The sequence below is a fragment of the Bos indicus x Bos taurus genome, chromosome 6 (assembly GCF_003369695.1).
Source record: "Bos indicus x Bos taurus breed Angus x Brahman F1 hybrid chromosome 6, Bos_hybrid_MaternalHap_v2.0, whole genome shotgun sequence".
In the NCBI taxonomy this organism is placed as follows: domain Eukaryota; kingdom Metazoa; phylum Chordata; class Mammalia; order Artiodactyla; family Bovidae; genus Bos; species Bos indicus x Bos taurus.
In genome coordinates, this window is record NC_040081.1 from 91,968,813 (window position 1) to 93,068,390 (window position 1,099,578).

The 1,099,578-nt window shown below is 40.6% G+C and overlaps 4 protein-coding genes, 1 non-coding gene and 1 pseudogene across 11 annotated transcripts; 4 read left to right on the forward strand and 2 right to left on the reverse strand.

Moving 5' to 3' along the window:
• Positions 1 to 474: 474 nt before the first annotated feature.
• CNOT6L (CCR4-NOT transcription complex subunit 6 like) lies at positions 475 to 115,001 on the reverse strand. Of its 3 annotated transcripts, none has more exons than XM_027544841.1 (12): positions 114,613 to 115,001; positions 66,102 to 66,223; positions 62,592 to 62,778; positions 61,299 to 61,384; positions 47,737 to 47,826; positions 37,621 to 37,689; positions 34,934 to 35,091; positions 32,535 to 32,689; positions 19,716 to 19,867; positions 16,689 to 16,916; positions 14,377 to 14,579; positions 475 to 7,854 (listed from the first exon to the last, which is right to left on the reverse strand). In XM_027544841.1, exons 2-12 carry the CDS (start codon positions 66,211 to 66,213, stop codon positions 7,642 to 7,644), a joined length of 1,653 nt encoding a protein of 550 aa, XP_027400642.1. In that variant the 5' UTR covers positions 66,214 to 66,223; positions 114,613 to 115,001; the 3' UTR covers positions 475 to 7,641. The 3 variants fall into 3 exon arrangements, with proteins under 3 accessions (XP_027400642.1, XP_027400640.1, XP_027400641.1); XM_027544839.1 differs by lacking the exon at positions 114,613 to 115,001 and adding an exon at positions 114,310 to 114,411; XM_027544840.1 differs by lacking the exon at positions 114,613 to 115,001 and adding an exon at positions 114,238 to 114,385.
• Positions 115,002 to 166,002: 51,001 nt separating this feature from the next.
• On the forward strand, positions 166,003 to 237,468 carry MRPL1 (mitochondrial ribosomal protein L1). Its single transcript, XM_027544842.1, has 9 exons — positions 166,003 to 166,744; positions 174,936 to 175,047; positions 187,997 to 188,255; positions 190,668 to 190,751; positions 192,469 to 192,540; positions 199,374 to 199,485; positions 209,860 to 209,966; positions 235,158 to 235,239; positions 236,810 to 237,468. Exons 1-9 carry the CDS (start codon positions 166,714 to 166,716, stop codon positions 236,926 to 236,928), a joined length of 978 nt encoding a protein of 325 aa, XP_027400643.1. The 5' UTR covers positions 166,003 to 166,713; the 3' UTR covers positions 236,929 to 237,468.
• Positions 237,469 to 347,551: 110,083 nt separating this feature from the next.
• On the forward strand, positions 347,552 to 882,575 carry FRAS1 (Fraser extracellular matrix complex subunit 1). Of its 4 annotated transcripts, XM_027544843.1 has the most exons (74): positions 347,562 to 348,769; positions 356,246 to 356,277; positions 541,798 to 541,905; positions 553,111 to 553,203; positions 564,781 to 564,940; positions 567,387 to 567,520; positions 577,698 to 577,781; positions 579,427 to 579,528; positions 580,036 to 580,227; positions 585,109 to 585,198; positions 587,112 to 587,147; positions 588,436 to 588,583; positions 590,309 to 590,452; positions 591,918 to 592,052; positions 612,791 to 612,934; positions 624,948 to 625,088; positions 626,888 to 627,028; positions 628,517 to 628,693; positions 656,741 to 656,881; positions 659,779 to 659,922; positions 691,702 to 691,854; positions 692,123 to 692,269; positions 698,856 to 699,002; positions 704,250 to 704,390; positions 705,968 to 706,108; positions 707,818 to 707,958; positions 711,599 to 711,869; positions 715,662 to 715,746; positions 719,872 to 720,198; positions 731,646 to 731,799; positions 738,161 to 738,339; positions 743,399 to 743,512; positions 751,872 to 751,986; positions 754,279 to 754,416; positions 756,968 to 757,000; positions 768,240 to 768,371; positions 769,413 to 769,538; positions 771,491 to 771,738; positions 779,592 to 779,740; positions 779,924 to 780,086; positions 781,659 to 781,794; positions 785,676 to 785,866; positions 787,076 to 787,229; positions 789,944 to 790,207; positions 793,018 to 793,206; positions 794,615 to 794,734; positions 795,253 to 795,432; positions 803,770 to 803,894; positions 804,179 to 804,319; positions 806,173 to 806,400; positions 808,965 to 809,078; positions 810,765 to 810,915; positions 812,207 to 812,366; positions 814,887 to 815,055; positions 818,218 to 818,464; positions 819,819 to 820,163; positions 821,942 to 822,102; positions 823,003 to 823,150; positions 829,737 to 829,942; positions 833,949 to 834,105; positions 836,639 to 836,839; positions 838,586 to 838,773; positions 840,148 to 840,423; positions 843,337 to 843,569; positions 846,003 to 846,163; positions 848,379 to 848,593; positions 852,229 to 852,379; positions 854,240 to 854,347; positions 856,082 to 856,241; positions 860,353 to 860,469; positions 867,050 to 867,216; positions 873,610 to 873,815; positions 875,727 to 875,873; positions 878,354 to 882,575. In XM_027544843.1, the coding sequence occupies exons 1-74, from the start codon at positions 348,694 to 348,696 to the stop codon at positions 878,945 to 878,947; spliced, it is 12,036 nt and encodes a 4,011-aa protein (XP_027400644.1). In that variant the 5' UTR covers positions 347,562 to 348,693; the 3' UTR covers positions 878,948 to 882,575. The 4 variants fall into 4 exon arrangements, with proteins under 4 accessions (XP_027400647.1, XP_027400646.1, XP_027400644.1 ...); XM_027544844.1 differs by lacking the exon at positions 704,250 to 704,390; XM_027544845.1 differs by lacking the exons at positions 785,676 to 785,866; positions 787,076 to 787,229; positions 789,944 to 790,207 and having other exon boundaries at positions 347,561 to 348,769.
• LOC113894429 lies at positions 619,382 to 620,670 on the reverse strand (annotated as a pseudogene).
• Positions 882,576 to 888,519: 5,944 nt separating the features above from the next.
• On the forward strand, positions 888,520 to 961,800 carry ANXA3 (annexin A3). 2 transcript variants are annotated; one of them, XM_027544848.1, is made up of 13 exons: positions 888,520 to 888,538; positions 893,562 to 893,614; positions 917,867 to 917,954; positions 924,898 to 924,992; positions 928,535 to 928,648; positions 932,643 to 932,733; positions 937,962 to 938,041; positions 943,736 to 943,792; positions 944,143 to 944,236; positions 947,086 to 947,181; positions 951,800 to 951,858; positions 953,823 to 953,945; positions 961,398 to 961,800. In XM_027544848.1, exons 2-13 carry the CDS (start codon positions 893,600 to 893,602, stop codon positions 961,455 to 961,457), a joined length of 972 nt encoding a protein of 323 aa, XP_027400649.1. In that variant the 5' UTR covers positions 888,520 to 888,538; positions 893,562 to 893,599; the 3' UTR covers positions 961,458 to 961,800. The 2 variants fall into 2 exon arrangements, with proteins under 2 accessions (XP_027400649.1, XP_027400648.1); XM_027544847.1 differs by lacking the exon at positions 888,520 to 888,538 and adding an exon at positions 888,593 to 888,688.
• A 16,404-nt stretch (positions 961,801 to 978,204) lies between these two features.
• TRNAC-GCA lies at positions 978,205 to 978,275 on the forward strand. The gene has a single exon. It is a non-coding gene; the product is annotated as a tRNA-Cys (tRNA).
• The last annotated feature ends 121,303 nt before the right edge of the window (positions 978,276 to 1,099,578 follow it).

A 1,099,578-nucleotide genomic window follows, 5' to 3' on the forward strand; every position in this document is an offset into this window, starting at 1 on the left:
GAATGGGCTAGATTATGCTTTAATAACAAACATTTATTCAAGGACGACCCTGTGACTTGGCAGTTGTTTTCACTTACACTCATGTCCTATGCTGGTCAGCAGAGGAGCTCTGTTCATCAAAGCTACAAGGACCTAGCATGAAAGGTCTGATCTCAACATGTATCTATGATTATCAAGGCAAGAAAACGGAACACCTATGACAAATTGTACACTGGCTATTAAAGCCCCATTCAGAAGTCACATGTCCCTCTGTTCAGATTTCTCCAGCCAAAGTAAGTCTCATAGCTACAATTATCTTACAGATCTTTTCTAAACAAAGTGTACCTTAGTTTGCTCTAGGAAAAATATTACATAATATGAATTTGTAATTTGTGCCTGACCCTGGGTCCCGACTTCACTTTAGAAGAGACATGCTGATCTTAAAGCAGACCCTTACACTGCACACATAAAGAGTAAAAAACCAAGACAAAGGTATGCAGTTGCAAAATGGCCATTTATTGCCTACAGGGGAAGGACGGGAGGGAGAGAAGGGGAAGTACACAGGTGCGAGGAAACAAGCATGTATTTAGCCCTATACATCATGTGTGAGCAGTACCCAATCTCCAAAACGGAAAAAAGTATTTTGTCATCTGACATAGTAGTTAAGGTTCTTAAGCACCTCCCTCCTGAGCTGCCACAAGATTTAAAAGGCAGGACTGCTTTGTTTAGTCAATGTTCACATTAATGAAAAAATACTACCACCCAACTGTGTCCTTTTGCACACACATTTTGTACAGTGTCTATTGTGAAAAACATCTCAGCTGAGCAGTTTGGTCAAGATTCAGACCTCATGAACTGTTTAACTGTAATAAATAGAAAAATAAAGCAGCTGGTGATTTTGTCAGAGAGAATGTGTTCCCTAAGAGTAGAACCACTTTCTCCAGGGATGACAGAGTGTTAAATGATTAGAACACCACAGAACCAGTCTATTAAACATTAAACACTAGTAAGCTACAATTCATGGCACTTCATTAAATCTAATTTTTTAAAAAAGAAAGGAAGGAAATCTCAGATTTTGAACTGATTATTAGAACACACTAACAAACTGATTTAGTGCTTGGCTTTTTCTTAGGACAAAAGCAAAGTAAACACACAACTTAAAACAGAAGAATTCATTTTGGAATAGTATCAGTAGAAACTAACCAGTATTTAGGAAAAAAAAATCACCAAAACTTCTTGCTCAGTTTTAAACTCATGTGCTTTGCTCTGCAACCATTAAATTAGTTATAAAAACACTTTAGAGGCCACTGAATGACAAAAATGTACGCAAAACAATGAATTATTAATTTAATGCCAAGTAAGGAAAATAAATGAACCCTTCTCTATTCAAATGGTAAATTGAGTGGAAGAGTAAGTCATCTCATGGACGATTAGTTGGCACTTGTTTTATGGTTGAAAGAAATCGCAATAGAAAAAAAAATATATAAATTAACACGGTGAACTTGACCAACATTCTGGCCCTTTCAGAGAGAAAAGGTACATACACACACAAAAAAAAAAAAAAGAAAAAAAAAAAATCACCTCCCTCCTTACCACCCCATTCCACTCAGAGACAACAAAACCCAAAGCTGAAACATTCATTCCCCCTCAAAATATACCAAGTACGCCAATGAACTTTATTCCTCCACTTCTCCTAGATGAAAGAACTGCTTGCATTTGGACAACTGTACGAATGCCCATAGTGCACTTCTCAGTGCTGCTGGTGTTTAAGAAATTTGCCACTCACAACACTGAACACTTCCAGATCCAGTGTGCAGTAACACAGCCATCCAAACCCCTACCCACCCCCTCCCCGCCCCCACCCCCAACTTGGCAGAGCACCGCTCAGGAATTTCAAAGGTAAGGAAATATATTTTAAGCAAGTTAAGCACAGAGAAAAAGGACAGTACAGTTTCTGAATAAATACACACCCAGACTACTGCATCACTTACTGCATCGAGATTTAAACAAGTAGCGAGAAACTAAGCCTGTTCAGTAAGAAGCAAAGCCATTGTTTGACACATCAATGCTGAGCCAATTGTGTGAGTTAACTAATTAAACAAATGTGGTACATATAACCACTGATAAATTGAAAGGAAATACAGTCATATATCAGTAATTAGAAATTAATACAAAACTGAAAAGAGCAATAAAGGACCACTTTTGAGAGGGCTACCATGATTCTTATGCTTAAGGGTGGAAAGTGACAGACATACAAATAGGGACATTATCTCAACTTGGGGAGACTTTTAACAAAAACAACTACCAGGAGGCATCCAACTATGCCTTCCGAAAGCCACTGAGAGCTGAATATACCCAATGCTACTGTGCCAAGAGTCATATCACTTGATGTTTGCATACACTCTTCATAATGTGGTTTGTTTCTGATGACACAACTTCTCATTTCAGTACAATGCTACTAAATTTTTACCACTGCAGAGAAAATGCAGAAATGTCATTTCTTATGCTTTGAAAGTAAAAATTACTTTACCTAAAAACATTCCATTTCTTCGGTGTCATGATGTTTGTTGAACAAAACTTCAACATGCTTGTTTTCCTTTGGTTCCAAGAATAACCCAAGTCTAACCAAACAAACGTATGCCAAAAGAAATGACTAACTAGGCTAATGAAGCTTGCTTTCCCTGGACTCTCCCTATTTCTTATAGAATTTGTGACTGTTTAACAGAGACACTTATACAAAGAAGGTATTTGGTTAAAAACAAGAAACATGCATGTTTACTTACTACCTTCCTGAAAAGAACTGCTTTTTTTTTTCTTTCTGTGGATCTTGTTCAAAACATCCTGCAGTACAAAGAACTTGTTTCTTTTAAGCTCAAAGGTAGACACACAATAAACATGTATCATGTTGTAAAATCCAAGATGCTTTTGGCACCATGTTCCTGAACAGATTACATTTCTGGTAAATAGGCCAGGGTAAGATGTACTAATTTACTTGTGTTGGAATTCAAATTCAGTGATCATGATGCCATTAAAAAAAATTACAATCACTCAAAGCAACCATAAGTATAAAAGTTCTCTGTCTACAAATTCAAAACTTTAATTGAAGTTCCTGGCTTAGAAAAATACTCTAATTTCCCTAGTTAATTTATGAACCTATAATTCACAGAGTTCTAGAAACAGGATACAATTCAGAAGGAAAAAGTTAAATCTTCCACACATTAGAAAGGTGATTTTTTTTTTAAAAGGGAGAGGACAGGTAGAAGAGAAAGACTACCTTACAATGTGAGAATTCACACTTCTGTCAAACTGTTAAGTATATATGAGTGCTATTTTGAAAATGTGCAATAAAGTCTTTGCCTGCTATGAAACTGTTATTCTTATGGTCTGCCAGATGTATCAGAAACTGATGATGCTGTTTGTGACTGAAGCTACTATCAGTCAGTACATTTTATAAAGCGATTAAAATCCCTCAGAAACTCAGAATGTAAGGCCTTAGAAACGAAGTAAGTACTGGGACACAGTTGACTTTTATTGCTAGAAAATCTAGCTTTGGATTAGGAATGCCAAACCATATGCCTCTGGTTCTCTCGAAGAACACATTTAACCTATTTTTTCCTTGTGCTTTCTCTATTCCTTGCTTTTTGATTTAAAAGTATAGTTGGCACTAGTGATTTTTAGAAGCTCTTAGAAATGCAAATACAAACTTAATTTTTCACCCATTTAAAGTATATACTTAGGAGATACAATTTTAAAATGGAACACTGTATGTTTGCTCATGTTCCAGTTTTAATGTGTCACATCCTCAGTCCTAATACAACCCACCATAGAATCAAGTGATATGAGCCTTCAGTATCTTTCAACTTTCTCCCTTGCTTCTCTGTGATTTAATATATAACTTTGACATGGTTGAATATATAGCTTTTGTCAAAGAATAGGGACAAATAAGAAATGAAGCTTTATATTTCTGCAAACTCTAACACTAAAACACAGTGGCTTCTTTAATACATTCACACAGGATGCGTATTAGTCAAATTAAATATCTGCCTACGACCATCAGAAAAGTAATTTGAAAAGAAGAGCTTGGAACAAGGCAAATGGGAGGGAGGATAAGCTGGTCTCAGAACCCATTGTGCCATACCTGACTTTAACATGTGATATTCAAACGAACGTTCACACGCCTTACATCAAAGAAATGAAACAAAAATATTCAGCTACATTGTACAAAATTTTTTTTTACATAAAACATCATAAATCTTGAACAGATTTACTATATCTGAATTCTAAAAAGTTGCCTATAGAATGGTGCTGGGATTCTGTTCTCTGCTTGCTTTTAGGCAGTGCTGTTGCTTAAAAGTTGACACCAGGCACAATATTTTAAAACAAAGTCAACAAGCAAGGAGCAGTAAGTGGATCTGAGCCTTTCTCAGATGTCAGTCCTGAGGATGCTGCAAGATTTCCCCATCAAAATAGTAAAGCTATGAGGCGGATACTGATGCCTGAGAGAGTGGGTGACGTGACATGCACTTGTATGACTGTTGTAATGGCAAACAGTGCAGTTTTCCCTTCCTCAAACAACACTGTTTTGATAAATTTAAAGAACACTCCAGTTCTTAGACAGATATCAGAAATCATATTTAACGGTTTAAAAAAATAAAACATTATCACAATCTAAAAATGCCCACATTTTCTTTAACCTTCAGATAAAATATGCAGCAGTCCCATGGCATAAAGCTTATTAACTTATTCTGAGAACCAGAAAGTATATGAGCATAAATATTTTACTTTCATTGAATATATACCGTATGTCATTCACCTCTTCCTTTTGGCTTCTCATGCCAAGGTTCCAAATGGCATGCGTTTTCAACAAGACAATACTGAGGGGAGCAGCATTTCTGATCATCTGAATTGGCAGCTCAAAACAGATACCACTCCTTTTACAAAGGGAACAAAGGGTGAAGGGTGTGTGAAATTTGGGCAGTGGGCTCAAGGGAAACCGTGCACATGAAATTTGGGTTACCATGCCCCAAGTGTGTTTGCCACCCAAAACATAACACAATTACCTACTTCAACAGAGCTACTACCAACATTTACTAAAACCACATTAAAAATACACAGGATAATGAATGGTTTGAAAGAGTGCATTTGGAAGCAGAGAGAACCCAATTACACACCTTCCTGCAACAGAGTGCCTCGATCATACACAAAATAAACTTAAGCTGTTTACAATGTTTCCCAATTTTTTTTTATTTTTCCCTCTACATTTAACTATTAAAAAAGTTTTTTATTAATAAATGGGCTCCTCTGTGGTTCATATACAATCATAAGTGAACTTTAAATTCCATTTTATACAAACATCTCAAAAAATATTGGGAGTGAAGTATGGTAAGAAATATTGCTCACATTGCTAATTAACATGCGTATATGAGAAGAGGAAAATGTATTAGTTAGTGCATATACCTCCAGAGCAGAAAACCCACCCAAAACAAGAGATAAAAATAAAACATACAGTAGCTGATTACAAAAAAAGGTAATGTCCACAAAATTAAGTTTTTCATGCTATTCTACTTTCCAGTACTATGCTTCAGGTAATCAATTTGCATGGCTAGATGTTGAATGCTTGAGGTATATAAGAAGGGATACCTGCACACTGAGGAAAATCTGTCATCTTAAGGGTTGTTTATTTTGTTTGTTTATTCTGGTATCTTGACATTTTTAAAAGAATATTTTATTTACATCAAACTTCACTCAACTACAATGACATTCCAATTATAATAGATGACAAACCACGCCTCTATCACTAGGCACTTTTAAAAGGGAGTTTAGGCTTTACAGAACCCTTCTGATGAAATCCTATATCTGATATCACATCATCCCACCACCCTTGTCCCACTAAAATTACCCTTCAGGGGAAATATTATCTTATGTAGCCTGATTAATTTACTATGGAAGAAATTAGTATAAAATGACCAAAGGAAATGCATCATTTAAGACTAATAAAACAGCCTAAGATGTCAGCTTTCAAAGAGGAGACAAATTGTATATATTTAAAACTAATTAAATAATTTAAATTTGACCTGTACTTTATATATTAGTGAGACACAAATATAGGCTATTTTCTTTTAAAATTTCATTCACATAATGGAAAATTTCTTGTTTATTAAAAATATCACATTTTGAGACTAGAAACAGTAAAGTGCATGAAAAGTTTAAAATATAAATTTCAGAAAACTCTTATAGCAGCAAAAAAGCAGAATAAAGAAAAACTTAAAAACACAGACACAACCTTTTCCTGTTACTGTGCCATAATTAACATCAAGTAGCCAACCAATTTTTCCCCCAGAAAACGGTATTGCGTTCACTGCCTCTTGAATCACAGATTTTCAACTGGCCCCTCCTGGGCGAAAAAAGGATTCCAACGTATCTAAAGAGCATATCAATAGTTGGGAATAAACCAGTAGCTTCTTAATTCAACCCTGACAGACAACAGAAACAAAGATTAAAAGCATATAACGGCCATTTGGCAACTAGAGTCAGGAAAAATGATTCAAGGTTTTCAACTACTTCCTGTTCTTTCTCTCCCCCAAATCCTTTCTGTTGTCACCTCAAAAAGCAAAAACCAACAACCACTTGACCTGCTTTGGAAAACATGAGAAATATCTGTATAGCTTTCCACCTCTAAGACTCTGATCAGGGCCTTTTCATTCAGTAGTTATTTCTTTTAACATATGCCCTTAACAGCAAAAATGAAACAGATCATATAATATCTGTTTTTCTAGCACAACCAGGCAGAAAAGGGTGGATGGAAATAATTAAAAAAAAACAACACTGGACACTAATTTTAGGGGCATCCTAGATAGGCCAAATTCTGTTTTCAAGGTGTGTGGCAGTAGAAATTACCCGTTGTTTTCCTATAAATAAACTGGAGAGACAGGCTTAGAATTAATATTTCTAGTAAGGTTATAACTAATAGGGGAAACAAAATACAGAATGATTCCTCAAAAATCAAAACAAAACAAAAAAATCGACCAGCGCTTGCCCAACAAATTGTGCTGTTAAATGCTTGATTTTTAAAGCATACTGTGCAATCATCTTTAATTTCTCAATTTTCCTCATTATGGCTAGTTTATGTACAGATCTAGCAAATATAAGTGCTTTGTTAATGTGCAAATGACTGGGGAGCCAAAAATCAGTTTGTTATGGAAAACAAATTCAAGAAAGTTTCCTGCAAGGCATATCATCATTCAGTTTAAAATCTCACATTTATAGTCTTTAAAAACTGCCTTTAACAAAGATGAAAAATTGTTGGCTCACTTGAAAACATTCAAAACAAAGTATTTGTTTTGGAAAAACAAATACATTTGTTGTTGGGCCTTGAATTGGTGATTTATCAATTATGAATGCTGACTCCTAATATAATATGAAGACAGTCCAACTTAAAAACATGTTAAATCAAAAATTTGGAAACAGTAATACTTTGGTTCCAGCCCTAGTGCCAAATGATACCAATATGCACAAAATTGTACAAAATCTTATAGCAAACACATAATGAAAGGAACCTGAAGAAGCAGCTTAAGGATGGCCATACTTCACTCCTACATACTTTGATTTACAACTGTACAGGTCCATAGCAACAGATCCCCGTCTTGGCGGGGTAGTACTCCACTACCTCCGGTTAGGCAAGTGAACACCATTGACAAGAGGCAGGAGTGGAGGGTGGAGTTCAAGTTGTGTTAACAGTGAGAAGTGGTCTGAAGGGATGTGAGGGTGTGGACACCCAGTGATGTTGTTCTCAACCAGCCATTGAGGATCTAAAGGCCCCAGGACACCAAGCACGTTCATATGAGTCTTGGAATAGAAAATGTAGTCAATCACGCCCTGAAAAGAGATTGGGGGTTGGAAAAAGAGAGAAAAATATATGCTTAGATAAAAAGAAAAACCCAAGATATATAAAAGAACAATTCATAATTTGTAAATGACAAATACCTGGGTAACCTGTATTTCTGGTACCTGCTGTCTTCACAATGGGTCAAATAAAGCTCAAATCTTGAATGGGAATTATGTGAAATAAAGGTGGCTAAAGAGGGAAATACAGTACCTAGTAGAACCACAATACCTTGCACATGTGCTCATATAAAGCAGATTAATGAAATAAGTCGTGTCTGACTCTTGTGATCTCATGGAGTGTAGCATGCTAGGCTCCTCTGTCCATGAGATTTTCCGGAGTGGTTTGCCATTTCCTTCTCCAGGAGATCTTCCCAACCCAAGGATCAAAGCCGGGTCTTCTGCACTGCAGGCAGATTCTATACCAATTGAGCTACAGGGAAGACCTCACATGTGCACTGTGGTAAGCAAACTGAGAAGCTAAATAAGCCTACCAAATCATGTCTAAGCTTCTCCAGAATTGGCTTGCTTGAGCCAGTGAAATCTCATTTATCAGTATAAACATTATGGAAACTGCACTGACTCTTCTTGTTCCAATAAGCAGAAAATAAAGATATTTATACATATACATAGTTAATGAAAAGGTATGACAAAAGTAATTCTTTTAATGAAAACTAGCATTACTTCCAGTTATTTGTACATCAACCCAACACATCTGAATGAAGCCATTGTAAAGCATGTTTCCAGACTGCTAATCCTAGCTCAGCTTTCCCAGATTTTATACATGTATACAAAATACTGCATATATTTCATCATTCTAATCTGTTCTTTAGTTTAGAATACTCATTTTCACAAATCCTGGTATACTGTAAATTCTGGATTCCTTGCTGCATAAAAATACCTCAGCAAAACACATTCAGCAGAGACCTATGTACATATTCATTTGTACATCTCAGAGTTCGATGATTTGCTTTATCTGAACTGCAAGTTTCAAAACAAGTGTGTTTGGTTTTGCCCTGGGTTGTGTATATGCAAGAGAGTAAAGTCAACTTTCTTCCTTCCAACATCAACAGAGCCTGAACCCAAGCACGGAGAAAGACTTCCACACTTGGAAGCACTTATTTATAAATACTACATATAGTGAGTTCCAGTTAATATTTTAAAGAGTATTACAGTGAAATGGGCTACCCCCCCAAAAAAAAGAAATGAAAAAAAAATTATACTGTGAAATTCTGTAAACAATTACCTTAGTTTGCTAATTTGGACACAATCAAGACCAAAACAACCAAATAGTTCTTTTGAGGGAGAGGGCTTTATTCAACAATGGGTATACCTTAACCCTACTTTACCACAAATTTAGGAACCTACTTGAATCCAGGGGAGTAGCTCTGCCATCAATGTTCCAAGTCCAAACAGTAAAGAAATGACATTAGTACAATGTATTTTTATCCCTTCCTTTTGGCTAACGCCTAGTTTTGCAGTGCCATTTTAGGAAAAGGTCAACAAGAGTCACAGTGGCTTTCCTTTCCTTTATGAGACCACCTTTTACTTCAGCAAACACATTTAAAACATTTATGTTTTACACAAATAAAACATTTTCAACTACTTCTGTTGAATAAAACTTCCTATATCTTATCATTTTATTATAATGTGTCATTATGCACATTAGTTACTAGGGCTAGAGAATCCTTTGTAAATACAGACCCCAATAAAGATGTTAAGCATTCTAGAAAGTAGATGTATTTTAACTGGAGACTAACTGGAGACATCACTTGTAACTATTTTCTTGGTTTGAAACATCCAGAGTAAAAGCTCTTATCAAAAGCCTTAGAAAGATCATGTCTGAACTGGCCCGACTATTTATACATATGTAGGTACATTTGTCAGAGAAGGCGATGGCACCCCACTCCAGTACTCTTGCCTGGAAAATCCCATGGATGGAGGAGCCTGGTAGGCTGCAGTCCATGGGGTCGCCAAGAGTCGGATACGACTCAGCGACTTCACTTTCACTTTTCACTTTCACGCATTGGAGAAGGAAATGGCAACCCACTCCAGTGTTCTTGCCTGGAGAATCCCAGGGACGGGGGAGCCTGGTGGGCTGCCATCTATGGGGTCGCACAGAGTCGGACACAACTGAAGCGACTTAGCAGCAGCAGGTACATTTGTACACTGTATCATATTCACAAATAAGGTTACAAACTAACAATTCTCAACCTTTTCTGATTCAAACTCTTTCTTTTTTAAAAGACACTAATGCAGGAAAAGGTCAGTTTTCATTCCAATCCCAAAGAAAGGCAATGCCAAAGAATGCTCAAACTACTGCACAATTGCACTCATCTCACACGCTAGTAAAGTAATGCTCAAAATTCTCCAAGCCAGGCTTCAGCAATATGTGAACCATGAACTTTCTGATGTTCAAGCTGGTTTTAGAAAAGGCAGAGGAACCAGAGATCAAATTGCCAACATCCGCTAGATCATCAAAAAAGCAAGAGAGTTCCAGAAAAACATCTATTTCTGCTTTCTTGACTATGCCAAAGCCTTTGACTGTGTGGATCACAATAAACTGGACAATTCTGAAAGAGATGGGAATACCAGACCACCTGATCTGCCTCTTGAGAAATTTGTATGCAGGTCAGGAAGCAACAGTTAGAACTGGACATGGAACAGACTGATTCCAAATAGGAAAAGGAGTCCGTCAAGGCTGTATATTGTCACCCTGCTTACTTAACTTATATGCAGAGTACATCATGAGAAACGCTGGACTGTAAGAAGCACAAGCTGGAATCAAGATTGCCGGGAGAAATATCAATAACCTCAGATATGCAGATGATACCACTCTTATGGCAGAAAGTGAAGAGGAACTAAAAAGCCTCTTGATGAAAGTCAAAGAGGAGAGTGAAAAAGTTGGCTTAAAGCTCAACATTCAGAAAACGAAGATCATGGCATCCGGTCCCATCACTTTATGGGAAATAGATGGGGAAACAGTGGAAACTGTGTCAGACTTTATTTTTTTGGGCTCCAAAATCACTGCAGATGGTGACTGCAGCCATGAAAATTAAAAGACGCTTACTCCTTGGAAGGAAAGTTATGACCAACCTAGATAGCATATTGAAAAGCAAAGACATTACTTTGCCAACAAAGGTTCGTCTAGTCAAGGCTATGGTTTTTCCAATGGTCATGTATGGATGTGAGAGTTGGACTGTGAAGAAGGCTGAGTGCCGAAGAATTGATGCTTTTGAAATGTGGTGTTGGAGAAGACTCTTGAGAGTCCCTCAGACTGCAAGGAGATCCAACCAGTCCATTCTGAAGGAGATCAGCCCTGGGATTTCTTTGGAAGGAATGATGCTAAAGCTGAAACTCCAGTACTTTGGCCACCTTATGCGAAGAGTTGACTCACTGGAAAAGACTCTGATACTGGGAGGGATTGGAGCAGGAGGAGAAGGGGATGACAGAAGATGAGATGGCTGGATGGCATCACTGACTCAATGGACGTGGGTCTGGGTGAACTCCGGGAGTTGGTGATGGACAGGGAGGCCTGGCATGCTGCGATTCATGGGGTCGCAAAGAGTCGGACACGACTGAGCAACTAAACTGAATGCAGGAAAATAGTCTTTGTATTACTAAAGACTACAGGTAAATCTAGAATGGTGTATGAGAAAAAAGTAAAAAGCAAAAATAGTTTATGAGCCAGCAATATTTTAAGCTTTGTTTTGTAAAGCATGTGAGAAAATTATACACTATAAATTTCATAATGTAACAAAGATTTACTATTTGACATAACAGGAAAAAAGTCCTCCCTCTTTTCATTAAATGGTTCAGACACACCCTTAGACTGATGTAAGGAGGGGTGGGTGGTAAAAGCAGCAGCCAGTTTCAATCAGCAGTTGATTCAACTGATGGGGTGTCATGGACTGGACATTTGTATTCCCCCAAATTCATGTTAAAATTCTAATCCCTAAGTATAAGGAAGTGGAGCATTTGGCAGATGAGTAGGTCATAAAGATGAAATTCTCATGAAGGGATTAGTGCTCTATAAAAAGGAGCCCCAGAGAGCTCTCTCTCCACCAAGTGAGGATGCAATGAGAAAACAGCTGCCTGCAACCCAGAGGACAAGCCTCACTAGAACTTGATCATGTTGGCACCTGATCTTAAACTTCCAGCCTTCAGACCTGTAGGAAGTAAAGTTCTGTTGTTTTATAAGCCACACAGTATATGGTATTCTGTCATGGCAACCTAAACTCACTAAGATACCTGGTCTACAAGTAATTCTCCTAACTGCTTCAAGTGACTCCAAATTAGTTCCAGATTAAATGACTCAGTTCCAAGTACCACTTTTCTACATTTCTAATTTATTCAAGAACCAAGAAAGTAGACAAATGCTAGGTCAAAATGAACAAAATTTAACAGTTCTCCACTGATGCAATGGCAGGATACTAGACTTGGATCTGTATTTAACACTATGCACATGACATTTTTATATGTGATGCTACCTATCCTTTTCTACCAACTGCCTTCAAAAGTGGTACATCACCAGTTACATAAAATTCTTTGTATGAAACTGAAGTTTATTGTTTGCTACTTACACCAAAATTAATTCTCTCTAGTCAGGTATGCCTTCAGTTTTTTCTCTGATCATTCTTCTTTTCCACCCTATTCCACTCTCCTGTCTATCTACCAGCCAGAGATCGTATTTATCTTCCCATTCATGCCTCTCTCACACATACTTATAGTTCTGTCCTTTCTCATCCTATCATATATATGTAAACATCACTCTCTGAGCCATGCACTTTTGATTCTTTAACTCTACTTCTGTAAACAGTATAAATGGTTCAACAAGATTTTTTAATTCAATAACTAACACATTAGATCTTTTGAAGAAATATCAAGAAAAGATTTTAAAACTACTCCGATGATTGAGGAAGATGGCTTAGATTAATATTGTAGATTTTATTTCCCTAGTTTTTACTTTATGGACAAGGAAGAAGTAACCTTTATAAAAGCCTAGTTAAGGGAGAAATGATTTAAGTCTTTTTAAGTACACACATACCAAAACAACACTAAGAGTTGTAAAACCACTGAATATTTACTTTAGGGAGGCTTTTTGTAGGTATTCTGGGTTGTGCAGGCAGAGATGTATTATATACCACTGTATAGGATTTAACCTATATATTTAACTGTGTATCAAGTCCAGAGGTTTTCCTTTAGGCTTACACAGGAGCAGTGGAGTGACAGGGTCCGCTGGACACTTCATCCCAACTCAAGTGTTCAATGGTATGATGTTGGGAGCTTGAAATGTACTACAGTGAGAGTGAGAGTACCTGTACGACAGAAATCTGCAAACACTAAAAACTTGGGTTTTTTCCTCAGAAAGCTAGTTATTAAATATTTATTAGCACATTACTGCATATGAGTGATCTGAACAAAATCAATTATCTCTGCATAGTATTACGTACTCTAACAGTTAAAATACTAAAATTAGATTCAACCTATAAACAATTTGTTTCCATTTCTTGATTACAAAAACTGATGAATAACATCAGCACATAAATTTCCTGTTTTCTTCCTACTATCTGTTTCCTGGAAACAGGCTAACAAGCACTGAAAATGGAAAAAGGCTACTGGAGATGTGCCAGAGCCCAGTTCATAAATTTCCTTTGGTGTTTTATTAAATTCCCTTTAGGCTTCTTACTCCTAACTATTTTCCAACATCTGCATTTTCAGGATAGTATAAGACTTTAGGATAGATTCCTGAAATGCCAGAAAGTCAAACAAAGGTACAAGAGAAGAGCTACAAGCAGACAGAATGATCAGAAAATTTGCAAATGGAAAGGGATTAACTACAGAAAAACCACTATCAATCAATGTTTCAAAAGAACAACTGATCCTATAAAGCTGATCCTCTTAATTTTTTTCTTATTTTGCAAAAAAATCTTTCTTGTTCTTTTACTAAGCTAGAGTGGTGGTCCACTGTCTGGTAATTTATTAGTATGACAACGTGGATATAAAATAAACCCTAAGTACAACCTTTCTAACCACATCTTCACAAAGAAACCTGGAAAATTTTAAGATAAATATCAATGGAAAGAGCAAGAAAATTTTGAGGGAATACTCTACAGTTCATTTAGGATGAGTTTAGCTTTATCAAGTTGCTTACTATTTGGATTCCTACTGAAAGTCAGGGATGGTATGGTTTATTATTATTATATTAATAAACACAAAGTGCTTTTGAAAAGTACCTGCCACATACACAGTATTTTGGAAACTTCTGCTATTATCATGGTTATTTGAAATTTGAAGAAATGAGTTTTCAAAGAGGATTCTCAATTCCACAATAACAGCCACAAAACCTAACAAACCTCCTTACATATTCAGGTGCACACTTAGCCAAGACATTTAGAGAATGTAACAAACTCCTAAAGATTATACAATTAAACGTAAGTAACATATCTCTGGCTCTTTCTTGTCACATGTTTGTATTTGACATAATTTCTATGCCAGCCCAGAGGCTTCACTCACTTTGAAATCAAAGGTGTAATTGGTGTAAGGCATCAAGTTATTTTCATAGGCGCTCTTCAGTTGGAAGCCATGTGTGATTCTCCCTTCTGAGCTTCCGTTCTTCCCATTGCAGCTGAAGTTCATAAGACACTCATTGTACCTCAGTTCCTTGAAGTCTTTGTGGTTGTCAGCTACACCTCCATTGCTTAAATATTCCACAACACCTGGCAGAATAAAGAAAGAAGAAACACTACCATTTAGCATTTAGACCTTACAGAAGATTTCATAGACAAAATCTGCTGCCAAGTACACGTACCCAAGTTCAGAGTGGATTTATTACACTGAACATTTTACTTATGAAATTGCCTTCTTCAGGTTAATGTTAAGAAATCAAATATCAGCAATTTCATATGGTCCAATCAAACTGAAGGGTATTTATTTGCCTATTTCAGAGCAAAATATCTGGATCACCCTGGAACAGCTTCAGTTTTCTTAATGGCTCTTCAAGATGAAGATGATTCCCAGGGTCTAGGGTGGCATTCACTAGGAAAGTCTTGACCCTACATGTTTGTAGAATATTATTTCAAAGCAACCTCTCTTTAGTATTTCACCATTCTATCCAGTCAGTTAACAATTTCTGGACTACGTTATAAAATTTTTTAAATCATTCACAACAAAAATAGATTCTGCATCTTCAATACTGCAATGTCTAGCTTCAGGAAGGCAACATCAATCTTTGTTTCAGGCTACAGTGAGACTTTTCAGTCACACTAAATAAGACATTATATGCTGGAGGCAGATCACTTGGTCAAAAATATTGGATGTGTCTAAAAAGCTAAAGAGAGTAGAAGCACTGAAAAAAAGTATACCACTTCCACTAAGTAAACATGGGAAAAAAATACCGCAACTTTTCTGACGATGATGATTAGTTAACGCTGTCACACATCTCTATTTGTGAGTCGGGAAAGGCAGTAACATACATAAAGAAAAAATGATGAGCAGAACATCAGTACTGTGAATAGCTGAAAAGGAGCTATCATTTATCTAGCAATTATTACATGCTCTTACACTGTTTTAAGAGCCCTACACATTTAAACCTCACAAACAACTCCATCAAGTGGATAAAATGATTATCCCTTTATTTAAAAATGAGGAACTTAAGTCATAGATTGCACACCTCCTAAGAGGGAGAACCAGGATCCAGCCCTGAGAGTCTGGCTTGAGCCAACTCACTCTGCTGTGATGCCAAATGACAGTCAAATGAGATGGGAGAAACTTGTGCTAGAGGGCAATGCAGTCAAAGAGGAGGACATGGGTAAGGTGTCAAAGGGGCCAGGGGCTGAAAACAAACTTTTGTCAAAGGATGATTTCGGCATTTATTTGCTAAGGAGAGAAAGCAAAGGTATTTTCTACATGTGAGACTTTTATTTATATTACAGTTTTAAGTGTTTGGGTTATTTTACATTTATTATTCAGTGGTTGTTTTAAACAATTTAAAGTAGCTTACTGAAAATATACAAAATTTAGAATATGCTTTGGTAACAGCAAAACAACAATAATGTTTTACATTTGAATTTTAATATCTAAGTGCAGAACTGATTTTTTTCTTTTTAACAAAGATCTAAAATAATTTAAGTTAGGACATAAAGAGGTTAAAAGGAGCTCAAGATGTAATGTGAAATCCTAAGGTAATTCTGATCATTCTTCTGCCACCTAATATCAGAATTAAAGGATTTTAATGAACTCACTTAAAGGTTACCAACATTATTAAACTAGATAGCTGTACCTGCTGAACATTTTCTAGTTGCCTCTCAGGTCACCCTTCTCCACTGCACTCTCTGACACAGGAGGCTAGCCTTGACTTACATCAACTGCAAACCCCTCCCCACTCTGTTGGATTTGGTCAGTGGACAGCAGTGGTGAGAGATCAGAGGACAGAAGCAGAGAGAGGCTAAGATATATACTCCCCTGGCTCCCTTCTTGTTGGTTTGCCAGGGACTGACTGCATCCCAGTTCAAATCCGCGGCTCCTATTACATGGCCCTCTCCTCATAACTACTGTTTCCAAGTTCTGATAGCAGCTCCCACCACTTTCCCTAATTCTCCCAGGAGCAGAGTACTGTGTCATTAATTGTTTTGTGTCCCTTAACCTTTGGAAATAGCTTAGCTGAATAAACTCTTCTCAAGTAGCCCATGTGCTATTCCTGGGATTCTTACAGATACACCCTTGAATTTAGAAGAGAAATTCTCTGCTCAAAAGTTAAGAGCCAGCTGACCTTTCAACTACAAGTAAAAGCAAAGTTGAACGCAAAGAGTAAATCATGTAATCAATACCTGAATCTGGCAATGAGTTAAGATCTGCACATAGCACCAGCGGGATGGAATTAGGATCTGCGGTTGGGCTGCCAGGCCTACTTGAGGCTTTCTCCAGAATGTTTTTAACCTCTGAGACAAACATCATGGTCTGAATGAGCTTCACATCAGAATACTCTGGGTCCCAATGCATGTGGGCATTTGCCACTATAAGCAGCTGTTTGTCTGCAGCATGAATAGGCTTCATACCTAAATTTAAGCATTAGGGAAACAAAGGTTAAAATTATACTTTATTATAAAAAAGCAGTATCTTAAAGAGTTTTCCCTCAAACCCATAATCACTTCTTTACTCTTTTCCGTTAATTTCTATTTCCCCCCTTTAATTCATAAAGTAGTTCTTAGAAGCTAAAGTGCTGAGATTCTGATAATCCCAATATGGGGGTTGACAATCTGTAGCCCACAGCCCCGTCACCTGTGTTTGTACAGCCTGTGTGAGCTGAAGCTGGTTTTACATTTTTAAAGGGTTCTACAAAAGAAGACTGTGATAGACACCGTATGTGTCCCACAGAACCTAAACTATTAATTAACTACCTGCTCCTTTATAGAAAAAGTTTGCCAAATCCTGCTCTCTAGCCAAGTTAGGATCTATCCCATCATATAACCAATATTTGATTATATTGGTTTGATTTGCTTGATTTGCTGAGTTTAGTGTAAAAAAGTAGTTTAAATATCTGTCATGTAAATATCACAATAACCTAGTGAAGTAGGTTTTTAGTCATTTGAATCACCTAAACCTTAATTTAAATCCTTCCACTGCCCAGTACTCATTCACTTCGCATTTTCTGAGCACATCAATGACAAGGTCAGTAGTTAAACGCAAGAACATGATATTAATCTATACAAAATAAAGTAAGGAAGTGAATTTGCTATGAATCTGCTACCAGAATCTTCATACCATACACTCAGAAGAAGTAATTTTAAAAATGAGAATTAGGAAGTATGCTCTCAAAGTCTGGCATGGCTTTCAGATGTGGCTTTGTTACTAATTACTAACCTTTATTACTAATAACCGTTTTGGTACTCAGGCTCATTTGGACAATGAGGTATTCAACTACAAAATTTCTGAGGTTATTTTTTCCCCTAAAACAATGTTTTATAATTCTGCCAAAATAAATATTAACATGGTGGGAGAGGATGGCACATTAAAAATTTGCCCCTTGAAAGAGGCGATAAGCATGTTTGGAGGGAAAAACTGAAAATTCAACTCAGTTAAGATATACTGACAGAGAAAGATATCCATAAAATTTTTAAGGCACAAAACTCAATATGCATGGTGTGTGTGTGTATGCGCACTCAGTTGTGTCTGACTCTTCGCAACCCCATGAGTTGTCACCCACCAGGCTCCTCTGTCCATGGAATTTTCCAGGCAAGAATAGTGGAGCAAGTTGCCATTTCCTTCTCCAGGGGATCTTTCCAACCCAGACATTGAACCCATGTCTCTTATGTTTCCTGCATTGGCAGGTAGATTCATTACCAGCTGGAGCCACCAGGGAAACCGATATGCATGGTATGATGCCATTTAAATAAAAGTATACACATATACACTAGTAATGTGTAAATAATGAGTAAGAGTTACTCCTAGAAGGTATGAATAAGCTGGGATGCTCATGTTTTACTCTATATACTTTGGTACTGTTGGAATACTAGATACATATAAAATTAACTTTTCTATTGAAATTTCTATAACAGATTTCTTAAAAATTTCTCTATTGAAAATATAAACTCTGCAGAAAGACTGGATTTTCTCAGTCTATTATTTTGGTAAAGTTAAGTTTCCATCTTACCAAGCTATAATTATCTTTAATGTTGAGTAAATAAGTAACCGAATTATCTTTCATATGTGATAGAAACAGTCATTTTAAAGCAATTTGATCATAGGACAAAAACCCTGCAGCCCAAATTCTCTATCGTCTTTTCCTAGAAGTTTTATAGTGTCATTTGTGGCTGTAGATTAAATATTCACTATATTAAATATTAAAAACTTGCCCCTTTAAAGAGGCCATAAGCACCTTCTATAATATTAAATTCCTCCTCTAAGAGTACAAGAGATATTTCAGAATATAAAAGTGTCAACTGTATACTTTACAATTACTCTTCTACAGATTAAAAGGAGAGTAAAACTCCAAAATAAATTCAATGTTCACATTACCAGAAAAAAGGTACCAAGCTTTTGAGAAGAATGAGACTGGAAAGGACATAAAAGTAAGTACAAGTAAGAGGCTAAAAAAGAAGAAGGAATTTTAAATCATATATCAAAGACTGATCATCTTTGATGACAGATAAACTGAAGAACAGTGAGAAAAGGAGGTATGACAAATATGCATGGTCTGAATAATTCAAATCAATACTTAAGGCAAAAATCTTTTCTTCTACAGGTATTAAGTAAAGAAAAACATTTTAAATAAAAGCCCTGATGGGGTCTTGACACGTTCTCCCTGGTTTTACCTGAAATACGGTTAGGTAAGCAATGAAATGCTCAAAGGCAGGCAGTAGGAAGGGGAGGAAAAAGGTCTGGATATGCAAAGTACATAATGAGTTTCTGACTTTGAAGGAAGCTATAAATATCTAAAATGGAAAAGTAAAGTACCAGGTAGATAAAAGATCCCGCTCTTACCCTGACAATGACTGAAATATAACAAAGAAATTAAAAGAAAACGTGCCAAGTACTTAACCTTAAGACAAAAGATTTCACAGTCAAGAAGCTAAAAATACGGCTAAAAAGTCATCATAATTTCTAAATTCAGCTTAAAACAATTCTTATTTCAAATAACCTTTTAGAATTAATGGCATATTAAAGACTTTCCTTTTTACAGAGTACCTGGCAAGTAATATCCCAAGACATAGATGACAAATTAGGACTATTTTCCTGCCCATCTCTTTTAACTTTCCTCAAAAGATGAGAAAATAACTATGCAATAAATACCAGCATGACACGCTGCACTTGAGATGGTGTTTATTTTTAGTAGGATGATTTTAAACCACACTCACCTGCTCCAAATAGTTCTTTATGGACCTCTAATACCACAGCGACACCGATATTATCTTTTGTCATCACTCTGTTCAGCATAGCTTCGGATCCATCTGAATTAGCCATTGCCACTTGGTTAAATTCCACCGTATGCTTCTGCACCAATGTAAATCTAAAAGGTCACAATGCATTAGTATTATGGTATCAGGTATGAGAAGAGCACAAGATATAGACACTACTCACTGTCTCCTTAGTCATCTTCTAGCTGCAAGGGGTCTTGTGATACAGTTCTGGCCAATGAGAGGGAAAAAGTCTGATTACTGTAGAAACCTTCTTGGAAGTGCCACCTAGCAAAGACGGTGTGTATGTGTCTATGTGTGTACTCCTTTACCCTTTTCCATCTCTACCCATGTGGTAAGAGACAGGAAGGCAAGACAGCCATTACAAATGGAGAAGCAGCTGAACTAGTTCTGGATTGCCATATTTGGACTTCCTGTGGGAGAAAATTACTCTTCTCCTATTTCTTTAAGTGGCAGTTGGGATTTTCTGGTATTCAAAGGTAAACACAAGCTTAACTGAGTCAGCAAGTTAATAAGACAGAAGAGAAAAAAAATCTACCTACCCTGTTGGCAGTTTTATTCTCACCACAGCAAGAAAGCTGTCAAGAAAATGCAGGGACACACCCTTATCCCAGCTAAGGTGAAGCCAATTTTTCCATCTGGCTTCTACTAGAAAGTTGGCATTGGGTGAATATAAGTGAACAGAAGGAATGATTCTACAAGATGAGGGATGGCTCTCCCTGGGATTACAGCTTGTGCATCTGTACTAACAGTATATCCTTTCCTTAGTGCCAAAGTAGGAACTGTAGGATTTAACAGAATTGAGTCCAGCACTGCCATTTAATAGCAGGATGACTTTAGTCAAGCCATTTAACCTCTGTTAGTCAAGCTTTACTAAGTTTGTAAAGCATTTATAAACAGCCAAAACCTACTAAATATATTGTCTGCCTTTCACTAGGTTTTAAGAGGAGAAAAAGACATCTCTACTTTTATAAAAGGGCCCTACCCCATCTTCTCCTAGCTTTGAAAGTGAAGCCTGCACACAGTCCTTCAAAAATACTAAGACTGTACTGTGTTGCAGGACACTGTGCTAGATGAAATAATACTCCTCTCCTGACTCCCAGTCTCAATGTCTCAGATGGGCTGAGAAGAATATAAGTTTGGGTCATGTGCCTACTCCCAAGCCAGAGTGATTAAAGGAGTGGAGTTTCCACCCTGTAAAGAGGTGATATTTAAACTGGAATATGAATGATGAGAAATTACCAAGGTGAAGAATGGAATTAAGTGCATTCCAGATAGAGGAAGAAGTGAGAGGTTCTGGGCTAGCAAAGAACTTTGTATGTTTATGGGTTATAAAAGAATGGAAGGGTATGAAATGATGTTGGAGATTAAGAGGAAGAGAAGTGACTGAAGTAGATTCTAAGCAAGGATATGATAGTACTTGATTTATATTTTTTAAGATCACTGCAGCTCCACTGTAGACAATGAATTACGGAGCCGAAGTTTGAGAACTGTGAGACGAATCAGAAAGTTTCTCAGGTTGTTTGGATGACTGATAACTGTGGCTTAAGGTAAGGCAAGAGAAATAAAGAGAAGCAGGCAGATACAAAATGAGTTCCACAGATATAATGGATCATCCTCAATATCAGGACTTTTAAAAATGTCTTTAAGCAATAGAATTTCTTTCTTAAACAACTCTTGGTAAGATTATCATATATAAAATAGATAAAAGCAGTATTATATCTGAATAAATCAATCATTGAAAATGATGAACCTGTTTTGATGTTTATAAAAATTTGAAATCAGAGGGTATAGATGATAATTATAGTTTTCTATCGGTCTCAGTATCCAGCTTATTTCTCTATTCTGTTTTGGTTACACAGTATTAATAAAAACCCTGATTCACACAAACACACAGATACAAGTGGTAAATAACTGGCTTTGAACTCAGAAAAAAGCAAGCAAGTAGGCAAAAACTCAATTCAGAGGTCTGCAACAAGTCAACTAAGCAGTGTATCAGGAACATGTTATTGATTTCCAAAGTGTTAAAATTTGGTATTTGGAAATTTGAGTGTTATTTTAAAATTACTTAGTTTAATTATTTGGATTTAACTTTTGAAATATCTTGTAAATATTTACAGAGTTCTTAAGGCTTATTTATAGGAATCTAGGCTCCTGCAGGAAAGTCTGAAATTGCTGTTTAACAGCTTAATACTGTAATATTTTTCTTCTACCAGAGTCAGGATATTATTTGGTAGGGGTGGTGGAGTGAGACTATCTAATTATAGAACTGTCTTTACTAAAATTTGTTTCCCTGTAACCTAAATCTAGACCATTTCTAGACCTGTAACCTAAACCTAAATCAAACCTAAATCTGGACCATTTCTTTAAAGGAACACAGAATTTACATTTGACACTACTTTAAATATAACTCCCAAGTCTTCTCCAGAAAAGAAATCAATTCTTTGCATGATATATGGTGTAAAACAGTTGTTCATTTGAAAAACTCAAGTTTAAACTCAAAGGTGTAGTACCTAGAACTGGAGATAAATGAACTACTGTCTCCTTCATTTTGGACTAATTTTTGTTAATAAAAACTGAAAATGTACTGTGGGGAAAGCCATATTAATTGTAAGCTAAATAAATAATACTATATCTCCACAACTCTTTGGTATTTTAGTTCTTAAACCAGGTCTCTTCAGTTCCGTATTTATAGATGCTTAAGAACAAAAAAGTGAAAAAAATTATTTTATTAAGTAACATACAGAGATTGGGAAATGAGAAAAAAATAAAGAAAATGTCAAGTTACTTGCATCCCAACACCCCCATCAACATCTCAACATATTTCCCCAGACTTTTCTCTCAAGCATGTGTGTGTATTTTTTATACAATTAGAATACTACTCAGAGTTTTACCTATTAATAATACTCTAATATAGACAGGGACATTTCCCTATAAAATACCATATGCTTCATTCCCTCTAAGATCAGGAACAAGAAAAGGGTGTCCACTCTCACCACTATTACTCAACACAGTTTTGAAAGTCCTAGCTATGGCAATTAGAGAATAAAAAGAAATAAAAGGAATACAGATCAGAAAAGAAGTAAAACTCTCACTGTTTGCAGATGACATGATACTATACATAGAAAACCCAAAAGAAACTATTAGAAAATTACTAGAGCTAATCAGTAAATTCAGCAAAGTCACAGGATATAAGGTCAATACACAGAAAGCACTTGCATTTCTAAATACTAACAATGAAAAATCAGAAAGAGAAATTAAGGAATCAATCCCATATAACATTGCAACAAAAAAGAATGAAATATCTAGGAATAAACCTACTTAAGGAAACAAAAGACCTGTACATGGAAAACTGTAAGACACTCATGAAAGAAATCAAAGACGACATAAACAGATGCAGAGATATTCCATGTTCCTGGGTAGGAAGAATCAATATTGTGAAAATGACTATACTACCAAAGGCAATCTACAGATTCAATGTGATCCCTATCAAATTACCAATGGCATTTTTCACAGAACTAAAACAAAAATTTCACAATTCATATGGAAAAAAAAAAAGACCCTGAATAGCCAAAGCAGAATGGAGCTGGAGGAATCAAGCTTCCTGACTTCAGACCATACTATAAAGCTACAGTCATCAAGACAGTATGGTACTGGCACAAAAACAGAAATACAGAACAATGGAACAAGACAGAGAACCAAAAAAAGATAAACCCACGCACCTATGGGTACCTTCTTTTTGACAAAGGAGCCAAGAATATACAATGGGGCAAAGATAGCCTCTTCAATAAGATAGCCTCTTCAATAAGGGGTGCTGGGAAAACTGGACAGCTACATGTGAAAAAATGAAATTAGAACAATTCCTAATGCCATAGACAAAGATAAACTCAAAGTGGATTAAGGACCTAAATGTAAGACCAAAAACTATAAAACTCTTAGAGGAAAACATATGCAGAACACTTGATGACATAAATCAAAGCAAGATCCTCTATGACCCACCTCCTAGAGTAAGGGAAAGAAAAACAAAAGTAAACAAGTGGGACCTGATTAAACTTAAAAGCTTTTGCACAGCAAAGGACACTATAAACAAGGTGAAAAGCCAGCCCTCAGAATGGGAGAAAGTAGTATCAAATGAAACAACTGACAAAGGATTAATTTCCAAAATATATAAGCAGCTCATACAACTCATTGCCAGAAAAACAAACAACCCAATCAAAAAATAGGGAAAAGACATAAACAGACATCTCTCCAAAGAAGACATACAGATGGCTAACAAACACATGAAAAGATGCTCAACATCACTCATTTTTAGAGCAATGCAAATCAAAACTACAATGAGATATCACCTCACACGAGTCAGAATGGCCATCATCAAAAAGTCTACAAACAATAAATGCTGGAGAGGGTGTGCTGAAAAGGGAACACAAACTGATACAGCCACTATGGAAAATGGTATGGAGATTCCTTAAAAAGCTAGGAATAAAATCACCATATGACCCAGCAAACCCACTCCTAGGCATATACTCTGAGGAAACCAAAACTAAGAGAGACACATGTACCCCAAAGTTTACTGCAGCACTATTTACAATATCTAGAACATGGAAGCAACCTAGATGTCCATCAACAGATGAATGGATAAAGAAGCTGTGGTACATAAATACAATGGAATACTGCTGTTGTTACTGCTAAGTCGCTTCAGTCGTGTCCGACTCTGTGTGACCCCATAGATGGCAGCCCACCAGGCTCCCCCGTCCCTGGGATTCTCCAGGCAAGAACACTGGAGTGGGTTGCCATTTCCTTCTCCAATGCATGAAAGTGAAAAGTGAAAGTGAAGTCGCTCAGTTGTGTCTGACTCTTAGCGACCCCATGGACTGCAGCCTACCAGGCTCCTCCATCCATGGGATTTTCCAGGCAAGAGTACTGGAGTGGGGTGCCATTGCCTTCTCCGACAATGGAATACTACTCAACCATAAAAAGGAACACATCTGAGTCAGTTCTAATGAGGTGGATGAACCCAGAGCCTATTATACAGAGTGAAGTAAGTCAGAAAGAGAAATATAAATATTGCATACTGACACATATATATGGAATCTGAAAAGGTGGCACTGATGAATTTATTTTCAGGGCAGCAATGGAGAAACAGATACAGAAAACAGACCTATGGACATGGGGGCAGGGGAGGAGGGAGAAGATGAGATGTATGGAGAGAGTAACATGGAAATTTATAATACCATATATAAAACAGATAGCTAATGGGAATTTGCTGTATGACTCAGGGAACTCAAACAGGGGCTCTGTGACAGGTTGAAGGGTGGGACTGGAGGGAGATGGAAGGGAGGTCCAGGAGGGAGGGGACCTGGGTATATCTATATCTATCAGGTCCACAGATACACCCAGGTTTATAGATATACCCCAAATATATATATATATATATATATATATTTGCTTCAACAATCAATTTTTATGGTTGCATTGCTGCTGCTGCTGCTAAGTCGCTTCAGTCGTCTCCGACTCTGTGCGACCCCATAGACGGCAGCCCACCAGGCTCCCCCGTCCCTGGGATTCTCTAGGCAAGAACACTGGAGTGGGTTGCCATTTCCTTCTCCAATGCATGAAAATAAAAAGTGAAAGTGAAGTCGCTCAGTATTGTCCGACTCTTAGCGACCCCATGGACTGCAGCCTACCAGGCTCCTCCGTCCATGGGATTTTCCAGACAAGAGTACTGGAGTGGGGTGCCATTGCCTTCTCCGATGGTTGCATTATAGTCCACTAAATAAATTCACCATGATTGAACTATTCTGTTAGGCATTTAAGGTACTTCTGATATAAGTTATTATAATTAATGAGATTAGTTATAGTAATAGATTCATTAGTGTAGTAATATTTTGTTTTGCATATAAACATTTTTCTGTGATCTCAAATAATTTTCTCTCTTCCTCTTTCTTTTAATAATTGAAGAATTGCAGACTTTATTTCTGTTGAGTATCATTTATGTTTCTGCTCATTAGTTCACCCATTCAGATATTAAGGGCACTTTGAAACAATATTCTAGTTTTCCAAAAGATTAAAATATCCTTGCCAGCTTTTTGGTTTTTTATAAATCTTATATGTATGCATATGTCTTCTCTTATATAATCAAAATTCTGAACAGTGCGAACAAATTTAAAACAATAATAAGCCATCTATTATTGAGGATCTACTCTGTATCAAGACCTGTGAAATTACTTCATATTATTAGTCCTAAAACTTTGTTAAAACTTTGCAAAGTGTGGACATGAAGAGATGCTACCTGGATGCCTCATCAGTCCTTCAGGAATTGCTCCAGTTGCAGAGGGCAGCCTCACCAAAGTCCAAGTACTTCTGGGAGTGGCACGTTACAGATCAAAAGCAAAAGATAAAGGTCTGGGGATTTTGGTTCCTCCTAGATTAACTCTCACAGGCCATTTCAGCTCCAAAGCTACAGGTGGGGTCAACTGAGGCTGTCTGATGTGCAACACAGTTCTACTCTCTATGCTCAATTCTTCTTCCCCCCTTTCCTTGTCACAGCTTTTGATCCCTAATAAACCCCTGAACACCAAACTAACTTGGGAGTCTTGTTTCTGGAGAACTCAAATTGTGACAGACAATACTACTGGGTTCGCCAAAAAGTTCATTCGACTAATATCTTGTGGAAAAAGCCAAACTTTTTGGCCAAACCAATGCTCATTACCACTAAAAAGATGAGGAAAACTGAGGCTTGCAAATGAGGTGGTTTATTCGTCTCCAATATACTAGAACTGCTCCTATACTCCAATGCTCACTATAGATGACTCATGCCATCTACTTCTCTAATCATACTTTGGCAAGATATTTTAATACCATGGGATATAATTATATTGATTTGGAAACCTAACTAGTTAAGGCAGTTTAGTGATTTGCTTGGCTTCCCAAGCTCCTCTTCTTGGTTTCCCAATCTCCCCCTTACCTCGTCTTAGCCTTTTCAGTTTGAAAACAATTCTCCTCAATAGAGACCATGAAAGCAAAATAGAACTTTTTCCTTGATCATTAATTAGTGACTGCACAATGCACATGGGTATAGTGCAGATGCTATTTAAAGTATTCTCCTTGTTGCCTTAGCACATTCATCCAATTTTCCCTTTTTTCTTAATTTTCATGGCAAAGAAGATAGGTTCATAAGCTCTTTTTTTTTCTTTAATACATGCTTGGTTATTGAGTTGTTTACTGGGGGGAAGAAAAAAACACTTCTTTTAAAATGAATCCTGAACAATTACCTGGTTCATTAACTGCCTCAAATTACCCCTTCAGTTTTCTTCCTCATTGGTATGATTTATTACTGTATTGCCCTATTTCTGACTTAAGCATCCCAATCTTCTTGAGGTATCTACTTTCTAATGTCTTTGGTTTCAAAAAGTTCAGAAAAATAAAATCAGTTTTCCTAAATAGAGCACATGTCATTATAACCAAATACTCCCCTTTTTAGTGCTCAGAGATACAGAAACGGTCAGAATGACACTCTCAATCTTACTCAGTTTCACCAACAGTTGAAAGAATCAAAGAGATAGCTGAGAACTGAGGAACCACAGAAAATTCCTTTTTTCCGCAAAATTCCTTTTTTTCCCAGTAAGAATTAAATAAGGGCATAGATATGTTTCTTGGGCTATAAGAACTTTTCAGGGACTCTGCTTTTAGAAAATAAGATTTCTAGCACCAGTAGAGCTAGATAATCTCCTACAACTCATCCTGTGTCTGTTTATTTTATACTATATTTATAATTATAATATATCTATAATATAGTAAGAAACAGTTTACCCATATTCTATTCCATACTGCTTTAGAACAATTCTTACTTTCTCCCCTCTCACCTCAACCAAATAATCTCTACTCTGCTTCTCCTTTCTGTGAACCATGATCTTTTCTAATCACATTTAACTCACTCTTAAACCTAAACCAAATAGAATTTTTTATTGTATATGCAGTATAAGATGCTATAAAATGTGTTCTTGGGTCCCTTCAAAGTAATCATGGGAGTTCCAAAAAATAATCTAGAAAAGGTAAGCTTAGAGAGTGAGATAAATAGGGGGAAAAAGTGGATATTAACCATTCTAGATATATTTGTACAACTCTTTTAACCACTGAAAGCATTTTCACATTTTTGGTCATTTTAGCCCCATAAAAAACTTCTGAAGTCAGGCAGAACAGTTATTATTAACATCCATACTGGATAGGTAACGAAACTGGCATAAAGCAAAGTTCCAGACTGAATAAATGGGAAAGCTAACACTGGAAACTAGAAATCACAACCTCCGATTTTAAAGTTCTAAATGCAACCACCACCTATGACAGACAAAATTAGTAACTGAGAAACTAGTAAGATAGGATTATCAGAATAGGTCATTTTGGGACAATACTATATAATTTATAAATGAATGCCCTCTTCTCAACCACAAAACAACCTGTCGTAAAATGGAAGGCAAAACAAGGACCTGGTCTTACCTGGTATCTCTGAAACAGACAGCAGAGGCACTATAACAAGGACTAAGCACATGACAACGTAGTCACCAACCCTATCGGAAGAGACTGCCTCGTCACAGTGTAATGGTCACATTGTTCTAAAACTGCTGTTTTCATCTTTCCCTTTCTCACTGATTTGAAGCAAAGTATGATTAGATCAGAACTGCTAAACTCGAGAACAGCAAGTATGTCTAGTATCTAGGTCTGGTTTCAGCTCCATTTTTCAACATTTTTGATTGCTTCAAATTGTGCACTGGGCTCCAAGACTCCATTTCTACTAACTGTTTAGTCTATATGACAAAATATGGCAAAGAGAAACTTTTTGACTTAAAAAAATTTAACCTATAATAAGTTTTCCAAACACACAAAGAGAAAATACATGCCTATATGCACATGTGTGTTTTACAAAATATTTCAAAGTGAAAAAAATTCACAGCATTTTAAATAATTCAAGGCTGTTTTCAAATAGTCACTTGTCTAAAGTTTCCTAAATAACAGTTGTAACTGTGAGTTCAAAATCTTAATTACCTCTAATAAACTATCAAGGCATTCTAGAGTTCCCTCTCAAAACTGTGAAAGGAATCAAAAATGATAATATCATCCTTCAGAAAGAAACAATGGCAAATGGAAAAACGAGCTGATGTCACATCTCATCAGTGTTATCAGTAATTTTTTAAAATTATGATGTTTCAAGGAAATTTGTGTGTGAATACAGATAACTAATATGAAATTCAAGGTAATTTTTCCAAATGAGATAACCTTTTAAGAGATACAAGTGATAGCAAAAGCTGAAATAAGTCTAAACATCAAGGACCTAGTATATAGCACAGGGAACTATATTCAATATTTTCTAATAACCTATATGAGAAAAGAATTTGAAAAGGATATATATGTAAAGCAGAATCACTCTGCTACATACCTAAAACTAACACAACACTGTAAATCAACTACATTTCAATAAAAAAAATATACAAATTGTATATATATAAAAGAAGTCTAAAGATTCAGTTTAGTACAGTGGTTAAAAGCACTGACTGTGAAGCCAGGTACTCTCCATGTCTTGGTTTCCTCATCTGTAAGAATGAGGAAATAGTTGTATTCCTAACTCTGAGGATTGCTTTAAAAATTAAGATAATCAGTGTGAATAAAAGAAAAAGGCTGACATGCAAATACTACAAAGTAATGGCTATTGTTAGGCTAAAATTTGTTAAAAAAAAAAAAAAAATATCACATCAACTCACTAGAAGAGTATATTCTGACCTCAAATTCTATAGGGCTGTGTACTAATTATTAAACAAATGAAAAATCTCTATTAAAAATTCACAGAAAAGATATGAAAGTAGGGACAAATAAATAAGAAGTGACTCAAACAGCTTTCAAATTCACTTAATTCGTTTATTCAAAACAAGTCATGCTGGTAATAAATAGGCCTATATTAATAAAAACATTGAAATGCTTTGTTATAACAGGAAAATAGTCACAAGTGTTTATGTGCCTATTCTATTAGTAGATGATTTCTTATCTAATGTATCAAACTCAAGTTATTAACTATATAATACCACCTCTATCTCACTCCATACATTTCAGTCTTCTGAAGTCTGGAGATGCTTTCAAATTTTCCACTGTAAAACTGGCAGCCTTTATGAGGCAAAAATATACTTCTCTCTTTTCCTCAAGATGATAACCAAAAGAATCTGCCTCTAACCATCTAGTCACTCAGTCAGCTACTCAAAAGACAGCCTTCTATGAAATAAGGCCATTTGCAGCAACATGGATGGACTCAGATCTCAACACTCTAAGTCAAGTCAGTCAAAAAGAGAATGAAAAATACCATATGATATCACTTATATGTGGAATCTAAAATATGACAAAAACAAACCTATCTATGAAACAAAAACTGACCTATAGACACAGGGAACAGATCTGTGGTTGCCAAAGGGAGAGGGAAGGGAGGTGGAGGGTGGATGGACTGGGAGTCTAGGGGGAGCAGATGCAACTAATGGATAAACAACAAGGTCCTACTGTACAGTACAGGGAACTATATTCAGTATCTTGTGATAAACCACAATGAAAAAGAGTATTAACAAGGAATGTATATATGCATAATGGAATCACTTTACTGTACAGCAGAAATTAACACATTGTAAATCAACTATGTTTCAATGAAACAACAAATAAAAGAATGAAACAGAGAGTAATATAATAACTCTTCATAATTCCAAATGGAAACAAAAGAAAAAGAGACAGACATAGCCTTCTAAGCTTGTTACGGTTCTGAACCCTCAAGTCAGAAATGCAATTCCTAAATTCAATGCACACAGCATCATAAACCTAGTAAGAGAGAAATACTAAAATTGCAAAGTATTACAAAAAGAGAAATATGACAATAATAAACATATTTCTGGGACACTTAATGATTTAAAAAGTACCTCTTCATTCATTATCTCATTTCATTCTTGTAACTACCTCTGAATATATACTTTTTTCCATTTTAAACTCAAGAATATTAAAGCACAGAGGCCTCTACAAGATTGTTCATATATTTTAATAAGCAGTCATAATAGGTTTATCTTTGACCATACTTTCATCAACTACATTATAGCCCTGAAAAAGCAAAAAGATCATGTTTTCTGTTTTCCATTTCAGGTCATGACCACTTTCCACTGTTTTGTCTCAATCAGTTCTTTAACTCCCTACCTCTATAAGCTCTGTGCTTCTCTTCGCCTTCCCTTATTTTATCCAGGCATCTCTCTAACACATATATACCATACTACAATGTGATATTTACTCCTTCCTTTTCCTACTGGAGCTCTGAGTGGGATCAGAAACCATGTATTTTTGGGTCTATAGTGACTAGCACAGCACTCATCATAAAGCAAATGCTCAGTAAACATTTAGTCAATAAGCAAGCGACTAAGCTTCCTGTTGACTCAGACAGTAAAGAATCCACCTGCAATGCGGGAGGCCCAGGTTCAATCCCTGGGTTGGGAAGATCCCTTGGAGAAGGGAACAGCTACCCACTACAGTATTCTTGCCTGGAGAATTCCATGGACAGAGGAGCCTGGCAGGCTGCAGTCCATGAGGTCCATAGAGTTGGACACAATTGAGCGACTTTTCATAAGACAAGAAATAAACATACACAATATTAACTGGAAAAGGTGAAAAGTTGATAAAATATGAATGATTCTGAAAAGGGCCAACTAAAAGCTGGCTTAAAACTCAACATTCAAAAAACTAAGATCATGGCATCTGGCCCCATCACTTCATGGCAAAGAGAAGGGGAAAAAGTGGAAGAAGTGACAGATTTTATTTTACTGGGCTCCAAAATCACTGAGGATGGTGACTGCAGCCATGAAATTAAAAGATGCTTGGCTCCTTGGAAAAAAGCTATAATAAACCTCAACAGTGCATTAAAAAGCAGAGACATCACTTTGCCGACAAAGGTCCGTCTAGTCAAAGCTATGGTTTTTCCAGTAGTCATGTACGGATGTGACAGCTGAACCATAAAGAAGGCTGAGTGCTAGAGAACTGATGCTTTTGAATTATGGTGCTGGAGAAGACTCTTTGAGAGTCCCTTGGACTGCAAGGAGATCAAACCAGTCAATCTTAAAGGAAATCAACCCTGAATATTCATTGGAAGGACTGATGCTGAAGCTAAAGCTCCAATACTTGACACCTGATGCTAAGAGGTGACTCACTGGAAAAGACCCTGATGCTGGGAAAGTCTGAGGGCAGGAGAAAAAGTGGGTGAGGTGACAGATGAGATGGTTGGATGGCATCACTGACTCAATGGACATGAGTTTGAGCAAACTCCAGAAGATAGTGAAGGACAGGGAAGCCTGGCATACTGTAGTCCATGGGCTCGCAAAGAGTCAGACATGATAACAACAAATGAAAAAAAATTACCAAAAGAAACTTCAGATCACTTAGTTCCAATCTTAAAGGGTACTACTTTCTTTTTTACACCAAAACTAATATTTTACTTCATGGAAATATATATAAAATTATGATAAAATCATATTTAAGTATATACCCCTTTTAATATTTTTAGTACAATTTGGCAAAAAAGCATAAAGAATATGATAAACATTCTAATTTCCAAAACACAGCCTAAGAAATAAAATCTTACCAATAGTTTTAACTTTTATATTACCTGTTTTTCAGCTTTTTGTCTATTTTAGGGTCAAACCAAAGACAATTTCAAACGTGTGGTAATTAAAGAAATTATGCTTTGTTTCCGTAACTCACTTTTCTGTTTTGAAGAATATTGCACAACCGTCCACATGTTTTCTCTCCTGCTCAGACATGATTTTGGCACGTGACTTTGGGGAAAAAAATCCATCATATCCACGCTCCTTCAATGCTGGCAGAAAGAGAGTGAAGTATTGCTCTGTTTCCACTTCCTGAGACGGAAGATACATTATCACCAACATGACAGAGGAAAACTAAGATGTAAAACTATGCAACACTGTGAGTAAAGTGCTACTAAGTTAAAATACTTCATTTAACAAACATTATCTAACTACCTTACCTTATTGATAGCAGCCACCATTTGACAATGGCAGCTTTGTAAAGCCTAAAAGAATAAAAAAACAATATGATTTTCTCAGGTTTACACAGGTAGTTAGTTGGTCCCAAATCTCTCGACTTCCAATTTAGAGTTCATCAGGGAAGCCTGTCATGCTGCAGCCCATGCAGTCACAAAGAGTGGGAGACGACTTAGTGACTGAACAACAACTACTGTACTTCACTTCCTCAACTGGTAATCGAACAAAATTGAAATACAAAATATGAAAGTTGGTCATATTACAGATTAAACAGTAGGGAATTGAAAAAATTGTATTAGGAGGTAATTTAAAAAAATATTTTGCATTTCTCAACTGTGGTGGAAAGGAATGATAGTCAAAACTGAGAAGTTTAAGATCAACAAAAAATCCTACTTGAAGGAATTTTTAGTTACCTGAATACCATATTTAGACTAATTTATTACTTGACCCGTAACATACTTTTAAGAAATCTTTCCAAATGAAATAATCAAGCGTGAAGATAATGATTTATGTGTGCTAATGTTTACAACAACATGATATTGTAACAATGAAAACAAACAGCCTTAATGTCCAACAGCAGGGAAAATGCTAAATCAGTTAGTATGTATTCATACAATTGGCTTTGAGAAATTTTAGTAATGCAGAAAATGTATATTAAATGCAATAAGTAAGAAACAAAATACATTAATAGTGTGATCTCTATTTTGAAAACATACCTGTAAATAAATAGGCAAATGAATGTTTTAAAAAAGAATATAAGAAATACTCCAGAAGTTTTAACCCTGAAGTTAAAGCAACTTTCTTTGGGGTACAGGATTAGATGTTTTACTCTATTATTATTTATGTTCTTTTCATATTTCCAACTTCTCTGGAATGAACACTTTATAACATAGTATTACTTTTATAATAACATTTTTAAAATTATGATGCTTCTATGCTTCATACTATACTTTACTTACTAAGCAAGAGTGTGAGGCTGTTATTACTATAAATACTGAATCAAAAGGAGGAAAATTAAATAACATAAGCTTATGCTTATTTGTCTCCATGTGTGCTAAGTAGCTTCAGTTGTGTCAGACTCTTTGCAATCCTATGGACTGTAGCCAGCCAGGCTCCTCTGTCCATAGCATTCTCCAGGCAAGAATATTGGAGCAGGTTGCCATTCCTTCCTCCAGGGGACCTTCCTGAACCACGGATAGAACCCGTGTCTCATGTCTCTTGCACTGGCATTTGGGCTCTTTACCACTAGCGCCACCTGGTAAGCCCATACTGGCCTCTTCCTCCCCTCATTTTGTGTCAGTTCTTAGTGTTTAAAAGAAAATTTAACTTTTGAAGACGTCTACTACTTCCTTATTTTCCAGAGTCAAATGAATCATGGCTAATAACACAAATTTAAGTAAATAATAAAGCTACTGTAACACAAAAAAAATTTATTATAAAAGTAATGACTTTATTCTTAAGCTATGCAGAAAAGGAGGTGTGAAATTATAACACTTAAAGTTTTAAAATACCTTAAAGCATTTAATATGCCTTGAAAACTGCTAAGAAAAAAAGTACTAAAAACTATGTGTAAACCTTCTTGGCCATTCATTAGCTGAGCACTGAAAAGCAGTAAAACACTATTTCAATCAAAAGGTGCTTTGTCACGTTAAATTCAATAAAGTATCTAAATTTCTGAGGTTGCTTTTAAAAATAAGGCAAAAATGCATGATTTATAGTACAATATTTTTATATGTTTATCACTGATGAACAATGGTAGACAAGTAATTTTTTTAATAGATCCCATTATAAATTAAATTTATATTTCTTAAAGATTCAATCTTCAGTAGTTTTCTCTTTCAGCAATACCAATGATTTGTTCATAACACAAATTAACATGAATATCATGGTGAAATTATTTTCACTTAAGAAAACAGTAAATGAGTATAAGTTTATGGCCTATACAAAACTGTTTCACTGTGGAAATATCTTTTTTTCTTAAGAGAGAAAATAATTCCTTTGGGTTTTCCTTCAAACACAAAATCTCTCCCAAAAGTAATATCTTTTGTAATTTTTAGATTCACCTTTAAGTTACAGACAATTCAATCTCTATAGTGTTACCTGAAGACTAATGATATCTGCGTCACAGTTAACAATTTCTTCCATAATTCCCTTTTTCCTGTATTCCCAGTTTAATGCCCAGGATGGGCAATAGCCATATAGCTGCCGGGTGGCATATTTATCACATAACACATTGTAACACATAACCGTGAATGATGCTAAGAAGTGGGAGAAAAAAACAAAACAAAAGGGAGAAAATTAGGCAACCTTTTCTAAAGCAATATCACATGTACACCTACACGATCATACATGCCATACAAACACAACTCAAATATCACCACTGTGAAACGCCTTGGGCAAGATTCTGTTAAACTATATAAAAACTTCACCAGAGTCCATCCACCTTACCAAAGTTCTTTTACCAGAATCAGACTTATAGCTCATATTTGAGATTTTTTAAAGGATATTTTAATAAATAAAAATTCAAGTTTTAGGGAATTCGCTGGTTGCTCAGTGGTTAGGACTCTGCACTTCCACTGCTGGGAGCACAGGTTCAATCCCTGGTCAGGTAACTAAGATCCTGCCAGTCATGCGGTGTGGCCAAAAATAATCTAATTTTAAATCAATACTAACTTTTTTACACATAATTTGCTGAGCAAAACTTTTCTCTATAAATGGCATAAAAGTAAATTACAAAAGTAAATTTTAACTTTTTTCTCTTTAAAAGGCTTTCATTACCTTTCATTAACAAAATTTTCACACTTAGTACTTCTTTGAGTCTCTTACTTCTCTCACTGCTCTGAGCCAGAAGAATACAGACTAACAAAGTTTAGTTATAAGAGAAACCTTTTTAACCAAATCAAACGCTCATTTTTAAAATTAAATTCTCATTTTAAAATTCCCTTGAACTGTAAAAGGACTGTGTGCATGCTCAGTTACTAAGTCATGTCCAACTCTTTGCGACCCTATGGACTGTAGCCCACCAGGCTCCTCTGTCCGTGGGATTTTCAGGCAAGAATACTGCAGTGGGTTGCCATTCCTACTGCAGAGGATCGTCCTGACCCACGGATCAAACCCGCATCTCCTGCATTGGCAGGTGGGTTCTTTACCACTGAGGCACCAAGGAAGCCAGTAAAAAGACTACAAGTAAACTAACAAGAAAACAGTTTGTATCCCCTGCTACTCAAAAGTGTGCTCTAGGAACCAGCAGCATCAGTTATCACCTTGGAACTCAGAAATGCAAAGATTTTTGGCTTCACAAAGACTTACTGAATTGGAATCTGCAATTTAACAAAATCCTAAGGTGACTCTATGCAGAAGCACACCAGTTTGAAAATCCCTGATTTTTATCACTAATTCTCTATCCTATCTATTCATTAGAATCACATTATAGAACTTTTTTAAAAAAAAAAGTTCATCACTCCAGACTAATTTAGTATGTTAGGATTTGGGCATTAATATTTTTAAAAAGCATCCCAGGTAATTACAATGGGCAGACATGGGTGAGAATCAAATACTTAATAAATGGTAAGGAATACAAGAAATGAAGTAACGCTCAACTGAAGTTGATTCAGAGTCAGATGATAGGAAGGTATTATGAGAAACTTAGTTCAGAGGTCTCCTGGGGATCTGACTGGTGGTCATTATGTATACTGGTACCTCTTTCACCATCTAGGATTAATTCTTAAGTTTAATTACCATTATAGTTTTGGGGCTATAAATCACCCTTTTAACAACTGAACGTCCCTAAAATTAAGTATCAGCATTTGGTTACTTCATATTAAAACAGTAAAATTTTCATCTTCAAAATAAAATTAGGTATCATAAAAACTGTGACTTTAGTAACAACTTATTTTAAGCAGAATTCTGAACTATAAAACGTCTAATAAACAGTACGAAGCCCTATAAATGTCAAATTATCATTGGTCTGAACAAAAAGATAAAGGTTTATATTTTCTGCATTTACTGAAGTTCAAGAAATGCTGAATCCTGTTATTAAACTGCTCAAATCTTCACCCTATACCATTTCTATACCCCTGGCCTGGTATCGTATTCTGTTTCCAATATAGTAAATTGGTTCAGTCTAAATTATCACTCTACAAGAGTTATCAGTCTACCCACTAAAGAAAGATAAATCTAAGTAGTTCAAAATTTTTCAGAAAAAAATTCATTACTCCTCATTTTTCTTAAATCACCAAACCTTATGTGAAGATGCCATTTGGAAAGCTCTATTATAAGAAATAATTTTCAAACCAAGAGCCCTATCATGGTCAAAGACGAGATTCTTGTACATAAGCCTTAGGGTGGACTTTAACTCTGCTGCTGCTGCTGCTAAGTCACTTCAGTCGTGTCCGACTCTGTGTGACCCCATAGACGGGAACCACCAGGCTCCCCCATCCCTGGGATTCTCCAGGCAAGAACACTGGAGTGGGTTGCCATTTCCTTCTCCAATGCAGGAAAGTGAAAAGTGAAGCGCTCGCTCAGTCGTGTCCGACTCTCAGCGACCCCATGGACTGTAGCCTACCAGGCTCCTCTGTCCATAGGATTTTCCAGGCAAGAGTACTGGAGTGGGGATGCCATTGCCTTCTCCAGGACTTTAACTCTACCCATCAGTATTTCTAAACTCATCTAAACTCAGGGGAGGTAAAATGAAGGCCTAATTTGAAGGTTAATTCGATTACAAAACCCAAATGGCATTTCAAGTGTATCTGAAAAAAGTCAAGAAAGAATAAGAAAAACTATTTTACCTGATGGCAGAATTTGGTCTCGTTCTTTTAATGTAATCCATGGCCTCGGAGGAAGCTGCTCTGGATGAACTGGAAAAAAAAATTTTTTTAATGTAATTTCCTGTATTTCCAAAATCAGTATTATTTACTAATTTATAATGTCAAATCAGCTTCTGTTTTCTCTTCAGCTATAAAAGCCCATGTGCGTTTGTGTTAAGTCACTTCAGTCCTCCCAATTCTTTGTGACCCCATGGACTATAGCCCACCAGGCTCCTCTGTCCATGGGATTCTCCTCCAGGCAAGAATACTGGAGCGGGTTGCCATGCCCTCCTCCAGGGGACCTTCCCGACTCAGGGGCTGAACCATTGTCTCTTATGTCTCCTGCACTGCAGGGGGTTCTTTACCACTAGCGCCACCTGGGAAATCCATATGGTCTTAAAAACCTAGTACTGAAATACAATGAAGATTTAAAAGCTGAAGGAAGTTGATGAAGAGTTATGCAGAAAACACAAAACTAACATCTGAAAACAACACAAAGAAATTCATTAATGGCATTTATACTTACACGGTATTTATTTTAAAAAGAACCTATTTAAATCCTTAAGTAAGAGGCTTTAGTCTTAATTATACACGTAAACTGTACTGACTCAGTCTTGTTCCCAGAGGGAAAATGAAAGCTACGTGAAGTTTCAACACACTGATGAACAAAATTACTCAAATATTTTTAAAACAGAAAAAAAAAATGCATGTATAATAAAAACTACTGAATTTTCTAATAGGGCTTTCTTTTCCTAATTTTATTCTTTCTTTTATAATGTTGATACAAGGTCAGAGATTAGAATGACACTGTACATATAGAAAAAAGGAAGGCACTGGTTAAACATTAATTGCTCAGATATGACTGTCAATACTAATGGAACTAAATTCTACCAAACTATCAGATGAAAGAAAATGCACTAAGTTAAGATTTAACTACCTATTTTTTCTTCTCACTTTTAAACACAATTGCAATTACAGGACAGTTTGATTCAAGTTTGCAGATTTACCCAGCGAATTAGTGGCTAAGAAACGCGGCCCATTTAAGCAGAAACACTCCATCACCACCCAGTCTCAGAAATTTTGAACAAAGTATCCAAGATCTTTAAAAAAGTGTCATTTTACTAACCATTTTAGTGTTCCAAAAGTCTAGCTAAAGGATGCCTCTTTTAGAAGCCATACTGTTCACAAAGTGAAATGAATGTTATTTTGCATAGTCCATATCTTGCCAAGAAAGTAATGAAGGTCATCGTAAGATAACAAACCATCCAGCTGGTTCAACACACTGAATCCTGGAAAATAACCTTGCCTCCTGGGAGTGCTGTTCCAGAACTATGGCAACTCTCTCTAAAACAGAAGTTCATTATATAAATATAATGGAGAGTAAACAAAGAACTCCTCAGCTGCTGGGATTCTTATTAGCAAATAGTTAAAAACTCAGAAAGCACGAAAATTATCAAAATAAAAGTGATGTCAACATTCTGACACTTCCCATATCTTAATACAGCCCAATTTAACAGTGTAAGTAAAACATACACTATTCCCCCAAAATAACTGAAGAACAAAAACATAGGAAAAGATACTGTATCTCACCAGTAACAAGGAAAAACTTAAAAATGAGATAGCATGTCTTTATCTAGGTTGACAAAAAAAATTTAGGTTTAATTATATCCAGGGTTGGTGAAGGTGATAAGAAATAGATATTTGCACATACAACTGGTGGGAATATACACTGGTATAGCTGGATGGACAAACGGGCATCATCTTTTAAAATTTAAAACATTCATGTCCCTGTGACCCAGCAATTCTATTTCTTGGGATCAGCCCTATCTGCTTAAAGCAGCAAACATATTAATTATGCCAATGTTTATAATATCAGAAACAATGATAAATGTTTATCCATTTCACAGAAGTCTATGCCATAGTTTAAAAGAAAAAAGATATATGCATGCTAAAGTGGAAAGGTATATGAGACATTCTGCTGGGTGAGGAAAAAGTAGAAAATATATAATAATAAAATACATTTTATTAATAATTAGATAATAATATAGTAGGATGTATTTTATTAGAAAAAACATAAAACACATATGCAAAGTAATACAATGCCAAGAAAACTTCTACTGATTTAATTTTTATATATAAATGTCTAGAAATGTCTATAAGGATACACACCAGAATTTTAATATTTCTTTCAAAGAGAATAATATATTCATGTGTGACATATATTACTTAACATTGACTTTTTTCAAAGATAATATTGCATGGCCAATGATTTGACAAAGGATCACTCAGTTTAGTCACTCAGTCATGTCCGACTCTTTGCAACACCATGGACTGCAGCATGCCAGGGTTCCCTGTCCATCACCAACTCCCAGACCTTACTCAAACTCCAAAGGATAGGACTATGTTTATATAAGCCAACCATCAAATAAAGACTGTTTAATAGTTAAATCTGTATGGTCCTAGCACAGTACCAGAATGTGGATCAAAATTGAAGACTACTCTCATCATGAACAGAAGAGACAGCATCTTTCAACATCATACCTAAAAATGTGATCTAAAACAATTCTCCCATTTTTATCTTCCATACATGCCACACTAAGTGCTAGACAGTCCTGAAGCCATGAGGAATAGACCTGGAGGGGCACTGAGAGAGGGGGTAAGAAAAGTGTGATTTCCCACACCTCACAGTGATCAACAGTACTGTGCCTGGTTTCCCACAGTGAGGGTGCCAGCTGAGTCTGAAGAGCCAACAAAACCCACATGCTAAACCTAAACTGGGCAGTTGCCTGCTACTGAGGTTTTTAAAAGGTCATGAGTTTCCTAACATAGTATTAAAAAATATCCAGGGCACAAGTGAAAATCACCGGTCATACCAAAGACCAGGAAAATCACAATTTATTTGAGAAAAGACTACCAACAGACAATAACACAGAGGTATTCAGCTGTTGAAATTATCTGACAGAAATTTTAAAGCAGTCAACATAAAACTGCTTCATAATTACCAATTCTCTTGAAACAGATGAAAAAATAGAAAACCCCAGCAAAAAAGTGGAAAGTGAAAGTACCTCAGTTGTGTCAACTCTTTGCGACTCCATGGACTATACAGTCCATGGAATTCTCCAGGCTGGAATACTGCAGTGGGTAGCCTTTCTCTCCTTCAGGGGATCTTCCCAACACAGGGATCGAACCCCAGTCTCTCGCATTGCAGGAAGATTCTTTACCAGCTGAGCCACAAGGGAAGCCCACAATAGAAGTAGAAGGGCAAAATAATATGGACAACCAAACCTAAGAGTATTGAATTTGAGAACAAATCAAGAGAATTTACTCAACAAGAAGAAAACAGAAAAAAAAAAAAAAGCCTGAGGAACCTGTGGGTTCCTCAAAAGATCTAAGATTCATAAAATCAAAGTTCAGAAAGAGAGGAGACAGAATGTAGACTTAAAAAATATTCAAAGAGATAATGACTAAAAATTCCCAAATTTAACAAACAACATAAACCTACACATTCAAGAAGATGTACAAACTTCAAGTAAAATAAACCCAAAGAATCAGACACCAACCACATCATAATGAAACTGCTAAAAACTAAAGACAAAGAATCTCAAAAACACCAGAAAAATGACACATTACCTAAAAGGAAACAATAGGTTTCTTTCTAAAACCATGGTGCCAGAGGAACTGATATAATATTTTTTCAAGAGCTAAAAGAAAATAACTGTCAACCTCAAATTCTGTGGCCAACAGAACTTGCCTTCATAAATCAAGGAAAAATGAAGATGTTATCAAAAGAAAACGAAAAGACTTCGTTGCTAGCAGACTGCCCCTTAAAGAATGGCTAAAGGAAGCTCTTAAGACAGAAAGAAAATGTTAACAGCAGAAAAAATGGAACATCAAAACGGAAAGAACAAGGAATGCGTGAAAGGATAAATGTAGTGGATTAACCTTCTTTGCATGAGCTTCTTATATTGTATCTGATAGCTGAAGCAAAAATTGTAACATCTATGTGGTTCTCAGTGTAAGTAGAGGACATACTAGAGACAGTTATATTTTAAAAGTGGAGAAGGCAAAGGGACACAGATGGAAGTAGGGCATCAATAATTGGCTTAAAATGAGAAGGCACTATTATCAATAGACTGTTCTAAGTATGCATATTGTGATATCTAAAAAGTCATCATTAAGAAAACTATACAAGACAGGTACTCTAAAACAGCATAAATAAAACAAGATGGTATCCTAAAAAATGTTTAAATAGCCCATAAGAAACCAACAAATGATAAATAAAGGAGAAATAAAGGAAACAGACTACAAATAATAAAATGGCTGATTTCAAGTTTTACATATCAATTCTTACTTTAAATGTAAACAGTCTAATAAATACACAAATTAAATGAGGGGATATGTTCTCCTGGTATCTCTACTTTTCTTGAAGAGATCTCTAGTCTTTCCCATTCTGTTGTTTTCCTCTACTTCTTTGCATTGATTGCTGAGGAAGGCTTTTATCTCTCCTTGGTATTCTCTGAAACTCTTTGCTGGACACAGAACAACAGACTGGTTCCAAATAGGAAGAGGACTACATTAAGGCTGTATATTGTCACCTTGTTTATTTAAATTATATGCAGAGTACATCATGAGAAACACTGGGCTGGAAGAAGCACAAGCTGGAATCAAGATTGCTGGGAGAAATATCAATAACCTCAGATATGCAGATAACACCACCCTTATGGCAGAAAGTAAAGAGGAACTAAAATGCCTCTTGATGAAAGTGAAAGAGGAGAACGAAAAAGTTGGCTTAAAGCTCAACATTCAGAAAACGAAGATCATGGCATCTGGTCCCATCACTTCATGGGAAATATATGAGGAAACAGTGGAAACAGTGTCAGATTTTTTGGGGCTCCAAAATCACTGCAGATGGTAATTGCAGCCATGAAATTAAAAGACGCTTACTCCTTGGAAGGAAAGTATGACCAACCTAGACAGCATAGTAAAAAACAGAGACTGAAGGCAGGAGGAGAAGGGGATGACAGAGGATGAGATGGTTGGATGGCATCACTGACTCAATGGAGATGAGTCTAAGTAGACTCCAGGAGTTGGTGATGGACAGGGAGGCCTGGCATGCCATGGTCCATGTAGTCGCAAAGATTTGGACATGACTGAGCGACTGAACTGAACTGAAAATGAACATTGTTCCTAAACCAAAAGAGGAGATTGCACAGAAGAAAAAGATATCCTAAAAGAAACTGAAGAAACAAAACTTATGGTCAGGGGTAGGGGGAGGCTGCAAAAAATAAATGCAAATAAAAATAAAATCAAGGAAAATTGGAAGTGGTCTAACAGGAGATGGCAAGAGTGAACGTCGACAATTTAGGACTCAGCAAACTAAAATGGACTGGAATGGATGACCATTATTATCTACTACTATGGGCAAAAATCCCTTAGAAGAAATGCAGTAGCCATCATAGTCAACAGGAGTCCGAAAAGGAGTACTTGGATGCAATCTCAAAAATGACAGAATGATCTTTGTTCGTTTCCAAGGCAAACCATTCAGTATCACGGTAGTCCAAGTCTATGCCCCGACCAGTAATGTTGAAGAAGCTGAAGTTGAATGGTTCTACGAAAATCTACAAGCCCCTCGAGAACTAACACCCAAAAGAGATATCCCGTTCATTATAGGGGACTGGAATACAAAAGTAGGAAGTCAAGAAACACCTGGAGTAACAGGCAGATTTGGCCCTGGAGTACAGAATGAAGCAGGGCAAAGGCTAATAGAGTTTTGCCAAAAGAACTCACTAGTCATAGCAAACACCCTCTTCCAACAATACGAGAGAAGACTTTACACATGGACATCACCAGATGGTCAATACCAAAATCAGACTGATTATATTCTTTACAGTCAAAGATGGAGAAGCTCTATACAGACAGCAAAAATAAGACCAGGAGCTGACTGTGGCTCACTCCATGAATTCCTTATTGACAAATTCCAACTTAAATTGAAGAAAGTAGGGAAAACCACTAGACCATTCACGTATGACCTAAATCAAATCCCTTACAATTATACAGCAGAAGTGAGAAACAGATTCAAGGGATTAGATCTGATAGAAAGAGTGCCTGATGAACTATGGACGGAGGTTCATGACATTGTACAGGAGACAGGGATCAAGACCATCCCCAAGAAAGAGAAATGCAAAAAAGCAAAGTGGTTGTCTGAAAAAGCCTTACAAATAGCTGTGAAATGAAGAGAAGCCAAAAGCAAAGGAAAAAAGGAAAGATATATCCATTTGAATGCAGAGTTACAAAGAATAGCAAGGAGAGATAAGAAAGCCTTCCTCAGCAATCAATGCAAAGAAACAGAGGAAAACAACAGAATGGGAAAGACTAGAGATCTCTTCAAGAAAATTAGAGATACCAAGGGAACATTTCATGCAAAGATGGGCTCGATAAAGGACAGAAATGGTATGGACCTAACAGAAGCAGAAGATATTAAGAAGAGGTGGCAAGAATACACAGAACAACTGTACAAAAAGGATCTTCACAACCCAGATAACCATGATGATGATCACTCACCTAGAGACAGATATTCAGGAATGTGAAGTCAAGTGGACCTTAGGAAGTATCACTATGAACAAAGCTAGTGGAGGTGATGGAATTCCAGTTGAGCTATTTCAAATCCTGAAAGATGATGCTGTGAAAGTGCTGCACTCAATCTGTCAGCAAACTTGGAAAACTCAGCAGTGCCCAGAGGACTCGAAAAGGTCAGTTTTCATTCCAATCCCTAAGAAAGGCAATGCCAAAGAAGGCTCAAACTACCGCACAATTGCACTCATCTCACACGCTAGTAAAGTAATGCTCAAAATTCTCCAAGCCAGGCTTCAACAGTACGTGAACTGTGAACTTCCAGATGTTCAAGCTGGTTTTAGAAGAGGCAGAGGAACCAGTGATCAAATTGCCAACATCTGCTGGATTATTGAAAAAGCAAGAGAGTTCCAGAAAAACATCTATTTCTGCTTTCTTGACTATGCCAAAGCCTTTGACTGTGTGGATCACAATAAACTGTGGAAAATTCTGAAAGAGATGGGAATACCAGACCACCTGACCTGCCTCTTGAGAAATCTGTATGCAGGTCAGGAAGCAACAGTTAGAACTGGACATGGAACAACAGACTGGTTCCAAGTCAGGAAAGGAGTACATCAAGGCTGTATATTGTCACCCTGCTTATTTAACTTATATGCAAAGTACATCATGAGAAACACTGAGCTGGATGAAGCACAAGCGGTATCAAGATTGCCAGAAGAAATATCAATAACCTCAGATACGCAGATAATACCACCCTTATGGCAGAAAGCGAAGAAGAATTAAAGCACCTCTTGGTGAAAGTGAAAGAGGAGAGTGACAAAGTTGGCTTAAAACTCAACATTCAGAAAACTAAGATCATGGCATCTGGGCCCATCACATTATGCCAATAGATGAAGAAACAGTGACAGACTTTATTTTGGGGGGCTCCAAAATCACCGCAGATGGTGATTGCAGCCATGAAATTAAAAGATGCTTACTCACTGGAAGAAAAGTTATGACCAATCTAGACAGCATATTAAAAAGCAGAGATATTACCTTGCCAACAAAGGTCTGTCTAGTCAAAGCTATGGTTTTTCCAGTAATCATGTATGGATGTGAGAGTTGGACTATAAAGAAAGCTGAGTGCCAAAGAATTGATGCTTTTGAACTGTGGTGTTGGAGAAGACTCTTGAGAGTCCCCTGGACAGCAAGGAGATCCAACCAATCCATCCTAAAGGAGATCAGTCCTGGGTGTCATTGGAAGGACTGATGTTGAAGCTGAAACTCCAATACTTTTGCCATCTGATGTGAAGAGCTGACTCATTTGAAAAGACCCCAATGCTGGGAAAGACTGAGGGCAGGAGGAGAAGGGGACAACAAAGGATGAGATGGTTGGATGGCATCACTGACTCAATGGACATGAGTTTGAGTAAACTCGGAGTTGGTGATGGACAAGGAGGCCTGGCTTGCTGCTGTCCCTGGGGTCTCAGAGTCAGACACAACTGAGTGATTGAACTGAAAAGTTTAAAAAAACAAAAAAGAAGAAGAAAATGTAGTATTGTAAATACACTGATTCTTTGCAAAGCAAACTACAGTAGATTCTTGAATAAAAACAGGGATAGTGACCCTGATCCCTGCACAGTCAACACCTTCACATATAACCTTACAGCCCTTTGTATCCTCTGTTCCACATCACAGATTCAACCAATTTTAGATCCTATAGTACTATTCATTGAAAAGAAATCTGCATCTAAGTGGACCTGTGCAGTTCAAACCTGTGTTGCTGAGCAGTCTACTGCATCCCCAATAAAATTCCTACACTTTCACTTGGGGGAGTGGAGAAATTTGAAAGGCTGTTTCTAGCAATTTTAATGAAACTATAAGGCAAAATAAGCATGGGGCCAAAATAAGCCAAGACTTTATGATCAAATCAAGAGGGAAGATTTACTCTACTGCATCTCAAAACATTTTATAAAGCTACTGTAAATAACAACTTTATATTGCCATAAAGACTAACAGAAGGTAACAAAAAGCAGAGGTTCTAGAAATAAATCCATACAAACATTTATGGTTCATGACAAAAGGGCACAAAAAATAGTAATGAAAGGACAGCCTTTTCAATAAATGGCTATGGGTTAATTTAATTTACAAATGGAAAAGTTATAAAAATTGAATCCCGTGTTACACAAACATCAGTTCCAAGAAGATGATAGCTCTAAATGTTACAAGTGAAAAACAGAGCTTTTAGATAATAACACAGAATACATCCATGAGCTTGAGGTAGGGAAAAATTCTTAAAGAGAACACAAAAGCAGTATCATACTAAAAAGATCAATAAAGCAGAGTATGTTAAACTTTTGCTGTTCATCAACAGACAGATTAAGAGAGTGAAAACCAATAACAGCATGGGAAAAGATATTTACAACATGCATAGCAACAAACAGCTTATATCTAAAACACAAGAAAAACTCTTTAAAAATCACACACACACACACACACACACCACATATTCCATATGGCTGGGTCAACAGGCTATATTCATACAGACAAGACAAATACTATTTCAAAACAAGAAGAAAATAACAAACACATGATTTGTATACAACTTAAATGACCACATATTCTAAATACTAAAAGGACTTCTTTAATAAATCTGATGTCTCTCTCCATCAATCAACTTTGTCTTTTTAGCCAAAAAAATTTTAAATAACATTAATTTGATTTCCCCTTATTGTAAATCTTACTATTTAAAAAAATTTTTCATATGTAGATGGGTGTCTTCTATGTCAGAATTAAAAAGCATACTGCAAAAATATTGTGATGACGGCCTCTATGCTTGAATCTAGATTTCTCTAGCATTGTTTCAGGATTCTGTATTTTAGAAAGGCATTATTCCAGGAAAAATATTTGAATTTAGCAGCATCTCCATTATTTTACCTGTATTTTGAGTGTTTAAGCAAAAAAAAAAAAAAAATTTCAGTCAAAATACTTAAAAGCTTTCTTATATTAAAAATTTTCATTTGGAATACAACTATATTAATCACATAAATATGATGTGCTTAATTAAAATCTTGCTGGCATAATTTCCACAAAGGTGAGTGAATCAAACAAATCATTTCATTCATGAAAAATGTGTACCACGTGTGGGTTCCAAGTAATCTGCATCCAATTCAAACAACTGATAACTAGGTATCTTTGTGGTTAAGAGCAAGACCATCTTGGGTTCACAGCTCTGACATTTGTCAGCCACATATTTAAGTTAATTATTTTATTCTCTCAATCTCAGAATGCCAGTAAAAATTCCTATCTCCTAGACTCCTTAAAAGATTTGACAAGATAATGTAACTAATGCTCCTAATATATTGCTTGGTAAATATAAAGCACTGACTGTGTGCAAAAAAAGAATGTCCCACTACCATGGGATATACTAATGCCAGAACTTCCATCCTATAAGCAGTTTTAAAAACTGATCAGATGCTTTTAAGCAACATGGGATACTTAGCTAACAGTAATATCTGTTGAGTTTACTGCTTTGTAATTAACATTTACCTGCAAGATTGTCAAGCATGAAGTTCAGTAGCTTTCGGGTTCCATCTGGGTCCTGGTATAAATTGAGAATATCCTGTGATAAAGGATTGCCTAAAGAACAGAAAAATAAAATCTATTAAGAGTTACAATTGGAAGACAAAACAAACAAACGATAAAACAAAATACTAATTTTCTAAAGTGACTTTTACTGTACTCAGTCTGTTACATAAATTGAAAGACATCATATGAATTAAATACTCTGGTGAGACAGTCATAAAGAAAAACTTCAAAAGATCTATTTCTTTCAGATGTCACTGTTTATACTGCCTATCTATAATTTGGGTGTGTCAAAATCACATATATACATACATACACACACAAATATACATATTAATCTTGGTCAATTCTGAAGTAATATCACAAAGTAACCCCATAGGTTCCACATATATCTTTGAAGACAATATTCTAAATGAAAGAAAAACAGCCTTTGTGTGAGAAAGAATGAATGATATTATTAAAAAGGAGGGTCTTCCTAGTTAGAATATTACACATGGAGAAAAGGAAGATCCTTCAAGTGAAAAGAAAACTTATCATTACCAAGATGAGTTAGTGAAATATAGAAGGAAATAAGTATTTTTTAAATGACATTGATCAGGGATATCTGAATACTAAAAACAAAACAAGCTACTGTTAACAGCCTAAATGTTTTCTTAAGAAATAAAGACAGTATTTGTTAAGACAAGCATGCAAAAATAGTAAACAGATTTGAAAAAACAAAAAGTGTAGAACTTCCAGAAATGAAAGTTCCAACTATTAAACAAAATCTTCAATACAACACACACCAACACAAATATCTAAAATTAAATGACACTGACCAATGCAGTGGTTAGAAAGAACATGGAGAACCTGGAACTCTCAGAAGTTGCAGGATGCTGGTGGAAGTGTAAAATAATACGACCATGGTGAAAACCTGGTGAGCGGTTTCCAATTGACTTGAAAGTGGAAAAGGAAACTTCCTGGGTTGATGGAGATGTTCTACATCTTGAGCTAGGTAGTGGTTTCACAGATGTGTGTTTTTGTCAAAATTAGCCAAGCAGCATCTTTAAGTATTTAGGTATTTTACTATATGCAATTGGGCTTCCCTGGTGGCTCGGTGCTAAAGAATTCACCTGCAATGCAGGAGATGCAAGTTCAATCCCTAGGTTGGGAAGATCCCCTGGAGGAGGATATAGCTACCCACTCCAGTATTCTTGCCTGGAGTATCCCATGGACAGAAGAGCCTGGCTGGCTATGGTCTACAGGGTCGCAGAGTTGGACACAGCTGAAGCAACTGAGTGTGCACGCAAGCACGCACTGTATGTAATCATAACTAATAAAGTACTGGGGGGTGGGGACCATGAATGAGGGACTTTCCTGGGAATCCAGTAGTTAAGAATCCACACTTCCAATGCAGGGGCGCAGGTTAGATCCCTGCCTGGGGAACTAAGATCCCACATGCTGTGTGGCGCTGCTCAAGTATGTTAGTTGCTCAGTCATGTCCAACTCTTTGCGACCCCAGGGACTGTGGCATGCCAGGATGCTCTGCCCATGGAATTCTCCAGGCAATAACACTGGAGTGGGTTGTCATTTCCTTCTCCAGGGGATCTTTCCAATCCAGGGATTGAACCCAGGTCTCCTGCACTGCAGGCTGGTTCTTTACCATCTGAGCCACCAAGGAAGCCCAAAAAACAACACAAACAAAATGAAACAAAACAAGAAACCATGAATGAGTTAGGTAGCAGATTACACCAGCTGAAAATAAAACAAATGAACAGGAAAACTATATCCAAAGAAATTACCCAGAATGCACCACTGGGCATCAAAAAGATGTAAAGCACGAGACAATAAAAATATGGGACTTAGAACAAGAAATCTTAATGTATGATAAATTGGAGCTCTAGAGAGATCAGTACTTTGTTTTCTGCTCCAATATATAAAGAGATTGGAAGTTGATTCTTGCCAAGAGTTAAGAGACTTCTTCCTGGAGGAGAGGGTGGAAGTTATCATTGGTAAATGTCTTAAATTTGTTGGTGCCCAAGATCAAGGAAACACCTGGAGCAAACAGCAGACTAACCAAAAGGTTTAAAAGAAAATGCTTGGAAATGAGATGTAAATATGGGCTCTGAAAAGCTCTGACATATTCCTGGGATTCCAGAGGTAATATGTATACGGAGACCTATGCACATGTTTAGGAAAAAACCTAAAAACAGCCTAAGCTCTCACCTCTGTCTGTCGTTGAGGTTATGCAATGAAAGAAGTGAAGGACAAAGCAGAATTATAAACTTCCTGGCTGATTACTGATTGTTTGCCCCCAAACACACACTCAGCCACTTGGCCAAGAGTGGGAGACTTACTGGTTACAGGCATTTATCAAAATCTTAACTGACCATAAACTGAATAAAGACTTCGATGGTCACATATGATAAAGCCTACAAAATTAGTTCTGAGAAATCACTAAAGCAACAAACAACATACACAACAAGCAGCAACAACAGACAACCCCAGGAAGGGGAGACAGTCTAATTTCAAAGTTGCCACATTATTTTAAAAGCCCAATTCTTAACCAAAAACTTAAGAAACACACAAAGAAACAAGAGAGTATGTCCCAAACACAGAGAAGAAATCCATCAATAAAAACTGTCCCTAAAAACAATAAAAACTGTACCCAAGGATTTACTAGAAAAAACTTTGAAATCTACTATTTTAATATGCTTAAAGAGCTGAAGAAAACCATGCCTAAAGAATTAAAGTATGAGAATGACATCTCACCAAATAAAGAATATCAAAAAATAAACAGAAATTATAAAAGGAACAAAATAGAAATTATAAAATTTTTTTAAAAATCACTAGAAGGGCTCAAGAGCAGAGGGTAGAAGAAAAGATGTGTGACCTTGAAGAGAAGTTATTTAAAATTACACAGTCTGAGGAAAAGAAAGAAAAAAGAATGAAGAAAAATTAACAGAGCTCAGAGATCTATCAGACAACAAGTATACCAACTTATACATAATGAGAGTCCCAGAAGAGAAGGAGAGAAAAGAACAGGAAAAAAACTTAAAGAAATAATGGTCAAAAGCATCCCAAATTTAATGAAAAACATTAACAGAAGAAGCCAAATAAATTCCAAGTAAAATAAAATGTAAGAGAGACCCTGGACAAATTGTAATAAAACTGTGCAAAGTCAAAGAATCTAAGATAGACATGACACATGGTGCACCGAGCCTCAAAATAAGATTAACAGCTGATTTCTCATCAGAAACCACAGAAGCCAAAAGGCAGTAGAATAACACATTCCAAGTACTAAAGGAAAAATAAAAAGAACTTTCAACCTAGGAATTCTATATCCAGCAAAAATATCCTTCAAAAATAATGGGGATAGCAAGATATTCCCAAACAAACAAAACCTGAGTTTCTCACTAGCATGCTAACCCCTCAGGAAATACTGAACAGATTCTATTAGCTGAACTGAAAGAAAACAGAATAGTAACTTGAATCCACATGAAAACTCAAGAGTACCAGTAAAGGTAGTCCACACAGTAACATATAAAAGACAGTGTACATTTAATTTTCTAACTTCTTCCCTCCTATCTGAGAGATAACTGCACACAGCAATAATCAGAAATCTATGTTGACAGGCACACAAGGTAAAAAGATGATATTTGTAATGATAGCAGCATAAAAGAGAAGTGAATGGAGATACAGATGCAAAGTTCTTTTATATTACTGAAATTAAACTGCTACTAGTCCAAATTAAATTACTGTAAACTAAGATGTTAACTGTAATCTTTAAGGTAATCACTAAGAAAATAACTCAAAATAATACAGCAAAAGAAACAAGGGAATTAAATTGGTACACTGGAAAATATCCATCTAGCACAAAAGAAGGCATTAATTGAGAGACAGTGGAACAAAAAGAACATAACACATACAGAAAACAAATAGCAAAATAACTGACATGAATCCCACTTCATCAGCAAACACATTAGATGTAAGTGAATTAAACTCAGATTAAAAAGCAGAGAACTGCAGAATGACTAATAAAACAAGACTTATACGCTATCTTAAAAAGGCACACTATAAAGACAAAAATAGACTGAAAGTAATCTTTTACAGAAAGAGATACACCCTACAAACAGTAACCAAAAGAACAGAAGTGGCTACATTGAGATAAGGATAACCTCAATGTCTTGTATTAATGAAAAACTGAATTACTAGTTAAGAACTTTTCAACAAAAAAAATTTCAGGCCCATATATTTTTACTGGAAGATTCATCCCATAAGGTAAGAAAGCAATAATATAAATGGAAACTATTCAAGATGTCTGAGTAACACTTTTCAATTCAATTTACAAAGTCAGCAGTATCCTGGTATCAAGCCAGACAAAAGCACTGCAAAAATTATACTACAGAATGTCTTATTATCATAAATGTATAAATCTTCAACAAAACACTAGCAATACAGTTATTTCAGCAATATATTAAAAACAGAACACATTATGGTCAAGTGGTATTTAAAATGGGACAAGAAGGTGAGTTCTATCTATTGACAGAAGGCTGATTATTACTGAAAAAACACCAATATAATTTAGCAAATAAAGTAAAGAAGAAAAGTCATGCTCATCTCAACAGTTGCAGAGAAAGTATTTGACTAATTCAACTTGTACTAACGACAAAAATCCTCAGCAAAAGTGAAGTAATAGGAAAGTGAAAAGTGAAAGTCATGTCCGGCTCTTTGTCCCCACCATGGACTCTATACAGTCCATGGAATTCTCCAGGCCAGAATACTGGAGTAAGTAGCCTATCCTTTCTCCAGAGGATCTTTCCAACCCAGGGATGAAACCCAGGCCTCCTGCACTGCAGGCGGATCTTTACCAGTTGAGCCACAAGGAAAGCCCAAAGTAACAGAAGGGAAATTTATTTAACTTGAAAAAGCATCTACCAGAAAACTTGCAGCTATTAATAATATAATTCACAATGAAAGACTGAGCACTTTTTCTCCATAAAATTGAGAATGGAGCAAGGATGTGCAGTGTCACCATTTCTATTTAATATTGTCCTTGGCAGTGTGATAAAGCAAAAAAAAAAAAAAAAGGCACACAGAAAGAAATGAAAAGATCTGTATTCACAGATTAAAAGGTTGTAAAAGTTCCTAGAAGTAATAAGTTTACAAATGTTTCAAGGGACAAGGTCAATATACATTTAAATAAACTGCATTATAATTCTATAAAATATCAGTGAATAATTGGACATTTAAAAGGCAACATCATTTACAATAACATCAAATAACCAGCAAATCCAGCAAAAAAATATAAATCTAGCAAAATATTTGAAAGATCTGCATGCTGAAAACTACAAAACATTGAAGGAATAAAAAAAAACGTGCATAAATGAAGAGGTACACAGTATTCATAGATTGGAAGAGTCAATATTAAGTGTCAAGATTATGATATTTATTCTTCCTCCAAACTGATCTACATATTCAATACAATTCCAATTAAAATTCCAGCAGGATATTTTGCAAAAATTATAAGCTGATTCTAAAACTTATATGGAAGTGCAAAGCATTTAGATGTGTCAATGCAATTTTGAAAAATAACTACAGAGTTGGAGAACTCATACTATATAATCTCAGAGCTTATCATAAAGCTACAGTAATCAAACATTTTGGTATTGGCACAGATCAGTGGATAAGATAATATATCTAACAGTAGACCCACATATCTTTGGGTCAAATAATAACTTTGTCAAAGTTGCAAGAAAACTCATGTAGAAAGTATAATCTTTTCAATAAACAGCTGGAATGACTGGGTGTGCATACACAAATGAATAGACTTTGCACCATATACACAAAAATTAACTCAAAACAGACCACAGACCTATATGTAAAACCTAACTATAAAATTTCTAAAAGAAAATCTTCATGTACTTGAATAAGGCAAATAATACATCTTAGGTATGACACCAAAGACAAACCATAGACAAAAACAAGTGATAAATGGGACTGCAATGAAATGGAAAATTGCTTTTTAAAAGTTTCTAATCAAGAAAATAAACATACAAGCCAGGAAACATCTGTAAAACATACTTTTAAAAGGAACTTGAATCTAGAACATTTCATGAACTCTCAAAATCTCAGTAATTAGAAAATATCAATTATGCAAAAGTTGCCATAATTTCTCATCAGAGAAATGACAAATTTAAACCACAATGAGATATTACTATAGCGTACTAGGATGAAAAAAAATAGAACATACTGATAATACCAAAAAGTGCTGACAAGAAGGCACGGCCAAATAAATCCTCTCATATATTTGGCAGGAATACAAAATGAAAAATCCACTATGCTCCGTTATCAGCCAGATAAACAGTCTGGCAGTTTCTTATGAGGTTTAACATACATTTACCATACCACCTGGCAGTTCCAGTCCTATCTATTTACCCAAGGAAAAGAGAAACTTACTTCACACAAAAATCTATACAAATGTTTACAATCCCTAATCAACCATAACTGGAAACAACCCACATGTCCTTCAACTTTGAACAGATAAAATTTAGTAGTATGTCCACACAGTCAGAAACTACTCAGCAATAGAAATGCACTATCAAAATACACAACACTGATGAACCTCAAATACATTAAGCTAAATGAAAGAATCCTGACTCAAAAGTTTACATACTATGTTTCCATGTATGACATTTCTGGGAAAGTACTTGCCGAGGGCTGATAGTAGGAGGAGGTGTTGACTTCAACAAACACAAATGAATTCTGGAGGATACCAGAACAATCTTATGTCTCAACTGTACTGGTGGTTATGCAACTGCATACATCTGTCAACATTTACCAAATGTGAATGTCTGTCAACAAAGAGGTCATTTTCAGTCCATGCAAATGGTTTGGTAAAAAAGGTGATAAAAATTTAATTTTTTCAAAACTATATTCAAGATACAATTTCAAGAGTGATCACTAAGAATCCAGAAATAAAATGTACAAATCCCAAACCAACAGAAGTACACAGGTTGAGAAATGAACAAGGGGAAAAAAATCTGTTTTAGAAAGGCAAAAAGAGAAAAATCACACAAAGAATGGAATCAAATTGTAGGATGGCAACAATACAAGAATATCAACAACTGGAATAGAGTTAAGGCAACTGGTTTGAACCTACACATTAAAAACAAAAAAAGTCAGACTAGATTAAGAACAAAGACCAATTATATACTATTTGTAAGAGACATCTAAGCATAAGTACACAGAAAGGCTAAAAGTAAACAAATGAAAAAAGATACATTCAAACAATTTCCAAAAGAAAACTTGCATAGCTATTACATTAGATAACAAAGACTATAAGATGAAAACACTAACAAAAGACTCAGACATACTATCAGGTTCAAATTACCTGAAGGTAGAGCAATACTTTGGCCACCTGATGTAAACGACCAACTCACTGGAAAAGACCGTGATGCTGGGAAAGATTGAAGGCAAAAGGAGAAGATGGAGATAGAGGATGAGATGGCTGGACAGTATCACTGATTCAATGGATATGAATTTGAGCAAACTCCGGAAAATAGTGAGGAACAGGGAAAGGTGGCATGCTACAGTCCATGGGATCACAAAAGTCAGACACAACTTAACAAATGAACAACAACAAGAGAAATATACAGGCATAGATGGTATACCTAATAAAATAATCTCAAAGGCTATAAAGCAAAAGCTAACAAAACGACATGGGGAAAATGAACAAATCCAGAATTTAAATGGAAATGTTAGCATATACAACTTAATTATTCAAAAAGCAAACAGCCAAAAATTTATAAAGATACAGAAAATCTGAGGAACACCAACAAATTTGATATAATGGAGAAATATATATAGACGTGTGCCCAACAATTAGAGAAACAATACTCTTTTCAGATGCAGTGAAACATTTATAAAAATTGATCACATACAAGGCCATAAAGCAAGAATCAATAGATGTAAAAGACCTGATTCATACAGGCTACCTTAACTGCCTATAATGCAATTAAGTTTAAAGCTAACAATAAAAGAAAGCTAATCTAAAGTCACACATGCATGGAAATTTTAAATAACTGATGAGTCAAAGAAGGTATGATAAACCTAATAATAAAGTTTCCCAGGAGGCATAAATGGTAAAGAACCTGCCTGCCAATGCAGGAGACATGAGAGACACAGGTTCAATCCCTGAGTCAGAAAGCTCCCCTGGACAAGGGCATTGCTACTTACTCCAGTATTCTTGCCTGGCGAATCCCATTGACAGAGGAGCCTGGAGGGCTACACTCCATAGGGTCACAAAGAGTTGGACACAACTGAAGAGAATTAGCAGGCACACATGCATAATAATAATACTTAGGCCAAAACAATGATAATGTTTCATATCAAAAGCATAGGATGCCAAAAAACTGCCAAGTAAATTTAGTCTTGACAAAAAAAATGTATGATCTTAAATACTTTTATTTATTTTCAAATAAGGAACTCAAAGTATGAATAAGCCATATATCCAACTTAAAAAGGAAAAAATTGTAATACTGATAAATGGAACAACAGAATAAAGAAAAACAGAAACAAACCAGTTTTTAAAAAATAAAAGGCAACACTGATTCACTGAAAAGAACATAACTGACAAACCCCTCGGGAAATAAATTAGGAAAAAAGAGAGAAGGCACAAATAATCTTACTAATGAAGAAAGGGGTAATATAAACAGAGCTTAAAAATATATCTAGAGAATATCATCAACACTTTTATGCAAACAAATCTGAAAACTTTAAAAAGCTAAAAAATTTCAATATTACAGATATGGTCCAGCAAAACTAACTCATGAACAATTAGAAGGACTTGACGGTTCTTATAAGTACCAACACATCGAGGTGATAGTTTCACCAGGCAATGATAGTTTTATAGCCTTGTTCCACAAAAATTTCAAGAAATGGATTAATTACATACTATGCAAACTCTTTGAGAAAATTAAATAAGAACAGTAAAATACAGGTCTATCTTATTCGTGAACATACAAGAAAAATCTCTTTAAAAAAATGGTTAGGAAAGGCAGTCCATCAGTGTCCCTGTGTTCCGTTCCTCATTCTCAGAGAGTGTAACTGATTCTGAGGTTCATCTGTCTCATGATATGGAGCAGGTTCTGTAGCTAAATAGGCAACTATTAATAAATAGGTCAAGGCAGCCAGAGCACTACTTCCATGTACCTCTTTGCACCTCTGGGGAAGCAGGACTAGCTTTTTGTAGTTAGCTATAATATTTGTTGCTTGCTTGCAAAGTGCTGGACCTTTGGACTTGGATTACTCAACTGCAATGCAAACTGTGTGTATACAACGGGTGTCTGGGCCCATCTTGTAGCTTGAATGATAATGTTCTTTGTCTCTGACCCAAGAGTCTCATGTCTTCTACCACTACCCATGAAACAATAATTGGCTAACTTAGTAGCTTGTTTAAACTACCATATAACTAAACTCATTTCACATGCTAGCAAGGTCATGCTCAAATCCTTCAAGCTAAGCTTCAACAGTACGTGAACCAAGAATTTCCAGATGTATAATCTTGATTTAGAAAAGGCAGAGGAACCAGAGATCAAAGTGCCAACATTCCTAGAAAATGCAAGGGAATTCTAAAAAAAATCTGCTTCACTGACTATGCTAAAGTCTTTGACTGTGTGGATCACAAAAAACTGTGGAAAACTCGTAAAGACATGAGAATACCAGACCACCTTACCTGTCTCCTGAGAAACCTGTACAGGACAAGAAGCAACAGTTAGAACCAGACACGGAACAACAGACTGGTTCAAGATTAGGGAAGGAGTGTAAGGTTGTATATTGTCATCCTGCTTATTTAACTTATATGCAGAGTACTTCATGAGAAATGTCGGGCTAGGAGATTCACAAGCTGGAAGCAAGATTGCCAGGAGAAATATCAACAATCTCAGATATGCAGACAGTAACATTCCAATGGCACAAAGTGAAGAGGAACTAAAGAGTCTCTTGATGAAAGTGAAAGAGGAGAGTGACAAAGCGGGTTTAAAACTCAACATTCAGAAAACTAAGATCATGGCATCTGGTCCCATCACTTCCTGGCAAATAGATGGGGAAAAACTAAGAACAGTGACAGATTTTATTTTCTTGGGCTCCAAAATCACTGCAGACAGTGACTGCAGCCACGAAATTATAAGAAGCTCCCTGGAAGAAAAATTATGACAAACTTAGCATATTAAAAAGCCAGAGATATCATTTTGCCAACAAAGGTCTGTATGGTCAAAGATATGATTTTTCCAATAGTCATGCATGTTTGTGAGAGCCTGACCATAAAGAAGGCTGAGTGCCAAAGAATTGATGGTTTTGAATTGTGGTGCTAGAGAAGACTCTTTAGAGTCCCTTGGACAGCAAGGAGATCAAACCAGTCAAATCCTAAAGGAAATCAACCCTGAATACGCACTGGAAGGACTGATGTTGAAGCTCCAAAACTTTGGCCATCTGTTAAGAGCCGACTCATTGGAAAAGACTCTGATGCTGGGAGAGATTGAGGGCAAGAGGTGAAGGGAGTGACAGGGGATGATATGGTTGGATGGCATCTCTGACTCAATGGACATGAGTATGAGCAAACTCTGGGAGATAGTGAAGGACAGGGAAGCCAGGTGTGCTGCTGTTCATGGAGTCACAAAGAGTCAGACACTACTTAGCGACTGAACAACAATGCTCTCTGATAGATTATCTTTCACTTACTGATTTATAGATGCTCATTAGATAATACAGAAGTAAGTACCTTGCCTCCTATATGAGTGACAACTGGATTTTTAAAATGCTACTTTTAAAAAGGTACTGAGAATGTTAGATAAATGGATATGTAGTTATTCATTTTATTATTTTCTTTAAAATGTTACTTTTTATATTATGATATATTTAGTGAATGTAAAAGTTCACATAGTAAAAGAATCTTACACTGTCACACTCCTTTTTATTTCAAGGGTGGTAAGCAATTCGTGGGAGAAAGGTAGAAATTTTCACAGTTATTGAAGTCATAAATTTTTTATTATTTGGGGACATAAATGTTTAATGCTTGAGGAACTCTTTGGCCCGTATGTCAGAGAAAGCATTGCTTTACCTTAGGACATGAATTTCAAATTATTTAAAACTTACACATTTTCTTTCATAAAAACTAATAAAGTTTGAATTTGTTTTTTAAGTGACTTAACAGAACATTTCCAGCTTACTGGACTGGCCATGTATGTAGTTTTTAAATTGGCCTTCTTCCTATCCTAACGCCTAAAATACCCAACCCACCACTCATACTCCTCAAGTCTCAAAACAGAATTTCTAAAAATTAACTTGGTGAGCCAGGATGATCAAAATCATTATCAAAATGTCAGTATCTATGCTTCAGAGGAAGACAGGAAATGGAAGAAAGGCACTCCTTTTTGAAGACAAAATGGAATCTCAGAGGCAATCCATTTTCATTGTTTCTTTTAAATATATCACAACACTATTTTAAATGCTCCATTCTACTCCCTCCCCCTTTTTTAGACACAAAATACCACTACGTGGTTATTAAAACTGATGATGAATTATTTCAAGTTTTACCTCCCTAAGAATATACAGCTACCATTCATTAGGGACCTTTATTCCTTCATAAAACCAACCCTGTTTTTTACCATCTTAAAGTTATGAAAGAAGGTTGGAAGGGCTCTGATTTTCTTTCATTTCTAAAAGGTCCTTACTCCTCCATACTGATTACTTGAACATAAAATAGCACTGCCAGAAAAACAAATCTTCACAGAAGAGGAAAGGGCTGCATACAGGCATTTACCACAGAACAAACTGAAGTTTACTGAAAAGGAAGTTATTCAAGAGCACAGAGAAAACTAAGTTGCATCTAGTAAAGCAGAACTGGTGCCTGACTTTAAAGTCTAAAGGGAGATTTTAACAAATGTGAATCATCAGCAGACAAATCTCTAAAACCAAAGGCCAACCAAAGATTATAGTTTAGAAGACTAACATTTTAACCAATAAAAAAGAATGAAGGACTAAGGAGACAATAGATATTCAGAATGATTCATTCAGTTGGTACACAGTATAAATTTTCTGAGAACACGTCTCTACATGAGATAACATGGAATAGAGTTGTGAAACAGAAGATATATAATATTTGCTTTTTTAGGAATGTTACAAAGTATAAAGGCTAAGTCTAACTGGGTTCAATAGCAAATTATTCATTTGTCATTAACATGCTCTCCATCAATATGAGAAGGAGGAAAACAGCCCTTCTGATTGATCTTGAAAGAAATAATAGTTATCCTTGGAGAAAAAAATATACAATTATTATAACCAGTATGAAATTGTGAGTTCCATTATTTCATGAAATCTAAGATTATACAAAATGATAACCATTCATACTTATTAAGAGGAACAGAAGCCCCCACTCCAACTCTAGCTGGATAATTGTTTCAACTATAAGAATAAGATTTAACATATAGAGAGTAAGGTGAAATTCACACCTTGGGTGAATCCTCAAGAAAATATTTTAGATGATAAGTATCCCCCTGTCTGTACTTCATACATGATTTAAAAAAAAAAAACAAAGCAGTAAAATCCTACAAAGAAACTAAAATCACAAGTTAGACCATTCATATAATGACCTAATTTACAAAGGGTTAATTGTATAAGGAAGCCTAATACCACTGTTTTCATTTCATTCATTTCAACAAGTAACATCAGCAATCCTACCACTCTTATTCGAGCTTCTTTCTTAATGCTCCATTGTATGACTTTAACAAACACAAACAGAACATGTTCATGAGACTTAGTAGTCTTTGAAGAAGGAAAAAAAAACAAAGTGTGTATTTTATAAGGCTTTGATTAATGTTCATTCCTTATTAGCACAAAAAATGTTTAACCAATACAGTAAATCTACACACAGTCCTCTGCATTCAAAATAAGCCCGTCTTCCTATGCTATGCTGTAAGAGAAAAACATACAAAACAAGTATTTATGTGATTTGAGTATGACTTTCATCCCAAACTGAGATGATACCACCAGAGGATGGATTAATATGCTTATATACAAACAACTACACTTAGTATGTGTAGCTCATTTTTACTGTTATGCTTTTCCCTTATATAATATGTTAATGCTATCTACTCTATTAAAATCAGACATTCTGACTGAGGTTATAATTTATTATGTTACATCATTGTTTTTAAATTTTTTTTTAAATGAGAAAAAAAAAAAACTACAATGCTAAGTGTTAACTTAAAATATCTCCTCTAAGAAAATTCAAAGGTTTACAGAAAATTAAAAATAAAATTAAAAAATGTTCCCTCCATACAGGCTTGTTAAAATGATGGGAGCTTGTTGAAATCCTGAAGCTCAATTTGATACAGAAGAATCACTTTTCTCTTAAGAGGAACATATGGTTATATTCTCAAAATTATACTAAAACCTGACCTAACTGTAACCAAAATGGCCTTTAAAAGGTTAACACAGCCTCAATACTGAGTGTCAATGCTATCATTTAAAAAAGAAAAATCACTCACCTTTCAAACCTAGAGTTTGTAGCTGGAAGAGCCGACCAAGTTCATAAGGCAAAACCCGTAACAGATTGTTATTTAAAAGCAATTCCCTGTTTTAAAGAAAAAAAAAAACAAACTTTATTAACATATCCACAGTTGCTGTTCTTAACCTGCCTTTTAAGATACCATGAGTGATATCTACAATCAAGGCATTATTTCTCTATATTCATTCCAAAATGTTATAACTACCACATTCATTAACAGTGTTTCTATGAATTTACTCATTCTCGAACACAAATTAAAGATATAGGAATTGTGTATCACTCTCAAATCCACTCCCTTTTGTCGCTCACCCAAAATTCCTCTCAGATACAAATCAAGAGAGAGAGAGATTTTATGTACCCAAAGATAGCAGATATCCTCAAACCCAGCCTCAATCACAGGGGAAAAAAATTTTTTTTAATAAGCTTCAGGATTTACTACACAGTAGCCAGTAACCCATTCAAATTTCATAGCATTACAACTATAATCACTTCAAGATACAACAATCACTGACAGAAAATATAAACATTAAAAATAAAGCATAGGATAGTATAAACAGGACAGCACACATGAAGATCTGAATTTATGACTGTGAAATTTGGGGCAGATTATAGAGAAAATAAATGGCCAGTGTTATTAATTAATGACTAAAAGGTATAAAATCAGACACCTAAGAAGTATTAAAAAAAACACATACAGTAAAGGGATTGTGAAAAAACAAGATTTTTAAAATATTAAATGTTTAAATTTAAACATATGATAGCAATTTTTTAACATTACTACTCAGCAGTAAAAAGGCAGGAAAGCAATCTTTGTTTTCATTGGTTCCCCCATGCCTCAATGGGTAAAGAATCCATCTGCAACGTAGGAGACATAGGAGACGTGAGTTCAATTCCTGGGTCGGAAAGATCCCCTGGAGGAGGAAATGGCAACCCACTCCAGTCTACTACTAGTCTAGCCCCAAATAATTCTGATGAGATTTGTCACCTGAGTGTAAAGCAAGAATAAAGTATTTTAGCCCTATCCCACCTCAAGTCTGTCAAAAGAAATTGGTAATACACGCACATTTCCAGCTAGAAAACTCCAAATTTAAAGGAAGGAAGGAAAAGAAGCATTCTATGAAGGCCAACTCAAGTACTGTGCTTAGACAATTTATATCATTTAATCTTCACATACATATGGAAAGCCTACTTACTTTAAGATGAGTAACCTCCCATATTTGTATTTGGTAAATTTACAATTTTATACAGTTGTGTCACATTTATATGTTCTCACCTGAGAGACACCATGTTTCCTAGTTCTGCTGGTAAACTTCTGAGTTTATTGGATGACAGATCCAGGTAAACCAGATTATGAAGCTTGGCAATATCAGGTGGAATGCGACTAAGGTAATTGTCATTTAGGTGCAGCGCTGTCAAGTGTGTCAATGACCAAAGTGATGTACTTAAGCTCCGCACTCTACCTAAAAGGCAAAATATTGACTCATTAAACCTAGGTCCAAGACAAAAAATGAGCTACAAGCACCAAAAAGTGGGAGAAAAGCCCATAAATGCATACAGATACTCTGACATTTTAATTTTGCATTAAATGCTTTTGACTGCTTCCAAACATAACTGGTCCTTCTTTAATTCCATGCAACTTTTGTCTGACAACCATTCTTTCTCACAAATCTACCATGTATTAAAATAAAACACAATATAACAAGGAGACCCTTGGATTGAGGGTGATCACATGTCTCAAGGAGAAAGCATGGGGCTGACTTGAGCTTTTGCAATAGAATGGTCATGAATTTTTTTTAAGTCATGGTACTAACAAAGCACTTCTCACATACTTCATGAAAATTAACAGTACAAGGCTAATCTACACCTAGGGTTTGAATTAGTCTACATACTTTAAATAGACAAGAGTAACTGCTATGATTTAGAACTAATCTTAGATTAGCCACCAGGAAAATCATTTTACTCCCAAAGAAGATATCTTCCCCAGCTTTCTCATATTTCAATTATACATTAATAAATCTGGTTTAAGATTCTGCATTAAGTGCAACACACTCCAGGAAATGGTCACACATTACGCTTTACCAGTGAGTCAGCCTCTGACAGCTATGGTAGAACACATACTGGAAAAAGCTAGAAGACTTGATTCAGAGTCCTAATTTCTACCATTTGCTAGCCATATTAAGCCTAAGCAAATCACAGAGTTTCAACTTCTGTAAAACGTGGTATTATCTTAACAATAAACTTATATGAAGAGACTTTAAAAACTTTTTACCAAAGTGAAATGGTAAAAGATTCTGATTAAAAGAGCAGTGGAAGGTACAGAGGGCAATGTTGTTTTTCGTGTGGCTATCAAGCAGTAGACTCAAATTTAGATCTTCTGTCCAGGGTTCTTTCTATCACAGGTTCCTTGACCTTGTCTATAATCAGGCTTAAAGTATTAACTAGGATTTTGCATTTTAATAGGAAACAAAGTTTTCAAGTGATAGAGGTTCTAATAAATAAAACACTTAAGTTTTTACCTAAGGGTAACCAAGGGATTATCAACCAGAGACAACACTGGGACTCTGGCAATCTGGAAACATTTTAGGTTGTCAAAACCAGAGGAGTGCTACCACTATCTAGTGGGTAGAGGCCAGGAATGCTGCTGAACATCGATGTGCCACAACCACTTCCAACCACAAAGAACTGTCTACCCGGAAGTGTCAACAGTGCCAAGTTGAGAAATCCTGGGTTAACCTAGTAGGATTTGCTCATATTCATTATTTTAAAATTACCAATCACCTATCCACCCAGCTACTTTTTATCGAAGATACACATAGTTCCTGCTATACTCTAATGTGGGTTTAGCTCTTCCAATGAAAGCCTACTGAGGAAAAAATTACATTCTATGTACAGTCTGTATTATATCGATTCATAAAAGAAAAACTGTACTTATACTTTTATTTTTATTAAGTTTTTAACTTTGTAATAATTGTAGATTTATAGAAAAGTTACCAGACAACACAGTTCCTATACACCCCCCAGCCAGTTTTCCCTACTACTAGCATATTATATTACCACTGTACATTTGTAAAAGGTTTCCTAGTGGCTCGGTAGTAAAGAACATGCCTGCCAATGTAGGAGACCGGGTTCAATCCCCGGGTGGAGAAGATCCCCTGACGGAGGAAACGGCAACCTATTCCAGTATTCTTGCCTGGGAAATCCCTACCTGGGAAAAGCCTGGCAGGCTACAGCCCGTAGGGTCACAAAGAGTCAAACACAGTTTAGCAACTAAAGGGACAGAACCTGGGTCTCCTGCCTTGCAGGCAGATTCTTTACCATCTGAGCCACCAGGGAAGCCTGTTAACTGAAAGAATTAGTTACTCAGTCATGTCCACCTCTTTGTGACCCCATTGGCTGTAGCCCACCAGGTTCCTCTGTCCATGGAATTCTCCAGGCCAGAACACTGGAGTCAGTTCCCTTCTCCAGGAGATATTCTTGACCCAGAGATCGAACCTGGGTCTCCTGGATTGCAGGTAGATTGTTTACCATCTGATTCACCAGGGAAGCCCAAAAAAGAACATTTGTCAAAACTAGGAAACTAAGATTACTACTTTCGTTATTAACTAATTTACAGACTTTATTTGAATTTCACCAGTTTTTACACCTTTTTGTTAGAAGATTTGATCCAAGATACCATTTTGCATCTAGTTGCCATGTCTCTTTAGTCTTCTCTTGTCTATGACAGTTTCTCATTCTTTCCTTGTTTTCAGGACCCTGACAATCACTCTGTGGAACGTCCTTCAGTTGGTCTGATGTTTTTCTCACTATTAGACTGGGGTTATGAGTTTTCAGAAATCAGATTCTATTTTAACAAATCCTAAACATGTAAAGTCATGTAGCAGTTATCACTTTATAGAATAAACAGATAGCTTTTAGGATTCCTACTCTGCCAACAATGGGATGATAGGATGATGGCAAAGATATCAACTTGCAAAAATGATTACTCTGTGATAGAAAAACAAAATCTATTATATCAAAGAAGCAGGTTTTACTTAGAAACTGCACTCCCAATGCCTTCAGTTCTAGATGCCACCTGTGGCCCATGGTATTAATCTCAAAAGAAACAATGGAAACAAAGACATTTAGTCACAGATAAAACAGTAAGTTGAACACTAGTAAGTACCTCAGCCGGAGAAGGCAATGGCACCCCACTCCAGTAGTCTTGCCTGGAAAATCCCATGGATGGAGGAGCCTGGTAGGCTGCAGTCCATGGGGTCGCCAAGAGTCGGACACAACTGAGCGACTTCCCTTTCACTTTTCACTTTCATGCATTGGAGAAGGAAATGGCAACCCACTCCAGTGTTCTTGCCTGGAGAATCCCAGGGACGGGGGAGCCTGGTGGGCTTCCGTCTATGGGGTCGCACAGAGTCAGACACGACTGAAGTGACTTAGCAGCAGCAGCAAGTACCTCAGCATTTGGATTTTTTCAATTAATTCATCTAACTCAAAATGTATAGCAATGACAAAAATGCAATACTCAACTCTTGTTCATTCTTGCGATTATGTGTGTGTGAAGTGTGAAGTCGCTCAGTCGTGTCTGACTCTTTGCGACCCCATGGACTGTAGCCTTCCAGGTTCCTCCATCCATGGGATTTTCCAGGCAAGAATACTGGAGTGGGGTGCCATTTCCTTCTCCAGGAGATCTTCGCAACCCAGGGATTGAACCCAGGTCTTCTGCATTGTAGGCAGACATTTTACTGTCTGAGCCACCTATCCCAAATTAAATGTTTCAGATTTCACTCACCCGAGATTTCTAATTCTGCCCAGTGAGATTTTTTCCCATTGGCTACCTCCTCTGCTGACATGATGGTATAAATTCTGCGAGGATCTGGAGGATCATATTTTTCCTTTGGCATCCCTATTAGTCTGTGAGAAAAAAGAAAAAAGATGACCAATTATTATAGTCATACATAAAAACAGAGGGAGAAAAATGGGACGCTAAGTTTTCTTTGGCTTCCCCCTTACCAGGCTACCCTTAAATTCTCATTAGAAGGAAAACACACGCAAAGTAGGCTAGGCTGCAGGAATTTAGTAACAGAGGCCTCAAGGAAAATGCAAAGAAGCAGGGACACTGGACTTCACAATAAAACATGGTCGTTGCTTCCCAAACATTCACTGCACCCCTTCCTCTTCATTTAGCTGCTGTGCTTTCCAACACAGACTGACCCTTTGAGAGTTTCCTTGATGGACTCTGATTGGTCTAAGAGAACCAAGGTAATTCTATCCTCCTTGCTTCATGCTATTCAAATATTCCATGTCTAAAACAATAAGCACAAGATATTCTCCCTGTCACAGAGATTAGTTCAGAAATATCTAATAATCACTAGGCTTAAGACTAATTTTACATTTATGGGAAGAGCAAGCTTCTTTCTCCTATTGGTCATACATGAAAAAGAATATAACCCCAACTACTCTTGGCAATCATTCAACAACTAGAAGGGAAGCCAGCCATAGCAGTCAGAGACTAGAAAACAGAGAAACAAAGCCAGAGTCCTCACCACACCACTCCTGTAGCATTCTTCAGCACTGGGTTTTTCGACTATACAAGCCAGTCTATTTGCTTATTGTTTAAACTACTAGTTTGTGTTTTCTGCTACTTGTAATCAAAAGCATCTTAATTAAGATCATATATCTTGGTTTACATGGGCCAATCTTGGTTTATATCTGTTACTCTTAGGTCACTATTAATATAATGCTCAAAAGTGTCCAATTTGGATGATGAGTTACATGGCTGCCCTAATTTAAAGTAGTATTATACAGTTTTCTTTATATAACTGCAAAAATAATTGAACAATCATCAGTGACAACCAAATAGACATAAAACTCCTCAAGTGTGCAATGTATGAATCAGATGACAAATGGCCATAAAAATAACCATTCAAGAGGTCTTAAACTCCTGCATGCTATCATTTCAGTTTAGTTCAGTCGCTCAGTCATGTCCAACTCTTTGAGACCCCATGAACTGCAGCATACCAGGCCTCCCTATCGATCACCAACTCCCAGAGCCCACCCAAACTCATGTCCATTGAGTCAGTGATGCCATCCAACCATCTCATCCCCTGTCATCCCCTTCACCTCCTGCTCTCAATCTCAGCATCAGGGTCTTTTCAAATGAGTCAGCTCTTTCCATCAGGCAGCCAAAGTATTGGAGCTTCCGCTTCAACATCAGTCGTCCCAATGAACACCCAGGACTGATTTCCTTTAGGATGGAATGGTTGGATCTCCTTGCAGTCCAAGGGACTCTCAAGAGTCTTCTCCGACACCACAATTCAAAAGCATCTATCAGTATCTGCATACTATTTATAGTTGCTTCTTTGCTCACACTTTAACACACACAGATATACATACAGACACCAAAACCAAATGTCTAAAACTGGGACTGTTTCCAAGTAGTTTAGAACCTCTATCTCAATGGAAGAGTTACTTTCAGATGGTCTGAAATTTGTTACATAGAAAGAAAAACAGGAAGAATTCTATTATGTATCAAGAAATCAAAGCTAGTTTATAAGAGTACAATCAAAATTTCCCATCCCATAATTTGCCCTAGTATTTCTGAAGGAAAAACCGTCATTTCTTCCCATTTACTAAAAGGAGCAAAGAGGAAGTTTTCCAGATTTTTTTCATCTGTTAACAGTAATTAGCTTCCAAACCTGGTTAAGCTCTTCAGCTCTAATCTTATCACATAACTGTGTGATACTGAAACATGTTTTATTTTCCATAAATGTCCCGGATCTTCATACAGCACAAAGAGTATGATCATTTTTCACAGGGGAAAAACTTGATTTTTACCCTATGTGGCCTATGTAAAATATTTCTGAATATAACATTTTTAGGTAATAAGGTTTTTAGAATTTCTACTATGCACCATAAGAAACATGTATCTCTGTGGATACTCCTACACACTAATGTAAGATTCTACAAAAACACAAGATTAATAAGCAAAACCAAATCAAATGGATTCAGATCCAAAGACATGCTACAAATTCATCAACAATAACAATGGGTAAAACTAAGACTATGAAATTTTCAAATTAACTTTCATTAATTTTAAATCATTTTCATAAAACATAGTGCAAAAAATGGTATATATGCACCTACAGCAGGGGAAGAAAAGCGACGTAATCATGAAGAACAGACAGGTGGATACAACGGGGAAAAGAGGAGAGTGGGACACATCAGGAGATTATATATATACACATATATATACTTCCATGTGTAAAATAGATAGCTGGTAGGAACCTGCTATATATACAGCAAAGGGAGCTCAGCTCAGCGCTCTGTGATGACCTAGAGGGGAGGGATGGGGGAAATGGGATGGAGATTCACGAGGGAAGGGATATATGCACACAGTTGATTCACTTTGTTGTATAGCAGAAACTAACACAACACTGTAAAGCAATTATACTCCAATTAAAAAAAAAAAGTGCATCGGTCAACTTAATTTGGCAGTTTAACCATGGCTACCACTGGACAGTGTGTTACTTAAGGGATAATGAGAATGGAGGTATATCCTCTTTGTCTCTATACAGTTCCTATCACATGTGTGTGTGCTCAGTTGTATCTGACTCTTTGCAATCCATGGACTGTAGCCTTCCAGCCTCCTCTCTCCATGGGATTTCCCAGGCAAGAATACTGGAGTGGGTTGCAATTTTTCTACTCAAGGGGATCTTCCTGACCTAGGGATCAAACCCACATCTCCAGCATTGGCAGACAGATTCTTTCCCACTGCAAAGCACTCCTATCACACAGTGGGCACCTAGTAAGTATTTGTGGAATGATCATGTGCTTTTTAATCCTAAAAACTACCAGCTTTCTCCCACCTAGTCCAATTAACAGTCAATGCTCTTCTAAAAATTAATCTCATGAAATGGTCATTAATCAATTTCCCTAAATAATTTAGAAATCTAGAGAGGAGATTAATAGTCATCATCTCTTTTGGCCCACAAATGTTAATATCTGAAATTGCTACTATATAAGAACTATATTTCTTTTTAAAAAATTTTTATGTCTCCATCTTTGTAAGTATTAAAATTTACAAAATCTGTTTATCATATCCATAAAATGCTTACCAATGTCTATAATATGTAAAAACCAAAGTACAATTAATACTGTTATATTACGCATCAAAGGTCTCTTTTGGATTTGATTAGGAAGTCAATAAAAATACAAGTCATTTAATCATTCAAAGTGACACTAAATTTGGATAGTCTGATTGAAGTTAAAACACTTATTTGCATTAACTAATTTAGTAGAGTCTATAGATTTGGTGATCACTACTGTCCTAAGCATCAGGTTTTCAAATATGCTACTTAAAAACTTAGCTCAAATTTAAGAAATTGGCATTACTGAACCTCCTATTCAGCTTTATCTTCCTGTTCAGTTTCTCAGCATCAATCTTCCATCTTGGAGACATTATCACAAAAACCTATTTCAAAATAACTTAATGTATAAAATAATAATTCAACTATAACTTAAATCTTTAAATGTGACACTGATAATGTGCTTTCTCAACAGTCTAAGATACAGGTCAGTCCAAGGTTTAAATACTGGATGGACACACTTCATCCAAGGAAGAGAAATGTTTTATTTTGTAAAGTGTAACAGCTAATTCCTTCCTCTAACTTTATTAAATTGATGAAAGGCAGGTTTTTCAATTGGTTTTTCCAAGAATTTCTCATTTCTGCAATATCTTACATCAGTTCCCAAAGGATCATGCCATTACATCAACCTAATTTACACTGGGGAGGGGATCCTACTAATGTAACAAGAGTAAACTAAAACCCCCTTCACAAAACAGCCTTTTTAACTTGCACTCTTCAATACTATGAAAAATACTCCACATAGCTCCCCAAATACTGACTACATAAGCTTCTTTGAACTTGCCATCCTCTCTCCTCCATTCCTTGAATCTTATATCACCAATGCAGGCTTCGCAGAATCTAGTATAAATCTAGTTCTGAGAGCAGCTGTCAGTCCTGAACAAAGAACTTGATTATTTCTTAGTTTCTACGTGAACTATCCTGAAAGAAAATCATCACTGAAGGATGATTAATTATGACATACAGTGAAGATTTTCATTAGTTTATTTCTTGGAGTCGTCTGTAAAATTACGCAAAAACTTCAAGTAAACTTGTAAAATACTAACTTCATGGAAGATGTATTCCAGTCCTTTTCTGGCTGAAAGTAACACTGTATGTAACACTAGGGCTACTTTGCCCTAAAAAATTTACAATTCCCAAACTGTAAATAAAATACAAGATTCCTATATAACACGCTGTTCAATGAATAAATTGTTGCAAAATATACATGAATTACCACCAAATACACTATTGCCAAGGAACCCCAAATCTCAGGTTTTGTATCTGGGGCAAGGAAAATACTGCAACGTGACTCCTCCCTGCCCTATTGTCCTCCCCACTAAATAATAATCTGAGCCAAATCAGAGCAACTATTAAAGGCCAGAACTAAGCTTCTGCTAATTTTGGTTATCTGGAGAAGCTTACTAAAAACAAAAAAATAGCAGACTCTATAGTGGATATAAAGATATAAGTCATTATGGTGTTAAACCACAGATTCCCTCAGATTACCCCCTTCTCTAAATTTAAGGTCATTTTATCTCAGTCTATAGTTCAGCACAGTTTCAGAAATTAATCCTACTTCATTTAGCATTCACAATAAGAAAGAATGCTCCAATCACAGTGAACCAAACCTCTAACTCAATGAATCCAACCCTAAAGTATAAACCAGTAGATAGGCACTTGGAGCCACAGACATATTAAGTCATCATCTCAACAGCAGTTTGCGAAGAAATCTTAGACAGAGATGTAGAGTTCTCAAAGTTAAAAGAAGACAAAATTAAGCCTACGCTGCTTACATTTTAGACCAAGATGTCAGTGTCTTATTACATTTTACATATTCTCAAATAAATCTGTCTTCTGTCAGCATTTATTTCCAAAGATCATGGAACACATTATTTGTTATTTATTGAATACCCACCTTGACTAACATCTATCCTTGCCATCTGGCCTTAATCATTAAGACCACTTTCCTTTCTGAGAAAATATGTCTAAGTTTACCATTTTTAATAAAGAAAAATAAGCACTGCACTGCAGCACTGGAAGTTTCTATTTCCTCATCAATATCTATTTTTAACTATACACAAGTATTAATCATTACAACTGTCACACAAAATTTATACCTTGCCTGTGAGCCCAGGAGCTCACAGCTGATACTTAAAAAACAGCTTCCAGCAAATCACACTGCATAAAGTAGAATCATACTGACAAAAATAAAGATTGATGGCAATCACAAGAGCTTAGAAGACATCTTGTGATAAACAACAATTTCATCCACATTCCTACTCCTCTTCTATACCAACGGCCTCCGGGTGACATTTGTCTTCAATGACATATTCAACTCAAGTCTGTAGATGAATACAGACTTGTTTCATCATTTCAATAATGAAACACTCAAAAAGAGCCATTCAAAATCTTCGTATCTCCCAATCTGTCACCACTTTAAACAAAAACAAAACAAAATTCAAGTTTTACAATGGTAAAGCCACCCATCATTAAGGAAAAAATTACCTTTGGACTTCTGGAATTTCCTGTTTCGGACCACTTTCACATTTATTCAGCAAACATTCACTGCAGGCCTGCTATCATCATGTACTGTATCAAGCACTAGGACTTCAACAGTGAACAAGACAAAGGGCATCCTTGCCCTCATGGAGCTTACACCATTTTCATGGTACTACGTGAAAAATAAAGTTATAGAATATTCTAATTTCAAATAATTTCACAAACAATTTTTCATTTCTTTTTGTTAGTACTTTTCTCCCCGTCATCAGGTAATTGCATTTCTCCCTATAGCCACTATGCTGAAACATACAGCTAAAGGGAGAATAAAAGATCTTTATCACAGAAGATGAGAGTAATGAATAATAGATAACCTATAGAATGGACAAGGATAGGATTAAAGAGTAGCATACCCAGAACAAGAATGGCAAGTTTTAAAGGGCTTGAAATTGAGGAATAAGATCAAAGATAAAAGGATAATACACATCAGTATATTTCACTTAAGGTGATAATAGCAAATGGTTTTCTAATCCAATGATCATATTTTTTCTATGATCTTTACTAACAAACTGAATAATGATGAAACAGTAGTACCAAGGATTTTTCTGGCCTTTAAAAATACTAGTACTCAATATGTTTTATTTCTAGTCAGTTTATCCTTATCGATCTCCTTCATAACCAGTTATCTACCCCACCAAATGCTAAAGCTGAAACTCCAGTACTTTGGCCACCTCATGTGAAGAGTTGACTCATTGGAAAAGACTCTGATGCTGAGAGGTATTGCAGGCAGGAGGAGAAGGGGACGACAGAGGATGAGATGGCTGGATGGCATCACTGACTCGATGGACGTGAGTTTGAGTGAACTCCGGGAGTTGGTGATGAACAGGGAGGCCTAGCACGCTGTGATTCATGGGGTCGCAAAGAGTCAAATACGACTGAGCGATTGAACCGAACTGAACTGAAATGCATCAGTATCAGTTCAGTTGCTCAGTCATGTCCGACTCCTTGAGATCCCATGAACTGCAGCACACCAGGCCTCCCTGTCCATCACCAACTCCTGGAGTCTACACAAACAACCCATGTCCATTGAGTCAGTGATGCCATCCAACCATCTCATCCTCTGTCATCCCGTTCTCCTCCTGCCCTCAATCCTTCCCAGCATCAGGGTCTTTTCAAATGAGTCAGCTCTTCGCATCAGATGGCCAAAGTACTGGAGTTTCAGCTTCAACATCAGTCCTTCCGATGAACACCCAGGACTGATCTTCTTTAGGATAGACTGGTTGGATCTCCTTGCAGTCCAAGGGACTCTCAAGAGTCTTCTCCAACACCACAGTTCAAAAGCATCAATTTTCTGCACTCAGCTTTCTTTACAGTCCAACTCTCACATCCATATATGACCACTGGAAAAACCATAGCCTTGACTAGAAGGACCTTTGTTGGCAAAGTAATGTCTCTGCTTTTGAATATGCTGTCTAGGTTGGTCATAACTTTCCTTCCAAGGAGTAAGCATCTTTTAATTTCATGGCTGCAATCACCATCTGCAGTGATTCTGGAGCCCCAAAAAATAAAGTCAGTCACTGTTTCCCCATCTATTTCCCATGAAATGATGGGACCAGATGCCATGATCTTAGTTTTCTGAATGTTGAGCTTTAAGCCAACTTTTTCACTCTTCTCTTTCATTTTCACCAACAGGCTCTTTAGTTCTTCTTCACTTTCTGCCCTAAGGGTGGTGTCATCTACATATCTGAGGTTATTGATATTTCTCCCGGCAATCTTGATTCCAGCTTGTGCTTCTTCCAGCCCAGTATTTCTCATGATGTACTCTGCATAGAAGTTAAATAAGCAGGATGACAATATACAGCCTTGACATACTCCTTTTCCTATTTGGAACCAGTCTGTTGTTCCACGTCCAGTTATAACTGTTGCTTCCTGATGTAAAGATAAAGCCCCTGGATAAAAATGAGATAGCTGTAATGATTGTTATACTTCTTTTTTAAACGGTAATCGAAAGAAAATTTTAGGGTTGCAGAAAGATAATCTATTACTCTGCAAAAGGTAAGTTTTAGGGTTAGTCTACTAAAATACTATCAAAAGGCGGGGAAAAAGCAAAAAGAATAAAACTATAACTCCTTTTCTACATAGCCAAAAATTTTCTCCCATGTGTGGCATACCAGAAAACAACAGCGGCAGCAACATAAAACATAACTTCTAAGAGGAAAAATAAAGACCTGGAATGACAAATCTACAAAGCACTTCAAAATTCCAAAATAATGCTGTTATTAGACAAGCTTCATTTTATTTCACTAGTAATCAATTTAGACAACCAAAGCTTATCACTCTTGCCCTATCATTCCAAATTAGGTCTTGGTCTCCATTAAACAATGTCTTTAATGCTTATTGTATTTACTGCCTCCCATTCAATCTAAAGATGTGGAATACAATTAACTATCTCAGAAAACAGGAGGTAATTAGACTAGATCGAAAATTTCAACACCAATTTTCCCAGGACTATGACTTTTCCAAAACCCTATCTTCCCCCTGCCTTTTTTCCTTCATGTAGCCTGTGTTTTCTACTTCCTCTAGCATGTACATTCTCATCTTTTTCAGTGATGTCAAATTCCTATCCATTCTTCATGGCTTAAGTCATCTTTTCTCTTTTCTTCAGAATATTTCCCCATCTAAAAAGCAATATAAACTTGGATATGCCCACTATCTGATATCAAACCTTACTAGAGAGCAATGATAATCCAGACCATTTGGTACTAATGGAAAGAAAGACACATATAGTTCAAAGAAACAGAATTGAGAAACCAGAAATAGACCCACGCAAATAGAGTCAATAGATTTTCCATGAAGATAAAAAGGTAATTCAACAGAGAAAGGATAGTGGTACTGGAACAATTGGATATCCATATGCAAAAATAAAGAAGCATCAATCCACACCTTGCACCATACACAAAATTAACTTGCAAGGATCCTAAGTTTAAGTGTAAAAGCAAAATCTATAAAACTTACAAAAGAAAACGTAAGAGAAAAATCTTTGTGACCCTGGATTGAGCAAATATTTCTTATATAAAACAGAAAAGCATGACCCATCAAAGAAAAAGATGCTGATAAACTAAATTTCTTGAAAATTTAAAACATGTGCTCTTTGAAAGATAACTAAAAAGATACGCCCAGTGATTGAGAATTTTGCAAAATACTTATTTGAAAAAGTACTCCTGAATATATAAACGATTCTCAAAACAAAGTAGTAAGAAACTCCAATTTTTAAAGTGGCAAAAGATTTTAACAGATACTTCACCAAAGAAGATATATAGATATAAAATAAATACATGAAAAGATGCTTGGCATTAGGCATTAGGGAAATGCAACCTAAAACCACAATGAGATATCGCTACATGCCTATTAGAACAATTACATTGAAAATTTAATAGTTAGGACTGACAAGGAAGCCACACATACACACGTGCCCCACATCCTTGTACGTGTGCTTCTAAATAGATACGTTCAGTTCAGTTCAGTCGCTCAGTTCGATACTTTGCGACCCCATGAATCACAGCACGCCAGGCCTCCCTGTCCATCACCAACTCCCGGAGTTCACTCAGACTCACGTCCATCTCACGTCCATCGAGTCAGTGATGCCATCCAGCCATCTCATCCTCTGTCGTCCCCTTCTCCTCCTGCCCTCAATCTTTCCCAGCATCAGTCTTTTCCAATGAGTCAACTCTTCACATGAGATGGCCAAAGTACTGGAGTTTCAGCTTTAGCATCATTCCTTCCAAAGAAATCCCAGGGCTGATCTCCTTCAGAATGGACTGGTTGGATCTCCTTGCAGTCCAAGGGACTCTCAAGAGTCTTCTCCAACACCACAGTTCAAAAGCATCAATTCTTCGGCACTCAGCCTTCTTCACAGTCCAACTCTCACATCCATACATGACCACAGGAAAAACCATAGCCTTGACTAGACGGACCTTTGTTAGCAAAGTAATGTCTCTGCTTTTGAATATGCTATCTAGGTTGGACATAACTTTCCTTCCAAGGAGTAAGCGTCTAGTATATAAATACATACACATACTTACACCCTAGTATTTTACGGATGGGAAAACACAATGGTACTGTCACTTCAGAACACAGTCTGGTAGTTTCTCATAAAAGTAAACATACATTTATAGAACCCAGCAATCTCATCCTTAGGCATGTGCCCAAGTAAAATTAAAACTTACGTTCACAAAAAACCCGCATATAAATGTTTTCAGCTAAAGTTTATTGATAATCACCCAAAACTGGAAACAATACAAATACCCTTCAACTGATGAATAAAACTGTGGTATAGCTAGACAATGAAATACTTCTGCTGCTGCTGCTAAGTCGCTTCAGTCGTGTCCGACTCCGTGCGACCCCATAGACGGCAGCCGACCAGGCTCCCCCATCTCTGGGATTCTCCAGGCAAGAACATTGGCGTGGGTTGCCATTTCCTTCTCCAGTGCATGAAAGTAAAAAGTGAAAGGGAAGTTGCTCAGTCGTGTCCGACTCCTAGCGACCCCACGGATTGCAACCTACCAGGCTCCTCCATCCATGGGATTTTCCAGGCAAGAGTACTGGAGTGGGGTACCATTGCCTTCTCTGAATGAAATACCGCTCAGCAATAAAAATGACTGAATTACTAACACACACAACATGGATGACTGTCAAATGCTTTACATTAAATTAAAGATGCCAAACTTAAAATGCAATATTCAATAAATTTCAACATAAAAGAGGCCACATATGATAAACCCACAACAAACATCATACTCAATGGTAAAAACCTAAAAAATTTTCCTCAAAGATCAGGAAAAAGACAAGGATGCCCACACTCTTGTCACTTTCATTCAACGTGGTACTGGAAGTCCTAGCCAGTACAATTACATAAGAAAAATAAATTAAAAGGGATCCAAATCAGAAAGGAAGTAAAACTGTTTGCAGATAACATGATATGACACATTAAAAACTCAAAAGGATGTTAAATGAAACCAGTACAGTGACAGGATACAAAACCAATACATAAAAATCCGTTGTATTTCTATACACTAATACAAAGCTAGCAGAGAAATTAGGGAAAACCCCCATTAATATTTGCATCAAGAAGAATAAAATACTTAGGAATACTTTCACCATGGTAAAAAAAAAAAAAAAAAAAAGGACCTGTACATTGAAAACTGTGAGACACTGATGAAAGAAATTAAAGAAGACATAAAACGATGAAAAGATATTCTATGCTTATGGATTGAAAGAATACTGTTAAAATGTCCATACTACCCAAAGCAATCTGCACATTCAATGCTAACCCTATCAAAATTCCAGTGCCATTTTTGACAGAAATAGAACAAGCAATCCTTAAATGTACATGAAACCACAAAAGACCAGAGAAGCCAAAAAAATTTAGAGAGAACAAAGCTGGAGGCATGATGCTTCCTGATTTTATACTATATTACAAAGCTGGTGGTGGTGGTGGAGGTTTAGTTGCTCAGTCATGTCCACCTCTTTGTGACCCCACGGACTGTAGCCCACAGGCTCCTCTGTCCATGGGATTCTCCAGACAAGAATACTGGAGTGGATTGCCATTTCCTTCTCCATATTATAAAGCTACAGTAGTCAAAACAGCAGGATTTTAGCATACAAACAGATCAGGGGGACACAACAGAGAGCCCAGAAATAAACCCACAAACATGTGATTAATTTATAACAAAGGAGCCAAGAATATACAATGGGAAAGGACAGTTTCCTCAATGAACAGTGTTGCAAAAATTGAAGAGCCACATGCAAAAAAAAAAGAGAAAAGCAACTGAACTGAATCCTTATCTTATGCCATACATAGAAGTCAACTCAAAATTAAAGACTTGAATGTAGACTTGAAACCATAAAACTAGAAGAATACACAGGGGGTAATAAATTCCTTAACATTGGTCTCATTAATGACTTTTTTAATTTGACAGAAAAGCAAAGGCTACAAAAGCAAAAATAAACATACTGGACTACATCAAACTAAAAAACTTCTGCTCAGTAAAGAAAACCATCAACAAAATGAAAAGGCAACCTACAGAATGGGAGAAAGTATTTGCAAATCATATATCTAATAAGGGGTTCATATCCAAAATATGTAAAGAACTCACCACTCAATGGCAAAAAACTTCAATTAAAAAATGGGAAGCCCTCCCCGCCAAAATGAACAAACTATCTGAACAGACATTTTTCCAAAGAAAATATACAGATGGCCAACAAGTACACCGATTTGCATTTCCCTGATGATTAGGGGCTCAACACCATTAATCATCAGGGAAATACAAATCAAAACTACAACAGAATATCAACTTACACCTGTTAAAATGGCTGTTATTAAAAAGACCAGATAAATGGTGAGAAAGTGGAGGAAAAGGGTGAACTTGTGTGTACTGTTAGTAAGAATGTAAACTGGTACAGCTGCTATGGAAAACAGTAAAGAGGTTCCTCAAAAACTTACATAACTACCATAAGAACTAGCAACTCCAATTTCTGGGTATTTATCCCAAGAAAACAACATCACTATTTAGAAATGACATCTGTACCCCAAGGTTCACTGCAGCGTTATTTACAACAGCCAAGACACAGTATAAACAACCTATATGCCCATCAACAGACAAATGAATAAAGAATATGTGATATAAACACACAATGAAATATCATTCAGCCATAAAAAATAAGGCAATCTGTCATTTGCAAACAGATCTGAAGACATTATGCTAAACGAAGTAAGTCAGATAAAGAAAAAATTGTATGACTGTACTCGTACATGGAAGCCAAAACACAAACACACACATGCATAAGATACAGAGAACAGATTGGTGGCTGTCGGAGGTGGTGATGTGGGGTGGGCGGAATAGGTGAAATGAGTGAGGGGAATCAAAAGGTAGAAACTTCCAGTTAAAAAACAAGTAAGTCCTCGGGAAGTAATGTATAACATGGTAACTACAGTTAACAATACTGAACTATATATTTGAAAGTTGCTAAGAGAGATCTTGTGTGGAGGTGATGGATGTTAACTAGACCTTTCTCATTACAATTATTTCACAGTATATACATATAACAAATCATTATGTTGTATACCTAATATGTGTCAATTACATCTCAAGTTTTTTAAAAGCTATGTACTATACAAATCAATTTATATGATATTTCAGAATAATTGAACCTATGGGAAGAGAAAAGTGGTAAATGGTTGCCAAGGGTTAAGGGTGGAGGGACAGATGGACTATAATGAGGATAAAGGAATTTTTTTGTGTGATTATGTGAACTAGACATACTGGTTAATCTATAATTACTCATATCATCATCAGAAATACACTCAGGAAACAAAACAACTTAAGCCTTCTTATCTCTTGGTAAAGCAAAACAATCTGGGGAAAATTGCTTTCTCATGCAAAATGCCACGTAAGTGGGTATAAACCAAAAATAAACAGAATATATGATTCCCTATCTCTAGCTTCATCTCAAGGCATTTATAAATACGTTAGCCTAAAAATAGTATAAGTGAACTTCAGCAAGTCACATCAGGAAAGTTCAGTCCACAGCATTTTGCAAACTCTCAGTAACAATGTCAAGGAGTTATAGTAAGTCAACTTCATTATTAAGTAATAAATGCTATCAGAGCATATGTGACCTAGGCCATTTGAAAAGGAAATCCCTCCCCCGCCACTCCCCCGCCAAATCTTCTAACACACGTGCGCACACACAGTACAGGGGGATTATAAGCAGTTCAGGGTTGCTAAAAATATCACTGTAGGAATGGAGAGATGGTGCTATATAGGTGGGCGGAGGAAAGATCACAGAAAGTTCAAAAATCTGTTTATGCTTTCCTACAGATCATTTTCCTAACATGAAAAACTGCCAACCTTGAGAGACTCTAATAATAAACATGACACCATCAGTCCTGGTTGCCGCCTTCAGGCATTCCATTTTACTTTCTTCTGCTCAACAGCATTTCTTCTAGTCACACTTCCAAGAGGACCTATATCATCTACTGATTCAGCTGTCACAGTCTTAAACTATAAACTTGTTTTAGAAAATTAAAATGAATGATAAAATGCATAAATTATCTGAAAAATTTATAAAGGCCTTAAAAACCCTGTATAGTACTAGTCACTCAGTTGTGTCCAACTCTTTGAAACCTCATGGACTGCAGCCCTCCAGGCTCCTCTGTTCATGGAATTCTCCAGCCAAGAATACTGGAGAAAGCTGCCATTCCCTTCTCCAGGGGATCTTTACCTAGGGATCAAAGCTGCTACCAGGGAAGCTGTATAACAAAAAAAAAGTTATAGCCCAAAGGTCAAGCAACACAGAATTTAAAATACATTGAGAAGAATTCAACAGTTAATAATATAAAATTCTAGCCAGCATTTACTTTTGTGTAAGTATAAAATTACCATACAGAAAACTTCTTCTATTTAAAGTATCTTCTAGAAAAGGAAGAAACTATATAGAAACGGACTATGTTAGAGATCTAGTTAAGTGCCCTCCTTTTACAAATTAGAGACTAAGACTCAATTTTATTAAGTAACCTGTCCAAGACACATCTCAATGGCAGAAGAAGGACTGATTCCTCAACCTGACTTCTATTCTGGGCTCTTGTTTACCGTATCTGTGTTCTCTCATTTTATGACTTAATCATATTATTTATTCACTACATTTTTACTTTAAATTTTGAAAATTAACAAGTAATGAAATGTCATCTACCCAACAACTATCTAGTTTTTCTCAAAAATGAGCATAAAAAGAACAGGATGCAGTTCACAACATTAGAACACTTGCTTAACTTCATTAAGAACTTTACACAGGAAAAAGTTCACTTTACATAGAATTTAGTTTGGCCAACAAAAACCTTATATAAAAGTCACAAACTTTAAAACCTCTTTAATCTATATCACAGTAACTTCATATGTTGCAAAACAGTTTTCTATAATCTTGACATTTTCTTCAGATAGCCAGTTTTCCTGTTTTAGCTGCTTTGTTAAGAGCTTCCAAAGACTTCATCTCCCTAGAGTTTGTTGTTCTTGTAACTCAAGGAGAGTTATCTTTGAATGTAGTTTAGGAGACTTTCTGCCAAAGATGTTCCTTATTTGCCTCTTGTCTGTAGTAAGAATGCTCAATCTGTAAAACTTGTCTCATAGTCTACATCCTTATATGATCCATATAAAATAGAAAATATTCTTATTTCTTCCCATCATAAAAGCAGACTACAGAACAATATTTGACTGGTACCACATTTAACCCAAGTGTTTCAGAATGCACAATTATAATCACTAGATTATAACAGATTCAGTTAGTCTAAGACCCAACTCTCTTTTTAATAACATAACCACATTTACTTAAGAATGCATTCCAATATCAAATGGCAAAGCTGAACAATACAAAATCGAGATCACTTTTGTACCAACCTAATAAAGACCCAATCCTAAAATGTGCACGCATGTTCTTCTTTGAGAAAATATACTTAAATGAGACTATCTCAAAACTCATAATTCTTTAGGGCCAGCAACTAACCTATATTCTAGTTCTAAAATAAATCCTTTTTTCAGGTTTTGAAAATAAAAGTAATGTAGAAATCCAAATTTAGATTATTGCATCTAAAAGAATGATTTTATGCCACAGAAGAAATGCAACAAAATCTCAAGCTTATGCCCCAAGGGTTAATTTAAAATTCCCACTTACCGACAGTTGACTGTAATTTTAGAAATGCTTCATTACTGGCTGTCCCAGAAAATTCTATTCAAAAACTTCAAAATTAACACATACTTAATGAAAAACACTATAATCTAATGTATACATAAACTGCTGCATTAAAAATACCATATGATTTCTAAATTAATACTTATTTAGTGAAAACTATAATTTAATTGTCTACAGAGACACATGAAATACAGGATGAAAAAGAGCTACAGCAGCCCAAGTCCACAGAACTGAGGCAGCAAACGAAGTGCCTCAGGGGGGGTTTTCTCCACAATTCAGTTTCTTCATGATTCTCTTTGAAGAGAAAAAGTTAAGAGTGCAAGAAATATAACTATTAAATAATAAACTTCCATGTTCTCAGGAGTCAATTCCAAAGTGAATAATTCCAAAATGAAAATGGACTCTCCAATGATGGTTAAGAAGTGATGCTAGTCATCCCAAAATGGTGACCAAAAATATGTACAATAGTAACCAAAAGATCACATATTCTATACAATCTTGGTAAAATTAACTTTAATCAACTTTCATTGTTTGTTATCCTTGTTTTTAAAAGCTAGTCTCCAGTAAAACTAGTAGCTCTTTTACATTGATAACAGCCTATTATAAGTTTCCTTTAATAAATAAATGCCTTAAAATACCATCATTTACTTTAAAAAAACACATGATATTCAAATAATGGCAAAATGCATGAAGTATAAATACTACAGACATTGGTCTACCCAGAACTCTATCATTTGGTCCTAACATTTGTGCCAATCTGTAATTCTATTAATAAATAATCCTTAAGAATAACATTGTTATAATCAGTATAGAGTGGATGCTTATTTTCTGTAGCCTAACCAGAAAGTCAGTAATCTAAATTTAGCAAAGAGCACCTCTAAAAATCGGAACAGTCCACTTGCCAACTGTGGAAGAGCACTAAATCAAGTTTTAAAAAATTTTTGAACATTTAAATCTTTGGGAAAACATCAAGATGTACTGCTAACTGAAAACAAAAACTGACTCCATATGGCATAATCCTATCCTGGTAACAAAACAATGTGTACATAATCTGTACCAATGTGTAGAAAAATATCTAAAACAATAACAGGAATATAATTTAATTTTTCTTAGTTATATTCTCTATGACAAATATAAAATATGTAACAAAGCACTTCCCTGGTAGCTCCAACAGTAAAGAATCTGCCTGCAATGTGGGAGACCCAGGTTTGATCCCTGGATCAGGAAGATCCCCTGGAGAAGGGAATGGCCTGGTGAGCTACAGTCCATGAGGTAGCAAAAGAGTTGGACACAACTAAGCAACTAACACATTTTCTATGACAAAAGGACTTCTTTTATTATTAATATACTTTATTTTTAGAGCAAATTTAGGTTCATAGTTGAGTTTACCTGGTGGCTCAGTGGTAAAGAATCTGCCTGGCAATACAGGAGAAACAGGTTCAAGCCCTGGGTCACAAGATTCCCCCAGAGAAGGAAACAGCAACCCACTCCAGTATTCTTGCCTGGGAAACTCCATGGACTGCTACAGTCCATGGGGTCACAAAGAACTGGACACAACTTAGCACACACATAGTTAGGTTCATAGTAAAATTGAGCAGAAAGTATATATATTCCTGTCCCCACATAGCACAACCGTCCAAAACATTTGCTATAATCAATGAACCTATGCTGACACATTATCAAAGTTTATAGGTTACAACAGGGTTCACTCTTGCTGTTTCACATTCTGCCATTCTTGCTGTTTGACATGTGTATGATGACAAGAATCTACCAGTGTAGCTCCATGAAGAATAGTTTCACTGTCTGAACCATTCTCTGTGCTCTGCTTATTCATCCCTTCCTCTGGCAACCACTGATCTTTTTAACTGTCTCCATGGTTTCGTGTTTTCCAGAATGTCATATAGCAAGGAGAGCAAACCAGTCAATGCAAACTAAAAGAAATCAATCCTGAATATTCACTAGAAGGACTGATGCTGAAGCTCTAATACTCTGGCCAACTAATGTGAAGAGCTGACTCACTGGAAAAGACCCTGAAGCTGGGGAAGACTGAAGGCAGGAGGAGAAGGGGGTGGCAGAGGATGAGATAGTTGGATGGCAACTATCCAGACTCAATGGACATGAGGTTTCCACAAACTCTGGGAGACGGTGAAGGACAGAGAAGCCTGGGGTGCTGCAGTCCATGGGGTCGCAGAGTCAGACACGACTTAGTGACTGAACAACAATACAGTTGGAATCATATAGTATACAGCCTTTTCAGACTGGCTTCTTTCACTCAGTAATATGCATCTAAGGTTCCTCCATGTCTTTCGTGGCTTGATAGGCTCATTGCTTTTTAGCGCTGAATAATATTTCCATTGTCTGGATGTGCCACAGTTTACTTATCCACTCACCTACTAAAGGATATCTTGGCTGCTTTCAAGTTTTAGCAATCTTGAGTAAAGACTGTTATAAGTATCCAGGTACCAGTTTCTGGGTAGCTGTTAAGTTTTTAATTCATTTGGGTAAATATCGAACAGCATGACTCCTGGCTGGATCATATGATAATGTATTTACTTATATAAGAAACTGGGCTTCCCAGGTGGCACTAGTGGTAAAGAACAAACCTGACAATGCAGAAGACATAAGAGATCTAGGAAGATCATCTGGAGGAGGGCATGGCAACCTACTCCAGTATTCTTGCCTGGAGAATCCCATGAACAGAGGAGCCTGGCGGGCTACAGTCCATGGGATTGCAAGGAGTCAGACATGACTGAAGTGATTTAGCATGCATGCATATAAGAAACTGCCTAATAGTCTTCTTTCCAGAGTGGCTGTATCAATTTGCATTCCCAATAACAATGGAAGATCTTAGTTCCCCAAATAGGGATTGAACCCATGTCCCCTGCATTGGAAGGTGGAGTCTCAAGAACTGGACCATCAGGGAAGTCCTACAAAGAGTTCTTTTAATTATAAATTTCAAAGGCACCTGACATATATTTGAAGGTATATGTAAAACTTTTACATTTTATAAAATAGTATTTTTCATAATTCTGATAATAACCTACCTCGCACATTATCAATACTCATAAAGTTGTATCTTTCATAAAGTTGTATCTTACCTAAAGATATCTGCAAAAATATCAAGATAATAAGCTCCTACTGTAAAATACAAAGATTAACAAAACAAGAAATAAAATTCTGCCAAATAAGAAAGATAATTTAAGAATACTTAAGTCACAACATTAATGAGTCATGTAAAGAGATCATTGTCCAGCAGTATATGCAAGCCATTTCTATGCTTAACTGGTTTTTTATTATAAGCCTAAGACTCTAGATGCATACTATGGCACATAATTTTATCTAAAGTTTATTCATCCTTTGAACCCATATTTTTCTAAATTTTTTTCTATTTTTTGGTTAAGGAAATTAATCTGATTTTGCTTGGTATTATTTAAACTATAAATGTAAGATGTTTTTCTTCTATCAATCATGCATATACACAACATAATACTAACATTTTAAAAATGATGTGGCATTAAGAAAATGTTCTAAGTCAAACCACATCTAAAAGAAATGCTAGTTTTTAGTTTATAAATCAAAACCATATTCTTCCCAGAAAATTAACACATGCCTAAGGCATAAAGATCATATTCAAATTTATGTTTAAAAACTTACTGCTAATAACACTTTACAATGTATTTATTCTTGAGTTGTTCAATAATTTTAATTCAAATAAATTACCTAGCATTACTATTCTTTTTAAGATTCTTTTTAAAGGTCACTTATGAATACCTAAAGACAACAGACTACCTTCAAACAAAAATTTCCTTTCTTACAGCAGGAAATACTTGTTTCCCCAACCACCTCTGAGAATAAAATAAGTGAAATCTTCAAAAAGATAAGTGATTTCCTGTCTCTTCTTTTTGAAACCAAAGTACAATGACATATAAAAAAGGTTAAGGCTAGATGCTGTTATCCACTGAAAAATTCCCTAACACAACACTGTAAAGCAACTATATTCCAATAAAAATTAATTTTTAAAAACAGAAAAATTCCCTAGATGCCTAAATCCACTGCATCTATATGGGCAAGAAAAGATTTTTTTCCAAGCCATCAGTTTGAACAGTCACCAAAAAAAGAGAGAGAACATACTGATCAATCCCAGTAGCAACAAATAATCAAGCAGTTATGCAAAAGTGAAAATATGAGAAAGATCTACTGAATAAAACTAGTAACAACCTAAAAAATAAGTGCTGATTAATAAAACCATCACAGCTATCTCCCAGAAATACTAAAATAACTACTCACAGTCTCATATCACAGCATCTAACAGGAGTCTGCTCTAAAAAAGGAGTTTTCAAACCAGGTGTGATCTTCTCCTTGGGAGACATATGGCAATGTCTGAACATTATCTTTGGTTGTCATGATCTGGGGGTTATGTCACTAATGGTATCTAGTAAGCAGAGTTCATGGATACTGCTAAACATCCTACAATACTCAGGACAGGCCCTCAAAACAAGAAATATCTGACTCAAAAGTGTCAGTTGTGCCAAGGTTGGGAATCCTATACAAAAATGAAACCAGAGTATAATGTATGTTAAACACGTGTTGAGAGAAATCAAATACTATTACAAAAAAATCACATGACAGAGAGGGAAAACTCAAAGGTTAGGCGTTATATTTATTCATAAGTTCTTGACTAAAAACATTCTGGCCAATTAAAGTTGTCTCTAGGTGCTAATAGAAGGAGATAGTAATCCCACCAAAGGCTGAGCATCTCAGCAATTTCCACCTTGAGACAAATATCAGATTACAGCTAGTATTCAATGAGCACCAACCATATGAAAACATTATCTACAGTGTTTTATGTATGTTCACTTGGAAATTATAAATATTCTATGTTGTATGTGTTTCAATTACCTCTATTTTGGAAAGGAAAGGGAACTTGCTTCTGGTCACATGGCTAGTGGGTAGCAGAGCTAGGATTTAACACAAGCAGTCTGGGCCTACAGTCTCAGTCTTATCCAATACAACCAATAATGCTTCATATGCTGGAAATGGAAAAGTCTGAGGACAGAGCAACATAAAAGGAAGAAACTTCACCAAGAACTCAGGGTCTTGAGTACTAAGCAGAAGCCATCAATTGCTGAGTGTTGGGCAGGGAAGCTGAAGAAGACAAAGCCAATATAAGAAACTATAGGAACTGATAAAAGAACTCTTTGAAAAACATCATACTTAACAGTCAAATTTTGAATGCTTTCCTACTAAGACCATGAACAAGGCAAGGATATCTGATCTCACTTCTATTCAACTTTGTACTGATGATTCTAGCCCATACAATAAAGACAGAGATGCAAAAAGCTCCAAAATCACTGGAGATGGTAACTGCACTCATGAAATTAAAAGACACTTGCTCCCTGGAAGGAAAGCTATGACAAACCTAGAATTGTATAGAAAAGCAGAGACATCACTTTGCCAAAAGGATTATGGTTTTTCCAGTAGTCATGTACAGATGTGACAGCTGGACTGTAAAGAAGGCTGAGCACGAAGAACTGATACTTTCAAATTGTGGTGCTAGAGAAGATTCTTTAAAGAGTCCCCTAGACAGCAAGGAAATAAAACCAGTCGATCCTAAAGGAAATCAACCCTGAATATTCATTGGAAAGGCTGTTGCTGAAGCTGAAGTTCCAATACTTTGGCCACCTGATGTGAAGAGCTGACTCACTGTAAAAGACTTTAACACTGGGAAAAACTGAAGGTAAAATGAGAAAGGGATGGCACAGAACGAAATGGTTAGATAGCATCACCAACTCAGTGGACATGAACTTAGGCAAATTCCAGGAGACAGTAGAGAACAAAGAAGCCTGGCATGTTACAGTCCATGGGGCTGTGAAGAGTCAGACATGACTTGGTGACTGAAGAGCAATAACAACATATGCAAAGACTCAACTGAACCCAAATGTTCTTGGTACCTTTATCCGTAAGAATAAAAAACTGGGGGAAAAAAAGACTATCAACAGCTTAACAGAAAGTAGAACTGGTAACTACATGCACATAATGAAGTACTATTCAGCAATAAAATGAAATTATCTATACTACATAATGGTCAAAAGATCAATCCAAGAAAAACATATAACAATCCTAAACATATATGCACCCAACAAAGGAGCACCTCAATAAGGCAAATGTGAATGGATATATAAGGAGAAATTAACAAAAACACAATAACGGGTTAACACCCCACTTACATCAATGGATGGAAACTCAATAAGGAAACACAGATTTTAAATGACACATTAGACCACATTTAAGTGTGACTTAATTCACAGCATTCCATCCAAGAGCAGCAGAATACACTTAAGTCCAGGTGGAACATTCTCCAGGATAGATCACATAACTGGTCACAAAGCAAGCCTTGGTTAATTTAAGAAAACTGAAGTCTTATCAAGCACCTTTTCCAACATAATGCTTTGAAACTAGAAATCAACTACACATACACAGAAAAAAAAAACAAAACAAAACCCTACAAACATGTGGAGGCTAAATAATATGCTATGAAACAACCAATAGATCACTGAAGAAATCAAACAGGAAATTTAAAAACTATACCTAGAGACAAATGAAAACAAAAATATGATGATGCAAAACCTATAGGACACAGCAAAAGCAGTTCTAAAAGGGTAGTTTATAGTGATACAAGCTTACCACAGGAAAAAAAGAATAACATCAAATGAACAACCTAACCTTACATCTATAGCAACTAGAGAAAAAAGAATAAATGAAACCTAAAGTAAGTCAAGGCTGTATATTGTCACCCTGTTTATTTAAATTCTATGCAGAGTACATCATGAGAAACGCTGGGCTGGAAGAAGCACAAGCAGGAATCAAGATTGCCAGGAGAAATATCAATAACTTCAGGTATGCGGATGACACCATCCTTATGGCAGAAAGTGAAGAGGAACTAAAAAGTCTCTTGATGAAACTGAAAGAGGAGAGTGAAAAAGCTGGCTTAAAGCTCAACATTCAGAAAATGAAGATCATGGCATCTGGTCCCATCACTTCATGGGAAATAGATGGGGAAACAGTGGAAATAGCGTCAGACTTTATTTTGGGGGGCTCCAAAATCACAGCAGATGGTGACTGCAGCCATGAAATTAAAAGACACTTACTCCTTGGAAGGAAAGTTATGACCAACCTAGATAGCACATTCAAAAGCAGAGACATTACTTTGCCAACAAAGGTTCGTCTAGTCAAGGGCTATGGTTTTTCCAGTGGTCATGTATGGATGTGAGAGTTGGACTGTGAAGAAGGCTGAGTGCCAAAGAAATTGATGCTTTTGAACTGTGGTGCTAGAGAACACTCCTGAGAGTCCCCTGGACTGCAAAGAGATCCAACCAGTCCATTCTGAAGGAGATCAACCCTGGGTGTTCTTTGGAGGGAATGATGCTAAAGCTGAAACTCCAGTACTTTGGCCACCTCATGTGAAGAGTTGACTCACTGGAAATGACTCTGATGCTGGGAGGGATTGGGAGCAGGAGGAGAAGGGGACGACAGAGGATGAGATGGCTGGATGGCATCACTGACTTGATGGACGTGAGTTTGAGTGAACTCCGGGAGTTGGTGATGGACAGGGAAGCCTGGCGTGCTGCGATTCATGGGCTCACAAAGAGTTGGACACGACTGAGCGACTGAACTGAACTGAAAGTTAGTAGAAGGAAATAAATCATAAAGATCAGAGCAGAAATAAATGATATAGAGACTAAAAAAATTAACAGAAAAGATAAAAAAAGCTGACTCTGAAAAGATAAGTAAAATTGATAAACCTTTATTTGCCAGACCCATACAGAAAAAAAGGGACAGGCCTCAAATCAGTAAAATACAATTTAAAAATGGAGAATTTATAACAAACACCACAGAAATACAATGAATCAAAAGAGACTACAATGAGAAACTGAACAGTAATAACATGGGACAATCTAGAAGAAATGGAAAAATTCTTAGAAAGGTACTATCTGTGAAGAATGAACCAGGAAAAAATATAAAATATGAACAGACCAATTGCCAGGACTGAAATCAAATTAGCAATTTTAAAACTCTCAATAAACAAAAGTCCAAGACTAGATGGCTGCATAGGTGAATTCCAGCAAACATTTAGAGAGAAGAGTTAACACCCATTCCTCTGAAACTATCATTAAAAAAAAAAAACCTTCAGAGGAAGGAACACTTTTGAACTCATTCTATGAGGACACTATCACCCTGATACTGAAACCAAAGAAATCACACACACACACACACAATCACAGACCAATACCACTGATGAACATAAATGAAAAATTCCTCAATGAATCATACACCATGACTAAGTGGGGTTTATTCCAGGGATGCAAGGATATTTAAATATCTACAAATCAATCAGTGTGCTATACCACGTTAACAAATGGAAGAACAAAAACCAACTGATCATCTCAATAGATACAGAAAAAACCTTTTGATAAATTTCAACATCCATTTATGTTAAAAATTCTTCAGAAAGTGGCATAAAAGGGCATACCTCAACATAAGAAATACCACATATAGCAAATTCACAGCTAACATCATACTCAACAGTGAAAAGCTGAAATCATTTCCTCTAAGATCAGAAACAAGCAAGGATGCCCACTTTCACCACTTTTATTCAATATAGTTTTTTAAGTCCTAGCCACAGCAATCAGACAAGAAAAAGAAATAAAAGGAATACAAATTGGAAAAGAGGCAGTAAAATTTTTACTGTTTTCAGATGACATGATGCTATACAGAGAAAATCCTAAAAATGCTACCAGAAAACTAATAGAACTCACGAATGAATTTGGTAAAGTTGCCAGATACAAAATATACAAAAATCTGTTGCATTTCTATACACTAACAATGAAATATCACAAAAAGAAATTAAGGAAACAATCTCATTTACCATCATATCAAAAAGGATAAAATACCTAGGAATAAACATATCTAAGGAGGCAAAAGATCTGTATTCAGAAAACTATATGATACTGTTCAGAGAAATCAGAGATGAGACAAACAGATGGTAAGAGATACCATGTTCTTAGACTAGAAGAATAAATACTGCAAAAATGACTATAATACCCAAACCAATCTACAGATTCAATGCAATCTCTATCAAATTACCAAGGGCATTGTTCACAGAATTAGAACAAAAAATTTTACAATTTGTTTGGAAACACAAAAGACCATGAAAAGCCAAAGAAATCTTGAGAAAGTAAAGTGAAGCTGGAGGAAACAGGCTTCCTGACTTGAGAATGTACTATAAAACTACAGTCATCAGTAAGGTACTGAGACATACACACAGAAATATACATCAATGAAACAGGACAGAAAGCTCAGAAATAAACCTAAGCACCTATGGTCAATTAATCTACAACATAAGAGGCACAATACATAATGGAGAAAAGACAGTCTCTTCAATAAGTGGTACTGGGAAAATTGGATAGCGACGTGAAAGAATGCAATCAGAAATTCTCCAACACCATACACAAAAAAACTCAAAATGCATCAAAAACCTAAATGTAAGACCAGATGCTACAAAACGCAAAGAAAATATAGGCAGAACACTCTGACATAAATCACAGCAATAGTTTTTTGGATCTGCTTCCTAAAGTAATGAGAATAACAACAAAATAAAAACTAAATTAAACTCAAAAAGATTTTGCACAGCAAAGGAAACCATAAACAAACCAAAAGACAACCTACAAACTGGGAGAAAACATTTGCAAACAATGTAACCAACAAGAGCTTAATTTTCAGAATATACAGACAGTTCATATAGTTTAATATCCAAAAAGGGGGGGCTGGGTGGCAGAAGACCTAAATAGACATTTCTGCAAAGAAGACATATAAATGACAAGCACATGAAAAGATTCTCAACATTTCTAACTATCAGAGAAATGGAAAACAAAACTACAATGATTTATCACCATGAAACAGTTAGAATGGCCATCACCCAAAAGTCTACAAATAATAAATGCTGGAGACAGTGTGGAAAAAAAGGAACCCCTCTACACCACTGGTGGGAATGTAAATTGGTACAACTACTATGGAGAACAGTACAGAGGTTGCTTAAAAAACTAAAAACAGAGTTACCACATGATTCTGCAATCTCATTCCTGGGCATACATCTGAAGAAAACCCTAATTTGAAACAAGATGTGCATCTCAATATTCACTGCAGCACCATTTGTTGTTGCTGCTCAGTCGCTAAGTTGTGTCCCACTCCTTGTGACCCTATGGACTACAGCACACCAGGCTTCCCTGCTCTTCACTTTCTCCTTGAGTTTGCTCAAACTTCTGTCCATTGAGTCAGTGATGTCATCCAACCATCTCTGTCACCTTTCTCCTCCTGCCATCAATCTTTCCCAGCATCAGGATCTTTTCCAATGAGTCAGCTCTTCGCATCAGGTGGCCAAATACGGGAGCTTCCACACCAGTCCTTCCAATGAATATCCAGAATTGATTTCTTTTGGGACTAACCGGTTTGATCTACTTGCTGTCCAAGGGACTTGCAGAGTCTTCTCCAAGCACCTGAGTTTGAAAGCATCAATTCTTCGGTGCTCAGCTTTCTTTATGGTCCAACTCACATCTGTACGTAACTACAGGAACAGTCAATATACAGAAGCAAACTAAATGTCCACCTACAGAGGATTAAAGATGTGGTACGTATATACAATGGAATATCATTAAGCCATAAAAAGAATGAAATAATGAAATAACCAGCAAAGCCCAACAATACTGGAGTGGGTAGCCTATCCCTTCTCCAGGGATCTTCCTGATCCGGGAATCGAACTGGGATCTCCTGCATTGCAGGCAGATTCTTTACCAAATGAGCTATCAGGGAAGTCCAAGAAATAATGCCATTTGGAGCAACACAGATGGAACTAGAGATTATCATACTAAGCAAAGTCAGACAGAGAAAGACAAATATCACGTGTGTTCTGATCACTCTTTCGTGTCCGACTCTTTGCAACCCCATAGACCGTAGTCCATGGAATTCTCCAGGCCAGAATACTGGAGTAGGTAGCCTTTCCCTTCTCCAGGGGATATTCCCAACCCAGGGATCGAACCCAGGTCTCCAACCCAGGTCTCCCACATTACAGGCAGATTCTTTACCAACTGAGCTTTTAGGGAAGCCCAAAGTCAGGGATAGTGTTAGTTGCTCAGTTGTGTCTGACTTTTTGCAACCCCATGGGCTGTAGCCTGCCAGGCCTCTCTGTCTATGGGATTCTCCAGGCAAGAATACTGGAGTGGATTGCCATTCCTGTCTCCAAAGTATCACATGATATCACTTAAACGTGAAATCTAACAAATGACACAAGTGAACTTATTTACAAAACAGACACAGAAAACAAACTTATGGTACCAAGGGGGACATCAGAGGGAAAGGGGAGATAAATTAGGTGTTCTGGATTAACACACATATATACAAACCACTGTATATATACTGGTGAACAACAAAGTCCTACTATATATATAAACAACAAAGTCCTACTATATATATAGCACAAGAACTATATTTAACATCTTGTAATAGTCCCATCACTTCATGGGAAATGGATGGCGAAACAGTAGAAATAGTGTCAGACTTTATTTTTTGGGGCTCCAAAATCACTGCAGATGGTGACTGCAGCCATGAAATTAAAAGACACTTACTCCTTGGAAGGAAAGTTATGACCAACCTAGACAGCATATTAAAAAGCAGAGACATTACTTTGCCAACAAAGGTCCATCTAGTCAAGGCTATGGTTTTTCCAGTGGTCATGTATGGATATGAGAGTTGGACTGTGAAGAAGGCTGAGCGCTGAAGAATTGATGCTTTTGAACTGTGGTGTTGGAGAAGACTCTTGAGAGTCTCTTTGACTGCAAGGAGATCCAACCAGTCCATTCTGAAGGAGATCAGCCCTGGGATTTCTTTGGAAGGAATGATGCTAAAGCTGAAACTCCAGTACTCTGGCCACCTCATGCAAAGAGTTGACTCATTGGAAAAGACTCTGATGCTGGGAGGGATTGGGGGCAGGAGGAGAAGGGGACGACAGAGGATGAGATGGCTGGATGGCATCACCGACTTGATGCACATGAGTTTGGGTGGACTCCGGGGGTTGGTGATGGACGAGGCCTGGCGTGCTGCAATTCATGGGGTCGCAAAGAGTTGGACGCAACTGAGCAACTGAACTGAACTGAATAAGCTATAATGGAATAGAATTTGAAAATATATATGTACACACACACACACATATATATCTGAATCAGTTTTCTGTACGCCTGAAACATACACAACGCTATAAATTAACCACAATTTTTTAAACAGGTTAAAAGAATAAAAACAAAAATAAAAGACGTTTATGGAAAATGGGAAAAAAGATCAACCAATTGATATACCCAACAACATGAACAAATTTCAAAATAATTTTGCTGAGTGAATGGAATTAATTTTGGTAATTTCAGCAAATTGATTCTTAGGAAAATTGATTTTTCAAGAAGTTCATCTAGAAACAGAAGAGTTGAGGAGTAGGAGGTCTATACAGGTCTTGACTTTAAAACAGTTCAGCGCAAAGCCTGTATATTAATAAATTGCTAATTCAATTGTCATTTTTCTTCATGTATATAGTCCCCTCAGAAACCTCAAGGACAGAGGAATGGATAAAGAAGATTTCCCCACGGACGGAGAAAGGGATAAAGATTTACAGCTAGACTATTACTCAACCATAAGAAAAGAATGAAATAATGCCATTTGCAGCAACATGGATGGACCCAGAGACTATCATACTAAGTGAAGTCAGAAAAAGAACTAATACAACACAGCAAATCAACTACACTCCAATAAAAGAAAAAGAAAAAAGAAACCCCAAAGAGACAAGTACAACTCTAACTAGCTGGACAGATAGGCAAATGAGAGTACAGTCAGAGATCCAGGGCTACCCAAATCCTATTGAAATCATATTCCTAACATGAAATCATATTCCTAACATTCCAAATCCAAGTAACCTGGAGTACACAGTAACTCAGAAACAGTTCTATTTTCTGTTACAGGCACAACAAATGTAACATCCATTACAGTGTGGCTTATTATTCAACAAACTTTGAGATAACACAAGGGAAAATATTTTCCCATTTCTCTAATGAATTCTCACACTAGCAGTTCCTCTCTTTCATTTCCTACTTCAATCACAAATACAATGACAAAATAAGAAAAATGGTTTGGGATTTTTACATTTTATACTCTTATCTGCCAAATTCTCTGAGGATTTAATTCCACAGCCCTCACATCCCTCTTTGAAGGATAGTTGTAAGATACCCAGGTAAGCAGGAAAAAAAAAAAAAAAAAACACAGGATGAGAAAAAAATTTCCATACTGTTATATACTCGAGATGCTATTATGTAGTCAAGAGGGAACTATCCAACACATCTGGCATGTGTTCAAAAATAAACAAGCGAAGTTGTTGGTCTATTCTCCAGCACTGTCCTTAACGTACTAATCATAAAAGGTCACTATATCTGATTGCTAGGATTTCTCCTTTGAATTCCTCTTCTCCACCACAGTTAATCTACCAAAGTTAGAGAGAGGGGAAAAAACACAAGCAAAAGTATTCTATTCTCAAGTGAAAGTGAAAGTCACTCAGTCCTGTCTGACTGCTTGCGACCCCATGGACTATACAGTCCACGGAATTCTCCAGGCCAGAATACTGGAGTGGGTAGCCTTTCTCTTCTCCAGGGGATCTTCCCAACCCAAGGATTGAACCCAGGACTCTCACACTGCAGGCAGATTCTTTACCAGCTGAGCCTCAAGGGAAGCCTTTCTATTCTTAAAGATGTCTACAATTTAAGATCAGAAAATTCACTGCAAGCATTCTCCTAAAACTGCTAATCAGTAATAAGTATTACTCAAAGAATACTTATTATTCTCTTCAACCAGTTCTCTGTGCAATCTGAAAGCATACTAAGAATCCACAGCAAAGTCTGTTGTTTTGAACATACCAGAAATGAAAACATCTTTGCTAGCTGAAGAAAGTGAAGAGTAAGTATGTTCACACCCAAACTGATACAGGCTACAAGGGCACTTGTAAAACGATCACAGATCACATAGATAAGTCACACACTGTTTAAAAGTAAGCACATCAAGAGTACGAAAGTTCCTATGACTTGAAATAACAAATCTACTAGAAAAATTGGACTTAGTCCAATGCGTTATATGTGAAGTGTTATGCTAATACTCCATAACAAAACAGAATACTTCATCTTTTTCTTTCTCCTATCTTCTAATTTCAGGTTCTGCCTTGCTACTGCTACTAAGTCACTTCAGTTGTGTCCGACTCTGTGCGACCCCATAGACGGCAGCCCACCAGGCTCTGCCGTCCCCGGGATTCTTCAGGTGAGAACACCGGAGTGGGTTGCCATTTCCTTCACCAATGCATCAAAGTGAAAAGTGAAAGTGAAGTCGCTCAGTCGTGTCCAACTCTTAGTGACCCCATGGACTGCAGCCTACCAGGCCCCTCCGCCCATGGGATTTTCCAGGCAAGAGTACTGGAGTGGGGTGCCATTGCCTTCTCCGTAAGTTGATTTATATAAGCAAAAAAATCATCTGTGTATTAACTATGAAAGTTGTATTACGTCAAGAAAATTTAAACAACTCATTCAAGAAAATTTAAACACCTAATTCAAGAAAACATTTGGTTTCCATTACTAGAAAACTGAACATGATAGCTGAATCAAAAACTAAGGATTTAACTAATGAACCCTTTTCATAATAGCTTTTCTATTTCTTTGGGGGAAATAATTTAATTAAATCTTGAATACTAAGTTTTCTTGACTAACATCAAAGTCTGAGAGTAATCATAATCGCTGTCCCATACTTTTTGACCTGAACAAAATGTGAACAGCCAAGCTGATTCATTGGAAAAGACCCTGATGCTGGAAAAGACTGAGGGCAAGAGGAAAGGAGGCGACAGAGGACAAGATGGTTGGATGGCATCATCAATTCAATGGACATGAGTTTAAGCAAACTCCAGGAGACAGTGAAGGACAGGGAAGCCTGGAGTGCAGCAGCTCATTGGGTCACAAGAGTTGGACAAGATTTATCAACTGAAAAACAGCAACCTGCCTTAGATACACATAGCCAAATATACATAGAGAGGTGTTAAAAAGTCTCACTTATCTGAGAACCAGAGTTTAGAATTTGGAAAAGCTGTATCTAAATCTACAAATCTCCATTTAAAACAGTGAAATAAAACTGAAAAACCTTAGTAACCAAACTCCAGGATCAGACTCAATAAAAGGCACAAAGAAAAGCTCCATCCAGGAAAGAGTTCCAAGGTGCCAGCATCTTAATTATGAAAGAATTTAAAAGGCAAGGCCAATGCAGACTTACACTGATCCAAACGAGATAGCATTAAACAATGCAGCTAATCCACTTTTTGACAGAAATAAATGCCTAAGGAGAGTACCCACTCCACTCATACAAAAGACTGCCAAGAAGGTGGCGCTTTGTGCTGAGAGGAAAAGATTTGAACGGGAGGGGTGTCAGCTTTAAAACAGTTCCTAAAATAGTTGCTTAAAAGGATAAAGAATAGGAGAACTTACAAAGGCTTTGAGTCACGCTTGGTTCCAGGAAAAGGATACTCTGGCTGTATGTGAAAGCAAAACCCAGCCATTGTAAAACACAGATACCCAGATTTTGTCAGCAAAACGAAGAGTATTGTCCATTATTTCCCACAAAGGCAGCGGAGCCTTTAACTTGGAGTCCTGTTTTTCCCTGACAGGTAGATACTCTCCAAAAGCAACAAAGTAAACTAAATATGAAACTCTTCTAAATTTCAACCCTATAGTCAAAATGCCAAATTCACAAATGCATCAAAGGTCACAGAGGAACAAATTTCCTGTTTTGTTACTTAAACTCATTACCTTCCTCCTGAGCTAACCAATACAGAATTTCCTCCTTCTTGTTTTGAGGCTGACAAAATGAGCACGGTATAAGAACAACAGACAGTTACCCAGGATCAAGGAATAAAATTTGGTATCATTTTCTAAAACCCAGTTGCACATAATCCATGTCTTTTATTTCTTCCTATGATGAACGCCAAGAGTTTTATTAACAAATTTTTAAAACTCTGAGGTTGTTTTAAAAAAGACTAAAACAAAATTCAATGCTTTAAAAACACATCAAAAATCCATTATATCTTTAATTACTAGAACTGTGTTCCTTGGCCCAAAAACCTTATCGTCTAGGAAAGATGAGGAAAAGGTAAACAATGATTACCACATTGTAAACATTTACATCTTTCCCATCTCTTCCTAAAATGTACTTAAAGTTGCTTGCCACAAAGAATATTTAACTATTTACAAAAAACTGTAGTTTAATAAAGAAATGTTTAAGTTCAACAATAAGCTACTAAGAAGAATAAAATTTGAATGGAGTAACAGTCTTCAGGGGTTGATGACTGTGAAATGTGCTACAAGCATTGTAATTTGTAACTAATAGCAGTAAAAATGACCTAAGTTTGTGTACAATTTATACACACAATATATGTTGTACTGGTAACCCTATCCTCTAGCCAACATTCTACCAATGAGAGAAAAAGGAAGAATCACAACTATTCCTCAGAGATATACTAATGATAGATACATGCTGCATTTGTGAAAATCATCTTTCATGTGATCTATTTCTACTTCTTTGACTAAAGCATCTACTTCTGCTTCACTGACTACACTAGAGCCTTTGACTGTGTGGATCACAATAAACTGTGGAAAATTCTTAAAGAGATGGGAATACCAGACCAACTTACCCACCTCCTGAGAAATCTGTATACAGGCCAAGAAGCAACAGTCAGAACCAGACATGGAACAACTAACTGGTTCCAAATTGGAAAAGGAGTACGTCAAGGCTGTATATTGTCACCCTGCTTATTTAGCTTATATGTAGAGTATATCATGAGAAACGCTGGGCTGGATGAACCACAAGCTGGAATCAAGATTGCTGGGAGAAATACCAATAACCTCAGATATACAGATGACACCATCCTTATGGCAGAAAGCAAAGGAGAACTCAAGAGCCTCTTGATGGAAGAGAAAAAAGAGAGTGAAAAAGCTGACTTAAAACTCAACATTCAAAAAAACGAAGATAATGGCATCTGGTCCCATCACTTCATGGAAAATAGACAGGGAAACAATGGAAACAGCGAGAGACTTTATTTTGGGGGGCTCCAAAATCACTGCAGATGGTGACTGCAGCCATGAAACTAAAAGACACTTGGCTCCTTGGAAGAAAAGCCATGACAAATCTAGACAGCATATTAAAAAGCAGAGACATTACTTCGCCAACAAAGGTCTGTACAGTCAAAGCTATGGTTTTTCCAGTAGTCATGTATGGGTGTGAGAGTTGGATCATAAATAAAGTTGAAATGGAAGAACTGATGCTTTTGAATTGTGGTGTTGGAAAAGACTCTTGAAAGAGTCCCTTGAACAGCAAGGCGATCAAACCAGTCAATCCTAAAGGAAATCAGTCTTGAATATTCATTGGAAGGACTGATGCTGAAAGTGATGCTCCAATAGTTTGGCCATCTGATATGAAGGACTCATTTGAAAAGACCCTGATGCTGGGAAAGACTGAAGGCAGGAGGAGAAGCGGATGAAAAGGATGAGATGGTTGGATGGCATCACCAACTCAATGGACATGGGTTTGAGCAAGCTCTGGGAGTTGGCGATGAACAGGGAAGCCTGGTGTGCTGAAGTCCATGGGGTTGCAGAGAGTCGGACATGACTGAGTACATTGTATGGCTTTATTTAGTCCTCATCCTATTAAAATATGTCTGTCTCTCTTACCACTCTAATAAAAAAGTATTCTTATTAAACATATATGAACTCAAATTACTAAACTGATTTTCAATCCCTTTTTCAGTCAATATTCATTCTGCGTGGTTCTCTGGTTTTAAAAACTGAGGACCATTCTCTTCCTGAAACTTTCCCATCTTATCTTCAGAATTAGATTTTAAGTAGGCTGAAGGAAGATAAGAGTTTATAAATGTGAGAGAAGAAAACATGTATCGAAAGCCCAGTATATGTCCAGATACTGTGCTAAATGATTTGCATGCATTATACATTTAATTTTTCTGAAATTATAAACTACTTGTTAATTGCCATTTTACCAATGAGAAAGCTGAAATACAGATAAGTTGTGAAATATCCAACACCTCACAGCTAGTGAGTGATTGGACTGGAATTTAAACATGGCTAAATCCAACTGCAAAATCTAAACTGCTTCTACTAAACCATGACAAGTTTTAGACATTTCTAGAAGAAAATGAAGAATAATAATCTTGTAATTTTGGAGTAAAAAGACTTCAAAGCAAGGTAAAGACTAAAGAAAAACAATGACAAATTAAACATCAATGTCCATAAGACAAAGAGCAAAGTCATAAACTCAAGAGCAAAGCGGAGCAAAAGGTCTCTAATATTTTTTATGGGCAATGAGGTAATGTTTCTAAAATACAAACAGCTTTTACAAATCGATAAGAGAAAAATGTGAACCTCTCAAAGGAAAAATTAGGGTTAAAGGTCATGATCATGCAAATCACAAAAGAAGAAATACGATGACCAAAAAAAGTGAAAAAAATGTAACTCCACTAATCATCAGTTGAAGACTTTTTTAATCATGTGACTTTATTATCAAAATGGCAAAGATTAATATCAAAGTGTGGGGAAATAGACACAACTGGTAGGAGCATAAAAGTGCAACCTGATAAGATATCAAAATTTTGAATGTGAAATCATTTTAATCTAGCAAGTCCACTTTTAGAAATTTACCCTTTAAAACAGTAGACAAAGGTGTTTGTTTATAACTGCAGAAAATAAGGAAATCAATTAATTGCCAATCAATAGGGGACTGAATTATACAGCACATCAATAAAATTGACTACAATCCAGTCATTAAAAAGCATAACCAACACAATATTGTAAAGCAATTATCTTTCAATTAAAAATAAATTAAAAAAAATTTTTTTACTTAAAAAAATGATACATGGAAATATAAAACGATGCAGCTGCTGTGGAAAAGTCTGTCAGTTCCTCAAAAAGTTAAACCCAGAAATACAGATGATCCAGTAATTCCACTCCTAGGGATATACTCAAGAAAAGAAAATTTACGTCAAAAAAAAAACAAAAACCTTTACATGAATATTTATAGGAGAATTATTTTTAACAGCCAAAAAACTGGCACCAACCCAAATATTTATCAGCTGGGAACAGGTAAAATATTGTCTATCCAACTCTTTGTGACTGCATGGACTGTAGCCCATCGGGCTCCTCTGTCCATGGAATTCTCCAGGCAAGAAAACTGGAGTGGCTAGCCATTCCCTTCTCCAGGAGATCCTCCCGACCCAAGGATCAAACTCCTGAATTCCAGGTAGATTCATTACCGTCTGAGCTACCAGGGAAGCCCATATCCATACAATGGCATAAAAAGGAATGAAGTTGTGTTTCTTGCTTCAACATGGCATCATCTCGAAAACACTATGCTAAGTTAAAAAAGCCAGACACAAAAGGTCACACATTATATGATTCCATTTACATTAAATGCCCTGAAAAGGTAAATTTACAGAGACAGAAAGTACATTGGTAGTTGCCAGCAAATTAATGAATGGGAAAATCTGAACTGCTAATAGATATGAGATTCCTTTGAGGGTGATGGAAATGTTCTGAAATTAATAGTGGTGGTTCACAACACAGTGAAAACACTAAAACCACTGAAGTGTACACTTGAAAATGGTGAATTTTGTGTTTGTGACATATACCTCAATTTTTTTAAGCTATACATTTTTAATGCATATCTGATAGAAAAATTGTCAATAATATAATGTTAAATCAAAAAGCAAGTTTTAATAACAGTATCAGTTCAATTCAGTTGCTCAGTCGTGTCTGACTCTTTGCGACCCCATGAACTGCAGCACACCAGGCCTTCCTGTCCATCACCAACTGCCAGAATCCACCCAAACCCATGTCCATCGAGTCAGTGATGCCATCCAGCCATCTCCATCCTCTGTCGTCCCCTTCACCTCCTGCCCCCAATCCCTCCCAGCATCAGGGTCTTTTCAAATGAGTCAACTCTTCACATCAGGTGGCCAAAGTACTGGAGTTTCAGCTTTAGCATCAGTCCTTCCAATGAACACCCAGGATTGATCTCCTTTAGGATGGACTGGTTGGATCTCCTTGCAGTCCAAGGGACTCTCAAGAGTCTTCTCCAACACCACAGCTCAAAAGCATCAATTCTTCAGTGCTCAGCTTCCTTTATAGTCCAACTCTCACATCCATACATGACCACTGGAAAAACCATAGCCTTGACCAGACAGACCTTTGTTGACAAAGTAATGTCTCTGCTTTTGAATATGCTGTCTAGGTTGGTCATAACTTTCCTTCCAAGGAGTAAGCATCTTTTAATTTATTATGAAAGTGAAAAAGGAGAGTGAAAAGCTGGCTTAAAACTCAACATTCAAAAACGAAGATCATGCCATCCAGTACCATCATTTCATGGCAAATAGATGGGGAAACAATGGAAACATGACCGACTTTATTTTCTTGGGCTCCAAAATCACTGCAGGTGGTGACTGCAGCATGAAATTAAGACACTTGCTCCTTGGAAGAAAAAGCTATGAAGAACCTAGACAGCATATTAAGAAGCAGAGACGTTACTTTGCCAACAAAGGTCTCTATAGTCAAAGCAATGGTTTTTCCAATAGTCATGTATGGATGTGAGAGCTGGATCATAATGCTTTTGAACTGCGATGTTTGAGAAGACTCTTGATAGTCCCTTGGACTGCAAGATCAAACCAGTCAATCCTAAAGGAAATTAAGCCTGAATTTTCATTGGAAGGTTTGATGCTGAAGCTGAAGCTCCAATAGCTGGGCCACCTGACGTGAAGAACTGACTCATTAGAAAAGATTCTGATGCTGGGAAAGACTGAAGGCAGGAAGAGAAGGGGATGACATCAGCAACTCAACGAACATGAGATTGAGCAAGCTCCAGGAGATGGTTAAGGACAGGGAGGCCTGGCGTGTGCAGTCCAGGGGGTCTCAAAGAGTCAGACATGACTGACTGAGTGAACAACAACAAAGTTTATTATGTTAATATGGTTATATAAGGTCATATTACCCAGAAATAGATAATGTGTATCTATTCCTATACATATTATACTAACAGTCTTGATTTCCATGAGACAGGATAACCAGAAAATTATGCTCTTTAGCATCTTTTTTTTTACACAAAGAGTACATGATTATTTACAAAAGTAAACATGAAAAAATATTACCATCTGCAAAGAAAAAGAATAATATGACAAAAATAAATACAGCAAATTGAAACCAGGAGACAACAGCAAAGATTATTGACCTGGGATCCATAAATCTCAGAGAATGTAAATTTGTAAAAGAAAAAAAATTTTATCCCTAGGTTCACTAACCTCTAATTAAAGTTTAGTACCTATTTCAGCCAGACCTAGACAATCTACCATAGTAATGCTAGCAGTACCCAGGATTTTTATCACTAATACAAGTTGTATTTTCATATAACGTTAGTTGTTACGTATACCTCAAAATATCATCTACATATGTATCACTACTTTAAAATTATGGTAGTTATTAGACTCACTACTAGATCTTATTTTTTAACTGCATTGATAAAGGGGCACATACATTAATATATCATATTTATTTTTATGTATTTCAATATAACACATTCCTTTTTAATCTTATTTCATTCAGTTAAAATCATTATTCTAAAAAGGCTCCACAGTCTCCTCCAGACTGCCAAAGAGTCCATACAACCAAACATCCACTCATATCCAAGCTCAACACCCACACATTAGACAGAGGAAGGGAAAACCAATCATAGCGTATTCTAATTACTCAGGCATAAAGTAAGCAGGGCCTAAATTCAGACAAAAATAAATAAATTCCAATTTTAATCAGTTTGTCTAATACAAAATTCAAAATTTTCTTCCCCAAATCATATCCTCCTCCAGATTTTTCAGTTACCTCTGACTTCTTCCTTCATTTTCAATCACTGATGTCACTTAAAAGCTTTCTTTTCTATCCCAATTGACACAGATCTCTCTCCTGACGTATCACTTCGTATTTTAATTCTTTAAAAAAGAGCCTCCCTTTTCTCATTCTGATCTTAACTGATTCTGCATACCTCAACCAGATTAATCTTCTTAAATAATTATTTTCAAACTGCCCCAATCTCTCCATATCACTCAACGCTCCCAATGTCTTTAATAGTATTGATAATGACATGATTCTAGAGCCATATCTGCAATAACTATTAATAGTTATCAAAACAATTCTACAGCCATGTCCTATATCATTCAAACAATATCATGACATAAAATTCACATATTAATAAGAGAAATCTAATTTATAAATGTAAAAAGCCACCTGGTGCTCTACAGTTAAACCTAGGTTCAAACTGAAATTCCTCATTCAAACCCCTCCATAATAATCACGCTCCAGTTTGCCTTATCACCTCCCTTGTTTGCACTGAAATTCCAGAATTTAACCAGATATTAACTCAATGTCCTCTTCCTCCTGGAATCTGGATGCATGACTTTCTGCTACTACATATTTGCTGATATAACTTCTATGATTTGCAATGACATTTGATTCATTCATTCATTCAATAAACAGTTACTAGGCCCCTAAAATATACTAAACACTTAGTACATAGTAGGGGTTAAGCTCCTACTTTGTAACAAATACTTAAATCTCAGTCTAGGAGACTCCTTTTGGCTTCCCAGGTGGCGCCAGTGGTAAAGAACCTGCCTGCAGATGTGAGAGACACTGGTTCAATCCCTGGGTTAGGAAGATCTCCTAGAGGAAGGAATGAAAACCCACTCCAGTATTCTTGTCTGGAGGATCCTATGGACAAAAGAGCCTGGTGGGCTACAGTCCATAGGGTTGCAAAGAGTCGGATATGACTGAAGTGACTTAGCACACAGACTTCCTTGGTGGTCCACTGGCTAAGACTCCATGTTCATAATGCTGGAGCCTGGGGTTCAACCCCTGGTCAGGGAACTGGATCCCAAATGCCGCAATTAAAGATCTTACATGCCACAGCTAAGACCTGGTGCAGTCAAATAAATATTCTTTAAAAATCTGTCTAATGAGAAAGCAGAGACATAAACCATGTAAATACAAGACGGTATGGTAAATGTCACAAAAGAGGGATGCACAGATGCTAGGGGAGCACAGAGAAAGAGCATAAAGCAAAGACTAGAAGGGGGAGGCAAGGTTTCCTGGAGTTGGAGCACCTAACGTGAATTATTAAAGAAGTCCGTGAGATCATAAAGTATAAGGTATTGTAAGCACATATAAAGCACAAACCAGACTACGTAAAAGTCACTCATTTTGGCTAGGCTCGAGAATATGTTTGAAGAGAGAGGAGTAATAAACAATAAAACTGGAAAGGTACAAGGGGACAAAATCATAATGAGCCTCACATATAATGCTATGAAAGCTCCATTTTATTCCAAAAGCAGTAAGTAGCAGCAGGATATGCTGGAAAGCAGACAAGTTGAGGAATTCCCATGACCTAAATCTGAATTCGACCTCTTGTGTCATTTATTTGCTATGTGACTTTCATCAAATTTGCCTCTCTAAGCTTCAGTTTCCTCAAATACAAAATAGAAATTGATAATATCAATTTTGCCAAGATTCTAAAGAGAAGTTAATTCATGTAAAAAATCTCCTAGCACAGGAGTCAATAAACTATGGCTTGGCCTGCCAGCAATGAATGGTTTTACATTTTTAAAGGATTGTTTATTTAACAAAAAAGAAAGAAACCAAAGAAGAATACAAAACAGAGATTTTGCGACCCACAGAGCCACAATGTTTACCTTATGGCCTTTCACATACAAATTTTGCCAACTCCTAGCCTTAGCACAAAACAGACAACCAAAAAATAGTAACATTATTAAGAATTTTAAATACTGAATAAATCTTTAAAGGATTTCTCTGGTGATAACACATACAAAGAAACAGAAGTTAAAACAGCATAATGGATGTGGGAAACAAGCAAGAATGCTGCAGTAATCCATTAACTTTTCCTTTCTTTCCTTCTAACTATACAGGTGAGATCAACTTCTATCTCCTGTCTATATCCCTATAGGCTACACACCCATATGTACTCTGGTATATGATACAGCACTTAATGTTCTTTGTTACTTAGCATACTTGCCTTCACTAGCTAACTACTTATTCAGGCTTACATCCACTCTAAGTGAAAGTGGTATCAAGAGTAAATATTTTGGAGTCAAACAGATCTTGTTTTAAATACTGTGTTTTTCAATGTTTAAGGTTTGTTATTTAACTTGTATGGCTCCCTAACAACAAGAAACAGTCACAGCTATCACATAAGAGTTTTCTAGTTTTGCTTTGCTTTTTTACTTCTGATGTGCCACACTGTTCTAAGCACTTTATGACTATTTCATTTAACCCTCACAACAACCCTGTAAGATAAGGACTATCAATTACTATCTCCCTATGACAGATGAGGAAACTAAAGCATGGAGAAGTTAAATAATTTTCCCAAGAACTAGAAAAGTAAAGGATCAAAGGCTCACATTCTTAAGCAGCAAGAGAATGAGAATCAGACTGTCTCATTCATAGGAATTTTATGTATACTAATTTAGATTACATATTTAAAAGTGAAGGGGATGGCTTTCACAGTCCTTAGAATTCAGTAGTCCAATAAACACAAGTTCCACTTTCTAGTATGAAAGACTATATTCTGAACGTATTCCCCAGAATCCTCAATGTAACAGTACGTAGCCAGTAGGAGCTTAATAAATATTTATTAATAGGTTAGATATACTTTGGTGATTCACATTCTCATTATTTCAAGGTTATCATTCTGTACATAATCACAATATATTATTTCAGAAATTTGTATGTCAATTTTGCAGGAGACTACACTACACAGGAATCTACAGCACAACATATGCTGTCAGTTTTTTTGGTTTTACTTAAATATAAACATTATGATCAGAAAGCAACGGATATATATGTAAAGATCCCAACAAAGTCTTCGTATAGAAAGAAATTAAGGTTGGTGTATCCTAAATTTATTCTATTCTCTTAGCAGTATTTGTAACTGGTATTATATAACTTATCTATTTTATTCACAGGGAATTTAAGTAATTTAGGAAAACAAAAAAAGATTCTAAGCTGTGTAAGATTACAGAGAGAGGTTCAAGATGAATATTAAGAAAGATAAAGTGTTGTAACTTTTATTTTGTATCACCAATCTGGGTCACCAATTTCTACTGTTAATAAATGAAAACAATCTAAAAGCCCCGATTACCAGATATCCATTTAGTATGAAATATTGAGCCTCACAGCAAAGTGAACTACTTATTCTTCAAAAAATTAGAAATAAAATTTTAGCTATAGAGAGATTTTAAGGTGACTTAAAAGATTAATGAAAATAATCCTGGTACAAAAGAGAATACAAAACAAAAATTCTGTTACTACTTATCAGTTTTTGCCTTGAGACCCAAAGTTACTTGATTTCTGAGGCTTACAACATGAAGGACAGAAATTTAAAAAAAAACCCAAAAACATTTAATCAGAATGTAGCTGCATGGAAACAATTAAAATTTCAAAAAGTAAATGAAGAATAATCACTACATCAAGTGAAATATAACCTTACCTTGGAGCACAAAACTTCCTTTAAAAATCTATTAAATTTCATAGAAAACTATGCAGAAAACTTACAGAGGCAAAACAATTGATTCTGAAATGTTTTGGAGAAAAAGTCAGGTGACAGCCAGGTTCAAAGTAAACATAGAATTCTTAATTAAACATACACTTGATACCACAAAGATTTGTTCCCTTTTTTCAATTATTTTGTTGTTGTTCAGTCACTAAGTCATGTCCAACTCTTTGCAACCCCATGGACTGCAGCACACCAGGCCTCCCTGTCCTTCACCATCTCCCATGGTTCGCGCAAACTCATGTCCATTGAGTCAGTAATGCCTTCCAACCATCTCATCCTCTGTTGCCCCCTTCTCCTGCCCTCAATCTTTTCCAGCATCAGGGTCTTTTCCAATGAGTCAGCTCTTCGCATCAGGTGGCCAAAGTATTGAAGCTTCATCAGTCCTTCCAAAGAATACTCAAGGTTCTATGTTTAGTAATTCATTGATGATTTAGTTTCTCCCTGCTTCCTGTGTCCCCCTCCAATCTAGCCATCAAACTAACTTTAAAAATTCTCCACACTGTTTTTAATAAATGTTTTCAAAAGAAGCAATATTCTCCACTGATCAAGAAATATGAGTTATTCAAAAAATCTTCACTAAAGGATTAAAGACCCTCCAAATGTGTATACGGATTAATAGGAAGACAATTAAAGAGCATGAAAGGGATAGGGAAGAGAGAAAAGAAGGGAGAGGGAAAAAGAAGGGGGAAAAAGCTTAGCCCCTCTTTCCCAAACAAGTTAAGCATCATTATCTGCCACTTATTACAGGTCTTAGCATCTTCATTTTTTTTTTCACTTATTTCATATTTCCCTCAAAACTCAACCTCTACACCCCTTCATAATAAAAACACTCAACAAACTAAAACAGAAGGAAACTTCCTCAATCTGATAAACAGCATCTACGAAAACCCCACAGCCAGTATCATAGTTAACAGTGGAAGAAAGAATGCTTTCCTCCCAAGACCAGAAACAAGACAAGAGTATCTGCTCTTGACACTTCTTTTCAACAAAGGACTGAAGGGTTTGGCCAGGGCAGATAAGCAAGAAAACAAAATAAAATGCATTCAGACTGGAAAAGAAGTAAAACTTATTTACAGGTGACATGATCCTTGGTATACAGAAAACCAGAGGGAATCCATTTAAAAAACAACTATTAGAACTAATAATCAAGTTCAGCAAGGCTGCAAAATACAAGATCAACACACAATAGTCAATTGTATTTTTATATATTTGCAGTGAGCAGCCCAAAAATGAAATAAAGAATTTTTACAACAGCATCTAAAAGAATAAAATATTTAGGAATAATACAACAAATGAAGCTTAAAACTTATACTCTGAAAACTACAGAACACTGTCAAAACAAATTAAAGATCTAAATAAATGGAAAGATTTTTCATAAAGCATTTTCATAAACAGGAAGACTTATTTAAAATTGTCAAGATGGCAATGTTCCCCAAATCGAGCTACAAACTTACACAATTCCTATCAAAATGCTAGCTGGCTTCTTTGCAGAAATTGATAAGCTAATCCTAAAATTTATATGGAAATACAAGTAGGTCAGTGTTTGCCTAGAATTAAGGACACGGGGAAATGAAAGATAACTCAAAGAATACAGGATTTATATTTCAGGTGACTACAATGTTCTATAAATTTTGGGATGGCTGCACAAATGTGAATATACTAAACACTACTGAGTTATATATTTTAAATGGGCTACTTCTATAAGTGAATTATATCTCAAAAAAAGCTGTTAACCAAAAAAATCCTCAACTTTGAATAGTCCCTGGCCCACCCACCAATCCATTTTGTTACTCTCTCTCAGAATGCCTGTAAAGAGTTTATATTGTAGTTAACTCCCACTTGTTCACTTATTGTATTGAAATAACTAAATTATATGCCTTACTTCACTTATTCATAAGCTATAAGCTTCACAACAGTCTCTTCTATTTCTTTCTTTTTAGAACCAAGTACAATAATGGGCGGGCTTCCCTTGTGGCTCAGTGGTAAAGAACCGGCCTGCCAATGCAGGAGACGTGGGTTCGATCCCTGGGAAGAGAAGATCCCCCTGGCAGCTTGCATCAGTATTCTTGCCTAGGAAATCCCGTGGACAGAGGAGTCTGGCAGGCTACAGGCCATGGGATTGCAAAAGAGTCAGATACAACTTAGTGACTAAACAACAACATAATAATGGGTACAGAATAGGCCCTCAAATAGGGTTTCTAATTTTCAAAATGCAAAACATTAAAAATTACTTAGCATATAGAAGTTAGTCAGACTTACTCTAAAATCTTCCTTTTGGGGAATAGAGAAATACACAAAACTCCCCAGATTCCTAATCAAATTCTTCAGAATAAAGATAAATAAAAGTGCACCTAGAGCAAGTTTTCACATTAGAACAATCCTAGATAATAAAAGAATAAACTGCAATTCAATTAAAATTACAGTTGTCCAGAAATAAAGTTAAAGGTTCAGTATTAGTGCAGGTGGTCAAAGAAAGTTGTAGTATTTTCATCATGAAACATGAGCACAAGTTAATAATTAAGTCTTTGTTGTTTACTTGATTTTATTGCTCTTTCTGGGTTAAGGCTCACAAAATATTAATTACAATGACTTTAGAATTACAAAAACAGCAACAGAAAACATTAAAAAACAGTAAGGTCCATCTAAATGATATTCCTTTAAAATAATAATGATAATAATGCTCTATCCCAACAGAAAAAGAAAATTCAAAGGATATGTTTCCCACGAAACTATACTTCAGAAACTGAAATTCAAAGTTAACAGCTTTCAAAGTACAAACAGAAATAACTCAAACAGTCAGAACCCAGTAGACCACAACGGCAATCAACAACTGGAGAGTACAGGAGAGACCCACTAAAGGTTATAAAATCCAGTTGTAAAGTTCTTTGTAAAATCTGTATCTTTAAATAGCTCCTGACATTTACTTGTCATTCAAACCCACCTTAGAAGAGAGGTCCATCTCTCCTCCTCCTCCTGTGGCTCTTACCCCTTCCCTTCTCTTCCCACTGCTCCCCAACCTCTTCACACAACTTTACTTTTTGAAGAAGGAAAGCAATTTTAAGTATTATAATTCACCTTTTAGACATAATTTCACAAATATATGCTACCATCTGAAATAACTTCATGAAATGCCCCAAGCTGTTCACCACCCAGGGACAACAATCCCATTCCCCTTTCATTCAAATAAGGCTCTGTGACAAATTATTACCAATGAAATGTGGGCAGATGTTTGTCTTTGGGGGTTCTTAAATGTCCTGTAGGTTACAGGCAGGGCTCCAAGGCTCCAGGGAACAGTGGAGACATAAGATGTAAGGCATCTATGTCCCTCAATTACCACATGGAGAAAAGCCACAAGCCTGCTAACAAGGAGCACCTGCACTAGTCTGTTAATGTGAGCAAAATACAAACTTACATGTGTTAAGCCACTGAAATTTTGGAATGTATTTATTACCCTAATTAGCATTACCCAAAGTAAAATATGCATGAATCTTAAATATTTCAATTCTCCCTAATTAAAAACATTTATAAGGGCTATTTTGGAAAGATTATGTAAAAGCCCATTTAAGTAACATTAAATTTTAAAACCTAAACAGTTTTCCACCTTAATTTTCTTGCAAACTACTTTAAATGATAGCAAGAGTCCCACTGTAAATAATAAAGTTCACTGTTCACTTAATATATTATTTCATTAACATTTATTTTCACGATTATAATAGAAAAATGTCTTCCTCGATTCTCCCAATTAAAAAATTACAAATTATTTTCTTATAGTAATATTCATGTCTAATAATAATTCAAAATGTCTAATAAAAACTATCAAATTTTGCCTGAGTTAAGGGCAAAATTCATTTCCATTTTATTGTTTTTAAAGATTAAAAATTATTCCTAATTTTAAATAATTTTTCCTTTAAATATAACCATATGACAGATAATTCTGTCCACTGTAAATGCACACACACCCATAACATATACACTTTAACAAAACCATGACATTTTCCATTCTAATAAAGTTCTCTCCCCCATCCTTCACAAACATACTTCACAAATGTGTTAAAATTTTAATGCTTTACTTGGGTTTTTTCAAGCTTAACATTGCTGATATAAATAACAATGATACAAGGCCTAAGGAAACCTGGTGTTAGTAAACAGAGGTATTACAAATTTAAACTAATGAAACTCCTCCCACATCATCTTCACCCTGCCTTCCACAAATAAGAAGAAAACTATTTAACCTCTCTGTTGCCTTTACCTTTCCATATCGCTATTTTTTCCCACCACAGTACAATTAAAATTAAATGAACAACACATTTACCACTCCTCACAGAATTTTTAAAAATGGAAAATTACTGAAAGCTGATTTTTGATAGAAGATTTTTGAAATTACTGATAGAAAATTTTTGCTTCCATTCAGGAAAATATTCCAAAAGCTTTTGGTTTTGAACTGAAACAATTGCATAGGAATTGTGTGGCACTTATATTCATAAATAAACTCTAGGCCCTTGATCCTTTTTCACACTTGATTGTCTCTTAATATATATGTGCTGTATATAGCTTAAGATTTTGTTACAGGACTACATAGCAAGAACTCAAAAAAAAAGAGTAAACGAAACTGAAAGATGCCCTATTCAAAAATATGAAAACAAATTAGGTATGACCAGATAGTCTCTATAAATTAGGACACTAGGCTATTTTACTGACAGTCTTCGTTCTAAGAAAAAGACTTCTAAAATACAACATTTAACTTTGCTTTGATATATTCAATACATTAAGTATATCAAAGGTATATCTGAAATATTCTGAAATATCTGAAATATTCTATTGTCTTGATTTTTAACATACAGTGACATAATATTGCTCTCAGTAACCCAATGAGTATTTGTACTTACACGCATCTCAGTTCCCACAATCTGGGCTGTAGGAGAAAAAAAAAACAAAAACAAAAAACTAATATTTAACTAAGTACCTACTATGTCCCAAAGTTTTTTTTTTTTTTTTTTCAATTTATCCTCAGGACCTTACTATAAATGTCTTATCTCGTTGTTACTGATGAAGAAAACAGGCTTAAGAGACATTAGGTACCTTGCCTAAAGTGAAAGAACTAAGAGAAATGGCACAGACAGAGTTCTGAGGTCCTTAAAACAAGTCCTCTGCCCACTAAACTACGTGTGTTGTTTTTCCAGTAGTGGTCACAGAAAACAGCTCGCCACCCTTCGTCCTCTTCCCCTTGACACTTCCCCCCACGAACAGCAGGAAACATTTCTTTGTGAGACTAGGTTCAGAAAGGAGCAACCTCTGGACATGACACGGAGCGTGGCCGACAAGGATCGAATCTGTATAAAGATTTCATCCATTGAACTTTCAGCTAGATGAGCTAGCTAGATGAGCTAACTAGACGTAATTAGAGAGTGGGAAAGATAAAGTAAATAGCAAATAAGCATCCAACCACCACTGATACTTGGTTCTGAGATGCAGCGTACGCCTACTGGCAGCAGATCTACCTTTACAGCTGCGTTCTGCTTAAACTACTCTCAAAATAGCTTTCTAAGAGCACACGCTTAGAGCAGACAAAAGAGGAGGCTTGCTCTAGGTTTTGGAGACTGTGAGGGAAAACTTGTTTGTATTCAATAAGTGACTATCTTGATTGATAATTAAGGGAACTAGAGCCAGTAAGGCAGTATCCCCTGAAATACAGTCCTGAGCTTCCCCTGTGTACCCAACTCCCTCAACACAATGCATCTCTGAACAGCCTAAGCTCGAGAGTTGGCCGTGCTGAGGAGGATGACAGCTCCAGTAACTTCCTCTTCCTCACCGACCTCCTCAGCTCGGCGCGTACACGCCTTTCCCCCTAGGAGGCAGGATAAAACAATTTCAAACCCACAGACTCCATCCAATCCTTCCACCACCACAGGACAGGGAAGCCAGCTTCCATTTCTTCCCCCGCCCCTCTGAGAAAAATTTAATATTAAAAAAAAAAAAAGCGTATTATCAACGGGAAAGTATTTGCAACGAAAAAAAGAAAAAAAGGAAATATGTACTTCGTCCCTCCACACACAGCCTTAAGGAAAGGATTAAAAGAAGAGACCTCGACACCGCGTCTTCGCGAGATTTACTGCTTAGATTCACTTTCCCTCGGGTCCCACCGCCGGCGAGGGGCAGAGCTCGCAGTTGGAACGCCAAAAGCTGCCTCCGCCGCTCCTCAGGAGACGCGGGGGCGGCTGAGGCGGCGGCGATCCGCGCGTCCCGCCTCCGACCCTCACCTGCCCAGGCCTGAGGCAGGGCCCCGCGCCCCGCGAGGCGTCCGGGGATGCCGGCGGGAGGCAGGGAGGCCGGCCGGCGGGCGGGCGGGAGCCGAGGAGGTTAGGCCTCGCTGCAGGCCGGCGCGCTTCCTGCCGCGGCCCCGGCAACGGCGGCGCGGCCCCGACCCGCGGCTCCCGGGCCCGGCTGCTGTGCGTGTGCCGCGCACACACTCACCCTCCCCGGTCCCCGCGGGGCAGCTCTCACCTGCGAGGCTCTCCGGAGCCTCGGCCACAAAGGGGGGAGGGACGCGCCACTCGGGGGTCCCGGACACTCTGAATCGGCCCCCAGAGTCCCGGGCCCTGGGCACGGACCACCCCCCAACACACACACACACACCGGAACCTTCGCCGCCTCGGAAAGAGACGCGGGTCAGCCCCGCACCCGACACACACCCACTCGCTGTGAGTCCTCTGGCCGCCTCGCCGCCCGCCGGAGTCCCAACTCGCACGACACCCCCTCGCACATTCGGCCCTCTCCCACCTCATTTCCCCGGGAGTCGCGCTCCTCTGCCCAACGCTCTGGATACTACTCGAAGGCACGAAAACACTCTACCTCATTCTCTTCCTCCGGCCCAGAAGGAGCAACAGCAGCCATTTCCCCGCGGCAGGGGAAACACACACACAAACACGCGCGCGCGCGCGCGCACCCGGCCCCCACAGATGCTTCCCCTCCGGAGCCGCGGCCGCAGACGCAAACACAAACACCCACGGGCGGGCCTCGCTCCCGCCAGCCCGCCCCGAAGGGAAGCCGCGGCGGCGGCGACGGCCGGCCGGGCCCAGATCCCAGCTCGCGCGGGACGGGCGCGCAGAGCGCCCGGGCCTGGGGTCCCCCGAGGGCCTGCGACCCCCTCCTCACCTGCATTCAGCGCGCCGGGGTCCGGGCGGCGACGGCGGCGGCGGCGGCGGGGCGGCTGCTGCTGGTGCTGCGGCGGCGGGGGAGGCGGCGGCGGCGGTGGCGGCGGGGCTGAGGGCAGCAAAGACATGCAGGCAGCCCGCCGGGGGGAGAGGCACCGGCCGGAGGGGACGCGGGGCGGGCGGGCCGGGCCGGGCCGCCTGAGGAACCGCAAAGGCGGCGGCGAGGAGGGCGGCTGAGGGGAGCGAGAAGGAGACGGATGGGGGGCGGGGAGGGGACCAAGGGCCGCGCCGCCGGGCTTCGGGGACGGTGACCCCGGACGCGCAGGAGAGGCCCCGCGGCCGCGGCCGCCGACGCGAAGGCCCTTGCCCGAGGAAGCTGCGCCCTCGCAGCCGCTGGAGCCGCGGCTATTACTCCGAGAGCCGCGCAGAGCCTGGCCTTGGCCTTGGCCTCCTGGCGCTGGGGCTGCCGCCGCTGCGGGGGTTGCTGCTGCGCCTGCTGCTGCCGGGGCCGAGAGTGCTGCACCGAGACGCCAGCTTTCGGTGCCTCCGCTCTCGCTCACACACGTTCACACCCCCGAGAGTCGGGGGAGAGGCGTCCGCGGGATATCGGTATTGAGATTAATAACAAGGTGCGGAGAGTGCGAGAAGGAGGAGGGTTGATTGACGTGGAGGGGCTGGCGAGAGTCAGTCACTCCCCCGCGCGGAGGGGTGGGGTGAGGGGGGAGGAGGCGGAGCTTCAGCGCTGCGCCTTGGCCCCGCCCCCAGGGCGCCGCGTTTGGCCGTAGTGCGCGTGCGCGCGGGGCTGCCAGTTCTCTTGCCCATTTTCTCCTTTACCCTTGCTGTTTTCTTACTCGTTTCTCTTGGCATGAGTGAAGAGCCGAGTCGGGGAGGCTGGTCGGTTATCAGAAAGACACAGCCGCAAAGCCACGGGGGGTGGCGGGAAGACACTAGCGATCCCGCCTCACCCAGTGTTCGCGCTGGGACTCGGCGCTGTTTACTGCGCGCTCGCCTGAGGCGGCCTGACCGCGAAGCCCAGCCAGCGCTGCTCAAGGTGGCGATTGGGATGCCAGGTGAGATGAAGGAAGTGACCGAAGAAAATGTTTCCTGGCATCTTCTGTGGTTTAACTTTTTTTTTAACGTGTAACATCTGTAAGTTGCATTGTGAGAGGTGAATAAAAGAACCTGAGACGCTCTACGTTAACCCTGTCTTATTTATTTTCTGAGGCTCCCCTCTCACGGTAGAAATACATTTGCTTGGCCGTGCCAGCAACATAGTGAAAACGGCAAAGTGTAAACTAGAAATATGAATGTGTACTTGGCGTATATGGCCTTGACATTTTAAGTTTATGGGATTTAATTTTGTTTTTGTGGGTCAGCTTCAGCTTTTACCACGAGCAGTCAAAAAACACACCAGCTCTAGTGGCAAAATACTGCTCTTACAGAGTTCTGCATAATCTCTTTCCCAATGCATGCTCCGGGCTTGCGTACTTAACCAGTGTCAAGGGTATATTAGCAGTGTTCAGGATTCCCCACGCACCCACCCACCCACAGGGGCGGTGTTTAGCACACTAAACACGTGGTGTTGGTTGCAATTAATCTTAGGCCCTATATTGAATGTAAAATGTCTTCATCTCTTGGGGTAAAAGTTGCTGTAAAAATGCAAATCATCATTTAGCCACAACGGAGCAGTTATTGAAAGAGTCCACCAAAAGAAGAATTGCATTATTTTCAGCTTTGTCACCAGGAAGTGTGAGTAATTAGAGAAGCCCCTCAAGACGTAGAAGACCGCAGGCTACTTTGTTTTCCATCTGTGTTGTTTCCATTTGCCTGCCTAGCAACATCACCCCCAAACCAGCTTCTGTAATGGGTCTGAAATCGTAAAAGAAGTTCCACTCACTCCTAACGATCTTGATTCTAAGGCTTTGTAATGGACTAAGCCAAACAAGTCACTTCAGGAGCCCAGAATAGTAACCCGCCTCAGTGGCATCTTGCCACAGCATTTATCCTTGGCATAGAAACATTTGCCCCAAGGAGAAATACTACCAAATGGTGAAGAAAAGAGGAAAATAAACACCTGAAAAACATAAATCAGATGATGGGATATTCTCACAGATTTAAACTTTTTCAAATACCTGTAAATATATATTCAATAGATTCCTAGGTAGTCATTCATATACAGTAAACATCTCTGGAGGGTGTGTTATAGTCCAGATATTGTATTTCTCTTCAGATACAAACAAAAATAAACATATATGGTCCCTGTCCTTAAGTAGCTTACAGCCTTTGTAGGGGAAGCCAACCCATAAACAGGAAACAGAACACACCAGAAACGAAAGTGTGAAAGGTAACAAAAAATTAATAGTCACAATGAGGCCCAGGAGGATAAAGCTGATGGCACTAGCAGTTCCACTGGAGCCATGTGATACCTGCCAGTCTCACAGGGCGAACTGTCAGTGACTGGAGTGAGGAAGGAGGAGAGAACCTCTGTGGATGGGAAAGAAGCACTGATAAATGTTTGGGTTTGCTGGTCCTGAAGTTCAGATTTACATAGGCCATGTTCATTGTTGGCCTTTAAATTTAAATACTAAATGCATCACCTTCCACTGAGTAATTAGAATTGTGATAGAGTTAAGAATAGTGAATTTTATTATTAAAAAAGGGCAATTGAATGCAAGTTAAGCTTAAATAATCTCTAGTGTCAGGGCTGTTCTCTTTACACCACGGAAAATAGATTGGCTCGCCTTAAAAACAGGAAAGCCATGTTTTCATATATTAATGAGTATAACCATATTGTCCAAAAAATAGGTTGTTTTTCTCATTTGCAAGAAGATTGAAATTAAAGGAATAATAATTTTCAAATAGCTGGCCCTGTACAAAAGCTGAGAAATCTTAATTTTCACTGATATTTTTAAAATTCCCTCATAAGTCTCAAAAAGACATTCCAATAACAAAAGAGTAGTACCTAAGCCATTTTTAAAAAGCAGTTTTATAGTAGTTCAAAGTTCACAAAAGAATAGTAACCTGATTTTGATAGCTTATTTCATGAGAATTTTCCATGTTTGACAGATGTTGCAATTTTTCAATGAAGATATAAAAAAAGAAAGAGAACACAAGTCTATGAAAGAGAAAGTGTAGAAAAAAGTAGAGAGCAATTTTGAAAACTGAGTTTTTAGGGAACTGAAAGAGAAGGAGGTATATATTGAAAAAAATTTTTTTTAATAACAACACAATAAGAAAATATTTCTTTAAAGAAGTGACTTATCCAAGTAAAAACTTCTGGGTTAAGTAAGGCCTTTTTGACCAAAATGGTTTAATAGTAGACCTGTGTAGGGTACAACTTGTTGTGAAAACACTTATGTTTATTTGCATTATAACAGAATTGGTTCATTACTTCTCAAAAAAAAGCAAAAAAAACCCACAATGTTCTAGTGACCACCTGCATCTTTTCCAAATTAGCAATTAATATTTTATCTGAGTAAATCTGATCTCTCCATGTTTTTTCTGTTGGTAGCATGGGTAGCCAGATCTATAAAATCCCTTATAACTGTATACCTTTGTTTTCTGAAATTCTGTTGAGCAGCTTGCTCAAAAGGCAAAGACTTAAATTTTAACTTAAGAATGTTATTACTACTTTATAAAGAATCAAATATTATTTTATTGATATTAGTATACATTTCTATACTAATAGCTGTAAAACTTTTCAAGTATTACATTTAAATTATTTAGTAAACTATAATTAATAAAATAATTAAATGTAATTTACCTGATATTCATTAGTACAACATTTAAATAGGTATTAATCAAAGTGATCTTAAATTTTTAATTCCCAGACCTCCTGACAGGGCCTCCAAACTATATTCCAGTAACATATTCTATCTTTTATTGAACTATATTCCTATCCATCTTCCCATCTTTACTCATCTTATTCGTCTTCCTCTCTCCCCCTTTATCCCCATGTCTAATATTTTTTGAGATGCCATATACCATGGGTATGTTCATCTAAGAAAAAAATGGCTTCAGTCATTGCCTGCACACCTCTTCCAGTCCATCAACTCTCTCTTTTCATCAACCTCCTATTTGTTCCTTTCTCTAGTATGATTATGGATGATGCGAAGGACCATTCCACTCTCTTGGTCAAAGATAAACATTTTCCACCATTTTTAATAATGTGCTTGCTGTATGATACGCTGTGTGCTCAGTCACTCAGTTGTGTCCAACTCTTTGCAACCCTTTGGACTGTAGCTCACCAGGATCCTCTTCCATGGGATTTTCAGGCAAGAATACTGGAGTGGGTTGCCATTTCCTCCTCCGGGGAATCTTCCTGACCCAGGGATCGAACCCACACCTCCTGTATCTCCTGCATTGCAGGCAGATTCTTTACCCGCTAAGCCATCAGGGAAGCCTCATATGATATGCTGCTACTGCTGCTGCTAAGTCGCTTCAGTCGTGTCCGACTCTGTGTGACCCCATAGACTAGTACTAGATAAAATAATGAAGTAGACCACATTCATTTTAATGTCCTCCCGCCTCTTCTCTCTATACTCCCAGGATGGAGTCTCAAGTCCCTTGAACCCCGAATATTCAGAATCTCCACTCCAACCCCATCATCATCAGCACCCATTCTTCTAGTATTTCCCTACATTCTAGAAATATTCTGGAATGTAAGTTCCATGACCACCACCTATAAATATCCAGTGCTTCAATTTTTTAAGTATCTGGAGGTACCTGGTGTGCTATTCAATCAGTAAAATCAATTATTTTGATGTTGTACTTCAACGATCTTCATGGAGTGTTCAGAAATATGCTTCAGAAACCACTTAGGGCATGCAGAGGGGAACAGATAGGTGGGATCACAACTAGAAAGCCTCTGTTTTAAATATAGACCATCTATTTGACTACTTCTGAATTTTCCTTTTTCTGTGAACAGTGCTCCTTCCCTTTGGAAAAACTATTCCTCGTACTACAAACAGATAATTCTAGTGACAGTTGCATCTTAGTAGAGTCCCCCAACTTCCTGACTACGTGCATACATGTTAAGTCACTTCAGTCCTGTCCGCCTCTTTGCAACCCTATGGACTGTAGCCCTCTGAGCTCTTCTGCCCATGGCATTCTCCAGACAAGAATAGTGGAGTGGGATGCCATGCCCTTCTGGGCATATGACTCAAGTCAAAGCAAGCAGAGTTCTTCCTCAGAATGTTTTCAGACAGAACTAAAGGAAGAAGAGCTAGTCCACCATCATAGTAATCTGAGATGAGAAGGCAGGAAAGAAGAAAATTTTGAGAGTGGCCAATGGCTACCCTCTGCTTTGTGTAGGATGAATCTATCACACAGAGACAAGAAGTGTGGAGAATAAGTCCTGGTGGTATGCCAGTGTCAGGCTCCAGTCAGCCTGGGGATCCAACTACTCATAGTGCAGTTATATTAACTAGTAAATTCTCTTGTATGTCTGAACTAACTTGACTTAGACCTCTGCAACCAAACATCCTGACCAGTATGTTGTGTTTATGCATGAAAGGTCTTTCAAAGAAGGTTAAATTTTGCTAAATAAATTTGAAAATTACTGATCTAAACTACAACAGGACAGTCTTATTGGTTGAATCATAGTTTACCAAAAGTTGAAGGTCACCTGGTCTTACTTCCTCATTTTCCACATGAGGAACCTAAAGCAAAGCGACTTGTTGAATATCAACCAGGCAGTCAATGGCAAGTCAGTTTTAGAAACTGATTTCTAGATACCTAGTTCAGCTACTCTCTTCATTCTTCTACCCTGTCATTTGTTTAATTCTCCCCAGTGGTATTTTTAAGAGGTGGTTACATAGAGATACAACTGTAACTTAAAAATATAAATCACAACAATGACAATTTAAGACACTGCTTAGTGAGAAGATATTTGGTGGCATGTGACCACAATAGACCCCTTTTTCCTCTTGGAGACTTCCATATATTTTTAAAATTGGACTCAAACACACTCTTCGAGTCTTAGATAGCCGTGTCTCCAAGTTTTAACTACCATCTTGATGCTTATAACTCCCAAATCTACGTCTCTAATTTAGAGTTCTCACCAGACATTCACGTCTATATTGTCAATTTCCTCCTGGGTATTTCCATTCGGACAGTCTGCATATTTCAAAATCAGTATGTTTAAAACAGAGCTTGTTCTCTTTCCTCCAAAATCTATTCCTGACCTTTCCCACATATGAATGGTCACCCAATTCATCCTAGGAATCATCTTTAACTTTTCTTCCCATAATCAGCATCTACCAATTAACATTTTTAATATTTGTATTACTCTAGTCCCTCCATCTCAATGCACCATAATGTGGTGTCACCTGATGCCTGAGTTTTTTGCGTTTTGTCCATTAATGTACCCCTGGTTAATCAGGCTTTGCAGGTGGTGCAGTGTAAAGCATCCACCTGCCAATGCAGGAGATGTAGGTTCAATCCCTGGCTCGGAAAGATGCCCTGGAGAAGGGAATGGCTACCCACTCCAGTATTCTTGCCTGGAGAATCCCATGGACAGAGTAACCTGGCCGGCTACAGTCCATGGCGGGTCACAAAGACTCAGACACAACTAAGCAACTGAACATGAGCACAAGCACAACATCTTCTAGAATATATTTTATTCAAATTACTCTGCTCTTTAAAATCTTTCAGTGACTTCTCCATAATTTGTAAACTAAAACCTAATTTCACAAGCATGACTACTCCTTAATGATCTCTTACTTACTATCACCATCTCTGTCACTCCTGGCCTTTAGTGAACTATTGCTGTTTCTGAAACAAGACATGCTCTCTTAGGTACTTTTGCTGACGATATTCCCTCAGCATGGTGTGCTCTTTCCTAATTTGTCCTCCTCTTGAAATCATCCTTCACGATTTAACTCAAGCATCACTTCCTTTGCAAAGCTGCCTCTGGAAGCCCTACTGTGTATTTTCTTAGTGCACTGTGCTCACCTCTACTACAATTCAGTTCAGTTCAGTTCAGTCGCTCAGTTATGTCTGACTCTCTGCGACCCCATGAATTGCAGCAATCCAGCCCTCCCTGTCCATCACCAACTCCCGGAGTTCACCCAAATTCATGTCCATTGAGTCAGCGATACCATCCAACCATCTCATCCTCTGTCGTCCCCTTCTCCTCCTGCCACCAATCCCTCCCAGCATCAGAGTCTTCTCCAGTGAGTCAACTCTTCGCATGAGGTGGCCTAAGTATTGGAGTTTCAGCTTTCTACTACAGTTAGTATGATTAAATTAACTAGTAATTTTCTTCTACATCCAAACTAATTTGTTAGACCTCTACAACCAAAACATCTGAACATCTTGTTCCTGAAGGAAAATTCTTTCAAAGAAGGCTAACTGCTGCTACAATAAATTTGGAAGTCACTGAATGAAATTACAATAAGGCATTATTATTAGTTGAATTATAGTCTTTTTTTAAAAAGTGTCCCATTTGTGGAGATTAACTAGAAAACTTCTCCCTCTGGGTGAACGCAATCTGTCAGAGCACAGCTCCCACTCACCTCTTAGCCAGATGTTTTTATGCAATATGCAAACTGAACCACCCTATCACCGTATACTGCAATTATCTATGTAAGTACATATCCATCATTCACTTCCTAGACTGTAAGCTCTGTCTTTATCCCTAGTACATCACAGCATCACAGAGTGTCTGACATATAATGCTCAAGGAACATTTGTTTAATTCATTAATTAAGAATAGTACTTCTCAAATCATACCATATGTCAATTTACTAGCAGTTTGCTGCTAGGAAAAGAAATCAGAAATAGCGGTCACAAACAAAATACATTTTATTTTTCTCTCACATAAAATAAGTCTGAAAATAGTTGATTCAGGGTTGATATGGCCCATCCATGGTCAGTAGGAACAAGTTTCCTTCTCTCTTTGGCTTTGCCATCTTTAGAACATATCTTTCTTTCCTTCCTCATAGTCCAGGACCATCTCATATGGTTGTGCCGTTTGTTTACTGCAAAGGCACCCTGCCAAGAAGTGAGATTCACCAAGTGGAGCATCTACCCAGTGGAGGAACTTTCTCTAATTTATCTACAGGGATGGATGCTTCTTTCTATCAGAGATACTATGGCCATTGGGATCCCAACTATCTCATTCATTTTCCTGGCAGGGCAAAATTATCCTCAATTTATTTCTGGTGGCAGCGTGTTTACCTGAAATACTATTTCCCAGCTTCCCAAAGGAAGCTTAGGTATAGGTGTGGCATATATATAATCCATCACCTCAGTGGTGATTGGATGGTTGCTGTATCTAAAGAAATAGAGTCAAAGCATTGCATTGAGTTTCATAACTAAAAGTTTTTACTCTAGCAAACTTCTAATTACGTTTATCTAAATCAAAGCTAGATACTTTCACCAAAACTTTCATGATTTGTTTTCAGAAACCAATAATCTCTCTTTCTCTCTCTGTCCCTCTCTCTCTCTCTTTTTTTCTCTCTCTCTTTCAGCTAAAGGTCAGTAGAGTTTGTTTTTGGTATCCCAAACACCATCTATCCTTAAGTCCTAAGTTGTCAATTAGAAGGGTTCCCTTACTCTTTGCAAATCAAACAAACAAAACCTCCTCTTAATAGGGTCATTCTCCTAATCCAGATACCATTGAAATTTGAAGACTGAGTGTTTTATATTCATACCCATCTGTGTAAGCCACTGGTAGTAAAGACTGTCCACTGCCTTTTGTTCAAGGATCTTCATAACCACAAACACGCTTCCAAAGTTTGCACATTTCTCCTTCATTCACTTTAGGCTCTATCCAAACTTGTTCTCTACATATGCTCTGACTTTCCCACTCTGTAGCTTTGTTCACACTGTTCTTGGCTTACACTTCTCAACCTTGCATTTGTGCGCGATCAAAAGAATCACATCTTCCAGGCACTAGGTCCAATGCTCCTTCATTCACAAACCCTTCTGGATCCCACACCATCCTCATCCCCGCCCAGCCAGGTGTACCTTTATCCCCATCTGAACACCCACAGCCACTTTGAGAGAAGAGACTCTGTCATGTTAACTTGGTGGAGTAGAAATCCTATGGCTTTTAGAGTACCACCAATCTGGGTACAAATTCTGGCTCTGCCACTTACTCTATGATCCCAGGCAAATTGCTCAACTTCATCTGAAACATAATAATATGTACTTGCAGGGTTGGTATGAAAACAAGTAAAATAATAAATGTTAAGCTTGACAAGAGCAAACAGCATTTCTTGACTAAATTAGTAAATACAGTATACAAGTTTGTGCTGACTTGTATTAACACTGTGAATTTTTCAAAGATACTTTCAAGGAATAGCTACTGTGCTTTCTTCCATAAGATTTTATCCAAAGAGGGTGGGGGCGGGGTGCAGAATCATGAAAACAAAACACACTGACACAATTGAAAGATGAAACCACAAGTAGAAAAATTCAGAGTATGTGTTAAATTCAAGAAATCTCTTCGCAAATAATCTCTAGGTAACCATAGCCTGAAAACTTGTGGAAATACACATATCTGTTTGCACTGGAATAGAGGCAGAAGTGATGTGTTCTGCTTCCAATTCTGTCATTAAATAGTTTTGTTAGCTTTGGCAGTTTGCCAGGATTTTCATTTCAAAGTTTCTTTGTCTATCAAAAATAGGCGAATAAAAACAGGATATTACATACCCTAAACAACTTGAAGATGAAGATAACTGAGTGAAAATATTTTGAGAAATAAAAATAACCAAAAAATGCTATATATTAACTCTTGTAATTATGTTATTATAATAAGGCAAATAAATGGTTTAAGAAAGTATGTCTCTTTTGGTTCTCTTCCTGCAATGAATCGCTTTATTATCAGCTAAGATGACTTGTTTGCTGATAGCACCCACTAAGCCGTTCCCTAGAACCACCTACTCACTTACCTTACTTTTTTTCTTCCTTCCTTTCTTCCTTTAATAGCACAGGATTTACAATTGTCAGATAAATTAATATTTTTACCTGACCAACCCTTTTCGCAGATGGAAGATGATTACATGCTAATGCTTGGGATGACCCAAATAACTGCTTTACCAAAAATACCAAATGTCATCGCGTTCTCTTGCTGAAAGCATTGAGAAAGGATATGCTTTTCTGTTGTTCCTGTTCTTATTTTTCAGGGTAACATGGAGTTCTGTGTGGAAAGCATGAGCTAGGGCTTGAAAATCCAAGAAAGATTATATGACATCTACCCAGGCTTCACATTGATATGTAAATCTGTAGATAAAGTTATAGTCAGTTGCTATAAGGATGATCTTTCGGACAAATTTCCATGAAATTGCAAATTTCCAAAAAAATAAAGATGTCCAAACTTTGAATTTATTTTTGTTTTTATTTGTATTGTCTACTTTTAAATTAAAATATCCGCACATTCAATAGAGAAGTTGAAGTGCCTGAAGAAAAAACAGTGTATTTAGATTTATCAAGATTTCACTACCTGCCACATTATTCTGAAAGCATGCATAGTGCCATAATTTTTTGTTGTTGTTGTTCTCCATTTTATTATTTCTTAATCTACTTTTCATTGGAGAATAATTGCTTTCTGGTGTTGTGTTGGTTTCTGTCCTACAACAACATGAATCAGCCATAAATATATATATATTCCCTCTCTCTTGAGCCTCCCTCCTACCACCCACACCATCTAGGTCTTCACAGAGCACTGAACTGAGCTCCCTGTGCTATACAACAGCTTCCCACTAACTATCTATTTTACATATGATAGTGTGTGTATATATCTATCTCAATGCTGCTCTCTCAATTCATCACCCCCTCTCCTTCCCCTACTGTGTCCACAAGTCCATTACCTACCTCCGGGTCTCTATTCCTGCCCTGCAAATAGGTTCATCAGTACCATTTCCCTAGATTCCATACATATGCATTAGTACCATAATTCTCCTAAAGAATTGTAAGGAATTGACATTCGTGTTCTCTAAACATTCTACCTGAAGCTTTTGTGTGTGTGTGTGTGCTACACCACTATCTTTGTGGGATCATAGTTCCCTGACCAGGGATTGAACCCACACCCTACACAAGGAAAGCTCAGAGTTTTAACCACTGGACTGCAGGCGAATTCCCTGAAGCATTTTTATATTTCTTCCAGAAACCAAGTACATATTTCTGAGATTTTTCCCTGTCAACAAAGGACATTTATCATATAGCCTCTAAATCTATGTCCCATATTGTGCTAAAAGAGACTGTTGAACTAGCTACACTCTTTGGCCTGAGGCCCAAGTCAGGCATTCTTTCCCACAGAAATGAAAAAGGGCTGGTTGGCTGAGTTACCCAGCGGCACGTGAGAAGCAGGATCAGCAAGAAGAAAACTGGTGGACAGGCAGCAACAGGTGGGACAGAGAGAGGATGGCAGGCCACGTTCCCATGGTGGGAGGCACTGAGGGGGCTCTGCCCAGATGTCCAGCTAAGATTTCGGAGCCAGAAACACAGTCTACTCCACTGATGTGAGAAAGAGTGCAGAGCTGCGTTTTAGACCTGGTGGCCCTTTGCATCTAGTTAATATGACTGAGTTTCTCTGCATCTAGGTGCTTCCCAGTTGGCACTAGTAGTAAACAAACTGCCTGCCAATGCAGGAGACATAAGAGATGCTGGTTCGATTCCTGGGTTGGGAAGATAACCTGGAAGAGGGCATGACAACCCATTCCAGTATTCTTGCCTGAAGAATGCCATGGACAGTGGAGCCTGGTGGATAGAGTCCACAGGGTCACAAAGAGTCGGACACGACTAAATGACTAACTTTCAAAATACACACTTCAGTATTGCTTTTGCCCTTAAAGGTTTTATATGTTAATTAAGCCTTAAGTTGGTTTTAGAATCTATTACCTGAGTGTTTTGTTTTGTTTTTATTTCGATGGTAGACTTACCTTCATGATTAAATTTTACATGGTATGCTATTAAGATTCATTTTCATAAACCATCTTGTGCAGTAAACTGTTGACCCAGAAGCACACTATACAGCTGGGCAAGTGAACCTCAATGTTTAAATTTTTCAACAGATATTCCACTCATTAAATAATTTGCATTCTGAAATTTGAAATTTATACAATCTAAAATAATTCTTTAAATGTCAAATATTCAGGAGTTTTTAAACTAATACCAACTGCTGATGCTGCAGCTGCTAAGTCACTTCAGTCGTGTCCGACTCTGTGCGACCCCATAGACGGCAGCCCACCAGGCTCCCCGTCCCTGTGATTCTCCAGGCAAGAACACTGGAGTGGGTTGCCATTTCCTTCTCCAATGCATGAAAGTGAAAAGTGAAAGTGAAGTCTCTCAGTCGTGTCCGACTCCTAGGGACCCCATGTACTGCAGCCCACCAGGCCAGTCCGTCCATGGGATTTTCCAGGCAAGAGTACTGGAGTGGGGTGCCATTGCCTTCTCTGACCAACTGCTGATACACCTACGCAAAACAAATTCAGTGAATTTCCACCAGCTGACCTTTAAAATAATCATCAGTTAAAGGAATTATACTCTTTTCTGCAGCTGGGATAATCTTGTTATTTATGTTCTTTCTAGAATTATACTCTAGTTTTTAATTTAGGTTGTCTGTATTGGTGGCCAAATCTTCCTAAAATAACTGAGAAAGCACAATATTTCTAATATTTCAAATCACCTAATTTCTTCCTTTCTCCATATATAATATTACATTCTTTCTATATCTGCACTGTGTAGATTTTCTATAAATAACTTTCAGACTTTAACTATTTCGACTTAATGGATACATCAAACTTGGGGTTTTTTTGGACAAATTTTTGAAATAGATCAGTCTTTTGATGTAAAGAGAGCTCTGTGTCACCTTTTAGCTCTAAAATGACTTGTGTTCATCAGACATTACAATTTGTGTTCTTTGTTAACCTTCTTGGTTCCTTCTTTCTATTCAGTTCAGTTCAGCCGCTCAGTCATGTCCAACTCTTTGCGACCCCATGGACTGAGGCATGCCAGGCTTCTCTGTCCATCACTAACTCCTGGAGCTTGCTCAGACTCATGTCCATTGAGTCGGTGATGCCATCCAACCATCTCATCCTCTGTTGTCTCCTTCTCCTCCCACCTTCAATCTTTCCCAACATCAGGGTCTTTTCAAATGAGTCAGTTTTTCGCATTAGGTGGCCAAAGTATTGGAGTTTCAGCTTCAGCATCAGTCCTTCCAATGACTATTCAGGACTGATTTCCTTTAGGATGGACAAGTTGGATCTCCTTGCTATCCAAGGGGCTCTCAAGGTTCTTCTCCAACACCACAGTTTGAAAGCATCAATTATTTGGCGCTCAGCTTTCTTTATAGTCCAACTCTCACATCCATACATGACTACTGGAAAAACCATAGCTTTGACTTACACGGACCTTTGCTGACAAAGTAACATCTATGCTTTTTAATATGCTGTCTAGGTTGGTCATAACTTTTCTTCCAAGGAGCAAGCGTCTTTCTATTAACCTGAACTTACAAGTTCTGATTTCAAGTGATATGATTTAAGAGAACCACTATACATAACTGTTTTCTCCATTGCTTGTTATAATGCCTGAAAATTAACCATAGGGAGTCAGTCTTTTGAAAGTAAAAGAAAATCTTGTAAAATATATTAAAACATACACCATCTTAAATTAGTGTGGCCCAGCACTTGCTATGTAGAACATTATTTCCATGGAAGTCTCAGGGTATATGAACCGAGATTCTGTGGTCAAATATATATAGGAAATGCTACACACTGTACTTCTCTTGAAAAACTCAACATTCTTAAGCTTAACAAGAAAATTGAAAAGTCGTACCTACAAAAACATGTTTTACTTCATTTAGCCCAGTGTTTTCTAAGATATACTAACCATAGAACTCTATTTACTTAATATCCATAAATGTCCCCAGGTAGAGCATTGTTGGGGAAATATTACTTAAACCTGTAATCAACAAACACTTGCTTTAGAATCAAAGAAACAGAAAGCTGGAAATCTTGTGTTATTGATGATGCATCGTCAAGTTTTTCAGATTGCAAAATAAACCTATAAAAGTTAAAGGACTGGGCTTAAATAATAACGCCAAGGTTAAAATCCATATTTCATTCCCATCTAATCCCTGGAAACACAAACAATACACTTCTATAATTCACTGCTATAATTTAATTGAAATAAAACAAAATATTCGATCAAAGTTTTACAGGACTGTGGAGCAGATAAGAGATCTCTTCAGCTGGGTTACTGTGATCCCATCTTACAGGGAAAGGAATGTGAGTTTTGTAAATTTTGTTTGTTTTGTTTATAGAACTGGGATCAATCCATAGGTAATGCTTTGAATCTACTTTTTCACTTAATCTTATGTTATTAATATATTTTCATGACCAATTTATTTTAAAGAAGGAAATGGCAACCTACTCCAGTATTCTTGCCTGGGAAATCTCATGGATAGAGGAACCTGGTGGGCTACAGTCTATGGGGTCATAAGAGTTGAACATGATTTAGTGACTAAACCACCATGACCAAACAGTTTATTTAAAAAATGCCTTAGCTATAATACATAGGATAATTAAAAGTGAAGCAATTTATAATGAAATAATATATGAAGTGCTGAGGCATGACTTCACTGGAAGGCAGAGTGAACAAGTCAGGTTTTGTATACCTTTAAGGAGCTTTCTTTTTTAAAATTTTTTATTTAGATAACAATGGTTTATAACACTATATAAGTTCATGTGTACAACATTGTATTACTACTTCTGTATACACTAAAGTGTATTCACTACTAAAAATTTCATTTCTGTCATATATGACCCATTTGGCCTCCCCAACATCCCCATTTCTCTATTCTTCATTACTCTATTCTCCATATCTACATGTTTGTTTTTGTTTGGTTTAACTCGTTCATTTTTGGTTTTGTTTCTTTGTTATATTCTACATAAAAGTGAAATCATATGGTGTTTATCTTTCTCTTGTAGCTTTAAGTCTAATGTCATGACTACAAAAGCAGACTGATATAGAGTTGTGTTGATTTGTCATAGGGGTGACACTGTCATGAGTCACATGATTTTACCAAGATGGTGAACTAACCTTGGTAAAATTCCAAACAAAACAAAATACCTTCTGTCCTCTATTTACATAATAATGGCTTTCCTAGAAAATTTACATTAAAATCATGAAAAAAACCATTTATGTTCATGTATAATGGAGTTGAGCTCTAGATTCAGATCATATACCTCCATGAATGTCTAGAAGGACATTTGAAAATCACATAGGATGCAAGGGCATGCATCCTTTTATGTGTAGAACTTTCCTGAGAATTCCGGAACATCTAGCATCTCCAATTCCTGTCCATTAATCCAGAGTATCACTTTCCACTGCTATTCCTGTGATTACAACGTCCTAAAACTTTCCCTTCAAGCTCTCAAAATGCCCCCACCCGTGAGTAGGTGTGTACTAATTAAGGATTGCTGCTGTAGAATGTATTTTAAAGATTGCTTAGCATTCCATTGAATTAATAGGCACCAGTGATTACCAAATGTTCACTAAGTTCAAGGACACAGTCTCCTTAAATTACTGAATCATCATAAATAGGAACCACTAGCTGAGAGCACACAATGTCCCAGGCATTTTATTTGCATTTGGTTACTTAACCTTTAAGCTGCCATGTAGACGAAAAAGGTATTATTATTTTCCCCATTTTACAGATGAGAAACCTGAGGCTCAAAGATATGCAGATATACCATTTTTCAGGGAAGCCAGACTCTAAATCCAGGTCTTTTTGATGTTTAAGTCCATGTTCTTAGTCATAACCGTATGCTGCCAGATGTAGTTTGTGTTACTTCTTAGAGCAGCCATTCTCTTTCTGCTCAGTTCTTTTCTTACCTTCTGATTCAGCTTCCCTTCATAATTGTCGTTTTTTTTTTTAAATCTTTCTGGAACCATTCTTTTCTGGAAACATGAGGTTGTTCCCCCACTCCTTACTCCCCCTGCCTTTTAAAGTGGAGAGCTGTTTTAGATTTGGATCTGCCACAATTGGTTCTAATTAATGTCCCTACCCTCAGGCTGTCTCTGAATAAATGACTCAATATAACTGAACAAATTCAATTTTTAAAGTAGCTCGAGAATTTTTAACCTGAACTAAGACGTCCAGGGAGTATTCAATTACATGTTCATTGCCTCCTTTTCCTCACCAGCCACTCATTTTTTAAATAACTGGAGGGTTACTTTCACTCCCTGACATTGACATCTAAAATATTATTTCAGTACGTATGAGTGACCTTCTCATTAGTGCAGTGTTTTTTCTTTCATTACTGGAGTGGACGTAATTTGAGGACAGAGAATGTATGTCACTGTGACTTGGCTATGTTATATTATAATGCTTATATGTAATTAATTCACAATAAATATCTATTGAGTGAAGACGTGAAGCTAAAGTTTGCACAATAATTACAAGCTAAACATAAACAGATTTATTCACTTCTATCCTTGCTATTCTGTTTTCCATACCTATAAAATGAGCTGAATTCCTAGAACTGTTACAAGGACACAGGAGACTATTTGTGTGTTGCTAGAACTATACTCGGAGAAGGCAATGGCACCCCACTCCAGTACTCTTGCCTGAAAAATCCCATGGATGGAGGAGCCTGGTGAGCTGCAGTCCATGGGGTCACTGAGAATCGACCACAACTGAGCGACTTCACTTTCACTTTTCACTTTCATGCATTGGAAATGGAATGGCAACCCACTCCAGTGTTCTTGCCTGGAGAATCCCAGGGACTGGGGAGCCTGGTGGGCTGCCGTCTATGGGGTCGCACAGAGTCGGACACGACTGAAGCGACTTAGCAGCAGCAGCAGAACTATACTAGCACTAGGGGAAATTTGAAGAGTAGCTTTTCTTTCTCCTAATTTTTTCCCTGCAATCTCTTTTCCTTCATAGAATGCTTTGGGCGAAAGTGTTCGGGATTCAAATTTTGGACTTGTGTTCATGTGTTTTTTTTTTTTCCTTTCTGCATGACATGCATATACAATTTGGTGGGATATATGGACATAGTCAACAAACTTTTAGCTTTATGTTGTTATTATTTTAAAAGATACAGAGCCCATTTCCCTAATTAGGAGTCAAAGCTGAAACTGGGGCATATCTTACCCACATTTCATGGACTAATTTTTCACTTATACTGAACTGTATGTATCTCTTGAGAGAATGTTCAGCCTATTATGTTGTGATACAGTCTGAAGGACTAGGTTTTTCTTGTTGATACATGCCAAGGACAGAAACTAGTCTTCAGACAGGAAAGTTTGACTGAGTGGGTGGGCCCATAATTGATATGAAATGAAGTTTGATCTCCAAAGATTGGGTCAGAATGTTTGGAAATGTACTTTTTGTAATTACTATTAAAGGTGGCTCCCCATACCCTCCATGTGGGAGCCAAGAAGGAAGGACACAGATAAGATTTGTTTGTTTTTTGTCTTTTTTCCCCCAGGGTAGTACATGAGCTTTGAAGGCAAGGTATAGCTTAAACTCAGATCTTCCAAATTCATGCTATTATTTAGGTTTATTTACCTTTTGTTATCCACCAATCTTTAATAAACTATTCTAGCTGGATTACAGGAAATGAAGACAGGGTCATTTGTTCATGCTTGGGCCAAACTGCCTAAAGGAGGATCTTCGTTCCATCCCTCTATCCTCAGCATGGTTATCTCAGTGGCAATCAGTTTATTTTATTCTATTATTTTAATGAACATTTATTTATTTATTTTGGCTGTGCTGTATCTTAGTGGAGGCATACAGGATCTTTAGTTGGGGCATGTGGGATCTAGTTCCCTCACCAGGGATTGAACTCAGGCCCTCTGAAATGGGAGCATGGAGTCCTAGCCAGTGGACCACCAGGGACATCCCAATGGCAATCAGTTTGAAGACGCCAATGGCTAGGGAAAGCCAGGGGAAACAGACAGGGCCTTGTGGTACAAGTGACACCTGATCATCTGGAAATTGTTCTAATGCTAAACTTGGAAGATCTGGGTTATATTTTGGTAAAGAAAAGCAGAATCCTAACACATATGATTCATTGTTCTATCCTCAGAGACTTCCTAGTACATGGTGTTCACTAAGAATGTCTATAATAAATAAGTGAGCCTGTATATACTTACTGAGCCCTGTCTTGCTATGTCTCTATCACTGTATTTCATAACCAGAATCTAAACTGCAGCCCAGGCAACTTTTATTCAGTTTCAACTAAATACCCATTGAGTAACTTCTATGAACAAGAAACTGAACTAGTTGCTCTGGGAGACACAAGCATAATATGAATAAAGCTATGTCATTTATATGTCTTATTTATTTATTTTTGTCTGTGAGTGTGATTGCAGTGGTCGCAGCTTCCGGGTTCTAGAGCACAGGCTCAACAGTTGTGGTGCATGCACTTAGTGCTCCACAGCATGTAGGATCTTCCCGGGCCAGGGACTGAACCTGCATCTCCTGTATTGGCTGGTGGATTCTCGACCACTGAGCCACCAGGGAAACCCAAGGGATGCATCTTGCCTTAAGAAGCTAAAAATCTAACGATGGAGATAGACACAGACATAAATCACAGCTTCTTGAACATAAAACCTCAGGGATGTCTCAAGTTCCCCAACTCATTACCTTTCTCTCTTTTTCCAAGCATTTTTCAACTTCTGTTTCCCTGAAGAACACTTGTACTTTTGTGCTTCATCTTCCTTGCCTTTTTTATTCCCTTGACACCATTCTTATGTTCTTTCATATCCTTTCAATTCTTCTTATTCTAATGGCTTCTTCCTCTCTTTATTTGAACAAGTTTGAGCACATCCTTCTTGACTGGAGAAAAGACTTACCTGAAGGCTTTTCTTTATCTTTCAAGTTTGGTTTCTTTCCTTTTAAAAAAATTTTTTTTCTGTACTTGAAGTTGGGCATTTGTAACTTTTGGTAGAATATTAGAAATAGAAGTGCATGTGCTGCTGTGTCCGACTCTTTGAGACCCCGTGAACTATAGCCCACCAAGTTCTTCTGTGCATGGGATTTTCCAGGCAAGAATACTTGCATGGATTGCCATTTCCTTCTCCAGGGGATCTTCCTGACCCAAGGATCGAATCTGCGACTCCTGCATTGACAGGAGGATTCTTCACCACTGGGTCACCTGGGAAGCCTTCTCTATATTTTCTCCAGAAGGTACTTAGTAAAAGTTTTGTTAGTAAAGTAAAAAAATCAATGCCTAGTATGCGTCTCTCCATCCTTCACTCCTTAACACATAATATATTACAGAAACTGGTTGAAATTCTTAATGGCAAACATATGCATGCTATCTGTTATAAACAGTATTGCCTCATTAAAATCAAATTACAGAGACATAAAATCAGAGACAATAAAAATTGTTATCTGACTTGTGTAGCAAAGGTCCAGTAAAACGGATTCAGGGCCAAAAACTTTAACGCCACTGTAAACCTCTCTAGTTTTTTTTCTGATTTTAGTGAAAGAAAAATGAGATACTACTTTGCATTTTTAAACAAATATTTGATCACTATAGTTCTGATTTCTTACAGCACTTTAGAAAACTTTTTGATGTACAATCAGCTCATTTGATCTTTACAATAACATACTTTTGAAAAAATCAGAGTTATGTCACAACTATCATTTGTACCAGATAAGAAAACTCAGAGATGCTAAATGACATCTTTAAATTCATAACATCTGCTTTTATGTGGCAGATCCAGATCTCAAATACAGGCATTCCTACCGTGCTTATTTAACATATATGCAGAGTACATCATGAGAAATGCTGGGCTGGAAGAAGCACAAGCTGGAATCAAGATTGCCAGGAGAAATATCAATAACCTCAGCTATGGAGATGACACCACGCTTATGGCAGAAAGTCAAGAGGAACTAAAAAGTCTCTTGATGAAAGTGAAAGAGGAGAGTGAAAAAGTTGGCTTAAAGCTCAACATTCAGAAAACGAAGATCATGGCATCTGGTCCCATCACTTCATGGGAAATAGATGGGGAAACAGTGGAAACAGTGGCTGACTTTATTTTTGGGGGCTCCAAAATCACTGCAGATGGTGATTGCAGCCATGAAATTAAAAGACGCTGACTCCTTGGAAGGAAAGTTATGACCAACCTAGATAGCATATTCAAAAACAGAGACATTACTTTGCCAACAAAGGTCCATCTAGTCAAGGTTATGGTTTTTCCTGTGGTCATGTATGGATGTGAGAGTTGGACTGTGAAGAAAGCTGAGGGCCGAAGAATTGATGCTTTTGAACTGTGGTGTTGGTGAAGACTCATCAGAGTCCCTTGGACTGCAAGGAGATCCAACCAGTCCATCATAAAGGAGATCAACCCTGGGATTTCTTTGGAAGGAATGATGCTGAAGCTGAAACTCCAGTACTTTGGCCACCTCATGTGAAGAGTGGACTCATTGGAAAAGACTCTGATGCTGGGAGGGATTGGGGGCAGGAGGAGAAGGGGACGACAGAGGATGAGATGGCTGGATGGCATCACCGACTCGATGGACGTGAGTTTGAGTGAACTCCGGGAGTTGGTGATGGACAGGGAGGCCTAGTGTGCTGCAATTCATGGGGTCGCAAGAGTCGGACACGACTGAGCGACTGAACTGAACCTTTAGAACATGATTCTTCTACCTCTTCATGCTATACATTCAGCTATTTAGATTTACATTAAAAAAATTTTTTTTATTGGGGCATAGCTGATATGCAATGTTTTGTTAGTTTCAGGTGTCCAGCAAAATGAATCTGTTATACAAATACATATATCAACTCTTTTGCAGATTCTTTTCTCATATAGGCCATTACAGAGTACTGAGTAGATTTCCTTATTACAGCATGTCCTTATTAGTTATCTATTATTTATATTTAAATGTGATTTTAATTATGTTGAAATTTCTGAATCACAACCTTTATTCTGGAAATGTATTTCACCAGACATGTGTGTAGAAAATTAGTACAGATTATGTGGTTACCAATTAGGACAAAACATTTCATCATTTAGAATCCAGACTTTAGCAACTACTAATGCAGATGGTGCTTCCTCAAACATAGGAGCTGGAAAAATTCTATAGATCTAAATAATTGCATTTAAGCCAAAGAGAGCTCTCTAATGAGCTTCAGTTTGAAGACTCCTTTAGAGTGAGAACCAATTGTCTAGGTCAATGAATTAACACCAATGCTCAAAAATATTAGAGAGTTAGGGATCTATTATAGTATTAAATGAAAAAACAGTGATTTGACTTTTCATTCAAGTGAAGTTTTGTGGAGTCAGATTTATATCTGTGAAACAACATGGGGCAGCTACAATTTCTTGAAACTGAATAGAAATTATTGGGGACTTTTTTAAGGACATAATTGACTTAAAACATTATATGTTTCAGGTGTACAATGTAGTGATTATATATAACATATATATATATATATATACACACACACACATATATATATTGCTAGATGGTCACCATGATAAATCTAGTTGGCATCCATCACCACACATAGTTACAAATTTTTCTTTTTCTTGTGATGAGAACTTATAAGATCTCCTCCTTTAGCTATTTGTAAATATACCATAGAGTATTATTGATCATAGTCACTGTGCTATACATTCGGAGAAAGCAATGGCACCCCACTCCAATATGCTTGCCTGGAAAATCCCATGGACGGAGGAGTCTGGTAGGCTGTAGTCCATGGGGTCGCACAGAGTCAGACACGACTGAGCGACTTCACTTTCACTTTTCATTTTCATTCATTGGAGAAGGAAATGGCAACCCACTCCAGTGTTCTTGCCTGGAGAATCCCAGGGATGGGGGAGCCTGGTGGGCTGCTGTCCATGGGGTCGCACAGAGTCGGACACGACTGAAGTGACTTAGCAGCAGCAGCAGTGCTATACATTACAAACTCAGGACTATTTATTTTATAATTAGAAGTTGGTACATTTTGACCACCTTCACCCATTTCACCTCACCCTTACTCCTCACCTCTGGAAACCACCAACGTGTGTTCAGTGTCTATGAGTTTGGGAGTTTTTTTTTTTTTTTTAGATTCCCCATATAGGTGAGATCATATGATATTTGTCTTTTTCTAACTCATTTTGCTTAACATAATGTTGTCCTAAATGGCTGGATTTTCTTTTTATAGCTAATAGTATTTCATTTTATGTATATATATACGTGTGTGTGCATGTGCTTGCTCAGTCGTTTCCAACTCTTTGCAACCCCATGGACTGTAGCCCACCAAGTTCTTCTGTCCATGGAATTTTCCAGGCAAGAATATTGGAGTGGGTTGTAACTTCCTTCTCCAGGGAATCTTCCCAACCCAGGGATCATAACTGTGTCTCTTGCATCTTTTGTATTGGCAGGCAAATTCTTTGCTAACTGCACAACTTGAGAAACAGTTTTATAGATAGATAATGTGGTTACCAAGTACAACAAAGCATCTCATTATTTAGAAGTCAGGCTTTAGCAACTACTAATGGCAGAGGAGCCAGAGATCAAATTGCCAACATCCACTGGGTCATGGAAAAAGCAAGAGAGTTCCAGAAAAACATCTACTTCTGCTTTATTGACTATGCCAAAGCCTGATCACAATAAACTGTGGACAATTCTGAAAGAGATGGGAATACCAGACCACCTGATCTGCCTCTTGAGAAATTTGTATGCAGGTCAGGAAGCAACAGTTAGAACTGGACATGGGACAACAGACTGGTTCCAAATAGGAAAAGGAGTACCTCAAGGTTGTATATAAGTATTTAACTTATATGCAGAGTACATCATGAGAAATGCTGGGCTGCAAGAAGCACAAGCTGGAATCAAGATTTCCAGGAGAAATATCAATAACCTCAGATATGCAGATGACACCACCCTTATGGCAGAAAGTGAAGAGGAACTAAAAAGCCTCTTGATGAAAGTGAAAGAGGAGAGTGAAAAAGTTGGCTTAAAGCTCAACATTCAGAAAAACGAAGATCATGGCATCTGGTCCCATCACTTCATGGGAAATAGATGGGGAAACAGTGTCAGACTTTATTTTTTTGGGCTCTAAAGTCACTGCAGATGGTGATTACAGCCATGAAATTAAAGGACGCTTACTCCTTGGAAGGAAAGTTATAACCAACCTAGATAGCATATTCAAAAGCAGAGATATTACTTTGCCAACAAATGTCCGTCTAGTCAAGGCTATGGTTTTTCCAGTAGTCATGTGTGGATATGAGAGTTGGACTGTGAAGAAAGCTGAAGGCTGAAGAATTGATGCTTTTGAACTGTGGTGTTGGAGAAGACTCGAGAGTCCCTTGGACTGCAAGGAGATCCAACCAGTCCATCATAAAGGAGATCAGTCCTAGGTGTACTTTGGAAGGACTGATGCTTAAGCTGAAACTCCAATACTTTGGCCACCTCATGCGAAAAGTTGACTCATTGGAAAAACCCTGATGCTGGGAGGGATTGAGGGCAGGAGGAGAAGGGGACGACAGAGGATGAGATGGCTGGATGGCATCACTGACTCGATGGACGTGAGTTTGAGTGAACTCCAGGAGTTGGTGACGGACAGGGAGGCCTGGTGTGCTGTGATTCATGGGGTCGCAGGGAGTTGGACTCGACTGAGTGACTGAACTGAACTGAACTGAATGCAGATGGTGCTTCTTGAAGCATAGGAGCTGGAGAAATATGTGTATTCTCACATGTTTCTTAACCATTCATCCACTGATGGACACTTATATTATTTCCACGTCCTGACTACTATAAATAATATGGCAGTGAACATGGTACACGTATCTTTTTGAGTCTGTGTTTTCATTTCCTTCAAACAAATGCCCAGAGTTGGAATTGCTGGATCAATTGATAGTTCTATTTTTAATTTTTGGGGGAACTTCCATACTGTTTTCCACAGTGACTGCACCAGTTTACATTCCCATCAGTAAAACATAAGGGTTCCTTTTTCTACACATTCTCACCAACACCTGTCATTTCTTGCCTTTGATAGTAGCCATTCTAACAAGTATGAGAGTAGTTTTGATTTGAATTTCCCTGATGATTAGTGATGCTGAGCACCTTCTCATATACCTGTTGGTCAATCTATATGTCTCCTTTGGGACAATGTCTGTTATGATCCCATCCCATTTTTTAATTGGGGGTTGTTTGTTTTTCTATTGAGTTGTAGGAGTTCTGGAAATGTTTTAGACATTAATCTCTTAAGAGATAGAGTTTTCTGATAGAAGGATTCAATGGAAATGACAAGCTAAAAAAATGAAGTAAATATGAAAGACCTTATAATGTATTACCTTCAATAGTCTTCAGAAGTTTTGTATATGTCTAAGTCGTATAAGACTAAATCTTAAAAATGTCATAAGTCTCATGCCCTTGGTTGTTTGGCATATTGAAGGACAAACTGGGAATCAGCTGATCAAAAACATGTTTTTTTAAAACTCTTTTCTTTCCCATACTTTTCACATAAAACCAAATTCCAACAAACAAAAAATTTCTTTCCACAAATGAATTTTTAAGGCATTTATTTACATCCTGGTGTTTGTGAATTGGATGTTTGTCATTCAAGGAGTACAACAATGTCAAAATCAGGTAATAAAGTTCAGTAAGGTCACTTAAGATGTGGACCAAAATCTTTAACAGCTCTTGTTTCTATTATATTTGTATTCCTGTGATTATACACTTGCAGACTAAGATGTGACATAAAGCAAAGAAAGCATTAGAACAGAAATATGTTGGCATCAACTTAATCTATCATATAATTGAGACTAGAGCCTGCTCGCTAATAGTAAAAAATGCAATAGGCCCGTCATTCACGTACTCTTAGGATTTAGTTCCGGGTTTTGTTCTGGCTGTCAGAAAGTCTTTTGATCGAAAACATCTTATTAGCAGTTTATATTGGGCATTTAGAATGATTTACCCAGAAAAAAAGACTAAGTTGTTAATCTTGTGTGTCATGTCTCATGCATTGTTTTGCTTTTCTGCTCTCGGTAGTAATTTCTGGAAGTCATAAAGGAATTTTAAACAACTAGGCATGGTGTATTTTGTACACTTTGTTTTTTTTTTTTTTTTTTTGTCTTCACCAGGTCTTAGTTGCAGCATGAGGGATCTCTAGTTGAGGCATTGAGTTCTCTGACCATGGATCGAACCGAGGACCCCTGTGTTGAGAGTCTTAACCACTGGACCACCAGGGAAGTCCCTATTTATCTTAAAATGTTGTCCTTTTTTTTTTTTTTTTCAAATTTTGTTTTGTTTTCTTGCTGCATTAATGTTTCCTGTAAGTTTCTTTCCTTGCTGTAATATCCTAACCTGGGTACAGACCCAGGTCCTGAGGTGACTGCTTAACCAGCCAACCACGTAATTTTGGAAGAGTCTTTTCACGTGACCTTGATGTCTTCTCAGGGTCTTCCTTCTTAAATATTCATCGAACTGAAGCAGGTGTTGAAAAAAATTAATTGAAGGAATAAATATTAGCCTGTTTTTCACATACATGTTTGGCCAGTATTATGACAGTCTCTCAGATCTGAATGAGAGTACAAGCTGGGAAAGGAGATGTGTTAAAGGCCTCCTTTCTGGAAATATCCAACATGTGGTCTCATGAAATTAAAGTCTGGCAATCATCAATGGGATGAGCTAAAGCCCTGTGAAGACTGAAGCCCAGATTTTCATATGTGATTGTTTTGAAGTTTTTAACTCTTAATTTGATGGACATCAACAGGACTGGGAGGGGTTGGAGAAACATCCTCTCTTGCAATCTGCTACTTATACACTGGGCTTCCCTGGTGGCTCAGACGGAAAAGAATTTGCTGGCAATGTGGGAAATGTGGGTTCAATCTGGCTTGGGAAGATCCTCTGGAGAAGGGAATGGCAACCCACTCCAGTATCCTTGCCTGGAGAATCCCCACGGACAGAGGAACCTGGCAGGCTACAGTCTCTGGGGTCTCAAAGAGTTGAACATGACTGAGTGACTAACACACACACACTTATACCCTAGCACGTAAAGGATGTTGAACGCACCACTGATCAGCTGGGAGAGGCACATAGTTTTGGCGATCTTTAGGTAACTTAAGATTTTCCTTGTGCCTTCTCTGACGGCCCAGTGGTAGAGTTCACCTGCCAATGCAGGAGACACATGTTGGATCCCTGATCCAGGAAGATACCAAATGCTGCGAAGCAACTAAGCCCATGTACCACAACTACTGAGCCTGTGTTCTAAAGCCTGGGAGTCCCAACTACTGAGCCCACATGTCACAACTACTGAGGCCCACTCACCCCAGAGGCCACACTCTGTGACATGAGAAAACACTGGAATAAGCCCCGGCTGTCCCCAACTAGTGCAAAGCCTGAGCAGCAACAAAGACCCAGCATGTGCGTTCATGCTTAGCCTCTTAGGTCGTGTCTGACTCTCTGCGACCCTATGGACCATGGCCTGCTAGGCTCCTCTGTCCATGGGATTCTCCAGGCAAGAATATTGGAATGGGTTGCCATTTCCTTCTCCAAGACCCAGCACAGCCATAAATAAATAAGTCAATAAAATTATTAAAAAATAAATATTAAAAAGAATATTTTGGAAAAAATTCTCTTTGGCACTTGCCAATTATGGAAGAGGTTTAACTGTCAAATTTCCTAGTACTTTGAAAATTTATACTTTCTTGGATCATCTACTATAATCTAGTGCATAGAAAAAAATGTCCAGGTGAATAAACTTGTTAATAGTAGCTATTCTTAGGGAGAGGTATTACTGCAGGGACACTTCCAGTTTTACTTTACATGCTTTCAAATTAGTATATTACTTTTGTTATAAAAAATAAAGAACTATAATGTACTCTATTAATAACCCCAAACTGAAAAAGGACTTGTCATCCAGACACTTATGATTCTCAGAGTGAAAAAAAAATCTCTACTTTCTAAAGTAGGTTTCACCAAGATGGCTTGTATTTATGGGTACTTAGAAAAAAATTATTTTTATCACTTTTCTCCCTTCACAAATATTTCATTATTTGACTGTACTCAGAGATTTTTGTGTGCCTAAATTTTTCAAGGAATAGCATTTATTTTTGGTACATAATAGGTGCTCAATAAATGTTTGTTGAGTTAAAATGGATCTGAATTACTGAGATTTCTTTGCTACATTTTATTTAATTTCACATTTTAAAATTGAGTTGGAATGGTGCGTAATAAAAAAAATTGGTATTGATAGATACACTCTGAAAAAAGAAAGAGAAAATTAAGGTTTTGGCAGTAGTAGCTTAGATTTTACTAAATCTATTTTCCTTTCTTTTTTTTCCCTTATTACATTTCTACTGAGTCTTTTCCTGTAGTTTTTTGGAATTAAGCTAGTTGCTATAGAGGGAAACTTGTTTGTATGCGCAAATGAGTTTTTTCCCTCACTTCCTTTGATGTTCATATGAATTTTATTAAATTTCTTTGGCTTTGGAGATTTACCTCTCTTGATCTTTTTTGTGCTGAACAGCATTTTCCCTTCCAACTATTGTTCATGTGAATTAAGCTTTCACAGTTGCATTTACAAACTGTTGTGGAAATTAAAAGTTTTTCTCTGTGGCTTGCAACTCTTAGAACACAATCCACTCCTGGTAGGAGCCAACTATGCCAAGTATCTATCCCAGTCTAAGTACCAGCACAGGTTGGCTGGCACCATTGTTGAATTATAGCTTTTGACCAACAGACACAAATCCTTGTCATTTCATAATTCTATTTGAAAATACAAATGTTCTTTAAATGATTTTTTTCTATTCCAAATTCTTTTTCTTAGCTTTATCTGCCTCTGAAATATTTGCCAGTGTTATGTCTCAGAATAATCACTGATAAATGTACACTACTATTGTGGTGGCTTTAATTCCTTACTAAAGTTTAAATATATTTGAGATATTGTAAACAGTCATTTACAATGTTCTTTTGATTCTTTATACGGAATGAATCCTGCTGGATAACATTATACAAAACAGCAATTTGATTTGTTGAAAGTAAACTTTAGTATTGAAAATCCCTACCCTTTGGGCTTATGCATATTTTAAATGTCAAAATCTGCCAAGAAAGATCAACTATATTCCTCTCCCAGGTAATTATTTACAATCAGAAATGAAGAAAAAATTGAAATACTGTTATTTAAATATTGTCACAGATTTATCTTGAGTTTCTAATATAGAATGTCTAATAGAAATCCCTCTGTACCAAGATGCAGCTCACTTGTAGAGTTTTGTTTGGGAAAAGATGCATTTAGAAATAATCACTTTTTAGTACTGTTGCATTTGGAGAAGGCAATGGCAACCCACTGCAGTACTCTTGCATGGAAAATCCCATGGACGGAGGAGCCTGGTAGGCTGCAGTCCATGGGGTCGCGAAGAGTCGGACACGACTGAGCAACTTCACTTTCACTTTTCACTTTCATGCATTGGAGAAGGAAATGGCAACCCACTCCAGTGTTCTTGCCTGGAGAATCCCAGGGACGGGGGAACCTGGTGGGCTGCCATCTATGGGGTCGCACAGAGTTGGACACGACTAAAGCGACTTCAGCTTTAGCATCATTCCTTCCAAAGAAATCCCAGGGCTGAACTCCTTCAGAATGGACTGGTTGGATCTCCTTGCAGTCCAAGGGACTCTCAAGAGTCTTCTCCAACACCACAGTTCAAAAGCATCAATTCTTCGGCCCTCAGCTTTCTTCACAGTCCAACTCTCACATCCATACATGACCACTGGAAAAACCATAGCCTTGACTAGACGGACCTTTGTTGGCCAAGTAACGTCTCTGCTTTTCAATATGCTATCTAAGTTGGTCATAACTTTCCTTCCAAGGAGTAAGCGTCTTTTAATTTCATGGCTGCAGTCACCATCTGCAGTGATTTTGGAGCCCCCCAAAATAAAGTCTGACACTGTTTCCACTGTTTCCCCATCTATAGGAGATCCAACCAGTCCATTCTGAAGGAGATCAGCACTGGGATTTCTTTGGAAGGAATGATGCTAAAGCTGAAACTCCAGTAATTTGGCCACCTGATGCGAAGAGTTGACTCATTGGAAAAGACTATGATGCTGGGAGGGATTGGGGGCAGGAGGAGAAGGGGACGACAGAGGATGAGATGGCTGGATGGCATCACTGACTCTATGGACGTGAGTCTGGGTGAACTCCGGGAGTTGGTGATGGGCAGGGAGGCCTGGTGTGCTGCAATTCATGGGGTCGCAAAGAGTTGGACACGACTGAGCGACTGAACTGAACTGAAGTGACTTAGCAGCAGCAGTAGCAGTACTGTTGCATTATTAAGTTCTATTCTCATTTTTAATAGAATGTGGCAGATATCACTAACTTTCATGGGCGTCAAAGGAGTTTTGTGATGAAATTATTACAGTTTCTCCCCGCCTTTATTAAAATCCTCCATCCCCAAGGATTATAGTGATATACCAACTCCTTAGCCTAGCAGGTCAGAGCTGCTCTTCCTGGTGCATCTCCTAAAGCCTTCCCTGGTTTCTAAGCTTCCTGTCACTTGCTCTCTCAGAATTCTCTCTGACAGTCTCTGCTTTTGGAAATGCGAAACCCCTCCCAGAATCCCCTTCCTGTCACCCTCCCATTTCAAACTCAGTTGTGAAATCCTCCCAAATGCCAGTCTTCCCTCCGGTTAGTTTGAGATTGCTCTTGGGCAGTGGTTTTCTAGTGCAGTCCCCTACTGGCACCTCATCGAGAACCTGCGAGCAGTGCAAATTCACTGGTCACATGCTGTGGTGGTGGTTTAGTCACGAAGTCATGTCTGAATCTTGTGACCCCATTGACAGTAGCCTGCGGCCTCCTCTGTCCATGGGGATTCTCTAGGCAAGAATACTGGAGTGGGTTGCCATTTCCTTCTCCAGGGGCTCTTCCCGACCCAGGAATCAAACCTGGGTCTCCTGCATTGCAGGCAGATTCTTTACCGACTGAGCTATGAGGGTAGCCCCAGACACATGTTGGAGCTTCGGAATTAGAGAGGGGTTAGGGTTTTGTGTTTGAACAAGCACTTCTGGAGATTCTGACCCACAGCCCTAGGGCAGAGATCCACTAATATCCATCTACCTTTTTTCACAGTGGGTGCTCAACAACATTTTCATATGAAGTCAATCCTTCTAAGGAAACAAAAACAAAAACAGTTCCCTAAAATTGGTTAATGGAGATATTTTAATCTGCAGCTAATTTTCCCAAAACTTGTTTACTTACTGATCACAGATGTTGATGACCAATTTACCTAAAATTCAGCTTCCTTTGAGTATTTTTTACCACCTTAACAGTGTCCACGCCTACACATTCTTCAAGCCACTAATGAAAGTTCTACTTTCATTCCAAACCTGAGATTCTCCCCACTGGGCCTTAGTCTTTTTCTCTTATTTGTTCCCATGGTGAGTTAGCAACAGGTTTCTCTTTTGTATAGCACAACTACACTCATTTCACATGCTAAGAAAGTAATGCTCAAAATTCTCCAAGTAGGCTTCAACAGTATGTGAACCAAGAACATCCAGATGTTCAAGCTAGATTTAGAAAAGGCAGAGGAGCCAGAAATCAAATTGCTAATATCTGTTGGATCAAAGAAAAAGCAAGAAATTCCAAAAAAGAATCTACTTCTGTTTCATTGACTATGCTAAAGCCTTTGATTGTGTGGATCACAACAAACTATGGAAAATTCTTAAAGAGATGGGAATACCAGACTACCTAACCTGCCTCCTGAGAAACCTATATGCAGGTCAAGAAGCAACAGTTAGAACTGCACATGGAACAATGGACTGGTTCAAAGTTGGGAAAGGAGTACGTCAAGGCTGTATATTGTCACCTTGTTTATTTAACTTATATGCAGAGCACATCATGTGAAATTCTAGGCTGGATGAAGCACAAGTTGGAATCAAGATTGCTGGGAGGAATATCAATAACTTCAGATATCCAGATGACACCACTCTCATGGCAGAAAGTGAAGAGGAATTAAAGAGCCTTTGGATGAAGGTGAAAGAGCAGACTGAAAAAGCTGTCTTAAAACTCAGTATTCAAAAAACAAAGGTCATGGCATCCAGTCTTATTACTTCATGGTAAATAAATGAGGAAACAATGGAAACAGTGACAGACTATTTTCTTGGGCTCCAAAATCACTGCAAATGGTGACTGCAGCCATGAAATTAAAAGATGCTTGATTCTTAAAAGAAAAGCTATGACAAACCTAGACAGTGTATTAAAAAGCAGAGACATTACTGTGCCATAAAGATCTGTGTAGTCAAAGCTATGGTTTTTCCAGTAGTCATGTATGGATATGAGAGTTGTACCATAAAGAAGGCTGAGCACCAAAGAACTGATGCTTTTGAACTGTGGTGCTGGAGAAGATTCTTGAGAGCCCCTTGGACATCAAAGGAATCAAACCAGTCAATCCTAAAGGAAATCAATACTGAATATTCATTGGAAGGACTGATACTGAAGCTGAAGCTCCAATACTTTGGCCACCTGATTCGAATGAGCCAACTCATTGGAAAAGGCTCTGATGCTGGGAAAGATTGAGGGAAAGAGGAGTAGGGAGCCACAGAGGATGAAACTGTGAATGGCATCAGTGACTTAATGGACATGAGTTTGAGCAAGCTCCAGGAGATGGTGAAGGACAAGGAAGCCTGGCGTACTACAGTCCATAGGGTCGCAGAGAGTAGAGAGTCACACAAGTGACTGACTGAATGATAGCAATCCTGTATTTGTTAAGAGTGATACTATTTACAAGAGTCAGGCTGCAAGCCTACACCTAGCAGAGTGGACAGGAGAAAGAAAGGATACATGTGAGTGTGTTAGTCGCTCAGTCATGTCCCACTGTTTTGATACCCCCAAGGACTGTAGCCCTCCAGGCTCCTCTGTCCATGGGGTTTGCCAGGCAAGAATACTGGAGTGGGCAGCTGTTCCTTTCAACAGTGGATCCTCCCAACCCAGGGATCCAACCCAGGTCTCCCACATTGCTGGCACATTCTTTCTGTCTGAGCCACCAGGGAAGCCCAAAGAAAGGATCTGGTTGGTGGCAAATAGAGTATAACCAGTACAGTCTTCTTTTAAAATAAGAAATTATAAATAATTAGCTGATTATTGCAAGGATAAAAAAATGTCAGGAGAAAATTAGTAGAGATAATGAAGCATTTTTGTAGCTGGTAGATTTTTGGCAACATGATAAGGGCAGAACAGTTTTGTAAAAATAAAGCTTCCTTCTAATCTGCTAAATTATTTGAAAGTCAACATATATCACAAAGGAGGATTAGCCAGTGAGTATAATTTATTCAGACTTTGCTGAGAATTGTGATAAAGCCTGCTCGTTTTTTTTTTTTTTTCCCATGGTCTGCTGCTGCTGTTGCTGCAGACAGACTCAATATTTTATTTTATAGCTTTTCTTTCTTTCTTTATTTTTTTTTTGAGAGGTTGCACCATGTGGTATGTCGGATCTTAGTTCCCTGACCAGGGATCAAACTTGTGGTCCCTGCTATCGAAGTGAGGGATCTTAACAACTGAACTACCAGGGAATTCCCAATAATGCCTTCTTATGCCTGTGGACTATGAAGAATACTTAAGGGATATGATATATAGTCCGAAAAGGCAATGGCAACCCACTCCAGTGGTCTTGCCTGGTAAATCCCATGGACAGAAGAGCCTGGTAGGCTGCAGTCCATGTGGTCGCTAAGAGTTGGACATGACTGAGAGACTTCACTTTCACTTTTCACTTTCATGCATTGGAGAAGAAAATGGCAACCCACTCCAGTGTTCTTGCCTGGAGAATCCCAGGGATGAGGGAGCCTGGTGGGCTGCCGTCTATGGGGTCACACAGAGTCGGAAATGACTGAAGTGACTTAGCAGCATCTGCATATTTGAGGTTATTGATATTTCTCTGGGCAATCTTAATTCCAGCTTGTGCTTCTTGCAGCCCAGCGTTTCTCATGACGTACTCTGCATATAAGTTAGATAAGCAGGGTGACAATATACAGCCTTGACATACTCCTTTCCCTATTTGGAACCAGTCTGTTTTCCATGTGCAGTTCTAACTGTTGCTTCCTGACCTGCATATACAGGTTTCTCAAGAGGCAGGTCAGGTGGTCTGGTATCCCATCTCCTTCAGAATTGTCCACAGTTTATTTTGATCCACACAATCAAAGGCTTTGGTATAGGCAATAAAGCAGAAATAGATGTTTTTCTGAAACTCTCTTGGCTTTTCGATGATCCAGTAGATGTTAGCAATTGGATCTCTGGTTCCTCTGCCTTTTCTAAATTTAGCTTGAACATCTGGAAGTTCATGGTTCACGTATTGCTGAAGCCTGGCTTGGACAATTTTAAGCATTACTTTACTAGAGTGTGAGGTGAGTAAAATTGTGTGGTAGTTTGAGCCTTCTTTGGCATTGCCTTTCTTTGGGATTGGAATGAAAACTGACCTTTTCCAGTCCTGTGGCCACTGCTGAGTTTTCCAAATTTGCTGGCATATTGAGTGCAGCACTTTCACAGCATCATCTTTCAGGATTTGAAAGAGCTCAACTGGAATTCCATCACCTCCACTAGCTTTGTTCGTAGTGATGCTTTCTAAGGCCCACTTGACTTCACATTCCAGCATTTCTGGCTCTAGGTGAGTGATCACACCATTGTGATTATCTGGGTTGTAAAGATCTTTTTTTGTACAGTTCTTCTGTCTATTCTTGCCACCTCTTCTTAATATCTTCTGCTTCTGTTAGGTCCATACCATTCCTGTCCTTTATTGAGCCCATCTTTGCATGAAATGTTCCCTTGGTATCTCTAATTTTCTTGAAGAGATCTCTAGTCTTTTCTTTCTATTGTTTTCCTCTATTTCCTTGCATTGATCTCTGAGGAAGGCTTTCTTATCTCTCCTTGCTATTCTTTGGAACTCTGCATTCAAATGGTTGTATCTTTCCTTTTCTCCTTTGCTTTTCTCTTCTCTTCTTTTCACAGCTATTTGCAAGGCCTCCTCAGACAGCCATTTTGCTTTCTTTCATTCCTTTTTCTTGGGGATGGTCTTGATCCCTGTTTCCTGTACAATGGCATGAACTTCCGTCCATAGTTCATCAGGCACTCTGTCTATTAGATCCAGTGCCTTAAATCTATTTCTCACTTCCACTGTATAAAAGGGATTTGATTTAGGTCATACCTGAATGGTCTAGTGGTTTTCCCCACTTTCTTCTAGAAGTTTTATAGTCTGATCTTACATTTAGATCTTTAATCCATTTTGAGTTTATTTTTGTGTATGGTGTTAGAAAATGTTCTAGTTTCATTCTTTTACAGGTGGCTGACTGATTTTCTCAGCACCACTTGTTAAAGAGATTGTCTTTTCTCCATTGTATATTTTTGCCTCCTTTGTCAAAGATAAGGTGTCCATAGATGTGTGGGTTTATCTCTGGGGTTTCTATTTTGTTCCATTGATCTATATTTCTGTCTTTGTATCAGTACCATACTCTCTTGATGACTGTAGCTTTGTAGTATAGTCTGAAGTCAGTCAGGTTGATTTCTCCAGTTCCATTCTTCTTTCTCACGATTGCTTTGGCTATTTGAGGTTTTTTGTATTTCTATACAAACTGAAATTATTTGTTCTTGTTCTGTGAAAAATACCATTGGTAGCTTGATATAGTGATTGCATTGGATATATAGATTGCTTTGGGGAGTATACTCATTTTCACTATATTGATTCTTCCAATCCATGAATATGGTATATTTCTCCATCTATTTGTGTCATCCTTGATTTCTTTCATCAGTGTTTTATAGTTTTCTACATATAGGTTTCTTTAGTTAGATTTTTTCCTAAGTATTGTATTCTTTTTGTTACAATGGTGAATGGAATTGTTTCCTTAATTTCTGTTTTCTCATTGTTAGTGTATAGGAATGCAAGAGATTTCTGTGTATTAATTTTACATCCTGCAACTTTATTCATTGATTAACTCTAGTAATTTTCTGTTGGTGTCTTTAGGGTTTTCTATGTATAGGATCATGTCGTCTGCAAACAGTGAGAGTTTTGCTTCTTCTTTTCCAATCTGGATTCCTTTTATTTCTTTTTCTTCTCTGATTGCTGTGGCTAAAGCTTCCTCAGTTCAGTTCAGTCGCTCAGTTGTGTCCGACTCTTTGCGACCCCATGAATCACAGCATGCCAGGCCTCCCTGTCCATCACCAACTCCCGGAGTTCACCCAGACTCACATCCATCGAGTCAGTGATGCCATCCAGCTATCTCATCCTCTGTTGTCCCCTTTTCCTCCTGCCCCCAATCCCTCCCAGCATTAGAGTCTTTTCCAATGAGTCAACTCTTCACATGAGTTGGCCAAAGTACTGGAGTTTCAGCTTCAGCATCATTCCTTCCAAAGAAATCCCAGGGCTGATCTCCTTCAGAATGGACTGGTTGGATCTCCCTGCAGTCCAAGGGACTCTCAAGAGTCTTCTCCAACACCACAGTTCAAAAGCATCAATTCTTCGGTGCTCGCCTTCTTCACAGTCCAACTCTCACATCCATACATGACCACAGGAAAAACCATAGCCTTGACTAGACGGACCTTTGTTGGCCAAGTAATGTCTCTGCTTTTGAAATGCTATCTAGGTTGGTCATAACTTTCCTTCCAAGGAGTAAGCGTCTTTTAATTTCATGGCTGCAGTCACCATCTACAGTGATTTTGGAGCCCAGAAAAATAAAGTCCGACACTGTTTCCACTGTTTCCCCATCTATTTCCCATGAAATGGTGGGACCAAATGTCATGATCTTCGTTTTCTGAATGTTGAGCTTTAAGCCAACTTTTTCACTCTCCTCTTTCACTTTCATCAAGAAGCTTTTTAGTTCCTTGTCACTTTCTGCCATAAGGGTGCTGTCATCTGCATATCTGAGGTTATTGATATTTCTCCTGGAAATCTTGATTCCAGATTGTGTTTCTTCCAGTCCAGCGTTTCTCATGATGTACTCTGCATAGAAGTTAAATAAGCAGGGTGACAATATACAGCCTTGACATACTCCTTTTCCTATTTGGAACCAATTTGTTGTCCCATGTCCAGTTCTAACTGTTGCTTCCTGACCTGCATACAAATTTCTCAAGAGGCAGATCAGGTGGTCTGGTATTCCCATCTCTTTCAGAATTTTCCACAGTTTATTGTGATCCACACAATCAAAGGCTTTGGCAAAGTCAATAATGCAGAAATAGATGTTTTTCTGGAACTCTCTTGCTTTTTCCATGATCCAGCGGATGTTGGCAATTTGATCTCTGGTTCCTCTGCCTTTTCTAAAACCAGCTTGAACATCAGGAAGTTCACGGTTCACATATTGCTGAAGCCTGGCTTGGACAATTTTAAGCATTACTTTACTAGCGTGTGAGATGAGTAAAATTGTGCAGTAGTTTGAGCCTTCTTTGGCATTGCCTTTCTTAGGGATTGGAATGAAAACTGACCTTTTCCAGTCCTGTGGCCACTGCTGAGTTTTCCAAATTTGCTGGCATATTGAGTGCAGCACTTTCACAGCATCATCTTTCAGGATTTGAAAGAGCTCAACTGGAATTCCATCACCTCCACTAGGTTTGTTCGTAGTGATGCTTTCTAAGGCCCACTTGACTTCACATTCCAGCATTTCTGGCTCTAGGTGAGTGATCACACCATCGTGATTATCTAGGTCATGAAGCTCTTTTTTGTACAGTTCTTCTGTGTATTCTTGCCACCTCTTCTTAATATCTTCTGCTTCTGTTAGGTCCATACCATTTCTGTCCTTTATCGAGCCCATCTTTGCATGAAATGTTCCCTTGGTATCTCTAATTTTCTTGAAGAGATCTCTAGTCTTTCCCATTCTGTTGTTTTCCTCTATTTCTTTGCATTGATCTCTGAGGAAGGCTTTCTTATCTCTCATTGCTATTCTTTGGAACTCTGCATTTAGATGTTTACGTCTTTCCTTTGCTCCTTTGCTTTTTGCTTCTCTTCTTTTCACAGCTATTTGCAAGGCCTCCCCAGACAGCCATTTTGCTTTTTTGCATTTCTTTTCCACGGGGATGGTCTTGATCCCTGTCTCCTGTACAATGTCACGAACCTCATTCCATAGTTCGTCAGGCACTCTATCTATCAGTCTCGGCCCTTAAATCTATTTCTCACTTCCACTGTATAGTCATAAAGGATTTGATTTAGGTCATACCTGTGTGGTCTAGTGGTTTTCCCTACTTTCTTCAATTTAACTCTGAGTTTGGCAATAAGGAGTTCATGATCTGAGCCACAGTCAGCTCCTGGTCTTGTTTTTGCTGACTGTATAGAGCTTCTCCATCTTTGGCTGCAAAGAATATAATCAATCTGATTTCAGTGTTGACCATTTGGTGATGTCCATGTGTAGAGTCTTCTCTTGTGTTGTTGGAAGAGGGTGTTTGCTATGACCAGTGCATTTTCTTGGCAAACCTCTATTAGTCTTTGCCCTGCTTCACTCCATATTCCAAGGCCAAATTTGCCTGTTACTCCAGGAGTTTCTTGACTTCCTACTTTTGCATTCCAGTCCCCTATAATGAAAAGGATATCTTTTTTGGGTGTTAGTTCTAAAAGGTCTTGTAGGTCTTCATAGAACCATTCAACTTCAGCTTCTTCAGCGTTACTGGTTGGGGCATAGACTTGGATTACTGTGATATTGAATGGTTTGCCTTGGAAATGAATAGAGATCATTCTGTCGTTTTTGAGATTGCAAACTTCCTAAATTATATTAAACAGTAGTGGTGAGAGTGGGCATCCTTGTCTGGCTACTGACTTTAGGGAGAATGCTTTCAATTTTTCACCATTGGGGATAGTGTTTGCTGTGGGTTCATCACATATGACTTTTATTATATTGAGGTGTATTCCTTCTACGCCTGCTTTTTGGAAGGTTTTTTATCATAAATAGATGTTGAATTTTGTCAAAGGCATCTATTGAGATAATCATATGGTTTTTATCTTTCAACTTGTTAATGTGGTGTATCACATTGATTGATTTGTGAGTATTGAAGAATCCTTGCATCCCTGGGATAAAGCCCACTTGGTCATGATGTATGATCTTTTTAATACGCTGCTGGATTCTGTTTGCTAGAATTTTGTTGAGGAGTTTTGCATCTATATTCATCAGTGATATTGGCCTGCAGTTTTCTTTTTTTGTGGCATCTTTGTCTGGTTTTGGTATTAGGATTATGGTGGCCTCATAGAACGAGTTTGGCAGTTTACCTTCCTCTGTAATTTTCTGGAAGAGTTTGAGTAGGATAGGTGTTAGCTCTCCTCTAAATTTTTGGTATAATACACCAGGATTTCATATGAATTCAATGAAGAGTAAGTTATGATATAGGGTCCAGTGTGTCATATTTTATTGTGTAACCTGGAATTCTATTAATATATTTTATAAAAAGTTACAAGGGGGAAATTTTTGCTAATCTTTGGCCAAAGAAAGTTTAGGAAAATTAAACATTAAATGAGACCTAGCAAACTTTATAATCTGTCAAGATTATTGTAAAACAATATAATCATACTTGCTTGTCTTACTCTCAGAGGATTTTTTTGCAGCTAGTGTTTTCCAGACTGAGGGTGAACTAGAGTCTGACTATTTCTCTGCCTTTAGGACACTACTAATTGTATTGGCTCTTTACGTCACCGTGAAATTCTCCCAAGCTCTCCCAGGCTCTGAATGGATGCGTGGATTGTAGCAAGGGAGTGTCTCACTGAGTGTTCCCAAATACACTTGCTGCTGCCCGGCATCAGTCCTCTTTCTCTTCTCCTGCTGCTTTTGGTTGCTGTCTGTAAGAAAGGGGGCAAAACCATTGAACACATCCCTGTCCCACGTGTGTCAAAGGCTGCAGTATGTGGCATTCGGAGGGTTTCTCTGATGTCCTCACTGTTACTGTTTCTCATAGACAAGAAGTCCTGTGCTCACAGGTCCCCCAGAGGACTCAGTGCAATGTCTTTTTTTATATTCTTTTGCCTCCCTGCCCAATCTAACACTCACCCTTGGAAGGCAGTGGGTAGAAGCAGGTGCCTGAAGAACACACCCAGAATTGCCTTCCCTTCACACATCCCTGTGTCCTTGAAAGGCTCTCATCTTTCAAGGAGCAGATGACTGCTCCTCAGAGCCAAGCATAGACACACTGCAGATCCTCTGTCTGTCCAACATATGTCTGAATCTTGGGGTGCACACAACTTGTGTTAAGTGGAGCTCTCCCACAACACAGCCACTACTTCCTGAATCCATTCTGTGCGCTGCCTACATGGTGAGTTGTGGTAACCCTGCAAAAATCCCTACCCTCACCATTGGCCACACAAGGGGCTGGGCCTCTTCCTATGGTGGATCCTTGAGCACCAGGTGTCTTACTCTTCCTAATATTCTGCAGCCCTCCCCACTGAAGAGGGTTCTGGAGAGTGGTGTATTCTTATGTTTTCTTGAAGAATCATGTGTTTTATACCAGTTAAAATGGTTCAAACTAAGGAAAGAGAAGCAATTACCAGTACATATTTTAGGACCTAAATTATTACAGTTAAAAATAAATTTTATTTAGTAAAAAATTTCCATTCTTATCTCTATGCCCAGCCATTATCATTTTTCCTTTGCTTTTTGGAGAAGTCTATTTATTTTTCTAAATACAATCTATTTTTTCCCTAATGGGTCAGAATGCTAATTTCTCCCTCCCCTTGGGTTCCTGCATATCCCTTTAACCTGTTGTGTTTTTGCTTTCATTTTTTGCTCAGGTAGAACTCCATCATCTGACCCAGAGGAGCCAGAAAATCATCTTTTATCCATTAAAAATTAACCCTTAATGGGACTTCCCTGGTGCTCCAGTGGTTAAGACTCTATACTTCCACTGCAGGGGGCATAGATTCCATACCTGATGAAGTGTTAGTCCCTCAGTCATGTCTGACTCTTTGCAACCCCATGGACTGTAGCCCTTTAGGCTCCTCTGTCCATGGGATTCTTCAGGCAAGATACTGGACGGGGTAGCCATTCCCTTCTCCAGGGGATCTTCCTGACCAGGGATTGAATCTGGTTCTCCTGCATTGCAGGCAGATTCTTTACCATCTGAGCCACCAGGAAAGCCCATACTTGGTTGGGTAACTATAAAATCCCACATGCAGCCTAGCATGGCCAAAAAAAATTAAAAATTAACCCTCAACCATTATCCATATTTGTTTAGCATACATTAACAAAGTGTCACTGAAGCTGATGAACTGCAATGAAGAGTTATGCACCGCAAAATTGTTGTGGCTCCTATTTTCAGATGGAAAAACTGAGGCACTGGGTAGGGAAATGGTTTGCTGGGGTTGGCCATGCCACAAAAACCTGAACTGAATCACTGACTTCTTAATTATTAAAGGCCACTCCACTCCAAGTCTCTTTTCTTCCCATCCCATTCCTTACCATTCCCTCCAAGACCACCACTATTCTACTTTTTCCATTTGATAGGAGAAAAAAAAAAAGGTTAATCCAGGGCTCAGTGGTAAAGAACCCACCTGCCAATGTAGAAGATGCAGGTTGAATCCCTGGCTCAGGAAGATCCCTTGGAGGAGGAAATGGCAACCCACTCCAGTATTCTTGTCTGGTAAATCCCATGGATAGAGGAGCCTGTTGGGCTACAGTCCATGGGGTCGTAAAGAGTCAGACATGACTGAGTGATTAACACACACAGTAGCAACAATAGAAGAGCTGCTAAATAGAATAAACAATTTAGCCCAGAATAAGATGCTATTGTACATGAGCAAATACTGGAATATTAGATTCAATATTTTTCAGGTAAAAATGACAAAGAAATACCTGTTTAATCTTAATAATGATTATCAGCCCCTTATTAGACCCTAAGGTCAGAGTTTGGAGAGTTCAGCTTCAGTCTGACCTAATTTTAAAAAAGGCCCTGAAGGAGTGCCACAGCAAAATGTCAAGTTCACCTCTGAGTCTACAAAACAATCTAGCCACACAGCATAGAGGGAGGAAGAGAGTCACATCCTCTCAATACTTACTGCCTCTTCTCACTCTTCTACAAAAAGAAAACATCTTCCTGAGCATTACTTTGTTACTGTTGTCACTTTTCTCAGATTTATCACATTTTAAAAACGCATCGCCATGTTTTAGATAAATGTTTCAAACACGTTTTACCTCTGAGTGCATTAGAGATTAAAAAAAAAAAAGTAATTCTAATTAGTGTTTTGTTGCTGCTCGTGATTTCCACCCTTGGCTTTGAAGATCAAAAAATAATAGTATGTGCTTACACGTTATCTACTTTCTCCACACACTCTGATATTATCTGGCCATTTTCTAATGTAGAACATTGGCATGAAAAATATTGAGTCATAGATGTTTGTGTATATAGACACCAGAGTTTCAGGGTGGCCTTGAAGCTTTTGTGTGATGGTAAAATGTACTGACTTTGATGATAGGTTCGAACGCTACCTGGGTGGCCTTGGGCGACTCACTAACTTTGTTGAATCTCAGTTTCTTCATCTGTAAAATGGGAATTAAGGAAGCTACTTAATGTGAAGTGCTTAGCATAAATGGCCAGCATGAACCATGTGTGTGTAATACATGTATCCTGTTGGTTACATAGTCTCTGGAGTTAGGTTTCCTGGGTTCACATCCCAAATCAACTACATATTTACTGTGCTAATTACTGAACTTCTCAGTGTCTCTGTTCATTCATTTGTAGCCAGATTTTTTTTTCTTTTGGTCTGTGAGGCATAAATACCAATAGTTCCCTGGCCAGAGAGCAAACCTGTGCCCCCTGCAGTGGAAGCACAGAGTCTTAACCACTGGACCACCAGGGAAGTTCCTGTAACCAGAAATTTAAGCAGAGAATTATAGAGAGGGTTTTTACATCTACCTTTTCAAACTGAGATTTCATGATGAAGGCTTTGCTATTAATTCTGGCAGACAGCTGTCAATTCATGTATCTTGACTAGAATAACTAGAGACCCATGATTTTAATTAGGTCTTTGTTTGTTTAGAAAATAAAGACATTGACCGGTGAAAAACAGGATTTATTGTAGTGTTATATATGGCAGATAAAAATCTCACCAGAACACAGGGAGATGGACAGTGATACAGCAGGCTTGACAGAAACAGGAACTAATGCAGCATCTGTCTTCCTCTCAGAGGCAAGTAGATCTCTTTCTTCATGATATTTCAGCTTTTCCCAGCATTCTTACTCCATTCTGTTCTTGAAACTGACTGGCTTCTTGTGACTCTATTCAAGAATCATTTCTGCTTGCTAATAATCATACCTTGCCTTTTAAGGCTTCTCTAGCCTTGAATCTACACCATGACCTTACAGCTTGAGTACTCCTGACTAAATGTTTGAACCTTTCATTTTCCAAAATCCAGTTTTGTGAGAAGGATGAGTGGCCCAGATTTTCTTTTCAAGCCAGACCACTGGCTACAGTATGAATGGACTTTCCTTGAGTCAGATGGTCTCCACAGATCCAAATAGCTGGGGCTTGGGGAATTTCATTTATGTGGCAGAGGGAGGTTTCCAAGAGCAACAGATGTAGGCGGGGCAGGAAGTTAGTGATGTTTCTGGTATCTCCATTGGAAAATGGAGGTCATGGAGTTTATACTCAGAAATTTGGGAATCCACTTAAGTCTCAGTTCAGTTTCATTCAGTTCAGTCACTCAGTTGCGTCTGACTCTTCTGACCCCATGCACTGCAGCACACCAGGCTTCCCTGTCCATCGCCAACTCCCAAAGCTTGTTCAAACTCGTCCATTGAGTTGGTGATGCCATCCAATCATCTCATCCTCTGTCATCCCCTTCTCCTCCTGCCTTCAATCTTTCCCAGCATCAGGGTCTTTTCCAATGAATCAGTTCTTCGCATCAGGTGGCCAAAGTACTGAAACTTCAGCTTCAGCATCTGTCCTTCCAATGAATATTCAGAACTGGTTTACTTTAGGATTGACTGGTTTGATTCCTTGCAGTCCAAGGGACTCTCAAGAGTTGTCTCCAACACCACAGTTCAAAAGCATCAGTTCTTCTGTGCTCAGCTTTCTTTATGGTCCAACTCTCACAGCTATACGTGACTACTGGAAAAACCATAGCCTTGACACTGCATACCTTTGTCAGCAAAGTAATGTCTCTGCTTTTTAATATGCTGTCTAGGTTGGTCATAGCTTTTCTTCCAAGGAGCAAGCATCTTTTAATTTCATGGCTGCAGTCACCATCTGCAGTGATTTTGGAGCCCCAGAAAATAAAGTCTGTCACTGTTTCCATTGTTTCCCCATCTATTTGCCATGAAGTGATGGGACCAGATGCCATGATCTTTGTTTTTCAAATGCTAACTTTTAAGCCAGATTTTTCATCCTCCTCTTTCACTTTCATCAAGAGGCTCTTTAGTTGCTCTTTGCTTTGGGCTATAAGGGTTGTGATATCTGCATATCTGAAGTTATTGATATTTCTAACAGCAATCTTGATTCCAGCTTGAGCTTCATCCAGCCTAGCATTTCACATGATGTACTCTGCATATAAGTTAAATAATCAGGGTGACAATATACAATGTCGATGTATTCCTTTCCCAGTTTAGAAACAGTCCACTGTTCCATGCGTGGTTTTAACTGTTGCTTCTTGACTTGCATACAGGTTTCTCAGGAGGTAGGTAAGGTGGTCTGTATTTCCATTTCTTTAAGAATTTTCGACAGTTCGTTCTGATCCACACAAGTCAAAGGCTTTAGCATAGTCAATGAAGCAAAAGCAGATGTTTTTCTGGAATTCTCTTGCTTTTTCTACAATCCAACAGATGATGGCAATTTGATTTCTGGTTCCTCTTCCTTTTCTAAATCCAGCTTAAATCTGGAAGTTCTTGGTTCACGTACTGTTGAAGCCTAGCTTGGAGAATTTTGAGAATTTCTTTGCTAGGGTGTGAGATGAGAACAATTGTGTGGTAGTTTGAGCATTCTTTGTATTGCTTTTCTTTGGAATTGGAATGAGTCCCACTTAAGTTTATTCATTCTATTAGGAAGTTCAGTTCAGTTCAGTCATTCAGTTGTGTCCGACTCCTTGTGACCCCATGAACTGCAGCATGCCAGGCCTCCCTGTCCATCACAAACTCCTAGAGTTTACCCAAACTCATGTCCATTGAGTCGGTGATGCCATCCAACAGTCTCATCCTCTGTCATCCCCTTCTCCTCCTGCCCTCAATCTTTCCCAGCATCAGGGTCTTTTCAAATGAGTTAGCTCTTTGCATCAGCGACTTATTCAAATGGTCTTGGCTTGAGACTAATGATGGAATCATGAATTTTGCTCCAGGATCTGTTTTAGGATCTTTCTACTCAAAGTGTGGTCCATAGACTAGCCTTAGGAAGCATTATTATGAAGAAAGCTAGTGGAGGTGATAGAATTCCAGCTGAACTATTTCAAATCCTAAAAGATGATGCTGTGAAAGTGTTGTACTCAAATTGCCAGCAAATTTGGAAAAGTCAGCAGGGGCCACAGGACTGGAAAAGGCCAGCTTTTATTCCAATCCCAAAGAAGGGCAATGTCAAAGAATGTTCAAATTACCGCACAACTGCACTCATTTACATGCTAAAGAATCTGCCTGCAATGCAGGAGATTCTGGTTCTATCCCTAGGTTGGGAAGATCCCCTGGAGAAGGGAATGGCAACCCATTCCAGTATTCTTACATGGGAAATCCCATGGACAGAGGAGCCTGATGGGCTATAGTCCATGGGATTGCAAACAGCTGGACATGACTGAGCAACTAACATGCACATGCTAACAAGGTAATGCTCAAAATCCTGCAAGCTAGGCTTCAACAGGACATGAACCAAGAACTTCCAGATGTACAAGCTGGATTTAGAAAAGTTGGAGTAACCAGAGATCAAATTGCCAAAATCTGCTGGATCATAGAAAAAGCAAGAGAATTGCAGAAAAATGTATTTCTGTTTCATTGAATACACCAAAGCCTTTTGGCTGTGTGGATCACAACAAATTGTGGAAAATTCTTAAAGAGATGGGAATACTAGGCCAACTTAACTGCCTCCTGAGAAACCTGTATGCAGATCAAGAAGCAACAGTGAGAACCGGACATGGAACAATGAACTGGCCCAAAATTGGGAAAGGAGTATGTTAAGGCTGTATATTGTCACCCTGATTATTTAGCTTATATGCAGAGTACATCACATGAAATGCTGGGCTGGATGAAGCTCAAGCTGGAATTAAGATTGCAGGGAGAAATATCAATAGCCTCAGATATGCAAAGGACACCACCCTAATGGCAGAAAGTGAAAAGGAGCCTCTTGATGAAGGTGAAAAAGGAGAGTGAAAAAGCTGGCTTAAAACTCAACATTCAAAAAATGAATATTATGGCATCCCATCCCATTACCTCACAGCAAATAGAATGGAAAAAATGGAAACAGTGACGATTTAATTTTGGGGGGCTCCAAAATTATTATGGATGTTGACTGCAGCCATGAAATTAAAAGACGCTTGCTCCTTGGGAAAAAAAGCTATGACCAACCTAGACAGCGTATTAAAAAGCAGAGACATTACTTCGCCGACAAAGGTCTGTAGAGTCAAAGCTATGATTTTTCTAGTAGGTATGTACAGATATCGGAGAAGGCAAGGGCACCCCACTCCAGTACTTTTGCCTAGGAAATCCCATGGACGGAGGAGCCTGGTAGGCTGCAGTCCATGGGGTTGTGAAGAGTCGGACACGACTGAGCAACTTCACTTTTACTTTTCACTTTCATGCATTGGAGAAGGAAATGGCAACCCACTCCAGTGTTCTTGCCTGGAGAATCCCAGGGACGGGGAAGCCTGGTGGGCTGCCGCCTATGGGGTCGCACAGAGTCGGACACGACTGAAGCGACTTAGCAGCAGCAGCAGCATGTACAGATATGAGAGTTGGACCATAAAGAAGGCTGCTAAAGAATTGATGCTTTTGAATTGTGGTGCTGGAGAAGATGCTTGAGAGTTCCCGGGGCATCAAGATCAAACCAGTCAATCCTAAAGGAAATCAACACTGAATATTCATTGGAAGGACTGATGCTGAAGCTGAAGCTCCAAAACTTTGGCCACCTGATGCAAATGAGCCAACTCATTGTAAAAGATTCTGATGCTGGGAAAGACTGAGGGCAGGAGAAAGAGGCAACAGAAGATGAGATGGCTGGATGGCAACACTGACTCAATGGACATGAGTTTGAACAAACTCTAGGAGACAGTGAAGGACAGGGAAGCTTGGTATATTACAGTCCACGGGGTCGCAGAGAGTTTGACATGACTGAGTGACTGAACATCAACATGGAACAGCAGTGTCAATATCACTTAGGAGCCAATAGATTTCCAAAGAAGTCATAATCCTAGGCTCCACCTTGGGTCTGCTAAACTAGAATATATATATTACGATTCCTGGATGATTTGTATTTACATTAAATTTTGAGAAGTGTGGCTCTAGAATTGGTTTAGAATAGGCCTTCTAAAGTGGCTTCCCTGTTGGCTCAGTGGTAAAGAATCTGCCTGCCAAGGCAAGAGATTGGGGTTTGATCCCTGGGTAAGGAAGATCCCCTGGAGAAGGAAATGGTAACCCACTCCAGTAATCTTTCCTGGGAAATCCTGTGGACAGAGAAGCCTGGTAGGCTACAGTCCATGAGGTCCCAAGAGTTGGGCATAGGTTAGCAACTCAACAACAACAAAGGCCTTCTAAAAGTTATCGAAGGTTTTTACAAACTCCCAGTAGTGCTCTAGCCATGTGAGAACCAGTGTTAAGTTGTCAGAATTTTGTAAGTTGCATGATTTTATGTTTGGTAGCTTGAAATTAGCTATTCTGGGAATGTTTATTCCATGGAAATTGGCAAATACTATAAATTTGTGTGTTTTGTACTGGAAAGCCTATCGTCAAACATTTACCAGCATTCCACTGGAAAGTTCTAAATCTAATTCAATCTAGAATTAGAACAGTCTCCTAGGGATTGTTGGACACAGAAGCTCCCATATATGGAAGGGACAAGACAATGAGTTCCAATTCCTCAGCAAACTTTCAATCTTGTATGACAATATTATTCTAGATAGTTATTTCTTTATAAAAAATAATCTGAGGGACCTCCCCAGTGGTCAAGTGTCTAAGACTTCATGCTCCCAATGCAGGGGCCCCAGGTTTGATACCTGGTCAGGAAACCAGATTCCACATGTCTTCAATCATTAGACTGAAGATTCCGAGTGCTACAACTAAGACCTGGTGCAGCCACGGAAATAAATTTTTTTTTTTTTTAATCTGAGTATGAAAGAAGCACAAGGAGGGAGGGGAATGTAGGAGTTGGTAATACTCAAAATCTAGATAGGTAGGCAGGCAAACACTGAGGATTCTCCCCACTGACAGCTGGACAGCTTTGGAGCTGAAACCCAGACATGGAACAGCAGTTTCCAAATAGAGGAGAAGACAAGGGTGAGTAGATTCTGGTCCTGGAGACATATCACATGGGGAAATTCATTGCTTGTATTGTATTGAATATAAAATTGTTAAACAAAATGACTCCTCCCCAAGTTAATGGTAGGTATGGATGTAAATGTTTCATGCTATAATATAGGGAGCGGATTTTAAAGTGTGATCTCTAGACTAGTGCATCAGCATCACCCAAGAATCTATTGTAAATGCAAATTAATGAGCTTTGCCTTAGACCTACCAGATCAGAAACTCTGGGGAGTAGAGAACAGTGAGCTGAGTTTTAGCAAGCCTTCAAGTGATTCTGTTGCACACTCCTGAAGCAGGAAATGTCGGAGAGTTCCTTTTTTGGTCCAATCAGAGGATCCATTTTCAACTTGAACCCCAAATGGGAAGTGACTCTTCTTGCAAAGGAGTTTCCAGTGCAACTGGAAGATAGGTGAGGAAGGCAGAGAACACAGGCTAAGAGAACTACAGGGCTGGGCAAATATTAAGAAGCTTTTTCCAGGGAAATCAGCCAGGCATGCAAGCACCTGGCATGATGCCAAGACTCCTGGAGAGTAAAAGCCTTCCTGGAAATCAATTGAGAAAAGTTGCTTCAAAGTGAACTTTGAGGAAGTGCATAAGTACTTGCAGTATTTCTGCAAATACTAATAAAAGTTCTCATTTAAAGAAGGTGACATCCTAGCACACATAGGAATAAATCAATTAAGAATTATTCAGATATTGGAAGAAAGGGTACTAGAACAGCTTATTCATTTTGCTTCTCTGTTTAAGAGCTCTCACTGATTCCTTAATATAATGACAACATTTAAAGAGTATACCATACCTGGCACAGGTATGGTAGTAAGTACTTCAGTAAATATCTCATTATTAGCCCCGTATCACAGGTAAGGAAATTGAGCCCCAGAAATGTATAGTAACTTGCCCCAACTCACACAGCTAGAAAGTGATAATACTGGGATTCAAATCTAAGAAGTTTTGTTCCAGAGCACCACTGCTTAAGCAAAATTGCTCTATTATTTCTCTTTAATGAGAACGTCATTAAGTCTTAAATATTCAGAGGCTTGGAGTTCCCATTTCAGAGGGTGCATTTTTGTGGTTTTTACAAGTCTCAAGCTAAATAACCTCTTTATATATTTTTGTATAGGGACTCTGGACCCTACCTGACTGATGCTATCAAGGTCTGACTGACAATCAGGTGAGCTACACCTCTACAGGACATTGTTTCAATAAGGCTACTATCACAAGCATATTACATGCTACTCTGAATCCACATATTGGATGTTTAAATTCTCTTGTTATAATACAAGACATAAAAGTCACACACATGGGGGCCAACTGATTCCAACTATGAAAAGGAAGGGATGTTGAATCAAAGGACCAGCACCTGTAATTTGGATGTTTGCATTTTGTCTGAGATAAATTAGGTGAACTTGCTCTAATTCTGGCATTTACCCTCATATGAAATTCATTTTTAAGCATCATGAGAGCAATGGCTATTTTATTCACTCTATGTATGCAGTCAAAGGGCACTGCTTGACACGTGGTAGGCACTCAGGTATTTGTGAAAGGAAGGGAGGAAGGGAGGAAAGGTAAGGAGGGAGAGAGAAAAGAAAGTTATAAAGGTATATTAAATGTCTTTGAATTTTTTTAACAGCCCTAAATGTGTGTGTAACCTTTGAAGTAACTGTTTAGGTGTTGACAAGCCAGGCCAACAAAGTAGAAGAAAACATATTTCATGTAGAGGAGTACAATATGCAAATATGAAATAAAGCATTTGTGAAATTTCTACTTTGATCCAGTCCTATGGGCAGCTTCATGGAAGCAAGTTTGCAAGTCAATAATTCAATAAGTATAATGACTTATTCAACAAATATTTATTGAGAGCCTCCTACCTGCCAGGCAGGTAGTATGTGCTGAGGTTACAAAAATGAGTAAGACACCATTTCTGGCCACAAGAGCTCAGACAATTAGTGGGAAAGACAGATACATGGTGGTGATGGTCACACAACTCTATAAATTAAAAACCATTGAGTTACATAATTTAGATTGGTGAATTGTATGGTATGTGAATTACACTTCAATAAAACTGTTAAAACAGAAAAAAACAGGTATATCAGATCAGATCAGATCAGTCGCTCAGTTGTGTCCGACTCTTTGCGACCCCATGAATCACAGCACGCCAGGCCTCCCTGTCCATCACCAACTCCCGGAGTTCACTCAGACTCAAGTCCATCGAGTCAGTGATGCCATCCAGCCATCTCATCCTCTGTCATCCCCTTCTCCTCTTGCCCCTAATCCCTCCCAGCATGAGTCTTCTCCAGTGAGTCAACTCTTTGCATGACATGGCCAAAGTACTGGAGTTTCAGCTTTAGCATCATTCCTTCCAAGAACACCCAGGACCAATCTCCTTTAGAATGGACTGGTTGGATCTCCTTGCAGTCCAAGGGACTCTCAAGAGTCTTCTCCAACACCACAGTTCAAAAGCATCAATTCTTTGGCACTCAGCCTTCTTCACAGTCCAACTCTCACATCCATACATGACCACAGGAAAAACCATAGCCTTGACTAGATGGACATTTGTTGGCAAAGTAATATCTCTGCTTTTCAATATGCTATCTAGGTTGGTCATAACTTTCCTTCCAAGGAGTAAGCGTCTTTTAATTTCATGGCTGCAGTCACCATCTGTAGTGATTTTGGAGCCCAGAAAAATAAAGTCTGACACTGTTTCCACTGTTTCCCCATCTGTTTCCCATGAAGTGGTGGGACCAGATGTCATGATCTTCGTTTTCTGAATGTTGAGCTTTAAGCCAACTTTTTCACTCTCCACTTTCACTTTCATCAAGAGGCTTTTGAGTTCCTCTTCACTTTCTGCCATAAGGGTGGTGTCATCTGCATATCTGAGGTTATTGATATTTCTCCTGGCAATCTTGACTCCAGCTTGTGTTTCTTCCAGTCCAGCGTTTCTCATGATGTACTCTGCATATAAGTTAAACAAGCAGGGTGACAATATACAGCCTTGACATACTCCTTTTCCTATTTGGAACCAGTCTGTTGTTCCATGTCCAGTTCTAACTGTTGCTTCCTGACCTGCATACAAATTTCTCAAGAGGCAGATCAGGTGGTCTGGTATTCCCATCTCTTTCAGAATTTTCCACAGTTTATTGTGATCCACACAGTCAAAGGCTTTGGCATAGTCAATAATGCAGAAATAGATGTTTTTCTGGAACTCTCTTGCTTTTTCCATGATCCAGCGGATGTTGGCAATTTGATCTCTGGTTCCTCTGCCTTTTCTAAAACCAGCTTGAACATCAGGAAGTTCACGGTTCACGTATTGCTGAAGCCTGGCTTGGACAATTTTGAGCATTACTTTACTAGCGTGTGAGATGAGTGCAATTGTGCGGTAGTTTGAGCCTTCTTTGGCATTGCCTTTCTTTGGGATCGGAATGAAAACTGACCTTTTCCAGTCCTGTGGCCACTGCTGAGTTTTCCAAATTTGCTGGCATATTGAGTGCAGCACTTTCACAGCATCATCTTTCAGGATTTAGAATAGCTTAACTGGAATTCCATCACCTCCACTAGGTTTGTTCGTAGTGATGCTTTCTAAGGCCCACTTGACTTCACATTCCAGGATGTCTGGCTCTAGGTCAGGTATAAGCCTTGTACAAAACCAAGAAGAGGTGGCCATAACTCAGCCTGGGAAGGGAAGAAGTATGCTTCATCAATGAATAGAGCCTGAGCTGAAATCTTAATTAAAAACGAAACAAAACAAAACAACCAAAAAGTTACCTAGGTGATATGTACAGGACGTTCCAGAGGGGACAGAATGAACAAAGGCATGGAAGTGAGAAACCAGGTATGTGTACGGGGGTGGGGGTCGGAGTCGGGGTCGGCGGGTGGGCTGTTGGCAGGGCTTTAAAGCCAGAGAGGTAGGCGGAGGCCAGAAGCGAGCTCGAGGTAGTCGTGAGAGGGTTTTATTTAAACTGGAAAGTGTTACAATTCGTGATCAGATTTGTTTTAGATAAGCCACACCATCAGCTGTGACGTAATGGAAAGGATGCTGATTTCCCACCCCACCCCCCGCCCCCGTCCCCGCACCCGCCCCCAGTCAGAATAACCTGTGCGTAGGGCTTGGGTCTGCCATTTTAAAGCTAGAAGTGTTATATAAATTTGTCGTCCTGTTAGTCGATTGAGCCTAACAGCATGGTTTGTCAGCAGGGGGAACATGGAAAGTTGCTTAATGTTCAGATTACCTTAAAACCACGCTGATCCTGCGATGAGTGAAAAAGAGTTTGTCAGTGAGTGGGACACAGCCTGGCTAATTTTTAAAAAGTCTTTACAAGGCTGGAAATGTGGTGCTGAGAGTTGGTGAGATTCTCCAGATTTTCTGCTTTTCGTATTCTCCTGGGTACTCTCACAATTTATTAAAATGATCGTTCTAAGTACGCTTGTAGAATCAAATAAATAAAAAGGAATAAAATAGTTGGAGCATCGCCAACAGGACCGCACTTTCCAGGAAGGGCAGATTTTCCCTGAAGGAGGTTGAACCGTCGAACCGGAACCACGAACACAGGCCCCTACGCAGCACGAAGGACTGACGGGAACACCGCCACGGGGCACCCTGCTGTCCGCCCTCCCCTGCCCCCCTTCTTGCCGGCTCGAAAGTCTACTTTGGTTCCCGCCCCTTTCCTCTTGCGCTTTCGAATCCCTTCCCCCTCCGCCATTTCCGGATGGGAACCCTTTGTAAATTTCTTTCACGTTGAAGCGTGGGACCAATTTCGTCAACACATTCCGGAGTGGTTAACATGGCGGCGACCGTAAGATGCTTCGGTAGAGGTAAAACAGAGGGTCAGCTGGGCTTGCGGGAAAAAATAGTTCTGGCGCGGGGTCTTCTCCGGCTGCGCAGTGCAAGCCGGACACTCCAACGTGCGGGTCTGCACTGGGGGCTTGATAAGTCTGTTAAGTCGCTCGCTCAGTCGTGTCCGACTCTTTGCGACCCCGTGGACCGTAGCCCACCAGGCTCCTCCGTCCGTGGGATTCTCCAGGCACGAATACTGGAGTGGGTTGCCATTTCCTTCTCCAGGGGATCTTCCCAACCCAGGGAAGCGGGGGGCTTGATGAACCTCTACTTTTTCTTGGCTCTAAGTTCTCCAGAGGGTCGTTGATACTCAAAAGCTACCTCATAGAGGTTTTCACTCCTTTCTGGAGCTGTCCACCCTAGGACTGAAGTGGGAGGGGGATGTACATGGACATCCTTCCAGCCGCCGTAGGGAAGGAGTCAGAGACACAGTTTTGTCTCCGATGCTGGAGATGTGGGCTGCGAGGACGGGGGAGGAAAGGAGTTAGAATCAAAGGTTATCATTCTCTCCTTGCCACGTATTCTTCTCATGGCTCTCAGGATGCCTTACTCTCTTAATTTCCTTTTTATCTCACCTGTCGTTTGTCACATTACTTTGCTGGTTCGTCTTCCTATTTCCAATCTCTTACCTTGGAATGCCTCAGCAGCCAGGATTCTCCATCCTTCAACCTCATGTCTTTGTATCTGAATTCACTCCTTTGGTGATCTCGTCCAAGTTGTGTGGTTTGACTGTTGTCTGTATCTTAATGGTTCTCAAAATTATCTACAATAAGTACTTGAACTGTAGATTTCTAAACTACTCTCTATTCTAGATCTCCAATTGTATATCTAATCAGCATCTAACTAGAATCAAACTCATTGTCATGACCTGGAGTCTTACCGTCTCATTTGATGGTAACTTCATCCTTTAAGTTGCCCAGACACAAAACCTCAGAATATTCCTGACTCCCCCCCTTTTTCCTCACACTTCACATTAAGTAGTTGGCAGATCCTTTTGGTTGTACTCTCAAAATAAATCCAGAATCTGGCGGCTTCTCACTACTTCACTGAAACGACCTTCCAGGCCATTATCACCCCTGACTTAGATTTCTCTACAATCTACCCTCAACAAGTAGTCAGATTGGTTCTTTAAGAACATAAATCAAATCACGTTGCTCCTATGATCAGAATTCTCAAAACCTCCCCATTTTTCTAAGTTTTAAGTCTTTAGAATAACCAATAGCTGTGCTGTCCATTTTGTTATCTGTGATTGAGCACTTTAAATGTGGCTAATCCGAATGAGTGTGTTAAACATGTTAGATTTTGAGGATGTGGTACCGAAAGAGGTAAAATATCTCTAATTTTTTTATATTAAAAACATGTTGAAATAATATTTTGGCTATTGGTTGTAATAAAATGTTAATTTTTATTATTAATTAACTTTTTTTTTTACCCTTTTAAAAATTGTGGCTATTAGAAAATTATTCCTGTGGCTTACATTATATCTCTGTTTGACAGCACTGACCTAGGGTCTTCCATGTCATTTGGTGCCTGCCTTCTCCTCCCTCCACTCACCCAGTTTACCACCCTGAGCTCTTTTTTCTCTTCTTTACTCATTGTACTCACAGCAGCTTCTTTGTTCCATAAACACACCAAAAACATTCCTTTGTTGGGAGGACTTTTTCTCTCAAGTGGAATGGGCCTGGAACACTTTTTCTAGGTATTTGCATTACTGACTTTCTCAATTGTTTCAAGCCTTTGCTCAAATGTCACCTTTTTAAAAGGGCCTACCTTAACCTTCTTATTTAAAATTACAACTAACTTTCCCCTTGATTCTCAATTCCTTTTACCCAGAGGGTTTTCCACTGAAGTGCAAAAGTGAAAGACTTGCTCATTTGTCTCCACTCTTTGTGACCCCATGGACTGTAGCCTGCCAGGCTCCTCTGTCCATGGGATTCTCCAGGCAAAAATACTGGAGTGGGTAATCATTCCCTTCTTGAGGAGATCTTCCTGACCCAGCAATTGAACTCAGGTCTCCTGTATTGCAGGCAGATTCTTTACTGTCTGAGCCACTAGGGAAGCCTCAGGGTTTCCCATTACCACTACCATATTATGTTTATTAGTATTGCTTCTCCTTATTATGATGTAAGCTCCATGAGCAAAAGGATTTTGTTCGTTTTGTTTATGAAATACTTAAAGCAGTGCTAGCACATTGTTTCATTGGCATAATTATTGTCCAATAAATGATGAATGAATACATGGATCTTCAACAAAATGCCACTCCTCTTTCATACGTTGTAAATTCAAGCTAGTTTTAGAAAAGGCAGAGGGACTAGAGATCAAATTGCCAACATTTGCTGGATTGTTGAAAAAGCAAGAGAGTTCCAGAAAAACATCTATTTCTGCTTTATTGACTATGCCAAAGCCTTTGACTGTGTGGATCACAATAAACTGTGGAAAATTCTGAAAGAGATGGGAATACCAGACCACCTGACCTGCCTCTTGAGAAACCTATATGCAGGTCAGGAAGCAACAGTTAGAACTGGACATGGAACAACAGACTGGTTCCAAATAGGAAAAGGAGTATGTCAAGGCTGTATATTGTCACCCTGCTTATTTAACTTATATACAGAGTACATCATGAGAAACGGTGAGTTGCAGGAAGCACAAGCTGGAATCAAGATTGCCGGGAGAAATATCAATAACCTCACATATGCAGATGACACCACCCTTATGGCAGAAAGTGAAGAAGAACTAAAGAGTCTCTTGATGAAAGTGAAAGAGGAGAGTGAAAAAGTTGGCTTAAAAGTCAACATTCAGAAAACTAAGATCATGGCATCTGGTCCCATCACTTCCTGGCAAATAGATGGGTAAACAGTGTCGGACTTTATTTTTTTGGGCTCCCAAATCACTGCAGATGGTGATTACAGCCATGAAATTAAAAGATGCTTACACCTTGGAAGGAAAGTTATGACCAACCTAGATAGCATATTCAAAAGCAGAGACATTACTTTGTCAACAAAGGTCCGTCTAGTCAAGGCTATGGTTTTTCCTGTGGTCATGTATGGATGTGAGAGTTGGATTATAAAGAAAGCTGAGTGCCAAAGAATTGATGCTTTTGAACTGTGGTGTTGGAGAAGACTCTTGAAAGTCCCTTGGACTGCAAGGAGATTTAACCAGTCCATCGTAAAGGAAATCAGTCCTGGGTGTTCATTGGAAGGACTGATGTTGAAGCTGAAATTCTAGTACTTTGGCTACCTCATGCGAAGAGCTGACTCATTTGAAAAGACCCTGATGTTGGGAAAGATTGAAGGCAGGAGGAGAAGGGGACGACAGAGGATGAGATGGTTAGATGGCATCACCCACTCAATGGACACGAGCTTGGGTAAATGCCGGTAGTTGGTGATGGACAGGGAGTCCTGATGTGCTGCAGTTCAAGGTGTCACAAAGAGTTGGACACGACTGAGCGACTGAACTGAACTGAATGAATAATGCTTAAAGTAATTTGAATCCAGGTTTTGCTCTCATTAGTTCACATTTCCTTCTTTCGTTAAAGAGATATTTATTGTGTTTTCATTTGAAAAAACACTGGGTTTTGTGTTAGAAACACAATAGTGAACAAGTTATATACATTCTTTGGCCATGGTGCTTATCTATTGAGAAGCAGACATTAACTGGATTGTTCTTTCCATAATTACAGATGTCCTAAGTGCTGTGAAGGAAAAGTACAAGTTGTAAGAGTGCATGTGAGAAACCTTAGTCGATTCTGAGCCTTTAGGGAAGACTTTTCTGAAGGAATAAGCTTAAGTAGAGTCCCTGAAAGATCACTCGGTAGTTATGAATTAGCTTTGGGAAGTGGGGATTGCAAAGTAGTAGACGAGAATGTCACAGAAGGAGGGAAGATTATGTTTGAAAGTCTGAAGGTTGTAGAAAACTCGGTGTGTTCAAGTAACTCAAAGGAGGCAGTGTATTTGAAGTGCAGAAAGCCTAAGAGAGTGGTGTTAGATGAAGCTGCCTAGATAGGTTAGAGGTAGCTCACGGAGGACCTTGTTAAGTATTTACTTTATTTGAAGAAGCATCCAAGTGTTGTAAGGATATGTGATTTCATTTTTAAGTCATCCCTCTTAGTAGGAGGAGGGAAAGAAATGAAGAGGGCCAAAGACAGAATAGTTTGGAGTCTGTTGCAGTGTTTCATGTAGTAGATGATGGTGGCCTGCACTGGTGCTTATGGTGGGAAGGCAAGGACTAGATGAATGAGATCTCCTGGGGAAAACAAGGATTATAGAGTTAGGTTGAGAAGTCCTGGGGATCTCTAACCTTTCAGTATCCTGTGTAAGAAAATCAGCTAGCAAAGGTGATGGATTAATTTCCATCTTATTGCTGTGGGGTAGGGGTGGGGATGACTTTTGAGAATGAATGCAGATTTAGTTAGGTTCGTAAGTAGTGCAGGAAATTCGGAGAGCATCTGCTTTCTCTGAAGTAGCAAGTGAGGTTTTCTGCTGAGAGGAAAAGAAATATATTAAAGGAATATAATAAAACACTACAGATAGATAAACTGATTACAGAGGAATTGAAAATACAGATATGTTCTAATAGTGCTGTTTCTCTGTTGTTCAGTCACTAAGTTGTGTCCAGCTCTTTTCCAACCGCATGTACTGGGGCCCGCCAGGCCCCTCTGTCTATGGGATTTCCCAGGCAAGAATACTAGAGTGGATCGCCATTTCCTTCTGCAGGGGATCTTCCTGACCCAGGGATCAAACCCATGTTTCCTGCATTGGCAGGAGAACCATCAGGGAAATCAACAATGCTATTTAAGTAGTGTTTTTGTAGTTTGGTTTTTTCCTTAGTCTGAGGCAGTTTGATACCTGTTGAAAATTTTAATTTCTGGTTGTCATGACTGGGGATTCTTGAAAGTAGTGTTGATTATTTTATAGCAGGTTGCAATTGATGCAAGAGAATTATTATTATTTTGAGGATCCTGCCAAGGTTGTCGGGTTTTTGCTTAACACAGTTAGAATTATTTTTTTGAAGTGTTTGCCAAATCGTAAGTGGATAATTGCTCTTCCTTCACTTACCATATGTGATTTTTCAAGATAGCTGGCTTTAAAAATGTGGGGGATCTCCTCCTAGACAGTTGCGTACCAGCATAGCCCACTCAATTTGAGATTCTGAAGGGCAGGAACTGGATCTCATTAGTCTATTTCTCTTTTTTTCCCCTACCCATTAAAGCCCTTTGTGCCACAAAGAATTCCCAGTAATAAACAGGTCTCCTAGACTGTCTCAGATGTCATTTCCATACACTCATAGAATTCACAGTTTAGGTGGTTTTCCTGTACTTGTTGCTTTGTTGTGGGATATTAGAGATGAAATTGAGTTGTTAGGCATGTGATGCCATTTGAGCTAATAATGAGGGGAAGGCCAGGGCAAGATCTGGAGCTGGTCCATCCCAGTCAAATATCACATTAAATGTAAAGACCCTAAGGCAGGAGTTAACCTGAGGGACTGGAGGGATTCAGGGATCTGAAAGAAGGATCAGAGTGAGGAGGTTAGAGAGGGGTTTGGAGTAATAGGCAGGGACAAGCTCACATAGGGGCTGATAGACCACAGTGAGGACGTGGGCGCTCCTCTGCAAGCACAGCGCTCTGCACTTGGAGGCGTAACTCATGAAATGAATTCATTTGATGTGTAGACAGGTCTCTAGTTTACATGCTCTCAGTTTGTTGAATGGATTTTAAGATTCTGGATTTTAATAGTCATTTTACATGAAAACTTAGTTGTGGAGCGCCAATTTAAAAAATGGAGTTTAAGTGAATTCAGCAGAAGATATAGATGATCAAACATGAAAGCATACTCAACCTAACTCTTAAGGAAATGCAGATTAATACAACTCCATATACCATCTTTCTTCTGCTAGATTGACAAAAGACCAAAACATTTGGTGACAGACTGTGTTGGCATGAGTGTACGGAAATAGGTAGCCTTTTCATTGTTGGTGACTATGTGCATGGCACTGTTATTGCAGAGAGCGGTGTTTATCAGAATTGCAAATGCTCATATCTTTTGACCCAGCACATTTCCATCTTGAAATTTATCCTGTGAAATACTTACTTGTGTGCAAAATGGTATTTGTACAAGGTCATTCCCTGCAGGATTGTTGATAATAGCAAAATATTGTAAATGACCTAATGGCTGGTCACTGATTAAATCATGATACAACCCCACAGTGTCATACTTTGCAGCTCTAAAAACATAGTCTTTATGAAGTGATGTGAAATTATTGCTGTAATATTTTCATATGAATGTACCGTTATGAAAGGTATACATGAGATTATATATATGTGTGTAGATATATATACATCTCTTATAAATAGGCGTGTATGTCTATATCTGCTTGTGAAAATGGGCTCTATCTAATACCTTTACATGAAAAAGCAAGGTGTAGGACAGTGAGTGGGCTTCCCAGGTGGCTCAGTGGTCAAAAATCCACCTGCCAGTGTAGGAGATGCAGGAGACATGTGTTTGATCCCTGGGTCGAGAAGATCCCCTGGAGGGAAGAAATGGCAACCCACTCTAGTATTCTTGCCTGGAGAATCCCATGGACAGAGGAGCCTGGGGAGCTATGGTCCATGGGGCTGCAAAGAGTTGGATATGACTGAGCACGCACACAGACCTGTGACGGGCCATCTGACTACTCCTTAAGCAGGGCTGTAAAATGATATCTTACTGTGGTTGAAATTAATATTTACCTGCTTGCTAATGAGACTGTACATTTTTCCATATAATAATTCATCGTTTGTATTTCCTTTTCAGTTAGAAATCGATTCATCTCTTTTGTTTATTTTTCAGTTGGGTTGATCTTACATATTCTGGGTGTTAATTCTTAGGCCAGTGTGTGTGTTACTAGTCTCCCAGTTTTTGGCTTGTCTTTTCATTTTCAAGTATCTTTTGATAAACAAGTGTTCTTTTTTAAAAATTTATTTATTTTAATTGAAGGCTAATTACTTTGCAATATTGTGGTGGTTTTTGCCATACGTTGACATGAATCAGCCTTGGGTATACATGTGTTCCCCATCCTGAACCCCCCCTCCCACCTCCCTCCCCATCCCATCCCTCAGGGTCATCCCAGTGCACCAGCCCTGAGCACCCTGTCTCATGCATCGAACCTGGACTGGCGATCTATTTCACATATGATAATATACATGTTTCAGTGCTATTCCTCTCAAATCATCCCACCCTCATCTTCTCACACAGAGCCTAAAAGCTGTTATTTACATCTGTGTCTCTTTTGCTGTTTCATATATAGGATCATCATTACCATCTTTCTAAATTCCATATATATGCATCAGTGTACTGTATTGGTGTTTTTCTTTCTGACTTACTTCACTCTGTATAATAGGATCCAGATAAACAAGTGTCCTTAACACTAACAGAGTCACTTTTTAGTGCTTTTGGGTTTTGTTTGTGAAATTGTTCCCTCCTCAAAGGTTGTAAAGATTACTTTCCTATATTCTGGAAGTCTTTTAAATTTTGCCACTCACATATAAGTCCTTAGTCCATCTAGATTTGATTGTGTGTGTATGGTATGAGATAGGGATGTAAATACACTCTTCCCTATTGATAATCACTTGTCTTAGCGCCACTTATTGCATTCTTTGCCCAGTGATTTGCGATAACATGTCTATCATATTTCCATATCCATATGTGCGTAGGTCTGTTGCTGGGCTGTTTATTGTTTCGTTAGTCTGTTTTTCTATACTTGTACCAATACCAAAGTGCCCTAATTACCATAGCTTCATACCAAGTCTTAACTTCTGGTAAGGCAGTTCCCTTCAATTTGTTCTTATCCTTCAGAAGTAATTGGGCAACTTGAATGCATTATCTGTGTGAAATTAAATAAATAAAATTTAAGAAAAGTTCAGGATACATATACATAATCCATAAAGATAGAGCTAACGTATTCTGTTGAGTCCAAACTAGATTCAGTTAAAAATAAATGAGGACGCAGATCTTCAATTAGATTTGTTTACTTGGCTTTCATTTCAAGAAGAGCAGTTTCCATTTTTACACTTTTTAAAGATTGTGGTTAACAGTCACAAAATCTGGAATATTTTTGTTTTAGAAAACATGGAGAATGTAAAAACTATGAATATAATGATGAATATTAATATTTTATATGTTTTTTCTTTTAAGTCTTGATACGTCATCAAAGGTGTAGTCTTGCCACGGTGACTTCTCAGACGTCTCTTTATCCTTGTTGCATATACGTTCCAGTTCCCAACAGACATTTTGCAGCCGCTGCAAAGTAAGTATTTTATATCTTGGTTATTTCGTCTGCTACCATTTCAGTCTTTGATTAGAAAACATTGTGCTTGGTTCTTTAAAGATGTACAAGGACATATAGTTGTAAAAGTTTAACATCTCTGCTTCTTTGCCTGATAGTTCTGAAGGAGAGATATGACTAATTATAATAATACTTCATATGTATTGAACACTGACATTCAGTAACTAACTTAATCTCTACAGCAACTTTTTGAGGAAACCATTGTTATTATGCTCTTTTTTAGAGGCGGAGAGCAAGGCACCAGTAGATTATTGTAACTTGCCCAGGGTCACAGAGCTAGTAAGTGTCAGAGCTAGGATTTTGTGACATAAGAAGTGTTTAAATTGGTCTCTGCCACCAAATCCTGTCTCACAGGTCCTAAAATCCTTGTGATCTCCTGAGCCATAGGGGTGCTGCTGCTAAGTCGCTTCAGTCGTGTCCGACTCTGTGCGACCCCATAGACGGCAGCCCACCAGGCTCCACCGTCCCTGGGATATTCCAGGCAAGAACACTGGAGTGGGTTGCCATTTCCTTCTCCAATGCATGAAACTGAAAAGTGAAAGTGAAGTCGCTCAGTCGTGTCCGACTTTTAGCGACCGCATGGACTGCAGCCCACCAGGCTTCTCCGTCCATGGATTTTCCAGGCAAGAGTACTGGAGTGGGGTGCCATCACCTTCGGAGAGCAGTTTTCAAAAATACCTGGCCTTTGGCCCAGTTCCTGATACAGAGTTCCTAAAACCCTTAATATTTCCTGGGTCATAGGCATGTCTCTTTGTCTAGTCAGGCATCTCTTGGTGGCCTCCTGAAGGGGGACTGGTCACTATAAAGACCAAGCTAAGATTAGAAGCTTGGAACTTCCAGCCCTGCCTTCCATCCTCCAGGGAGGAGAGAGGGGGCTAGAGATTGAATTCATAATTGATCATGCCTCCATGATGAAGCCTCCATAAAAATCCCAGAGCTGTGGGGTTTGGAGAGCTTGTGGGTTGCCAAACTCCTCCAGCTTAGTGCATCTGGTGCTTCATCCAGATAGATGGTGTCAGAACCGTGTTGAATTGCCAGCTGTCTGGCTCGTATTGGGTAACTGGAGGTTGTGAGGGACATATCCACACATTTAGTGTCAGAATTGTTGTGAGTAGAGGAAAACAGTTTCATATCTAACTATACTCTCTGTGTGCATCTTACTTCCTTGTTTCTAACTGGAGATTGTTTCAGATGGAGCTTTCAGTATTTTTCTTTTAATTGAGATTAAAATCAACATATAAAATTATGTTAGTTTCAGGTATGTGACATAATGATTTTTTTTTAATTTTTTTATTGAAGGATAATTGCTTTACAGAATTTTGTTGTTTTCTGTAAAACCTCAACATGAATCAGCCATTGGTATACATATATCTCCTCCCTTTTGAACCTCCCTCCCATCTCCCTCCTCTTCCCACCCCTCTAGGTTGATACAGAGCCCCTGTTTGAGTTTCCTGAGCCATACAGCACATTCCTGTTGGCTGTCTATTTTACATGTGGTAATGTAGGTTTCCACGTTACTCTTTCCATACATCTCACCCTCTCTTCGGAGAAGGTAATAATGGCACCCCACTCCAGTACTCTTGCCTGGAAAATCCTGTGGACGGAGGAGCCTGGTAGGCTGCAGTCCATGGGGTTGCTAAGAGTCGAATATGACTGAGCGACTTCACTTTGACTTTTCACTTTCATGCATTGGAGAAGGAAATGGCAACCCACTCCAGTGTTCTTGCCTGGAGAATCCCAGGGATGGTGGAGCCTGGTGGGCTGCTGTCTATGGGGTCGCACAGAGTTGGACACGACTGAAGTGACTTAGCAGCAGCAGCAGCAGCACCCTCTCTTCCCCTCTCTCCATGTCAGTAAATCTGTTCTCTATGTTTCTCCACTACTGTTCTGTAAATAAATTCTTCAGTATTATTTTTCTAGATTCTGTATATATGCAATAGAATACAATATTTATCTTTCTCTTTCTGACTCACTTCACTCTGTATAATAAGTTCTAGGTTCATCCACCTCATCAAAACTGACTCAAATGCGTTCCTTTTTGACATAATGATTTAATGTTTGTCTATACTGGGAAATACTCACCACAAGAAGTCTAGTTAACATCCATCACCATACAGAGTTACAGATTTTTTTTCCTTGTGATGAGAACTTTAGAGATTTACTCTCAGATCAGATCAGTCGCTCAGTCGCGTCCGACTCTTTGTGACCCCATGAATCGCAGCACGCCAGGCCTCCCTGTCCATCACCAACTCCCGGAGTTCACTCAGACTCATGTCCATCGAGTCAGTGATGCCATCCAGCCATCTCATCCTCTGTCGTCCCATTCTCCTCCTGCCCCCAATCCCTCCCAGCATCAGGGTCTTTTCCAGTGAATCAACTCTTCGCATGAGGTGGCCAGAGTACTGGAGTTTCAGCTTTAGCATCATTCCTTCCCAAGAAATCCCAGGGCTGATCTTCAGAATGGACTGGTTGGATCTCCTTGCAGTCCAAGGGACTCTCAAGAGTCTTCTCCAACACTACAGTTCAAAAGCATCAATTCTTTGGCACTCAGCCTTCTTCACAGTCCAACTCTTACATCCATACATGACCACAGGAAAAACCATAGACTTGACTAGACGAACCTTTGTTGGCAAAGTAATGTCTCTGCTTTTCAATATGCTATCTAGGTTGGTCATAACTTTGCTTCCAAGGAGTAAGCATCTTTTAATTTCATGGCTGCAGTCACCATCTGTAGTGATTTTGGAGCCCAGAAAAATAAAGTCTTGACACTGTTTCCACTGTTTCCCCATCTATTTCCCATGAAGTGGTGGGACCAGATGCCATGATCTTCATTTTCTGAATGTTGAGCTTTAAGCCAACTTTTTCACTCTCCACTTTGACTTTCATCAAGAGGCTTTTTAGTTCCTCTTCACTTTCTGCCATAAGGTTGGTGTCATCTGCATATCTGAGGTTACTGATATTTCTCCTGGCAATCTTGATTCCAGCTTGTGCTTCTTCCAGTCCAGCGTTTCTCATGATGTACTCTGCATATAAGTTAAATAAGCAGGGTGACAATATACAGCCTTGACGAACTCCTTTTCCTATTTGGAACCAGTTTGTTGTTCCATGTCCAGTTCTGACTGTTGCTTCCTGACCTGCATACAAATTTCTCAAGAGGCAGATCAGGTGGTCTGGTATTCCCATCTCTTGAAGAATTTTCCACAGTTTATTGTGATTTACTCTCAGCAACTTTCAAATATACATTATAGTATTATTACATTATAGTCCATTATTACATTATATAATTTTACATTGTAGTATTATTAATTATAGTCACCGTGTTGTACATTACATCCCCATGACTTATTTTATGACTGGAAGTTTGTACCTTTTGACCACTTCACCTGTTTCACTTATACCCCACTCCCTGCCCTGGCTCTGGCAGCCGAAATCTGTTTTCTGCATCTGTAAGTTTGTTTTTTTTTCTTTTAAGGTTATACATATATGTGAAATCACATGGTATTTGTTTTTCTGTCTGACTTAGTTCACTTAATATAAGAGAAAGGTCTATCTGTGTTTCACGAATGGCAAGATTTCATTCTTTTTATGGCTGAATAATATTCCTCTGTGTGTGTGTGTGTGTATGTGTGTGTATATGACATTTTCTTTATGTATCCTTCCATTAGTGGACTCTTAGATTGCTTCCATGTCTTGGTTATTGTATATATGGCTACAGTGAACATGGGTATAATATTTTATTGGGTCTGTGTTCCATAATTTTACTTAATCATTCCCCTATTGATATACATTTATCTTTCCAAAAGACATGTCTTTTGCTATTATAAATGATCCTGCATTGAAGGGTCATGTACATAGAACTTGTCAAGTATTATGAATATTTGTAGTATGAACTCAGAAATAGAATTGAATCAAAAGTTGTGTGCATTTATAATTTTCATAGGTAATACCAAGTTGCCTTCATAGAGATCCTGTATACAGTGTAGTCAAAATTTTTGAACTTCGCCAATTTGATAGGTAATAAATAGTCACATCATGGCTTTAATTTTTATTTTATTATTATTATTGAGGTTGTTTGTCTTTTTTTATCTGTTTAAGAACCATTTATGCTTTCTTTACTGTGAGTTTTCTGTTTATATCCTATTCTCAGTTTTTTGCTGGTGATTAGTAGAAGGTCTTTATAAATTAGCACATATCTGCACTATAACTTTAATATGTTTTAACTGTTATAGTGGAGGAATGGACCAGGTGCTATGTGCTCACAGATGAAAAGTCATTTAATTCTTCCTAGAGGAGAATACGGCAGGAAGTATTTGAGCTGAGTCTTTAAAGATAGATAGGATTTTGCAGGGAAATTGTGAGAAAGGTATTTCAGTGGTGCAGAGGCACGAAAGTAAATGACATGAATACAGGATGAAGAAAGAGGAGGCAGAAATGTTACTAGAAAGGAGACTTCCTTTGAGTCTGAATAGTACGTGGGTTCTTTTTGGTTGAGAATTTGAAAGAGTATTGGTTGTACCAACTTACATCCCTACGTAGTAGTGAGTAACAGTGCCCTAACTTGTAACAACTCTGGAGATAGTCAGTCTTTATTTGTGTTTCTTCATTATATATCTGATTTGTACATTTTGCCCATTTTTCTTTTGAGCTGTTTGTCTTTTTTCTTTCTGTTTTGTGGAAGTATTTGTTTGTTAGCAACATAGCTTATTTTGAGAATATTTTTTCTTTAAATGTTATTTTCTTTTATAGAAATTTTTCATTTTATGTCTTCCTCATATTCTATTTCAGTACAACTTTAAAAGAGTTTTCCCTCACCTAAAAACTGTAGCATATGAAATATGCATGTTAAAAAATGTTAAAATGTTTAGTGTTAAAAATTTTTTTTTTTTTTTTTTTTACTGTTAATTAAAAAAAAAAACTATGAAAACTTATTATGGTGAGCGGAGACTACTCTCCCTCACGTTGTGTGGCTTCTCTGTGGAGCACAGGCTCTCGGTGCTCAGGCTTCAGTAGCTGCCCCACGTGTGCTCAGCAGTGTGGTGCACAGGCTTTATTGCTCCGTGGTATGTGGAGTCTTTTCAGACCAAGGATTGAAGTCATGTTTCCTGCATTGGCGGGCAAGAATTCTTGTCCACTGAGCCACCAGGAAAGTCCTAGCTGTGGTTTTAGTTTTTAATTTATTGGCTTTATAATATCCTAAAAAATAGTTTTTTCCTGGCTAATTTTTTATCATGGATCTGAGACAGGGTAGAGGAGCTTGAACTTACTCTTCTCTTCTGTCTTGTCACTCTGAATTTCCTCTCTTCTCCATGGTTTGCCAGTGATGTCTCTGACTCTGGTTCTGCTTCTCTCTTGACAATAGATTCTTTTCCTTGCTTCTTTGGTTGCATCTCAGAATTTTTTATTGACCGCTGGATACTTTGTGTAGAATAGTTGAGGCTAAAATATATAATATTTATGACTGGAAAGGGACACACCTCTTCTGGCAAATGTTGTGTCAGTCCCATCAGAAACTGAGCAGGGGACTGGTTTTGTCATTGCTGTGGTTACCACAGCAGCATCAGATTTCCGGACTGTTACCTTGTGCTCAGGGTGAAGGCTGGGTTGCTGGAAGGTTTTTCCCCTCAGGGTTCCTGTTCCGTGCTCAGTGTTGAGCCTTGGCTGTGCAGCTACGCCTCAGAAGGGGGCTGCTCTCCGTACTCTGGCTTCTCTCCTAGTAGAAGACTGCTGTTGCTTATTGCTCAGCGCTTGTTAGGCTGGTGATGGGTATGGACGGGATTCTCAGTTTCCAAAGCCAGCCTTTGTCTTGAGCAGGCCAGTGTTGTTGGTCCTTGGGGATTGTTTTCTCCATATTTCTCTCCTCTCCCCCCATGGCCTACATCTATCGAAGGTCTTGTGCCACAGTGTCTGGGCCCTTCCGGAGCTTTATCGGTAGAGGATATCGCGATCAGGACTGTGTGCAACCCTCCCTTAAGGATAGAAGTTTTAGTATTTTTTTCATCTTTCTAGTGTTTTCTTCGTCTTTCATTTCCCTACACATTTCCTTTCTTTCATTTACCTGTGCCCTAGAGCGGCAGTCCCCCACCTTTTTGGACCAGGGACTGGTTTCGTGGAAGAGTTTTTCCATGGACCGACCGTTTGGGGTGGGGATGTTGGTTGCAGGGTGATTCAAGTGCATTACATTTATCGTGCACTTTATTTCTGCTATTACGTCAGCTCCACCTCAGATCATCAGGCTGTAGATCCCAGAAAGCTGGGTCCCCTGCCCTCAAGGGCTTCAGGGTTGCTTGTCTTTCCTGCAGCAGTGGCTGCTCTTCTCTGTGCTGCACCCTTGAAGGAGGCTCTCTATCTCCTGGCCTATTCCAGTCTTTCCTAGCAGGACCTGGTGGAGGTCTGAGGACCAGTGAGCGTGAACTTCCTTTGTGTCTGGATCTCTCGGGTTTATACTGTCACACTAGCACTAAAAGTTTAGCTGAGTTTTTTTTTTCTTCTTCTTACCTGCCTCCTTACCTTCCTTCTTACCTGCCTTCCTCTCATTCTCTGCTCTAGGCAAGACCCTCCTGGCTGTACACATGTGGAGTAGGGGGTGTGGGAAGATTTTAGACCTACTTGGTTGCCCTGCTGTCATCAGCTCTGTGATGGGTTCAAGAAAAGTTGTGATTCTGTCTGCCTGTCATTGTTAATGCTCTTTCCAGCTTTTATTTGTATCAACTAGGTTTTATTCTGTCAGTTTTTACACTGTAAGTGTAAGCAGTACTTACGCATTTTGTTTAATGACTAAACCAGCATCAGAGATGTTAGTGAATTTATTTATGTGATTACACTGAGAAATAAGAATTCCAGACATTTGCATTCCATTAATAGTTATATGCCTTAGGCATTTTCTCTTTAGTTCTGTTTAGTTTGACTGAGGTTGTGTGTCCCCTACTCTCACCCTGATTCCTCAAATTAAAGACTTATTCAGCCTTAAAAAGACTTGGATCTCTAGGGTCACAGATCTTCAAGGATCTTGAAATGAACTTTATTATAGTACTGATTTTTTTTTGTCTTGTTTTATTTGGTTAAGACCATGGAATTGTTTTTCCTTTCATTGTCTTGGAGTTAGGAGACAGGAGAAGCAGGGAGAAAGTTATTATCTGACTGCAGTCTCTTGTGACTCATTTAGTCTGCATGGTTTAGTTACCCAGGTAACTGCAGCTAGACTGTGTTTTCTCTAGCTCAGACTACCAGGTGTTTCTCCCTCACCTTCCCCCAAACCTTTCTAATACAATTATTTTACTCCCTGATAACATAGTTTTTACGTTCTCTGGATAGGACCTTACATACTGAATAAACAACAGAGTTCTTCTGGATGTGATTCTTATGAATAGACACACCTTTTGGAGGGTCAGGGACAACAGCAGGTGGTGGGTTTGTAAAATTGATTATTATTGACAGATTTTAGTCAGTTGCAGTTTTTTTTTTTTTTAATTTTGGAAGAAAGTGTTTCCCTAGAATCCTATTTGCTCTATGTTAAATGATGTTGTAGGCTTCCCTGGTGGCTCAGTGGTAGAGAATCCGCCTGCCAGTGCAGGAGATGCAGGTTTGATCCCTGGGTTGGGATGATCCCCTGGGGAGAAATAAATGGCAACCCACTTCAGTATTCTTGCCTGGAAAATCCCATGGACAGAGGAGCCTGGTGGGCAACAGTCCATGGGGTTGCAAAAGAGTTAGACACAACTTAGCACTAAACAACAATGATGTTTTACTTTATTTATTTTTACAAGTATTCATTTGTAACTCAACAATATTTTCATTGAACCATCTCAAACCATTCAAAACACCATCTCAAATTTTGTGAAACAAGGTCCAAAGCATAAATAAGTAAACTGCTGTATACCCAGCTCAATCTCTTTATGTTCCTGACTTGTATCAGGTTTTGCAAATATTAATTTAAAAATCACATTTTAGTCTCTGGGAACTTCGTATTACTAATTGTAAATTAGATGGATAGGTTCAGTCATGATGAAGAATTTAGTGGTGAAATCAGTATTTATGTAAAGTAAATCTGTGGGTTATAGCTACAATTTTTATTCATTTGTTTATTTTAGATAGTTTATTACTAAAACAGGCTCTCTAGTCTCCTTCCCCTATTGGCCACTCTACTCTTTTACTAAATATAAAGTGTGATTTCTTCAGTTTGGAAGGTTTCAGGATTTTGTGGTGTACTTCCACATAGTACTGAGGCACGTTGCATCCACCCACTCAGGCACCTACTTACACTTGTCGGCAGTCCAGGAGGGCACCTGTGTCCCATTAAAAATGAGTGTTGTCATTATCTGCTATTCTGTCAAATTGCTCATTAGCTGGGAGGATACTATTATTAGTTGTAGTAATAAGGATTCATTGAGTGCTGTAAATGAGCATGGAATTATATGTTGAATTGGTTTTTGAGGTTTTTTTTTTTTTAAATATCATTTTATTGTCATCCATTTCTTTTGCATAAATTTTATAGGACCTCTTACTAAGTTTTCTATTGCTGCCATAGCAAATTACCACAGACCTTGTGGCTTAAAGCAGCTCAAGTTTATCATCTTGCAGTTCTGTAGGTCAGAATTCTGATAAGGATCTCACTAGACTAAAATTAAGGAGCTGTCAGAGTTTCGGTCCTTTCGAAAGGCTCGAGAGGAGAATCTGTTTCCTTGCCATTTCCAGCTTCAAGAGCTACCCATATTCCTTAGCTCGTGGCTCCCCCTTCCTCCATCTTCAAAGCTAGGAATGGCATATTGGGTCCATCTCATGCTCAGATTTCTCCTTCCCATTGCTTTGAGATGAGGATGAAAAAGGAGAAGGTTTCTCTGCTTTCAGGAATTGTGTGATTAGATTGGGCCCACCTAAATAGTGCAGCATCCTCTCAAGGTAATCACTTTGGAAAGTCCTTTTTGCTGTGCAGATGTGGCCATATTTGGGAAGCTGTAATCCTGTCTACCACAGAACCCAGACGTCTTTCTAGAATAGTATTTCCCTAATTTAAAGCGTTTATGGTTAAAAGATTAAAGGTGTGATTGGAATTAATGCTGAGAAAGTGTATCATATCACCTCTACTTCTGTCTTCTTAGCTTCAAACTCTTACCTGCAATTACCTGTGGAACACATTTTCTTAGATTTTTTGTAAGCGCTTTGTTGGTGTTTGTTATGTAACAAACCACCCTGAGATTATCATTGCCCACATGTCTGTGAGCTGATCTGAGCTAGGTTTGTATAGGTGTCTCTGATGACCTTGGCTGGGCTTGCTGTGCCTCTGTGAATCTGCAGGTCAGCTGAGAGTTGTCTAATCTAGCCTGAGGCTCTGTGGAGCCAGCACTGTTGTTCACTTGTCTCTCATCCTCCCACCTTTGGGCTAGCCCAGGCCTGTGCTTATGAAAATGGCAGAAAGACAAACTTATAAATGGAAACAGATGTAGCCTCTTAAGGCCTAAGCTTAGAGCATAGAATCTGTCAGTTTTGCTTTATTCTATTGGCCTACTAGTCATGTGACCAAATCAAGGCACTTTTAAGTGGGAGGAAGTGCAAAGTCACTTAGCAGAGGGACTTGAGAGAGGAGGCAAGGAATTGGGGCCAATGATGCAACTAACCCCACACTCAGACTTCAGACTCTCTATTGCCCCAAACTGAACTCATCTCCGTGACTACCTCCCTCAAAAGAAACCTGTTTTGCTTTCTTTATTTCTGGTTTTAGTTAACAATACCACTCATGTCTAATCATGTGAGCCAGAAACCTGCGTAGTATCCTAGAGTCATCTCTTTCCCCTTTGTATTTACCTTGTAAAATGTCTCTGTAATCTGTCCAGCCTAGTATCATCACTGCTCTGCTTCAGGCTGTCATGTCTCCTTGAGAAGAGAGGGAGGGTCCTCTCTTTAACCGTCTCCAGTCTGCTTCCTTCAGATCCATCCCTTATATTGCAGCCAGAATACTCTGTGAAATACAGACGCCACCCTCTGTCCAGTGGCTTCTCATTGTCTCTAGAGGAGGCCTCTATTATCTGGATTCTCCAGCCTCCTGTGCTGCTGTTTCCTGAGGTAAAGTTCAAGAGTCAGCAAAATGTGGCCAGAGGGCCATTACATTTTTAAGTGATGTTTTTAAAATTTTTAAGGGGAAAAAAGAATAGCATTTTGTGACACGTGAAAATTACAAAATTTAAACCAGTGTTCATAAATTTTTACTGGAATGCAACTATGCTCATTCATTTTTGTGTTGTGTATGGCTGCTTTTGCATTTGAATGGCAGAGTTGAGTCACTGAGATGAGTCCATAAAACATTTACTGTCTGATCCTCTTCCAGAAAAAGTTTACCAACCCCTCCTCTAGTCAGCTAGAACTTACAATGGCTCCCCTCATGTACCATTCTGTTAATCATGCCTCAGTACTTTTATTACCTTGTTTCTTTGCCTGGATAACTCTGTTTTTTAAAATAATAGCTTTATTGAGGTACAATTTGCATACCATACAGTTCACCCGCTTAAAGTGTGCAACTCGATGATTTTTATAGTGTGTTCACAGAGTTGTGTGACTGTCACCACAGTCTATTTTGGAACATTCATTATCTTCCCTGTAAACCCCACGGCCATTAGCAGTCACTTCCCATTTCCCTATCCCCTCCCCAGCGCTAGACAACCTGAATCTACTTTCAGTTTCTATAGGTATACCCATTCTTTTTTTTTTTTCCGCCCATTCTTGACATTTCCCGTAAATGGAACCATACAATGTGTGGTCTTTTGGAACTGGCTTCTTTCACTTAGCATTCTGTGTTTAAGGTTCATAGAAGTTGTAGCATGTATCATTCTTTTTCATTGCATTCATTTCAATGCTTCATTCCTTTTCATTGCCTATTAATACTCTGCTGTATGGATATACCACATTTTGTTTATTCACCTTGTTTTACCTTTTGACTTTTATTGAGTAATGTTGCTGTGAATAGTTGTGTACAAGTTTTTGTGTGTCCATGTTTTCGTTTCTCTTAGGTTTATATTTAGGCTAATTAATTATATTTAGGCTAATTCTTCCTCATCCTTTAAGAATTGACTTTGGAATGAACATTGGGGTACATGTGTCTCTTTCAATTCTGGTTTCCTCAGTGTGTATGCCCAGCAGTGGGGTTGCTGGGTCGTATGGCAGTTCTATTTCCAGTTTTTTAAGGCATCTCCACACTGTTCTCCATAGTGGCTGCATTCCCACCAATGGTGTAAGAGGGTTCCCTTTTCTTCACACCCTCTCCAGCATTTATTGCTTGTAGACTTTTGGATCGCAGCCATTCTGACTGGCGTGAAATGGTACTTCATTGTGGTTTTGATTTGCATTTCTCTGATAATGAGTGATGTTGAACATCTTTTCATGTGTTTGTTAGCCATCTGTATGTCTTCTTTGGAGAAATGTCTATTTAATTCTTTGGCCCATTTTTTGATTGGGTCGTTTATTTTTCTGGAATTGAGCTGCAGGAGTTGCTTGTATATTTTTGAGATTAGTTGTTTGTCAGTTGCTTCATTTGCTGTTATTTTCTCCCATTCTGAAGGCTGTCTTTTCACCTTGCTTATAGTTTCCTTTGTTGTGCGGAAGCTTTTAATTTTAATTAGGTCCCATTTGTTTATTTTTGCTTTTATTTCCAATATGCTGGGAGGTGGGTCATAGAGGATCCTGCTGTGATTTATGTTGGAGAGTGTTTTGCCTACATGTACCCCAATGTTCATCACAGCACTGTTTATAATAGCCAGACATGGAAGCAACCTAGATGACCATCAGCAGATGAATGGATAAGAAAGCTGTGGTACATATACACAATGGAGTATTACTCAGCCATTAAAAAGAAAACATTTGCATCAGTTCTAATGAGGTGGATGAAACTGGAGCCTATTATACAGAGTGAAGTAAGCCAGAAAGAAAAACACCAATACAGTATACTAACGCATATATATGAAATTTAGAAAGATGGTTACAATAACCCTGTATGTGAGACAGTAAAAGAGACACAGATGTATAGAACAGCCTTTTGGACTCTGCAAGAGGGAAAGGGTGGGATGATTTGGGAGAATGGCATTGAAACATGTATAATATCATATATGAAACGAATTGCCTGTCTAGGTTCGATGCATGATACAGGATGCTTGGGGCTGGTGCACTGGGATGATCCAGAGGGATGGTACGGGGAGGGAGGAGGGAGGAGGGTTCAGGATGGGGAGCACATGTACACCCATGGAGGATTCATGTTGATGTATGGCAAAACCAATACAATATTGTAAAGTAATTAACCTCCAATTAAATAAATTTATATAAAAAATAAAATGAATAAACAACAAGGACCTACTGTATAGCACATGGAATTTGGCTCATTGTTATGTGGCAGCCTAGATGGGACAGGAGTCTGGGGGAGAATAGATACATGTATATGTATGGCTGAGTCCCTTCTCTGTTCATCTGAAACTATCACAACATAAATCAGCTATACCCCAATACAAAATAAAAAGTTTTAAGAAAAAGAAAAAAAAAAAAAAAGAATTGACTTTGGGGTCTTTTTTTTTTTTTCCTGAACTCTTCCCTGCCTGCTAGGCTGGGTTAATAATCTTTTCCCCATAGCCCTGATAACATTCTCATAGTATTTACCACATCATATTGAAATTATCTGTTTGCATGAACATCTTCCCTACTCTGAGTTTCTGGAGAGCAACATCAATACCTTATCCAACTTTGTATCAACTGCAAACAGTTGAAAAATTTGCTTAATATTTGTTGAACTAAAAAAAAAACTATAAAACAGTCTGTGCTTTTGAATTAAAATAAACTTTATCTTTTGTAATTTTTTTTTGTTTAACTTAAGTATATTAGCTTCCTTTTTAAGTCTCTTGGTACATATTTAGATAACTGATTTGAATTTTTTTTTAAGGCCTGCAAAGAAAACAAAAAAAGGTACTAAAGAAAAAGCATCAAATGAGAAAAAAGATGATATAGAAAAAATAAAGTCATATCCTTTTATGGAAGGTGAACCTGAAGACGATGTCTACCTAAAACGCTTATACCCAAGGCAGATATACGAGGTGGAGAAAGCTGTTAACTTACTTAAGAAATTTCAAGTTTTGGACTTTACGAATCCAAAGCAAGGTGTTTATCTTGATTTGACACTGGATATGACACTGGGGAAGAAGGTATGTAGACTGAATTAAAATTTATTTGTCAACAGTGGTTGAATGAATTGCTGTTTCTTAACTTAAAATATGTTTTGTCTCCTGTAATAATTTTTAGAAAATCTTATGCTCTTTCTAAACTTTAGGATGAGAAATATTAAAGTTTGTCTTTTAGTTTTCCAAATATAAAATAGAATGTTGAACTCATTCTGTAGAGTCGATGAACATATATCTCCTATTTATCTGGAAGTCATTGGTAGGAACAAAAGTAGTGTCAAAATTAATTGAGGTATTACTGTAACTGAAAAATGACTTAAGCTGTCCAGGTATTCGTTCCTTCTTGGTCAGTAAGGACTTTGGATAGCTCAGTGGCCTGAAGATGTGTTCCTCAGAATCCTAGGTTGAGACTAAGTTTGGATGGGGTGCCAAGCCCCTTACACTCATCTCAACCAAAACATTTCTGCTTTGTCTGCTTATATATTGCAGTTCCACAAAAGACTTGTTTATAAAATTCTAAAGGTGGGAAAAATACTAGATTAGAATGAGGTCCATTACAGCTCTCAATTTGATAAGCTTCTCACTTAATTTATTTGGAGATGATACTTTGATTTTTATTCTGAGGATGTCTTTTTTTTTTTTGTCAAACTGGAGGGTCTGTGTTTTTGAGTACAATTTAACAACCTCAGCAGCAACAAGTAATTGAGGAGGAGGAATAAAACATAGTGCTTAAGAGCCTAGGCCGACATTGCATTACAGGCCAGAATCCTGGGGTCACGAGTTACCTGGTCTTTGAGCTTCTGGTTTAACCTCTCCAAATCCCAGTTTTTCCCTTTCTTTATAAAGGGAAGTAAAATGCTTATTTTCATGCATGTTCTCATTTAATTCTATATTAATCTCAAAAGAGGAAGCTGAGACATTGAAAGTGAAGTAACGTGCTCAAGGTCACCAGAGGTGGGGGTGGAATTAGGATTTAAACCAAAGTCTGTTTCATTTCTTGGTTATTTTTTGTTCATTTCAGTCCTATTGAAATTTTATTTTATACTATAGTGTTACTGTTCTTTTATTTTAAAACGTTGTAGTGTCTAACATAACCACTTTCTCAGTCAACCAATAGTGTAATTTGTAATGAAGTATTGTAGGACCACAAGTTTCATTTTGTAAATGTTAGCCACTTGTAAACTAATACCATTGAAAAGGTTCAGTTTTCTTCCTGAGACCTTTTTTGTTCTTGACAGAGTGCTTGTAAAACAAGCCAGTATTCCCCCAGGGGATGCTATTATTGTGATTGCTTGCCATTGAAAAATTTACTGAAGCCAGTTGTGACATGTTAATGGCAAAGGAATGACAGTCAGTTAAAGTGAGTTGCACGTCTGACATAAAGTGTGCTTAAGAGTTTGTGCTGTCTTGTCTGAAAAGAAATTCTCAGGAGGTTATCTTACTCAAGTTTTTCTAAAAATATGATCTTTCAATCAGTTTTAATTATGAAACGACTCTTTTTCTGGACCTTAAGGTTGCACCAAAACTATGGGCCTAGAACTTGTTTCCGCGTGAAGTCTCCCTAAGAGATCCGAGTCACAGGTCTAGGCAGGTCCTTGGCCCAGTGACTAAACAAATTAGTTTTGAGGTCCTGTAAAAACTCCACCCGTATTGGGGTGCCTCAAATGCATGCCATTATTTGGGATTTTCCGACTGACTTCCCATACATGTCTAGAAGTTGTGGGTGGTCCAGGTTGTTTCAAAATAGGCCCGCTCGAAATAGCCTTGCAGATTTGGCAGTCTGTCTTGGATTTAGAGTTAATATCATCAGATTCACCTGATTGTTTAGAATCAACATGGAAATTAGGAGTGACCCACTGAGCAGATTAGCTGGATATATTGTTCAATGTGCATAGCTGTATACATGTCCTCCTTGATGATGTAAAAAAAAATTACATGTTTTTTTGAATTTAATTCAAGGTAGAAAACATTTATTGGCATTCATCATGTGGAAAGCCTTGTACTAGGTGCTCGGGAAGATAACGTGATAGTGAAGTTGCTCAGTCGTGACTGACTCTTTGCGACCCCATGGACTGTAGCCTATCAGGCTCCTGCGTCCATGGGATTTTCCAGGCAAGAGTGCTGGAGTGGACTGCCATTTCCTTCTCCAGGGGATCTTCCTGACCCAGGGATCGAACCTGGGTCTCCTGCATTGCAGGAGATGCTTTGCAAACACAGATCTTAATTTAATATGTAAGACTGTGTGGTGAATGCTATAAAGAAAGAAGCCACGTGCCATGGGAGTGTGGAGTTGGGGAAAGAGGTTTATATCTTTATTTTGATTTCTTACAAAGGAAATATAATCTCTTATGCTTTAACAGGTAATCAATGAATATTTTGGATATTGAAAAGATGAATGAATTTTTTATAATTGTTTTTCCATTGTTGTATATTTAGAAAAAAGTGGAGCCATTTGCCAGCGTTCTTAGTTTGCCATACCCATTCATTTCAGAAATGAGTAAAGTTGCCGTATTTACAGGGGTGAGTAACTTTTTATATCCTTTAGTTTTTTGACACATCACATTAATCAATGATTAGAATAACTGAATAGAGTTAGAGAAAATTCTGGCATCCCCCTAGAATATTTTCCCCATGTGAAACTCAAAGCAGTTAAATGGCTTATTTGAGGTCATATTATTAGTTTGAGAAAGAGCTGAGCCACAATATTAACTTCATCATTATTATCTACCATTTTATGTTTCTCACAAGAGAAGAATTTATTCTACTAGCTGCTGCGTCCTGCTGAAACTCTCCAAACGACAAAAATAACATTGACTTTAAAGCAGTGGGCCATTTAGTGCTGTGAAGACACAAAAACCACACTTTTAAAATAGTCTGTAAAGTCAAGAAAGTCATGGCAATAACGAGTATAGTAATACAGCTCTTTGTCATTGTTTTTGTGTTATGCACGTTTGTTTATAACATCCTGATGAATTTATTTTGTAAACTGTTTTTCTTCCTGCCGTCTGTCTCACTTACAATGAATAAATTCTTTGCTTTTTTCCCCAGAAAAGTAGAGAATATAGCTCTTAGAATGCCACAAAATTTGAGTAAATAGTGACATATTTTTACAGTAAATCCAAATGGTATAAATGAAGCATATAGAGAAAAAAACCAAATACTGTGTATTTTTCTTTTGGATTTTCAGACAGTAGGCTAAATTTTGGCTCTCATTTCTTAAATTTAAAAACCTTTACTCTTACAATACTGGATTGATAAAATGTCTCCATTTAAAGTAGCAAAACTAAATATATTTTAATCTGTTATTTTTGGAAAATGATGTATTGATGACATTGGAGACTTAGGAACACTTGGTGGGTTTTAAATATGCCATTTGGACATATTTCCTCATATATTAGTCAAGAAATGCCTTCAGTTCAGTTTAGTCACTCAGTTGTGTCTGACTCTTTGCAACCCCATGAATTGCCTCATGCCAGGCCTCCCTGTCTGTCACCAACTCCCGGAGTTCACCCAAACCCACGTCCATCGAGTCGGTGATGCCATCCAGCCATCTCATCCTCTGTCGTCCCCTTCTCCTCCAGCTCCCAATCCCTCCCAGCATCAGAGTCTTTTCCAATGAGTCAGCTCTTCGAATGAGGTGGCCAAAGTATTGGAGTTTCAGCTTTAGCATCAGTCCTTCCAGTGAATACCCAGGACTGATCCCCTTTAGAATGGACTGATTGGATCTCCTTGCAGTCCAAAGGACTCTCAAGAAATGCCTTGCTATTGCTATTGCTAAGTCGCTTCAGTCGTGTCCGACTCTGTGCGACCCCATAGACGGCAGCTCACCAGGCTCCCCAGTCCCTGGGATTCTCCAGGCAAGAACACTGGAGTGGGTTGCCATTTCCTTCTCCAATGCATGAAAGTGAAAAGTGAAAGGGAAGTCGCTCAGTCGTGTCCGACTCTTAGCGACCCCATGGACTGCAGCCTGCCAGGCTCCTTCGTCCATGGGATTTTCCAGGCAAGAGTACTGGAGTGGGGTGCCATTGCCTTCTCTGAAGAAATGCCTTAATCACCTACAAACTAAGCTTGTTCTGAATGTACTATCTCTGGTGTATCTAGTTGAAAACTGATGCACTTTCAATTAAAAGTAAAAAATACAGTTTTTATTTTGAACTGTGGTATTTCTGACAAAATACTTGAAAGCAGACTGAATTTGTTTAAAGACTAATGTTCAAACTATTGTATTTTTTGGTAGAATGCATCAGAAATTAAAATAGCAGAAGAAAATGGAGCTGCATTTGCAGGAGGAACTAATCTCATTCAGAAGGTATGGTATTGTTTTCTTATTCATTACTTACAGAAATTGTTCTGTTATCTTTGCCATCCATTGATTTATTACATGTGGAATGTAACTACTCTATTCATATCTTTTGATAAAGTGGTTAGTAGAGCTTTACAGAACAAATGATTTTCCTAATCTTTTGAGTCTCAAAATCAAGCTAAGAAAAAACTATCCAGACAGCCTGATATTAGTTATACTTGATTTGTATTTATGATTTTTTTGTTTCTTTCTTATATGTGTTTGTGAGAATTTAATGGATAGACTGGAAAGGACAGTATGACTCTTGTGGTTTTAAATGTGAGATTTAAGGTGAAATCTGAAAGGTAGCCTATATGGATATCCTATTCAGAGGGATTGGGGGCAGGAGAAGAAGGGGACAACAGAGGATGAGATGGCTGGATGGCATCACTGACTTGATGGACGTGAGTCTCAGTGAACTCCGGGAGTTGGTGATGGACAGGGAAGCCTGGCGTGCTGCGATTCATGGGGTCGCAAAGAGTCAGACACGACTGAGTGACTGATCTGATCTGATCTGATTCATATTTCAAAGGCCAGATGTTTATTTTGCCTTATTGGAGTGCAAAGTGTGATTTACTTTAGTCGATTACAAAGGACAGTATCTGACCTCTATAATATGGTACTTTTGGTTACTCTTAAATTTTACCACACCTGCTCTCCCAGCTCCATCAGTTCAAGTGGTATAGGCAAAAAAATGTTATGCAGCCTACCTTGAGAAAATAACAAAGAACTGGTGGAGCCCATTTGAAGCAAAGACATTTGTTTGTTTCAATTAATTTATTTATTTTAATTGGAGGCTAATTACTTTACAATATTGTAGTCGTTTTTGCCGTACATTGACATGAATCAGCCATGGGTGTACATGTGTTCCCCATCCTGAACCCTCCTCCCACCTCCCTCCCCATCCCATCCCTCAGGGTCATCCCAGTGCACCAGCCCTGAGCACTGTGTCTCATGCATTGAACCTGGACTGGCGATCTGTTTCACATATGATAATATACATGTTTCAGTGCTATTCTCTCAAATCATCCCACTCTCGCCTTCTCCCACAGAGTCCAGAAGACTGTTCTTTATATCTGTGTCTCTTTTGCTGTCTCACATATAGGGGCATCGTAACCATCTTTCTAAATTCCATATATATGTGTTGGTATACTGTATTGCTGTTTTTCTTTCTGACTTACTTCACTCTGTATAATAGGCTCCAGTTTTATCCACCTCATTAGAACTGATTCAAATGTATTCTTTTTAATGGCTGAGTAATACTCCATTGTGTATATGTACCACAGCTTTCTGATCCATTCATCTGCCGATGGACATCTAGGTTGCTTCCAGGTCCTGGCTATTGTAAACAGTGCTGCGATGAACATTGGGGTGCACGTATCTCTTTCAATTCTGGTTCCTCTGTGTGTATGCCCAGCAGTGGGCTTGCTGGATCATATGGCAGTTCTATTTCCAGTTTTTTAAGGAATCTCCACACTGTTCTCCATAGTGGCTGTACTAGTTTGTATTCCCACCAACATGTAAGAGGGTTCCCTTTTCTCCTCACCCTCTCCAGCATTTATTGTTTGTAGACTTTTTGGTGATGGCCATTCTGACCAGCGTGAGATGGTACCTCATTGTGGTTTTGATTTGCATTTCTCTGATAATGAGTGATGTTGAGCATCTTTTCATGTGTTTGTTAGCCATCTGAATGTCTTCTTTGGAGAAATGTCTATTTAGTTCTTTGGCCCATTTTTTGATTGGGTCGTTTATTTTTCTGGAATTGAGCTGAATTGAGGTTGTATATTTTTGAGATTAATTCATGTCAGTTGCTTCATTTGCTATTATTTTCTCCCATTCTGAAGGCTGTCTTTTCACCTTATAGTTTCCTTCATTGTGTCAAAGCTTTTAGGTTTAATTAGGTCCCATTTGTTTATTTTTGCTTTTATTTCCATTACTCTGGGAGGTGGATCATAGAGGATCCTGCTGTGATTTATGTTGGAGAGTGTTTTGCCTATGTTTTTCTCTAGGAATTTTATCATTTCTGCTCATATGTTTAGATCTTTAATCCATTTTGAGTTTATTTTTGTGTATGGTGTTAGAAAGTGTTCTAGTTTCATTCTTTTACAAGTGGTTGACCAGTTTTCCTAGACCCACTTGTTAAAGAAATTGTCTTTTCTCCATTGTATATTCTTGAAGCAGACATTTATTTTTTTAAAGATGTGGGAAGAAGAGGCACATCTCTCCATGCTGTTCTTCAGAACTCTGCATTCAAATGGGTATATCTTTCCTTTTCTCCTTTGCCTTTTGCTTCTCTTCTCTTCTCAGCTATTTGTAAGGCCTCATCAGACAACCGTTTTGAATTTTGCATTTCTTTTTCTTGGGGATGGTCTTGATCACTGCCTGTACAATATTATGAACCTCTGTCCATAGTTCTTCAGGTACTCTATCAGATCTAATCCTTTGAATCTATTTGTCACTTCTGTATAATTGTAAGGGATTTAGGTCATACCGGAATGGTCTGGTGGTTTTCCTTATTTTCTTCAATTTCAGTCTGAATTTAGCAATAAGGAGTTCATGATCTGAGCCACAGTCAGTTCCATGTCTTGTTTTTGCTGACTGTATAGAGCTTCTTCATTTTTGGCTGCAAAGAATAAATCAGTCTAATCTCACTATTGACCATATGGTAAGGCCATGTGTAGAGTCTTCTCTGGTGTTGTTGGAAGAGGGTGTTTGCTATGACCAGTGCGTTCTCTTGGCAAAGCTCTGTTAGCCTTTGACCTGCTTCATTTTGTACTCCAAGGCCAAATTTGCCTGTTACTCTAGGTATCACTTAACTTCCTACTTTTGCATTCCAGTCCCCTATAATGAAAAGGACGTCTTATTTGGGTGTTAGTTCTAGAATGTAGGTCAAGAAGCAACAGTTAGAACTGGACATGAAATAACAGACTGGTTCAAAATAGGGAAAGGAGTACGTCAAGGCTGTATAATGTCACCCTGTTTATTTAACTTATATGCAGGATACATCATGTGAAATGCTGGGCTGGGTGAAGCACAGCTGTAATCAAGATTGTCGGGAGAAATATCAATAACCTCAGCTATGCAGGTAATACCACCCTTATGGCAAAAAGTGAAGAAGAAATGAAGAGCCTCTTGATGAAAGTGAAAGAGGAGAGTAAAAAAGTTGGCTTAAAGCTCAACATTCAGAAAACTAAGATCATGGCATCCAAACCTGTCACTTTATGGCAAATAGATGGGGAAACAGTGGAAACGGTGAGAGACTTTATTTTCCTGGGCTCCAAAATCACTGCAGGTGGTGACTGCAACCATGAAATTAAAAGACGCTTGCTCCTTGGAAGAAAAGCTATCACCAACCTAGACAGCATACTAAAAAGCAGAGGCATTACTTTGCCAATAAAGGTCCACCTAATCAAAGCTATGGTTTTTCCAGTAGTCATGTATGGATGTGAAAGTTGGATTGTAAAGAAAGCTGAGTGCTGATGAATTGATGCTTTTGAACTGTGGTGTTGGAGAAGACTCTTGAGAGTCCCTTGGACTGCAAGGAGATTAAACCAGTCAGTCCTAAAGTAAATCAGTCCTGAGTATTCATTGGAAGGAGTTATGCTGAAGCTGAAACTTCAATACTTTGCCCACCTCATGGGAAGAACTGACTGATTTGAAAAGACCCTGATGCTGGGAAAGATTGAAGACAGGAGGAGGAAGGGACAACAGAGGATGAGATGGTTGGATGGTATCACTGACTCAATGGACATGAGTTTGAGTATGCTCTGGGATTTGGTGATGGACAGGGAAGCCTGGAGTGCTACAGTCCATGGGGTTGCAAAGAGTCAGACACGACTGAGTGACTGAACTGACTGAACTGAATTGCTTTAAGTACATTTTGCTTTAATTTTAATACATGTGAAATGTCACAAGTATGCTTGGTTCTGAGGGATTTTAAAGTTGTTTCATTTTTACTTGTCTCTAAATTGTGATTTCCATCTATAGAGTTTTTTGATATTTTATGATATCATCTTAAAGGCTACCTGGAGCATAACTTTCAAACATAATTTTAATTTAATCCAAAGGAAAATGTTTTAGAATCAGGATTGGAAAATCTTGGCTTGGAAATTTCACATATAGTTCTTTGATGTTTCAAAATTGCCTCTGCTTTCATATTTGTAGTGATGAGAGCCCTGATTTTGGAGCCAAACTGCCTTTGTTTGGTTCTGGGTCTGCCACTTAAAAGTGCAGACTGATGTGTCCTCCCTAAGCCCTGGTTTTAGAAACGGCAGAGGATCCAGAGATCAAATTGCCAACATCCTCTGGATCATCGAAAAAGGAAGAGAGTTCCAGAAAAACATCTATTTCTGCTTATTGACTATGCCAAAGCCTTTGACTGTGTGGATCACAATAAACTGTGGAAAATTCTTCAAGAGATGGGAATACCAGATCACCTGACCTGCCTCTTGAGAAACTTATATGCAGGTCAAGAAGCAACAGTTAGAACGGGACATGGAACAACAGACTGGTTCCAAATAGGAAAAGGAGTACGTCAAGGCTGCATATTGTCACTCTGCTGATTTAACTTCTATGCAGAGTACATCATGAGAAACGCTGGGCTGGATGAAGCACAAGCTGGAATCAAGATTGCCAGGAGAAATATCAATCATCTTAGATATGCAGATGACACCACCCTTATGGCAGAAAGTGAAGAAGAACTCAAAAGCCTCTTGATGAAAGTGAAAGAGGAGAGTGAAAAAGTTGGCTTAAAGCTCAACATTCAGAAAACGAAGATCATGGCATCTGGTCCCATCACGTCATGGGAAATAGATGGGGAAACAGTGGAAACAGTGTCAGACTTTATTTTTTTGGGCTCCCAAATCACTGCAGATGGTGATTGCAGCCATGAAATTAAAAGACGCTTACTCCTTGGAAGAAAAGTTATGGCCAACCTAGATAGCATATTGAAAAGCAGAGATACTACTTTGCCAACAAAGGTCTGTCTAGTCAAGGCTATGGTTTTTCCAGTGGTCATATATGGATGTGAGAGTTGGACTGTGAAGAAAGCTGAGCACTGAAGAATTGATGCTTTTGAACTGTGGTATTGGAGAAGACTCTTGAGAGTCCCTTGAACTGCAAGGAGATCCAACCAGTCCATTCTGAAGGAGATCAGCCCTGGGATTTCTTGGGAAGAAATGATGCTAAAGCTGAAACTCCAGTACTTTGGCCACCTCATGCGAAGAGTTGACTTATTGGAAAAGACTCTGATGCTGGGAGGGATTGGGGGCAGGAGGAGAAGGGGATGACAGAGGATGAAATGGCTGGTTGGCATCACTGACTCTATGGATGTGAGTTTGAGTCAACTCCAGAAGATGGTGATGGACAGGGAGGCCTGGCATGCTGCGATTCTTAGGTCGCAAAGAGTCGGACACGACTGAGCGACTGAACTGAACTGAAGCCCTCAACTTCCTTGCCTAGAATGTGTGGTCAATATTAGTACTTGCCTTGTAGGGTTGTTGTATACACTTGGTGAACTAAACCATGTAACGTGTTTAGCACATTACAAGTATTCGAAGTATACTTAGTACATTACAAGTATTCTAAGAATACTTGTCACATGCCAAGGATTCTTTTTATGTAAATTATTATTGTTCAGGGCTTCCCACGTAGCTCAGTCGGTAAAGCATCTGCCTGTAATGTAGGAGACCTGAGTTTAATTCCTGGGTTGGGAAGTTCCCCTGGAGAAGGAAATGACAACCCACTCCAGTATTTTTGCCTGGAGAATCCCATGCACAGAAGAGCCTGGCAGACTACAGTTCATGAGATCACAAGAGTCAGAGACAACTTAGTGCTATCTTTCTTTCTATTATTGTTCAGGGGAGCATAGTATGCCATTTAGGGAGTAAAGAATTTGTATAAAGAAAAAATAGTAACAGGAAAATAAAATTCCAGAATCATGCTTAATTTTGCTAGAGTTCAAGTTTTTATAGTTTAATGTGTAACCCCAAACTAAGGCTTTGAATGACATATTGTGGTAAGATTTTATGCAAAGAGAATCATTGGTAAGATAATTGTTGCCCAGGCAGTATTACTCTAAACAGTTGCTTCAGTTTTAAGTCAGCTAAATTTTTAAATGGAGTATACTGTAGAAGTAAAGTAATTATTCTGAGTACCTGCCTGAGTTAATTTAAAATGTCTTCTAAAAACTGAAATTATTCTCTTTACTCTTAGAATGGAATTAGACTACGCATAATAAACTATAAGTAAACTTGTCTTTGACCATCCCACTCCTCCTTTATTTTTTGGAGGCAAAAGGAATTTTCGTTTCAGTTGTCTTGGTGCTCCAAATTTAGGAAAGCGATGTGGTTGCTAATGATTTGGCAGCTAGTGATTATTAATTTTACATGTGATCTTGCAAAAATTTCAGCATTTTTTTTCAGTTTTGATGGACATACAAATTCAACTTTTTTGGGACTGTATGAACCACGTACACATCAGTGCAGTGTTCTAGCTTGTAGAACCAACATGAGTAATCAACACTTTTGATTAACATAACCCCAAGGAAGAATTAAACCTGTTAAATGTTTGTTTATAATGGATGTGGCTATTTTTTAAAAGCAAACATTAGAAAATGTTTTGCTTCTGAAGATTTTCCTAATTGGTAAATATGTTCATATGATCCTTGTGTTTAAAGAAAGGAATTGTGCTTAATATGTATTTTCTAAATTGTAAAAAATGATTACTACATTAGACCTTATTTTTAGAAAAATAAAGCCTTTTCTGTAATCTAAGGTTATGTTTTCCCTTCTGATTTTCAGATTTTGGATGATGAAATTCAAGCAGATTTTTATATAGCTGTTCCAGAAATAATGCCCGAGCTTAATCCATTAAGGAAGAAACTGAAAACAAGATTTCCTAAGTTTAATCGAAGTAAGGGAGAGTTCTTTTACTACTTCAGTACTCTGTCAACAACTTTCTAATATATATGTTTAATTAGAAAACAAAATTGCTAATATATGTGTAGAGTAAATACTATGCTCTGGTATTTCAGTTTTGTGTTACACAAGAACGTGTAGAATTTTTTTCCTTTGGCATTAATATTGGTGATTTAATGTAATTTGAAAACCTAGTTGCTTTATAATACCAGATCTTTAAATTTAGGCCATATTCTTGTTTTAAATTAGTGGAACACATTACCCACTAGGTATATTATCATCATACTATCTTATGTCTCTTTATCAAAACAACACGTATGCTCGTTTATGTTAGCTTTCATCATCTGTATATGCTGGCTTTCTGTGTATGGTTCTGCAGTTATTTTCCCTGAGAAACTTTCCCCTTGTGAATATTTGCCCCTTACGAAATTTAGTAAGAAAAGTACGAGTGCTCCATAAATAGCCTTGTTATAAAGTATGAAGTATTATATGATAAATTCACAAGATGCAGTAGATGTTCATTAGAGGAGGAATTTATACGTAGATGGGGAAATCAGAGAAGGCATCTTAAAGGGGGTGACGTTTAAACTGTACATTGAATAATTTGATGAGCAGACTAAGAGGGATATTTTAAGTAGAATCTGTTAATCATAGACACTGAAGTAAGTCAGAAATTACAGACTACATTGAAGAAATATCAGTTAGTTTTCTTTGGCGGTAGTGAATGGTACCCCTACTTTGAAATGAAAAAGAATATGTTAGAAAGGTAGATTGATGCTGTATTGAGCAGAATCTTGAATAAGATCCTCAGAAATTTGGACCTTGATTCTGTATTCAGCAGGACTCTCTTAGAAGTTTTTTTAAGTTGGGGGATTCTTTAGAGCTTTAATCTAGCAAGAGTTTGTAAAATGTACTGGCATGAAATCATGCAAGGAGACCAGTTCAGATGCAGTTGCCAGAGATTAATAAAGGTGAGGCTTAAAGTCTTCATAATGAGTCTGGAGTAAAGAGGACAGATGTCAAAGATAATAGGACTTTGCACTATGTAGTTAGCAATGGACATGTTGAGAGAAAGAAAGGAAAGAGTCAAATGATGCTGAGATTTTTCAGCCTAGGGATCTCTTCTAATAAGTTGATATCATTAATGCAAATGGGGAGTAGGTTTGGGAGGAAAGAGTACATTCACTAGCAGACATAGTTCCTTTTAGGTGGTGCTGAATATCTGCTGTAGATAGATGTTTTTTCAAATAAAATTTTATAAGGTAAAAGAGCAGATATTTTAAAATTATTTTACTAGATCTTCAAATTTTAACTCTAGTTGAGCTAAAAAAAATCCTGCTAAAATTCTTCATACATGATAGCCACTAATGCTCATCTGAGTTAAAGACCATGTTCTGTACTGTAAGCAAATTCAAATGGACTCTTCAGTTCTTTTGTTATATTGGAGTTTTGTTTATTTTTAATAGCCTGCAATGAATAACACATCCTTGTGAGATATTGGACGGAGGTTTGGTGCTTGTTAGTAGGAATTTCCATTATAGTAGTGTTTGTTTTCATGGAATCACACTACATTCTTTCCTAAATAAGACCTGAAATTGAACATTATTTTAAAAATTAAACCAGAATTGCAGTTGAATTTGAGGATAAGTCTCTTAAGTTTTTTCCTAATTGAATTCAAGCTCAATAAAGCCAAATAATACTAAATATAGTCAATTAAAAGTAAAACTGAATACCGAGTTTATCTGTATTCAGCTCGCTCATTGCTTTGCACGGTTAACTGGTTTTTCATGGAAATTAATTTTGTCACCTTTGCGAACTTTATCCATTCTTTGAATAATTTTTGGTCTCAGTTTCCTTTAGTGTTGAGGTTTTTTAATTGCCATTTTCATCACAAAATTTGGGATAATTAGTTTTAGTCTGAAAGGTTTTCAAAGAACATTTCTTCATCACAAATAAGAAAAGTTTCCCCTGAAAATGTTTATTTTTATTAGTGGGCTTTACTTTATTTCTGCTTTCATAATGAATCATAGCTTCTGTATACTATGGTCAAGTTACCTAGGTATGTCCCCTACCTCTATTTGCTTACCAAAGCATCTTGGAAAAACAGACAGACCTTTCAGCTTCCCCAGCTTTTTCTTCTCACCCCCACACGATCTGTTCAACAGCACTGGCAAAACATTTGTGTTCTTTAAACATGAAGACAAACGATTAACCTGTCAAAAATGTTAAAACAGAGTACACCAGATGTGCATTAGAACAAATGAAGCTTGTTTTATGCATTTTTAGAGCTTATTCAGATTCTTGTTTAGGAACATTTGATTCCCCTTACATCCAACAAAAGATGTAAGGGTAAAGTAGGAATTACGTTTTGAGCAATGGATGGAATTAAAAAACAAACAAACAAGCCCCTGCAGCTGAGCTCATTAGTTTCCCATTTTGTCTTACATTTTGTCTTTGTAATGGGAGTGGGTGTAACTAACTTGGCTGGACTGAATGTGCACATTTTGCAGCATGTTTAATGCTGCAGTTTTGTTTTATTTTAATTGCTTACGTAACTATAAGCAAGTTCTCTTTTTTTTCCAATGCACATTTGGCATATTTTCTTAGTATTTCTTTTTTATCTCATTAAAAAAAAGACATTTAAAACTTGCTTTTCAAAATTTCTTTGGAAGAAATTGGGTTTCATTTTCCTTGTCAACTAGCGTCCCCCCAGTTCCCTGCCACAATGTAAACTCTAACATTTTTTCATATCTAACATAGATATATACATTTTATTGATATTTTAAAAGTTTTCTTTATTCCTAATGTTACTAACATTTACTAAACAGAAAATACTAGTGTGAAAATATCTTGACTTATAAAGCATACTAAGTTGTTGGCAGGTAAGGGACATGATTAGAAAATCGGACCCATTACTGTGTGTTCCTCTTAACACATAGCTCTTAGAACTGAACATCAGTGTTGCAGTTGGGAGTCTTGTCAAAAGGATATTCCAGCAGGCTTGTCTATAGAGTATTCACATCTACTGAGTAGGGCACTGCTTTCTGTAAGGAAGTTGCTTTTGTATTGTATTTGAGAGTAATGGATGTAAAATGATTGAAATCTAATGTCAGTTATTTTTAGCTCATAGATCAACATGCTGTGCTTAAGAGTATTGCTTGCATTATTGAAACAATTAGAATTCTTTGGTCATATGAAGAAAAATGATAAAGCAAATGGAATTTTTGCAGGGTAACAAATTTGAAATTTTTCTAAATTTCCCTCTCTCGTGTACTAATAATTTAAAACTATTTATGTGTGAAAGATTCCAGTGATGATTAGGTATGATTATTACTGCTATAGATGAATTAGTGATGTATTACAACTGGTGCTGTTGATCTTCTTTATTTCCCTTACTCCAGCCATAGTTGCTTCCTTGCTGTTACTCATACACACCAAGTTTTCTCCCTTCTCAGGTCTTTGGATTCATTGTCCTATCTGTCTGTAATGCTTTTTACTAATTTGTCTGGCTCACATTCTTATTCAAGTATCACCTAGATGGAGAGACCTTCTGTGACCATTCTATTTAAATATTAATCTCCACTTCCCATTACCACTAGATTTCTCATTATCGTATTTTTACCTTCTTTCTTTTAAGGCTTATCAATCTTGGCATCTTACATTTTTAATTTGTGGGTGTGTGTTCAATTTCTTCCATTAGCATAAGGGCGTTTTTGGTTTTGTCCACTAGTATAGTCTCATGACCTAGAATAGCATCTGGCACATAGTAGGTACTCAACAAACATATCATATGTGTCAAGCCTTGAATGTGATGGCTATGAACAAGAGAAAGTCCATACGGGTACAGAGTGAATAGTTTTGTTTTCTGCACTAGACAAGCTGACTTACTAAGCATTTATTTTTAATTTAATTAACTCAGATTTCTCTAGTTAAAGAAATAGACCAAAACAAAGCACATAACCTCAAAACCTTTATTTGTTTCCACTGTCCTTTATAGCAGTGATCTTACTTCTTTCTGTTGTCTCATACCAAGTTTCTCAGGCATGTCTCTTTAGTGATTGGCTGTCTCTATTTCCTTTCCAATTGTTATTCTTCCTTACATACTTTTCTCGCATAACTCAGCTCAAATGTTGCTCTCACTACTAATCTCTGTTCTTTCTTTTGTCACATTTAAAGGTCTCTTTTTAATTTTCTCTTTTTCTTGATACTAATTTTTACACTGTACAATATATATATTTTTTATTTTATTTTATTTTTAAACTTTACAATATTGTATTGGTTTTGCCAAATATCGAAATGAATCTGCCACAGGTATATATGTGTTCCCCATCCTGAACCCTCCTCCTTCCTCCCTCCCTCCCCATACCATCCCTCTGGGTCGTCCCAGTGCACCAGCCCCAAGCATCCAGTATAGTGCATCAAACCTGGACTGGTGACTCGTTTCATATATGATATTATATGTATTTCAATGCCATTCTCCCATGTCATCCCACCCTCTCCCTCTCCCTCTCCCACAGAGTCCAAAAGACTGTTCTATACATCATTGTCTCTTTTGCTGTCTTGTATACAGGGTTATTGTTACCATCTTTCTAAATTACATATATATGCATTAGTATACTGTATTGGTGTTTTTCTTTCTGGCTTACTTCACTCTGAATAATAGGTTCCAGTTTCATCCACCTCATTAGTACTGGTTCAAATGTATTCTTTTTAATGGCTGAGTAATACTCCATTGTGTATATGCACCACAGCTTTCTTATCCATTCATCTGCTGATGGGCATCTAGGTTGCTTCCATGTCCTGGCTATTATAAACAGTGCTGCGATGAACATTGGGGTACATGTGTCTCTTTTCCTTCTGGTTTCCTCAGTGTGTATGCCCAGCAGTGGGATTGCTGGATCATAAGGCAGTTCTGTTTCCAGTTTTTTAAGGAATCTCCACACTGTTCTCCATAGTGGCTGTACTAGTTTGCATTCCCACCAACATACACTGTACAATCTTAACACTTTTTTTTCCTAACTACTCCTCCTTTGTCTTCCCTGCCTCCTTACATTCTACTTTCTTTAGCCCTGTCATATTCCCTGGTGAAGAAGAGAGAAGGTACATTAGTATGAAATACCTATATGTTAGTATAGATTATGTTCATTATGAAAATTAAATAGAATTAGGAGAAGAGAAAGGAAAAGAAAGAGGAGAAAAGTAGACAAATGTAAAAGCACAGAGAAAAAAGAAAATAGAGAAAGAGGAGGCTATAACTACATAATCTCAAAGCCCTAAAAATAGTGGGAAAGATTTAATCTTGGGCTATATTGAAAAGCAGAATTAAAGGGTGGCTAGCATAGACCTCCTTCTGTCTTGGCTTTATCTCTCACTGTGACTTTGAAAAAATTTTTGAACATTTTTGTGCTTTTGTTTTTCATCTCCAAAATGGATTTCATGATAACATGTCCCCATGGTGTTTTTATTATAATGTGCAAGAGCTCAGCACAGGCTAAGTACATGATGCATATGACCCTCTGTTACTATTGACTCCCTATAATTCCTAAACTAGCTATGCATGTTCCACAATTACTTTTTTCTTTTTTTAAAAAAGTTTTTCCTAATTATTTTAGAAGTCATTCTTTTTCATGGCTTCATATATCGTTTCTACCTTTATAGCTCATTTATTGAATCAGCATATATTTATTGGGTGTCTACTGTGTGCCAGGCAGTACACTTAGTGCTGAAGATTAAAAGATGAATAGATAGTTCCCAGCTTTAAGGAGATGAAAATTGACAGGTGAGAGATAGTAACAAACTGCTGCTCTAAGATGCAGGAAGTGTGCTAGTAGAAAATGTACAAAGTGCTTAGAGGAATGAGGAACACCTTGTAGAATCAGATTATATAAAGAAGGTAGCAGTGAAGTTGAGACTTTAACCATATATAGGCATTTTCTTTCCTGACATTCATGGGGAGAACATTCCAGGTGGAAGAAATGGCCTGTTCTAACGCACCAAAGTGTGAGTCAGCCAGTTGTGTTCAGAAAATTATAACTAGCTTTCTATCGTTTGTTACGTAACATGCTATCAGATAGGTCAGTGGGGTTAGCAGTGATAAGCAGTGGGCCAGATCATGGAGGACTTTGTGTGGCATACTATGGAGATTAGATTTTTATCCTCTGTGAAGGTAGGTGCTGTTGAAATCTATTGCTCAGAGGAATGAAATATGATTTGCTTGTTAGAATGACTCTATATGGGAGCTTTGTAAGTGATAGGGTGGTGATGTGAAGATAATGAAATTTTAAGAACAGAGAACAGTGAGGTAGCGAATGCAGCGGGCTAGGGGGAAGAGGAATAAGGGCAGAATCTGAGCAGTAACAGTGACGACGACGAAGAAGGCTGTTGTGGAATAGTGAGGAGGTAAAATTAACAGGAGTTACTAATTAGGTGTGGAAGGTAAGGGAGAGAGGAGTCTTGAATGAGTCCCTAATGTCCTCCTTGAGTAGTCCAGTGAGTATGATTTTAAAGATAGATACAGAGGAGATGAAGCAGGTTTGGGCAGGACAATAACATCGTGATGAGATAGGAAGGATGGAGGTGGGCACAAATCTGTTGTTTTCTGGAAGAAAATGTTAAGATGAAGTAGGCTGTGATAAATAAATGTGCACATTGTAATCTCTAGAACAAGTAAAAACATACACAAAAAGAGGTACAGCTTAAAACTAAATAAAGGAATAAAAATGATATACTAAAATTTTTTCTTGAAAACAAAAGAAAGCAGTGTAGAACAGAGAAACAAATGAGATGAGACAAATAGAAGATGTGTATCAAAATAGAGACCTAAATCAAGCCATATCATTAGTCACGTTAATTGGAAATTGAATAAACATTTCAACCAAGAGGCAGAAATTATAAGATGATGAAAAAACAATCCAATTATATTCTGTCTACAGGAGACACACTTCATATTCATACACACAAAGAAGCTGAAAGGAAAATGAAGAGTAAAAATATACTATAAAAACATTAACCATTAGAGAACTGAGTTGGCTATTTTAATACCAGACAAAATGAACTTTTAAGACAAGGAGTTTACTAGAGAAAAAGATGGATATTCTGTAACAATAACAGGACATGCTCAGCTACAGAGAGAGCCACAAAATACATGAAGCACACACTGACAGAATTGAAAAGAGAAATAAGCTAAACAAGTACAGTTGGAGATTTTAATGTTCTTCTCTTAGTAACTGATAGAACATATATATATAGAAAATCAGGAAGTACATAAAAGATTTGAACAGTACTGTCAACCAACTTGACCTTATTGTAGCTGTACTTAATAAGTGTTTGGTGTGCACTTTTCAAGAGTACGTGGAACATTCAGGTTTAGACCATTTGCTGGGTTTTAACACAAGTCTTAATAAATTTAAAAGGCTTGCAATCATACAGAGTTTGATTTCTGGTAATAACAGTTAAGTCAGAAATCAGAAACTGAAAGAAATGCAAGAAATCTCTTTGCTACCCTATGGACTGCAGTACACCAGGCTTCCTTGTCCTTCTCCATCTCCCAGAGTTTGCCCATATTCAGGTGCATTGTAGTCGATGATGCCGTCCAACCAGCTCATTCTGCTACCAATAATATTGGTTATTAGGGAAATGCAAATTCACATCAACATGTTTTCGTTAAAAAGGGAGAGAGAGAGAGAGGAAAATAATATGTAAGTTCAAAGGAAGGAGGTTTTCTTTGTGATTGTTTTAGGATGGAACTGGTTTAAAAAACTCAAGTATATTAATACATTATTATCTCTGGTCTGTCGCTTTTTTCCAGTTTGTTATTTCTACGTATTGAGTATTCCATCAACACCTTCACTATAGTATTTTTTTTTTTTATAGTATGTTTTAATACGGAACTCTTCCTTCTTAAGCCCTGTCCTTTCCCACTTCATTATCATTACAACAGCACTGTGATATCAGACTCAGAATGATGAAGTCATTAATTTGTTCATTCTTTCAGCAAACATTTTTCATGTTGTACTCCTTATTAATTACCTACCTGCATTTGGGTGGAGATACTAAGTAGGTGGTTGGAGGGAACTTGTGGCCAGAAATATAAATTTGGCAGTTATCAGTGGGTAAATGTTTAAAGCAGTATGTTTAAAGAGATCACTTAAAGGCTGTCCATGGGTGGAAAAAGAGAGGTCATGTGACTGAACCCTCAGGTAGTCCACCTTTTAGAAATCGGCCAAGTAAGGGTAGCTCAGCCAACAGGAATAGAATGACTAACCAGTGAGAATAGAGTTTCAGAGGCCAAGTCATGACTCAGTAGGAAGAGGGGAGACATATTCTGTGAACTACTGTTGACGGGTCAAGTCAGAGGAACACAGGATTATTCTCAGTGTAGTATTAGGGATGTAACTTGATGGAGGTAGGTCTGAGAGAAAGTGGAAGGAAAGAAAGCCGAGACAGAAAGGATGGGCAACTTTTTTGGAAAACTTAGCGTTCTTCAGAAAGTATTAGATGGTTATTGAAAGGCAGTATTTTGTTTTAAGATGGAACATTTTATAGCAAGTTTGTCAGCTGCTGCTGATGATCTGGGAAAGCAGAGGAAGCTGACGGTGTAGAGAGAGAGAGGGGTGGTGTCGCTGTATTGGTGAGGAGGTATGGGATCCAGTGCTTAGATGAAGAGCATTGGCCTTCATAAGAACACAGACAGTTCATCCATATGATAGGGAGGAAAGCAGGTTTGTAGGTATAGATTCAGGTCAGTCAGCAGGTAATTTTTTTTTTTTTAACGTATAACTCCTCTTTTTTGGATTTCATTCTTAGCTAGGTCACCACAGAGCATAGATAGAGTTACGTATGTATGCTAAACAGTAGGTTGTCATTAGTTGTCTATTTTATACGTAGTAGTGTGTATATATATATACATCAGTCTCAATCTCCCAGTTCGTCCCACCCCATCCCCCTTCCCTCCTTGATATCCATACATTTGTTCTTTATGTCTGTGTCTCTATTTCTGCTTTGTAGATAAGTTCATCTGTACCATTTTTATACACTCCACATATGTACATTAATATATATAAACTGGATAAGCAACAAGGTCCTAGTATATAGTGTGATAAACCATAATGGAAAAGAATGTGAAAAATACTGTGTGTGTGTATATAGATAACTGAATCACTTGGCTGTATAGCAGTAATTAACACAGTGCTATAATTCAACTGTTACTTCAATAAAAAATGAATTTTAAAAAGTTTAAGGTAAAACTAAAAATATATGTATATATATTTTTATATATTAAATTTGAGTTAAAATGTTTATGAGCAAAGGTTAGGAGGGTATAATGTATGTTTGGAGTCTCCTGCATGATCCTTTGAAAATTCTTGGTTTTTACCTTGATTCCTTTTTTCTCCTTTGTTTATTCAACTGCATCTTTTTCTCTACCTTAATGGAGGACAAAGTAGCATTAGAATCCAGTAAACTTTCACTTTTTATCTCTTTCTTCATGCCAGCTTCTGTAACCATTGGTTTAGTAATGAGCTGCCTCCAGATTGTATCACTCAGTGAGATATTATGTCTACTGCTAGCTCTTGCTGCTTTTCTAGTTCCTTCCTTATGGTAAGGCAGGTCAGATGAATTTCATGTAAAGGTAAGTAAAATGTTCTTCAAAGATTTCAAGACTCCCCTGTTTCAGCTTTTATCTTGTGTTACTCTAGGTTTTAATTTGTCATCAATGTTTCTAAAGTTTGATAAGCATCATCATTGTATACACTTATTTATTGTTTATTACTGTGGAACAATAATATCACAGATTTAGTGCCTTAAAACAACGCACATTTCCTGTATCAGCGTCTGTGTATCAGGAATGTGTGTGCAGCTAAGCTGCGTTTTCTGCTTCAGTGTCTCAGAGCTCCAGTCGGGGTATCAGCTGGAGCCATGGTTTTGTCTGAGGCTTGACTGAGGAAGATTTGCTTCCAGATTCATATGGCTTTTTGGCAGAATCCAGTTCCTTGCAGGTTTCTGGACTGAGGGTCTCAGTTTCTTGGCTCATGGCTCTCTCCATATGCCCCCGACAACATTGGATCTTGCTTCTTCAGAGCCAGTAGGGAGAGAGACTCCTTCAAGATAAGCATTGCATTTTTATGTCATGTAATCAGTTATGCATAATCATCATGTCTCTTGCCTAGAAGCATGTTGCAGGTCTCATCCACACTCAAGTGGGAGGGTATCACACAAGGGCATGAACACCAGGATATGGGTCACCATAAAGTCTGTTTGCCACAAATCATTTTTTATATCTTAACTTGGATTGAATGTTTCTCTTATTTAGTAATTTTTGCTACTTGTATAGATATAGTGATAACTTTGGATTTCTTGTTTTTCTAACCAGATTCCGTTGGCCGGGACATCCCCAAAATGCTTGAATTATTTAAAACTGGACTTGAAATTAAGGTAGATGAAGAAAGGGAGAACTTTCTGGAGACAAAAATAGCAACAGTAAGTTATAGTGAATATTATTCAGTAACCCCTTTCTTTTTTATTGAAGTGATTCATTAATAATTTATAACATATCAGTCCTTTGAACTTGTCCTTGTCACTGACATTAGGAGTGGCACTAAATATATATATATATTTTTTGTGGGTTGAATTCATACATTTTGATGGTGCTGTAGAAGTCCTTTTCTAGAGTTACGTGCTACTCTCTGACATTTTCTTATACTTTGCCTTATTTGTCAACTCTGTGTTATTTTTGCTCTCTAATATTTTAAGCGTTTTGGGAGCTGGGTCTAGATCTTATATATACCTTATAGGATATTGCATAATGCTGAGTCTGTAGTAAATATTTAATACTACCTTAAGGGAATTGAGTAATTTGATTTTAATAAATTGTTTCTGATTATCCCTGCTTATGTTTTAAAAACTGCCCACTTATAGAAGATGCTGAAATTAATTTCCAAAATCATTTTTGAGACATTAATATAGATAAGTCAGATTTATAGAGGACTGTGTTTTGAAGCATAGTTTTTGCTAGTATTTTTTAATACTACAGAATTTCTAACATACCTATTTAATGTATGTAATTTTTTTCCTATGCAATAACTATAATAATATTGTTAGCCAAATTTACACGATGTTAACCAAGTGCCAGGCACTATTCTAAACGCTTTTCATATGTTCTTTTAATCCTGAACCCTATGAGAGGTGAATTACCATCTCTGTTTTATAGATGCAGGGATAGAAGCCCAAAGAGATTAAGTAATTTTTCTAATGTCTCACAGCTAGTATGAGGCATACTAGGTATTTGAACCTCAGGAGTCTCAAGAGTCCAGGCTCTTTAGCCTTACACCATCTTGCCTCATAACTGGAATTACTTGAAGAGCTGTTATTCCTCCTCCCATGCTACTCCTGAGAGCAATTCTACATTAAAGCCAACAGCTAGAAGTCCAAGGTCATGAGCTGAGCGTATTGCAGATCATCAAAAATATATAAAGGGCCCTTCGCTAATTTTATGGAAGGAAAACTTGGTGCAGAAAGGGGGCAACAAGTTTATTCCAGTCAGGGATTGGGAAACCTCTTATCACCTCCATTATCATCAAAGCTTAGCTCTAATTCATTTGGCACTAGCTCTACTGGAATCTGATGTTGGAATTTTCTTGTTCCCGAAAGGCCCTTGGCTGTGCATCTTCTTTCTCAGGGATGACAACATTGTAATATGAAACACAAGCAGAAAACCAAATACAAATTTTAAGATCATATTCTGGAGTTGTAGAGACATAGCTTGACTACCTGTTCTGCTACTTAAAGGATGGCAGGTTTCGGACAAATTTCTTTCCTGTTTTTCAATTTTTTTAAATTGAAGTGTGGTTGATATATAATATTATTTGTTACAGGTGTCCAATATAGTGACTCACATATTTTAGAGGTTATACTCCATTTATATTTTTATAAAATATTGTCTATATTTCCCATGTTGTACAATATATCCTTGTAGCTTATTTTATACATAGTAGTTTATATCTCTTTAACCCCTTACTCCTATATTGCCCCTCCTAAACAAGTTTCTTATATCTCAAACTTCCTCATCTATAAAATTTATATAGTAATATCTATTTCATAGTATGGTTTTGAAGATTAAAAACTTTAGAATGGTATCTATCAACTATTGTTACTCTTTTGGTTGGACTTTTTGGGTCTGTAAAGTATCTTTATAAGACTCTTTGTTCCTAGTTTTATCTTTTTCTTAAGTAATGTTTTCAGTATATTTAATAGTTAATAATTTATGTATATATCCTGACTCAGTGTATAATAAACCATGGCATGTCATTCATTCTTTTTAACAAATATCACAGTGATTGAGACATGGGCTTCAGACCAGACTTACCTGGGTTTTTTAGAGATATAATGCTTTTTTTAATGAAAAATAAATTAATCTGTGCTTAAATAGAATCTTTTTGAGTACTACTGAAATAGTATAGTAGAGTAGGATGTTTAAAGAATGGTTTCATAGGTGTGGATTCAAATCTTAGTTCTGGGTTAGAACTGATCGAACTTTATGAGCCTCAGTTTCCCCCCTTTCTCTATTTTCCCTATATATAACATGATGTTGTTGGTATATACTTTCTAGATTAGGAAGGAATGGATGAGATAATGACCTAATAACTATAAAAATAAAAATTCTAGGCTTCCCGAGGTGGTGCTAGTGGTAAAGAACCCGCTTGCCAATATAGGAGACATAAGAGACATGGGTTTGATCCCTGGGTTGGGAAGATCCCCTGGAGGAGGGCATGGCAACAACTCCAGTGTTCTTGCCTGGAGAATACCATGGACAGAGGAGCCTGGCGAGCTACAGTCTAGGGGGTTGCAAAGAGTCACACACGACTGAGTGACTTAGCACGCAAACACATGCACGCACTTCTGGCTAAGATGGAGTAACAGGGACTTTAATTACACCCCGCCCCAACACACACACCTAAAGCAGTCAGCATTATGTTGATACCAAAACCAGGCAAAGGAAATGACATTCCATAATGTCATAAATGTAAATATTAAAATTATAAGCTAAACTTTAGCAAATAGAGTCTAGCAGTGTGTAAAAGAATAACATATCATGATCACTTAGGGCTTATCTTAGGAATACAGGTTGCTGCTGCTGCTGCTGCTAGGTCGCTTCAGTCATATCCGACTCTGTGCAACCCCATAGACAGCAGCCCACCAGGCTCCCCCGTCCCTAGGATTCTCCAGACAAGAACACTGGAGTGGGTTGCTGTTTCCTTCTCCAATGCATGAAGGTGAAAAGAGAAAGTGAAGTCTCTCAGTCATGTCTGACTCTTAGTAACCCCATGGACTGCAGCCTACCAGGCTCCTCCGCCCATGGGATTTTCCAGGCAAGAGTACTGGAGTGGGGTGCCATTGCCTTTTCTGAGGAATACAGGTTAGTTTAATACTAAACAATCACTGTAATTTACCACATTTGTTTGTTGTTCAGTCGCTAAGTCATGTCCGATTCTTTGCGACCTCACGAACTGCAGCATGCCAGGCTTTCCCTGTCCTTCACTATCTCCCTGAATTTGCTCAAACTCATTGAGTCCGTAATGCCATCCAACCATCTCATCCTCTGTCGTCCCCTTGTCCTCTTGCCCTTAATTTTTCCCAGCATCAGGGTCTTTTCCAGTGAGTCAGCTCTTTGCATCAGGTGGCCAAAGTATCGGAGCTTCAGCTACAGGATCAGTCCTTTCCATGATTATTCAGGGTTGATTTCAACTAACTAAAAATCAAGTCATGTGATCATCTCTGTAGATACAGAGAAAACATTTGACAGAATCCAACACTCCTTCCTGATTAAAAAGTCTCAGCAAACTAGGAATGCAAGTTAATGTCTTTAACCTGGTAGAACATCTAAGAAAAATCAACAGCTGATATCATACATAGTAATGAAAGGCTGAATGCTTTCCTACCAAGATCAGGACCAAGATACGGATATCCACTCTCACCAGTTCTTTTCATTGTTAATCTCAGGATTCTAGGTAGTATATTCAGGCAGAAAAAAAAAGACATCCCATTAGAAAGGAGGAATAAAACTGTCATTTTTCACAAGATGACATGATTCAGCTACTAGAACAAGGAAGTGAGTTAAGTAAGTTTCAGAATACAAGGTTAATATACAGAAATCAGATTGCTTCTATATAACAGCAATGAACGTTTGGAAATTAAAATTTAAAACTAAGGAATGTCAAAGTATTATTAAATAAGTATGAAATACTTAGGGATAAATCTGACAAAAGATAAAACTCCATACACTGGAAACTTCAAAACATCATCAAGAGAAATTAAATAGATCTAAGTAAATGATAAGATGAACCGTCTTCATGGATCAATAAACTTAATATTGTGAAGATGTCAGTTGTCCCTAAAGTAATGTATAGCTGTATGGATCAAAATCCCATTAAAATTTTTTGTAGAATTGACATGATTCTAAAATTCACGTGGAACTACAAAGGACTTAGAGGAGTCAAAATAGCCTTGACAAAGAACAAAGTTGGATGGAGATCTATCTGACTTCAAGATTTAAAAAGCTACAGTAATTTAGACAATGTGATATTGATGTCAAGAAACAAAACAATCAGTGGAATAGAGAGAAGAAAAAAAAGTATAAAACACGTATGGACAACTGATTTAAAATAATGTGCAGAAGCATTTTTAATGGCAAAGCAGTAGACTTTTCAACAAATGGCACTGGAACAATTAGATATCTATATGAGATAAAATGAACTTTGATCCATACTTCATACCATACTTAATTACCTCAAAATGTATCAAAGACCTAAATATAAAGTTTAAAATTATAAAACTTCTAGAAGAAAAAGTTGGATTAGGGAATAATGTCTCAGATATAAACCAAAAGCATGATCCACAAAAATAACAAATTGGTAATTCATACTTTTTAAAAATTAAAAGCTTTTTCTCTTTAAAAAAGCTATTAAGAGAATGAAAAAATAAATCACAGATTGGGATAAAATACTTGCAAATCATCTCTCTGATAAATCCACAATATATAAAGAACTCTTAAAATTCAACAATTAAACAGTCTAGTTTTAAAAGTCAGAAGATTTGGAATACCTCATAAAAGTATAACAAACACACGGCAGATAAATGACAAACATTGAAATATGCTCAGCATTATTAGTCATTATGGAAATACAAATTAAAATCACAATGAGATACAACTGCACATCTACTAGAATGTCTAAAATTTAAAAAACTGATCATACCAATGTTGGTGAGGATATGGAGTGACTGGAATGCTCATATGTTGCTGTGGGGATGTAAATGGTGAAATCCGTTTGGCAAACTGTTCTGTAGTTTAACAAGTTTAATCCACCTACTATATGATCCCAGCACTTCACATTTAGATATTTGCTCAGGAGAAATGAAAGCATATGCTTAGATGCAAAGATTTATAAATAGATGCTTGTATCAGATTTATTTGTAATAGCCAAAACCCAGGAAACATATCACATGTCCATCGACAGGTAAATGTATAAACAAACTTTGTTATTCTATACAATTGAATTTTCTTTCATAATAAAAAGAAACATTGATACATGCTCTAACATGAATGAATGTTTAAAATATTGTGCTGAATGAAAAGGGCATACAAAAGTACATACTGTAGGATTCCATTTATATAAAATTCTGACAAATACAAAGTGATATGTAGTAACAGAAGGCAGCCTGGGAGTTGCTTTAGGGACAGGGTGGCTGGGATGGGGTGGGAATGAGGGATGACAAAGGAACACAAGGAATTGGGGACATGATTGACATGACTGTTATCCTGACTGGTGATGGTTTCAGGAGTATGTGAAAGTGTTAGATGCTCAGTCGTGTCCTACTCTTTATGACCCCATGGACTGTAGCCTGCCAGTCTCCTCTGCCCATGAAATTCTCCAGGTAAGAATAAAGGAGTAGGTACGCTTTCTTTTTTTCTAGGGGATTTTCCCAACCTGGAAATCAAACCCAGGTTTCCTGCATTGTGGGCAGATTCTTTACCATCTGAGCCACCAGATAAGTGTATATGTATGTCAAAACTTGTTAGATTGACACTTCAAGAGTGTGTAGCATATCTCTTGGAATACTGTTTAGCAGTTAGAAGGAACAAACTATGGATACATAACCATGATGTGGATGAACATCAAAAACATGCTTAGTGAAAAAAAGCAGATGCAGAAACCACATTTATGTGAGATGTCCAAAAAAAGGGGTGAAACTGTAAAGACAAAAAGATTAGTGGTTGCCTGAGGCGAAGGGGTGGGCAAAACAGGCATTAACAGTAAATGCGCTTCAGAGATCGTTAGTTTGAAAACTGACTTACGGTGTTGGTAGAAAAAATTATTTAAAAAGTCATTGAATTATGATTTAGAAAATGGTGAATAATATAATATGCAAAATATGTCTCTATAAAGTTATCAAGTATACCTCAATAAAGATTTAAAAGGGAGTAAAAAATCTGTCTGTGATTGTATCTAATATAACTATTCCATAAAAATATTTATTATTATAATTATCAGAGGTAACAGACTTTAACAGAAAATCTTTGAAAACCCAAAGCACAGTAATATATCTTCCTTAAAAGTCTGAGATTTCCACAGGTGATGTCATTGTATAGTTGGAAATACTAGAGGTTTATTTTTTTTGTTGTTTTGTTGTTATTCCTTCGTGTGATACAAGGATTGGCTTTAGAATGAACGAATGGATGAAAGGGCACTGACAGCATTACATGCCCATTAGGGGTCCGCTTCGTTTTGGATAAAAGGAGGCTATCCAGAGCAGAGTTCACAAACTACATATGGCCCATGGACCAAATCCAATTGTGGCTGTTTTTTTAACAGACCCGTGACCTAAGAATGATCTTTAACAGTTTTGTGCGTGTGTGTGTGCTAAGATGCTCAGTTGTATCCGACTCTTTGTGATCCCATGCACTGCAGCATGCCAGTCTTCCCTATCCATCACCAACTCCCAGAGCTTGCTCAAACTCGTGTCTGTCAAGTTGGTGATGCCATCCAGCCATCTCATCCTCTGTTGTCCCCTTCTCCTCCTGCCTTCAATCTTTCCTAGCATCACGGTCTTTTCTAATGAGTCAGCCCTTTGGATCAGGTGGCCAAAGTATTGGAGCTTCAGCTTCAGCCTCAGTCCTTCTAATGAGTATTCAGGGTTGATTTTATTTAGGATTGACTGGTTTGATCTTGCAGTCCAAGGGACTCTCAAGAGTCTTCTCCAACACCACAGTTCAAAAGCGTCAATATATATTATATGTAGTGAATCAATAATTTATAAAAATTTAACTTAAACTAAACTTTTCAAACAATCCTTGTCAGTAATATTGAAAGTAAAAATTTTAATTCCTGAGGTTTCACAAAATGAGAGTCAGAATTAAGAGTGTTGTCCTCTATTCATTATAGGCATGTTTAGTCAGGTGTATTTTTTGACATTACACAGAAAAACTAAACAGTGTCCAGATACTATATATGTCCAGATTCTGTAGCCTAAACCTGCCAGAATAAAGACTTTAAAGTAATTTTCAAAGGGTGTCTGTTAGTATTTTATAACATACCACAAATCCATTTTATGTTAGCTGTGAGGCTGTCAGAAATATGTTTTGTTTTTTCTCTGATAGATTGCTTGTTTGATTTAAGAATCTTGGCCTCCAGCCTACTTTCCCAGTAAGCCAGTCCCATTGTTGATTGGTGTTCTTAACGTGTCCTTTATGATAAGGTAAAAGTTCTTTCTAATTTTCTGTTACTATTGACTTTCCCATTTTACAGAGGCACGCATAGTGTCTTTATATTTGTCAAAAACTGAAATGTTCTCTGTCTGTCTGCCTTCCTTCACTTTTGTTAATGTTGACTTCTTCACATATTTCAAAATCATATGTGGTAGTGTTGTAGTTAGGTTTCATTTGCTGAGACTGATGGAGATCAAAGATAGAACTTTTCACTAGGAAAAAAAATTCTCGAGCCGTAAAATATGGCACATTAGGACTTGTACTAGGGGCATTTATCAAGAGGAAAAGACATGAACTGTAGTTTAATGGAAAGCGTGGAGTGTGCGTATTTGGTTATTTAACCTCTCATAGTACTTCATACTGTAATAAATTATGACTCCTGTGGCCTATTACGTCCACACCTGAAAGAGCCTATAAAATCTGACCCATGTTTCTGTGTATGTTTTCAAGTAGCAACTAGCTGACTTTTATGTCTGAATCCAGTTTAGTAGAATCTCACATATGTAGAAATCATTACTGTAGTTTTCATCCATTTTAGACTTTGATTTTCAAATCAAGTGTAACCTAGAAATCATCCAGGATTAATAAAGTTAGATGAAGTTTCAGAATAAAAATGTAGATTTGTGATACAATGCGCGATGGACCTTTCAAAGGGTGCAGTGTACTCTAAAATCTACTCAGTTTCAGGTTATGTTTTGGAGCTTTGGCCCCTTTAAATGCTTTGGTGTTAGCACAGTAACTTCATGGGATTTCCGATGATTTATAAAAAGTGTTTAGCTTTCAAAAGAATGTTTTGTGATGACCTGCTATGATTTCAGTCACCTTTTGCCGTTTTCATTTTTCACTTCAAAGCAATTCTTTTCAAGTATCCATGTACATACAAGCTTTTTAAAATGACTTTTCACTGCAGTATTTTTAAAAACACCATAAAATCAGGAATCTTGATGGTTTATCTTCATTTTATCTTAGAGCACTGGGGGCTCCTTGGGTTCATATCTCTTTAGAAGAGAAAACTGTAAAGAGAAATTAAATCACATTCATAACATTTCAGGTAAGAAAATAATGAAATATTACAGATTTTCTTGAAATTTATTGCTTAATAAAGCTTATTTAAGCTCTTATTTGAAATAGCTTAAGCTCTTGTTTGTAAATACCCTCCACATCTGCACATCTTTTTCTTCAGTTTATTTTGAGAAATTTTGAATGAATGGAAAGTTGAAATTATAACCAACACCTATATACTCATCACCTGGATTCACTGATTTTTGTCATATTTGCTTAGAACAACTAGTATACGTAGTTTGTTTAAAGTAGTAGATATTCTTTTATATTTTCTGAATCACTTAAAATTAAGTTGCAGAAATTATAATATTTCACCCCTAAATATTTTAATGTTCATAACCTAAGATACTGAAGTATAGTTGATTTATGTGTTAATTTCTACTATATAGCAAAGTGATTGAATTATACATGTATATACACTTTTTCATATTCTTTCCATTATGGTTTATCACAGTGTATTGAATATAGTTTCCAGTGCTATCTCAAATATGTTTTTTAAAGAACTTTTTTTAGTATAGTTTTTAGAATCTATTGCTATTTTTTTCTATCTATAAATTATCAATTTGCTCTTTTTATTATCTTGAGATTTGCTTTGTTGTTCGTTTTCTGACTTTCTAAGTTTTATATAAGATTTGTGAGTTTTGTTTTTTTTAATACTGAAAGTGTAATTTGCCTCTAATTACAAGTTTGATATTTAGTTTTTTTGTCATTATTTTCTTAGTAGTTTTTATTCTTATTTGGGAGAATATTTTAAACTTTTGGAACCTTTTTTGACTTGCTTAGATTTTTAGTATGTTCTGATTTAACTGCCTTAATGGTTGAAGAATGTATCCTTTTCTTAGTTTCTACTTTTAAAAAATTTCTCAAGACTTTCATTGTGGCCTGTAGTATAATATTAATATTCTTTTCCAAAGTATCACATGGACACTTGAAAATAACATGTGCTCTGAGGCTTCCAAGTAAAGATGGAATGAATACCACAGTGGTAACTGATTAGGAAATGTCAAATCTTAAGTCAGCAATGGAGAAAGCCAAAGAAATAAATTTCAGGATTTTTAAAAAGGCTAGGATCTGGCTCTGGATACCACAGGGACTGAGTGTTAATGCTGTGTGTGGGGATGGAGCAAGAACCCTCTGAAATAGGTTTAGCTGAAAATTATTGAAGATTTTTATATATTTCCTAACCCTGAGTAACTGCCGTTTCCCATGCTAGTAGGTGGCAGGAAAGGTGAAAACAAAGGTCTCTGACTGGGAGAGATCAGGAGTTGAGAAAATTGAAAACAGGGAGATTAAGTGAATCTATGTATATGAAATATTGAGAAACCCTCCCGTCCTCCCCACCCTCTCCTCTTCCCTTCACTCCACCCTCTACTCTCCCCTTACCTGGCTCCCAGAATCCTGGCCGCCAGCCTAGGCAGGAGATTGTTGCTTAGGTGCGGAATCATTTGCGACTCTTTGTGACCCCATGGAGTTTAGATGAGGCTTAATTTAAGAATAATCATCATAATTAGGCTTTTGAGCAGTTTTGTAGCTTTTTTCTTCCCACTTGGACATTCATGGTAGTTTTACTCTTTCAGTCTCTGGATGAAGAGGTAATTGTTCATCTTTGGTACTTTGATGATTATTTGACATGATTTATTTGTAGGCTTTTTCTTTTTAATGTAGTTTGTTTTCAGGCTCCCTTTTCCCTACCTTCTACCCTCCTCCCTCTTTCTCTGTCCTTTTATTTTTTCCTTCTTTTAATAGCTCTCTGAAGTTTTTCTTTTCTATTTTCTTGTTCCCTATTGCTTTTTTTTTCTTTTCTACTTTTCCCTTCCTCCTTGTTCATTCACCTGCAGATTGGAAAGACATGGAAAGAGAAATAAGTTTGTGGGAAGATTAATAAGAATTACTTGAAAGTGAATACCACAGAATAGTTTTTCAGTGATGTGCAACTTACTAATATGATAACATTGAATATCTAATCAAAACATGTTGCTTGATAGATGCAGCCTCAGCTACTTGTGCTTAGTTGCCCTGTCGTGTCTGACTGTCTGTGGCTGCTTTGACTGTAGTCCACCAGGCTCCTCTGTCCATGGAATTTTCCAGGCAAGTATACTGGAGTGGGTTGCCATTTTCCTATCCCAGGGGATCTTTCCCATCCAGGGATTGAACCCACGTGTCTTGTATATCCTGCATTGGCAGGAGGAGTCTTTACCACTAGTGCCGCCTGTAACTAACAAATCAGTTGTTTATATTAAACAATGTTTTTAATATAAATGTTTCTTCTCTAAAGATGTTTAAATATTTTTCTGTAATCTTTATTCACATTATTCATTCATTACATCATAAAACTTTTGAAATATATTTTAAAATATATTTGACAGTCTTTGAATTATTACTAATTCCAAATTAGTGGCATCAGTACATTTATTATGAAACATTGATTCCTCCTGGGAATGAGTGGAGTCCTACTCTACCTATTTATTTTCTTCTATCCCCAGACAGATTCCTATTAGTATCCTATGAAATCTGCTTAAGTAAATAAAAGAGTAAAGTATTCTAAAGAAACAGTGTATTTTCAAAATATATATGCTACTTGTTGTATTTTAATTTGGAAGCTATTGCTAATTCTTTTAATTTATTAATATGAAACTAGAACATAAACTTTTAAAAGTAATTTGGATTGAGGAAGGGTTCTAAAAACTCCATTAAATATAATTGAAATTTTGAAGAACATCTTTTAAACATAATAGCCTAGCTTTGACATGAATGGTTATCATAGCATTAAAGGAAGAACAGCTGTAGCCCTTTTACAGTTACGTGAATATCCAGGATGAGAGGTTAGATAACATCACCAACTCAATGGATGTGAAATTTGAGCAAACCCAGGAGGTCGTGGGGACAGAGGAGCCTGGCATGCTACAGTCCATGGCATCTCAAAGAATCAGACACAACTTAAGAAATGAACAACAACAAAATATCCAGATTTTGAGAACTTGTAAATAATGCTATTAGCAAACAAAACATTTTCATAACAGGAGAAAAAAAAAAACAAAACAGGATAGGACAGCTCAGATTTTTGTTTATACTAAATCATGCCAAGACCTGATTGAACTAGTGTTTCTTGTCTGGGCTTCAGATATACTTGGATCTTTGACATACTTAATATAAAGGCCCTGTCTTTGATGTGCTTTTTTCCTCCTTTTTAAAGTTGTAGACATGGTCCCTTTCTAGGTGTGTATCACTGTATTTTGCTTGTGTAATAGTGAATTGTTTTGTGGCAAGAATATTGTCAACTTGGCAGCTGATGAAAGATGATGTATATGGTAACAAAAATAAACAAGTTCAGGGGTAGGGAATATAAACATAGTAAAATCTTGTGTTGAAATCAGAGCCTTCAGATTTAGCAAACATGTTAGAACAGGAGAAGTGAGTGTGTTGGAGTTCAGTTTAAACAAGATGTGAATAGTATAGCACATGGAAAATGAAGGCTTATTTTGAAGGCCCTAGATCCTCAAGTTGAGAAAGCTGCAAGCAAGGAGTATTGCTGAAAACAATCAGATACAAACAGTAGTTGGATACAAGGCAGCAGCTCATTGGCACATGCTCACTGCCACTTCCCCTCCTCCTCCTCCTCCTCCATTTCTTCTAGTTGATGATTAACTTTTCTTTGGTTGCATTATTTTTGGTATACTGCAGTATACTGTGTCACAGACAAATTTAAAAGTGGAAAATAGGCTGTAGAAAATACAAGTCAAATTCTATACTTTTTAGTTCTCATTAAAAAAAAGGAAGTAGATTGGCAGTAAATCCAAGAGTATGGAGTTAAGAAAGAGAATATAGTATCTATTCAGGGCCCAGTGTATGTCAATGTACTAGCGCTTCATTGTGATACCCAGTGCTTCATGTGAGAGATGTGTATTTATTTAACTGGGATGAATAGTCTTTGTAGTATTCTAGGTTACAGCCTTTGGTTGGATTTTTATCAGTGTTCTTACCAGTGGGAATATTAGAATTAAAAAGAGTTTATTATCATTTCTACTTTTCTTAGCAATACTGTCGTGAAATCAGATGCTAATTTCTCAGAACTTTCGGGAATTGAAAGTGTCACTCTCCTCTTCCATCAGATATGAATAATACCATAAGGAAAACCATACCATTTGAGAGAAACAGCATTAACTCAACAACGTAGTGATCACTGATCAACAGGAAAACCCGTGATAAAAAGTATAAATGAGACATAACGTGGAGTAGGAGAGGGCACTGACTTGCTTTCCTTTGTTTGCAAACCCGTTCCTTGCTAAATAGTTGTCAGTATACTGCACACACAGTTTTCTTTTGTTAGCTTTATTTCAAAAACCAGTGATAAGCCACTTTAGAAACAGTTTGATAGTAACTTGTAAAGCTAAACATATATTTACTGTTAAGTTCATTTCAGTCGCTCAGTCATGTCCGACTCTTTGCGACTCCATGAATCGCAGCACGCCAGGCTTCCCTGTCCATCACCAACTCCCAGAGTTCACTCACTCACGTCCATTGAGTTGGTGATGCCATCCAGCCATCTCATCCTCTGTCATCCCCTTTTCCTCCTGCCTCCAATCCCTCCCAGCATCAGAGTCTTTTCCAATTTGTCAACTTTTCACATGAGGTGGCCAAGGATTGGAGTTTCAGCTTTAGCATTAGTCCTTCCAAAGAACACCCAGGACTGATCTCCTTTAGAATGGACTGGTTGGATCTCCTTGCAGTCCAAGGGACTCCCAAGAGTCTTCTCCAACACCACAGTCCAAAAGCATCAATTCTTCGATGCTCAGCTTTCTTCACAGTCCAACTCTCACATCCATACATGACTACTGGAAAAACCATAGCCTTGACTAGATGGACCTTTGTTGGCAAAGTAATGTCTCTGCTTTTGAATGTGCTATCTAGGTTGGTTGTAACTTTCCTTCCAAGGAGTAAGCGTCTTTTAATTTCATGGCTGCAGTCACCATCTGCAGTGATTTTGGAGCCCAGAAAAATAAAGTCTGACACTGTTTCCACTGTTTCCCCATCTATTTCCCATGAAGTGATGGGACCAGATGCCATGATCTTAGTTTTCTAAATGTTGAGCTTTAAGCCAACTTTTTCACTCTCCTCTTTCACTTTCATCAAGAGGCTTTTTATTTACTGTAAGGTCCACCAATTCCATTCCCATAGAGTTGAAACATTTATGGTGAAATCAAAACATAACATTCACACAAATAGATATCCACACAAATATTTGTAGGAATTGTATTGATAATTATCAAAAGATGGAAAAAATCCAGTTATCCTTCCATACATGAATGGCTTTTAAAAAAAGCCCTCCGATATATCTGTGTAATGGAATACTACTCAGTGATTTAAAAGAACGTGTGAACTATTGATAGGCACAATAATTTAGGACATTTTCTTAAAAGGTTGCATACTGTAACCTGATTGAAAGTAGTCTCAGAAAGTAACATACTGACACCAAAAGCACAGGCAACAAAAGAGATAAATTGTATTTTATCAAATACGTAAGACTCTTGTGCATCAAAGGATACTATTGACAGAATGAGATGGCAACCCACTGAATGGTAGAAAGTATCTGCAAACTATATGTGCGTGTGTATGTGTGTATATATGTGTGTGTGTGTGTGTATATATATATATCTGATAAGCATAGCTAAAATATAAAGTACTCTTATACCTCAATAATAAAAAGACAAATAAAATGAGCAAAGGATTTGAATACATGGGTTTGGAAGATCCCCTGGAGAGGGGAATGGCTACCCACTCCAGTATTCTTACCTGGAGAATTCCATGAACAGAGGAGCCTGGCGGGCTACAATCCATGGGGTTGCAAAGAGTTGGACACAACTGAACGACCAACACTTTCACTTTTTTCAGTTCTCCAAATAAGATGCACAAATGGCCAGTAAACACATGAAAAGATACTCAGCATCATTAGAATCAAGAAAATGCAAATTAAAATCAAAAGGAGATACTGCATTATGCCTATTGAAATGGCTGTTATCAGAAAAGCAGAGATTAGTGCTGGTGAGAATATGGAGAAGTTGGAAGCCTGGTGCAGTGCTGGTGGGGATGTGAAGTGGTGTAGGTGCTGTGGAAGATGGTATGGTAGTTCCTCAAAAAATAAAACATACTTACCATAAGATCCATCAGTTCCACTTACAGATATATACCTCAAAGAACTGAAAGCGGAGACATAGATAGATATATGTATATTCATAGCAGCATGGTTCACAAGCGTCAAAGAATGGATGGATGAACAGAAGGTGTATGTACATACAATAGAATATTATTCAGCCTTAAAAAGGGAGGAAATGCTGATATTTGCTACAACATGGATGAAACTTGGAGACATTATGCTAAATGAAATAAGCCAGTCACAAAAGGACAAATATGTGATTTCAAATATTACATGAGCTGCTTAGAGCAGTTAAATTCATAGAAACAGAGAACAGAATGGTGGTTGCCAGGGGCTTAGGGTTGAAGGGAATTGGAAGTTAGTGTTTAATGGATACAGAGTTTTAGATGCGGAAGATGGAACAAGTGCTGGAGGTGAGATGGTCAGAGCCGTACAACAACGTGAAGGTGCTTAATGCCACCGAACCGTACACTTCAGGATGGTTAAAAGGGTAACTTTTATGTATATTTTACCACAGTTTTTTAAATTTTGGAGGAGAGAAAGGTTACATGTTATTCCATCTGTATGATCTTTTAGAAAAAACGAAGCCATCGTGACAAGTCACTAGTTGCCAGGAATCAGGAATGACTAAGGGAGGTCACGGGAGGGAGGGTTTTTGGTTCTGTGTGTAGTATTGTGATGGTGGCTGCTCAGATGTTTGCATGAGTTAAAATTGATAGAACTGTACACCCTGAAAAGGTCGATTTTACTGCCTTTCAATTAAATATAATTATCAATATATATAAGCCTCAGGGTGGGAGGGGGGGTGTCCCTCAGTACCAACAGTGGGAATGGATTTTATTTTGTTTCAGGGAAGCACGAAGAGATAAAGTATGCCTTGTCATTTTTTTACCATTGTAAAGGACTAGTTTTATAATTTAAAATGCTAAGTAAAGCTAGTGTTCTTTTTTGTAATTAACAGGTGGTAACATGTATATAATATTTGAAAGATACCAAATAGCATAAACGAGAGGACAACATTTTAAAATTGCGATTGGTAACGTTTTAGTGCTGTTCATTATTGCGCTTTCTCTACGCGTGTATTTTGTGTGTATGTGTCTGTAGCAGAGCAGAAACCTTATTCGTGTCATCAGGGCTCCAGGAAAAGGGAGGAGACTTGCAAGGCGCTACGTGTTTATTTCCTGTTTATGTAATTACTGTTATCCTATATACTGAATTTTCTCTTTTCCTTAAATAGTGTATCTTGAATATTTTCTGAAATTATTAAAATTCTTGCAAAGCATTATTTTCACAGTAGTATCTTGTGGATATCTCATAATTTGTTCAACCTCAGTCCTTCTTTTGGGCCGTTTAGGTTTTTTCCAGCATCACTTGTTTGTTTATTTGGGTGTGCTGGGTCTTACTAATATCATAGTTGCCACGCACAGCACCTTCACTGTGGCATACGGACTCTCTTGTTGCAGCCAGTCGGCTTCTCTCCAGTTGTGGCGTGGGCTCAGCAGTTACGGCGCCTGGGCCTAGTTGCCCCACAGCGGGTGGGGTCTTAGTTCTCTGACCAGGGATCTAACCCATGTCCCCTTCATTGGAAGGTAGATTCTTAACCACTGGTCACCGTAAGTGACCTCAGTCCATTCAGTTCAGTTCAGTCGCTCAGTCGTGTCCGACTCTTTGCCACCCCATGAATCGCAGCATGCCAGGCCTCCCTGTCCTTCACCCAGACTCATGTCCATCGAGTCAGTGATGCCATCCAGCCATCTCATGCTCTGTCGTCCCCTTCTACCTAGGTGTCACTTATTATTATAACCGTCACCCCTATGAACATATATTCACGTTTCTCGTGGGCACAGAATACGTCTGTGTGTAAATGTACAGACCTATTGAAAAGTTTGAATTTAGTGACGTGCAAACATGAAATAGGCTTCCCCACTCCCTGACTCCAAGCATGCCACACACAGTTTCGCTTCTGTCTTATGCACAGGCATGTGAGGTGAGTGACAGGCATAATTCTAGTGATCTAATTCAGAAATTAAAAGTGCAGTGAGATCCATTTCAAAACTCTGATCTCATATCCAAAGATTTTCCTTGTTCAAGTTGGAACCAGGCTTTTATGGCTCGTGATCTGAAGCGGGGAGGGCTTATTAAAATTTCATTCACACCTTCTTCCGCTCTAGACTGTAGAGTGTGGCAGTGACTTAATTCAGCTGTAAATGCCTCGCTCCACTATGGGTTCCAGGCATAACTCCTCTGGGGTAAAGGCTTAACAAAGGGAGTAGAAGCAACTGCCCTGTCTTACCTGCTTGTGTTTGTGGCTCCACTTTGGTTGTCACTACTCCTCTGACCAGGGGACTTTCCTGGTGGCTCAGAGGTTAAAGCATCTGCCTGGAATGCAGGGGACCTGGGTTCGATCCCTGGGTCGGGAAGATCCCCTGGAGAAGGAAATGGCAACCCACTCCAGTACTCTTGCCTGGAGAATCCCATGGAGGGAGGAGCCTGGTAGGCTACAGTCCATGGGGTCACAAAGAGTCGGACACGACTGAGCGACTTCACTTCACTCCTCTGACCAGCTCTTACTGATTTGATGTCCTTCAAGCATGTATTTGTTCAGCCACTAGTACCCTCTTCTGGTAGTGCCCCTAGTCTACACAGGAGCTTCTTGGAGCCTTGGCTTTTGGCCTGCTTCTACTTTGCATGATTGTTGATTATGGTGAGAATATTATGACCTTAATTGTTGGTATCTTTCTTTAGAATATAGAGTGTGGGTGCAAGCGTGTGTGCTAAGTCATGTTTGACTCTTGGTGACCCCATAGACTGTAGCCCACCAGGCTCCTCCGTCCATGGGATTTTCCAGGCAATAATACTGGAGTGTGTTGCCATCCCCTCCTCCAGGAGATCTTCATGACCGAGGGATCAAACTTGCGTCTCTTATGTCTTCTGCATTGGCAGCTGGGTTCTTTACCACTAGTGCCACCTGGGAAGGCCAAGAATATAGGGCATTAAATGCCTTTTTTGCTTTCAGATGTAGACTCTGGTCATCAGTCCTGAACAAACTTCAGAAAGGCGGCATGCAATATCTTGTTTCAAGTGTGTGTGTAAAATTTGCAGCAGTTGTCAGAACAGTTGCTGAGCATTTTTCCTACTTTTATTTTAAATGGCAATTCAATTCTTAGCTTGAAAAAAAAAAGCATTTTCTTGCCTCATCTGCATAAGTAGATGCATTGTAGGATACATTAAAAGTCTATCAGCACCCAACAAAGCTTTCTGTTAAACACACAAAACAAAAATCATTTCTGTTGTAGTGAAGATGATTGGTTTCTTTTAGCCACTACTTTCCCAGGTATCCTTTGGTCTGTCTTCCTCACCGGGGGTCTGCAAACTGTGGCCTGTGGGACCCTCCCAGCTCCCCAGCTGTTTCTGTAAGTTAAACTTCCTTGGAGCACAGCTGTGGTCATCGTTCATGCATTCTCTAGGATGACTTTTGCACCACAACAGCAGAATTGAGTATTTGTGACAGCCCATTTGGCCTGCAAAGCCCCAAATATTTTCTCTCTGACCAGTTATAGAGAAAAGTTTGCCAGCTCCTGTTATACACCCTTCCTCTAAAATTCTTTCTAAAACATAGCTCAGAAATACCAGTTGTTTACTTATAAACATTAAATAACTTCTCATGGTTGGCAGAATAGAGTCTAAAATCTTTAGGGCTTCCCAGGTGGTGCTAGTGGTAAAGACCCCACCTGCCAATGCAGGAGGCATAAGAGATGCAGGTTCGATCCCTGGGTCTGGAGGAGGTAGGGCAAGGCAACCCACTCCAGTATTCTTGCCCGGAGAATCCCATGGACGGAGGAGCCTGGTGGGCTGCAGTCCATGGGGTCGCAGAGTCAGACACAAGGGAGGCAACTTAGGACGCACGCATTCTAAAATCTTGAGCTATAGATTTCAATCTTCTTACAGTGTAGTCTCAAATCACTATGCCAAGTTCAAATTCAGGATTTCCTGTTATTTTCAGTGATGTAACTTGATGTCTGACGTTGCAAATGGGCTGAGTTTGGCTCCCAGACTTGTTTTGTTTTACTGATTGAGCATTTAAAAACTAGATGATATCACCCAGAAATCCAGATTCCTTGTTACTCTTGATGAGTCAAGAGTTCTGATAAACTGGCCCCAGAGACCTCAGTGTAACATTCTGTTAGCACTGGGTGGCCACTGCCTCCTCCCTGTGGGGCAGTGCTGTTCACCTCTGCACAGGCTGTGTCCTGCAGGTCATATCTGCACATGCACTCAAACCCAGTCCGCTTCAGTGGTGCATGTTACCAGCTCTGGCCACTGGAGTCATTTGAGTTTGCAGCCAGCCCTGAGCAGTGAGCCGCCTCCTGGTCACCTGAACCACCTGTTCTTACAGTAACGTGTGCTCCTCCCTCTGCCTAGATCCTCTTTGTCTTCAGAACTCTTCATCCTTTAAGCCTCCATTTGAATGTCACCTTTGTGAGGCCTTGCCTGTCACAGTCACTTCTCCTTCTCCCCTTGTGGCACTTGGTTCATTTAGTTTGAGTGGCACCTGTCATGTTGGATTCTAGTGACTACATGGGAAGCTCCTTGATGGTAAGATTTGTGTCTTGCTCATCTTCGCATTCCTAGCCCCAGTCAGTGCTCAACAAAGAGTGAAGGCCAAGTGAATGTTGCTAGATTGTGTGCTGTGAACAGTTAAAAGCTGGGAATGTAGAAAAGGATTCATTAGGCAGAAAGAAAAATTTGCATTTTTCCCACTTAAATACATATTCTTTTCCTTTCAATATTTCACCTAGTTTCCTCTTTTTCTTTCCTTAGTTTATAACAAGTCATTTGTGTTTTCCAGAGAACTGATACTTCAGTTTTCATAAGGATTACCATCACTTTCTAGCTGTGCTCAGGGTCACAAGCTAGTAAGCGGTGGAAGTGGGTTTCAGAGTTACATTTCTCTGCCTTTAGAGCTCATGCACATAGCTGCTGGACCACTCTTTATCATCTGGGTGCTTTTGAATAAGTTACAAAGTTTTCTAAGTCTCAGTTTCTAATTGTAAAAGGAAAATGATAATGGGACCCATATTTAGGATATTTGGGAGAAATAAGTGAGAATGTGTAAGTGCTTAGAATAGAGTTGGCTTAGAGTAAGCACCCAATAAATAGAGCTGCTCTATTTCTACTACTTCTATTATCACCCCTACCACTACTGCTGCTGCTATCACTTTCCTTGATGTTGTGTAGGAAATACACAGACTGTCTTCCTTTTCTTGGTTTAAACCTTCAGGAGTCAAGGGAATTAGGAGTGTTGGCCCACTTGCAAAACCACTGCCAGGCTACCCTGTGTATGATCTTAGATCATTGCACTTGGAAGAGATTTTGAAGGTCAGATGTTCTAACAAGTGCTTATTCAAAGCAGCAGTTCTCTCTGCAGTTTCCAGTTAGAGATGATCAGTCATCTAGAAGCTGTTGGAACATTTACAGTGACAGAAGCGGGCCACTCTAGGAGGAACACAGGAGTGTTTAAAAATTGTGCGCACATACTTTGATTTTCTTTTTTTGGTCCGTCCCCTGTAAAATGTAGGCAATTAAGTTGAATCCTTTTTCCATACTCTTGTCCTTAGTCTTTCAAAGTATTTGAGCTGACTTCCACCATTGGTGGTTCTCCAGGTGTGGCCCAAGGATTCTTTTTAACTGAGACCCTTTCCTCAGGAGCTTTTCTCCTCTCCTCCTCTTTCTCTTAATCAAAGAATCTTTGAAGACCCTAAAAACATGAGCTAAAATTTTTGTGTGCCTGAGTACCTTATTCTGGAGCAAGATTTGATAACCGAAAAAAGTTTTAAGAATCACAGCCTCAGACAGTCTCATGACTACAGTTTGTCCTGCATGTATTTGTATCTCAAAGGGACAAAAAGTGGTTAAGAATCACAGTTTTTTAGTTCTCCCATAATGGTAGAAAGTGCTTGAAAGCAAAAGTTACGAATTGCATGGAAAGAGGAAAATCTGAGAGTCAAAGAGATACAGTTTACCTGTATCCACTGAGCCACCACGCTGACATCTTTGGAAAGTTGTCTGTCTAGTGTGCTTAGAAGATAAGTGCATGCTCAGTTCTGTCCAGCTCTTTGCGTCCTCATGGACTGTGTAGCCTGCCAGACTCCTCTGTCTATGGTGTTCTCCAGGCAAGAATACTGGAGTGGGTTGCCATTTTCTCCTCCAGGAGATCTTCCTGACCCAGGGATAGAACCTGCATCTCCTGCATTGTAGGCAGATTCTTTACTCAGTGAACCACTTAGAAAGCCTTTAGTGTGCTTAGTGAGGTATTTCTGATATAATAAGGACAAAAGCAAAAGGTAGGATTCAGTAAATCAGTCTTTTCTTAAAAACATTAATGGAGGCTTCCCTGATAGCTCACTGGTAAAGAATCCACCTACCAGTGTAGGAGACCCAGGTTCAGGTCCTGATCCGGGAAGATCTCACATGCCATGTAGCAGCTAAGCCCATGTGCTACAACTATTGAGTCTGTGCTCTGGAGCCTGGGAGCTGCAACTACTGAGCCCATGTGCCACGACTACTGAAGCCTACACACCCTAGAGTGTGTGTTCTGTAACAAGAGAAGTCAGTGCAATGAGAAACCTGGCACCCCACTCCAATATTCTTGCCTGGAAAATCCCATGGACAGAGGAGCCTGGTAGGCTACAGTCCATGGGGTCGCTAAGAGCTGAGCGACTTCACTTTGACTTTTCACTTTCATGCATTGGAGAAGGAAATGGCAGCCCACTCCAGTGTTCTTGCCTGGAGAGCCTGGGGGATGGGGGAGCCTGATAGGGTGCCATCTATGGGGTTGCACAGGACAGGGCAGGGGAGCCTGGTGGTCTGCCGTCTATGGGGTCGCACAGTGTCCGACATGACTGAAGCAACTTAGCAGCAGCAGCAGCATGCTCATAAAACATACAACTTTTTCATAATTTTATACAATATCTAAAATAAAAAGTGAGGTGTGTGAATTTATTTTAAGATTTAGTAGAGGACATAGTACTAACTATGAAAGACAAAGGACAAGAATACACAGAAGAGCTGTACAGAAAAGATCTTCACGACCAAGATAATCATGATAGTGTGATCACTCACCTAGAACCAGACATCCTGGAATGTGAAGTCAAGTGAACCTTAGAAAGCATCACTACGGACAAAGCAAGTGGAGGTGATGGAATTCCAGTTGAGCTATTTCAAATCCTGAAAGATGATGCTGTGAAAGTGCTGTACTCAGTATGCCAGCAAATTTGAAAAACTCAGCAGTGGCCACAGGACTGGAAAAGGTCAGTTTTCATTCCAATCCCAAAGAAAGACAATGCCAAAGAATGCTCAAACTACCGCACAATTGCACTCATCTCACAGAAGGCAATGGCACCCCACTCCAGTACTCTTACCTGGAAAATCCCATGGACGGAGGAGTCTGGTAGGCTGCAGTCCATGGGGTCGCTAAAAGTCGGACACGACTGAGTGACTTCACTTTCACTTTTCACTTTCATGCATTGGAGAAGGAAATGGCAACCCACTCCAGTGTTCTTGCCTGGAGAATCCCAGGGATGGGGGAGCCTGGTGGGCTGCCGTCTCTGGGGTCCCACAGAGTCGGACACTACTGAAGCGACTTAGCAGCAGCACACGCTAGTAAAGTCATGCTCAAAATTCTCCAACCCAGGCTTCAGCAATACGTGAACCGTGAATTTCTAGATGTTCAAGCTGGTTTTAGAAAAGGCAGAGGAACCAGAGAGCAAATTGCCAACATCCACTGGATCATCGAAAAAGGAAGAGAGTTCCAGAAAAACATCTACTTCTGCTTTATTGACTACGCCAAAGCCTTTGACTGTGTGGATCACAATAAACTGTGGAAAATTCTGAAAGAGATGGGAATACCAGACCACCTGACCTGCCTCTTGAGAAACCTGTATGCAGTTCAGGAAGCAACAGTTAGAACTGGACATGGAACAACAGACTGGTTGCAAATAGGAAAAGGAGTCCTTCAAGGCTATATATTCTCACCCTGCTTATTTAACTTCTATGCAGAGTACATCATGAGAAACGCTGGGCTGGATGAAGCACAAGCTGGAATCAAGATTGCTGGGAGAAATATCAATAACCTCAGATATGCAGATGACACCACCCTTATGGCAGAAAGTGAAGAGGAACTAAAAAACCTCTTGATAAAAGTGAAAGAGGAGAGTGAAAAAGTTGGCTTAAAGCTCAACATTCAGAAAACGAAGATCATGGCATCTGATCCCATCACTTCATGGGAAATAGATGGGGAAACAGTGTCAGACTTTATTTTTTTGGGCTCCAAAATCACTACAGATGGTGACTGCAGCCATGAAATTAAAAGACGCTTACTCCTTGGAAGGAAAGTTATGACCAACCTAGATAGCATATTCAAAAGCAGAGACATTACTTTGCCAGCAAAAGTCTGTCTAGTCAAGGGTATGGTTTTTCCAGTAGTCATGTATGGATGTGAGAGTTGGACTATGAAGAAAGCTGAGGACCGAAGAATTGATGCTTTTGAACTGTGGTGTTGGAGAAGAGTCTTGGGAGTCCCTTGGACTGTAAGGAGATCCAGCCAGTCCATTCTAAAGGAGATCAGTTCTGGGTATTCTTTGGAAGGACTGATGCTAAAGCTGAAACTCCAATACTTTGGCCACCTCATGTGAAGAGTTGACTAATTGGAAAAGACTCTGATGCTGGGAGGGATTGGAGGCAGGAGGAGAAGGGGACGACAGAGGATGAGATGGCTGGATGGCATCACTGATTCGATGGACTTGAGTCTGAGTGAACTCTGGGAGTTGGTGATGGACGGGGAGGCCTGGTGTGCTGTGATTCATGGGGTTGCAAAGAGTCGGACACGACTGAGTGACTGAACTGAACTGATAGTACTAATGATTAGAGGTGCTAAAATTTGGACAAATGTGCAAGCTGTATTTTAAAACAGTTTATGTATTTTAAGAGTTTATGAAATCATTGAGGGCATCTGTTTTGCATTTCTGGAGCCTATGTTGTTAGTTTACAGTAGGAATGGCAGTATAGGTCTGCAGGAAGAATAGTCACAAACATCTGAGGGTAGTATGCAATGTCCAGCAGTCTAGCTTGTAACTGTTAAGGAAGGTGTATTGGACCTCTTGCTTTTTCTTGTATCTATTACTTTCCAAATTTAAGGTAGGTATAGGTCTTTGTGGGCTTCCCTGGTGGCTCAGTGGTAAAGAATCCGCCTGCCTAGCAGAAGATGCGAGTTGATCCCTGAGTCAGGAAGATCCCTGGGAGAAGGAAATGGCAACCCACTCCAGTATTCTTGCCTGGGAAATGCAATGGACAGAGGAGCCTTGCGGGCTACAGTCCATGGGAAACGACTTAGTGGCTAAAGAACAATAGATCTTTACAAAGGCTAAAGGAACTCCCCAGAGCAGTGTTGGTTACTTTAGTTGCTAATAGAAAGAAGGGCCTTTTGAGGTAAAGTGGAGAATTAAGAGAGGAATGAAAAGATACATGTTGATACTCTATATGTTTTGTTTTCTCTTTTCTGCCATAGCAAATGTAAGGTACCCTGTCTGTCAGTGAACTACTTACTTTGATGGAATTTAATGTCTGTAAGGTCTATGGATTTAATAAGGAGAACTAAGCATTGCTTTTTTTTCCCCTCTCAAAACTCCCACTTATGGATTGGCATAAAATGAAAATTCCTCCAATAATGTCCAGACCTTCTCATTTAGGGTTTGATACTGTATCATGCCCAAGTGCGTGTTGAATAAATATTGTCTGATGATGATGAGAACAATTTTCTTTTCAGGAGGAATTCTTCATATGCTTATGTACCACATTTCTCACAGTGATCTCAAGAGTCATTGGGAGATAGAATTCTTGTTTGATCTTGAATTCTTACTGTGTAATTTTTACCAATTACGCTATTACAAGTTTTATATGAATTTTAAAAACTGGATTCATTTGACAAAAGTGCAAAATCCTTTAAACATAGGACTGTAACAGAATTGATTTTTAGTGGCATATTTAAGAGAATAACATGCATTGAATTTTGAATGAGAAACTCAAGGACTTTCCAAAGATGCATGCTGGGTTAGGTGTTTTATGAATAGGGCTCATTCACTATATAGGACTTACTGTAGCTTTTGCTAAGTAGGAAGATAATTGTTATTACAGTTAGAGAGTGTTACTATAGCATCTTGGAAATGTCTCTGTGTGAGATATATATTATCTGAATGTGTAGTCAAGGAGTTTCATTTTGGACTTTTGAAAGCATTAACTTCTAAATATTTTAAGTTTCTTTTAAAAAATAAACTAAAAAAAATAATCAACAGCTTTAAGAAAAAAATATCACTGATTCCTGGGGTGGAATATTCTACCCCACAATATGCTTTGGGGAAATTTGGAATTCAAGGAACCACAAGTGGGAACCACTTCAAAATACTTTGCTGTAATATGCTCTAAAAGGTAATTGAGTCTTGACATGTAGAGACATATAAATGTAGCATTCTAAAAAAAGAGCTATGGAAGTTTTCTCTTTCACAGTAGAGTCCCTTAGTAGATAACTTGCACTAGTTGAGTATTTGAAAAAACTGTCTGGAATAACTACTGATACAGTTACCAAAAATTGTACTGTTGTCTTACTTTTACATCATTAATGTTATGTGTCCTTTTCTTTCAGCTGGATATGCCAAGTGACCAGATAGCTGCCAATCTACAAGCCGTTATCAATGAAGTTTGTAGGCAAAGACCACTGAATTTGGGTAAGTGGTTCACTGGGGTTAGACTTCCCTATAATCCTGTGATGCTTCAGTTAATATATATCTGAGGTTAAAGCAATACAATTGAATTCACCAAAGTATTCCTGATCCTTTTTAATAAGTTGTAGTTGTCTAGAGAGGAAACCTCTTTAACACTGATAAGGAACACACTGTGAAGCCTTTGTAAATTCCCACATTATTTCTGTCATTAAATGTAATCAAATTTGAAAGAAAACTGTAACAGATTGCCTTAAACTTAAAATAGTGTTTAAGCAGAAACTAAAATCATTTGTGAGATAGATCATATTTTGAAGCCAGACCATTCACTTTGTCACTGGTACTAGCAGTTGGCTTTCTTTATCTTATTTATTTTGGAAGAGAGACAAAGTTTTAGTCATGTTAGAAGAATCACATTTTATAAACGGGGTGATTCATGGAGAACAGTGAAACTTGATGTAGCAGCTGTGTCATAAGCTCGAAACATGTATAGTTCCCGCTGTATCACTTGCCATTCACAAAAACATGTTCAAGAGTACATTTCCCTCAACTGATTCAGTACTTACAGGCTTCCCATTATAGGAATCTGTCACATTTTGTTTTATAAACCAAATGTATAATTAAAACACAATCTTAAGCTATATTTAACCATATTTGGGAGTTAAACCCACTGGTGAATAAATACCTCATATGTTAATTCTGTTCTCCTAAGTATGACCATAGTACTTAGTAATTGTATGTAGATTATATATATATAATTGTATATATAGATTCTTCTATGTCTTGGAGCACTTTTATTTCAGTTTAAAACCTCTGAGCCTATAGCAGGATTAGAATGATGAGTGTGTGTGTGTGTGTGTGTGTGAGTCGCTCAGTTGTGTCTGACTCTTTTCGATCCCATGGCCTGAAGCCCACCAGGCTCCTCTGTCCATGGGATTCTCCAGGCAAGAATACTGGAGTGGGTTGCCATTCCCTTCTCCAGGGAATCTCCCCAACCCAGGGATGGAACCGGGTCTCCTGCATTTCAGGCAGATTCTTGACCACTCAGCCACCAGGGAAGCCCTAGAATGATGAATAATAAATCTTTAAAAGCAATGTAGTTATTTTCTCTTTGCCATTTTAAATGAGGTCTCTTTATGAAAGTTTTTTTAATTTTTAGGGAATTTTACTAAAAAATGCTTGGTAATACAAAGGTAGCATATGTGCTGACTGTTTTAAATAAATATTTAGAATCTTGCCAACTAAGGTAAAGATCACCACCTGCTCCCTTTACTGTTGTCTTTGCAATAAAATAAATTGTAGGTGATCACCTTCTAGAAGAGAGAAATGAATTATTAGTGAATATGTATGATTTCATTGATAAATCTCTAGTAAACTCTGGTACAACTAGTTTGCCTTCTTCTCTAGAAATGAAACAATCTTCCCTTTGTTATCATTTAAAATAATAGTTCAGTAATATCAGTACTTTTCAAGTGCAAATATAACACGAATCCGATAAGGGTTCTTGTTGTGTGTTTGTATTTGCTCATTAGGTATTTGGAATAAAATGAGAACTGCTTCTCGTCTCTCTTTACAGGCCCTTTTGTGGTACGTGCTTTCCTTCGAAGTTCAACAAGTGAAGGTTTGTTACTAAAGATCCAGCCGTTGTTGCCTAAAGAAGGAGAAACCAAAGAAAGTGACAAAAAAGCTGTGTAAACGTGTTGCGTTGTGAAATTATTCTCACTGGATCAAGAAGCAGCATTGAAAATTATAAAACTGTCAGTTTTCTAAGTTTGGTGTCTTATTATTGATCATCATACGTGAAAGTAAATTTTAACCCTGGAAAATCTTAGAACACTTTCAAAAATAAGAAAATAAAATTTGCTGTGTGTCTGAACCTACCTTTTAGATCCTATTATATTTTCTTCCTAAGAATTCAGATTCTGCATGCTGGTAATTATAATAGCAATTTCTAGCTTAATAGCTGTCCCTCGAGAGCTATACCATCTGAGAGAAAAGTAAGGTCCTCAATTCCCACAAGACAGAAAATGGAAGAATTGTGGGCTCTATCACAAATATGACTCTTCTGAAGAAAAATTTTGGACAGTCTTCGTTCTGAAAACTTCTGAACGTCTTTTGTGATAGCATGAATATAGAAAATGACTCAGCCATTAAAACGGATGGGAGATTTTTTTCCTCTTAGGAATCAATTTATATTATTTGTATTTTTTGTAATAAATGGTGCTTTGCAGTATATAAGGCACAGTGTATAGTATTTTTATATATTTACTTTGCTTCATTTGATCCTCAATTCCTCTGCTTGATAGCAAGTTGTTTGTATCCGTAGAATGAATATCCCATGAGGTAGATAAAGCAACTTAATTTATGGATGAAGAATCAGCCTAGGAAGTTCAGCTACCAATTTGCAAACTGGTGTTGGTCCTTAAATGTTTACTGGTAAGTGAAAAAACAAAAAAATTAAGGATAATTTTGTCATGTAGTTGCCAACTGTCCTTTCTTGGAAATGATTGATTTCCTTTACTCTGAGACTGTCTTTCACTTTTTTAGGGGATGTTCAAGGGCTTTTTCTTATATGCAATTATATGCCATTCCTTTCTCCAGGAGATCTTCCCAACCCAGGGCTCAAACCTGGGTCTCCTGCATTGCTGGCAGATTCTTTACCGTCTGAGCAGCAAGGGAAGCCCTGTGAAATAATAGGCCTGATAAATTTGTTGGTGGGTTTTAATAACACTCACTTTGTAAAGAATAATTTGACAGCTCCATGTAGGTCTCCCCAATTGTTTTTAAAATTTTAGTGGTCTGAGACATCCAAATGACTGTACCCCACTAAGCTTTTTTCCCCCACAGGAAAATTAAAATCTGACGAGTGTTTACTGAAAACAACTGTAACATTGACTGCAAAGCAGTAACGGCAGTTACCTTCTGTTGAGTGCCCACTGCTGTCTTCTGCAGTTACCTTCTATTGAGTGCCTACTGCTGTCTTCTGCAGTACCTTCTGTTGAGTGCCTACTGCTGTCTTCTGCAGTTACCTTCTATTGAGTGCCCACTGCTGTCTTCTGCAGTTACCTTCTATTGAGTGCCTACTGCTGTCTTCTGCAGTACCTTCTGTTGAGTGCCTACTGCTGTCTTCTGCAGTTACCTTCTGTTGAGTGCCTATTGCTGTCTTCTGCTTCGTGTGCATTCTCTCATTTCCTCCTCACGGGAGCTCAGAGAGGAAGGTGAGACTCTCATTTCACAGAAAAGGAAGTTGAAACTTGTGTGAGGTCCCATATGTGGCAATTTAAGATTTAAACCTAACTTTGTCTAATGTTGAAGCCTGTTCTTTTTAAAAGCCTGTTCAGCCATTTTACCTCCTTTTTATATATTCTAAGGTAAACTGTTTGACCAGTTTTAAGTTTTAAAAATATTGAATAATTACACTTCAGTTTCTTGGTGTGTCTGATTATGGGGTTCTGGCACAGCTGATGTGAATAAAGTAGAAATACAAGAGTTGGAGGAGTGGGTTGAGAAGGAACATTGATGGAAGGAGTGAAAAAAATCTCTACTTGTTTCCCACAGTTCCGGTCTTCTGAAAGTTGTTTTTGTTCAGTTGCAAAGTTACATCTGACTCTCTGCTACCCCAGGGACTGCAGCATGCCAGGCTTCCTTGTCCTTTACTCTCTCCTAGAGTTTGCTCAGACTCATGTCCATTGAGTTGATGAAGCCATCCAACCATCCCATCCTCTGTCGTCCCCTTCTCCTGCCTTCAGTCTTTCTCAGCATCAGGGTCTTTTCCAATGAGTTTGGCTCTTCACATCAGGTGGCCAAAGTATCGGAGCTTTAGCATCAGTCCTGAAAACATATTGATTGTTAAAGACCCTAATTCACAGAGTAGAAGCACCATTACTGTTTGTAAATTTTTTTTCCAATTAATAAAGTAAGTATACTCTTATTGGGAGAAGGCAATGGCAACCCACTCCAGTACTCTTGCCTGGAGAATCCCATGGACAGAGGAGCCTGGTAGGCTACAGTCCATGGGGTCGCTAAGAGTCGGGCACGACCGAGCGACTTCACTTTCACTTTTACTTTCATGCATTGGAGAAAGAAATGGCAACCCACTCCAGTATTCTTGCCTGGAGAATCCCAGGGACAGAGGAGCCTGTTGGGCTGCCATCTATGGGGTCGCACAGAGTCGGACACGACTGACGCGACTTAGCAGTAGCAGCAGCATACTCTTATTAAAAATTTTAGCAATAAAGTATCACTCAGTGCTACTACTCAGGTAATCAGTATTAATATTTTGGTGCTTTCCATTATTTTATTCAGTTGACAGAAACAGAAAAACAGGAACATGCACACAAGTGATGTTATAAAGTAAGGATTTCCCCATATTATTTAAAATCTCATGAAAAGCAGCATTTTAATGGATGAACAATATTTCATTCTGTTGACCTTCTAATTTATGGAATCATTTCCCAATTTAGGGGCATTTAACTTGCTTTCGGTTTGGGGAAAATCTTTGAGTGTAATTTATTTTTCTCTGTATTTCTAGAAGTGACATTCCTGAGTTGAAAGGTATGATATGGTTGAAGGTCTTAATTAAGGTGCCTTTCTGAGCAGAACAAACCAGAACAAGGAAATATGGTTGGAAAACTTGCTCTGGGCAAGAGCATTCCAGGGTCCTATTAACTGGCCTATGAATAAATTATTCACTAACCTTCCATTAGAGCATTTTTCCTTTGGGTTGTGTTCATAATGGTGTCCTTCTGGAAAAATAGAATTGCACTAGTTTACTCTTCACATAAACCTTTCCAAATTTTGTATCATTAATGTACTTTTTTCTTTATTAGAAAACAGTAAATTAAAGTCTTATGTTTAAAAAAAGTAAAAAGTTTTAATATGTGTATGGTAAATACTTGTAACTCTCAAGCATTAGCCTGCATCCAAATCACCTGGAGAGCTAGCAGGCTCAAATTGCTTGACACCAGTTGGCAAAGTGGGGTGGACCTTGAACATTTACATTTCTAACAAGTTCCTGTTGCCAAACCCAAGTTTGTGTGCCTGGTGCACACTCAATAAGCCCGAACAAACCAAACGGGGTTTGGAGCAGAGAGAGGTTTATCACAAGGGCCGAGCAAGGAAAATAGGCTGCTAGAGCTCAAAAAGTCCGAACTCTCTGAAGAGTTTTTATCTGCAAAACGTGGAGGGGAGGGCTGCAAGGTATATGACCTTTCCCTGTAACAGTGTGATGATGTTCCAGGAATCTCAGTCATTAGCCTTCCAATCCCAACCAGTCTGGGATCCAGAGCTTGTGCTCTGCTTAAAGTTAACCATCCTCCACCTGGATGGGGTCTCGGTTCTCGTCGAGGAACTATGAGGTGGTTACGCACAGCTCTTGAGGAGGACGGACCCTGTCCTGGTGCTGCACTACTGTTCCTTGACTGCCTTTCCTTTGCTGCTGCTTTTCACTCTTCTGTTTGAATCTGCCCTCTAGAACTCTGGGAAGTTCTAGGAGGTTAAACTTTTCCCTACAAACAAGGAAGTATGGAGACAAGGAAAGGCTTTAATACATAGGTCCTGCTTGGGTTCATTCCCAGATGATGTTGCTGCTCCAGAGACTATACTTTGAAAACCATTGATATTTACTAATAGATGTTTTAACCCTGGTTTTAAAAAAAAAAAAAACAAAAAACTCTGGTTTTGATATCATCAGTTTATTTTCAAATTTGGCAGGTAATTCTGTGTAGCAGGGTTGAGAATCACTGGTGTATACAATTAATGAAGTTATAAATGATGAAAAATTTTTAATAAAAGTCAAGATTTTAAAAGACTGAGATAAATAACGCACCAAATTTAAGAGTCAGGGCTAGTTTCTAGCTTTCTGGTCTATCCCTATGTGTAAACAATTTAAATTTCTATGGGAAAACAAAATCTGAGATCTTTTGTAAAATTACGACAACAATAAGGTGATCATCAATACTCGAACAGAAATTTTATAATGCAGCTTTTATAGGTGGCATTTCATGTTAGAAATGATGTGATATAACATTATTGATTATCATTACTATTATAAACATAAATTTACTGGTATTACTTATCATTATCTTGTTAAAAACCAGATATTTATGCTGGGTTGGGGAGACCTATTTAATAGTTTTGTTTTGTTTTGTTTTCCAATAGTGAGTTTTTTAAGAGCAAGTAGTTAATCAAAGTGTCCAGTAGGTGGCAATAATAATCTTTCATACAACTTTTAAATAGTTGTATACTTACTGGTAAATACTTGTTTTCGCATTTGATTATACAAATGAAATAGCAAAAATACTTTATAGACAACTTGGAACTTTGTTTTTGTTTTAACTTTTATCATCGAATTTTTCAAGTATGCAGGAAAAAAAGAACACCCATTTACTTACTGCCCAGCACCAGCAATTATCAAATTATGCTATTCTAGATATGTCTATCCCTTCCATCTACCTACCATTCCCCAGCTTGTCCTCATCCTTGCCAGAGTAATTAAAAGTAAATCCCATTAAGAGTTTTAAGAATAATCAAGCTATAATTACAAGATGATTTTAGATCCATTTTTCAGAACCCAGTTTATTGTATTCTGCTCTGGCCATTGAGAGCATTTAGGTTCTTAAAATTGTATTTTTCATGTAATAATGGGCAAAACCCCTATTTCTAGTGCTTTGAGAATAGTAACAGATTAGACAAAAGATTGTATATAAATATTAAATAGTTTAAAAGTAAGAAAAAAGTTGGTATCCTCACTTAAATTTTTGTTTTGAATCAAAATATGAGATTAGAAATGTAACTATTATAAGGAATAGGTTGAAATAATATGCAGCTTTCATTCTGAGGATATCCATAGGAATAGAAAATAGTTCAGTCGCTCAGTTGTGTCTGACTCTCTGACCCCATGGACTGCAGCATGCCAGGCCTCCCTGTCCATCACCAACTCCTGGAGCTTGCTCAAACTCATGTCCATCAAGTCAGTGATGCCATCCAACCATCTCATCCTCTATTGTCTGCTTCTCCTCCTGCCTTCAATCTTTCCCAGCATCAGGGTCTTTTCTAGTGAGTCAGTTTTTCACATCAGGTGACCAAAGTATTGGAGATTCAGCTTCAGCATCAGTCCTTCCAAAGAATATTCAGGACTGATTTCCTTTAGGATAGACTGGTTGGATCTCCTTGCAGTCCAAGGGACTCTCAAGAGTTTTCTCCAGCACCACAGTTCAAAAGCATCAATTATTTGGCACTCAGCTTTCTTTATAGTCCAACTCTCACATCCATACATGACTATTGGAAAAACCATAGCTTTGACTAGAACTTTAACCATAGCTTAAAGTTTCAAGATGGAAGAGTAGAAGGACATGCGCTCATCTTCTGCAAGAGCTCCAAAATTACAACTTGCTGCTGAACAACTGCTGACAGAAGAATGTTGGATCCCACCAAAAAAAGATACCCCACATCCAAGGGCAAAGGAAAAGCCCCAGGAAGACGGTAGGAGGGGCAAAATTGTGTTTAAAATCAAACCCAAACCCACCAGAGACGCTCAGAGGGCTCAAACAAACCTTGTGCACATGAGGACCCAGAGACTTACACCAGAACTTATGCGTTACTGGGGAAACAGACTCTTGGAGAGCACAAATAAAATCTTGTGCACACCAGAACCCAGGAGAAACGAGCAGTGACCCCACAAGAGACTGACCCAGACTTGCCCAGGAGTGTTCAGCAGAGGCGTGGGTCAGCGGTGGCCTGCTGCAGGGTCAGAGGCACTGAGTGAGGCAGTGTGTGCAGGGGTTATTTGAAGGAGGTTGCCATTATCTTCCTTACCTTTACCATAATTTGGCCTCAGGTCAAACAACAGGGAGGGAACACAGCCCCACCCATCAACAGAAAATTGGATTAAAGATTTACTGAGCATGGCCCCACCCATCAGAACAAGACCCAGTTTCTCCCTCAGTCAGTCTCTGCCATCAAAAAGCTTCCATAAGCCTCTTATCCTTATCCATCAGAGAGCAGACAGAATCACAATCACAGAAAACTAATCAAACTGATCACATGAACCACAGCCTTGTCTAACTCAGTGAAACTATGAGCCATGCCACATAGGGCCACTCAAGACAGATGGGTCACAGTGGAGAGTCCTGACAAAACGTGGTCAGGACTGGAGAAGGGAATGGCAAACCACTTCAGTACTCTTGCCTTGAGAACCCCATGAACAGTTTGAAAAGGCAAAAAGACAGGACACTGAAAGATGAACTCCCCAGGTTGGTAGGTGCCCAATATGCTACTGGAGATTTGTGAAGTAACTCCAGAAAGAATGAAGAGACAGAGGCAAAGCAAAAACAACACCCAGTTTTGGATGTGACTGGCAATGGAAGTAAAGTCTGATGCTGTAAAGAGCAATATTGCATAGGAACCTGGAATGTCAGGTCCATGAATCAAGGCAAATTGGAAGTCATCAAACAGGAGATGGCAAGAGTGAACATAGACATTTTAGGAATCAGTGAACTAAAATGGACTGGAATGGGTGAATTTAATTCAGATGACCATTATATCTACCACTGTGGGCAAGAGTCCCTTAGAAGAAATGGAGTAGCCATCATGGTCAACAAAAGAGTCCGAAATGCAGTACTTGGATGCAATCTCAAAAACGACAGAATGATCTCTGTTCATTTCCAAGGCAAACCATTCATTATCACAGGAATCCAAGTCTATGCCCTGACCAGTAATGCTGAAGAAGCTGAAGTTGAATGGTTCTACGAAGACCTACAAGACCTTCTAGAACTAATACCCCCAAAAGATGTCCTTTTCATTATAGGGGACTGGAATGCAAAAGTAGGAAGTCAAAAGATACCTGCAGTAACAGGCAAATTTGGCCTTGGAATGCAAAACAAAGCAGGACAAAGGCTAATAGGGTTTTGCCAAGGGAACGCACTGGTCATAGCAAACACCCTCTTCCAACAACACAAGAGAAAACTCTACACATGGACATCACCAGATGGTCAATACCAAAATCAGATAGATTATATTCTTTGCAGCCAAAGATGGAGAAGCTCTATACAGTCAGCAAAAACAAGACCAGGAGCTGACTGTGGCTGAGATCATGAATTCCCTATTGTCAAACTCAGAAAGTATTACTGTATTCTTTTATTGAAAAGAAACAGAAGGACATTAGGTAAATTTTGCAAGTAGAGAAAGGAAGAACAGAGTGAAGAATTTAAAGAAAACAGTGACCCATAATTCTTTAAATAACTGCTTAACATTTTGTTGTACCTTTTCGTCCTTCTTCTCTTGTAGAAGTCTGTTTCTGCCCCCACCCTGCCCCCCCAAATAACATGGTTGTGATCATGTTGGGTATAGGGTAGGAAGAGAGGTTGGCTTTGGAGGTTTTCCACATGTCTAGCTCTTCAGGCTTTGATTTGAAAAAAGCCAACCAAAAGCAATTTTCAAGTATTTGCTAAATGAAAGGCCTAAACCTTCCTGTATCTCATCATTATATGTTACATAAAACTTTATAGCATTGTTTCCTAAGTTGGTAATTAATGAAAATTAATTTGTGTAAAATTTTAAGTTAAATAGGATAAACCAGTGTTTCCCAAAGGGCAATAAGTATACCATTAATGGCAAGGAAGACCAAGAAAGGAATTTTGATGGTAAGCGAATCACATCTTAGAATTAATAATTATTTTTTACTGTATTATAGGAAAATATAACTTGCATATGAAAGAATATGACTTCATATTGTTGCCTAGGTGACTGTTTGTAAAGTCTATTTAAAAACAGTATATATTTTTCAGTCGCTCAGTCGTGTCCTGCTCTTTGCAACACCATGGACTACAGCATGCCAGGCTTTCCAGTCCTTTACTATCTCCTGGAGTTTGCTCAGATTCATGTCCACTGAATCGGTAATGCCATCCAACCATGTCATCCCCTTCTCCTGCCTTCACTCTTTCCCAGCATCAGGGTCTTTTCCGCGAGTTGGCTTTTCACATCAGGTGGCCAAAGTATTGGAGCTTCAGCTTTAGCATCAGTCCTTCCAATGAATATTCAGGGTTGATTCCCTTTAGGATTGACTGGTTTGATCTCCTTTCAGTCCAAGGGACTCTCAAGAGTCTTCTCCAACACCACAGTTTGAAAGCATCAATTATATAAATATGTAAACTATGTAAACTGCTTTTCAAAGTTTTTATGCCACTACTCTTAACTTAGACTGGAGACCACTAATCCGTGGCTCTCGTGTTGTCATCCCCTGTATCCAGCTAGGCAGATTATGACGGATGATGTGGCTCATCAATCGGTGGCTTTCCCACTGACTGCTATGTGGTCTCAGGTATTTTTTTCTCTTAGTTCAGTGCTCTATGTAGTCACACTGTTGACTAGAAGTGTATTGGAATATTAAAACACTCTTTTCATCCCGTGCCTCACGGTACAAGGTAATCAACTGAGTCTTGAAATTTTTTCAAATATTGCCCCTGTCACTTGGTCCCATTTTATTATAGACTGACATAAATGCAGCTCACTCTTAGAAAGCTGTCATTTCAATATATTACTTAGTCATGCTAACTGAGGAGCTGGCTTATTCTTACTTTATTCTTGTTTAGTTAAAATATTTTGTTTTCCTTCCTATTTTAATGTTTAATTGAATTTTTTTCATTTGGACTAGGAAAAACTCAGACGTTTACTGCAGCTTCATAGCTCAAAGTTAGGGAAAATGACTTAAAAGAGGAGGAAAGATGATACAGATACAAGGTTACACATGAATGCTGGCAGTTTAGGAGGTTAGGGAGGACTTCAGTGGCCTATATGGATTTGGAGGATGTTGGTTATGTATGAAATATATTGATTATAGTTTGTCACTTGAAATTAATATATGGTTTTGAATTACAAGTAGCATTTATCAAAGTGGAAAGTTAAAGATTGAGTTGCTTCTTAAAATTTTGACTAAGCTAACATGATAAAGTTGATGATTAAACCCTAAAAGATAATTCAAACCTGAGAGGAATAAAGAAGGGAGGAGGAGGGATCGATGAAAAATAAAAGGTTTCGTGATATACATGAAACCAGGATTCAAGTTTTAGGAGTTGTAGTTTGTGCTAACATCACATTCCAACTCCAGCTCTTACTAAGTGAGCATTCACTGTCTTATGAACCTCAGTCTTTTTGGCTATAACACAATTGTAAGAAAGATCATCCTTATTAACTCAAAGTGTTATAAAAACTAATCAGACAATATAAATGAAATTATTTTATAAAATTAAGATACAATCAACTGCTGTTATCATAAATACTAGGGTAATATGTGAGTCTCAACATGTAAATAACTCAAACTAGATTTAAAAAAATTCTAGCTATGCTTTTCTGCCCATAATGGAATAACATGTATCAGAGTTGTCCCTCTACCTGTGAACAGCTAGAAAACTGGACAAAATACTTGAAGCAATTGTTTTCTGACAATGGAAAACATGCAGTACTTGAGTGTGTTCTCTGAATGGATGGAAACAAATGAGTCATACAGAAGCCTCAGCATTCTACCTGATGTCACGTTCCAGACCCAGTACAGAAGAGGGAGACCACGGAACGCATGGCAGTCTCTGTATAGAAGTCACTGAGATCTGATTTTGGGAAGGTCGTGGCAGCTTCGGTTTGTGAGGTGCAACACCAGAGATGTGGGAGCTATGCAGAGGAGCCCCAAGGCTCTGCAGGAGGTTTCATTGAGACTGCTCTGGGCTAAGTAAGGTGCACATGCATAGTATGAAATGCCATAAGGCTAGACTAAATGCAGTTACTGGGAAGCTGTAAGTTAAACAGTTCCCAGAACCTACATGTGGCTGAGACACACTTCAGTAATAGATACCCTAGAGTTATGTCTTCGGATGGGGTTAAAAGAGCTCTAGAGTAAAGGCTACTCTAGACCACCAATAACAATTTAAAAACAACATCAAAAGAATCAAACTTATTGGCAAGTAACAGCCTGCCAAATTCCACACTTTAAAAGCAGAAAACAGAATCCAAAATTTTAAGAACATAGCTTTTATAGTGTCTATGTATATAGAGAAATATCAATAACCTCAGATATGCAGATAACACCACCCTTATGGCAGAAAGTGAAGAGGAACTAAAAAGCCTCTTCATGAAAGTGAAAGTGGAGAGTGAAAAAGTTGGCTTAAAGCTCAACATTCAGAAAACGAAGATCATGGCATCTGGTCCTACCACTTCATGGCAAATAGATGGGGAAACAGTGGAAACAGTGTCAGACTTTATTTTTCTGGGCTCCAAAATCACTAGAGATGGTGACTTCAGCCATGAAATTAAAAGACGCTTGCTTCTTGGAAGGAAAGTTATGACCAACCTAGATAGCATATTCAAAAGCAGAGACATTACTTTGCCAACAAAGGTTCATCTCGTCAAGGCTATGGTTTTTCCTGTGGTCATGTATGGATGTGAGAGTTGGACTGTGAAGAAGGCTGAGCGCCGAAGAATTGATGCTTTTGAACTGTGGTATTGGAGAAGACTCTTGAGAGTCCCTTGGACTGCAAGGAGATCCAACCAGTCCATTCTGAAGGAGATCAGCCCTGGGATTTCTTTGGAAGGAATGATGCTAAAGCTGAAACTCCAGTACTTTGGCCACCTCATGCAAAGAGTTGACTCATTGGAAAAGACTCTGATGCTGGGAGGGATTGGGGGCAAGAGGAGAAGGGGACGACAGAGGATGAGATGGCTGGATGGCATCATTGACTCGATGAATGTGAGTCTGAGTGAACTCCGGGAGTTGGTGATAAACAGGGAGGCCTGGCGTGCTGCAATTCATGGGGTTGCAAAGAGTCGGACACGACTGAGCGACTGATCTGATCTGATATGCTGTTTGCTCAGTTGTGGCTGACTCTTTGGGACTCCATGGACTGTAGCCCACCAGGCTCCTCTGTCCATGGAATTTTCCAGGCAGTATTACTGGAGCAGGTTGCCACTTCCTACTGCAGGGGATCTTCCCGACCTAGGGATCAAAACCACTTCTCTTGTGTCTCCTGCATTGACAGGCAGACTCTTCACCACTGTGCCACCTAGGAAGTCCTACCCAATAAAAATTATGACATACAAATGAGCAGGAAATTGTGAAGCAGAAAATCAGTAGAAACTGACTCAGAAATTATGGAAATGAATGAAATAGCTGGCATGGGCTTTAAAACAGCATAGTAAATATGGTCAAGTATGTAATGGAAAATATGGACATAATGGGAGAAATGGAAGACATTAAAAATAGGCAAAGGGAACTTTAGAGCTTCAGTGCAAATTAGAAATACAATACCTGAATGAAAACTTCACCTTTGGATTATCAGCTGATTACTCACCACAAAAGAAAAGAAGCATGACTTGAAGATACTGCAATAGAAACTATGTAAATTGAGATACTGAATGAAAGTAATAATAAAAGGCTGCTGCTGCTAAGTCACTTCAGTCGTGTCCGACTCTGTGGACCCCATAGACGGCAGCCCACCAGGCTCCCCCATCCCTGGGATTCTTCAGGCAAGAACACTGGAGTGGGTTGCCATTTCCTTCTCCAATGCATGAAAGTGAAAAGTGAAAGTGAAGTCGCTCAGTCATGTCCAACTCTTAGCGACCCCATGGACTGCAGCCTACTAGGCGCCTCCGTCCATGGGATTTTCCAGGCAAGAACACTGGAGTGGGGTGCCATTTCCAGCTAGATCCTCAGTAATCTGAGAAATATGATCTCACATATGCATAATTGGAGTATCTTAATATGCCAGCGTCCACTGAATCATGGAAAAAGGAAAAGTTCCAGAAAAACATGTATTTCTGCTTTATGACTATGCCAAAGCCTTTGACTGTGTGGATCACAATAAACTGTGGACAATTCTGAAGGGATGGGAATACCAGACCACCTGACCTGCCTCTTGAGAAACCTATATGCAGGTCAGGAAGCAACAGTTAGAACTGGACATGGAACAACAGACTGGTTCCAAATAGGAAAAGGAGTACGTCAAAGCTGCATATTTTCACCCTGCTTATTTAACTTCTATGCAGAGTACATCATGAGAAACGCTGGACTGGAAGAAACACAAGCTGGAAGCAAGATTGCCGGGAGAAATATCAATAACCTCAGATATGCAGATGACCCCACCCTTATGGCAGAAGGTGACGAGGAACTAAAAAGCTTCTTGATGAAAGTGAAAGAGGAGAGTGAAAAAGTTGGCTTAAAGCTCAATATTCAGAAAACAAAGATCATGGCATCTGGTCCCATCACTTCATGGGAAATAGATGGGGAAACAGTGTCAGATTTTATTTTGGGGGGCTCCAAAATCACTGCAGATGGTGATTGCCGCCATGAAATTAAAAGATGCTTACTCCTTGGAAGGAAAGTTATGACCAACCTAGATAGCATATTCAAAAGCAGAGACATTACTTTGCCAACAAAGGTTCGTCTAGTCAAGGCTATGGTTTTTCCAGTGGTCATGTATGGATGTGAGAGTTGGACTGTGAAGAAAGCTGAGCACTGAAGAATTGATGCTTTTGAACTGTGGTGTTGGAGAAGACTCTTGAGAGTCCCTTGGACTGCAAGGAGATCCAACCAGTCCATTCTAAAGGAGATCAGTCCTGGGTGTTCTTTGGAAGGAATGATGCTAAAGCTGAAACTCCAGTACTTTGGCCACCTCATGTGAAGAGTTGACTTATTGGAAAAGACTCTGATGCTGGGAGAGATTGGGGGCAGGAGGATAAGGGGATGACAGAGGAGAAGGGGATGACAGAGGATGAAATGGCTGGATGGCATAACCGACTCGATGGACATGAGTTTGAGTGAACTCCGGGAGTTGGTGATGGACAGGGAGGCCTGGCGTGCTGCAATTCATGGGGTCACAAAGAGTCGGACATGACTGAGCGACTGAAGTGAACTGAACTGAATATGGCAGAGAAGAGGAAATGGCAGGAAATATATATTTGAAGGAATAATGGTTTAACAAGCAGGTTGAAAACTATGATTTTGAAACCTAAGAAAACAAACTCCCAGCAGGATAATTGAAGGGAAAACCATTTTAAAACATATCATACTCAATTTGTTGAAAACCAATGATAATATAAAACTCTTGAAAGCCACTGGAGAAACAGAAGCAGTTGGGATAGCAAGATAAATTACTGATTTCTTCCCAGAAATAATATAAGCCAAACAAGGAATGGAATGATAGATGTAATATGGTTTTAAAAAGTTATCATAAGATTCTATGTCAAGTGAAAATATCCTTCAAAGATGAGAGCAGCATAAAGATTTTTTTTTTTTACAAAAGCACAGAGCATTTATTTCTGGTGGACCTGAATTACAAAAAATATTAAAGGAAGTCTTTCTAGAGGAAGAAAAGTGATACCAGTAAAAACCCAGTTCCAAATGAGTGAAGAATGCCAGCAATGGAAAATATATGGGAAAATATGAAAAATGATTTTCTAATTTTATCCTTTCTTTAAAAAAATTACGTTTTAAAACAAATGTGACAGTGAATGGCAGGGCTTTTAACAGATTTGAAGGAAAATGTATGAAAACAGTAACATATAGGTTGGCATGGTATATATTTATACTTGACTCTTTTCATTTGGGTTGGGTGTAGTTTTCTGTGTTTATCCACTATTTTTTTTTAATCTATTTTTAATGGATGAAATCCAATGTCAAAAGTCAATATAGGAGGGAGGAGCCAAGATGGCGGAGGAGTAGGACGGGGAGAACACTTTCTCCCCCACAAATTCATCAAAAGAGCATTTAAACGTCGAGTAAATTCCACAAAACAACTTCTGAATGCCGGCAGAGGACATCAGGCACCCAGAAAAGCAACCCAACTCTTCGAAAGGAGGTAGGAAAAAATATAAAAGACAAAAAAAAGAGACAAAAGAGGGAGGGACGGAGTTCCGTCTCGGGAAGGGAGTCTTAAAAAGAGAGAAGTTTCCAAACACCAGGAAACCTTCTCACTGCCGAATCTGTACCGAGCTTTGGAAGCACAGAGGGCAACATAACAGGAAGAAAAAATAAATAAATAATTAAAACTCGAAGATTGCGAGTCCTACGGTAACTCCCCCAGCGGAGAAGCAGCACAGACGCCTGAACACGCCATTAGCAAGCGGGGGCTGGGCAGGGAGGCGCAGCGGGCTGCATCGCTTAGAGTAAGAATCTGGCCTGAATACCCTGAGCACTATCTGAGCGAAATGATTTGGGCTAGCAAACCAGACAGTGGGATATCTACCACGCGAAAAGCCAGCCCCAACCTAAGACACCGCCAGGCCCGCGCACGGAACAAAGAATTGAACAGAGATAGCCGGCTGCAGACCTTCCCCCTCCGGTGACAGGCAGCCAGAGCTGGAAGGGGGCAATCGCAGCCCCAGAGAGACATTATCTATAAAACTGTAAGCAGGCTTCTTTGCTAACTAAAACTTCTTGGGGGTCTGGACGGTTAACATCTGCCTGAGAAGGTGCGCCGGTTTTACACCCAGATAACCGAGTGGCGGGGAGGCGATAAGTCGCAGCATTGGCGCTCGCCAAACACCTCATCACTTGAGCTGCTTGGACCTGGGAAGAACACAAAACTCAGGCCCAACTGAGTCCGCGCCTCTGAGGACTACCCGAGTGCCTGAACCTGAGCGGCTTGGACCTGGGAGGTACATGCAACCCAGGGCCAGCCTCGGATTGTTCCCGGTGGAACAACCTAGAGCCCGAGCAGTGTGGGCAGGGAGGCTACACGCGCCGTGAGCGGGGGCAGACCCAGTGTGGCTGAGGCACTGCGACGCACGCCAGTGTTATTTGTTTGCAGCATCCCTCCCTCCCTCCCCACAGCGCGACTGAACAAAGAGAAGAAATACAGCTCCACCCATCAGAACACCGACACAAGCTTCCCTAACCAGGAAACCTTGACAAGCCACCTGTACAAACCCACACACAGCGAGGAAAAGCCACAATAAAGAGAACTCCACAAACTGCCAGAATACAGAAAGGACACCCCAAACTCAGCAATTTAAACAAGATGAAGAGACAGAGGAATAGCCAGCAGATAAAGGAACAGGATAAATGCCCACCAAACCAAACAAAAGAGGAAGAGATAGGGAATCTACCTGATAAAGAATTCCGAATAATGATAGTGAAATTGATCCAAAATATTGAAATTAAAATGGAATCACAGATAAATAGCTTGGAGACAAGGATTGAGAAGATGCAAGAAAGGTTTAACAAGGACCTAGAAGAAATAAAAAAGAGTCAATATATAATGAATAATGCAATAAATGAAATTAAAAACACTCTGGAGGCAACAAATAGTAGAATAACAGAGGCAGAAGATAGGATTAGTGAATTAGAAGATAGAATGGTAGAAATAAATGAATCAGAGAGAATAAAAGAAAAATGAATTAAAAGAAATGAGGACAATCTCAGAGACCTCCAGGACAATATTAAACGCTACAACATTCGAATCATAGGGGTTCCAGAAGAAGAAGACAAAAAGAAAGACCATGAGAAAATACTTGAGGAGATAATAGTTGAAAACTTCCCTAAAATGGGGAAGGAAATAATCACCCAAGTCCAAGAAACCCAGAGAATCCCAAACAGGATAAACCCAAGGCGAAACACCCCAAGACACATATTAATCAAATTAACAAAGATCAAACACAAAGAACAAATATTAAAAGCAGCAAGGGAAAAACAACAAATAACACACAAGGGAATTCCCATAAGGATAACAACTGATCTTTCAATAGAAACTCTTCAAGCCAGGAGGGAATGGCAAGACATACTTAAAATGATGAAAGAAAATAACCTACAGCCCAGATTATTGTACCCAGAAAAGATTTCATTCAAGTATGAAGGAGAAATCAAAAGCTTCTCAGACAAGCAAAAGCTGAGAGAATTCTGCACCACCAAACCAGCTCTCCAACAAATACTAAAGGATATTCTCTAGACAGGAAACACAAAAATGGTGTATAAACTCGAACCCCAAACAATAAAGTAAATGGCAACGGGATCATACTTATCAGTAATTACCTTAAACGTAAATGGGTTGAATGCCCCAACCAAAAGACAAAGACTGGCTGAATGGATACAAAAACAAGACCCCTACATATGTTGTCTACAGGAGACCCACCTCAAAACAGGGGACTCATACAGACTGAAAGTGAAGGGCTGGAAAAAGATTTTCCATGCAAATAGGGACCAAAAGAAAGCAGGAGTAGCAATACTCATATCAGATAAAATAGACTTTAAAACAAAGGCTGTGAAAAGAGACAAAGAAGGTCACTACATAATGATCAAAGGATCAATCCAAGAAGAAGATATAACAATTATAAATATATATGCACCCAACACAGGAGCACCGCAGTATGTAAGACAAATGCTAACAAGTATGAAAGGAGAAATTAACAATAACACAATAATAGTGGGAGACTTTAATACCCCACTCACACCTATGGATAGATCAACTAAACAGAAAATTAACAAGGAAACACAAACTTTAAACGATACAATAGACCAGTTAGACCTAATTGATATCTATAGGACATTTCATCCCAAAACAATGAATTTCACCTTTTTCTCAAGCGCACATGGAACCTTCTCCAGGATAGATCACATCCTGGGCCATAAAGCTAGCCTTGGTAAATTCAAAAAAATAGAAATCATTCCAAGCATCTTTTCTGACCACAATGCAGTAAGATTAGATCTCAATTACAGGAGAAAAACTATTAAAAATTCCAACATATGGAGGCTGAACAACACGCTGCTGAATAACCAACAAATCACAGAAGAAATCAAAAAAGAAATCAAAATTTGCATAGAAACGAATGAAAATGAAAACACAACAACCCAAAACCTGTGGGACACAGTAAAAGCAGTCCTAAGGGGAAAGTTCATAGCAATACAGGCACACCTCAAGAAACAAGAAAAAAGTCAAATAAATAACCTAACTCTACACCTAAAGCAACTAGAAAAGGAAGAAATGAAGAATCCCAGGGTTAGTAGAAGGAAAGAAATCTTAAAAATTAGAGCAGAAATAAATGCAAAAGAAACAAAAGAGACCATAGCAAAAATCAACAAAGCCAAAAGCTGGTTCTTTGAAAGGATAAATAAAATTGACAAACCATTAGCCAGACTCATCAAGAAACAAAGGGAGAAAAATCAAATCAATAAAATTAGAAACGAAAATGGAGAGATCACAACAGACAACACAGAAATACAAAGGATCATAAGAGACTATTATCAACAATTATATGCCAATAAAATGGACAACGAGGAAGAAATGGACAAATTCTTAGAAAAGTACAACTTTCCAAAACTCGACCAGGAAGAAATAGAAAACCTTAACAGACCCATCACAAGCACGGAAATTGAAACTGTAATCAAAAATCTTCCAGCAAACAAAAGTCCAGGTCCAGACGGCTTCACAGCTGAATTCTACCAAAAATTTAGAGAAGAGCTAACACCTATCCTGCTCAAACTCTTCCAGAAATTTGCAGAGGAAGGTAAACTTCCAAACTCATTCTATGAGGCCACCATCACCCTAATACCAAAACCTGACAAAGATGCCACAAAAAAAGAAAACTACAGGCCAATATCACTGATGAACATAGATGCAAAAATCCTAAACAAAATTCTAGCAATCAGAATCCAACAACACATTAAAAAGATCATACACCATGACCAAGTGGGCTTTATCCCAGGGATGCAAGGATTCTTCAATATCTGCAAATCAATCAATGTAATACACCACATTAACAAATTGAAAAACAAAAACCATATGATTATCTCAATAGATGCAGAGAAAGCCTTTGACAAATTTCAACATCCATTTATGATAAGAACTCTCCAGAAAGCAGGAATAGAAGGAACATCCCTCAACATAATAAAAGCTGTATATGACAAACCCACAGCAAACATTATCCTCAATGGTGAAAAATTGAAAGCATTTCCTCTAAAGTCAGGAACAAGACAAGGGTGCCCACTTTCACCATTACTATTCAACATAGTTTTGGAAGTTTTGGCCACAGCAATCAGAGCAGAAAAAGAAATAAAAGGAATCCAAATTGGAAAAGAAGAAGTAAAACTCTCACTATTTGCAGATGACATGATCCTCTACATAGAAAACCCTAAAGACTCCACGAGAAAATTAAAAAAAAAAAAAAAAAAAAAGTCAATATAAAATTTTTTGCTGTCATGTTAGAACCAATTTGCATTTTTGAAAACAGGTATTGTAGTAGAACTGACTGTACAGTTTACCAAGTATGACAAAAGTTTGCACCTGTGTTCAGATCAGTTCACTTCAGTCACAGTCATGTTCAACTCTCTGTGACCCCATGGACTGCAGCATGTCGGGCCTCCCTGTTCATCACCAACTCGCAGAGTTTACTCAAGCTCATGTCCATTGAGTCGGTGATGCCATCCAACCATCTCATCCTCTGTTGTCCCTTTCTCCTCCAGCCTTCAATCTTTCCCAGCATCAGGGTCTTTTCTAGTGAGTCAATTCTTCACATCAGGTGGCCAGTGTATTAGAGTTTCAGCTTCAGTATCAGTCCTTCCAAGGAATATTCAGGACTGATTTCCTTTAGGATGGATTGGTTGGATCTCCTTGCAGTCCAAGGAGCTCTCTAGCGTCTTCTCCAACACCACAGTTCAAAAGCATCAATTCTTCAAAGCTCAGCTTTCTTTACAGTCCAACTCTCACATCCATACGGGACTACTGGAAAAACCATAGTTTTGACTGCTGCTAAGGCACTTCAGTCGTGTCCGACTCTGTGCAACCCCATAGATGGCAGCCCACCAGGCTCCCCTGTCCCTGGGATTCTCCAGGCAAGAACACTGGAGTGGGTTGCCATTTCCTTCTCCAATTCATGAAAGTGAAAAGTGAATGTGAAGTCGCTCAGTCGTGTCCGACTCTTAGCGACCCCATGGACTGCAGCCTACCAGGCTCCTCCATCCATGGGATTTTCCAGGCAAGAGTACTGGAGTGGGGTGCCATTGCCTTCTCCCGTAGTTTTGACTAGGCGGATCTTTATTGTCAAAGTAATGTCTCTGCTTTTTAATATGCTGTCTAGGTTGGTCATAACTTTTCTTCCAAGGAGCAAGTGTCTTTTAATTTCATGGCTGCAGTCACCATCTCTGTAATGATTTGGGAGCCCCAAAAAATAAAGTCTCACTATTTCCACTGTTTCCCTATCTATTTGCCATGAAGTGATGGGACCAGATGCCATGATCTTTGTTTTCTGAATGTTGAGCTTTAAGCCAACTTTTTCACTCTCCTCTTTCACTTTCATCAAGAGGCTGTTTAGTTCCTCTTCACTTTCTGCCATAAGGGTGGTGTCATCTGCATATCTGAGGTTACTGATATTTCTCCTAGCAATCTTGATTCCAGTTTGTAGTTGATCTAGTCCAGCATTTCTCATGATGTACTCTGCATATAAGTTAAATAAGCAGCATGACAATACACAGCCTTGATGTACTCCTTTCCCAATTTGGAACCAGTCTGTTGTTCCATGTCCAGTTCTAACTACTGATTCTTGACCTGCATACAAATTTTTGAGGAGGCAGATCAGGTGTTCTCGTATCCCATCTCTTTGAGAATTTTCCACAGTTTGTTGTGATCCACACAGTCAAAGGCTTTGGCATAGTCAATAAAGCAGAAGTAGATGTTTTTGTGGAACTTGCTTTTTCGACGATCCATGGTGCCATGATGAAAATCAAGATGCAGAACATTTGCATCACCCCTTGCTTCAGTAACAGTCAGTACACAAGACATTTGTGTTCTGTCTCTATAGCTTTGCTTGCTGTAGGATTTCACATGGATGGATCATACACAGTTATTTATAGGTTTTTATATTTTAAAACTCAGAATCCATGTTGCCACATGTATCATTAGATGTTTCTTTTCTATTGCTGAAATATATTCTGTTGTATACCAAATGTATTTATCCATTCATTCACCTGTTAATAGGTATTTGTGTTGTTTCCACTTTGCTGCTCCTATGAATAAAAATTCTGTGAAGATTAATATACAAGGTTTTTTTTTGGTGGACATTTGCTTTCTTTTCCCTTGGATTAATGATGTAACTGCTAAGTCATATGGAAAGAGACAGCTTTCATAAGAAACAAACAAACAGGTCTTCAAAATGGTTGTACCATTTTATACCCTCAATAGCAATGTCTGAAAGTTGAAATTGTTTCATATACTCCAGGACAGTTGGATTTTTAGTGTCTAATTTTAGCTGTTCTAGTGGGTATGGAGTGATGTATCTTTGTGATGTTAATTTGCATTTCCCTGGTGACTAATGATGTTGAACTTCTTTTTATGTGCTAATTAGCTATTCTTTTGTCTCCTTTGGTAATTAGTACAAGGTGTCTATTCAGATCTGCTCTTTTGAAAAATTGGACTGTCTTCTTCTTATTGAATTGTAAAGGTACTTTATATTATCTGGTTTCAAGTCCATTGTCAAACATATGTGTTGCAAATAATCTTCCAGTTGAAGGCTGGCTTTATTTTCTTAATTGTGTCTTTCAAAGAGCAGAATTTTAAAATTTTTGTGAAGTTTATTTTATTACTATTTCTTATATGGTCAGTGCTTTCTGTGTCCTAATAAAGCTTTTCCCTCATAGAAATTGCAACGTTTTTCTTCTGTATTTTCCTCTATTACATTTCTTTTATAAAGTTAATAAGTTTTAACCTTTACTCTTAGATTTCTGGTTTATTTCACGTAACATTTTTAAATGATGTAATGAAGGAAGTATAATTGTTCCGTACTGATATTCAGTTGCCCTAGGACCTTTTGTTGAAAAGACTATTTCCCTAGACATTGCATCCTGGTCACAAATTTATTAGCCATATATATGTAGGTTCATTTTTGAACTCTCTGTTTTGTTCTACTGATCTATTTATCTGTCATCATAGTAATACCACACTGTTCTTAACTCTGAATCCATGTTGCCACATATATTATAGATGTTTCTTGGTACATGTGGCAACCTGGATTCTGAGTTTTAAAATGTTAAAACCTATAAATAACTATGTATGATCCATCCAATTTATAGTTAGTCTTGAAGTCAGAAAATATGAGCATTCCAATTTTTTGTTTTGTTTTGTTTTTAAAGATTTGTTCTGGCTATTTTGTATCATTTGTATTTCTATCTAAATTTTAGAATCAGGAAACACCTTGGTGGTCCAGTGGTTAGGACTCAGTGCTTTCACTGTAGTGGCCAACATGCAATCCCTAGTTGGGGAACTAAGATCCTGCAAGCCATGTGGTTCATCCCCCAAAAAAGTCTGCAAATAATAAATACTGGAGAGGATCTGGAGGAGTGGGGAGGAAGGGGAACCCTTGTTGGTGGGAATGTGAAATTGGTGCAGCCACCAAGGAGAATAGGATGGAAGTTCCTTAAAAAAAAAAATCTACAAGTAGAGCTGTTATATGATCTAGCAATCCCATTCCTAGGCAGATATCCAGAGAAAACTCTAATTTGAAAGGATAAATGCTGAAAATTCCTGGCAGACCAGTGATTAGCACTCAGTGCTTTCACTGCTGGGGCCTGGACTCAAAGAGTTGCAAAGAGTTGGACACGACTGAAGCGACTTAGCAAATGCTATTTTGATTGAGATTTTATTGTATCTGTATTCTAATTTAGAGAGAATTGGTACGTTAACAACACCGAGTCTTCTAATCCATGACTGATATATCTCTCAGCTTACTTAAATCTTCTTTAATGGCTCTCAGAAAGAAAAAGTTTGAAGAAGTTCCATCCTGTGCCTAATTTGATGATTTTGTTGATGTTGCTGTTGTTCATGAAAGTGTCGTCCAACTCTTTCTGACCACATGGACTGTAGCCCGCCAGGCTCCTCTGTCCGTGGGATTTCCCAAACAAGAATTCTGAAGTGGGTTGCTGTGCCCTCCTCCAGGGGATCGTCCCGACCCAGGGATCGAACCCACGTCTCTTATGTCTCCTGCATTGACAGGCGGGTTCTTTACCACTAGTGCTACCTGGAAAGCCCCAGGAAGTTGTTTCTCATGAGTAGGTATTAAAGTTTACCAAGTGGTTTTTCTGAATTTTATTTAAAGAACCATATAGATTTTCTTTTTTGGTTTGTTAATATGGTGAATTATATTGATTATTTTTCAGAGATTAGAACAACCTTCCCTTACTCGGATAAACCCCATTGGTCATGGTGCATTATTAAGTTGGATTTCATAATATTTTATTAGGAACTTTTCCAACTAGGCTCAGAAGAGAGATTGGTTTTTAATTTTCTTTTCTTATAATAGGTTTACTTTTGGTATCAGGATAATGCTAGACTCATTCATAATAAGTTGAGAAGTCTGCCCTCTATTTTCTGAAACTTTCTTAAGACAACTATTATATCTGCCTCAGATGTTGGATAAAACTCACCAGTGAGTGTGTCTTGAATTAGAATATTTTTTGTTGCAAGATTTTAAGATATTTCACTTATTCAAATAATATAGGGGTCTTTAGGTATTTAATTTCTTTATGCCAGTTTATGCTTTTATAAATTTTGGCTATCAAGGACTTGGTCTATTTCTTCTGAGTTCTAGAATTTATTGCAATAAATATGTTTAAAACATTCTTTTATGATTATTTTAATATGTATATAATCTATGGTGATATCTCTCTTTCATTTCTATACTGGTAATTCATGTCTACTTTTTTATTTTTGATTCTTCTAGTTTATTATTCTATTGATCTTTTTTAAAAATTTCGATTTAGATTCATTGATTTTTCACTGTTGTTTGTATTTTATTTTTAATTGGAATTTTTATAGCAAATTTATTAAGATATAGTTCACGTCCCATATAATAATTCACCCATTTAGAGTCTACACTCAAAGTTGTTTGTTTTGTTTTGTATTATATATTCAGAGTTGTTCAACTATTACCATAATGAATTTGAGAACATTTTCATAACCCCAAAAAGAAATCTATCCAGTCACTCTTCATTTTCCCAATGTACCCTTCCCCAGCCCTAGGCAACCACTGAACTACTTTCTATCTGTATAAAGTTGCCTATTTTGGACATTGCATATAAAAGGAGTCATCTAATTTGTGGTTCTTTTGTGACTGGCTTCTTTCACTTAGCATGTTTTCAAGGTTCACTTATACTGTAGCATGCATCTGTTTATTTTGATTGTTGAATAATATTCTATTGTATGGCTACATCACACTTTGATTATCCATTCATCAATTGATGGACATTTGGATTGTTTGCATTGTTTGGCTATTGTGAACAACGGTGGTATGGTATTTGTGTACAAGTTTTGTGTGGACATATGTTTTCATTTTGCCTAGTATATATACCTAGTAGTGGAATTGTTGGGTCAAATGTTAACTCTGAGGACATACCAGGCTGTTTTCCAAAGTAGCTGCATCATATATTCCCATCAGCAGCTTGTGAGGCTTTCTATTTCTCCACATCCTTACCAATTCTTGTCATTATCTTCTTTTGATCATAACCATTCTAGTGAAGGGCAGTGCCAAAGAATGTTCAAACTACTGCCCAGTTGGGCTCATTTCACATGCTAGCAAGGTTATGCTCAAAATCCTTCAAGCTAGGCTTCAACAGTACATAAACCAAGACATTTCAGATGTTCAAGCTGGATTTGGAAAAGGCAGAGGAACCAGAGATCAAATAGCCAACATCAGTTGGATCATAGAAAATGCAAGATAATTCCATAAAAACTACTTCTGCTCAGTTGACTACACTAAAGCCTTTGACTGTGGATTAAAACAAACTGGAAAATTCTTAAAGAGATGGGAATATCAGGTCACCTTACCTGCCTTCTGTGAAGCCTGTGTGCAGGTCAAGAAGCAACAGTTAGAACCAGACATGGAACAACACACTGATTCCAAATTGGGAAAGGAGTATATCAAGGCTGTATATTGTCACCCTCATTATTTAACTTATATGCCTAGTACATCATGCAAAATTCCAGGCTTGATGAATCAAAGGCTGGAATCAAAATTGTGAGGAGAAATATCAACAACCTCAGGTATGCAGATTACACCATCCTTATGGCAGAAAGCAAAGAGGAACTAAAGAATCTTTCAGTGATGTGAAAGAGGAAAGTGAAACAGCTAGCTTATAACTCAACATTCAAAAAACTAAGATCATGGCATCCAATCCAATCACTTCATGGCAAATAGATGGGGAAAAAGTGGAAGCAGTGACGTATTTCATTTTCTTGGGCTACAAAATCACTGCAGACAGTGACTAAAGTCATGAAATTAAAAGATGCTACAGCTCCATGTGACTCTGCAAAAAAAAAAAGATGCTTGCTCCTTCGACAAACCTAGAGAGCATATTAAAAAGCAGAGACATCACTTTGCCAACAAAGGTCCATATAGTCAAAGCTATGGTTTTTCTAGTAGTCCTGTACGGGTGTGGGTGTTGGATCATAAATAAGACTGTGTGCTGAAGAATTGATACTTTCTAACTATGGTGCTGAAGAAGATTCTTGAGAGCCCTTTGGACAGCAAGGTGGTCAAACCAGTCAATCTTAAAGGAAATCAGTCTTGAATATTCATTGAAAGGACTGATGCTGAAGGTGAAGCTCCAATACATTGGCCACTTGATGCAAAGAGCCAACTCGTTGGAAAAGATCCTGTTGCTGGGAAAGATTGAGGGCAGGAGGAGAAGGAGGGACAGAGGATGAGATGGTTGGATGGCATCACTGACTCAAAGGACGTGAGTTTGAGCAAACTCTGGGAGATAGTGAAGGATATGGAAGCCTGGTGTGCTGCAGTCCATGGGGTTGCAAAGAGTTGTACATGACTTAGTGACTGAACAACAATCCTAGTGGATGTGAATTGGTATCTCACTGTGGTTTTGACCTACATTTCCATGATTACTAAAGCTGTTCCTTTTCTCTTGAGCCGGACGGAGTTTGGTAGAAATTGTGTTGACTTTGTAGATAATTTAGGGAATATTGTTATCTTGGTAACATTTTTTATTCCGTGAACACAGTATGCCTTTCCATTTATTTAGGCCTTTATTTTCTTCAGTGATATGTTATAGTTTTCAGCTACAAATCTTGTACTTTTGTTAAATTTATTCATAAATATTTTCTTCTTTTTGATGTTATTATAAATGAAGTTATTTTCTCAGTTTCATTTTTGGAGGGTTCATAGGTATTGTATAGACCTACAGTTGACTTTTGTGTACTACTCTTCTATCCAGCAAACTTGGATTGTTGAACTTGATTATTACTCTTAGTTTTCCCTGATAGCTCAGTTGGTAAAGAATCTTCCTGTAATGCAGGAAAACCCGGTTCAATTCCTGGGTCAGGAAGATCCCCTGGAGAAGGGATAGGCTACCCACTCCAGTATTCTTGGGCTTCCCTTGTGGCTCACCTGGTATAGAATCCGCCTGCAGTGCGGGAGATCTGAGTTCCATCCCTCGGTTGGGAAGATCCCCTGGAGAAGGGAAAGGCTACCCATTCCAGTATTCTGGCCTAGAGAATTCCACAGACTGTATAGTCCATGGGGTCGCAAAGAGTCAGACATGACTGAGTGACTTTCACGTGTGTGTGTGTGTTCCTTAGGATTTTCCGTATTCAGGATTATGTCATCTGAATAGACATAGTTTTGATTCTTTTTTTTTTTTTCCAATCTGGATGCCTTTTATTTCATTTTTCCCCACTACCTCTCTGGCTGGAAACTCCAGTGCAGTGTTGAATAAAAATGTCAAGAAAGGATATCCTTGCCTTGTTTCTGATATTATGAGGAAAATGATTGATTTTTCATCCTTTAGTTTGATTGTTGTTGTTGTTTAGTCACCAAGTTGTGTCCAACCTTTTTGAGACTCTATGGGCTGCAGCCCACCTAGTTCTTCTGTCCATGGGATTTTCCAGGCAAGAATACTGATGTGGGCTGCCATTTCCTTCTCCAGGGTATATCCTGTGTCTCCTGCATTGGCAAGGAGATTCTTTACCACTGAGCTGTGAGGGAAGCCCGTAAGTTTAATTGGCTGAGGGTTTTTGTAGATGTTGTTTGTCATATTGAGGAAGTTTCCTTCTGTTCTTATTTTGTTGAATATTTTTATCATGAAATGTTGAGTTTTTTAACATATTTTGCATCTATTGGGATGATTCTGTTGGAATTGTCCTTTATTCTATTGACATAATCTATTAATTGATGTTAGGATGTTAAGTCATTGTTGCATTTTTGAGATAATTCCTGCTTGGTTATGTTGTATAATACTTTCTGTATATTGCTGGTTTCAGTTTGCTAGTATTATGTTGAGCATTTTTGCTTATATACTCATACAAAATTGCTTTGTGGTTTTCTTTTTTTGTGAAATCCTTTGTGTGGTTTTGGTACTGAGGTAATACTGTCCTCATAGGAAGAGTTGGGAAATGTTCACTCTTCTGTTTTCTTATAGTTTGTGAAGAGTTGTTATTTTGAAAAACTTTGTTTGAATTAACTAGTGAAGCCATCTGGGTCTCAACTTTTCTTCTGAATAATTTTTTTTTAATTTCTAATTTAATATCTTTACTTTTTCTAGATCTATTTGGATTTTCTTTTTAAGGTAGCTTTGGTAGTTTGTGCCCTTCTAAAAGTTTGTCCATTTCATTTAGTTACCTAATTTGTTTCCATACATTTGTTCATAGCATTCCCTTGTTATCCTTTCTTGTATGGTCAGAAGTAATGTCTTCTCTTTCATTCCTGACTGTAGTAATTTGAGTCTTCTCTTTTCTTTGCTTGAAGAGTGTATGTTTGCCAATTTTATCAATTTTTTCAAAAAACCAGGGTTTACTTTTATTAGTTGTCTCTATTGTTTTTCTATTTTCTATTTGATATATTAGTACTCTGATCTATTATTTCCCTCTTTTTGTTTGCTTTAGATTTAATTTATTCTTCTTTTTCTATTGTCTTAAGATGGAACTTTAGATTATTGATTTAAAATCTTTTTTCTTTTACTGTAGGCATTTAAAACTATAAAAATTTGCTTTAGATGTGTTCCATAAGTTTTGGTATGCTGTGTTTTCATTCATTCATCTCAAAGTGTTTTCCACTTTTCATTGTGATTTCTTCTTTGACCCATTGGTTATTTAGTTGTGTGTTATTTAATGTCTACACCTTTGTTAATTTTTCCTATTTGCTTGTTATTAATTTATAATTTCACTCAATTGTGGTAGTTGGAGAACATACTTGATATGATTTCAATCTTTTAAAATTTATTAAGGTTTGTTTTATGGCCTAGCATATGGTCTATCCTAGAGAATGTTCTGTGTGCACTTGAGAAGAATATGTATTCTCCTGTTGAGTAGAGAGTTCTATAAATGTCTTTTAGTTCTAGTTGGTTAAGGGAAATAGATGGGCAAACAGTGGAAACAGTGTCAGACTTTATTTTTTGGGGGCTCCAAAATCACTGCAGATGGTGACTGCAGCCATGAAATTAAAAGATGCTTACTCCTTGGAAGGAAAGTTATGTCCTAGATAGCATATTGAAAAGCAGAGACATTACTTTGCCAACAAAGGTCCGTCTAGTCAAGACTATAGTTTTTCCAGTGATCATGTATGGATGTGAGAGTTGGACTGTGAAGAAGGCTGAGTGCCGAAGAATTGATGCTTTTGAACTGTGGTGTTGGAGAAGACTCTTGAGAGTCCCTTGCACAGCAAGGAGATCCAACCAGTCCATTCTGAAGGAGATCAGCGCTGGGGTTTCTTTGGAAGGAATGATGCTAAAGCTGAAACTCCAGTACTTTGGCCACCTCATGTGAAGAGTTGACTCATTGGAAAAGACTCTGATGCTGGGAGGGATTGGGGGCAGGAGGAGAAGGGGACGACAGAGGATGAGATGGCTGGATGGCATCACTGACTCGATGGACATGAGTCTCAGTGAACTCCAGGAGTTGGTGATGGACAGGGAGGCCTGGTGTGCTGCAATTCATGGGGTTGCAAAGAGTCAGACATGACTAAGCGACTGAACTGAAAGCTGTTAAAGTGTGCTACATTTTTATTAGGTAGTATCTTTTTTTTTCTCCTTTTCTCCTTATCCCCACTCCCCCTTTCTCTCCTTTTCTTTTGTGTCTGTGTATGTATGTGTGTAGAGAAGGCAATGGCACCCCACTCCAGTACTCTTGCCTGGAAAATCGCATGGATGGAGGAGCCTGGTGAGCTGCAGTCCATGGGGTCGCTAAGAGTCAGACATGACTGAGCGACTTCACTTTCACTATGTATGTGTGTGTGTGTATGAATGACATATTATTCATTATTTTTCTAAGCCCATTTTCCTTCTGGGTCCTTCAGTTTTTGCTGAGGGGACTTTTATAGCTATATGATTTTTAGGAATGTTTGGGCTGAGTTATAGAACTGACTGTATGCTTAAAATGGTTAGTTTTTAAAATATAAATTATACTACATTAAAGTTGATTTTAAAAGAAATTAATAATTCTGGGTAAAAACTATTTAAGATTGTAAATTGTAGTTTCTTAGAGTAACAAATTATTGTATTGAACAGAATGATTTTGAAAACTTACTCCCTTAAAAGAGATTTTTAAAAATCTATCACACCCTTTTCTAATGGGTATTTAAATCTATTTTTTACTTCCCCTGAACTTATATAAATCCAATTTTTCTCTAAAAAATTTGGATTTTTTTTCTTTTAAATTGTTTTATAAAATGCTTCTGCCTTTATTATTATTATTTAAAGTTTTAAAAAGTTACTGATGATTGGAAATATGTGACCTTAAAATTCTAGCTGTCAACCATGTCAGGTTAAGAGAGCATATTTACATCACTTGTCCTTTATTCTAAAATACAGTGTTTTCCTTATGTTCATTTAAAAATAAAGGGTTGGTTTCAACTCTTACTGTTCTCCCAATATTGCCTGTGAAGTAGAAAGCAATTTTGCATAGGTTAAAAGCCTAAATTAAACCTAAAAAATAAGCGGGTGGACTTGTCAAGTCATCTCAATGGACTCATTCAGAATTCAAAGGAACAATAAATCAGAGCCTTCATTATATGTCTTTAGCTTGGAAAAAATCCTTTTGCAAGAGAAAGCTAATCATTTAACAAATATGCATTCCCATGGGAAAATGTTTGAGTATTAATGATAACCCTCAACATTCTAAAAGAATAAAGTACTCAACAAAACCCTTTGAGTACTTACTAAAAGTAAGGTATGGTGTGAATTTGGTTTAGCAATAGTTTATAATGTTGAAGGCATGTTTTGAGACTTATATCCAAGTTTTGATATTAAGGTCAATACATATCATTGGGCTTCTAGCTGTGAGAACTGAAGTGGTAGAGGTGAATGAATAATGCTGTCATTGTTTTTCCAAATGTTTATTTTAATAGATCTGTCTCAGGTGGTTAGTTCTAGTTGATGCTAATAAACTTCTTTTGATTTGGTTTGAAATAACGATATATAGAAAAATGAATGAATATTCTCTAAAAGGACATCTTATAAATGTAAAATGTAAGTTTAAACTTAAACATATAATCTGGCTGTAAATTAGGGAACATCAGATGGTGTTCTTCCTTTATAGTGCTACGACAATGTTGTTTGTGTGTTCATTTGTTTAATGTCGGCGTCCCACATCTGACTCTCATGTATATATTTTTTACCACTATATGGCCAGTACCTTGAGGGCAAGAGGAGAAGGGGAAGGCAGAGATTGAGATGGTTGGATAGCATCACTGACTTAATGGACATGAGTTTGAGCAGGAGATAGTGAAGGACAGGGAAGCTTGGCGTGCTGCAGTTCATGGGGTTGCAAAGAGTCAGACGTGACTTAGTGACTGAACAACAACAATCCAGTACCTAGAACCATGCCTGGCATGTAGTATATACTCTAAAAAATTGTTGGGTGGTCAAATAAATAGAATGTCGAGACCTGCCTTGAAATCCAAGCTTAACTCTATTCTCACTTAAGAATAAGTTGAGCAAGTTACACTATTCTCTTCCTTTCCCCCTTCAGTAGTTTAGTGATAACAATACCTTACATATAATACATTATGTCTTTATAATATTCAAAACATTTTCACAACATTCACTGAATGATTACTATGTACCAGGTGCACTTCTAGGTTTTAAGGATACAGCAGTAAACCAAAAAGGACAAAAATCTGAGCCTTCATTGAGCTTCTGTTGTAGTGAAATCTGCTGTTTTGTTTTGGTCCTCACAACAACCCTGTAAGGTGAGTAGGACTGACACTATTAACTTACTAATGTGGAAATAGAGACTTGAGGTTAAGTGGTTACTCCAGATCAATACCAGACCATGTGTATGGATGTGAGAGTTGGACCATAAAGAAGGTTGAGCGCTGAAGAATTGATGCTTTTGAACTGTGGTGTTCAAGATGACTCTTGAGAGTCTCTTGTACTGCAAGGAGATCCAACCAGTCAATTCTAAAGAAAATCAAGCCTGAATATTACTGAAAGGACTGATGCTGAAGCTCCAATACTTTGGCCACCTGATGCAAAGAGGTGACTCACTGAGAAAGATTGAAGGCAGGAGAAGGGGGCGACAGAGGATAAGATGGTTAGATGGCATCATCGACAATGGACATGAGTTTGAGCAAGCTCTGGGAGGTAGTGAAGGACAGGGAAGCCTGGCATGCTGAAGTCCATGGGGCCGCAAAGAGTTGGACATGACTGAGCAACTGAACAACAATCAGATCAATCAGCTGGTGAGTCCAAGAACCATCTATTTTATATCCAATGCTTTGTCTTCCTCCCCTAACTCCTCATTTATCAGGTAGGAACTTTTTTGAGGAAAAATAAGATCCAATTTATACAACATCTTCTAAATATACTGCATAAATGCAAAGTGATGGTGTGATTCAGGCTTTAAAGTGGCTTTAAAAATTATGGCATTTCAAGATACCTTAAATCCAAAGGAAATTTAAAATTTTGGCCTGATCTCCTTTCTTTGGCTATGGCTTGTTATTTATGTAGTGCCTGACTCTTATACCTAGACCCTTGGCTGTAGGAGCTGGGGCCTCCTGCTGTTAAATGTTCTAATACTGTACATTAGTATGGAAATCTAGACAGTGCCCATAGTAGATAACATATGAGTTGCTGAGCAAGGGAAATTATTATGCCATCTGCTGCCTCTTATAAAGTGTGTTACTACCCAACTCATTTTCTGAATCAACATACCAAAGGCACCGTAAGTAATGTAAATGATAGTGGCTTGCACATTTTTTAACTAAAGCAGTTTATAAGAAAAAAACTTTGTGCCTCATCCCAATTTTAATGGATGCCATGGAAAATTATTTTTGTCCTTCAAACTGTTTTAATGGGATAATCTTTTACTAGACCATCAGATAGCCCATATTCAAATGAATGCAAGAAGTTTTCTTTGTAGTGAACTTACAGCAGTTCTTGCACTGATAGCAAGCTACTCATGGAAAATCTGGCATTTAATTTGAGCACTTTAAATTTTAAAAAGGATAAAATACCCCCAAATATTCTTAGGCTTATAGAGGAACCTGGAAAAATAGATCTATTTGATTGAAGTGACAAAGTAATTTGTTTATAAATATGCCCTAAAAGCCATACATTTGATATAATCCTATTTGATCTTTTATCCTACCACAGAATTAGGTATCCATGGAAAAGCACTTCTCAAATTGTGTTCCTTGAGTGTGTTTCTTAAGATATTAATAAGTATTACTGGGAGAGAAGAAAGGTTTCTGTAGTCAAATATGATGAAAATGCTATTAAAGAGGTTTCTTCAGTCAGAGCCTATAATATGTTACTTGGCCAACAAAGGTCCATATAATCAAAGCTATGGTTTTTCCACTAGTCATGCATGGATGTGAGAGCTGGACCATAAAGAAGGTTGAGTGCCAAAGAATTGATGCTTTTGAACTGTGGTATTGGAGAAGACTCTTGAGAGTCCCTTGGACTGCAAGGAGGTCAAGCCAGTCAATCCTAAAGGAAATCAACCCTGAATATTCATTGGAAGGACTGATGCATTTAGCTTAGTTTATCTTCATCATCTTACATAGATTGGTAAAGTAACCCTTTACCTCAGCACTCACTATTCAATAGAAATACAATGCAGGCTGAAAACCCAAGTCACATACATAATTTTAAGTTTTCTAATAGCCACATTAAAATACAGAAGACAAAACAGGAGAAATTAATTTTTATAACATGTTTTATTTAGCCCAGTATATCCAAAATATTATCATTTCAACATATAATCACTACAAAATTGCTGATATAGATGTATGCTTACGGAGAAGGAAATGGCAACCCACTCCAGCATTCTTGCCTGGAGAATGTCATGGACAGAGGAGCCTGGTGGGCTGCAGTCCATGGGGTCGCACAGAGTCGGACACAACTCAGCATGGCACGGGATGCCTGCTTAGTCACTCAGTTGTGTCCGACTCTTTGAGTCTCAGGAATGGAGTGGATCCCAAACTGGAAGCCCAGGTAGGAGGAGATGAGTGCTGGGTAAATTTTCTCAGGTGTCTACTCTTTCCAGAATAATCGACTGAGAGAGGAGGAAGGTGTATAAACAGAGATGTAGATTGAAGGCACAGAGAAGGCAATGGCACCCCACTCCAGTACTCTTGCCTGGAAAATCCCAAGGACGGAGGAGCCTGGTAATCCGCAGTCCATGGGGTCGCGAAGAGTCGGACACGACTGAGTGACTTCACTTTCACTTTTCACTTTCATGCATTGGAGAAGGAAATGGTGACCCACTCCAGTGTTCTTGCCTGGAGGATCCCAGGGACGGGGCAGCCTGGTGGGCTGCCGTCTATGGGGTCGCACAGAATCAGACACGACTGACGCGACTTAGCAGTAGCAGTGGAGTGAAGGAAAGATTTTTTCCCCCTTTTTTTCTATTTCCTTTTGTTTTCTCTTTCTTCCTTTCTTTCACTGGAAATAATTAAGTATGTTTATTGGCTCATACTTTCATTTGGATCTCATTGGTCAGCATTGTGTCACATGGCCATGCTCAGTTTCAAGGGAGGCTGGAAAAGTACGGGCCATGTAGTAGAAGTCATCAAGGGAAAAATAAAATGCGAACAGCTGGTGAGTTACCAAAACACAAGAATTTGCAGTGAGTACTTCTTTTGAAGTCTTTTTCTCCCCAGCTTCCAAGATTTTGAATGTGTTCCTTTCTTTTCTACTGAGATTGTGAAGTGAATGAAGTGAGAACAGTAAACACACTCCAGGGTTTACTTTGCTGAGTCAGGGGTTTAGTTTTCTTGGTCAGACCTCCAGCTAATGTGAAGTGAATGTCTCCATGGGAGGGATAGAGATGAACCCTTGTATCATGGAGCATTACATCCTAGCAATTAATGTGTAAGACAGAGTAAGTCACTCTTTGATCAAGCACAATAGGAACCATTCCCTTGAAGAAGTAAAGTGTCAGGTTATATATGAACCTCTTGTACCAGTACTGTGACAGCTGATTCGGATGGCGAGGTGATCCCACACTGCTGAGCCTTGTTTTCTTCAACCAGAGATCGCATCAGAGATGAAGATGAATAAAAGTTGATCTACTATATAAAACAGATGATCCAGCCAGATCAGACCGCCTTCTCACAGGCAGGAGTGCTGCTCTCGCTGTGGTTCTGCTTTACAAGCCACCCTTCTTGACAGCAGCCATCAAGCAAGAGTATGAGGCGAAAGCGTCTATGGATCCTGCTGGCGTCTATTGACCTCACACAGCTCATTCTTCATCACTCACTTCCTGATACATAGAAATGAAGTCAGAGTGATTGAGCACCTTGAAAGGGCCAGTGTTTCCAGCTCTGGAAGCACACTGCTGTGCTTCCCCGTTTATTTCTCATCAGTGGGTTTGCTTCAGCTGTTATCCAACAGCAGGGAGACCATTACTGCGTGAAAATGTTCCATGACAGTGACATTCACTCAGTGTTCTAAAGCTCAGCAGGGGCTCTGGACTTTCTGGATCCCTCTACAATTATAAGACAAGCAACTTACATTTGAATAGTGATCAGACTACAAATTTGGAAATTCAAGCTTATCCCTATTTTGTGAGCCATAGCTCATTTTCCATCTTCAGGTAAAAAGTCCTGAAAGTATCAAAGATAGTTAAAAATTCCCTGATAGTTAGATAATCCATAAACTCCAGTTTATCTTTGAACTAGCTAGAGATGACTTTCCCTAAGGCATTTGTCTGTCCTTCTCAGACCACCATCTTCTCTGATGGCATTATCCTGTTATGTGAACAAAGACACTGATTTTAATTACATGGAAATTGATGTTTACTGTGAACTTTTATGAAGAGTAATTATTATGTTTAAAAAGGATCCAAAGAGTACTTACTCATCTTACAGGCTTTGATATGGGTGTAAATGCATCTGATCTCCAGGGTACAGTAGTAAGATTGAATTTGTGTGTTGATCCACATTTATTTATTATGTTTTCAGGTATCATATTTCTGATGCCTTTGTAGTTTTTGCTTATCCACAAATGTTGATGTCAAGGCTTTGTTTAGCTTGCCTCCTTCTCAATATATTGCTACTTCTTCTGTTACTTCCTAAGTGTGTTTGGACACATTATCAGAAATTTTGGTTTCATGACTAGATTTTGCCTTCCTCAAGTCAGAGATCCCTTCTTAGGCAGCTTTGCAAATCTTCCAACAAAGCCCGATGCCTGACTCATGGGGGGTGTTCATGTAAAAGCTGAAGAAAATAAGTCTAGGTCAGAGATGAAGTGGAACAAATGAAATAATCTGTTTGTCTGCATTGCCTTATCTGGAAGAGGTTAATAGTCTGATTTACATCAAGGTGCATGTATTTTGAGGATTGATATATGGTGGTAATCACTCAGAAAATGATCGTTGGACAAAATTCAAAAGAGAAGGCTCTCGGCTGTAATGTGTCTGCATAAACCCTTCCTCTCCTTGTTTTGCTGATGTGGCAAGTACTTGAGCAATTTGCTGTTTGCACCCGTCCCTTCATGGGTCTGTACAGTATTACTGCTTTACAAGTTTCTCATTATCATCGAATAGCTGTTCTTCAGAATCGGTATAATTTCAGAATTTAATTAGAAATCAGAACGTGGGTCAGTTGGTCTCTCAAAAAGACGATCACCTTTTTGCCTGATACCCATTGCTCACTTGAGAGGAGAACTGGAAGCCAGCAGTGGTGTGAGGCCAGGTGTGTTTATCCATCTGCTCCACCTGAGGGCTGGGGCTACTTCACCTACATTGATGAGTATGCTCTAGCAGGCGCAGGTCTTTAGAAATCAGTTTAAATGATTAAAAGCTTTAATGCCTTCTCCAACTTCACTTCCTGCCCAAGGTCAAGGGATCCTGAGGGGACTGAACAGTCCTCTGTGACTCTGTTCACTCCCATTTGAATTTGGAGTCTTCATTTAGAGCAGTGATCCCCAACATTTTTGGCGCCAGGGGCTGGGTTTCATGGAGAACAATCTTTCCCCGGACTAGAAGTAAGGGGGATAGTTTCAAGATGAAACTATTGTTTCATTTATCATGTACTTTATCATATCATAATTTTGTAAAACAAACCATAAATATATCTATAATTTTGGGAAATGTATTTGGCTAGTGGGATTATTTTTATTTGGTCTTTGGGCTTCCCAGGTGGCACTAGTGGTAAAGAACCCACCTGCTAATGCAGGAGACATAAGAGATGCAGGTTCGATCCCTGGGTTGGGAAGATCCCCCAGAGGAGGGCACGGGAAACCACTCCAGTATTCTTGCCTGGAGAATCCCATGAACTGAGGAGCCTGGCAGACTACATGGGGTCCATAGGGTCACAAAGAGTTGGACACAACTGAAGCTACTTAGCATGCACGCTGTGAGATTATAGATATTTGCAAATATTTTTCCCATTTAAGCCTAACTGTATTTTCCAGGTTTTCTACAGTTTTTATCAAAAGAGCTCATTTTTAATAATAAATTAGTTCAGCTCTATGTTTCTAAGTGATAGCCAAAAGGCGATGATTCACTTGAAGTGTGGGCAGGTCCTCATGAAGCAGACTGTAAAGGCAAGAAGTGGGGTGACAAGTGCAGCAAGGGCATGGCACCAGTGGAGGGGAGGGACCACTCGCAGAGTTGGGTCACCCTAGCCTAGGGGATGGCTGAGAAAAAAGTGGACATTCCACCCCAAGTCAGACACATACAGAGCCTGAGACTGCTTTCAGATTATAAACTATTACATTGTTGATGTTAGGATGGAGACAGCCAGGCCTGGTTTTGTTGGCTGCAACAGAGTGACCAAGAAGATAAGAATGGGTCAGCAGGTAGAGAATCCATCTGGCTAAGGAAGAGTCTGGAAGCAGAGCTGGAGGGACAGAGCTTATTGTAAACGATGAGGGAGAAGGAGAAAACCCAGCAGACAGAGCAATGATAAGTTTTTCCACCAGATTGACAGAACACAGCAGCAGGATACAGGACCGAGTCATATGTGGAGATCCAGAGACAGCAGAGGAAGGCTGGCACAGTTCAGTCTTCCTTTAACCACTCCTCTGCTCAGTACGTTCCAATAGCGACCCAGAGTAGAAGTCAGTGTTGTGAAAACCTAAATTTTAAAAGTGTGCCCTTGGAAGCCGGCTGGAAGCTTCACATTGCCATCTTCTCCATGGTTCTTGGACTGTATGAGGCTGGCAGACTCCTCTGAACCCTCACAGGGTTCAGGGCCACAACAGCTAAACCTGGAACCTTGGATGGGACCTACAGCAGATTTAATCCAGAAGGCGCCCCGGAAGAGGAAACCTTGATAAAGAGACGCAAACTGGCATCTAGATGGGGGAGGTGCTGTTGGGAGCGCAGTGAAGCTGAGAATTTGGGTCTGGGGCATAAGGTATCCTTGCACTTTGGGCACAACTGCCTTTGTGCAGAGGTCGAGTCCTCTGGGTCCTGCAGAGAACATCACCAATGTGCTCAGCTGCTTCAAACAGGTTTAAGTAATGAGGCTGTGGATTTGAGACTTACCTGCTGCAATGCCATTAATTTGTATCCCCAAAATCTGAAATTATACCACAGTCACCTTTATTACTAACTGGTTGACTGAATAGATATATGATAAGCAACCACTGTGGGAAGTTAATGTGGAGGAAAGAATGAGATGTGGAGGAGAAGAAAAGAAGGTATTGATGTCGGAAAGTGGTCCCTGGGAAGCCCAGGGGAGGGGTCAGGATGGTGTGTGGCTGTACCTTGCTTTGTTTCAACAAAGCAGAATCAAAAGTGCTGCTATTAGAATTTTGAGTGAACATTCTGATATGTACCCAGGAGCCATTGGTTTAAATCTGCCTCCGACCTCTCTGAGGTCGGAGACAGAGGCAGCAAGAGAGCTGAGAATAGAACCCCTGAGCACCTGCCTCCCACTGTGACCTCCGTTAACCACACAGAACAAGGTGTATGCACACAAAGCATTTTTTATTATTAGTGATGGGAAGCAGGGCTTGCCAAGTTCAGAAGCTTCTTTGAAACCAGAGGTTTGATCTTTGCAAGCTGAACACTGACACACAAAAAATTCCTTTTTCTTCTAAGGAAAAGGAAAATTTTCTAATAATAAAGGATTCAAAGATGTTTTCCTAGACATAAGTGGTTGTTTTAAAGTAGCGCTTTTTTTCTTATTTAAATATAAATGCATCTGAAAGGGCTGGATTTAAACTGTCACATGCATTTCTCAATCACATCTTCCTCTACCTGACTAAGCCCACACAGAGAAATCCAGCAGTGAAGATCTGTGCTTGAAACCCGTCGTAAACACTAGCCGAGGTAACCACTCAGGTTTCTTGGTTCCACCTGCCTGGTTTTGCTGGGTTTTGACTTTGAATCAAATAAAAGAAAAGCCTAGTACAATGCCTGGCATGGAGCTGATGTAGGTTTCCCAAAGAGACTAATCATTTTTCCAGCTGAGTGTGGCATTAAGTAAGAGGACTTTTGTATTGGTACCTGGCATTTGCTGTCTTGCTGTCCAGTAGGGTAGCTCTTTGACATGTGACTATTTAAGTACAAGTTCATTAAAATTAAATACAGTAACTAAAATCAATAATGTTGTCTGTTCGACTCTTTGCGACCCCATGGACTGCAGCATGCCAGGCCTCCCTGTCCCTCACCATCTCCCAGAGTTTGCCCAAGTTCATGTCCATTGCATCGGTGATGACATCCAGCCATCTCATCCTCTGATGCCCTCTTCTCTTTCTGCCTTCAATCTTTCCCAGCATCAGGAACTTTACCAATGAGTCAATAGACAGGTAAGATGGTCTGGTATTCCCATCTCTTTAAGACCTTTCCACAGTTTGTTATGATCCACACAGTCAAAGGCTTTAGCATCATAAATCACTGCCTTGTGGTGGCAAAAGGGCTTGTAAGCTATGAGCCTTGCCATTTAGGGCCACCCAAGATGGACGGGTCACAGTGGAGAGTTCTGACAAAATGTGATTCACTGGAGGAGGGAATGGCAAACTACCCCAGTATACTTGCCATGAGAACCTCGTGAAATAAAAAAGATAAAAAGTCAATAATACTGTATGGCATATTGCAAGTTGCTAAAAGAGTAGGAAAAAAAAGTAAATCTTAAAAGCCCTCATCACAAGAAAAAAAATTTTATAGCTATTTATGGTGACCACTTTGCAGTGTATACAAATAGCAAACCATTATGTTGTATGCCTGAAACTAATGCAGTATGTCAATTATATCTCAATAAAATAAGATTAAATTTTAAAATTTAGCTATTGGCTAACACTAGCCACTTATCAAATGCTCGATAGCCACATGTGGGTAGTGACCATTGTATTGGACAGCACTGTTCTAGAACCATGCCGTCATGGTAGAATGCTCTACTCTTATATCCCAAGTAGTTCAGGTTCTAAACATGTGTGCCCCTCAGGATGTATAGCAAGAGCCTTGAAGTTTTTCAACTAATAAGACAGTTCCATAGCAATCTATTAATCTCATTCAACAAATATGTATTGAGTACCTATTATTTCCTCATTTTGCTTGGCTATGGGTCAGGTAGGTGCTGTAGCTTAAGATTTCAAAGAAGGCCCTGGGATAGAAAATGCAAAGACTTGGTGGTATTTGAGGTGAGACTATTGTTTGCCATTAGGTAAGTGGCCATTAGGTAAGTGTTTGATGGGACACCATAGGTGTCTGCTACAAGTACTTTGCAACTATGAGTAATTATTTTGCCTTCATTTTAACATTCACTGTTACTATGATTTAAAATATTTTAGTATCCAATAGTAATGCCTTCTAAGAGTTCCTTTGAATGTGGTCCAAATAATAGTGCTGAAAAAGTGAGCCTGAAAATTGGTATCTTTAGAATAGAAATTAGCTGTGCTAAAGTAAGGCCAAACAAACACCCTAAGACACTGCTGTTAATTTAGGAGAAAGCATGTTATGAAATGGGACTTTCCTTGTGGCTCAGATGGTAAAGAAGTTGCCGGCAACACGGGAGACCCAGGTTCAATCCCTGAGTCAGAAAGATCCTCTGGAGAAGGAAATGACAGCCCATTTCAGTATTGTTGCCTGGAAAATTCCATGGACAGAGGAACCTGGGGGGTTACAGTCCATGGGGTTGCAAAGAGTTGGACATGACTGAGCGACTAACAGTTTCACCATGCTATGAAATATAAGATAAGCTTGAGAAAAAAAGCAAAAAAGACAACACTGTAGTAGGCGGACATGCTGTGAGAATTCATCTCTCCCTAGTTGCCATGTTTTCCTATGGGGAAATTAACCTGGCATTATGTAAGGCTTAATGACCCTCACATGGGACAGCCATGAACAACTTTCTCCATCTAGATACATTTCTGGTGAAAGCAACCTATAGACTGGCACTCTAGGCAGCCCCCCGGATAGCTCCTGCTGGTTAGTTTCAATCTGGCACATGGTAGTAAAAAAACATCGTGGTTGCCTCTGTAACATCCATTTCATCCTCTTGCTTTTCCAGTGTGAAGCATAAGGATTTGGTTTTATGGTGGGAATGAAGAGAAGCCCCTTGTGCCTCGAGGGTAAATGAGAAAGCATTTGACCCTGGGAGCTGCTGGTAGTCACTTTGCTACCATTAGGAAAGCCAGCCTAACTAAAAAGTCAGTACAAGAAGGAGAACACAGTCAAGGGAAGCACCAAAAAATGGGGAAAATGGCCCTGATGGTATTGCAAAGCTTTTGCTCAAAGTGACCCTAAAGTTGGCTCTCTAGGATTTCTCTTTATGTGAGTCAATAGATTCCCTTATTCTCTCAATTCAGTTCAGTCAGTTCAGTCACTCAGTCATGTCCAACTCTTTGAGACCCCATGGACAGCAGCACACTAGGCTTCCCTGTCCATCACCAACTCCTGGAGCTTACTCAAACTCATGTCCATTGAGTTGGTGGTGCCATCTAACCATCTCATCCTCTGTCATCCCCTTCTCCTCCTGCCTTCAGTCATTGCCAGCATCAGGGTCTTTTCCAATGAGTCAGTTCTTCCCATGAGGTGGCCAAAATATTGGAGTTTCAGCTTCAGCATCAGTCCTTCCAATGAATATTAGGACTGATTTCCTTTAGGATGGACTGGTTGGATCTCCTTGCAGTCCAAGGGACTCTCAAGAGTCTTCTCCAACACCACAGTTCAAAAGCATCAATTCTTCAGTGCTCAGCTTTCTTTATAGTCCAACTCTCACATCCATCCATACATGACTACTGGAAAAACCAAAGCTTTGACTGATGGAGCTTTGTTGGCAAAGTAATGTCTCTGCTTTTCAATATGCCATCTAGATTGGTCATGGCTTTTCTTCCAAGGAGCAAGCATTTTTACATTTCATGGCTGTAGTCACCATCTGCTGTGATTTTGGAGCCCAAGAAAATAAAGTCTGTCACTGTTTCCGTTGTTTCCCCATCTATTTGCCATGAAGTGATGGAACCAGATGCCATGATCTTAGTTTTCTGAATGTTGAGTTTTAAGCCAACTTTTTCACTCTCTTCTTTCATTTTCATCAAGGGGCTCTTTAATTCTTCTTCACTTTCTGCCATAAAGGTGGTGTCATCTGCATATCTGAGGTTACTGATATTTCTCCCGACAATCTTGATTCTAGCTTATGCTTCATCCAGTCCAGCGTTTCTCATGATGTACTCTGCATATAAGTTAAATAAGCAGGGTGACAATATATAGCCTTGATGTACTCCTTTCCCAATTTGGAACCAGTCCTTTCTTCCATGTCCAATTCTAGTTGTTGCTTCTTGACCTGCATACAGATTTCTTAGGAGGCAGGTCAGGTGGTCTGGTATTCCCATCTCTGTAAGAATTTTCCACAGTTTGTTGTGATCTCTAAGCCAGTTTAAATTGTGTTTGGGCTAGAGAAAGCTTCCTAACTGATAACAGACACTTAGAAATAAATATTCCTTTTCCTTCCCTTCCATCAGTGGTATCTTTAGAGCAATCAGGACTTAAAACAGAAAGTTATAAATGAATCCCGTAGAAGACTATGTCTTTTTTCATAACCCTAATCAAATGTTCTGGTCTTTAAAGTTTTTTTTTTTATAACCTTACTGTTTTACTATTAGTCTCTCGTCATTGGCAATTCACTTCTAAATTGATTTACATTGCTTATAAAGTTAAACAACATCTATCCACTCAGTTTAATTACTGGACTCTGATTGCTTACATAAATAAACAACTCTCTGCACGTGAGAGTCTGGGCATTGCTGTCCTCAGATTGGTTGGACTCACTTGTGGCCCCAGGGGTGGTCAGTGATATGTGTGTGTAGGAGTTCTGGTTGTAACAATGGTCTGGTACAATAAAGTAATGTTGCATAAGTTCATATTTTACAAAGTACATAATTACCTCCATTTGTCCTAGATATATTTCCAGCAACGTCTATTTCAAACAGATTCTGCAAATTATCTCCCAATAGAAATGGCTGAAATTATGGATGCATTTATATTTTATAGTTTACACCAGGACATCTGTGTAAATAAAATGTATAGCAGTGTGGGCCCTCTCTGTTGCTAGTGATGGAGGACCTAACTTAAACTGATTTAACAGAGAAGGAGAGTCTGTGTAACTGAGAAATCCAAGGGTGTTAGGTAGGGCAGGATTTGAGGTGCAAGCAATGCTGTGGGGATGCAGCTTCTGTCTGTCTCCACGTCTGTCTGAGCTCTCTGCTGCCCTGGCTTCATCCTCAGGCTCCACATGTGTCCTCTTGGCAACTCCGAGTTCCCTCACATCCCTTAGTCCAACAGAATCGAGCGTGCTCAATTTTTCAGCCATGTCCAACTCTGTGACCCTATGCACTGTAGCCCACCAGGCCCCTCTGTCCATAGGATTCTCCAGGCAAGAATACTGGAGTGGGTTGTCCTGCCCTCCTCCAGGGAATCTTCCTGACTCAGGGATCGAACCCACATCTCTTAGGTCTCCTATATTGGCAGGCGGGTTTTTTACTAGCATCACCTGGGAAGCCCAACAGAAGGGATAGTCTCCCCAAAAAACCTCAAAGAGAGGTCCCATAATTTAGGTTAGTTGGCATTGATTGGCCTGAACCAAATATTGTGATGGAGAAAGAAAACACAGAGATCAGCTAAGAATAGGTCGTAATCTCAACCTCTTCATTCAGTGGAAGAGTAGTTCCCTGGAACCACATCCACACCTCCTGGAAAGTAAACAGAATCCTAAATATGCATGCATTGCACATTCCTGCCTCAAAAAACGGGCATTCGTGATGGGAAGTGAAAGGACTACAAGCCGTCACAAAGCGAGGTCATATCCCGCTCTTATATTGGAGCTCCAGGGGGTGGTCTCGTGGAGCAAGGCCTTTACCATTTACTGGGTATTTTCACATTCAGGTTTCTAGGAAGTAATCAAATTCCTTTTGGTGGAATTTCTTTGCCTTTCCTTCTGGCCATATTTGGGTCCTGTCTGACCACTGAGTTTTCTACAAGTTAAATTCTTGTCTTGACATCCAAAGTTCATGATTCCAAAAGGAACTGTTAAATCTATTAGCTGTTTGCTTTTTTTTTTTTCCTTAAGACAATTTCATCAGCCTCACAGTTTGATTTATGAAAACCAGCAATGGCTGGTAGAATAGGAATATTCTGCTTGCTAGGTTCTGAGGCAGCTGGCTAGTTCTGATAAACAGGAAAATAACCAAAGAGAGCATGGAGAGTGCATTGGAGCCGTGAAGTATGCTGTGTAGACACCACCACTATCACCCCTCCCAGTCCCGGAATATTGGTTCTGATATATTTAGAGGTCTTAGAGATGGTCTGTCTTGGGACCAGTGTCCTGAAACGGGGTTGGTTTTATTTTTAAAGAGGGTAGTGAAAATGCAAGGGCATTTCCAATTCTGGAAGGTTAAAATTGCCCACTGAGAAATTTGCTGATCTTCTAATTTGGCTGTTAATCAAACAACCTAAAAATAAGGGCTGCTTTAAATAAAAGGCTAAAATAAATCACTCAAGAGAAAGTCCCTATCTGTTCCTCTCCAGCAGTCCAAATATACCTTCTAATCACTTATTCATTCCCCTTTAAAGCGAACAGGGCTGGATTTGTTATCTTTACCTAACCAATATGAACTCCTTTATTTTTTAAAAAAATATTTATTTATTTGACTGCACCCGGTCTTAGTTGCAGCAAGTGGGATCTAGTTCCCTGACCAGGGATTGAACTTGGGTCCCCACACTAGGAACTTGGAGTTAGCCACTGGACCACCAGGGCAGTCCCTTGAAGCCCCTTTTTATTAAAGTTATGTGAAGAAATGTACATTCTTTTTGCCCGTTTAAAAGAGCATATTTTGTTATTTATTTATTTATTTTTGTCAAGGGAGATGTTACTTAGAGTAAATTCAAGGAGTCCCAAAGAAGAAGTTGAAATAATGTGAGGGAACTAGATGTCAGGAGAAAGTAATGAACTTTAAAAAGTTAGAGTTTAAATTTAGTCCAGCCATTACAGTGTTACCTTGACCAGTTTGCCTAACCCCCTCTGAGCTTGCTTCTGAAGAATACAGAGAACAAGGAAAAGGGTCCAAAGCCACATAGTACTTCGACCCTCTCAGAGCTGAAGAGCTCCTGGGAGAACTTTGTATCTTTTCTCCAAATACTTAAAGCATTGTGGGTGGATGGATATTTACTCTATTTGAAATTATAACAATAATACCTCTGATTTATGTTAAGCTTTGCCCTCAAAGAACTTTCCTAAAAAAGAAATATTTTATTCTAAAATCTTTAATATGACTAGAATAAATGCCACTTCTTTATATCTGCCAGTGTTTCATTATCATGCTACGGAGATAAGCATTAAGTTCTGAGAACTGGAGTTAAGCCGAGTACTACTTAGATCATAGGTTCTCATAGGTGTGTGCTTGCTCAGCCACTCAGTCGTGTCCGACTCTTCGCAACCCTGTGGTCTGTAGCCTGCCAGGCTCCTCTGTCCATGGCCTTCTCATAGGTACAAATCCAAATCTAATTTGGATCATACCCAGGAATTGATGAAACTTATACCCAACCTTAACATGAAGACAGAGAAAAGAATGTGTTGGGCTTGGGAGGAGAAAGCATTCAAATGCCAAGCTGAGATGTTTTGCATTCCAGATCCCAAACTCAGGGTTTTAAAATGAGCCTTTTTATTTTTTAAAAAAAGCAAGGTTTTTCTGGTTTCATTCTGTGGTTCTTGCCCCCTGTTTGTTTTTTTGTTGTTGTTGTTGTTGACATTTTACATATTACACCACGTACTCATATGAAAGAAGGTAATATTTGATAAATATTAATTTTCCCAAAGATAATTAATTTTATAATAATAATTAAACCTAGTCAAATTAATCCAAGTCATTCCTATCTTCAAACTCAAATCAAGCAAAAAGGAGAAAAACAAGACAACATAAAACTTGCAAAATTTTTCTTTTAAGTTAGCTTTCCTTTCTAAAGAAGTAAGTTCTGACTTCACTGGAAAGTTTTCTATGCCACTTTTTCAAATATAATCCTATCTTCTGATGATCCAGGTTAGAATAAAAGTTTCTAAGCCTTTTGGAGTGAAAGCAACCCATTATGGTTAACTTGCAATTCTTTCTTCATCGTTGTTTTCTTCCTTATTCTATACATTTTTTTAAAAATTACATGCATAATATTATATAACATTTTAGTTTTAAAGTTAGTACAGTTTATAGCAGCTTTATTGACATTTAATTCACACATCACACAATTCACCCTCTTAAAAAATTTTGCGTGCATGCTTAGTGGCTCAGTCATGTCCAGCTCTTTCTGACCCTTTGGACTGTAGACTGCCAATCTCCTCTGTTCATGGGATTTTTCAGGCAAGAATACTGGAGTGAGTTGCCATTTTCTTCTCCAGGAAATCTTCCTGACCCAGGGATCCAACCTGAATCTCCTGTGTTTCCTGCATTGTGGGCAGATTCTTTACCCACTGAGCTATATTGAAATCTAATTGATTTACAGTGTCATGTTAATTTCAGGTATATAGCAAACTGGTTCATATATATATATATGTATACATATATTCTCTTTTCAGATTCTTTTCCATTATAGGTTATTTACAAGGTAACTCATCCTTTTGAAGTATATAATTCAGTGGTTTCTAATATGTTCACAGAGTTGTGTAATCATCATCCCCATCTGGAGAAGGCAATGGCACCCCACTCCAGTACTCTTGCCTGGAAAATCCCATGGACAGAGGAGCCTGGTAGGCTGCAGTGCATGGGGTCACTAAGAGTCGGGCACAACTGAGCAACTTCACTTTCACTTTTCACTTTCATGCACTGGAGAAGGAAATGGCAACCCACTCCAGTGTTCTTGCCTGGAGAATTCCAGGGACGGGGGAGCCTGGTGGGCTGCCATCTATGGGGTCGCACAGAGTCGGACAGGACTGAAGCGACTTAGCAGCAGGAGCAGCAGCATCCCCATCTAATTCCAGAACATTTTTTATGACTCCAAAAAGAAACCCTGTACCCACTGGCAGTCACTCCCCATTTCACCCTCTCCCTAGGACCTGGCAATCACTGATCTACTTTATGTCAGTATGGACTTGCTTATTCTGACAGTGTTTTACATTTTATGGTGTCATATAATTTGTAGCTTTTTGATTCTGGCTTATTTCATATAGCACAAAGTTTTTAAGACTCATCTATGTCTTAGTGTATATCAGTACTTCGTTTCTTTCTATTGCCTAATAATATTCTGTTGTATGACTATACCACATTTTGCTTGTCTGTTTATCAGTTTGTGATTGTTTCCACTATTTTTTAGCCTATAATTTTGCTATGAATGTTCATGTGCAAAATTTTGTGGGGACATATCTTTTCAATTTTCTTGGATGTACCTTGAGTGGAATTACTGGGTCATATGGTAACTCTAGGCTTAACTTTTTAAGGAACTGCCAACCTGCTTTCCAAAGTATCTGCATCATTTTACATTCTTATCAGCAGTATATGAGGGTCCAGTTTTCCCACATCTTTGCCAAATCTTGTTATTGTCATTCTTTTTAGGATAACCATCCTAGTGTGTCTAAAGTGGTACTTCATTGTGATTTTGAGTTAAATGTATTTTGATTTGAAAGCATTTTTCAGACTTTTATGGTATCTTTTTTATTGAATATCTTTCTAAGCATTATCTTCAGTTCAGTTTAGTCACTCATTCATGTCCAAGTCTTTGTGACCCCATGGACTGCAGCACGCCAGGCCTCCCTGTCCATCACCAACTCCTGGAGCTTACTCAAACTCAAGTCCATTGAGTCAGTGATGCCATCCAACTATCTCATCCTCTGTCGTCCCCTTCTCCTCCTACCTTCAGTCTTTCCCAGCATCAGGGTCTTTGCAAATGAGTCAGTTCTTCGCATCCAGTGGCCAAAGTATTGGAGTTTCAGCTTCAACATCAGTCCTTCCAATGAATATTCAGGACTAATTTCCTTTAGGATGGACTGGTTGGATCTCCTTGCAGTCCAAGGGACTATCAAGAGTCTTCTCCAACCATCACAGTTCAAAAGCATCAATTCTTCACTGCTCAGCTTTCCTTATAGTCCAACTCTCACATCCATACATGACCACTGGAAAAACCATAGCCTTGACTAGACAGGGACTACATCTACAGAGGATGAGATGGTTGGATGGTGTCACCAACTCAATGGACATGGGTTTGGGTGGACTCTGGGAGTTGGTGATGGACAGGGCGGCCTGGTGTGCTGCAGTTCATGGGGTCACAAAGAGTCGAACATGACTGAGCAACTGAACTGAACTGACTAGATGGACTTGGTTGGCAAAGTAATGTCTCTGCTTTTTAATATGCTGGTCATAACTTTTCTTCCAAGGAGTAAGAGTCTTTTAATTTCATGACTACAGTTACCATCTGCAGTGATTTGGGAGCCCAAATAAATAGTCTCTTATTGTTTCCACTGTTTGCCCATCTATTTGCCATGAAGTGATGGGACCAGATACCATGATCTTAGTTTTCTGAATGTTGAGTTTTAAGCCAACTTCTTCACTCTCCTTTTTCACTTTCATCAAGAGGCTTTTTAGTTCTTCTTCACTTTCTGCCATAAGGGTGGTGCCATCTGCATATCTGAGGTTATTGATATTTCTCCTGGCAATCTTGATTCCAGCTTATGTTTCATCCAGTCCAGTGTTTCTCATGATGTACTCTGCATATAAGTTAAATATGCAGGGTGACAATATACGGCCTTGACATACTCATTTTCCTATTTGGAGCCAGTCTGTTGTTCCTTGTCCAGTTCTAACTATAGCTTCCTGACCTGCATACAGATTTCTCAAGAGGCAGGTCAGGTGATCTGGTATTCCCATTTCTTTAAGAATTTTCCACAGTTTGTGGTGATCCACACAGTCAAAGGCCTTGGCATAGTCAATGAAGCAGGAATAAATGTTTTTCTGAAACTCCCTTGCTTTTTTGATAATCCAATGGAGTTATAATTGCAGCCAGCCCTTTGTGTTCTAGGGATCCACATCCAAGATTCAACTAACCATGGATCAAAAATATTCAGAAAGAAAAATTCTAGAAAGTTTCAAAAAGCAAATATGAATTTTCCATGTTGGCAGCTTTTACATAGCATTTACATTGTATTAGGTATGATAAATAATATAGAGATGATTTAGGCTCTACAGGTGGATGTGTATAGGTTATATGGAGTTATTTACAACATTTTATATAAGATACTGAACATCTGCATATTTTGGTATCTGTGGGGGTCCTGGGACTGATCTCCTGCAGATAACAGAGGACCACTGTATTCCTATTCTACGAAGAACCAAAGTAAGGAAAATCAAGTGCTGTTCATGTTTTTCATTAATGGTGGTGTCAGTTTTTGCATTCAAGGCTATCTAACACTCATGTCCCTGCTGTGCTGTGCTGTGCTTAGCCACTCAGTCATGTCCAGCTCTTTGCGATCCTATGAACCATAGTCTACCAGGCTCCTATGTCCACGAGATTTTCCTGGCAAGAATACTAGACTGGGTTGCCATGCCCTCCTCCAGGGGATTGTCCCAGCCTTGGGACTGAACACATGCCTCCTCCATCTCTTGCACTGCAGGTGCATTCTTTACCGCTGAGCCACTTGGGGGGAAGCCCCATGCTATAGACACACACTCTGAATCTGGTAGTTGTCAAACTCACAGCCTTTGAATTTTGATACAAAGTCCAATGAATCTTTTCATTCCAATAGAGAGACTTTAAGGTCTTTGAAAACATCTGTTCAGATCCTGGTCCTAAATCTTGGAGAAGGATCAAAAGGAGCCTCACTTGAGCAATTTGTCTTGCTCTTCTCCTTGCCCAACCTAATCTGCTTCATTCTGATTGTTGGAATATTCACTAGCTGATGTAGTCCTGACTTCATCAGGGATACTAAAATTTCTTGTACTGATGTAGATAATTTCCTGCCTCAGAGGTATAATTGCTTACATTATCTGGTCAACAGTCCTTTAATCCAGAAAATCATGTGTTATTGGAGGAGTAAATTCAATACCTTTGTTAAGGAGAGCTGAGATCCTGTAGCAACTGCTGTCCTCAAGATATAGCCCCTGTGTCTATGACTTCCTTTCTTTCCAGTTAATCTTACAAACTCTATGTTGCCTGAACATGTATGTGCATGCTCAGGCGCTCAGCCATGTTTGAGTCTTTGCAACCCTGCGGATTGTAGCCCACCAGACTCCTCTGTCCATGGAAGTTTGCAGGCAAGAATACTGGAGCAGGTTTGCCATTTCCTCCTCCAGGGGATTTCCTAACCCAGGGATCAAACCCATATCTGTATCTTCGGATTCTGTACTGCTGAGCCATTGGGAAAGACCTGACTATGCCTTTAAAAAAAAATAAATCCAGTCTAGATGTTTGTGTTTCAGTCTATTATTCAACCTACCTATGTATAATTTTTATTCAAGTAATATAGGTACATGATTAAGGGCACTAGTCCTTCACCCTATTTATTCCATCTTTATCCATTAAAGTAGCACATTTCTGAGATTACTTCTATGTCTCTAAATATGCTTTTTCTATTATGCTTGATTTGTCACTTTTAGACATTATCTAAATTTGCATTCTCAAAAATAAATGAGAAATGAAAGATTTATTCATCTCTTCTCTAGTAACTTAAGAGATATTCTCCCATTCTTAATTTTTTATTTCACCAACTATAGGCATTATTGTTGATTGCCTGTCTTGCCAGATGAGGATACTAATCCCTCTACCCTTCCATTTAGTTCTTCTCTATACCTTTCCCTTCCTAACTTTCAACATCTATACATTTTCATTTGCATTGTCAAAGAATATAGCACTTATTGTCCATTCCGTAACCAGAAGTTAGTCTTCCTATAGGTTGAGTCTAAAAGAAATAAAATGTTACCATTATTTTGACTTTATAAAAAACCTTTCCATTCAGTTCAGTTCAGTTCAGTCCCTCAGTTGTGTCCAAATCTTGGCGACCCCATGGACTGCAGCACACCAGGCTTCCCTGTCCATCACCAACTCCTGGAGCTTGCTCAAACTCATGTCCATTGTGTCAGTGATGCCATCCAACCATCTCATCCTCTGTCGTCCCTTTCTCCTCCTGCCTTCAATCTTTCCCATCATCAGGGTCTTTTTCAATGAGCCAGCTCTTCGCATCAGGTGGCCAAAGTACTGGAGTTTCAGGTTCAGCATCAGTCCTTCCAATGAATATTCAGGACTGATTTCCCTTAGAATGGACTGGTTGGATCTCCTTGCAGTCCAAGGAACTCTCTAGAGTCTTCTCCAACACCACGGTTCAAAAGCATCAATTCTTTGGTGCTCAAATTTCTTTATAGTCCAACTCTCATATCCCTACATGACTACTGGAAAAACCATAGCTTTGACTAGATGGAACTTTGTTGGCAAAGTGATGTCTCTGCTTTTTAATATACTGTCTAGATTGGTCATAGCTTTTCTTCCAAGGAGCAAGTGTCTTTTAATTTCATGGCTGTAGTCACCATCTGCAGTGATTTTGGAGCCCCCCAAAATAAAGTCTGACACTGTTTCCATTGTTCCCCCATTGATTTGCCATGAAGTGATGGGACCAGATGCCATGATCTTAGTTTTCTGAATGCTGAGTTTTAAACCAACTTTTTCACTCTTCTCTTTCACTTTCATCAAGAGGCTCTTTAGTTCTTCACTTTCTGCCATAAAGGTGGTGTCATGTGCATATTTTAGGTTATTAATATTTTTCCCAGCAATCTTGTTTCCAGCTTGTGCTTCATCCAGCCCCACATTTCACATGATGTACTCTGCATATAAGTTAAATAAGCAGGGTGACAATATACAGCCCTGATGTACTCCTTTTCCTATTTGGAACTAGTCTGTTGTTCCTTGTCCAGTTCTAACTGTTGCTTCCTGACTTGCATACAAATTTCTCAAGAGGCAGGTCAGGTGGTTTGGTATTCCCATCGCTTTCAGAATTTTCCACAGTTTATTGTGATCCACACAGTCAAAGGCTTTGGCATAGTCAATAAAGCAGAAATAGATGTTTTTCTGGAACTCTCTTGCTTTTTTGATGATCCAGCAGATGCTGGCAATTTGATCTCTGGTTCTTTGCCTTTTCTAAATCTAGTTTGAACATCTGGAAGTTCACAGTTCACGTGTTATTGAAGCCTTACTTGGAGAATTTTGAGCATTACTTTACTAGGATGTGAGATGAGTGTAATTGTATGGTAGTTTGAATATTCCTTGGCATTGCCTTTCTTTGGAATTGGAATGAAAACTGACCTTTTCCAGTCCTGTGGCCACTGCTGAGTTTTCCAAATTTTCTGGCATATTGAGTGCAGCACTTTCACAGCATCATCTTTCAGGGTTTGAAATAGCTCAACTGGAATTCCATCACCTCCACTAGCTTTGTTCATAGTGATGCTTCCTAAGGCCCACTTGACTTCACATCCCAGGATGCCTGGATCTAGGTGAGTGATCACACCATTATGATTATCTGGGTCATGAAGATCTTTTTTGTATAGTTCTGCTGTGTATTCTTGCCACCTCTTCTTAATATCTTCTGCTTCTCTTAGGTCCATACCATTTCTGTCCTTTATTGAGCCCATCTTTGCATGAAATGTTCCCTTGGTATCTCTCATTTTCTTGAAGAGATCTCTAGTCTATCCCATTCTAATGTTTTCCCTCTATTTCTTTGCACTGATCACTGAGGAAGACTTTCTTATCTCTCCTTGCTATTCTTTGGAACTCTGCATTGAAACGGGTGTCTTTCCTTTTCTTCTTTGCCTTTAGCTTCTTTCCTTCTCTCCTTTGCCTTTTCCATTAGAACTATAAAATATTATTCCACTGTTTTCAGTAACCCATGTTGTCATTGTGAAGCTGTTTTCTATCCTGAGTACTGTCACTTTGTAGGTAAGCAATTTTGCTTTTAGGGAGGATTTGGTGATTTTTTTCTTTATTCTTCATGTTTCTGATTACCTATATGGTTAGTGGTCTTTTTTCATTCATTGTACTGAGCTGTTGGGGACTTCCTTAATATGGAGACTTATAAATCCTTCATCTCTAGAAAATTTTCTCATTTATTTGAAAATGTCCTTATTTCTGTTTTTTTTTTCCTTCTGTTCTTCCTTCCAAGAACTTCTATTAATTGATGTTGAATCTGTGGTATTGATGTTATTCAATTTCTTTAGAAAAGAACCTTGTATATTTTCTTTTAGACTCTATAAATTATTCAAGAGAGCTGGAGAGGTGAAATTTTCTGAAAATACACTTGATTTTTTTTTTTTAATTTTAAAGAAATTTAAAAACTTGAAATACAGTTGATTTACAATGTTTTGCTAGTTTCAGGTGTACATATTACAAGATATTGCATATAGTTCCCTGTGCTATACCCAGTAGGGTCCTTATTGTTTATTTTATATCTAATAGTGTATATTTATTAGTCCCAAACTCCTAACTTATCCTCCCTTTCCCCCTTTGGTAGTCATAGGTTTGCTGAAACATATTTTAATTAATTCCTCTCTTTTTAGCCCAAACTCAGCACCACCATTTGCTGTATCTGGTGTCTGTCCTATTGGTATTGTTTCAGTTGTTCAGTCATGTCCAGCTCTTTGCGACCCCATGGACTGTAGTTGCCAGTCCCCTCTGTTCATGGGACTTCCCAGGCAAGAATACTGGAGTGGGTTGTCATTTCCTTCTATGGGGAATCTTCCTGACCCAGGGATCACACCCACGTCTCCTACATTGGCAAGTAGATTCTTTACCCCTGAGCTACCGGGGTAGCCCTCTGTTTCCTGTACCTCTCCTGTATTCTTCAGATTGTTATTCTCCCTGATTGTATTCCCTTTCCCACTCCCAATACTTATATATGTGCACACTCCCCTCTCTCCCTCCCACCTTCCCTGCCTCCATCTCTCTTGACTGAGGCTTATTCTTGTTGCTTCATAAGGAAACACTTCTCCAACAGAAACTGATGGAGTTTTCAGTTTTCCAGAAATTGACGTAATATATTGTTCACTAGTAGAGCCCTTCCTCTTTAATTTTTTTGTAGTCTGTTTCTGACATTTTCATACCATCTCAAGAGGAAGAGAAGATAAATGTGTATAATTGTTTCACCATACTGACCCTGCAACAAATCAAGCTCTTGGTCAGGAACTATCTGCCTTTGATCTGTGCAGATCTTTCTCTCCTTATCATTAACTCAGCTTCCTTCATCAGCTGATTTTGCTCTACATGAGCCATTGTTTTGACTCAGCTGCTCGTATTTGCCATTATTACCCTTGGTACAGAGAATTTCCTTGATGTATTACAAAACAGGTCTGAGAACCACTGTCTGGTGTTTAGGATTAGTGAATTATAACCTAACTGTAGTAAGATTATTATTTTCTTTAGTGAAAGTGGTAGAGTTTAGCTGTGCATTTGGGGTGAGTCCAGGGGAGTGAGAAAGGAAGAGGCGGGACAAGTCATAATTTCCTTAAAGTACAGCATCTACAAGGTTGCTAAAGAGGGTGATCAATTGTTTCCCATCCTCAGTAAGTATAGCCAAGAAGAAATAGGCTTATGTTGGAACATGAGAGGTTTTTAGAAAAACTAGGAAACATTTCTGAGCGAGAAAGAATTCCTATAGGAAATCATGTACTTTCCTTTTTCTTAAGTACCCTTAAAAATAGTAGAGGGATTCATTTTGTCTTCTGTAAGTATTTAAATGTGACCCAAAGTAGAAGCAGGAAGGTTGGACTAGAAGACCTGTCTAGCTCTTTTCCCTACTAGGATGATGATGAGAAATAACAACTGTAGTGATAAAGGCTGTCATTTATTGAGCACTTATAATGCGGCTGCTTCTGGGCTAAGTACGTGACATGCTGATCTCATTTGATTTTTACTACAAGCCTGTGAAGTATGAAATTTCATGGATGAAGAAACCCATTGTCCCAGATCCCTAAAGTAACACAGATTCAGGGCCAGGTCTATTTGACCACAAACACATTAATTTGCCTCTTTTAGGATGACAGGATTTACATCTTCAAAAACAATACCTTTACTGAGGACCCCTATTCCTTCCCTATTCTAAGTAATATATGTAGCTGTAGCTGTTTTTAGGTGGTTTGTTCTTTGCTCTGTATTTTGTCATCTAGTCAGACTGAGATGATGCTTCTGTCTTTCAAGGACTTGAAGAAAGTTTTCTAGCATTATTAAAAATGTGTCACCTCCAGGCTGTCTTTCAAAGTCAGATTACTTTTCACTATAAACACAGAAGATCCTTAAAACTCATCATCGAGTGTGGAGCTTGGCTACAGCCCTGAGGGACTGACTATTCAGGAAACGGCTTCTTAGCCCAACCCCAGAGCCTCCAGCCAACTCTTAACAGCCTTGCAGGGTGTTGCAGATCCTGAACCATGGCAGGCGACATTGCTTTCTCATGAGGATACTCTTCACATTCACCTTTTAAAACTGTATGTGCTTCATGTAGGATAAAAGGAAAAAACAAAAAACTTCTAGTTAAGGAACACATGTACACACATTGGCGAGTCCATGTCAATGTATGGCAAAACCACTAAAATATTGTAATTAGCCTCCAATTAAAATAAATAAATTTATATTTAAAAAAAATAGGAAAACCTTCATCCCCACAGAATCTTCAGATGAATTCTATTTCATTTTACAAGACTCAGTTGCATGTTTACTCTTGCTCTTGTTGGCTTTACTGTTCATTAAACAGTTGTTTGCCCCTTTCCTGTTTATACATCTGAGTGAATTGGAAGGCGCATGTGGTACTTATTTTAAACCCACTTAAAAGGCACCAGAGCAAAATAAGAAGAGGAAGGAAGGAAGGGAGAAAAGAAAAGATGTTTACTCACTTGTCGTAGTGGTAAAGACAAATCCAGTTGAGCACATCTCTGTCATAATATTGGCCAAAAAGTTTGTTTGGGTTTTCCCAAATGAACTTTTTTGGCCAACTCAATACGAAGGGTTAAGTACACCCCAAACAAAGTCCTGCCAACTAAAACATAATCACAGAGTTACAGGTAGCCTACAAGGTGATTGCTGTTGCAAAGGAATTCTGTCTCCTTTCAGGCATCTATATTTTTCCCCTTTAGTAGTATTTATCCTGGGGGTGACCAAGTGGGAGGCTCCTAGCTGCTATTGGCTGGCATGCCACTGCCCTCTAGTTGCCCTGTCGTTTCCTCTCCCTCCCCGCTTCGGAACTCAGTTTAACCAGGATTGTTAAAAAGATGGTGGTGGAAGCAGCAGAAATGACTGGACAATCTGGTCTATGATCCTCCCTTTGCATTTATTCGCCTTTCTGTCCATCCATATTTACTGACCACTTCTTTCATCCAATTATAGGAGATACTCTTGGTCACACAGTCGTGGGATAAACACATTTCTCTTTTCTTTACATCACTATAAAAACATACCAAAAGTAGGTCCTGTGATGTCCCTGTCACATTCTGAACCTAAGCTCTTAGTTTGCTGTGCACCAGAAGATAGGATGAAATTCATAGATTCCTGCATGAGCTAGAGAGGGCGTCCTAGTCACATTTGTACCATGTTTTAAACAACTCTGCTTCACAAATTAGGTTTTCCTCCTTTATGTAGAGGCTTTATGAGAATTCTCTGTATTATTACTGTCATTACTGGCCTCAGCAATGATGAATTTTCCAATCTGGGAACAGCAGAGAGAAAGAGAAAGTGACCCTGTCTAGACACACTCTAAAGTGCCATAACTGCACTTTGGAAAAAGTACAGAAGTCTACTGATTGAGATTCAACATAGCACATATTAAAACAGGTGATGTTAAACACATATTAAAACAATTTAGCAGATATAGTATATAGAAAGACAACTAATTTATGTAGCAGGAAAAGAATAAAGCATGTATACAATTTTAATAAATGATATTGGAAGACATGGAAAATCAGAAAGGGTAAGATTGTTCGTTAAGTGATCTGGGGAGACATGGTTTTACAGTCAGAGCCAGAAAAGTCAATTTAGATTTTTGCCATATATGAAAATTTATTCCAGGTGGATTAAATATAAACTATTAATAAGGAGACACAGTACGTGACTGATCTCTAGAAGAGAATGTACTCTCTTGGTGTGAGAGCAAAGATAAAAAATTACAAAGTAATTTATTATCATTTGACTATATAACAGTGTGGAACCTCTATATACCAAAACCCAATAATGATGTAAAGGGCTAATATCTCTTATATTTAAAGAACTTGTACAGACAGACAAGAAGAACACTATGACCCAATAGGAAAAGTGGGCAAAGAATATGAACAGTCAATTCACAAAGGAGGAAATTTCAGAGCCTACTTAAGATGAATAAATATTCAATTTTGTCTGTAATCAAAGAAATATGGCAAATGTCTTTTGTTTCTCCTATCAAATTAGCAGAGTTTCTCTACTGGTTGGGTCCTCTGGAATGTAGATGTAGAGATGGAGTTAGGAATATAAAGGTTTATTTGGGAGTAAGATCTCTGAAAAATAAGAAGGAAGAAGAAGGTCTGACATTGGTGTAGTATGCACATCCTGTTACAGCAATCTATCAGGAAAAACAGAGACAACATTCATAACTTTCAAATATAAACTCACATAATCCTTATAACAGCCCTATACTTTCCTGATTGTGTTAAAGATGAGGAAACTAAGGCATAGACGATAAGTAAAATGCCCAAGGCAGAGTTGGGCCTTGACCCCTGGCAATCTGCCTTCTAGTCAAAGCTATGGTTTTTCCAGTAGTCATGTATGGATGTGAGTGACATGTGAGGAAACAGTGACAGATTTTATTTTCTTGGGGTCCAAAATCACTGCAGATGGTGACTGCAGCCATGAAATTAAAAGACGCCTGCTCCTTGGAAGAAAAGCTATGACCAACCTAGACAGCATATTAAAAAGCAGAGACAGTACTCTAAGGTCCATCTAGTCAAAGCTATGGATTTTCCAGTGGTCATGTATGGATGTGAGAGTTGGACTATAAGGAAAGCTGAGTGCTGAAGAATTGATGCTTTTGAACTGTGGTGTTGGAGAAGACTCTTGAGAGTCCCTTGGACTGCAAGGAGATCCAACCAGTCCATCCTAAAGGAAATCAGTCCTGAATATTCATTGGAAGAACTGATGCTGAAGTCGAAACTCCAGTACTTTGACCATTTGATGCAAAGAACCAGCTCACTGGAAAAGACCCTGATGCTGGGAAAGATTAAAGGCAGGAGGAGAAGGGAACGACAGAGGATGAGATGGTTAGATGGCATCACTGACTTGATGGACATGAGTTTGAGCAAGCTCCAGGAGTTGATGATGGACAGGGAAGCCTAGCGTGCTGCAGTCTATGGGGTTGCAAAGAGTTGGACATGACTGAGTGACTGAACTGAACTGAACTGAACTGGAGGAGGAAATGGCAAACCACTTCAGTATTCTTGCCAGGAAAATCCCATGGACAGAGAAGCCTGATGGGTTACAGTCTGCCGGGTTGCAAAGAGTCAGACATGACAGCAATGGATCATGTACTTGTATTACAGCGCCTCTTAAGCATAATGTCCAATATTAAGTAGTTTAAAAAAATGATATAATGAAAGAATTTTAATGATGTGGAAAAATGCTTATGGCATAAAATTAATTGGAAAGAGCTGAATTCAAAATTATCTATATAATGAAATCTCAATTAACTGTAATATGCATAAAGTAATGGATGAAGATAGAGTAAATTATTAATAGTAACTACTTAGTGAGAGGTGAGGTGCAGGGTCACCAACTCATCCTGGCTTGCTCTGGACATGGCTGTTTTTCCCCACATTCTAGAAATCCTCTCAGTTCTTGCACAAACTGTGATGATTGGTCAACCCCAGTGATTTTAATTATCTTTTATATGACATAGGTTTCACCAACCCCCCCTACTCCACCATTTTCTAAAATAAGCCCGTATTACCTGGGTAATCAGAGAAAGAACAATAACAATATACTCATAGAAGAAGAAATGGAAGCATGCTGGCTGTATTTTGGCTGAGGAGAGATTTGAGATAGATGAGAACATCCCCAGGTAATGACTCAGATCAAAGGGATGAATCAGTAGCAGGAGATTTTAGTTCATCTCATCCATTCAGTGCAACTCTAGGCTCTGGGGATACAGAAATGAAGAAGCTGACAATCACTTGCTGTCAGGTGTCTGCTGCCACCGCTGCTGCTAAGTCGCTTCAGTCGTGTCCGACTCTGTGCGACCCCATTGATGGCAGCCCACCAGGCTCCCCCATCCCTGGGATTCTCCAGGCAATAACACTGGAGTGGGTTGCCATTTCCTTCTCCAATGCATGAAAGTGAAAAGTGAAAGTGAAGTCACTCAGTCGTTCCTGACTCTTAGCGATCCCATGGACTGCAGCCTACCAGGCTCCTCCGTCCATGGGATTTTCCAGGCAAGAGTAGTGGAGTGGGGTGCCATCGCCTTTGCAGGTGTCTACACCCTAGTAGATCAAGGCATTCAGTAAGCAAATGGCAGCACCTTCACACTGTGACGATACTGTGCAGAAAGGAAGTAGGGAATATAATAGAGAGTAATGGGTTGGGGATACTCTGGAGAGGAGGGTGGGGGAAGCCTCTGTGGGTTGGTGACTTTTGATTTGGGACTAAATGAGAAGTGGCATTATAAACATTTTTAATGCAAGTATAAAACTGAACTGAATGAAAAAATTTCTAGCAACTCATATCTTCTCAGACCTGGAGATCTGAGATTGAATTTTGAGAGCTCACTCATCTCTGGAATTCCTTGGCACCATATGCTCAACCCAAAGAAACAGTAACTAAAAGAGTATGTTCACAATTTTGACGCCTGTGAGAAATTGGGCCAGTTTGTAAAAATGGAGGTTTGTGAAGGGTAAAATTCATGAAATGTCAATTACCAGAGACTTTTTCCCCCAAGTATATTCTGGAGCAGTAATAACACGCCTTGACTTTATAATTATTCCTGCAAACAAAGGCTTGTAAAATTAGACTAATGCTTGTGTTTGAAGGATCTCATTTTTAGCATGAAACTACTTAGAAGCAATATACATTTTGAAGGAATAAAGACTAGCGTAAGGGAAGCTGCACTTAGCAACTGTATAACTCCTTAAAATGAAGGCTGAGCATTCAGTTTACAGAGAGGGAAAACGAAGTACCCAGGTTTGCCAAAGTCAACAGAGCTTTTGTGGCATCATCAGACTAGCAGAAGTAATGTCTCCTCTGAAACTTTTCTTAAACATTGAGAGTCTGTTTCATAAAGAGAGATAATAGGTTCACAGAACTCCTTGACTTTTCATCAAGGTAATGGCAATTGATAGAAGAAATCATTCAGTAAGAACAAGGAGGGGTCACGCTGGAGCAGAATGCTAAAAACAAACGGGGGGTTCTTGTTTGTTTTATTTTATTTTTAATTATTTATTTGGCTTCACTGGATCTTAGTTGCAGCATGTCTAGTTCCCTGACCAGGGATTGAACCCAGGTCCCCTGCGTTGGGAACATGGAGTCTTAGCCACTGGACCACTAGGGAAATTGCTTTATTTTGTTTTACTATTAAACTAGAAGCTTGATGTATTCCTAATATCTAGCCAGGCAATAAAATAGGACCAGGGTGTCATAATATATTTTAGATTATACTGCTTATATTACAGAACTAGTCCTAAGAAGACTGTAGTATTTGTTCTTTCACATTCTTTCCCTGTGTCTTTCTGAACATACTCTTTAGGAAAAAATTGTTAAAATGCTTATTAAACACTTTTTTATGCTTTAAGCTGATTATGAATATGAACTTTAAGAAAGGAAATAAGCTGTAGAATGGATTTTTTAAATCCTCAGAGAAATTTCTATAGAGGAGATGCTTTTTCTGGGTAGCAGTTCAGGTTGGATATCAGTGTCTGGTGGTAGACTTATCGTAACTGAGAACACTGAGCTTTTCTTAAAAAACATTCCTTAGCTGAAGTGAATAATTGAAAATGCTGATCCACTAGAACTTCAAAGATTAATTCCTCCATTAATGGCAAGAGGTGATAGAGAGAAACAATCAGGCTAAAGAAGAATAATCAAAGTAACCCAACTGGGGCATTTCATCTGATATTCGAAATTACTGGGCCAAAACTTTGATCTTCAGTTTTGTTTGAGGGAGTTTTTGGTCATTTAAAACTGCAGAAACCTTCTGTCTTTGTGTGTCCAAACTATGTTCTGATATACAGATTTCTTTTAATCCTTTCAGGTAATAGGATACAAAGTGGTATTTCAGGGGACTGTGAGCTGCAGAATGGTTATTTAGTGACCAGTGGCAGATATTCCCAGAAGGCTTTGGGTATATTTTTAATGTGCTTACTTGATAGCCACAGGTCCATTCAGTTATATTAAACTCAGAAGCAGACCATCTTACTTTGCTAAAACAGAAAAATGATGTAACAGGAAGTCAGATGACAAACACAAGACATTTGTGTTTCAAGATAAACCAAATAAGGCAGACCCTGGATCTGAGTAACAGTTGGGGGTGGGGTAGATTTAATTTTAAAAAATCTCTATTTAGTAGCTAGTTCTGCCAGTGACAGATACATTTTCTCGGCTTCCCTGGTGGCTCAGTTGGTAAAGAATCCAATTGCAATGCAGGAGACCTGAGTTTGATTCCTGGGTCAGGAAGATCCCCTGGAGAAGGAAATGACAACCTACTCCAGTACCCTTGTCCTTTAATTGACTTGTCTAAGGGTTATAGATAATTAAGTAGTAGATTCAAGATTCCAGTAGGAGCTTCTTGGACTTTGAAAAACAAATTCCATCACAATCACTGTTTCTCAAATATCTTATACTGCTTTTCCTTGAGAATTAATGGATGAGGTGGTTTTCCTTGCCAATGTCACTCAGAAGAAACATCCTCTTTCTTTGCAATCGTATTTATGGAATATTCACAAGTTCTTCAGATCCATGGCTGTCTAACTGGTAAAAGAAGAGACAAATCATGATGGAGAACTCCACAGCATCGTCACCCTTGTGGGGAAGAAATCAGGCACACATCATTCCTTTAGCCCTAGCACTTGGAACTCTAGTGGGATTAGCTACACACACACAAGTCCTGTTCGAGTTTTCCGTGGGTTGGGCTTCAGAAGAACTGTTCACATGAACTAGTGAACAGTTCAACAATAGCCAGCATCCACGGAATGCTTTGCAGGTGTGAGGCACTTGTGCTGATTATCCCTTTTATCAGCACGTCAGCTCTCCAAGTTGACTACTGTCATTATCATCCTCACATTACAGATAAGGTCAAGGTCATTCATACTCTTATTGGTAGAATAAGAATTGGAACCTATATGACTCCTGACATCAAAATACTATAATTGTTGGGACTTCCCTGGTGGTCCAGTGGTTAAGACTCCTTGCTTCCAATACATGGGGTGTTGGTTTGATCCCTGGTGGGGGACCTAAGATCCCACACCGGGTATGGCCTAAAAATTTTTTTTTAATACTATAATTTTTTATGTGATATCTGGTAGTTCTTTAGGTTAGTGTTATCAAGTGTCTGGAAACTGTGATGTATTGTAATTCTCAAACATCCTAAGTAGTTTGTAATTAAACTAAAATATTGAAGTTTGCAATGGTTTACTTTTTTGAAAACTAGGAATATTCAAGAATTTCTCTTAAATACCATCATCCTGTACTGTTTGTATTCAAATATATTTCATTTGGGGCTTCCCAGGTGGTGCTGGTTGTAAAGAATCCACCTGCCAACACAGGAGACATAAGAGACTCAGGGTGAATCTCTGGGTCAGGAAGAGCCCCTGGAGAAGGACGTGGCAATCCACTCCAGTGTTCTTGCCTTGAGAATCCCATGGACAGAGGAGCCTGGTGGGTTACCGTCCATAGAATCACAAAGAGTCAGACATGACTGAAAGAAGTTACCGCCCATGCATATTTCTTCTTGTGTGAGATAAAAGTTTGTAATCGAAGCCAACATACAGGAAACTGAACCCAACCCTGTTATCCACTGTGCTACTTAGATTTCCTATCTTGGATCTTCAAAAGTTACCTACAAGGCCTGACACAAGCTTGTCTTTCCATGTAGCAAGTGCAGTCAGTTACTGGTAAAAGCGTGAGAGTAGGGAACAGAGTAGTTCAAAGTAAAGATGGCAGGGTCAAAGTCAGCCTTTCAGCACCTACCAGCTCTGTAATTTCAGGGGGGTTATTTACCCTCCCAAACCTTGATTTCCTCATTAAATAAATGAGGATAATAAAAGTATGCAACTCATAGGGTTGTTGTGAGGATTAAATAAGATAATCAAGTAGAAGCGTTTAGCATGGTGCCTGGCTTAGAGTAAGTGCTCAACAATGTTAGCTGATATTAGCTGCTATTCTAAAGGTTTCTTTTTTCCCCTCGACTCTGTGAAGTCTAGTTAGATCATAATAATCCAAAATAAGGAGCTATATTTTTACTTCAGGGTGAGCTAAAGAAGTCTGTGACATAGTATTATAAATGGATATATAATACTTGGTTTATTTTATTTGTAATGCCATGTATTATGAGGGAAGAGAGAAAATATGGTCAATAAATAGCCCTGGGAGGGTTAATAAATATTTACTCTTCTCCATCTAATCTTATAGACTAGTGAGCACCATTATTGAGTCTTGTTAATAACATTGTATTCAAGATGCTGAAGAATTTGTATTTAGAGAGCCTTTAATCATTTCTTGCTAGTTATTGATTTTTTAAAAAAGCTAATCATTAATGTAATAGAAATTAGCACATTTTGAATTCTTTTGGAATTTATTTTTTTTCTGCTTATAACTTGAAAATAGCTTATGCTTTCTGCACAGAGAGTTAAGAAAAAAAAAAAAAAATCCACATTATGCAGACCGACTTGGTGTTAACAGCCAGTAGAAGGCGCTGAGCAGGCTGGACTGAACAGTAGGAAGCACCAGCACCAGGGCCTCTGATCCCCCGAGGACCTCCTACAAAGGTATTGTGGGGCATCACCTGCTGTAATATCACCTGTCAGCATTATTGCTCTCATTCTCTTGTTGGGTTGTTATATATTATGATAAAACATTGCTCACATGTCTGCATGCATGCCAAGTCACTTCAGTCAAGTCTGACTCTTTGTGACCCTACAGACTGTAACCCATCAGACTCCTGTGTCCATGGGATTCTTCAGGCAAGAATGCAGGAGTTGCCATGCCCTCCTCCAGGGGAACTTCCCCACCTAGGCATCGAACCTACGTCTCTTATGTCTCTTTTATTGGCAGACGGGCTCTTCACTGCTACTGCCACCTGGGAAGCCTGCTCACATATCTAGGTGAGCCTTATTTTCAATAACTGCCACACAGGTTTCTCATCTTCAGTAATATTCTACTAGTATTTTCTGACTCAGGGCTGCATACCTTACACATACTACAGGAGAGCAGTGAAGACTTTTGGCTTTCGAAATGAAGAATAGAGTTGCATATTGTGCTCTAAATGCTTTATGTATGCAGGCTTGTCTTCTCAATCTCTTTTGTACCTACCTCTGTCCCCAGAGCATCTGGCACGATCTTCCTTCTCTGTCTGAATGCCTTCCTATTGCCTGTAGTTAGATATTCTTTCCAGCAGGAGGAGTATGGTGATTAAGCTGGCTTTCTTTGACTTCTTAAATACAAAAGTACTTGAGCTACAATAAAAAGATGTCAGAAGTTGTGAATGATGGAAAAACTTGGAGGAAGCGATTTTGTTTTTATTGATATTAACCTTATTAACAAATGAAGTGAGTGGGAAAGCCTCTTACTCAACTCCCACCTCTGGTGAAGAAGGTAGTGTGATGAGATGAAACAAACATGAAGCAAGAATTGAATTTAGACAGAGAAATAAGAGTTCTGGTTCTAATCTTGTCAACCACTAGTCAGATAATTTTGCGTTAGTTATTGAACTTTCAAGGACAGAAACTTTTTGGACAGAAGGAGATCAAACAAGTCAATCCTAAAGGAAATCAACCCTAAAGAGTTGAAAGGCCTGATGGTGAAGCTGGAGCTTCAATACTTTGGCCACCTGATGTGAAGAGCTGACTCATTGGAAAAGACCCTGATGGTGGGAAAGATGGAGGGGAGGAGGAGAAGGGAGCAACAGAGAATGAGATGGTTGGATGGTATAACCAACTCAATGGATATGAACTTGGGCAAACTCCAGGAGATAGTGAGGGACAGGGAGGCCTGGTGCGTTGTAGTTCATGGGGTTACAAAGAGTCAGACATGACTTAGTAAGTGAAAAACAACAACACTGAACTTTTCTAGAACATAATTTCCTTATGAGTAAAATTAGAAGCTTGGGACAAATATTCTGAAATCCTCTTAAGAGTCTATTTTTTGGTGTTCTAAGATAAACAAAAGCCAGCATCTGCCGTGAACAATTTTCCAGGAGCTGATTATGAACCCATCACTGTAAATCAATACTGCAGTGTTAAAAAATGGTCTAATTCTATCCAGAGAATTTTAAGATAAATAGAAGTGAAATAGGTAAAGACATTTTAGACCAAAAAAAGGCAACAGTTAAATCTTAGTGATTATAAAAAGTTAGGTAATTAACCAAAGTAACTTAGCAAGAAAAGCAAGCAACAAAGCAAAACCTCGAATCTCAAAGAATTATTGACAAAATTTCTTTGAACTCTTCCAGGAGATGTTATTTAGGTTACTTTTAAAACCTGGCAGTTTCCTTTATAAAACTCGTAGAGACTTCCATTTCTGGACTTCATACAGTAACAGGTACCAGACTTTCCTTCCCATCATAAATAGCTGAAAAACTCAGCAAAACATGCGGAACAGTTTTTGTTGGACACTGGGTGTGCAATAGGCAGTGGAAGAGTGTGATCCCTAAGAGAAGGGAAGAAACAGGCTTAGCCTTACAATCAACCTGAGTTTTACTTGGAAGTATTTTCTAGATCATGATGTAGGGAGGGAAAAACCCAAGGAGAGCATGGTAGTCTCACTGAATTGAGGGGATAGAGTTTGGAGGAACCTGAGGAGGCTGGAAATTGTGGCACAGAGTAGCAGAGAAAAGAGTGTTATCTAACAAAAAACTCTTGCAAATATGAATAGGGTCTCCATGAATTAATTGTTGAACACTATATTATACATTTCTGAAATACTCATGAAGTCCAAATAAAAACAATAAGGGAACTGTAGCTTAAACAATTTTCAGAGATAACATTGGGTGGAGACATCTGAATTCCCATCATCCAGAATGGAGAGAACTTATTCAATTTCTGGGACATTCATAGAGAATCCAGAGGATCATGGATAAACAGTATGGCTAAAAAGCCGTAGCATAAAGATTACTCTGCTGCCGAGTTGCTTCAGTCATGTCTAACTCTGTGCGACCCCACAGATGGCAGCCCACCAGGCTCCCCGTCCCTGGGATTCTCCAGGCAAGAACACCAGAGTGGGTTGCCATTTCCTTCTCCAGAAAGATTACTCTAGACCTATCTTTAAAAAGTTTAAAGACAAGTCTCAAAAGGATCCAGCTGATCTTCAAGCAACTAAACTTGCAGTAACTTAATTGTTTTTTGTTACTTTGTTCATTTTGGCCTTTAGCAAGTAAATTTAATTTCTTTAAATTAATATTTAAATAAATTGTTACTGTTTTAGGCTCTGTTTTAGAGATCCTTTTTGAATGCTTCTAGCAGCAGTTATTCTGAGACTGTGTTTTTGCTCTTTATTTTAACCTGAGGGTTCATAGTGCTGTATATGTTCTATCAGCATATTACATTTGCAAAGAAAGTTCTGTGATCAAAGAAATTTGGGAAGTCTAAAGCAGATGCATATTGTAATTTATCCAAATTGTAAAAAATTATCTTCTCTTGATTGGAACTAAGATGCTATATGGAGATGGTCCTTTTCAACTTGCTTCCAATAAGTTTTTCTGAAATTTCTGATGGGCTGAATGATACATGGTGTGCATATGTAAAATTGCTTTTACTTTTGCTTATTGCTTTTTTCTAATATCTTTCTTGTGTCTGAATGAGACTCTCACTTTGTATCACTTTGCATGAAGATGACAGTTCATTGTATATGGAAAGGAATTGATTGATATCCAGAAAACTCTGGGAATTGCTGGCTTTACTGGGAGAGTTGGGAATGTAATAGGGAAAGTGAAGACGAAAGTAAAATTGTTAGTTGCTCAGTCATGTCAGACTCTTTGCAGACCCCATGCTGTAGCCCAACAGTCCTCTTTGTCCGTGGATTTCCCAGCAAGAATACTGGAGTGGGTTGCCATTTGCTTCTCCATAGAATAGGGAACCTCACTGAAAATCAAAATTCTCCTATAGTCTGATCCATTCTCCCAAAAATTTAGCCACTGTCTAACGTAAAATACTCTTTAGCCTTTTGGGTTTGAGTTCTGCTTGCTTTAAAAAGGAAAATTCCAGATAACAAAGCATTACATTAATAGCCAGATGATCTTCCCTGCTGATTTTGTGTGACTTCCCTCTTTCTGCTTTTTCTCCCCATACCTATACCTAGAATCTCAGAATCAAATCTCTTATTTCGATTTTGGCAGAGTTTATGGAACAGGTGATGGACAAAGTTTAAGGTCCTTCAAAAAGAAGAGCTTTATAAAATTCAGAATGTTTTGTCTCCCCCCAACCCCCTTAGTGCTGTGTTGTAGTGCATAATTTCTTATTTTTCTCAAAATTTCTAAGCTCTACTTGACAACTTAATTAATTAACCAGGACTGTGTATGCTCACATGCATTTGTTGATATAAGGAAATCACTGTTCTGTTTAACTATTTTGCAAAACAGATTATCTTTTAAAAGTTTATCAAAAACAACAGCAGAGCACAGACCTCTACAACGTTTTCTTTCTCTAAATACAGAAAATGTGTCTCACTGGTTCAAAAACAGTTTCTTCAATGTTCATTCAAAACATACTTTTGTATGCATGCAATGGGTATTACTAGAATCAACATGCATAGTTCCATCACTTCATTCTTATCAGTTTGAGATAGTGTCTAATTCCCTCCTTCCTACCACGCTTTGTTTCTGTGTTCTGTGAACTGATTCTGACAGAATCATGTTTTTACTTATCTACTGACCTGCCTGGTCAGGACAAGTCACTCATCCCTCATTGTATCAAACTCCTCATCTATAAAATAGGAACAAAGCTTGGTATTTTGTTTGTAAGTGTCCTTCTGAAGAGGAACTGCTGCTCCCGTATCATTTAGTGTTTTTCTGCTAAGCAGCGGGTTGCCGCTGTGAACAGTCTGTGGGAGGGTACACTGATGGGGGGGGGATGTTCAGTTACAAGTGCACAACCACGAGGAAAGACTAAATTGCTGACATCTTTGTTATGATAACCTTGATCAGACTGCCACCGAAATACCTGAGGCATTATTCACTTCATCCTTATGTGGTCAGTGAATTCATTTTTATTCCATTCTGCTAACGTGTCTCATGGTTTTAAAACAGCTTCTAGCTATTTCACTATGCTGCTAAGTCACTTCAGTCGTGTCCGACTCTGTGTGACCCCATAGACAGTAGCCCACCAGGCTCCCCAACCCTGGGATTCTCCAGGCAAGAACACTGGAGTGGGTTGCCATTTCCTTCTCCAGTGCATGAAAGTGGAAAGTGAAAGTGAAGTCGCTCAGTCATGTCCAACTCTTCGGGACCCCATGGACTGCAGCCTACCAGGCTCATCCGTCCATGGGATTTTCCAGGCAAGAGTACTGGAGTGGGGTGCCATCGCCCTCTCCAAGGATTCTATACTGTCATTGTGAGCTATCCCTTAAGTCCAGTGAATGGTATCATTTCTACATGTCGCATTTAGATGGAAACATTCTTCACAAAACATATTGAGCTGTCTAATACGTCACATGATCCTGTGCACCCAAGCGGGATAACATGAATCTGGTGGTATCAATTTGCTCCATGGGGAAACCATGGCTGCTTTCATGATCAAGAAATGAAAACTTTCTTCTGCATTCAGTTCAGTTCAGTACAGTCATTCAGTTGTGTCCGACTCTTTGCGACCCCATGGGCTCCAGCACGCCAGGCTTCCCTTCCAGCATCGCCAACTCCCGGAGCTTGCTCAAACTCACGTCCATCAGTCTGTGATGCCATCCAGCCATCTTGTCCTCTGTCGTCCCCTTCTCCTGCCTTTAATCTTTCCCAGCATCAGGGTCTTCTCCAATAAGTTGCTTCTTCACATCAGGTGGCCAAAGTATTGGAGTTTCAGCTTCAGCATCAGTCCTTCCAAAGAATATTCAGAACTGATTTCTTTTAGAATTGACTGGTTGGATCTCCTTGTAGTCCAAGGGACTCTCAAGAGTCTTCTCCAACACCACAGTTCAAAAGCATCATTTCTTCGGCTCTCGGCTTTCTTTATCGTCAAACTCTCACATCCATACATGACTATTGGAAAAACCATAGCTTTGATTAGATGGACCTTTGTTGACAAAGTAATATCTCTGCTTTTTAATATGCTGTCTAGGTTGGTCATAGCTTTTCTTCCAAGGAGCAAGTGTCTTTTAATTTCATGGGTGCAATCACTATCTGCAGTGATTTTGGAGCCCCCCAAAATATAAAGTCTGTCACTGTTTCCATTGTTTCCCCATCTATTTCCCATGAAGTGATGGGACAAGATGCCATGATCTTTGTTTTTTGAGTGTTGAGTTTTAAGCTAACTTTTTCACTCTCCTCTTTTACTTTCATCAAGAGGCTCTTTAGTTCTTCACTTTTTGCCATAGGGTGGTGTCATATGCATATCTGAGATTATTGATATTTCTCCTGGAAATCTTGATTCCAGCTTATGCTTCTTCCAGCCCAGTGTTTCTCATGATGTACTCTGCATGCAAGCTAAATAAGCAGGGTGACAATATACAGCCTTGACGTACTCCTTTTCCTATTTGGAACCAGTCTGTTTTTCCAAGTCCAGTTCTAACTGTTGCTTCTTGACCTGCATACAGATTTTTCAGGAGGCAGGTAAGGTGGTCTGGTATTCCCATCTCTTTAAGAATTTTTCACAGTTTGTTGTAATCCACACAGCCAAAGGCTTTGGCATAGTCAATAAAGGAGAAGTAGATGTTTTTCTGGAACTCTTTCTTTTTAGATGATACAACAGATGTTGGCAATTTGATCTCTGGTTCCTCTGCCTTTTCTAAATCCAGCTTGAACATCTGGAAGTTCATGGTTAACATACTATTGAAGCCTGAGTTGAAGAATTTTGAGCATTACTTTGCTGACGTGTGAGATGAGTGCAATTGTGTGGTAGTTTGGACATTCTTTGGCATTGCCTTTCTTTGGGATTGGAGTGAAAACTGACCTTTTCCAGTCCTGTGGCCACTGCTGAGTTTTCCAGATTTGAAATAGCTGAACTGGATTTCCATCACCTCCACTAGCTTTGATCATAGTGATGATTCCTAAGGTCCACTTGACTTCGCATTCCAGGATGTCTGGCTCTAGGTGAAGGATCACACCATCATGGTTATCTGGGTCATGAAGATCTTTTTTGTACAGTTCTTCTGTGTATTCTTGCTACTTCTTCTTGATATCTTCTGCTTCTGTTAGGTCCATACCATTTATGTCCTCTATTGTGACCATCTTTGCATGACATGTTCCCTTGTTATCTTTAATTTTCTTGAAGAGATCTCTAGTCTTTCCCATTCTATTGTTTTCCCCTATTTCTTTACATTGATCACTGAGGAAGGCTTTCTTATCTCTCCTTGCTATTCTTTGCAACTCCGCATTCAAATGGGTATATCTTTCCTTTTCTCCTTTGCTTTTCGCTTCTCTTCTTTCCTCAGCTATTTGTAAGGCCTCCTCAGACAAGCATTTTGCCTTTTTGCATTTCTTTTTCTTGGGGATGATCTTGATCCCTACCTCCTGTACAATAGCACGAACCTCCATCCATAGTTCTTCAGGTACTCTGCATTAGTTCTATTTTTACTGATTCGTATGACTCCAAAATAAGTTCTTCAGTTCCCGGAAATGTCTTGACTCATGTTTCTTTATTTAAAACAATGTTTTTACTATGAGATTAAAAATTTAAGAATAAATTTAAAAAGATATGCTTCTAGTCAGACTCTACTCATAAAATTTTTGTATTTTTTTAATCAGTTCATGAACTCTTTCTGATGGTCTTTGATGAAGTAGATGTATACTTTACTTCACTTTGATGAAGTGAAGTAAAGGTCGCTCAGTTGTGTCTGACTCTTTGCAACCCCATGGACTGTAGCCCATCAGGTTCCTCTGTCCATGGAATTCTCCAGGCAAGAATAGAGGAGGGGGTACCATTTCTTTCTCCAGGGGATTTTCCTGATCCAGGGATTGAACCCAGGTCTCCTGCATTGTAGGCAGATTCTTTTCCACCTGAGCCACCAAGGTAAGCACTTATGAATTATTTGATAACTGATTCTCAAAGCTTACCCTATCTCTCTCTATATATTTATCTTCTATTTTTAGGCATAAATATGTAAGTTTTTGTTATAACATTAGCTAAAATCAGTATCAAAGAAAATCATGGAAGAAGAATAAAAACTTCATGGATTCATTTTTTATTTATACAACTTAGAAATTTGTATTTAGTTGAAGCCCTCATTTTTTTTAAGCTGCATGAGTTTTTGGTTTGAATTGCACATCAAAGATTCTGGGATAGTGCACATTTTAGGTGCCCATATCTTTATGAATAATATATTCCATATCTTTTTTCCTGTATTGATCTAAGAGATATGTTGAAGTCATTCATTATGATGTTGTTTGTGTCAACTACTCTTTTTATTATCCACATTTTTTTGCTTTATACATTTTGATGTTATATTTTTTGATCCACAAATTTGGGTGATATAATATCATCCTGGTGGTTTGTAACTTTTATCAACATAAAATATTCCTTTTGTTCAGTTAATACATTACCCCTTTGAATTCTATGTTGTGTGTATATTTATTATTACCACTCTGTATTTTTTCTTGTTAGACTTCTCTTGATGTATCCATTTCTTTATTTTCAAACTTTTGCTGTCATTTTGTACCATATGTGTCTCTTATAAATAAGACATGAATAACTTTCATTCCTCCAGTTCAGTTCAGTTTAGTCGCTCAGTTGTGTCCAACTCTTTGTGACCCCATGAACTGCAGCACGCCAGGCCTCCCTGTCCATCACCAACTCCTGGAGCTTGCTCAAACTCATGTCCATTGAGTCTGTGATGCCATCCAACCGTCTCATCCTCTGTCATCCCTTCTCCTCTCACCTTCAATCTTTCCCAGCATCAGGGTCTTTTCCAATGAGTCAGCTCTTTGCATCAGGTGGCAAAGTATTGGAGTTTCAGCTTCAGCATCAGTCTTTCCAATGAATATTCAGGACTGATTTCCTTCAGGATTGACTTGTTTGATCTCCCTGCAGTCCAAGGGACTCTCAAGAGTCTTCTCCAAACCACAGTTCAAAAGCATCAGTGCTTCAGCACTCAACTTCCTTTATAGTCCAACTCTCACATCCATACATAACTACAGGAGAAACCATAGCTTTGAGTAGATGGCCCTTTGTTGGCAAAGCAATGTGTCTTCTTTTTAATATGCTGTCTAGGTTGGCTTCCCTGGTGGCTCAGCTGGTAAAGAATCCGCCTGCAATGTGGGAGACCTGGGTTCGATCCCTGGGTCGGGAAGTTCCCCTGCAGAAGGGAATGGCTACCCGCTTCAGTATTCTGGCCTGAAGAATTCCATGGACTGTATAGTCCATGGGGTCACAAAGAGTCTGACTTACTGAGTGACTTTCACTTCACTAGGTTGGTCATAGCTTTTCTTCCAAGGAGCAAGCGTCTTTTAATTTCATGGCTGTAGTCACCATCTGCAGTGATTTTGGAGACCCCCAAATAAAGCCTCTCACTGTTTGCATTGTTTCCCCATCTATTTGCCATGAAGTGATGGGACCAGATGCCATGATCTTAGTTTTCTGAATGTTGAGCTTTAAGCCAACTTTTTCACTCTCCTCTTTTACTTTCATCAAGAGGCTCTTTAGTTCTTTGCTTTCTGCCATAAGGGTGGTGTCATCTGCATATCTGAGATTATTGATATTTCTCCCGGCAATCTCCATTACAGCTTATGCTTCCTCTAGCCAGGCATTTCACATGATGTACTCTGCATATAAGTTAAATAAGCTAGGTGACAATATACAGCCTTAAATCCATTCCTTCAACATTCATATTTATCATGATTACTAACATTTTAATTTTTTTCTTACCATCATTTCTTAAACTTTTGATTTATCATGCTCTTTGTTTTTGTTTTTTTTTTTTAATTTTCACATTTTCTGATTTGAGGTTTGATATTTTTGCATTTGCTGATTTGATATTTTTGTTCCTTCTCTATTTCACCTTTAGTGACTTGGAGAGTGTCATTTGGTGTGATCTGGGGTACTTAGAAGTTTTGGCTTCCTGGTTCCCCTTCTTTTGGTTCTTTACAAAACTTCTTCCATCAATCCATGTGGGGCTCTCAGTCACCATGACAGAGGTGTGGTCATAGTGACTGAACCCCATGTGACTGAAGCTGGCTAGTCAGAGCAACTCTTTTGTCTGCTCATGAAAATGAAATCACGAATGAGCTCATCCCTGTTTGGGACCTTCCCTGGGATCAAAATGATTATCACCTCCTTCACAATATCATATAACCTCTAGTATAGTTTGGGCTTCCCTGGTGGCTCAGATGGTAGAGAGTCTGCCTGCAGTGCAGGAGACCTGGGTTCAGGCCCTAGGGTGGGAAGATCCCCTGGAGAAGGGAATGGCTACCCAGTCCAGTATTCTTGCCTGGAGAATTCCATGGACTAGAGGAGCCTGGTGGGCTACAGTCCATGTGGTCACACAGAGTCAGACATGACTGAGCGTCTACACTACCACTTTTAATATATTTTGACTCCTCTCTACTCTACTCTAAAATCACCTATTTAACTGAAGTCATTTTCAATTTTAATTGTATTTTGAAGCTTTTACAGTATAGTTCTTTCATTTTCACAATATTTAAGTGTTTTCTTAAATTAAGCTTTAAGTCTGTATAAACATTTCTTTATATTTATGTATAAGTTTACTAGTTTCCTTCTTCAACACTATTTCTTATATCTCATGTCTTCCTATTTTTTAGATACTTTAATTGTAGGAATATGTATAGAATTTTTTCAGAAACCTTGAGCGAGTCATAAAGTTTCTGAGTACTTAGTTGAATAAAAATTTCTCATTTGTTTTCACTTTTCCATGGTGATTTGCCTTTGCATAAAATTTTATATAAAAATTCAGATTCAAAATTCCTTTCCTTTAGAACTCTATAGAAATATTACAGTATCTTTGCATCCCATGAAGAAGATAAAAAGTTTAAAGCCATCTGAGTCTTGACCATTTAGGACTATTTTTCTAAAATAATTTTATTTCTGGAGATGAGAAATCTTACCTGAATGATTTTAAGTGTTTCCTTTTTCATTATTACTGCTTGGGTAAAACTAAAGATTGTGCTGTTCCTTGGCTCAAAGAAAAAAAAACTTTTATTGTTATTTAAGAAACTGTTTAAAAACAATCTTTAAATAATTCAAGTTGTATATGAATACATACTTACTGTGTTCAACTGCAGTAATAACCAGAATAAAAGCCTAGAATCTACCCATCAGCTCTTTAATTTCCCCACTGTCATATGGTAGCTATAAATCTCACCAGCATGTACCTGTAGGAGCTGATACTCTGAGACTGCATCTTAGGGTGCATGATCAAGGGGTAGGGACAAAAGATTGAACAGTGGAAAGTTTATTGATTTCAGAGCATGTGCCTGAGATACAGGATTTAATGCCCTGGCAAAGTCCCCAGGAGATGGTATGGACGTGCTACTGGAATGACTTCTGCTGCTGCTGCTAAGTCACTTCAGTCGTGTTCAACTCTGTGTGACCCCATAGACGGCAGCCTACCAGGCTCCCCTGTCCCTGGCATTCTCCAGCCAAGAACACTGGAGTGGGTTGCCATTTCCTTCTCCAATGCGTGAAAGTGAAAAGGGAAAGTGAAGTTGCTCAGTCGTGTCCGACCCTCAGTGACCCCATGGACTGCAGCCTTCCAGGCTCCTCCATCCATGGGATTTTCCAGGCAAGCGTACTGGAGTGGGGTGCCACTGCCTTCTCCGGGAATGACTTCTAGGAGCATAGAAAAAGTGATGGCTCATAAATTATATGAACTTGAAATGCCAGAATTTCTGAGTGAGACAGTGGAGGAAGGGATCAAAAGGCCCAAGGAACTTGGAATGCTGAAGTGGGTCCGTGTTATGAAACCAGAAGACCCACTAGAGCATCATGTTTGTGAGCATTGCTAATCATGATCGCTGCTGCTGCTGCTAAGTCATGTCAGTCGTGTCTGACTCTATGCGACCCGTAGACGGCAGCCCACCAGGTTCCGCTGTCCCGTTAGTCTGTCCTTTGTATGGAAGAGGAGATTTTAATGGGAGGGGAGATTGTTACAGTTCTAGGTTGAAAAGAACCGGAAACAGTGTAGGCCAGGTGGCAGCACGTAACTGCTAGAAGCCAGGTGGATACAATTACTGTAATGAACTACAGGCCTGGAATGACAGCCAAGGGGATCTGACTTGAAGAGAGTTCTGTAAAAGGGTAATCAAACAAGTGACCCCAAGGGCAAAATAGATGAGAGCCAAAATATGTACCATCATAGCAAATCAAGGATAAATAATCAGAAACTTCCCTGGTGGTCCAGTAGTTAAGACTTTACCTTCCAGTGCAGGGGGTGTGGGTTAAATCCCTGGCCTGGGAGCAAAGATCCACGTGCCTCGGGGCCAAAGAAACCAAAACAGATCTAAGCAATGTTGTAAGAAATTAAATAAAGATTTTGAAAATGGTCCACATCAAAAAGTCTTTTTAGAAAAAAAAGGATAAGTGATCAGAATACTGAGAGCATTGCCTCAATAAAAATTCATAATACTTTGCTCAAATACAGATCTGAACCAATTTTTAGACCTGGAGCACATTGAATGAAGAGGAAGCTGGATCCACAGGAACAAAGTCCCTGCAAGGTGATGACAATGATCATAGTAATAATTCTGCCATCTCTTCTCCAAAGAGATGTTGTCATTTACCCAAGTAAATGCACTCTCAGAAAAGAAGAGTTGTAGGAACAATAATAGTCCCTGCAAAGATATCTAGGTTCTAATCCCTGGAGCCTATGACTGTTATGCTATATGTCAGGGAGAATTAAAGTTGCAGATGGGACTTCCCAGGTGTCCAGTGGTTGGGAGTCTGCCTGCCAATGCAGGGCACCTGAGTTTGATACTCGGTCTGGGAAGATTCTACATTCTACAGAGCAACTAAGCCCATGTGCCATAATTACTGAAGCACAGCCAAAAATAAAAATAAATAATTTTTTTTTAAGAAGTTGCAGATGGTGGAGAGAGTTGCATGGAAACACATATATTACCACATGTAAAATAGATTTCCAGTCGGAATGTGCTGGATGACTCAGGGAGCTCAAACCCATGTTCTGTGACAACCTAGAAGGGTGGGATGGGATGGGAGGTGAGAGGTGGGAGGGATGTTCAAGAGGAAGGGGGCATGGCTGATTCATGTTGATGTATGGCAAAAACCTAAAAGAAAGCTGAGTGCTGAAGAATTGATGCTTTTGAACTGTGGTGTTGGAGAAGACTCTTGAGAGTCCCTTGGACTGCAAGGAGATCCAGTCAGTCCTAAAGGAAATCAGTCCTGAATATTCATTGGAAGGACTGATGCTAAGCTGGAACTCCAATACTTTGGCCACCTGATGCGAAGAACTGAGTCATTTAAAAAGACCCTGTTGCTGGGAAAGATTGAAGGCGGGAGGATAAGGGGACGACAGAGGGTGAGATGGTTGGATGGCATCACCGACTCGATAGACATGAGTTTGAGCAAGCTCCAGGAGTTGGTGATGGACAGAGAAGCCTGGCATGCTACAGTCCATGGAGTTGCAAAGCGTCAGACACAACTGAGCAACTGAACTGAACTGATGGCAGGAACCAGCACAGTATTGTAAAGCAATTATCCCTCAATTAAAAATAAATAAAATTTTAAAAGTAAAAAAATATATAAAGTTTCAGATGGAATTAAGGTTGCTAATCAATTTACTTTAAATGTGGAAGTAAGAGAAGAGACAAGGTGTCAGAGTAATGCAACATGAGAAAGACTTGACCAGCTATTGCTGGCTTTGAAGATGAATGGGGCCCACAAACCAAGGGAATATGGGAAAATTTTAGAAGCTGGAAAAGGCAAGTCAGTGGATTCCAGAAGGAATACTAACCTTGATTTAGCCCAGTGAGACCCATTTTAGACTTTGACCTCTAGAACCAGAAGATAATAAATTTTTACTGTTTCAGTGTATGGAATTTGTTACAAAAGCAATTGGAAATGTACAAGCAATAGAGTACATACACTGATACTCATCCATTTAATTTGCAAGTCTAGCTACTACAGGAGCCAGATAAATCCTAGAGGATCACATTAGGCTACTGAAAACTTCCTCCAAGTAGTAGCCCCACTTGCAGCCCCTGTGTAAAGTGTTAATTTGCTAGCAGATTAATATGGCCTCAAGTACATGTATTGTGGCCCCTGAGTTGGCAAATGCTGTCTTTTCCATTCCAATCAGAAAAACAAAAACAAAAAAACCCCACCTGTCAACATGGAATGGGCAACAATAGATATTTACAGTTTTTCCCAGGGCTACTTTAAATTTACTACCTTATGTCATAGGATAATCTACCATAATATAGTCTCAAGAGGTCTGGATCATGTGGATATCCCCTCAAAGAACACACTGAGCCACTACATCAAACATATTATTCTAGTAGTATCAGGGAACCAAAAGTGGCTAGCATCCTGGAGGCCTTGGCAAGATACCTAAGTACCTAAGCATTGAAGGTAAACCCTACAAAGATTCAAAGGTCTATCACACTGGAAAAATTTTCAGCTGTTCAGTAGTTGTGAGTGTGCCAGGATTTCCCTTCAAAATAAAAGACAAACTATCGCATCCTGCAACTTCCTTCATGAGAAAGAAAATACAATGCCTGGTAGGCCTTTTTGGATATAGAAGGCAGCACATTCTGAGCTGAGTGCTGAAGAACTGATGCTTTTGAACTGTGATGCTGGAGAAGAATCACTTGGACAGAAAAGAGCTCAAACCAGTCAACCCTAAAAGAAATCAAGCCTGAATATTCATTGGAAGGACTGATGCTGAAGTTCAAGCTCCAATACTTTGGCCACCTGATGTGAAAAGCTGACTCATTGGAAAAAGACCCTGATGCTGGGAAAGATTGAGGGCAGGAGAGGGGGCACGATAGATAATGAGATGGTTGGATGGGATCACTGATCCAAAGGACATGAGTTAGAGCAAAGTTTGGGAGATAGTAAAGGACAGGAAAGCCTGGTGTGCTGCATTTCGTGAGGTCTCAAAGAGTCAGACACAACTGAGTGACTGAAAAACAACAACATTCTAATGTGGGAATGCTGCTCCAATCCATATACTGAGCATCCCAGAAGGCTGCCATCATTTTATGGGGTGCAGAACAAGAAAGGGTTCTGCAGCAGGCCCCTGCAATGTTAGCAGCTCTGCTGCTTGGCCTGAATGACATTGCAGACTCTAGTATATTCAGTATATGAATGAAGTGATGCTGTGTGGGGTTCATGGGAAACTACTGTGGTAGAATCAGGCTTCTGGAGCTAGACTATGCCCTCTTAGTAGATAATCATATGCTTTTTGAAAAACAATTCCTGCTGTGCTACTGGGCTCTGATAGAGATGGAGCATCTGACTCAGAGATACCAAATGACTATGCACTTGAAACTGTATTCTATCAGATCCACTCAACTGTAAACCAGGGCAGGCTCAGTAGCAATCCATTGTTAGAGGAATATGGTACATTTGGGGTCAAGCATGAGCAGATCTAAGGACATAAGCAGCTGCATGAGCAGGTAGCCTGGATCCTCAGGCCATCTACTACTGTTGCATTTCTCAGCTCATCCCTGTTGACATTGGGGAGATCACTTATAATTAGATAACAGAGCTTTCCAGATGGGGCAGCACAGTATATGGTTTGTTGTTGCCCAGTTGCTCAGTTATGTCTGACTCTTTCCTTCACCATCTCCCAGGAGTTTGCTCAAACTCATGTCCATTGAGTCAATGATGCCATCCAAACATCTCATCCTCTGTTACCCCCTTCTCCTGCCCTCAATCTTTCCCAGATTCAAGATCTCTTCCAGTGAGTCAGCTCTTTGCATCAGGTGGCCAAAATATTGGAGTTTCAGCTTCAGCATCAGTCCTTTCAAAGAATATTCAGGACTGATTTCCTTTAGGATGGATTGGTTGGATCTCTTTGCTATCCAAGGGACTCTCAAGAGTCTTCTCCAACACCACAGTTCAAAAGCATCAGTTCTTCAGTGCTCAGCCTTTATAGTCCAACTCTCACATCCATACATGACTACTGGAAAAACCATAGCTTGGACTAAATGGACCTTGTTCGGCAAAGTGATGTCTCTGCTTTTTAAAATGTTGACTAGGTTTGTCATAGCTTTTCTTCTAAAGAGCAAGCAGCTTTTAATTTCTTGGCTGCAGTCACCCACTTGCCAAATCTGTATCAGATTCAGCTTCCATAGAATCCAGTCTTTGACAGCCCACAATCCCACTTCCATTTCCAGCTTCAGGTACTAAGAAAATGTAGTGTATATTTTTCTAGGTCTTTCTTATAGGTCTATATGTGTGTATGTTTATATACATAAACACATCAACATTTAAAATGTAAACATTTTTCTTCAAAGAATTGGGATCATACTGTATATTTGGTTTTCTATGACTAGACATCGTTTAAGCAATTTTATTGAGGTATAACTTATATTTAGTAAAATTCACACTTTTAAAGTATATCTCAATGAGTTTTGAAAGGTAATTAAGATACAAGATATTTACATTACCCAAACAAATTCTTTCAGGCTCCTTGGCAATCAGTCCCTTTATTCCAGCCTAGCTCCTGGTCTGTGGACTGTCCCTATAGATCTGCTTTTCTGTAGTATCATTTAAATGGAATCTTAAACTATAAAACACTGGTGAAAGAAATCAAACAGGACACTAATAGATGGAGAAATATACCATGTTCATGGATTGGAAGAATCAATATAGTGAAAATGAGTATACTACCCAAAGCAATTTATAGATTCAATGCAATCCCTCTCAAGCTACCAACAGTATTCTTCACAGAGCTAGAACAAATAATTTCACAATTTGTATGGAAATACAAAAAACTTCAAATAGCCAAAGCTATCTTGAGAAAGAAGAATGGAACTGGAGGAATCAACCTGCCTGACTTCAGGCTCTACTACAAAGCCACAGTCATCAAGACAGTATGGTACTGGCACAAAGACAGAAATATAGATCAATGGAACAAAATAGAAAGCCCAGAGATAAATCCAAGCACATATGGACACCTTATCTTTGACAAAGGAGGCAAAAATATACAATGGATTAAAGACAATCTCTTTAACAAGTGGTGCTGGGAAAACTGGTCAACCACTTGTAAAAGAATGAAACTAGAGCACTTTCTAACACCATACACAAAAATAAACTCAAAATGGATTAAAGATCTAAATGTAAGACCAGAAACTATAAAACTCCTAGAGGAGAACATAGGCAAAACACTCTCCGACATACATCACAGCAGGATCCTCTATGACCCACCTCCCAGAATATTGGAAATAAAAGCAAAAATAAACAAATGGGACCTAGTAAAACTTAAAAGCTTCTGCACAACAAAGGAAACTATCAGCAAGGTGAAAAGACAGCCTTCAGAATGGGAGAAAATAATAGCAAATGAAGCAACTGACAAACAACTAATCTCAAAAATATACAAGCAACTCCTACAGCTCAATTCCAGAAAAATAAATGACCCAATCAAAAAATGGGCCAAAGAACTAAATAGACATTTCTCCAAAGAAGACATACAGATGGCTAACAAACACATGAAAAGATGCTCAACATCACTCATTATCAGAGAAATGCAAATCAAAACCACTATGAGGTACCATTTCACGCCAGTCAGAATGGCTGCGATCCAAAAGTCTACAAGCAATAAATGCTGGAGAGGGTGTGGAGAAAAGGGAACCCTCTTACACTGTTGGTGGGAATGCAAACTAGTACAGCCACTATGGAGAACAGTGTGAAGATTCCTTAAAAACCTGGGAATAGAACTACCATATGATCCAGCAATCCCACTGCTGGGCATACACACCAAGGAAACCAGAATTGAAAGAGAGATGTGTACCCCAATGTTCATCGCAGCACTGTTTATAATAGCCAGAACATGGAAGCAACCTAGATGTCCATCAGCAGATGAATGGATAAGAAAGCTGTGGTACATATACACAATGGAGTGTTACTCAGCCATTAAAAAGAATACATTTGAATCAGTTCTAATGAGGTGGATGAAACTGGAGCCGATTATACAGAGTGAAGTAAGCCAGAAGGAAAAACACCAATACAGTATACTAACGCATATATATGGAATTTAGAAAGATGGTAACAATAACCCTGTATATGAGATAGCAAAAGAGACACTGACGTATAGAACAGTCTTTTGGACTCTGTGGGAGAGGGAAAGGGTGGGATGATTTGGGAGGATGGCATTGAAATATGTATAATATCATATATGAAATGAGTCACCAGCCCAGGTTCGATGCACGATACTGGATGCTTGGGACTGGTGTACTGGGATGACCCAGAGGGATGGTATGGGGAGGGAGGAGGGAGAAGGGTTTAGGATGGGGAACACATGTGTACCTGTGGCAGATTCATTTTGATATATGGCAAAACCAATACAATATTGTAAAGTTAAATAAAAAAAAATAACAAAAACAATAGGCTTTGGGAAAAAATAAATAAATGGAATCTTACAGTATATAGTATTCTGTGTCTGGACTCTTTCTTTTAACACAATGATTTTGACATTTATTTACATTGTTGAATGTAAAAATAATTTATACCTTTTTATTGTTGAGTAATATTCCATTTATGAGTGTACAATATTTGTGTAGAGGTTTGTGTGGACATGTTTTTGATTTTTGTGGGAAACTGTGGAACGAGATTTTTGGATTATTCATTAAGAGTATTGTTGTAGATTTATAGATTTGTTGTTGTTTTAGTTGCTAAACTGTGTCCTACTCTTTTGCAATCCCATGAATTATAACCCACCAGGCTTTTCTGTCCATGGATTTCCCAGGCAAGAATACTGGAGTGGGTTGCCGTTTCCTTCTGCAGGGGATCTTCCTGACCCAGGGATCGAACCCATGTCTCCTGCATTGGCTGGCTGATTCTTTACTACTGAGCCACCAGGAAAGCCCCATTATGAGAATATTTAACTTTAAAAGAAACTGAAACACTTCTAAAGTGGCAGAAATATTTTATATTCCCAAAGGCAATACATGTGAGGTCTCCAGTGAGCCTACGTTCTCTTAATACTTGGTATTTTCAGGCTTTAATTTTAGTCATTCTAGTAAGTGTGTAGTGGTATTTCATTGTGGTTTGTTTTGTATTTCCTGAAAGACAAATAATGTTTAGCATATTTTAATGTACTTATTTGACATTCATATATCCTTTTTGGTGAAGTATTTATTCAAATCTTTTGCCCACTTTTTAAATTGGAATATCTATTTCTTACTACTTAGTTGTAAGATGTCTGTATATATTATGTATTCCATTTATTAATCAGATGTGTGTTTGCAAGTGTTTTCTCCCAGTATACCTTTTTGTTTTCTTAAACAGAGTTTTTCCAAAAGCAGAAGTTTAAATTTGATGGTGTTTAATTTATCAGTTAAAAATAGTTTGTGTTTTTTGTGGGCTATTTAAAAATCTTTACCTAACCCAATGACACAAAAATTTTCTCCCTATGGTTTCTCCTAGGAATTTTATAATATTAACTTTTAAGTTTGTGTCTATAATTCATTTCAAGTTAATTTCTGTATATAGTGTGAGGTAGGGTCTAGGTTCATTATTTTGCCTATGGATGTCTAATTATTCTAACATCATTTGCTAGAAAGACTATTTCTTTTCCTTATTTGTAAAAAATCCCTACAACTGACTATATACATTTAAAGTCTGTTTCTGAACTCTTTACACTGTCCCAGCAATTTATATATCTATCCTTATATAAATATTGTATTAGTTTTCTCCAGGGAAAAATCATCAACAAGAACTTCCTCTTTTTGTCTCTCTCTCTCTCTCTATATATATATATGCCTATGGAAGGAGAGATATATACAGAGATATATAGACACAGATTTATTATAGGAATTGGCTTGCACAGTTATGGCAGCCTACCACCTGCCATCTGCAAGCTGGAGAATCAGGAAATTTGGTGGTGTAATTCAGTCAGAGTCCGAAGGCCTAAGAACCAGGAGAGCCAAGGGCATAAGCCCCAGTCCAAGTCTGAAGGCCTGAGAACCAGAGCCAATGTCTGAGGGCAGGGGAAGGTGAAAGTGCTAGATCAAGCAAAGGGAGCAATTCTGCTCTCCCTCTGTCTTTCTGTTCTATTCAGGACCTCAAGGGATTGGATGATGCCAATCTACATGAGTGAGGATTGACTCAGTCTACCAATTCATATGCCAAACCTCTTCTGGAAACACCCTCACAGACACACCCAGAAATAATATTTTACCAGCCTTCTGAGCATCCCTTTAGCCCAGTCAAGTTGACATATAAAACTAACCACCACAAACATCATATTATCTTGTTTACTGTAGCTTTGTAGACTGAGATTATTCACATTTTTGGATATAGCAGTTCATCTTTTCTTTTTTTTTTTAAACTGAAACCAAATGGTACTGTGATTCCTTAAAATATGTCCTTTTTCAAAATTTTTTTTTCTCTTCTAGCTTCTTTATATTTTCACATAAAATTTAACTTCTGCTTTTGGCAAAGATGGAGTAACAGGGACCTGAAATACCCTCATGCTTGAAATAACTAGAAAACTGAATAAAATACATGAAACAACAGTCTTCAGGCATCGGACATCAGGCTGTGCCAGTCAGTGATCACTGAGATGAGAAACCGGAGATGAGCTTTGTGATTGCCTCTTTACTGCCTGGAGAAGGTTTCCAGGCCACAGCACAAGGAGGAGGAGACCCAGCAGAGCCTGACAGTCTTCCTGAGTAGAGCAGAAAATGTTGAGAATCTTGCGAGGACAAGCAAGAGTTCCTAGGGCAGAGTATAAAGGATCAGAGACTGTTAAGAGAGTTCTGAAGATCTTCTGATTTTCTGTTTTAGTTATTCCTCTGCTGGGTACTGATAATTACATGTGTATGAGGAAAGTGCTTGGGGCTGGGGATAGAATTCTATCCCCCAGGGGCAGAGGGAAAAATCCTGGGTGCTCACATGGGGCCAGAAATACATCACGTTCTCACCAGCCAGAATGAAAGATCTTGTAATTCACAGGGCATTGGGCAGAGAGTTCAGTAAGATATGGGAGCCAAATTAGATATTGGATAGAGCATTTTTTTGTATTTCACCTCACAAAGTTTAAAAACAAGCCTGAAAGAATCAAACTGTTTCCAGATAACTAAACTTTGTATTCAAACACAGAAATATCCAGCATCCAGCAAGGTAATATTCACAGTGTTTAGCATCAAATAAAAAACAGAAAGTACCCTATACTCTTTTTAAAATTTATTTTTAATAGGAGGATAATTGCTTTACATATGTGTTGTCTTTTTCCATACAACACAAATCAGCCATAAATATACACATGTCCCCTGCCTCTTGAACCTCTCTTCCACCCCCCACCCCATCCCATCCCCTAGGTTGTCACAGAGCACCATGTTGAGCTCCGTATTATACAGCAACTTCCCATTAGGTATCTATTTTACATATGGTAATGTATATGTTTCAGTGCTACTCTCTCAACTCATCCCTATCCTAAACTCTTTAGTATAGTATAGGGTGCTTCCTTTTTTGCTGAAAAAAAAAAAAAAGATGCTAAACATTATGAATATTACCTTGTTGGGTGCCCTGTGATGACCTAAAAGGGTGGGATTCGGGGGAGTGGGAAGGAGGTCCAAGAGGGAGGGGATATGTATATACATAATAGCTGATTCATAACTAGCACAACATTGTAAAGCAATTATACTCCAATAAAAAAAAGAAAGAAAAAGAAAGCACCCAATGTGGTAAGCGGAATAATAGCCCCCAAAGATATCAACAGTCTAATCCTGGGAACCTGTGACTTTTACCATATATGGTAACAGAGGCTTTGCAGATGTGATTGAGATAAGGATTTTGAGATAGGATGGGTTATCTTAGGTTATCCAGGTGGATTCTAAATGTAATCCCAAATTTCCTTAAAGGGGAGAAGACAGAGGGAGATTTGATTACAAAGACAGAAGGCAGTGTGATGACTGGAGCAAGATGCTACCCAGCTGTCTTTGCAGATGGCTGAGAAGCCATGAGCCAAGGAATGCAAGAAATATAGCCCTACATGCCAAGAAAGAAATGGAGAGAGTCACCCTTTGAGCCTCCAGAGTGAGTATGACTCTACAGACTCTGATTTTGGCCCAGAGAAGTGGATTTCAGACTTCTGACCTCTAGAACTATAAGAAAAAATGTATATGTTGTTGAAGAGTCAGAAACAACTTCAGTTCAGTTCAGTTCAGTTGCTCAGTCATGTCCGACTCTTTGCGACTCCATGAGTTGCAGCACACCAGGCCTCCCTGTCCATCACCAACTCCCGGAGTTCACTCAAACTCATGTCCATCGAGTTGGTGATGCCATCCAGCCATCTCATCCTCTGTTGTCCTATTCTCCTCCTGCCCCCAGTCCCTCCCAGCATCAGAGTCTTCGCCAATGAGTCACCTCTTCGCATGAGGTGGCCAAAGTATTGGAGTTTCAGCTTTAGCATCAGTCCTTGCAAAGAACCCCCAGGACTGATCTCCTTTAGAATGGATTGGTTGGATCTCCTTGCAGTTCAAGTGACTCTCAAGAGTCTTCTCTAACACCACAGTTCAAAAGCATCAATTCTTTGGCACTCAGCTTTCTTCACAGTCCAACTCTCACATCCATACATGAACACTGGAAAAACCATAGCCTTGACTAGATGGACCTTTGCTGGCCAAGTAATGTCTCTGCTTTTGAATATGCTATCTAGGTTGGTCATAACTTTCCTTCCAAGGAGTAAGCATCTTTTAATTTCATGGCTGCAATCACCATCTGCAGTGATTTGGGAGCCCCCCAAAATAAAGTCTGCCATTGTTTCCACAGTTTCCCCATCTATTTCCCATGAAGTGATGGGACCAGATGCCATGATCTTCGTTTTCTGAATGTTGAGCTTTAAGCCAACTTTTTCACTCTTCTCTTTCACTTTCATCAAGAGGCTTTTGAGTTCCTCTTCACTTTCTGCCAGAAGGGTGGTGTCATCTGCATATCTGAGGTTATTGATATTTCTCCCGGCAATCTTGATTCCAACTTGTGTTTCTTGCAGCCCAGCGTTTCTTATGATGTACTCTGCATATAAGTTAAATAAGCAGGGTGACAATATACAGCCTTGACGTACTCCTTTTCCTATTTGGAACCAGTCTGTTGTTCCATGTCCAGTTCTAACTGTTGCTTCCTGACCTGCATATAGGTTTCTCAAGAGGCAGGTCAGGTGGTCTGGTATTCCCATCTCTTGAATCTTCCACAGTTTATTGTGATCCACACAGTCAAAGGCTTTGCATAGTCAATAAAGCAGAAATAGATGTTTTTCTGGAACTCTCTTGCTTTTTCCATGATCCAGCAGATGTTGGCACAACTTAGTGACTCAGAAACAATGTGTGTGTATGTATATATACATATGTATACTGTATATGTATGTATACATATGTGTGGGCTCTCCAGGTGGCTCTCCGGGTGGTACAGTGGTAAAGAATCCACCTGCCAATGCAGGAGACATGGGTTAGATTCCTGGGTCAGAAAGATCCCCTGGAGTTGGAAATGGCAACCCACTTCAGTGTTCTTGCCTAGAGAATTCCATGGACTTGAATTGCCTAGAGAATTCTTCACAGGCTAGAACCCATGAGGTCACGAAAGAGTTGGACATGACTGAGCACACATACATATGTATATATATATTCCTATTATATATATGGTAAAGAATAAATATATATATTTTTTAAAAAGTATATGTTGCTGTAAGCCACCACATAGTGGTAATTTGTTACAGCAGCCATAGGAAACCAATATATATTTTTTATCAGGAATCAAGTACTGCAAAGCGTTGAAGGTGGAACATGGTTTCTTCTTGTTGATTATAGTAAAATGAGAAAAGAAAGAGATAAATTAAGAGAAGAAATGTTAAGCAAAAAGAAAACAGAATTTGATGATTTAGAAAATCCTTTGCCTATCCAGACTGCAAAAAAGCAAAAATGCTAAAATTTGGAGAGTCATTGCCAGAAAAGTATGCTCTAAAGTCGCGCAGTGGCAAAGAATCCTCCTGCTAAAGCAAAGGATGTGGGTTTGATCTCTGGGTTGAGAAGATCCCCTGGAGCAGGAAATGGCAACTCATTCCAAAATTTTTGCCTGGAAAATTCCATGGACAGAGGAACCTGGTGGGCTAGTCCAGAGGATTGCAAAGAGCTGGACATGACTGAGTGAGCACACACACACACACACACACGCACAAAGAGAAAACCAAGGATGTGTCTGTATATCTTTTGCTAGTGTTTTGAAAGAATCAAATGATCAGTATATTCATTCATGCAGAGCAAATTTGAAGGGACGAAGCACATGATTCATGGATCTCCTCAGCCATCTCAGCAGAAGTCAGAAAAAGATGTGATTACTGTAGAGGAGCCTATTGTTTAATGGCCTACATTTCCATGACATACATTGGAGACTGACAAGAATGTTGTATCAGCAGAAAAACTGACAACTTAGACTGAAAAGGACAAGCAACAGGATGAAATGAAAGAAGATTGTTGGTCCCCCAGAATTCCACAGGCAGGAAACATGATAAAACTTCTAATCTGAAAATATGTTCTACCCTTCAAGAAAAAAGGACGACTTTAAGGGTAAGGCACTGGGTCCAGAGGTCAGAGCCAGGAGTTACAGAGGAATTGAAACCTAACAAAGTCTGGCCAGTTGGATTTTGAAATTGCTTGAGACCAGTGACTCTTTTTCTTCCATGGTCTCCCTTTTGCAGTGAGAATGTCTGTAACTGTTATCCTATGGCTTCACTGTATTGTATGAGCACACACCTTAATTTGTTATGGTTGCTATAATAAAATCCCACAGATTAGGTGGCTTATAAACAACAGAAATTTATTACTCGCAGTCCTGGAGGCTTGGAATTTCAAGATCAAGATGCTGGCAGTTTTCATGTTAGGTGAGAGCCTGATTACTGGTTAACAGACAGCAATTTCTGGCTGTGTTCCTACGTGGTAGAAGGGAACAAGGGAGATTTTTTTTTTTTAATTAGGGTTATTAATCTCATGAGGGTGATTAGATTAATCTCATGAGGGTGAAACCCTCATTACCTAACCACTTCCCCAAAGCCCCATCTCCTAATACCCTCACCTTGGGGATTAGGATTAACATATGAATTTTGGAGGATACAAACATTCAAACCACAGCAGCATATAAATAGCCTGCTAGTTTCACAGGTTCACAAATGGAGGAGAATTTTGCTCTAGAATGGATTATATCCAGAATTCTGTCCATATTTGGCTTAGATGATGAGATTTGGGACTTCTTGAGTTGATGGTATGTAGGTAAGATTTGGCACCTGCAATAATAGATTGAGACTTTTGGATATGTTGGGACGTAATAGAGCAACATCTCCCCTGACTGAAGTCATTAGGTTTCTTTTGCTTGAGAATCTGAAATGGCCTCCCATGAGTTGGTTAGTTTGCAGCAAAATGCTGATCTCCTTTAGGACCACTTCTGCTTCCTCTCATTACTGCTAGACATATAGCCAGACTCAGACCTCTTCACATCCCAGAGGGTGAGATCCCACGAGGAGACACCATTTGCCCCCAGATGACTGCAATATACACTACAGAAACACGTATGGAAATGGATCCTAAGGGTGCTAGGTTGGGATGTCCGGAAATCCTCAAATTCTGATTCTCTTCCTTCCCCTACGCGCAGTCTCCCTGCTAAATGACACCAAGTTTATTTGGTAGTCTAGAAGGAAGATATACCATATACATTTTTGGTAGGTTAGTAAGGTCCTTCCTCAAGAGAACACCAGCCTCCTCTTTATTCATATTCAGGGGACTTTAATCCTGGGAATTGACTGAGGATTCACAATTCTCTACTGTAGTGGTTAAGTCAGATTTTTTAAACATTAATCTAAGCTCTTTCACTTACATACATGAAGAAAGACTTGTTCACTGCCTCTCTATTTCAGTCCTAAGGGCACTGTGATCAATTCACCAACACGAAAGCTCTAAGCAGGTTTAAATAGCCTCATGACTACTTTGACTCTGCTTTCATTACAGTAACTGTAGATGCCTTGTCTTTGAGGATTAAGTGCTATCACTTGCTCCCTGTCACCCTGGCATTCCATCATCCTCAGTGAATTCATTGAGTCCAGTTAGACAGCAGCTTTTCTCATACTGGCTTGCAGAGAATAATCACCACCAAGCTCTTCAAGGACACCAGGGCTAACCTGATCAATGAACTCTCTTTTTCTCTAGGTTGCAAGATTTAGCCATTGTATTAGTTTTCCCCCCAAACTTATATGCTTTTGGTTTTATTGATATGCACTTAGTCTTTGTTTTGTATTTAATTAATTTTGTGTTTATTAATGTATTTCTTTAATTTTTCTGCACTTAATTCATCATTTTTTCTTGATTCTGAGTTAAAATTTTGGTGTTCTTTGTTTTCAGTCTCTCTTAACTTTGATAAGTTATTTTAAGCTGTAAGCTTATTTCTTGCTTCTATATCATATGTCATATTAAACTGGATCACATATGCTTTGATAAGCAATTTTCTTTGTCATTCATTTTTCTGTAGTTTGTAACTTTGGTTTTGATATCCTCTTTAAACCAAGAGCTATTTAAAAGAGTACTTCTAAATCTCTAAGTGCACATATTTAAAATAAAAATTATTCTTTTCTTGTTATGCTTGCTTTTATTGTGGTTGTTAGCAAATATGTTATATATTATTTTTTCCCTTGAATTTATTAAGGTTTTATTTATGGCCTCATACATGGACAATGATTATAACTGTTCTCTGTGCTTGAAAAGCAAATACACCCTTTACTTTGAGGGGTTAAGAAGGAAACCTAGTTCTGTTCCTTTTTCCTATATCTACTGTCTTATCCCTCCTGCCTCTCACTCCCAACAATAATTTCAAAATTCTGCTCTGGGTCTCTGTTTTAACATTCCAAAATTAAAATAGATCAGTGGCCTTCACCACTGTATTTCCCTACTTCCTCTTCCCCCTCCACCACCATCTTCTAACAAACTTTTATTTCAAAACAGCATTCTTTAACCCTAATTTCTAGATATTATTGACATTTTAGCTCTAAACTGTTGTTTATTTTTCCTTGAATTATGCCTTTTCACTTTTTATAATCCTCATTGAACATATATTTTATTCTTCAAAAATTGCATTATCATCATTTTAATTTTAATATTTTTTAACAGTTTTTAAAAGCAAGGTTTGTTTTTTTTTTTTTTGCTTACACTGTTTCTTGTGAAAATGAAAGTAAAAGTGGCTCAGTCATGTCCAACTCTTTGAGACCCTATGGACTCTACAGGCCATGGAATTCTCCAGGCCAGAATACTGGAGTGGGTAGCCTTTCCCTTCTCCAGGGCATCTTCCCAACCCAGGGATCAAATCCAGGTCTCCCGCATCAGGCAGATTCTTTACCAGCTGAGCCACAAGGGAAGCCCAAGAATACTGGAGTACGTAGTATATCTCTTCTTTAGCAGATCTTCCCAACCCAGAAATCCAACCAGGGTCTCGTCCATTGCAGGCGGATTCTTCACCAAATGAGCTATCAGGGAACCCTTGGACACTCAGTCTTTTACTAATTTGAGATTCTTTGTCCTGAATTAGTTTTCTCTTTGCTTCTTTGTTTCCTAGGGAGGATATAAAGGTAGTATATTTGAGAGCATGTAAAATTCTCTTGCTCTTCCATGGGGATGATATCTAGGCTGGTAAAGAATTCTTGAATCTTAGTTCTTAGAAATATTTTTCCCTATCTTCCAGAGTTGCAAATGAGGAGTCCATTGTGATGTTCTTTCCTAAGTTAATCTGTGTGTGTCTATGTGTGTGTGTGTGTGTCTGTGTGTATGTATATGTATATTAATGTCTGGAATTATATTTCTTCTTATCCTTGGGAGTCATAGTTTTTTCAGATTTTTTCAAAATTCATCTCACTTGGAAATTAATTAACACTTATTCCTTGGAAGGAAAGTTATGACCAACCCAGATAGCGTATTGAAAAGCAGACATTACTTTGCCAACAAAGGTCCGTCTAGTCAAGGCTATGGTTTTTCCAGTGGTCATGTATGGATATGAGAGTTGGACTGTGAAGAAAGCTGAGTGCCGAAGAATTGATGCTTTTGAACTGTGGTGTTGGAGAAGACTCTTGAGAGTCTGTTGGACTGCAAGGAGATCCAACCAGTCCATTCTGAAGGAGATCAGCCCCGGGTGTTCTTTGGAAGGAATGATGCTAAAGCTGAAACTCCAGTACTTTGGCCACCTCATGCGAATAGTTGACTCATTGGAAAAGACTCTGATGCTGGGAGGGACTGGGGGCAGGAGGAAAAGCAGACGACAGAGGATGAGATGGCTGGATGGCATCACTGACTTGATGGACGTGAGTCTGAGTGAACTCCGGGAGTTGGTGATGGACAGGGAGGCCTGGAGTGCTGCGATTCATGGGGTTGCAAAGAGTTGGACATGACTGAGCAACTGAACTAAACTGAAAATTAATTATGCTTGGCACATTTAATCTGAAAAACAATCTTTCTTCAGTTCTCTTTTCAAACTTAGCATTTGTATGTTCTCTCTTTACCTCTTGGAATGGGCGTTGCTTTGGATCTGTCTTCCCCGTCTTTTTACTCAGGACCCTCAACCTTTCTGTTATGGGGCTTCATTGTAATACACTTCTTCTATCTGACCTTTCATACTTTTAATTTTGTTTTCAAAAGTATCCACTCTATTTTGGTGTTCCTCTAATGAATTTTAAAATTCAGGTACTATGATTAAAAAAAAAAATCTTTTCCAAATAAATATTTTTGGTTTTCTGAATCTTCATTTAGCAATCTTCTTGTATGCCACTGATTTACATAGTACTTTTCTTAAATGTATTTTCTCTCTATCTAAATCTGCCTCATGGGAGACATCTGTCCTAGTTTTTTGTTTTATGGTTGATTTTTTTTTTTTTGCCCCGTTCTTCATCCTTTAAGCTGCTGAGCCCCTGACATAACCTGAGATCCTTTTTGCTTTCCCGTAGCAGGGCATGTGGAAGCCAGCTTGTTGGGATCTCGCAGTCAGTGGTGGAGGGACGATGAGAGCTAAGAAGGAGACTTTTCTAGTGAGGCATCCGTGAGTGCGAACTCAACACACTATCAGCATTCTTCACGTTGGGGTGTGTGTGTGTAGTGGATGGTAGTGGCCCTTCTTCACTCACAAGAAAGAGGGCAACTCAGACCAACGGTACAATTCCTCCTAAGAGTGGTCTGCCATGGTAGAACTGGAGGGTTCCCTTGTTTGGAGCCATAGGCTCAAACCATTGGATGCAAAATCAATATGTGTCTCTTCCGTTTCCACCAGGGTGACAGGCCTTCTCCTCAGATGACTGACTTTGAGTCTTTTCAGCTTTGTAAAGATGCTTTACAGAAGCTGCCTTAACTAGGCCAAACAAACTGTCTGTAGGACACGAAATCCTAAGTAGGCCACAGTTTCTTCATTTCCCTTCCCAGTCCCAAGACCCTGCCCACGTTAGCCATTTATGTCACTAATCACTTGGGAAAGGGAGGCTCTGTGCTCAGCATAAGTAACTACTGTTTCTTTGCTTCTTTCCTTATGTTTTCTGTTTCTTCCATTGAGAACTCTTATTAAACAGAGTCTCCTGGAGTTATATCATATTTTATTGCTCTAACTTTTGGAAATGTCTTCAGCTTTATCTTCTAGGCTACCAGTTAAAGTCTTCAGCCATGTATGTTTTATTATTCAGAAATTCTATTAAGTTTTTCTTATTTTGTAAATTTTATGTTTATTTTCTAAAAAGTCTTTTCTGTTCTTAATTGCTCTTTTCCCCCCCATAGCCTCCAGAGCTTGTTTTACAAAAATACTGTCCTTTTAAATAACTTGGAGGATATGAATTTAATCTTTTCAAAAATTTGCTTGCATGATGCTTTTAACTCTGGGGTCAGTTATTTTGTTTGTTCATCTTTATATTTCTGTTTCAAGCTGTGGTTCTTTTCTCAAGAGACCCAGAATTAAAGCGCTCTGTGGATAAAAGCAGATAGGTAGGATTCCTTCCAGTTACTGGGCACTGGCCAGGCAGGCTAGCAAGGGTCCTCTGTAACTGCTCAAGTTAGAAGGATATTACTAGGATGTAGTGCTTTATGCCATGAATAACACTAATTAATGTGACTATTCATCAGAGTGTTATTTTGTTTTTAAAATATATAGGTAGCCACTTATAGAAGCTGCAAATTTATACTAAAAATGAAAACAGTTAAGGTTATTTTTGGTTGTGTACATAAAGTAGCATCAAATAAACAACTTTCAGTTCAAAACTTCAATTCTTTTAATATATTCAGGCTACAAGAGGATTTATAAATATAGTGGTGGATCAAAACAATTCCCCTCTTTCTTTTCAAATAAATTTTAGACAATCAAAGTAGGAAACTTTTGGGGGCATTTTTATCTATGAGGGGAGAACACAGAAAAATCATAATGTTCTAGCCGTGCTAGATCGTGGAGGAATATATATGCATAAACTTTGTTTTGTCCTTGGATGTCTATATAATTAACTGCATTTTTACAGCAGTTCTTTCCCTTTACTTGTTTGAGTGGGCTTTCTTCTTTGTAACAAGTCTCTTTGTTATGTCCACATTTATGTAAATTAAGATAGTTGCATATTCTTTACATTTTATTAAAAGCTTTGGTCTTGCTTCATTGTAAATTAAATTTTCTATACCGATGCCATGTTTAATACATCTTTGACATCTTTGGTTCAGATTCATAATAATTTTTTTGGACATCTTTTTAAATTTATTTGTCTGTGCTGGGTCTTAGCTGTGGCACACTATCTTTGCTTCAGCATGTGAGCTCTTAGTTGCAGCATATAGGATTTGGTTCCCTGATCAGGGATGGAACCCAGACCCTTGAATTGGGAGCACACTGTCTGAGCCACTGGACTACCCAGGAAGTCTCATGCTGATACATTTTGTCAAGAAGAAGCACAGTGGTGGATGTTAAAGAAGGATGCTCAAGTTGATAAGAGCGAGCCAAATCAAAGAGATACCAACATCTCTCTCATCTCAGAGGCACTTTCAAATTCTGCACACTTTTTGGTTCTGTACAAGATATGAAGGGACACAGGGTCATGGCTCTTCACTGTCTGCTTTCCCACATTCTTTTCTTCTTGTGCCCACAGGGGAAATATTTCTCAACTTTATAACCTCCTAAAAATGACAGCAGGTTCAGGACTGCCTGTCTGCCAGTGGACTCCCATGAGACTCCATGGCCAGTTTTCCCCTGTCTTTTCAAAATCCACAATCGTTTTAAGATTGAATCACTCTAGGGGCACTGAAGCCAGACTTATTGCAGTTTGGCTGTTACTAGATGCTTATAAGATAAGAGATAAAAACAACAATATTAAATGCTAATGGATTAGTATGAGCAAACATACCAGATTCACAGTGATAGTAAAAGTTGCAGCTCCAGTTATATCATCACTGGAAATCTTCAAAAAATAAAGACACTGAAAGGTACTTTGTTTTCCATGGATCAAGGTATGAGACCATTATCTTTGCTTCCTGCTTCTTATTCACTATTAAAGAAATATCATCATTATCATCATTGACATCATCAGTTTTGATTTATCTGAATAGCCTGCTGAAAAAGACCTCTGGGAACATTTACATATCCAATTATTACAAGGTGATTATTCATAACCTTTAAACTGCCTCCCACAGAAAAATGCCTGACCTAGCTGGAAGTTCTTAATAATAATACTTTACACTTGTATAGTGCTCTTAAAGTTTCAAAAGATTTTCACATCTATTTTCTTAATTTGATCCTCCAAACAACCAGTTCGATAAGTAGATTACAAGTATTGCTATCTCCCTTTTATAGATGAGGACTTAGAGGAAGACCTATTAATGATTTTATATGAAGTCAGTCAACTAGCTGGTCTCAGAACTTAGACTGAGTCCTAGATGTTAGTCCCTGGGCTCAGTGAGATAAACTGCTTCTCTTCTCTCAGTTTGCAAAGGTCAGTATCTTCATATTGCACTGAAAATGATCTCAAAATAATCAAAATAATGAGTTTACTTCTGAAAATGTGGAAAATGTTATTCTTTGTCATTTCTGCTTTGAGGTCGTTAAAAAGCCTTGGTGTGGGGAATGGGAGGTCTGGTCTGAGTTCACGTAACATTGATTCCTAGTTGTGTTACCTCAGAAAGAATACCTTGAAAACAAGCCAACTTCAGGAGCCAGTCTGGCAGTCAGCGGAGTTTTCTCTAATAGAGAATATATCTGGTCTTCTCTGCCTCGTGGACTTACTTTCTTTGCATGTGCTATTGATGGAATGCTGGTGTTCCATTCCCTACCCTCACCCCAGTTCATATGTTGCAACCTTCCCAACGTGATGGTATTTGTAGGTGGGGCCTTTGGGACATGATTAGGTCATGACAGGGCTCCCCTGGTGGCTCAAGTGATAAAGAATCTGCCTACAATGCTGGAGACACAGGAGAGGAATGTTCAATCTCTGGGTTGGGAAGATCCTCTGGAGGAGGGCATGGCAACTCACTCCAGTATTCTTGCTGGGAAATCCCACGGACAGGAGAGCCTGGAGGGCTACATTCCATGGTGTTGCAGAGTCAGACATGACAGAAGTAACTGAGCAAGCAGGCACAAACCATCACAAATGGGATTAGTGCCCTTATAAAACAGGCTCCAGAGAGCTTCCTTTCCTTTCTCCTTTGTGAGTTTACAGCCAGATAACCGTCCATGAACTAGGAAGCTCTCACCAGACACCAAACATGCCTGCACCTTCATCTTGGATTTCCAAGCCTCCAGAATTGTGAACAATAAATTTCTATTGTTTATCAGCTTCCCGGTCTATGGTATTTTATTGTAACAACCTGAATGGACTAAGACAGTAGGTATGTGATTAAAAATATATTTTTAGCATAGTTATTGTGGTTATTACCCCAGTAACCATTCCACTTTCTCTTACTACCTACCAACTGTTCATTCAGGCATCCACATCTTCCTCAGGAAGCCATGTACCTTGGGATCTCTGGTTTGTGTCTGTGCTTCTGGAATAATTATGAATATATTCTTTTTATCACTTTCTAAAGTGTCTTGATTTGGGTAACAAATTAGTCTCCCTATTTTGAGAACTTGACTCCCGACTGTAGGGGTGGAGTTTGACTCAGGTCTGAGCTAGTCCATGAAATCCCATACTCTGTTAAATATGTTGATTCAGGGGTGAGCATGGGAGTGAATGTGAACCAATGAAATATAAGAAAATGTCTGCTGGGGGTTCACAAGGAAGCAAATTCCTTCCTTTGTTTTAAAGATAGTTCTGGATCAATTCTCTGTAAACTGAACTAAGAGGCTTGTAGCTCTGAGAATTGCAGGCAGTTATTTAGTACCTAAAATCAGGAGCCAAGTGGAAGGTGAAGTTGACACAATGGAAAGCAGCATCCATCATGATAGGTTAGGCTATTGCTTAACAAAATAAAGTTTATTTCTTACAGTAGGTGTCCAGTGAGTACTGGCAGGGCTTTGGTTCTAAAGAGTAATTCAAGAACTTGGGCTTATAGAGGCTCCACCATCTAATGATGCTGCCATCAGAGGTTTCAGCCTTCACTCAGGCACGGAAGGGAGCATTTCTGTAGTTGCTTTGGCTTGAAAGTAACATACCCTATTGTCTAAAAATAGTGCTGTCTGATAGAAACATAACGTGAGCCACATGTGTAATTATTTTGACTAACTTTATTGTTATTGCTGTTGTTACTAAATTTGGAGGTAGAGTTTGTTTTCTAAAACTTATTTGTTTATTGTCTGTTTGAAATTAGAGAATAGTTTTGTTGTTGTTGCTCAGTTGCTCAGTCATGTCTGACTGTTTGTGACCTCGTGGACTGCAGCACACCAGGCTTCCCTGTCCTTCACCATCTCCCAGAGTTTGCCCAAACTCATGTCCATTGAGTCAGTGATGCCATCCAATCATCTCATCCTCTGTCGCCCTCTTCTCTCACCTTCAATCTTTCCCAGCATCAGACTCTTTCTTTTCTAATGAGTCAATTCTTTGGTCAAAGCTTTGGAGCGTCAGCTTCAGCATCAGTCCTTCCAATGAATATTCAGGACTGATTTCCTTTAGGATTGACTGATTGGATCTCCTTGCAGTCCAAGAGACTCTCCAACACTACAGCTCAAAAACATAAATTCTTTGGCTGTCAGCTTTCTTTATGGTCCAACTCTCACATTCATACATGACTACTGGAAAAACCATAGCTTTGACTATACAGATCTTTGTTGGTAAAGTAATGTCTGCTTTTTAATATACTGTCTAGATTTGTCATAGCTTTTCTTCTAAGGAACAAGCATCTTTTAATTTCATGGCTGTAGTCACCATCTGCAGTGATTTTGGAGCCTGTCTGTCCTGTTTCCATCGTTTCCCCATCCATTTGCCATGAAGTGATGGGATTGGATGCCATGATTTTGGTTTATTGAATGTTGAGTTTTAAGCCAACTATTTTACTCTCCCTCACTTTCAAGAGGCTCTTTAGTTCTTCTTTGCTTTTTGCTATAAGGGTGGTATCATCAGCATATCTGAGGTTATTGCTATTTCTCCTGGCAGTCTTGATTCCAGCTTGTGCTTCATCCAGCCCCACATTTTGCAGGATGTACTCTGCATATAAGTTTAGCAAGCAGGGTGACAGCCTTGACATACTCCTCTTCCTATTTGGATACAGTCTGTTGTTCCATGTCCAGTTCTAACTGTTGCTTCTTGACCTGCATACAGATTTCTCAGGAGGCAGGTAAGGTGGTCTGGTATTCCCATCTCTTCAAGAGTTTTCCACAGTTTGTTGTGATCCATACAGTCGAAGGCTTTGGCATAGTCAATAAAGCAGAAATAGGTGTTTTTCTGGAACTCTCTTGCTTTTTTAATGATCCAGCGGATGTTGGAAATTTGATCTCTGGTTCCTCTGCCTTTTCTAAATCCAGCTGGAATATCTGGAAGTTCATGGTTCACTTACTGCTGAAGCCTGGCTTGGAGAATTTTGAGCAGTACTTTGCTAGCATGTGAGATGAATGCAATTGTGTGGTAGTTTGAACATTCTTTGGCATTGCCTAGCTTTGGGATTGGAATAAAAACTGACCTGTCCAGTTCTGTGGCTAATAAAGATATTTAAGTGCAAATTTTTGTGTGAAATGATAGGTTTTCATTTCCCTTGGGAAATATTTAGAGGAGTGAGATAGCTAGGTCACATGGTTGCTTCCTGTTTACCTTTGTAAGAAGCTTCCAAACCGGTTTCCAAGGTGTCTGCCTTGTTTTACATTAGCATCAGCATGTGTGTGAGAGCACCAGTTCCTGTACATCCTTGCCAGTGCTTGATACTATCAGCTGTTTTTTCAATCATTCTCACAGATTAGAACTCATTCTCATATCTCATCTCATAAACAGATTAGTGGACATATGTAAACCCAATTTTCCAAAAGCTACATTTTAAAAAGTAAAAAGAAACAAATGAAGTTAGTTTTAATAATACATTTTATTTAACAGAGTGAAGAGGAACTCAAAAGCCTCTTGATGAAAGTGAAAGTGGAGAGTGAAAAAGTTGGCTTAAAGCTCAACATTCAGAAAACGAAGATCATGGCATCTGGTCCCACCACTTCATGGGAAATAGATGGGGAAACAGTGGAAACAGTGTCAGACTTAATTTTTCTGGGCTCCCAAATCACTGCAGATGGTGACTGCAGCCATGAAATTAAAAGATGCTTACTCCTTGGAAGGAAAGTTACAACCAACCTAGATAGCATATTCAAAAGCAGAGACATTACTTTGCCAACAAAGGTCCGTCTAGTCAAGGCTATGGTTTTTCCAGTGGTCATATATGGATGTGAGAATTGGACTGTGAAGAAGGCTGAGCGCTGAAGAATTGATGCTTTTGAACTGTGGTGTTGGAGAAGACTCTTGAGAGTCCCTTGGACTGCAAGGAGATCCAACCAGTCCATTCTGAAGGAGATCAGCCCTGGGTGTTCTTTGGAAGGAATGATGCTAAAGCTGAAACTCCAGTACTTTGGCCACCTCGTGCGAAGAGTTGACTCATTGGAAAAGACTCTGATGCTGGGAGGGATTAGGGGCAGGAGGAGAAGGGGACGACAGAGGATGAGATGGCTGGATGGCATCACTGACTTGATGGACGTGAGTCTGAGTGAACTCCGGGAGTTGGTGATGGACAGGGAGGCCTGGTGTGCTGCGATTCATGGAGTCACAAAGAGTTGGACACGACTGAGCAACTGATCTGCTCTGATCTGATTCAAAATACATGTAGTTAATATAAATAATTAATGAGATTTAAAAATTTTTGTGTGTTTGTACTAAGTCTTTGAAATCTGATATATATTTTATACTTTCAGCGCATCTTAATTTGGACTAGCCACCTTTCAGGAGCTCAATAGCCATATGTGGGCAGTGGCTGCTCAATTGGACAGTGCAGGTCTAGACCTAGCTCATGGCCTCACTTAACTGTGAGCAGGCTGGGAAAATCTGATATCCAGTGTTTCCAGAAAATGACCATGAGCCCTAGTAATGTCTGTCACAAAGGCAGAGCAGAGAAAAAGAAAGAACTCAGGTCCTTAATGACATCATTCAAATGCTAAATTGGATTCAATCTGAAGGTCTTCTAAAGAGAGTGTTAGTTTCTAATTATGACAGAGTAAATACTACACATATGGTTTAGCCAGTTTGAATTAGCTGACTCTGTCATTTGAAAATTTCTCTAATATAATTTTGCATTGCACAGTTAAATGTGTTCAATAATATCGATGCATGAGAAAATACTGATTAGCTAAAAAGAAAAATTATTTTAAAAATTTTATTTATTATTATATTCTGGCTGTCTTGGGTCTTTGTTGCAGCATGGGTTCAGTCGTTGTGGCTGTGCCACCTTAGTTTCCCAGCAACTTGTGGGATCTTAGTTCTCTGACCAAGGACCCAGCCCATGTCCCCTGCATTGGAAGGAGGATTCTTCACCCCTAGACCACCAGGGAAGTCCTAAAAAGAGGAATGAAAACTCAGATTCTCAGATAATATTTTGGTGTATAACCTTTGAGATACGTGTGTATGAATGTGCTGTGCTGTGCTTAGTCACTCAGTCATGTCCAACTCTTTGTGACTCTATGAACTGTAGCCCATCAGGCTCCTCTGTCCATGGGATTCACCGCGCAAAAATAAAGGAGTGGGTTGGCATGCCCTCCCCCAGGGCATCTTCCACACCCAGGGACAGAAACTGTCTCTTATATCTTCTGCATTGGCAGGAGGGTTCTTTACTACTAGCGCCATCTGGGAACACTGTGTGTATGAATATGTGTATAAATGCATGAACGTGTATATGTATGAGCAAAATCATTGGAAAGTTATGTTATTTTCTTACAACCTATGTTTTTCATCCAACAATATTTTAAAAACAGCTTTCCATGTCAATACATATACATTTAAGATATAGTTTCTTCGGTCATGTCTGATTCTTTGCTACCCTATGGACTGCAGCACGCCAGGCTTCCCTGTCCTTCACTATCTCCCATAGTTTGCTCAAACTCATGTCCCTTGAGTCGGTGATGCCATCCAGTCATCTCATCTTCTGTTGCACCCTCCTCCTCTTGTCCTCAATCCTTCCTAGCATCAAGGTTTTTCCCAATGAGTTGGCTCTTCACATCAGGTGGCCAGAGTACTGGGGCTTCAGCTTCAGCATCAGCCCTTCCAATGAGTATTCAGGGTTGGTTTCCTTTAGGATTGACTGGTTGGATCTTCTTGCAGTCCAAGGGACTTTCAAGAGTCTTCTCCAGCACCACAGTTCAAAAGCATCAATTCTTGGGCTCTCAGCATTCTTTATGGTCCAACTCTCACATCTGTACATAACTAGTGGAAAAAATCATAGCGTTGACTAGACAGATCTTCGTTGATGTGATGTCTCTCTTTTTAATATGCTGTCTAGGTTTATCATAGCTTTTCTTCCAAGGAGCAAGAGTCTTCTAAATTTCAAGGCTGTGGTCACCATCTGCAGTAATTTTGGAGCCCAAGAAAATAAAGTCTGTCACTGTTTCCAATTTTCCCCCCATCTATTTGCCATGAAGTGATGGGACTGGATGCCATGATTTTAGTTTTTTGAATGTTGAATTTTAAGCCAGCTTAAACCACTTCAGCATTCTTGCCTTGAGAACCCCATGAACAGTATGAAAAGATATTGTTTTTAATCTCTGAATAATATTCCAGTTTATGGATGAATCAGTTCACTCAACACATTTTGTATTACAGGTTGTTCACAGTATTTCACTGTTTAAATCGGGGCAGGGACAGAGGTGCTGAATTTTATAATATCTCCTTATCTGAAGCAAAAGCAAAGTGTATTTTCCTGATTTCTTTCTCTCTCATCTCTTCTTTTTACACCTGGCCTCCTTCAGTTATTTCAGTAGAAATAAATACAAATGGGGTTATACAGTTCAGCATGGCAACTGTGTGATTGGTAAAACTAGTTTCTTATAAAATTTTCAGTAATGTTTTCCCATTATCATGACCATGGTGTATTTATTACCGGTATTGTTTAGATAGGTAGGTTATTCTAGATGTTTTAGATGTAATCAGAAACAAGTTTTTTAAAAAAATCTATTGACAAGTATGTACTTGTGGGGTTGCCCTGGAAGCTCAGATGGTAAAGAATCTGCCTGTAATGCACGAGACCTGAGTTCAATCCCTGGGTTGGGAAGATCCCCTGGAGAAGGAAATGGCAACCCACTCCAATATTCTTGCCTAGAGAATCCCATGGACAGAGGAGCCTGGTGGGCTACAGTCCATGGGGTTACAAAGAGTCAGACATGACTGAGCGACTAAGCACAGCACAGCACAGTAAAGTGTGGGATGAATCTGGTCCAGTCCTGTAGGATTTTTATTTAAAAGACAAAAGCCAGTGTAATCTGTGTAGGAAAGCAATTGATTAAATGTGCAAAAATGACTTATCTTCTTTTTCTTTATTGGCTGCTGTGACCATTTGGTATTTTCAGTGACCTCTGAAGCTTGGTTTTCTGCTGTGCTGTTACATTTAACATAGGATGATATTACAGATATTTAACAGCATGGGAGGTAGGGACACTGAGCAGGGAGAGTATGCTGCAATTAATATGACCAAGCCAGCATGGAAGAGTTGGGGGGCCATCCCAAGTGGGGAAGATAAAATAAGGAAAATTTAAAAACTTGGGATTTTTATTTTATCCCTGGAAAAAGACTGTAGATATGAAACCCATTTTCTTGGTTTTCATTTTGCATATCTTTCCACTAACAATGCTGGGAAAATTATCATTTCTCACAAAAATAAATGGCAAATAGCTACTCCTTTTCTGTAAAGCAATATCCATTTTCATAGAAAAGGATTAATGCTCTGAATATATGAAAAATCCTTATAATTCCACGTAGAAACAAAAACTCCACTAACAGAAAAATATAGAGGCCATTCACACACACACACACACACACACACACACAAAGAAATACAAAAAATATAGGAATGTCCATTTCACAGACAGGGAATCTGAGGTTCATGGAGTTTAACATGTCAGTTAATAAGTGATGTTAAGCAAAATGCTATTTTACTTTCTGAGATGTGTAAAGACTAAATGATAGAATAAAAATGAAAAATATGCCTGCCTTTCACCCAGAGATTTCACCTACAAAAGTTTATCCCAGAGAAATAATTGGGTAGCTGCAGAAAGAATCGTAAGAATGGTTAGTACTGGACTATTATAAAGGTAAAAATTGGAAACAGTATAAATGTTATTCAAAAGAGGATTGGCTCAATATGTAAAGACATATCTATACAGTGCAAACCCAAGCAGCTCTTAAAAGGAATGAGGTGGATCAATGTGATTGGTTTGGAAATCTGTAGCCTAGCTATTCTGTTCAGTGGAAGAGAAAAGGCAGGTTACAAAATAGCATGTACATTCTGATTGCATTTTTTTAAAAATTATATTTAGTTAAGCAGAGAAAAATGAATGATTTTGCTGTGGCTATCTGTGTGGAAGGGTTAGAATATAACAGAGCCCATCAGTTTATATTGTACTCATGTACAATTTGAATATTGTACTCATGAATATTTGATATTCTTTTTGACCTAAGTATTTGATGCAGAAAAATAAAAGCAAAGTTTCAGAGAATAGCAAGGAGAGATAAGAAAGCCTTCTTAAGAGAACAATGCAAAGAAATAGAGGAAAACAATAGAACGGGAAAGACTAGAGGTCTCTTCAGAAAATCGGAGATACTAAGGAAACATTTGATGCAAAGATGGGCACAGTAAAGGACAAAGATGGCAAGGACCTAACAGAAGCAGAAGATATTAAGAAGAGGTGGCAAGAATACACAGCAGAACTATACAAAAAAGATCTTAATAACCTGGATAACCATGGTGGTGTTGTCACTTCCTTACAGACATCCTGGAGTGTGAATTCAAGTGGGCCTTAGGAAGCATTTTTATGAACAGAACTAGTGGAGGTGATGGAATTCCAACTGAGCTATTTCAAATCCTGAAAGATGATGCTGTGAAAATGCTGCACTCAATATGCCAGCAAATTTGGCAAATTCAGCAGTGGCCACAGGACTGGAAAAGGTAAATTTCCATTCCAATCTCCCAAAAAGGCAATGCCAAAGAATGTTCATACTTTGTACAACTGTGCTCATTTCACATGCTAGCAAGGTAATGCTCAAAATCCTTCAAAGTAGACTTCAACAGTACCAAGGTCTTACAAATAGCTCTGAAAAGAAGAGAAACAAAAAGCAAAGGTGAAAAAGAAAGATACAAGGATCTGAATGCAGAGTTCCAAAGAATAGCAAGAAGAGATAAGAAAGCCCTCCTCAGCGATCAATGCAAAGAAATAGAGGAAAACAACAGAATGGGAAAGACTAGAGATCTCTTCAAGAAAATTAGAGATACCAAGGGAACATTTCATGCAAAGATGGGCTCCATAAAGGACAGGAATGGTATGGACCTAACAGAAGCAGAAGATATTAAGAAGAGGTGGCAAGAATACACAGAAGAACTGTACAAAAAAGAGCTTCATGACCAAGATAATCATGATGGTGTGATCACTCACCTAGAGCCAGACATCCTGAAATGTGAAGTCAAGTGGGCCTTAGGAAGCATCACTACGAACAAAGCTAGTGGAGGTGATGGAATTCCAGTTGAGCTCTTTCAAATCCTCAAAGATGATGCTGTGAAAGTGCTGCACTCAATATGCCAGCAAATTTGGAAAACTCAGCAGTGGCCACAGGACTGGAAAAGGTCAGTTTTCATTCCAATCCCAAAGAAAGGCAATGCCAAAGAATGCTCAAACTACCACACAATTGCACTCATCTCACACGCTAGTAAAGTAATGCTCAAAATTCTCTAAGCCAGGCTTCAGCAATACGTGAACCATGAACTTCCAAATGTTCAAACTGGTTTTAGAAAAGGCAGAGGAACCAGAGATCAAATTGCCAACATCTGCTGGATCATTAAAAAAGCAAGAGAGTTCCAGAAAAACATCTATTTCTGCTTTATTGACTATGCCAAAGCCTTTGTGTGGATCACAATAAACTGTGGAAAATTCTGAAAGAGATGTGAATACCAGACCACCTGACCTGTCTCTTGAGAAACCTATATGCAGGTCAGGAAGCAACAGTTAGTACTGGACATGGAACAATAGACTGGTTCCAAATAGGAAAAGGAGTACGTCAAGGCTGTATATTGTCACCCTGCTTATTTAACTTATATGCAGAGTACATCATAAGAAACCCTGGGCTGCAAGAAGCACAAGATGGAATGGAGATTGCCGGGAGAAATATCAATAACCTCAGATATGCAGGTGACACCACCCTTCTGGCAGAAAGTGAAGAGGAACTCAAAAGCCTCTTGATGAAAGTGAAAGAGGAGAGTGAAAAAGTTGGCTTAAAGCTCAACATTCAGAAAACAAAGATCATGGCATCTGGTCCCATCACTTCATGGCAAATAGATGGGGAAACAGTGCCAGACTTTATTTTTGGGGGCTCCCAAATCACTGCAGATGGTGATTGCAGCCATGAAATTAAAAGACACTTGCTCCTTGGAAGGAAAGTTATGACCAACCTAGATAGCATATTCAAAAGACATTACTTTGCCAACAAAGGTCCGTCTAGTTAAGACTATGGTTTTTCCAGTGGTCATGTATGGATGTGAGTGTTGGACTGTGAAGAAAGCTGAGTGCTGAAGAATTGATATTTTTGAACTGTGGTGTTGGATAAGACTCTTGAGAGTCTGTTGGACTGCAAGGAGATCCAACCAGTCCATTCTAAAGGAGATCAGCCCTGGGTGTTCTTTGCAAGGACTGATGCTAAAGCTGAAACTCCAATACTTTGGCCACCTGATGCGAAGAGTTGACTCATTGGAAAAGATTCTGATGCTGGGAGGGATTGGGGGCAGGAGGAGAAGGGGACAACAGAGGATGAGATGGCTGGATGGCATCACTGACTCTATGGACATGAGTTTGAGTGAACTCCGGGAGTTGGTGATGGACAGGGAGGCCTGGCATGCTGCAATTCATGGGGTCACAAAGAGTTGAACATGACTGAGTGACTGAACTGAACTAACTGAACAGAGAACTTCAGATGTACAAGCTGGATTTAGAAAAGGCAGAGGAACCAGAGATCATAGATTTAATATCCATTGGATCATAGAAAAAGCAAAGGAATTCCAAAAAGAATCTACTTCTGCTTCATTGACTAGATGAAATCCTTGACTGAGTGGATTACAAAAAACTACAAAATTCTTAAAGAGATTGGAATACCAGACCACCTTATCTGTCTCCTGAGAAACCTGTATGCAGGTCAATAAGCAACAGTTAGAACCGCACATGGAACAATGGACTGGTTCCAAATTGGGAAAGGAGTACATCAAGGATATATATTGTCACCCCACTTATTTAACTTATATGCAGATACATTGTATGAAATGCTGGGCTGGATGAATCAGAAGCTGGAATCAAGATTGCCAGGAGAAATATCATCAACCTCAGATATGCAGATAACACCACCTTTACAGAAAAAAGTAAAGAGGAACTAAAGAGCCTTTTGATGAAGGTGAAAGAGGAGAGTGTAATAGCTGGCTTAAAACTCAACACTCAAAAAATTAAGATCATGGGATCCAGTGTCATCACTTTATGGCAAATAGATGGGGAAACAATGGAAACAGTGTCAGATTTTATTTTCTTGGGCTCCAAAATCACTGCAGATGGTGACTGCAGCTATGAAATTAAAAGATGCTTGCTCCTTGGAAGAAAGGCTATGACAAACCTAGACAGTGTATTAAAAAGCAGAGATATTACTTTGCTGACAAAGGTCCATATCGTTAAAGCTATTGTTTGTCCAATAGTCATATATGGATGAGAGAGTTGACCATAATGAAGGCTGAGCACCAAAGAATTGATGCTTTTAAACTGTGGTGATGGAGACGACTCTTGAGAGTCCCTTGAACAACAAGGAGGTCAAAGCAGTCAATCCTAAAAAAAAAAAAATCAACCCTGAATATTCATTGGGAGGACTGATGCGGAAGCCGAAGCTCCAATACTTTGGCCACCTGATGCAAAGAGCCGACTCATTGGAAAAGACCCTGATGCTGGAAAAGATTGAAGGTGGGAGGAGAAGCGGACAACAGAGGATGAGCTGTTTGGATAGTACCACTAACTCAGTGGACATGCATTTGGGCAAACTCCAGGAGATGGTGAAGGATAGGGAAACTTGGCATGCTGCAGTCCACGGGGTCACAAAGAGTTGGAAACAACTTAGAGACTAAAGAAGGGAAGGTTCAACCTGACACCTTGCTAGTGGGCAAGAGAATGTAAGGTAGAATAATTAAGATAGTTAAGGGCAAGGACTCTGCACTGAGGTGGTAGAGTTAATGCTTGCTGAGTTTCTACATGTTCCTCTATGGCCCCAGCTCCCCTTGCAGTTAGGTTAGAGTTACGGTGACTCTTGTCACTAGACTCTGAGAGAAGGGGCTGAGGCACTTAGGGATTTCAGCGCCTGTTTTATAGCTCTCTGGCCTTCCATGCAGAAGCAGTGCAAGCCTAGAGATCCATGATGGCCTAGGAATAAGAGGTTATCAATGCCCAGGGGCATATGTGCAGGAGCTATAAATGCACAGGGGCCAGGATGTGGTTGAGAAGTAAACTTGCATTATTTTCAGACACTGTGATTTGAGGGGTTGCCTGTCATTGCAGCTAGAGTTGCTTATTCCAATATACTTTGTCATGTATTAGCTGTCTTGACTTTGGATGGATTATTTAAATACCAGCATCAGTTATTTCTCTGGTAAATGAATATACTAGGAGTACCTATCTCACAAGAGTATTGGAGGATTAAATAAACAAGTATACAGTGTTAGCCACAAAGTAGTCAGTATGTGTTAGCTATTATTGTTGGTAATACTATCATTTAGAGCAGGAATGATAAATCTTTGCCCCTAAATGGGCAGTCACAAAGCCAGAGACATGCTGATAGATGATAGCAGGACTGACTAAGTAGATTTTGTGAGACATGTTAATGGGTGTCAAAACAAGATGTACAAAAAATGAGGGACTTTCCTGCAAGGGGCATGGATTCAATCCCTGGTCAGGGAACTAAGATCCCACGTGCAACATGACAAAACTGTGCGCATGCTCAGTCATGTCTGATTCTTTGTGACCCCATGGACTGTAGCCCGCCAGGCTCCTCTGTCCATGGAATTCTCCAGGCAAGAATACTGGAGTAGGTTGCTATTTCTTTCTTTAGGATATCTTCCCAACCTAGGGTTTGAACTCATGTCTCCTATATTGTAGGTGGATTCTTTACCATTGGCTCCACCCAGGAAGCACGCAAATGGTGTGCCCTCCCAACCCCGCCCGCCACCCCCGCCCACCAACACACAAAAGACAAATCAATAAAAAGCCTTGAGGAGGTAGACTTGGCTTTCTCTGCTCTTGGACTTCTGTCAGTGGAAGCATTGGTTGTTGAAATGAAGCACTCAGACTTAGAGGTTAATGTATAGACATAAGTTGGTTATGATTAGTTGTATATTCATAAAAATGCTTACTAAATTTCCACCATAATGAAATAGGTTAACATAAATCTTTTACCAATATTTTAAGTGGCCACAGGAGACACTAGATATCCCTCATATTACTGGATTATTGGTTGACTCTTTTAACCACTGGGTCATCCAAGCATCTCAGTACACAAAGTCTAGGCCTATCAACTCTGTCTCATTAGATGATGTGAGTTGGCCAGTGTGTGTCCCTGTCTTGGGCTTCTGGTAGACTGAGCATGTGAGAAATAAATATAGCATAGATGAGTTCAGGGTAATGTGGCAGTGCCCTTCCCCTGGCCTGGCCTGCCCTGCTATTCCCTCCTACCTTCATTTCCTTTCCTTTTAAAAAACTGATATACTTGCATTAAAAACAAAATAATAGATGACTTATTGAGACTTCTGTAAGACTTTTTAAAAATAAAGTCAAATTGGTTCTTGAGAGAGCAGATTGTCTCAGTTACTCCTATTCAGTGGTGGCTACAAAATTTCTGTAAAGTTGGCATTAGGATGGTAATGTGGTTGACAGAGTGTGCTGGAAGCTGAGTTTTCACAGCACTTTACATGGGATAAAGAAAATGTCAACTTTCTAAATAAAAAAAGGGAGAGGATTCTTTTTTTGGGAAAAGGGGATTTTCCAAACCAACCTCATCTAAGTGACCACTGTTCTCAGGTTCTTCCTATTTTGCTCATTCTTTTAACAAATGTTTAATGAGTGCTTACTGTGTACTCTCTGCTATAAACTGCAGAAAGCTCTTAAAGAGATGGGAATACCAGACCATCTTACCTGTCTCCTGAGAAACTTTTATGCAGGTCAAGAAGTAACAGTTAGAACCCTGTATGGAACAATTGATTGGTTGAAGATTGAGAAAGGAGTATGATAGGGCTGTCTGCTGTCACTCTGTTTATTTAATACAAACACTAAGCACATCATGAGAAATGCTGGGCTGGATGAGTTACAAGCTGGAATCAAGATAGGCGGGAGAAACATCAACAACCTCAGATATGTGGATGATGCCACTCTAATGGCAGAAAGCAAAGGGGAGCCTCTTGATGAGGGTGAAGGAGGAGAGTGAAAGAGCTGGCATAAAACTAAAGAAAAAACTAAGATCATGGTATCTGTCCCCATTGCTGCTGCTGCTGCTCCTAAGTCGCTTCAGTCGTGTCCGACTCTGTGTGACCCCATAGACAGCAGCCCACCAGGCTCCCCCATCCCTGGGATTCTCCAGGCAAGAACACTGGAGTGGGTTACCATTTCCTTCTCCATTACTTACTGGCAAATAGGGCAGGAAAAGGTGGAAGTATGGACAGATTTCTTCTTCTTGAGCTCTAAAATCACTGTGGATGGTGACTCCACCATGAAATCAGAAGATGTTTGATTTCTTGGCAGGATAGCTAAGACAAACCTAGATAGTGTGTTGAAAAGCAAAGACATTACTCTGCTGACCAAGTTCCGTATAGTTATGATTATGGTCTTCCCAGTGGTCAGGTATGGTTTTGAGAGCTGGACGGTAAAGAAGGCGGAGCTCTGACGAATTGATGCCTTTGAACTGTGGTGCTGGAGAAGACTCCTGAGAGTCCCTTGGACAGCAAGGAGATCAAACCAGTTAATCTTAAGGGAAATCAACCCTGAATATTCATTCATTGGAAATCAACCCTGAATACTCATACTTAGTCCTTCATTGGAAGGACTGATGCTGAAGCTGAAACTTCAGTATTTTGGTCATTTGATGCCAACAGCCAACTTATTGGAAAAGTTTCTGATGCTGGCGAGGATTGAGGGCAGAAGGAGAAGAGGGCGTCAGAGGATGAGATGGCTGGATGGCATTGTTGATTCATTGGACATGAACTTGGGCAAACTTCAGGAGATGGTGAGGGACAGAGAGGCCTGATATGCTGCAGTCCATGGGGTGTCAAAGAGTTGGACAGGACTGGGCGACTGAACACCAACTATGTGCTTCAGGTACAAGGTGACAGTCTCAGTCCCTGTGACCACCTCGGACCATGAGAGACGGAGGGTGCACGATCCCTGGGTCCTGTAAAACACGCAAGTATCAGTGCTGGGTGGTCAGACGTTTCCTTTCGCTGTGGCTAATAGAATTAGTTACGGGGATCTGCCAGTTACAATTTATCCAGTTATTCTGAAAAGTGAATCGTTCCCAGCAGCGCCAGTGCAGAGTAAACATCCAGGGATTATGGAGATGGCAAAGACTGGAAATAAGAGGGGGTCCCTGCTGTTTCACAGCTCAGGGGTTCAGTGCTTGGATAACTCCCCTCTGACAGGTTCACCCATCTCAGGTCAGCTGAGAGACCCAGATCGTCTCTTCTTGGGGCCAATCAGAATCCAGAGAGCACCTCTCTTTTGCAACTGTTTTCATCAAATAATTAACCCTAGACCAGCTATTTTCATTTGGTCCTATAAAAATCAGCTGCCGTCACTCAGTCCTGAGCCGGAATGAAGACCTCCCCTCAAGTGCCTGTGCCAGTCTGCCTTGCCCAGACATTTCCTTCCCAGTCTTGGGCATTTGGGGGCGCAGTTGAAGGCACCGCGCCGAGGCCGTGTAGTGTTCCACTGACAACCTCTCTCGGGGAGGGATGGGGGGTGCACTCACTGTGGGAGGCCCCGCCTCGGACACACACACACATACACACCGAGATCCTCTCAGGCTTCTGGTAAACCCACGATGCGACAACCCGGGGGTCCCAGAGCGAGGAAGATGGATCCGATCCGCCTCACACTCAGTCCAGCCGGAGTGGCGGGGTGTAGGGTGCGAGCCTTGCCGGGGCATTTGAAGGTGGGCATACCGCCTCCCAAGTGAGGGGTGTGCATCCTCTTGGCCGGCCCCTCGGCTGTTGAGTCAGGACCAGGCCATCTTCCCCTCCCCTTCCCTCGATCCCGCCCCAGACAAAGGCAATCTGAACTCCAGCCGAAAGAATCAGGGGATCAGGTTGCTCTCTCGGCCTCCCCTCTCTTCCCCTCCGCCCCTCCTAGCTTCTCCCCTTTCCACGTGACTCTCAGGAATCTTTTGCCAAAGCTCGGAGTCGCTGGGTCCATTTTCACTCCGAGCTCAGGAGAGAGGAAGGAGGGGAGGGAGGCGGAGCGTCTGTCCTTTAAACGCGGGGCTCCAGAGGGGGCCTGAATTTGTGCGTTTCCGGGCTCTCTGGTCCAAGTGGCTCTAATTCTGGGGGTCCCTTCCGGGCTCTCCAGCTCTTTCCTCCTTGCATTTAAAATGATGATTCCTCCTCCGCTTCTGTAATCGCATCTCGACCCTGCAGACCGGTTCCGGGCGCATAGTGCGGAGGTGGCCGCCGGCACGGAGAGCGCCCGGTAGGGCTCCTCACCCCGGCTGAAGGCGGGGGCGCGAAAGTAGCGGCTGCGTGCCTCCGCGCAAGCCCCGGGCTCTCCTCCGGAGCATTCGCACTATCTGCGGCAGGGAGCGCAGCCCGAGGCGGCGCCGGGCGGCCGCAGCACCGGCGAGTCCCGGGAGCCGACCGCAGTGCCGCACAAAGTTTCCCGCGAGCCTCCCGGGGTGGCTGAGATCCGCTGAGCCCTGGGGGCCCAGCCCAGAAAGAGGGGTGGCTGAGTCTTTCAGGGCTCCCGGCAACCCCATTGGCCGACGCGGCGCCGTCTGAGAGTGTCCTGCGAACTTTAAAAAGGTGCCCCCGAGGAACCTGCGCCGGGGTCTCCACGGTTTGGGGATCCGGGAGCCGACGTGCCGGCGTCTCCACGACCAGGGACCAGGGAGCGGTTGGGTCCGGCCTGAAGGAACTACTGGGAGATCAGGTCGGCCGGTGACCCGCAACTTTCCTGCGAGACTTGGCCTCGGGGAACTGCGTGCGCCCTGCCTTCTCTTTTATTCTTCCAGCTCAGCCCGCGTTGGCGCCCTGCTCGGCTGGAGAGCTGGGCGCGCTGTCCCCCGGCTGTGAGTGAATTGAAACCCCCTCCCGCCCCAGCGCCTCGGGGCTGATGTGAGTGTCGCTCTCGCCTCGTTTCCCCGGAGGTGACCGCTCGCCGCCGCCCTCTATTCTCCGTGCGCCCAGCCAGGGGCGCGGAAGCCTGCGTTTCGGCTGATAACTGGTTCTTGGTTGCTGGGCTCCTCCAGCGTGAGTGCCGAGGCGGCGATGAGTGTCTTCCAAGTGTGGCTCGGGATGGCTCTCACATTGGCGGAATTTGCAGCATTGCCTCATCATTCTGAAGGTGAGAGAGTGGTGCTGTGTGTGTGTGCGCGCGCGCGTGTGATCGTGCTCTTTTAAAAGCTCAGCTGGTTTATGGTATTGTGAGTCAGATGGAAGTTTTTTGGGGATGGGTAGGTGGGTGGCCGGGGAACTAGAGTGGGTTTTTTTCTGAGAAGATTCCATCCAACTCCTGATTGTTTTGCACGCGGATACCAAGCCCCACTCCCTCTCTGCCCTGAGCGCATTTGGGGGGTGGGTAGTGGCCGATGGAGGTGCCATCCCTGAAATTGGATTCTCTTTCTTCCACTTCCCTGGTGCCCCCGAGTGGAAAACAACTACATGGAGCGTAGGTGAGGAGAGAACAACTGCTCTTACCTGCGTAAAAATACTTCTGCTCCTATGAAACATAAAATCCGGCTCCTTAAAACCCCCCTCCTCTCCCGCCCTCCTTGCCCCAGTGGATCTCCCCGTAAATTCCAATTAAGATTTTATAAACCGGTTAGAGGTGGGCAATTCAATCGCACTAAAATAAATCTCCCTAGTACAGAAAGGCACCAGGCTGCCTCTACGGCGGAAAAGAAGTGGTTAATAAGAGTTTAGCTCCATTCTCTGACTCTGCCCTCTGCCTCCCAGTTTTCCTCCGGGGCTCCAGTCTACGTGTAAAAACCCTGGAGCTGGGGGAGAGAAAGGAGAAGGTGGGAATTGTCGCCATGATAGCAAAAGCGATGTGAGCTCGGGCAAATAAATGCATCGATAAAAAGATCAAGAGTCTGGGGGTCCTGGGATGCGGGCCTGGGGACGCGAGGCGCCAGGAATTCCCACCTGCTCGGAGTCGCCGGGAAACTCGCCTCTCTGGGCTTAGGGAGGGGGAAGGGAGCCGGCGGGCGGAGGAAGACGGCTTAATCCACCGCGCTGGGCTCTCGGCTTCCCCTCCCGGCTCCATTCATTATTCATCCAGCTTCAGGAAGGAGGGTTCACCTGCCCCGCTTCAAATCAGAGCCGCAGCGGCGGGCGCTGCGGGGCTGGGAGCCTTCTCCGCGCAGGTGCGGGCTGGCGGCGGCTCGCGGGTGCGGATCCGGGCACCGGGTGCAGGATGGCCGCAGACCCCGGCGGGACACAGCCCTGCTCGGGTGGACCTGCAGCCACCTGAGCTGCTGCCTTTTCCTAGCTAGCTTCCCGAGAGAGGGTGGCGTGGCTTTGGAAACGCACAGCACTGGGGACTTGCTCGTAGGTGAAGGGACCGTCTGCCTGCACCCTCCCGGGAAGTATGTTAAGAGTATACGGCCCCGGGAAGGAGCAGCTCTGGGACCTGTGCTGCCCTTTTCAAACAAGGCATAACCTGTAGAACCATGTCTTTATTTTATGTGTGCGTGTGTTTGCAGACTTAAAAAACAATAAAACTTAAAGGGCTTAATTGTAGTGAAGCAGATGGGAGAGTCAACCTAGGACATCCCAGTGTGAACTTGAGACGTAGAAAAATTACATTGTCACCGAGTGATGGGAGTTCCCTGTTTAGGATCATATCCCGACCACGCGGAAGACGTGCTTTCGGTCCCCCCATAGCTCACCAGGGAGCAGTTGGAATAGAGCAATGATTGGCTTCTCAGAAGCAGATCTTTTGAAATGACAAAAGCCATTATTATGAAGAGCCTGCAGGGTTCGCTCTTTGGAAGACTGGTTGACAAAAAGGGCAAAGTTTAAGAACGTCGAGTTTTCAGATGGGGGAGAGGAAGTGTGGGGCGTGATGGGCACTATTCCTCCAAAGATTCTTTGGATACTTTGCTTCTTACTGTTTCAGCCCACCTTCAGAACATTCTCGAATCATCTCACAACCTGAACTGATACATGTTTGAGTTTCCATCCAAGTCATAAGGATGCTTGAAAGAAAGTGAAAGTCGCTCAGTCCACCCTCTGGACTATATAGTCCATGGAATTCTCCAGGCTAGAATACTGGAGTGGGTAGCTGTTCCGTTCTCCAGGGGATCTTGCCAACCGAGTGATGGAACCCAGGTCTCCGCCATTGCAGGCGAATTCTTTAGGAGCTGAATCACCAGGGAAGCCCCATGCTTGCCTAATAATGAATGAGTAGGGAATTTTATGGAGCACATACTATCTGCCTGGCACTAGGCTAAGCGCTTTACATATTTAATCTCATTTAATTAAATTAATTAAATGATAACAGCCCCACAGCCAGAAAATCAATTGTCATCTGATGAGACTTTGGATTTGATTCTGTCAGGGTTTTCTTTTTCTCTTAAAAAAATAAGAGCATTGAGGTCAGAGATGGAGAGCTTAAGGATCTTAGAGATTTCCTCAAGTTTTTAGAACTAGTCCTGGCAATGATTTTTAAAAACGGAAAAGAAGGATTCACATGTATGGGTCTCTTGATGTGACCAATTCTGTGATACTTTTGCTGTTCAGGCAGAATTTGTTTTCTTCTCAATGCTCAGAGAGCGTGTCATATATGTTTCTAGTAAAACACCATTTAATAATTCTATAATTTTAGTTGATAAAGATGCAGTCTTCTTTTTTATCTTTTTTTCTGGGTTAATTGGTTTTATTGTCCTCATTTTACATACAAAGAAATTGCAAATTTGTGCCTCAGCAAAATAACCAATAAAACTAACTTTAAAAACTAATAAAATGATTAATCAAATTAAAGATGCAGTCTTCTTCATTTAACTGTGTGTTCACTGAGGGCTGAAGATGGCTTTTGGTTATTCTTATATCTCCAGCTCAGCTCCTGGTGCACAGTAGGTACTAAAAAATATTGTTCAGGTGAATGAGTATTGCCAGATCACATTTCAAGTTAAGCTTAGACTGCTGCCGTGTGGCCTTGAATGAACCACCTAACTTCTTTAGGCTGTGTTCTGTTATTCACCAAATGCAGAAATTGGCTAGGTGATAGCTCTAAAATACTTGTGCTAATCATCCAACATAGAAAAAAAAGTTCAATATTTACTGCTTTCTTTGCAATCGGTTGCAACTTCCTAGTTCTGAATTTTATTTTAATTATTAAAAGAAAACTGAGGTTTTACCAACAGGTAATTGACAGTGTTATTTTACATTTTCTTATATCACCAAGCGGACAAACCACTATGATTTGAGAACTTAATAAAATCAGAAAGTCACAGAGAAACTTGTAACAAACATGGCTGCTTTCTGAATCAGATGGGCTCTTCCATGACATTTCCTGGAGAAGAACATTTTGAGTTGTGCTGACCCTGGTTGTGTGAAGTTACATAGGTAAAACCTGTTGGCTTGTGGATAGAGAAAGATTCTTGAATTAGTTAGAGAACTGAGTTCTAGTCTGTGTCCGTCACACCCCATGTGACTTCAGCCATTTTTACAGTCTTCCAGACTTTTTCCTTTAAAGGCCATTAATGGAATATATTGAAAAGGATAATTTGATAGTGTTTCATTTATGGGTGTATCTACAGTCCATGGGGACGCAAAGAGTCAGGCACGACTGAGTGACTTCACTTTCACCCTATTTGGTTCCACTCTTGGCTGAAGAGTTCCTCCTATGTAGGAGTCAGTGCTTAAAACTCAATGTTAAGGAAGGAAAGACATTGGATAGGAAGAAATAACCTATCTCTTCACTGTTTCATTCCACAAATCTTTATTGAGAGCTTATGTATCAGGTTATCAGGTTATATCTGGTAGGGACATTTAGACATCAAAAAAAAAAAATCATAATACCTGCCCTGAAGGAGTTTGCATTCCTGGAAAACCATTAATATAGGTGAGAGAGCCATAGGGACATGTCAACATTGACCCTTGGTGGGTTTACCAATATTGAACAATTGCAACTCTGCATCTTTTGGCTTTTGCAACTAACTACTAGCAGAAATAAAGGTGTGTTTATATTGTCATAGGCTCTTATGTCCCTCATATTATATTTATGTTCTCCTCTGGGGATTGGATTCTAGGTGTTACCCTCTGCAAATAAATCCTTTAGTGAAGCATGGCCATCTGTATTCACTGTAGTGGACTTGAGTGGCAGTATTACTCAATTTTACTCAGACACGAGTAGTCGTAAAATACTCGGCCACCACTTGGCTCAGGAGAGGGGAGGGGTTGCCACATGGCATAGCTGGAGCCCTGTGCCAAATCTTACATGAGTTCAAAAACAGTTGGCCCGTTTTCGATTTAACTGCTCTATTAATTGATCTGACTTCTGGTTGACAATAATCAGGACATGAGCTGTCCTGTCAGTTCAGAAAACGATTCTGTTTTAACTGTTCCACAGTGTGCAGGCCATATGCTGGATTAGAGCACAACATAAAAGCTTGAATATTTAAATGCCAACTTGTGGCTGCTTGTTCCTAATGAGTCATGATTTTGTGATACCATGGTCTCCAAATTTTTTCATATCTTATAATCTTATCTGCCACTATTTCTTTGAACTAATGGATCTGACATTTTGTGATTCTTAGGTTTTAACATCTCTAATTTGCTTGTGTTATCAGGTAGGGGTTTCTATTATGAATAGTTTCAGGCTGTGAGTACAGGTGCAAATTGTATCTCAAATTTCCTCTGAAAACTTCAGACTTTATACAAGTGTTCCATAATAGACTCCCTTATAATGTGCCAGTGGGCCTAAAAACAGACATTTACCTGTTTACATGAATATGAAGTGACATTCTGTCTAAGGGACCTGCGAGAAAGGCACCAACCTCAAGGCGGGAAGGTCTCATGATCTTGGCTTCCTTCTTGGCACTGTCTGATCCCTTCACCCTGCAAAACTTCACGTACTTTCTCACAGGTGTCAGAACTTCAATTACTCGCCATCTCAGCTGTGTTCCATGTCCTAAAACTGGCCAAGTTCTTGGTCAGAGGACTCTGGTTCCTCTTGTCTTTTTCCTTGTTTTTCCTTCTAGAAGGCCTGTTTCTCCTTCTAGATCTGCATCACTGTGCATGCATATGAGTGCGGGCTAAGTTGCTTCAGTCATGTCCAACTCTTTTGCGACCCTATAGAGCCTAGCCCACCAGGATCCTGTCCTTTGGATTCTACAGGCAAATATGCTGGAATGGGTTGCCATTTCTTAGGGCGCGGTGTCTTCCCAACCCAGGGACTGAATCCGCGTCTCCTACATTTCATGCATTGGCAGGAGGGTTCTTTTTACCACTCGTTGGTCAGAATTCCCATTAATCCGGAGTTGCCTTTCAAGTTCAAATAAGCCAAAATTGAAACCTCAGAGATGCGATCATTTCCTTAAGAGAAAAACTGATGATGAGTGGAGACAATAACTTTGTTTTCCAAAGTGTATGGATTGATTGATTAGTGAAAAGGCAGCAGCAGAAGCTGCACCCAGTGACTTTGTCTCCCCGTGGGTGTGAAGCTTGTGTGGGTGTGGCAAAATATGCCTGCTCACGAGGACTACATCTGGCATGGGGTGGTGATGAATGTTTGAGGGAACTGGGTGTTACAGTGGAATGCTTTCTGTCCTCCAGAAGGAAGCAGTGAGGTTTTGGAAGCCATGTTAGTACTCATTTCTGCAGCTGCCTTTTGGGTAGAGCTGTTGTGTTGCAGGAAAGCCTTCAGAGGCCAAGGCTTATTTCTTTCAGAGTTGTACATCCTGCAGCAACCCAAATTGAGTTAACTCCTTTTCCTAATGATAGAATTTATCAGGAGTTACACATAGTTTTGACTTCAGTATCTAGCAGATATTTGGCTTAACGAAGTGTGTTTGTGGGGCCCCACTCACTGCCATTTTATTTTTTCATGGTACAAAGAATTTATAACATTTGTCCAAATTTCCAGAAATGGACTTTGATATGAATACTTGGATACTTCCTAAGATACCTGATACCTTTTGGAGGTTTGAAAGGATAGTGGCTTTTGAAGGGTAGTGCTGTGGAAGAGGGTAATAAAATTATTTGAGGAAGGTTTTATCTAAAGGTTAAATTTTGTTAAATTGTACCTAAGTGATGATCTTTATGTTTAACTTTTAAATGTCAGAAGTTATTAAATAAGTATGTGTTTTAAGAATTGAATTGTGTTGATATGTATTTATTTACCTATATACGATTATTTAGTGGCTCAGACAGTAAAGCATCGGCCTGCAATGTGGGAGACCTGGGTTCGATCCCTGGCTTGGGAAGATCCCCTGGAGAAGAAAATGGCAACCTACTTCAGTACTCTTGCCTGTAAAATTCCATGGACAGAGGAGCCTTGAAAGCTACAATCCATGGGGTGGCAAATAGTCGGACACGACTGAATGGCTTCACTTCACTTCATACAATTATTTTGGAGAAAGAAATGGCAACCCACTCCAGTATTCTTGCCTGGGAAATTCCATGGACAGAGGAGCCTAGCAGGCTACAGTCTATGGGGTTGCAAAGGAGTCGGACATAACTTAGTGACTAAGCATATGTTTATTTTATATATATATCCACATGCCACATGATTATTTTATAAATGGATCTATATCCATATATATGTGTATATATCCTTATGATATACTGTAGACTTACGTAGTCTTTGGAATAGGATTTCTTAAAAGAAAAGTAAGTTACTTAGGAAGAATTTCCCCTCGAGGTTTTATCTCAATTTATTCTTATTTGAATGTCAAGGGCACAAAAGTCATTTCAGTAAATTTGCCCATAGAGATCTTTGATTCAAAGCCCAAGTGTAAATAATAATTTCATTTTCTTTGAATATTATTCTTCATTCCATTATTAGTAGATAATGTAGACCAGTCCTAACTTCATGAGAAGTTAATAGTATTGAGACTTTTTCACTGATGTGTTGGAGGCCAGGCCCTGTAGTAAAATGTGTCCTTTGCTTGTTGGCCATCCAAGTGTGGCACATTGTAAGGGTATGCTCTTGGTGTGTGTATGCTATTTCAATCTGCTTTGAAACGTGTTTCTGAGCTAGTAGCTGTTTGCACACTGCTGCATGTTTATAGGTTAAATCAACACCTGTTGTGCTGTTCAAAAATCGTTTTAGAAAAAGAATAATCATGTGGGCTGGAAAGCTTCATGAAGGAGATGGGATCAAGTTCAAGGAACTTGATTAGACCAAATGCATCTCCTGCAGGAAACGAAAATGAGTAAAGGCTTTGACAATATGAAAGTATTACCATGGGATCCTAAGTTGGCCTCTTGGGTTGGACTGGAGAATTTGTGTAAGCAAAGAAAGGCCAAGAAGCCTGGATCAGTTAACTGGGACTGGATTATGGAGGCTTTGCTGATTTGTCATATCGGAAAATGCACACTGTATGTATCACATGTCGTTGTAAACACAGTTATTTTAAAATTCAAACAAGAAGCTTCAACATTGCTTTCCCTCATGTGTGTCCTAGAAATATTGTTTTAGTGTTTGGGGTTATTTTCCCAAGGGAAGAATCCTCAAGCTTTTAAGACTTTGGAGAAAGCAGAGTTTGCCGATTATGACGCATGTAGATGCAGTCTTTGTGTTAAGTTGGCCAGAGCTATGCCTATTGGTCTGTTATGCATCTCTTTTAATTCTTGTTTTGTTTTTCTCCCACAGGTGCTTGTGTCTATCAGGGTTCCTTGTTGGCGGTAGGTCATTCCTCATATATTTGACTTATTTCTTATGAATGTGAAATACTTGATTGAGGTTACTGAGTGAGGTGACCCTGTCATTGTAAAATATGTTTATTTTCCTTCTTGATTTGATGATTATCCCTCATCCTGGCACAATCATGCTCAATTACTTAATACCTTTTCCAGAGTGAATTAGTTCCATTCAGATGCTCAGGTATTGGAAGAGAAATTCAGACACCCAACACGATTTGCATTCCATGGCTGTCTCGTGTGTTCTTTCAATCAGAGAGAAAATTAGGTCCCATTCTCTTGTCAGATATGAACTAGGGCACAACTTCTTTATCTCGCTGTTGCATTTTGAGTCCCCCCTCCAAAAAAATGTATGATTATTGAGTACAATGTGGAGGATCCTGATCATTGCTTTGCATTATACATTTAAGTGTTGTAAACAACAAACAAATTAACATTATATCTCTGAACCTTTGCCATGTAGAGTAGAATTGATTTTGAATCTAACATCAGAATGACTTGTGGGGAAAGCTGATGCAAGATTCCTGCATTTCTTTTCATTAATAGTGTACTGTGGTGCATAACAGTATGTTAATGCCTTATTGAAAAGACCGTCTACACTCCATCAACTCTAATAAATGGTGTGACAAGTCATTCTTCACCACTTTTTTATTTTAGTTTAATAAATGCTGTAATAAAAAAAAGAACTCAAATGGTTAGAAAGGGTTTGCTCATTTACATCCCAACCCGCTATTGACATGTGTGATACTAATATGTCATCTTGAATTATCCTTGTGGAATTGGAATAAATGAGAAATATTTGAAATATCTGAGAGTCTAGATAATTGTAGATGTTCACAGTAATATTCTTGAATCTGAACTTTATGTAATAGAATTACTGCTCTGGAGATTTATGAGCATTTTCCTTCCTTATATTTTTCTATAAAGAATCAGGAGAAAGCCATTTTCCACTCTCTTTTCCATTCCATACCCTTAAAAGCCTACTTTTCCTTTGGTTTATTCTTTAGTACATTTTAAGAAGCATTTTAAAAATAAAGTGCTATAAAGTATATCATCAGTTTGGGGGAGCTGTAGAGATAGTTTGTCCATTTTAATACAAAGGAAATTACTTGTTGTATACAGTGCTTCGTAGCTTTTCAGTATATTTTCATAGCTATCAATCATCTACCTGATACATACAGTGGATCAGTTACATAGACAGGCCACATGTTATTTTATGCCCTCCCTCTTTTTAATGAAGAACCAAGAGTGAGAGAGACAGAGATCTGCTAAAGGTAATTGACCTTGAAGGAGTGGACCAGAATAAAACAACCTGACTTTTTCTGGTTGTTCCTCCTGAATCTGAAGACAGTGTCCCGACTACCTTCTGTGTTTGATGCGGCAGCGTGGTAGTGTACATTTGAATATGACTGTAGCAAGTACAGGGAGAGGTCAGTTCGGTTGGATCAAGTTAAGGGAGTGGTCACCAGCACACCTGTGACCCTTCCAGTTGTCTTCTTTACTTACCAAGACTTCGGTGTGTTTGTTCCTATATGTCCCCAAGCTTGGTATACTTACGATTGTGGTTATGCAGCTCAGTGAGAAAGACAATACATTTGCTGCAATAATAAAGGTTATTATTCAACAAATATCTATGGAGTGACACCCCTGGACCTGCTATTCTAGGCACTGGGAATGCATCTGGGAACAAGCAATATCAGATTAATGCTAAGAGGGAAAACAGTATAAGGAGAGGGGAGAGATGGAAAAGGCTAAATAGGGGACAAGGGTGGCCTCTTGAAATAAGGGGACAGGAAATGGCTCCCTGAGGAAGTAAGGTGACATTTGAAGAAAGACCTGAGGGGCACGGTAAGAGCTACCCCCTTGGACGTCTGGGAAAAGAGAATTCCTGAGCAGGGAACAGTGAGTGTAAAGGCTGAAGCAGGAGCTTGTTTGGCCGTTTGAAGATGGGCGTGGGGGTCATTGTGGATGGAGCATGTGACCCAGGGGAGTGTGGCAGGAGATGAGGTCCGGGAGGTGGGCGGTGACCGCACAGTGGGTCCTTGCATGGATGTTAGCTTGTCCTTTCAATCCGTGGGTGAGCCACTGGAGGAGCTAAGAGCAGAGGAATGACAAAACCTGACTTACCGTTTAATTAAACTGCTGGGGTGGGAATATGAAAAGAAATAGCATTTGTTTCTAGGGAAACTATATAGTTGAATACTTTAAGAGGTGAGTTGCTGAAAACTTGCTGTCAAATTAAGGGTGAGAGAAACAATTTTAAAAGATTGGGGAAAAAACATAAAAGTCCAGAGAGATTCTGGTTTGGGTTTATTTGCAACCGTGTGAAGTCGTTTTTCCATTTTAAAGAACTTCAGGACTTGAGGCTGGCAGGGAGGTTGGTGCATTGTGGCCACAGCCAATTGTCTGCTTAATTCATTGCTGTTCTCACCACACAGGCTGGTCTTGAAGAAAAGCACTGTACCTGCATCAGTGAAATTGAATGAATATGCATTTATGTATTTTTAATTTAAAATCCAGACTTAAGAACTTTTATATACTGTTTAAGCAACTCCTTGGGTGAGAGGATTTCTGTGGTAAGAGGCATGGCGTTTGGGAGCTGGCTGTGAGGATGGTGGTATGGAATTCTGAGTAAAGCTGGTGCTTTGCCATTTTTAACCAGATCCTCTTTCCATTTCTGGTTACTTACCGGCAATGAGGGTGACCTGGGTTTGATCCCTAAATTCACAGTCCCAAACTCTGTGAATTCTACCTGTGTGCCTTTTAGACCTGGGAGTGACTTCAGAGATCATGTAGTCCAGACTCTCCATTTATAGTTGGGGGAGCTGGGACAGGGCTGTGAAGTTCTTGCACTTCTTTCGTTTCTCAGGTGTGTGTTGTGTGTTAGTCGCTCAGTTGTGTCCGACTCTTTGTGACCCCATAGACTGTAGCCCATAAGTCTCCTCTGTGCATGGAATTCTCCAGGCAGAAATACTGGAGTGGGTTGCCATTCCCTTTTCCAGGGGATCTTCCCAACCCAGGGATTGAACCCTGGCCTCCAGCATTGCAGGCAGATTCTTTACTGTCTGAGCCACCAGGGAAGCTCATTTCTCAGGTGCTGTGCTTAGTTGCTCAGTCGTGTCTGACTCTTTGTGACCCCATGGACTGTATCCTGCCAGGCTCTTCTGTCCATGGGGATTCTCCAGGCAAGAATACTGGAATGGGTTGCCATGCCCTTCTCCAGGGGATCTTCCCAACCCAGGGATCAAACCTAGGTCTCCCTCACTGTCGGTAAGTAACCAGAAATGGAAAGTGGATCTGGTTTAAAATGGCAAAGCACTAGCTTTACTCAGAATTCCATGAAACATACCAAGCAAATGAGGACACGGATCCAAGCACTGGCTGCTGATTGCTCACTCTCAGCCTGTCTTGTGAGTATTCCTTCCCCTGGTATGGTTCCTATCTCATCATTAGTTGCCTTGGAAGTGGCCATATAGACTGGAATATTCATGATACTTATAGTCTGACAGACCTTAAAAAAGTGATTTTAAATCTAAATACAGTTGATTTACAATGTTGTGTTAGTTTCAGGTATACATCAAAGTGATTCAGTTACGTGTCTGTGTGTATGTATATATATCTTTCTCAGATACTTTTCTTTTTTTAATATAAATTTATTTATTTTAATTGGAGGCTATTATTTTACAATATTGTATTGGTTTCATTTTAGATTATTACAAGATATTTATATACTTACCCTTGAGATATAGGAGGTCCTTGTTGGTATCTATTTCATATATAGTATTGTGTGTATGTTAATCCCAAACTACTAGTTTATCCCTCCCCCACTTTGGTAACCATAAATTTGTTTTCTGTGTCTTCAAGTCTATTTCAGTTTTGTTTATTGGTTGCGCTGAGTCTTTGTTGCTGCACGTGGACTTTCTCTAGTTGAGATAAGGAGGGCTACTCTTTAGCTGCGGTGAGTGGGCTTCTCATTGTGATGGCTTCACATTGTGGAGCATGGACTCTAGACTGCTCAGACTCAGTGGTTGTGGCATGTGGGGTTAGTTGCCTGGTGGCATGTGGAATCTGCCTGGGACAAAGACTGAACCTGTGTCCCCTGCATTGGCAGGTGGATTCTTAACCACTGGACCACTGGGGAAGTCCCTCTATTTCCATTTTATAAATAAGTTGATTTGTTTCATTTTTTTTAAGATTCCACGTATAAGTGATATCATATAATATTTGTTTTTCTCTGTCTGACTTCACTTAGTGTGATCATCTCTAGGTCCATTTATGTTGCTGCAAATGTCACTATTTCATTCTTTTTTATGGCTGCAAAATATCCCATTGTATATACATGTTGCTGCTGCTGCTGCTAAGTCGCTTCAGTCGTGTCTGACTCTGTGCGACCCCATAGACGGCAGTCCACCAGGCTCCCTCATCCCTGGGATTCTCCAGGCAAGAACAATGGAGTGGGTTGCCATTGCCTTCTCCAATGCATGAAAGTGAAAAGTGAAAGTGAAGCTGCTCAGTCGTGTCTGACTCTTAGCGACCCCATGGACTGCAGCCCACCAGGCTCCTCCATCCATGGGATTTTCCAGGCAAGAGTACTGGAGTGGGGTGCCATTGCCTTCTCCGATATCAAAGCAAGGTCTGTCAAGAAAAACTCTAATTTGAAAAGATATGTGTACCCCACTGTCCATAGCAGCACTGTTTAACACATGTAACACATGCTACATCTTCTTTATTCATCTGTTTATGGACATTTAGGTTGGTTCCACGTCTTGGCTATTGTAAACAGTGCTGCTATGGACAGTGGGGTACATGTATCTTTTCAAATTAGAGTTTTTGCTGACAGACCTTGCTTTGATTCTTCCTTGTCAGCTACAAACCAGCTATGTGACCAAGTTACATAACTTTCCTGAATCTCCATTGCTTCCTGTATGAAGTGGGGATATATAGAGCCTTTCCTGAATGATTTTGTAAAGAAGATAATGTGGGGAAGACACCCAGATGCAGTAGTTGGCATGTAATTTTCTGCAATAACAAAATTCCTCTTTATGAACCAAGAAGGAGAGGAAAGAAAGTTAATCAGCACCTGCTATGTATTTCACACTTTCAACAATCCCAGGAAACAGGCATTGTCTTTACAGATAAGGAACCTGAGTCTCAGAAAGTCTTAAGTCACTTGTTCCAAATCACACACAGCTAGTCGGCGCTTGACAGAGAACATGTTCCAACCCAGGTCTGACCCTAGAGCCATTTCACTGAGCATGCTGTTTCTCGCAGCCAGGCCAGCCTGCTTGTTGTCTCTAAGCACAACTGGCTTATTTTGCTTTCAGCCCCGTGTGCCCAGCCCCTCCCTGCTGCACCTGTCATGCAGTTGTCTCTGCCAGTCTCTGGCCTGACCTCCTGCAAAAGCCAGCTGTCCCTGGCTAACCCCTTCCCAATTAGCGGAGGCTCTCCCGCACTGAGTGATGAGTGAAAGATGCTTAGTCGTGCCCGACTCTTGCAACCCCATGGGCTGTAGCCCTCCAGGCTCCTCTGTCCATGGAATTCTCCAGGCAACAATACTGGAGTGGGTAGCCATTCCCTTCTCCAGGGAATCTTCTGACCCAAGAATTGAACCTGGGTCTCCTGCATTGCAGGCAGATATTTTTCCCATCTGAGCCACCAGGAAAGCCCAGCTGTGCTAAATTCACCACTCGAAGCAAGGTGGGTTTATCAGTCTGTCTTAATGTGTAGTACATGCTGTATTATATATGTGTATCCACACAAATCTCAACTTTTGGTGGGATAATGTGTGGTGTTACCCAACTTTTGACAGCTCTGAGGACTCATGGGGACACTTTGCAGTGATTAGGTTCTAAGCCCCATGTAGCCATTTCTCAGTAATGTACTGACCTCAGCTGTCTCTTCTTTTTATGACTGTCTTCCTTCCTTTCTCTTCTTTCCATTCCTCAGGTTAGAAAATACCCAAGAAGGTCCTCTACCTTTAGAAACACTGCATAGTCTATTTTGAGGTATTTTTCTTACCTCACAGTATCCCTGCAGTCCTGGACTGTCTGGACTTTCTCCAAAGTCAGCTGCAGTGGGAGAGAGAGTGTGGTTGAATTAAATCAGGGATCTGTCAGAGGGAAACTCTCTACTTAATATGTTTACCTGTGACAGGGCATCATGTGTGAGGAGGACAATAGATTTTCTTTCAAAGTTTTCACCTATCTCTTGGTCTTTTCCATCTGTTACTGAGTAAAAAGAATTTCACTTTCCTTTGGCATCACCATGGCCAAACATCTTCATAGATTCTTCCTGAGGGTGGATGGTTGGACTCTCCAGTTTTTATATCTGTAAAATGGAGACAAACAATTCACTTCACAGGATTGTTGCAAAGGTTAAAGGAGATCAGCATGAAGCACTTAACCCAGTGCTTGTGACTTTTGATAAAGTTTTTGTTGCGTAGTTGCTTAGTTGTGTCCAACTCTTTGTGATCCCATGGACTGTAGCCTGCCAGGCTTCTCTGTCCATGGGATTCTCCAGGCAAGAATACTGGAGTGGGTTGCCATATCCTTCTTCAAGGGATCTACCTGGCCCAGGGATCAAACCCATGTCTTCTACATTGGCAGGCAGATTTTTCACCATGGAGCCACCAGGGAAACCCACAATAAAGGTGAGAAATGGCAGTCAGTCTGTAACCACTCCTTATGGTGAGCACTGAGGAAAAGCACAAGATACTAGCCCCAGATAGCTGAGATGCAAATGAAAGGAATGATTTCAGTGCCCAGACTCTTACATCTTCCCATACATAAAAAAGTGCTAACTTCCTTAACTTGAGATATATGGTTTTCTTTAATTCTCAGAAATACTTTTGGTGTTCAGATTACCTGCTCTTTGTTGCAAACATCTATATAACCTGACTCCTCCCCTTTGCTCCTTGGAGCAGTTCTCTTAGGGTCACTTGAGATGCTGTCTCCTGGGCTTGAAGTCCTAAAAATTCCTCCTAAATAAAACAGAACTCCCAACCTTTAGGTTGTGACTGTTTTTTAAGTTGACAAAGGTTAGCTCCTATTATTGTTGCTGTGAAGCAGTTTACACTTAGCAAAGGTGGACACAACTGTTCTTCTTCCTCAGATGAACAGTGTTGAGTGTCGGGATTTTCTTCCTTGGAATCCTTTTCCTCACAAATGCTGGCAAAGTTAATCATGAGGCATCAACTTGTAGCACATTTGAAAGGAGGAAAAAGTTTTCAAGAACAATGAAAACTGTGGAGTAGTTAGTGTATTCAGTTCAGTTCAGTTCAGTCGCTCAGTCGTGTCCAACTCTTTGCAACCCCATGAATCACGGCACGCCAGGCCTCCCTGTCCATCACCAACCCCCGGAGTTCACTGAGACCCACATCCATCAAGTCAGTGATGCCATCCAGCCATCTCATCCTCTGTCGTCCCCTTCTCCTCCTGCCCCCAATCCCTCTCAGCATCAGTCTTTTCCAATGAGTCAACTCTTCACATCAGGTGGCCAAAGTATTGGAGTTTCAGCTTTAGCATCATTCCTTCCAAAGAACACACAGGACTGATCTCCTTCAGAATAGACTGGTTGGATCTCCTTGCAGTCCAAGGGACTCTCAAGAGTCTTCTCCAACACCACGGTTCAAAAGCATCAATTCTTCAGCACTCAGCCTTCTTCACAGTCCAACTCTCACATCCATACATGACCACTGGAAAAACCATAGCCTTGACTAAGACGGACCTTTGTTGGCAAAGTAATGTCTCTGCTTTTGAATATGCTCTCTAGGTTGGTCATAACTTTCCTTCCAAGGAGTAAGCGTCTTTTAATTTCATGGCTGCAGTCACCATCTGCAGTGATTTTGGAATTAATGAAATTAAAAGTTAGTGTATTAATGCATAGTATAACACAGTGACTGGATCCAGACTTTGGAGTTTAAATCTTGGTTCTGCTACTACTTGCTGTCTGGTCTCAGCTCTGATACTTTAAATGGCTGAGTCTCAATTTCATTGTCTATATAAGAATATTCCTCATGGGGCTGGTGTGAGGATTACCTGAGAGCATACTTATGAAAGAACCCAGAACTGTGCTTGGCAAGAACGGATGCTCACATCATCTAGGTGACAACAAGATGTCGGAGTGGAAATGACTGTGTGATAGAAGCCAGAGTGTCTTAGTTCAGGTCCTGGCTCTGCAATTACTGGCTGTGTAGTATTGAGTAAGTCACCTGAATGAAATGAAGTCTCAGTTTCTATGAGACCCTCTCCAAGATTCCTTAGCACAGTGCCATCCAATAGAACACTCTGTGCTGATGGGAATGTCCCAGAGCTGCACCCTCCAGTACGGTGGCCGCAAACCACATGTGGCTGTTGAGCATTTGAAGTGTGGCTAGTGACACTGAAGAATGGGATTTTAAATTTTGCTTAATGTTATTCAAATGAAATTAATGAAATGAAATGAATGAAATTCAAATGACCACACATGATTCATGACTACTGTATTGGACTGTGCAGTGTTAGAACTTTAAAATTCTTAACTTATAGTACTCCAGCTTGAATTTTAGTCTCATGGATGGTTCTCACCCTGGGTGAAGGCTTGCTGTTGTGTTGTTATTAGTTTGAGAAAGGTCACAAAACTTGTTAGAGCCCCTGAGATTGTTATTTGTTTGTTTACATCATTATTTTATAAATATATACATATGTGTGTAATTATTACAGCACTGCTCTCGCCATATGGCTTGATATATTTTCTTGAATAAAAGAAAAAGGAGTGGAGTTACAACTGAGCCTTCATCTGCAATCAGTCCTATATATTCTGGTAATTTTTTCCAGCTTTATTAGGTATAATTGATAAATAAAAGTTGTATATATTTAAGATGTACAACTTGACTATCTGATATGTGTATGCAGTGTGAAGTAATCACCACAATCAATGTAATAAAGATATCTGTCAGCTTAGTCACCCCTTCCTTCCTCCCTTCCATCTTCCCTCCCTCTCTTCCTTCCTTCTATAGTGAGAACACTTCAGATCTACCTTCTTATCAACTTCCAAGTATATAATTTCATATTGTTAATTATAATCACATTGGTCCACATTTGTCATCTTGAGTAAGTGAAGTCCTGTGCATGCATGTGTGCTAAGTCACTTCAGTCATGTCTGACTCTTTGTGACCCCATCGGCTCCTCTGTCCATGGGATTCTCCAGGCAAGAATACTGAAGTGGGTTGCCATGCCCTTCTCCAGGGGTTCTTCCCAACCCAGGGACTGAACCCGCATCTCTTATTTCTCCTGCATTGCCAAGCGGCTTCTTTACCACTGGCGCCACCTGGGAAGTCCAAGTGAAACCTTGTATCCCTTGACTAACCTCTTCCCTTTTTCTCTTCCTCCCTCCAGCTGCTAACCCTCTACTTTCTATTCTATGAGTGTAACTATTTTAGATTCCACCCATAAATGCAGTCACGCCATATTTGTCTTTCTGCATCTGGTTTATTTCACTTAGCATAATGTCCTTCAGGTTCACTTGCATTGTTGTGAAAGGAGGATTTCATTCTTTTTTAAGACTGAATAATATTGCATGGCAACCCACTCCAGTATTCTTGCCTGGAGAATCCCATGGACTGAGGAGCCTGGCGGATTACAGTCCATAGAGTTGCACAGAGTCAGACCAGACTGAAGCAACTTAGCAATATTCCATTATCAATATTATATTTTCTTTATCCATTCTTTTGTTGATAGGTATTTGGATTGGTTATTGGGAATAATGCTGGGAAGAATAAGGGAATGCAGATCTCTTCAAGATCCTGATTTCATTTTTTGGCTATAAATCCAGAACTGGGATTGCTACATCATAAAGTAGTTCTATTTTCATTTTTTTTAGGACCCTCCGTACTATTTTCCATAATGGTTACACCAATTTATATTCTCACCAACAGTGTGTAAGAGTTCCCTTTTCTCCACGTCCTTTCCAACACTTGTTATCTTTTATCTTTTTATCATAGGCAGTTTAACAGGTTTGAGGTCCTATTTCATTGTAGTTATAATTTCCTTCTATTATAGATTTTACAAAATATTTTTGGTGTTTTGTCAATGTCTGATGTATTTGTGGGAGTGTTATCCACTGTATATGGTGGTGAAAAAAATCGAAGTCTGTAAGTCTTGTTGATCAGGATTAAGGAGGGTTCGAGAAGACCAGGAGAGCTCTTCAGTGCTAGTGTCATTTAAAAAACTTGATGTAGCATAATTTTCTTTTATTCGGAAGTGTAGCACAAAAGAGGTTGACCATAGAGATGAAAATGTCTTAGACTTTTGTTTGTGCTGGTATTCATCAACATGCTCAAGAATTTTCATGGAGAAGAGAAATGAGAATTTGGAGGCTTTCTCTATTAAGTACTCAGCTTCCTCCTGCCCCCCCACACTTAGTAAATCTGTAATTATTCTGAGGTAGAAACTTAATTTTTTTTAATAGAAAATTAACAGCACGTCGTTACTGTGTTAGGTGCTGAAATGAAATTTAAAAAATAATGAGAGTCCTTTAACTAGAGATACTCAAGTGGAGGCTGGATAGCCTATGTCATAAATGAGATAGTGCTGCTTTGGTCTCAGCTCAGTTGCTTAGTCGTTCAGTTGTGCCCCCATGGACGGTATCATGTCAGGCTTCCCTGTCCATCACCAACTCCCAGCTTGCTCAAACTCATGTCCATTGAGTCAATGATGCCATCCGACCATCTCATCCTGTCATCCCCTTTTCCTCCTGCCTTCAATCTTTCCCAGTGTCTGGGTCTTTCCAATGCGTCCATTCTTTGCATCAGGTGGCCAAAGTATTGGAGTTTCAGCTTCAACATCAGTACTTCCAATGAATATTCAGGACTGATTTCCTTTAGGATGGACTGGTTGGATCTCCTTGCAGTCCAAGGGACTCTCAAGAATCTTCTCCAACACCACAGTTCAAAAACATCAATTCTTCAGTACTCAGCTTTCTTTATGGTTCAACTCTCACATTCATACGTGACTACTGGAAAAGCCATAGCTTTGACTAGACTGCCCTTTATTGGGAAAGTAATGTCTCTGTTTTTTAATATGCTGTCTAGCTTGATCATAGGTTTTCTTCCAAGGAGCAAGTGTCTGTTAATTTCATGGCTGCAGTCACCATCTGTAGTGATTTTGGAGCCCCCCAAAATAAAGTCTGTTACTATTTCCATTATTTCCCCATCTATTTGCCATGAAGTGATGGGACCGGATGCCATGATTTTAGTTTTCTGAATGTTGAGTTTTAAGCCGAGCCAACTTTTTCACTCTCCTCTTTCACTTTCATCAAGAGGCTCTTTAGTTCTTCACTTTCTGCCATAAGGGTGGTGTTGTCTGCATATCTGAGGTTATTGATATTTCTCCCAGCAGTCTTGATTCCAGCTTGTGCTTAGTCCAGCCCAGCATTTCACATGATGTACTCTGCATGTAAGTTAAATAAGCAGGGTGACAATATACAGCCTCGACATACTCCTTTCCTGATTTGGAACCAGTTTATTGTTCCATGTCCCGTTCTGACTGGCTTCATCTCAGTTCAGTACAGTTCAGTTGCTCAGTCGTGTCCGACTCTTTGCAACCCCATGAATTGCAGCACGCCAGGCCTCCCTGTCCATCACAAACTCCTGGAGTTCACTCAAACTCATGTGCATTGAGTCGATGATGCCATCCAGCCATCTCATCCTCTGTCGTCCCCTTTTCCTCCTGCCCTCAATCCCTCCCAGCATCAGGGTCTTTTCCAATGAGTCAACTCTTCAAATGAGGTGGCCAAAGTATTGGAGTTTCAGCCTCAGCATCATTCCTTCCAAAGAAATCCCAGGGCTGATCTCCTTCAGAATGGACTGGTTGGATCTCCTTGCAGTCCAAGGGACTCTCAAGAGTCTTCTCCAACACCACAGTTCAAAAGCATCAATTCTTTGGTGCTCAGCTTTCTTCACAGACTGGCTTGGTCTAGATGACTTCCAAAAGCCTTTCTAACTTGGGTTCTGACTTGTGTGAATTGAAGATTAGAGCTGTGTGTTTCTGCCGTAAGGAAGCGCTTGTAGGGGTGAGAAAATCTCCCGATCCCAGAGCCGACAATGACGGGCTTTTCCCTGCATGCCTTCAAAAATGATGGGCTTTTCCCTGCATGCCTTCAAAAGGACCTATTTTGTACCCTTGGGTACCAGGTGTTGAGGACTGGGCTCTAGGTGCCTCAGATGATTCTTTTTATTCTATTCTTCTTCTTTGTTAAAAATTTGGCCACATTACGTGGCCAAACCCAAGGTTTGGCAGGTTCGAACCCAAGGCACCTGCATTGGAAACTTGGAGTTTTAACCACTGGACCACCAGGGAAGTCCCTCATTTTTCCCTTTGCTGGGTTTTTATAAATTGTCCACCATAATCAGATGTGGAGATTCATATCTTCTGAGAATAATTGTGAGAGAACTCATACAAGAGATTTTGTGCTTTTATTGATGAATAATCCATATGCATTTTGAGTTTTATTCATATTCTTGTGGTAGGAACAGATGTTTTAAGTTAACAAACACATTTCTTATGCTTTTGAATTTCGAAGATGCAGCTGAGCTTGGAAGCCATATTAATTTGTTCAGAATGTGGTAGTGTGATCGTATATCTCAATTTTCTGCTCAGATCATACATTTCCCACACCTTTTTTTAAGTTTGTGTCATTTTTACTACAATTGCCTAGTACCTCATTTTCTTTTTTTCTTCATTTGTCTGTTTATAAATACAAACTATATACATGTACACGTTTATTTTATACATAGTACAAAATAGATATGCATATGTATAGGTACCCTAGAAAAGAACTGTCACTCATTTATAACACCTTATGGTGTTATCTCATTATTGTTATTTTTAAAGCTGTCTGCCTAGTATGGGAAAAGATAATATATAAATATCAAATGATAATTATGAGTTAAGCAAGCTTATGTTTTCTTGGAGTATGAGTGGCAAATGTCTAAAGAAAATTTTACTTTGAAAGTCGCATATGGATGGCATTCTGCTTCTGTGATAGGAAGGGACACTTAAATATAAAGTCAGCATAAAACAATTTTAAAAAATCCGAGCAGTTTTATGTAAAATAAGTCCATAGCCACTGGTATGCCAGCTAAATTATTTTTAGTCATGATTTCTTAGTTTCCCAGAGTTTATAAACAAAATGAAAGGAAGAAGGAAAGGGAAAAGCTTTCCTAGTAAGAAACAGTTTATTGTTAGTACCCAGAAGACGCTTGAGTTTGGGCCATGACCTGTGAGTTCTTTCCTGACAGCTCCCAAGATTGGTTATTTATTAAATTTATGTTATTCCTTTCTTCCAAAGGGAAATTGGGTGGGTGTGGGAGGGGCTGGGGAGAGGAGGGAGGGTGTCTACACGGGAGAGCAGATTTCATAGTTCCTTGAACCTTACATTCTTGAAATGGTTTTATGAGTAGGAGAGAATTATTAACAGAGATACTTATTCTGTGCTCTTACTGTACTTAGTTTCCTTCTAATCCAGTGGAAACTTTATCTAAAAGATGACAGAAGAGAAGCAAAAGAAACTCTAACCTGACATCAGTGGCATGGGAGAACCCTCTCCCTCTCATATTTACCATTGGTATGCGTGGTAATAGTAGTAAGGCTTCCCTGGTGGCTCAGATGGCTGCCTGCAATGCAGGAGACCAGGGTTTGATCCCTGGGTTGGAAAGATCCCTGGAGAATTCCATGGACAGAGGAGCCTGGAGGGTTTTAGTCCATGGGGTCACAAAGAGTTAGTTTTGACTGAGAGACTAGGCATGCATATGTAGTAGTAGTGATCTACCTGGATTGCAGATATTTATCAATTAATTTCCAAGTACTAAAAGATATGAGTTACAGACCCTGGATTCTCCTTTGCCCTGCTGGCAAAGTCCTATTTTTTTTTTTTTTCTATTTCCCAGCCCTTCCCCACTTGTGTAAATGCTAGTTGCAAGCTAGTTAGGAAGTTTATGTTTCCTTGCCAGGATTGGCTTACGAGTGAGTATAAGACCTAGTTGTGGCTAGTGAGATGTTCAGGGAAGTCTTGGGTGCTTGAAGAACGCTAAAGAGTTCCTTTTCCCCTCCAGTTCTGAAACAAAGAATGAATATAGAAAGTAAAAATACCACCATAAAAGTTTTTTAATCAATGAAATGAAGGTAGAGAGTATAATTTTAATTCTGTCTCTCTTTAAAAAAAATTTTTTTTAAAAATCTTTTTAAATTTGTTTTAAATCTTACAATATAGTACCTGGAAAAGTAGAGTTGTATAGTACAATAGTTGCCATACAGGGGCTGGCATTGAGTGAACAGGCAGGAAGAGTTTCTGATGGAGGAAGGAGAGGAGGTGAGAGATGGCAGAGCTGGAGGACCGTCAGCAATAGGAGACAGTGGGCATAGCTTTCATTTCTGAGTCAAATAGGCCTTCTGATTCTGAACCCCCACAATCCCCCACAAATCCCCGACTAGGCACCACAGACAAAGCTTTGCTGAGGCAGCTTCCTCATGTAGAAGGTCTGCTTAAGTGCGAATGATTGCTTCAAGAAGCAGAGGAAAACTTATGCTCTCGGTTGAAAGATTTGCTTCCTAGAAGAGGAAGAAAGACAAAACTGAGTTAAGCATGCCCAGTTACTCTGTTAAATTTACTAGTCAGATAGATCATGCCATTTTCCCAGTGATAAGAAAGCCCTGGAGTTACTCACAAAAAGGAAACCGTGGGAGAAAGAATTCTTTATTAATGAGAAATTTTATTTTATAATTATTAATTTAAATTTCTTTTTTTTTCTGGAGGAGGTTTGGCTTTTTAAATTTTATTGATTGATAAACTGAAGTGTAGTTGATGTTATATTAGTTGTGGTATTGGGGAAGACTCTTGAGAGTCTCATGGACTGCAAGGAGTCCAGTCCATCCTAAAGGAGATCAGTCCTGGGTGTTCATTGGAAGGACTGATGTTGAAGCTGAAACTCCAATTCTTTGGCCACCTGATGTGAAAAGCTGACTCATTTGAAAAGACCCTGATGCTGGGAAAGATTGAAGGCAGGAGGAGAAGGGGACGACAGAGGATGAGATGGTTGGATGGCATCACCAACTTGATGGAGATGAGTTTGGGTAGACTCCGGGAATTGGTGATGGACAGGGAGGCCTGGTGTCTTGAAGAGTTGGACACAACTGATCCACTGAACTGAACAAAGTAATTATATATATATATCTATATGTATATGTATGTATATATATATATATAATTTTTATTTTTTTTGGCTGTGCCAAGCAGCATGTGGGATCTTAGTTTCCCAACCAGGGGTTGAAACTGTGCCACCTGAATTGGAAGTGTAGACTCTTACTCTTAACTAGATCACCAGGGAAGACTCAATATTTTTATGGCTTATACCCCATTTAAAGTAATTGCAAAGTAATGGCTATGTTTCCCTGTGCTATACCATATATCCTTGTTGCTTATCTATTTTATACATAGTGGTTTTTATCTCTTAACCCCAAACCTCTATCTTGCCCCTACCACTTCCTTCCCACTAGTATCCCCTAGTTTGTTTTCTGTGTCTATGGGACTTTTTAAGTTTTTTTAGATTTTTAAGATTACATGTATCAGTGGTAATGTACAGTATTGGTCTTTCTCCATCTGATTTATTTCACTAAGCATAATACTTTCTAGGTCCATCCATGTTGTTGCAAATGGGAGAATTCTACTCTTTACAGCTGAGTAATATTCCACTGTATATATGTTTAAATCTTCTTTATGCATTTATCTGTTGATGGACATTTGTGTTGCTTCCATATGTTCAGTTCAGTCGCTCGGTCGTATCTGATTCTTTGTAACCCCACTGACGGCAGCACACCAGGCTTCCCTGTCCATTACCAACACCTGGAGCTTACTCAGACTCCTGTCCATTGAGTCACCCATGCCATCCAACCATCTCATCCTCTGTCAGCCCCTTTTCCTCCTGCCTTCAATCTTTCCCAGCATTAGGGTCTTTTCTAGTGAGTCAGCTCTTTGCATCAGGTGGCCAAAGTATTAGTTTCAGCTTCAGCATCAGTCCTTCCAATGAATATTCAGGACTGATTTCCTTTAGGATGGACTGGTTGGATCTCCTTGCAGTACAAGGGACTCTCAAGAATCTTCTCCAACACCACAGTTCAAGAGCATCAATTCTTCAGCGCTCAGCTTTCTTTATAGCTCAATTCTCATATTTGTACGTGACTACTGGAAAAACCATGGCCTTGACTAGATGGGCCTTTGTTGACAAAGTAATGTCTCTTTTTTAAACTGCTCTCTAGGCTGATCATAGCTTTCCTTCCAAGGAGCAAGCATCTTTTAATTTCATGGCTGCAGTCACCATCTGCTGATTTTGGAGCCCAGAAAAATAAAGTCTGTTACTGTTTCCATTGTTTTCCCATCTATTTGCCATGAAGTGATGGGACTGGATGCCATGATCTTAGTTTTTTGAATGTTGAGTTTTAAGCCAAATTTGTCACTCTCCTCTTTCACTTTCATCAAGAGGCTCTTTAGTTCTTCACTTTCTGCCATAAGGGTGGTGTCATCTGCATATCTGAGGTTATTGATATTTCTCCCGGCAATCTTGATTCCAGCTTGTGCTTCTTCTATTTCAGCGTTTCTCATGATGTACTCTGCATATAAGTTAAATAAGCAGGGTGACAGTAGACAGCCTTGACGTACTCTTTTCCTGATTTGAACCAGTCTGTTGTTCCATGTCCAGTTCTAATTGTTGCTTCTTGACCTGCACGCACATTTCTCAGGAGGCAGGTCACGTAGTCTGGTATTCCCATCTCTTTCAAAATTTTCCACAGTTTGTTGTGATCCACACAGTCAAAGGCTTTGGCGTAGTCAATAAAGCAGAAGTAGATGTTTTTCTGGAACTCTTGCTTTTTTGATGATCCAGCAGATGTTGGCAATTTGATCTCTGGTTCCTCTGCCTTTTCTAAATCCAGCTTGAACATCTGGAAGTTCATGGTTCATGTACTGTTGAAGCCTGGCTTGGAGAATTTTGAGCATTACTTTGCTAGCGTGTGAGGTGAATGCAATTATTTGGTAGTTTGAACATTTTTGGGCATTGCCTTTTTTTGTTATTGGAATGAAAACTGAGCTTTTCCATATATTGGCTTCCATTTATTGGCTATTGTAAAAATAATGCTATTCTAAACATTGAAGTGCATGTATCTTTTTGAATTAGTGTTTTCTTTTTTCTTTAATGTATTCCCAGGAGTGGAATTCCTGGATCATATGGTAGTTCTATTTTTACTTTTTTGAGCAACCTCCATACTGTTTTCCACAGTGGCTGCACCAATTTATATGCCCACCAACAGTTTGGAAGGGTTCCCTTTTCTCCATATCCTTGCCAATATTTAGTTGTTGACTTTTTGATGATCTGACAGGTGTTATCTAGATGATACCTAGTTAATTAGGTGATAGCTAATTGTGGTTTTGATTTGTATTTCTCTAATAATTAGTGATATTGAGCATCTTCTAATGTGCCTATTAGCCATCTGTCTACATTCATTGGTAGAATGTCTGTTCAGATCTTTTGCTGGTTTTTAAATCCAGTTTTTTTTTTTTTGATGTTGAGTTGTGTGATTGTTTATATGTTTTGAATATTAGCCCCTTACGGGTCATACCATTTGCACATATTTTCTCCCATGTTAATGGGAAATTCTAAAACTTAGTCTCTGAACATTGGCATGTGGAGATGTGATCCTTGGAGCTCCTCCAATTAGGTCTTCCTAATCCTTGCAGCCATTAGACTACCTAGCCAGCACATGCATGGAGGAAAAGGATGGAAAGAATTTGGTTTCTTGAAGAGTTTGGTTGTTGATCTGCTGAGTTAAGCAGCACAGGAACTGATCTTTCTGGGGAATTGTTACACGAGTTAAGAAATTCCCTCGTTGCTTGCTGCTGCTGCTAAGTCGCTTCAGTCGTGTCTGACTCTGTGCAACCCTATAGACCGCAGCCCCGCCGTCCCTGGGATTCTCCAGGCAAGAGCACTGGAGTGGGTTGCCATTTTCTTCTCCAATGCATGAAAGTAAAAAGTGAAAGTGAGTTGTTCAGTTGTGTCCGACTCTTAGCGACCCCATGGACTGCAGCCCACGAGGCTCCTCCACCCATGGGATTTTACAGGCAAGAGTACTGGAGTGGTGTGCCACTGCCTTCTCCCTCATTGCTTAAGCCAGTTTAAGTCGGATTTTATGGTTAGTGGCTGAAAACATTCTAACTGATATCCTACAGTCAGATACTGAACGCAGTTGAAAACACTTTGGGATCAGTGTGATTGAGTGCAGCCGCATAGTTAAGGGTGTGAGCTTTAAATCCAGACTTCCTAACTTGGAGTCTGGGCTCTTGACTGTTATTCAGCCTTGGGCTACTTATTTCATCTTCAAGTTGGAGATTTTTTAAAAATTAATTTTTAAAGGAATATGGTTGGTTTACAGTGTTGTGTTTGTTTCAGGCATACAGTACTGAGAATACTGTTATTAATGGTGGACATCACTTTTCATCTTGGCCTGCAAATATGGGTCAGTTTAGAATTGGAAGAGATGAGAGAAAAGCCCTTTTGATAGAGGATCAGTGTAAATAAAAGCACGAATGGCAAAGACAGTCCGGTTTGAGTAAAGTGTGAAAAATGATGGGATAAAATACCGCAGAGGGATTTTTCAACTCCAAATCACAGAGGGCTTGGAATAAAGCATGTGAATTACATTCTGTAGACCAATTGGGACCCTTTGAAATGGAAACCATTTGCTCTTGAATTCTGACTCTGTTACTAGAAACTGATTGTTGTGCTGTTGGAAGTGAGAAACCATGGCACCATCCTCTGCCATGGTTCTCCCTCTTCTCATCCTCGTCAGAGTCCAGATGTGGTTGCCCTGTTGAGCGTTGGAGAGGTGTGAGTGGCTCCATGTAACTGGTCATCATTGCTGGAAAAAAAGATGAGTGTACCGATGTACTCCAAACAGTAAGTTGATACTGTTACATTCATTATTAGGTCAGCAAAAATGGGTACATCTTGGATTATGTGAAATGAAACTTCCTATTAGTAGGCATTAATCCACTCCTTTAATATTGATGCTTATAATGATTCTCCCTGAGGTGGTGGTGGAATCTTTCTCCTTCTTTAGTCAGCATTTCTTATTTCTACTTCACAACTTGCAAAGATTAAATTATGTTCCAGATAGTAGTAAGATAAATAAAGTACATTTTAGGGGCTTCCCAGATGGCACAGTGGTAAAGAACCCACCTGCCGATGCAGGAGACGCAAGAAACATGGGTTCAATCCCTGGGTTGGAAAGTTCTCCTGGAGTAGGAAATGGCAACCCACTCCAATATTCTTGCCTGGAGAATCCCATGGATGGAGGAGCCTGGTGGGCTCCAGTCCATGGGGCTGCAAAGAACTGGACATGACTGAATCCACACGTGGGCACACGCAAACATACACAAAGTACATTTTATTGTATTAAAGTTTTTCAAACGGAAACCTTATTTTATTTATCCAAACCCTAGGATTTGAAGAGTATAATTTTTCTCCTGTGCTGGACAATAGAACTTACTAGCTTTTGTTTGCTTTTAGAATTTTATCAGACTTATCATTCCTATGTTTAAAATATGTCATTTTAAAAAAAGATTAACTGTGATAAGATACTTTTAAAAATTGTTGGAACTCTGGAAAAATATGAACTGCTAGAAACAATTCTTAATAGTTTGACTTAGGAGAAGAGAGGGAGATTTTATGGGAATAAGATAACTCAAGTGCTTACAAAAAGGAGAGAAACACATATTTCTTTAGTAGAATGAATTAAGCTGTTGAAGATAAAGCACCTTTTTATATTTCTTACTCTGTTTCACTGATGACTTGGAAGAAAAACTTTAATAATAAAAGGCAGGAGATAAATATAAAGCATAATAAAAGAAATTCTGTGAGCATCAAGGCATGTGAACTCCTGTAAGATGTTTTTATTCAAACTATTAGGGTCAAGAATACTTAATAAGTAAGCTTGTATCTTGAAAACTAAGAATTCTGTTTTTTTGTACTATAAATAAATTATTGAGCTAGGAACAACATAAAGAGAATAAATAATAGTATTTTGTAAAAAACCAAACCACAGACCTCAGAATATTATCTTAACTTTTGAGAATGATAACTTTGTTTTTTGGTTTTTCTAAATGAGAATGGCCATTAATATGTTTTAATATAATATTAATTATATTAAAAGTACTATTAGTTTGTTCTAAGGAAAAGAAGCCAGTTGTTGTTGTTCAGTCACCGAGTTGTGTCCAAGTCTGTGATCCCATGGACTGCAGCACGTCAGGCTTCCCCGTCCCTCACCATCTCCTTAAGTCTGCCCAAGTTTATGTCCATTGCATCAGTGATGCCATTCAGCCATCTCATCCTCTGACGTCCTCTTCTCCTTCTGCCTTCAGTCTTTTCCAGCATCAGGGACTTTTCCAATGAGTCGTCTGTTCGCATCGGGTGACCAAATTACTGGAGCTTCAGCCTCATCATCAGTCCTTTGAATGAGTAATCAGGGTTGACTTCCCTTAAGATTGACTGCTTTGATCTTGCTGTCCAAGGCACTCTCGGGAGTCTTCTCCAGCACCACAGTTTGAAGGCATCAATTCTTTGGTGCTCTGCCTTCTTTGCCGTTCAGCTTTCATAACTGTACGTGACCACTGGAAAGACCATAGTCTTGACTATATGGACCTTTGTCAGCAGAGTAATGTCTCTGCTTTTCAACACGCTGTGTAGGTTTGTCATAGTTTTCCTGCCAAGAAGCAATTGCCTTCACATTTCATGGCTGCAGGAGGAGGAAATAGCAAACTACCCCAGTATACTTGCCATGAGAACCTCATGAATCGTATAGAAAGACAAAAAGAAGTCAGATAAATATACAGTATAAAAGAAGGGAAAGGTATTAATTTCAGTTATTCCATACATAAGCAAAAGTAATGATTGCTAAATATTAGGTGAATTTATTGTAGAGCTTTTTTTTTTAAAGTGTGTGTGGTGAGTTGTGGGTGCTTAATAAAAACAAGCATCACAATATGCATATTTTGGGTCACTTTTAAAAATTTAATACTATGTAATGCATATCTTTATGTCAATATATATCAATCTATATCATAAATCCATCATGTGTACACTGTAAGTTATTTTAGCCATCCCTATTGATTGGTATTCATATTCAAATATATTAGTATTATAAGCAGCCCTGTGATTAATATTCTCGTAACAATTTTTAGTTATTTTCTGAGGGTAAATTCCTTAGAAATACAGTTTTTGAGCCACATGATATATACATTTCATTCTTTTTGTGACTGAGTAGTCCACTTTATATAAAGCAGATAAAATGGAATATATGTATACCCACACACACATATATATATGTTTATATTACATCTTTTTAGCCATTCACTTGTTGACGGATGCTTAGATTGTTTCCATGTCTTGGGCTATTGTAGATTGTTCTGCTATCAATGTTGAAGTGAATGTATCTTTTTGAATTAGAGTTTCATCTTTTCTAGATTAGTGCAAAGAAATAGAGGAAAACAATAGAATGGGAAAGACTAGAGATCTCTTCAAGAAAATTAGAGATACCAAGTGAACATTTCATGCAAAGATGGCCTCAATAAAGGACAGAAATGGTATGGACCTAACAGAAGCAGAAGATCTTAAGAAGAGGTGGCAAGAATACGCAGAAGAACTGTACAAAAAAAATCTTCATGACCTAGATAATAATGATGGTGTGATCACTCACCTAGAGCCAAACATTCTGGAATGTGAAGTCAAGTGGGCCTTAGGAAGCATCACTATGAACAAAACTAGTGGAGGTGATGGAATTCCAGTTGAGCTCTTTCAAATCCTGAAAGATGATGCTGTGAAAGTGCTGCACTCAATATGCCAGCAAATTTGGAAAACTCAGCAGTGGCCACAGGCCTGGAAAAGGTCAGTTTTCATTCCAATCCCAAAGAATGCTCAGACTATCACACAGTTGCACTCATCTCACACACTAGTAAAGTAATGCTCAAAATTCTACAAGCCAGGCTTCAGCAATATGTGAACCGTGAACTTCCAGGTGTTCAAACTGGTTTTAGAAAAGGCAGAGGAACCAGAGATCAAATTGCCAACATCTGCTGGATCATCAAAAAAGCAAGAGGGTTCCAGAAAAACATCTATTGCTGCTTTATTGACTATGCTAAAGCCTTTGACTGTGTGGATCACAATAAACTGTGGAAAATTCTGAAAGAAATGGGAAAACCTGACCACCTGATCTACCTCTTGTTGATCTACCTCTAACCTGACCACCTGATCTACCTCTAACAACAGTTAGAACTGGACATGGAACAACAGACTGGTTCCAAATAGGAAAAGGAGTATGTCAAGGCTGTATATTGTCACCCTGCTTATTTAACTTCTATGCAGAGTACATCATGAGAAACGCTGGGCTGGAAGAAGCACAAGCTGGAATCAAGATTGCCAGGAGAAATATCAATAACCTCAGATATGCAGATGACACCACCCTTTTGGCAGAAAATGAAGAACTAAAGAGCCTCTTGATGAAAGTGAAAGAGGAGAGTGAAGAAGTTGGCTTAAAGCTCAACATTCAGAAAAATAAGATCATGGCATCTGGTCCCATCACTTCATGGCAAATAGATGGGGAAACAATGGAAACAGTGGCTGACTTTAATTTCTGGGCTCCAAAATCATTGCAGATGGTGACTCTTACTCCTTGTAAAGTTATGACCAACATAGACAGCATATTAAAAAGCAGAGACATTACTTTGTCCACAAAGATCCGTCTAGTCAAGGGTATGGTTTTTCCAGTAGTCATGTATGGATGTGAGAATTGGACTATAAAGAAAGCTGAGCACCGAAGAATTGATGCTTTTGAACTGTGGTGTTGGAGAAGACTCTTGAGAGTCCATTGGACTGCAAGGAAATCCAACCAGTCCATCCTAAAAGAGATCAGTCCTGGGTGTCATTGGAAGGACTGATATTGAAGCTGAAACTCCAGTATGTTGGCCACCTGATGTGAAGAGCTGACTCATTTGAAAAGACCCTAATGCTGGGGAGGATTGAAGGCAGGAGGAGAAGGGGATGACAGAGGATGAGATGGTTAAATGGCATCACCGACTCAATGGACATGAGTTTTTGGGTGGACTCCAGGAGTTGGTGATGGACAGGGAGGCCTCGCGTGCTGTGGTTCATGTGGTCGCAAAGAGCTGGACACGACTGAGCAATTGAACTGAACTGAACTTTTCTAGATATATGCTCAGGAGTACAATCATGTGGTAGCTCTCATTTTAGTTTTTTTTTTTTTTTTTAAAAACCTCCGTATTATTTTCCAAAGTGGCTGCACCAACTTTGTAGGAGGGTACCCTTTTTTCCACATCCTTGCCAGCCTTTAGTATTTGTACAGTTTTTGATGATAGTCTTGAATGGTGTATTTTTAAAGACTGATGGAAAATATTGATAAATTTGAGAAAAATTCAAAAAATATCTAATAATGTAAAACTAAAAAAATCCAAAATAGAATAAAGATTTTTAAAGAACTAGTGTATAAAGGATTACTTAGTACTTAAAAAGTGAAAGTGAAAGTGAAGTCACTCAGTCGTGTCCGACTCTGCGACGCCATGGACTGTAGCCTACCAGGATCCTCCGTCCATGGGATTTTCCAGGCAAGAATTATGGAGTGTGTTGCCATTTCCTTCTCTAGGGGATCTTCCCGACCCAGGGATCAAACCTGGGTCTCCTACATTGTAGGCAGATGCTTTACCGTCTGAGCTACCAGGGAAGCTAGTACTGAAAAATAATGCATGCAAATATTTAAGAGTATCTTAAATATTTTAGGAATTTAACTGGCTAAAAATAAGAATACAGAATTCACATAAGAGAACTGATGCTGAAGCTGAAGGTCCAATACTTTGACCACCTGATGCAAAGAGCCAAACTATTGGAAAAGACCCCGATTCTGGGAAAGACTGAAGGCAAAAGGAGAAGGAGATAACAGAGGATGAGATGGTTGGATGGCATCACCGACTCAATGGACATGAGTTTGAACAAACTCCAAGAGATAGTGAAGGACTGGGAAGCCTGGTGTGCTACAGTCCATGGGGTTGTGAAGAGTTAGACACGAGTTAATGACTGAACCACAAAAACAATAATTAGAGAAAATACAAGTAGCAAACAAATATATTAAGAAGAATCATTGTTAGTAATGAGGTAAAAACTAAACCCATAATGGGACATCACCTTACACCTACTAGAAAAAAATTTAACTGATCAAATCCAGTTTTGATGAGACTTCTGGGAATTTTCCCTACGGAATTAATTTAGAAGAAAAATTATACATAAAGAAGTATTATTTATAAACTAAGAATTTATCTAAACGTCTGTATTACAGGAGTGGTTGAGTATATCATCATAGATTAAGTTGACATGGGACATTATACAGCCATTAAGATAATAGATGTGAAGAGCATCTAACCATGTAGACACATTTATGAGGTAATGTTAAGTGAAAGGCAGAGTACTCAATTCACACCTCATGATTAAAACCACTCTAAAAAATATGCCTTTCTGTGATTGGAGTCTGATAAAACGGGAAAACTCATTTTATATCAAAAGTTGAAGGAGAAAGCTTATAAAGTAGGGGGTTTGGAGTCAGAGAAGAGAAAAGATAGAAGTTATGAGAATGAAGAAACAGTAGATGGAGACAAGAAAGGATAAATGGTTGGAGTGGGATCAGACCTTAGATGGCAGGGAGCCCCCAAACAAGGTTCTTTTTCTAAAATGGAAGCAAAGTAGGAGAAGGCATATGAAAAGTACTTTATTTAGGACTCAGTGTAAGTGATGGAAACTCAATTTAAACTGGCGTAAGCAAAGCCTGTGACCTGTGGCTCCCTTAACCCAAGCGTTTAGCTTCAGGGTGTGTGTCCCTTTGCTCGTGTGACACACCTGTCTCATCTGGGCACTGCTCTTGGTTGGCACTATCTCAAGGCAGTCTCTTTGTGGGGGCAACGTTGGTTTACTTAGTTCAAATAGCTCTTATTCACAGAGAGCCCCTTTCTGGAGTGATATCGCCAGTCAGAATTCTAGGAAAATCCCTGCTTGGTCCGGCTTGAATCAAGGATTGTACCCTCAGGTATAATCATATCCTCACTGGGGAAGAAGAAAGCTTATGATTTACCAACATTACCAAGCAGAGGAGGGCAGTTTAACAATGAAAGCATGCTGGCCAAAGAGACAGAAACAGATATTCTCCACAAGGATAAATAGACATTAAGAGGCTGTGTGGCTAAGTCTTAAGTGAGAGCTACCATCTGCTTGATTGACCCAATCAGCAAGGCTAGAGCAAGTATCACTGGATCCAGATCTCCCATCTCTCGACTTCTCCCATTATGGTCAGCCCTGGACTAATATCCATGTTTACTTGCGTTTATCTGAAGTTGAGAAAGAAAGTTGGACCCATTTCGATCTATAATACACCTTTACTTGTCTGAGAAGAATACTCAGCAAATATCAACGGGCCTAGTTGATGAATTAAGGCCATGTTGAGGCTCTTTTTGCTAATTTGGAAGGGTGTGAGGTGAATGGGTGGTAGGTTAGATGTTAATGCAGTTTGAAATGGAATGTTTGTTTTCTTGAATGCTCGTTTGGAACATTTCTTGGATACTTAGTTCTTAGTTTCATTTACTTTCCTTTGATAAATGACTAGTACAAAGAGAAAGATGTCTGTAACGGAGACTGAAAATGCATTGACTAGAAAGGTGAGGCTTATTGCTTACGGGATTTTTTCCAGTCCTCTGGAATGAGCCAGTGATTTGTACAGCCTCCATGGTGAATTCATGGTCCTGCCGTGAAGAATAAGAGCAGAGTGAGGTAAACTGGGGTACTTCAGGGGTTAGGAGCTTTAGACTGTTATCTGATAGGATCAGCATTTCTAGCATTTTTGCAGTTGTTACTGTTCAGTCGCCCAGCTGTTTCTGACTCTGTGACCCCATGGACTGCAGCACAATGTCCAAAAGAAAACAAATCCCATTCTTTGATTCCTAAAAGTGTGGAAGGAAGATAGCAATTTTGTGGTATTAGACATAAGTTAAGAAGCTTGATAATTTCTCTGTCCTTAATTTGTTGTTGTTGTATTGCTAGTCGTGTCTTTGCGATTCCCATGGACTGTGACCTGCCAGGCTCCTCTGTCCAAGGCATTTTCCAGGCAAGAAGACTTGAATGGGTTGCCATTTCCTTCTCCAAGGGATCTTCCTGACCCAGGGATCGAACCTGCACCTCCTGCTTGGCAGGTGGATTCTTTACTACCGAGCCACCCGGAAAGCCCTGCTCCTTAACTTGCATCTGTGTGTATGTGTGTGCACCAAGTTGCTTCATCGTGTCCAACTCTTTGTGACCCCAAGGACTGTAACCTGCCAGGTTCCTCCGTCCATGGGATTCTCCAGGCAAGAATACTGGAGTGGGGTGCCATGCCCTCCTCCAGAGGATCCTCCCGACCCAGGGATCAAACCCATGTCTCTTATGTCTCCTGCACTGGCAAGTGGGTTCTTTACCATTAGCACCATTTGGGAAGCCCCCTTTATTTGGAATAATTCGTTTACTTGCTTCTATTCATTGAGACCCTCAAAGACTGCTTTTAAGGAAAAGAAATAAAAACTCTGCCTTTTTGTATTTAATCATAGATAAAAGGATTGTGACTCAGCGTTTAGATGTACGTTGTATTTCATGCTGGCACTGACATTTCTCAGCATGAGTTTTGTATAGTTGAGACTCCTTACTGCTCAGGGATTCTAGATGCCATTTATTCAAAGCAAGGAGAAACTGGATAAGTTTTGGTAGTTTAGGCAAAGGAGCATAGGTCAGGATTGAGCAAGTGAGAGAGCTTCCCTGGTGGCTCAGATGGTAAGGAATCTGCCTGCAATATAGGAGACCCAGGTTCAATCCCAGAGCTGGGAAGATCCCCTGGAGAAGAGAAGGACTACCCACTCCAGTATTCTTGCCTGGAGAACCCCATGGACAGAGGGTCTTGAGGATGTCCTGGGTGCAAGGAGGCATGTCATTTTTCATCAGTGTGAATCCAAAATATTAATATTTATGAGTCTTTATGTAAGAGAACTGTGTGGAAACATTGGAGGATATGCTGGAGAGAAAGAACAAAGAAACAGAAATGTGAGTTATATAGGTCGTTTTGAAAAGAACTTTGGGGGCCACTGGTTTTTATAGCTAGAACTGTCCTTAGAAAGCATGGCTTCATGCTTTCATTTCTTATTGTTGTTGTTTTATCTCCTTGTAAGGATTTTGTGTATAGATGTCAGAAGCAGCTTGATTTTTAGTGTAGAGGTTGTTGTATGTCTCTGCCTTTTGGCATGGTCTCTAAATTCTGTATTCTTCTCTTCCCTATCCTCCTGCTCACCTGCCTCCTCCTGTCTTCTTTTCTCTTTTGGTATATGTCCTAGCTTTTCTCATCTACATCTCTCTGCTCTAATGTCTCAATTTTAACCCCAAATTGATGATGTAATAAAAACATGGAAACAAATTAGGAGCCAGACCTAAGAGCTTTCATTTTCAATATTTACAATCATCTCCTTATTGTATTTGATTTTATATATATATATTTTTCCCTAGTGGCTCAGCTGATAAAGAACACCCCTGCCAATGCAGAAGATGCGGGTTTGATTCTTGGGTTGGGAAGATCCCCTGGATGACAACCCACTCCAGTATTCTTGCCTGGGAAATCCTCTGCCATGGTCAGAGGAGCCTGGCAGGCTACAGTCCAAGGGGTCAAAAAGAGTAGGACACAACTGAGTGACTAATACTTCCACTATCTTTTCATATGTGTGTGTGTGTGTTATAGCCATTAAAGCTATTTTGCTGTTAGTCCTGTCTTGAAAACTGCCATCTTCTGGCTCCCTGTTTGGTCTCAAGTATTAAGAGGTGTGCTCCTGTGTACAACTTACTCCACACAAATGGAACGACATCTCACCTTTGGTAACTGTGCTCATGGCAAATACATCTGTTTGGAACATAGCTGGGAAACAGGAACTGACAATGGAGGTCTGTGAGGAGCCATGGGTAGCATGATGTGTATGCCTCCAAGGGCTTGATGGTTTCATTCCCCCAGAGCTGCAGAGAGCATTCCTGTCCATACGTGTTAGAGGAGGAGGCGTAATTGGAGTGTTCAGCAGTGTCGCATGGAGAAGAGGCTGGTGCGCTCAGGCGTTTAAGAAGTAGCAGGCGTAGGTAAATGCCTTGGGCAAAGACTTGAGTTTTATTTCCATGTATATATAAAATACACATAATGCATATATGTTTAAATCATTTTTTTCTATCATAGACAAGATGTCAATAAAAAATGAAATCTTTTCTAAGTGAAGTAGGTTTTATTTTAATAAGATACTTTCTATTGTCCAGAGTTTCTACATGTGAATCGCTGACGAGGCATCTGCGTTGGGAAATACAGTGTGAAAAAATATTTTCTGTGTTCAATTCTGCTTTTGCCAAGAGTACATAGTTTCAACTGTACAAATCTGCTTTACAAGAAGATACATGTAAGCATTCCATGAGATGCATCTTGGGATGCATTCATTTTGGGTTCACTTTACCACCTGAAATTCTTTGACAGTTATGGGATATTTATTTTCAGTTCACTTCTAATCTTCCATTTGTGTGGCAAGATTATGCTATTTTTCTTTTTAAATTCTTCATAACTACATTACCTTTTTTTTTTTTTTGACTGTGCTGTGAGACTTACAAGATCTTATTTCCCTGACCAGGGATTGAACCTAGGCCCAGGCAGTGACTGTGCCAAGTACTAACCACTGGACTGCCAGGGAATTCCCTTAATTTTTGTTTCATTTTGGGGTATAGTTGAATAACAGTGTTGTGTTAGTTTCAGGCATTGTTGATACTACCTTTTAAATCTGTCCTTGATGTCTTGCTGGATTGATCTGAACTGGGATGTGCAGGGGTGGGGTGATGTTGGGACAAGTCTGTTCTCCTTGCCTGTACTGGAGAAACAAAACCTCCCTACCTGATGCTGAAAGCTTGTGTTTAACTGCATTCCATGGTTTACCTGGGGCCTGATATCCCCCTGAGAAAGAGCTTTAACTCCAAAAGCAATTGAAATTCAGACATCAAGTGTCACATCTTAAGGCCTGTGAGGCTGGCATAGTATGGGGCCAAGGATAAGAAAGATTAAAGAGGGACAACAGGTTTCCTGAGAGGAGAACCTCACCCGCCCCATACCTTCCAAGGACAGTTTGGCATGGTGGAACGTTCCAACAGAACTTTCTGTAACAGTGAAAATGTTCTGTATTTGTGATGGTGGCCACACACTACATGTGACTGTTGAGTCAATGACATGTGGCTAGTGTGAAAGAGGAGGAAGTGGATTATAAAGTTTCTTTTTAAATAAATTTAAATAGCTGCATGTGGCTAGTAGCAATCGTATCAGAAAACACTTGTATTGACTTTGTAGTAAAACTGATAACCCAAAAAAGCAGTGGTTCTCGGTATAGTTTTGGGCAACACATAAACACCCCACACAGCCTGTCAGAGCAGTTTTGCACATAGAAAGGAGATGCTGGAGGGGGTAAAACTGAAAGAACCACAATATTTGGAATTCAGACACTCTTATAGACTTGGGAGATAAATTGGCAAAAACCTTATCACTGGCTTTCCCAACCCACCCTTTGCTGGCACCCCCACCCAGCTGCCCATGTCAGCTAGAGATATATGGGTGCCCCAGAGGTTGGTGTAGATGGCAAGGAACTCTAGATTTGGCTAAAGGTTCACACACTGCCAAGAAGACCTCCGTGTGCCACAATGAAGACCTGGCTCAGCCAAATAAATAAATATTTTAAGAAATGAACTCTGTTATTTTCAGGCATTTTTCTCTCTCTTGGCCATATCTTTTAGAAAAGAGGGGCCCCCTCCTCAGACGTAGTGATAAATTTTCTTTGGCCTAAGTCAGTGGTCTTCTTTTTCTTCATTTCTACTCACACATCCTCAATATAGTTTTGAAAATCATGTACATATTTACAATTTTATATCTAAATTTTTTTCAGAAGATGCATGAGTTGCAGTGGACATACTCTTTTGCATATGGAAAACATTGACATTTTAGGACTGTTACAGTTCCATCCTAAAATGTCATATACCCAAACAGAATCAAATGTAGCAATTTTATTTCAACCATCATCCATAAAAAGTACAGAAACTCATCTTTGTAAGGAAATATACTTTGTTTCCTTCTCAAACTTTCATTTCTGATCCAATTTTCCCTGCAGAATTTATCCTTATATTATTTATTTTTATGCTTGAAAGTCTTCTATTGATTGCCCTATTATACTTTTCTGCAACAAAATATGTATATAAACTTAAATTTAAAACATTTGTAATGTTTCCTGTGAACATAAGGCTTTTAAGTGTTAAATAGTTTCCTTTGGATTGAGTTATCACAGTTGAGCAAAACAACATAAATACATTACAAGTTTTGATAAATACTTGCTAAATGTTAGGAAGTACAGTTTTATCAGGAATGCATCTCTTAATGAGATGGATGGAGCTTTTTTCCCTTCAATTAGTTTATGCAGAATACATATTATTTATTACTATATGAGGCACAGTTAAGCATCAATTCTATTTCCATTTTTCATTTGTCTGCATGTAAACTCTGTGAATTCCTGTTCACATAATAAGTAGATAGGAAAGAAAGGAATTTGTTATAGCCTCTTTGAACTCCTAACCTTCTGTGTTGTAGGCTAAAAATCAATCGTAATCTATCATGAAACATTACTTTTAATGATCCACTGACAACTTAAGTTCCTCCTCACTTTTATTAAAAGCAAAGGATTGCTAGCTGTCTGATTTGCAGAAAGAATAGTTGCAAGTTACCAGAGTAATTTACTTTCTTAACACCTACATTGATATTTCAAAATGCCCTGGTGTTTGGTGACCCTGAGATTTTAACATACCAGAGCATCATACTATATAAAAATTCAGGATGGGTGAGATGTGTGCTTCTCTTTTATAGTGTGAAAGGCTTAGCCTATCCTTAGAAAAGAAAGCATATGGATATGGGCATCTGGAAATTGCTTTAAATTGTCTGTTCTCACTCTACCCTTGAGGAGACTTCACATAGCCCCAGGGATACAATATCTGTGTTCAGTCGCTAAGTTGTGTCCAACTCTCTGTGATCCTATGGACTATAGCCCACCAGGCTCCTGTCAGTGGGATTTCCCAGGCAAGAATACTGGAGTGGGTTGCCATTCCCTTCTACAGTACTCTAAAAACCTCCATTTGAAGGCTGATAACCTACGTATTTGCATGGTTCCCTTCCCCTGACTTGCATGGCGTAAGATGCAATTCTGGATTCAGGGAGGCAAGGAGAAGTGTGCTGCAAGATTCTGGGAAATGTCTCCTTGTTCTCAAAAAGAAATCCAGGAAAGAGTCAGTCTCTTGTTCCTCTGATCTGGTTGTCTCTGGTGCTGTGGAGCAGCTGCAAAAATACACTGGTCATCAGGGGACTAAGCTTAAAGACAGAGTGCCACCTTAGCATGTCAGAACAGAAACAAAGAAGAGAATTGGAGTCGCTAATGTTGCTGTTGATCCCCTCAACTAACCAAGCCTAGAAACACTCTACCTTTGAACTTCTTAGTTAAACAAAAAAGATTCCTTATTTGTTTAAGCCACTTGGTTTTGGCCACTGCTGTATTATTATTTTGACATTTATTGTGATAGAATTAACATACGATATGATTAACTCATTTAAAATATACAATTCAGTGGGTTTTGGTATGCCCACAGACTTGAACAAACATCACTGCAGTCATTTTAGAACATTTTTATCACTCCACAAAAAGAGCGTCTATACCCTTAAGCAGCATTATCTCCCTCCTAGTATTTCTCCCCACTCCTCACCCCATTTCAACCCTAGCCAACCAGTGTGCTCCTTTTTGTCTGTATGGCTTTGCCTATTCTGGGTATTTCATATACACAAAATAATTTCTGTGTGGTCTTTTATGACTGGCTTCTTTTACTTAGCATAATCTTTCAAAGTTCATCCAGGTTGTAGCATGTATCAATATTTGATTCCTTTTATTGTCAAATAATATTCTGTTGTCTAGATATACGGCTTTTTATTTATCCATTCATCAGTCGATGCCATTAGGGCTGCTTCCACTTTGGCTTTATGAATAATTCTGCTATAAATATTTGTGTACATGTGTGTGTGTGAGTATGGATTTTCAGCTCTCTTGAGTATATACCTAGCAGGGGATTGGTGATCAGATGGTCATTCTATGTTTAATCATTTGGGGAACTGCCGAACTGTTTACCAAAGTGACTGAGCCATTTTACAGTCCCACTTGCAGCATATGAGGGTTCCAATTTTCCACATCCTCGACCACACCAATTATTTTCTGAATTTCTCCGACTGTTTAGCTGCTGCTCCATTGTGGTTTTCATTTGCATTTCCCTGATGACTAATGATATTGAGCATTGTTTCATGAGCTTAAGTGGCCGCATGTGTATCTTCTTTGGATATTGCATTATCGAAATCTCTTTTTTTTTCATGTAAGAAAATTTCATCATACACAAAAGAAGAAAGACTAGTATAATAAACCTTCATGTTCCCATCACTTATTAATAATTATCAGTTCAGGACCATCAACTACCTTGTCAATGTTCAGATTTTTCTGATTTTCTAGTGGGTTATTGTTTGTATTTGGATTGTTTAAATATAATTCATATTGGTCCACACATCTCTTAATCTTTAAGCATATCTTTTCTCCCTAGCGGTTTATTTGTTGAAGATATTTGTTCGCTTGCCCTGTAGAATTTCCTACATTACAGATTTTTCTGAATGCATCTCTGTGATGTCATTTAACATGTTTTTCTATCCTTGGTATTTTCTGAAAATTTGAAGTTAGATTCTTTACTTATTCAAAATCTTTTTAAAAAAATTTTAATATAGATCTCAAAACTACTTTCATTAAGAGGTACATGGTTTTCTCTCTTTTATTGTGATGTTAAGAGTGATAATTAGGTTCAGGGTTATCAGTTTGACTATACATTATAAAGTAATCCATCAGCTTTTCACCTAATTAGTGTTAGCTGCCATCAGTGACCGTAACTTGAATCTCTTATTTTATTCGATTTTAGCAAAATGCTGATATTCCAGTTCCTCACTTGAATCCATCTAAAAGATGAAAGTTCCTGTGTCATGTAAATATCTGGTTATCCTAAGCCATAGTGCAGAGAGGAAAAGCTGGGTGGATTCTTGGTTGTTTGTTTTTCTCTTTTATTTACCAGTTTTAAGAATACTGGTGTGGTTCTCTGGCATTAACCAAAAGGGGCCAGTGAAGTTTCCCCTTTTTGCTTTTGAAAGCTATGTTATTATGGATTCATGGTTATTTAATGTGTTTGAGGTGTGGCAGTTCACTGCTGCTAATTTTCCTTCTGCTGCTCAGGCTGTCTCATCTTTGGGTGCCCGCATGCTCAGTTGCTCAGTTGTGTCCACCTCTTAATGATGAGCCCTATACTTTCGTTGTTCCCTGGTAGCTCAGTTGGTAAAGAATCCGCCTGCAATGCAGGAGACCCTGGATTGATTCCTGGGTCGGGAAGATCTGCTGGAGAAGGGATAGGCTACCCACTCCGGTATTCTTGGGCTTCCTTGGTAGCTCAGCTGGTAGAGAATCAATCTGCAATGTGGGAGACCTGGATTCAATCCCTAGGTTGGGAAGATCCCCTGGAGAAGGGAAAGGCTACCCACTCCGGTATTCTGGCCTGGAGAAGTCCATGGACTGTATAGTCCATGGGGTAGCAAAGAGTCAGACACGACTGGGCAACTTTCACTTCCCACTAGTCCATGGTGACAAATTCTTTGATTCTGGGATAGAAGATGTTCCATCCTCATGCATTCCTGCCTTAGTCTGTAAAGTCAGCCCATTTTTCCAATATGGGAAGTGGTATTCAGGGGCCAAAATCTAGGTGCTGAAAACTACATATTGTTCCTGGATTGAAAATTGTTTCCTGATCCTTTCATAGGACAGAGATAAGAAATATATATTTCCTTTTAAAGAGAAAATGAAATATGAGTTAATACTTAATTCCCTTTCAAATTTAGAGATATTTTTGTTTTCCTGTGTCTTTTCTTTTGAAAACCTTATTTCACATTGACACTAATATAATGAAACATATGCAGGTACTATGTATCTGTGATAATTTTATATGAGCAAAGCATGCTGAATTGATCAATATGATTATTGAAAATAGTTTAAGTTTTTTTTCTCTTTAAAATGTACTCTGTTAAGGATAGTCAAACTTCTGTGTTTTAAGGTCATTTGATTCTTTCTGTAAGACTAAGCATGCTGTCAAACTTTTGGATTTGATAGGTAAGACCTGGTAACTCAACATAGTTTTAATTACATTTTTTGTGTTCATGTATTTACAGGCCGTTTACATTTCTTTTACGCATTATTTACCCCTCCAGCCCATCAGTGATGATCTTTGGATTCTCTAGTTTTAAAGAAGCTTATACCACTTGTACTTGGTCTTTCTGTGACTTACACCTGAAGACATCCTAAAAAATAAATCAAAGCTACCAACTTGTGGGCTTCAGGAACCGATCGTAGCATTAAAAGTCAGATCGCATCAGCAAAGCAGTGATGACAGAGCTGGAGGCAAAAGCTTTGAATATTTGAAAGGCCTATCCCCCTGGCTCCCCATCCCAGCTTCCTCTTCTGGGGACTCTTAGTCACCAGAAGGGGGAGGGAGACTCACCTCTCAGCAGTCATGTGAGAGTTGTTGATCCTGTGGACTTAGTTGTTGTTCTTGTTCTTTAGTTACCAAGTCATGTCCAACTCTGCAACCCCGTGGACTGTAGCTTGCCAAACTCCTCTGTTGATGAGATTTTCCAGGCAAGAGAATTGGAGTGGGTTGCCCTTTCCTCCTCCAGGGGATCTTCCCTACCCAGGGAATGAACCCATGTCTCTTGCGTCTGCTGCATTGGCAGGTGGACTCCTTACCACTGAACCACTTGGGAAGCCTATGGACTTTGTAACAAAGTGTTAACAGAAGCCATAAATTGGTTGGATCCACCTAAGAGGCCCTGCCTTTGTTTTTATCTTCTTTTGATATATTTATTTATTTATTTGGCATGCCCAGTCTTAGATCAATGGACATGAGTTTGAGCAAACTTTGGGAGATAGTGAAGGACAGGGCAGCCTGGCTTGCTGCAGTTCACGGGGTCACAAAGATTCAGACACGACTTAGTGACTGAACAGCAACAGCAACAATGGGGTCTTAGTTTTGGCATGCAAGATCTTTAGCTGCAGCATGTGGGATCTTTTTCAGTTGCAGCATGCAGATTCTTAGTGGGATGTAGTTCCCTGACCAGGGATTGAACCTGGGCCCCCTGGATTGGGAGCGCGGAGTCTTAGCTACTGGACCTCCAGGGAAGTAAGTCCCCATTGTCTCTGAATTATGGTTTGATTATATATGGACCCTTTCTTTTGATTTCTTATTACTTTCCTTTGGTGAATTCCCAGTTTTTAATTTATCTCTGACTCTGGGATACAAACTCCAGGTCATTTGAGTTCTCATTTTGTCTGCCTGGAGAACACATGTGAAATTAGCCAGGTGTCTGGGCTCCTTATAGAATATAAATCGGATCTAGCTCTTCACACTTCACTTTTTCAAAATCTACTTGAAATCAGCCATGTTGACAATGTGTAACAATTTTCAGTGAAGACCTTGACATTGCAAACTTGTGACTTAGAACCAACCAGCCCTGAAGCTGTATTTCCTTGCTCTACACATAATTGGGTATACATAGGCCAGGCAGAGTTTATGTTGTACAAGAACATAATACTCTAGCAAAATACAAACAGTGCATTTATGACCATTGCAGAAGGCAAGAGCCTTAAGGCCCAAATTGGAAAGAAGCTAATTCACTTGATGTAAAGAACATATTAAATGAACTAAACAGTTTCTAGTACAGAACTGTATGCTAATGTAGAAAGTTCTGAGCATTTATGGAATTTGAGGGCCAGCTATTGGTTCAAAACTACAGGAAGGTAAAACGGTCTTAAAATTATACTAAGTTTGAAGCTGTTTTTTTTTGAAAAAAATTTCCCCCATTTTTTTCAAAACTTACTTTACAAACTACCATGATAGATAGAGTGCAAAATTGGGCTCTGAGAGCCCAAGAGGTCTTCCTAAACTCAGTCCCGTTCTTATTTCATCCTTGAGTTAGGCTAATGCTGTTCCCGTGGCCTTCAAATCATTAACTCATCTAGGCTCAGAATCATTGAACTTATAAATCACGCTGTTCCTAAAGTATAGCTGTGTGTTGCAAGACACGATTTTCTCATTGTCATTAACAGAACAAATGCCCATAGGAGATTTTTTCCTAGAAGTCAACAACAAAACAAAGGCATTTGTCCTCTAGTTGATATAAAGGTTGTCATTGCATAGAATGGTCTCTCTTATCCTTTTGTACATTAACTGAGCATAATTTTCAAATGTAAAACCTCCAAAAGGAGCATAATTCTGGAAATGACAAGATTATAATTATGTGAAGCATAAAAGATAAATTTGTGGTTTATAAATCATGGATATTAATATTCAGCAGGAGCCTAATTCACAGCAAAACTTGAAATAACTACATTGTTAAAAATAATTGAATTGGGGTGTTAGAAGAAATTTTAGCAGTTAAAGATTATTTTTGTGGGGAAGGTTTTGGACCATCTGGGCTTTAAATTTGCATATAGGTGGGGCTGTTTGCATTGCTCTTCAAAACAGTGGCATACGTTTTAATTAATTTAGCTTAATTTTTTTCATCCCTACTATGTGTCCCTTATCCCTCTAATATGTCACAAATGCTTGGTTGTTTAACTTTCATTTATTTCTGAATTTCTCTTTCCTGCTCTTTATACTGCCATGGATCTTGTTTCATGCCAGCATTAATTTTTTTTTTTGGGGGTATAGTTGTTTTACAATGATGTGTTGGTTTCTGCCATACAACAAAGTGAATCAGCTATATGTGTATGTATATATGTCTCTTCCCTCTTGGGCCTCCCTCCCACCCCCATCCTTCCCACCCCTTCTTGGTCAAGTTTGAGCTTAATTTCTACAGGGCCCTCGGACATGTACATGTTACCCTCCAGACCTGTGCCCTTCAGATCCGTTTGATACTGCATCAAGAGATACCTAGTTGATGGGTGAATCTCATGTTTCTCTTCTGCTTAAAACTCCTCAATGCCATGCCAGTATCTACAGAGTTGGAATTTACTGTGCTGCGAAGGGCCCTGGTGGCTCTGGGTAGAGTGAATGAGTCAAAATATACTTTACTCCTGAGTAATGCTGGACTTTTCCAGCACTTGATTGTGGCTAATTTTCAAAAGGGAAAACAGATTCACTGCTTCTCAAACAGATTTAGTTTTAAAAATCATACATGCTTTGGTTCTGGGAGCTGAAACCTGGATGCCTCAGAGGGAAGCACTTCCCTGACTAGTATTTTTGGAGCTTTCAGTTCTTCTTATTTTCTCACTGGTTTGGTGGAAAGAAGTGTGGAATGGTGGGAAAAAGGGACTTCAGGATGCTCTTGACCATATCCTGCTCTGCTTTCTTATGTGGTAATTTTACCCTTTTTTCAGTGGTTATTTACTTAGCCGGTGTGCCCCTCAGGCTCCTGTTCTGTAGGATGGATTATCATGAGGACTAGCACATGGTGGGTGCTTCATCAGTGGCGGTGGTACTGTTCTTTGGGGTCTTTGGTGGACCTGCGGGGAGGTGGGTTTGAAGGAACTTACAGTGTTATTCCTTGCACCTGTGTCACGTTGGATGCATTTATAGATCACAGATTGAGAGAGATTTAAAGCCTTGAGAGTAACTCCGGTAGTTCCACACAGAGCTAGCCGAGGCTCTGTCCTGTGTGTGTATACAGCCCAGGCGGTCTGTGTGCATGGAGTGGGAGTTGCAAATCTCAGAAGGGTTGTTACAGTGAGTGATGACGTGAGAAAGAGAAAACTCATCTGGCTTTAATCTGTGCTTCTTGTGTAGCTTGGTGTCAATGAAAAATCACAATGAGGCACACATAATTTTCCTTCAGTGACCCCTTATTTTGACTACATTGGTTCACTCCAGGAAAATTCCAAACCCAAGCCTGTGGTCGTATTCCTGTCTTGATTCAGTTCTGTTCAGTTCAGTCGCTCATTCGTGTCCGACTCTTTGCGACCCCATGAATCGCAGCACGCCAGCCCTCGCTGTCCATCACCAACTCCTGGAGTTCACCCAGACTCACGTCCATCGAGTCAGTGATGCCATCCAGCCATCTCATCCTCTGTCGTCCCCTTCTCCTCCTGCCCCCCATCCCTCCCAGCATCAGAGTCTTTTCCAATGAGTCAACTCTTTGCATGTGGTGGCCAGAGTACTGGAGTTTCAGCTTTAGCATCATTCCTTCCAAAGAAATCCCAGGGCTGACCTCCTTCAGAATGGACTGGTTGGATCTCCTGGCAGTCCAAGGGACTCTCAAGAGTCTTCTGCAACACCACAGTTCAAAAGCATCAATTCTTTGGCGCTCAGCCTTCTTCACAGTCCAACTCTCACATCCATACATGACCACAGGAAAAACCATAACCTTGACTAGATGGACCTTTGTTGGCAAAGTGATGTCTATGCTTTTGAATATGCTATCTAGGTTGGACATAACTTTCCTTCCAAGGAGCAAGTGTCTTTTAATTTCATGGCTGCAGTCACCATCTGCAGTGATTTTGGAGCCCCCAAAAATAAAGTCTGACACTGTTTATACTGTTTCCCCATCTATTTCCCATGAAGTGATGGGACCGGATGCCATGATCTTTGTTTTCTGAATGTTGAGCTTTAAGCCAACTTTTTCACTCTCCTCTTTCACTTTCATCAAGAGGCTTTTGAGTTCCTCTTCACTTTCTGCCATAAGGGTGGTGTCATCTGCATATCTGAGATTATTGATATTTCTCACGGCAATCTTGATTCCAGCTTGTGTTTCTTCCAGTCCAGTGTTTCTCATGATGTACTCTGCATAGAAGTTAAATAAGCAGGGTGACAATATACAGCCTTGACGTACTCCTTTTCCTATTTGGAACCAGTCTATTGTTCCATGTCCAGTTCTAACTGTTGCTTCCTGACCTGCATGTAGGTTTCTCAAGAGGCAGGTCAGGTGGTCTGGTATTCCCATCTCTTTCAGAATTTTCCACAGTTTATTGTGATCCACACAGTCAAAGGCTTTGGCATAGTCAATAAAGCAGAAATAGATGTTCTTCTGGAGCTCTCTTGCTTTTTCCATGATCCAGCGGATGTTGGCAATTTGATCTCTGGTTCCTCTGCCTTTTCTAAAACCAGCTTGAACATCAGGAAGTTCACGGTTCATGTATTGCTGAAGCCTGGCTTGGAGAATTTTGAGCATTACTTTACTAGTGTGTGAGATGAGTGCAATTGTGTGGTAGTTTGAGCATTCTTTGGCATTGCCTTTCTTTGGGATCGGAATGAAAGCTGACTTTCCAGTCCTGTGGCCACTGCTGAGTTTTCCAAATTTGCTGGCATATTGAGTGCAGCACTTTCACAGCATCATCTTTGAGGATTTGAAATAGTTCAACTGGAATGCCATCACCTCCACTAGCTTTGTTCATAGTGACGCTTTCTAAGGCCCACTGGCCTTCACATTCCAGGATGTCTGGCTCTAGGTGAGTGATCACACCATCGTGATTATCTGGGTCATGAAGATCTTTTTTGTACAGTTCTTCTGTGTATTCTTGCCACCTCTTTTTAATATCTTCTGCTTCTGTTAGGTCCATACCATTTTTGTCCTTTATTGAGCCTATCTTTGCATGAAACGTTCCCTTGCTATCTCTAATTTTCTTTTTTTTTTTTCTAATTTTCTTGAAGAGATCTCTAATCTTTCCCATTCTGTTGTTTTCCTCTATTTCTTTGCATTGATCGCTGAGGAAGGCTTTCTTATCTCTTCTTGCTATTCTTTGGAACTCTGCATTCAGATGCTTATATCTTTCCTTTTCTCCTTTGCTTTTCGCTTCTCTTCTTTTCACAGCTATTTGTAAGGCCTCCCCAGACAGCCATTTTGCTTTTTTACATTTCTTTTCCATGGGGATGGTCTTGATCCCTGTCTCCTGTACAATGTCAGAAAACTCATTCCATAGTTCATCAGGCACTCTGTCTATCAGATCTAGGCCCTTAAATCTATTTCTCACTTCCACTATATAATCATAAGGGATTTGATTTAGGTCATACCTCAATGGTCTAGTGGTTTTCCCTACTTATTCAGGAGCAGCCAAAAGGAGGGAGCCACTCTCAAAAATAATGATAATAATAATAATAATAATAATTAGGTATGTATTGAGAAGCTTTCAAGATATGATAAAGTTACTCTAAAATGGAAAAGTACCACAAGTACCAGCTTAAAACTCAAATGCCTGTGCAGGAGCCATGAAAACAAATAAACATTTAAGTAATGGAAGGGAGTTAACCAGGGTTTCTAGGGGCTAAGATAGAAAATGCTAAGTGTAAATCGAAGTGAATCTCTATTTTTGCAGCTGTTATGACTGGGGCACGTTGCTTATATTGGGAAAGAAGAACAGTATTCATACCACTATGACAACTGATTATATTTAATATCTATTCCCATAAAAGCCTTATTAAGATTTTCAGAAGAGCCAAAGATTAAGTTACCAGGATTAAAATTATTTTTGCCTGAATAAATTAAATCAAGAATAGCAGGTATTTAAAATGTGAACTACCAGATCTGATGTATCTGGCCAGATGCTCTCCAAATTTTTATTTTATTTTTTTATAAAGAACCATCTGCTCTAAGTGGAGGTGCCTATTAACTTTTCTAGTAGAAAAAGAAATTTGCATCTGAAGACACAAAGTCAGTGAATTGTGAAAGAACACAGTTATGAAGACAAAATTAAAAAATCCTCTGACACCCCAAGGACCAATTTAAAAGAGTTCTATTTAGAGAAATTCTGTTTGTGAAGCATCTATTTTCAGTTATTTCTGTTAAGGTTGCTATGAGCAGCAGTCTTAGGTTTTAACAGATGCTGTATGATGTTGTAGGTAATGAGGGTGGGCTTTGCCTAACAGGTCATCTCTTTATGGAGCCGACTCTCCTGTCCTTTACCCCAGCCTTAGTCTTGATGGCCAGTCTGCGATGGCACAGCAGGCTATCTGAAAGTCATCATGCAGTTAGAAACACAACATCAATGTGAAAGGAATAGGTAAAATTTTATATGTCACTTAGTGGGTTTTTGTGACTATTAAAGTGAAATTAGGAAAGCCTGCAGCGCTCCATCTTTATATTATCCATATCTTTCCAAAGCACTTTGGGTCACACAACATCTCTCATGTTAGGGAAAAGATGAAAAGTGCGATCGGTGGATTTTGGATAATTCTCTCAAAACGAAAATGATGACAAGTGTTCCAGTTTACTTATTTGGGTTGTTTGAGGTAGCAGAGATTTTTCCTGAAGTGAATTCAAGCCACGTGCAATATTCTTTTCTTCCCCTATTTGGATTCAATATACGTTTGAATCTTTAGCTTAAAAAGCTTTAAAATTGGAATTTTTCTGACTTTTATCTATAATAGAATCTTAATAATGTGGAGTGTTCTAATGAGAACTGTGTGATGGGAACTCTCCTTTTTCGGTGGAAATTTTGCTGAGTTGAAATTTGACGTTGCATTAAGAAAAAATGTGTAATTAATTATCACATGTGCTGTGCTGTGCTTAGTTGCTCAGTCGTGTCTGACTCTTCGCGACCCCATGGACTATAGCCCGCCGGGCTCTTCTGTCCATGGGGATTCTCCAGGCAAGAATATTGGAGTGGGTTGCCATGCCCTCCTCCAGGAATTATTGCATAATCATTGCTTAACCTACTAAAACAGATTGTTTTCAAGCCTATTAATGGAGCCTATTTATGTACTGTCAGTTGAGTATCTGATTCAGTTATAAAGTGCCACTTAGGAGTGTCAATTCTGGAGCCAGTTGATCTAAGTTCAGATTTGGATTCTTTTATTTAGCAGCTGTTGGTCCTTGAGCAAGTTACAGAATCCCTATGTTTTGATTTCCTCATCTGTACAATGGGATTATAATAGTATTCAACACATGGGGCAGTTGTGGGGGATCCAACAGTTTCATATATTTAATACAGTGTTTGATACAGAATAAGCACTCAATAGGTTATTATTTGGTAGTCTCCTGGGAGTTAACATATGGACCCAGAAGAAATGAAACTGAGTTGAAAATATATTATAGCCAAAATAGTCACTAATTTTTAAAGCAACTATGCTCCAATTAAAGAAAAACCAGAATATTCACTAATTCTTTTTGAAGACGCTACTTATTCTTTAAATGAATATTAGTATGTTTTTTATTTATTGTGTTAGCTGCTCAGTCATGTCTGGCTCTTTGCAACTCCACAGACTGTAGCCTGCCAGGCTCCACTGTCCATAGGATTCTCCAGGCAAGAATACTGGAGTGGGTTGCCATGCCCTTCTATAAGGGGATCTTCCCGACCCAGGGACCAAGCCTGGCTCTCCTGAACTGCAGGCAGATTCTTTACCATCTGAGCCACCAATGATTTTTATTTATCAATTAACATTAAATTACAGACAAGATCAAGCAATAAAAGATATTATTCTTAATTTTATTCATATTTGCAAATTAAAAACTTTGTGACCAAATTCCTGATATGACCAAATTCTCGAAATCTTCCTGAGGTATTTTTGAAAAAACACAATAAATAACACCTTTATGTAACATTTACCTTTATTTGAATGGTTTGTCTCCCATATGAAACTGGCAATAATTAATTTTCACAGTGAAAACACAGTTACTAGTTTCTTTAATGATTTCACATATCAAAGAGGTCCCTGTATTGATTATTGGTAGATATTGCTTGTAGTCTATAGTTGATACAAGCCATGAATAGTTTATTTATATGTCTGTGTCATTAACTTTTGGAAGCAAACATGGATGTGAATAGCTCGTGAAAATGAGGGAGGAGGGACAAAGGTATAAGTGCCAATTTATCTAAAAACATTTCATTAACACTTGCAATTCATTTGGGTTTAGTGTAAATTCAGGGTCTGGCGTTGAATAATGTTCTTATTGGTTGTTTAGCTTTAGGCAAATGGCAGCTTCTCCATGTCTCAGTTTTGTCATTTTGAAAATGGACATGAGATTATGTACCTACTTCACAGGGTGCTTGTAAAGCCTATGTAATACCACTAACAGTTGTAACTGCAATTTACTATGTATTTACATGGTAGACATTGTATTAAGTGCTTTACATGCAGCCCTCGTGATTAATCTTCTCCAAAGCGCTATGAGACAGCTACAGTCATCATTTCCATTTTATGGAAAAACAGACATAGAGAAAATAGGGAACTTTTTCAAGGCTTCACTGAAAATGGTAGAGCAGAGACTAAGACACCAAGGCCTGTCTGCTTTGCCTCTTATAAAACATCCAGAGTTTTTTTCCTCTTATAAAACTGGGAAAGTTTAGTGGCTACAATTCAGCATTTAAAGCATTAGACACAGGTAGATGCAAAACTATTATATATAGAATATCAAACAGCAAAGTCCTACTGTATGGGATGGGAAACAATATTCAGTGTCCTGTGATAAGCCATAATGGTTTGTATGGTTTAGCCATGTCTGACATTTTGCGACCCCATGGACTGTAGCCTGCCAGACCCTTCCATTGCCATTTCCTTCTCCAGGGGATCTTCTGGACCCAAGCACTGAATCCTTGTCTCCTGCATTGGAAGGTGGATTCTTTACCCTTGAGCCACCAGGGAAGCCCAACCATAATGGAAAAGAAACAAAAAAGAAAGTGTATGTATGTTTAACTGAATCACTTTGCTGTAGAGCAGAAATAAACACAGCACTGTAAATCAACTATGATAAAAATTTTTTAAAAAAAGAATATGTGCATTTTCATAGAGTGATTTAGTAATCTACTTATTATCAAGAGCACCATTTTGAAAAATAACAGAATTGTAAGGGAACTATAGAGAGACTTCTAGATAATAAACTATTGCTAGAATTACCCAGTTTCTTTGAGGATAATACTTGCTGTCTGCTTGATACCATTGTCCATTTGAGAAGTAAAGTATCTGTGAACTTGCTAGAATTTTCCAATTGTCATAAAGTTTACTAAAATTAAGTTCTGAATTTAGGGGTTTTGCTTAGTTTAGTTTTTTAGTTACACATATGCCAGCTTAACCTGTGAAGTCAGCCAGAATGAAGTTAGCTCTCAGCCTGTGTTCAAACTGGAGCAGTCCTCTTCCTGTGAGCGGCCCCTTCACCAGGAAATGTCTTCAAAATTCACAATTGTAAAAGCAATGAACTATCTGTAAGTAAAGAAATGTTTAAAACCCATCTAATTGACCAGAAAGATCTTTATTTTGAATGTAAAAATGTCAAAACTTTTTCAAGAGAAGAAATTCTATTCTGATGCTGTTAGATCCTGCTTGGTTAGGTTTTGTTCAAACAATGAAAGCCGCTTTGTAGGTGGGGGCTGGGGAAGACTATTTCCTGATGGTCTACTAAATTGATAATAAACTAAATAAACTAAAGAGTTTATTTTTAATTGCTTATTTGGAATTTAGAGCATATTTCTCCTGCAAAATAGTTTACAAAATCTGGTTGGGTCTATTTAAGGCTTGGTGAAGTCTCACTATTATATTATCTTGGTTTTGAGCTTAAGAGTAGAGAGAGGACTGATAGGGGCTGATTTGTGTCCTCCTAAATTCACATGTTGAATTTGTAATTTTTGGTACCTTATAATACAACTGTACTTGGACATAGGGCCTTTAAAGAGGTTATCAAGGTAAAATAAAGTCATTCGAGCAGACCTTAATCTGAAATATCTGATGTCTTTATGAGAAGAGGCAATCAGAACACTGACATACACACACACTGGGGAGACTGTGAGAGGATCCTGGAAAAAGATAACCATCTGAAAACCGGCCCTGCCGACACCTCGATCTCCTGACTTCTACTCTCCAAAATCTGTTGTTTAAGCCACTCACCTTGTGATACTCTGATGGCAGCCCTGCCGACTGAGACAGGCACCATATGGTGTGAGGAGAGTAGCCTTGGCTATAGACTGAAAATGCAAAGACAGGAGTTAGCCTGTAGTCCTCTTTTACTTTTTGTTCTGTTTCCCTGCTTTTCCCATTGTCTTCTTGCCATTCTGCATTCCTCTAGTATAATCCTCTTCTTCAATGTGCTGGGTCAGCATGGATCTTGATTCTCTCCAAAGTGCTCCCTTTGCTCCAGATAAAGTTAGGAATAAAGAAATAAGAGATGTTAGTGGTTTTAACCACACATACTAGAATGTGAGTGCCCACCGGCCCTTAATTCCCTAAATATGTGTGCCATGGGGGCATGGACTTTGTTTAGTGGCCAACATATTCCTATAGCCAAGAATAGCATCTGACATGTGGCAATTATTTCCCATTGTATTCTTGAATAAAGGTCTTATTTTTAAAAACTAGAGTCAAACTCAAATGAATCTCTTAATATAGGAATTGTAGACTATTTATGGGCTTCCCTTGTGGCTCAGCTGGTAAAAAATCTGCCTGTAATGCGGGAGACCTGGGTTCAATCCCTGGGTTGGGAAGATCCCCTGGAGAAGGGGAAGGCTACCCCACTCCAGTATTCTGGCCTGGAGAATTCCATGAACTGTATAGTCCATGGGGTGGCAAAGAGTTGGACACGACTGAGTGACTATCACTTTCTTTCTTTCAGACTGTTTATAAGCAAGTAGACTGCTTAAAGGCCTTCTAGAATGTGGTTCCTTTTTTGTGGTAGTGATTGTTGTTGTTGGGAGGAACAGTAACAGTAGCCCCCTAAGTGAATGCACACTCCTAGGATCACTATGTTTTGGTTTTTTTTTACATTTCCTCTCTTTCTAATTCAGTACGCATAGATCTTTAAAAAATCTTCTCATTGCTTTTGCTTATAAGGGCTCCGCTGGTACTGCGGGCCAGATGTCAGCTTTTGGGACTGGAAGAGGCATGGGGCAATGAAGGAAGAGACCTTGGTGCATCAGGGTCATTTGAAAGTGGAAGGTGACATCAGAAAGTTATTTTTTTACTTCATCAGGTGTCATGTGATACCTGAAAGGGGTTGGTGTGAAACGTGGAATAAGGATAAGTCAACTTGGAATGCTTCTGTAACTGACCCTTTGAGACAGCAACAATGGCTGTGATGGGTATTTTTAGCAAATGACAGCAGGCTCTGAGCACTTCTGTCTGTGCCCTGGTTCCAGCCCCCTCCTCCACTTGTGAAATCCTTGGGGCTAAGTTTTTGAAGGATGGAGGTGAAGGGGCACATTAGATAGGAGGTAAATTAAAATTGTATTTATTGATTCAAATAACACTTAGCACTTACTATGTTCCAGGCACCGTTCCAAGTGGTTTATACATATTCGTTTACTTAATCTTTATAATAACTCTAGGCGAAGACTCTGGCAGGAGAGGTTTTCACTCTAGATCACAAGTGAGAACACAGTTGGGGGAGATTCGTTCCCAGGCTGTGTGATCCTGCAGTGTGAGCTTTTTCATGAAGGAACTGATAGCAGCTAGGTGCTTTGTGGAGTATCAGGGAAGACAGAGAACGCCAGGTTTGGGAGAGAGATGTTGGATATAATGGTGGCACAGCTAGGGGAGAAATGACGGAAATAGCTTATTATCATATTGAATTGATCTCTAATTCATCCCGTTTTGTATACGTCTTCCTTCTCCATTGTGGTCATGTTAACGCTGTAGTCACCTCTGAGGGAGCTGGGTTTCTTGAGGCACTAGAAAGGGAATATCCCAAGAAGGAAATAACTTCTGGAAGCTGGAGGGGAGAGAGGCAGCCCAGGAAAGAAACTGGTGTTGCGATGGGTAGGGCAGGCTTTGGGTCATGACGCAGCCCTAGACATGATGTTGACTCTGTATATTTTTTAACAAATGGAAGTGGTGTTAGATTTCTACTTTTAAGGTTGTGAAGATATAACAAGAAATAGAGCATGGACCTTAAAACTGGAAAGGCAGCAAGCTCAACAAATCCAGTAGTTTTCATTTATTTTGTAACTCATTTTTTTTTTCCCAAATGAAGGTAAGCAAGTCAAACATAGTCATTCTGTTTCAAGTAAGAGTGACCCACTTGGCTTGCCCCCTGTCTGCCTGTGCCTGTGTCTTTGAGGGTACTCCAAGCCTTCTTCAGGGAATAGCTTCAAAGTATAGTTTGAAAACTACTTCTCTAAATCAACTTCTATTCTGAATATGGGAAAATTTTGGCCAAGAGACATTCAGTGTCTTTCCAGCAGTTGTTCCGTGACATTTTCACTCTCTGAGGGTTGTGTCCCCATTAGGAAAACCATCTCTCCATGAAACATTTTGAAAAATTAAAAGTTCATATCAAAGTAAGCATTTTAATAATACCTATCATTTATTAAATACTTGCAATGCTTTTTCAGGTGTGCAAGGACAGATTCACAAGTGTGTGACCTGTGCACTATCACAAGTTCCACATTCAGAAGGGCTCCACACTTGGTTTTATGCTCTGCTGTTGCCATCTTGAAAATTATAGTAGTTTTTGAGCGTGTTTTCATTTTGCACCAGACCACACAGATTATGTAGCTGATCCTTGCTCCTGATATGTGTATACCTCATTTACCCTAATACTCCAGTCATATTCAAGTGTGGATATTAGTATCCCTGTTGCACAATTAAGGGCATTGAGGCAAAGATTGTTTCCTGAAGATCACATGCTTTGTGAAGGGGCAGAATGGGAAATGTAGTCAAGAATTGTTGGCTTTAAAGCCCATTGTCTTTACACCTTAGGTTAGTGTTAGTCTAAAGCAAGACTGTGCTGGAGAAGGGAAAGGATACTAGTGCTAAGTCTTTGTTTGAAGATATGTAGGAGCTGCCGAAATGCTTAGCTTGGCTACAGGAGCCATTTAATATGGATAATCATCCTTTAATTTTTAAACATGGTTAACTTGATAGTTTAAAAGCATAGATTATTATAAGACTGATTTATATAGGACCATTACTCCATAGAGCTGGTGGCTGACTCAACAAGTGTGATTTTGTTTCTTTACAAAAGGAGAAGCTGAGAAACATTTATGAAAGAACATGTTTTAGTTTAGCTGTGAACTGCAGGCAACTTTAGGATCTAGAACTCCCTTGTGCTTGCTTTTGCTACAACATTCAGTCCTTGTGGTTTTTTTTTTCTTTTTTTTATGTCTTCCACATACAGACATGAGACAATATAGTGGTTTTGAATTGTTTTGATGAGAAAGTTGTAGGAGTAAAAAATAAATTAGTTGGTATTCCTGTGTTTACATCTGGAATAACCTAAAACTATGCTTAGTCTCCTTTTCCTCTGAAATTTCAAAGTGAGAGTGTAATTTTTAACATGTTTCATCCAAAGCATTGGTGAATTTTTTTTTATCAGTACCTAGGCTAGAAAACTGGAATTTTCTGTCTAAAGAAAATTCTTGACTGAGAATTTCTGGTTCTGATATTCTTGGACAACATTATGGCTCAAGTTGTAATAATAATACAAATAATTTATATTTATATAGTGCTTTTAGTCCATAATGTGTTTTCACATTCGTTATAGGAAAAAGGATAAGACAGCTGAATGGAGGAAAGAAAGAACATTGACCTGATATTCTAACAGAACATGAAGAACACTAAATGAGAGTTCTAGAACAGGAGCGAAGCTGCATACATAGAGGCAGGGCCCTAAATAGAATTCAGGTGTGTGGTTGCTTGCTCTGCTACTGTCTTTTTGGTTTGCTTCACTCATTCAGCAAATAGTCATTGAATCTCAAAATACCAAGCAAAATCCACTCCCTTTTAATACCTCGAATGATACTGTAGTGACTATCAAGACCTAACATTGCACATTTATATCAGTATCATTTTTTAATTTGAATGGCACTTCTAAAATGTTCTGATCAATTGAACTTCTTTGATCAAGGTTGAAAATGGTGATTTTCAAAAGAAAAAAAAAATTAGAACACTTTTTTTTTTCCCTTTTCTGAACTGTTGAGCATACTTTCTTAGATACTTCCCAGAAAAGAAACCATTTCCAGAGGACCTCCAGCAGCACTTTTACAGAGGAAACAGCACAGAATGCATCCCTATCACTACTCCTCACCTAAGTCCTTGAAAACTCAATCAGTGAAGTTCATGCCCAGAATCTGTCAGACCCGTTGTAACCAGAGAGTGTTAATGGCTCAATTTTTTAGTTATCAAAATGTCACTTCACATGAAATGAATGAACCCTAAGTACCCATATGCTAATTGGATTTATTCCGTACATGTTGGCTGTTATCATTTTCACGCTGAGTATGAACTTTACTGAACGACTACAAATTCCCCTCAATTCCCCAAGTTAGGATGGCATTGGGTACCACCTTCACAGAGGTATTTTAACTTCTAGCTGAACAGTGTAGATCAGGTACAAGCTGCAAATTGGACAAGAGATTGAGTGGGGAAAAGGTATTTAAAAAAAAAACACAACTGAGTTAAGCTGTGTAAACTAAATAGATGAAGTCATGAGGACTATATATTTTTTTAGTTTTTATTTATTTATTTATGGCTGTGTGGGCTTTGGCTAGTCGCAGTGCATAGGGTTCTCATTGTTGTGGTTTCTCTTATTGTTGCAGCTCGTGGGCTCTAGAGCATGGGCTCAGTGGTTGTGGCACAGGGGGGGCTTAGTTCTCCCAAGATGTGGGATCTTCCTGGAGCAGGGATCGAACTCATGTCCCTTGTATTGGCAGGCAGATTCTTAACCACTGGACCATCAGGGAAGTCCAGTGTGGACTATTATAAAGATTTTATTAACTTGAGATTGAAATTAACACATTACTATAGATTTCTCTCAGGCAGACATATCTAAATTTATTGCCTCATAATGAGTACACTCACCCCTCTTTAGGCTCTGAGGGGTGGGGACACAAGAGAGAAAGTTTCACCCAAAGGAAAAGCAAGCGCAAAAGTAGAACACTGAGTGATTCTCCTATTCTTTAAACCAAAGTGAAAACGTATCTAAATTTGAAGTGACTACCCACCACCGCCACCATGGCTCAGAGTGTAGAGAATCTGCCTGTGATGTGGGAGACGTGGGTTAAATCTCTGGATTGGGAAGATCCCCTGGAGTCGGAAATGGCAACCCACTTCAGTACTCTTGCCTGGAAAGTTCCATGGACAGAGGAGCCTGGCGAGCTATATAGTCCATGGGTTGCAAAGAGTATGGACACAGCTGAGTGGCTTTCACTTTCACACACCATCACCACCATAGAATAACAAAACACTCTTAGAGATGGTGGTGTGTGTGTGTGCATGGGGGGTGGCTTTATCTTCTGCATGTGAAATATGCCAGTACCCACCTCTGCTTATTCTGGAGCCCAAAAAGAGGCAGGGGAAGCTGCTTGCTGCTTCTTAATGAACAGGTTTTTCTGCTTCTCCCTTTAAGACTTAGGCAAATAAGAGTACCTTGGGTTCAGGGACTTCAGAAGTAGCTACAGGGAAGCTCTGAGGAAAGCCAACTGAAGCCAGCCTGTAAGTCATGAAAGGACCAGTATTTAGACTTTTTTTTTTGGCTGTGCTGAGTCTTAGTTGTGGCTGGCAGGATCTTTAGTTGCAGCATGTGGGGTATAATTTCTTAACCAGGGATTGAACCTGGAACCTCTGCATTGTGGGTGTGGAGTCTTAGCCACTGAACCACCAGGGAAGTCCCTTAGACTTTCTACATTATCTCTAGGAGTCACTCACTCTTGGATACTGGGTGGTATTGGAAGAAGACATTCACTAAACAATTTAAATTGTTAAATAAAACATTTGGCATTGTTAGTCATTTTTTGTCAGTACTTTAGTATACCCAAGAGTCTCAAATGCAAGTGTTTCAGTTCTCTCTTGCCTTCGGAGAGGCCATGATAGGCAGGTGGCCTTATAGGTCTACGTGTGTAGATTATGACTGTTTCTTACAGATCTTCTCCTCCTGGGGATGGAGTGGAGATGGGGGGTTGGGGACAGAATAGATTGCTGGGCTGGGTGAGGGATATCCATTTATGAAAAGTGGTATTTTACAGTTCTTCACCTTAGCCTTGTAGATCAGTCATGTTGATGGGAGGAGCTAAGCTCTGTGCCCAGTGGCCAGATTGCAGCCCCTGCACCTTCCTTCCCCCAGCATTTGATGGGATCAGCTGGAGCAGAACACCTACTTGTGGGCAGCAGCTTCCTCCACGCTCAGAGCTCATTTAGCTCAGTGCCCTCAGCTAGCACAACATCCTCTATTGCTATGGAACCGTGACTGTGTTTTTATTCACTATTTTACTCCAGTTTCCTCCAGGAATGATTGTGACAACTTTGACATTAAACACAAGGTGGAAATCAGATGTTGAGGAATAAATCAGAACAGAGAGCCCTTGAGAGGCTGCTGAGCCAAGATAGCACCAGACTCACCACACTTGTCTTGGTCACTATGATCTTAACATGCTTGCTCCATAATGTCAACAACGATTTGCAGAATGTTTAGTATAAATCTATCAAGGGCAAGAGAAAGTGAAAAGGATGGAAACACAGCCTTGGCAGACATATAGAGAAGACAGAAATTCGATGCTACCCACCAGATTCTTCCTCTTTTGAACAATTATGGTGTGTACACAATTGGTCTTATCTGTAATACATGCAGATCACTATCTTCTTTTTAAATTCTTTTTTTTATTGAGGTGTAATCGATTTAAAATATTAGTTTAAGGTATATGGCATAGTGATAACAAATTTCTGTAGATTATATTCCACTTAAAGTTATTGTAAACATTGACAGTATTCCCTGTGCTGTGTGAGTTTCCCAGGTTGAGCACTGGTAAAGAATCCACCTGCCAATGCAGGAGATGTGGGTTGCATCCCTGGGTTGGGAAGATCCCCTGGAGGAGGAAATGGCAACCCACCTCAGTGTTCCTGCCTGGAAAATCCCATGGACAGAGGAGCCTGATGGGTTACAGTCCATGGGATCGAAAAGAGTCAGACATGACTGAGCAACTGAGCATGCACACACATCCCTGTGTTGTATGAGATACTTATACAGAGTACAGTCTTTATTCTTTTACATCAGTAGGTTTGGTCTTGTTAGCAAGATTAAATGATTCATCCTATGCATTTTTTTTTGCTTGCTTTCATGCTATTTGTTAATGAATGCATTTCAGAAAAAGAGAGAATGATATGTAAACTTGTTCATTCATTCTGTCAGGTTAGCAGAAATTCATTGCATAGCTGCTATGTCTACCATGCTAGTGCTGGTAGTATAGCTATGAAAGGCCAAATGCTTGTTTTTCAGGAACTTACAGTAACATCAGAAGACTTTTTAGCTAAAAATTTTAAAAGAAAGCAAATAATACGTACTTCCATATTAAAGAAAATAAGCCCTGTTTTGAAATCATACGTTTATCCTATACTTCATGTCCTGCAACAATTTTCTGCTGAAGTTATAGAATGCTTCATATTGTTATATTTTGTAAGAAAGTTGAATTAATCCTGAGGTTCCGACAAGGTGTTCAGCCTCACCTTGCATCATGTTGCCTTCCTCCATTGATTGTTCTTCTGATTTAGATTGATTGGATTTAGTTGTTTTCTCAGCAGAGGGTTGATTTCCTTCCCAGTCTTTCTTTACTTTAGATCCAAATTCTTTAGAAAACCTGCTGTTCCCTAGTCTCTCCTCCTGGCATCAGATGGCTCTGTGTGGGTGGCTCCCACCAGTCTGAAAGAGTATCTTGTTCTGAAGTCAGATTTCAGGCTCCGGTTGGCATAATCTTCAGAAGAGTAGATGTTTAAGGGGAGTAGTTGCCTTCCACGTCTGCTCTGTACTGTTGAACTTACCTAACATAGTATGTTTTTATATGATTGTGCAACACTCACTCAAAATCCTTATTTTGGAAGAGGTGAGAGAGGTGGTTGGCAGGTACCATAAAATTCTAGAAATTTGGTTGTTCAAAGCATGGAAGACTCAGTGACAGGGGAGATGCTGACATCCTAAACCAGGACCTCTTATGGCTCTTCTCAGAGGGTGTGGGGAGGAAATGAGGAGAAGCCATGGGGTAGGAGACTTCTTGGTGCCTATGAAGACCCCCGAATATTCACTTTTTGTTTCATTTGGATAAAGAGATGGTGGGGGAGACGAGGTAGGCCCCTTACTGTTGTTTTCAGACTTCCTGATCTTAACATAACAGAGAGAAACTGTTGGAAATAGTCTAAAATATGAAACAGAGCAACTAACAGAGCAACTGTTGGATATAGGCTAAAATATGAAACATGACCAAACTTGAAATCAGTACATAAATTGTGAAATGTAAGATGAGGTTCTGTTTTGCCACAATGCAAAAGTCACGAAGAGTTAATTAGGGTAGAGACAAGGCAATTTGGAGTGTGTGGTGGGGCAGCAAGACAAGCCTACTGTGGCCATATTTACATCCCAAGATGGAGCGCTTTCAAGAGATATAAAGGGATTCTGAACCAAGGAAAAGTGTATATTTTAAAAATGATATTGAAAAAAAAGACAATAAAAAACAATTTTTTGAATGCTTGACATCTCAATTTTTTTTTCATATATTGAGAATTTCTTTGATAATCTCCTTCGCTTTAATGAGTATACTGCCTTGCTTTCTATGTTTTTTTCCACAATAAATCTAAATTTTAGTTGAATTAAACATTTGTCAGAGTAAGAAGGGAAAATGTCTAATTGCATGTGGTTATCATATTTTTGATGCTTGACTGAAAACTGTAATAAGATCGCCTTATAATAATGTGTAGAAAAGCAATATAGAAAGCTAACTGAACAAATGAAACTAATGAATAACCAACAAATATATTAAAACAGGTTCAATGCAGGATACAGGATGCTCGGGGCTGGTGCACTGGGATGACCCAGAGGGATGGTATGGGGAGGGAGGTGGGAGGGGGGTTCAGGATTGAGAACACATGTACACCCGTGGTGGATTCATGTTGATGTATAGCTAAACCAATACAATATTGTAAAGTAATTAGCCTCTAATTAAAATAAATAAATTTAAATAAAAAAAGAAAAAATAATGAAAAAAATTTTTTTGATTTTTGCTATTGCTTTAAAGGAATCATACAATCATTTCATGTATATATTTATAATTTAACTATTCCCTAGGATACATAATTCTGGAGATCATAAATCTATAATTTATTTTACTATATTTTATACCTTAGTTGGGCTTCTGTGGTGGCGCAGCGGTAAAGAATCTACCTTCAATACAGAAGCTGCAGGAGACTCTGGTGGGGAAGATCCCTGGAGGAGGGCATGGCATCCACTCCAGTATTCTTGCCTGGAGAATCCCCATGAACAGAGGAACCTGGTGGGCAACAGTCTATGGGGTCCCAAAGAGTCAGACATGACTGAAGTGACTTAACACACACACACATACCTCAGTCACGTGTGAGCTTTTCTGTTAGGTGACTCTCTTTTCTAATAGCTATTTCTTGAGACCTCTGACTTGTGAAAGGGCTTTGAAAGCATTGACATACTACACAGAAATTAGGATTCAAATCATTCATATTTGGTGGTGGTTTAGCCTCTAAGTTGTATCTGACTCTTGCAACTGTAGCCCTGCCAGGCTCCTCTGTGCATGGGATTTTCCAGGCAAGAATACTGGAGTGGATTGCCATTTCCTTCTCCAGAGGATCTTCCTGACCCAGGGACTGAACCTGGGTCTCTGGCACTGCAGGCAGATTCTTTACCGACTGAACTACCAGGGCATTCCCCTCATTAATATTTAGGTCTCCAGAAATGGCTCATGAAAGTACTACAAGAGTAGTGATATATAATTGTCTTTGCCAAACAAATTGTTTGTGGTTACTTGTTTCTTAGTTACTGTAGTTATGAAATGTCCAAACCAAAACCAATAAATGGCTATATTCAATATTTCTTTCTTTTACTACTTTTATTATATTTCCAATCATTCCTCAAAAGCTATGGCAGCAAGTTCAGGTCAGACTTTTTAGACTAGTAGCTCTTAACCCTGACTTTGAGTTATAGTCAGGGTATTTATTACAAACCCAGCCAGCTAACTCAGTTCTGAGATTCTGATTCAGTGAGACAAAAATGGATGGCTGCAAGCTTCCCAGGTGATTTGATGTCTGGTCCATGGACTAAGATATGGGAAACTCTAATTTTGAGATCTTCACTATCAGGTAATGGAAACAAGCAAAATGTCGTGACTGACAGCTGGTGTTGTAATTGAGTGGTTCAGATTATGCTTTCTGGAAGCAGCTAATATTACTACATTGAAGAGAGAGGAAAAGCCTCTCTTGTCTGTTTTCCCTTCTTGTCTACTGAAGCAAAACAATTGTAAAATACATCTTTTTTCCCCCCTGTTTGCTCCTTTTTTTTTTTTTTTTTAGTCAGACTGATGGGGAGAATTTTTTGAAGTTATAAATGAATGTGTTTCCTTAACTGCTTGCTTCCTAGAACATATTTGAGCAGAGTACAAGTATATTGGAATTTTATATATTCTGCTTACTTTGGAGTTGACGGCGTGTTTGGTTTTATTTAAAATGTACACTGATTTTTTATGACCAGTGTATATGCCAAATATCTTTAATCTGAACAAATAATTTTCCTTATAAAAAATAAAACACCAACAATAACAAACTTTGTATATGTGACTGTAGACAATAAAATAATGCTTTCCTCTCTGATAGTGGCAGCAGGGCAAGAATCAACTTTGCCTTCATCAACATGTGGGGCTGTTACATGTATGAGTTTATCTCTAAGGCTTAATCTAGAGTTATCCAAGGTGTAGTACATATTCTCAATAAGGCTTATTTCTGAATCCATGGGGTCACAAAGAGTCAGACAGGACTGAGTGACTGTCTTTTTGAGATTCTCAAAGCATGTTTCATATTTCTCACATTCCTGCCAGTTCTCTGGATAGGAGTCTTGGTCCCGTGGTGAGACGGTGTACTGGGGAGAAGCCCCCAGTAGCTCTGGTTTGTTCTTTACTAGGGTCCAGGCCAGCCAGGTTGATGGGGCAAAGGAGCACATGTGTAGAGCTGCCACTTTGGCCAGTCTTGCTTCAGACGAGGGTGTTTGATACCATGTCTGATTTCAGTGCTGCTGTGTAGCATTGAGCATACTCTTGGGGATTACAACTTTTGGGGTCTATTACAGAATGATTTATTGTCTCTCAGTCTTTGAATCTTAGGATACTTAAGTTCGGTTCCTGGACTTTCTCTACTGTGGTCTCAACTGAATTAAAATCTTGCAACACGTGGGTTCAGAACCTAGATTTGGGCCAATTCTGGTGCTGTGATACAGATAAGTTGGATGGAATGATTGTGGTTCTGGTGTTGGCTTCATAGTCTTAGCTACTTTGTGGGAAATTGTCTCAATCCTAGGACAAGTCAAGGAAGACATCCAGCCAGGGAACCCTAGAAAATACAGCCCCTGGATGCTATGATACTTTACTCTTCTGGACTACCAGCTTTCTTTGGAAATGCAGTGAAAGTTCAGAAACTACTCAACCAACTTGCCTCTGAATTGGCCTTCTCTGGAATCTGAATGATCTAGTAGTGCAGGCTGGTTGGATCTTTCTCCTTGGAGCAATAGCCACATAAACAAAGTTTTGTATAATCTCCAGGGTGGGAAGAGGCCTGATTAGGGCTCCTGCTCTATGTGTGTGTTAGCCGCTTCGGTCATGTCTGACTCTTTGCAACCCCGTGGACAGTAAGTAGCCCACCAGGCTCCTCTGTCCATAGGATTCACTAGGCAAGAATACTGGAGTGTGTTGCCATTTCCTTCTCCAGGGGTTCTTCCTGACTCAGGGATCAAACCCAGGTCTCCCACAATGTAGGCAGATTCTTTACCATCTGAGCCACCAAGTAGGCTAAAGTAAAACAAGTTCCTTTCAAGAGTTTGGCCCAATGCTTCTGATTGTAATGCTTTCTTTTTGCTGAGGTATAAATTTGTTAATAAAGCTCGCCCTCCTCTACAGCTTGGAAGTATCCTGGGGCCTCTGTAATAGAGAGGGAACCTCAGTTAGGGTAAGGGACTTTGGAATGGTGCTGGCCTTCATTCCTTCCTTGGGTGTGTCTGCAGGGCCCTGGTCAACAAGTATTATAATCAAGCATACTGTGCCTTCTGTCCCTCCTGGCATGGCTTGTGAAAGCACTGTATTAAGTCATAGTGCAGAAATTAGCCATCCAGGCCTGGGAGACTTATCTCCTTGCTGGATAGTAGGTAAGGAGGGTATTTTATCAGACTCTCTGCCACCTTTCATATTTATTGATAAACAAAGACTTCTTTGGTAATACTTGAGCTCTGCTCAGACTGGATTGTGTATGTTTTGCAAGAAAATAGCTATGGTGTATGCCTGTCTAAAGCAGCAAAGTAGACTTGGCTGGATCTTTTTGTCTCATTGCACACATAGCAGATTTTATTCTGAATGGCCACCTATAGCAGTTGAACTATGAACAGTTCTTGGATGATGAGCCTCGGGTGCCAAAAGTTAAAGGTGTTGCTGTGATCTGGACTTGTGTGGTCTATCTTAGACTCTAGAATCTGCAGTCTAGATCCCTAAAGGATAAGAACTGTATCTGTTTATGCCTCAGCAGCATAACAGGTGTATAATATAGAAATCCTTGCTACTCTTTGTGTTGAAAATTCTTGGTTTTATCCAACTGCACAGAGCTAGACCAGCCCACCTTCCCTTCCTCAAATTTTATTCTACCTTTTGATTTATTTTTGGATCTAGCACATTGTAAAATTTTAGTGTTGATTCATAATTTTATTCCTATCTCATGTCTAATCATAGATCATGAAACAGTGAATAAGTAAGGTGGTAAATGGGGGAAAAGCACTGTTGACAGAGGATATCATTCACCAACTTCCTCATGTGCACGGAGACCTCTAGAATATGTTTATTTTATGTTAGTCAAAGCTTTTGTTCTGATAACAAGCAGTTTAATGGAACTTTGAAATTATTGCCACAGGATAATTAAAAGCCATTCAGAATGAACCCCAATATTCACTAATTCATAAAATACATTTTAAGGTCCTGGTAACTCAGACAGTAACAAATCCACCTGCAATGCAGGAGATGGCTTTAATCAGTGGGTCAGGAAGATCCCCTGGAGAAGGGAATGGCTACCCACGCCAGTATTCTTACCTGGAGAGTTCCATGGACAGAGGAGCCTGGGGCACTACCGTCCATGGGGTTGCAAAGAGTTGGACACAACTGAGCGACTAACATGTGCTCAGCATTTTACTAGCCATTAGAATATGGTGAATCAGACAGATGCAGTCCTGTATTCATGGAAATAAATCTTGATGGAGGTATGATTAAACAACTATTAAAGAGAATGGATGAAGGATGTTACAGGCAGGGGGAACAGTATACCTGAAAGCTGAGAGAGAGGGAGAGAGAGAGAGTGAGAGGAGTATAGCATATTGGAGGAACCAAAAGCATTTCATGTGGAGTAGTGGTAGAGAAGTGGTGAGAGAGAAGGCTAAACAGAGAATTCTTGGCTCTCTAATGAAGGATTAGTAGCCTTTTAAAGAAGTTTGGACTTTATCTTAAGGCAGAAGGAATTACTGTAGGATTTTGAGCTAGATAGAGATGTGATTGTTTTCACATTTTCATAAAGGTGTCTATGCTCTGACTATGGCCTGGAGCATCACTGTCCTTGACTATTGCCCCATTCACTTGGGTTCGATCCCTGGGTTGGGAAGATCCCCTGGAGGAGGATCCACTCCAGTATTCTTGCCTGGAGAATTCCATGGACAGAGGAGCTTGGTGGGGCTACAGTCCATACAGTTGCAAAGAGTTGCACATGACCGAGCAAGTAACACACACATAATTAGATTACAGGGTAGATTATAGGAATAAAAGAACTATGTATAGCAGGGGTCTCCAAAATGCTAGACCATGGACTGGCACTGGTGCTTGGCCTCTTAGCACCTGGGTTGCACAGCAGGAGGTGAGTGGTGGGTGAGCAAGCAGCCACTCCCCTTTGCTTACATTGCTGCATGAGCCCTACCTCCTGGCAGATCATCTGAGGCATTAGATTCTCATAGGAGTGCGAACCCTACTGTGAACTACACGTTGGAGGGGTCTAGGTTGCCTGTTCCTTATAAGAATTATCTGGAAACCATCCCAACTCCCCTCTGTCTGTGGAAAAATTGTCTTCAATGAAACTGATCCCTGGTGCCAAAAAGGCTGGGGACTGATGATATATAGAATACATTGACTAGATTTTGTTGTGTTTAATAGCGTTAGTAGCACTGAGTTTGTAATCAGTGCTCAGTGCTGTATACTTATTGCTATAAATGATGATATTAATCGAGTCCAGCCAAATCAGAATCACTGGTTCACATCTTAGTTTTTTCCCCCATTCTTCTGTCTTAAAAAGTTGAAACTGTGAAAGTTGTAACCAACTTCAAAAGCATACTCAGCTGGGGATTCAGTCATTCATTAACTCCCTTCATTCATAGACAATCTCTGCGTCCACACTGCTTCCAGGCACAGGGGATGTGGGGATAGACATGGCCCTACCCTCGGGCAGCTCGTAGCTTGCGGGAGAGCTTGTTATAGGCTGTAGTGTTGATAGCCATCACTTCCGCTGCTATGAAGCTGTGGTACCAAATAAACTGAATTGTTGCTTCTGATATTTTCTGATTTTCCTTTCAGGTATTATTAACACTTGAAGTAAAAATTACATTTTTTTTTCCTTAAGATACATGCAGGTTTTTGAAGACGTGCTGCATTCTCCTGTGCTTTCATTGTGCCTTGGATAAAAGCGTATTTCAGCGGAATAAATTCTTTTAGGCATTAAAATTCTGAGACTGGTATATAATCACATAGGATTTGCTATAGAGGTTTAAATTTATAGAAATCTTCTTGACTAAATCTATTTGACTGAGCCGGGCTCAGCCATGGCAGACTTTTCCTTTCAGCTCAGCTTTCCTTGAGACTCCTCGACCCCATCCAGACTATCATTCTTTCTCCTCCACCATTCCCGCCCATACCTCCAGAGTTATTATACTGTTTCTTTTGATATCAAGTGAGGAAAATGTTTGCATCTTGATGATTATAGAGGAATTATGGAGTCTGGTGAGAGGCATGACTGTTGTGTTGAAAATGTCTGTGCTTCATAATAAAAGCAGTGTAGGCAGAAGCCGAAACTGCTTACCGCTCCTGACACCTGAGTTTGTGCCACGTGGAGAAGATGATATGTTAGCATTAGAAAGGCGTGTTTACCTCAGAGACGCTTTTCAGGGCTGAAATCTACTGCAGTGTAAAGAACAAAGGAGCGTTTGAGCATCATGCCAGAGAGCCCAGTGGTGTTAAGTGACTGGCGTCATAGATTCAAGTGGGAAGAAAAAAAGTTAATTATTCATGACTTATTCGGCATGTATCCTACAAGAATGGGTAAATGTGAAATTATTTTGCCGGCATTAGCTGGAGTAAATTAAGGACTATGTAATAACTTTGGTGTGGTTTAAAGTAGTTGCTGATAAATAGGTACCTGGGACCATCTCCATGGGGATAGTTTGTTTCATTAAATGAATTCACTAACCAGGTTTTAAAGCGCTCTCCTGTTTCAACATGTCCCAGACTGAACCTGTGTAATTCTTTCGCTCTCCCTTCCTGTGTGTGCTGCAGGTCTGCAGGGCTGGTGGCTGGTCAGCGCTGGCTTGTGTTTCTTGGTGGTTTCTCACCAGGTCTCCTACCAGTAAGTGACCTCATGCAGACCCGGGTCCCCGTGGAGAGGGTGTGTAGAGTCAGGAGGGGCAGCTAGTTGCTATTGATTTTTACTTCCGGTTCGACTGGGAGAACAACCCTATTCCTGTTTCATTTGAGAATTAGTTCAGTGTTTATACAAGAAGTGAGGTCTTTGTCTGGTGGTCCATCATGCTATGCTAAGTGCTAAGTCACTTCAGTCCTGTCCGACTCTGTGCGACCCCATAGATGGCAGCCCACCAGGCTCCCCCGTCCCTGGGATTCTCCAGGCAAGAACACTGGAGTGGGTTGCCATTTCCTTCTCCAATGCATGAAAGTGAAAAGTGAAAGTGAAGTCGCTCAATCGTGTCCAACTCTTCGCGATCCCACGGACTGCAGCCTACCAGGCTCCTCCGTCCATGGGGTTTTCCAGGCAAGAGTACTGGAGTGGGGTGCCATTCATGGGCCCCTTAAAATAAGATAAAACAAAAGTCAGAAAGTATCTCTGGCAACATAAGCAGTAGGACCAGGCCCTGTCTGAATTTGGGTGTTAAGAGCTCTCAGTCTAGCCAAGTCGTATTCTTAGGAAGCCCACAGCTTATGTTCCTGATGTGAATGCACACATGACAGTCTTAGGGTAAGTACTGCAGAGTTGTAACACTTTTGGGGGGCTAAAGTAAGGAAACAGCTAGAAGAAAAGGAATGTCTGGAGATGCAGGAGCCAGGAGCAGTGATAGATTTCTTTCAGGTAATTCAGGAGACAGAAGATGATAGAGAGCAGAAGCAGGGAGATTTTTGCCTGGGGCAGAAGGAGGAATGCTTCTTCCTTTGGGAAGCTAAAAAGAAGAAGGGATGGCAGTAGATTCAAATGCATATGTGGGAGGTGGGTGCGAGGAGAAGGGTGTGGTTTGCAAGTGAGGATGCAGGGTTTGTCAAGAGTGGTTGAAGTGGGGCACAGCCACTGAGTGGAATGGGAGGGAGTCTGGCTTTGTTGGCTCAGCCAGGGCAGATGCTGGGGGTTTGCATGGAAGGAATGGTCCTGCCAGATAGTCCAGTGTTTACAAGTTTGGATTTGGAGCTGTTCGCTGGGCTTGTATCTCATTCTGTCCTCTCTAGCTCCTTAAATTCTGACTTCTCAGCCCTAAGTTGCGTTTACAAGTCAACCTGTATGTGCTTATTCACTCAGTTGTGTCCGATCCTTTGTGATGCCATGGACTGTAGCCCGCCAGGCTCCTCTGTCCATGGAATTCTCCAGGCAAGAATACTGGAATGGATTGCCATGCCCTCCTCCAGAGGATCTTCCCAACCCAGGGGTCGAACTCAGGTCTCCCATATTGGAGGCGGATTCTTTACCATCTGAGCCACCAGGGAAGCCCAAGAATACTGGAGTGGGTAGCCCATCCCTTCTCCAGGGAAACTTCCTGGGAATCGAACCAGGGTCTCCTGCATTGCAGGTGGATTTTTTTTTTGTTGTTTTTTACCAGCTGAGCTACCAGGGAAGCCCATAAGTCAACCTAAACCCCTCCAATTAGACATATAATCAGCTTCTCTGTATCTGTATCTTTATCTCTGCTTCCTGACTATATATAGGCTCAGCAGTTTGGCAAATGGATTTCTAGGTAAGAAATACATTACAGGATCCAGCCCTCAAAACTTTCTTCTTTTCCAACTTTAAGGCAGCCCTCACTGTTCCAGCTTGTGAGCTGGACTCAGACAAATGGAGCAGACCAAAGACAAATAAAAGGATTAGTGACCTGGTCAAGGGTCCAGTTGTGTTGGAAAGTGGAGTCATTGTAGGGGAATGTGAGGTTTGTCTAATTGTGTGGAGCACCCCTGAGAGATCAGGTTTTGGGTTGGATCCATTGTGGCTTGTGGGGAGTTATGAGAGAAGATACATGAGGATTTATGAGAGAAGATACATGGATGAGGAAGATGAGGGGTCCACAGTGGGGCTGTTGATAGAATGACAGTAGGGGATGTGTCAGCTGACCAAGACCTTAGTAGTGCCCGAGATGGGAGAAGAAAGTGGTACTATGACCTCACACCCATCTTATATTTATGTGGACAACTCTTGTGTGTGCTAAGTTGCTTCAGTCATGTCCCACTCTTTGCAACCCCATGGACTGTATAGTCCACCAGGCTCCTCTATCCATGGGATTCTTCAGGCATTAATACTGGAGTAGGTTGCCCTCTTATTCCCATCTTAACTGTCTCACCTTTTTAAAACCATAGGTATATATTGAGAATTCATAGTCAGGTTAGAGTTAACCCAAAACAGCCTTTCAAGGCCCATAAGTCCATTATGTTTCAAACAGAGAAAGAGCAGATTGACTCACTTTATCAAGGACAGCAGAAAAGCAATGTATCTTTAGACCTGTAGCCCTATATTGGCCTCTTTTCTTTCTTTCTTTAAACCTCATTCATCTTGGATATGTGTTTTCAGTACTTTACCTGGAAGATTCCTGAACTGTGTCTTGGGAGGGCTGGAATTCTCTGATGTCCTGGTGCCAGTGTTTTTCTTTCTTTCCTTTAATGATGTTTACTGTGAATCCTTCCCTCAGAATGATTATTTCAGAGTCAGGACTCCATTACAGGTATTCATGCAGTGTGGGCCGGGTTCCTATAGATCATAACCAAGGAGACTCTTTTTCCCATTAGGGGAGGCAGGTCTTGTGATACATATTCTGAGATGCTGGACATGTTACGAGTAGTAGCGCTTTCTTTGGGCCTCTGAATTCTTAATTTTTCCTTCCCGAGCTGTTCATGGTGGCAACTTTGGCCCTCGAGGTTTTTTCCTTCATCTGCTACCCATTTTCTCAAGTCTATTTTCCTGTCGCTTGTCCCTCCTTTTCACGTCAGTGCGTTAGCTCTGTGGCTTCCAAGAGCTGTGCCTGTAACCACATTATTTTCACTTGTAGGATTAGATTTGGTCTCTGGGAAGTCATTGATCCATTACTTAGCAATGAGAGAAGAAAAGTGGAAAGCCTGAGACGCTCACAAGAAAATTGCTGTTCTCTCTTCTTTTTCCTGCCAGGATCACTCCTTTCATGATCGATAACCCCAGAGGGGTTTCTGGGAGACGTGTTCAATGCTGTGGTTTTACTTACTGGTTTAAAACCCCATGTGACCTAGATCAGTATGTGAGTTATCAATTACTGTATCAAATTAATAAATGACATTTTCTGTATCCTACGTATGGTAGTAAGTGCTTTTATATGCACTATTTCATTTATGTGGTAGAGGAATCTAAAGTTTAAAAGTTAAACCACTTATTGACAGCCTTTAGCTTAGTGGTATGCACACAGTGCTTAGTCACTCAGTCGTGTCTGACTCTTTGTGATCCTTTGGACTGTAGCCCACAAAGCTCCTCTGACCATGGGATTTTCCAGGCAAGAATTCTGGAATGGGTTGCTATTTCCTTCTCCAGGGGATTTTCCCAACCCAGGGATCAAACCCGCATCTCCTGTCTCCTGCATTGCAGGCAGGTTCTTTACCCACTGAACCTTTGTAGCTTCGTGGTATGAATGGGATTTGAGCCCTCATGTCTGAGTTCAGAGTTTAAGGAGCATGATCTTTTTTATCCAAATTTTGACATCCTCAAAGGACAGTTGCATGCTGGCAGGGTTTATTTGTATGAAATTGTTACACCATGAGCAGTGTGATTAGGCTGACTATATATTTTAGCCCTCCAGTAACAAAGCATATTGTAAAAGCCAAAAGCCCCCGCCCACGCTCACAAATAGAAACAAATTTTGATCTATGTTGCTGATGCCTTTCTCAAGTGCCATTTATTTCTAAAACTCTTACTATTTTATACTCAGTCTTTCTCTTTCATTCTCTTTCTTCCTGATTTTTCTCTTTTCATTTTCCCTGCTTTTGTGTTCTCTCTTCTTTCAATAACTCTCCCAGTATATCTTCTTAGTATTGCAAGTGCATGCATGAATTATTTACTGTTACTGCCCTGTGTTTCTGCAGTGGATTTGTGGCGAACTTTCTCACGGGGGCACCATCTGCAATTATTAATGACAGTTACAAACTGATCTGAACAAGAAACTTAGAAACACTTGGGCAGTTTCTCGTAAGATTCAGAATGCCGATGTAAGCATAAGAGGAATGGAGGAAAGGCATTCCAGGAGACAGTCAGGCTTCCAGATGGGTAGACCATGTCAAGGACAGTCATTTCATAGACACCCCATAGACAGTCATTGCATTCCAGGAGACAGGCAGGCTTCCAGATGGGTAGACCATGTCAAGGACAGTCACTTCATAGACACCCCATCGACAGTCATTTCATCCTGAGCGCTGGCTAATTCTAAAAGTTTTTAAAATTTGGGGTATGTTAAGGATAGGAGTTTCTATTTTGTTTTTCGGTAATATCCATTCCAACTAGATCATATCTCAAGGGCGGTGCTGCTCCATATGGTTGGGCATGCTGTGCACTGAGTAACTCTAGGGGACGCTATTTCCATTTCTACTCAACTGTATATGGAAGCTAGTCTGAGGATACATAGTCAGTTCTCATTATTTGCAATAGTTATATTCTATAAAGTTGCCATGAACAGTAGATTAGCAAACAATGAACCTTTGCTTCAAGGAGAAATACAGAGTAGGGCTTCTGTGAGCCTCTGATCACTTTTTCATCAGCTGATCAACACAGAAACTTGTTTTATGTGTGTTTTTATTGTTTAACATACGCCGTTGATCCATTAACACTAAACTTATGACCAACAGCAGTGTAACTCATGCCTTAATAAAGAGTATCTAACACATGTATTTCCTTCCTGAGAACCATCACAACATTCTTGAGCTTAGGAACACCAGTACCTCAGCACTCCACTCGGAGGGCATTTTAAACTGCAGAATCACTGATGAAAAGTACAGAAATGTGAAGAATGTGGCACTAAATAGACTGCAGAAAAGGACCCTGGTTTATAGTTTGGGATCAGAAACAAGAAGGCAGAGAGTCCCCTTATTTGACTTCAGCTGAGAATGTAATGGCAGGTGACCCAAATTTCTTGTTGCTCTCTTCATATGCTTGAACGACCATGAGAGCACAGTAAGTATTGATTTGGGGGTTACAAATAAATTGTAGCCAGTAGGTGAATTTGCAAATATGGAATTGGTGAGTAATGAGGATCAAAAACTTATGTTCTTTTAACTAAGAACCAGAGGAACCCCAGGGTGGTAGGTGTTGCACTGCGACTCTTCCTATGGACAGTAGGATTTTAGCATTTAGAGTTGGGAAGAACTCTAGATGGCACCCAGCTTAATCTTGCCAGCTCTTGGATGAGGAAGAGGCTCAGAGACACTATGTGACCTGTGGAAGGCCATGCAGCTAATGCCTGTGGAGTAAACACTTAGGCTGGAGTAGTAGTTTATGGGGACAGAAGACCTCCTGCACCAGGGGTGCCCTGCCCCTCTCTGTGCCATGGTAAGAGTTCTTGCAGGGCTTTCTGGAGCTGATACTCGGAAGGGAAGGGCCAGGGAGGTGGTGTCATGAATTAGCTCTTTCATGTATGGGCTTCAGTCACTCTATTCAGGCTCCTCTTACAGAATACCTCAGGTATAACAGAATAAATACCTATTATAAACAACAGAAATTTAGTTCTAGAGGTTGGAAGTCCCAGATCAAGGCACCAAGAGATTCGGTGTCTGGTGAGACTCCTAGTTCCTTGTTCAAAGACAAGCATCTTATGTCCTCACATGGAGGAAGGGGACAGGGCTGTCCATCGAGCCTCTTTCATGAGGACATTAATTCTGTTTTTTTTTTTTTTTTCTTTTAAATTTCGCTGTGCCAGGTCTTAGTTGCAACATATGGGATCTAGTTCCATGACCAGGGATTGAACCTGGGCCTCCCTACCTTGGGAGCATGGAGTCTTAGCCACTGGACCACCAGGAAAGCCCCACTAATTCTGTCTTCATGACTTAATCACCTCCCAAGACCCCATTTCTAAATACTGTCACACTGGGGATTATGTTTCAACATGAATTTTTTAGGGGCACACAGACATTCAGTCTATAGTTGCCTCCCACATATTTTATTTCTTTGTTCAAGAACTGTTTTTTTTTTTTTTTATGCATACTTGCTGTGTGGCAGCACTATGCTAAGTGCTAAGGTTTGGTGAATGGGACCTCATGAGGAATTAAGAGCCCACCCGAAGGCCCTCCTAGGGGTGGGCACCAGCATACACAGGTTGGAGGCCATTGGCACTGAGCCATCTGGAAGAAAAATTCCCAGCCAAAAAAACCCCAAAAAAAACAACTCCCCAAAGAAGCTAGACTTAATGTCACATCTCAAACTCCTGCCCTAAGAAGCCTCTCATGTCACCTACCCAGCAAAGGTTTTTTCTGAATCAAAATAGGGCTGGACTATACTTAAAGGGCTTTTATAGTCCTTTGGCTCATTTTCTATTCTCAGATACAGAAAAGATGTGAAGTGTGTGATAGAGTCTAATGCCTCCCCTTTACATGGCCACAGTAAAATGCTTAAAGGCTCTCTGTAGGCTCTATTGGTTCCAGGGAATTAGAACCAATAATTCTTACTTGTTAAATGCTAAGTGAAGACTTTGCTCAGTCATGTCAGAATCTTTGTGACCCTATGGACTGTAGCCTTTGTCCATGGGATTCTTTAGGCAAGAATACTGGAGTGGGTTGCCATTCTCTTCTCCAGGGGATATTCCCAACCCAGGGATTGAACCTGGGTCTTCTGCATTGCAGGCAGATTCTTTACCCTCTGTGCCACCAGGAAGCCCACATGCTAAGTAAAATAACTTATTTAATTATGTATCTGTATGCATATAAATATATATGTGTATATGTTTTCTCCTCTCAAGCTTAAATGCATAGAAGACAGAATGTTTGATTTTGATAACCATATCCTCTCTTGGAGATAATTGACAAGGGAAACCTGATGCATTGTGGGGGGAAACTATATTGAGCTCCATGGAGGGTGCCCCGTCTGGTGTGTGTTGTTTTGGCATTGGTGGATGTCTGCATTCCATCTCTGAAGGAGAGCTGAGCTTCACACCTGGATTGGGGGCATGTGCAGTGGTGTGAGTGGTAGTTAATAACATTTGCTTTGGAGTTAAGCCGAACTGGGTTCTAATCCTGTCTCCATGTCACCTTGGGCACATTACTAAAGCTCTCTTTGCATCTGGATTCTTATCTGTGAAATATGGTAAATAACACAATACATAGAGATAATTATATAAAATGCTTGGGGTTATGTTATATAGATAAGGCTGGATAAATGGTATTTTTGTAGTAGTAATTGGCCAGTAGATTCTAGTTGTTATCAGCGTCTGTGTGCATGCAGTGTACACTAGTTTAATCTAAGGCAAGAGCTTCCAACCTTGGACTCTGCCACTGGGCACTTGTCTTCCTTCTGCATGTGGTCTTAGGCTGATAGGCAGTTCTGCCTTCCATTCCTGGCCTGCAAAGAGCTTCACTTCCACTTGTATTGGTGCCACTTAGCCCTCAGCTGCTGTCATTTCAAGTAAAGATATTGTTCATTGCATTTAATAAGCACCATCATGGTCTATATTTTAATTTTATACAACTATGGAGCTTAGCTAAGAAAAGTAAGGATGGCCATAGAGAGCAGGAGCTGAGCTGTATTGTTTTGGGAGGGCTCCATGCCAGTTTCTAGTGAGGATGTGGTCAAGAGGTTGGGGAAAAGTAAGCTAGGGATCAGCAGTATTACAGGTAAGCCCGGACACTCATCCGGGATGTGCGTAGAGGAATATGTCTGCAAGGGTATGCAATTTTTTTTAACTCTTGCTCTTACTGCTTGTTTTTATAATGAGATTGGGTTTTCAGCCTTGATAAAAATCCCAACTATTACATAGTAATTCTGTTACCACTGTGTATCCCTGGACAGGTGATCTCTCTGGACCTCAGTTTCTCTTGCTAGAAAATGGGGGGATAGCTTTAGTACCTATCTCCTAAGGTTGTTATGAGAATTGAATGAGATAAATGTGTGCATGAGGAAATGAATGTGCATGAGATAAGGTGGGACCATGAACTTAGCGCAATGGCTCCCTTATATCAGACAAGCATTTGATAAATGACATTTGATAAATGTCAGCTGAAATTATTTAAGTTACTATTGAACTGTAGTTAATAAATAAAGAGTAAGTTTGATATTCCTTCACCTTAAATAAGTAAATACCAAACACTGAGGATCTCTGTAGTTTCCAGTCCCTGGGATTTATAAGCAGCGACTGTGTGTGTGTAAGTGCTTGCACGTGCTTGTGCAGATCTGTACATCTGTGTATTTAAATTGGGCTTCCTCAGTGGTTCAGTAGTAAAGAATCCACCTGTAATGCAGGAGATGCGGGAGACGAGGGTTCAAGCCCTGTGTTGGGAAGATCCCTTGGAGGAGGAAGTAGCAACCCACTCCAGTATTCTTGCCTGGACAATTGCATGAACAGAGGAGCCCTCTGTTTATTTAAACGAGAGTGATCTAGCTCCCTAGTTCACAGACTCTCCTAGTTTGGGAAAGTGGTGCAGTATTCTTCAGAAATAAGTCATCCCTCCTCACTGACTGGTAAGATAGTGGGCTGCCTTCTGCAGACAGTCACTGGACAGGGGTTAGCATGGTGCCAGCCTCAGACAGATGGGGAGGCAGGCAGGTATTGGACTTATGGGCTGAAGAGCAGGAATGTCAGCAAGAATATGGTGGAATAAAGAAAGAATGTGGGGCATAACCACCAGTGAACACCTAGCAGATGACTGATTAAGCAGGGAATATTTGATGGGATGTATGATAAAATCATTTTCTGAAAAAGTTCTCCTATTTTATATTTGATCTCTGCCCCCTATCCCCAAGTTATGACTTTTAAGATATATTCAGGTATGAAAGAGCAGTTTACAGGTGATCTAGGACAGTGTTAATTGGTTTTAATCCTGGTACTCATTTTTACCTTCTAATTCCTGCTGCTGCTAAGTCACTTCAGTCGTGTCTAACTTTGTGCGACCCCATAGATGGCAGCCCACCAGGCTTCCCTGTCCCTGGGATTCTCCAGGTAAGAGCACTGGAGTGGGTTGCCATTGCCTTCTCCAATGCATGAAAGTGAAAAGTGAAAGTGAAGTCACTCAGTCATGTCTGACTCTTCGCAACCCCACGGATTGCAGCCCACCAGGCTCCTCCTCCCCTGGGATTTTCCAGGCAAGGGTACCGGACTGGGGTGCCATTGCCTTCTCCTCTAATTCCTAGTTCCCCCAATTTATCCTTTTCTCTCTAGTAAGTCTTATGTGGATTCTGAAATATCATCAATGTGGCCAGCATTCTACACTGGTGATGGTTTGTTAGTAGGGAAGAGTCTGGGTTGTAGAATATTAATAATGTGTCAAACAACGAGTGCTGAGTTAGCATAAATAATTTCTTCTAGATTTAAAGAAAGATTATAGTTGATAACCCTGTATTATAAAATGAAATATACTAAGAACTGAAATGTTCTCACCAAAAAAAAAAAAAAGATAAACATGTGAGGTTATGGATGTGTTAATTAACTAGATGGAAGAAATCCTTTCACAATATATATTGTGTGCGTGCGCTCAGTTGTATCTGACTCTTTGCAGCCCCGTGGACAGTAGCCCACCCCTTTCCTCTGTCCGTGGGGTTTTCTAGGCAAGAATACTGGAGTGGGTTGCTATTTCCTACTCCAGGGGATCTTCCCAACCCAGGGATTGAACCCATGTCTCTTGTGTCTCCTGCACTGACAGGCGATTCTTTACTATTAGAATGTGAATATATATAAAATCACCATGATCTTCACTTCCAATATCTTATAGTTTTGTCAAGTATTCCTCAATGAAGCTGAAATTTAAAAAAAATTTCTAGGAACAATATTATTAATACTTATGTGATCAAATGTTAAAAAGGAGGTTGAATTATGCTAAATAATGTATTGTTTTGCCTCTTGCTTAATTTATAGGTTGCACAAGTTACTACTTAAAGCATTTATTCTGTTGGCTGAAATTTCTTATCTAGAGATATTTATTAAACTGTATTGGATTTGACTTTTAGCCCTCTTTATTTAACTGGTAACTCTTTTTTGATTAAAAAAATAACTTTCACTTTCTTTCTAATTCTATTTTTACTGTTTATTATGGAAAATTCCAACCAATTACAGATGATTAATGTAATGAATATCTATGTATTATCATCACCCAGAAACTCATGGCCAGGGTATTTAATCACTTTAGTCACATGCTTCTTCCCATCTTGTATTATTTTAAAGTAGTTCCGTTTGCTTTATCATTTCATCAATAAATATTTAAGATGTGTGTGTAAATGATAGTGACTCTTTTAAAAATAGAGTCAAATAACATTTTCATATCTAACATAATTAGTTGTTCCTTTATAACTCAGATATTCAGTCATGTTTGCATTTCTGCCTCTATTTTGTTCTTGGTTTGTTTATAAGGATTCATGTTAGGTCCAGATATTGTAATTGGTTATGATTGGGTTTGATTATGTTCCATTTTACTTATCTCTTTAATAAACTTTTTTTGAAGCTGTGTTTTTTTCATTTGAGATACTGTCAATGTAGTTATTGACAATGTAATTATGTATATTGAAATACTGTCAAACTAGATTAGTTTCCTAGCTCTTTTAAGAACTGGTATAGTTCAGTTCAGTTCAGTCGCTCAGTCATGTCTGACTCTTTGCGACCCCATGAATTGCAGCATGCCAGGCCTCCCTGTCCATCACCAAGTCCCGGAGTTCACCCAGACTCACGTCCATCGAGTCGGTGATGCCATCCAGCCATCTCATCCTCTGTCCTCCCCTTGAGCCGATTACTTCACCTCTCTGAGTCTAAGTTTCCTAGTTTGTAAAATGATAGTGTTGAGGTAGAAGACCTTTAAATTCATCTACGGGTCTCAAATTTTGTAATGATGTAAACTACTTGCAAGAAAAAAAAAAGATATTTGTGTTTTCTATGTTCTTTTGAGAGTGGAAATGGCTTTTAGAAAGGTCACAAGTTGGAGCCACAGATAAAACATTGGATGTTGACTGAAAGATTCTTTTTGATTTTTTAAAAGAGGAAATTCTGTTTTCATGGAAGCTGATATTTGACATCACTAGAGCACTCAAACCATCCTTTTCACCTGTATTTAACTTATTATGCCAGCACTGATTTGAAGTTGGTTCAGTTCAGTTCAGTTCAGTTGCTCAGTTGTGTCCGACTCCTTGCGACCCCATGAATTGCAGCACTCCAGGCCTCCCTGTCCATCACCAACTCCCGGAGTTCACTCAAACTCATGTCCATCGAGTTGGTGATGCCATCCAGCCATCTCATCCTCTGTCGTCCCCTTTTCCTCCTGCCCCCAATTCCTCCCAGCATCAGAGTTGGTTATGAAAGATAAAAATATTTATTTGGGATTTAATTTTAAGAACCTGTTAGGTTAGTGAGTTCTCTTGGCAATGGTGGACAGTGTTATTTTAAACTATTCTCCTGCTAAAAACAACTGGAAAATATGTGCAAAATATGAAAAACATTTTGATTAAAGGTGTTAGGAGAGCTATTAGGATCGTAACTTACAGGAACAAGATACAGGTGAGGAAATGTGCAAAAGTGGCAGTTGAGAGTGGGAGCGTGGCTGGTCAATACCTCAGACTTTCATTTGAGAGCTTGAACGATTGTACCCTAGAAGCAAGAATAAGCAGGAAATAGACCAGTCCCACAAAGCCTGAAGCTGAGCTATGAATCAGGTCAGTCTGGTTGGATTAGAATGGTTTAAAAATTATTGGTAGCATTAGCTAGCTGCCTGCCAAAAGTGAAATTATTCCTCTCTGGAGGAAGATAGCATCATCTAGAGTTTCTAACGAACTCTACTAGTTAAAAAAAAAAAATACATAAAAATTGTTCTTTGCTCAAGCAGCAATAGCCAGGTATATAAGACAGGCTGTAACTGAAAATTAAAAAGGAAAAAAAAAGATAGAAAAAGGCCCACCAGGGTTTCAGGTAATGGGACTATCATAGTCTTTACAACAATGATTAATCTGTTCAAGGAATTAAAAGATAGGGCTGAGAATTGTACTGAAGAAGTGAAGTTGCTCAGTCATGTCCAACTCTTTGCGACCCCGTGGACTGTAGCCCACCAGGCTCCTCCGTCCATGGGATTCTCCAGGCAAGAATACTGGAGTGGGTTGCCATTTCCTTCTCCAGGGCATCTTCCTGACCCAGGGATTGAACCCAGGTCTCCCACATTGCAGGCAGATGCTTTAACCTCTGAGCCACCAGGGAAGCCCAGTAAATTGTAGTAGGCAACTGGAAACTAAGGGAAAGGACCAAATAAAGTTATATAATTAACTGAATAAAACAACTGATTAAGAACATTTAATGGCTTTAACACATATGACATGGTTGAAGAATGAAGTAGTGAACTGAAAGAGCAGAAGGAAATATTTAGTCTGAAACACAATGAGCAAGAAGAAAGGAAAATAGAGTAAGCAGTGTAAGAGATAAATGAGATCTGGTGAAAGGTACAGCATTTGTGTAATTGATGTCCCAGAAGGAGAGGAGAGATGGAACGGGAAAACAACATTTGAAGACTGAGAGAGATGAAGGATGGCCTTTGGACTCTATACAAGATAAAGGACAAAGAGAAATCTTAGTATAAGTACTGAGAACCAACACAAAGAGAAAATCATGAAATTAGCCAGAGAATAAAGATAACATTACCTTGAAAGGAGAAACAAGGTACTAAGAAGATTTTTCAGAGGAAACAATGAAAGCCAGAAAACAATGAAAAGATGTTTTCAAAATGTGAAGAAAAACAACTGCCAATGTAGTATTCTATACCTAGCAAAAAGAATCCTTCAAACTTAAAGCTGAAAAAAGATATCTTCAGACAAAACTGAGAGAATTTATTGTATATAGATCTACACTAACCAAAATACTAAAGAATATTCTTCAAGCAATAGAAAAATTATATCACAGGGAAGCTCAGGGATACAGGAAGGAATGAAGAACAAAAGGAAAAAATGGTAAGTGGTAAATATGTGAGTTAATCTAAATGATTATCGACTATGCAAAAAGGAAATATATATATAATTAAAATGTACAGCCAAAATAGTACATAGTTTGGGAGAGGATTAAATAAAGAAAAAACATTCTAAAATCTTTGTGTGACCTAGGAAGTAGTAAACACACTAATATAAGTTAGATTTTGCTAGGTCAGGGATGCATGTTGTAATTTCTAGGTTATCAACTGAAAGCATAGTTAAGGAATGAATAACTAACAAGAAAGTTAAGGGGAAGGGAATAGAATAATAAAAATTCTTGATAAACCCAAAATAAGGCAGAAGAGAAAGAGGAACAAATGTAAAGCAAATAGCAAGAGGGAAAATTTAAACATAAATATGTATTTAATTCCATTGAAAATAAAATATCAAAACCTTCCACCAAATGATAAAGATTATCAGCCTGGAAAAGTAAGCAAACAGAACGTGGGTATACGGTGCTTACAAGGAACACATCTTAAATATAAAAATTCCAAAACATTGAAAGTAAAGGTTTAGAAAATGAAAAATCATACAAACACTAAATGAAAGATAGCCAGTATAGCTATGCTATCTAAAAGCAAGAAGAATTTCTTGGAGCAGCATTTCATAATGATAAACAGGTTAATCCACCGAGAATCTATACCACTTTTAAATGTGTATATACCTAATAATATGACTTCAAAATATATGAAGCAAAAATTGGAAGTATGGCAAGGAAACACAGACAAACCCACAGTGACAATGGAAGATTTTAATATAACTTTGATGATAATTGATATATAAGTGGACAAAAAAAATCAGAGGTTATAGAATATTTGAACAAATTAATCAACCTGACTTAACTGATATACAATATGTAGAATAGGACACACAACTGCAAAATATGCATTTCTTTTAAATGCACACTGTACAGTTGCCAAAAATGAACATGTACCAGTTATAAAGCATGTTTTAATTTCCAAGGAATTAAAATCCAAAAAGTACACTTCTGGGTACTGAGGAAAAAAAGCTAGAAATTACTAACAAAAGCAACTTAGAAAATTCTCAAATATTTTAGAAAATATCAGTGTTTTTCTAAACAGTAAGTCAAAGAAGAAATCGCAAGATAAATTAATATTGAACAGAATGGTAAAAATTGTATAAAGTACAGCTAAAGCACTGAATAAAGAGAAATTAAAATCTTTTAAATATATGTAAATAAAACTTTTAAAAAAAGGCTAAGAAAATCTCAAAAAGTTTTAGGAAAGAATAATAGGTGAAACCTAAAGAAAGTAGAAGGAAGAAAAGAATGAATATGGGAACAGTATTAATGAAATAGAAGCAAACATTCAAAATGAATGAATAATATCAAAATGTTTTGGAAAGATTAGAAAAATTGATAAACCTCTGATAAGATTGTATTCTTTGACTTTGGAGAATTACTATTTGGGCCAACAAATACATTCCAAAATTGACATTGCTGCTTGATCATTACCTTTTTTCCCCCTGTCTTATTTTTAAACATTAATGTATGTATATAACATTTAAAAACATTAGTACTTTGGTAGCCCTATGTTCTTTACTTAATTAGCTTTAAAAACAAACTTCTTACCTTTCTTTTCATTATAAAATGATATATTTTCACTGAATGAAATACACACAAAAGGAGATTTACTGGAAAAATTTCAAATTCCAGATAGCAGTTGTTTTTGATGTATATTCTTTGAAGCTCATGTCTTTGCTTATAGAGTTACATATATTTATAAAAATGTGATGATGTGTATTCTGTAATCTTTTTTTTTTCTACTTAATATTGTGTGATGACTATTTTTCTATGTAATTAAATATCTTTCTATTGAATTATTTTAATGACCACATGACCTAAATTACTCAAGTATATGAGTTGCCTGTGTTTGGACATTTAGATTGTTTGCAACATTTTTGCTGTTATAAACAGGTCTATAATAAACAGTCTTGTAACCAAATTTTTGTGCAAATCACTGATTATTTCCTTTGGATAAATACTTGAGAGTGAAATTGCTGAGAGGAAAAAATAATCATTTTTAAGGCTTCCTATATTTATTGTCCGATTATCTTCCAGAAAGAGTATGCTATGTTATAATGTCATCAACATCAACAGAGTATAAGCATATCCATTTCCAATACTGTCTCCAACATAAGGCATAACCTTTTGAAATAAACTTCACTTAATTATCTTAACCTATTCTAAAAGTGCCTCAGTACTAAGAATCCGCCTGCCAAGCAAGGGAATTGGGTTCTATCCTTGGGTCAGGAAGATCCTTTGGAGGAGGGCACGGCAACCCATTCCAGTATTCTTGCCTGGAGAATTCCATGAGCAAGGGAGCCTGACCTGCTGCAGTCCATCAGGTCACAAAACATCAGACACGACTGAGTGACTACCCACTTAGAAGCCCAGAAATCACACTGTGGATACATGCAGGTCTCTTTTGGAAGTCAGCATCCCCAGTGAGCTCAACAACTTCAATTTATAAAGTACTTTAAAGTTTACAAAGATTTTTATGTTTTTGTTACTGATAAAACTATAAAAGAACTGCATTAAAAGATATTTTAAAAATGCACCCCCTTTCCAAACACTGTAGCACAACTATTTTTAATTCCTGTGTTCATTTTTTTTAGCAAAGTAATAACGTGCATAGTCTTAAAATAAAATAGTGAAACAAGATTTTTTTTGTCTTGTTAATTCTAACTTTATTTTATTTTTAAACTTTACAATATTGTATTGGTTCTGCCATATATCGAAACGAATCCGCCACAGGCATACACGTGTTCCCCATCCTGAACCCTCCTCCCTCCTCCCTCCCCATACTATCCCTCTGGGTCGTCCCAGTGCACCAGCCCCAAGCATCCAGTATCGTGCATCGAACCTGGACTGGCGACTTGTTTCATATATGATATTATACATATTTCAATGCCATTCTCCGAAATCATCTCACCCTCTCCCTCTCCCACAGAGTCCAAAAGACTGTTCTATACATCAGTGTATCTTTTGCTGTCTCATATACAGGGTTATTGTTACCATCTTTCTAAATTCCATATATATGCGTTAGTATACTGTATTGGTGTTTTTCTTTCTGGCTTACTTCACTCTGTATAATAGGCTCCAGTTTCATCCACCTCATTAGAACTGATTCAAATGTGTTTTTTAATGCTGAGTAATACTCCATTGTGTATATGTACCACAGCTTTCTTATCCATTCATCTGCTGATGGACATCTAGGTTGCTTCCATGTCCTGGCTATTATAAACAGTGCTGTTTATAATAGGGGTACACATCTCTCTTTCAATTCTGGTTTCCTCAGTGTGTATGCCCAGCAGTGGGATTGCTGGATCATAAGGCAGTTCAATTTCCAGTTTTTTAAGGAATCTCCACACTGTTCTCCATTGTGGCTGTACTAGTTTGCATTCCCACCAACAGTGTAAGAGGGTTCCCTTTTCTCCACATCCTCTCCAGCACTTATTATTTGTAGACTTTTGGATCGCAGCCATTCTGACTGGTGTGAATGGTACCTCATAATGGTTTTGATTTGCATTTCTCTGATAATGAGTGATGTTGAGCATCTTTTCATGTGTTTGTTAGCCATCTGTATGTCTTCTTTGGAGAAATGTCTATTTAGTTCTTTGGCCCATTTTTTGATTGGGTCATTTGTTTTTCTGGAATTGAGCTGTAGGAGTTGCTTGTATATTTTTGAGATTAGTTGTTTGTCAGTTGCTTCATTTGCTATTATTTTCTCCCATTCTGAAGGCTGTCTTTTCACCTTGCTGATAGTTTCCTTTGTTGTGCAGAAGCTTTTAAGTTTAATTAGGTCCCATTTGTTTATTTTTGCTTTTATTTCCAATATTCTGGGAGGTGGATCATAGAGGATCCTGCTGTGATGTATGTCGGAGAGTGTTTTGCCTATGTTCTCCTCTAGGAGTTTTATAGTTTCTGGTCTTACGTTGAGATCTTTAATCCATTTTGAGTTTATTTTTGTGTATGGTGTTAGAAAGTGGTCTAGTTCCATTCTTTTACAAGTGGTTGACCAGTTTTCCCAGCACCACTTGTTAAAGAGATTGTCTTTAATCCATTGTATATTCTTGCCTCCTTTGTCAAAGATAAGGTGTCCATACGTGCGTGGATTTATCTCTGGGCTTTCTATTTTGTTCCATTGATCTATATTTCTGTCTTTGTGCCAGTACCATACTGTCTTGATGACTGTGGCTTTGTAGTAGAGCCTGAAGTCAGGCAGGTTGATTCCTCCAGTTCCATTCTTCTTTCTCAAGATTGCTTTGGCTATTCGAGGTTTTTTGTATTTCCATACAAATTGTGAAATTATTTGTTCTAGCTCTGTGAAGAATACCGTTGGTAGCTTGATAGGGATTGCATTGAATCTATAAATTGCTTTGGGTAGTATACTCATTTTCACTATATTGATTCTTCCAATCCATGAACATGGTATATTTCTCCATCTATTAGTGTCCTCTTTGATTTCTTTCACCAGTGTTTTATAGTTTTCTATATATAGGTCTTTAGTTTCTTTAGGTAGATATATTCCTAAGTATTTTATTCTTTTCATTGCAATGGTGAATGGAATTGTTTCCTTAATTTCTCTTTCTGTTTTCTCATTATTAGTGTATAGAAATGCAAGGGATTTCTGTGTGTTGATTTTATATCCTACAACTTTACTATAATCATTGATTAGTTCTAGTAATTTTCTGGTGGAGTCTTTAGGGTTTTCTATGTAGAGGATCATGTCATCTGCAAATAGTGAGAGTTTTACTTCTTCTTTTCCAATTTGGACTCCTTTTATTTCTTTTTCTGCTCTGATTGCTGTGGCCAGAACTTCCAAAACTATGTTGAATAGTAATGGTGAAAGTGGGCACCCTTGTCTTGTTCCTGACTTTAGAGGAAATGCTTTCAATTTTTCACCATTGAGGATAATGTTTGCTGTGGGTTTGTCATATATAGCTTTTATTATGTTGAGGTATGTTCCTTCTATTCCTGCTTTCTGGAGAGTTTTTATCATAAATGGATGTTGAAATTTGTCAAAGGCTTTCTCTGCATCTATTGAGATAATCATATGGTTTTTATTTTTCAGTTTGTTAATGTGGTGTATTACATTGATTGATTTGTGGATATTGAAGAATCCTTGCATCCCTGGGATAAAGCCCACTTGGTCATGGTGTATGATCTTTTTAATGTGTTGTTGGATTCTGATTGCTAGAATTTTGTTAAGAATTTTTGCATCTATGTTCATCAGTGATATTGGCCTGTAGTTTTCTTTTTTTGTGGGATCTTTGTCAGGTTTTGGTATTAGGGTGAAGGTGGCCTCATAGAATGAGTTTGGAAGTTTACCTTCCTCTGCAATTTTCTGAAAGAGTTTGAGTAGGATAGGTGTTATCTCTTCTCTAAATTTTTGGTAGAATTCAGCTGTGAAGCCGTCTGGACCTGGGTTTTTGTGTGCTGGATGATTTTTGATTACAGTTTCAATTTCCGTGCTTGTGATGGGTCTGTTAAGGTTTTCTGTTTTTTCCTGGTTCAGTTTTGGAAAGTTGTACGTTTCTAAGAATTTGTCCATTTCTTCCACGTTGTCCATTTTATTGGCATATAATTGCTGATAGTAGTCTCTTATGATTCTTTGTATTTCTGTGTTGTCTGTTGTGATCTCTCCATTTTCATTTCTAATTTTATTGATTTGATTTTTCTCCCTTTGTTTCTTGATGAGTCTGGCTAATGGTTTGTCAATTTTATTTATCCTTTCAAAGAACCAGCTTTTGGCTTTGTTGATTTTTGCTATGGTCTCTTTTGTTTTTTTTGCATTTATTTCTGCCCTAATTTTTAAGATTTCTTTCCTTCTACTAACCCTGGGGTTCTTCATTTCTTCCTTTTCTAGTTGCTTTAGGTGTAGAGTTAGGTTATTTATTTGACTTTTTTCTTGTTTCTTGAGGTATGCCTGTATTGCTATGAACTTTCCCCTTAGGACTGCTTTTACAGAGTCCCACAGGTTTTGGGTTGTTTTGTTTTCATTTTCATTCGTGAAACAAGATTTGCAGTGAAAAATATCTCCCCTCTTCACAAGTTCTGTCACCTTCCAGAAGCAGCCACTTTTAATACTTTTAGTTGTTTCTTCAGGCATATTTTTCCGCATTGTAAAATATCATAGTTATACTGCTATTCCTTGATTTTATTTTATTTTTAAGGTATCAGTTCAGTTCAGTTGCTCAGTCGTGTCTGACTCTTTGCGACCCCATGAATTGTAGCACACCAGGCCTCCCTGTCCATCACCAACTCCCGGAGTTCACTCAAACTCATGTCCATCGAGTCGGTGATGCCATCCAGCCATCTCATCTTCTGTCATCCCCTTCTCCTGCCCCCAATCCCTCCCAGCATCAGAGTCTTTTCCAGTGAGTCAACTCTCCGCATGAGGTGGCCAAAGTATTGGAGTTTCAGCTTTAGCATCAGTCCTTCCAGTGAACACCCAGGACTGATCTCCTTTAGAATGAACTGGTTGGATCTCCTTGCAGACCAAAGGACTCTCAAGAGTCTTCTCCAACACCACAGTTCAAAAGCATCAATTCTTCAGTGCTCAGCTTTCTTCACAGTCCAACTCTCACATCCATACATGGCCACTGGAAAAATCATAGCCTTGACTAGATGGACCTTTGTTGGCAAAGTAATGTCTCTGCTTTGAATATGCTATCTAGGTTGGTCATATCTTTCCTTCCAAGGTGTAAGCGTCTTTTAATTTCATGGCTGCAATCACCATCTGCAGTGATTTTGGAGCCCTGCAAAATAAAGTCTGACACTGTTTCCACTGTTTCCCCATCTATTTCCCATGAAGTGATGGGACCGGATGCCATGATCTTCGTTTTCTGGATGTTGAGCTTTAAGCCAACTTTTTCACTCTTTCACTTTCATCAAGAGGCTTTTGAGTTCCTCTTCACTTTCTGCCATAAGGGTGGTGTCATCTGCATATCTGAGGTACAGATAGCATCTGTTGATTTCCATAGAAGATCAGTAGGTAGTTCTCCCTTATATACACACATATCCCATGCCTCCTTCTTCTTCGTATTCTGTAGCACCTTCCCATGCTCCCTATATTATTGTTGAAAACCTTTTTTCATTATGGAAAATTACATACAAAAAGTCATGAGGAGAGTGAGCCTAGGTGTTCACTAGCTTCAGCAGTTGTTAAGTTGGGATTAATCCAATTTAACCATATTTGCTACCTTCCTACTCCTTCAAATTCCCCTGTAGTGAATATTTTGAAGGAATTCCTTTCCATTCTCCTCCTTTTCCTTCTGTTTCTCTTTCTCCCCATCCCCTTCTCCCTCTCCCTCCTCATCTCCACCTCTCCCTTATTTTTCCCCACCCTCCCGTTTCTCTTCTCTCTGTCATTTGATTTCAGATCTTTCTGCAAAGGAACCTGGAACCATTTCTGGGGACGGGGGCTGGTGGGCTTCCCATTGATATTCAGCCTTTCACTTATCTCTTCCCTTTTCATAAGATGTTCCATTCAACTATGCTTGGTAGTACCTGGTTCAAAGCATTTCTGGTTTAGCCTCTTCACAAGTTAAATCTTTCTTCCATCAGGGTTGTGTGGGGGTGGCTGGTAGCTCTCGTTTGCAGGTCAGAGGTGGCTGGAAGCTCTCGTTTGCAGCCTTTCCAGGGCTCTGCAATGTTGGCCACCACCTTAGAGGCACTTATCGCTGAGAAACCTCAAATGTCAGTCACTATTTGTCTGTCTGCTTCCTGTCTCTAAAAATTGTGAGCTCCATCATCCACTGTAATTGCTCCCTCTTCCCTTTGACAAGGATTTGTATGGCTTTATCTCTTTTCTTTCATTTTAGTGGGTCTTTAGGAAAAAGTGGAGGTAAACACCTGTTCTATTCACTGCATTTTACTGTAAGACTTAACACAATGATGTTTATTTCTGCAGGTTACCTTTCTAAAGTATTTAAGGAGACAAAAAAGGAAACAAGAAGGAAGTAAAGGAGGGAAGGGGAGGGAGAAAGGAATGGATTTGGTTACACTGAAGGAGAGCTGCTGATCCTAGTGCCATCAATGCCCACAGGGAGTAAAACCAGGACCAAGTCATGGCTTGAGGACCTTCGTCTGGAGAATAAGAAGGATGACATTTGCCAAACAAGACACTGGTGATCTTTGGCTCAATACAGCAAACATTTATTACAAACAAATCCCCAAGATCACTTTTCACCTTTTAAACATAATTAATTTAATGATTTAGTTCTGCTTGATCAAACAGGGGATTAGATTTCTTTAGAAATGAATGGAGAAGTACTTCCATTTCCATTGTGGTTTACTCTGTTCTTCAAACAAGTTTCTTCTTTATCACCACTAGAATGTGGGTCCCACAAAACATTCATTCATTCACTTACTCATTGTTTCTTTCTTTTAATTGCCAAAGCAGGATAACTTTTTCAGTAGAAGATTTAAGGCTTAAAGTGGTACAGGCGTGTTTTCATTGTTAATCAAGTATTTCAGCACAAATTAATTGACCACTGTTATTTGGCATTGTTTAGGGTCCTTTGGACCAAAAAGTGAAGAAGGTGTGATTTTTGGGGGGTCAATTTAAAGAATTTACACCTTGTAAACATCTGACCTCCATTTTAAAGAATAAAATTGCGAGTTGAGAAAGTAATTTTGCACATAGAGTGAATCAGTAGTCAGGAAACTAAGTTCCTGGTAGGGAGGCCTTATTCCACAATGGTAAATCTCACAGGCTTGGAATCAGTAAGACTTGGCTTTCCTTCCAAGGTTTGTCATTATTTCTAGAGGGAAGTCATGGCTCCTCTTTTAGCCTCAATTTTTCCATCTGTAAAATGGAGAGAATAATACCACTTAGCACATTTGGCTTAAAAGGTGATAACACATGTAGACGACCTGAGACCTGACTCTGAGGGAGGTTAATGGCAGGTAGAAGCTTGTAAGGACAGCAGAGAATGTCAAAGGTTGTGAGCTCACATTTCCAGTTCTGCCTCTTCTAGGTATGCAATGTTTGATGAAATGTTGTCTCTCAACTTCAGTTCCCTTGTGTTTAAAATCTGGATATGGTGTCTGTCTTATAGAGCTGCTCCAAGGATGGTGTTAGACAGGATAGTTTGCTCAGTCTTGGCCGTATGTACGTGTTTTGTGTCAGTTTTATTATTAAGAGGTTAGGGATACTGGAGGCTCGATCGCATGGTGAGACTGTGTTTGAGGAAAGCTGAGCATTGGTTGGAGAATTTGCCTGCTATGCTGTTCGGTTACCTGATCTTTGTGATGCTTTCCTGGGTTGGGCTTTCCAGAAAATTTAACTTGAATCTACTTCATTGTAAGACTTTTCCTGACATGTTGTGTGGAGATAGTCCAATCTAGAGATGACCTTGGAAATTAAAATTAAAATGAACTAATTTATCTGGCATGGTATGTGGTGAAGTTGTCATTACTTCACTGTGAATTTTAAGACCTTCTTTTCTGTAAGACATGTGAACAGCTTCTAGAAATGAAGAGTTATTTGTGGTTTTGGTTTGCTAGTTTGAAAGAGCAGAGGAATGACTGTTTTTTTTTTTTCCCTCCAATTGGCAAGTAAGCTGCTAGTGGAGAATCATTAGAGCTGAAAAGTGGTCTAGTGATCACCTGATTAAAATTTTTAATTTTATTGATGAAGAAATTAAGCTTTAAAAAGGCTGTTACTTGTCTAAGACCACACAGCTATTAACTAGTGAAGTCTAGGAAAATAGCCAGGTCTTTGTTTAAATTTCAGCTAAAACAACATTATATAGTAAAATAGCTCAATATAATATTATAATTGAATGGCTTAAATACTTTCTCATCCATCTCAACCTAGAATACAAAAGATGGAAACCCAAAAGTTTTCTAAACAAGTTTGTTGAAATCATATAAGAATTACAAAGAAACAACAAAAAAAATCAAATCATCAATAAATTGAGACTTAGTAAGCATTCTTTATTTTTTTTAAAAGGTTTTTAAAATGTGGACCATTTTTAAAGTCTTTATGGAATTTGTTACAATATTGCTTCCACTTTATGTTTTGGTTTTTGGCTGCAAGGTCTGGGATTTTTGCTCCCCAGCCAGGGATCTAACCTGCACCTTCTGCCTTGGAAGGTGAAGTCAACCACTAAACCACCAGGGAAGTCCCATAGAAATCATTCTTGAGTTTCTAGATTAATGCTCTGATTTTCATAGGCTATATAGATATTAATTATGTATTTGTATTCTTAATTATTTATAACAAAATATATCAAAAGCATGAAGTTCACGCCATGTGAAGAATTCTGGTGATCAACACTGCTTATTTGGGGACCATAGTCATTAATGCTCAATAGCTTGACCTGAACTTGGCCTCTTTGATTTCATCTTTAAGGAGATCCATCCTTTTCTTAATAGTGTTTATTGTTGCAAATTATATTGACCGTGAATACACAGTGTGTCTGGAGGAACACATGCACCAGCAAAATCCATCTGATTTGTGTTTCATCAACTGGAAATGAGGCATTCCTGATGGGCAGCAGAAGGGACCTGGCTCTCCTGTGACTAATTCCTTTTTAGTTTGAAATAGGGAGTGGAGAGGGCTTTGCTGGTAGCTCAGCTGGTAAAGAATCCTCCTGTAATGCAGGAGACCTCAGTTCGATTCCTGGGTCGGGAAGATCCCCTGGAGAAAGCATAGGCTACCAACTCCAGTATTCTTGGGCTTCCCTGGTGGCTCAGATGGTAAAGAATCCGCCTGCAATGCGGAAGACCTGGGTTCAATTCTTGGGTTGGAAAGATCCCATGAAGGAGGACATGGCAACCCACTCCGGTATTCTTGCCTGGAGAATCCCATGGACAGAAGATCCTGGTGGGCTACAGTCCATGGGGTCTCAAAGAGCCAGGCAGATTGAGCAACTGAGCACAGCACAGGAGCTGGAGAAATCTTTTAAACTCTCAAAGATTGGAATTCACACACTTTGGGGAGAGTCATCTCAGTGTTGCTGTTCCTTTCTGTGTTGAGTGAAGCTCCAGATTTGGAATTCTGTTGGCTTTTTGTATTTTGACTCCCCCCAAATTCTTGGAGGAGGGAGTGACTGGGAACAGCACGGTTCTGGAAATGGTGGAGCTGAGGAGGCGCCTGCAGCATGAGAGGACCACAGCAAGTGTCGTGTTTTGGTTAGCTGTCCTAAAAGCCTGAGCATCCTTGGCAGGAAAGAAGCAATTGGCTTTTAAATATCTAGTTTTAGGTTTGCATTACTGCTTCCTTCTCCTTCTTAAATTCTGTTTCTGAGGAGTTAGCTTTTCTCAGTCTTCTATGTTAGACTTTATAGTAAACATTGCAAAATTATTATGGGGTCAATATATACTCACAGTTAAGGGTTTAAAGAGAACAAAATGTTTGTGCAATGCACTGCACACTCCCTCCAGTCTCACTCTTTATAGGAGCCACCATCTTGGATGTCCTAGATATTTTCTATATGAACACACCCCTGCATGTATAGATATGCATTTTTCTTGAATGGGAGAGTAGTGTATATGTGTAGGCTTGCATGCATGGTGCCTACGTGCTCAGTCGTGTCTGACGTTTTGTGACCTCATGGACTGTAGCCCGCCAGGTTCCTCTGTGCATGGGATTTCCCAGGCAAGAATACTGGAAGGGGTTGCCATTTCCTTCTCCAGTTATATGTGTGTGTGTGTGTGTGTGTGTGTGTGTGTGTGTGTGTGTGTGTAGATATCTTTTTGCATTACTACATAGAGTGAATTCTTTCTTTTAAATGGCTGGGTAGTTCTGAATGTTAGGGATGTTCCATCTTTTATTGGTTTTCTCATATTCTTTCCTCTCTTCCTGAAATAATATACTTCAAGACAAGCATTTAGTCAATCTCACACCTAAGGCTTGTGTCCTCTGGAGGAGGCTTAATTTTCCAACCTTGAGACAGCAAGCTGGTGGCAGCCTGGGGGCTGTTAGCTATCACCATCTGCACCTCTCTTCAGTGTTTGAGGTGCGGTGTGTGTTTTTGTGTTTGCCGAAGCCAGAGCTGTGGTCGTGGCTCCTAGGCTCAGTGGAGCGTGGAAAAGTGAGTGGGAAGTTGGGTACGTCAGTGACAAATCTTCAGATTGGACATAATGAAGCAGAAAATCAAGGTCCTGTGCTGTCAGAATTTTCAAGGTCAATAATGCAGCTCACTCTCGTTTCAAGTCAAGCCGAATCCAGCAACTTTGCCATTTTTCCCAGGTAGGAGGAAAGTCCTAGAGCTTGTAAAGCCCATCTCAAGAGCCCGCAGACTCCCAAAGGAAATGGAAATGTCAGTTTTAGCCTGCCTTCGAGCGAGAGTGCTCAACTTTGGATGAGATAAGCAGTTTTCGTATTTCTTTTAGAAAGGGAACCTGTTTTTCAAATGAAATGTCTTTTACAATTCCCAGTATATAAAAGAGATGAAGGGCTTCCCAGGTGGAACTAGTGGTAAAGAACCTGCCTGCCAATGCAGGAGACATAAGAGATGTGGGTTTGATCCCTGGGTCAGAAAATAGCCCCTGGAGGAGGGCACTCCAGTATTCTCGCTTGGAGATTTCCATGGACAGAGGAGCCTGGCGGGCTCAGTCCATAGGGATCACAGAGTCGCACATGACTGAAGCGACTTAGCAGGCAAAAGAGATAAAAGTGGAACTGCAGGGTTGTGTATGGTAGATTGGGGATCTGTTTGGTTCTTCCAACTCCAAGCCCTCACAGCCCCATCAATTCCCACAGGCTGGCATCTTCCAGGACATAGACAGGAAAAATAGACAGTATTTCATTTCATCCAAGATGTTGAGTTTAATCTTTCTTTAACTTTAAATAGTATTTGGACACCATGAAGAGTTTCTACTTTGCCAATAATTTCAAGGAGGAAACATCTTCTTTTTGTGGTTAAAGAGCCTGCTGAGTCTTTGCTGGATCAAAGGGCAGCCTCGGTTGAAGATTGGATGTGTTCCATCAGTTAAATTTTAGCTCCTAAAGAAAAATTTAGAAATATGCAGACTGGAGAAACTAGCTTATAAGGGCAACAAGTCTTTACACAAATTCCAAAGCCTGTAAGATTGATTGCTTTCAGTGTTTACTGCAGCCAAATGATTAACTCAGGACCCTGAAACTGAGCTCTCTGGAGAAGTGATTTATGCTGGGAATGCAGAAAGGATGTTTGCATATGACCATCAGATTTCTTGGTGAAGCCTTTTAAACACTGTTTATCTTGGGGACACCCACTACTTACAGCGTTTGTATTTCCTTTTGTGTTTTATAGTCCTACACCAGAGGCCAAGGGCAGGCTTGTAGTAAGTACTGACTCTGATTGCTCAGGGCTTTCCAGGATGCCACTGAGTCTGTGGGGAAGTGTGTACATGCTCAGTCACTCAGTCGTGTCCAACTCTTGCCCATGGACTGAGGCCCTCCAGGCTCCTCTGTCCATGGAATTTTCCAGGCAAGAATACTGGAGTAGGTTGCCATTTCCTTCTCCAGGGGATCTTCCTGACCCAGGGTTCGAACCCCAAGTCTTTGCATCTCTTGCATTGGCAGGTGGATTCTTTACCAACTACATTCTCCAAACTACCTGAAGTGTATAGTGCTTTGAAATGAAAATAGTTGGTTTTAGGATTAATCGATTTTTCTAACCCAAAGAAACACAATGCCCACAAACACTGAATCATAATATAAATATTTGGGATTTCAAAAATAAAATATGTGTTGATCAAAGAGTCAACTTTTATGGAACCTTCTTTTAAACACTTTTATCCCAGCTTTAGGTTTTATTATGGATTAAAAGTTCCCATTTCCCCCACACTGAAATAACATACATATTTCTTTAAAAAATGTTTATTGAGTGGGCCAGGTTCTAGGTCTTTGGGATACAGCAGTGAACAGAAGAGACAAAATTCCTGCCCTCAGGGGACTCTCACTTTTTTTCTCTTGTAACTAGTTTTTTTTTTTTTTAATCTGGCAGGGGCTTCCCTCCTGGTCCAGTGATTGAGAATCCCCCTGCTAATGCAGGAAACACAGGTTAGATCTATGGTCCGGGAAGATCCCATATGCCATGGGACAGCTAGGCCCCCTCGCCAGAGCTGCTTAGCTTGTGCTCTAGAGCCTGGGGGCCGAAACTATTGAGCCCATGAACTGCAACTAGCCCCTGTGCCCTAGAACCCGTGCTGAACAACCAGAGAAGCCACTTCAAAGAGATGCCCGTGCACCACAATTAGAGAGTAGCTCCTGCTCACCGGAAGCAGAGAAAAGCCGGCTTGTGGCAACAAAGACCCAGCACAGCCAAATGTAAATAAATAGATTAAATGAATATTTTTTAAAAAATCAGGTGAAAAACATGTGCTGCACATTCTGCAAAAGGAGTAACGTGAGGAAGGCAGTGTGCTGCAGGGTAGTGAAACCTGCAATTTTGGTAGGTGAAATTTCATTTTCTGTGCACTCAAGGTAGGACTCATGGAAGATGATCATGGGCTTGTCCTGAGTACAAAAAATAAATAACACACAGTTTCTCAAAATGTGTTATTACTTACCTGCATGGGAAGAGTCAGGCATTTTCTTAAAAATACACGTCCCTCTAGGTGTAAAGCAGGTTTAAAAGAAAAAGCACTCAGTTGCCATTCTCTTCCAATAAGGAGCATCAAGAGAGGTGAAGAGTAGCTGATAGAGAGATGCTTTCTTTCATTCCCCAGGGCCGGGGATTTCTAAAGCCTTCATGTTTCTTATCTTTTTCTATTAGAACCAGCAGAAGTGCCAAAGCCTAACGGCTGATGAGAACTTTATAAAGAATTCTTACTCTTTGTTGGGAAGATATATAAATTTTTTAAGGTAGTATCTTTGCTTGCTTTTGAAATAATATCTTAGTCTATGGATGGAAGGAATCAAGGGCTGTTCTGAAAAGGACTGATTCTAAGCAGCATCCAGAAGCTAAATCATTATTTGTGTTGTTCTCTTTATCCCTTATTGTGTTACTCTTCAATTTATCGTACTATTTTGCTATATTTTAGAGAAATGAATGTAGATGTTGCCATTGAGAAGGGTTGAAATCTGTTTATAAACTTCAATCAGTGTCTTTCCTTGTGAACTGGTGTGTGTTTGGAGTGTGACTCCTGAAGAGATGGGGTACTGCTCCAGGGATCCCACCCAGCCTCCCCCCAGGAAAGATTGCAGGAAGGAGACTGAGAAGCTTAAGGTAACTGGACACACGGGGATCCATGTTAAGTTTTTCACATGCATACCTTTGTCAGATAGACTAGTTCTTTATATATAAGCCTTTTAAAAAATATTTGCCAGTTCTCACGCATAGTGACTCATTCAGTTTTGGAGTCATTGATTCCTTCCATGGATATTTGTCAAGGTCTTACTGTGTGCTGAGGAAGCAGTGAGAATAAATAAAGTGCTCCTTTGGTTTGATCTAAATCTGTTTTTCAGCAGTAATGCATTATATATGACATGGCTATAAATTGATGAGACATTTCCCAGAGAAATTGGTCTCATTAGTTGCAGTCATGTTCCACCAGCCTACTAGTCCTACTCACTTGACTGCCTAAATATAGCACAGAGCTCTCCTCCCTTCCTACCCTGTAACCTGGTGTAAGTGTGAACCTTCATGATTGCTTCCCTGGATTGTTGCTGAAACAACTCATCCTGTTTCACGGGTGTTCTCTTCTCATTCTTACTGTCTTCTAGGTTCTTCCACACTGATGCTACAGGGATTTTTCTAACCTGAAGTTTGATCATATACCTGAGGTATTTGTCCATGACATGTAAGATCTTCTGCTAGTCTTGTAGCCCTAATTCCAACTATGCCCCCTCCCCCACCCACGTTTTGTGTTCTGGGAATCTCCAGTGTCCATATCCACTGGACTGAGAGTTCTGCGAGGGTAAGGTCCATGTCTGCTTGTGCCTCTTTGAATTTCTGGGATCCAGAATGGTGCCCAAGATATAGTGGGGTTCTATAAGTTTTTGTGGAATTGAACTGAGTTGGGTATGCTCTCTGAAACTAACAAGATTTCAGCTTGTTAGTGAACCAAATTACATTGCCTTCTGTCTATTTCCTTAAATTCTTATTTGATGTATTCAGCATTGTTTGTCAAAGCACTTTGTGAAAATAGATGGCTCTTTCCTCTCACTGCTCAACAAAACTCAGAAGTAATTTTGTAACAGTTAGCACTTGATGAGTGCTAACGACTGTGTATTTTATCAGGTTGTCCTCCTCCTCATCTGATAGCAGGAGGTGGTATTGGCTTCTAACATAATAGAAGGAGTAAAGCAAGGCAAGAGATTCGTTCACACTGTATTCTGCAAAGTATCTTTTGTCTTCAGTCATCTTGAGAACGGAACAGGCAATAATTTAACAGATTTGCTCATCATTTCTTGAATTTTCTTTACATTTCAAAATCATTCCCTTTTCATATTTTGTAAAGCAGTTTTCTTTGTAACATTGATTCTTGCATTTACCCAGCAATGTTCAACCAGAATTGATGGAACCACTGTTACTTCAAGATCTCTTTTGTCCAATAAGACTAAAATCTTTACTCAAGAAATTTCTGCAAGTTCTTCAGTCTTCTTGCTCAGGAGAAATTCCTCTATCCTTACAAATTTAGATTGCAGATTATTCACTATGATTTGCCTTGTTCACAGCCAGATTTTTAAGTTTTTAAAAAAATTAATTGAAAGAAAATGTTAGTTGTTCAGTTGTGTCTGACTCTTTGTGATCCCATGAACTGTCCACCAGGCTCCTCTGTCCATGGAATTCTCCAGGCAAGAATACTGGAGTGGGTTGCCATTTCCTTCTCCAGGGAATCTTCCCGATCCAGCGATCAAACCCAGGTCTCCTGTATTGCAGGCAGATTCTTTACCATCTGAGCCATTAATTAATTAATTTTTGACTGTGCTGGGTTTTCGTTAGTGCACGGGCTTTTTTCTAGTTGTGGTGAGTGGGGGCTATTCTTCGTTGTGGTGCTTGGACTTCTCATTGCAGTGGCTTCTTTTATTGTACAGCACGGGTTCTAGGGTGCGTGGACCTCAGCAGTGACGGCTCCCAGGCTTTAGAGCACAGGCTCAATAGTTGTGGCGTACATAACAATAGTTGTAGCATGTAGGATCTTCCCAAACCAGGGAAGGAACCTGTGACCCCTACATTGGCAGGTGGACTCACGTCCACTGGGCCACCAGGGAAGTTCCACAGCCACTTTTAATTTATGGGATTTTATTTTCTTATCCCTCTTTCATGAGACCAAGAGATGATATATATATGTGTGCAGCCAATATATGGCATGCCTTTTATATTGAGAGATGAGTCCACTTATTATCAGGCTTGCTATCTTGTGTTTCATGGAAATACATGGACAATAATGTCATCCATAATTTCTTAAAATCTCCTCATTCTCTTAGAACTAATGATGTACACTTCAGAGGGAATTGTATTGTCTCTGTAAAGAAGAGGAAATTCAGGCTTAGTGGAGTTAAGTAACTTGCTCAAGATAACCCTGCTCTGTTTGCCTAAAGTATTTTTTATCTTGAGATTTTATCAAAGTTCTTAAACAGAAAAAGAATGTTATAAAGAAATCTAATGTACCCATCACTCAGCTTGGAAAACTAGCAACATTTGCCCATTTTAAGAAATCCAGTTGCATTAGAAGGATCAGAAGGCATTAAATTTCTTTTTAGGCCCATTTAATTTACATTTTGGAGAAGGTGATGGCACCCCACTCCAGTACTCATGCCTGGAAAATCCCATGGATGGAGGAGCCTGGTAGGCTGCAGTCCATGGGGTTGCGAAGAGTCGGAGATGACTGAGCAACTTCACTTTCACTTTTCACTTCCATGCATTGGAGAAGGAAATGGCAACCCACTCCAGTGTTCTTGCCTGGAGAATCCCAGGGACGGGGGAGCCTGGTGGGCTGCCGTCTATGGGGTCGCACAGAGTCGGACACGACTGAAGCGACTTAGCAGCAGCAATTTACATTTATATAATTATTTTCATAACTATTTAAAATCATTCTCTTTGTTACTATATAAAAAGTAAGAAAATCTATTTTTAATCCCAGGAGGGAAAAATATGAAAAATAAGCACAGTGAAAATCTTAGCAGATGGGTAATTAAAAGCAAACAAAGCTGGATTATCTTGACAGTTGATCATAGTTCCATATATAAGAATGTGTACTTTGTTTGGGAGATTAGGCACACCCAGTCCTTGAATGTGTGCCTGTGTGCCAAGTGGCTTCAGTTGTGTCTGACTCTGTGTGACCCTATGGGATTCTCCCAGCAAGATTAGTGGAGTAGGTTGCCGTGCCCTTTTCCAGGGGATCTTCCCAACCTAGGAATCTAACCTGTGGGTCTTATGTCTCCATCAGCAGGCAGGTTCTTTACCACTAAAGCCACCTAGGAAGCCCCCTTGAATGTGTAGCAGCAGATAATTGAGTTTGTCTTAGGCCTTATCCACCCTGTGGTCTGGTGTGCTTCCTTCTACCCTCTTGCTGGCCCAGTGAGGAACAGAGGCGGTGGCGTAGCGTGAGTGGCCCTACATGACACTGTCATGAATTATTTTTGGATGAGGCATTGGTTGGTGTTTGATTATTTCCACCACTTTTCCGTTATGTTCACAAAGATAATAAGACACTGATGCAGGTAGCTGCAATAAACTAGAAAATCCTGAGGCCATGGCTTCTTCAGCTTGTATCCCAGGGCCCAACTTCCGGTAGGGTCTGGGTGTGGGTTTGTTGGCTGGAGCAGGACCACCTGAAGGTGCTGCACCACTGGCTAAGAACCTGCAAGGGGACTGCTTTATTTTTAAAACGAATTGATATAATCTGAGGCAAAACTTTCTGCCATGTGTTTAATGTAAGAAAAAGATTGTTATTGTTATTTTGAAAACACTGAAATATGAAAAAAGTAAATGGATCTAATTTTTCTTTGAGCTTGTTGCCAAGCGTAAAATAAATAGTGTAAATTGTACTGAAATGGGAAGAAAAGAAAACAAAAGCTAAGGGTGGGAGAGATTATTTTTAGCAGGCAAAGTTATTTTCCAATACTATTGTTTTTGTCATGATCTTTTCCTCAAGTTTACTGATGATACAGTCATTTGCTTTTTCTATATAGAAACACATGGACTTCTTGGGGCTTATTTATAACCCACTGTGAAGAGCAAGCAGCTAAGAAGGCTCAATTATGCATTTTAAACACCATGCTTCGTGTGGTCAGGATGAAATGTCACTCTGCTTGTACGAAGGTATCTTTTACATCTGAGCAAACATACCTGGCTTAGTTTCCTCGACTTCCTCTTCTCTTTTTTCTCTGTTCAGGAAATCAATTTGGTTGGGTTTCTTGTGCAGGGTGAAACCCATGGACTCATACAGAGCTGGCGAGTGGGCCATCAATGGGATCTCTGTTAGCTCATTTTTCATCAGGGAGATACGCTTCTTTCCCAAAGCTGTGATCTAGGAGAGCTGCCAAGCAGCTAGAGTTTTTAAAAAAATAGACACAAAACAGCAAACAACGTAATTCTTTCATGTGGCGATCTCTCCCTTTGTGCTCATTATGCTGTGGCTGGCTGATCAGTTTTAAAATAGAGCCCATGGTTCCTTTGCCTTCGGCTGTTTCTGGGCTCATGGAATCTTGGTCAAAGCTTGATTCCAAATAATTGTTCATGACAGCATTCAAAGGGTGAAAGTGAAAGACTGTCTTTTTTGTATGATGGGACTAAATTAAGAAATAGTAGAAGTTCATGAACAATTTCTCAGGTTCACTTCTGTAAGCTTAGTAACTTAGCATTTGCGAAGCTTTTCGGTCCTTATTAGAACCTGTGAGTTGTTTGAACCCAAAGTCCTCATCTTTTTTGATATCACTGTCTATCTCTTTGATAAGATCGATACTAGTGGCTTAAAACTCACATGTGTTTTCTTTCTGGATATTCATTAGGGCTACTAATAGAATAAGCCAGTGGACACAATTTGCTTGCATCAGCTTTGTTTTCTGAATGCCTTTTTGGTAGCCAGGGCCAGCTCTCTTGACCAGAGAAAGCAATGATGCTCACCCAGTCAGTGAGGGTTATTTATTTATTTATTTGTGGACACTTGAATTTAATTTATGTGCAAGATTCTCCAAAGAAGCAGTTGCTTTTCCCTTCCTTAAATGAGGCTTTGTCCCCAGGTGGCTTCAGCAGTCTGAGAAATGACCTCTGTTTTAAGGATGATTGAATTGAATCTGCTGATTCTAAATATTCCACCATTATCGAAAACTATCCAACAATCATTTTGGGGACCTGGAGCAAATGTTGTTTTAGCTCAGCTGGTTTCATCAGGGTACTGCTGTGGCCTCTCTCTCCTGCTGTACGCCCACACTCTCCTTTTACTGACCTTTGCCCCACCCTTTCACCCCTTCTAGATTGGCCTTTCCAGCTGTTTTCTCTACTCTGTGGGAGCTTCTCCTTTAAGTCTGCTGAGAGAAGAGAGTGATCACTGGCTATGATGCTCAAGCAACATTCGATGAATTAAACTCCCACACAGACATTGTAATCGATAAGCAAAATATTTCTATTTTGCCTTGAAAATACACAGCTTATTATGTTTTCAGGCTTGCTGCAATAAATAATATGCTTGAGACAAATGGCACTTGGGGTCTTTTAATCTCAGTTCTTTGGAGCGAAGCTAATTTTTTGTTTGCATTCTTATACCTCACATGACCTCTTTTCCCAAAGTAGGCTGGCTGTTGGATTCTCTGGTGCATTTAGCTATGCCATTACCGTTTCATTCTCTTGCTGGAGAATGGCTGTTTTGTTTGATATGCTGTTAAAGTTACAATCACTGTGTTGTGGCCATGGGCATCCGGTAGTGATGAAGAGCAGCTTCAATGATTGGAATCACTACATGTTGTCTGGGGTAGTTTAACTATAGCCCTTAAAACCAGACAGTAAGTAGCAGGAGCTCTTTGACAACAAGGCAGAACTTCTCAATCAAATAGTCAGCAGTGTGTCACACACATTTGATACCATGTGTGATGGGGTAAAGGTTACCAGTGTGTGGGTGTTCATGGACTTTCCAAGACCCTACTTTCCGAGAAAGAAGGACAAAACTCAACAAATGAATGTTTGAGAGAAAAACAATCAAATTAGAATACAAACTATTTCCTTTGGGGCTTCATTGGGAGGAACCTTGCTATAATGGGAATATGAAGGAGGGGCAGTAATAGTTTAGAGAGAAGTGACCTAGAAAAGCAGAAAAGGTATGATGATGCAGATAAGTGAGAGTTTTCTTACAGTGGGACAGTGAGTGGCTCCTGTAAGTCACTCACAGGAGTGAGTCACTCATGGGTTGTTTGAGAATAATATAAGATAGAGTTTTCAAGTTGCTATGGACTCTGTTCTTAAACTTCTTTAATGACTGTGAAAAATGCAAGAGGAAATGGAAATCCTTCCTCGGGTCACAAGTTTTAATTGTGACTTTGTTTCTGGACTGGGTGGATCATGGCTTTTGAAGTTTGCAGTGGTGATTAATATGAGACATTTTGGGGATGATTTACCTTTAAAGATAATTTAGTACTAATTTGTGATTATCCCTGTGTCATTACTGTCATTGATAATCATTTAAAAGATTTTTCTCCCATGGGAAAGAAAGGATACCCAAGGGATAGCACCTAATCTCCAACTTCTCTTATCTACTCTACAACTCAGAGTAGGTATCCATTACCATTAAGAGATACTATTAATAGTGTTAATCAGTGTGGCAGTTACATTTATTTATAGTGCTTGTGATTTTATAGTTTTTAATTTACCCATGGGTAAATTTTTAATAAGGAGGAAGGCAAGGGTAAATGAAGAAAGTCGAGTTATATGTCTGTATCTCCACTGACCATAAAATGTTTGAAATGTTTCTCTTAGTGAAAATACGACAGTTCTGTGAGTCATAAACCCAAGAACTGTAGGTCAAATACATCAAATAGTATCTATTGACATGTTTTATTTGTCTCTCATGGTGTTTTAAAAGAACTGCGTCTATTTCCAAAATGTCAGTTTATGGAGATTTCAAAAGAAAATCTGAATTTCTAAACTGCCTTAAAGAGTTGGAAGGTTTGGAAACACTGGCAGCATATTCCTATGGCCACTGTCATTTGGGTGTTTTCAGAAGTTCTGCTCATTAGGTGGGCCCTGTACATGTCAGTTTCTTGTTGTCTCCACAATGCTGTTTTCTTAGACACTTCTTTTGTTTATATAGACTTTGTCAGTTCAGTTCAGTCACTCAGTCGTGTCCGACTCTTTGCGACCCCGTGAATCACAGCACGCCAGGCCTCCTTGTCCATCACCATCTCCTGAAGTTTACTCAGACTCACGTCCATCGAGTCAGTGATGCCATCCAGCCATCTCATCCTCTGTCGTCCCCTTCTCCTCCTGCCCCCAATCCCTCCCAGCATCAGAGTCTTTTCCAATGGGTCAACTCTTTGCATGAGGTGGCCAAAGTACTGGAGTTTCAGCTTTAGCATCATTCCTTCCAAAGAAATCCCAGGGCTGATCTCCTTTAGAATGGACTTTGTAGTAAATGCTATTCCTAACTAATCACTAAATCAAAAGTAAACAAAATAAAGTTTAAAAAGCTTGTAATAATCCTAGTATTATTAATAATGTTAGACACCTGTACATCCTTTGTAATGTAATGTAAAACATAAAGTAGGGCTTATTTATTTTAATTAGAATATTTTGTTTAATGTTTTTATACAGCAATATTTCTGATATTTTTCAGTGTCTTATTTTATTATCTAGATGCAAGGCTGAGCCTTTCAAAGATCTAAAAAGAAGATGTTTTATAAGAAAGGGAAAGAAATAGGATTGTTTTAATTAAAAGAAATAATCATATTATTTTCTTTTTGATTAGAATTAGTCTTTTCCAGATCTCTAATCCATAGGTTATATTAGTAAGTGGGCCGGTGTACATAAATGAACTCTATTGTTTTACATGACTTTAGATTGTCATGCCTCTGGATTAAGGTGGCCTGGGTTTGAATTCTGACTCTACCACATACAAGCTGTGTGAGCTGGAAAAGCCAGAGCTTCTCTGTGCCTGGATCTTCTCACCTGTGATTCAGGAATCATTACAGCACCTACCTTCAGAGGATTTTTTTGATGACTGAATTGAGAAATCTAAACAGGGCAGTTGGCTCAGAATGAGAACTTAATAAGTGTTACGTATTTACTTCTAGATAAAGCATCTTTAGTGCTATTTTTTTTTTTTTCCTGGTGCATTATTGGGAGTATGCTGGGCATACCTACATTATCTGTCTGAAGTAAGGTTGTAAAACTCTGCCCTAGGAACTGCTCTTGTACTAAATTTCAACTTCAAAAATTTCATCTAAAACCATCGATCTTCATCTGTAAAATGAGGAGACTACTTTTTGTCCTCTACCTTGTAGGGCAAAACAAGATAGAAATTTTGTAGTGATAATTGAGGCTCTCAATAGGAAAAATGCTGAACAGACTTTGTCTTCCATAAATGAATTTGATGATGAGTTTTATCGTCCATTTTACAATTTCCAATTCCATGAAATTTCCCAAGCATTGGTAATGAAATGTAGAAAAGCATGAGTGTCAAGTTGTGGCCAAAAGATAGGCAAACAGCTAATTTATTATATGGAAATATGTTTGTTCTTACTGTGTCTCTTGTAATTTATGTTATTTTTTTTAAATTATTTTTATTTGGAAGATAGTTGCTTTATAATGTTGGGGAGGTTTCTGCCTTAAAACAATATGAATTAGCCATGAAAGTGAAAGTGAAGTCGCTCAGTCGGGTCCGACTCTTTGCGACCCCATAGACTGTAGCCTACCAGGCTCCTCCTCCTTCCATGGGATTCTCCAGGCAAGAGTACTGGAGTGGGTTGCCATTTCCTTCTCCAGGGGATCTTCCCGACCCAGGGATTGAACCCCGGTCTCCCGCATTCCAGGCAGACGCTTTAACCTCTGAGCCACCAGGGAAGCCCCACCCCCTGCTCTTGAACCTCTCTCCCCTCCCTACCCATCCTGTCCCTCTGGGTTGTCACAGAACACCGAGTTGAGCTCCCTGTAGTATGTAGCAACTTCCCACTAGTTATCTCTTTTACACATGGTAGTGTATATGTTTCAGTGCTATTCTCAATTCATCTCACTCTCTCCTTCCCCTGATGATATGGAGAAAAGGGAATGCTCTTGCACTGTTAGTGAGAATGTAAATTGATACAGTCACTATGGAGAACAGTATGAAGATTCCTTAAAAACGTAGGAATAAAACCACCATATGACCCAGCAATCCCACTGCTGGGCATATACCCTGAGAAAACCATAATTTAAGAAAATATTGCGGCACCATTTACAACAGCCAGGACATGGAAGCAACCCAGATGTCCACAACAGATGAGTGGATAAAGCAGCTGTAGTACCTATATACAATGGAATATTACTCAGCCTTAAAAAGGAACAAGTTTGAGTCAGTTGAATTGAAATGGATGTACCTAGAGCCTGTTACACAGAGTGAAATAAGTCAGAAAAAGAAAAACACATGTTGTGTATTAATGAATATATATGGAATCTAGAAAAATGGTACTGATGAATCTATTTGTGGGACAGGAATAGAGATGCAGACATAGAGATCAATGTTATTTTTCTTGAAGTTGCATTTCACTTCTTGCTTGAGGGAAAGCAGGTTTTACTCCTATGTCTAAGAGGAATCCACAAGAAAAATGTTTTCAATCATCATATATAGGATAAAGCACTAACTTGGATGATGTCCCACATCAACAGGAATTTATGATAATGTCCTTCCATTTTGTTCCTTGTTCCTCTGGAAAAATTTGTTTTTAAGTTGGAAGAGATAGAAATGGTGACATGGAAACTATTTTTGGGATCCAGAATTGCTGTTGTTTTACACCATAGGAATTCTACATCACTGGGCACCCACTGTCCTTTCTGAGGAGGCAGAAAGCAGTATTTCACTGTTGTAATTCAAGATTGAGAGTGATGGGTGACATTTGAGGCAAACATCCTCTTAAATGATTGCAAAAACAGAAATCTCTCTCAGCTGGGGGGTTTGCAATGTAGAGGATCTTGTAAATTGTGTCTGGCTGCCACTGACATTGTTGTTACATTTATTCCATTTCTGTCACTGTCTGTTAGGTGAATGTTTGACTCTTATCTGATAACTCTGGAAACCCAAGTTATTTCTCCTGAGGCTATCAGGCAGAGGAGCCTTTCAGAAGCTGGTTTGTTCTAAAGTATGAAGCTGCTTTTCCTGAAGGGAAGACATAGTTTTAGTTCCTTGCTATGTGAGTGTAACGTGAAAGTGTTAGTCACTAAGTCGTGTCTGACTGTTTGTGTCCCCGTGGACTGTCCCCGCCTGGCTCCTCTGCCCAGGAGTGGGTAGCCATTCCCTTCTCCATGGGAGCTTCCCAACCCAGGAACTGAGCCCTGGTCTCCTGCATTGCAGGCAGATTCTTCACCATCTGAGCCACAAGGGAAGCCCTGGGGAAAGAATAAAATGGAATTATGTAAGAAAAGTAAGTTCTGAGTAGTTATTCCAGTTGTTTCTATAACTAATTTTTAAGAAACTATTTGTGGGATGAACTCTTCTCCTCTCTAGCCTTTTCCAGGATGGAGCATGGATGCTATGAAGCTCTGGTTCTTAAAGAGATATGAAACCAAGAAGCAACAGCAGATGACACAATTTGGCTGACTGCTTGTCTCTAAACAAACCTCAAACCCAGACAACAGAAACAATGCTGAGTGGGGCAGAACGGGTACATGTATATGTATGGCTGAGTCCCTTTGCTGTTTACCTGAAATTTTCACAACATTGTTAATCAGTTATACCCCAATTAAAAAAAAAGAATCATTAGCTCTAAATAAAAAGATACCAAAGACACCACTCTTAATGGAGACTCTTGGAGCATTGCCCCACTCTATAAAAAATATTTTATTCACATTTTCTCATTCCATTTTTATTCGTCTTTTTATGAGTAAATTTATGTGCATAGACCTTTATTTATATAGATGTGTACCTTCAAGTAATTTATATTTCTCAGTCCTTGAAAATTTTGTATTTTTCTCTCTATTGTAAGAAAAACTGATATCCTGTCTCTCACAATTTAAGAAAATCTATTTAAATTAAATTTTGGGGTCAAAGATTTCATTTATTCCTGGGGCCAGTTAATCAAGTTACCTGACTATTCCAAGAGTTTTTTTTGTGTGTGTGAATGGTATTTATAATTTTTTTCTCATAGAAATTAACTTTATTAAATGTCTGGTGGTTTGTACCATCCAGAAAATACAGTCTTTATCAATTCTCCATAGAAAATTCACCTGCTTCTTTTTGACTTATTTAAAAATTTTAATTGCAGTATTGATTTACAGGATTATACTAGTTTCAGGTTTACAACACAGTGACTCAGTATTTTTACAGATTATACTCCATTAAATATTATTACACAATAATGGCTGTAATTCTTTATCTGATACAATATAAACTTGTTGCTTATCTATTTTATACATAAGAGTTTGTATCTCTTAATCCCATATACCTGATTTGTCCCACCACCCTCTGTCTCTCCTTTGGTAACCACTGGTTTGTTTTCTGTATCTGTGTAGTTGTTGCTGTTTACTTGCTAAATCATGTCTGACTCTGTGCGACCCCATGGACTGTAGCCCACCGGGGCACCTGTCTGTGGGACTCTTGAGGCAAGAATACTGGAATGGGTTGCCATATCCTCCTCCATGTGAAAGTCGCTTAGTCGAGTCTGACTCTTTGCAATGCCATGGACTATACAGTCCATAGAATTCTCTGGGCCAGAATACTAGAATGGATAGCCTTTCCCTTCTCCAAGGGATCTTCCTGACCCAGAGATCGAACGCAGGTCTCCTGCACTGCAGGTGGATGTTTTACCAGCTGAGCCACAAAGGAAACCCTGTGGCTCCTCCTCCATATAATGGTTTTATTAGCAGAGATTATAACTTTGTGACTGGTTTCTTTCTAAGTTGTGGGCATTTTCTAATGCAAACCCTCTTTCCTCTCTACCTCTCCCCTACTGCCAAGGGGATGGTATTTTAAATTACAGTGAATGAGGGCTAGATTTCCATTCTAACCCACAAGCCTTTGTAACTCAGATTGGGGCTGATCTAGAGTGCTCTAGTTTCTTATGGCTTCTTTGGAAATATTAGTCCCAAGTCATAATGAGACATATGATTTCCTCTATAGCTCCAATATTGACAAAAATAATATTTTCCCTTTACTTTTGCACTCCCCGCCCGCCCCCACCCTGGGAACACACACACACCCATCCCTTCCGACCTGGGCAGTGTGAGGAGTTCTAATTCATTTTCTTCCTTTTGGTGCAGAACCATGAAAAAGTTGTGCGTGGTCACATCTGACAAAGATGGCAGGGGTATGAGTTTTTGCTTTGCTTGTTCAACCTCCAGTGTCCCCCAGGTGGGAATTGCACTGGGCCCCATGCTGGAATAAAGTGATTCGAAGAGACTGGAGACAAGTGCAGATTCCTGCACTGGACATAGAAATTGGGAGGGGTCAGAGTGGCAGCTCTCGTCAGAGTTCCTGAGGACAAATGTTAAGTCAGTGATAGAAAGTGAATCGTGAACTTCCAGATGTTCAAGCTGGTTTAGAAAAGGCAATGGAACCAGAGATCAAATTGCCAACATCTGCTGGATCATCAAAAAAGCAAGAGAGTTCCAGAAAAACAGCTATTTCTGCTTTATTGACTATGCCAAAGCCTTTGACTGTGTGAATCACAATAAACTGTGGAAAATTCTGAAAGAGATGGGAATACCAGACCACCTGACCTGCCTTTTGAGAAACCTGTATGCAGGTCAGGAAGCAACAGTTAGAACTGGACATGGAACAACAGACTGGTTCCAAATAGGAAAAGGAGTACATCAAGGCTGTATATTGTTACCCTGCTTATTTAACTTACATGCAGAGTACATCATGAGAAACGCTGGGCTGGAAGAAGCACAAGCTGGAATCAAGATTGCAGGGAGAAATATCAATAACCTCAGATATGCAGGTGACACCACCCTTCTGGCAGAAAGTGAAGAGGAACTCAAAAGCCTCTTGATGAAAGTGAAAGAGGAGAGTGAAAAAGTTGGCTTAAAGCTCAACATTCAGAAAACGAAGATCATGGCATCTGGTCCCATCACTTCGTGGGAAATAGATGGGGAAACAGTAGCTGACTTTACTTTTTTGGGCTCCAAGATCACTGCAGATGGTGATTGCAGCCATGAAATTAAAAGATGCTTACTTCTTGGAAGGAAAGTTATGACCAACCTAGACAGCATATTCAAAAGCAGAGACATTACTTTGCCAACAAAGATCCGTCTAGTCAAGGCTATGGTTTTTCCAGTGGTCATGTATGGATGTGAGAGTTGGACTGTGAAGAAGGCTGAGTGCCGAAGAATTGATGCTTTTGAACTGTGGTGTTGGAGAAGACTCTTGAGAGTCCCTTGGACTGCAAGGAGAACCAACCAGTCCATCCTGAAGGAGATCAGTCCTGGGTGTTCATTGGAAGGACTGATGCTGAAGCTCCAGTACTTTGGCCACCTGATGCAAAGAGTTGACTCATTGGAAAAGACTCTGATGCTGGGAGTGATTGGGGGCAGGAGGAGAAGGGGATGACAGAGGAGGAGATGGCTGGATGACATCACTGACTCAATGGACATGAGTTTGAGTGAACTCCAGGAGTTGGTGATGGACAAGGAGGCCTGGCATGCTGTGATTCATGGGGTCGCAAAGAGTAGGACATGAGAGAGCGACTGAAGTGAACTGAGGATGTGGCAGAGCACATGGCTAGATTTACTGCCTAAATGGATTTCAAGGGTGGGCAGGAAGGAATACCTTTGTATTGGATGCTCAGCATTTTCCAATGGAGAAGGTGGAGCAGTATTTTGATGATTGAAAGACTATAAAAGGGATATTTTTATGTATTTATTTGGCTGTGCTGAGTCTTAGTTACATGTGGGATATAGTTCCCTCATCAGGGATCAAACCTGGGCCCCTGTATTGAGAGCACAGAATCTTAACCACTGGACCACCAGAGAAGTCCCAAAGGGATATTTTTAAAGTGATATGTTTGTAACTCCAGAGCCACTCATAATGCTTTAGAATAATAAAAGTTCTGAGTCAGTTCAGATTAAAGAATATCACATAAGGAGCAGAAACTGCATTTATGACCAATTAATACAACTAATCTTTTTAAAATTTCATGAAATGTTAAGATGTAGGAAAAGATTTAGAAAGGTTTTGATTTTATTAAAATGCTGGTGTGAATTTAGTACTTATGTAAAACATTAAAATTGTTCTGAAGGGGAAAAAACCTTACCTGAGATAATGCTTTATATAAATGTAAGTTATTACTTCCTCCAAAAGAAATCTAAAGGCTATTTAAAATCTCAGTTTTTATTATGAAAAGTCGAGTATTTTAATGAAGTTGTATTTAAACATGGGCACAACATTGTTAATACTTTTTTGTTTTAAAAGCTTGGTAATATATACCTCTTTCTTTTTTGTCCTCTTTTTTATGTAGGTCTTTCTAAAAGTAACATCTTATTTTCCTGATTCATCAGTCTAAAGCCAGTCTAAAGCTATTTTTCAAAATTTCTATTTTCTTGAACCTATTCCTATGGTTTTTTAAAAAGATCACTCTGCTTAAGATTCATTCAGTTATTCATTCATTCAGGTTCAATACCAGGCTATAGGAATACACAGATAAGGAAAGTAAAAGTTTCTGCCCTTCTAGCCTTCAGTCCTTTAAGTCAGAATACAAATTAAGAAGTCAACTTTTGGAGTAATTCGCCTGATGCTCTATAAATTGAAGGCTAATCATCCGGGAATCCTCCTCTTCCCTCACCTCTACCACTCTACCCTCTTTGTTTTTTTTTTTTAGAAAAAAGAAAAAAAAAAGGAAGAAGAATGGTTAATGTCCAGGTAAAAAAATCAGAGCTTTCTGAGCTAACGATTTTTTAAAGCTGACTCATGACCTTTCTTTTGACAAAACAGAAATTAATAAAATACTTTCATCAATGTCTTTAGCATATAGTAGGAATCCTTGCCTTACTTTTTATAGTATTTTTCAGTGTGTTTTAAACAGTCTCGTCTTATGAAAAGCTCCAATAATCCTACATGGGGTTTTCTTTAGTGTCCAGCTCTTATTGAACACAAGTTGTGTTGACTTGAGAAACTCCAAAGATCTTGGAAGTGAAGCAAATTGTTTTCATTGAAAGCACATCAAACTGGTAAATTAGAAGAACTGAATTGTACTAGCTTTATTAGCATCTACTTTTATCACTTACCTGCTCAAGACTATGTTTAAATAACTTGCAAAATGAAGGCCTATGGTAGATGATTGTTAAGAGTCTATGAGTGCTCGAGTGCTAATTTGCTTCAGTTGTGTCCAACTCTGTGAACCCATGAACTGCAGCATGCCAGGTTATCCTACCCTTCACCATCTCCCAGGGTTTACTTAAACTCATGTCCATTGAGTCGATGATGCTATCCAACCATCTCATCCTCTATCATCCCCTTCTCCTGCCTTCAGTCTTTCCCAGCATCAGTTTCTTTTCCAACAAGTCAGCTCTGGCAATACCAGCTCTGAAGTCTTGGGCAAATCACTTCACCTCCGCGGGAGGGGTGAGGCAGGAGAGTCTTAGAAAAGCAGAGAAGATGTAGAATGGCAGTTGTATAGGGATCTTCTTTTAATTAATAAAATACTGTTTCCTAACAGTGAGAGTTCAGGTGAAGTTCATTTCATTTCAGTCCAGTCACTCAGCTGTGACCGACTCTTTGCGACCCCATGGACTGTAGCACACCAGGCCTCCTTGTCCATTACCAACTCCCGGAGCTTACTCAAACTCATGTCCATCGAGTTGGTGATGCCATCCAACCATCTCATCCTCTGTGGTCCCCTTCTCCTGCCTTCAATCTTGCCCAGCATCAGGGTCTTTTCTAATGAGTCAGTTCTTCACATCAGGTGGCCAAAGTATTGGAACTTCAGCTTCAGCATCAGTCCTTCTAATGAATATTCAGGGCTGATTTCCTTTAGGATTGACTGGTTGGATCTCCTTGCTTTCCAAGGGACTCTGAAGAGTCTTCTCCAACACCACAGTTCAAAGGCATCAATTCTTCGGCACTCAGCCTACTTTATAATTCAACTCTCACATCCATACATGACTACGGGAAAAACCATGGCTTTCACTAGACGGACGTTTTTCGGTAAAGTAATGTATCTGCTTTTTAATACACTGTCTATGTTTGTCATAGTTTTTCTTCCAAGGAGCAAGTGTCTTTTAGTTTCATGGCTGCAGTCACCGTCTGCAATGATTATGGAGCCCAAGAAAATAAAGTCTGTCACTGTTTCCACATTTTCCCCATCTGTTTGCCAGTAAGTGATGGGACTGGATGCCATGATCTTAGTTTTTGGAATGTTGAGTTTTAAACCAGCCTTTTCACTCTCCTCTTTCACCTTTATCAAGAGGCTCTTTAGATCCTCCTTGCTTTGTGTCATAAGGGTGGTGTCATCTGCTTATCTGAGGTTATTGATATTTCTCTTGGCAATCTTGATTCCAGCTTATACTTCATCCAGCCTGTCATTTCACATGATGTACTCTGTATATAAGTTAAATAAGCAGGATCTTCTTTCTATTATGAGAAGTAGAAGTGCCTGGGCTTGCAGGGATCTTTCATAAACATCTAGCTATCTTGGTACAATCCTGCTTTCTTTATTGTTCACATGCTAATTCTTTGTTTACAGTAAGACATGAATGTGGCAGATGGCAGCCTCTCCCATTCCCCCAGCTCCTCAGCACTTGCAAGGGAGGAAGTAGCTGATGGCTTCCAAATAGCTGGCTTTGTTTCACCTGGGCACGGAAACTTGCATTTGGAAAAGGCTTGTTTACTGGTAGAGGTAAAGCAGAAAACTTTTCATTTCACAATTGTGTTTGCTGGTGCTTCTGCAGTTGCCTAACAGGTTGGCTTAAGGGCTAGCTCTTCTGGAATGACCTCTCTAGACTGGCTTTTGGCTGGGCAACTAGATGAGCGTTTCATGTAGTTCTTACCGTTCCTAAGGCTGCTGCTAAGTTGCTTCAGTTGTGTCCGACTCTGTGCGACTCTGTGCGACCCCATAGACAGCAGCCCACCAGGCTCCCCCGTCCCTCGGATTCTCCAGGCAAGAATACTGGAGTGGGTTGCCATTTCCTTCTCCAATACATGAAAGTAAAAAGTGAAAGTGAAGTCGCTCAGTCGTGTCCAACTCTACGCGACCCCATGGACTGCAGCCTACCAGGCTCCTCCGTCCATGGGATTTTCCAGGCAAGAGTACTGGAGTGGGGTGCCATTGTCTTCTCCGATTCCTAAGGCTAGCCTGGGCTTATTCTCTGGACAAAAGCTTGTGTCCGAAGAGTGTGAACCTTGGGAAATACAAGGCCTTTTAAAGTCTGTTAATTCTAACACATTTCTGTTGGCTGAAGCAAATCTCAAGGCCAGCTCAGATCTATAAGATGGGGAAATAGACTCCAAAGTCTTATTGAAAGGGCATGGAAACAGGGAGGAGTGAAAAAGTAGTCTCTTCTGCAATGAACTGACTTTCAAGCTCCTTTGAGCTCTCAGTTTTTGCTTAATGGAAAGTGATCTAACTGGTTATTTAAATACCTACCACTGTGCTTAGGCACTGAAAGAAATATAAAAGAAAAAATAACACTTGATTATATGGAAGGCACTTTGTATTTTACAAAATCAGTTTTGCTTTCCAGAGAAACATAAAATAAATGATACCCTTGAGGGTCTGGCAATGTGGTCAAGCAAATGAGGCTCATGTATTAAAACAGAAAACATTTCCAGACCATCTAATTTTCTTTTGTATGGAAACTTGTGAGAGCTAAAGGACAGGAGCCAAAAGTGGACTGGAATTGTCTGCTAAGCGTTGAAGGGTGAGGTGGCAGTGGTTAGATCCAGACTAATCAAACTTTATTGCTTTTGATCATCTCTTATATTCATACACACAAAGAGAGCAAACGACAATTTAATTTAATTAAGCTATGGAAACTAAGAGTTTGCAGATGAATAATTAATCTCAAAACTTGTTTCCTCCTAGTTTAAGGAAGAAGTTATATCTTGACTATAGAATTTTAGTAAATAAAATCTGTTCTCAAAAGAGTATGGAATTTTTTCAGTACTTGCAAAATACTTTAAAGTAATGGCTTTTTGAATAAAGTAAGTGGGATTAATATTAACCAGTAGCAGAAGTTGCTAGTTCATTAAAATCCATTTCCCCTTCCTGTATCTCCCAACCTCTCATATAGCTAGATATATCATTTGATTAAGTTCTATCTTATGGAATGTGAATAGAAAAATACATGCCACTTCCTGGCTTGTTCCATGAAACCTCCAGCAAGTGCTTTTCCATACTTCCCCTTTTATTGGCATCTGGGTTGGCCATACCCAGAGTGACTTTGGAAGCCCTTGACTGAATGATTGCCTGGAGCACACGCCTCTTTCAAACAGGAGCATCTGCCCTGGATTATTAACTGAGCAAGGCATGAAATTCTCTTGTGTTTATCACAAAACATAGTGGACCTATTTGTTTTATCAGTACAGTCTACTGCAACTAATACAAAAAATAAAGCACTGACTTGTAAAATCAAGGTGGGCTAAAGAGTTTTCTAGACCATCTTCTCTATCTACAGATATTACTTCTGATACAAAGTTGAGTTCATCAAACATTTATTGACTTTTCCATCTATAGAAATCTGAGCTCATTGCTGAAGACAGAACTGAATAAGACTATTTCTGCTTCAGAGAGTGCATGATCTCATAGGAGAAATACATATATAAAATAATGATTAATATACAGTGTATTTTGTGGTATTGTTGTTGTTTAGTGGCCAAGTCCTGCCTGACTCTTTTGTGTCTCCATGGACTGTAGCCCGCCAGGCTCCTCTGTCCATGGGATTTCCCAGACAAGAATACTGGAGTGGGTTGACATTTCTCTTCGAGGATCTTCTTGACCCAGGGATGGAAACCAGGTTTTCTGCACTGAAGGTATATTCTTTACTCCTGAGCCACTGGGGAAGCCCATTTTGAGGTATTTTACTCTAGAGACCCTACAATTTAGTGACTTAAACAAGATAAAGAATCCTTTCTTGAGGGGATTCAGAGTAAGGTGGACAATCCAAGGTGGGTAGGTAGCTCTACTCTAGAGAGTTATAATATTGATACTGATAAGAGTTATTGCTATTGATTTTTATTAATAATGATCATTCCAAGTCCTTAAGTATAATAACTTCTTTGATAGTTACAAAACCCATATTAACTAGGTACTGTGTACAAATAAGAAAATCTAGGCATAAGTTGTTTAAATTACCCAAGTTCATATAGCTAGGACAGGACTTAGCAGGGCTTTGAACCAGGCAACGTGACCCTAGGCTGTTAACCATTACTCTGTACTTTGATAAGTAAGCTGATGCAATGAGTAGTCATTGTAGTAGGGGACAGCCATTGATCTTGGTGACAGTTGACTGATACTTTTGAAGCATTTTCTATTAGCACTCATAAACTTAGCTCGTAATGGTGGACTTGGTGCTTGTGGTTATGCTACCTTACATGTTTTTTATGTGTTTTATGTTCTAAACATATGCTTCTTCAAGGCAATTCTGATTTTTCTGGGTTTCTATTTTGTTATGCAGTCAATGAAAGTTCTATGAGTTCAGAAAAATTAGTGATGACTGTTTGCATATAGTCTTTCCAAGCTGAGTCTTTGTGGCTCTCAAACCTCTTCAGAATGTAGAATACTGACCTTCATTCACTAAGTGCTTGACAATTGCCTTCTAGCTGAATGAGTATAGAATAATTCTCTATGTGGAGTTCATCTCCTGAGTGCCATCAGAAGCATTCTGGGTAGGTCCTCTCCTTGTCCTCTGTGTTTGCCCTGCAGCTCTCACTCAGACAATAGTGTCTGAATGTTCATCTCTCTCAGCTACTCCTTAAAGAAGATTGAAAATGATTTTTCATTTCATGTTTGCTTTTTTCTCCTATAATATTCACACAAGACAGTTCCTCAAATATAAACCTAATCTGAAACCTCAAGTTCTCTTTTCAGTGTGTGTGGGCTCAGTCATGTCTGACTCTTTGCAACCTCAGTCCATGGAATGTTCCAGGCAAGAATACTGGAGTGAGCTGCCATTTCCTACACCGGGGCATCTTCCCAGCCCAGGGATTGAACCAGTGTGTCTTGGTTTCCTCCTTTGGCAGGCAGATTCTTTACCACTAGTGCCACCGGGGAAGCCCCACTAAATGGGCGAAGTGCCATTTTTTACTACTGTCCATTATACTTTTTCGTTTAATCAGAGTACTGAATTTTCTTGTCTGAGACTTGAAGCGCAGCCAGAGCATGTCCCCGGCCTTGATGCATTGACTTTCAAGTGAGGATAATTTTAGTTTTCCTTAAAATATTGTGACTGCTCTCCTACTTTTCTTGTTCCCCTGTGGTCATTTTCTCCTGTGGGGATAAGAGTGGATAGAAGTGAATCCTGAGCATCCCACCTGTTGCATCCTGAATGCCTCTGGTGATAAACCAACTCTTAATAAAGAGGCTAGGCAGGTGCTAGAAGCTTCTTGGAGATGCTTTCTCCCCGGGGCCACTGCATCTGGTTAATGCTGACTCTTTTTGGATTTTGTGAGGGTGCTCTGTGTGCAATGTCTGGCAAGACAGAGTAAAGGAAGGAACTGCGCAGTGTCAGTTTACTCAAGTTGGCAACTCTTCACTGGGAACTTTTGATGTAAATTATGATCCAGGTTGGGACTGCTTCATATTCTATAAGAAGGGTTCTAGAAGTCCAAAAGGCCTAACAAGAGAGTTGTAAGTTTACAGGCTGTCCTTTTATCCCTTGAGTATAATTGACTTGAGCCATTTAAGAATGAATTAAGTCCTTTTTGTCAGTTATCATGCATTCATCATCTTTGCCCAAAGTTACTGTGGTCAGTCAGGAAGTGAATGGGGAGCTGGGAATTCTAGGTTGCCCGACTGGGTCTACTTTTCTCTAGCTACGTTACCTTGGGCAAGTTGTTTTAGTTCTGTTCTTTCTTCCTACAGCAAAGCTAATTTCAGCTCATGGAATTCATGGGCTGGTACAGGGGGTGGCATAGAGAGTGTGCCACAGTGGAGTTTAAGTCTCTTCTCTGCCACTCACCCAGTGTAACCTTGGTCAGGTTGGTTAATCTCTCAACTTCGATGCCGCCTCTCAGATGGGGAGAGGCGTGTACACTTCACAGGACTGTTACAAGGATTAGGTAAGGCTATGCCCAGACATCACCAAGCACATGATCTAACACATTTGTTATTGTTGTTGTTTTTGTTCAGCTGCTAAGTGGTGTCTGACTCTTTGCAACCCCATGGACTGCAGCACGCCAGGCTCCCCTGTCCCCAACTGTCTCCTGGAATTGGCTCAAATTCATGTCCATTGAGTCAATGATGCACATCTAGCACATAATAGGTGCCTATTAAATTCTAGTTACTATGTTTCATTATTATTATTACTAGCTGTTATCAAGTTTTCAAACTAGGTGAGATGCTGGCAAAGTAGCAGCAGAGGTGCAAGGAATGTTCTTTTGTAAAAAGATCATGCCTATTGCTATGTAAAGGCATTATTTTCCAATGCAGTAGTAATCATTATATTTATATTGGAAGGTGTTTCTTCAGAAACATATTTTCACAAATAAAAGAGAATAACTTCAGACATTTTCTGAGATGAGAATTAGTATGTCATAGCAGAAAGAGCATGATATTCAGGAGCTGCCCAGATCTCGCCTTAAATTCTGGCACCACCATGTACCTTGGAAAAGTACCTTGTGACCTTGGAAAAATTAATCATTCCTCTAAACCTCAGTTTACTCATTCATAAAATAAAGGTGAGATGATAATGTTCATATAAATAAGACTCATTCTGAGAATTAGAGCTAGTATATAAAGTTGGTTACATCTTATGCATACTGCACGATTACCTAATAGCACACAGCAGGATTCTGCTGTTGAATGCCGCCTTGAGCTTCCAAGATCCCCCAATTATGTTGTCTGTTGTTCTGCTCTTAAAGCACCCTGTTCTTTTCCTTCATGGAACTTAATCACAATCTGCTGGGACTTCCCTGGTCATCCAGGGGTTAAGAACCTGCCTTCCAATGCAGGGGATGCAGGTCTGATCCCTAGTCGGGCAACTATAATCTCACAGGCCTGGGAGCAAATAAGCTGGTGCACCACAACTAGAGCAAGACCATGGCTCTGCAACTAAGAGCCCTCACGCAATCGTGATGAAGACCCAGCACAGCCAAGATTTTAAAAATTAGTAATTAATTTGAAAAAATCACAATGTGTCTTCCTTCGTTGTATTTATGTTTGTCGACTATCTATCTTTTCCCCTTGGGCTGAGGGCTGTCTGTTCATCATTATATAGCTAGCACACTGCCTGGCACATAGTTAGTGCTCAATAAAGCTTTGTTAAATGACTGGATGAAAGAATAGCCAACAACCAATGCTGGCATTTCTCCTCTGTAAGCACACATCACTTATTTGTCACTTCGTTTCATACTGCCTCGTAACATTACTTGTTGTCTTGTTAGTTAGCTCTTGTAAAATTGCTAATTATTTTCTTATACTCTCTGATTGGTTGTAAACCCTTGAAATGCTGGAGCCCTAGACTAGACCTGCCTCTGCACACACTACAGTGCTTTACACTGTCATTATTTGTTGAATAAATGAACCAGAAAAGGAGAAAAAACTCATTCTGAAGATGTCACCCAAGATTAAGCTTTGGGGAAATGCCTGGAGGTCAGTTGGAGTTCAGCCTTCTTTGTTTTTCCTATCTATTGCATTGTAATTGGGCTTCCCTGGTGGCTCAGATAGTAAAGAATCTTGACTGCAGTGCGGAGACCCAGGTTCAGTCCCTGGGTTGGGAACATTCCCTGGAGGAGGAAATGGCCACCCACTCCAGTAGTCTTGCCTGCAGAATTCCATGGATGGAGGAGCCTGGTGGGCTGCAGTCCACGAACTTGCAAAGAGTCCGACACGACTGGATGACTAACACTTCATTGTGTTAGTGATAGTGATCATGGAATTCTCCAGGTAAGAATACTGGAGTGGTAGCCACTGATTAAACCCGGGTCTCCTGCATTGCAGGTAGATTCTTCACCATCTGAACCACTAGGGAAGCTCCTGAGAGATGAGAAGAAAAGCTGTAATGGCCAACTCTCTGACACTGCCTAACCTTACTTATAAACTCATCTTGGTGATTTGTGTCCTCACTGCTGTGGTGGCCCTGCTCCCTGGCCACTCTGTGTCATCAGCAGAAATCCCTTGGGTTTTGAGTTCCTTTTTCTCAGGTCACTTTCCTCCCTCTCTAATGTTGAATGGCTCTTTGGCATTCCTTTGGCTTCCTGCACCCCAGTCCACTCTTTTTTGTCAGTTCTTTTTTTCATTTTTAACACTGTCTTTAACATTCCTGTCTACCAGCTTTAGTCATATTCAAGTTCAAAGTAAGCCAGCTCCTTCTTTAAGTCTCTTCCTGTGAGCCTTTACTGACCTACCATCAGCTTGAATTTATTTGGCTCTCTTTCTGCCCTGATTTGGTACCTTGAAAACCATGAAATCTATCCTCACCTGAACTCTCACTGTTAGGAAACAGTATTTTATTAATTAAAAGAAGATTCCTATAAAACTGCCATTCCACATCTTCTCGGCTTTCCTAAGACTCTCCTGCCTCACCCCTCCTGTGGAGGTGAAGTGATTTGCCCAAGACTACAGAGCTGGTATTGCCAGATCTGGGACTTGGTCCCCTGAACTCTGGCTTCTGAGTCACCTACATTCCCTACTGCTTCTTTATATATGCAAAATATATACTTGACATAATTTTTTAATGATTTTCTTTTACATAAATATACTATATAATGCTTAAAATCGGGCATCTTACTCTTTTTCACTCAACAACGTATTTTGGAGTTGAAGGTATTCTTAAGTCCTCCATCTTTATAGCACATTTTTGTCAGATTCCCCGTGGACTCTTTTTGTGGTTTCTGTCACCACCTGATCCATGCCCAGGGTCACGCCTGTACACAGTCCATTTTGCCCAACATATTGTTGTCAAGGAAAACATACTCTTCGACAGGGAAAACAAAATAAGCATACAGCTGTGAAACTACCACCTCCCGTCTGCTACTGGTGTTTCTCTCTGGCACATTACAGTAGCCTTTTCAGTTTTCCCAAGATTTAACTGTGATCTTGCTCCTTCCCTCCATCACATTCTTCTGTGTCTGCTTCCTACTAAACTAAATACAGGCTTCTGGCCCTTAAACCCCTATAAGCCAGCCTTGCCCCGTCATTCTAGTTGTAGCTGTACTTACCTGGCACAATTCTCTGTGCTTTTCTATGGCCATTCCTTCTTCATGTCATTGGGATGTAGGATTTCAGTTCCTGGACCAGGGATCAAACCCCCATGTCCTGCACTGAAAGGTGGATTTTCAACCACTGGACTACCAGGGAAGTCTCAATGTAATTTGTATTAATCGAATAGGATCATCCAAGAAAAGTTAAGTTACATTTAACACCACTGTTTAAAAACTTTTGTTTCCGTTAATGTTATTAGCCTAACGAACTATTAGTCTATTGAGATTCTTTTGTGAAGTTTTTGATTGAAAAGCCCTTTGGGGCCCCTTTGTATTTTAAAACTATACTTTTCCTCTGAGTGTCATGATTTTGGATTGAATTTAGAGATGACCGTATGATAAAAAATAATGCTTTGTGCCCTCTGTGTGGGTGGCAATATTTTACCCGTGATGTCCAACAAACAGAAGTGCACTGTGAGCTGTTAATTTAGAAGGTGGGTGTTAATATCGGTCCACAGCTGAGGAGTGCTGGAAATACCGGCTTTATGTTCTGCAGGCTGGTCTATTTTGGACACTGAATCTCCATGCTGTCAGAGGGACAGAATGATAATAGCCTAAGTCCTTCTGACATATTCTGTTATCTTCTTGGAGTTTTGTCACAACTGAAGTCTTACACACTGCCAGTTCTTCCCAGGTTTTCCAGGGAAGTAGTTAGGAGATCAGTCCTGGGTGTTCATTGGAAGGACTGATGCTCAAGCTGAAACTCCAGTACTTTGGCCACCTCATGCGAAGAGTTGACTCACTGGAAGAGACCCTGATGCTGGGAGGAATTGGGGGCAGGAGGAGAAGGGGACAACAGAGGATGAGATGGCTGGATGGCATCACTGACTCGATGGACATGAGTTTGAGTGAACTCCGGGAGATAGTGATGGACAGGGAGGCCTGGCATGCTGTGATTCATGGGGTTGCAGAGAGTTGGACACGACTGAGTGACTGAACTGAACTGAACTGAGTTTGTCTCTATCTTAAGTCAAAACTAGTTGCCGAGAGGTATCTCTGACACTCTCCTCACTACCCCTGAGAGCTCCTTGGGTTTAGGAGTCTTTGGCTGATCCTGAAAAAGTGTGAAAGTGTTACTCACTCTGTGTCCCATGGACTCACTTCTCTGTCCATGAAATTATCCAGGCAAGAATCCTGGAGTGGGTGGTCATTGCCTTCAACAAGGGATCTTCCTGACCCAGGGATTGAACCTGGGTCTCCTGCATTGTAGGAAGATTCTTTACCATCTGAGCCATCAGGGAAGCCCCTCCTGCTCTATCCTAAAAGCATAGGTATCACCCCCACCGCCCAGCCTCTGACAGCCTGGGGTGCCCTCTGCCTAGGGCCCTGTGAGCACAAAGTCACATCTCTCTGCTGCTGCTGTGCTCAGTCGTATCTGACCCTTTGTGACCCCATGGACTGTAGCCCTCCAGGCTCCTCTGTCCGCGGGATTCTCCAGGCAAGAATACTGGAGTGGATTGTCTTTTCCTTCTCCAGAGGAATCTTCCCGATGCAGGCATCGATCCCTCATCTCCTCTGTCTCTATAGGAGGATGATTATTGCTGAGCCATCAGGGAAATCTCTGTCACTAGAGGAGTCTTATTACCTCCAGAGCTGCTGTGGAGAAGTGGGGTCCAGTCTGTCTTTATTCCCAGCCCCCCTCTTTCTTTCAGTTTCTTCCCTCTTGATATCAGCCATCCTTTACATAATCTCCTGCAATCCTATGCCCAAGAACTATCTTGTCCTTGAACACAGGAAGCAACTTAGAATTGAAACTGCAAAGTGATATGGCTCTTGCAATTATCCCTTTAGCAGAGATATTTTGACTCTATTCACTTACTTCATCACTACTCATTCTTAACTAACCCACATCTTTGTATAAAGTGCAGAAAGCTGGGACTGTGTTTACTGATTAGTGGTGAAAACCAACAAATCCTAATGGAAGAAACTATTAGGTTTTTTTCAAGACCATTTTTATTTCCTATTGGGAAACTGGAAAAAGTACTCCTCACTTAAAACATTGCATTGGAGAGCCATGGTGGATAAAAATGACGGGGCAGTTAAAGCAATAAAAAACATTTCTCTTGGCATTACACTGTTATTGTCAATGTGCTTAATAATTCTTACCACTGCTTATCATCACTGACTGTGTACATTAAGCTTCATTGTGCAGATGGCATAACTGGGCGCTCCGTGACTGGCTCTTGATTACCGCATCCCTCGGTGTCTGCTGTTGTCTCCCAGGCTTCAGCTGAGCACACAACTGCATCTGTGAGATCAGAATAGCAGCTTCTTTTATTTTTAGGACCAATCTCTGCTGCTTAGCCTCTGAATGAGGCTCGTGTGTCCCAGGAGCGCTCTGTAAATTGAATTTTGCTGCGTTCACCGCTTCCACTTGGAAATGTGTTGGCTCATGTTCTCGACTACATGAAATCATGGTCCATTTAGGTCACATAAAACACCTTATTGTTAATTTAGGGCCTGGTGGGCAAAGCTCTGTTAATGCATCTCTTCCGTATTTGGTATGTTTATGAGACCTGCTTAACAAAGAGGTGAATATCATTTGAATATATAGGAGGATTATGTATCTGAAGAGAAGATAATGAGGGGACAGCTGGATGGATAATAATGCTGCCTGTCAATGGCAGCAGCAAATGCATGATTCCTGTGCATACCTCATACCCCCACCCCTTCCATCACAAGACCCTTTGTTTTCCTGTAACCAGGAGTGGTTATCTATCTTGAAAGTGAAAGTGGAATTTGATCAATCTTGTCTGACTCCTGTCGACTCCATGGATTGTACCCTGCCAGCCTTCTCTGTCCATGGAATTCTCCAGGCAAGATTATTGGAGTGGGTAGCCATCTCCTTCTCCAGGGGATCTTCTCGACCCAGGGATCAAACTCGGGTCTTCTGCATTGCAGGTGGATTCTTTACTGCCTGAGCCATTATCTGTCTTGGGTGTAATCAGTACAGAGGAGAGGGGAGAGGGAAAAGATAGCAGAGGTGTATTCATTCCTCCTTCTCAAAAATGCTGAGCATACCAGTTGTCGAACAATTAAGATAAGCCAAGTATTTGGCTGACCAGTACTGGTCGTCTTCAGGCGCTAAAATAGCCTGGAATATAATTTGTCTTGGGGATAAAATGACAGGATTATAAATCTTTAACTAGGCTCTCTTAACTCTAGTAAGATGGAAAGCTGAATTAGGTCAGAAGTCTCAGGCAAGAGAACACAGTCTAAATCTTGAGCCATTTGCTTGAAGTGGGAATACCTGTGTAAGAATGGTAGGGCTGGATGTTTTCATTTGGAAACAAAATATAAACCCTAAATGTAAATCACTGAATTTTCTCCTTGCCGCATACAAATAATGCATTACACTCATGCCCAGTGTTATTGAGGCAGAAAGGCATTACTGTTTTCAGTAATGTTCTGTGAAGATTTTCATTATTGAATCTCAGCAGGCTTCATTCTAGGCAGAAAGATGGAGTAGATGAAATCAGCTTTTGTTGTTTCCAGCAAAGGCAGCCACTCCTCTCTGTTGGCCCCAACCTGACACTGCCCAGCAGAATTCTGGGCCCTTGTCCCATTGCCCAGGGTCTGTTTTTGATGGAGGGGCAGGTCCCTCTTTGGGCTATTTTAGCGCTCCTGTTCTTAGCTCCCATCAGTTAAACTCCTACTGTGTGCCTGCCACTGGGTAAGGTGCTCAACACACATTCCGCCTTTCATGTTTGCACCCTGGGTGGTGAGCACTTTCCTTGACATTGTTCTGCCCTCCTGGATCTCCCACCATTTCCTCTCACCTCTGACATCCGTCCCAGGGACATATTTACCACTCAGGGACCACATTTCCACAAATGAAGCTCTTAGAACTTCCAAGGAGAAAACCAAGACAACATATTTGTCTGGGATAATACTTGAAGTGAAGTGAAAGTCACTCATTCGTGTCCGACTATACAAGTCCGTGGACTTCTCCAGGCCAGAATACTGGAGTGGGTAGCCTTTCCCTTCTCTAGGGGATCTTCCCAACCCGGTGATCAAACCCAGGTCTCCCTCATTGCAGGCGGATTCTTTACCAGCTGAGCCACAAGGGAAGCCTATACTTAACAGTCATTAAACGTTAATTATATGCCAGGCCCTCTGCTTAAACATCCCATCTCACTTAATCTTTACAATACCCTTTCAAGGTAGGAACAACCATCTCTGGGTTGTTTTTTTTTTGAGGTGGGGGAGCCATGATGCTACTTCATTGTGATTGCGTCGCACAGGCTTCTCTAGTTGAGGCTTGGGTCTTCTCTAGTTGTGGCACGTGGGCTCAGTAGTTGTGGCACATGGGCTTAGTTGCCCCGTGGCATGTGGAATCTTAGCTCTCTGAAGGGATCAAGTTCAAGTCCCCTGCATTGAGAGGCGGATTCTTAACCCCTGGACCACCAGGGAAGTTCCCATCGCTGTTTTATAAATGAAGAACTGAGGTTGGAGAGGTCAAGTAGAGTCTCCAGGGCCAGTCCAGGGCTAGTAAGAGCTAGCACTAGGCTTTGAGCTTGGGGCTGTCTGTCCTCTGTTCTAATAACCTGCTCTTTCTAACCTGCTTTACTTGTTCTAACAAAGAGCTAGTGAGAGAAAGAGAAAGAGTGAGAAGAAGTGAGAGAGAGAGAAAAGTTGTTCTCCTCTGTGTCCTCTCCCCAAATGCATAGTTTTCCTTCTCTGGTTCCTTTCAGCATTGTGATATTGTAACATTGGCTTGCTAGTTAGAGGTCACATCAGTCTTAGATGCCCCTCACAAAGGAATTTTAGATGAAGTAGGGTCCAAGAAGAAATGGCAGACTGGACACTGACAAATCAAATTAGGAAGGCAGGTCCCTTTAGTGTAAACCTTAAGTGGTCCAGACTTGAAGCTTGAAAAGATGAAGGCATTTCTGATATCAGTCAGAAAATAATGTCATCCTTCTCTTCATGCCAATGGCTTCTTGCTCAAGTCTTATCAAATGGAACAAAGATTATTTTCCTCTGACTTGGAACAAAAAGACTAATGTTCGTCTCTTAGTACATGTTTTTAAAAAATTGTATTGTCTAGTGGATTGACTTCGTCTTCAGTGCTACCCAGACAGGCGCCATTGCTGTTCCTCCTGTGGTTGGAGCGGCGCTGCTGGAGTGACTGGAGGAGATTCTGGGGTTGTGTGGAGGTGGCGCACTGCTTGTGTGCCCAGGGGAGGAGGGGCACCTTGCTCTGCCATGGGGCGCACGCTTCAGTGTTTTGATCTTGACTGGTGTCTGGCTGTGTCCATCAGGGCTTCTGCAGAAAACAGACTGCACACCTAAATCTGGTAATTTGAGGGGAGATTAAGGGATTCTTTTCCAAAGGTGAGAGCAATGTGTGGTATAAGGAACCCACAAGGCTGGTGCCCTGCCTCAGGGTTAGTTAGATCAGAGGGCCAATATTAATTCCCTGTCTGAAAGGGCCAGGGGATGGAGTGGTGATTGGACCTGGAGCAAAGCCAGCCTGTGGGGATGGTTACTTTATGGAAACCCTGCTCTTGAGATGAGGGATGGGCCATATGTTGATGCCCAGCAGGGAGGGAGGCAGGGCCATGAATAACCTCCCTCTCCACCCTTCCTCTGATCTATTGCTGGGCCTCACTTCTGGCCAAATCCTCCTGTGAGCTGGGTGACATAGGAGGCTGCTGGTGTGGTTCAAATGGGCTATCAGCCTTGGCTGAGAATGGGGCTAAATGGAAGACATCCGGCACACAGTCTGTCAAGCCTGCCGCATAGTTACACCCCTGAGAGATTCTAGCTCACTCTCTCCTGGTGAGTGTCATTCTGGGAATCAATGAGATTAAGACATCAACCACTCAGATATTAATGAATTGGATGTCAAATCCTTCATTGGCCCTCAGGGGAAGTTTCATGTCAACTCTAACCACATGAAAGGTAACACCTATAGTTTAGTTTACCCTGGTTCAGAAAACAAAATAATTTTTATTTTAGTAGGTATCTTCCTATTTTATGTGACATATTGCTTTATCTATCAACATTTATGAGAATTGGTAGTTTAAGAAAAAAGACTCAAAACTGAGAAGCCTGTAATATCATTAAAATCTTGGATGTGGAGAAGTGTACCTAATTTATTGTCTACTCAGAGCAGAAATTCTTTCTAAAAGGCCCTCTGTAATCATCCGTGGGAGGACTTGAAACTCCATCCATTCCCTTTCCATCAGATGTAATTGTTAGAAAGAGCTTCCTTCTACTGAACAGAAATCAACTCACTGTTCCTTTCACCAGTTCTAATTTTTTTCCTTCAGAGCCACATAGCCTAAATCTCATCATCCTTCAATTATGTGAAGACAGCCATCTTTTCTCATTTCTAGGCTATGCATCCCATTTTCTGCAACCTGTCCTTGTATGACACAATTTAATTCAATAAACATTTGCTGAACCCCTGGCTGTATACTAGGCACTTAGTCCAGGATCTAGGAGGGTATACCTACTAAGCTTACAACATAGTGGGGAAGAGGAATATAAGCACTTAACAGACACAAGAGAGAAGGAAATGTGTTGAGGAGAAGTTTCACTCACATACTGTTTCCAAGTTGTGGGTTAAACTTAAACAGGATAGGAACTAGGGAAGAGAACTTTAGCTTGTCTGTGGAAGCTTTCACCAGGTTGAAACCAGCCAGTTACATCAATGGGTACTGTCATTCAACCGACTCTTAGTTCTGGTCATCTTATCTACCCATCAAGCCATCATGGAGGGCGTTTGTCATGCCTTGCTGAAAGCAATATTATGCCTGTTCCAACAATCATCAGTCACTGGGCTACATGCCTCCATAGATACAGAGCTGGGTGAGGAGAGTGGAGGTTGCAGCCCAAACTGCATGTTTCCCAGGAAATTGCCGAGAATTTGATCTTCAGGACACTTTCCAGTACCTCAGTTTTCCCATCTGCCTAAAGGGAGCCAATCATTTATCTGTGAGGTGTACAGATACGTAGAGGAAGGTGATATATTCTTTTTTAGTCTTGTTCTGACTTTTCAGTTAAGAACACAGCAAAAGAAATCTTGAAAAGGTGACTTCGAATGAGGACACAGAGCAGAATTGGGAAAATCCAGCTGTTCTCACTGAAAGTGTGTCCACAGCACAGGCCCCCTTTGGGGTCATTTGCATTCCTCTCATTCTTTCCGCCTGGGGGCCCGTTCTTGACATCTGGCTCTCCGCAGAGACGGCACCTGTGGTGGCCTCTTCTTTTTCATATCCAGTGCCAGCAGGTAGTGAGGCGTGTTTAGCCCAGACATTGCTCACAGTCTCCTCAGGCTTGGGATGAAAGAAAGTGGAATTCTCCTGAATGAGCGGAAAGTGTTTCATTAAAAATCTTCGTTGCATAAAACTGTTTATAATGTGGAGCTTTGAATAGCAACTCTTTCCCTGCTCCAGAAAATATATTTTAAATGACATCTCTATAAACTTTGAACGTGTCGTGTGTACAGAAATCCAGAGAAGGTAAATAAAGGGGAGAGTCTAGATATTTATTTAGTCCAAATAACTTACCTCGGAGGATTTACTTTCATCTAAAGGTAGAATAAAGCCTGATGCTGTTAAAAGACACCTTTTGCCTGTCTCTAGGCATTTAAAGTGCTTACTGGCAGACACTTGTGAGACAAATGGATATAAATGTCATCTCTGATGGCTTGGTAAATACTAACTGCCCCAGGGAGGCATGGGGCTGGGGGATAGGCGGATGCTACAAGGATGCTGTGGCAATTGGGATCCATGGATAGATGTGGCTGAAAAGATTTGATTAACAAACAGTCTTGTATATATGAAGCTTGCTCTTTAACTTCTGGTGATACCATTATATTTATATGAACTTATTTAACCAACCAGGGCTTTCCTGGTGGCTCAGCAGTAAAGAATCCACCTGCAATGCAGGAGAGGCAGGAGATTCAGGTTCAATACCTGGGTTGGGAAGATTCCCTGGAGAATGGAATGGCAACCCACTCCAGTATTCTTGCCTGGAGAATTCCATGGACAGAGGAGCCTGATGGGCTACAGACCATGAGGTCGCAAAGAGTCAGAGATGACTCAAGTGATGGAGCACAGTATATTTAACCAACCAACATTGATCAGGTTTACTATGTGCTAAACACACACAGTCAGGTCGGACATGACTGAAGTGACTTAGCAGCAGCAGCAGCAGCAAACACTAGGAATATAGAAATAATAGTCAGTTCCTATTCTTAAGGGATTCCCAGTCTAGTAGAGGAGACACACAGGTAAACATTCATTCATTCACTAACAAATAGAGGATAAGGAGTGTCTCAGGCACTGGATGTGCTGGTGGGTGTGTAAAATATAAGCTAGATATATCCTAATGCTATGAAATCTTTAGTAGGGGAGATGGACAGTGAATGATTATCCAAATAACCACAGAATTATATGCATAAGAAATGCTGTAAAGGAAAAGCTCTGAGTGCCATGAGAATGCATGACAGGGGCAGCCAAGTTGTTTTTTTCTAGTTATATTACCAGGTGATAAGTACTGCAGTGGGAGATATATACAGGGAGCGTTGAGCAGTGGAACGCTACCTAGACCAGGGCAAGTTAAGGAAGGTCGCATATGAGAGTCAGCAGCTGGATCTTAAAATATGATAAGAGGTAACCAGGCAAGGAAGAAGCGTGGACTCCCTCCTGGGTCTCCAATTTTCTTTCTCTGAGTGGATGGTGATGCTAGTCAGCTAAATAGAGGCATGAGGAGAGTAGGTTTAGAGAGAGTGACACTAACTTTGATTTGGGTCCTTTGGAGTCCGAGGTACTTGCACACATCTAAGTTAAGATACCCTGAAGTCAGAGAGCTCGTGGCTCAGTGTGGAGGTGACTTGAGAATCACCAGCAGCAGATGAAAGCTTAGGAATGGATGAGACAGGGAGAAAAACAGGGTCTCAGCCTGGGAGGGGTGCCCAGAGGGAGAGGGGAGCTGGAGAAGGAGGCTGGGAGCAGCTGGACGCATAGGAGGAGAACCAGGAGAGAATCATGAGGATGTCACAGAGGTCAAGACAGGGATTGATAGTGTTCAGGGTTGTAAAAGGGTCAGGCCAGATATGGACTTATCTGGTCACTGGGCTTCTGTAAGGAGACCATTGACTTCTGCAGCTGCTGCGTTGCTTCAGTCGTGTCCGACTCTGTGCGACCCCATAGACGGCAGCCCATCAGGCTCCCCCGTCCCTGGGATTCTCCAGGCAAGAACACCGGAGTGGGTTGCCATTTCCTTCTCCAATGCATGAAGGTGAAAAGTGAAAGTGAAGTCTCTCAGTCGTGTCCGATTCTTAGAGACCCCATGGACTGCAGCCCACCAGGCTCCTCCATCCATGGGATTTTCCAGACAAGAGTACTGGAGTGGGGTGCCATTGCCTTCTGGTGCCATTTCACGGGCTAGTAAGAGCAACGGACTGAATGGTGGGCATGGACATGGTCACAAAGCTCACAGTTTCAGACAGGTGGTCCATCTTTCTGGCAAGAAGGGTCAGGTCTGTGCTGACTGTGCCCAGAGAAGGTATATATTCCATTGTTTCCCTGTTAGTATTAGACTGTGCTCTGTTTCAGCCCCTGTAAATAGTGGCCTTGCCTTACTCTACTGTTCAAATGATATCTTTAGTTTTGGTGTTACAATGTATCTTGTAGCAATTGGGTTATAACAAGGCAGACTTCTGTGATCAGTCTCTAGTTCTGGGCATAAGGTATGGGAGGGCATTATTTAGTATTTGCTATCTTTTCTGGTTTGTTTTTAGTCTCCTTGTGGCTTTTTAAATTTATGTTTATATATTATAGCCATCCAGAGCGTTCGATGGTCAATGCATTATGTATTTCAAATGTGTTAATTAATTAAAAAGTAAAAACAAACCCAGAAACATGAAAATTGTGAGAGCAAAGAGGTCGTATGGGGAAAGCAAACTAGCATTTATTTACTGCATACTGTGTTTTCCCAGATAGCCCAGTGGTACAGAACCTTCCTGTGAACGCAGAAGATGCCGGTTCGATCCCTGAGTCGAGAAGATCTTCTGGAGGAGGAAATGGCAACCAACTCCAGTATTCTTGCCTAGGAATCCCATGGACAGTGGAGCCTAGGGGGCTACAGTCCATGGGGTCACAAAGGAGTCAGACATGACTGAGCAGCTGAGCGCGAGCATAATGTTCTAGGATGGCTCTTGCTGGTTAAACTGGGTCCATTGATCAGCAGTGTTAGTGTCCAGTGGGAGCTTGTTAGGAATGCAGACCCTCAGGCCCCACCCAGACCTGCTGACTCAATCTGTATCCCTGGTGATTTGTACTCACAGTAGAATTTGAGAAGCTTGGGTCTCCATACTTTTTCAGCTATCACGTTCAATCCTAATAGTAAACCTGTGATATACATATAGTCATTCCCCATTAAGTCAGCCTTCACTAGAGAAAGAAAACCCATAGGAGATACAATTAAGAGATAAATTACAACCATGTTGCTCTACATGAATATAGGGGCTAGTTAAGCATGTCTGTATCCATAGAATGGGCAGTTGGGAAGGGAGAGTCTTGGGCAGTCTGTAATCCTGGGCATAGGCTGCAGCTCATGTCCACAGGCAATCAGGAAGAAAAACATAGAGAAGGCGAGTTCAGTCGTAGACCCAGCTGTTGTTTGGTGACTTGTTCGCTGGGAAGAGCCCAGTCCCTTATAAGGGCTCACCGAATTAGTGCAGGCCCACTGGGGATGATGTCCCTGACTTAACATTAACCAATTAGGGACTTCAATTACCTCTGCAAAATCCCCTTGCAGCAGACCTAGGTTAGCGTTTGGTTGAATAACTGGAGCAAAGTTTGTGTGTTGCTTTACCCTCTCTTCCATCCTCATAATTTAGTCCAGCCAAGTTGACATAAAAGACCATGACATCTTCATTTTTTAGCAAACACAGGTCAAGTAATTCATCTTGGATCGTGCAGTTAGTAAATGGTGCCCTGGCATTCAATCCCGGGACTGTCTACCATGCTGGTTCTGTAAGAATGATCGCTTTTCAAAACTGTTGAGCAGGCCAGTACTTACAGGGTTAACACTGCCCAATTGAGTAACAACTATTTGCAGAGCTCTGGGTGTATCTTGTACAGGCCTATCTATGGTAGGTGCTGTGTCCCTGCCTGTCATTTAGCAGAGTGCAACTAAAGTGGAATGCAGTCAACTGATCGAAGTGGCTTATAGTATGTAGCTCTTGTATTGGGTTGAGCTTTATTAAAGTAAACTTGATTTATCAAGATTATTGTCTTATGGAATCTGGACAGAATGTATTCGTGCCAGAGTTTATAGATTGCAGGTTGGTTGCTAGCCTTTTCAAATAAACCTGCAGGTGGTTTAGAGTCTCTGTTTTTTTGAGTCTCTTTTTTTCTTCACTGCAGAGGTCTTCCTTTTTTAACCTCAGGGTATTTCAGATGATACTTGTATATGTATGTCTGTGTGTGTATCTGTATGTTTTAGTCCAATAAAGTTATTTGCTTTTCTTGATTGTTGGAAAACGTGCTCCAACAAGTGGAGCCCAGGTGCCTTGCATTGCTGACTGGTTGATTGTTGTATGGTCCTAATTTTAGAACATGCATTAGTTTGGTTAACATTTAAAAATACCTACACTTAAAGCAGATGGTGCTGTGCCATGCTAAGTCATTTCAGTCGTGTCCTACTCTGTGTGAGCCCAAGGACTGTAACCCACCAGGCTCCTCTGTCCATGGGATTCTCCAGGCAAGAATACTGTCCATGGGATTCTCCAGGCAAGAATACTGGAGTGGGTTGCCATGCCCTTTTCCAGAGGATCTTCCCGACCCAAGGATCGAACCAGCATTTCTTAAGTCTCCTGCATTGGCAGGTGGGTTCTTTACCACTAGCGCCACCTGGGATGCCCTAAGGCAGGTCAGGAGAAGCAAAATCTCTGACTCATAGACTGCTAATAAATAAGGGTAATTTGTCCACTTGAAAATCATCAGCCCTTGATTTAGACTCATCTGTCTTATGATTTCCATGTCTTCATTTCTTGTTTCTATCCTGATGACCCACATTTCAAGTCCAGGCTTAATTTGGCATTTTCTATTGAAAATATATCTGTGGGTCCCTTGGAGGCTGTCCTCTCTGCTGACCCTGTCCTATTAACCTGCTGATCCGAGTTGCTTTCTTGGGCCTCATGACTCCTAAAGGATCTTAACCCCTAAGTTATACATTCTTCAGCTGCCCATGGGAGAGAGAGGGTGATCTGGTAAGATAAGTAACTCTTCAGTAACATTGGAAACTTGGGGTTTTCAGAATAAATAGGTCAGGAAATTAGTAACCTATGGTTCAGCTTGCAGAAAATTCAGATATAAATTTAATTTTACCTTTTCTTAAAAACAGCTTTGATGAATGGCTGATTTTATAGAGCGGCGAGAAACAGCTGTTTGACAGACTGCCTGGGAAATTAAGATCTTGCTCACACTTTTTTTTGCCTTCTAGAATCATGAAACCTTGATATGAGGCTGGGCCAGAGAATACTAAATGGTGATCAGTTATCAGGGATATCTATTATAAATGCCATCTGTTCAAGGCTTCACATATATTTAATAGCATTTTTACTGAAGTACTCTATTTATCATAAAACCTGTCACTTGTGAACTCTGTGAAAGTCTATATTAATTTGAAGCCAGCCAACTAAGCTTGGATCACATGAGGCTTATTCGCATTTGCCAGGTCAGGACCTTCTTGGGCTCTTGTCCTGTCTCTTTATATAGATGTAGTTTTTAAAGATAGACTAGTATATATTTTTCATCCCAGATTTGTCAGCCAGACAAGAGCAGCAGTATGCAAAGTGACTCAAATTATTATACAAATGGTGTCACAGTCCTATTCTTTGGTGATTTCCCTATAGACCATATCAAAATTGTGTTCTGATTAATTACTTTTCTAGTGGCAACTAAATATAAAAATAACAAGAAGATCTGAGTTTGGTGGCTGTCTCCCGTGGGGTAAAAGCTCTCAGCGTATCATGCCATAACTTTTCTGTGTTCTTCTTTTCATCCTATCACCCTCACCATGCCTAACTGTGTCTAAACTCCTGCAGAATTTGTATTTGTTTATTTTATGCCAACTTGTATTCCAATAATATGTGTACCTAGCTACTCTTCAAATCCTCGAGCCTAAAATCTGGACTGATTTACTTTGGTTTTTTCCAAAGCACTCAATAAATACTTCTGAGTGAATGAATGCACAAGTGAAAATGTTGGTGCACATAAAGAGAAACTGTGGTCAGTTCTGTGTACAAAAGGTGCACAGGAGAGCTGAAAGGAGCACATGAGCTCAGCTTCCTTTTTGATGTTGGAGGTCCACACAGAGCTGCAAGACTACTTGTGTGTTTCTCACTGTGTTCCTCTACTAGAAAAATGAACCCTTTGACTGAGCGTGATGTTTGAGAAGGAACATACATGGAATGGTGAGAGGGGAGGGGGCCTCTGGCCTTGTCATTTTGGTCACCTGGGCAACCAACCAGAGGATGATGTCACCCTTACACCTGCCCTTCCCATTGGTTAGGATGATGATTTGTAGACTTCCCTTACACAGGCGAGGAGGGTGATAGGCAGAAAACTGAACTAGCTATTTGCTCTTTGGAGAAGGAATCACTCCACCCATCCTTGTCTCCATAGCACACAGCCCCAGATGGTCACTGTCTGCTCAGGCATTTCTCAGGGGAGAGCTCAAGGGACTAAACTCATGGAACTAAAACTGATTTACAGACAGCATCAACGATAAATTTTTATATTTGCATGCTAAGTTGTTTCAATTGTGTCTGATTCCTTGCGACCCTATGAACTGTACCCCACCAGACTTCCCTGTCCATGGAATTCTGCAGGCAAGAATACTGGAGTGGGTTGTCATGCCATCCTCCTGGAGATCTTCCTGACCTGGGGATTGAACCTGCATCTCTTATGTCTACTGCATTGGCAGGTGGGGTCTTTACCACTAGCACCACCTGGGAGCCCCTTAGATTTTGTACTTGTTTCTATTTGTGAGATTCCACAGGGAGGTGCTTTGGGCTGTACAATAAAATAAGATCTAAATTTGAATTTGCCAAATACATGAGCATATGACTAAATAGGTGGAAATTTTCTGACTAGGGTCTTCATCATCCATCAATAGCAATGCTGTTAGCCTTTGCCTCCCAGATGAGAGGGGAGTAACTTTCCCCTTTCTCTTCTATGGAAGCTGTAGTGGTATGCATTTACATAAGCTTGACTTCTTTATGGAGAAAGGGCAAGTGTATAAATCAGAGTTCCACCAGAAAAACAGAACAAGTAGAATACACACACACACACATTTATTTATTTATTTAGTTATGCACGGCATTGGCCTGTACAGATTGTGAGCTCTGGCTAGGCCTGTGGACTCTGCAGTCCATCATGAAATCTCTTCTTTCTCAGGGAAACCTCAGCTCTTCCCCTGAGGCCTTTCAACTGCTTGGATCTGGTGCCCCCAGATTATTGAGCATAATCTCCTCAGTCAACAGATTGTAGATATTAATCATCTCTACAAAATACCATCACCGTGACACCTAGATTAGAGTTTGAAAGAATACCTGGGGACTCCAGCCCAGCCAAGCTATGACATGAAACTATCACTGAAGAGTTTTGCATGTTGAATTTCCTCTATATACTGACTCCGTGATGTGGACTTTTCTGCATTGTTCCGGTGAAAGGTCCCTGATACCATGGTCACGAGCTCAGTCCCTTAGTGGATACTTGGCATTACTCTGCCCACTGCCCTCAATTATAAGTGGCCATAAGAAAGCAGCAGCATGAATGGACAGTCATAAAAACAGCGCCATAGGTGGAAAACAGCTCGAAGCACATGCCCTACAGATGTGGTTTTATTTCCAGCTGTTAACTAATTAGCTTTGTCCAGGTGAAGAGGCATTGTGGCATTTTCATTGAGTTGCAGGTGAGACATAGAGAGGGGTTAAGGGCTTGTCTGTGCTAAACAAGACAGGAAGTCACTGGGGGCTTGCCTTGGAATATCCATCATCGGCTTCCAGTTCTGATGTATTTACCTGTATGCTTCTCTTCTCCTGATTTACCTGATCACAGATGGTAGCACATCTCATTAAAAAGCACAGTTGTGGACAATATCTTCATTTTCATTGCACTTAGGTTTAATCTTTCAAAACTGAGGGGTGAGATGTGCGCTTTTTCTTGCTTATGTTGGGAATTGATGAGCAAGTCAGTGCACCATCTTGGTTTCCTTTGGTCATATTGGGCAACCTTAATCGTTTCCCTTAATATTCCTATGACAGGCTTCCACTCTCTTGATCACTTTTCTTGTGCTTCTTGGAATCTTCTGTATTGCTCTTCACTACAGAGGTTGGAAACGTGCTCTCAGTAGCCCAGGTTCAGGACATGGTGTGAGGAGAAGGTAAGGACGTGGTTTTCATCACCCTGAGGATGTGTTTGCTGCCTCTTCCTCCTCTGAACTTAGTGTGCCTTGGTCGCTGTTGTGGACCTGCCTTTTTAGCTATATATGGGCTCTGCCTAGGTTCCCATCCAGCTCTGTGGCTCCAGCTATGTCATCTCTATACTGATTCACCAGTGCATTCCTCTATCCCTGATCCCTCCCGTGTGGAACAGAAGGAACGTCTCCATTTGATGGCTGGATGGCATCACCAACTCAATGAACATGAGTTTGAGCAAATTCCGGGAGATAGTAAAGGACAGGGAAGCCTGTAGCCCATGGGGTCGCAAAGAGTCGGACACGCTGAACAACAACAATTTGCATGTCTAGTGGATCTTCTGACTCTACAAGTTCAAGAGAGAACCATTGGTTCCATAACTTGTTCACAACCTGTTTCTTCTCATTTCCATCCATCTCATATAATTTTTGGCTTAAGATAAATCTTGTAGTTTTTTTTTTTAATAACTCCACCCTCCAATCCATGATCATATCCTATGCTTCTATTCCCTAAAACAGATACTAAGTCCTTTCTAGTTCATTACCTCAACCCTACTCCTAAATACCCATCATGTTTCGCCGAACTGACATACTAGCTTTCTAACCTGGTTTTTCTCTTTCTACTGTTGCCCAGCCATATCCTTTCCTGGCCACAGAATACCCAGCTGACCTCAGTGTAGTCAGGTCAGGCCCCTCCCCTGTGTAATCCCTCCAGTGCCTCTCTGTTGCAAGCAGTCTAAATGCAAACCCTTTGCCATGATCTACATCTCCCCACCTCCTTCTCGGACCTCATCTCGCATTGTTCACCTCTGCACTTATTCAGCTCAGCCACCATGACCTCTTTTCCTCATATGTGCCAAGCTTATTACTAACTCACATTTTGCATGTCCATTCTTTTTTCTTGAAACACTCTCCCCAGAAACCTCAAGTGATCGATTCCCTCTCTCCTTTCAACATCTCAACGTAAAATCACTCCCTCAGAGAGACTGTTCCCTCTCCCTGCTCCCTCCCCCATCACCTCACCCACCTCTGGTTAGTCTTTATTAAGTTATTTGGTTATTTACTGTTTACCACTATTGACTAGAATGTACTGTTGTCAAGGCAGGCTCTTTAACCTCTCCCTGTCTCCCTTCATTCTTTCCTCTTCACAGCACAAGAGAGTATCTGAAGCAGATTATTTACTTAATAAATGTTATTTTAATGATTGAATAAATCAAATTTTTTGTGCTTTTGGTCTGTAGCAGTGTACTAGGTTGACAACTTTAAGGGATGCTGTGTATTGAATTGTCTACCCGAATTTGTGTGTTGAAGCCTCAACCCCCAATGTGAGTACATTTGGCTCTAGGGCCTCTGCAGAAGTGATAGCGAAAGTGTTAGTAGATCAGTCTTATCCCACTTTTGGAATCCCACAGGCCGTAGACAGGCTCCTCTGTCCATGGGATTTTCCAGGCAAGAATACTGGAGTGGGTTGCCATTTCCTTCTCCAGAGGATCTTCCTGACCCAGGAATTGAACTTGGATCTCTTATGTCTCCTGCATTGGCAGCTGGATTCTTTACCACTGAGCCATCTGGGAAGCCCTATTATTAAGATTAAATGAAGTCATCAGGATGGTCTTGATCTGGTTGGAATGATGCTCTTGTAAGAAGAGGAAGTGACAGCAGAGAGTATTCCTCTTGCTGTCTGATCCCTGCCCCTACCCGAAGTCTGCGCTCATGTACCAGGAAAGGACGTGTGAGTACACTATGAGAAGGCAGCCATCTTCAATCCAGAAAGAGAGCTCTTCAGAGAAACCTGGTTGGGTGCACCCTTGACCTTGGTCTTTCCAGGCTCCAGAACTATGGAGCCCCTCCACCTGTGGTGTTTTGTTATAGCAGCCTTAGCAGCCTAGGGGGCTTCCCTGGTGGCTCAGACGGTAAAGAATCTGCCTGCAGTGCCGGAAACCCATGTTCAATTCCTGAGTCAGGAACATCCCATGGAGAAGGAAATGGCAACCCACTCCAGTATTCTTGCCTGGAAAATCCCTTGGACAGAGGAGCCTGGCAGACTGCAGTTAATGGGGTGGCAAAGAGTCGGACACAACTGAGCGACTAACACTAGCAGACCAACATGAGGGGTGACCCTCAGTGACTGTCTGGTTGCTTTTGTAGGTCCAAACACATGTCATCTTCCACATATAATTTCGGTTGAATTTTCCTAAATGTGCGACAGTCTGCTTGTTATTTCTTGTCTACCAGTTGTCTGCATTGTCACCGAGCTTCTGAGATCTTTTGTTAGGCTGGCATTTTATTGCCCAGGGAAGTTAATGTTGTCTGGTGTATTCGAAAAATCAGAACAATGTTAAAATTTGTTAAAGTAACATTTAAAAATGTTGAAAGAAAATTGTTCCCACTCTCAGGTCCTGGGAATCTGTGTGTTATTTTCATCTAGAGAAAGGCTCATTTCTTCTTCTTTTTTTTAATCTCAAGGACAGTTCCTTATTTATAACAACCATGTCTTATTGATTACAGTATATATAGTATATAGGGCAGTAAAGCGTCTATTCTAGAACATAGTATTAACTCAAAAAGTTTACTGAATGAATAATTAAAGTGTTCTGGACCCTTGCTAATTTGTTCTTAGTCTTTGATGTGAAACCTTGTTAGAAGTCTTTAGAAAGATTAAATAATTATATACTCTGGAACAATCAGTACATACTCTTATTATACCTTTTATTTTATCCTTCATCTTGGTGTTCAGAGTTAAAACCCTGAGCTAAATTTAGAGATTTCCTTTTGTTTTTGAATGGGTTTTTTGAACCTTATCTTGTTGGTGTCCATGGGCATATATTTTACAGTACTGCTAGAAGTGGTTGCTCACTACATTTTCATATATTCTCTGATTCGGTAAAGAATCTGCCTGTCAATGCAGGAGATGCAAGAGATGCGGGTTCTATCCCTGGGTCTGGAAGATCCCCTGGAGGAGGAAATAGCAACCTGCTCCAGTATTCTTGCCTGGAGAATCTCATGGACAGAGAAGCCTGGCCAGCTGCAGTCCATGGGGTTGCAAAGAGTCAGACATGACTGAGCACATCACAGCAGCACTGATCCTCAGAAATGGTAGAGGAAGGATTTGGAATAATAATCTCTGGAAACTCAAACATCATCTTTTAGGGCTTGAAGGAGAGTTTTTTCCCTGTAGAATTTAAATGAAATCATGGAAATTCCATAGGTGTTATTTGTAGACTTTCTGAAAATGAGTAATAAATGAGTAAAAATCTGTTGCAAGGAAGGAGGGTTTGAAAAACAGAATGGGGTGGCCAATGATTGTGACAAAGTGGAGCAGAAATGTGGATGAAATTCTGGGGATAGTATATGTTCTGGATGTTTTAGATGAGGTTTTGCTGAACTTTGCAAAAGTTCCCTTTATCCTTATGTTTCTACAGGCAGCTCATTGTTTTTACTTCATTAACCTTGCTACAGTCCATGGGGTTGCAAAGAATTGGACACAACTGAGCGACTAAGCATACATAACCATGCTTATTGCTTCACTGTGGTTATTTTATCTCTCCTCCCACCCCATCCTTCCTGCAATGTTAGTCTAGGCTCTTGGAGTCAAATTGTCTAGGTTCAAATCCTGACTCCTCTGCTTAATATTTGTGTGATCTTGGGCAAGTTACTGAATTTCTTTATATATCAGTGGGAAAACATCTGTAAAATAGAGTAGAAGGTTCAAAGAATTGTCATGGAGGTTTAATGTGCTCATACATGTAAAGGACTGGCACATAAGATGTTAATAATTGGTAGTTATTGTTTTATAATCATCATCATCATTGTCACCATCATCATCATGATTGTCATCACCATCATCTTTATTTCTCCGAAGGATCCTAGCATATCAGTATTATATTAGTTGAATAATTTTTATAAAATGATACATGGCATTGTGAAGGAGTTTTAAAGTGGAAAAGCTCAGAAATTAAGCATTTGTTGGATAGAAAATGTAGCTTATTTCAGATACGTACATCCAAGTAAGAAGGTGTGAGACAAAGGAAAATGAGAGTAGAGAGTAGATTGAGTATTCACAGGTGATCAGAGAAGTCACACAACGCTTTTAGAGCAGGACTGGGTAACATTCTTTCGATGATTCACATCACTTCTCCTTCACCTATCTCTGCTTTCAGATACTTCTTTTAGGGGTTCGATGTTTCATGATTCATGCAAGCTCAGAGTCAACATTAACAGTGCCTCACCTTAATCACCAGGAAGCCTCTTTTCACTTTCTATCTCAGGACCTTCACCAGGAATCCTCTTTTCACTTTCTATCTCAGGACCTTCTCAGACCACTGAGGTCAGCTTGGCCAGCAGACAAATTCAGCTTATAAGTATGATGGCTTATAAGTTATGGTTTATGGCCCCTGGAAATTCTTGACCAATAGCCTCAGCCTGTAGCCCTGCAGATGAATATTCTGGGAGGTATTCTCTGCTTCTGAGATGTCCCACTGGCAAACAACCCTAACTGACCCTGGGTCTTTGTAACTCATCTTCTTATTGACTTTTCCTCTGTCTTTGTGTCTTTCTTCCCTCCCAATCACTCATGCTTTAAGGAACATCTTCCAAATGAATTAATTGTCTTTTCCCTGAGTCCTTGACCGTGCTTTAGACCCTGCTTTGGGAAGAACCCAAACAAATAAGAAGATGAAAGAAAGACTGCGGGAAATTAATAGGTCAGTGTTCATTTGGGATGCTCTTTGCCATTCTCTCTGGTACATAGCTTACTGTTAAAACACCTTAGAAATATTTCTGTGTCTTAACTTCTTTCAACTGTATTGAAACTTCCTTGAGGATAAGGGCAATCTTCTTTAAATGTATTTACTGTATCCCAGCTTCCGTCACTCAGTGGTGGAATATTTATTGATGGATTGGTTTTCTAGTTGAATCTCACAATTCCTCTTGGGACTGTCATTTCAGAGTAATCTAGTTTTACCAGTGGGGAATCAGTGGCAAGTGATAAATGAGTTCCATTAGTTTGGGGATTTTAGGCTTTACGAGCTGTGGCTCATATGATCTTCCTAGCTGAAGAACAACTGTGGCTTCTGTGAGTAATTATGTCTCCAAGAGATGATCACCTCTGAAGGTCCCCTTAGCTTGCTGTCCCTTCATGGAATGGTGACATTTCTTGGCTTTCTGTTTTCGATCTGTTTGTATGAGAAAGAAATGAATTCTTTGGGGAGGACACTACTGTCGGGCATTTGTCTACAGAGAATAAAAGAATTTTTATAAACTAAGAATGGTGCAAATCAGTAAATGGTCAAAATAAAGTAACACTGAGTATTTTGAAATATCTAGTGTTTGTAATATGCTAGTTTTTTGACCTAACTCATATTCCCTTATGAAGAGATCCATGAGATTATTTGTGTACTGGCATGATATCCAGACTTCCACTTCCTTCAGAATTGTCATAGCATTGATTTGATTAAGAAAAGAAAGAAAAAAAAAAAAGAAAGGAAAGAAAGAGTCCATTAGGATCAATGATGTTGCCATGTGTAATCAGGCCTGTGTGATTGGAAAGACAGAAACTATTTTCATAATTCAATACTAGAAAAGTGCTTTTAGTTGTACCTGGCACATGGTAAACACTTAGTAAATGTGACTCTGATGATGTTGTGTGAATTAAGAACCACTAAAACAGCTGGAGAAGGGCTCTAATGCCTTCAGCTTGCATTTCCCCCTTGTGATGGGGGTCACAGGGTGCGTGTGTGCGTGTGTGCTAAATTGTGCGTGTATGCTTCAGTTGTGTCCGACTCTTTGTGACCCTGTGAACTGTAGCCTGCCAGGCTCTTCTCTCCATGGGATTCTTCAGGCAAAGATACTGGAGTAGGTTGCCATGTCCACCTCCACGGGATCTTCCCAACCCAGGGATCAAACCCGTGTCTCTTATTTCTCCTGCATTGGCAGGCTGTTTCTTTGCCACTAGTGCCACCTGGGTAGAGGATACTTAAAGGATATGCAGAGAGAGCTCCCTGAATGCCTTATCTCTGTTAGGATACCAGAGAGTGGGTGACTTAGGAACAACGGACATCTATTTCTCAGAGTTCTGGAGGCTGGGAAGTCCAAGATCAAAGTGCAGATTCACTGTCTGGCTAGGGCCTGCTTCCTGGTTCATAGACACCTGTCTTCTTGCCTTGTCTGCACATGGCAGAAGGAACGAGGGAGCTCTCGAGTCTCTAAAAAGTAATGATTCCGTTCAGCCTCATAACCTAATCATCTCCCAGAGGTACCACCCCACATAAGTGGTTAGGTTTTAATGTGAATTTTGAGGAGATACAATCATTTAGTCTGTAGATGCAACTTCTTTATAGAAATATAGGTAGCGAGAACCTCTCCTCCCCTCCCCATACACCACCACCTTGCTTATTCAATGGGAAGAAATTGAAAGTTCATCTTATCTTACTGCTGACGTAATGTGAATTTCACTTGGGATGATGAAGCAGTATCGTCAATAGTCAGTTTCTAGCCCTGTGTAGAACCTTATTTTTGTTGTGATTTTTTTACCACTCTAAATAGATGTCAAGTCAACCAAAAATGAACAGAGCTCTTTTCTTGGACACAGCATGTGTTCAGCCACAAATAATTCACTCTAAGTTTCTGAGAGGCGTGAGTCTGTGCCTCATGTTAAACACACGCATGATACAGAGTTACTGACAAGGTCCCGCCCCGCCATATGTTATTACTGAAATTTTTCTCCCAGGGAAGCAATGCTGATTATTATGGAAGCCAGGCAGGTTTGAGTGGAGAAAGAATATGCTGAAGTTAAAAGAAAATCAGAGAGTAACTTCTAATACATACTTGGAGGCTGTTTTTCAACTTTTGCCTGTATTATTTTGAAGTAAATAAAGGGATTGCTGCAATCCTGATGTGATCAATTTATTCAAGAAAGTAATACATCCAAGTTTGCTATGGCCCTAGGATTATATTTTTTATCCAGACAAGTAGTTGCCAAAGAAGTCAGTGAGGCATTAATTTGATGAAACTTCTTCTAGCAAATTGCTGTTTCTAATTATCCGGTGTATTTACCTCTATAGTCGTATCTTTCATCTCTCAAAGTGGCTATACTTCAAGGGGAGATGTCTCCTCTTATGAAAAAGTGATGGGAATGCTGTAACTTGCAGTTTCCAGCATGCTGTGAATTGATCTTTGTCTTGTTTGTCCCCAAGTCTGGAACGCCAAGCAAAGATCCTTTTCTTTCTTTCCCAACTGTTCTGTTTTCAGCCATTTCTTTCTCTCAGATATGATGAATTCTCATTAACTATTTAATGTTAGTTCATCTTTTTCCCATCTCAGATATACTCTTATTGCATTTGCACAGAGCACATATTTCTTTTTTTTTTTTTTTTCTGGTGTTTGTTCTATGTTTCTGCCTCTCCATTTTGGGGTCAGAGACCATGTCTTGTCTTTTTTCTGGTGTTGCTTTTCACAAAGTAGATGCTCAAGAATTGTTACTTTGGTGAGTTCTCTGGTGGTCCAGTGGTTAAGACTGTGTTTTCTCTGCCAAGGGCCCAGGTTCAATCCCTGGTTGGGGAACTAAGACCTCACAAGTCACACGGTGTGGCTAAAAAACAGAGAGAGAGAAAGAAAAAGAACTGTTACTTTGATGAAATATTTATTGAGTGAATGTTAAAATATCCTAATTGTTAAGTTTTAATACTAAAAATATGAAATTATTGACGAATTAGAAGAAAGTATTGGTCAGTTGGAATTACAGAATTTTTTTAAAGCACATGGAATTTTAGAGGAGCTTGAAGCTTTAGCTTAGCCTCTGTTTCACGGATGAAGAATCTTGACTTGCTGAGGATGAGAAGTCCTTGGGGCCATGCACTCCAGTCTTTTAGTGCTTTGATTAAAGAGCTGGGGAATTAGCTTATGAAAGACCTGTTGTCAAATTAATTCTAAGAGTGAACTAAGGGCTTTGAACTTTCACCCCACTTTCACCCCTCTACATATGATGTTTATGAATTGTAAAGTTAAGACTCAACCAACTGTTTCTGAAAATTTGCAATATTAAGAATAAAACCTTGCTGACAAAGGTCTGTATAGTCAAAGCTATGGTTTTCCCATTAGTCATGTATGGATGTGAGAACTGGACCATAAATAAGACTGAGTGCCAAAGAATTGGTGCTTTTGAACTGTGGTGCTGGAGAAGACTCTTGTGAGTTCCTTAGACAGCAAGGAGGTCAAACCAGTCAATCCTAAAGGACATCAACCCTGAATATTCATTAGAAGGACTGATGCTGAAGCTGAAGCTCCAGTACTTTGGCCACTTGATGCAAAGAGCCAACTCATTAGAAAAGACCCTGATGCTGGGAAAGACTGAGGGCAAGAGGAGAAGGGGGTGACAGAGGTTGAGATGTTTGGATGGCATCACTGACTCAATGGACATGAGTTTGAGCAAATTCCAGGAGAGAGTGAAGGACAGGGAAGCCTGGTTTTCCTCAGTTCATGGGGTCACAAGGAGTTGGACACGACTTAGTGACTGAACAACAAGAACAAAGCCAAGTTAAGTTTATAGCCTAATGCCTGCTCTTCTTAACTGACTACAAAGCCAGGATTTAAGGTGCCACTGATGTGAATCAATGGAGGTGTCAAAAATGCAGAAAGCATGGAGGACCTTAATGAAAATTGTCAGAGCGTTCATCTCTGGGCATTCATTGTGAGTTGAGAGATAAGAAAGATAATAAACATTTATTGATAGCCTACCATATGTCAGACCCAGTCAAATTTATTAGATTCAACAATCCTTTAAAACAATGAGTCTTAACCAGCAGTGACTCTGCTCCTTTCTCTCCCCAGGGAAACTTTGGCAGTATCTGGAAATAATTTTTTACTGGGATGACAATTGTCATCTAGTGGGTAGAGGCTGTGGTTGCCGCCAACCATTCTACCATGCCCAGGACAGCCTTCACTGAAAACAGTTATCTAGCCCCAAATATCAGTAGCGTCTCAGTATGGCAACCCTGTGAACCAAGTATTACATGTGTGCTGTGCTGTGCTCAGTTGCTTCAGTTGTGTCTGACTCTGTGCAGCCCTTTGGACTACAGCCCACCAGGCTCCTCTGTCCATGGAATTCTCCAGGCAAGAATACTGGAGGGGGTTGCCATGCCCTCCTCCAGGGGATCTTCCCAACCCAGGGATTGAACCTGTGTCTCTTACATCAACCTGCATTGACAAGTGGGTTCTTTACTGCTAGCACCACCTGGTAAGCCCGAGTGTTACATGGGGTTGGCCAAAACGTTCGTTCAGGTTTTTCTAGAATATTTTGCAGGAAAACACGAACAAACTTTTTGGCCAGCCCAATATTACTTTCATATTTATAGAAAATTGAGGGCTCCATGTTACCTGATAGTAAGTGGATTGGACCTTTGGACCCAAATTTCTCACGAAGCCCCAAAACTTGTGTCTTCTTACTAACCATTCTCTAGGTGGAGCAGCAACTCCCAAGCATTGATCTGCATGAGCATCGGAGCTTGTTAGAACTCAGCTCTCTAGATCCACCCTTAGAAAGTCTCTTGTAGTTGGTCTGGTGTAGAACATGAAATCTGTGTATTTTAATAGTCTCTCTAGCTCCTCAGATGTGCACTCGAGAAACACTGCTCTGGACACAGCATCACTGCCTAGCCAAGGCTGCTGTTACTGTCCCTGTGGCTGGAACCTAGTGACTTGGCTGCTTTGCTTTACTCTGGGTTTTCGTCTCTTTAACCTCACACCTTCCCTTCCTTTCTGCCTCAGGTGGTGAGGGGGGCTTCCTTAGTTGTTTGTATGAATGTTCCCAGTGTTACTGGGTGAACCGAGGAGTTGGAGGCAAATGTCATCTTATTTCATGGGGATATGTTATTTCTTCATTCTGGGCTACCATTCTTCAAGATTAATGATGTTTGGTACTTTGGGTATTGGAAATAATATAGAATCGCTTTGTAACACTGGTTTCGGGGAGTAATGACGAAAGCTTCCTTTAGGGTCAGCCAGATTGCTGTGATTAATTCAACAAACATGAACTGAATGCTGTGTCTCTGGCAGCTAGGAATTTTGCTGCATGATTGCTGGGCAATAATATATCATAAAACAGGGTCAGTGCTGCTGGACCTTAGAAACCAGGAGACCTCACAGTGTACCAGGGAGTGACTTAGAGGTGCCTAAGTATAACGAGGTTGGATGTGTCTCCTTCAAGTTGTGGTACACAGTCAATTCTTTTTATTTGTGGATTCTGCATTTGTGAATTCACCTACTCACTAACATTTAATTTGTAACCCCCAAATCAATACTCATGGCACTTTTTATGGTTATTTAGGGTACCAGCAGAGTGGCGGAAAAGTTGAGTGGCTTGACTCACATATTCCTGGCTGAAATCAAACATAATGATGATCTGCTCTCTAGTTTCACTTCTCATGCTGTAAACAAGTCTGTTTAGGACCATGTTTTTCACATCTTGGTGCTTTTTCGTGGTGATTTCACTTTTCAGAGTGCTCTTCGAGATTCCTGCTGAGTGCAGTCTAGTGTCCTAAGCAGGAAGTCTAATGACGTGCCTTACGGAGATGTGCCTTCCGAGTGTCAGAAAAGTTTCATTCAGGGATTGATTACATATGGTGCTGCTGGCTGTAGGTTCAGGGTTAATGAATATATAGTGTATATCAAATAAGGAGTCCTGGTGGCTCAGATGGTAAAGAATACGATTGCAATGCAGGAGACCTGGGTTCAGTCCCTGGTTTTGGAAGATTCCCTGGAGAAGGAAATAGCTACCCACTCCAGAATTCTTGTCTGGGAAATCCCATGGACAGAGGTACCTGGTGGGCTACAATCCATGGAGTTGCAAAGAGTCAGACATGACTGAATGACTAACACTTTTACTTCACTTTTAAACAGAAACACAAAAGACAAGGTAATTGGTTCATTTATGAAAATGTTGTGACCAGAGGCTGCAGGAAGCTTGCCCTAAATTTCCCTTGGGAACAGTGGCTCAGTATTTACTAAGTGAATGTTATGGAGACTTTATAGAACACAACTACCACGAATAATGAGAATTCCCGGTATACAGTATCAGTTTAGTTCAACTGCTCAGTCAAGTCTGACTCTGTGACCCCATGGACTGCAACACACCAGACTTCCCTGTCCATCACCAACTCCTGGAGCTTGCTCAAACTCATGTCCATTGAGTCGGTGATGCCGTCCAACCATTTCATCCTCTGTAATCCCCTTCTCCTCCACAAGCTTTCTCAGTATCAGGATATTTTCCAATGAGTAAGCTCTTCACGTCAGGTGGCCAAAGTATTGGAGTTTCAGCTTCACCATCACTCCTTCTAGTGAATATTCACAGTTGATTTCCTTTATGGATTGGTTTGATCTCCTTGCAGGGGACTCTCAAGAGTCTTCTCCAACACTACAGTTCAAAAGCATCAATTCTTTGGTGCTCAGCTTTCTTTATGGTCTAACTCTCACATTCATTCATGACTACTGGAAAAATCATGTTTTTGTTGGAAAAATAATGTCCCTGCTTTTTAATTATGCTGCCTAGGTTGGTCATAGCTTTTCTTTCAAGAAGCAAATGTCATTTAATTTCATGGCTTCAGTCACCATCTGCAATGATTTTGGAGCACAAGAAAATGAAGTCTGTCAATGTTTCCATTGTTTCCCCATCTATTTGCCATGAAGTTATGGGACCAGATGCCATGCTCTTAGTGTTTTGAATGTTGAGTTTTAAGCCAGTTTCACTCTCCTCTTTCACCTTCCTCAAGAGGCTCTTTAGTTCCTCAGGTGGTATCATCTGCATGTCTGAGGTTGTTGATATTTCTCCTGGCAATCTTGATTCCAGTTTGTGATTTATCTAGCCTGGTGTTTCACATGATGTACTCTGCATAGAAGTTAAATAAGCAGGGTGACAATATATAGCCTTGATGTACTCCTTTCCCAATTATGAACCAGTCCATTGTTCCATGTCTGGTTCTAACTGTTGCTTCTTGACCTGCATACAGATTTTTTAAGAGGCAGGTAAGGCGGTCTGGTATTCCCATCTCTTTAAGAGTTTTCCAGTTTGTTGTGATTCACATAGTCAAAGGCTTTAGCATAGTCAATGAAGCAGAAGTAGGTGTTTTTCTGGAACTCTCTTGCTTTTCTATGATCCAAAGGATATTGGCAATTTGACCTCTGGTTCCTCTGCCTTTTCTAAATCCAGTTTGAATGTCTGGAAATTCATGGTTCACATACTGTTGAAGCCTGACTTGGAGAATTTTGAGCATTACTTTGCTAGTGTGTGTGATGAGTACAGTTGTGTGGTAGTTTGAATGTTCTTTGGCATTGCCTTTCTTTGGGATTGGAATGAAAACTGACCTTTTCCAGTCCTGTGGCCACTGCTGAGTTTTCCAAATTTGCTGGCATATTGAGTGTAGCGCCTTCACAGTGTTATATTTTAGGATTTGAAATAACTCAATTGGAATTCTATCACCTCCACTAGCTTTGTTCATAGTGATGCTTCCTAAGGCCCACTTGACTTTTCATTCCAGGATGTCTGGCTTTAGGTGAATGATCACACCATGGTGGTTGTTTGGGTCATGAAGATCTTTTTTGTATATTTCTTCTATGTATTCCTGCTACTTCTTCTTAATATCTTCTGATTCTGTTAGGTCCATACCATTTCTGTCCTTTATTGTGCCCATCTTTACATGAAATGTTCCCTTGATATCTCTAATTTTCTTGAAGAGATCGCTAGTCTTTCCCATTGCATTGTTTTCCCCTATTTCTTTGCATTGATTACTTAGGACGACTTTCTTGTCTCTCTTTGCTATTCTTTGGAACTCTGCATTCAGATAGATACATCTTTCCTTTTCTCCTTTGCCTTTAGCTTCTCTTCTTTTCTCAGCTATTTGTATATGGTATATGGATTACTACTATATGAGGGAGTACTATGCAACAATGGTGTAGAATTGACATGAAAAGACTTTCATTTTGCTTAAGACACAGTGAGTGATGTTTTTCCAAAGTAACTATGGCTGATCTCCATTCATACAGAAATCACAGTAGATTAAGATAATTGTTCCCTAAAGGAATAAAGTAAATGAAAATAGCCCTCACCTCTCAAGATGTAATTATTGAAGACATTTAAGGGCCATTTGATTGATTTTCAGCAACCAATGTTAGTATCTGAACTGATTTCTGTTATCATTACTATGTAGTTTTATTAATCTGGCCCTGGATTTTACATGATTAAAATTTTTTTTTTACCCGCAGTTCATAGAGCACTCTATATGGAAAAAGAGAAGACCCTTTGAATTGACTTAGTTGTTGTTGGTTAATCACTAAGTTGTGTCTGACTCTTTTGTGACCCCGTAGACTGTAACCTGCCATGCTCCTCTGTCCATGGGATTTCCCAGGTGAGAATACTTGAGTAGGTTTCTATTTCCTCCTCCAGGGAATCTTTCTGACCCAGAGATCAAACCCATGTCTCCTGCATTGGCAGGCAGGTCCTTTACCACTGAACTATCAGGGAAGCCCTTTGAGTTGACTTACTCTTCATCTATTTAGATTGTGTATTTTCTAAAATTAAGAAAAGACATTTTTATTTGATTTAGAGTTTTTTAGGTGGAAAGAATACAAGTCATCCCTACAAAGGAAGCAAATTATGGGAAGTCTTTAAACATAGATTGATGTTTTGTGCTGTGTTTTCTTCACCACATTTTTAATCTTTTATGTATTTGAGGATCAGAGACAGATAAAGCAGTATCTTTGTTAAGGAGAATCTGCCCAGGAGGCAGTTGGAAGTTTGCTTTGTTCTCAAGCTCCAGAGGACTTTTTGGGTGGTGGATCCAGGTAGAGAATAAACATCCTAGTGATACTCAGATGCACTTCTGACTCCATGAATGGGAAGGAACTGGGACCTCTGAAATTAAAAGAGCATATAAATGGGTGGTGCTCTTTAAAGTTTCCAGCCAATTAGATTCTTTGGGAATGACAAAACATCTGTACCTAAGAAAATGAAAATCTGTACATTAATTCCTTGAATCAGCAACTCTAACCATCATGTACCAACCATCATGTAACCAACCCTTGCTGCCCCTGAATTGTTAGGTTGAAAGTAGGAAATAGAAATTTTTGAATAGTGCAGAGGGCTGGTGCAGGTAGCACAGAGACCTTGTGACTTAACTTCCTCTTCTTTGGAGAGAAGCAGTAGGAAGAGGGTGGTATCTGTAATGAAGGCACGATTTGATGACTTTGCTGTTGTAGGTCTGGCCCGGGCTGCTAAGACTAGTTTAAGAGGAAGCCCAGCCTCTTCAGTTGAACTAATGGCTTCCATTTCCCCAGTCTGTTTCCACTGCTAAGAGGAAGCCCAGGGAAAGAGAGGGAAAAGGCAGGTTGGATCTTGGACCTTCAACTCCCTGAATACAGAATTCCAGCATAAAGTCTTAAAAATGATCATCACAAATATGCCACCTATAGTAGGGTGAGTCATAACCCCACGTTGTTTATATTCTAATCCTGTACTGTGCCATGTAATTGTAGATGGCAAAAGCAATGTGATGAAGGATTTTGTGATGGGAAATAGAGTATCTTAGATTATCCAGGTGAGCGCAATCATGTAATCACAAGGGTTCTTAGGGGAAGGAAAAGACAGAGGGAGAAAACCACAGAAAGGGAGATGTGATGATAGAAGCAGCAATTGGAGTGAGTAATGTGCTTTGAGAGGTTTCCCTGGTGGCTCAGCGGTAAGCAATGCAGGTTATTCAGATTTGATCCCTGGGTTGGAAAGATCCCATGGAGCAGGTAATGGCATCCTACTCCAATATTCTTGCCTGGGGAAGTCCATGGACAGAGGAGCCTGGTGGGCTACATTTTGTTTAGTCATTAATAGTTGGACATGACTTAGTAACTAAACAACAGCAACAATATGCTTTGAAGATGAAAGAAGATAAGCCCAGAAGGGGCTCTAACACAGGTTGCTGAAAAACGCATGAAACAAATTCTTCCCTCAGAGTCTTAAGAAAGAACCAGGCCTGCTGACACTTTGACTTTAGTCCAGAGGAACTGAGGCTGGACTTCTGACTTGTAGAACTGCAGAATACCTATGTGGGGTTGTAAGCCACTAACATTGTGGCAATTAGTTACAGCAGCCATAGAAACTCATATACTCTACCTGAAGGGCATTTTTATGATGCAGTTATTGTATTATTTCCATTTGGAAAAGTAAGTTTACATAACATTTGTGGGAATATGCCTCGTGTGCAAATGTTCTCTCACATCTCATCTTTCCTTTATCGGGGTAACTAAGCAAGAGTTTTTCAGCATTTTAAGGGGAATGTCTGGGAGGAATCATAAACTTGTAGTATTCAAGAGGTCAGGGAAAATTGAGTCTATTTACAGATGAGTCTACTCTTTTTGACCCTGTCGACTGTAACCCACAAGGCTCCTCTGTCCATGGGATTCTCCAGGCAAGAAGACTGGAGTGGGTTGCCATTCCCTTCTCCAGGGTATCTTCCCGACCAGATAACGAACTCGTGTCTCTAGCATTGCAGGCAGATTCTTTACCATCTGCACCACCAGGGAAGCCTACAGATGAGTTAATTGAGATTAAAGTGTGGGGCTCCTGACTTCCAGTCTAATGAGGGTAGTAGATGAGGCAAGCGTCCCGCTGCTCCTCTTTCTGGCCTCCTGGGAGTTTCCTGCCTCCTTTATGAAGAGAAGCTCACCTCTCTCAGTTGCTACCATATGTGATGGTGACATTGCTGAGGGCTATGAGCCCAGGAACAGCTCCGACTTTGTTAAGGAGAGGAAGGGGGTATGAAGAAACAGGCGCCAATTGGAATAAAGTGTTTTAAAAAATTATTCCAAATGCATAGTTATCACGACAGAACTGCAGTGTATACTCTGCTGTTTTAAGCCTTCATTACAAACTGAAAGGAGTTTTCTTCAAACCCAACCATTAAGCCTTGAAACCCAATTCCTGCTCATCAAATGCAGTCTGGAAAGGAAATGGAATGCCATAAATTACCTCAATTAAAACTTTTTCTTTTGTTCTGTTCTTTCGGAGACTAATCCAGGGAGGACAAGAATGCAGCAGAAATCCAACTTGCCAAGATGATTTTAATACTCCCAGACCTGAGCCTAATTATAACCTTTGTTTACCTTCTTAGACTGCTGTCTCAGGTAAAATAAAGGTTCACGAGGAATTTAGATATAGGGAGGCTTTTAAAATAGATATTTTTTCCATGTAGGTATGAGCTACACCTAGGAATTTAACAAATAATGTGGAATTACTAACCTGAAGTTTCCTGTGTTTTAAAGGGCAGGAGGGAGCTGTAATAACATTACACATATGCTTCTGTAATCCTGGCAACAACCTGTGAGGTGCATGTTGTTATTTTACTTGTCAAGAAGCTGTAGTTCAGGGAGCTAAAGTGATTAGCAGAGTTACAATGAGCAATCTGAAAAGAATTCAAGTCTCAAAACTCCAGAGTGAGAAAGCAGGCAGTTCTCATTCCTTCTAAACCAGCGCTCTGTCCTCCACGTTTGAGGCCTGCACAGGGCATCTGAGTGCATGGGGCAAACGTAGCATCAAGTCAAGCTTCTCAAGTCAAGCTTTTAGATACCTATGCCTTTGTTGATGAAAAATTTTATTTGTGTAAATGTCTTTTTGAAGAAATGCATTGCAGATTTCCTTATATGAAACCTTCCTCCATTTATAATTTATTATGAAAGTAACAACACACTCACTTCAAGGTAAACAAAGCTAAAAGCCTAGATATTCTTCTATAGTTTTCTCCAGGTTCATACAAAGGAGAACTGTCATTTGAAGGAAAAGTATTGCCTCATTCAGTTCCCATCGAACAGAGAGAGATGAATTGCTGTTTGCATACCTGTTATTCACATGTAGGTCACTGCCCCTCAAGCGCTGCATAGACTTTGATCTCTTCTGAAGTTAAAGCATTTCCCTGCAGTTTTGTTTATCCTCAGCCTAGTCTGGGGTACCTCAAATTTGAACGAAGTCACTCATGAATGACTGAGGTTTTGATGTTGACAATTCTCTCTACTGCAACTCAGGCGTATGTAACTCCACTAATCTGAACATTTTTGCCATCAAAATGGCTAAGGATCTAAGTATCAGAGTCCCTGAGGAAGAAGCTCCTTTCGTTCTTGGGAAGACATCTTGTGCTGGCTTTAGGACTTCTTCACATAGGAGGGTGTTGCCACGCTTGTGGCCAATAGGCCCACAATGGCCTGTTGAAACAAGCAGTAACCCACTCAGGAATTCACCCTAGGCCATACTCAACTTCCCAGGAGGTTCATGGCTTGTGTCTCTGGATTTTGGTCTTCAGGCACCCCCTTGGAATTGCCCTCAGCCTCTGAGAGTTCCTGTGTCATCCCCCCTCTCCCTGTTTACTCTTCCTCTGAAACTGCAGGAACAAGCCCATTCTTGCTCCAACATTCCTAACCCAGCTTATCCCCTACCTCATCACAGCATTGATCCCCCCTGCAGAGGGCTGGTGGTGGTCTCCTCATGGTCCTAATACATCATCCCTGCCTATTTTCAAGAAGATAGCCACAGAGACCAAATTGTGTAGCCAACAGTGTATTTTGGTTGGAGATCTTTTGTTTACCCTTCCAAACCTATGGCTCCTCTCTGGTCTGAAACCCTGGAGGCTGCATGCAGTGACTGGCGCTTCCCTTCTGCCTTCTGGTTGGGCGTAGGCATTGGGAAATGCTAGCAGGAGCTGAGAAAACTGCAGGAGAATGAGAAGATGGGGTGCCCCCCTCACCCCGTGAGCTGCTTGTGATTTGTTGGGTTCCTCTGCTTCCAAAGACCACAGCTCTTTCAGATTCTCTCCTGTGTCCTTCAGGCCTGGTGGTGGTATGGCTCCCTGGCTCCCTGCTATTGCCTAGGCTCCCCTATTCATTGCTGCACTGTTGTCAATGGTCTCTGTCTTCTCTTTTCTTTGTGGTCCTGTTGGACTGAGCCATCTGTTTTCTGCCAGGACCAGGCTCTGGCCTCCTTTTCTGAGGTTTCCCTGACTCTTACCCATGAGTGGCTCCTCTTTCCCTCTTTGTGTTAGTACTCACACACACTGAGTATTAATATATAGCATTGCCACACCTCTTCCCCTGGCCCTGTGGTTTGAGCAACTGTCATCTATCATTTCCACCTCAGTAGGAAATTATCTCAGAACTAGCCATTGGAGAAACCATGTAGCCTAATTTTTTTTTAATTCAAATATGATGAAAATAGGGCCAGAGATGATAGATGTATGGTGCAAGCTCCACTAGACACTACCTAGAGGCTGGTCCACTGTGTTTTGCTTTGCACAGTATAGAGACTGGGGATAAATATTGCAGACAAGAGATGTCTTCTGAAATGCAGGTCAGAAGATGCCATCTTCTGAAGATGAATGCAGTAAGATCCAACACCAAACAGATGAAATCATCCTTCTGCACGAAAAATATAAAATGCATTCTAAGAGAAGATATTGCTTTTGAAAATGTATTTCCAACAAGTCAAGAATGTTTCACTGCCTTCAGTTGGTAGACTTAGGGAGTTTCCCAAGAAATTAAGATAAGCTTTAATCTAGTGGACTTTATATGCATAAAAGAATGCACCATCACAGAAGGGAGAGGGTGTTATTTGTCTGGAGAAGAGGGAAGCGTGTGAGACTATTTGTTTGTGTCCTTTGCCAATTAATTATTGGCTTGGCCAGAAAGTTTTTTGGGTTTGTCCATAAGAGCGTACAGAAAAACTAGAATGAAGTTTTTGGCCAACTCAGTGCTTCAAGAGTCATCTCAACTGAATGACTGGAGTGTTCTGACTCAATTCTCAGATATATCCCTCTACTTGTAGGGTCTGTTAAATTCAGCACTGACCATCTACTGTGAGATTCTCACCGTAACAGGAATTGGATGCATTAAGATAGTCTCAACATAGATCCTGACTTCTGGGAGACTATACTGGGGAGAGAGACACAAAAACAAGTCTTTTTTAAAAAAAAATTATATATTTTTAATTGAAGGATAATTGCTTTACAGTATTGGTTTGATTTCTGCCATACATTGACATGAATTAGCCATAGGTATACATATGTCCCCTCCTTCTTGAACCTTCCTCCCACGTCCCTCCCTTTCACCCCTCTAGGTTGTTGCAGAGCCCCAGTGTGAGTTCCTTGAGTCATACAGCAAATTTCCATTTGCTCTCTCTTTTACATATGGTACTGTATATGCTTCCATGGTACTCTTTTCATTCATCTCACCCTCTCCTTCCTCCCCTCAACCCTTGTCCCTAAGCTTGTTCTCTATGTCTGCATCTCCATTGCTGCCCTGCAAATAGGTTCATCCATACCATCTTTCTAGATTCCATATATATGCATCGATAGATACTTGTTTTTCTCTTTCTGACTTATTTCACTCTGTATGATAGGCTCTAGGCTCATCCATCTCATTAGAACTGACTCAAATGCATTCCTTTTAACGACTGAGTATTATTCCATAGTCTATATGTACCACAGCTTCTTTATTCATTCATCTGTGGAAAACAGTTGCTTTTAATGAAGCCTCTCCCTGTCATGCTCTCTCATAGCCTCCTCTTATTTTTTTCAAAATACTTAGCTGCTAGGAAACTCCTAGAAAACCATCTCTTGTGGTCTTTATTTTGGAGGTATCACCCACTCTGTGACAAACCATACTGACATGGCTTGGGGAGTACTCAACCTCTAGATTGGTTCAAGAAAAGGTGTCCAGGGCCAAGTGAGAGGTTCAGCTTTGAAGTGAGACTGAGCTATAAGGGAGAAGATAAGTCACCATCCATAGCAAGTGAATTCATAGAATAGTTATTTAACGAGCCTGTACTAAGTGCCAGGTGGCTCAGCAGTGAAGACTCCATCTGCAATGCTGAAGATGCAGGAGAAGAGGGTTCAATCCTTGGGTTGGGAAGATAGCCCAGAGAAGGAAATGGCAACCCATTCCAGTATTTTTGCTGGGAAAATCTCATGCACAGAGGAGCCCGGCAGGCCAAGAGTGTCCATGGGGTTGCAAAAAATCAGACTCAACTGAGCATGCAACAATACAAAAGTGCCAGGGAGAGGCATTGGTGTCAGGAGTCAGTAAGACCATGTCCATATCTTGTTGGATCCTGTATGTTGGGAAATATCTTGATAGAGTGTTTCCTGAAGAATGTGGTGGCTCCAAGAGGCAAGAGAAGCAGATACACCAAGAGCTCAAATCTGGAGCAGAAGTGAAAGTGATGGGAGTTCGGGGTATTCACTGTGGTCTGGGGTTGGAGGGAGAGTTAGGGGAAGGGGGGTTGGAGAAGACTTGATAGAGTTTCAGATCCGGGTCAGCCTCTGGGTTACTTTTCCCTAAGGTCTGTGCATTTCTGTGGGTCTGAAGACAGAGCCTTAAACTGTTAGCATCCCCTAGATGCTCATTTGTTACTAGGAGGATCAGAGCAGTAGGGCTCACTGAAGCTGACCTTTGAAAATAACTGCTTTTAATTAAAAGGAGTATTTGGTTGTGGGTAAGTCATCAAGAAGGCTAATTTCATTTATGTTTTTTTTACTGCTGGCCTGCCTCCCAACTGAACTGATCAAAGAAAGACCAGTGTTTTCCAGAACAGCTCATGACTCACCCTTTAGCTCCCTGTGCCCTGGTTCCCAGTGTCTCTGATTGTGTCCTGTTTGGGGTTCACATGACTGTCTTTATTCTCTTGACTTGGCCTCTTCTGAGCTCACCCACCATTTCTCCTGCTAGTCCTGGCCTTCCCCTCCATGTAGTGGTGGTACACACTGCACCCGTGTCCCTTCACGCCTCTCTCTCCACGTTCCCACCCTTTCTTCTTCTGGGAACTTGGTCTCCTGCCTCCTTCCCTCCTCCCAGTACCCTCCCCCACCTGTCCCCATCTAACTCCTTCCAAGACTCAATCCAGGCATCACCACCTTCCAGAAGTCTTCTGTGCTCCCCTAAAGTTGGGCTGAGAGCCCTGGACTTTGGTTCTCATTCTAAGTCATGCGTACCTCTGTTGAAGCACTCATCACCTTTTAAAATTCTTTTTATTTATTTATTAAAAAATTATTTTGGGAAGTGGTGCTGTACTGGGTCTCTGTTGCTGTATTCAGGCTCTCTCTAGTTGCGGTGAGCAGGGCTACTCTCTAGTTGCAGTGCACGGGCTTCTCATCATAGTGGTTTCTCTTGTTGCCAAGCACGAGCTCCAGGTGCATGAACTTCAGTAGTTGAGGCATATAGACTCAGTGGCTGCGGCTCCCAGGCTCTAGAGTGTAGGCTCAGTAGTTGAGGTGATTGGGTTTGGTTGCCCCAAGCGTGTGGGGTCTTCCCGGATCAGGGATTAACTGGTGCCCCCTGCCTTGCAAGGGGGATTCTTAACTGTTGGGCCACCAGGGAAGCCCTCATCACCTTTTATGTAAATTATCCACTGTCATAAGTTTTGTGTTTAAATTTACTATTTATTCTCCCGCTGGCCTTCTTCTGGCCTGGGTGTAGGTCACTTTAGAACCTCAGCAGCAAATACAGTGCATGGCACACAGTTTATCCTGGAAGAAGTTATTCTGATTTGTTATATTCGGGGGCTTTCCTGACTTCTGTGAAGTCTCAACTTTGTGCTTTGCCTTCCTCTGCCCCAAGTTCTTCATATCTCAGGGACACTTACATGTCCTGAGAAATTGGGGCCCTAGGGATGGTCCATGTGTCATTGTCCTGTTCCTGCCTGTGAGAAGGATGCTGAAGTTATGGGAAATAGGTTTGCCTGGTATGGTGGCAGCTGAGAAAGGGAGAGGGGAAGTGGGTTACTACCTTCATCCACATAATCATTGCAGAGCAAGGAGATTGTAGGTGTCAGAGCTCTTGGCAGAAACCAGTGGTTGTTAGGTTATAAAATCCTAGAGTCTGTTCGATGGCAGAGCCTCAGGAAAAGCAGTAAGCAGCTTTCTTTCTGCCTGGGTGTGCAGTGTGGAGAGAGTCTGTGATCATCCCACATCCACACCCTCTGAGGACCATGGCCTACCATATATACAGCAGTTTTCTTTCACCGAGACAGAAGCACTCGCATCCTGATGTGCATGTGGTGGTGGGTATTATGGGCTCGCTGTCATGTGAGATGGGACTTGCTGGCAAAGAAGGCAGCTGTGGCCATTTGGTGCTTATGTTACAGTGAGAAGTTGCATCTTGAAAATAATTGCCTGATGTGACATTAATGTTTAGAGGAGCTGGAATGGAAGTTATTGCAGGAGGTATGGGTTCTAGACTGGAAAGGGACATGAAGGCAACTTCTGGGGTGCTGGAAAGTTTCTCTCTCTAGACCTGTGTGGTGGTTATATGGCTGTCCCCAGATGGAGAAGGATCATGGAGCCATGCACTGAAGGCTGGCGCACCTTACCGTGTGAATGCCATCCTTTAAGATTTAAAAGAAGAGAAGAAGTCACTTGCAAGATGGATACACCATCATTGAAAAAAACAGGGAGGCAGGAGGTGGATTCTGAACCTTAAATAAGGTGGTCTGTGACTGAACAGCTGCTTTCAAACTTACGTGATCCTTATAATCACACCAGGCCATGGAGAAGTCGCAGGGAAATTGCCCTGAGGCACATGCTCGCTAAAGCCCCTATCTTTTCCAGCTTCCTTCCAGGTTCCCTCCACTTAGACACTCAGCACTGGGACTCAGGGGCTCACACAGCTGTTTCACTTCATCATATTGTTAACTGGAGTTGGGCTGAGGTAAAGCTAGGATGTTAGGCAATTTTTTTTGAAATTATTTTTTTGTGTGTGGTAAAATACATAAAACATAAACTTGGTCATTTTAACAATTTTGAGTTGCATTATTTCAGGAGTGTTAATTATATTCTCAATGTTTTATTTATTTATTTATTTCCAAAACTCATCATCACCCTAAACAGAACCTCTTGGCTGTTGTTAATAATCATGCCTTGTCTATTGGCTAAGGAATAGTTTTCAGAATTATGTAAAACTTGGAAATTGTCACCTTCTCACATTCTTACTCATTCTTCAAGTCTTGGCTAAAACATCACCTTTTCTGTGAAAATCTTTTATCTCACTCTCAGTGCCTTTGGGCTAATGTCCCTTCCTCTAGGCCTTAGGTTGTTCCTCTAACCTGGAGCTGTGGACTTGGCATGTGGGTTTTCTCCCCAAAGCAAGAGAGAGTTAACACCCAAGGAGCTTGAGGAAGGGCGATCAAGGAAGGATGTCCAAACAGATCGTCTAGAGAAAGGAATTAGAGAAAGGTCTGTCCTATGGAAACTAATGAGGGATGGTGCAAGGTTTTTGAGATTGGGGGACAAGATGGACTTTTTTCCTTCCTTCCAAGTGGTATGGGACAAGCTTGGTGGTATTTATGAGATCAGGGGTCGTCAACTCTCTGCAGCCATACTTATTTACTCTGTATTTGCATGCTGTCACTGCACCACATTTGACATGCTCCTGAGCTCAAAGGTGTGATGTCTTAACATTTCTAGCTCTGAGCTCAGCACATAATAGTACTTGAGTGAAGTGAAATATAGAACCTACTTGTATGGCAGAGCAAATAACAGTGGCTTACTGGCTAAGGTTGGGCTCTCTGAGAAGTAGATTCCGGGGCGGGGGGGTGGAAATTGGCGTGCAGGTGTTGCGTTGAGGGGGTGCTCTTGGAGAAACACCTGTAAGGCTGAGGAAGCCAAACCCAGCAAAGGGAGGAGTGGTGCTGTGACATGGTCACACACGGAGACCTTGCTGATTACGCGAGGAGTCGGGAGTTGGGGCAGCTCTTCAGATTTGGTCATGCATCCAGACAAGGAGGCTGGGTTTGCGCCTCCTTATGGACCAGTGATTGGACGCAGGCTGCCCATGGTGGGGAATACTATTAAGGGAGGCGGCTCCCTTCAGCCAAAGGCACTTTTCAGCCAACACTTCTGGCAGCTGGGGAAGTGAATGCTTCATCTTGAAGGGGGATATCTGGGTAGCCTACCAAGACTAGCGTGTGGCTCCACAGTTTTGGGGGTCCAGGCTCTTTCTAGTGTGTTGACCTATTGTTCCCCAAGTGCTGTATGGTCATGAAGGTTTACCCACACATCAGTAATCTCAGGGAAAGGGCAGAAGGGCAGTGGTTTCTCTTCCTTCTATCTCCTCTCCAAGTGCTTTCCACTTGGACATGACCCTTAGGTTGTACGTATTATTCCATTGACTTGTTATTGGTTTCAACATAGTTGCGTGAACACACCCAGCTGTAAAAGGGTCTGGGACATTCCCCTCCCCCCACCAACTTTATTGAGGACAGCTGGCAAATAAAATTGTACATCAGTTCAGTTCAGTTGCTCAGTCGTGTCTGACTCGTTAGGACCCCATGGAATGCAGTACGCCAGGCTTCCCTGTCCATCACCAATTCCAGAAGCTTACTCAAACTCATGTTAATTGAGTTGGTCATGCCATCCAACCATCTCATTCTCTGTTTTCCCCTTCTCCTCCTGCCTTCAATCATTCCTAGCATCAAGGTCTTTTCAAATGAGTCAGTTCTTTGCATCAGGTGGCCAAAGTATTGGAGTTTCAGCTTCAGCATCAGTCCTTCCAATGAATATTCAGGACTGATTTCCTTTAAGATGGACTGGTTGGATCTCCTTGCTATCCAAGGGACTCTCAAGGGTCTTCTCCAACACCACAGTTCAAAACTGTCAATTCTTTGGCTTGTGCATATATTAACTGTAACATGTGATGATCTGAGATACATATCTATTGTGACCCAAGAAAAGGTGGAAGAAGTGACTGATGCTGAAGCTTTGACATTTTGGGCAGCTGATGTGAAGAACTGACTCCTTGGAAAAGACCCTAATGCTGGGAAAGATTGAAGGCAGAAGGAGAAGAGGGTGACAGAGGATGAGATGGTTGGATAGCATCAATGATTCAATGGACATGAACTTGGACAAACTCTGGGAGATGGTGAAGGATAGAGAAGTTTGGCATGCTGCAGTCCATGGGGTCACAAAGAGTAAGACATGACTTGGTGACTGAACAACAATATATATGTTGTGAAGTGATTACTTTTAATACAATCAAGTTAATTAACACATTCGTACTTCACAGAGTTACCAATTTTTTGTTTGTATGTGGTGGGAATGCTTAGGATGTACTCTTAGCAAATTTGAAGTGTAAAATACAGTACTGATAACTATAGTCACCAGGTTGTACATTAAAGATCCTGAGAACTTACTTCTAATTGGAGGTTCGTATATTTTGACCAACATCTCCCCATGGGACATTATTTGTTTTGTCTGTCTCTGTAAGGTACCGTGAAGGAAACCCAAATGATGAAAGTGGTTATTTTGAATCTTTTTTTTTTCATGTCTTATTTCCCAAGTTTTTATGATCTAGGATACATATTATCAAAACATACAAAAGATGTATATATAATTGCTGGAAGAGCATGAATTTTTAAAGGGTAGATTTTAACTGTTTTCTTTGTCAAATTTGAGAACCATGGAGGGGAAGAAGTCAGTAGACTTTTGCCCCCAATGGCTTTAAATAACATTTTCGTGAATTCATTAACTCAACAAGCACTTATTAAACATTATTCTTGGCCAGGAAAAAATTTTCTTTTATCGCTTCTGTTCAGTTTTCATTAGTCATCACCTTTGTGACCTGCCAAGGTCAAAAGTTCAGTTCAGTTCAGTTCAGTCGCTCATTCATGTCTGACTCCTTGGGACCCCATGAATTGCAGCACGCCAGGCCTCCCTGTCCATCACCAACTCCTGGAGTTCACTCAGACTCACATCCGTCGAGTCGGTGATGCCATCCAGCCATCTCATCCTCTGTTGTCCCCTTCTCCTCCTGCCCCCAATCCCTCCCAGCATCAGAGTCTTTTCCAATGAGTCAACTCTACGCATGAAGTGGCCAAAGTATTGGAGTTTCAGCTTTAGCATCACTCCTTGCAAAGAACACCCAGGGCTGATCTCCTTTAGAATAGACTGGTTGGATCTCCTTGAAATCAAAGGGACTCTCCAGAGTCTTCTCCAACACCACAGTTCAAAAGCATCAATTCTTCGGCGCTCAGCTTTCTTCACAGTCTAACTCTCCCATCCATACATGACTACTGGAAAAACCATAGCCTTGACTAAATGGACCTTTGTTGGCAAAGTAATGTTTCTACTTTTGAATATGCTATCTAGGTTGGTCATAACTTTCCTTCCCAGGAGTAAGCATCTTTTAATTTCATGGCTGCAATCACCATCTGCAGTGATTTTGGAGCCCAGAAAAAATAAATTCTGACACTGTTTCCCCATCTATTTGCCATGAAGTAATGGGACCAGATGCCATGATCTTCATTTTCTGAATGTTGAGCTTTAAGCCAACTTTTTCACTCTCCACTTTCACTTTCATCAAGAGGCTTTTTAGTTCCTCTTCAGTTTCTGCCATAAGGTCAAAAGTTAGTCAACCACAAAGTGAAAAGTGCAAGTGTTAGTCGCTCAGTTGTGTCTGACTCTGCGACCCCATGGACTGTAGCCTATAACAGGCCTCTATGCATGGAATTCTCCAGGCAAGAATACTGGAGTGGGTTGTCATTCCCTTCTCCAGGGGATCTTCCCCACCCAGGGATCAAACACCAGTCTCCTACACTAGGGGTGGGTTCTTTACCAACTGAACCTCCAGGGAAGCCCAGAAAGAGGGGTGTTTTTTTTCAAGTTAGAAGCACTCGTGCCTGTAATTTCTGAGAATCAAATCTTCACAGATAGACTTAGGTATTGGGTTCTCCATGGTTGCCCCTGGATTTCAAATAGAACTGAAACACTACACATCCTGCATCCTCAGGAGAGTCACTGGCTATCTGTTTTGGTGGTGGCAGCTGACTTCACTGTCATGTCTCCCCCGATAGACTATGTTAAAGTCGCTGAGGAAAGAGGAGTCTAAAAAAACAAAGCCTCTTTTCTTATTTCTTGCTCCCTCTCCCAGCCTGTGCACTGAGTTCCATGACTCCTGTGGGCAAAGGCAGCATAACGTCCTATCAGTAATAAAGTTTACAGATTAATTTTATAGTATCTTGATGGGTGAGGAATCATCTAACTTTTATGTCTGTCTTGAAGTCATCCGCAAGCCTGTCATAAACCGTTCTGACACACACACGTTTAAAAAGATAAATTTTTATTACAAAATTTTTCAAGTAAACAAAAAAGTAGCAGGAAGGATATAACAACCTCCCCCACAAGCTTCATCTAGCTTCACGAATTATGAATATTTTGCCAATCTTGTTTCATCTGCCTTCCTCATTTTTTCTTTTTTTTTTTGCTGGAGAATTTGGAAGTGAATCCTTCACTTCATCTGAACATCCCACAGACATCTTGATAAAAGCAGTATCCTTCATGGATACCTCTCAGACTTCCTTGAGGGCTGCCTGTGAAAAGTCTTTGTGATTTTACAGCAGAAATTTGCCTCGATCCAATAAGACGCTAGTGCCAAGGCCAATTAATTGGCTCGTTCATAACCAAGGGAAACAGTGCGTGCTCTGTGCACGTGGGTTGGGAGTCCTTACCTGGTCTGTGCTGCCCATTTATTTTAATTTGTTTGCCCTCACACAACTTCACTAGCCAGTCACGTCTTGACAGCTTTGAACGAACTAGCTGAGGGGCCTCAGTCTCAGGATTAGGGGACAAAGAGAGCCTTTTTTTGAATGCAGTTTGTGCTCTCAGCTGTTATGATGTAGGTACAGAGTCTGTGTTCCCTTAGTGTAATGACCATGCCAGAGGTGTCCTTTTCCCCGCCCCTTTCTCTCAAGCAGTCAATCATGGGCCAGTTTGTAAACCCACCTGTCTAATATCAAGATAGGTGGAGAAAGAACTGAGGTTTGGAGCGCACTTGATGGTGCTCTCAGCCATGCTATTTGACTTCACCCTGGTCTATAAGATTATTTTTGTTTTTTTAGTTGTGGTAAAATATATATAACATTAAGTTTACCATCTTAACTATTTCTAATTAACTCAATATGGATTAATACAACTATTCTTATCTGGGCTGTGCTGTGCCGTGCTTAGTCGCTCAGTCATGTCTGACTCTTTGTGACCCCATGGACTGTACTCCTCCAGACTCCTCTGTCCATGGGCACTCAGTCATGTCTGACTCTTTGTGACCCCATGGACTGTACTCCTCCAGACTCCTCTGTCCATGGGGGTTCTCTAGGCAAGAATACTGGAGTGGGTTGTCTAGTATTCTTCTAGATCTCCTCCAGGAGATCTTCCCAACTCAGGGCTCGAACCCAGGTCTCCCACATTGCAAGCAGATTCTTTACCATGTGAGCCACCAGGGAAGCCCAAGAATACTGCAGTGGGTAGCCTATCCCTTCTCCAGGGGATCTTCCCAACCCAGGAATTGAACTGAGGTCTCCTGCAGGCAGATTGTTTACCAGCTGAGCTACTAGGGAAGCCCGTTCTTATTTGTATTTTTAGTCAAAACATAACCAATGACTTTTTTTTCTGTCTTCCCATGATTTGAACATGGTAGGAGCTCAAAATATACTCACTCAAAATAGGAAACACATTAATGAATGTGTCTATGAAGGAATGATTTATTGAATGAGCCAAGTAAGAATCTACTCTTTGGTGGGTGGTATATTTCTAGGAGAGCTTAACTATGACAGGAGAGACGGAGAGGGGTAAAGAGGATTGGGACATCATTTATTCTCTCATTCCATGAATATGGACATTTCTGGATACTGAGGGTTCATCAGTAAACAAAGCAGGCATGGTCTGGCTTTCAGGGTTTTACCTTCTCCAGAAATTGACAGAAGCAGAGTGATTTCCAGGTTTTTATTGTGCCATGAAGGAAACAAGAACAGAAGGATTTATTGTTCTCTAATGACTGCCTGCACTGGAGAGGGCAGTCAGGGAAGACACAGGTGAGGGGTTGACACCTTAGGAGAGTGTGCAGAAAAAGCCACAGGCCAGAGGAGAGCATTTTCATGGAGCCCATGGAAGGCTGATAGATCTAGGGTGAAGAGGGGAGCACAGAGGGCTGAAGCCAGAGGCCATGGTAAGGAATTTGGATTTCTGTTTAAAGCAGGGAGCATCCATTAACCTATTTGAACTTGAGAATGGTATGAGCTAATTTGCATTTGAAAGGAGAATGAAAAAGCTGGCTTAAAACCCAACATTCAAATAAGGAAGATCATGGCATCTGGTCTCATCACTTCTTGTCAAAAAGATAGGGAAACAATGGAAACAGTGACAGATTTTATTTTTGGGGGGCTCCAGAATCACTGCTGATGGTGACTGCAGCCATGAAATTACAAGACAGTTGCTCCTTGGAAGCAAAGCTATGACCAACGTAGACAGCAAATAAATATTAAAAAGGAGAGAAATTACTTTGCTGACAAAGGTATGTCTAGTCAAAGCTATGGTTCTTCCCGTAGTCTTGTAAGGATGTGAGAGTTGGACTATAAAGGAAGCTGAGCACCGAAGAACTGATGCTTTTGAACTGTGGTGTTGGAGAAGACTCTTGAGAGTCCCTTGGACTGCAAGGAGATCCAACCAGTCAATCCTAAAGGAAATCAGTCCCTAATATTCATTGGAAGGACTGTTGCTGAAGCTGAAACTCCAACACTTTGGCCACCTGATGTGAAGAACTGACTCATTGGAAAAGACCCTGATGCTGGGCAAGATTGAAGGCAGGAGGAGATGGGGACGACAGAGGATGATATGGTTGGATGGCATCATTGACTTGATGGACATGCATTTGAGCAATCTCTGGGAGTTGGTGATGGACAGAGAACCTGGCTTGCTGGAGTCCATGAGGTCCTAAAGAGTCAGACACAACTGAGCGACTGAACTGAACTGAATTTGCATTTTTTTAATGCTGAGTAGTGTGTCTGGGCTTCCCATGTGGCACTAGTGGTAAAGAAACTGCCTGCCAATGTAGGAGATATAAAAGATGCAGATCCCATCCCTGTGTCGGGAAGATCCCCTCTAGGAGGGCATGGTAACTCACTCCAGTATTCTTACCTGGAGAATCCCATGGGCAGAGGAGCCTGGCAGGCTGTGGTCAGTGGGGTCACACAGAGACTGAAGTGACTTAGCATGCATGCAAGCACATGTCTGGAAGAAGAGCAAGCTGCCTTTGGCTGCTGGAGCCACGATCCAGAGAGAGATGAGGGTGGCTTGGCCCAGAGGTGGCGGTGGAGCCAGGGGGATGTGGACAGACTGAAGGTTCAGTTTGGAAATAAGAGATTGCTTTCCTCATCTCCCATGTTTAGTCTGTTTGTGCTTATGTTTATTTTGTTACCTCTGAAGGCACTTCCTCAAGGTTGACCTAATCTATTGCTGCTTTGTCACTGCTGTTTTTATGAATAATTTTACCTGGTACTGGATAAGATTCTTAGCAATTCATTGGACAGTAGCTATTGCATACTCCTATCCTGTCTCTCCCGAACCTAAAAGATCACTCATATATATATGTGTGTGTGTGTGACTTTTAAACACCTACATTAAAAAAAATTTTTTACTCAATGTTTTTAAGTTAATATTTCACTGAATGAAATATAATTCTATGCATCAAGACACTTTCTTAGGAGACATTTGACTCCTAAGAAACTTTATTTTGAAGAATACACACAAGGAACAGTCCTGGAAGGATCTGTACTTAAGATACAACATGCTACACTGCCCTAAAACTTACTTTCTGTTCATAAAGGGTGGTGAGTTTTGAGTACATCTGAAAATATGCCTCCAGGGCTAGGATTTGTTGAACCTGTTCTGAACTGGAGAAGCATGGACTATCATTTTCCCTAGTGTAGCACAGCTCATTCCCTGCAGAGCCAAACCAGGGGTGTGCACTGCAGGAGGGACGTCAAGGAAACTGTGTATGGACTGGCCTTATGATTTATGTTAAGGCCTTATGATACCTGGGTGGAACCCAGATTCTGACTAAAGTCTCAGTCTTGTCTAAGGGCAGATCTAAGAGAATTACTCTGTAATTATTTAGACCCTGCTCTTAAAATTGCAGAAGATTGGCCTCAGAATCAATCAAGTCAGTCTCCCTAGAGATCTTGAAACAAGTGATGGTCTTGAACCCCTTTGGAGGAACTTGCTTCTTCCCCTCATCCTGTGGGAAGGGCTGGGAAGCCAGTTGTCTGTTGCGATCACAGAGAAGGTGATACATGTGGGTTGCTCGCCTCAACGTATTTTGAATTCTGCCCTTTCTGTGTGTGATTTTCCAAATATAAAATGTGAAATAGCTTAGGAAATGGTCATTAAAATGAATACCTTGTCCTTTCAATTCACAAAAATGGAACTTGTAAATTACAAAGGACACATTCCTTTCTATCTCAGTGGAAGAGATGTTGTCAATTTCAGGATTCATTTTCCCTGAAATGGGATTTCAGCTCCAGATATAATTTTGGAGGTACTTGTCTGGTAATTGCATTTTTTTGCTGATTTCTCTCTTCCTCATCTTGAAGATGATTTCACTTTTTTTTTTATGCTATAAGGTAAACGCTATTTAGTGTTCTTATTAGGGAAGAACAATTAACATATCTGTGAATTGTGACCCTATTTATACATCTATTATCAGAGTGAATTACTTGGTTGTTTTAAGAATGACGTTCTACCTCATTTAAGACCATTTTTGTCTATTAACAAATGAATTCTATTTGAAATTTCATGATTTTGTTTTACTTTATACCAAAGAGCCATTGTTTTAGAAAATCAGAACATCGAAACATTTTTTTCATTGAAACTATTTAAAACAAACAAAAAATGTGTTATCTGCTTATAAATAGTGGAAGTAGAACAGCAAATAATGTATTTCCTAATTGCTTTTTCTTTTAGACCTAGCTACAATAGATCATGGGTAATGTTGAGAGCAACCAGTTTCCAAGACAAATAATATATACTACTAAACAGAAATGTATTTTTAAAAAGCTTTTTAAAGAGCCATGTCAAATTAATTAAGCATCTAAGTAGTGTGTTGAATTTAAAATATATTTGTATGAAATATCTGTGTTATCCTTGAGGAACAAGAAACTTTGCTGAAAGGTTGAGCTTTCTCTAGAGCTTACTTGAGATGTCAGGATAAGTAATTGCCTTACTGCTACATATTTGGAACTTAATATTTTGTTGGGCTTATTTTTGCTGCCACCCCATAGATAATAAATTTCATGAAGGATCTTTCCATTGACAGAAGTTAGTTCTTTTTGTTTTCTCTACAGAAAATGAGTTGCTTTGCTTTGTGATAGGCAGGTGTTCAAGCACTAATACTTCCCTTTTCAGTCTGAAATCAGGCAATGACAGCCCATCACTCTCCCTGACAGCAGTGGATGACAGTCTTGCCTGTCCTGTATCTTCTAGAATAGCTCAAGGACACGAACAGTGGCTAGAATTTTTCAGCAGGCTCAAGAGTTGGAGTAGATGATTAACTCTGAAGATTCTTCTCATGTTTTCATTTCCAAATTGACCAGAAGTTGCTATTTTACTGTAGAATCCTGAATGCCTTTCTTCATTTATCCCTCTGGAATCATACAAGCATAGTCTGTTTCATCAATCCAGTCTTTCCTTCTATCTCTTTCTCTTTCTCTCTAAAATTTTATGCAGTAGATCAAGTGTCAGTCAGCTACAGCTTTGGGACAAATCCAGTCTATGGCTGGGTTTTGCATTTTTGAATGGTTGAAAAATCAGAAGAAAAATATTTCACCAAAATGATTTGTCAGTGCCCATCAGGAAAGTTTTCTTGGAACTCAGCCTTCTGAGTCACTTGCATATTGTCTAAAGCTGTTTCTTTGCTCCATTGACAAAGGTAAATTGAGGGATTAGGAGAGATACCAAGTGGCCCACAAAGTCTCAATTGAGGTAAGTTTAGGCAGATCTCAGAAATATGTTACTTATTATGTAAATTGTTATGATCCTATTGTTAAATGTAGTGGTGACTTTTCTGTGTTGTGGAAAAGGTATTTTTTTCAGGAGCCAAATGGAGAACACATTTCTCACCGAAGTGTATTAAGGTTAGAGTAAAGCAATAAGATGTCAGAGCCAGTTTAGACAGCAAGTCATCTAATCTGAAGGTGTTAGATTAGTGCATCCATGGATTTTGCCTGCTCCCTTTTTTCCCAGCCATTTTATTTAGGAGTTCACCTCAACTTGTCAGGTGTGCAAACTATTTAAAAGTTTCAAGAATACTAGTGTTACTGAACCAAACTTGGGTCCACTCACCTACCTTTTGGCAAAGTCAATCTACTGACACTGGGTTGTGGTGAAGGAAAGTGTGGCATTTATTTGCCAGGTGCCAAGCATGCAGATCAAACCAGTCCATTCTAAGGAAAATCAACCCTGAATATTCACTGGACGAACTGATGCTGAAGCTCCAACACTGACCACCTGATGTGAAGAGCTGACACATTGGAAAACACCCTGATGCTGGGAAAGCTTGAGGCCAGGAGGAGAAGGGGTCCACAGAGAATGAGATGGTTGGATGGCATCACTGAGTCTTCAATGGACATGAATTTGAGCAAACTCTGGGAGTTAAGGAAGGACAGGGAAGCCTGGTGTGCTGCAGTTCATGGGGTCCCAAAGAGTCATACATGACTTGCTGCTAAGTCACTTCAGTCATGTCTGACTCTGTGTGACCCCATAGATGGCAGCCCACCAGGCTCCCCTGTCCCTGGGATTCTCCAGGCAAGAATACATGACTTAGTGACTAAACAACAACATTTTCTTGACTACTTTTCTTTGCTTTCTGCATTTTCTCACTTTCCTTCCTACTTTCTATTTTCTCACTTTTCCTTCAGAGTTCAAGTTGCTCTTTGAACTCAGGGAAGGATTTTTTGACCAAAGTCTTTTTCTACAAACAAAAAACAGAGGGCATGGAGGGGCTTTTGTACCTGGGAGGATGCTGCTCACTTCAATCACTTGTTTCCTTTGATACTTCCCAATCCTGAGGGAAACAGAGGTGGGACAGGAAAGAGAATGGAATTTGGATAGAGAGGTTAATCACAGACTTGACAGGGAACTCAGTTTTAGGAGGGCTAAACTTCTCTAGTAGCATTTTTCTTTTAAAAGGAAATAACACATTTTTATGATAAAAGGTTATACGTGATCAGCTATCTTTTTTGTTTTAACTAAAAAAGTGGGACTATAGAATTTATTATAAAGATTAATGATACCAAATTTCTTTAGTGGTCTCTAGTAAGATTTTTTTTTCTCCCTTCTCTATAACAAATCTCTGTGTGTACACAGAGTTAATGTGATAGTATATAACTTCTGGGCTGATTAATTGACTGTTGAAAATTGATAGTAAATTTACTCAAGTATTGTTGCATATCTTCTTCTTCTTGTTCAGTCATTCAGTCATGTCCGACTCTTTGTGACCCCATGGACTGCAGCACGCCAGGTTTACCTTCCCTTTACCATCTTCTGGAGCTTGCTCAAACTCATGTCCATCGAGTCAGTGATGCCATCCAACAATCTCGTCCTCTGTTGGCTCCTTTTCTTCCTGCCTTCAATCTTTCCCAGCATCAGGATCTTTTTCCAAAGAGTTGACTCTTCATATTATATGGCCAAATTATTGGAGTTTCAGCTTCAGCATGAGTCCTTCCAATAAATATTCTGGACTGATTTCCTTTAGGATTGACTGGTTGGATCTCCTTGCAATTTAAGGGACTCTCAAGAGTCTTCTCCAGCACCACAGTTCAAAAGCATCAATTCTTCAGCACCCAGCCTTGTCTATGATACAACTCTCACTTCCATACATGACTACTGGAAAAACCATAGCTTTGACTATACAGACCTTTGTCGGCAAAGTAATGTCTCTGTTTTTTAATATGCTGTCTAGGTTTGTCATAGCTTTTCTTCTAAAGAACAAGTGTCTTTTAATTTCATGGCTGCAGCCATCATTTGCAGTGATTTTGGAGTCCAAGAAAATAACATCTGTCCCTGTTTCCATCATTTCTCCATCTATTTGCCATGGAGTGATGGGACCAGATACTATGATCTTCATTTTTTGAATGTTGAATGTTAAGCCAACTTTTTCACTCTCCTCGTTCACCTTACTCAAGAGGCTTTTTAGTTCCTCTTCGCTTTCTGTCATAAGGGTGGTGTCATCTGCATATCTGAGTTTATTGATATTTCTCCCCAAAATCTAGATTTCAGCTTGTGCTTCCTCCAGCCCAGCATTTCCCATGATGTACTCTGTAAATAAGTTAAATAAGCAGAGTGACAATATACAGCCTTTATGTAACTCCTTTCCCAATTTGGAACCAGTCTATTGTTCGATGTCTGGTTCCAACTGTTGCTTCTTGAGGTTTCGCAGGAGGCACAAAATGTGGTCTGGTATTCCCATCTCTTGAAGAATTTTACACAGTTTGTTGTGATCCACACCGTCAAAGGCTTTAGCATAGTTAATGAACCAGAAGTAGATACTTTTCTGGAATTCTTTTGCTTTTTTTATGATGCAACGGATGTTGGCATTGTGACCTCTGGTTCCTCTGACTTTTCTAAATCCAGCTTGTACATCTGGAAATTCTTGGTTTCATGTACTGTCAAAGCTTAGCTTGGAGGATTTTGAGCTTTATTTTACTAGCATGTGAGATGCCTGCAATTGTGGTGTAGTTTGAACATTGTTTGGCATTGCCTTTCTTTGGGACTGGAATGAAAACTGAACTTTTCTAGTCCTGTGACCACTGCTGACATATTGAATTCAGCACTTGAACAGAATCATCTCTTAGGATTTGAAGTAGCTCAGCTGAAATTCCATCACTATTTCACTAGCTTTGTTCATAATGATGCTTCCTTGACTTCCACTTGACTTCCCACTCCAAGATGTCTGGCTGTAGGTGAGTGATCACACCATTGTGGTTATCCAGGTCATTAATCATTTTTGTATACTAAGTAGAAACCTTAAAAAATGTGGCTTTGTTCTTTTGCACGGCAGCCCAACAGAATGCTATTTGCTGTATTAAGAGTTGTCTGTTGGCTCTCGCTGCATATTTTGGTATATCTTGGAAAAGACTCTCATTCCCCAAATGCTGTTTCTACAGAGATCTCATCCTTGATCATTCACTCTTTGAATTGCATGGATGACCATCTTCCCACCTTTAGAATGGAATCCATGTTGAACCACCTGCTGTAAATTGAGCAGAGTTCATGGACATGAGGTTCTACAGTGTTTTGAGACCTTGAGCCAAAGAACATAGCAATCCCTGATTCACAGAATGAACTCTTCCTCTTTCATACGTTTGACATTGAGCTTTGGGACAAGATCACAGAACCTTTCCACTCTAAACTAAATCTCAATCACAGGGCCAAAAATGGATAAAGCCTAGAAATTTTGGAGGAAGCTATAAGGAAGTAAATTATAATGTGTACTCTGTTGTTAATGGAATCCTTCCCCCAAGGGATGCTGGAAATCTCAGGCTCATCCATAGTTAAACCAGAGAGAACTCTCCTATGCTGTCTGCAGGGCTGTCATTAACCTCCTGTAAGCCATGGAATGTATGGTCAAAGCTATGGTTTTTCAAGTATTCATGTGTAGATGTGAGAGTTGGACCATAAAGAACTGATGCTTTTGAACTATGGTAGTGGAGAATAGTGTTGAGAGTCCCTTGGACAGCAAGGAGATCAAACCAGTCAATCCTAAAGGAAAGGAAATCAACCCTTAATATTCATTGTGTTAGGTAGGTAGAATAGGGAAAAGGAGTCCAAAATGGTGGTGGCTAAAAGACAAGGAAGGTCCGAGGACCAGAGTGAAGACTTCAGGCAGAACAAACAGAACAAACAGCACTCCTGGCTAAGCCCAATTTGCATAGGGCAGGCCCAGGTGGAGGAAAAAACATATAAAAGGAGGAGCCAAAGCGCTTTGTCTCAGACTCTCTCTCCCGCGTGCGTGCGCTCTTTTCTTTATCTCTCTCTCTCTCTCCTGCTATCTTCTAAATAAAATAGAGCTGTAACACTGATTTGCCTAAGAGGTGTAGCACGGTTTGTCCAAGACCCGAGAGCTGTGACGCACCGGGGGCTTTAATGTCCATTGCTCCAAATCTTTGTTGTTATGAGACAAAGAACCGAGGAACATACACTCGTGTGACAATTGGAAGGACTGATGCTGAAGTTGATGCTCTAATACTTTGGCCACTTGTTGCAAAGAGCTGACTCACTGGAAATACTCTGATGCTGGGAAAGATTGAGAGCAGGAGGAGAAGGAGCAACAGAGGACAGGATGGTTGGATGGCATCACTGACTCAATGAACATGAGTTTGAACAAACTCTGGGAGATAGTGAAGGAGAGGGTAACGTGGTGTGCGGCGGTCCATGGGGTTGCAAAAAGTCTGACATGACTAAGTGACTGAACAACAACACAACCTCTGGAAGAATCTAGGAGAGCAGGGCAGTACCATGGAGCTTGCTGAGTTTCAGTATGGACTGTTACGGGGCCTAAGGCACTGGTTGATTCTGCTCATTTCTCGAAGAGTTCTTGGAGTTATCCATCCAGACCTGTGAGGACATCAGTGAAATCTACTAGAACTCTTCTGTGGGATTCACCTAAGCTGCTGACACTAGTCTGCAGATTCTAATGGTTAAGTTATTCAAGCATAGCTCCTTTCACTGTTCATCATATATTCTCCTTGTTTCCTGTGTGCATTGCATCTCACTGATAAGACTGTGAGCCCCACTGGAAACTCAATGTCTGTTTCTTTAACAGCTCCGGAGTAACTGAGCACGCGCACGCACTCACACACACACACACACACACACACACACACACACACTCACACACATGTGGGACTTTGCTCTGTGTTCAGTAATTACTCTGTAAGTGTTGACTGTGTGGCAGGATGAGGGAAGCTTGACGTTCTCAGGAGAATGTGTACTTTTGCATGTCTCTGCTGTATAGTGTTAATATGTCCCAGCCAGACCTTGCAGGGCAGCAATTTAATTCTCTTGCCTTTAGTCAAACAAACAGTAGTTGGGATGGGTGTTAAGCTGAAATATCTCCGGTGTGCCATTCAAACCATACATCCCATCTGTGGGTCATCAGCAGCCTGCCCTTTTATTGCGACGGGTCCCCTAATTCTCTTTTCAGTCCCTTTCATCTCATCATTGTTCTCCAAGGCACAGCTCTGTAAATCACACAGAGGCCTTTCAACTTCCCTTGCATTTTGTTTAATTCAGCCAATTGACTAGTACTGTCAGCTAATTGGAGTGGAAATGTAAAATGAAAGCTGTATTATTCAGCTGCCAAGTCTCTTCACTTGGCAGGGAGTGGGTGATGCTGGTAATTGTACCAGAGGTGTAATTGCCTCGAGTTCTGCTTCTGGATTTAACAGTGAACCCTGGGAGAGTCTTCCTTGGAGACACTCGATACCTGCTTCTCTTCAGCGCCTTCCTGGCAAACGGTGAGGCTTGAAGCAAATCTAATCAAGCATTCTTGTGTCGTTAGAGAATACAACCACTGTGTATTTTGCTGACGGTGGGAGTGGATTGCTTGGTCTAAGTACTTAGTCAATATGTCATTCCCATTAGAACTGGCAGTTAATTTCCTCCTGATTTGAAATGGGGGTAGGATCCGTGTTTCTAGAGGTGAAGAGGTGAACCTCTATGCCAGTTGCGGTCTGTGCCAGGGTGTTCTTGGGAAGAGTAGATGATGAAGAACAGAAGCCCATTTTGTAAACTGTTTATGAATAAGGGAAAGTTTACCTGTGTGGAAAATGTTGAAAACCTTAATGGAAAAATAAGGAAAGTAAAGTGTAGTTGTTAATTTATCATTAAAGTTGATCATCACAGTGCTTTTTGCTCTGCCAGTTTTTTTTTTTTTTCCCCTTTGCCTTTCTTTTACAATTTAATTCACAGATCAAGTAATGGTGTGAATAGTATTTTAGAGTACGTAATGTCTGCTCCAGCATCAGGGGACATATGGCAGAGGTCACTTCCGGTCCTTTCTATATCTGAACCCTGATCATGTGACAGACAATAGTAATTTTCCTCATTTAACCTACCTGGACAGAACTTCAGGATCTTCCTCCTATTTTAAATTGCTTTTTTCCACAGCTTATGTAAGTGATAAAACCTGTTTACTGTCTCTACCTTAGAAGAACATTTCCACTATGAACCCAGGAACTGGAAATAGTCGCAGCTAAGTAATTATTAAACTCTTCTCACTTGCCAAGATTAAGAATGTTGCTTTCAGCAGTGTTGTCTAGTACAGTTTTGTTGCCATAACATTATTATTTTATTATGCCATGTGGCTTTATAGAAAGCTTCCTAAAACATTGCCAGAGGAGAAACTGGTTTTGTTTCCTTAGAAGCTTAAGATCTCAAGATGTTGAGAATAAGATTGCTGAGGGAAGGCTAGCTGCCTTGTTGGTCTCTGATTCCCTCCCTCCTTGAAATCCTTGCCAACTGCAAGGATGTGGTGGGGGTGGCAACAGCAGCCAAAGTCAATTAGATCTGTTGATCAGTTTTGCTCAAACCTGTTGAGAACTGTTCTCATCAGAACTATAATTTTTCAGTTGAAAGACCTTGGTTCTTAAAACCAAGCAGACTTGGCTTTAAACCCTGGCTTCATCAATTGTACAATTATTGACCAAATACTTTAAGTTTCTGGAGTTTAAAAATTTTTTTTTTACTTATAAAACAAGAGCAATAATAACTAAGCTATAGGATATTTGTGGGGATAAAATGTTATATAAATTCACATATTTGTTGTTTTTAGTTGCTAAATCATAAATGACTCTTTTTGACCCCATGGACTGTAGCCAGCCAGGCTCCTCTGTCCATGGGATTTCCCAGGGAAGAATATTGAAGTGGGTGCCATTCCCTTCTCCAGGGGATCTTCCTGATCCAGGGATCAGACCTGCATCTCCTGCATTTCCAGATGGATTCTTTACCACTGAGCCACCAGAGATTCCCTGGGTTTGATCCCTCGGTGAGAAAGATCCTGTGGAGAAGGAAATGGTAGCCCATTCCAGTATTCTTGCCTAAGGAATCCCGTGGACAGAGGAGTCTGGTGCTATAGTCCACGGGGCTGCAAAAGTGTTAGACCTGACTTAGCGATTAAGCAACAAATACGCACATATACATAATACACATGTAACATGTATTTTATAGATATATACACGCTATAGATGTGCATCTATAATATACATATATAATCAGTTCAGTCCAGTCACTTAGTTGTGTCCGACTCTTTGCAACCCCATGGACTGCAGCACACCAGGCTTCCTTGTCTATCACCAACTCTTGGACCTTGCTCAAACTCATGTCCATCGAGTCGGTGATGCCCTCCAGCCATCTCATTCACTGTCATCCCCTTCTCTTCCTGCTTTCAATCTTTTCCAACATCAGGGTCTTTTCCAATGAGTCAGTTGTTTGCATTAGGTTACCAAAGTATTGGAGCTTCCGTTTCAACGTCAATCCTTCCAATGAATATTCGGGGCTGATCTCCTTTAGATTGACTGGTTGGATCTCCTTGCAGTCCCAGGGACTCTGAAGAGTCTTCTCCAGTACCACAGTTCAAAAGCATCAATTCTTCAGAGCTCAGCTTTCTTTATGGTCCAACTCTCATATCCATACATGACTACCAGAAAAACCATAGCTTTGACTACATAGATCTTTGTTGGCCAAGTAATGTCTCTGCTTTTTAATATGCCTTCTAGGTTTGTCATAGCTTTTCATCCAAGGAGCAAGTGTCTTTTAATTTCATGGCTGCAGTCACCATCTGCAGTGATTTTGGAGCCTCCCAAAATAAAGTCTGTCCCTGTTTCCATCATTTCCCCATCTATTTGCCATGAAGTGATGGGACTGGATGCCATGATCTTCATTTGCTGAATGCTGACTTTTTAGCCAACTTTTTCACTCTTCTCTTTCACTTTCATCAAGAGGCTCTTCACTTCCTCTTCGCTTTCTGCCATAAGGGTGGTGTCATCTGCATATCTGAGATTATTGATATTTCTCCCAGCAAGCTTGATTCCAGCTTGTGCTTCATCCAGCCTGGCATTTTGCATAATGTACTCTGCATATAAGTTAAATAAGCAGGGCAACAATATACAGCCTTCATGTACTCCTTTCCCTGTTTGGAACCAGTCCATTTTTCCATGTCTGGTTCTAACTATTGCTTCTTGACCTGCATACAGATTTCTCAGGAAGCAGGTAAGGTGGTCTGGTATTCCCATCTCTTGAAGAATTTTCCACAGTTTTTTGTGATCTACACAGTCAAAGGCTTTGGTGTAATCAATAGAGCAGAAGTAGATGTTTTTCTGGAATTCTTTTGCTTTTTCTATGATCCAGCAGATATTGGAAATTTGATATATGGTTCCTCTGCCTTTTCTAAATCCAGTTTGAATGTCTGGAAGTTCATGGTTCATATATTGTTGAAACCTGGCTTGGAGAATTTTGAGAATTACTTTGCCAGCGTGTAAGATTAGTGCAATTGTACAGTAGCTTGAACATTCTTTGGCATTGCCTTTCTTTGCGATTGGAATGAAAACTGACCTTTTCCAGTCCTGTGGCCACTGCTGAGTTTTCCAAATTTGCTGGCATATTGAGTGCAGTGCTTTAACAGCATCATCTTTCAGGATTTGAAATAGCTCAGCTGGAATTCCATCACCTCCACTAGCTTTGTTTGTAGTGATGCTTCCTAAGGCCCACTTGGCTTCAGACTTCAGGATGTCTGGCTCTAGGTGAGTGATCACACCATTGTATATATGTGTGATTAGCTGCTTGGTAAGTAGTAACTTTGTGTACTGGACATTTTAAAGGGGGGGTTGGGAAATTGTCCCTGCATTAAGTTAAATAAAATTAACTTTAAGTTAACATTAAGTTAAACAAAATTTTTTTTTTTTCAAAAAACATTTCTCTCTATGGTATCTTATTTTGAAATGTTTGATTTCTAACTTGCTTGCACATAATGAAGAGTGGTTGGTATACTGATGAACTTGGTCATGAAACATACACAAGAGAAAAAAAATCCAACAACCAATGGGCTACTTTATAAATTCTGCAACGGGTATAGTGATGATTCCTCTGAGTAGCAGAGGTCATGGAGAGATTTATCTGGGTACAGGAAGGTCTAAAGTTGGAGAAGTGGGAGTCACTGCTCTACACTGCAATTTCTGGGCCCTGTGCCAAGAAATGCAAATGTGTTACCTAATTTATCCTCCTGGGTAGATTTTATTATCTTTATTCTTTTTACGTAAAAGGAAACTGAGGTTGAATTGGGATAATTGTCTTGCTGAAGGTTTTGTAATTATTAAGGCAGGGAGCTGAATTCCAGCCCAGGATTTTTTGGTCCCAAAACCCATTTCTAGATTATGGATATATAGTCTGATCTCTGAATTTTATGAAAGAGGAATCTGAGACCCATGCAAGTGGTTTGTCTACTGTGCCCTCCTTGGTCAAAGCAGGTTCTGACTCTGTCTAATCTTCTTTTTCTATACTAGGTTTTTTCTTCACTTCTTGTCTTTTGCTTTGTTGTGTAGTTGTTTCAAAACTCTTGCTTCTTCGATTGTATTTCAAGTTCAAGGGCAAATATAAGGGACTGGGTTGTATTCTTCTATCTCTGGTTTGGGCTGTATTTTTCCGTACTTGCATATTGTATCTGACAATGAAGAATCCTCAATAAGTTCTTGGTGAATTGAATTCTTGAAGGAATTAGTCTCTAAAACCTTATTTTCACTGATGAAGAGGTATAAATGCATACAAATATACATATATATGATGCCAGCAAGTTTGGAAAACTCAGCGGTGGCCACAGGGCTAAAAAAGATCAGTTTTCATTCTAATCCCAAAGAAGGGCCATGCCAAAGAATGTTCAAACTACCGTACCATTGTGCTCATTTCACATGCTAGTGAGGTAATGCTCAAAATCCTTCAAGCTAGGCTTCAACAGTATGTGAATCAAGAACTTCCAGATGTACAATCTGAATTTAGAAAAGTCAGAGGAACCAGAGATCAAATTGCCAGCATCCGCTGGATCATAGAAAAAGGAAGAGAATTCCAGAAAAACATCTACTTCTGCCTTATTCACTATGTTAAACCTTTGACTGTGTGGATCACAACAAACTGGAAAATTCTTCAAGAGATGGGAATACCATACCACCTTACCTGACTCCTGCAAAACCTGTATGCAGGTCAAGAAGCAACAGTTAGAACCAGACATGGAAAAATGGACTGGTTCCAAATAGGGAAAGGAGTACATCAAGGCTGTATATTGTCACCCTGCTTATTTAACTTAATGCAGAGTACATCATGCAATGTGCTGGGCTGGAATCAAGATTGCTAGGCAAAATATCAATAACTTCAGATATCTAGACGATACCACCCTAATGACAGAAAGCAAAGAGGAACTAAAGAGACTTTTAATAAAAGTGAAAGAGAAGAGTGAAAAAGCTGGCTTAAAACTCAACATTCAAAAAACTAAGATCATGGCATCCATTTCCATCACTTCATGGCAAGTAGGTGGGGAAACGATGGAAGCAGTGACAGACTTTATTTTCTTGGTCTCCAAAATCACTGCAGTTGGTGCCTGTAGCCATGAAATTAAAAAATTCCTGCTCCTTGGAAAAAAAGCTGTGACACCTGTACAGTGTATTAAAAAGCAGAGACATCACTTTGCCAACAAAGGTCTGTATAGTCAGAGCTGTGGTTTTTCCAGTAGTCCTATAGGAATGCAAGTGTTGGATCATAAAAAAGGCTGAATGGTGAAGAATTGATACTTTTGAACTGTGGTGCTGGAGAAGCCTCTTGAGAGTCCCTTGGACAGGAAGGAGATCAAACCAGTCAATCTTAAGGGAACTCAGTCTTGAATATTCTTTGGAAGTACTGATACTGAAGCGAAGCTCCAATACTCTGGGCACCTGATGTGAAGAGCCGATTCATTGGAAAAGACTCTGATGTCGGGAAAAATTGAGGACAGGAGGAGAAGGGGATGACAGAGGATGAGATGGTTGGATGGCATCACTGACCCAATGGATCTCAGTTTGAGCAAACTCCAGGAGATGGTGAAGGACACAGAAGCCTGGCATGCTGCAGTCCGTGGGGTTGCAAAGATTTGTACATGAGTGAGACTGAACAACAAGGATACATGTCTACATATGGGGTTTTACTTTGGGAAATTCAGCTGATATTTTATAATAAAGGCTCTCAATATTATTGTATACACTGCTCTGTTTTTCACCCAGTCTGACAGTCTTTATCCTTTAACATTTTTTGTCAATGTAATTGTTCATATGCTGTGTGCTTAATCACTCAGTTGTATCCAACTCTTTCCAACCGCATGGAATGTAGCCCACCAGGCTCCTCTGTCAGTGGAATTCTCCAGCAAGAATACTGGAGTGGGTTGCCATTCCCTTCTCAGGTGATCTTCCCAACCCATGGATTGAACCCAGGTCTCCCTGGGTTCTTTCCAGGCAGATTCTTTACCATCTGAACCACCAGGGAAGCCTGTAATCGCTCATAATTTAAGGTTTATATTTAATATTGCTGTTTGTTTTCTATTTGTCACTTCTGTTCTATTTTTTTAATCTTTTTTTATCTGTTTGTCTTTTGGATCTAATCCTTTTTGTGTGTATCTAATTTCACATTAGGTTTTTAGTTATACATGCTTTATTTCTTTAATGGTCATCCTAGAAATTATAGTATGTAGTAATCATTTTATTTATCTCCTCCCAACTAATACTAGAACATTGAAACATTTCAGCTTTATTTATTCCTCTACTATCTTGTTATTTTTATTAGGCATTTTAAACTTATATATTTCAAATCTCACAAGATGTCAACATTTTGTTTTGTACAGTTATTTATTTAGATTGCTTGCATATTTGATGTCTTGATTACTCTAAATTCCTTCTTACATTACTGTGTTTCCATCTAGAATCATTTTCTTTTTGCCTGCAGAATTTATTTAACATTTTCATTTCTTTAGTTTGAGTTTGTAGGTGACAAATTCTCACACATTTTATTAATTTAAAATGTCTTTATCTCATTTTCATTGTTCAAGGATATTTTTGTTAGGTATACAGTTCTAAGTTGATGATTGTTTTGTTTCTTTCTTTAAATATTTGTTTTCTGCCTTTCGCCATTTTTTTTTTATGGAGAAGTTAGCTGTCAGTTTTAGTATTAATGTTTGAAGTTAATTCCTCTGTGGCTTTGAAGATTTTTCTCTATGAAAACAACCTAAATGTCTTTTGATGAATGAATGGATAAAGATAATATAGCATATATAAATACAATGAAATATTGTTTGGCTTTAAAAAGGAAGGAAATTCTAAGTTTGCAACAGTATGGATGAATCTGGAGGGCATTGTGTTAAGTGAAATAAGCCACATGAGAAAAGACTGCATAGTATTAGCTATATGCTGAATATATATATATATTTTTAAAGGCAGACTCATAGAAACTGACAATAGAAAGGTGGTTATCAAGACTGAGGATGGAGAAAGGAGGGACAAGTTGGAGGAAAAATTTTTTTTCTCTTTGCTGTGGATTTTTTTGTGTCTTACCCTGATGTTCTTAGGTGTTTATGTGTATTCTACTTGATGTACATAGTACTTCTTGAATCTATGGCTTGATGTTTTTCTTCTGTTTGGAGAAATTCTTGGCTATTATTTCTTGAAAAGTTTGTTTCTGCCTATTTTCTGCTATTTCTTTCTCAGGACTGAGTTGCCCATATATTAAACCTTATGTCATGTTCCTTGTGTCTCCCATGCTCTTTTCCATGGTTTCCATACTTTTTGTTCTTAATGTTTCAGTTTGGGGTTTTCTGTTTCTTATCCTTCTGGTTGTTGTTATTGTTGTTATTGTTGTGTGTGTGTGTGTTATATCCAGTCTGCAGTTAAGCAAAATTAATCTCATATGTTTGTTTTCTGTTTTGCAATTTAAAATTAACTATGCTTATAGATATTGGTTATCTGATGAAATATTCATAGGTTTTATAAAATCTCTAATATATGTTTTTATTGTCTTCTGTTATCTTCATTAAATTCTAAACAAAATAAAGTAAAATCTTTATTTGAGTTACATGTTAGTTAATTTCCTGGACAATTCAGGGTATATTATTAGCACTCAGTAAAGTCTTTATATTTATGTGTAAAACAGGAACAGTTGATGTATATAATCAGATAATTAGAAACAGATTTTTCATTGCTGTGAATGTTTTGTGGGACACTTGAAAGTCATGTGAAAGTGGGACAGTTTCCTAGGTGCTGGAATGTCTTGCTTATTACAAGACATCTGGAATTTATGATCCTTGTCTATTAAATGTCACTAACACTCCCACCTTTATTCTTCAAAGCAAAATTTTAAATGCCTCTTGGGGTTGCATAGTCCCTGTTTAGCAGCATGCTCTACATTAAATCATGAGGCCAGCTCACCAGTGTTGAAGTCTTTGACTCAAGGCCTGGGCTTGGCCTGACAATAGACATAGTGGAATGTGGATTTACCTGGTGGAATGTGAATGCCAGTACAACTCCCAACCATTTACTGGTTGGCCAGTTTAACTAGACCAACTGCCAAGAGACTAGCTAGAAGGAAAAGTTAGGGATGAAGGTTTTGCTGCATAGCTTCAAGTGGTATGATGCAGCTTTGGCATGCTGGAATACAGTAGCACCAGGCAGAAATAGAAGGACCCTTTTAGAACAAAAGTCTTGATGGAAACATAGGTCTAGAAGGCCGGATCTCAAATAGCACGTATTGAAATGGGCTACTGCAGCTCCAAGAGCAGCTTGGAGAGTGAAGGGCTATTGTCTGTGTATTTGACTTTCAGCGATTACATCACAAAATTGCTAGCACTTATTTAGATTTGAGAATATCTATCCATCCACCCATCCATCCATTCATTAACTCAGTCAAAATCATTATAAGTGCCTGCTATTTTTCAATCACTATGAGAATGCAAAGCTACCTCTATGTAAAGAAACTATCCTCAATTTTGGGGAGGGAGATAGATGTAAACAACTAATTATAGAACAAATGAGAATGATCTAGTGGGGAGTGGAAGACAAAAACATAAATAATTTTAATATGAGAGATAATGGTATAGCTGTACTTTAATTTCATGTGCAAACATTTTGAATGTTTGATTTTTTTCTCCATTTGCTTTAGAAATAGAAAATAAAGTCTTTGAGAGTTGAATTGCTAGAGAGAATTAAAAAAGCAATTTCAAGCTTAAGCTATCCTAGATTCTCCCTAGTAACTGGATTACTTTGAGTGGAAATATGAGACAGATTTTTTATTCACTATAGAACTTTCTGTGGTTAACATCTCCAGGAATTTATGAGGGTTATTTTGTCACTGGAGTCCTCTTAGGTTGGGCTTTTACTGAAACAGGATTGTGTTAGAACAAATGGAAAGCTGGGGGTAAAAATAGAAGAGCTAAGCCTGTGTTTCCATTGCTTCAGAATTTGGAATGTGAAGCACATTCACTGGATATTTAATTTTATTCTATATTTTGAAGAGTATTTTGTTTGTATATTACCCTAGGAGTATAATTTACACAACACTCTATAGAAGAATATTTTGTAAACATTTAAACTATAGGAAAGTAAACTTTCCCTTATCTTGGAAGCTGAAGGGATTTTCTAAATAAATCTCTAAATGCTACAAGTATTCCCTCTGTCACAGAAAATACTGTGGTCAACTGGTTAAGATAGTGGCAAGTAATCAAACTCATAGCTGACATTTATTAAGTGCTTTTTATGCAGTAGTCACTGTGCTAAGTAAGTACATTAGTTTATTTCATCTTCACTGTCACCCTATTGGATCCTATCTTATCCTTAGTTTATATATTAGGAAATGGAAGCTCAAAAAAGCTAAATGATTTATCTAAGTTCCCAAAGCTAGGAAGTAATTGAATCGGTATTTGAACCCAAGTTTATCACTCTACCGTATTGGCTTCCCCAGTGGCATTGGTAAAGGGTCTGCCTGCAATGTAGGAGATGCAGGAAATGAGGGTTCAATCCATGGATCAGGAAGATCACCTGGAGGAACCCACACCAGTATTCTTGCTGGAAAAATCGCATGAAAAGAGAAGCCTGTCAGGGGACTCCATGGAATCACAAAGAATCAGATGCACCTGAGCATGCACTTACCACACTGGCATTGGTACTTGAGTTGACATGCTGGATAACTTGTTGTATAACTTTGTGTCCATAGACCAAGGCTGTGGGTACAGATGTGGGTGTGGTGGGAAAAATGGAAGCTTTAGAGTCAAATGGACATTGATTCAGATATAGGTAGAAATACCAGACCACCTGATCTGCCTCCTGAGAAATCTGTATGGAAGTCAAGAAGCAACAGTTAGAACTGAACATGGAACAACAGACTGGTTCCAAATAGGGAAAGGAGTATGTCAAGGCTGTATATTGTCACCCTGCTTATTTAACTTCTATTCAGAGTACATCATGAGAAATGCTGGGCTGAATGAAGCAGAAGCTGGAATCAAGATTGCCGGGAGAAATATCCATAACTTCAGATATGCAGATGACACCGTAATCCTTATGGCAGAAAGCGAAGAACTAAAGAGACTCTTGATGAAAGTGACGGAGGAGAGTGAAAAATTTGGCTAAAAATTCAATATTCAGCAAATGAAGATCATAGCATCCGGTCCTATCACTTCATGGCAAATAGATGGGGAAATTATGGAAACAGAGACAGACTTTATTTTGGGAGGCTCCAAAATCACTGCAGATGGTGACTGCAGCCATGAAATTAAAAGACACTTGCTCCTTGGAAGAAAAGTTATGACCAACCTAGATGGCATATTAGAAAACAAAGACATTACTTTGCCAACAAAGGTCCATCTAGTCAAAGCTATGGTTTTCCCAGTAGTCATGTATGGATGTGAGAGTTGGACCATAAAGAAAGCTGAGCACCGATGAATTGATGCTTTTGAACTGTGGTATTGGAGGAGACGTTTGAGAGTCCCTGGGACTGCAAGGAGATCCAACCAGTCCATCCTAAAGGAAATCAGTCCTGAATATTCACTGGAAGGACTGATGCTGAACCTGAAACTCCAATACTTTGGCCACCCGATGGGAATAACTGCCTCATTTGAAAAGACCCTGATGCTGGGCAAGATTGAAGGCAGGAGGAGAAGGGGAAGACAGAGGATGAGATGGTTGGATGGCCTCAGCGACTCGATGGACGTGAGTTTGAGTAAGCTCTGGGAGTTGGTGATGAACAGGGAAGCCTGGTGTGCTGCAGTCCATGGGGTCTCAAAGAGTCTCTCAGGACTGAGTGGCTGAACTGTCAGTTACAAGCTTTGGGAATATTACCTAGACTCTCGGACTCTTGGTTTCCTTATCTGTAAAATGGAGATGACGATAATATGTATCTCAAAATATTTTAGGAAGACATATGAAAGATGTGAACATGCCAAAGCATCTGAAATCCAGAAGATGTCTTTCTTAGTTTTCTTTACTGTGCCAAAAGAACTTGGAGAAATAAGATTGGCTTTATGGAAGCAGGGCGAGCTTTGGGAACATGAGACAGGGAAATACTGAGTTAAGGAGGCAGAGAAGGTCTCCCTGGAGAGGTGATGTTTAAGCTGAGACTTGGAGGATGTGTGAAAATTACATGAAGAGGGGGTGGGAGTGTACTGTTGGAGTCATGGGGGAGTCTATTAGGCAGGTGTGTCACTTAACCTCACAGCCCTTTCCCCTGAAAATTAGCAGCACTGCCATAGTTTATCCTATCTTACTGGCCTATTAAAGTGAGAAAGTGGAAGAGTGATGTGAAATGGTAAGACTGCTCTATAGTATCTATCTATCTATCTACACACTATGTACATAAAATAAAGCATGTATAGGTACATGCTAAGTCACTTCAGTTGTGTTCAGCTCTGACTCTAGGACTGCAGCCTGCCAGGCTCCTCTGTCCACGGGATTCTCCAGGTAAGAATACTGGAGTGGGTTGCCATGCCTTTCTCCAGGGGATCTTCCCAACCCAGGGATCGAACCCATGTCTCTTACGTCTGCTTGCATTGGCAGGTGTGTTCTTTACCACTGGAGCCACCTGGGAAGCCCCCAAATAAGGCATACATATATATATGTAATAAAGCATTAATTGTTATTAATATTACATGATAACAGTATAGCCTAGAAGAGAAAAGGATGGATTTGAATCCCAGATCCACCCATTACTAGATGTGCTCTGGACAATTCATTCAGCCTTTTCACACCTTGTTCCTTCATTGAAAAAGTAGTGTAGTGAGGCTTTGTCCACAAGATGCCGGGAGGGCCCCTGAGATGCTGAGTGTGTGGGAGATCTGGAGAAGTACTGGCCCTTGGTACTAGCTTCTTTCCCTTTCCTTTCCTTTCATTTCTGCCCGTCCACCAGCGCTAGCTCACTATTCTAAGACATATGTACAAGAATATGATGGTAACTTGCCATGCTTTTCAGGGTTTCTTGTCAGCCAACTGAACAAAGACATTTGCTGTTGTATAAAGAAGCTGTCTTTTCATGTGTGGTTCATGATGTTGTTTTGGTATCTAAGTTGATCTTCTTATGACTGATTCCTTCAACTTTATCATTTTAAGACAACAGCAGGAGGAGATCAGGTACAAGCTAATCACTCCAGAATGCTAAAATGTGAAACTATTTCAGTCCTTGGCGTGCAGAACAAACTCCATAAGGGGGTATTGTGTGGAGCAAGGCTTCCCTGATGGCTCAATGGTAAAGAACACACCTGTCAATTCAGGAGATAACGGGTCTAATCCCTGGGCTGGAAAGATCCCCTAGAGAAGGAAATGGTAACCCACTCCAGTATTCTTGCGTGGGGTATCCCATGAACAGAGGAGCCTAGTACACTTCAGTCCATGGGGGTCACAAAAGAGTTGGACATGACTTAGACACTAAACAACAACTGCAAATTTTTTTTTTTTTTTTTTAGCAGCAGCATGATTCTTTATTTTATTCTTACATTCATTAGATACCCAGAAACAAATGCCCCTAGAATACATCATTTTAACTTCCTAAATAAATACCTTCAGCTAATTACTTCTAACAACTGCAAATTTTAAAAATGGGTCTCCAGCAGGAAGAGGATCACCATTTTCTGTTTTATTTGCCTTTGGCTTGTGTTTGTTCTTCCTGCAAGGGGGGAATTTAATGTAAATACAAGGACTCTTACCTTTTCTTACCAATAAGTGTCCTCTGCTCCCTTTTATTTGAGGGTGGATAAAGAGTTTCACATGAACTTTAAAATGAGACCAAATGAAAAAGGTACTGTTTATCTAAGCTGTCTGAGGAAGGGCGCTTGGGAAAAGAATTGAACTCTGAAATAACCTTATGAAAGTTATTGATTTGTTTCTTTACGGTTCCTTGACAAACAGGAACCATTATTTCTGTGTCCGAATTGGAGCTGGGTCAAAGAACCCTTATATATGGATTATCTTTCCTGAAAACCAGACTTGTCAGGAAAATGGACTTCCAGAAATGCAGACACGAGGCCCAGTGGAATATTGCAGTCCTTTCATGGCATTAAAGGACAAATAGACACACAGTTAGTTTTTTAAAATCTTACTGAGCACAAGAAGAAATGTTTGAGAATAACACAAAGGTTTAGGTAAATGGCTCACTCTTAGGTATTTGTTGGGTGCTTTTAACTCCCCTCCCCCCATGCCAGTTCAACTTCAAAACTCAGTTGCTTTCTACCTGTGGTTTGTAGAGAAAAGGGTACCATATTTTTGTTTTTCTCTGTCTTATATTTTGAAATTAACTTTAGAAGATCACATAAGTTACATATATTTTGCTATTGAAATAACAAAAAATATGGATAAGGATAATGGAAAGAGACAAAAATCACCAAGAATCCCTACCCAGGAATCACCAAGCACAGGAATATATTTTAATTATAAAAACACATTATATTCTGCTTATTATTTTGTAACTTGAAAGCATAATTTTGGGGTTATTTTATTCCTTCTTTCTCATTTTTGGCCTAACAAGCCAAGGAGATTTAAAATGGGATAAATAAATCAATAATTAAAATAGGGTTATTATAACATTCAGATAAAAAAATTATGTCAACAGTTGATAAACTATTATAGAATATCATAAATAATGTTTCCCCAGCAATTTGAGTACTCATGAGGGATGTAGTCATTGTTTATTTTTGGCATTAAACAAATATTTAATAAATACTTAACCGAGTGAAATAGTTTTTGTTGTTTTTTGAAGCACCTTGCTATTACTTCAACATGTCTGGGGATGGAGGCACTGTATTATCTGCAAGAACACTTTATTCACTTATTACTAGAAATATTAAAAACCATTTAGGTTGCTTTTTAGGTTTATCGTAATCTAATCCTTTAATCTACATTCTAGTGAAAAACTATTTTAAGACTATTTCTTTTGCAGAGTGTGTTAGATTGGAAGAGAGGATTATAAAGCGACAGAATTGCAATGGTAACATGGAAAATCTGTAAAATTTACTTTACAGTGTTATTTCTTTGGACTTTATGGCTTTATCCAGTTTTAGCAATCGAGGAACTCTAGTATCCCTTCTTTCATAAAGCAATTTTATGGTACCATAGAAATTGATTCCTAAAGTTTTAGACCTGAAGAATATATGGCCATCAATCTAGGTGTTGGTAAAGGGCTCATTCAGAGAAGGCAATGGCACCCCACTCCAGTACTCTTGCCTGGAAAATCCCATGGATGGAGGAGCCTGGTAGGCTGCAGTCCATGGGGTCGCTAAGAGTCTGATACGACTGAGCGACTTCACTTTCACGCATTGGAGAAGGAAATGGCAACCCACTCCAGTGTTCTTGCCTGGAGAATCCCAGGGACAGGGGAGCCTGGTGGGCTGCCGTCTATGGGGTCACACAGAGTCGGACACGACTGAAGCGACTTAGCAGCAGCAGCAGATGAAGAAAATTTTTTTTTGTAATTTGAAAGTGAAAGTTGCTCAGTCATGTCCAACTTTTTGCTACCCCGTAGACTGTAGCCTGCCAGGCTCTTCTGTCCAAAGAATTCTCCAGGCAAGATTACTGGAGTGGATTGCTATTCCCTTTGCTAGGGCATCTTCCCAACCCAGAGACTGAACCCAGGTCTCCTACATTGCAGGCAGATTCTTTACCATCTGAGACACCAGGGCAGTCCTTGTAGTTTGGTTCCAATGAACTAATAAGCTTCAACATTATGGGGGTTTTGTAGTGAATGTCATTGAAATATTGTTTTCTCAAGACCTCTCATCCTAACTGGGATATCTCAAGTCATGGGGAAAGAAATTTCCTTCAGGATAAGTATTTGGGTTGTTCACTAATGAAGTCAGCCGAATCTCAGTAATTGTGCTCAGTGGAGGGGCTATACATAGAGGAATAAAGCTAGCTCTCCTTCCTGGAAGTGGCATACAGGAGGAAATATGGATATGTGAACAAATTCAGGAATGCTCCCTGGGCCCAGAAATTTCGTTTTTAATTAACATATTGAAAAATCATGTTTCTACAAATGAAAATGAAAAAATATTCCATGTTTATAGGACATTCTGTTTAGAGTTGAGTGAGCTGCGTCCAGTGATTGAAAGCTGTTAAAAGGTATACTGGACTATTTTGGAGTCTAGAGTCACTGAGGAAATAGTTGAGGTGTGGGGAAGAACTTAATTCCTGGTGTAGAATGGAGGGAGTTTTAAAGCCACCCTGGGTTGAAGCGAGTACCTGGAACTGGTGTGGTCATCTGAGGTCTGAGTGAAAAGGAAGATGGGTTCATGGTTAAACGCTTTTCCAATGACCTAAGTGGTCTTGAAAATGCAATCTATGGATTTATTCATTTCTTCTAATGCAACATTCCTGGGTCTTGCCAGTGAAAGTGAAAGTTGCTTAGTCGTATCCGACTCTGCAATTCCTTGGACTATACAGTCCCTGGAATTCTCTAGGCCAGAATACTGGAGTGGGTAGCCATTCCCTTCTCCAGGGGATCCTCCCAACCCAGGGATCAAACCCAGGTGCAGATTCTTTACCAGCTGAACCACAAGGGAAGCCCTTTCAGTGCTTGGGTGCTAATTAAATAACAGCTTCACTCTGTTTTGCCTGTAGTGGGAAGATGGGAAAGACAGGGTCCTTAGGGGAATATTTTCACTCCAAGAAAAAGAAATGTTTAGAAAGATACTTGCTAAATGCCTATGACATCGTAGGGAGAATTTGGAAATAACAATAAATTACATTAAAAATAAATAATGGGCCTTTGATAAGTTCCAGGCACTGTTCAGATCTCTTTAAGCACATCATCTCATCTGATCTTTTCACGGACCCTATGAGTGTAGTTCTTTATCTGCTTTACAGATGAGGAACCTGGGACGTGGAAACCTTGATAAAATGGACTCACTGTTAATGACTGGTTCAAATCCAGTACCCTGATTTCAGAGTCTGGGCTCTTAGGTCTCAGACAGCTTTGTGAACTTGAGCAAATTGCTCAATCTCTAACTTGTTTCCTCATGTTGGAATAGTCGCAATAATTACAGTACCAGCTTCATAGGGTTGTTGTTCCTCTAAGAGTTTCACAAAGCGCTGATGCACACTGACTTCCCTCTCCACTGGGCTCAGCCCTCTCTGGTGATGGCAGAGGCCAGGAAGATGATCGAGGCCAGCCTGCTCCAGCGCTGCAAGCGCCTTCTCCTACCAGCACTTCCTGTCAGCACAGGATACGTGATCAATAAACAGCAGCTGCTGACTTCATGAAGTTGTCATTTTTATTTCATCTGTATCCAGAAGCTGATACTATTTTCTTAAATCATATATTTATGATTTAAGGAACAGGGAACATATATTACATTGTGCTTGAGAATGAATTTCTTTTTTCCCCCCTCACCTATTTGTCATTGCTTTTTGGGTTAAGAGTAGACTGTGGTTGGCACACAATTGTCATTTCAGAAGAATGTGCTGTAACATAAAGAGAAAGAAATTCAGAGCTATTCCAAGTCAGGTTCCAGTATGCATTTACTTTAATTCAAGTTTCTCATGAATTAGGCACTGGGAATGTCATCTCACCTCAGATAGGTTTTGTATTTCTTCTATCACTTGGGGTTTGAAGCACATTCCCTAAAAGCTTATACATTTAACATTTCTGAACAGAAAGGACGACTTCATTTTTCCTTGAGAGTGTTATGCATAATCCATATAAGTCTGTACCAGTGTTGGTATCTCAGACATGGTCCTTCAAAGAAACAGAACAAATAGGAAACATATATATTAGGTTGGCCAAAAGGTTCATTTGGGTTTTTTCCATAAGATGTTATGGCCAACCATATGTATATGTATGGGGGTGGGGAGAGGGAGAGAAAGAAAGAGGGAAAAGTAGAGGGAGGAAGTTATTTTAAGGAATTGGCTCATATGATTGTGGGGACTGGCAAGTTTGAAGCCTGTAGGGCAGGCCAACAGGCTGGAAACTCAGGCAGAATTTCTGTGATACAGTCTTGAGGCTGAAATCTTCTTCAGGAAACCTTGTTTTTCTCTTAAGGCTTTCAGTTGTTTGGATGAGGTTCATCCACATTGTTGAGGGTAATCTCCTTTGCTTAACTGATGATACATGTTAATCACATCTATGATATACCTTCACAGCAACATCTAGGCTTGTATTTGACCAAACAGCTAGGTACCATAGTCTAGCCAAGTTGACACAGAGGTTAACTGTCACATTTGGTGTCTGCCTTTGTGTGATAGCATCTTTTACTAGCACCCATGCTTTTCCCAGCTCATCACAGTTCAGGTTAGTGCTAATAGTTTGTGACTCTACCAAGAGTTTAGAAGTTTCCCTTACTTCTCTCCAGTGTATTTGAGTAGTACTTCAGTTATTCGAGGACAAAAGGATGAGGAAGTATAGAAAGGAGGACAAAACCTGCACTAAGCGACTTGTGCACTGTGAACGTTTGGTTTAGAAAGACCTCCAGTGTGCCGGGCCCAGGACACTGCCTGCCTTGGGGTGCTCACAGGCTGGTCTGGGCAGGGTAACAGGAATTTGTGAGTGCAGTAAAAGTGTAGCAATATGTACAAGAGACAGTGGGGTTCCAGAGAAGGCATGAAGAGTCACACCCGAGTGGAGGATGCCGTGCGTAGGCTTAAGGGTTAGGAAATGATTCACTCTGAGGTTGAGGCTTACCTCTGAGGCTTACCTCAGAAGAAATGTGTCGGTCTGCAAGCTCTCTTTGGGAGAGTCAAGGAGAAGAGGGAACCAGGAAGAAGATAAGCTGTTGGGCCAGGAGAAAGGAGGCTGGGGCTGTCCAATGGCTTGACCATCTAGCGTGGACAGACAGAAGTCTCAGAGCTGTCAGATTTGCTGAGGCTAGGGCGAGAGGCAAGGGCCAGGTGATGGGTCTACACTTTATCCCATCAGAGGTAAAGGTGAGCTGTGGAATAGCTGAGTGTGAGCAGATTTAGTACCAAAGAACTGGGAAGTGAAGTGTGAGAGGCTCAAAGTACCCAATGGCAAAAGCTGCTCTTAGGAAGCTGGTTAGTGCTAGTCCAAGCGTCATTTTCCTCTGGACACACTCTGATGGTTTCTGCTAGTTAGCAGCACAGAGAAACCTCAAGTCAGGGAGCAACTTGTCCTCCTGAGATTTCAGTCCAATCGATTGTTTTTACTCTGGAAATCGACAGCTCTCTGCTGCATGCCCTTGTCTTTGAGTACGTGGGTTGACTATGGTGAAATGGATTAGGCTGCTTTTATAGCTTCTCGGGGTTTAATCAGTACCCAGCAAGCTCTGCATGTGCCTATGACTTTCCTTTGCCTTTTAAATGTTCAGGCTGTGGGGCTGTTGATGGCACCACTTCTATGTACTCCTACCTTGACTGATCAGTTTTTAACTCAGAGCTTATGCTTCTTTGCAGGATGCCACCATTTGGAAGCCCGATTCATGCCAGAACTGCCGTTGCCATGGTGATATCGTTATCTGCAAACCCGCTGTTTGCAGAAACCCTCAGTGTGCCTTTGAGAAGGTATGGTGTCCTAATTGTTTTCTAAATGTAAAGCTGGGGAAGAGTAGGCTGTTTGCATTTTTTCGGTCATTTGGTTTTGACACTTATCACAACCTCTAATTGCAAAGTTTAGGAAATACAGGAGACAGTTTTAGCATATCATTTCTAAGAATGTCTTAATTTCTTTGTTGGACATTTACTCTGAATCAGGCACTCAAGGTTAAAACTTAAAGGTCTTACAGTGTTACCCCATTTAAAGTGTTATCCCATTTGAAGTTCTGTGGAGTAGGTATCTATAGCCCCACTTTACAGAAATGGAAAGTGTAACATGGAGATTTTAGGCAGCTTAATATGATTATGTAGTTAAGAAGCTGCTGTCCAGAGATCTTCCCTGGATCTGACAATTGCCATAGCTACTGATACTAGCCACACCATTTCACAAGCCACTGAATGCATTGCAAGTCAGGATTGACTTCTCGAAGATGACTTTCTAAATACATTGTTTATTCTGTGACTGACTGTATCATTGGGCTACCTACGATCATAGGATAGACTTTAATCAAGAAATCTGGTGTTTAACCAAATGTGTGTGGGATGTTTCCTCATTTCCCCTTTATTAAACTGCTTTATTTTTACTTTTTGACGATACATCTATTCTGTTGGAATTTTTTCTCCCCGGGTACTGACTCTTTTCTTTTTAAAGTAAGTCTGCTTACAAACAACAAAAAATTTTAAGCTTCAAATTTGAACATTGGAAACTCCCTGGAGAAGACCAATTATTTTCTTTAAAAAGCTTTCTGTCAGTTTCACAAACACAGTTTATTTTTCTAGAGTTTTCCCTCCCCACCCCATAATAATTATTCTTGAGTCATTATGCCATCTAATGCTAAGAAGGTTCTGTTTGTTTCTAACATCGGAGTGAAATTTTTGTATCCCTTTAATAGTATTCCTAGATTTCTTCTTGGCTATATTTCTGAGAAGCTGAGTGTACATTAAATGTTGGTAAATTTGGTAGTATTTTGTTGTCTGTTCTGCGGCTTTCTATTTTATAGAGTGAGTACTCCTAAAAGATCTCCACTTTGCTCACTGAGTAACTCATGTCAGAATTTGAGCTGGTTTTATAAGGGCCATGAAGACATGCCCTCCTCCACTTCATGTGAATAATTATGGTTTCATGGAAGAAGCCTTGAATCGAATGTTGGAAGACATAGACGGTGCTACTGAAACCTGGATCTGCTCTCTACCAGGGGTCAACAGACTAAACCTGGCCTGCTGCCTTTTTTGTTTTGAACTGTGAGCAAAGAATGTTTTTTTTATTTTTAAATGGTTGGAACAAACCAACAGAACAGTATTTTGTGATGTGAAATTTATATGAAATCAAGTTTCAGTATCCATAAATAAAGTTTTATTGAAACACAGGCACACTCATTTATTTAAGTATTATCTATAGCTAGCTGCTTTTGTCCTACAACGACAGTTATGTAGTTGGGGTATAGACCGTATGTGACCCCCAAAGGCTAAAATATATCTGGCCCTTTACAGAAAATATTTCTGACCTTTGTTCTGTACCAAGCATGATTTTGTCCTTCCCTAATTTGCTCATCTCGTGAATTTTCTCAGCAAATGGCAACTCCTTTCTTCCCATTGCTCTGGTCAGAAAATGTAGCATCATCCTCCCCACTTTCTCTTACATCCCGTATCCAGTATACTAGCAGATTCCCAGCTTTTCCTTCATAAAACAGTATATTTCAGATGCAACTTCTCTGCTTTTCCTTTGGTTTTACCTATTATCATTTTTTTGCCTGCATTCTTCCAGTGTCCTCTTCACTTGTTTCACTGTTTTCGTACTGGCCTTTTTCACTGTAATATTGATATAGAAGTTGGAGGGGGGGGATCCTATTAAAATTTAAGTCAGATCGTGTTGCTTTTCTCCTTAAGTCCCTCCAATAGCTTTCAATGGCTTCTCTCCTCACTTTGAGTAACTCCTCACAGTGTCCTGTAAAGTGCTGCTGCTGTTGTTTAGTCATTAAGTCAAGTCCAACTCTTTGCGACCCCATGGACTGTAGCCTGCCAGGCTCCTCTGTCCAGATGTTCCAGGCATGAATATGGGAGTGGGTTATCATTTCCTTCTCCAGGGAATCTTCCTGACCCAGAGACTGAACCCAGAGAAGCTGCATTGGCAGCCAGATTCTTTACCACCAGCAAAGCCAACCCTCCGATCAACTGATTCCTCTCCCTGCTCTTTCTGCTTCAGACACCAAGCCTGCTTGCTATTTCCTGGATTTGTCCAGGGAATGCTTCTGCCAGGCATACTTCTGCCATTAAGGCTTTTGTGCTCTGCTCTTCTCCCTGACATTCTATCTGGGTCTTCTCAGATGACTAAGTAGTAAAGAATCCACCTACAGTGAGGGAGACGTGAGTTCAATCCCTGGGTCAGGAAGGTCCCCTGGAGAAGGAAATGGCAACCCACTCCACTATTCTTACCTGGAGAATTCCATGGACAAAGGAATCTGGTGGGCTATAGTCAATGGGATCACAATAGAGTCAAACAAAATTTAGTGACCAAATATCCATCTATCTATCTATCATCTATTTATCTATTTTAATCCTTTACTTTCTCTAAGTCTTGCCTGAATGCCATTCTATTTGAAATTGCAGTTCTTCACCTCTACCACATATTTCCTATTTCTTTTCCATGCTTTATTTTTCTTCCTGGCACTAACACTGTCTGGACATACTCTATATTTTACTGAAAGTTCTTGTTTACTCTTTTATTTGCTGTGATTCCTCAGCACCTACAATTGCACCTGACACATGGTAGGCCCTCAATAAATATCTTTTGACTGACTGAATGAATGAATGAGAGATGAAGCTAGAGAGTTGGTAAGTTCAAGGTTATGGAGAGCTTTGTATGCTGTACTGTGGGGCTTGGAATTTTATTTTTAAGTTGGTAGAATACTAATGAAGATTTTAAGGCATGTGGGTAGGATGGCCCACTTTTTGAAAAATCTTTCTGGTTTTTCAAAGATAATGCATAATATTGGAGATAAGGAGATGAGTTCAAAGGTTGTGAGAATAATCCAGATAAAAGGGTGAATACCTGAATCAGAGCACTGGTAGTGTAGGAGTCAAGAGGAAAGGGCAGGGCCTGCCCTGGTAGTCCAGAGGCTAAGACTTCATGCTCCCAGTGCAGGGGGTCTGTGTTTGATCCCTGGTTGGGAAACTAAGATTCCACATACAGCAACTAAAGATCGTGTGCTGCTACTAAGACCCAGTGCAGCCAAATAAATAATAAAAGAGGAAAGGGGAGACAGGAATCAAGACCATCTCCAAGAAAAAGAAATGCAAAAAAGCAAAATGACTGTCTGAGGAGGCCTTACAAATAGTTGTGAAAAGAAGGGAAGCAAAAAGCAAAGGAGAAAAGGAAAGATATACCCATTTGATTCAGAGTTCCAAAGAGTATCAAGGAGAGATAAGAAAGCCTTCCTCAGTGATCAGTGCAAAGAAATAGAGGAAAACAATAGAATGGGAAAGACTAGACATCTCTTCAAGAAAATTAGAGATACCAAGGGAAGATTTCATGCAAAGATGGGCTTGATAAAGGACAGAAATGGTAGGGACCTAACAGAAGCAGAAGATATTAAGAAGAGATGGCAAGAATACGCAGAAGAACTGTACAGAAAAGATCTTCACGACCCAGATAATCATGATGGTGTGATCACTCACCTAAAGCCAGACATCCTGGAATGTGAAGTCAAGTGGGCCTTAGGAAGCATCACTACGAACAAAGCTAGTTGTTGGGGGCCAGAGTGAGGCATTCAGCCTGTGGCAAAGGCAGGATCAAGCCTCAGGAGTCCCCCTGGAAATCCTCGAGCATCTACCCCCATAACCAGAGCCTGCCTACTTTACTACTTTATGCTCTCACCTACACCTCTGACTTTATGGGGGGCTGTCCCCCACCACCTCTTTCGGAGAAGGAGTTAACCTAGGGCTCCAGTTAATAAAAACTCCTGGGCGTGACAAGAGTGTTTTAACCTACAAACTCCTCTGAAGGTTCTCTGGCCTGCCTGACAGGCTCATCCGGCCACATGTGATTGCTCACAGCCTCCCAACCGTGAGAGGCACGAGATGCTTTAAACCCTCTAAAAACAGGTTCTTTAGAGAAGTTAGAAAACTGTAAGTATAGTGGGCTGATTAGAAATTATATTGGTGAAGGGTTTTTCATTTGTTGAGCCAATGTTTGTTGCTAAGTCTCCATATCCCCTGCCTTTACACACATTAATGAATATATAGAAGAAATTAGTATTAACCTTTGATATTAATCACGTTAGACCTTAGGCTAAGTAAATTCTTTCCTTAACTAGAACCCACTACACCCTCACCCTATAGGAATATAACTTTATTTGGGTGGCGTCTGTTTTAAGAATAATCACCCCTGGAGAAATAAGTGTCCTGGTTGACTGACCACTTCACAAGGAGAGGGTCATAAATTGTCAGCAGGCCCCCTGGGCAGAAGATGATGTAACACCCCAACACTCCTAAGACCTCTGTATACATTTGTATGAAGCACCTGACTTTGATAAAAGTCAGGACTGCTGACCCCACATGACTTTTGCATAACATCTCAGTGTATAAAAGTAGACCATGGAAAATAAAGAATTGGGATCAGTTTCTCGAAATACTGGTCTCCCCATGTCGCTCTCTCTCTCACTCTGGCTGAGTTTCCATCTGGAGCGCAGAACCCGCCATGCTTACTAATTATGCCTGGGCTTCTAAGATCCGACTGGGGAGGCCTCAGTGTCTCCTCTCCTTCGGGAGAATGGAAGGACGCCTGCGGCCTACGTAAGTGGTGCAAACTTCTTGTCTTGAAGTTTTATTGGTCTCCTGCATAAACCAAGCTACTCAGCCTCTTTTCTCCACTGAATTTTCCTACTGAGCTATCCTCATTCTATTACTCTTTACATCTCTAATTAATATCTAATTGAAGCTATTGTATCCTGATCCTCGCCGAAGCCGTCCCCGCTTTGAATACCCTGGATCAGCCGGGGCTGGATCCCGGCAGGTGGCGCCCGAGAGCTAGTGGAGGTGATGGAATTCCAGTTGAGCTATTTCAAATCCTAAAAGATGATGCTGTGAAAGTGTTGCAGTCAATATGTCAGCAAATTTGGAAAACTCAGCAGTGGCCACAGGACTGGATAAGGTCAGTTTTCATTCCAATCCCAAAGAAAGGCAATGCCAAAGAATGCTCAAACTACCGCACAATTACACTCATCTCACACGCTAGTAAAGTGATGCTTAAAATTCTCTGAGCCAGGCTTCAGCAATATGTGAACCATGAACTTCCAGATGTTCAAGCTGGTTTTAGAAAAGGCAGAGGAACCAGAGATCAAATTTCCAACATCTGCTGGATCATGGAAAAATCAAGAGAGTTCCAGAAAAACATCTACTTCTGCATTATTGACTATGCCAAAGCCTTTGACTGTGTGGATCATAATAAACTGTGGAAAATTCTGAAAGAGATGGGAATACCAGACCACCTGACCTGCCTCATGAGAAACCTGTATGCAGGTCAGGAAGAAACAGTTAGAACTGGACATGGAACAACAGACTGGTTCCAAATAGGAAAAGGAGTACATCAAGGCTGTATGTTGTCACCCTGGTTATTTAACTTCTATGCAGAGTACATCATGAGAAACGCTGGGCTGGAGGCAGTACAAGCTGGAATCAAGATTGCCGTGAGAAATATCAATAACCTCAGATATGCAGATGACACCACCCTTATGGCAGAAAGTGAAGAAGAACTAAAGAGCCTCTTGATGTAAGTGAAAGAGGAGAGTGAAAAAGTTGGCTTAAAGCTCAACATTCAGAAGACTAAGATCATGGTATCCAGTCCCATCACTTCATGGCAAATAGATGGGGAAATAGTGGAAACAGTGGCTGACTTTATTTTGGGGGCTCCAAAATCACTGCAGATGGTGATTGCAGCCATGAAATTAAAACACGCTTACTCCTTGGAAGGAAAGTTATGACGAACCTGGACAGCATATTAAAAAGCAGAGACATTACTTTGTCAACAAAGGTCCATATAGTCAAGGCTATACTTTTTCTAGTGGTCATGTACAGATGTGAAAGTTGGACTATAAAGAAAGTTAAGCACCGAGGAATTGATGCTTTTGAACTGTGGTGTTGGAGAAGACTCTTGAGAGTCCCTTGGACTGCAAGGAGATCCAACCAGTCCATCCTAAAGGAGATCAGTCCTGGGTGTTCATTGGAAGGAATGATGTTGAAGCTGAAACTCCAATACTTTGGCCACCTGATGCAAAGAGCTGACTCATCTGAAAAGACCCTGATGCTGGGAAAGATTGAGGGCAGGAGGAGAAGGGGATGACAGAGGATGAGATGGTTGCATGACATCACTGACTCAATGGACATGGGTTTGGGGTGGACTCTGAGAGTTGGTGATGGACAGGGAGTCCTGGCCTGCTGTGGTTCATGGGGTCGCAAAGAGTTGGACACTACTGAGTGACTGAACTGAACTGAAGGAAGAAATTAGCAGAACTGAATGAAGTAGGAGGATCAGAGAAAGGAAAAGGAGAGATGACTCTCATATTTATGAGTTGATGACTAATTGGTTAGCAGAGCCACAAACTGATATTGAGAATATAGGAGAATGAGGAAAAGAATCCTATCTGGGAACAAAATGATAATTTCAGTTTGGACACATTGAGTTTGAAGTGTTTGTGGAAGAGAAAGGTAGATATGTCCAAAAGGCAGCAAGATGTGTGACTGTAAAGCTCAGAGGAGAAGCATGTGCTGTGCTCAGTCATGTCTGACTCTTTGCAGCCCCATGGTCTGTAACCCTCCATGCATGGAATTTTCCAGGCAAGAATACCAGAGCAAGTTGCCATTTCCTACTCCAGGGATCCTCCTGACCCAGGGACCAAACTCACATCTCCTAGGTCTCCTGCATTGGCAGGTGGGTTCTTTGCCACTGACACTACCTGGGAAGCCCAGAGTTGGAGACGTTACATGGGTATCAGTAGCAGGAACACAGGAGTATAAACCTATAGGATGAGTGAGCTTATCCAAAGAGATTGTGTGAAAAAAGAATAGAAGATCAAAGACGAGATTTGGGTAGCACAATCATTAAAGGAAAGATGAACATAAGAGAAGAAACTTAGGAAGATTAAGAAGACATGGTCAGAGAGGTAAAGGGTAAGGAATGGTCAGAGGAGAGAAGAATGATGTGATAGCTAGAATAGAGTGTTTCCAGAAGGAGTTTATATCGACAGTGTTGATCCCACGACAGAGAGAAAGTGTGAGAAAATTTAATATGTTTCATTGAGTTTGGCAACCTGTTGGCCACTGGTGGTCCCGCTGAAGTTGGTGGCAGTGAAGTGGTGGGTGTGGTTGCTGTATTATAGAGGCGTGAGGAGTGGATGGTTAGTGGGCCTTGGATGGCCAAGTACAGGCTACTCCTTCAGGGAGCTTCAGTGAGAATGGAAGAGAGAAATGGGACATTAGATGCACACCACTACATCTGTGAAGTTTCTTTGAACCTCTGTCCCCAGTCATCAAGCCTCCTGGGTGTTGCCATGTGCTTGCCCTTATACTGCCCTTGACCAGACTACAAATGCCTCTGTATTTGTTTGCTTCTTCCTCCATACTCTTAGCTCCTTGAGAGCAGCAACCCTCCTCTTCACTATATGTAGTCCATCGAACAGCACAGTGCATGGCACACAGAAGATACTTAATCAATATTTGTAAAATGACCAAACAAGGGAAGGAGAGGGTTTTTTTTTCTTTGCTTTTGATATTTCTATGAACTTGATATTACTATGATCACCTTGGGAGGCAAAGGGGAATGACCTTGAAGAGAGAGAGAAATTGAAGATTTGGAGAGTGGGGGAAACACAATGATAGAACTAGAAAAACCCTTTAAAATTGATTGTCAGACTTTCTCATTTTATAGACAAAAAAAAAAAAACAGATTTTTTCGTTCTTTAGTCACTTGCTCAAACATACAGCACTAGAAAGTGGCACTCCCATGACAAGAACCTTCGTTCCTGGCTCATGAGTCGATGCAATTTCTACTCCACCGTGTTTTCCCTTGTGTTTCTCAGGTTCATATGTTGTTTTTCACATCTGCTGGGTAGACTTACATTAGTTCACGGCACAAGTTAATGAATCAGCATTGTCAGTCAGTCAGGTCAGTCACTCAGTCACGTCCGACTCTTTGCGACCCCATGGACTGCAGCACGCTGGGGTTCCCTGTCTGTCATCAACTCCTGGAGCTTGCTCAAACTCACGTCCATCGAATTGGTGATGCCATCCAACCATCTCTTCCTCTGTCATCCCCTTTTGCTGCCTTCAATCTTTCCCAGTATCCGGGTCTTTTCCAATGAGTCAGTTTTTCACATCAGGTGACCAAAATATTGGAGTTTCAGCTTCAGCATCTGTCCTTCCAATGAGTATTCAGGACTGATTTCCTTTAGGATTGACTGGTTCGATCTCCTTGCAGTCCAAGGGACTCTCAAGAGTCTTCTCCAACATCACAGTTCAAAAGCATCAATTCTTCGTTGCTATTATACCCTAAACTAAATTGTTATTGTTATTAATAGTATTTTGGATTCCTATCATTTTTAAAAAATTTTAAAAATCTGTTTTGCAATTTATGTTTGGCTCCGGAATTAACTGGAAATAACTTAATGTTAATTGTAGTTCTGTTCGATATTTGTATCTATCTCTCTATCATCTGTCTATTCATCGTATCATCATTTATAATAGATTCTATATTCTTATCCTGTATCCATATAGAATAGCTAGCTACAGAGTCAAAGAAAAGGGTCAGAGAGGGACAGACAGATATGAGAAAAATTGAAGGAATGAGAATAGAGGCTTTTAGAATATTGACTGTCTAGCCTGGAACCAACTTTCAGGATTTCTGAAGAACATATATACAGAGAGGACAGTGCCATGCAAAAGGGTACTGTATTATTAATGCATGGAGGGATTTTTGGCTGCAAACTTCAATGCAGAGTATTTACCTAATCAAGTTGTTGTAATAAATTATATGTATATACATGTACATAAACATGTGTATCATATGCTTAGAAGAGTACCTGGCTATTCTAAGTACTCTGTTTTAGCTGTGATTGTCACATGGTCATCATCATTATTGTTAGTTGGTTCCTCTAGATCCTAGGCAAGCAATCCTCATTGGTGTCTTGTTCCCAAGCCACCACTTCCTAAGCTCCCAGTGCAAAGCCTGCAGGGCAATAGGCTTATGTGTTCCATACATCCCACAACTCAGGAAGCTATGCATGGTTACAGGGTAAGGTAGCAAGAACTCCCTATCTTTCGTTCTCCAAGTCCTACATGCAAAACTCTTCGCCCCTCCTTTAGCCCCAAATCACCTCTTTTGTGTTCCCACGGAAGGTCAATAGGTCAACACTCAAAATAGGGAACATCTACTCACAAATAAACAATATTATATTCATAAAATGAGTTTTGAGGGGCAAATCTGAGGATAGATATATAAATATATAAACCAAATCTGATGTATGTATCAAACACAACTAATTTGGGGCATAAAATATCCCTTGAAGTCTTCCATCTTGCCTGCCTTTCTCTCTGCTTCCATATTAGAATAGAAACAACACTTGGATTATCTCATTTTAAATCTATATGCTCAGTGGGATTTAGGTTCATATATTTTCTAAATTTACTGTCTCAGTGGAAGTTAGATAAGTACAGGTTCTACTTGGGGTTCAGAGGGTACTTTTGTGAGTAGTCATTGATGTTGCACTGTATATACCATTTTAGAAAATTCCACGCCATATGTTTTATCCTTTATTAAGCAAATAAGAAATTGTTGATCACTGTTACTCGTGTATTTATCTGTTTAGTGGATTAACAGTTGTGAAATCATAGTTTTATTCTCACCCACATTATTGGGTGGAGAATATACATATTGTAGATGTAATATTATTTGTAATTGTTGTATGTACAATTAACATTCTCTTGTAGGTACAATTTATTTTAATGGCCACAGCCCCAAGTAGCAAAGAAACATTAAAGCATATGTAATGTTTTGAATCTATCAGCTGAATTCTTTGTAGACTTTTATTCTGTGGACAGGTCATGATTTCCTGGTTAATTCAGGATCTTTTACCACTATTTTTGATCAAAATCACTAATTACCTGTTCTGCCACATTTCTAGACTTGAGGAAATGCTAAGTGGAAGAGCAGGATAAATCCGGGGGTCTAGAAGGCTATTATTTTGGGGTAGGGGTCATGCCATGTGGCATGTGGGATCTTCGTTCCCTGACCACGAATTGAACCTGTGACCTCTGCATTGGAAGCACAAACTCTTAACCACTGGACCTCCAGGAAAGTCCCCAGAGGGTCTAGAAGGATCATTAAGCCCCAAAGACCCACATACATGGTACCATTTTAATCATCTTGAATAAACAGATCCTTCACAGTGGCAAATCGATGGTTAATTAACATGTGACAACCTCCCAGTAAATCTTGGGGTATCACATGGATGTCTATTCTCTTGAAAGCATCACGGGCATTGATAAGAAACACAATTGCAACAGCAGAGGCCTTGCTAAACAATGTAGATCTTTATTGGAGCCCAGGAATTCTGCCCGGATACCCACAGCACATGTGATACCTCCACAGAGATGCTGTTTCCTCTCCCAGCTCTGTCCTTCAGTCACCTGCCCCTTGCGCTTTGCTCCTCTGCCCCAGGTAAACATCAACATTAGAACTCCAGCTCCCCCTCACGCTCTCCCCTTCTCCCCACAGCCAGCCTGTTGCTGACTCCATAAGGCCTCTATAACATGTTAGAAGACCTGCCAACTCTGTGGCTAGCCCCGCCCAAGTCTTCTCCATTACAGGGAGATACAGCTCTTCTATCACCCCCAACTGCTTTTCTGGTCTGACACTCACATGGAGCATTTCTATATTTCTAGTGAAGAAAATCCTTCACTTCATTACGTGTGAAAAGATGTAGACCATTTTCAAGGAACCCACTTTCACAACGGGGCTCCTTTTAGCTTTGAGAGAAGCTCCTCATGACAGAGAGTCCTTTTTGTTAGTGTATTCTGTTTATCCTGTTTATTGTTGTCACCCGTGGCAACTCACGAGATTTAGTGAATTCGATATGACTGTGTTCACTGCTGCTATTTTACACTGAGCTGCTTTTAAATGTTCAGGGGGAAGTGCTTCAAATACCCGCCAACCAGTGCTGCCCTGAATGTGTGCCAAGGATGCCTGGATCTTGCCATTATGAAAAGAAAATTCACGGGGTAAGTATTTTCTAACCCGTGGTTGATTCCTTGTCTGTAGATCAGTGACAAAGGAAAGCTGAATGCTAAACTTGTGTTGACACGAGAGGATTTTTTTCTCCTTTGTTTGGGCTAGGGAGGACCTCAGCCTTATTTGACTTTCCGTGGGCACTTAGGTTTCTTGGATAAGATTAAAACTGTCCTATTTATTTCAGAGGCCCAGGTAAATATTTGCTGATTGAATTTGTGTCTGTCTAAAGGGTAGTCTGAGAATGTTGATGATGAAGAAGTTGTAATGCTGAATAATAAAAGGCCACCTTGCCTTTGTGTACCACATAAATTTTCCACTTGATTTTATGAACAACCCTGAGTAGATGACTCCTGTATTAAAGATGGAAGAGTTGAATTGCAAAGAATGGAAGATACTGGCCCCATGTATTACCAATAGGTGGTGTGACTTGGCCTGGAGCCCTGGTCTTCTGACTCCTCATTCAATGTGAAGTTTGTAAGCTTCAGCACTATGCACACATTAGGCTTTGTAATGAGGACCATCCTCTGCAGTATAGGATGGTTAGCATCGTCTCCAGCCTCTCAGTACCCATCACCTGTTAGTATCCTCTGCAGTCCTCACAACCAGAACTGTCTGTAGGTGTGGCTGTCTTTCCCCTGGGGAGAGGGGCAAAATGAAAATGCCCACTCCCCTCATTTAGAACCACAGTGCATGCATGCTAAGTTGATTCAATCGTGTCCGACTCTGTGCAACCATATAGACTGTAGCCTGCCATAAGGTTCTTCAGGGGAGAATGCCCTCCTCCAGGGGATCTTTCTGACTCAGGGATCAAACCCAAGTCTCTTAAGTCTCCTGCATTGGCAGGAGGGTTCTTTATCACTGGGGCTACCTGGGAAGCCCATAGCACCACAATACTAGAAATCAACCCTCAAGTTCTTTTATTACATTTTCTCATTCCAGATCTTGCAGGGTTAGCTTAGAGATATTAAATACTGTTTTAAAAGGACCATTGCAAGGACTATAATAGAAATTTTGAAACTGGATGGCTACAGTTCATCTCCATTCATGCTTGCATACTCCCCTGAGGCAGCAGGTGAAGCCGAGTGTGATAGAAAGACACTCTTTGCTTTAATCTTCATCTTCCACCTCATACAAAACTTTCTCCAAGTTAGTGTCTCTACCCTTTCAGCAGAGAGCATAATAGGTTAGCCAGAATTGATATACCCAGTCTAGGCTGCTATTCAGGGTGCATACCTGAAACTCAGTGGGGACAGTGCATATTCCCCTGGGACAGGATCACCTCACTTAGCCATTGGCTCCGCATCACCTGAGGAAGCCACTGTTTCACATCAGCACAGTGTGTTGCCAAATAATAGCATGGTGTGTGATCCGAATGGTAGGATCTGTGTCTTCATACCATGTGTCACCCTGTGCTGCTTGATTTAGGGCTTCCCTGGTGGCTCAGCGGTAAAGAATCTGCTTGTAGTTCAGGAGATGTGGGTTCGATCCATGGGTGGCAAAGATCCCCGGAGGAGGGCATGGAGATCCACTCCAGTGTTCTTGCCTGGAGAATTCCAAGGACAGAGGAGCCTGGTGGGCTACAGTCCATAGCGTCACAAAGAGTTGGACACGACTGAAGCGACTGAGCATACACACATGCTGCTTGATTCAGTCTGTGTTATGTAGGGTGGTGGAAACCACGCTAGAGGACCTCCTGTGAAATGGAAGGTGCTGCAGGGCAGGCTGATGTTGGAATTAACGAAAGTTCATAATGATTGGGGCAGGTATATGGATCAAGATAAAAAATCCCAAGCTGAACTTTTCAAATAAGGGAGCCCTAGGATGTAAAATAAGGCCAAGATCTGGAGGAATAACAAACATCTCAAGTAAGAGGGGGTATCAGGGACTTTTCATAGCCTCTCTAATGACACTTGTCATTTGCTTGCTCGTCTTCTGTTCTTGCACTTGTGAGATCTTCTTTTCTTGATTTAAGATTTCTGAGAACATTGACAATATTTTGTGTACCTTCACAGTGATCTTCCTTATCCCCCACCTAACCTGATTCTTGGCGCTGAACTTTTCCCAGAGTAGGTGCTCAATAAACATCAGGACTCAAGCAATAAGTAAATCCTGCTCCAGCTTATCCATATCCTTGTCCCACGGGCATGTTGATCTTTGACCACCTGACCTGTTTGGCGAGTGGCTCAAGGACCACAGATCTGCAGATGGGTTAGTTAGAAATCTGCTTGACCTTCTACTTTTTCAGGAAGAGTTTTGAAAATCTTCTTCTCCCCTCCTCCCTTGCAATTCACCCCTCTCTTCTAACACAGCACACGGAAAGCTCTAAACTGGGTAAGACAGCGTGCATGCTTGTTTTCCCATATGCAACTTTCAGAATCTACTCCCCCGGAAAGTGTTATAATTATATTTCTGCAACTTGATGTAACTGAGAAGAAGGCTGGATTTTAGGAACTGTAGTTTGAAGGAGAAAAACAAATCCCTAGTGGTCTACTTCTCCAAATAGAAATAGAAGAACAGCTTTTTTAAAGTTGAGATAAAATTCTCTACTTTCAGTCTTAATCAATTTAAAATGATCATGTTTCTCGTCTTTCTGTTCTTCTTTCCTCTCTTTCTTCACCTTTTTAGATGCTTGCCAAATCCTTCTTAATGTTATTCATTTCCTTGAGTGGGTTAAATGCTTGTCTGGGTTGGGTCTGAATCTCCCCTTGTCACTTGCATCACTAGGATTGTTCCTGAATCTTGGAGCCTTTTCTGTTTTGCTCCCTTTGCTTCTCTTAGAAAGCAGTTTCCAGAGCACTGCTTCTCCTGTTGAACGTCGGTAATCCTCTCTTTAGCCTCCGGCTTGTATCCCATAGGGCAGGTTATGGAGTCTCTCTCCCTGTAGATATAAAATAGCCTGATGTTTTGAGAGCTTTGCAGTGGTGAAATGGAAGCTTTCCCCTGAAAGAGAGATTTAGAAGTGGCTTTAGGGTAGAGTAAGTGTAGCGGGAAGAGAATCTGTTACAGCAATGCTATCCCCAGGGAATAGACTTGAAGGGAAGGAGAATCAAGATTGGGTTGAGCTCAGGGTGGCATGACAAGGCCACCTTTAATGAAACAACTTTGCCTCATGAGGGGACCTCTTTTTCTGGCATCGTGGGCCGGTGTTCCAGCAAGTCCAGACAAGCCCCTACATCTTCCTTGGAGTGAGAAAAACACTTGAGCCTTTTGGCAGACTCCAGGTTATTTAAGAGTTTTGCATGGGCTTATTACAGTCAGCATTTGGGGAGACTATTTCATCCATGACCTCCCAAAGCTATCCTTTCAAATTAGCTTTTGGATCTCTGCCCAGCCTTGCCAACCAGTTAGGGAGACAAGCCTGAAATATGTTTTCCTAAAGGGTGTTGGAATGCTTTTTCCCTGGTCTTTTCCCCACAAATTAGCTTGTGAAAGGGAGGAGAAAGGACCTTAACCTCTTTCTTTTCCTCTTTACTAATTTGATCTCAGCACCAGATAATGTCCTGTCCGAGAAGATGGTGCTTGGAGATTTGCTGAAAAAGAAAAGTGGCAGGTGGTAATGCCCCAGTGCCCACATCTGATTGAGTACAGGAGCGTGGAAGAAGTCTGCTTGCTTTGCCCGGCTGTGAGGCTAAAAGGAGAACTAATTTATGTGTGTGAGAGAAGAGATGAATATTGAATTCTGCAGCCTTGTTTTCATCAAAGTAGAGGATGTAATTACAATATGCACCAAACATCCCCAGATATTTAGTATTCTGGATCTATAACATCATAACAGGAACAAATTATATAAAGAAAAATTATTTTTTTGTTCTGTCTGTAAGCCAGACAAATACTTTATGACCGTATCTTTCCTTTGGACTTAAGTCAACAGCCAACCCGACTTGTTATTTGGCTATGCAAAAGAATATGTCTAAGATGTTGTCTGCGGAATGTGCTTTTGCCCAGTGTCAAAGTCTCATGTTTCAGAAAGGTATTAATGGTGTTGGGATGGTACAGCTACAACACAGGTCTTATGGGAGCATTGCTTTGTATATGCATTATTTCTTGATATTACAGAGCTTTCTTTGCTGTTAACTGTGCTCATGAAAATTAAAACATTTGTGACTATAGACAACACCGTGAGATTAAAAAAATATGTTTATATATCATGTATTAATATCTGTCCCCTATCTGTCATCTATCTATCTATCCGTCTATCTTTCTATCTATCTGTCCATCTACCATCTATCTGGCTACTTCTCTATCTACCTATGATCTAGCTATCTATCAGCATGTATCAAACTCCTTGATCTCTGGTCTCCTTCTGGTGAGAGAGGTGTCACTGACTTAGGAATAGGAGTAGGAGATGAAAGTGGAGGTGACTTTTCTCAGAGAGGTAAGAGTAATTCTTCTCCATCATTCTGTTCAGTTTGGATCACTGTCTAGCTTCTATGGCTTTGACATCAAGAGTGGAGTCACCCTGACAAATGTTCTTTGTTATTCCCATAATTCTCAAGCTTATTGTGAAGGGAGAATCCGTTGCTTAAATTTTATGTCTCTTGAGATAGATAATAGATTCACATCACTGGAGAGCTTGAAGGTACCAAAGAGATGAGCTAATATAGCCCTCTTGCCTTACAGTTGAAAACGCTTTGGCGATTGACAGGTTGTTATTATAATTAATTTTTGTGGTCTCAGTCTGAGAGGTGGTATGATTGCAAGTGTTTGAGAAATGACAGCTAGTGTTTCTCAGTAGTAACAAAAACGAGCTCTTGTTTTAATGTCTGAATGTTTAGAAGCAATCTCTTAACTTTTAGTAGGATAAAGATGTTCACTTCTAATTACTTTATAAGATGCTTTCAAATTTTACTTATTTAAGATATATAAATGATTTATTAGATATTTTAAACAGTACTTTTGCTCTCTGATGACAAAGTGAGTATTAGTTTATTGGTGAAAATGTGGAAAAAATATGCAAACAGATAAAAATCCACTAGTTATCTCCAGCTATGAAAACCACTATTGTTTCCTCAGTTGTTTTTTTTGGGGGGTGAACGGGAGATGGTAGTGAATATGGACGGGTAGATTGATAGAGATATACATGGTTTCACATAAGGTAATTATACTCCGTGTACAGTTTATGGCTTAATTTTTATACAACATGCAGTAAATAATTCCCCTTGGAATACTCTTGGAGAATGTGATTTATTATTATTAATTTTATTATTATTAGGACATTATTATTTATTAGGTGCCTATTATTAGGCATTTGGGTAGCTTCCAATATTCACTAAAATATTTTCAATTTCACTGTAATGAACAATGAGGTGGAATTCTTTGTATTCAAACTTTTTTGTGTGTCATTGATCATTTTCTTCAGATAACTTCTTAAAAGTGAAATTAGTAGGTCAAAGCATCTAAAGAGTTTGAGTATTGAAGCTGTGACATCTATGGTCATTAAAATTCAATTTTAAGTCTTCTCTGTCTAAAGATAACCGCAGTGGGAATATTACCAGTAGTACGGCTTTTTTTCAAGTCCGATTACCTAGGGTAGTTGCCGCCTGGCAGAGTTGTTCCGGGTGCTATCATGAGACGAGTCTCTGGGTAGGAGAGTTCCACTCCACTGCAGCTTTACTAACAATAGCTACTGTGAATTTTAAACACTTCTCATATTGATATTAAAATATATCATTTAAGTTTATTAATATTTCTTTGTAGTTAATAAAGTTCTATATTTAAGTTGAATATTCTACAAGCTTGTTGCTATTTTTTTTCACTGGGATTTTATTTCTTTTTTAAGGAATATAGTACAGTGTACTTACAATATAGTATTAGTTTCCTATGCACAACAAAGTGATTCAATATTTTTATATATCATGAAACGATCACTACTGTGAGTCTAGTTACCATTTGTCAGCATATAAAGTTATTTCAGTGTTATTGACTATATTCCCATGCTGTACATTATGTGCCTATGAGTTATTAATTTATTAGTATAACTGGAAGTTTGTACTTCTTAGTCCCCTTTGCCTCTTTCACCCATTCTTTCATACTCCGTCTGCTCTGATGGCCACCTGCTTGTTCTCTGTATCTCTGAGTCTGTTTCTGTTTGGTTTTGTTTATTCTTTTGTTTTACTTTTTAGATTCCATATATTAAATATAAGTGAAATCATACAGTATTTGTCTTTCTCTATCAAACTTATTTCACTAAGCATAATTCACCTCTAGGTCTATCCATGTTTTTGCAAGTGGCAAAATTTCATTTTTTTATGGATGAGTATTATTTGTGTGTGTGTGTGTGTATGTGTGTGTGTGTGTGTGTGTGACATCTTCTTTATCCATTCATCTCTTGATGGACACTTAGGTTGCTTCTATATCTTGTCATTAATAATGTTCCAATGATATGAACATTAGAGTGCATATATCTTTTTGTATCAGTGCTTTTGTTTTCTTCAGATAAATACCAAAAGTGGAATTATTGAATCATATGATAATTTTATTTGTAATTTTCCCTCAAAAATTAAATCTCCATACTGCTTTCCATAATAACTGTATCAACTACATTCCTACCAACAGTACAGGTAGGTTCCCTTTTCTTTACACCCTTGCCAACACTTGTTTCCTCTTGTCTTTTTGATAACAGTCATTCTGTCCGGTGTGAGATGATATCTCATTGTGGTTTTGATTTGCATTTCCCTCACGACTAGTGGTGTCATGCATCTTTTCACCATCCTGTCGGCTATCTTTGCATCATTCTTTAGAAAAACGAATCTTCAGGTCCTGTGTCCATTTTTTAATTGGATTTTTAAATATTGAGTTGTATATGTTCTTTTTATGTTTTGGATATTAATCCCATATCAGCTGTATGGTTTACAAATATGTTGGTTTTAAGCTGATAGTCACTTAAGTCTGAACACATTCTAAAAACACTAGATTTTTACTTCCCCTGCAACACATTTTATGTTTTTAATGTCATATTTTACATTTTTTATCCTGTCTATTCTTTAACTACAAATTGTAATTATGGTTGATTTTCCAATTTTTGTTTTTTTTAATTTTACTTGCTTTTCAAGTAGTTGATCTTTTGGCTTTACTATGTATATGCCTTTACCAAAGAGACTTTTTGTTCATATATTTTCTTGTTTCTAATTATAACCTTTACTTCTAAAGAAGATCTTTTAGCACTTTTTGTAGGGCCAGTTTAGAGGTGATGGACCCTTAATTTTTGCTTGTCTGAGAAACTCTTTATCTTGCCTTCAATCCTGAATGATAGCCTTGGTATCAAGTATTTTTGGTTATGAGTTTTTTCCTTTCAGTACTTTAAATATATCACACTACTCCTTTATGTCCTGCCAAGTTTCTGTTGAAAAATAAATTGATAGGCTTATGGGACTTCTCTTGAATATTGTGCATTGTATGCCTCTTGCTGCCTTTAAAATTCTCTATCTTTTGCCGTATTAATTATGATCTGTCTTGGTGTGGATCTCTTTGGATTCATCTTGTTTGAGGCTGTTTCCTTCCCCATGTTAGGGAAATTTACAGCCATTGTTTCTTCAGGTAAGTTATCTGCCCCTTTATTTCTCTCTCCTCCTTCTGAGACCCTGATAATACAAATGTTGGTATGCTTGATACTGTCTTAAATTATCTTCATCTTAAAAAATTCTTTTTTTTATTTTTTGCGGTAGTGATTGGGTGATTTCTATTACTTTGTCTTTCATGTTGCTTATGTATTCTTCCATATCATTTAATGCTCTTGACACCCTCTAGTGTATTTTTCTTTTTAGCTATGGTATTCTTCAGTTCTGATTGTTTCTTTTTTTATATTTTCTAACTCTTTGTTGAAGTTTTCCCTGTTTTCTGCCATTCTTCTCCTAATTTCTATAAGCATCTTTATGATGCTTATAATAGAGAATTCAATTTTTTTAATTCTTTATCAGGTAATTTACTTACTTTTATTTCATTAGAGTTTTTTCCCCTGGGGTTTTATCTCGTTCTTTCCTTTGGAACAGGAAAGAACTATGTGCTCATTTCATTTGATTTTCTGTGTCTATTCCTGAGAATTAGGTGAAACTGTTATCTCTCCTGCTGTTGGAGCTGTGGTCTTGTGTAGAAGTGTTTCCAAAGTAGGTTTCATGTGCTGGGTGGCACATGAAACTTGGCAGGCCAGTTAGGGGTGGAGCAGAAAGGGTGGGGTGGGTTTTAGGGTCTTTTAGGCTGGGCTGAGGCATCCCTGCCAAGATGCCTGGAGCTGAAGTGGACACCAGCCATGGCTCTCCTGGGCTGGGCTGGGGTTGCCATGTTGGTGGGATGGTTAGAGTTGGAGTGGGCCCAGGCTCGAGGGTGGGCTGGGTCTGCCTTAGCAGGCTGACTAGAATGGCAGCTTTTCAAACTGCTGCCTCTGTGCTGGGACTCAGAGAGAGTAAGTTTGTGCACAAGCCCTTTAAGGGGGAGTCTTGGTTTCCTATAGTTCTCTGGCTTTCACAGATGTCCATCTCACGGGTTTTCAAATCCAGTTGTGGGGCCTCATCTTTTCAGAGCAAGTCCCAGGGCTATGGGACCGAGTGTAGAGCTCTACCCAGTGTAGAGCTTGAATTCCTCACTCCTTAGGGAGGTCCTCCAAGTTTGTGATATTCCATTCTGCGTTTGGGTTCCCTTCCAAGGGTATGTGTCCCCACCTACCCATCTTGATGAGGTTTTTTATTTATATCCTTAATTGTAGAAGAGCTGTTCTGCTAGCCTGCAGGTTGTTCTTAAAGAGAGTTGTTCTATATGTAGTTGCAATTTTGATGTGTCCATGGGAGGAAGTGAGCTCAGAATCTGCCTACTCTATCATTTTGATCTCACCTCCAGTCTCTTCTTATTGCTTGTAAATGGTTTTATATATTAGAGTATAATTCTAATTAATATGATCTGCATTTTAAAAAAAATGTTTGTCATTTACCTTTAAAATTTTTCTCCCAATGTATTCACTATATTTGACTTTTAAAAGTTTAACTCATCAGAATGTATCAGTTTTTCTCCTACCATTTCTTCCTTTGCTTTTATGCTTAGGCCTTTTAAAGCATAAAGGTCAATTGCCTGCTATGTTTTATTAGCTAACAGTTTATTAGCCAGTTGTGGACTTGCCCATTTATTTATATGCTGTACTAAATTTGAAGTTTTATATTTAATTATAGAAGAAGTAAAAATTGATGGGGGAGGAGTTGGCCTTGGCATCCCGGTCTGTTGCCATGATCCCAGGCAGCACATAGGTGTGAAAAGGAGTAGGAAAGCCATGGACTCATGGGGAAAGGGTTAAGCATCTCCTACGTGCCACTTCCCTTGCTGCCTCTTTAACAACTACCTCATGCAACCTTTACAATAGCCAAGTGAGCAGGTTATCTTCATACCATTTCAGGTTTCTCTACCAGGAAACTGCAATTTAGAAAGATTAGGTGAAACACGCATAGTCCCCAAGGCAGGGAGAACTGAGCTGTGATCCGAGGACACATATACTTCCACGGAAACCTTTTGTTCATCCAAGTCAGTACATTCCTTACGTTTCTGTCCTCTGGTACTCCCAGTAGGTCCTGGGAAAGTAATCTTCATGATGGTAAGGCAATGTCTTGGTTCCCCAAAATTTAGATGGCTGTGACAACCTATTACTATTATTGTTTCAATAATAGCACAAGTTATTAGTAATTCCCAAATGTCAAACTTGGCATGCTTGCAACCTGGCAGCAATTTGCACAATAAAGGCATAGTGACTTGTTTAGGTAAGACAGAGTTCTTTTGTGTTTGAGAGAGGGGGAATAATTATTCTGGATGCTGGCTTGAGGAGTAGCAAGAGGATGTTATTTTCCATGCTTCTCAGTGACACAGTTGAAATCCCCAGATTATAGTTAGGTGACTGAGCACCTAGAATGTGGGATGTTTTTAATAGAAGCCTATATATGATCTGTGCAGAATCAGATTTCATCATATACTACACTTAATACAGGCAGAGGAAGGCACTATTTAAGAAAATGTTGTAGGAGGAAACTTTATTGATTAAGCTCACTTTTTTGCATACGTCTTTTAAAAGGCCACCATCATTCCACTCTGCCATTGAGAACATAATGTATTTTGACAGCTACTTCCCCAAACAATCGACATATTTGTAGCTTTTACATTCATGATTCTCCACTGCCCTCTGAGCATGGCTTATTTAGATACTTTTGAAAAGTGTTAGCTGCTCAGTTGTGTCTGACTCAACCTCAGGGACTGTAGCCTGCCAGGCTCTTCTGTCCGTGGGATTTCCAGCAAGAGTACTGGTCTGGGTAGCCATTCTCTTCTCCATGGGATCTTCAACCCAGGGATCGAACCCAGGTCTTCTGCATTGCAGGCAGATTTTTCACCATCTGTGCCACCAGGGAAGCCCTTAGATACTTTTGGTAGTTAGTAAATGTTATGTGTCAAAGCATGGATATGTTAGATCATCAGTACAGTGCCAGCTTTGGGAAGGTGGTGTCCGAGCCTAAAGTGGACCAGGAACTTCTGGTGTGTGTAGATGGGCGCCCTCACCAGGAGTGAGTTGGCTCTACAATTTGTGGGAGAACTGGTTGGACAGGTGCCTTCTGCTGGCTATCCCACCTTCCCTGGGACCATAAGATCTCTGGGATAGGAGAGAGAGAGAAGACTTGGGGAAGGGAGAGAGAGGACGGGAGTGTGGACACTCATCAGGGTAAAAGGCAAAAAAGAAACAATCGGAGTGTGAGCTGCTGAAAATAATGTAGCTAGTGTAAAGAATTCAGTAGATATGGATGCATGTATGCATATTTTACTTTGGTCCTCATAGAAGTTTTTTAAATAATGGGATTGGGGTGATTTTTCCTTCATTGTTGTGCTTTTTTGGAATTTTCAAACAAAATCTTAAGGATAAATATTACTCAGCTGTGAAAAGGAACAAATTTGAGTCAGTTCTAATGAGGTGGATGAACCTAGAGCCTATTATACAGAGTGAAGGAAGTCAGAGAAAGACAAATATTGTACATGAACGCGTGTGTATGGAATCTAGAAAGATGGTACTGTCAACCCTACGTGCAGGACAGCAAAGGAGACACAGATGTAAAGGACAGACTTTTGGACACAGTGGGGAAAGAGAGGGGTGATGATTTGAGAGAATAACATTGGGAACATATACATTAGCATATGTAAAATAGATAGCCAGTGGGAGTTTGGTGTATGACATGGGGAACCCAAAGCCTATGCTCTGTGACAACCTAGAGGGCTGGGGTGGGGAGGAAGATGGACGGAGGGAGAGGGCCACATGTATGCCTGTGGCCGATTCATGTTGATATATGGCAGAACCCATCACAATATTGTAAATTAATTATCCTCCATTTAAAATAAATTTTAAAATTTTTAAAAAGGAAAATAAAAATCAGTTGCTAAATTGGTCTCTGCCTTCGTATATTGCAAACTCTGATTTCAACCTTATACGCCTAGAGCGTTCTTCTGTCATATTGGAGCTCCGTCATTCCCTTGTTTAAGAGAAGGCTTGTTTCTGTTTGATCAAATGCAAGTCTATGTTCTCACAGTAACGTTCTTTTTCTTTTCCTAACACCCAGCACGGGACAGCGTGGGCCTCCTCCCCTTGCAGCACGTGCTCTTGCACTCATGGGGAAGTCCGATGTGCCCCCCAACCATGCCCACCACTGATGTGTGGACACCAGGAGCTGGAATTCATCCCCGAAGGGAGCTGCTGCCCAGTCTGTGTGGGCCCTGGGAGTGAGTATGAGCTTGTAGAGAGAGACCCTCTTTGCCTGTGAGGTTTACCTGGTGACATCCCAACTCTTCTCTTTCTTGCCTAGTGTGTGGCTCAAAGATCCCTGACCCCATTCCTTATTGGAACCGAGCCATAGCCTTGCACTTGGCAGGAAGTGATGTTGTAAACCGTGAGGTTGGAACAAATGCTTAAGCTCCATTCCAAACTTAGGGTGCTGAGGCTCTCTGATTTATTATTTTGTCTTGGCCGGATGAAACCCTTTGTGTTCACAGCTCTTGAGAAAAAAAGGAGGAAGGACCAGATCCTTTGATATGATTCCATAAGGCCCAGGTAGTTCCTATGGCTTTTGGTGGACAGAAGAACAAACATCACTTCTGGGTATCAGTAGTATCACAACACTAAGTCTGATGGCTGGTCTTTAAGATTTCATGTCTTTCTCCAAAATGCACTGAGCTGGAAGCAGTATTTCATTTGTCTTTATGGCCTCTTTGCTGGACAGATTATGCCTGCCTGTGAACTGAGGCACAGCCCAGTAAGCCAGGCATATGCTTCCAGCCCTCTACTTAAAATTCATGCTTGGACCGAGTACCCTTTTATTACATTTTAGAGTTATATGTTCCTTTCCATTTTTATACTTAAGTAGCATATACTTCAAAACAAATACAAATTATTGTCACTGCTGTATTATATTCTCTCCTGGTGTATAATAGCTCAAATTACTCTTTTTAAGTAGTACCTGGAAGATATATTGTAATCTTGCCTTTTCTCTTTAAAAAGACTTCTGGCTTCTTTCTGATTCCCAGTTATTCCATTCCTGGCCACCATTTACCCTGGAGAATCATTCTGGGGATGGCAAAATATGGTAAGGGAATGATGAAAGTAGAGTGCACTCCTCCTGCATTTCAGATGTCACCCACCAGAAAAACACAGCCAGCCAACTTTGGGCCAGATAAGCCTGCAAGGAAAATTATTCCAACCACAGTGTTTAGGGATGGGGTGGAGGGTGGGCTGTCTGGGTTTGTGGGCTCTTTTCTTACATTTTAGGAGAATTTCTGATTTACTCTCCATGAGAAAAATCTATTGGAAGCATTTTGCCTGGAGAGATTGGAGGATCAGCCAGCGCCAACTCCATAATTTCCTGGGTGCATAATAAAAATGCAGGGCCCTTTGTTCAAAAAGCACTTCCCCAGTGGCTCAGACAGTAAAGCATCTGCCTACCATGTGAGAGACCCTGGTTCGATCCCTGGGTCAGGAAGATTCCCTGGAGAAGGAAATAGCAACCCACTCCAGCACTCTTGCCTGGAAAATCCCATGGATGGAGGAACCTGGTAGGCTACAGTCTTTGGGGTCGCAAAGGGTCGGACGCAACTGAGTGACTTCAGTTCACTTGTTCAAAAAGCAGGGTGGGGGAAGCTTTGGTTTTTCTTCCATGATCTTTCTCAGCCTGTCATGTTTTTAATTTGCTGTTAATGTCACCCACCCTCAGGCATGGGGATATTTGCTGGGTGGGTGAGTCCTCCTCAGGCACCCTAGACCCCTCCTGCTACGTGGTACTTAGGGTGCATGCACTCCTGAGGCACCTGTACCCAGGTATCCAATATGGGTGGAGGGTGGTGGCTTTCACTGGGCACAAATTTGGGCTCAGGCTCCTGAGAACCCAGGAAGGCAAGGAGGCAGGGGGAGGTAGGGCCATTCATGAACTGAGGCTCCAAACCCCTTGCAATGCTACATTTCCCACCAGACTTCACTTAGGAAACTCAGAGAGAAAGTTGAGAACTCCATACAGTGGCTCCAGAGCTATACCCCAAGCCCAGGGCCCCCTAATTTGCATCATGCCCCAGAGCACAAGACTGTGTGTGACTGCATTGGCATAGATGCAGCCAGCCCTGAGATCGTGGAGCAGTTAAGTTCAGTCACTCAGTCCTGTCTGACTCTTTGTGATCCCATGGACCGCAGCATGCCAGGCCTTCCTATCCATCACCAGCTCTCAGAGTTTACCCAAACTCATGTCCATTGAGTCGGTAATGCCATCCAACCATCTCATCCTCTGTCGTTGTCTTCTCCTCCTGCCTTCACTCTTTCCCAGCATCAGGGTCTTTTCAAATGAGTCAGCTCTTCACATCAGGTGGCCAAAGTATTGGAGTTTCAGCTTCAGCATCAGTCCTTCCAAAGAACACTCAGTATTGATTTCCTTTAGGATGGACTGGTTGGATCTCCTTGCAGTTCAAGGTACTCTCAAGAGTCTTCTCCATCATCACAGTTCAAAAGCATCAATTCTTCAGCGCTCAGCTTTCTTTATAGTTCAGCTCTCACATCCATACATGACTCCTGGAAAAACCATAGCTTTGACTAGACAGACCTTTGTTGGCAAAGTAATGTCTCTGCTTTTTAATATGCTATCTAGGTTGTGCAACACCCTCAGTAACCCTTATTGCTCTAACCTTCCAGAATCCTGTTCCTATGAAGGCCGTGTGTTTCAAGATGGAGAGGACTGGCCATTGAGTCGGTGCGCCAAGTGTGTGTGTAGAAATGGGGTTGCCCAGTGTTTTGCAGCTCAGTGTCCTCCTCTGTTTTGTAACCAGGTAAGGAAGACAGCCTCAGAAGACCCTTCACAGACTGTTAACTTCACTATTTGGGAACCTGGAGTCTCTTCTGAGATGATGGCAGGCAGGCCTTGCAAGTTCTGAAAACGAGAAGCAAAAGCTGTTTTATTTTCCTTATAGTTTTGGAGACCACCCCTGAGACATTTCTTTTACCCTTAACAGCTACAGATAGGTCTAATTACCAGTCATTTAAGCTAATTGTTACAGAATGAAACTGAGCCTTCAGGATACACACAGAGGAGCCGCCAAACTCTAGTTGCAGGTGTTCCAAAAATGTCTAGCCAAACATCTGGAAAATTCAGTAAGATGATAGGATTGTTATTGCTTGTCAATATATAAGTACAGACTGCTTTTTAAAGACATATAGATGTTTCTTTGAACCTGATCATCCAGATGTACATGATTTAATTCTTAATGGTTCAGATTACCAAAGGATTTTTTGTGGGGAGGTTTAAAATAGTGGGAACTTGTTCTTCATTTAAAACTGATCTGAGAAGAGGGTGGGATGTATGGAGAGAATAACATGGAAACATATATTACCATATGTAAAATAGATAGCCAATGGAAATTTGCTGTTTGACTCCAGGAACTCAAGCTGGGGCTCTTTGACAGTCTAGAGGCGTGGGATTGGGGGAGGGGAAGTGGGAGAGATGTTTGAGTGGGAGGCAACGTGGGTAGACCTCTGGCTGATTCATGTTGATATTTGGTAGAAACCAACACAATACTGTAAAGCAATTATCCTTTAATTAAAAATAAACAAGTTTATTTATTTTTAAAGTCCTTAAAAAAAGGACTTTATGTGGCCAGAGCGCAACTTCTATAAAAATGTTTTTTAAAAGTAAAACAAACAAACAAAAAAACTGATCGGATTTTCAAAACATTACTCTTTCATACAGATTTGCAGGCGAAAGTCAATTGCAAATAAATTTTGTATCCATGGTATTTTGTAGTTTTTTATTCTTCCAGTAGCTCCCATGGATGTTCCTTGGCAGTTGACAGATAACCATGAAAGGAGCTTGCCTCCAGTTGAAAAATAGCTCATTTTTGATCTGAGAAAAAGCTGGAAGCCAGCATTCAGTTGATACAGAGCAGTACTTTGTGTCAAATAAAACAAAATCAATAACATTGCATATTGTGACAATTGGGCAATATTTTTTAAGGCAGACAAAAGGCAATTAGGCTAGAAATGCTAAATGCCAAATAAAGGAAAAACGTATCTAATTGAAAGACCAGATTGCATTACCCACACTACAGCAAATACTGCACACTTACCACGTTATCTCCATTCATCATGAAGTCTTGTCCTAGCTTTCAGATTGCAAATGAGCTTCTTGGTAGAGTTGCAGAATATCTTACATTTAAAGATATTGTACTGTTGGAGCATTTTGACTTACACATCCCAGGGTTTAGTCTTTTGTGTAAGAAGCTTTAATTAAGCAGTTTGCCACCATTACAATAAGGGAGGTGGGAGGAGGGAAGGAGGAAACACTCCGTTGTGAACCTTCTGCTTCAAGTCTTTAAAAACAACAATGACTGCATATCATGGGTTAGCTTGGAATACCAGAAAGTGCTGGTTCCCATTTTTTAAAATGCTAAACTCTAGCTTCAAACAGTACTAACTTATAGTTTGCATGAATTAACTTAAAAAGATGAAATTTGTTGCCATACTGTAGAGCTAATTGGTATGCAAGCATTCTGAAGTCTTGACAATAGATTGATTTTAAGCACTCTTGCATCAAGTTTATAGTTTTGCTTTGACATTCAAAAATACCCAACTGTCAGATTATTTAAACCATTTTTCTTGATTTAATATCACTATTAAAACATTGGGTGTTCTGATGATATAAAGAGGCAGTCAGTCCTAAAGGAAATCAGTTCTGAATATTCTTTGGAAGGACTGATGCTGAAGCTGAAACTCCAATACTTTGGCCACCTGATGCGAAGAACTGACTCATTTGAAAAGACCCTGCTGCTGGGAAAGATTGAAGGCAGGAGAAGGGAACGACAAAGGATGAGATGGTTGGATGGATTCACTGACTTGATGGACATGAGTTTGAGTAAACTCCAGGAGTTGGTGATGGACAGGGAAGCCCGGCATGCTGCAGTCCATGGGGTCACAAAGAGCTGGACATGACTGAGTGACTGAACTGAACTGATAGAGTTAGTGCCTTGGTCGGAAACATAATCATTGTCACCATCTAACCATCACCATCCCCACATTTGGGGTATTTATTATGTCATAATCATTAATTTAAAATCTTTTTTATTTTCATAATAACCTTATGAAGTATGAGCTATTATTATCATCCCGTGTTGCTGTAGACAAAGCTGAGATACAAAGTTTGAATAATCTGCTCAAGGGAAGTATCTGTGCTTCTAACCTAGACAGCTTGACATTACAACTTCAACAGACCACACTTGAGTTCAATTTTTACCTGTTACACTACATCACCTCCCCAAATGATGAGTCACATATTGTTTACATCTAATAATAATCACAAAACAATAATTGCTAACATCATCAATCACGATTGCAAGCATTTTATATGAGTTAACTCTTTCAGAATTTAAAAAAAAAAGTTCATCAGAAGAAATGTATTTCCAGTCTTGAGCTCTAAAAAAATTTGATTTTTAAAATAAAGTGTTTTTTTTTTATTGTAAAAGGAATCTGTGTTCATTAAGGAAAGCTTGAAAAAAGCAGTAAAGGAACTGATCATCCATATTTCTACCATTCAAAAAGATCATAGTAGAACTTTTTTAAAATTCATTCCAATTTTTTGGTAGGCAAATATGGATATATTTTGTAGTTATAATCAGATTTTTGGAGTTAGTGATTATCTCTGATAAAAGGAGTAATTCCTGTGTTCAAATAAGGGGCTGTTCCCTTGGTGGGTAGTATAAATTCACACTGAAATTGCTTGCCTTCAGCTTTTGTCCAGATGCCATGTGAACAGAGGTCTCTGTTCATATTTTTGTAGGCTTGTTAAAATGATCTGTTCAGTCTGATGAGAGTTCTTCCTGTGGCTCTATTACCACTTTTTTTTTTCAATACCACCATTTTCCCATTCCCAATATTGATTAATCTAAGTGAATTGAACATCATCTTCAGGTATTTTCTTAAAAAGGTGAAAAATTGTTATGTCTTTCGAGCCACTGATGTGTTGTAGAATTATTTCCTATTTGCCTACACTCATGAAAGATTATTTGTTGGGGTCCAAAATTTAAGGAGATTATAATCTCCTTTCCACTGAATTCTGGAATTCAGTGCCGTGGAGGAGTCAGAGGTGGGCCTGTTTTCTCTTCTGTTATATCAGTTAGTTTACTCTGTTGAATTTTTGCAAGATGTTTCTTTATCTTTATAATTAAGACATTTCCCCAGGGTATTTCTAAGGAAGGTGTCTTTTCACATATTTTACCTAGAATATTGTGAAGCCCTTTCAGTCTGTATTCCAGGTGTGAAATGTTTTCTTTAGTTCTGGCCTTGATTAGTCATGTCTGTTCCAATTATGCTCAGTTCTCAGAAACACCTATGATTCTTAGACTGCTCCTCTACCATCTCCCCTCATTATTGGTCATGTTCTGCCTCATTGTTTTCACTTTTGTGTCTTTGCTCTGCATTATGGGGAGAGCTTCTTGAGTTTGTGTTTCCTGCCTCCATATTGATTTTAATTTGATGATTTCTTTAATTTTCTTTTAATTCTTCCTTCTTTCTCCTGTCATAGGTTCTTCTAATTTTTTAAAATTCCAATGCTTTCTCTTTCTATATTGTTTTTTGCTTCTTTAATAAAGACTGTATTTTCTTCTGCCTTACTCAAGTTGCAAAATGGTTTTAAAATATTTTATTTGAGATCTCGCAGTATGTAGGTTCAGAAATCTGCCCTTTCTGTGAATCTTCAGAGTATTATTACTCTTTGCTTGCGCCTTAGGATTTCCCCCCAAGTTCCATTCTTTCTATTTGCTCAGCCTTAGAGAAATCTGTTCATACTCAGTGCTTCAAAGCTGCAAAGGTAAGCAGCATGCCCTTGGCTAATACCCGCTTCTTGGGTTCACTGTTGTTGTTCAGTCACTAGGTGATGTCTGACACTTTGCAACCCCATGAACTGCAGTCCAGCAGGCTTCCCTGTCCTTGACAATATCCCTGAGTTTGCTCAAACTCATATCCATTGAGTCAGTGATGCCCTCCAACCATCTCATCCTCCATCACCCCCATCTCCTCCTGCCTTTAATCTTTCCCAGCATCGTGGTCTTTTCCAATGAGTCAGCTCTTCACATCAGGTGGTTAATGTATTGGAGTTTCAGCTTCAGCATCAGTCCTTCCAATTAGTATTCAGCATTGGTTTCCTTTAGGATTGACTGGTTTGATCTCCTTGCAGTCCAAGGGACTCTCAAGCACCTTCTCCAGAGCATCAATTCTTTGGCGTTCAGCCTTCTTTATGGTCCAACTCTCACATCCATACATGACTACTGGAAAAACCATTCTTTTGACTATGCAGACCTTGGTTGGCCAGGTGAAGTCTCTGCTTTTTAATATTGCTGTCTAGCGACTTCACTTTCACTTTTCACTGTCATGCATTGGAGAAAGAAATGGCAACCCACTCCAGCGTTCTTGCCTGGAGAATCCCAGGGATGGGGGAGCCTGGTGGGCTGCCGTCTATGGGGTCGCACTGAGTCGGACATGACTAAAGTGACGCAGCAGCAGGTTTGTCACAGCTTTTCCCCCAAGGAGCAAGTGTCTTTTAATTGTGTGGCTGAAGTCACTGTCCTCAGTGATTGTGGAGCCCAAGAAAATAAAAGTCTAAGTGCTAAGAAAGGTGTGTGTTTCCTTGACCAAGGGTCTGGCCAGTTTTAACTTAATGTTGCTCTACTTTACTGAGATCAGATTTTTTTGCTGTCTCTACTGCCCAATTTTCTTAAATTTTGAATTCATGAAACGTAAAACTCTAATCTCTAGTTTGCAAGAGTTCTCACCGTGTTTCTTGGTGACTATGTGCTTTACATTTGGGGTGTCCTCGTCCCCATGTTTTATCACTTCCTCTACCTCCCCCAATGCATGTATTTCCCATTCACTTTGTTATCTTTCTTTTTGTTTCCTTTTTACATGGTGGGCTCTGATTAGATGTAGAGAGGGCGGTGAAGGCTACAGTGGGCACTCTGATGGCTTCGGGTACTAGTGGCCGCAGACTGTGGGGATGAGCCATGTTATGTTTGGCACTAAGAGTCAGAGAGTTCAGAGGAAGTGATGCTTCTCATTTCTATTTGGTTAACAAAGCAAAGAAAGGCCAGCAAAATTCTAATGGTCCGTGCAACCCCTCTTGGCACTAGCAGGAGGTTGTCTGATCTCCTTTTTGATGGTACAGTTTTCATCTCATTTTTATATTTTCAGAGGTATCATAGGAGAAGATACTTTGTGACGAACTATTAGCCATAATATACTATAAAGTTTATCATAGTATTTTAATTTAAGGAATATGGTAAACCATAATTAAATACAGTTGACCCTTAAACAGCATGGTTTGAACATATGCAGATGTTGTCAATAGTTGATAGTACAATACCCTATGATCCATAGCTGGTTGAATCCATGGATGTGGAACCACAGATGCAGAGGAAAGATGGATACCTAGGACTGACTAAAAATTACATTCCAATTTTCAATTGCATGATGGGTCAGTTCCCCTTACCTCTATTGGTTCAAGGGTCAACTGTATATCCTTAATGGTGGCCCTATCCCAAATTATAATGACATTAATCATACATATTTTTTTTTGTACTGAACTCTTGTGATTACTGAGGGTACTATATTAGACTTAGAGTTGGCAAATTTTTCCTGTAAAGAGCCAAATAGTGAATGTTTTCAGCTTTGTGTTCCATGTAGTTGAAACAACTACTCAACTCTGCCATTACAGCACAGAAACATCCACAGGTAATATGTACATGAGTGTAGGTGGCTGTGCTCTGGTCAAAGCTTATGGAAATTGGTGGTGGGCTGGATTTGGTCATTTGTCTGTAGTGTGCTGGTCCCTGTATAGTCTATTGGTTTGGAAAGGCAAATCCATGAGTTGGAAGTAATGGAATTCCAGCTGTGAAAGTGTGTTAGTTGCATAGTCTTGTCTGACTCTTCGTGACCCCATGGACTGCAGTCCACTAGACTCCTCTGTCCGTGGGATTCTCCAGGCAAGAGTACTGGAGTGGGTTGCTGTTCCTTTCTCAAGAGGATCTTCATGTCCCAGGAATCGAACCCCAGTCTCCTGCACTGCAGGCAGATTCTTTACCATCTGAGCCACCAGGGATGAAAACAATGCCAGCTGAGCTACTTAAAATCCTAAAAGATGATGCTGTTAAAGTGATGCAGTCCATATGTCAGCAGATTTGGAAAACTCAGCAGTGGTCACAGGACTGGAAAAGATCAGTTTTCATTCCAGTTCCAAAGAAGAGCAATGATAGAATGTTCAAAGTACATACGATTGCACTCATTTCACATGCTAGCAAGGTAATACTAAAAATCCTTCAAGCTAGACTTCAGAAGTATATGAACCGAAAACATTCAGATGTACAAGCTGTATTTAGAAAAGACAGAAGAACCGGAGATCAAATTATCAACATCTGTTGGAAGATAGAGAAGGCAAGGGAATTCCAGAAAAAGCATCTATTTCTGCTGCATTAACTGTGCTAAAGCCTTTGACTGTGTGGAAAGCAAACTGTGGAATACCAGACAGTATTCCACTTAAAGTGATGGGGATACCAGACCACCTTACCTGTCTCCTGAGAAACCTGTATGCAGGACAAGAAGCAACAGTTAAACCGTATGTGGAACAATGGACAGGTTCCAAATTAGAAACGAGTACATCAAAGCTGTATACTGTAACCCTGCTTATTTAACTTATATGCAGCGTTCAGTTCAGTTCAGTTCACTCAGTTGTGTCCGACTCTTTGCGACCCCATGAATCACAGTTACTGAAGAATGAATATGACGTCAGCTAAAACTTTATTTTTACTTCCTTGCTGAAATTTTATTAAACTCAAGAGCTGAGGTCAAGGAATGCTCAATTATTTCAATCCATGTCGAATTTTCACATACTCTATGAAACATCAATTGTCATATTTTTTATAGATTCATCCAGTAATAAAAGTAACCTAGTACAGAGAAAACAGTTATCATTTTAATTCCAGTGATTCAGGTGTTTAAAATTAATCCCTAATAGAGAGTAATGCATTAATCTAGCTGATCATATGTAATTGGATTAAAATAACCACAGGCATGACTGGAAGTTTCCATGAAAAATTAAGGTTATTTGACACCCTCCACCACCCTCACCTTCCCCCAAGTACCCTGGCCTTATTTTCTTGCAGAGTGAATTCCATATGGATTATGATAGTGGAAGTGAGAAACAGATTCAAGGGATTAGCTCTGATAGAGTGCCTGATGAACTATGGATGGAGGTTTGTGAGATTGTACAGGAGGCAGTGATCAAGACCATCCCCATGAAAAAGAAATGCAAAAAGGCAAAATGGTTGTCTGAGGAGGCCTTACAAATAGCTGAGAAAAGAAGAGAAGTGAAAAGCAAAGGAGAAAAGGAAAGATATACCCTTTTGAATGCAGAGTTCCAAAGAATTGCAAGGAGAGATAAGAAAGCCTACCTCAGCGATCAATGAGAAAGGTCTCATCACTTCATGGCAAATAGATGGGGAAACAATGGAAACAGTGAAAGACTTTATTTTCTTGGGCTCCAAAATCATTGCAGATGGTGACTGCCGCCATGAAATTAAAAGACACTTGCTCCTTGGAAGAAAAGCTATGACCCACCTAGACAGCATATTAAAAAGCAGAGATATTACTTTGCCGACAAAGGTCCGTCTAGTCAAAGCTGTGGGTTTTTCCAGTAGTCATGCATGGATGTGAGAGTTGGACTATAAAGAAATTTGAGTGCTGAATTGATGCTTTTGAACTATGGTGTTGGAGAAGACTCTTGAGAATCCCTTGAATGGCAAGGAGATCAAACCAGTCAATCCTAAAGGAAACCAGTCCTGAATATTCATTGGGAGGACTGACGCTGAAGCCGAAACTCCAATACTTTGGCCATGTGATGTGAAGAACTAATTCATTTTAAAAGACCCTGATGCTGGGAAAGATTGAAGGTGGGAGGAGAACGGGATGACAGAGGATAAGATGACTGGATGGCATCACCAATTCAATGGACATGAGTCTGAGTAAACTCCAGGAGTTGGTGATGGACAGGGAAGCTTGGTGTGCTACAGTCCATGGGTCGAAAAGAGTTGTACGTGACAGAGTGACTGAACTGAACTGAATGATTATGCAATCTCATTTTCTGCTTTTTGTGAGAAGAAGTGCAGATAACTGTTTAGGAGGTATCTTCTGTATAAATTCTACCACTTCTTTGTAATTGAAACTTGGTTTATTCTAATCTTTCTTCTTTTGGCTTTAATTTGCCTTCCTTTCTTCCATTTTAAAAGCTGTAGTGATGTCAAAATGAGAAGCTGATTCTTTGTCTTCTCATCATTGTGAAAATTCTTTTTAGGGCAGCAGAGACAAAGGGTCTGATATTCTGGGGGTGGGTGCGCTAGAGCTGAGACTGTAGGAATAAGGAGGTGGGGTGTCCCTTGGGCATTTAATGCTTGTCACCCATATTTCTCTGCACTGCCATATTCCTATTAATAGATATCTCAGGGTGTGACTGATTTTTTTTTTCATGTTAAAGTGAATAAAATGAAAATGTTTGTCACTTATTTGTGTCCGACTCTTTGGGACCTGCTTGATTATAACTCACCAGGCTCCTCTGTCCGTGAAATTCTCTAGGCAAGAGGACTGGTGTGGATAGCCATTCCCTTCTCCAGGGAATCTTCCCAACCCACACATTAAACCTGGGTCTCCTGCATTGCAGGCAGATTCTGTACCATCTGAGTCCCCAAGGTACTTAAGGGCATGATAGGTTTTTTTCATGTTAAGGACTCCTTCATGCATACAGTTGAATGTGTGGATTCACATAAAGTTCCAGAAGAACAGGGAGATAGTTGATCAAGGGAAGGATCCCCTCACTTTGAGATTAGTGCTAACTCAGTGGGAGTGTAAATGTTCTGAAGTGTTGAAATGGCTGATATTCTGATGTCCTCTCTGCCAATCATTTACCATTACTGGTCACCTTGGACAAGGTGTCTCTGTGACCTTGAGTAAGTTCCACAGCCTTTCTGGTTTTCACTTTGCTTGTTTTAAAAGGGGAATAAGAGTCCCTATTTCACAGGTTCACATAAAGTACCTAGAACAGTACTTGGCAAACAAAACCTACTCTTCTTTTTATTATTATTATTTAAAGTTGGGATATAGTTGCTTTACAGTGTTGTGTTGGTTTCTGCTGCCCAGTGAAGTGAATGAACTAAATATATAAATATATATATATATATATATATATATATATATATATATGTATATGTATATTCCCTCGGAGAAGGCAATGGCACCCCACTCCAGTACCCTTGCCTGGAAAATCCCGTGGACAGAGGAGCCTGGTAGGCTGCAGTCCATGGGGTCACTAAGAGTCGGACACAACTGAGCAACTTCACTTTCACTTTTCACTTTCATGCACTGGAGAAGGAAATGGCAACCCACTCCAGTGTTCTTGCCTGGAGAATCCCAGGGACGGGGGAGCCTGGTGGGCTGCTGTCTATGGGGTCGCACAGAGTCGGACACGACTGAAGCGACTTAGCAGCAGCAGCATGTATATTCCCTCTTTCTTGGACGTCCCCCCATCCCCCTCACATCCTACCCATCTAGGTCACTACTGGGCATAATTCAAAAAGACACATGCACCTCAGTATTCACTGCAGCATTGTTTACAGTAGCCAGGACTTGGAAGCAACCTAGATGTCCAAGGAAGTACTATTCTTATTGCTATTAGCTGTGCTTTTATTTGTTCTTAGAAGTAGCTGAGAGTTGAGGAATGTGCAAACTTCTCAAGTTACACTGCCCTGAGAAGTGCTAATTCTTACCAAAGCACCAGGTGACTAATAAATACTAAAGGAGAGGAAATTGCTATTTCTGGCTGCTTTGAGGCGCATGTTTGAGTTGGCTGTGAGTGGAGTTTTCCTACTGTTGTGGATTTTATTAATATCGCCTTCTGATGGACTCTTTTTGGGGTGTTAGGATGAAACCGTCATCCGAGTCCCTGGAAAGTGCTGTCCACAGTGCTCTTCGCTGTCGTGCTCTGCTGCTGGCCAAGTGTACGAGGTAAGCTTTGATGTGCCCCTAGTAGGTGTTGTGACACGCATTCTTACACATCTGCTCACTGCCTTGCTAACCATCATTCCTTCCCCGCCCTCATCTGACTCTGTGCCAGCATTAGTAACTCAGTACATAAACGGCTTTTTTCTTCTCTTCATGGAAAGCCTTTCTGAAAAAATTAAATCGGAGAGGATTAGAAATATAAAAGAATGTGCTGGCAAGCAGCACCTGGTTCATGAACCATGGTGAACTCTCTGTTCACACGTCTTGAAGGGAAAAAGGAGTACCATTGGTTACTGTCAGTGGACACTTAACCTGGAGCCTCTGGGAATATCTGTCTGGGTTGGACTTTATGCACTGATATTCAAAGACAGTGTCTCCTGACTTACAGTGATGTTGGGAGCAATGTGGGGTGGGAGGACAGAGAGGGAAGGGCAAGGAGTCTGATGGTGGTGGAGCCTGCAAGCTTGAAAGTGCTATTGGGACAGTGTAGGTGACTACCCGGCACAGAGTAGGTACCAAACGAAAGTGACTTCAACAAATTGAGCGAATGAATGTTCTGTCTTGGGAGTGCCCAGCTGAACCAAAAGAAGGTTACATTATTCTAAAGCAAAGAATCTATCAAAAATAAACCCAACTACTTCCCTTGCTTACCAGTCATTCTGAGGAAAAGTAAATAGAAATTGTGATTTTTGACTCTCAGCAGAGAATCTGGAAGAGTATTAGGGGATGAATGACATAAATTCTAGATGGGTCCCTTGAAGGCTAGATGAAAACAACTCATGGGGAAATGATTTTTCTATATACTAGATCTCTGCTGTCTAATACAGTAGACACATACATGCTGGATTATTTCCTCCTGGAAGGAAGAGCCTCTACATCTGTTACGGTGTTTCAGGCTGCCAGCAACAGAAATGCTCCTCTAAATGTAGCTAAGATGAAACACTTATGACCTCACATAGCAGGAAGCCCAGAGGTGGGGAAGTCGCAGGGTTGGTCAGGTCTCCATGATGTTGTCTTTTGATCTTTGCAGTCTCCCGTCCTCAGCATGTTGGCATTTGCTTTCTGGCTTGTCCCCTCATGTTCCAGCCGTTGTATCTTCCACGGCTTCAGGCAGCTCGTCCTCACCCACTCATTACTTAAGCCTGATGGAAGAAAGGGGTGGGCTTTTCTTCTTTTATGGGGTGAGGAGTGTCCTTTCCTCAACCTCTAGCATTCTTCCCCTGCGGTCCCCTTGGTGGGGGACTAAGTCTGTGGGCTGGCTGCAAGGGAAGCTGGAAACGTGAGTATGTGGCCATGAGAACTGGGTCTCTCAGCAAAGAGCTAAAGAAAAACCATCTATTAGCCAGCAACACTGACTTCCTATGACGCTCAGTGTTCCCAGGCCTCTGTGTACCTAGCATAATGCAGGCAGGCCCTCAAGGCGTCTGCAGAATGAATCTAGTTGAATAAGAATGAATCCAAAGTTCTCATTGGACATTTCCTGACTTTTTTTCTTAGAGCCTCTTGCTGTGTGAATGTTATCATTTCTCAGGATTACATTCAGTGTGACTCAATTGAAAACTAATAAAAAGTTGTGTGTCTTATGTGCCTCAGGTTTCTATTTGCTACATGTGACATTTGATTTTCTATTTTTTCCCCCTTTCTTCAGCATGGAGAGCAGTGGCAAGAAAATGCCTGCACCACGTGTACATGTGACCAGGGCCAGGTCAGGTGTCACAAACAGCCCTGCCCTCCATTAAGATGCGAAAAGGTATTTGGGAGTGTGCAGCTTGATTCTCCAACTTTTATCGAGGTCATTTTCGAAATGCGTTTCTTAGTCCATTGTGTCCCTTGAAGAAAGACAGTGTTATGATGCTCAGATTATGAGATAGAGGTAGGAAGCACCTGCCTCCCAGGAAGGAGGTGGGGGTGGAGGGGAACCTGCCTCCATTTGGGGAGGTGGGGTAAGGGAAAGTGAAAGTGCTACTTGCTCAGTCATGTCTGACTTTTTGCGACCTCATGAACTGTAGCCCATAAGGCTCCTCTCTGTCCATGGAATTCTCCAGGCAAGAATGGAGTGGGTTGCCATTTCCTTCTCCAGGCGATCTTCCCTGCAGGGATCAAACCTGGATATCCCACACTGCAGGCAGATTCTTTCCCATCTGAGCCACCAGGAAACAGTGTACAAACTTGGTGTTTTGTGTCCTTCCCTTTTGCTCCGATGCTTTGGTGCCCTCATGACCACTGCCCTTCCCTTCCCTTCTCTCTGCTTCCTCAGGGTCAGAGACGGGCTCGGCTTCCGGGGCAATGCTGTGAGGACTGTGTGTCTCCTGCTGGAAGCTGCTCGCACAGAGGGCTCCTGCGATACCAGGATGATATGTGGAAGGGCTCGGCCTGTGAGTTCTGCGTGTGCAACCGTGGCCAAGTGACCTGCCAGACTGCAGAGTGTGCCAAAGTGGAGTGTGCCCAGGTAAGGAGCAAAGGCATCTCTGTTTGGACTTCTCTGCAGTATGATCGGTGGTCCCCCACCTGTTCCCTCCCGTCCCTTCCCAGCAGAGGGGACAGCCAGGTTTGATGGCTCAATTTCAAGTTGTCTCCTAGCACGGAGCTTCTGTAGTGTAAACGTTACTTTCTGTTCAGATTGGCTTGGAACAGCTAGCCCGGAGCTGTTAGCTCTTGGTGCAGCTGGTTAGATGGGAAGCCCTGAGCCAGAGACATGGACACAGAAAGGGATGACGTGGACAGGAGCCTAATAGTCAGCACAGCTGGGCCTCGTCGTTGGTGGCTGCCCAGCTCAGTCTGGTTCTGAAGCAGAGTCCGCAGGTGCTCTGAGGGTCCAGCTTCTATCACAGGCCCCACTGGCAGCTTTTAGTGGTGAGCCGGCACCTGGAGGCTCTTCCTGTGAATCAGGAAAGAAAATGAAATGTGTCTATGTTTTTGTTTTAAAAAGGCACGAAGGGAGACCCCATAAATAATTAACTCTGTTGACCTCCACATTCTGCCGTCTGCAGAATTTCTAGAATCTTTTAACAAAGTAGCCTGTGTTTGGACTGTAGATATATATGGTAGGGAAATTGCTTTTTTTATTTTCCCTTTGAACTCAATTTTGACCCGCTGCAAAACAAATTGCTTTCAAAGTTGTCTCCCTCTCCCTTGCTGCTCCCATCCGCCCCACCAGTTTCCCGCGGGGTTGTAAACTTGAGTGGATGAGGGGAGCTAGGAAGATCTGAAGCACGGGGTGTCTGTGAAGGCATTTTTCTTTCTTGTTCTCCCCCACGTCTCAGCTGCTCTTGACATGGCTCCTGGGGAGGAACAGCCTATCAAACAGGGCTGTCAGCGACAGAGCTCTTTTTCATGTTGCCTCCTACTTCAGTGTCTCAGCAGAGCTGAGACACATTTAGGTAAAGAGGGCCTTGCCTTTCGCAGATTTATTTCCCTCCACATGCCTTTTCATCTCTCTTCTTCATGTCAGGGGAATCAGATTGGTTGGATGAAGATGAGAAAAACCCTGGTCAGGGCCCTCTTCTGTTTCCCTCTCTCTCGGGCCAAGACTGGGCTTCCTGGCCTTGGCAGTCTGCCCAGAGGATGCTGGGATATTTCCAAGGTTTTAATTTGTCTGATATCCCAGGGTTTGTGGAAAATCAGGGAGAGGTGATCCTTGTAGAGTGGGTCCCTTAACCACCTAGTTTCAGTCAGATCTATAGCAAGAGTCTCACTCAAAGGAAATAATCTGTCGCGCCCTCCCCCCCCCCAGTGTTAATGCATTTGCGAGTGCCTGCCAGTCTCCATGGCTCCTGCTGTGGTGGCATAAGCCAGGCCCTCTCCTCTGTTCTTAGGGAGGTGGGGAGCAGCCGCTGAAGCCAGGGGAATGGGTCTCAGTGTTCTGCAGGTCACCCCATGGCACTGTCTCACCTGCCTCTCATTCTCCGCCCAGGCCCACTTGTCTTCTCTTTATGAATTGAGTTCTAATGCCTTTGGCCTATTTCTCCAGATCTTTAATCAATTAGCACATATTGTTTGAAGACCCTGGATTCTATGAATGTACTACCAGATGGGAAATTTTAACCAAGACTAAACTGTGCAAAAAAATATCCCTCAGCCTTCTTTCTATGCCATACTTCTGTAAATAGCTACGCTTAATGACCTTGTGCAAAAGTCACTTAAGTGTCTTTCCTGGTGGCTCAGATGGTAAAGAATCTGCCTGCAATGCAGGAGACATGGGTTCGATCCCTGGGTCAGGAAGGTCCCCTGGAAAAGGGAATGGCAACCCACTCCAGTATTCTTGCCTGGAGAATTTGATAGAGATTGCCTGACGGGCTACAGTCCATGGGATCGCAAAGAATCGGACACGACTGAGTGACTAACACTTTCACTTTCTCAATGACCTTGTGAAAGCCTGGGATACTCACTTTTGAACTTCTGTGTTGCTTGGAGATAACAGGATGAATAAGATACATTTTAATCTCAAGAGTTCCCAGGCTTTTTGAGGGAAATAGGATACATACATAGGAATTATAATATGCAATGACACCAATGATTAGGAATTAACATGAATAAAATACATTAGGAGCACCTGGAGAAAATGATGACATTTGCCAAGGCGAGCAGTAAAAGTACGCTATTGGTATTTTTACTCAATTCTACCCCACTTTCTGCCTGTTCTAAGATATATCAAGGTCATTTGATTTCTAATCTTCATACCAAAGGTAGAATAAGTCTGTGTCTCTATCCACAAAGGTGCAGACAAGTAAACTTCTAGAGAAAGAGGCAAAATTGTGCAGCATCACCATTGTAATAATTATTGCATTGTTATCAACAGCAATATTATGATAGCATTGAAATAGCAGGGTTTTTTTTGTTGAAAAAGGAGCAAGTGGCATGACCTTTGTCATTGATGTATAAAACTAAATCCCTAAACACCGAAATATAAGTAAATCAGCAGTAGAATAGCGTAACAGGATTATTTCCATGTTTCTATATTTAGTATTATCTTTGAGCATGAATTCAAATGAAGAAGTCAATTTGCCATTTTTTTTAAAAGACCTCACATTCATATATGAGAGATAAAATGGTAAGGGAATAAAAGTTTCTAGCAAAAGACATGGAAGAAGGTAGTCATGCCATGAGGTGCTTTTCCCTTCTCCAGCAGAGGAAAATTCCCTCAAAAGAATGTTTTCTCTTCCAGTGAGCAGGTTGGTGGAATGACAAAGTCTCTATCTGGTGGATGGATACTGGTGTGATTCAATGGTGAGGGGTTAGCAGATTCCATCTGGCCTATGCAGCAGAATCCTCTTAAAAAGAAGAGTTAGTTTTGTTTCACAAAGCAATTTTTCTCAAAGCCGAAGTCTGATGCTAATTGGAGCAAGCTCCTCATCGCAGTGAACTGATGCAGTTTGGGGCATCCAGATGTCTATAAATAGCCAATCTATTTAGAACTTCCTGCCTCACGGAAACTGCATCCTTACTCACCAGGAGCAGGGCTAGTGGTTATTTTCAGGAGCTTTTGAAGACTCAGAAAAGCTACCTTCTTTGCCTTATCGGAGTGATGCAGGCTCCATTTTCAGTTTTGTGTGTCTGTATTGTAGTAGGCACTCAAGACGGAGAAGGCGATGGCACCCCACTCCAGTACTCTTGCTGGAAAATCCCATGGACGGAGGAGCCTGGTGGGCTGCAGTCCATGGGGTCGCTGAGTCGGACACGACTGAGCAACTTCACTTTCACTTTTCACTTTCATGCACTGGAGAAGGAAATGGCAACCCACTCCAGTGTTCTTGCCTAGAGAATCCCAGGGACGGAGGAGCCTGGTGGGCTGCCGTCTATGGGGTCGCACAGAGTCGGACACGACTGAAGCGACTCAGCAGCAGCAGCAGGCACTCAATAATGTCTCATGCATTTCAACTTTAACAGAAGTACGCATACTCTGTCTTGTTTCAAAACATTGTTTTAAGTGACTTAGATTACATGTTTATAAACCCCTTTATATGCTTGGAAAGCAAATGTCTGTGTGTTTGTGGGTTAGGCTTTCACTACCAACTGATCTGTCACGTTTCTGCAAAACAATTTATATGTAAATACGTCTGCTCCCTGTAGCACCCTCTGACTGGCATGAGATTTTGAGGAATGGTGATCTATCTAACCCCTTCCTTTTTGAAATAACTTTTTAGATATTATAAAAATTATGGTCATTCATATATTTTTGTGTTTCTTTTTAAAGTGATAGTTTCATTAAAATAATACATATTCACTTGGAAAATTGAAGGCTCAAGAGAAGTAAAAAAGAGACTTTAAAATCAATTCGTGATGCTACAATTGAAAGACAACCAAAGCTTTTCTTTCATATTTTTATTTAGTGCACAGTGTTTTTAAACATAAATACTGTGATTATTCTGTTTATGCAATTTTATATTATTCCGTTTTTACCTAAACATGGTTTTTACACTTCAAATGTAATATAGATCACAAATTAAATAATGTCTTCATGTAAAGAAACATCATCATTTTTTAAAAAGTAGATACATCTTAAGAAAGTGGGAAGTGTTTTAAAGAATACTTTTTAGCCTACAGATACTATATGCATATGAAAAGTTGTAAATAAAGCTTGTCTTTTTAATAGCAGATTTCCTGGGAGGTAGGACTTATGTTTAATGAAATTATGTTTTCTAAGTTATAGAATTCAGAATTATTTTTATAGTAAGCATTTATTATTTTATAATAAAAAATTTGAAATGATTGATTTTGATAAGTTAAAAGTGATAAAATGATGGCTTTGAAAGTTTAATATCTGCCTTCCTAGTGTGGCATTTCTTTCCTTCTTTCCTTTAATTTTTAAAATAGTGATTATGTGAATTGGATAACAGTTTCAGAATATTGAATAGAAATTAGTTTTCTGCTGTTTAATTTATGTCTGAGACTTCATCTGTGCATATAGGGATGTGCCTGATTTTGTATTCAAGGGAAAATGTTGGTGTGATTTGAGCACTGTTAATGAAATCAAATCACAAGTTCAAACCTTGAACATAAATTTAAGGTCCTTTTCTGAAACTCATAACTTTCCATGACTACAAGATTACTTGTGGCCTTTCTTCTTCATGGGATTTCCTGGTCATGGGTAGGAAATCATACACAAAGATCATCAGAACTGGAAAGAAAAAAACACTTCTGGAAGATGAGCTGTACTGACTAGGCTTTTCATAGGGATATAGCACAGGGGAGATGCAGTAAGTCATAAGCCAAAGCAGAGGGGTGTGTTATGGCTTTTCATTCTACTTAGGGAATTCAGCCACTTCGCAATTTAGTGCTGCTACCTGGAGATGTTAATTTGATGTGTATTTCTGCAACCTTTATTCTGCAGGGTGAAGAATTAATTCACTTAGAGGGAAAATGCTGTCCTGAATGCATTTCAAGGAATGGTTATTGTGTTTACGAAGAAAATGCAGAATTTGTGAGTATCGGGCTAATAACTGAAGACTAATAAAAATGAATCTTTGGAAATTAGTTTAATAAGGGGGCATTACCTTCTCATTTCTTTTACCCATTCACTTGTTTAACAAACATGATTGCACAATTGTGCGAGGTACTGGAGATACAGAAGCCCACACCGCAGACAGAGGCCCTGCTCTCAGGAGCTTTTGTTTCCCGGTGGGCATGTAGACAACAAACACACGTGCTGGGTGGTGACGGGCACCACTTTGAAAATAAAACAGCTGGGGAGTAACTGAGGGGAGAGAGGCGTCTTTTACATCAGATGATGGGGGCAGGCCTCTCATGAAGAGAAATTTGAGCAAAACCTGAAAGAAGATGCTGAGGGAGTGAGCCAGGGATATGTTGGAGGGGGTTACTTACCGGGCAGAGGAATCAGCAAAGGAAAAAACAGTGAAGCAGAAGTGTGCTTGGCAGGTCCAGGAAACAGCTAGAAAGTGAGTTTGGCTGGAACCAAGGGAATGAGGGGGAAAGGCTCTGAGATGAGGTGCAGGAGGTAGCCTGGACCCCAGTTTCACCCGGAACCAGATGGGAGCTGCTGGACAGTCCTGAAAAGAGCAGGGCTGTGAGGGGCTTACTTGTGAGAGAGTCACATTGGCCACCATATGGGCAAGTGACAAAGGAGGTGAGACGGATACTAGGTGGTTCGGTTAGAAGGTCTTGCAGTAGTCTGGAGGACAGTGGTGGTGGTTTGGTCTAGGGAGGCAGTGATATAAAGCGATCAGGCTCTAGGTTTATCCTGCAGGTAGAGCTGAAAGGATTTTGATGTGTTGGATGTAGAGCAAAACTATTAGTTAAGGTTTTATTTATCCCTAAGTCTGTACTTGTTTTTTCTTCTATACCCCAGGGAAACATATTTATCTTAATCTCTTCAAATTTGCTCTATCTTTATAGCTCTTACTTTCCATGTGGGGTTCTTGGAATGTTGATAAATTCAATGTGTTCTTAAAAACACATCTGTTAATCACAGATACAACTGCTTCACTGACCAATCAAAGTGGGATTATCAGTATTAGGATTAGGTGCTCTGACTGGTGAACTGATTCCCACACCCTTTTCTCTTATGATCTGGGTAAATTGCACCTGTCAACTTGCCAATGTTTTGTATAAGCTGGGGATGCTGTGTGTGCAGGGTTAAAACACGTGAGCTCTAAATTCAAAACCCCATTTTGCCACATACTGACAGTGAGCTTGGGCAAGTTACTTAATCCTCAGCTATGGAGATAAAAATAGTACTTATCTCATGGGTCTATTGAGATGATACATATAAAGTCAGAACAATACCTGGCATATAAAGAAGCTTAAGATTATTATTATTATCATCATGCTGTTGGTATTGTTTGCTTCATATTGATACTTCATAATTTAGTTACTTTGTTTCCTAAGAATTTAGGAGATTAAAGATTCCCTATAAATATTGAAGTTGTGTTTTCTCTCTATATCACAGTCTTAATTTTCCTGTCCATTTTTGGAGGTAAATAAAACCCAGTAGAATTCAATAAAAGCAAGTTGTTTTAAATAAGCACCAATTCCCATGATGCTGCAGTACCATAGAAGTTTCAAGAATGTGCTCTTACAAGCTTCGGTCTCTTGCCTGCAAAGTCCTTCATTTTGAGGGGAATTGAAGCCAAATACTCCAGCACAAAGTGAGAATAAGAATTCAAAAATATTTCCTAGGCATATTGTCTTCACCTCATATTGGTATGCTTTTCTTGTTTTTGATATATATTTTATTTATGTTCATAAACAGTGACTGAAGTTGCTTGTTACTTAGGGAAAAATGGATATTTCCTATTGAAAAAAAATGACTAGATCAGCCAATGGTGTTTTTAGTAGTATAAAAATAAATATATTTCTGTTTTGCTTTGTTCCTAGATGTCCTCAAATGCAAGTAAAGTTAAACGTATTCCAGTAAGTATAAAGTTTTAGCTTGTAGATAAATATGTACAAAATTATTTTAAGCAATGATCTACATAAACTGTCCTGGGAAACCTTAATGCTCAGTATTTTTGTAGTCATATTTGATGGCACTATGGTCTGGGATTAAGAATTGTAAGGATAACAAAGACTGATTCGTTGAACTTTTGCTAAATACCGTCACATTAATTGTTCAGAATGCTTAACATCAACTGACTTAGTAAACATTTTATCAAAACTTTATTTTAAAGTATGCCCTTTTATTCTCTTTAACAATACCTCCTTCATGTCCCCAAACATTCTGGTAGGAATGTTTGTCTCTTTTCTATCTCCAGGGTGAATAGCACAGTGAGCAGAAAGGAATTGCTCTTTATAATTCACTTTGGACGCTCTGTCAAAGCACTAATGTTTATTATCATCATTTGCTTGGCTGAAAAGAATGTTTAGTGTGAGAGCCCATGGCACATCCATAGCCCACTAAATGTGGGTATGCGAGAGCTGTCGCTGTAAGAATACATGACCTACTGTTGCTCTTACTATAGCAACAATGAGGAAATTCAGCATTTTAATCTGCTTCCTACTGTTGTTATAAAGATTGTATTTAATGCACCTGCTAATCACCAGGTACACAGTAATCCCTTCTGGTGTTTCTGTTTTGTTTTGTTTTTGCTGAGATAGGTTGAGAAACAAGTGTTATATCCTTCTTGCATATTCTGGAAGCCCCAGAATGCTTTCACACTTTATCTTTCTGCCTCGGTTCTACTCTAAAATGAATCAATTATGAACAAAGAAGGGGAGACGCTATCCTTTTAAATTTATAACTCTTGTTGTTGTTCGGTCACTAAGTCATGTCCGACTCTTTGCAACCCCAGAGGACTGTAGCTCCTCTGGTTTCCATTGTCTCCCAGGGTTTGCTCAAATTCATGTTAACTGAGTCAGTGATGCTATCTATCTCATCCTCTGCTATCCCCTTCTCCTTTTGCCTTCAATCTCTCCCAGCATCAAGGTCTTTTCCAATAAGTTGGCTCTTCCCATCAGATGGCCAAAGGATTGGAGCTTCATCTTCAGCATCAGTCCTTGCAATGAATATTCAGGGTTGATTTCCTTTAGGACTGACTGGCTTGAACTTTTCTACTGATGTCCTATTTCAATTAGGTTTGGCATTGTACTTATCAGGAGCCTTCACTTTGACCCTTATGGAAATCATGCGTTCTCCACCAGCCACCTGGCTTCTGAATCTCTGCACTCTGATAACAACGTCCTTCTTTGCTGTTTCCTGCAGGAAGGAGAGAAGTGGGAGGATGGCCCTTGCAAGGTGTGTGAGTGCCGGGGGGCTCAGATAACTTGCTACGAGCCCTCTTGTCCTCCATGCCCGGTGGCCACACTAGCCCAGGCGGTAAAGGGACAGTGCTGTCCCGATTGCACATCAGGTGGGTCCGTGACCAATTTATGTCTGCTAAGCTGTCCTTAATGCCACACAGTTCAGAGAGATCTCCTCTCCTCCTGCCCCTTGCTTATTTTTCTCTACTCATTCACTTGGTTTGTTTGTTTCTTAATTTTTTCTAACAAATGATGCTAATTAATCTTGGCCCATGCATTTGCCAAACTCAGCTGATTATGAGTATGTGACCTCGCAGAAGTCATTGGTCCTCTCTGACTCTTCATGTTCTTGTTGATAAAACGGCCTTATCTTCCTTGCAAAATTATTGTGAAAATCAAATACAATAATGTTCAAAAACCTGTAAAGGCAAATATGGTTACTAGGACTGCTTCGTTGTCAAAGATCAAAGAAAAATTGTTGCAAGTTTGTTATGGATGTTCATTTCTTTAAGATGAACTATTAAACAGATGGTTCCTTTTGGAGTTCTCAAACGGGTTTTTGAAGTTGAAGGACCCATTAATTTCTTCCAAAAGAAAATTTTATCTACTTGTTCTGCAACTCTGCCTTCAAATCACCTGGGGTTGAATTAGTTCCAGTTAATAATTGTTGGCAAGCCCTGGAGCTGCTCTAGCTGAGCAGTAATTTGCCTGAGAGCTCAGTCTGCCTTGGAGAAGTGGCATTTTCTTGCACTCATATCTCATAATTAATTGTTTTCATCTGTGAGTTGCAGTTTTTCATATTGGCGGTTGCATTTGTGGCACCCAACATATTTTGCCTGATCGGTGTTTCCATGAAGAGTGTATCATGGGAAAACCATGGCAATGTCAGGGTTTCGTTACTTTACCCTCACCAAAGTGACTCTTTGGGCTTTCTAAAACAAATATGTAGCGTATTATAATTTCCCAAACCTTGAAAATCAGGTCCTTGACAACGGTGAAACCTAAAAGTAGCCCTGTGCTGACAATTTACCACCAAGTTCAGTGATGATCCCAGTGATTGGTAATGAGGTTTGAAATCTTGGAGAAAAAGAAGAAAAAAATGACGTATTTTTTTAAGAATATAATAACTGTTTTTCAGCAGTGTAGGTTTTATGTTTTAACCTTTATGCACATCAAAGGTTAGGAAAAACTTCTAGGAAATTATAAATCATTGAATCTGCTTAAATCATCTATCATGGAACTAGTCATTCCTGTTTCTAGAGGTATTCTAGGAGGAGACAGAAGCATGAAAAGGCCTAGTTTGGTAATGTTTTTAATGTTTTTACTTTGGGGACACAGTGATTGTATTTCAAACAAGGAGCAATTCATTGAAATCAATTTTGCTATTTGGAGTCCTTTTTCATTCCCAGAGTTTTCTCCATATTTTTTACAGATCCTCTATAACCCTTTTCATGCATAAAACCTATACTGTTGAAAAACAGTTATTTTCTTTAAAAAAAAATACAGCCACTTTTTTCTTCTTTTTCTCCAAGATTTCAAACCTCATTACCAGTCATTGGGATCATCACTGAACTTGGTGGTAAATTGTCTGCAAAGGGCTAGTTTGGTATTGTTTTTAATGTCTTCACTTTGGACACAGTGTTTTTCAGACAAGGAGCAATTCCTTGAAATCTTACATTGAAATCAGTTTTGCTATTTGGAGTCCTTTCTCATACACACTCAGAGTTTTCTCCATATGCTATACAGATCCATATACCCCATAAATCCCTTGTTAGAAGGAGGTAAGAGAAATTATATGGTCTTTACTGAGTTCTCTTCTTTGTCCTTGATCATAGTTCGTTGCCACCCAGACTGCTTGACCTGCTCTCAGTCTCTAGACCACTGTGACCTCTGCCAGGATCCCACCAAGTTGCTGAGGAATGGACAATGTGTGCACAGCTGTGGTCTGGGGTTTTACCAAGCTGGTGCTCTCTGTTTAGGTATGGCTCCAGGCAGACTACCCAGGGAGGGACTGAGGCTCACTGGTATCCTGGATGGGATCATGGTGCAGGAAATGCACAACTTCCAAAAGCCATGAGAAGAGGGTGATGTCATCCGTAGGCTCCTTGACCTCTCTACACCCATCTCACATTTGATGGGTGTTTCCACGCTTACCAGGAGGTATTAAGAGATGATGGGGCAGTCAGATGTTTACTAGGTATCATGGCTGGATTTCTCACTTTCAAGGATAGTCATCAGTTTATCCAAGATAGAACTTCAGAGGTAACATGACCTTCAAGAACACTTACTAGAACTTTATTGTTTTGCTAATGGGGAATCTGTGGACCAGAGAATGAGCTGGCTTGCTTAATATCACACAGATAATTGGTAACAGACCTTACCTCTTGTGGGTTACCAGAGGATCCAGAGGGGGTTCATGTGCGTTTCAGAATTCTTACAGTACGTGTGGGGCTTCCGAGTGGCACTATTGATAGAGAACCCATCTGCAGGAGATGTGAGAGATGCAGGCTCGATCCCTGGTTCAGAAGGATCTCCTGGAGAAAGAAATAGCTACCCACTTCAATATCCTTGCCTGGAGAATCCATGGATAGAGGAGCCTGGCGGGCTACAGTCCATAGGGTCACACAGAATCAGGCATGACTGAATCACATAATACATATGAAAGGGCGCTTTTACTGGGAGAATTTGGCTTGGTTGAGGCCAAATCATAGTTACTTTTTCTCCTATCTCTAACTCAGGGCGTTAATTATCCATTTTAGAATGTGTAGGTTTACACCCTGGCTGTGAGTATAACCTCTCTGCACCTCAGCATTCTTACCTGTAAAGTGGGGTGATTCCAGTATCTTCCTTAGGAGGCATTGTGAGGATTACATGTGTGAGTACACATCAAGTGCCTGGAATAGTGTCTAGGATGTTGTTAGATCTCGATAAAAGTCAACTGCTTTTATTATTTTTGTAGTTATTCACTTCTGCTTACTCTCTCTCCTGATTCATAATCTTCAACTTTCTTGGAAGTTATTTATATCTCTGAATAAGGGGTATTCTTGTAAATGATTGAGTGAGAAAGCTACTGGGGGCATATGGATAAGAAAAGAGCAAGACCCTTGAGCCTAACTGCCTGGCTTCCAATGCCAGCTTCATGTGACCTTGATCTCGAGCAGGTTATTTTACCTCCATGAGCTTGCTCGTCATTTGTAACATTGGGACTGATACTCTATCTCACAGCCTTGTTGTGAAGATTAAATGCGTTTATATACGTAAAGCACTTCACGCATTGCCTGGCATGAAATATATGCTGTGTAAATGAAGGCAGGTAGAGTTGTTTTCCTGCCTTCCTGATTCTCTGTGTCTCCAGAATTGGGCTGTGTCGGGACTGGCACCAGGGCAGCGCACTTGAACTAATGAGAGGTTCCCTTTCTCTTTCTCCCACCCTTGTCGAGCCAGCCTGCCAGCCACAGTGCTCCACCTGCACCAGTGGGCTCGAGTGCTCGTCCTGCCAGCCTCCCCTGCTGATGCAGCAGGGCCAGTGTGTGTCTACCTGTGGGATCGGCTTCTACCAAGACCGCCACTCCTGTGCAGGTAAGCCCTGACCCGCCATGGTCAGGCAGGCCACCGAGAAAGCCACCCCCTGCCCCCAAACTACCTGGGGCCACCAGAGCTATAAGCAGCTTTTCAAGTAGGAGAAGAAATTCTGAATGTGATTCCTGATGGCATGAGAACAGTAGACGAGAGACCTGACAAACAGTGTTTTTATAATTTTATTAGTGCTTTAGTGATGTACATTGTGATATGATTTCTAGAAGTCCTTTTGTGCATATCTGGGGGCCCTGGGACAATATCTGACGAGCATTATACTTTGACTCGGGCTTCCCAGTGGCTCAGATGGTAAAGAATCTGCCTGCAATGCAGGAGACCTGGGTCTGATAGCTGGGTCAGGAAGATCCCCTGGAAAAGGGAATGGCTACCCACTCCAGTATTCTTGGCTGGGAAATCCAATGGACAGAGGAGCCTGGTGGGGTACAGTCCTTGGGGTTGCAAAGAGTCGGACACAACTTAGCAACTCAACAATGACAAACAAAATACTTTGGCTCAGATTGTCATTTTAAAGGTGGGGCTGGTGCACTGGGATGACCCAGAGGGATGGTATGGGGAGGGAGGAGGGAGGAGGGTTCAGGATGGGGAACACATGTATACCTGTGGCAGATTCATTTTGATATATGGCAAAACCAATACAATATTGTAAAGTTAAATAAAATAAAATTAAAAAACAAAAGTTGTTAAGTCAGATTCCTTCATGGTATAAGAACACAGGACTTAAATGAAGAGGAACTATATTTATATATTTTTAAGCTTTACTTTCACTTAGGGAGAAACAGAAACAAGAAACTTGGACAAATAAAAGTAGGCTTTTAAGTGTGCTCCTACTTTAGTATCTGCCTACTTAGCATATGTATTAGTATTTATTACTTTAGTAGCCTTATTTGCCTATTTTTTGGTTTTTAAAATTTTATTTATTTCTTTTGTGGCTGTTTAGTCTTCATTGCTGCTCATGGGCTTTCTCTAGTTGCTATGAGCGGGGCCGCTCTTTAGTTGCCATGTGCCAGCTGGGCTTCTCATTGGAGTGACTTCTCTTGTTGCGGAGCCTGCACCCTAAAGGACTTGGTCTTCATTAGTTCTGGCGCATGGGTTTAGTTGCCCTGTGGCATGTGACATCTTCCTGGACCAGGGATTGAACCCATGTCTCTTGCATTGGCAGGTGGATTCTTAACCACTGGACCACCAGAGGAGTCCTTGTTTATATTTTTAACTCTATATTTTTTTATTACAATCTAGTTGAAATTCTAGTATCTTAACCATCTCTGGAGGTGGGAATAGTCATAATATGATTTAATTTATTTTTTATACATGACTATTTTTTCAATAGTGATTATAATCATGGTTATAAGTAAAAGAGTAAATGTATAAAGAATTTTTTTAAATGCAGAAAGAGAGGGAGGTGTGATGGTGAGAACAAAGAAAAGGACAGAATCCTAAGTTTGTCTTTTGAAAGAGAGAGAGTCAGGTGTGCCCAGAACCTAAGGCAGGGTGTGCAGTGGCAGGAAAACCTGAGGAGGCAGATGGACCAGAGGGTGGGTCTTGGGTGTCATCCCAGAGAACTGTTATAGCTGCATTCTGCAGCTGAGCCAAAGGGCAGGGATGTTACAGGAATCAGGAGATAGGCCAGTCTGAGGATCAGCTAGTAGGCTCCTTTCTTTCATGTCCTTGGTTAGATTTTCAGAAAAGTCTGAGGGAAAATGGTAAAACAGAACCAGTGCTATCTAGGCTATCTAAGTAATAAAAGCAATTTACATGTCCACTTATGGATAAGCAGATAAACAAAATATAGCCTGTTTATGCAGTGGAATATTATTCAGCCTTAAAAAAGAAGAAAATCTTCCATATTAGACAGTATGGTTGAATTGGGGACATTGTACTAAATGAAATAAGCCAGTCACAGAAGGATGGATGCTCTATAATACCCCTTATTTGAGGTATATTGGTTTTCCTGATGACTCAGTGGTAAGTAAAGAACCCGCCTGCCACTGCAGGAGATCCAGGTTCCATCCCTGGGTCAGGATGATCCTCTGGAGAAGGAAATGGCAACCCACTGAAGTATTCCTGCCTGGGAAATCCCCATGGACAGAAGAGCCTGGTGGGCTACAGTCCATGGGGTCAAAAAAGAGTCGGACATGATTTTGGTGACTAAACAACGATGACATAGTGAAGTATCTAACATAACAAAACTGACAGAAGCAGAGAGTAGAAGGGTGATTGCCATGAGCAAAAAAAAAAAAAAAAAAAAAGATTCCTGCAGTTCAGCAAGTCTAAAATTTTGGTTGTGCAAGATGAATAAATTCTAGTGATCTGCTGGGAAAAAAAGAGAGTCAGCGCATGGTATTCTTTAGGTGTGCAGGCTGAATGAGCTCCAAGGCCAGGTGAAAGTCCCTCATGGAGGAGACTGCTGGCCGTCTCCACTCCTGGTCATGGTTATGGGCAGAATCCACAGGACTGTGGAAACCACCTTGAAAGGAAACTCTGGTACTGTGTGTGCCATGTGGATGTGGGGATAGTGGGCCTGGAGCCAGTCATATTCCAGAAAGGGAAGCATCCTGGCTTCTGAGTCTGACATGGGGGCTTTTTGAGATGTGGAAGAATTCTTTATTTCTGTATCCCCAACATCAAGGGCTGCACGAAGGGTTCAGATTTGTTTGACATTTGTTGAAAAAGTGTTTGAGTGATGAAGGAATGTCCTACCCCTTGGTGGCCCTTGAAGGACCAGCTTTTTGACAGCAGTGTCAGCCACAAAAGAGAAAAGAACTCTTAATGTTTATTGCAATCCCGGTCTATTTACTGGTTATTTTAGAAAAGGTTTAAAGTGGGTGCATATGAACGCTTTTTTAAGTGTCTAATGGTTCGGCAATTTAGGTAAACTGCTGAAATTTCAATTTGATGAAATTATTGAATGTATTCTTTATTCCTTTCTTCTATCCCATCAAAGAGACCTCCTGCTAGCACTCTTGCAACAGATTTGCCTTTGAAAGGGAAGTAATTCCCCCTAGATTTTATTTTCCCCCCATACCTCCTCCACCCTGGCCAAATGTCCCACATACATGTTTACGTTTTTCTTTTTTTGGCTACTTTCATTCCTCCCAAGCCCAGTGTTTTAATTGGTGTTGTTAATGCGGTTTCAGGGCACTTTGAAATGGGTAATGTTTCATTTGATTACTGGTTTACGTAGCTGGCTGCTTCCACATTCCATCCACATGCCCATACACAAATGCCTTAGTAGAAAGTTGCTGGGAAAATTTGTTCATGCTCCCTCCAGGGAATTAAACCAATTTGCTTTAGTTCAGCCTGGTTGCATTTTTATGCATAAAATGAGAAGAAAAAAGAAAGCAAGAGGAGAGAGAGAAGAAAGAGAACGATCTTAAAAAATTAAGGCTAAACTTGTGATCAATTTCCATATACTCGTTTGATGGTAAGATTGCCCAAATAATCTTTCCAAATAAACTTTCTCATTATCAGAATTTTTTTTTGTTGCAATATTTGTGCTTTGCACCATTTTGGGTGTTTTTTCACCACCGACCTTAGAAGTTGATCAACCAGTGCTCATTCAGAAAGTGCTAAACTTTTCAAAATGAAGCCTGCCATTTTATGGTTTTTCTGGATTGAATCCTTGTGCCAGAATCATTTATGTTCTGGCTGGCATTAATTGCCACTTTATTGACCCATCAAAAGCAAAAGGAAGTGAACACGTGCTGAGGGAACTCATTACCAGAAATTAGCTGATTAATATTCATGCTCACCATGTGGAATATGAGACAGAATGAGAAATTCGAGGCAGAACCAAGAGGCACATAGACCCATGACTCTTCAAGAAAAGAGTCGAGAAAGTAAACCAGAGGGAGGTAAAAGAAGGGCCTGAGTCCTACCTGAGAACCACATCCTTAGGGGCCTTTATCATTGTTTCTTTTCCTTTGAGTTTTGTGATATAGACACACATATACGCATATGCCTACAAACATGTACATGTGTACATATATTCACATTATTGTTATAATCTTGTGCTTGATTAAACTGAATAACATAATTATAAATCACATATTGTGTCCCCCACCAGTCAGTGCTTCAACTTGAGAGTTTAATGCTTTGGTCACTTTACCTGAAGGCTCAACACCACCCAGGCTTTATATCCATCTAAATTGGAGAGAGACAATCTGGAAGTTGTCTCTGTCCCACAGCAGAGAGGGCCAAGGAGTAATCACCCTCCTGATGCCCAGAACTCACCCTTTAGCTGTGGCACTCAGGCATCTGCCTTAACCCCTAAACTTCTTTTGGTGCCAGCTAGATCTGGTCCAACATTCCTTTTTGACCCCGTGGACATCAGGTCCTAGTATTGAGTTTCTACTGTGGTTCCTGCTGCTTGTCCTGTTGTGACCCATTTCCAGGAACTAACAGCCCATCTCTTAACCCTGACCACATGGTCAAGCTTGACCCCTGTATGGATGTTGTTTGCCCTCCCTCTATGCCACGTGGCCTTGTACCCTTCCACCATGGCTGTTAGGTATTGCTTGTCCTAGACTTATTGTCTTCTTTCTACCAGAGTGGTAGTTTCATTACCTCTTCTTAAAAACCTTGGTATTAAATCTAAATCTGGATCCAGACTGAGCTCGCCTGTCCTGAGAACATTCTTTCTTGTCTGTCTCACCCCTCTTTTCAATCAACTTCTGTCTCACTCTGGTAGGACTGTTAAACTGTGCAGATACATCATAGATATAAGAGCCCACAAGAAGTTAGAACAACTACATTAACACACACCATAGAAGATTAGTTTGAAATGAATAGCTCAAGACTGTTGACTCTGAGTACAGAAAGAGTAGAATTTAGCCCATTTTTTAATATGTATCACAAGGTTGGAGGATGGAGCTGTATGTGCCCCTGGCAGGTGCTGCCTTCACTCTGCAGACCCAGAGATGGGAGGGAGGGTGACACCTTGCTCAAGTGGAGACAAACCACCAGGATTCCGATCTGGGCTCTGCTGCTTCAAACAGCCTGTTCTGTAACTCTGTGTTTCAATTGCTTGTGGCTAAAGCGGAGGCAGTAATGTCTACCACACAGCATTGTTGTGTGGATTAAATGAGTGAATTCACATGTGTCGATTAGGATGACACCTGGCACCTGGAAACCCTCCATGTACATTTGGAGACTTGGATTTCTGCTTCCCATTGTCCATCTTTCCCATTCCTTGTCCCCAACTCCATTTATCCTCTGTTGACCACTGCTCAAGATCTAGAGAATATGAAGATAAATAAGGCTCCATGTTTGTGTATAGTGAGCTGGCAATCAAGGCAGGGTTAGCTGCTGCTTTCCAGAGATGTGAAAAAATAAAAACACTAACACGGAAACCTATGTAACTCGTTCTATATAGGATTGCTGTGTGGTCTTAAGATTTTGAAACTTAAAGAATCAAACAATTGAACAGATTTTAGGTTTGTGTGAGGGCATCATTTTGAATCTCAATGCTACCACTTTTTACTGTATGTTTGGGCAAGTCATTTAACCACCTTGAGTCTCATCTCTTCTCAGCTATAAAATGGGGTTAATATTATTTACTTTAAAAAATATTATTTACTTTAAGCCATTAATATGAAGGTTAGAAAAGATGTCTGAAAATGTAAATATATTATGACTGACACATGGTCTGTGGCCAGTGCATGCTTGCTAAGTCACTTCAGTCATGTCCAACTCTTTGCAACCCTATGGATTATAGCGGTCCAGGCTCCTCTATGCATGGGATATTCCAGTCAAGAATACTCGAGTGTGTTGCTATGCCCTCCTCCAGGGGGTCTTCCCCACCCAGGATTGAAACCCACATCTCCTATCTCTCCTGCATTGGCAGGCAGGTTAGCGCCACCTGAGAAACCCCACATGAACAATAAAAGGCAACTATTGTCCTTATCAAATATATTCTTTTGTTTTTCAATTTATGCAGATGCAAATCAAATAGCTTGCATTAGGAGACAAAGGATTTTGTGCCATTTCTGTCTGATTTTAAATAACTTTTGTATATTATGGAGAAGTAAATATAATACAGGGAACAGTTTATTGTATTCATCACAACAAATTAAAATCATTTTCTTTAAATGCTTCAATCAAATGATGAGAATCTAGAATGACTTGTTTCTTCACCAGTATTATGCTACATTTAGAGGGAAAGCTTATGAAAAGAAAACCTGTAAAATTTACTTACAGGATGCTGACTTAGCTGAGATTTAGAAGTTGTAGTTTGAATGGAAGAACGTCTAAAGTTAATTATTTGTTGGAATTTGTGGACACGTAGCACTGACCCTGGAAAAGGCAATGGCATCCCACTCCAGTACTCTCGCCTGGAAAATCCCATGGACGGAGGAGCCTGGAAGGCTGCAGTCCATGGAGTCGCTGAGGGTCGGACACGACTGAGCGACTTCACTTTCACTTTTCACTTTCATGCATTGGAGAAGGAAATGGCAACCCACTCCAGTGTTCTTGTCTGGAGAATCCCAGGGAGGGGGAGCCTGGTGGGCTGCCGTCTATGGGGTTGCTTAGAGTTGGACACGACTGAAGCGACTTAGCAGCAGCAGCAGCGCTGACCTCTGAGAACCAGGTGCAAAGCAGTACTTGCTGGGTCTTGGCATTATATTCTCTACGTGGCTGAGCCTAGCCTGCCATACTCAGGATGGACCTCTTGGCAAAGGCATGTATGAAACTGCTGTCCTGAAATCCTCTAGAACGTGGGTTCCTTCCTGTTCTGTTGGTGTAGCCATTGTGAAGCTGATATCCTCCATGGTCCCTCCACACCTTCCAGAGTTGGAGGGTCAGTCCCCATTTTTCACTCCTAGATCACTCATTCAGTCTGGGGCTCAGCACATCCTGCCACTGTGTCTTCACTCACTTTGTTCTGCTTTTTACATCGTGCATACTAAGTCGCTTCAGTCGTGGCTGACTCTTTGTGACTCTATGGACAGTAGCCCACCAGGCTCCTTTGTTTGTGGAATTCTCCAGGCAAGAATACTGGAGTGGGTTGCCATGCCCTCCTCCAGGGGATCTTCCCGACCCAGGGATCGAACCTGTGTTTCTTACTTTTCCTGCATTGGCAGGTGGGTTCTTTACCTCTAGCACTACCTGGGAACATCATATGCATGTTCAAACATCTGGTATTCTACAGCAATTATGATTTCTCGCTTAGCTGCTGAATATCTTGTAAGGATATATATATATACTGCTTCAAGTGATAGTCCCGTCTCCTCCACTCTGTTTATGCAACAAGTATTTGCTTAGGCTCTTCCATGTCCCAGGCACTAGGAGACTGCAGTGAAGTGACAAAAAGCCACCCTATAGTTCAGGATTAGGTTCTCAACTGGAGAACAGTGTCATTAAATAAGTAAATACATTGCTTCAAATAGTTACCACTATATAAATCCATTGCTTTCAGTGCTATACAGTTTAAAAGTCTATTGTAGAAAGTGAGTGATTATTGAGGCAAGGGCAGATCTTATCCTTCTGAATTCCCCACAATGCTAGGTACATATAAGACACTTTGCAACAATTTTTGATTGAAAAAAAAATTTTTTTAAACCACTGCACAGAAGAGAAAATAGAAGAGTGTACAGGCATGCCTAGACTCTGGCTTCCTGGTAACCTGACTTCCATTTAGCTTCTATTATTTACTCCCTGTCAGCAGTTTCTAACTAGGCATGGCCTCAGGAAAATTACAGAATCTTATTTTTTCCCCACCCCTCTTTTTCTTGTCTTCATTTGACTCTTCTCTAAGATAACTGGGTGCCTTGTGAGTGCTGAAATGGTGATTCTTTTTGTTTAATTAATTAATTTATTTTAATTGGAGGTTAATTACTTCATAATATTGTGGTGGTTTTTGCCATACATCGACATGAATCAGCCATGGGTGTACATATGTCCCACTATCCTGAACCTCCCTCTTACCTCCCTCCCCATCACATCCCTCTGGGTTGTCCCAGAGCACCAGCTTTGAGTTCCCTGCTTCATTCATTGAATTGGCACTGGTCATCTATTTTACATATGGCTTCTTTTTTTTTTTTTTTTTCCCCAATGTCTCGTGATATTTCTTTCTTTTTTAAAATTAATTTATTTATTTTGATTGGAGGCTAATTACTTTACAATATTGTGGTGGTTTTTGCCATACATTGACATGAGTCATCCATGGGGGTACATGTGTCCCCCTGTCCCGAACCCCCCTCCCCTATCCCTCCCCATCCCATCCCTCTGGGTTGTCCCAGTGCACCGGGTTTGAGGGCCTTGTTTCATGTTTGACTGGTCATCTGTTTTACATATGGTAATATACATGTTTCAATGCTATTCTCTCAAATCATCCCACCCTCGCCTTCTCCCACAGAGTCCAAAAGTCTGTTCTTTATATCTGTGTCTCTTTTGCTGTCTTGCATATAGGGTTGTCATTACCATCTTTCTAAATTATATATATGCATTAATATACTGTATTGGACCCACTCCAGTGTTCTTGCCTGGAGAATCTCAGGGACAGGAGAGCCTGGTGGGCTGCCATCTATGGCGTCACACAGAGTCGGACATGACTGAAGTGACTTAGCATAGCATAGCATAGCATACTGTATTGGTATTTTTCTTTCTGGCCTACTTCATTCTGTATAATAGGCTCCAGTTTCATCTACCTCACTAGAACTGATTCAAATGTGTTTTTTTAGAGCTGAGTAACATTTTATTATATATATGTACCACAACTTCCTTATCCATTTTTCTGCCAATGGACATCTAGGTTGCTTATATGTCCTAGCTGTTGTAAACAGTGCTGCAGTGAACACTGGGGTACATGTGTCTCTTTCAATTCTGGTTTCCTCGGTGTGTATGCCCAGCAGTGGGATTGCTGGGTCATATGGCAGCTCTATTTTCAGTTTTTTAAGGAAAGGGTGTGTAAGAGGGTTCCCTTTTCTCCACACTCTCTCCAGCATTTATTGTTTGTAGACTTTTTGATGGCAGCCATTCTGACTGGCATGAGATGGTACCTCATTGTGGTTTTGATTTGCATTTCTCTGATAATTAGTGATGTTGAGCATTTTTTCATGTGTTTGTTAGCCATCTGTATGTCTTCTTTGGAGAAATGTCTGTTTAGTTCTTTGGCCCATTTTTTAATTGGGTCATTTATTTTTCTGGTATTGAGCTGCATGAACTGCTTGTATATTTTGGAGATTAATTCTTTGTCAGTTGCTTCGTTTGCTATTATTTTCTCCCATTCTGAAGGCTGCCTTTTCCCCTTGCTTATAGGTTCCTTCATTGTGCAAAAGCCTTTAAGTTCAACTAGGTTCTATTTGTTTATTTTTGTTTTTATTTCCATTACTCTGGGAGGTGGGTCATAGAGGATCTTGCTGTGATTCATGTCAGAGAGTGTTCTGCCTATGTTTTCCTCTAAGAGTTTTATAGCTTCTGGTCTTACATTTGGGTCTTTAATCCATGTTGAGTTTATTTTTGTGTATGGTGTTAAAAAGTGATCTAGTGTCATACTTTTACAGGTGGTTGACCAATTTTCCCAGCACCACTTGTTAAAGACATTGTCTTTTCTCCAGTGTATATTTTTGCCTTCTTTGGCAAAGATAAGGTGTCCATAGATGCGTGGATTTATCTCTGGGCTTTCTGTTTTGTTCCATTGACCTGTATTTCTGTCTTTGTGCCAGTACCATACTGTCTTGATGACTGTAGCTTTGTAGTATAGTCTGAAGTCAGGCAGATAGATTCCTCCAGTTCCATTCTTCTTTCTCTAGATTGCTTTTGCTATTCAAGGTTTTTTGTGTTTCCATACAAATTGTGAAGTTATTTACTCTAATTCTGTGAATAATACCATTGGTAGCTTGATAGGGATTGCATTTAATCTCTAGATTGCTTTGGGTAGTATACTCATTTTCACTATATTGATTCTTCCAGTCCAGGAATATGGTATATTTCTCCATCTATTTGTGTCATCTTTGATTTCTTTCTTCAGTGTTGTATAGTTTTCTACATATAAGTCTTTTGTTTCCTTAGATAAATTTATTCCTCAGTGTTTTATTGTTTTCATTGCAATGGTGAATGGGATTGTTTCCTTAATTTCTCTTTCTGTTTTCTCATTGTTAGTGTATAGGAATGCAAGGAATTTATGTGTATTAATTTTGTATCCTGCAACTTTACTGTATGCATTTATTAGCTCTAGTAATTTTCTGGTGGTGCCTTTAGGGTTTTCTATATAGAGGATCATGTCACCTGCAAACAGTGAGAGTTTTACTTCTTCTTTTCCAATATGTTTCCTTTTATTTCTTTTTCTTTTCTGATTGCTGTGGCTAGGACTTCCAAAACTATGTTGAATAGTAGTGGTGAGAGTGGGCACCCTTGTCTTGTTCCTGATTTTGGAAGTTCAGTTCAGATCAGTCACTCAGTTGTGTCTGACTCTTGAGATTTTGGAAGAAATGCTTTCAATTTTTCACCATTGAGGATAATATTTGCTGTAGGTTTGTTGTATATGGCTTTTATTATGTTGAGGTGTATTCCTTCTATGCCTGCTTTCTGGAGATTTTTTATCATAAATGAGTGTTGAATTTTGTCAAAGGCTTTCTCTGCACCTACTGAGATAATCATATGGTTTTTATCTTTTAATTTGTTAATATGGTGAATCACATTGATTGCTTTGTGAACATTGAAGAATCCTTGCATCCCTGGGATAAATCACACTTGGTCATGATGTATGATCTTTTTAATATGTTGTTGGATTCTGTTTGCTAGAATTTTATTGAGGATTTTTGCATCTATGTTCATCAGTGATACTGGCCTCTAGTTGAAACGGTAATTCTTTAAAAAAAAAAAAAAAACTTGTCCCTGGAACTTGGTTGGTATCCATGGGGTATTTTAAACCACTCAGAAGGGAGGGCAATAGGATTGTCCTTCTAGAATGTTCTTTTCCTGAGTAAGCTAAACCCAGTGAAGCAGATGACAGTGGTATTCCAAATCCCCTCCCTCTCTGTACATTCTTGTAAATGATAAATTGAGAGAGGAAGGAAAAAGCAGCTGGTGGTACTTTGCCTGGGACCTCTGCTCTATCAGGCTTCAACAGACTCTTTGGCATTTGTCTGTGCTGCTTATAGGACTTTGCTGTGCAGGCCAAAGACAGATGATGGAACAGACGTATCACATACCAGCAGAGAAAGCCCGCCGCAAGTACAAGGGAGTTTATCTTCCAGACAGATCCCATTCTTCCTGACACATCTGAACCCTCAAATATTTCAGCTATGGATTACAAAGTAGTGACAAGTCTTCTGGCTTTCCGCCCAGTTCCTAGGGTTCTCAGTTATTTCAGCTAGACTGTACGGCATATGTTTGTACATTCCTTCTCTCTCTTCCCCATCCCAGCCCACCAGCACCCTCCATGTTCCGCCCTCACCTCCCTTTTATGCCACCCACAGGTAACCCAGTGCCTCCACGCTAATCGCCACCCAGTTCTGAGCAGGGTGCACAAGTGTGGCCAGGAAGTCTGGGCACCATTGAAAGCTTGATACGGCCTGGTGGGTCCCTCCTTTGGCTGTTTAGTTTTTATAGACAAGTAGACTCAAGGTATTGCTAGAAAAATTGATATCCATTTAATTTACGCGGGCTGAAGAAAACCCCAGGGAGTTCACAGTTGCCAGTGGTCACCGTGGATGAGTGCAATCTGAGAATTCCCTTTGGCTGTCAAGTCCAGCGTAGGTGGTCACTGCATTTGAAAATCTTCAGGGTGTGCTGGGTTGTAGATTTAGGAGGACAGGTATAGGAGCAGCAGACAGAAAAGATAACCTGAGGAGTGTTACTGGTGAAAGGAACGTCTGCCTTCATCCTCTGACTTATGTGCCTTTGAAGAGCCAGCCTGCTTGTAAATCTCTCTCCATGTGGATTTACCGAAGCCTCCGTCAGCTGGAAAGTTGCTCCTTCCATTCAAGCTCTCTGCCTATGGAAGACCCTGCTAAAAATATAAATACGTTACCCAAGATGGGTGAATCATTCAGCTGTATCATGAATGTGGTTAATAGATTAACTACCTATTTACTCACTTGTGCCTTAGAGGAAACGACTGCAGGATTTTTTTTCTCCTTTAGTAATTTTTTTCTGTAAGCACCAAATGAATGCATCTAATAAAGTCAGTAAAATTCAAGGTGCATAAAATCTGTGAAAATCCCTGACTCAAGCTCTCCCAAATCATGGCTGTTAGTAATTTGGTGAATGCCTTCCTAATTTATGTAGTTTTTGTGTGTTGTGCACACACACACATACAGATGAATTTATTTTTTCAAAAGTAAAGTCACACTATCTATATAGTTTTATCGCTGGCTTTTCCCATGTTATTTATCATCCTTCTACAGTGTCTTTTGAAACCTGTTGTATAACTTTTGATCTGTGGCTCTGCAAGAATTCATTGAGCTAATCCTCTGTTGTTTGACATTTCTTCCTAATTTTTCTATTATCATAAATAACCACAATGTAAATATTTTTAATAGAATTATGGTTAAAGAATCTGCCTGCAATGTGGAGCAGCTGAGTTCAATCCCTGGATTAGGAAGATTCCTGGAGGAGGACATGGCAACCCACTCCAGTATTCTTGCCTGGAGAATCCCATGGACAGAGGAGCCTGGAAGGCTGCATTCCATGGGGTCGCAAAGAGTTGTACATGTCTGAGTGACTAAGCACAGACTCAAATATATTTGATTAAAGTAAATTATTAGACAATGGGTCCAAGTATAGATGTGCACATATTTAATCTTTTGATACATATTAACATATTACTCCAGAGAAGGCAATAGCAACCCACTCCAGTACTCTTGCCTGGAAAATCCCATGGACGGAGGGGCCTGGTGGGCTGCAGTCCATGGGGTCACACAGAGTCGGACATGACTGAAGCAACTTAGCAGCAGCAGCAACATCTTACTCTCTTTTAAAGAAGTTTTCATTTGCACTCCTCCTAGAAAGGCATGAAAGTGCTTATCTCCCACTACCTCTGTCAACACTAGGCATTACAATTCTAATTACATTTGTCAGTTTGATTTATCAAAATGTAATCTTGGGACTTCCCTGGCAGTCCAGTGGGTAAGACTCTGAGCTTCCAGTGCAAGGTTCATAGATTTGATTGCTGGTCAGGGAACTAAGATCCTACATGCCCTAAGGTATGGTCAAAAAAATTTTTTTTTATTTTTTTTGCTGTAATCTTGTTTATTAATTTATTTATACTTATTTTGGAGATTTATATGAAGGAAGTTGAATTAGTCATTCTTATCCACTCATGGCCCCTTTTCATCATTAGCCTGTGCCAGGCTATTCTCCTCCTTATCTATCTTCCTGTTTATTCCTTTTCTTCCCATTACCTGTCCCCACTTCCCTTCCCCACTTAACTATTCTAATGCGATTTAATGTGGATTTGTTGTATGCATGCGCTCTTACTGTTTTGTATGCACATATTTTAAATATTCATACATGTTGTTGTTGTTCAGTTGCTATGTCCTGTCCGACTCTTTGCAACCCGTGGACTACAGCAGGCTAGTCTTCCCTGTCCTTGACTATCTCCGGGAATTCACTATAACTCATGTCCATTGAGTCTGTGATGCCATCCAACCATCTCATCCTCTGTTGCCCCCTTCTCCTCCTGCCCTCAATCTTTCCCAGCATCAGGGTCTTTTCCAATGAGTTGACTATTCACATCAGGTGACCAAAGGATTGGAGTTTCAGCTTCAGCATTAGTCCTTCCAATGAATATTCAGGACTGATTTATTTTAGGATGGACTGGTTGGATCTCCTTGCAGTCCAAGGGACTCTCAAGAGTCTTCTCTAACACCACAGTTCAAAAGCATCAATTCTTCAGCACTCAGCTTTCTTTATAGTCCAACTCTGACAGCCATATATGACTACTGGAAAAACCATAGCTTTGACTAGACGGTCCTTTTTCAGCAAAGTAATGCCTCTGCTTTTTAATACGCTGTCTAGGTTTGTCATACATATTAACAGAAGGATATTTCATTCTTTTCCTTTTTTTCTTAAATTGTAAAGACTTTAGAAATTCTTAGAGCCATTTTAGGTTCACCACACAATTAAAAGGAAAGGAAAGAGATTTCCCATACACTCCCATTCCCAGCATAAGCGCAACCTCCTCTATCTCTATTCTTCCCCAGAGTGGTAGGGGCTTCCCCGTGGCTCAGTGGTAGAGAATCCTCCTGCAGGAGATACAGATTTGACCCCTGGGTCAGGAAGATCCCCTTCATGAGGAAATAGCAACCCACTCAAGTATTCTTGCCTGGAAAATCCCATGGAAAGAGGAGCCTGGCGGGCTACAGTCCATGGGGTTCGAAATGAGTCAGAGGCAACTGAGCACACACCCTAGACTGGCACCTTTGTTGCCATGGATGACTTTGTTTCCCTCACTGACCCCTGTTTCTAAGATGCATACATGTTTCTGTGTGTACATCCAATCCTTTGCATCTAGTTGCTGCTCTCCTGGTCGTTTTCACATCTCCGCCTATTTGAGAGAGTGAAGATGTTTTCATTTGTTTTTATTTTTCTATTATGAACTCCCTCAAGTACATATGGGTCTTCAGAACACATGGAGACCAGGCATTGCAATGTCAGGTGTTAAAGCTTCTGGTGGTACAGGGAGGAAGGCCGAGGGCAGAGACCACTTGGTAGGGGCCAGAAGCAGGTGGAAGTAAAAGGATCACGAATGGTAGTGACTCAGAGGACACCCTCCTTTTAGATTTGTCTGGCGTCTGTTGTCCGTCCTTCTTAGACTAGTAGCCTTGGCCTCACGTGTGGCTGTGATGGAGGAAGAGAGCGCAGTTTGCCCAGCATCTGGGCTTCACTGTGAGCATCACAGAGCTGTTCTCAATCAGTTTCCAAAGGGTTTTTGTTAATATTTTGTAGCAATTACAAGGAAAGAACTCTACAGTAGGCAGCCTCTGGGCAAGACTGCAGCTCCTTTATGTAACTGCTGGAGGAATCCCTGTGGGCTCTGTTATTTCTTTTCGCTCCCTTTCTAAGTGAACCATCCTTTCCCATAGTCTTTTTCATCCTTACCCTTTCTGCCTTGTGTTACATTTTAATTTGCTCCCTTTATAATTACTCTGCTTTGGGCACCAGATGAAATGAGATTTGTTCGATCCCATAGGGTGGGCCACTCATAGGATCGCATTCAGTGTCCTCTGCTTTCTCATGTACATCATCTTGCCGTATCCCCTTGAGTTAAGTACAACAAATATTATTATTCCCACTTTACAGATGAGGAGAGCAAGGGCCAGTGAAGTTGAGTTTAAGATGGGAAAATTTTTTTCATCCAACAAGAGTGTCTTACTAGAAATTTACTCACTGCCTCCTGATAAACTTTAAAACTTGGCAGGTCCTTCCTAGTCATGTGTGAGTCATGAAAGATAGTTAGCAGTGGCCACAATGTGGATAAGGACCAGGATGAAGGACTTTACCTTGTGTATGGTGTCTTGCTTATGCCTGGAGTTTAGGCTGCTTCATGTAGTTGAGAGTGAAAACTTCTTGGCAATTTGGAAATCCAAACTACACCCTCACTGATGACTTTAAAAGGGCCACTAACCTAGCATGCTTATTTTCTGGTTATGGACGGGAGACATTCCAGAATTCCATGGAATGGTGAGAATCCAAGATTCCTTCTTTTTCCTGGGGGGCAGTTTAAACTTGAAAGCTGAGGGAACAAGGATCTATGTCCACTACCTGGGGTCTTTTAAAGGCTTCCTGGAAAACAAGAAGTGGTCCCTAGGAGGTATTTTAACATTTCCTTGGGAAAGGGCTGCATTTTATTCTTTGAGTAGCACAGGTTGAATTTTTTTTTTTTTACAACTTTCTATTTCAAAATTATCAAATATGAAAAGAAGTTTGTTATTTTTAGAGTAGGGTTTCAATAGAGAGTTGCCAAAAAGAAGAGTATTTCATCCCTTTCATTTTGAAAGGAATTGCTCGGCAAGCTAACACATGTCTTGTTATTCTCGAAAGAGTCAGGGGCTTTCCAAAATAAATTGTCTTCTGCACGTGAGATAAGATGATGGCTTTCTCTTATTCATCCTCTGTTTTAATTTATCATCACAGTATACACTTCAAACGCTGGGTGAGCTGAACATGTATCACTAAGAGAAATTATGGTGAAAAGTCAGGGACTGACCTTTTATTTTTCATAATAACCCAAATGAAATAAAAGCTCCATGTAAAATAAGCCTGCAAGGAGAGATTATCTGCAGTAGCATATGTTCAGTGTTAGAAATTAGAAATCAATTGCAAAACACAGTGGGAGTATGTCATTATGAGAAATGACAACTCAAAAAAAAAAGGGGGGGAAAGAAATGACAGCTCAGCATAGTCCTGTGTTAAAATAAAAATCCCTTCTGCTGTCCTGCCTGGCTGTGGAACATGCCTTTTTTTTTTTTTTTTTTTTTTTGAGATGGGAAAAAAGAGAAAGTCCAGCATCACATTTGGCTCTAAATGTAGATAGATCCAGCATGAGCTTCCCAGGTAGTGATTCAGTAAAGAACCTAACTGCCAATGCAGGAGACGTAAGAGGGGCGGGTTCAATCCCTGGGTCCAGAAGATTGCCCTGGAGGAGGGCATGGCTGCACACTCCAGTGTTCTTGCTGTAGAGTTCCATGGACAGAGGAGCCTGGTGGGCTATAGTCCATAGGGTTGCTAAGAGTCAGACTGAAGCGGCTTAGCATGCATGCACAGTCGGTAAGTAGCAGGAGAGGCATGTACAAAGGGCTGCAGGAACCTAGAGGAAGGAGTAACTGGCTTTGTCTGGACAAGTTCAGCAAAGCGTCATAGACATAGTGACACTTTAGGACGCCTCTCAGATGTATGCAGGATTATATTCAGGGACTGTGGAAGGAGCCAGAGGCATTGCTGGCTGGGTCAGTCCTGTGTGGTGTGGGTCATCTAGACCCTTGATCATCACATGGTCTGCTTAGAGTCTCTGCTCCATAGAGCTGGTATGGTGGAGGGAGGTAACAGTAGGCGGGGTGAAAGGTTAGGTAGGTCTCAGTGTGTGACAGGGGTTAGTGCCATCCCTAAGTCCAGGGCCTCCATCCTGCTCATCTTTTGACCCCTGTCCTCACTGGCAGCATGGGGGGTAATATTAAAAATATTTAACAAGCGGTATGGCAAAGATCAGACTGGTCAGAAGGAGCAGAGACCCAAGACCCTCTCCTATGTCAGACCTTTCATCGTTGGATATGGTGTCTGCAGTGTCCCCAGGGCTGAAGACAGAGTATCAGGGAGGGTACCATTTACCAAACAGGTTGGAAGTATTTGTAATGTTTCAACTGCCAGTGCAGCTGATATAATGCACTGCCATCAGACAGTCCCTGAAACAATTGGGAAATGCTCTTTCATTTCACATCTCCTCCTCACTTCTGGGACAAGGATGATTTCATTCCTTAAAGATGTCTTGAGTTAATCACCTTCTCCTCTCCCCACTGCAAAGTTCATACTCTAAAAAGCAAAACTGATCAATTCCTCTGCCCTGATTAAAACTTTTAAGGGGATGATATCCAAGGTCCTTTACCTCTGCCTGCCTGACACTCGTGATCTGACCCCTGTTGTCTTTTTCACCTCACTCCCTGTCATGCCCTGGGGACTTAGTCCCTGGTGCGCTGGCCTACCTGTGGCAGCTGGGAAGGCCCTCCAGACTAGTCCTTCACCTTGCATGTGGTAGGTGCTTCTGTTGAACATTGATAGATTAGCATAGCATGCCTTCTTAGAAATGCAGTTGGATTTTTGTTTGTTTGTTTGGGTAACAGCTTTGAATCAACTCCATTTCCTCAGTAAGACAGAAGCCCTTAACATTGATAGACACTTCAGATAGTGACTGCAATCAGCTGTTGAGAGTAGTTGAATAAATGAATGAAAATTTTCATGTGCATTCAGGGTAGAATTTGCTCCTGGGATCTTTGCATCCACGTATTTGGTTTTAAGTAGCGTCAGTGGCTTATCTCAACACAAGCAGCGTTTTCATGCACCATTTGCAAATAAGGTGGCAAGTATAAGAGGAGTTTGTAGAGTACCAAGCAGTGTGCTCAACTGAGGTGACAAAAGAGTATGGACTCTGCCCCTATGGACCTTATGGTGAGGGAGCTCCCTAGTGAGAAAGCCAGACGACAAGTAAGTAAACTTTGTCTGGCTTTGCTTTCCACCTGCCACTCTCATCTCTTACCTGGACCAGAACAGTCAGCTCCATGCTCATCTACCTGCAGCATGCAAGTCCTTAAGCCCCCTCTTCATGACATCCAAAGAGAACTTTTAAACATCTCAAGCAGGGCTTGTGTTTATCCTATTTAAGCCCATTCTTGACTCATATCACAGTTAGGCTAAAAATCCTAATTTCTTTCCATGGTCTCTGAGATCAAGTTTGATAGGGTTTCTGCCTACCCTTCCAGCCATGAATCAGGTCACCGTGCCCTCTATTCCCCACTGTACCCTTTATTCCCCACTGTACCCTGAGATGTCCACCAGGTCCAGTCACAAGAGGAGACTCCAGTTCCTTGAACCCCCAAGCTCCTTCCCTTTTCCTTTGTTGCTGCTGCTCTCTGGCTCTCTCCATGGCTGGCCACGTCTCATTCTTCAGATCTTCCTTCTGTCAGTCCCTTGCACTCCCACTACTGTTATTCTTTTTTTTTTTTTAACTTTTAATTTTATATTAGAGTATAGTTGATCACAGAGAAGGCAATGGCACCCCACTCCAGTACTCTTGCTTGGAAAATCCCATGGACAGAGGAGCCTGGTAGGCTGCAGTCCATGGGGTCCCGAAGAGTCGGACACGACTGAGCGACTTCACTTTCACTTTCATGCATTGGAGAAGGCAATGGCAACCCACTCCAGTGTTCTTGCCTGGAGAATCCCAGGGATGGGGGAGCCTGGTAGGCTGCCATCTATGGGGTCGCACAGAGTCAGACACGACTGAAGCGACTTAGCAGCAGCAGCAGCTAAGTCTGTTGGAGAGAAAAGTTGTCTGAAATTAAAGCCTTTCTTTGCACTTTAGAACTGAGAGGACTAGGTCTTGAGATTTGCCATGTAGGCCTCCTTTCTTCTGATTCCAAAGGGACACCTAATTAAGTTACTTAGGTATAGCTCCCAAGTCACCTGTGACCAGCAAAAGCATTCTCTCTGCCAGTTCTGGTCAGAATGAATATCTCTGAAAAATAGGTTGTGCTCCATTGTAAAGAAAACATTTTGAAAATCAGGATACACTAACAGGGGCTTTCCTTGTAGCTCAGTGGGTAAAGAATCCACCTGCAGTGCAGGAGACCCCAGTTCGATCCCTGGGTCAGGAAGATCCCTTGAAGAAGAGATAGGCTAACCAGTCCAGTATACTTGGGCTTCCTGGTGGCTCAGATGGTAAAGAATCCACATGTAATGCAGGAGATCTGGGTTCGATCCCTGGGTTGGGAAGATCCCCTGGAGGAGGACATGGCAATCCATTCCAGTATTCTTGCCTGGAAAATCCCCATGGACAGAGGAACCTGGCGGGCTACAGTCTATGGGGTTGCAAAGAGTCGGATGAAACTAAGCACACAGCCCACACACTAACAGAAGGATGGATGATGTTAGCCCTACAGACAGTGTGCCAACTCTGAATATATTCAGTCATTCAGAATAGACCTCTCTTTATAGGCCTAAGATGAAGAACAAGAATGAATAGTAATAAAACAATCAAATGCTGGAAAAGGAGGAGATGGTCATACCTTAAAGGAATAACTCTGGTCTAGAAACAACATATAGTTAAAAATCTAAGGTATAAGGGAAAGGCAGGCTTCATGAGTCCTCAAGATACCAGTTTAGAGCAGATGCTATGGGGAAACCAGAGGCTGAGCTGTAAGAGTTGTGAGGGAAGACAAGGGTGGGACAGTTGGGGTTGGGGAGAGATGGAAAGGGCAGGAAGGAGCAACAGAAGTCAAGCAGTACTGGATCTTTCAAAGTCGATTCAAGGGTAAGAGTGCATCAGAATCAGTTCAGTCACTCCATCGTGTCTAAATCCTTGTGACCCCATAAACCACAGCATGCCAGGTCTCCCTGTCCATCACCAACTCCCAGAGTCCACCCAAACTCATGTCTATCAAGTCATTGATGCCATTCAACCATCCATCCTCTGTCGTTCCCTTCTCCTCCCACCCTCAATCTTTCCCAGCATCAGGGTCTTTTCAAATGAGTCAGCTCTTCGCATCAGGTGGCCAAAATATTGGAGTTTCAGCCTCAACATCAGTCCTTCCAATGAACACCCAGGACTGATCTCCTTTAGAATGGACTGGTTGGATCTCCTTGCAGTCCAAGGGACTCTCAAGAGTGCATGGCATCCCTCATAAGCGGATGCTCGACGTGTTGGAGGTTGAGTGCAATTATCTAGTTTGACACTTTGTTGTGTGGTTTCAAAGGCAAGGTGATGGAGGGCCTTCTAATTTCACTAGACAGACCATATTTGTCTAGAAAATTATGATTCCATTCCCTGTGATTCCCATTATTCAAAAGCCTCTGGTTTCCTGTTCCAGTTCTCTTTACGAAAGTTATGCCTCTGGCCAACAGGAAATGTTTTTCTTTTATTTTTTGGTGGGGGGTGGTTTTTTTCTCCTGCAGTGCACATATGTGCCTAGTGGTTTAGGACTGAAGGTTCCAACATCCTCCTTATAAATTCTAAAGCCTTTGAAAGAAAAATTGCAGTCAGTCTTTTCTACTCTGGATTCTTCCTACAGCCTGCCACGAGTCCTGTGCCGCCTGCTGGGGTCCCACAGAGAAGCACTGCCTGGCCTGCAGAGACCCCCTCCACGTGCTAAGAGAGGGTGGCTGTGAGAGCAGCTGTGGCAACCGGTTTTATAACAAGCAGGGGACCTGCAGTGGTAAGTGCCCTGCTTTGCAGGCCAAAGCGGTTTTAGCTCTTCCAGCATCCCTTGTTTCATTCAAATCATAGCACCAAAAACCATCACTTCTTCTACTGAACAAATATGAAAATGATGCTAAGTTTGGTTTCCCAATGGGGCTTCCCAGGTGGCTCGGTGGTAAAGAATCTGCCTGCCAATGCAAGAGATGCAGGTTCAGTCCCTTTCTTGGGAAGATCCCTTGGAGAAAGAAATGTCAACCCACTCCAGTATTCTTGCCTGGGAAATCCCATGGACTGAGGAGCTTGGTGGGCTACAGACCATGGAGTCACAAAGAGTCAGACGTGACTGAGCACACACGTAGCACATTAGAATTGGCGGTGTTTTAGTAGTTTGTGGAACATGTTTTTTCCCAGTGACAGAATCCCCTTGAATTTTCACCTTTGTCCCCCAACTGCTTGTCAGGTTGGATGCTCTCTGTAACCTTGTCCTACATGCATATGAGGACCACGAGGCTCGGGCCGCTTGCTTCAGACCCATAGCTGGAGGGAGAGGAGCCCAGCTTCCGTATATGCGTGGGGATCAAGGCACTCCTTGGGACTCCCAGGCCAGCCAAGGGCCACTCTGCTTTTGATGTTGGTGCCCTTGAATTGAAACTGAGGCAGGTATTGTCTATTCAACCTTCAAGACAACTTCAGACGATAAGAGTTAACCCAACTTCGTGCTCCTTGTGCAGAGCACTGTCCCATGTGCTAAACATTAACCCATTGAGAGGCAGGAACATGTTGGGACAAAAAGCATGACCTGGGACAAGTTACTTAATCTCTTCCTGTGTCAATTTCCCATTTGTTAAATGCTGACAATAGTCCTTTCTGTGGGAGACAGAATGGCTCCTCAAAGATGCCCCTGTCCTAATCAGTAGCATGTGTGAATATTCTGCCTCAGGTGGCAAAAGGGACTTTGTAGGTATGATTAAGGAGAAGACAATGGCAACCCACTCCAGTACTCTTGCCTGGAAAATCCCATGGATGGAGGAGCCTGGTGGGCTGCAGTCCATGGGGTCACTAAGAGTCAGACACAACTGAGCGACTTCACTTTCACTTTTCACTTTCATGCATTAGAGAAGGAAAGGGCAACCCATTCCCCTGTTCTTGCCTGGAGAATCCCAGGGACGGGGGAGCCTGGTGGGCTGCCATCTCTGAGGTCGCACAGAGTCGCACATGACTGAAGTGACTTTGCAGCAGCAGCAGGTATGATTAAGGTAAGGATCTTGAGGTCGGGGTGGTTACCCTGGATTATCTGAATAAGCCAGTGTAATCACAAGGGTCCTAATAGGGAGGCAGGAGGATCAGCATCAGAAAAGGAGACCAGAAACAGAAGCAGACTTTGGGAGCGATGCTGGGAAGGGACCATGAGCATGCAGGCAGCCTATAGAACCTGGAAAGAGACAAGGAATAAACAAAGAAATAGATTCTTCCACCCAGAGCTTCCAGGAGTAATGCAGTCCTGCTAATGCTTTGATTTTAGGACTTCTGATCTCTTAAGCTGTATGATAATAAATGTGTGTTGCTTTAAGCCATGTCTGTGGTCATTTGTTACAGCAGCACACATCTAACTCAGAGGCCATGCCAAGACTGAATTAATGTAGGTGAGGCATTTAACACAGTGCCTGGTACAGAATAAGTGCTTTGTGTTTAGTGTTTAATCCTCACAGCAATTTTCTGAGGTAGTTATCGTCATCCTCTGTTCTCAGATGAAGAAGCAGAGAGACTAAGAAACTTGCCTAAGGTCACAGAGCTAATGAGGGGCAGAGTTGGGATTCATGCTGAGTCTTCTGAGTTTAGACCTTAACTGCCTAATAATTGCTCTGGTGCTGCTATAACATGATCCCTCTTTATGCACCTCTGCCCATTTCCTGTTCCCTATCCTTCTCCTTTCCCTTGACCCTCTTCTCCTCCTTCTTCCTTGTCTTCCTGTGCTTGTGTACATGCATACTCAGTCATATCTGACTCTTTGTGACCCCATGGACTAGAGCCCACCAGGCTTCTCTGTCCATGGGGATTCTCCAGGCAAAAATACTGGAGTGGGTTGCCATTCCCTTCTTCAGGGGATCTTCCCGATCCAGGGATCAAACCTGCATCTCTTGCATCTCTATCAGTCTTTAGATCAGCCAGCTATCCCTGTGGCTGGTCCATAGGGTGAACACCTGATAGTGAATGAAAGGTTTGAATCAAATTTATTGTGATGGTCAATATTGAAAAGTCAGATGACATTAAAAAAAATAATTTATTTATTTTCATTGGAAGCTAATTACTTTACAATATTGTAGTGGTTTTTGCCATACATTGACATGAATCAGCCATGGATGTACATGTGTTCCCCATCCTGAATCCCTCTTCCACCTCCCTACCCATCCCGTCCCTCAGGGTCATCCCAGTGCACTGGCCCTGAGCACCCTGTCTCATGCATTTTTTTAAATAACTAAGTCCACTAAATTAAAAAAAAATGTGCAGCCCATAAAACTTTCTCAAGTTATTATGCTCATTTTGTTTACTGAGCAGGGCAACAGCACACATGAGATGATCTCTGAGACTTGACAAATGCACTTGTCTCAGAGAAGAGAGATAGCTCTTGGCAGCTGCTTGCTTAAAGCCGTGCAAGGATCCATCAGTATCTCTGGTGTGAGAAACCTCACACGATTTGGACAAGTCACAGGTGGCTTTAGTGTGGATTCAGGAGAGAACGAGGAAAGAAAAACAGGCTGCCATTACCCTGAGCATTTTAATCTTTTTCTGCCAGCATCACTTCCCTGCTCAATTAAGCCAGATGTATTCTCCTAAGGTTGGCAGATGTCAAATTTGCACTAATTCAAAGGCCTGGAGGCATCTACCCTTTTGATTCCCTGAGGAAGCTGGCTGCTGTCACTGTCGGGAGCAGTGACACAGACCTGCTACCGAGATGATGTTATCTGGATTGAGAAAGCAACTTTTGCTAGGGATGTGTGTAAGTAAAAGGAGTGATACCCAGTTAGTGTGAGCCTGAGGCAGTGAGGGGTGGGAGTCTACTTGGGCTAAGAGGTTGAGTGAAGAAAACCAGACCTCCTTGCAGACTGGAAGAATTTAAAAGAAGACTGCTGAACAGGTGGCTTCGGGAGAAAGTATACATCTGAAATGCTGTCTGTATACATTTTGAAACAAAGCAGAAAGAGAACTTCCAAACACAAGGATGGACCAGTGCTGACATTAGTCAGCCAACCATTGGCCAACTGACCATTGGTTAATTAGTGAATGCCTGCCGTGTGCTTAGCAGATACAAGACTTTGTGATGCCGTTGGCATTGACCAATGGCCCTTTTGATGGACAAAACTGGAGTTTACGCTCTTCATAAAATTGTTCGAGTTCTCCAAGTCTGTGTCAAATGCCTTCAGAAAGGATTGTATAAATATTTTCTAAAGCAACGGTGAACCGAGTCACTGATTGCTATCGGAATGTTAATTAAGACGTCTGATGGTGATAAGCTGACTTACTTTCAATTCAGATTAGTGCTATTTGAGATAAAGCCCAGCTGGTGTTGGTTTAATAATTTATAACCCAAGCAACCCATATCTGTAGAAATCTCAAGTTGAGTGCTGAGAAAAATCCAGCACAACCTGTTATAAATGGTGCTTTGCAATGGCTGGAAGAATTTACAACAACCAAGTTTGTCTGGTACATGCTTTGAGTTTTACAAATATTAGGTATAAAGGGTGGGAAATTCGAAGGACAAAACCTCCTCATTGTTTAGTCATGTAAGTACCTGTGCTGTTATGAAGGGCTTTTCTGGCTCTGGCTAACACATAAATCAAAGCAAAGTCAGAGGTTTCTGTTAAACATTTTCTCTTCCTTCCGCCTCTCTTTTTCTTCTCTTTCCTTCCTTCCTTTTATACTGATTTCCCTTCCTTACCTGGGCAACTATTTTAAATTTTTTATCCTTTCGTTTTTATGGGCTCATGTAAAATGAGTTTTGTTTTCAGTGAGTACATGTATATTTTTCTTAAATGATACCATGTTTTTTAAATTAATTTGTTTTATTTGGCAAATAATTACAATATTGTGATGGTTTTTGCCATACATCAACATGAATCAGCTACCAGTATACATGTGCCTCCCTCATTCTGAAGTCCCCTCCTACCTCCCTCCCCATCCCATCCCTCTGGGTTGTCCCAGAGCACCGGCTTTGGGTGCCCTGCTTAATGCATCCAACTTGCACTGCTCATCTATTTTACATATGGCAATGTACATGTTGACGTGCTATTCTCTATATGTATATGTATATTTTTCTTAAATGATACCATGGTATAGAGTTCATACCAGTTTACAGAGTTCATGTTGTCCTTTTTGCACTCAGCAGTATGTCTTTCAGATTCACCCAGGTTGTTATAGCATCTAGGCATTTGCTTCTCACTGCTGCGTGGTTCTTCCTGGTCTGCATTCCCACACTCCCAGGGACAGACTCCCCACATCTGTCCATCTGCATGCCATCACTAGGGAACACCAGTGAGCAACCTGCAACATATCCTTCAATGAGCCTGAGGGGGTGTGGGGAAGGTTTCATGGGATTGATGGATAACCCCAGAACAGAATTACTGGTTTCTTTTTTTAATTTTAATTTATTCTTTATGTGTTGAGTCTGCATTTTCTTTATGGGACTAAGTAGTGCCAGGTAGCTCACCAGCATCTATACGCCCAAGCATCAGGGCTGTCTCATCTCCACATTCTGGCCATGACTTGACATTATCAAACTTCAGGTTTTTTCCTGGTCAATAAGTATACAGGGGCATTATGCTTTAATTTGCTTATTTCTGATTATTAATGAGTTTATCTTCAACTCCTGTTGGACTTTTGTGTTTCCTCTTTGATAAACTGTTTTTAATGTGTCTTTCCCATGGTTTCACTGGCCTTGCTTCCTTTTCATTGTTGATTTTACGGAGTTCTTTGCACTTTGTGATACTAACTCTGTCAGTTCTTAAATATACAAACATTTTCCCATTTTGTTGCTTTTTAACCTTTAATGTGGTGCCCTTCATTGAACAAAAATATGTAATTCATCATTTTTTACTTTAACTTTTTGCTTTTGAAATTTTAAGATAAAAACCTACCCTGTTCAAGTTCACAAAGAAATTACACTACAATTAATAGAAGAAATTCTATTAATTTCAGTTTTAACTTTATGTAGGCTCATCCATCTAGAGTCCACTTCTGTGAGATGCAGTTTGATTTTTCTCCGTTTCATGATCCAGTTTCCCAGCATTCAATCTAACTTTCTCCATTGATCTTTATTGGATATTAAATTTTCCTATGCACACAGATCTGTCTCTGAGGTATTTCATAGTCTAAATTTCTATTCCTATACCACTGTCACATTGTTTGTTTTATTCCTTAATTTCTATTGTTTTGCAATATGTCTCAGTGTCTGATTGGGCAAATTATCCCTTTCTTTCCTTTTTACTTATCTCCCACCTTGATATTTATTACATTAATAACATTTCTAGAAAAACCAAGTAGCAAGTTTAATAACTGAATTCACATCAACAGGTTTTATTTTGATCCATTAGACAGTTTGGAAAAAAGCCATATTGATTAAAGGGATTAAAAGTTAAAAGTACCTTTTTCTTTGCCGCATATAATTATTTTTTAATGCAATGGCTCTAAAACTCCAAACATCAGATGCAAAATCCAATGGTAAGACTCTCAAGACATGGATTTGTGTCTTACATCTTTAAAAAGCAGACATAATGGCTCAGCTGGTAGAGAATCCACCTGCAAGTGGGAGACCTGGGTTCAATCCTTGGGTTGGGAAGATGCCCTAGAGAAGGGAAAGGCTACCCATTCCAGTATTCTGGCCTAGAGAATTCCAAGGACTGTATAGTCCATGGGGTCGCTGTGTCGGACAAAACGGAGTGACTTTTGATTTCATTTTTCACGTCTTGTAGTGCTAACAGTAAAATACATCAGCCTTAATCTTATGAAAGCAGCACATTCTTAGGAGTAGCTAGTATATAAAAAGTATCAGCATCAGTGGTTTGAACGTAAAAACTTATTTTTTAAGTCAAAGTATGCAACAGATGGCTTCCCAGGTGGTACTAGTGGTAAAGAACCTACCTGCCAATGCAGGAGACATAGGAGATCACTAGTTTGATCTCTGGGTTGGGAAGATCCTTTGGAAGAGGGCATGGTTACCCACTCCAGTAGTCCTGCCTGGAGAATCCCATGGACAGGGAGTCTGGTGGGATATAGTCCGTAGGGTCGCAAAGAGTCAGACACTACTGAAGTGACTTAGCACACACGCACACATACAAAAATAAAACCTACAGAAAACAAATTTTCCCATCACAATCTGTTGCTTTACTAAGTAGTATTTTGAAAACACATTCCTTCAGTCATTATAAAATTCTTAAAATATAAAAGAAAGGAAATCTATAAGAAAGTCTAGTAGACCAGATGATGTTGGCAGGACTTTTATATCCGTGGTTATGTTTTTAGTATATCCCATGCCATCCACTTCCACTCATGCCACCTTGCCCATAGTAACTGCTACTGCCTCCACCACCCAGGCCAGAACAACTCAAGCCATCAGGAGTACCGTATCCTCCACTGTAATTGTTCCCCATTCCCATCCTTACAGCTGATCTGTGGGCTCTTTGATTATCCATTCCATCTCTGCCGTAACCTCCCATTCCTGAGCCGCCTTCCATGAATTTGATTCAAGAAGAGTTCAATGTATTGATGTTGTGTGTTATTCTTCTCTTTGGACATGGTAGCTACTGCATCTTCATATGTCACAAACTCTACATCTTCTCCTGTTGCCCTGCCATCAGTTCCAGTATCAGTATGCATTTGGATTGAATTTAGTGGTGAGAAGAAATTAGCAATGTCATCTCCAGTTGCCTGAAAAGGTGGTCCTCTCATATGTACAAAATGACTACCATGAAAACCTGAACTTGTATCACCAACTCCCCCATAGCCATGTCCTCCCATACCTCTTCCATCGCTCATGCTGTCATCAAAGGCATCATTTCCGTAGCCATAAACACTGTGGCCACCATAGTCATCAAAACCTCCATAATCACCATCATACCCATCATCTTCTCATCGAATTCTGTCATACATGCTTGCATGCCCAGCTCCATAATAATTTCCTCTTCCTCCTATTGGTCTATCGTGTGGTCCTGGTTGTTGGCCCAGCAAACTTCTTGGTGGATCATAAAATCCTTTGATTTCCTTGCTGCTACTTCTGAGGTTCTCAATAGCCCTGGGCCTCATTCTTTCCTTGTGTTTCCCAAGTGCATTTTCTGCTATTTTCTTTGAAGCAAAGGCACGAAGGCCTCCCCTGTGCTTCTCCCGTGGTAGTCCATCATCAGAGTTATTCCATTTGGCACGATTTCCAACCCCTGAAAGAACTATTTCCTCTTTGCCGCAATCAGATGGCAGTCCACGAAGTTGTACTGTCCATCACTAGTATCGTTTGGGCCATTATGGTTCACAAGCCAATCCATCTCAATACTGTTTGGTTTAAATGCCCCTTGTACTTCAAATGCCCTGTTGGGTAACAGTAGCGCTGACCCCAGTGCCCATGGAATCTGGTTGTGAGGAGGGAGAGGTTGTCCACCTCGTGTACTGCTCCCACAATGGTTCTTCCAGCTATCTCCAGCAGTGGCAACCACACCCTTTTCACTTTTGTTAAGTATTCATGAACTTTCAGTTCAGTTCAGTCGCTCAGTCGTGTCTAACTCTTTGTGACCCCATGAATCACAGCATGCCAGGCCTTTCTGTCCATCACCAACTCCAGGAGTTCACTCAAACTCATGTCCATCGAGTCGGTGATGCCATCCAACCATCTCATCCTCTGTCATCCCCTTCTCCTCCTGCCCCCAATCCCTCCCAGCATCAGAGTCTTTTCCAATGAGTCAACTCTTTGCATCAGGTGGCCAAAGTACTGGAGCTTCAGCATCAGTCCTTCCAAAGAACACCCAGGACTGATCTCCTTTAGAATGGACTGGTTGGATCTCCTTGCAGTCCAAGGGACTCTCAAGAGTCTTCTCCAACACCACAGTTCAAAAGCATCAATTCTTCAGTGCTCAGCTTTCTTCACTGTCCAACTCTCACATCCACACACGACTACTGGAAAAACCATAGCCTTGACTAGATGGACCTTTGTTGGCAAAGTAATATCTCTGCTTTTCAATATACTGTCTAGGTTGGTCATAACTTTCCTTCCAAGGAGTAAGCGTCTTTTAATTTCATGGCTGCAGTCACCATCTGTAGTGATTTTGGAGCCGCAAAATATAAAGTCAGCCCCTGTTTCCACTGTTTCCCCATCTATTTCTCATGAAGTGATGGGACCGGATGCCATGATCTTCGTTTTCTGAATGTTGAGCTTTAAGCCAACTTTTTCACTCTCCACTGTCACTTTCATCAAGAGGCTTTTTAGTTCCTCTTCACTTTCTGCCATAAGAGTGGTGTCATCTGCATATCTGAGGTTATTGATATTTCTCCCGGCAATCTTGATTCCAGCTTGTGTTTCTTTCAGCCCAGCGTTTCTCATGATGTACTCTGCATAAAAGTTAAATAAGAAGGGTGACAAAATACAGCCTTGACGTGCTCCTTTTCCTATTTAGAACCAGTCTGTTGTTCCATGTCCAGTTCTAACTGTTGCTTCTTGACCTGTATACAGGTTTCTCAAGAGGCAGGTCAGGTGGTCTGGTATTCCCATCTCTTTCAGAATTTTCCACAGTTTATAGTGATCCACACAGCCAAAGGCTTTGGCATAGTCAATAAAGCAGAAATAGATGTTTTTCTGGAACTGTCTTGCTTTTTCCATGATCCAGCGGATGTTGGCAATTTGATCTCTGGTTCCTCTGCCTTTTCTAAAACCAGCTTGAACATCAGGAAGTTCACGGTTCACATATTGCTGAAGCCTGGCTTGGAGAATTTTGAGCATTACTTTACTAGTGTGTGAGATGAGTGCAATTGTGTGGTCGTTTGAGCATTCTTTAGCATTGCCTTTCTTTGGGATTGGAATGAAAACTGACCTTTTCCAGGCCTGTGGCCACTGCTGAGTTTTCCAAATTTGCTGGCATATTGAGTGCAGCACTTTCACAGCATCATCTTTCAGGACTTGAAATAGCTCAACTGGAATTCCTTCACCTCCACTACCTTTGTTCGTAGTGATGCTTCCCAAGGCCCAATTGACCTCACATTCTAGGAAGTCTGGCTCTAGGTGAGTGATCATACCATTATGATTATCTGGGTCATGAAGATCTTTTTTGTATAGTTCTTTTGTGTATTCTTACTACCTCTTCTTAATATCTTCTGCTTCTGTTAGGTCCATAGCATTTCTGTCCTTTATTGAGCCTATCTTTGCATGAAATGTTCCCTTGGTATCTCTAATTTTCTTGAAGAGATCTCTAGTGTTTCCCATTTTATTGTTTTCCTCTCTTTCTTTGCATTGATCACTGAGGAAGGCATTCTTATCTCTCCTTGCTATTCTTTGGAACTCTGCATTCAAATGGGTATATCTTTCCTTTTATCCTTTATTTGACAACATCAATTGCCATATTTTTCCTCAAGTTCTTTAAATGTTTTTCAGGAAGTTAGGATGGTGTAGGTAGATTAAGAGAACAAACAGAATAAATCTCTCAGTAGTTCTCTCTTCCTGAATCATCGGTTCTCTGATAGTGAGAAGAAGTGTGTTTGGCTTGTTTTTAAAGAATTTAGCCATGAGTGTGTTTGAGTCATAGACTTACCTGCTACTGCATTTACCCTCCACTTTGTTTTCTGTTCAGCAAAGGAGTTTGTTCTGTTCAAGGCTAATCTCTCCATCTGTACTTTTTAATATATCTCCCTTCTTTCTCCTAGATATGCTTTCAGCAATTATTAAAACTCTTCTCTTTTTAAAAACCTCTCCTGGCGTCCGTATTTGCCTTGGGTTTTTACAGTGCTGGAGAAACAATACATCTTCTTACGCATGTTTGCGTGCTAAGTCGCTTCAGTCATGTCCAATTCTGTTATGTCCGTGGACTGTAGCCCTCCAGGCAAGAATACTAGAGTGGCTTGCGGTACCCTTCTCCAGGGGATCTTTCCCACCCAGGGATCGAACCTGTGTGTCTTAAGTCTTCTGCATTGGCAGGTGGATTTACCACTAGTGCCACCTGCTGCTGGTGCTGCTAAGTTTTCAGTCGTGTCCGACTCTGTGCAACCCCATGGACAGCAGCCCACCGAGCTCCTCTGTCCACAGGATTCTCTAGGTAAGAATACTGCAGTGGGTTGCCATTTCCTTCTCCAAGTGCCGCCTGGGAAATCCCTTTACTGAATAAATCAACTTGTTTCTGATTTCAACAACCACACCTGTATGTGATGACCCCAGGGCCCTCCCCTGAGTCTCAGAAGTGTCAGTCAGGCTGTTTACTGGACTGCACGTGTCCCAGATGAACCCCCACACCTACTCTTTTTTTTTGTTCCTCGAGTAGCATCACTCATTCCCTGTACTAGGCCCATGGCAGCCATCTGAGACACTTCCACCTACACAGCTCTTAAATCTATCACCTCATTCAGACTTGACGCAGCTCCCAGTCATCTTGTTTCCCAAGCATTTCCACAATTTACCAACTGGGTCCCTTAGTCTCCTCCTCATCCCTCCAAACTGCCTCCCAGCTGAAGCCAAAGTGATCCTGCTTAAACACAAACATAGCCATATTTTTACTATGCTAAAAATTGTAGTGAGTGTGACAGTGTTAGTCACTCAGTCTTGTCTGCCTTTTTGTGACCCCATGGATAGTAGCCTGCCAGGCTTCTCTGTCCATGAGATTCTCTAGGCAAGAATACTAGAGTGGGTTGTCCTCCTCCAGGGGCTCTTCCCAACCCAGTCGAACCTAATCTGCATTGCAGGCAGATTCTTACCTTCTGAGCCACCAGGGAAACCCAAAAATTGTGTAGAGAGAAGCTCCTGAAAGCTTTCCTAAGATGAGTATCTAGACTATGGAGTCTGGTAGACAGGTTTCTGTAATCTGGCCCTTCCCACTTTTCTGGCCAAAAAAAACAGAACTGCTGTTTCCAAGCCTTTCCCTGAGCAAACTCCAGGAGATGGTGAAGGACAGGAAAGCCTGGTGTCCTGCAGTTCATGGCTTTCCCAGGTTCTAGGCCTATACTTGCTTCGCTGCTTCAGCTGAGAGTATATTCCCATCATCCTGGCGTGCTTTGACTTGATATCTAAGACAGTGCTCAAGCGTCATTTCTTCCATGAATCCTTTCCTCACCTTTCATACTTCTTACCCCACACACATTTTGTTGAAATTTTTATGATGCTTATGCAGACTAATCTGAGCAATACATTTAGTATTCCTAATATTGCATATGTTTATTTCCCTCTGGTAGTCTTAACAAGTTCCTTAAAGCTGAGACCAAATTGATTTGGATTTTGTGTCTCTACTACCTGGCACAGTACTTGACACAGAGTTTAAGAAATGTGTTCAGGGCTCACTGAATGAATAAGTGAACGAGTAGATTTTAGAAGATTGTATGAAACTCAGCAATTTGAACTGAAGTTTTATAGCATGGCCTTGCTTAGTAGAACTCTGAATTCTCTCTCCAACTAGGGTTGTCGGATGAAATATAGGATGAACTATTTTGGACAAACTTAAACTAAAAACTTATTTTTTATTTATCTTGAAATTCAAATTTAACTGAGCATCTGGTATTTTATTTGTTAAATCTGGGAACCCTACTGCCAAAGCCGTTTTGACTTTAAATCCCATATTAAATTGGACACGCTGGTAGGTGAGCCTCAGAATATTTGTTATGCTTAGTTCAGTGAATACTTATTGAGTTCTCCTTCAACTGTGAATACAGAACATTTTGAATCAAGGAAACAGACCTCAGCTGAGCAGCCAGAAATGTGATTACTATGTTGATGCCAACTGTGGATGTTGAAAGAACAGACTTCCTTTGCTCCCTTTGTTCATTATTGATTTTCTCTGATGGGTTTTCTTTCCCTTTAGCTTGTGATCAATCCTGTAAGAGTTGTGGCCCTAGTAGTCCCAGATGTCTTACCTGTGTGGAGAAGACCGTGTTGCATGATGGGAAATGCATTTCTGAATGCCCTGGTGGGTACTATGCTGATGCCACTGGGAGATGCAAAGGTAAGTTACATGGGTAACTGTTACCATCATCCTTGTCATCACCAAAAAAGTAATTAACACATGTTTCATTACACTCAGTGCTGTATGTTGCTCACTTGGAAGTTTGTGTGCATGGTAAGTAAATGGCAAATTAAAAGGAAAATATATCTGTTATGAGGGTGGGAAATATGGGTGGATGCTGGGGGAGTAATGTGATTAAATAAGGGGCTTACACATACCAATCATCATTAAAGATCATGGGATCATTTTGAAATGCCAAGAAAACCTCTAAAGTCTTCACACAGTCCTTGTGTGTACTTGTGTACTTGTTAACCATTACTCACTCAGGCTGTAGGTAGGAGAGCATCATTCTTTAGATGGCATTTGTAAACACATATGTTGGCAACTATAGCACACCAGGAAAATAAAAAAGCAAACCAAGTTTGATAGCTTGTAAAGCTAAAGTGTGTATCTATCGAAAATTTGGTTTTATGTGCTCTTTATATAGTATCTTTTTTCAGACTTATACATCTTAAACTAGGAAACATTCCCGTTTGAGATGGGAATTTACTGCTGCCTCAGACACCCTGATGGCCCTTCTTCTCTGAAACAAGCATGTGTATTCTTACTTCCACTTCTAGCGTCTGTTTGGGCAGGATATTTAGACCCATCCTACCACCTTGAATCATCAGCCTCCTGTTTGTTTGTCAGCCTCTTTACTCATCCACTCTTTATCTCTTGTCCTCAGTATTCTGTCCCCAGCGATCTCCTCCTGTCTCCACACTCCCCTCTCCCAGCTCCTGACCATGGTCCTCCAGAACCTTCTTCCATGGTTCACTCCTGTTAATTAGAACAGCGTGGTGCCATCTGCCTCTTGGAGTCAGAGTGTCCCGTTGTTACTAGCCAGGACCAAAGCAGGAGAGAGGCATGCCTGACTGCCATATGGAGTGGTCAAATCCTTTAACATAATTTTTACTTAGACTCCTAGAATGTCCAACTGTAAGTGTGTTAAAAGACCATTGAACCCAATGTCTCAGCATGCATATGTCAAGGAAACTAGGCCTGGAGAGACCCAGTCTTGGCTAAGGGCATAAGCTAGGGGCAGGCCCTTCAAAAATGCCAGGGGTCCCAACACCCAGATCCATGAACTTTCTCCTCTTCCCTATTCACCTGGGGAGTCTTAGGTTCAGATAGACCTCGGGCTAAATTCCAGCTCTGCTACTAACTAGCTTTGTGATCTTTAGTAAATTTTTTAACTTTCCATGACCTTGGTTTTCTCATCTGTAAAATGAGGTTAATACTTCCTACTGCATTAACATTGCTATGAAGATTAAAAGTGGCAATATATATAAAACACAATACAAACACTAAATAAAGGATTTGTGTTGAGTTACTCAGTCATGGCCAACTCTTTGTGACCCGGTCTACTGTAGCCCACCAGGCTCCTCTGTCCATGGAGTTTTTCAGGCAAGAATCCTGGAATGGGTTGCCACTTCCTCCTCCAGGGGATCTTCCCAACCCAGGGATTGAACCCAGGTCTCTTGCATCTCTTGGACTGCATCCCCTTAACCCCTGCACAACCTGGGAAGCCCAAATAAAGGGTAGCTAATAAATAATAGAACGTGGATGAAAGATGGGCAGAGTTGCAGCGTGAGTGGTACTGGTAACATAACCACCTCCAAACACATATGCCCCTTGATTTGGTGCAACACGTGAGGGGGATTGAGGATAGAAAAGCGGGCATCTTCGCGCATGAGGAGGCCGGCCAAGAAGTGGACTCTCTAGTTACCCTGGTCCCATTGTATTCCTTTCTCCCTCAGTTTGTCACAACTCATGTGCCAGCTGCTCAGGACCCACGGCCGCTCACTGCACCGCCTGCATCCACCCCCAGGCCCTGCGCCAAGGCCACTGTCTGCCCAACTGTGGAGAGGCCTTCTACCCTGACCATGGTGTCTGCAAAGGTATTGTTGGTGTCATCATCATTTATTTATTTGCTCTGCTGGGACTCGTTGCAGCATTCAGGCTTGCGGGCTCAGTAGTTGTGGCATAGGGACTTAGTTGCCCCAGGGCGTGTGCAATTTAAGTTCCAGGACCAGGGATTTAACTCCCATCCTCTGCATTGGAAAGTGGATTCTTAACCCCTGGATTACCAGAGAAGTCCCTTATCATCACTCCTGATAAACTTTCCCATCACAAGGACATAGAGATAAGTTACTTTGTGGGGCAGCTCTTCTTCTAGTGTATCCCATGTGGTTATGCCTGTATTATTAGCTTTTTTTTTTTTCATTATCAAAGGGAGAATCTGAAAAATCACATTTGAATATTTGTCATAACACTCAATGGGCCACCGTCTTTCTGGTCATCCTTGAGGGGTGTGTTATTCCCTTTCCTGTGCCTTAAAATGAACCCAGTTCTTCTTTCCTCTCTTTTGAATCCTCTGAGCATTATTACTAATGTTTTTCTTAGTCTTCATTTTGTTTTTCCCTGAAGAACTTCTTTTTGTTAATGATGCTGCTGAGCAAACTGAGTTACCAGCAATGCCTCTGGGCTGAGTAAAACGGAAAATCTTCCATAGCTATTTGCCGGAAAGGCTCTCGGCTCATAGGGAGGGCAATCTCCTTTGAGCGTTTTGAAACTGGAACGTTGGGAGCAAACATTTTAATTAAGCGAAGTTAATTTATGTTTATTTATACATAGGGCACCTTGGAAAAGTTGTGAAGGATAGTTACAAGGGAAAAAAAAAATATTTAAAACAGGGCAGCTGCTATAAATATCCCGAAAAAGACAATTTAGAGAATCTTTGAAAAGATGGGAGCAACCATTATATCAGAGTGTGGGCAGGAGAGATTTTGAGTACTCTGGCTCTGATTCTCGCCAGCAGCCAAGGAAAACCAGAAACTATGATGGATTGTCAAGTGTTTGTTGCTGCTGTAAAGGGCCTCTTCCTTGTCTAGAAAAGCAGCCTTTCCTCATATAAATTCTAACAGAATTTTGTTAGAATTTCTGGACCCCTCTGTAGTGGGTGATGGATGCTGTAATGGACAGTAACACAACTACCAGTTTTGCACATAATAGAGTAACAGCCTTTATAGGAATGCTTCTTAAAATCTTCCATGAAAAACTGAGATTATATCATCCTCCTCTGTATGTGACTCTCTGGAGAACCAAGCCAATATTGTCCAGTTTGCTTTTTTCTTCCCTCCGTGATCTAGCCTGGCAGCTCTTCTAGGACCCGAGAGACATGGCTAGTTAGCATCACCCTCATTTGGCCTCTCACAGATATTGTTACTATCCCCCTGGGCTTTATGGAGAATGCTGGAAAAACAGTTATCTGCAAGGTTGTATCTGGTGAACTTTTCTGAGTGAATCGGACTTCCTTAGGGACTCCCCTCGGTTGCAATGCTTATCTGATCCTCGGGCTGACTCCTGCATTCTGTTCCCCTTGGCAGCCTGTCATACCTCTTGCTTGACCTGTGTGGGTCCAGCACACTCCCACTGCACCCAGTGCAGGAAGCCAGAGGACGGACTGCAGTTTGAGCCACTGTCAGGCGCAAACATCACCTCAGGCGAGTGTCTGTCCCGGTGCAGAGCCCAGTTTTACTTGGAGATCACTGGACTGTGTGAAGGTGAGTAAGCCTGATTGAAGGAAATGTTTAGGTAGCTTCCAGACTTACCTCTTGAGGGATCCTGTGAGGCGGGACCCAAGCCAGAAGTGCTTTGTTTTCCCACCACAATAGTTTCTGAGTGTTTCTGGATGGAAGACTGACATGTGAGAGAATGGTCCCACTGACATCCCCCTTCCTTTGGTGAATAACAGGTGATCTTAAAGAGTTAGTTCCTTTTACTCCACTGTCCTCAGAGTCACACTCTCAGAAATTCCAGGTGGGGATTCATTCAGAGACAGTATGAGGAGCTGAGACAGACATGGAGCTCATTGTAAAATTCTATTTATTTGTTTTAATTTGCTACTCTGAATATAAGTTGATCTCTTCAGGACAAAATCTGGACTTCTGTCAAAATTTAGAAGTGATTCCTGCCCTTGCTTTGGTGTATTGCCCACAGAGAATTGATGCCATTCTGAATGGTGCGACTCAGAGCTGGGTCATCTATAAGTGGCTGAAGATGAGATGAAGGGGTGCATGCATGTGTAGTGGTTCAGCTGTGTCTGATGCTTTGTTTCCCCATGGATCATAGCCCACCAGACTCCCCTGTCCATGGGATTTCCCAGACAAGAATACTTGACTGGATAGTCATTCTCTTTTCCAGGGAATCTTCCCAACCAAGGGATTGAAGCCAGGTATCCTACACTGCAGGTAGATTTGTTACCATTTGAGCCACCAGGGAAGCCCCGATTTCTTAGGAGGTAGGGGAGGCCCCTCTCTGCTCCTACAAGAACCTTCCTTGCTATTGGATGAATTTTTTGACTCTTGGGCTACTTGGGGGAAAAACCCACTACTTATATTTTTCATTATGAACATATGTTCACTAAGGGGAATTTTGAATGCAGAAAAAAGTAGAAAAATAATCTCTCTACCATCTACCTGCCTAAACCCAATTGCCTTTTATTTTGCTATAATATATCTGAGTCTTTTTTTTTCCCCTGTGCATAGCTTTGAATTTTTATTTTTGCACCATAATTGTAAGCATACTGCAGATTCAGGGATGTATTTGACAAGCCCACTTATTAAAATGGCTTCACTGTTACACTGGAATATATACTCACATGGAAATGCTGGATTTCAAGGTTAGGTTAAAAGGCTTTGGACACGGTGAGTGATATGGCATAGTAGAAAGTATGTGGAATTGGAGTACAGATACCCCAGGCCAGATACTTAAGCTCTTAGAGCCTTCGCATCTGCAGTATTAGAATAGGGATAATTGACTTTCACACACGCTTTCTGCCAGGATCAAAGGAGGTGCAGAGCGTGAAAGTGCTTGGTAACTTGTAAAGCCCTCATGATCACTTGGTGTAAATCTCAGTCCATGTGCTCAGGTATTCGGGGACGTTATAAGGGTCACCCCCTGCTCCCTGGGATGCACCAGGCTACAGGGTGTTTACATGGTGTCTAAAATTGGGAGAGGGCCTCTATTCCCCCAAACACTGGTTTCCACCCATGTATGCATTGTGCAAACTTCCCATGGTTCCTTAAACTCTCACAACTGTTTCCACAACCACTTACAAAATATGGGAATCTTTGCTGCTAAGAGCTCCAAATCCTCTCTTTCTATTTTGCAAATAAGATCATTTATACCATTTTTCTAGATTCAGCATACAGACGCCAAGAGGTAAAGGAGGGAGTGGGATGAATGGGGAGATTGCGATTGACATACATATACTGCTGATACCCTGTTTAAAATAGATAACCTGATGAGAGCCTACTGTGTAGCTCAGGGAACTCTACTCATGCTCTATGGGGAAATAAATGGGAAGGAAATATAAAAAAGAAGGGATATATGTATATGTACAGCTGATTCACTTTGCTATACTATAGAAACTATCAGAACATTCTAAAGCAACTATTTTGTTATTGTTTTAGTCGCTAAATTGTGTCTGACTTTTTGCGACCATGTGGACGATAGCCTGCAAGATTCCTCTGTGAATGGGATTTCCCAGGCAAGAATACTAGAGTGGATTGCCATTTTCTTCTCAAGGAGATCTTCCCAGATGAGGGATCGAGTCCACAGCTCTTGCATTGGCAGGCGGATTCTTTACCACTGAGCCACCTGGGAAGCCAAAGCAACTATACTCCCAATAAAAATTAATTGTAGAAAAAGAGCCCCAATGCATTTCCAAGCCACATACCACACAGCCTTCACTTCTGATCCTAAAGAAGAAGTGAAGTAAACAAAGAAGAAACTTGCCTAGGCTGTTCACCATGGTTAGTTTCTTTCTACAATTTTGATCACTTCATTGAAAAAGAAAATTAGGGGATTTAGAGAGGGATCAGAAGCAATAAACAAAAATGATGACCATTTTTAAAGATAAATTGTCGATAAAAATTAGAGTAACCAGGGCATTTCAGGTGGCAGAGTGGTAAAGAATCTGCCTGCCAATGCAGGAGACACAGGAGGTGCAGGTTCGATCTCTAGGTCAGGAAGACCCCCTGGAGGAGGAAATGGCAACCTATTCCAGTATTCTTTCCTGGAAAATTCCATGGACAGAGGAGCCTGGCTGGCTACAGTCCATGGAATCATGAAGAACAGGACACGACAGAGCACGAATGCAGGCAACCAGGGTTATTCAGCCCGAAAATAATATTCCTGTGAATTTGGTGCTCAGCCTTGATGCAGACACTGTAAGAAGCACCTTACTTGTTCTATTTTTTCACTTGGTCCTGATACCAGCTTTACGGGGTCAGTGGGACAACTACTTTAGAGGAAAACAGGCAGGAGGAAATTAAGGCTGTAACTTGCTCAGTATCAAGTAGCTGGCGCCAAGTAGAGTCCAGTGGGAACCTGAGTCAGCCAGACTCCAGTATCCATGCTGTTCACCAAGAAGCTGTTCTAATATGGTCCCTCAAGGGGCAAACTCACAGAATTACAGTGTTGCAGGGTTGAGACAACCTAAGTTTAAGAAAGCATCCTTGGAGGGAGGAGCTAAGATGGTGGAGGAGTAGGACGGGGAGAACACTTTCTCCCCCACAAATTCATCAAAAGAACATTTAAACGCTGAGTAGATTCCACAAAACAACTTCTGAACGCTGGCAGAGGACATCAGGCACCCAGAAAAGCAACCCAAGTCTTCGAAAGGAAGTAGGAAAAAATATAAAAGACAAAAAAATGGACAAAAGAGGGAGGGACGGAGTTCCATCCCGGAAAGGGAGTCTTAAGAAGAGAGAAGTTTCCAAACACCAGGAAACCTTCTCACTGCCGAATCTGTGCTGAGCCTTGGAAGCACAGAGGGCAACATAACAGGTAGGAAAAATAAATAAACAATTAAAACCCGCACATTGCAAGCCCTACGGTAACTCCCCCAGCGGAGAAGCAGCACAGACGCCTGCATCTGCCATTAGCAAGCAGGGAATGGGCAGTGAGGTGCGGCGCGGGCTGCATTGCAAGAATCTGGCCTGAATACCCCAAGCGCTATCTGAGTGAAATAATTGGGGCTAGCAAACCAGACTGTGGGATATCTACCAGGTGAAAAGCCAGCCCTAACCTATGACACCGCCAGGCCCACGCACGGAACAAAGGGCTGAACAGAGATAGCCGGAGGCAGACCATCCCCCTCCGATGATAGGCAGCCAGAGCCGGAAGGGGACAATCGCAGCCCCAGAGAGACATTATCTATAAAACTGTAAGCAGGCTTCTTTGCTAACTCAAACTTCTTGGGGGTATGGACGGTCAACATCTGCCTGAGAAGGTATGCCGGTGCACACCTAGATAACCGAGTGGCGAGGAGGGGATAAGTCACAGCAATCGCGCGTGCCAAACACCTCATCACCTGAGCTGCTCGGATCTGGGAAGGGCACAAAACGCAGGCCCAACCGAGAGTCTGCGCCTCTGAGGACTACCAGAGTGCCTGAACCTGAGCGGCTTGGACCTGGGAAGTACAGGCAGCCCAGGGCCGGCCACGGATGGTTCCTGGCGGAGCAACCTAGAGTCTGAGCAGCGTGGGCAGAGAGGCTACACGTGCCGTGAACGGGGGGCAGACCCAGTGTGGCTGAGGCACTGCGAACACACGCCAGTGTTATTTGTTTGCAGCATCCCTCCCTACCTCCCCTCAGCGCGACTGAACAAGTGAGCCTAAAAAAAAAAAAAAAAAAAGCGTCCTCCACCATCCCCTTTGTGTCAGGGCGAAAACCAGACACTGAAGAGACCAGCAAACAGAAGAAGCTATAACAGAGGGAACCGCCTTGGAAGCTACAGGCAATAGATTAAAACCCTGTGGTTACTACCAACTACATAGGAAGGGGCCTATAGATCTTGAGAAATATAAGTCAGACCAAGGAACTAGCCAAAAATGGACTGAACCCACAATACTCACAACAAAACCGGAGAAAGTCCTAGATATATTTTTACTATTTGTATGATGATTCTTTGTTTCTTTTTTAATTTTTTTAATTAAAAAAAATTTTTTTAAGTCCTCTATTATTCCTTTAATTTCCACTTTTATAACCGATTACTTCGCAAAAAAAAAAGAAGACCCAATTTTTTTTTTAAAGCAAACTTCATATATATATTTTCTTTATAATTTTTTTGACCTTTTTTTTTTTTCCTTCTTTTCTTTAACATTGTATTTTTGAAATTCCAAACTCTACTCTAGATTTTTAATTTTAGCTTTTTGGTATTTGTTATCAATTTTGTACCTATAGTTTTTTTTTTTTAATAATTTCTGTGACCCTTTTTTCTTTTTTCTTTTTCTTTTTCTCTGTTTCTTTCTCTTCTTCTTTTAAATAACATTGTATATCTGAAATTCCAAACTCTACTCTAGATTTTTAATTTTAGCTTTTTGGTATTTGTTATCAATTTTGTGCCTATAGTTTTTTTTTTTTTTAATAATTTCTGTGACCCTTTTTTCTTTTTCTTTTTCTCTGTTTCTTTCTCTTCTTCTTTTAAATAACATTGTATATCTGAAATTCCAAACTCTACTCTAGATTTTTAATTTATGTTTTTTGGTATTTGTTATCAATTTTGTACCTGTATTTCTTTTTTATAAATTATGCAACTTTGTTTATTCTTATTTGTTTTTTTTTCTCTCTCTTTCTTTTACTTCTTCTTTTTTTAACATTGTATTTTTGAAATTCCAAACTCTACTCTAGATTTTTAACTTTTGCTTTTTGGTATTAGTTATCAATTCTGTACCTATATTTTCTTTATAATTTTTGCGACCTTGTTTGTTTTTGTTTGTTCTTTTTTTTCTCTCTTTCTTTTCCTTCTTCTTTTCTTTAACATCGTATTTTTGAAATTCCAAACTCTACTCTAGATTTTTAATTTTTACTTTTATGTATTTATTACCAATTTTGTACCTTTAAGAACCCAATCTTCAGTACCCATTTTTCACTAGGGAGCGAGATTACTGGCTTAACTGCTCTCTCTCCCTTTGGATTCTCCTTTTTCTCCAACAGGTCGCCTGTGTCTCCTCCCTAATCCCTCTCTACTCTACCCAACTCTGTGAATTTCTGTGTGTTCTAGACGGTGGAGAACACTTAGGGAACTGATTACTGGCTGGATCCGTCTCCCTCCTTTTCATTCCCCCCATTTATCCTCCTGGCCACCTCTGCCACCTTCCTCCTTCTCTTCTCTGTATAACTCTGTGAACAACTCTGAGCGGTCCAGTTGTGGAGTGCACATAAGGAAGAGATTACTGAATAGCCCACTCTCTCCTCTATTGATTCCACCTCATCTCATTCGGGTCACCTCTAACTCCCTCCTCATTCTTCTCTTCTCCATATAATGCTGTAAACCTCTCTGGGTGAAACAAGTTTCAGGGCAAGACATACCAAGCAAATTCTCCAGCAGCAAGGAACACAGCCCTGAGCTCCAAGATACAGGCAGCCCAAAGTCACCCCAAAACCATAGACATCCCATAACTCATTACTGGACATTTCATTGCACTCCAGAGAGAAGAAATACAGCTCCACCCACCAGAACACCGACACAAGCTTCCCTAACCAAGAAACCTTGACAAACCTCCTGTGCAAACCCACACAGAGCGAGGAAACGCCACAATAAAGAGAACTCCACAAACTGCCAGAATACAAAAAGGACACCCCAAACTCAGCAATTTAAACAAGATGAAGAGACAGAGGAATACCCAGCAGATAAAGGAACAGGATAAATGCCCACCAAACCAAACACAAGAGGAAGAGATAGGGAATCTACCTGATAAAGAATTCCGAATAATGATAGTGAAACTGATCCAAAATCTTGAAATCAAAATGGAATCACAGATAAATAGCTTGGAGACAAAGATTGAGAAGATGCAAGAAAGGTTTAACAAGGACCTAGAAGAAATAAAAGAGAGTCAATATATAATGAATAATGCAATAAATGAAATTAAAAACACTCTGGAGGCAACAAATAGTAGAATAACAGAGGCAGAAGATAGGATTAGTGAATTAGAAGATAGAATGGTAGAAATAAATGAATCAGAGAGGATAAAAGAAAAATGAATTAAAAGAAATTAGGACAATCTCAGAGACCTCCAGGACAATATTAAACGCTACAACATTCAAATCATAGGGGTCCCAGAAGAAGAAGACAAAAAGAAAGACCATGAGAAAATACTTGAAGAGATAATAGTTGAAAACTTCCCTAAAATGGGGAAGGAAATAATCACCCAAGTCCAAGAAACCCAGAGAGTCCCGAACAGGATAAACCCAAGGCGAAACACCCCAAGACACATATTAATCAAATTAACAAAGATCAAACACAAAGAACAAATATTAAAAGCAGCAAGGGAAAAACAACAAATAATACACAAGGGAATTCCCATAAGAACAACAGCTGATCTTTCAATAGAAACTCTTCAAGCCAGGAGGAAATGGCAAGACATACTTAAAGTGATGAAAGAAAATAACCTACAGCCCAGATTATTGTACCCAGCAAGGATCTCATTCAAATATGAAGGAGAAATCAAAAGCTTCTCAGACAAGCAAAAGCTGAGAGAATTCAGCACCACCAAACCAGCTCTCCAACAAATACTAAAGGATATTCTCTAGATAGGAAACACAAAAACAGTGTATAAACTCGAACCCAAAACAATAAAGTAAATGGCAACGGGATCATACTTATCAGTAATTACCTTAAACGTAAATGGGTTGAATGTCCCAACCAAAAGACAAAGACTGGCTGAATGGATACAAAAACAAGACCCCTACATATGTTGTCTACAAGAGACCCACCTCAAAACAGGGGACACATACAGACTGAAAGTGAAGGGCTGGAAAAAGATTTTCCATGCAAATAGGGACCAAAAGAAAGCAGGAGTAGCAATACTTATACCAGATAAAATAGACTTTAAAACAAAGGCTGTGAAAAGAGACAAAGAAGGTGACTACATAATGATCAAAGGATCAAGCCAAGAAGAAGATATAACAATTATAAATATATATGCACCCAACACGAGAGCGACGCAATATGTAAGACAAATGCTAACAAGTATGAAAGGAGAAATTAATAATAACACAATAATAGTGGGAGACTTTAATACCCCACTCACACCTATGGATAGATCAACTAAACAGAAAATTAACAAGGAAACACAAACGTTAAATGATACAATAGACCAGTTAGACCTAATTAATATCTATAGGACATTTCATCCCAAAACAATGAATTTCACCTTTTTCTCAAGTGCACATGGAACCTTCTCCAGGATAGATCACATCCTGGGCCATAAATCTAGCCTTGGAAAATTCAAAAAAATAGAAATCATTTCAAGCATCTTTTCTGACCACAATGCAGTAATTAGATCTCAATTACAGGAGAAAAACTATTAAAAATTCCAACATATGGAGGCTGAACAACACGCTGCTGAATAACCAACAAATCATAGAAGAAATCAAAAAAGAAATCAAAATTTGCATAGAAACTAATGAAAATGAAAACACAACAACCCAAAACCTGTGGGACACTTTAAAAGCAGTTCTAAGGGGTAAGTTCATAGCAATACAGGCATACCTCAAGAAACAAGAAAAAAGTCAAATAAATAACCTAACCCTACACCTAAAGCAACTAGAAAAGGAAGAAATGAAGAACCCCAGGGTTAGAAGAAGGAAAGAAATCTTAAAAATTAGGGCAGAAATAAATGCAAAAGAAACAAAAGAGACCATAGCAAAAATCAACAAAGCCAAAAGCTGGTTCTTTGAAAGGATAAATAAAATTGACAAACCATTAGCCAGACTCATCAAGAAACAAAGGGAGAAAAATCAAATCAATAAAATTAGAAATGAAAATGGAGAGATCACAACAGACAACACAGAAATACAAAGGATCATAAGAGACTACTATCAGCAATTATATGGCAATAAAATGGACAACGTGGAAGAAATGGACAAATTCTTAGAAAAGTACAACTTTCCAAAACTCGACCAGGAAGAAATAGAAAATCTTAACAGACCCATCACAAGCACGGAAATTGAAACTGTAATCAAAAATCTTCCAGCACACAAAAGCCCAGGTCCAGACGGCTTCACAGCTGAATTCTACCAAAAATTTAGAGAAGAGCTAACACGTATCCTGCTCAAACTCTTCCAGAAAATTGCAGAGGAAGGTAAACTTCCAAACTCATTCTATGAGGCCACCATCACCCTAATACCAAAACCTGACAGATGCCACAAAAAAAGAAAACTACAGGCCAATATCACTGATGAACATAGGTGCAAAAATCCTTAACAAAATTCTAGCAATCAGCATCCAACAACACATTAAAAAGATCATCCACCATGACCAAGTGGGCTCTATCCCAGGGATGCAAAGATTCTTCAATATCCGCAAATCAATCAGTGTAATACACCACATTAACAAATTGAAAAATAAAAACCATATGATTATCTCAATAGATGCAGAGAAAGCCTTTGACAAAATTCAACATCCATTTATGATAAAAACTCTCCAGAAAGCAGGAATAGAAGGAACATACCTCAACATAATAAAAGCTATATATGACAAACCCACAGCAAACATTATCCTCAATGGTGAAAAATTGGAAGCATTTCCTCTAAAGTCAGGAACAAGACAAGGATGCCCACTTTCTCCATTACTATTCAACATAGTTTTGGAAGTTTTAGCCACAGCAATCAGAGCAGAAAAAGAAATAAAAGGAATCCAAATTGGAAAAGAAGTAAAACTCTATTTGCAGATGACATGATCCTCTACATAGAAAACCCTAAAGACTCCACCAGAAAATTACCAGAACTAATCAATGATTATAGTAAAGTTTCAGGATATAAAATCAACACACAGAAATCCCTTGCATTTCTATACACTAATAATGAGAAAACAGAAAGAGAAATTAAGGAAACAATTCCATTCACCATTGCAACAGAAAGAATAAAATGCTTAGGAATATATCTACCTAAAGAAACTAAAGATCTATATATAGAAAACTATAAAACACTGGTGAAAGAAATCAAAGAGGACACTAATAGATGGAGAAATATACCATGTTCATGGAGTGGAAGAATCAATATAGTGAAAATGAGTATACTACCCAAAGCAATTTATAGATTCAATGCAATCCCTATCAAGCTACCAACGGTATTCTTCACAGAGCTAGAACAAATAATTTCACAATTTGTATGGAAATACAAAAAACCTCAAATAACCAAAGCGATCTTGAGAAAGAAGAATGGAACTGGAGGAGTTAACCTACCTGACTTCAGGCTCTATTACAAAGCCACAGTTATCAAGACAGTATGGTACTGGCACAAAGACAGAAATATTGATCAATGGAACATAATAGAAAGCTCAGAGATAAATCCACGCACATATGGACACCTTATCTTTGACAAAGGAGGCAAGAATATACAATAGATTAAAGACAATCTCTTTAACAAGTGGTGCTGGGAAAACTGGTCAACCACTTGTAAAAGAATGAAACTAGAACACTTTCTAACACCATACACAAAAATAAACTCAAAATGGATTAAAGATCTCAACGTAAGACCAGAAACTATAAAACTCCTAGAGGAGAACATAGGCAAAACACTCTCCGACATACATCACAGCTGGATCCTCTGTGACCCACTTCCCAGAATATTGGAAATAAAAGCAAAAATAAACAAATGGGACCTAATTAAACTTAAAAGCTTCTGCACAACAAAGGAAACTATTAGCCAGGTGAAAGGGCAGCCTTCAGAATGGGAGAAAACAGTAGCAAATGAAGCAACTGACAAACAACTAATCTCAAAAATATACAAGCAACTCCTACAGCTCAACTCCAGAAAAATAAATGACCCAATCAAAAAATGGGCCAAAGAACTAAATAGACATTTCTCCAAAGAAGACATACAGATGGCTAACAAACACATGAAAAGATGCTCAACATCACTCATTATCAGAGAAATGCAAATCAAAACCACTATGAGGTACCATTTCACACCAGTCAGAATGGCTGCAATCCAAAAGTCTACAAGCAATAAATGCTGGAGAGGGTGTGGAGAAAAGGGAACTCTCTTACACTGTTGGTGGGAATGCAAACTAGTACAGCCACTATGGAGAACATTGTGGAGATTCCTTAAAAAACTGGAAATAGAACTGCCTTATGATCCAGCAATCCCACTGCTGGGCATACACACTGAGGAAACCAGAAGGGAAAGAGACACGTGTACCCCAATGTTCATCGCAGCACTGTTTATAATAGCCAGGACATGGAAGCAACCTAGATGTCCATCAGCAGATGAATGGGTAAGAAAGCAGTGGTACATATACACAATGGAGTATTACTCAGCCATTAAAAAAAATACATTTGAATCAGTTCTAATGAGATGGATGAAACTGGAACCTATTATACACAGTGAAGTAAGCCAGAAAGAAAAACACCAATACAGTATACTAACGCATACATATGGAATTTAGAAAGATGGTAACAATAACCCTGTGTACAAGACAGCAAAAGAGACACTGATGTATAGATCAGTCTTATGGACTCTGTGGGAGAGGGAGAGGGTGGGGAGATTTGGGAGAATGGCATTGAAACATGTATAATATCATGTATGAAACGAGTCGCCAGTCCAGGTTCGATGCACTATACTGGATGCTTGGGGCTGGTGCACTGGGGCGACCCAGAGGGAGGGTATGGGGAGGGAGGAGGGAGGAGGGTTCAGGATGGGCAACACAGGTATACCTGTGGCGGATTCATTTCGATATTTGGCAAAACTAATACAATATTGTAAAGTTTAAAAATAAAATTAAAAAAAAATAAAAATAAAAAAAATAAAATAAAATGGGGTTGGACATCTGAAAATAACATAATATTGTGAATCAACTATAGTTCACTTTAAAAAATGGGCTTGATAGTCACACTGTATATGATTATCAGGAAGATTAGACAGTATAACCACAGCTCTACATGCAAGAGTTTTATAAATAGTGGTCCTTGCATAAATCGTTCTCATCATTGTTTTAATATTATTGTTAGAAGGAAGAAAAACTAAAGGATTTAAATCATAGCCTTAAACAGCAATTTAAGGAAGGAGTAATTCCAAAGACTAAAATGACTGAAGGGAAAGTGAGTTCATGGTGATTTTGAGTCAGTTTGTACAACTTTCAGCTGTAACCCAGTAAAGTATTGCTTTCCTTCTATTATTCAATAGTTAAATATGAAAGACAATTAATTGGTGTGCTTTTCAACTTCCTACTTAATTGTGTTAGTCACTCAGTTGTGTCTGACTCTTTGTGACCCCATGGATTGTAGCCTGCCAGGCTCCTCTGTCCGTGGGATTCTCCAGGCAAGAATACTGGAGTGGGTTGCCATGCCTTTCTCCAGGGGATTTTCCCGACCCAGAGATCAAACCCAGGTATCCCGCATTGCAGGCAGATTCTTTACTGTTTGAGCCACAAGGGAGGCCCTTTACTTAATGCTTTAAAAAATAAATTTTACTTGAAAAAAAAAAAGAAAGCATCCTTGACGAGGGGAATGTTCTTGGAATCCCTTTATACAGACACCTTTTACAAAGGAATCTAATCCCTCTGGAATGGTTTAATTGCGGTCCCATGTGAAAGGGCTGGATTGACCTCTAGAGGCCTGGGTAGCCTTGTGACTTTATGCTAATTCACACAGTACTATGAGGGAGGTATCACACATAGAGCTCTCTACTCACATTTATTATGAAATCCTGAGCCCTCTCTGCTCAAGGTAGATTGTTGTGCTTAATATAGTAGTGAGGGGGATGTGGGAGAAAGAGGTTAATTGAGTTGCCCAAGATTCCATTGGAAGACTGAGCGCTGCCACCAATTGTTTCCAAGCTCACTTGAGTTTAAGTGTGTTGATTGATGTGTTTCCTGTCACTCATCCGGTATCTCTGGCAACATTTCCGCCTTCCCACAATCTGTTCCTTTTTCGATTCTGCCGAAGCCTTGTGTCTGAACTCAGGCCTGGGAGCCCTGTGGGATCGCTTTAGGTGCTCCTTCTCACACACCCACGAAACTCCTTCTCCTCTATAAGGAACATTTTAAAAGGTTGGAGTTCTTGAGTGTGTGCCACTGAGAGTTGATTTTACAGACGTTTTCATCTCAAGTGCTTTGCTGTAAAGAAGCAAAAAACAACTGCTTTCTGGAGCTCTCCCTCTGCTTTTCTTTGAGACTGCAGCATAGAGTGATTAGACTATTACCACAGTTAATGAAAGCAAGAGGCAGATGCATTAGAGGGAGAAGCAATTTACTTAGAGCCCGAATATTGTCAGGAGTTGTTATAAAAGTTTCTGCTCTGAGCTACCTGACAAACCCAGGAATTATCTATTGGAGGATGAGGCAGATTTATTCAGGATATTTGACTAAGATCCAAGTCTGTGATAGAAGGATGTAAAATGTATAATTAACAAGGAGTGACCAAAGAGAAAATTGTTTTTTATTAGCTGGAGGACAGTCTGTTTTTTACATTGGAAAAGACCCTGATTCTGGGAAAGATGGAAGGCAGGAGGAGAAGGGGACAATGGAGGATGAGTTGGTGATCGACAGGGAAGCCTGGTGTGCTGCAGTCCATGGGGTTGCAAAGAGTCAGACATGACTAAGCAACTGAACTGAACTGAACTGAGTCTGTTTTTATTCATTCATTCTACAAATGTTTTTTGAGTGTCCCCTGGGTGCCAGGTATTGTCAAGCACTTGGGGTGCTCTCATCAATGAGTCTGATGAAATTCCTGCTCTCATGGAATGTATTTTGAGAGAAACAGAAAATAAAATATAAATAGCAGCAGCAACAGTGAAGCCCACAGTATACCCTTGGTTGGTACTATGAAACCCACAGCAAGGTATGGGGAAGACAGAGCGGGTGCTCTGAGATAGACTTCAAAACAGACGCACTTTGGTAAGATGAGGATGGACACATGAATATATTTGTCCTGCATTTTTGGCTCACAGAAACGAACTTGGGTACTTAACCAGATAGACCTTTGACTTTACACTTCTTTCACACACAGCCTCCATGTTTTCAGCGTGGCTGGAATTTCTGGTTCAAAATAAAATCTGTTACCAATTTTTTGAAGATAGGTTGGAGGCATTTTTTAGTAGTCCATCAAAATTTTACATGTCTGTTAAATATTAAGGACTTCCCTCGTGGCACTAGTGGTAAAGAATCTGCCTGCCAATGCAGGAGACATGAGATGCAGAGTCCATCCCTGAGTCCCTCCTGAAGATACCCTGGAGAGGGATATGGCAACTCACTCTAGTATTCTTGCCTGGAAAATCCCATGGACAGAGGAGCCTGGTGGGCTACAGTCCATGGGGTTGCACAGAGTCAGACGTGACTGAGTGACTGAGCACAGTTAAATATTAATTGAGTGTTAGGTTTAGAAAGGGTTTTAGTGATTTTATCCACAGTTCATCTCTCCTGTTTAACTGATTGTTCCCTAGCATTGACAGATACTGACTTCCCTGGTGGCTCAAACGGTAAAGCGTCTGCCTACAATGCAGGATTTCTAAAATAAGCAAAAACCCCAAGAAATACCTATCAGCTCCTTTGCACAAATAAAACAACTTCATAAAACCCCAACCTTCTAAAACAAAATCAAAAGCCCATCCCTTACTTTCTCGTTCATCTTTCTCACTAACTTTCCATACCTCTGGGAGCTCTTACGAGTCTAGATGAGTTCTCAAGAGTAGAGCTGGGTAGGGACCATTCTGTTCCCCAACTCCAGGGGCACCAGTCTCACAGTAATTTATGTGATTGGTGCCTCCTGAAGTCCTTTAGTGTCTGTGAAGGCTGTGTGGCTGAACATGGCAGCTCAGGGTGGATGGATGGATGGAAGGAAGGACCTGAGGCTTTTGTTACTAGGAGGCCTTGGCTCTCTCCTATAGGTGTTCCTAAGGTCAGGTCAGATTGCTCAGCTCAGTTTCAGATTCTCCTTCATTCTTGTTGAGGGCTTATTTATTTTTCTTTAAGGGATTCAACTATTTTGAAGATTCAGCTTTTAGTTGAGGTCTTTGTAGAGTAGAACTTCTCATAGGAATCTCTTGGCAATCTTGTTAAAATGTGGACTCAGATTCAGTAGGTCTGGGGTGGGGTCTGAGCTTGCATGTTTATAACATGTTCCAGGGGAGGCTGATGCTCCTGGTCCATAGACCATAGTTTGAATAAGCCAAGCCTCTGATTAAAAAGTTGTGTGAACTCAGTCATGTCCAACTCTTTGCAACACCATGGACTATATAGCCTGCCAGGCTCCTGTGTCCATGGAATTCTTTAGGCAAGAATACTGGAGTGGGCTGTCCTTCCCTTCTCCAGGGGACCTTTCCAACCCAGAGATTGATCCCAAGTGTCCTGCATTGCAGGCAGATTCTTTATCATCCAACTAATTAAAGAAGAATATCACTTTATCATATCACTGTTGTACTTCTTTCTAATGACAGCAGTATTTTAAAATCCCAATTTTTATTTATTTTCATTGCATACATTTTGCATATTACTGAAACTTTTAAAAAAGTATAGACCAAAAATGTTAAAAATATCTGAGTTACCAAGATTTAGCAAATGAAGATTTGGGATTAAAAAAATCTGAAAAATTTGAAAGCCACCATCAAATTACGTTAAAGGAGAAGATTTATTGTCAAAATCAGTCCAAGAAGACATGGAAAGTATGAATACATCAAAAGTCATACATAAAACTGAAAAGGTTAACAAAGAACTTCCTCTAAAAGAGTGCTAGAGTTAATTTAATGTGTAAGTTATTAAAACCATCAAAAAATAATGTAAAAAAATCTTATATAAAATACTAGAGCATAGAAAAAGATAGGATATTTTAGAGTACACTATTTTTTCTTCCAGCATAGCAGTAATGTAATGTTACAACAAAACACAGAGAAAAACTACAAATTTTAGATAAAATATTAAAAAGATATCAAATTGAATTCAGAGCTATATATAAAATTGAATTGAGGTTATTTTAAGAATTTATAGATTAGCTTATATTGAGATATCTATTAGGTAATTTATCATATCAAAACATCAAAGGAGAAAAAAATATGATCACTTTTATTTGCTCAAAATCTGTCTACCTAGGTTCATGATCTATTCTTCACATAAGGGAAAACCTTAATTAGGAGTAATTAGGAGGACTATATTAAAAAATACAGAATTAAGAAATAAAAATATTTCAGTTCAGTTCAGTCACTCAGTTGTGTCCGACTCTTTGCAACCCCATGAATTGCAGCACGCCAGGCCTCCCAGTCCGTCACCAACTCCCTGAGTTCACTCAAACTCATGTGCTTCGAGCCGGTGATGCCATCCAGCCATCTCATCCTCTGTCGTCCCCTTTTCCTCCTGCCCCCAATCTCTCCCAGCATCAGGGTGTTTTCCAATGAGTCAACTCTTCGCATGAGGTGGCCAAAGTACTGGAGTTTCAGCTTTAGCATCATTCCTTCCAAAGAAATCACAGGGCTGATCTCCTTCAGAATGGACTGGTTGGATCTCCTTGCAGTCGAAGGGACTCTCAAGAGTCTTCTCCAACACCACAGTTCAAAAGCATCAATTCTTCAGCAATCAGCTTTCTTCACAGTTCAACTCTCACATCCATACATGACCACTGGAAAAACCATAGCCTTGACTAGACAGACCTTTGCTGGCAAAGTAATGTCTCTGCTTTTGAATATGCTATCTAGGTTGGTCATAACTTTCCTTCCGAGGAGTAAGCATCTTTTAATTTCATGGCTGCAATCACCATCTGCAGTGATTTCGGAGCCCCCAAAAATAAAGTCTGACACTGTTTCCACTGTTTCCCCATCTATTTCCCATGAAGTGATGGGACCAGATGCCATGATCTTCGTTTTCTGAATGTTGAGCTTTAAGCCAACTTTTTCACTCTCCTCTTTCACTTTCATCAAGAGGTTCTTTAGTTCCTCTTCACTTTTGCCATAAGGGTGGTGTCATCTGCATATCTGAGGTTATTGATGTTTCTCCCAGCCCTCTTGATTCCAGCTTGTGCTTCATCCAGTCCAGCATTTCTCATGATGTACTCTGCATAAAAGTTAAATAAACAGGGTGACAATATACAGCCTTGATGTACTCCTTTTCCTATTTGAAACCAGTCTGTTGTTCCATGTCCAGTTCTAACTGTTGCTTCCTGACCTGTATACAGGTTTCTCAAGAGGCAGGTCCGGTGGTCTGGTATTCCCATCTCTTTCAGAATTTTCCACAGTTTATTGTGATCCACACAGTCAAAGGCTTTGGCATAGTCAATAAAGTAGAAATGGATGTTTTTCTGGATCTCTCTTGCTTTTTCCATGATCCAGTGGATGTTGGCAATTTGGTCTCTGGTTCCTCTGCCTTTTCTAAAACCAGCTTGAACATCTGGAAGTTCACAGTTCATGTATTGCTGAAGCCTGGCTTGGAGAATGTTGAGCATTACTTTACTAGTGTGTGTACTGCTGCTGCAAAATCGCTTCAGTCATGTCCAACTCTGGGGGACCCCATAGATGGCAGCCCACCAGGCTCCCCCTTCCCTGGGATTGTCCAGGCAAGAACACTGGAGCGGGTTGCCATTTCCTTCTCCACTGCGTGAAAGTGAAAAGTGAAAGTGAAGTTGCTCAGTTGTGTCCGACTCTTAGCGACCCCATGGATGGCAGCCTACCAGGCTCCTCCGTCCATGGGATTTTCCAGGCAAGAGTACTGGAGTGGGGTGCCATTGTATGTGAGATGAGTGCAATTGTGTGGTAGTTTGAGCATTCTTTGGCATTGCCTTTCTCTGGGATTGGAATGAAAACTGACCTTTTCCAGTCCTGTGACCACTGCTGAGTTTTCCAAATTTGCTGGCATATTGAGTGCAGCACTTTCACAGCATCATCTTTCAGGATTTGAAAGAGCTCAACTGGAATTCCATCACCTCCACTAGTTTGTTTGTAGTGATGCTTCCTAAGGCCCACTTGACTTCACATGCCAGGATGTCTGGCTCTAGGTCAGTGATCACACCATCAGGATTATCTTGGTCATGAAGCTCTTTTTTGTACAGTTCTTCTGTGTATTCTTGCCACCTTTTCTTAATATCTTCTTCTTCTGTTAGATCCATACCATTTCTGTCCTTTATGGAGCCCATCTCTGCATGAAATGTTCCCTTGGTATCTATAATTTTCTTGAGATATAAAAATATTTAGCATATAAAGAATGAAATGTTTAGGATGTCCATATATTACCTGAGATATTCTAAAATATTTTTCATTGTTTATCTGAAGTTCAAGTTTAACTAGATGTCCTTTATTTTATCTATGATTTCTACCTGTAACCCTTCTATTCTCAGATAACCTCTTTTAATCTTTTGACATAGATTCCTACAGTTATTTACATACACACATACATGTATGACTTTATAGTTTATGAAATTCCTTACAACCAAGAATTTGATTGGAAATCCTGTGAATGTATATTTACTCCCATTTTATAGATGAAGAAACTGAGACTTAGAAGGAACCAACTGAAGAATAATTTAGCATTGGGAAGACCCTGGGCTCTAGTGGAGGACATGGTTACCTAAGGAATATTTACTTCTTTCCAAGCCTAGATCCCTTGTCCTTCTTTTCATCCTGGAGCTTTACAATTTAATTTCAGGCCAGGCCACCTCTCTTAATGATCCCATCCAATCACAAAGTCAGCGACTTGGTTGTGGTGGAGCAATGGGGTATGAACTTGGTTGGGATAATTAACTCAGCCACGTAATTGGCCCAGTTCTGTGGCAAACTGGGCTTCCCTTGTGGCTCAGCTGGTAAAGAATCTGCCTGCACTGAAGGAGACCTGGGTTGGGGAGATCCCCTGGAGAAGGGAAAGGCTACCCACTCCAGTATTCTGGCCTGGAGAATTCCATGGACTGTATAGTTCATAAGGTCGCAAAGAGTCAGACACGACTGAATGACTTTCACTTTCTGTGGCAAATTAAGCATGGATTTAAAAAAAAAAATTATATGCAGTTTAGTGAGAGGGCTTAAGATAATATAATTTTGAGGAAATTACTAGTTCTATTTTAACAATGAACTCCATAGTGCAATAACAAGTTTTACCTATATATCTTCTCATGTATAATGTCTGTAGAAACACTGTTCTTCAAAAAAGAATACAGACATAACAAACATCCCAGTGCCCCCTCCCATCCCCCATCATTCATTAGAAGTAGAATTATCATAGAGCTTTGGTCAGGGAGACATCTGGGAAATTTTAGTAACTAAACTTTTCCAAGCCTCCTTTGTCAGTCTTGGAGACAGCATTGCCTCCTTAGGCAGAACTTACACCTGAGTGGGGCAAAACTGCACAAAATCAATACAGATTCAGGATCAATTTTTTTCCAGTTTTATTGAAATGTGGTGACATATAACATTGTATTCAATTAAGGTGTACAACATCATAATTTAATATATATTTATGTTGCCAAGTGATCACCACAGTAAGTTTAGTTTGACATCCTTCACCTCACAGAGTTGTAATTTTTTTCCTGTGATGAAAACTATAATTTACTATCTTAGTAACTTTCAAATATACATATAGTATTGTTAACTATAGGGCTTCCCAGGTGGTTCAGTGGTAAAGAATCTGCCTGCCCATGCGGGAGCCGAAGGAGATGTGGTTTCGATCCCTGGGTCAGGAAGATCCCCTGGAGGAGGAAATGGCAACCCACTCCAGTATTTTTGCTCAGTTCATCAAAGAGTCAGACACGAGTGAGCACGAACAGGCAGAGCAATTGTTAACTCTAGCGCCGAACTGTTCATTGGATTCCCCAGAACTTGTTTATCTTATAACTGAAGTCTGTACCTTTTGACCACCTTCCCTTGTTTCCCCTCCTCACACCCCTCCCCACCCCCTAGGATGCACAGTCTGTTGTCTGAACCATATCCTTCAGTCCAGGTCTAGTCCTCCGTTGTCTTTCAAACTTCGGTGACTGTCCAAGCTACTCTCTGTGTTCTCAGTGGCATCCAGCAGTGGAGAGTGTGCCCCGCCCTGTCTCTGTCCTAATGCAAAGGACCTTAGTCAGCATCTGAATGCTGGGAGATTGGAGCCAAACCCTCTTTCAGCAACTTCTAAAATGTCCAAGTGGATCTCTTTCAGAGACTGTCTTGGAGGTGATTGTTTCTGGGCAGGGGGAGCGGAGGCGGGTAGAGTCACTGGTTAACAACTATCCCTCTGTCTGCTACAGTTCCACAGAGCCCACGAACTCGAACCCTGCTGCTCATCAGAGTCAGGCCACCAGTGGCCATGTTCTCTGGGCCGTAGTCAAAAAACCAGGGCCCTCGACCTGCACACAGGTTCTTTCCAGGGAGACACGAGTGACCTGGAGCTGGGCGGAGGGTGAACATGAACACGCTGTCCTCCCGCCTCCCAGGTCTCTGGAGAGGATGGCGGGCAGTCAGCCTCTATATGGGGATTAAAGTAGAAGCCTGACCCTCAGGCTGCAGCCTGACATGTATAGACATGTGTCTCTTTCCGGAAAAGACTAGGAGATGGACATTTCTGATGGGTGCCTTCACTCGGAGCCCTGGGGGAACAAGTACCATGACTCCTAGCGAGCCTGTGAAGAACTGTCTATTTGGATGCTCTGATCTCACAGGTCTTCTGGATTCAAGCCCCTTTGGCTTTTGGAGCTAGAGGTTGGAGGACCATTTCTCAGGTGGAGGTCTTAAAGTTGGGTAGTAGATGTTAGGTTCAAGCCCTTCAATCCTCAGGGAGAAGCTGGGTGTCTGTGAGTTCCCCCTTGTTTATTGTATCAATATGCTGCTGTCCCAGGGGTAGGATTTATGGCAGGAGTGTGTCTCGGCATACCTACCTTTTTTTTTTTTTTTCTCATTCGTTTAATGTGTAGGAGGCACTCAGCTAGTTTCCAGACTTCTTTCAGAGGGAATTGGCCCATGTGTAACCGTAGATTAGCATGACCGCCAAAAGGAGTGAATTCAGGAGCCTCCTACAGAGTGCCAATTTCTTTTTTAAATGAGAAATTCACTGATTATTTTGGTTAATTAAATAACTTGCTTTAGATGAATGAGAAAGAGTAAAGCATATTGTGGTATTTTATCTATTTAGTTGTTCCTAAGATTCACCAAAAGCCTTAAGGCACAGAGCTTTAATTAAAGAAATAAATGCACAGGAGTCAGCCTGTTCTGCTTAAGAGTGTGTTGCTATTTATGAAGCTGGGATTCCCTTGAATTAATTGAATAAAATACGTGGCATTTATATTAAGCAACACTTTAATGTAGTCCCTAGAGTGCTGACATAAGCTGTACAAATGCGTGCCTTTTGGAGATGTTCGGTCTTCTTCTCTTTCTCCTTCTTGCTTTTATAGCAGGGATGTGCTAGGTTTTGGGGATAGAAAGATGAAAAAAATATAGACCATGCCTAAAGGAAAGAGTGATCAACTAGGGGAGACTGACACAGAACAAGTAACTAAAAAAATGGGATGCATGTTGTAGTGGCAATCGGCAAAAGATACATAAAGAACACAACATAAGAGACTGGCTCCTGAGGGGAGAGGAGATGATGAAAATTTTGCAGAGGGAAAACTCCATCATTAGGCTATTGAGGATTAATGGGAATTTATTAGGGAAGAAGGTAAGAAAGGACATTCTTTGCCCGGGAAACAGCAAGTGTAAAGGCATGGTGTGTTTGGAGAAGGACTGTGCATTTGGTTTTCCTGCAGGGTGAAGTCCGAATGGTGGATTGTAGGGATTGATACTGGAGACGTGGGGTTGGGTCATGTCATGAAGGGCTGTGTGTGCAGTGTTTAAGAGTTGACACTGTTGGTTTTTGAGAACCATGAAAAGATTTTAAGTAGGGAAATAGTTTGGTCAATGTCATTTTATAGGGACCTCCCTGGTAGTAGTATGGCAGATAAATGGGGAGACACTAAGTGGGGCTAGTTAGGAAGCTGCCACACCGATCCATATCAGGAGTGACACTGAAGGTCTACATTAAGGGTCGCAGGGATGATTAAACTGGGATGGATTTGATTCAGATTTAAGACATAGAAATCAACGTATCGCATCTGCATTATAGAGAGGAAAAGTAGAAGTCCAGCTTTCTCATCGTGAGTATCTTTGTGAATGGTGGGGTAAAGGCAAGCCAGGAAATATAGGAAGTCCCCTACAAATGAACTATCAAAATTCAAGTTGCAACCTGCCAAAGATGTGAACATGTTTTTTCATGTCCAGTCACATAAGTTAGTTCATGATGAAGTTAGTTAGTTAGTCCGATGAAGGGGGGCTACTGTACGAAAAAGACCAGGTAGGGGGTTAGGATGTGGGCGGGTCATGAGTACAGTTTGGATGGAATGAATGTGATGTGATCATTTACATTAAGTCATTAAGTAGGTAAGGGTTCAGAGAAGGCAATGGCAACCCACTCCAGTACTCTTGCCTGGAAAATCCCATGGACAGAGGAGCCTGGTAGGCTGCAGTCCATAGGGTCGATAAGAGTCAGACACGACTGAGCAACTTCACTGTCACTTTTCACTTTTCACTTTCATGCATTGGAGAAGGAAATGGCAACCCACTCCAGTGTTCTTGCCTGGAGAATCCCTGGGATGGGGGAGCCTGGTGGGCTGCCGTCTCTGGGATCGCACAGAGTCGGACTCGACTGAAGTGACTTAGCAGCAGCAGCAGCAGCAGGTAAGGGTTAAGCTTGGATACTTAATGGATAATGGATAATGAAGAATATGTGGTAGCAATGGAACACCAAGTAGAGACATTCCCTAGACAGTTAGATTTATGTGATTAGAGTTCAGGGTTAAAGTCAGAGCTGTGCACATAAATTTGGGACTCACCAGCCTGAGGCTGAAAAGAAAAGATCAAAGAGAAGGGAGACCTAGCAGTGTGCTGCCAGCATTTCCATCCATCTACCCCACCCACTCATCTTCCTAGTTGCCCTTCCATTCAGTCAGCAGAAACTTATTTCCTGAGAACTTGTGACAAGCCAGGGACAGGGATTATGACAGGTATTGTGTGAATCACAGAGATGGATAAGATGTACATTTTACTCTTAAAGGATTCCCAGGGGAGGTAGGGTAAATCACGTTTTACCATCTGATCCAGCAATTCCACTTCTGGGTGTATGCCCAAAATAATTGAAAGTGGGATCTCAAAGAGGTATTTGTATACCCCTTTTCATAACAGCATAATTCACACTAGCTTAAGAGTGGGAGCAATTCAGTGTGCATGGATGAATGAATGGATTACCAAAATGTGGTAAATATGCATACATACAATGAAATATTATTCAGCCTGAAAAAGGAAGAAAATTCTGACACATGTTCCCATGTTGATGAACCTTAACGACATTATGCTAAGTGAAGTAAACCATTCATGAAAATGAAGTAAATAAATAGCAATATGCCTTTTGTTCTTTAAAAAGAAAACAGAAAGAAAGAAGGAAAAGAAGAATGAGGAAGAGGGGAAGAGTAATTTTATTTGACTTCCCTCATTTCAACTTTCATCCCTCATCACAGTGTTCCTTCTGCATATCCTTGAGGATTTTGATATTTACATCATAATTCAAGAGACATCCACCTCAAAAATTGTTTTGACATGAAAAGCCAGGAAATTTTATATGATATGAAAACATTTTATGCTGCCCACTTCATATATTATTTAAAAGGAAAAAAGAAATAGTAGTGTCCTTTGTCTGAAATTTGAACAGAATATAGAATGAATAAAAAATTGGTATGTTTTCATTGTTTTAGGTAAAACTTTTATTGGCGTCAAGTTGACTGGAATTTACAACCATCTGAGGACACTTTTGATGCCAAAACTTTTAGTGCTTAAGCAGCTCCGTTATGCTTTTTCAGAAATATACTCAGCCATCAACTGGAAAACCACTCTCTAAAAAATGTAGTGGGGAAATTACTCACAGAACTTACTCTCAAATCTCTTCCCTATATGCCCTGTAATGGAGTTAGTCTTCCTTGAAGGATCTTAGACTTCAAACTGGAACTTCTGCTACGGAATCATCTTCCATTAAATGATAGACCCTCGTAAAAGTCACTGAAAGAGTGTAGACATTTCCAAAAGCAGCACAGAATTGAAGTTTCATGAGCTTGTTTTAAAGACACAGATGCCTATAGTTACAGAAAAATAGTATTACAGAGGACCAAAGACTTGGAAAGGATGGTCATCCAGCGTATCATTTTCCCTCAGTGGCACAGGATGACTCGCTAGGTCATTATCTGTTTGGTTCTTAAACATTTCCAGTGAAGGCAGTTCTGAAGTCTGCCATGGGGATGTCCAGTGAGGCTTATTTCCAACATCAAGTGGGAGCCAAAGGATTTTCTCCTGAAATTCTTAGCCCATCAACTAATTTGTCTTCATTGCTGTTTTTGTTGTTGTTGTTCAGTCACTAAGTTGTGTCTGACTCTTCGTGACCCCATGGATTGAAGCACACCAGGCTTCCCTGTCCTTCACCGCCTCCCAAAGTTTGCTCAAACTCACGTCAGTTGAGTAGGTGATACCATCCAACCATCTCATGCTTTGTCGTCCCCTTCTCCTGCTGCCCTCAATCTTTCCCAGCATCAGGGTCATTTCTAATGAGTCAGTTCTTCACATCAGGTGGCCAAAGTATTGGAGCTTCAGCTTCAGCATCAGTCCTTCCAATAAATATTCAGGACTGATTTCCTTTAGGATGGACTGATTGGATCTCCTTGCAGTCCAAGGGACTCTCAGGAGTCTTCTTCTGCACCACAGTTCAAAAGTATCAATTGTTTGGTGCTCAGCCTTCTTTATGGTTACTTTCTTGTTCTACATAATTCAGTAACAATCTTTATTCACATCGAGCCAGTTTATCTCATTGATTTTGTGACCAAATGAAATAAGTTGTCTGCTCATAATGCGTTAATTCATCTCCTCCCAGTTTTCAATTCAACAATGATATGCTTTGATTTCCTATTTATTAAGGAGGAAGAACAGAAGGAGCTGGGGATATTTGCAATCTTGTAAGGTCTGATATGAACATAATGGTATTATCATAGACAAATTTAGGTATGTAGAAGTTTGTTGCTTCCCCAATTATCCTAGAGGGCTTTGTGTTGACAACACAAGTTAGTTGTTTTTGAAATACTGCCACCTGACTTTCTATCACATGTCATTTCTTTCTTTTTTTTTTATTTTTAAAACATTAATCTGGATTTTACTACTAAGAAGTTTCAATATAAGTTATATAATTAACATTTTGCCAGTTTTCAACAGAGCTCAGCAGTCTTCAAAGCTAAATTTAACTCTTTATCCTCACAGTAATAACCTTAAACCATTCTAAATATGGTCTACATTACTACATCCCTTTAATTACTAATTCTTTAATTATTAAACAAACTCTTACTTCAGACGTCAATAATTTAAAAACTTATTAAATACAGTATACATCGGTTTTTAAGTCACTTGATGTAACAACTCATCACTACCAATTTACTCGAGTAAAATAGTGAAATTATTTTGAAGGTAGTTGAAAAGTGTTTTGAAACTCATACAATTTACCCAAGAACTATGTCAATAAGTATTACACGCTGTTAATAAATATTTAGTATTTAAAAAATTGTTAGCAGTTACATTTTGAAAACGGGAATATTTTCTAACTTCTCATAAGAATCAACGTAACAGATTAACAACCTACGTTTTATGAACAGCTGGAGTGAGACATACAGCCAACAAATAGCTAGTCACATACCCCTTGTGTCTGTAGGGACAGAGGTGTGATACGTCGTTTTTCCCATTCATTAGGGCGTGGTTCAGGTGTGGATTCCATAAAATTGCGCTTGAGTTCACTAATGCTAGCCTGGTGTTTCAGTATTTCCTCCTGGGCCTTATCCAGGTCCTTTCCTTCAATGAGCGGCATATGCGGGACTTTAGCTGGGCTTCTCAGGTCCCTTCTGCCATCACCATCTTGTACCACGGAGATCCAACCAGTCCATTCTAAAGGAGATTAGTCCTGGGTGTTCTTTGGAAGGAATGATGCTAAAGCTGAAACTCCAGTACTTTGGCCACCTCATGCAAAAAGTTGACTCATTGGAAAAGACTCTGATGCTGGGAGGGATTGGGGGCAGGAGGAGAAGGGGACGACAGAGGATGAGATGGCTGGATGGCATCGCCGACTCAGTGGATGTTTGTGCTAAACATGTCTTAAATAATGAGCTGATATGTACCTCTCTTTTATAGCCATATTTGCTTACTTGTTCTCTTTTGTTTTTTAAAGAGGAAATATTTTGTCAGTAATTCTGAAAATACTTGGGAAAAATTACTGTGACTTGTGCTATTAGAGTAGTTAACAAGGCAATCTAAAAAAAAAAAAAGGAAATAATTTTAAAACCTGGAGCTCTGGCTCTGTTTTTCATAGAGCAATAAATACTGTTGAATAGATATAAAGCTCTGCAGTGCAGCTAGGGATAATAATCAAAATATTTATCAACCAATAAGTAAGGTATGGGCTTCCCTGGAGGCTCAGACAGTAAAGAATCCACTTGCAATGTAGGAGACCTGGGTTCGATCCCTGGGTTGGGAAGATCCCCTGGAAGAGGGCATGGTAACCCACTCCAGTATTCTTTCCTGGAGAATCCCCATGGACATAGGAGTCTGGTGGGCTACAGAGTGTCTGGGCTCACGAAGAGTCAGACATTACTGAGCAAATATACACAGCACACACAAGGTAGGGTGTGGGGCTTCATAGGGGGCTCAGTCGTAAAAAAAAAAAAAAAAAAAAACCACCTGCCAATGCAGGAGATACAAGAGATGATGGTTCAATCCCTGGGTTGGGAAGATCCCCTGGAAGAAGGCATGGCAACCCACTCCAGTATTCTTGCCTGGAGAATCTCATGAACAGAGGAAGCTGATGGGCTACTGTCCATTGGGTTGCAGAGTTTGATAGGACTGAAGTGACTTAGCATGCATGCATGCAAAGTTGGGTGTACTGCCCAATCCAAATGCGTATGGCCTTAACTCAGGTACAGGTGTTAAACCTTTAGGTGCTCAGTTAGGGATGAGATACTAGGGTGGAACACCAGAAGGTTTAGGACAGCAGTCATCTACCAGCCATATATCATGAGTTTAATACTCCTACAAACTAGTTCTGCTGGACAAGAACATCCTACCTTGCAGCAGCCTGATCTGTACATCAAGGATTGAAATTTACATTTTTATTGGGGATTGGTGGAAATGGAGACCTCAGTTGTAGAAAATCCCATATGCTTCTTCCAAGCTGCTGATCTCTTGAGTCTTCAGGAGGTTTGATTGAGGGGGCAGAGGAGGCAAAGAGGAGACTGAGGGTCGTGTCCCTGCAGTCAGTGGATCTTGTCCCTGAAATGCCTGGGTCCTCCTACTCATTGTCTTACTTACCTCTGTTTCCCCAACACCTCGACCTACTTGTGGCTCAATAACAAAAGATGAATGAGTGATTGAGAGTGATTGACTGGCTGTTTCAAATTGTGGGCTTTATTATTATTCAGATATGATGAGGCCAGCATATCAGGAGATGATTGTCTTGGAAAAGAACCCTTACTCACAGTTCCCAAGAGGAAGGGCATGTCACATCATGCAGGGGCCACAGAGGGAAGCACCAGGGTGGGGCAGGAGGCAGAAGGAGTGAGGGCAAAAGGTGGGCAAAAGCTGATATTGTGGTTTCTGTGGGAAGAAATGAGTGAGGCATAGTAAATAATCCACATGGTGTCCACAACATTCTGTGCGGTATATATTGTTTATATTCTCATTTTTATACATGAGGAAGTAGGAGCCTTGAGAAATTGCATAACTTAGTCAAGGTCACAGAGAATTGTGATATGATGCTCTTATTCTCTCTGTTATACTCCATTTTCCATTTGTTTTATTTCAGTTATTTGCTTGTGTGTCTGTTGATGCAGCTACTTTGAGCAGTTCGAAATGTTGGACAGTCCTTCTTACCTGTGTGTGTCCAGTCTCTGTCAGAGTGTGGGCTCCATAGAAACCTTTGTTTAATCAATCAGTAAGGCCTCCATCACCTTCCTCTTTAATTTGAGCAGCCTAATCAGCAGCCCAGTGATGGTACAGGAGGTGTCCTGGAAGGAGACCTTTTTTAAGGCTTTCTGTTCTTTATCTGACATCCTCTGAGACTGGGAACATGGGAATAAAGAAATGAATGATTCTGCAAATGGTTATTTCTGTTTTTTGTGTCACTTATCCCTTTCTTAATCTGGGTTCCCTGATGGCTCAGTTGGTAAAGAATCTGCTTACAATATAGACCAAGGTTCAATCCCTGAGTCAGGAAGATCCCTTGTAGAAGGGAATGGCAACCCACTCCAGTATTCTTGCCTGGAGAATTCCATGGACAGAGGAGCCTGGCAGGCTACAGTCCATGGGGTAGCACAGAGTCGGACACGACTGAATGACTAACACTTTAATCTGGGTTCCACAGATGCCTGCTTTGTAGGATACAGCCTGAAAGAAGTATGTGAGATGTCTGCTCTGTCCTTGGGAAAGTTAAGTGAATGTGTAGAACTTATACCCAATGGAATATTACAGGAAAGTGAATGGGGAAGGCAGAGCTACTGTCCTTGTCAGATGGCGGCTCTCCTGATTATCTCCTCTGCCTTTTCTCCCTTCCAGCTTGCCACCCATCCTGTTCTGCATGTGCAGGGATGAGCCCACACAACTGCACAGCCTGTTGGCCTTCCCACATGCTGTTGGATGGGGAGTGCCTCTCCCAGTGCCCAGATGGGTACTTCAACCAGGAAGGCAGTTGTACAGGTGAGTGTGTAACCCATATGTTGTCTTCATACATCCTGGCTCTGAAATTAGCAACCGTGTCATACCAAGGCACTAGACTTGGGCTGTGAGTCCTTCTGAGTGAGGAAAACACGTGAAATTCTGTTCATCCAATAGGAAATATGGATGACGTGAAAAATGAGAATCAGCTTGACCCTCTGCATATAGTGAGGGGTGATGGGGGCCATCAAGGAGATGAACTGCTGCAGGCTCTCATGCATTTGTGCAAGAGCAGGCCTTGGCCTCACCTCTGCAGTCCTCAGCCCCTCTTCCCCCGGCTGCAGCCTAATAGAGCAAAAAGGGAAAGGGTATTTATTTCCTTCCTTGACACATCAGCCCAATATGTTTTTAAGAGCACCTGTATATTTCAGTGACAGAGATTTTAAGAATTACAAGTTCAGATTAGTGAAGGGTTTTATTGGAATCGACAAAATACTAAAATTTAAGCACCTTATTGTAGCTCTGTGTTTTCTTGTCGCTAGAGAAAAAAAGAAAAGACAAACACATTCTATCATGATTATGGTTTTATTTCTAAAAATAGACTGCTGAGGCCGACTGATAGGGAAAAAGCCCATCATTATAAAATTGTTTGATTTTTGGTTCTGGCATTGGAAAACACGTAGTAAATGTGTAAAATATTTTTGAAATAAATTAAAACTTGTCAGATTCATCAAGCCTCAACTCCAAAGAGGAAATTTAATGTGAATACAAACTTAGATGATTGAAGATCAATATTATTTTCCTGGAATTTTCTTCCACAAGTAGCTTTTTAATCTCTGTAGGTCCCTGATGGGTTGTTTCACTTGAAACACTCAATTAAGCTCAGTGGGGAGAATTCTTGGTTTCCCTGTCCCTGGGGTTGTCCTTGAAAATTGTGGTCTTTCCTACTGTGCCCTCACCCTTGCCCAGTTGGTTTCGTCTGTGGAAAATTGTTTGGGGGAAGAAAGTCTGAGTATCTGTAACTCTTCTCTGCCCATGCCCCTGCCTGCCTGAGACCAGCAGATGAAAGGTACTTTTATAGGGAAGAATAAAAAAATCTGGCTACAGGTTGAATCTGTTTCTTCTACTTTCTGTTGCTTCCCTAAACTGAAAGGATATTGTCTGTACATAATGCCCTACCTCGGGGAACCCGGCCCCTCTGCCTGAATGTGAAACCAAAGTGCTGTTGTCCAGAGAGACATTCTAATTAACACAGCCCCTCCCGAAGCTGACCATTCCAGGGGGTATTTGCAAGATTAATGGCCTTTGTACTTTACTTCCTCACCTCTTCCTCCTCTGTAAAATAACCTGGCATCCAAACCCTGATAAGATGGTTATTTTGAGACACTAGTCTGCCATCTTCTTGATCTGCCGGCTTTCCAAATAAGGTTGTTATTCCTTGCCTCAACACCTCGTCTACTGATTTATCGGTCTGTCGTGGGGTGAGCAGAGGGGACTTGGACTCAGTAACAGTACCACAAGCAGCAGGGCTCCAAGGTCACTGGAAATATCCTGGCAGGGAGGGGCCACTGGGCAATAGAGATCAACCTGAGAGTGCCAGTATCTTTCCAATGGATATTTACAGATTTAAGAGCCTCAAGGAATGTAGAACTGGTGATGGTTAATGCTAGCCTTCTAATCAGCAGTTTGTTTGCTTGCTTTTTTTTTTTTTCTATAACATCTTATCTTCTTTTGGCCTTCTGCCAGACAAAGTTGACTTTACTGGAAATCTGTGCCTTTCCTTCCCACCAGCTCTGCACCAGAAGGGAATTCTTTGTCATTAGTTCCAGCAAGCACTACCCGGCTCTGGTGCTTTACCTCCCCTCCTCTTGGAATCAGACAGGCTTAGATTTCCTCATCCTTGGCAGACAAACCCTTCAGTCTCCTTCCACGCACACTTGCTCCCGCTGCCCATCTTGGCAGCACAAGAGCAGTTGCAGCTGCAACTTTCTTTTATTCTTTGCCATCCTTATCTTTATTGCCTGCACCTACTGGGACTCCCTGCTCTTTTTCAGTGTAGTACCTCTCAGTAATTTGGTGGTTTTTCTGGGGAAAACATAGCTTTGACAGTTTTGTCTAAGGAATTGAACTTTAAACGTGGTTCAGGATAACCTCCAGAAAGAGGCCTTTTTCGGCTCTTTGTATTTTAATTAAGTGTTGCTGCTAAAACAGGCATTCAAGTTGTGGCCTGGAGGGAGAGCAGGGTTGGCATCTGACTCTGTGAGAAGTTTTCACTTCCCCTGCTGTGGGTAGTTCTACCTGTGCCTGCTGGGGATTTCTGAGAAGCAAACTGTCTCCCTCTTCTCCATCTAGCTCTTTGAATTTTAGAGAGGGAGAGTCTTACCACTTGTTTTTCTGGTTTTTTACTTTGATCTGAACTTCCTGATTTATATAGATGGGAATGGTCATACTGAGCAACAAATTCCTCTCATTTTATTTTCTAAAAAATTTTAAAATATTTATTTACTTATTTAGCTTCACTGGGTCTTAGTTGAGGCATGCACGATCTTCAGCCTTCCTCTCGGCGTGTGGGATCTTTTTAGTTACAACATATGAACTCTTAGTTGTGGTATACGGGATCTAGTTCCCTAACTGGGGATTAAACCTGGGCCCCCTACATTGGGAGATTAGCTATTGGACCATCAGGCAAGTCCCAATTTCTCTCATTTTAATGTTTCCAGATCCCATGTTCTGTTCGTGGGCAATGTTTTTGCTGACCCTAGAAATGCTGTCTTTTGGTTAATGCCAAAGGGCGTGCCAGCCTTGCTCAGGAGTCTTTTTCAAAAGATGATTAGCATTTGAAGTCTGTTCTTAGTGTAATTGGTGGAGTACACCAAATACTTCGTGTGTGTACATGCTGAGCTGCTAACTCCAACCCCGATTCTTGCTTTTCCTTCCAGAGTGCCACCCCACCTGCAGGCAATGCCACGGCCCGTTGGAGTCTGACTGCATCTCCTGCCACCCTCACGTTCCTCTGACTGCTGGGAGCTGCAGGGCCCGCTGTAAAGAGGAGCAGTTCCTCAACCTCGTGGGCTACTGTGCTGGTAAGTGAGTCCCTGTCACAGGCTCAGAAATCCCTAGCCTAAGCCTGGGGCTCTTCATGCCAGGCCCCAGAAGGCTCTTATATTTGTCCTTTGTCATCAGATTAAGAGCTCTCTCTTGGGAGATGTTTGTCTCATGTCCAAAAATTCACTTCACTGCTTTCTATCTGACATTTAGTAAATATCTGTGGATTCAAGTGGAATCTTCTAATGATACTCTTGCAGTTCCTGAAAAAATCTTAGAACTTCATATTAATGAAAACTGAAGTCATGATAATGATTGCTTACATGCATGCAGCGCACTTTAGCTTCAGACCGCAAGAAGTAGGTTCAAGATAGTCACGCAGTCTGAAAACTGTTGCCCTCTTGTCTGCTGCTATCTGTTATCTCCTGCTGTGAAGAACTTTTGTCATCAGCCCTGAGCTCACACAACGACAACAACCAGGCACAAAAGTGTAGGGAGATCAACCTAGAAGCAAATCAGTTGCTTCAGGAAATGGGATTTTTTTTTTCCTCCTCAGTTTAGTACTCAGATCTTAAAAGGAAGTAAATTAGGAAACCAAAAAAGAAAAATAAGCAGCAATAATAAGAGCAACGGCTTTACTGGGACTTCCCTGGTGGTCCAGTGGTTAAGTGTCTGTGCACTCAATACAGTGGGCACAGGTTCAATCCCTGATCAGGGAACTAAGATCCCACATGCTGCATGGGTGTGGCCACAGATTTTGTTTAAAAAGCAGCTTACTGGAAAGAAACCTGGAATTTGGATAATGATGCAGTAGCCATGCAGTGTTTGTGTTCATCCATCCATTCCTACAATAAATATCTTTGAGTGTCTAACAGTGGTCATATGCTCAGAATATATTAAAAAAAAAAGATTAATAAGACGACGATTGTACCCTCAAAGAGTTTAAGTCTGGAAAGGGGGATTTACAGACTAGTGGGTTATTTTATATTTCTTGACCCAATTCTCCAAGTTGCATGAGAAAGTTGAAGAGATTTGCCTATAGCTGCTGTTGTCACGCTCTGAAGGGCTTGAGTGGGAAGCATCCTGGGATCCACTGGGCAAAAGGGGAGGCTGAAAATTCTGGTTAGACACACCCTGGAGGGGCTGACCTGGCTGTAGGGCTTGTTCCCAGGCAGGGAGGGAGTGTGGCCAGTTGTCTCCATCAGAGTATCGAGGTGGCCCGTTCAACACAGTGAGTAAATGGTATTAGTGCTTCATGTGTGGCCGGGGTGCCCCAGTCCCGGGTGATTTATTTCTTTTTGAGCATGACCTGGGCTCAGACAGTAAAGAATATGCCTGCACTGTAGGAGACCCAGGTTAAATCCCTGGGTCAGAAAGATCCCCTGGAGAAGGAAATGGCAACCCACTCCAGTATTCTTGCCTGGGAAATCCCACAGACAGAGAAACCTGGCAGCTACAGTCCATGGGGTCACAAAGAGTCATACAGAACTGAGTGACTAACACTGAGCTTAAGACTAGACATTAGAAGGAATTCCCTTGTGGTCCAATGGTTAGGACTCCACACTTTCACTGCTGGGGGCCTGCCTTTGATCCTTGATGGGGAACTAAGAAACCACAAGCTGTGTAGTACCACCAAAAAAAAAATAATAAAAGAGTGAAAAAATGACTTGACATGAGAGTCCAAGATCTATACCCTAGGAAGACAGAACTCTTGAAAGCAGCCAAGACCTGCTAGGATTCAGAGCAAAACCTGATTATAGCGACTACAAACATTTTAGGAACAATGGAAAGTAGAAACTCAGAGAGTCCAGGCTTCAGATGGATGTGATAGCCCACAACTAGAGGGGCTTCCCTGATGGTTCAGACAGTAAAGAATCTGCCTGCAATGCCAGAGACTCAGGTTTAGTCCCTGGGTTGGAAAGATCCCCTGGAGACAGGCATGGCAACCCACCCCAGTATTCCTCCTGCCTGAGAATTCCAAGGACAGAGGAGCCTAGCACTGATTCCTATGTTAGGATACAAAGGAGCAACTCCTAAGAGGTCCTGACACGGTTAAAGCACATTGGTAGATATTTATTGAGGATCACCTGAGCCCAGGGTGCTGAGTTTGAGGGGACTTAGAGATCTTCCAGGCTACTTAAGGAGATGACACAAGTACAGTTAACAGATAGTACAAAGCAATTTATGGATCATAGCCTCTTTAGGCAGTATGGTATGTATGGAGGAGGGAGGAATAAAAGATACGGACAGGTGGGGCCTAAAATTCTTCCTGAAGAATAGCTAGGATTCTGTTAGACAGAGGGAAATGGGGTGGGCATTCCAGGTGTATTTCTACTGGGAAACAGGGACAGCAGTAGCACATGTGGGCCATTCGTGGCCAGTGAGAGTGGTCCAACCTGGCTGAAGGACCTGGTTTGAATTAAGCCGAATTAGGTGAAATGATTGGAAAATGTAAGTTGGAGCCAGGGTCTACAGAATGCAGAGTTCTAGGCTGAAAAATCTGGACTGACTCTTGTGGGCAATGATAGGACTATGAGAGTTTTAGAGGGAACTGTGAGAGCTAAGACTATGTTACAGGCAGGAAGGCTGCAAGCTGCATGGAAGATGGATTGGAAGCTGTAAAGATGATAGAGATGTTAGAAGGTTGAACCTTCATAATGGCTTTTCTATTTTCAAACTATTCTGAGTGTGGAACCTAAACACGTTATGCTAGGGCCATTTTATAAATAAATGTTTATATAAGCAGATCGGTAATTTTTAATTTTTAATCAGCTCAGTTCTATCCAATGTCCAGAGGCCTCTTTGATGGTAAATTAGGTGATTAGGAATTGCATTAACTTTTTAAGGCTTATATGGGATCAGTGGAATAAAGAAGCATTCAGTTCATTTCAGTTGCTCAGTCATGTCTGACTCTTTGTGACCCCATGAATCACAGCACGCCAGGCCTTTCTGTCCATCACCAACTCCCGGAGTTTACTCAAACTCATGTCCATCGAGTCGGTGATGCCATCCAGCCATCTCATCCTCTGTCATCCCCTTCTCCTCCTGCCCCCAATCCCTCCCAGCATCAGAGTCTTTTCCAATGAGTCAACTCTTCACATGAGGTGGCCAAAGTATTGGAGTTTCAGCTTTAGCATCAGTCCTTCCAATGAATACCCAGGACTGATCTCCTTCATAATGGACTGGTTGGATCTCCTTGCAGTTGAAGGGACTCTCAAGAGTCTTCTCCAACACTACACTTCAAAAGCATCAATTCTTCAGCACTCAGCTTTCTTCACAGTCCAACTCTCACATCCATACATGAATACAGGAAAAACCATAGCCTTGACTAGATGAACCTTTGTTGGCAAAGTAATGTCTCTGCTTTTTAATATGCTGTCTAGGTTGGTCATAACTTTCCTTCCAAGGAGTAAGCGTCTTTTAATTTCATGGCTGCAATCACTATCTGCAGTGATTTTGGAGCCCAGAAAAATAAAGTCTGACACTGTTTCCACTGTTTCCGCATCTATTTGCCATGAAGTGATGGAACCAGATGCCATGATCTTCGTTTTCTGAATGTTGAGCTTTAAGCCAACTTTTTCACTCTCCTCTTTCACTTTCATCAAGAGGCTTTTTAGTTCCTCTTCACTTTCTGCCGTAAAGGTGGTGTCATCTGCATATCTGAAATTATTGATATTTCTCCCGGCAATCTTGATTCCAGCTTGTGCTTCTTCCAGCCCAGCGTTTCTCATGATGTACTCTGCATATAAGTTAAATAAGCAAGGTGACAATATACAACCTTGACGTACTCCTTTCCTATTTGGAACCAGTCTGTTGTTCCATGTCCAGTTCTAACTGTTGCTTCCTGACCTGCATACGGGTTTCTCAAGAGGCAGGTCAGGTGGTCTGGTATTCCCATCTCTTTCAGAATTTTCCACAGTTTGTAGTGATCCACACAGCCAAAGTCTTTGGCATAGTCAATAAAGCAGAAATAGATGTTTTTCTGGAACTCTCTTGCTTTTTCCATGATCCAGCGGATGTTGGCAGTTTGATCTCTGGTTCCTCTGCCTTTTCTAAAACCAGCTTGAACATCTGGAAGTTCACAGTTCATGTATTGCTGAAGCTTGACTTGGAGAATTTTGAGCATTACTTTACTAGCATGTGAGATGAGTGCAATTATGTGGTAGTTTGAGCATTCTTTGGCATTGCCTTTCTTTGGGATTGGAATGAAAACTGACCTTTTCCAATCCTGTGACCACTGCTGAGTTTTCCAAATTTGCTGGCATATTGAGTGCAGCACTTTCAAAGCATCATCTTTCAGGATTTGAAATAGCTCAACTGGAATTCCATCACCTCCACTAGCTTTGTTCGTAGTGATGCTTCCTAAGGCCCACTCGACTTCACATTCCAGGATGTCTGGCTCCAGGTGAGTGATCACACCATTGTGATTATCTGGGTCGTGAAGATCTTTTTTGTACAGTTCTTCTGTGTATTCTTGCCACCTTTTCTTAATATCTTCTGCTTCTGTTAGTAGGCCAAATGACTCTTAAAGTCCCCAGCCCTGGAATATCAGGTTCCATTAATATAAGCTGAAAGGAACACACCTTGTCTGTCCTGAGATTAGGTGAAAGTTTTAAATAAGGTAACCCGTTGTTTGGTACTTGGAAATCTTTTGTTGAGTGAGAATGCACTCGTGCGTGCTAAGTCACTTAAATCTTATCCAACCCTTTGCAAGCCTATGGATCGTAGCTCTGTCTATGGGATTCTACAGACAAGAACACTGGAGTGGGTTGCTGTTTCCTCCTCCAAGGGATCTTCCCAACTGAGGATCAAACCCATGTTTCTTATGTCTGCCTGCATTGGCAGGTGGGTTCTTTACCACTAGCGCCACCTGAGAAGCCCTGAGTTGAGAGTAGCTTATCAATATTTATCACAGAAAAATATGACCAGTAATTTTAGTTGTTGACCTTTTAGAGAAGTGCACTGACCCCAAGGTTTATTTTTTAATCAATATATGCCCTTTCCAAATACCTCCCAATTGTCTCTGTAAAATCATAATGGATTTGTTCATGTATGGCTTCATCAGGCATTTATTACCCACATGCTCCCTACCAGGCACTGTGCTAGGCTCTGAGGAGGCCCAGATGAATAAAATATAGTGCTTGCATTCCAGAAACACACTGTGTAGTGAAGGAAGGAGATGTTTGTTGAATATGACATTATTGTGACTATATGAGCTGAGGGACAGCACCCTATCCCAGGCTGGAATGTGTGTGTGTATGTATGTGCATTCATATGTGTGTGTGTGTATGTGTGTATGTGCACGTGTGCATATGTGTAGTGGGTGGTGAAGGCCTTCTGGAACTAGTCATAACAGATGATTTGGAAACATGAGTAAGAATGAGAGGGCTTTGGAGATTTGGAGAGGAGAGTATTCCAGAAAACAAGTCAAAGAATGTTTTCTATTCAGGCATCAACAGAGAGTTCAGTAGAATGCCAGGTCCCTCCAGGTGCTGGGCCCTGAAGCAGAAGGAAGCAGGCCAGGTCATGAGGCCTTTGTGGGTTCTGTTTGAGGAGAACATGCCCTGGTATCAAGGCTGTGATAGGTTTTTAAGGAAGGAAGCGTTTTAATTACGTTTCTGTAAAGAGAAAGTTGTGCAGAAGATTGCGTAGAAGATGGGGGCAGAAAGTCCTTTGGGAGGGAGTTGTAGGAATCCTTGTGAGAGATGAAGCCCTTTGATGAGAAAGTTGCTGACGGGATGAAGAGCAGGGCACAGCTTCAGTAAGCATTAATTGTACATTAGGTTGACCCATCTGAGATTGCTGTTTTGTGGGGGGGAAAAAAAGATCAAATAGTGTCAGTTTCACTGAGGCTAAGGGAGAGTGAATCTGGGGGATGATTTCTAGGATTCTGGTCTAGTAAGTTCAAGGAATGAGAGAAACAGTTGTGAAGGACCAGAATAGGAAGATGATATATTTGACCTTGTGCAGGTGGGACTATTGAACAATCTGGGGTAGCTGTCCAGGAGGAGGATGGAGGTCTCAGTGAGCCATAAACTCATCTGTTATCTTCCTTTCACCCTGAGCCTAAAGTCCTGGAACTCTTTTTTTAGCTCAAGTGTTGCTTCAGTCATGTCATAAGTTAAACTCCTGGAATATTTCAGTGGCTTTTATCTAAACTCTGGAAGGTGTTAGGAGGAGCCCTGGTGATAGCAAAGCAGAAGAGAGTCCACCCACGCAGTGCCCTCAATAGAGTGTATTTCCAAAGTCCCTGGGAAAATCTGACACAGGGGAAGCCCTGGAGAAGCATCCTCTCTTCTGCTTTTGTCTCGTGTGAACTTTAGAGGTTGATAGGACTTACTCACAGGATTTATTCTATCTCTGAGCTGTACCTAACCTAAGATCATCATCAGAGACCTCTTAATTGCTCTTAGCTGTTTAAGAAAGAAAATTACATCTAATTTATCACACAGACAAGAATAAGCACATCCTGGGAACAGGTCCAATAACCTCACTGTGTTATCACATATGGAGATGTCACACGTATGAGGTTTTTTTATCCCTCCAAGTCTATCAAAGCAAATACAGTTTGTGAGATTTGGGGCCAGAGCTGAAGGCTTTCAACAAAGACAAATGAACTGGGATGAGAGGTAAGAGTGGATAAGATTGCAGCTGACATGGTGAGGTGTTATGGAAAACCAGTTGTTTTCCTCCATAGATTTTTGTTTTTTATACTTTGCTCACATCTCAACAGTGTTGTCCCCAAATTTCAAAGCCTGGGGTGCTCCTTCTCTTTGTCTTTCTCAGCTAAAACCTTTCTCTTTTTCATAGAAAAAGGATGAGAATTAAAAAGAAAACATGAAGAAGACATATTCAAATGAAGATGCATTAAAAAATGACATTGTTTTTCTGGAATGTCTAATGGGAAGGCTGTACTTTTTAGTTCTTAGGTAGAAAGGAGATAATACTGAGAGTGATATTGTAGAGGAGAAGGCTGAAATATTTTATTTATTTCACTTTTAATCTAGGTATTGTTTATTTACTATATGGTGTTAGTTTTAGGTGTCCAGCAAAGTGATTCAGCTATATTTGCATATATGTATACATGTTTTCTATTCTTTTTTCTTTTAATTAATTAATTAATTTATTTTTTATTGAAGAATAATTGCTTTACAGAATTTTGCTGTTTTCTGTCAAACCTTAACATGAATCAGCCATAGGTATACATATATCTCTTCCCTTTTGGAACTCCCTCCCATCTCCCTCCCCATCCCACCCCTCTCTTGATACAGAACCCCTGTTTGAGTTTCCTGAGCCATACAGCCAATTCCCATTGGCTATCTATTTTACATATGGTAATGTAAGTTTCCATGTTACTCTTTCCATACATCTCACCCTCTCCTCCCCTCCCCCATGTCCATAAGTCTATTCTCTATGTCTGTTTCTCCATTGTTGTCCTGTAAATAAACTCTTTAGTACCATTTTTCTAGATTCCATATATGTGTGTTAGAATATGGTAATTATCTTTTTCTTTCTGACTGTATAATAGGTTCTAGGTTCATCCACCTCATTAGAACTGACTTGAATGCATTTATGTCATCTTTGATTTCTTTCATTGGTGTCTTATAGTTTTCTGTGTACAGTTCTTTCGTCTCCTTAGGTAAATTTATTCCTAGATATTTATTTAATTCTTTTTGTTGAAATTGTGAATGGGATTGATTCCTTAAATTCTCTTTCTGATTTTTGATTGTTAGTATATAGAAATGCAAGTGATTTCTGTGTATTATTGATTTTGTATCCTGTAACTTTGCTAAATTCACTGATTAGCTCTATTAGTTTTCTGATATTGTCTTTAAGGTTTTCTATGTACAGTATCATGTCATCTGCAAACAGTGAGAGCTTTACTTCTTCTTTTCCAATCTGGATTCCTTTTATTTCTTTTTCTTCTCTGATTGCTATAGCTAGGACTTCCAGAACTATGTTGAATAATAGTGGCCAAAGTGGACACCTTTGTCTTGTTCCTGATCTTAGGGGGAAAGCTTTCAGTTTTTCACCATTGAGAATAATCTTTGCTGTAGGCTTATCATATATGGCCTTTACTATGTTGAGGTAGGTTCCTTCGACGTCCATTTTTTGAAGCGTTTTAATCATAAATGGGTACTGAATGTTGTCAAAGGCTTTTTTTGCATCTATTGAAATGATCATATAGTTTTTATCTTTCAATTTGTTAATATGGTATATCACATTGATTTGCATATATTGAGGAATTCTTGCATCCCTGGAATAAACCCAATTTGATCATGCTGTATGAGCTTTTTGATGTGATGCTGAATTCTGTTTGCTAAAATTTTGTTGAGGACTTTTGCATCTATGTTCATCAGTGATACTGGCCTGTAGTTTTCTTTTTTTGTGTTGTCTTTGTCTGGTTTTGGTATCAGGGTAGTGGTGGCCTCGAAGAATGAGTTTGGAAGTGTTCCTTCCTCTGCAATTTTTTGAAAAGCTTTAGAAGGTAGACCTTAGCTCTTCTCTAAATGTTTGATAGAATTCTCCTGTGAAGCCAACTGGTCCTGTGCTTTTGTTTTGGGGAGATTTTTGACGACAGCTTCAATTTCAGTGCTTGGAATTGGGTTGCTCATAATTTCTATTTCTTCCTGGTTCAGTCTTGGAAGATTGAACTTTTCTAAGAATCTGTCCATTTCTCCCAGGTTATCTATTTTATTGCCATATAGTTGTTCATTTCTTTTCCATGGGGATGGTCTTGGTCCCTGTCTTCTGTACAATGTCACGAACCTCATTCCATAGCTCATCAGGCACTCTATCAGATCTAGGCCCTTAAATCTATTACTCACTTCCACTGTATAATCATAAGGGATTTGATTTAGGTCATACCTGAATGGTCTAGTGGTTTTCCCTACTTTCTTCAATTTCAGTCTGAATTTGGCAATAAGGAGTTCATGGTCTGAGCCACAGTCAGCTCCTGGTCTTGATTTTGCTGACTGTATAGAGCTTCTCCATCTTTGGCTGCAAAGAATATAATCAATCTGATTTCAGTGTTGACCATCTGGTGATGTCCATGTATAGAGTCTTCTCTTGTGTTGTTGGAAGAGGGTGTTTGTTATGACCAGTGAATTTTCTTGGCAAAACTCTATTAGTCTTTGCCCTGCTTCATTCTGTATTCCAAGGCCAAATTTGCCTGTTACTCCAGGTGTTTCTTGACTTCCTATTTTTGCATTCCAGTCCCCTATAATGAAAAGGACATCTTTTTTGGGTATTAGTTCTAAAAGGTCTTTAGGTCTTCATAGAACCATTCAACTTCAGCTTCTTCAGCGTTACTGGTTGGGGCATAGACTTGGATTACTGTGATATTGAATGGTTTGCCTTGGAAACGAACAGAGATCATTCTATCGTTTTCGAGATTGCATCCAAGCACTGCATTTTGGACTCTTTTGTTGACCATGATGGCTACTCCATTTCTTCTGAGGGATTCCTGCCCGCAGTAGTAGATATAATGGTCATCTGAGTTAAATTCACCCATTCCAGTCCATTTCAGTTCGCTGATTCCTAGAATGTAGACATTCAACTCTTGCCATCTCTTGTTTGACCACTTCCAATTTACCTTGATTCATGGACCTGACATTCCAAGTTCCTATGCAATATTGCTCTTTACAGCATTGGACCTTGCTTCTATTACCAGTCACATCCACAGCTGGGTATTGTTTTTGCTTTGGCTCCATCCCTTCATTCTTTCTGGAGTTATTTCTCCACTGATCTCCAGTAGCATATTGGGCACCTACTGACCTGGGGAGTTTCTCTTTCAGTATCCTATCATTTTGCCTTTTCATGGGGTTCTCCAGGCAAGAATACTGGAGTGGTTTGCCATTCCCTTCTCCAGTGGACCACATTCTGTCAGATCTCTCCACCATGACCCGCCCATCTTGGGTTGCCCCATGGGCATGGCTTAGTTTCATTGAGTTAGACAAGGCTGTGGTCCTAGTGTGATTAGATTGACTAGTTTTCTGTGAGTATGGTTTCAGTGTGTCTGCCCTCTGATGCGCTCTTGCAACAGCTACCGTCTTACTTGGGTTTCTCTTACCTTGGGCGTGGGGTATCTCTTCACGGCTGCTCCAGCAAAGCGCAGCCAATCCTCCTTACCTTGGATGAGGGGTATCTCCTCACTGCTGCCCTTCCTGACCTTCAACGTGGGATAGCTCCTCTAGGCCCTCCTGTGCCCGCACAGCAACGGCGTGGGGTTGGTCCTCCCGGCCACCGCCCCTGGCCTTGGGCATGGGATTGCTCCTCCCAGCTGCTGCCCCTGAGAAGCAAAAAGCAAAGGAGAAATGGAAAGATATAAACATCTGAATGCAGAGTTCCAAAGAATAGCAAAGAGAGATAAGGAAGCCTTCTTCAGCGATCAATGCAAAGAAATAGAGGAAAACAACAGAATGGGAAAGACTAGAGATCTCTTCAAGAAAATCAGAGATACCAAAGGAACATTTCATGCAAAGATGGGCTCGATAAAGGACAGAAATGGTATGGACCTAACAGAAGCAGAAGATATTAAGAAGAGATGGCAAGAATACACAGAAGAACTATACAAAAAAGATCTTCACGACCCAGATGATCACGATGCTGTGATCACTGACCTAGAGCCAGACATCCTGGAATGTGAAGTCAAGTGGGCCTTAGAAAGCATCACTACGAACAAAGCTAGTGGAGGTGATAGAATTCCAGTTGAGCTATTCCAAATCCTGAAAGATGATGCTGTGAAGGTGCTGCATTCAATATGCCAGCAAATTTGGAAAACTCAGCAGTGGTCACAGGACTGGAAAAGGTCAGTTTTCATTCCAATCCCTAAGAAAGGCAATGCCAAAGAATGCTCAAACTACCACACAATTGCACTCACCTCACACGCTAGTAAAGTCATGCTCAAAATTCTCCAAGCCAGGCTTCAGCAATATGTGAACCGTGAACTTCCTGATGTTCAAGCTCGTTTTAGAAAAGGCAGAGGAACCAGAGATCAAATTGCCAACATCCTCTGGATCATGGAAAAAGCAAGAGAGTTCCAGAAGAACATCTATTTCTGCTTTATTGACTATGCCAAAGCCTTTGAATGTGTGGATCACAATCAACTGTGGAAAATTCTGAAAGAGATGGGAATACCAGACCACCTGACCTGCCTCTTGAGAAATTTGTATGCAGGTCAGGAAGCAACAGTTAGAACTGGACATGGAACAACAGACTGGTTCCAAATAGGAAAAGGAGTATGTCAAGGCTGTATATTGTCACCCTGCTTATTTAACTTATATGCAGAGTACATCATGAGAAATGCTGGGCTGAAAGAAGCACAAGCTGGAATCAAGATTGCCAGGAAAAATATCAATAACCTCAGATATGCAGATGACACCACCCTTATGGCAGAAAGTGAAGAGGAACTCAAAAGCCTCTTGATGAAAGTGAAAGTGGAGAGTGAAAAAGTTGACTTAAAGTGTTTCAGAAAACGAAGATCATGGCATCCGGTCCCATCACTTCATGGGAAATAGATGGGGAAACAGTGGAAACAGTGTCAGACTTTATTTTTGGGGGCTCCAAAATCACTGCAGATGGTGACTGCAGCCATGAAATTAAAAGACACTCCTTGGAAGGAAAGTTCTGACCAACCTAGATAGCATATTAAAAAGCAGAGACATTACTTTGCTAGCAAAGGTTCATCTAGTCAAGTTTATGATTTTTCCTGTGGTCATGTATGGATGTGAGAGTTGGACTGTGAAGAAGGCTGAGTGCTGAAGAATTGATGCTTTTGAACTGTGGTGTTGGAGAAGACTCTTGAGAGTCCCTTGAACTGCAAGGACATCCAACCAGTCCATTCTAAAGGAGATCAGCCCTGGGATTTCTTTGGAAGGAATGATGCTAAAGCTGAAACTCCAGTACTTTGGCCACCTCATGCGAAGAATTGACTTATTAGAAAAGACTCTGATGCTGGGAGGGATTGGGGGCAAGAGGGGAAGGGGACGACAGAGGATGAGATGGCTGGATGGCATCACTGACTCCATGGACATGAGTCTGAGTGAACTCCAGGAGTTGGTGATGGACAGGGAGGCTTGGCGTGCTGCAATTCATTGAGTCGCAAAGAGTTGGACACGACTGAGCAACTGATCTGATCTGATCTGATCTGATAGTTGTTCATAATAGTCTCTTATAATGTTTTGTATTTCTACATTGTCTGTTGTAACCTCTCCTTTTTCATTTCTAATTTTGTTGATTTGATTATCTCTCTCTGTTTCTTGATGAGTCTAGCTAAGGTTTGTCAATTTTGTTTATCTTCTCAAAAATCAGCTTTTAGTTTTATTAATCTTTACTATTGTTTCTTTCATTTCTTTTTCATTTATTTCTGCTTGGGTTTTAATGATTTCTTTCCTTCTATAATTTTGGGGTTCTTTTGTTCTTCTTTTTCCAGTTGTTTTAGGTGTAAAGTTAGGTTGTCTATTTGATGTTTTTCTTGTTTCTTGAGGTAGGACTGTGTTGCTATAAGCTTCCCTCTAGAACTGCTTTTGCTGCATCCCATAGGTTTTGAGTTGTCATGTTTTAATTGTCATTTGTTTCTAGAAATTTTTTGATTTTCCTTTTGATTTTTTCAGTAACGTTGGTTATTTAGAAATGTGTTATTTAATCTCCATGTGTTTGTGTTTCTTACAGTTTTTTTCTTGTAATTGATATCTAGTCACATAGCATTGTGATTGGAGAAGATGGTTGATGCAGTTTCAATTTTCTTAAATTTACTGAAGTTTGATTTGTGACCCAAGATGTGGTCTATCCTGGAGAATGTTCCATGTGCACTTGAGATGAAGGTGTATTCTTCTGTATCTGGATGAAATATCCTGAAGATATCAATGGGATCCATCTCATCTAATGTATCATTTAAGACTTGTGTTTCCTTATTCATTTTCTGTTTTGATGATCTGTCCATTGGTGTGAGTGGGGTGTTAAAGTTTCCTACTATTATTGTGTTCCTGTCAACTGGGGCTATGTCTGTTAGTGTTTGTCTTATGTACTGAGGTGCTCCTATGTTGAGTGCATAGATATTTACAATTGTTAGGTTTTCCCGTTAGATTGATCCCTTGAACACTACGTTGTATCCTTTTTTATCTCTTGTAATCTTCTTTATTTTAAGGTCTATTTTGTCTGCTATGAGGATTGCTACTCCAACTTTCTCTTGCTTTCCATTTGCATGGAATATATTTTTCATCCTCTCACTTTCAGTCTATATGTGTCTTGAGGTCTGAAGTGGGTTTCTTGTTGACAGCATATATATGGGTCTTGTTTTTGTATCCATTCAGCTAGTCTGTGTCTTTTGGTTCGAGCATTTAATCCATTTACATTTAAATTAATTATTGATATATATATTCATATTGCCTGTTTTTCTATTCTTTTCCGGTATTTATTATATGATGTTGAATATAGTTCCCTGTGCTATACAGTAAATCCTTGTTGTTTATCTATTTTGCATATGGTAGTGTGCATCTATTAATCCCATACTCTGAATTTATCCTCCCTACATTTCCCCTTTGGTAGCTGTAGGTTTGTTTTCTACAAAGACTGCAAAATTTTAAATAGCTGGTTTGTCAGGATGGCAGAATTCTAAGGGATTAAATTTTGTTTATGCAGTAATTTTTTAAATGCTGGTTTGTTTTCTCATAAATCTGTGCCAGAGTGTAAGCAAAAGAAGACAAGCATCAGGAAAGAACTACTACTCTCAGAATTTTCATATTGTATTCCAGTACTTGAGTTCTAACCAGTGGTTAATAGGTGTGGCATAAAAACATGTCTCCTGGCTGAATAAATTTGGCAAACTCTTGATTAAGTAAAGTTAAGCAGCTTTCTTTATTATGGAATTTATCAAAACCTTAAATAAGCAAGTGTGCATTGTAAATCTCTGAAATGAAGGGGGCTGTATCCCTCCCCTCGATTAATTATAGCTTCTCCCAGAGTTAACCAATGCTTTGCAGAACAATATTTGGGAAGCCCAGCACTGCTGCTGCTGCTGCTAAGTTGCTTCAGTCATGTCCGACTCTGTGCGACCCCATAGATGGCAACCCACCAGGCTCCCCCATCGCTGGGATTCTCCAGGCAAGAACACTGGAGTGGGTTGCCATTTCCTTCTCCAATGCATGAAAGTGGAACGTGAAAATGAAGTCGCTCAGTTGTGTCCAACTCTTCACAACCCCATAGACTGCAGCCTACCAGGCTCCTCCGTCCATGGGATTTTCCAGGCAAGAGGACTGGAGTGGAGTGCCATTGCCTTCTCCTAGCTGGTGTTAGTATGTTGGACAATTTGTTGGCACTTCCTCAAGATCAAATGAAATACTCAAGCTGTACTCAGATTGCAAATTTCCTTCCTTCCATCCCTTGGTCCCCTCTCTCTCTTCCTTTCTTCCTTCTTTTCTCTGTGGACAAACAGAGAGGGCCCTGAGATTGCTTAGGCTTGCCACTCTCTCAACTGTTGAAGAGCATCAGGGAGCAATCAGTAATTTTCCTCTAATGCTGGGTCTGAGATGTGTTTGCTCTCTGAATCTGAGTTGACAAATTAGAAAACCTGTTAATATCTTTTTTCTTCCAAATCATTAAAAACAAAACGAAACTTCTTGAGTCCCTTCCACAATTTTCCCCAATTACTGTCAATCATTTCTTAAAGAGGACACGGAAAAGTGTGGTGAAGCAGTTGAAAGGCACAGGTTAAAGAGCAACAAATCCTTATTGTGAAATAAGCTGTGAGAATTGCAACACTGAGTGATGAAAAAAGAAACAGTTCAACTTGAATATCATTAAGAACTGGGTGGGATAGAGCCCTATAGAAACCAGTGCTCCAGTTCTCTGCTTCCAGATAAAGTGACTTGAAGCCAGAGATGTGGGAGCCAGTTCTGCTTTATAGCAGTTTCTATGTGTGGGGTGTGGGGGCTTCTCCAATGGCTCAGTGGTAAAGAATCCACCTGCAGTACAGGAGTTGCAGGAGACCCGGGTTCAATCCTGGGTGGGGAAGATCCCCTGGATGAGGGCATGGCAACTCACTCTAGTATTCTTACCTGGAGAATCCCACGGACAGAGGAGCCTGGTGGGCTACGATCCATGGGGTTGCAAAGAGTCGGACACAACTGAAGCAACTGAGCACGCACACACACGTGTGAGGAAGGTTGGCACTGTTCTATATCTTGCTGTAGCTGCTCCTGAGACTGTAAACTGAAAGAAGAAAAAAGGCACACACTAAAACTTGTAACAGTTAATACTTTATTTTCATCATCAAAATCCTACCCATCCATCCCTTCTGGCCTTGCTCAGATTCCTTCCCTTCTAGGACCAGCTTGCTTTTGGCAGCTCCTGACTTGTCATTTTTGGATTTCGAACCACTTGGCATTGACTGGCTCATGTTCTCTGTGAGTGGTCTTTTCATGGTGTCTAGTAATAGGTGACTGTACTGAGAGCTTAGTATATGACAGTGCAATGCTGTGCTCAGTTGCTCCATTGTGTCCAACTCTTTGCAACCCCATGGATGTAGCCCGCCAGGCTCCTCTGTCCATGGAATTTCCCAGGCAAGAATAGTGGATCAGGTTGCCATTTCCTCCTCCAGGGGATTTTATTGACTCAGGAGTTGAACCCGAGTCTCTTGTGTCTCCTGCATCAGCAGGCCCATTTTTTACCACTGCACCACCTAGAAACCCCTTAGTATGTGACAAGCACTGTGCTAAATTGCTTTGAATGCATTTTGCCATTTAATACTGACAGTGATTCTCCAAGGCGGGTACTAATGTGATCTCCATTTTGCATATGAAGAAACTGAGCTGAAGAAAGGTTCAAGTCACTTACTCAAAATGACAAAATTTGGAAGATAGAGCCAAGATTTTAACCTGGAGAGTCATTCCAGAAGTTACATATTGGTTGGCCAGAAGTTGGTTTTGGTTTTCCCATAAGATCTATTTTTTTTTTTAATTATTCCTATTTTTTAATTTTATTTTTGGCTGTGTTGAGTCTTAGTCGCTGCACTCAGACTTCCCTCTAGTTGTGGTGTGGGCTCCAGGGAGCAAGGGCTCAGTAGCTGTGACTTGTGGGCTTAGTTGTGCTGTGTCTCATGGGATCTTAGTTCCAGTACCAGGGATTGAACCTGCACCCCCTGAGCCATAAGGCAGATTCCTAACCACTGCACCACTGGGGAAGTCCCTTCCCTTAGAGCTTATAGAAAAACCTGAACGAACTTTTTGTGCAATGCTTAACCATTTTGTCCTACTTGATGAGACCAAATATAATAATAGGAACTCAAGAAATTTTCTGGTTGTAGATTAAAAGGTGGATCCTCAGAGTCTCGTATGGCAAGACGGTTGGAGCAGCACTACTGGGGAAAGCTGCAAGAATTTTTTGGTCTGTTTTAAATGCTAAGGAAGTCATTTAAGATTGCAGTGGATTTATATAGTGTATCCCTTGCCAAGTTGCTTGAGTCATGTCCAGCTCTTTGCGATGCCATGGACTGTAGCCCATCAGGCTCCTCTGTCCATGGGCATTCTCCAGGCAAAAATACTGGAGTGGGTTGTCATTTCCTCCTCCAGGGGATCTTCCTGACCCAGAGATCAAGCCCGTGTCTCCTGCATTGCAGGCAGATTCTTTACCATCTGAGCCACCAGGGAAGCTCCATATTACGTGTATCTGTATTAAATGAATAAACTTTAAATAAAAACATTAACACCTACTAAAATTCAATAATTTGTATTACTCCTACATGTACTTTAATCTTTTCCAGTGGTTAAATACATGCGTTTTTCATAGTTGTAATCAGCAGCTATGTACAGGCACACCTTTGAAATGTTGTGGGTTTGGTTTCCGGCCACTGCAATAAAGTGACTATCACAATAAAGCAAGTCACACATATTGTTTGGTTTTTGAGTACTCATAAAAATTATGTTTACACTATATTGTAGTCTATTAAGTGTGCAATAGTTTTATGTCTTAAACACAATGACTATACCTTAAATAAAAATATTTTATTGCTAAAAAATGCTAACTGTCATCTGACAGAGTAGAGTTGCCACAAACCTTCAGGTTGCAAAAGAAAAAAACATAGGTGCAAAGCACAATTAAGTCAAACACAATAAAATGAGGCATGTCTGTATTTCTTTGTCTTTCTCTTAAGTATCACTTTGTATATTTCCATGTCTTAGCAAGTCATTGGAAGAATCCACGTAATTGTAGTTTTTAATGGCTAAATAACATTCCCTTGTATTTGTGTAACTTAACTTGATTGGCTATTTTTTGTGCTATGGTTCTGGGCAATAACCAGCAGGGGATAGAGTTACCGCTTGGTGAGTTAAGTATGACTTCCAAGGTTTAACCTGGGATGAGATCTGCTTTTCATGTTCTTATTAATAGCAATAATGGTGTGGTTTGGTGAATTTTATAATTTTTAAAGTATTTTCTCACTTAACTTTGTCATCCCAAGAAACCTTCCTGCAGAAGTGGGAATAGAGCTCAGTTCAGTGCCTAATCAGCACATAGATGGTGATCAAGAAATGTTGGAATGATTTGATTCTAGCGTCCTAACATCTACTTCAGTCTAGTCCCCTTTCAGTGTGTCCTAAAGTAATTACATCAAGAATCTTCTTGTACAACCCATTGTGTTTTTTTTACATTTTTTTGCTTCTTATCTCTTCTGTTTCACTTTCTATTTCATTCCATCTGGCCCTGTTCTTCTATCTCTATATTTTTTTCAATTTTCTTGTGTCTTATTTTTTTTAACATTTCCCTCTTCATTTTGCTTATCTTCTTTTCTGGCAATGCACATTCTTTTTTCAATTTCTCATCTGTCACCCTATCTCCTATTGCTGGAACTAAGAGATGCAAATCCAATCTCTGTCTGGAACTTTCAATGATTGTCTCTCTCTTGTTCTCAGAGTTTGTGTTGCATTTAAGGGACTGTGCTGTCTGCTGAAAAATGGTTGAATATTTCAAAGCATTTCTTTTCTTTGAACTTTTGGGGAAAAAAAGAACATGACCTATGCTTAAATTGAAGCCTTCCTAAATTAAAAAAGAAAAAAAGAACAGCAGCTTTTCTCCTTTTTGTGACTTTTGTATTTTCTCCTTTTTGTGACTTTTACTAGACAGTATCTACCTAGCCTTGGAAATGACCTTACTTAAAAGTCTTCAACTTGGCAGGGCTCCCAATGAAGTTAGGATTGCTTTGTCTTCAGAACTACAGGCCAGGGCCTGAATTGTAGAGAAGGTTTGACTGCTTATGTGTAAAGAATACCATTGAATTTGGGTTCCACAGGTTGTCCTTAAGTACTAAAGACAGAAAAATTGCTATGGCTGCACTTACCTACTTTTTTTACACACATAAATCTCTCCATTTACATGTAATAGGCAAAAATCATGACTTAGATGTAAGTGTGATCATCAGTATCAATGGCAGTCCTGATTGGGCTTGCCCCAGATTAACAATAATGGCTAATGTGTATTGAGCACTTACTATGTACTAACTCCTCCCATACATTGTCTCATTTAATCCTGACTGTGACCCTGGAAGGTCAGAGCTGTGATTAGTAACATTTCCACGTTGTAACCCGAGAGACTAAGGTAAGAGACATTAACCAGCTTACCCAATGTTCCACAGCTAGTATGCAGTAGAGCTTGGCTTTGAAGCAGCGCCACTTCAGAGGGTACACGTGTGAACCCTGGGTCACCAGCCTTCATGACCCAATCTAGGTCCAGTAGGACCTTCTCTTCTCCGAAACAGTATTACTTGTCGTTCTTTCTGAGGCTTTGGCACCTTGCACACCATGGCCTTTCCATATACACTCACTACACTTTCCCTAAACTCTCACTCCCACCAGTTTATATCTTTGCTTTCTTATGTGTTTGGAAGATTAACATAATCTCCTAAAAACAACAACAGCAGAAGAAACTTCCTCACTTCTTCCCCTTGAATCTCTCTGTATCTTCTTCTAAATACCTTTCCCTTCATTCCTTTCTTTGAGAAGGGATATGTCTGCTTTCTGAACATTTGATCCACAGGAACAATATACTCAAAAAGCACGAAAGAATACCTGCCTCACCTCTACCAGAGGTGGTACTTTTTTTCCTTCTCCTGACTCTCTTCATCCACTACTGATGTTTCACCAGTATAATTCAAAAGTAAGTACAGTTGATGCTTGAACGATGTAGGTTTGAACTGCATGGGTTTACTCGTGTTCAGATATTTTTCACTAGTAAATACTACAGTATTATACTGTCTGTGGTTGGTTGAATCTGAGGACATGGAGGAATGGGGATGCAGAGGGCTGACTACAAGTTATACTCCAATTAACCTTTGCATTGTTCAAAGGAGTTGATCATAATTATAATTTAAAATTGAGTTACACCCACTTCCTTCCCACCCCTCTTCCACATTCTAGTCACCGCCACATCTTGCAAAGCTCAAGTCCCTCTTATTTCCTTTGGATAAATAATTCTCTGGCCCTCCTTAGATGCCAGTTGTATTTTGTTGTTGTTCAGTCACTCAGTCATGTCTGGCGCTTTGCGACCCCATGGACTTCAGCACACCAGGCTTCCCTGTCCTTCACTATCTCCCAGAGTTTGCTCAGACTCATGTCCACTGAGTCAGTGATGCCATCCAACCATCTCATCCTCTGTCACCCACTTCTCCTGCCTTCATCGTTTCCCAGCATCAGAGTCATTTCCAATGAGTTGGCACTTCACACCAGGTGGCCAAAGTATTGGAGCTTCAGCTTCAGTTGTATCTTAGGTGTGGCTTTCTTCTGACATTGGACCTTGTCCTGAGCGTCTTGAGGGAAGGGTCTCACTGACTCAATGCTCTGTCTGCCGCAGTAGCTTCCACAGTTCCTCACACCCAACGGACATCCCGGAGGTGTTACTGAAGTGAACTTTTTTCTATATTGGAGGGAAGGCAAGATTAAAACATAAACTGGGGGGAAGAGAGGTTAGATACAAGGTGTCAGGATACTTGGACAGGAAGGGTGCTTATTTCCCCTGTTGGCAGCAAGAAATTGCATCAGACCTGAGGAAGGAGCTTCACTCTTACATCTCACGCTGCCTCTCACTCCCTTCTTCTTCTAGCCGCCTGTCTCTGTGGGTGCTACCCTGGGCTTCTCACCACATTTGTAAGTTTGTCAACACTGGGCAGAAATCACTGTCCTGTATCGTTAAGCTCTGTCTACAGTAGTGGGCTTTGTTGCTGTTTCTTTATTGGTTTTTCCCAGGGTAAAACTGCAGCCACAGACACTGAAAAATGGCAAGTTTTATTTATTTGTTTTTGTACTAACTCAGAGCTAACCCTAAACAGAGCACACGATTTATAAGCACTCATGAGTGGGCTTTTCGTACTGTTCATCGGGTTCTCAAAGCAAGAATACTGAAGTGGTTTGCCATTCCCTTCTCCAGTGGGCAGGGAAGCCTGGCATTCTGCAGTCCATGGGGTTGCAAAGAGTCGGACATGACTGAGCGACGGAACTGACTGGTGGGTGGGCTAGGACCAAAGTAATGTTCCAAAGGGGAAGTGAGGGGCTTCTTTTACTTCTGCCATCTGTATGTTATTTTCTGGCTTCCTGCTATGCTTGCCTCACAAATAGAACCCCATCAGTTTTCAAAGTGGCATCCAAATTCAGAATCCGTACACACTTCAAGGACCCTGAGCTTCAGCATGGAATCATTTCCTTCTCGCCTGATGAGGAATAGCTACAAGTTCTGATTATTTTAACAGCTTCCAAACACATTTAATGTGGTTGCATTAAGAACCTAATCGACTGACAGGACATTATTAAAAGCCTCACTGTGTATCTAAATACATTTTTATAGGTCCATTATTTATCAGCTAAGGAGTCATGGCCCCATAAAACCAACATGCAAAGCCATTGCTTCGACAGTACACATTTACTTTAATATCTTCAAGCTTTTTTGACTTGGCTCCAAAGACGTGAAATAAGTCATTTCACTGCCATGTGCTTCCATCCATCATGATTGTGGGTAATCCTCACTGATCCTCGAAGCAGAGCCTTTGTGATTTGAAGAAAGCCTCACACCGTGATGACCTCATATAATTTCCTCACAGCAGCAGGATGAAGTATTAGAGGATATTGCCACTGCTGAGTCAAAATATTAATTTTTTACATATTTACATTTTTAGCATGTGCACATGCTGTGCACATTTAGAAAACAAATGGAATCCACTGCTTGCTTAAAAATAAGAAATGTATTTATTTCAGCGTGAGCCGATACTCTGCTTCCAGGCTCCCTTATGATGTGTTCATTAATTTGTGGGTTTAACGTGCTACTTCACCGGGTTTGTGAGCAAGCAGACACATAAACAAATAACTGGAATTCCAGCTACCCTCCTCGCTCCACCTATTTAATATATAGTGATATATGAAGTCTGAAATGGAGGTAATGTGTATGATCTGAAACAGGCTACACGTAAATGTATCTGGGGTCTCTCTCCTCTGTCTCCGCTGTCATCCTTAATGAGTCTTTTATTTAAAGACTCTTTACTGTAATTGAAATAGTGACAAATAAGGATTTACTTACTAAGTAGCAATGGGAGGATTTGAGAGACGGCCTCCTGAACTGTGCTGTTTTTAAGCAATTAAGGGATACGCGCTCACCATTTAGGCATATTTGAGGTTAGTCTCCTCTTTCAATTACAGACGGGAAGGTCAGCGGAAAATGCCCTTCTGCACAGATGGGGCTTTGAGAATGGACCGTTAATCCTCGCAGAGGCTCCTAGATTGGTGGGTTGGAAATTCAGTTCCTCTATTTTAGTAACTGTGGTTCTGGTACAAATTAAGCAGTGACAGTATAAACTTCCTCTGATGTATCCTGTGAACTTGTTCCAGATATCACCTGTAGGGAGGAATGGGACTGCAGGTGGGATAAGGAGGACTACAGAGGAATTTGCTGTTTTGTTGGCCTAATGGAGAAGGCAATGGCACCGCACTCCAGTACTCGCCTGGAAAATCCCATGGATGGAGGAGCCTGGTAGGCTGCAGTCCATGGGCTCGCTAAGAGTCGGACATGACTGAGCGACTTCACTTTCATCTTTCACTTTCATGCATAGGAGAAGGAAATGGCAACCCTCTCCAGTGTTCTTGCCTGGAGAATCCCAGGGACGGTGGAGTCTGATGGGCTGCCATCTCTGGGGTCGCACAGAGTTGGACACGACTGAAGCGACTTAGCAGCAGCAGCAGCAGCTGACATTAATAGCATTTTAAGGACACTTTAAAAGCTTGTGTTCCCAGAGAACTCAACTCGGGCTCTCTGATGACCTAGGAGGTTTAGGATGAGGGGAGTGGTTGGTGGCAGGGAAGCTCAGGAAGAAGTGGAGATTTGTATTCTTAGAGCTGCTTCAAGTTGTTGTACAGCAGAAACCAACACGACATTGTAAAGCAATGTCTTCCAATTAAAAAAAAAAGATGTTGTGCTCCTACCAGTGTGAGTCCAGCAAGAATCTGAATCAGGACTTGTCAGATGGTCACCACCTACTAAGAAGAATTCAAGACTGGCCTCCAAATCAGCTTAATTCTTAAAAAATATGCCCCATTGATTTTATTGTGCATGAAGTGACTATTGTGGTAGCAGTTCCCTGGGACACATAGTCACCTCCTGCGGTGTCTGGAGATGGGCTCATAGCGCCTCTTAATTATGTTTAGATTGTATAATTAGTGCATCTGGCTGGCCATAGGGAGATTTCTCTCTTCATTATCTCGAATTGTACTGACAGGGCAGTTGTAAATTGCCACACGTGCAGCCAAGTTTCTCCCTGCTCCTCTTGGCCTGAAGTAAATTGAAAAGCAGGTGGTGCAGGCCAGGTCAGCCTTTTCCCAGGCCTTCAAATTCCCCACAGTTTCCTGGTATTTTCACTCCAATATTTTATTCTTTCATTTAACATACAGATAAGGGCTCCCTTATCTAGATAAGGACAGGGAAGCCTGGCATGCTGCAGTCCATGGGATTGCAAAGAGTCAAATACGACTTAGTGACTGAACAAGGGCTCCCTAACTAGGTACTACTGATTTAGCCAAATTCTACCTTGTAAATTTTAAAGGCATTTTGGAAGCTGGCAGATTGCTCAAAAGTCTTCCCTGGTCATGTCTGAAAGATAAACCACTGGTATATTGGTTTTCCTTCTCAAAGGACACCCAAGGTCTCCATTCCTGGTCTCGACAGCCTTTATACACTTACACAATAGTACTCTTAGTTTTCTGAATATGCCTACTCTAGCCTAAGCCTCAGCAGGTCAGCAGTGGACGTTAACAGAGAAGGGTCTTCTATGAATATAACGTAAGTGGGCAGGAGACAGAAGCCCGGGGACCTCTCTCTTCTTCCCTTAAGTTTGTGTTGAAAGCTGTCATGTGGCAGTTTTCTTGGCTTGTTGCTTCTTGGTTGCTGTTTTCATGTCTTCTGCCATCACTAGTCACCTTTCATATAATGTCTCATTTAAATCTGTAGTAAAAACACAGAAGACCTCAGTAGACAGACTGGCAAAGAATACAGACACACAGACCAATTCCCAGTCACCATGAGAATAAATCCATACTCTTTCCTGACTTACAAGGTATTCCAAAACTAGCATAGCCAGGTCCTGAGCAGCTCTTTCGTAGTTCTTCAACATCCAAGTGTATAGAACCTTTTTCAGTTCCTTGAAGGCATCCTGTTCTGTTGAGCTTCTGGGTTTCTGCTTGTTTTCCTTCTTCTTGGGACCTTTCCAAGCTCCATCCCCCAACTCATTGCCTCTCGCAGCTAACTCCCACTTAGTTTTCCAGCCTCTTCCAGGCAGCCTTCCCTGACTCCTGGACTGAGCTGGTCGCCTGTCAGAGACTTCCATGGTCCCTGTGCTTGCCTCATTTACATTTTACAAAAGTTTGCACTGATCTCAATGTAGTCCCATATCTAAGCATCTGCCTTACAATCTCTTGTTGCTCACCCTGCTCTGCCACCATCTCTATTGCCTTAGGACCCAGGACTCAGTTTGGGCACAACCTTCTTTAAAGTCAGGAAGCACAGACTAAGTCTATTTTAGTGTTGTATTCTTGAATATCCTACTTGGCTACTTCCAACCTGTTCCATGGGAGGGAGGGGAGAGGAGGGGCAAAGTGGAGGGTCTTTCTGCTCCTTCTTCCTCTCCAGCTTGAAGGGTTTTTCTAGGCTGAGGGACTGATGTGGAGAGCATAGGGGTTGTATTGGTAGGGAAGGGTCTGAGTCTCCTTGTTCCAGTTCCACATTTAAGTTTCTTTTGTCGTCTATCTTTCACCTGCTCCCTGGGCTCCATGAATTTGGCATCTGTGCTGGTCTGATTCTGCTAACTTTCTCCGGGAGCACGTGGTGCCCATGCTCCCTGGTCCAGTGGGGGATGGATGCAGTGGATGAGGAAAGAATTCATTGGTTGAGATCTCAACCTACTGTTTGATTACACATATCTGATACTCAACTGTCATCCTGTATCTTGGGTCCTCACCTGCACCATAGTGAAAGCTCTATGAGTACAAGAGACATTTGAACAGCTTTATGGTTTGAAATAAAGATTTGTTACATGTTCAGCTTCACTTATAATAAAAGAAATCTGAATCAAAACAACTATCTAACAGCAGTTTTCACCAGCCAAATTAGCCAGATTGTTTTATTTTTTAAAATGTCTTAGTGCAGGCAAAGTTATGATGAAACAATTGGACAGAAATTTGTAATACCTATTGAGAATTTCACGTTTGTTTCATGACTGCAGTGGCTAAAAGTGTATGATCTGGAGTCAGTGTGAGCAAATGACAACTTCTGAGTCTTTCCTCATCTTTAAAATAGAGATAATAACATTGCCTACCTCATCTTTTCAAATGAGATTATGCATTTATGATAATTAATACAGTGCTTGATGTATATTCAAACCTCAATAAATGTAAGCTATAATAATAATATTAGCTGTACTTATGACACTGTCACTTAGGAAATAATCTGAAAAGCACAAGTGAATTATCTTGGCCTTCATTATAAAAGTGGATGAATTGAAAGTAAGTGATCAAGGATAAGAAAAATGGTAAGGGACTTCCCTGGTTGTCCAGTGGTTAAGAATCTGCTTTCCAGTGCAGGGGACATGAGTTCAATCCCTGTTCAGGGATCTAAGATCCCACATGCCTTGGAGTAACTAAGCTTATGTGCCACAACTACTGAACTACTGAACTCTCACCCTCAGCTAGAGAGAAGCCCTCGTGCTGTGACTAAAACCCAACACAGCTAAAAATAAATATTTTTTTAAAAAAAGAAAATGGTAAATTTGGTTTATTCAATGCTAGAATATTATGCAGTCCCCAAAAATGATGTTTATGAAGAGTCCCTCAATGGCATATGGAAATGATGGCATTGAATTAAAAAAAAAGTACTATATGGTATTAAATTTTAAAAAGTTATTATATAATGACATTTAGTAGAATCTCATCTACATAATGGAGAAGGCAATGGCACCCCACTCCAGTACTCTTTCCTGGAAAATCCCATGGATGGAGGAGCCTGGTGGGCTGCAGTCCATAGGGTCACTGAGAGTCGGACACGACTGAAGTGACTTAGCAGCAGCAGCAACATCTATGTAAAAATCTATATAGGGAAAATTGTACAGAAAAAGAACTAAGAGAAAAAGTTCTATGTGAGTAGCTATTTACTCTGAAAGATTTATGTAGGGGGATTGTTGTGTTTATTTATGCTTTATAAAAATGCTTTTCATAGTTTCTTCCATGGCTCGCTTTGTAGTCAGAAAAATAAAATTGTAAGCTCCCTGTCTTGAGCCCCACTCAGCCCCTCTCAGTGTGGAAGATCACAGTGGGCTCCCAGGCTTGATTGGTGCCCAGGGGGACTGGCCACTTGTAGCCTGTCACCCCTGAGCAGTCTTCCTGTGGGAACAATGCTTTTCTGACTGTAGTCAGGACACTGGAATTAGTCCTCAAGCCCTGTTGCTCTGATTTCTGGCTTCTTTACCTGCACATCATAACTCATTTTGAGCTCTCCCAAGGAATTCTTTCCTATAATTTTGACTTCAAGCCTCTTAAGACAAAGGTGTTTCCTAGGTTTTAGGAATTTAGTTTTCTTTTCTAGTTGGTTTAATAAAAGTCAGTCAACCTTCAGGTTGACTCCACACAAGATTTGAGAGCATATTGGTTTTATGTGGTCTTCTGTTGGGAGGTTGTTATAAGACAGATTTAGGAAGAAAGAGTTGCAGGAATGTATTGTAGCTCAACTGATAAAGAATCCACCTGCAATGTGGGAGACCTGGGTCTGATCACTGGGTTAGGAAGATCCCCTGGAGAAGGGAAAAGCTACCCACTCCAGTATTCTGGCCTAGAAAATTTCATAGACTATATAGTCCATGGAGTTGCAAAGATTCAGACATCACTGAGCGACTTTCACTACTACTGCTGTTTACATTAACAACCCAGGAGGGCTTCCCCAGTGATGCTAGTGGTAAAGAACTCGCCTGTCAATGCAGAAGACCCAAGAGACACAGGTTCTGGGTGGGGAAGATCCCCTGGAGGAGAGCTTGGCAACCCATGCCAGTATTCATGCCTGGAGAATCCCATGAGCAGAGGAGCCTGGTGGGCTACAGTCCATAGGATCACAAATAGTCGGACACGATGGAAGCAACTTTGCACAGTACGTACACGCATTAACACAGGACTCAGGCAGTTGTTTTGGGGTGAATCTATTCCTAGGATTGGGTGTTTAGTATGACTTATTAAAAATGATTTTATTCATTTATTTTTGTCTGTGCTGGTCTTTGTTGCTGCACGGGCTTTTCTTTAGTTGCGGTGAGCAGGGGCTCCTCTCTGTTGCAGTACGTGAGCTTCTCATTGTGGTGGCTTGTCTTGATGTGGAGCACAGGTTCTAGGGCATAAGCACAGGCTCAACAGTTGTGGAGCACAGGCTTAGTTTCTCCATATCATGTGGAATCTTCCCAGACCAGGGATCGAACCTGTGTCTCCTGCAGTAGCAGGTGAATTCTTTATCATTGCATCACGTGGGAAGCCTCCAGCATGACTTTTTAAGCTATGGATAAATGAATAAGGAATGAGTACAGGTAGTGCGGATGCTGAAGCTGAAACTCCAGTACTTTGGCCACCTCATGCGAAGAGTTAACTCATTGGAAAAGACTCTGATGCTGGGAGGGATTGGGGGCAGGAGGAGAAGGGGATGACAGAGGATGAGATGGCTGGATGGCATCACCGACTCGATGGACATGAGTTTGGGTGAACTCCGGGAGTTGGTGATGGACAGGGAGGCCTGGCATGCTGCAATTCATGGGGTTGCAAAGAGTCAGACACGACTGAGCGAATGAACTGAACTGAACAGGTAGTACACATAAAGAATCCAACTCTCCAAACTCGAGTAGTTACAGTCTCGTGTATAATGTGAAACTGTAAACTAACCTGGATTAATGTGATGCTTTGGGTAATGTGCAGTTGATTGTTTTATTTTTTCAGGCGTCACTCATTGATTTCTCCTTGCCTCTGGGTACTCACTCCATCATGCGTTGTGGTGTGTGTGGTGATTGATTCCACACCTCTTTAAGGCTTAATATGGAGCCGTGGAGAGAGGCAGAGGCCCTGAGTAATTGTGAAGTCTCTGCAACTCTCTCCTTTATTTGTATTGAAATATAATTGACCCACAGCACTGTGTTAGTTCCTGGTGTACAACATAGTGATTTGATATTTCTATACATTATAAAATGATCACCACAATGAGTCTAGTTACCGTCTGTCACCATAGAAAGTTATTATGGTATTATAGCCAGTGTTCCCCATGCTGCACATTTTATCCCCATTACTTATTTATTTTGTCACTAGAAGTTTGTATCTCTCCTTCGCCCCCACCTGTTTCACTCATCCCCTCTCCAGCACTCTCCTCTCTGGCCACTGCCTGTTTGTTTTCTCCATCTTTGACTCCGTTTCATGTTCTTTTTTTTCTTGCTTTTTAGATTCCATATGTAAGTGAAGTTATATGGGATTTGTCTTTCTCTATCTGACCTATTTCATTTAGCATATACCCTCAAGGTCCATCCATGTGGTTGCAAATGGCAACATTTTATTCTTTCTATGGTTGAGTGATATTCCATTGGGAATATATATATACTACATCTTCTTTATCCATTCATCTACAGATGGACATTTAAGTGGCTTTCATATCTTGACCTTTATAAATAATGCTGCAGTGAAGATAGAGGTGCATGTACGTTGTCAATTTAGCGTTTTTGTTTTCTTCAGAAAAATATGCAGACATGAAATTTTTAAGCTTTTGAGACACCTCCATCCTGTTTTCCATAGTGGCTATACCACTTCACATTCCCTCTCTCTGCAACTCTTGGCCCTTTCCACAGGCTTTTGGTAGCTGTTTACCAGACCAGGATGATGCAAACAGCCATGTCTGATTCTAAGACCTTCGGCAAATGAGAGTTAGGGGGATAGAAGAGGTTGAGGGTTGTGAGGTATTTCTACACTTATCAGGCAACAAGGGGCAGAGAATGACTGAGAGGAGCCTCAGGACAAAGCACAGGAAGAGGGGAAAGGAGGTCGAGGAGGACGGGCGATCTGAAGTGTCGTGTGTTGCAGACACTTTGGGTGAGTTAGGCTTCCCACGTGGCTCAGTGGTAAAGACTCCACCCGTGGTGCAGGAGACTCAAGAGACACAGGTTCGATCCCTGGGTTGGGATGATCCCCTGGAGTAGGAAATGGCAACCCACTCTAGTATTCTTGCCTGGAAGGTTCCATGGACTGAGGAGCCTGGTGGGCCACAGTCCATGGGGTTGCAAACAGCCAGACATGACTGAGTACAGCACATGGTACAGGAGTTAGAGGAGGCCATTGCATCTGGTCTTAGGTGGTCAGAGCCCTTTTCAAGAGTGGTAAAAGCTGAACTGTGGAGGCAGAAGGCAGATAACAGTGTGGTGAGAAGTTAGACAGGCAAGACAGTTGGGTGGTGAGGGGAAGGCAAGAGATGGAATGGTTGTTGAGAAAAGTTTTGGGGGGAGTAAGTAATGCAGAACACATTTGGAGGTTGATGTCAAGGAGAATGAAGAGAGATGGGGGTAAAAGATGTAATAATGTTGCCATAATGTTCAAATAATGTTGAGTATTGGATCAAAAAATATGGGTGGAGGAATTAGCCTCCCCTTGGGAGGGGAGATGAGTTGAAATAAAAAGAGGTTGACAGGAAAGAAACAAAGGTACTCATGCTTGATGGGGTGAATCAAGTAGAGGGTGAAATAACCTGGGAGGAGCTGGGAGGGCGGCAGGGTGGGTTCTGATGACTGGGGAAGAGTAGCAAGGGTTTCAAAGCAGCTGCCACGAGGGACTCCCCTGGTGGACTGGCAACTGAGACTGTGCTCCCAAGGCAGGGGACCCGAGTTCAATTCCTGGTCAGGGAACAAGATCCCATGTGCCTCAACTAAAACCCAGTGCAGCCAAATAAATAAATAAAAATAAACATATTTTTAAAAAGCAGTTTCCATGAGAGTGGGAAGGAACGTCCATGAACTAGCTCCAGCTGCCTTTAGAATTATTTCATACACATCACACAATTCATTCAAACAGTGTCTAGAGTTCCACACAATCAGACAAATCCATAAATATTTGTTTATTGTAGCCACAAAATACTCAAGAGATCTGCTTACTTTCTTTTCAAAGCATCTCCTTGGTGATTATTCTTTTTCCTTTCTCTAATTGTATGCTGGAGAAAGCCTCAGTTAGAGGCAACTAGTTTTTAGACCACTGCACACCTGCAGATCTCGTTGACGCATGCCTGAGCCCGGCACTCTCGTAAGCACTGGCTTAAATGAAGAGGAAGAGGCCAAGACTTTTCAGACAATGGAGCCTTGAATCCGTCCTGTTTCCTGGGTTTCCAATTCTAACCTGTACCCACTCATCAAGGTAATCATACAATAGAGCCACCTCCATCTGCTCCAGTGACTTTTCAGTGCTCCTGGCACTGAGAGGAGAGTACACAAAAAAAGAAAACAAAAAGGTTGGAATTGTGTGGAAGCCATACACTGAATCAGGGGGAAATAGCCTCCTTATCAGATTTCTCTTGATACACCCATCATTTCCTTTATAATTTACTGAAGGACTGTAATGGGGATTAATTTGCCTCATAGGATATCAAGAATAGTTTCTAATATTGGCAAAAGGCTGCAAGAAACTTGAAACTCCTGAAGTTCAGAGAAAGGTCAGATGCTGTTCGTTTATGTGCCGCTATAAAAAAGTTGGCATTTTTGAGGAGGACACTCCAGGTTCAACTTCTGGAGTGACTGCAGAGGCCCCAGAAAGACTTCTTGTGTGGATGAATGGGTACTGGGTATGGAGTTAACATCTCTTCTTTGGCATAGAACATGTCTCAGATGATCAGCAATTAGAAAGAGTGTCACTGAGGCTTAGAGAGAAAGAAAGAAGAAAAGAAAGTGCTAAGTTGTGTCCAACTTGTGATCCCATGAACTGTGGCCCATCAGGTTCCTCTGTCCATTCTTGCCTGGGATTCTCCAGGCAAGAATACTGGAGTGGGTTGCCATTTCCTTCTCCAGGGGAACTTCCCGACCGAGGAATTGAGCCCAGGTCTCCCGAATTGCAGGCAGATACTTTATCAACTGAGGTAATCAATTTTTTTTTATTGACAAGGATTCTTTAGTCTCAATATTTCTAGAAATCACAGTCTCTGTCTACAAGACTTTAGGATGATTAGACATACCTGGCTACTGAATGGTGCTTTAGTGACTGCAAACAGTGCTTTGAATCAGACCAGACCTTTATTTTCCTAGGTCTTTACTCCTTTTTCATTTTGGGGGGTAATTTGTGGCTTCCATCCTTGGAATGGAGGGTAGTAAATGGGACTTGAAGCATTATTACCACTTAAAATAGGAAAGAGGAAGTTTTCACCTATAGGGAGAGCTACACACAACCAAGTTCTCTAATCAGAGGAGGACTGTTATACGGGTGAGAACAAGAAAGAGTGCTGGCCGTCCCAGATAATTAATCTTTGACTTTTAAACTGAACTCTTCTTTGTAACTTGACCTCTTTGTTGCAGTTTAGTTGCTAAGTCGTGTTTCACTCTTTGAAACCCTATGGTCTGTAGCCCGCCAGGCTCCTCTGTCCATGGAATTCTCCAGGCAAGAATACCGAAGTGGGTTGCCATTTCTATCTCCAGGGGATCTTCCCCACCCAGGGATCAAGCCCACATCTTCTGCATTGGCAAGCAGATGCTTGACCATTGAGCCACCAAGGAAACTCTAACTTTACCTCTAGTTAAGGATTGAAAATTTCCCCCAATTCAATTATCAGCTAACCCTAATCCTCTCACACCAATGTCTGAGACTGGAGAGCTGACTCTGGAAGACCCCCTTTGGGAGGTGGAGCCTCGTGGAGGTACTGAGCATACTAAGAAGCTCTGTGAATGAGGAGGGGCTCTCTGTATTTGAGCTCTCAGAGCTCTCTGTGTTGATCTGATGGACTGTTTCTGTTATCTGACAGTTCTTTCTACACTCCTGGCAAGTATCTATCACAGGCTGCGCTAGGGTTTGAAGGCTGTTCAATTGGAAAGGGACGAAGACTCAATCGCTGTGCTGGGCCTGGCCATTTGCTAAAAACCTCAAACACACCGTTTGTACTGGTCCCAGGCTTCTACTTTACTGATGTACACACTGCCTTCAGGCTACTCCCCAGCTGTCTGCGCTGCAGCAGTGGTCATTGCAATCCCTTTTACCCTTCAATGTAGAAATGAGACACTGCTTTCATAGCATCCGTGCCTTCTCTCTGTGCCCCTCTGTCCTCTCCAGACTGCCACCCTCTGTGCCATCACTGTGCAGCCAACCTCCGTGACACCGGGAGCGTCTGCCTGCGGTGCCAGAATGCCCGGAACCTGCTGCTGGGGGACCGCTGTGTCCCTGATTGCCCTTCTGGGTACTTCGTGGAGAGAGGAGCTTGTAAAAGTGAGTAAGTGCTGGACGCAGGAGCAGGCGGTGCCTCGTGATCTTCTTTCACTTGGGGCTCGTACCTGAGAAGGCTTGAACCTCCAGAGAGAGAGATAGAAAGCGAGAAGCACACCAGTACAGGGGGGAGTCACGCCAGTGCAGGGGGAAGTAAAGCATACCAGTTAACCCTCTCCGTGCGGGAGCTTTTATTAGTGGCTCTGGGTGTGCTGCTTTGGAAGGTAATTTTTGGGTTCATGGGTTCCCTCCGTGTCTCATCTCTCTGCAGAATGTCACTCCTCCTGCAGGACCTGCCAGGGCAGGGGTCCGTTCTCCTGCTCCTCCTGTGACACTGGCCGTGTTCTGTCCCACCTTGGCACCTGCAGTATCGCCTGCTTCCCCGGGCACTATCTTGATGATAACCGTGTTTGTCAGCGTAAGTTTTTTTAAAAAATGAACTGTGTATCCTTTCTTGCTCTTCTGAGGTCATGGAAGGACATAGAGATTTTTTTGCTTCCATATTCTTACCTAACCTTTATTTTTAGAAAAGAAAGAGAAAGAATCTACAAAGCATATGGAGGTGATGAATAGATGATAACTCAGATATGGGCCTAATTGGAAGTGCTGGGCTAGGTCTCTCCTTTGCAAATACCAGCTGTGTGATCTTGGGCCAATCATTTAACCTCTCTGTACTGTAGTTATCTCATTAAAATAATTAAAATGTTAGTCTATTTTTTTCCTATGGTTTCTTTTAGTGAGTCATTTCCAAGATCCTAAGCGGAGAACAGAGCTCATTTGAAGTACACAAGCCATGACCTCAGCACTTCACTGGGTTTGTTTTTGAGATATGTTTGTTGAATATTGACAGTATGCAAGGCTTGATGTGCTACAGGGCATTCAGTTTCTGCCCAAACAGTAGTTATTTTTGTCTTGCATGAGAGCTACTTGTATAGATGTCTTAGTTCTCAAATAAGCCAAAGCATGATTAATTATCTGAGTCACACACAAACGAAGAGTTGGGATAAATTGGGGCAAGGGCAAATCGGAGGGGGAAAAATCAGGAAGTGCTTCACAGATGAAGGAACAGTTTTGGGACAGGCTGAGGAGGCTTATTTCATTTCAGTCAGTAAAGTGTCAGTTGCCAAAAAATTGTGTTATACCTTTCTCATTTTGAAAATGACAGTTAGCAAATACAGTGCAGGTATTTCAAGTTTGTGTCCTAGGAAGTCCCATGTTGAAGGAATTAAAGAGCCATGGTTAGCAGAGTGGGCTCTCAAATCAGGTAATGGAATTGCAACTCCTAACTGCCCCTTAACTAGCTTTGTGACCTTGAGCAGGTGAATTAACCACTAGGCTTTAGTTTCTTTTTTCTATAAAAGGGGGATTGTAATAGTGCCCTCAGCACATCTAGGGCTTTCCTGGGGGCTCAGTGGGAAAGAATCTACCTGCCAATGGAGGAGTTCAGTTCAGTCGCTCAGCTGTGTCCAACTCTTTGCAACCCCATGGACCACAGCACACCAGGCTTCCCTGTCCATCACCAATTCCCAGAGCCTACTCATACTCATGTCCATTGAGTTGGTGATGCCATCCAACCATCTCATCCTCTCTCGTCCCCTTCTCCTCCTGCCTTGAATCTTGTCCAACATCAGAATCTTTTCTAATGAGTCAGCTCTTACAAATCAGGTGGCCAAAGTATTGGAGCTTCAGCTTCAGCATCAGTCCTTCCTATGAATATTCAGGACTGATTTCCTTTAGTCCTGGAGCCAATTTCCTTTAGCCAAAGGAAGAAACACAAGTTCAACGTCTGGTCAAAGAAGATCCCACATGCCCCAGATCAACTAAACTCATGCACCTCAAGTACTGAAGCCTGCACACCCTAGAGCCCGTGCTCCCCAATAGGAGAAGCCACTGCAGTGAGAAGGACACTCACTGCAACTGGAGAGTAGCCCCCCTTGCTGCAACTAGAGAAAGCTCGTGTGCATCAGTGAAGACCTAGCACAGCCAAATAAGTAGTTTCTATATCTAACATCATTGCACTTAGCATAGACTTTAGCAGAGACTAAGCTCTCAGTATAGCTATTGTTGTGTTACTGTCATCATGCGAGATGAGAGACAAATCAAGCATTAAAAGATACCTATATTTTATAGATACAAAGATAGATATTACTGTTAGTTTATGCAGATGCTTGCAAGGATTAGCATTTGAAATGAAGTTCTTGGAAACCCCCGTTTTGCATCATCTGTTGAGAAACCAGAGATAAAAATCCTTTTTCAAGACAATGAAAAGATTTTTTTCTTTTTACTTTTGTAACAAAACCTTTGCTTGGTATATATCAACTGTCTACCAGCATCTGTAGGTTCTGTAACACAAGAGACATGAATGAAATACTTAAATGTTCTGCTCAAGAGCAAGGGAGTACTGCTATAGAAGGAGTGACTTAGATTGATGAGGCTCTTCACTGCAGTAGAATCACAGAAATAGAAGTTCAAAGGAAAAAACAGAATCCCTTATATAGTATATAGGTGACAAAAATATGTTGCATGGAAATACTTCTCTTCTGGGAAGCTTTTGCCCTGAAGAAATGCATTTGATATGCTACCATGTAAATAGGATTTTATAGACTAAGTCAGTTAAATTAAGAATATTCTAACTTTAGTTTTTGCTAAAGCTTAGGTTTCCTTCTTCCAAAGATTGAGTAAAGCATGCCCCTAAGTTGTGGTATTTTAATTTCTAGTACTTAAAAAAGTTATCCACAGTGTCCTTTTCTAATGATCTTCATTAGAGACAATTATAGGCCTGAAAATTGCAGAGATTGTTCTGTAAAGGGCTTTGTAGGAAATATAATCAGTATAAAGGGGAGACATTAATAACTATATTATAGAAAAAAGTAAGAGCTACAGAGCTGTCTAGAGCCTGGTTACAGAAACCTTTAGAAATTGCATACTGAGCCCTAACATTCAAGGACTGCCAGTTGAGTAGATGAAGAAGAGATGATAATTGAGGATCTCAGTACTTGAAACCATAGGGCCCTAGGGTAGCAGGAGAACTCAAGTATCGGAGTCAACCTCGCACCCAGGGCAGAGGTTTTCTCTCACCCCTTCACAGGCATCTGCAGATGAGGAAGGGCAGTCCATTGGTGGGGGCTGTAGTTGTTGGACAGTTCTTTCTCATCAGCCCTAGAACTTCCCTCTGGGGAAGTATAGCATGGCTCCTTGCTCATTCATTCAGCCTGTTATCTTCAAAAGTTGGAAATTAGCCATCATCTCCCAGCTGGACCTCTCTGCTCCTGGCAGGACTGGAGTCAGTGGAATATAGGAGCGAAAAGAGAGGACCATCTCAGGGCTACAGTAGCAAACAGGCCTATTCAGGAGGGAGAATGGACTTCACAGGCTGTGAGGTCGCTTCCTCTTCTGTGAATGATGGTTACGGTACATCCGTGCTCCCCTCACTGCTCCCTGGTCCACTTGCCACCATCTTCACTATCTTCTTGGCATTTTCCATGGGGTCACTGACCTGAGAACTGTGCCTATTACTCGAGACGTGGTCCCCCAGTGTGACTGCAGTAGGGCTAATACCCTCTGTGGTCTGAATGTCGTAAGATGGAGAAAAGGACCTGTACCCACACAGCTCTGAAGGAGGACGCTGAGAACCCAAGGGGCTTGGAATGTGCAGAACCAATTTGAATGAGGCAAGGTCATGCGGGGATTGGAGGATGAAGGGTTCAGTAAGAGAGGAAGGAAGATTCAAAGAGAAATGATGGAAGCCCTCTGCTCTATAGTCTGACACCACTGCATCCCTCCAGATCTTCCACATAGTCTTAATAATTCACAGCTCTCGGCAGGAACCCTTTCCTTGTGGCAGTCAGTGAAGGGGCTGATTATGCTTCTGGAATGAGAGACTTCACAGAAGGACTCGAGAACATGCAGGCCGATGGAAGTTTGAAGAAGAAAACTTCAGGAAACTCTAAGCTGACCTGTCACCCCCATGTGGAGAAACTAGCCTTGAGGCTTCATTTTGCAGCTCTACATACAGCAGTGGGTCCAGCTGACATTGAGGTTTACATGAAGGCTCTTCAGCTTAAGACTGTGTTCATTTCTTTAGTACCATGTCAACTTTTAGTAAGCTCTTAATCAACTAAGATTCTTAGATTTTTTTTTATAATACTGCTGTTTAAACAGGCCTTCTGTCTCCTCTGTTTGTACAATTGGTTGTGGAACATAAATGCAGGACTCTCCATACAGCGTAGCTTATCTCATCTGATTCAATCAGTTCAGTCGCTCAGTCATGTCCGACTCTTTGCGACCCCATGGACAGCAGCACTCCACCCGGTGTCTTTCACTATCTCCCAGAGTTTGCTCAAACTCATGTCCATTGAGTCCACTGAGTCATGTCCATTGAGTCCACTGAACTATGAATAGAGGTTCATGACAGGAGGCAGTGATCAAGACCATCTCCAAGAAAAAGAAATGCAAAAAGGCAAAATGGTTGTCTGAGGAGGCCTTACAAATAGCTGAGAAAAGAGAAGCAAAAGGCAAATGAGAAAAGGAAAGATATATCCATTTAAACTTCATCTGATTGCTTTTAGTTTGTTGCTGTGTTTAGTTGCTCAGTGGTATCCAGCTCTTGGCGACCCCATGGACTGTAGGCTGCCAGACCCCTCTGTCCATGGGATCCTCTGGGCAAGAATACTGGAGTGGGTTTGCCATTTCCTCCTCCACGGGATCTTCCCAACCCAGGGATCAAACCTACATCTCCTGATTGGCAGGTAGGTTCTTTAGCACTGAGCCACCAGGGAATCCTAATTTACTGCTACAACTGGCTAAAGTAAATTTGAATTTTTCTTTCAGATAGTATGTGTTCAGTATAATGTGTATAATATGTATGTGGCATATTTAAATATCATTAGCATGATCTCTGTTTTCATTAAAGTCATTGATGAAAATAATCGAGTAAGAAATTGACTTCATCATAATACTCTAGTACAGACATTCATTTCCAGTTACAAAGATTTACTGACAACTTTTTGAGTATGTATTTCAACTATCTTCAAATCCACCTACAACTACTAGACACCACTTCATTTTTGTATTCACAGGTGTATCTTTGAGATTTTTGTCAGACCCTTTGGCAAAATTAAGATACAATGAGTATAGAAATCCTGCCTCCCAAAATGATAAAGTTTAGCCTCATATAAGTTTCCAGCAATTATTTTCTAATTATTGTTAAGCTAGCTGCTTGAAATTCCAGTCTAGAATTTTCCTAGGACTTTTAATTACCAGTTTACATATTGTAACTGATATTTTATACCAGTGGCTTTTCTTGTAGGTGAAACAAAAGGAGTTTCTTTTTATTTTAGTGGGAGGTCGTTTTACTGCATTTGATATCCTTTAGAACTACAATTCACGTGATCGCTCTCTAGAATTTTCATCTGAAACATACTGAGAAAATTTTAGAGTGAGGCAAAGATGCTAGTGCTTGAGTATATATAATTACAGTATCTGGCTTCTGTCATTTATATTGCTAGTATTTACTGAACACCAATTTCCCAATGGCTCAGTGGGTAAAGAATCCACCTGCAATGCAGGACATGCAGGAGACACGGGTTTGATCTCTGAATTGGGAAGATCCCCTGAAAGAGGAAATGGCAACCCTCTCCAGTATTCTTGCCTGAAGGATCCCATGGACAGAGGAGCCTGGCAGGCTACAGTCAGTGGAATCATAAAGAGTTGGACATGACTTAGCACAGACATAATTATAGATAACCAGCTGGGCACTGGGCACTGGGAAAGGAACAAAGCAAATCTAGTCTTTGCATTTCACAGCTTTAAATGATAAAGATGGTAAATAATCACTAAATAGAATGTTTCTATGTATGGCAAGAATAAAATGTGTAAGAACTGTACCTGGGAGACCTGAGACCTGTTCCAGACTGGAGAGTCAGGGAAGGCCTTTGTGTGGAAGAAACTGAAGAATAAGAGTTAAAGACAAGAGACATGGAGATTACATTGGGAGGATTCAAATACGTTTATCATGATTTCTAGGTAGGAAGAATGGAGGGAATGATGGAGGAGCAATATTTGCAGAAATGATGGCTGAAATTTTTCCAAGACTGAAGAAAGATATGCGTTCATGGATGAAAGTGCCCTCTGACACTTGATAAGTCTGAACTTTAGAAAAAAATCACTTTTGGGGATTCCTGGAATAGAATGCAATGAGTCAAACCAATTAGGAGGCTATGATAGTGATCAAGTAAGAAATCATGATGGCTTGGATGTCCTGGCATGTGTGGACATGGAGAAAAGCAAAAAGTTCTGATAATTATATAGAAGAATTCATCTAAATAAGACCCAGTGAGTGATGAATTAGGATCGAGAGACAGAGAGGTGCCAGAATAGACTCTAAGGTTTCTAGAGTAAACAACTGAGCAGGTGGAGAAATGCTAGTTGTGAAATCAGAGAGAGATGGAAGCATGACAGGTGAGAGAGTTTGGGGATCATCTGAATGCCTAATAAGTGGCTGCTAAGAATTAGAAGTGGGGAAATCAGTAAGCCAGGTCACCTTAGAGTCCTTTGTATCTTAATATACGGGATTTCCCAAGCTCCAAATTAAGTCAGTACCTAATTTTAATCTTGGCATCGCACAAAAATCTAAATCTACATCAAGAACTGTAGGAGCTTTGATTCCTTAAGAAGCAAAGTTCCAGTGACACTCTGGATTATTATTCCAGAGTTCTTGGAATAAGTATAAATTCTGTGGCTGAGCCATGAGACAGTTTGGATGTGGGATTTCTGTTCTTGGCTTTATAATTTATCTTCTCTGGAAAATAAACTTTCCCTTTTTGATTTTGGAAGTATAAGACTAACATTTTCTGTTACTGTGGATCACAGGGGAGGGTTCTGAGCAGTATTTAGAGAACAGGTTGGAGCGAGGCTGTTCCTTCACAGCATCTGTCTAGGTTTGATCAGTGCTTCTGTATTTGCAATTCTAATCATCTGGTCATTTTCTTTTCCTATCTGCTCAGCATGCAACATGCATTGTGGACGCTGTGATTCACAGGCCAGCTGTACCTCCTGCCGAGATCCAAGCAAGGTCCTGCTCTTTGGGGACTGTCAGCATGAGAGCTGTGCCCCGCAATACTATCTGGACTTCTCCACCAAAACGTGCAAAGGTAACACTCTTCCTGAATTGCATGACAGCTCTTTTAGTTGGCGATACCCCTTTACTGGAGAATTCCACTCCCCCAATTTGGAAAACACTGTCATCAGATATTTAGACTTTCTCTGATGATAGTGAGAAGTCATTATGTATGTATGTATATATTCATTGATTTATTTATGAAGCAAGTATTTTTGAGTACCTACCATGGCCTAGATATTGTGCCAGGTGTTAGTAACTAGAGGGCTTCCCAGGTGGCTCAGTGGTAAAGAATCCGCCTGCCAGTGCAGGAGACGCAGGAGATGAGGGTTTGATCCCTGGGTCAGGAAGATCCCCTGGAGGAGGCCATGGCAGCCCACTCCAGTATTCTTGCCTGGAGAACCCATGTGGCCTCAAAGAGTTGGAAATGACTGAGCATGGCACACATTAGTATTAATTACTAGACCAGAGGTGGCAAACTAGAAACCCTCAGGTTGTATTTGGCCCAAAACATGTTTTTCTCCCCACTAAATGTATTATAACAGTGTTTTAAAATTCTTAACTCTTTGCCTTCTAAAAAATCAGAAGACTTGACATAAAAAAGTTGAGATTTGCAGTTTCTTTTGAGAGTCAGAAGGTCTCGCAGTACTGGGTATGCATCCCTCAGAGCAGCAGCAGGTTGGAGACAAGTAGCAATTGTCTCCATTGGGGGAGCATGATCTCCTAAGATTGCCACAGTCCCTATCATTCCCTGTTCTATCATACCAGGCCTCTTTTGAAGATTTTCATTGCCTTCCTTGGCCTGGAGGCATTTGCGCTTACAACTCTAGATTGCCAGACTCTAAGCTTAATGAGGAAGGAAGGAAGTTGTGTCTAATTTGTTCATCTCGTACTTCAAAGAGTAAAGATGCAGTGCTTGTTCTCCAGGTGTTCTTAAGGAAGCAATGTCAAAAACCAAGTAGCTTTTACTTTGCTCTCCAATTTTTAGAATGATCGGAGCTTATGCTCTTCCAATGGCAGCCCTCAGCTGGGAGAAAAACAGAACTGAAGGGTGGATTTTCCTTGCTCCTGTTCAATCTCTCTTCTCCATTTCTCCATTCCATGTTCTACAATACACACTGTCCCCCTTACCCTTTCTGATTCTGCCAGAAAAGCTAGGTCTCAGAATTGGAGGTCAAACATCTGTCAGATAAACTCGGGATGCTTTAAGGTTTTACAAAATTGTGTATTTTCCATTCCAAGAAACTCTACCTAACTTTGGTGGTCTGCTGTGCTCAAGACTGCAAAACCTTTTCTAGTTTCTCTTTTCTAACTGATGGTTTTCAGTCTGTGGTGAAAAACAAGATTCCAACAAATCCTCCCTGTTGTGAAGTGATATCATAACCATGCTGGCGGTCTTCAAGGCTCTGTTTTAGTCATTTTCCCTCAGGACTGAGTCAGTCAAATAAATGAGTGAGATTAAGTTTATGAATCTTCTTAGAAGCATGTGTACTATCTTGCACATTTACTTGCTTCTCTGGGACTTAGAAATATTGCCTCGGAGAAGAGAGAAAGGTGACTAACGAGAGGTTTCCTTAGCTTCTTAGTGAAGGGGACACAGGACAAGCCCACACTGAGTGGCGATACTTTCTCCAGGGAAACTAGTTTAGCCACAAACCTTTATTAAATCGCCAGGTAGCAGGCACTATGCTGAGATCCTTCAATTCATTATTCCATGTAATCTTCACAATTTGTTGTTGTTGTTGTTGTTCAGTCGCTAAGTCATGTCCAACTCTTTGAGACCCCTTGGGCCATAGCCTGCCAGGTTCCTCTGTTCATGGAATTTGCCAGGCAAGAATATTGAAGTGGGTTGCCATTTCCTTCTCCAATCTTCATAATAACCTTATGAAGCTGCTCTTCTTATCCATGCTTAACAGATAAAGAAACTAAGGTTCAAAAAGCTTAAGGAAGGTGTGTAAGACATGCAGATTAAAAGTGACAAAGCCTTGACTTGAATATCAGTTCAGCTCAGTCGCTCAGGACTGCAGCATGCCAGGCTTCCCTGTCTATCACCAACTCCTGGAGTTTACCCAAACTCATGTCCATCGAGTCCATGATGCCATCCAACCGTCTCATCCTCTGTTGTCCCCTTCTCCTCCTGCCTTCAATCTTTCCCAACATCAGGGTCCTTTCCAGTGAGTCAGTTTTTTGCATCAGGTGGCCAAAGTATTGGAGTTCCAGCTTCAGCATCAGTCCTTCCAATGAATACTCAGGACTGATTTCCTTTAGGATGGACTGGTTGGATCTCCTTGCAGTCCAAGGGGCTCTCAAGAGTCTTCTCTAACATCACAGTTCAAAAGCATCAGTTCTTTTGTTCAGCTTTCTTTATAGTCCAGTTCTTACATCCATACATGACCACTGGAAACACCATAGCCTTGACTGGACAGACCTTTGTTGCCAAAGTAATGTCTCTGCTTTTTAATATGCTGTCTAGGTTGGTCATAGCTTTTTTTACCAAGGGGCAAGTCTCTTTTAATTTCATGGCTCCAATCACCATCTGCAGTGATTTTGGAGCCCCCAAAAATAGTCTGTCACTGTGTCCACTGTTTCCCCATCTATTTGCCGTGAAGTGATGGGAACGGATGCCATGATCTTAGTTTTCTGAATATTGAGTTTTAAGCCAACTTTTTCACTCCCCTCTTTCACTTTCCTCAAGAGGCTCTTTAGTTCTTCTTCACTTTCTGCCATAAGGGTGGTGTCATCTGCATACCTGAAGTTATTGATATTTCTCCCGGCAATCTTGATTTCAGCTTGTGCTTCATCCAGCCCAGCATTTTGCATGATGTACTCTGCATATAAGTTAAATAAACAGGGTGACAATATACAGCCTTGACGTACTCCTTTTCCTATTTGGAACCAGTCTGTTGTTCCATGTCCAGTTCTAACTGTTGCTTCTTGACCTGCATACAGATTTCTCAGGAGGCTGGTCAGGTGGTCTGGTATTCCCATCTCTTTCAGAATTTTCCAAGTTTATTGTGATCCACACAGTCAAAGGCTTTGGCATAGTCAATAAAGCAGAAATAGATGTTTTTCTAGAACTCTCCTGCTTTTTTGATGATCCAGCAGATGTTGGCAATTTGATCTCTGTCTGGTTCCTCTGCCTTTTCTAAATCCAGCTTGAACATCTGGAAGTTCATGGTTCACATACTGTTGAACCCTGGCTTGGTGAATTTTGAGCATGACTTTACTAGCGTGTGAGATGAGTGCAATTGTGTGGTAGTTTGAACATTCTTTGGTTGCCTTTCTTTGCGATTGGAATGAAAACTGACCTTTTCCAGTCCTGTGGCCACTGCTGAGTTTTCCAAATTTGGGGCATATTGAGTGCAGCACTTTTGCAGTGTCATCTTTTAGGATTTGAAAGAGCTCAACTGAAATTCCATCACTTCCACTAGCTTTGTTTGTAGTGGTTTCCTAAGGCCGGATTGACTTCACATTCCAAGATGTCTGGCTCTAGGGGAGTGGTCACACCATATGGTTATCTCGGTCATGCAGATCTTTTTTTTATAGTTCTTGTGTGTATTGTTACCCCTTCTTAATATCTTCTGCTTCTGTTAGGTCCATACCATTTGTGTCCTTTATTGTGCCCATCTTTGCATGAAATGTTCCCTTGGTATCTCTAATTTTCTTGAAGAGAGCTCTAATCTTCCCTTTTCTATTGTTTTCCTCTATTTCTTTGCATTGACCACTGAGGAAGGCTTTCTTATCTCTCCTTGCTATTCTTTGGAATTCTGCATTCAAATGGGTAGATCTTTCCTTTTCTCCTTTGCCTTTCATGTCTTTTCTTTCTCAGCTATTTATAAGGCCTCCTCACACAACCATTTTTCCTTTTTTTGCATTTCTTTTTCTTGGGAATGGTCTTGATCACTGCTTCATGTACAATGTCACAAACCTCAGTCCATAGTTCTTAGTCCATAGCCTGATAGACAGGCACTCTATCAGGTATAATCCCTTGAATCTATTTTTCACTTCCACTGTGACTTGAATATAGATCTACTTAATTTCAAAACCAAGTGCTTAACTCTGCTTTCTTGTCCTGTCATCCATGCATGAAGGACTGACCTTTCGAGCTAGAACTTTGCATTTTCTGACAGCATCCAAATTGCCTGGCCCAAAACAATGGCAGCAACAACCAGAATAATCATAATCACCAAAGCCATAACCACAGCACCACGTTTTCCTGCATCCCACGCCCTGGGCCTGACTCGGTAGTTCTGACAGTGAACCTGATGATCTGTATTTCTAACGATCCCCTTGGATCACATGTGTGGGCGACTTGGGCTGGGATCCACCCGAACATAAGCTTCTTGAGGACAGTTTACACCCACCACTTGATAAGCTGGCTCAAGGCTGTATCCCCCAGAGATGTTTGTTTGAGTCAATGAACATGTAAAGGAATCAAGTCTGCTCTACATGAGATCTGTTTTATTTCAGGAATCCCTTTCTTTCTGTACCGTTCTTTCACATCCTTTTAACTCCAGCATCAATGCTTCTTTGAGTTGTGGTGGTCACTGCCTGATTTCTGAGAGGAAGGGAGTCACGCAGCTGGTGTTAGTAGAGTGAGCAGATGCATCCTTCCTCGAGTCTCTTGACATCCTTTGAAAGTGAAACTGTTATTTCCTCAATCATGTCCAATTCTTTTCCACCCCATGGATTGTAGCCTGCTAGGCTATTCTGTCCATGGGATTCTTCAGGCAAAAATACTTGGGTCAGTTACCATTCCCTTCTCCAGGGGATCTTCCTGACCCAGGGATCAAACCCAGCTCACCTGCTTTGAAGGCAGATTCTGTACTGTCTGAACCATGAGGAAAGCCCCTGACTTCCTTTACCTGTTGGCGTTTGGAGGAGGTCCTGTTAGGTTTGTGGAAGCAAATTGGCTAATCTCTGGAGCAGACTTTGCATGAAGATGCCGTGTCTCGGGGATACAGAACTCTAGAATCCATATCGAATAAGATCCAGTTGGTCTGGCTCCTCAGCAGCCCTGCTGACAAGCAGCGTTCACACAAGTGTGGAGCAATCCTTGTACGTGCTGTGTATGTGCCATGTCTAACATAATTAGGAAACACTCAACCTCAGAGAAGCGTGCAGGCTACTACAAGCAGAGCCTCATTAGAGCTCATGTACCTGACATCTCTTATGGTGTCCTCACTTTACCCCGTGCAGCTGCAGACAGCATCCTTGTAAATTAGTCTCTGGGACTGAGGGTGGACAGAAAGGAAGCTGATTGAAGGAACTTTCTTTCTAGAGTGTGACTGGAGTTGCAATGTGTGCAGCGGGCCTCTTAGGACAGACTGCCTCCAATGCATGGACGGCTATGTTCTCCAGGACGGCGCCTGCGTGGAGCAGTGCTCAGCGTCATTTTACCGGGACCTGGGCCTCTGCAAGAGTAAGTGTCTGCAGCCCTTCTCTGTGCTCACCCAAGCTTCCATCTCTTCTGATTGCCCCTTTTCCGAGAAGGAGTCCATGGAAAATTTTATGGCTTTTTATCCGATTTCTGGTTTCTTTCTTAAGAGCTTTACTTTGTTATAATGAAAATGTCCCCTCTTTCCTTCTCCCATGCCCCAACTTGTGTGCTAAGTTGCTTCAGTCATGTCTGACTCTTTGCATTCCCATGGAATGTAGCTTGCCAGGCTTCTCTGTCCACGGGATTCTCCAGGACAGAATACTGGAGTAGGTTGCCATTTCCTCCTCTAGGGGGTCTTCCCAACCCAGGGATCTAACCAGTGTCTCTTATGTCTCCTGCATTGGCAGGGGGGGTCTTTACCACTAGCACCATCTGGGAAACCCATGCTCTAACACAACATTTGATCATTTCAAAGTCCACGTGGGAATGTTAGGGGTATATGGCCACACAAACAGGTATGTTTTGACCATTAGTTTTGGATTTCCTTTAAATTTGAACAGTGCTGTGCTCCAGATGGAGGAGTCGGTGTGCTCTGGTCATCTGAGCACATTAAAAGACAAGATTATTCCACCATCTGCCTCCCACAAGCCTCCAAATACCATATGTATCTAACTATCACCTTACTCCGGTCCAGTACCTGCTTCAGCCTTAATTTAATACCACACAATCTTCACATCCTGAAATGCCACCCAAACTGCACAGGCAGCCTTCCTGGGAGCATCCTTGGGCGATACTCTGATAACTGACCAGGCCAGCCAGGAAAGACTGACACTTCAGAGAAGCAGTGCAGAGAGCCAAGGGCTAGACAGTAATGATGATACTAGCTTGTTTTCTTCAGTTTCTAAGTCATGTCCGACTCTTTGAGACCCCATGAACTACAGCACACCAGGCTCCCTTGCCCTTCACTATCTCCTGGAGTTTGCTCAAACTCATGTCCATGGAGTCAGTGATGCCATCATCCAACCATCTCATCCTCTGTTGCTCCCTTCTCCTCCTGCCCTCAGGCTCTCCCAGCATCAGGGTCTTTTCTACTGAGTCAGCTCTTCACATCAGATGGCCAGAGTATTGGAGCTTCAGCTTCAGCATCACTCCTTCCAATGAATATTCAGGGTTGATTTCCTTTAGGATTGACTAGTGTGATCTCCTTGCTATACAAGGGACTCTCAAGAGTCTTTTCCAGCACAATTGGAAAGCATCAATTCTTTGGCACTCAGCCTTCTTAATGGTCCACCTCTCACATCCATACATGACTGCTAGAAAATATCTGTCAGTTTATGGTTTGCAGAGTATTTTTCGTTGTGTACTTTGGCCTTTATCCAAAGAGCTGGGTGGAGCAGCGTGTTCTTTCCATTTTACAGGAGAGAACACTAAGGCTCAGAGAGATGTAGTAACTAATGCTAAGTCACCCAGTCAGTCAGCACAGCAGTCACAGTCAGAAGCCTGGCTTCCTGACTCCAAGTCTGCTGCCTGGCCCACTAGGTTGCCTGGCTACACCACGAGGGCCAGGAGCCGCTTGGAAAGCCACACACACTCCTGTCAACTTGCCTTGTGTCTTTCAGGCTGTGAGAGCCACTGTCTCCAATGCCAAGGTCCCCATGAGTGCACCCGCTGTGAAGAGCCGTTTCTCCTCTTGGAAGCCCAGTGTGTCCAGGAATGCGGGAAGGGTTTCTTTGCAGACCACGCTAACCACAAATGCACAGGTGAGTTGGAGACTGTGCTGCGTTCTTTAAAAGTTAGGGCAGCAAGGAAGTCAGGGAGTCAGGTGTGTTGATTCTCAGGTAGCCAAGGAGAATCTGCATTAGGAGCAGAATGAAAACCCAGGGAGTTTGGCCTAAAGTAATTGATGGCTTCTTGTGCACCCCTGCCAATGGCTGGCTAAATAGAATGTGGAAGTGCAGACCAATAATTCTTTTGCACAAATCAATGTTGTCCCTAAAGGTCTGCATGGAAATGAAGCCAATATTTCATGGAATAGAAAGCTTACATTGAACTAAGGTGAGGTGTCCATTAAGAGTAGGTCAGCCCTATTAACATGGGGCCAGGGTTTTCAACGTGTACACTAAATTACCTGTTGACCTTGTTATTGCCACTATATGCTTGAAGAATAGAAAATTTGGAAACATTTTAGTGAGATATGTTGAACTTTTATATTAAACTGAAGTTAAACCCAGAGTCTTAGTCTCCTTGTCCATTACGTTATTCACAAGAGCTTCCTCAGTTTGTTCTCATCATTTCTATCAAAACTTGGTACCGTGTCATTATTGTTCAGTCCCTAAGTCATGTCTGACTGTTTGCAACCCCATGGACTGTAGCTCACTGGGCTCCTCTGTCCTTTACCACTGAGCCTCCTGGGAAGCCCATACTTTAAAGGATAATTGATATTTAATGATAACGCCTTTACCCAGGCATGGCATTTTATGTTTTCCCAAATTTCCTTCATCTGCGTTATCTCATTTAACATTCACAATCACTTGGTAAAATACGGCAGACGCTATGAATCCTGTTTTACAAGTGGAAAAAAAAAAAGAGGAAGGAAATGGCAACCCACTCCAGTATTCTTGCCTGGAGAATCCTAGGGACGGCAGAGCCTGGTGGGCTGCCGTCTATGGGGTCGCACAGAGTTGGACACGACTGAAGCGACTTAGCAGCAGCAGCAAGAATTAAGAATTAACCAGCGCGACATAAAATCAGATATTAAACTCAGATTTTCTGATTCAAGACTTTTTTAACAGCTCAACTGAGGAAGCAGAACAATAAGCAGTAAACACTTGATTTATAGAAGAAATTGACTTGATTCAAAGAAATAATCTATGGTCTTTTTAAAAGCTTGCTTTCTCCATATATTTAAAATAATAATAAAAATAAGAAAAGCCATGATAGTGGTACATTTGAGTTCTTTCGTGTACCCAGTACTCTTCTGGTCACTTCTGATTATGTAGAGCACCTGTAATCCAACCAACAATCCGTGCATTAAGTGCTATTATCAATACTATCTCCATTTTTAAGATGAGAAAATTATTACAGCACAGGCTGTTAAAACAACTTGCCTGAATTCAACAGCTGTTAAGTAGTAGAAAAGAGGAATGATACCCCAACAGGATTTATGCTCTTAATCCCTAGAAACTGCCTCCCTTACAAGTCAGTATGGTTAACTTTTTAAACAATCCATTTATGTCCAACATGTTCAGGTCATAATGTGTAAAGCAAAGGTGCTCCTCCCTGTTCACTGCCTTTCTGGGGTAGACCAGCTGTCTACGAAATTCTATAGGCAATGGTCAGAACTGTCTTCTACTACAGCTGGGGGTCAGATGTGGCCGTGCTTTCACTCTTCATTTCTTTGTCACTGGTGGCCCTCGCTGATTGCCTGTGCCTTCATCCTGCCTGATTTGATGTGTCCTGTCTTTGATAGCCTGCCCTAAGGGGTGCTTGCAGTGCAGCCGCAGAGACCGGTGTCACCTCTGTGACCAGGGCTTCTTTCTCAAGAGCGGTCTTTGTCTTTCCAACTGTGTTCCTGGCTTCTCCGCCCACTCTTCTAATGAGACATGTGCTGGTAAGTGCTTCTCCCCCAGTGGTCTGGTGAAATCACCTGTAATTTCTCCATGCAGAGGCTGAGTTTGCAGATATGGTTGGCCCATGTGATGTAAAATGCAGGCTTCCCGTTCTGGGAAAAACCTAGGTGCTGCTGTAAGGGACTTATTTAGAGACAATGAAAAATTGGGAGAATTCAACTTCTAAGATCTTTGGAAGGGAAAAAGAAGTAATTTGCACTTTAAAAGTCACAACTATCAGATCAGAAATTTGACATAAAACTTATTTATGTCCCTGAACTACAGTCATGTTATAGAACATTTTATATACATGTTTATATCAATAGATATAATTTATTATATTTTTATCAACATGTAGAACTAATTATGGCCAGGTGCAATGATGTATTCTTTGTGCACACTGGAGATAAATGATAAATAATTAGTGCTGCTGCTGCTGCTAAGTCACTTCAGTCGTGTCCGACTCTGTGCGACCCCATAGACGGCAGCCCACCAGGCTCCCCTGTCCCTGGGATTCTCCAGGCAAGAGTACTGGAGTGGGGTGCCATGGAGTGGTGCCTAATTAGGAGCCTGCCCCGTTAGGTTCACATATTGGAAGTAGATGGATTTCAAGCCACTTTGTGTGCCATTAAGAATTAGGTAACATGTTAAAGAAATGGAACTAGTCTTGTCCAACACATCAGTGGACATTTTACCTTAAACAACAAAGAGAATAAAATTAAATTCAGGCTTAATTTTGGACCCCAAAATTTTTACAGGTGAATGAAGATTGGGAGTTCTGAGCATTTCTTGGCTTTTGAGTGTTCTTCATCAATAACATGAATCATGTTTTATCACCTGCAGTCAATCATATTTTTCATCACTGTGTTTCTGACCTCCTATGATATTAAGACTTCCCATGGGAAAAAATATCTTTGGCTTATTTTATTTGGATCCTTCTGAAGCCCTAAGTACTTGAGAGGCAGCTTACCCCACTTGGGATGTAATACAAGTCAACTTGTGCAAATGAATTCGACTTTCATTAGAGTAATCTTACATTAGAAGTAGTTCCCCTGAAACTTGGCATTCCTAAACTGCCCTGTCTGTCCTACATGTAAAAGGAAGCACTGCCAATTAAAGCTCAGGCAAAACAACTTTCAGGAGATGGGATGAATTCCACATCAAGATCAGAAATCCTAACTCATCCATCATATGTTTCCTGTGGACAGAGATCGTACATTTTTAAAGCAACGTGTATATATTTCACTTGAATTCTGAATGTAAGCCACTAATTATCCTACATCACTGTAGGTTAACTGGTGTTGTTCTTGCAAATGGTATCCGGAACTTGCCTCTCCTCTTGGCCGTGGTGGGTCTGATGGTCAGATATGATAGATGTGTTAAGAGAGGATTGTGTTCTCCAATGTGGCAACCAATTAGGATTACCTGTGGAGCTTATAAAATGACCAAGGTCCCACCCCAGAACATCTTAGTTAGAATCTCTGGTGGTGGAGCCTAAGTACCAATACTGTTTTTAAAAACCTCTATGATTCTTTATCGTTATTATTGAGATATAATTCACACACCATAGAACTTACCCTTGAAAGTATATAATGAGGTTTTAGTATATCCACAATGCCACACAACCATCATCACAATCTAATTCTAGGTCATTTTAATCATCCTAAAAAGAAATCCAGTAACCACTAGTAATCTCTCTCTACTGACCCGTTGCCTTAGCTCCTGCTGAACACAGAAAGCACAGCAGTTTCTGTCTCTGTGGAACTGCCTACCCTAAATAGTTTACATAAATGGAAGCATACAATATGTGGCCTTTTACATCTGGCTTCTTTCACCTGGCATAGTATTTTCAAGGTTCAGCTGTGTTAGAACATATATCAGTACCTCATTTCTTTTTATGCTTGAATAGTACTCCACTGTATGCATATACCACATTTTGTTTATTCATTTAATTGATGCTTGATTGTTTCAGTTGTTTCCACTTTTGTTTTTTGTGAATAACACTGCTATGAACATTGGTGTTACAGTTTGTGTATGGACATATGCTTTCAATGGGCTTCACTGATAGCTCAGTTGGTAAAGAATCTGCCTGCAATGCAGGAGGCCCTGGTTCGTTTCCTGGGTTGGGAAGATCTGTTGTAGTAGGGATAGGCTACCCACTCCACTACTCTTGGGCTTCCCTTGTTGCTCAGCTGGTAAAGAATCTGCCTGCAATGCAGGAGACCTAGATTCAATCCCTGGGTTGGAAAGATCTGCTGGAGAAGGGAAAAGCCACCAGTATTCTGTCCTGAAGAATTCCATGGACTGTGTGTATAGTCCATGGGGTCCCAAAGAGTCAGACATGACTGAGGGACTTTCACTTTCACTTTCTATGCTTTCAGTACTCTTGGGTCTATGCCTAGGAGCAGAATTGCTGGATCATGTGGTAGCTCTGTGTTTAATTGCTTGAGGAATCACCAGACTGCCTTCCCAAGTGGCTTACCATTTTCCATTCCACCAGCAATATATGAGATTTCTAGTTTCTCTACACCCTCAGGGACACTTTATTGTGCTTCCTAAAATGGATGTGAGATGATGATATCTTGTGATTTTAATTCAAATTTCCCTGATGACTGATAATATTGAGCACCTTTTCATGTGCTTATTGACCTTCCGTATATCTTCTTAGGAGAAATGTCCATTCGCTGCCTATTTTAAAATTGGTTTATTTGTCATTTATTGAGTAGCTCACTCGGTAAAGAATCTGCCTGCAGTGCAGGTGACCCGGGTTTGATCCCTGGGTTGGGAAGATCCCCTGGAGAAGGAAATGGCAACCCACTCCAGTATCCTTGCCTGGAAAATCTCATGGACAGAGGAGCTTGGTGGGCTGCAGTCCATGGGGTCGCAAAGAGTTGGGCACAACTGAGTGGCTAACACACTAAGAATTCTTTATGTATATCCTGGATACAAAGGAGATACAAATCCCTTTTCAGATATGTGATTTGCAAATGTTTTCTCCTATTCTGTGGATTCTCTTTTCACTTTCCTGTGAATGTCCTTTGAAGCACAAATGTTTTTAGTATTAATGACGTCTGCTGTAGCTATTTTTTTCTTCTGTCACTTGTGCTTTTCATGTTATATGTAAGAAAGCATTGCCTAATTTAAGATCACAAAGATTTTCTCCTGTATATTCTTCTAGGAGTTTTATAGTTTAGCACTGACATCCTATGTTATTCTCATGCACATCTAGGATGAGAACCACTGGATTAGAAGGAGGCTTATGGAATACAGTAGTCTAGAGTTTCATCTTTGTATGAATCAGTCCTGAATCAACATTACCCTTCTGTCATGAATGACTCTTTGCAACCCCATGGGCTGTAGCCTGCCAGGCTCCTCTGTCCATGGAATTCTCCAGGCAAGAATACTGGTGTGGGTAGCCATTCCTTTCTCCTGGTGATCTTCCCAACCTAGGGATCGAATCAATGAACCCACACCTCCTGTGTCTCCTGCATTGCAGGTGGATTCTTTACCACTGAGCCACCAGGGAAGCCCCATCTTTGTGGTTCTGAATGAATAGTACATATATATTTCTTTAAAAAATAATAATAATAACCTAATTAGTGACTGCACCAAGCCTGACCTTTGGATTTGTATGTTTTCCAGGCAAAATACACACCCCTAGTCTTCACGTGAATGGTTCCCTCACCCTTGCAATTGGTTCAATGAAGCCACTGGATTTTTTCCTCCTGAATGTTCAAGACCAGGGTGGCAGGGTTGAAGACCTACTGTTCCATGTGGTGAGCGCCCCCACCAATGGTCAGCTCGTGCTCTCAAGGAACGGAAAAGAGGCTCAGCTCGACAAGGCTGGCCACTTCAGTTGGAGAGACGTGAAGGAGAAAAAAGTGCGTTTTGTGCACAGCAGAGAAAAGCCCAGGTGAGCCAGGGTTCTGTTGTTTCCCTCCTTCCCATCAGTTCTCTGCGCTCCCTACCCTCCGCCCCTCAGAGCTCTCCCTCCTCTTCTGGGGGAGATCGATACTCTGCACGTGGCACTTTCAGCTGCCTGTCATCATTTCGCTGTAATTGCTCAGAGAGAGTGCTTCTGTTAGAAGCATTTTCATTTTATCACATAATTGTGGGTAATTCTCCGATGTGACGGGAAAGTTCCTAGTACAATTACCCAGTTTTTTTGGCCCGGGAGGAACAAAATCGCTTCTATACCCAGATGCAGCTGCTACTTCAGCATTAGGGTTCTCTGCCAGGGACCAGGGCATGGCTAGAGGATGGGGTACATACTTTTTAAGGCATTGTATGGTTCTTAGAATTTCAGAGTTGGAAGGAAATGAAAAGTCACGGTTAACTTGTTATTATCCACTTTCTGGGACTAATTGTGGTTAATTTTAAAGTCTGATCCAGTTTTCTTCTGATGCCTAACACAATTCTGGCTGTCTTCCTCCACCCAGCTGACATATGCTTCAGGAATGCAGCTGAGTGTTAACACTTCCCGAGCAAATTGAGCCGTATAATTAGCAGAGCAAATCTACTAACTAGAAATCAGGGAATGCACCCCAAAGATTAGCCTCTTGGATTATCCTTTACCCTGCTCTGCTTCATTAGTGCAGCCTATTTCAAAGTGGACCCTGTATGTAGATAGGGAGTTGAACCTCATGAAACAGTGATAAAGGAAGCAGTGAATATTTTCTACTATCACCACTAAATTTGAGAATTTAAAAAAATGTTTAAGATCTGACAAGTGGGGAGAAAAGTGGATCACACATTCCCTGTTGCAGTTCAGAGCCAGTGATGTTGGTAACCTCAAAAGACCAATCTTACAGATGTAAGGACAACTAGTATTTGTTCACTATGACCCCACTATTGTGTTGCACACTTGATGTGAATTATGTATATTTATGTTCCCAGGCTACAGATAGGAAAACTGAGGCCTTGAGCATATATGTAATCTTGTCCAGGCCTCACAGCCTGTGAGTGCAGAGCTGAGGCTCCAACCTAAGGCTCTCTGATTCCACACTCCATGCCTTCAAACTCAATGATTTCTGCTTCCTTAGTAGTACTTGTGGAGAAGGCAATGGCACCCCACTCCAGTACTCTTGCCTGGAAAATCCCATGGACGGAGGAGCCTGGTAGGCTGCAGTCCGTGGGGTCGCTAAGAGTCGGACACTTTCACTTTTCACTTTCATGCATTGGAGAAGGAAATGGCAACCCGCTCCAGTGTTCTTGCCTAGAGAATCCCAGGGACAGGGGAGCCTGGTGAGCTGCCGTCTATGGGGTCGCAGAGTCGGACACGACTGAAGCGACTTAGCAGCAGCAGCAACAGTAGTACTTGGGATAACAGGTGTGCTTCCATTCTCGGGGGGCAAAATTTCATTGTTATAGGAAAGTATTGCTCCAGCTGCTGCTGCTGCTGCTAAGTTGCTTCGCTCCAGAGACGGAGCTTAAGACTCTGGTGTCTGATGCTATAAAATCCCTTTGAGTTCTGTCTTCTCCATTCATTTTCCTTCAAGTATAGTTCTTCAGTGTTTGCATCACACATACACAGACACACATGCACAGCTCCATACCTGTAGTCATATGTCTCAGAATCACTTGTGAAAAGCATGTGAAGTATATAAAGATCCATAGACAACCAAAGTTAAGCCTCTCATCTGTTTAATCTCTTTAATCCCTTATCATCAATTTCTTTCCAGGGTCAGCTTTGCACCCTTAAACAGGACAAAGAGTGGCAACTATTTTACAGAGATTTCTTTCAGTATGCTTTTTACTTCTTAGTACTCATTTTAACATTGGATTTCTTATCTAAAAATTTTTTTTAAAGAAAGAATGAGAGGAATACTAAAACAAGATTAGTAGGAACTCATAGAAAAAGGAAATTATCTAAGTTTCTGGATGATACAGAAGCTAAAGGGGCTACCTGCCGCATGGGCTTATGGTTGTTTTCCTCATGAATGTGCCCACTAGGATTCTTTAGGATTGGCTTCCTTTGGGCTGGAATCCCTCTGTGAGTGTGAGATGACTTGGAAATATAGTCCTAGTGACCCTGATTAGCTGGCATTGCAGAGAGGCTGAACACAGTTATTAGAATCTAAGGGCCACCAAAATCATTTTTCCCTAGGAGGTTGTGGGTAGCCATCCTTTCCTTCTGCATTCAGCTGCTTCGTCACCTGTATCCTCTTGAAGTCTAGAAGTAGGAGGGGAGAGGAATAGGATTTGAATGGAACCAAAAATGAAAGGAAGGGTGGAATGAGAGGGAAGACAAGAATTCCTTTTTTAAAAAAATCCGATTTATTGAGGTATAATTTGCACCTAATAAAATCCCTCATTTTAAACTATACTGTTCTATGCATGTTAACAAATATAGTCTTGCAGTCTTGAGACCTCAAGCAAGATATGAAACAGTCTTGTCACCCTGTCCCCATCTTATTTTAACAAGCACTCCCCTCCCCACAGTCCCTGGCAAATACTGGTCTGTTTTTCATTCTTATTGTATCGCCCTTTCTGAAATGTCATGTGAATGGACTCATACAGTATTTAATCTTTTGGTTCTGGCTTTTGCCATAATACTTTTGCTATCTATCCACATTCTTTCATGTTTCACTAGTCAGTTCCATGAATGCCTTTTAAAGAACCTTTAAAACAATAGTTCCTATAGCAGGCCAGAATTCAAAACTCCCATAATGTGTTAATCATACATCTTACCAGCACAAAGTGAGTTCTGAACTTGCTTTTGGCTTTGAAGATGGGTAACTCCTACCTTTCCTCTTAGTAGTCTTTGAAGCTGCTGAGACAACACTCTTTTACAGGAAATAAAAACCACAGCAAAGAGTGAGTCTTATTTTATTCTAGGAATTAGGACTCTTTGATTACAAGTAATGAGAGTCAACTTTAACTAGAGTAAGCAAAATTTTAGGACCTGTTATGACATTGCAGGTATGGCTCAGATCTCAGACACATCAGGGACCACTGGGCTTCTAGGGCAAGCCCAGGAGTTAGAATGGGAAATGGGAAGCACGACTCAGTTCCTCCTCTCATCTCAGTTGCTTTGCTGGAAGGCTACATTCACCTCTCTCCTAGAGACCAACTTGCTCCACTTTCTCATCAACATGGTAGACTGTGGTTCTGCCTTAGCCAAATGAGGCTCTCAGGCCAGTTCCAAATTTCCAGGGAAGCTGGAGTCCATCATACTTCCCTAGTCCAGGCCACAGTGAATATGCATGTGGCTAGAGGGAGGGGAGGGCGTAGAGGCATGTAATATAAACACTGCACAATGGTTAACGGGGTCCACTCATGTGAATTGGGCAGTGGTTGGAAAGAGAATTCACAGGGACGAGGGAGTCACTGAGAACTAGTCAAAGACTGTGAAAGATTCCTTTCCATTCTCCAGCTTGATCATTAACCTTCAATATATCACTAACCGGTCTTGGCCTAACAACTCATTTTTCCACCTTTTATATATTTTACTTATAAAAATCCCAAAAAAGAAAAAGAAACATTATTATAATGAGATAGAAGAATAGACAGTACCTTTACCTACATCTCACTATGTTAATCTTTATGAGCTCCTTTCTAGTTCTGGCATGAGTAGTATATTATTGTAGTGGTTTGATCCAAATTCATATATGCACATAACCTGAAAATATTTTTAACCCTTGTCTTTCTAAAGACCGATGTAATGATTATATTGTCTCATTCTTTTCTTGGGGGCTTCTTTCAGGAAAGGTTACTTTTCTCTGAAAATTAGTGACCAGCAGTTCTTCTCTGAGCCACAGCTGATCAACATACAAGCATTTTCAACACAGGTAAGAAAACGCCATACAGGTAATAATTTCACATGCCTACTGATGGGCTTCCCATCGGTAAAGTGGTAAAGAATCTGCCTGCCAATGCAGGAGCTGCAGGTTCGATCCCTGGGTTGGAAATATCCCCTGGAGAAGGAAATGGCAACCCACTACAGTATTCTTGCCTGGGAAATTACATGGACAGAGGAGCCTGGGGTTGCAAAAGAGTCACACACAACTTAGTGACTAAACTACAACAACAACTCATTCTCAAGTACAAGTTCAGATTTTCTGTAGTTTCAGCAAAAATGATTGAGCTGAATTGATTGCTCCTTAGTTTCCTTTTGAAATGCCACTGGAGTAATTTTTTTAGTACTTGTGGGTCGTAACAACTACAATAATTACTACTATACATATAATGCTCTTTTTCTGTTGTTCATGTAATTCTCATGCTAGCTCTGTAAGGTATTATAAGCCCCAATTCACAGGCCAGAAAACTAAGTCCCAGGGAGGTCCAGTAACTTATCTATGGTGATGTAGTTAACAGAGAGCCAAGATCTGTGCCCAGTGGATCTGTTTACACAATCTGTGTTCTTGACTATTAAACTGTACCTTACTTTTCTATACTGAATCTGATACCAGCCCTTCACAATGATTTGAAGCTGTACCAGTTGTTAAGACTTTCCTATCCCTAGGTGGATAAGTCTGTTTTGTCTAAATATTTCTCTCTCCAGGATAAGGAATTATGTTGGCCTCTTTTGTCTATCATGTAGCTGAACTGCATTTAACTCAGTTTGCAGGAGTTAGAGGACCTCGTGCTTAGTCGCTCAGTTTTGTCCAATTCTTTGCGACCACATGGACTGTAACCCTCCAGACTCCTCTGTCTATGGGATTCTTCAGGCAAGAATACTGGAGTGGATTGCCATGCCCTCTTCTAGGGAATCTTCTCAACAACAGGGATCAAAGCCAGGTCTCCTGCATTGCAGGTAGATTCTTTACTGTCTAAGCCACCAGGGAAGCCCAAGAATACTGGAGTGGGTAGCCTATCCTTTCTCTATGGGATCTTCCCCACCCAGGAATCAAACCAGGATCTCCTGCATTGGAGGCCAATTCTTTACCAGCTGAGCTACCAGAGAAGACCTGGGAGCTTTCTTAAGCCTTATTAAGTATCTACTTAAATGAGGGTCCAGTGTGGTTGTCAGGCTAACATAAGCCAGAGGAAATCCTGGTAGATACGATGAAGTTCAGTGTGATGGCACTTCTGGTCTCATTGCTCATCTCTGTTAAGTTGTACTTCTGTGCTCTGAGTCCCAGGGATTGGAGAATTGAAAAGCTGAAATGTGCAAAGAGAGGAGGAAGATCAGTATATTCTGATGTTGTGAACAGTGAGAGACTGGGGTATCAGCATGGGGGAACTCGAACTACCTAAATAATAGATCTCAGTAGGATCAAGGAAGGATATGAGATCATTGTTTTTAAAACTGTTATTTTTATATTTTTGGTTCAAAAGTGAAAAGACCATAGACTTGAACCAGAAGTGGCTGCCAAATGGTATTCATAGCCAATCTCAGCGATTCTTACTGGCATTCTCACTTCAGTGATGACTGAAGTTGTGGAATGATTAGAAATCGATATTAAATTAATTTGACCTCCGGGTTGGGCTAAGAGTGTGAATTTTGTTTTAATTAAACAAAAATGTGATCTCTGTAAGTATGGGTCAGAGTGCTATCAAGTCTCAGGATTTACTGACTTAGATGTTTCTCAGTATTTAAGCTTAGATGTTCTGTTCTTTTTGTTTGTGCTAATATAGTTACTCTTATTAGGTGAATAAAAGACTTGGGTAGGTTTTGGTAAGTGACTTCATAATCTGAGATGCTGAGTTGTCATGGTTCTCTGTTCTTTGTTTGCTTTCCCCAAACCAATTGAGTATACAGTAAAGGCATCTTTTTATTTATAACATGAGAAACTTTTATCATTTTAACTCTTTAAAATTGTAATTTTAGAAATTAATTTTAACTTATTTTTTGTTTCTTTACATTTCTGTAATATTTCAAGATGATTTTGAACCTCCTTGAAATTTTCTTATGAGAGTTAATTTGATCTTTTTCATTTATAGATTTTTGACATTACCTTTGACCTCTCCTCTTTCAGACTCTGAGGGGCCACTCATTCCCATGTATAAGATTGCAGCTTTTGAAATCTCACTCAGGAATCCTGAGGAGTAGCTATCTTCTCATTTCATATTATGTGATTATTATAGAGATGCATTAGTTAGACATTACTTTAATAGATATTGAAATTTGCAGGAGGCCAGGGAGGGTATTTTTAAAAGAAAGCCATTTGGAGTCAAGAAAGCAGTATGTTGAAAAAGTCCTAGATGGTTCCATTTTAAATGATATAAAAAACTAAGATAATGTTTTCTTTGGCTACTTGCCTTTTTTTTTTGGTGAGTTGTTTTTTTTTTTTTTTCTGTTGTGGTTCATTAAGTTTTATCTCTTGAAAGAACATTTTATCTGCTTACTGAAGTTGGTTGGGGGAAACCTGATAATCTTAAGGAAAACACATTAAAATTTGCCACGTGGATTAGCCAGGTGGTTGCCTTACACAGACCATGATCTTATCAGGCTTAATAACCTGAGTTGGGGTGGGTCCCTTCAAAATATGGATGTGACGGCTTGAAGAAAATTACTGAGAAAGACCAGAATAGCAGGAATTCACAGTAAAGTGTCTTCAAGTCAGCATGCTGCAACACAGCCTGGAGTGAAACACACAATTCCCAGCACAAATGCCAAAAGTCCATACCTCTTGCTAGTCTCCTTTTCTCTCTTTTTTTTTTACTGAAACATAATTGATTTACAATGTGGTGCAAATCTCTGCTCACAAAAGTGATTCAATTTTACACATATATATGTTCTTTTTGAGCTTCCCAGGTGGCTAAGCAGGTAAAGACCCTGCCTGTCAATGCAGGAGACACAGGTTCGATCCCTGGGTTGGGAAGATCCCCTGGAGAAGGAAATGGCAACCCACTCCAGTATTCTTGCCTGGAAAATCCCATGGACAAGAGGAGGCTGGTGGGCTACAGTCCATGGGGTTGCAAAGAATTGGACAAGATTAAGCACACATGCATGGTCACATTCTTTTTAAAACTTTCTCTTCCATTATGGTTTTTCCTGGGAGATTGGATATAGTTCCCTGAGGTATACAGTACGACCTTGTTATTCATCCATTCTAAATGTAATAACTTGCATGTGCTAACTCCAAATTCCTAGTCCATCCCTCCCCTTCCCCCTTCTCTTGGCAACCACAAATCAGATCTCTGTCTGTGAGTCTTTCGTAGATAGGTTCATTTGTGCAGTATTTTAGATTCCACGTGTAAGCAGTATTGTCTGATGTTTGTCTTTCTCTAACTTTTATGTTCACATCTTCTTTACCCATTCGTTCATTTGTTAATGGTCATTTAGGTTGTTTCCATATTTGGGCTATTGTGAAAAGTGCTGTTATAAACATAGGGGTACATGTATCTTTCCGAATTATAGTCTCTTGAATGAAGCAACTGAGTTCCCTAACACTGATCTCAGTTACAATGCAGGGGATATTGTGTTAATCAAGACAGTGGCTTGAGAAACCTCCAGAACCAGAGGTATGAAGTAACCTCCTTTGCAGTGCTAACTATGATTGATGGCACCTCTAACAAATGCTTCGACTATGCAAGAGTTCGGCATTTGGCAGGAGCATCGCTGTTGCTGCTGCTAAGTCGTGTCAGTCGTGTTTGACTCTGTGCGATCCCATAGACGGCAGCCTACCAGGCTCCGCCGTCCCTGGGATTCTCCAGGCAAGAACACTGGAGTGAGTTGCCATTTCCTTCTCCAATGCATGAAGGTAAAAAGTGAAAGTGAAGTCGCTCAGTCGTGTCTGACTCTTCACGACCCCATGGACTGCAGCCTACCAGGCTCCTCCATCCATGAGATTTCCCAGGCAAGAGTACTGGAGAGGGTGCCATCGCCTTCTCTGGCAGGAGCATCTAGATTTCCTTAAAAATCACAGAAAGAGCAATCAGGCTACACACAACTGACTTCTGGTCCACCAGATTGTCCTCTCTTTTCCTGCTAATAGTGCCTCCTCTCTTCCTTCCCTTCAACTCCACAGGCCCCCTATGTTCTGAGGAATGAGGTCCTCCATATCAACAGAGGAGAGAGGGGAACCATCACCACCCAGCTGCTTGACATCAGAGATGATGACAACCCACAGGATGTGGTGGTCGAGGTGCTCGATCCTCCACTTCACGGCCAGTTGCTCCAAACGCTCCAGTCCCCGGCGGCCCCTATCTATCAGTTTCGTCTGGACGAGCTCTCTAGGGGCCTTGTCCAGTATGTTCACGATGGCTCGGATAGCACTTCTGACATCACAGTCTTGCAGGCCAATGATGGACACTCCTTCCAAAATATACTGTTTCATGTGAGGACCGTGCCCAAGGTAGGCCTCATTCCTAAAGCTACAGTTTCCTTGTACCTAGATGTAAAGTTATATCAATGATGTTATTTTGCAATGTTTATAAATTTAAGATGCAGGTAGTTATTTATGTATTCAAACATTTATTAAGACCCTATTATGGAGGTTCTTTTAGGACATTGAAAGGTTACAAGAACACATTGCTCAGTCTCAGGGGGATGGTGTATATTTTGTCTGGAGCACCCTTGGTTCAAAAGAACTGTCCCCATGGTCTCTGCAAAAGGGACACTTCTGAACCTTTGTGTTGACTTGCTGCCATGAAAATACCTCATTGTCCACTGATTTTTTTGGCTTCCTTCCTGAGCATGATCATAAGAATCAAGTATACCCCTGTTCTTGTCTGCTCTTTTAAAATAGCTCGTGTGATATGAAGCTTATAGTCAGCTTATTATAATGAATCAAAAAAAGATAAGTTCAGTCATCTGTTAGCCCAGCTTAAACAGGATGAGGAAACTCTGTCTTTTAGTAATCATAGGAATCCTTGGCCTAGCAGGTAGGTACCCAGTAAAGAGCAGTGGTTCTCAGCTTAAGTCATCCCCATGCCACTTCCGTGTTTTTGCTGTATCCGTGAGTGCCTGTCCTATTACTTACTGAATACTTTTATTTGAATCAACTTACTTTTTTAAATGGAGAAGGAAATGGCAACTCACCCCAGTATTCTTGCCTGAAGAGTCCCATGGACAGAAGAGCTTGGCAGGCTACAGTCCATGGGATCTCAAGAGTCAGACATGACTTAGTGACTAAAGCACCATGACCACCACTTTTTTAAAAACTAATTTTTATGGAGTATAGATTTATACTGTGTTAGTTTTAGGTGTACAGCAAAATGAATCAGTTATACATATACATATATTCAATTCTTTGTTAAATTCTTCCCCATGTAGATCATTACAGAGTATTGAGTAGAGTTCCTGGTGCTATGCAACAAGTCCATGTTAGTTATCTGTTTTATATACAGCAGTGTGTATATCTCAATTCTAATCTCCTAATTTATACCCCCCACCTTTCCCCTTTGTAACCGTAAGTTTGTTTTCTACATCTGTGAGTCTGTTTCTGTTTTGTACATGAGTTCATTTGTACCGTTTTTTAAGATTCCTCATATAAGTGATCTCATATATTTCTCTTTCTCTGTCTGACTTACTTTACTCAGTATGACAATCTCTAGGTCAGGTCCATTCATGTCCATCCCTCAGGTCCATAAATAGCATCGTTTCATTCTTTTTTATGGTTGAGTACTATCCCACTGTGTATATATACCACGTGTACACAATGGTGCACATACCATATCTTCTTTATCCATTCTTCTGTTGATGGGCATTTAGGTTGCTTCCATGTCTTAGCTATTGTAAATAGTGCTGCAGTGAACACTGGAGTGCATGTATCTTCTCTAATTGTGGTTTTCTCAGGGTACATGCCCAGTAGTGAGATTGCTGGATCATGTCGTAGTTCTGTATTTAGTTTTTTAAGGAACCTCCATACTGCTTTCCATAGTGGTTGCACCAATTTACATTCCCACCAACAATGTAGGGAGGTTCCCTTTTCTCCACACCCTCTCCAGCATTTATTGTTTGTAGATTTTTTTACTTATGGCCATTCTGACCAGTATCAGGTGATACTTCATTGTAGTTTTGCTTTATATTTCTCTAATGATTAGTGATTCAACTTACTTTTTTAAAATCATGACTTCTTCCTAATAAATAGCACTTGTGAAATCCTGGACTTAATGTAGAATTAAATTTTTTTTCCAACTTATTAAAATTAATACATAGCCATTTTATACAATTTCATCCATGTACAACATAAAAGGTTTTGGATACTGCTCATAGGATGGCCACCACATTTAGGGAAATACAAATGGGCTAGCCCATGCTAATCGAAAAATATTTTCAAAGCCGTGTTATTCCTTGATGATATTTCACTCGAAGCTCTTTTCTCTGTAAAAGCAAGAATGACTCTTTCCTATGATGGCAGGTTGGGAGACTTATAATTTTTTTATAACTTCTCATTCCAAATATCAGCACCTATTGAAGTGTCACTGATGATTAGCTAGAGAGATTGATGTGCTGAGGACAGTTTAGAAATCACTTGTCACTTTCTCACCAGCGATCACTTGCAATTTGCAACTGATCCCCGTGAAGGTGAAGAGCTGAATCTAATATGGTTTGCCAGATGGTTTCTTAGTCTCTGGTCTCATTATTTTCAGCTGTTGAAAACAGTGATGGTGGGATGAGATGGGTGGGAGGAGGCGAAGGCTGATGATGAGATCGAGTTGGCAGATAGCCACCTTGAAGCTAATCCTAATTATCACCCTCTTGCAATTGCCCTGGGAGATGAGGCTTACTTCTGAAGAGGTGAAGTCTAGACAGACACAGAAAGTTTTCTGTCCTTCCTTCTTGGTTTCTTTAAGATTGTTACAGGATTTCAGTGCAACCCTAGCAGCCACCTTTCCTATTGAGGTTTCAATCTCCATGTTTGGAGCTGAGTACAGTGTGTTGCACCATCATGGCCCATGACTGAAGGGTGTTTCTAGGATTTTAGATGTTTTGAATACCAAAGCATGACAAAGAAAAACAGAATTCTAATTTATAAATTATGCTTAAGCATAGAACTTGAGAATTCTTACACTGCTTACAAGCTGGGGGTCATGTGACTGTCCTTCCCCCATCCCCCTTCCATGCCTCCATCTCCTGTAGTGCTGTGCTTACCTGTCCATCAGGTGAGCTAATGGCTTCTAAGCCAATGAATTAGAAAAGTGAAACCAGTTACCAGAGCCCTGGCAGCCATTAGAATGTATGACTAATAAACATGTCAGTCTCATCCTGAAAATATTTTACAAATGTAGACTGTATCTTCTTTTAGGAATTCAGAGTGCTTTTTCTGACATCTATTCTGCTTATCTTTACAATATCCAAGTGAAGAAGGTTAAAATAGAGGCTATGTAATCTTATTACCTCTAAAGGATATTCTACTATTGGTGGAAGGAATTTTTGTTTGTTTTATCTTTCATTGGGCAGTAATGCTTGATGTGAATTACTTTTTTGATCTTCAAGATCATTATAGGGAATTTGTCGAATTATTATCTTTAATATTCCAAAAGGGGAAACTGAAATAAAGGAGGTTTAAAAGCATTTAAAGAGGTTTAAAAATGTTTATTTCTCCAAAAGTTACTTAGTGATGGATCTGAGATTTCAAATCAAGCATGTTCTGTCTCTTCACACTTAACCATATGGCTTTTTTATATTCTAGCTCATTTTTTCCCCAGTGTTTTTGGTCATATGTATTCTTATCCCCTTAATGGACAGAATGGAGACAATAATTTAGTCAGTTTCTCAATGTCCTATCCAAGCAGTCTGGGCTTGAAGTGAGTGAAGCTATTGATAATCATAAGTCTACTCAAGCCCGAGAAGAAAAAATTGCCTTAACTGCTAATGGCGTCCAATAGGTACATAGTCAGCCATGATTGATTTTGTTCTGCTAGCCATTTCTGAAGAGAGCATCAGAGTCCTTACCCCGAGGCTACCTGTGTATTAAATTTGGGGTGAGGACAGTTACTGGCTGATGTATAGCTGGTGGCTTAAATAGAATGACCAAGGATTTTAGGTCTAATTCCTAGTGAATGAACGTACAAATTAATCCCAGTGTTGTTCAACATAAAACTTAATCTAGTAAGATAGATGGAAAGGGAAGGAGGGATGGAAAAAGGAAGCTTTATGAGAGCAGGAACTGTTTCAGTATTGGAGCCCTGAGCCAAACACATTGTGGAAGCTTAGTATGTTTCTGTTGGATGGAGAGAGATGGGTGGAGGCATCAACTGGAGGTAGGCTGGTGCCCATATTCCTGCCTTTGAGTACATTCCTTGCATCAGATTCATCAGCCTACTGGGCTCTTCTGCTGATGCTGGAATGGCCCATCTGAAACTGTGGCTAAGAGCTGTTGGTTCCACTCTTATTTACCAGATTCTATGTTACTTTCCCCAAATTTATGATTTTATCCTTGGCCTGGCAGTGAGTAAACTTGACTGCTACCCTCCAGGCTTATACTGAGTTGCTGAGGAGAAAACAGGCCCAAGACAGATGTTGAAACATGTTCTGTTGGGGGAAGGAGGCAAAAGAATTCAAAAAGATTAAAAGGTAATAAAGAATGCTCTACTGAATAGGCTTTCATTAATTGGGCGGATTACCAAACTCAAGCCTGTGGAGATACAATTCTAAAGCAATCGGGGTCTAATAAGGGCTAAAATGTGGGCAGGGAGAAGCCTTGGTTATTGGCAGATTTCTCTCCACTGCTGGGCTTTCAAGGAATTACCTTCTTTTTCATTAATTAAAGCATCTCTGAAAATCATGCCTCTTTTTCTACTTTGGCAATAAATCTGATGATCTTTCTGACCTCATTTGTTGTTGTCTGAGCAGTTTTCTGCAACTGGGTAATGCTTTGATGTTAAAAACCCCCAAGTGTCATGCTATGACCTGGATGGAAAATTCTATTGCTGAAAGCCTTCTCTGGCTGTTTGGCCTTGGTAAGGCTCATGTGCTTTCCCTCAATTTTCTTAAAACCTGTCCTCCCATGGGTTGTCTTACAGGGACACAATTTGATTACAAGGGTGTTGGTGAGAGTTATAAATATCAATGGCATGAAGATGTTTATTTCCCTGAAAAAGAGTCTTCCTGCCTCATAAATAAATAAAGCCTCACCACATATCAGGTTTTCACCTGTTTTGGACTTGTTGAGCTAGTTCGATTTAGTATCTTGTAAGGTACATCACTCAAAGTACACTCTCAAAAAGTGTTTGTCAATTACAAAATATTTATGTATTTGTTTGTTCATTTATAAAGCAGTTGAAATCCACATGGAACAATGATTTTGTACTCTTGATCCAAAGCTGCAGTTTCTGAGGCATATACACACACTGGCAAACACAGAACAGTGCAATTATCTTTTTGTTGGTTTTCATTCTGGTAGATAGCATCTGTGTTTCACCTTATAGGTGTCACCTCACATAATCCTTCCCTAAAATCCACTATGACTTCCAAGATTAAATTTTAAAAGCCATGGTATAAATGAGCCATTACAAATTATTTCTTATAGAATAAATAATATGTGAGGGTTGCTGTTATATCCAATTGTAGACATTTTCTATTGAATAAAGTTGGGTTGGGGTACACCATCATAGTGAAGCTCATCATTTATATTCCAATCTTTCACTGGGGAGGAAGGGAGTTTACATTTTGTTTGCGGGATTTTTCCTCCAAATGATAAAGTCATGCGCCTTTACTTCTGGTTTACAAAATTAAAATCTTTGTTTGTGATACAGCATATAATAGCTAAATTTTATTACCAGCATTTCTGTATGCCTGTTGTTTTATGAAATTAATTAGAACTATTTAATTTAAATCACTATTTTAATTATGCCTCCATATCCTTTGTTGAGATTTCATTTCCTTCTAATGTGGTACCCTGAAGAATATATAAAACATCACTAGGCAGAAGATTCTTCAGCTGAAATTATGGCTAATTTCTTGAACTTAGAAGGATATGTGTACATTAAAAAAAAAAAAACCCTATACGCATACTTCATTTTATTGTGCTTTGCAAATACTGTGTTTTTTACGAATTGAAGATTTGTAGCAACTCTGTATTGAGCAAGTCTGTCAGGGCCATTTTTCCAACAGCATTTGCTCACTTCATGTCTTTGTAACATGGTTTGGTAATTTTTGCAATATTTCAAGCTTTTAAATTAGTATTATTATATTTGTTAATGGTAATCAGTGATTTGGGGTGTTACTATTAAAGATTATGACATGCTAAAGGCTCAGATGATGGTTAGCATTTTTTGCAATAAATTTTAATTAAGGTATGTACATTGGTTTTTTAAAGACACTTAATGGACTATAGTATAATGTAAGGAGAAGGCAATGGCACCCCACTCCAGGACTCTTGCCTGGAAAATACCACGGACTGAGGAGTCTGGAAGGCTGTGATCCATGGATTCACTGAGGGTCAGACACGACTGAGTGACTTCACTTTCACTTTTCACTTTTATGCATTGGAGAAGGAAATGGCAACCCACTCCAGTGTTCTTGCCTGGAGAATCCCAGGGACGGGGGAGCCTGGTGGGCTGCCGTCTCTGGGGTCGCACAGAGTCGGACATGACTGAAGTGACTTAGCAGCAGCAGTATCATGTAAAGTGAAAGTGTTAGTTGCTCAGTCACGCCCAACTCTTTGCGACCCCATGGACCATAGCCTGCCAGGCTCCTGTGTCCATGGAATTCTCCAGGCAAGAATACTGGAGTGAGTTGCCATTTCCTTCTCCAGGGGGAATCTCCCTAACTCAGGCATCGAACCTAAGTCTCCTGCATTGCAGGCATATTCTTTAGCATCTGAGGCACCAGGGAAGCCCCATAAGGTACATCATAATTTTTATATGTACCGGGAAACCAAAAAAATTGTGTGACTCAATTTATTGCGATATTTGCTTTATTGCAGTGGTCTGGAACCAAATCCACAGTATCTCCAAGGTGTGCCTATATAAGGAGATACAGAAATTGCAAAATGTCAGAACCACTGGGGAAAGTAGGTTCAGATTTGTTTAGGACATGTTAGCTGTAGAAAAAGATGGTGCACAGACTTCTATTCTTCTCTTTTTGAATCTTCCCTGGACCCTCCCCCAAAAGAAAGCAATTGACAAAATCATCTTCATCATAATAAATGGGAAGAACTATACTTCTTTTCCTTGGATGGTTGTCCATTTCTTCTTAAGTACTGTCAACAAACAGTTCCAAAACAGAGGCATATGTATTACTCTGTTATAAATGTAAATATTCTTAACGGCTTGTCTGTGGAGTTTGGGAGAAGCATTCTAAACCCATTGTGATCTCTGTCCTTGGGTCAGACTTCTCACACTTCAGCATGATTCCATATCTCCTGGGGATTTTATTAAAACATAAGTGGGACTAAAATGCTGTGCCCAAAGGAAACCATCAACAAAATGAAAAGGCAAAGTAAAGAATGGGAGAAAATTTTGAAAACATCTATCCAATAAGGGGTTAATATCTAAAATATACAAGGAACTCAACTCAATAGCTAAAAAAATAGAGATTTAAAAAGGAGCTAAGAAGGTACATAGACGTTTTTCAGAGAAGACATACAAATGGCCAACAGATGCATGAAAAGGGGCTCAAAATCACTAATTAGGAAAAGACAAATCAAAACCACAATGAGCTATCATCTTACATCTGTTAGAAGGCTGTTCTCAAAAAGACACAAATAACAAGTATTGGTGAAGGTAAGGAGAAAAGGGAACCTTTACACACTGTTGGTGGAATTCTAAGTTGGTACAGCTGTTGTGGAAAACAGTATGGATGTTCCTTAAAAAGTTAAAAATAGAATTACTGTATAATCCAGCAATCCCATGTCTGGATATATGTCCAAAGGAAATGAAGTCAGTGTCTCAAAGAGATATCTGCACTCCCATGTTTATTGCAGGACTATTTACAACAGCCAAGATATAAAAACAACCTAAGTGTGGATGAATGGATAAAGGAAATGTGGTTGTATATACAATGGAATGTTACTCAGCCTTTAAAATTAAAAAAAAGGTTGTCATTTGTGACTGCAGACACGAGCTTATAGAATAAGCTGAAAGTGAAAGTTGGTCATTCGTGTCCAACTCTTTGCAACCCCATGGAATATACAGTCCATGGAATTCTCCAGGCCAAAATACTAGGGTGGGTAGCCTTTCCCTTCTCCAAGCAATCATCTCAACCCAGGGATCAAACCCAGGTCTCTCCCATTGCAGGCAGATTCTTTACCAGCCGAGCCACAGGGAAGCCCACATAGACTGCACTACTTCACATTTGTAATCTAAAGAATTCGAACTCATAAAAACAGTGTGAAATGATGGCTGCTACGAGTGGGGGAAACCAGGAGATGTTGGTCAAAGAGTAGAAAGATTCTGTCACAAGTGATGAATAATTCTGCAGATCTAATGTATCGCATGGTGATTATACTTAAGGATTCTGTATTGTATACTTGCTAAGAGAGTTGATCTTCAGTGTTTTTATCATACACAAAAATCTATAACTCTGTGAGGTGGTGGAAGGCTTAATTAGCTTGATTGTGTTCATCATTTCACAATTTATACATACAACAAACATCATGTTATATACCTTAAGTAAGTAAGTGTTAGTTGCTCAATTGTGTCTGACTCTTTGTGGCCCCATGAACTATATAGGCTGCCAAGCTCTTCTGTCCATGGGATTTTCCAGGCAAGAATACTGGTGTGGGTTGCCATGCCCTCCTCCAGGGGATCTTCTCAACCCAGAGACTGAACCCAGGTCTTCTGCATTGCAGGTAGATTCTTTACTTTTGAGTCACCAGGGAAGTTATATATTTTGCTGCTGCTGCTAAGTCGCTTCAGTCATGTCTGACTCTGTGCGACCCCATAGACGGCAGCCCACCAGGCTCCCGCGTCCCTGGGATTCTCCAGGCAAGAACACTGGAGTGGGTCGCCATTTCCTTCTCCAATGCATGAAAGTGAAAAGTGAAAGTGAAGTCACTCAGTCGTGTCCGACTCTTCATGACCCCATGGACTGCAGCCTACCAGGCTCCTCCATCCATGGGGTTTTCCAGGCAAGAGTACTGGAGTGGGGTGCCATTGCCGTACAGTTTTTCTTTGTCAAATATACTTCAATAAAACTACTAAAAAATTCAAATGAAGATTCTACTTCAGAAGGTCTGGGATGGGGCCTGAGAGACTGAAATTGTAAGAGGCTTCCAGATGGTGCTGGTTTCTGAACACTGAGTTGCAAAAAGAACTGTTTCTTAAAAATTGACACTGAGACAGGAGTTACAAAGAATTGAATTGATAAAGTGTAGTCAATATAGAAATGCAGTAGAAGAAAGATCTGGGGATATGCATTCAGGGCACAGTGCTTATTTACTTATTTGGAATGTGAAAAACCACACTACTCATCAGTCCAATAAAATTGTGGTTGATATGTGACTGATCTCCATCACACAAGTGTGATGAGGCTGCTGCTATTAGAAAGATTTCTGGCAATTAATATTCCTGGGTTCAAGTCATTATTATGTTATATAAAACTCTGCTAGAGTTAATAGTGGAGAAGGAAATGTAAACCCACTCCAGTATTCTTGCCTGGAGAATCCCATGGACAGAGGAGCTTGGCGGGCTACAGCCCATGGGGTTGCAAAGAGTCAGACATGACTGAGCAACTAACACACACACAGTTAATAGGTCCCTTTCCCCCAGAATTCTGGTAGGTGACATGCCAAGTTTTTGGAGTGTCTTGATGTTTTCATAAATAATATGCCATCTGAATTGTGAAAATCCAGTGTGATTTTGCCCTTGATTACCAATCACGTAGAAGGTGTGTTGGCAATAGCAACCACATTCTCCTGGGCACTGACTCAGTTTCTCAGTGATTGTGGTAAAAATGGCTGTGGCCACGTCCTGAGAGGGGCAAATGCTCTCATTCAAGTGACAGCAAAGGAATACTTGTTGTCTTCTGTTCCGAATATTCTCCTCCTGGGCATGCTGTTTGCTCTGTCCTATTTATTGGCATATTTGAAATAGCAATCATTTAAAATAACATCCCTTCTGAAATGCCCTATTTTGAAATATCAGATTGTGAAAGTAGGAAAAATGAAACCAGAACACAGGCTGTCTCACTAATCCCATCCTGTGGAAAATGTCAATTAGGAAGCTTTGGAAGAGGTGTGCGCCTGCAAATCAGGAGTGGCAGCACTTTTTAATGACATTAGCTTTAGCAATTAGAATGGTTGCCTTCTCCGGAGCACTAACGAGGTGATTTCTACCAGTCAGCTGTTCCCTACTGCTGCTTCTAAGGGCTTCACTTTCCATCAGTCATCCAGGCCCATCAGTTTGGCCTCTGCAGTGTTTCCGGAATCTGTTGCTCTTTTTTTAAAGTATAGGAGATAGAAATTAAAAACACTATTCATTCCCACCGCAATCACCTTTGTCTTCTCTCACCTAAGCCGTTACAAGAACTGGTTAAATGGTTTCTGCAGCCCCAGATTCATCCCAGCCCTAGTCCCTACCGTCTCTTGCTGTTGGAGGTTCTCTAAAACCCAGACCTGATCATCCTTTTCCTTCCCTGTTGATTCATGTTGACTTTACAGTGCCTACAAGCTAAAGTGAGACTTTTAGTGCAGCTTCTACCTTCTCCTAGCCAACATTAAGTTCACTTTTTATTCATCCCCTCCCCTGGCTCAGGCTTCCCTGGTAGCTCAGATGGTAAAGAATCTGCCTGCAGTGCAGCAGACCCGGGTCTGATCCCTGGGTCAGGAAGATCCCCTGGAGGAAGAAATAGCAACCCACTCCAGTATTCTTGCCTGGAGAATTCCATGGATAGAGGAGCCTGACAGGCTACAGTCAGTGGGGTCACAAAGAGTCAAACACAACGTAGCGACTTTCACTTCCCCTGGCTCCCTAGATTCTTCTTGTCTGGACACTTGGATAGTTTATTAAGCACACATTGCATTGGCTAATATCTTCGCTTAGGCTAGGCCCTCTTCCTAGAGTCTATTTCTCTTATTCACTTAGAAAAAGCCTTTTTCGGTCATTCAAGAATTAAGTGGCATTTCCATAGGAAAGCCTTCCTGAACATTCCTTCCCCAAAGAGGTATCTCCTGTCTCCTTTATTCTCTCCTAGTGCCCTGCTGAAGCCTCACTTGTGATGCAGCCTAACTACTTATATGTCTGTCTGCCCAACTAGACTGTAGGTTCTGAAACTGAGGTCTTATTTCAGCCAGCCTTATATACCTCAGTCCTCCAGCAAAATATCTGGCATATAATAGAGGCTTAATGAATAGTTGTTGAATATAGGTGGATGGGGAGGATGGAAGTTAGATGGACAAATGAAATAAAGAAATGGGGAGACTTCGTCTTTCTAAATGATACAAGTTATTTGCTCATGAGAAATTAGAAGAAAAAAGCAGCATATATACCTACCTACCTATATACTTAACACGTGTATATATCTACACATATACATATTGTTCACAGTGTGACTCTAAAGCTATGAATCTCTCTTTTTAGACAACATTTAGCAGGAGTAGGACCTAATAACTTATATCTTTAAAGACTGATACCTTATTTTTTGTTGTTGTTGTTCAGTTGCGGCCAACTCTTTTGTGACTGCATGGACGGTGGCCTGCCAGGCTTCTCTGTCCATTGGATTTTCCAGGCAGGAATATTGAACTGGGTTGCCATTTCCTTCTCCATTCCTTCTCCTGACCCAGGGATCGAACCCTCATGTCCTGCATTGGCAGGCGAATTCTTTACCACTGAGCCACCAGGCAAGCCAAAATCACTAAGGGGGCACCTGGATACGAACCAGGGAACCTAATGCTGTACTCTCTCTTTATTCTAGAATGATCGAGGTCTTCGGCTTGTGGCTAATTCAATGGTATGGGTTCCAGAAGGCGGGATGCTGCAGATTACTAACAGAATCTTACAAGCAGAAGCTCCAGGTGCCAGTGCCTCAGAAATCATCTACAAAATCACACAGGACCACCCCCAATTTGGTAACTTTTTTTTTTTTCCTTTGTCATGATTTCATCATTGCTTTCAGCAGTCTTAGACTCGCTTCTGTGTGATGCCACACAGCCAGGTTGCATTTCCAATGAACTTGTCTTTCAAACACATCCCCTTGAAAGAAAGAATAATCAAAGAGCACAATCACACTATGTTCATATCAGGTACTAGGTAGTATGCTAAGTGATGGAAACATAGTATATTTAAACCTAAAATGTAAGTTTTAAAACAACTTCCCTTTAGAGCCAGTGCACTTGAGGGTAAGGATAGAGCACAGTGGGAATATGAAAAACTGAGTCTCTTTCTTCACAGATGGTGGGAGCTAAATTAATCCAGACTTTACTACCGTACAAATTAGCACTTTGTATCAAACTCACTGATAATTTGAATAATAATCTCCTTCTAGGCATCTGTCCTACAAAATAATGATATATGTGAAGAAAGATATATGTTTAAAACACCTGTTTTAATAGATCTTCCCAACCCAGGGTTTGAACCTGGATCTCCCACATTGTAGGCAGACGCTTTACCATCTGAGCCACCAGGGAAGTAATTAAAAGCATTACAAGATGTTAAAAATTTTTTTTAAATAAACAAATCCATTTTTCAGAGAGCATAACTTGTTAAAAGTCACCTGGCTAGCATTACGTCAGTTTAATGTCAAAGTTCAGGCTCTTAAACTCTACCTTGTGTCCATCACTGCTTTTTTTTTTTTTTTTTTGCCACCTGGCTTGTGAAAGTTCCCCATCCAGGAACTGAACCCTGGCCCCAGCAGTGAAAACGCCAAGTCCTAATCACTGGACGCTAGGAAATTTCCCCTCACCTGTTTTCTTCTTGTGACTTTCTATTTTTTAAAAAAAGTCTTTACATAAAAGCATATCTCAAGTTTTCCATCGTTACTTCCACTTCCAGACAGATAGTAGAGTGATAACCTACCATTATCACCTAGAAATGATGGGTAAAAGAGATGAAGAACTAAAAGGCACTCATAGCTGATCCCTCAAGGATACAGAAGAATCTCCAGGTGCAAGAAACAGAAGGAAACCTGTTGCAGGAAACCTGCAAACCTGGGCAGGAGCTGATGGCATGTCTTCTCTGAGACGGATTGTGTATGTCTCAATAACATGGGGGGCTTGGGATTTAATCCCCATGCAGAGACAAAAAGCTGGAATTAAGGCAAGAAGCTCACCAGCACAGATAGATGGCAAAGAAACTACCAGTGTTTCCCAGGGCTCAGAGTAGAACAAAAAAAAATGCCTACTAAGAATTCAGAACTTCAGACCTGTTTCTCCTGAAGACCCAAAGTTCTCTTATACCATTTGCATTGTCTGAGAAACCCAAAGCTGAGGCAGTAATGTGAAAATTGATCTCAGGCCAATGATACTTCTTGAGTCCCTTGCAGAAAAAAGTAGAAACTACTGTGGAATGCCCACTCTTAACTCCAGACCACACAGATTCTCACAGTTATAACCACTGAAGATTAGCTCAGAATTCAAAATTACAGAACATATGAGGAAATAATATGTAGTACCATAACCAAAACAAACAAGAAGATTAAAACCCAAAGAATTTCAAATGAAGGAACTAGCTTACAAGAACTATGAAATAAGCATATTTTAAAAGATTTAAAAACACAGAAGAAGGAATTGAAACTGTAAGGAGATAAAATGCCATTAAAAAATAAAAACAACAAACAGGCAGATTTTTTTAAAGAAATAGTAATTACTTGAAAATGAAAATTGTAGTCATTAAAATTGCTTGGTGTGATAAATAGTAGAGAAATAATAATTCATTTTCCCTCAGGTTATCAGATTCTTAAAATTATGTATTTTCTCTGGTGAAGAAAAAATTAACTCAGTATTGTTTAAGAATAACTTTAGAGTCCACAAAGGCATTGAAAGTCATAATCTAATCAATAATTGACAAAATTATAGAACAATCAGTCTAGCTGGACTGTAGTTTATTATGGATGTATAATCTTGAGGAGAGCAAGTAGACCCCCTTGAGCCATACATTTCTTTGAAAGATGAAACTAGATAATTTTTTAAATTTTTACTTAAAAATAATTTTAGACTTACTGAAAAGTTGCAAAAATAGTGCAAAAAAGCCCTTGAATATGCTTTAACTGCTTCCCCCAATATTAACATCTTATATAACCATAGAACAATGGGCTTCCCTGGTGGCTCACTTGGTAAAGAATCTGCCTGCAAGGCAGGAGACCCAGGTTCAATCCTGGGTGGGGAAGATCCCCTGGAGATGGAAATGGCAACCTATTCCAGTATTCTTACCTGGAAAATCCCAGGGACAGAGGAGCCTGGCAGGCTTCAGTCTATGGGGTGGCAAAAAGTTGGACATGATGAAGCAATTAAACCACCACCACCACCACCACCATAGAACAATAATCAAAACCAGTAAATCAGCACTACTACAATGCTACTAATTAGTTCACAGACCTTTTTCAACTTTGCCATATTTCACACACTGATTTTAAGCTAGACAATGTGTAAGTCTTTTCAGCTCTAAAAATCTTTGACTCATTTGATGTATTAAATTCTTTACCTTTATCTTGATCATAAAAACAATCAAGAAGTTAAATTTCTTAAAGGTATCCCATCCCAATAGTCTATGCTCAATGAGGTGCTTTTTGAGCCATTTCAGCTTGATAAATGCCATACAGACTAGATTTTGACCCTTTTCTTCCATAACTCTCTTAATTAACTTCTTCCTAGGAACATAATCCTATTTCTGTGTGTTCAGAGTTCCCCACTGGTAATAATCAAATCACATTACCCTTAGGAACCATTCAAGAGCAAAAAAGGTGGTGGGAACCAGAAGCCCACTTAACACAAATCTACTTACATCCATCTGTCCTGGTTTTGTGAATTATGGAGCCCTTACTCCAGTGCCACCCTAGCTACTATGCACTCCCTCATCACATTGGAATGTTCCAGTTGAGCTTTAGGCTTTGGTGAAGACCTGACTGTGTAACTGAGTCCAAAGTAAATTGCTTATGTAGTATATGCATAAAGGACCTACGTTCAGACTCACCACTTTTTTCAAATGTAAGTTTAGGCAAGTTGATTGATATGTGTACCTTTAGCAGATTTGAGAGTAAATTAAATGAGATGGTTTTATTGAAGTAACTTGAGTATCATTTGAGGGAGAATCTGACTTACATTGCCGACTCTAAGTTATTTAGATCGTGTAAGGAAACTTCAATGCAAATTATCTCAACCCCAAAGTAATTCATTGTGATTCCAATGAGATTCTAATTCTTAAAACCTATTACCTTTTCCCTTCAAGATTCTTGGTTAAAATATTGACTTCAATATCAAGGAAAACACTAGTAGATATTGTTTTCTGTTTTTTAAGCCTGGACTGTTTTTTAAACCTGGATTTTCATATATTTAAAGAATCATCTTATATTTTGTTATACAATGATAAAAGCAGAGACGAGTTACAATGCAAAAGCTCTCACCTAGAAGGAGTGAACCCCACAAAATATTGGTATTTCTCCCTGTCTACTTGTGGGCTTATCACAAAGAGACCTTGGATTCCACATACCCAGTGCTGAATTCCTCATCTTCTCTTCTACCAGCTTATCCCATTAGTGGGCTCGCTTCCTTACTCATCACCCAACCTAATAGGTTATTATCTGATTCCTCTCTCTTTCTTACCCTTTACAGACACACTTGTTAAGTTCTGTTGCTTCCACTTCTTTAATGATTCTAGTATCTGTTTATGTCTTTCCGATCTTACCTCTGTTACTTGAGTTTATTTCATCTGAGTTTTTCCAGCAACTTTGTAATTGGTCAAAGAAGGCAATGGCACCCCACTCCAGTACTTTTGCCTGGAAAATCCCATGGACGGAGGAGCCTGGTAGGCTGCAGTCCATGGGGTCGCTGAGAGTTGGACACGACTCAGTGACTTCACTTTCACTTTTCACTTTCATGCATTGGAGAAGGAAATGGCAGCCCACTCCAATGTTCTTGCCTGGAGAATCCCAGGGACAGTGGAGCTTGGTGGGCTGCCGTCTGTGGGGTCGCACAGAGTTGGACACGACTGAAGCGACTTAGCAGCAGCAGCAGCAGTCCACATAAATATTAGCTACTGTTGTTATTGGTTCTCTAAATTAAAATCCAGCCTCTTTCACAGAACTTTCACATACATTCTGTGTTCTACTAAAAATCAGTTCTTCCCGTTAACCTACTGAAACTCTCACAGTGGCTCCCAGTTGCTTCTGGGGCTGATCTCCAGAGGCAGGAACTGCATCCTGCTGATCTTTGAGTCCCCCATCCCAAAGGGCTGACCACAGTAGTTAGCAACTAGAAGGTGCTCACTGACTGTTTACTGAGTTGAAATTAATGGGATTAGTCAATATCTTATGATTCTTGTTAATCTGCATAGTAGAGCAATGGGTTTTTTTTAATCTGGAAAATAGGTTTATTTCATTAGGACTTGTTAAGAAAACCCTGCTTAATTAGCTTTCCTGTTATAAAGCAGAATATCTAGGAAACTGATTTTTAGATATTTTTCTACTCTCCATATTTTCATTGTGGACATCTCCTCTCAGAATATTTTGCAACTACCCACATTCGTAAGCAGTCCACATCCTGGGAAAGCATGTTTATTAACAAGGTCTTATGAACAGAAGTTGAACCAGCAAGAGATGGGTAATGGAATTTGTGACTTAGGTACAAATGAGAAACAGTCCAAGAAAGAAACAGAGTGAGTTGATTCTACACATGATTATTTTAATAAGAATATTGATGTTTTTCTATTACTTCAGTATTTCATCACTATCCGGGATATTATGTTCATTTTCAACTTGAATTTAGTGCATGTTAATATTAGAATCAGTATTTGCTTTGAGAAAGAAAACTAATTTCTCTAGGGTAATCAAAGTGTACTGTTAATCGCCCAATATGTCTCGTGCACTAAGATCTGGTTTTTTTTCTACATAACATTTAAAAGATATGTACAGTTTCTTTCTTTCTGTTTCTCTCTCTCATACACACACACACACACACACACACACACACACACACACACACACACATACACACTCTTCTCTCCCTCTTCATATCAGAGTGGTAGAGAGGCTTCTTTCAGATTTACTGTTAGATTCATTTTCACAAGAATGTGACTTCTGTTTTTTTATTATTTTTTAATTGAAGGATCCTTGCTTTACAGAATTTTGTTGTTTTCTGTCAAACATCAACAACAATCAGCCTTAGGTACACACCCATGTCCCCTCCCTCCTAAACCTCATCCATTCTTCTCCTTGGCCTTCCCTTGAAGGAACATTCTCCTTGTGAAATTTTGATTGTTTCTATAACACCTCTGAATTTGCAATCTCACTTTAAGAAAATAGTAGCTCCAGGTGAAGAACAAACAATAGAAACAGATTGGTGGTGGTGGTGGTGGTGGTGTTTAGATGTAGATTTCATTACCTCAATTCTAATAAAGTTTAGAGAGTGAAGGAGGAAAAAACATGATCAGTTATTTATCAAGGTAAATGTTGGTCTGTGAACATAAAATAATGATGGGTAACAGAGTTTCATGACTAGGAAAATGAGCTGCGGATTCAAATCCCAGCTCTTCCACTTCAGATCTGCCTGACCTCAAACAAATTCTTGAACTTTTCTGAGCACAAATTACTTTGTCTTTAAAATGCAGATGATAATAGCATCTTCAGGAGGATTCAGTAACACAGTGATAAGGATAACCAACATTCTTTTTAAGCACCTGTGAAGTATGTACTATCATTCTGTTTTCACCAATGAGGGACAGAGACTTTAGTACATAAGTAAGCTCACCCAGCTCTACGTGGTGGAGCTGGGTTTGAACCACTATGCGATGTGCTTCATGCAGAACCTGTCATATGCATTCCAGTATTAGCTATTATTATTTTCATTGTATAGAACTCTTCCTGATCTTTTCCTAGTTTCCCCTTTTGTTTACACCAAAAGTTTCCTGGTTAGAAAACATTTTCTGTTCATAGAAAGTTGTGGGGTAGAAATGAATCTATTCAATGCCCAGTATTTGCAATGTTCACGGCTATTAGAGTCTTCTTATATAATTTTAATAGATACAAGTCAGTAACTTCATACATGAATTGCCTTTGAATGGCTTTTAGCTCTTTTAACTGAAAGACTGAGTATTTTTTGTCTAAAGGTGGTTTTGATGACATCTACTGAGTTCTGTGTTTATGTCTTTTCCTTCACCTTAAATAAAAATAAAGAAATGTACCATATCTTTTCTGTTTAAAAAAGTGATAGAGAAGGAGATGAGAGTTCTGATTGACTTTTCCCTTTCCCAGGGTCCTCACTAACTATGTGCTTTTCCTAGGGGAGGTGGTCCTTCTGGTTAATATGCCTGCAGACAGCCCTGCAGATGGAGGGCAGCACCTGCCTGATGGGAGGACAGCAACTCCCACCAGCACCTTCACCCAGCAAGATATCAACGAAGGCATCGTGTGGTACAGGCACTCAGGGGTCCCAGCCCAGAGTGACTCCTTCCGCTTTCAGGTACCCTCTGCTTCCTGAATTTTCTGATATCTGGATGGTCTGATGAAAATCTTCACCCTTATTTATAAATGATCCAAGTCATTTTCTATGATTGCCTGCAAGTCACATTTGGGAGTGGAAAAAATGTAACTAGTAGCATCAAGAGACTTATTTTTAATTAATTTGCCAATTCAGCCTTATGATCTCTACATCATTTCATAGCAAAGAGATTTATAATGGATAATTGCTAAAGTGTTTGGCAAAAAGTATTTTCAAAATGTTAAAATGCCATATGGAGAAAAAAAATCTTATTTTCTTTTTTCAAATGTTTTTGAAACATTTACCATCTTATGATAAGGTCATGGGTTTAGCAGCCAAACTCATTGTGTTTATGTTTTACTTCTGCCATGTACTAGCTTTGGAAAAATTACTTAGACGAAATCCTTGAACTTCAGTTTTCTCATCTGTAAAATAGGATTGTACGGATTTAATGAGTTGTAAGGATTTAATGAGTTAATACAGATAAAGCATTTAGAATACTGCCTATTACTATGTAAGGGTGTGTGACTATCATTTATTAAGATTAGTCAAATACCAGTGCTGTAGACTGAATGTGTCCAACTGAAGTTCATATGTTGAAATCTTACCCATCTATGTGATGGTATATGGAGGTGGTGCCTCTGATTAGAATTAAATGAGGTCATGAGGGTTGTCTGGAGAAGGCAATCCACTCCAGTATTCTTGCCTGGCAAATCCCATGGACAGAGAAGCCTGGCAGGCTACAGTCTGTGGGGTTGCAAAGAGTCTGACATGACTGAGGAATTCACACACACACACACACACACACATGAGGGTTGTACCCTCATGAATGGGATTAGTTTACTTACAGGAGTCACAAGAGCACTTGCTTCCAATCTCTGCTGCCCTCCATGGGGATACGATGAAAAACCTACAGTCTACAGCCCAGAAGAGGGCCTTCACCAGAACCCAACCATACTGGTACCCTGATTTCAGACCTCCAGCCTCCAGAACTGTGAGAATTACATTTCTATTATTTAGAAACCACCCAGTCTATGGTATTTTTGTTAGAGTAGCCTGAGCAAACTGTGGCAACCAGACCATAAGGCTGGTTTAATTTATTCTGTCAGTAAATTACAGAACAAGAAATTATACTGGGCACATTCTCTGTTATGAAATGATTAGAAATTAATAATAAAAGGGTAAAAAAATCAAGCCATTTGGAATTTCTAAATAATTCCTAATTCTAAAACTATTAAGAAATATTGATTAAGAGGAAACAACATATCAAAACTTAAATGATGTGGACAAAGTAATACTCAGAAGAAAATTGATGGCCTTAAGCTCTTATTATTGAGCAGAAAAGCATGAAAATGAATGGGCTAAATACTAAATTCAAGAAGCTGGTGAAGTATGAGAGAAGCAAAAGGAAAACATCGATAGACATAAAAGAGGAATTGACTATAAGATTCTAGACTTGGTAAATAAGTACAAAATCTGTATCTTTGGAAAGACCCATACAGTTAGAGAAACCTCTGTCAAGGACAATTCAGAAATGAATAATTGAACAGAAATGCAAAGGAATGAGGAAGTATGAATGAGAAAGAACTTTTAAACACAGATACAGAAAAGAATTTAGGAACGCATCAGAGAAAATCTAAAGAGGCCCTCATGGTGATCAGTCAAAGCAACTTAATAATCCTGCTACGTCTGAGCCCATTTCCTTTGCTTGGAATCCGATGGAGATAAACTATCACTACAGCTCACCTTGTTAAAATTATTTTCCATACTAATAAGCAGCAAGGTCCTACTGTTTAGCACAGGGAACTCTGCTCATTTTTATGTGGCAGCTTGGATGGGAGAGGAGTTTGAAAGAGAATGAATACATATTTGTCCCTGATGGCTCAGACAGTAAAGAATCTGCCTGCAATGCAGGAAACCCAGGCTCGATCCCTGAGTCAAGAAGATTCCCTGGAGAAGAAATGGCAACCCACTCCAGTATTCTTGCCTGCAGAATTCCATGGGCAGAGGAGCCTGGCAGGCTACAGTCCATGGGGTCGCAAAGAGCCAGACACGACTGAGCAACTGACACTTTGACGTCATGTGTATGGCTGAGCTCCTTTGCTGTCCACCCGAAACTATCACAACATTGTTAATTGGGTATACCTCAATGCAAAATAGAGAGTTTAAAAAAATTATCATCCATTCTGTGCCGGATGCCTGGTGCACATATCTTCATCGTCCAATTTATATTGTGTTGAAAAATGTGCTTTCCCAGAGAGCTGCCTGAAATAAACCTGGAAATCATTAAAATGAGATTACACTGAGCACACTGAATGTCCAGTGAGTGCGCAAACACGATGTGCCCTTTGCCCAAGTTAATATTTCAATTTTAGCAGCTGGGGACTCAGCAGTCCTCAGGTAATGAGTCAGAACAGAGGCAAAGACCTCAATCAAAAGGAGTCACCTCGGCAAACTAGAATCCTCAGACCTGCCTTTGCCTTTATAGGCATCAATATGAAGAACATCATCAATATGGAGCATTTCCCTGGAAAGAGATTCTCAGCACCTGCTAAAATGATATTTATTGCTTTTGCAAGTCGGTTACTAAGTAGGTTATTATAAAATAGCAAAAGTTATTGATTTTTGGAAAACAAATTCACTTGAGTTTAAGACCTAAAACATCATTACTTAGAAAATGGTTCCCTTTGGAGAGTCTTCACACGTTTTGCTCAAAATGTATTTAAAAGGCCTACCTGAAATCTCCTTCAAACTCTGTGGAATATTCTTTAGAATATCTTCAATAATGACAATCTTCAATAATGACAAATCCTTGGGAGGTGAATCTTCAATGATGACAAATCCTTGGGAAGTGAATTTTAAAATATAACCCAATAGCCAAAAGTCATGCTGACTCATATCTGGTAGAAAGAAGAGTAGTGTTATTTTTGGTTAAAACAAGGACAAATTATGAAGTAACAAGCTCAGTTTTCTTACATGTTTTGTGAAGGCTTTCCAATAAGTGCATTTTGAATACTGATAACATCCTTATTTCAAGTATGAAACAATTCTCTCAGATCATATTCTCTTGCATGTGGAAGCTTTGGTGTGTATGTTTTTAAAGTCTCATTATTTGATAGGCTTACCTATAGTTTGATGTGAAGTAACACAGACTCTAGCTATGTGCTAAAATAAATGGCTAGCAACTTTTCCCATTCATCATTTGAGTGTCCCTTGGGATGTTAGACTGTTTTTAAAAAGATGCTGTTCTAATGGTTCTTCTCTTTGTCCCTTTTTTTTCCTTTCAAGCAGAAAATGCAATACAATGAGTTGCATGGATTTAATTTCATTTTAATGTTGATATGCTGTCATGAGCCGTCAATGCAGTCCATCTGTTACTTTGCGTCTAAGACTTGGGATTTATGCAATGCGAATGGTGTGAAAAAATTAGAGCATGGCATAGTGAGAAGAAAGCAGGCCAAGGAAGGAGCCCTGGTTTTGGGCTTATTCAGATCACGTTGACACAGCCTCAGGGGATGTGGTTTGAAAAGGACCAAAATATTTTATAGCAGTATCTTTGCTAGGGAAGCTAGAATTGAGTCCCTTGCTTGGTAGTATGCTCACATCTCACTACCTGCAGAGTTCCATTCCTTTTCTTCAAGAGATAGGAGAACGTATCTTCCTCTGGCCTAATATCCTAAAGCTTCCAAATTGAGTCACCGTGGTCAGTAGGAAGATCAGGAACCCACTGACCTAGTTTTAAATACTGCTCCTTAGTGGCTTTTGATCTTGACACCTATAACTTTTTTACTTTCAGTTTCATCGTCTGTAAAAATGGAGATAATAATATCTACTTGGTGGGTATTCAGTAAAAAAAACTTTTGAAAATTAGCTTGTACGGTGCTGAGGCTATGATAAATGCTCTGTTGCTAAGTCTCTAAGCTTTTGTTGTTAATATTATTTATGGCGACACTATGAGATGTCTTATTGGAAACATGTAGATATTCTGCAACTTGAGCTCTGCAGAGAAGTAAGCTTTCCTGTAGGATGTAATTTTAGAAGACATAGAGAAAGGGCTGCTGTTCTGCCTTTTTCTCAGGATTTACAAAACCCTGCCCCTTCTCATACATGTGCGTGTATGCTCATTCGCTTCAGTTGTGTCCGACTCTTTGCGACCCCATGGACTGTAACCCACCAGGCTCCTGTGTCCATGGGATTTTCCAAGCAAGAATACTGGAGTGGGTTGCCATTTCCTCTTCTAGCGGATCTTCCCCACCCAGGGATCGAACCTAGTCTTATGTCTCCCACATTGGCAGGCAGGTTCTTTACCACCGGCGCCACCTGAATGCAATTCCACATGGCCACATGGGCCTGACCAATTCTTCTAACAAGCACAAGGAATAAAGAAAGAAGGCACGTTTAAGGGAGTGGCTAAGTAGCACTGAGGAAGGGGAGAGACTGCATGGGCAAACCATCATTTTTCAGTATGTTTGAAACAGGAGGAAATTGATCTTGTGACCACTACCCTAACTGTAAATGCTTTTAATCTTGCCTTGCAGTGATGAGGCTGGGATTTAGCATTTATAATCTAATTGTAGATATCTGCACTGGGTAAAGATTAAAGTGGAATAAACATCACTTATGTAATGTGTTGTATATGTTCATAATGAGACATTTTATAGCTATCAAAATTATGTTTTCAAGAATGTTTAATGATATAGCAAAATACCATAATATTAAGTAAATATTTAGAATATATACTTATATATAAAGATTCACATATGCATAGCAAAAAGATTAAATTGAAATGCAATGGTATATTCATTACTATTTATCAGTAGTGAAATTCTTGATGGTTTTTATTCCATATTTATACTTTCCTGCAACTTCAGAATTGCCTAAAATGTTTATTTTAAATGAATCTTAAAATATGAAGAGCAGAGCAAAGATTGTAATGCAGGAGCATATAGAATTCAAAGACAAATGGTTTGAAAGGGAAAAAGTAAACACGGGCAAACTACTCTGCCCATCAGAGTCTCACCAGCGTGCCATCTCTTTGCAGGTGTCCAGCGCCACAGAGGCCCACACCCATCTGGAGAGTCGCCTGTTCAACATTGCCATCTTACCTCACGCTCTGGAAACACCCCAACACTTTCCAGGATCTCTCCACATGACAGTGAGTTGGGTGGGAGGGCTCATGGTTTTTGCTTGGAGGAGATGGACTGATGCTATCTACATGCATGCTAAGTCATTTCAGTCGTGTCCGACTCTTTGTGACTCTATGAACGGTAGCCTGCCAGGCTCCTCTGTCCGTGGGATTCTCTAAGCAAGGACACTGGAGTGGGTTGCCATGCCCTCCTCCAGGGGATCTTCCTGACCCAGGGATTGAACCTGCGTCTCTTAGGTCTCCTGCATTGGCAAGCGAGTTTGCTTTTACCACTAGTGCCACCTGGATAAGATTTGACTTAATGCCTATCTTGGAACACAGACTCTGGGGTCACCAATGCATGCCAGCCCTGTGAACACATTTCTCATTGATTTGAAAAAGCAATTAAAATTGCCAGAGTGAAAGGAAGATTAGATGAAATCTACCCTAACCTCCCATCCATTGCTGCTAAACTTTTTGCAGCATCCCAATCATGGGCCCACTCCCTGAGTGGTGTTGTTCAATTGCTAAGTCATGCCCAACTCTTTGTAATCCCTTGGATGGTAGCCCAACAGGCTCCTCTGTCCATGGGATTATACAGCAAGAATTCGGGGGTAGGTTGCCATTTCCTTCTCCAGGGGATCTTCCCTACCCGGGGATCAAACCCGCATCTCCTGAATTGTCAGGCAGATTCTTTACCACTGAGCCACTAGGTACTCACTGAATACCTGAATGGATTTTCAGGTTTATATCCATTTGATGATTGCTGTTTGGGTATAAATGTTTAGCCAGTTTAGAGCTCTACCTAGCTGGAGAAACTGTTCTTTGTTTTAAAAGTCCTGTTAGTAGTTTTCTATTATAAAAGAAATATCAAGGCTTATCAGGGTTTCCCTGATAGCTTAGTTCATAAAGAATCCACCTTTAATGCAGGAGGCCCCAGTTTGATTCCTGTGTCAGGTAGATCTCGTGCAGAAGGGATAGGCTACCACTCCAGTATTCTTGGGGTTCCCTTGTGGCTCAGCTGGTAAAGAATCCACCTGCAATGCAGGAGACCTGGGTTCAATCCCTGGGTTGGGAAGACCTCTTGGAGAAGGGAAAGGCTACCCGCTCCAGTATTCTGGCTTGGAGAATTCCATGGACTATACAGTCCAGGTCCAATGCTGTAAGCAGCAATATTGCATAGGAACCTGGAATGTCAGGTCCATGAATCAAGGCAAATTGGAAGTGGTCAAACAAGAGATGGCAAGAGTGAATGTTGACATTCTAGGAATCAGTTAACTGAAATGGATTGGAATGGGTGAATTTAACTCAGATTACCATTATATCTACTACTGCGGGCGGGAATCCCTCAGAAGAAATGGAGTAGCCATCATGGTCAACAAAAGAGTCCAAAATGCAGTACTTGGATGCAATCTCAAAAACGATAGAATGATCTCTGTTCATTTCCAAGGCAAACCATTCAATATCACAGAAATCCAAGTCTATGCCCCAACAAGTAACGCTGAAGAAGCTGAAGCTGAATGGTTCTATGAAGACCTACAAGACCTTTTAGAACTAACACCCAAAAAAGACATCCTTTTCATTATAGGGGACTGGAATGTAAAAGTAGGAAGTCAAGAAACACCTGGAGTAACAGGCAAATTTGGCCTTGGAATACAGAATGAAGCAGGGCAAAGACTAATAGAGTTTTGCCAAGAAAATTCACTGGTCATAACAAACACCCTCTTCCAACAACACAAGAGAAGACTCTATACATGGACATCACCAGATGGTCAACACCAAAATCAGATTGATTATATTCTTTGCAGCCAAAGATGGAGAAGCTCTGTACAGTCAGCAAAAACAAGACCAGGAGCTGACTGTGGCTCAGACCATGAGCTCCTTATTGCCAAATTCAGACTTAAATTGAAGAAAGTAGGGAAAACCACTAGACCATTCAGATATGACCTAAATCAAATCCCTTATGATTATACAGTAGAAGTGAGAAATACATTTAAGGGCCTACATCTGTAGATAGAGTGCCTGATGAACTATGGAATGAGGTTCGTGACATTGTACAGGAGACAGGGATCAAGACCATCCCCATGGAAAAGAAATGCAAAAAAGCAAAATGGCTGTCTGGGGAGGCCTTACAAATAGCTATGAAAAGAAGAGAAGCTAAAAGCAAAGGAGAAAAGGAAAGACATAAACATCTGAATGCAGAGTTCCAAAGAATAACAAGAAGAGATAAGAAAGCCTTCTTCAGCGATCAATGCAAAGAAATAGAGGAAAACAACAGAATGGGAAAGACTAAAGATCTCTTCAAGAAAATCAGAGATACCAAAGGAACATTTCATGCAAAGATGGGCTCGATAAAGGACAGAAATGGTATGGACCTAACAGAAGCAGAAGATATTAAGAAGAGATGGCAAGAATACACAGAAGAACTGTACAAAAAAGATCTTCACGACCCAGATAATCACGATGGTGTGATCACTGACCTAGAGCCAGACATCCTGGAATGTGAAGTCAACTGGGCCTTAGAAAGCATCACTACGAACAAAGCTAATGGAGGTGATGGAATTCCAGTTGAGCTATTTCAAATCCTGAAAGATGATGCTGTGAAAGTGCTGCACTCAATATGCCAGGAAATTTGGAAAACTCAGCAGTGGCCACACGACTGGAAAAGGTCAGTTTTCATTCCAATCCCAAAGAAAGGCAATGCCAAAGAAGGCTCAAACTACCGCACAGTTGCACTCATCTCACACGCTAGTAAAGTCGTGCTCAAAATTCTCCAAGCCAGGCTTTAGCAATATGTGAACCGTGAACTTCCTGATGTTCAAGCTGGTTTTAGAAAAGGCAGAGGAACCAGAGATCAAATTGCCAACATCCGCTGGATCATGGAAAAAGCAAGAGAGTTCCAGAAAAACATCTATTTCTGCTTTATTGACTATGCCAAAGCCTTTGAATGTGTGGATCACAATCAACTGTGGAAAATTCTGAAAGAGATGGGAATACCAGACCACCTGATCTGCCTCTTGAGAAATTTGTATGCAGGTCAGGAAGCAACAGTTAGAACCGGACATGGACCAACAGACTGGTTCCAAATAGGAAAAGGAGTACATCAAGGCTGTATATTGTCACCCTGCTTATTTAACTTCTATGCAGAGTACATCATGAGAAACGCTGGACTGGAAGAAGCACAAGCTGGAATCAAGATTGCCGGGAGAAATATCAATAACCTCAGATATGCAGATGACACCACCCTTATGGCAGAAAGTGAAGAGGAACTCAAAAGCCTCTTGATGAAAGTGAAAGTGGAGAGTGAAAAAGTTGGCTTAAAGCTCAACATTCAGAAAACGAAGATCATGGCCTCTGGTCCCATCACTTCATGGGAAATAGATGGGGAAACAGTGGAAGCAGTGTCAGACTTTATTTTTCTGGGCTCCAAAATCACTGCAGATGGTGACTGCAGCCATGAAATTAAAAGACGCTTACTCCTTGGAAGGAAAGTTGTGACCAACCTAGATAGCATATTCAAAAGCAGAAACATTACTTTGCCAACAAAGGTTCTTCTAGTTAAGGCTGTGGTTTTTCCTGTGGTCATGTATGGATGTGAGAGTTGGACTGTGAAGAAGGCTGAGCGCCGAAGAATTGATCCTTTTGAACTGTGGTGTTGAAGAAGACTCTTGAGAGTCCCTTGGACTGCAAGGAGATCCAACCAGTCCATTCTGAAGGATATCAGCCCTGGGATTTCTTTGGAAGGAATGATGCTAAAGCTGAAACTCCAGTACTTTGGCCACCTCATGCGAAGAGTTGACTCATTGGAAAAGACTCTGATGCTATTAGGGATTGGGGGCAGGAGGAGAAGGGGACGACAGAGGATGAGATGGCTGGATGGCATCACTGACTCGATGGACATGAGTCTGAGTGAACTCTGGGAGTTGGTGATGAACAGGGAGGCCTGGCGTGCTGCGATTCATGGGGTCACAAAGAGTCAGACACGACTGAGCGACTGATCTGATCTGATCTGATACGTGCTGCGATTCATGGGGTCACAAAGAGTCAGACACGACTGAGCGACTGATCTGATCTGATCTGATACAGTCCATGGGGTCGCAAAGAGTCAGGCATGACTGAGCAACTTTCACTTCTATTATAAAAGTTTCCTGGTAAAAGTGATGTCTATGCTGACTCCAGAAAGACAAGTAGCAAATATTCAAAAAGACTGGGGATGGGGGAACAGGTTGGAAATATTTGAGAGGTGAGGGCAAAGGGCATCACCAAGCATAGAAGGAACACATATGAAGACCCAGAGGAGAGAGACAATATGATTGTTGGGAAAATTGCCAGCAGTTCAGTAGGACTGGGGACATCAGAGAGATGGAGGAGACTAGGGGTGAGGAGGTCTGTGAGCTGGATCACAGAGGGGCTTTGTGCAGGAAGGAGTGTGGACACATGGAAAAGTTTGAAGCAAGGTGACAGCTAAATTAGTGCATGAAGCTTAGTTGAGACAATTAGCAATTCCACCATAACCCTATATCTACAGGACATGTAATGCCAGAACCCCTCTTCTAGACAGAGCCACAAGCACGAAGTCCTTGTCAATGAATCATCAGAGATCCACATTTTAGTTAGCGTCCACATAATTACACTCCAAAGTGGTGCAGCAGCCCTGAATCACAACAAAGATAGCAGGTAGAGTTTTAGAAATTATGGGTCTGGGACGTGACATAGACATAAAAGGGGAAACAGAAAGTATTTAATGAATAGCTGGTATCGGCATTTCTACCATAAACCATAATTTAAAGAAATCATAATTCAGCAACACTAGAAAGTCTATAATTCATCATTCTGACTAGAGGAACTTGGATCAGAATTTTCTCTAAAGTGTAAAGAAAAATGTGCATACACATTTCTTGCCAAATGCTAATGCAGTGTTATTTTGAGTTTAGAAGGAAAATAAATGGGCCAGGAGCCATGAAGATGGCGTCACTCTTGCTCTGTGGCTGGGAACCTCTAACAACTTTTAAACACACTTAACCTTGAGAGTCTCAAGTTAGGTCTATCCTGTGTAATTTAGTGTATCACAGAGATTAGTCTACTAAATGTGATCAGGCTACTAAATGTCTACTAAATGTGATCTACTAAATGTAATTAGTCTAAAAAATGTGATCAGGCTATCATTTCATTTCTTAAAATATACATGGTTTATATTTCTTTTGACGTTAATTAGGGCCATTACTGTAGGACATACAAACTAATCTGTGACGAAAGTGCATTCTCAATTCAGCGATTTGGGTTCACCTAGCCACACAAGTTTTGTACATATTTGGTAGACACATTATGAATGCATATGCTAAATTCATATATGGTATATTCATGTATGTGTTTAAGGGTAAGTGTCTACCTCTCCATTCATTCAGTTATTTAATCACAAACACTTTTGGGCCCCTAATTTATACCAAATTCTGTGGAAGACATTGGAGATTGAGTGATCACATAATACAGACTGTATTCTTTTTTTATTGAAATATAGTTGATTTACAACATTATGTTAATTTTTATCAAGCACTCCCATGTACTGTACACTCGGTGCTTGAGATCCATGAACAAACTAAAACCGTGTTCTCATGGAATTTACATGAATAGACAGTAAGTTATAAACAAAATAAATAACTCTCATGTAGCATGTTAAGGAGAAGCATTATGATAAAAGTAAAAGTAGATCAGAGTCAAGAGGATTGGAAATGTAGCAGGGAAGACCTAGGTTGTAAAAAGTTGTCAGGACAATGACATTTAAAGAAGGATTTGCAGGAGGTGAGGAAGAGAGAGAGCTGTGCAAATCCCTTAGGAAAGGGGATTCCTGACCCAGGAAACCATGCATTTAGAGGCATCAGGCTAGGAGCATGCTTAGATAAACAGCAAGGAAATCAGTCTGGCCGGATTAAAGTGAGTACAAAGCAAGAAGAATCCGCATGAATGCAGATGTGCAAAGTTAATTGGGTGGAGGGTGGTGTAGATTAGGGGAACAGATTGTATCCAGCCACACAGACCACTGGAGGGACTTAACTTTATTCTGAGTAACATGGAGAGCCGTTGCAGGGTGTTGAGCAGAGGCCTAATGGCCTTTTTAAAGGCATCGCCTGGTGGCTGTGTGGAAGTAGACTCTTGAGGGGAGAGAGAGAGAGCAGGTGGGAGGCCATGGTGGGAGGCCAGGTGTGGGATCTAGATCCCCGCAGGGTGGTGGCAATGTCATGAGGAGAAGTGATTGGATTCTGGATGTATTCAGAGGTAATATGGGTATTATGAAAGCCATTATTCTGTAATCTTCTTATGCTGACAGATAGTTTAATAGAAAAGTGTCTTCTATAATGATTTCCATGAAATTTAATCTCATATTTCTTACTGTTTCATTGATAAATATTGAACATTCCAAATAGCCAATATTAAAATTGATTATGCTTTGATGTACCTCCACCTCAATATTGCTTTCTTGAGAGAATCAAGTCCTTGCTTTTTCTACTTAGTGTCTATTTCTGTTAGTAAAGAAATTATATCAATAAATTCTGTAATAAAATGTCTGCTTTCTTGGCTATAATGCATTTCTCTTTTCCATTATTCTGTGTTCATAGTACTTCTCTTTTCCTATCACTTTATTGTTTTAGGGACATCTAGATTTTCAAAAATATCCCATAATACCTTGAGAATGTTCAGTTATTCTGATGGTTTTGAGAGTAAAAGTTGGCAAACAGTATTGAACAGTGCGCTCAGCCTACACTTTTTGTCCACGTATCTGTGCCTACATGTGTATGTGTTTACAGATGTGTGCACACATGCATGGGCTGTAAACACCTTGCATAGGGTATGTATTTTTCTTGTGTTGCCCTTCCCCGTTTTATTTTAGAGAGACCAGCTGCTATTTGCAATTCTGATTTTCCTTGCTCATTACATTCCAGACCTGAGCAACGACTTGAAATATGACTCTGTACTAGAGGGGTTGTCCTAGCCTGCAAGTGCTGCCTCTCCCCAGGACAAGTATGGCTTGGGGACAATTACAAAATAACTGGAACCTTCAGTCTTTTCATGGTTAAAAGGAAGAACACCATGCCCTCCTCCATGAGACTTCCTGAGCCCTTCTTATTCCTTTCCTAGATGGGAAATTCCTTCTGAAAGTAGCAGAGCTTGGAAGAGCAGTTTGTTGTTCAGTCGCTCAGTCATGTTCAACTCTGTGACCCCATGGACTGCAGCACATCAGGCTTCTCTGTCCTTCACGATCTCCTGGAATTTGCCCAAACTGATGGTGTTGCCATCCAACCATCTCATTCTCTATTGTCCCCTTCTCCTCTCTCCCTCAATCTTTCCCAGCATCAAGGTCTTTTCCAGTGAGTCTATGAACAGTATGAAAGAGCAGGAGAGCATGTCAAACTCTAACCCTTCAGGGGTCAATTAGAAAGAGCCTGTGATGAACCAGATATTTTTGTTCTGTTTTAGTATCAATATGTGTGACCTAGGCAAAGGGCCCATGTTCACTCTCCTTTTCAATTCCTCTCCAGTATGTTTCTGCTGCTGTTCCCAAATCTCTGTTAAGCCTGGTCATGGAATTCTGAATCTCTCTGTCTTTTTTAATGTTGTCACTGTTAATGGGTTGTGAACCCACACAGGCGAATGGATAGTGAGAGCTATACACACATTGACTTTCCAATTAATTTCACTTGACTCCTTCATTGGGTCCTGAAAGCTAGAAGTGGAAAGCAATATCTGGTTCTTTAGAACAGTACAATGGAGACAAAAGGAAATACTATTTCTATAAGCTTTAATAAACACGTAGCTCTTAAACCTCTGAACTCCAATGGTGAGCTTCTTTGGCATTTGAGGCAAGTTCATCTTTAGCCATTGGAAACCATCAAAGTTAAAGAAAAGAATGCATCACAGTTCCCGTCAGCAAGCTGGGGGGTTGGGAGAAATTCTCACCAGATACCATCTTAGCCCATTAAATTAGAGGAATAGAGCTGTAAGGATCCAGCTGTGAACAGTAGAATCACCAACTGTGATAGTTTATTTCCAAACATGTACCGCTGTGAGCTCTAACCAGGAATAAGTGATCATACTGGGACTCCCACAGCATGTGCGGGCATAAACCCAGGAGGCCAAGGGCAGGGGAGAGAAGGGTCAGGTGCAAGACCCGAAGAGAGCTCTGTAACCCCGTGAGATGCTTAAGGCAGGGACAAGTCTGCAATGTGGGAGAACCAATCCTTCTTTTGAACTCTCAGAGAAAATTTTGCTCTCTGTGACGAATTAAAAAACCCAGAAAAAGTTGTTGTTTTTTTTTTAATGGGTTTTGTTTTTGCCTCTGGCTTTTGTTTTCATCATGCCATTTTTTTCTTCTTCCCTCTCAAATTTTGTGTAGGCTCGGGAAGATGGCCTGACTGTGATTCAGCCTCATTCTCTCTCCTTTGTAAACTCTGAGAGGCCAAACAGAAAGCTAATATACAACATCACTCTACCGCTGCATCCAAATCAAGGTAAGACAGGCAGTAAGCGATCTTTTGAGTGATGCTCTTTGTCTTCTATTGTTGACCAGCCCTCAAAGCGCTGGAATTCTGTCTTCTTCTACTTGTTGAGGATTTAAGGAGTAACAGTTATTCATCACCTCTGAGTTTAGAGCCAGTTGAGAGGGAGACACTATGGTCGGACAGGTGGAGATGAATGTGTCAGCTTTGGTACTGACAGAGTGGTACTGGAGAGCACAGTGTGCAAATAACTTCATCACTCTTTGAGCTTCCCTCCCACCCCCATGTGCAGGCACAGCTGGACAGATCTAAGCACACCTGTAGCGACAGAGCCTGCCTTGGTGAGGCTCTCATGAGAGAGAGTGGAACAGAGTCAGCATGTGCTAAGGACAAACTAAGATCATGGTATACAGTCCCATCACTTCATGGCAAATAGATGGGGAAACAATGGAAACAGTGACAGACTTTATTTTCTTGGGCTCCCAAATCACTGCAGATGGTGACTGCAACCATGAAATTAAAAGACGCTTGTTCCTTGGAAGAAAATCTATGACAAACCTAGACAGTGTACTAAAAAGCAGAGGTATCACTTTACTGACAAAGGTCCACATAGTCAAAGCTGTGGTTTTTCCACTAGTCGCATATGGAAGTGACAGTTGGACCGCAAAGAAAGCTGAGCACCAAAGAACTGATGCTTTCAACCTGTGGTGCTGAAGAAGACTTTTGAGAGTCCCTTGGACTGCAAGGAGATCCAACCAGTCCATCCTAAAGGAAAGCAACCCTGAATGTTCATTGGAAGGACTGATGCTGAAGCTGATGCTCAAGTACTTTGGGTACCCGATGCAGAGTCTACTCATTGGAAAAGACCCTGAAGCTGGGAAAGACTGAAGGCAAAAGAAGAGGGCGGCAGAGGATGAGATCATCATCATCAGAGATGAGAGCATCAGCGACTCAATGAGCATGAATTTGAACAAATTCCAGGAGATAGTGGAGGACAGAGGAGCCTGGTGCTGCAGTCCATAGGGTTGCAAAGTCAGACACAACTTAACACCGAACAACCACAAAGAACAAGGAGCTCTGCCAGACAACCCGGGGGGCTGACCCACACAAACTCAGTTTTCCCTCAGGTGGATAAGTTACTCCTCCTCTTTCTTTTTAACCAAGGGAATAAATACTGTTTATGACTTCTTTAAGTTTACATAGTGCTCCTACATATTAATACCCTGTGAGCTTCAAAAAAAACAAATATATTTACAGTAGCGTTATCGGTCACCCAGATGAATTCTCCAGGCCAGAATACTGGAGTGGGTTAGCCATTCCCTTCTCCAAGGGGATCTTCCCAACACAGGGATCAAACCTAGGTCTCCCACATTGCAGGTAGATTCTTTACCAGCTGAACCACCAGGGAAGCCCATCAGTTCTGTACCTGTGAAATTTAGAAACCACAGGCATATCTTCAGCCCCTAAGACATTTGTAACTTAAAGGTAATCCAGTTCTTTGAATAATCAAGATCCACGTTATTGTTGCCAGAAATCATCACAGAGACTATGGAGTTTCTGAAGGAAAGAAAGTGGATTGAAAAAAAGTCTTTACAGCCTCACCAGGAGTTTGTGCCATTTTGGAGCGACTTTCACCTTTGAACTTGAATTTAATTGAGAGAATCTCATAATTACCGTTCATTGTCTATGACTTGTGAGGATCTCCCTGGTCTAAGCTACATTAGAGGGCAATAGTTTGCATCTTACAATTGTTTGTGAGCAATGAATCCTGTGCTGTGCTGTGCTTAGTCTCTCAGTTGTGTTCAACTCTTTGTGACCCCATCGACTGTAGCCCACCAGGCTCCTCTATCCACTGGGATTCTCCAAGCAAGAATACTGGAGTGGGTTGCCATTCCTCCAGGGGATCTTCCCAACCCAGGTGTCGAACCCAGGTCTCCCGCATTGTAGACAAATTCTTTACCATCTGAGCCATCAGGGAAGCCCAAGAATACCAGAGTGGGTAGCCTGTCCCTTCTCCAGGGGAATTTCCCAACCCAGGAATTGAACCAGCGTCTCCTGCATTGCAGGCGATTTCTTTACCAGCTGAGCTACCCGGGAAGCCTGCAACGAATCCTAGGCAAGAGTATTTGGGTTTCAGAGTTACCCCTTTCTTGAATAACCAGGGAATAGTATGCCAAGAACAACTCGAGAGCAATTGTTCCTGAAGGATGACTTCCACCAGTGGAAAAGGCAGCTTTATGTCTCTAATTATTGTCAGCCATCAGAATTACTGCTGATGCTCATGCAGACTCTCTTTCTTTTCAGGCATCATCGAACACAGGGACCAGCCTCACTCTCCCATCCGGTATTTCTCCCAGGAAGACGTTAACCAGGGCAACATCATGTACCGTCCTCCCACTGCAGCCCCCCACCTCCAGGAGATCAGGGCCTTCTCCTTTGCTGGTAATGCTTTTATTCCCCTCTATTTTGAGGTGCCCAAACTGCTCTCTGTGAAGCTTCATGGCATACTTTCAATAAATCTTTATTTTGTGTCTCCTAAATGGCCAGGCCTGAATGAGGCCTTGGAGAGCTAGTGGTGAGCAAAAAAAGGCATCTTGGCAAGTTTGGGGATCTAGGTATAGAGACAAAATTTGAGAAATATTCTCACTAAGGGAGGTTTAATTGCAGGCTGAGATAAGTGCTCTAAAAATAAGGAAGAAAGTTCATCCCTCAGTAAGGGATGTTCAATTGCAGGCTGAGATAAAAGATTCGGAAGACTAAGATATGCAGGCTAAAGATAAGGAACTGGATGTAGCAAGTCTGACCTAGACTAAGGGTACACTGGAGGCTGCCTCAGGGAGGTCTTGATGGTGGAGGGGTGAGTAGGAGCTAACTAGGCTGAGTGTGTGTTGGGATCTTTGGGAGAACATTCTGGAAAGAAGGACATGCAGCCCTGTGCAGAGGCCCTGGGAGAGAGAGAATGTGACTTTCTGGGGACTGAAAGAAGTCTTTGTGTCTGGAATGTGGAGGGTTGAGCAGAGTGGGGATGAACCTGGATGGGAAGAGAGAGGGCAGGGGCCCTGTGAGCCTGCAGAGACATGGAGCTTTATCCCAAGAACAAGAAGAACCTGGTGGAGGTTTTAAGATACAGGGGGCTGGCTTTTCATAAGGAACTCTTTGACTGCAGTGAAGAGAGAGGATTTGAAGAGGAGGCCATGGCAGATGGGCATGTGTGAGAGGAATCTAGTGATAAGGATCCCATGCAGGCACCTTTTGGGATTAAAACCAGGATTTGACAAAAAATACCTTTTAAAAAAAGAAAAAGTTGGCCAAGAGAATAACTCCCATGTCTAATTCAAGCAAGTGTATGCCCTTCCATTAAGTCAAGACAGCCTTAATCCTTGCCACCCCCTTATGTCTCCCTTTGACCGAGTATTCAAAGCTGCCAAGTTTTAAGTCTCTTCCCCTAGATACTGGGATGGCCAAGAAATTCATTCAGATTTTTCCACACCATCTTATGGAAAAGCCCAGATGAACTTTTTGGTCAGCCTTGACACTTCTCTGCTTTGGAATGCCTCTAAAAATCCTGAAGCCTGTTTCTTTATGATCTTTAAGATGTTATGTCCTTTGTGGCTCAGAGGTAAAGCATCTGCATGCAATGTGGGACACCAGGGTTCAATCCCTGGGTTGGGTAGATCCCCTAGAAGAGGGCATGGCAACCTACTCCAGTATTCTTGACTGGGAAATCTCATGGACGGGGAGCCGGTTGAGCTACAGGCCATGGGGTCACAAAGAGTAGGACATGACTGAGCAACTAACACTTTCACACTTTCAACACAATTAATATAGAGTATATAATTGGTATAGTAGCTTGAATCATGCAGAACAGTTGGTGATTTCTAATGGTGAGTTGAACACGGGTTGAATAGTTTCAGAGTTATGTTTTATAGTATGGCAAAGTTTTAAAGTAATATTTGCCACTATTTATATAGATGGAATTGTCCAGAAGATAATTAACTCAGATTGAAAATCCCTAAGCACTGGGATAAACCTCTTCTCTAAGAAGTATCCTCAGTGTTTGTGTGTGTGTTTAGTCACTAAGTCATGTCCGACTCCTCGCGACCCCATGGACTTAACCCGCCAGACTCCTCTGTCCGTGGGATTTTCCCAGGCAAAAATACTGGAGTGGGTTGCCATTTCCTTCTCTAATCCCCAGTGTTTCCTAGCTAGATACCTCACAGCCAGTGAAAATGTTTCATGATCCTCTAACCCCAACTTTATAAGACCTACTTTTTACAAGAAACTCAGGTTATCCAGGGATTAGAGGAAAAGACAACATGTCAGCCCGGGTTGAAGTTATTTCTGAATCCACTATATTCACCTGTGTTTCTGGAGCCTTTTTAGGGAGAGCAGAGTTGTATCCTGTATAATCTATGGGATAAACGCCACGAGATAAATCTCTCACGCTGTTACAGTGTGTAGATCAATGTCCCAGGCATCACTCAATTCTACAGTGAAACTGACCCACCAGCAAGCCTTGTCAGTAATATATGACATTACCCACATTTACTGATTTGTAGGATTTTATGTACTGGTAAAATGGGACCTGAATGAATCTATTATAAATCACTCTAACTGCTGTGATATAAAATTATTCCACTCTGTGGTTCTTTTTGTTACTTAAAATTAGTATTGGCATCATTAAATTCAACATAATGTTAGCAAACAATCTGGTGCTCTTTCCTTAAACCCCATGGACCATAGTTCACCAGGTTCCTCTGTCCATGAGGCAAGAACACTGGAGTGAGTATCCATTCCGTAGGGGATCTTACTGACCCAGGGATTGAACCCAGGTTGCAGACAGATTTTTTGCCGTTTGAGCCATCAGAGAAGCCCCCCCTTAAACCATGATAATTTATTTTTCTAACTTCTCTCCTAATATATTTTACTTTTTCCATCCATTGGTGGCCCCCAGATGTTCAATATAATGATTTTCTGTCTCCTGTTCTCTCAGGTCTCCCAGAATCGGTGAAATTCCACTTCACAGGTAAAAATTTTAATCACAGTCTTTTAAGAAACCTTGTTTTTGCTCTCTTCATTGTTACTTTAGCTATTTTCTAAGAGCTATTTAAAAGTTACATAACACAAATTTCTTCTAAAATAATCACATGCTAGTTAGATAGTGATAGCTCAACTTCATATTTATAGGGAAAATCTCCACCAAGGATACGAAAGATTAGTGTTCTTTAAGCCCAATTTCAACTTGTTCGATTATTTATTAAAAAGAAGTAATAATGGTTAAGATCTCAGACTTTGAATCCAGTCTGTCTCAGGTTCAGCCTGCTTTATGAAAGTTTCTTAACCTTTCTGTGCCTCCATGCCTTATCCATCAATGGGGATAATAAATAATAATTATATATGTGTAGAGCTTCCAAACCCTGGAGGAGGGCATGACAACCCACTCCAGTATTCTTGTCTGGAGAATTCCATGGACAGAGGAGCCTGGCAGGCTACAGTTCATAGGGTTGCACAGAGTCAAACATGACTGAAGTGACTTAGCACGCACACATGCTGCTGCTGCTGCTAAGTCCCTTCAGTCGTGTCCGACTCTGTGCGACCCCACAGAGGGCAGCCCACCAGGCTCCCCCGTCCCTGGGATTCTCCAGGCAAGAACACTGGAGTGGGTTGCCATTTCCCCCTCCAATGCATGAAAGTGAGAAGTGAAAGCGAAGTTGTTCAGTCGTGTCCATCTTTTCGTGACCCCATGGACTGCAGCCCACCAGGCTCCTCCATCCATGGGATTTTCCAGGCAAGAGTACTGGAGTGGGGTGCCATTGCCTTCTCCAGCACTCATGCATAGAGTTCCCAAAATAGTGATTGGCACATACATGCCTGCCTCACTTTATTGCACTTTTTTGTGCTTCACAGATATTGCATTTTTTATAAATTGAAGGTTTGTGGCACCCCAGCATAGAACAAGTTTTTCAGTGCCATTTTTCTAGAAGCATTTCTTACTTCCTGTCTCTATTACATTTTGATCATTCTTGTAACATTTCAAACTTTTTCATTATTATTGTATTTGTTATGGTGATCTGTGATGGGTGATCTTTGATGTTAATATTGTGATTGTTTTGGGGACACCAGGAACTTGCTGATATAAGACAGTAAGCTTAATAAATGTTGTCTGTGTTCTGTCTGTCACACCAACCGGCCATTCCTCCATCGCTCTCCTTCTCTTGGGGCCTCCATATTTCCTGAGACCCAACAATATTGAAGTTAAACCAATTAATAACCCTACAATGACCTCTAAGTGTTCAAGTGAAAGAAAGAGTCACACATCTCTCACTTGAAATTAAAAACTAGAAATAATTAAGCTTAGTAAGGAAAGAATGTCAAAAGCTAAAATAGGCTAAAAACTAGGTCTCTTGTGCCAAACAGCCAAGTTGTGAATACGACAGAAAAGTTCTTGAAGGAAATTAAAAGTGCTACTCCAATGAACACACAAATGATAAGAAAGCAAAGCAGCCTTGTTGCTGATAGGAATGGCCTGGGTAGAAGATTAAACCAGCCACAACATTCCCTTAAGCTAAAGTTTAATCCAGTACGAGATCCTAACTCTCAATTCTGTGAAAGCTAAGAGAGGTGAGAAGCTACAGAAGAAAAGTTTGAAGCTAGCAGAGGTTGATTCATGGGATTAAGGAAAGAAGCCATCTTAATAACATGAAAGTACAAGGTAAAGCTACAAGTGCTGATATAAAAGCTGCAGCAAGTTGTCCAGAAGATCTAGCTTGGCTAATTCATGAAGGTGGTGACACTGAAGAACAAATTTTCAGTGTGGGTGAAACAGCCTTGCGCTAGAAGAAGATGCTATCTAGGACTTTCATAGCTATAGAGGAGAAGTCAGTCCCTGGCTTCAAAGGACAGGCTGTATTGTTAAAGGCTAATACAGCTGGTGACTTTAAATTGAAACCAATGCTTATTTACCATTCCAAAAATCCTAGAGCCCTTAAGAATTAGGTATTGAACCTACTCCATCTGTGCTCTATATATGGAACAACAAAGCCTGGATGACAGCAAATCTGTGTACAACATGGCTTGCTGAGTATTTTAAGCTCAGTCTTGAGATCTACTACTTGGGGATAAATGATTTGTTTCAAAATATTGCTTCTTATTGACAGTATATCTGGTGCCCAAGAGCTCTGATGGAGATGTACAATGAGATTAATGTTGTGTTCACACCTGTTAGCATAGCATCCATTCTGCAACCCATAGATCGAGGAGTAATTTTGACTTTCCATCTTATTATGTAACATACACAATTTGTGATGCTATGGTTAACATAGATAGGGATTCCTGTGATGGATCTGTGCAAAATATATTGACAACCTTCTGGAAGGGATTCACCATTCTAGATGTCATTAAGAACATTCATTTGTAGAAGAGGTCAAAATATCAACATTTACAGGTGTTTGAAGAAAGTTCATTCCAACCTTCTTGAATGACTTTCAGGGGGTTGAGACTTTAGTGGAGGAAGTAACTGCAGATATGGAAATAACAAGAGAACTAAAATCAGAAGTGGAGTGTCAGATATGTCTGAATGCTGCTATCTCATGATATAATTTAAATGAATGAGTTGTTTCTTCAGTTCAGTTCAGTCGTTCAGTTGTGTCCAACTCTTTGCAACCCCGTGGACTGCAGCACGCCAGGCCTCCCTGTCCATCACCAATTCCCAGAGTTTATTCAAACTCCTGTCCATTGAGTCGGTGATGCATCCAACCATCTTATCTTCTGTCGTCCCCTTCTCCTCTCACCTTCAATCTTTCCCAGCATCAGGGTCTTTTCAAATGAGTCAGCTCTTCGCATCAGGTGGCCAAAGTATTGGAGTTTCAGCTTCAACACCAGTCCTTCCAATGAATATTCAGGGCTGATTTCCTTTAGGATGGACTGGTTGGATCTCCTTGCAGTCCAAGGGACTCTCAAGAGTCTTCTCCAACACCACAGTTCAAAAGCATCAATTCTTTGGCACTCAGCTTTCTTTATAATCCAACTCTCACATCCATACATGACTATTGGAAAAACCATAACCTTGACTAGATGGACCTTTGTTGGCAAAGTAATGTCTCTGCTTTTTAATATGCTGCCTAGGTTGGTCATAACTTTCTTTCCAAGGAGTAAGTGTCTTAATTTCATGGCTCTAGTCACCATCTACAGTGATTTTGGAGCCAAAAAAAAAATAAAGTCTGCCACTGTTTCCACTATTTCTCCATCTGTTTGCCATGAAGTGATGGGATCGGATGCCATGGTCTTAGTTTTCTGAATGTTGAGCTTTAAGCCAACTTTTTCACTCTCCTCTTTCATTTTCATCAAGAGGCTTTTTAGTTCTTCACTTTCTTCCATAAAGGTGGTGTCATCTGCATATCTGAGGTTATTGATATTTCTCCCAGCAATCTTCATTCCAATTGTTTCTTCTGGATTAGCAAAGAAAATGGTCACTTGAGATTAAATGTACTCCTATTGAAGACGCTGCAAAGATTACTGAAATGACAACAAAGGATTTAGAATATTACAAAAAGCTTAGTTGATGAAGCAGCATTAGGGTTTGAGAAGACTGACTCCAATTTTGCAAGATATTCTGTGGATAAGATGCTGTCAAACAGCATTGTGTGCTACAGAGAAATTTTTGCAAAAGGAGGACCCAATCAGTACAGCGAACTGCATTGTCTTATTTTAAGAAATTGCCACCACAATCCCAGCCTTCAGCAACCACCACCATGATCAGTCAGCAGCCATCAACACTGATTCAAAGTCCTCCACCAGCAAAAAATATTATAATTCACTGGAGGCTTAGATGATGGCTAGCATATTTAGCAATAAATTATTTTTCTAATTAAGATATGTACATTATTTTTTAATGTACATGCATAATGCTTAACATAATGCTATGGCACACTTATTAGACTACAATGTAGTGTAAACATAATTTTTATACACACTAGGAAGCCAAAAAATTCGTGTGACTTGCTTCATTATAGCATTCACTTTATTGCAGTCATCTGAAACAAAACCTGAAATATCTCTGAAGCATGCCTATAATCATCACTACATGATGCTCAGCTAATGAATGAATGAGCTTTCCTGGTGGCTCAGATCGTAAAGAATATGTCTGCAATGCAGGAAACCCTGGTTTGATCTCTGGATCAGGAAGATCCCCTGGAAAAGGAAATGGCTACACACTCCAGTATTCTTGCCTAAAGAATTCCATGGACAGAGGAGCCTGGCGGGCTATAGTCCAGGGGGTCTAAAGGAGTTGGAAATAATGAGTGAATAACATTTTCACTTTTCATAGTCTAAAATAGAGCCTTTCATTGAATGCTTTGCTACTGGAAGCAAAAGTGTTGTGACCCAGAGAGTGAGTTGTGATCGCTGTGTGTGAAAGATCTCAGCATCCTAGTTTTAGTTCAAAGTGTGATAGAAGCTGAGTGCCAGTAAGCAAAAACAGAAGCAGAGCTGGCATCTATGCTGATGTGAAATAGAGACATGCTTTCTTATATAGATCTAGAGTGAGGTGATTGACCATAACTGGCATTGATACATTGCTGTTTCCTTGGGATTGACTATTTTGTTAGAGTCAACCATCCACACGTCCTATTACAGTTCATGTAGGGCTAAATGTTGGTGAGAGAGAATGTCATCTCCCTAAAATTCTCAGATATTCATTTGTTCTTTAAAGGCTAAAAAATCACACTTGAAGCAACAGTAAATTTAGTCTTCCATCATTGTTTTTTTTTTTACTTTTTATTATTTTTTGAGATTTAATTGATGTATATGTATGAATGTAAAACATGTAGTTGATGTATAACATTTCAGGTGTACAACAGAATGAGTGATGTTTATATATACTGTGAAATGACCACCACAATAAGTCTAGTTAACATCTGTCACCATGTAAAGTTAGTAAATGTTTTTCCTGTGATAAAAACTTTATTCTCTTAGCAACTTTCAACTATGCCAAATGATATTATTAATGATTATAATCACCATATTGTTGTTGTTGTTCAATTTCTAAATTATGTCTGACTTTTTGCAACCTCAAAGCAAAACATATGAAGACCCTCAAGGGGAACCACTTTTTGACAATATTCAGTTCAGTTCAGTTGTGTCCGACTCTTTGCAACCCCATGAATTGCAGCATGCCTGGCCTCCCTGTCCATTACCAACTCCCGGAGTTCACTCAGACTCACGTCCATCGAGGCAGTGATGCCATCCAGCCATCTCATCCTCTGTTGTCCCCTTCTCCTCCTGTCCCCAATCCCTCCCAGCATCAGGGTCTTTTCCAATGACTCAACTCTTTGCATAAGGTGGCCAAAGTACTGGAGTTTCAGCTTTAGCATCATTTCTTCCAAAGAACACCCAGGACTGATCTCCTTTAGAATGGACTGGTTGGATCTCCTTGCAGTCCAAGGGACTCTCAAGAGTTTTCTCCAGCACCACAGTTCAAAAGCATCAATTCTTCAGCACTCAGCTTTCTTCACAGTCCAACTCTCACATCCATACATGACCACAGGAAAAACCATAGCCTTGACTAGACGGACCTTTGTTGGCAAAGTCATGTCTCCGCTTTTGAATATGCTATCTAGGTTGGTCATAACTTTCCTTCCAAGGAGTAAGCATCTTTTAATTTCAAGGCCGCAATCACTATCTGCAGTGATTTTAGAGCCCAGAAAAATAAAGTCTGACACTGTTTCCACTGTTTCCCCATCTATTTGCCATGAAGTGATGGGACTGGATACCATGATCTTAGTTTTCTGAATGTTGAGCTTTAAGCCAACTTTTTCACTCTCCTCTTTCACTTTCATCAAGAGGCTTTTTAGCTCCTCTTCACTTTCTGCCATAAGGGTGGTGTCATCTGCATATCTGCAGTTATTGTTATTTCTCCCAGCAATCTTGATTCCAGCTTGTGCTTCTTCCAGCCCAGCGTTTCTCATGATGTACTCTGCATAGAAGTTAAATAAGCAGGGTGACAATATACAGCCTTGACATACTCCTTTTCCTGTTTGGGACCAGTCTGTTTGTCCATGTCCAGTTCTAACTGTTGCTTCCTGACCTGCACACAGATTTCTCAAGAGGCAGGTCAGGTGGTCTGGTATTCCCATCTCTTTCAGAATTTTCCACAGTTGATTGTGATCCACACAGTCAAAGGCTTTGGCATAGTCAATAAAGCAGAAATAGATGTTTTTCTGGAACTCTCTTGCTTTTTCGATGATGTTGGCAATTTGATCTCTGGTTCCTCTGCCTTTTCTAAGACCAGCTTGAACATCTGGAAGATTATGGTCCACGTATTGCTGAATATTAATTCTTCTAATTCATGGTCAGAAATATCTTCCCACGTATTTGTGTCTTCAGTTTCTTTCACTGGTGTCATATAGTTTTCATATTACAGGTCTTTCCCTTGCTTTAATAAATTTATCCCTACATGTTTAATTTTTTGATACAACTCTAAACGAGGTTATTTTTCTAATTTCCCTTTCTAATGGTTTGTTATTAGTGTACAGAATGCAACCAATTTTTGTGTATTGATTTTGTATCCTGCAACTTTACTGAATTTATTCGTTCTCTCAGTTTTTTGGTGAAGTCTTTAAGGTTTTCTATGTATAATATTTCATCTGCAAATACTGACAATTTTCTTTTATTCTGATTTGGACACCTTTTATCTCTTTTTCTATTATTGTGTCATTGTTGAAAAGAGCCCATTGTCGGCTCATTTCTAGACTTCTTGATTATTAAACAATTTGCAGTATTACTTGTATTTAAGCCTTACAGCAATATTGTAAATATAGGTTTTATTTTAGCATTTTAAAGCTGAGAAAACTAAAGATCATTATAGTAGTTATCTGCCCATGTGTCTATACTTGGTAAACAGCACAACCAGGATTGTAATATAAGTTTCTGACTTTTCTGTGTTTAGTCTGGTCTGTATGTGTTCTGATCATGAAAAACAAACAAGTATCATGGTAGTGTGCCAGTTTAGATTTTAAGCCTCAATACTAATCTGAAAGCTTGAATAGGTGAAGGGGTTAACTATTAACTTCCCCAAGACTTTAAGTTAAATGATCCATGAACCTATTATACAGAGTAAAGAAAATAGACCTTGGGCTGACCTTAAATTAATTTATCTTGTTTCTGCCTGAGGTTCCTTTATTTTACTGTTCAGTGATTTTAAAAAATTTTTATTTTAGACAAATTTTTTTTTAGAGCAGTTTTGGGTTTACAACAAAATTGAAAGGAAGGTACAGACATTTTCCCTGTGCCCCCTACCCCAGCACATGCATAGCTTAGCCTCTCCAGTTGTCAGTATCAGTCACTAGAATGGTACACTTTTCACCAAGGATAAATCAGCACTGACACATAATCACCCAAAGTCGAGTTTACTCTAGAGTTCACTCTTGTTATTTTGCATCCTATGGGTTTAGACCTATGTATGGCATTTATCCATCATTGTATCATACAGAGTTGATACTGTAATGCCCTAAAATTTTTCTGTGCTTTGCCTATGCCCCTCCTGCAACCCCTACTTCCCACCTTTTGCAAACACTATTCTTTTTATTGCCTTCCATGGTTTTACCCTTTTCAGAATATCATATAGTTGAATTCATACTTTTTAGACTGGCTTCTTTCAGTTAGCAATATGCATTTAAGATTCCTCCATGTCTTTTCATAGCTTGGTAGCTCATTTATTTTAGTGTTGAGTGATATTCCATTGTCTAGCTGTACCATAGTTTATTTATCCATTCCCCTGCTAAAGGACATTTTGAGTGCTTCTAAGTTTGGGCCATTATGAATAAAGATGCTGGAACCATCTGTGTGCAGATTTTTTGTGTAGACTTTTGGTGAAAGAGCCAATCTAAAAAGTATGAGACAAGAAACAATTTGACTATTTCTCAGAGAAATCAAAAACGTTGCTTAAAGAGAGGGTTAGACATGCAATTAACATTTTGATTGTAATTTCTTACGTTTGCTTGCTAAGCCCTGCACCATCATGGTATATTTTGTTGTCATGTAATTTGTATTAGGCTTTCCACATGGCTTGGTGGTAAGGAATCTCCCTGCCAATGCAGGAGACACAAGAGACGCGGGTTCAATTCCTGGGTCAGGAGAATCCCCTTGGAGGAGGAAATGGCAATGAACTCCAGTATTCTTCCTTGAGAAATCCTATGGACAGAGGAGCTAGTGGGCTATAGTTCATAGGGTCACAAAGAGTCAGACGTGACTGAGCGACCAAGCATTCACAAATTTGTACTAAAAAATAACTTTCCTCCCTTTACTTATAGAGGCAAGGATATACCTTGGTCACACGGATAGTTGAGTGATATGACCAAAGCTGTTTAAGTTTTTGGTCTTTCCTCCTCTTCTGTAGGGTAAGGATGGTGAAGGCTCCCAAAGGTGCTCCTCACTTCAAAAAAAATCAACGTAAAACATTAAAAAATTGTATTTTGCAATTATTTATTTTTATTTAACAAAAGGCCTTCTTAACTTAGATTCCAAGCACTTCAGAGAATCCAGAATCCACTGAAATTTATGGGAAAGCTGGTTCACTTGTCCTCAAGCTCCCCAAAATTAAGAGTCATTGGTCCCAGGGCTTCCCTGGTGGTCCAATGTTTAGGACTTCACCTTCCAGTGCAGGAGGTGAGGGTTCGATCCCTGGTCAGGGAGCTAAGATCCCGTATGGCCAAAACACCAGAACATAAATCAGAAGCAATATAGTAACAAATTCAGTAAATACTTTTAAAAAATGGTCCACATAAAAATCTAAAGAATAATAGAGGAAACATTAAGAAAAAAAAAGAAGAAGAATCATTGATCCCTATCTCTGACCATCCAGAGAGCATGAAAGACTGAACTCAAAGAAGCAGATGTAAGAACTTTGACATTTGACCAAACGACCACAGTCATAAAACCGTCATTCTCCCAGGGATAATATCGTTTGTCCTTCAGGAGGGCTCTTTCTGGACTTCTCTAAGGACATGGAACAGACCCTGTAAAATCCAACCATATCTTTTAGTTGTGTTCTAAAGGAAAAGACAAATCTAAAACCTGTATGTACTTATTAGCAGGAGTCAATAAGTGATGCTTTAGAACGTCCCTGGTGGCTCAGACGGTAAAGCGTCTGTCTACAATGTGGGAGACCCAGGTTCAATCCCTGGTTTGGGAAGATCCCCTGGAGAAGGAAATGGCAATCCACTCCAGTACTCTTGCCTGGAAAATCCCATGGACAGAGGAGCCTGGTAGGCTACAGTCCATGGGGTCGCAAAGAGTCGGACACGACTGAGCGACTTCACTTTCAAGTGATGCTTTACTTGGCTGAAGTAGAGGTCAAATTCTCACTGACTTGTTACCAAGTCCAGGAGAAAGTAGAAAAGTAAAAAATTCCTTGTAATGAACCCATGTATAAGCAGACCATGCATTTAAAGTATCAACAGTGCAGCTTTTTCAGTAGGCACTGCAGATAAACCCATTGATGAGTCAGTGGTGCAGGTGTTCCTACAAACCTGACTTTTAGAGAAGGGAAGGCATGTGGGGTATGGAAAAATAGAAACAAGAATCAAGGGTCTGGCAACTCTGCTTTCATTTCCCTCCAGGGATCAACTTTCACTTGGATACCTCAGGTAATCCAAATAAAATATTAAGGTCACTGCTTTATTCACAAAGATGTTTTCCACTTATTGCATTGGATATAATGACCAGGTAAAAATGGGTCTGCTTACTTCCAAACAAATACCATTAGAATTATGTGTAGACATTTCTATCCTTTTAAAAAATTATTTTCTGATGAGACATAGACAAGTTATTTCTAAAAGAGTTTTCTTGAAAATGTATTTCTCTGGAACACTGGAAGAATGAATTAAGTCTACAGTAATTCAAAAAATAAAAGCTTTTATCAGCATTACCTATGAGTGCATATTTGAAAATTCTGAAAGAGATGGGAATACCAGACCACCCGACCTGCCTCTTGAGAAACCTGTATGCAGGTCAGGAAGCAACAGTTAGAACTGGACATGGAACAACAGACTGGTTCCAAATAGGAAAAGGAGTACATCAAGGCTGTATATTGTCACCCTGCTTATGTACCCTGCTTATGTACCCTGCAGAGTACATCATGAGAAACGCTGGGCTGGAAGAAGCACAAGCTGGAATCAAGATTGCTGGGAGAAATATCAATAACCTCAGATATGCAGATGACACTACCCTTATGGCAGAAAGTGAAGAGGAACTAAAAACCTCTTGATGAAAGTGAAAGAGGAGAGTGAAAAAGTTGGCTTAAAGCTCAACATTCAGAAAACTAAGATCATGGTATCCGGTCTCATCACTTCATGGGAAATAGATGGGGAAACAGTGGAAACAGTGTCAGACTTTTTCTGGGCTCCAAAATCACTGCAGATTGTGACTGCAGCCATGAAATTAAAAGATGCTTACTCCTTGGAAGGAAAGTTATGAAAAACCTAGATAGCATATTCAAAAGCAGAGACATTACTTTGCCAACAAAGGTCTGTTTAGTCAAGGCTATGGTTTTTCCAGTGGTCATGTATGGATGTGAGAGTTGGACTGTGAAGAAGGCTGAGCACCGAAGAATTGATGCTTTTGAACTGTGGTGTTGGAGAAAACTCTTGAGAGTCCCTTGGACTGCAAGGAGATCCAACCAGTTCATTCTAAAGGAGATCAGTCCTGGGTGTTCTTTGGAAGGACTGATGCTGAATCTGAAACTCCAATACTTTGGCCACCTCATGCGAAGAGTTGGCCCATTGGAAAAGACCCTGATGCTGGGAGGGATTGGGGGCAGGAGGAAAAGGGGATGACAGAGGATGAGATGGCTGGATGGCATCACTGACTCGATGGACATGAGTTTGAGTGAACTCCAGGCGTTGGTGATGGACAGGGAGGCCTGTCATGCTGCAATTCATGGGGTCGAAAAGAGTCGGACACGACTGAGCAACTGAACTGAACTGAACATTTATCAATATCACCTTGTGAAAATTACTTCTTAAAATGACTGTGTTATTATGGTCCTTTAGCCTCCTTGTTATTCAGTAGAAAGAGCTTTGTTAGAATAGCTCACAGTATCTTCACTTGCTGCCTTACTCTTTCCATTTGTAAGCATCTCTTCAGAGTCTTAAGGTAATAAAAAAAAAAAAAAAAACTTTTAGCTACAAGTTTATAGAACTTGCCTAAAGGTGACCAGACTACAAGGTGATTTATGCCTCTGTGTGTGTGTGTGTGTGTATCCTTTCTAGTTTCTGATGGAGAGCACACGAGTCCAGAGATGGCCCTCACCATTCACTTACTTCGCACAGATCAGTACCCACCACTGTTCCAGGTCACAGCTCCTCTGCTTGTGGTCAGCCCAGGAGGCAGCACTTCTATAGGTAAGAACTGAGAACCTGCAAGACAATGACTAGAAGATGGAACCCTATGTCATTAACAGTCCCTGTTTAAACCTCTTCATGGTTACCAAAAAGTAGTGAGCTTCTCTTCCAGAAGTTGCATGCTTTCTCAGCCATGGCAGTCCCTTTGGCCATTGCCATGCAAATGGAAGCAACAGAGAGAAGGAAATAAACCCTTCAGAGGCCAGTGCTCCGTGATGGAATACAACATGAAATTCATTTTCCAGCCTCCAGGAGTTTGATTTGTTGCCATCACTAAAATATAAAGTAACAGAGAGCAGAGAAGAGACGTGAGGGAAATGGTTTCAATGGCTGCTCTTGTTTTCTACTGAGAAAGGGAAAAGTAACAGGAGTGGCAGATCACAATAACCTTCAGAAGTTGTGAAGAGCTAGAGTTGACCCAAGTGTTTTTTATGTGATTTTATTTTCCTATTAGTATACTTCCTCTTTAGAAGTGTATTCTTTTACCAAGAATGTCTGAAAAGGGAAGAGTGGATATTTTGATTTTTGTAAGGTGTGTTCTTATACATCCTTATCCAGTTTCTACATGTCAGTATTGGCCTAAAGTGAATTATCATTCAACTTATTAGCAAGTCATAGATATAAAGATAACTGTCCCTTCTGCCCCACTCCTTCTCTTGTGCTGTGGCCAAGAGCAACCATTATTAAAATAAGCTGGCTCCTCTATAGATTCGGAGAAAGGAGAAGGGAAGAAACAATAGTAAGCAGAAACAACTTCCAAAACCTGCCTAGTTATGTGGACTGCCATTCCCTCATTTGTATGGGAGAAAAAAGGTGTTCTGAATTTGGAACTACCGACTCATAAGTAAACTCTTAAGGAACTTACAATTTGTGAATTGGCTGTATTAAGTTTTCTCTCTTTTGTGGTCGATTCAGTTTAGCGTCTTGTAACCATCGGGTTTCCCACAACATGGCTTCCAGCCTGGCCTGGGGCTTTACTGTACACCGAGTATAGAGTTGCTAACATCCACAGCTCACCATGCTCTATTCTCCTGACTACAGAACTTCAGCTGGTAGTACGAGACATGGAAACAGTGCCTGAAGAACTCCTCTTTGAGCTTCGGAAGCCTCCACAGCATGGCGTGCTTATTAAGTACACAGCTGGGTCACCAGGGCCCATGGCCACAGGTAGCCTGCTCACTCCGTCACTGGCCTCCTGGAACTTCTATTTTTTTTTAACTATTTTAATTTTATTGGAGTATAGTTGATTTACAATGTTTTGATAGTTTCAGGTGTATAGCAAAGTGATTCAGTTACACATGTACTTATATTCATTCTTTTTTAGATTCTCTTCTCGTATAGTTATTGTTCTTGCTCCACAGTTGATTTTATGTCTCTGACAAGAAGTAAAGCAATATTGTGGGATAAACTATAAGGAGGTGCTTAGAAAGGGAAGACCTTTACTGTTTAGTCCATTGACTAAAGTACTGGGGACTTGCTTCTCTGCACTACCACCCACACTCCAAAACTATGAAGCTCTTTTCTCAGGTTGTATATAAAATTGATTTCTGAAGCCTGGAGTGAGTACATTTAGAACAACCTCATACGAGTTGTCAGCTCCGTGTGCATCTTCACAGTATCTTAAACGCTCTGACTCTTAGAGTATAAGCTGCATGTATTTTCATCCATTAAAAAAAGTGGTTATGTGACCAGCTTTCCAAAATAATATTTATTGTACTTTATCCAGTTATAAAAATCATACATGCTGATTATTTAGGAAATACAGAAAAGTTCAAAGAACACAACTGAATCTAATTTTTAATAGTTGGCTCTCATATATTGAAGTGAATATTGTTTCAAAATTGTCACCTTGGGATGCTATATACTTATTGTGACAATCCGTATTTTCTCAAAACTTTCGTGGAATTCCTAATAGGCATGTAATAATGTGTTCTTCTGAATATTGCTGCAGAGGGAGAGTGCCAAATTTTTTACCTTGAAGCTACGTGGGATTTGTAAGAACAATAAATAGGCACTTGGGATTCACAAAGACAGATTTTTTTTAAAAAAAGTTACTGAGCAAAAGAAGTGTCACTATGATAGATTTCTGGTATCCTAAGGGATCTATGTTAGGAGCATAACAGTCATAGCCCAGTTTCTTTAGGATTATATTTAACCAACATTTGTGTAATTAATATGTGAGTTTGAAAGATGTTTGTAAAATATTAGTTTTATTATCGTTTTAAGGAACAATTACACTAGCATCAAGAGAAGGCTTGGAAGAAGAAAACAAAGAATGGATAAATTCTTTAGTTTTCTTATATAACATCAATTATTATAGTCAGTAATCTGTGAGGAAATAGAGTTGAATAGAACATCTAAGAAGACCAGTTCCTCAGCTGTGCTCAGGAGTCATGGGGCCCCATGGCACTAAAGCAGCATTTCTCATAAAAAGGATTCTATGACCAAACACTTTTGAGAAGCTTTCATATTGTATATTGACGATTCTAGAATTCTAGTGAATCCTGACATTTAAATATTTTAAATTTTGTTTAAACCTATTTTTCTTAAATGTTTATGACCTTGAAAATTTTTTTTCTGTTTGACACCTATCACCTAATTATGAATAGACTTTCACAGAGTAGGTTTCTAGACTTACACAGAGTAGGTTTCTAACTTCAACTATACTTTTCAAGTTTTAAGTGTTTTTTAACTTTCTTAACTTTTAAAATAAATCATCAGTATCATGATTAGATTCTAGAAGGGCTCTCATAGAGAATAGAAGCATGCTCTGTATTGTCTAGAATGAAACAGTGAAGAGTGGAGCTTAGAGAGGCAGATCTTGGCTCCATCTGATTTAAAGCTTTAAAAAAATTTTTAGATTTATCACCAGTTGAATTAGCTCCCTTGTAAAATGGTGAGCCTCCCACCTTGAGCCATGTTGAAGGACAGGCTAAAGAACCCTTTTCAAGGATAGTGTAAAAATACATTGGGTGTTTGGTTGAACTAATTAGCTTACAACTCCCAGGGTTTATGATCCTATATGTGCTTTGAAATCCTGAGTACAAAGGTGTTATGGAAATGAATAGCATTGTTCCCAGAAGTTCCCGGTTTTTTGCAATTTGTTTTGTTCTTGAAAGGTGACACTTTCACATATGAGGATGTAGAGAAAAATGTCCTGCGGTATCTACACGATGGCTCATCTGCCCGGGAGGACAGCATGGAGATCTCAGTCACAGACGGCCTCTCAGCCACAACAGTGGACGTGAGGGTGGAGGTATCACCGGCTGAGGCCCAGGGGCCCCGACTGGCTGCTGGTGCCTCGCTGAGCGTCACGGTTGCCAGTAAAAGCACAGCTGTGATCACTCGGTCACACCTGGCTTACGTGGTAAGTTCCTTCTTTTGTCTTTTTGTCCACTGCATCCTCTGATCAGGTTGACTAGAAAGTGATGCCCGTGGCTGAACATTTGGGCCATCAGGTCTATGGCCATAAAAGAGCTTTTTGTCAGCTTCCCTATCATTCTGCTCTTTGCAGTAGTAATGCTCTTTATTCCAGCTGTTCTCACTGTTTCCCCAGCAGAAAAGTGAATGAGCAGAACATTGATGAAAATGCACTGAAAATGCACAATGAGATGGGTGATTTGCACTAGGAAACTAACAATTTCAAAAAGTCCAAGTTCCCATATTTTAAGCTCACTCCATAGTATTTCAAATGGGAATTTTAGAGAAAGATCAACTTAGAAGAATTTACCCACCAATGACTGATAAGTTATGGTATTTCATGGCTCACTTTTCTGAGAGAAAGCCCACTTCTCACTAGCGTTTGTCTCAGGTCCAGCTCTGGACCGAATGCTGGCATGCTTGTTTGGCAGGATTCCTGACTCACCCTCCATTCCTTGCCCCATGAGAAGCAGGGACCAAGGATAGATTCAGAAACTGTTGTTTTTTCCACTAGTCTGATCTTAATTTGATATGTGATCCTGGTTAATTAAACTCATCTTCTTTCCTTGACTTTACCTCTGGAGCTAAGGATAGTGAGGATAATTAATTTTATTTTTCATGTATGTATGTTGTGAATATAAACTCTCCGTGTAAAAATCATAATGAGTAGTTTTGACAAATACACTGAAATAAAAATGGTTATCTGAATGATAATCACTCTTAGTATTGAATTTTTCCTTTGCTAATCTTAAAATTTCCTCCAATAACCTGGCCTTTAAAAAAATTACTGTATAGTTTTATGAAATCCTTTTCTGAGCTGAAGAATATGGCTATAAAATCTAGGCCTGAATAGTAGCATGTAAGATAAAGCATTGGCCTGGGAACAATTGCTTCAATTGCTTTTGCACAGATTTTCCCCTAAAATTGTCTTTTCTTAACTTATGGGAAACTGCTTTCCACCCTGATTCTTCTCGTGGGTCTAGTACATTTTCAGAACACCTTTGGCTTTGTTTTTAAATTGACAGGTGATTCTTACCCTAGGTAATGGCCTTTTGAGTCTTATGAAACATGAATTCATAAAAATTTATGAATACAGATTTAATCAATAGATCACCAAGGCTTGAAAAATGTTTGACAGACCAAAATAGGATTCCAGAAGCAGTTCCTTCCCATTAAGTGCATATTATGAGCTGCAGATCAAAATGCAAGCCCATTGGCAACTGAATATGTATTTTCAGAAATTGATTGAATGTGAATTTACCCACTGGAGCAGAAAGAAGACTCCAAAAGAATTATTCTAGCTCACTGAAAGCATAGCATCTTTCAAAGACTTAGCTAAGTTATTTATTAATACTAACTTTCTCTGAGTGTTGTGGAAGAATTTTTTGCTTAATGTCATGGGAAGATTTTTCTAGGTATGCATAGTTAGTGAGTTTGCTGTGAACATCCAGAAAAGTAGGAAAAGCCATCCAAAACCTTGGTCATAAATGGGGCAGCTGTTGTGTTGTGCTCGTGTCTGACTCTTTGCAACCCCATGGACTGTAGCCCACCAGGCTCCTCTGTCCGTGGGATTTTCCCAGTAAGAATACGGGAGTGGGTGGCCATTCCCTTCTCCAGGGGATCTTTCCGACCCAGGGATCGAATCCACGTCTCCTGTATCTCCTGCATTGCAGGCAGATTCTTTATCGCTGAACCACTGGGGAAACCCAGACTATAAGGGAAAGGAACATGTGAGCCTGTTCTTAATTACAGTATCGTGAACGCAAGAAGGTCAAATGACGTCAGGAGAAACAAAAGGCAAAAATGGGATTCTGTGTGATTTGCTTCTTAATGGTGGTTTCCTGTACACAATTTGCTATGTACTGCAAGGAAACAAGTAGGCGAGGGATGTGTGGGTTTTATGGTTAAAATGAATGGGTTCTCGTCCAAGCTTACCACTTTTGCTAATGTAATAACCCTTGACATGTTATTAAACTCCCTAGGGCTCAGTTGTCTCATTTGTAATATGGAGAGGATGATACAAGATTAATCTTAAATAGCTAATAGAATTGCTATGCACTAGCCAAAATATACTAATTCAAGATAAACCATCTATAATAATATTACATAATGCATATGAGGTATAAATGTAACAAAAGATGTGTAACTTCTAGGGAAAATTGATGCTATTACTGACTATAAAGAAAATCCAAAGGAATCTCTTGACAAAGTTTCCAAAATAAGAGGAGAATTTAGGAAGGGGCTGGATACAAGATCAACAGAACAATAGCATTTCTATATAAGAGCAAAAAGTAACCAGTACATTTAACTGAAAAGAGGATACCACTTAACATCACGAAAGTTATATTCCTTGGACTAAATCTAACAAAAACCAGGCACTACTTTTACAGGGAAAATTGTAATACTTAATTGGCAGACATTTTTAAAAGCACTGCTGCTGCTGGTGGTAATTCACTTCAGTCGTGTACGACTCTGTGCGACCCCATAGACGGCAGCCCATCAGGCTCCCCCGTCCCTGGGATTCTCCAGGCAAGAACACTGGAGTAGGTTGCCATTTCCTTCTCCAGTGCATGAAAGTGAAAAGTGAAAGTGAAGTCACTCAGTCATGTCCGACTCTTCGAGACCCCATGGACTGCAGCCTACCAGGCTCCTCCATCCATGGGATTTTCCAGGCAAGGGTACTGGAGTGGGCTGGCCATTGCCTTCTCCATTTAAAAGCACTAGGAGATGCCATATTAATTGTAATATTTAGTATCAAAAAGATATCAATTCTCCAACAACATGATCTTTCCATTCAACTGAGTACTAGTCAAAAGTTCAGTGACCTTTTAATGATCTTGATAAGCTCATTCTATAATGTATCCATGCGTGCTAAGTCACTTCAGTCGTGTCTGACTCTTTGCAACCCTATGGACTGTAGCCTGCCAGGCTCCTCTATCCATTGGATTCTCTAGGCAAGAATACTGGAGGGGGTTGCCATGCCCTCCTCCAGGGATCTTCCCAACCCAGGGATTGAAGGCACATCTCTTACATCTTCTGCATTGGTAGGTGGATTCTTTACCACTTAGCACCACCTGGGAAGGTGTCTATAATGTTTAAAGAACAAACGGCCAAAATTCTGAAAATGAATGACAGGAGGGCAGGGGGTAGCCCTATCAGATATCAGGATTTGATATAAATGTGCACTATTTAAATCAGTCCACACTGGTATACACTAGAGAGTCTAGAAACAGACTCATACTTGGGACTGTAAAGTAAAACAGATACAGCAAACCAGACTGGTGCAAATGGGAGAAACTATTTGAAACATGAATCTGCACAAATTATTATTCATATTAAAAAGAAAACAAGAACTTGTACTGCTGCCTCACACCCTAGACAGATATTAACTAGTAAATCAAGTCCTTAAATGTCGTAAGTAAAATTGTACAATTCTTTGTAGGGTATAGGTGAATATTTTCATGATAATGGGAAAAGGAAGAATTTCTTAAACTACAAACAGAAAATGCTAACTATAAAGAAAAGATTGACAATTTGATTATATTAAAATTAAAATTGATGTTCTCCAAAACACACCATTAAAAAACAAAAAAAACTACTTACAAACTGGAAAAAGATATGTACAACACATAGAACCAAAGATAACAAAGAAAATATAAAGAATATCTGCCAATCAAGAAGAAAAAGATAATCCATTTGAAAAATGAACAGGAGACATGAGCAGGAATTTCAGAAGAGGAATCCATAGGACCAGTAAAGATAAGAGACATTCACCTTTTTAGACATCAGGAAACGCAGGCAAAGACTGTCTGCTGGTTAGTACCAATTCAACTGGCAAAAATGTTAAAATATGAAAATGCCAAATGTCAGAGAGGAAATGGATCTACAGGAGGTTCTTTTATGATGGAGCTGTAAATTAGAACAACTGCTCTGGGAAGGAATTTGACATTGTCTCGTAATGATGAATGCTCATGTTCCCTAACTATTCCTCTCCTGGATTCCTTTCCAAGGGAGACTTTCACAGGTACAAAAGATATGCACAAGAATATACACAAGGGTACTCACAGCAATGAAAGTGAAAGTCACTCAGTTGTGTCCAACTCTTTTGAGACCCCAGGGACTATACAGTCCATGGAATTCTCCAGGCCAGAATACTGGAGTGGGTAGCCTTTCTCTTCTCCAGGGGATCTTCCCAACCCAGGGATCGAACCCAGCTCTCCCCACATTGCAGGCAGATTCTTTACCAGCTGAGCCACAAGGAAGCCCAAGAATACTGGAGTAGGTAGCCTATCCCTTCTCCAGGGGAGCCTCCCAACCCAGGAATTGAACCAGGGTCTCCTGCATTGCAGATGGATTCTTTACCAACTGAGCTATCAGGGAAGCACTATTTGTAATAACAGTAACACTATTTTGTAGTAGCAAAAATATTGAAACAAGCCCAGTGTCTATCAGCATCAACAAATGGAATAACATAATTTGGAGCATACTTATTCTGTGGAATACTAGAGAACATTCAGAAGAGATGAACAATAGCTTCACAAAACAACATTCATGGATCTTGCAGTCAGTTCAGTTGCTCAGTCATGTCTGACTCTTCGTGACCCCATGGACTGCAGCACGCCAGGCTTCCCTATCCATCACGAACTCCCAGAGCGTGCCCAAACTCATGTCCATCCAGTCGGTGATGCCATCCAACCATCTCATTCTCTGTGGTCCTCTTCTCCTCCTGCCTTCAATCTTTCCGAGCATCAGGGTCTTTTTTAAGGAGTCAGTTCTTCACATCAGGTGGCCAAAGTATTGGAGTTTCAGCTTCAGTATCAGTACTTCCAATGACCATTCAGTACTGATTTCCTTTAGGATTTACTGGTTTGATCTTGTAGTCCAAGTGACTTGCAAGAGTCTTCTCCAGCACCACAGTTCAAAAGCATCAATTCTTTGGCATTCAGATTTCTTTATAGACCAACTGACACATCCATACATGACATCTGGAAAAACTATAGCTTTGACTAGACAGACCTTTATTGGCAAAGTAATGTCTCTGCTTTTTAATATGCTGTCTAGGTTTGTCATAGATTTTCTTCCAAAGAGCAAGTGCCTTTCAGTTTCATGACTGCAGTCACCATCTCCAGTGATTTTGGAGCCCAAGAAAATAAATAAATTAATGGATCTTAGCTGTCTTCTACTGAATGAAAAGAATATAAATCATGGATCATGAAACATAAAATCATGGATCTTAGCAGTCTATTGAGTGAAAAGAAAAAGAAATCCCACAAGAGGAGGGTCTAACTCCCTTTTCATACATTTTAAAAAATACTGCAACTACTTTACAGTAGTTTGCCAACAAAGATCTGTATAATCAAAGCTACGGCTTTCTTAGTAGCCACGTACGAATATGAGAGTTGGACTATAACTCTCACCCTTGAGTATCAATGAATTGATGCTTTCAAACTGTGGTGCTGGAGAAGACTCTTAAGAGTCCCTTGGACAGCAAGATCAAACCTGTCAATCCTAAAGGAAATCAATCCTGAATATTCATTCGAAGGACTGATGCTGAATCTCCAATACTTTGGCTACCTGATGTGAAGAGCCAACTCATTGGGAAAGACTCTGATACTGGGAAAGATTGAGGGCAGGCTGAGAAGGGGGTGACAGAGGATGACATGGTTGGAGGCATCACTAACTTAATGGACATGAGTTTGAGCAAACTCCGGGAGATAGTGAAGGACATGCTGCAGTCCATGGGATCACAAAGAACCCGACAGGACTGAGCGACTCAACAACAACAACAACTTTACAATAATATATCAAACTATTCCAAGAGATTCAAGAAAGTCAAAAAGCAAGATCCATGGTGTGATGGTAGAACCAGGGACAGGATGAAAGAGGGGCATAAAATGTTAATCATCAGAGTTCCCATCCTTGTGTTGAATGGTGTGCCAATAGATGTATAGATAATAAAAAAGAAAATGAAAAAGTGAATTAACACAAAATGGGTAAGAAGGTCTTCGAGTAGAAAAATTACATAAAATCAAGGTCTATGTTCTTAAGAATTTTTCACCCACAGTATCTTGGATATCTCAAAGTAGTAAGTTTCTTTAAACGATGACAGCATTCAGAAAAAAATCCAGCTGATTTCACACTGTTTCAAACCCAGCAGTCACTTGAGATTTGAAAAATTATAATAAGTTGGGCCTGACATGAGATAAGCATTTCTTTGCCAAATTTGCCAATGTGGAATTTAGAAGCTGTTCATTCTCATCAAGAGCCAGGAGCTCTGTCCTTGTAGTTTATCACCATCTCAGAAGACAGTGCCTTAGAACACTTGGCTGTCTTTTAAAAATTCCCCCTCAGAGGCTACTCACAGTAATATTATAGCAAGTAGTCTTTTGGAAGCCTGCATGTTGTATTTGATAACCCATAAAGAAAAATAGAGAAACTTTTAAAGTATAAATTTAGGGGCTGTTTTCTGAAGTTTTACAGCTTCGATAAATTTGCTTTTCCTTCCTTGTTACTGTCAAGTGATGTAAGGAAATATGGAAAGTTCTATGATCTTGCCTTGAGGCTCTGAACTGCCAACTTAAAAAGGTCTCCAAGGATAGAAATGAGAACTGACCAAAAGCTGCTCCCCCAGATCACCAGGCAGCTGTGCTCACATTTATGATCTCCAACCTCAGCTAACTGTGCATCATAGCTATGCAAGTTTGCATGTGAAAGTATACTTGGTCATGCAATATTTATCTTCATTGTTGCTGGGGTGAAGTGTAGAGTGCCCTCATGTTCACAGCCAACTGGTCTAAAAGATGAATGACTCGGGATCTTTCCAAGAAGATGTTGCCTCCCTTCTAGATACTTCCAAAAATATCCTTGAAGAAAGAAGAAATTGTTAAGATATTCAATTATTGTCTTCAATTATTCTCCATGTAGAAACAGGAAGCCAATTTTATTTCTCAGTAAATAAACAGTGCAGAGGACAGGGAAATAAACAGTCTTCATTAGGATTGGGCACCTCAGGGGTTGAGCATGCATAGGCTTGGTCAGAATGAAATTCATAAGACTTCTTAAATTTTTCTGTTAAGGTAAAACTTTTTATTGTGTTGACTGCTCTTTAAAGTGAGTCCTTACCTTCCATTCTTTGTTAAACTGAATTTTTAAATCATTGTTATCATACGTTTTAGCATAGGGTCGCATAGAGTTGGACATGACTGAAGCGACTTAGCATGCATGCATGCGTTGGAGAAGGAAATGGCAACCCACTCCAGTGTTCTTGCCTGGAAAATCCCAGGGACGGAGGAGCCTGGTGGGCTGCCGTCTATGGGGTCACACAGAGTCGGACATAACTGAAGCAACTTAGCAGCAGCAGCAGCAGTGGAGTTTTACCTATTTCCAAAAATTTTACCTTTTTCTAAAAAGCAAACTGTACTAAAAAACTCTAGAAGAAGCCTACAACTGTGTTTCTAGAAGAATGACTTATATTTCTGACCATGTTTTGTACTTCACTAGCTGCTTGTAATAAAAACAAAACTTTATGTGGCTCTTACAGTAACCACTGGGCTTGCTTTCTTTCTCTCTTTCTTTTATGCCCCATACTTAAAGTGCATTTCAAGCTATTATCTTGAGCTACTCTTCAAAGATGACTGTCAAAGAGACATTTTAGGAGGAATAAATAGTGAGATTTTCATGCAGTTTAACATGGTATTGCTTAAGGAGATTTAGCAGAAAAAGGAGCACCTGTAATCTTTACTGAAAATATGTCTTCCTGCAAATGTGCATTCATGTCTTGTATCATGTTTGCTTGATTAGGATGATTCTTCCTCCGACCCAGAGATCTGGATTCAGATAACTTCTCTGCCCATGTACGGTGCTCTCTTAAAAACCGCAGGACCTGAGGTGGAAGAACTCTCAGAGATTTCTAATTTCACAATGGAAGACATCAACAACAAGAAAATTAGGTATTATAACCACCTGGTACTACCCAGAATTTTTTAAATTGTATTAAAATATGTAAGCAACTAACTCATAGTTCCCGTGAAAGATTATGTTGCCTCTGGCCCCATTTTTAAACAGAGATTCAGTCGTCTGACTTGACCTGACAGTGTAGCTCATTCATTCCATTCTTCTCTTGACTTCTATAGGTATTCAGCCGCGTTTGAGACCGGTGGTCATCCAGTTACTGACAGCTTCCACTTCTCTGTCTCTGATATGGACCACAACCGTCTGGACAATCAGAAGTTTACCATCACCATCACACCCGTCAAGGATCCACCCCCAGTCATTGCTTTTGCTGACCTTATCACGGTAAGCAGTTCAGATCAATGAACGGTGGATGCTGTAGAAAGCTGGAGTCTGCGCCAGTGTGAATGAAGGATTTCTATCTAAACTGGCTGTCAGGTCCTTCCTCTCAACTATCTAAGCCATAGAATCAAGCTATTATGGCTTTCAATCATTAGTTTTTCAAAAAGGATGAAAATAATTAAATGCATAAGATCAAATCATTATAACCACATTATTTAATTAGTCAACAAATATTTCTGTGCCAGACACAGATCTATTTGTGTACAGTATTTTGTATACTATGCTAGATGTGTATAGTAGTAGGAGTGTAGAGATGTATTTTTTGAGGTATTTATAGTCTAATGTTTGCAGCAACTAAAACATAGAAATATGGATAGTGTCCTGGGTCACATCTTAAATTGAGTTGATACTTACCTCAGTAAACAATATTGACAGTTCCTTGCTGTGTGGAGGGTGGGGGTCCATGTAATGTACCCCGATTATGAAGTTACCCGTATCCGAGTTCAAGTGCCAGTTCGGTTACTAGCTGACTGATCTTGGACCAATTATATAATCTTTCTTAGCCTCAGTTGCTTCATTTTTAAGGTGTTACTACTATTCCTATTACATAAAGGATTACTCTGATGGTGAATAAAATAGCATTAAAAAGCTCCAGTACAGAACTGGCCCACAGTAGGGATTCCATAAAAGTTAATTCACTTACTTATTCCACTCTATGTACCATAATGCCCCAAACTCAGGATTTCTGATTTTCTTGAGCAACTGAAAATTTGTAGAACTCAGTTGTTTCTGAATGGTTCTGATATTCCACCCATCTTTTCACATCCACAGTGGGGAAGCCGTTTGCACCGTCCCCATTCTCAGAGTCAGGGTGACCTTCCACTTTATAATTTGTGAATCTTTCTGTATTTAGCCAAGAGTCATTCAGAAGTCAAGTTGCATATCCAGGAGGCTACAAAAAACACTCGGCTCAGGTTGCAACGTTAGCATACAAAACAGGGCCCGAAAGGAAAAAGGGAGCTGGAGCTACTGCTTTTACTTAAACCAATTTATTATTCTTTTTGACAGTAATGATAAGCACTAGCTTTCAGGTACGGTGAGCCCGGTCTTCCCTTGCACCTTTAAGCATACGCTCTCACGGGATAAAGGGGACTTTATCTCTGGTGGGAACTCCTATAGGACAGGATGCACCCACAGTATCCAAGGGAGGACTGAATGGATCATCCTGAAGCTGCAGACTTTTGAATGTTGATGCGAAGGAAGGCAGTCCTCCTGACGTGCAGCTGTTCTAAGGTGGGTGATTAGAATGGGCCAGAGCTGCTTTATAACCAGATCCATCATGGAAGAAGCACAGCTTTGAAGGCAAACACGGACATCACTGCATCTGAGCACGGCTCTGAGAGATGCTGAAGGATGGCCGGGCCCCAGAAGCTGGCTCATTCCTCATCTTGTCTGTAGAGATCTGCCTCCTCGAACTCATGGAAGGTCACCCCAGGCAGCAGTTTTCGATTCAATCCTTTTTTACTGCAGTCCGCGTAACCGCCCAAGGACTCTCTCCAATCTTTTCTTTCTTAGGTTGACGAGGGAGGGAGGACCCCACTCTCTTTTCACCATTTCTTCGCTGCTGCTGCTGAGGACAGTTTCCAGGAGGATGCCATCATTAAGCTAAGCGCCCTGCCCCAGTACGGCTGCATCGAGAACACGGGGACAGGTACCAGCCTGGCTGTAGAATTGTACCAGACCTGGAGAGAAGAGGCAGGGTGGCAGGGTGGAGGGGGGTCACTTCCTGCAATTAACCTGGACAAGGAGACCCGAAGAGGGGTGGAACCATTTCCAAGAAATGGAAGGAAGGTCTTGTTGACTCAACAAATATTGACTGAGCATTTCCTGTATGTGAAGCACTTTTTTAAGCACTGGGGATAGATCAGTAAGGGGCTTCCCCGGTGGTTCAGTGGTAAAGAATCTGCCTGCAGTGCAGAAGACACAGGAGACATGGGTTCGATCCCTGGGTTGGGAAGGTCCCCTGGAGGAGGGCATGGCAACCCATTCCAGTATTCTTGCCTGGAAAATCCCATGGACAGAGGAGCCTGGTGGGTTTCAGTCTATGCAGTTGCAAAGAGTTGGACACGACTGAAACTGCTGAGCATACACACATGTAGATCAGTAAACCAGACAGAAACCCTTACCTTTGTGGTGCCTTAGATCCTGGTGGGAGGAGACAGATAAGAAACCTAAGAAATGAGAAAATTGTGGAAGATGTTAGGAGGTCAATCAGTGCCATGGGGAAAACTAGAACAAGGGAAAAGTGCCAGCCATTAGGACAGAGGGGCTTGGGGATTGCACTTGAAATTGAATGTCAAGGAAATAAGATTGTCTGTTGTTTTATTGTGAGGCAGCTACTGTTTAGCTGAACCAGAGCTGACGTCTCAGCTTTTTCTAAATATGTGACGTGAATTGAAATGCGTGCTCGTCTGTCTGTGACCCTCTCCCCCACCATCTGCCCTGGACCCAGTGCTCTTGGTGGTTATCACAGAGGAGGGAAGGAGAGAGGCGGGGACTGTCCACAGGCCCCTGTGTCCACAGTGACTGGCAGTTGAGACAGCTCCTGGCAGGTGACCATACCGCCACCTCTGCTGGGAGGCTCCTGAGTGCTGGCACTTGGCTCTAATTGGCGTGCAGCTCGCAGCTCCCACAGAGAGGCTATTGACTGAAGGTGTCTGTGGCCGGCGCGATGCCTGGGATTTGAGCCTAGTTTTACCAGAAACTCATTTAGCAGGGGTCATGTTTTCCAAGAGAAAACCTTGAGTCTTTTCCCCATCTTGCTTTGCAGCGTGTGCCCTTAGATTTGTTTGCTGCTGAGTTAGATTTGGTAAAGAATCCGCCTGCAATGCGGGAGACCTGGGTTCAATCCCTCGGTTGGGAAGATCCCCTGGAGAAAGGAAAGGCTACCCTCTCCAGTATTTGAGAGGCAGAGGATTATAAGAGGAATAAGAAACAGCCCTGGACTCGTGCAGGAGACAGATACAAAGACTGATGTTATAATCATGAAACACCAGGACAGGGAAAGGAGCAAAGCACTGAGAAAGGATACAGGAAAGAGCAATTACTTTTGCCTGGGAAGGCGGGAATGTCTGAGGAAGGGTTAGTGGGAGTTGCTGTGGGCAGAGGGAAAACGGTGTTTCTCACAGAAGAAAGAGCACAAGCGAGCACAAGCAAAAGTGGGGAATCAGAAAGGGATGGTTGCCCCCAGCCTTCTCTTCTCTCTGGGTGGTTTCTGATAAGGCTTTCTAACACTGTTTTATGTTAAGAACACCCAGGCCTGATCTCCTTTAGAATGGACTGGTTGGATCTCCTTGCAGTCCAAGGGACTCTCAAGAGTCTTCTCCAACACCACAGTTCAAAAGCATCAATTCTTCGGCGCTCAGCTTTCTTCACAGTCCAACTCTCACATCCATATATGGGAAGTAAGGAAAAGACGTTCAGGGGGGGCAAATCATTGTCCTAACACACATCATGTAAGGTCCCATCCTTTGCTTCATGTGCTTTCAGAATGGAGTCTCATTTTATACAAATGAAACTAGCTACCTAGATTCAGAGTCCAGCTGACCAAAAGGACATCTTTTTAAAAACATTAGAAGAAGAATCTTTTAAGTTCACACTAGCACAAGAACAGAAGTCATATTGTTCAGTATAAAATCTAACAGCGTGGAACCTACATTCCTTTAGTACCAGCACAACTAGTGAAAGTAGCTCAGTCATGTCTTATTCTTTGCAACCCCATGGACTATACAAGCCATGGTATTCTCCAGGCCAGAATACTGGAGTGGGTAGCCTTTCCCTTCTCCCGGGGATCTTCCCAACCCAGGGATCAAACTCAGGTCTCCCGCATTGCAGGCAGATTCTTTACCAGCTGAGCCACAAGGGAAGCTCAAGAATACTGAAGTGGGTAGCTTATCCCTTCTCCAGGGGATCTTCCCGACCCAGGAATCGAACCAGGGTCTCCTGCATTGCAGGCGGATTGAACAACTGAGCTAGTATGGAGGGTGGTGTACAACTGGGGCCCGCCTTAATTACCTGTTGGGCATCGCTGTGTTCCAGCACAGTGCAGTAACAGATGTTCATGATATAGCCTCTACACATCAAGAACTATTTAATTTGCACATAGTATATTCTATTGAAGAAGGCAAGGAAGCTCATTAATAAGAATGGTTTACATGAAAAAATAGAAGGTGCAGTTTTAAAAATCAAAAGGATTGATGCTTAAAGCTTCAGTGACAGATTCACTTGTTGAATAGCTTGTTTTCTAATGATAGAATGTCATTCTTTTTGAATACATTTTTAGGCTTCACTTACTTAGTGTATTTTTTACCCAAATAAAGATGGCATATTTCTTACATTTATAGTGATAAATAGAAAGAGAAAATTAAAGTTTTAAGGAATTATAGCAATTCTTTTTGGAAACTCTGAACTGTGTGCCCTAGGGGTTATCAGGTCACTAATCATTTAGACTCCTCTATGCTTCTAGTATCCAGAGGAATCAAATCTGAGGGGTAAAATTTAAGAAAATTCATGTCATTGAAAAAAAGAACATTTGTCTTGAATTCTTGTCACAAACAAATTGTAAATAAAACGTTTTCATTCCTACTCTTTCAATTTGGAGGTCAACAAAAAATGACCCTGTCTGTCTTCGACTAGGAAGTCAGTGGCCTTTTAATATATGACCTCATCTTTGCAAAAACCATGGAAGAGGGAAAGAGAAAGTGTTATTGTTTTCAGATCTTCTATCTACACTTTTATTTGTTGATGTGTATCTAGGGAATGTTTGAAGATACAAGGGTTTCTTTTTTCTCCTCTTTTTAGAAGAAAATGTAACCATTTAAAATCAATCATTTGGAGAGATTTAGTCCAAATAAGAGGCAAGTCATCCAGCATTTAGACAGTGCTTATTCTTTCCCTTGGCCTTTGGGGTTGGAATGAAAAGAAGAGATAAGCAGCACTTTCCATGAAACTCTGAATAATACCTGAGCATCTCAGTGCCTGAACTACACCTGAGCTCTGGACGGTCCCTGAACATCACAGTGACCCTACTGTACCATCCCAGGGCCTGAGCACTAGCCCATGAGGTTACTAGAGGTTTCTTAAGGACCTGAATTGTCAAATGAAAACATGCTTAAGGAGATATTTCTTAGATTTAAAGATATACAGTTCACCCTTTCTTGTGTAGAGAAAAAAGCTTCCTCTTGCAAAATGGTTTTGAAATTGACTAAAGTGTAAAACTTTTACTCCTATATCAATATTTGCCCCATGACTTATTTTGTCAAATATTTCTAACAAAACAACCACTGATTCTGTGCTCTATTAATTAATAGCATTCTGAGTACTTTCATCCATGCGACTCATTTGAGTCCCGTTTATTGATGAGAAATAATGGGGAAACTGGGGTCCCACCCAAGTCTTCAAATTCCATCCTCCCACCTTTATTCTCAAACTTGTTTTCATCTTCTGTTGATAGTGCTGTCCTGCTTTCTGGTTCAGCTCAGAAAGCAGGAATTTATGCATCAAGATAAAAGTTTCCTCTTGCTGTGGGTGCAGGTGATCGGTTTGGCCCTGGAACTACCAGTGACCTAGAGGCATCGTTCCCTATTCAGGATGTCCTGGAAAACTACATTTACTACTTTCAGAGTGTTCATGAAAGCATTGAACCAACCCACGATATTTTCAGTTTTTATGTAAGTGATGGAAACAGTCGATCAGAAGTCCACAGCATCAACATCACCATTGAGGTAAAGATTCTGGAAGCTGGAAAAGTTGGGCCTTTGACCACAATATCCCACCATTAGATAGGTTCAAAAGAACTCAAAAACAAATAAAATTGAGTTGGACCTTCAGTTTTAGAGGTCAGTTTAAAAAACATAACCCTGACCTTTAGGAAACTTGTAGAATTAAGGCTGACATTTGGAGATGGTATGACTTGGAAATCTGAATTTCCATTTCAGGATGAAATCTATCTGGTCTGTGTGAAGACACTTTGTTCTCACAGACGGAAAAAACTTGCTAGCCTCACATGAGATGAAAAGTAACATATGCTTATTTTTCCCTGCAATTATTGTATGTAGTTCTATGTGCAAACTTGCTTTTTCTAACATTTTAGTGCATTTGTTCATCACACTGTAACATTAAACAAATGTGTTCCCTGATGCTGTATATATTCTCTTTTGAGCAACTACATAAGCTTGCAAGGAGAGAGAGAGATAAAAGATAAAACTCAGAATGGAATACCCTCTGCCTTGAAAAAACAAAGCATGGCGCTCTCAGCACCCTTGGGGGGCAAGGGTGGAGGGGAGCTGACTTCTGCTGGGGCTGGTCAGGCAGACAGTTTAAATACCTGCACTTTCAAATATGTGTCCTCTATCATAGGTTCTAAGACAGCTATGATTTTTAAAAATGTGCCCTTTTATCCCCCCAGTACACTTGTACTTGTCTAACCACATGCCCATACTTCTGGCATCTGGAAAATGCCGTCATCGTACCCATGGAGAATGCTTGAGATTTCTGTAGCATGTCCATCAAGGGGATATCTGGTTTATGTGATCTGCTCAGCTTTCAACGTAACAATTTTGAGTGAGAATTAAAGACAGTGACATATTAGATGCAAACTATATACATAAAATAAACAATAAGGATTTACTGTCTAGTACAAAAAACTATGTTCAATATCTTGTAATGCCCTATAATGGAAAATAATCTCAAAAAATATATAACTGAACTGCTTTGGTATACACCTGAAGCTAACACAATATTGTTAATCAACTATATTTCAATAAAAATACAATAACAACAACAACAATAATAATAAGAGGTAATGACACATTAAATGCTATTTCAGTGGTGAAAGCTGATGTGATGATGTTACTGTCTTTGAATAGTGTGCGCTCTTTTTTTCTTCTTAAACCAGTATCTGTGTGAGACCTAATATTTTATGCTTTAATCAGAGGAAGAATGACGAGCCTCCCAGAATGACCTTGAGGCCCCTTGGCGTGCAGCTGAGCTCAGGAGTGGTGATAAGCAATTCTTCTTTGAGCCTGCAAGACCTGGACACTCCAGATAATGAGCTGATTTTTGTATTGACAAAAAAGCCTGGCCACGGTAGGACATAACCGCTATGGGAAGCTTCTTAATTGAGGTGCTCAATGGGTTATTAGAATAAACACGTAGATTTCAGCTGATCATTCCTCTACCTTCCTGGTGTATAGTCCATTCATTGCATCAAGGTATAATCAAATTCACAGCCAGTTTATATTCTTTGGGGTCACCATAGCCTGGTTGTTCTAAAAGCCTGACTCCTGGGTAATTGGTGTCTCTGAAATTCAATTTCAGCTGTTTTCTTGCTTTCTTATGTAGCCTCAGGCAGAACAAGTTTTCAGAATCTGCACATCCTCTTCTTGGAGGGGGTATCATTGCTTGATCATCCTGGGCTATTTCATACAAAGAGCAGAATAGCCACCTTGTAATTAATTACAAAAGGTGTTCATTTCAGGTTAGAGGCATGGTAGGTAATCTTTATGAGCTCATTTGTTTTGCAAAGAAAGCACTTTTCCTGATTAAACTAGAGGTTTAAAACACCAGAGGTTTAATCTCCTACCTACTTCCTTTCTAAGTGCCACCTACCTAGTATTAGCTAAAGCTCTGCAATTTTCATCTCCTAAGTGGTGGCTTGGTGGCCTAATGGCTATTGACCTTTTACAGATGAAACTATCCTGTTGATGGAGAGTTCACCAGAGAAGCTGTTGGTCATTACATTTTAGCTTGCCTCCATCCACTTTGACTGGAGAAGGCAATGGCACCCCACTCCAGTACTCTTGCCTGGAAAATCCCATGGGCAGAGGAGCCTGGTAGGCTGCAGTCCATGGGGTTGCGAAGAGTCGGACACGACTGAGCGGCTTCATTTTCACTTTCCACTTTCCACTTTCATGCATTGGAGAAGGCAATGGCAACCCACTCCAGTGTTCTTGCCTGGAGAATCCCAAGGATGGCGGAGCCTGGTGGGCTGCCGTCTATGGGGTCACACAGAGTCGGACACGACTGAAGCGACTTAGTAGTGGTAGTATCCACTTTCACTTTCTTTAATGAAACACTGGGTTTCATTGCATACACATGACCCTTGAAAATAGGATAATATGCCTCAGCCCAAGGATGCTTAGTGTCTTTCTGAACATAAATGGAGTTTAAAATAAATTCCTCTGTCTTATCCCAGACGCCTCAGGAGGAAGGCAGCAAGTGGAGAGTGCTACTTTCGCCCTACAGAAGGGGAAAATGAGGCTTAGATAATGAAGTGAGTTTGAATTCATGGAGAGAGATTTGATTCCTAAGCCACTGTATTTCCATATCCATCTGTGTCCCCTTAAGAGATTTTTAATCAGGAAAAGTGGAACTTTATCTTTATTTGGAGATGAGGTCATCAAGCATCACCCTGTGCTTTTGTATAAAATTTTGACTTGTTGGTTACTTATGCATGTGCAATCAACACGTCCAAGGGGCTTGGCGTTCTACCCAGGCTCAAAGTTGACAAAATTAGATAATGTTTAGTGCCATATTGTTTTAGTGCCATATTTGCCCTACCAGATGACACCACCCTTATGGCAGAAAGTGAAGAGGAACTCAAAAGCCTCTTGATGAAAGTGAAAGTGGAGAGTGAAAAAGTTGGCTTAAAGCTCAACATTCAGAAAACGAAGATCATGGCATCTGGTCCCATCACTTCATGGAAATAGATGGGGAAACAGTGGAAACAGTGTCAGACTTTATTTTTCTGGGCTCCAAAATCACTGCAGATGGTGACTGCAGCCATGAAATTAAAAGACGCTTACTCCTTGGAAGGAAGGTTATGACCAACCTAGATAGCATATTCAAAAGCAGAGACACTACTTTGCCAACAAAGGTCCATCTAGTCAAGGCTATGGTTTTTCCTGTGGTCATATATGGATGTGAGAGTTGGACTGTGAAGAAGGCTGAGTGCCAAAGAATTGATGCTTTTGAACTGTGGTGTTGGAGAAGACTCTTGAGAGTCCCTTGGACTGCAAGATCCAACCAGTCCATTCTAAAGGAGATCGGTCCTGGGTGTTCTTTGTAAGGAATGATGCAAAGCTGAAACTCCAGTACTTTGGCCACCTCATGCGAAGAGTTGACTCATTGGAAAATACTCTGATCCTGGGAGGGATTGGGGGCAGGAGGAGAAGGGGACGACAAAGGATGAGATGGCTGGATGGCATCACTGACTCGATGAACGTGAGTCTGGGTGAACTCCAGGAGTTGGTGATGGACAGGGAAGCCTGGCGTGCTGCGATTCATGGGGTTGCAAAGAGCCGGACACAACTGAGCGACTGATCTGATCTTGCTCTACCATATGGATGTGAGAGTTGGACTATAAAGAAAGCTGAGCACCGAAGAATTGATGCTTTTAAACTGTGGTGTTGGAGAAGACTCTTGAGAGTCCCTTGGACTACAAGGAGACCCAACCAGTCCATCCTAAAGGAGATCAGTCCTGGGTGTTCATTGGAAGGACTGATGTTGAAGCTGAAACTCCAGTACTTTGGCCACCTCATGTGAAGAGCTGACTCATTTGAAAAGACCCTGATGCTGGGAAAGATTGAGGGCAGGAGGAGAAGGGGATGACAGACGATGAGATGGTTGGATGGCATCACCGACCCAATGGACAGGAGTTTGGGTGGACTCCGGGAGTTGGTGATGGACAGGAAGGCCTGGTGTGCTGCAGTTCATGGGGTCGCAAAGAGTCAGACATGACTGAGTGAATGAACTGAACTGAACTGTTTCTTTCTTTCTTTCTTTTTTACTTCCTTCCCCAGGTCATCTGCTCTGGAGGCAAACTGCTTCTGAACCTCTGGAGAATGGGAGGGTTTTGGCCCAGGGCTCCTCCTTCACCTACCAAGATATCCTGGCTGGGCTAGTTGGGTACATGCCTGGTGGTCCAGGTGTGGCAGTGGATGAGTTCCAGTTCTCCCTCACTGATGGCCTCCACACAGACACGGGGAGGATGGAGATATATATAGAACTGCCTACAAGTGACATCCCCAACCTGGCTGTAAACAGAGGCCTCCAGGTCTCAGCAGGTACCATAGGCATGGAAGAGAGTGGCCATGGTTTCTTCTTTGATCCTGTGCAATGCTTCCTTCCATGTCAGCAGTGTGGGAGGATCTTGAACTGAGTGTGTAGAGTTTAGGGAGACCTGTTTTTTGGGGGACACTAAGCATTGTGAATGACAAGTGTGAAATCTCTGAAGTTCTTTGGACCAGATGCCTGTGTCTGTGAATCTGAGGAAAGACTGAGAAGAGTTTATAGTATTTCCAGGGTCCTCAAAATATTCATTTATCCAACCACTTGTAGGTCCCGATCTCTTAGAACATTGACATTGCCCAACCAACCCTACAGAAACAAACAACAAAATCTAGCAGGATTTTCAACATGCTCCTTTTTTTTTTTTTTTTTTTTGAAGTCATGGAGAGGCAATTGGGAAGTCATCATGCACTAGGAGAGATTATACCAGTGATTAAGAACCATTAGATACGGTGTTCTAGGATCTAACATTCACAGTTTGCTGGTGAATAAACAACACTGAAGGACCTGTGATAACTGTGGGTCTTGGAGTCACTTTGCAGTAGGATGTTACTTATAGAGAGTGGACCTTTGGTCCACAGAGCATCTATATCACACTGGACTTCTGTTTGCTTGTCTGTTCTTAGTTTCACATGTATTTTGTAGTGAAAAATATTTGGTAGAATGGTATTTGAAAATATGGAGATTCCCAAAGGTCTCAAGTATTAGCGCTGGGACTTAACCTTGCCCTATTTACAAGTTAATAAGTTGACCTATTACTCTTTCATGGATCCCGGTCAAACACATGAGATTCCTTGTTGTTTTTATTTAGTCCCTAAATCATGTCTGACTCTGTGACCCCGGGGGCTGTAACCTGCCAGGCTCGTCTGTCCATGGGATTTCCCAGGCAAGGATGCTGAAGTGGGTTGCCATTTCCCACTCCAAGGCAATCTTCCTGACCCAGGGATCAAACCTGCATCTCCTTGATTGCAAGCAGATTCTTTACTGCTGAGCCACTGGGGAAGCTGAGATTCCTTGGTCAGTAATAAAGTACTCTGTGACAATGCCTTGCAAGTCCCACAGGGGCAATGCCGAGGGCCCAGACGAATACATTTGTGTGCAGGGTGATGAATTGCAGAAGAAGAACCCTGAGCTTGGGAACTCTCCATGTTATAGTAGCGATAAGCAAACCTGATCTGTGTCCCAGAGGAAGACGTCACCTCCTCCCTCAGGGATGCTGGCTGAGAATGGCCCAGAGGACAAGAGGTCAAACCTTGCATTCTTGGCATTACCCAGCACAAACATACAGAGACGCTCAGGGCCCATGGCAGACTGTCACTCTACAGACCAGATTCTATTACGCATGAGTAACTAACTAGGACCTCCTTTATCAGAATTCACTGTTTTAATGTGAAAAGTGGGCTAGAGAGGAGAACAAAGAGGAAGGCCCTGAGAAGAGGTGCTTGCCAGGAGGGACAGTCCCAGGTGGCTCAGTGGTAAAGAATCCGCCTGTCAATGCAGGAGACTCCAAAGATGCATTTCGATGGGGTCGCAAAGAGTCAGACATGACTGAGCACGCACACACGCACTCTGCCTTGCCTCTGTCCCCAGCACCTGGGCAGTCTTCCAGGACCCAGCATTCAGGTCTCTCTGCTCTGTGTCTCTCATCATAGCCTCTATCTTGAGGAACAGTGATTCTGACTATTCAGTGTGAGACGGCAACTAGATATGTTTGTGAGTTTGTGTAAAGCTGTTTTATGTTTTTGTTTTTTTTAATGATTTGGTGATCCTTAAGAAAGTAAATAAATTAGGTTCAAGCTGGTCTCATTGTCGTTCTGAGAGTCATTTACATCACAGAGCTAGAAGTTCAGAACATAGATTTAGGTACTAACTGAAAAGTCAAGGGAGAGAGCGATCATGTGCAGAGTAAAATTGGATCAGAAGAAAAAGGGGCTCAGATCTAAACTCAAGGTAAAAGTCACCCAGCCGTGTATGACTCTTTGCGACATCATGGACTATACAGTCCATGGAATTCTCCAGGCCAGAATACTGGAGCGGACAGCCATTCCCTTCTCCAGGGGATCTTTCCAACCCAGGGATCAAACCCAGGTCTCCCACATTGCAGGCAGATTCTTTACCAGCTGAGCCAAACTCAAGGGGTGATTAAAAAATTGGGAAGTTGGGACTATTCACTTAGGGAAATTAAAATGTATTCAGCTGGAACCAGAAGGGCAAGCAGCTGATATTTTCTTTTTATTTTAAGGAAGGAAATTATTTTATTTATTTATCTGGCTGAGCTGGGTCTTCATTGTTTCATGTGGAGTTTGCAATATGCGGGATCTAGCTCTCTGACTGGAGAAGGCAATGGCAACCCACTCTAGTACTCTTGCCTGGAGAATCCCATGGACGGAGGAGCCTGGTAGGTGGCAGGCCATGGGGTCGCTAAGAGTCGGACACAACTGAGCAACTTCACTTTCACTTTTCACTTTCACGCATTGGAGAAGGAAATGGCAACCCACTCCAGTATTCTTGCCTGGAGAATCCCAGGTTCAGAGGAGCCTGTTGGGCTGCCGTCTATGCAGTCGCACAGAGTCGGACACAACTGACGTGACTTAGCAGCAGCTCTCTGACCAGGGATCAAACCCTGGGCCACTATATTGGGGAGCATGGAATCTTGGCCACTGGACCACCTCAGAAGTCCTATAGCTGATACTTCCTTAGATCGGGGAGTGTGTGATAATTTTAGTCTCCAGTCTCCTAAAATCATTTGACCTGCTCTCCAGAAGCAAAAATGGGGAAAGACCTAGTCTCTCCCATTCTCTTCCAGGGTCCGTAGCAACCATCACAGATCGGCACTTGAAAGTGACGGCTCCTGACTCAGATGACCACCAGGTGATGTACATCTTAAAGGAAGACCCTGGAGTAGGGCGCCTGCAGATGGTAAAACGTGACAGCCTGGAGCAGATCTCCACTAGAGGCCCCATCCAAAGTTTCACCCAGGCTGACATCAGTCAAGGTCAGGCACTTCTCCTACCCAGACTTCCAGAAACTCCACCCCCTGTAGTCAAATGGGAATTGGTGCTTGGTAGCCAATGGCAGCAAACTGCACACTCTTGTTTTGAATTAAGAGCTGAGTTATAGCTTCATTTATTCTTACTTGTCTCCTCAGTTTTTTGGTTTGAAAAAAAACTTTCCTTCTTGACTAAAATGTTCTCATGCTTTGACATAGCCTTGATGAAACTGAGGGCTATTGTAGAGGAAAAAATCATTTTGACTTGCTGTGATGCTAAAAAGTGTATGAGAGAGAGAGAGAAAAAAGAAGTGAATTGGGATGGATTAAGGTGAAAATTATGCCTGCCTTAGGTGAACAATTTATATCTCTCTCCAGCTCCCCAAAGAGCACAAGTTAATGAACTAAGCAAAATGGAAGGGCATAAATCGGAGCTGCCTCAGGGAGATTACATAGCTCATCCCTTCTCCAGGAAATGCTGATGTCATGTGAAAGCATAAATGTTAAATGCTACGTAGTTACCGTACAGTGCTTTCAGGGATAAGAAAGGAAAAGAAGTTACATATTGAGAGGGAAGTAATCCAATGTCAGGTGATGATGTGCAATTTCCATTTAGAAGTGGAAGCATGCTCCCCTAGGACCAGAATACAGGTCCTGTCTGTGCACTCATGCCTAGAATTGATAGCAGCCCAAATATCATTGGACCTGTCTGTACTTTAGTGAAGGGAGTGGAATAATTCCTTAGTTATTCCTTGCTTCAGTGTCCCTTTTTAGAATATGAGAGCAGGGACTTCTTCCCAGATGTTTGGTTATATTTACATTGCTAGATCCTTATAAGTAATGCTATGGTTTAACAAAAATATAACATATTGGGTTTTTCCCTTTGGGTCCAATTGACGTCTAGGTAGAGTTTATTCATTTTATCTGTTTCTTTGTTGATTGGTTATATCCCACGCCTTTCCTAAAATGATTTAAGACTGGGAAGCGGGAGTGACACCTTAGGGGAGCATGTGGTCTGTGCCTCTCTGTCCTCCTGCCCTGTGACATGGATAGATAACAGGGCTGCACCGGTGATGTGGGTCTGGTCAGTGCCCATTTCCACATGGGCAGTTTTGCTGACCTTGTGATTCATGAGGCTTCCTTGGAGCCTTCCACAGATGCTGAGCCTCAGCTGTAAGCAAAGCCACTTGCTGCTTAGGGTGATTTTATCATGAAGTCACTGATGATGAGGAAGTCACTAGACGAAAGGGAGGAAATGAAAACATTAGACTAAAATGTCAAAGGCAATATCAAAGTGAGAGGGGGGGTAATTGATTCATTGGTGTGAATACCCATTGAATTCTCACCTAATATTTCAGAAATAAGGCCAGAAAACACAAAATAGCAAACTGTGATCTTCTTGTCCTTGTTATAGGCCTTATAGAATACAGTCATGGAAAAGGAGAATCTGGTGGGAACTTTGCTTTTAAATTTGATGTGGTTGATGGAGAAGGCAACAAACTGATCGGCCAGTCATTTTCTATCAGTGTTTCAGGTAAGGGGGCATTGGGTGTTTGAAAGTTCTCCAGCAGTTCTGAGGTCATGTGGTGCATACCTTGAGGCCTGAGCCTTTTCTTTAAGGGCTTGTGTGGGAATCTGAAATCCTTTCAACTCTGTTGTGCAATGCTGTGGCTCTTTGATGTACTCTCTGAGAGTCAGACCTGGGGATTATGTTGATTATTTTGATTTTACTCCTGGACACTAGGCCCAGAATTGAAAAAAAAGGAAGCGTAAAAGGTTGCTGTTGTTGTCAGTCTCTAAGTTGTGTCCGACTCTTTGTGACCCCGTGTGCTACAGCGTGCCAGGCTCCTCCGTCCTCCACTACCTCCTGGAATTTGCTCAAATTCCTGTCCGTTGAGTCGATGGTACTATCTAACCATCTCATCCTCTGCCACCCCCTTCTCCTTTTGCCTTCAGTCTTTCCCAGCATTCAGGGTCTTTTCCAATGAGTCAGTTCTTCACGTCAGGTAGCCAAAGGATCACATTTCATGTTACTCTTTCTGACATTTTCAGAAGACAAATCCCCACCAGTCATCATCACCAATAAAGGGCTGTTCTTGGATGAAAACTCGGTGAAAAAGATCACCACTCTGCAACTCTCTGCCACTGACCAGGAGGCGGAACCCACAGAACTGGTCTACCGAATCATCAGAGAGCCCCAGCTGGGCCGCCTGGAGCACACAGCATCACCAGGTAAGCCCATCGTCTCTGACTTCATCAGACCAAAGCTGGGATTTAGTAAGTGCCGGGGGCAGCATATCATGTGTGTAGTTCACCTCCAGCCTGCCTTTGTTAGTATGTATTTCTGGCATCACTATTTCTGGCCATTGTATACTGCCTTGCATTATACTTAGAGTACAGTGTACTCCATGCTTACTTGCTGGAAGTTGATTTGATAATTACAATTTGATGTAAACAGTCTTGTTTCCAACACTAGAATTCAACACATAGAAAGTGAGCATGCATATTGAATAAGACCCTGGTTCAGCTGCTACAGAGGAAGAAAAAGAGATGAATGAGACATTACCCCAACCATTAGAGTCTTCTGTTGGATGAGATAAGGAGCCTTTGCATATAACCATATGTAAGGGAAGATGGCAGGTGTTTTAAGAACTGTATAAACCTGCCATCCTAGGAGTTCGAAAGCAAAAGAGGTGATATCAGATGGGAAGGTGCTCAGAGGTGGTGTTTAAGAGTGCCCTTGAAAGATAGAATTTGGGCTGACAGAAATTGTGTTATTTCCAGAGATAGGAACAGCATGTGGACTCATTCCAAAAATTATGAGCGGGCCAGTTTTGCTAAAGCGTATATTCTGAAAATAGTAGTAGATTGGGTTCATGGGTAGACTGAGATTTTATGATGGGTCTTCAGAGTGGCAATCAGTAATCCCTATTTAATTCAATAGGCAATAAGGAGGCCCTGCAGAATTTTGAACAGGGAAGGGAAGTGAATTCCTCCAGTGTCCAATAGGATAAACTAAAAGAAAGGAAGAGAAAGGAGACAGTGACAGTAGGTAAAAAGTTTAGCATTTGGCCAGATGGGAGCTAGTGAGGCCTCTGGCAGTGGGGCAGCCTCCACGTGGGAATAATAAGATGAAAATAATAAAAGAAATGACACCTGCTACCTAGTAAGTATCCAGTAAACAGTAGTTGGTGGAAGGAAAGAGTTAATTTCAGGAGGAGAAACTATAGAATTTGGCAACTTGAACAAATGTGAAAGACAGGAGATATTTGCTGAATAAACAACCTGAAGGTAGAATTTATTTTGTCCATCACAGGAGCAGTGTCAGCTTGCAGGAGATTTAGATCATTGGTTTTCTTTGGATTTCAGGTTACAGATTTTCCTTTCATTCAACCAGGGAAATAGCAGAATAGAGGAAGTACCTGCCCTGATGCTGGGGGTCAGACGGTAGGCAAACAAGCAAGTATATATATCATGTCAGTGGTGATGAGTTAGGGAGTGAAATGAGGGCATTCCTGGGGTACGGGGACCAATGAGGTGAGGGAAGGCCTCCTAATAATAAGATGACATTTGAGCCGAGATCTGAAGAATGTAAGGGAGCCAGCCATGCTGACATATAAGGAAAGAACATTCAGCATCTTTCCAGAGCATCAGCAAGTATCAACATCCTGAAATGGGATCAGCCAAGCCCATCACGTTCCAGTTGCAGCAAGGAGACCAGTGTGTCTGGGGTAGAGTGTGTAGGGGAGAAAGTGAGGGTGGGTGAGCTAGAGGGGGATATGGTGGAAAGGGTGAGGGAGGCAGACCGTGTCTGGGTCCAGCATGATGATGGGGGATGGAGTGTGTGTGTTTAGGGGTGGGGCACGGGGAAGGCTGAACAGACTGGCCTGAATCCCTAATGCAAATTAAAGCCCATGCCCTCCCCTTTTGTCCCGAAGTTCCTGGGGGCAGTGTGCAGATCAGCATTCCCAAGACCTTGGCTGCAAGAGATATTTGATAACTAATTCATGAGCTAATTGCTTCTGCCAGAATTCTGTCAGGTTGCTGATTGTATCTCTCCAAAGATGAAAGGGCAGACTCTTGGCTGTTGTGTTGGGACAACTGCAGTTACACTTTACAGTGCTCCAAAAGGCTTGGAGCATCATGCAAGGCCCTGCCAGCTACTGGTGAGACCCTGGCTCTTCTCAGCTGTGTCACGTCCTGGGGGAGGTGGCTCCAAATTTGCCTTTTCTGTTTTTTGCAGTCTCCACCTTCTCTGGGCTTAAATCTGGATGCCAGTACCAAGCTAGCACTGCTCAGAGGGCCACCCATAACAGATCCCCCTTCTCCCTCCTCTTGGGAAAGCAGACTCTAAAACAAAGGGAGGCGTGCTTCCCTGCCCTCTCCCACCAGGCTTGACTTCCTCATCTACATGCTCTCCCATGCCCACCAGTTCTTCTCAATCCTCCTGTTTTTAGAAATTCTAAATAGACCTGATAAGACGATCTTTACTCCTGGAGGGCCCTGTCCATTTTTAATGAGCAGGACTTCCCTTCCCATCCCCTACTACCAGCCCTGCTGTCCATTCTAGAGAATCTAGTCAGCATTCTCTCCTTCCCTGTCTCCCCTAAGTGGAACTGGATTCATGAATTTGATTCTTTTTAAATGTCAAATGTTTCCCTTCATAGGAAGTCCGTGTTGATTATGGGTCACCCTCTCAGAAGGCAGTTGGCTCCAGCTTGGAGAAAACCACTTCATCCCATTTGTCTCAGGGGATGAGGATTGGTCTACTGGGTGCCAGAGCCTCTTTCCAAAAGGAGCAGAACAGCTTTTAGATCTGTGTCTCCATGCAGGCGCTGAGCTATTTGGGGACTGGAGGCCCCTGGGAATTCTCATTTCCCACCAGTGCTTGCAGACATCCTCTTGATGGTTAACTGTGAAATGGATTTAGTCTTATGCTAGCTCTCTTAGTCAGCTGATTGTTTTCTTTAGATAGAAAAGGTGTGAAGGTCCTCTCTTCTTCCCCCAAGGAGACACAGGGAGCCATGTGCATGGGGGAAGACAGACACGAGATCCCTACCATGGAGGAGAGCTGCATTAAGCTTGAGTCCCTGTGTGGGCTCCTTGCAGGGTTGAGGGCCCACAACCTCATGTCAGGGACCCTAAGAACTCTCTTATTCTTTTCATTTTGGGGGCTGTGCTGAGCAGCATATGAGATCTTAGTTCCCTGACCAGGAATCGAACCTGCTCCCCCCACAGTGGAACATGAAGTCTTAACCCTGGACTACCAGGAAAGTCCCAGGACCCTCTTATTCTAAAGAAGTCAGAGTAAGGAGTTACATTATCAGGATAGAAACTAAGCTTCTGGGGAAAAGCAACTCCAAAATACAGTACCTTCCATAAGTTTATTTTCACTCACAGCAAAATCCAGAGGCAGGTGGTTCAGTGACCCTCCACGTGAGGCTCCCATCTCTGGTCCAAGGTGACTTCTGTATTGTCAGCATCCCCAGCCAGCAGCTGGCAAGAATAAAAGAGTGGCGTCCACATCCATTTCTTCTTTAGGAGAATTGCTGGGAACACATCCCTTTTGGTCACATCCTAAGAAGAAGGACATAGCCACACAAGGCTATGAGGTAGCTGGGAGATCTAGACCCTAAGTGGACATCCAGTAACTTAACTAATAAACAGCAGTTGTATTTTAAAGTCAGGGAGCAATAATATTGAACATAGCTATCTCCAGCACACACTGGTTCTCCCCTTCCCCAGACATTTACTGAGTAGCTGCAGCAGGAGAAAGCTTGAGTCTTGGAAGTGGAAGACATATAAGCAAATATCTGCAAGTGTATGTTGGTAGCTGTGACAGCACTGTGTGAGGATGTTAGGAGTCAAGGGGCTGCGAGTGAGTCAGTGAGCGCTTTACCTAAGGTATTCCTTGGCTTCCTATCTCAGCCTCTCAGGATTGTGACACCAACCAAAATTGAATGCACCTGGTGCCTTAGTTCAGGTCCTTCTGAGAGCAGAGGTGCATTAGTCTGCTGGAGCAGCAGTCATAAACAGCTGCTTAAACAGCAGAAGCTTAGAGTCTCACAGATGCAGGGGCTGGAAGTCCAAGATCAGAGTGTCAGCAGAGTTGGTTTTTCCTGAGGAAGACTCCATTCTAGGCCTCTTTCCTAGGCTCATAGATGCCTGTCTTCATGTTCACATGACATTCTCCCTGTATGTGTATGTCTGTGTCAAAACTCCCTCTTTTATACGGACATTGGTCAAATTGGTTTAGGGCCCATCCTAATGACCTTACCTTTTAAAAATAAATAATTTTATTTAATTGTTTATTTTTATTTTTTGGCTGTGCTGGATCTTCATTGCTTCATGGGCTTTTCTCCAGTTGTGGCAAGTGCGAGCTACTCTCTAGTTGCATTGTAAAGCCTCTGTTTGTGGTGGCTTCTCTTTGTTGTGGCGCTTAGGCTCTAGGGTGCATGGGCTTCAGTGGCTGTGGTTCCTGGGCTCTAGAGCACAGGCTCAAGAGTTGTACCCCATGGGCCCAGTTGCTGTGCAGCCTGTGGGATAATCCTGGATCAGTATTGAATCCGTGTCTCCTGAATTAGCAGGCAGATTCTTTACCACTGAGCCACTACAGAAGACCCCGCCCCAGTGACCTAATCTTCACAAATTACATCTGCAGTGATTCTATTTCCAAATAAAGTCACATTGTGAGGCACTGAGGGTTAGGACATCAGTGTATGAATCTGGGGGGATACAATTCATTCTGTTAACAGGAGGCTTGGAAGAAAATCAGAAGCAGAGAAGCTGAGAGTCTACCCAGCATGATATTGAGGTGGGAACAGACAATAGGCACAGAGCCATCCACAGCTGCACTGAAGAAGGAGAGCCAGGGCCATTTCCTGACATCCGATTAGGAAGGCAATTTCTTCAAAGATGCTTTATTCTCACACCACTTCCTTGCCCTGGACTGAACTTTCTCTAACATACTGGCCCTCCAGGGGAGTTAGAAAACTGACAGGGTTAATGTGGATCTCCATAATGCTGCCAGATACATAGGTTAGCCAGAAGGTTGGTGACTGAAAACACCTTAGATGGGATTAAAAGCCTTCAAGATATTTCAAACAGTAACTACCTGCTGTGACAGTCAGTAAGGACAATATGTTATTAGAAGCAGCATCTTGCCAGGTGAGTGAACAGCTGAAGCCTTCCAATAGCCAATTAGCAACAGCTAAAAAAATGTTTTAAGTGTATAGAGATTGAGAATCTCTGCTTAATAGGACCTCTTAGATAGTAATTGTAGTCAATGGACTAAATTCATTCACCAAATATGTTTTGAGAACCTCCCTTATGCTGGGTGGTATTCTCGGTGCACATTAGTGAAGAAACAGCAAAAATCTTTTCTCTTGAAGCTTACCTGCTAATGCAGCTTGTTACCCTCTGGCACTTAATTATGGCTATCATTTAAATCATAATACTAAATACCACCATCACAATCAGCATTTCAGATAAGAAAGAGGTTATAGCCAGAAAATTACCCTATGACTCAAATTTTTTAAAAAAATTTGCAGTGGTGATATTTCAATGGTAGAACTATGAGTGGTTTGTGATTCTTTACTTTTCTGTGTTTCTCACATTTTCTTTAATACTCATTTATCACTTTTATTTGACAAAAATTTAAAGGATAAGGGTGAAATCCAAGCGGTTCCTTGTCTAGCCCAAAACAGCTAGATAAGTTTTACCAAAAGCACTCCTAACAGAATGAAAAATATTAAATATATATATAATCTCATTTCAATATGTAATCAACATAAGATAAAGAAGAACTTGCAGCAGGCCTAAACATTGGAAGTGAGCAACCTTGAGTTCCAGTCTCAGCACTGCCCTCTTATTAACTGTTACCTTCAGATGGGTCACATTTCTTATCTATTAGTATCTATTCTTATCTTATTAGTATCATAATCTAGAAAAGTGATGCCAACCCTGACCTGCCAGAGCTGGCTGAGATAAGAAAAAATGATCTGGGTACTTCCGTCGTGGTCCAGTGGTTAAGAATCCACCTTGCAATGCAGGAAACGTGCGTTTGATCCGTGGTCGGGAAACTAGGATCCCACATCTAGGCAACTAGAGAGAAGCCTGCCAACTGCAACAAAGACCCCTGTGCCGCAACTAAGACCTGACACAGCCAAAAATTAATGAAATTTTAACGTATTTTTAAAAAAATCCATATAAGCAAATTTGAAACAACGTTCTGCACATGGTAAGTGCTCAGTGTTTGCTAGATTGAATTGGAAAAGATCCACTAAGACCACTCATGTACTGCCAGTGGGAATATAAAATAGTACTTTGCTTTGGAAAATAGTTTGGCCCCTTCCTAAAAAGTTAAGCATACACCTTATATGCATTCCTACTGTCCCCCTCTTAGCAATTTACGCAGGAAGAATGAAAACTTCCACACAAAGACTTGTGCACAAGTGATCGTAGAAACTTTAATTGTAGAAGTCCCAAACTAAAAATAACCTAAATGTCCATGAACAGATAAATAGATAAACAATCTTTGATAAAACCATCCACTGGAATAGTACTTGCCAATGAAAAGGAATGAACTGTGAATACATGCTACAGTATGGATGAGTTATGTTTAGCAAAATAATCATGCTAAATAAATAAGAAGTCATTCATCAAATAGTATATACTGTATGTTTCTGTTTATTAAAAAATTTAGAGAATATGCCAACTAATCTATAATGACTTCATTTGCTTCTTTGGGATGGAGTGGAACATAGGAAAAGAAGGGATGGAAGGGTTACAGAATGTCAGAAACTTTTGGGGTGATGGAAACATTTCACTATTTTGATTGAGGTGATGGTTTCATGGACCTAACAAAGATAATATAAACTTATACTTCAAATATGTATAATTTATTATACATCAATTTCCTCTCAATAAAAAATGTGAAAAAAATAAGAAGATTAATCTCAGTACTTCCTTCTCAAGAGGAAAGGAAATCTATCACCTTTTTAAAAAATTGTTAAAAAAATAAGAAGATTAATCTCAGTACTTCCTTCTCAAGAAGAAGGGAAATCTATCACCTTTTTTAATCAGTCTTAGAGTTTCATAAAGGGAATAGTGAATTAGGTGACCAGTTGATCATGAGAATCCACACAGGTGTTTCCTCATGAGCTGTGAGAATGGATTCACAGCAGGGGAAGAAGTTTAAATTTCTCCGTGTATCCAGTCTGAAGTTATTAAATTTTTAAAGAATGGTATGAATTTCTGTCCAGAACCCAAGATGAAACATAAAATGAGGGTGGGGGCCACATTTTTGCCTGCCAAGAGCTGGTCTAGTAAGCACAGAAATATAAATGCCTCATCAAAAAATTTATGACTCAATATTCAGGAGGCTATTGTATCTGAATGACATTTCAGATGATAAACAAAGATGCAAATGTTAACCACGCTGGTTGATGTGTTTTATTTTTAAGATAAAAATATGATATTAATATCACAGTTAAATGTAAAATAGTCAAAGTAGAATCTCTTTGTTTTTTTTTTACAGTAAAGACTAACTGGTTTTGCTAGGATTAACAGTGACAAATATAAATAATAAATTCCAGGAAGCAGCAAATGAATTTCAGGACCAAAGCAAAGGACTGGATTAAATAAATGAATACTCTAACACCCAGAATCAGAAGAGAAAATTTGTGCTGAGAGATTTAAGGATATGATTTTGTTTCAGACTTGTCTGGCACCTGGGGATGGACCCCAGGAGCCCTAAGATAGAAGCAAGAATTTGGGGCTGTTTTGCCAAATGTTGTTGAGTATTTGGAAAGATAGAGATATTATTCATTGGTGGCATACCTTGGCATTATTTAAAAATCATTTCAGGTTTTGTTTTTAACTTTAAAATGACTCTGAAAAATAGTTTTCTCTGTATCACATTTTTAAAAGATACTGGTAGGTCATTTGAGAGTTGAGAAAGAATGATTGCTCAAACTCCAAAGTCATGTGGTAAGTTTTGTTACTGCCATCTTGGCCAAAGTGGTATATAAGAAGCTAGAATCATAAAACTGAGAATGAAAGAGACCTTGAAGAATATCCGATGAAATTAAGGCTCACCAATCTCAGAAAAAAGGTTGTGTGCAGCCAAGCCCTAGGACCCCAGTGTTTCAACACTAAGCCATCACACAATATTCAAAATTAGGGCAGGTTTTCAGAAAGGACTATGAGGCGATGGGGGATGTAAAACTTCAGAGCGAGGAGTCTGGCAAAGAAGGCAATGGCTCTACCTTTCACAGTTTGACCTGCATACATAAACCCCAAGAGAGAAGAGAGTAACATTTATTGAGCACCAGCTGTTGCCTTGGCACAGGGTAGAAGCCTAGATAATTAATACATGTTCCCACAGAACATATGCTGTTGCAGGGAAAACACACAGACAGCTCTAACCCAAGGTCTTAGAGGGCAGCACATTGATACTGTAAGAAAAGGACAAAGGACTCTCTCTGGGGACAGTGTGACATTTCCCTTAGCTGAGAGAGCCATGACTCGCCTCTTGACACCCTTTCTCTGGTTCTCATCTTTTGCTAGGCATCCAGATTAGTTCCTTTACGCAAGCTGACCTCACTTCAGGAAACGTTCAGTATATCCACTCCAGTGAGACTGAGAAGCATTCAGATGCCTTCAGCTTTACGCTCTCTGATGGAGTCCACGAGGTGGGTGAGAAACTCGCTTCCCTCCTTGATGGGTATCAATTCAGCGTCCTCTCCTTTAACTGGAGGGCCCGGAGCCACCATTGTTGAGAGAGCTCTGTTTCCCTCTACTCTCAGCCCAGGACAGAGGCAAAGAGAACTCTATCTTGCCAAAAAGAATTCACCTCTGGGTTCCTGGTCAGTCAGTCACGCCAGGAACGGTGTGAAAGGGAATGCAGAGAGCGTCTGCCTTCTCCTTGGGTGGCTGCTGGGGACAGGCGGCCCACCTGCACTTTTCCGCCCTGTAGGTGACTCAGACTTTCCGCATCACTCTTCGCCCTGTGGATGACTCGCTGCCCCACGTGCAAAACTTTGGGATGCGGGTACAGGAGGGTGTGAGGAAGACCATCACGGAGTTTGAGCTTAAAGCGGTGGATGAAGACACAGAGGTAGGAGTGCTCCCCTGGCCTCTCTGGTCCAATGAGATGCCTGTTGCTTTGTGACAGTAGATCCCAAGGGTGGGGCGAAGGATGGGGGTGAAAGTAATACAAGCATCCTCAAAGGATTAAAAAGCAGAACATACCATGGCCTGCTGGAAAAAAAAAAAGCTAATACATTTGAAATAAGTTGTTTTTAAACTCTTCTGGAAACCCTAAATACATTTATCCTTTCCCACAATTGCATGTTAACAATCATGTTAACATTCTGATTTTGATTATGATCCACAGAAAATTAGGTCGATGGCATTTTATCCAATTTTTATTACTCCCTGTTATTAATGAACAAGGATTTTCTCTCCGCTACACTTTTTCCTCCTTCATCGAGACTTCACTGGATGACAACTAATTATTGCAGTGTGAACATTCTCAAAGAACCAGGCTTTATCCGTTAGAACAGGGCATGTCGAGACTAAACTCCTCCTCTCCTAATGCTTTCCAATTAAAGAATCTAATATTCTGACATGATTTAGCTCCCATTAAGGGTACCACTCACTTATTAATTAGTTCTATGTATGCCCTTCCCCGTGCCAGCATGCATTCGTTTATTTATTCATTCTTTCAGCAAGTATTTATTACCAAGGTCAGCTCTAGATGCTAAAGACAGCACTGTGAGCAAAGCAGATCAAAGTGCTAGCCTTAGGGAGTTTACAACCTTTGGTTAGGGGGACAGATGATAAAGAAAGAAAGAACATAGACTATAGTGTCAGGTGTGATAAGTGCTAGAAATAAAAATAAAGTGACATGAAGGTGACAGAGATTGATGCGTGTGCTGTTTGAGGCACAGGTCAGGGAAGTTTTCTCTGAGTGGCTGATACTTGAGCAGAGATAGGAAGAGAAAGAGCAGACTGTGCAGTTTCTTGGGAGAATACCTCAGGAGGGCAAAAGCCCTGTGATCCAGTGCGCTTGGAAGAATTGAGTAGCCAGGCCAAGGGTCTAGACCCCAGTGAACAAGCAGGAGAGGAAAAGGATGAGGCGAGAGAGGAACTGTGGAACCAGGTCACAGAAGACCTTCTTAGCCCAGGTCAGGCCTCTGCATTTTCTTCCAAGATGGTGGGAAATCATTGGAGAGTCCTGAGCAGGATTTTCTTTATCAGTATTTTTCCTTCTCATGTCACTCTAGAAGCAGTTATTAGAAATAGGAAATCTGTGGGATGAATTGAGAGAGTAGTGTTGACATATATACACCACATGTGTAAAATAGCTAGCTAGTGGGAACCTGCTGTAAAATAGGGGGAGCTCAGCTGGGTGCTGTGATGACCTAGAGGAGTGGGATGGGGGTGGTGGGAGGGAGTTTTGAGAGGGAGGAGATATATGTACATAGATGTCTGATTCACTTCGTTGTACAGCAGAAACTAACACAACATTGTAAAGCAATTACACTCCAATGAAAAAAATAAAAATGGGAAGTTATGCTTCTGTTCTGATGCATAGATTCTATGTATGAATTTTGGAAAAGTGTGTGTGCTGGGGGAGGAGAGTGGATGGAAAGGAAGTGAGTGATTTTAAAAGGTCTAGTTCTTACCATCTTAGAGGTTAAAAATTCAAGTTTTCCCCTACGACCCCAAAAGGACAAATTTAAATGTCTTATCTTAAAAAAACAGAAGGCAGCAGAATATAAGTTCGATTGTAGTAACCAATATAATTTCTCTCCTTAGCTTGATTTTTGGTGTCTATAAAGAAAAGGCAGTCTTTGTCTTATAAAGGTCTTTGGGTTTAACTACCCTTGGCCACCTGTTGGCCACCACTCACACGTCTGGCTCCTGATACAGAGTTCCCTTCTCCTCTTGTTGCCTCCACGACAGGCCGAGTCTGTCACGTTCACGGTCGTGCAGCCCCCACGCCACGGCACCATCGAGCGAACCGCCGATGGGCAGCCCTTCCAGCTCATGTCCACCTTCACCATGGAGGACATCTACCAGAGCCGGGTCCGCTACAGCCACGATGGCAGCAACTCCCTCAGAGACCGATTCACCTTCACCGTGGCTGATGGGACGAATCCCTTCTTCATTGTTGAGGAAGGAGGAAAAGAGGTGAGGGGCAGAAACAGCAGAGAGGGAGGCGGAGCACAGCAGGCCAGAGCTTGTCTGGAGGCTGAACATGGCATTTTTAGACAAAGGGTAAACCCACTCCAGTATTCCTGCCTGGAGAATCCCATGGACAGAGGAGCTTGGTGGGTACAGTTCATAGCATCACAAAGAGTTGGATACAACTGAAGCAAATTAGCACGCATTTACTCAACACTGCTTGAGTTTTGGTTCTGTCACCTAATTGGCCTTGGACAGATGACTTAACTTCCATAAGCCTCAGCTTTTCATCTGTACAGTGGGCACAAGGATCATCACTGGCTTCCATTGGTCTAAGGAACAAAAAGATCCATAAAAAATGCTTAACACTATTGGCAAAGACTGAGTACTCACATAAAAGATGGTCATTATTGTTATTATCACTGCTATTATTTTTCCTTTTCCTTTGCACTCAACCTTTGTTCCTTCCTTTTTTCTTTCATCTGGGTTTTCAATAAGATCACAGGGTTCCAAATCGTCTCCTGAGCCAGTCAGAGCTTTCAGTCTCATGAAGAATTATAGTGGCTAAGAGTATGGCTTTTGCATCTGAAAGACACTGATTTAAATTCTGCTTCTGTCACTTACTACCTGAGTGTCTTTGTAAGTCATTTAACCTTTCTAAGCCTTAGCTTCCTTATCTGTACAATGAGGATATCTACTCCCCTGATTACACAAAGCACTTAGCCCACAGGAAACACAAGAAATAGGCAATAAATTGTGGCTCTAATCATCATGGTCGTCACTTTAGGACCAGCTTGTGGAACAAATGAAGTTGCTTTTCTTTTGAGGTCATGAAACTGTCAAGCTTCTCCCTCTTAAGGGAATTGCTCACTTCTAACATTTAGGTGTTCAGAAGAAACTATAAACATCCCCTTTCACTCTCTTCCCTGCAGTTCTACTCTTTTTTAGCAGATTTCCTGCAGCACCATAACCTTCCCCTAGGAATAACTGCAACTCTGATGAAAGGTGGACCCCTGACGTCTCACACAGCTGTCTGACTCAGCATAAGCAGTTTTAATGAGCACGTGATCACACCCTACTGTTTACTTTCAGCATAAGCGAAGGGTCAGCAGCTTCTCGGGCCTGCAGTTTTTTCCCTCCTTTGATGATGAATGATTCTTTGCCTGGCCAGGAAAGATCCTCTGGTGTGCTTTAGAAACCAACAGCCTGTGAGAAGGTCATTCTCAGTTGGCCAAGGTGTCAGTAGGATGGCTCTTGGGATTTCCCTGCCATTTCAGTGTGCGCACTGCATCTCCACCTGGCAGGTCATCACGTTCATTTTCCCTCTCCCATACTGTGGCTGCTTCCCCAGTTCGTTTGACTTTCAGAAGAGAAAAAAAAAAAAAGATTTCAGGATGAATCAACAAGAGGGCCACCTCTCTGATAAACATAAAAGGTCACAGCAGGTCTCCGGGGGACCGTGTCATTTTGAAAATGGAAATTATCTGGGAGGGTTGGAGGAGGCTGAAACACCAGTATCTTGCTGCCCTGTCTGCCAGCTTATTGTATCCGTTCCAAAATGGGGAGGTACTGGACGGGACTCTCCATGTATGTTGTGAATATGCGTGTGTATATCTGTGTGGTGGTAAAGTCATAAACTGAAATGTCTTTGCACTATTCTCACACACACTTTTTTGGAAGTGGTGGTGCTGGGTCTCTGTTGCTGTGAGCAGGCTTTCTCTAGTTGCAACGAGTGGGGGCTGTACTCTAGTTGTGATGCATGGGCTTCTCATTGCGGTGGCTTCTCTTGGTGTGGTCTCTAGGGCTCGTGGGCTTCAGCAGTTGTGGCCCATGGGCTTAGTTCCTACACACCATGTGGGAGGAACTAAGGATCGAACCCATGTATCCTGCATTAGCAGGTGGATTCCTAACCACTGGACCACCAAGCAAGTCCTCACAAATGCTTTTATTCTTGATTTCTTCTGCCCCTTTTCCCCATGTGAACAGTTCTTTCTCAAAAAAAGAAAAAAAGGAAATCTTTTCCCATGAACATCTTTTCACATCTAGCAGAATCCTACCTGAAGACCTTAACATTAACTAATTTTTTTTCCTGGCAACGCTGTGCAGCATGCAGGATCTTAGTTCCCCAACCAGGGATCAAACTGCGGTCTGGGAATGCAGAGTCTTAACCACTGGACCACCAGGGAAGTCCCTGGGATTCACATTTTAATGACGGAAGTTTTACCAAGAGTTATTGAAAGGAAGATATTTTGTTTATTGTTTCACCTTGGGGGCAATATTGAACTCAACTAAAGAAAGCTTAAGTTTGGGAAAACCAACTTCCATAGCAGCTGAAATTCCAGCAAGAGTGCGACTTGTGTCTTGCTTTTCTTCTTATATCATTTCCACTTTGTCAGTCAGCATTATCCCTGAAACCTCAGGAGCCGAGTGGTGATAAGCAATGGAAATTGCTCAGTTGCCTGTTTTGAAGTGTCAACAGATTTCAGGCGTTCCAGCTTCTGTAAGTCCTAGACCTGACATACTTCAGGTATGTGTGAATGATGAGCTTTCTTTTCTGGCTTTCATCACAGATCATAACAGCAGCACCTCAGCAGTTCTGGATAGACATCCTTCCAGTGGATGATGGCACCCCTAGGATTGTTACCAACCTCGGGCTCCAGTGGCTGGAGTACATGGATGGCCAGGTAAGGCCTTTCCATCTGCTACTGTCTCAGTAACCAACTTGGGCTCTATCCTATTCTTGACAATATGAACAGAACTGTTCGACTTATCCCGCCCTAAGTAAGCTGAGTTCTTAAGATTGCTGAGCTCCATGAATCTGGTGAGAATTGTATTATAGTATAAGATGTTCTTACAGAATGACCTCCAAATATAGTAGCTCAAACAGGATAGAAATTTTTTTCTCACGTAAAGCATGGAAGTGGGGAGGTTAGGGCTCCACGTGACCATTCAGAGATGCATATTCCTTCTGACTTACTCTTCTGCCATCACTAGAGTGTTGCTATCAAAAAGCAGGGCGAAAAACTCTTCAGCTGTTCATCAGTACTGCATACCATGGGAAGAGGAATACAGAAAAATAGGGGGCAAGGAACTTAATTTTAAGCAAGTGATACAGAAATTAAACACATCACTTGCACTCATATTGTTGTAAGAAGAAATTGATCCTATGGCCCTATCTGTTGCATGGAGTGTCTAGCTAGGCAGTTTGGTGCTCAGCTAAAAGTTTGTTGACTAGAAAAAGGGGAGGATGGATTTGGGAAAACTTCTCATACATGCCATAGATGGGAAGGAAGTGAGTTTTTTGGTAGATGAGTATCATCAGAGGATTTCTAGAAATTAAAATTTTTTTCTCCTTTTCGTAAGTTCCAATGGGGTCATTTTAAGATATGCCATAATTCTCACCTGGTACCATGTCAAGCATTAAATTCTCATTTCCACCTAAACACACACAGTTATTCAGTTCAGTTTGGGAACTGGTTTCATACTTTTGTTTGTGGTATTGCCTCTAGGATGTGAATTTTCCCATCTCCATGTCGCTGATGTGTTGGTTTTATGTGTAGAAGTGGTGTTACAGTGTTCCACTGAACTCATTGGGAATTTTAAAATATATGAGACAAAATTAGTACAGATTCCTCTCATGCCCTATTTGATATTTTTCTCAATATTCAGAACCATCCTATTCTCTTCTTCTCCAACTGGTCTTCCACTTCCAACTCTTACCCTACTGCAGTGACTCTTAATCAGAGTCATCAATGACCTCAGTTAAATCAAAGATCACTTACATGCCCTTATTTTACTAGGTCTAGTAACAGTCAATAGTGTTGACCATCCTTTTTTTCTCTCAAACCTTTGGTCTCATTAAATATTTGTTGAATGAATAAATGAGTGAATTAAAATTTAGCCAGTATATTTGAGCAGTATTGGGATATTATATATTTGTCTGTCTTAATTTCAAGCACTGTAATCAACTCTTATACGGTATAAAGTGGCCATCTTCCCTGGATTGTATCCTTCTTTCAAAGTTCCAGCCTTCTTTCAAGACCAAACTCAAGCCACCCCCATCCCTAATCCATGTGGAATGAATTGTCCTGGCTCCCTAAAACTGTGGTGCAGTCTTTTCTGCATCTCCCACTATACCACTCACCACAGTTACCTTCCTCATAAGCCTTTCTTCCCCAAGAAAGAATGAACATCAAGGGCAGAGGCTGGGATGGTTTCTGTCCTCATAACCTCTTCAATCCTGACAAAGTTTTCCAGACAGTAAATGCACTTAGTAAATCATGGTTGAACTGAATTAAATCTGAGTCAGAGGGTCTTGTTCCTGCTTTATTCCCATCTCAGGAATTAAATTTAATGGGTTTCTATTCCAGGCAACCAACTTGATCACCAAGAAGGAACTGCTGACCATGGACCCGGACACGGAGGACCTGCAACTTGTCTATGAGATCACCACGGGCCCCAAGCATGGCCACGTGGAGAACAAACTGCAGCCTGGCAGGGCAGTGGCTACCTTCACACAGGGTGAGCACTCAGGAGCTGGGCTTCCCTGGTGGCTTAGATTGTAAAGAATTCACATGCAATTCAGGAGACCCAGGTTTGATCCCTGGATTGGGAAGATCCTTCTGGAGAAGGGAAGGGCAACCCACTCCAGTATTCTTGCCTGGAGAATCCCATGGACGAAGGAGCCTGGCAGGCTACAGTCCATGGGGTTTCAAAGAGTTGGATACGACTGAGCAACTAACACATGAAGTGGGAAGGGTCTGTTCTAACCCCAGTTCCGCTACCTCCCTCATCTTTCTTGCAACCACTGCCAGCTGCTTCCCCCGGACCTATTTACAGACAAATAGATCCTTTGGCATCTAACAATCCAACAGTGAAATTTTACTTCTCCTGATATTTTTTCCCCTGTTACTCCAAATTATGGCCCAAAAAAAGAAAATTTTTATCTTTACCTGGCTTCCTCAGTTCCCAAATTGCTTTCAGTTTTGACCAAGTTGTTTGGAAAAGATCATGTGATACTTGTGGGTTTGCTTTCAAAACAAAAATAGCCACCAGACTTTATGAAACATCTGTGATCCTGTGTGGTTAAATTTTTTTCTCTAAAGGATTATGGATTTTTTGTCTTCAGCAAAGAAAGAAAAATCAACAGGGGTAGATTGCTCAATAGAATAGTTTCCTATTTGGAATCACATCAAGCAAACCAATTTGTATTTTAGTTTACTGGAAACTTTTCAGAGTCTTCTAGACTGCTGTTGGGGATGGACCTGATTGGGAAGACACAACTGTGTCTCACAATTTATGTGCCATATTTCCTTTTAATCCCTGTCCATTTTCCTCAATCCATTTTCTTTCCTAGCCCCATGTTGTCTGTGCCTTGTGAGGGGGATTTTTTAATCCAACCCCAGCTTTTCTCAGTAACACATACCTTCCAAAGAACCTTTATTTTGAAGGAAGTAGGGACAGCTATAAGCATATATGCATGGCAGACGGGGTCAGAGACTTTCCTCTGTTGGCTCTAAGATTTGCTTTAAACTTTCCATAGACATTTATTAAACTGCTTTTTTTTTTGCCAAGACCCTGGGATTGTCATTGTTCAACAGCATAATGGTACTTCTTGTACACAAACAGAATTACAGGATCTTGTTTTAAGATCTGGTAGAAACATTTATTTTTAAGACTACAATCTTTTTTTGTTCCTGGAAAAATAAGTTTTGTCTGTAATCCACTAGAAGAATAAACTGGATGTGTCAGGAGAAATCTATGAGGCTGTCTTTACATCCCCTGGTTAATTCAGTATCTTTTTTTCCCACAGAGGACGTGAACTTGGGGTTGATTCGTTACGTGTTGCATGAAGAGAAGATCCATGAGATGATGGATAGTTTTCAGTTTCTGGTGAAAGATAGTAAACCCAATGTGGTCAACGACAACATCTTCCATATCCAGTGGTCCCTCATCAGTTTTAAATATACCAGGTACAAGTGCTGTAGGTGTTCATTCTTGAGAAATGAAACAGGAAAGCAGAGGAAGCCCAGATGAAGCACCTTGGAGGTCAGCTGTAATCATCCAGTCATGATGGTGGGATGATAATAAGAATAAAAATAATAATTGCACCAAATATTTCTTGAATGCCATATGTAGTGGGTAATTGACATACGTCGTCTTGTTTAATGCTTGCAGTTATGAGATGAGTAACCTTGTTGCCTCCACAATAATGAAGCAACAGAGACAGAAATAGGTTAAGTAACTTATATGAGGGCTTCCCATGTGGCTCAGTGGTAACACGCCTGTCAATGCAGGAGATGCGTGTTTGATTCCTGGGTCGGGAAGATTCCCTGGAAAAGGAAATGGCAACCCGTTCCAATATTCTTGCCTGAGAATCCCATGGACCGAGGAGCCTGGTAGGTTACAGTCCATGGGGTCGCGAGAGTCAGACAAAACTTAGTGACTAAACAACATTAACTTATCTGAAGTCATATAGCTAATAAGCAATAAAGTCCAGTGATCTTAACCATCATGCTTTACTGCTTCTCCTGAAAGTATTTTTCCTTCAGTCTTCAAGTTTAGAAGATAATCCAGAAGAAGTGATGGGGAAAAAATACATTGAAAAAAATAATCACTGGCCTGCAGAAACAGTCTTTGCCTTCTGTCTCCATTCTCCCTGTTCTTAAGCTTATATTCTCCCCTTCGCTCTTTTGGTGTACACAGAATCATGTATCTTTAGTTAAAAATTCATAGCTTAACACAGACAGCTCTTCAAGACACTTTTGTAGTCTTGTTGGGGAGTCCAGAGGTAGAGAGTCACTGAGTGGTAAAACACAGAGCTGATTTTATGGATTAGATTATAACTAGGACTGTAATTTTTGTGGGAGATATAATTATTTAAATCTACATTTCACAGACCCACTAAGAAACCAATCTCATTATAATTCAAATGAAAATTAGATCTTGGGAAGAAAAGAAGCATGCAAACTTGGTTTCATGTGCCCCAGATGGAGGCTATTCTATTGTTACACACACTTGGAGAATGAGTGGAAAATTAGAATTAACATATATATGTGTTTTATATATATATATAATATATATATAGTTATTGTCTAGTCGATAAGTTGTGTCCAACTCTTTTGTGACCCCCACAAACTGTAGCTCACCAGTCTCTGTCCATGGGATTTCCCAGGCAAGAATACTGGAGTGGTTGCCATTTCATTCTCCATTATATACATACACTCTGCTGCCATTTACCTCTTACTTGTAACTCCTTCAGAATTAAATAAGTTGAATAAAACTGATGATGTTTTCTGGACAACCCTCTAATGTTTGATGGACTAACTAATACAGAGAGTCCCCAAACTGGCAATGAAAATAAACCCCTCAAAGGCACTTTGCCTGCAATCCTCATGGCAACAAGCCACAAGTCAAAGTTAATGGCCATCCTCAGTGATGAAAAACAAAGCCCAGGTCAGGTTGAGCTTTTCTCAACCTGGATAGCTTATTATGAATAAATGGCACCTGTATACTTTGCCTCCTGCTTTGCAATTCAACAGAAATTCCTAGCAGCAAGCTAAGTTAATTCTGTGTCTTAGTGATTCCAGCTGCTCTAACAGAATACCATAACTTTGGTGACTTGTTATGTAACTTGACAACAGGAATTTATTTCTCATAGCTCTAGAGGCTGGGAAGTCCAAGACTAAGGTGCTGGCAAATTCAGTGTCTGATGAGGGCCTGCTTCATGGTCCATGGAGAATTGAGTTCTTGCTGTAACTTCTTGTGGCAGAAGGCAAATGGAGCTCTCTTCTATGACGGCACTAATCGCATTCATGAGGGCTTCACTCTTGTATGACTACACTAATCCCATTCATGAGGGCTTCACTCTTGTGACCTAATCACCTTTGCAAAGGTCCTATTACTGTCACAGAGGGGATTAAGGCTTCAACATACAAGTGTGGAGGGGCACACTTCCAGTCTACAGCACCTTGGCCCTCTCCCATTGTCATAAAGCCCCATTTGCCTCGACGCCTTTGTTTCCTTGGCCCAGTTCTCATTTTCTTACTTCTGGCACCACTCTGGCTCTTTTAAACACCCTAGAGACCTGGTCCAGTCAGTTTCCACCTGAACCAAGTTATTAATTGGCTTCCAAGCAGCTTTCTTCCAAAGGAACTCACTGCTAATTACTCTACCACACTTGGATGCCAGTGTTTGTTATTTCTTTGTGTTCTGAAATACGGAGGGCATACCTCCTATGTGCTGTCTTCCACCTCCTTCTAAAAATGGGGCAGATATCCTTCTGCATCCACTCCTTCTTTGGTCACCTGCTTCTATGACTGTCACAAGTGAATATGTTCCATCAGTTGACAGCTAACTTCTTATAGGAACCAAACTACCTCCTCTCAGAACTGTCCGACCCCAGTAACCAACCCTCAGAGATAAGCATTAAGTACACGGATTCTTCGCAGCCCTTTCAGAATTTCAGAGATGGCCTTTTTGTGTGCTTCCAGCTACAATGTCAGTGAGAAAGCAGGGTCAGTGAGTGTCACGGTGCAGAGGACGGGGAACCTGAACCAGTATGCCATTGTCCTGTGTCGCACGGAGCAAGGCACGGCCACCTCCAGCTCCCGGGTGGGCTCCCAGCCGGGACAGCAGGACTATGTGGAGTATGCTGGCCAGGTAGGTGGGCATGGGGGCCTCTGACTCCCGAACTGCCGGTGGGCTGCAGCCAGGCTGGGAGGTGGCTCTCGTCAACTGTGGTAGTTCCCCCTTGTTCACCCCACCTCCCTGCCCATCGCACCCTCCCTCGGGTCACTGCGCTACGTTGTCTTCCCACAGTGCTCTTTCCTTCACAGTCTGTCTAGTCCCTGCTACAGTTTTAACTGCTGTCCAGCTTCTCAATCTTCACATTTTGCTTCAAGAAGAGCCTCCCAGGCACCATGTTGTACACTCAGCCTTTGATATCCTAACCTTTCCTCCCTACTTCTCATTACCTGAAGGGTAGGGAGACTAGCTGGGGAGCTCTTGGAATCGGTGTGTGGGAGATGAGCTTCATTTATAAAGTGAAGGTGGAGTTTTCAATTAACGAATACACACTGCTATATATATAAAATGGATAGCCAACAAAGACCTGTTGTATACCACAGGGGACTATACTTAGTATTCTGTGACAACTTATAAAGGAAAAGAATCTGAAAAGAAGAGATAGATACGTATAACTGAGTCACTTTGCTGTACAACTGAAACTAGCACGGCATTGTAAATCAACTCTACTCAATAAAACAAATGAAGTGAAGGTGGAAACAAGGGGGTGGATTCAACAGACCAGTAAGAATTGATAGGATTCAGCAGTGGGCTAGAGAGTGGACAGAAGGGAGAGATGGATGGTGATGCCTTCGCTGGGAGGGGATGCCAAAGAGGAGCAGGTCTAGCGAGGGGGTGATCTTGATTCTGCTTTGGACATGTTGTGTGTGAGTTGCCTTAGAGAAAATCCGTTGGCGGCTGTTTGGGTTTGTAGGAGTGTAGAGACACACACATGCATGCCTGCATGCACGCACACACACACACATTTGCACATCTCCATGTGACAGCAGTGGTAATTAGTGCCAGGGTGTGAATGAAGGAGAAAAAAGAAAAAGTGAAAGCAAAAGAGAAAAGAGGACATAAATAGTAAACTCCTTTATGGCAAGACACCCTCTACATGTCAGATTTAAGTATTGTACAATACTTGGCACTTATTAGGTATTTATTAAGTGTTTTTTAAAAGTAGTTTCATTATTCTTATGGCAGCATGAATCCCTGTAAAGAGAAGTGGGCTCTCTTTCTGAAGCATTTCAGCTGGACTAAGCTAATGCCTCTTACATAAATTTTTTTTTCATTTTTACTGAAATGTAGTTGATCTAAAATGTGTGTTAGTTTCAAGTGTACAGCAAAGTAATTCATATATATGTGTGTGTGTATATATATATATATACATATATATATTCTTTTTCAGATTCTTTTCCATTATAGATTATTACAAAATATTGAGAATAGTTCCCTATGCTATAAAGTAGGTCCTTGTTATCTTATATATGTGAAAGTCACTCAGTCATGTCTGACTGTTTGTGACCCCATGTACTATACAGTCTATGGAATTCTCCAGGCAAGAATACTGGAGTAGGTAGCCATTCCCTTCTCCAAGGGATCTTCCCGACCCGTGGATTGAACCCAGGTCTCCTGCATTGCAGGCAAATACTGGAGTGGGTATCCTATCCCTCCTCCAGTGGATCTTTCCAACCCAGGAATTGAACTGGGGTCTCCTGTGTTGCAGGTGGATTCTTTACCAGCAGAGCTATCAGGGAAGCCCTGATATCTTATATCTATAGTAGTGTGTATATTTTAATCCCAAACTTCTAATCTATGTCAAATATAAATGAGAAATTAGAATAGATCAGATAAGCTAAGGAATGTTTTAGCAAAATAATAATAAAGAACACATACTTGTGCTTTTCAGAGAATGACAACAGACAGTGTGTTCTAGACCTAAATAGAAACCTTTGAGTGTTTCATTTAGCTGGGAGCATTTTAAAATGTGGATCTTAGTAAAACTTAATTTGATACGTTGATTAGATGCAGAATAGTACATTTTTATTGATGAAAAGCATGTGTTTTTCAGATTTGTGTGACCCTAGAGGTTTAGGACTAGTTTTTACACATTTTAGCTATTTCACAAAATTCAGTCCAGACCCACTGCCTGTCCACTCAGTTTTAGACTGATCCATAAACCTGGTTCCATGTGTAGGTTTTAATCATCTTTTTTATAAAGACAAAGTATAACCAGAAGAAGTCCCTATAAATTCACACTTGTATGCATATAAATTAATTTTTCTATTTTATATCAGGCTAAGTTAATTCACATTATGGATCTACTACATCTAAATGGGAAAGGATGTAATAGTAAAGTTAAAATTCAGTCTGGCCTGTTCATAATGTGACTGTCTCTGAATTCAAACTCCATAATTCAGTACACTGAGATTCTATGTCAGTTTTGATTATATGAGTAATATGGTGATGATGGTAATATCTTGCATTTGTTCCATGCTTTAAAGTAAAGTTAGTGCCTTCATTTTACATTTCTCATTTAGTTCTCCCAGTAAGTATGTGAAATAGACATATTGTTGTTATTTAGCCGATGGCGAATCTGAGGTTTGTGAAGTTTTATAGCCTAACCCAGCTTGGAAGTAACAGAACCAGGACTTGAGGCCAGAATTTCACACTCCAAGTTCAAAGATCTTTCCAGTTAAACTTGCCACAAATGGAAGGAAAACCAAGTAATCAAACGACTTGTGCTGTGACTTTCCTGGTGGCCAAGTGGCTAAGACTCCATGCTTTCAATGCAAAGGGCCTGGGTTCTATCCCTGGTCAGGGAGCTAGATAGCACATGCCAAAACTAAGAGTTCACTTGCCACAACTAAAAAATCCCCTGGGATGCAACCAAGACCCAGCACAACCAAATAAATAGGGAAACAGTTTTTTTAGGTGTTAAAAAAAATGACTCTTGCTGTCCCAGCTGAGTTAATAAAACAGGATATGAATAGTTACCTGCATGGTTTTCTACATTTACCACACGGTAGGAGACATCTCTTCCTTCCATGTCTGTATACAGTGAATCAGCCCCAGTGTGCAGAGGTAGAATGGGGAGAAGTGATACAGCGGGAGGGATTGACAGGAAGAACCAACTGTTTCATTCAGTGGCCTGCCCACTGGACTTGGGTCCTCTTTTTCCCCATGATGCCCTTGGGGAGCGGAGCGGGGGAATCTGAGGCACCTCTTATCTCCTTGCTGTTTCCTTCGTGACAGGTGCAGTTTGATGAGCGAGAGGACACCAAGTCCTGCACCATCGTCATCAACGATGACAACGTGTTTGAGGACGTCGAGAGTTTCACCGTGGAGCTCAGCATGCCAGCGTATGCCCTACTAGGGGAGTTCACCCAGGCGAAGGTCATTATCAATGACACTGAGGACGAGCCTACATTAGAGTTTGATAAGAAGACCTACCGGGTCAACGAGAGTGCTGGCTTTCTGTTTGCACCTATTGAAAGAAAAGGTCTGTTGGTGCCCAAGGCGGCAAGGAGCTGTAATAATAGCTAACGTTTATTCTGTCCCTTTCACATGCCACATGCTCATGTACCATGTTAACTCATGTGTGGGGGTGCATCGTGGGTTATCAACTCACTTCAATCCCCAATAACCATCCTCCCTACAGTGAGTTCTACAGATGGCTTCTCCGTTGAAGTTGTTTGCATGCCCATTTATTCTTAAGTGGGACCAGAAGGCTAGTTACATTTGGCCTTGCAAATGACTCCTGAACTCAGAGTTCTTAATCAATCACCCAGTCCAAAAATATTTAGTAGCCTTGGTCAAGGCAGGCAGTTACAGTGTGCGAGAACTGGCTTCCTGTCTTCTTGGGAGACTGAAAATGTATTTAAAGATTTCCACACGTGAGTGTCACATGTAGAGCTCAGGTGAGAAATTAACTGTGTGTGAGAAATAAAGGGTGATTCCACTGGCGTGGAAAATCAAAAGAAAGATCATATGGATTTACGATTGTGAAATATTGTGACTTTAAAAACACATGGAAATTGAGGGAGGGGCTGTATGAATATGGACTTTTGGTTCACTTTGCTGTACAGAAGAAACTAACACAGCATGGTAAAGTAATTACACTCCAATAATAATATTTAAAAACAAATTTTTTTAAACACTTGGAAATTGATCCCTATTCAAAGCCACAACCAGACTGTAAGTGATGATGTCAGGTATTTTGTTGTTTCTGCTGATGGTGTGTTAGTGTGGCCAACGCTGCAGGTAACACCAACCCTTGGTGATGCCACTCAGAGGACAGATAAGGCTTGTTGGTTGCTCTGAGTCAGCTGGCCGAGCCCAAATAGCCTATCACCCAGGTAAGTGGCAGTGCTAATAAGTAAAGTCGTTTGTTCAGAGAGGCAGGGTGTTTTTGTTTTGTTGTGTCTTCCTTTTTTTTAAACAGGCTTGTTTCTCCCTGAGAGCTAAAGTGCAGAAGTCTATTCAGAAAGGCAGTCAACTGTGCTCATAGCACTGTCTTCAGGACACAATTACTTTTCTACTTAAAGTACCAAGTATGTCTCTTCTCCCTCCACCCGCTGTGGTCTTAGATGGCGGGCAATGAGTCTTGTGAATTAATAGAGCACGAAATTCACAGAATAGGAAATCCATTCCAGGTTGTTTGGTGAAGGATCTGGGATATGTGAAATCCTCAAGTGGCTTAGACCACGGGCTTAAGACACTGCAAAGCAGGGACATTTCCATTAGAGTTTGAATGGAATATGTCAAAAAGAATCATACCCATCAAAATTACGAGATTTTAAAACTTGAGAAATGCTCATTCAACTACTTTGGTATTCTTGCCATTTGTGTTTCAGGGGATTCAAGCAGCATTGTATCTGTGATTTGCTACACGGTCCCCAAGTCAGCTATGGGCAGTAGCCTCTATGCTCTAGAATCGGGCTCTGATTTTAAATCTAGAGGGATGTCTGCCGAGAGTCGAGTGATATTTGGGCCTGGTGTCACCATGTCCACCTGTGATGTCATGCTCATCGATGACAGCGAGTACGAAGAGGAAGAGGAGTTTGAGATTGCCCTGACAGGTGCTTCCGACAACGCCCGCATCGGAAGAATGGCATCGGCCAAGGTGCTCATTGCTGGTCCCAATGATGCTTCTACCGTGTCCTTGGGCAACACGGCTTTTACCATCAGTGAGGATGCAGGTAATGGAGAGCATCTCTGGGCTCCCCTCACTCGTCTCCTGATCCCTTCCTTAAATAGTTTCCTCTTAGTTTTGAGAATGCCCTTAGGATGTTGAGAATGCCATTCCTCAGTGACACGGTTATCAGTGTGAGGCAGGTAATACTCAGCATCAAAACCAAGAATGAAAGGTAGTGAAGGTTAGGAAACTCCATTCACTTATCTTGCTCTGCTTACTGGTGGCAGGAAAAGACCTGACTTAGAGCTCACTGGCTGACTTCTGTGGTCCAAAGGGAGGGTGTAGTGCTAAACATTTGGCATGTGAAGGAGTGGGATGTGATCTGTTGAAGATGGAGGTAAATTATTTAGTGTCCTGCAACTGCCATAACAAATAAATTCAAAATTTCCATGTTTTAACAATGGAACTCTCATTCCCATAACAGCCCAAGGCAGTCAATGGGCAGATTTCTTCCACCCAGGTCTCTTCCCTCTTTGGGCTCCGCATGAATCTCAAAGTCTTCCTCATATTGTTGACAGACATCCTGCTATTAATAAGAGAGTCAGTGGTTGTGCTGAAGGTCTGCTAATCAGCTAATCTGTGCTGATCAAGACCTTGCACCTCTTTGAAGGTGATACTCTTAACGATAGTGAAAACTAAGATTTTGGAGTATTTACTGAATGCCAGCCACCATACCATGTGCATTGCATTCCTTCTTATTTATAGAGAAGAGCAAATGGGGTCCCAGAGAGGTGAAATAAATCATCAAAGACCAGCTAATATGACAGAACTGGATTAGAACCCAGACCTTTCTATTATACTGTGTTCCCTTCCCCATACAACAAATGCCCAGCCATGACTACTTGTCACCTCATGGCTATTGGCTCGAAAAGTACTATTGATGGACTTGTCGCGTAGCTTTTCTCTGACCTTGATTGTGGAAACAGCTAAAAATTTACATGCGTATCATTAGGGCCCTACAAATTATGTTGTCACAGTGGCCAGAAGATGAGCTTCTTTCTGAGATAAGCAATAAGCACATATGGTTTAAGTAATGATGTGTGCAACACTCAGAATAGGGAAATCACCCAGTTAGGAACATTTAACTAGGGACATTCAGCTCCAGGCCTCATAGAGCCCCCTAGCTGGTTCTTCCTTAATTGGCTATTTTTTCTTCTCCATAAATAGGCTTAAGGTGTTTTCAGTGGACCCTCCCCACTTTGTTGTTGTTGTTCAGTCGCTCAGTCGTGTCCGACTCTTTGCAATCCCATGGACTGCAGCACGCCAGGCTTCCCTCTCCTTCACTATCTCCCAGAGTTTGCGCAAACTCATGTCCTTTGAGTCGGTGATGCCATCCAACCATCTCATCTTCTGTCATCCCCTTCTCCTTCTGCCTTCAATCTTTCCCAGTATCAGGGTCTTTTCCAGTGAGTTGGCTCTTCACATCAAGTGGCCAAAGTGTTGAAGTTGCAGTTTCAGCTTCAGTCCTTCCAGTGAATATTGAGGGTTGATTTCCTATGGTGGACCCTCGCCTCTTAAGCCACAAAACTGCTTTCCCCTAAAGGTTGTCTTCCTAGCACCACCTCCGTGGGGCCCTCCCGCAGGTCTGCTCTTGAACTTAATATCCATACAGCCAGGGATGGTGACACCTCTGGGCCTTCAGAGGGCGCACAGAGTGTCACTGAAGGTGGTCTAGGCAAGTGGCAGGATGGAGCTGCTGCAGCGAGGGAAGACATTGTTCTGAAAACCACACTCACACTCTGATTCAAGACTGACCACTGAAACGTGTGCTTCTCAATTCAGGTACAGTGAAGATCCCAGTTATCCGCCACGGGACTGACCTTTCCACCTTCACGTCTGTCTGGTGTGCCACGAGGCCCTCAGACCCAGCGTCTGCCACCCCAGGAGTTGACTACGTTCCCAGCTCTAGGAAGGTGGAGTTCGGACCAGGTGTCACTGAGCAGGTGAGCATGCAGAGGTCAAAGGCCAGATGGGTTGTTCATGTCGTCTCTAGTCTGCTCTCCAAAGTCTCTAGAGGACTCTAAAATATTGAAATATTACTGTCTTCCCTTTCTTCAGACATCTTCCCTTTAAGATGTTTAGAAAAGCTCATGGGTGATAGACACCAAATTATTAGAAAGGATTACCTGTATGGCACAACTGTAGATCCCAAAGGTAATATTGTGAAGTTAATATTGTAATTTTCATCTTTTTAATGTGTGCTTTGGCTTCCAACTAGGCAGGATGAGACAAAAGCTAGCTTTGTCTATCCTTTCCCTAGCCTTCCCCTAATTTGGTGGTGTTGATGTCTGTGTTTCTGAAGGGCTAAGTTGCCGTTACTTTCCCATTCACCTCTGGGACGAGGAAAGGGGAGTATAGAAGAGGTGAAAGCCTTGTATTTCAGGACCATTGGAGAGTTCAAAAACACAGGCCAACAAATCAACCTAGATCTTTGACAAACTCTCCAAATGCCATTTTCAGCATAATATCCAGCATCACTGCGCTTGATTGATTTCAGATGTCTAGAGAAAAAACACCTAGGGTATGTGATAAATTGATCATCATTTTATGGATTTTAAAAATTTACTTTAAGACCAACAGAGAAATGCAAGTTGTTACTTTTATCCTAATCTCCCAAAGGCAAATGAGTGTTGGGTGGTGAGTATTCTATAAGATTTGCTTTGATTTTTCCTCGCTTTTTTAATTAGAAAAAAAAATTATGGAGGGGTATGTGCTAAGTCATGGTGTAATTGACATATAACATTATGTCAGATTCAGGTATACACCATAATGGTTCAATATTTGTCAATACTGTGGAATGAACACCACAATAAGTCTAGTTAACATCCTGATTTTTCTCCTAGTATTGCACCTTGACCATCTTGGATGACACTCAGTATCCAGTGATTGAAGGGCTGGAGACATTTGTGGTTTTCCTCAGCTCCCCACAAGGGGCCGAACTGACCAAACCCTTCCAGGCTGTCATTGCAATTAATGACACATTCCAGGATGGTAAGAGATTGGGGTTACCAGCTGGTGGCTCAGATCAGATTTCTATTACTTCCTTAACATCCACATATATAACATTGGAGCTCATTCACATTTTCACTCAAGAAACGTGTGTGTGTATGAGTACATGCATGTGCACATTTTTACATAGAAATATGGGGCAGAAATAATCATTCGTATTTCTGGCACTCTGCTAGGCACACTTGAGGATATTGCACATTCAGTCCAGGTCACCACTTTAAAGTGAGTATCGCAATAAAGCAAGTCAGATGAATTTATTGGTTTCCCAGTGTATATAAAAGTTTACACCATACTGTAGTTTATTAGGGGCTTGCATTGTGTCTAAAAAAACAAATGTACCTTAATTTTAAAATATTTTATTGCTAAAATGCTAATCATCTTCTGAGCTTTTCACGAATCATAATCTTTCCTTCATAGAAACATCAAAGATCACTGATCACAATCACTGTAATGAATATAATAATAATGAAAAAGTTTGAAGTATTGGGAGAGTTACCAACATGAAACATAGAGACACAAAGTGAGCAAATGCTGTTGGGAAAATGGCGCCATAGACTTGTTCAACACATGATTGCCACAAATCTTCGATTTGTCAAAAATATAGTTTCTATAAAGGGCAGTCAAGTGAAGTACAATAAAATGAGGCATGCCTGGTTGGGCTGTGTCCTCAGAAGCTCAAGCTCTAGTTGGGGGGATCAGACCCTCAAACAGAAAAAGTAGAATATATTATGATAAATGACCTAATAGTATGATAAATCTAGTAGTGTACGGGAGAGGGGGCTGAATTGTAACTAAGTGTGGAAGAATCCTAGAAGATTTCACAAAGGAAGTGATATTTAAGCAGAGTCTTTAGGTGTGGTAGGAGTTTATCTGATGGATAATAAAATGTTTCTAAATGGAGAACTATAGTATATGTAAGGTATGCAATTTTGAAAGACGCATATTTGGAGAACAGTGAGATGCTTACTTTTGCTTCGAGCCTGGCAGGAGGTGAATGGAAGGAAATGAAATGGAAAGACATGTTGGAGACAAGTTCTGAGATGTCTTATATTCCAGCATCAGGAATTCATAGGTACAGGGGAGCAGCGGATGCTTCTAAGCAGAGGAGTGGTGTGATTTTTGTTAGAGAAAACTAATACTGACCATCCTGTGGGTGATGTGCAGGACAAATAGACACAGGCACCCAGACAAAGTGGTGCTGGTGGTAAAGAACCCCCTGCCAATGCAGGAGATGTAAGAGACGCAGGCGCAGTCCCTGGGTCGGGAGGATCCCCTGGAGGAGGGCAAGGCAACCCACTCCAGTATTCTTGCCTGGGGATTTCCATGGACAGAGAAGCCTGGCCAGCTACGGTTCAGAGGGTCACAAAGAGTCGGACACAACTGAAGCAACTGAGCACACACACAAGCACCTGAACAAAAATATGAGTGCCCAGTGAAGAGCTGGCCTAAGTAAAAAGCGAATGAACGGGAAAGCATAGTTGTTTCTGGGAAAGAATTGGTGAAATCTAAAATTGCCAGATTCTAGAGTTGGGTAGAGAAGATCAAGTCAAACCTTTCACTTCAAGCAGGGGGACCCTCCTCAGCCTCCTTAGGGATCAACATAGAACCCATGATGACATTCTTCAGTGACTACACAGAGTCATCAAAGAAGGAACAGGAAGCCCAGCAGGGTTATCATTAATGTCTTTGTTTTTAAATAATTTATTCACTTATATAGTTTTAAAAAAGGCTTCCTAGGTGGCTCAGTGGTAAAGAATCCATCTGCCAATGTAGGAGACATAGGTTTGATCCCTGGGTCAGGAAGATCTCCTGGAGAAGGAAATGGCAACCCACTCCAGTATTCTTGCCTGGAGAATCCCATGGAAGAATCCCAATGGACAGAAGAATCTAGCAGTTTACAGTCCTTGGGGTCACAAAGAGTAGAACATGACTGATCAACTGAGCACACATAACTAAGAAAAAGTAAACAGCAAAAATCATACTATGAAAATTGTCTTCCTTCTATCCCTGTCTCCCAGACTTCCATCTCCCCTTCCTGAAGACAACTATTTGAAGCAGTTTTTTGTTATATGTTTTCATATATCCAAAATAGTATCTTATTTTAGACTTATGTTTATTGAGGTCTAACTTACATAAATCAAAGTTCACCCACCACAACAATCCAAGATGTTGAACAGTTCCGGCATCCTACTTCCCTGAGAGGTTTAACCCTATGCTTCCACAGCAGAGGGTGTAAGTTTGATTCCTGGTAGGAGAAGTAAGATCCCCTGGTAGGGGATCCCACATGCTACCTCCATGGTCCAAAAAAAAAAAAAAATCCTTACAAAGTCAGCTTTCAGCCTCCCAAAGTGATCTTAGCTCCTTTTGTCTTTCTCCACTGGGCTGAAATGGCCGTTAAATCATCTAAGTGGCTCATCTCAGAATATTTTCTGTTTTCACCTTTCTCTTCTGCTCTGATACCTAGAATTAGACTTGGTGTTGCCCTGAAGATGCTGAGCAAGGCAAGAAAGGCCTTGTAGCTGCTACCGCATGGCAATCTTGTATGTGCAGTTGTGTCTCACCATTAACTCAAACCAGAGGCAGGAGTTTTCCTCAATCACAGACTTAACCATCACCCATACAGAGTCCACCGCATTCCAGGCGGGTTGTGTTTGCACTCACTTTGTCAGTTACTAAGAAGATTAGCAGGTGATATTTTCCATGCCTAAAACTGGTGCTTAACACTAGGGATTACAGAGGAGTAGAGAGTAGAGTCTTGCAATCTATTTCAGGACATCAGACTTACACAAATGTGAGGATAACTGCAAATTGATGTTCTCAGAGATGTGTTGGTGATAGTGCATGATTCCCACTGTGAGCCTGTGAGTCTTCCAGGAGCCTTCTGTGAGCCTTCCTTCTCCCATTCACACATCCTATCCTAGTGAAATAGAAATGGTTCTGCAGTCAGACAGAACTGACCCTCAGGGCCGGCACCCCTACTTCCTCTGAGGACTGTAGTGGGGTCCCCAGTCACCAGGCCATGGACCTGTACTTTATCCATGGCCTGTTAGGACCCGGGGCGCACAGCAGGAGGTGTGTGGCAGGCTGGGGAACTAAGCTTCATCTGTATTTGCAGCCACTCCCCTTTGGACTTCCCTGGTGGCTCAGACCGTAAAGCGTCTGCCTACAATGCGGGAGACCTCGGTTCAATCCCTGGGTCAGGAAGATCTCCAGGAGAAGGAAATGGCAACCCACTCCAGTACTCTTGCCTGGAAAATCCCGTGGATGGAGGAGCCTGGTAGGCTACAGTCCATGGGGTCGCAAAGAGTCAGATACAACTGAGCAACTTCACTTTCTTTCACTTTCCGCTTTGGTCTCATTACCACCTGAGCTCCGCCTCCTGTCAGATCAACAGTGGCATTCGATTGTCGTAGGAGGGTGAACCCTACTGTGAACTGTGCATTCGAGGGATCTAGGTTGTGTGCTTCTTATGAGAATCGTCCCAAACCCGCCCCCTGCTCCCAACTCCTGTCCGTGGAAAAGTTGTCTTCTGTGGAGCCAGTCCCTGGTGTCAAAATGGTTGGAGATCGCTGCCTTGTAGGGTTTGCCAAGAGGATAAGAAATGACGTGTATGGAAGCCCTTAACACAATGCCTGACCTGGGTTGGGCCTTTGTACATCTTAACCTCCACGCATAAATTTGTCCCCAATCCAGATTGCCTTTCCTTTGTCTCTGCTCAGTCTCCCACTGAACTGAGGGCTCCTTAAAAGCAGAGACTTCCCAGAAAACAGTCATGAGAAGTGTTCACCCACTTCTTTCTTTTCTTTTCCTCCTTTTTTTTTTTTTTTTTAGCAGATAGGCATGGGAAAGAAAAGTGAAATGAAAGTGAAGTCTCTCAGTCGTGTCTGACTCTTTGCGACCCTGTGGACTGTAGCCTACCAGGCTCCTCTGTCCATGGGATTTTCCAGGCAAGAGGACTGGAATGGGTTGCCATTTCCTTCTCCAGAGGATCGTCTCGACCCAGGGATCGAACCTAGATTTCCCGCATTGCAGGCAGATGCTTTACCCTCTGAGCCACCAGGGAAGCCATAGGCATGGGCCTATGTGTTAGAGGGAAAAGGGAAAGAAGTCTTTTACATCTCAAGAGAAATCTGGAGTTGATTAATACATGAGATAGCCCAAACATTACCACTTTAGCTTTTAATTCACCTCCACCCTGATGCCTGTCAAGCCAGCAAAAAAATCAATCTACAGCATTAGATAAAATCTGCCACGAGCAGAAAAGTTTTCTTGCTTGTGTTGCTTTTTGCCTGACAACAAGCTCCCTTCTTGTCGTCATGTGCAAGGTCATGTCATTCCCACCCCTTTCTTAGAAGCACAGACCGTTCTCGATGGAAAGAGTCCCAGATGGGTAATGTGTAGGACCTCATACCGAAGTCACTCATCTTTTTAGAGATATCTTCTGGGTTTTTCTTTAGTGATAAATGGTAATAGGCTTAGCTCAGATAATAGATTTGTTTTATATTTGCCAATGCCGACAGTTCTGAGCCGTGGACAGGTTGGAGGCAGAGAGCTTTCTATGTGTTGTCTTGTACAGAGCTTTGTGCTCACTCCTTCTGTTCGTTCCTTTCAGTTTGGGCAAGGCATGTTGGAGGCAGCCAGGAAATACATGTTTTAGCTTTAAGGTCATCTTTCTGTAGCTCCAAAGACGATTTGACATATGACTGGACAGATGACTACCTCTTTGTATTTTTCATAAAGAAAATAATAACTGTCACTCAGCAAAATGTTGGTCTCAGAAGGAGACACGCTTTAATGCAGAATGTTACCTAAGGCCTTGTAGAAAGCAAGGAGGAAAAACTGATCCAATATGTTCAGAAGCCTGGAGATGGGAAGCAATACACACCATGATATGGTAATTCCTGCCAACATTTGCTTCAAATTTTGATGCTGGAGAAGATTTGAAAGTCCCTTGGACAGCAAGAGATTAAACCAGTCAATCCTAAGGGAAATCAACCCTGAATATTCATTGATGTTGACTGATGCTCCAATACTTTGGTCACTTGATGCAAAGAGCCAACTCATCAGAAGAGATTCTAATGCTGGGAAAGATTGAGGGCAGGAGGAGAATGGGACGGCAGAGGATGAGATGGTTGGATGGCATCACCAGCTCAACATGAGTTTGAGCAAACTCAGGGAGGTAGTGAAGAACAAGGAAGCCTAGTGTGCTGCAGTCCATGGGGGTCACAAAGAGTTGTACACACCTTAGTGACTGAACAGCAATAACCACATTAGAGTGCCCTCTTTTTGCTGTATTGAGCACTAATCTCATTCAGTTCAATCCTCCCAATAATTTTACAAGTTAGATATTAACATTTCCAATTTACATATTTAAAAAAAGGAAGAAGCAAGGTTCAGAATCTAAATAACTTTTCCTGCAGAGAGAGACTGCCAGCTTGCTTAGTCATGTCAGACTGTCGGACATGTCTGACTGTCTGTGGGACATGTCCAACTATTGGGTGTATCCGACTGTGGGACATGGACTGTAGCCTACCAGGCTCCTCTATCCATGGGATCTCCCAGGCAGGAATACTGACATGGGTTGCCATTTCCTTCTCCAGGGGATTGTCCTGACCCGGGGATGGAACCCTTGGCTCCTGCATTGGCAGGTGGATTCTTTACCACTGCGCCAGCCACTGGCCAAATGCAGCTTGTAGGTGTGTTTTGTTCGGCTGCAATAGTTTTGGCCTGAATGGAATTTTTTTTTTACCATTTTAAATGCTTGCTATTTTGAAATTTAGGAGCTATGACCTAAAAATGCAGATCTCTGGCTTTGTTTGAAAATAGGGAGACCTGCCAGCAAAAGAATGAAGCTAAGGGGCAGCCCTCTTTAAACACAACCTGTTCTTTCCAATTGTCCCTGTTCTCTATGGTCTTTCTGGCCCGGCACCCATGTGAGTGGTCATTTATCATCAGGTTTACACTGCTCTTTTCTTTGTAGCCTTAGAAGGAACATGAACTTTTTGGGGTTCGCAGGTCTCAACATTTTTCTTCCACCTGGCGCATATCTTCATTTGCATCACCTATCTGCATTTGAGATGGTGACTGTTCCCTGAAGCTGAGCAAACTTGATTTGTTCTATTTTGTTGGAACTACACTCACAGTGCAGCTAGCTTCCCTGGTGGCTCAGAAAGTAAAGAATCTGCCTGCAATGCAGGAGACTGGGGTTCGATCCCTGGGTTGGGAAGATCCCCTGGAGAAGGGACTGTCTATCCACTCCAGTATTCTTGTCTAGAAAACCCCATGGACAGAGGAGCCTGGTGGGCTATAGTCCATGGGGTCGCAGAGTGGGACACGACTGAGCAACCAACACTGTCACTTCACTTTCTTTCACACTCATGGGGGAAGCAGTTTCTTGGTCCTGAGAGCAGTAGGCAGGCCTTGAAATCTGCTGATTGCCTGTGATTTATCAGCCTCTGGTGGTCCTCAGTGGCGCCTTCCTGCCAGGTTGCTGAGGGCCCACGAGGGCTACCGCCACCTCCCTCGGTGTCCCGCTAACAGTGCCTCCATCTTTCCTTCTCTCACCCAGTGCCCAGCATGCAGTTTGCCAAGGATTTGCTCCTGGTGAAGGAGAAGGAGGGCGTCCTGCATGTGCCCATCATTCGGAGTGGAGACCTGAGCTATGAGTCATCGGTGAGGTGCTATACTCAGGGCCTTTCAGCTCAGGTCATGGAGGACTTTGAGGAGAGAAGAAACGCAGACTCTTCACGGATTACGTTTCTCAAAGGGGAGAAAGTAAGTGGATTCGTGGTGGCTGAAAGATGGGTTTCTCTCCTTCCTTGATGCCTTTATTTGTCCATAGTGAAGTAATTCAGACAAACTCTGAACATCCTAAGATGTTCTAATTAATTGTTCACATTGGGTTGGCCAAAAAGTTCGTTCTGAATTTTCCATTACATCTTACGGGAAAACCTGAACAGATTTTTTGGCCAACGCAATACTTTCAACGATATCATCTCTTCTATGTAGCTGTCTTCTCTGTTGCCCACTTAGCACCAGCTACCTATGTCATTGGTTGAGCTGGGAAGTTTAGATGGTGTAGAATCTTCTTGGAATTTAGCAGAATCAGATGACTAGGGACTTCTCTTAATCTGAAACCACATTGAAGAGGAATGCAGTCCACAAATGTTGTCTGGAGGAGACAGTTTTCTAATACCTGGGTCCCGGTTGCAGGCCAATACACATTCTGGTATAGGGCCCGCAGTACAGGATTGCACAGGTAGAGTTGAGCAGATTCAGGTTCGGGAAGTATTTTCTTGGTAATATAATGCAAAATGATGCATACAGACGAGGAAACTCCTGAGAAATTCCAGTCACTAAATATGGCTGCATCAGAATCAAATAGGGCTTCCCTAGTGGCTCAGAGTAAAGAATCCACTTGCAATGCAGGAAACTCGGGAGACGCAGGTTTGATCCCTAAGTTGGAAAGATCTGCTGGAGGAGGAAATGGCAACCCACTCCAGTATTCTTGCTGGGAAAGAGTCCCATGGACAGTGGAATGTGGGGAGCTGTAGTCTATAGGGTGACAAAGAGTCAGACATGACTGAGCACACACACACATCAGAATCAAGCCTGCAGCCTCAGTGTATATCCAAAGCACATACTGAATGGGAGTTGTATTTCCCCATTTTTTGGATCTCAGTTTCAGATGACTAAGTCAGTTGTGGCCCTGATTGCAAGGCCGCAGCCCTTGGTTCAAAGTATGGAGTTCCCATTGGTCATTTCAAGGCCTTTTCTCATTTTGTTGATTGATTCATTTCATTTTACCCCTATTCTGCAGACAGTCACAGTCCTTCCCCATCTGAGGTCGTCAATCCATTGTCTGTTAATGTGTGTCTCTTATTTTGTATTTGTTCTTTGCAAAGGCCTCGTTCTTTATATATATAATTTTAATTTATAAAACTGCTACTGTGTTATATTTTTTCACACGTTTTCTGTGTTTTCTCAGCAATATGTTTTGGGTATCTGTGCATGTCATTTATGTGTATATCTAATCTGTTGCTTCAAACTGTTGCCTAGTATTTCATGATGTGCATTTACTACCTTTTACTCATTCACTCTCAGCAACAGACAGTGAAGCTCCTCCATTTCAGTTCCCAGTCACCGCCTAACACTCTGCCATTACTAACAGTACCACCAGGCAAATCCTCCTACCTGTCCACTTCCTCAGCAGCAAAATTGCTGGACTCCAGGGCATGAATGTGCTTAATTAAAAAAAAAAATAGTATTAGGATACTTTCCAAAATGTCACTAACGGGACATGAAGGTTGCTAAAACCCTACATCCTCTTCTATACTTTTCCAGTTACTGATTTTTACTAATCTGATATGTATAATGTTATATCTCATTTCAATTTGCCTTTCTCCAATTATTTCTATGTTTTGCTCAGATGGCAAAGAATCCACCTGCAATGTGGGAGACCTGGATTCGATCCCTGGGTTGGGAAGATCCCTTGGAGGAGGGCATGGCAACCCACTCCAGTATTCTTGCCTGGAGAATCCCCATGGACAGAGGAGCCTGGCAGGCTACGGGTTGCAAAGAGTCAGACACAACTGAGCGACTAAGCAAAGCACATGCTTGTTAGTTCATTGAGTTTCCTCTTACAAGAATCTATTATTTTTAACCTTTGTTACTTATTTTATTGTGTTGCTATCTTTTTCTTACTGATTTGCAGTAGTTTCTTGTGTACTCTTGGGTTTCCCTCATGGCTCAGAGGTTAAAGCGTCTGCCTCCAATGTGGGAGACCGGGTTTCAATCCCTGGTTCGGGAAGATCCCCTGGAGAAGGAGATGGCAACCCACTCCAGTATTCTTGCCTGGAGAATACTCTAAATATTCTTAATGTTAATAATTCTGAATAGTAATATTAATCCTTGCCAACTTTAGACATTTTAGCTCCTATAAGCGTAGTTTCCTTTTCTGTCTCTCATCTACTACCATTGACCTTGGTGTTCTTAGTTGAACAGAAATCTTCATTTTGATATAATCAAGCATATGAAGTTCAGTTCAGTTCACTTCAATTCTGTTGCTCAGTTGTGTCCGACTCTTTGTGACCCCATGGACTACAAGCATATGAAGGTTTTGCCTTATGATTAGTTCTTTTGAAGTTTAGCGGAATACTTTACCCATCCCAGGTCACCCGATTCTTCCTCCATTCTTTACCACCAAAAGAAAGTAATAGTTTCCTTCTCTGAGACTCTCAAGTCTTTTACGCATGCATGACTCATAAAACCCCTGTCTTAGTTTTGTATTTTATGGGAATTTTACTGGTGGCAGGTTGAAACACATATTAAAACACACACACACATAAGTACTGTAAATATGATCTTCAGCTTTGAGTCTGCATGTCTGTATTTGTTTTAAATTCAAAAGAGGATTCTCTGCCTATCCAAGAGGCAGTTTGTAATTTAGTAAAATCATAAAGAAAATACAGCTTAGTAGTCTAGATGTTACCCACATGGCAGCCTATTCATAAGCACGTTTTGGAATCTTCATCTCCTTCGTCATGCTGAGCAATGTCTTTGGAACTTGTCATTTACCAGAATGTCCTTTTTTAAAATTTATTTTTAATTGCAGAATAATTTTTTACAGTGGTTTCTGCCATAGAACAATGTGAATCAATCATAAGTATACATTATACCCCCCATCCTGCACCCTCCAGGGGGAAAGGGTGGGATGAATTGAGAGAATAGCATTGAAACATATTTATTACCATATGTAAAATATATAGCTAATGGAATGTTGCTGTATGACACAGGGAGAAGGTCTTTTATTTTTAAGATATACTGAAGAGTCATTATTAAATTCATGCTTTCCATAAAGAAATTCTTGCTGTAAGAAAAATGTGAGAGGGATAATAAAAGCATGCTTCAGGAACTTAAAACCAGGTTAGCAAACCACAGGTAAATGTTCACAGAAATAGTCTCCCTCCATCTAGGATGACTCAGGGGGTGTGACAGTAAAAGCTCCATACCCACATATCCTATGCAATATGGTACTATAGTGAGTTTAGGATCAGCCAACTACAAATAATCACACTTCATATCATGACTATGCTATCAAGGCTGCTCTGTTGTTGTGACCTTATTTTACATTTCCCCAAGAAGTCAGTCCTCAGAAGAGAATATTCAGTTTGGGAAACACTTGATTTCTTTCCATCCAACAGGGATTTAGATTGTGTTCTCTGACATTCAGTTCTCAGCAGTTTTCAAGTGAGACACCATTTGGCAGCTCTTTATAGAGTTCTGCAGCTTTTAAAGGTGTCTTTAGCCTAACAGGAAGCTTTTCTGACTTCCTTATAAGACTCCTCAATTTTCGCAAAGGAAGAAGAACATTATTCACCTCTCCAGGATTTCTAATCCATATGTTAAACCCTCACCATCAGAAATCTACCTATCATAACATGTACAAGGGTGTAGATGAGTCCAGGCAAAATGTGAGGAAGCACACAAATGTTCTCCAAATGCTTTTTAGTGATTCATTTTATTGCTCTAGTTTTTCATAACTTATGACCAATAATTCAAAATGGTTTGGAATATTGAATACAAAGCTCCACATATAGGTAGGTCCATCTAGGTATGACTGTTAAGACTTAAATATTCTATTTTATAAATGGTTGGAATCTTTTGAATTTGTGTTGGCTCTTTGATGCTGCAAAGAAGAAAAATTACTTTCCAGGGAAAGGTGAGCAAATGATTGATACCTCGCTGCAAGTTTTAATCTCTCTTGTGCCCTTGGCTCTAGATGAAGAACTGTACTGTCTATATACACGATGACTCCATGTTTGAGCCTGAGGAACAGTTCAGGGTCTACCTTGGCCGTCCTCTTGGGAACCACTGGAGTGGAGCCAGAGTTGGAAAGAATCACATGGCCACCATCACCATATCTAATGATGAAGATGGTAACAGAAGAAATTGCCTTTAGTTTCTCTTAGGTTGATGGGACTTGAACTGATGTTTCATAGTAATGTTTTAATGTAATTATAGGTGTTTTGAAAAATAAAAGCACTGTAAAAATGTCTAATGGTAACAGTTGGAGTATTCATAAAAAAAAATAGTCTTGGAATATTTATAGGAAACAATTATACTCCAATTTAAAAAAAAAAAATGCAGCAAGGGATCCCTTCCACAGAGCTCCGATTTTTTTTACTATAATTTTTTTTTTAATTTAAATTGAAAATTTTTAAACATACAGTTTTAACTGGATGTTTATTTGGGCTTTTTTGTTCCTGCTGTGTGACATGTAGACTATTAGTTCCCTGACCAGGGATCGAAACCACAGCCTCTGCGTTGGAAGCAAGGAGCCTTAACCGCTGGACCATCAGGGAAGTCACAGAGCTCTAGTATTTTTAATCACATTGTTCCCTAGCACATCACCAAGACATAAGGAATGAGTGTGGTTAAGAGCTAGGACAGAAACACTAAGACAGACACAGAATAAAAACTGTTTAAGTCCCGGCAATTCAGGAGCAGGGCTGGAAATACAATCAGAGTCAGTTGAATCCAATGAACTGATTTAAAACACTGCCACCTTCCTGGAAAAGTCTAATTTCTCAGTTTTATTCTCTCTAATTGATTTGGCCTACTAACCTAAAAATACTTAAATTCTTTAGTCAAGTGCTAGCAAAGAATGACCCAGGCACCAAAGAAAACAAAATCTGTTTTAAATAGGGACATAGCTGTTTTATTAAAATAGATATTTTAATGAATGGACAACAATACTACAACTAGTAATAGCTTTTTTATTGAATATTGATTATATACCAAGAACTGTTATAAGCATATTATTTAAAAAAAAAAAAACTTTATTTAATCCTGACAGTAAGCTTTTGAGGTAGGTGTTATTATCCTATATTATAGGTAAAGAAATTGAACCCCAGCAAAGTTATCTTATTTATGCTCTTAGTTACACAACTGTGAGGAATAAAACTGCATGTAAAACCTTATTGTATCAGATTCTAGAATCTACACAAGAGTCAGTGAGACTCAGGGTTTTTAATATAAAATATAGACTAACTTGAATTGGGGGGGAAAAATTTAAAAGCCAGCCTTGAAGTTGAATTAGCCGTTTACCGAAGGAGACAGGTTCAGATCTGAGGTGAACCCCTCCTGTTCACGCAGTACTTAGATTGTACTTAGCCCAGTACTTAGGCTCAGAGAAGTCACCGGTTCACACTGTTACAGCGACACACCTCAGTCTCAGAGAGCGTACACAGTAAAACTATGAAGTCTCAAATGAGACGTGTCTTTGACAATTAGGAAGAATGGATTTTCTGAGAGAGAAGAGGGAAGTGAACATAGAGACACCAGACATTTCTGGAAAAGTCTATGATATGTTTTTAGAGGGTATAAGGTTTGTAATTGCTCCCAATTCTTCTCTCTTCTTATCTCACTGTTTCCACCACTACCTCATTGCCCTTCCCCATGAGAATATAATACAAAGGAAGGCATGGTTCGAACTTTAAAAAAAAAAAGTTATTCATTTCACAGCAATGAGGGTAGTACTTCAAATCAGATTGTGTTCGGAAATCCTATGTTTCTCAATTATTGTTGTAGCCACCACTAAAACTACTCACTCTTTTTTTTTTTTTAACTTTTTATTTTGTGTTGGAGTATAGCCAATTAACAATGTTGTGACAGTTTCCAGTGAACAGCAAAGGGACTCAGCCATACATATACATGTATCCATTCTCCTCCAAACCCCCTCCCATCCAGCCTGCCATATAACATTGAGCAGAGTCCCCTGTGCTATACTGTAGGTTAGCTTGTTGGTTACCCTTGTTAAATATAGCAGTGTGTACATGTCAATCCCAAACTCCCTAACTACCCCTTCTCCCCATCCTTTCCACCTGGCAACCATAAATTGGTAAAACTACTCATTCTTAACTAACCTGTGGTATTTATAGATAAAGCTAAGGGTGGGGGAAAGTGAAAGCAGTAGGAAGGAGGACCCAGAAGATGGAGATGAGAGATAGATTTGGTAAATGTAAGCAGTATATAAATGAAATTCATATCTCATAAATGAAAAAGAGTTGGTTCATACAATCAGTCAATAGATATTTATCAAGGGCTTACTCTGTCTCAGTCCCTTGATAAATTGTGCAGATTTAAAAACATGCTATGAGCTATAAGGCCTAGATGGAAACTTGGATAACATGCATTTCAAAGTGCTTAAAAATGTTTCCTCCACTGTACTCTTTTTAATAAGAAATATGTGAGAAACAGCTCCTGCAGAATCACAGATGAATTCCTTTTTCCAAAGTATTACTTAGGGGTAAATACAGATTGATTTTTATGACTGCAAGCTATTTTGCCTTTTGTATTGTTAATTAGTGTGAAAAATTCCCTCTTGTCGTTATAAAGTGTTTTCATGGGAGTTGGAATTCTTTTTCACTTTTGCAACTTGCTCTTGTTTTCCTAACCTTGTTTCCTTAGCCCCTACCATTGAGTTTGAAGAAGCTGCATACCAAGTCCGGGAACCCTCAGGGCCAGATGCCACGGCCATTCTGAACGTCAAGGTGATCCGCAGAGGGGATCAGAACAGAACATCCAAGATTCGCTGTAGCACACGGGATGGGTCAGCCCAGTCTGGTGTGGATTATTACCCAAAGAGCCGAGTCTTGAAGTTCAGTCCTGGTAATTGAATGCCAATCCCAGTTAGTAGGTCTTCCTTAAAGTGTTAATCGATTAGTTGTGTCTGACTCTTTGCGACCCCATAGACTATAGCCCGCCAGGCTCCTCTGTCCATAGAATTTCCGAGGCAAGAATACTGGAGTGGGTAGCCATTTCCTTCTCCAGAGGATCTTCCTGATCCAGGTATCAAACCTGAGTCTCCTGCATTGCAGGCAGATTCTTACTGTCTGAGTCACCAGGGAAGCCCCATAGGTATTACTTAAGAGAGAGGCTAATATCTTATATTCGAAGGAAAAAATAAGCAGAAAATTAAAAAATATATACATTTCCAATAGCATGAAGTACTTAGTAAGCACACATTTGAGGTTGTAGGAATCTTTAAATTTTTTAATTAGTAAAAGTGGCATAGGATAAGGAAAAAAAAAAGAAGTGCCTTACTTCGGAGCATCCTAGGCATTTTGGATCATTCAAAAGGATTTGTTGTTGTTGTTAGCCTATAATTTGGTTGAGCAATGGGAGCACCTGAGTTTTTAAAAATATATGTGATGCCATCATTCAGCAAACATCAGTACACACCATTGTGCTGGGCCCTTCAGGGCTTACTCAACCCAGAAGGCACAATCTCCATGTTCAAATGGCTTGACATCTATTAGGCGATGCTATGAAGATGAGTCATGGAAGAGAGAAAGATGAGATGCTCACAACCAGCTGTTTAATTGTTTGATGTATTTCCTTAATGGAAGGAATGAGACAAAAAAAGGACTGACTTGTACTCTAGACTTTTCCCAAAAACTTTCTGGAGCAATATAAGGTGAAAAGGCTGGTGTACAGCCTGGCACTGTTTGTGATGTAGCCAGAAGTGGGCAAAAGTGGTAGAAGCCCTCTTCAGAGATGGCATGGCAAGAAGAGGGAAGAAATGCCTCCCTTGGAGATGGAGGGGTGTCTCTGTATGTCTCCATCACCCCACGGAGCTTCAAAGGGCTTTTGGCTCCATCCCTTGTTCGTCTGGCTAGTGTTTACAGGGAAGTTAGGTGCCCTTCCTCCACATGCTCACAAGGACCTCTCTTCCAAGTGTCTTAGCTTTTTTCTCTTCTGCATAAGGATCTGGGGGAAAGGCAGGTCCTAGAAGTAACCTAGCCCAGGTGTCTATAGGAGGAAGAAGGCCATCTTGACCACTGCCAGGGATAGCTGCACCCTCATAGAATCACTTTATAGAAAACATGGGGGTTTCTGAGCTCTAACCCTCCCCATTCCATGCTGGCAAACTGTCACATTATCGTCTTGGCAGAGACGGCCCTGTAGGTAACCTTTGAGCTGTCGCTTCCCAAGAGACAGCTTTGAAGGGTGTCTAGTGTGTAAACACTCATTGCCACACAGGGGCTTGTTCCTAAGTGTAAAGGGGAAAGAAAAATTAAGCAAAAAAAAAAAAAAAATGCATAACCAGGGTGGAGTGTTTTTTAGATCATAGATTTTTATTACCACCAGCTAGTGTCAGGCAGGGGCCATTAATTCTCATGTGTTGGATAGTAAATCTGTAGGACTGAGCCTCCACCACGGGTGGAATTTCACCTATAAAACTGATCCCTCAATGGAGATTGGGCTAAAGTGATTAGCAGCCACTGCATTGATAGAAGCCCTCCAAGAAGAAAGGGCATATTTCAACATGAAGCCTCAGCAGTGCCAACCTGCACCGTCTTAAGTGGGTCACTGATGAAGACCTTTGCTCTCTTTGTTCTGTCCTTGGCGAAGGTGTGGATCACATCTTCTTTAAAGTCGAGATCCTGTCCAATGAAGACCGGGAGTGGCATGAATCCTTCTCCCTAGTCCTTGGCCCAGATGACCCAGTGGAAGCAGTTCTTGGCGATGTGACCACGGCTACAGTGACGATTCTAGACCAGGAGGCAGCTGGGAGTCTCATCCTGCCAGCACCGCCCATTGTAAGTCTCATGACCCAAAGGATGGTTGCTTCTGTCTTAGGCATTAGATGAGAACTTGAGAGAAGCAGGACTGCCAGGACTGCTCGTGTCCCCTTCCCCAAATCCCTCACTCCCATCACCTCCAGGGTCGTCTGGTAATGTCTGGTGACATCTGTGGTTTTCATGACTGTCACACTGGGTGCTGTTAGCATCTAGGGGATGGAAGTCAGGGATGCTGCTGAACGTCCTACAATACACAGGCCAGTCCCCCTCCTCCACACCAAAGAGTTGCCTGGCTCAAAAGTCAGTAGTGCTAAAGAGGAGAAACCTGGTTTCCACATAAGAGTGAGACCAAACTATGTTGAGACCTTTGTCTGACAAAGAAAGTACAATACCATTGATCTCGTTTCTTTGGTGAGACCTAGAAGAGTAAAAATGGAGTATTCCCCCATATCTATTATCCTACATACTCGCCATGGGCATAGAATTAAGTGTCTATGGAGATGTACCACCATGTTTCCCAATTTGGGGATGAACAGAATGAATGCACCGACTTCACAGTTAGGAGAAATGCTCACAGAGGTTGCCGTGTGGCTAGTCCCTCAGTCATGTCCGACTCTTTGCAACTCTGTGGACTGTAGCCCGCCAGGTTCCTCTGTTCATGGGATTCTCTAGACAAGAATACTGGATTCCCTTCTCCAGGGGATCTTCCTGACCCAGAGATTGAACCTGGGTCTCCTGCATTGCAGGTGGATTTTTTACTGTCTGAGCCACCAGGGAAGCTCCCAGAAGTTGCCAAGGGGAATTTAACGTAGGATAATGAAGCAGTCCGAATAACTCTTATAACTTCCCCTGACTAATCTCATACAATAGAAAGACCATTTCAAAATATGTCTCTTTGACCATGGAAGAAATATATATGTATGTTCAGTCACTAAGTCATGTCTGTCTCTTTGCAACCCCATGGACTGCAGCATGCCAGGCTTCCCTGTCCTTCACATATATCCTTTATTTACTTGTATTTTGCCAGATGCACTACTGCCTGCCATTAACAGTTTAATGCAACTTTTAACTAATATCTGCCATTTATGATAGAGTTGTGGTTACAGTGTGTTGGGGGTGGAGTGTTTTTCACTTGAGTCATAGGAATCTGATTTAGGAATGAGACCGTTAAGATACTAAAGCTTTTAACTCAGGGAGGAGGAGGATCTTCCCTACTATTGAAGATTTCCAGGATCTTTTAGGGATGCCTGGCTAAGCATTGTTAAAACCACTGCTATATTTTAAAGAATCCCTAGGAGTTAAGTGATCAGGTAGGTCTCTAGGGAAGGGAGCTTTAGTTTTCTAACCCTCCCGATACCCACCCAGGCCTGAAGCTATGTTGCTCCTTGGCAGGTCGTTACACTTGCTGACTATGACCATGTGGAAGAGGTTACCAAGGAGGGAGTCAAGAAATCCCCCTCCCCGGGCTACCCGCTGATCTGCGTCACGCCCTGCGACCCCCATTTCCCCAAATACGCTGTCATGAAGGAGCGCTGCATTGAGGCTGGCATCAACCAGACGTCTGTGCAGTTCAGCTGGGAAGTGGCCGCCCCCACTGACGGCAACGGGGCCCGGTCTCCCTTCGAGACCATCACCGACAACACGCCATTCACCAGTGTCAACCACATGGTAGGTCTGGTTACAGAGAGAGAGACCTGGCCTTTCTCTTTGTTACTCCAGCTCTGTCAAATTCCTTAAGGTCCCTGCATGCCATTTGGTATAAACTAAACAATTAAGCGGGTACAACACTGTCCTTTTGTTCTTACGTATGAGAAAAGATAATGTGGTATGGCAGAAAGAGGACTAGGCTAGTACTCCAACAACCTGTTACAAACCTTGATTCTGCCTGTTCTGAACTATGTGATGTGAAGTGTTTACTTTACCTTTCTGAGTCTCAGTTTCCTGATCTACAAAATAATACCTCCTTTGCTTAATCCACTTGACAAGGTCATTGACAGATAGGAAAGTGATTTACAAATGATGAAGTAAGTCAAAGATTCTAGGTAAGTACGAATAATGATTAGTCTCTTTTCACATCTCTTAAATCATTCAATATGGAGTAGGGTATAAATTCCTTAAGAAAAAGGGTTCTACCATATTTGTATATCCATCCCAAAGTGGCTGCCACATTGGTGGCACGCAGTGGGGACCAGTTATTAAATAAAATGAGAGTGTGCTTATTAAGTGATCAGTATTTTTCGAAGCCTGGTGGGAAGATATGAAAAGAGGTTCAGAATGTCGTTGCTGTCCTCAGAGAGTCAGGAGGCCAGACGCACACCTCTGCCACCATCAGGGAGCCATGCACAGCGGTGCTTTGCCCACGCTCAGGAAACAGCCCAGTGTTCTGACTCTGCTCATTGCACCAATGATGTTCTTCCAGAAAGAGCTGAAAGCAGTGAGACTCAAGCTCCACAGAGCGTCTGGCACCCAGGAAACAATCAATGGTTTTTGACTGAGATGAGTGCATTTAATAATTTTGGAAATCAGAGATTTTCTTCAGACTTAATTTCTCTAGATATTTCCCTACAAATCCACAGTCTGTTCTCACTTTAACAGTGCCTTGGACTTCCCTAGAGGTCCAGCAGTTGGGAATCCACCTACCTGCCAGGGAGACGAATTCAATCGGTCCCTGGTCCAGGAAGATTCCACATGCTGAGGAGCAGCTAAGCCCGAGCACCGCAACTGGAGAGTAGCCCCTGCTCACCACAGCTAGGGGAAACCCATGCTCAGCAATGAAGACCCAGCACAGCAAGAATAAATAAATAAAAAGTTTTAAAAAGAACTCTCTTGAGTAGGTAGTGGAAGAAAGCTGTTAGATGTACATTGGAGGCTTTGGATAACGTGGGTCCCTCGTGTCCATTGTCCTTGGCACAGCTTATTCAGAAAGGCCAGAAGATTAATTCCTTTGCAACATAACCTAGTTCAAATTTAAATTATCTTTATTATTATTAGAAATGTAAATGGCAAGACTTAACAGCTTATTGTTTCATAAATACCTTGTTCTCTGTTCAACAAACCCATGAAGGGGCAGTTGGTTTGATTTGAGCCAAATATACATTTTTAACAGGTACCAAGTTTACGATTTTACCTTATATTTCAGCTTGCCTTCTTGTGATGAATTGGTGACTAATCCTCTTACCCCAGCTTCCTCTGCTCTGCCTTCATTTCTTCAATTATTTATTTAATACTGTTGTATCGTGTGCATTTTTGTAAGATGCTTCAAATCCCTTCTGAATGAAGTCCATGTATAAATAAATAAAGTTGTGGCAGCTAATTAAAAAAATTTTAATGGAAAAATCTTCTTCAATTTTTAATGGACTTCAGTGAAAATTGTTTCCATGGTAGAATTTATAAGTTTGTATGATTGCTTTGTGGGAAGTCTGCTGCACATAGAACTACTAATGAGTTTTTCTTATTATATACTTCCCTATGTCAATGCACTAGTAACCTAGAGAGTTTTGGTGACCTAGGTTACCTCTGCATAGATTGCATTAAGCACTCATGGATTCTGTGTGTCTGGAGCATGAGAAAATCTGTAGAAAGACTTTCAAGGCCAGTAGGTGTCAGAGGCCAAGTTCTCAACTTTAACTCCACCACGTTATTGTAACCCTTAGTAATTAGAGGGGAGTTAAGGGAGGGAATGGCAGTAGGGAGGAAAGAAAACTAAGAACTCCTAGGAAAAAAGTGTCTTTCCTCTATATCCTGATACCATGCCTTCAACAAAAGTGACTTAGAGGCAATGAGTCTTGCTGGAAGGGCTGAAAAATCATTAAGTACTTCTCTGAACCTAATATGTAAAGAGAACAAGTGTCATTGGGAATCAGTCATCTCTAGTTTCTTGCTCCACATTTGTCTACTTGCTTGTTACCTGGCTTACCACCCTAGGCTCTAAGTACTCAGTGCTCTGTCCATGGTGCCTGGCTCCTGGTAGAAAGTCAGTACTTAGGTGGTGAGAGGTGGGTAGATCAATGGACACATAGATGGATAAATGGATGGATAATGGATGGTGTGGGCTAAGAATGCAGCCTGCCATGTCAGTCAGCAAAGGATGTTGCAGCATCAGCCACTGCAGCCAGTGGGGCATCCTAAAGAGACTCAGGATGAGAAAACACAGGATACTGGCCCCTGATAGCTGAGATGCCTATTAAAGGAATGATTTCAGTGAGCGACTTAGCAGCAGCAGCAGCAAACTATTTCATCTTCCCATACATGGAAAAGTGCACAATTCCTTAACTTGAGATATCCAGTTTTAACAGTTATCTTTTGATGTTCCAACTACCTGGCCTTTGTTGCAAAAACTCTGATTAATATGTATCCCGGCTCTTCCCATTCCTCTTTGGAGCAGTCTCTCACAGTTACCTAAGATGCTGTATCCCAGGCTCAAGTCTTCAGTTTAGCCTGCTGTATAAAACCTAACTCTCAGCTTTTAGGTTGTGCAGTGTTTTCAGCTGACAATGGTCTTCACAGATTATCATCCAGAAGACACAGTATGAAGAGCTGTTGAGGCACCACGTGTCTGAGGTGATTTACTCTTCCTGGTAGGTCCTGGACAGCATTTACTTCAGCCGGAGGTTCCATGTACGTTGTGTGGCCAAGGCTGTGGACAAGGTGGGCCACGTGGGGACCCCCTTGAGGAGCAACATTGTCACCATCGGAACAGACAGTGCTATCTGCCACACTCCAGTGGTGGCTGGGACAGCCCGAGGCTTCCAGGCTCAGTCCTTCATCGCGACCTTGAAATACCTGGACGTCAAACATAAGGAGCATCCCAACAGGTCAGCGGGGAGTGCCCTCCATGAGGAGATGGCAGAGAGTCCCCAGCTGTGCTTTGTGTGTTTTCTAGGTGGGACAAATCAGTGAGTGATGCTTCTGCAAAATAAGAATAATGGTGATGAATGCTTCATAAAAAGTTGAAGTTCTTCAAACGTGCCCTAATATCTGGCCCTTGTCAATCTTTCTAGCCTCATTTCCTTCATCTTGTTATTTTCATTTGCCAGTCCACCCACAGGGAATCACATGTAACTTCCTCGGGATTTCAAGCACTCTTAGGTAACCTGCCTCTGCCTGTGGCTACTCCTGGCTCCAGCTTTCCCCCGTCCCCTTCCAGTCCATATTCTTAAATCCCATTGTCCCACCATACCTAAGCCATGGCATCTCTTCTAGGAACTTTTCTGTCATCTCCCCCAATTTAGTTTGGAAGCTTTTACTTCCCACTTTTCTGGCACCCACATCTGCCTCTCTGAGAGTGTTATCATCATTCATTCTCTCCTTGTCATCCCCACCCAGGAGATGATGGTGGCAGGGACCATGACTGTTTATTTTGCATCCCCTCTGCCTAGAATGTCCTTCTTGGCACCTAAGAGGCACTCACTAAGTACCCAGTGAAAAAATTAGTAACAACACTGGTGAATTATAACTAAGTGGGCAGATATGCTTTTTTTTTTTTCCTGTGCCCTATGATCTTGATGGAAAATGGATGATTTCATTTTTTATATAGCAAAAAAAAAAAAAACAAGATTTCAGGTAGGTTATACATATTCATTAAACCTGGTAGTATTTATGTGCATGCCTTTATGAGCAACTGAGTTCAGAGAAAGGGGCTCATTTACATGAAAAAAAAAACAGATTTGAACATGGAGCCAAAAATATGCAAATCCTTTTTTCTAGCAGAATGAAATTTATTTTTGTAAAAAGCAATAACAGAAGTGTCCAGGGTTACTATTGACCCTGTTCCTTACAAAAAGAGCCATTCTGTTCACATTCTGAGGTTCTGATTCTTCTTTAAAACATGAGTCTTTGTTCTGGGAGACAAGCTGTAAAAATTCACAATGCATCCTCAATAAACATGCTGAAAATTTAAACTTGTACAGTGAAAAAATTGCAGCCCCTCAGTACAGTTTTGTTGTGTTGCAGTCTTAACCGGTATTTATTAAGCTCATATTTTATTTAGAATTGTGTACTACAGGCTCTGGAGAAACAGAAGAAGTGAAGGAAATGGTCCTTTGCCCTCTTAGTGGGGAGGCAAGACAGACTCTTAAAGCATATAAGAAATAGCAGCTAATATAAATAAGTTACAGACTTCCTGGTACAAAGGCACCTACAGGCAGAAGAATGTAGTTCAAGGCAGAGCTTGCTGTAGATTGAGGCCAGTGAGGGCTGGTGGCCTTGCTAGGACTTGCTGGTGGGGAAAGGGAGGTTTTTGAAGTTGGGGAGAGACCATGTGTGTCTTAGTCACTCAGTCGTATCTGATTCTTTGCAATCCCATGGACTGTATCCCACCAGGCTCCTCTGTCCATGGTATTCTCCAGGCAAGAATACTGGAGTGGGTTGCCATGCCCCCTCCAGGGGATCTTCCCAACCCAGGGATCGGATCCACGTCTCTTGGTCTCCTGCATTGCAGGTGGACTCTTTACCACTAGCACCACCTGGGGAGCCCCAAGACTATTGAATAGTGGAGTATTACTATTTCTAGGCTTTTTTCCTGGGTAAGGATACTGGCCTTAGAGTTTAAGAGCTCAGTGATGTCTTTTGGGCACAAATACTTTAGAAAATTCTGTGGCAACCCTCCACAACCTCCATAGACACTCACTGTGACAAAGAAATTTATCCATGCCTGTACCATCCACTCGGCTCCAGCTCATGCGGAAACAAAGCTTCCTTTTAAAGCAGAAGATAGCTACAATTTATGGTTGCGATGTTATCTTTTCTTGTACACGCAAAAAAAATCTATGATTCTAGATTGCTATCAGTCCTGAGTCTGGAGGATCTCCCAGGGGCTGGAGGGAGGAGAATAACCCCGCATGCACACTATACCCTCATGCACAGAGAGAACTCCTACATGGAAAGCTTCAGAAAAAAAAACCTGGTAAATTCACTGGTGAAGACAAATTGAGTTATGAGAAAGCAAGGTACCATACTGGGGGCTTCCCAAGTGGCACTAGTGGTAAAGAACCTGCCTGCCAATGCAGGTAGACATAAGAGGTGAGGGTTCGATCCCCGGGTTGGGAAGATCCCCTGGAGGAGGGCATGGCAGCCCACCCCAGTATTCTTGCCTGGAGAATCCCATGGACAGAGGAGATGGTGGGCTACAGTCCATGGGGTCTCAAAGAGTCAGGTATGACTGAGTAACTCAGCACACAATGTACCATACTAGCTACTTATGGCAGGCACCTGAAAGCCCTGATTTCTGCTCTTGTTTTCCCCCCTAGAATCCACATTTCCGTGCAGATCCCACACCAGGATGGAATGCTGCCACTCATCTCCACCATGCCGCTGCACAACCTGCATTTTCTTCTATCTGAGTCCATCTACAGGCACCAACACGTCTGCTCCAACCTCGTCACCACCCGGGACCTGAGAGGCATCTCAGGTGAGGGGAGACTTCCCTTTTAGTGTGCCCAGCCCAGCACGATGACCCTTAGGGATGTGGCTAAATGGACTCTGCTTTTCATGTTTTCTGGTCCTCAAAATCTGCATGGTTAGTGGATCTGCTCAGCAGCAAGCAGCCAAACATAGGCAGCTTGGACAGTGACATGAATAGCAAAAAACAAAGACCTTGGAATCAAACTGACAAGGTTCATGTCCTTATTCCACTCCCTGTACAACTCAACAAAAATAGCTGGACAACTCTGAGCCAGCCACTTTCCTATCTATCACATGAGGAGAATAATTGCTCCCAAACAAGGTAGGGATTGCATGTGTCAACAATTTTAAAACCCCGGTCCTGGTCAATTTTAGCTCCTTCCTTCTCCTGCGCTTGGTTCCCATGCTCTCAGCATTTTATAAAACACCTGTGCAAGGGTAAATATTATAGGATGATTCTCCAGGAGCAGTAGCCAAGGTGGAGCTTGGGGTATGAGATGTTTATTGGGCATCCGTATCTCCTAAAGGGAAAGGGAGGAAGCAGAACTGGGCAGAGGGAGAAGTCTGCAGTGCGGCCAATGAAACCGCAACCAGTTCTTACAGGGAGCTCTGGAGAGAGCCCAGCTGTCCATCATGTCCTGCTTCCAGCCCCAGTGGGCAGACCTCTCGGCCCCACCTCTCTCAGTCCGTGGATGGCAGACTGCTGGAGCAAATGGCGTGACTTGGGGCTCTGCAGCTGATACAGACCCAAGGGCGCTGACAGCTGAGGCAGCACATCTCCTGTTCACCAGGGCAGATGTTTTAGTTTACAAAGAATCCTGTCCATTTCCATTCACTTTAGCAAGTGCACATTAAATGCGCATTTCCTCCCTTTGCAACTGATGAATCATTTAACAGTGTTTCTGAAGACAGGAAAGCGTTCGTGTGCTCTTCCATATTCATTAAGCATCACTCTGGGTAGTGATGGTCTTGATACAGTAGGAATTAGTGGAGTGTAAATGATTCCTAAGTCACTGGGCTACAGATGAAAGTTTCATTGGTCTGCATATGCAAGCTAGTGGAAGAAACATACCATGTCTATAGGCTGAAAGTTTGCACCTCTTCCTACTTAAACACGATTAGCTTCAGTACATGTTCACTGACACCCTAGTCTTTGTGGCGCAGAGGGCTGTGTGCTGGTGTCAAACATTCTGAGAAATGGATCAGCTCTTTCAGAATATCATAGTTGCTTTCAGGACCATACAAAGTTGAACCCTAATATTCTAAAATTGTGTCTGTATTCAGCTCTCTTCTGCATAAAGGTCATCCTTAATTTAGAACAGTTCAGTTGCTTGGCAGCATTTGATCCAATAATTTTTGCCTGTAGCATGGGAAGCTTAGTCAAGCATCATTAGCGAGCTATTTACTCATTAACACAGAATTAAGATTTCTTTTTTCTGCAAGAGTTCAGACACCATAGGAAGCAGGGGAGGAGGTAATCAGAGGTTTGTTTGCTAGCTCCCCATAAAAGCTATGTTTTAAAAAAATCAGTCTTGAGAAAGAATAATTCACCAACAGATTCTCCATATAATAAATCCATTTCTTCAAGGACTGATTGTGAAGCATAGAACCAAGCTGGGCAGGTGTGACAGACAAGGCTTTACGGTGTTCTTTTCCAACAGATACACAGGGCCACCAGGCACTGGCTTCTTCATTTATGGTCTCATCCATTCATCTTTTCTTCCCTGGCTCCTGCAGCATCTTTCCTGAGTCTGTGACCCCAGTCACTCTGTTTAACACGTGGCAACAGGCAAGATGACAAGCCCCCCTCACCTTCTCACTGAGCTTGTGTCAGGAGCCCTGGTTAGTTAATTAGTGTTAGTTGCTCAGTCGTGTCCAGCTCTTTGCAACCCCATGGACTAAATAGCCTGCCAGGCTCCTCTGTCCATGGAATTCTCCAGGCAAGAATACTAGAGTGGGTTGCCATTCCCTTCAAGGGAATCTTCCCAGCCCAGGGATAGAACATGGGTCTTCCACATCTCAGCTAGACCCTTTACCGTCTAAGCCACCAGGGAAGCCTGGGAGCCCTGGGGTGCTCTATTAGTCATCTCAGAAGAAAGGAAAGTTCTCCCTGTGTGTCCAAAGGATGTGTCCATTCTCACTCTCCCCCCAGCTCCTGGGAAGCTGGTGAAGGGCAGGTCCACAGACTGGATTACTGTTCCTTGCTTCTCCCTCCCTCGCAGAGGCAGGGTTCCTGGACGACAGGGTCCATGACAGCATGGCACTGGGGCCTGGCTACGACCGCCCCTTCCAGTTTGACTCCAGCGTGCGGGAGCCAAAGACCATCCAGCTCTACAAACACCTGAACCTGAAGAGCTGCGTCTGGACGTTTGATGCCTATTATGACATGACGGAGCTGATTGACGTCTGTGGGGGGTCTGTAACCGCCGACTTCCAGGTGGGTGCCCTAGGGGTCTGTCTGAAGGCTGTGTGCACCTGGATATCATGTTAAAGCTTGTTCATTCATTGAACTGAAGCACTTTAGCACCCAGTTGCTCCCAGAACTGCACCAACCAAGGGACTCTTCTTTCTAAACCCTGCAAGAGAGACCTTAGCAGCATCATAGCTAGAGCAAGCCCCCCAAAGTCCTCTCAATCAGCTAATTAGAAAATTAATATAGAAGATGTTTAAATTAAGTTGAAGAAAATTAGCTGTCTGGCAGTCATTTATATAAAAATCCAATAGCCTTACTTCTCTAGGTATATATGTTTTTTACTCTGGGTGTATTTTGGAAAGGGCTTCCCGGGTGGCTTAGTGGTAAAAGAACCCGCCTGCCAATGCAGGCGACAAAGATTTGATCCCTGGGTCAGGAAGATTCCCCTAGAGAAGGAAATGGCAACCCATTCCAGTATTCTTGCCTGGAAAATCCCATGGACAGAGGACCCTGTTGGGCTACAGTCCATGGGCCTGCAAAGAGTCCAACACAACTGAGCAACTGAGCATGTGTATTTTGGAAAGTCAAAAAGGTTTACCTTGATGGGAAGATCGTGGCTAAGTCGATGTGTTTTCCCCGCGTGGGGAAATGAGTTAAAATGACAGAAGTTCCCTGTCTTTCAGCAAACAAGTAAAGCACTGTTGTCCCAAGTGTCACGGCAACTGTTTAAAACACCTTGCTGTCATACCTATTCCAAACCTATGGTTAATAGTCCTTAAACATCAGTAATAACGAAAGTCTTGGTCGCTCAGTCATGTCCGACTCTTTTGACCCCATGGACTCTAGCTTGCCAGGCTCCTCTGTCCATGGAATTTTCCAGGCAAGAATATTGGAGTGGGTAGCCATTCCCTTCTCCTGGGGATCTTCCCAACTCAGGGATCAAACCTGGATCTCCCACATTGCAGGCAGATCCTTTACCGTCTGAGACACTAGGAAAGCCCAACAAAATAAAACATTATAGCAAGAAGTCACAGTCGTAGGAGGGCCATTAATATCAGAGGGACTAGGCTAATGCATCCTCATGGGAAAAACAATTCTAAAGCAGGTGCTACCCAATTTTAAGGAGTTATCTCAATGAACTGAGAAAATCAAATATTTGTTTTTCACTTCAAATCAGGTTTAACCACACTGAAAGAGGGGAACCTATAGAGGGACTTACACGTAATCATTTGAGGAAAGTTTCTTTGATTAAAATTTGTTTCCTTGAGATGCCTCTTGGTTTGGTTAATTCTCATTTTGTATACACTATCGCCCTCTACTGAATAGAATTTTAAGGCACTCTGAGGTTTCCTTTTGCTTCTGCAGTTGCATAACCTACATTCACTTTCAAATATGCAAAACTCAGTGATTGGTTCCTTCTTTGGCCCCTCAAAAATTATTCTTCTTTCTTCTCCCTGACTTTAATTATAGTTTTGGATATCTTTATTCAGAATATGCTTAAAAATGATAAAGACAAGAAATAATTATTATATATGTCCCACTTTTTAAACCAATACATATATACCACAGAAGTACTTCTTTGCTGTCTGTTTCTTTAAAAATAGATGAAACAAGTGGTATATGGAGGGAGAAGGCAATGGCACCCCACTCCAGTACTGTTGCCCGGAAAATCCCATGGATGGAGGAGCCTGGTAGGCTGCATGGGGTCTCTAAGAGTCGGACACGACTGAGCGACTTCACTTTCACTTTCCACTTTCATGCACTGGAGAGGGAAATGGCAACCCACTCCAATGTTCTTGCCTGGAGAATCCCAGGAACAGAGAAGTCTGGTAGGCTGCAGTCCATAGGGTCGCACAGAGTCGGACACGACGGAAGCAACTTAGCAGCAGCAACAACTTAAAACTCGCCCTAGTTCCTGTCTTTCTTTATCAAATATTGGCAGAATTAGAGAAGACTTAACCTTGCTGAACCTCATCTGCAATGGTCACTAGTAATCTCAAGGCGGGACAGCACCTAGTACAAGGTCTGCCACAAAAGAGCTGTGCAGTAAATATTTATGAGAGTTGTTTTTTCCTAAGGATTAATAAGTAATATGAAGGTTAATGGAGAATAAACAGAAACAGAGGAAAAATAATTTGACCAGTGAGCTAGAAAATTTATGGAGGGTCTAACATCAGCAATGGTGAAATTAGGGCAAATGTATTTAGTAAAACCTGTACATAAGGGGACAGAACATGATGTGAGATCCAGATAAAATCAGAAAATTTCCCAAAGAAGACAGAGTAAGATTTTCCCAAAAGATTTTTAAGTGCATAAGGAATTAATGGAGCCTTTTGGAGAACTTGGAATCCAACTTTAAATCCCTGACAATTTTGAATATGAAAGAATACTTTGGAAATATAAAGTTTCAATGTCATAAGTATTGATTAAGCATTTGGCTCTTTCCCTTAACTACCCATGGGAAGATGTTTCATTGTATATTCAAACAAAATTATATGTAAGTTCTATAATGTATTACCATATATGGCCAATGACAAAATATAATTGTTTTAAAGTAAGCTTTTTTGTTATAAAGGAAATATGTATTTATGACAGAAAATACAATATACATCTCAAAAATGAATAAACCAACTCCCTGACCCATATACACAGCTTCTCCATGAAGGCTTCTGCTCATATTTTGTTATGTCTCAATCCAAGTTTTGTTAATATTGTAGTAAATGAAAATAATAGAGCCAAATTAATGGCAATAAAAGGAACTCCTTCAGAAAAAGTGTTTTCTTAGAAGTATGGTGTGCTGCCTTTTCAACATTATTTCAACAAAGCATTGAATGAAATAGGAAGTTATCCAACTGTGAGCTGTCCGTTGGTAAGTTTCATAGTATGATATCCAAATCCCAAGACCTTCTTTCCTATTGGAGAAGGTCTGCATACTCACTAAGACATCCAAGTCAGCCTCACGTTCGTCCTAGGATGACGGGCATCCTCCCATTTAGGGTTGCTTTATGCTCTCCTATGGCTCTCTGAAAACTATGGTCAGCTAGGGACTGTGTGCTGACAGTAGATCCCAGATCTGCCCAGATCCTTTGGGAATAACTGTGATGCCTTAAAAATCTCAACCAAGGCTTCCAGCAAATGATCAGTGGAAGGAGAGCTTCTCATACTTCAAAAGTATTTTTAGGGGACTGCCTAAGACTCCCTGCTCCCAATGCAAGGTCCCAGGTTCCATCCATGATCAGGGCACTAGATCCCACATGCTCCAACTAAAGATCCCACATGCCTCAACAAAAATTCGGCTCAGCCAAAATAAATATATATAAAAAAAAAGTGAAGTGTTTTTAAATATTACCTCTTTGAAAAAGTCTTCTCTGATTATCTTATTGAAAGAAGCATCCTGACCACTTCCCACCCTTTATTTTTCACATTTATATATCTCCCCTACTAGACTGTAGGTTCCATAAGGCAGGGATTTTAGTTTTTTTCCCACTGTTAAGGACCCAGTATCCTAGCTTGGTGCCTGGCACAATCATGAGTGCTTGATTAATACTGAATAAGTGGCTACATGAGTGAATGAAGATGGAACCAATATGAGATGCTCATCTATCTCTTCATCCCGGGGAGAAATAACCCTCTCCGTGTGCACCCCGCTTGCTCGGCAGGTGAGAGACTCGGCTCAGTCCTTCCTGACTGTGCACGTGCCCCTCCACGTGTCCTACATCTACGTGACGGCCCCCCGGGGCTGGGCCTCCTTGGAGCACCACACCGAGATGGAGTTCTCCTTCTTCTATGACACTGTTCTCTGGAGAACAGGTATACTCACTGACGTCTTAACAGGTCTTACCTTATGCTTAAGCAGCATTTTTTTTTTTTAAGTATTGCGTTTTAATGGTAGCTGCATTCCTCATTCTGTTGTCCTATATACAGACAAAGTAGAGCCACCTAAAGTGTAGAAAAGATACAGATCTGTGGTTTCCGAGAAAGACTGATGTCCGTAGATGTTAATGCTGGAAGGCCTCCACCATCACGATAAATTCAGTCCAGGGAGCCAGGGACGCAGAGTAGAGGATGGCAAGTGATAGACAAGTCCCATACTGCGGAACAAGTGTGTGTTCTTTTGGAATATAGTCATGTTCATTTTCTCCTAGGTAAAAATGATGTGATTCTTGTTGTTTAAGGAGAACAGAGTCTTGAAATCAGATACACAGAAATGGAGAAATACATCAAGAATAACCTGGGTTACTTTATTCATTTGATATCGAGTTTGCTCTTTTGTTGCATCCTTAAAAGTTGGAATTTTAACCCTACTTTTACTTCAAAGATGGCAATGCTGAATTTTTTCAATTACCTTCACCCCAGGCTTATCTGTGTCATTGCTCTCCTTGAGAGGAGGCCCCCCCACAGAGCCTGGATGGGTGCTGATCCTTCAGCTAAGATCCTCAGCCCTCTCTCTTCTGCCTCTCTCCACCCACCTTCTCCCACTGCCACCCCATGAATGTCCCTTAAAACTCCATGATTCTCTCCTCCATTCACTCCAATGGGTCCGAGTTGATTTTTTATATTTTTTTTCTATTTTCAGTGTCCTCTACTTCAAACACAACCCAAGCTCATTTCCTCTTATTGTATTGCTCCCGTTCCTCCCCCTTCCCTGGTGGTGATTTACTTGATCAGAAGCAGTTACTCATCTGAGTAGATTTCTTTAGATGGGGCTTCACTTCTACTAATGGAAAATACAGTCCTTCCTTCTGTTAAATCAAATCATTTATTTACATTATATTTCTCATCAGAAATAACCCCAGGGAGTTTTCACACTCTGGGTCAGATAATTCTTGAGCTGGGGTTTTTTTAAACTTTCTTCCCCACTTCTTTGCTTCCCCTTTAGGTTTTGGCCATACTGAACTCAATGGGTGTCATGTTTGCAATTGCTCTTATTAAAGCCACAGTGGACTCATATGCTGTCATGTGTGACTAGCTTTCTACAAGCTAACCTGTAATTCTCTATTGCTTTCAATATGAAGTATAGCCACCAGAACATTGGTTATGGTTCTCTTAAGTCCTGAAAGATGTTCTGGTGAGGAAAAGAAAATACAGTCTGAAGCAGACATGCTGTAACCGCATCCTGGTGTAAAGTTAATAGTAAGAAGGTTTAGGGACCATTTTTTCTGTGCTCTGAGGTGGGACCCTGTACCTGCTCTAAAGTGACATCTGCAGGTATAAAGACTATGTCAGAAGAATAGAATTGTGAAAAAGAACCAAATTGAATGAGCTGTTTTACAACGCTGACTGGCACACATCTCTAAATAGACTTTGTTGTTGTTCAGTCACTAAGTCCGACTCTTTGCAGCCCCACGGACTGCAGCACGCCAGGCTCCCCTGTCCTTCACTATCTCCCAGAGTGTGCTCAAATTCATGTCCATTGAGTCGGTGATGCCATCCAACCATCTCATCCTCTGCCACTCTCTTCTCCTCTTGCCTCCAATCTTTCCCAGCATCAGGATCTTTTCCAAATAGACTCTGTGTTCACGCAAGTATGTAAATTTGTCCTAAGTTACATTCAAGTAAGTGTGTGGCTCTACTTAGAGGTGTCCCTGGGGTAACTCATGTATAGGCTACTGTCTGGGAGCTCTTCTCCAAGCCTTCACGTGAATGTTCTGTGTGTGGTTGCCTACCCAGGAATCCAGACGGACAGTGTGCTCTCTGCCAGGCTTCAGATAATAAGGATCTACATTCGAGAGGATGGCCGTCTGGTTATTGAATTCAAGACCCATGCCAAATTCAGAGGTAATATCAGTGCTGTTCTTTTCCTCAAGTTTTTTTTTTAATTATTATTATTACTAAGAAATGTTTAAACATAGAGAAAAGTTGAGAGAATAGGACAATGAAGAACAAAGCCAACAATTGTTAGCATTTTGCTATGTGCATGTATGCACACACACACACACACACACACACACACACACATATTCCCATTTTTTTGATTTGAAGATAATTGTAGGCATTTGAAGATAATTGTAGCCATCATGCCATGTTACCCTAAACACAGTAAGCCCCTACATACGAACCTTTCAAGATGCAAACGTGTGTCTAGTTCCAGCAAGAAACCAAAACTTAAACCATCAATATCAGGCATGAGTGACATTGCTACTTGCCCTCTGTCTCCTATTGCTGACGATCCTTTAGATCTATCGTCTCCCATCTCCTCTCTCTCCTCCAATCAGTAATTCTTTTTGCCTGTTGACTTGATGCCAGCCGTTTTACTGTACTGCTGTACTTTCCAAGGTACTGTACTGTAAGAATAAAAATGTTTTCTATGTTTTGTGTTTGCGTTTTATGTGCTATTTGTGTGGGAAGTATTATAAACCTATTACAGTACAATACTATGTAGCCGATTATCATGTTAGTTGCATACCTAGGCTGACTCCGTTGGACTTAGGAACAAACTGGACTTACGATCACAGTTTTGAAAGAGAACTCATTCGTATGCAGGGGCTTACTGTACTTCAGTAGACACCTCCTGAAACAAGGACCTTCTCTTACACATCACAATAGCATTACTGTGGCCGAGCTATTTCACACCAATCTAATAACATCTAGTTTCTATTCGTGTTCCCTCCATTTGTGTCCCGCAAATGTCTTTCATACCTATTTTTATATTTGTTTATATTTGCTTTGCATCTGTTTATATGAAACAAAAGTGAATCCTATCAGGATCCATACATTCCATTTTGGCTGTTATACCTCTTTAGTCTCTTTTAATATAGAATGAGCCACCCTAGTGGCTCAGTTGGTAAAGACTCTCCCTGCAGTGCAGGAGACTTGGGAGGATTCCCTGGAGAAGGAAATGGCAACCCACTCCAGTACTCTTGCCTGGAGAATTCCATCAACAGAGGACCCAGGCAGGCTACAGTCTGTGAGATCACAGAGTCAGACACAACTGACTTTTTTTTACTTTTTTATTTTTTCGATACAGAATAGTTTCCCTACTTTTATTTATTCATGACACTAAATGACTGTACTTTAAAAGAGTGGAGGTGTCTTACTGAGTAACCCTTACCTTTTTAAGGATGTTTACAATTGCCTCCTTCCGCAAAGGACTTGAGTGGTCCTAATGAGATTTTTAAAATCTGAAATTGATATTTCTATTTATGAACTCCTGAGATCTTTCTGCCTCCAAGAAACATGTTGGTTATAGTTCAGAGCTAAGTGTGTTCAATGTTCATTGTCACATAAGTACTGATATTGTTGTGAATATGCTCATTAGTGCCATTTCTACAAGGCACATTCATTATTATTTATAAATATATGTAACCCTAACAATGATCATGAGTAGGGTGATGGACTGAGGTAAGAGGCCATGCTGTCCCACCCAGTGTGGGATATATTCTCAGAACCCGGTGGGTAGGTATAACCTTGATTTTTTTATAGAAGAATATTAATTCAGTTTCAAGGCTTTTATAGGGGATTGACCACAAGCAAACTTACAAATAAGTGTCTGTGTGTTTCCCCTTGAAATAGGACAGTTTGTGATGGAGCACCACACCCTCCCTGATGTGAAATCATTCATACTGACTCCAGACCACCTCGGAGGAATTGAATTTGACCTGCAGCTCCTATGGAGTGCTCAGACTTTCGATTCTCCTTATCAACTCTGGCGAGCTACAAGCTCTTATAACAGGTGAGTACAGGATGGAGTTCAGGGGTAAATCTGATACATTTTCTGTTTCTTTAAGGGCTTTTCTTCAAAAGCTAGAAGAAAACTTTTAAAACTTTTCTATTTTAAAAGTGGGATAGACAGAAGTAGCCATCTGGCAACTAGAGAAACAGATGTAGCTCAGATCAGTTTCTGATGTATAAATTGGACAGGGATCACCCTTATTTCAAGAGTAAGAATAGGCAGGATGCACATCAATTTTTCTCACATCACATTAGCCAGAACTTAGTCACATGGCACATCTACCTGCAAAGGAAGCTGGGAAATGTGTCCAACTAATATCTTAGTACAATAAAGAAATTTCATTCCAGTGATCACAACCAGGACAAAATCCAGGATCATTAGTTATCAGGTCCAGATGTCACCCCTTACAATTCAATGTCCTGTAAAATAAACAACAAGATTTAGTCTTCTCCTACACCCGATATAGAGGTAGAATGAGATTGGAATAAATACAGTCAGCTATTCCATTTGTAAAAGGAAAGAATAGGACAAACAAAATGAAAACTTTTACCATTAAAAGAATAATGGAACCTATAGTAAATATTGTTAGCCCCATTTTGTAGGTCATGAAATTAGTACCCATCTTTAGCATGAAAATCTTATTATTTGCAATTAAAAAGTGACAAATTGTCTTAAGAATAATTTTTTAAAATTTTATTTTAGTTACAAATGTTTGGTCTTATATCAGATTTTTCTTGTACATCCTGATTCCTTTGAAATCAATATATAACAAAATAACCTTTATTGTGTTTCCTAGAACCTCATGAGATTGTGCGTGTACTTATCCCAATTTATAGACATGGAAATGGTCCTCTTTAAATCCTTTGCTGACTCCCCACTACTTACCAAATGAAGTCCAGCTCTTTGAGCAGGACCAATATCCTTCCCTCTGAGCCTTGCCTCAAACCCAGCCTTCTAACCACGTGTGCTCCCAACCTCTGAATCCACCAGCCCATCCATACCTCTTTGCTTTTATAATCTGCCTACCCTTCTTGTTCCTTTCCTCCTGCACATCTCAAACTTCTCTGAGCTCCAGCTCAGATATCAACCCTTCCAAGAAACCTTGGCTGACTCTCCATGCTGTGTTAGAATCTCCTCCTCCTGATTCGCGTGTTGTTCTAGCTTTTACTGTAACACAGCTCAGCATATTATAATGCTCTGAGACCCATTTCCATTAGATTGTGAGCTTCTCAAGGGTAAGCCCCAGAATTGCATGTTTTAGCACACAGTAGTTCCTGAATAAGCATCCTTTATGAGCTAACATTTGCGGTAAGGAGATTAAATCCGTAGGTAAATGACAAAGCAAAGAATAACACCAAGCGTTCTGTGCTGTGTACACCATGAGCCATGCCGAGCACTCAGACCACAGCTGCTTAGGGTTGGGAGACCATAGCAGCTGGGAAACTGACCAAGGCTTTTCGGGGAGGCTGAGCAACTAATGGGAGACTTCTAGTTTTCAGAAAAGAGGGGCAAAGAACCACAGGATTAAAAACCTACCTCCAGACTGTGTTGGGCATGTTTGTAGGAATAGTCAGGAAATTGACCTAACTCATATTCAGGGGTGGGAAACGTAGGACTACAGCCTGGGGAGACCATGCTGTTTGTCTTGCATTCATTTGTTCAATAGATATTTACTGAACTTTTACTAAGAATACATCGGTGGACAAAATAAAAATCTCTGCACCCACAGGCAGACATAATGAATGAGTACAGTATCACATGTTAGACGGTGATGTTGTGTTGTTGTTGAGTTGCTAAGGCTTGTCCGACTCAGCACTATGGAAAAATAAAAGGTGGAGAGCAGGGTAAGGGGAATCAGGAGTGGAGGGCATCGTAATTTGTTGGTTAGGAAGTTCAGCCTAGGCCTCATTAAGAAGGTACATTTGAGCAAAGACTTGAAGGAAACAAGGGAGCTCACTGTGCAGATTATCTGGGGGAAGGGGTTCCTGGCAAAGTTCCAGAGTTTGACAAAATTTTGGTGGCTGGAATGGAGTGGATGAAGAGGGGAACAAGAGACAGGGTCGGGCTGCTGTGGAGCCTTGAAGGCCAGTGTGAGGACTTTTTCACTCTAGTGCAACAGGAGCCACTACAGGTTCGAGGGGAGGAACAACAGGATCTGGCCTTTTTGTTTTTGTTTTAATTGGAATATAGTAGTTTTACAATGTTGGATTAGTTTCTGCTGTACAGCAAAGTGAACCAGCCACACTTATACATATATCCCTTCTTCCTTGGATTTCCTTCCCATTTAACCCATCTCCCCCACTTAAAAATGGGTTTAACCCATTTCCCATCTGCCACAGAACACTGAGTAGAGTTCCCTGAGCTATACAGTAGGTTCTCATTAGTTATCTATTTTATATGTAGTATCAGTAGTATATATATATCAATCCCAATCTCCCAATTCATCCCATCCCATCCCTATCTTCCCTTGTTATCCATATATTTATTTTCTACATCTGTGTCTCTATTTCTACTTTGCAATGGCCTGACTTTTGGAAAGCAGGAGTCAGGCATGGACAGTTCTGCCTAATTAAGTATTCCTATTAAGAGCTACTATTCACATTACACAGGTCAATTTTTGTGTAAGTCAAAGATAGTATACAAGATCTCATTTCCGGCTGGTTCCAGCTTTGGAGGAAGACAAGAATTGAGTGAAAAAACTGCAGACATGTAGACCTACAGGCATACAAACTTCCAGGGCACAAAGGGGCTTAGAAACCAAGCCCTGAAAGTTTGCCTGGTTTGTCTAAAATTGTACAGCCATGGCAGAAGCAAAGCAATGGCAGAGTTAGGCTGTCTCCCCATTTCCAGCCTGGGCCATCTCACTAAACTGACCCCAGGCTGTGTCCTGAAAGTTGTATTTACTTATTTATTTATTAAGTGTAAGTGTTAGTCACTTAGTCGTGTCCAACTCTTTGCGACCCCGTGGACTGTAGCCTGCTGGGCTCCTCTGCCCATGGAATTCTTCAGGCAAGAATACTGGAGTGGGTAACCAATCTCTTCTCCAGGGAATCTTCCTGACCCAGGGACCGAACCCAGGTCTCCTGCATTGCAGGCAGATTCTTTACCGCCTGAGTCACCAGGGAAGTTGGCTATTTATTTATTTACTAAATCTTTGCTATCACTTTACTAACAAACAGACACAAATAGTGCCGAAGAAATGGTCAAAGAAGGAACATGGAGAAAGTGAGGACTAATCACAAATCATGCTAGTTAGAATTAAGATTCACAGCCCTGAGCTCTTCATTCAATAGGTGGCAGCCTCCCAAGGCCCTTGAAGAATCTTCCTGCCACTTCTGGCTGTCTGGCTGCCTTTCAGGCAGCCTGCCAGGGTCTGGGCTGCTGGATGACAAGTGTGGGAAATGAAGTAGGTGAGGGCTACCAAGGCTCTGTACTCTCAGGGTCACGACCTACAGAATCTCATGCCTCACTGTAAACATAGAAATTCCCAGCAAGTCATCTCCCATGAAAAGTGATCCTGTTCTTCAACTTCGTTTAAAGGATGAGAGTTTGGGAGAGAAGTCCTGAAACTGAATGCTAATGAAGTGGGGGTGGCAGCCGTCTCTGGAGTGGGGTTAGCTAACCCGCAGACCTTCACTACCTTTTCAATCAGAGCAGCAGCAGCTGCTGACTCGGTCACATCTCAGTAAACAAAGTTTTTGCTGTCCAGAACGTGTAACAGGGTGTCAGTCAGCAAGAAACACTCAACAGACGTTGTCAAGTCAGTTTCACGGGGGTGTAAAAAAGGATGTGGCCAGGTCTGTTTTGCCCTCATTGGAGCCTTTTAGATTTTTATCAACAGTGTGCCTTTCTCAGCATTTCTCATGGAAAGGGCTTGAATAAATGAAAAGAACTCTATTTAACACCTCTGGCTAGTACTCTGAAGTGTGTTAGAACAATCACAAGTGTGATGAATTCCTGAAAATCGTGTCTGCAGACTCCTGAAGTTCTTGGTTGGATGCTGAGCACAAGTATCATCTGAAAACTTGTCTACTGAAGTCAGGGTATTTCTGGATAAGTAAGTAATATCTAAATCCATCTCTCTAACCGCAATCTGCCTGCCTGTTTCCAGGAAGGATTACTCCGGGGAGTACACCATCTACCTGATCCCTTGCACAGTGCAACCCACGCAGCCATGGGCGGACCCAGGAGAAAAGCCTCTGGCCTGCACCGCACACGCCCCAGAGAGGTAGGGAGAGAGGATTGATCCTCACTATTTGTGAACTTACCTACTCACTGACATTTATTTGTGACCCCGAATCCAATTTTCGTGGTGCTATCCTGATCATTCCCTGACCGGCAGAGTGATGAAATAGCGGTCATCTGAGCCAGATTCCCAGCTCAGACTTCTCATCCTGTGAACAAGTGTCCCTTTTACAGTCCATTTGCTGCCAGGTTTTTCAAATTTTTGTCCCTCGCATTGGTGGTTTTGCTGTTTAAAATGGCTCCCCAGCAGAGCGCCGAAGGGCTCTCTCGTTTCCTGCATACAAGAAGGCGGTGATGAGCCAAATGGAGTGTTAGATGAGCTTCATTCCATCATGAACTTCAGGAATCAACAGTATATATCAAGTAAGGTGTCTTTAGACAGAAACACGCATAAAACAGAGTTAGGTATTGATCACTGATGAAAATGTTGAGAGCAGAGGCTGCAGGAACTTGACCCCTGATTTCCCCCCAGGGGCAGCTGTTCACAATTCATTCATTCCATGTTCATTGCAGCTTTATAGAATGTAACTACCATGAATAATAAGAATCAAACTGTCCATCAGCCCATCCCCACCTCTGACCTGAGCCTGTCCTCATTGTGCCGATGTTCATTCATTTGGCTGGTATTTATTCAGCTCTTATGGTGTCCTTGGCTCTAGTCTCAGCATGGAGACTCTAGCAGAGGACTTAAAGTCACTGCTGCTCTCAAGCAGTTCCTATAGAATAGTGCCACCTTTCTAGGAGCTGAGCAGAGTGACTGGAAAACGTTTCAGAGAGAAGGCATTGCAAACAGAATCTGACATTTATCATTAAGAGAAGATGAATTGGAAAGTGACTTTCAAATTAAGAGTCTGAGACTTGACCATTGGATTTGGCCACGCAGAATTCGTCCATAATCTTGATACAGGTTAGGTTCAGTGGACTGAGGAGGATGAGGCCTGATTAGAGTGGGTTCAAGAGAGAGAGGCAAGAACATGGAGATAAAAGGGACAAAGCGATGCTGCAGGAGTTTTGTTATAAAAGGTTTCAGATAGAGGAGCATTAGTGGAGATGAAGGATCGAAGGAGGTTTTGTGTGTGTGTGTTTTAGGTGCAAAATATTTCAGGATGTTTGTGTGCTGGTGAGAATAGCCCTATTGGTCTGTTGGGGGAAACAGACAATGCAGTGGAAGAGGGAAGATGTGCAGAGCTGAGTCCTCGAGTGGAACAGGGGACAGACCAGCCATGCGGGGACGGGCCAGCCTTAGCCAGAAGCACAGACACTTCATCTACTCAGAAAGGAAGGCAGGCACAGTCTATGCATACAGGTGAAGGGAGAATTAGGAGGTTGGGAGGGTAAGGATGACCAAGGAGACCTCTGATTGAGTCTGTTTTCTCCATGAAATGAGAAGTCAAGCACAGCTGGAAGTAAGGACCAGTGAGGTTTGAGAAGAGAGGAGGAAGTGAAATAGAGTCATCTCTGAGAGTGGAAAGTAAGTATGGTAGAGAGTTACTGACAGCAGGTCAGCAGTGCTGAGAGCCCTATTGAAATTTTTTTTTTTTCCAAAAAACATTTACTTATTAATTTGTTGGCTACATTGGGTCATAGTTGCAGCTCAGGGGATCTTTCATTTCAGAGCACGGACTTCTCTCTAGTTGTGGCATGTGGACTTAGTTGCCTGGAGTAACGTAGGATTCCCCGACCAGGGATCAAACCTGCGTCCCCTGCATTGGGAGGCAGATTCTTAACCACTGGACCACCAGGGAAGTCCCTGAATTGTCTTTAAATTACCATTAAATTACTTATTAATGTAAGATGACTAGTATGTGTTTAAAGCACATACAATTTGATCAATTTTGACATATATGTACTTGTGAAATATCACCACAATTAAGATGGTGGTGATGTCCATTTTCTTTAAAAGTTTCCTCATGATCCTTTGGTATCCCCCCTCCCATCTCCTCCCCACACCCAACCCCCTTGGTATCTACTGATCCTTCTGTCGTTACAGATTAGCTTGCAATTTATACTAATTTATATAAGTGGCATCATACAATACGAATTCTTTTTCTCTGACTTCTCTTGTTCGACATGGTTATTTTGTCTCAGTCATGGTGGTTGTGTTATCAGTAGCTTGTTCCTGTTGCTGCTGAGCTGTATGCCATGGTGTGCACACACTATAGTTCATTTATCAAATCAGTTCGTTGATGGACATTTAGATTATTTCCAGTTTGGGCTGTTATAAATAAAGTTGCTATAAGCTTACATAGATAAGCCTTTCTATGGACACATGCTCCCTGTTTTCTTGTGTAAATGCCTAGGAGTGGAGTGGCTGGATTTTATGGTATGTTTAACTTCTTAGGAAACTGGCACACTGTTTTCCAAAGTGTTTATAAATGTGTAACTGTGTGTGTATCCCCACCATGAGTGTGTCAGTTTTCCAGGTCTTCTGCATCCTGGTAAATGTGGCTGCAGAGAGCCTGGTGTGGTTGAAGAATTAATGAGTGGGATTAAAAGAGGTGAGCTGGAAAGATAAGAAGTGGTAGGTAGAGAGTGAGACGTGTGAAAGCAAGGTTTTATGGAGGAGGTGCCTAGTAGGATGGTGGAGCATGGATAGCTACAGTGGAGAGGAGCACATGCTCTTTGGAGTTGAAGACATCAAGGAACTGAGAAGTTAGTGGGGTGGATATTTCATCCATTGAAATCATTGAGACTGAGGGGAGGAATGATACAGGAGAGCCTGTAGTCAGTCAAGTGTGGGAGGGACGATGACCAGAAAAATAGTGGCTGGCTGCAGTAAGGAAGAACAGAGGGCAAACTGTCTGAGAGATATGCTGGGGAATTTTTTATTCATGTAATCAATTTTTATTTTATTTATTTACTTCTTACTTTCTCCTTTTGGCTGTGCTGGAAGGCCCGTAGAATCTTAGTTCCCCAGCTAGTGCCCCCTGCACTGGAAGCACAGAGGCTTAAGTACTGGACCACCAGGGAAGTCCCTGTGATAAATTTTTTAAAAATTATGAAATGTTTTAATACCCAGAAGACCAAACATGGATATATAAAACCTCAAGAACATTACCTAGTAAGAATTATAACTGCAATGAATGGGGTATCCCTTGCACTATGATCCTGATGCTAAGTGAATAATAGTAAATACCAGTGGTATTAGTGTCTGTGTATGGAGTGCAAGGAGATCCAACCAGTCCATTCTAAAGGAGATCAGCCCTGGGATTTCTTTGGAAGGAATGATGCTAAAGCTGAAACTCCAGTACTTTGGCCACCTCATGCGAAGAGTTGACTCATTGGAAAAGACTCTGATGCTGGGAGGGATTAGGGGCAAGAGGAGAAGGGGACGACAGAGGATGAGATGGCTGGATGGCATCACTGACTCGATGGACATGAGTCTGAGTGAACTCCGGGAGCTGGTGATGAACAGGGAGGCCTGGCATGCTGCGATTCATGGGGTCGCAAAGAGTCCGACACGACTGAGCGACTGATCTGATCTGATGGAGTGCAGACTATGTGCTGGGCTCTGTACTAAGTTCTTTTTAAAATTTATTTATTGATTTATTTTAATTTGAGGCTAATTACTTTACAACATTGTAAGTTCAAGACTCATTACAGTGATCGCCCTCAAGATTGTTTACTGTATTTCCACTTAATAACTAATGGAACTGGGAGTCAGAAAAAAAAAAAAAAGAAAACATTCCTGGTACCTTTTAAATACCTTCAATGCACCTTTCAGTTGTACTCTCCCCTAAGAGTGCACTAAGAGTACACTAAGCTCTCCACTAAGTTAACCACTAGCCTGGTATTTGTACTTATCATCCCTTGTTTTGGGTTTCGCTTGTGGCTCAGATGGCAAAGTGTCTGCCTGCAATGCAGAAGACCCGGGTTCAATCCCTGGGTCAGGAAGATCCCCCGGAGAAGGAAATGGCAACCCACTCCAGTAGTCTTGCCTGGAAAATCCTATGGACAGAGGAGCCTGGTAGACTACAGTCCATGGGGTCGCAAACAGTTGGACATGACTGGGCGACTTCACTTATCCCTTGTTTTGGCTTATGGTTCACCTCATATTTAGGTCTTCCCTATAGCTCAAACAGTAAAGAATCTGCCTGCAATGCAGGAGACCTGGATTCTATCCCTGGGTCAGGAAGATCCTCTGGAGAAGGGAATGGCAATCCACTCCAGTATTCTTGCCTGGAGAATCCCACGGACAGAGGAGCCTGGTGGGCTACAGTCCGTGGGATAGCAAAGAGTAGGACACGACTGAGCAACTAACACTACTACTACCTACCTCATATTTACTTCTACCTGGTTTTGCATATTTTTGAACTTTATATAAAATTTTCAGACTGCGTGAATTCTCTCTGTGGCTTTTTTTTACCTCTCAGTGAATCGTTCGTTGATTCATAAGTGAAATCAGCACAAATGTTGATCCATGTAGCTGCTGTTTGTCTTTCACTGCGTTAAGGTAGTCTCCATAGGAATTGCCCCCGATTTATTTGACCACTCTGGTTTATAATCCCAGATTATCTCTGTTACTCCATGTGTCTTGATGTGTCTCTCTTAGTTAACATGTGTGAGAAGTTTCTCCAGGGTAGGTGCTGGATTTTTTTTTTTTTTTTGAGAAGAGAGGAATGATGGTTTGAAATGGCAAAAAGGAGCAAAAAAATCATTAGCCCCACTTCTAGTCCCGGAGTTGGTGAATGTGGAAGTCTGCAGGTGAAGAGTATTGTTGGGTATACTGAGGCATTGGGGTTGGATGTCCTTGTCTTACATCAGGGAGATCCTTACCTGTGGGTTCCCCATTATTCCCAGGGTGAGCCTCCTTAGGCCTAACTGTACATTTGATCATCTCCACATCTTTTGATATGGCTTAGTATGTATGCAATAGGACTCCAAGACATACACAAATATCTAGTCTGACTCAGGAAATTCAGACTTAATTCAAAAGAATTGTGTCTCCTGTTATGCCCATTTTTGTGAGGTCATTATAACCTTATAAATTATGATTATCATCATCTCAATCTGATTATTCATCCTTTTTAATCAGTAAGTATTTATCCCATATCTTATGGCCTGGCACTGTGTAGATTCTGGTAATACTAGTATCAACCTATTTCCCTGAGTCAGGTAAATGAAGTCTTGGTACAATGAATAGTTATATCAAAGCTGTTAAAACAGGGTCAGCCCTGCTTTGTGTGGGTTTCTCCTGTACCCCAAACTCCTTCCACACCTCAGCCCTCTCAAATCTCTGCCCAGAGCAGTTCAATTAAAAGTAAGGAATGGTCAGACAGACTAGTTGGAAGAATAAAGCATTGAAATTACCACTTGTGCATTGTTCAGTCATTGTTCAGTCACTAAGTCGAGTCTGATTCTTTGCTACTCCATTAACGGCAGTATACCAGGCTTTCCTGTCCTTCACTATCTCCCAGAGTTTGTTCAAACTTGTGTCCATTCAGTCAGCGATGCCATCCAACCACCTCATCCTCTTGTGCATTGTTCTTTAACAAATATATGTGTTAGGAACTTGGCTAGCATCAAAGGTACAGTGGTGAGCGGATAGATGTGGGCTTTGACTCTATGGAAATTGTAATGGGTGAATCAGACTTTGATCACACATTTAAATAGAATAGCAAGCCACAATAAGTACTATGAAAAAAAAAAAACAAAACTGCACAGTGGATTGAGAGCAAATAATAAGAGATCTGACCCAGCCTGGGAGGGAAGAGAAAGAAGGTAAGCTTCCTAGAAAAAGTAGTGTTTGAGATCTGAACAGTAAGAGTTCTCTAGGCAACGGGTGGTAGCACACAAGGAGGGAGCATTCCAGTAGAAGGTTTGTCAAGGTCAAAGTCAGAAAACTAAATTCTTTACCACTAATCTCAATTTGAACCTCAGGGCATTCCAGAATGAGAGGGCCAGGAAAAGCAGAGTATAGAAGAGTCTAAAGACCAATTAGATTATTCCTGCTCCAAAGGGCTGATGAACCTCATAAGAACTTGAACTAAATGAAGTCTCTCGCCTGTCAGTTCAGTTCAGTTCAGTCTCTCAGTTGCGTCCCATTCTCCAACCCCATGACTGCAGCATGCAGGCCTCTGTCCATCACCAGCTCCCAGAGCTTACTCAAACTCATGTCCATTGAGTCAGTGATGCCATCCAACCATCTCATCCTCTGTCGTCCCCTTCTCCTCCTGCCTTCAATCTTCCCCAGCATCAGGGTCTTTTCAAATGAGTCAGTTCTTCGTGTCAGGTGGCCACAGTATTGGAGTTTCAGCTTCAGTGTCAGTCCTTCCAATGAATATTCAGGACTCCTTTAGGATGTCCTGAATATGATATTATTCCTGATCTCCTTTAGGATGGACTGGTTGGATCTCCTTACAGTCCAAGGGACTCTCAAGAGTCTTCTCCAACACCACAGTTCAGAAGCATCAATTCTTCGCCTCTTGCCTTATACCCATCTCTGTATTCACCAAATGTTTTAGCACCTACAGCAAAATGCAGGGTGGGAACAGGAGGGCAGCCCAAAGGACTGATGAAAAATCAATCCTACTCTCAAGGAGCTCTTGTTTTTCTGCATTTAGATTCCTGATACCCATCGCATTCCAGCAGACCAACCGCCCTGTCCCTGTTGTGTATTCGCTCAATACTGAATTTCAGCTCTGCAACAATGAGAAGGTGTTCCTAATGGACCCCAACACTTCTGATATGTCACTGGCAGAAATGGATTACAAAGGAGCCTTCTCGAAAGGTAAGTGTTCCCTTCACCCAAAGACAGGGACTCAAATGGACTTGAGAAGCTATTGGATAGGTCTCCTAGCATCTCTGCCTGTCGGCTTTCAGTCAGCTCTCCAGGGAAGAGTCCCCTAGGGCTGGTTCCAGGGCAGCCAGGGTTTAGTCAAGGAATAGACTCATATTCTTCCTTCAGGTTATTTCAAAATAAGATCATATTCTTTGTGCTATAATGGTCAGCGATGTGATGAGTGTGAAAGTGCTGATGAGTAGTAAGAACACAGGGGCTTCCAGCCAAATTCTAATGCATTGTCTAACTTTGGGTGAATTGCTTCATCTCTCGGTTCCTGAGATTGCAATATGACTGCCTGCTGCTGCTGCTGCTAAGTCACTTCAGTCATGTCCGACTCTGTGTGACCCCATAGACGGCAGCCCATCAGGCTCCCCCGTCCCTGGGATTCTCAAGGCAAGAACACTGGAGTGAGTTGCCATTTCCTTCTCCAATACAAGAAAGTGAAGAGTGAAAGTGAAGTCACTCAGTCGTGTCCGAGTCTTAGTGACCCCATGGACTGCAGCCCACCAGGCTCCTCCGCCCATGGGATTTTCCAGGCAAGAGTACTGGAGTGGGGTGCCATTGCCTTCTCCATATGACTGCCTACCAGCCTCAAAACTACACCAAATGTCCATGTCTTCTTCAGCAGGCTTTCTCTACTTGAAATGGTTCCTTTGCCCTCTCCCTGCTCCAGACACAGCTTCCTTGACTTTCTTCTTTTTCAGATCTCTATCTAAATGCTAACCTCCCCAAAGAGACTTGCTTTGACCATACCAGTCAATCTAATATAGGTTTTCATATCTTTCACTTTCACTAAATGTTCATTTTTTATAGTACTTCTCACAATTTTTAATATCATATTTCTTTACTTATTTATTGCCTGTCTCTCCCACTAGGACACAGATTGTGATTAAATATCAAATTTTCACATGATCCCCCCAATGCCTAAGTGCTCAAAAAATATTTGTTGAATGAATAAACTATAGATGAATCAACCCATCATCTTTTCTTCCAGTTTCTCTCTTCCGCCTTTTTCTTACTTTTAATCTTTTGCTCATATCTGAGTGTTTTTTCTCTCATCCTAAAAACATATCCCATAAGAGAAAATCTCTCATCCCTACCTCTTGCTCAAACTTCAACCCACATGTCCTCTTTTCTTTCCTCTGAGAATCTTCCTGAAGGAGTGGTGAACAGACACTGTCCCCATGGCCCTTCTTCCCAGTCACTCCTGCGTGGTCTGCTGCAGACTGGCTTTGTCCTACCACAGCTCAGAATTCTCTCTTGTCCATGAGGCTGGCTTTGTCCTACCACAGCTCAGAATTCTCTCTTGTCCATGAGGCTGGCTTTGTCCTACCACGGCTCAGAATTCTCTCTTGTCCGTGAGGCTGGCTTTGTCCTACCACAGCTCAGAATTCTCTCTTGTCCATGAGGCTGGCTTTGTCCTACCACGACTCAGAATTCTCTTGTCCATGAGGCTGGCTTTGTCCTACCACGGCTCAGAATTCTCTCTTGTCCGTGAGGCTGGCTTTGTCCTACCACGGCTCAGAATTCTCTTGTCCATGATACCAGGCCCGTGGATTTTGACACTTTGTTTGGTTTCCTTTGCATCAGCCTCTCCTGACGCCATCTTGCCTTTCTGACCATTTCCCCTCCTGGCCCTCCATCCTCTGCCCTGTCAGTATGGCTGTCTCCACATTCCATGCTTGGCTCCTTCTGTTCTTACTTCAGTGCTCCTCCAGTCACCCCCATGACTTGGCTCCTCCCTGTCCTCTGAACTTCCTAACCTCCTGCTACTCCACAGCCGCTCCATGAAAATTAACCTTGTCCCTGGTCTCCTCTGAGCTTCTCTTCCACACGTCCACACACAGATTGAAACTACCAAACCTCTCCAAGTGATGGCATTCAGACACCTTGTTGTCATTGTTCCATTGCTCAGTCATGTCTGATTCTTTGCAACCCCATGGACTGCAGCACGCCAGGCCTCCTGTCCTTCACTATCTCCCTGAGTTTGCTCAAACTCATGTCCATTGAATCTGAGCAGACTCAAATGATGCCATTCAGTGATGCCATCCAACCGTCTCATCCTCTCTCCCCCACTTCTCTTCCCGCCCTCAATCTTGCCCAGTGTCAGGGTCTTTTCCAATGAGTCAGCTCGTCGCATCAGGTGGCCAAAGTATTGGAGCTTCAGCTTCAGCATCAGTCCTTCCAATGAATATTCAGGACTGATTTCTTTTAGGATGGACTGGGTGGATCTCCTTGCAGTCCAAGGGACTCTCAAGAGTCTTCTCCAACACCACAGTTCAAAAGCATCAATTCTTTGGCGCTTACCTTTCTTTATAGTCCAACTCTCACATCCATACATGACTACTGGAAAAACCATAGCTTTGACTATATGGACCTTTGTCGGCAAAGTGGTGTCTCTGCTTTTTAATACACTGTCTAGGTTTGTTATAGCTTTTCTTAAGAGGTCTAAAACTGGACTCATCTCCCCCCAGAAATGTTCCTCTCACATTCACTGCCCCACTGACTGCATCAGCAAGCTCTAGGTGGCCAGCCAAAGATCTCAGGGCCAATGCCTATTTCTCCTCTACCTCCTATACCCCACCCCTGATGGTAATAATATCCAAACTCTCAGGCATTTCTTCCTTCAGTCCCTTTGTTGTTGTTTAATCTCTCAGCTGTGTCAGACTCTTTGTGACCCCATAGAGTATAGCCCGCCAGGCTCCTCTGTCCATGGGATTCTCTAGACAAGAATCCTGGAGTGGGTTGCCATTTCCTTCTCCAGGGGATCTTCCTGACCCAGGGATTGAGCCCACATCTCCAGCATTGGCAGGTGGATTCTTTACCACTGAACCACGAGGGGAACCGTCAGTCCCCTTGCCTCACCACTATATTTTGCTCATTTGCTTGTTTTTACCATTTTTAAAACTGGATTATAGTTTCTTTGCAAGGATGTGATGAATCGGCAGACTGGGATTGACGTACATACTCACTGCTATATTTGGATACCTATTTCTTGCTAGAGCATTACAATAACTCTCTACTTGTACCTCTAGTCTCTCTGTCATTATTCTCCATGTTTCTAAACTCTAGGTGTGTTGATATTAAGTCCACATTTAAAACATTCCAGGGACTTCCCTGGTGGTCCAGTGCTTAGGACATTGAGTTTCCACTGCAGGGGGCACAGGTTCAATCCCTGGCTGAGGAACTAGGATCCTCCATGCCATGTTGCACAGCCAAAACCTTTCCATGTTCCCTACTACTCCGGTACTCAAGTCCAGAATCTCGGCACTGTTAATCAATTTTCCCAGAGCCCCTTCCTCCAACCCCTCAGCTCCCATCACTGGCCTGCCTGGTGCCACAGGAAATGCTCTGATGTGCATTCTGAGTCAGACGGATCTGTGTTCACATCCTTCTCTCACATGTCACAGATATGAAACATTGAAAAAGTTATTTAACATAGGGGCACTAATTGAACCCAAAGTAGGGAAAACCACTAGACCATTCAGGTATGACCTAAATCAAATCCCTTATGATTATACAGTGGAAGTGAGAAATAGATTGAAGGGCCTAGATCTGATAGACAGAGTGCCTGATGAGCTATGGAATGAGGTTCATGACATTGTACAGGAGACAGGGATCAAGACCATCCCCATGGAAAAGAAATGCAAAAAAGCAAAATGGCTGTCTGGGGAGGCCTTACAAATAGCTGTGGAAAGAAGAGAAGCGAAAAGCACAGGAGAAAAGGAAAGATATAAGCATCTGAATGCAGAGTTCCAAAGAATAGCAAGAAGAGATAAGAAAGCCTTCCTCAGTGATCAGTGCAAAGAAATAGAAGAAAACAACAGAATGGGAAACTAGAGATCTCTTCAAGAAAATTAGAGATGCCAAGGGAACATTTCATGCAAAGATGGGCTCGAAAAAGGACAAAAATGGTATGGACCTAACAGAAGCAGAAGATATTAAGAAGAGGTGGCAAGAATACACAAAAGAACTGTACAAAAAAGATCTTCACAACCCAGATAATCACGATGGTGTGATCACTGACCTAGAGCCAGACATCCTGGAATGTGAAGTCAACTGGGCCTTAGAAAGCATCACTACGAACAAAGCTAGTGGAGGTGATGGAATTCCAGTTGAGCTATTTCAAATCCTGAAAGATGATGCTGTGAAAGTGCTGCACTCAATATGCCAGGAAATTTGGAAAACTCAGCAGTGGCCACAGGCCTGGAAAAGGTCAGTTTTCATTCCAATCCCAAAGAAAGGCAATGCCAAAGAATGCTCAAACTACCGCACAATTGCACTCATCTCACACGCTAGTAAAGTGATGCTCAAAATTCTCCAAGCCAGGCTTCAGCAAAATGTGAATCGTGAACTTCCAGTTGTTCAAGCTGATTTTACAAAAGGCAGAGGAACCAGAGATCAAATTGCCAACATCCACTGGATCATGAAAAAAGCAAGAGAGTTCCAGAAAAACATCTATTTCTGCTTTATTGACTATGCCAAAGCCTTTGACTGTGTGGATCACAATAAACTGTGGAAAATTCTGAAAGAGATGGGAATACCAGACCACCTGGCCTCCCTCTTGAGAAATTTGTATGCAGGTCAGGAAGCAACAGTTAGAACTGGACATGGAACAACAGACTGGTTCTAAATAGGAAAAGGAGTACGTCAAGGCTGTATATTGTCACCCTGTTGATTTAACTTATATGCAGAGTACATCATGAGAAACGCTGGGCTGGAAGAAGCACAAGCTGGAATCAAGATTGCTGGGAGAAATATCAATAACCTCAGATATGCAGATGATACCACCTTATGGCAGAAAGTGAAGAGGAACTAAAAAGCCTCTTGAAAGTGAAAGAGGAGAGTGAAAAAGTTGGCTTAAAACTCAACATTCAGAAAACGAAGATCACGGCATCTGTCCCATCACTTTATGGGAAATAGATGGGGAAACAGTGGAAACAGTGTCAGACTTTATGTTTTTGGGCTCCAAAATCACTGCAGATGGTGACTGCAGCCATGAAATTAAAACACGCTTACTCCTTGGAAGGAAAGTTATGACCAACCTAGATAGCATATTCAAAAGCAGAGACATTGCTTTGCCAACAAAGGTTCGTCTAGTCAAGGCTATGGTTTTTCCTGTGGTCATGTATGGATGTGAGAGTTGGACTGTGAAGAAGGCTGAGCGCCAAAGAATTGATGCTTTTGAACTGTGGTGTTGGAAAAGACTCTTGAGAGTCCCTTGGACTGCAAGGAGATTCAGCCAGTCCATTCTGAAGGAGATCAGCCCTGGGATTTCTTTGGAAGGACTGATGCTAAAGCTGAAACTCCAATACTTTGGCCACCTCATGCGAAGAGTTGACTCATTGGAAAAGACTCTGATTCTGGGAGGGATTGGGGGCAGGAGGAGAAGGGGACAACAGAGGATGAGATGGCTGGATGGCATCACTGACTCGATGGACGTGAGTCTCAGTGAACTCCAGGAGTTGGTGATGGACAGTGAGGCCTGGCATGCTGCGATTCATGGGGTTGCAAAGAGTCGGACAGGACTGAGCGACTGATCTGATCTGATCTGAGCAGGAACTAAGAAGAAGTAACTACACCAGGACTGGTACCCTTCCAGCATTTCGTATTTTGTACATGGACTTGCTTTTACCTGGGATGCTCTTGCAGCCTCTCCCTCCCGACTCAGATGCCCCAGCTGACCACTCATGGTTCAGGATACAGCTCAAATGTCATCTCCTCTTTATACCCTTCCATAGTGCTCTCCAGGCAGACTTTGGTGCTAAGCCCTCATTGTCAGCTCTGTGCTCATTTGATGTTGTTGACCTTCCTCTGTGGTGAGGTAACAGTATCGCACGGTGGTTAACAGTGTGGGTGTTTCAAACCAAGCACCTTCGACTTTGAATCCCACCCTCACCACTTGGTGACTCTGTGACCTTGAACAAATCACCTCACCACTCAGTGTCCTCATCTGTAAAATGGTGAGCACCTCCTGAGTTCTCCCATGGGAAGGACTTGGTAAAGTACCTTGCCAGGAGTATGAGTTCAATAAATGCTAGCTGCTTTTAGCAATTGCTTCGCTTGTATTTCTGCCCTCTTAGCTGTGTCTCACTGACCTTTGTATCCCTTGCACATGAGGGAATGCGTGCCCTACCCTAAATAGTTCAGGAACATTTCCTGATTAAAGGAAACAATGCATGAATCAATGTGTATTTTAGGGGCACATGGACCCCACAGCTCTTCATAGAAAGGTACTTTTGATTCTGAAGAAGCGTGTTAAAGCCTTCCTATCCTTGACACTATTTTTTTTCCCTCTTTCTTAAAGTCTGACCTAATTAAGCCTTGCAATCTTTTCAGGTCAAATCCTCTATGGCCGAGTACTTTGGAATCCAGAGCAAAACCTTAATTCTGCTTACAAGCTCCAGCTGGAGAAGGTCTATCTTTGTACTGGAAAGGATGGCTACGTGCCTTTCTTTGATCCCACAGGGACCATCTACAATGAAGGGCCACAGTATGGATGCATTCAGCCAAACAAACATCTGAAACACAGATTCCTGCTGCTGGTATGCTGTTTGTGTTAAAGGGCTGACACACGGATAGATTTCCTCAGCTATAAATTTTGCCTGATGCTAATAGAACCCCACACTCGATGGTTTCTACAGATACTGTTATTGTTTTGTTGATGTTGTCTCTGTCAGCTTAATTCTAGCACATATTACAAAGCTAGTGATAATTATGGTGGGTAACAATGTTACCGACCCAGGTCTGGCTGCTTGCCGCTGAAAAGCCAGTAAAAAGGTTGGTGGAAAGGAAAGTTTGCTTTATTTTGGATGCTGATAACCAAGGGCAGATGCATGTCTAACGGCCAGTTCTTCCCCTGACAATCAGGGAACAAGAGCTTTTATAGACAGAGGGAAGGGGTTACATGCAGAAACAGTATGGTCAGCTCTGACAGTCGTCAGTGGTCTGACCAGAGTCATCTTGATTGTCTTGAATACTGTTAGTCTTCAGTTCTAGAGTTCATTTGTTTCCATTTCTTTGCAATCAGTTCTCAGACCTGTGGCAGTTTGTATCATGGCTACAGTCTGGTCATCATGTACTTAACTTCTTCCACCTGGTGGGAGTTTCAGTAACTACAAGATACCTCACAGGATATGGCTCAGAATTTTATCTGTAGCCCTTGGTACTGCTGCTGCTGCTGCTGCTGCTAAGTCGCTTCAGTAATGTCCAACTCTGTGCGACCCCATAGATGGGAGCCCACCAGGCTCCGCTGTCTTGGGATTCTCCAGGCAAGAGTACTATAGCCCTTGAGAAGGAGCTAAAGGTCTTTGACTGTGCTTAATGACTACATTATTATTATTTGGTCTCCTTTGATTGTTTTCCTTTGTTTCTGCATTTTCTCACTTCTCTGATTAAACATATTCTTTGGCCAAAGTTCTTCCACAGACAAAGGGCAGACTGAGGACGTGGAGGCAGGGGAGGGGCAAGGACCAGAGGGTCCTGCTCCATTTCAGCAAGACAAGCTGTCACTGACATTTTAGGAAGAGGAAAGACTAAGACAGTATTTCTCAGTGTGTCCCAGAGACCCCTCAATATATCCCCAGTATTCTTTCCGGGCCTCCATGAGCTCAAAACTACTTTCGTGATGATATGATGTTGCTTGTTTTTTTCACACTCATTCCCTCGCACTTGCAGAGAGTATGCAGGTTTACTGATATGGAATCACAATTCGTACTGTGCCTAATCTTTAAAAAACACCACCTCCTGAGGTTTGATTTAGTATCAAAAAAGAATGTGCACAATTATCTGAAAAAGTTATTCAAACATTTCTCCCCCTTCCAGCTATTAATACATAAGCTTATGTGAGGCCAGATTGTCTTCACATACTTCAGCCAAAACAACATATCACAACTGATGGAAAATAGAAGCAATTATGAGAATCTACTTCTTTTCTAGCAATTTGCCAAAATGTAAAACAAGGCCAACTCTCTTTTTGGGTGGATATGAATATAGGTGTTTTCACTAAAAAATGTTACTTATGTTAACATGTAATGAGTTGCTCATTTCTCTCTTAAAATGAATTAGTAAATATCTATATTTTTTCATTAAAAAAATTGTTCATTGTAGCATATCACAGTGTTAATTTTAATACAGTAAATATTGATAGATATAAATCACATAAACGAAAGCTTTGAGACGTCTTTCATTTTTAAGTCCTGAGGACACATAGCCTGAGAATTGCTGGTCTAGGCTATCTTACTTGTTATGTTTCAAGATCACAGAGACCACCAAGTGTCCTCCCCCAGAGGGCAGTGGGTGCCCTGGGGCAGCAGTCTACTTAAGGCTCAGGTGAGGGCTCCTGCAGCACATGCTCCCCCAATCCAAAGGGTGACTGCCTCCTCCCTGTGACCACCGCCTGCCAGTTCAGTGGCTCCATCTTGCTAGATCTTGTGTTTCTCTCTTCCAACTCCTAGGACCGCAGTCAGCCAGAGGTAACTGACAAGTACTTCCATGACGTGCCCTTTGAGGCCCATTTTGCTTCCGAGCTGCCTGATTTCCACGTGGTCAGCAGCATGCCAGGCGTGGATGGATTTACTCTGAAGGTAGACGCGCTCTATAAGGTGAGTGTGGTGAGAATAGAAGTAGAGCACCAATTCACTTTAAAGGTTACAAAGAGGAGGATGACATCATCTCTGCAATGGCAGTTTCTTTTTATAGCATTCTTGCTGGCAGGTCTTTTTATTGTTGTTAAACTTACCATTGTTCAACCACTAAGTCCTGTTGAACTCCTTGTGACCCCATGGACTGCAGCACGCAAGGCTTCCCTGTCCTTCAGCATCTCCCAGAGTTCACCCAAGATCATGTCCATTGATTTGGTGATGCCATCCAACCATCTCATCCTCTGTTGTACTCTTCTTTTGTCTTCAGTCTTTCCCAGCATCGGGGTCTTGACTTCCCTGGTGGCTCAGACAGGAAAGAATTGGCCTGCCATACAGGAGACCTGGGTTCGATCCCTGGGTTGGGAAGATCCCCTGGAGAAGGGAATGGCAACCCACTCCGGTATTCTTGCCTGGAAAATTCCAAGGACAGAGGAGCCTGGCAGACTATAGTCCACAGGGTCGCAAACAGTCCGACATGACTGAGCAACTAACATAGTTACCCCAAATTTTTTCATCTATCCAATAGACCAAAGCAATAATAAAATTCTTTAATTCACATATAGTCTCATCATGGGTCTGTGCAGCACCAGCTATTTTTCACAATTATGTGGAAATATTTAACAAAATCATAAATACAGTCCAGTGATTTAGAATGGTAAGAATTACTAGTATTTAATAAGCAAAAATACTCTTAAGTCCCAGTAATAAGCATGAATTTCCAAGATCAATTTCTACTCTTCTCCATCTTCAAATAGTAAGTCATGACCTTGAATTTCAGAACTATTATCCCTCTTCAGAAGTTATTTCAAAATCATGGAGGGTCTCAATGCGCGGCAGATTAAAGGGAAATAAAATGCTTGATGACATAACCACTCAGAAGATGATCCAAAAAGTATTCAGATTTAGCAAATTTTTATCAAGTGTCTGTTTATTAAGCGCAGAGTAGGTGTTTAATGAATCTTTATTGAATGACTCTATTTTAACTAAAGTTCATCAATGAATAGTAAATTAGCATACAAACCAGTGGAAAGTCACTGGGAATGAATTGGTTATTAATACTATTACTCTACTTATGTCAATAAAGACCAACAAATCATAAGCATTCACTAAGCTACAGAAACCCTAAAAGATAAATTCTTAGGGCTATTCCATGAACAAGTAGGGAAACAGAAAAAAATATGAATATTTGCCCTAAGATCACTTTAATTTGGAAATAGACTAGACCCAAAATATTTGGTTCAGTTCTCTATTCAGACACCAACCATTGCTAATGCTTTTCTTTTTCTTTCTTTTTTTCCTGTACTTCATCAAAATCTTTATTTATTTTGCTACAGTTATAGTGGCATACTTACTAATCCTTAAATGCACCACGCATAGTCTTACCTCAACATTTTTTAAAGGAGGCCAGTGACCAGTGATAGTCTGATTTATTCTATGACTTAAAAAAAAAAAGATTCTTTCTTTAGTGGATCAGTTCCCTTTCTTTTTTTTTAATTGAAATATATTTGATGTACAATGTTGTGTTAGTTTCACATGTGATACATAGTGATTTGACATTTGCATACATTATGAAATGATCAGTGTGGTAAATCTAGTAACCATCTGTACCATACAAAGTTATTACAGTATTAGTGGCCATATTCCTTATGCTGTGTATTACATCTCACAACTTCTTTATTTTATAGCTGGAGGTTTTTACCTCTTGAGCCCCTTCATGTATCCCGGCCCCCCACCCCCTCCTTCATCTGGCAACTACCTATTTACTCTCTGTATCTGAATCTGTTTTCATTTTGTTTTGCTTGTCTTTTTTTTTTTAATTCCACATATAAGTAAAATCATATGGTATTAGTCTTTCTCTGACTGACTTATTTCACTTAGTGTAATACTTTCTAGGGCTCCCCAGGTGGCTCAGTGGTAAAGAATCTGCTTGCCAATGCAGGAGATACAGGTTTGATCCCTGGGTTGGGAAGATCCCCTGGAGGAGGAAATGGCAACCCACTCTAGTATTCTTACCTGGAGAATCCTATGGACAGAGGAGCCTGGTGGGCCACAGTCCATGGGATCTCAAAGACGTGGAAGTGACTGAGTACAGCCTGTACAGCCTAATAATTTCTAGGTCCATCCATGTTGGCACAAATGGCAAGATTTTTTTAATAGCTGAATAGTATTCCATTGTATGTGTGTGTATATATATATATATATATATACACACACACACCACATCTTCCTTTTCCATTCATCTGATGGACACTCAAGTTGTTTGCATATCCTGGCTATTGTAAATAATGCAGCTGTGAACACTGGTGTAGCTAATGCTTTTCTTGAAACCATTTACCTATGGAAGCTTGTGGTGGGCAGTGGTCTTCCCGTTCCCTTCTTCAGCGGTGGTCTGTGGGCATCAGTGACATGTTCAGTTCATCTCCCGTCTCCTCCTCCTGCAGGTGGAAGCAGGACACCAGTGGTACCTTCAGGTGATCTACATCATTGGTCCTGATACCATCTCAGGCCCCAGGGTCCAGCGCTCTCTCACGGCCCCTCTGAGGCGCCACCAAAGGGACCTGGCAGACCCCAGTGGCTGGCTGAGCCTTGACGAGTCCCTCATCTATGACAATGAAGGAGACCAAGTCAAGAATGGCACCAATATGAAGTCCCTGAACCTGGAGATGCAAGAGCCAGTCGTAGCTGCTTCTCTCTCCCAAACCGGGGCGTCTATCGGCAGCGCCCTTGCTGCCATCATGCTCCTACTTCTGGTGTCTTTGGTGGCTTGTTTCATCACCAGGAAATGCCAGAAACAAAGGAAGAAGCCGCCCACGGGGGACATCCTGGAGGAATACCCTCTGAACACCAAGGTGGACATGCCCAAGAGAGGGGTAGACAGGGTGGAGAAGAATGTGGACAGACAGTACTGCACGGTGCGCAATGTGAACATACTTGGAGAAGCCGAGCGCGCGTACGTGTTCAGAGGTGCGAAAGTAAAGAAATTGAATCTGGAAGTCAGAGTTCACAACAATTTACAGGACGGAACAGAAGTTTAATGGAGGAGACCCATGTGTATTTTTTTTTTTTCTAAAGTCATTTTTATAAAACGGGGGGAAAATACTGGTATTTTTTATAATCTTGCCAATTAAAAAAGGGAATATGATAGCGTTCAGTGGCGGAAGGCATACATCACTTGCATCAACTCACAACTGAGCTACCTCATGGGACAAAGAACCACTGAGACCCCAGAGGATGGAAGGAGTTCTTTCCGTGGATCCCATTAAGTCTCTGCTACAAATTGTTCCTTCTGTAAGGCTAGTCTTGGAAAGCCAGTATTCAGAGTTAGGACTGGACTTTGATCAGCAGAGGGAGCGCACAGGGATGTACTGAAAGGTCTCAAAGGCAGAAAGTGGCGGGGGGGGGGGGGGGGGGGGGGGGCGGGGGAGGGGGGCAGTGCTTTTGGTCTCCACTCCCCCACCCTCCCCTCCAGCTCCAGCTCCCTTCTGCTTGCGCTTTTCCTGGGCATCTGGACCGCAGAGTTCACATTGCTGATGCACAGATCCCACTCAGAATTCTGCTAATAAGCACCTATGTTTTTGCTCATGCGTCCAGTTGACAGTCTGCACTCTACATCCTCCGACTGTACTTTGCATCACCAGCCCTTTTCACCTGGGGCTTTAAACTGCTCTGGACTAGAGCATTTCTCCAAGAAACCTCAGCCTCTCCTGTCAGGCATCAGGCATGGGGGAAACCCCCTCCTACTTTATGGAAGGGGCACTGAAACCTGGGGGGAAGGAGGGACCTGGCAGGTGACTCAGAGCACATCAGAGAGGCTCTGCGCCCTCGGCCCCAGGGGATTTCTTATACCCAGCTGGTTTACACTGCGGCCAGGAGACATCCTCCCTGGAACAGGATGGCTGCCAGGCAGGATCGCTCCACTGTGCCCCTTTAGCCAACGTTGCCGGTGGGTGCTTGACACACCTACCACAGTTCCTGCTGCCCCAGGCTTTTCCCAGTCCCGTAATAGACAAGCCCTGTGCTTTGCTAGCTGTGGGGCTTTTATTTTGTTAGGGCTTCAGAGAAGTCAGTGGTTCCTTTGAATAAAGACAATCAGGAGAAAGCTCAGGCCCCAAGTAAAACGGGAGTTGAGGATTCCCTGGTACTCACAGCACAAAAGGGCTAGTGCTCACAGCAGACAGAGTACTCGCTCAGCAAATACAGGCAGGGCTTCCGGTACAGTATTTCAGGGATTTCTCTTTTGGGGGTTCTTTTTTTGGTAGCTCAGGCACTTATTTTACCATATCAGCACAGCACATGACAAGGCCATGAACACATGGCCCTAAAATGATTTAGTGTTCGAATAGCAGCTTAATGATGTAGTATGTAGTGTGCACACCACTTGCTTTTGTGTTGTTTTATTTCTGCTGAGTTGGCAAAAACGTAAGCATGCATGTCATGTTGTTTTGAACTGGAGGCACCTTTCTGTTGTTTGAGAGGAAAAGACACTTCCCCTTCCTGACACCCGTCACACCTTTACCGCTGAGCAAATCGCGGAGCATTCACACCGTGTAATATTTGTATTAGAGTTGAGCCTCACTCTGAGAACATTCCACATTGGAAGCACTTTGGTACTCGGAGCTAGAAAGAATGAACCATGTAAGGTTTCAGGCATCTCTGCTGGAGTCCAAGCTCCTTGAGAGGAGGGCGGGTCTGAGCCATGCCTTGGGTTCTCTAGCAGAGCCTGGCACATCACAAGCACTCCAGGAATATGTTTTAAGTGAACAAATAAATGGTGTTATGGATGAAGGATAGAGGAGTCGATTTAGGGCAGGGGACAGAGAGTATGGTGCCAATATCATAAGGGCAAGTAGAGAAAAAAAAAACCTCTCCTACTTGGATCCTAAAATAGTCTTCTCACTGAGGCAGAGAAACACCACTTGACACAGGCATGAATCTGGCATGGATTTGAGGAGGACTGAACTGAGAAGCTGGAATAGCATGTTAACAGGAGATGAGACTGTGAGTCAGTGTCCTGAGCAGGACAGTTGGAGGAGAGTTTGATGAGCATTCCAAGATGAGTGTGAGGCTTCCCTGGTGGCTCAGAGGTTAAAGCATCTGCCTGCAATGCAGGAGACCTGGGTTTGATCCCTGGGATGGGAAGATCCTCTGGAGAAGGAAATGGCAACTCACTCCAGTATTCTTGCCTTGAGAATCCCATGGACGGAGGAACCTGAAGGGCTACAGTCCACGGGGTCGCAAAGAATTGGACACGACTGAGTGACTTAACTTTCTAACTTTCTAGGGAAGGGAGAGTTGGAGAGATTGGGTCCCCAAACCCGATTCTCCTGCCTGCTCAGGTGAGACCTGCTGGGGTGTTTGGAGGCAGAATGTCTCTACTGGCCTCATGAATACCAAGAACTGGTGTTTCATGACTGAAGAGTTCATCAACCCAGCACAGAATTCTCTCCAGAGCAATGAAGTTAAGAACCCACCTGCCAAAGCAGGAGACACAGATTCGATCCCTTCATGGGGAAGATCCCCTGGAGAAGAAAATGGCAACCCACTCCAGTATTCTTGTCTGGAGAATCCCATGGACAGAGGAGTCTGGCGGACTACAGTCTGTGGGGTCACAAGAGTCAGATAGGACTTAGCAACTAAACAAAAACAACCTATGTTAGAAGGTTGCCACTGTTTCTTCCAAGACAGAGCCAGTCACTCGCGGAGCAACTTTTGATGTGGCCTGTGTGTCTCACCACTCCTAGATGCCTGAGTGCTTACATGTGAAAGCAGCAGCTTCCCACTTGCTGGGAGAGCCTTCTGGCACGGCCCTTCCGATCCTACTAAACAGGGCACGTGGGTGGGAAGAGTGAGGACAGGAGGCAGAAGGGGGCTGGTGTGGGAAGGAGTGGAGGCTGATCTCAGCGCACTCCTAGCAGCCTCTGTGGAAGGGTCTCAAGTGACCCTTGAGATAGTGAGTTGTCAGTGTGAAAGGGAAGTCCTTGGGATCATTTGTGCCCCCCTTCCTTTCTATCCTCCACCCCCACCACATACACTTCATCCTTCTCTAGTGGATGCACACGTGTGAAATAGGAGGTGTTCAGAGATGTAAAGCGGAGATGTACTGCTTCGATACAGAATTTTTCATTTCATTTTATATGTCATATGAGGAAGCAGAAAATTTGCTGACTGACCTGGGATGCTATTCCAGTCAAAGCTCTCCTTTCAATTCTTCTAACTCGCTCACTAAGGCCGTGTGTGTGTTTTACTAACCTTTCCTACCATGCCTTTAGGTGAACAGGAACAAAAGCCCCTCAGGGGTTGCTATTTGCTATCACAAGCTGGCTGTGAAGGTTCAAAGAAAGAAGAGTCTGCATCTTTGCCCTCTGATTGTGCCCCAGGCCTCCTGGCCTCCTGTGGATTGTTATGGGGAGATGCGGAAAGAGTGTGGGAATATGTTTGCACAATCTTACAATATGTAGTCTTGGTGTACCCTAGGTATTCATTCCCAGATACTACACACCTGCTCAGACTTGAGTAAAACATCTGTGGTGCTGTCAACCTGATTCCTTGACTCTGAAATGATTTTTGTATTTCCAATACCAATCTGTGTGTTATGAATTTCTGATTTCTCCAATAGCATATGCCACTATATAAATTTGTGTTAATAAATGGCAGTCTGTTTTATTTGCTGTGTTCATCTTACTAGATTCTTCACCTCATCAACAAAAAACAGTGCTATGGAGATGGCAAAATCATTCTAAAATTTGAGACATATTTTTTGGAGAAAATCCCTCTGAAGGGGTTGAATCTGAGACATTCACTGCTTGGGCTAAGATCAAGAATAAATTACCTATCCTCATATTATCATAGTTCTTCTTTTGCCCTCTGTTAAAACCCTAGGAAAAGAAGAATAACTAAAATTTCCATGTGCAAAAGATGATCATTGATGCAGTATTTATCATCATAAAACCTTCTCAGGACACTTGAAGTAGTGTGAAAAAGACTATGTCCTTTTATGCAGGCACAAAGTTTATTTTAATATTTATTTTTATTTATTTATTTGGCGGTACCAGGTCTTTGTTGTGGCACGTGGGATCTTTAGTTGTGGCAGGTAGGATCTAGTTCCCCAACCAGGGATCAAACCCGGGCCCTCTGCATTGGGAGTGTGGAGTCTCAGCCACTGGCCCACCAAAGACATCACTGGGCACAAAGATTTGTGTCCATAACTCACCCTGTAACTGACAAAAGCTCCAAATAAGAATGTATTGGCTGGTGCAGGAAAAATGGCAGAGTCAGAATGAAACTGAGGCCAGGCATTCCGCAAGCCTGTCCTCCCTGAGAAACCAATGACAGTGATCACCAAGGCTCTGTTGGTACATTCAAATAGCACATTTGCAAACCCAGCAAGACTTGGGAAAGATTTTTCATGAAATCCAGGGAAGAGATGCCACAACCTAACCTAGGGTTTCCTTTTCCTTAGATGTTGCCACCGGCTTTGTGTAAACTTAACTTCCTCAGAATTTCCTATGATGGTCCTTGGCCTAAAAGCAGGCCCTCCGCCCCAGAGTGCAATTCTCTTGGGCCCATGAAGAAGCTGATTCAGGAACCAATCTATGAATTGCTAAGAGTGGCTATCAAAATGCTTCTTGAGACCTGAAATTGCATGGAAACTTGGAGGAAAGTGGCAGAAAATGAGTTCTCGTTTAGATTCTGTGATATCTCAGACTAGGGTTTTGAAGAAACATAATGAGAGCGGGTGAGGGAGACTATGGAGAATATCCTACTAGATTCAACCCCATGAAATTGCTAATTTTATAAGTCAAAACAGTCCAGGAGCAGTGGTTTACACCTCTCAACCTAATATTTAGATGCCACTGCTACTGCTGCTAAGTCGCTTCAGTCGTGTCTGACTCTGTGCGACCCCGTGGACTGCAGCCCACCAGGCTCCCCTGTCCCTGGGATTCTCCAGGCAAGAACACTGGAGTGAGTTGCCATTTCCTTCTCCAATGCATGAAAGTGAAAAGTGAAGGTGAAGTCAGTCAGTGGTTTTCTACTCTTAGTGACCCCATGGACTGCAGCCTACCAGGCTCCTCCGCCCATGGGATTTTCCAGGCAAGAGTACTGGAGTGGGTTGCCATTGCCTTCTCCAGATGCCACAGTGTGTACTAAAGATTCTATTCCAAGTTTCCCTGATGGTCTAGTGGTTACAAATCCACCTGCCAATGCAGTGGACACCAGTTCAGTCTCTGGTCCGGAAGATCCTACCTGCTGTCGGGCAATGAAGCCTGTGAGCCACAACTACTGAGCCCCCGCGCTTCAACTACTGAAGCCCAAGCATCCTGCAGCCTGTGCCCCACAGCAAGAGAAGCCCCTGCAGTGAGAAGCCCATGTAACACAATTAGAGAGTAGCCCCAGTTTGCCTCCACTAGAGAGAGCCCGCGTGCAGCAGTGAGGACCCAGCAAAGTCAACACTAAATAAATAAATAAAAATAGAAGTTTCTATCCCCAAACGAGCCTGTGATAGCTCTAACCAGGAGCACACTGCGACTAGCCCAGGTAAAATCCTAGGGACGATGTCAATATCATATTGGGCACACAGGTGGTGCTAGTGGTAAAGAACCCTCCTGCCAATGAAGAGACTCAGGAGACCTGGGTTTGAAGAACCCCTGGAGGAGGGCATGGCAACCGACTCTAGTATTCATGCCTGGAGAATCCCATGGACAGAGGAGCCTGACGAGCTACAGTCCATGGGGTCACAGAGTCGGACACAATTGAAGCAACCTAACATGCACGCATGCCAGTCAAGATCAATGATTTCTTCACCTTCTCTACCTCATTCAGTCCTGGTTAAGACCCTGTAAAATAGTTGAAGATCATTGTCCTGGACAATTTTCTCTGAATGTTCCACATGAATCCCAGGATTTCAAGTATTTGCACAAACTCATATTGCTTAAATATGGTCCAAAGCTCCTATACCTCTGATTTTAATGCTTGTCCCAAAAAAATCCAGCCACTTGATTGATACAAGAAAATAGCCCCATGGTGCAACTCTCTCTTAAAAAAAAAACACAAAAAGCTAGCAGAATTTTATCCCCATGGTCATTTTAATTTAAGGCTGCAGGCTACAGACCATGTGGTCACAAAGAGCTGGACATAACTGAGCACACACACAGCACCAAACCCCAAGACCAGCAAGTCAGAGAAGTTTATTAGAATCCAGGCTTTGGGAGAGTTTCTGTAAATTGTTAAATAAAATTTAAAAAAAATGTTTCAAGATGTCTCCCTTAAACATTCCAACTAAATTAGGAATGTGTCCAAAATGGACCAGTAACTCCCAGAAGTCCTTGTGCTGCTTATTCTGTTTGCCTGCACACCCATCCTCTGCCCCAATTCCTATGCTCCAGGAAACTGGCTTCTGAAATTGCTTCTCCAAGCCTTTCTTGGGCCCTTGGCCTCCACCTTCCCCCCAGTGCTAGGCCCTGGTTTTGGCCATGCTTGCATCCTTCCTAGGCTACAGGTCCTGTCGGGCAGCTCTCGCCCATGTGATTATAATTTCCTATGACTTTGCACTACAATGTTATATTTGACTCTCAAATTGTTCTTTTTAGCAGAGAAAAAAGGGGACATAGGAAAGGCAGCTTCTTATAAAACTACAGCATTGTTCAATGCATTCAGAATGGTGAAAGTTTCACCAAACAGTCTTTTCTGGGGTTTTTTTGGATGATGATAAACATGGTTTCTGGGATCCTAATATTTATCATTCTAATCATTTTACCATCTAAAATTTACTTCTGAGAAAATTCATCTTTTGAGGGAAAAGCATTAATTTTATAAATATACCGCAGCATGATTCTAGTTTAAATGGTGGTAACTGGGCAATTGTCACAACTAGAAAACCTCAAAAAACAAAGTGCATTTTGTTTTCAAGTTGCCATCCTAAAACCAAAGAGGTTAAACCCTGAACCTGGAGCAATTAAAATAAATCCTGCATGTAAACACCATGTGTTTCATATCCTTCTGAGTAGAAATCCAACTTTATTAGTTCCTGGTTGTGTGGGACACAACTGGTAGAAGTTACTGAATCCCACTGAGCCTGTCTCTGAATTTGCAAAATACAGGTAATCACACCTAATTGAAGCTCTTCTGTAGACATGAAATAAGGCAATATATGCCAAGCGCATTTCTCAATGTCGTATAAATTATGGGCTCTCAATACATATCCCCCTGTTGCTCCCATAATAATCCCAGAATGTTCCAGGATGAGCTGGGACTTGATAATCTATTGTAGCAGTCCCTGAATGGGAGTCAGAAATTATAACAGAACGGAAGGCTGTTCTATCTTGGCAGAAAACTCAACGTGTTAGATTTGGAAGTCAGCTGGTTCCCTGACACTGACTTGACAAGCAAGACCACCTCTCTGCTTTCTCTATTGAAGCTCCTCTTCCATTTAAGGAAGGATGTCCTCTTAAACAGTCTTCCCTGGTGGCTCAGCAGTAAAGGATCCGCCTGCAGAGCAGGAGATGCAGGAGACCTGGGTTCCATCCCTGGGTGGGGAAGATTCCCTGGAGGAGGGCATGGCAACCCACTCCAGTATTCTTGCCTGGAGAATCCCTTGGACAGAGAAGCATGGCAGGCTACAATCCATGGGGTTGCAAAGAGTTGGCCAGGACTGAGCGAACAACACACTTTGATCCAAATCAAAGGTTCAGAATCTGCACCTTTCAAAGCATGGTATAATGGCTTTGCAATAGCCCAAAGTTTGGTTTCCCCATGCAACAAAATCCCACCATTCCTAGGAAAACCTTAGAGTTGTCGCAGGCTTTTTCATCTGTGCTCTAGATTTAATAATTGTTAGTTTCTCTAATTTTAAAAGAACTTATCATTTGGCCACCAATAAATTATAAAAAGACCTCTTATAGGCCTAACACAAACAAACACACACAATAGAACAGCCTAGGAAGATCAGATAGAAATTTTCCACCTCAAAGATGCATAAAAACATACGTTTCCCTCTGGGAAGTCTTTGTTTAAAGTTACCAAGCCAGCTTCTCCTTTTTTAAAAAAAAAAATCACCTTAATTACATACACAATAAAAAGAGCTCCCTCAAAAAAAATTTTTTATGTGAGTGTGAGCACTTTTAATTTCCAATTAAGTAAATACTCGTCCTAACTATAGGTTGCCAGTAATCTAGGACTTTTCCTAAGGGACTCAGATGAAATCTTAGAATAAGTGCTTCCCATTCCAGCTCAAGCAGTTCGGGTCAGATGTCTGTGCTCACAAACCAAAGTAAACAAACCAAACCAAACCCTGATAGCAGGAAGTCACTAAAAACAAAACAAATGGCAAAGAGATGCCCAGAAGTCCCAAAACGAAATGGCAAGAATGCCCCAAATATGACTTTTGAGTACCACTAAGTCTGTGACGTATGTTCAAAGCGGTGCGTTACAAATGGGGACCCCCTTCTATAGGGAGACACCCCCAAACTGGAACTGCATCAGTTCCTCAAACGGAAAACATCATGAGGTGCACACCAGGGCACTTATCTAAATGCTAGTGAGTCTCCATATACCAGACGCCCCATTTCTGATCCTCCAATATCCAGTGTTTCTGGGATAGAAAGTTCAGGCTGGCACGAAAGAGAGAAGAAAAGTGTCCTCAGCCTTAGCAGCTGAAAGGGTAACTTCTCTCCTTTTCTCCATCACAGTCCCAGAGTTCCACAGCTAAGTTGGGACGCGGGTTGGTGTGATCCCGGCACCTCCCTATGAAAGGAGTCCCTGGTGTTGCCATAGCTAAGGGGCCCTGTGGGGCCACCTGCCTGCCACCAACTGCCAGACAAGCCTCCCAAATTGTTGCCAACCAAAATCTTGGCTTTTTCTGCCCACTGAAGCCGATTAAAAAATACAGAGACAAAGTTTGGAGGTAATAGAAAGGTGGCTTTATTTCTCAGCTGGCAGAGAGGGCTGCCCTTCACCCCCAACCCCACCATGAGGAGTCTAGGGGATGACAGCTCGCAGTCAGGAGTCAGAGATGAGGAACAAAGGTGTTAGGATCTTGTCAAAAACACTGATAGGCTGGCATCAGTAACCCAGCAATTGAGCCTTGTAGTTTGGTGGCTCTGAGTCCTTCTTTCTGGTATGTAATTACAAGGGGAAGGAAGTGTTGCAAGGGTAAGCAAAGGATAATACGTACAAAATTTGGCGCCTGCAAAGTTAGGGGGCAGAAAAGCAGGTTTAGTTGCAGATAGGCAGAGTTAGGAGCAATTAAAGTAAAAAAGAAAGAAAGAAGGAAAAAAAAAAAAACCTAAGGATGTTCAGGCCTGCTTACTGTTCTCTTTTTTGGTCTCAGGAAAGGGAAGGAAAAACTCATTCCTCTTTTTCCATTTCTCTGCAACGTGGGAACTGTCTCATCTTTGAATCCACAAGGTCAGAACAAAACACGCATCGCAAAATATCTGAAAAAAACTTAATGTGACGGAGAAGTGAAAATGGAAGACACAGGGTTTCACTATGAGGATGAGAAAAGAGGGTGGGAAAGTTTAGAGATTGCCCCCACACTCCATCGGAGAGGTCTAAGACGAACCTGTGGGGAACTGCAGCCCGGGGACCCTGGGCGCGGCTTCCCTTTTCCGGCCGCCGCTGGCGAGCAGGTGGAGCCGGGAGGAGGCGGAGGGGCGGGAGGAAGGGGTGCGGTCCCGGGGCGGGCTGCCGGGCGGGAGGGAGAGGGGAGCAGCGGCTCGCGGGGCGCACTCCCTCGCTGGCAGCTCTTCCGCACGCCGGCTCCCGCGGCGGCTCCCTAGGTAAGTTCAGCCTCCCCACGCCTAGCCGCAATCCTCTCCCGCTGCCCTCTCTGTCCTGCGGCCCGAATCCCCGGGTGAGCGTCGACCGGTTCCCCTGCAAGCTCAGCGCCGGGCTGGCACCCACGGCGCGCACCGACCCGGCTGCAGGGTCCCAGGGGGATGGGCCGGCATGGAGTCCACGGCCCCGGTTTCAGAATCAAGGAAGCCGAGGCCCCAGGCAGCAGAAGTGCCTGCCCTGAGAGGGTCACTCGGTCCTGGTCAGGGCGGGGCGCACGCTGACCAGCTTTTCATCACAGCGAGCGGCGCGGGGATGCAGTTGGCCATCTTGGTCTCCCCAACTCTGAAGGTCTTGGGAACAGAAAAAGAACGGGAGTTGGAATAGCCTTTCCGGTGCCTGGTGTCTCCGGAGTAGTTCTGAACTCGGTTCTGAGGACTTGGAAACCCACCCATCTTTGTGAGCACGTCTTCCTCTTCACGTAGGCAATTAATTTTATTTCACCTGACTTTTTTAGGAGTTGAAAGTTTATTTAGATATTGGACGTTAGGAGCCCCAGAAGTTTGCCTTTCCCTCAAAAGACTCACCTTTTTCTTTGATTACAGTAGTCTGATTCACTGGACGTGAATCATTCCCCTGGCATTTGAGTCAACAGACAAGGGGATCTGAGTACTGATTGCAACTGACCATATATAGGAAATTGTGGTTTCCCCCTGGTCAAGAAGGTTCAGGGTCGCTGGAGGCCCCTTTGGCTGCTGATAAGAAGGTTGTTATCTACATCTATACTTTATTTCGGTTTTGTTAAGTAAGTTCATTTGGGTGGAAGGAGGGGGAGGGATAAATTAGGAGATTGGAATCACCCTATACACACTACTATATATATTAAAAAATAGGTAACTGATAAGGACATGTATAGCACAGAGAACTCTACTTAGTACTGTGCAATGGCCTGTGTGGAAACAGGGGAAAAAAAAGAGTGGATATATGTATAATCGATTCACTTTCCTGTATGCATGAAACTAACACAACACAATGAATCAACTATACTCAAATAAATAAAAATTAAAAAAGAAGACAGTTGTAACATGGAGGGCTAAATTCTTTTTTTTAAATATGTATTTATTTTAATTGGAGGCTAATTACTTTACCATATTGTATTGGTTTTGCCATACATCAACATGAATCCGTCGGAGGGCTAAATTCTTATCAAGGATTTGTGTTCCACATAGACAGACTTTGCCCTTTGGAGTAGCTACTTTCACAACTTTAAAAAAAAAAAATCAACTTCGTGAAAATTGTAACTCATAAAAACATTACGCCATTTGCTCTCATGAAGGCAGAAAACTTCAGACTAGTAAGAAAACGAATTGAAAAATGTAAAGAAAACCAGAGGGCTTCCCTGATAGTTCCGTTGGTAAAGAATCTGCCTGCAATGCAGGAGACCCCGGTTCAATTCCTGGGTCCGGAAGATCCCCTGAAACAGGGATAGGCTATCCACTCCAGTATTCTTGGACTTCCCTTGTGGCTCAGCTAGTAAAGAATCTACCTGCAATGCAGGAGATCTGAGTTCAATCCTTGGGTTGGGAAGATCCCCTGGAGAAGGGAAAGGCTACCCACTCCAGTATTCTGGCCTGGAGAATTCCATGGATTGTATATTCCATGGGGTCACAAAGACTCAGACAAGACTGAGCGACTTTCACTTTCAAAGAAGACCAGAGCCTCGTTCCCAGAAGTCTGTGGCTCTATAGGGACATTTGTTGAAATATAGGCACCAAAGAGGAAGTAAAGGAATTGATGTGAACACTCTAATCTTTCAGAAAACGGTGTTTTAAAGTTCTATCATTGGGTCATTTAGACTCCACTGTGGAGTAATTCTTCACTTCTTAGTTCAGTTCAGTTCAGTCGCTCAGTTGTGTCTGACTCTTTGCGACGCTATGAACCACAGCACACCAGGCCTCCCTGTCCATCACCAACTTCCGGAGTTCACCCAAACCCATGTCCATTGAGGCGGTGAAGCCATCCAACCGTCTCATCCTCTGCCATTCCTTTCTCCTCCTGCCCTCAATCTTTCCCAGCATCAGGGTCTTTTCCAGTGAGTCAGCTCTTCGCATCAGGTGGCAAAAGTATTGGAGTTTCAGCTTCAACATCAGTCCTTCCAGTGAACACCCAGGACTGATCTCCTTTAGGATGGACTGGTTGGATCTCTTTGCAGTCCAAGGGACTCTCAAGAGTCTTCAACACCATAGTTCAAAAGCATCAATTCTTCAGTGCTTAGCTTTCTTTATAGTCCAACTCTCACATCCATACGTAACTGCTGAAAGAACCATAGCCTTGACTAGACGAACCTTTGTTGACAAAGTAATGTCTGCTTTTTAATATGCTGTCTAAGTTGGTCATAACTTTCCTTCCGTGAAGTAAGCGTCTTTTAATTTCATGGCTGCAATCACCATCTGCAGTGATTTTAGAGCCGAAAAAACTAAAGTCAGCCACTGTTTCCACTGTTTCCCCATCTATTTCCCATGAACTGATGGGACCAGATGCCGTGATCTTAGTTTTCTGAATGTTGAACTTTAAGCCAACTTTTTCACTCTCCTCTTTCACTTTCATCAAGAGGTTCTTTAGGTCTTCTTCACTTCTGAAACCTGTGATAAATGTTCATAATTTACAAATTATACTGGATCAACACATATTGGGGCTTCTCAGGTGGCTCAGCAGGTAAAGAATTCGCTTACAGTGCAGGAGATGTGGATTCAGTCCCTGGGTTGGAGAGATTCCCTGGAGGAAGGCATGGCAACCCACTCTGCTCTTCTTGTCTGGAGAATCCAATGGACTGCAGTCCATAGGGTCACAAAGATTCATACACGACTGAAGCCACTGAGCACATAAGCACGTATTGACCATTAGCTTTGACAGTGTATTGGCTGGGCCAAGTAAGTAAGAAACTTGGGGTTAAATGCATATCTTTGGAGTGTAACTGCCTAGGTTCAGTAGGAGGCCACTCACTCCTTGTGTGGCTGGAATGTAGCTTCCCTTTCGAAGCCAAACTCTGGTTGGCGGAACCTGCCCGTGTGGAACCCCTGGATTCCAGGAGCCAACTGTACCGTGCCCTTGTGTATAAGGGATTTAAGCACCCTCAGATTTTGTTAAATGCTGGACAAGGTTGGGGAGAGGGCCCGGGACCATGGATATGAAGGGACTCTGGGACCATGGATGTGGAGGGACTGACTGTACCTTTCTGTGCCTCAGCTTCCTCATTTGCAACTTGGAGATGTTATAAATGACACTCAGCTCCCCTGGATCATTGTGAGGCTTATATTGAATCATTTATTCATTCCATAGCATTTTTTAGTGCTTTCTGTGCCCCAGTGAACAGACATGACAAAAATCTCTAGCCTTTCAGAATTGACCATGTAGTGTTTTGGTATTATCTGCAACATAGTAGAAACTCAAAACATTTGCTGACATTATTAACACATATAATTTCATTTAATGCCAGCAGTGGCCATCCTCTCCCCTTTTATAAATGAGGAAACTGAGGCTCAAAGAGATTGTGTCTAGCTTTAAGGGGCAAAACCAGAACTGATGATATTTTGAATCCACTGTATGTTTAGAGGGATGTAGCATTAGCTGTCATAACTAGAGAGTCAACTGCCCTTCCATCAGTGATTCTGAGAATATTGAGGCTAAATGTTTCTAGGGACTAATAGTGTCATTTCCTGTTGAACTTTACTGTGGGCTATCACTGAATATTTAGAATATTTTGTTCCTGGGAAGAGTGGCAGCATGTTTGAACAATGTCTGCGTATGACAGGATTCCCAGGATTCCCTATGTATGTGACTGGATTCCCAGTCAGGACTGTCAAAAAAATACCCCTTTATACCTACAGGCTCTACCAAGATATGGACCTTCCTCAAAAAGCAAGCATGTTTGTTTATAAAAGGCTGTAGACTTGGAGCCTTGTAAAATGTAAATGGAGATTTCAGAAACACAAGGATTCAAACTGAAGCTAGTTAAAAATTGGAGAAGAGGGGACACGTTTTTTTTGTTCCCTATGATGGTGGGAGGCTTCCCTGGTGACTCCGATGGTAAAGAGTCTGCCTGCAGTGCAGGAGACCCAGGTTCAAACCCTGGGTTGGGAAAATCCCCTGGAGAAGGAAATGGCAACCCACTCCAGTATTCTTGCCTGGAGAATCCCATGGACAGAGGAGCCTGTGGCTATACTCCATGGGGTCACAAAGAGTCAAACAGGACTGAGCGACTTATCTTTCTTTTTTTTGCTTTCTCTATGACGGTAGTTAATAAGGAAGTCAGCAATCAATGCAGTTCTCCTGGATTATAAGTGAGTCAAAAATTGGCTTTCCGTAAACATATTTGCAAACTTTTTGAGTACAGAGATTTTTTTCTTCTCTCTTGTTTTGAACCCTTCACAGGTCTAGCACAGGGCTTTACAGGTGACGCTAGTGGTAAAGAACCTGCCTGCCAATGCACAAAACACAAGAGATGCAGATTGATTCCTTGGTCAGGAAGATGCCCTGGAGTAGGAAGGAAATGGCAACCTGCTCGAGTATTATTGCCTGGGGAATTCCACGGACAGAGGAGCCTGGTGGGCTACAGTCCATAGGGTCGAAAAAGAGTTGGACGTGTCTGAACACAAACAGACACACACAGGTCTATCACAGTCCCTTATAGCTAGTTATCAGCAAATATTTGTTTAGCAAATGGGGTACTTGATATTAGAGACAAGTCTTCTTCCTGAGATGGTTTCTCTTTGAATATTGGCTTCTGTTTCCTGGGGTTGAGTTTAAGGGTTAGACTGAGATGATTGTGCTCTGAACCCCATGTTTATACCATTCGATGCTTTATTTTTCTTTTAATAGGTTAGTGTGATCTCAACTCAAGAGAAAGGTGGGCTATCATGGCATCTATCTGGGTAAGTAAAAATCAAGCCTTTGTAACAGTAACTTATCCGAATCAAATCAAAATACAGAAGATCAAAATGTTAAGAAAAAGTTGAAATTTGATGAAAAGTTCCTGTGAAAAATTAACATGCCCTCAAAGCTAGAGGATGTCTAAAAATAAGAAAATATTAAAATGTATTGTATTGTAAAGGTACTTAGTTAAAATAATTTGTACTGACACTGAAATAGGGAGGTCAATAACAGAATAAATTATGTGATATGGGAATTTATTATAAGAAAAGCCATTTTATATCAGAGAGGAGAAGGCTTATATAATAAATGATGTTATGAAAACATCTAGCTATTTGAAGAAGAAGGTAAATCTGTATTCCATCTCTCCTCTTTCATGAAACTGAATTTCAGATATTTTGTCCAGATGTATAAAATATTGAAATGAAAGAGACAAAATATGGGTAAATTTTAAAAATTATCTTGGAGTGGGAAAAGCAGTTACAACCATAATACAAACCAAAAGCTTAAAAGAAAAATATCAATCTATTTATCTACATACAAATTTATAATTTATGACAGCAAGCAATACTATCAGTGGAGTCAGAAGGGAACCCACAGGGGAAAAGCATTTGCAACACATTCGACAAAAGATTCATTTCATTAACATAAAAATAGCTTGAATAAATCAATACGAAAAATGAACTTGATGAAAAAGCTTTTGAGGGACATGAATAGGATATGAAAAGAATTACAAATAACGTGCAAAACAAATATATAAAAAGATGCTATACATCACTGAGAAATAAGGAAATGCAAATAACACAATGAGAAATCATTTCTATCTAAGTATTGGTAAAGGTCAAAAAAATGAATGAAGACCAGTGTTGCAGAGGATGTGGTCTGAGAGGCACTCTCATATTCTGTTTATGGAAGAATAAACTTGGCGCTCTTTGGGGATGGTATTTTGGCAATATCTATCAGTGTCTAAATGCACATCCCCTGTAACCCAGTAATTCCACTTCTAGGTATTTATCATGCAGATAATACTTGCATAAGGTTGGAAAAATATAGGCTGATGGACATTCATTTATACTAATGAAAATATGCAGATAGCATAAGTGGCCATCTGTGAGGTATGGTATTACTCAGCTGTAACTTGTAGCCATTTTTATGTCATCACTTAAAAATGAGAAAAAGTGGGTCAGCTGTGTCTATATTGATATAAGAAAGTATCCAAATATATATTTATAAATAAAAAGTCAAGTTACAGAATAGTATGGAGAGAGTGATTCTGTTTTAGAGAAAAAAAGAAAAGAAAAAAAAATATACATAAAGACTGTTTTCAATGCATCACCTTCCATGCTCTGGTCTTTTTTTTTTTTTTTTTTTTAATTTTATTTTATTTTTAAACTTTACATAATTGTATTAGTTTTGCCAAATATCAAAATGAATCCACCACAGGTATACATGTGTTCCCCATCCTGACCCCTCCTCCCTCCTCCCTCCCCATACCCTCCCTCTGGGTCGTCCCAGTGCACTAGCCCCAAGCATCCAGTATCGTGCATAGAACCTGGACTGGCAACTCGTTTCTTACATGATATTTTACATGTTACAATGTCATTCTCCCAAATCTTCCCACCCTCTCCCTCTCCCACAGAGTCCATAAGACTGTTCTATACATCAGTGTCTCTTTTGCTGTCTCGTACACAGGGTTATTGTTACCATCTTTCTAAATTCCATATATATGCGTTAGAATACTGTATTTATGTTTTTCCTTCTGGCTTACTTCACTCTGTATAATAGGCTCCAGTTTCATCCACCTCATTAGAACTGATTCAAATGTATTCTTTTTAATGGCTGAGTAATACTCCATTGTGTATATGTACCACAGCTTTCTTATCCATTCATCTGCTGATGGACATCTAGGTTGCTTCCATGTCTTGGCTATTATAAACAGTGCTGCGATGAACATTGGGGTACACGTGTCTCTTTCCCTTCTGGTTTCCTCAGTGTGTATGCCCAGCAGTGGGATTGCTGGGTCATAAGGCAGTTCTATTTCCAGTTTTTTAAGGAATCTCCACACTGTTCTCCATAGTGGCTGTACTAGTTTGCATTCCCACCAACAGTGTAAGAGGGTTCCCTTTTCTCCACACCCTCTCCAGCATTTATTATTTGTAGACTTTTGGATCGCAGCCATTCTGACTGGTGTGAAATGGTACCTCATAGTGGTTTTGATTTGCATTTCTCTGATAATGAGTGATGTTGAGCATCTTTTCATGTGTTTGTTAGCCATCTGTATGTCTTTTTTGGAGAAATGTCTATTTAGTTCTTTGGCCCATTTTTTGATTGGGTCGTTTATTTTTCTGGAGTTGAGCTGTAGGAGTTGCTTGTATATTTTTGAGATTAGTTGTTTGTCGGTTGCTTCATTTGCTATTATTTTCTCCCATTCTGAAGGCTGTCTTTTCACCTTGCTAATAGTTTTCTTTGATGTGCAGAAGCTTTTAAGGTTAATTAGGTCCCATTTGTTTATTTTTGCTTTTATTTCCAATATTCTGGGAGGTGGGTCATAGAGGATCCTGCTGTGATGTATGTCGGAGAGTGTTTTGCCTATGTTCTCCTCTAGGAGTTTTATAGTTTCTGGTCTTACGTTTAGATCTTTAATCCATTTTGAGTTTATTTTTGTGTATGGTGTTAGAAAGTGGTCCAGTTTCATTCTTTTACAAGTGGCTGACCAGATTTCCCAGCACCACTTGTTAAAGAGATTGTCTTTAATCCATTGTATATTCTTGCCTCCTTTGTCGAAGATAAGGTGTCCATATGTGCGTGGATTTATCTCTGGGCTTTCTATTTTATTCCATTGATCAATATTTCTGTCTTTGTGCCAGTACCATACTGTCTTGATAACTGTGGCTTTGTAGTAGAGCCTGAAGTCAGGTAGGTTGATTCCTCCAGTTCCATTCTTCTTTCTCAAGATCGCTTTGGCTATTCGAGGTTTTTTGTATTTCCATACAAATTGTGAAATTATTTGTTCTAGCTCTGTGAAGAATACTGTTGGTAGCTTGATAGGGATTGCGTTGAATCTATAAATTGCTTTGGGTAGTATACTCATTTTCACTATATTGATTCTTCCAATCCATGAACATGGTATATTTCTCCATCTATTAGTGTCCTCTTTGATTTCTTTCACCAGTGTTTTATAGTTTTCTATATATAGGTCTTTAGTTTCTTTAGGTAGATATATTCCTAAGTATTTTATTCTTTCTGTTGCAATGGTGAATGGAATTGTTTCCTTAATTTCTCTTTCTGTTTTCTCATTATTAGTGTATAGAAATGCAAGGGATTTCTGTGTGTCGATTTTATATCCTGCAACTTTACTGTAGTCATTGATTATTTCTAGTAATTTTCTGGTGGACTCTTTAGGGTTTTCTGAAAATGCATCATATTTTATAACTGAGGGGCAGGGAGACTTCAAGGGTAACTACAAGGGAGATGTGAGCAAGCCCTGGTACACTCAGTGTTGGTATCTGATGTATCTGTTGGTATCTGATGAGATGTATCATCATGAGGCTTTGCTTGGTGCCACACGATTCCCCATCACTGGTCAGTAGGCTGATCTTCTGCTTTCCAGATCTGAAATTCCTGTTGCTATTATGGCTCTCTAAAGCCTCCTTGGTGGTTCAGACAATAAAGAATCTGCCTGCAATGCAGGAGACCCTGGTTCGACCCTGGGTCGGGAAGATCCCCTGGAGCAGGAAAGGGCAACCCAGTATCTTTGCTTGGAAAATCATATGGACAGAGGAGCCTGGTGGGGTCTCAGAATCAGACACAACTGAGCTACTAACACAGCACTTCATTATGGCTATCTAGTTGTGCTAATTACTTCAGTCATGTCCAACTCTGTGCAATCCTTTGGACAGTAGCCTGCCAGGCTCCTCAGTCCGTGGGATTATCCAGGTTTCTGCCAAAACTCATACAGCCCTAAATTCAGTGTCATTTGATTACAATTTTCTAATATAAATCAGAAATAGTCACTTGAATTCAAATCATGTCTTAATTTTAAATTTGCCCATTATTGTCATCAGTGGTGTGTGTGTGCGTGGTTAGTCGCTCAGTTGGGTCCAACTCATAGCGATTCCAAGGACTGTAGCCCACCAAGCAGGCTACGATCATCAGTGGTACACTGATAAATATTTAATGCTCAGCTTTGAAGTCACCAATGGACTCCTCTGTTCATGGGATTCTCCATGCAAGAATACTGGAGTAGGTTGCCATGCCCTCCTCCAGGAGATCTTCCCAACCCAGGGATCAAACCCACGTCTCTTATGTCTACCTGCATTGCCAGGTGGGTTCTTTCTAGTAGAGTCTGATGCAAAAAAAAAAAATTTCATCTCTCCAAAAAATTAGTCTCCCTCTAGCCCTTGTCCATTGGTTTATTGACATTAATGATTTAGTTGGTCTGGCTCTCCCACTGACACACCTTCAAAGTCAAGGTACATTTTCTGAAGGTCTGGGAGAGACCCAGGTAAGTATGAGAGAGGGTGTATTCATTTCCTACTGCTTTCATAAGCAGTCACCACACATTAGCAGCTTAAAACAGCACCCCTTTATTACCGCCACACAGTTATATACATTAGAGCCCAAAATGGGTCTCATGGCACTAAGATCAAGGACTCGGCAGGGCTGCCTTCCTTTCTGGAGACTTTGGGAAGAATCCACCTCTGAGCTTATTTATATACGTGCATGCTCAGGCATGTCCGACTCTTTGTGACCCCATGTACTGTAGCCCACCAGGCTCCCTGTCCATGGAATTTTCCAGGCAAGGAAAGTGAAAACCCACTGGAGTGGGTTGCCATTTCCTCCTCCAGGACATCATCCCGACCCAGGGATCAAATCTGAGTCTCTTGCATCTCCTGCATTGGCAGGCAAATTCTTTACCACTGCCTTACCTGGGTTGTTGGCAGAATTCAGTTCCTTGCAGTTATGAGACTGAATTCCTTGCTGGCTGTCAGCAGGAGCTGTCCTTATCTCCTGGAGGCCACTGCTAGTCCTTGTGGGTGGCCTCTACATCTTAGAGCAGCTACAGTGCATGGAATCTGTTTTGGGCTTTGCATTCTCTCTAGCTTGCCCTTCTGGGGCCACACCTGGATAATCCAAGATAATTTCTCCATTTTGATTTTTTTTTTAACTTGCACTTTTTGGCTGTGTGAGTGGCACATGAGATCTTAGTTCCCTGGCCAGAGATGGGACCCCTGTCCCCAGCAGTGGAAGCTCGGAGTCCTAACCACTGGACCACCAAGAAAGTCCCTAATTTCTGTTTTAAGGTCTGGAACCTTAATTACATTTGCAAACTTCTTTAGTCATGTAACATTACATTTGCAGTGTCCAAGGATTACTGTGTGGACATTTTTTTTGGGAGCCATGGTTCTGCCTACCAGAAGGGAATGGGAAGATGGGGCACCCAGTGACAGGAAAGAAGGGAAGGGAACAGAAAAGGGAAGTTGTGCTGTGGGTGGGCAATTGAGGGGTTCAGTGAAGAAGGAGGCTGTAGCCTGAGAGGGGCTCCCACTGCCTTGCTTTTTCTTCCTTATTTTCCTCCTCTCTCAAAAGCTAGCTTTTATGAGTGAGATGTATGAGAGCAAATATTAAAAACAACTCAGGGCTACTGTGGAAAACACTATGATGGTTCCTCAAAACATTAAAAATAGAACTACCAGGAGTTCCCTGGTGTCCAGTGGTTGGGGCTCCCCACTCCCCTGGTGATTCAGACAGTGAAGAATCTGACTGCAATGCAGGAGACCCAGGTTTGATTCCTGGGTTGGGAAGATCCCTTGGAGAAGGGAATGGCAACCCACTCCAGTGTTCTTGCCTGGAGAATTCCATGGACAGAGGATCCTGGTGGGCTACGGTCCATGGGGTCACAGAGAGCTGGACACAGTTGAGCAACTAATACTTTCACTTTCACTGCCAGGGTGGGTCTGGGTTTGATCCCCAGTCAGGGGACTAGGATCCTGCATCTCACAAGGTGCGGCCAATAAATAAATAAATAAAATAGAACTACCATATGATCCAGCAATCCCATTTCTGAGTAAATATCCAAAGAATTGAAAACAGGATCTTCAAGAGATATTTACACACTTAAGGTTCATAGAAACATTATTCACAATAACTGAAAGCTGGAAGCAATCCCAGTCAGTGTTCAATGACGGATGAATGGATAAACAGAATGTGGAATATGCATATAGTGGAATATTATTCAACTTCTAAAAGGAGGGAAATTTTGATATATGCTACAATATAGATGAACCCTTGGGACATTACGCTAAGAGAAGTAAGCCAGTAATAAGAAGACAAAATACTGTATGATTGATTCCATTTATAATGAGATATCTGAAGTAGTCAAATTAATTCATGAAAGCAGAAAATAGAATTGTGGTTGCCAAGGTCTGGGAAGAGGGAGAAAAAAAGATTTGTTGCCTGATGGAGATGGAATTTTAGTTCCGTACAATGAAGAAGTTAAATTCTGGAGATGTTTCACAGCAACGTGGATATTCTCACCACTACTGAACTGTATACTTAAAAATGTTTAATGTGGTAAACTTTATGTTATGCTTTTTTTAAACCACAGTTTTGAAAAAGCTCTCAAGATTTCTGTAAATACGCTTATCACTAAGCTTTTTCTGTTGTCTTTTCCCTCTTACACACAAAAGCATGTATACACCCAAACACAAATGAGCAATGAGCCTGTGTTTTTCTACAAAACTGTTGATTGTTTGTGGTTACCAGAGTGTGGTCAATTTACTAGTGTGATAAGATCAAGAGGGCAGATTTCGGTTGCAATTTCAGTACGTTATCGTTGAAGATGAAACATTGGCTGGTTTCTTAAGACTGTATATTCTGTCTAGGAGTGTTGCAACCTTCCCATTGTTTCAGATGTTGCTTTGCTATTTCCTTTGTTTAGAATTCTTGAATAAGGTAACCCCACTTTTCGAAAGTTTACGTTACATCACTTTGCTTTTAGACCTACGCTAGGACAGGCATACATCGGCCATATTGCAGGTTGGTTCCAGACCAACCTGGAACCGCAATAAAGCAATAAAGCGAACATCATAAGAAAGCAAGTCAGGTGAATTTTCTGGTTTCCCAGTACATTTTAGATTTCGGAAACCATGAGAACTCCTAGTAGAAAACATTGATAGAATACTCTGTGATATAAATCTGTAGCAATATTTTTTGGATCTGTCTCCTAAAGCAAAGGAAATAAAAACAGAAATAAACAAGTGAAACCTAACTAGATTTAGGTTTTTGCACAGCAGAGGAAACCATCAATGACATGAAAAGGCAACCTATTGAAATGGGAGAAAATATTGGCTAATGAGATGACCAATGAGTTAATTTTCAAAATACATCAACAGGTATAACTTGACATCAATAAAGCAAACAGCCCAATTAAAAAATGAGTATGTGTGTGTGCATGTGTATGCTCTGTCATGACCGGCTCTTTGCGACACCAAGGACTATAGCTCGCCAGGCTCCTGTCATGAGCCAAATAGACCTCTTTTTAAAGAAGACATGCAGATAGCCAGGAGACACATGAAAAGTTGCTCAACATCATTAGTCGTGAGAGAAATGCAAATTAAAACCACAATGAGATACCATCTCATACCTATCAGAATGGTTGTCATTAAATAGAATACATATAGCAAATATTGGTGAGGATGTGGACAAAAGGGAACCCGTGTACACTGTTGGTAGGAATGTAAATTGATGCAGCCAAAGTGGAAAACAGCAGGTAGGTGTCTCAAAAAACTAAAAATAGAACTACCATATGACCCAGCAGTTCTACTCCTGAGTATATATCTGAAGAAAACAAAAACACTAATTTGAAAATATGCATGTATCCCAGTGCTCATAGAAGCATTATTTATAATTGCCAAAATACAGAAACAATCTAAGCCATCAACAGATGAATGGATAAGGAAGATGTGGTGTAAATAGGTAGATAGACAAGGAACTACTACTCAGCCATAAAAAAAGAATGAAATTGTGCCATTTGCAGCAACATGGATGGCATGTTGGAGGGCCTTATGCTGAGTGAAATAAGTCACACAGAGAAAGACGTAATGTTAATATGTGGAATCTAAAAAACGAAACAAACCAGCGAATATAAAAAAAAGAAAAGAGAAGCAGACTCGTAGGTATAGAGAACAAACTAGTGCTTACCAGTGATGGGGGTGGAGACACTATAAGGGCCGGGGAGTAAGAGGTGCAAGCTATTAGCTATAAAATAAGCTCTTAGGCCTGAAGAAGGGAAAGGCCACCCCCTCCAGTATTCTGGTCTGGAGAATTCCATGGACTGTATAGTCCATGGGGTCACAAAGAATTGGACACGACTGAGCGACTTTCACTTCACTTCACAAGCTATTAGGTATAAAATAAGCTGTAAGGATATACTGTACAACATGGAGAATATAACCAGAAAAAAAAACGTGTACTATATTGTAGTCTATTGTGTACAATAGCATTGTCTAAAGAAGGAATTTGAAAATGCTTTATTGCTTAAAAAAATGCTAATCATCATTGAAGCCTTCAGAGAGTCATAATTTTTTTTGCAATAATAACGCCAGTGATCACTGAGCACAGATCACCATAACAAATATAGCAATAACGAAAAAGTTTAAAGTATTGCTGAAATTACCAAAATGTGATGCAGAGACATTCAGTGAGCAAATGAGGCTGGAAAAAGTGGTGCAATGTACTTGTTTGATGCAGGGTTGTCACAAACCTTTACTTTGTAAAAACACACTATCTGTGAAGCACAATGAATTGCAATAAAGATGTGTGGTACGATTGTACCTATTTTTGCTACTGAAAGAAATCTGAAGAGGATTTTTGCTTTTGTGCAAAAATTAACTATGTTAATGTGTTGTTTCTTGTTCAGTCACTAAGCCATGTCCAACTCTTTGTGAACCCATGGGCTGCAGTATCCAGGCTCCTCTGTTCTCCACTGTCTCCCAGAGTTTGCTCAGATTCATGTCCATTGAGTCAGTGATGCTATCCAACTATCTCATCCTTCTCCTTTTGCCTTCAATCATTCCCAGCATCAAGGCCTTTCCCAATGAGTCAGCTCTTCACATTGGGTGCAAAGTATTGGAGCTTCAGCTTCAGCGTCAGTCATTCCAATGAATATTCAGGGTTGATTTCCTTTAGGACTGACTGGTTTGATCTCCTTCCAGTCCAAAGCACTCTCAAGAGTCTTCTCCAGCACCACAATTGGAAAGCACCAATTCTTTGGTGCTCAGCCTTCTTTATGGTCCAGCTCTCACATCTGTACATAACTACTGGATAAACCATAGCTTTGTACAGACCTTTGTCAGCAAAATGATGTCTCTCTTTTTAATATGCTGTGTAGGTTTGTCATAGCTTTCTTTCCAAGGAGAAAAACACCTTGTAATTTCATGGCTGCATATTTAATGTAGATCTTCCTTAAAACAGAAGTGGTTTAAAGTGAACTTTCAAAAAGCTGGGTAGACTCTTGGCTTTACACCATTTTGGCTTATGGAAGGTTTCATAAGGATGCTCTACATTCAGTTAACAAGGGAAACTTATTACCTCTGTTCAGGCTTGACTTTTGCTACTTCACCCCAGATTAGAGGACCTGGTTTCCTATCGGTTTGTACTCTTTTCAAGATCTCTTCTCATATGTTGCCTTTACATCGATAGCAAGTACTCAGGCAGAACATGAATTAGAATGTCTTGGAGCATTCTTATTAAGATGCCATGGCAGTATTTTTCCTGTATACACCTCTACAGGGCTGGGTTTCTCCTGAGAATACGCTGAGCTCTTTGCTCCTTGGTCAGTTTCTAACTTTCTTTTACAGAACATTGATGAATGCAGGTCACTTTGTTTGAACTCTCAAATTGGTATTTTTATTACGCTACTAAAATTTTTCTACATATTATGCTACTGAAAGAATTTTTTTTTTAGCTCATAATCACTATAATCATCATGAACTCTTGTTACATCTGAACTTGCTATACACTCTCCCTTCCCCATTCCAAACTCTAGTTTGCAAAATGAGGAAGAGGAACATAGCGCAGCTCTGAAACCAAGGTATAGAAGAAATTTTATAAAATATAACTTCCGTTAAATATGAAGAATCTCATCCAAAGGGTGTGTGCATGTGTGCTAAGTCACTTCAGTCATACCCGACTCTCTGAGGCCCTATGGACTGTAGCCTGCCAGGCTCTTCTGTCCATGGGATTCTCCATGGACAGAAGAAAATACTACAATAGGTGTGGTCAGAGAGCATCTGTTTGGGGAAAATCCATTGGTTTCAGATGGCTCAGAATCATTCCGATGGGCAGGAGGATGCTATCAATTTGTAATAAATCAGGTCCAGGAAACAGGCAGAATCTTCTTTACTAGAACAGCTGCAGGGATATCAGTTATCAAGGAATATGTTCTTAGAAAAAATTACTATACCAAAATGATAATGATTACAACATCTACTGAGTACTCACTGCATGCCAGGTTCAGGCTTCACATGAACTGGTCTAATGGTTTCAAAGCTTAGAGGATATAGATATTGTTATTGTACTCTTTCGGAGAAGGCAATGGCACCCCACTCCAGTACTCTTGCCTGGAAAATCCCATGGGCGGAGGAGACTGGTGGGCTGCAGTCCATGGGGTTGCTAAGAGTTGGGCACAACTGAGCGACTTCACTTTCACTTTTCACTTTCATGCATTGGAGAAGGAAATGGCAACCCACTCCAGTGTTCTTGCCTGGAGAATCCCAGGGACGGGGGAGCCTGGTGGGCTGCCCTCTGTGGGGTCACACAGAGTTGGACACAACTGAAGTGACTTAGCATTAGCATTGTACTCTTTTTACAGATGAGGAAACAGACATAGCAAGAGACAAAGTAACCTGCTCAAAGTCATATTCAAGAGTTTGCGTTTTAACCACTTAGTCATAAAAAGGAGAACTGGGGTCATGGCTGGACAGTCTACAGTAGAGTCCATTGAACTAGGTACTCGCTGCTTTCATTGTTTAACTACCCTTTGGATAAGCCAGGTGGTGCTAGTGGTAAAGAACCCACTATGCAGGAGCCAGAAGAGATGCAGGTTCGATCCCTGGGTTGGGAAGACCCCCCTGGAGGAGGGCATGGCAACTCACTCAAGTATTCTTGCCAGGAGAATCCCATGGACAGAGGAGCCTGGTGGGCTACAGTCCATGAGATCACAAAGAGTCAGACATGGCTAAGCACACATGCCACAGGTTTCAGAGCTCTGTTCTGACTTCAGACAGGAGCTTCAAGTCTCTGAGCCACTTGCTGTTCTGACCCAGGGGCTACACATTAGAGGGTGTCCATGACCCTGTTCAGTAATTCTCTAGAATACCTCACACAATTCACTGAAAGTGTATTTCGGACTGCAGTTTTACTGTAAGACCTACACATAGAGCAAAGTCTGGGAGGGGCCTGGATTCAAAGCTTCCTCACCTCTCCCCATGGAGTCTGGGTGCCTCATCTTCCCTGAACATCTGGGGGTTCTCCAGCCGGGAAGCACCTCTGAGCCCTGACATCCAGAGCTTTCACTGGAGTTTCATTGCATAGCCAGGATTGATTAAATCAGTGGCCACAACTGAACTTGGTCTCCAGTCCTCTTCCCCTCCCAAAGTGGCAGCCTTCTAATCACATGACCAGGCTGATGTTTCAGTATCTTGGGGCCTGCCTTGAGTCACCTCAGTAGCACAACAAAGTCACTCCCGTCACTCAGGAAATCCCAATGGATTTTTAATTATTTATTAATTAATTTATTTTTTGGCTGTGCTGGGCCTTCGTTGCTGCAGGCGCCTTTCTCTAGTCGTGGCAAGCATGGGCTACTCTGTGTTGCGGTGCACTGCAGGCTTCTCACTGGTGGCTTCTCTTGTTGCAGAGCACAGGCCCTAGGGCACACAGGTTTCCATAGTTGTAGCACAGGAGTCTGGTTGCCCCTCAGCATGTGGAATCTTCCCGGACCTGGAATCAAACCCAGGTTCCCTGCACTGGCAGGGCAGATTCCCAACCTGGACTACCAGAGAAGTCCCTCAATGGTTTTTGAAGCTCTGTGGCTGGAATTCAGGACAAACATCAGTTATATCTTTACCAAACCATATATATATATACATCAAGGATGAGTAAAGTGTCTAAAACATCATATTCCTGTAAACATATTCCTGCCATTTTTATGGAAATGGCACTGGTTATCTTAAGCTGATCAGAAGCTCTGATTGGAAGTCATATCTTTAATCACAGATAAGACTGGAGGAAGTGAGTTAATGTTTTATAATAGCCCCAGATTGGCAGGCAGAGTCACTCAAAACATGGGGTCCATGGAGAAGAAATTCAAAAAGGGATGCTTGATGGTGGAAAGGTTGGGGAAGGTTTATCTAAAGTGGAAACTTGCTGGTAGGAAAAGCTAACCCATCCAGTGTCCCTAGTGAGTGAGAGAGCACAGCTTCCCTTCCCACCCCACCCTTCCTGTCTTTCCTGGGAACAAGATTGTTGCAGTTTGACACAGGAAGATAACAATGTTCCCAGTGTGTAACTCAGTTCAGTTCAGTTCAGTTCAGTCCTGTCTGACTCTTTGAGACCCCATGAGTCGCCGCAGGCCAGGCCTCCCTGTCCATCACCAAGTCCCGGAGTTCACTCAAACTCACGTCCATCGAGTCGGTGATGCCATCCAGCCATCTCATCCTCTGTCATCCCCTTCTCCTCCTGCCTTCAATCTTTCCCAGCATCAGAGTCTTTTCCAATGAGTCAACTCTTCCCATCAGGTGGCAAAAGTATTGGAGTTTCAGCTTCAGCATCAGTCCTTCCAGTGGACACCCAAGACTGATCTCCTTTGGGATGGACTGGTTGGATCTCCTTGCAGTCCAAGGGACTCTCAAGAGTCTTCTCCAACACCACAGTTCAAAAGCATCAATTCTTTGGCGCTCAGCTTTCTTCACAGTCTAACTCTCACATCCATACATGACCAACTCTCACATCCATACATGACCACTGGAAAAACCATAGCCTTGACTATTAGGAAGGACAGTAATGGTAGAGCTCCCAGGAAAGGTACAGTGTACTAGTGTGGAGGGAATTTGGGGAAGGCAGTGCTTTAAATTCCACCCCATGGATAACATTAGCCCTGGGCATTTGGACATCTTTGGTCCTGGGTGCAAAGGATTTGTGGGCTTCCCCAGTGGCTCCATGGTAAAGAATCTGCCTGCCATGCAGAGGACACAGGAGACATGAGTTCGATCCCTGGGTCAGGAAGATCCCCTGGAGGAGGAAATGGCAATCCGCTCCTGTATTCTTGCCAGGAAAATCCTATGGACAGAGGAGCCTGGCAGGCTATTGTCTGTGTGGTCCCAAAGAGTCAGACATGACTGAGCACACATCACATACAAAGGATTCATAAAAGCCCCATCCACTTTCATATTTCTTGCTTTCGTGGGGACTTCCAACTAGACCTTTCTTGCCTGTGTGTTTGTTCTTCCTGACCGTGCAAACTGAAATCTGGTGCAAGGATCACCTGTGCTACATACACGCGTATGTGCTGAATTTCTTCTCTGGTGTCCCTATTGTTTACTTCATCTCAGGGCTGGATGATCTAGCTTGCTAACTGTTTTTATGGAAACGGGCTTTTCGCATCTCAGGCAGTACAGCCATCCTGCCTGACTAGGTACTTTCAACATGACTGGGACTTTCTGTCTGGTGTATGTATCAAACCATGTTTCCCGAAACTTCTTTAGGTAAATATTGACACTCAGACAAGTTACGCAGATGGTCTTCTGCAGGTAGTTAATGAAAAACAGGTTAGACATGGATTTCAAATCACAACATTTAGAGCTTTGTTTTAGGACAAAGCTTGCAAAGAAATACTGTATTATCTGAGTGAGGAGGGAGAGGCTTCTTGGGAATGAATGGAATGAACATTAAAGGGCTATTCTTTGCCACTCCCTGACCCAAGCTCAACCACCAAGGAGGGAGGGTGCCTCTTTTATATTTTATCATAGTAAAAAGTGTAATTTGCCAGTCTAACGTGTAGCCATTGAAGAAGCCTTTAAATCAGAAGTGAAGAGGCAATGAGCAGGTTTTATATTGAGAGCAAGGAACATGAAGGGGAAAAGGGGAGATGTGATTCTCTTGAATGTCTTTCTTGGCAGATACAAAGCAGTTAGAAAGCATAAGTATTAAGTGATATGATTAATAACAGACATCTCACATGAATGAAGAAAATAAGTCAAAAGGGCAGAAAATTCTCACGTCTACCCCTTCCTCCATTCTCAGATCTTTGCTCCCTTCATTTTCAACTATTTGTGTTTGATTAAATGCCTCACCTAGATCCTGGAGTCATGTTTAAATAAGAGTAGTGACAGCCCCATGTGAACAGGATTTACAAAAGGTGAAGAGTGCATTTGTCAGATTTTTGAGATATGGCGTGGAGCTCTGAAAACTCTGGTAGAAAGCATTTTGTACTGAAAGGGCATGACAACGCACTCCAGTATTCTTGCCTGGAGAATTCCCTGGACAGAAGAGCCTGGTGGGCTACAAGTCCATGGGATCGCAAAGAGTGTGACACTACTGAGAGACTAACACTTTCACTTTCATTTATTTATGCCACAGATACTTACTAAGCATCTACTATGTGCCAGATACTCTTTTAACCTCTGCAGATCCAGCAGGGAAAGAGAAATAAAAAAGCCATGGAGCTTACATGCCTTTAACTTTCTTTTAAATGATTTTTTGTTTTATTAACCAGCAAACATTTTTAAGCCTTTTATGTCCCCTATGTCTTATGTATTTATTTATTTTTGGCTGGGCTGGATCTTCATTGCTAAGCACGGGCTTTCTCTAGTTGTGGCGAGTTGGGGCTACTCTCTGGTTGCACTGCATGGGCTTCTCATTGTGGAGGCTTCTCCTGTGGTGAAGCACGGACTGTAGGGGGCCTGGGCTCAGCAGTTGTGGCACACAGGCTTAGTTGCTCCGTGGCATGTGGGATCTTCCCAGACCAAGGATCAAACTTGTGTCTCTTGCATTAGCAGATGAATTCTTTACCACTGGACCATAAGAGAAGTCTGCCTCTGATTTTATTAGGGAAGACAGCTAGTAAATAAAAAATCAATTCAGTTCAGTTCAGTCGCTCAGTCGTGTCCGACTCTTTGTGACCCCATGAATCGCAGCATGCCAGGCCTCCCTGTCCTTCACCAGCTCCCGGAGTTCACTCAGACTCATGTCCATCGAGTCAGTGATGGCATCCAGCCATCTCATCCTCTGTCGTCCCCTTCTCCTCCTGCCCCCCATCCCTCCCAGCATCAGAGTCTTTTCCAATGAGTCAACTCTTCGCATGAGGTGGCCAAAGTATTGGAGTTTCAGCCTCAGCATCATTCCTTCCAAAGAAATCCCAGGGCTAATCTCCTTCAGAATGGACTGGTTGGATCTCCTTGCAGTCCAAGTGACTCTCAAGAGTCTTCTCCAACACCACAGTTCAAAAGCATCAATTCTTCGGTGCTCAGCTTTTTTATAAATGTGTAGTATATAAAGTCAGTTTTAACTACTCTGGAGAAGAGCTGAGGTAGAGCATGAGAGTGATGGGGTACATTATTTTCTGCTCAGGTATGTGAGCAGAAGTCAACATGGAGCCAGAGAGTGAACTGGGAGGATATTTGGGGGAAGAGCATCCAGGCAGAGGGAATAGCAGATGTAAAATTCTGAGGTGGAAGAGCAATAAGAAAACTCCCATGAAGTGACAAGATTTGGGGGAGCATAGAAGTTCTCTTTTTTGTTAATTCAGGGGCCCTCGTGGGCCACGAAGACTCCCAGTAGTCCCCACAGGAACTGTTGCCATTGCCGTTGCCTATGTTTGCAGTTTCCCCAGTGGCTCCATGGTGAAGAATTTGCCTGCAATGCAGTAGAAGCAGCAGGGGATGAAAGTTTGGTCCCTTGGGTCAGGAAGATGCTCTGGAGAAGGAAATGGCAACCCACTCCAGTATTGCTTGGAAAATCCCAATCCATGGGGTTGCAGATTGGACACAACTGGGCAACTAAACAACAACAAAGATTTGCTTTGCATTAGGAAACTAAAAAATCTGTCGCAACTTGTTGTTGCCAATGTCACTTTCCAAACATACGTGTACAAAACTCATAAAATAATGCATTTTAACATCATATCGTGGATATTAATGACCTTGGCCATCAGTGTAAGAAATCTTCTTCCCAGAATGTTATGAGCTGTAAATGTCTCTGATCTTAGTCCCATGGATTCCCATTGCCATAGAAGTGGAGTGGGAGGTGAGTGGGTGTCACCACTGTCCTCCTCCAATTCTGCCAAGGCAGTCACCATTCCGCAGCCAAGGACTTACTTAAAAGATGTAGATGATGCCAGATTTCTCACTGCAGTGAGTCAAGTTCCCTATATCTTTCACAGTTACAGTGACAGTCCCTTAGGTGGAGGCATCTCCCCCGAAAGATGGTTGGATATGCACAGAGCTGAGGGTTTGACCAGAAGAGTCTTCAACTCTTTGTGGTCCTTGACCAAGAAGAGAATTTGATTGTGACGTCTTAGCTAAGTTAATCTCCTGATTTTGATTGTGGTCTAAAACGTTAATCCTCAGACACTGGGGATAGAAGACTCAAAAGAAGATGATTACAACTTATGTATAAGCTGTCACAAACAAGTAATGAAAGTGATGCTGAGAAAGAAGTTTGTGTTGATGCAGTCTTTTCAGGGCTGCAATGGTTCAAGCTCAATCCAGACAGCTGGGTCTGCTGCCTTTGACAGAGAAATGCTGAGTGCATGGAGAGACAGGAAGGAAGATACAGTAGAATCACTGGAAACATCCCAGGTGCACCAGGCATGAAAGATCTGGTGCCTAAAGAGGTCACTTACATAGTCCTGACATCTTCCAAATCTCCCAGGATATGGTGATCACTTTGATTTCTGGGGTATCGATATTTGAAGGAAGCAACTTTATCAGGCAGCCAATTGTCTAGGGTAGACCTCGGAGAAAGTCTACCCCTTGGAATGTCACTGTTTTGCTTCTGTCTACTAACAGATAGATGGGGAAACCATGGAAACAGTGACAGACTTTATTTTGTGGGGCTCCAAAATCACTGCAGATGGTGAATGCAGCCACGAAATTAAAAGACGCTTGCTCCTTGGAAGAAAAGCTATGACAAACCTAGACAGCATATTAAAAAGCAGAGATGTTACTTTGCCAACAAAGGTCCATATAGTCAAAACTATGGTTTTTCTTGTAGTCATGTATGGATGTGAGAGTTGGACCATACAGAAGGCTGAACTCCAAAGAATTGATGCTTTTGAACTGTGGTGTTGGAGAAGACTCCTGAGAGTCCCTTGGACTGCAGAGAGATCAAGCAAGTCAATCCTAAAGGAAATCAATCCTGAATATTCATTAGAAGGACTGATGCTGAAGCTGAAGCTCCAATACTTTGGCCACCAGATTCGAAGAGCCGACTCGTTAGAAAGCCCCTGATGCTGGGAAAGATTGAAGACAGGAGAAGGAGGCGACAGAGGATGAGATGGTTAAATAGCATCACTGACTCAATGGACTTGGGTTTGAACAAGGTCCAGGAGATGATGGAGGACGGGAACCTGGCATGCTGCAATCCACGGGGTCACAAAGATTCAGACACGACTGAGCAACTAACACAAATCACTTGTTTGTCCCCATCTTCGCAAATTTCCGAATCACATTCATCTTTCTTCTCCAGTTCAACACCTTCCTTTGTTATCACATTCCAGTGCTCTGTCTCTGGGACTCCCCCGATGAAATCAGAACAAGAAAAGCTGGCATGTATGGGTATTTTCTCATTTGAGTGATCACAGGAAGGAATGCAAACTCTTCCCTTGAACATCTTGGATGTACTGCAAACAAAGCCATAACGGAAGCCTTGGGACTTCCCTGGTGGTCCAGTGGCTGGGACTCCATGCTCCCAATGCAGGGGGCCCTGGTTCTATCCCTGGTCGAGGATCTAGATCCCTCATGTCTCAACTAAGAGTCTGCATGCCTCCAAAACATGCCACGTGCCGCAATGAAGATTGAATATCTCACATGCCACAACTAACACCCAGCTCAGCCAAATAAACAAATGTTGTTGTTCAGTCACTAACTCATGTCCAACTCTGTGACCCCCATAGACTGCAGCACGCCAGGTTTCCCTGTCCTTCACCGTCTCCCGGAGCTTGCTCAAACTCATGTCCATTGAGTCAGTGATGCCATCCAACCATCTCATCCTCTGTCACCCTCCTCTCCTCACACCCTCATTTTTTCCCAGCATCAGGGTCTTTTCCAATGAGTCGGCTCTTCACATCAGGTGGCCAGAGTATTGGAGCTTCAGCTTCAGCATCAGTCCTTCCAGTGAATATTCAGCACTGATTTCCTTTAGGATTGACTGGTTTGATCTCCTTGCAGTCCAAGGGACTCTCAAGTCTTCTCCAGCACCACAATTCAAAAGCATCAATATTTTGGCACTCAAATACAGATCCGACGACTTTTCTCCAGTAGCATCGAGCGGGGGCTGCTCTCCAGTGCAGGGTGCGGGCTTCTCATTGCGGTGCTTTCTCTTGTGGAGCATTGGCTCTAGGGCAAGCGGGCTTCCATAGTTTCAACTCCCGGGCTCCAGAGCACAGGCTTAATAGTTGTGGCGCACAGGCTTAGTTGCTCCAAGGTATGTGGGATCTTCCCGGACCGGGGATCAAACCCATGTCTCCTGCATTGGAATGTGGATTCTTTACCACTGGACTACCAGGGTATTTACCACTGGACCAGCAGTCACAAGTCCACTCCAGGGCCTTTAACTGTTAAGTTTCTTTGTTTTGGAAAACCACTTTTCCCTGGAAAATAGAATGAGAGGTTTTATATTTTAAAAGTTTTTATTGCTTTTATTTATTTTTTAGTTTACTTCATTGTAGCTTTTATTCTAAACCCTCATGACCCAGCAGACTCTTTCAACACTGGGCAGAGAGTGACCATTTCTCCCTGGCTCTTTGAGAGTTCCCAAGTCCTAGAGGCTTATAAGAGGCTTTGATTTGAAAGCTTAACTCTGGGACATGGCCTTTCCAGGGCTTTATGAAGTGATGGGTGCTCTGGCTTTGCCTCACTTTCAAAATGTACCTGCAGCAGCTGTTATTCTTGCTCTGGAGCATTTGGCTTTAAACATGTTCCCTGTCAAGAGGATTGGCACCCTGTGATTTTCTCTTTCACCCATTCTTCTGAGTATAAAAGTTTGACTTCTTGCAAACGCAGTGCCTTTTCATGAAGAAATAGATATGTTGACTTTTCTGAGTTAAGGACAGTCTGGCGTCTCTCAAGCGTAGTAGCAGACAGCTCCCCAGGACTGGCTTGGCCATGCCAGTGGCTTCAAGATGTCACGTGCTACAACCGACATGTGAAGGAGAGTTTTAGAGCATCATGGAAAATTAAGTAGGCATGAAGTAGATGCATCTAGCATTAGGAGCAAAGACTGACCACTTGCCAGTTTTGTGAACTTGGGCAACAGCTTCATCTTCATCTACAGATGGGATTTACTGATATTCTATCTGCCTTATCAGTTTACTGTGAGGCCTGAATGAGCTAATGCAGAAAACGTGCTTAGTAAATCGTGAGTAGCAGCAATTGTTATTAATGTTAAGAGCTGTTATTTCCTCCCTTTATTTAGACATTCCTTGCTGTAAATTTATTTTCCAACTGGTTTCCAGATCACGTTCCCTTTGGGGGCATCTGACGGTCAAGTTGGAGGGGGGAAAAAATGCTTTAAAGGGATGTGGATGAAAATCTGATCAATCTTGATTAAAAATAAAAAGACTTTGCCGTGCATTCATGTGATGTCCTGCACTAGCACTGACACTTTGTTAGGGTAGTAGCGTTCATGGAAATAAGCTAAGTATTGATTAATAATTTAAATGTCAAAGAATTAAGCCTGCTGTGGAGCAGGCAATGCAGGCAGTTTTGTTTGGTTGTAAAAATGCCAACATTGCTGAAACAGTGAGCTCATCATCAAATTCTTCTTCCACGCCTGTAAAAGAATCTATGAATTGTTTGCTCGATTTTGTTTTGGTTTTCTGGGCAACTAAGAACGAAATAGGGCAGTGATTCTCAAACAAGTTAGAGCATTAAATCCTCTAGAGGGCTTGTGAAAACATGGACCCTGAATCTTCACACCAGACTTGTTGATTCAGTAAGACGGGGGTGGGGCCTGAGAATTTGCATTTCTACCAAGTTCCCAGGCAAGACTGATGCTGCTGATCCAGGAACTGCACTTTGAGAACCATTAATATGGAGTGTCCTGAGGCCTTACAACGTGGTGGAGACCTCAGGGCGATTTAGTCACCAGAAAGTGGGTTCCAATTCTGGGTCTGTCCTTAGTAGCAGAGAGCAGAGTTATGTCAAGCAAATAATCTCTCTGAGATCCAGTTTCTTCTTCTGTTTTTAAATGGAAATGATACAGCCTTCCCCCTCCCCTCATTAAGGTCATCAGAAAACTTAAAGAAGATGTCTGTGAAGCACTTTGTTCCCTGCCTGACATACTTTAATTTAAGAGTCCATTAAGTTCTTTTACTGTAAGATGTTTTTCCATAAGTTGTGTTTTTATTTCTGAGTGTTTGGGGCAAGAAGCTCTGTCAGGTAAATATACTGCTCATTTAAATGACTGAAGCAGTCTGAAAGATTTCACTAAGATTCCATTTCAGAATGCCCATTTGTCATGCTGATGTGTGTGTGTGTGTGTGTGTGTAGTTTTTCCTTTTAATTAAATTAGGTTTTTCCCGTTAAACTCTTATAAGAGCAGCAAGTTGCATAATGGATTGGGAATTTCATCCTTCTTAGTTTGTGCATTGGAATTTCAGCATATTTTCATGTGTTGGTAGCAGAGGGCAGTGAAAAGGTCACAGCTGGAATGAAAACCCTGAGTTTTCATAATTCATGGACAATTAGAGTCTGACTGAATTTAGTCTTTTTATTCAAAAGCAACCATGTGAGTATCTCCCTGACACAGAAGCACCAGTTGCTGTTCAGTCGCTCAGTCGTATCTGACTCTTTCGGACCCCGTGAACTGAAGCACACCAGGCTTCCCTGTCCTTCACCATCTCCCGGAGTTTGCTCAAACTCATGTCCATTGAGTCAGTGATGCCATCCACCCATCTCATCCTCTGTCATCCCCTTCTCCTCCTGCCCTCAGTCTTTCCCAGCATCAGGGTCTTTTCCAATGAGTCAGTTCTTCGCATCGGGTAGCCAAAGTATTGGAGCTTCAGCTTCAGCATCAATCCCTGCAATGAATATTCAGGATTGATTTCCTTTAGAATTGACTGGTTTAATCTCCTTGTTGTCCAAGGGACTCTCAAGCTTGTAAAACATGAAGTGTCTAACACCTCATTTCTAAAGACCATTATTTCATATGTCTAGAGTAGGGCCTGGTCATATGCATTTTAATCAACGAAAAATTAATCAGTCAATCTCTGAAAGAAGTGGAAAATTTTATTTAAGCCAGATTGAGGATTATGACCTGGGAAGAGGCTCTCAGAAAGCTTCAAGGACTGTTCTGCCCACGAGAAGTCAAAGCACAGGTGTGTTAAGTTTTTGAGACAGAGAGCTAGCTGTTCCTTAAATGACGTATTATTATTGACAGTTCATACAGTCCACATCGGTAGGTACAGTGTTGCGTCACCATGACCTCTTCCAAGATCAAGGAGAAGAATGTTATCTTTAAGAAGCTGTCATGCTGGTATTGGGAGAATGTTGCTCTTTATGGCTGAGCAGGTATTCCTGCCGATGGGCAAGGTCTGTTCTGTGCATAATGAATTTACACGGTGCACAGTGTTGGGGAGAGAGGAGGCCAAAGGGCAGAGAAATTTTTATGTGTAAATTTTACTCATCTTGCCATAAAATGTGAATTTTATTTCACAGCAGAATCAGCCCAGGCGGTGCAGAGACTGCATTTTAAGACAGACAAGGAAAGGGCTGCAATGGTCAAGACAGATTTCAGATTCAGATTCTGCTGCTTAACCAGCTATGTGGACTTGAGCAAGTTCTCCAATCTTCTCCCCCCTTCCCCCGACAATTTGGCTGTTTCTTTTTAAATTTATTTTTTAAATTAATATTTATTGGAGTATATTGCTTTACAATGTTGTGTTCCTTTCTCCTGTACAGCAAAGTGAAACAGCCATACATAAACATGAAACGTGAAAGTGAAAGTGTTAGTTGCTCAGCCGTGTCCGACATTTTGCGACTTCACGGACTGTACCCAGCCAGGCTTCTCTATCCATGGAATTCTCCAGACTAGAATACTGGAGTGGGCTGGCATTCCCTTCTCCAGGGGATCTTCCCGACCTAGAGGTGGAACCCATGTCTCCTGCATTGCAGGCGGACTTTCTGAGCCGCCAGGGAAGCCCCATACATATTCATATATGCCCTCTTTTCTGGATTTCCTTCCCATTTATAAATAGATCACCGCAGAACACTGAGTAGAGTTCCCTGAGCTACACAGTAGGTTCTCATTATCGCCAATTTTCTTAATTCTTGGTCTCTCATATGTGACATGGGTCATTCTTATTCATTGGGACCATTATACAGGTTATATAGTTAATGGATTTTAAAAATGCCTGGCATAGTGCCGGTCACAAAGCGCTCAAAAGCTCCAATATTGTGATGGTTCTTCTAAAATGCCACACAGGAAAGGTGGACAGATAAGATAAACACAAAAGTTCACAAAGGACTAGAACTGAAATGAAGTCGATTGGCTGTGTGTTAATCCGTAAAATGCTTATTAAGTCTTGAAGAAAGAGAATTCTCCAAAGATTATGTTGAAGTGACTGATTCCTTAGAGGTGGTTTAGATCGAGTACATTCATGACTAGTTTCTAACTTGGTATAATCACTTTCCAAAAATTTTTATTTATTCATTTATTTGACTGCCCTGGGTCTTCACTGCTGTGTGGGCTTTCTCTAGTTGCAGTGCTCAGGCTGCTCAGTGCAGTGGCTTCCCTTTGGAGCACAGGCCCTAGGCTTCAGTAGTTCTGGCTCATAGGCTCTAGAATGCAAGATCGGAGGTTGTGGCTGGTGGGCTTAGTTGCTCCATACCACGTGGAATCTTTCCGAATCAGGATCCAATCTGTGTCCCCTGCGTTGGCTGGCAGATTCTTATCCTCTATACCACCAGGGAAGTCCTGTACTTACTCTTTTAGTATCAAAACTCTATTTTGGACACCTTAAGGTAAAATGATGTTGGATTGTATTGAAACAAATTACTCAGTCAAATCTACTGAATCAGCAGATTATCATTTTTTACTGTCAGTACATCAATTTTCCATTCACTTTCACATGACAAGATAATGTCCGTTGATGAAAATACTAAACACTTCAGGAGATCCTGAATGAAACATCGTAACACGAGACAACAGAGGCAGTATTATTCAGTAATAGGATGGGAAGATCAGTTTAGAAAGAAAGCAGTATTATTATAGACAGATTTTTATTCAGAGATTTAAGAAATGCCATAGAAGTACGTTTACTTGGATTTTTCTCAATTTCTCTTAAGCAATTTTAAGAAATTTTATTCCTTCTATAGAATAGTCTTTCCCAGCTTACTGAAAAAAATTTAAATTATGTGCTTAAAATTAGTATTATGGCATGTTTTCATTTCCATGCTGTTCCTGAAGACCTGTGTCGGTGGAGCCTTCAGAAGATAATTTATTCGCCACAATTGTACTTCCATTAAACAAAGCTTAAGAACAGACAGTCCTAATAGGGTTTTCATTTATGGATCCTTTGGGTAGGGTTCCCCAGGGAGGATGGTCAACATTAATTAAAACGTCTTGAGGCCTGTGAGCCACAATTACTTCGTGAGATGCAGTGAAGAGCTTTGAATAATCCCATGAAAACAGAGGATGCAGGAAATTCCTGCTTTCTCATCGCTTTCATGAAGATGCAGCTTTTAAGCAAATATTCTTCAGAGTTACCACAATTGACATAATTCATTGCTCTAGGGAACAAATGTTTTATATTTTCAATTTGTGACCCAGAAAAGGAGAGGCCTTTTATATGGGGTAGTTGTCATGTTGCCTGCGTATCCAAGCCAGGAGAGTCTTGAACCACCCCTGAAATGATAAGAAGGTGTGCAAATTGTGGCTTTGTTATGAGTTTCCAGTAGGCATATGGGAATATGCATATGTACTATAAGTAAAGATGTCACTGTGAACTGGTGGGACTGTCGGTTATTTCTTTCTAGGTTGGAAAGCGAGGGACAATAAGAGATTATGCTGGCTTTAACCCATCGGTGGATGCTGAAGCGATTCGTAAGGCCATCAGAGGAATTGGTGAGTAATGCTTTACCATTTCTTTCTTACTGTTGAAGCAGATCAGGAATTTAAGCTAAAAGTGCGTGGGTTCAGGTTGCCCAAGTCGCCTTTTTTACTGAATTAGAGAAATTGTAAGGCACTTTAAAAACTTGTGAAGAGCAAAAGTATAGGGTACCCAGTCTACATATGTGTGTGTGTGTGTGTTTTCCCACGACAATCATATGAGGTGGAGATTTTATTTTCTTTAGTTTACAGATGGGGGAACTGCAGCTCAGAGGTATTGAGTCATTTTCCTAGGGTCATACATGAGTGGCAGAGCTGGGATTCAAACCCATGATTGAAATACCAGGTTTCTTCCAGCGTACTATGCTTTCACAACACCAGTAGAGTGTCAGTGGGGATAGGCATGACCTTGAAGAGGTATTTACGTTTTTATTTATTTGTTTTTATCTACGCTGTGCTGGACCTTCGCTGCCGTGCACTGGCTTTCTCTCGTGGTGGCGAGCCGGGGCCACTCTGGTTGCAGCGGGAGGGCTTCTCATTACAGTGGCTTCTCTTGTGGAGCACAGGCTGTAGGGCACACGGGCTTTAGTAGTTGTGGGGCATGTTTCCCTACGGCATGTGGGATCTTCCCAAACCAAGGATTGAACCAGTGACCCTGGCATTGCAAGGCGGATTCTTAAACCACTGGACCAGTGGGGAAGCCCAGGAACCCAGTTTTATCCAGTCTTAATATTTGCCATGTTTATTTCCTACGAAACACTACCATGGCTTCCCGGGTGGCGCTAGTGGTAAAGAACCCGCCTCCCGATGCGGGACACTGACTGAGCAACTAACACTCACTTCCAAACACCGCCATGACCATCACTGCTATCAACAGTCATCGTCATTACCACCGGAGTCATTACAGACACGGTGCCTTCTGATTCTGTCTGGATCTCATTCCCACCCCATTCTCTAGAGATAAACACCATTCTAAATCAGAAATATATTTCCATGAAACTTTTAATTCTGTACTCCATATGTACGTACATATTGTTTTGCATGGGCTCAAACAGTATAAATTGAAATCCTACAGCAGGTATTCTTCTGCAACTTATTTTTTATTCCTTAACATTATGTTTTTGAGATTTATCCATGTTGATATGTTTAGCTCTAGTTCATTAATTTTAACTGCAGAGTAGTCTATTGAATTACTATGTCGTAAGATGGAAATAGTGATGGAACTTTTAAATTGTCTACAATTCTTTTCTATTACAGTATAAAAGTACTGCACTGAAATTGTTGTGCTTATGTCTTTTGTGAATGTTTGCTAGCATCTCTCTAGAATATAAATTTACTAGAAATTTTGCCAAACCGCTCTCTCAAATGAATTTGCAAATTAGCATTCCTACCAGCAATATTTCCCAGGTGGCACAACAGTAAAAAATCCGCCGGCCAATGCAAGAGACACAGGTTCCATCCCTCGGTCAGGAAGATCCCCTGCAGAAGGAAATGGCAACCCACTCCAATATTCTTGCCTGGAAAATCCCATGGACAGAGTATCCTGGTGGGCTGCAGTCCATGGGATCACAAAGAGTCAGACACAACTGAGTGACTGAGCACACACACGGCACCAGCAACGTATAAGACTTCCTCTTGCTCAGTATTCTCGTCCATACTTGCCATGATCATCCAATAGAGTGGGTCTAAAAATGTACCGCATTCTATTTCCTTCCTCTCTCTTATCCCTCATTACTGATGCAGTTAAGCATTTTTTCTTGTTTATTGGCTTCCTTTCCCATGAATTACTCCTCCATACCTTTTATCCATTTTTCAGTTGGGTTGTGTTCTTTGGCTTGGCAAGAAAGAATTTTTTAATTTATTTTTAAAATAAATTATGGGTATGAAACATTTTTTTAAATTACAAGCTATGAAAACATCTTTTTTCAGAATGTGATTTCCTTTTCACATTGCCTACAGTAACTTTAATTGAATAGAAGTTTTAAATTTTAGTGAAATTAACTTTACCAATATTTTTTGTGATAACTTATACTTAGGGTCTTTTCTGTGCTGAGCACATAAAGATACCCTGCTGTATTTTCTCCCCCAGATTTTACAATCTTATTTTTCACATTGAGATCTTTAATCTTCCTGGAATAAATGTTTGTGAATGGCATTTAAATCTAATTTGATTTTATGTGGCTGTGCAATTGTCCCAGTGCAACCGATTGAAGAGTTCATCCTTTCCACACTGATTTGTAATGCCACCACTGTCTCATAAACTTTGCTATTTTTCTGCTCTCTGTTATATTCCATTGGTCTATTTGCCTCTCCCCATCTTTATACAACATTGTCATAACTACTATTATTATTTTATGGTGACACTGGTGTCTAGTAAAGCAGGAGTTTTTCTTCTTGGCTCCTTGCCCTCTCCTATAAATTTTAGGGTCAGTTTGTCAAGTTTCATGACTTATACTATTAAGGTTTTATATCAGTTTAATATTATTGTATTTCTGCCTGTTTAGGGTTTTTTTTTTTCTTTCTATTTTTAAATGAAAGTTATTTCTTTATCAACCTCTTAGTTTCCCTATTTCCACACAGTGTTGAATAGACTTTTCCATGAGGCTATTGTCAAACTGAATGAATTAATGGTCTTTAAATTCTCTCTGTTGTCTTTCTTCCTTTACATTATGTTTCTTCATAGGTTTGCAGACCCACTCTGAGGAGGTTTTCATTTGTAAAACCAGGTGTCGAGGTGGCATCTGCCTTAGGGACATGTGAGATCCAGCCTCTGAACCATTAGGCATCTTGGTTTAATTTCTGGTCTTGAGCATTTGCAGAAATAAGAGAGGAGAGATTGCCTGATGTACAACCTACATGTGATTGTGGGTGGTTAGTTCTCTCTGGAATCTAGGGGCATAAGGTATAGAGTTGCAGAGAAGGGGGTGGGAAATTAGACAAGAGACATGAGGCAAGAGCTGGTGGTGGTGGTTTTAGTCACTAAGTCGTGTCCGACTCTTGTGACCCCATGGACAGAGGAGCCTGGCAGGCTACAGTCCATGGGATTCTCCAACAAGAATACTCGAGTGGATTGCCATTTCCTTCTCCAGGGGATCTTCCTGACTCAGAAATCAAACCCAGGCTCCTGCGTCGTAGGCAGATTCTTTACCAACTAAGCTACAAGGGAAGCCCAAGCTAGGTCCGAAGAAACTGGTACACAAGCTAAGGAGCTTAAGCTTCATCCTGAAGATTACAGAGAATCTTTAAGATTTCTATCAAGGAATTGATATGATCTGATGTGTTTTAAAAATTTAGTTAAGCAGAACTCTACAGTATGAATTATAATGGGATCAAGTTAGGAGGCTATTGAAGTTTCCAGGTAAAATATGATGAATGCACAGTAGCAGAAAAGAGGACAAATTCAAGAGATTCAGTTGATTGCTACAACATAAAGAGTAGGGAAAAGAAAGGAGTATAGGATGACTTGAGCATCTTTGCTTGGATGACTGTATCTATTCAGTTCAGTTCAGTTCAGTTCAGTTGCTCAGTCGTGTCCGACTCTTTGCAACCCCATGAACTGCAGCACACCAGGCCTCCCTGTCCATCACCAACTCCCAGAGTTCACTCAAACTCATGTCCATTGAGTCGGTGATGCCATCCAACCATCTCATCCTGTCATCCCCTTTTCCTCCTGCCCCCAATCCCTCCCAGCATCGGAGTCTTTTCCAACAAGTCAACTCTTCGCATGAGGTGGCCAAAGTACTGGAGTTTCAGCTTTAGCATCATTCCTTCCAAAGAACACCCAGGGCTGATCTCCTTCAGAATGGACTGGTTGGATCTCCTTGCAGTCCAAGGGACTCTCAAGCGTCTTCTCCAACACCACAGTTCAAAAGCATCCATTCTTCAGCGCTCAGCTTTCTTCACAGTAGACTGTATCTGTAGTGGTATCATTGACAGGGAACATAGAATGAAAGACGAGTTAGAGAGGAAATAGAATAGAATGAATAAAATAGAATTAAATCCAGTGGAATTAATGCAAATAGAATCCAAATAGAATGAATGCACCCTGGAGCAGCTGAGTTTGAGACACTTGTAGTTAGAGGTGTTCAGTCATACACCAGTCCAGATGCCATGACAGGTCCGAGTTGATAATCAGATTCACAGAGCACAATGAGAATTTAATCTAACTTTGTTTCCTTAACTATACAGAGAATACAAGACCAGAGATCCACTGGGGCAGCATCTTCCACTGGGAGGCCCAGCAGCTAGTCAAATACAGTTTCTTTTGCCCCATCATTCGTGTAGAGTGTGCACCACTGCCATGGACAAATGGGACCAAGGCGTGTATGGATCATGCAGCATGGAGAAGATGAGCCTTGAGTTCCTGCTGATCTTTTATACCATTCTAGCCAACTCACAGCCCCCAACCCAGGGGTAGTCCTCTACCACAAAGGAGTAGACACAACTTCCAACAATATCTTAATACTTAATTACTAAGAAAATGGTGACGTAGAGGTCATTTTCATGCCAGGCACGCATCAACCCTTTCAGTTCAGTTCATTCGCTCAGTTGTGTCTGACTCTGCGACTCTATGGACTTCAACACGCCAGGCTGCCCTGTCCATCACCAACTCCCGGAGCCTACTCAAACTCATGCCCATCGAGTCAGTGATGCCATCCAACCATCTCATCCTCTGTTGTCCCCTTCTCCTCCTGCCTTCAATCTTTTACAGCATCAGTCTTTTCCAGTGAGTCAGTTCTTCGCATCATGGGGCCAAAGTATTGGAGTTTCAGCTTCAACATCAGTCCTTCCAAAGAATATTCAGGACTGATTTCCTTTAGGATGGACTGGTTGGATCTCCTTGCAGTCCAAGGGACTCTCAAGAGTCTTCTCCAACACCACAGTTCAAAAGCATCAATTCTTGGGTCAGCTTTCTTTATAGTCCAACTCTCACATGATGCTGAAGCTGAAACTCCAGTACTTTGGCCACCTCATTCGAAGAGTTGACTCATTGGAAAAGACTCTGATGCTGGGAGGGATTAGGGGCAGGAGGAAAAGGCGATGACAGAGGTTGAGATGGCTGGATGGCATCACCGACTCGATGGACATGAGTTTGAGTGAACTCCGGGAGTTGGTGATGGACAGGGAGGCCTGGTGTGCTGCGATTCATGGGGTCGAAAAGATTCGGACACGACTGAGTGACTGAACTGAACTGAACCCACATCCATACATGACTACTGGAAAAACCAAAGCTTTGACTAAACAGACCTTTGTTGGCAAAGCAATGTCTCTGCTTTTTAATATGCTCTCTAGCTTGGTCATAACTTTTCTTCCGAGGAGCAAGCATTTTTTACTTTCATGACTGTAGTCACCATCTGCAGTGATTTTGAAGCCCCCCAAAATAAAATCTGTCACTGTTTCCACTGTTTCCCCCTCTATTTGCCTTGAAGTGATGGGACCAGATGCAATGATCTTAGTTTTCTGAATGTTGAGTTTTAAACCAACTTTTTCACTCTCCTCTTTCACTTTCATCAAGAGGCTCTTTAGTTCTTCACTTTCTGCCATAAATGTGGTGTCATCTGCATATCTGAAGTTATTGATATTTCTGCCAGCAATGTTGATTCCAGCTTGTGCTGCATCCAATCCAGCATTTCTCTTGATGTACTCTGCTGCTGCTGCTAAGTCGCTTCAGTCATGTCTGACTCTGTGCGACCCCATAGACAGCAGCCCACCAGGCTCCCCCCGTCCCTGGGATTCCCCAGGCAAGAACACTGGAGTGGGTTGCCATTTCCTTCTCCAGTGCATGAAAGTGAAAAGTGAAAGTGAAGTCGCTCAGTCATGTCCGACACTACGCGACCGCACAGACTGCAGCCTACCAGGCTCCTCCGCCCATGGGATTTTCCAGGCAAGAGTACTGGAGTGGGTTGCCATTGCCTTCTCCTGATGTACTCTGCATATAAGTTAAATAAGCAGGGCGACAATACTTGACGTACTCCTTTTACTATTTGGAACCAGTCTCTTGTTCCATGTCCAGTTGTAGCTGTTGCTTCTTGACCTGCGTACAGATTTCTCAGGAGGCAGATCAGGTGGTCTGGTATTCCCATCTCTTTCAGAATTTTCCACAGTTTGTTGTGATCCACATAGTCAAAGGCTTTAGCATAGTCAATAAAGCAGAAGTAGATGTTTTTCTGGAACTCTCCCTTTTTCAGTGGTCCAGCAGATGTTGGCAATTTGATCTCTGGTTCCTCTGCCTTTTCTAAATCCAGCTTGAACGTCGGCCCTTTACTTGTACGTAAAACGGGTAGTTAAGTATATGGGTCTGAAATGCCTGAAAAAGGTATGGACCAGTGAACATAGAAATACATGTTTTGGGTTAAAAGATTTGGATTAAGGTTCAAATTCTTGCTGTGCCACTTAAAAGCTGCACGACTTTGGCAAATGAGGTGAGTTTTCTAAATGTTTACATCTTTATCTTTAGAACAGTGTAATCATACCTACTTCCCTGGGCAGTATTAACTATGACAATAAATAAAAGGTGCCTAGTGTGTGGTAGGTTCTCAATTAGCATCAGTTCCTTTTTTCTAGAGAAAAAAAAAATGACTTTGTATACCAAATATGGAGATAAGAGAAAGATAGAAGGTGAAATGACAGTAACTGAACCTCACAAGGATGAAAAAAACCTACTTCAAAAGCAGCGTGATCCTTGGGCTTCTTCCTCTGTCTGATGTATGGATAGGAATATTTGAGCCATGATGGCTTTCTTCCCCTAAAACTATCCAAATAAAGTTAATTTTCTTTCCTCAAAGCCAGAGAATCAAAGAAATAAAGATGCCAACCTGATAAGACCTGGAAATTAGAAATTAAAATGCCTTCCTCTCTGCATCTGTTTCAGACAGTTAATCATCTTTCTTTTGTTCATGACAGATATATTAAGCATATTTGGGTTGATGGTGAATACAATTATTTTCGTCTCATTTAGGGACCGATGAGAAAACACTGATCAGCATTCTGACTGAGAGGACGAATGCACAGCGGCTGCTGATTGCTAAGGAATATCAAGCACTATGTGGAAAGGTACAGTTTCCCTAACGTAACAGGCAGTAATGAGCTAGTCACTGCTGGATCAGGGCTGCTCCCACGTGGTGATGCCCCCAGATCTTTGATTTCAGGCCAAGTGTAACAGAAAGTGCCCAGTATATCCAGTCAATAGCCCGGAATAGACGTGGTTTTGCCCTTAACTGTCTGAATGGCCTTGGACATGTTATTTGACCTTTCTGGACCTCAGTTATCTTCACCATTGAATAAGGAGGGTTGCCTTGGATCATTGGCTCTAAATCAAGGATGATTTTGCTCCCCAGTGGCTATTTGGCAGCATCTCCAGACATGCTGATTGCCACAACTGGTGGGAGAGGGATGTTGCTGGTACCTCATGGGACAAGATCAGAGAAGCTGCTCAACATCCTTCAATGCACGAGACAGTCCCCACAACAAAGAATCATCTGATCAGTTATCTGATAAGTCCTGTCTTAGGTGATCTTCAATTTCTCTTTCAGCTTTAATATATTTATGTAATTATAGAGTTTTTAATTCATTCAGTGAATGAAAACTTAGTAAACACCAGAAGTTTAATAAGAATTCTTCAGGAACATTTTGTGCGTCTTTTCCACCTAGTTTTTTGAGTGTTGCATTTTAGGCCAGCTTTTTCACTCTCCTCTTTCACCTTCGTCAAGAGGCTCTTTAGTTCCTATTCCCATGATGCCATTAGTTTGGTATCATCTGCATATCTGAGGTTATTGATATTTTTCCCAGCAATGTTGATTCCAGCTTGTTTCTTGCATTCTTCTTTGCATTTCACATGATATACTCTGTACAGACTTTAAATAAGCAGGGTGACAATATACAGGCTTGACGTACTCCTTCCCCAAATTTGGAACCAGTCTGTTGTTCCACGTCTGGTACTAACTGTTGCTTCTTGAGCTGCATACAGGTTTCTTAGGAGGCAGGTAAGGTGGTCTGGTATTCCCATCTCTTTCAGAATTTTTCAGTTTGTTGTGATCCATACAGTCAAAGGCTTTAGCTTCATTTAGTCAATGAAGCAGAAGTAGATGGCTTTTGGAATTGTCTTACTTTTTCTATGATCTCTTTAAGAAAATTAGCAGTGACTGCAGGACTGGAAAAGATCCTCTCCTTTCCAGTTCATATCAGATTTGGCAGTTTGAGCTCTGTTTCCTCTGCCATTTTTAAATCCAGCTTGTACATCTGGACATTGTCGGTTCATATATTGTTGAAGCCTAGCTTGAAGGATTTTTAGCATTACTTGGCTAGCATGTAAAATGAGCATAGTTGTGTGGTAGTTTGAACATTCTTTGGCATTGCCTTTCTTTGGGATTGGAATGAAAACTGACCTTTTCCAGTCCTGTGGCCACTGCTGAGTTTTCCAAATTTGCTGGCATATTGAGCGCAGCACTTTCACAGCATCATCTTTACAGACTTGAAATAGGTTCGCTGGAATTCCATCACCTCCACTAGTTTTGATCGTGGTAATGCTTCCTAAGGTCCACTTGACTTCACACACCAGGGTGTCTGGCTCTAGGTGAGTGATCACATTATTGTGGTTATCTGGGTCATTAAGACTTTTTTTGTACAGTTCTTCTGTGTATTCTTGCCACCTCTTCTTAATCTCTTCTGCTTCTGTTAGGTCCTTGCTGTTTCTGTCCTTTATTGTGCCCATCTTTGCATGAAATGTTCCGTTGGTATCTCTAATTTTCTTGAAGAGCTCTCTAGTCTTTCCCATTCTATTGTTTTCCTCTATTTCTTTGGATTGGTCAATTAAGAAGGCTTTCTTATCTCTCCTTGCTATTCTCTGGAACTCTGCATTCAGTTGGGTATATCTTTCCCTTTTTCCTTTGCCTTTTGCAAAGGGAAATGCTATAACGTAATTTTTATTTTTAAAAGATTATTTTAGCTGCCTGGATAATGAACTGGTAAGGGAAGAGTAGAAACACAACCCAGTCAGGCTATTGGATCCAGAATCAAGAGGGTGTTGTGACCATCCACAGGCAGCCGAGGCGTCACCCAACAGTGTTCTCCGGGCCCACGGCTCCATTAAGACACCCTCCTCCGTGTTTCCTCTGTGTGTGTGCTCAGTTACTCAGTTGTGTCCAACTTTTTGTGACCCCACTGACTGTAGCCCATTAGGTTCCTCTGTCCATGGGATTTTCCTGGCAAAAATACTGGAGTGGGTTGCCATTTCTACCTTCAGGGGACCTTCCCTACCCAGGGACTGAAACCACATCTCCTGTAGTGCAGGCAGTTTCTTTACTCCGCAGCCATTGAGGAAGCACTGTGTTCCCTTTATCAGATATTTAATATATTATATTTAAATTTTATCTTTGACTATTTCTGTTTTTCCCTTTAGGTATAGTGTCCTAGGGGTAAGGATTGTGTCTAACTCATCATTAAGTGCCTGGCACAGTACCCAGTAAACACTTGTCAAATTAAAAGAATTGCCAAGCTTCTGGCCAAGGCAACATACCCATGTACAGGGAATGTGAACGATTCATTGGCCTTTCAGGATTTCCAAAACTCGGCGGAAGGATAGAGGGGAAGGATGACAATCACGCCTCACAGTGGGACGAAAGGAGAGCCTGTGAAGCAAGATCTGGTAGAGGACAGATGGGTTGGAGTGTAGCTGTTGAGGAGGAAACCCCTCATGATGACTACAGTGGCTCCATTCCATTTGTTTTGGCAGGAGCCTACCCCCACTGGGCCCCCAGGGTCACAGAAGATGTTGGTCCGCACCCAGATTGTCATAGCAGTCTGGTGGGCTGGGTGAGGGAAGAGGATAGGAGAGGAGCCCCGTAATTCACACTCAGTTTTAACCGGAAGTGCCCCATTCTGCCTGTCTTCTCAGTGTCTGCCAAACACCTTCAGGCTGGAGATCAAAAGCAGGAAAAATAATTATTCAGTAATACTCCTTTGGCTATTAAAAATAGAAACCATATTACTTGCCTTCAAGCAAGGGAGATGGATTGGACTTAGGTAATGTGTGAAAACACTGCCGAAAGAGGGTATCAATAAGTAAGGTTTCCCTGTTGCCACATTTCTAGTTTCCCCTGCCCTTGTTGCCAGAAAACTGCTTTGGATGCCTCCTGGTCCCACGCTCCGAGCAGAGGCAAATGACCACACACTGTCTTCCCTCATCTTCTCCCTTCGAAGCTGTTTGGCAGACACTGAGAAGCCAGGCGGAATGGAGCACCTCCTGTTAAAACTGAGTGTGAATTACGGGGCTCCTCCCCTATCCTCTTCCCTCACCCAGCCCCAGCACTGAGAACATCAAGGGCCTGGGGAATGCATTTTAATAGTTCCTATCTGTGCCCCTCACAGGACCTCCTCCACTGCCTTCCCTTCAGGAAACCATCTATAAAACAACATTTTGGAAGCAGTCATAAAATGCAGATTAATAGCCATAGAAGTATTTTCACCATTTCTCTTTATCTCCTGTGGATGTGCATGTTTTTTGTCTGAATTCATGCATTCATGTCTTCTATTACTAGATGACTTTGGAGGAAGAGAAGTGGTTCATGATTTTCTCTTTCTCTTTCTTTTAATTTCAGGAACTGAAAGATGACTTGAAGGGTGATCTCTCTGGCCACTTCAAGCATCTCATGGTAGCCCTCGTGACCCCACCGGCAGTGTTCGATGCGAAACAGCTGAAGAAATCCATGAAGGTATGAGCTCTGCACAGGCCGTTTCTGCCTAGGATTTGATGATCAGAAAGTGTCTTTCTTCCAGTGCACACTTGAGCACGTGCCTAGTTGCTCAGTCATGTCTGACTCTTTGACCCTGTGGGCTGTAACCCGCCAGCCTCCTCTGTCCATGGGCTTCTCCAGGCAAGAATACTGGAGTGGGTTGCCATTTCCTTCTCCAGGGATCTTCCCGACCCAGGGATTGAACCTGAGTCTCTTGTGTCACCTGCATTGGCAAGTGGGTTCTTTACCCCTGAGACACTGGGGAAGGCCTGCATCCTTGAGGTATGGGAGTCAACATGATGGATTTGGAGATTCCATGCTCTCCAGTTGTTAGAACAACCCTGAAATGGGAAGCAGTTGTGGAAACTTAAGCCCACATGTTCCTAGCCTGAAAGGACATTGTCCAACTTTGGCTTTTTGACCTGAGGAGTCAAATTCTCTATTTTGTTGTCATTGAGAGTTAGTGGCCCCATCATTAACCCCATTGCCTAGGCCCCAAAACTAGAACTATCCTTGATCCCTCACTTCCTCTCACACTTCAAAGCTACCATTTTTTTTTTTTTCCCCAGAGAAGCTCAGCTCTCTTCTTAATTAAGGCTCTTTGACTGATTGAATTAGGCCTGCTTAGAATATCTAAGATGCTCCCCCATGAGGTCGATCGATAATGGACTGTAACTGCAAAATACTTTCACAGCAACACTAGATTAATGTTTGATTGAATAACTGAGGACTGTAGCCTGGCCAGATTGACACATAAAGCTGATCATTACACCCTCTCCTCTCCTGCCCACCACCCCAATTCATTGCTGTAGCTGTACTGGCTTTCTTGCTGCTCTGCGGACGTTCTCAGCTTATTCCTATCTTGAAGTCTTTGTACATGATGTTCTTTCCATCTGGAACACTATTCTTCCAGATATTTTCTGTTAATTCACTCAGTTTAATTTTCTTAATTGCACCTATTACCATCTAAAATTATCTTGTTAATTTTTTGGTCCATTTACATATTATTTTTTCCATCCAATGAACAGGCAAACTTTGAGCATATCAGGGAACCTCATCCCTTTAGGAACCTCCTCGGGTTCTAGAGGAAAGCCTGTGATGAAATAGATGTTTGACATATGAATGAATTCCGAGAGTGAGTTTGTAAAGTCCAATTTGTTCATAAATCCAACAAGTTAGCCTAGGTACCCAGCTATCTGATTTATAATCTTGTCCACACAAATAATACATAAAAAACAAATGCAAGGAATAGAACAGTTTTAATCTTAACAATATTAATACCTTGAAAAGTATAGTACAAAAGTTGGTATACAGGAGCACGTTCGAGTCTTTGAAAGTTTGCAACTTTAAAGTTTGTGTGTAGGGGACTTACTGTATTTGTTGACCTGAAGGAGGGGAAGGAAGGAGTCTAGTTCTGAGGTAAGACCATCTTCTCCTTCCCATCACAGATAATCACTTTCTTTTCTGTGAAAGAAGTATCTGCTGCTGCTGCTGCTAAGTTTGACTCTGTGCGACCCCATAGATGGCAGCCCACCAGGCTCCACCATCCCTGGGATTCTCCAGGCAAGAATACTGGAGTGGGCTGCCATTTCCTTCTCCAATGCATGAAAGTGAAAAGTGAAAGTGAAGTCGCTCAGAAAGAAGTATAGTTACCCCACAAAGCAGATGACAAGACGTACAGGCAATATATTGGGTGAAATGCTTGCAAAGGATAAAGAAGAGACAGAGCAGGGCAGGTGGGGTGAAGCTGTTGACTACAATGCAAGTGTGACACCTGTGAAAGGAGAGGGGGAAGGAAGGAGGCTCAGACAGGAAGAGCCTCTGTCTACAGCACTGCTCTGAGGAAGCCGTGGCAGACTGATGGGGAGCCCTGAATAAGGTGTGCCCCTTGGAGGAGTCTTACATGGGGTGGAATGGTGGCCCAGCTTTGGTTCCCCTTCCATGCTCAGTCATAGCTGAAAGCAGCCTGGAGAGACCATGATCTTGGTGTGAATTTTGTGGCAGATCCAAAGGTTGGAAGCTATCAGCCAGCTACATTCTTTGCAGCGTGTTCTCTTGAAATGAAATCTCAGCAGTGCATTTCTGTGGCTGCTATGGGGGGGACAGCTTAGCAGGTGAAATGGTGAGAATTAGATTAGCCAACAAGGATTAGAAATGTTCCATGTAAATCCAAAGGAAGCCATCCATAGCTCAGTATCATGGCACCATCATCATCAGACCTTCAGCCTTGAGGTTCCACCATCTTCAGCCTGTAGATTGCACTTCTTATCTAGATGGCTGCTCAACATCCAGCCATTACACCTTTATTAAAGACAACTGAAAAGAGTCAAAGACCAAGAAGTGTTCATCTTTTCTCTTTACAGACTCCCAGAAATTGTACGTGAGGCATCACATATATTCATTTCATGGATCAGAATTTAGTTATATAGATAAACCTAGCTCTAAGGGAAGCTGAGAAATATGGTCTTTTTTGGGTGCATGTGTGCTAAGTCGCTTCATTTGTGTCCACCTCTTTGCAACTCCATGGACTATAGCCCTCCAGGCTCCTCTGTCCATGAGATTCTCCATGGACTATAGCCCTCCAGGCTCCTCTGTCCATGAGATTCTCCAGGCAAGAATACTGGAGTCGGTTGCCATGCCTTCCTCCAGGGGATCTTTCCAACCCAGGGATCAAACTCACATCTCCTGTGTCTCCTGCATTGGCAGGCAGGTTCTTTACCACTGGGCCATCTGGGAAGCCACTTTATTTGGGTAGCTTTGTGCTACGTTTAAAAATGGGGATTCTGTCAACGATGAATTCTGATCAACGATGATAAAAGAAATATTGGATCTGCTCAATTTTGCTGTAAACCTAGAACTGCTCTAAAATGAATCAGGAGTTTGGGATTAACATATGCACACTAATGTATAAAAGATAACCAGCAAGAGCCTACTGTATAGCCCAGGGAGCTTTACTCAACATTCTGTGGTAACCTATATGAGAAAAGAATCTGAAAAAGAATGTGTATATGTTTATGTATACCTGAATCATTTTGCTGTACACCTGAAACTAACATGACATTGTAATCAACTATACTTCAATAAAGTTTTAAAAAGAAGGAAAACACCCCCCCAAAAAAAGTCTATTTAAAAATAATAAATAATTTGAAAAGGAGATCTATTGGGGAACCACTAGGAATCTTTGTCACAGAGGTACACAATTCAGCCTCTTTTCTTACACTACCTTGACTTGCTTTGATCAAGTGCTAGTGTAAATGGCTTCTACAGTGTGACTCAGTGACCTCAATATAAACCAAGACTCAGGAATCACTAGCCTCTAAACCAGCTGGGCTCATGGTCCCATACAATATGGAGGATTTAAAAACCTCCCCAATGAAGAGGATGATGCCTGCTGACCAACGCGGTGCATTGGCACAAGGATGAACTCATTCAAAAGAATTGCAGAGCCCTCTCTAAATACAATGACACATTTGAATGCTCACTTCCGATCCTGAGTGATGTAAGCTTTCCCTTTATATACTCTTTACTCCTGGAATTAGTCAATGAATTTTTACACTACAGCAGGACATTTTCTTTAAAATTTTAATGTCAGTTAACTTTAGATGATTCCTGTTATTTTAATACTAAAATATACAGAAAATTTAAATACTGGTTTAGAGAAAGTGACTGACTAAAAATGATTCTTTTCTTCCATGTAAAACAAGATATTAAGATGGAAGTGCATAAAGCTGAGTTTTTAAAGTGTTCTAAAAATAGTTTGCCATGAGACTTCCCTGGTGATTCAGTGATTAAAAATCTGTCTTCCAATGAGAGGGAGATGGGTTTGATCCCTGGTCGAGGAACTAAGATCCCACATGCTGTGGGGCAACTAAGCTGGTTTGTCACAACTGGAGATCCTGAATGCCACAACTAAGACCCAGTGCAGTCAAATAAATAAATATTAAAAAAAAATAGTTTTCCTTTTTCTTTCTAGGGCATGGGGACAAATGAGGATGCACTGATCGAAATTCTAACCACTAGGACGAGCAAGCAAATGCAGGAGATCGGCCATGCCTACTATACAGGTGATCTTGTTTTCTGCTTATACCTTTACCGCTGTTCACACCTATATGAGCCAATGCTCTTTTCCCCCAGAAACCCACCAAGCTCTTCTTCATGAGTGATTTTGAGAAGGCAAGAGTATAAACAGGAGGACACATTCTAAAATGGGCTAAGGACTGTGGATTTTTCAGAGAACATTTTAATATGATCTGAGCTAGAAACTGCTATATAGCAATGGCATTAATGCTTTGCATGTAAACTTTACAACTCTAGTGGATTTTGCTGTCAGCAATTACTGCTTAATTGAATCAACCATTTTCATCAATGGAGGAGACTCGAATCATTGTATATTCATATGACATGCTAAAAACACTGGGCTTAGCCCCATGATTTTTGGTGTGGGAAATTGTGTGTGTGTGTGCGCTCAGTCGTGTCTAACTCTTGGTGATCCATGGACTGTAGCCTGCCAGACTCCTCTGCCCATGGAACTTCAGGCAAGAATGCTGGAGTGGGTTGCCATTTCCTACTCCAGGGCACCATCAAGACTGGTGGCGTGAAGGACGTACTGGGAAAAGTCTGGGAGGGTCCCAAACACAGCGCTTTCAGTTCTGCAAGATGCATCCCCCTCCCAGCATAGTGATGTATCCATTTAACTGCCAACCAGGGAGGTTCACTTGGTCTTTGGTGTCTGGGGTTTTCAGTGGAGTGTCATTACACATACCTGATTTTTTTTTTTTTTTTTTAGAAACTAAGCAACAGAACATTTTACTTACTTATTTTTGGCTGCACTGGGTCTTCATTGCTGCTCGCAGGCTTTCTCTAGTTGCAGCAATCGGGGGCTACTCTTGGTTGTGCTGCATGGGCTTCGCACTGCGGTGGCTTCTCTTGTTGCAGAGCATGGACTCTAGAGCGTGCAGGCTTCAGTAGTTCTAGCACATAGGCTTAGGTGCCCCATGGCATGTGCGATCTTCCCGGACTGGGGATCGAACTCGTGCCCCCTGCATTTCATTGCACGTGGATTCTTACCCACTGGACCACCAAGGAAGTCCTACCCAGGCATGACTGACTGACTCCATCACAGCCATGTGACTGAACTCCATCTCTAGTCCCCTCCTGCACACTAGAGGTCAGGCTGATATCACATGGTTCAAAGCCTTAACCCTTTAGTCACCAAGTTGATCTTCTGGTGTGACCCAGCGCCATCTGGAGTCATCTTGTTAGCATAAACTCAGCTGTGGTTCAAGGCTCCATGAATAACAATGATATTCCTATTGGGGAAATTCTGATTGTTAAGAGGTTAGCTGCAAAAATCAAGGGACAATGACCAGCCCAATTCTTATTAAACAGCAGCTCCCTGTCACCCCCTCCAAGTACCTTAAGGGAGCCATGGTTTCTATGGTTTTGTATCATGGGAGGTTTTGCAGTGGAAGAGAGCAAAAGGAGGGATATACCAGTCCCCAGGTGGGTGTTAGAGTTTACTTTGAGAGTTTCTCATTAAAATGTAGATCCCTCAATGACAGGTGACTATTTTATTGTTAATGTGCTAATCAGGTCTAGTCAGAAAACCAGAAACACACTAGGTGCTTAACAGAGAGAATTTTAATATCAAGAATTGTTTAAGCACCTTCTGGAAAACTGAAAAGTGGAACAGAAACACAGGGGTAGCTCAGAAGTGTAACCCTCAAGGCCGAGACAAGATTATGGTTTTTAGAAACTAGATCAGAGGAGGGTGCTGGTACTTTCCGGGGTTGGTACTGGGTTGGCCAGAAGTTTGTTCTGGTTTTTCTGTAATATTTTATGGGAAAACCCAAACAAACTTTTTGGCCAACCCAATGCTTCAGGGGTTCAGAGGAGAGGCCTCAGGAATTGGAGTTCAGATTTCCGTGGAGGGGAAGGGGGCTGCATCTCACTAGGGCTAGTACCTCCAGGGGCATGTAAACAGGGGACTTGTTCTAGGAGCCTGGAGCCAACTGCTGCTGTCTGGGTGAGTCTCTTCACCAGGTTGACACTGTCCTTCCTTCCTCCTCCTGCCTTCCATCTAATCTCCCTCTACTCCCCTCATTGGTGGAACCTGAGAGGGAGGTGGTGTGGGGGGACAAAAGAGAAATATCATTTGTCGAGTCCCACCCCTAGCTCCACGACTCAAGGAGAAGAGGGGCAAATTTGGGGTAGATGAGACCGTTGCTCAAAAATAGGCATAGATGGGTACATGGTGGGTGTTTAATGTCTTTGATTCCCTCAGTTCAACAAGATGTACTTGTAAAAAATCACCAGACCCCGGGGCTGTATCCCAAGATGCTGTGTTGCTTTTTGATGTCTGTTAGAAGAGTTACCACTCCATGAGTTGACTGACCCCAAAATTCTCCCTCAAGTTCAGCATTTATTTATGTACAAACAGCCCAGCGGTGTAATCTCTATGAAGGGGGAATTTTTGTCTCTTTTGCTCTATGTTTTATCTCCAGTGCTCAGAATATCTATTGAATGGATATCCTTAAGATTGAGATAGGGGACCTCAAGAGCCAAGTGAATGGGACTATTGTTTGGCAAATATGACAAGTGATCCTTGTTCAGAGTTACCAGATGCCCCGGTATCTGTGTGAGTTAAGCTCTCTAAAGCTAGAAAGAATTGAGCTACACTTAGGTTCCCTTGCTAAGTAGGGATTCATGATACACAAGAATTGAAAGAAGGAAATAGTGAAAGAAGGAAGAGAGCTAGAGCCAGTGGTCTCAATCACGTAGAGCCAAGCTGGTACAGGACACAGAACTTTCCAAGGACTTAGCCTTCCAGTCACCCCCTTTGCGTCAGGCATCCATGGCTCCCCTGCACATCTCCATCCGAGCAACTCTTTCCCCTCCTTCTCTGCCTCTACTGTTCTTGAAGAGACCAAGTAACATCTCTTCACTCACCACATGGTATGTGTCTCCTCAAGGCTTGCATTTGCTCACGGTTTCTGATTTTTTCTTGGCTTCAGTTTTATGCTTTATTTCTAGGAGTCTTTCTACTTCATTGTTACTCTTTTTAAAAACTTCTATACGGCTCACTCTGTAACAGAGAAGATTCAGTGAGCTCAGAAAGGTGCTTTCTTTTGGGCAGAGTTCTCCCACAAGGTCACCTGGTAGGCTGCTGGCTACCTCTAGTCAGAGGCCAACCCTGTTGCAGTCAGCTGTAGTGAGAGCGATGGTGTCATATAATGTGAAACAGTGACCTATGCATTAGAAATCCATCAGACGATTTGTCAACATGGCATGAACTGTCAACATGGCCCTCATAAGGGGACCGGGTATATGGAGTAGCTTGTACAGTACAACGATACAATAACACTTCAATGAATAGAGATCTAAATTCTGAACTCTTCCCAATATTTTGAAGTCAATGGTGCACGAGAGAACACTGAATCAGGAATCAAGAGCTCTAACTTCTGCATTATTAAGACAGTGTATTTGTTTTTCTATACCCTACTGTGCCCCAAAATGCATAAAGTAGTTTTCAACTTTCATTGAAAAAATTTTCGTATTTTTAGTCTAATTTCCTGCAAAAAATACCTGGAGTAAAAAGGAGGTGTGGGAGATTGCATGAGACCCATCTAGATAATTCTAATATTATAAAATACTTCTCCAAATTCTAACAAATCAGAGCATCATCCTTAGGCTTGATATTTTTAAATTAAAAATTTTTTTCCAAGAGTGAAGGATAGATGTAACAATAACATATGAGTGTCAGGGAAAATGATGCCTACTAAATGTTAATATTACTTAGATAAATAATCTGTATTTATAGTGGATTTTGTTTACTTGAATTGCTCTGGAAAATTATAGATTTCATAAAAGAGACTTACTAAAATCATACTGAAAAAATTTTTGTCTCAACACAGTTCTTAAGATTTGATGATCTCAAATCATTTTCTTTTTTTAAATTTGTTTTTGGCTCCGCTGGGTCTTTGCTGCTGCACTCGGGCTTTCGCTAGTGGCAGGGCATGGGCTTCTCATTGCAGTGACTTCACTTGTTGCAGCTCATGGGCTGTAGATTGTGGGGTCAGTGGCTGCAGCACCCTGCAACTTAATTGCCCCTCGGCATGTAGGATCTTTCTGGACCATGAATCAAACCCGTGTCCCCTGCAGTGGCGGGTGGATTCTTAACCACTGGGCCACCAGGAAAGTCCTCATATCACTTTCTATAGTTGTCCTTTACTGATTTAAAAGGACAAGTATTCATATGACTGATTTATAGAGTCCTTGAGAATGCGGCAGGCAGTTCAGATGGCCCCATGGTGTCAGCTGCATCCAGGTGTACAGGTGGCTCCAAGAGAAATACTACTCCGTGGATGGAACAGAACAGAGTTTTGAGATGCATCGAACACTGCACATCACAGGCTATGTAAAAGGGGCTATTAACATATGTGAACACACAGTTGGCATTTGTAACGTAAAAACAGTATGTTTTAGGGTAGCTTTCTTACTTTTGAGAGCTATCAAATAAAGCAACCTAGCTGTATGCATTAAGATTAGAGATAGGTTCAATACAGCAAAAATAACAGTGGCTTAAGTAAGATGAACATTTATTTCTTTCATATATAGAAGTGTGGACATAAGCAATTCTAGGACTGGTGTGATAGCTCCTCAGAACTTTCAGGAACCCAGACCCCTTCCTGCTTATTTTTATGCCATCACTCAGATGTGGGTCTTCACAGACCAAGATGGCTGCCTGAGCTCCAGCAATCAATCTACACACCAAGGAGTAGGATGGAGGAAGGCACGAAGATGGACATGAGCCATCACTAAGGAGATCTCCCAGCAGTGTCCTAAAGGTCTGCCTACATTTCATGCCAAGAGGAGAGCTGAGAATGTGGTCTAGAAGCTCTGTGTACTATGTCTTGCTTAAGGCCAGGTTTCTATTCCTATGGAAGAAAGATGTAATAGAAATTGGAAATCAAACGAATAGCTTAGCCACCGTAGCTTTCTCACTATACATTTCTTAGTACCGTAGTCAGATGAAATGAACCATGATTTGATCCAGAATGGCAGCCTTTTATTTTTTTCTGTTCTGTGGTACTACCACACCACACACTATTGTAATAGTTATTAGAAGAATTTATCTATTGCAGAAGAGCACTAAAAGATTAAGAAGAGAAGCAGTAGCAAGATTTATTTTATCAGGTACTCATTCCTTGCCAATGTTGACATTTAAGCTTTTCTGTTTTAAAATGATTATTTTAGCTTATCAAGGCTTAGTTTCATTCTTATCTGGTTTCAGCGTACAAGAAGAGTCTTGGAGATGAGATTAGTTCTGAAACATCTGGTGATTTCCGGAAAGCTCTGTTGATTTTGGCAAATGTAAGTTTTTATTTTTCATTTTTCATTTTCCCCAATAAGATGCATGCTCAATAATGATTTTTAGGAAGTTTTCAAACAACCAAACTGAGACAGTGAGATTGCAATTTTCCTTATAAAATGATTTGTTCATTTTACATTTGCATCACCACCATGCAGCATAATATTTAACTACCATCATAAAAGTATAACATAATGAGTAGCCAAAAAATATTGTTTTGATCAGTATATGGATTAAATGTATTTTGATCAGGGTTTGTAATACATTAGAAAATATTCTGTAAGTTCATCTGGGTTTCCCTGGTGACTCAGATAGTAAAGAATCCGCCTGCAATATGGGAGACCTAGGTTCAATTCCTGAGTCAGGAAGATCCCCTGGAGGAGGGGATGGGAACCCACTCCAGTATTCTTGCCTGGAGAATCCTGTGGACAGAGGAGTAAGGCAGGCTACAGTCCATGGGGTCTTGAAGAGTTGGACACAGCTGAGCAACTAAACACACACACAAGTTCATCTAGAAGAAAAATCATTTATTTCCATTGTAAGTGTCTCCATTTTTAAGAACATGCTGATTTTCTTCTGAACTCCAAAGAATATATAACTTTTGGTAGCATTTAAATTAAGTGGGAAGCATAATTGAGAATTACCTTCGGAGAAGTTGTATATCAGTCTCAGGACTTAAAAAGTGACTTTCTGCAACTTCATCCTTGCCCTCTGTGGAGGAGCCGATAAACCATTCATCACCATATGACCAAAATGTGGCCACACCTTGCTGTCTCTTTTAGGATGCTCATGGCTTTATGAAAAAGGTGGTAAGGTCAAGCACAATAAAGGGCGGAAATGGTAGGGGCCTGACAGAAGCAGAAGATATTAAGAAGAGGTGGCAAGAATACACAGAAGAATTACACAAAAAAGGTCTTCATGACCCAGAAAACCATGATGGTGTGATCACTCACCTAGAGCCAGACATCTTGGAACGTGAAGTCAAGTGGGCCCTAGGAGGCATCACTATGAACAAAGCTAGTGGAGGTGATGGAATTCCAGTTGAGCTATTTCAAGTCTGAATATGATGCTGTGAAAGTGCTGCACTCCATATGCCAGCAAATTTGGAAAACTCAGCAGTGGCCACAGGACTGGAAAAGGTCAGTTTTCATTCAAGTCTCAAAGAAAGGCAATGCCAAAGAATGTTCAAAGTACTGCACAATTGCACTCATCTCACACGTTAGTAATGTAATGCTCAAAAGTCTCCAAGCCAAGCTTCAACAGTACGTGAACTGAGAACTTCCAGATGTTCAAGCTGGTTTTAGAGAAGGCAGAGGAACCAGAGACCAAATTGCCAGCATCCATTGGATCATGGAAAAAGCAAGAGAGTTCCAGAAAAATATCTACTTCTGCTTTGTTGACTATGCCAAAGCCTTTGACTGTGTGGATCATAACACACTGTGGAAAATTCTTCAAGTGATGGGAATACCAGAATACCTTACCTGCCTCCTGAGAAATCTGTATGCAGGTCAAGAAGCAACAGTTAGAACTGGACATGGAACAACAGACTGGTTCCAAATAGGAAAAGGGGTACGTCAAGGCTGTATATTGTCACCCTGTTGATTTAACTTATATGCAGAGTACATCATGGGAAATGCCAGGCTGGATGAAGCACAAGCTGGAATCAAGATTGCCGGGAGAAATATCAATAACCTCAGATATGCAGATGACACCACCCTTATGGCAGAAAGTGAAGAGGAACTAAGAGCCTCTTGATGAAAGTGAAAGAGGAGAGTGAAAAAGTTGGCTTAAAGTCAACATTCAGAAAACTAAGATCATGGCATCTGGTCCCATCACTTCATGGCAAATAGATGGGGAAGCAATGGAAACAGTGAGAGACTTTATTTTCTTGGGCTCCAAAATCACTGCAGATGGTGACCGCAGCCATGAAATTGAAAGACGCTTGCTCCTTGGAAGTAAAGCTTTGACAAACCAAACAGCATATTAAAAAGCAGAGATATTATTTTGTCGACAAAGGTCTGTCTAGTCAAAATTATGGTTTTTCCAGTAGTCATGTATAGATGTGAGAATTGGACTATAAAGAAAGCTGAGCACCAAAGAATTGATGCTTTTGAACTGTGGTGTTGGAGAAGACTGTTGAGAGTCTCTTGGACAGCAAGGAGATCCAACCAGTCCATCCTAAAGAAAATCAGTCCTGAATATTCATTGGAAGGACTGATGCTAAAGCTGAAATTCCAATACTTTGGCCACCTGATGCAAAGAACGGACTCACTGTTAAAAGACCCTGATGCAGGGAAAGATTGAAGGTGGGAGGAGAAGGGGATGACAGAGGCTGAGATGGTTGGATGGCATCACTGACTCAATGGACATGCATTTGAGTAAGCTCCCAGAGTTGGTGGTGGACAGGGAAGCCTTGCATGCTGCAGTCCATGGGGTTGCAAAGAGTGGGACATGACTGAGGGACTGAACTGAACTGAACTGAAGGTCAGGGATGAGATACAGTCATAGATGTGTGTAAGAGAGGCTTCTCAGGTGGCGCTAGTGGTAAAGAACCCTCCTGCCAATGCAGGAGACGTAGGAGATGCAGGTTTGATCCCTGGCTTGGGAAGATCCCCTGGAGGAGGAGATGGCAACCCACTCCTGTATTCTTGCCTGGAAAATCCCTTGGACGGAGACGTGTGGCTGGCTATAGCCCATAGGGGCCCAAAGAGTTGGACACAGCTGAAGCAACTTAGCGTGCATGCATTCACATGTGCAAGAGAGGAAATGACTTAAGCCCTATCTCAACAGCCTCTTTCAGCTGATTTACATACCCCTTAATGTGTAGGAAAATCCCGATCACTGTCCCAGCCTGAGGGTCGAGGCAACACTTGTCATCATGCCACTAGGGAACAATTTATCCTCATTATGAAGTTTGAATCTATAAATCCAAGTTGATGAGACATCGTTACAAACATACAGTCCCACAGGTCAGTATTCATAAGTGTACATCTATGTGTATGTGTGGTGAGCACACACACCCACAGGAGGCAGTGGAGAGCAGGTCTCCTGGACAGGGTTTCAGAATCAGGCCTGGACCTTCCTACTCCTCTGCTGCCTACCAGCTCTATGTACTTAGACAAGTTACTTTAACTCAAGCCTTAAAGCCTTCATTTCACATCTGTAAAATTAAAATAATAGTATTACCAACCACAGAGGCTGCTGTGAAAATACAGAGAGAGAAAGAGTATAAATAACAGCAGAGAAAGTCATTGATACGTGGTGGTGGCAGCTTATTGGAATTAATGCCAACGATCATCAACACCTTTATTATTGGAACAGAGTGAGTGATGAAAGGAAAATAAGAAAGCAGCAAACCAGAGAAGGCTAGTTGGAGCAAAGTAGCAGCAGCACTGGAAAACAGAGAAAAGAAATCATGCAAAAGTCAGGCAGACATACAAAGACCTAATATTTGTAAATAGGCATAAATATATTCTGTAAAATTTTTGTTTATTATTTATTTATACTGAAGCATAATTGCTGAATTGATGCTTTTGAACTGTGGTGTTGGAGACAACTCTTGAGAGTCACTTGGACTGCAAGGAGATCCAACCAGTCCATCCTAAAGGAAATCAGTCCTGAATATTCGTTGGAAGGACTGATGCTGAAGCTGAAACTCCAATACTTTGGCTACCTGATGTGAAGAACTGACTCGTTGGAAAAACTCTCATGCTGGGCAAGATTGAAGGCAAGAGGAGAAGGGGACGACAGAGGATAAAATGATCGAATGGCATCACCAACTCGATGGACGTGAGTTTGAGCGAACTCCGGGAGTTGGTGATGGACAGGGAGGCCTGGCGTGCTGCAGTCCATGGTGTCACAAAGAGTGGGACATGACTGAGCGACTGAACTGACTGAACTCCATTTATAGTTATCATAAAATATTGAACTTTATTTCCTGTGTTGTGCAGTGTATCCTTATAGCTTATTTTATACCTAATAATTTATATCTCCTATTCCCCTGACCCTATAATGCCCCTGCTCGCTTCCCTTTCCCCATTGGTAGCCACTGCTACTGCTATTGCTAAGTCACTTCAGTCGTGTCCAACTCAGCCCACCAGGCTTCCCCGTCCCTGGGATTCTCCAGGCAAGAACACTGGAGTGGGTTGCCATTTCCTTCTCCAATGCATGAAAGGGAAAAGTGAAAGTGAAGTCGCTCAGTCATGTCCAACTCTATTGACCCCATGGACTGCAGCCTGCCAGGCTCCTCTGTCCATGGGATTTTCCAGGCAAGAGTACTGGAGTGGGGTGCCATCGCCTTCTCCAATTGGTAGCCACTAGTTTAGAACAAATGCATTTTTTAAAGTATTATAGCCAAAAGTTTCATTCACCTGTAATTTGTAAAATAATTCAGACAATCCTCTTTCCTTCTCCATCTTCCATCTTCTATAATGTCCTGAATTATTTATGTGCAAGCACACATACTTAGCCACAGAGCCTTCAATAGTAGAGTTAGTGGGGAATCTTTGAGTTTTGGGTTTATTTTAATAGACTTTATTTTTAGAGCCATTTTAGATCTCCAGAAAAATGCAGCAGCAGCTACAGAAACCTCCCACATGCCCCTCCTCCTCGCACACATCTTGCATTAGCGTGGTACATTGGTTATAGCTGATGAATGAATTAAATGATAAATGAATTAGATGATGATTACATGATGAATGAATGAACTGACACATTATTAACTACAGTCTGTACTTTACGTTAGGATTCACTCTTTGCGTTATTCGTCCTATGGGTTTGGACAAATGTTTAATGCCTTGCATCCACCATTACAGAATCATATGGAATAGTTTTACTGCCCTAAAAATCTTCTGTGCTTCAGCCATTCGTCCCTCTCTTTCTCCCTCTGAACCTCTGGTAACCAGTGATCTTTTTATCTCTATAGTTTAGCCTTTTCCAGATGGTCCTATAGTTGAAATAATACAGTGTATAGGCTTTTCAGACTGCATCGTTTCATGGCTTAATAACTCATTTCCTTTTTTTTTTTTTTTCCATCACTGAGTGCTATTTCACTGTGGGCTTCCCAGGTGGCTCAGTGGTAAAGAATTCACCTACCAATGCAGGAGACCTTTGTTCGATCCCTGGGTCGGAAAGATCCCCCGGAGAAGGAAATGGCAACCCACTCCAGTATTCTTGCCTGGGAAATCACACAGACAGAGGAGTCTGGTGGGCTACAGTCCAAGGGGTCACAAAGAGTTGGACAGGACAGAGAGAGAGAGATGTTGTTGAGCATCTTTTCATGCACTTTCTCGCCATCTGTGTGTCTGATATCTATTCAGATACTTTGCCCATTTTTAATTGGGTTGTCTGTTCTCTTTTTGTCGAGTTTTAAGAGCTTCTATGTATTTTAGATACAAGTCCTGTATCAGATATGTGTTTGCATACATTTTCTCCCAAGGTGTGGCTTGTCTTATGATTTCCTGAAGACCTTGAGTTTCCAGAAAAGGAAACTCGTGCTCAGAAGACTAAGAATTTGCTGCAGACTTCACGGCTAGTCAGCGGCAGGGCCAGAAAGAGAGCTGTGAGTGCTCAATTCCTTTGGGCCGTGTGGTCCTCACTGGAAGAAACAGCTCTAAGAGGCCCCGCAGGTTCAAATGCCAAATGATAGAATATTTATCTTTAAAAAGACTGCCTTCATTTTTATCTTCTCTGATTAGGGCAGAAGAGATGAGAGTCTAAAAGTGGATGAGCAGCTGGCCAGAAAGGATGCTCAGGTCAGTAACAGAGCAGAGAAAACATCTCCTTGAACTCTCCTCCCTCCTGACTGCCTTCTAATATCTCCGGCATCAGTTAGGGCCATGCTCTCTTCTTTTCTGTCTGAAGGAGAAGCCTGAAGCCCAGCGATACCTTAGCTCCATCTTTCTGCCTTCCCCAGTGCTGGTTATTATTCCCCTGGCTTCTGCAACTTCAACTGTCAGATTTTTCTGCTAGAAGTGAGAGACACGGCTTATCGAAAACCTCAGTGACCTATAAAATAAACTTAGCCCTCTTCTCATCCCACCTCCTCAAAAAGAGGCAGAATTGGGTCCGTACTAGCATTTACGTCTTCTCTCTTGTCCAACAGATTCTCTATAATGCTGGTGAAAAGAGATGGGGCACGGATGAAGATGCCTTCACCGACATCCTGTGTCTAAGGAGCTTTCCTCAATTGAAACTGAGTATGGACTCAACGTTACAATCTTTTTTTTTTTTTTTTCTCTGCGTTGTGGTGTTTTTGCAAGTACTTCAGGGTTTAATATGCATAATTCTGGAAAATGAAGTTAAAAATGGTGAAGGCGGTCCCATTTTTATGTACAGACATTTCAGGAAACGACCAGGGAAAGCTGTGCTCCAACTCAAGGGAGAATCAACAGTACTCGGGTTTTATCCTCGGAGCTGAGTAGATTACCTATGTGTGTTTAGTCACTCAGTCATGTCCAACTCTTTGCAACCCCATGGACTGTAGCCCTACAGGTTCTTCTGTCCATCGGATTTTCCAGGCAAGAATACTGGAGTGGGTTGCCATTTCCTCCTTCAAAGGGATCCTCCTGATCCAGGGATCAAAGCCACATTTCCTGTGTCGCCTGCATTGCAGGCAGATTCTTTATCCCCTAGTGTTGTTGTTCAGTCACTCAGTTGTGTCCAACTCTTTGCAACTCTTTGGACTGTAGCATTCCAGACTTCCCTGTCCTTCACCATCTCCTGGAGCTTGCTCAAACTCATGTCCATTGAGTCGGTGATGCCATCCATCCTCTGTCGTTCCCTTCTCCTCCTGCCTTCAATCTTGCCCAGCATCAGGGTCTTTTCCAATGAATCAGTTCTTTGCATCAAGTGGCCAAAGTATTGGAGCTTCAGCTTTAGCACCAGTCCTTCCAATGAATATTCAGGACTGATTTCCTTTAGGACTGACTGGTTTGATCTCCTTGCAGTCCAAGGGACTCTCAAGAGTGTTCTCCAACACCACCGTTCTAAAGCATCAGTTCTTCAGTGCTCAGCCTTTTTTATTGTTCAGCTCTCACATCCATACATGACCACTGGAAAAACCATAGCTTTGGCTAGATGGACCTTTGTTAGCAAAGTGATGTCTCTGCTTTTTAATATGCTATCTTGGTTTGTCATAGCTTTTCTTCCAAGGAGCAAGTGTCTTTTAATTTCATGGCTGCAGTCACCATCTGCAATGATTTTAGAACCCAAGAAAATAAAGTCTGTCACTGTTTCCATTGTTTCCCCATCTATTTTCCCTGAAGTGATGGGACTGGATGCCAAGATCTTCAGTTTTTGAATTTTGAGTTTTAAGCCAGCTTTTTCCTTCTCCTCTTTCATCTTCATCAAGAGGCTCTTTAGTTCCTCTTCGCTTTCTGCCATAATGGTGATGTCATCTGCATATCTGAGGTTATTGATATTTCTCCCGACAATCTTGATTCCAGCTTGCTTCATCCAGCCCAGCATTTTGCATGATGTACTCTGCCTATAAGTTAAATAAGCAGGGTGATAATATAAAGCCTTGATGTACTCCTTTCCCAATTTGGAACCAGTCCATTGTTCCATGTCTGGTTCTAACTGTTGCTTCTTGACCTGCATACAGATTTCTCAGGAGGCAGGTAAGGTGATCTGGTATTTCCATCTCTTGAAGAATTTTCCAGTTTGTTGTGATCCACACAGTCAAAGACTTTAGCATCGTCAATGAAGTAGATGTTTTTCTGGAATTACCTTGCTTTTTCTGTGATCCAGCAGATGTTAGCCATTTGATCTCTGGTTCCTCTGCCTTTTCTAAATCAGCTTGTACATCTGGAAGTTCTCAGTTGATGTACCGTCGAAGCCTGGCTTGGAGGATTTTGAGCATTACCTTCTAGAGTGTGAAATGAGTATGTGACAGATAATAGACAGGGTCGGTTTATCAGGGAGGAAAGAGGAGCCACCCTCTGGGCTGAAAGCAGAGAGGAGTGTTCCTGCTGATGGCAGATCCTAAATCAAGGCTTCCAGCCCCTTTCTTGCCTAGTTAGCCACTTTCCAGGAAAACCAGGCATTACGGGTGATCTCTTTTAATGCATAAATATGGATTATCATTCAACTTTTTCTGATATGAAGGTAAATGGGTGGGGTGGGGAAGCTGTTTTTCTCAGACCAGCTATTCCATGGAATTGCTAAGCACCCATCCCTTCACTCATGCATCTCCCTGGGTCATTCTGGAAGCAACAGCACCCAAAAATCTAGAACTCCACTTCCTGTGGACATCCAACTGTATCTTCCCTGTGCTGGTCTAGAGAACCACCACGGTGCATGACTATGCTTACGCCGAGTTCGTGGGAAAATGAGGAGACTTGGACATTGAAATTTCATCCTTTTTATAAAATAATAGTAATAGTATATTATAGTTGCTTTGTTAATGTCTTTATTTGAAAAATAAAAACCAAACAATCATAGGTCTCCAAATTTTCTGTTTTCAAAACTTACTTGGAAACAATATACTTGGCTTATGAAGTATCCTTCCATGCTAGGTGATGTGCGTACAGGTTTTACTTTCGGGAAATATTGACCAAGAACTTTCAATGCCTTCCAGTAAGTAGGATATAGGCTCTGCTGCCTTGGGGAGTGATTTATTCAGCACAAAGAAATCTTCACAATTAAGATTTCAGTAGCAGATTTAAAATATATTTGACTCATGACCACATTCTTGTTTCCAGGTGCTGTTATCTTTTAAAAGTTAGCCCACCTTGCTAGAGAAATTGTTTATCATTTAACCTTTCAGGCTATTTTAAATGCTTACAGCCTGGGATGGTGAGGGAAGAAAGGAGAGAGAGAGATTAATCATTGAAGAAAATGGCCTATGAAGTTCAGGTTTTATTGTCGATGATATTTTTAAAAAGAAATTAAAAACAAAAACTTTCGTGCTGAGTTTTTGATGGTTTAAAGAAGTGTTTGTGCTTGCTACTTAATAACATGATGTGCTGCATATCAAATCAGAAGCTAAAATATATTCAGGTGTCAACTGGGATGCTTTCAATTTTTTTGCGATGCTGCTTTTCAGCATTTGATGAATACAGAAACATCAGCCAGAAGGACATTGAGGATAGCATAAAAGGAGAATTGTCTGGCCATTTTGAAGACTTACTGCTGGCCATAGGTAAGTCCACGAGTGCTTATAAACTGAGGTACTTTGCACTTGTTTTCAATCAGTGTCAGGATCAGCTCTTTTCATCTCAGAATCCTGACTGATCCATCTTTATGCTCCCCCGAGCCCTCAGCACAGTCCATGGTACACACCTATGCTCAACAAATATTGTGAAATGGATGCAGGAAGATGTTCTCTGTTTAGGGCTTCCTTTGCCTTTTAACTTTGTGTTTATCTTGGTACCACGTTTGGATTATAAACTCCTTGAGAGAGAAAAATGTTACACTTCTACTGGCATTTTTATGGAGCCCATTGAAAGCATAGATCTAAGCCCATATGGTAATTAATCATGTTTGGTTATTTTTGGAAGATGTCAGTGGCCTCCCAACATTAAACTCAGGACAGAACTACGGGTCTCCTCCTTGTTGGCTGTGCGAACAGGGAAAATCAGAAAGAAAATAAGTCACGGACTGAATCTGTGCCTGGAGAGACACGTGGATTAACAAGCAGACAAAAACATGGTTATGTAAGCTGATCTGTCTTCTCCATCAGGTCTCTGCAGTCTGTGCTTTTAGGCACCCAAAGAACACCTTGCAAGAATGATGCATTCAGAGGAATGAGACACTCTTCAAAGACAGGCTTCAGTGACCATTCTAGTCCAAGTCAAGCGTGCATGAGTGCTTAGTCAGTCAGTGGTGTCCCACTCTTTGTGACCCCATAGTCTCTGGCCCTCCAGGCTCCTCTGTCCATGGGATTTTTCAAGCAAAAATACTGGACTGGGTTGCCATTTCATCCTCTAGGGGATCTTCCTGACCCAGGGATCAAACCCATGTCTCCTGTATTTCCTGCATTGTAGGCGGGATTCTTTACCAACAACTTAATCTAAATGCTCTAAGCACACAGGATTGTTCAGAATCCTAAACTTCTCCAATTTCTGGTGACTGTTGGTCTTGCTTCTCTGCTAATGCCAGGGTAGGAGTACCTGTACAGCTTATCATTTTACCAATGAAATGTCATATCTAACATCAATCATAATAATTAATAGCTTCTCCAGTGAGATAAAGATAGCTGATATCTAAGGGTAATCTCCAGAATGAGGCTCTGATTCATCTTTCAAATGTTAATTACCACCTCTGGAGGGTGGAAGCTGCCTCAAATTGTACTTTTTAAATAAACACTCGTCAGGCACTTACGACATGCTCGGCATTATGCTAACCTCTTGGCAAACATCAACCCATTTAAGCCTCATGACAATCCCATGGGTGAGGGACTGTTATTATCCCCATAGGAGACCTGAGGCACCAAAAGGTTAAGTTCCTTTCCCCAGTTACTCAGGGAAAGTGTGGTGGAGCTGGGGTTCTAACCTAGGCATTTGGGCTCCACAGCCTGTGATGTTAACCAGCCTCTCCAATGTGCTTCCAGGGAAACAGAGATTGAAACCTGCATGTGTCACCCCGTCCACAGTGAAGTATTCTAAATTACAGAAAAAGTACCAGGGAGCAAGCCCTCCCTAAGGTTTGGCATCTATTCTCAGGATTTCCTCTGCATGTGTTATTTCACTAACTTCTGATCCTCTCTTCAGTGCCAAGAATAGGATCCAAATGCTGCTTTTAAAAAATACGTACACACACACACATATATATGGGCTTCCCAGGTGGCACTAGTGGTAAAGGATCCACCTGCCAATGCAGGGAACATAAGAGACACAAGTTCAGTCCCTGAGTGGAGAAGACCCCCTGGAGGAGGGCATGGCAACCCACTCCAGTATTCTTGCCTGGAGAAGAATTCCATGGACAGAGGAGCCTGGTAGGCTACAATCAATAGGGTTGCACAGAGTCAGACACAACTAAATCATCTTAGCAAGCACATATGTGTGTGTGTATAGGTGACTTGCTAGAAGACAGGCCAAGAAAGAATAAAAAGCTTCTTTTTCAATTAAAAAAAAAGAAACAAATCAGAGATCAGTCTCCATACTTAGCTCTGAGAATATTCAAGTGTCAGTGATACAGTCAGTTAATTGTTTTCATTTCATCTTTTAACCTTTGCATCAGTCTTGCTGCTTTTTACCTTGCCTGCTGTATCATTTGAAAAACTTTATTAAGATGTACAAATTCTCATTTCATTGAGCTAAGAGGCATTTTTGGAAATAGATGCTGAATTATGCACTAAATTTGGGCTACAGTGTGTGTTATTTTATCAAGTGAAAGAAAGACTTTAAAATTTAACTAATTTAAAGTTCAAGATATGTCTCACTTTCATTTTCTATTTCAGTCTATCATTGGAATACATTAAAAAAAAAAATCTTTATTGAAATAGAAGTCAAGTACCATAAAATTCACCCGAAGTATGCAATTCAGTGCTCTCTGGTTTCACAGAATTGTGCAACTGTCACCAGAATATTAGTCTGGGATCTTTCCATCAGCCCTCAAAGAAACCCTGTGCCCACTGATAGTCACTCCCCACCCCTTGCAACCACCAGTTTCCTTTCTGTGTCAATAGATCTGCCTGTCCTGGCTATTTCATATACAAGGAATCTAATAGACTGTCAACACGTAGCTTTCGACATGAAAAACCATCTGAGTTCTAACGTCTCAGAAATGCACAGTAAGAAGATCACTAGTTGTCAAATCTGTACGTAGATAGGAAGAAGCTTTCTTCAAAAAGACTATTTCATTAGGGAGAAGAGTTTAATCTCAGAAATGTATACAGGAGTCTGAAAATCAAACAGAAAAAGCTTTTCTTTTATGGAGAAGAGATAAACAGATTTTAACAGAAGCCCTTTTTTTTTTAAGATTGATTTTTCGCTGTGCTGGGTCTTCGTTGCTGCATGGGCTTTTCTCTAGTTGTGGCAAGGGGGGCTATTCTTTAGTTGTGGTATGGGCTTATCACTGAGGTGCCGTCCCTTCTGGAGCAAGAACTCCAGGGTGTGTGGGCTTCAGTAGTTATAGCTCGTGGGCTCAGTAGTCGTGACACAGCATGTGGGATCTCCCCGGACCCAGGGATCGAACCCGTGTCCCCTCCATTGGTACATGGATTCTTAACCACTGGACCATCAGGAAAGCCCTAGCAGAAATTTTTAAAGAAGTTGGACAAGCAAGGAGGCAGGATCATTGGGATTGGGGGTTGACAGGAAGCGTATCTCACCACATCAGCCTGTTCTTAGGACAACCTGAAAAGGAGGCATGTTGGCATTTTGGTACTTGCTCAGTCTGGGGACCAAGCGAGGATTCAGGGGCCTGTGACAGGGGTCAGGGGAAGGCCTGAGAAAGTTTGGTCAAAAGAACACAGATGGTAAGAAGCAGGCAACCATGAACTCTTGATCATCATAATGAACTTCAGTGGACTCCCTGATTCTTTGGAATTTCCCCAAGTTTCCCTCCTGGGGTTGAGTCTTAAAGCAGGCTTCCTTATACTGTATATGCTACCACTTCCCCAAATATTCAGACATGAGGAAAAAATCTGGTAGTTAAGACCATAAAGCGAAGGAGAGGATAAAGGATTATGGAAAGAAAGGATTCCCTGCATTTAGTCTGTGGGGAGCGAGATGATTGAAAGAGTTAATAGGATAAAAGCAGGCACAAAAACTCTCAATCGAATGATTAAGGCTTGCTGAATGTAAGTTTGAGGAAAATATAGATAATACCAATTCACATCCTTGATTTCTTCTCAGACAGTTTCAAATCTGTAGCTGTTATCATGTTTGTCCCAGATTCCATGTTCCTAATACATTTCTCTGTTTCCCTTAAGACACAGACACAAAAGGTCTTTTCACTTTCCTTAAAAGAGTCTGAAAGGCACTATGAGAAAGCCACTGTTCTTGTTCTGATCTCCAAAATTCATTATAAAATTCATTCACTTTTGATCAGCTTTCTACCTAGAGATCAAATTTAAGATGATACAAGTAATTGTGTTGCAATAAACAGACTTATTCCCTACAGACTTTTCTCCTGGCTACTTTCACTTTAAAGGATAATTCATTTGCTCATGTTTTTGCAGTTATTTATTATTATTGTTTCTGCTTTACTCATTATTTCAAAATAAAGAATTGAACGATTTAATGTGTTTGTTTTTAATGACTGAATTTAGATTACACGCACTGGTTATAATGTAATTAATCAGTCTATAAATTCTAATTCAGTCACTTAAGAAAAAAATCTTTCTGTTGGAAAAATTACTTTTAAGCTGAGCTCCAGTGCCCCTATTTACCTAATGAGTTATTTGGAGCAACATCTCTGCAATCTTTAGACCCAAGCTATTCATCAGTAGTCAAAGATGTTAGAAATGGAGCAGCGGTACACCCTAGGGAATTATCAAATGTAAGCGTAGGTGTTGGTGTGTCTGGGATCTGGAAATGAGTCAGCTACTGTGGGAGTATCTTTGGCAGGTAATTTTATTTTCCCTGTGGCTAAGGATAATTACTGTGTTAAAGTTCCATGCAAATATGACATTATAAGGCTTCAAAATTCAGGTTAAGCATTCATTCATTCTTTCATTCTAAAGAAAAGCTAGGAGTGGGGAGGAGGAGAATGGTATGGTTACCCAAAAAGAATCTTTTTAAAAAATGTATTACTATAGATTAACTCAATTTCTATTAAATGAAACTGAACATTACTTTGCTTTTTTGTAACAGTTCGTTGTGCAAGGAACACGCCTGCCTTTTTAGCTGAAAGACTGTACCGAGCTTTGAAGGTTGGTCTGGAAATTTCATTTATATTCTTAGCTTCCCTCAAGGAAAATGTAAAAATATTACTTAATATTGATGGCATTTCCTGTTTCTTTTCCATATTGATAGAGTTCTCTTTTGTAGCTAATCTGTCTGCTAATTTGGCTCATAGGTTGATAATGAGTTTCCTAATCATTACAGAGGTAGGTGCGCTGAAGTGCTGACTAAATTATTTCTCCCACTTCACAGTAATGTGGGCAGTTGATTGGTTTCAGGACAACAGCCCTCAAACGTGATCCAGTGGCCTCTCAAGCTGCCTTACTTACTTACACTGAGCTAGCCACCTTTCAGGATGTAGAAACCCTGTGTTTTCTCATCTGCTGTCACTTCTGGGTGGGGAGCTCTGTGAATCTGTTCAGTCCTTTCTTGTTTATATCTTCAGACCCTCATAGTGAGCCTGGCATGCAGAAGATGCTGACTTCAGTTTCTTCCTGGACATTTCCTGTAGAAGTCCACGTGCCCTTTCAAAGCTGCGTCCACAGTAAACAGCACTTTGGTCACCTCCCATCCCAGTCTTGCTCTGCATCCTGCCTTCAGTCATCTCAGTGGATAACACTGATAGGAACTAGCCTTGCCTAACTCACTGAAGTTATACCTTTCCTCCCCAGCCTTGTTCTCTACGGCTTAGCCACATCAGCTTTCTTTCTGTTTCTTGATTACTCCAAGCGTCTACCCATGTCAGGGTCTTGGCATTTGTCATGCTCTCTGCCTTGTGTGTGTCTCCTCCATATCTATCTATGGTTGCCTCCTTCTGATCTCTGAGGTCTCAGCTCATGCGTCCTCCTGAGAGAGGTCTTCCCTGTCTACCCAGGTCAACTGACTTCCTTTCACTCACACTCCACCCCATCGTTCTCAGTACCACTAACTTGCTGTCCTTCCTGTCCACCTCCATCAGCGAGAACTCCATGAGAGTGTGTGTTCTGTAAGCATTTGTTGTGCTCAGTAAGCATTTGTTGAACGAATAAATGAATGGTGTCAATATCCACCTAACTGCTCAGCTAGAAATTCTACACTTCTCTTTCCCTCTTTCTTCTCAAACATCATTAAGATTTGTCAGTCTACCTTTACAAGCATCTCTTAAATCTTATCAATTTTCTCCATCCCTACTACCATTATTGTAGATCAGGCCATCAACATCTCTTTCTCTCTCTCCCTCTCTCTCGGTTATATAAACACTTCTGAATGGATCTCAAAGCTTCCAGTCTTATTCTGTCATCTTCACCCTACTCTTTTTCTGAAATCCACTCTTCATACTGCTGCTGTCAAAGGAACCTTCTGAAACTACAAATCTGATCTGATCTCAACACACTCATTTTTAACAGACTGCAAATAGTTCTTCACACTCAGGATGAAGTCAGAATTTCATTTCATGGTTTATAAGGTCTGGCCTTTCCAGATATATTCCTTGCTGTTCCTTCTTATTACTTATGTATCCTTAAATGTGGTATTATTTCTTGCCCTAAAGCGTCATGTATGCTGTATCTTATATTGAAACTTTTTTTTCCCTCTACATAAGAACTCCACTCCTTCTTCTCCTGGCTGACTATTTAGGCCCCAGCTTAAATCCCACTTTCTCAAACAGTGCTTTACTAATCCTTGATTAGCATATGGTAGGCCTCCCTAACATATGCTCCCATGGTACCCAATACTTCCCATATGTCAGATTTTATTGTAATGGCCATTTTCTCACCTGTATCCTTTACAAAACTGAAAGCTTAACAGGGGCATGTCATCTCTGTTTTCAGCATTTAGCAATGCAATGGCAGAAAATGTTTCTTGAATAAATGAATGAGGATGTTTGATGAAAAATGAGAGAAGGAGAGTCACTGTGGTTGAATAGTCTGTGTACCATATCAGTGTCTGATGAATATCCACGTGTTGTTTTGTGAGCAATGAGATTGGTCTCGTGGACACTTGGATTTCTTAACAGGGTGCCGGAACTGATGAGTTTACTCTGAACCGAATAATGGTTTCCAGATCAGAAATTGACCTTCTGGACATTCGAGCAGAGTTTAAGAAGCTTTCTGGCTACTCCCTGTATTCAGCAATTAAAGTAAGTCTCTTCTTAAAAATAGCAAAACATATCTTGCCTCTCTCTACCCATTTCCCTTATAATTCTCAAAACATGGAAATTCATGATTTAGGTTTCTCTCTCCTTGACAGTGTGTAAATATGTTTTCTGAATTATTTGTCAGCCAGAAAAGGGAGTGAATTTGAGTCAGTGGTGATGTGGATGAATCTAGAGTCTGTCGTACAGAGTGGAGTAAGTCAGAAAGAGAAAAACAAGTGTCATGTATTAATGCACAAATATGGAATCTCGAAAAATGGTGTTTCTGAACCTATTTTCAGGGCAGGAATAGAGGTACAGAGGTAGAGAATTGATTTGTGGACACCAGGAGGGAAGGAGAGGGTGGGACAAATTGAGAGAGTAGCATTGACATATAGACACCCCTCTGGGTGAAACAGCCAGTGGGAAGCTGCTGTATAGCCCATGGAGCTCAGCTTGATGCTGAGATGACCCAGATGGAGAGCGTGGGGGTGGCTGGGAGGGACTTTTCAGAGGAAGGGTGTATGTGTACACATATGGCTGGTTCATGTTTTGTACAGCAGAAACTTACACAACATTGTAAAGCAATTCTATTCCAACCTAAAGATTAAGAAAAAAGAAAGAAACCTCAAAAAAAGAGTGACAAAATATTTCTTAAAGATAGTAATTATTTTTCAGCTCTAAAATCCTAGGTACATAAAAGGCACTCAGCATTTTATTTTTTTCAGGTTTAGTGGCCACTGATTTTTCTTCTTTTGTGAACTGCATATGCAAATTGCTTATCTGTTTTCTTATACTGCACTGTTTTATTTCAGTTATTCTTTCTGGCAGTAGAACAAAAGGATATATTTTACATTTCCTCTTTGTTTTACACAAAAGATAACATGATTCTGCACTTTGGGGTTCTTTGCATTTCAGGAAGGAAGCTTTCTCATTCTTTTTTTTTTTAACCTTTTTATTTTGCATTGGAGTATAGCCGATTGATAAACAATGTTGTGATGGTTTCAGGTGAACAGTGAAGGAACTCAACCATACATGTACATGTATCCATTCTCCCCCAAGTTTCCCTCCTGTCCAGACGGCCACATAGCATTGAGCAGAGTTCCATGTGCTGTACAATGGTCCTTGTTGGCTATTCATTTTAAATACAGCAGTGTGTACATGTCCATCCTAAACTCCCTAACTGTCCCTTCCCTCCACCCTTCCACCACCCTTATGCCGGCAGCCATAAGTTCATTCTCTAAGACTGTGAATCTCTTTCTGTTTTGTAAGTAAGTTCATTTGTATCATTTCTTTTTAGATTCCACATATAAGAGATGTCTTACAATATTTCTCCTTCTTTGTCTGACTTACTTCACTCAGTATGATACTCTCTAAGTCTACCATGTTGCTGCAAATGACATTATTTCATTCTTTTTAATGGCTGGGTAATATTCCATTGTATGTATGTATATACCATATCTTCTTTATCCATTCCTTTGTGGATGGACATTTAGGTTGCTAGGAAGCTTTCTCATTCTTTTTAACAGCTGCATATCATTCCATTACTTGTATATTTGTACCTGCCACATCAACAGATGTTTCAAGTTTCTTGCTATTCTAAACAACACTGCAATATGCATATGTGATTTCATCAGGTACAAGTGTATCTGAAGGATGAGTACTCAATAATAGGTAGGAGTGCTGAGACAGATGTCAGTACACCTGTAATTTTGATTGTTGTTCAGTTGCTAGTCGTGTCCGGCTCTTTGTGACCCCATGGACTGCAGCACGCCAGGCTTCCCTGTCCTTGGGATTTTGGTAAATATTATCAACTGACTTCCACTGCACCTCAATTAGTCAACTAGATTTGCTCATCAAAATCTTTTTTTTTTTTTTTAATGAGAGCTGTTGTTTTTGTACTAAACCTTTGCAGGAAAAGATACATGCTTAAGTTGAAAAAGAAAATTTATTCAAAAAGGCAACTGTCCGGTTGCACCTGGGGCTTAGCACAGATTTCATCCTCTGCTCACGCTCAATGCAATTTGAATCGATTCTGACACATTACAATAGTTTCAATCAACAGAGGAAGATACAATAATGTTAACTAAATTGTACTTACCAAGGCAGAAAAGGAGACACATACATTTTATAAAGATTTCCAGTAACAAGGTTGAAACATGAAGAGGTTCTTTGGTTCACCCTTGGCAAACCAGAAAATTCAATTAACTCGTAGCTCTCCCTCTCCAGATGGCCTGGGTAATTGAGGCTTATTGTATTAGAAAACATGTAAGCAATGTGTATCTTGATAGAAAATAAAAATCCATTGCTGAAGAGTTCAGTGTGTAATTTAAAATTATCTTAGGTGTCTTCATTTCTGTTGCCTAACATAGATTATTAAGTAATTTCATTACGTTTTCAGTATTGATGAATAGAATCTTTTTGTCTATCATTCCTGCCTTGGCTTCTGTCTTCTGCTTCCTTCTGCCTTTAATTTAGACATTTCTGTGCTCATTAACACCTTTCTCGGGTGATGATTGGAGAGGAGAAGAGGAAGAAAGTAGGTGAAAAACAAATGTGTGTCTCTTAATACTAAGACATTTTAAAAAATTGGATGAAATTAGTTTCTGGTAGATTTTCTTGATCAACAAGTTAAGTATCTATCTAAAAAATAACTTGATTCCAGAGTCTTTAAGGGAAAACGTAGTAGCTACCCTCAGTTAGTTCCTAATTTATATGTAGACTTGAGGTGGACATAAATAAAGCAATTTCAAGATAATAATCATATTTCATATTGGTACTACTTGCTAAAATGTGAGATTGTAAGTGCAAAGAAATTTGAAAAAAGGATAAAGTAGGCTGACAAAATAATGTGAAACAGCATAAAATGAAATATTAGATGTGGGGTATAGCGGAGTAATAGAGGAATTGAGAGTAAAAGATGTTTGGGATTAGATAGAGAATCTTCCCAGGTGGGCTGTGTGTGTGCTTAGTCGCTCAACTGTGTTCAGTTCTTTGCAGCCCCACGGACTGAAGCCCGCCAGGCTCCTCTGTCCATGGCATTTTCCAGGCAAGAATATTGGAGTCTGTTGCCATTTCCTACTCTAGGGGATTTTCCCGACCGAGAGATCGAACCCACGTCTCTTCCATCGGTACACGAGTTCCAGGTGGAGCTAGGGGTAAAGAACCCGCCTGCACGTGCACAGGAGGCGTAAGAGATACAGGTTCCATCCCTGGGTTGGGAAGATCCCCAGAAGGAGGGCATGGCAACCGACTCCCAGAATTCTTGCCTGGAGAATTCCATGGACAGAGGAGCCTGGTGGGCTACAGTCTGTATGGTCGCAAAGAGTCAAACACAACTGCAGCGACTTAGCACATGGCACATTTCTTAGGAAACTGAGTCTGAAGCTTACCTTTCAGGTTAATAAGCATGTGTTGCGTGCCTTAGGAGCCTGGTGCTATGCTGGTCAATAGAGTCTGAAAGGTGAGTGCTCTAGAAACATATGTTTGATGAGAAGTAGAAGGATAAGTACCCACTCCGGTGTTCTTGCCTGGAGAATCCCAGGGATGGGGGAACCTGGTGGACTGCCGTCTATGGGGTCAAACAAAGTCGGACACGACTGAAGCAACTTAGCAGCAGCAGCAGAAAGATAAGTATTAATAAGGTGCTTGATTAATTAGGAGCCTACCTTGGGAATATGGAAAAATACAATCTCAGTGGCAAGATCCATTCAGTTGAAAGAGAGCCTTGAGAACAGGAAATTGGTATTCCATTCATTCAATTTAAAATACTTACTGAAACTATATTATGTGCCAGGCTCAGGGTAACAATTATAAGTAAAGAAAAAAAGTTTTCTGCCCTTATGGAATTAGAAATAAATGTAAAATTACAGCCATGTTCGATGTAAAGGAAAGAGATTGTGCTGTAAGATCACATAACAGGAGGGTTTGACCTACAGGAAGGTTTTATCTGAAAATGATTAGACTTAACAAGGCAAAGGTTGTGGGGGTCAGAATTCAGCAGAGCATTCTAACAAAAGGAGTCATAAGTGAAAAGACCTCATGGTGGAAGAAACGTAATGAAAAGCGAGGCTGGAGGAATCGGATCATGCAGGGCCTTTTTGGCAATGTTTAAAGATTTGTCTTTTGCTTAAGAGTGATGGGAAGCCATTAAAGTGTTTAAATTTTAAGCACACAGTGTCATGACCAGAAGTACGTTTAGAAAAGGTCTCGTGACTATGGAGAATGAATTGGACATAAGATAGAAGGCATGTGGAGTGATGGGTTACTGTATTAGTCATATTAGAGTAGCTCTGATTCAAAATAGTGATGCAGAGCTACTGCTAATACAAAGAGAAGAAAAAGCAAAGACTCAAAAGATAGAAGTTAAAACTTCAATATGACATCTTGTTGTGAAAAGAAGGGAGAAAGAGTTGAGGATGACTCCCAGGTGTCTGGGGCTTCCCAGGTGGCTCAGCGGTAAAGAATCCACCTGTAGTGCAGAAGCTGCAGGAGACGCGGGTTCAATCCCTGGGTTGGGAAGATCCCCTGGAGGAGGGCATGGCAACCCTCTCAAGTATTCTTGCCTGGAGAATCCCGTGGACAGAGGGGCCTGGCAGGGGTACAGTCCATAGGATCTCAAAGAATCAGACACAACTGAAGTGATTTAGCACACACGCTTCTTTCCTTACAAGTAGATCAGGTTTTCAGTGGTTTTTCTTTTTTTTTTCCCCTTTGGGGGCAGTCAGGGAGAAAGTTCCACATGTTAAGTTCGAGATGTCTTTTGTTGCGTTAAAAACAAATGCACAACATCAGAGTTGCGAGTTATGTTTTATTTGGGGCAAAATGAGGACTGCAGCCCAGGGAATCTCACTTCAGATAGCTCTGGGGAACTACTCCAAAGAGGTGGAGGTGGGGAAGGCCAATATATATGTGATTTTGGTTAAAGGAGAGTTCATGGAATCAAGCGCTTATTTTACAAAAGGTTTTCTGCTAGTCATGAGGAACTGATGTCACCATGAAGGGATTTTGTGATTTTCTAGATATGAGGAAATGCAAGGATTGGGTTCATAAAACCAGTTCCTAAAAATATCTGTCTGAAGACCTGTTCTGCTAGTTTTCCCAGAGCACAGTGGCTCATTCCTGACCTCCACCCTGAACTTCCTCCAGGGGACGTTGAAGGTCAGCAGCTGCAGCAGCACCTGATTTAACCCTTGTAGAGGTAGATGGCAAATGCCCATGGCAAGTTACCATTTGTAACTGACACTTCAAAACGTGCAAATAGAGATGGCAAGTTGTAGCTAGTGGTATGGGATATATTTTCAGAAATAATTACGTCACTGAATCTTTGGACATGCATGCAAATTCTCTAGGGAGAAAATATAGATTAAGAGAAAATGTAGTATGAATTTTAAGTGATAAATTGGGATTTAAGCATTATTAGCAGTGACTGGCTAAAGAGTGAAGGATGAGTCTACAAAGAAGACAGAAGTGGAGATGGCAGAGAGGAAGGAAGAAAAGTCAGAACTATTTACAGGATAAGAGAGGGCTACTTGCTTAATGGGTATAACGGTCACTGAACCCATTTCCCAAAACAAGAAGCATTAACACCTTGGAAAATACGCATTGAGAATCCAAGGAGACTAATGACGAGAGATGAGAGCCTAGAATAGATTTGTTGTGGTCAGAATGGAAGAAGATTGGGAGAGGAGAGAACCACTGGTACCACTGTTAAAAATAGGCCAACAGAAACATTTAGTTTCTTAAGAACAATTAAGATGGCCTAATTAGGAAGCTGTAAATTATGTTTAAATGTTTTGAAAATACATTGGTATTTTGGGATAACAATTTCTAAAACTCCATAAAATAGAATTGTTTATTCATATAAAGGACTTCGCCTTCCAATATAGAGGATTTGAGTTTGATCCCTGATGAGGTAGCTAAGATCTCACATGCCTGGTGGCCAAAAAAAACAAAACATAAGATAGAAACAATATTGTAACAAATTCAATAAAGACTTTAAAAGTGGTCCACATCAAAAAAAATCTTTTTAAAAAGAATAGCTATTTTCCTGCAAGACATAACAGAATAAAGATAGGAGAAAAGGATGAACATTTATTGTCTACAGTGGATCAAAATTTTATGTTTAGCTCTGTTTTAAACTACTTGGATGTATTTTCTCAGCTAACTAATAGAACCCCTAATACTTGTTTACAACTTTGATCAGAGATGGCTAGAGGGAGCGGTTTTAATACAAAGCCAGAGCATTGCTGACTTGTCAGTGATTCAAGAGATCATTATACAGTGCAAAGCAAAACTTAAAAACTAAAATTTATATAAAACAGAAGAATGTGTATTAAGGCTTGTTGTGTCTTATGAAAGCAATGCTTAGTCTCTTCTCTAAGTGACCCTTCTTCATTGCTTCCTCTACCTTACTACAATATAAATTTTAAGTGATAAGAAGTTGCCTTGAATCAAATAAGAATAATGTGAGGATTTTAAGCAATCTTGGTCAAAAGCCAAGTTTTATCACAGATGCTGTGCAAACATTTTGCCTCTTTTACATAACACACATGGCAACTCGTACTTTAAGCCTCAGTCTCCCTGACGGCTCAGTGGTAAAGAATCTGCTTGCCAATGCAGGAGATACAGAAGGCACGGGTTTGATCCCTGGGCAGGGAAGATCCCCTGGAATAGGAAATGGCAATCCACTCCAGTATTCTTGCCTGGAGAATTCCATGGACAGAGAAGTCTGGTGGGCTACAGTCCATGGGGTCACAAAGAGTTGGACACAAATGAGCGACTGAGCGCAGCATACACATGGTATCTTTTCTGAACCAAGATCTTTTTTGGCTATCCTAGGAGAGAGGAACTGGGAAACATACTTTATAGGAAGGTAGCTCATTTCACTTTCTTAAATCAGGAAGTATAGAATGGGGTTAAGCAGCCAGGTTAACTGGCTCTGAATTCCGATTCTGTGCTTATTCTCTATATAATCTGGGATAAATATCCTAACCCTCTGTCTTTCTCATTTTACTTCTTAGTTAAATGGAGACAGTTACGGTACCTACCACACAGTAAGGATTAAAGTAGCTAACCTTTAGAAGAGCAAGTGTTTGATAAGTATTAATATAAATATAATAAAATCATATTTTTTAAAAAGTTTGGTGAGAAAATAAAGCTTGTGTAATATTATGTAATTGATGTACTCTTTTTTTAAAAAACCCTAGTTGACATTTAACCGCAATATATCACGCAGAATTTAAGTATCATATATTGTGAAGAAGATGCTAGGCTGAAACACGATTTCCCACAGATACGACTGGATAGTGGAATTGCAGGTGTATGTTACTAAATGGTACAGGTCATGGGCTTCCCACGCCGGTGACTCCCCTAGTGCTGTGGGATTCGATTCATCCGTGGTCCCCTCATTATTTACGCTGTGTCTCTCCTTCTCTCCACCTGTCCTGTTCCTTGCAGTCGGATACTTCTGGAGACTATGAGATCACACTCTTAAAGATCTGTGGAGGAGATGACTGAGTCAAGAACATCCTTTCCAAAGGCTGCCTGCTCCCACGATGGACATTTTCCTCAGCTCTGCTTATTCCTTTTTCACGGTATTTACAAGTACAAGCAAGTGTCCACAATAACCTGTTTTTAACAGAAATTCTCATTGTTCCATAATAATAACAACCACAAAAAGTGATTATTGTCATAGAACATCTCATCATAATGTAGCCACTTACAAATGAAATTTTTAAATGAAATTAAAGATCTGCTAATACTACCCACATTGCATTTCTGCTTTGGAAGTGAGAATCGTTGTATCGTTCTAAAGCACTCAATGCCAAACAGTATAATAAAAGTTGTTGCCTATGTAAAAGGTGATGTGTCTGTTAGTTTTTATCATCTGCCACCGTTGTTTGGTACCTGGCGCCAATGACTAAAGATATTTTAAAACATGTTTTTGTTGTAAAAGCTGTAGTTGCTTCAATTTATCTAGTGTCTTATTAATCACATTCATCTTTAAGAAAGAAATAAAAATGAAGATCTATGTAATCCTGGCCTCCCTTTTCTAGTTTGATCAAGCTAAAGGAGTGGCAATGCATGAGAAGTTATTTTAGCCCTCAGAAAACATCCGCTAAACTATTGATCTAACCACTAGAGAACATGACTTGTGGTTGTTTCATGCTAAATACTACTTTCCCAGAATGAGTATTTAGAATTAAGTTTCTTAGGTATCTTTTTCCTCTAAAATAAGTTTGCAGAACTACACACTTTTAGAAATCTTTTATGTTATTTTTGAAAGGGACCTAAGATGAAATACCTAGACTAAAAGGAAATATATAAGGTACAAAGTTCTAGTTAGAGTTACGAGCCTGCGCAGAAATAGAAATGATAGATGTGTGAAAAGGAGAAAGAGTGATGTGTGAGTTCAGAACTTTTAATCAGTGGATTCCACACTTCAGCATTTCTGAGACCTTTCAAAAAGATGGCGAAAAAGTTATTTCTTGTCCTGAGATTTCCAAAATGCATATGGGAATAAAGCACAGGGATTTAGAATCTACATGCCAGGTTTTGACATCCTGCCTTAGAAAATGAAAGTGAAAGCCACTCAGTCGTGTCCAACTCTTTGCAACCCCGTGGACTATACAGCCCAAGGAATTCTCCAGGCCAGAATACTGGAGTGGGTAACCTTTCCCTTCTCCAGGGGATCTTCCCAACCCAGAGATCAAACCCAGATCTCCCACATTGCAGGAGGATTCTTTACCAGCTGAACCAACAGGGAAGCCCAAGAATACTGGAATGGGTAGCTATCCCTTCTCCAGGAGATGTCCGCGACCCAGGAATCGAACCGGGGTCTCCTGCATTGCTGGCGGATTCTTTACCAACTGAGCTTCCTGGCTTACCATATAGCCAAATAAGTATTAAAAAAATTAAATGGTGATACTTATACCACTTACTTCTTTCCTAGGTTTAAGTAAAATAATGCCTGTGAAGCACTTAGCCCTATGCCTGAAATTGACACGTGTTCAGTGACTGCGTTGTCATTCACTATTAGCAAGCAACATCAAAATGATCATGACAGCATTGCAGCTATTCTTCAACAGGCTTCAGTCCATCTATCACGTGCCATCCCCTGTGCTAAGTAAGTGTTGGATACTCCAAAGGAGCTCAGACTTATTTACTTTGGCCAGAGAGCTTTAAAATCTGTTTAGGGAGAGAGAGACCAATGTGGGTGGGGCTTAGCGTATAGGAGGAGGTGACCAGTGACAAGGGCTAGACTATGAAATCTCACAGACCATGCTAAAGAGTTTACAAGCAAGGGAGAGTCATGGAAGGAGCATTCCAGGAGGATTTCAGTCAGGGAAATGATGTCAAATTTTTGATCAAGGAAGAATGTGTGGGAGAAGACAGCTAAAGGCAGGGAGCCCACTTGGCAAATTAGTTCTTTAATCAATATAGAAGTGTCAGCCTGAGCTAAGATAATGGCAAGGGAGAAAAGGAAGAAAAATACACTCATTTGAGTATTTAGAAGATAAATGCTTCTTCTAAAAATGGATAGAACACAGTAATCAAAAGAATCAGGTGTCATGTATGCACTCACAATTTTGGCTTAAGTGAGTAAGTATATTACTGAGCAATAAATCATTGCTAATACTCATTGAGTGCCTATTGTATAGCTGTATTAAACAGTGTAGTATATATTAAATCATGCATCCTCAAGGAACTTTCCAATGTAGGCATTAACTCAAAGACACAGGAACAGAAGCTGAGAGAAATCAAGTACATTGCCCATTGGAAGAGACAAGATTTAAACCCAAGCAGTCCAACTCAACCATGTCCAGGCCATTAACCACAATTTTCCCTTAGTATTTATCCCATTCTAAGGCCACTGTCCTTTTCAACCTTAAAACTTAGCTGTTTAAATGAAGGGATTTTTGTCTGTTGCCTTCTCTGCTGTATCCCTAGTGTTTAGAACATACACACATACTATTGGGTGTGTATAGAAGTTTCTCACATAGTCTTGATCAATCATTAAGTCCATTTTCAGCCCTTTTCCCTTCTTAGAAATTTGAGGGACAGGGCTGAAAATTCCAAACCTCTAATCATGGCTTTTTCTTTCCAATGACCAGCCCTCATCCAGGAGTCCATCCAGAGCCACCTCTTTAGCAAAGACCAAATATTAGGACAGAAGATACTCCTAGTGTTCTTATCACTTAGAAAATTACAAGGGTTTTAAGCGCTCTGTGCCAGGAATGAGGGGCAGAGACCAATATATAATGTTTTCTGTTATCTCAGCAGGGATTCCCTGTGTACTCCTTCATAAACCACTGTGAATGTCAATGTAAATGTTATCCATCTCTAAATTTCTAGCCCAGTTCCCTAGTCATAGTAGGTATGTGACCAGTTTTAATGACAATGATTTGTAAAGTGGGATAGTAGATCTTTCCTATCATTTGTACCAGGTTGATGTAAGGAGCACGTGAGACAATGATTGGAGCTACCATGAAAAGTATTACATGTGATTCAAATGTGAAGTGAAATTGTAGACTTAATATTAAAAGAATCAATTTTGGTTGTGTATATGAATCAAGGACTTACTAGGTACTGAGTACAGGGCTAGATCTTTTAGATCTCATTTATTCTTGGAGCAAGATCATATGTGTCATTATCCCCATTTACAGATGAAGAAGATGAGATTCGGAAAGTATGTACTTGCATGCATGTTGCATGCTAAGTTGCTTCAGTCCTGTCCAACTCTACAACCCTATGGACTATAGCCTGTTAGGCTCCTCTGTCCATGGGACTACTAGCCCAAAGTTACACAGCAGAGAAACCAAGGTTTCCCTTGGTTTCCCAATACAGATGGTATTTGTGCATGAGTGTATATGAAGAAAGATAAGAACACGAAGGGAGCGGTGATCACTCGACAGAACCCTGCAAAGAGAAAGGAACATTGAGTAAGGAAAAATTCCAGGGAAAGCTCTCTTCTCATCCCCTGGCCTCCTGTGCATTGGGCCAGCTGGTGGCTGATGGATTCTGATGATTCTGATGGAATATGGTTATCTCAAGATGCAGGGTTATTGTTAGTGACCCATCCTAAGAACTGTGATATTTATTTTTCAATATTTAATACATGTTTAAATACATGAAAATGAGAAGGGCTGTATATGGCCCAGGGCAGTGCCTGGTTTAGTACATGAGTCCTGGGGTCACGATGCCCCCATCTGTGACTGTAGGCCGATTACCGTGCTGAGTCACACATTCCTCACCCTTAAAATGGGGACAATAATAGTTCCTACCTCATAAAGTTATTCTAATAATTAAGTGAGGAAAACATTTAAAAGCTATTTTGCATAGTGCCTGACATACGATAAACCCTCAATAAATGTTAGCCCAGGTCATGTTGTTATTATCCAAGGGCCATTTTTTTTTATTGCCTCCAATTTCCACAAGGTGGCAGGTCGAGTTCAAAGTGGACCCCATGGCTCTGTGTCCCAAAGGCAAAACCTATTTTAATTGCTTCACAATAACGGGGCCCAAAATGAATTGTTTGCAGACATGTTCATTGTCTGTAGAATGTTTGTTACCATCCAGGCATCTTATTGTTGCTGTAAAACCGATCTTAATGGAACATATGTATCATTTAATTTCATCCTGTTGTTTCTCAAGATTCCCAGGACCATCTGCATTTACATGAAATGCATATTAACTCTGGGTCTCTTAGCTAAGTGAATACATTCAAGTCATCTCATTTCGCACTAAGTTTAGTCCCTGGACGGCTGTGAAGAGGAGAAAACTCGCAAGCTGGAACAAGTCCTGGTCTTGGTGAACTGCAGAAGGCACAAGATTTGTGCACCTCGTCCTGGAGTGAGAGGGTGCTTGGTCTATTTGTGAGGAGCTACCAAAAAATGACAAATGGAGATTTTGAATAGGGGTGTGTCTAACCTATTTGTAAGGGGATATTGAGAGAAATGGTTAACTCGTAAAATTTCAGATTTTTCTTCTGTGTATCCTCACCTTTTTCCATTCTCCTAATTTCATGTCATATTGATAGCCTCCAATGTCTACAATTTTGCTTCATCTTTGACACATTGGTTTTGGGGTCAGATCAAACTGGGTCTAAATCCTGTCTCTACTACCCATTATAGCAGCATTTATAGCAGTAAGGATTTGACAAACACTTAGCTTCTTAATACCTCAATTCTTTTTTTTCCCTTTGGCTGCTCTGGGTCTTTGTAGCTGCTCACAGACTCTTGGTTGCTACACGCGGGCATTCTCTAGCTGCAGCGCTGCTCTTAGGTTGCAGTGTGCCTTAGGTTGCAGTGGTGTGTGGTTGCAGGTTGCAGTGGTGCTTGGGCCTATCATTGCAGCAGCTTCTCTTGTACGCATGGGCTCTAGGCGCTCAGGCTTCAGGAGTTGTGTGCTTGGCATTAGTAGCCCCGCAGCATGTGGGATCTTAGTTTCCAGACCAGGAATCAAACCTGTGTCCCCTGTATTGGCAGGCAGATTTCTAACCCTGGACCACCCAGCTAATCTCTCTCAATTCTTAAATTAATTTTTTAATTGAGGTGGCACTGATTCATAACACTACCTAAGTTCCACATGTCCAATGTTATATCTCTACTTCTATATACCCTACAGCATCAAGTCTTTACCTGATAATAAAACCTACCTGAAAGAATTGTGAGGATTAAATGAAATAAAGCATGCCAAGAATTTAATTCAATCAGAAATAGTTACTAGTAATTAGACTAACATAGCACTGCCCCAAAAATGGCAGATATAAGGAGCTCAATAAGCATTTGTAGCAGAAATATTAATAAATGATGCTATTTTAGTACCACACAGTTATAACAACTCTAAGACTGGCCTTGGAAGTCTTCAAGGAGAACGCATACTGAAATCTGTGATTTTGTCAACTGTGTCCTCTGATGACTCAGTCAAAGATGCAAAGCTTCTCTGGCTTATTTCCTACTCATCACTTGATAAAATATGTGACATGTGAGCAGTCAATTTACTAACTTCTCTGTGCCTTTGTTTCCTTATCCGTAAAGCTGGAATGGCAATAGCATTTAATGGCTCAGATTCAGGTGACTTTGAGGTTTCAGTAAGCCTGCTGTGGGTTTCCCAGGTGGCGCAGTGGTGAAAGAATGCAGGAGACTCAAGAGACACAGTTTCAATCCCCGAATCAGGAAGATCCTCTGGACTAGGAAATGGCAACCCACTCCAGTATTCTTGCCTGGAAAATCCCATGGACAGAGGAGCCTGGCAGGCTACAGTCTGCGGGGTCACAAAGAGTCAGACAGTACTCAGCACAGAGCTTGCCATACCTTAAATGCTCAGTAAATGTTAGCTGTTATTCTCTGGCTCACTTTGGAAAACCTATAGTTGCTTCTCAGTGATTCACTTGGGGGATTTTCAGATGTTGTGAAGTGAACTCTTCTAGTTTGTAATTAGAAAAGACGATAAAACAGATCTCTTGGCCATTTCCTGCCTTTGAAACTTCATGTTTTATGAACCACGGAAAGTACCACAAATTTCTTTTCAACCCACCCCAGCAAACTGACAAATTCGGACCTTTTTCACCCACTCTCTGTACGTCTCCCATGGGACTGCGAAAATAAAGGAAGTATTCATTGCCTTGTGCGTAAGCTGTTTTCCTAGTGTCTATTTCTTCTGAGTTTCGACAGACTCAGCTTTCTGACAGTTTCATCTACCAGACGATCAGCCCTACTCCAAGACCAGAGTTTGCCTGTTTCTGTGGATTTTGCAGTCAAAAGAGGGAGAGAGGAGAATTTCAAATGAGGAGGAGAGTTAGAGTAGGCGCGGCATTGAAGAGCTGCTGCAGTAATCAGTGAAAAGAAATTCCAAACTCTCAAACCCAGGACCCCAAAACAGCCCATTCTGCTGCATGAGTTTTCAAACCCACATGAGAAAACAGGTCATCAAAACCTGCCGGAGTCCTCTTCCAGCACAAGCTTTGGTGGAACTGGATATGGCAGTAAATAATGGCCCAGGGTGACTTGCAGAGTGCTGGGCTTGCCCTGCGGTAACTGATAACAGTAGCAACCATCAGGCAAAAGAGAACTTTGACAAAGGACACTGATATCAAATCAGCTCCTACACACACCAGCATGCCACAGTGGGAGGAAGTGTGGAGAACAAAGGTCCCCGGTGGAGAGTGAGGGAGAAGGAGCCAAATTCACACCTCCCCTTAGGTGGAGAACTAAGAACTGCAGCCAGGGCATAACTGGCCTCAACCAGTGCTCTTGGCCACATCCATCATGCCAAGATTAGGGATTTTCAATGGGGAAAATTTAAACTTTGGTTTTGTGTTAGAGAGCCAAGTTTACAAAGACAAATTCAGATCGTGTAGTGCGTATTCTCTTTAAACAGGTGTTGACTGATCTCTTCAGTCGAAATATCTTCTTTGGTTGCTGTCAGTCACATCAACTCCGTGAGTCTTTTATTCCTTCAAGTATTTACGGTAACCATATAGCCCAGTAACTGTGCTCGGTGCTGGGGTTATATGGATGAATAAAGCTACTCATTTTCCTACCTCAAAGACTTGATATTCTAGGGGGAATGAGGAAGAGAAAGTAAAGACAGATGCCTGGCTAAGTAGCAAAGATGACATGGTGGTGATCGTGATGGTGTGGGGGGATGATATGATGGCGTGTGGGGATGATGTGATGGTGTTGGGGGGTGATGTGATGGTGTTGGGGGGATGATGTGATGGCGTGTGGGGATGATGTGATGGCATGGGGGGATGATGTGATGGTGTAGGGGGGTGATGTGATGGTGTTGGGGGGATGATGTGATGGTGTGGAGGGGATGATGTGATGGCGTGTGGGGATGATGTGATGGCATGGGGGGATGATGTGATGGTGTTGGGGGGGTGATGTGATGGTGTGGGGGGATGATGTGATGGCGTGTGGGGATGATGTGATGGCATGGGGGGATGATGTGATGGTGTTGGGGAGTGATGTGATGGTGTTGGGGAGATGATGTGATGGTGTGGGGGGGATGATGTGATGGCGTTTGGGGATGATGTGATGGTGTGGGGGGGATGATGTGATGGTGTGGGGGAATGATGTGATGGTGTTGGGGGATGATGTGATGGTGTGGGGGGGATGATGTGATGGCGTTTGGGGATGATGTGATGGTGTGGGGGGATGATGTGATGGCATGGGGGGATGATGTGATGGTGTGGGGGGATGATGTGATGGTGGTGGTGGTGGTGGTGATTGTGGTAGTATGGGGGGATGATGTGTTGGTGGTGGTGATTGTGGTAGTTTTGGGTGGGTGATGGGTGGTCGTAGGATTAAGGGTTGATGGTAGTAGTGGATGATTTAGAGAGCAGACAGACCTGGCTGCCCTATTTTGAAGCTTTTTACCATCAGACAAGATTCTCATGGTTGTTTCTAACTTCCAGAGTCAACAAATAAAATAGTTGAAGAAACTGCTGATTACTAAACTGAAGTGAAATTTGCTCAGTCATGTCCGACTCTTTGTGACCCCATGGACTATACAGTCCATGAAGTTCTTCAGGCCAGAATACTGGAGTAGGTAGCCTTTCTCTTCTCCAGGGGATCTTCCCAACCCAGGGATCAAACCCAGGTCTTCCACATTGCAGGCAGATTCTTTACCAGCTCAGCCACAAGGGAAGCCCAAGAATACTAGAGTGGGTAGTCTATTGCTTCTCCAGTGGATCTTCCCAACCCAGCAATCGAACCAGGCTCTCCTGCATTGCAGGTGGATTCTTTACCAACTGAGCTATCAGGGAATCCCTAAAGTGAAAGTGAAAGTCACTCAGTGGTGTCTGACTCTTAGGGAACCCATGGACTGTATAGTCTATGGAATTCTCCAGGTCAGAATATTGGAGTGGGTAACCTTTCCCTTCTCCAGGGGATCTTCCCAACCCAGGAGTAAAACCTGAGCTGATTATTTGATGTTCAGTTATTTGTTGTTAAATTCATGAAGGGCAATGGTTAAGAGTCTAAAGCCAGACAAGTTCAGGTTCAAATTTTAGCTCTAAACATAGTCATGGAAAAATTATTTAAACACTTGGTCACTCCATTTCCTTATCTGTGAAATTTGATAGTAAAAATTGAACCAACCATCTCAGATTATACAGATTAAATAGATCAATGCATGTAAGCAATTAGAACAACTCAGGGAATATTATGTACTATGTGAGTGCTAGCTATTTATCTTCAATGGTAGTAAAAATGTGATATGGTCTGTAATGATCTTATTAAAAATTCTGAAACTACTACTCACCATTAAAATGTATAGATATAGGTAGGTAGATAGATAGATACACTTGTAAAAGAGATACTTGATATTTTGCCACATAGAGGGGAAAAAAACATGTTAGCAAGACAGTGGGAGATAGAAAACCAGACAGACTGGAAAAACATATGACAGTGGTCATTGTTCATCTCTGGGTGGTTAAGGTAACTCATTTTCTTCTTTTTTCTAAGTTATACTTTATAAAATGTTAACAGTCGTTGGTTTGTGTGCTCAGCCCTTAGTGTCCTACTCTTGCAACACCGTGGGCTGTAGCCTGACAGGCTTCTCTGTCCACGGGATTTTTCAGGCGAGAATACTGTAGTAAGTTGCCATTTCTGCCTCCAGGGGATCTTCTGGATTCAGGAATTGAACACACATGTCTCCTGCTTTGGCAAATGGATTCTTTACCACTCAGCCACCAAGGAAAATTTTTAACAATTATTTTTTTTACTCATTTTAAAACATTTAAAAATGAAACTTCAAATGACATGAAAAGATGCTTAGAGCTCCAGTGGAGGATTGATAAGATCTGTCAGGGAAGGATTCACTGGAAATGGAAAAACTGAGCTAAATATTAAAGGAATTAATTGGTAGGGGCTTTGAAGACATAAATATTAGTACAGAGATGACAAGTTCCCAAGAACTGCTTCAGTTCAGTTAAGTCGCTCAGTCGTGTCTGACTCTTTGTGACCCCGAGAATTGCAGCACGCCAGGCCTCCCTGTCCATCACCAACTCCCGGAGTTCACTCAGACTCAACTAACACCCAAAAAAGATGTCCTTTTCATTATAGGGGACTGGAATGCAAAAGTAGGAAGTCAAGAAACACCTGGAGTAACAGGCAAATTTGGCCTTGGAATACGGAATGAAGCAGAGCAAAGACTAATAGAGTTTGCCAAGAAAATGCACTGGTCATAGCAAACACCCTCTTCCAACAACACAAGAGAAGACTCTACACATGGACATCACCAGATGGTCAACACCAAAATCAGATTGATTATGTTCTTTGCAGCCAAAATGGAGAAGCTCTATACAGTCAACAAAAACAAGACCAGGAGCTGACTGTGGCTCAGATCATGAACTCCTGATTACCAAATTCAGACTTAAATTGAAGAAAGTAGGGAAAATCACTAGACCATTCAGGTATGACCTAAATCAAATCCCTTATGATTATACAGGGAAGTGAGAAATAGATTTAAGGGCCTAGATCTGATAGAGTGCCTGATGAACTATGGAATGAGGTTCGTGACATTGTACAGGAGACAGGGATCAAGACCATTCCCATGGAAAAGAAATGCAAAAAAGCAAAATGGCTGTCTGGGGAGGTCTTACAAATAGCTGTGAAAAGAAGAGAAGTGAAAAGCAAAGGAGAAAAGGAAAAATATAAGAACTGCTTAATTATGTATTATTTGATTGTAAGGGAAAGTCATGGGATAACTGGGCCACCCACCCTCAGTGAAGAGTCTTCTCTTGGCCTGAATATCAAGTCCATCCTCAAAGCCCACTTGTGTTCCTGCTTCTACAGTATCTGGCGGAAGGCTTGCTCCTCTCTCACCCTCAGAATCTCTCTCAGGCTTGCTCTCGCTCTTGCTCTTGCTCTCAATCTCTCTGATTTCAAAAACCCTATTGTGGAACCCTGTCTGTTGAAGATAGCTAGAGACTAGTTTAAGTCTTCTTTGTGATGGAACCTGCAGAATAGATAGAAGCTAATTACGTTGCCTCTTTTCCAGATACTGACAGGTAATCTGAGAGCCGTGTGGACCTCCCTATCGTGGTGGAGAGCCAGTGTAAGATCTATCTTGTGGATGGACACTCAAAGCTGAGTCTTTTCTAGGAAGTGGGTGAAACAGAGTGATATTCAACTGGGAATGGTCCTACTTTTCCAGCTCTTGCTCTGCTTCATCACAGACACTGGGATTCTAAAGGGAGTACCAAACTGTGTTGCAGGCAGGGCCCACCGGCCCAAGGCATCTGGCAGTTATTTCAGATCTTTAGGGTACCAAGGCACACCTTAGCCTTCTGTCACGGAGGGTTAAATGGAGGGCTAAATTTGACAGCAGTGATTGGAGAATATGCTCAGATGTTCAGTTGTGCCTGATTTTTTGTGACCCCATGGATTGTAGCCCGCCAGGCTCTTTTATCCATAGGATTTCCCAGGCAAGAGTACTGGAGTGGGTTGCCATTTCCTATCTTCCCCACCCAGGGATCGAACCTGGGTCTCCTGCATTGCAGGCAATTCTTTACCAACTGAGCCACCAGGGAACCTTCAATTTATTCCTATATGTTTCTGGAGAGACTTGATGAGAAAGGGAAAAAGCAGCTTCCTTCCTCTTTCTACCTCCTGCCTCTTCTTAAGCACTCTGCCTTAATTTTCCTGGCTGACTTGAGCAATGTTGGCAAGACAAAGAGAAGTCTTTCCACTGTTTAGTCTACTTTTAATTATTTCAAGATGGGGTCCTTCCCTGGCCACCAGGCAATGAGCTGTCCATTTTTGAGTTTCTCCTCATTCTTACTTCTGGGTATTGGGGATGTAGTTTCGTTGGACCAGGTGCAGCTGGAAACTTCTTGGGAGGTCCGAGGTTTCCCAGAATTTATGATCTACCCAGAGGAAGCCCCTGTGGGGAAACTCCACTGCTCCTTCTCTGGTTACCCACTCGGGGGACACTGTGGTTGTCCTCTTTCTCCTAGGCTGCCTTGGCTTCCTCAGTGTGATGTCTCTGTTTTCTTTCTTCAGGAAAAACAGTCTCCCTGATCCCCCCCTCCCCACTTCCTAGGTATAAAGGAAAGACTCTAAGCTCTGGAGCTAACCTCAGACTTCAAATACCACCTACGTGCTATGTAACTTTGGGCAAACTACTTCATGATTCTGATCCACCATTTCCTTTTGTTTATAAGATGGGAGGAGTGAAATAAGTCAGACAGATAAAGATAAATACTGTATGATCTCAATATGTGGAACCTAAAAAAAAAGAATCTCATATATATAGAAAACAGATTGGTGGTTGTCAGAGGTGGGGTTTGAGAGGTGGGTGAAATGAGTGAAGGCAGTCAAAAAGTACAGATTTCCAGGCATAAGATAAAAAAGTTATGGGGAAATATTATAGTGACTATAGTTAGTAATACTGTGTTGTATTTTTGAAAGGTACCAAGACAGTAAACCTTAAACTTCTCATCACAAGAAAAAAAAAAAATGTAACTGTGTGGTTATGGATGTTAACTAGCCTTGTTGTGGTGACCATTTTACATTAGCTATGTGTATCAAACCATTATGTTGTACACCAGGAACTAGTACAACATTAGTGTAAGCTATATCTCAGTTTGAAAAAAAGATGGGAATAATCTCTGTAACTCATAGTGCCAGAAGGCTCCAGGAGGGAATAATTAGATCTATTATGGAAGACCGGAGAAGGAAATGGCAACCCACTTCAGTATTCTTGCCTGGGAAATCCCATGGACAGAAGAGGCTGATGGGCTACAGTCCATGGGGTCACAAGAGCTGGACATAGCTTAATGAACACCACCACCACCAACCACCATTACAGAAGTTATGAAGAGTTTCATGAGGTAACAAAAGTTATCTAACTAAAAGCACCAACACAGCATCTGAAATAGTGTAATAACTGGACATTATTCATCCATTCCTCTGTTTTCTGTTCTCTTTTGCTATTAGTACATGTATATGATCCTTTTTGTTTCAAATGTTTTACTATTAATAATTGTAGGGCAACTGACACAGGACTGCATATTCTGTTTAATAACCATGGGGAAGTTTGGCAGCTTAACAAACATCCTTGACTCCCTTGCAAAGAGGAGAGCTCAACTTCCTTTGGACTTTGGCTTCAAGACCTCACATTCTTTTCTCAGAAAACAGAACCAAAGACCCAGTAGGTGTTAACTGTGCTCTGAGCCTTTCAGGCATCTTTGTTTCAGTAATAATAGACACCAGTTTCTTAACACTGAATATGAGCAAATGATAGATGTTATTTCATTTAACCTCAGCTCCATGAGGCAGGTGACATCATCCCCATTTATAGTTAGGAAACTGAGGCTCAGAAAAGCTAAGTGCCACCATGCATTACATACCTAGATCATTCTGAAACCATAAGACAAACCAAGATATCTAAGACTCCAAAATCCATGTTCTTGGCACTCTCTCCAAGGTGTCTTGAGGCAATAGCAGCAGCAGTTGCAAAGCTCTTTACTTTAGAGGACTTTTTCCAAGCGGAGAAGGGTCTGGAAACTTGCAGGTTTCATGAACCCCTGGCTTCTCACCCCAAGCAACTTCACAATATATCACTGAAATGTAACAGTCACAGGTGTGTGCATGATAACTCGCTTCAGTCGAGTCTGATTCTTTGCAACCCCAAGGGCATAGCCTGCCAGGCTCCTCTGTCCATGGACTTCTCCGGGCAAGAATACTGGAGTGGGTTGGCAGTATGACTGCCCTTCCGCAGTGATAAGGTCTGAAATCAAAATTAGCCTCTCGGAAGTTTACGGATCAATAAACTAAAGTCATCTAGTACAGGACAAAAGCCATCATGATAAAGAAAGCAGTGACTGTTATCTTCAAATCTGTGTCAGGGGGCTCTCAGACTGGAACAGAATGGTTGGCTGTATGTCTTCTGCTCACTGAGCACTGTGCTATTAAGGCTTGAGATCTCGCAGAGATGTGGATGGACCTAGAGACCGTCAAGCAGAGTGAAGTAAGCCAGAGAGAGAAAAATAAATATTGTATATTAATGCATATATGTGGAATCTAGAAAACTGGTACAGATGAACCTATTTGGCAAGCAGAAATAGAGACACAGACATAGAGAACAAACGTATGGATACCAAGGAGGTGAAGGGGGCGGATGGGATGAATTGGGAAATTAGGATTGGCATATGTACACTCCTATGTATAAAATAGATAACTAATGAGAACCTACTGTGCAGCACAGGAAACTCTACTCAATGCTCTGTGGGGAGCTAAATAGGAAGGAAATCCCCAAGGAGGGGATATATGTAGACACGTAACTGACTCAGTGTGCTGTACAGCAGAAACTAACACAGCATTGTCAAGCCATTACACTCTAGTAAATATTTTTTAAATAAAGAGAATTTTTCTGAAATTAAAAAAAAAAAAAAAAAGGTTTGAGAATTCTAGAATGTGCCAAGTTGGAACCCTGAACAAACTTTCCCGCATGACTTACAGAACGTCCTTGGTTCTGTGTTTCCCATACTTTCTGAGGGGGAAGTAGGCTTTTTGCTGTCTTCATTTCCCCATACTGCCTGGAGCAGCAGTACTGAAACCATTCAGTGGTGTGAACTGGGCAATGTCTAAAGGTCACATCGCCGGCAGGTGCAGTCTGAGTTGAGGTGACCACAGATAGCAAGATCAAACCTGTTCATCCTAAAGGAAATTAACACTGAATATTCACTGGGAGGACTGATGCTGAAGCTCCAATACTTTGACCACCTGATGCAAAGAGCTGACTCATTGGAAAAGACCCTAATGCTGGGAAAGATTGAAGACAGGAAGAGAAGGGGAGCACAGAGGATAAGATGGGTAGATAGCATCACTGATCAATGGATCTGAACTCAGGCAAACTCCGGGAGATGGTGAGGGACAGGGAGACCTGGTGTGCTGCAGTCCATGGGGTCGCAAACAGTCGGATGACTTTGCGACTGAACAACAAGAAGTGAAGGAATAGTGCATACTGAAGGCTTACTGTGTACTCAGCACTGTGCCGCTTGCTCTCTAGAGGCCCTTTAGCAGACCCTTAACGATGCAATTAAAAAGACTTCATTTGTCCCAACTCTGCTACCAACTAGTTTGGAGAAATCTTTGGGAGAATCTTTCAGTCTCTCTGAGTGTTTATCTTTAAAATTGAACTAATAATTTCTATATTAATCACTGAGCCCATCGATATTAATTGAAGGCCCACTGTGTGCTAAGCATTACAAAAGCTGGATACACATAGAGGTAAATTAAAATAAACCATTGTCTTATAAGTAAGTTTGGGGACTGCAATTGTCCAGCATGATGATTAAAGTTAACAATACTGTATTTGTTTATTTGCTGAAAGTAAATCTTGAAAGTTGTCATACAAGAAAAGAATTGTAACTATATGTGTGTGATGAATATTAACTAAACTTGTTGTGGTGATTATTTTGCAATATATATATATATATACACATACATATAAAGAAAGTTGAGCACTGAAGAATTGATGCTTTTGAACTGTGATGTTGGAGAAGACTCTTGAGAGTCCCTTGGACTGATAGGAGATCCAACCAGTCCATCCTGAAGGAAATCAGTCCTGAGTATTCATTGGAAGGACTGATGCTGAAGCTGAAGCTCCAATACTTTGGCCACCTGATGAGAAGAACTGATTCATTTGAAAAGACCTTGATGCTGGGAGGGATTGGGGGGCAGGAGGAGAAGGGGATGGCAGAGGATGAGATGGTTGGATGGCTTCACCGACTCAATGGACATGAGTTTGAGTGAACTCCGGGAGTTGGTGATGAACACGGAGGCCTGGCGCACTGCAGTCCATGGGATCACAAAGAGTCAGACACGATTGAGTGACTGAACTGAACTGACTGATATAGACACAAATATGTATATCAAATCATATATATGTATACATATATAAATATCAAATCATCATGTTGTTTGTCTTAAATTTATGAATCATGTTATATGTCAATTATCTCAAAAACCTCAACTTATCTCAAGAAAGCTGGAAAAATTTTAACAAAGTAAAATAATTCAGTGTCTATTTTTTGGAACTTATGATTTACGAACACAGGCAAGTGTGGTAAATTATATAAAATATTTGGCCTCTGGTCATTGTTTCATTTAATCTTCACAGTCATCCTATGAAGAATATGCTCTTTTCACATCAATGTTATCTACTATCGTTAAATGTTGAAAATAAACTTAGTCAGATACAGACTGAGAAAAAAAATACCAAGTACTAGATTCATCTTAATTGCAAAAGTTAAGTGGCCATCATTAGCTGATCGTTTCATATAATTAAAGTAAGGTTGAGAATGTGGTATATTTCATATTGAAAAATAGACCTTGTCTTTTATTGATTCATGCCTAGTTTCAGTGAACATTTGTGGTTCATCATTGTATTCTTATTAGCATCTGGCCCAGTGTCTGGTACATATTAGGTGATTAATACATAATTGTTTAATAAATCGACCACTTATTACATTATTACCAGGCATTACTTATTCTGGAAATTGGCATTGAATCTCATCTTTGTTCCTAGAAATTGTGTTAAGCCTGTGGATAAAAACATGAAATTCTGGCCCAATAAGCTTTAGAAAATCTATGTCCATACAAATACAGGGAAGGAAAAGTAGTGGAGACTAGTCTCAGATGAGGAGTGTCCCCACAACTCCAAAATAACCCCTCTATCTCTACTCTGAACTGCTTTCCAGAGCACACCCTACAGGGAGAATGAGGCCCTGTTGCCCACGGTAATAACCTGCTGGTAACACAGCTGTATTGACTCCCTTCCTGAGTCTGTGTCACGTCTGCTCTCACTTCCCAGTGCCTCCTGAAATCCCTGGATCCTTATCTCAGAGGCTCTTTCTGGGGGGACTTACTCTAAAATAGTCAGATGTTGCTAAGCCCGAGGCATAACTGTGTATATAACTTTGTAAGGTTACAAGGGTAGAGACGTGGAAGAAAGAATATGAAGGCTTTGGGCTAGAAATAATTTAGAAAGGTCAGTTCTCTTTGTCGGCATGCTAGGGAGTTACCAAGAGACCTAAAGGGAAATGGAAAGGTGGGGTCAGGGTGCAGCTAAAGTTAGAGAGCACAGGGCAGGACGTGAGCCTGTCTTCAGACAGCTGCCTTTTCCTCCAAACACACAGAGTAACTTGGAAACACAAGAAGAGGAGTGAGCAGAGGGCAAGGGATAGGAGCAAAATGAAGAGGAGGACGGGCTCCCATTTAATCATTATCTACCAAGTTAGTAGTGGGCTTCTCTGGTGGCTCAGTGGTAAAGAATCTGCCTGCAAAGCAGGAGACCCAGGTTCGATCCCTGGGTGGGGAAGATCCCCTGGAGTAGGAAATGACTACCCACTCCAGTATTCTTGCCTGGAGAATGCCATGGACAGACGAGCCTGGCGGGTTACAGTCCATGGTATCACCAAGAGTCTGACATGACTCAGCAACTAAAACACCACCACCACCAAGCTACCAATACTGCCTCCCAGCGCTTTATGTTTATTTCCACGGGGTCTTTGAATGTCAAGTCTAGGGTTTGGGAGCACATGAGAATCAGTGATTCCAGCAAGCAAGGCAGGAAACAGTGAAGACAAACAGAATTACCTAATAAAGGAGGATGGACTGTGTGAAGCAGGAGAGGGGCTTACTGAGTGGGGTGGAGGGCATGACAGGCTGTGGCTACAAGCAGGAAAACAACACTCAGAAACAGACTGGTGAAAGCCCTGAGTGTGACTCCACGGACTGGTGGACCAGAGATAGAGGTCGTTAGCCCAGGAAATGTGCATGGGGTCAAGGGATCTGAAGGGTTAACTCAGATTTGAAGTCACTAAAGATGAGGGCAAGGGACAAGGCAGAGGGGGAGGGACTGGCATCAGCTCAAAGAGTCTCAGGAAGTGAGAACAGATCCTATGAGTCACAGCGCTGAGATGGTGCAGGCTTCACCTGAACAGGGGAGATTCCCTGAGGGTAGGGAGAGTGTGAGCAGGTACACCGCCAAGGGCAAAGAGCTGGCGCTCCATCCTGCCTGTGACTCAAGGCGGCGAGGCACAGTGAGGAGAACTATTGGCAGAATAGCAATTTTAGGCACAAGAAGAAAGGGACTTTCCTGGTAGTCCAATGGTCAAAACTCTGCCCTTCCAGTGCACGGGGCCCAAGTGCGATTCCTGTTCAGGGAACTAGATCCTTCATGCTGCAGCTAAGAGCTGGCACAGCCAAATAAATAAATAATAAATATTTTTTAATAGGAGAAGGAAAAAAAGTTTCAAAAACATGGATTTATATAAATGGAAATGTAATGGTTATTTTTACGTGTCAACTTGGCTAGGCCACAGCACCCAGATATTTGATCAAACATTATTCTATATGTTTCTATGAAAGTACTTTTTAGATGTGGTTTTTCAAGGTTTATTTTATTTTTGGTTGTTCTGGGTCTTTGTTGCTGCATGAGGGCTTTCTCTAGTTTCAGCAAGCGGAGGGTACTCTCTGTAGCCATCATGGTCTTCTCACTGTGGTGGCTTCTCTTGTGGAGCACAGGTTTAGGTGGGTGGGCTCAGTAGTTGTGGCCCATGAGCTTTGTAGCCCCGAGGCATGTGGAATCTTCCAGGACCAGGGATTGAACCCATGCCCCCTGCACTGGCAAGCGGATTCTTATCCACTGTACCATCAGGGAAGTCCTAGATGCGATTTGAATTTAAATCAGTACACTTTGAGTAAAGCTGATTGCCCTCCATAACATGGGTGCGTGCATGTGCGCTAAGTTGCTTCAGTTGTGTTCGGCTCTTTGCAGGCCCATGGACTGTAGCCCAACAGGCTCCTCTGTCCATGGGATTCTCCAGGCAAGAATATTGGAGAGGGTTGGCATTTCGTACTTTAGGAGATCTTCGCAACCCAGGGATCAAAACCTGTGTCTCTTAGGTCTCCTGCATTGGCAGGCAGATAACACAGGGGGGCCTCATCCAATCAGCTGAAGGCCCTCAGGGAAAAACACTTTCCTCCCCCAAAGAACGGGGAATTCTGCCAGCAGGCTGCCTTTAGGCTTGAACTGTAACTTCTGCTCTCTCCTGGATCTCCTGCTTCCTGACCCAGCCCTGCAGATTTGGACTTGCCTGCCACCACAACGGCATGAACCAGTTCCTTAAATTAATCTCTTTGTTGCCTCCCTAACCCCTCTCTTTCTTTCTCTCTCTGTCTCTCAGTAGATGATAGATGATAGATGATAGGGATGTAGTGAAAAAGAAACATAATCTGTTGCCTCTATTTGATATTACATTATAAACAAATAGCCTTCCCAAATGGCTCAGATGGTAAAGAATCTGCCTATAATGCAGGAGAATGGGTTTTGATCCCTGGGTTGGTAAGATGCCCTGGAGGAGGGCACGGCAACCTATTCCAGTACTCTTGCCTGGAGAATCCCCATGGATAGAGGTGCCTGTCAGGTTACAGTCTGTAAGGTCACAAAGAGTTGGACACGACTGAGCCATTAAGCAGAGCAGAGAGCAGAAGGATGTAGAGATGTAGATATAAATATACAACTTTATATCTACACATCTACATCTAGATACACACACCCTATTGGTTCTGTTTTTCTGGAGAAATCTGACTAATACAAGGACCGCAGGACTTTCCCACAATAGAGTGGGGATTCCAAAGATTACAGCGAAAGCCAAAATGGTAATAGAGTGAGGGAGAGCAGAAAATGGGCGAGAGGGGTGAGACTGACCCAATGGGGAATTTGAGAATAAGGAACAAATTAGAGGGATTCATGGGGATAAAGGCATAAATCCCCGTCAATTGAATTTAAGTGCAGAAAAAGACCATTCTGGTTATTTTAATCGAGTTTGGATTTAACACAGGGAATTGGGTGCTTACAAAACTTTAGGAAAAGCTGGCTTTCTGGAAAAGATTCCTAGAACAACACAGCCAGTCGGCCTTCTGGGAGCTGCTTCCTGGCCACGAACAGGAAGATGGGCACTCGGAGCTGCCACAGGAAGACAGGAAAGATTGACCTCACAAATACATGGCTTTAGCTGAATTCCTGGGAACCTAACACCATGGAGGTGGTAGATACAATGCCCAGTGCCAGCAATACATTTAGGGGCCCATAAAACTTCTTACCAACAAATTTATTTTTTGCGTTTTTCATTATTTTATTCTATTGCATTACAGTTGCTTTACAATGTTGTGTTAGTTTCTGCTGTATCACAAAGTGAATCAACCATAAGCGTACGTATATCCCCTCCCTCTTAAACTTCCCTCCCACACCCCCATAAAACTTAACTTCTTTTAAAATTAGATTAAAAATGAAATTTTAGGCTAAATTAATGTTCAAGTATTTAATAATAACATTAACCTTTATCCCAATGCAGTCACAGAGTATAATTTTTTAATGAAGGGAGGGATTCATGACGGTAGGAGTGCCTAGGGCCGGTGAAAGTCACAAGGGGCCCCGGAAGCCATTGCCGCCGCCACCTTTGCAATTGCCTTGCGACTCCTGTGCAACTAGTGGATGGACCCTGTAACGTGCTGCAGAAAACAGCACAGTAAACAAAAAGACAGTGAGGAGAAAAGAAGAAAACCTCGCTTCCACCTTCTTAACTGAGGCAAACGCATCTCATCAATGGGAATGATTTGTGTCTGAACTCTTAGCTCCACAGGAATCTGGAACATACAGTTTTAGATTTCTAGTCTCCATGGTACCAGAAGACACACACAAAGGAAGTCAGATCAGACGCTGAGAGCTCGTCCTGCCACATTCAGCACACTTGCGTTAGGGAGCACAGGAGGACCTCAGGGCCTCCCGATAGAGGGAAAGGAAGGACAGAGGGCCCTGATGTTACGTAAGTTAGACTTTGCTGAAAATGAAAGAAATGCCCCTTTACTCTCCAAGGAACAGCACGTGTTTCTGACAGCGAGTCTCAGGTTCTGATCCCACCCTAGTCCAAACAGCTATTACAACTGGACTGAACCAGCCTACTCCCTCTCCCCAATTTTACTGGCAACGATCCATGCATACGGGGATGGGGACAATTCATCTTCAAGTCAACAGCAGCTTCCAGCTTCTCTCGGTATTTTTCCTCCCCGCTGATCTCATCTTTACCTTTCTTCCCTTTTCTCACTGTGTTCCAGTAACAAATGCTCCTAAAACACGACAAAACACGCTCACCTTAGGGGCTTTGCACTTGCTATTCTTTAGTAGGAAATAGCCAGACTTACCCTCTCACCTTCTTTAGGTACCTCTTCAAATGCCATCTTATCTGTGGCACTTTATGTCAGAGGGCGAACGGCAGACTCAAGCACATCCTGTCTTTCCCTCTGCCCTAGTTTCCTGCTAAGCACTTAGCATCTTCTAACACACGCCATTGTGTTTTTTTTGGAGTAAAATTGATTTACAGTATTGTGTTGGCTTCTGGTATATAGCACAGTGTTCAGATATATATACATATGAAGGACAGGGAACTATATTCAATAATTTTTTAATAAACCATAATAGAGAAGAATATGAAAAGGATGTATGTATGTATATATATAAAATAACTGTTGTTTATCTGTTTTGTATATAGCAATTTGTATCTGCTAATCTGTATCTGGAATAGCCACTATGGAAAACAGTATGAAGTTTCCTTAATAAACTAAAAATAGAATTACCATATGATCCAGCAAACCTATTCCTAGGCATTAGAGAAAACTCTAATTCAAAAAGATACATGCATCCCAATGTTCATAGCAGCACTATTTATAATAATCAAGGTATGGAAGCCAAGACATGGAATCAACAGATGAATAGATAAAGAATATGTGATACAGGGATTTCCCTGGTGGTCCAGTGGCTAAGACTCCACACGCCCACTACAGGGGGCCTAGGTTCAATCCCTGGTCCGGGAACTGAATCCCACATATCCCAACAAAGATCAAGCATGCTGCAACCAAGATACAACACAGACAAATAAATAAATATATATATATATTAAAAAGAATATGTGATGCATATATACCATGGTGTATTACTTGGCCATAAAAAGAATGAGTTAATGCCATTTGCAGCAACATGGATGAACTGAGAGATTATCATACTAAGTGAAGTAAATCAGACAAAGAAAAATATCATATCACTTATGTGTGGAGTCTAAAAGATAATACAAATGGACTTATTTACAAAAGAGAAACAGACTTAGACACAGAAAACAAACTGACACACTCCATTTAATATATTTGATTAGGATGTATCGTCACCTCTAGAAAATAAATTCTATGAAGAACGAGACTGTTCACCCATATCCTCAGCACCTGTCGTAGTGCTTGGTGCTTCTGAAGTCCTCAAAAATATTTATGAGTAAGTGAGTGAATGAAGGAATGAAGAATATTCACCCTTAGAGTCAACTTTTCTCCCAGCTAATTCATTTGGCTAATGTGATCATCTTCAAAGTTCTCTGACGTATACAGTTTGTGTTTAGATTCATGCACAGAATTGAAACTGAGAAGAATAATGTCTCCTAATGCTCTGTTTCAGTCATCCAGATTTATAGCTCTATGTTTCCTCATGTTATGTGTGAGGAGAGATCCAAAGAGGAGTGACTGCAAAGGGGTGAAAGTGAAAGTCAGTCAGTCGTGTCCGACTCTTTTCATGGACTATACAGTCCATGAAATTCTCCAGGCCAGAATACCAAGTGGGTAGCCTTTCCCTTCTCCAGGGGATCTTCCCAACCCAGGAATCGAACCCAGGTCTCCTGCATTGCAGGTGGATTCTTTACCAACTGAGCCGCAAGGGAAACCCAGAACAAAGTTTAGGTCCTCCGATTCTGAGCTCAGAGTATTTTCTGCTCTAAACCATCATGACTTGTATTCTTTTAGCATCCTTATTTTCATGTACACTCTAGGAATAATTGAGGGGAAAGATAGCTAACATGGGCAAATGCAAATTCAAATATTATTGCTCAGTCGTGTCCAACACTTTGGGACCTCATGGACTGTAGCCCACCAGACTCCTCTGTCCATGGAATTTCCCAGGCAAGAATACTGGAGTCAGTAGCCATTTCCTCCTACAGGAGATCCTCCCAACCCAGGGATCAAACCCGTGTTTCCTGTGTCTCCTGCACTGCAGGCAAATTCTTTACCTGCTGAGCCATCAGAAAAGATCCAACATGGGCAATTCTCCAGAAAAGAACTCTAATTTTACTCTTTCTCTTTCAAGAAAAGGTACGGAATACAACTGAGTGAGAGTATATTATCATAGGATATATTAGTTAAGGGGCTTCCCTTGTAGCTCAGTCGGTAAAGAATCTGCCTACAAAACAGGATACCCAAGTTCAATTCCTGGGTTGGGAAGATCCCCTGGAGAAGGAAATGGCAACCTACTCCAGTATTCCTGCCTGGAGAATCCCATGGACTGTAGCCTGCCAGGCTCCTCTGTCCATGGTGGGGTTGCAAGAGTTGGACACGACTTAGCGACTAAACCACCACCATATTACTTAAGATCTTTCTGGATGATAAAGACAAAATCCATCTCAAAGTGACTTAACCAAGAGAAGGTATTTATTGGATTTTGTACTAAAAACCCAGAGATAGTGTAGACTTCAGGCACAGTTGGATTCAGGCTTCAAAATGTATCATAAAGACATGGTTTTTCCTCATCTCTCAGCTCTGCCTCCCACTGATGAATTTCAGCCTCAGTCTCCACATGGGAACGAATGACTGCAGGAATTCTGGCCTCATGACAGCTCCATGATAGTTCACACCAATTGAGAGGGAATGTCTGTTTCTGCTCCAAAGCCTTACCAAAGCAACTGTTGAATTTTGATAGCTGTTATGGGCCATGTGTCATCCCTTAATTAAATCTACAGTCTAGAGTAGGCTAGACTCTCATTGGCCAGAATATTTTGGGGTTGGGGATGGAAAAATCACCAGTACCACTGGAATTGAGAGTGTGGAAGAAGTAAGTCCCTAATTCAAAGTAAGTCCTTGATCAGGGAGTGATGTAAAGAATGCTAAAAATCCAAATAATTAAAAATGTCCACAAGACATGGAAGACCTAAAGTTTATTCATATTCAAATTTACTACATTAATACTATGTGACTTTTGACACATCCCACAACTGCAGGAGACAGCAGAGTGTATCGACTGTAAGATAGAGAGAATGAGCAACTTTGAGTTCATTGACAAGAGTATAGAACTGGGCTTCAGCATGGCTGAATAATAATCTTGAATCTTGTTTTGACCTCAGACTTTTCCATGTGATCCTGAGTAATTCACCTTACCTTTCTGGTTCTCCAGCTTTTTTTTTTTTTTTTTTTAATCTGTTAAACAGATGAAAGAAACATCTACTTGCATTACCTAGCTCGCTGGTTACCATGTGCCTGAAATCAGATAAAATCATTATGCAAGGTGAGGCACATAATTTTATTAGTTTATCATGAGAGATTTTCCATGCAAATATCACATATTTTGTTTCAATAAAGGATGATGAGGCTAATCTACCCAGTGACTTTTAGTTCTAAGTGTTTATACAGTTAAATTTCTGACTGCAAAATTGAAGCAACTTTCTTTTGTTGGTTCCAACATCTGAGTCCAAAGTTTAACCAGGTATTCACTTACTGACCTCTCACTAAGAAAGAACATTTGAAGAGTTAGTCTAAGATCTGAGATGAAGGTAATCCATGGACAGATTTTTTAAATTCTCGTTCATTCATTCCTTTCACAGATAATTTTAAGTACCTATTACATGATAAATAATATAAACAAGGTCCTGAATCCATAGCACTTAGAATCAAGGCGGCATTAAGATTTTTTTTTTTTTAAGATTTTAAACTAATAATCATGCCAGTGAATGGGCTTTCTTGGTGGCTGACTAGTAAAGAATCTGTCCGCCAATACAGAAGTAGCAGTTTTGATCCCTGGTCTGGGAAGAGGAAATGACAACCTGCTCCAGTATTCTTGACTAGGAAATCCCATGGACAGAGGAGCCTGGTGGGTTTCACTTTCATCAAGAGGCTTTTTAGTTCCTCTTCACTTTCTGCCATAAGGGTGCTGTCATCTGCATATCTGAGGTTATTGATATTTCTCCCGGCAGTCTTGATTCCAGCTTGTGCTTCTTCCAGCCCAGCGTTTCTCATGATGTACTCTGCATAGAAGTTAAATAAGCAGGGTGACAATATACAGCCTTGACGTACTCCTTTTCCTATTTGGAACCAGTCTGTTGTTCCATGTCCAGTTCTAACTGTTGCTTCTTGACCTGCATATAGGCTTCTCAAGAGGCAGGTCAGGTGGTCTGGTATTTCCATCTCTTGAAGAATTTTCCACAGTTTATTGTGATCCACACAGTCAAAGGCTTTGGCATAGTCAATAAAGCAGAAATAGATGTTTTTCTGGAACTCTCTTGCTTTTTCGATGACCCAGCAGATGTTGGCAATTTGATCTCTGGTTCCTCTGCCTTTTCTAAAACCAGCTTGAACATCTGGAAGTTCACAGTTCACGTATTGCTGAATCCTGGCTTGGAGAATTTTGAGTATTACTTTACTAGCGTGTGAGATGAGTGCAATTGTGAGGTAGTTTGAGCCTTCTTTGGCATTGCCTTTCTTTGATCCTGGAATGAAAAGTGACCTTTTCCAGTCCTGTGGCCACTGCTGAGTTTTCCAAATTTGCTGGCATATTGAGTGCAGCACTTTCACAGCATCATCTTTCAGGATTTGAAATAGCTCAACTGCAATTCCGTTACCTCCACTAGCTTTGTTCATAGTGATGCTTCCTAAGGCCCACTTAACTTCACATTCCAGGATGTCTGGCTCTAGGTCAGTGATCACACCATCGTGATTATCTGGGTCGTGAAGATCTTTTTTGTACAGTTCTTCTGTGTATTCTTGCCACCTCTTCTTAATATCTTCTGCTTCTGTTAGGTCCCTACTATTTCTGTCCTTTTTCGAGCCCATCTTTGCATGAAATGTTCCCTTGATATCTCTAATTTTCTTGAAGAGATCTCTAGTCTTTCCCATTCTGTTGTTTTCCTCTATTTCTTTGCATTGATCACTGAGGAAGGCTTTCTTATCTCTCCTTGCTGTTGTTTGGAACTCTGCATTCAGATGCTTATATCTTTCCTTTTCTCCTTTGCTTTTCGCTTCTTTTCTTTTCACAGCTATTTGTAAGGCCTCCCCAGACAGCCATTTTGCTTTTTTGCATTTCTTTTCCATGGGGATGGTCTTGATCCTTGTCTCCTGTACAATGTCACGAACCTCATTCCATAGCTCATCAGGCACTCTATCTATCAGATCTAGGCCCTTAAATCTATTTCTCACTTCCACTGTATAATCATAAGGGATTTGATTTAGGTCATACCTGAATGGTCTAGTGGTTTTCCCCACTTTCTTCAATTTAAGTCTTAGTGACTAAAAAACAACAGGCCAATGAATATATAACCAAAAACTGTCAAGAGCTATAGGACCATCTGATGAGAACTTGTAATTTGACTGACAGAAGCCTCTCTGGTGAAATGACATTTAATCTGAAACTCAAATGACAAGTATACTTAGTCATTAGAAAATTGTGGTGATGGTGGAGGTGGTGAGTAAGAATCAGGAGTGTTCTCAGAGAGGGAAAGGCTGTACAAATGAGCCATACTGAGTGTCTGCTGTTTTTGTCTACCCAGAATCCCTATCCCCCTTCTTTTTCTTTTCTTTTGGTAACCTAAACCTTCTCTCCTGTGAGGAACCCATTCTGCCACGGTTTAGGTAGATATCTGGCTGATACTGACCACAACGCTCCTTCTCCCACTTATGGGCACTTACATCAAGCTAGCCAGCCAAGGAGTCACCTGCAACCTTTCTTATAGAGTATCAGAATAAACAGAATCATGTGGCTATCGTTATTAAGTGAAGAATGTGTAATGTGTAAGAAAATGTGTAAGAGAGTTAGCCAATGGTTAGAGAGGGCATGTTCGCACAAGACCATCCTCACTTCTGACACCAAGCGCACATTTGGTAGTTCCCACAGCTACCTTCAGTTTTGAGAATTAGTTAGAAAAACAGAGTTCACTTAAAGCTGTGGAATTAAAGGTTATAGTTTATTGCAGGCAAAGGACAGATTAAAATCAGCCAAAGGCTGGGAGGGTACCTCACTGGCCGGGAGGGTACCAAACCTGGAGTATTGAGCTGTCCTCTCCCAGTGGAGTCAGGATTGCATTACTCTCTTGACACTATGTGTGACAATATGCAGAGAATGTTGCCAATCAGGAAATTCATTTGACCATCAGCAGACAGAACTTTCTGGAGAAGGCAATGGCACCCCACTCCAGTACTCTTGCCTGGAAAATCCCATGGATGGAGGAGCCTGGTAGGCTGCAGACAATGGGGTTGCGAAGAGTCGGACACAACAGAGCAACTTCACTTTCACTTTTCCCTTTCATGCACTGGAGAAGGAAATGGCAATCCACTCCAGTGTTCTTGCCTGGAGAATCCCAGGGACGGGGGAGCCTGGTGAGCTGCCGTGTATGGGGTCGCACAGAGTCGTACATGACTAAAGCGACTTAGCAGCAGTAGCAGCAGCAGACAGAACTTTCACAAGGGCTTCATCCCCTAAATATGATGTGGGTGGTCTCAGTCCCCAGCCCCTCCAGAGGTCAACTGATACCACTGACTCAAAGTCACCTTAAGATGCACATTGCTGATATGGATCAAAGCCCTTGCCTTAACTCACAGTGTTACTATCTGGCTGGTGTACAGCCCCCAGGCAAGTAGAGCCACTTGTATCAAGCATGACATTCAAAGCGCCTAAAAATTACTTCCCAGAAGCCTAGGATAAAGGGATGAAGGCCAGACCTCTCTCTGGGTAAAATTAATTCTTCATTACATAAATCAGCGTCTTAGAGAGTGGATATCTTACATCTGTGAGGACAGATCATGTCAAATCAAGAAGAATCAAACCAAAGATAAGCAGAGTCATAAAATAAAACAACACAATAAGGTCATAATTTGAGTTTCTGGAATTAGCCACGTTTGAGTTCAGTTCAGGCGCTCAGTAGTGTCCAGCATTTTGTGATCCCATGGACTGCAGCATGCCAGGCTTCCCCGTCCATCACCAACTCCTGGAGCTTGCTCAAACATGTCTATTGAGTCAGTGATGCCATCCAACCATCTCATCCTCTGGCATCCTCTTATCCTCCTGCCTTCAATCTTTCCCAGCACCAGGGTCTTTTCCAATGAGTCAGTTCTTCACATCAGGTGGCCAAAGTATTGGACTTTCAACTTCAGCATCAGTCCTTCCAACGAACATTCAGGACTGATTTCCTTTAGGATGGACTGGTTGGATCTCCTTGCAGTCCAAGGAACTTTCAAGTGTCTTCTCCAACACCACAGTTCAAAAGCATCAATTCTCTGGCACTCAGCTTTTTTATAGTCCAACTCTCACATCCATACATGACTACTGGAAAGACCATAACTTTGACTAAATGGACCTTTGTCGGCAAATAATATCTCTGCTTTTTAATGTGCAGTCTAGGTTGGTCATAGTTTTTCTTCCAAGGAGCAAGCATCTTAGCTATATCTGAAGCCGCTTAGTACATGACTTACTGTGTTCCCTGTTTTTGCTTAAGTTTATTTGAGTTGATTTTTGTTCTTACAATTAGAGAGGTTGTCAGACAGGTTCAATCCTTGGATTGGGAAGATCCCCTGGAGTAGGAAATGGCAACCCGCTCCAGTAGTCTTGCCTGGGAAATTCCATGGACAGAGCAGCCTAGGGGCTTACAAGTCCACTGGGTTGCAAAGGGTTCAGTAGGACAGAATGACTAAACACACATGAGGTGGGAAAGAACTCATTCATTTCAACGGTTTAAAAGAAGAGCCATAATGTAATGAACAAAGGGGAGTGATTGCTAGAAGACACTAAAGACATAGGAAAGACGAGACCATATAAGAGTTTATATGCTGTATTTATTAAGAAAAATTTCAGGGAATTTATTCTAAGTAGAAATTTTCTAAAGAATTTTAAGAGGGAAGTGACATTTGATTTACAATTTTAATCATAAATCACAAATTTAATCATAAAATGGGCGGGGATGAGGGAGAATGCAGATGAAGAAGAATATCTACTTTTGAGAAAAATTAGGAGATAAAACTGGCAGGACGTGATGATTGATTGGCTATGGATAGTGAGAAAGAAGGATGTGTTCAAAGTGACCCTCAGACTCTTGGCATGAGCCACTATGATGAGTGGAATTAGCACTTACTGAGATGAGAGAATGAAGGGGTAGAAGTTAGAGATGAGTTTTAGATATTATACATTCAAAATGCCTGTCATTCACATAAGAGATTATTTCAAGGACCCAAGAGAAGAAAATATGTCATGAAGGAGAGGGTGACTGATAGTATTAAATCCTGGGAGCTACAATCAGGACCAACGAGTGTCTGCTGGATTTGGAAATATGGCATTTATAGAGTGCTTCAGCAAGAGCAGTTTTAATGGAGTGGTGGCAAAGAAGCCGTATGAGTTGGGCTGCAAGTGAATGGGAAGCAAGCAATTAAGACTGCATAGAGAACTTTCCTAATAAGCTTGTCTGTGGAAGGAAGTCAAGACAAAACTGGGCAAGAATGTGGAGTCAGAGGAAGTATATTTTTTGGTTTTGTTTTCTTTTAAGATAGAAGATGCTTGGTCATGTCTGAATTCAGATATAGATAGATTCTAGTAGAGAGAAAGATATAGAGGAAAGAAAAATAAAGTGCTAGTTAGAGTTACGATACCTGCTATAACGAAGTGACTCAGCAATATACAGTAGGTCAAACATAATAGAAATTTTTTCCTGTGGTATATACAATGGAATATTATTCAGCCATTAAAGGACCACAGTTGGGTTATTTATGTAGTGACATGGATGGACCTAGAGACTATCATACAGAGAGAAATAAGTCAGAGAAAAACAGTACCATATATTAATACATAAGTATGGAATCCAGAAACATGGTATAGATGATCTCATTGGGAAAGCAGAAATACAGACACAGAAGTGGAGAACAAATGTATGGACACCAAGGGGGAGAAGGGAAGCGGTTATTATGAATGATGATATTATGGATGAATTGAGATTGACATGTATATGCTAATAGATAACTAAAGAGACCCTACTGTATGGCTCAGGGAACTCTACTCAGTGCTCTGTGGTGACCTTAATGGGAAAGAAATTCAGAAAAAGAGACGATATATGTAAACATGTAGCTGATTCCAAGAAATTAAAAGATGTTTGCTCCTTGGAAGAAAAGCTATGACCAACCTAGATAGCATATTAAAAAGCAGAGATATTATTTTGTCGACAAAGGTCCGTATAGTCAAAGTTATGGTTTTTCGAGTAGTCATGTATGGATGTGAGAGTTGGACTATAAAGAAAGCTGAGTGCCAGAGAATTGATGCTTTTGAACTGTGGTGTTGGAGAAGACTCTTGAGAGTCCCTTGGACTGCAAGGACATCCAACCAGTCCATCCTAAAGGAAATCAGTGCTGAATATTCATTGGAAGGACTGATGCTAAAGCAGAAACTCCAATACTTTGGCCACCTGACATGAAGAACTGACTTATTGGAAAAGACTCTGATGTTGGGAAAGATTGAAGGCAGGAGAAAAAGAGGATGATGGAGAATGAGATGGTTGGGTGCCATAACTGTCTCAATGGACATGAGTTTGAGCAAGGTCTGGGAGTTGGTGATGGACAGGGAAGCCTGGCATGCTGCAGTCCATGGGGTCGCAAAGAGTCAGACACATGAGTGATTGAACTGAACTGATAGCTGATTCCTGGTGGCTCAGTGATAAAGAATCTGCCTGCTAACAAGAGATGCAGGTTCAATCCCTGGGTCAGGAACATCCCCTGGAAAAGGAAACGGTTCCTTATTCCAGGATTCTTGCATTGGAAATCTCATGGACAAAGGAGCCTGGTGGGCTACAGTCCTTGGGGTTGCAACAGAGTTAGACACAACTTAGAGGCTAAGCAATAATAATAGCTGACTCACTCTGCTGTATAGTAAAAACTAGCATGGGCTTCCCCTGTGCCTCAGCTAGTAAAGAATCCACCTGCAAAGCAGGAGACCTGGGTTGGGTCCCTAGGTTGGAAAGATCCCCTGGAGATGGGAAAGGCTACCCACTCCAGTATTCTGGCCTGGAGAATTCCATGGACTATACAGTGGTATTGGACTATACAAGGTTTACAACATGATTTGATGTATGTGTTAATATATATCTTGAAATGATTGCTACAAAAAACTTAGCTAACATGCATCACTTCACAAATGGCAACCCACTCCAGTATTCTTGCCTGGAAAAATCCCATGGACAGAGGAGCCTAGCCAGCTACAGTCCATAAGGTGGTAAAGACTCGGACACGACTGAGTGACTTTACTTTCACTTTCAGAAACTAGCACAACATTGTAAAGCAACTATACTCCAGTAAAAAATAATTTTTTTAAAAAAAGAAATTTTTTCTCATTTACATACCATTCTTAACACAGAAGTTCTTAATGGCAGGTGGGTCTCTCCAAACGATGATTCAAGACTGAGCCTCCATATATCTGTGGATCCTTTATCTTTAGTATATGAGTTTTAACTTTGCTGTGCCTCTCTGCACCAAGTGAGTGGAAGGGGAAAGAAGCATTTCTGCTTTTTATTTTTTTAATTGGAGGATAATTGCTTTACAGTGTTGTGTTGGTTTCTGCCATCAGTTCAGTTCAGTTCAGTCGCTCAGTCGTGTCCGACTCTTTGTGACCCCATGAATCGCAGCACGCCAGGCCTCCCTGTCCATCACCAACTCCCAGAGTTCACTGAGGCTCACGTCCATCGAGTCAGTGATGCCATCCAGCCATCTCATCCTCTGTCGTCCCCTTCTCCTCCTGCCCCCAATCCCTCCCAGCATCAGAGTCTTTTCCAGTGAGTCAACTCTTTGCATGAGGTGGCCAAAGTACTGGAGTTTCAGCTTTAGCATCATTCTTTCCAAAGAAATCCCAGGGCTGATCTCCTTCAGAATGGACTGGTTGGATCTCCTTGCAGTCCAAGGGACTCTCAAGAGTCTTCTCCAACACCACAGTTCAAAAGCATCAATTCCAATCCCAAAGAAAGGCAATGCCAAAGAATGCTCAAACTACTGCACAATTGCACTCATCTCGCATGCTAGTAATGCTCAAAATTCTCCAAGCCAGGATTCAGCAATACGTGAACTGTGAACTTCCAGATGTTCAAGCTGGTTTTAGAAAAGGCAGAGGAACCAGAGATCAAATTGCCAACATCCGCTGGATCATGGAAAAAGCAAGAGAGCTCCAGAAAAACATCTACTTCTGCTTTATTGACTATGCCAAAGTCTTTGACTGTGTGGATCACAATAAACTGTGGAAAATTCTGAAAGAGATGAGAATACCAGAGCACCTGACCTGCCTCTTGAGAAATCTATATGCAGGTCAGGAAGCAACAGTTAGAACTGGACATGGAACAACAGACTGGTTCTAAATAGGAAAAGGAGTACGTCAAGGCTGTATATTGTCACCCTGCTTATTTAACTTCTATGCAGAGTACATCATGAGAAACGCTGGGCTGGAAGAAGCACAAGCTGGAATCAAGATTGCAGGGAGAAATATCGATAACCTCAGATGACAGCACCCTTATGGCAGAAAGTGAAGAGGAACTAAAAAGCCCCTTGATGAAAGTGAAAGAGGAGAGTGAAAAAGTTGGCTTAAAGCTCAACATTCAGAAAACAAAGATCATGGCATCTGGTCCCATCACTTCATGGCAAATAGATGGGGAAACAGTGGAAACAGTGTCAGACTTTATTTTTGGGGGCTCCAAAATCACAGCAGATGGTGACGGCAGTCATGATATTAAAAGACGCTTACTCCTTGGAAGGAAAGTTATGACCAACCTAGATAGCATATTGAAAAGCAGAGACATTACTTTGCCAACAAAGGTCCATCTAGTCAAGGCCATGGTTTTTCCAGTGGTCATGTATGGATGTGAGAGTTGGACTGTGAAGAAAGCTGAGCGCCGAAGGATTGATGCTTTTGAACTGTGGTTTCTACCATACAACAATGCAAATCAGCCATAATTATATATCTTCTCCCTCTTGAGCATTCCTGCTTTTTAAGCTACTTGGTCAAGAAGCAATGTATATCACTTATCATCACATTATATTGATAAGAACTGGTCACATTGCCTCACCTGAAGGTAAGGGAGGTTGGGGAATGTGGTCTGTATCTGGACAGCAACTTTCTAGCAACAACTGCACATATCACAAGACAGAAGCCTGAAGTCAGGAGGACAGTTACTTCTGTTGCATAAAATAACCAACTGAGGGACTTCCCTGGTGGGTTAGTGGTAAAGAATCCGCCTGCCAATGCAGGAGACTGGTTTGACGTCTGATCTGGGAAGGTCCCACATGCCACGGAGCGACTGAGCCCCTGCATCACAACTATTGAGTCCGTGCTCTAGAGCCCGGCAGCCGCAACTACTGAGTCTTAGTGCCCTAGAGCCCATGCTTAGCAACAAGAGAAGCCACTGCAGAGAGAAGCCTGCACGCCACAGCTGGAGAGTAGCCCCCACTCACCACAACTAGAGAAAAAGCCTGAATAGCAATAAAGACTCAGGATTAGTCATTCAGTCATGTCTGACTACCCCATGGACTGTGCTCCTCTGCCCATGGAATTCTCCAGGCAAGAATACTTGAGTGGGTAGCCATTCCCTTCTCCAGGGGAGTCTTCCCTAGCCAGGGATCGAATCTGGGTCTCCCGTATTTCTGGCAGATTTATTACCACTTGAGCAACCAGAGAAGCCACTCAGCTCAGCCAAAAAAATTTTTAAATAAGAAATTTTAAAGAAAAAGAAAATAACCAATTGAACATATTCCTTGAGAAAGCAGGATGGAATGGGTTCCAGAATACACATGAAGAATTTGATAGGCAGAGGGACAAACTCTGCGTTTTGTGGGGAAGGAAGAAGGAGAAAATGAGCATTTGTGTTTTTATCACAAAGCACTTACAGGGAGTATCAGTTGAAGGAAAAGAATAATGTAAGAGGAGTTGAAACCTGGCTGTGCCTAAATTTGAAGTCCCAGACTATCACCCAGAATTTGGCTAAAGAATCATTAATGCCTGGTCACCTACTTTAGCAAGAGTTTTTACTAATAGGATAGAATCAATAGACTCAATACAGCCAGGATCAGTCCTGCCTACAGAAAGTTAAGAGTAATTCTTAGGAGGCTACTCTGTACTATTCCTGTCCTTTGCCATGATAACCTCAAAGAAACACTCATAGAGAGTGAGTTTTGTCTTAAAATGAAATCATCTTAAAGCAGAGCCAACGGCTTTGCCCTCCCTTGAATATAATAGCTTAAAAAACAAACTGAAACCTTGCTAAAAGTAACCTGAGGGGACGAGGCCAAAGGATGAACAATATCTCACTCTCAACCTTGTCGAAGCCAAGGGAAAGCTGATCAGGAGCTGGGGCGGGCAAGTCAGTGTCGATACCACCACTGGAGAAGAAGCAAGCAGCACAAATTCAAAAAGCCTTGCTGTACTACACAAGCTGCACAATCTTGGCTCCCAGACAAGAAAGAGAACTTGTGACCAAAAGGGACACTCCAAAAAGAATTTCAATGAAGCACAACTTGAGTCAAAACAATAAGTTGCCCAGATTACTTGGATCGTGGACAGACAGCCTGGCATGTGGAGTGAATGTCATCAGCTGAGAACACAGCCTTGACTGGTAGCCATGGCGCCTGCTGCCCACGTGGTCCCCTCAGGCTGGCTTCCCGGTGAATGCTATTTGGTGAGTGCCAATCCACTCCCCTTCTGTTTGCTGTTTTTTCCTCCCTCCAAATTATTCCCACAGAAATCTTTCCCACCCTAGACACTGTGATAAATATGCTTTACTAAAATACCATCACAGTTTTATAAAAAACTTTCTTCAGCATGCAGAGCAACACTGATGATATGAATATAAAATGGTTCAACCCTTTGAAGGACTGTGTGGCAGTTTCTTATGATGATAAATGTACATATAACCCATAACCCAACAATTCCATTCCTAAGTAGGTACCATCACTTCATGACAAATGGAAGGGGATAAAGTGGAAGCAGTGACAGACTTTATTTTCTTGGGCTCCAGAATCACTTCAGATGGTGACTGTGGCCATGAAATTAAAAAATGCTTGCTCCTTAAAAGGAAAGCTTGACAAACCCAGACGGTGTATTAAAAAACAAAGACATCACTTTGCCAACAAAGGCCCATATAGTCAAAGCTATGGTTTTTCCAGTAGTCATGTATGGATCTGAGAATTGGACTATAAGGAAGGCTGAGTGTTGAAGAACTGATGTTTTTGAATTACGGTGCTAGAGAAGACTCTTGAGAGTCCTTTGGACAGCAAGGAGATCAAACCAGTCAATCCTAAAGAAAATCAACCCTGAACATTCACTGGAAGGACTGATGCTGAAGTTGAAACTCTAATACGTTGGCCATCTGATGTAAAGAGCCGACTCATTGGAAAAGACCCTGATTTGGGAAAGATTGAAAGCAAAAGGAGAGGAGGGCAGTGGATGAGATGGTTAGATAGCCCATCACTGACTCAATGGACATGAATTTGAGCAAACTCTTGAGAGAGAGGGAAGGACATGGCATGCTGGAGTCCATGGGATCACAAAGAGCAACTGAACACACAATGAAAACAGATGTTCACACGAAGACTTTCATCAAAATGTTCCTAGCAGCCTTCCATATAATAGACAAAAACTAGAAGTAACCTAAATGCCTACCAACAGGACAATGGCTTAACCATTGTGGTATATCTATATAACAGAATACTATTTGGCAAAAAAAAAAAAAAAGATGACTGATCGATGCACTGACATGGATGAATCTCAAAAACATTGTTGACTGAAAAAGCCAGACACACATACAATATGATTCTAGGGTGACAAAAATGTTTTCTATCTCGTTTCGAGTAGTGGTTGCGTAGATATAAAGTTCTCAAAACTCATCTAACTAAACATCTAAAATCAGTGTTTTTTATTGAATATAATTAATGCCTCAATAAAAAGAAATAATCTGTCTGTATGAAGTGTTATTAACACGTCCTCTGCATATTCTCAGACTTCAGGTGCTTGAAAATAAACTGTCTATCTCATTTCATACCTTAGAATGGCTTATGAGGTAAGTCTCAGAAAAATTCGAAGGCAAGCACCAACAGAGATAGATGACGGATTGTTGCTAACTCAAGGGAGAATCTGGGCAAATTCTGGGACCCAGCCAAGTGGCTCTGTGGTTAAACTCTCCTGGCTGTTTTTGCCAACAACAGACCCCTCTTCTCGTGTGCCCTGGAAGGAGGTTAGTGCTGTTTTAGCTGAAGTTTACACAGACAGAATTTAGCAGGAGTTAACCCCTAAGGTCTTCTGTGTAGTCATCCTTAACTGATCCCTATAAAGAACACTCACCTCCCTGAATTCCTGTTATATTCTTAACTATGCCATACAGCTCAGCATCTATTTTATACTTAATACACTACAGAAGGCAGGCAATACAGTAGAATGTTTAAAAGCATGGTCTTTGTAATCAGAGACCTCAGTTCAAATTCTGTCTCTGTCACTTATTTTTTGCCTAAATTTGGAGACTGCACTCAATCTCCTTAACCTTCAATAACCATTTGCAGAAGACAGGGGTTTTTCCAAGATGGAAAGATTGAAGAAGGAGGTATCATACTACCACTTAAACAATCAGTTTCACCCTCCTGGAGGGAGGCTGTTGTGCTAACAGGCTGTTGTGCTTACAGCTTGTTGTGCTAACAGAAAGCAAACATTGGAAGTGGGGACAAAGCATTCTCCCCTTAGCAATTTGTATGCGATCTCACCATTTTCAAAGCTCTTTCACCAGTATTACCTACTGGGCAGCAGTTACTATTATCCACACCTTATAAATATGGAAAATGAGGTTCAAAATCATCGTCTGTACCAACACAAAGCTGACAATAGCATCTACATCTGTAAGTCGACAAAGGGATTTCAAGGTTTTTTATTAATGTCTAATTGGGGCAAATATTTTATATTTTTATTGAAGAATTAAGTACATAAGCAAAATGCATAAGTAATACGTGTATACATTGATATATGTTTACAAATTGAACATACTCATGTAGTCATAGCCCAAATTAAGAAATCAAACACTCTATGCTCCTCCCTTGTGGCTCAGCTGGTAAAGAATCCACCCACAATGTGGGAGACCTGGGTTCGATCCCTGAGTTGGGAAGATCTCCTGGAGAATGAACAGCTACCCACTCCAGTATTATGGCCTGGAGAATTCCATGGTCTGTATAGTCCATGGGGTCATAAAGAGTCGGATACAGCTGAGCATCTTTCACTTTTCACATGCTCCTCCAAAGACCAGCCCCTCTCACAGCCTATGACCCTCAGAGATGACTAGCCCACCTTCAGGAATAACCATATCTTAACTTCTATGTTAGACTAAAAGTTTGTGTCCCCTTCCAAGTTCATAGCTTGAAATCTAGTCCCCAGATGTGATGGAATTTGCAAGTGGGCCCTTTGGAGGTGACTGAGATTAATGCCCTTATGAAACAGACCCCAGAGAGCTCCCTTGTCCCCTTTGCCACGTGATGACACAGCAAAAAGACAGCCGTCCATGAACCAGGAAGTGGGCTCTCACCAGACCCTGCATCTGCCGCTGCCTTGCTGTTAGACTTCCCAGCCTCAAGCAATGTGAGAAATACATGTTTGTTGCTTCTAAGCCACCCAGTCTATGCTGTTCTATTAAAGCAGCTGCAACAGACTAAGACACATAGCATCAGAGTTAGTACTGCCTGTTTCTGAACTGCGTGCAAATGGAATCCCGCAGAATTACACAGTAGGTACTCCTTTGTGTCCATTGCTTTTGCTCAGTTTTGTAAGATTCATCCACGTTGTTGTGAGTCTCTCATTTTGTTGCTGCATAGTCTTCCACTGTGAAGACACACCTCAGGGTGTCCATCCATTGCCAGTGGATGGGCATTTAGGTTGTTCCCAGTTTGGGGCTTTTATGATTCGTGCTGCTATTTAGCATGAATGTCTTTTGGGCATTTCTGTTAGGTAAACACCTAAGGGTTGAGTTGGGGCTTTCCAGGTGGCACAGTGGTAAAGAACCCACCTGCCAGTGCAGGAGACACAGAGATGTGAGTTTGATCCCTGGGTTCAGAAAATCCTGGAGGAGGGCATAGAAACCCACTCCAGTATTCTTGCCTGGAAAATTCCATGGACAGAGGAGCCTAGCAGGCTGCAGTCCATAGGGTCACAGAGTCAGACACGATTGTAGCAACTAAGCATGAGGGGTAGAGTTGCTGAGTTCTTGGTCGTGCAAATTTACCATGAGTTTTCCAAAGTATTTGTACCAATTTGCACGACTACCAGCAGCAATTTCTTGTGTTCCAGTATTGTCACCACCAGGCTTTTTCATCTCAGCCATTCTAGCGGGGCTGGGGCGCACTTTTATCTTCATTTGATTTCAGTATCAACTGTTGACACCTGTTTTTTTTTTTTTTTTAACTGTGGCTTTAATTATTGCATTTCCTTTCACATGGTGGCTGAGATACTTTCATTCTAGTTTCTTTGCTTTCCTTAAAATTGCTCATCCTATAGGAGATTGTTGAGTTCTTTCTTATCTCTTCAGCTCATCTTTCATTTTCTTTCCCTGATTGTTGCTTTCTGTCACTGTTACACATACTTCACAGCCACCCTTCAGAGCAAGTCCTCCTGCAACATCCACCAGAGCTCTCAGCCAGGTGGATTCTCAGGGTCCCTCAATTCAAATTCTCTCCCCTCTCTAGTCTCATTCACACTCATCCTGAGACTAGTTCCAGTCCCCCCCCCTTTTTTCCCCCAGCAGGTTAGGCCCTAAAAAATATCTTAAAAAATAAAAATATCTCACATATCAAAAATAAAAAATATCTCAGATATCAAAAATTTAGGATTTGAGCATCTGTGGATTTTGGTGTCTGTGTAGGTCCTGGAACCAGTCCTCCAGGGTACCAAGATATGATTGTAGTTTAAAGTTTTTGAGGATTTACTATATCTCCTCCCTGTAGCTCAGTCCGTAAAAAATCTGCCTACAGTGCAGGAAGCCTGGGTTTGATCCCTGGGTTGGGAATGATCCCCTGGAGAAGGAAATGGCAACCCACTCCAGTATTCTTGCCTGGAGAATCCCATGGACTGAGGAGCCAGGTGGGCTGAAGAGTGGGGTGGGGACCCCTGGTGGGGTTGCAAAGAGTCGGACAGGACTGAGCAACTAACACTTTCTGTTTATTTCTTTACTGTGCACCAGAGATATCACAATACTCCTACACCCACCACAAAAACTCTGCACCATACCGATGAGGAAACTGAGGTGCAGGTAGCTTAAGCAAATTTCTCCAGCTCAAATCATTAGTAATGGACAGAGCCAGGATGCATATTCAGGACTACTAACCCCAGAGCACGTGCTCTTAAGACTGGTTAACTTGGCTAAACTCAACAGCACCTGCTGTGTGCTTCACTCATCTTGCAGTTGTGTTTTGACCCTTATATTGTTGGTCATCCTTTTATTTCCATCACCATGATGTTGAGTCTTTCAGATTTCCTGTCTGATTGTGTAAGGCATTTAAAGAGTGGAAATACTGACCAAAAAGTAAAAACTTAAAACTTATACATGAGAAAAAAACCCAGAAAGTAAAAAGACAGGTGACAAACGAGAAGAAAAGTGAAATGGATGACAAAAATTTCATGTCTTTACTATAGTGGACACTTTTACAAATCCAGAAGTAAAGAAGGCAAGCCACTGATTCCATACTTTTTTTTAAGAGTGACATAGAAGTAATGTGAGCAATTCACACTAGCAGAAATGACTAATTTACAAGAAGTTCTACTTCAGTGGTAATCGAATGAAAATTAAAATGATTTTTCACTTTCTTTATATTCTCCTATGTTATTTATGTATTTATTTGCAAGGAGTATGTGTTAGTTTTATCCTTTTTAAGAGAAAGTAATTTCTATCTTGGGAAAACAAAAGAGTATACATCACTATGTCACACATTTTGTGAGGCAGTATCAGAATCTGAAGCTTGCTGGAGTCTAAAGGTTGGCGTTAACCAGTTTCAGAGCAAAGAGCTATATTTTAAAGAAACCATGTATCATTCACTCAATTTTGTTAAAAATACCCTCAATTTTCTGACACTGTGCTTCCTCTGTCAGTCATGTCCCAACTCCGTCATCAGGATCTGACATACCTTGCTCTTCCCCTACTACTCTCCCCAACCCCACTTTTTGTCCCAAATATAGTAGAGCCCTACGAATGAGACTTCTTGGGGTAACAGCAATGTTACCTTTCCTACCCAGATCCCAATCAGGTTGGGCTCCTTTTTGGCCAGACGTGCCAACCTCTAAGATAGCCTATTAAAAAGCCATGTTACTTGTTGTTGCCAACAGTTCTCCTGGTCAGAAATCTCATCTGTTAGGCTTGCCCTTTCTTCTTCAAGTCGTCTCCTGACTTCTCTACATGCAGCCATGAATTTAAACTCTCCTACCTATGGGAGTCTTCAGCCCATAATACTGTCTGTGAAAGTGATGCTCACTCAGTCATGTCTGACTCTTGGCACCCCATGGACTATACAGTCCACGGGTTTCTCCAGGCTAGAATACTGGAGTGGGGAGCCACTCCCTTCTCCAGGGGATCTTCCCAACCCAGGGATTGAACCCAGGTCTCCCACATTGCAGGCGGATTATTTACCACCTGAGCTACCAGGGAATACTGTCTGTAATTTATGGTTTTTTTAATTCTTTTTTTAATTTGGTTGCACTGGGTCGTAGTTGCATCATGCAGCATCTTTTCCTTGAGGCACGTGGGCTCTAAAGTGCATGAGCTCAGTAGCTGCGAGCAGGCTTAGTTGCTCTGTGGCATGTGGGATCTTAGTTCCCCAAACAGGGATGGAACCTGTGTCGCCTGCATTGCAAGCAGGATTCTTAATCACCGGACCACCAGGGAAGTCCCCTGAGTGTTTACTTCATGCCAGGAAATGACATATATCCTCTATTTCAGTCCCTCCAACCATACTTTGAGTTAAATATAATCACTATTTTACTGACGAAACTAACAAGCGTCACCAATCAAAGCACAGTCAGTATTGAAAGATGCGTCTGTTTTTCTCCCAAGCTGGGGTCTTTCTCTTGTCAGCTTTCCTTTTGCCAAGAGGAGCCCCTGACTGTTCTCTGCGGAGGGCTGGATTGCTACCACGACAGGTGACCTGCTTTCTCTCCTAACAGAGCTCAAGCAAGCCCTTACCAGTTTCCTCACAGCATTAGCTGCACAGATATTTGTATGATTAGACCTGCCCACTCATCTCTTCCTGAATCATTACTTTTAGCACCTGTTAATCAAGTACAGCCCAATTAGGAGACCCTTCTTCCTGTCTCCAGGGACGGGTAACATCAGGTCCCCTTCAAATTTAAGTGAGAAGATAACTTTGTGTTTCTCTTGATTGAGAGACTGCAGAGACTTGGCCCTACCAGGATATATTTGTGCTTTTAAAAGAAGAATGTATCTATTTAAGTAAATCTCTTATACAAGTACATTCTCTAGCAGGAAGAAATTCAAAACAAGGGGAAGGGGGCATCTGTGAATCCCTGTTTTACCAAAAAGGCAGCTGAGCCTCAGAAAATCTTTGGCTTGGCTGAGAGTCAGCCACAAAATATGAAAATGAAGCTCTTCCTTCTAATCGCTGACTCCGAACTTCCTTCTCCCTGCCCCCCACCCCAGTGCCCATCTCCACCAGCCACCAAGCTGCCCTAAAACTCTTCCTCCCCTGTCTCTGTGCTTGTAGGATAATCATCTCTTCAGAGTGCCCTGGAGAGGGGGCTGGGACAGCGCTCCCTTCGTTCTTCCCCTCCAAAGCTGGACTCCAACCAGGCTCTCAGTGAGTCCTCTCGATGACTAAGTGTTGATGAGACTACTCACTCCATTGCAACACTCTGTATGTCATTATTATTTTATGAGATAAAATGTTCAGCTCTTGCTCACCAGTCTTTCACAATTTCCCACCTAGGAGATGCTCCCTAGAATATACACCCAAGTTCCATAAAGCTTTTTCACTCATACATTTGTTCAGTAAGTGTCGGAGCCAAAAGCGTGTCAGGTCCTTGGGAGAAAAAGAAGAGCTCCCTACTCCATAGAACCAGGGGTTTGATTTTATAAAAAGATTTGCTTCCAATTTACTGGACTCTCCTTGACTCCGAATTTCCAAGGCTTAAAGTGAGCCTACATACTTGCAATTCTTAGACAGTTGGTCGTTGGTCATAAAAAATGGTGCTCCATGGCTTCACCTGAAACCCCACCCAGATCCACACACACAGGCTTTGCACACAGCGGCCCAAGCAACAGTCTGCATTGTCCAAGGGCACAAAGCCAAGTCAAGACTGCCACCTTTGGCTCCCTGACACCATCCGACAGAGCGTTCATTATTTCACTTCCACATTCCATGCCTCCTGCTTCTGGGTATCTCGGTTGTTATGATGCCCACACTCAGCAGGGCCATGCTTACTGCTTCAGCAGCTGTCCTGAGACCCAGCTGCCTGACATTCCAGACACAGGTACGTGGTCTCAAAGTACACCTTATCCATCTTTGTGTCCTGGCACCTAGAACAGTCTCTACCACCTAGTAGGAGCTCAGCAAGTATTTGCTAAATGAAAAAGTAAAGGGCCAGAATACTGAAGTAACTCGCGTATGATATCTAGCTTCATTGTTGTTCAGTCACTTACTCATATCTGACTCTTTGTGACCCTATGGAATGCAGCACGCTAGGCTTCCCTGTCCTTCACCATCTCCAGGAGCTTGATCAAACTCATATCCATTGAGTTGGTGATGCCATCCAACCATCTCATCCTCTGTTGCCCTCTTCTCCTCTTGCCCTCAATCTTTCCTAGCATCAAGGTCTTTTCCAATGAGTCAGTTCTTCACATCAAGTGGCCAAAGTATTGGAGCTTCAGCTTCAGCATCAGACCTTCCAATGAGTATTCAGGGTTTATTTCCTTTAGGATTTACTGGTTTGATCTCTTTGCAGTCAGAGGGACTCTCAAGAGTCTTCTCCAACACCACAGTTCGAAAGCATCAATTCTTCAGTGCTCAGCCTTCTTTATGGTCCAACTCTCACATTCATACATGACTACTGGAAAAACCATAACTTTGACTATATGGACTTTGTTGGCAAAGTAATGTCTCTGCTTTTTAATACACTGTCTAGGTGTGTCATAACTTTTCTTCCAAGGAGCAAGCATCTTTTAATTTAATGGCTGCAGTCACCATCTGAAGTGATTTTGGACCCCAGGAAAATAAAGTCTGTCACTGTTTCCATTGTTTTCCCATCTATTTACCATGAAGTGATGGGACCAGATGCCATGATCTACGTTTTTTGAATGTTGAGTTTTAAGCCAGCTTTTTTACTCTCCTCTTTCACCTTCATCAAGAGGCTCCTCAGTTCCTCTTCACTTTGTGCCATAAGGGTGGTGTCATCTGCATATCTGAGATGACTGATATTTCTCCTGGCAATCTTGATTTCAGTTTGTGCTTCATCCAGCCTGGCATTTTGCAGGATGTATTCTGCATGTAAGTTAAATAAGCAGTGTGACAATATATCAAGTTTAGAAGAGAACTAGACAAGAACCCTGGCTCCCCAAGTCCAATATCATGCTCATTCATCTCTATCACCTCAGGCTCTATTACATGAGCCTCCTACAAAAGGAGGCTCATGTAATAGAGCTTAAAAAAAGAAAAAGAAAATGAATGAGTGCAAGGGAAGGAGGAGAGGATATAAAAGAGGAAACATAAGAAATAAAATCTGGGGGTGAATTTATAGGTGGCAGAACAGCAAGACAAGAACTGACATTTTCTTGGGTCATAGGTGGTCTGCTCCAAGGCAGATACATTGTATTAATGGTTAAATGGTAGTGTTGTCCAAATTCTTACATCTGAAACAAGTCTGGAAAAGCATGTGACTCCAGGCATAGTGAAAGTGGTTCAGGATGCATATTTATGAGATTGAAATATGGCTATTTAAAAAATCTGCATGCAATGCAGGAGACCCGAGTTGGACCCCTTGGTCGGGAAGATTCCCCTGGAGAAGAAAATGGCAACCCATTCCAGTATTCTTGCCTGGGAAATCCCACAAAGGAGTCTGGCAGGCTACAGTCCATGGGGTTGAAAAGAGTTGGACATGACTTAGCAACTAAACAATAACAATCACTTACCCCACCTTCAAGTTTTGTTTTTGTTTTAAATCTCACTTAAAAGATAAATAAGGGGACTTCCTTGTGGTCCAGTGGTTGAGAATCTGCATTCCAATGCAGGGGATGTGAGTTCAATCCCTGGTCAGGGAACTAAGACCCCATATGCCGTGAGGCAACTGAGCCCACACTCTCACTCAGGCAACTAGAGAGCCTGAGTGCCACAGAGCCAATGCTTTGCAACAGGAGAAGTCTGTATGCTACAAAGAAGGCCCAGCACAGCCATAAAAAGATAAATAAAATATTTTCCTAATTATCCCAGCCAAGTAGATGTCCCCTAAGAATTTGGAATTGTTTTGGCTGCTGTAACTTTAAATAGCTTAAGTGACGCAAGCATATTTAATATCATTTATTTTGATTTAATTAGTATGGATCAATTAGAAATTCCAGTAAGAACATTTTTTTCAGATTATGACTTAGATGTGCATTTTTTTGCCACAAGGTAATGACTGATGAAGATTAGGGAAGAAAAGTATCGTAAGAGGAGACTTCTTCGCATTAGCTATACATATATTAAGACCAAAGGCCTGAGACAGAGGACTGGAGTAATGAGAAAAGGATGACAAGGCAAATTTAGGCATGCTGTCAAACAGCCCAATAAAGTGGTTTTGGAAATTATCATGAATTCTTTACCTTAATTGGGAAAAATTTATACAGAAAGCTATAAAGAGATCAATATTTCCTGTCATTTGAAAAGAACTGCAGCTAAGGTTTTAGTACATAATTATGCAAAGTTAGCTTTTGGTGCATTCTTAAGTGATCTCAAATTATTAAAAAATATAAAGAGGTAATAAGGGACCTGGGGAAGGATGGCTAGGGAGTAGAAGTGGGAGAGAAATTTTTCATTGTGTAAACACTGTTATGCATCCTTTAGAGCTTGTCTTTTTTGAATGTATCTCCTATCAAAAATAAATCAAAGTTAAATTTAAAATCAAGATTTTAAAAATATTTAAATAGGAACAGAGTAGTTTTAGATTCACAGTAGAATAGGGGTTTTTTTCCACAGTAATTACAATAATAAACGTGTTTTTGTAACCATAAATGTATCCAGTTATTGCCAGTTTAAAAAAAAGGGGGGGGGGGAGAATCAAAAACTACAAAAACAAACAGACTTTTCCTTCCTTGCCATTACTTCATATGTTCAGTACCCTCTGTTTCCCTATCACTCCTGCTACGCAGTTCTGCTTACAGCCCAGTCTATAGAAGCTAGGTTATACACAGCTTTTTTCATTTTATTTCTATTCTGACGATGCTAATTCCCAATCAGTTCTAGTTATCACTGAGACTTGCTCATATAAATTATGTTTCATTATTAGCTAACTGTTCTATCTAATTCTTGTTATGAATGCTCTAACTATAGGAGAACTCATTTTCCATATTATTTCTTCAAATTTTTTCAAGTATGTGTACACACATTTTACATAGAAGTTATGTTTTGTTTTGTTTTTACCAGCAAAAAAAAATGAGATCATGATAAACATATTACTTTAGACATTTTGGCGGGGGAGTGGCGGGGCAAGGTGCTTCCCTGGTGGCTCAGACAGTAAAGAATCTGCCTGCAAAGTGGGAAACTTGGGCTCAATTCCTGGGTCCAGAAGATCCCCTGGAGAAGGGGATGGCTATCTGCTCCAGTATGTTTGCCTGGAAAATTCTACAGATAAAGGAGCCTGGATCCATGGGGTCGCAAAGACTCAGACATGACTGAGCAACTAACACTTTCAGACATTTTTCAAACTGAGTGATACATTCTAAACTCTTTCACGCTAAGCAACATAGGTCTTCCTTATCATTTTAATTCATCACATTCTACTTTATCTACAAGAAAAGTTTAATGAAACCCTTAGATATTTATGGTCTTTGAACAAATGAACACTTCAAGAATTTGCTTTTCTTTATTTAAAAAGGCCATGCTAGTCTTTTCAGTATCTTTACAATGTTAGTATATAAACTATTAAAATGAGTGTGATTCTGTTATCATTTAAAGACAGACACAAAGATCAGTGAAGGCTGAGATTTCTATAGGCCAAAGCAACCCTAGGAGGTATTGCCTTTGCTGAGGCTATAACAAACCCAGAAGTAACTGAAGGCCACACAAGGTTTCAAATCCACCCACTGAAGGGAGAATTTGTGTATGAGTTGTCATTTTCAGATCTGCTAGAAATCAAATCATTTCCTTGGATGGGGATTTCATTCTATTCTATTCAAGCTTTTTTTTTTTTTTTAGTAAAGTACAAGGCAGAGTGTTAAGGAAGAGGGATACAAACTAAACTGAGTCACTCTAATTGTTCAGGACACTAGCAGTCCAGTAGGGAAATATACAGACATAAGACATACTTAAATAAGTATGATGCAAAGAAGACTTCTAAATAAGACAAAATAAAAGTATTCTAAGAAACATAAACAGCATATTAAAAAGCAGAAACATTACTTTGTTGACCAGGGTCTGTCTAGTCAAAGCTATGGTTTTTCCAGTAGTCATGTATGGATGTTAGAGTTGGACCATAACCAAAGAACTGATTCTTTTGAACTGTGGTTCTGGAGAAGAGTCTTGAGAGTCCCTTGGACTGCAAGGAGATCAAACAAGTCAATCCTAAAGGAAATCAGTTCTGAATATTCATTGGAAGGACTGATGCTGAAGCTGAAACTCCAGTACCTTGGTCACCTGATGTGAAGAGCTGACTCATTGGAAAAGACCCTGATGCTGGGAAAGATTGAAGGCAGGAGGAGAAGGGGACGACAGAGGATGAGATGGTTGGATGGCATCACTGACTCAATGGACATGAGTTTGAACAAGCTCTAGGATTTGGTGATGGACAGGTAGGCCTGGCATGCTGCAGTCCATGGGGTCGCAAAGAGTCGGACATGACTGAGCGACTGAACTGAACTGAAGAAACATAAAAGAGCAGGTTAAATTGGGCTGGGAAAGGTAGCATTGGAGTTGCTTTTATATGAGTCAGTGGGTGAGATTGACATATACACACTATTGATATTATGTATAAAACACACAACCAAAGAGAACCTACTGTATAGCAAAGGGAACTCTACTCAGTGCTCTGTGGCAAGCTAATTGGGAAGGAAACCCAAAATAAAGGGGCTATATGTATATGTATAGCTGATTCATTTTGCTGTACAGTAGAAACTAACACAACAGTGCAATTATACTCCAATAAAAATTTTTAAAAAGTCGACGAGTTTGCAGGAGAAGAGAGAAGACATGAGTTGTTGACACGGGCTTGATTCAAGCTGCTCCAAGCTGTAGAGACCCTCTCATGTTCTCACTCTGCCCTTTTCAATTCTCTCTTCTTGCTACGTTTCTGGGCACCCCTGAAGGATCTTCAGACTTTATAAACCAGCCATGCAGAGCCTGGCATTTCAATAAGAAGCAAAATGCTGAGTAATAACATGAGGTCAATCCATTGCTTGCCAAGAGCTGGGAGGCCTGGATTGTTTCCCAATCTTAAAGAGATAGAAGGATGCTAAAGCCAGCCTCCTGGAGGAAAACCTGGGTGGATTTACCAACATAGTAAACGTTATGCAATTTGGGTAGGTACACCCACTGCGATCACTACAGGTCACTCCCAGATCAGATGGGCTAACTGAAGCTTTCAATTACTTTGCCTTTTTTCCCGTGACAGACTAACATCCCATGAATGGCTTACTTTTGTGAAGAATCTGTCATGCCCTGCAGAACATAGCTATTGTTCAGTCAGTTCTGGGTCAAAGAGAAAAAGTTGAAGAAATTTAAACAGGAAATGACTCAACTACAAAGAATTCAAAAGTATAAGTGAATGAAACAAGCCAGGCATAAATGATGAGTCCAAGGTGTCCTAGTAACACCAGGAAAAACACTGGAGTAGACTTGAGTCACTTCAACAGCAAGGAGATCAAACCAGTCAATCCTGAAGGAAATCAACTCTGAATACTCACTGGAAATACTGATGCTGAAGCTCCAATACTTTGGTGCCGGGAGCCAGCGTGAGGTACTCTGCCCGTGGCAAAGGTCATGAGGAAGGAGGCTCGGCATACGCAATGGCGGGATCGATCCTCAGGAGTCCCCCTGGAAATTCTCTAGCATCTACCCCCAAAACCAGAGTCTGCCTACTTTACTGCTTTGTGCTCTCACCTACACCTCTGACTTTACGGGGGGCTGTCCCCCACCACCATCTCTCTCTCTGAAAAAGAGTTAAATTACAGCTCCAGTTAATACAGTTCCTGGGCGTGACAAGAGTGTTTTAGTTCACAACTGTGAGAGGCATGAGATGTTCTAAACTGACAGAATACAGATTCCTTTGAGCAGTTAAAAGATTGATTAGAAATTGTATTGGTGAAGGCTTTTTCACTTGTTGGGCCAATGTTTGCTGCTAAGTTTCCATATCCGTTACCTACTGTGTCCCTGGCAGTGTATTGATTAATATAATTGGTGTAAGTAGTAGCTTTAATGTTTGTAACCTTGGACCCTTGAGTTAATTCTTTTTCTTGTTATAGCCCACCACACCTTTGCCCTATAGGAATGCAACTTTATCTAATGCTTTTGGAGGGTGGCGCCTGACTAATCACCTTTAGAGAAAAATAAGTTTTCTGAAGAAAGGGTCTTAAAATGTTAACAGGCCTCCGGGCCAGAAGATGATGCAAATCACCTAAACTTTTGCATATGATAAGTTTGCAGGAAGAAAGTCTGGCTTACTACATGACTCTACCCCTTCCCCCATTATCCTCTATGCATAACTTAAGGTATAAAAACTACTTTGGAAAATAAAGTGTGGGCCTTGTTCACCAAAACTTGGTATCCCCATGTCATTCTTTCTCTCACCTTCTGGGTGAATTTCCATCTGGGGCGTGGAGGCTCGTCAAGCCTACTAATTTTGCCTGGGCTTCTAAGATCTGACCAGGGAGGCCTTAGTGTCTCCTCTCCTTCGGGAGAACAGGAGGATGCCTGCGGCCTACGTAGGTGACGCAAATTCCTTATTTTGGAATTTTATTAGCTTTCCACGTAAACCAAGTTATTCAGCCTCTTTTCTCCACTAAATTTTCTCACTGAGCTATCCTTATTTAACCACTCTTTATATCCTTAATTAACGTTTAATTAAGCAATTGTTTCCTGACCCTCGCTGACGCCGTCCCCGCTTCGAATTCCCTGGATCCACCGGGGCTGGACCCCGGCACTTTGGCCCCTGGATATGAACAGCTGACTCATTGGAAAAGACCCTGATGCTGGGAAAGATTGAGGGCAGGAGGAGAAGGGGGTGACAGAGGATGAGATGGATGGCATCATTGATTCAATGAACGTGAACTTGAGCAAATTCCAGGAGATGGTGAGGGACTGGGAAGCCTGGTGTGCTGCAGTCCATGGGATCACAAAGAGTTGGATACGACTTGGCAACTGAACAACAAGTAACAACAGAGCCCACTGCCAGCTCAAATGGGTGGAATCCAGGCTGATGAAATATTTCAGAACTCCAAGGAGGTCGCTCCTGAATTCATCACACCCATGTCACAGGTTTTCCACCAGCTCAACTCTTATTCAACATCCTGAGGCCTTTTGTCCAATCTCGCATGTCTGACCAATCACATGTTCTAGGAACACATATAGGGGTGACTTCAGAGTCTATAACTGAAATGAACAGAGTAATCAGCAGTCGGACAGAGCACCCCAAGCAAGACTGAGGCCAACTCAGGAATTTCTTAATTTAATCTTCCCTTACAATTTTCAATCAAAAATGCAAAACATGAATATAAAAATAATATCTACTCTTGATGGAAAATTTGGAAAAACAGAAATGTAAAATATAAGAAAAAATACAAGCTCACCACTGACATACATTGGGTGTATTTTCGTTCTCTGTTCTCTGCTCACCTGAATACATAAAATTGAGATCATATTATATATGCATGATTTTAAGTATTCATACTACAGTCATTTCCCATGTTATTAAGCATTGAATTTAATGGCTGTATAATACTCCATCCTACAGGTAAATGACAATCTATTTAAACATTCCTCTTATTGGAGTACTTAGATTGTTTCCAGTTATCTTTTCATTTGTTTTTGTAGGAGTTTTGGTTTTGGTTTCTTTTCCTTTTTTTTTAAAGTAATGCTGTGATGAATATTTGCACGTGTCAGTTCAGTTCAGTTCAGTCCCTCAGTCATGTCCAACTCTTTGCAACCCCATGAATAGCAGCACGCCAGGCCTCCCTGTCCATCACCAACTCCCAGAGTTCACTCAGACTCATGTCCATCGAGTCAGTGATGCCATCCAGCCATCTTATCCTCTGTTGTCCCCTTCTCCTCCTGCCCCCAATCCCTCCCAGCATCAGAGTCTTTTCCAATGAGTCAATTCTTTGCATGAGGTGGCCAAAGTCCTGGAGTTTCAGCTTTAGCATCATTCCTTCCAAAGAAATCCCAGGGCTGATCTCCTTCAGAATGGACTGGTTGGATCTCCTTGCAGACCAAGGGACCCTCAAGAGTCTTCTCCAACACCACAGTTCAAAAGCATCAGTTCTTCGGTGCTCAGCTTTTTTCACAGTCCAACTCTCACATCCATATATGACCACAGGAAAAACCATAGCCTTGAATGTGTATTTTACTACAATTAAATTTATTTTCTAAGGATTTGAGCCAACTAGAATTATTGAATCAAATGGTACTCTCAATTTCTTTTCAAGGTATAAACAGCCAAACCATGCTGTATGAGCAAATTTATTACAGTATCTGAACATGCAGCCAAGGTCTTTGAATCACTGTGGGTGAATCAGGTTGTCCAAAGCCACACTCAGTAGTCTTATTTTGGGCATCTCACCTGTAGTCCCTTGAACTTCCTCACACCCTGCCCCCGGCCCCAGTCTAACCAGTGCTGTCTCATAGCGGATGATCTTTTTCACTTGAAGAGTTTGAAAACTGTTGATCTCAATGGTTCCTTCTTCTTCCCAGGCATTTTACTTCTAAATGGTTGGAAGGAGCAGGTTCTCTGAGTTGTGAGACTAAATTCTCTATTCACCTGTTTTATCCATCTGCCTACTTCCACACACACATATATATGTGTCTTCTCTTCTATAAATATCATATACAGGTTGTCAACACCCAAGCTTACCTCTCCAGCCCAAATTTCTCCCCTATCGAGCTGCCAACATGGCATCTCTATTCAGATGTCTAATAATTATCTCAAACTTAGTATGTCTAATACCAAACTGCTGAACTTTCCCAAAGCAGTTCTTGCTGGAGTCTTCTGCATGTAAGTTAGTGGCAAAACCACCTGTCTATTTTTCATGATAAAACCTTGCAGTTCATCTTCACGCCTCTTTGACTCTCACACCCCACATCCAATTCATCAGCAAATATCAGTATCGTTTCTCACTGAATTATTGCAATAATCTCCTTACTGGTTTCACTGCTTTTCGGCCTCTCAATACAATAGTCAGAATGGTCCTATTAAAACATACATCAAATCATGTGACCTCTATGTGCAACTCCACCAAAGACTTCCGTTTCACTTAGAGTGAAAAAACAACGTCCTTATAATGGCTAGACACAGTCTTCCCCTCCCTGCCTTCATAGCCATTTCACTTTGTTTTACTCTCATCTCTTCTACTGTCTTTGCTGTAGCTGCACTGGCCTTCTCGCTCTTCTAAGAACTTTCTTTCTTCTGGGTTTAAACCCATGCCTTTCATGCTCCTCTCAGATTTCTGCACCGCTTACTCCCTACTTCCTTCAAGTCTTTACTGGTTTATCTTCTATTCGACCTTTCCTAATCATTAAATGTTAAATACGAAACTCCTGTTCCAGCACTCCAGATCTCCTTTTCTACCTTATTTATCTCCATCACACTTACCACTCACCAATGGGCTGTATTCATTTGGTTTATTGCCTGCCTCCCCACCAAGGGCAAGCTCAGTCCTTTGCAATAGAAGATGAGTCGGGACAGTGGAGCACTGGTCCTGAGGCCTGGCCTTGCACCTGGGACCCTCCACCGTGAGGCACAGATGATCCCAGAAAGTCACACACCCAGCCCAGCCCCAGGGTGGCTTCACAAGCTGTCTGTTTCGATGAAAGCTAGCTAGGGCAATCATACATTCTGGTTTGTCCTGTTGGCCAGGGCAATTATGTTTAGTGCTCCCTGTTATTCTCAGAAGTGTCCCCAGTTCAGTTCAGTTCAGTCTCTCAGTTGTGTCCGACTCTTTGAGACCCCATAGGCTGCAGAACGCCAAGCTTTCCTGTCCATCACCAACTCCCAGAGCTTGCTCAAACTCATGTCCCCATTGGTTGATAAATTACATAGTCACTGTATCAGTTATCCATTGCATGTTTATTACTATATCCTTAGTGCCTCAGTTAGTGCCTGGCAAATAGTTTGAAGCATCTAACATACTTGCTGAATAAAGTAAAGGCAAACTATGAAAAAGTATTGGTAAGGACTTCTGGGTCTTGATCATGAGAAAGCAATAGCCACCAAAATGCCCCCATTCAATATTTCTGATTCCTATTACAGAATCAGGGCCAAAAGTACACACAATCAGAATTATTGTAGGTCAAGTAAACCAGGCTTAATGTCTTCTAGTTAATTCTTATATTTCTTTGTGGATTTCACACATGACAGGAATTTTTTAAACTTCTGTACACTAAAGCAAATTATAACATTTTGAAAAAAATTTTGGAGGCTTTCTCAGCATTTCTACTTGATCACAGAATTCTGCGAGGGTTTCTGAAAATGAAACCAGTGTAAAAGGAGGAAGGACTGAAAATAACATGGAATTGAGTGACTTCTAAATTGCTAAGCATCTTACAATATAGTCAAGGAATAGTATTCCGATTATAACTATATTAAAATTGAGATCTTCAAACCCACACAGGTAGTCAATGGAATACTTAGAATTCTTCTCACTAGCTCCCCAATATAGAGCTCAGAATCTGTCGCTAATATTTCAACTGATTAAATGATTTAGGAGAAATCATTTAATATTTCTGTCTTGGTTATTTGCAAAACAACGTACATTCACTTTAGACACATACCTTAGAGTGAATCAGAGTGATGACCTCAGTCTTTCTGGCTCTTATTCATTTCTCAGTCCTTTCAGCAAGAAAGAAAATGTTCCCAAATGATCAAGTCCTTGTGGCTCTTGTGTTTCTCATTCAAATCTTTAAACCTTCAAGTTAAACCACAACCACCACCACAACACAAAGCCTCCTGGAACATTTTCCCAAGTGGAACAAAGAGTCTAGCTGGGTGAGGGCGTCAGGCAAAGCTAGAAATGGAACTCCTTGCTGGCTATCCATGTGAAGGACTTTGTTTAAGGGAGCCCCATGTTGCCGGCACAGTCGTTTGTTGAGGACAATAGCTGCTGGCACAGCATTAATATGTGAAGATTGGGAGAACTGCCAGTGAAAGCAAACTCTTTTGTGGTGTGTGCTATGCTGTTTTGGGGCATCAGCCGAAGTTCACCACTGATGACCATCTGAACACTGCCTTTCACTGACCATCCACCAAACAGGCAACTCAGCAAATTGGAGGATGAATTTCTAGGGAGAGGCCACATAGCCTAATGGGGGGGAAAATAGATTAGAGGTGAGGAAATCTTAATATTAATTCCAGCACTGTGACAGATAACTCCTTTAACTGACCTAGGCCCCATTTTCCTTTTCACTTACTCATCCAGTCACCCATCCAGACATCCAGCAGGCGTTTATCAGATGCCAGCTTGTTTTTAAGGGATTGGGTCAGATGATGTGAGCATTTCATGTTGCTGCTTTCTGTGTACAGGGGATAATAGTAGTCTCAGCTACCTCAACGTGATGTAACGAAGAGGAAAATCCAGTTGTTGCATTAATAAAAATGGAAATAATTATGTTTGTTTTGCTTACTCTGTGGATTTACTTTGAGAGTCACTTAAGATAATTATGGGAGTAAACTTTATGAACTGAAAGCATATAGAAATGTGTAGGAAAATAGGTACTTTGAGTAAGATGAAATCTATACCATTGTTGAATATTAGTGAGAGAGAGAGAAAAAGAAAGTGACTGTAGAAACTAATGAGATCTAGTGCTATTTTTCTTATTTATTTTTGTGAAAACAAGACTTCTGAAACTAAACATAGAAGTTACTTTAAATAATTGTCTTTATAGTTCTTCTAAGAAAATACACAATAATAACCAAGCCTGTGGTTCGAACTATACTCTTGTATTATACTGACTACCAGTACTTTTAGGTGTTCAATCTCTACAATTCAGTATTAGAACTGGGCATGTGTGTGTGCTTAATCACTCAGTTGTTTCTGACTCTTTTGCAACCCTGAGGACTATAGCCCACCAGGCTCCTCTGTCCATGGAATTTTTGAGGCAGGAATACTGGAGTGGGTTGCCACTTCCTCCTGCAGGGGATCTTCCTGACCCAGGGATCGAACTCATGCCTCAAGGGTCTCCTGCATTGGCAGGTGGATTCTTTACCACTGAGTCACCTGGGGAGCAGAACTGGGGGCAGGAATTTGTTCTTGCTAATATATCAGTTAGGGTTAGGTTTTGCTGCACATTAAAATAAAACAAGAAAACCACTTCCAGTGTCTAAAGCAATAACCAAGATAGAAATATTAAATAGTTTCTCCTAAGTCATCTAATTAGTTGAAATATTAGCAACAGATTCTAAGTTCTATATAGGGGAGCTAGTGAGAAGAAATTCTAAGTATCCCACTTACTACCTATGTGGGTTTGAAGAAGTTATTCTCTTAACCTCAATTTTAATATAGTTATAATTGGAATACTATTCCAATTCCTAAACTAACTTTCCCTATTATCTTAGAATGTCTTTTATTATTAAGGCCATTTCAGGGCTGTAAAAGTTTCAATGATCATATCTGCATTGCAGGATAAAAGAAGGAAAAGCAGAAAGGACCCCTCCCTGCAGAGCAGCCTTTCTGGACTTCACAGCTAGTAATGATGCTTTTCTCTCATTGATAGAAAATAGTCACATGGCCACATTTAGCCACAAGGGAGGCTGGGAAATGTAATTTTCCATAGAGACCTTGTACCTGACTAAAAATTGGGGTTGTGTTAAAGAGGAAGGGAAAATTGGCTGTGAGGGTAGTCAACTAGCAGTCTCTGCCACACAAAATGGTAATAAAATAAAGTCAATGGAAAGAATTCCTTCAATTTAAAATTTTCCTCCATAAATGTTCTATATTCTTTGGCTTTGCTAATATTACCATCTCTATAATAGAACACAATAGATCTGATTCAGTAAAAAATAATACACTTTTTTTGGTAACTTGAGTATTTGTATTTCATTTTACTCCGCAAAAGCAACATAAGGGACTTCCCTGGTGATCCAGTTGCTAAGAATCCATGCTCACAATGCAGGAAGCCCAGGTTCGATCCCTGATCAGGGCACTAAACCCCACGTGCTGTAACTAAAAGACACTGCTTGCCACAACTAGATCTGGTGTAGCCAAATTAAAAAAAAAAGCAACATGATTTTCAGGTGCTTCATCACAGGATTATATTTGAGCCCCATTCAGTTCAGTTCAGTTCAGTCACTCAGTTGTGTCCGACTCTTTGTGACCCCATGAATCACAGCATGCCAGGCCTCCCTGTCCATCACCAACTCCTAGAGGTTACCCAAACTCATGTCCATCGAGTCAGTGATGCCATCCAACCATCTCATCTTCTGTCGTCCCCTTCTCCTCCTGCCTTCAATCTTTCCCAGCATCAGGGTCTTTTCAAATGAGTCAGCTCTTCGCATCAGGTGGCCAAAGTATTGGAGTTTCAGCTTCAACATCAGTCCTTCCAATGAACACCCAGGACTGATCTCCTTTAAGATGGACTGGTTGGATCTCCTTGCAGTCCATGAGCCCCATTAATCCAAATCAAAGGGCTTCCCAGGTAGTGCTCATGGAAAAACTTGCCTGCCAAAGCAGAAGACGTAAGAGATGCAGGTTCAATCCCTGGGTCGGGAAGATCCCCTGGAGAAGAGAATGGCTACCCACTCCAATATTCTTGCCTGGAAAACCCCATGGACAGAGGAGTCCTGAAACCAGGCCCCGTAAATACTACAAATGCTTGTGGACTGAGGCTGTTGGAGGATGAGAGCTGACAGGACTCCTGCAGATACTAAAATTCTTGAATGCTCAAGCCTTCCATATACAATAACATGGTTGCACAAAACCTGTGTACACCCTGTCATACTTTAAATCGTCTCTTGATTACATGTAATCCCTAGCACAGTACAAATTCTAAGTAGATAGTTACCATTGCTCACTGCTCAGTTGCTAAGCTGTGTGTGATTCTGAGACCCCACGGACTGTAGCCCGCCAGGCTTCTCTGTCCATAGGATTTCCCAGGAAAGAATACTGGAGTGAAAAAAAAAAAGAATACTGGAGTGAGTTGCCATTTCCTCCTCCAGGGCATCTTCCTGATCCAAGCATGGAATCTGTGTCTCCTGTATTGGCATGCAGATCCTTTAACACTGTCCCACCTGGGAAGCCCAAATAGTTGCCAGCAGACAGCAAATAGAACTTTTGCTTTTTGGAGTTTGACTTTCTGGAATTTTTTTTTTTTTAATATATTTCCTCTGAGAATAGTTGAATCCATGGATGCAGAACCACGAATATGGAGGGCCGACTAGACTATACTAAAAAGCATACTGACATGAAAACCAGCATAAAACAAGGCATCTCTGAATGTTTTTCAATCCAGAAGAATGTCCTCCCACTGTAGCCACAGCGTGTGCATTTTTCGACATGTGTCCTCAAATTCCTGCCAACATGGTGGTGCTCTGAGCAAAATCCCCTTAAGTATTTCACATTGAGCTGATCCATTATGTGTTTTTGTGTTTATTTAAACTTTCTGTTTACTTAGAATTTGCCTTAAGACCTTAAATAACTCCAAGCAACAGTGTCTGAGAAGGTCATTTCCTAACCCAAGGAACATGGCAAACCGACTGGGTAATGAAAGAGCAGGGCAGCCTCCCAAACAGTCCAGATTGTTTGAGGAGTGCCCTCTGCACACCACAATGCTGGGACGCCAGCAAATGGGAAACATAAGCTCTGGATTTCAAAGCAAAGTTTCTATTTCTCTCAAAGCAATTATCACTATTATGACATAAGCTTAAATTCAACCCAATTTGGGCCTTGCTGGCAGTAGTACAATTCCTGGATGAAATCAGGTTTGGAGAAATTTGAAAAATCTAATACTTTATGTGACCCTGGACAAGTCATTTAACCACACCAAATTGTTGTTATTTTATGAATAACAATAATAATTACATTAGATTATTAACATACTAATCCCCCCAAGGTATTACAATACTAATAAATAAATGTAAGAAAAATGACTCCTAATCATCCCCTATTTGGCCAAAGAATTTTTGTCGCTTACTAGGATAGTTTTTGGAGAAGGCAATGGCACCCCACTCCAGTACTCTTGCCTGGAAAATCCCATGGATGGAGGAGCCTAGTAAGCTGCAGTCCATGGGGTCGCTAGGAGTCGGACACGACAGAGCGACTTTCCTTTCACTTTTCACTTTCATGCATTGGAGAAGGAAATGGCAACCCACTCCAGTGTTCTTGCCTAGAGAATCCCAGGGATGGGGGAGCCTGGTGGGCTGCCGTCTATGGGGTTGCACAGAGTCGGACACGACTGAAGTGACTTAGCAGCAGGATAGTTTTGGCAAAACTTTCAGTTGGAGGTTCAATAAGTTATTCTATTATAGATTACAGAGAACTGAACTCTATATAATATCCGAGCTGGCTTTAGTGTCCTACCACTGAAGATCTTACTATTTTTAGACTTTTTTTCTTCCTTGGGTTGCTCCTTAATTCTGGGCATTTTACCACCCATTGTTTCTCTCTCTAAAGGTTGGCCAAAAAAATAACAGCAATTCTGATAAATAGAGCAAATATTAATGGAAATGAGCCAAACGGAGCTCTGTTATAGTTAGTAGAAAATCATATATTGATCAAATGCACTATAACTTGGGAGGCAAAATAGAATGGTACCCTAGAACATAAGCTTTGGAGTCAAGAGTGGGAAATTCTTGCCTTGAAAGTATTCTGTCCTGGCCACTTGACCTTCAACGAATCATACAGCCTGAGAGACATCATCTAGAGACCATAGGTGGTAATAATACCTACCGTCTAAGATTTGTGAGAATTCAGTGATTATTACCCATATTGTAAGCGTGAAAGAATTTCAATCTAAAATAGAACTGAAGGATATAAAATGAAGAACTTCATGCATATGCCCTCTGCTGCTGCTGCTGTTAAGTCGCTTCAGTCGTGTCTGACTCTGTGCGACTCCATAGACGGCAGCCCACCAGGCTCCCCCGTCCCTGGGATTCTCCAGGCAAGAACACTGGAGTGGGCTGCCATTTCCTTCTCCAATGCATGAAAGTGAAAAGCGAAAGGGAAGTCGCTCAGTCGTGTCCGACCCTCAGCGACCCCATGGACTACAGCCTACCAGGCTCCTCCATCCATGGGATTTTCCAGGCAAGAGTACTGGAATGGGGTGCCATTGCCTTCTCTGATGCCCTCTAGGAAGGCAAAATTTAAAAACTAAGAGACTGATCTCCCATAAATGCCTGATTTACAGTAAAACATAGTATCAGAATTGTCTCAAACTGGGGTGGGGTGGGGTGGGGTCGATCAGCAGTACCTCTTCTTAAACTTGTGAAGTTTTGCTACAGGTATGAACAGACGACCTGGGTCAGATTCGTCTCACAAAGTGGCTGAACTGACCTTTGTGAGACTGAACTGATTTTTGTCTGCTTGTGAAGTTTTCAAGGCTGACCTCTTTTTGTTTCTGATCCCTGACTGACTCTAACTGAACTCTCCCCTCTTTCCATTCCCTGCACATAAATACAAGCTACCCCAGACCCTCAACAGATTCTCCAATTGCTCACTACAGTTTGCTTGTCTCAACTTGCAATTCCTCTGTGCTTCCTGAACAAACTCATTTTTTGAGCTTGCTTCAGTTTATCTCTTTATTTAAGTCAGCATGGGCAAAGTACTAAATGCTGCTGCTGCTGCTAAGTCGCTTCAGTCGTGTCCGACTCTGTGCGACCCCATAGACTGCAGCCCACCAGGCTTCCCTGTCCCTGGAATTCTCCAGGCAATAACACTGGAGTGGGTTGCCATTTCCTTCTCCAATGCATGAAAGTGAAAAGTGAAAGGGAAGTCGCTCAGTCGTGTCCGACCCTCAGCGACCCCATGGACTGCAGCTTACTAGGCTCCTCCATCCATGGGATTTTCCAGGCAAGAGTACTGGAGTGGGGTGCCATTGCCTTCTCTGGGAGAGGAGCCTGGCAGGCTACAATCCATGTGGTCGCAAGAGTCGGACACGACCTAGCGACTAAACCACCACCACCATCAACAACAAAAGAATTTCCCTAAGCTGAAGGTCCATTTAGTTCAAGCACTATTTTTTTTAAGATTTTTTTTTTTAATGTGGACCTTTTTTGAAGTCTTTTATTGAATTTGTTATAATATTGCCTCTGCTTTTTTTTTTTTTCCCCCATGTTTTGGTGTTTTGGCTACGAGGCATGTGGGATCTTAGCTTCTTGACCAAGGACTAAACCTGTATCCTCTGCATTAGAAAGTGAAGTCTTAACCACTGGACCACCAGGGAAGTTCCTCAAGCAATGTCTGATCCAATGCAAATTTAGTACAATAAGACACTCCTGGAACGACTGGAGCAGGACCGAGTCTGTTTCCAGGTCGTTTCAATAGGAAATTTGAGACTTCATTATCTGTCTCAATGCGTTATTTAATCCACAGTTCACTCGTCATTCCTCGCTAATTTTCTGTTGCCCTCTTCCGGTGTCTTTAACAGCCATGTGGCTTTGAGGCTTTTTGCCCTTCCCAAGTTACAGTTCAGTTTCATCAGCACTCCTGTTTCCTGTTTTGTCCCTGTCTAGGCTGCTTGTTTTGCACCTAAAGCTCCTTCCCCTTCCTCTTCAGAGACTTTCAGCAACATTTCCAGCAGGAACGGGCAATGCCACCAGCTTCTCCTGCTGCAGCTTTTCCTCTTCTTTCTCTTTCTTTTTTTAACCTCCTTTGAACCTTCCTAAGCTTCCTGTAATGACTACATCTCTGTTTCAGCTATTTCAGTACTCCTGTGGCTTTAGATTTTGATCCGGATTCATGTCTTCTAGCCGAAACCATCCAAACAAGTAGTTTGAGGTTTTTGCTGGAAGGTAATTTGAATTTGTTTACATGGCCACCAACTCCCAATTTAGATGTCATGAGATTTCTGGAGGGGAGGAGTGACCTCCCAGATTACCTTTCTCTTGTTACCACTGAGCTGTGTTATTAGCAGGGATGGGCTGTTTTGTTCATGACTCAACTTCTCTTCTTGTAATTCTAAATAATCACGGCTAAATCAGGAAAATTAGGAGTCTTTCAGGATGGTTAATGAAGAGTTAACAAAGGTCAACCATAGATACGACTGTATTCCTATGACTTGACGTACCTACATCAATATGAATGATTACATACACAAATGCACACTCACATATAAACACACAGTTATTCCTTTATAATCTTCTGGCATCTTTTCTGCAAGGAAGATACGAATTCAAATTGAATATGAACAAAATAACTCAGCTGCCATGGCAAATGACAGATGATGTCTTCTGCTTCTTTTCTTTTTCTTTCATTCTTTTTTAAAATTTTATTTTTGGTCATCACTGGTTAGGTGAAGAGCAAAAAACCCCAAAATATTTCTCAAGCAAAAAACCCCAAAATATTTCTCAAGCTGTCAAATGATTGAGCTCTTAGATGTGTATTCATTCATTCAACGAATATTTACTGAGCACCTACTATGCTACAAGTGCTCACAACATGTGCGTGTGTGCTAAGTTGCTTCAGTTGTGTTCAACTCTTTGCAACCCTATGGATGGTAGCCCACCAGGCTTCTCTATCCTTGGGGATTCTCCAAGCAAGAATACTGGAGTGGGTTGCCATGCCCTCCTCCAGGGCTCACAACACAACTATTTACAAAACAGATCCCATGACATCCAGAACCTTGTGTTCAGTTGTGTAATTATCTTTCAGGATTAGCCATCCTGCTCATTTGATCAAAATCCAATGTGGTTTAAGATTCCATGGGGCAGAGGGTTGAGGCAAGAGCAGAGAGTGGAGTCTATCACATGACCCATCGTGTGGTTTCCTAACAGGCCAAATGCAACACAAACTGGGGTATTGCTCACTCTTCCTTCCTGTTTCTGTCGCTCAGAACTCAGAGACACATGAGGAGCTAGATATTTCATTTCCTACCAACGTTAGACCTTTGCTGTGTTTCTTATTATTCTCACTAAGTGAGAGGGCCGTTCTCTTACCTAACAATATTTCTGCCCCACACCCTGACAACTCTGAGTAGAATTCTTATCTTGCATTGCTTGCTTTTTTCCAGGAGGCAAGATAGTTTCTTCTTCTTTTTTTTTGGGGGGGGGGGCATGCCTCGCAGCATGTGGGAATCTTAGTTCCTCAACAAGGAATCGAACCGGTGCCCCCTACATTGGAAGCCTGGAATCTTAACCACTGGACCACCAGGGAAATCCCATGAGGCAAGATAGTTTCTTAGAGGGACTTTCTCTTGTTTTGTAATATCACTGTTCAGACTGACTGAGATGTTTACTGAAAATGCTACCTGTTAAAAGTCAGCACAAGCTTCTTAACTGAATCCCCACTTTAGTCTTTTTGTGTTTTTGGTTTATAAGCTAAAAAAAGTAAGCGAGTGTTTGCTATTCACGTCTTTTGCTCATTTATGTGAGTATGTTTTTGTAGCATACCTATAGATAAAAAACACTTTTCCATGTCTTTTTTACTACTATCTGGTTTATGTGGAGTGAGGATGTAGAAGTGAGTATATTTGCCCTTTGTGTATAGATAGTTGTGAGTATTTCTAAAGATCTGCTATTTTCTAAGAAGTCTTACTGTTCTTGTTTTCAACCAACAAAAATGGGAAAATAAAGATTGTGGGAGTAGAAAATGAATGCTTACAATGTTTGTCATTTTTTAAACCCTAGTTCTGTGGCTCTTGACTTTTTCTATGATGACTTCACCTAAAAGCTAAGGCCAAGCCAGAGCCCTTGTAAACAAGTGACAAGGGACATGATAGCTCATAATGAATGCAATCTGGGCACTCTGTGGCATATTGTGTGGATGAAAAGTAAAAGGCTAATTTTGAACACAAAGGAAATGAATAAAGCCCCTTGCCACTAAGAATGAAGAGAAGACTATGAGAAGGCAGAAACGTTCTGTGCAGCTGGTGCTATACCCTCCCCTCGATTGGCCAACACACCATATGGTAAGGAAGTCTGGATCTTACCCAAGCAGCTCGCATTCAGTTCTCCATTTGGGTAAGATTTGGGAGGAGATGGAGAAATAGCAAAGACACCGCCTGGATGCAAGTCCTGCCTCTACCACTTGTTTGCTATGTGTTTTCTTTAATAACCTGAGCCCAGAAAAATACTTGCCTCATAGGGTTGTTTTAAGATTTAAATGAGATAATTTACATAAAGCATACAGCTTAGCTGGCACTTAGGCATCAGTATGAAATATTGTTGTGATGATGATAATGATGATGATTCTGGGTGTCCAAGGAGACACCTGGCTGAGTGTATCTGGCGTGACTCAATAGGTTACTGGAAGTCAGGAGTCTGACATATGAACCAGGCAACAAGCTTCAAAATGTGGTTAGAGAACTGAGGGGGTAAGTTGGCAGAGTTATTAAGAAGGACATGGGGCAATGCCTATAAAATCAAAAGGGATAAGGAGACCTTTTGTCTCCTGTGGGACAAAGTGTATGACCTGGTCTAGATCCAACTACGCAAGGGCCTGGACCTCAGCAGAGAAGACATTGAATCCAACTAGCCTGGTCAAGGTCAAATGGGGCAAAGCTTTTTGCTTTTCTGTTTGTTTGTCTGGTTTCAAAGATTCCTGAAGAGGAATTTCATGGTTTTCACTCTTCTAAGATCTGACTTCTGTATAATGGAAGGAAAAATAGTACTCTAGTAATCCTCTCTAAAGCCATGCACATGCATAATTAAATAAGGAGACCCTGTGTAGAATGATAGGAATATCTCACTCTACCAGATCATGAAGGAGAGAAATTCCCTTCTAATGATGGGAATCAGTTACAGTTACATAAGCCATAAAATATATTTCTATAAAATAAGCCATCAATTTGAGAATACCAATACCTAGAGCTTTTATAATTACCAAACTGGCAATTGAAAAATGTAAAGTTGACAAGACTCAAGAAATAGCTATGGAAGGTCTATTTTGTGCATTATTACAGAAAGACAGAATCATGCTATTCTGTTGCTTTACGCATAGATTTGCATTGCCTGGTCAATTTGTAACTAATTCCTTCAACCTTTATGAAAAATAATGACCCAGAAATACAGTAGCAAAGATTCATAAATTCATAGTATTTTAAAGCTGGAAGGACTCTCAGAAGAGAATAATAGGTTTGCTTCAAAATGTTGGTTCAGGTCCCAAGGAGGTTTTGAAATTTTAAAATAGTATTCTGAAACCGTCTTATAAACAAAATTATTTAGTCAAATATATCAGCTGGCTGACTGGAAACCCACCTACAGTAAGAATTTACTCATCCTAGCATTGTCAATTTTAGGAAGTGCAAAATAGAAATTCAGATAACATAAACGATGGATTCAAGGTGAATGGCATGAATCATTCATTACAGAGAGATGACAATCAGTAAGACATCTAAATGAAGACAGAAATGGCAACCCACTCCAGTATTCTTGCCTGGAGAATCCCATGGACAGAGGAGCCCAGCAGTCTACAGTCCTTAGGGTCACAAGAGTCAGACACGACTTAGCGACTAAATGACGACACAGACATCTAAAAGAAATAACAGCCAACATTTGACTTGTTTGATTATTTCTGTTTCCAGCTGAAAAATATTTTCTAAATTCTGCCCAGCTCTTCTTGAGGTAGACAAATGTTAAAATAGAAAGAAGTGGTCATGTGCTTTTGCTCAGTATGGGCTCATGGGGAAAGCCCTATAATATTTTCAGCTGGTTGCCATGGAGCCAGCCAACAGTGAGCTCAGCTAATAGATTTGGGCTGACATTGTTGCGGGATGGTAGGACAGTGGCAATGAATAGACAAGTAAGCATTGGAATTGTACAGCAGAGGGAAAGAAAGGCAGGAGAATGTTAGCAAAGTTCACCAGAGTGAACACAAGTGCACAAGAACACAAAATCACAAAGTGCACACAAGAATGGTCTGGTTTTCAAATGTCACAATGTAAATACAAATCCTGATGAATGAGATATGCACATTGCTTACCCATGAACCTTACCACAGGTAAATATCCCAAGGGGAGCAATTTACATGCACAGTGTAGCCAGGGCACTAGGGGAAGCTGGTTAAACTATCTGAAGCAACTCTGAAAACCCATGTTCCAGGCTCATTGGATTTCTTGAGTTGTTGCATATCTACTGTAGAACTTCTGAAAATAGTCAGAGGTTCAATTGGAAAGGGTTAAAGAACTAGCTGCCTTCATTTTGTTTAAACGGGCAATGAAGTCACAGTGACAGTCATCGTTAGCTATTCTCTTCTATGGCTGTGGACAGTCCTGGTTTTTTTTTTTTTTTTCCTGTTCAGGGCTTCCTGCTTGGTGTTTGTCTAAGCAGGGAGGAAAGTCATGGTTCAAACTCTGTGACAACAGATTGCAAGCTAAGGCTTTTCTACGCTTTGTTTAATTTTCCTGAAATGTCTTTTTTTCCAGAAATGATTTATTGGTGACCCAGAATGCTTTACTTCTTACTCAGTACTCCCCTGGGGATGTAGTTAAAACACCACTTAGCTGTAATTTTGTAATTCTCCTGGGTGGGGAAGTGGCGGATGGTGGCAGTGAAACCAAAGCCCAGATTTGAGCAACTGCGGGCTGTTGACTTTAGGCTAGTCTTTCATGAAGGGAACCCTCAAAACACCACGGCCCTTTAGCAAACAGTGTGCATTTCATCTAAGCCTGGCTGGCTTTGTGCTTGCCTTTCTTCAGGCTAGAATGATCCTAACCAGCAATGTCTTTGTGTCATGATGCAGAAAGTTGGCAAGGACACATGAGGATAATGCTGAAGTCTAACTTCTGAGTGGGGGAGGGAAAGAGAGTGAGAAGTAGGCTCTACACAATGGCTAGTGGTTTTCTCTTCTGATGTTTTTTATCCAACAGAAGTCAATCATTGTGCATTGTCTTTTGGTAAGTGAATACAGCATATTATTTTTGAGTAAAATTTGAGATTTCTTTTGGTGGTAAAGTATTGATATATAGAAAATAGAAGCTCTCTGTACTTGATTTCTTTGCTTTCACTTAAATATCTCCTAAAGGCCTTCTTCTAAGAGAAAGAAAATGACATAATAGGCCCCTAAAAATGAAACTGTTTTAATGATAGAAATGTTCAATATCAAATCTACTGGAATTATTAGGATATGTTACCAGTGTTTTTAGGCGTTTTCATATATAGTGAACTACTCTTCTAGTTCTTCCCTTCTTCTCAAAATGTCTTTCCCTTCTTCCCAAAAGAACCTCAATTTTGCTTTCCTCTTACCTAGCCATGTACCCAGAAGATATTGATTCTAGTGCAAGAGAGATGTCTGATCAGTCTAAGCAATGCAACCCTCTGTCAGTCAACCAATCAGGAAATGGACATGCGATTCAATTCTGGCCAATAATGTGTAAGTAGAAGTTTGCTGAAGGATTTTGAGAAGTTATCCTTTGCTATTCAGAGAATCCCAGTTATCCATCCTTTTCCTCCTGCACAGAAGCAAGGGAGCACATAGTCTCAGTAGTATAGTCATCCTGCATCCAACAAGAGGCCCAAAATAATGTCAAAGCTGTGAGTGGTCCTTATGACATCATTGAGCCAGTAGATCAATCAAGATACTTCCTTGTTGTTTAAGCCATTTAAGTCGAGTTTATACTACCGCAGTTGACGGCATTTTTTTAATATAAATTTATTTATTTTAATTGGAGGTTAATTACTTTACAGTATGGTATTGGTTTTGCCATACATCAACATGAATCCGCCACAGGTTAACACAGAGTGAATCTACCTGCCAAACCTCATCCTGCACATCTCTTAGTGTTTTACCCTCTCTTCTTTCCCTCTCTCCTTTTCACATATGAACCCCAACCTTTGTTCTAATTCACTTTATCCCTCTCTGACACTCCCTTCCTTGCCTTCTGTGCCTCTGCTCTCTGTTCCTCTCCCTTTTGCCCTTCGTCCCACCAGCGGTACCCACAGGTATGTATTAATCTTGTTAGTCCACGGCCAGGATCAAAAGAGTAGGACTGCCACCAGGTATCACTCTGAAACAGGGGGAGTTTTCCTCCTTTTTCCACCTTGCACTTTGTCTCTCAACACCTCTCACCTCCCAGCAATTTCCTCCCCTGCTCCATACTGACCTTTACTACCTGTGATACATTCTGACCTTTTTCTATTCTGTTGTTATACTTTTAAAAACAATTTGTCTCTACTTGCCAAAGTGACTTCATGGGGAGGTTGTGACCACCCCAAACAGGGCCTTAACCCACAGCAGAAATTAATGGGCAATATGACAATCACACAAGGAAGTTTTTGAGGGGAGTCGAGGTCTTACTCAAACTTTGATAAAACGGCAGCCAACACCAACTGGAGGGGTTCAGTTTGTGTGAGTTTCTGTAATATCTTTTTTCTGAGAAAGCAAAGAGTAAGAGAGACAGGGAATACTGCAACTGACACGATCCTAGTAATGTGGGGATCTCTTTCTGAATGACAAAAGTATTTAACAAACACCATCACAGCTATTCCCAAAAGTTAGAGGTCTTTTCTTCAAGAGCTGTTGATGTTCCAGAGTGAACTTATTGATTGGATTTGTATGCTTAACTTTTTAGGACTTATTAAATACATTTGTTTAATCTTTCATTTGCTGGCTTTGCTCCTTCTTTAAAAGAGCTGGGAATCTGACAACAGCAGATTATCTGTGAGCACCATTTTTATACTGTTGGATTGTGTGCAAAATATGTTAGCTTTCCTGTTGATAACTAGTCATTATCAGCTGTAACCATTTTTGCAGCCTGTACCCGACAAAGGCTGCACGTATAGAGTCCATAGAATGCTTCAAGATCACATTATATCCTGGAAAGCCCTGTTTATAAACTGTAAAGTGCTATGTAAATATAAAATATGATTATCAATTTTTAAAAGTAAAAAACTCTCTTTGCTTAAGAAATCACTCATGATTTTTTATCTTTCTGTTAATGGTACCAAGTCCTATGAATTTTCCCCCACAACTCTAATATACACACACATACACACACACTTTAATTTTAAGTCTATATTCAAAACAAGGCAGGCTGCTTAATTATCCACAAGCCTCAAGCTCTTCCTTACAGAATATACTAGGAGATAGGTCTTCTCCTTCTATGTCTAATTATATTTATGGGCTTCACTGGTGGCTCAAATGGTAAAGAATCTGCCAGCAATTCAGGAGACCTGGGTTCAGTCCCTGGGTCAGTAAGACCCCCTGGAGAGGGGAATGGCTTTCCATTCCAGGATTCTTGTCTGGAGAATTTCATGGACAGAGAAGCCTGGCGGGCTATAATCCATGGGGTCACAAAAAGTTGGACAAGTGTCATCTACTCATTATTAATTGTTAAATGATGTGACATACCCTTAATAGTTGACAAGGTTTTGGAGACAGAAAGGCTCCACATTCTTACTTCTTACTAACTCTGTGAACTTGGGTGAGTTACTTAACCTTCTGAGGTCTGGCATTTCTCATCTGTAAATTAGTGATAATATAAATCCTTTCACAAGAATGTTATAAGATTGAGGTTATCTCTGCCCATTAAATTAATTTCATGATTCACTAGTGGATCATGACCACCAAAAACACAGCCTTAATCCACAGCATAAACTCTGATCTTTAGAATCAGAAGCACATGGCAGATTGGTAGCATGCAGGCACGTGTGTGGATGGGGTGTGTGTGTGTAAAGCACTTAGCACAGCAACGATACCTAGCAAAAGTTCAATAAATTAAGTAAATTCAGTAAAGCTCAAGAAATTATATTATTAACAGTAGTAACTCGTGACAGTTGTGACATTTTTATCTCATAGCCTTTTTACTGTAAGAAATGCAGAAATCTAGAATATGATACGTCTTGCTTTCTCTTTAGTGTTAAGAGTCCTCTCCATTTCTCCCCAAATACCCAAGTGTACAACTAAGGATGTATATCATGGCCATGATACTTCGAAGAATACTGCAATACACATTTCTAACTCTTCAAGGTGTGCATGTCTGTGTCTGAGTGAGGAGGGACAGGGTGCTGGTTTCAATCTTCTTGCTAAAGGAACTTCCTTAAAAATAAATATGCTGAAAAGTAATGACAGGAAACTTCACCAAATCAAAAAAGAGGATGTCAGGAAGTACAGGATGTGAGGTTGTTTTCATTTCCTTCAGTGCTTTTCTTATTAATCATATATATTTATAACTTTAAAAAGCTGAAAAAGTTCATGTCTTAAGACCCAGTTTATAAAATAAAAAAGCTGTGATGGAAAAAAGAGCTAGCTTAATCCTTTCTGTATTATAAATAGCTTTTCAGTCTCTGATCCTAAGTTGCTGGACATCTGAAGAGGGACCTGTCACAGTCATTCTCATTCATTTACAAAACAGCTGCACTCTCAGGCACTTCATGCCAATATGGAAAGGGCATAAAAGCAGAGCAATAAAAGGTAGAAATTGAAAAGAAAAGGTTTTTTATTTTTTCCCCTTAAACACTGATCATTACAAGGGGCCTGGACACAGCAATAAATGCTCAAAACTAAATCCCCCTTCTCCCTTTAAGAATCGAGGCCGCAGGGACTTCCCCGATGGTTCAATGGTTAAGGCTGTGCATTTCCAACACAGGGGGTGCAGGTTTGATCCCTGGTCAGGGAACTAAGATCCCACATGCCTCAAGGCATGGCCAAAAATAAAGTACTTTTTTTAAAAAGGATCAAAGCTACAGCAATATTAGTACCCTCAATGCTCGAGCAGCCATGTGCCAGAGGAACATTCTGTGTTTTTTCACTTAAGAGAAAAATGAGCGTGTTGCCTGCACATTTTTCTCCATGAACTGGGGACCTGCATCCTGTGGTCTAATGACCAAGGAGCACCTTTACTCTCAGTCACTGTGGTCCTCTGTTTTGCTGAAGAGATAGATATGAAGGTTGTGAGTAGACTTATCTTTATTACTCTCTTTGACTTATTAACACCTTGGTACTCAAAGCGTAAAGTTCAGTCTATCTTTTGAAAAATTATGACCTCAGTCAAATGGTTTAAGAAGACATCATTTAGCTTCATTTGAGAGACTGAAAGTTTCTTTCTAGTAAAAGCAGCCTCTCCTTTACTTCTTGATAAAATTCCTTTTGAAAGTGTATGGAGGGGCTATATTTACATGTGCCCAGCATCTCTTGCTCTGGACAAATAACACTCTCCCTTCCGAATGATTCTAGTGCAGACTAGGTCGCTTCAGTCACGTCCAGCTCTTTGTGACCCTATGGACTGCAGCCCTTCAGGTTCCTCTGTCCATGGGGTTCTCCAGGCAAGAATACTGGAGTGGGTTGCCATGTCCCCCTCCAGAGGGGCTGCCGATAAATGTACCTCACTCCCACATAGGACATAGATCTGATCAATCCTAAAATTTTCTTTTCCTGCAATGAAGATATGATGCAAAGTTCAATCGATATGCTTACTTTCTCCTGGGATGCTAAACTAGACCAGAGGTCCCAGAGCCACTAGCTACCAACTTCACAACCCACAGAGGAGATGGCAAAGGCCCTGCCACAGAGGGAGAGGATGACAGAGAGAGAAGAATCAGAAGAAAAAGGGAAGGAAAGAACAGCAAGAAAGAGGAAGGGAAAGGGGAAGACAAGAAGAAGAGGGAGAAAAGAAATTTAATCTAATCTCAATGGAGCTATGACTGAGCTAGCTGATTCTTGAATTTTCTAGATACTCGCATCAACAAAGTCCTTCTCTGTTCACACCAGTTTAAATGAGGAATCTGCACCTGAGAGAGTCCTACCTAATACAGAAGCTGATGGTCTGTGGTTCATTCATTCAACAAAGGTCTATTGTGTGCTTCCTATATGCCAGGCACTGAATGGTAGGGGGTGGGGGCGCATGGTCCTTCCCTCACAGAGCTTATATCCTGACTGAGGAAATAAACACTACACACACATTCATTCATTCTATTTGACTATTTATATTCAATTTTTCATTTTGTGGAAGAAATAGCACTGGAAGAGAATGAGTTGAAAGTCTCCAGTGTTGTTAGAATAACACTTAAAATGACACGCATGGATTGTGGTTTGGGGACACCCATGAGGCAGCTTGGAGAAAACTTCATTCATAGTCCAGAGACCAGAAGCCTCATCCTAGCTTCATCAAAACCTGCAAGAGCTTGCCTCATCAGCAAAGAAGCAATAACTGTCTTTATTTCCCAAGGGTTATAATGAAAATCAAATGAGAAAATACAGTTGATGCACATTTGAAAAGAACAGTGTGTTAAAATCCAGCGTGCACAGGATAGAAGACAAACAGGACAGATTGGCTTGTCTCTTGGGAAGCCTGGATGCTGTCCCGTCATCTGGACATTTAGCTGGAAAAACGTGTGAAGCTTAATGACCCTACGGTGGTCGCTATTAGCATTGTTTGTATACTGAAAGGCCGTGTAACACAATCTTTATTTATTCTTCACTTATTTATTCTAGCCTTTGATGTGTTGTTGCTTACATTTTAGTTAATAATGTTCTGAGGAGACAGCTCTGAATAATGTTTAATATAATAATGGTTTTTTTGAAGCCACTTAAGGTATTTTTACTTTTCATTTCCCAGATGGCTTTTGTGTTCTCCTTACAAGACACTTTGGGTTATTTTTAAAAGAAACGGCAAAAGCAAAATAGCAAAGAAGGAGTCACCACTATTTCTCTAACTTTTGAGTTAACATTTAAAAATCCAGTTATAAAAATAATACCCTAGAGTGTGAAAAATTCAAGTAATATAGAAGAGCATAAAGTGAAACGTCCTCTTCACACCCACCCTATTCTCCTTGCCCAGAGGGAACTAATCTTAACAGTTGACTCTGAATCCTTTTACAACTTTGTTTATCCGCGTAGCCGGCTGACTCTTGAAAGCTGAGTAGCTGTCCCTTGGTAAACAAAAGGGAGATTATTTCTACAAATGGAAGAATAACATGAGTGTGCACTGTCATGGGTGTGATTGACTCCCAGTCCATGTGCATACAGGTCTTTCCTAAAGTAGGTAGTCCCTTCAAAAACTAAAAATAGAGTTATACCATATGATCCAGCAATTGCACTCCCAGGCATATATATCCAGGGAAAATTCTAATTCTAAAGTACACATGCATCCCAGTGTTCATAGCCACACTATTTAAGATAGCCAAGTCATGGAAGCAACCTAAACATCCATCAACAAATGAATGGATAAAGAAGATATGGTACATATATACAATGGAATATTACTCATCCATAAAAAAGAATGAGATAATGCCATTTTCAGCCACATAGATGGACCAAGAGACGATCATACTAAGTGAAGTCAGTCTGACAGAGAAAGATAAATATCATATGATATCACTAATAATGTGGAATGTAAACTATGGCTCAAATGAACTCATTTACAGAATAGAAGTAGACTCATGGATAGCAGACTTACGGTTATCAAAGGGAAAAGAGGGGGAGGGATAAATTAGGAAATTGGGAATAACATATACACTGTGCTGCCATGCTTACTCACTCAGTTGTGTCCGACTCTTTGCAACACTGGGGACTGTAGCCCCCTAGGCTCCTCTGTCCATGGGGTTTCTCCAGGCAAGAATACTGGAGTCAGTTGCCACGCCCTACTCCAGGGGATCTTTCCAACCCAGGGATTGAACCCTGATCTCCCACATTGCAGGCGGATTCTTTACCGACTAAGCCATCAGGGAAATTCTACATACACATTCAGTTCAGTCCAGTTCAGTCACTCAGTCGTGTCCGACTCTTTGCGACCCCATGAATCGCAGCACATCAGGCCTCCCTGTCCATCACAAACTCCTGGAGTTCACTCAGACTCACGTCCATTGAGTCAGTGATGCCATCCAGCCATCTCATCTTCTGTCGTCCCCTTCTCCTCCTGCCCCCAATCCCTCCCAGCATCAGAGTCTTTTCCAATGAGTCAACTCTTCGCATGAGGTGGCCAAAGTACTGGAGTTTCAGCTTCAGCATCATTCCCTCCAAAGAAATCCCAGGGCTGATCTCCTTCAGAATGGACTGGTTGGATCTCCTTGCAGTCCAAGGGACTCTCAAGAGTCTTCTCCAACACCACAGTTCAAAAGCATCAATTCTTCGTGCCGGGAGCCAGCACGGGAGTTCTCACCCAAGACAAGGTCATGCGGGAGAGCCCTGTCGGGCAAGGGGAGTCAGGGCTTGAGGGGCCCCCTGAACCTGCCTGAGCGTCTACCCCAAAACCAGAATCTGTCTGTTTTACTATTTTATGACTTTTACCAACTCCTCTGACATTCACGGGGGGCTATCCCCAACCACCTTTCTCTGTAAGAAAATCAACTTAGAGCTCTAGTTAATAAGTCTCCTGGGCATAATAGGAGTGTTTCAATTCAAACCCCTCTGATGACTTTCTAGCTTGCCTGACAGGTTTGTTTGGACTCCTGCAGCTATGCATGTGATTGTTCACAGCCTTCCAACCACGAGAAGCACGGGAAGCTTAAGGTATTCTAACAGGGCAGAGCTTCTCAGAGAGTTGAAATTGTTAGAATAGAACTGGTAGAGGATTTCTTTGTTGAGCTAATGCTTGCTGCCAAGTTTCCATATCCCTTACCTACTGAGTCCCTGGGAGTGTATTGATTAATATAGTTGGTATATAGAGATGTAAGTAGTAGCTTTAATGTTTGTAAACTTGGACCCTTGAGTTAATTCTTTTCTTGTTTTAACCCACCACACTTTTGCCCTATAGGAATGCAACTTTATCTAATGCTTTCAGACTTTAGAATAATCGCCTTTAGAGAAAATAAGTTTTCTGATTGACTAACCATTATTCAGAAGAAAGGGTCATAGAATGTTAACAGACCTCCTGGCCAGAAGATGATGTAAATCACCTAAAGCCTTTGCATATGATAAGTTTGCAGAAAGAAAGCATGGCTTCGAAATAGAGTCAAGGACTGCTGACCTTGCATGACTCTACACCCCCTCTTATCCTCTATGCACAACTTAAGGTATAAAAACTACTTTGGAAGATAAAGTTGTCAGCCTTGCTCATCAGACTTGGTCTCCCCATGTCATTCTTTCTTGTTTCCTTTTCTCTCCTTTTCTTCTCTGTTCTTCCTTCAGGATGACTAATTTGGAGCACGGGGGCCCTCGGAGACCACTTATTTGCCCGGGCTTCTAAGACCCACTCGAGAAGTGCCTAAGGTGGGGCACTTTCTGCAGTTTGAGAGGGCGCCTGTGGCCTCCGTGGTCATTGCAAACCTGATGTCACAGGTTTTATTGGCTTTCTGCGTTAACCAGTTAGTTCAAGCCTCTGTCTCTTTTTCCGCTTTGCTATCCTTTTGCCAACGCCGTCCTCCCGAGGGAATCCCTGGATCCAACTGGGGCTGGACCCCGGTATCTTCGGCGCTCAGCTTTCTTCACTGTCCAACTCTCACATCCATACATGACCACTGGTAAAACCACAGCCTTGACTAGATGGACCTTTGTTGGCAAAGTAATGTCTCTGTTTTTCGATATGCTATCTAGGTTGGTCATAACTTTTCTTCCAAGGAGTAAGCATCTTTTAATTTCATGGCTGCACATTACTATATATGAAATAGATAAGCAACAATAACCTACTATACAGCACAAGGAACTATATTCAGTACTTTGAAATGACCTATAAGGGAGAAGAATCTGAAAAAGTATATATATCTGAATCACTTTGCTGTATACTTGAAATTAACACAACATTGTAAATTAACTATACTTGAATTAAAAAATAAATTAGATATAATTTGATGTGAGGTCACCTTGGTTATCAGGCAAAATATTCCAGTGTATTCATTTGAATGACTTTCAGAAATTCATGGGTCAAAACAAGAATCCCAGGAGCATGTTATCCAGAAAAAACGGGTTGAGGGGTGAATTTGTGTCTTGGCTACTTCTTGCTCTTTGACATTGGTCCTTGCCCTCTGCAACTCGACGCTATGCTCTAGGCAAGCTCAGTGGTCATCTCCACTAACCACAGGCTGTCCATGCATCCATCTACAGCATTATCCTGGCAGAGTTTTAAGTGTCTGTATGGTATTTTAACTTACACATACATAGACATCTGGAGCTACCCCAGTGGTAAAGAATTACAAGCGGTAAAGAATCTGCCTGTAATAAAGGAGCAGCAGGAGCCACAGTTCCATCCCTGGGTCAGGAAGATCCCCTGGAGGAGGGCATGGCAACCCACTCTTGCCTGGATAATCCCATAGATGGACGAGCCTGGCAGGCAAAGAGTTGGACATGATTAAAATGGCTTAGCACAGCTCCAGCATCCAGGGGAGGGGGTGGTTGAAGGCTTTAAACAGAGCAGTGGCAGGAATCAGATTTTCCTTGGAAAAAGTATCTCTGATGTCATCAGGGACAGTGGGGTGGAGGGGAACTAGGCTGGAGGCAGTGAGACAATTTAGGAGATTGTGGAAATAGTCAAGAGAGAGTCCTTGTGGACCCAGCACCTTAATCTTCTCCTGTATGTGAGGGAGTTTCCATTCTTTTTCCTACAATATGGATTATAGACTAATCTCCTACCATAAAAGACAAAAAATCAGAGGCATGCATTTCTAGCCTTCCTTTTGGTTGAAAAGCTTCCCAGGTGGCACAGTGGTAAAGAATCCGCCTGTGATGCAGGAGACACGAGTTCAGGAAGATTGCCTGGAGGAGGAAACGGCAAGCCACTGGTAACATTCTTGCCTGGGAAATCCCGTGGACAGAGGAGCCTGGCGGGGTACAGCCCATGGGGTGACAGAGTCATACAACATGACTGAGCGACTGAGCACACAGCACACTTGTAGCTGAAGGTAGGACTTAGACAAGAGTTCATCCCAGTAGTGCTGGTTGCACTGGAGGCGACAGTGATGGTGGCCAAAGGGAAGTTGTCCGGAGGCCACTGGTGGGGCAGCAGCGCCTTTGCTACAGGGGTTCAGTGTGATGGTGTTTGTGGCTCTGGCTGCCTGAGCTCCCTTTGTTCCTGCCCATTTTCCACACCTGTTTTCAGGTCTCTGAGCAATTGCCACTCAATTTTTAAAATAATCCTCAAGGAGGTTAGGGAGACAGACAAGGCAATGGCACCGCACTTCAGTACTCTTGCCTGGAAAATCCCATGGACAGAGGAGCCTGGTAGGCTGCAGTCCAAGGGATCATGAAGAGTCAGACACAACTGAGTGACTTCACTTTCACTTTTCACTTTCATGCACTGGAGAAGGAAATGGCAACCCACTCCAGTGTTCTTGCCTGGAGAATCCCAGTGACAGGGGAGCCTGGTGGGCTGCCATCTATGGGGTCGCACAGAGTCGGACACGACTGAAGCGATTTAACAGCAGCAGTAGCAGCAGGTTAGGGAGATGGTATGATTCTCATTAAGATGAAACTGGAAAGATAGATGATTTGTTTCAGAGCAAAAACTGGTAAGCAGCACACTGAGGCTTGAATCCAAGTCTTTACAATGGGGCCCAATACTCTCCCCACTACCCCTTTGCTTATCAAACTTGGCAGCTCATAATCCCTGGCTCATGTGGCAAAGCGAAAGGAAGTGCTAGAAACTGTGGCTTACTCCTGGCACAGCTTTCTACAGTTATGTAGAAGTCTTATTAAAAGCTACGTTGTTTATGATCATATACAATGGGTTAAAAAGCAAAATCTAGGTACATTCAGAAAATTCAAATAAAAATTGTACCTTTGTAAGAAGTGAGCATCTAGATTCCCCAGGGGTACAAAAGCATTCATCTCTGTAGTTTATACCTTGGCTGAAATGCGTAAGGCATTCTGAAATGAAACATCAGCCAATCCCTGGGTTAGTGTTGCAATTAACTAAATGTCCCCATTTGACTTAGTAACCACCTAAGTTAACCCTGCATACCTGATCTATGTGTACACGTATAATATCCTCATCCATACATGTTCTTAAAGCTCAGAGGCCCAGAACATCTTAATAAAGGTGTAATAAAATGAATTTGACTAAAAATTGGAAAAGATGCAAATGCTAATGCTACTGAAGATACATGAAACACTTTGGTAAATACCCTACTGAAAAAGAGATAAAATGTCTTTTTCATATCTGCATGTTATATGGAAATGACTATTTGTCATCTGGAGATAATTATGTGTGATGATTTCATAGTGAGGAAACAAATTTATATTTCAATGAAAGGGTAAGGTAGATGTGAATCGTAATCATTCTAAATTATAGTTATTAAAATTCTATAAATTCAAAACATTTCAGTTCTATAACTTGGGCATTGAGTCTACTCTGAGCAGCAGTGAACAAATAGTATTATTTTCAGATATTCTAAATATAGTAGGTTACAGCTAACCACAAAATGTTTCTCTAAGTTACTACTGCTGCTGCTAAGTCACCTCAGTCGTGTCCGACTCTGTGCAACCCCATAGACAGAAGCCCACCAGGCTCCCCCATCCCTGGGATTCTCTAGGCAAGAACACTGGAGTGGGTTGCCATTTCCTTCTCCAATGCATGAAAGTGAAAGTGAAGTCGCTCAGTCGTGTCCGACTCTTAGCCACCCCATGGACTGCAGCCTACTAGGCTCCTCCATCCATGGGATTTTCCAGGCCAGAGTACTGGAGTGGGGTGCCATTGCCTTCTCCAGGTTACTACTACCTATGCCCATATATTCATTCTGCTGTTCATCCAGGCACTGCTAGGGCTGAAGGCAAGATAAATATCACATAAATAAGGAATTGTAATATGATGTGATATATACTAATGGAAGTACATAGAAGGCACAGCGTAAGCATCAAAGAAAAAACTGTCTATTGCCTTCCCTGAAGGGTTGATTCTCATCCTTGGGATTGGGTCCTAAAGGCTGAATATGAGAACAGCTATGCACAGCATGCTCAGAGGAGGGAAAAGTGAGCAGACGATAGGATTTCAGACAGAGCGGTCTGCGTGTTCAGGGAGAAGGAGGCATAAAATAACTTAATGAATTCAAAGACTTGCAAGTATTTTTGTGTTTGTGGAATCTAACATTGAAAAGCTATGATGGAATAGAAGTTAGGCAGATGATGGACAGCTCATATCAAGTACCTTAAACAATCGTGCTATATGGGCTTTTACTTAATGGACATGGATGACACTCTGAGTTTCAGGTAGCAAGTACATGGCAAGCACACGCAAGAGAGTTCTTACCGTTTGGGAAAATGACTTTGGAGGCACTGTGGAGATAGCTTGGAGAGGAAAGAGACAAAGGTAGAGAGTCCAGGTGAAAAGTTATTAAGACGCGCAAATAGAGATGAAAAAATGAGAACATAAGTGAGAAATTTCTAGGTAACATCAATAGAATTTTCTAACACATTGGATGAGAAGGGAAAAGACTGGTGAGGACTTAGACAAATGAGTTATTATCAAGCCAAGAAACAAAATAGAAAATAGAGAACAGATTTGGTCGATATAAAAAATAAGCTCAATTTTGGCAAGGATGTATTAGATTTATCTGTGAATGACACAGGTAGACCTATGGGACGGGCGATGGTATACATGGACGAGGTCAGAGCTGGTGATACTAATTTAAGTCATTGATCACACAGGTAGTAATGACAACTATGGGAATGAGATTGCTCAATGGGAAAAAGATATTTTTAAAAATGTTATGTATATGCCTGAAGTGTCATTAACAGGTACCACATCTTTGTCAATTACAATCGTTGGAGTGTGTTTTTTCATTCGTGCCTAGAAATGTGCACCATGATGTGGCAGAAAGAGTGCTGGATTGGGGAGCAGAAAGCTTGGTCCAGACCCTGGCTCCCTTGGGAAGTCATTTCAGGAAGTCATGTTGGGCAAGTCACTCACCCCTTCCTTTCCTTGGTTTCTCCATCTGTGAGATGAGGAGGCTGGATTCAATGAGCAATAACACTCTGTAATTCTTTAATCAGCTCTCCAAAGCTTGTGATTTCCCTCTGATGGGCTCTGATGAAGCAGCCAGTGAAACCTGAAATAACAGAAAATACACGTTGAGGGTGAAATGTGACCCAGGAAGAGCCACAGACTTTATAATTTTCCCCTGAGTAATGAAAAGTTAACCTTGAAAAAATATTTTTGTTGTAATTTGTGGGTACTTATTGTAAAGTATTATGAAAATGTAGGGCTATTTATTGAAATGAAATATTTGGTGCAAAACATTTGGGTTTTGATTGGATGACCATTCTGGTCCATGTTTTTTGGAAAATAACTATGTAATATTGTCCTATTTAAAAGTCATCCACTCATAGTTTCATACTCATAGTCAAAGCTATGGTTTTTCCAGTAGTCATGTATGGATGTGAGAGTCGGACTATAAAGAAAGCTGAGCACCGAAGAATTGATGCTTTTGAACTGTGGTGTTGGAGAAGACTTGAGAGTCCCTCTGACTGCAAGGAGATCAAACCAGTCAATACTAAAGGGAATCAGTTCTGAATATTCATTGGAAGGACTAATGCTGAAGCTGAAGCTCCAATACTTTGGCCACCCGATGTGAAGAACTGATTTATTGGAAAAGACCCTGATGCTGGGAAGGACTGAAGGCAGGAGGAAAAGGGGATGATGGAGGATGAGATGATTGGATGGCATCACCGACTCAATGGACAGACTTTGAGCAAGCTCCTGGAGATGATGATGGACAGGGAAGCCTGGCATGCTGCAGTCCATGGGGTCACAAAGAGCTGGACACAACTGAGCATCTGAAAAGTTTCATGTCATTAATGATTGTGTAATAGGCCTGATAATATTTGTCCCTTTTGGCCAATTATGGCTACCTACAAATACTCTTGCCTGGAAAATCCCATGGACAGAGGAGCCTGGTAGGCTACAGTCCATGAGGTTGCAAAGAGTTGGACACAACTGAGCAAAATTTTCTTTCTTTCTTTCTTACAAGTAATACAGGAATAGAAAACATTTACTGCAATTTTCTTGTATTAAAATTGTATGTTCTTAAAACATATACATTACCATATGTAAAACAGATAGCCAGTGGGAATTTGCTGTATGTCACAGGGAGTTCAAACCTGGTGCTCTGTGATAACCTAGAGGGTGGGATGGGGTGGGAAGTGGGAGGGGGGTTCAAGATGTGGAGGGACATGTATATACCTGTGGCTGATTCATGCTGATGTATGGCAGAAACCAATACAACATCGTAAAGCAATTATTCTCCAATTAAAAATAAGTAAAAATTTAAAAGCTATATGTTCTTATGATGGCTAGCGGTGCAGGTGATTGAGAAGAAAGAACTTATTGATAGGTGGGCTTCTAGGTGCTGAAGTGGCACCGAAACTAAACACATGAAAACCTTTCCCTTTGTGTTCCCCAAAATGTAAGGTACAGTGGATTACAAGCACCAAGGAAACACACACTGTAGTTCAACTAACAAATCAAAAATCTGCGAAGATATTCCCTAGCTGTGTTGTACGATGTAAGTGACACAGTTTTTATTAAATTGTTTGTAGTTTCAATTGAGTTGTATTCTGGAAGTACCCTTATACTAAGCATCTGAATTATAATTACTCTCTGAATATTAGAGGATTACCTTGTCATGAAGAGCCTTGAGCTCACTGACTTACAGCAATCATGGCACCAAGAATTTCAGAACATAGAGCACTGCATTATAAAAAGAAATCTGGGCCAAGAGCAGTTTATTTAACTTAATCCAAGTTGTGAAAATGTTTAAAAATCAAAGCAAAGTAGAAGAGTAAAGAGTTAATGAATGAAATTAATCTATATAAACAGACAATAACCTATTGAAAAATGGAAGAGAATACAAAACCAAGCCCCAAAATACACGGTGAGTGAGTGAAGTCGGTCAGTCGTGTCCAACTCTTTGCGACCCCGTGGACTGTAGCCCACCAGGCTCCTCCATCCCTGGGATTCTCCGGGCAGGAATACTGGGGTGGGTTGCCATTTCCATGATACCCAGGAATAAACATAAGAAGAAATGTGTGGGCTTCCCCGGTGATCTAGCGGTTAAGAATCCACCTACCGATGCATGGGGCACAGGTTCGATATCTGGTCCCAGAAGATGCCACATTGCCAAGGAGCAACTAAGCTTCTGAGCTTACACCACAGCTACTGAGCCCGCACTCTTGAACCTTCGCACGAAAACTAGAGTGTAGCTCCTAGGGAAAAGTCACAAGGAAGACCCAGCACAGCCAAAAATAAATAAACTAAAAAAGAAATGTTTAAGACCTAGGTGAAGAAAAATTTAAGACACTACTGCATGGTTAATCAATTATACTTCAATATAATATAAAAAATTTTTATAAAAAAGCCACTACGGCATGAAGTTGAAGATGACTTTGGACAAATGAAAGAATTCCATTTGGAAAGACATCCAAGATATATTATTAAGTGAAATAAACAAGGAACAGAACAGTATGTAAAAAATCTTATCACAAAAAAAGAAACAATAAGAACTTACATTTCAATTTACTTGTGTATAAAGAAACTCTGAAAAGAGTCATAAAAATGTACCAATGGAGGACATGGAAAATGTATGAATAGGAGACAGGAGTGGAAAAGAGGATTTTTTTAATATCCATTGTAGAGCACGTCTTCATTTAGCTCTACGACTACATAGCATTCCACTCTATGTTTGTACTGTAGTTTGTTTTAATCAGACTTCTGTTGATACGTAAATTGTTTTCAGTCATTTACTATTACAATCAAATCTGCAATTAATCATTTGAATGATTACCTTTAAAAAAAAATTTTAAAAACCCAAATAAAACTTTCAGATGAAAAAAATCCAGAAAGAGAAAGCAAATACGTTCCTATGAAAGCTCTGACTTAAATATAAACAGAAAAGGTCAAAACGGTAGGTCTTAGAGTGGCCAAGTCCAGACTAAATAGCAAGGCATCCTCACTCTCCTCTCCTTTTTCTACTCCAACCACAGACCACATACCCAAACCACACCAGTTCTCTTGCTTAAGATGAAGCAGCGTCCCTGGTCATCTTCAGAAAACCTGCTGTGCAGATGAGAAACAAGCCAAGGAATTTCATCCATGCAAGTCAGCGCTGGGCTCAAAAGTCAGTCTAGTTCATCAGCTGTCATTCTCACCCTGTCTTGCCATGGTGACTATTTTGCTAGACTGGTAGGTGTAGCAAGGTAATTTATTACAATATTAACTTGTGTAGTTTTCCATCCTACATTTGAAGCAGATAGCTCAGGTTTTGCTCTCTTGTCTCAGAGGTGGTTGGTTGCTAAATGAAAAATGGAGTTTCATGAGAAAAGGCACTGCATTTACTTGTACACCCGTCAATTCACAGAAGAGAGTGTAATAAATGTCCTGAATTGATCAAAGAGAAGTGTCTATGACAGTGGCAAGAGGAGAAAAGGGTTAACTTGTTCATTCAGAAGAGGGATAGCAGTCAAAAGATTTGAAAAGTGCCACCTGCTCCTGGCTCCCAGGCCAGGCCTCAGTTAGGATCGCTGCATGGCCTGGGAGCCCTAGGCATCAGGGTCCTAGCCTTGGTCATCTCCTATGTTCAGGGGCCCACGAGCAGTTTATCACTGAATTTCAAGGAACCATTGGACAATAAATATATCAGCAGCCATCCAAGATGGACTGGACAACAGAGTTTTTTCCTCTTTGAATCAGTTAAAAATGCTTTAAGCTGCAAATAATGAAAAACTCACAATACAGTGACTTAAACAAATTAAATGCTTATTTTTTCACTCACAGCAAGAAATTCTGGAGGAAAGTGAGTCCTAGAATTGGTTCAGTGGTTCAATGATGTTGGGGCCACCAAATCTGCAGTTCTCCTGGCCTATTCTTCATGGTTGCAAGATGGCTGCTCCTGTTCCAGACATCACATCCATATTAACTCAGGAGAAAGAGAGGAAGAGGGGGTCCTAAGATTTTGCATACATTTTATAAGGAAAGGCAAAGCATATCCTATGCACCCAGCAGAAGTCCCCTTACCTCTCATTGGCCAGTACAATCCCTTAACCCCTTGCATCAAGGAAGGTGATCAAAGCAGGAGTTTGGAAATTTCTGTTGGGTTGGACAAAACCACCTCCAATTTTCTGAGCATTACATAAGCATCCTTGAGTCCTGTGTGATCAGTGGGAGATGAAACCACAATAATGACAATTTTCTACCACCCAGTGGATTAGAATGAATTTTAAAGAAACCAATTAAGAAAAAATAAGTACATTAAAAAAAAAAAAGAAAAACAAGAGGTAAAAGGTGATGTTTTTTACATATCACAGTCTGAGGTGGTAAATGTATTACTTTTTACATGGGCACACACACACACAAAAAAAAAACGGTAGCAGTAGACACTTCGTCGCAAGCAGTCAGCAGATCTATCCACCAAGGACCTGCAAACTCAGCTGTGCACGTTTAAACACTGGCAATGAATGTAAACCCTGTTTTTGAGGGACATTCGACTAAAGGTCAACATTATTTGAACTTAATCACAGAGACTCTAACCTTTGTGATGCGGGTGGCTGGATATGGACTCGTACCAAGTCTCTTAACTGGATAATGCCTATATTTTAAATGTCAGATGAGAGTCTTTCTTTATTAAATGTAATCAGTTTCACTAAAACCCTATTCTTGTTTGGCAGGCACCCCATATTTCTAAATTTCTGTTCTGTTCTTGCTCTGTGTCCTTTGGGACTTGATTTTCACTTTGTTTTTAACTGACATTAAACTAGTGAATTCTGTTGTCTCTTAACCAGGTTCCGATCCCTCTTCCCTTTCCCTTCTGCACTGTTTACGTTTTCTCTCCCAGTGCTATTCCCAGGAACATTTGTCTCGTTGGCTGTCTTATCCCCCCAGAAATACCATGATACTGCCTAAAGAATGGCAGCAGAATCTGGGACCCGGCAAACAAGTCACTTCTTATTATAGAGATAGACCGTTACCTTCAAGTCATGAAACACAATTCGTCAGCATATGTCCTGCAAACTTAGTATAAGAAAGTCATTTCCCAGTGGTGACCACTTGACACTTATACATATGATCAAGATAGATGAAACTGATGGGGGCCTTTGAATTCTTCCTGAGGAATTGTCTCTATAATGTGATGGGTTGCTCCATATCATGATTGCATTGCTAATATTAACAAGAACTACTTGTAAGGGGGTTGGAGTTTCTGAGATAAAAGACATAACATAAATAGAATGAGTCCATTTGGGTAGATTGAATGTGAACACAAGGAATATTACATACACCATCAAAGCACTGTGAACTTATCCTCTCAGTCATGTAGTTAAGGACAGTGGTCAAAGCTTTTGAACATGGTTTCCCCCATAAGACACAACTTTCCATTTAAAATTTTTAGATACATCCAGTATTTTATTGAACGTGAACAAGTACATTCGTGGAATCGTTTAAAAAATCCATTTTATTTGCTTCTCTGGCTTATGGTTAGCTTTGTTTAATCTAACTATTTGGAGGCATTTTCATATAACCCCTATGGAGTTCATATAACCCCAATTCAACAATAGCTTTAAAAAAATGAATGTATTTGTACAATTATAAGTTTCCATATCTGCAAAACTATTCAATAACCAAAGACTGGAAACACCCTAAAAGTTATCAATAAAAAAGACTAGTTAAAGACATTATGCTGCATCTAAAAGGTCTCTATGTGCCAATATGGAAAGAGTTGCAAAAATACATTGTAAAATGAAGTGTAGAATGATATATATTTGTATGTGCGTGTGTATATATATATTGCTGATTCAGTTCCAGACCATCACAATAAAGTGAATAGTTACATAAAATGAGTTGCATGATTTTTTTTGGTTTCCCAGTGCATATAAAAGTTATTTTTGTACACTACACTATCTTCTATTAAGTGTGCCATAGCATCACATCTAAAAATACAATATACCTACCTTAATTAAAAAAGACCTTATTGCTAAAATGAACCCAAAACAATTACAATAGTAGCATTAACGATCACTGAGCACAGATCACCATAACAAATATGATAATAACAAAAAAGTTTGAAATAGTGTAAGAATGGTACCAAAATCTAACATAAAGTGAGCAAATTCTGTGGGAGACATGGCACCAATAGACTTGCTCAATGAAGGGTTGCTACAAACCTTTAACTGGCAAAATACACAGTTTCTGAAAATTGCAATAAAGCAAAGTGAAATAAAATGATGTCTGTACATAACATATGTGCTGCTATATAGTACAGTAAAAGATGGGGAGGGGGAATAAAGATTCATATTTCCAATGTCTATATTGGTATAAAATAATTCTGGAAGTTTATTTGCTTTAAAAAACATATTAAAAAAAAGATTACTTTGTTTATGAAGCAACCTAAATGTCCATCGGCAGATGAATGGATAGAGAAGATGTGGTATATATATACAATAGAATATTAGCCATAAAAAGGAACAAAATTGGGTCATTTGTAGTGGTGTGGATGAACCTAGAGTCTGTCATACAAAGTGAAGTAAGTCAGGAAGAGTAAACAAATATTGTATATTAATGCAGATATATGGAATCTAGAACTAAAATGGTATAGATAACCCTATGTCCAGGGCAGGAATAGAAACACAGATGTAAAGAACAGTCATGTGGGCAGAGGGTGGGAAGGGGAGGGTGGGCTGAGCTAGGAGATTGCGTGCATGCTAATTCACTTCAGTTATGTCCGACCTAAATGGACTGTAGCCCACCAGATTCCTCTGTCCATGGAATTCTCCAGACAAGAATACTGGAATGTGTTGCCATGCTCTTCTCCAGGAGATCTCCCTGACCCAGGGATCAAACCTGTGTCTCTTACATCTCCTGCATTGGCAGGCGGGTTCTTTACCATTAGCACCCCTTGACATATATACACTACCACGTGTAAAATCGATAGCTAGTGGGAGCCTGCTGTATAGCTGGCACAGGGAGCTCAGCTCAGTGCTCTGCGTTGACCTAGAAGGGTGGGATTCGGGGGTGAAGGTGGGAAAGAGGTCCAGAGAATATATGTATACACATAGCTGATTCACACTGTGGTACAAGAGAAACTAATGGAACCTCATAAAGAAATTATACTGCAATTAAAAAAATAAGTGAACAAATTAAAGCCTGAGAACAAAAAAAAGAGAGTGAGAAGAAAGAGACATTATCTATGGTAGTGTTAGGTCTGGGAATTGGATAAGGGGGAAATAGGAGTGGAAGTAATATTTTACAGTTCACAGCTTTATCTATTATATATATACATATATATATATATACACACATACATGAAAGAAAGTGAAAGTGAAAGTGAAGTCACGTCCAACTCTTTGCCACCCCGTGGACTGTAGCCCACCAGGCTCCTCCATTCATGGGATTTTCTAGGCAAGAATACTGGAGTGGGTTGCCATTTCCTTCTCCAGGGGATCTTCTCAACCCAGGGATTGAACCCAGGTCTCCCACATTGCAGGCAGACCCTTTAACCTCTGAACCACCAGGGAAGCCCATATATATATACATAATACATTATATATATATGTATGTATACACACACACATATATACACTGTGAGAATGTTTATTTTCTCATAAAATCAAGAAAAGAAGAAAGTGTTTGGATGCTCTGCTCCTGTCTCAGTATATTTATATTCTTTAGCCTTCCAAGTGTGTCATTATAATGAGCTCGTGAAACTTCCACTATAGTGGGAATCTTGCCATTCTCTTTGCTTCCATGGCACTATTAGGACAGATCACTCACCCCCATGTCTGATTATCATTTATAGACTTCATTTTTCAGGCTGTTCTCTACTTACCTCCTGCCATGCAGGAGGAGAAGGGGGTGACAGAGGGTGAGATGGTTGGATGGCATCACCAGCTCAGTGGACATGAGTCTGAGCAAACTCCAGGAGACGGTGAAGGACAAGGAAGCCTAGAGTCCTGCAGTCCACGGGGTCACAAAGAGTCAGACACAATGTGACTGAACAATAACAAATGCTTGCCCTCACCTCTACATGTTGTACTTTCTCAGTTTCTTGAACAGATTGCGTTCCCTCCCACAGAGAAGCCTCTTCTAATCCCCTTAACTTGGTTGGGTTCCCTTGCTATTATTTTCTATCCCTGTACATTCTTTTTCAAACTACCTATCTCACTTGTTACTACTTGTCGCATCGGTCTTCTCCATCCGAGTCTGGACCAAAAGCTCCGTGAGGGGACTGGGCTGTATCATGTCATTCACTTTTGTGTCTCTAGGGTTTAATACAGTCCCTAACAAAGGTTATGGCACCCCACTCCAGTACTCTTGCCTGGAGAATCCCATGGACAGAGGAACCCGATGGGCTGCAGTCCATGGGGTCGCACAGAGTTGGACACGACTGAAGCAACTTAACAGCAGCAGCAGCAGCAGCAGCAGCAAAGGTTAGCAAATATGTGTTGACTGGAAGTGAATGTTATTCCTCCCTTACCAGAGAATGATTTCCTTATGGGTAAGTTATGCCATCTGTCTACAGCCCACATAATATAAAGGACAGCAGGCACAGTGGATACCAGACAGGGGTTCGAGGAAGAGCACTGCTATTCCCTCCCTCTGGAGTCTTAACCTTTTAACCACTCTGGGTTTTAGAGTTCTCATCAATGGTAAGTTTTTTATTCATTCTGTCATTCAATAATATTTACTGATTATCAACCATGTGCCAGGCACTGTTCTAGTAACTGTGATACAATGATTTGCAACCCAGAAAAGTATCTGCTGTCTGAGACACACATTCTAATTGCGATAGGCAAGGAGATAGTGGAGAGAGGCACAAAACACAAATGAATCAAAATTCCAGGCAGTGATCAAGGCTACCATAGAGCAACAGAGGGTGACTAATTCAGAGCAGCCAGGGAAGACTTCTGAGGAGATAATATTCGAACTGAGTCTTTGAGCAGATTAAGTGAGATAGCATCTGTCAATACTTTAAAATGATGTCTGGCTTATAATAAACTTCAATAAATGATAACTTACTATTAACTCATCAAAAGAATGAACTGGAAGTTTGAGAAAATATAAACAGGTTGTCTTTAGATAGAAAATACTATAATCATAACATTTATATGTGGATTTATATGTATTTATATATATTTATAAATTTATGTATTTATATACATATATATGTATTGATAAATATACATTTATACATTATATATGTATACATTATATACATTTATGTATTTATATGTATGTATATACATATAAATCCACATTTATATGTATGTATGTGTATTAAACACAGTATATATATGTTTGCGTGTGTGTGTGCTGAGTCAGCAAGCTCTTTTGTGACTAGGAGAATCTCTATTTTTGTTTTTGTATAAAGTTTGTTTTTGTGTGGACCATTTTAAAAGTGTTTATTGAATTTGTTACAGTATTGTTTCTGTTTTCTGTTTTGGTTTTCTTGGCCCTGAGGCATGTGGGATCTTGGCTCCCTGACCAGGGATGGAACCCACATCCCCTGCATTCGAAGGTAGGGACCTGCACTGAAACTCCAGAAAAGTCCCCAAGAATCTCCATATGTCCATTTTTTATTCTAAATAGTTGATGTCCACCCCCCGCCCCGAGGCAGTACAATTTTTACCCTGAGAGTGATTTAATTACTCACAACACCAACTGACAACGTACTCAGGGAGAAATCACAGAAACACATGTAACATTGGTTTTCATAAATGGATTCAATGCTCCCTGGTGGAGATGGTTTAGTCTCTAAGATGTGCCCAGCTCTTGCGACCCCATGGACTGTACGTACGATGCTCCTCTGTCCACGGGATTTCCCAGGCAAGAATACTGGAGTGGGTTGCCATTTCCTTCTCCAGGGAGTCTTCCCGACCCAGGGATCAAACCCAGGTCTCCTGCATTTCAGGTGGACTCTTCACTGACTGAGCCACGAGGGAAGCCCTCAATGGACTCTAAGGGTCCATGAACCTATGAAGTTTTCTTTTTAAATATTCATTATGTCTGAATAATGTAAACACTAACTTGTTACATCCGAGGTGATGAAAGAGAATGGTTAGGGGTAAAGTTCTGAGAGATAGACTAGGGATGTGTACAAACTATAAAAAAAAAATCACTGACCATTCACATCTTCCTGGGGTGGTAGTAAAATTACTGGTGTGTACTGACTGGTGGGTTTCCCTGATAGCTCAGTTGGTTAAGAATCCGCCTGCAATGTGGGAGACCTGGGTTCGATCCCTGGGTTGGGAAGATCCCCTGGAGAAGGGCAAGGCTACCCACTCCAGTATTCTGGCCTGGAGAATTCCATGGACTGTAGAGTCCTTGGGGTCACAAAGAGTCGGACACGACTGAGCGACTTTCACTTCACTGACTGGTGTATATATACAAGGTGGGGCTGAGAACCTTCTCTGTGTCAGACGCCACTGGTTTCATCCCTCAAAGCATATGGAATGAGTAGCATCTTAGGCTGAGTTCTCAGAAGCTGTCCCCAGATGTGGAAGCAGGGGTCAAGTTATGATCTCCACATGAAGTCTTATGGGGCCAGAGGTCCCAGGGAAATTCAGGGGTATGAAATGTGTCCCCACTGGAGATAGGGATTGAGTGTGTACATGAGCAGAAACAATAAATAAGACCCAGAGAGGGACTTCCCTGGTGACCCAGTGGTTAAAACTTTGCCATGCAATGCAGGGAGTGCAGGTTCGATTCCTGGTCGGGGAGCTTCGATCCCACATGCCTCTAGCCCCAAAAAACAAAACATAAAACAGGAGCAATATTATAACAAATTCAACAAAGATTTTAAAAACAGTCCACATCAAAAAAAAAAAAGAAAAGAAAAGACCCAAGGAATCTGGGCAGAGAACTGACAGTATCCTCTGCCTTATTCATATTCCTAAATTACAGAAGAGGACATTTGGGAGTGCATGCACTCAGAGAGGTTGGATACTTGTTCAAGGTCACCTATCTATTAAGTGGCAGAGCTTGCATACAAATTCAGACAAGCTTGAAATCACAGTTCATGCTCATTCTCTTCTACCAAATGTTTCTCCCTTTCCTGACCATCCATTAGCCAAATACACAGAAACATATTCTGTATTTATATAAATAGACATTCTCATCCAGCTTCCTGAGGCAGAAGGTTATTAGAAATTACCATGAAACATTATATTTGGGAATCTCTAGAGAAGCACTTGTCCAATGGAAATAGAATGCAAGTCATGTATACAGTTTAAGATTTGCTGGTAGCCACAATAAAAAAGAAACAACTGAAAGGACATTAATAGTATGCTTTATTTAGTCCAGTACATTCATAATATTGCTATTTAATATGTAATCAATATAAAAAAAAAGACATTTCAAGTTCTTATTCCATACAAAGGTTTTTTGTGTATTTTACACAAAGCTTATCTCAATTCAGCTGTGAAATGTCTACTAGAAATATTTGATGTGAATTTAGATTTCATAAAATTGACAACTGAAAAAAGTAGATTCTCATAGCCAAGTTGGTCCAAACATATTTAAAAGTTTTCCATGACAGAATCAAGTACCACTTTTGAATATAAATCAATTAAAATTAAACACTAAAAATATTCAGCTCCTCAATCACACTGGGCTTCCCTGCATTCGGTCCCTGGGTCAAGAAGATCCCCTGGAGAAGGGAATGGCTACCCACTCCAGGATTTTTGCCTGGAGAATTCCATGGACAGAGGAGCCTGATGGGTTACAGTCCATGGGGTCACAAAGAGCTGGACATAACTAAGCAACTTTCACCTCACTTCAATCACGCTAGCTACATTTCAAATGCCCAGTAGTTTCATATGGCTAGTGGTTACCATATTGAACAGGACAGAAAACTTGTCCTATGAGAAGGTACGAGGTCATGACTCTGTACACCATCAGGAACAGAAACAAATCTTGTGTTTATCATGCTGCACACAGATGTAGATACAGCAGTGAAAAAACAACGCATGACCAGGAACAGTGAACTACAGGAACTTTGCAATTGGAGTTGCTCAAAGAGAATGAGAATTAGCCCTGTTAATTGTTTGGGATCAGAACCATTCAGGAAGAAGATGATCTTTGCTTGATCTTTGCTAAACCACCTACATGCACTACTTTATTTTCATCTCCTGGGGCCTGATTACCCAGTTTCAGTGCATTTTGTAATCTGGTGAGATGCTCTGCAACCAACTCAACACAGACAGGTAGACATTTTGACCCCATAGCCTCATCTATACTTGCCAGATGGTGCTAGAAGCATAGCCAGGTGCAAATACATGAAAGCGCTAGAGAGACTCAGTCAAATCTGTAAACGTACGTGGTGGTCTCTGCTCAAAAAGGCTTCCCTCTTAGCCCAGTTGGTAAAGAATCTGCCTGTAATGCAGGACACCCAGGTTCGATTCCTGGGTGAGGAAGATCCCCTGAAGAAGGAAATGGCAACCCATTCCAGTATTCTTGCCTGGAGAATCCCATGGACAGAGGACCCTGGCAGGCTACAGTCCATGAGGGTCACAAGAGTCAGACACAACTTAATGATTAAACCACCACCATGCTCAAAAAATATTTCCAAAAGTCCTGTGCCAAGATGTTCATGGTACCTCTATTCCTAATCTCCAAAATCGGAAATAATCCAAACACACATCAGCAGTAGAACAATTTAATAAATAGCGGAATTTTCTGAAATATTCATGCAGTGAGATACCCTACAGCAATGAGAATGAAAACCCTACAGTTTTAGCTAGCAAAACTAATGAATCTTTAAAATGTACTGAGTTTGTCTGAGGCAGACAGAAGAAAAGAACAGAATGTAGGATTTCATTTATTCCAACTTCAAAAGCAGGCAAAAGTCATCTATGATTTTAGAACTCAGGATAATCTTTAGCTTTGATAGAGGGGGAAAAGAGGAGATTCTGATTAAAAGTGGCATGAAGCAGGCTACTGAGATGCTGGGAAGTTGTGTTTCTTAATTGTAAGCTGGTTATGCAGGTATGTTTGTTTAATGAAAAGAGACGATTTGTGCACTTTTAGGTATATATATATATATATATATATATATAGTGTGTGTGTGTGTGTGTGTAGACACACACACACAAATATATGTTTGGCTGTAAAATATACATAATAAGTAAATCAATCATTGAAGACAAACAGAGTTTTGTTGTCCATTCTGGAGCTCTAAAGACAAGCTGGGAATGTATAAGAAAGTCAAAGTTATCATTCCACTCTGTGGTTCTACCTTCTTCAAATCACAAACATCTTTCTGATAAAAGATGCTGAAACAGCTTTCAGCAAAGGAAAACCAAGCTGATCATAGAACCAGAGGAGTCCAGGAGGACAGACGATAATAAAAAAAGAGAACTGGTTTTCATGGATGTTCCTTTGCCTGCCATGTCCTTCCCTCACTTCTGCACAATGAAAAACTGCTTCTGTCGTGTCCGACTCTGTGCGACCCCATAGACGGCAGCCCACCAGGCTCTCCCGTCCCTGGGACTCTCCAGGCAAGAACACTGGGGTGGGTTGCCATTTCCTTCTCCTATGCAGGAAAGTGAAAGTGAAGTCGCTCAGTCATGTTCGACTCTTAGCGACCCCACGGACTGCAGCCTACCAGGCTCCTCCATCCATGGGATTTTCCAGGCAAGAGTACTGGAGTGGGGTGCCATTGCCTTCTCCAATGAAAAACTAACCACCTTCAGGTTCCATTTATGACACTTCCTCCATGAAGGCATCCTTTATTTTCATAAACAAAAATGATCTCTCTTTCAAAATTTGTAGGCCACTTGTCAGCACTATTCATCATATATTATAATGCCACACATGTGTGCATGTTCAGTTGCTCAGTGTCCAACTCTTTGCAACACCATGGACTGTAGCCCACCAGGTTTCTCTGTCCATGGGATTTCCCAGGCAATAATACTGGAGTGGGTTGCCATTTCCTTCTCCAGGGGATCTTCCTGACCCAGGAATTGAATCCAGGTCTCCTGCATCTCTTGCATTGGCAGGTGGATTCTTTACAATCAAGACACCTGGGAAGCCCCTTTCAGTTCAGTTCAGTCATTCAGTAGTGTCCAAGTCTTTGCAACCCCATGGACGGCAGCGTGCCAGGCTTCCCTGGCCATCACCAACCCTTGGAACTTTCTCAAACTCATGTCCATTGAGTCAGTGATACCATCCAACCATCTCATCCTCTGTCATCCCCTTCTCTTCCTGCCTTCAATCTTTTCCAGCATCAGGATCTTTTCAAATGAGCCAGTTCTTCACATCAGGTGGCCAAAGTATTGGAGCTTCAGCTTCAACATCAGTCCCTCTGATGAATATTCAGGACTGATCTTCAGAATGGACTGGTTGGATCTCCTTGCAGTCCAAGGGACTCTTAAGAGTCTTCTCCAACACCACGGTTCAAAAGCATCAGTTCTTCAGTGCTCAGCCTTTTTTATAGTTCAACTCTCACATCCATACATGACTACTGGTAAAACCATAGCTTTGACTAGACTGACCTTTGTTGGCAAAGTAATGGCTCTGCATTTTAATACGCTGTCTAGTTTACTCATAACTTTTTTCCAAGGAGCAAGCGTCTTTTAATTTCATGGCTGCAGTGATTTAGGAGCCCTTCAAAATAAAGTCTTTCACTGTTTCCATTATTTCCCCATCTATTTGCCATGAAGTGATGCGACCAAATGCTACGATCTTAGTTTTCTGAATGTTGAGTTTTAAGCCCACTTTTTCACTCTCCTCTTTCACTTTCATCAAGAAGCTCTTTTGTTTCTTCTTCACTTTCTGCTATAAGTGTGGTATCATCCACATATCTGAGGTTATTGATATTTCTCCCAGCACTCTTGGTTCCAGCTTGTGCTTCATCCAGTCCAGCATTTCTCATGATGTACTCTGCATATAAGTTAAATAAGCAGGGTGACAATATACAGCCTTGATGTACCTCTTCCTCAATTTAGAACCAGTCTGTTGTTCCATGTCCAGTTCTAACTGTTGCTTCTTGACCTGCATACAGATTTCTCAGGAGGCAGGTCAGGTGGTCTGGTATTCCCATCTCTTTCAGAATTTTCCACAGTTTGTTGTGATCCACACAGTCAAAGGCTTTGGCATAGTCAGTAAAGCAGAAGTAGGTGTTTTTCTGGAACTCTCTTGCTTTTTCGATGATCCAACAGATGTTGACAATTTGATCTCTGGTTCCTCTGAAGCTCCTTAGATGCTTTATAATGAATAAACTTACTATGCATGAAACCAAGCAGAGCCCTGAGGGGCCTTACTGGGGATGAACCCCGACCTGTCCCCTGCCTGTGTCTTGTTTGTAGTCCTTCTTTGAGATCCAAAGAGCAAATTCAACCAGAGAAGGGAAAAAAATGCAGAAGCAAAGGAAATGAATCAAGCAAGATGAAATAATAATAGTTAAGCCATAAAACACAGTCAAGGACCTTTTGTTTCTTCCTAATGGTGATCGATAATATCCTGAGCCATATCCTTGAGTTGTTTTGCAGATACTAAAACCCCTACCAGCTAGACGAATTTAACTTCATGGTGACCCCAGACTAGTTGGAACCAGAAGATTGATGACTGAGATTCCTGAAACATCACCATGTTACCTCACCCTCAGCCAATCAGAAGGAGGTGTACAAGCTGACCACACACCTTATGACTCTCTCTTGTACCTTGCCTTTAAATACCCTTTCCTGAAAGCCACTGGGGAGTTTGAATCTTTTGAGCATGAGCTGCCTGTTCTCCCTGCTTGGCTCCACACTGGGCATCTTGCAATAAATGTTTTAATTTCCTTCATCACAACTGGTGTCAGTAGATTGGCTTTACTGAGTACTGAGTGAGCAGACCCAAGTCTGGCTCAGTAACACATACATCCCATGTAGGCTTACCTTCCAGGAAGTAATGTTATTTTCTATGTTTTCCACTATAGCCTAAGCTCCATAAGAACAGGCACTTATAAACAGTAATATCCTCCACATTGTGTAACTCTGGGATTTAGGCTTTGTAGATGCTTGAGTTGAATCACCTAAAGAATGCTTGCCCTTTCTCACATGGCAATACTCAAAGCAATCAAAGGAGAACTTCTATAAAACTCATACCACAAATTTTCCTCTCTCTGGGGTGACCAACCTACTCCCATTTACCCTTGGCTGTGCCAATCCCTCAGTTCCAGACAAACCAGGAAGGCTGACCTCCCCTACCTGCATCGGTGCTTATACACCCAGGCTGGCAGCTGTTTTTATGGATGAACAAGATCATGATCCTATCTAAAGCCAAGCCCTTGTTCTGGTCGGCATTTCCTCTGCCCACTCTCGGACTGAGCTCTAGAGACTCTCCTGTCTCCTTCCTGCATGAGCAGTCTTTCCTCTCTACTGAGCCACTCCCATTGCATACGAACAAGCTGTAATTTTTCCTATTTAAAAAGGTGTTAAACTTTTGAAAACAGTAACAGCAACAACAAAAACCTCAAAGCTACATGTTTGTTAAGCTACAATCCATTTCTTGCCTTTAAAACAAAATGTCTTGAATGAATTGTCTATATGACATCTCCTAGTCCTCTTTACCCCATTCTTGGTTGACCTCTTCAATCAGGAGTTTGTCCCCAACTCACCATAGATACAGGTCTTATCACAATCTGCCAACAATCTGAAATCTTCCTTGACTGTTGAGTTATGAGAAATAAACTTCTAAGATTAAGCCACTAAATTTTGTCATTTTTCTTAAATTTTACTTTTTTATTAAAGGATAGTTGATAGTGGGCTTCAGGTGGTGCTAGTGGTAAAGAACCCACGTGCCACAGCAAGAGACAAAAGAGATGCAGGTTCTGTCCTTAGGTTGGGAAGATCCCCTGGAGGAGTGCAAGGCAATCCACTCCAGTATTCTTGCCAGGAGAATCCCATGGATGGAAGAGCCTGGTGGGCTATGGTCCATAGGTCCCAAAGAGTTGCACATGACTGAAGCAACTTAACATGTATGCACACATAGTTGGCAGTGTCATATTTTTAAACATAGAAGTTCCCTGATAGCTCAGTTGGTGAAGAATCCGCCTACAATGCAGGAGGCCCTGGTTTGGTTCCTGGGTTGGGAGATCCGCTGGACAAGGGATAGGCTACCCACTCCAGTATTTTTGGGTTTCCCAGGTGGCTCAGCTGGTAAAGAATCGGCCTGCAAAGCAGGAGACCTGGGTTGGATCCCAGGGTTGGGAAGATCCCCTGGAGAAGGGAAAGGCTACCCACTCCAGTATTTTGGCCTGGAGAATTCCATGGACTCTATATAGTCCATGGGGTCACAAAGAGTCGGACAGACTGAGCAACTTTCACTTTCACTTTCAAGTAATAGAGCTCAGAACTACCACATGTATTTGTTTGGTTTATATATCTTTTCTTTACTTCACACTTGTATATCCAGCTTTTATATAAAAGAGTAGGACACGACTTAGTGACTAAATCACCACTGCTCTGCAACCAGTTGAATGAGGAGTCAAACTAGATTTTTAATTTCCATCCCTAAGCACTCCCCTTCTCTTAGAAAAAAGTCCTCCATTCTTCTCATCCAGGTTCCAAATCCTGAAACCACCCCTATCACCTCTCCTCTCATATCCCACATTCAGTCCACCAGGGAAGGCCATCGGCATCTCTTGCTAGATACTTACCAAGAGTTTCCTAACTGGTCTTGCCACTTCCTCCCTGGCCCTAAGTCCTGTCAGCACAGGAACCAGAATAATCCTTTAGAAATAGGTCAGTATCAGTCACTCTTCTGCTCAAAACTTCCACCAGAGGCTTCTCATCTCATTCAGAGTAAAATCCAGAGTCCTTAGCTTGACCTGCAAAGCCAGACCTTCTTGTTCTGTTACCTGTATGACCTCCTTTCCCACCACTGTCTTCCTTGCTTCCTCTGCCCTGCCCACTGGCTGCCTTGCTCTTTCTGAAACACCAGAGCCACCCTAGCTTCCTAGGCGTGAACTTGCTGCTTCTCCTGCCCAAAAGGCCATTCCCCCAAATGATAACATGACCCACTCCCACACTTCCTCAATCTCTCCTCAAATTTTACATTCCTTCTTTTGACTTTTATATCATATGTGTTCTCAGTCACTTCAGTTCAGTTCAGTTGCTCAGTTGTGTCCGACTCTTTGAGACCCCATGAATTGCAGCACGCCAGGCCTCCCTGTCCATCACCAACTCCTGGAGTTCACTAAGACTCACGTCCATCGAGTCAGTGATGCCATCCAGCCATCTCATCCTCTGTCGTCCCCTTCTCCTCCTGCCCCCAATCCCTCCCAGCATCAGAGTCTTTTCCAAGGAGTCAACTCTTCGCATGAGGTGGCCAAAGTACTGGAGTTTCAGCTTTAGCATCATTCCTTCCAAAGAAATCCCAGGGCTGATCTCCTTCAGAATGGACTGATTGGATCTCCTTGCAGTCCAAGGGACTCTCAAGAGTCTTCTCCAACACCACAGTTCAAAAGCATCAATTCTTCAGCACTCAGCTTTCTTCACAGTCCAACTCTCACATCCATACATGACCACTGGAAAAACCATAGCCTTGACTAGACGGACATTTGTTGGCAAAGTAAAGTCTCTGCTTTTTAATATGCTGTCCAGGTTGGTCATAACTTTCCTTCTAAGGAGTAAGCGTCTTTTAATTTCATGGCTGCAGTCACCATCTGCAGTGATTTTGGAGCCCAGAAAAATAAAGTCTGACACTGTTTCCCCATCTATTTCCCATGAAGTGATGGGACCGGATGCCATGATCTTAGTTTTCTGAATGTTGAGCTTTAAGCCAACTTTTTCACTCCCCACTTTCACTTTCATCAAGAGGCTTTTGAGTTCCTCTTCACTTTCTGCCATAAGGGTGGTGTCATCCGCATATCTGAGGTTATTGATATTTCTCCCGGCAATCTTGATTCCAGCTTGTGCTTCTTCCAGTCCAGCGTTTCTCATGATGTACTCTGCATATAAGTTAAATAAGCAGGGTGACAATATACAGCCTTGACGTACTCCTTTTCCTATTTGGAACCAGTCTGTTGTTCTATGTCCAATTCTAACTGTTGCTTTCTGACCTGCATACAAATTTCTCAAGAGGCAGATCAGTCATGTCCAAATCTTTGTGACCCCATGGAATGTAGCCCACCAGGTTCCTCTGTCCATGAGATTCTCTAGGCAAGAATACTGGAGTGAGTTGCCATTTCCTCCTCCAGGGGATCTTTCTGACCCAGGGATCAAACCCTGGTCTCCTGCATTGCAGGCGGATTCTTTACTATCTGAACCACCAGGAAAGTCCCTAGATAAAACCGTGTGTGTTTGGGGGTGCTGAGGGTCGGGAGTGTGTGCAGGGATGTGCTTCCCAGGTGGAGCTACTGGTAAAGAATCCACCTGCCAATGCAGGAGATGTAAAAGTTGTGGGTTCAATCCCCGGGTTGGGAAGATCCACGGAGGAGGGCATGGCAACCCATTTCAGTATTCTTGCCTGGGAAATCCCATGGACAGAGGAGCCTGGTGGGCTAGAGCCACTAAGTCAGACATGACTGAGCATCTGGGCATCAATTTAAGAAATACTTTCCAAGTGATAGACTCATGTTATAAACTCAACACATGTTCTCTGTCCTGAGAACATGAAGATGAACACAATATGACCTCTGCCCTTAAGGAAACTGCTAAATCAGTCTGGAGACTGCGCTTTCCAGAAAGCTTTCCTAGTGACGGTGGCCCCTAAGATGAATCTTGCAGGAAAAGTAGAAGTTCATTGGTAGAGGAAGGAGTGATCAGGCAAGTAAGTGACTTTCAGGGAGAGTAGAGCAATTACTAATGTGTGTGGCTATGACAAATGCCACTTTTGGAGGTCATAAAATCAGACTTACCACTCCCCAAACCTGGTCACATGCTATATTATGTGAGCATAAGAGACGCTCAGTTAACCACAGAGGATGGGAGCCAAGGTGACATGCTTCTAGTGTGGCCAAGACCCACGACCAGACATAAAGCTGGAGAGCACTGCTATGACAAGAGGGGACTCAGGCAAACTGTTAGAATGAGCAGCCCAATAGAAGGAGGGAGACATAGCCCAGCATATGGGCAGAACTGAAGAAGAGGGATTCCTGCAACAAATAACATTTACAAAGAGAAATAGTGGTGAGTCCGTTATGCTGACAGCCTCCAGTGAACTAGGCTCCTGATACTCCATGCCCTCCTCAGGCTCTCCCCTTGAATCTGGGCTCCAGCTGTGACTTGCTTTAACCAAACAGTTTGCAACCAGGGGAGATTTTTTTCTCCAGGGGATATTTAACAACGGAGACAATTTTCTTTGGCACTAGTGGTAAAGAAACCTGCCTGCCAATGCAAGAGACTTAAGAGACACAGATTCAAGGCCTGGGTCAGGAAGATCCCCTGGAGGAGGGCACAGCAACCCACTCCAGTATTCTTGCCTGGAAAATCCCATGGACAGAGGAACCTGGTGGGCTACAGTCCATAGGGTTGCAGAGTCAGACATGACTGAAATGACTTAGCACACATGCACAGAGGAAGTGGACGCTCTACTGGAATCTAGTAGGTAGAGGCCAGGGCAGTGTTAAATATCAGACAGTACAGTTCCTCCCACCATCCTTCCCCCCATAACAAGAATTCTCTGGCCTCAAATGTGAATGGTGCTGAGGTTGAGAAATCAACAGAAGACAATCTAAGCCTTAAGACAATATGCCTTAAGGGTCTAGAAGCTTCCACTCTTGCACCCTTGGAAGCAGAAGACTCCCTAGAGAGACCACATGAGTGACTACATGGAAAGGGAGCAATCCTAAGGCTACATGGAGCACTGAGCACTCAGCTGACAACAAGGAGCAAGGTCCCAGGCAGGCTCTTTCAGCCAGCCCCCAACCATTTGAGATGCCAGTCATATGAACCAAGATGCTGTCATGGATGTTCCAGCACCAGCAGACGTCACACACTAGTTGTTCCTGCTAAGCACTGTCCAAATCAGAATTGAGAGCCAATAAAAATGTCAACATAAGTCACTAGGTTTGGGGAGGGTTTATTACACAGGAATAGATAGATGATAGAGCCAACAGACTAGGCACCGTTCCAAGCACACTCTGACTGTGGTGGTGGTTTAGTCACTAAGTCATGTTCTACTCCTGAGACCACATGGACTATAGCCTACCAGGCTCCTTTGTTCATGGGATTCTCCAGGCAAGAATACTTGAGTAGGTTGCCATTTCCTTCTCCAGGGGATCTTCCTGACCCAGGAATCGAACCTGGGACTCATTCATTGCTGGCAGATTCTTTATCGACTGAGCTACAAGGGAAACCCACATTCTAACTACAGTCTTACAAAATGAGACATTATTATCAATATCACTTTAATGAGGACACCTAATCACACAAACATAAAGAAGTTAAGTACCAGCTCAAAGTTAACAAAACTAGGAGGTAAGAGAGTTGGGCTTTAAACCCAGGCAGCCTAACTCCAGAGGCTTAACCATCAAGTCATACAGGCTGTCTGGTCACTCATTCATTCACCCATTCAACCAATACTCATGAAGAACATACCCTGTGTCAGGCAGGCTCTATGCACATGAGATACAACATGTTTCCCAGGTTATATTCTCAGGGGATATAACAGAGATCAAAAGAGAAAAATTCTGGTCTCATGGAACTTAATTCTAGTAAAGTCTGAGAAGCATAGGAGTATGCTTTGGGTAATAAGACATTGATTTCTTTCCTGGCTACCAGGCATGTCTTCTAGCCTCCCCAGTTCCACCAAAGAATTACCCTTCCTTTGGGATACAATCTGCTAGGACTGTTACTCAGCGTGGCCAGCCCTCCCTCACCAAGCCAAGCCAAACATTTCTATTCTAGGATCTAAATCTTCAGAAAAGTAACAAAAAGACCAAAACTGGTTGGAACTCATTCATTCCAGGGATGGCTCTGAGACAAAACTGTTGAAAAGCTCTTGCTACCCAGATCTCCAAATCTGCCCTGCTTTCTACCCATTTATGAGCCTTGTTCTGTAGGCATCTTGTTGTTCTGTGAGCCATCTGATATCTTGCTAATAAATTCCTGTGTTGACTTAGGCAGAGGATGGTTCTGATGCTTGTGGTTGAAGAACTCTAATTACAAGCCTGGAGTTCAAGAGGTCTCTGGGCCCAGAGGTGAGACAGGTAGGAATAAACAGTAATGATGTCCCCCAGTAATCTCCATTAACTTCGTCTCTGGTTTCTCGATATGGGTAACTCAGGCTTCTTCAATTTTATTTAAAGTGTTAAACGAAAACAGTTTCAAGCCTCCTTCTTCAAATTAGATTACTGTACTAAGATTACTTGGGTAAAGAATCTGCCTGCAATGCAGGAGACACGGGAGACGTGGGTTCGATCCCTGGGTCAGGAAGATCTCCTGGAGGAGTGCAAGGCAACCCACTCCAGTATTCTTTCCCAGAGAATCCCATGGACAGAGAAAGCTGACAGGCTACAGTACTCAGGGTTGCAAAAAGTCAAATATGACTGAAGCAACTGAGCACACATGCACCTTAGAAGAAAGTCTACAGAGGATGAGATGTTTGGATAGTATCACAACTCAATGTCCATGAGTTTGAGCAAACTCCGGAAGACAGTGAAGGACAGGGAAGCCTAGCACACTGCAGTCCATGGGGCCACAAAGAGTCAGCTGTGACTTAGTGACTAAACAACAACAAAGACCTTTCTGCATAGAAATCCTGAAGAGACCACTGGAAATAGTTTGTAAAGCAAAGATTGAGACACAAGACACCAGTGAATAGAACTGTAATAAAGACACAGGACTATTTAGAAGTCCAACTGGCAGGATTAAGCTTGAGCTCAGGACCAGACCAGCAGCACCTGCCTGAGGAAAGAGAAATTCCAGGCCCTGTCCCAGACTCCCTGAATCCAATCTCTGGGGTGGACACCAGGAATTATCATTTTTGTATAAATTGATTCTGGGGCTCATGAAGATCTGATAACCATTTGTTCAGTGCTGGGCTAGAGCCCCTAAGAGTAGTGTTTGTCAAACTTTAACATGCAGACATGTGATCCTGCTAAAATCACATTCTGATTCAGGAGGTTTGATGGGGGGAGCCTGAGATTCTGCACTTTTAACAAGCAGGCAGATGATGCCTTATGGGTCATAGTCTGGGTGGGGCAAAGCCTGAAGCTGGGAGGCAGAAGGCACAGACCCAGGGAAGTAGCTGAGAAGTAGACAGAGCCTGACAGCTCACTCCGTGGTGAACCGACAGAAGGAACTCACAGAACCTGCAAAACCAACAACTAGATTCTTCTTCTTTTTTTTAATGTTTCAGTCTTTTCTAAAGGTTGGAAATTAAAGTTACAACATATGAGAGAGAATTTTAAGCAGCCATTAATAGCATTTTTCCTGGAAAACATTCAAGAAATTAAATGTTTCATAGGAGGAAATGTTTTTGGTGGGGGCTGTGCAGAACCTAATTTTGTTCCCTTGATTTTATATGTGCCTTCCTTTTAGAGACACACACCCCTCATCAAACCCCCTTCTCTGGAGTGTGCACCCCTTCCTGGTGTTTAAGAAATACCATTTTCCACCTCTAGGGCCTGGTCTGTCACACAAGGATCTCCACAACCCACCCAACTCCCCAGGAGTTCTTTAAGCCAAGGCTTAGTTATTCCATGCAGAATGGCTCAGCAAAATCATCTAAGAGGCACATGGGCCCTCCAGGCCCTTCAGAGTCTAATAAGCTGTGGGGGATGTGGAGATCCCATTGTTGTTGGTGGTGTTAGTCGCTAAATCATGACTGACTTTTGTGCCCCCGTGGAACTGTAGCCCTCCAGGCTCCTTTGTCTATAGGATTTCCCAGGCAAGAATACTGGAGTGGGTTGCCATTCCTTTCTCCAGGGGATCTTCCTGACCCAGGGGTTGAACCCATGTCTCCTGCTTTTGCAGGCAGATTCTTTGCTACTGAGCCACCTATGAAGCCCAGGGATGCCATTCTTGATCCAATTTTGGGTCTCTCTCCAATGTGAATTGAAAATGGACCTCTTTATTCTTCAAATAGACAAAGAAGAATGAACAAGCAGTCCGGCAACTGGATTTTTAACCACTGTGATGCTGCCATTCTTCTGGCTTAACCCAAGGAGCCCCTACAGCAGCTAGGAGACTCAGTCCATTAATTCAGTCCTTAAGTAGGTACTTTGTCTGACCCTTTCTCTCTGGTTCCTTGTCCAGCATTACAAGATGAAATAAAAACAAAAGTCGTGACTCCAAAGTTCAATCTGATGTAATTGGGTGCTTTGTTCTTAATTACAGTGTGAAGTACTCTTTTTGCAGGCCATTGCATTTGTGTAGATAAGTTTCGTGTTTACCGTTCTAATAAAAACTACTTCTCATTATGATAATAAAAGTGCCACAAAGCTGACCTAGACAGTTTCCAAATGATGGGTGAGACAGAATCAAATTATTCTGAAGAGCTTGTGAATATTTACTTACTAGACATGATCCTTCCCTTTCTGTTCATTGATTCACTCAACGGTAATCATGGCCCAGGTATTATGTTGAGCACTGACATTTTTCATAAGGATTATGTGGTCCCAAAGGCCAAGAAGCTCAGAAACTCAGCCTCTGTGTATTGTCTGATGAACCTCACAGGATCCACTGCATTGCTGGATTTATTTCTTAAATGGAAAACTATGTGCAAATCCTTGTTCCATGTCCTCTGGAGGAAACCCAGAAATGAAGGTAGAGTTCCAAATGGTAGGGAATAAACAACAGGTGGTCTGGGCTTTGTTCAAAATGTGAGTCACACCAAAAATTAGTGTGGGTTGTTTTTTTTTTTTTTTTTAAGAGTCATTTCCACTCCAGATCTGAATGTATGCTACTCAGCACAAAGTGAGTATTTAATAGCCACCATAATAGCTGTCTATTAAGGCAAAGCTCTATTGAACTGATATTTTTTTAAGTGTGAGCCACACTTGCAAGGTTGAGCTGGGAATGGAACCTCTTTCAAAGTCTTTTATCCCCTACAGACAGAAGTCCGTCAAATCAAAAGTTTGAAAACCTCTGGTTTATGTTAGAATCATGTCTCAAATAGCAATGTCAAGACAGATAAATGATATTAACATCACTTGAAGGTATGTGTTAAGCACCCAGACACAAATTCTTTGTGACAGGGCTATGCTGGAAATGATTAGAGAGAGAATGTGAGACCATAAGAAGAAGAAGTGCAGAATCAGGACAAGCAGAGGAAGCAGGACCATCAAGGAAAGGGCAGAAGGGAAGGATGTGTTGACACAAGCTCCAGGTAAGAAGGTACAAAAGCTCATCACCAGCACCTTCAGAACCTGAAGAAGATAATAAAAGCATCGCAAGGAATGTCACCTTATTGGAGAGGCCTGCCCTGACCTATGTACCTAAAATAAATATTCTCATCTCTACACATCATTTTCCATGGATCGATACTGCTGTATTTTTCCCCATGATGCTTTTCACTACATGACGTTATTTTACATGCTATGAATATATATTTGTTTATCTTCTGTTTTCAGTTACAACATAAGCCCCATGATGTCAGGAACCTGGTCTTTTTCACTATTGTATCTCTAAACCTAGAGCAGTGCCTGTCAATGGCAAGCACTCAACAAAATATGTATTAAATGAACTAAATGAATGAAACCAGTAAAGGGATTTGAGGAGAGGAAAAGGCTAGCACAAGTTTAATATTATAGATGCAATAAATAAGGATGGGGAAGAAAGAGAGAAAATAAAAGTAGAATATTTTATCAAATTTCTTGAGATTAAAAAGATAGAGGAGATCCTAAACTCACTCTGAATCCAATCTAAGCAGCCTAGAAGCACTGTAGAACATTTGTGAGCGATCCCATGGACTGTAGTCTGCCAGACTCCTCTGTCCGTGGAATTCTCCAGGCAAGGATACTGGAGTGGAGAATACTGGAGTGGGTAGCCGTTCCCTTCTCCAGGGGATCTTCCTGACCCAGGGATTGAACTTGGGTCTCCTGCTTTGCAGGCAGAGACTTTACTATCTGAGCCACCAGAGAAGCCCACTTTAGAATAGAAGCATCAAATAATTCTCAAGGAGAAAAACCAAGCCCTTGATTCTGGGTAAAACGGCTCATAGACTTCAAAGACCCTCCAACCCCACCCATTCCAGCAACTTGACTTGCCCCAGAGGTGCATCAGATCCTCCAGGGAAGTCACGGTAGAGGGGGCATTGAGTGTCACTTGGAGGACTTCCCTGGTGGTCCAGTGGTTAAGAATCCACCTGCCAAAGCAGGGCACATGGGTGTGATCCCTGTTCCAGGAAGATTTCACGTGTTACAGGGCAACTAAGCCCATGTTCCACAACTAATTAGCCTGTGCACCCTAGAGCCTGTGCTCTGCAACAAGAGAAGCCACCACAATGAGAAGCTCGGACACCACAACTAGGGAGGAGCCCCTGCACAGCAATAAAGACCCAGTGTAGCCCCCACCGCCCCCCAAAATGTCACTTCGGAGCTGTTCAAGAAAAGAGGCAAGCAGAGTTAGTAAGGGCGAAATGCTCTATAAATTTAGCGACTAATCAGAAAAGAGAACTTGATTAACCATCCCTCCTACCGCCCCCTGGTCCCTGCGGACAGTGTCTCATTGTTGGGATTATGTTTACTCAAGAAAAGACAAAGCCTCAGCTGTGAGTCTGTGGTTGTGCACGCCTAGTACTTATTTTACCAAATGTCTTGGTGCCGGCAGGAGTGATGCGGTAGGGGCCAGTTTAGGCAAAGGATAAAGGAGCATCTTGTAACTCCACCAAGAAGAACATGCATCCCCAAACACCTTCTCCATCAGAATCTTGCATTCATTTGTCCTTGCCTTGTGTGTACTGACTGCCAGCCCTTAATCATTCTCAGATCAAAAGGATATACACACAGCAGAATGTTTCTTTCCTGAAAACAAAATTCAAACACAAGTTGATTTGGAAATAGGGGTTACCTCTGAAGAGTGAAGGGGAAAGTGAGGGACACTTTATTATTTTGTGAAAACGATAACATGATGAAAATTGTTGCTTGTTTCTTTGCTTTATTTGTTCTACTTAATATTTTTGAAACTATAATTTTATTTTTTAAAAGTGATGCATTTGAGTACTTATTTTACTTTCTTTTTTTTCCATTTGACATTTTGACAAATGTCAAAATTTTTTTAAGTAAATCAGATTATAGGAGAGGATTGTGTTAATAAAGGTGATGGCCATTAGATTTAAAACTATTTGAAAATATAACTACTAGCACATTCCACACCAGTCAGAATGGTCATCACCAAAAGTCTACAAATAAGGAATTCTCTGGTGGTCTCCTGGTTAGGACTCAACACTTTCACTTCTGGGGCCGGGCACAATCCCCCACCCCAGAGCCTATAAACAATAAATGCTAAAGTGGATGTGTGTGGAGAAAAGGGAACCCTCCTACAATATTGGTAGAAATGTGAATTGATATAACCAGTATGGGGAAACAGTATGGAGGTTCCCTATAAAACTAAAAATAGAATTACCACATGATCCTGCAATCCCACTCTTGGACATCTATCCACCTATTAAAGGAAACTTTAATTGGAAAAGATACATGCACACTACTGTTCATAGCAGCACTAGTCACAGAAGCCAAGACACAGAAGCAACCTGAATGTCCACTGACGAATGGATAAAGAAGATATTGTATATACAATGTATACAATGGAATACTATTTGGCCATAAAAAAGAGCAAAATAATGCCATTTGCAGCAGGCTACAGTCCATGGGGTTGCAAAGAGTCAGATACAACTGAGCACACACACGATTATTCTACCATTATTTATCCATTCTTCTATTGATGGACTTCTGGATTGTTTCCAGCTTTTGAAAGTGAAAGTCGCTCAGTCGTGTCTGACTCTTTACAACCCCATGGACTATACAGTCCCTGGAATTCTCCAGGCCAGAATACTGGAGTGGGTATTCCTTTAATTTATTTAAAAATAAAATTATAGTTTCAAAAATATTAAGAAGCCTTTCCCTTCTCCAGGACATCTTCCCAACCCAAGGATTGAACCCAGGTCTCCTGCGTTGCAGATGGATTCTTTACCAGCTGAGCCACAAGGGAAGCCCATTGTCAACAATAGTTGCACAATTCTTTTTCTTGGCCGTGTTTCGAAGCTTGTGGCATCTTAATTCCCTGACCAGGAATTGAACCCAGGTCCTTGGCAGTGAAAGTACCAAGTCTTAACCACTGGACCACCAGAAAATTCCCTTCCAGCTTTTAGTTCTTATGAATAAAACTGCTATGAATATTATTTTTCATGTCTTTTTAAAAAAGTGCTCTTCTTTTTCTTGGGTGTATACTTAAGAGTGGGATTCCTGGTTCATAAAGTTGATACATATTTAGAGTTGATAGATATTGCCAAACTGTTTTCTAAAATGGTTACGTCAGCTTACACTCCCACTAGCAATGCAGGAGAGTTCCAGTTGCTCCACATCCTCGCCAACTCTTTGTCATTCAGGTAGGTGTGTAGTGGTATCTTATTGTGGTTTTAATTTGCATCTCCCTGTTAAGAATGACAAATGGCTTTTCACATCCTTGTTAGCCATTTGGATATCTTTTTTGTAAAGTGCCTTTTAAAATCTTCCACTTATGTTTTTTAATTAAGTGGTTTGTCTTTTTCTGGTTGAATTATAGAAGCTCTTAACACATACTTATTAGGATTCCTTTGACAAATACATGTAATTTGAGAATAAATTCTCATAGCCTGTCTTCTCTTTTCACTCTCTTAATTGTGTCTTGTAACACCAAGTCCTTTTCAGGAATTAGGTAATAAATATATTTTATATAACACAAAAAAAGGAGAGAGCTTATCTTATTAGGTTATCAACATGTACAGTGTAATATAATTTATGTTAATAACACCAAATTAAATCTATTTCAAATAGCCATTTTACTCACTCAAACATACACTTCAGTATTCATCCCAATTTAATTATGTGCAAGGAAACACACATGCCCGAGATACTTCTTGCCCTCAAGGAACTCTATGAGACTGACAGGAGATAAGTTGCAATAATGTAATGAGAGAAATGAGAATAGATACATGTACATTTCCATGAGATCAGGCTGGAGTGAATGAATGAACTACTAGGGAGATCAGTAGGAAGAACATTAAATCAGTATCACCCAGGGACATTGCCCAGACCCTTTAATGAAATGGAAGGAGGCAAACTTTCCAGAAGGGGCATGGAAGGCATGGAGGGCTCAAGTGTGAATATTCTGCTCTCTCTAAAGCACTGATTTCCAATATGTGGTTTTCAGACCATCTGTATCAGATTGACCTGTAGTACTTGTGAAAATTGCAGGTAACTTACTAACTTTTCTCCTAGAACTTTGTAACTCAAATCTTCAGATGTAGGGGTTTATAACCTGCATTTTAAACACACCCCTTTAGTGGTTATGGTCTTTTTTACACCCTTATGTTTGAAAACTATTGATGTAGGGGAGGAGAAGGCAATGGCACCCCACTCCAGCACTCTTGCCTGGAAAATCCCATGGATGGAGGAGCCTGGTAGGCTGCAGTCCATGGGGTTGCTAAAAGTCGGATACAAATGAGCAACTTCACTTTCACTTTTCACTTTCACTCATTGGAGAAGGAAATGGCAACCCACTCCAGTGTTCTTGCCTGGAGAATCCCAGGGACGGGGGAGCCTGATGGGCTGCCGTCTATAGTGGAACCAATAGGATACAAGAAATGGTGCCTAATACTAGTTAAGAAGAGCCTTTCCTGGAATTTCATGCTGAAGAGTTTGGATTAGACCAAATGGACCATACAAGGACATTAAAGGGGTTTTTAAAGAGAAGAAATTTTAAAAATTAAGTTGAGTAATCTTGATAAATTTACTTCTTTTTACTTCAAGAAGTAGAAAATCATCATCAAGGAGATCTGTATGATCTTTCTGATAGTATTTGAATCGTGCCTTGATTAAAAGTCAAAGGAGAAAGTCACTTTCATATTTCTTATTCTACATCAAGGATCAACAAACTTATTCTGTAAAGGGCCAGATAGTAAACACTTTATGCTTTGCAGGCTACACATTCTCTGTTATACCTACTGAACCATGCTCTAAACATGAACGCAACCAACCAGTCATAGAAAATAAATGTAAATGAATGGGCGTGACTGAGTTCCCACAAAACATCCTTTACAAAATCAGGCAAGCCAGAATTGGCCCATGGGAATTAGTAGTTTGTTTTCTTCAGTTCTATAGCTTCCCTTAGTCTAGTTAAAGGCTTAACTTCAAGTTTAACTCACAGCTATCTTCTCCCCTAAAATCATACGCAGCATCTGCCATTTTAGGTAAATATAAATCTGAAACAAATTATGAAGAAAAAAATTAGTAAAAGCTAGATTGTCATATATTTTTAGAAGAAAACGCACAATCAGATGAAAATGTAATGAGAAATAAAGGTGAAAAGCAGGGAGACTGTTTTAGTATACATATTTTAAAATTGAGACTTTACCACCAAATATAATGCATGAAAGTTGATCCAAAAATAAAAAAAAACAGCTACAAAACAGCTTTAAAGAATATATATGGGACATTTGGGGAAGTTTGAATATGATCTACATATAGTGTGCATGCTCAGTCATGTCTGACTCTTTGCAACCCCATGGACTGTAGCCCGCCAGGCTCCTCTGTCCATGGAATTTTCCAGGCAAGAGTGAGTTTCCATCTCCTCCTCCAGGGAATCTTCCTGACCCAGGAATTGAACCTGGGTCTCTGGCATTGCAGGCAGATTCTTTACCACTACTCCACCTGAAAGCCCATGATCTACATATTAGATGATATTAAATCAATGTTACATTTCTTAGATGAGATTATGATAATGCATAAATGTAGAGAATGTCTTTGTTCTTGGAGATACAGGCCTATATTTAGGGATTAAAGTGTTGTGAAAAATAGTTCAACAAAACAGAGAGAAAAGGACAAAATCTCATCAAACCACAGCTGAGGTTAAGGGCATATAAATTTCACTGTACTATTTTTGCAACTTTTCTGGAGCTCTGACTTTAAAAAAAAAAAAAAAATTGGGAGAACCATACATTGCAGAGCTGAAAATACAGTAGGCTCTGTTCTCCTTTGGAAATGTGGAAGAGGACTGATCTACGTCACAAAAGTGAATTCCGTCTTAGGATTCTATCCTAAAGTAGTGGACCGCCAATAGACACGTTTAGCTGTCATTTATAACTTTTGGCTCCGCCTTGCCACATTCCCACCCCAGCCCATCCGCCTTTGTTTTCTGGTTTTCTTCCCCCAAGTTGCCTGAAGGAGGGGCGGGGAAAAAAATTCGCATTCCACAAGGGCGTATGAAATGTGTAAAACTGTGGCCGGAGCACTGCCCCAGGTCTTTTCTGGCAAGGGTGTCCCATGGTGTGGCCCTGACTCTGTCTTTGTTGAGATTTTGAGTCTCTTCTGTGTGGAGTGTGGGAAGGATCGGGGTGGGGTGATAGAGGGAGAGCTGCCAGAGGGGACAGAATCATCTGTTTACACAGTTCTCCTCTGTCTCCGGTTTTGAGTCCTGGCCTCTTTTATCTCGCTCTTCTTTCTGGCACAGCCCCAGCTCCTCTGGGGGTCATTTCCGGAGTGGAACCCTTGCTGTCTCTGGGCCTTTCTGTTTCCTTCCCCTTCCCCTTGGCGGTTACAGAACCTCCTGCTTGAAAATTGCTCCAAGAGGGACAGGGAGGTTGGCAGTTGCAAATAACTAAACCTTACAAAACGTAGCAGGCTGCAGTATAAATTTATCCTGAGGAAAAAAAATATATATATATACATATATATAACATGAAAGGGAAGACAAGTAACGTGCTGTTTAAAAAGAATAGAGCTAACAATAGCAACCGCAAAAACATCGTGCATTTGAAAAAGCAGGAGCTTTACTGTTAGGTAGTGAAGTGAAAGTCGCTCAGTCATGTCGACTCTTTGTGACCCTATAGACTTTACAGTCCATGGAATGCTCCAGGGCAGAATACTGGAGTGGGTAGCCTTTTCCTCCTCCAGGGGATCTTCCCAATCCAGGGACTGAACCCAGGTCTCCCACATTGCAGGCAGATCCTTTACTAACTGAGCTACCAGGGAAGGCTTCACTATTAGGTAGACCTGGGCTTGAATCTCCGTGATGCCACTAACTGGCAAGATGATCTTGGAAGAATTACTTAACTTCTCTGCACCCCAATTTCCTTACCTCTAAAATGGAACAAATAGAACCTACTTCTTGTCAGGATAAACTACTGCAATGCAACTTTTCTTCCTGGCTGAGAAGCTTCTAGACATGTGAAGTGAAGTCGCTCAGTTGTGTCCGACTCTTTGCGACCCAATAGACTGTAGCCTACCAGGCTCCTCTGTCCACGGGATTTTCCAGGCAATAGTACTGGAGTGGGTTGCCATTTTCTTCTCCAGGGGATCTTCCCAACCCAGGGCTCGAACCTGGGTCTCCCGCATTGTAGACAGACGCTTTACCGTCTGAGCCACCAGGGAAGTCCAATGTGAACATTGGTCTAGTATAACTGCTGGTTTGGCCTTAAAGTGATCCTTTATTCCACAAGGATGACTGAGTTCACAATCCAAGCTGGGAGAAAGGGGGCAGCTGGATGTGCTTCCCCAGGGTAAAATGGGAAGCTCTTCTTTGAAGTCTTTTACATTCAAATACATTCAGATATTCAAATACATTCAGGTATTATCAGGGTTTCTCAAAACTGTAATGTGAAGAGAGAAATCACCTGGGGCTCATGTTAACATTCAGATTTTTATTCCTAAATCTGGAGTGGGGCTGGAGTTCTGAACTTTCATCAAGCTCCCAGGAATGCTGCTGCTGTATTTCTCCAAACCACACAATGCTGAGAAGACCCCCAGAGTCTTCTCTGAAAGACTGAGGAAGCAGAGATCTCCCAGACTGGGAGCTCCTAGGACTTCTGCTGCTGCTGTTTGTTTAGCCACTCAGTCATGTATGACTGTTTGCTTCCCTATGGACTGTAGCCTACCAGGCTCCTCCATCCATGGGATTCTCCAGGCAAGTATACTGCTGTGGGTTGCCATTTCCTTCTCCAGGGCATCTTCCCGACCCAAGGATCGAACCTATGTCTTCTGAGTGTCCTGCATTGACAGGTGGATTCTTTCCACTGAGCCACCTAGTAAGTCCTCCTAGGACTTCTAGCCTTCTTCTAATTCATCTTTATTCTAATTCTTGTTTCGGGGCAGACATTCATTTTAATGCCTTTTTTTTTTTTTTTTTAAGTTTTCTTTCTTATCATGTTCTAATGAAGTAAAACTCTTTTGCAAGAGGAACTAAGACAACATTGTTAGCTGCCCGTTGAAACCTCACTACGGAATTAAATAAACCATGAGTGTCTCCATGAGCATGAAAGAATGAGTTTTGCTGTGGAAAGATGGGAATGAGAAAGGAAGCTTGGTGAACAAGTCCCCATGTGTAACCTTGACCCCCTGGGTCCCAAGGGTGGGCAGGAGATCTACAGTCTCTTGCAATTGTGAAAGAGAAAAAAAAAGGGAAAAGCAAAACATCTGAGACATGAATCCTTGAACTTGTGCGTTTAGGCTTCTTTCTTCACTTCTCTCTCCAGCCTACAAGTCAGTGCATGCACAGCCCTCCCTCCTGCGGAGCGACTGGGGGCCCAGGACTTGCCCAGCAGGTTCTGACCCATTCAAGTCCTCCCTTTGTGAGTCCTGGTAGCTCACAGGTCCCAAAGCTTTTTAAACGGCTTGACTTAGCATATGTTTTAATGTCAGGGAGTTGTTAATGCAGGAAAGAGTTGGCTAAATTTCTCATCTACAATCACCGAAAGCATTTTAAGGGTTTTATTATTTTTTTTAAATCAACCAAAGCAACAAATACTTATGGAGAGTCCATTAAAAGCTAAGAATTAGGTTAAGGACTGTGGAAAATCAAGTTTAATGAGACACTCCACTGCCTTAAGGAGTTTTCATTTTATTAAAGGAGATAGACAAACACATTTTAAAAGCCACAAGACATAAATAAATGCTGTAACGCTGAAATGAGAAAGAAGGTACAACTAATCAAGAGATTGGAATGATGGAGTCTAGTAAAGGAGAGTCTGTTTTTGCCTAGTGAGTGCCACAGGGCTTGATATATAAATGCATAAATAGAATAAATGAACTGATAAGTATGAATGAGTCAATGCACACAGAACAAAACCTTAATTTCTTAGAAAACTCGACCTATTTTTTTCCTGTTTTTTTTTTCCTTTTTTCTGAACTATTATGTGGTAGCCTCACCCCCCCCCCACCCCCCCAACAGCCCACACACTGCTCTCTATCCTTTCCCGTGACAGCAGTTAGGCTTAGAGTGCAAATCACCCCTCACATGGCCCTCAGAGCCGTGGGATTAAGGGGGTGGGGGTGGGGGAGGCTACTTGTATATTGGTAGCTGTATGCTCCAGCTAGAAACAGCTGTTGGCAGTTTTCTCACTGAAGGAAACAGGAGGAGGAAGAAACAGGAGACAGCATGGGGAAGGTGCAATCAAGCAAAGGACTGACCCTTTCTGGAAGGATAGTTACCCAGCAACCTGCCAGTGACGGGTCATGCCCCGGAATCCCATGCAGCTGAATGAGGCCAAAGGCCACTGCCCTGTTCAAGTCGGAAGGTGCCTGACTGTAGATTCTGCTCAACTGTTCCTCACTTTAATATCTTCAACAGCAGAGTTATATTCTGGGTATGAAAAACTGAGAAACTAACAATGTGCAGAATCTATAGAGCTCTATTCCAACGCTTAAACATCGCTCTATTCAATTAGCATTTATGGAGTGGCTTTTCAGTGCCTACTCTCAAAACCTGTTGATTGTCTTCTATTGTGACACTGTGTGTGATCAGGAACAGTTTTTGATGAAAATTTGTGAAAGACTTTGAAATGGACAAATTAAAAAAGAAAATGATTTAGATGTGTAGATGTCCTTTCAGTGGAATACTAGGTGTTTTGTAAACCCACCTTTCAGGATTTATCTCATTCTGTAGGGTCTATGCCTTTCATTACCTTTGAGCTATTTCATGACTCTGTAAGTTGTGTAGCAATTGATAGTAATGTCAACAATTCCTGTTCATAGAAATGCAATTTTGTCAAGGTGAATGTGCAATTCGTTCCACCACTGGAAGAGGCCAGTTTCGCTTCTATTGGTAAACGTATTTCAGTGCTCTTGAAGGCCTATGTATAGATCCGTTCTTTGAGATCTCCTTTGAACTGGTTTTTACATTTTACTGTTTCCTCAGTAACTGAGTTAAAGAAAGTGTTTGATACATACACATTTTATTTATATGAAAGCCATGATACGAATTTTTTTTAAATTATCCTTTACTGTAGGAAAAACAAGATAATAAAACATCAGATATTTATACCTTAATGGCAATGGAGAAAATAGATCAAATGGAAGCTTGTAATTATGAAAACGTTTTGTATACAAAATAAGTGTTAAAATTGTATCCACTGGAGCTGATAACTATAAATATAACATGTTCAAGCCTGGTAGTTCTAAGACAAAGGACAATTTGGCACCTTTTTTTTTTTTTTTCCTCAGTGGTTATCAGTGCAGTACCATTGGTGTAGAGGAGGAAAAATTTTCCTCTACCCTCTTATTGTAAGTGCCTATGGCCTGCAAATTAAATTGACAAAAGATAGATTGACAGGAGAAAGTGTTTATTGGGCATGGACATGTTGTCACAGAACGAATAAGTGAAAACTAAAAGAAATGGTTAGGCAAGCAGAAACAGACTCTCAGGGGAAGAAAACAAACTTATGATTACCAAAGGCGAAAGGTGGGGCTGGCAGATAAATCAGGAGTTTGAGACTGACATGTACACACTACTATACATGAAATAATCAACAAGGACCTACTGTATGTCACAGGAAACTCTACTCAGCATTCTGTAATAATCTAATGGGAAAAGGATTTGAAAAAGAATAGACATTGTAGATGTATTAATATAACTGAATCACTTTGCTATACACCTGAAACCAAGGCAATACTGTAAATCAGTTATCAGTTCAGTTCAGTCACTCAGTCATGTCCAACTCTTTGTGAGCCCATGGACTGCAGCACACCAGGCTTCCCTGTCCATCACCAACTTCCGGAGCTTACCCAGACTCATGTTCATTGAGTCAGTGATGCCATCCAACCATCTCATCCTCTGTTCTCCCCTTCTCATCCTTCCTTCAATCTTTCCCAGCATCAGGGTCTTTTCAAATGAGTCAGTTCTTCGCATCAGGTGGCCAAAGTACTGGAGCTTCAGCTTCAGCATCAGTCCTTCCAATGAATATTCAGGACTGCTTTCCTTTAGGATTGACTGGTTGGATCTCCTTGCAGTCAAAGGGTCTCTCAAGAGTCTTCTCCAACACCACAGTTCAAAAGCATCAATTCTGCACTCAGCTTTCTTTATAGTCCAACTCTCACATCCATACATGACTACTGGAAAAACCATAGCTTTGACTAGACAGATCTTTGTTGGCTAATCAGTTATACTCCAACATAAAATAAAACTTTTAAAAAGAAGAAATGGTTAGGCCTGCAAGGAAGTTGTGGAGGACCTGTCAACACAAAATAAAGGGGTGATAAGTTGTAGGAAGGTAAATATATGGGAAAAAATTACTAGAAGTTAAGGATTATTTTAGTAAGCTTTGTTTTATGCAGACTCATTTCCATTCTGACTTTTTATTTCCTGTGATAAGGGTTGTTTTCCTCTATACGGTCTTGGAGAGGGGAGAAAGCCCATCTTCACAAAGGGAATTTAATGCCCTGCTTTAAGTCACAAACAGGGAGGACAGAGACTTCCTGCTGTGTCTATTTCTTCACTGTCATCCACTCAAAATAATCCTTATGCTGAAGTGACATAGTTTGGGCTAGTATATTCTGATCCCCTTCATTGACATGAATTCAGTTGCTTTATTTATGCCCCCTCCCTGACATTGGTACAATATGTACCTTATTTCTCCTGATATAATCACTGAAATTCCCTTTTAAAGCTTTCAGAGCCAGGTATGGATTTCTGCATAGCTGATCTGCATTCCTTTATTTTCCCAACACACCTAGTTCCCAAGACTTCTTGCCGTTAGGGATCCATGAATGAGAATCTAGATTGCATGAAAACTGTTGCTTTAATCAAAGTAATTAAAGTTATAACCAATTCAGTCTCCAAGGGATCTGGAGAACGATACAAAGGAAGAATGAAAAGACAGGCTTGAAACTCAACATTTGAAAAACTAAGATCATGGCATCCAGTCCCATGACTTCATGGCAAATAGAAGGGGAAAAAGTGGAAACGATGACAGATTTTATTTTCTTGGGCTTCAAAATCACTGCAGATTGTGACTGCAGCTGTGAAATTAAAAGATCCTTGCTTCTTGGAAGAAAAGCTATGACAAACCTAGATAGCATATTAAAAAGAAGAGACATTACTTTGCTGACAAAAGTCCATCCAGTAAAGGCTATGGTTTTTCCAGTAGTCATGTATGGATGTGAGAGTTGGACTATAAAGAAAGCTGAGCGATGAAGAATTGATGCTTTTGAACTGTGGTGTTGGAGAAGACTCTTGAGAGTCTCTTGGACTGCAAGGAGATTCAAACTAGTCCATCCTAAAGGAAATCAGTCTTGAATATTCATTGGAAGGACTGATGCTGAAGCTCCAGTACTTTGGCCACCTGATTCTGACTCATAGGAAAAGACCTTGATGCTGGGTAAGATTGAAGGCAAAAGGAAAATGGAGCAGCAGAGGATGAAATGGTTTGATAGCATCACTGACTCAACGGACATGAATTTGAGCAAACTCCAAGACACAGTGGAAGACAGAGGAGCCTGGCATGCTGCAGTCCGTGGGGTTGCAAAATGTCGGACACAATTTTGCAACTGAACGACAACAACATAAGAACTGACTATTTCACTTTTGACATGTATTCAGTGGTTCTAACATGTATGTGCTTCTCTATTGTTCTATTCTGCACCTTCACGTACTAATATGAAGTGACCTATGGTATGTTAAATGAAAAAAAATGAAGTGCAGAACAGAGTATACAGTATGCTACCTCATGTGTAAAAAAGGGAGGAAGGTCAGAATCTGCCTTAGAATTTGCTGGTATGGAAAAGATGGGAGCAAAGTTGGGCGTTGGGGAGGCAAGGGTAGAAGGGAGATTTTTAGACTGTACGCTGGTTTATGCTTTCTGCTTTTTGAATCTCATGACTGTTTTACTATTTTTAAATTAACCATTTTTCAAAAACTGAAACCATTTTTAAGTATAATGTAGCTCATTAGGCTTTTCTTAAGTTCAAGTTTCAACATGTTAAAAAATAAAATAAATACTGAAATAAAATGTGAACTGTAAAATTATGAGTGTGTATATATTTGCATGTGCTCTACATGCTAGAATAAGCCATCAAGATAGTCTGTATGCTCCAAGCAGGTGACCCCTGGCATGCTGAGGGCACAGTATTATAGTATATACAGAATTATATATAGCCTTTAACTTGCAAGCTAAACAGGTTTAAAGAATGAGAGAATTCATGTTAGAGAGGAAAAAAACAGCAAACATAAGACTAACACCTGACACTTTTCTCTGCTCTCCATTCTAAATCTCCAAAAGAAAGAACTCAGTTTCCAGGGGAACCTCTGATAATATTTATACACAGTTTAAGAGTCCTCAAGCATTTTAGTTACAATTGGAGTTACAGTTAAACTATATATTTTTTTTCAGTTAAACTATATTTTAAGATTTTGGGGAACTCCTTAAGACTTTGGTCTGCATTGGAAGTGTACAAGTCAAACGATTTACATGGGGATACATAAAAAGTCTTACAAAAAAGATATTTCCCACTTTGAAATATTACTGAAAATTTCAATTCGCACAGGGCTGGTTAGCACCAGTAAAGGAAAAACCTAGGCTCAGTTGCTCAGTCATGTTTGACTTTTTGCAACCCCATGAACTGGCTCCTCTGTCCATGGGATTCTCCAGGCAAGAATACTTGAGTGGGTTGCCGTTTCCATCTTGACCCAGGGATCGAACCCGTGTCTTGTGAATAGGCAGGCGGATTCTTTACCACTGAGCCACCGCAAAGTCCATGATTCTATTAACTCTAGGGACCCTCTTCAGACTCACGTTAATCCAAATAAAAGCAATACAAACAGAAAATAAATATCAGAAAGTCTGGCAGATTTTTTAATTTTTCCTAAGATGACCACTCTAATGCCATGTTAAAAAGAAAAAATGCCTCAAAACTTTGTCTTTGGAGGGAGGCATGTTCTGTTTCGTGAGAGCCTTCAGCCTGGGCTTAGTTTGTCTGCTGGATAATCCAACCATAGGTCTGCTCTACATTGTTGGAGTCAAAAACATGCTTGATAGATGTTAAAAAGTAAAGACATGTGCAAGCAGATGAGTTTGACTCCCAGCTCCAGTATTTACCAATTGCATAATCTGGGGCAAGTCAGTTGGTTTCTTTAAATCTCAACTTCCTCATCTTTCAAAATGTTCAAAATAATACCCACCTCTCAGGCATCTGCTTGCTGTTCACCAAGCCTCACTCTGAGCACTTTACAAATAAGTCATTTATTTATCAAAATGACTAGGAATTATGTACTCATGCCAAACCTGAGAGGGCTGAGGGACTTTGAATAATTCCCCAAAGTCACAGAGCTGGCAAATGGCTGAACCAGAATTTATACACAAGCAACCTAGATCCAGAATTTATGCTTTTCACCACCACAGAATACTGATAACGCTTCTGATGTTCAAGTATCACTTATCACACAGCTTTGATGTGCTGACAGAGACTAAGGTAATAGTGGGTTATATCAAAGAGAATTTCTTTCTCAACTCACAATCTACGTATTAGCATTTATGTCACGGACCCAAGCTGCTGCTTTGTTTTCTTCTATCTTGATGAAATTGCTGTCAACCATCTAGTTCAGGATGACTCATCATTAGACACACATTCCATTTGGTCAGAGGGCTGAAGAGGAGAGGCAGGCATGTGTCCTCTCTGTAACTGTATCCCTCTGAACTCGCACATCTTACCTTAGCATACTTTCCATTGCCTAGTATACGGTCATCTAGATAACTTTCATAGAAAAGAGGCTGCTGCTGCTGCTAAGTCGCTTCAGTTGTGTCCGACTCTGTGCAATCCCATAGATGGCAGCCCAGCAGGCTCCCCCGTCCCTGGTATTCTCCAGGCAAGAACACTGGAGTGGGTTGCCATTTCCTTCTCCAAGGCATGAATGTGAAAAGTGAAAGTGAAGTCGCTCAGTCGTGTCTGACTCTTAGTGACCCCATGAACTGCAGCCTACCAGGCTCCTCTGTCCATGGGATTTACCAGGCAAGAGTACTGGAGTGGGGTGCCATTGCCTTCTCCAGAAAAGAGGCTACGAACATTTAATCAAGCAAAATGTTTAAAACTTAGAGAATCTGGGTAAAAGGTATACAGGTGTTATCTATACAATTCTTTGTATAACTTTAATATTTTATTTATTTTTTATTGGAGTATAGTTGCTTTACAGTATTGTACTGTATGAGTTTCTGCTTGCAATTTTTTCCATAAGTTCAGTTTTAAAGTAAAAGTTTTTTTAAAGTCTATTTACGACAGGGAAAAAAAGATATCTACTACTTACTCAGAATTTAAATTCCAGATCCTATGCTAAGTACCTGTGGCAAAACCTGCAGTTTTCCCAATGTCAACTCTTCTTTTCGTCTGAAAAGTAATATAACCCTGATCTGCACAGGAGATTAGAGTGCAGAGCCAAATCCCGCCACCTGTTTTATTTAAATGAAGTCTGTTGGAACAGAGCTATTTGTTTATTTATATTTATAATATAATATATTATCATATATATGGAAGGGATTCCCTGGTGGCTCAGACAGTAAAGAATTTGCCCACAGTATGGGAGATCTGGGTTCAATCCCTGGGTTGGAAAGATCCCTTGGAGAAGGGAATGGCTACCCACTCCAGTATTATTGCCTGGAGAATCCCATGGACAAAGGAGCCTAGCAGGCTACAGTCCACGGGGTCACAGAAAGTCAGACACAACTGAGCAACACACACACGTATGTATGAAATATATATTAGTATATGTATTTATGGCTGCTTTTGTGCTACAATGACAAGTAACCTGATCCACGAGGCAGAAAATATTTGCTGTCAGACCTTTTACCGAAAAGAGTCGCTGGCTCTCACAGTTATCACATATGAGATTTCCACATGTAGCTGGGTCTGTTTCTGAACTTTTCACTCTATTTCACTGGTCTGTTTGATTATGCATGTGCCAGGATCACATGGTTTTAATTACAGAGGCCTCGCTGTATATTTCAATAACAGGCGTGCGAGTCCCTCATTGTAGCTCTTTCTTTTGCCATGTTTTCCTAAATATTCCAGAATGTTTATTTTTCCATATGAACTTTAATTCAGATCAACTTGTCTAGCTCCAGAAAAAAAGTGCTGGTGTTTTTACTGGGATAACATTAAAATTCCAGATTAGGTACAAAATGATATTTTGAGACGAGGCTAAGAGACTTTCCCCATTTGTTTTAATCTTCTTTTGTGTCTTTCAGGAATGTTTTATGGCTTTCTTTGTATACATACTCAATGTGCTTTGTAAAGTCTATTATAAACATTTTATATTTTGGGGGTGTCTCTGTAAATAGGCATTAAGAAATTTGAGGTTTAAGAAATTTACGTGTTGCGTATTAACTTTGAATCCTGCTACTTTTCTAAATAACTTTATTGTTATCTAAGTTTTACAATTAATTATCTAGGGCAGCACTCTCCCAATGAAATATAATGTAGTCACACACATAATTTTAAATTTTCTAGTAGTTAAGTTAAAAAGAAACAGGTGAAATAAATGTTAACAATATCTTGTATTTAACGCAAGGTATCAAAAGTATTATTTCAATATATAAGTCAATAGTAAAAGCAAAATATTTTTAAAAATTGTATATTGACATAGATTTTCAAAATCCAACATGTATTTTATTTATATACAGAATATTTCAATATGAATCTTAAGCTTTTATCAGAAATGTTTTGTGAGTTTAGATTTCATAACTTTTACAGTTGGAAGACCATATTCACATATCCAAATTATTTCAAGCATACTTAAAACTTTTTTTGCCACTGAAGTAGTGCCAAAAAATCATTTTCTTTTAATATTTGTGTTCTCACTGGCAAAACTTGTTTTTAGAAAAACTGACATGAACTTTATAGCCAAAGCATCTATCTGTTAAATAAATTCACTGATTCTTGTGTCAACTCGGTATCACTAACATCAAATTTTAAAAGGTATTTCATAAGTTGAAATTCAGCCTTGAAGTAAGGAATTAAAATCTCCCCCGGGGGACTCTCACCCAGTGGGGATAAGAATCTAGATAACTACTCCAGCACATCATTGTTCAGGTGGACATTTCTGTGGCTTTGTGGATTACATGATGTATCCTATTAATACGTTTCCCTCCTTCCTCAGCTTATCCCCTCCTGTGCTTCACTCTGGCTCCCTGGGATCATCTCCTCCAAAAACAGCCTGCACCTAAGTCCTTATCTCATGCTTTGTTTTTCCAAAAGGAATTCAAGAAAAGACAGAGATCTACCGAGTTTGGAGCATAAGCATGTGTAAAATGTGGAATGCTTGTAGAAAAACAAATTAGAACTATCTGATAAGTCCTCAAAATATTATTCTGGATTTTGATTAGAAAGTGAGATCTAAATGTATAAAAGTATGATTTAAATTTGTTATTAAATTAAGAAAGGAGAAAGGCAATGTTAAAAACTGTAGTCTGTTCTGTGGCTATGTAAGAGAAAATTTATTTTTAGGCACATACAGCTTATTCTTAAAAGTTCAGAAAAATATGTATATCATTTGTATATGTATGCAAATGCATAATGCATACATATAAAAATGGTATGCATTATGCATATACATACATATACAAATGATACATGTAGGTTTCTAAACTTTTAAGGATAAATTGAAGAAAAGAGAGGGAAAGAGAGAAAGAGAATCTGGGTAAAGAGTATATGGATGTTCTTCATACTCTTTATGGAGATTTTCTGTAATAAAATTATTTCCAGATAAAAAGTTCCAAAAAATCTATTATCAGGGGTCTCCTGGTGGCTCAGTGGTAAAGAATTTGCCTACCAGTGCAGGAGACATGGGTTTGATCTATGATTTGGGAAGATCCCACATGCTGTGGAGCAACTAAGCCTGTGTGTCACAACAGCTGAGCCTGTGCTCTAGAGCCCAGGAGACACAACTGCAGCCCATGCGCCCTAGAACCTGTGCACTGCAACAAGAGGAGCCACTGCAATGAGAGACCTGCTCGCTGCAACTAGAGAAAAGCCCGAGCAGCAATGAAGACTCCGCACAGCCAAAAATAAATAAATAAAAAATATTATTAAAAAAAAATCTATTATACAGTTTCTTTTCAAAAACAGCAAACTTGAGTCATATAGCTTCAGGGTCAGCAGGCTTTTATCTTTTTTACTGCCTACCTATAACAAAATTTCCCAAAATGCTGACAAGCTAATACTATCGAAGACTCCACATTTAGGTTCACTAAGAAAAAAGAGGAAATATTCACTCGGAAGTGATTATAAACAGCCACACTTTCCCCAACTTGAAAACAAAAGGTAGTGTTGCCTATTGCCTTCAAAAACTTGGCTGGCCCCTTCCGTACCGTGATGACCTGATTCACAGAGGCGCTGAGGAAATTCATTAGAAAATGGTAAAACAGCTGAGATTTTGGATTCAAAGGTCACGTGCTGACGTAATTTCTTTCCTGAATTTCTTGGAAACTTTGGTCAGGAAATCTCTTGCTGAGTTAGTAAGTAGACACAATACAGATAAGATGGGGGAAAGGTCTGTGAATGAACACTGGCCAGCAACTCACAACCGTCATCCATTCTAATTGCTCATTTGCAGTTTTCCACAGTCTCTAATCGTACCTGACAAGTCATCATCTGGTCTATGCTTAAATTCATTATACATGAAACAGCACTATTAATCTGTCTCCTTGTATTAACAATGATGTTCATGGCATTAATTTTAATAGAAATGTAAAAATTAGGAAGACTTTAATATCAGTCGGTAGAAAAACTCGTAATTCATTGAAATTCTGATTATGATTAAAAAGGGGAAGTTGGATTTATTTATATATACTTATTTGGAAGAAAAATGTTTATAAATTATCATTAAGCACAAAAAAAAAGATTGTAAATTAGTTTACTTAATATTGCTCTGACTTTTGTACAAAAAGCTGTAAACTTGATCCCCACCTGCCCCCCAAAACAATCTAGAAGAATAACTCCAAACAACTCCAAACCATTAACAGTGCTTTCCTGCAGGGAGGGTGGTGCTATGCTATGCTAAGTCACTTCAGTCGTGACCGACTCTGTGTGACCCCATAGATGGCAGCCCACCAGGCTCCCCCGTCCCTGGGATTCTCCAGGCAAGAACACTGGAGTGGGTTGCCATTTCCTTCTCCAATGCATGAAAGTAAAAAGTGAAAGTGAAGTCGCTCAGTCGTGTACAACTCTTCGCAACCCCATGGACTGCAGCCCGGCAGGCTCCTCCGTCCATGGGATTTTCCAAGCAAGAGTACAACTTATTCCCACTTCTTGTGTTTCTTTGTGGAGAGAGTTTCCCTTACACTTCTGGTCTCTTGATGCTTATTCCTTGTTCCACTCCTTGGAGGTGTGTGGACGATATGGTGGGATATGTTTATTCTCTCTAACTCTTATTTCCAGGAAAGGAATAGGTATTAGAGAACTACCACTCAAGGGGTCGATTGGTAGATTTGAAGAAATGAACAAGTGTGACTCAGTCACATTGTCTCTTCCCCTCTGGAAGCAGACTTCGGCAGAAATCATCCTTAATTTCAGGCTGTAAGTTGTGGGGGGTAGACCCTCTGAGGAGAGGAGGCTGTGGTTGTGAAGGGTTCCCCAGGACTCACTGACTGGCACCGGTAAGTGCTGGGGTTTGGTATTAGCAAGCCCGCAGCTGTCTCCCACCTAGACCATAGCTTCTCCAGTGGATCCCACAGTAACAAAGCTGATGTGCTATCTACCTGATTCCTTATTTCTCACTGGTTCTGAATTTGGATGAGTAACAAGTATCATTTATTGGAGCCCCTCGAACATGAAAACACTATTTTCTTTTTATTTGTTATGCTTATATATGGTCTGAATATTTTGTAAGGATGACATGTATTACATGTACTGATATCTTTAGATACAGAGGTATAAGCTTATAAAATCTATATCCTTCATTTTTACCTAATGCGTGCACGTGCTAAGTCACTTCAGTCATGTCCAACTCTGTGACCCCATGGACTGTAGCCCAGCAGGATCCTCTGTCCATGGGGTTCTCCAGGCAAGAATACTGGAGTGGGTTGCTGTGCCCTCCTCCAGGGGATCTTCCTGACCCAGGGATCAAAGCCACGGCTCCTGGGTTGCAGGTGAATTCCTTACCCCTGAACCACCAGGGAAGCCCTTTTACCTAATATCAATATTCTTATTTCCTCTCTAATATGTATGTTCCTTTATACTTTATACTGCTTAAAGCAAACACATTGCCTTCCAAGCTTAGAGGGGGTGTTCTCCTTGATCTGCTTTCTACTCCCTTGGTATTGGACACTAATTCTCTGGTTCTGTACATACTTTCTGTTATGATATAAACTATCTGATTTGACTTCTCTCAAGAAGGTCATTGCCTTTCTTTTCCATTAAGTCATTCCTATTCTGACTTGGGAAAAAGCTCTCCCTATTTTTCCAGACTCCCAAAATAATTTTTCTTTGGTGACGGCCTAAGAGTGGTCTCCCAAGTATTTCTGGAATGCTTTCTTCATTTTCCACATCACGGACTTCAAATATATAAAATACTATGTCCTCTCAAATCTCTTTCTTTCCAGGCAAAATGTTCCGACTTTTTTAAAGCTATCCATCACAGGACATGGTTCTGATTCCCTTTAATGTATTGGCTCAGTGGTAAAGAACCCGCTTGGCAATGCAGTAGATGTGGGTTTGATCCCTGGGTTGGGAAGATCTCCTGGAGAAGGAAATGGCAACCCATTCCAGTTATTCTTGCCTGGGAAATCCCGTGGACAGAGGAGCCTGGAGAGCTACAGTCCATGGGTTGCAAAAGAGTCAGGTACACCTTAGTGACTAAACAACAGCAACCATATATTGGCCAGTTTCCTCTACATGGCCCCCAGTTTGTTGATAAACGCCCCAAAAGATGTTAAGTGATGACACCCACAGTGGAATACAGCTCTCTGGGTATGATCCAACCAGTGCTGAACAGAAAAGGGTCACAACCTACTTGTTCATGGGTGATACACTCTTAGCACAGTGGGAAAGTGGTAATTACTCTTACCATATGTGTGATATTGATGATCATATCATAGGATCCACTCATACTGGGATAACTGTAATATGTAACACATAATCACTTTCGTCTATGCTGTTAGTAACACAGGTTCATTCCTGTGTTATATATATTTCAGTCACTTCCACACTAAATTATAAACACCCCTATTTCTACTACAGTGATCATCTCTTCACAACCAAATATCCTTCCTCCTCTGTAGTCTATCACCGCTTGAACTTGGTGACTCTGACCTGAGTAATTTGAAGTTACTCTTGTAAATACCGCTAACAAGAAAAATCCAATAGTCCCTTTTCAGGCCCAGTACTGCCCTCTAGAATGTTGACATCGATGGCCATCCCCTTGTTCTTGGCTTCTAGACCCTTCAGTGTTCCAGAAAAACATCTATTTCTGCTTTATTGACTATGCCAAAGCCTTTGACTGTGTGGACCACAATAAACTGTGGAAAATTCTGAAAGAGATGGGAATATCAGACCACCTGACCTGCCTCTTGAGAAACCTCTATGCAGGTCAGGAAGCAACAGTTAGAACTGGACATGGAACAACAGACTGGTTCCAAATAGGAAAAGGAATATGTCCAGGCTGTATATTGTCACCCTGCTTATTTAACTTATGTGCAGAGTACCTCATGAGAAACACTGGGCTAGAGGAAGCAAAAGCTGGAAACAAGATTGCCAGGAGAAATATCAATAACCTCAGATATGCAGATGACACCATCCTTATGGCAGAAAGTGAAGAAAAACTAAAGAGCCTCTTGATGAAAGTGAAAAAGTTGGCTTAAAGCTCAACATTCAGAAAACTAAGATCATGGCATCTGGTCCCATCACTTCATGGGAAGTAGATAGGAGAACAGTGGAAACAGTGGCTGACTTTATTTTTCTGGGCTCCAAAATCACTGCAAATGGTGATTGCAGCCATGAAATTAAAAGACGCTTACTCCTTGGAAGGAAAGTTATGACCAACCTAGATAGCATATTCAAAAGCAGAGACATTACTTTGCCAGCAAAGGTCCACCTAGTCAAGGCTATGGTTTTTCCAGTGGTCATGTATGGATGTGAGAGTTGGCCTATAAAGAAAGCTGAGCACCAAAGAATTTATGCTTTTGAACTGTGGTGTTGGAGAAGACGCTTGAGAATCTCTTGGACTGCAAGGAGATCCAACCAGTTCATCCTAAAGAAAATCAGTCCTGGGTGTTCATTGGAAGGAGGTTGAATCTGAAACTCCAGTACTTTGGCCACTTGATGTGAAGAGCTGACTCATTTGAAAAGACCCTGATGGTGGGAAAGATTGAAGGCAGGAAGAGAAGGGGACGACAGAAGATGAGATGGTTGCATGGCATCAACGACTCGATGGACATGGGTTTGGGTGGACTCAGGGAGTTGGTGATGGACAGGGAGGCCTGGCATGCTGTGGTTCATGGGGTCGCAAAGAGTTGGACACGACTGACACTACTGCCTTCCAACTCCCAGAGTGCTTTCAAGGTTCCCTTCCCATTTTAAACAGCTTCTCTTCAGGCTGTCCCGCCCAGATCTCTGTTATTAACCCACTTAAACACTTCAATAACTCTTTAGAGAAATGGTTCCCAAGCCAGTTGTATGTTGGAATCACCTGTGGATCTTTTAAACACAGCTAAGCCCAGGCTCCATCCCAGAAAAATTGAATCTGAATTAATAGAGAGGCCTGGATTTAAACCACCAGAGATGACCCCTGTCTTTTGTCCTGCTTCACCTCTCATCCCTTTCCTAGTGATGTAACCATATTAAATAGATTTTTTCAACATGAGCGGTTTTCTCTCTTAGCTTATACATGCTCAGTTTAAGTGTCATCTCCTCTGTGAAGCATTCCCTAGGTCTACATCTCCATAGACACCCTATTTTCCCCTTACTGTTCACTTCCTTCAACTTGATAGTGAGACAAAGTTTAGGTTGACTAGTTGGTAAAGCTGTAAGTAAGTAAGTAAGTAAGTGTTAGTCACTCAGTCGTGCCCGACTGTTTGCGACCCCATGGACTGTAGCTCACCAGGCTCCTCTGTCCACAAGATTTTCCAGGCAATGATACTGGAGTGGGTTGCCACTTCCTTCTCCAGGGGATCTTCCCAACCCAGGGATCGAACCCAGGTCTCCTGCATTGCAGGCAGATTCCTTACCGCCCGAACTACAAGGGAAGCCTAGTAAAGCTGTAGGCATGGTCAAATTAAGGGGCCACTCAGAGTAGGGAGGGGTGGAAGGTAGGGTATGCAGAAGGGGTGGTACTCATATCCCTTTTAAAACCTTCACACCCATGTGCACAGACACATAGATACACACACACTCACACACACACTCACACACACACTCACACACTCACACACATTCACATACACACAGAGTGAAGAAAGGTCTCAGATTGCAAAGGAGGGAAAAAAAAGCATTTGGGGAAGAGACTAGGGATTTGGGAGGATTGTTTTATAATTAAAGGATCAAAAGAAAAAAGGATGTAGGAGACTGGGTATAATAGCGAGACAGAAGAGCTTGCAAAGGGCTTGGGGTGACTGAAATGAGAAGTCTTGGGCAGAGGTGGGGAACTCGTGGGATTTACACAGCTGATGGAGTGAGAGGTGTGTAGTCTGGGCAGCTGTCTGCAACTTCTCAGGACCAGTTTTTGATTCTGAACTAGGATTGATGTCAAGGTCATTGGTCTGTTGTTTGTGGTCAAATTTCATTCTAGTTTTCAATATTTCTTGTTTTTTGGATTGTTTCAAAAGTTGTTGTCTTGTAATTTCCCTCCTAAGCTATCTTAGTATCTTGAGACAGAGAATAATAATGGTTGCCCTACCTATTCCCATTTACTCCTTAAATAACTTCTTTCCCATGCCATATGTGCTTTAAAGAAACATGATTCCATCCCCGCCTCCTTATCACGATTAGTCTAAAGTTTAGAGCAATCTATGCATGGTGTTTCCCAGGCAACTGCAATTGGTTTTGGGGAGAATACCTAACCCAAAATCTAATTGTTTAGCAGATAGGGTTTCTCTTCTGGACACATAGAAGAATGTTTGTAGCTCAATAACCACAGATAGCCATCTCCCAAGAAAGAGAAAAACAAAGGGATAAAGCCACTCCTGAAGACAGCAAAACTCAGAGATTCAGAGACATCATCGGGCTACTGAATCAGCTAAAGTTGGATCCTGCCCCATCTCTGAACTCTTTGTTATATGAGAAAATAAACGGTATAAGTGAAGCTATTTCCAGCAATGATTTCTGTTATTGTAGCCAAAAGTATCTTTAATCTTCACCTGAATGTAATTTTTAAAGATTCAATGCCTTAAACTCACTTAAGTGAGATGCTCCTCGCCTCAAAGTTTCTTCAGCCTTCTTAAATTTTGGCCTTAGTTCTCTCTTTCCAATATTTGTTCTAGAATAAAGATTCAACATTTATTTTCTTATATAACAGAATCCAGAAGTAGGGCAGGATCCAAACTGGGCTGATTCAGTGGTCCAATGATGTCATCACAGACTTAGATTCCTTGAATCTCTCTGTTTTGTTCCATTTAAACATCACATACTTTCTAGCAGAGTGAGGGAGAACTAATATAACTTCTTCCCAAGGCTTGGAAGGGAGTCAAAACTGATTTTAACTCATCCAGTACAGCAAGTGAGTTGTAAGGGCTTTTAAAAGTATTATTTATAAAATAATATGTGCCTCTGAGATCGCTCAAGAATATGATTCCCAAATGATAGAACTGTTTGATTGGAAAGAGGAAAAGAAAAAGTGAACTTGTCATCCGGTGTGTGAATATTTTATTGTCCTTGGGAAAAAAAAGTTACACGTCCATTCATCACGCTTGTTTGCTACTCTATATCCTTTTCCTGTTCTTCAGAGGAACACAGAATAGTTTTTTTGTAGCCACAACAGAGGCACATCTGCTAGTTCCTGAAAGTTTTATAGAGCAGAAGCAGGAAAGAATCATTTCCAAATGATCTCACAGTTGACAAAAAGTTATGATTTTGTTTCTCTTCAAGAAGGTGGTTTTTCAGCAATTGAAAGTATAAGACTTTTTAAAAATGATAATACAGAAGAGATAAACTGACACTTGGCTGATGATTTATTGTCTTTGCCATCACTGTTGTTAACACAAGTCACTTTTAAGGTGGTTTCCCCAAAACACCTAAAGGACACCTCTAAAAATTGTGAACTAATCAGATGAATTAAAATTTAAGGAAGAGAAAGTTCAAGTGATCCTTCTAGTTAGAGAGTATAGACCAAGACTAGAGTATTTCACAGTCAAATTTAGCATACAAACAATCAAGGAAACATATTTTGAATTATTTGCATGTCTAAATATAAATTTATTTATTAACACATTTAAATTATTATTTATTTATTGGTTCTGCTGGGTCTTCGTTGCCGCTTGGGCCTTTCTCTGGTTGCAGCAAGGGGTACTCCTCTCCAGTTGCCCTGCTCCGGCTTCTCATTGTGGTGACTTCTGTTGTGGGGCATGGACTCTAGAGCATGCAGGCTTCAGTAGTTGGGGCACATGGGCTCTAGAGCACAGGCTCATCAACAGTTAAGGCACATAGCTTCGTTGCTCCATGACACGTGGGATCTTCCCTGATCGGGGATCAAACCCATGCCTCCTGCACTGGCAGGCAGATTCTTTACCGCTGAACCACCAGAGAAGCCCATATAACTTTAAAATATCTTAGAGTCTTCTTTAAGTTGATAAAAAATACATTCAGGAACTATGTGGAATCACTGCTTCTCTCTCTTTGTAGCCAGAGGACTCCGCAATAAGATTAGGCTGTCCTGCATTTGCCTGTGTAAACTCAGTTAAGTTAAACTTCCCCTAATCACTCTCTATCCAATTAACGTTTTATTTTCTTTAGAGCACTTATCATCACTCTGTGAAATGTTCTTATCTGTTTTCTAATTCCACTAGAATGTAAACTCCACAAGAGCAGCCACCTCATCTAGTTTATTTGCTCCTGTGTTCCCAGCCAGTCACTTGGAACACCTGAGACCTTTAAGGGACTTGATAAATATCTGTTGCATACATAAATGGATGAACAAATAAATCTTGGTGAAAATATGTTTTAATTTATATAGGAAAGGAAAAGACTCTGTACAGTGTATTCTAACTAATTCAACTAATAAGGAAAATTTTCTCAGAGAAGTATTAATTATGTGACATTGTTAACAGATAGACATGATATTTAGAACCTGAGAATATTTGTAATCAGAGATTTCTGACCTGCCTGAGACCCAGGGCAGCAATCACAGAAAGTATTTCTTCTAATTGCCCTAACTAGCTAACTATTGGAGAAGGCAATGGCAACCTACTCCAGTGTTCTTGCCTGGAGAATATCAGGGACAGGGGAGCCTGGTGGGCTGCCGTCTATGGGGTCGCACAGAGTCGGACTGAAGTGACTTAGCAGCAGCAGCAGCTAACCATTCTTTCACATGTAGTCAAAATCTCTGAAAATGCTGAAAACTTGCCAAACAGACTGTACTAGTTCGTTCAGATTGTATAACACAATGACATAAACTAACTAGCTGATAAACAACAAACATCTTTTTCTCATGGTTCTGGAGGCTTGGTGAGAGCCCAGTTCCTTTGATGTCTATTCTGCTGTAAATTCACAATGTAGAAGCATGCAGAGATCTCTCTGTGGTCTCTCTGATGGGATAAACTTACTGATGGGATACCATTCATGAGGGCTCCACTCTCGTGGCTTCCCTGGTGGCTCAGGTGGTAAAGAGTTTGCCTGCAAGGTGGTAGACCCAGGGTTGATCCCTGGGTTGGGAAGATCTCCTGGAGAAGGAAATGGCAACTCACTCTAGTATTCTTGCCTGGAAAATCCCATGAACGAAAGAGCCCCGAGGGCTACAGTCCATGGGTTCACAAACAGTTGGTCACGACTGAGCAACACAGACATACCACTCTCATGGACCTAATCGACTCCCAAAGACTCCATCTCCTAACACCATCACCTTGGTGGTGAGGATTTCAATATATGCAGTTGGGGGAGACACACACATTCAGACCACAACACAGATAGATTAAAAGTGAATTGAAATTTCAAGTGTCTAACCTCAAAGCCTGTGTTTTTTTTTCAACATATAATATTTTCCAGTAGGTCAGAGTTTGATGACATGTCAGACATGAAAATGAGATAGAGAGAAGGAAGGATTTAGAATCTTTTTGAAAAAAGAAACCTGGAATATACAAAATCCCTGGTTTTCATGATCTTAGAATGTTTGTAGTTAATCAAAAAGTGAAGGTCATGTTAATAAGAAACTAGATGCAGTCAGGTATCAGGTAATACCTACAAACAGCATCCATGATATTTCATCTAGGGAGGACCATTTCTATCATCGTCATCATCGTCTAACAATTCCAACTGAAGAATCGACTGGAAGACAAAGCAGGTGTTATACTAAGGATTTGAAATAGTAAATTTGATACTCAAAAGATCTCATTTCTTGAGTTAACCACAATTAAATGAAAGCTCAAATGTGTTGACAGTATGTTAATGTGAAACAATTAAGATACGGATCTTTGTTAAGGAAATTTCCTTCTTCCCATTTCCATGTACTAGAAACCAAATACTTCTAGATTAGTATGGGTTTGTTTAAAATGTATAAAGTGGCAAGAATGCAGAGTTAGTAACTGTATATATTGAAATTAAGTGGCACATACTTGCTCTTTGGCCTTGAACATTTACAGTAATATTTTGTTTCCTCTGTGAGAGTCTTACTGCATGTAATATAAGTGAAGATAAAAATGTCTCAAATACAGGAGAGTCTATAAGGTCATTTGCAACACTTGTGAAAAGCTTTGAAATGTGGCCTTTAAAAAAAGTAAGTTTTAAAACATTTCATCTATCAACACTTATTTCAAATCTATGCTAGCACAGACCAACATCTGATATAATTACAGCTTTGTTTTTCTCAATGCAAATGCAAAAAAAGAAAAGAGAGAGATAGCTCCAATTAAAACAAGCCACATAGCTCCAAATTTTTTGTAAGTTCTACTGTAAAGTCTAAAGGTTTTGTTTGGACTTCTAGCAGGACTGGGAGTATAGAAAACTTTGCATGGATGCAGACTATCCCTGGTTACCTTTTGCCCAAAGCTAAGATTATCACTTTCCTGATGAGTATTAATACTTCCTTTAAAGCAATCTGCTTTACCACCTGTTGTTGAAAACATTCTATTTTCTTTCACAGTTGCTAGAAGATTGTTTACATTCTGATTTCACACAGCTTCTGTGAGTCCTTTGTTAGAAACAAATCAATTCTGTAACTAGATTAATAGAAAATGTTTGTTTATATTCTAAACAATCTGGTCGGGGTGGTTGAAAGGAGAGCTAATATTAGGTGGTTGAAAAAATACTTGTAGTTTCAGACCTTTTTTTTTAATCATTTAAAAATTTTAAACCAGTATAACTAGGCTCAAACACATCTTTATTAATCAAAATAGGAACCATTACAATCAACACATTTTTGCCAATGAGAAATAAGTTGGTTTATCCCTTAGTGTAAAAATCCATGCTTTAGGATTTGACAAACTCTTGGAAAGCATTTTCTGCCTCCTGCTGATTGTGGAAGTATTTTCCCTGCAAAAAGTTGTTGAGATGCTTGAAGAAGTGGTAGTTTGTTGGCAAGAGGTTTCAGGTGAATATGGAGGATGAGGCAAAACTTCATAGTCCAATTTGTTCAACTTTTGAAGCACTGCTGGTGTGACATATGGTTGGGTGTTGTCTTGGAGAATAACTGGGCCCTTTCTGTTGATTAATGCTAGTTGCAGGCATTGCAGTTTTGGGTGCATCTCATCTCATCAATTTGCTGAACATACTTCTCAGATGTAATGGTTTCACCAGGATTCAGAAAGCTGTAGTGGAGCAGACCAGCAGCAGACCACCAAACAGTGACTATGACCTTTTTTGGTACAAGTTTGACTTTGGGAAGTGCTTTGGAGCCTCTTCTCTGTACAACCACTGAGCTGGTCATCACTGGTTCTTGTATAAAATCCATGTTTTGTCGCACATCACAATCAGATCAAGAAATGGTTCATTGTTGTTGCATAAAATAAGAGAAGATGGCAGTTCCAAACAATGATTTTTTTGATTTGTGGTCAGCTCATGAGGCACCCACTTATCGAGCATTTTCCAATTTGCTTCAAATGCCACACAACCATAAAATGGACAACATTAAGTTTTTTGGCAACCTCTCATGTAGTTGTAAGAGGATCAGCTTCGATGATGGCTCTCAGTTGGTCATTGTCAACCTCCAATGGTTAGCCGCTGCACTCCTCATCTTCAAGGCTCTCCTCTCCTTTGCAAAACTTCTTGAACTACCACTGCACTGTATGTTAGTTAGCTGTTCTTGGGCCAAATGTGTTGTTGATGTTGCGAGTTTTCTCCACTGCTTTATAACCCATTTTGAACTTGAATAAGAAAACTGCTCGAATTTGCTTTTTGTCTAACATCATTTCCCTAGTCTGAAATAAAAATAAGATACATAAATAAGTAATAAGTCATTAGCAAAAAAAAAAAACATGAACCAAGAAATGTGCATTATAATGATGTATAACATAACCACATTTATTTAAGAACAGATTCCAATATCAAACAGTAAACTTCAACAATGCAGAACTGCAATTACTTTTGCACCAACCTAGAACTTGAAGTTTCCAAACTACCACTGGCCCAAAGCCAAATATATCCTGGGACTGCTTAGTGGCCTGCAAGACATAAATTGATCTTGGTTGTAGTCGCAAAGTGCAGCCAGGTGATTCTGGCCCCAAACGGGTGCATTTCTTGGCCTTCTCAGTTCTGGCAGCATCAGAGTTAAGGCCAGGTAGCAGAAGAGCCTGTAGGACTAAACTCTTTACTGTAAGTGACTTGATTCATCTGGGGAGAGAATTCAGCCCTCTCTTGGATTTCAGCTGACAATTGCTGTAGCACCATCTTTTATAAGCATGACACTCAAGAGAAAACACATATTAAATTTCAAAAGACTGTTCTTAGATCTTTAATCTCCATATTTATCTTTGAAAATCATGCTTTCCATGAACATAATAGAGCATCATGAGAAGTTAAATAAAATAAATACTGAACTATAAATTCTTATTAGGAAATGAAATGTAGCTAAATTTTTAGTTCTGGAAAAGTATCGCCTGTTTTAATGGAAAGAAAAAGTGTGCTTTTAGAAAAAAGATATAGAATAGACCCCATCTCAAACTTTGTACCAATTTTTAGGAGACACAGAGAAATTAAAACCCATAGCTAAGCCTGTGCTGTGCTCAGTTGCTTCAGTGGTGTCCAACTCTTTGTGTCCCCCATGGTCTGTAGCCCTTCAGGCTTCTCTGCCCATGGGATTTTCCAGGCAAGAAAACGAGTGGGTTGCCACGCCCTCCTCCAGGGGATCGTCTCCACTCAGGAATCAAACCTGGGCCTCCTGCATTGTAGACTGATTTTATACCGCAGAGCCTCTGGGGAAGTCTACATAATTACAAATACATGAATTCAGCTAACAAAGTAAATTCCATAAAAATCAATAAAAGCTTCTTTAGTTTTCTTTTCAATTGCATAGGTGAGATAAACAGTTGATTAGCTGAGGATATTTTAAAATCTCTAATACAGCCTTTTAAATAAATATCTATTGCTATTTTATTTAATCAGAGAAGTAATACATGCTTATTATGGAAATTTTGTAAAATATGAAAAAATTAGAAGTACAAAATAAAATTATCCACAAAGCCATTGTTCATAATAATAAAAATCATTGTTCAATAATAAAAATAAAAAAGCCATTGTTCAATAATAAAAATCATTATTACATTTTTATTGTATGTCTTTTGGACTTTTCTATGTATAAATCATGTATGTGTTTACACAAAATTGGGTTGAAATTGTATGTATTGTCATTTGTTTTCTCCCCCTCAATATTATACACAGTTTTCCTTTATTCTACTACTTTTAATCTCTTATGATTGATATATGAATCATTGCCAATGTTTTATTATTATGAATACAGCTGCAATAAATATCTTTGTAAATAAATTTGTACATCTACTTTCCATTCATTATTTCATTAGGGAAATATTAGCACTGGAATTCTAAGATAAACATTTAGCCTTTTAGAAACACTGAAATAAATTATACTCTCACAAAGAGTGATAAGAAGGCTAGTTTGCTTATGCCCCAGCTAACACTGTGTATTATCAACTATCTGTCTTCATATGTAGATGGAGCATCATCTAACACATGCAGGAGATGGACAGATACATTGTCCTTCTAAATGGTCCAGAGATTTCCCTGGAGTTTCCCTTACGCTATTATAATATGAGTCAGAACCAAGTCTTAAAAAGCAGGACAGAGGGACTATATTGACAAAAATTTGGGCCACCATGTCCATAATTCCCTTGTCTGACTCATTTGTTCCTGCATATTCATGGCCCTTAGCTCTGAGGCTGCCTTTTGTTTCAAGTAACTCAATAAATTACAAAAGTCAGATCAGCAGCAACAGAAGTGAGTTGCAACACAGTCCCATGGAGGGCCTTTTTATCCCTAAAAATTCAGTGTTTTATTAAAGTATATTTGTCTATTTATCCATGAGACTAAAAAGCTGTGATTTGGTCAATCTTTCATTACCCACAGCAAAATCAGTATATTTAGAACAAGCAAAGTCAAATTAGTTTCCTAAGAAAATTCCAAAGGAATTATACTATCCCAAGCCTTGACAATGTTTTCTATAAAGGACCAGATCGTAAATGTTTCAGGCCTTACCAGCCATATGGTCTCTGGCACAATTATTCAACTCTGCCCTTATAATATGAAAACAGTAATAGACAATAAGTAAACAGATGAGCATGGCTGTGTTCCAGTAAAACTTTATTTACAAAGATAGGCAGCTGGCTGGATTGGACGCTTAGGCTCTACCCTCAGCAGAGCTTCAGTCTCCCAACACTGGCTCCATCTTAGTGTTTGATTATAAAGAAAAAATACACTGAGGAATGTTTGTATAATTATCTCTCTGCAATGAAATCATTGTTTATGAAGTGAAATCATTCTTTTCATTAAGATATAGTTTTTATTAAAAATCTGTTAAGTGAGAGGGATCATGCGAACCCTTGACACTGTAAGAAAGGGCCATAGAAGAGACAAGTCAAAGAAAGGGGTGAGGCTGAAAGGCTTGCCACAGGGTGCCCTTTGTCTCACCCAAGTCAAACTTAACACTGCAACTCTTCTGAAATACTGGATTGGCAAAAAAATTCATTCGGTTTTTTTCAGAAGATGCTATGGAAAAACCCAAACAAACTTTTTGGCAACCCAAGAATTCAGAGCTTATAAATCTTCATAGATAAGAAGAAAGACTCCAAAGCCAAAACAGAGCTCTACGTGGGTGAAAAGGCACAGCTTTATCATCTCCAGGGAAGAGGAGCCATTGTCATCTTGATCACTGAGGTGTGAACACTGGCAGGTTTGGAGCACCTTATCACTTATGGTGGTGCTTATTTAGAGATAGTTTTCAAATCTGAGCTATCATGGCTAGTAAGAGCAAATAGCGAACAAATGACACAGCAGCTTAAAAGTGCTTCAAGAGGTCTAAAATGACAGAAGAAATGTTCAAATGTAAAGTCAGAACTAATATACAATTCTTAAATAAAACAACTTAATATAGATGTGTCATATGGTATATGTTTTTACAGTGTCATGTTGGCTTTATGAATAAAAAGCCTTATGTATCAAAGGGCTAACAGTTCAAACGTTCAGGGAGTGTTTGTATTCTTTCCTTCATGACACAAACCCTTCTGACAAAGTGTTTTAACCTATGTTTAAGATCAGTGATGATGATCACAAATCCTTTGGCACTTTTCCTGAGAGCTGGGCACTACGCTGTCTCAGACTCTCTGACTAGTTGAATACGTGTGAAAGAATGGAAGCCCCTTTCTCAGTTTTCAGGCCCAGACCCTAGAAGCCCATAGTTTTTATTTTCTGTCTCTTAAAGGCCAAGTAAGAAGTCCAGTTACCCTCTGGAGAGTAGAAGTCTAACTACCCTAGGACAAAGAGAGGTCCTAAGACTACATAAAGAGGGACAAAGGCTCAGCCATGCCATCAAGTTATCAGGAATGTAGCAAAGTCATCTTGGACTCTCAGGAACAATTCAGTTGCCAGTAAGTTGAGCAGAAGAATCACCCAGTTAAACCATTGCCAATTTCCTGACTCACAAAACTGTGAGATACAATAAAAATTTTGTTGTTTTAATCCACTATGCTTTGGTGTGCTTTGTAATACAGCAATAGGTAACTTGATTGTATACACTAATGACAAACATCAAAAGATGCTTATGTGCATTCTAGCAATGAATTACTTAGTGTTTCTCCCTTTTATCTTTCCAGTTACTCTCAATAAAATACACATCCCCAGTTTTGCCTTTCTGGCTGTCATCATCTGAAACTTTTATTTCACTTCCTAAACAATGACCTTCACTGAGAAATTCCCAAGATTGCTGTTGACACATGATTACCAACTAAAAAATTACTTTTTAAAAATGTTAAAACCTGCCACAGAACCCATGTGAACTGGCAATAGATCTTAAAAATAAGCAATGGACCAAACAGTTGATTGAATTTTGTAATTAATTTCATAACCAAACCCAACTTAATTATTAGAGACAATGATTTCCAATCCCAGTTTTAAAACATGCCAGGCATCATTAATGGATTCAAGCAATCACAAAATTCTCTGTAATATTTCAACAACTCCTTTTCCTTAATTTCTCATTGGAATAAAAATGTAAAGTATGTCAAGCAACAAGAATTTGGGAAAGGGGTAAATGGTATGTTTCATGCATAAATAAACTCCTTCAGAATGTAGAATATGTACCATAAGAAAATGGAATACTTGTTTATGTGCTTTTTTTGTATTCCCATTTGGTAGTCTTGTCTGTATAATTCTACAGCAACATTCTATTCTCTTAGGTAAAGAGCCAGGAAGTTTGTTAAATTGCTGTAGCCATCTGGCTTACAGTCTCATGAGATCTATTGGTTAACTCATGGGAAAATATATTTTTTTAACATAAAGAGAAAGGATAGCTTATGATGAGAATTCTTTTCTATAGAAATTACTTTCTAACATAGGTTGGTATGGTACAGTATCTCTCAAAGGGATATACAGGATTTGAATAACTCATGATATTAACATGTGTTAATTGAATTAAAAAGTGCCTTTGCAAATACGTTTAGGGAAATCTAGGAAGGAAATTATTAAACATGTTTCCTTTCCAGAAATTTCTGGAAAACTTGAATGTGCTAAGTGCTATGAACTTCTAAGGAATACCACCATGTGCTGGATGGAACTGTGGCATTCTTTTTTGGAAAAGGATTTTGGGGAAGGAATGTGAACTGAAACACACTTTGGGAAATACTGGCAGAGTGGGAAGATCTGGAATGTGGAACCCAAAGGCCTTGGTTATAATCTTGACCTTCTACTTACTGATTGAACAAGTCGTTTACCCACTGTGTAAGAGAATAATTACACATGCATTTTCTGGTGCTTCACAGAGTTCTTATGAGAAATAAATGAAAGATTTTAAGTAAAAGTGACTAAGCCAAAGTTTAGTATACAGCAGGCCCTAGTGATTGTATGCTGAAGGAATGACTGTCTTTGTATGATAACATCTTTGGAAATATTATTCACTCAATTGTGTCTGACTCCAAGCTTCTCTGTCCATGGAATTCTCCAGGCAAGAATACTGGAGTGGGTGGCTATTCCTCTCTTTAGGGGATCTTCCTGACCCAAGGAT

What these genes read in the sequence shown, in the direction of transcription:
- CNOT6L (XM_027544839.1), bottom strand. An exon ending in CATGCTTGACAATCTTGCAG is followed by an intron (nt 37,690 to 47,736) that starts GTAAATGTTAAT and finishes TTTTTTTTCCAG; the next exon opens with TTCATCCAGAGCAGCTTCCT. An exon ending in TAAAGAACTATTTGGAGCAG is followed by an intron (nt 16,917 to 19,715) that starts GTGAGTGTGGTT and finishes GCTTAAATTTAG; the next exon opens with GTATGAAGCCTATTCATGCT.
- MRPL1 (XM_027544842.1), top strand. Translation starts at nt 166,714, where the DNA reads ATGGCGGCGACCGTAAGATGCTTCGGTAGAG. An exon ending in TGGAGACAAAAATAGCAACA is followed by an intron (nt 209,967 to 235,157) that starts GTAAGTTATAGT and finishes CTTTTCTTTCAG; the next exon opens with CTGGATATGCCAAGTGACCA. An exon ending in GCAAAGACCACTGAATTTGG is followed by an intron (nt 235,240 to 236,809) that starts GTAAGTGGTTCA and finishes CTCTCTTTACAG; the next exon opens with GCCCTTTTGTGGTACGTGCT.
- FRAS1 (XM_027544843.1), top strand. Translation starts at nt 348,694, where the DNA reads ATGAGTGTCTTCCAAGTGTGGCTCGGGATGGCTCTCACATTGGCGGAA. An exon ending in GATCACTGGACTGTGTGAAG is followed by an intron (nt 628,694 to 656,740) that starts GTGAGTAAGCCT and finishes TCTCCCTTCCAG; the next exon opens with CTTGCCACCCATCCTGTTCT. An exon ending in AGGCCTCCAGGTCTCAGCAG is followed by an intron (nt 790,208 to 793,017) that starts GTACCATAGGCA and finishes ATTCTCTTCCAG; the next exon opens with GGTCCGTAGCAACCATCACA.
- ANXA3 (XM_027544848.1), top strand. An exon ending in ATCAAGCACTATGTGGAAAG is followed by an intron (nt 924,993 to 928,534) that starts GTACAGTTTCCC and finishes TTTTAATTTCAG; the next exon opens with GAACTGAAAGATGACTTGAA. An exon ending in CCCTGTATTCAGCAATTAAA is followed by an intron (nt 953,946 to 961,397) that starts GTAAGTCTCTTC and finishes TGTTCCTTGCAG; the next exon opens with TCGGATACTTCTGGAGACTA.